We start from the raw sequence: 1,153,433 nt of genomic DNA, 5'->3' as shown, positions 1-1,153,433 counted from the left end.
TTTGTGGAGGCATCTTAACTGAAGAGATTGGAAGGCTGTTTTCTGGATTAGGAGTATAATTTGTAACAAGGAACAAATTTCCTAAGTATGAAGGCCCTTGACTTTTCAGGCTGGGTCAGACAATTCATTCATCCACTGAAAAGCTAAGCAATGTTGTTCAGATTAAAATGTTTTCAAATTGTGCAAATATGACTCTAATGAAAAGGGAGGGCTACAGAACTACCAAAGGCTGTTGGAACTCATACAAGAAGCCCACTGCCTGACCCATGCAGGAATCTTACCATCTGTGAAGCTGGTCATCCAGTCATGGCCTGAAAATATTTCAGGTTCTGTCTTATATTTTATTAGGATTCAATTATAAGTCATTTTTGAGTAAAAAAAAAAAAAAAGTGTGTCTTCCTGCCCAATAGCTCCAGCCAGGCACTATGGCAATAATATACCACTTGGTTTCATTAAAATTAAAATTTCCTTTTGTGTTTAAGGTTAATCCCTAAAAAGTTCTGAAACCCAGCAATTCTCCCTCAGATTCTAACAGCTCCATCCAGCTTTGCTCCAGAACACAACGAGAATTTTGCCCACTCTTCAACGTTCATTTATATTTTACTAGAAAATGTTGTTTTACATTCTTATAACCATCACCAGCATCATAAGCTCTTAAGTGATTTAAGGCAGACAAATGAGGGAAGCTCTTCTAATGATGCAAATAAATTACATTTCATAGTTTGAAAGATTAAAGAATGTGCCTGATTTTTCTCCCAACATTCTTAGCTTTAGTTAGAATAGATGAATTCCCCAGGTTTGGAGTTTCCATACGTTTACACATAAGAAAACCAGGGGATCTATTTTCTTACATTTCTATCTGAGAATAATTTTTATTGAACTTTCAAGACTAGTGTGAGTGTTATTAAATTGAAGTCACTGAGTTGGCTATAAGACAAAGCTGTCACTTGACTATGATGCCTCTATTATATGAAATATTTAAATTAGGGATCTATTTCACTGTTCGTAATTGAATGGTTCAAAACAAAGAGGAGGGTAAAACTTTAATTCATATACCTAAAACAGTTTCTGTGAATGGCAGTTACATAAATTCTTATAGGGCATGAGTAGAATAATGACATCTAAATAATCACAATATTCATTCAATTTCATTTATTTGATGTTTATAGAACATTGACTATGTGGAAATATTACACTAAAATAGCAAAGAAGAGTGGTGTTTAATACTGTTTCATGTTTTTGTATTGAAGGACACATTAGCCTTAAAACTGATAAATGATAGACTCTTTGGGCAACTAAATTACAGTTTTTGCCTCCTTATGATGAAAATCTTCCTGACATAGAGGTTCGAAGATAAATGCTATTCTCCAGCTGTTTATGGTAAATTCATTTATGTCTCATGGATTAGAAGCCAGACACAAAGAGCAGGAAACTCACACTTCTTCTGTGTTCCTCAAATGCCTAACTGAAGTGTAAGGCAAGGAGTGGAAACTGAATGTGTTGAGTGATGTAAAATAATTCACGTAATCATGTGGATGCTTAGTGACTCAAAGTGATGAAACATCTGCAAAATTGAATTTATGTTTATGTAGATGTTTTGTTACTCTTTATACATACTCTCAAATTGAAAGCCTTTATTATAATCATATAAATACTAAGTATGGAATGAATTGTAAACACTAGTATCAAGTTTTTGCAAAAGTTTTATGTGGGGAAATCTTAATCAGGAATTATTTCTCTTCAGATACTGTGTTTTTGCTTTCAGAAAAGTCAGATGCCCAGGAAAGACACTAGGGGAAAATACTACAAAATATAGAAGACAAACAAAAAATGATGTTAAAAAAAATCCCATGGCAATATTTTTAGACAGTTACACTGTAAAATAACAGAACAGCCATTGTACAGTTTGACCAGATAGGAGATGTGTATAAAAGTGTCATGGAAAGAAATAATTTAGTATGTTCATGACAGCTGGCTTACAGTGAGACTGATGGGCAGGAAGGTGAGTTCTGAGGAAGGCATTGATGGTACCAGCATTAAGTGAAGATCAACAGAGACTTACTTTCCCAGCCGATTTTCTGTTCTTGTGTAGAAACAGAAAATGTACAGTGATGAGTGCAACATCTGTTGAATTGTTTTCAGTGTGCCAAGCTAGAATGGGGTTTTTAGTTTGAGAAACAGGTTTTAAAAAAAGAAATAAGGAGAAAAATGTGACACAAAGTTAAGAAAGAAAATATTTGTGTAAAGAAAGCTTTACAAGAAATACTGTAAATTTCTGACTGAAAATAGGTTGACAGGCAGCTTGACAGCATGGCTGAGGAAGACAGGCAAGAAATTCTGGGTTCTATTTTTTCATACAATGACAGTTAAATGCAACAGCAATTTGGTACAGTTGGGCTTTAGGGAAGACATTTTTGTCATGCATGTTCCTTCTGCTTGCTGATTTATGGGGAGACAGTGGCATTGAAGGAAAGGAGGGGAACAGCTATCTGTCTAAGATGAGGAAGAGTCCATGCAAGGTGGCAATTATAGGGAGGTGGCAGGAAGCTGGCAGAGGGTGGTGACTCCTCATTGTCAAAAGTCAAGGAGGATTTAACATCAAACAGGAAGCCTCACCATAGAGAAATAGGAGCACAGAACATGGATGATGTGATTATAGGAAGCTTAGTGAGGATGCCAACTGACATCTGGGCCAAGCTGAGTATAAATATATGTATCGGTCTAGAAATTAATTAAGTCTAATTATGTTCAATACTGAATATGGATTATTACCAACAAATAACTCCTTGCCTACCTGTCTAATTCTACTGGTTAAGATTGACATGTAATCAGGTGGGTATATATTCTATTTAACTACTAGCTGACTAAGGTCCTTTTACCCAGTTGAATGCTATTGCTGACTGAATCCGATCCTGTTTCAGGGATGGGTCAGTGAAGAGAAGTAGGGTGAGTGTGAAGAATGAGCTGCTTGTCAAAGCAGTTACCTATATTCATAGAAAGTGGGGCTAGAAAAATAATGACTTCTTTATTTCTTGGCTAGGTCCCTCTTTCTCTTTGGAATAATTCACTACATTCATGACGGGCCCTTAAAAATACCAGTCATTAAACAATTATAAAACAGTGACTTCTCTACAGTCTGCATCTTGATGTAGCATTTGTCAGGAATTCCAGAGTTTTTGAAAGGAAATTTGTCTTATTTCTATGAATACTACAGTTGCTATAGTCCCAATAATTCCACATTGCAAGTGAAATAGCCTCTGGAAAAAAAAAGAATTAAAAACGTTTTATGGAGAAAAGAATAAGAGTTAAAAAAAAAAAACTTGCTAGAAATACAAAGAGAAATAGAAATACATTGGTAATGAAAGGCTTTATTTCACATGTTACTTTCCATGCATAAGCTAAGTAACATAATAAGGTACATGTAAAAATCTGTTCCCTGAAAACACTACCTTTTCACATGAATGTGGATTATTTATAAAAATTACAAAACTAACCCAAGTAAAGTTCTTTAACTCAAATAGACTAGTTGCCATGGTAAAAACAAAGGAAGTTTCAATGAGCAAATAATACACATCCACCCACTTTCCATAGCCCCCAGTTCTTTTTTTTTTTATTCAAACTGAAAGTCACAAAAATTATAATCATCCTCATCAGTTCACTCAGTCCCATGTAATTAATTATATTTTTATCTTAAGCTTTTGTTAGCACTTTTATGAATTCATCAGTTTTCCATTAGAGTTCTGAAAATGCTTATTCATTCAGTTCAGCAGTATAGTCAGTTACCAGAAACCTGTACTTGTCAGAATCTTTTCCATGAATTCCTTGAAGATGAAACACTTTTATAGGAACATTTTTGTGAAAGCATCAGAGTACACCCAGAACTGTCTGTAAATGACAAAAGACTTAAAAATGACCATGATTAAAGATTTGATGAAAGTTCATAATAATGCAATTGACAAGGAAATTTAGTTATTTCTGAGATATACATTTTAAAGTAATAACTAGAGTTATGACTTATAACATTACACCAGAACATATAAGATTTTTAGAAATTTCATGTAATGTCTGAAACATTTATATTAACATATTTCCATACAAATAACCCAAAGAAAGTTTAGTATTAGTTGTTTTTTTTTGTTTGTTTGTTTTTGGTTTTTTATACTGCAGGTTCTTATTAGTCATCAATTTTATACACATCAGTGTGTACACATCAATCCCAATGGCCCAATTCAGCACACTACCATCCCCACCCCACCGCTGTTTTCCCCCCTTGGTGTCCATATGTCTGTTCTCTACATCTGTGTCTCAAATTCTGCCCTGCAAACCGGTTCATCTGTACCATTTTTCTAGGTTCCACATACATGCGTTAATATACAATATTTGTTTTTCTCTTTCTGACTTACTTCACTCTATATGACAGTATCTAGATCCATCCACGTCTCAACAAATAACTCAATTTCGTTCTTTTTTATGGCTGAGTAATATTCCATTGTATATATGTACCACATCTTCTTTATCCATTTGTCTGTTGATGGGCATTTAGGTTGCTTCCATGACCTGGCTATTGTAAATAGTGTTGCAATGAACATTGGGGTGCATGCGTCTTTTTGAATTATGGTTTTCTCTGGGTATATGCCCAGTAGTGGGATTGCTGGGTCAAATGGTAGTCCTATTTTTAGTTTTTAAAGGAACCTCCATACTGTTCTCCATGGTGGCTGTTTCAATTTACATTCCCACCAACAGTGCAAGAGGGTTCCCTTTTCTCCACACCCTCTCCAGCATTTGTTGTTTGTAGATTTTCTGATGATGCCCATTCTAATTGGTGTGAGGTGATACCTCATTGTAGTTTTGATTTGCATTTCTCTAATAATTAGTGATGTTGAGCAGCTTTTCATGTACTTCTTGTCTATCTGTATGTCTTCTATGGAGAAATGTCTATTTAGGTCTTCTGCCCATTTTTGGATTGGGTTGTTTGTTTTTTGATATTGAGCTGCATGAGCTGCTTGTAAATTTTGTAGATTAATCCTTTGTCCGTTGATTCATTTGCAAATATTTTCTCCCATTCTGAGGGTTGTCTTTTCATCTTGTTTATCGTTTCCTTTGCTGTGCAAAAGCTCTGAAGTTTCATTAGGTCCCATTTATTTATTTTTGTTTTTATTTCCATTACTCTAGGGGGTGGATCAAAAAAGATCTTGCTGTGATTTATGTCAAAGAGTGTTCTTCCTATGTTTTCCTCTAAGAGTTTTATAGTGTGCGGTCTTACATTTAGGTCTCTAATCCATTTTGAGTTTACTCTTGTGTATGGTGTTAGGGAGTGTTTTAATTTCAGTCTTTTACATGTAGCTGTTCAGTTTTCCCAGCACCACTTATTGAAGAGACTGTCTTTTCTCCATTGTATATCTTTGCCTCCTTTGTCATAGATTAGTTGACCATAGGTGTGTGGGTTTATCTCTGGGCTTTCTATCTTTCTATCTATCCATTGATCTATGTTTCTGTTTTTGTGCCAGTACCATATTGTCTTGATTACTGTAGCTTTATAGTATAGTCTGAAGTAAGGGAGTTTGATTCCTCCAGCTCCGTTTTTTTCCTTCAAGACTGCTTTGGCCATTCAGGGTCTTTTGTGTCTCCATACAAATTTTAAGATGATTTGTTCTAGTTCCATAAAAAATGCCATTGGTAATTTGATAGGGATTGCATTGAATCTGTAGATTGCTTTGGGTAGTTTGGTCATTTTCATAATATTGATTCTTCCAATCTAAGAACATGGTATATCTCTCCATCTGTTGGTATCATCTTTAATTTCTTTCATCAGTGTCTTATAGTTTTCTGCATACAGGTCTTTTGTCTCCCTAGGTAAGTTTATTCCTAGGTATTTTATTCTTTTTGTTACAGTGGTAAATGGGAGTGTTTTTTGTATCCTGCAACTTTACCAAATTCATTGATTAGCTCTATTAGTTTTCTGGTGGCATTTTTAGGATACTCTATGTATAGTATCATGTCATCTGCAAGCAGTGACAGTTTTACTTCTTCTTTTCCAATTTGTATTGCTTTTATTTCTTTTTCTTCTCTGATTGCCGTGGCTAGGACTTCCAAAACTATGCTGAATAATAGTGGTGAGAGTGGACATCCTTGTCTCGTTCCTGATCTTAGAGGAAATGCTTTCAGTTTTTCACCATTGAGAATGATGTTTGCTGTGGGTTTGTCGTATATGGCCTTTATGATGTTGAGGTAGGTTCCCTCTATGCCCACTTTCTGGAGAGTTTTTATCATAAATGGGTGTTGAATTTTGTCAAAAGCTTTTCCTGCATCTATTGAGATGATCATATGGTTTTTATTCTTCAGTTTGTTAATATGGTGTATCACATTGATTGATTTGTGTATATTGAAGAATCCTTGCATCCCTGGGATAAATCCCACTTGATCATGGTGTATGATCCTTTTAATGTGTTGTTGGATTCTGTTTGCTAGTATTTCGTTGAGGATTTTTGCATCTATATTCATCAGTGATATTGGTCTGTAATTTTCTTTTATTGTAGTATCTTTGTCTGGTTTTGGTATCAGGTTGATGGTGGCCTCATAGAATGAGTTTGGGAGTGTTTCTTCCTCTGCAATTTTTTGGAAGAGTTTGAGAAGGATGGGTGTTAGCTCTTCTCTAAATGTTTGATAGAATTCACCTGTGAAGCCATCTGGTCCTGGACTTTTGTTTGTTGGAAGATTTTTAATCACAGTTTCAATTTCATTACTTGTGATTGGTCTGTTCATATTTTCTGTTTCTTCCTGGTTCAGTCTTGGAAGGTTATACCTTTCTAAGAATTTGTCCATTTCTTCCAGGTTGTCCATTTGATTGGCATAGAGTTGCCTGTAGTAGTCTCTTAGGATGCTTTGTATTTCTGCGGTGTCTGTTGTAACTTCTCCTTTTTCATTTCTAATTTTATTGATTTGAGTCCTCTCCCTCTTTTGCTTGATGAGTCTGGCTAATGGTTTATCAATTTTGTTTATCTTCTCAAAGAACCATCTTTTAGTTTTATTGATCTTTGCTATTGTTTTCTTTGTTTCTATTTCATTTATTTCTGCTCTGATCTTTATGATTTCTTTCCTTCTGCCAACTTTGGGTTTTGTTTGTTCTTCTTTCTCTAGTTCCTTTAGGTGTAAGGTTAGATTGTTTACTTGAGATTTTTCTTGTTGCTTGAGGTAGGATTGTGTTGCTATTCACTTCCCTCTTAGAACTGCTTTTGCTGCATCCCATAGGTTTTGGATCATCGTGTTTTCATTGTCATTTGTCTCTAGGTATTTTTTGATTTCCTCTTTGATTTCTTCAGTGATCTCTGGGTGTTTAGTAACGTATTGTTTAGCCTCCATGTGTTTGTGTTTTTAATGTTTTTTTCCCTGTAATTCATTTCTAATCTCATAGCGTTGTGGTCAGAAAAGATGCTGGATATGATTTAAATTTTCTTAAATTTACTGAGGCTTGATTTGTGACCCAAGATGTGATCTATCCTGGAGAATGTTCCATGAACACTTGAGAAGAAAGTGTAATCTGCTATTTTCGGATGGAATGTCCTATAAATATCAATTAAGTCTATCTGGTCTATTGTGTCATTTAAACCTTCTGTTTCCTTATTTATTTTCATTTTGGATGGTCTGTCCATTGGTGTAAGTGAGGTGTTAAAGTCCCCCACTATTATTATGTTACTGTCAATTTCCTCTTTTATAGCTGTTAGCAGTTGCCTTATGTATTGAGGTGCTCCTATGTTGGGTGCATATATATTTATAATTGTTATATCTTCTTCTTGGATTGATCCCTTGATCATTATGTAGTATCCTTCCTTGTCTCTTGTAACGTTCTTTATTTTAAAGTCTATTCTATCTGATATGAGTATAGCTACTCCAGCTTTCTTTTGATTTCCATTTGCATGGAATATCTTTTTCCATCCCCTCACTTTGAGTCTGTATGTGTCCCTAGGTCTGAAGTGGGTCTCTTGTAGACAGCATATAGATGGGTCTTGTTTTTGTATCCATTCAGCAAGCCTGTGTCTTTTGGTTGGAGCATTTAATCCATTTACATTTAAGGTAATTATTGATATGTATGTTCCTATGACCATTTTCTTAATTATTTGGGTTTGTTTTTGTAGATCCTTTTCTTCTCTTGTGTTTCCTGCCTAGAGAAGTTCCTTTAGCATTTGTTGTAGAGCTGGTTTGGTGGTGCTGAATTCTCTTAGCTTTTGCTTGTCTGTGAAGCTTTTGATTTCTCCATAGAATCTAAATGAGATCCTTGCCGGGTAGAGTAATCTTCGTTGTAGGTTCTTCCCTTTCATCACTTTAAGTATATCATGCCACTCCCTTCTGGCTTGTAGAGTTTCTGCTGAGAAATCAGCTGTTAACCTTATGGGAGTTCCCTTGTATGTTATTTGTCATTTTTCCCTTGCTGCTTTCAATAATTTTTCTTTGTCTTTAATTTTTGCCAATTTGATTACTGTGTGTCTCGGCGTGTTTCTCCTTGGGTTTATCATGTATGGGACTCGCTGCACTTCCTGGACTTGGGTGGCTATTTCCTTTCCCATGTTAGGGAAGTTTTCGACTATAATCTCTTCAAATATTTTCTCTGGTCCTTTTTCTCTCTCTTCCCCTTCTGGGACCCCTATAATGCGAATGTTGTTGCATTTAATGTTGTCCCAGAGGTCTCTTAGGCTGTCTTCATTTCTTTTCATTCTTTTTTCTTTATTCTGTTCCGCAGCAGTGAATTCCACCATTCTGTCTTCCAGGTCACTTATCCGTTCTTCTGCCTCAGTTATTCTGCTATTGATTCCTTCTAGTTTAGTTTTCATTTCAGTTATTGTATTGTTCATCTCTGTTTGTTTGTTCTTTAATTCTTTTAGGTCTTTGTTAAACATTTCTTTCATCTTCTCGATCTTTGCCTCCATTCTTTTTCCGAGGTCCTGGATCATCTTCACTATCATTATTCTGAATTCTTTTTCTGGAAGGTTGCCTATCTCCACTTCATTTAGTTGTTTTTCTGGTGTTTTATCTTGTTCCTTCATGTGCTACATAGCCCTCTGCCTTTTCATCTTGTCTCTCTTCCTGTGAGTGTGGTTTTTGTTCCACAGGCTGTAGGATTGTAGTTCTTCTTGCTTCTGCTGTCTGCCCTCTGGTGGATGAGGCTATCTAAGAGGCTTGATGGGAGGGACTCGCCCCCAGTTCTTAAGACTAGCTAGTGTTAAAAGGATATTCTACCAAATCTTTAAAATTAATATATCAAAAGAGAGAAATAATGGTGATCATCTCCATAGATTCTGAAACGTGTTAGGTAATATTTAATATCTAAAATAAGAATCCATGCATACTTCTACAATATGATGAAATATGAATAAATATCACACTATGATAAAATAGTAGTAGATGAATAATTCCCCAATATGTTAAAATTGAAATAGTTGAGACTTTCATAGTTGTGGCATAATTTGTTAACCCAAAGCCAGCATTAATGCTTTAGCACTAAAAGCAGAAACAAGATATCAGATATCACCTTTATTATTTAACATTGGTATAGAGGTGGCAGCCAATGCAATTAGACAAGAGATCAAAGTAGGAGGTATAAAAGTAGATTGTAAAAGAATCATTGCTATCAGACAAAGTGAGTCTTTACCTAGAAAACCTAAAAGAATCAATTGAAAAACAATGACAAATAAAAATTTGGTTGATGGCTATGTATACATTTCATATACAGAAATAAAAAAAATCAATTATAGAACTAAAACTAGTTAGAATTAGAAACTAGTTAGGAAATCTGATAGAAGAAATATTCCATTTACAAAAGCAACACAATGATAACATACCTACAATTAAATAAACCTACACACACATTGGACAGAAGTACAAAGCTAAATGGGCAGATTCCTGATCTTAATGGTTGCTTTTGAACTTTTTTCTGAGAATGAGTGATCAAGCAGGAAAAAATAGATTATTGAGGATATTAAAAATTCAGACAACATATGTAATAAGATGATTTGATGAATAGAATCTTGCATTCATAGAACATGCTTACTCATTTCCAGCACACATGGAGCATTTACCAAATCTGAGCAAACAATAGAACTAAAAATAAGAACCTGCAAAATCATTAGTTTGTGTTTCTTATTTTATAACCTCAATGCAATGAATTTGGAAATTGGAGGAAAAAAGCTGCAATCCCTGTATTTTTGGAACCTAAAGCAAACAAAAAACCACAGCCTTTCTAAGATATTCATAGTCCAAAAAAGAAATTAGAATGTGAATTATGAAACAATTCTAATTGAATGACAAGGAAAATAAAAACTTGTAAAATAAAGAACATAAAGATTTTTACGTTCAAATTCATATGTTAAAAAAGACAAATAAAGAAATGTAATATTTAACTCACAGACTTAGAAAATGAAAAACGATGAGGACCCAAATTAGTAGAAGGAAAGAGGTTAAAAAAAAAAAGTTAATGAAGTTGAAGACAAAGGAACAATGGAGAGGTTTTACAAAACCCAACCAAAAAAAGATTTACAATAAAATAAGCAAATAATCTAATAAAGTTGATCAAGAAAAAATAAAAAAACAAATAGCAAAATTGAACATGTCAGGAATAGAAAAACAGACACAACCACAGTTTTTAAAAATCTCTACAATGACAAAACAAATTTATGAAATGGATAATTTTCAAAATAAATTTAAATTAAAAAACTGATTCAAAAGGAAAGAGGAAAATCTACTAGATCTATAGCCATTAAAGAAATTGAATTGGTAGTTTAAAATATAGTCAATTCTCATTATTCATAGTAGGTATCTTCTATAAAGTTACTGTGAACACTGAATTAGGAAATATCAACCATTGCTCCTTGGGGAAAATACAAGGTGAGACTCCTGCAAGCTTCTGATCACATTTTCATCAAGCGTTAAATATGTAGTCTTGTTTTATGTGTGTTTCTGTTAAAGACACTGTATATAATATGTGTTGATTCATTAACATTGAACTCATGGCCAACAGCATTATAACATGCCTGAACAAAGCTTATCTAACACATGTAATTCTCTGTAAGGTCTATCACAGTCTTCTTTCACTTAGAAACACTAGACAGCACTTCAGCACTACACTTGGGGGCTATTTTAAACAATGAAATCACCAGCTAACAGTACAAAAATGTGAAAACTTGGCAGTAAATAGACAATAAAAAGGACACTTGTTTACAATATGAGATCTGGAACAAGAAGGCAGAGTGTCACCTGGTTTGACCTCAGGTAGAAACATTCACATTGGGTAACTGAGATTTTTCAAAAATCTCTGAATGTCTGTGAATCACTTAAAAAGAGCTGTGAATATCCATTTTGGGGTTACAAATAAGTTTTAGTGATTAGGCAAATTCAAAGATACAGAATCCTCTAACAATGTGGATTGAATGTCTATCACAGTAATTACAAAGCCCAATTTTTCTTTATAGAAAGATTTTATAAAACTTTCAAGACATTTATACAAACTATTCTAGAGAGAGAAAAATGGAAAAGCTTCCCACCTCATTTATAGGCTTGATGGCAAAACTAGATAGGGAAGAAAAATTATCAGACAATTCACTTACTAACATAGAGAACAAATTCAAATAAAATATTAACAAACTAAACTAGAAAACTATTCAAATAACCAAGTAGATATGAAAGAATAGTTTAACAGTAGAAAACAAGAAAGCAGTTCACACTGTTAACAGATTGAAGAGAAGAACCCTACAATCATCTCAATAAATGCAGAAAATAAACAAAAGGATGGCATAAAACTCAACGCCTTTTTGTCATTAAAAAACAAAACAAAGTGAAGCTGCATTTTATTGCCGTAGATCAGTCATTCTCAAAATTTAGCATACATCCAAATTATGTAGAGGGCTTGCTAAAATACAGATTGCTCTGCCCCATCCCTAGCATTTCTGATTCAGTAGATCCCTGGTTTGGGGTCAGAGAATCTTCATTTCTAACAAGTTCCCAGGTGATGCTGACACTGCTAGTCAAGACAACACCTTGAGAACCACCGCCATAGGGGATGTAGGCCCAGTATAATCACTATTCTGATTTTTCAAGAACAATCAGAAATATGTACTTTTATGTAAAATATCCAATTTTTTAAAATGCTAAACAGTCCAAATCAGTCATGTTTTAGGGCAATATCTGATGTGTGTGTATCCCTTAAAAATTTAAAGATAGATGTTTCACAGTTTGTAATTTTCCTGCGCAATTATGTCTGCCTCAGTTTATATTGCTGTTAAAGACATTCTCCAGAAATATTCTGTCCTTCATGCTTAATCATCAGCTGTTTTATGGTTATCAATTTAATGTATGTATAATTCGTCCCATATCAATGATTCTAGTATGTTTTCAACACATAAATTGGACCATGCACTGTTTTCACATAGCTTGCTTATTTCTTCCTTTAAAATAGAACATGTAATGGTTTTAAACATCAAAAAAAAAAAAAAAAAAAAGGTTATTGTGATATAGCTTTTTGCTCAATGGAGTTAATGCTTCATTTTAATTCAGAGAAGAAAATAGTACAAATTAAAAGTGAAGCATAACTCTGTGCATTTAACTAGGATTTTCAGTTACTTATGTGAGAAATCATGAGCAAGCTTACAAACATGTTAAAATGAGGAAGCTTGATTAGTGCATTAATAATCACTTTTCTGAAATTCAATATACACACAATTTTTTTAACATCTTTATTGGAGTATAATTGCTTTACAATGGTGTGTTAGTTTCTGCTTTATAACAAAATGAATCAGCTATACATATACATATATCCCCATATCTCCTCCCTCTCACGTCTGCCTCCCACCCTCCCTATCCCACCCCTCTGGGTGGTCACAAAGCATCGAGCTAATCTCCTTGTGCTATGTGGCTGCTTCCCACTAGCTATCTATTTTACATTTGGTAGTGTATATATGTACATGAAACTCTCTCACTTCATCCCAGCTTACCCTTCCCCCTCCCCGTGTCCTCAAGTCCATTCTCTACATCTGCATCGTTATTCCTGTCCTGCCCCTAGGTTCTTCAGAACCACTTTTTTTTTTTTTTTTTTTTAGATTCCATATATATGTGTTAGCATACGGTATTTGTTTTTCTCTTTCTGACTTACTTCACTCTGTATGACAGACTCTAGGTCCATCCACCTCACTACAAATAACTCAATTTCGTTTCTTTTTATGGCTGAGTAATATTCCATTGTATATATGTGCCACATCTTCTTTATCCATTCATCTGTCGATGGACACTTAGGTTGCTTCCATGTCCTGGCTATTGTAAATAGAGCTGCCATGAACATTGTAGTACACGACTCTTTTTAAATTATGGTTTTCTCAGGGTATATGCCTAGTAGTGGGATTGCTGGGTCAAATGGTAGTTCTATTTTTAGTTTTTTAAGGAACCTCCATACGGTTCTCCATAGTGGCTGTATCAATTTACATTCCCACCAACAGTGCAAGAGGGTTCCCTTTTCTCCACACCCGCTCCAGAATTTATTGGTTGTAGATTTTTTGATGATGGCCATTCTGACTGGTGTGAGGTGATACCTCACTGTAGTTTTGATATGCATTTCTCTAATGATTAGTGATGTTGAGCATCCTTTCATGTGTTTGTTGGCAGTCTGTATATCTTCTTTGGAGAAATGTCTATTTAGGTCTTCTGCCCATTTTTGGATTGGGTTCTTGGTTTTTTTGATATTGAGCTGCATGAGCTGCTTGTAATTTTGGAGATTAACCATTTGTCAGTTGCTTCATTTGCAAATATTTTCTCCCATTCTGCGGGTTGTCTTTTCGTCTTGTTTATGGTTTCCTTCGCTGTGCAAAAGCTTTTAAGTTTCATTAGGTCCCATTTGTTTATTTTTGTTTTAATTTCCATTTCTCTAGGAGGTGGGTCAAAAAGGATCTTGCTGTGATTTATGTCATAGAGTGTTCTGCCTATGTGTTCCTCTAAGAGTTTTATAGTGTCGAGTCTTACATTTAGGTCTTTAATCCATTTTGAGTTTATTTTTGTGTATGATGTTAGAGAGTGTTCTAATTCCATTCTTTTACATGTAGCTGTCCAGTTTTCCCAGCACCACTTACTGAAGAGGCTGTCTTTTCTCCGTTTTATATTCTTGCCTCCTTTATCAAAAATAAGGTGGCCATAGGTGCATGGGTTTATCTCTGGGCTTTCTATCCTGTTCCATTGATCTCTATTTCTGTTTTTGTGTCAATACTATACTGTCTTTTTTTGGGGGGGAATTTATTTATTTATTTATTTATTTATTTATTTATTTATTTATGGCTGTGTTGGGTCTTCGTTTCTGTGTGAGGGCTTTCTCTAGTTGCAGCAAGTGGGGGCCACTCTTCATCGCGGTGCGCGGGCCTCTCATTATCGCGGCCTCTCTTGTTGCGGAGCACAGGCTCCAGATGCGCAGGCTCAGTAATTGTGGTTCACGGGCCTAGTTGCTCCATGACATGTGGGATCCTCCCAGACCAGGGCTTGAACCTGTGTCCCCTGCACCGGCAGGCAGATTCTCAATCACTGCACCACCAGGGAAGCCCTACCATACTGTCTTGATTACTGTAGCTTTGTAGTATAGTGTGAAGTCTGGGAGCCTGATTCCTCCAGCTCCATTTTTCTTTCTCAAGATTGCTTTGGCTATTTGGGGTCTTTTGTGTTTCCATACAAATTGTGAAATGTTTTGCTCTAGTTCTGTGAAAAATGCCATTGGTAGTTTGATAGGGATTGCACTGAATGTGTAGATTGCTTTGGGTATTATAGTCATTTTCACAATGTTGATTCTTCCAATCCAAGAACATGGTATATCTCTCCATCTGTTTGTATCATCTTTAATTTCTTTCACCAGTGTTTTATAGTGTTCTGCATACAGGTTGTTTGTCTCTTTAGGTAGGTTTATTCCTAGGTATTTTATTCTTTTTTTGCAGTGGTAATTGGGAGTGTTTCCTTAATTTCTCTTTAATGATTTTTCATCATTAGTGTATAGGAATGCAACAGATTTCTGTGCATTAATTTGCATCCTGGTACTTTACCAAATTCATTGATTAGCTCTAATAGTTTTCTGGTAGCATTTTTAGGATTCTCTATGTATAGTATCATGTCATCTGCAAACAGTGACAGCTTTACTTCTTCTTTTCCGATTTGGATTCCTCTTATTTGTTTTTCCTCTGTGATTGCCATGGCTAAAACTTCCAAAACTATGTTGAATAATAGTGGTGAGAGACCCTTGTCTTGTTCCTGATGTTAGTGGTAATGTTTTCAGTTTTTCACCATTGAGAACGATGTTGGCTGTGGGTTTGTCATATATGGCCTTTATTATGTTGAGGTAAGTTCCCTCTATGCCTACTTTCTGTAGGGTTTTTATCAGAACTCGGTGTTGAATTTTGTCAAAAGCTTTTTCTGCATCTGTTGAGATGATCATGTGGTTTTTCTCCTTCAGTTTGTTAATATGGTGTATCACATTGATTGATTTGCGTATATTGAAGAATCCTTGCATTCCTGGGATAAACCCCACTTGATCATGGTGTATATTCCTTTTAATGTGCTGTTGGATTCTGTTTGCTAGTATTTTGTTGAGGATTTTTGCATCTATGTTCATCAGTGATATTGGCCTATAGTTTTCTTTCTTTGTGATATCTTTGTCTCGTTTTACTATCAGGGTGATGGTGGCCTCGTAGAATGAGTTTGGGAGCGTTCCTCCCTCTGCTATATTTTGGAAGAGTTTGAGAAGGATAGGTGTTAGCTCTTCTCTAAATGTTTGATAGAATTCGCCTGTGAAGCCATGTGGTCCTGGGCTTTTGTTTGTTGCAAGATTTTTAATCACAGTCTCAATTTCAGTACTTGTGATTGGTCTGTTTATATTTTCTATCTCTTCCTGTTTCAGTCTCGGAAGGGTGTGCTTTTCTAAGAATTTGTGCATTTCTTCCAGATAGTCCGTTTTATTGGCATATAGTTGCTTGTAGTAATCTCTCATGATCCTTTGTATTTCTTCAGTGTCAGTTGTTACTTCCTCTTTTTCATTTCTAATTGTGTTGATTTGAGTCTTCTCCCTTTTTTTCTTTCTGAGTCTGGCTAATGGTTTATCAATTTTGTTTATCTTCTCAAAGAACCCGCTTCTAGTTTTATTGATCTTTGCTATTGTTTCCTTCATTTCTTTTTCATTTATTTCTGATCTGATCTTTATGATTTCTTTCCTTCTGCTAACTTTGGGTTTTTATTTTCTTCTTTCTCTAATTGCTTTAGGTGTAAGGTTAGGTTGTTTATTTCAGATTTTCTTGTTTCTTGAGGTAGGATTGTATTGCTATAAACTTCCCTCTTAGAACTGCTTTTGCCACATCCCATAGGTTTTGGGTCATCGTGTTTTCATTGTCATTTATTTCTAGATATTTTTTAATTTCCTCTTTGATTTTTTCAGTGTTGTGTTGGTTATTTAGTAGTGTATTGTTTAGCCTCCATGTGTTTGTATTTTTTACAGATATTTTCCTGTAATTGTTATCTAGTCTCATAGCATTGTGGTTTGAAAAGATACGTGATATGATTTCAATTTTCTTCAATTTACCAAGGCTTGATTTTTGATGCAAGATATGATCTATCCTGGAGTATGTTCCATGAGGACTTAAGAAGAAAGTGTAATCTGCTGTTTTTGGATATAATGTCCTATAAATATCAGTTAAGTCCATCTTGTTTAATGTATCATTTAAAGCTTGTGTTTCCTTATTTATTTTCATTTTGGATGATCTGTCCTTTGGTGAAAGTGGGGTGTTAAAGTCCCATACTATGATTGTGTTACTGTCGATTTCCCCTTTTATGGCTGTTAGCATTTGCCTTATGTATTGAGGTGCTCCTATGTTGGGTGCATAAATATTTACAATTGTTATATCTTGTTCTTGGAGTGATCCATTTATCATTATGTAGTGTCCTTCTTTTCTCTTGTAATAGTCTTTATTTTAAAGTCTATTTGGCTGATATCAGAATTGCTACTCCTGCTTTCTTTTGATTTCCATGTGCATGAAATATGTTTTTCCATCCCCTCACTTTCAGTCTGTATGTGTCCCTAGGTCTGAAGTGGGTCTCTAGTAGACAGCATATATACGGGTCTTGTTTTTGTATCCATTCAGCCAGTCTATGTATTTCGGTTGGAGCATTTAATCCATTTACATTTAAGGTAATTATCAATATGTATGTTCCTATTACCATTTTCTTAATTGTTTTGGGTTCATTATTGTAGGTCTTTTCCTTCTCTTGTGTTTCCTGCCTAGAGAAGTTCCTTTAGCATTTGTTGTAATGCTGGTTTGGTGGTGCTGAATTCTCTCAGCTTTTGCTTGTCTGTAAAGGTTTTAATTTCTCCATCAAATCTGAATGAGATCCTTGCTGGGTAGAGTAATCTTGGTTGTAGTTTTATCCCTTTCATCACTTTAAATATGTCCTGCCACTCCCTCTGGCTTGCAGAGCTTGTGCTGAAAGATCAGCTGTTAACCTTGTGGGGGTTCCCTTGTATGTTATTTGTTGCTTTTCCCTTGCTGCTTTTAATATTTTTTCTTTGTATTTAATTTTTGATAGTTTTATTAATGTGTCTTGGTGTGTTTCTCCTTGGATTTATCCTGTATGGGACTCTCTGTGCTTCCTGGATTTGATTGACTATTTCCTTTCCCATATTAGGGAAGTTTTCAACTATAATCCCTTCCAATATTTTCTCAGTCCCTTTCTTTTTCTCTTCTTCTTCTGGGAACCCTGTAATTCGAATGTTTGTGCATTTAATGTTGTCCTTGAGGTCTCTGAGACTGTCCTCAATTCTTTTCATTCTTTTTTCTTTATTCTGCTCTGCAGTAGTTATTTCCACTATTTTATCTTCCAGATCACTTATCTGTTCTTCTGCCTCAGCTATTCTGCAATTGATTCCTTCTAGAGAATTTTTAATTTCATGTATTGTGTTGTTCATCGTTGTTTGTTTCCTCTTTACTTCTAGGTCCTTGTTAAATGTTTCTTGTGTTTTCTCCATTCTATTTCCAAAATTTTGGATCACTTTTACTATCATTACTCTGAATTCTTTTTCAGGTACACTGCCTATTTCCTCTTCGTGTGTTTGGTCTGGTGGATTTTTTCCTTGCTCCTCCATCTGCTGTGTATTTCTCTGTCTTCTCATTTTGCTTAACTTACTGTGTTTGGGGTCTTCTTTTCACAGGCTGCAGGTTCGTAGTTCCTGTTGTTTTTGGTGTCTGCCCCCATTGGTTGATGGTGCTTCAGTGGCTTGTGTAGGCTTCCTGGTGGAGGGGACTCGTGCCTGTGTTCCGGTGGATGAGGCTGGATCTTTCTGGTGAGCAGGACCACGCCCAGTGGTGTGTTTTGTGGTGTCTGTGCCCTTATTATGATTTTAGGCAGCCTCTCTACTAATGGGTGGCATTCTGTTCCTGTCTTGCTAGTTGTTTGGTATAGGATGTCCAGCACTGTAGCTTGCTGGTCGTTGATTGGAGCTGGGTCTTAGTGTTGAGATGGAGATCTGTGGGAGAGCTTTCGCCGTTTCATATTACGTGGAGCTGGGAGGTCTCTGATGGACCAATGTCTTGAACTCAGCTCTCCCACCTCAGAGGCACAGGCCTGACCCCCGGCTGGAGCACCAAGACCCTGTAGGCTACACGGCTCAGAAGAAAAGGGATGAAAAAAGAAAGAAAGAAAGAAAAATATTAAATAAATAACATTATTAAAAAATTTTAAAAATTAATAATAATAAAAAAATTAAAAAGTAATGAAAAAAAAGAAAGAAAGAAAGAAAGAAGAGAACAACCAAACCAAAAAACAAATCCACCAATGTCAAGAAGTGCTAAAAACTATACTAAAAAAAGAAGAGAAAAAAAAAAACGGGCAGACAGAGCCCTATGACAAATGGTAAAAGCAAAGCTATACAGATAAAATCACAGAAAGTCTATTGCCTCAATTTTGAGATCATTCATTGTCTATTCAGGTATTCCACAGATGCAGGGTACATCAAGTTGATTGTGTAGATTTAATCCACTGCTCCTGAGGCTGCTGGGAGAGATTTCCCTTTCTCTTCTTTGTTCGCACAGCTCCTGGGGTTCAGCTTTGGATTTGGCCCCGCCTTTGCGTGTAGGTCACCTGAGGGCATCTGTTCCTGCTCAGACAGGGCGGGGTTAAAGTAGCAGCTGATTAGGGGGCTCGGGCTCACTCAGGCCGGGGGGAGGGAGGGGTACAGAATGTGGGGTGAGCCTGTGGTGGCAGAGGCTGGCGTGACGTTACACCAGCCTGAGGCACGCCATGTGTTCCCCTGGGGAAGTTGTCCCTGGATCACGGGACCCTGGCAGTGGTGGGCTGCACAGGCTCCCAGGAGGGGTGATGTGGAGAGTGACCTGTGCTTGCACACAGGCTTCTTGGTGGCTGCAGCAGCAGCCTTAGGGTGTCATGCCGGCTCTGGTGTCCACGCTGATAGCTGTGGCTCGCGCCGTCTCTGGAGCCCGTTTAGGTGGTGCTCTGAATCCCCTCTCCTCTTGCACCCTGAAACAATGGTCTCTTGCCTCTTCGGCAGCTCCAGACCTTTTCCCGGACTCCCTCCCGGCTAGCTGTTGCACACTAGCCCCCTTCAGGCTGTGTTGGCACAGCCAACCCCAGTCCTCTCCCTGGGATCCGACCAAAGCCCGAGCCTCAGCTCCCAGCCCCCGCCCACCCTAGCGGGTGAGCTGTCAAGCCTCTCGGGCTGGTGAGTGCTGGTCGGCACTGATCCTGTGTGCGGGAATCTCTCCGCTTTGCCCTCTGCACCCTTGTTGCCGCGCGCTCCTCCGTGGCTCTGAAGCTTCACCCCATCACTCGCCGTCTCCACCAGTGAAGGGGCTTCCTAGTGTGTGGAAACTTTTCCTTCTTCACAGCTCCTTCCCAGAGGTGCAGGTCCCGTCCCTATTCTTTTGTCTCTGTTTTTTCTTTTTTCTTTTGCCCTACCCCCAGGTACGTGGGGAGTTTCTTGCCTTTTGGGCAGTCTGAGGTTTTCTGCCAGTATTCAGTAGGTGTTCTGTAGGAGCTGTTCCACATGTAGATGTATTTTTGATGTCTTTGTGGGGAGGAAAGCGATCTCCATGTTTTACTCCTCTGCCATCTTGAAGGTCTCCCAATATACATACATTTTTATTGTATGTTCATTATTTCCTGTGTCTTTCCATTTTAGATTTGTTTTTCGTAGTATCAGGAATAGCATTTAGCATCATATATTGAAGAGGGATAATCCAAGGGAAACATAAAAGCTTTTTGATCTTAGCGGCACATTAGTTGATTTTTATATAATTATTTTTGTTCTAAAGATATTTGTCATCAGTGAGACATTTGAAAACATTTTATAGTGCTTAAATTAATATTTAAAAGGAAACATTGGTACTCGTAAATGTGTCATTAAAATTGTTTTCACAAATTCAAAATAAGTATTTTCCTTTCAATTTAGTATTTTATTTCTATTTTAAAAAGAGAGGATAAATTTTGCTGTATTATTTAGTGATTGATGAATGGTAGAGGGTGCCCCTTTCTGATACTTTAGCCTGGGAATGAGGTCAAGTGCATAACTGCCCAAAGGACCAGGGTAAGCACCAGACTGGCTCCAAAATTAGCCTTATGTTGATGAAATAATAAGAATTCATTTTCTCCATGAGGAGACAAATTGAAATAGGGGTGAAAAATGGATTGGATAATACAAGTCATAATGAAAAGTTTTCATTCACTTCCCTTAACTTTTCTTCAAGATAGGCTTTCAAAATACAAAGAAAAAAGAGGAGTGAATTTTGCGTTTTGTATGCAGAATCAATCGTTCATATCCTCAAAAGATTTATTTTGGTCTCTAATATTTAAAGTAAATCATATTGATTCTATGGATCACTGTAAATTCTCAACTGTCATTTAGACTTCTTGTACCTGGGTGGAGTTCTTCATTCAAGGAATGCTTTCTTAAGTGACTTATACATCCATGACTTTAAATCCTTTTCCCTCATTTCCCTTTGAAGTTCAATTTTTATTTTATTCTCCTTCTACCTCCAAAGAAATCTAAGCTTTAGTTTTATGTTCTCTTTGTATTCCCACATTTCTAGGTTTAGTTGGAGTTCTTTCTGATATCTTTTGAATTTCTGCATCACATCAGTTTCATTCTGACAGATGCAGCCTCTAAAATAAGCTGTGCGATGCACTCGAACCTAAAATAAACGAGGGTTAGGTGCGTCATACCTGCAAATAACCCCATTTATCTAGAGAAATGTATTTAATGCTTATTGTATAAATACCATTGTTTCTACGTGCTGTATAATACCATCTGTCACTTCTTTTCATACAATACATAATTCAATATATCCCTTATTCAATTTTTGAAATGCAGGATTCTTGCATATAGCTGTACATACTGTGACTAGAATCCAGGTGTATTATGAAAATTATATCAAATATTATCCAAGACAAAATTTAACTGCATGTTGAATCAAGTACTTTCTCTGTTGCTAAGATATGCATCAAGGTAAGCTTATATCATGGCATCTTTCACCAACTTCATTTAAAGTATATTTTAAACACATTGTTCTGGAAAGTAGAAAAGTACCTGCTGTTTCTATTAGGGGAATCAGTTTGTCTCTGGTTATGTCACGGGGGCTCCTCTGCTAGAGTAGCAGAAGGGAGAAAAATGAAAACATAAAATGGCAACATGTTATTGGGAAATGGGCATTCTTTTTCTCATACCTTGCTTGAAACATAAGAATAAGATCTTAATTAGATTTATATTCACTGGAATGTTGATCCAGAATATATAATATAAAGAGGTTAGATTGACAAACATTTGTTGAGTGAATACTAAGTGCCAGGCCTGAGGCTAGGTTGAGGACCCTGAGATAGATCAGATCCCCAGTGCTCAGGCTCTGATAGAGAGACTTACACATAGAGGATGGTTATGGAGCACTGGTGCTACTGGCACCATGGATGAGAGCCTGGGGACAGTGGAGCTGCTGAAGGAGGTGTCTAATTCAGCTGCTGGAAGGAAGGAGGTGCCAGGGAGAGCTTTCCAAGGGAGGTTTTACCTGAGCTTCAGTTTGAAGAATGAGTAAGAGTTAATTGTTTAGGTTGTTTTTAGATCATGTATCATCGAAGCAGTTTTAGGAAATAGAAATTCTGAAATTATCTTGTCATGCACAGTTCAGTAGGTTGGATCAAAAGCAGACGGTTCGTACATCTTCTCTTTTCTACTTTCTTACATACACACACAATTCTTTTTTTTTAATGTGTGGCTTTACTATCAGATATACTGCATTATAGCTAGAACTATAGGATGTGTGTGTGAGAACAGATGATAGGAATTATATATTAGATCATCATTTTAATGTGGCTAAAATTTACCTTCTAAAGCATAATTGCATGTTTCTCTTCACACTGACGTTTTCTCTAAACATAAAGAATACCTGTCCTTAAAACATGACACAGAAACAGGCAGTTTTATTGGGTGTGGTCTGCATTTCTTTTGGACATATTATCTCATTACTGTGGCAGATTCCTCTTTATTTCAAAATTCCCAAAGGTGAAATTAAGAGAATGAATGTGTGCTTGCTTCATGGGGTCCCCTCAAGGGGAGGAATAACTTTACATTCTAACTTAGACACTTTCCATTTCAGAACTTTGGAGAGAGGATAATATATATCCCATCCCACATATCTTTTTGTCAACATATTTACAGAATGTGCATGTTGCTAGAAACCAGGTTGGTCTTACATGGAACAGGAGTTACTTTGGCTATGAGTTAAATTTTATCATGGATAGAGGAAAGGGTCTTAAGAGATGATTTTAATCAATATGGTACAAAAACCTAGAGAACATACTCCTTTGATAGGCTGTTTGGTTGTCTTCTTCAGAGAAGAGCCTCTGGCAGATTAGTAAGCACAGGCAAAGATTCATGAATAGTGAATAACATTTTCCTCTATTTATTCCTGAAAGACTTTTTATTGATTCTTCTAAGATCTATCATTCTAAGTTCTAACAAGGTCAACATAATCGCTTTAGGCCATAATGTGCAATACATTTTTTTTCCTTATCTGGCTGGATAGTTTCATGGTATTTTATTTATTTTTCTTACTCATTTACATTATGATATACTTCACTTACAAAAAAATACAAAAGTAATACACTATTCTCCCTTGTATCTGCTATATAGCTTAGTAAAGAAAGCATTACAAATACAGATGAAGCCCTTTTTCGTATGGCTCCATGATTTCATTGTGTGAGATCAAGCCTAAAAGTAACCACAATCTTAAATTTGTAGTTTAACCCTCTCTGTGTTTATACTTTTACCAATTAAGTGTGTATTGTTAAATAATATTTGATGTCATTTTGCATATTTTAGTATCATATTCTCTGTGTATCCTGGGAACTTCTTTTACTCAACATTATGTTTTTGATATTTTTTCCATATGTGACTCTAGTGCATACATTTTCATTGCTGTATAATATTCCATTGTATGACTTCACCACAATTTGTCCATTCTCATGTTTCAAGTATTTGCTATTGCAAACAAAACTACTATGAATATTTTTATAATTGTCTCTTTGTGTATGTGTGTAACTGTTTTCTATGTCATATGATATAACAGTGAAATTGCTTGCTTATAAACCATGTGCTTTTAAAACTATAAAATATTGGCAAATTGACCTCCAGACTCTCTTGTACCAATTTACTTTTCCACCAGAAGTTTGCAAGACTTTGGATGCAAAAGAAAATGTATCTCTTCTCTCCCCAAATACATGTTTTTTATTCATTGTTGAATAAAGTGATGAGAGCTGATATCCTTGTTTCTTAGCTTGAGGGAAGCATTCAGTTTTTCACCCTGTGGATGTTACTTGTAGAATTTTATAGATGCCCATTATCAGGTTGATGAAATTACTTTCTAATTTTAGTTTCTGAGAATTTATGCAGCTGTTTGTTTTGCTTATGGGTCACAATTTCTGGTTTCTTGGCCTTTCTGTTGTTTTTTGGTTCTTTTTGTTTGTTTTTGTTTGTTTTTTTGATTGGCTGCTGGACATTGTGATTTTATGTTGCTAAGTGCTTAGATTTTGTTATCTTCTTTTAAAAATTGTTTTGCTTTGTCTGGAAAACAGTTTAATTATTATGGATCAGTTTGACTCTTTTGAGGCTTATTTTTAGAATTTGATAGCATCCTATTGACCAGTCTTTAGGAATAAATTAGTCTCCACTGACTGTCCTGCTGATCATCAAGGATGGTCCACTCCAGTTGGTCAGAGTTTGAATGACTCCCTATACTATGTGAGCTCTGGAAATGCTGCAGTTTTCAGCACACTGGTCATTATTTCCTGACCTCAAGGAGTTTTATTGTGTGCACGTACTGTTTAGTGTTTAACAACAGACTCAAAGGGATTCCTATACAGATTCCTAGAGTTCTTTTTTTTGAATAGTTTATCTTTGCAACTCTGCCTTGCAACTTCTAGCTACCTCAGATTCATTGAACTGGAATATTTTTCTCTTCAGTTAGTGAGACCACCACGTCATGCTTGTGATTTTCCTCATTCCACCGTAATCCAAATAATGCTTCCAGGAGGAGCGACATGGTGATTGTAGGGCTCATTTCTTTCATTTCCCTGTTTTGAGAAATCAGTTTTACCCTGTGTATATTTTCCAGTATCTTAAAACAGGTTTTTGATGTATTTTGTCCAGTTTTCTAGTTGTTTCCAACATGAAGTTAAGTCGAGATTAAGTCTTGTCCCTCTATCATGGCTGGAAGCACAAGTCATTGTAATATTTTTAATTATAGAAAAGATTTTAGAGCAGCTTTAGGTTTACAGCAAAATTCAGTAGAAGGTACAGAGATTTCCCATGTACTCCCTGTCCCTACTATACATGTGTAGCCTCCCTCATTATCAATATTCCCCACCAGAGTGGTACATTTGTTACAATCAATGCACTTACACTAACACATCATTATCACTCAAAGTCTATAGTTTACATTAGGATTCACTCTTGGTGTTGTACATTCTATGGCTTTGAACAAATGTATAAAGACCTATATCCATTATTATAGTATTAGACAGGGTGGTTTCACTGCCCTAAAAATCCTTTATGCTCCACCAATTTATTCCTCCCTCCCTCCTAACCCCTGGCAACCACTGATCCTTTTACTGTCTCCATAGTTTTGCCTTTTCCAGAATGTCATATATTTGGAATCATACAGTATGTAGCCTTCTAAGATTGGTCTCTTTTGCTTAATAATACGCATTTAAGTTTCCTCCATGTCTTTTCATGACTTGATAGCTCATTTCTTTTTAGTGCTGAAGAATATTCCATTGTCTGGAAGTACCACAGTTTATTTATCCATTCTCTTACTAAAGGACATCTTGGCTGCTTCCACATTTTGGCAACTGTATATAAAGCTGCTAACAACACTCAAGTGCTGGTTTTTGTGTGGACATAAATTTTCAACTCCTTTAGATAAATACCAAGAGGTATGATTGCAGAATCATATGCTAAGAGTATGTTTAGTTTTGTAAGAAAATTCCAAATTTTCTTCCAAAGTGGCTTTACAGTTTTGTGTTTCCACCAGCAATGAATGCAGTTCTTTTTGCTCCACAAACTCACCAGTATTTGGTGTTATCAGTGTTTTGTCAGTGTTTTATTGACCATTATAATAGGTGTGGAGTGGTATCTCATTGTGTTAATTTGTATTTTCCTGATGACAGATGATGTGGAGGATCTTTTTTGTGTGTGTGTGCTTATTTTCCATGTGTATATCTTCCTTGGTGTGATGTCTTTTAGATCTTTGTCACATTTTAAAATCTAGTTGTTTGTTTTTTTATTGTTGAGGTTTAAGAGTTCAATACATATTTTGGGTAACAATCCTTTATCAGATGTGTCTTTTGCAAATATTTTCTCTCAGTCTGTGGCTTGTCTTCTCATTCTCTTGACATTGTCTTTAGCAGAGTAGAAGTTTTTTTATTTTAACGGACTCCAGCTTATCAATTATTTCTTTCATGGATTATGACTTTGGTTTTGTGTCCAAAAAGTCATTGTCATAACCAATGTCACCTAGTTTTTCTCCTATGTTATCTTCTAGGAGTTTTATAGATCTTTATTTTACATTTAGGTCTATGATCCATTTTGAGTTGTGGGGTTTTTTTGTGTGTGGAGGATGGAAGGTCAGTGTCCAGATTAATTTTTTTGTGCATGTGTATGTCCAATTGTTCCAGCACTATTTGTTGAAAAAAAAGTATCTTTGCTCCATTGTATTTCCTTTGGTCTTTTGTCAAAGATCAGTTGACTATATTTATGTGCGTCTATTTCTAGACTCTCTATTCTATTTCATTGTTCTATTTGTCTATTGTTTCACCATACTATGCTGTCTTTACTGATTACTGAAGCTTTATAGTTAGTCTTGAAGTTGGGTAATGTCAATCCTACAACTTTGTTCTTCTCCTTCAACGTTGTGTTGGCTATTATGGGTCTTTTGCCTTTCCACATAAACTTCAGAATAAGTTTGTCAATATCCACAAAATAACCACTGGTATTTGATTGGGATTGCATTGAATCTATAGATCAAGCTGAGAAGAACTGACATCTTTACAATATTGTCTTCCTATCCATGAACATGGAATATCTCTCTGTTTGGTTCTTCTTTGATATTTTTCTTCACAGCTTTGTAATTTTCCTCATATATGTTATGTACCTATTTTGTTAAACTTATACCTAAGTATTTCATTTGGCGGGGGGATGCTAATGTACATGGTATTGTGTTTTTAATTTCAAATTCCAGTTGTTCATTACTGGTATATAGGTAAGTGATTGACTTTTGTGTATTCACCTTGTATCCTGCAACCTTGCTATGATTGTTCATTAATTCCAGGAGTTTTTTATTGTTGTTGTTGTTGATTCTTTTGGATCGTTCACATAGACAATCATGTCATCTGCAAAGACATGATTCTTTCTTCTTAATCTGTATACCTTTTATTTTCCTTTCTTATCTTATTGCATTAGCTAGATTTTACAGTATGATGTTCAAAATTATGGTGAGAAGAGACATCCTTGCCTTGTTCCTAATCTTAATGGGAAAATTTCAAGTTTCTCACCATTAAATATGATGTTAGCTATATGTTTTTTGTAGGTTATTCTTTATCAAGTTTAGGAAGTTCCCCTCTATTCCTAGATTACTGAAAGTTATTGTTACATTTAAAAATCACATTTACTATTACTGGAGTATGGAAATTTTATGGTTTTGTATATTAATCTTCTATCCAATATTCTTGCTTAATTCTTCTAATTAATTATAACAATTTGCCTGTATATCCCTTCAGTGTTTTTCTATGATAATTACAGTTTTCATTTCTCTCTCCCAAATCTCATAGATTTTTAGCTCTTGTTCTTGTCATCCTGGACTGACAAGAACAGTCAGTATGCAGCTAAACAGAAGCAGTAATGGCAGGCATCTTTGTCTTGATCTTAATTTTTAAAGGTAATGTTTCTAGAATTTCAACATTAATTATGGAAATCATTACAGGTTTTTGTCAGGTAATCTGGATCTCTTGTGGATGTGTTCATTTGTAAGGTGACAGAAAATGTGACAAGAATCTAGTATCTCAAATACAAGAAGTTATCTTTTCTCATGCAAAAATAAGCCTAGATGTAGACCTTTCTCTCATGCTTTCAGAATGCCTGCTGCAAGTTCAGCTACCCAGACTAGAACTCTTTTAAGGCAGACTGGGAAAGTGAGCGTTCGGCTTTGTAGCTTATATAATGGAAGACAGCATTGGTAAAAGAGTTTTTAGATTATACTAACCCAAACTATTGTGTCTACATAGTTCATTTTATCTGTATTAAGAAGATTCTCTTTTATTTATGATTTGATAAGTTTTTTATTTTAAAATATAAATTGGAGTTGATTTAACAGAATGCATTTCTTTTTTGCATGTGCAAAAATTATGCTTTTTGCTTTTTATTAATGTGTTGTATTACATTGCAAGAGCTTTTAATATTATATCATCCCTATACTTCTAAGATATACCCAACCTGATCATTATTTAAATACGTTGCAGATTTCAATTTGCAGATATATATTTTTAGGAGTTTTGTGTGTATTTGTAATAGGCTACAGTCAAGCCTGCTACAGAGCCAGTAATGCAATAAAAACACAATGCATTAATGACACAAAATTGTGGTCATCATAGTGTAAAAAGGAATTGCTTTATATAGTAGTAGATAGACCCTTGAATGATATGACCCCTCTCCTTTTTCTAAAGCACAAATGGAAGAAAGCTGGTTACTTTGGCTCCTTTGATATGGTGGGTTTCTCATCCTGCCCTCTCTTCATTGAAAACAAAACTTAAGAAGCATATCTCTGAGAAACCAGGCAACAATTGGGAAGCTGTATCTACTTTCTCACTTGTGTCTTTATCTCATATATTTTGTGTTTTACTTGTTAACTGATTCAATAGGAAACTGAAATGAAGGTCACCATGTATTAGATTTTAGTCATCTTTCTTGGCAGTCTTTAAACTGAAATCAAACCATTTTGTTCTAGCCTCACACTATATTAAAAGTGAAATTGGTTTATAATTGTTGTTTCTTATAATGTCTTTTCTGATTTTGTCTCAAACTTATATTAATCTTATAAAATTACTTGAGGGTTTTTCTTTTCTTTCTTTTTCTTTTTTGGAAGTTTGTTATACATTGCCAATAGAATTGCTTGGCCTTGTACTTTTGATATTATTCTTTGTGTTTGTGTGGGATGGAAGGTAGATCTTCATCTACTGATTCAATTTCTTTAATGATCATAAGTGTTTTTAGACTTTTTCTCTTTCTTCTTGAGTTAATTTTGATAAGTTATGTCTTCCTAGAAGATTTTTTTGTCTAAGTTTTCAAATTTATGGACTTAAATTTAGTTATAGTGTTATTTTATTTGTATGCCTCTGCCATAATTCTACCTACATATTCCTTATCAATCCAAACATTTTTTAATGAGTCTTCAGAAATTTTTTTCTTGATCAATCCTGACAGAGATTTATCTCCTTTGTCTTTTCAAGCGTCAGTGTGTGTGTGTGTGTTTGTGTGTGTTTGGTTTTTTGATTCTTTTATTGTATCTTTTATTTCTATAAATTTGCCTTCTTTTCATTATTTTCTTTCTTCTATGTTCTTTGGAATTATTATCTTTTTCTATCTTCACAAATGGAAGCTATAATGGTCATTGATTTATTGACTCTCAATTCCAAATTCATGCTTTTTTTTTTTTAAAGGAGCTTAGCCTTATAAATATTTCTCCTTAGTCTGCCAGAAAGATCTTGAGGGACATTCCTGCTTCCAAAATAGCTTGCTCACCAGATTCCTGAAGAATGTGGCTTTTTTTGCACCATTTGATCTGTAGAGAACCTCTTGTGTTAGATGCCTGTAAGGATCAGCATTCTCCAGAATTTTCCTATTGTGTGCTTTCTGTCGCTCTTTTTTTTTTTTTTTAAACATCTTTATTGGAGTATAATTGCTTTACAATGGTGTGTTAGTTTCTGCTTTATAACAAAGTGAATCAGTTATACATATACATATGTTCCCATATCTCCTCCCTCTTGCATCTCCCTCCCTCCCACCCTCCCTATCCCACTGAATGGCCATCATCAAAAAATCTAGAAACAATAAATGCTGGAGAGGGTGTGGAGAAAAGGGAACCCTCTTGCACTGTTGGTGGGAATGTAAATTGATACAGCCACTATGAAGAACAGTATGGAGGTTCCTTAAAAAACTAAAAATAGAACTACCATACGACCCAGCAATCCCACTACTGGGCATATACCCTGAGAAAACCATAATTCAAAAAGAGTCATGTACCAAAATGTTCATTGCAGCTCTATTTACAATAGCCAGGACATGGAAGCAACCTAAGTGTCCATCATCGGATGAATGGATAAAGAAGATGTGGCACATATATACAATGGAATATTACTCAGCCATAAAAAGAAACGAAATGGAGGTATTTGTAGTGAGGTGGATGGAGTTAGAGTCTGTCATACAGAGTGAAGTAAGTCAGAAAGAGAAAAACAAATACAGTATGCTAACACATATATATGGAATCTAAGGGAAAATAAAGGTCACGAAGAACCTAGTGGCAAGACGGGAATAAAGACACAGACCTACTAGAGAATGGACTTGAGGATAGGGGGAGGGGGAGAGGTAAGATGTGACAGGGTGAGAGAGTGGCATAGACATATATACACTACCAAATGTCGCTCTTAACTTAGGCAGCAACAACATAGCTAGGAGCTCTTGACAGCATGAGCTGGTGCCTCAGCCAAGATCTCTGCTCCCTGTACCCTTCCCTCAGTCATATTGGTACCATGCTAGGAGCCTCAGTGGGCCTGCTATTTAGTGGAACTTTTGCCCAGAACCCCACAGGCCCAAGCTGCTCACAAGAAGAGCACTAAGTTCCTGCATAGAGAGGCTTCTCCAGCTCCTGGTTCCAGTAGCAACATCAGCAGTGCCCCCTTCTCCCACATCAACCAGCCACCTCCAACTTGCCACACACCAGTCTCCCAGGGCTTACCTGTCAGCCTGGCTTGTGTCTTGGAGGTTTATTTCCTCCACTCATCCTGATGTGAGCACAGCACTATTTATCAAATCCACAGTGATGTCCCAACTCCATCTGCCACCTGTTCACCATCAGCCTCAATTTGTCTGTTCTCCAAAGGGTTGTTCCTGCTTGTCTGGCAAGTGTGGATCCGCTATAGCTTGGCAATCTGGCAAACTTCTTTGTTATCTAATTGGCTGCAACCACACCTTCTTCAACAAGGTTTGAACCACCCTTTCAAATTTGTCCTTCCTTGGACACTCTCCCACAGGCATAAGATCAATTCCCTTTATGGTTTTCTCTATATTGTAACTTTCCAATCATAACTAATAATTCTTTATTATATGATATTAAATGATATCAAACTTCCTCTTGTTTCTTTGTCTTGACTGAACCCAACTTATTCAGATGCTAACTAAATTTCAGCATGTTTTCTAATAAAAATATTTAAGGCTATTAATTCCCCTCTAATAGTGAATTTTTGCATATGGTAAGACTCTTCTGCTATAAGGTTTTCTGTAATAAGAATTAGCTCATGTGTGATGCATAAGAGAATGATGACAGCATAATGCATACATTGCTTTGGTTCATGCATTAAAAAAAAGTTAACATGTTAATAGTTTATCTTACCAAAAGTAATAGAAGTAAAACAGAAAGTACACTAAAATAGAAAATGCACTAATATTGCTGAATGCTGCTAGCTGGGTGGGGGGTGGAATATGGTACTGTTCATGGTACCTATTCACTCAGTGTTTTTCTTTTTTATTTAGTTAAGCCGTGTGCTTCCTCTTGCAGTTGCTGATTGTGTGATTTTTTCCTCATCTCTATGCCTTTCCCCCTTGCTATAATTCAGCACCCTCAATGCTTCCTTACAACCCTTATTATATTTGCCTATCAAAAAAATAAAGTTTTATATTTACTACAGCACTTATTTAAACCAAAGCATGTCCTTTAAACTATGCTATTTATTATTTTAGTAGGATTGTTATTCTTTTTATCAGCTCTCTAGTTACAAAGTACATAAATTTTAAATGTTTCACTCCTAGACCTATCATTCTGACATGTTCTGTTATTTTTAGTGGATGATTTTGCAGAAATCAACGTTTTGTAGGAGATAGCTATATCATATTACACACAGAAGCTTATGTTTCTCAAGTTCAAGTCTTTCCTAATTTCCTTTTTAATTTATATTTGATAGATAAGTAATTTAAATACGTGTTATTTAATTTCAAATGTATGGAAATTTTAATTTTAGTTTTCTTTTTCTTATTGATTTTTAACTTAACTGCACTTTAGTTGGAGAATGTGGTATGAATGGTACAGATTTGTTAAATTTATTGAGCATTGCTTAATGGCCTAATGCACTGGACAATTTTTATAACTGTCTTCTGTGTTCTTGTGTATTCTCTAATTGCTGGATTCAAAGTTCTATATATCAAGTGCTATAGATTGAATTTTGTCCCTTCAAAATTTATATGTTGAAGCCCTAACCCCCAGTGTGACTGTATTTGGGGATAAGGTCCTTAGGGGTAATTAAGGTGAAGTGAGGTCACAGGGGTGGGGCCCTAGTCCCATAGGACTGGTGACCTTATAAGAAGAGGCGAGGGGAGATTGATCACTCACCCTCTCTCCACCTGTGCAGAAAGATGAGGTCAGGTGAGCACATAGTGAGATGGTGGCCATCTACAAGCCAAGAGAAGAGGTGTTAGTATCAAACTTACCTGCTGGCACCTTGATCTTGAACTTCCAGTCTCCAGAACTGTGAGAAATAAATTTCTATTGTTTAAGCCATCCAGTCTGTGGTGTTTGTTATGCCAGATTGAGCAGACTAATACATCAACCTTCTTAGCTGTTCAAATCTTTCTCTCTCTCATTCCCTCTCTCTCTCTCTTTTTTGCTTGAGCTCTCAGTTACCAAAAGAAACAAAAACAAAAACTGTATCAAACTTTCACACATTATTGTGGATTTGTCTTCTGTAAAATTCTGTCATTTTGTTTTAATAGTTTTGAAAAATACTATGAAATGCATAAATATTTAGAATTGTAAGAGACCTGGTGAAATTCATCTTTTAAAATTATGAAGTATATCTCTATATTCATAAAAACTCTTTTGATCCCAGACTCTGTTTTGTATAAACATCTATAAAGCTACAGTATCTTACTTTTGACTAGTAATTTCCTTGTATATAATTTTCAACATTTTAATTGCAACCTATTTGCTTTCAAGTTTTACATGCACATCTTGTAAGCAATTTTAAAAAATCTGTTCTTGCAATTTCTGCATATACTGTCAATCCTGATACATTCTGGGTTTTCCATTTAGACTTCTTTTTCTGTAAGTTGTTTTTCTTTCCTGTCTGTATTTTGATATTTCAAGTTTGTTTTGTTTTTATTCCATTTCCCTCCCTGTACAGGTTTTGCAATTTATATACCTTCTTTATAGTCTTTTAGTGACTGTCCTTAAAATTTTAACATGCATGCATATGATATTTAACAAACTCTAAGGTTAATCAGCATCTCTGTTTATCTCTAAAATCATACAAAGATCTTAGAACAATTCATTTCTGATTTTTCCTCCTGTCTTATGAGACCATTGTCATTTTTTAGTTTCATCTTGTTTCATAACCTTAAAATAATTAGTTATTATTGTTGTTTCACTCAGTCAGTTTTTTGTGTTTATTTACGTTTACCAATTTCTTTCCTCACTTTTCTTTTTGTAATTTCAAACCTTGTTTCAGTTTATTTCTTTCTGAAGTATATATATATATATATATATATATACATATATATATATATATATATATGTATATATATATATTTTTTTTTTTTTAGGCCACAGCATGTGGGATCTTAGTTCCCCCCCCCCCCACCCAGGGATTGAACCTGTGCCCCCTTCATTGGGAGAGAGGAGTCTTAACCACTGGACCACCAGGGAAGTCCCTGAAGTATATTCTTTAGATGTTCCATTTTTGAGGGTCTATTGCTGCTGAATTTTTCAAGATATTTTTCTTTTTCAATCTAGAAATGTCTTTATTTTACAATTGTTTGCAAAGACGGTTACATCAGATATAAAATTCTAGGTTGATAGTATTTTCCCTCAATATTTCCAAATTATTATTTGCCTGTTTTTTTATTATTCTTGACTTTTGGATTGGTTTTTCATCCATCCATCATTCCTTTTTAGGTTTTCTGTATTTTAAAAACAGCTAATAAGATCTTCTCTTTCTCTATGGTATCCTGAATCTTATAAGAATATGTCTGGGTTTGTACTTATTTTTATTTATGCTAATGATGTATTTTCTGAATAACTTTTATCATTTCTGGAAAATTTGAACCCATATTTCTTCTAATTTTGCCTCTTATCCATTCTCTCTATTCTTCTTTAATATCAATTAGATGTATGTTGGACCTTCTTATTCTATTTTCCAAATCTCTTACGTTTGCTTATATTTTTCATCTCTTTATTTTTTCTACCACATTCAACCTCTTCAGTACCCTCCAACTTATTATTTCTCTATTCCCTTGTATCTGTTTTTCTGTTTAACTTGCTAATTGAGTTTTATGTTCAATGGCAATGTTTTTCATTTCTGAAAATTTTGTTTTCTACAAATATGCTACATATTATTTGTAATGGTATTGTGCTCTTCTGTAATCTTTCCACAACAGTTTTAATTCTTTACACACTTTAAACATACCTACAATGTATTCTAAAGCTGAGAATTTCATTGTCTGATATTCTTAGGGGCCTGTTTCAGCTGTTTTCAGTTCTGTGAAGTTATTTGTTTCCTCATGAATTATGTAATTTTAAAAGTGGGTTTATATTTGGTGAGATGTTATCTATGATAACCCTCTGAGGCTTGCTTTAAGCTGTATCTCTTCAGAAAGAATGTGCATTTTTTTCAGGTGCAATTGATTTCTATCAACCAGAAACTTCATTATATTATGAGGTTATCTGGATCATGTAAGTAGTCAAATTCAAACGTATGTAACAGAAAACTTTTTTTTTTTTTTTTTTTACCTCATGCAGATCCTAGATAAAGATAGAGAAGTTTCCTTTTTGGATACCCTTGCTGACAGGTAGATTTTTTTTTTTTTTTCTTTCTAGCTCACTCTTCTTGAGGGTTTAGCCTTTAAGGATTTAAGCTCTATGAGGGAGCATCAGTTCCAATAACCCAACCTGTTCGGATCCCATGTGATATCTCCTGTCTCTGTGAGGCCATTAAACCCAAACCTGTTGGTTATTAAAATCAACTAATGTAGTTTTCCACTCTGGTTTTTAGCCTTATAATCTCCCCTACCTCCAGCTTTTTTGACTCTTTGAATTCCATTGCTTTCTTGTTTGCTCAGTTATGAATTTAAAAGATGCTTCTTATATTAAATCCAACATTTCTAGGCATTTTGTATTAGACGTTCTTTCAGGTTATTTAGTCCACTTTATTGTTTAAGTCAAAGCCCACTATTATTTTTTAAAGGGGTTCTACCACAAATTCTCATTGAAACATGGATTATTTTATCACATTTGATTGGAAGGAGAGAAAAAGAACTAATATTTGTTGAGTAGCTAAATGTGCAAGCACAGAAGTGGTGCTTCAAATGACAGTTTTTCTAAGTTTAAATAATTGACATCTTGTGTCTTTAGGAATTAATTGTAGTCAGTAAATTTAAAAGAAAAAAGAAGACCCATAATTCAGGAAAAAATTCTAGAAAATAAAGAGCAATCTTTCTCTATATTTTAGGGACTCTGTAAAATAGGTAGTGAGAGGAGAGGAGAATATTGAAGACAGAATTAATTTATTTCTCACCTGGTTTTAAGATAACCTTATTTGTCACTGGGGCTCAGTTCTCTCCATTCCTTGATACAGCTTAGCTCTGTTATTGTTCTTATTGTATGTTGACTTAATTCTCTGACATGATTTTTCATTATTGCCACAGAATGACTGCTATACTGCCATTACTTACATTTTTTTCTTTTTCATGACTTCACACCCAGTGGAAAAGAAAGCACATCTCTTTAAATAGCTTTCACCAAAGTCCTGAGATTCATTCTGGTTGGCCTCACTTAGGTCATATTCTCACCTAATCATAAGGATTAAGCAAATGTAATGCCCTGATTTAATTAGAACTAAGTCAGGTGATCCAACCAGGGGATGGGTGCAGACTTAGCTCCAATAGGAGAACATAGACTGAGAGTGACAGAGATTCAAATATAAAAAGGTTTTTGGTATCTGAAAATGATATATTACCATTGCTACCTGACCAGTTGCCTATTCTATATTTACTATACATATCCATCTGTCTTAGTCTATGCTCTATATTAAATATCCTCACCCTGTCCATAAAGGAAGGCAACAGAAGTCTCATCTAGTGATAGATTCTAAATCTCTGGATAATGTGTAAGCCTGCCAAGTCAATTCTAATTTTAGATCCTCATGATTTTCTACATATGGATAATTGGTAAATGTATTTATTCTCCAAATACTCAATGTAAAATAAAAGAAAAATGAATGTAATTACTGCAAAAAAATGAGAGTAGGAAACAAAACAAAATCATTTTAGATTTTTATAATACATAGCATGCTTCTAGGAAGGAATAATAAGGAAGCACTGCCCTGGAAGTGGATTGAGTTGCTGGGTCAGCTAATTTGGTTTATTCTTGGGAGGACCTTCCCCATCCAGGATATTCTAATGACAACATTTGGGGCATCCTCCAAGTGGAGAGAGACTTTAAACTAGAACTTTGAGAACCATCTTGTAAAATTTCTTGTACTTCATCTTAGTAGTTCACATCATTCTGTTCCTCTATTAGACTCACAACTCTTTGACAGCATGGACATATTTTATTTGCATTTTATATCCAACATGAAGCATTGTGATTCATATAAAATAAGCAATTGATAAATGTTTGCTGAAATAATCAATGAATGAATGAATGGACTAATAGTGATCAAATAACAGAGTTAGAGGGGCTCCTAGGGGATGACCTGGTCCTGCTGTATTTTCAGGCAAATAAACATCTAAATGAGGAAATAAGACACCAAAATAATTAGTTACTTTATGCAATACAAAGTTTGACATGTTTTGTTCCACATAAAATTAAATTTTCCTTTGAGATAACTATGTTTAATAAGCAATAAGATCTTACAGAAGAGTCCAAATAAAATTTGTCTTGTGTAATAATCTTGAAGATTTTGAATTACCTTGAGGAAGTACAATACTTTCTATTTCCAAGTCAGTCAGATGTCTGATATCATATAAAGATTTAATCATCCACACCTCAGTGGGACTACTAGATTTAGCTGGTGTTTTTGAAATTGCTTTTTCCCTGATTGTAAAGAAAAATCTGCAAAGCAATTGTCCATTTATAATATGTATATTGTATATTATATATACATATGTGTGTATGTATATATTTGCTTATTTATTCCTTATTATTTGCACGAAGGTCATAGCAAATTAAATAAGGTTGTCATCTTCTTCATTATTTTAATAACTTCTTGTCTGAAAGAAAAAGCTGGATGTTGACTTGTATGGCCTTTGGACAATTGCTACTTTAATCTGATTCTCACTGGGCTTGTTAACAATTACAAGACCTGCTGAGATGTCAGTAATGTTCTGGAAACTTTTTCTAGTCTTCTGTAAGGATGATTTTATAATTTTATTACTTTTTGAGTTATTCCTTGTCTTTGAAACAAACTTTATTTTAAATCAGTGTTTCCCAAACTTCAGTCATTTATTAACTACTTTTATGATTTTTACAAACTGTTGGAAACCATTAAATCTTTAGTATTTTTCTTAAAATCAATTCATATTTTTATTTAAATATTATATTTAAGGAATCTTTATCCTATTACTAAAATATAAAAGAAATATCTCTTTTCATAGATAGCTTACTGTAACAACAAATTCAACAGAAGCAAACAAAAATCATTAAATTCTAGCTAGGTATCACTGTCTGCTAAAGTATGGGAGCTTGATTTTTATTATGAAAAAATAAGGATTAGTTCATGTTAGAGAGATATTAAATAAAACTTAGCCTTAAATTGAAACTTCCTCTTTGACATCATTAGGTTGAAAGAAAAGGAAATAATGTTCTTTCTATCTGAATTAATATTATTTTTACTATGTCCTGTAATCAGATGTCATGTCCAATGTTACCTAAAACCATGTCTCTATCACTAATATAGTTTCTGTTCCCTAACTTGGGGAAACACCATTCTAAAGAAATATCAGATATATCATATACTGTTTTAAATTGTGCGTGTGTGTGTGTGTGTGTGTGTGTGTGTGTGTGTGTGTAAGGTGGAAATGTACATAGGGGTATGAGATATCAAAAGCTTATAGCTTATATATGCTTACAGAGCTAGACCAACACCCTCATTTAGGTACACTATATTTTGCATAAACATTTTCTTCAACTTTCTGATTTAACTCGGGTTTTTCATTTAAATAGCTATTTAGTTGCATATCAGGAAAATTAATCTTTGGCCATTTTTAATAGAAAGAACAAAATTAAAGTTCATTCTGATTTTTGTTTTATCAATTTTTGCTCTTGGGTCAATCTTTTTGCCTCCCTCTCTTCTTCTGCCCAAGCCCTAATACATTCTCTACTCAACAGCCAGAATGATCTTTATGAAATCAGATAAAAATCTTAGCTCTGCTTTAAAACCTTTTGTGGATTCCCCATGCAGCTTAGAATAAAATTATTAGTGCACGCGTCCACTTGTGGACCTTCCGTGTTCTGGCCCCTGCTCGTCTCCTGCAGTGCCTATCACCCCTAGCTCGCCAAGTGGAGCCACTATGGCCTTATTTCTGTTCCATTCATGCCAGGCTTTTCCTGCTTTAGATCTTTTTCACATGCTGGTTTGGTTTTTTTCAGTGGAATTCTCTTCCCCTGGGGCTTCACTTGGCTGATTCTTTCCCTCCCTTAAATCTCAGGTTAAATGTCTTTTAGACTGCCCCTGTATACCCTTTATAAGTGGATTGTTCCTTCATGTAATATTTTCTACCTGTTTCTTTCTTTTGCTTAGTTTTTTGGTTATATATTTGTCTTTTTCCTTGTTTATCTTTTACTTCCCTAGTGCTCGCTAAGCTCTGTGAAGGCAGGTCTTATGGTTATTGGTTTCAGTTGCCGCTGCATACGTTGTTCCAGTACCATTTTGGGTGTATAGAAACACTAAATGTCTATTAAATGAATTTTGTTTTCAAAGAGTTGTTTTATTTGTTTCGTAGACTGAAAATAATCTCCCTCTTAAATAATTACTTTGTTAAGAAAGAAGTGTGTGCCGTGTTCAGTATTCAGAAAGAGTGAACAGTTGAATAAACAGCTTCCCTTAGTTTGTAATAGTGCTTAAAACTAATCGTAGTGACTGAACATAAGGGGCAGCATAAGCATCAAAGATATATGGATTTGCAGCATCAAAGACAAGGCAGCCATACCGTTTTAAATCTTCTTCTAATGATCTCTTTATAATTATGAATCCCTAAGAAGAAATTAACTGCTTTCTGTGTTTGAAAATCTGCTTAACTATGCTTAATTCTTTTGCTTTGGCTTATCTCCAGACTCTGAAACTTTCTTTGCCTAAATAGAATTTCATTTGGACTTTGGAGGAAACAGTTATTGTTATATATTTGTAGTTGTGAGCACCAGCTGCCTGTGGAAATTTGAACACATTAAACTTGTGAATTCATTAAAAAAATCGAAGAAAACTTTGAATGCGTGGATTTAGCCCAAAGACCTGAACCTGAATTTTACTACTGATTTGCTGTGGAAAATTTAAGCCATTGGTCAGATTTTTGATGTGTCTGTTACTTCAGTAATAAAATAAACGTATTCATTCATTCTTAGCCAGTTTTCACAGGGGCCTTATTTAATACTTCTGGAAAATGTCTTCAAATACTCAAAGTGAATATTTTTGTAGGTGGCAAAATGTCACATTTTGTGTTTGTAATTCTGCCAGATACTGCTGGCTGACCACTAACAATTTGTTCACCCCTGCCCTAGTGTGGAGTTGTTGCTAGACAATGACTACCCCTTAAGGGACTCCATTTCTCAGACTCTTTCCCTTCTACCCCCATGACTAATGGGATGTGTGCCCTCCAGGCTGAGATAGGTAAGCATGGGATATGTGGTCCTCAGTGTTCTGTTCCTCAGGGCTGCTGGCAGGATGACACTGATGTGTCTTTGAATGGTGGAGCCTAACAATGAAATCTGGGGTCCCTGAATCACAGCTTGTAGGCGGGCTGCCCAAAGAGCCACCCACCAGGGGCAGCATCAGCTTTGGACTCCATAGGAGTGAGAAATAAACTTTCATTTTGTGGTGCCACTGAGAGTTAAGGCTTGTCTATTATAATATTCACCCTGATAAAAACAATATAAATGTATTATATATATATTCTATATGTATGTGTGTGTGTGCGAGTGTGTGTATCACATACATTATTACAGAGCTAGTTTAACTCTCATTTCACACAAGAGGGATCTGAGGAAAAAGAGACCTTGAAGAGGACTAAGCAAACTTACTTAGGTTACAGAATGCATTAGTTAATAGCTAAACTAAATCCAGTGCTTTACCCATTAGAGCAGGATTCAACAAACTATGACCCCCCAGGTCAAATGAGGCCCACTGCATGTTTCTTTATAAATAAGTTTTATTAGAACTCAGTCACACCCATTCATTCATATAGTGTCTAAGGCTGCTTTCTTGCTTTAAGGCAGAATTGAATAGTTGTGACAAAGGCCATAGGATCTGTAAACCTTAAAATATTTACTGCATGGCTTTTACAGAAAAAATTTGGGTGATCTGGGCATTGTACTACACTCCAACTGACTCCTCAAGTTAACTCTGAATATGGAATGTGATTTAAAAAAAAGTAGGCTCTAAATTTTATATCCCTCCCATACTTGCGGGCACATAGGAAAATCCTTTAACTTCACTTCATGTTTCTATGTGTTCTTCCCTCCTTTCTATGTTTACTTGATGAACCATCCTATCTCTTAAGTACTATTGGGAAATAGTTGGATCCAGCTTTTCCTCTTGCTTCTGATATGATCTAAGGTAAACTTCAAGGAGGCAGGATTTCAGAGTGAAGTGGTGAAATAATAAGACTTGCTTTTCCATTTCTCCTCCATCCCCACCCCAATGCTGAGCTTGGGCACTTGCCGATTAGTGCATTCCCTCAGATTCAGCCTCAAGGTGTCTGGCCAAATGCCCAAGAAAGCAAGGGACCTGGTATTTCTATTACAAAAACTCTTTCTCTCTATAAAGATTCTGTAACCAAGCAGGACCCTATGGGGCCTTCTGGGGACAGAACCCTCCCCCATATCCTCTGCTTTAGCTCCTCTCTGAGGAGTTAAATACCTAGATAATAGTATTTGATGCAAATTTCCTGAGTTGTTTTGCAGATGTGAAAACCCCCCACCAAATGGAAGATGCTAACTACTTGATGACCATGAGCATGTAGCCCCTAGGCCTACTGGAGCCTAAGGATTTAATGTTAACCCATGTGACACCTCCCTGTTATCTCACCATCAACCAATCGGAGAACTGGGCACGAGCTGATCACATACCTGTGAGCCCCCTCCCTCACCTGGCCTATAAAAATGCTTTCCTGAAATCCATTTGGGAGTTTGGGTTTTTTCAGCACTAGCTTTCCTGAACTCTTTGTCTGGTGCCTTAACAATAAACGCTGCAGTTTCCTTTACCACAGCCCGGTGTCAGTAGATTAGCTTTACTGTGAGCAGGCGAGTGGACCCAAGTTTTGTTCGGTAACAATGTCATACTTTCTACAGAGGTGTTTCTTAACATTTCTTACACATTGTCACTCAGGACATATGACCCATGTTTGCATTGATAAGGTAGATTGTAGGCACTTTTCAGTTCCTTATTTGTATGTACGTAATCCAATTACTTTCTTTCCCACTTTACAAAAACACATCAGAATGTGAGACAAAGACATTTATTAGAGGACTAACCTTAAATTCATTCTAATCTATTTTTTAAAAAGATATTTGTCCCATCGCTCATAGATGATTCTGATAAACAAGCTTGCTGTAACATCATGTATGAAGACAACTGAGTCTACATGAAAAGGAAAAACCTGAGAGGCTCATAATAAGACATGCTGTTTGTTTCCACATTGTAAGTTTTGGTAAAAATTGATTTAAGTAGACAAAACTCAAAGAAAACAAACACTTTGGAAAGTCCTTTTCAGCTTATTTTAAGGAAAAGTCAAGTAGGAGAAAAGATGCAAAACTATGATACTCTATTTCTAAGTGTTCTTGAGAGGGAACAAATTGGAGTCAGACTCCAAAGGTGGTGTTATCAGAAATCTTATAGCCTAACTCATCACCATGGCTGGTAAGAAAAAACAAAAAAGATTGGTGGCAAATGACAGTTGAAGTGTTTACAAGACACCAGAACACCAATGGGCCTCCATTCTTAGCAATCGTCCCTTCCAACTGTCTTCCTCCAGCTCCAGCTCCCATGATTCCTACATCAGCTTGAAGCTGATAGATTCTCTGTCCTAACTGCCAGATAAGCAAGGATGGAGCTCAAAGGAAAACTTCCTATCCCACTACAGCAAACATGATGTGTGTTCCTGGCATTTCTTGAAAAATCAATAACTGTGGTTTCCAAAGAATTCTTGTTATACATACTTCCTATAATTTGTTCTATAATTCTAGTATATTATGGGTTAAATTTATTTCTCTAGTTGACCTGAGAATATATCACCTTGGAAATCAATGTGAGTCTGAAAAAATGCATTCGAATAGCCACTTACAAAAGGTGTTTTAGAATACAACTTAATGACAAGTTAGAGATTGCATGTACATTTTGCTTTTGTAATGAAAATTTTGGTGGTTACAGGGTGGTTAAGAATGGCTGGGTCCATCTTGGATGTCACCCAAGTTGTATTTATTTAGTGGCATAATGACAACTATGATAACAAAAGCCTTTTATAAGTATCAATAGTTTTATCTATAATTCAGTTCTGTGGCATAAGTTATGGCATAAGTAAGGAAAACATTCTTTGTTTTATCAGTTTTAATATGAATAAGAAAATTTAGAAACACACCTACATCAAAGCAAAATCTCGTAATTATACTGCTAGTTGCCTCTGCAATACCTTTTTCTACTTTATTTTCAAAATGTTTTTCTTAGGTTCATCAAAAACAGCTAAAATTTTATGCTGTTATTTATGGTATGATATTGACATTAAATCATTCTTTACTTAAGTTTTTATCTTTATTTTGACAATTAGTTTTAAGTATTGGCCAAGTGATGACATTTGCAATTCAAGTGACTCAGTCACTCTGAGCTTATTGCATTTGATAAACTTATGACTAAAACGTTAATAGTTTTTCAGATAGTAGAAAGTAAATAAAAGTGTATATTATCATAAAAAAATTCATATGTGAATAGTGACACAAGAGGGCAATTTTAGAGATCTTTATAATGGGATGTGGTGACTAACATACTATTGTTTTTTTCTTTTTATTTCTGGCTTCAGCCAATATGTGTCATTTTTGTAAGTACTAAATTCATCATTTTTCTTTTAAATACAAGAAGTCAACTCTGGGTAAATAATATTGTCCTTTCACTTGATGTATAATTGTATTTCTTTCAATAATACAACTTGGTGGAATGCATAGTAAAGGGAGTCAAGGAACTTTTTGGATTAATACAAAGGATTCTCTATTTCTTTCAGATATCCTTGCTTTTACTGTCTGGAAAGTCTCCTCCTCTTTTTTTTTTTTGTTTGTTTTTTTAAATTTGTTTCATAAGAATGAGTATTTCTCCAATTTTTCAAGGCCAATCTCATGATATTTACCTTTTTTTTCTTTTTTTGAGCAAAGATTTAACTTTTAAATTTCATTAAAATTTAGCCTAATGTTTGAGCAAGCAGTTTTGCTGATGGCGGAAAACTTAATTTTGCTGATTCAGAATAATATAATCATTTCTAGAATAAAACTTATCCTTCCCCAAATGACAAGAAATAAATCTGACTTAATATTTACATCAAGGGCTGTTTGTCCTGTGATTACTCCTCTGTTGACATGGGCTGGTAATTAATTTATTGTCTATTCTCTTGTGCTTTCCCCGTCAACTTTGTTCCTGCCCCCGCTGGCTCCCCCACCACCAGAGGCAGGTTAACGTGAGGCTAATAAAATCCAGGCATCCTGGCCTCTCATTACTCAGGCCTGCGGGAGTCCTAGTAATATACTGGATGGTCAAGTATTTTTATAAAATTTAGAAAAATAGGAGAGTTTAATGGTAATCATTTAAGACCACTGTTTCTTTCTATACTGACGTTTCCTCCAGCATGTCATCCTGGTGTCTGGGTGGCACTGGAGTAGCCACTGGCATTTTAGACTCAGTTAAGGAGAAGTTGAATTGGGGATGCATTTAGTTTGGGTTTAGTTGGATTTGTTTATGTGCTTGCTGTCATTTTTGCGTATTATTATTTCTACCCATCCTGGTGTAGGGATTGCTTCAGGTAATACTACCACTAACCACTTATCATTGTGACAGTGAACTGCAGAACCAGACGTTGTATCAGGATATGAATGTGCCCTACAGCACTGAAATAATACATAGGAAATAGAAGAGGAAAATGTTTGAGCAATTTGATTATAATGTGTCTTGGTATGATTTTTTTGTGTATTTATCCTGCTTGTGCTTCCCTAAACTTCTTTAATCTTAATTTGGCATTTTTCATCAAATATGGAAATGTTTAAGTAATTATATCTTTAAACATTTTTTCTGCTTTGTCCTCTTTATTACACAAGTATTAGATTATTTGATATCGTCCCACAGACTACTGAGGCTCTGTTTAGTTTTTTAGCCTTTTTCCCCCTTCAATTTCTACTTAAGTTTGAATAATTTTATTACCCTATCATCAAGTTAACTGATTTTTGCTTTTGCGTTGTCTCATATGCTGGTATACCTATCCAGTAAATTTTTCATTTGAGATATTGTATTTTCAGCCTTAAAAGTTTCATTTGTTTCTCTTTTATAGTCTGTTTTTTTTCATAATTATGTTTTCTTTCCTTTTAATCCTTGACTACATTTATAATAATTGTTTTTAAAGTCATCATCTGCTAATTCCATCATCTTTGTCATTTCTAGGTCTCTTTCTATTGATTTGTTTTTCTTCTCGTTTTGGATCATATTATCCTGCTTCTTCACATGTCTAGTAATTTTGTATTGGATACTGGATATTGTGAATGTTTGATTATTGGGTGTCTGGGTTTGGGCTTTTGTTTCCTTTAAAGAGTTGAAAAGATTTTGAAAGATTGAAATATTTGTAAATTGGGAGGTGAACTGTACAGACATATATTATAAAAAGATTACTCTGGTATGGATGAGAAATGGGAAGCCGGGAGAATAGTGACAAGCTATTGTTATAGTTCAATTGAGAGTTCTGACATTTAATAAAGGCAGTAGCAATGAGGGTGGAGAGAAGAGACAGCATTGAGAGATACCTGAGAGATAGACTGATATCTCTATTCTCTTTTCCATGACCAATTCTCTTTTCCATGACCAACTTATTATTTCCCAGGTATAACCTAGGTGTTTTTACCTCTGTGCTTTGGTATTTATTTTTCCTCTCACTCTGGTATCTTATTCTTTGAGGTCCTGTTCAAATGCCAGCTTCTCTTTGAAGTTCTCTCTACTCTTCCCACTTTCCTAAATGGTATTCTTCTAATGCCAAACACATAGTAATCTCTCAGTGTATAGTGTTGATGGTGAAATGTGATCTTGGACATCAGTCTCTTACATAATTTTCTATGAGCCTAATAACATGGCTTTTGGGTGTGGAGAGGAGAATATGATCTTAGTCATAAATGTTTCTTAAACAAAGAGAGCACTGCCTAGAAGAGACCCAGCACCATCCCCTCATTCTTATAGAGCCCAGTTACTTCTGCTCCTGTCCTTAACCCTGTTCATTGTTTTGGAACCAGAACAAGTTCAGGTGTGATTATCAATAGAGGACAAAGTACTCCCATGACATTTGGTCTCTGCTACATAGAGATACAGAAAGAGAACTTGAACATAGAAGGAGGTGGCTTTAAATTCTTTTTTTTTTTTTTTTTCACTTACTAGTTGTTTCACCATGGGAAAAATATTTAAATTTTCTGGTCTCAGTTTGTCATTTGCAAAATAGTGATTGTGTTTTCCAACTTACTTGTTTTTTGGAATTATTAAATAGGAATATATATCTAAATACCTAGATTCATGATGTGCTTTGTAGACATTCAGCAAAAGTTAATTCTCTTCCTTGTTTTTCCACCTTTTACCTTTAGCATTCTTCCCAAACAACACATGAGTCAAACAACAAAGTCATCCTGGTAGATTTCAAATATTTAAATTTATATTTTGTAGATTTCTTTGTAAGTCCACATACACTGTCCTAATTGATCTTCTTACCAACATAATGAGGTTAGCTGAGGAGCTAGAGAACGTATCAGTCAAAATGAACCCTAGGCACACATGCAGATGCATGCACACATACATATCTGTGTGTACAGTTTTAGACACATTAGTATATGCTGGCTGAATATTACCCAATTTTGGTGGGTAGAGGAGCTAGGGTCTCCAAAATTCAAGTTACTTACCAACTTGAATGTTGAATGTAACTGTATGTTACCTCTCTTTGACACCCTTTCCTCTCTCATTTGCCTGGCTTATAACTAACTCCTATTTACCCTTCAAGACTCGGTCACATGTCTGTATCCTCTCCTTTCCTGTCACCTCCATCCTTGCCAGTCTGGGTTAGGTGTCCCTCTTCTGTGCTCCATTGCTTCCTACACATCTCTTTCATAGGCCTGATCACACTGTTGTAATTATCTGTGTATTTGTCCTTTACTACATTATATACTCCTTAAGGACAAAGAACATTACTTATTCATGATCTTATTGCACAGTGTTTTTTTGCAATATGTTAAAAGTTGTCTCTTGAATGAAAGAACAAAAGTTAATAGTGACTGTGAAATTGAGAAGATTTTTCAGGAGCATATGTGAGAAAATCTAGGAATTACTTAAATTAGATAGAATCAGGAATCAGGATCCATTGATTTTTGTTCGTGAGGCAAGGGGGTTAAAGACAAAGACAACTATTTTATTATTTTATTTTTTTTTTTAAACTTTGGGTTTATTTATTTATTTATTTATTTATGGCTGTGTTGGGTCTTTGTTTCTCTGTGAGGGCTTTCTCTAGTTGCGGCAAGTGGGGGCCACTCTTCATCGCGGTGCGCGGGCCTCTCATTATCGCGGCCTCTCTTGTTGCGGAGCACAGGCTCCAGATGCGCAGGCTCAGGAATTGTGGCTCAGGGGCCTAGTTGCTCCGCGGCATGTGGGATCTTCCCAGACCAGGGCTCGAACCCGTGTCCCCTGCATTGGCAGGAAGATTCTCAACCACTGCGCCACCAGGGAAGCCCCTATTTTATTATAGATAATGGGGATAATATCAATTCTTACCATACCCCTAGGCTGGTTTGTTTGGTTTTTTGTTTGTTTATTTACTTACCTGCTTGTTTACTTACTGATTGATTGATTGTAGCCCTATGCTGATATAATCATTATATACAGAGTATATCAGGCTGCAATAGATATTGTGAGTCTTGGAGAAGAATAGAAGTCACAAAAAGACAGAGTGGAAGTTATGTTTGACCGGGGGAAGAGTCAAACTCATGCTTTTGCTTTATGATGGTGTTTGACAAGAGTGAATTATAGTGACAGTAAGATTGACTTATTCTTCCAAATCCAGTATCAGGGAGGTATCTTTCCTCCTTTTCCCCAAGAAACTCTGCTTCAGAAAGGATAAGAAGGGAGGAGCTCTTTTGTAAGGATATAGGTGACTTTGATAACCTAATTTGAATCTAAGTGGGAAGAAGGAAGAAAGGCAGAGGAAGCTTAAGTTCAAATCCAAAGACTCTTTTTTTTTTTTTTTTTTTTCTTCTCTTGATTCTTCAAAGACTCTTCTACAGAGAGCTGTGCACTCTGTGGACCTAAATGATCCAGAGTCCTTACTCTTGTGGCAGAGTTATATTGGTGAGAATCACAGCACACTACATTCACATCCCTCCAGGAGGCTGCCCTCAGCATCCACCCTAGGGACAGCTTTGAATTCACCCACACTTTATAATAAATAGAACATTTGCCCACAGATTTCACTTTGCTCTAGTGTCTTAATGATCATCCCCCAGTGCCTCTGACAGACTTAAACATAATAGAAACCAATTTTGACTCTAATTCAATATTCTCTGTAGGAGAGGATGACTGAAGTTTAATTACAATTCTTTTATACCAAATGTGTGTGCATACTCCAGCATTTGATGTGATTCCTCCAAAATTTCCATCTCAAAATCAGCCCATCAGTAGAAAAGTCACATGCAGCCCAGTTAATTATAACGGAATGTGATGGTTTGGGGCTGTATTCCAAACAGAACACCATGGCATCTACAAAAACAAGCTTCTAAAAAACTAATAAGCCTGTTTTTGTTTTATTTTGTTTTTTTTCCTCCTTATGTAAATATACTGAAAAGCGACTAATAAAAAATGTCCATTATACAGTCTTTTTTTCATCTATGCAGTCCATTTCATTGCCCCTAATCTTCTCTCTCTCCTTTGTATAGCTGAGACCCAAAAGTTGTAAATGTATTCTAGAACAGGGTGAATTTAAGGCATGTCCACTGTTACTTTTGAAGAATAAATTGCTCCAATATAATTTACTTTTGGAAGAGCACAGATGATGGACTATATATTGAAGGCGATAACCAAGTTTTATGTTTATTTTGTGTCTCCTAAATCACAGACCTGAATGAGAGATGCTGAACAGTAAATTGTGTATTTTATAAGTTAAATTGATATTTTTGGATTACTATGTATGCTTCATATACATGTATGTGGCATGAGATTGATTGGGGCTATATTCCCCAAACAGCACAGCACAGAGAAATTAATAGAGAAGGCAGAGGAGGTACTGATCTGAAAATATTGATCTCAAAATATTGCAATCAAATTTTTGCAATATTTAGAGCTGCTGTAGCTGTTCCTTAACAACACAAAATAGGATGAATCAGTAGTATGTTAGCTGTCTTTCAGGTTGGTGGCAGTCAGTTAGAACATGTATAATATTCTCTACCTGGTCTGTAGCTGTAACTGTGATGTATAGGCAAAGCAAAAATTAAAAAAAAAAAAAAGTTATGAAAACAAATAATGCAATGATATTAGGATATACACTTGTATTTTTATTCTTATATAAGGTTATTTGCTGGCTATCGTTGGCCTCTAGTTCAGTCTGTGTTATTTAAAATCTAATATATGAATTATTTGGATTGAATTCATGTTCGGGGCCACGTTGTTGTATGTATTGATGTACAGCCTTGAATGTGAATAATTATTGTAAACTATATTTTACAACTTTTTTTCTGGCTTTATTATGTAAATTTTCTATTTGGTCGATGATTTAGTCATATCATAATTTAATGAATCTGTTTATTCTTATTTTCAAATATTTGTACACAGCAGGTACCATCAGAAATGTCCCTGGGCAATTTCCAGAGGGGTTACAAGTATGGAAACATCTCTGATGGGAAACTTATGAAATGAACAAAACTCTATTTGCTGGAACTGGTCTGGTACAGGGAGAATACAAACATGAAAATACTGTGATGAGCCCTTTGTAGCTGAAAGTCAGATCCCAAGAGGTGTGCTTGAAAGACAATAGATAATCAGTAAACTGCCTTTCAGGAAGGCAGATCTGGTTAACCAAGAAGCTTTTATTTTGCTGAATGATAGTATGAGAATTTTTCACCAAAACTGAATTCTTCAGAGAAATAGAGGAGAGGCTAAGTACTAAGAAGGTACTCTTTCTTCTCCATCCTGTTCTCTCACTGTGCTGTCTTATCTCTAATTGCATGTCAAATGAACACTTAAAGAATCCCAGTTTGATAGGGTACCATAATATGCTCCTGACTGGGAGGATCCCATGGGTCAGTGTGCCTAGCCTAGTAAGAGTTTAGCCTGACTAAGAACTTTGGTTCTAGGTGCAGAGGTGGACACAGAAGCAGATTGTTTTTTCTTTAAATGATTGTGCTCCTAAAGAGATCCATACTCAGAAGTGCAGATAAACCCAGGTAAACATTAATGCCCTCTTCTTTTCACTATAGATCAAAAGAAAGGGCAAAGGCCTTAGATCAAAAATAGCATCTAAAGACATCACTACAAATATAACTCAGTAAAAGAAGTCCTGTGGGGGTAGAACATGAGGATGAGAATGAGAACAACAAATAAAGTCTAATTACACAGGAGCGAGTATTACTGATTTGAATGACTCAAATGTTGGTGAGGTCGGTTCATGGCAGTGTAGATGAGCAGGTCAAATTATATTTTGTAAATAGGCTCATGCCCTTGTACTGGTAGAGTAAAACCCAAAATTTGCAGTAAGGTTGAATTTTTTTCAAGATTTTACTTTGTGAATTTTTATGCCTTTATTAACTTCATAAAGTGAAATTATGACAAAAATCTCAACTGCAATAAAGGTACTGCAGTGTATTTGTATAGTCCTTTACATTTTATAGAGAATATATATATTATATACTATAGCTATACAGACAAATTCATTTATTACATGGAATTTTAAATGGTATAAACATGTGATTTTTCAAAATGTAATACATTCTAGCAGAAGTATATATCTAATTTTGGCCCTAGTCTTACAAGGTACTGTAATTTTTTCAGTAAAAGGGCCATAGTTAAATTTAATCTTCCAATCACTGTAGAGGAAAATAATATACTCACATTAAATGGAATTAGTTGATTATATTAATGTTATGATGATAAATGTAGATAGAAATATGTAGATGCATTGTATTACACTTTAAATACTTTTTCAGATTGTTCAGACTTAGTTTACAATTTAAACTGTTGCAGTTAGAGTTAATGAAGTAATAAAAATTATATGCAAGTTGTTTCACCTTTTCCCCTACTTATAGGGAAGTTAAATTTCTTGAGCAATAACTTTTAGGAAGGATATCAAGGAACATCTTATGTAACTAGTATTTGGCTTTGCATTTTTCCTTATTTGTCTCCTTTACCTCATTCCCATGTGAGATGAATGAAAGGATTTCCCTGAAAGAGCATGCACACATGAGAGCCTGGAGGACTTAACAAGGCTCAACTGGGTCCCCAAAGGCTTCACCTCTTGACCTGTCATTTCCATCATTAGAGATTTATTCCTTTGAGCCTTGAAGATTTAACCTATAAGAGAAACTTATTGAAATGCAAATATTCCTGGGAGAAATAGCATCTTAAAATGTAGTCTGCTGATGTTTCCTTAGCAATTAGTTAGCTATAAGCTGAGAGCATTCTAGCACTGAAGGGAAGAGGAGACAGTTTGTATTAGGAGACAAAAGTCTCTGCCAAAGTCCTTTTCTGATTCTTTCACTTTTCTCCACATGATTGCAGTAGGAAGGAAAGTATAAAATTTCAGAAAAGAATGGCTGCATCTTAACAGGTTGCCAGGACCAAGGGTTCGCAGAAGTTTCTGTACCCCAAGCATGGCAAGGAAGCAGCAGAGCCAGAGGACATCAATGCACTGGTCTGGCTTGGACTATGGGCATTTAACAGCAAACAGTATGGAGTGAAGTACGGAGGGTTCTGAGTTTAAGACCCTGGAACCCCAGCATGACCAAGATGGGGGGATAAATGTCTCAAATGACTGATACTGAAACCCAGCTTGGGTGATACAATCAAATTTAGGTTGCTATAAAGAAAATGAACAATTATAAGTTTTCTTTCAACCCAGACTTTTTCTTGCAACTCAGTTACAAATGAATACTCACTACAATGGTCAAGGTCTTTTCTGGGAGGTTGATTATATTAAGCAAATGGTTGCATTTGAACGTGATGTTCTTGTTGAACATGCTGTATCCTCTGCAGGTGAACGTGATCGAAAAGTTGACTTTTGGGCTAACTTTTCTTCGACTGTTAAAAGAAAAAAAAATGACGTAAAAAAAAATAAAAAGAAAGAAATGTCTTCCCTTCGACTGCTAAAATTGCTGCCCTCAGAGAACTGTTACAAGTTCTGCCAAAAGTTCTGTTCCATCATCAACTATCCCTATACTGAATATTAAATATATGAACTTATGATTCTCTTATTCTATATCCTGCTTAATTTCTTTTATCAAGATTTTTACCATCTCTCTCTCTCTCTTTTAAAAATTTCCCTCTCATATTCTCTGAAAAAGATTTTGTAGTTCTAAGGCTTGTGAACCCACAGTCAGGTTTAGGATGAACCTTGCTTTCTTGGAACATGATGCCCTTCTTTTCAGCCTATCTTAGCCCTTCTCCTCAGCCTATCTTAGCCCTTCTCCTGAACCTCTTCCTGTTAAGCTTTGATGACTGATAATGTTGCATATGTTCAAAATATATTTAGCTCTGGGAACTAGGCCTAAGGGGGAGATTCATTTTTTAAAAAAATGATGCTGATATTTTACTGCCTAGGATACAGTAGACCCTAATAAATATTTGCTGACTACATAATGGTAGCTATGTATGCATATATGAGATTGATGGACAGTTATTTTGTATTTCTGACTTTAATGATAATTGCTAACTGAAGGCTTGGCTTGTACAAGTCCTCATTCTATCAATAAGTATTTTACATGCTTTAACTTATTTAACCTTCCAAACAATCAGATGAAGTTGGTCTTATCATTTTCCCCATGTTCCTGAGGAAGCAGAGAGATTAAATAATTCAGATCACAAGTGGCAGAGCTGGGATTTAATCTAGACGGTCTGGCCCCAGACCCCATATACTTAACCATGAATGCACACAAGAAACCCTAGAAACATAAAATCTATACACTCTTTTAAGAAAGAAAGAATACTGTTATAATATGAAATTGTCCAGTGCATTCTCCCATATCAGGCAACTGTTTCAAGATATATTCTATAGTGTGGCATTTGTTAAATAACCAGTCTCACTATAGACTATTAGGTGTATGTATTTGTATTGAGGGACATTTGAGGACTGACCTCTGTAAGGAATCTTTAATCCTTTTGGAAAATCTTTTGTTAAGAGGCCTATATTTAGTGATCGATATTTTAATTTTCATAAGACAGATTTGCAAAACAAATTGGTTTAATTTTCAGGTGTGAAAAATCTCTGGGAATTGGTAGCTTTTCCTTGATGTAGCAAATATCTTGATCATAGAGACTAACATTTCAAATTACATCTCTGTTTTCACAATCAGGGAACTTTATTTTATAAAGTCAATAAGATGTAATTACATCAGAGGTTTTATTGAAAAAAAAAACAACAGAATTAATTTACGTTGCAGAGGGCTATGGAGAGTTTCACACTCATGTGTATTAACACACAGAACTTTAAACAGAAATATGAAACAATTCTAAAAGTTGGATGCCACTGAAACTTTACAGTATAATGATAAGCAATAGTTTCATCACATATTTTAAGAAAGCAACAAAGAAAGCATTTCACTTTTGACTTTATTACATAGCTTTGCAGCTTATTTCTTGGTATCATATAGGCCCTTGTGGAAAGTATTCAAAAGCCTGCATTAGTTTCCTACTGCTGCTGTAACAGATTACAACAGACTTAGTGGCGACAACACAAATTAATTGTCTCACAGTTCTGGAGGTCAGAAGTCATTGCACTGCAGTCAAGGTGTCCGCAGGGCTCATTCCTACTGGAGGTTCTGGATGGGAATGCATTCTTTGCTTCTTCCAGCTTCTAGAAGCTACGGGCATTCTTTGACTTACGGCCCCAAAACTCCAATCTCTGCTTCAATCACAGTACCTTCTTTCATTTTGAGCCTCTTGCCTCCCTCTAAAAGGACCCTTGTGATTATATTGGGCACATCAAGATAATCCTGAATAATCTCTTCATCTCCATGTCTTTAGTTTAATTTCATCTGCAAAATTCATTCTGACATATAAAGTAACATATTCCCAGGTTCAGGGGTTTAGAATGTTGACATCTTTGCCAGGCCTTTATTTAGCTTTACACAAATCCTAACTTATTTTTTATATCTTATTTCACTCCATCCAAACCTTTCCAATCCTTCATTTTTACCTATTGATGGTGTTATTGTAAGCAATATAAAAAAGATTTTCTTGAGATGTAAATTAACTAATCAGTTAAATCAGTCCATCCATTTGTGCATAATTATTATGGCCCAATAGGTTTAATAGGCTTCCTCCACTTTACTGTCTTGTCCTTGGTACTATTTTCTATAGCCAAGAATTGGATGAATAGACCCCTTTTTAAATTTTAAAGTAGTATAAAATATTTATCTTGAATTTTTTGGCATTCATCTCTCCTTTCTTAGAGACCTCATGTTTAATTTTAACAAGACTCCCTTCTTAAAAGATTTTAAATGCATGTAAGAAAGTAACATCTCTAAAAGCTGCCAAAGAGAGAAAGTATAACAGAGTTTCAAAGCTGGATGAAAAGTAAACAAACAAACAAAAAAGAACAATTCAACTAATATATCTCCAAAATGACCAAATGGTAGGAAGCCATGGGATGATTGCAGACTTGGGGAGCCAGTCAAGGAAGGACAAATGGCCGAGACATCGGGAGCTGCTCATGTCAGGATTAGTGTGTCTCTAGGCTCACACTGTCTACATGTCCATTAATGAAGCCTTAAGACCAACACTTTTTTTTTTTTTGCCATAAAATTACACTGGAAAAGAACTAGTAGTTTTGTTTATTCACTGTGGAACATCCTATGACAATGAGTAATGCTGTACAAAGGGATGCTGTGGTAAAGAATTGGAGTAGCATACCTGTTTTTTACCTTGTCAGAAAAGAAATTTTTACAAAAATAAAGGGCTTGGCTGTTTCTACATAATCTTCAGGTATTGAAAGTGTTTTCATTTGTTTTGGGAGGTGGTGATGGTGCTGTGAATTCTAAGGGATCTTTCTGGGAAGAACAAAAAGATGTGCCTATAATTACCAAGAAAATGGGAGAAAAATGATGCTTGGTAAATTAGTGAGCCTTTGAGTCCTACTTTCTATACTTTGGCCTGAAAAATGAACAGTTGGGAGAGAGGTTGGGAAAGAGAAAGATTTTACTGATATTCATCAAATGTTGAGATGAGGTCAGGAATAATGGCATAATGCATACAATTATGTACTGTATACTTAATGTTCAAACACATAAGAGACACCTTGAATGAAGAGTTCACGTTTTGATTAAATGAGTAACATTTTGGTGTTCCCCCATATGTTTTCTCATTATATTTTTTAAAATGTAATCAAAAACATTTATTGAGTGCTTGTCATGTGTCAGACACTTTGCCATGCCCTAAGTCAACGAAAACAAACACCTGACTTTCTGGGGCTTATAGTCCATTAGAGAAAAACAGACATATGAATAAATAATGAAAAGCAACCAAATAAGGAAAGAGCATAAACTAATGCAATAATTCCAAAAATTGGCACCCATGGAGAGAGATAAGATTCTAGAGTGGGACAGAGAGACTTACTGAAGTCCTGAATAGTATAGATAATAACAAAGTACTGAACTATGGATTCTTACCAGTATCCCCAAAGTTGGAGAGAAGCAAATAAGTGCTCATATCTTTTTATTCTTCTTACTGGAGAATAATAAAAACAGCAGTTGGGAAGGAACAAGTATAAGTGAGAGACTTGGCTAGGTTGGATGTTTCTCAAGAAAATAAAGTTCTACAGCTGGACACCCAATTGGAGGAATAATCCAAAGAATGGGATTCTCTCTGATAAGAGTAGATGGAGTGGGCTGTAGTATAGTGAATGTAATAGGCTCTTAGAGAAGAAGCAGCCCAGGTATTCCAACGAAGAGTACAAATTTATATCAGCTGAACTCTGTTCCGCCTCTTGTCAGGCTACAAAATTGTGGATGGATGAGAAGTCCCTGGCCATGAAAGCTCCTTAGGTGATAACAATTTGCAGCCAGGGCTGACTGAGAACCACTGGTCAAAGGGAAAGAAAATATAACCCCCCCAAACCAAACACAGCCAAGGTATCATCTCACAGATGAGAGAACTCAGGCAAATCCAGCATTCCTGAATCAAAAGAAAGAAACCAGGAAGGTGAAGCTTTGGACAGTATTGCATATACCCATTAACATACAAAACTACTGCAGGACAGCTTACAAAATAAATAACCTGTGAGCATAAAAACGTTATGATCATGAAAGACAAAGACTGAGGATCTGTTAAAGATTAAAATAGAGTAAATGACATAACAACTAAATGTAGTGAATAATCCTGGATTGATTGTGGATCATAAAAAGAAGAGTAGTGGGACAACTGGTGACATCTGAATGTAGTCTGGAGTTTAGATAATACTATTACATCCATGGTAATTTCCTGATTTATTTTTAAACATCTTTATTGGAGTATAATTGCTTTACAGTGGTGTGTAGTTTCTGCTTTATAACAAAGTGAATCAGCTATACATATACATATATCACCATATCTCCTCCCTCTTGAGTCTCCCTCCCACCATCCCTATCCCACCCCTCTAGGTGGTCACAAAGCACCGAGCTGATCTCCCTGTGCTATGTGGCTGCTTCCCACTAGCTATCTATTTTACATTTGGTAGTGTATATATGTCCATGTCACTCTCTCACTTTGTCCCAGCTTAGCCTTCCCCTCCCCGTGTCCTCAAGTCCATCCTCTACGTCTTTATTCTTGTCCTGCCCCCAGGTTCTTCAGAACCACTTTTTTTAGATTCCATATATATGTGTTAGCATATGCTATTTGTTTTCCTCTTTCTGACTTACTTCACTCTGTATGACAGACTCTAGGTCCATCCACCTTGCTACAAATAACTCAATTTTGTTTCTTTTTGTTGCTGAGTAATATTCCATTGTATATATGTACCATATCTTCTTTATCCATTCATCTGTCAACGGATGCTTAGGGTGCTTCCATGTCCTGGCTATTGTAAATAGAGCTGCAGTGAACATTGTGGTACATGACTCTTTCTGAATTATGGTTTTCTCAGGGTATAGGCCCAATAGTGGGACTGCTGGGTCATATGGTAGTTCTATTTTTAGTTTTTTAAGGAACCTCCATACTGTTCTCCATAGTGGCTATATCAATTTACATTCCCACCAACAGTGCAAGAGGGTACACTTTTCTCCACACCCTCTCCAGCATTTATTGTTTCTAGATTTTTTGATGATGGCCATTCTGACCAGTGTGAGGTAATACCTCATTGTATTTTTGATATGCATTTCTCTAATGATTAGTGATATTGAGCATCCTTTCATGTGTTGGTTGGCAATCTGTATATCTTCTTTGGTGAAATGTCTGTTTAGGTCTTCTGCCCATTTTTGGATTGGGTTGTTTGTTTTCTTGATATTGAGCTTCATGAGCTGCTTGTAAACTTTGGAGATTAATCCTTTGTCAATTGCTTCATTTGCAAATATTTTCTGCCATCCTGAGGGTTGTCTTTTCATCTTGTTTATGGTTTCCTTTGCTGTGCAAAAGCTTTTAAGTTTCATTAAGTCCTATTTGTTTATTTTTGTTTTTATTTCCATTTCTCTAGGAGGTGGGTCAAAAAGGATCTTGCTGTGCTTTATGTCATAGAGTGTTCTGCCTATGTTTTCCTCTAAGAGTTTTATAGTGTCTGGCCTTACATTTAGGTCCTTAATCCATTTTGAGTTTATTTTTGTGTATGGTGTTATGGAGTGTTCTAATTTCATTTTTTCCATGTAGCTGTCCAGTTTTCCCATCACCACTTATTGAAGAGACTCTCTTTTCTCCATTGTATATTCTTGCCTCCTTTATCAAAAATAAGGTGACCATATGTACGTGGGTTTCTCTCTGGGCTTTCTATCCTGTACCATTGATCTCTATTTCTGTTTTTGTGCCACTACCATACTGATGATTACTGTAGCTTTGTAGTATAGTGTGAAGTCTGGGAGCCTGATTCCTCCAGCTCCGTTTTTCTTTCTCAAGATTGCTTTGGCTATTCGGGGTCTTTTCTTTTTCCATACAAATTGTGAAATTTTTTGTTCTAGTTCTTTGAAAAATGCCATTGGTAGTTTGACAGGGATTGCATTGAATCTGTGGATTGCTTTGGGTAGTATAGTCATTTTCACAATGTTGATTCTTCCAATCCAAGAACATGGTATATCTCTCCATCTGTTTGTATCATCTTTATTTCTTTCATCAGTGTCTTATAGTTTTCTGCATACAGGTCTTTTATCTCCTTAGGTAGGTTTATTCCTAGGAATTTTATTCTTTTTATTGCAATGGTAAATGGGAGTGTTTCCTTAATTTCTCTTTCAGATTTTTCATCATTAGTGTATAGGAATGCAAGAGATTTCTGTGCATTAATTTTGTATCCTGCTACATTACCAAATTAATTGATTAGCTCTAGTAGTTTTCTGGTAGAATCTTTAGGATTCTCTACATAGAGTATGATGTCATCTAAAAACAGTGACAGATTTACTTCTTCTTTTCCGATTTGGATTCCTTTTATTTCTTTTTCTTCTCTGATTGCTGTGGATAAAACTTCCAAAACTATGTTGAATAATAGTGGTGAGAGTGGGCAACCTTGTCTTCTTCCTGATCTTAGTGGAAATGGTTTCAGTTTTTCACCATTGAGAACGATGTTGGCTGTGGGTTTGTCATAAATGGCCTTTATTATGTTGAGGTAAGTTCCCTCTATGCTTACTTTCTGGAGGGTCTTTATTATAAATGGGTGATGAATTTTGTCAAAAGCTTTTCTGCATATATTGAGATGATCATATGGCTTTTCTCCTTCAATTTTTTAATATGGTTTACCACATTGATTGATTTGCATATATTGAAGAATCCTTGCATTCCTGAGATAAACCCCACTTGATCATGGTGTATGATCCTTTTAATGTGCTGTTGGATTCTGTTTGCTAGTATTTTGTTGAGGATTTTTGCATCTATATTCATCAGTGATAGTGGCCTGTAGTATTCTTTCTTTGTGACATCTTTGTCTGGCTTTGGTATCAGGGTGTTGGTGGCCTTGTAGAATGAGTTTGGGAGTGTTCCTCCCTTTGCTGTATTTTGGAAGAGTTTGAGAAGAATAGGTGTTAGCTCTTCTCTAAATGTTTGACAGAATTTGCCTGTGAAGCCATGTGGTCCTGGGCTTTTGTTTGTTGGAAGATTTTTAATCACAGTCTCAATTTCAGTGCTTGTGATTGGTCTGTTTATATTTTCTATTTCTTCCTGTTTCAGTCTCGGGAGGTTGTGCTTTTCTAAGAATTTGTCCATTTCTTCCCGGTTGTCCATTTATTGGCATATAGTTGCTTCTGGTAATCTCTCATGATCCTTTGTATTCCTGCAGTGTCAGTTGTTACTTCTCCTTTTTCGTTTATAATTCTATTGATCTGAGTCATCTCCTTTTTTTTCTTGAGGAGTCTGGCTAATGGTTTATCAATTTTGTTTATCATCTCAAAGAACCAGCTTTTAGTTTTATTGATCTTTGCTATTGTTTCCTTCATTTCTTTTTCATTTATTTCTGATCTGATCTTTATGATTTCTTTCCTTCTACTAACTTTGGGTTTTTTTTGTTCTTCTTTCTCTAATTGCTTTAGGTGTAAGGTTAGGTTGTTTATTTCAGATTTTCTTGTTTCTTGTGGTAGGATTGTATTGCTATAAACTTCCCTCTTAGAACTGCTTTTGCTGCATCCCATAGGTTTTGGGTCGTCATGTTTTCATTGTCATTTCTTTCTAGGTATTTTTGATTTCCTCTTTGATTTCTTCAGTGATCTCTTGGTTATTTAGTAGTGTATTGTTTAGCTTCCATGTGTTTGTATTTTTTACAGATTTTTTCCTGTAATTGATATCTAGTCTCATAGCGTTGTGGTTGGAAAAGATACTTGATTATGATCTCAATTTTCTTCAATTTACCAAGGCTTGATTTGTAACCCAAGATATGATCTATCCTGGAAAATGTTCCATGAGCACTTGAGAAGAAAGTGTATTCTCTTGGTTTTGGATGGAATGTTCTATAAATATCAATTAAGTCCGTCTTTTTAAATGTGCCATTTAAAGCTTGTGTTTCCTTATTTATTTTCATTTTGGATGATCTGTCCATTGGTGAAAGTGGGGTATTAAAGTCCTGTAGTATGATTGTGTTACTGTCGATTTCCCCTTTTATGGCTGTTAGCATTTGCCTTATGTATTGAGGTGCTCCTATGTCGGGTGCATAAATATTTACAATTGTTATATCTTGTTCTTGGATTGATCCCTTGATCATTATGTAGTGTCCTTCTTTGTCTCTTGTAATAGTCTTTATCTTGAAGTCTATTTTGTTTGATGTGAGAATTGCCACTCCAGTATTCTTTTGATTTCCATTTGCATGGAATGTCTTTTTCCATTTCTTCACTTTCAGTCTGTATGTGTCCCTAGGTCTGAAGTGGGTTCTTGTAGACAGCATATGCATGGGTCTTTTTTTGGTATCCATTCAGCCAGTCTATGTCTTTTGGTTGGAGCATTTAATCCATTTACATTTAAGGTAGTTATCGATATGTATGTTCCTGTTACCATTTTCTTAACTGTTTTGGGTTTGTTATTGTAGGTCTTTTCCTTCTCTTGTGTTTCCTGCCTAGAGAAGTTCCTTTAGCATTTGTTGTAAAGCTGGTTTGGTTGTGCTGAATTCTCTTAGCTTTTGCTTATCTGTAAAGGTTTTAATTTCTCCGTCAAATCTGAATGAGATCCTTGCTGGGTAGAGTAATCTTGGTTTAGGTTTTTCCCTTTCATCACTTTAAATATGTCCTGTTACTCCCTTCTGGCTTGAGAGTTTCTGCTGAAAGATCAGCTGTTAACCTTATTTGGGTTCCCTTGGATGTTTTTGGTTGTTTTTCCCTTGCTGCTTTTACTATTTTTGCTTTGTGTTTAATTTTTGATAGTTTGATTAATATGTGTCTTGACATGTTCATCCTTGGATTTATCCTGTATGGGACTCTCTGTGCTTCCTGTATTTGATTGACTATTTCCTTTCCCGTATTAGTGATGTTTTCAACTATAATCTCTTCAAATATTTTCTCAGTTCCTTTCTTTTTCTCTTCTTCTTCTGGGACCCCTATAATTCGAATGTTGTTGCGTTTAATGTCCCAGAGGTGTCTGAGACTGTCCTCATCTCTTTTCATTCTTTCTTCTTTATTGTGCTCTGCAGTAGTTATTTCCACTATTTTATCTTCCAGGTCACTTATCCGTTCTTCTGCCTCAGTTATTCTGCTATTGATTCCTTCTAGAGAATTTTTAATTTCATCTATTGTGTTATTCATCATTGTTTGTTTGCTATTTAGTTCTTCTAGGTCCTTGTTAAACATTTCTTGTATTTTCTCCATTCTATTTCCATGATTTTGGATCATCTTTACTATCATTACTCTGAATTCTTTTTCAGGTAGACTGCCTATTTCCTCTTCATTTGTTTGGTCTGGTGGTTTTTTACCTTGCTCCTTCATCTTCTGTGTGTTTCTCTGTCTTCTCATTTTGTTTTACTTACTGTGTTTGGGGTCTCCGTTTCACGGGCTGCGGGTTCGTAGTTCCCGTTGTTTTTGGTGTGTGCCCCCAGTGGCTAAGGTTTGTTCAGTGGGTTGTGTAGGCTTCCTGGTGGACGGGACTGTTTCCTGTGTTCTGGTGGATGAGGCTGGATCTTGTCTTTCTGGTGGGCGCACCATGTCCGGTGGTGTGTTTTGGGGTGTCTGTGGCCTTATTATGATTTTAGGAAGCCTTTCTGCTGATGGGGAGGGTTGTGTTCCTGTCTTGCTAGTTGTTTGGCATAGGGTGTCCAGCACTGTAGCTTGCTGGTCATTGAGTGGAGGTGGGTCTTAGCGTTGAGATGGAGATCTCTGGGAGAGCTTTTGCCGTTTGCTATTATGTGGAACCGGGAGGTCTCTCATGGACCAATGTTCTGAACTCGGCTCTCCCACCTCAGAGGCACAGACCTGACACCCGGCAGGAGCACCAAGACCCTTTCAGCCACACAGCTCAGAAGAAAAGGGAGAAAAAATAAATAAAGAAATAAATAAAGTAAAATAAAATAAAGTTATTAAAGTAAAAATAACAATAAATTATTAAAAATTAAAAAAATAAAACGTAATTAAAAGAAAAAAAATAAAAGAAAGAAAGAAAGAAGAGAGCAACCAAACTAAGAAAAACCCCACCAATGATAGCAAGTGCTAAAAGCTATACTAAAAAAAACCCAAAAAACTGACAGACAGAACCCTAAGACAAATGGTAAAAGCAAACCTATACAGACAAAATCACACAAAGAAACATACACATACACCCTCACAAAAAGAGAAAAAGGAAAAAATAATTTATATATATATTTAAAAAAAGGAAGAGAGCAACCAAATCAATAAGCAAATCTAATGATAATAAACTCTAAATACTAAACTAAGATAAACATAAAACTAGAAACCAGTCAGTCACATACAGCAAACCCCAAGTCTACAATTGCTCCCAAAGTCCACCGCCTCAATTTTGGGATGGTTCATTGTCTATTCAGGTATTCCACAGATGCAGCGTACATCAAGTTGATTGTGGAGATTTAATCCACTGCTCCTGAGGCTGCTGGGAGAGATTTCCCTTTCTCTTCTTTGTTCGCACAGCTCCTGGGGTTCAGCTTTGGATTTGGCCCCGCCTCTGCATGTAGGTCGCCTGAGGACGTCTGTTCCCGCTCAGACAGGACGGGGTTAAAGGAGCAGCTGATTAGGGGGCTCTGGCTCACTCAGGCCAGGGGGAGGGAGGGGTACGGATTGCAGGGTGAGCCTGCGGCAGCAGAGGCCGGCATTACGTTGCAACAGCCTGAGGCGCACCGTGTGTTCTCCCGGGGAAATTATCCCTGGATCACGGGACCCTGGCAGTGGCGGGCTGCTCAGGCTCCCAGGAGGGGCGGTGTGGATAGTGACCTGTGCTTGCACACAGGCTTCTTGGTGGTGGCAGCAGCAGCCTTAGCGTGTCATGCCGGCTCTGGGGTCTGCGCTGATAGCCGCAGCTCGCACCGTCTCTGGAGCCCATTTAGGCAGTGCTCTGAATCCCCTCTCCTCTTGCACCCTGAAACAATGGTCTCTTGCCTTTTAGCTAGGTTCAGGCTTTTTTCCGGACTCCCTCCTGGCTAGCTGTGGTGCACTAGCCCCCTTCAGGCTGTGTTCACACAGCCAACCCCAGTCCTCTCCCTGCGATCTGACTTCCAAAGCCTGAGCCTTAGCTCCCAGCCCCCACCCGCCCCGGCGGGTGAGCAGACAAGCCTCTCGGGCTGCTGAGTGCTGGTCGGCACTGTTCCTCCATGCAGGAATCTCTCCGCTTTGCCCTCTGCACCCCTGTTGCTGCACTCTCCTCCGTGGCTCCGAAGCTTCCCCCCCCCCCCGCAACCCCCCGTCTCCGCCATTGAAGGGGCTTCCTAGTGTGTGGAAACTTTTCCTCCTTCACAGCTCCCTCCCAGAGGTGCAGGTCCTGTCCCTATTCTTTTGTCTTTGTTATTTCTTTTTTCTTTTGCCCTACCCAGGTACATGGGGAGTTTCTTGCCTTTTGGGAAGTCTGAGGTCTTCTGCCAGCATTCAGTAGGTGTTCTGTAGGAGTTTTTCCACGTGTAGATGTATTTCTGATGTCTTTGTGGGGAGGAAGGTGATCTCCATGTCTTACTCCTCCGCCATCTTGAAGGTCTCTCCCTAATTTCCTGATTTTGATAATTGCACTGTGTGTATATAAGAGAATGTCCCTTCTTTTAAGAAATGCACACTGAAGAACTTATAGGTAAAGATTATGTCTGCAACTTTCTCTTAAGGTTCTCAGGTAAAGCAATTGTGGTAAAACATAATATTTGAGGACTCTAGGCATAAGGTAAACTGGAATAGCTTACACTGCTTTTGCTACTTTTCTGTAGGTTTGAATCTATATCAAAATTAAAAAATTTTTTTGGAAACAACAAAGTAAATATTAAAACCTGAACAATATAAAATTAACAATATAACTAAAAAATAGAAAGGTAGAGGGAAAACATAGAATTGTAAAAGCATTAAAGTCTTTATGTTCCTTAGCAAGAAGTTAATTAATACTGTCTGAAACTTAATGGTTTTGGGGGAAAAAAATCGGGTCCAATGTCTTAATGCTTTTTGTAAACTTATTTGGTAAACTTGTAAGTCTTTTAAACAGTAATATCTGTTATCCTGAGGAATGATTTCCTTGGTTAAGTATTGATAGTTCCTTCAGATGTTTTATCGTTTCTTTTTCTCTTGTTAAAATCACAAAATTAATAGCTATAATACGGTTTCTTTTAATGTCAGCTAACCTGGCTTTCACATTCTATCTCTATATATGTTTTATATGATGACTTGAACAATAATTACATAATAATAATAAAGTTTACTTCTGGGTGATAAAGTTTTGAATTTTCTTAAACTTTAATCTTCCTGATTTTGAGCACTATTTGAATTATATACTGTGAGCAGAATGCACTTTTAAACAAAAGGGATTTTATTTTTTAAAAAAGACAAAAAAAGATTAAAAGCAATAAATCAAAAATTTTACCTTGATAAATTATAGATGAAGGGAATATAGATTCTTGTTACTTTCTTCTTTGTACTTTTCTATATTTTAAAAATTCACCATATTTAAAAGAAATTAATTAATAAAGTTACAGGACTGAATTTGGGTCCCCTTGCCCAGCACACAGCAAAGCCAATCTACTGATATCAGGTTGTGGTGAAGGAAAGTACAGCATTTATTGCAAGGCTTCAAGCAAGGGTTATGGGCAGCTAATGCTCAAAAGACTTCTGATGGCTTTCAGGGAAGGGTTTTTAAAGTGAGAGAAAGGGTCACAGGGTGTGTGATCATCTGATGCACAATTCTCTGATTGGTTGTTGGTGAGGTAACAGGGTGGTGTTTCAGGAATCTCAGTCATCAACATTCTGGTTCCAACTGGTCTGGGGTCTACATGCTGGTTGTCAACATGCAGTCAAATTCTTCCACCTGATGGGGATTTTAGTATCTGAAAAACAACTCAAGGATATGGCTCAGGATATTATCTATAGCCTTGAGGAGGAAATAAAGGTCCTTGACTTTGTTTTATGGCTAAACTATTATTATTTTATCTTGCTTCACTGTTTTCCTTTGTTTCTGTATTTTCTCACTTCTCTGATTTAATTTGCTCTTTGGAACTCCAGGAAGGCCAAGGAGGCTAAAGCTTTTCTACAAACAAGAGGCAGGGGACATGGGGGTGGTGGTGTCTGTCCCTGGGAAGGCACCACAGGGTCCTGCTGAGTTTCAATAATAAACATAATACAATTTTATAGACACTGCATTGGGAGTACATATAGTGTCCAGATGGAAAGGTAGTAGGAAGTGGTCATTTCTAACTGAGGGGCCAGAAAATTCTTCCTATGCATGGTGATCCCCTAGCTGAGCCTGGTGAGATGAGATGTGATGGGTAGATGGAGATAGGAGGGAGTGAGGACTGCAGAAGGAATCCCATGAGCAATGATCATTCTCTTGAAGTAACCTGGTGTATAACCAGTAGGCTTGTGTAGAGAGTGTGTGGAGTGGGGGCTTGGGGGAAGCAGTAGTGGCAGGGGTAAATTGGTGGCTGGGAGGGTGGTACAAAGTAAGAGATCAGAATAAAAAATTAGGAATGGGCCTTTGGAAGTCTTTAGTAGCCATATTAAAGCATTATAGGCTTTATCTCATAGGCTAGTGGGTTTAAGATCAGGCTTTCCAAGATGAAACTAGCACCTGGAGGGACCTCCATGTAGTGGGGGACAAAGGACATGTGATGGGGTAGGGGCAGACAGAAGAGTAAGTGAGGTTCCATTGCTCTACACAACTTCAACAGGAGCAACTCCAAGTTTACCTGCTTGACATGTTGAACTTCTATTTTAAGAAAGGTTTTATGGCAAAATGTTCCAGAATCCATAGCTCCATGGTCTGTAAGCTCTTGGGTTAGTTAAGACAGGTAGCATTTGGCTTCAAGTCTTTAGAACATCTAATTGGACAGATTTTATTCCCTGGGTCTTGTTGTCACAGGGCGAAGTTTGACAGAGAGAGGGGTTTTCACAAACACATTAGAAGTATCCCATTACCGTATTATTCCATGGCAATTCCATTTCCCTCTTACCACACCATTTCAACTACTCATATCTACAGGAAGGGAAGGAATACCCATTGGGAGCTGGAGAGAATCTCATGAGAGTAGGGTGGTGGGGATATTCTGCTGATTCAGCTACCTTTGCTTTTTGTCCTGAGAGGTTTGATATTCACATATGCTATACCATACTCTTCATTGTCCCTTGGTAAAAATTTGAAAAAAAAAACCAAAAAAAACCTTAAGTATGTATACCAGATATGGGGAAACATGTCCTTCATCTTTCGTCAATTAGTTGAAGAGGAAAGGAAAAGCTATTCTGACAGGGAGCTCTATGGAAGAAGGGTAGCAGATTTGACATTTTCTGTCTGATTTTATATCAATTCTACTTTAGAATTAGAAGCTAAGAAGATTATTAATATTTTGACAATTTTCTGACACCTCCTTCCCCACTTCCCAATATATGAAAACTATGTTTTAGGACCATGAAAAGCTAAAAGAGATATTTCAGTGGAGAAGTAACAGGACCAGATTCACATTTTAGAATCATTACTTTGGCAGAAATGAAGTTTCTACAGTTTATGGAAATTATTTTGGGGCACAAAACAGGAGATTATTGCAATAAGAAGATGAGGGATTGAAATGGAGAAGCTTTTCCAGAAATATTTGCTGAATGTATGGATGGGTGGATGAAAGAGATCCTGAGCTAAGGCAACAAGATAGGAGCATATTCAGCTGCAAGACTTCGCGGTATATCAAAGAGGTAGGCTACAGGGCACACAGACTGGATGCTGAGAGAAAGATGAAAGAGAGAATATGGGTAATGTCTAGGTTTCTGGATAGGGCCACAGAGCATCATGATGATATCTTGGTTTTTTTTTTTTTTTTTTTTAAAGATAAGTAAATAGAGAAGGAAGAGAAGGAAAAGTGATATATTTTGTTCTGGATAAATTATTTTTGAGATGAGCATGGGATATCTGGGTAGAGATGGTCAATAGGCTTATGGAGAGAATGGAAGGAGCCATCCAGACTGAATAGAAATATCTAGGCTCACCAGCATAGGGGAGTAATTGAAGTCAGTTATAGTGAAGGAAATTGCTCAGGGATAATGCGTAGATAGGAGGAGGAAAGAATGCCAAGGAACACCAATTTTAAGGAAAATCAGAGGATGAGGAACCAACAAATGAGACTGAGAAATACTAATCAGCCAGGCAGCATATTCTACCCCACCCTTATCACAGTGCGTATTTGCGTATGTGTCTGTCATCCTTTCGGGACTAAGTCTGTTAAGGAATGGAACCATTTCATATTTTATTCCAAAAACCTGAAATAGGGCAAATAGTAGATGATAACTAAATGTTGCTTAAGGACATACACGTTTTCATTATAATATATATTTTTGATAACTTTAAGTTCTTTCCCTATGTATTTGGTGGATGTTCATGTTCATAACTTAGTAAAGTTATCCATTTTTGTGTAGCACTTCATTAACTGTAATTATTACCCTTACATAACTGTGGCCAGAGAAACATTAGCCCACCATGGCTAAATTTTAGGAACACTGGCCCAAACAGTAGGAACAAATAACTTGAGACAGCATACAGGCAATACCGATAATGCTCACAGATTTTTGCAGGCTTTTATAAATCACCAGGAAGCCAAGGTACCTCAGCAACAAAAACTTGACTACAGATGTAAAATACTCCCTCAGAGAACAGGAAAAAATACTTTCCTTCTGTAAAGTTATTTAACATTCTGAACCACTTTTATAGATTAATTTGCAGTTGAAGTAATAGCATTTCTACGTACGTATTTTGCATTAGTGCAAATCTAGATCTAATATTCAGGAAAATCATTTTACATTGTTAATATTATTTCTAGCTATAGCCTGCCTGGCTGACATGATGTGCCTACGGGGATGATTTCAGAAGCACTTGAAAAGCCCTCTGTCCTCTCAAATACAGTCCTCATCTGCTCTCTGACTCTTCTGATTTCCTTATTCTGTAAGATGGTTATTAGAGTTAAGGATTACAACCCAAACACCCATTACAGGGAGGGCATAGTGACTTAATTCTTCAATAACAAGTTATGAGCAACTGTGAAATTTGGAAAGTAGAACAATCCTACATTTAAATGCTGTTTTTGGAGGAAATTGTTAACTTTCATGTCATAATTAACCCTTGTCAATTACAGAAAAAATATATTCATTTGATCAATTTTATAGCCCTTTGCTACTGATTCTCTTATATCTCAAAAAAAGCAGTCCTGGCCATTAAATTGTAAGCTCTTTGAGGGTAGAAAGGGCCTCTTAATCACCTTTATATCCTTCCCTTGGTGCTAGCATCTAACAGGGTCTTGCATAGGGAGGAGAAAGAGAGAAGTGAAAGGTATGTTCCACAGTAGGAAATGGTTAAGACAAAGCAATCAGGGAACACCAAGAATAAATGACCCATAAAAATATGTGATGACATGAAAAAATATGAAGAAAAAAAAAAGGACGTTTCCTTCTTTTGAGAGACTGTGTCCAGGATTCTTCTTGGGGAAGGAGTTTTTGTTAAAGGGAGAATGTTCCCTCCACAAGGCACAGGAGAGCTGTGGACAATGAAAGGAGAAGCCCCAGGGAGCCCTCAACCTGATGTAGAGTTTATGCATGCTGTTTTAGGTCAAGATAACATCTCTTTGGAGTCCTGGCTTTAGAGGAAACTGATAGAACTAAAAGTACATTTGACATGTTCATTACTCAAGGAAATTAATCCATTATGGCAATTAGTGTACTCTTTTCAAACTAAAGTCTAAATACCAACTGAAGGAAATTATAAAGATAAGTAATTTTAAGGAGCATTCCAAGTTGTCTTTTCACAAAGAAAACTGAGAACATTTGATTTAATAAAAATTAAAAAATTTATTTAATTTTACTATTAAAAAAAAAAAAAACTTTCCAAAAAGTAGAAAGAGAACACTTTAACAAGGCCAGGGTTTGATCTTATCAGAAAATGATTGCATACACCCAAGTTTCACTAAACCTTTTAAAACCACTATCATTTTTAACACAGCAGACAAGAATAACACAAGGGTATGATTTCCAAATGAGAAATACATTGCCTCAATAAATATTAAGCCACATATATAAAGTAGTATTTCAAATACATAAAGTAGAATTAATGTAGAAAAATATGTAAAGTAGCATTTCATTTAAAGAAAAAAATCCAAAAGACTAATATTAAAATGTGAATGTGATTTTACATGTCAATGTATATGAGTTGTAAAGTAATGCATGTTACAATATTTATCTTCTTGAAACTTCACATATCATGTACCTACCATTGGAGTCATCAGAAGGTGGTAATATATTTGTTTACTATGTCCAGAAATGAGTTGAAGGGGCAGATGGCAATATTGATAATAAATATACAATGGAGATATAAAAGGCTTTTCTTATACTAATTCAACTTTTTATAAGCAAAATATTAGGATATATTTATGTAAATTTTAAATTTGCTTGTTGGAAACAAATAGCAAATAGAACATTTTTCCCCTAGTATAAGGTTATGCTTAAAACATTAACATTTAAATTGCATGAATTTTAATAATGTTTCTAAACAATGTGTTTTCTGGCATTTATTCAGAAACTGAGTAACATACTAAAACTTGTTTTGGTCAAAATCTTTCTGGGAACTCTCTCTTGCCTGGCATGCTTATGCTTCCTAAAGGCCGTGGGATAAAGGATCAAAGAATATGTTGAAATCAAGCACTGAATATTAGCACACCCTAATTTCTTAATTTTTTATTTGAATATGATACACATATAGAAATGTGCACATATAAGTATAGAATTTGTTGAACGTTCACAAACATAATAAACTGTGCAACTATATACAGATTAAACAATAGAAAATTACCAGCACTTTAAAACCTCCCCGTGATTCTCTCTGGTCACTACGCACCCCGCACCATCACCACCTCTCAAGGGCAAACTCTACCCTGATTTCTAACAGCATAGTTTAAGTTTTTTTGTTTTTATACTCTATATAGAGTTAATGTGTATTCTTTTGTATTCATCTTTGTTTGCTTAACATTGTATTTGTGAGAATCACCCATATTATTATTTCTAATGTATACCATTCATTCTTATTGTTAAGCAGTATTTCTTTGTGTGAATATATGACAATTTAGTCAACTGTTGATGATCTTTTGTGTAGTATCCAGTTTGAAGCTGTTTTGAATAGTGTTGTTATGAATATTCTAGTACACATTTTTGGTGGACATGTGTATGCATTTGCTCAGTATATACTTAGGAATGGAATTGTTGGGTCACAGGTTATGTCTCTAGCTTTAGTATAATAGATACTACCAAACCGCTTTCCACAGTGGTTGTTCCCTAGCTTGATTTTTAATCAACCACTAACATACATGGGCTCTTTCTATTTACTACATTCCTGATTCAGCCTGAAACCATAGGTGAACCCGCAATTATTTTAGACCAAATTCCTTGAGACAGTTCTTTCAGACCAAAGTAAAGTTCTATAGAACAAAGAAATTATTTAATCTACTTTATGCACCTGTGAATGTATGATTCTTGCCTCCTTATTTTTGTGATGTTTCTTGTCCAAAGAAATAGAATGACTCTAACGTGTCTGGGGAAAAGATGATCTCAGCTATCACTACTCTTAGTGTATGTTACCTTTTCCAGTACTTTTCACAGGAATCTCAGGTATTATTATCCTCATTGAATATGTGAGGAAACTGAGTCTCAGAGAGGTTAAGTGACTGCCCAAGGTAGAACAGCTAGTGAGGGGCATTGCAGAGATCCAACCAAGTCTTTCTTTCCTCTTTTTTACTTTTTAAAAAAAATTTTTATTTTATACTGGGTTAAAATCGATTAACAGTTTTGTGTTAGTTTCAGGTGTACAGCAAAGTAATTCAGTTATACATGTATCTATTCTTTTTAAACCTAAGTCTTTTTTGATTCCAAAGCCCGGATCTTTCACTTTGCCAAGTGCGTCTCATGGCACTATGCCACCTGATGATTCCTTTTCATGCTGCCTGTTTAATATCGGCCCCTCCTGCACAAAGAGGGAGTCAAGTGTGAACCTCCTTGCGGGTTGACTCTGCCATGTTTATTCAGAGTGGTTGCTTTCTGATAGTTTCCCACTGACTTTCATAATTAAAACATATGCAATATGAAAAATAACTTGAAATGTTACACAATCTTTTCTCCATACTAATACATATATAGGGATGTGGTATTCTAGACACAGGTACCAAAACAAGGCTGTTTTGTTCTTTGCATTTTTAGTAGGGGTCATAATTTCATATTTGCAAATATTACAAGTAGAAATGCTAATGCTGTGTCTTCAAGAGCTCTTCCCTTTTGAAGATATAAGCAAAGGCAGTTGCTATCTGTGATTATGACTCAAAGGGCTGTGTTTTCTTCCGTAATGCATTGAGGCTGCATATTGGTTAACAACTGGAGTCACTAGTCATTCTATTTCTCCCCTTGCAGTTTCATCATTTTGCGTAAAATGTACCATTTCATGAGTACTTGCCATGTTCCAACCTGCCTGTGTGTTTTAAATGTACCTGCTGCACAATGGTGCCACTTCATTTCATCATACGGCTACTGCCAGAATGTCCAAGCTTTGCACCCATCAAACTTGTGGAGTTTGTTGAAGCCAATAGCATTAGTAGACTCCAGTGTCAATACTCTGGCTTCATTCCATGACCTCCAAGTTGGTGATCCTCTCTTGCTATTTAGTGCTAATTATGACTTTAAATGATGTTGGTGAGATAGTCAAAGAATTAGATGTGATTAATATTAAATATAAAAGATCTAAATCTCTCATGGACGTAAAGTAGATTACACAGTTATCTTCATTCTATATGCGTTTACTTTGGTCTGAAATAATTTCTTTTACATTTTCGTTTGAATCATAATTAAGAAATTATGCTGAATGAGCCACATTTGCTCTAAGAATGAATAGAATTAAATCACTGTGCTGTCATTCTCCCTTGGGCAACAAATCTTTGCCCTTGAAAGTGTATCCATTAAGTATCATAGTGTGTTGTCCTTGGCCCTGTGTAAGTCACTATTGTCAGCAATGTTTGGATGAAAGGATGAGAGGAATGCTTATGAAATTTTCAGGACACTAGGAAGTATCATAAATTCAGTAAATTAGGATTAAGATTTAAAATTATTCCAGGAGACTAGAATATTTCAGCAAAACAAGTGGAATAAAATTTAAAATAGAAACTGGGAGGATTACGAATTTAAACATAAAGGTTTAACTTTGTATGTAAAAGATGTAGATACCTGCACAAAAGAAATTCCTATAAAAATCTGGAGGATTTAGTTCACTTGGAATTAAGTTTTGACCAACAATATGATGCTAGTACAATCCGTCTCAATTTTATTTACTGTTACCATGTATTACTGTGTATCTGCCATTTAACTAAGTAGTTTTACATATTATCTGGGGAAGATAAATAAAAGCACTTCAAGTGGTAAATCCTTATATCTTCTTTAAAATTATGAGCATACCACATAGGAGTAATTAACTGAAGGTATTTCTTTAGGAAGTTAAACTAAGGTATTCTAGGGACATTCCTTTCTGGGCATCTAATGAATATAAGAATAAAATAAAGAAGCATGAGTGTTCATTAATTCTTTCTTTGACTATGCCCTCTTAAATTCCATTTGTTCCACCCATGATTTTAGCAGTCTTAGTCAGTTGATGTCAGCATTTTCTGACACATCTGATTTGACAGTTGTTTACGTTGTTGAAGTAACAGTCCTAATGCCAAGTATATTGTTGCAGAAACATTCCTAACAATGTATTATCTGTAGGTTGCTACAGATATTGAAGGATAATTTTTTGTCTCAAAAAAATAGTTTTCTTTGTAAATACACAAGTTCTTTGTCAAATGTTTGATAGAAACTCTGGGGTTATGTACTGAAAAGAATAAAAGAGGTGATTTCTATCTGGAAGTGTTGTTGACAGCTATTACTCATCAGCTCCCTCACCTGTGAAAGGAGCTTACTGTTGTCTTTCCCAACTTTAAGTGTGAGTAGAGGTGCACCCGATGAGTGTGTCAGCATGGGTTTGCTTCAAAATATACCTCTGAGGCAGGTAAACAAATGTAACAATGGCACATTGGAGAGACTCATTCAACCTTATGTGGGACCACCCTAGTCATGAATGCTGTAGAAGTGATTCTTTTTTTTTTTTTTTTAAACGTCTTTATTGAAGTATAATTGCTTTACAATGGTGTGTTAGTTTCTGCTTTATAACAAAGTGAATCAGTTATACATATACATATGTTCCCATATCTCTTCCCTCTTGCATCTCCCTCCCTCCCACCCTCCCTATCCCACCCCTCTAGGTGGTCACAAAGCACCGAGCTGATCTCCCTGTGCTATGCGGCTGCTTCCCACTACCTATCTATTTTACATTTGGTAGTGTATATATGTCCATGACACTCTCTCACCCTGTCACATCTCACCCCTCCCCCTCCCCATATCCTCAAGTCCATTCTCTAGTAGGTCTGTGTCTTTATTCCCGTCTTGCCACTAGGTTCTTCATGACCTTTTTTTTTTTTTTTTCCCCTTAGATTCCATATATATGTGTTAGCATACTGTATTTCTTTTTCTCTTTCTGACTTACTTCACTCTGTATGACAGACTCTAACTCCATCCACCTCATTACAAATACCTCCATTTCATTTCTTTTTATGGCTGAGTAATATTCCATTGTATATATGTGCCACATCTTCTTTATCCATTCATCCGATGATGGACACCTAGGTTGCTTCCATGTCCTGGCTATTGTAAACAGAGCTGCAATGAATATTTTGGTACATGACTCTTTCTGAATTATGGTTTTCTCAGGGTATATGCCCAGTAGTGGGATTGCTGGGTCGTATGGTAGTTCTATTTTTAGTTTTTTAAGGAACCTCCATACTGTTCTCCATAGTGGCTGTATCAATTTACATTCCCACCAACAGTGCAAGAGTGTTCCCTTTTCTCCACACCCTCTCCAGCATTTATTGTTTCTAGATTTCTTGATGATGGCCATTCTGACTGGTGTGAGATGATACCTCATTGTAGTTTTCATTTGCATTTCTCTAATGATTAATGATGTTGAACATTCTTTCCTGTGTCTGTTGGCAATCTGTATATCTTCTTTGGAGAAATGTCTATTTAGGTCTTCTGCCCATTTTTGGATTGGGTTGTTTGTTTTTTTGTTATTGAGCTGCATGAGCTGCTTGTAAATCTTGGAGATTAATCCTTTGTCCGTTGATTCATTTGCAAATATATTCTCCCATTCTGAGGGTTGTCTTTTCATCTTGTTTATGGTTTCCTTTGCTGTGCAAAAGCTCTTAAGTTTCATTAGGTCCCATTTGTTTATTTGTGTTTTTATTTCCATTTCTCTAGGAGCTGGGTCAAAAAGGATCTTGCTGTGATTTATGTCATAGAGTGTTCTGCCTATGTTTTCCTCTAAGAGTTTGATAGTGTCTGGCCTTACATTTAGGTCTTTAATCCATTTTGAGTTTATTTTTGTGTATGGTGTCAGAGAGTGTTCTAATTTCATACTTTTACATGGACCTGTCCAATTTTCCCAGCACCACTTATTGAAGAGGCTGTCTTTTCTCCACTGTATATGCTTGCCTCCTTTATCAAAGACAAGGTGACCATATGTGCATGGGCTTATCTCTGGGCTTTCTATCCTGTTCCATTGATCTATATTTCTGTTTTTGTGCCAGTACCAAACTGTCTTGATTACTGTAGCTTTGTAATATAGTCTGAAGTCAGGGAGCCTGATTCCTCCAGCTCCATTTTTCATTCTCAAGATTGCTTTGGCTATTCGGGGTCTTTTGTGTTTCCATACAAATTGTGAAATTTTTTGTTCTAGTTCTGTGAAAAATGCCAGTGGTAGTTTGATAGGGATTGCATTGAATCTGTAGATTGCTTTGGGTAGCAGAGTCATTTTCACAATGTTGATTCTTCCAATCCAAGAACATGGTATATCTCTCCATCTATTTGTATCATCTTTAATTTCTTTCATCAGTGTCCTATAATTTTCTGCATACAGGTCTTTTGTCTCCTTAGGTAGGTTTATTCCTAGATATTTTATTCTTTTTGTTGCAATGGTAAACGGGAGTGTTTTCTTAATTTCACTTTCAGATTTTTCATCATTAGTATATAGGAATGCAAGAGGTTTCTGTGCATTAATTTTGTATCCTGCTACTTTACCAAATTAATTGATTAGCTCTAGTAGTTTTCTGGTAGAATCTTTAGGATTCTCTACATAGAGTATGATGTCATCTGCAAACAGTGACAGATTTCCTTCTTCTTTTCCAGTTTGGATTCCTTTTATTTCTTTTTCTTCTCTGATTGCTGTAGCTAACACTTCCAAAACTATGTTGAATAATAGTGGTGAGAGTGGGCAACCTTGTCTTGTTCCTGATCTTAGTGGAAATGGTTTCAGTTTTTCACCATTGAGGACAATGTTGGCTGTGGGTTTGTCATAAATGGCCTTTATTATGTTGAGGAAAGTTCCCTCTATGCCTACATTCTGCAGGGCTTTTATCATAAATGGGTGTTGAATTTTGTCGAAAGCTTTCTCTGCATCTATTGAGATGATCATATGGTTTTTCTCCTTCAATTTGTTAATATGATGTATCACGTTGATTGATTTGCGTATATTGAAGAATCCTTGCATTCCTGGAATAAACCCCACTTGATCATGGTGTATAATCCTTTTTTTTTTTTTTTTTAAACATCTTTATTGAAGTATAATTGCTTTACAATGGTGTGTTAGTTTCTGCTTTATAACAAAGTGAATCAGTTATACATATACATATGTTCCCATATCTCTTCCCTCTTGCATCTCCCTCCCTCCCACCCTCCCTATCCCACCCCTCTAGGTGGTCACAAAGCACCGAGCTGATCTCCCTGTGCTATGCGGCTGCTTCCCACTAGCTATCTATTTTACATTTGGTAGTGTATATATGTCCATGACACTCTCTCACCCTGTCACGTCTCACCCCTCCCCCTCCCCATATCCTCAAGTCCATTCTCTAGTAGGTCTGTGTCTTTATTCCCGTCTTGCCACTAGGTTCTTCATGACCTTTTTTTTTTTTTTTTTTTTTTTCCCTTAGATTCCATATATATGTGTTAGCATACTGTATTTCTTTTTCTCTTTCTGACTTACTTCACTCTGTATGACAGACTCTAACTCCATCCACCTCATTACAAACACCTCCATTTCATTTCTTTTTATGGCTGAGTAATATTCCATTGTATATATGTGCCACATCTTCTTTATCCATTCATCCGATGATGGACACCTAGGTTGCTTCCATGTCCTGGCTATTGTAAACAGAGCTGCAATGAATATTTTGGTACATGACTCTTTCTGAATTATGGTTTTCTCAGGGTATATGCCCAGTAGTGGGATTGCTGGGTCGTATGGTAGTTCTATTTTTAGTTTTTTAAGGAACCTCCATACTGTTCTCCATAGTGGCTGTATCAATTTACATTCCCACCAACAGTGCAAGAGGGTTCCCTTTTCTCCACACCCTCTCCAGCATTTATTGTTTCTAGATTTTTTGATGATGGCCATTCTGACCGGTGTGAGATGATACCTCATTGTAGTTTTGATTTGCATTTCTCTAATGATTAATGATGTTGAGCATTCTTTCATGTGTCTGTTGGCAATCTGTATATCTTCTTTGGAGAAATGTCTATTTAGGTCTTCTGCCCATTTTTGGATTGGGTTGTTTGTTTTTTTGTTATTGAGCTGCATGAGCTGCTTGTAAATCTTGGAGATTAATCCTTTGTCAGTTGCTTCATTTGCAAATATTTTCTCCCATTCTGAGGGTTGTCTTTTGGTCTTGTTTATGGTTTCCTTTGCTGTGCAAAAGCTTTTAAGTTTCATTAGGTCCCATTTGTTTATTTGTGTTTTTATTTCCATTTCTCTAGGAGGTGGGTGAAAAAGGATCTTGCTGTGATTTATGTCATAGAGTGTTCTTCCTATGTTTTCCTCTAAGAGTTTGATAGTGTCTGGCCTTACACTTAGGTCTTTAATCCATTTTGAGTTTATTTTTGTGTATGGTGTCAGAGAGTGTTCTAATTTCATACTTTTACATGTACCTGTCCAATTTTCCCAGCACCACTTATTGAAGAGGCTGTCTTTTCTCCACTGTATATGCTTGCCTCCTTCATCAAAGATAAGGTGACCATATGTGCGTGGGCTTATCTCTGGGCTTTCTATCCTGTTCCATTGATCTATATTTCTGTTCTTGTGCCAGTACCAAACTGTCTTGATTACTGTAGCTTTGTAATATAGTCTGAAGTCAGGGAGCCTGATTCCTCCAGCTCCATTTTTCATTCTCAAGATTGCTTTGGCTATTCGGGGTCTTTTGTGTTTCCATACAAATTGTGAAATTTTTTGTTCTAGTTCTGTGAAAAATGCCAGTGGTAGTTTGATAGGGATTGCGTTGAATCTGTAGATTGCTTTGGGTAGCAGAGTCATTTTCACAATGTTGATTCTTCCAATCCAAGAACATGGTATATCTCTCCATCTATTTGTATCATCTTTAATTTCTTTCATCAGTGTCCTATAATTTTCTGCATACAGGTCTTTTGTCTCCTTAGGTAGGTTTATTCCTAGATATTTTATTCTTTTTGTTGCAATGGTAAACGGGAGTGTTTTCTTAATTTCACTTTCAGATTTTTCATCATTAGTATACAGGAATGCAAGAGATTTCTGTGCATTAATTTTGTATCCTGCTACTTTAACAAATTCATTGATTAGCTCTAGTAGTTTTCTGGTAGCATCTTTTGGATTCTCTATGTATAGTATCATGTCATCTGCAAACAGTGACAGCTTTACTTCTTCTTTTCTGATTTGGATTCCTTTTATTTCTTTTTCTTCTCTGATTGCTGTGGCTAACACTTCCAAAACTATGTTGAATAATAGTGGTGAGAGTGGGCAACCTTGTCTTGTTCCTGATCTTAGTGGAAATGGTTTCAGTTTTTCACCATTGAGGACAATGTTGGCTGTGGGTTTGTCATATACGGCCTTTATTATGTTGAGGAAAGTTCCCTCTATGCCTACTTTCTGCAGGACTTTTATCATAAATGGGTGTTGAATTTTGTCGAAAGCTTTCTCTGCATCTATTGAGATGATCATATGGTTTTTCTCCTTCAATTTGTTAATATGATGTATCACGTTGATTGATTTGCGTATATTGAAGAATCCTTGCATTCCTGGAATAAACCCCACTTGATCATGGTGTATAATCCTTTTAATGTGCTGTTGGATTCTGTTTGCTAGTATTTTGTTGAGGATTTTTGCATCTATGTTCATCAGTGATATTGGCCTGTAGTTTTCTTTCTTTGTGACATCTTTGTCTGGTTTTGGTATCAGGGTGATGGTGGCCTCGTAGAATGAGTTGGGGAGTGTTCCTCCCTCTGCAATATTTTGGAAGAGTTTGAGAAGGATAGGTGTTAGCTCTTCTCTAAATGTTTGATAGAATTTATAATCCTTTTAATGTGCTGTTGGATTCTGTTTGCTAGTATTTTGTTGAGGATTTTTGCATCTATATTCATCAGTGATATTGGCCTGTAGTTTTCTTTCTTTGTGACATCTTTGTCTGGTTTTGGTATCAGGGTGATGGTGGCCTCGTAGAATGAGTTGGGGAGTGTTCCTCCCTCTGCAATATTTTGGAAGAGTTTGAGAAGGATAGGTGTTAGCTCTTTTCTAAATGTTTGATAGAATTCGCCTGTGAAGCCATCTGGTCCTGGGCCTTTGTGTGTTGGAAGATTTTTAATCACAGTTTCAATTTCAGTGCTTGTGATTGGTCTGTTCATATTTTCTATTTCTTCCTGGTTCAGTCTCGGCAGGTTGTGCATTTCTAAAAATCTGTCCATTTCTTCCAGGTTGTCCATTTTATTGGCATAGAGTTGCTTGTAGTAATCTCTCATGATCGTTTGTATTTCTGTAGTGTCAGTGGTTACTTCTCCTTTTTCATTTCTAATTCTATTGATTTGAGTCTTCTCCCTTTTTCTCTTGATGAGTCTAGCTAATGGTTTATCAATTTTGTTTATCTTCTCAAAGAACCAGCTTTTAGTTTCATTGATTTTTGCTATTGTTTCCTTCATTTCTTTTTCATTTATTTCTGATCTGATCTTTATGATTTCTTTCCTTCTGCTAGCTTTGGGGTTTTTTTGTTCTTCTTTCTCTAATTGCTTTAGGTACAAGGTTAGATTGTTTATTCGAGATGTTTCCTGTTTTTTGATGTAGGCTTGTATTGCTATAAACTTCCCTCTTAGAACTGCTTTTGCTCCATAGGTTTTGGGTCGTCGTGTCTCCATTGTCATTTGTTTCTAGGTATTTTTTGATTTCCCCTTTGATTTCTTCAGTGATCACTTCGTTATTAAGTAGTGTATTGTGTAGCCTCCATGTGTTTGTATTTTTTACAGATCTTTTCCTGTAATTGATATCTAGTCTCATAGCATTGTGGTCGGAAAAGATACTTGATACGATTTCAATTTTCTTAAATTTACCAAGGCTTGACTTGTGACCCAAGAGATGATCTATCCTGGAGAATGTTCCATGAGCACTTGAGAAGAATGTGTATTCTGTTGTTTTTGGATGGAATGTCCTATAGATATCAATTAAGTCCATCTTGTTTAATGTATCATTTAAAGCTTGTGTTTCCTTATTTATTTTCATTTTGGATGATCTGTCCATTGGTGAAAGTGGGGTGTTAAAGTCCCCTACTATGATTGTGTTACTGTCGATTTCCCCTTTTATGGCTGTTAGTATTTCCCTTATGTTTTGAGGTGCTCCTATGTTGGGTGCATAAATATTTACAATTGTTATACCTTCCTCTTGGATCGATCCCTTGATCATTATATAGTGTCCTTCTTTGTCTCTTGTAATAGTCTTTATTTTAAAGTCTATTTTGTCTGATATGAGAATTGCTACTCCAGCTTTCTTTTGATTTCCATTTGCATGGAATATCTTTTTCCATCCCCTCACTTTCAGTCTGTATGTGTCTCTAGGTCTGAAGTGGGTCTCTTGTAGACAGCATATATATGGGTCTTGTTTTTGTATCCATTCAGCCAGTCTGTGTCTTTTGGTGGGAGCATTTAATCCATTTACATTTAAGGTAATTATTGATATGTATTTTCCTATTCCCATTTTCTTAAATGTTTTGGGTTTGTTATTGTAGGTGTTTTCCTTCTCTTGTGTTTCTTGCCTAGAGAAGTTCCTTTAGCATTTGTTGTAAAGCTGGTTTGGTGGTGCTGAACTCTCTCAGCTTTTGCTTGTCTGTAAAGGTTTTAATTTCTCCATCAAATCTGAATGAGATCCTTGCTGGGTAGAGTAACTTTGGTTGTAGGTTTTTCTCCTTCATCACTTTAAGTATATCCTGCCACTCCCTTCTGGCTTGCAGAGTTTCTGCTGAAAGATCAGCTGTTAACCTTATGGGGATTCCCTTGTGTGTTATTTGTTGTTTTTCCCTTGCTGCTTTTAATATGTTTTCTTTATATTTAATTTTTGATAGTTTGATTAATATGTGTCTTGGTGTGTTTCTCCTTGGATTTATCCTGTATGGGACTCTCTGTGCTTCCAGGACTTGATTAACTATTTCCTTTCCCATATTAGGGAAGTTTTCAACTATAATCTCTTCAAATATTTTCTCAGTCCCTTTCTTTTTCTCTTCTTCTTCTGGGACCCCTATGATTCGAATGTTGGTGGGTTTAATGTTGTCCCAGAGGTCTCTGAGACTGTCCTCAGTTCTTTTCATTCTTTTTTCTTTATTCTGCTCTGCAATAGTTATTTCCACTATTTTATCTTCCAGGTCACTTATCCATTCTTCTGCTTCAGTTATTCTGCTATTGATCCCGTCTAGAGTATTTTTAATTTCATTTATTGTGTTTTTCATCGTTGCTTGGTTCCTCTTTAGTTCTTCTACATCCTTGTTAAATGTTTCTTGCATTTTGTCTATTCTATTTCCAAGATTTTGGATCATCTTTACTATCATTATTCTGAATTCTTTTTCAGGTAGACTGCCTATTTCCTCTTCATTTGTTAGGTCTGGTGTGTTTTGACCCTGCTCCTTCACCTGCTGTGTGTTTTTTTGTCTTCTCATTTTGCTTATCTTACTGTGTTTGGGGTCTCCTTTTCACAGGCTGCAGGTTCGTAGTTCCCGTTGTTTTTGGTATCTGTCCCCAGTGGCTAAGGTTGGTTCAGTGGGTTGTGTAGGCTTCCTGGTGGAGGGGACTAGTGCCTGTGTTCTGGTGGATGAGGTTGGATCTTGTCTTTCTGGTGGGCACGTCCACATCTGGTAGTGTGTTTTGGGGTGTCTGTGGCCTTATTATGATTTTAGGCAGCCTCTCTGTTAATGGATGGGGCTGTGTTCCTGTCTTGTTAGTTGTTTGGCATAGGGTGTCCAGCACTGTAGCTTGCTGGTCGTTGAATGAAGCTGGGTCTTGATGTTGAGATGGAGATCTCTGAGAGATTTTCGCCATTTGGTATTATGTGGAGCTGGGAGGTCTCTTGTGGACCAGTGTCCTGAAGTTGGCTCTCCCACCTCAGAGGCACAGCCCTGATGCCTGGCTGGAGCACCAAGAGCCTTTCATCCACACGGCTCAGACTGCCATCAAGAAGAATAACCCACGGAAATATCTGTGCAGTGTAGGAGATGGAGAAACTGTGGAATTTGATGTGGTTGAAGGAGAGAAGGGTGCAGAAGCAGCCAACGTGACTGGCCCAGACGGCCTTCCCGTGGAAGGAAGCCGATATGCTGCAGATCGGCGCCGCTACAGACGTGGCTACTGTAGAAGTGATTCTTAATCTTGGGTCTCAGTTTATACCTGGTGAGCTCTTCAGTCTCGGAAAGGACAAAATTTGATGTTTCTGGGCCATTTCTGAACATGATTAAATGTTAATTCCTTAAGCTCCACATAACAATAGTAATACTGTTCTGATTTCCATTTACATGTGTTGATCCAACAAAACATAAATTGACTGTATTCACAGATCCAGTGGAATATTTGAGCACTGGAATGAAAATAGTTTTGTGATGGTTATTAAAATGTGAAAAAAAAATGAATTCTTAGTATGAGAAACTTAATATTCAGTAAATGTTCTAAGGCATGTCTTGTACTCTTATACAAGGGATTGGGGTTTTTGTATGCATCTTATGAACAGTATGAGGATGGCCTTTAGGGTCTAGGAAGTTTTAACCATCTTTGCACAATTTCTAAGAAGCTTTCACAAAGCAACCAAAATTATTCAAAATTGATTTTCTGCGGTGTAACATGGACATCTATGAGAAGTAAGACAGGAAATAAATTTTTATTGAAGTACATCCCTCTTAAATATTTTGAAATCGCATATGGTAACTGTATCCTCCTTCTGGAATGTATAGATAAGAAGGGTCATAATTCCCATCTTTTTGGAATCTAGAATAGGTTGCCATAAAGGAATAGTGAGGGAAAGTTAGAGACCATGTAGCCTGAGAGGCTACAAGTCAGAGATTAAATCCACCTGTAGTTCAGGAGATGGGGACAGAAAATAGTTAGGTACTGAAGGTGGTGCCTGTGAAAATATATTGAGGCAGGGCAGTTTGACTTGGGGAACTTTGAGAACAGAAGCAGTGTATGAGCTCCTTGAGATATGTGGGTATAGGACATTTAGAAAGACTGAGAGCATAGCATTCTTCCATGAGCAGTTTCCTTTCTCTTACAAAGAAGCCATACATTTCTTTTTCTCCTGTATGAGCTGCACATTAAAATATCTTTATAAAAATATCTTTATATTTCTTGGAAATATCACCTCATGCCCACTTTAAATTTTAAATGTTGTTTGCTGTTACTTTTTCTTATTTCAAATTCAAACCTTTGGGTTCCTCTTTAACTAAATCTCAGATCAGAAAACAATTGCATTTTTAGTCAGGTAAATTTATACCTACCTTTTAGACCTCTTTCACTTTGGAAAAAAAATTGCTGACAAAATTTATGATATTGAAATTCTTGGAATTACGTGTTGAATGAGTCCTTTTTCATGGGTACTCACACTCATTATAAAAACAAATAGTTTTTACTTTCTCTTAGCTAATTGTCTATTTGAGTATCCTGCAATCAAGCCCCTTAGGCTTGGAAGGAACATTAAACATTATATAACTCATTTACTCTTATATTACTGAATCTACAACATTTCTGCTAAATATCTGTGTGGTCTGAATCGATACTTCAGTGAATGTGAACATAATACCTTTTGAGGTGGTCTATTCTTTCTTTAGAGAGTCTGACCTATTAGGCAGTTCTTATTTTTGAACAAAATCTCTCTCTGACAAAATTGGGGACCGATAATAAAACAAGTGTGCTTTCTCTGAATTTTACTTCAATTATTTGCATGTTACCATCATGACCCCTACGTCTCACCTATCGAGTCTTTTCTCCTTCATGTCTGTTTTGAATCTACATGCCTTTCAACTAAATATTGTTTTGAATTCTTTCACCATCTTCATCACTCTCCTCTGGTCACTCTTGTTGATACACATTATGTTAAGTGTAGCATCTATACCTGACCACAATTGTCCAGAATAAAATAGAAAGGAATTGCCACTTCACTAGTTCTATTAGAATAGCCAAAAATGCTATTAGCATTTTTGGTGGTCATATTTACTGCTGCCATTCACTGTGCTTACTGTTTTTAAAAACCCCTCAACCTTTATATTACTTATAGTTCTTAAGGCACAGTTCTTTTCCTCTACTTGTTAGGCACTCAAGCAAAAATCTGCCACAAACTACTACTCGACAGGCAGTTCATGACTATCAAATAATCTTTCCTACTTTCCTTTAGTCTTACAAGTTATTTTGTCCATATATAAGTTTGGAGGCTCAGAAAAAACTATTCACTTTGCATTTGTTGTTTTTTCAACTTTTATTCCTTAGATTTTGACTCTCTATGGGGGGTTAGAAAATTTTTTTTAAATAAAACTAAAATGCGGTCACTGAAATGCAAGTGCTATGCATTTGAAAGAGTACCTTTAGCTAGGTATATATGCCTAGTTTGACTAAAATTATAGCTTCTTTGACACTTCTATCAAGTGCAAATTTTGAGGACCCTTCATTTCTTTTACTTTCTGTGCTTTACTTTAATACTCATATAAAGACAGTCCTAAAAATAGCAACTATTATGGGATAAATGTAACTTTTAGTACTAGCTCTCTCTTGTTCTGGGTCGTAACTGGATGAAGGTATGTGATATTTTTTGTTTGTTTTTGCTCTTTTTATAATTAGAGAGCTTGTATTCAAATCCTATACACCTTCTCTTTTATTTGTGCTATTAATTTTGTAAGCCCCAAACTAAGGATAATTCTCTAATGTTCAAATATGCTGATTTGGTCTCGATATGTACAACCAAAATAAAATTGATATTTTTAAAGTCAATGGAACAATCAAGTGAAAGAAATCACTTTTGGTGATTATGATCCAAGATTTGTCAGGTAGCTTTAGCAACTGAATTTATTTAAAACGTTACCTATATTGGCTCAGAAATACAAGAGCCATTCAACATAAAGCACAATTCAAATTATATTTTTGCTCTGGTCCACTGGTATCAATAGCACTGGAAAAAATATAGCACGTATCAGTCATTAGTGTGAAGGCCAGATCTGAGAAAAGACTTGATAAAGAACATGTACTTACAAAGTTAAAAATTATAAATAATAGCCAAATACAAGAGGAGTTTTCTATTATATTTGACTCTTGAACAACACAAGTTTGAACTGCCCGAGTCCACTTGACGCAGATTTTTTTCAACAGTAAATACTACAGTACTACACAATCTCAGTTGGTTGAATCTGCAGATGTGGAACCTCGGATAGAAAGGATCTATGGATATGAAGAAACCATGGATACAGAAGGCTGACTGTAAGTTACACATGAATTTTCGACTGTTGGGAGGGTTGGTGCCCCAAGGGATCAACAGTATATGTAATAAACACATATAATTCCTTAAAGTCATTTCAAGATAATAAAGAACACCATTATCAACCCTGAAGTACATATCTATATTCCTGTGTATAATAAAACCAGAAGACATCTCTAAGATACCCAATTATGTCCTATCCGGACACATTTTCTCTTAAACAAGTGATTTACTCATTTAACCATTAAGAATTGTTCCAGTCCTAAATAAGTTCTTTGGCAACTCAAAACACATCTAAATTAGTTTGGCAAACAAAAGAATAAATATAATCATAATATATTAGCATTCTAACCTTAATGTATATTATTCTAATCAGTTAATAACAACTAATGACAACACTCATCATTTGAATGAACAAAATATTGCTTTGTTTTGACAGTGCAGTGCAGGTACAAATATTACATCATACATGAATTAAATTTAGACAAAATCAACTATGGTGACTCAGAAAAGGAGAGATATTTAAATATGTCAGAGCCTGATATTTCACTGAGTGAGTATAAGCTCCAAGGTTTGACTCTACTGTAGTTCAAAGGTAGTTCAATTTAAGTAATATAGCATATAAATACATAAATTTCAAGATTCTATTAATACATTTTTTCTTTTTTGTAGGAAAAAAAGTAAAGCACTTCTATTTTCCCTATAATATCTCATACTTAGCACTAGTGCTAAAATACTGTTTTTTTACATATATATGTATATAGTTCCAAAAATATGATGAATTAAATGTTATTACTATTATCCCATTTTCAAGATTAAAAACCTGAGGTAAAAAAGGGATGTGTCTTGCCAAAGGTCACAGTATTCATGTGAATGTTGACCACAAGCAACTTGGCTCTAAAATCTTTCCTATTAGCTACTGTACTCACTCAGTATACACAAATAAGTTCACATGTACATGTTCACTATACAAGTTATTTCATACACCTGGGGTGTTTGGCTTTCTACAGTTTATATATTTTAGAGGAATTATATGGCCATCTTAGTTTGGGCTGCCATAACAAAATACCATAAAGTAGGAGTCTGAAACAACAGAAATTAATTTTCTCACAGTTATGCAGCCTGGGAAGTCAGAGATCCAGGTCCCAGCATGATTGGTTTCTCATGAGGGCTTCTTTCTAGTTTATAGATGATCACCTTCTCCCTGTGTGCTCAGATAGAGGAGAAAGAAGAACAAGCTCTCTGGTGTCTCTTCTTCTAAGAATACTAATCCCATCATGAGATCTCCACCCCCATGTCCTCACCTAGACCTAATTATCTCCCAAAGGCCTCCTTTCTAAATACCATCATATTGGGGGTTAGGGCTTCAACATACGGATTTTGGGAAGACACAGTTCCATTCATAGCAATGGTAGATTGTAAACTTGTGAGTTCATTGACCATGTTTTGTCCATCTTTGTATCTCCATGACTCCTGTAGTAGGGCTTTGCATATTTTGTGCTCAATAAAGATATGGACTGCTTATCAAAAACTAATCATAATAATCAATATTATTTTTAATCTCATTTTTCCTGATTCCAAACCTAGGAAATATATTTTAAGACCACCATATAATTTATTGACTTGGCTGAAACACTTTTGAAAGAGAAAAAGAGTGGTATTAAGAATTACATTAGGACAACAGGGGGATGCTGGGACTGTCCCTGGCCAAGCGGGAGGGATGGTCAGCTTGTGTATGTGAGAGTAGGACTCTGAGGCTCAAAGATTTGTCCAAATGGAAATACTTGAACAGATTCTCTGTCTGCAAAGACTGTGCTTTTGTAATTTTATAACATAGAATCCAGAATCATACCATTTTAGAACTAAAGAAGACTTTAGGAACTATTATTATCTATTAGTGTTACAAACCACTGGTAACTTAGTGACTTCACAACATCCACTTATTTAGTATTCTGCTGGGAAGTTCTTCTAGTCTGAGCTGGAATTGGCTGATCTCATTTGAGATCACACATGTGCTTGCCGTTAGCAAGTTGGAATGGTGTCTGGTTGGTCCTACATGATCTGACCAAAGCCAGATGATCGGGTGGTGGGCTGGCTGCTGACTAAAGCAATTAGTGTGAGAGTGACAGCCTGGCATGTTTCTCATTCTCCAACAGGCTAGCTTGGGCTTGCTCACATGTCAGGGTTCCAAGTGCAGCAAATGGGGACATCCCAAATGTGAAAGCACTGTTCAAATCTGCTTGAATCACATCTGCTGTTGTCCCACTGGCCAAAGCCAAGCATATGGTTGAACCCAAAATGAGTGTGGAAAGAGTTACCCAAGGGCATGGATACAAGCAGTCTGGAACAAATTGGAGGCCATCTCTGCACCAATCTTCCACAGAAACCCTTTGGTCCTACATCATTGTTTTCACATTTGAGGAAATTAAGACCCTGGGAGGTCAAGGGACTTCAGCAAAGCCACACAGCTAATTGGTACATTGCCCTGAATTAAAAATAGTATGATGCTTTAAGGCCCACTTAAGTACCAAGTCAATCTGAACAATGTCTCTTCCATGTACTAAAACTTATTTTGAATAATTTTTATTCTATTCTGCTAGTTGAAGTTAAATTTATTTAAAGTGAACATCTAAACCCATAAAACTGTTATGCATCAAGTTTGTTATCTTTGTCTAACATGGCTCTGTGAACATACAGAAATTTTAAAATGACATAAAAGGGAGAGTTTTTTCTTAAAATATTGAATTTGATGTTTCTTTTGTGATATTTTGCTCCCCTAAAATTATTTTAAATGATTTTTCCTTTAAGTCTCCTGGGCTATGAAAGACATGCAAGGAAAATATAAGTTGATTCATTAGGAAATACAGCTATCAAACAGTAGCTTAACTTTAGCTGTACTTTTGGTCTGTTGGTGGATGAGTTTGCCATCTTTGTCGACACTAAACTTTGTTATGAATGTATGATATATGTTGGCATTTGTGGTATTAATGTCAGTGCTTATTCTTTACCTAAACATTTGTAACAATTGCTAATAAGCTTGTTGATTGTAGTCAAGGGCCTGAGACCTGTCACAGAAAATATTACTACATACTTCTTGGTTGTCACTAATGGAATAGAAGATGCAGGGAGAGACAGAGAGACTTCAAACATGGGCAAAGACAGTTTGGCTATTTTGAGGACCATCTCAAGACAGAATTTAGCCTAAATAAACCTAGAATTAGGGCCAAGGCACATAGTAGGTTCTTATTAATTGCATTTATTTTATTGCTTTCTTGACCATATTGTAAGATCGTATTAGTCAGCTAGGGCCGCCATAATAAATACCCCAGACTGGGTGGCTCTCTCTCCTTGGGTTTCTTCTCTCTCCCTCTTCTCACTGTGTCCTTAAATGGCCTTTTCTCTGTGCACACAAACTTTTGGTGTCTCTTCCTCTTCTTATAATCCTGTTGGATTAAGGCTTCTCTCTCATGACCTCATTTAACCTTAATTACCTCTTTTAGGCCTTGTCTTCAAATACAATCACATTGGGAGTTAGAACTTCAATATGTGAATTTTGGGGGTTCACATTTTGTCCATAACAAACATGATAACAAAAATTTGGACCCTGGTTAAAGAACGTGATTTTCATGATTTTCCTCAATAGTATATTATCTCCCCTTTATGTAATTATCCATTAATATGCAAACCTTTCTATCATTTTTAACTACCCATATTTATATACTGATATTTTTCTTTCATATTTAACCCTTGGAGTTCTTTTTTTTGAAATAACTGGGTTTTGGGTTTTCTCCATTTTTTCCTTCTTTTTCACTAATGTGAACTGAATTTTGGTGCTTCACCAAGCTAAAATATGAGCTATATTATAAATATTTCAAAAACTGGCCTTGTTAACATTTTTTACTAATCCCCATCAAACCTTGAGGTCATCTACAATCATTTCCTATTTTTTAATCTATTTGTATACATTTAGGAAGCATTAGAAAGAGAAATTTTTGCTTATCTGTCTCTTGTGGTGGTTTGTGTGTTTTGTATTATTTTGAGGTGGCAATGTGTTCATGTTAATGAGACAGCAAAGGGGAATCAGGGAAGCTCATTCAGTCTCACACCTCTTCCACTAAATTTATCTTTGGCACAGGAAAATGAATCAAACCCAATCACATGAATTTTATAAAAATATATATCATCTTTGAAATATTTGGATGTTCATTTGAGAAATATACTTTATAGCCAACTTTCTATCATCCATGCTACCAGATAGAATATGTCTGGCCTAGATAATCCACAATAGCCCCAAATCCCCAAATTCTTTATTTATAGTTATAACATGATATATATGATTTACCGTTTACCTTATTAACTACTTCCTGCTATAAAATTATTATTTACAAAGTAACTGGTCAAAAGGACATTATGAACAACAGAGGGGAATCAGAGTTATAGCTGAGTAGTTTATCTGTAGATAGTTAGAAATGATAGTTTTACTTAAAGACAGAATATATTATGTTTAAGCTCAATTGTGGTTAAAAAAAACCCAAAAAACCGAAACAGTGGCTTGAGCAATGTAGAAATGTACTTTTCTCTCACATAAAAACCGATCAAGTAAATATTGCAGGGCTAGCATGTTATGCTACAAGTGTCAGAGACTCAGGCACCTTTCTTTTTATTCCACTGTACATAGCCTTGGTCTCTAGTCCAAGATGAAGAGACCTAAAGTCCAAGAAAAAAGATGGTGGATGGAACCAAGAAGTCGGTAATATGCACTATTCCCTAAAGGAGGTTCTTGAAAGCCTCTACACACTTCTCCTTCCAGCTCAGTGGCCAGAACTGATGAATGAACTGCTGTCAACAATGCATGATTGCTATAGGCTGGAAAATAAACTCTATTCTGGGCAGCCATGTGCCCAGTTAAGAATTATATTCTGAAAGAAAGGAAGGACAGCTATGGGGGACAACTGGCAATCAGTACCACTCTGCATCCCTTTTGCAATCAAATATCTCTGTACAGTTGATTCTTGAACAACACAGGTTTGAACTGTGAGGGTCCCCTTTACATGGATTTTTTTCAATAGTAAAGACTACAGTACTATACGATCTGCCGTTGGTTGACTCCACAGATACAGAAAATCGGATATGGAGGAATGTCATATAAGGAGGGCTGACTATAAGTTATACACAGACTTTTGACTGCCCTAGTGTTAGTGCCCCTAACCCCTGCGTTGTTCAAGGGTCATCTGTACATTGTTTTTCCCACACATGGAACAACAGTAACTCCTTCCACAAGAAAAATGACCAGAAAGCTCATCAAGCGACTACATCCAGTTCAAAGTCCATATTTTTTGGCGGTGTGTAATTTTCTCTGTGTGGTTGTGGCTTGTCATAATCCAGTGAATCAAAATTAGCAGGTAGATTATTTGCCTCCACATATTCACTATACAGTGGTAGGTGTGCAAGTTACCGATTTATTAGCTCTCTACTCCAAATTCACCTTTTCTGCCCGCTCCGTGAAAATGCACGTGGATCCTTTAAATATTTTTGTTTTTCCAGCTGGCACTGGAACTTTGTCAGTAGAGGGTACTGGAGAGACATTGCAGGAGGAAACCTGCTTCCGTTCCTGGTTCAGGGGCTCACTTGCTTTGTGGGTTCCTGAAGCATGTGTAGTCTTCTCCAGAATCGGGCTCTGGAAGCACTCCCAGATTCTTCAGGTCTAGCTCCTGCAGTGCACAGTGGCAGCAGCACCCAGCAGCTCCCTGCTTCCTACGGCACATCACCCTGCTCAGGCGATTTGGTAACAGACTGCCTACTACCTGTAGCACCCTTGGATTCTCCAGTGCCGGGATTTCCAATGCACGGCAGTTAGCAGCATCCCATGGCCAACAGCTAACTCCCATCACACACACCTCAGGTGGATATTGTAGTGCAGTGCCTCTGGTGAGACACCTCCGCATGAACAAATTTCCCTGTCACCCTAGAGCGTAGATTTCTGACACGTTCCAGAGGGCAGTTTTCTAGCAAGTTACACTGGCCGAGCTCCGCAGTGACTGGTCTGCTCTCCAGTGGGCCACGTCATGTCCTCTCCACCAAGGTCAGGATCTCAGCCCTGTGGATGTAGGGTTTCTTCCTTGGATACTCTGTCACAGTCCCAGGGGTAGTGACTGGTCTTTATATCTGCTATTCTTATATTCTTTAGAATTCTCTTTATTCTTACTAGCCAATTTCCCATTATTTAAATCCTCTGTTATGGTTAATAATTCTTTATATTAAACTTTCCCTGTTCAAATAACTGTGTGGTTTCTCTCTCTTGATTGGATACAGTGGACTGATACAGTGAATCATAACCACAATAAAAGCTCCAATCCAGAGAAAAGAGACAATTGGGGTTACTGTTACGGAGGATTTATCAAATTAGCATGGGCAGGAAGAGTGAGGACTGTCTATCAATAAAAGGAGTTCCTTGGTTAGATCACCCAGTAAGTATTGCCGTCTTAGTGGAAACTGTCTTGTTCATTGGCCTTCGTGCCTCCTGGTAATGGTTTCTGGTGCTTTTCTTCTTATCTATTATCCATCCTAGTCTGATCTAAGTTGGGCATTGGAGAGTGTGCAGCATGACTTTTAGGAGCAGTATGATTTTCTTTGTAAACCACTTCCTGTTAGTGCACATGTGAGGTCTGAGGGTTGCTCTAAGAATTGAAAAATAACTTCATTTTCAGACCAAGTTATGTCTATCCGCCAGTAACTAGAGTGGCAGTCTATGATGTTGAGGACTCACAATTAGCTTGAGTGGCTCCACTTTATGAGGTCTTGACTTCATGGTTCAGGATGTCAGCATCTGCCCCAAACAATGACTATAGAAAGAAGTAAGGGGAGGCAAATGGTGCAACTGCATTGTTTCTTCAGGAATATTCCCCAGAGATCTCACAAGCTGCTTGTCTTTACTTTCTCATCTCATCACATTTCCTCTCATCACACTAGCCAAGCGTAGTCACAGTGCCACAACTAATTTAATTGCAAAGGAGACTGGGAAATGTAATCTGTATTCAGAGTGGCCACGTGCCCAGCTAAAAATCCTATTAATATGGATGAAGGGATGAAATGGACATTGGGGGACAAGTGGGAGACTGCCACATATGGCTCCTGTGATTTGAAATACATATGGACCAATATAAGGAAAGTACATGGTTCTATACACACTGTAAATTATAAAATAACACATTTTTTTTTTTCTCATTGAATATTGGAAAGCTTCTTCCTCTTAAAAAAGAAAAAAGAGGCTGGTTAAAATTTACTAAGCACTTTAAGGCAATATTTGAGGAGATAATAATCGTATTTAAAAATAAACTCTTCCCTTTGTTTAGTTTTAGAAACTGATTTCAAATTCCTGTTTTATGTTTCAAGAATTCTAGGTAGCATCTGTGTGGCAGTGGTTGAGACCATTCTTTGAGATTTTAACAACATTTAGGCCCCCAGAGCACCATGCATGTTGTAAACTTCAAGTGGAAAGAGAAAGAGAGAGAGAGAGAGAGAGAGAAGAAGGGAGAGAGAGAGAGATTTCCTTCAAGTTAGGAATAAGAAACCAGAAAATTTAATTCACTTATTCATTCATCCAAGGTCGTCTTACTAAAAGAGTGACAATCTCTTGTTCTCTAGTTTAAAACCAGTTATGTCTGTGTTGTAGGTCATATAAGCAGCACGGGGAATCTAAGATGAGTCACTTCAACATTTGAATATGTACACTGCCTGATATAACTGAGTTTTACAGAAACTGGTAACACTTTGACAGTGTGTATTTTTAAAAGTATCTTTTTTACAAAAGTCTCAAAGCACTGTACATTTGAAACATTGAAAACTCAAAAGAGAAAAGGTAGAAATCTGAAGCAGTGGGAAGCATAGATCAATTTGGGAGTAATTATTTCAATTATTTCTAATAAAATCATTTTGTATTAAGTGAAAATAGTCTTAAGTTTTAAACATTCACTGAGGATTAAGAGTGGCAGGCTCAAGCCTTTATCTTTCCATTAAAAAATGAGCCCTATTATTCTTTACAGAGTTAATAGACTTTTGTAGTTTTTCAATTTTTTTTAAGACAAAGGAAAGTATATAATTGCTTAGACTAATCAAGAGGGACAGCCAAATCCATTTTTCTTAAGTGTAGTCACATTGCAATAATCGAAAATTGAAAATATGAATGACAGATACCTTCCAATGGTCATAAATTTTGCATGTGATTCCAACACAATATTTCTATCCTCATTGTAATACTGTCTACTTTCATTTATTTAGAAATGATTCTTAGACTTGCAGTGGTTAAGAACACAGATTCTGGAGCCAATTTCAAATCCCACCTCAAAAATTATTAAGCTACATGATCTTGGGTAATTCACTAAACTTTCTGTCTGTGCCTCAATTTCCATCTGTATATAATGGGAACGGTAATAGTAGCTATCCTATTGTGTTCAGAATCAAATACATTAATATTTTTAAAGTATACAGAACAGTATCTGTCACATAATTACTGTTATTTGAGTTTAGCTATTGTTATTAGGTTCTTTCCAGCTCTAAAATTTTATGATTCTATTATCTTCCCTATAATCTTCTTTAAATGGAAATATAAGCTATTGATAGATGCTTTGTGTTTTAGTGCATTTATATGCATTGACATCATGCTGCAAATAATGTGACAGTTTATGATTTGTGATATGTAGTACATACAGTAAGAAATTTGTCTTGATAGAGCACCTTCTGGAAAGGGTGCTGCTTAACTGGAGAGCCTATTTTGGGTTTGAAATAGGTAGGATCCACAAGTCCAAGTATCTATAACAAATAAGTCATTTTTTCCCCAACTTTAATTATATATGCATGTGTGTATGTATGTGTATGTATATATACATACATATACGTATATGCTTTTCAATGATGTGTAGATAGAAATTTCTAATTCCTCCTCAATAAGGAAGTGGTGAAAATCTTTAGCCTGGAAGGAAGACAAGAGAAGTCTGTCTCTTTTGGAACAGTCATAGTGTATCTATCTGCTGGAGATTTCTCCTCTTTGTGGGCAGTTCAGATTTTCGTTATAATTTTGTATTGCTTCCTAAGGCATTCTTGTGCAGGGGTAAGCTGGATATCTGTGTACTTGTATAGCAAGACATTTAATCCTAAATGCAGAAAGTTTTCAGCCACTCAGTCTGATATTGTTCAATGTTAAAAATTTAAGGCAGAGATTTTTTTTTTTTCTGTTATTCTGGATATTTCTATATTTATGAAGGGTACATTTTCCCTGATGTGCCCTTTGAAATATTGGATAAAATCTGTTTTCTCCTTGGCTAGAATACCTGACTACAGAATATGGTAATTCTCAGCTTTGATTTTGAATCATGCAAATGTATCACCTATTCATAAATTTTAATCAATAATTTAAAAATACAAAAATAATCTAAAAGATATTTTTAAAATTAAGGACTTTGTCTTATTGTGTAAGGCAGTATTAATAAAATATAAATATTAAATGAAGCTCTAATAAAAGTCTCTCCACTCAGAGTTTCCTTTTTAACTATTTTGTTTTCATTCTCTTATAGTTTGCACTACCATCAGTATATTCCCAAATTCAAAACTTTTAAATTCCATTGTGTCTGATAAACTTTTCTTCACTTTCATATAAATGCTGTTGATTTTAGAAATCAACTGGGTGCTTAAGGTACAGGGTGGAAGCTTAACTTGATCTTCCATTCAGTGGTAGTAAAACTTGAAGGATGCCAAATTCCCTCACAGTGAAAAATGCATCCCTATGAGGCTGACACAATATCTGAAAATCTCACCATTAACATTGCTTCTTGTGGGCTTTGTGGAGACAAGCATTTTAATTAAGTTAAGGCCTCATATTTCCTGGGTAAATCATTTGCTACCAAACACAATAGCATGCATTTTTCCATCCTATTAAAACTTATTAACACACAGCAGAACCCTGAGGAAATGACATGAGATAGAAAACAAGTGTTTGTCTTGTTTGTTGGAGGAATGAAGAGGTAGAGAAAGGTCAGATTCATGAGAGTTGCCAGGTCCCCAGTGGGCATTTCTAGACCAAAAGGGAGTATCGTGAGGTTTCAGGAATCTCTTGTGGTTTCTCCTAAACTCTTCACCATGTTATTTGGGTTAGAACTTTTTTTGTTTGTTTTCCATTTTTGTTTTTTGTTTTGTTGGTTTTACTAACTGGCTCTTTAAGACAAGAGCTACCCACATTTTATGTGACCTTGTATTGTCTCTGTACTGGTTAGCTATGATCTCAAATTGTCATTCTATCTTGGTGCTGCTGCAAGAACTTGCTTTTGCCACACATGTCTGAAAGTTTCTGTGGACTATTTACTTAAAAATAATAAACAAAAACAAAGAATACAGTTAGGCAAGATGGTAATGACAGAGCAGTGCATGGAACTCTGAACATGAATGATAAATTAATTTTATTTTTTTTAATGAATGTGAAAATGATATAGACTCCCACTTTTGGCTAGCTATAGCCATTAAGTATCCTAAAAATCCCCCAATTTAAGGGACTTCCCTGGTGGCGTAGTGGTTGAGAATCTGCCTGCCAATGCAGGGGACACAGGTTCGAGCCCTGGTCTGGGAAGGTCCCACATGCTGCGGAGCGACTAGGCCCGTGAGCCACAATTACTGAGCCTGCGCATCTGGAGCCTGTGCTCTGCAACAGGAGAGGCTGCGATAATGAGAGACCCGCGCACCGTGATGAAGAGTGGCCCCCACTTGCCGCAACTAGAGAAAGCCCTCGCACAGAAATGAAGACCCAACACAGCCATAAATAAATAAATAATTAATAATTAAAAAAAAAAAAGAAGCTAGCTTTAAGAGTGAGGTGTATTGCTTTGTAAGTTTAAGGAAGTATCCAGCTATTCCTATTTAAAAAAAAAATCCCCCAATTTAAAACAATTAAAATAAAGTAAAACCATCAGAAATCTAAGAAATCAAGAAATTAAAGAACAATCAAAACAAAACACACGAAACCCCAAAAATGGCTGAAATCCAGAGGAATAAATTGATCCTGGGGCTGCAAAACTCCTGCGGGAATTTTGTAACCTCTAAAATAAGAGATTTACATTTTATTAACTATGCAGAAATAGGTGACAAGTCCTTGGTTCCATGTAATGTGAGAATTGGGACTGAGGTCTTTATTAAAGTGAAATTTTTAATGAGTTTCATCCATAGTAAAAGAGTAAACTAGTAAAATCTAACTCATCAACAAAGTAAGAAGATAAGGAAACTTCTCTATCTTGCCTTAGGGTCTAAGTAAAAAAAAAAAAAAGTTTATCTTGAGAAATGGTAACTGAAGGCCAACTCTCATGCAGGTTTGGGTTTCAACATTATACTATTCACATAATATGTGTACATATTCTGGCACAGTAAACCCCATGCTGATAAATTAACAGTAACAATGCCACTGCATGGTGTTTTGGGTAATTGAGCTGAATAAAATACAAATTCTCTCTGGAGGAATCACATCGGGCTCATGAGGGTTTTATCTCATGAGTGTAAGAATGGTTCAATGTTGGAAAATCAATCAAGATAATTCACTATATTGAGAAAATTACATCATTACATCAATTGATGGAGAAAAGTCATTTAACAAAATCCAACATCTCTTCATGATGGACACTCTTGGAAAACTAGGAAGGAAAAAACACTTTATAAGTCTCATAAAAGGCATGTACAAAAAAGCTAAAGCTAACAAAATACTCAATGATGAAACACTGAATGATTTTCCCTTAAGATCCCTTAATGCTTTTTCCCTTAAGGAACAAAGCGAAGACATCCACCCTCACCACTTTTAGTCAACATGATACAAGAACTCCCAGCCAGTGAAATAAGGAAAGAAAAAGAAATAAATGGCATAGGAATTGGAAAAGAAGAAATAAAAGTCTCCCTATTCACAAATGATTATCTATATATAGAATTCCAAGGATTCTGAAAAATAAAACACAACTCCTAGTACTAATAAGTGAGTTTCCAATGTCACAAGATACAAGGTTAACACATAAAAATCAATTATAATTGTTTCTTTTTGTTGAAAAGGAAATCAATTTTTAAAATATTGTTTACTATAGTTCCCTCCAAATGATCAACTTAGGTATGTAGGTAACAAAATATCTAGAAGGATCTGTATGCTAAAAATTACAAAATTTTGATTAATCAAAGACCTAAATAAATGGAGAAACATATAGTGTTCATAAATTGGAAGACTCAACATAGTAAAGATAACAATTTTATTGGATGTAATTAGGAGCCGATCAGATGCTGCAGAGGAAGATATCAATGAACTTGAAGACATAACAATAGAATTAATCCAAAATAAACAGAATAAAAAAAAAAAAAGACTGCAAAAGGAATGATCAGAACCTCAGTGATCTGTGGGGAAACATCAAGTGATATGACATGCATTTAATTAGAATTCCAGAAGAAAGAAAGGTGTGGAGAAGGAAAAAAAAAAACTTAAGGAAATTAGGTCTGAAAAAAAGATGAAAAGTATAAACCATGTTTCCAAGATACTCAAAGAATCCACACACAGAAATTCCATGCCAGAACAGATGATAATCAAATTGATAGCTACTAACAATAAAGAAAATAATTTAGAGCAGCCAGATGAAAAAAGCTACATCAAATGCACAGGACCAACGATAACAATGACTTCAGGCAACTTCTCTTCTGAAACTGTGCAAACCAGAAAACAAAGGAATAACATCATTAAAGAGCTGAGGTGGGGAGGGGTAGGGGGAATACCTAGAATTTTATATCCAGAGAAAATACTTCTCAAAAACAAAGGTAAATTAAATTTTTTTCAGGGAAACATAGTATCAGATAATTTATTGCCAATACAGCTGCATGACAAGAAATGTCAAAGGAAATTCTTTGTGATACAAGAAGGAAACTTAGATGTAAATAAATAGAATAAATTAAAAAAATAAATAAAAAATAATTTTTCTCAGTTTTAAATTTGTATAAAAGCTAATTGACTAGAGCAAAAATGCAAGTAATTTATCGTGGTCTTCGTAACATATATAGAAGTAAAAATGTATGAGAACAGTAGCACAAAGAGCTGGAGAGGGAAATGATACTATGTTGTGATAATCCTCTTCATGTGGAATATTATAATATTATTAGGAGGTAAATTTTGTTAAGCTTATAAACTCTCAAGAAAACCCTAAGAAAATATTAAAAAGGAGTCTTAGCTAAATAACCATTAGTAGAGATAGTGAGACACTGAAAGTTACTCAATCCAAAAGAAGGGAGGGGGAAAAAAAACAGAGGAACAAAGAATACATCAAACAAGTAGAAAACAAATGGCAAGATGGTAGGTTTAAACCTAAACATGTCAATTATAACATTAAATATAAGTGATTTTAACACACCAATTAAAAGACAGAGATTAGCTGATTGGATGAAACACAACCCCAAAATCTGTAGTCTGTGAGAAATTCTATATATAAAGAAAAAGGTTAAAAGTAAAATGATGGAATGATGTTTACTATAAAAATATTAAGCATAAAATAGATTAATTGGCTATATTAACATCACAAAGCAGACTTCAGAAGAAAGTATGCTACCACGAATAAAAAGGGGACATAAATGTTCATATCAGAATTAATAGCTGAAAGCTGGCCCTATCACAAATATCTATAAACAGGTGAATGGATAAAAAAAAATTGGCATACCTAAACAATGTATAAAAAATGAAAAGTAATGCACTACTGAGACACATGACTGCATGGATACATCTCAGAAATATTATGCTTATGAAGAAGTCAGACACAAAAAGTTACATTGTGTGATCTCATTTACATAAACTCTAGAAATGTCAAATACAATATCTGACAGAAAGCAAATTAGTGGTTTTCTGCATCCAGGGAGAGGGCTAGAGGGAATTGACTGGAAATGGGACAAGGGAGCTTTTTTAGATGAAGGAAATATTCCATATCTTGATTTTGGTGGAGGGGTACATGAGTGTTTAAACCACCCATACACATGTGCACTTAAAAGGGTTCATTATATTGACTGTAAACTGTATCTCCATATGTTTATTAGAAATGAATGAATTAATGAATATAAGAGTAAGTAAAAAATCTGAAAAAAAATTTTAAAAATCTGAGGCAATATAATTCCTAAAGGTGTATAGTTGAAAACAATTTCCAAAGATGATAATAAATGGAGCAAACTCATTACTTAATAATACATTCAAAAATTAAATAAAAATTCAAGTGTTTTGGGAGACATAGAGTTGATAATTTTATACAGAAGAACAAGAATGGGTGTACGTGAAAGTCACAATTGTGGTTAGATCGTATAGGTGGAATGAGCAGTGTAGGTAGGAAGTTTTGATTGCAAAGACGCATGCTCAGGCTTCAAGCATACGGGCAGGGCTCCATTTCTTGACCTGCATGGTGCTCATTTGATGATTTAATAATAATTTAAGCTATTGGTTTTATGTATTCTCTATGTGTATTATTTTTCACAGTATAAATAACAAAAGTCAACTCTGCCTTCAGACCAGGCTCCAATCACGTGCTCTATCACACATACAATTCATGATAACATTGGTTTCCTCAGAGTTGACTCATATTTTTAATAATTTATGAATGTGCCTTTCTCTCACACTTTTATAGGTTTTCCAGAGGTGATTTGGAGAGAGGGAGCCGGCATCCTGTACTAATTTGCCACCTTAGCAAGAAACAAAAGCTTTATCACTTTTCTTTGAAAAGGCACTTTAGCTTTTTCTGTTACTTGATCTCTGTCTTCCTGATTGAGTTTGATCAGATGTACTCTAACATATATATAATATATATTTCTATATATGAGAATTATTATATGTATTAATTCAATACATGATATATAAACATATGAAGTATACAAATATAAAAATATATGACATTTTATATATATTTAAATATGTAAAGTATATATTAGAGGACTTCTGATCAAACTATATAGTCATAGACTAATTGTAATGCTTTCCTCTGTTTTTATTTAATATTATTACAAACATTTTCTCATATTATTAAATATTTAAACATCTATAATTTTTGGTGACCACGTAACATTTGAGATAATGGATGTACATGCTGATTTTTACCTTTTCCCCAATTATTGTTAGATAATTTGATGGTTTCTAAGTTTACATTGTGCATAATAGTTCTACATTAATCTTTCACATGAAAATATGATCGTATTCTTAGAGTGAAATCTTAAATGTGGAATTATTGGATTAAAGTTAAATTTTAAGATCTACGGGGGTAAAGATAGAATATTTTAAAAATTGTTGATACTCTATACTGGATTTCCTTCCAGATAACTTTTAGCAATTTAAACTCTTAGCAATAATACGTAAGAATATCTATTTCAGCATATATAGCAAATGTAATCAGTTTTAAAACTTTCTCAATTTGATGGTTTAAAAATTATATCTCTGATTTGCATATCTTACTGCCATTGAAATTGACATTTAAAATTTTTTGTGTATTTTATTTCTTTGGTAAGTTTTTTAAATTGAAATATATTTGACATAATGTGTAAATTTAAGGTGTATAACATGTTGATTTGATATATTTATACATTGCAATATGATTACTGTTGTAGTGATAGCACCTTCATCACATCACATAATTATCATTTCTTTTTTGTGGTGGGAATCATTAAGATATAGTCTCTTAACAAGTTTTATGATTATAATACAATATTGTTATCTATATTCACTGTGTTGTACATTAGATCTCCAGGACTTATTTGTCTATTAGTTGCAAGTTTGTACTCTTAAATAATTTCTCTCCTATTCCCCCATCTCCTAGCTCCTGGTAACCACCATTTTACTCTTTGTTTTTATGAGTTTGGTTATTTTAGATTCCACATATAAGTGATATCATACAGTATTTATCTTTCTTCATCTGATTTACCTCACTCATCATAATGCCCTCAAGTTCCACCCATGTTGTCGCAAATGGCAGGATTTCCTTCTTTCTCATGGCTGAATGCTATTCCATTGTATGTATATACCATATCATCTTTATCCACTCATCTGTTGACAGGCACTTAGTTTGTTTCAATATCTTGGATATTGTGAATAATGCTGCAGTAAATATGGGAGTACATATATCTCTTTGATATCTTGTTTTCATTTCCTTTGGGTGTATACTTAGAAGTAGAATTGCTGGATCATGTGTTAGTTCTACTTTTAATTTTTTGAGGAACCTCCATCTTGTTACCATAGTGACTGAACCAATTTAAATTCCTACCAGCAGTGTACTACGGTTCCCTTTTATCCACGTCTTCACCAATACTTTCTATCTATTGTCTTCTTGATGATGGGCAGAGGATCTAAACAGACATTTTCCAAAGAAGACATCCCAGTGGCTAACAGGTACATGAAAAGATGCTCAACATCACTCATCATCAGGGACATGCAAATCAATATCACAGTGAGATATCACTTCACACGTATTAGAATGGCCATCAATGTAAGCTGTTTATTCATCATCTTTTGTCCCCTTTTCAATCGGGAATTCTCATTTTTTTATTGGTTGATAAGAACCCCTTTTATTTATTTACTTTTATGTTTTAGAGTAACTATTATAAGTTTATACATGTCTTATTTATTGTAAATCTTTTCCTCAGTATCTACATTGCCTTTCAGTATTTACTTTTAGAAGTTTTAGCTGCTAAGCTGTAGATTTTTAAACCTGTGAGGCATTGATCTTTTCTTTATTGTCCCTTTCTTTCATTTTACCTTTAGAAAAATTCTCTCATGCAGCGTTTAGGTATTCAATGAGAATTTATTCTACATTTTGGGGGGAGTTAAAATTGTACATATTTATGTAGTACATATATAATACTTAATAAACATACATATAAAACATATATAATACACATACACATAAAATACATATTATGTATATAAATTAATTAATTGCCACTCAAAGGAAGAGGAGAAAGAACAAGAGTTCTTACTCTCTCCCCTTGGCTTCCGTATCTCTTTTTCTCTCTCTCATATATATGTATATCCCCCTAAGTGAAAGAGATTTTTATGTTAAACTTTAGGATAAGTTGAAACTTTTATAATGAGCGTTTCTCAAAGAGCTAGAATTATATATATATATATATATATATATATATATATATACACACAAATATATATACAGTATATATATACACACGTACATACACAGATATATACATGCACATACACACAAACACAGTAAGGATCTAACATTATTTTGGTTTCAGCATCATTTATTTATTGGATAAAATAATTTTTTATTTATTTGAAATGCTTTATTATTTTATTTTTTTCTACAAAATACAATCTCTTTGAGTGTTTTCTGTTCTTTAGATATTTATACACCCACGTACTTAAAAAACACTTAAGGCATCTTCCATATTGAATAGATTTAGACGTATGTAAATGAAGCATCATTGAAAAAACTTAGAAGAAAAAATGAGAAAAATTATTGTACCGGAAAACTTGGGCAAGGTTATAATTGCAGTAGGGGAGAAAAGCTAGATATGCCAATTATGGCAGGAGAGAAAAAGTGTAGGTTTATATATTTCTCATAGTAAACATAAAGATAATGTTAAGTGTTCACTATATATAAGATATTGTAAAGTATATTACATGTATTGTCTCACTGAATTCTTAAAAATCCAGGATTTCTTTTTTACCAATGAGAAAACCAAGACTTAAAAATTTAATTTCCCTTGTCAGAAAAAGTTAGGACTAGGCCTCAAATCCAAATCTTTCTGACTCCAAAGCCATCATCTTAACTATTGTGCTATACTACTTTTGTCAGATTATAGAAAACATAAAAGTTTATATAGTGAGACAAATACTCTCCTATCCCTATGTTCTAGATGTAATTTATTGTGTGGATGTTGAGTAACAATGATGGATAATGTCTTCAACACACGTTTTACAGAAAACAGAGTAACACTTTAAAAATGGGCATTTCTTGTATCAGCTTTTGATAATAGCTTAGTTCATAGCATTGAATTATAACTTAGTGCAGGCATTTCTATGGACAACAAGGTTGAGACAGCTCAGATATGTTGCTATCTATGATCAGCTTTGATCAGGAATGTATTTATCATATGCCATCATAGGGAGAGCCATAGGGGATCAGGAGGCAGGGCTTAATTTTTTTAAGGTATCAGGTAAATGGCAGATTCTATTAGAGAGGAAAACAAGTCATGCAGAAAAGTCAATGTGAGTTAGCAGTTATCTGTCCTCAAAATAACCAAGATAGTTCCCTAAAGAAAGAGCAGAGTTGAGAACTGAAGCTGGTTTGATTACTTGTTCTCTGCATGTGAAACTTTGAGTTATGTGGAATTAAACTCAGTGCCAAGTCAAAAAATGCCAGGATTAAAGGGCTCTTCAGAAGCCTGATTCACCACTGTATTCCAGCACTCAGGAAGTGCTGGGCATGGAGCATATGCTAGATAAATATTTATGCAATAAATAAATGAATAATAGCATGAAAGAATGATTTTCCAAGGACATAATTTTTTTTTAAAGAGCTATGTGTGTATCTTCCTGATCACTTTTGGGATCATATTAAAACTTTGACAATATATGAAGATTTGATTATGTTTCAATTTTTGTTAATAACTTTCATTGATAGGAGTTTTTCCTTTAATTAATAATGTAACAGTCATATACAAGCACTGTACTAAATTGTTCCTTGTACATAATGTCAATAAATCTTCATCAAAACCATTATAATTTACATATTGTTTCTTCCTTCTGCAGTTGAAGACAATAAAGGCTCAGAGAGGTTAAGCATCTTGTCCAAGGTTGCACAGCTGTGAGTAGCCAGGATTTTGCCCTATCTTCCCAAACCCATGCCATTTATGATTCTGTAAACCAAATATGGATCCACATTTTCTCCATTTTATGTCTTTGAGAATTATAAAAGTTTCAAATTATCCTAAAGTTTAAAGTAAATCCCTTTCACTTAAGGAGATATATGTATATTTAAGTGAGAAAGAGATATCAAGCCAAGGGGAGAGAGCAAGAATTTCCTTTTGTCCTTTCTCCTCTTTCCCTGAGTGGCAACTGACTAACACACCTCAGAGACTACATGAATTGAGCTACTTTTTGGGGGGGGGGTAAATCACACAGCCTAGCAAAACAGCATTGCTGTCTGTATGCATGATCTCTGATTTCAAATGAACACCCACCCCTATTCAGCATTCTGTATTTCTCTATTATGCTCACTATTCTCAGAAATGTCTATTGTATATATTTTTTTACTTTTCTAATTCGCTCAATCTCTGTTAAGGTACCAAGTCATTACTGCCAGATAATCTCATATTTTATAGAGAATATAAAAGTGATCAGATGGGTGATTTCTCTAATTCCACCACCAAATCTGCCAACAATCCTGGATCTACTTCCATACTAGTTTTGTTGTGATTCGATGAAGGAAGAGCAGGACATTATGGCTTTATGATTTTAAAATTAATGAAAACATTTTTGCAGACCCCTAAAATCATTTGTAAGCCCCCAAAACTGTTCCTACTGTGCTAATGAGTAAGTGGGCTCTGAGGAAGAGCCTTTCTCACTATCGAATACTAATCCTTCCTAATGCACTGGATTGCATCTCCTGCCACCTGCTCAAAGAACTTTCTATTTTAGTTTCCTCTTCTCATTATATTAACCACTTTTAAAAATACTGGATTTTTACCACCAGTATGAAAACAAGCTTTAGTGTCTTCTAGTTTTAAAACAAAGAACAAACAACAGAACATTCATTCATTATCTTCCCCCTGTTGCTAACTGCTGTCTCTGCTCCCAACTAGAGATAAGCTTCTCTCAGTTCTGCCTTTCTTTGAGATTAACCAAATATTTTTAATAATAATTATTTTCTTCTATTAACTTATAGTAATGCATTATTCTTTTAATTGTTATCCAAGGAACTTTCACTGCCTGTATCCTCTACTATAAATTGAATACAAATGGTGAGGGCAGACATCCTTGCTTTTTCACAATCTCAGGGAGAAAGCATTCAATTTTTCACCATTACAAGTGATGTTAGCTGTAGGATTTTTAGTATATGCCCTTTAACCAAAATCGAAGAAGCTATTTCTATTCCTAGTTTGCTGAGAGTTTTTAACACATCGCTTTTTCCACATTTATTGAGATGATCACATGATTTTCTTCTTTAAACTGTTGATATGGTGAATTGCACTGACTGATTTTCCCCCCATTTTTTATTGTGGTAAAATACACATAACATAAAATTTACTATCTTAACCATTTTTAAGTGTACACTTCAGTGGCATTAATTACATTCATATCGTTGTGAAATTGTCACCACCATCCATCTCCAGAACTATTTTAATCTTCTAAGACTAAAGCTCTATATCCATCCAACAATAACTCCATTCTCCCTTATTTCCAACCCATGGCAATCGCTATTCTATTTTCTATAGCTATGATTTTGACTTCTCTAAGTACCCCATAAAAATGAAATCCTACAATACTTGTCTTTTTGTGACTGGCTTATTTCCCTTAGTCTAATATCCTTAAGGTTCATCCATGTTGTAGCATACTGAAGAATTTTTTTAAGGCTAAATAAGATTCCATTGTATATATATGCCACATTTTGCTTATCTATTCATCCATGAATACTTGGGTTGCTTCCACATTTTAGCTATTGTGAGTAATGCTGCTGTGAATATGGGTGTACAAATGTCTCTTTGATACCCTGCTTTCAGATCTTTTGAGTATATACCCCAAAGTGGAATTGTGGGATCATATGGTAATTCTATTTTTGAAACAACTCCATATTATTTTTCACAATGGCTGTATCATTTTACATCCGCACCAGTAGTGCACAAGGGTTCCAATTTCTCTACATCCTCACCAATACTTGTCATTCTTGTTTTCCTAGTAGCCATCCTAATGGGTGTAAGGTGGTATCTAATTGTAGCTTTGGTTTGCATGTCCCTAATGATTAGTGATGTTGAGCATCTTTTTATGTGCTTACTGGCCATTCATATATCTTCTTTGGAGAAATGTCTATGCAAATCCTTTGCCGCTTAAAAATTTTTCTTTGCTTTTCTTATTCAAAATTGTTTGGGTTATTCTATGTCATATGTATTTTTTAAACATTAGGATTAACTTGTTGATTTTCAGAAAAAAAAACTTAGTGAGATTTCATTGGAATTGCATTGAATCTATAGATCACTTTGGAGAGACTCAACATATTAACATTATTGAGACTTTTAATTCATGGAAAGCACTGTATTTCACCATTTATTTAGGTCTTCTTTAATTTCTCTCAGGAATTATTGCACACATCTTATTAAATATAATCCTAAATATTTCATAGGTTTGCATTATATTATATTAAAACTGACATGTTTTAAATTTCAAGTTCCAATTGTTGTGTTAGAATATAAAACAATTGATATTTGTATATTGACTTTTTATCCTCAAACTTGCTAAACTCATTTATAATTTTGAGTAGTTTTCAAAAAGATTCCTTAGGATTTACTACATGCATGGTCCTGTCACATGTAAATAAAGACAAATTCATCTCTTACTTCCCAAAATGCATGCCTTTCATTCATTGTTGAATAAAGTGGTGAGAGCTGAAATCCTTTTCTTGTTCCTGAGCTTGAGGGAAGCATTCAGTTTTCCAACCTGAAGTAGATGTTAGTTGTAGGATTTTATAGATGTTCATTATCAGGTTGATGAAATTACTTCCTAATCTTAGTTTCTGAGAATATATGGGACTGATTGTTTTGCTTATGTGTCACAATTTCTTGTTTCTTGGTCTTTCTAGTTATTTTTGATTGGCTGCTGTATAGTGTGATTTTATGTTGTTGAGTGCTTGGATTTTGTTATCTTCTTTTAAAGATTGTTGCACTTTTTTTCCAGAAGACAGTTTAGTAATTATGGATCAGTTTGATCTTTTTGAGACTTGTTTTAACACGTGACAGGGTAGGTATTGACCAGTCTTTAGGAATAATGTAGTTCTACCACTTAAGTATGGCTCTCTGGAGTCTCCACTGACTGCTCTGGTGATCATCAAGAACTGTACAATCCAGTTGGTCGAGCTGAGTGATTCCCTTTCCTGTGTGAGCCTTGGGAGGACTTCTGCAGTTTACAGCACCTTGGCCTCAGGGAGTTTTTTCCCTGGCCTCATGGAGTTCTGTTGTATGTATGTACAGTTTAATTTTAACATCAGATTCAAGGGGACTACTGTGGAGATTCCTGAAGGTCTTTTTATGAAAAATTCTTTTCATCTGGAACTTTGCTTTTACACCCTGAACTGAAATCTTTTTTCTTCAGTCAGTGAGATCACCATGTCCTGCTTATGATTATCCTGAATCTACCATAGTCCTGACTGTGCCTCCAGACGGAGAGCCACAGGGCTTGTAGGGCTTGTTTCTATCATTTCCCTTTTTATCAGGGATCACAGTTTTATACTATGTAGTTCCAAATATCTGAAAACAGGTGTTTGATGTATTTTTTCCAGTTTTCTAGTTGTCTCTAGGAAGTTAAGTACAGACTCTGCAACTTCATCATGGTTGAAAGCAGAAGTCTTGTTATATTTTTAAAAGTTGACTTTTATTTTCTTTTTATTGCAGTTTTAGTTTCACAGCAAAATTAGGTGGAACTGAGAGATTTCCTATATACTCCTGGCCCAACACATGCATAACCTCCTCCATTATCAACATCCCCCACCAGAGTGGTCCATTAGTTACAACTAATAAACCTACATTTACAAATCATTATCTCCCAAAGTTCATAGTTTACAATAGGGTTCATTATTGGCGTCACACATTTTATGAGCTTGGACAAATATATAATGACAAGTTTGGTATTAGTAATCCAGATTTAGGCCATTTTAATAGATGTGTAGTGATATCTCACTGTTGTTCTCATTTGCATTTCCTGGATGACATATGATGTAGAGCATCTTTGCTTATTTGCCATCTGTATATGTTCTTTCATGACGTGTCTGTTAAGGTCTTTGGCCCACTTTTTAAAATTGAGTTGTTTTCTTATTTTTGAGTTTTAAGTGTTGTTTATATATTTTGGATAACAGTCCTTTATCAGATATGTCTTTTGCAAGTATGGGTATTCTCCGCTTTTCAAAAATTTGCTTTGCACCACTTCACTTTTATGAAAGGTCTACATTAGCAGCTGTTTCCACTAACCTAAAGAAGAAATGATAGCATTCAGCGTTTGTTTTGCAGCAAGCAATTGTAGAAGCAGCTCGCACCTGAGGAGTGGTAGTGACACTGCCAGGCTCCTTTCCCAGGAATTACACTCAGCATCAAACTGCCATGGCTGTGAACTGTATCTTGAGCATCTGTGCTTTATCTGATTTATTTTGTGCATCCATTAGCAAGATGTGCTCTGAGGTATTTGCTTCTTTGCTTTATGCCATTTCAGCTTATAAAGGGTTTCATAAGAATGCTTTACTTTTGGATAGTGGGGGAAACCTGTATTATTTCCCAGTTTGTGGCTAGCCTTTTGCGTGTGTGTGTGTGTGTGTGTGTGCATGTGTGTGTGTGTGTGCGTGTGTGTGTGTGTGGCTAGCCTTTTCATTCTCTTGACATTGTCATTGGCAGAGCAGAAGTTTTTAGTTGCAAAAAATCCAGCTTATCAATTCTTCTTTTTTTTGGCCATGCTGCAGGGCATGTGGGATCTTAGCTCCCTGACCAGGGATCGAACCCATGCCCCCTGCATTGCAAGTGTGCAGTCTTAACCACTGGACCACCAGGGAAGTCCCAAAAATCCAGCTTATCACTCTTTATTTCATGGGTCATGATTTTGGTGTTGTATCTAAAAAGTCATCACCATACCCAAGGTCATCTAGATTTTCTCCTATGTCATCTTCTAGGAGTTTTACAGTTTTTAATTTTACATTTAGGTCTATGATCCATTTTCAGTTAAGTTTTGTGAAGGGTGTAAGGTCAGCATTTAGATTCTTTTATTTTTTTCACATGTGGATGTCCAATCGTTCTATCAACATTTGTTGAAAAGACTGTCTTTGCTTCACTGTATTGCCTTTGCTCCTTTGCCAAAGATCAATTGACTATATTTATGTGGATCTATTTCTGTGGTCTTTTTTCTGTTTCATTGATCTGTTTGTCTATTATTTTGCCAATACTACACTGTCTTGATTACTGTAGCTTTATAGTAAGTTTTGAAGTTGGGTAGTATCAGTCCTCCAACTCTGTCCCTCTGCTTCAATATTGTGTTGACTATTCTGAGTCTTTTCCCTCTCCAAATAAACTTTAGAATCAGTTTGTTGATATCTACAATGTAACTTGCTGAGAATTTTATTGAATGAGTCCTTGGATCAAGTTGGGGAGAACTGACATTTGACAACAGTGAGTTCCCTGATTTATAAACATAAAATATCTCTCCACTTAGTTCTTATTTGTTATGTTTGATCAGAGTATTGTAGTTTTTCTCACATAGATCTTACACATATTTTGTTAGATTTATAACTAATTATTTCAATTTGGGGAGGTGCTAGTATAAATGGTATTGTGTTTTTAATTTCAAATTCCATTTATTCATTGCTGGCATATAGGAAAATGACTGACTTTTATATATGACCTTTGTATCCTGAAACCTTACTATAATCGTTTATTAGTTTCAGAAGGTTTTTTCGTTGTTGTTTATTCTTTTGAATTTTCTTCATAGACAATCATGTCTTCTGCGAACAGTTTTATTTCTCCCTTCTCAATCTGTATATCTTTTATTTCCTTTACTTGTCTTATTGCATTAGCTAAAACTTCCAGTGTGATGTTTAAAAAGAGTGGTGAGAGGGGACATCCTTGCCTTGCCTTGTAATTTTTCTATGTTTTTAAGACTCACAGAAGTTTATAAAAATATGAATGGACAAGGGCTACAATGCTAGATTTCCTCTTTTTCCCTTACCTCTTTTTATGCCATAATTTATATACCAAATACTTTAATCTGCTGTATTTTTTGTGACATTAAATTTGCCAATATATAGGGCATGCTATAAATATTACTATAATATTTAGAAACTGGAAATCTAGACAGTAAATAGGTGTTCAGCAATCTATAGAGAAATGGCCTATTGCTAAAAAGACTATTTTTACATCTGTTTTGGTATATTGATCCTATTTTGGGATTAGATCCTACTCCATCAGTACACAGATTTACTTTTCAAATCTTTAAAAGAAAAATTGTCCAGTATTCCTTAAAAATTCCATTTAAAATCTCCTCATTGTACAGCGCTCTGTTTATGTATACCAAATCACCACATGCCATTGCATGGTAACTTTTTCTAAAAAGAAAAAAAAAAGGCATAAATATACTTTGAGTTCCTCTATTCACTCTGAATAAAAATCCCCCAAATGGGCTTCCCTGGTGACGCAGTGGTTGAGACTCTGCCTGCCAATGCAGGGAACACGGGTTCGAGCCCTGGTCTGGCAAGATCCCACATGCCGCGGAGCAACTGGGCCCGAGAGCCACAATTACTGAGCCTGCGCGTCTGGAGCCTGTGCTCCGCAATAAGAGAGGCCGCGATAGTGAGAGGTCTGCGCGGCCATGAAGAGTGGCCCCCGCTTGCCACAACTAGAGAAAGCCCTTGCACAGAAACGAAGACCCAACACAGCCAAAAATAAATAAATTTAAAAAAAAAATCCCCCAAATGATATTTGGCCCTAGGCCAGTGGTCCCCAACCTTTTTGGCACCAGGGACCAGTTTCGTGGAAGACAGTTTTTCCACAGGGTGCGTTGGGGGGATGGTTCAGGTGGTAATGCGAGCGATGGGGAGCGGCAGATGAAGCTCTGTTTGCTCGCCAGCTGCTCACCTCCTGCTGTGTGGCCCGTTTCCTAACAGGGGGTTGGGGACCCCTGCCCTAGGCATCAATGTATAAAAATGAAACTATATTGTACTGACAGAGAAGGATCTGCATTTTGAGGGGTTTTTTTAATTGGTGAGTAAACTTTTTATAAACCACATACACACTCATCCACTGCCACTAATTGTTATTTTAACATAGTAAACAAAACAAACAACTAGATTGTTTCATCTACTGAATTCACAGCACATCTAAAAATTTTATTTTCCATATCCATAGATGTCAAGATATTATAATTTGTTATTTACCACAAAAGTAAAAAAAAAATGTGAAGCATGGTGATTATAGTTAACACTGTATTACATACTTGAAAGTCACTAAAAGAGTAGATCTTAAATGTGCTCACCACAAAAAAAAATGGTAATTATAATGAGGTGATGGAGGTGTTAACTAATGCTATTATGGTAATCATTTTGCAGTATATGTATATCACATGAACACATTGTACATCAAACTTACACAATGCTATATGTCAATTATATCTCAATAAACATGGGAAAAAGTCAGCAAAATTAATTAATGTCATTAATGTCATTTTTCACCCTTTCTTTGCTTTATACTTCTAGGTGTGTCAGGACAAAGGCTGTAATAAGGACATTCATAATTTATGTGATAAGTCTTGGGTAACTTCCAATGACAAGTACTTTCAGTGGTCGAAAGTTATAAAAAGTGAGTTATGGGATTAAAAATCTCTAATTGAATTGATGGAGAAATATTATTAGAAACAGGTATAAAAATACTTTATAATTTCCCCATTAACTGAAAGTAAAGTGGCTTTTTAAAATCACTCAGACATCGCGTTTCATCACAAACAGTCTAAAATCACTGTAGTCTGAGGTCAGAATTTTTCACATTAAGAAAATTTCAAGGAGCAGTTCCCTGTGGTAAATATATGAAATTTGATATATTTAATCTTTGTGTTTAATGCATTTTAATGAATATAAATTTGTCTATGTCACTTTATTTCTTTGTTAATGGTCATTTGGTTTCTAAACACATATTAATTCAATATATTAATTATAAATTTTGAAAAAGAAGACATTCCTAGTCTAACCTTCTCTACCTGTACCTGAAAAAAAAAACTCTTAAATTTTGTGAATAAGGCATATTTACTAGAATTCTTGAAATGGAATTTGATACATTCATTTGGACTGATTTTTTTTTCTAGCCATATCTTTCTTATTGTATATTTTATGTTTTTTTAATTCAATTGTTAATTTGATTATTTGCTTTATGGGATTATGTTATTCTTTTATGCCACTCTAATTGCTTAAGTATTTGTAGCCACAAATGTTTCAATATAAGAATCTTGTTTCTATACCAATCTGATTAGTCATTCATTTTAACTTTCATGGTATTGTTATCATGGTATCCTCTCTATAGGACATACTTCAGCTCCCTTGGTTTTCCCTTTTTGGTTTCTTTCATTAAAATTTCACCTCAGCAGGGATGCCTCTTGGTGCTAGTTTAAGTTAGTAATAATCTCCAATTTTACTGAATCTTCTAACCTAACAGACCAATGCTACTTTTCGCTAAGAAAACTTCTTTGTTGGCTTATCTGAAAGCCTTAGTCAACCACGGGGATTCAAACATATTGCTTGTTGCTAAGATCATACTCTTTTGACATCTGATACTGTATATAGTTATAAAATTTTGTTCATTAGTTAATGCTGGGAAGCAATTTGATAAGCTGTTTATGTCTTCTCTATTGACTAAAACTAAGCATTTCAACTTTCTTTTAAATCTAAAAAAACACCTCTTCTTTGAACAAAATTGTAAGTGAAACCCTAATATTTGAAAGACGTAAAATTTAAAACTGTTCTGGCTGAAACAGAGATGGTTGCTCCCCTTTCAATCTCCTCACCTCTCTCTAAAGGATATCCAGAGAGAGAGAATGAGTATGTGTGTTGATTCCTCTTTGAGTAACTCTAATGTATATGTAGCTTGTCTGTGTATATATGGAATCATCAATAACTGGCATATTTATTAACATGGACATACATTGTTAATTGAAAAGAACAATATGGTCTGAGGCTATCCGTGCATACAAAAAGTCATATGCCAGTCTTTCTTTTAGCTCTGTAGCACTAGGCAAATTATTTGACCTCTCTCTTCCTTGTTTTTCTCATCTATAAAATAGGTATAATGGTAATAACAATCTCACAGAATTGTTGGGTGATTTAAATGAATTATTACATGTAAAGACATAGAATAGAGCCTGGCAGATCTACACGAGATCCTACAAATATTAGTTGTTATTTTTTTCTCTGTCTTTATTGTACTTTAATTTATGATTTTTCTACATTAGTATGTATAATTTTCATGATATAAAAATTATAAAATGAAAAATGCTGAGTGAGCATATAAAGCAAGGAAAAATACTCCCTAAAAATGTAAAAGTGCCTGCATTTTTACCAAACCTTAAATGTTAATGTTACAAAATTTTTGGTTACCATGATATCTTTACAAGAGGCTGAAAATCGGGGTTGTGTCCAGGATTCTGTGCTTTAGATTAGCAATCTGATTTTTGATCTGAGCTTTACTGGATGTTAGGGGTTCTGCTGAGGTGCCTCTGAGGTTGGAGCAGGAAATGAAGGGAGGATGAGTGAGTGGAGTCCAATACATTCCTCCTTTTTTCAACAGTGCAACTTCATTTTTATCAGTTTTATATAGTAGATGTCTAGAAAAGTAGTTGAAAACAAGTGTAATGAATCAAGTGGAACATGTCCTACAAATATTTGAATCCCATCAAGCCTATGAAGATGACTCATTTGAACAAAGAGAAACATACATACAATGAGCGGAAGAAGCTTTTCTTGAAATAAACATTACTTGTCAATTTTATGAGAATGATTAATGAGACCATTTTTTTTAATAAGATTGGATACCATGATGACCCAAGATCCATTAATTATTATAGAAAACTTCTCAATTGTACAGTGATTCCCATCAATTTCCTGAGTCTATAAACAAAAATTATTACCAGATCACCTCTCATGTTGTTAGAATTTTGAAATCTAAAAATCCCTGAAGTATGTCAGTGCCAGTTTTCACAAAGCAACTTAATTTTAAAAGAACCTATAGAATTTGTTGTCCCCAAAGGAGAGGCTTTTCCAGACACGACTCACTGAAACTCATTTGCCAGCTCAAGTTGGAGTCTCAGAGCCTCTTTGTAATGCTGAGATTATAAACCAGATGCCTCCAATCAAGTTCAATTCCAGGAAATGCTGGCCCAGCTTACACTCCAAAAAATGCTCAGAACTTTTTGGATTACACCCATCTATTCATGGTGAGTTAAAATTAGAAGGAAAGAGATCTTTCTTTAGAAATCATTCAGTGTTTCTCAAAAATCTTCCTGTGACATCACATGTTTATTTACCCAGGAAAGTATGAAGAATTAAAAGTGGATTTATAGAGGTGGTGATTTTGCAGGGTCTCTGATTTCAGCTGGAGGCCTTGATAAGTGGCAGGTGCTTTATCACGAAGACTAACTGGCATGTTGCAGACACAGTGTGTTTTCTCCCTTGTACCGAGGACCTTTCTGATGATACAGACTGAGAGCTTGTCTCCTCAAATCAGAATGATGAAATTTTCTAAGTGGCAGATAAATAACGCTTTCTGTCTTTCAAATAATCAACGCAAAAGCAAACCACAGAGAGAAAGGCTCAGATGGAATTTTTAGGGCCAACAGCAATATGGATAAGTAATAGCATTAAAGGAAGCAACAGTAGCATGAACAGAGAGTTCAGGAGAATTAGACAAGAGCAGAACAGTCCAACAGCATAGAAACCGAAAAGGAAGAAAAATGAAAAAGAAAGAAATCTAATAAGAAATAGTATTCACTAGAACTTCTTATCTACCTAAAGACTAAGTAACTTGCAGAGGTCTCCCTCTGCAAGTTTGCTGCAAACATAATACTGTAAGAGGAGATGTGTAGTTTAGTTGGCAAGATCTGTGACAATGTTAGGCTTAAGGCGAGAGTGTTGGACCACGAAGTGAAGGAATAGACTAAGACAAAGACCTAGCAGTCTCCAGACCAGAAAACTGTTTCCATCTCTCTAGGGTAGAAGGAATAATGGTTAAAATGGACTCAAAATTGTACAATTGTCTTATAATGAAGTTGAGTACATTTGATTTAACTGCTTTATTTGATTATAATTTATCCATACTTCAGCAACCAAGGAACTCTTAATTCATTTGTCTAAGCCTTGTTTAAGAATACTAAAGTAACTATTGTTTTTAAGGATGCTGTCACATCAATGCTAATAACATTTCTATTTATGATAGAAATGCATAAATACAGTTGGGTCCAAGTGCTTTTGTATGCTCTAGAATATTGACCATTTATATTTTCTAGAAGTACAATAACTTCTACCCCATTCTATAGAAGCAACTAGGATATTTTATGTAGATTTTCTTTATCAGTGCTGGGTTCATACAAGACACTCAATAAATGTTTGTTGATAGAATGAAAGATTGATTCTTTCTCAGCCCCCTGCAACTTTTCCATAGTACATATTAAAAACTGTTACTTAAAGGATCAACAAAAGATTACTAAATTTAAATAAAGGTAGTACTTGTGTTTTCCTTCTTGATTGGGGTTTTCTTCTCCAGAAATTTAAACTGGTTAACTTTTGCATGAATTAAATAAACTAAAAAAATTCTTCCTGCATTTTTATAATTTCAACCTATTTCCAAAATTCACTTTGACTGAACTGACTAGCCAAAAGCCAGTCGATGCCTGGACTAATTAACATGATATGCTCGATTTAAAAAAATTAAAATGTAGAAAAAAATAGCACCATTGATTGTAACTGCAGGCATAGCTGATAGCCACAGTGTTTAAGGTCTAAACTCAAATTTGCAAATGATTTAGGAAAAAAAATGGAAAGGCCATAAATTATGTTTTTAAAAGTACTGTAATTCATGGTATATTGCTTCACCTATCGGTTTAGATAATTAGGGAATAGTGATCCCCTCGTGTTAGCTGTCCAGATAACTTATCCTGGTAAACATAGCTTCCTATGGTCTGGGGGCAGTGTAACAAGTCGGTATAATCTTTTCAAAATGTCAATAAAATTGTATTCTTAAAGGTAAACCTAAGCAAGGCACTAGCAAACCAGGCAGTGCTTCCAATACAGCCAACTCAGAGAGGGAATCTTGCACGTCATTCAGCTACACCCACAGCAGGTAATTACAATCAAGGTCCTGCCACTTGTTCACCATCAACACAGTGCTCTTACCTTTCCCCTCAAATATTATTTCATTCTAAAATATCTAAAGTTGTTGGCTCCTCTACCCCTGGGCAAAAAACTTACCTCACAACATGCATTACCCCGTAGGAGCAGGTGTCAGTCAGCAGCCATATTGTCAAACTTCCCCACAGTTCCCCGTTATGACCCTATTATAACTCATCCTCCTCAAATATCGTTATCTTATGGTTAAAAATGTCTACACTTTGAACAAAACCAGGGCCTGGCACTGGTGGCTTTGTTAATGCTTTTCCCAGCTTTCAACACTGACAGCTATTTTAATTAGGAGCACAAATTTAGGTACAACAAGCTTAATGCAAAATCTAAACCATATGGACGTATTGCAGCTTCTCCTGCTTAGTGCAATTCTCTGCACGGCTCTAAACTGATCTTGAGGTTTCCATAACATACTGATGTTTTATCATTACCTAACATGTTGGTATTTTATGGTGGTGTTAATTGAAAGATAATTCAAATTACATTGTGGTGTTTAATTATGACCAGAGGCTCATGAACACACTCATAATTTTGTATTAAAGAATGAATTCCAGCATATAATATAAATGTTCCAGGTTGTGCAAGTAATAGTGTGTCTGTACATTAAATAAATTGTCAGTTCCTATTTGCTGTCATTTTTATCAAACAGTCAGTTGTGAATCATTCCACTAATAGATCTTGTCTTTGAGTAAGGGATGAGTATCATGGAAAATAGAGAAGATGATTAATATATGGACTCTATCTTCAGGGAACTTACAATCTAGTGGGCAGATGTATCTAATAAACTAACGAAATACAAACACCTAACAGAGAGACCAAAATATGGGCATAAGAAGAAGAAATTATGTCTACTCCAAGGTTTCAAGTGTCAGTGACTCAGAGAATTAAGTATTAACAAAAACAAATATGTTAGTAGAAGGAACTGATTTCATGGGAGAGGAGGAGAGGATGAATTTGGCATTGACCATGTTAAACATCCAATGTGAGTCATACAAAATGGACATATAAAAATGGAGATATTCAGTTGAAAAACCAGTTATGTTTTTATGAATCAAAGAGTGGCAATGTTTGAATCGTGTTTTGAAGCAATGGTTATCACATTTTTTGGTCTCAGGATCCCTTTGTATTCTTAAAAATTATTGAAATCTCCAAAGAGGACCTATCAATTTTTATAATATTAGAAATTAAAACTGAGAAATTTTAGAAATTAGTATTAAATAATTTAAAATAATAACTTAAAAGTCAAATATCACCATATTTAATGTATTTTATGGAAAAAAAAGAACTACTATTCCAAAAAATATCAGTGAGTAGAGTGATACTATTTTAATTTTTTGAAAATATCTTTAATGTATGGCTTAATAGAAGACAGTTGGAGTCTCATATCTTCTTCTGCATTCAATCTGTTCTGATATCACACATTTGTAGATTCTGGAAAACTCCACTCTAAATCCATGAGAGAAGGAGAGTGAAAAAGAAAGCAAATAATGCCAAATTATTATGAAAATAGTTTGATCTTGGTCAGAGATGTGCTTTGTATGACTTGAGCCCTTCAAATATGTTTACACTTATTTTATTGCTCAGAATATGGTATATTTTTGTAAAATTTCCATATACGTTTGAAATGAATGTGTATCCTGCTGTATTTGTGTGAAATTCTCTATAAATACCAATTAGGTCAAGATGGTTGATAGTATTGCTCAAATCTTCTATATCCTTACTGATTTTCTGTATAATTATTCTATTAGTTACCGTGACAGCATTGTTGAAATATCTGACTATAATTGTGGATTTGTCTGTTTTTCCTCGCAGTTTTATCAGTTTTTGCCTTGTGTATTTTTAAGATCTATTATTAAGTGTGTAAGCAACCAGATTTGTTAAGTCCTCTTGAAGAATTTAACCCTTTTTCATTATGAAATGATCTTATTTCCCCCTGCTGTTCTTTGCTTTGAAAAATGCTTTGATATTAGTATAACCACTCCAGGCCTTTTAAAATATTAGTATTAGCATGTATCTTATTTCCATTTAAAAATTTTTAACCTATTTTTCTCATATTTAAAGTGTGTTTCTTGTTGTCAACATATCGTGGGGAGTTGCTTTATATTCAATCTGACAATCTCTCTTTTAGTTGCAGTATTTAGACCACTTGCCTTAAATGCCATTAGGTTTGATTGACACTCTTAGGTTTAAATTTATAATTTGCTATTTGTTTTCTATTTGTCACATCTATTCTTTGTCCCCTTTGTGTTCATTTTGTCTTTTTATAGATTAATTGTATATTCTTATGATTCTATTTTATCTCCTTTGTTGGATTATTAACTATAATTCTTTGTTTTTTTGTGTGTTAGTGGTCGTTTTAAGGTTTACAGTATACAGCTTTAATCTATCACAGTGTACCTTCAAGTGGTATTATACCACTTAATATATAGTATTAAAAGCTTACAATAGTATACTTCCATTTCTTCCCTCCTGACCTTTACACAGTTATCATATATTTTAGTTTTACATATGTTGCAAAACATTCACTACATTATTATTTTTGTTTAAATAATTTAATTTTAAAGAGATTTACACAAAATAACAAATATTTTATATATTTATCCATGTAGTTACCACTTTCAGTGTTTCTCATTCCTTTGTGTAGATCCAGATTTCCACCCAGTGTCATTTTCCTTTTATCTGAAGACTGCCCTTAATACTTCTTGTAGCATGAGTCTGCTGGTGATGAAAACCTCAGTTTTTGTAGATCTGAAGAAGTTATTATTCTTTATTTTTGAAAGATATTTTTATTGGTTATAAAATTGTAGGTTAATAGTTTCTTTCTTTCTTCTCTTGTTTTCTTGCTTGCATTGATTCCAACCAGAAATCTGCTATCTTACCAATTGTTCCTCTATACATAATGTGTTATTTTTCTCTGACTACTTTAAAAATTTTCTTTTTAACACTTTTTTTTGATTATGATATGCTTTGGTGTAGTTTTCTTCATATTACTTGTATTGACATTTGTTGAGATTCCTGTTATCTGTGAGTTTTTGTTTCCATTTAAATTTGGAAAAAGTTGGGTCATTAAAAAAAATATTTGTTTTGTACTTTTCCCTTTACTTTCCTTCAGGGACTCCAATTACACATTTAGTAAGTGGTTTGAAGTTGTCCTACAAATTAGTCATGATCCATTAATTTCTTAAATGCTCTTTTCTTTCTTTGTTTTATTTTGGATAGGTTCTAGTACTTTGTCTTCAAGTTCACTTAATTTTTCTTCTGCAATGTCTAATCTACCATTGATCCTATAGTGTGTATTTTTAACTTCAGACATTGTGGTTTTCATTTTTAGAAGATCAATTTAAATCTATTTTATCTTTTCTATATCTCTACTTAACATGTTCAATCTTTCCAATAGGTTTTCCAATTTATGGGATACAGTGATATAACTGTTTAAATATCCTGATCTGCTTTTTGTTATAACTGTGCTGGATGTGGTTTGGTTTTGATTATTTTTTCTTCTTATTATGGGTTATATTTTCCTTATATTTTTGCATGACTAATAATTTTTTATTGGATATCAGACACAGTGAAGTTTACCATGTTGGTTCCTGGATACTTTTATATTACTTTAAATATTCTTTTTTCTCCATTTATTGAGATCTAATTGACATAAAACATTGTATAAATTTATGGTGTACAATACACAAAAATAAACTCAAAATGGATTAAAGACCTAAGTGTAAGGCCAGACACCATCAAACTCTTAGAGGAAAACATGGGCAGAACACTCTATGACATAAATCACAGCAAGATCCTTTTTGACCCACCTCCTAGAGAAATGGAAATAAAAACAAAAATAAAAAAATGGGACCTAATGAAACTTAAAAGCTTTTGCACAGCAAAGGAAACCATAAACAAGACTAAAAGACAACCCTCAGAATGGGAGAAAATATTTGCAAATGAAGCAACTGACAAAGGATTAATCTCCAAAACATACAAGCAGCTCATGCAGCTCAATATCAAAAAAACAAACAACCTAATCCAAAAATGGGCAGAAGACCTAAATAGACATTTCTCCAAAGAAGATATACAGATTGCCAACAGACACATGAAAGAATGCTCAACATCATTAATCATTAGAGAAATGCAAATCAAAACTACAATGAGATATCATCTCACACCGGTCAGAATGGCCATCATCAAAATATCTACAAACAATAAATGCTGGAGAGGGTGTGGAGAAAAGGGAACCCTCTTGCACTGTTGGTGGGAATGTAAATTGATACAGCCACTATGGAGAACAGTATGGAGGTTCCTTGAAAAACTAAAAATAGAACTACCATATGACCCAGCAGTTCCACTACTGGGCATATACCCTGAGAAACCCATAATTCAAAAAGAGTCATGTAACAAAATGTTCATTGCAGCTCTATTTACAATAGCCAGGACATGGAAGCAACCTAAGTGTCCATCATCGGATGAATGGATAAAGAAGATGTGGCACATATATACAATGGAATATTACTCAGCCATAAAAAGGAACAAAACTGAGTTATTTGTAGTGAGGTGGATGGACCTAGAGACTGTCATACAGAGTGAAGTAAGTCAGAAAGAGAAAAACAAATACCGTATGCTAACACATATATATGGAATCTAAAAAAAGAAAAAAAAAATGGTCAGAAGAACCTAGGGGCAAGATGGGAGTAAAGATGCAGACCTACTAGAGAATGGACTTGAGGATACGGGGAGGGGGAAGGGTAAGCTGGGACAAAGTGAGAGAGTGGCATGGACATATATACACTACCAAACGTAAAATAGATAGCTAGTGGGAAGCAGCCGCATAGCACAGGGAGATCAGCTTGGTGCTTTGTGACCACCTAGAGGGGTGGGATAGGGAGAGTGGGAGGGAGGGAGATGCAAGAGGGAAGAGATATGGGGACATATGTATATGTATAACTGATTCACTTTGTTATCAAGCAGAAACTAACACACCATTGTAAAGCAATTATACTCCAATAAATATGTTTAAAAAATTTATTGTGTACAATGTAATGATTTGAAATGTTTATCATATTATTGTTAGTTAACACAACCTTCACTTCACATTTTATTGTTTTTGTTATGGTGAGACTATTAAAGCTTTACTCTCATAGCAACTTTCTAGTATACAATAGAGTATTTTTAGCTATAGCCACCATGCTGTATATTAGATCTCCAGAACTTATTCGTCATATAACCGAAAGTTTGTACACTTTGGCCAACATCCTCCCATCTCCACTCTACTCTCTGTTTCTACATATTTGACTTATTTGAATTTTTTTTTAAGTTTTTACATACAAATGATACCATGCAGTCTTTCTCTCTCTGGCTTATTTCATGTAGCATAATGCCCTCCAGTTCCATTCATGTTATATATATATCACATTTTCTTTAACCATTCATCTGTCAGTGGACACCTAAGTTGTTTCCATGTCTTGGCTATTGTGAATAATGCTGCAATAAATGAAGGAGTGCAGATATCTCTTCAGGATAGTGATTTCATTTCCTTCAGGTATATACCCAGAAGCGGAACTACCAGATCATGTGGTAGTTCTATTTTTAATTTTTTGAAAAAACCTCCATACTGATTTCCACAGTTGCTGTACCAATTTATATTCCCATCAACAGTGCACCAGGATTTTCTTATCTCCATATGCTGGTCAGTATTCGTTATTTCTTGTCTTTTTAAAAGTAGCCATTCTAACAGGTGTGAAGTGATATCTCATTATGGTTTTGACTTGCATTTCCCTGATGGTCAAGAATGTTCAACAGCTTTTCATATACTTGTTGGTCATTTGTATGTCTTCTTTGGGAAAAAAATGTCTAGTCAAGTCCTCTGCTCATTTTTAAGTTGGATTTTTTTTTCTTGCTATTGAGTTGTATGAGTTTCTTATATATTTTAGATGTTAACTCCTTATCAGATATATGTCTGCAAATATTTTCTCTCATTCTATAGATTGCCTTTTATTTTTTTTTATTTTTTATTTTTTTTGCCTTTTATTTTGTTGATTGTTTCTTTTGCTGTGCAAGAGTTTTTTCGTTTGATGTAGTCCCACTCATTGACTTTTAATTGTGTTGCTTGTGCTTTTGATGTTACTGTATCCAAAATATCATTGCCAAGACTGATGTAAAGGAGCTTTTCCCTTAAGTTTTCTTCGAAGAAAAAAACTTTCTTCAAAGTTTTATAGTTTTAGGTTTTACATTTATGTCTTTAATCCATTTCAAGTTAATTTTTATAAATGGTATAAGGGTAGGAGTTCAATTTCATTCTTCTGCATGTAGATATCTGGTTTTCCCAGCACCATTTATTAAAGAGACTATCTTTCCCCATTATGACTCTTGGCTCCCTTGTCAAATATTAATTGACCACATATGTGTGGGTTTATTTCTGGGCTCTTGATTTTGTTCTTTTTGTCTATGTGCCTGCTTTTTTGCTAGTACCATACTCTTTTGATTAAAATAGCTTTAAATAGAGTTCAAAATCAGGAAGTGTGATGCCTCCAGCTTTGTTCTTTCTCAAGATTGCTTTGGCTATTTGGGGTCTTTTGTAGTTCCATACAAATATTAGGATTTTTTCTATTTCTGTGAAAAAATGCCATTGGAATTTTGATAAGGATTGCATTGAATCTATAGATGGCTTTGAGTAGTGTAGATATTTTAACAATATTAATTATTTGGATCATGAACATGAGAAATCTTCTCATTTACTTGTGTCTTCTTCAATTTCTGAATACCTTGATTTTTTTCTGAGATGCAATTATTTGGAACTAGTTTGGTCTTCTTGGAGCTTGCTTTTAAGATTTGTTAGGCAGGACTGAGACTGAGCTCAGGCTACAGCTAATTATTTTCTATTGTTGAGGCAAGACTGTTTTGAGTACTCCATACAATGTCCTGTGAGTCATGAGTTCAATCTGGCTATTGGAACAAACACTGTCTCCAGCCCTGTATGACTGTTGGGCACTATTTACTTTTCAACCTTTTGAGTATTTCTTTCTTAGTCTCTGGTAATTTCCTCATTCATGCAGTGATTAATACTCAGCTAAATACTTGATGGGGGTCCTCTGACGATCTCTGGGGCTCTCTAGTTGTGCAGCAGTTTCCTCTCTGGTAGTTTTTCCTGGTAACAATAGCTGTCTAATTTCTCCCTAGAATCTCAACTCTATCTCCTCAACTCAGGGAGCCCAATAGGCTCTGATTTAGTTCCCTTTCCCAAGGCAACAGCCTGGATATTGCTTCAGAACAGTAAGTAGGAGCAATTATGGAGCCCATAATTTTTTTCACCTTCTCAAGGATTATTGTCCTTTATTATCGGATAATCCATTGTCTTGAAAATTATTGTTTCATATAGTGGTTCCACTTTTTTTGTCCTCTAATTTCTCTTTTAACTTAAAGGTGGCTACTCTGAGGTACAAAAATTTGGGTAGGAAAATAGCACCTTTAATCCCATTTTTGCTAACTATACCATCGAATTTTCTGTAGCAAGACACCTATCTTGTCTTTCACTATTGCTGCCCCTTTCAATTGCTGTTCCCACTTCTGGTATCAATTATTGTATTGGTTAGAGACCAGGAGCTGCAACAGACACTATTTTAGTTTGTGTAAAGCAAAATTGTTTTATTACCTGTTGTTTTTCAATATAATTGAGAGAGCTAGAAGAGTAGACTCCAGTGAGCTTCTAGCAACAACTCTTAGGTCATAGACTTACATCATTTCTACATGAATAGAAAAGCAACTTTTACTTCTGTAGAGGAATATCAAATCTGGAAGTGCTAACTACTGAACCAAATTGCCTTTGCCATGATCTGCATCAGCAAAATGGTTTCCTCATGTCCTCTGTCTCTTTCCTCGCTCATTTATGAATCCAATTCATGAAGTAGTATATTTAATTGAGAGGTATTCTGACATAGTGATTAAGAACATGCAACTTAAAGCCAAACTACCTGGTTTGAAATTCCACCTTCACTACATTGTACCTATCTGTGCCTCAGTCTCATTATCTGTAAAATGGAGAAAAATATTAGTGCCTATCACATCACACTGTTGTGAGAACTAAAAGTTAAATGCCTAGAACCATTTCTGGAACACACACAGAAAAATGTTAGATAAGGGTTAGGAATTGTTTTATTGTTGTTGTTAGTAGCAGCACCAAGGGAGTCTAGCTTTACAGCCTTTTCAGTATAAGCAGATCCACTAATAAGATGTCAGGATATCTATCCAGTTCACAGTATTGGGCCTTACAGTTCTGGATATAAGAACAATTATATTCATTGATGTAAACCTAGCTTTGACGTAGATATAGATATTAATTTGAATACATTTGGCTTATGAAACTCAAACAGATAAATTTCTGAAATTAAAACACTATGGACCAGGGCCTAAACATAGGGAATTAACCAAAACAACATCACCATTTGGGAAACTATTCTCTAGGTGGTATTTTCCATATCTTATTTTCTCTCTCCCTTTAACCATAATTGTGTCTAGGTTTGGTAGTAGTAATAAAATAGGATATGACTGAGAAGAATAGGGAGATGAGAAGGACTGTAATCCTGAGTACAAAAAGCAAACTTAGAAGGGATGAGAAATGGGAAAAAAGGACAGTAAGTCTGTATGGTTTTAAGAATACACATTTTGTAAATTAAGTAGTTCCAATTGATGACAGTTTAACAGTGGAAACTAACATAGTGTGATGACTGCCATTGTGTTATACAAGATGCAATGGGAACAGAAAAGAAACGTCTTTAATCTTCCTGAGGGAGTCAGGACTAAGTAAACACAAAAGTGACAAGCAAGGAAGTCATTAATTTTGAGGAGATTAAGGATCTGTAGGGTCAAGGTATCAGAAGATACACCATTATTAATACTGAATTTATTGAAGAAAATATCAGATAAAAGTACTATTTTTTTAAGCAAGAAAAATAAATACAGCAATCAAAGAATATTTTCATGGGCAATACAAGAGATGTTACAGGCAGTGCAAAAATAATTGCTAATGTAAATAGTATGGTAGCTCAAAGAGTATACATGTGTAAATGTCATAAATGGTTTTGACTACTTTTGAGTCATTACAGTGATGTGACAGGTAAGGTGAGCAATGATACAGTTTTAGAGCAGAAAAATATTTTATTTCAGATGGATTTTTTAATACCTTTCAATTGACCCGAGCATAACATAAAGCTGTCCTCCTTACTAGCTGCTGAAGAACTTTTTTGCTTTTTTTGTACACACAAGAGATTAGAATCAGCAGACCTGCTAAAAAATAATACCAAAACAAGGAATAAGCTTTAAAATTGTGCTTAAATCACACAAGGTGTGTTTAATCAAACATAAAGGTGTTTTTCTCTTTCTGCGAAGAGTATCATAACTGATGCAAATGAGTAAATTAACATATCCATTCTAGCATAAATAACCATACAGTGACTTATCATAGTAAGGAACTGACAAAAAAAGAAAAAATATTTTTTACAATGATTATGAACACTAAAAAATATATTTGAGGATTTATAACATGAAAAAGGTAAGAGTAAGAAAAATGGTTCTTTCTCTCTTTCCTTCTACCAGAACTGAGATTCTTCTCCCAAGCAGCACAGAACCTAAAGGCTAGAGAAATGTTAACATTGGAGCTAAACTTGGTCAGGGAAGTAGCTACTGGGAACTTCATTATGCCTCTGTATACCGTAAACTTTCTCATAATATCCGTTTCATATTTCTAAATCTCCAAGTTTGATCCTATTCATGATCTACCTTTTACTTTATTTCTTCTAATTCTTACTTATCGTAAATAATGACAAGATTTTTTTTGTCTTTCTAGTTTTTCTTTCTAATCTGGTGGGCAGTTTTATTCATAATGATGGGTTATCTCATGCTCACTGTTCTTTCTTTCTCCATGTGTCTTCCTTCCCTCTAACACAAATGTTGACCTTGTCTGTAGTTCCCTGCTCTCAAGTCTCTCCCATCTACTTGATTTCTAGCATCATCTTGCTTTTCTCAAATTTACCTGAGTCATCAGCAAGTTGTCATTTTGGAGGTATGAGATTTACGTAAAATAGATGCCCATTTGATGAGTTTTGATAATTGTATAAACTTGTGCAACTACAACCTCAGGAAAGATAGAGGTAATTACACCCCAGGAACTTCCCTCAGGTCCCTTCCTAGCCAGTTTACCACCTTCAAGAGGTAATCAAGAAGTAGTCTTCTAATACTGTGCATTAGTTATGCCTATTTTTAGCTTTCCTATAAATAAAGTCAAATAGTCTATACTCTTTTGTGTCTGAATTCTTTCGCTAAGTAAAGTATTTTTGAGATTTATCTCTATTGTTAAAATTACCAGTACTTTGTTCATATTTATTTCTGAGGAGTACGCTATATTGTGAATCTATCACAATCTGTTTACCCATTTAACTCTTGATGGATATTTGGGTTGTTTCTAGTTTTAGCTATTATCATTGAAGCTGCTATCATATTCTTCACATAAACAGACTAAGTTATATAAGTCTTAGTATAAACATATATGTTTTTTTATCTTGGGTAAATATTTAACGGTAGAGTTGCTGGATCATAGGGTAGATTTATGTTTAACTTCATGAGAAACTTCCAAACGGTTCTCGAAAGTAGTTGTACCATTTTACACTCACACCATTAAAAAATGGGAGATCTAGTCACTCCACAAATTTGCCAACATTTATATTATATTTTTTTAATCTTAGCTATCCTACTGGGTGTAAAATGATGTTTCATTATGATTTTAACTTGTGTTTTCTTGAAGATTAATGATGTAAACACCTTTTCATGTGCCTATTGACCATTTTGTGTCTTTGTGAAATGAATGTTAAAGTCCTTCGACCATTTTTAATAGATTTTCTTTTTTATTATTGACTTGTTACTTTTTATAATTTCTGTATATTGGTTCTTTTTCTGAAATGTGTTTTGCAAGTATATTTTCCTCATCTGTAGATTGACTATTTTTTTTAACAGTACCCCTTTTACCCCCAGCTTTATTGAGGTAATTGACAAATACATTTGTAAGATATTTCAGTATACAGCAGAATGATTTGATATGCATATATATTATGACAGAATTCTCAGTAGTCTATTTTGATGTTCAAAATTTTTACTTTTAATAAATTAAAATGTATCAATTTTTTTATAGCTTATCAAATTTATGTTTTGTTTAAAAATCTTTGCCTAGAGAGTGATATCAGAAAGCTGGCAGAATATGAAATCCCCAGCTGATATCCCCCCAGAAAAATAATATTTTGGCAGTCATTCACAGACAAAAGTGTCTTATGGGAGCTTTAGGATCCAAGTAGGAGGTTGCAAAACTCTGGTGGAGCCCAAGAACAAAAAGAGCCATTTTGAGAAGGCAGGTCTGTGCCCATCTGGAAACGGTGCTGTTCCCTATGGACTCAGCTACAGCACTGTTTGACCTGGGTCCTGCCACCAGCACCATCTGCCACAGGACAAGGGAGGAGCCACATCTGCTCATGCCTTGGGTACTGGGTCTGCTAACCTTGTTCCTGGCTGTGGACCCTGAGGTGGCCCATGATCCAGCTCCAGTCCCACTCAGCATAGGCCAGATACCAAAGTCAGATAAGGACACTACAAGAAAAAAAAAAAAAAAGAAAAGAAAAAAAACCAAAAAAAAACTACAGGCCAATATCTCTGATGAATATAGATGCAAAAATCCTCAACAAAATATTAGAAAAACCAAATTCAACAGTACATTACAAGGATCATACCATGATCAAGTGGAATTTATCACTGAGAAGCAAGGATGTTTTAACATATGCAAATCAGTAAATGTGATGCACAAAACATTAACAGAATAAAGTACAAAAATCATATGATCATCTCAAAAGATGCAGAAAAAAAGAATTTAACAAAATTTAACATCCATTTGTGATAAGAACTCTAAACAAATTAGGTATACAAGGAAAGTTCTTCAACATAATAAAGGCCATATATGATAGATCCACTGCTAACTTCATACTCAATGGTGAAAGGCTAAAAATTTCCCCCCTAAGATTAGGAACAACACACAGTGTCACTCTCACTACTTCTATTCAACATAATTCTGGAAGTCCTGGCCAGAGGAATTAGGCAAGAAAAAGAAACAAAAGGCATCAAAATTGGAAAGGAAAAAGTTAAACTGTCATCATTTGGAGATGAAATGATTTTATGTGTAGAAAATGCTAAAGAGCTCACCAAGAAACTTTTAAAACTAATAAATTCAGTAATGTTGGAGGATACAAAATCAATATACAAAAGTTAGTGGCATTTCTACACATTAACAACAAACTATCCAAAAAAAAAAGTAGGAAAATAGTTCCACGTATAATCACATCAAAAAGAATAAAACACTCAGAAGTAAACTTAACCAAGGAGGTGAAAGATATCTACACTGAAACTTATAAGACACTGATGAGAGCAACCAATGAAGACACAAATATATGGAAAGATATCCTGTGTCCATGGATTGGGAGAACTGATATTGTTAAAATATCCATAATAGCCAAAGTGATCTACGGATTCATTGTAATCCCTATCAAAATTCTAAATTTCACAGAAGTAGAAAAGCAATCCTAAAATTTATGTAAACCTGCAAAAGACCTTGAATAGCTAAAGCAATCTTAAGCAAGAAGAACAGAGCTGGAGGCATCATACTTCCTGATTTCAAATTATATTACAAAGTTATAATAGTCAAAACAGTATGCTAATGGCATAAAAACAGGCACATAGACTAATGGAACAGACTAGAGAGTCCAGAAGTAAACACATGCATATACAGTCAACTAATCTTTGACAAGGGCACCAAGAGTACACAATAGGGAAAGGATAGTGTCTTCTGTAATGGTGTTTGGAAGACTAGATATCCACATGCTAAAAAATGAAATTGGATCCTTATCTTTCATCATATACAAAAGTAATTTGAAATAAATGAAAGATTTAGATATAAAAACTGAAACTTAAAACTCCTAGAAGAAAGCATAGGGAAAAATCTCCTTGACATTGGTCATGGCAATGACTTTTTTTGGATGCAACACCAAATGCACAAGCAACAGAAACAAAGGGGAAAAGTGGGACTACCTCAAACTAAATGAAAGGGCAACCAATGGAATAGGGGAAAATATTTGCAAACCATATATCTGATAAAGGGTTAATATCCAAAGTGTATAAGAAACTCATGTAACTCAATAGCAAAAACAAATAAACTCAATTTTAAAAATGGGCAAAGGACTTGAATATACACTTTTCCAAAGAAGACATACAAATAGCTAATAGGTATATGAAAAGGTGCTCAACATCCCTAATGATCAGGGAAATGCAAATCAAATCTCAATATGATATTACCTCACACCTGTTAGGATATCCATTATCAAAAGGACAAGAGAAAAGAAATGTTGGTGAGGACATTGAGAAAGGGGAAACCTTGTACACTGTTGGTGGGAATGTAAATTGAAAACAGTATAGAAAATAGTGTTATGGCAAATACAATATGGAAAACAGTATAGAAGATCCTCAAAAAAATCTAAAGTTGGAACTACCTTATGATCCAGCAATCCTACTTCTGAGTATATATCTAAAGGAAACAAAAATCACTATTTCAAAGAGATAGCTGTACTCTCATGTTAATTGCAGCATTATTCACAATAGCCAAGGTATGGAAAAAACCTAAGTGTTCATCTACGGAAGAATAAATAAAGAAAATGTGGTATACATATACAATGGGATATTTTTCAGCCATATAAAAGAAAGAAATCTTGCCATCTGTAATCACATGGATTGAACTTGGGAGGTATTATGTTAAGTAAAATAAGTATTATGTTAAGTAAAATAAGTTTCTTTTACAGTATTTATGTAAGAAATACAAATACTGTATTATCTCATATAATACTGTATTATCTCGTATATATGTGGAATCTAAGAATCAAACTCATAGAAGCAAGGAGTAGAATGGTAGTTGCCAGGGGTTGGGGAGCAGCATGGGGGAATTGGAGAGAGATTGGTCAAAGGGTACAAACTTTCAGTTATAAAATGAATAAGTTCTGGGGGTCAAATGTACAGCATGGTGACTATAGTTAATAATACTGTACTGTATATTTGAAATACTCTAAAAGGCTAGATCCGAAGTATTCTCACGACACACAAAAAAGAAAGGGTAATTATGTGAGGTGATGGATGCTTAATTAGCTTGATTGTGGTAATTATTTCACAATGTATATGTATGTCAAATCATCACATTGTACACCTTAAACTTATACCGTTATTATTTCACAATTATACCTCAACAAATATAGAGAAAAGAGAATATAAGAATGCTTGTGTTTATGAGCACAAACCATAAGCATTACTGCAAACAGCTGGTACTTCCATGTGACAAGTTGGAGGTTTTATGCATTTCCACAAAAATATTGAATCGAGTCACACATTTTATGCATCTCTACAAAATATGAGTGAAGAAACATAAAATTATATTATGTGCATGTAGCGAGAACTTTGACAACAAAATGGGTAATACATAATATCTTTTCAAAGAATATTTAAGATTACTTCTTGCACAAGAAAACTTAAAATGTTCTGAAGTCTTACAGGTCTTAAATAGAAGAAACTGAGTGAGATTTTTTCTAAATTTAAAAGCAATCCTAAAAATTTGTGTTACTGTTAATGCAAATTTGTGAAGCTGAAAAAGAATATTTTCTAAAAGGTTAATAAGTGAAATTTTTTCATCAACTATATTAGAGGAAAGACTAAATTATTTTGAGGTTTCTCTGTAGAAAACATTGCAAAATTGTCTGTCATTTGAGAAGGCAATCAAAGTGTTTGCAGCTAGAAAACATTTGGGGAAAAGTATTATAGAAATATGCCAAACAGATAATTAATGATGGGTCTATTTAAGGTTATTCTCTTGGATTTTGTGATGCTTATAGTATTTGTTGGCATTTTAAAGTTTATAATTTATTTTGATTTTGATTTTGATTCAAAATAAATACACTCATTCATACTTGAAAAAAGAAATCTTTACCTACACCAAGTTCTTGAGGATATAGTCCTATAGTTTCTATTAAAATCTTTATGGTTCTAGCTTTTACATTAGGTCTGTGATTATACCCTAAATAATTTTTGCATGTAGAATGAAATAGGGGTGAAGTCATTTTGTTTTTCATAGAAATCTCCAACTGTTCAAACACCATTTGTTGAAACAAAGCAAAACTCTCTTTTTATAACTGAAGGAACTTTATATCTTGGCAAAATTCAATTTACTATATATGTGTGTGAATTTTGCACATATTTTCTGGACTCTCTATTTAGTTAATCTTTAGTCTATCTTTACAACAATTTCATACTGTCATGATTACTCTAGCTCTATAAAATGTTTTAATATCAAGATTTGTAAATTTTCTGAAATTTTAATTCTTTACATGATCATTTGGGTTTCTGTATGAATTTCAGAGGTTTCTTGTCAATTTATACAAAAATTCCTGCTGGAATTTTGATTGGGATTGCATTGAATCTATAGATCAATTGGGAGATAATTGTTGTCTTAATAACACAGAGTCTTCCAATACTTGAAAATGACACCTCTCTTCATTTATTTAGGTTTTCTTGAATTACTTTCAAAAGTGTATTTTAGTTTTTGGAAATAGGTCTTGCACAGTTTTTATAGATTTATGCTTAGGCATATAACATTATTTATGATATTATAAATTGCATTTAAAATGTATTTCTCAAGAATTTATTTATAGTTTATAAAAATAAAATTTACTTCTGCATATTGACTTTATATCTGGCAACATAGGTAAGTTTGCTTATTAACTTGACTTGTGTTTTATTTAGGAGGGAATTCAATCAGGTTTTCTAAATATAGACCCCTTTGTTTTCTGTGAATAACAATATTTTTACTGCTAATTTTAATAATTATGCCACTTTTTTTTTGTCTTATTGCAATGCCTAGGACTTATAATTCAATGTTCAATAGAAATAATATGAAAGAGCATCCTTCTTTTGTTCCTAATTTAGGACAAAAAAATTAAATATGATTAAATATGATGTTAGCTAGAAGATTTTAGAGATGTCCTTTATCAGATTGAGACAATTTCCTTTTATCTCTAGTTTACTGAGTGTTTTTTCTCATGAATGTACATTGTATTTTGTCAAATGTTTCTTGAGCATTTATTTAAACAATCATGTTATTTCTATTATGCTTTTAATGGGATGAATTACACTAATTAAATTTTAATGATTAAACCAACCTTTCATTCTGGGATACAACCTTCTTTGTTACACAGTATTATTTTTCTTCTATACATAATGGATCTTTTTCCTCTAGGAATCTTTAAGATTTTTCTCTTTACTACTGGTTTTCAAAAATTATGATGTGCCCTCGTATACTTTTCTTCATGTTTCTTGTGGCTAGGATTTAAGATTTTTGGATTTGTGGGTTATCTATTTTCATCAAATATGGAAAAATTCCAGCCCTTATTTCTTCAAATATTTTGTTTTGTCTTCTACTTTGGTGACTTCAATTATTCATGTAGTAAGCCACCTTAAGTTTCCCCACAGCTCACTGATGCTCTGTTCATTTTATTTTCAGTCTTTTTTTCCCCTGTGTTTTATTTTTTATAGTTTCTATTGTTATTTCTTCAAGTTCATCAATCCTTTCACCTTTCACCATATCTGTACCTAACATGCTCAGTCTTTTCTACCTTGTCCAATATATAGATATATGCAATATGGTTACTATAATGATTCTATTTTAACATCCTTTTCTAAGAATTTTATCTTCAGGATCCTTTCATGGTCTGTTTCTATTGTTTGACCACTCTTTACACATTGCAGACTGTATTTTCCTGCTTGGCAGACATTGTGGATTTTACCTTTTAGAGTGCCTGATACTGTTGTATTTCTATAAATATTCTTGAGTTTTGTTTTGTTTTTCCCTGGGAAACAGTTAAATTATTAGGATATGGTTTGATCCTTGCTTTTAAGTTTTGTTAGATGGGACCAGAAGAGCCTTTGTTTAGAGTTCATTTTGTCCCACTACTGAACAGATACCATTTTGAGTACTTTACCTAGTATCCCATGAATTCTGAGGCTTTTCACTGTCTGATGGGAACATAAACTACCCCTGATCTTTGTTAACACTAAAGGTTGTTCTGCCTGTTTCTTTCTGTTGGTTTTCACCCCAAGCCTTAGACAATTTTCTCACAACACACATGCTGATCGATACTAAGCTAAAGACTCCACAGGAACCCTCTGTAGATACCTAGAACAAACTCTCTCTGTGCAGCTGTCTTCTCTAGCTGCCTTGGCCTTCCTTGTTTCCCACTTCCATCCCCTCAACACAGAAAGATCTCCACTTCCTGCACTGCAAGCTGGAAACTCTCTTGGCAGTAAACTGGGAAATTTCAGATTTCAGCTTGTTTTTTCTCTCTCAGGGATCACTGTCCTATACCACCTGATATCCAATAACTGATATTGCATTTTTAATGTATTTGTATAATTCATTAGTTTTTTCAAGAGGGAGTTAAATATGATTTCTTTTACTTCATCTTGGCCAAAAGTATAATTTCTCCTGCTTCTTTTTGATCTCCTGCTTGTGCTTTCCACTGGCTGAACTCAAGCCAAAGTCAGTGGGCAAATGAGCCAGTTAATATAGAGAGTCAGGGTTGGTCTTATGCAATTAGAGCAGGGCAGAGAAGGTCAGAGAGAGGATCAGAAGGGCAAATAGAGGATATCCAGCATAAGTTACTAATGTGATTTTCATTTTAGCCACTTAAGAAAAGTTATTCTCAGAAATAAACTGAACTAAATTTTTTGGCCTCATTTTCTTCCCTAAGCATCCAAAGACTGTAACATATGATAAACTCAATCATTCTACAACTTCATAGTTCTGAAAATACATAAGTGTCTCAATTTACACATTTTATTCCAATACGTAATTTTGAATATATAGTCATTTTGGCTATTTGTTCATGCATATTATTTAAAACAGAGGGGAAGTTTTATAAATTTAAAAGTTAAAAAGCCAGTCTCTTTTTATTTAGTGGTTTCTCAGGATATACACTCAAATTCAGTATATGTATTCAATATACCCAAATAACAATAATGGATATAACTTAATAAGGGATGTCTTTGTACAAAGTAAATAGTATACTATTTACAGGTAATTTTCTTTTTAATTCTCATAATACCATCATAAGGTAATTATTATTTTCATACCAATTTCTAGATGAGAAAACTGAAATTAAACTGATTAAGAATATTCACAAGAATCATATAAGTAAGTAGTGGTGATTAGATTCAAGCTCTGGGCTTTCTGACTCGAAACCTGTTCTCTTGTTGCCTCTTTCTGCTTTGATAAGAGAACAAGAAACAAGTAACAAGTTCAAAGACTGTCTTCGTTGTTAGAATCCAGGGGAAAAATGAAGAGAAAACTATTCACATTTTCAATTCCAATATGAAGGTTAACCCAAGTGTCCCTTTAGGCAAGTTGCCCAGACTCTACTGTTTCTTCTCCATAACTGCTTCTTTCACTCATTTGGCATCTCTCTCATATTGAACGGTGAGTCTGCTTTCAACATTTTTCTGTTCAAGCCTTTTATTTATTACAGTTATTGAAATATTTCAGAAATAAAGGCTGCAAAACTGTACTCCAAAAAGGGTTGCTTGGCATTTCAAAATAGTACCATTTATGTAAAGATAAGAGCATGCTATTTACAAATCTTCCTTAAGACAAATGCATATGATGTTTCAAGGATTCTTTTCATCTTAAAACTGCAATGCTTATATCTGTTTTCTATCTACTACTGCATTCAAAGTAACAAAAATAAAAAGCATGAATCCAGCTCTGACTCTGCATGCATTGTTATGCACAAATGGATAGAAGCCAGCTCCTTCCACATTAGATTATATGGCCTTACCAACCTACTTACAGGTGCACAATATTTTCTATCTGCTGGAAGGAATCTGTAGTGTGTGTGTGTGTGTGTTTGTGTGTGTGTAAATCTGAAAAGAGAAATAACTGGGTAGATGATGAATTGTAGAAAAAAGAGAAAACAGCCTTTTTTGGGATCTTTTTTTACAGGGCAAGGAGAAGGAGAGAGGCCTTTCATTGTCTTTAAAGTAAAGTCCCTAAGAGTTATCATCATCTGCAACTGACACCAAAATAAATGTCTCAAACAAGTCATAGAACCTGATGCCAGCAAATTGGCACATAGATGTCATATATTAAAAACTTCTCTCTCATGGGAGATGTTCTAGAGGTGAGACCATTTTGGGGATATATTGATCATATTGTACCAAAATAGAGGTTTGGTGGAATACTCAGAAATCCCTTACAACTCTCTTATTTTATGATCTTTAGAGTTATATGGATTAATAAATAATTCCATCTAAATACATTACTATGCATTTGTGATGCTGATAGAAATTTCTGTCACTAAGGCAACAGTGTAAGTACATAGCATATTTCTGGCCTTTCCATTGCAATTCATAAAATAAACAATATTTTAGAATTGTGATATTTAAAAATTATTACATTCAACAATTCATCTTACAGATGAGAAAACATAGACTCAGAGAAGTGAATTAGCTTATTAAAGGTCCCAGAGCTATCTAGTCATAGACAGTGTGCAAGAAAGGATTATGAAGTTTACTACTTCTTAGAACATCACATTAGCTATTAATATTGTATACATTTCACTGCTCCATCAACATAACGAATAAACTAATATCTTCTTCCCAGAAGTCATATGAACGTTGCTTCATATTTGTAATTTTGAAATGATCATATGAAAGGTACTCTGTATATTTCTATTTTATGCTTATATATATCAAGAAAGAGATTAAATGGGTAATTTTCAAAAGCAGAGCATGGGTTTACAGGAAACTTTAAGTTTATCTGGACATTTAATAGGTTGTTCTACTACTAATAAAGTATGAAGAATATACATGCATAATTTAGTAGCATTACTAGCTGGTTATCTCTAAACACTTGGCATCAATAGGTGGTTTCAAACCTTCTTAGCTGTAGACTTGGTTGCCAGAAACAAGGCTTCCTGATAATTCATGATGATCCTGCAACTGACAGTCAGCTGAGAGGCCCTCTGTTGCTTGGAGTTCTGTATATTACCCAAAAGACCTCAACTCAACTCCATGGCCAACATAAATCCAGGGATCTCCCAAGCTTTCTTCAGATTTGCAGAGAGTTCATAGTTTCATGATCTCCTCTATTACCCAACCTTCTGCTTCCACATGCTAATTTCTCACAAAATGCAACTCCCTTGCCAATTTCCACCTGCAACTAAAACAATTATCTACAACACCCACTTCTTACAAATCATTCATGAAATTGATATGATATAGTAGTTTCCTGAAGTGCTGAAGACTTGAGTAATGGGGAAGGCTGAAGTGGTCTCTGCCTATCAGGCAGTAAACACTTTTAAGATTGAAATTAGACATCTCTTTTCTGTAGTCCTGTGGTCTCAGGACTCCCTCCCTGAAGGCTCCTGGCTCTATGGCTCCTGGCTCCCTCCCCGTGTGGCACTTTTGTTCTTCCCAGGTTCCTTTTTCCACTGTCCCCATTTCCTCCTCATTCTCCTTTTCCCTTATCTCTCTGAAGGGGAAAAATAATCCTTCCTTGTCCCAAAAAAGACATTCCATCCTTTGATCTGAAGTCTTTGGAACACCCTTGAGATCTTCTACACCAGGCAGTTAAGTATTTTTTTTTCTCTAACCTACACAAAGGCAGTTTTCTCCCTAGCAATTCTGGAGTATGTTTTAAGATAATCATTTGCCTGTCACTTTTCCAGTTCCAAAGTAAGTATAGGGAGGCTACAAGGGGGCTAGTAATCTAGAATCAGCTGATGCAAGACCCCCAAACTACCAGGAGGCTCTCCTGGAGCAAATCATGAGCCTCCAGATCTAAGAGAGATGAGATAAAGTAGGGTTTGCAAATGTTCATTTGCCTGTTTGAATGTTATTCAAAATATAATTTTATCAAGGTTACTGTGCTTAGTAATTTTAATTTACCTGACCGTAATAATGAAAAGTGTTACTCTTATAAGAAAAGTGTATATTTTTTATAGTTGCTAAGTTATTTTATATACGTCATTTCGCTTGCGCTTCACAAAAACCTTCTAGGACAAATAGTTGAGGAAATGTCATTAGTTAAGTTTTATAGATACCAAGAGAGTAAGTGATTTTTATACATAAATGGGATTTCAACTTTAGTCCTTTCATATTTACCTACTCAAATTTAGCTACTTTTCTGTATCTAGGGCCACTGCTCCTAAATGCTGACCTCCCTCCTGTCCTGAATTTCTCCAATTCAATCTCCTTTGCAACCAGAGAGATATTTTAAAAATCCAGATTTGCTCACTTCATATTCTTTTTTTAATTAATTATTTTTTTTAATTGAAATATGGTTGATTTACAATGTTGTATTAGTTTCAGGTGTACAGCAAAGTGATTCAGTTATACATATGTATATATATTCTTTTTCAGATTCTTTTCCCATATAGGTTATTACAAAATATTGAGTATAGTTCCCTGTGCTATACAGTAGGTCTTTGTTGTTATGTATTTTACATATAGTAGTGTGTATATGATATTTGTCTTTCTCTGTCTTACTTCCCTTAGTATGATAATATCTAGGTCCATCTATTTTCTGCAAATGGCATTATTTCATTCTTTTTTATGGCTGAGTAATGTTCCATTGTGTATATGTACCACATCTTCTTTATCCATTCATCTGTCAATGGACACTTAGGTTGCTTCCATGTCTTGGCTATTGTGAATAGTGCTGCAATGAACATTGAGGTGCCTGTTTACTTCATATTCTTTATTGAATTGTTTTAATGCCTTCTCATTGCCTGTAAGGTTAAACTCTTTAATATGGCTTATCAGGCCTTGCATGCTCTGTCTCTGATCCACTCTTCATCTTCTTTTCTCCACATTATAGGCCATGTAAAATTTTTGTGATTTCTCAATTATACCAAACTCTCCCTTAAGGGCCTTTTTACAGGTTCTTCTCTCTTCCTAGCAAACGTTCACCTCTAATCTTCAATCTCCTTCTACTAATAATTTTGTCACATATTACCTCACCTTTGAAGCTGGGTTAGGTCTAGCAAACTATACTACATCATGGCACCAGACACACTGTAGTACAGCTGCTTTTTTATTCATCTGTTTCTGCTAGTACACTAAGTTTTATGAGGACTTTGGCCATATTGCTTAAAAACACTTGAATGAATTAAGTCAGGTGTCAGTAAATGATACCTGTGGGCCATATCCAGTCCACAAACTAAGAAGTTTTTAAATCTTAAAGGTTGGGGTGGGGGGTTGGGGGTGGAGAAGGAAGAGGAGGAACATATATATGGGCCTTGAAGCTAAAAAAATTTATGTATCTCTTTACAGAAAAAGTTTGTCAAACTCTGAATTAATAAATGAAACAATGAATTTTAATTTCAAAGCCTTGACCTTTCAACAAACCAGAGTCCTCCTCAAATATCTTCCAAATATCTTTAAAATCTTTTGATTATAGGGAGAAAGTCGCCACGCCTGTGATATGCACATTCTAAACGTCAGTTCACCTCATTGATTAATAGCAATAATAAAAACCTCTGATGTGTATTGCCAGGTAACAGTGGCTGCTTGTGGCATTAACCAGCTTCGTGAGATTGATTCAAAAGAGGTGCCTTATATCTGCCAAAAGTATGATGAGCTTGGCAGGCTACACGAAAGTAGAAGAAAACTGTTTTCGAGAGCAAAATCAACCTGGTAATTCTGACTCTCTTATACTTTGTTTCCCAAAATATTTTATATGTCAATTGACGGCCCATATGCAAAAGAGAAGAAACAAAGCTTTCATTTTAGTTGGTGGCACAGCCTCAACTGCTTTTACAAGCAAAGTGTGGTCTAGGTAGTTTTCAAAGGAGGAAAACAATGTTTTTTTTTTTTAATTTCTGCTGTTTTTTAATATGTTTTCAAAGTTGTTATTTCAATAGTTGGCATCATTAAGGTCTATTATGCATTCAACCACATGCAGTTTTATGTATTTTGTCCTTAGCAACCATAGTTTCTTTCTTGTCTGCATCAAAATGAAGATATTTACCGAAAGGTTTTCACCTTCCAATTTTTATATTTACTTAGCAAGTTTGCTGCATGATTGCTGATTCTCGAAAACATCAATTTACAGATAGGGTGACTAAATAAAATAGACTCTTATTGGTAATTGATAACTCTATTTTGAAAACATATTGGCCCTAGTGCATTTTGTAAAATCATGAAAAGATAAATTAGTGTACATAGCCACTTCCTAACAAAGTGTTTTAATAGGCATTGGACAATAAATTATGAAAGTTTTAAAATTTTCTTTACAGTATTTATAAATTTACTAACTTGAGTGATATCATTGGAAAACTATAGCTTGACAATTTTATAGCGCAATTACTGAAAATGCATCTTTCTGTTCACTGGGTTGCTTATAGAAAGTCTACAAACTTTAGGGCATGATTTATTCTCTGCCAAGCAAGAGTATAACCATTCAAACTGAAGGACAGAAACCTAATCAGACCTAGGCTCTCAGGATGAGGGGTGGGGTGAGGAATTTGAAAACAACAATGAAATAGATTCTGTGCTGAAAACTCTATTTTTACTTACTACTTATTTTACGTTATTTATTTACTTATTTTAATTACTACTCTGCATTGTGAGGATAATTAAAATACTGACTGCCTATAGTCTTAACATATATAGTCAGCTAATAAGAGAAATAAAATCAGAATTCCTATGTTTGTTTACTTGTTTAAATTCTCATTTAATTTCTATATATTACTTACAATAAGTGGTGCGTTAGTGCAACCCCAAGCCATGGTCAGTTCCCCTTAGAGATCCTTTACTGGGAAAGTCTCAGAAAATGTGGAATCTATTACTGGTTTAGTGCAGAGAGCACAAATCATAGACTCATTATTCAGGAATTAGGTGCAGATAGGGCTTGGAATATTTTAACTGACTTTTTTATAATTCTCATTCATTTACTAAATCATATTGCATTTTAAATTACCTAATACATGCCCAATATTTCAAGATAAATAAGACCTGTGTCTTCTCTCAAGGAGCAAAAGTTTAATTGGGGAGAGAAACCTGTCAATATTGTCATCGCAAACAGTGTTAAAATAAAGTATGACAAATGGTCTGTGAAAATGCAGACGAGGCAGGGAATAAATCTATCTAGTGGACTCCTTATTAGGTTCATATTGGCAAATCACCAAATAACTGTGATAAAAGGATAGGAAAGAAACATGTTTGAACTTACCAACAACAAAAAAAAACACCATGATTTTCTAAAGAGAAGAACATTAAACTGTTCTAAATATTCCTTTTTGTTGTATTGTTTTGCACCTAGCCAGGTAATTAAATTAAGGGCAAGGAAGATCTGGCAGATGTTGGTATCATAAAATTCAATTTATAACAATTTCCTCTGATAAAATGTATTATGGACATGTTTATTTAGTAATTTATTATTAGAATATAGTGAATAGTTGTTAATGATTTAGCTCTCTTTATGTGAATAACTAATAATAATGCTAATATTATCTACTTTTAATTGAGCTTTATGTTGAGCTTTCTGCTGAGTGTTTTATATCTTTTTTTTCAATAAATCCTTTCAACAACATGATAAGCTGTATACTATTATTCTCACTATTTTATAGATGATGAAACTAAAACATTGAGATGTTAAGTAACTTCAAGGGCAGACAAGCAAAGTATTGGTGGGTGGAAGAGCTGAGATGTTAACCCAAGGTCGACAGACTCAAAAGATGTGCTTTTACCCACTGTATTTTACATAAGTAAAGGCAAAATAAAGCTCAACATGCTTACATCTGAAAAGTCAATAACAAAAGACATAGGTTCAGGTTAATATAATCTAATTTGGGCAGAGTCACTCATATATGTTTATTTGAAAATAAAGTTTAAGATCTTTTTTGTTGTTTTCCCTGAGATTTTTGACAGGCTGAATCCCAATTGTATAAGTCTGCTCTATTTACATACTTATTTTGAACTTGTGTGGAATCAGGAAGTCGAAATTTTAGGATAGAGTGAGAATGCATTGTTTAAGACAAATCAAGAATAGAGAAGGATGAATAATAATCAAATGGTAAATATAAAACATTTGTTTGTGGATTAGATTATATGATATAAAATCAAAGAGGCTAGCTGATGAATAGTCATTTTATCCCTGCTTCTTAGAAAAATTTTTATATATCTTGTTGCCAAGAGTCACAGACTTGGGTGAATTCTGAAGTTTAACATTTCCTTTTTCTTTTCACACATGCCCCTTGAACTACTTTTATGGGACCATGTGTCCTTAGCACCTTGCTGAGTTCCCTGTGAACCTTGATTTTAGGATTGTGCTGTGCAGTGCATCATATCAGTGTGATCACTTCAGTATTCCCATTTTTCCTGGACTGCCTAGGGCCTCTCAGGACTCAGAAACCTAGCTTTACATTTTTTCCAAACCAAAATTTAATTTTAGTACCTGTGTTAGTTTCCTATTGCTGGTAATAACAAATTACCACACATTTGGTGCCTTCAAAACCACAAATTTTTTATCTTGCACGTCTGGAGATCAGAAATCTGAAATGGGTCTTAATGTGGCCAAAATCAAGATGTCAGAAGAGCTGCATTCCTTCTATAGGTGCTAGGGGAGAAGCTGTTATTGCCTTTTCCAGCTTCTAGAGGCTGCCTGCATTCCTTGGCTTATGCTGCATCACTCTGACCTCTGCTTTCATTGTCACATTTGCTTCTCTGACTCCTGCTTGCTTCTTTCCTATATAAGGACACTTGTAATTACATTGGACCCACCTGGATAATCCAGGAAAATCTCTCCATTTCAAGATCCTTAACTTAGTCACATCTGCATAGTCTCATCTTCCATTTAAGGTAACAGATTCTGAGGATGGAGTTATGGACATCCTTGGAGGGATGATATGCTGTCTATCACAGTATCCTTTATTTGGGACCATGTGTCCCTAGAAACTATGTGGCAAAGTTTGTAAGAAAAGTCATGCTTGCAATCTGCAAAATCCTTTTCAGTTATAATTTGCTCCAAATAATCACTCTAGTTCTGTCTGACTTTTTCTTCCTTCCTTGTTTCAAATGTTTGGAATAAAGTAACTGAATATGAGCATACAAGTACCTTTACATAGCAAATTAGTTTGTTTTTTTCTGTTGTTAGTGATTTTTTTGTTATTCACCAATGAATACTGCTTCACAGCCATCATAGTCTAAAGGAGGATGTACCATGACATGGATCCAAATTACATGTCCTAGTTACATGTGTCTCAGGAATTACTCTGACATCACAGTCCGGTGAGTGGCACTCAGCAAGCACAGGACCGAAGTTTGATCTTGCTATCTCCGTATCTTTTAAACCCTAGTGAAATCTTTAGGAAGAAATCCATCTGTTCTTGAGCGTGACCTTTGAATGGTCATTTTGGCCCTTCCAAATGTCCATCTCAGAGGTTTGTATTGAAACTGGTGTTTACTGAAATTCTTGGAACTGTTCAGTTCCTGACCAGAGGTAACTTCAGTCCTTCACTACAGGGTGCATAAAAGATTAATGGTTTCCATACCCTTGATGAATTCTGCATTATGAAACAGAACTTGAGCTGGAAGATTTCGAGGATAGGAGTTATCAGAGTAATAAAATCTATGGTGTAGAACAGTGTACCACTTAAGAAATGACCTGTCCCCTCTCTCTATGCTTCCTGCCTCTTTAAAAATACATCTCTGTGCAGAAACTATGAAACAAGGAGAGCTTGCTTTGGGTTCCTTGGTGTTCCAACATTTGTTTCACTTAAAGTTTTTACAGTGTCACTTCATTAATCCCTATTTTCATTTTGGTAGGGAATCATTGACATGCAAAAGCCATTTTATTATTATGGAAACAAGGGAAATAGTGAGAAACTTTTTATTCTTAAAAACGATTACAAAAGCATATTTTATTTCCAACTGTTTGGTTTTTAAAATGAAATAATGGACATCTATGAATAATGTTTTTCATTTCATTTAAAAAGAGATTAACCTAGATTCTTTCTGTGAGCTGTTGTGCCAGTGAGCCCTTATCAACTGAGTCCTGTGGAACCCTGGTACTTACACCTTGGAATTTGTCTAGACTTACTATAAAAGAACCTCGACGTTTTTTAATTACATTCAACCAACAACCACTTAGTGCCTGCTGTGAACTAGGCATTCCACTACAAACTAGCACTGCAAATACAAATAAGATATAGACCCTACCTGCAAGATGTTTATATTCCAACACAGAATGCAAATTCTATTCAACTCTAAGAACAGCACTCCTGCCCAGTGGTGACACCAAGTTAAATAAGTTTGGTTCCTCTCCTGGGAAGCTCCGAAGCTAATGTGGAAGGTAGACGAGTGAATGAAAAATACAGCACAGAGTGAGTGTATGTGTGTTAAATGGAAAAGCTTTAGCGTGGACAGGCTCAGCAGGCAAGTGGCCTCATGGGATTGGATGGCTTGGGCCAACTTACTATAGTCCAGAATGTGTTTATCACCCTTGTAGGTCCACAAACTAAACAATATTAATGCACTCAGGGAAGACGATTAGCCTCTCAAACATGGAAATAATAACTAAATTCTGGACACTAATGAATAAATCACTGAAGATGTTCTTTGCCATGGTCAGAATATTCATAGTACCTTTCTAAGTTACTCCCCTTTCCTGTTATCAAGAGCAGTTCCAATCCAGAAACAATATATGCTGGAGAGGGTGTGGAGAAAAGGGAACCCTCCTACACTGTTGGTGGGAATGTAAATTGGTACAACCACCATGGAAAACAGTATGGAGTTCCTTAAAAAATTGAAAATACGGTTACCATATGATCCAGCAATTCCACTCCTGGGCATATATTCAGAGAAAACCGTAATCTGAAAAGATACATGCACCCCAATGTTCATCACAGCACTATTTACAATAGCCAAGACATGGAAGCAACCTAAATGTCCATCAACAGAGGAATGGATAAAGAAGATGTGGTACATATATACAATAGACTATTACTCAGCCATAAAAAAAGAATGAAATAATGCCATTTGCAGCAACATGGATGGACCTAGAGATTACCGTATTAAATGAAGTAAGTCAGACAGAGAAAGACAAATATCATATAATACCATTCATATGTGGAATCTAATTAAAAATGATAAAATGAACTTATTTACAAAACAGAAATAGACTTACAGATATTGAAAACAAACTTATGGTTACCAAAGGGGAAACGTGGGTGGGGTAGGGATAAATTAGGGGCTTGGGATGAATATACACACACTACTATACATCAAATAGATAACCAACAAGGACATACTGTATAGCACAGGGAACTCTGCTCAATATTCTGTGATAACCTATAAGAGAAAAGAATCTAAAAAAGAATGAATATATGCATATGTATAACTGAATCACTTTCCCATACTACTGAAACTAACACAACATTGTAAATCAACTATGCTCCAATAAAATTAAAATTTACAAAAAAAGAACAATTCCAAAGACTTATATAGAGCTTACTATGGGTTACATATTTACTCATTTAACTGTCAACACAAACTTTTGAGGCAGAAAATATTATTCTCATTTTACAGGTAGGGAAAATGAGACATAGAGAGGTTAAGTAATTTGCTTAGTTTATGGCTAGGAAATGGAAGAACCAGGATTTGAACCCAGTTTGGTTCTAAAGTTGATGCTTGTAACTTCTATGCTATATTGCTTAAAGAGTCTTTGCAAGAAACTGATTAAAAAGTACTTTCTTAGAATAGGTTATTATTATTGATTAAACTGCAACTAACTATTTCAGGAAGACATGTTTCCCAAATTATGTGTTATCTAAATAGTGTTAACTTTCAGAGGGAAACCTTATTTCCCTGGGTCTTATTTCTTGTACCTCTAGATATGCATTGAATAAGAAGCAGAATAATAAAGCTGTGAACCAAGAGTTGTGGAAAAAAAACAGAGGGATGTAAGTATGGTTTTAAAACCATGTCAGTAGACACATGCAAATTAATGAATACCTCATTTCTCTCATTCCAATATAGCTTGTGGTAAAATGCCTCCAAGTGATGGAAGCGATGGCATATATTGATAAGAACATATTTAATTTTTCTCATCTTGTGGTTGTCTGAAAGATATCTCAGTGCCATCCAGCTCTAAAGATGGTTATGATTCTATAAAGAACCCTTCCATTTCCTTGTGTATATAAAGTTTTTGTCCTAATTGCAGAGTTAATGTTATTTCCCGTTGTAGCTATTAGCGTCCATCTCTATGTACAATTTGCTTATTACAGTAAAGCTTGGCTCTCTGGAGACCAGGCATCCTAAAACCTCAGGCTTTTGTCCAAATCTGAAGACAACTGGAGAAACCATGCACACATGATATCACTTTGGCCCATTTCTTTTTTTTATCACGGAAACCTATTTCCTATAGACATTTGAAATAAACAAATGAACAAGCCTGGATGAAATAAAGACCCAAGGTTAAGCCCCATGTTGTAATTGATTGGTTCTTCAAGGGGAAAAAAAGGAAGACTAAATTCTAGATAAGATGACATTTTGTATGTGTGTGAAAAAGAGTAGCATGCAAAAGGAAACAAAGAAATAAGAAGGGAGAAAAGAAGTAAGAGAGAAACGGAAATTATGGGCATCTTTTCTCTTACTGATGATGGGGGAAATGAGGGTGAGGAGAGGAGGGGTCAGTAATTGATTCAGGGAATGTTAATTAAAAACAGTATAATAAGGCCAGAGGGGCAAGCTAACCCTAAAGAGTCTGTAGTAGAAAAGGATGAGATGCTGCAGATGAGTGGAGGATTAGAAAAAATGCTTTAACTTCAAGTCAGAGGTCAAGATCAATATCAGTATGAATACAGGTATTGGAACTAGAAAACAAGGTGAAACAGAAGCAAACCAAGATATAAGATAAAGAAAAAAGGAATTCTGTGGGGTAGTTTATAACGCAGCAGTATTTGGGGTTTTCTTTTAGGTCAGCAGGAAGTTTTTGCAATGGTGGGTAAATGAGTTGTAAAGAGTCAGTGATGGGTTTACCTGCAGCCACAGTGGTGATTATACATTAATGAAGTGTGATGTTGGCAGATACTCAAACAGTGGTGAGCAGAGCTACAATCAAAAGGCAATATGATAGAATACTTCCTAAATCTCAAATTTTCATTATTTCCTAACAGTATAGCATATTACTGTGTGTTTGTGTGTGTGTCGCGGTGTGTATTAACAGCATCCGTGCATCAACACTGCAAACCTCCTGACATCACTGACACTTCAGTGCGAGTTGCCTTGAAAATCTTCTCTCTCCATTAAAGTGTTGAAATCACCTATCTATGGCAGGTACCATTAACCCAGCGAAGGATGAGATCACATGTTCAGTAACTACGGTTTAAGACCACTGCCTTGTTAGCTGTGAAGGGCCCACAAGACCTGTCTGACTTTCCACCAGTGACCCCAGGCCATGTCATTAACCATATTAAATCCCATGGTCAATCATTATACTACTTCCTGGTATACTTGCTTAATTCCATTGGATTCTCTCCCCTTATCATCGCAAAACAACAACCCTGGTTAAATCTGACTCTTTGCCAACTCCATGCCTGTCTCTGTGCAGCTGAGTGTGGTTGAAGCAAACACATAGCCACAAAGGGTTAAATTCATGACTACAACCTCAAGTGAGTCCTTCATACCATGTCATAATAATATTAGACTCCCATAATTTAATTACTTTCTCACTCTTCCAAACTAAGAGTCATCTAAATCCTCGCTACTCAAGCATGAACCATGGGCCCGTGACACCTTCATCACCTGGGAGCTTGTTGGAAATGCAGAATCTCAGGCCTCATACCTGACTTCCTGAATCTGATTCTGCATTTTGATAAGATCTCCAGATGATTCATATCCACTTTAAAGTTTGAGAAGCACTGATCTTCTGACCTCTCTCTCACTCTGCTCTAACCACTCTGGCTTCTGCCTATTCCTAAAACATAACCAGGCACACTCCTGCCTTAGTGTCTTTTCACTGGCTATTCTGTCTGTCTGGAATGCTCTTCTCCTCAGGTATCCACACGGCTAATTCCACGTCTCCTTCAAGCTTTGTTCAAATATCACTGTCTCATTGAGTCCTAACCTGACCACCCTACATCATTTGAACTCCTTCTTGTCATGCGTGACCGCCACTTATATGCTCTACGTTTATCATTTCCATTGCACTCATCACTTTCTAGCCTGCTAAGCTATGCTCTCATTTGTTATGTAAAGCTACTTATCACTTTTTTGGTGTGTCTTACCCCTCTTGAACATAAGCACCATAAGAGCAGAGTGCTTTGCCTAGTTAGTTCACCAACACATTCTAATCATCTAGATTGGAATAAATATTTGTTGAATAAGTAAAGGGAAGACAATGTGAAAAGGAAATGCCTGGACCTAAGCCCCAACGTTTTAGGCCTTTGGTTGGGGCTATTGTTGAATTTGGTTAGGTTGAAGTATCCTTAATTGTACAAGGCACTAATAGAATGAAATCACTGTTCCCAAGTTTGCTGTTTTTGTCTAGTCTAAGTATTGAATATGTTTCATCTACTTTTCTTCATACAGAAAGCTACACAAAGGTGTGTACTTCTACTCGGACTTTTAATTTTTCTTTCATTTCCTCCTTTTCCTGAGCCCCTAGGATATCGTGATCAAAATATTCCTTTATATTCTGAACCTTTTCAGAATATTCTCTCAACTTCCTTTTCCTAACTGAAAATTGGCTATCCCCTGAGGAGAACACACACTCTGCAGAACTCTCACTTGGAAGATGTTTCTACTTTCATAAACTGCTAACCTCAGATGGTGTTGGTGTCTTCTTTGCTCCCATTAGTTGCTTTCATTCCATTGTTCCTTCTCCATACTGGCAAACTCCCTGCTTCTATGCAATCTCACCTTCTCTCCCCTGCATTGTTGTTAACCTTCTTGACCACTCTGCTTCATGATTTAGTGGCTGTGGTCACTGAAGGTTCACTGTGCAAGTCTAGACAAAGACTTCAGTACTCTGGTCTCCATGACCTCCATATCCTCAGGGATATTCTCCATCTCTCCACCTCAGTCACACAACTTCCATGGTCACAATCTTGATTTGTTATTTTCCCACATTGCTCCATTTGTGACATCAGTAATTCAAACATCTCACTCTTGGATGACAACTTCTTCAATTCAAATTATCTGCTCATCTGCATCTACTACAAGCTTTCTAGCATCATCAGGATTTTCAGACAATGGTTCTCTTCACATTCTTCCTGTTAGTCAACTTTTGTTGCCAATTCCATCTGCATCCAGAGTAGAGTGCATGACTCATAATCTTAATCACCCTTTTGTCAATACCCTGAAGCCATTTGCCACCTACCCAGCCAATATGCAAACCTGAATGAACCCAACTAATCAGCTTCTCCTTTTCTAATTGCTTGAATCCTCTTTGAAGAAAACCATGCAATTAAGACTTTTTCTCACTCTGAATTCATATTCATCATGAACTGATTCCTCAGTACTGCCTGGGAATTCTATTATGTCTTATAGTCAGATCACTTTTCATTCCCTGTAACAATTATTTCAATTCTCTGAATACCTCTTCCCTCTGATCTACCTGCAACTTGATGTTGCTGCCTAATTCACCAAGAAAAAAAGAAGGAACAAGTCTGGCTTTTTCAGAAAGGTTTCTGTGACTCTCTGAACAGCATTCTCTTTCCCTCTGCCCTGCCTCAGATGACGTTACCTACTGTTATTGTTTTTTCTTTTTTTTAAAATGTTTATTTTATATTGGAATATAGTTGATTAACAATTTTGTGTTAGTTTCAGGTGTACAGCAAAGTGATTCAGTTATACATATACATGGATCTGTTTTTTTCAAGTTCTTTTCCCATTTAGGTTATTACAGAATATTGAGCAGAGCTTCCTATGTTATACAGTAGGTCCTTGTTGGTTATCTATTTTAAATATACTTTATATGTCAATCCCAACCTCCCAGTCTATTCTTCCCCTGCCCCAACCTTCCCCCCGCTGGTAACCATAAGTTTATTCTCTAAGTCTGTGAGTCTGTTTCTGTTTTGTAAATAAGTTCATTTGTATCATTTTTTTAGATTCTGCATATAGCAATATCATATGATATGTCTTTCTCTGTCTGACTTACTTCAAGATTTTAGATCACCTTTTCTCCTCTTTCTCTCTTTCCATACATATAATTTGTTTTAAAATTGTACAGTTTTTCTTATATCAGTGTCCCATAAGTCCTATGAGCTCCTATGATTTCTAGAATCTAGTACAGTATTTGACAAATATGGTGGGCACTCAGTGAATAAATGAATGAATGACCATTCTACCGTTTACCATAATTACAATAATAGTCATTCCTTTGTGCTTGTAACAGCACCACATGCTTTGTGTACATTACTTCCCAGCAAGCCTAACAGATAGGACAACAGATTATGGTCCCTGTGTTACAAAGGCGTCAGGTTCTGCAAAGTTATGTCACGTGTGCACATATTCAAGGTGGAGGTGTGGTGTAGTTGGTGCACAGAGCCATTTGCTTCTCAAGGCTTTGTCTTGAAGGTCTTCAGTCTGCCAGCCTTGGGCATGTGGAAATAAGAGATGCCACCTCCTTCCTTGAGAAGCTTATAGTCTGGTAGAACAGTCCAACTATATATATGATTACCATAACATGGGACCACAGGAAAGACACAGTTAAAGAAAGCTTGTTAAGGTAGCACACACGTGGGGCACCCTGCCCAATGCACTGGACTAGGAGTAATAATCAAGGAAGAAATCCTGTTGTGGGTGAAGACTCTATCTCTCTGGTAACATGCAAAGCCATGAGACATTATAGGAAGCTTCCCTCCCTCATAAAATGCTCTGTGCACATGCAACATTTAAGTTAGCTGTCTCAGAGAATTAATTCTAGATCAACAATTACAAAGAAAAAATAAAGAACAGAAACATCAGAAGATGGTGCTAATTTTTTTTTTTAATTTATTTAGTTTTATTTATTTATGGCTGTGTTGGGTCTTCGTTTCTGTGCGAGGGCTCTCTCCAGTTGTGGCAAGCGGGGGCCACTCTTCATCGCGGTGCGCGGGCCTCTCACTATCGCGGCCTCTCTTGTTGCGGAGCACAGGCTCCAGACGCGCAGGCTCAGTAATTGTGGCTCACAGGCCCAGTTGCTCCGCGGCATGTGGGATCTTCCCAGACCAGGGCTCGAACCCGTGTCCCCTGCATTGGCAGGCAGACTCTCAACCACTGCGCCACCGGGGAAGCCCGATGGTGCTAATTTTGAAACCAAAAAGGAGAAAAGCAAAACAAGTTAAAAAAAAATCTGGACACACTTTTAAAATGGTAGCTATAAAAAACTAATGGCAGGGAGGCAATGGCCATGTGTGACAGGGAGGAAGGGCAGGCCAGCGCTTAGAGTCAGACAGATTCGTTCTAGTCCTAGTCTTACAACTTCCTCAGTGTGTGACTTCTTTAGGATTTCTAAGCTATCTGTTGAAAAATGACAACAATGACAAATGCTTCATAATACTACCAACCTCATAGGGTTGTTGGGAGGATGAAATGATACATTAACATGGACTTTGCTTAGCAAACATTTAATAAATGGGAGCTGTTACTATTAATCAATGAAATACATACATCTGATTAATGCAGATGTTCTTCATGCTAGCCTTCTCTCAGAAGAATTCGGAAAGCTCTAGCTCTGAAGATTCTGAGTCAATGTAGGTCTGGGCTGGAGAACAGGCATTTGTATGTTTTAAAAGCCCTGCAGATGACGCTGATGCACAGCCCAGGTAGAGCAGCCTTCATGTGCACAGTGATTTTCAACGCTGTGCATGAGGAGTATCTGTTTAGCAGCTTGGAATGCAGATTTCCAGGCTCCACTCCACAACATTTGTGATCTGTGGATCTGGAGTAAGACCCAGGAATGATATGATGAAGAGGGAACCAGACCATATTTTGAAATACACTCTATGTTATTGGCTTTCTGTGAACGAATGTGAAGATCTGGCCCAAACTCACTGGAAGGGTAAAATATTTTCATGAACACATGTCGACTAAGCCACGTGATTTTTCAAAGTTTACTTTAGTGATTCAAACAGACCCAACTCAGAAAGTCAGAATTTGCTCTTCCAAATCATCTAGAAGAGTATGACTCCTAAGACATTTTTTCCCCACAGAACTTATTTCTGTCTACAGCCTACAGAAGGTGAGCACAAACAGCTAAGCAGTACCACCTGGGTAACTGATGCTGGAAGCAATGTCAGGTCCTGCAAACAAGTAATCTGGATTTCATGTTTTCAGGGCAGAGAGGGAGCCTTTGTGAGGTAGGACTCAACTCAGAAGCTCCAATCAGCTTTTGTTGAACAGAAATGGACCGAACTGCCGTCATCCTGCCAGAAAGGTTAATACGCTGTTCTCTTACAGCTGCAGCACAGTTCAGAGGGGCCCAGAAAGAGCCAGCAGGCGCAGAGCAGAGAGCATGCAGAACAGAAAGGCCATTCCCAGGCAATGAGTGGCTGCGGCTGGCACTTTTCAGAGCTTTTGGAGGAAGAGCAAATCTTAAATCCCAGAACTGTGCGGACAGTGGAGTAGCTACAGGTTATAGAAACACCACTGACAAAGCCTCCAAAGAGTCTGAGTGTAAGGCAGCTCTATGCAGGGAGTTTGAGAATTTTCTGCTACATATTAAAATTAATAACCTCTGTTCTGATCTAATACAGGACATGAAAAGTGTAGGATGCAGAAGAGGTCAGCAGATGGCAGCACTAGGTGATGAAGAGAATCCAAATGGCCTGAGACAGAAATATTTCCCTTGGCATCGGGTTTCAAGAGGAGTGCATATTCACAGTGTAATTATTTGTAGTTTTTGATATACATTCATATACACTCACAGTTTTTTTAATGCTGGGTATGGCTGGTTTTTTAGTCCATGGGTTCCATTATCCTATACTAATCCTTTTGTTTCTTTGTATATTTCCATATAGATCGTTACTTTAAAAAAGCTTATTCTTTGCTAAGTGTGCTGCACTTTACACAAGCACAGTCCAACTGCTGAGTAGTTTTACGATGCTGACTAAAGCAGTCATTTTGGATATACTTAAAGGGGAAAAAGGAAATTAACTCTCTTTGTATGTAATAATTGCTTCAAAATTCCATAAGCGTATTGTAATTGTTAGAAAATATCATTGTCCTAGACCTTGCAATTATGGCAAGCATTTTTAAGAATCTTGGAGGTTGTTCATGCAAAAGTTGAAGTTTCCTATGATGATGGCAAGAGTTGTGATGGAAAGAAAATCATGAGTCATTTTATCAGATGTTCAACAAACAGAGGGAAATGATCAGAAGGTCAACAAGTGACAGCAGCAGAGAAAAGTGGTACCAAATACTATATGTCAAATGAAGAAATATTTTGCACTCAAGAGAGAAAGTAACATATCTAGAGGCAGCAATGGTGAGCTAAGAGATTGCCAAAGTCCCTTCTGCCCTCTGAGGTAACAGAACCAGGATGTATGAAATATGAACAGGTGGTACTTGACAAATTTTTCAGGGGAAGCTATTCCTTGGCTTGGTTTTGGTTAGTATAGGAGGTTTAAAAAAACACTGAGTGAAAAAGATGTAGATAAATATTTTTACCACAGAACTAGGATTCTAGCGAGCACTACGGTGGATTGAGAAGAAATCAATTTGAATAAAAAAGACTCAAAAGAACCACAGAGTCGTGTGTGGATAGCAGGATTGACAAAGTAGTTCACTAGAGGGTCTTGCATTTGCCCAGTGACCAAGGATAAACGTGATAAGGAACATAGTTATACCGATAGTCTTTGAGGCTGCCATCTTGGAAAGACAGATTAGGCTACTAGAGTCAACATACATATAGTGTGTTCCTAATTTTTCTGCTGTTTTGGTTTAATGTGGTTTGGTTTGGGTTTAGAGGGTGTTGGTTTTGTATGTTTGTTTGTTGTTTATGGTGAATTCTCCCTGGGCGATAGAAGGAAAATATTTGGCTCTTGAGGTTTTTAACCTCCAGATCTAATCCCATTTGCTCAGTACTCTGAACAAGCTATTGATGACACTGAACTTGGATAAAAATAGTCTTTAATTACAGTTCTTTATGGGTGGTTGTAGGATATTAGTTCGATCCTGAATTCTTACCTCATTATTTCATTTAACCCCTAAACAATCCAGCAATTTATATCATAACCCATTTGAATGATGAAGCTAAAATAACAGTTTCAGCAGGAGAGAACCGCAAGCATTTTAAACCTCTTCTCAACAGGAGGAAGGCACTAGGGAGGTAATCACTTGTGCCTGGATTTCTGCTCAAAGTCAGATTTGGGGAAAGTCTGGAGAAAAATGTGGCTAGTGTCATGTCAGCAGTCATTCAACATACTCTTCAGAGTGATCAAGGCCTTTGACGGCTCAAGAATACACTTTTCTCCAAAGAGTCTAATAAATCCTTGAACAATGAGGAATATTTTATATTCATCACAGAGCACATAAACTTGGATAAGTATGTTGGCTGATGAAGAGGTATATGGTCATGGTGTCATTGACATGAAAATTATTGATGATTTTTAAAAAATAATGGTGGTAAAAGCCCAAGGGGTTATACAGCAACTGTGAAGATCATGATTGTCTGAAGAATAAGAAAACATCACTTGGCAAAATCTGTAAGCTAAATTTAAGCTATACTGCCCAGGAAATCATTCAGCTTTATGCATTGTTGTATCTTCATTAAAAAAAAAAAAAAAAAAAAAGAGCAAAAGACCTAAAATATGATATTAGAGGGGAAAAAAAGCCAGTATGCTATCAGACTTATATCTGGCGTCATCTGCAATGTAGAGTGTTTTTGTTTTTTTTTTTTTTTCTTTTCGTCTCCCAGCTGCAATCAATGGGCCTTCTTCAGCTGCGCTCTGGGGGTGATAGTTTGCTGCCCTTCCTCCAGCGACTGAAGGCTTTTGTTCTATAGGATCCAGGGCCTGGGTGGGGCCTCCTGCTTTTCCTGAAGAAAGGACCTTTTCCCTCCTCCAGGCCTTCACTGATGAGAGTCTTCTCCAGTCACCAATCCTGCCAGTAATCTTTATCATTGGCACCCACTGGAAGCCCTTAGAGAAGAGACTGTAAGTGGGTGTGGATTCCCCTTGTGTCTGTGGCTCCCAGGAGTTCTATTATCTAAAAATTGCCTTTAGCAATTTGTGAACATTTTAGCTGAATTTTTCTTACCTGCTTGTGTGCACCTGGCATCCATCGCTTCCTCTCCTCACTCGAGACCACAGGTGAAGTGTGCTCATGTCCTTGTCTCTGCTCTTGGACTTCAGGCTACTTAGTTGCCCTGCAAACTTAGCTCTCTGGTACGTTCAAGAGAAGTTATGATTTTGCAGGTTATCAGGCTTTTTTGTTGTTGTTGTTCTTCGTGTAGGAGCAATACTCCTTCCACATTTCTACATCCTAAACATAAGCACCAGGCTCTGTAACTTCTCTTAATATTTAATACTTACTACCTTGCTCTTTTCCTGTTATGTTTTGGGTAAGGACCTCAATACTATCACTGAATTTATCCAGTCTGGAGTTTTTTATTTTTTAGTTATTTTTAGTAATTATAACTTTCTTCCAGGACTACTATTTTTTTATATTTCTCTGTTCTTGAATTATATCTATATGTTTTTGATTCATAGTTTTTATTTTTTATGAGTGTCATTTCTTACTCTATCTCTTTGACAATATTAAATATACTTATGTAAAGTTATTTTTAGATGGCTCTGTTATTTTCAATTCATTGGCAGTGAATTTGTCTCTTGGATTTTAATTTTTGTTAGTTGATTTTCTCAGCAATAGTTTTTCACTTGTGCTTTGGAATACTAATTTGCAAACTTTTTTGAGTAGATGATTTCTCTCTCTGTGTGCCCGTCACCTGTCTCTAGAAATTTTATTGGTCTGTCTATCCCTGGGTCCCAGGTCTGGAACAAGATCTTATTTTTGTAACATGGAGCTCTTGCTGCACATACAGCGACATTGCATATCTTGCCTCCAAGCCAGCGGGTGGCCTGGCCCATGTCCAAGTTGCACAGCTGCCTGTTACCCTGCCCATAGGAGCAGACCTGGGTAGGGGTCACCACTTTTGTCAGTCCTTATCCCTGATGTCACAGAACGTGGCTCTGGTCATATACAGATATACATACACACCTACATATGTGTATATATATTTGCTGTTTTAAATATTGATTGTTTGGTCATTTCAAACCTTCAGTGCCCCTTCAGATTACACACTTACACACACAATTTATAGATGTCCTTGGATCTTATGTCACCAAATAGAAACTATCAAGCAGAATCTCCTCAACTTCCCAGCAATTCTACCAGTAAACCTATATCTGCACTTATCTCCTTGTTAGAAGGGCAGTATCTTTTCTCTTAGCTTGAGTATGTAGGCCCTTTTACATTCTCAGGAACCTTATCAATGTTCCTTCTCTCTGTTATCATTAATTTGACCATCTCTACTAACTTCTTTCCATCAATATTTCAAAATTAATCTCTCCAATAATAAAAACTAAAAAAAACCAATCAAAACCACCTCCTCTGACCCAATTGCTCTCTTCAGCTACAAATCTCAATCTTTCTCTTTACAGTCAAACTCTTGAGTGAATTTTCCATAACTGCGGTTTTCATTGCCTCTCCTCTCCCTATTAAACACACCTCCATCTGGCTTCCACTCTGAATGCTCTCCAGGAACTGTTTTCACTGAGGCCACCCATGTCCCTGCTGGACACCTTCAAGTTCTCATTCTGATCCTTCTCACTAGTGTTGGATACTTTTTACTCAGTCTCCACAAATTCCTTTTTTACCTAAACCCTAAAATTCTGTTGTTCCTTTGATTCTAGGACCTTTCTATTCCCTGTTGACAAACTGTCCCTAATAATCTCTCCCAGTCACTCATACAGCTTCGATGACCACACATGTACTGACAATTCCCATATATATATCCACACTACTCTCACTCCAGATCCATAATCAATTGCCTAGTTGGTTTTTTTACTTGGGTCTCACAAGCACTTAAAATTCAACATGTAGAGATAAAATGAATTATTTTTCTCCCTCAAGCTGCTATTTCTTCAGAATGCTCTATCTTTGTAAATGGTACAATCAGCTGCTCATTTCCTCAAGCAGGAAATCTGGAAATAATCTTGAATGCTCCCTCTCTCTCACTTTCTTTGCCATGCCCTACTAATTCTATCTCCTGAATAGCTTTCATAATTTTTTGCTTACTCCATTGCCACTGCTAGCAGCCTAGGGTATATCAACATCATACTGGTATGAAGGGTGAGAACACCACTGAATGATTGGAATAGCCTCTTAAATGTTCTTCTTTCTAACATATTTATTTTTCACTCATTTATATATTCACAAATGTTTTTGAAGTATTTATATGTGCAAGATAACCCATGTGACAGGCACTCTGACAAATATTCGAAAAAAGAACAAAAAACGTTATAAACCATTTTTCAAATAGGGTAAGTGAGAAATGCATAAAAATTCAGTGAGTCAAATTGTTGATGCCTGCAACAAGGGTACTACAGATAAAGTGCCAGACAAGTTCAGAAGAAAAAGTTCTACTTCCACCATGGGGGAAAAGGGAGGAGGTTTCATGGAAGAGGGAATATCTGAGCTGAACTCTACTGGTTTGGTCTTGAGAGTATTGGGTTGGAAAAGATAAAGGGAAGGGAGTCATGGAAAGGAAGGAAGAAAAAAAGGAGAAAGCAGTGAAGTAAGTAAGACCCGGAGAGTGCAAGGATGCATATCATTGAATCTGGCAACAAGGCAAGGTGCTTGAAGATGTTTAGTAGAAGATGAGCTGAGAAGTAAACACTTAACATAATTAATGGAAGGGCATTGTTTCCACATTCCCTGCCCCTCGATACACTGCATTTTGTTACAAACATATAGAGATAGAGAAGGCCATGTATGAAATTCTTAACAGATTGAAGGAGGAAGGAGATCCCTCCAGCCTCTGCAAAAATGATGAAATGACCTTTCAGTGCACATTACTCATCACATCTAACAACTTTAGAGTCACATTTTGCCTGGTTCCTCCCGCCACATGTGATTTTTACAAGATAAATTTTCTATTGAGGGGGAATCCTTCTAATAAGATGGGAGGCTACATTACTTCCCAGTACCTGTAGGAACAAACATCTACCACTTTCCAGTGACCAAAATGTTTTAGTTATAGTTCTAAGTGACTGCCACATAAATAAACAGAAATCTTAGCGTATAAGAATATGGGTTTAAGGTAAAGCCTAAAAGGTTCCTCTTCATAATTACATAACAAATATCAAGTTCTTCTAATACATTTTCCATTGTGAGAGCCCTAGAATAAATATGAAACTGCTACTTTAGGCTTGCAATCTGGTTCATGAATTTAAAAATTATAATTATTATTTTAGGTATCAAATATAGTACTTTTATTTCTCTAAAACGGAGAAAACGAGAAAGAAATGTGAGAGGGCAATTATCTCCAACTTGAATCCTAAGATACTTAAATCATCTCTTGTTTCCTTTGCATTAAATACTTATATTGGTTTCCTAATACTGTAAGGGACACTTAACACCTCTATTTATATATAAATGACTGGAAGAACACTTTATATTTTCGGCTGAAGTAGATTATTAAGAAATAGGCACTCTGTATTGTATGAGGAAGTATTTTGTTGCTTTAATGTAGTCCATAAATTATAATTGAGCATATTTAAAACAAAACACAGTGATCCATTATAGACAGAGAAATCCACTCTAATCTTTGCTATTTTAAATTTAAGCCAATTATTTAAAGAAAGGCATTTTCCTATAGCATTTTGTATTTCTTTTTTTTTTCCTAAATCTATTTAAGATTTTTTTCCTTAGAAGATTGGCTTTAATGCTCCATTTATTTTCTGAATCTCATTCTCCTCATCTTTTCTGGACCTAAATCTTACATCTAATTTTTTCTTAATGAATTTAGTATATCCCATTTTGTATTTTTCTTCTTCAAATAGACTCAGTTCTCTAACTTAAAAAAAAAAGAAAACATCTTTTCTTGACTCCACTACCTTTTAGACCTAAAAACCTAATCTTTCTTTCTTTATGGAAGATCTAAATTTTGTATGCTTTATCTGTTTTTTCATTAATATCAGTTCATTCATTTGTTCATCTATTCATTCAAAACAAATATGCACTGAATTTCAATCACTTTTAAGAGCCGAATCAAATACTTCCTTCTTAACAAAGCCTTTTCTGAAGTCCATTTTCCCCTGCCCTAAGATGTCCTTGATCCTTTCGTCTCTGAATTCCCATTACTCTTTTTAATTCACTTGCACTGTTTTGTTTCATACTTTGGTTATTCGTATGTGTGTTTTCTCTAACCTTCTAATTAAAAGCTCTTTGAGGGTATAATCTTGTCTGCTGAATGTCTAATGAATTACTTAGACAATTCCCTTCAATGAACATTCATTAAGCACCTGAAATATGCCATGCATTAGTTTCTAAAATTTATATTTCATCAGACAGGTTTAGAGAAGGAACTCAAAGTAGCATAAACAAATTGAACAAAGACTCAGAGATGGGAAAGCGTGAAATGTGGTTTCACAACATCTAATCCACTTCTGCTAGATAGAAGGAACTGGAAAGGAGCTAATGGGAGAAAAATTGGGAGCAGCGTGTGGTAAACTATTATTATGGCTGTAATTGAAGTCTGCCCAGAAAGCTTTTTCACCTCTCTTCTTCTGGTAACCATCCCAGGCCTTTCCTACATCAGCCTCCACTGTATGTGTAAGTCTTGGTGGGGCACCTTACCTGGTGTAGGGGTATACCATGTGTCAGTGGGCTTGGTACAGCAAATTAATATAATCTCTTCTCGCAGAAAAAAGGGTGTGATTCAAGCAAATTATTTAAAGCCCTTCATGTGATTTTTTAGAGTTAACAAGGTAATTTTCCCTAGGGATGCTTAGCTGAAAGGGCTTATCGGGAGTTGCTGACAGGCATTCAGCCCCAGATATGAAGAGTCAGCCTGCTAATAAAGCTGAGGCAAGCCAAGGAATGAAAAAAAGGGAAAGAGAAAAACTTAATGACCTCAGTTAAGTCTCTGAATACAGTCATGTGAGAGCTCAATGCATCCTGAACTTCTCAGTTACATAACCCAATAAACTGTGGTTTTGCTTTTCAGGAGTTTGCTTATTTTACTTAATTGGACTTGAGTTTCTGTCAGTTACATGATAAGAGGAGTGGATGCTGTTGAAAGGTAGTTTGTGCTTTTACTCTAAAGATGGAAGACCACTGAAGAGATTAAGAAAAGTATCAGGTAATCAAAGTTATATCAGCTTTTTATTTATTCATTCTCTAATTAGTTTTCTTAACTCCAGTGGTCTTCCCCTGTTTCTTCTACTCAAACCTCTTCCACAAAATTGTTGCTAGATTCAATGGTTCTTTCTCAGTTTGTAGTTTCCTTGATTTCATTATAGTGTGTGATGATATTAATAATTTATTCTTTCAATATAGACTAGGGCTAAAAAGAATAGATTTGTGCCAGATTTTAGTTTGAATCCAGTTTTATGGTGTTTTAGTTGTGTGATCTTGAATGATTCATTTTAACATGGGACTTTAGTTTCCTCATCTATAAAATGGGGTTAGTAAACCTACCTCGTAGTTTAATTGTGAGGATTAAGAAAGATAATAAATGGGGAGCAACTGACATAGAGTAAATGTTCAATGTGGAGTAGTTATATGGCGTAAAAAGTAAAAACTGTAAATTCTCACTCTCTCCTAATGGGTAAACACTGATAAACTATTTTGAGTGAATGCTTTCATGTCTTAGTTTTACATTTATGTGCAGTATTTTTAACTTTTTCTTTTATTAATGAACCTTATTCCTAATAACTAGTTTCTTCCTTTGAAATGTTTCATATGCATCCTTTCCTTTCCATTCCAATTGTTACCATGTAAGGTTTGACCTGATCACCTGGACAGATTTCTTAGCCCATATTGCTTTGTCTTTTAGCATATCATGTATTTTGCTGTTAATCTTTCTAAAGCATGGATTTTTTTTTTCATAAATAAGAACTTGCATTTTTTTCCCTACTGCCAACTGCACTAGGTTCCTTCGCTTCAACTGCAAAACCTTCCATAAGATTTCACATTAGCTTTTCAACTACATACCATTTCTTTATTTTTATTTAGCTCTATTAGGGTATAATTTACATACAATAAATTTCATTCATTTTAAGTATAGAGTTTGATGAATATTGGCAATTGTATACAGGCTTAGAACCATGACTACGATTAAGATACAGAACATTTCCACTGGTCTTAAAAGTTCCCTTGTGACCCTTTGCCATTGACTGACTACCCAACCCTGGTGGTAGGCAACCACTGATCTTCATTCTATTACTATAGTTTTGCATTTTCTAGAATTTCATGTCAATGGAATCATGAAGCAAATGCTGTTTTGTGTTGGATTTCTTACACTTAGCATAATGTTTTTGAGATTTGTGTTCTTTTTGTTGTTTCTGAGTAGTACCCCAAAGTATGGATGTAATACAATTTGTTAATCCATTTACCAGTTAATGAACATTTAATGACATGTTTCCAGATTGGGCCATTATGAAAAACTGTTACTATGAAAATTTGCATACAAATCTTTGTGTAGACCTATATGTTCATTTCTTGTGGTAAATACTTATAAGTAGATTTGCTGGGTCCTAATACAGATCCTGGCATGTATATGTTTATTGTCATAAGAAGGCACTAAACTACTTTCCAAAGTAGATGCACCATTTTGCATACCACCAGCAGCATATGAAAGTTTTAGCTACTATTTAGTCTTTAAATATTTTTTGCCCCCTTATTGTTCTTCTCCTTCTGGGACTGCATTATATTATCTGTTTATTTTCTTTTTATTTTCTCTGTTCTTTACATTGGATAATAGATTCCTGACTCTACTAGACAAGAATCCTCTCTTTCCTCAGTCATCACCATCATTTCACTTTTATGCTTATCCAGTGAATTTTTAATTTCAAATATAGTACTTGTCAGTTCTAGACTGTCCTTTGGTTCTTTTTATTATTTATATTTCTCTGTTTAAATATTTTGTATTTTTTATGTATTGCAAGCTTATATTCTTTTATTTCATTGAGGATTGTTATACCGGCTGTTTAAAAATCCCAGTTCGCTCATTCCAACATATAGATAATCTAGAGGTTGGTGTCAACTGTTTTCTTTTTTCTTGGCAACCCATTATATTTTCCTGAATTTTTATACATCAGGTAATTTTGGATTCTATCTTGAACATTATGAGTGTTAAGTTGTGGAGACTCTGAATTCTATTGTTTTTCCTCCAAAGAGTATTACTTCTTTTATTTTAGCAGGAAATTTTCTTGGTTAGATTCCAGCTGCAAACTGGGCAATGGTTCCAAAACTAATTCAGATCTATTTTCTTTAACTGAACTGTTATGGACCTACTGCACAAGTGTGTGGTTCAGGAGTCAACCAAAGACGTAGGCAGACAGAATTTGAGCATACCCTTTATGTCTATATTGTTTTCCCTCAGATTCCCCCTCTTCACCAGTTTCCCCTGGACTCAGTCTTCTGATTCCCCAAACCAAGGAATCACTGGTTTTCCTGCCACACTGACTGCTCCTGGCTCCAGGCTAACAACTGCAAAAGTGAGAACTCATCCTGCAGAACTCTCCTTATCTGTGTGTGGATTCCCTACAAGAATCTGCCTGCTTCTGTTTATTATAAAGTGCCTTTATGTAACTGCTTTTTTTGTGTGATGTCCATGAGTTTATAGTTATCTTCAGGAAGGTTAGTCTAATAAGATCCTACACAGCCATTACCTGAAGCCAGTTCTTCATATTTCTTAAAAATACTAGTGTCGATCTAGAAAATGAATTTATTCAGGCCATTAATTCTTTGTCTTTTCCTCCACGTATTTAAGTCAAATTGATACTATAAGACACACTAGAAACTCAATCCTCAATGGACATTTTTCTAGCTGCAGCTTGTGTTGCTTCTCTCTCAATCTTTCTCTTTCTCTTCCTTCCTCCCTCCCTCCCTCCCTTCCTTCCTTCTTTCCTTCCTTCTTCCCCTTCCCCCCCTTTCTCCCTTTTTCACTTCCTCTCTTCCTTCCTTCATTTTTCTTTTTTTTTTCTTTCTGTATCTCTCTCATTCTCTCTCTCTCCTCTATGTTTGTTGAAGTTTTGGACAATTCTTGACGTCAAACATACTAACTTCTTTTAATAAACAATGCAGAATATCTAAACTTTACACATTTGCCAGTGATCTCCAGCTGAAGTAGTTTTTTCCTGTACTCATATTAAATACAAACTTGACCAACTTGTATTTGAAAGCCATAATCTCATACCTGTTTGTTTCTTTTCTGTTCAGGAGGATAGTGTGTGATGGTAGTAAGTTAATTGAACTTAAAATCAGAGGATATAGTTTCAAATTTAAACTTTTATGCCTTGGATCTAGTTTTTCCATCTATGAAACAGGTATAATAAAAATTCCTACTTCGTAAAGATATGATTGACAGTACCATTCAAGTTTTTCTAATTGAATTAACACACTGCTCTTAATTCCTTTTTTGTTGTTGTTGTTACTATTGTTGCAGTTGTTACTACGTAATGCAGACACCCCCACCTCTTTTCAATTCATTTCAATAATTTCATAACTGGCTGCCTTATCTTTGGTTTTACCATTTCTTCCAAATCCATTCCCCATGCTGCTACAGACAGACTTTTCTAAAAGGTAAACATGATCACACTACTTTGCTGAGAGCCCTCCACTGTCCTTGCCTAAGGGTTAAGTCCAAACTCCACTGTCTGACATGTGGGTCCTCTCATTATCTGACCCCGCTTACACAAAACCTCATTTTTTGCTACTCCTCTACATGCCTCCTATGCTCCAGCTAAACTGAACTGCTTGCCTTTAATAACACATTTTGCACTCTTGTGAGCTCATGCCTTTAAATATGTTGCTCCTGTGCTTGGAATGCCTTTCCCTGGAAAGTCTTTTTGTATTGTGCATGAAGGCATCATATAGTCTAGGTATTATCCTACCTCAGACTCAGAGATACTGTACAAGTGGGAAGGGACATCTCATATTTCTTCTTATCCTTCAATAATGAAATAATAGGTACAGACGGGCAGTCAAAAGATTGGTGAGAACTCAGTTACTGAATAATACAAAATAATCTTGACTTATTTAAGAACTAACTACACAGTGTATTATTAATGTGATTTTAGGGTTTTATAACTGCTTCTATAAATTTCAAGTTTTTTTTTTTTTTTTTTTTTGGCATTTTTTTTTGGCCGCGGGCATGCAGGATCTTAGTTCTCCAACCAGGGACAGAACCCGTGCCCCCCTGCCGTGGAAGCACGGAGTCTTAACCACTGGACCATGAGGGAAGTCCCATATAAATTTCAAGTTTTTAAGTAATAACAACAAAAGTATTTTAGAACATAAGTAAAAGAACATTACCTAGATACTCTGTTTCAATAGTAAAACTCTGGGAAATGAGCAAATGTGAAATCTAAGTCATATGTAATAAAGTACCATTGGCTCTTAAAGGAACAGAGTATCTTTGGAAGTAGGGTAGCTCTGCTTTATGAATACATTTGGGGCTAATAATGCCCATTCTAAACATTATCTCAAAAAAGTGGGGACCTATGTAATTATGGCTTTAATGTATTTTAAGCAAGACATATATTTTAAAAATATAACTTTCAAGGATATCTGAGCAAATTTCTATGCCTTTATGTTCAATTGTTGGATGAAATCATTATGGTCTGTACTCATGCCCCCCAAATTGCTATTAGTGAATCAAATTGACTGCAATCATTCATTCATTTGTTTGTTCAACCATTACAGACCACAACAAGTCAGGCATACTTCTAGGTGCTTGTCATACAGCAGTAAACAAAACAGGCTAAATTCCTGATTTTATGGCACTTACCTTCTGGTAAGGGGAAACAAATAAATATAATCAGGTTATAATAAGCATTCTGAAGCAAATATAAGAAGTTAAAAAGACAGAGAATAAGTGAGGAGGAAAATGCTATTTTAGATAGTTAAGTCAGTGAAGACATCTTTTGAAAGTGACATCTGAGCAAAGACCTCATATAAATGAGGGAGGGAGTCATAGAGCCATTAGGAAGAGGAAAGACCTGGGAAGAGGGAATAGTAAATGGAAAAGTCTCAGGGTGAGAGATTGTTTAGTATCCTGTAAACAAGCTAACAGAGACAAAAGATCCAGAAATAATGGTAACACAAGAGAGTGTGCAATTGCATTATGGAAGGTGCGCATTAGTTACATTCAGAGTAAATAAGGGAAAATAATTTCTGATTGAGGGGATATTTGAGGTAGTATTTTTGGAAGTATTTAGAGGGTAGGGATGGTGATTTGAAATCACCACAAGAATAAATCATTAGAATTGTCCTTGGAGACCAGCAAATATTATCTTTCAGGAGAAATGTAGAGATTAGGAAGAGAAGTAATGGGAGAAGAAGCTGAATAAAGGTGTGTGGGATTGAGAGTATGCTAGATTTGGATTTTAGAATAAGGACTTTGTATTTCACATGATAGGAGATACAGGTTCATTAAGCATTTTCATGAATGGCTTGATTTGGTAAGGGATAGGTAAAAAGATGAATTTGGCCATGCTATACAGACTATATGGGATGGAGAGGGGGTTTGTGGGTACGCTAGACTTGGAGACCAGGTGGATTGTGGCCAAATGGATACTAAACTCTATCAGACTATGCTGGTAATTCTAAAAGTCAGTATCTGTCTTTTCTGTATTAATAACATCTATATCTTTTGTCCAGGTTATAATAGTCTGCCCAGGAAGCTGGGCAGGTGGTCTACCTTGCAATGCCACTCCTTGACAGATTATGAGGCTTTATGTTTTATTTCTTTCACAGCTGAAATGTGAACTCTCATAGCCCCCATAAACTCTTTCTCCGTATATTATTTATATTTAGCCCATTTTAAGTAAAATACATATGATTTATGAGAAAGGTTGTAGTAAAATTTTATCTAAGCATAACATTTTATTAATACTTTCTCTTCTGAAGCCCCTTGAAAAAGAAAAAAAATGTGCTAACCTCCTGCTGTAAGTCTTTGGGCTTTTCCAAAGAGTAAGTAATATTCTTGCTTTTTCTTTACTTTAGGAGAACATGCCATTAAATATTCTTTATATATGTAATTACTGGGGAAAAAAATCTTTTGAACCAATATTTTCAGAAAATGCTAATACTTTACATTTGTGTTATCTTAAGATTTCCTTCCAAATCTATGATAAGCCCATATGTTTGGGCAAATTTCACACGGTTTTTATTTGTAATTGACTTTACAGAGAGTTCCAGTATTCATTCTAAACAGTATGTAACATGGTAAAAGGCCATAAAGTCCAGCGCGGTTAATGTCACAACCTGGAAGACTACATGATCTGCAATGTAAATTGAATCCAATTTCTTACATTTTATTGCTGCCTTCATCATCTATTCATGTGTTTAATGTTTTCTTTTCTGTCTCATCCACATTTAATATGCTCCCTTACACTAAAATTAGCTAATAGCAGACAGATACACACCATAAGGAAAAGAGAAGGCAGGGAGGGCCTAGGGATTCACAAATCACTAATGATTTTCATATTATAGATACCATGTATGCAACCAAATTTCATGATCAGTTTTTAACACTAAGCCCAAATGTCACTACATATATTGATGTTTGAATCAGTAGAGGAAACACATCCCATAGATACTAAAAATAGAGTGAACCCTGAAAAATTACTTACTCATATGTCAGGTGCTTTACATGCATTACTTTAGGTACTCCTCACAACATTCCTGCAAAGTAGGTACTATTATTATCTGCATTTTGCAGAGGTGGAATTTGAGGTTCGGAGAGATTAGGTAACATGCACCAGGCAATAACATATTAAGTGTAGACCCAGGATTCAAACAGGCAATCTGATTCCAGAGTCCCAGCTCTTAACTGCATACCAACAAAAGAAGCAAAAATAAATAAAAAGGAAAATTTCTTGCTTTTTAATTGCTTGTGGGATTCAATGGTATGGTATGGGTTTATCTCCCTCAGGGGGTTTGTTTGGGAAAGTGGAGAAAAATAGGCGGGAGAATTTGGTTCATTTGCCTGTATTTACAGATTGTGATAAATGCTGTTTGTGTGACAATTCTATTGTGTTAAAATTCTTGGGCTTCGTAAGACTAACTCATAAAAATGAGATAATAGTGCCCAGCTGATAAAGTGTAGCTGTGAAAAGAATAATGAAAAAACACAGTAGAACCTATTTAGAATTAATCTGTACTATAAATGCCAAATATTAAAAATGAAAAATGTTCAGTCATTACCTTTAGGGTTCTGATATTAACCTCAGCAGATGCATTTAGAATATGGTACCCACAGCCTTGGGAAACAAGAGAGTATACAAAACTTTACATTCTGTAAGTTACAATGGACAACTTATCAAATAATCCCTATTTCTTTTGTAAAAGTTTGGTTCTGCAGTTGTCATAATGATACCCTCTATTAGGTTACCTTAATTGTGTAGTCCCATGAAAGATGAAAGGATCCAATCAGGTACTTTCATTGACATTGGAATACTTATATCTCATCTTTTCTAGGAAATTTCCAGAGAACTCGCCAGATTCCAGAGACCTTTCACAGGATTTAGTATTTAGACAAACTGGGCAGGGTAGATCTGTCACCAAGAATCAGATACATGCTTTAGTTGAATGAAATTTCACTTTCCTGGGAGCAATATCAAAATCTACTACAATATTTGTCAACACATCATCTAAAGGTTACTTCTAAAAAAAAGGAAAAAATGACAAGATACACTGAATTCTAAAACTATGTCGGGAGAATGTGGTACTGAATTCCTTTTAAGCAGATGGAATGATATGTCATATTTCAGATCGTTTTTAGAAATCAGATCACATATTCTGGAACCTTAGGTTTCTTATTTATTATTATTAGTAAATTAATGAGTAATACTTCAGAGCAATTGCATTCTAAGTGTTGGTTATTTTAAAGTTCCTTTCTTTGACCTGAATTTTACAGATTAAATCATACATGCAAATGAGAAATACGAAGCAAGCTCTTAAACAAGAAAAAACACTTTTCAAGACAAGTATCATGGATTTCTCCCAGGGATTTCCTACTTGTGAATTTTATTATTATTATTATTACACGTTGCAATCAATTAATTCAGTGGTTCTGTTGGTAGGCCCCTGTCCCCCAACTCACTTGCATTTAAAATTCACACAGAGAAGCTGGTAGGAGGTGGGTAGGTGCAAACAATGTGGTACAGTGAGTCACACCCGTCACAAAAGCCAACACTGATTAGCTATGATGAATTTTTAAAAATCACCTATCCAGTGGCAGAAGATGTGGGCGCAGCCCGCGGGAAGAGGCCAAAGGCAGTGGCTTTGCATTTACACTACTCCCACATAGGCGACTACAACCGACACGTCAATTCGGAGCTTACTCGGCCTCTAGCTGGAGCAAACAGAAAATAGGGGCGAGTTTGGTGGCAAGGGATCTACCAAGGGGGTGGGGGGGGGAGGGAAAAAACAAAAACAGAAACTGAAGAAACACAGTAGAAGGCTGTTGCCTCTAACTCCTCACTCTCAGTCACCAAGAAGAAAACGCCTGGGAGGGAAGCACAAGGACTCCGAGAACCGAGAAACCCGTTGCGTCCGAGGCCTCGCGGCTCGGCGGCCGTGCGGCTTCACTCACACGCTCCTCCGAGTGAACGTCACACGTGACGCCCGGGGCCTTTAACCCCTCCTGTCGCCGCGGACGCTGCGGGCGCTGCGGGAGGAGGGAGGGAGGAGGGCGGAACTTGTAAAGGGAGGGACCACCGCCAGCCTCAAGTCTGCCACCGCGGGACCCGCGCCCCCGAAGCCCACCCCCACTGAGATCGTGGCTCCGGTCCCGGGGAGGGGGCTTGCGGGGCGGGGTGGGAGGAAATGCTGTGCCACAAACCGGGCCAAGAGAGGGTGGCAGGGGTGGGAATCGTGGCTCTGAGGGGGCTGGACGGGGTCGGGAGGATGGGTCTAGCTTGATTCAGACTCCTGCACCCGGCAACGCCACGAGAGAGGGGGGAGAGGGAGAGGAGGTTGTGCTGTGTGTGTGCGCGCGTGTGTGTGCGCGTGTCTACAGGTAGCAGCGGCGGCGGCGGCGGCGGCGGCGGGGACCGGAGCAGGGGACGCATCTGCAGCCACCTCCCCTCCTGTGATTTTCGGAGGCGATTGCTCACTTAGCTGACGGATCTGTACCCTCGGGAGCTCTTCTTATCCTCTCCATTTCCACGCGTCTTAGGCGTCTTCCAGTTTCAAGTGTGTGTTTTGGGTATTTTATTTTATTTTAATTTTTTTTCCTTCTCCCTCTAAATCTTTTCGGGAATTCTTCATATTGAAGCAGGTGGCTCCTGGGACGAAATTTTTGGATACATTTGGCTTGCCAAGTTTTTCTTTTCCCCGTCCCCTCCCTCTTTCAGAGGCATCTGTGGTGCTTTCTTTTTGGATTTATATGCAGAAAACGTATATATGTTTATATACCGACCGCATAATATATAAATACATATACGCGTGCCCAAGCGCTTGGTTTTCGTCTCTCTTCCTGACAAAGCGGAATGTTTTGGAGCCGATGGATAACGAGAACAGTATTAACATTCTTTTGAGCCTGTATTTTAAAGAGGGGAGAGAGAGTGAAGAATTAACATTCGGCCATCGTTTGGCTGCACACTAAGCATCACGAAATATTTATGGTTGCAGATCAGGTGCAAACGGGGCTTAGAGAGAAAGGTAAGGGAGCTTCCTGCGTCCGCCGAGCTCCGGTGTTTTTCTTTACCCCGGGGATTGCCGAGAACTTCCTACTCCCTGCCTCTCTCCGTCTTCTTCCCCACCTTCCACCCACCCTGCCCCGCTCTCTCCTCCGTAAGCTTAACCCTTTCTCAGTTACGTTGGGTTGGGGCGGGGGCGGGGGGAGAGGGTTGCTGGAGGTGTAGACGTCTGTTAGAGTTTAAATGCTTCTTTCCCCTCTCTTCTCTCTCTCTCTCTTTCCCTCTCTTTCTCTCCCTCCCCCCGCCAGCCGAGTAACTGAGTTTCCCAATCCCCTTTTAGCTGTTTTAGGAAGCCCATTTTGTCGTTTTGAAAAAGAATGCTACCTCGATAGCTGTTTTCAACATTTCTTGGTGCCAACCCCGTACCTCTATCCTCTGACGAAAATAAAGGCAATAAAAATAATGAACTTTCATGAACTGGGTGCTTTCTTTAGCACTGGGGGTCATGGAACCTCCCAAATGGTTATTTTCATTTAAAGAAGAGCCAGTACTTCAGGAGGACTCCACAGTGGAGGAAATTCAGCTTCCGTTTCTGCCTACTGCCAGTTCATTTACTTGGAGGGTCATTTACCAGAGTTGAAGGGGATGGAGCTGACTCTAGTATAGGAAAAACTACACGACACTTAATTGCTTTTTAAACCCACCCTTTACAACACGATCAGTCCCTGCTTAACTCTCTCTGTTCTTGGGAAGCGTTTTCAGACTCGACCTTTTGGGGAGAGGTGGGAACTTGCCCTTATTTTTCCTTTTCTCCTTTCAGCCTCCTTCCTCCTCCGCTCACCAGCTCTCGCCCCGGCACTTTGTAAATTTTCCGTTTTGCCCACCCCTCCTGGTGGGTGTTCTCGGCTCTTCTCCGCTTCTGCCCCCTCCGCCCTCTCTTCCTTGGCGCTTTCAGAGCAGATGCATCTTCTCTTTTCTTGGGCTCTCTCTCCCCCCACCCCCTCGCGCCGCCCCCCGCGCTCCCCACCTGCCCCGGCTCGCCTCGCCCCTCCTCCCCGCCTCCCGCGGCGCCCTGACCCTTCCTGCCCGAGTCCGGGTCTGCGGGTCGGGGGGCGTCGTGTCAGCGCGCCGACGACCCGGCGGCCGACGCTGAGCGCGCAGTGCGCGCGGCGCCGGTGTGAGGAGAGACGGCGGGGGAGGCGAGCCGGGGTCGGGCTAAGAGGCCGGGAGAGCCCGTCGGAGCCGGAGAGCCCCGGAGAGAAGGGAGGAAGCGAGAGTGAGGCGCGCACGCCGCCCGAGCTCGGGCGGACGAGTGCAGTCGCCTCCGACGCGTTAGAGCGGCGCCCCAGTCGCTGCAGCCTCTCACCCTAGAGCGGTGTCCAGGGACCACAGAGCCCAGGAGCCGAGAAATCGGCAGAGAGGTACCAAAGCAATAGGGAAAAGATTACGAGAGAGCGGGGAGGGTTTCCTGGCGAAACACGAAGGCTGAGCTGCTGGAGGAACAATGCCGCCTCCAAGAGAAAACCCTTGCTTGAGGCCGGGGCGGAGCGCGGAGGAGCTGCCTCCAGCCTCGGGCTCTCTCTCCCCAGGCCCTCCGGCTCGTTCCGGGACCGGTTCCGCCTCGGAGTTTGACGGGGATAAGAAAGTTGCTCTTCCGCACATTTCCTGCGAAGTGGTTTTCAGATCTGCCTGGTTCGAGTCAAGAGGTCACTCGGTAGATCCCCGCGATGAGCAGCTAATAGATTACGCATTATGGGGGCAGTCAAGTCCCCTGGGCAGAGAAGGTAGTCCAAACATTGCCGACCTTCTCCCTTGGCTCCCGACCGGCCAGCACAATGCTTTGGGAGTAGAGATGAAAAGCCACCTGCAGTGAATTTAAAATTATTTAGGTTGAGATTTTTCAATTGGGAATGATTTATTCCAGAAGAGGTTGTTAGAGGGTTATAAAGATGAGGAAAATTCTGTGTTTAATATTTGTGATTATTCTGAATCACGAGCAGTTGGCGTCCACAAAGGTATTCTTTCTTTTTTCATTTGCAGGACCATAGTGATACATGTAGGACTTAGAAAACATGGAATCAGAGAACTAACCCTGTATCTATTACTCTGCCTTTTTATAGGTACTCAATATACTCATTTTTCTTCTTTTTATACTGAAACTACAGTAGACTATTTTCGCTTAAATAAATGATCATGCTCTACATGAAAATTACAGTTATGTATTTCTCAAAAATTAATTGTGCTTAGTGATAAATAAGACCATAGGTATAAAAATATCACTAAGGAAAGGTGTGGGTGCATGTGTTTGAGCGTAAAACGTATAAAATGTCTCGGCATTTCAATCAGCCATTGTAACCTAGCAGAACACCAGCTTTTTGAAATGAGCTCAGAAGCAAGGGCCATGCACGTACTTAAAATATTAAGTGTTAAGTACAAAAGCATTAAGTTTACCGTGCCCTTGGCAGAGAATGAATCTCAAGTCTACCTGCTCTGCGGAGTGATTCACATAGCAAGTGGAAGTTAATTACTACTCAGGCCTTCTGATTACATGGTTTGATTAAAAGAAGTAACTGTTTTCTGTAAGCCTGCTATTCTACAGTTACTCTTTCCAATCCTATTAACGTAAGCAAAAATTGAGGGAGTCAGTCTTTCAACCGACTGTACTAGACTTCCTGCAGTGTGGGCTTCAGAAAAGTCCTCTTAAGCAACTCTCCTTTCCATAGTCTCCCCCCTCCCACTCCAAAGTACTTTCTGTCAGTCTTTTATTCCCTTAGTGGCGGATCATTGTGTGAAATTTTCCTTTTATATTTAAGTATAACATATTTTCAAATATAAATGTCTGAATTATTTTCAAATTGAAGGTGGAGTATGTACTCACAGAAGGTAGGCTGAGAACTCCATTTGCTGCAGGCAGAGTGTTTGAAGGTTTGATCACTCTTTGCATGGTTGGCTGACTCCCCTGACTTTCTAAAGTCTCTTCCAACCCTGAAATTCTCATATTTTATTCTATTCTTATTATTTCCACATGGTTATCCAGTGGCAGGGTCTATATCTTCCTTCAAATTTCTTTAAATTAGTTAGATACAATTTTTATAGGATAATTAAGTAGCTCTAACTAGAGAATACAGATATAAATAAATCTAAGCTCCAATGTTATTGACAACTTTTTGAGGGGCAATATTGATATAGTAGGCATAGTTGAAAAATACCTCTGGGATTCCATGTGCTGAAACAAACCATTTCTAACATTTTTTTTAAAAGCAAAGCATAGTAATTTTTTATTTCTAGAATTCTTTTTTAATATTTTTACAGAAAGGAATTATTTTATGAATTATCGAACAAATATAATTTGTAGTTTCTGTAAGCAAAACACAATTGGAATTAACAGTAACATTGGAAACTGCAACAGTTCAACAATACACTTCTGCTACATTTTCAAGTATTTTGAAGTGAAGTTTGGTGTCTATTTCTATCTTATTAGATTGTAAATAGAAAGATGTGATTCCTCAGTTATATTTAATTATTTGTAAATGGAATCACCCAAGTCCAGTTCACCAAACATTTATGTTTTTTTTTTCTAAAACACAGGTCTGGTCTTGCAGATCTTTTATCAACCATGGCCAATGGCTCTTTATAGCTTGGATGGTAATATGTAGACCTCTGAGGGCATTCAAGTCTTTTCACAATTTTCTCCCCAACCTTCCTTTTTAGATTAAAACACTTTCCACCTGGAACTCCTCCCCAATTTACTCTGCATTCCATTCACCTGACTCCTCCTTACCATTTTCCCCAATACTACTTGACATTTTAGGCTTCTATGCTTTTCTTATACTAGTCTTTCTTTATGGATTACTTCCCAGCTCCCTCTCCCCCAACACATATACCCCAACTGTAGGATGGGAAAACATTTTGTTTCCTTAAAGTGGTCTTTTCTCTGTCACCCTGCTGTCCTTACTCTGAGCTCCCACAACATGTTATTCATGCTAGGAGTCCCCAGCCTTTCACACTTGATGATGATTGGCTCCCTCCCTGGAGAGTAAGTTCCCAGAGGTCAGAAGCCATACCTAATTTATTGTTTCATTCAGAATGCTTAGCTCCATGTCTAAATATAAAGCAGACCATAAGTGAATGATAAATGTATTATTTAGAAATACGTTTGGCTATGAGGCAACAGAAAATCTGGCTAACCATGGATTAAGCTAATAAGGATTTATTTATCTCACATTATTAAAACAAAATCAGGAGAAGACAGTTGCTTAAGCATTTAAACAAGGAATCAGGTTTCATCTATCATCTAGGTGCTTTCCTTCTTATGGTCATAAGATTACTGCTGTGCCTCTGGCATCATGTCTGCTTTCTAGGCCCAAAGAAGGAGGGGGCAAGGGAAGGTAACAAAGGGTTTTCTAGCTCAGGATTTCTCAACTTTGGCGCTAGTGTCATGTGGGACTCATAAGTCTTTGTTTTTGTTGTAGAGGGAGTATCTTGTATGTTGGAGGCTGTTCAGTAGCATCGCCGGCCTCTACTCACTAGATGCCGGTAGCACCCTCCACCCACTCACCCCCCTGGTTCTGAAAACCGAGACTATCTCTAGACATTGCCAAATGTCCCTTAGAGGTTAAATCCTCCTGGGTTGAGAACTTGAGAATGATTACTCTAGAGTCTGAAGGAAGGAAATTCCTTGTTTCCTACTTCCCCATTTTTGCATTGCAGTGGTGGTGAGGATCTGTTTGATTTTTGTTTAATAAATGGTAGAGGGCTCTTTATGAGATTAAAAAGAGAAAAAAGGGAGAGGAAAGGACCAAACAAGCCGTCTCCTTGAGCATTTTGTCATTTTTGTGATGTGGACATTCTCCCCGTAGACTTCTATACCTGCCAGAACTGTGTCAAATCACTACTTCTAGGTAGCCTACAGGTTGGGAAACATGTTTTTCCTCTGGCATACCACTACCTTGAAGAAAATCAGAATCTGTGAAAAAAGAAGGGGAAACTGATTCGGGGTTGGGAACTAGAAGTGTTTGATACTGTGACAGAATCAATGAATATGTAAAATTCACCTAAATATTTCAGAAAGGAGAAAAAGTAAAGAAAAAGTAAATAGCCATAAAAGGGGATAGATATAATTTTTTCGCATGCTAAATATTCATAAAATAACTGTGATAATCCTGTGATTTTATTTTTCCTCTGGATGATAGTTTACTTGGAAAATAACGGCAGAATGGAGGCATCTTACTCTTCCTACCTTTTTTTTTTTTTGGTCAGAGAGCACCCTGTCTTCTTCAATCTATTGAATAAAGCAGTAAAATTTGCTATTCATGCTTACAAATTAGTCATCAATCATATGAGAAATGTTGTCAAGGAAAGAAAATGCAGATCTTTGTTTTAATACTCTTTTCTAATGCATGTATAAAGATAGCACATGCCAGTGATGGCATTTGGTAAAATAATGGTTTTTTGTACAGGTGTATTAGCATGGACTATAGTAACTTTAAATTAGGTTGCTCAATTATTTACCTCAGTGTAGTTTACCATTATAGGGAAGAATTCTGCCTTACAAAGATATATCAATATTGCCCTGATGACCAATGATCTTATCTGATTGATACAATTTTTTCCCATGAGGTTGTTGAATGCCAATTTTTGCTCATGTCTGTGTAGAATATAGATATATAAAATATGGTGTCTGTTACAAAACCTTTGCATGCAAGCAACAGAATACCCAATTAAAAATCTAAACAGTAAAGAATCATCTCTCAGGACAAGGATTATGGAGGTATACTGGTCCACAGTTGGCTACCTCAACAGTTCAAGGATGTCACAGCTCTGGGACAGCTTTGCTGTAATTCTCTTGGCTCCCCATTTTGGAAACAAGATAAACAATATGGCTACCTCCAAGCCAAACACTACCTCTTCAAACAGTCCCACCCAAAGCAAAAAGAAGAGAGGAAGTCTTCTTCTCATGGAAATGTCTCTTTTAATCAAAAAGGAAATTTTTTTCAAAAAGGAAATTTTTTTTCCAGAAGCTATCAGCAAACTTCCCTTTATGCCTGATTGACTAAAACTATGACACATCCCACTCCTAAACTAATCACTGGCAAAGAGATAATACATTGCATGACTGGTTTTGATCAATCATGGTCCTTCCCCAGGGGCTGGAGGAGAGGTCTGCTTTCCCTGTGGACATGGCAGTGTTACACTTAGACAAAATCAGAGCTCTTGTTAACTGACAGGAAGGAGGCAATAGTTGTAACCTAGGATACCTAATAGGATGTGCCATAAACATCATTCCCTGACCTCCTTGAAGTTCTTATAATGTGGAATGTCTACACTGGAATTAAGTGCACCTGCCCACGCACACACACACACTCATACACACAAGAATTAAACAGTCTTTGGATCCATGGACATAAACTGTACACATGTCAGGCTGCATGCTTCTGATGTAGAATGATTGCTTTCATAATGTTCCAGAGATTTTTTTTTCAATATTATCTGGAGAATTATTATGCTACATTCCATGTATAAATCCAAAACCCTACATTTTCAACTTATAACTGTATCATAATAACAGAAACCATAGTTAAAGCAGAGCATGTTCTTCTTACTAAATAGGTCATCTATGTTTGTCATATTATCTTATATCCATAAATAAGAAATAATGTGAGAAATGGCTGAATGCTGTTGCCAGTTATTCTCATGAAGAAGGACTTGATATCAGTTATGCCCGATTAAAATTACTTCCCTGCTTTTGATAATTGTTTACTTGGAGAGTCTAGGGGAGGGAACTAATTTTTAGCTCACAAGCCAGTATCTCATTAAACATTATGAGTCTTTTTTTTTTTAATCAAAGAAAGCCTTATTTTCATTTATTTTTGGTCTGACTTCATGGAAGCTCAGAGCCAGTTTTGTGTTCAGTTGAAAAAGAGGTCCTGAATTATCTCCTTTTACCCTGTTTCATTATTTGAATCCATTTTAAAACTTAAACTTTGATTCAAGATTTGATTGTATTTGGGCTTTTTATCATAAGCTGCTTCAAATTATTTTTGGAAGGAGGAAGTATATGTACATGTATATATACATGTACAAAAAATGAATGGTGTCATACATCACTCAATAAATGTTTTCTTCCTGAAAGAATATGTTTAGAAATTAGACAATATTGTGTGCAATAAACTCTGAATTATGCTCCCATCAACATGTACAATAGGATTTCAGAGAAAGGAGATGTGAGTGATGCCTGGGCCATTTGAGAGAGATGCACATTGTAGTTTTGCAGACAGATGGAAGATTAAGGCAGGGTAGGTGGAGGATGTATAGCTGAAGTCATTATATGTATTTTGCTCTATGACCAGATAGCAATTGGTTTTCAACTTTTTTACCCTCTATCCTCAGTATTTCAATAACCACCTTTCTACCCTATAACTTCTCCCCAATATAAAGGGGCAATTAAACTTTAACACCAAAGCTACACGGTAAAAGAACCGTGAACTAGAAAAGAATGGATCTGATTTCTCTCTTTGTTCCAAAGCAAATTTTGTGGTCCTTGGCAATCTTCTCTGTTACCCCTGGCGTTTCAGAATGTATGTTCAGAGTCACATCTTTGCATCGTCAGTGCTCTATTTTCAGGCTTCAAGCCTGAAGCGATTTGCAGCACAGCTACCACCTCTGACCTGGGCTCCTTGCCTCCAGGGAAACTGATTTTTGAATCAAACTTAAAATGATAATTAGTAACTCCATTTGTGTTTGGGGTCAGAAACAGATGCTTCTCCTTTTTGTTTGAAGAAGGCATATTTGAAAGTGAAAACAGAGTGAAATTGGGTTTTAAATAGTTCACATTTTAGTGGGCACATTTGTATCAAGTAAAGACCACGAGGGGAGGGCGTGTTCTAGGCATCTGACCTTCTCTCCACTGGACTTAGCAGTGTCTTGTACTTCAGCATATCCACTGTGAAATAATTATGGTTTACAGTATTGACCCTAAGGTACTGCAAGTTCCTGAGGCTTCTCTTAGGGAATAAAATGCTTAATTTTATTGAATACTTTACAAATATTTCATTTAAACTAAGGTACCACTGACTGCAGGACACATCGTTATTTTATGTATGCTTTAGAAAGAAGCAGCATCCCAATGAAATCGTTATACAATGCTTTCCTACCACTTAGAATTTTATACTTTAACAAAAAGCAATTCAGACTTAAATAGATGTAGATTTTTCTAATAAATTAATCTTATGCATGTATAAAAAGTACATTAATGAACACATTAGTTTAAGAATTCAAAAATTTTTGTCCTATTTAGATTCTCACTCTTTTGAATCATTTTTTTTTGACTCAGAGTCATATCCGTATCCATGTTTTTCCCGACAGTAGTCTGTGTGTGTTGGTGATACACCCTTTCTTAAGAATACTTCATGGTTGTCTTCAGGATTTCATTTCAAGCAGCTGATACCTTCTGAAAGTTTTGATGGTGGTGTTTTGTTGATCTTACTAGAATGTGACAATTGAAGATTTTCAGACAACAACCAGATCTCATATTTCTTCCTTCAATTGTCCTAAAATATCAGGAGTGATGGTCGTCTGGTCGTGGCAAGAGAAATAGAACCAATTTTCGCATACAAAGTCAATGGCAACTATGCCTCCACTACTGCTTGGCTATAAGGAATTATAAAATGCATCCTGATTTCAGAGATATTGAAGGTTAAAAAATAGTGTGTCAGAGTCAATGAAATATGGCAACTTTAATGATATATGTGTCCTCATTTTTAAACAAGCTAATGGCATAATGATAATTAATTAACCAAACTATTTAATTAATCTCTAAGCTTTTGGATAAGAGAGAATAATACGTAATTCTTAGAGAGTGTAATTAGAATCTAATTCTAAACCTTTTTATTCTCTATTTGCCCTCCCAGTTTGCAATATACAAAATGTAGCTAGTCTTCCAGATGGATAATGGTAGGATGAAAAAAGCACAAGACTAGGAATCAAGAGACCTGAGTTTATAGAGCAGACTCTTCTAATAATTATATGTGTCGCTTCCTGTAATTCACTTCATCTCTCTGGGCCTTGGTTTCAGTGTTTAAAATATATAGTTGGACAAATTGAAATTAAATGTGTCTTTTGGGTCTCAGAACTGTTTTGGGGAAAGATTATCAGTAATAAAGAATGTTTATAATAATATATGTATGTATATATTTAAGCTGGTATTATATAGATATATAGTAATAGAGATGCGTTACTCTAAACTGGTAAGCTTAAGATATACAATATGTATTGTATATCTTTACGATTATACAGCTTTTTTGGAGGTTTAAACATGCATATCTTATTTGTTATTTAAAACAACTGTAAGCAATGCAGAAGTTTCAAAAGAACAGAGTTAAAACTGAGGACCCTTCTTCTCAAACATACTGGCATGGAAAGATTATTGAATAAATCAAAGCCAAATAAAGGATGTAGAAGTGGGAGGAGGCAAGGAGATAATGCATTTTCCATCAAGAACAAAGAAAACTTCCACAAGGAATTAACTATCACTATATATAAATGTTCTGCTTAAAAAGAGAGTCATCAGTAAAAAGCAGGAGAAAATTAGCAGGTAAAAATGAAGTTTCTTTTTTAAGTTTTGTTTTATAATTACTCAACCCCATACTACTGATTTAAAAAAAATATGAATAAAAGGAAGAGGAGTCTTGGCTTGGATCAGTCAGATGCTACTATTTGTGGATATATCTTGACAGTTCTTACTGTGCAATTCCACAGACAACAGTGATTCTTCTCTGTATTGTATTTGAAAATTGCCACTGGTCGTAAGTGGTCAGAAAGCTGGGTACTTACTTTCTGATGAATAACAAGCTCTCCAAAGGTGTCCCACTCTCTTTTCTCTCATTGTAGCTGTAGTCACCACAAAGAAAACATGATGTTGCCTCTTACCTACCCATTTTGCCATAAAAGTGAGTTGATTTATACAGCATGAAGAAACCTTTCCCTATTTTTTTAAACTACATATTCTGGAAGCTCTCTTTTAAAATAATTAAAGCATGGAATATGTAAGATAGAGATATAATATTGCTGCAAGTAAGTAGATTTTTATTGAATAATTAATTAAATTATTTTAATCCTCTATGTAGGTCCATTTATCCATAAGAAAAATATTCAAGATACTAGTATTTAACATGGAGAATATTATTTAATGGTAGAGTCTTAGACCATAAAATAGGATGTTGAGATAATATTTACATTGCAATCACTATTTTATGACGAAAAGGGAAAATCACAATTTTTGACCCCAGATGATCTGTAAAACATGTTTTAAAAAGAGAACAATTCATTTTTAAAGCTCTCAATAAATATGCAGTGGTATTTCCAGCTGAGAAACTGGATGGGCCATAATGGTTGTTTTAGGCAATTATAGGGCAACCTTCTTAGATTGCAGGTGGCAAAACTGAGGCTGAGAAAAGAAATGACTTGCTCAGTACATACAATGATAGAACTTGGACTGGAACATCCCAATCTTCATGTAATATTTTCATGCATCAGTTTTGCATACAGGACAGTAATACATATACCAGCATCATATATGATGTATATCTGTGATTATAGAATTATTAGTTTAGAAGTATAGGCAATAATTGCCAGAAGATAGAAAGAAGAGAGTTTTATTTTTAGGAAGGTTTAGTGAAGAAAGTGTTACTTGAAGGAGATTGGGATATGAATGAATGAATGGAGAAGAAGAGGAAGTAAAGCACTGCTTGAACAAAAGCAGTAAAAATTAAGAATAGGACATGTTACAGAGATAACTGGTCATTCTAGACTTTTTCAAAAGGAAAAAAGCAAAACCAAAACCAAAAAACATACCAATCCACAGAAATGTTACTGTAGAAAAGAAAGAAATGTACTCATTGAGAAAATTCATCTCATTCCGTGTTCAGTAGTTTGGCTTAGGACCTATGCAGATCAGAAATATAAATTATATACTTATCCTGAGATAAACAGGTCCTTGGAAAAACTGGTTCATATTACTCATATAAGAAGAAACTCATTTCTACCAGAAAGCAAATTAAATTATTTAAAATGGAAAATATGACTTTCTGAGTATGTGTTTATGCATATAAGTGATTGATAACAAATCTATTTGAGATCATTTGATTGTTTGTCATCAAAAGAGGAGATTCTTATCATAGCCTGCCTAGATACTGTTTTCTAACCTGGGTACCCTCTCCCCAGGAAGTATTAGAAACGCTCTGCCTCTCCAAACATACCTTCTTTCCCAAGCTCCCTTTCAATATAATGCTTGACTCCGTCCTTCCAGATCTGCTGATTATAGGACACTTATCATTGAAATGTCCCATTTGCTTAAGGGAGAGAGGCTCTAGTTGGTGCTAATCTGCCTTTTAATACCCAGCAATCATCCTCATCATCACTTAAAAAATTGTAACATTTCTAAGGTCTAGGAGGTGCAGTTTCAAGTGAGATACATTCCTCAGTTTCTACTAAATTGCACATAAAATCAACATGTCCCTGCTGACTTTCCTTGAATCCACTCTGTAAAAACAGCAGCTCATTTTGGGAATCAGTGAGTAGAATACCAGCACCCAGGGAACAAGGACGGAATCAGTCAGAAGAGCATGAGCACGTATTCTACAGAACTCCATAAACATGGTCATAATTTCTCACGAATCGGTGCATTACAGCTCTGCCAGTCAGAAATACGCTGGGAATAGTCTTGGTATTCAATTTAGAATGTCATTCCCTCACCAGTCTTCTCTAAAACTCTAAAGAAGCATGGGGCTTCACAGAACCACCTCTCCTCCTGGGCCCTGTCTGTACCATGCAAACCCATAAAGAACAAGAGAGTGAGGTGATGCTGGTATAGGGCAGAAAGAGGGCATAATCACTGGAATGGAAACCTCTATCAGGGAGATAGAATATAAAGAGCATATTTAAGTTTGCAATGTGCTTTAAATCTGCTATACTTAAGCTTGCAAAACAGTTTTATATATGTGTGTGTGTGTGTGTGTATCTATTATCTATCTACCTGTCTGCCTATGTATCTATCTATCTGATTTAATTGAAAATTGTAGATGACTGCCTGATATCAGAAAGTATGAGAAGAAACAAGTACTTTTTTTGGAAAGGTTATTAATATTCCATATACTCTTTAGATGAGAAAGGGGAGAGACACTAGGAAATGTGTTCCTGGCCACTGGGAAGATTAACCCAGCATCCATCTATCAGTCTGCATATGTTTTTCTTATCCTCATGAATCTTATTTCTCCCCTGCCTCCCACCCCTGTACCAATGACTCCTGATCCCTGCAGTATATTCTGTGGTTCCCTTTCTGTATCTTAAACCAAAACTCAAATTAAAAATGTTCCATTGTACCATGGGACTATTGCAAAAGCCTCCTAACTATGAATGTCAGCAACTAACACTCTAGTACAAATATGTTTGTCTGAATTTTTCCCTCCCCCTGTGATACTTGGCTAAAATGAATGAAATAAAAAATAGACAGGTATTGATGAGGAAGGCCTGGAAGATCAGTTTAAACTAGGACCATTTCCAGTGAGATGAAGCCTCTGTTCATGCCAGGTGCTTACCAGAAGAATGCTTTAGGGTTCTAGAGAGAGTCCAAGAGGCAATCCTTGGAGAGGGTGGGGGATTGAGGAACTGGGGCATGGGAAAGGGGCAAAAAATTAACAAGACTGAGGAAAATGAACTTATTCTGCCCCACTCTTTAGCCCCAAAGGTGATCCTGTTGCCAAGGTAGTACAAAATGCGTCATTCTTTGTAGTCTTCGAACTTTCTTTAATTTAGTTTATGTATCTGTCCAAAAGGGTTGATGTTGTCAACTTCATAGGGCTGTTGTGGGATTAGATGAAATAATGTATTATAGCACCTTTGTCTGGGACATAAAAAACGTCCAAAAGTGTTCTTATTACCATGATAACCCTCCACAAATATATACAAACACACTCTCTGCTTACTCAGTAATAGGCATTTGATACATATTTTTTTATGCAGCAGGTTAGACACAGTGCTAGGCATAGTAGAGAAGGCAAAGCTAAGTCAGACCCGGTCTCAGACATTCAGGGAATCTTTCTTTTTGCCTCTGGAGCCTTTGAAATTAGGCTATAGAGTGTTCTACATCATTGTTTTGGCTAATGCAAGGAAGATAGGGCTGTTTTTATTTTACAAGCTCATGGAAGGAAGGGTAAAGCATTTAGAAATGGTGAAATTGGCAGCTTCAAAAAAATTCAAGGACTCTATCAGCATTAGAATGTGAAAACATTTGAGTCAGGCTTGCTAGGGAGTGAGTGTTTAATAGGCGCCTTTGTAAAATCTCCAAACTAAGCTGTATCATTTTCTATACATGCTTAAATCTCTTAATTACAAAGCAACTTTAATTATACATAAAGTATGCCTCTTCAATCATGTTTTAATCACACATGAAAAAAAATTAAATTTATCCCAAAGTTATTTTCTGCATTTCATTTCTGATTTTTAAACTCTGGCATATTCTGTACCAAAAAATTGCATTAAGCTAATGTTTATGCTTGCACATAATCCCACACTTTCAAGGCAACACTTAAAATATTCAGAAGAGCTTCACAAGAGGGAGTAGTTTAATTCTGTTGTTGACTCAGAGCCATTGTTCTTCACAGTTAGAGCTTCGCTGGCATAGGCTACATATGGTCACTTGTTTTCTCAGTGTACAGAGTGATAATGCATTAACATTCTGGCTGATGGTGGAAGCTATGCTGTGCTTTAGAGAAATGTATCAGGGAGGATGTACTGCCTCTTGGAGAGAAAGGAGGACAAGATCAACATGGGAGAGCCTGAAGATTGCAGATTGCCTTTGACTAATCACCATTGCATTACAATGTGGAGACTGACCTAGGAGCCTAGACTTCAACCATTGGCTGTCTGTGGGTAGGACTTGTATTGAAAGAGCAGTCATTGGAGACAACTATGGATCGCAGCCATGAAAGGAGATTCTGCTAGCTTCTTTCCCACTGCCATTAAGAGATGCTGTTCTGGAGCCCTCAGTTGCCTCTTGCAACAGACTATTCATGACCCCATGTTTGCTCCAACCACTACTATGTAGGCCACAAGTCAAAGTGGAATCCAGGGCTGGAGAATTGATGGCCGCATGGAGGTCTGTTAGAAGTACTTAAGAAGTTTCTTGGGGCATTAGAATTTCAGGAACAAGGATGGGGGTATCTGGCCAGGGTTTAGTGAACACGACTTTTCTTTTACCTTTTGCAGTTCTCTTTGGTGTATATGAAGTGAAGGAAAAAGGCCAAGGAAGAAACTGTGTCTATTCCCATATCATAAAAGATGTCACCCTTCATCTAATTTTATTCCAAGTGGAATTGTATTCCAAGAGACAATTCTAGTGATGCAGGCCTTCAGGGCTTCTACTTACCTTTCCCAGCAGCTAATCTGGTTTACATCTATGGCTGTGAATATTAAAAACAAACAAAAAAACAAAAAAAACAAAACAAAAAAACCCAAAACTAATACTAGTAGCAGCACCAGAGGGAGCCACTTACACAGTTTTGTCTCAAGCGTAAGCAAAGCTGACACTAAGCTTGAAATGCAGAAATATTAAGACTTTATTGTATCTTCTGAAAAAGAATAGCAGAAAAGTTGATGATATGTAAAATCTGTTAGCAGCAATTCCAAATTATGGGACTAGTAGCAACCACTTCGTTTCTCCCACTTGAAATATTTGCCAATGGTAATTGCCTGGCTGTAGTCCAGAAAGTAAATCATATTTCAAAATGTTAAATTGTATTTGGAGCAAGAGGTATCTCTCTGATCCTGCCATTGTCCCTTTGCAGAAAACTATCAGCAAGTTTGTATGTTTGAAACTTATGCCAGTTTACTGTTTCTGTAATGTAAATGATGCTATGAAAAACAAAGATGAAGGATAAAATTCTAGATGCACATTCCAGTGCTCAAACACATCCTCTCTCTCTCTCTCTCACTCCCTGTCTCTCTCTCACACACACCCATACACATGCAAACAGACACATACAAACACATGCACACACATATTTGCACTAGAGATTTTGTTGTAAAACAGTAGAACCAGGGTTGCTTTAAGGACATCAGGTAAGCTTGTCTTTGAGTCCCATAGTGGGGAAGAGAAAATCTGTACACTGAAAGGAAAATAGAAGGCACATAATGTTATTAGCATACTGACCTTTTTTATGAAGAGATAGTCAAATGCATACAGTCCTGAAGATAGTCTCTTTAATACCATGCTTGACAAGATATTTCAGGAAAATGTATTGATTCCAACTGTCTGTTCTTGGAGGGGAGGTTTCTAGGTCTTCTGTTGTTTTACCTTTGCCAATTCTAACCCAAATCATAAAAACATTGGAAAGGGAGAATTGCCTTAGTTCTTTGAACAAAAGGGCTTTATTCTTAATGCTCCTGAGCACCCCCCAGCCTTGACAGCATCAGGTAAATCTCATTACGCACAATCACAAGAAAGAATGATTCTATAAAGTAAAATGATCTCCATGCTCATGTAATGGCACTTTCTTGACCTGATTACGGTAAAGTCTGCAGTGCGTAATGCTGACAATGAATGCTTTATTAGGTTCCTTTCCAGGTAACAGTCATTCTCTTCAAGACAGTACTTGATTATTTGTGGTTTGTGCTACAGATGGAAAGGAGAAAATGAGAGAGAAGATTAGTTGCACTTGACTCTCTGTCAGTACATATCCTTCTTTGTTTATAACAGTCTTTCATTGTCTTCCTGCACTGCCACCCCAGCCAAACTGCTCCCCTGATAAATTGCTTATACTTAATCTGTTTATGAGGGAAGTGGTTGAGGGAGGGTAGTTGGGGGTATTTAATGTGATCTGATCTAATGTCCTTCTGCCTGTGGGACTTTAGTCATACAAATTTGCCTCTGAGTCAAAGAAGCATGTATCGCTTATTTTTTGGTTGTTTTTTCTCTCTATCTATCTACCTACCTACCTATCTATCTATCTATTGATCTATGTATCTACGCACCAATGCACCTCTGTCTATTTTATATTTCATTTTTAAAATAGTACTTCCAAATCTAGAGAGAGGAACCATTACTGAGGAAAGAATCCAAAGGAATTTTGCCAACTGCCAGGAGTCTAGCTGACATCCATTAGCACTTCCTCAGGGAGCCTTGGCTCCCAGATGTCTAGAGAAGTTCTGGGCCGAGGCCATGGGTCAAGTGGGGAGGCCTGGATCTAAAGATATCAGGTTATCTGCCCATTCCATGGGCAAGAAGGGAGGAAGAGACCTCTTCTTCCTTGGAAGAGGATGAGGGAGAAAGCATCAGTGGCAGTAGTGTGGAAGGCAGCCATCAATGGCAGAGGGGTTGGTGTGAGCTTTGCACGGAGAGGGTGCCCCACAGTGCCTCAGTGGCATCTCCATTCTTAGGTTTCATTGAGATGTGTGACATCTCAGAACAGGAAGCCCAGAGAAGGGGGCATGTAGGACCTGAAATGGTCATCCTCACACCTTGTTGACCCTGGGCTATGTCTTGCAGCAACGTGGTAGCTGTACCACTGGCTTAAGAGAAAGAGAGAGGAATTTCTGAACATTGATTTGAATGTGAGAAAGGAGGTACTTATTATGTAGTACTTGTCTTATTCTATTCTGGCTGCTATAACAAAAATACCATAGACTGGGTAGCTTAAACAACAGAATTATTTTCCTCATACTTCTGGAGGCTGGGGAGCCCAAGATCAAGGCACCTACAGATTCAGTGTTTGTTGAGGGCTTATTTCCTCGTTCACAGACAACTGTCTCCTGGGATCTCTCTTATAAGGGCACTAATCTCATTTGTGAAGACTCCACCCTCATGACCATATCACCTCTCAAAGTTTCCATCTCCAAATATCATCACATTGGTGATTAGGTTTCAATATATGAATTTGGGAGGGACACAAACATTCAGTCTGTAACAGTACTATTATTGGTAGTATGCAAAAAGCTGGACAAGGGCAGAGGGCAGGGCAAGTAGGAGGCCAAGTCTCTGCTCAGGAATGATTAGATGGTGATATTTGAGTTGGGCTGGCAAAAGAGCAATATTCAGGCAGCTAGGATAGCAATGGACTTAAGGGATCAGTGTTTTTTTCTTTTAATCTTCCCAGAATTACTGCTATACTTTGTTTAGCAGAGGGCACATGGAGGCTTCAGTTTGCTACCTCAGAGGGAAATCAGGAGCTTTAGATAAGTAATTAGAATGACACTGTGTGTTGTACTACTCTTAGTTTCCCTCTGTGATTAGCAGTAAAACCCTTGAAAGGAAAAGGACCTGCACATTTATGTCTTTGGGGAGAGCAAGAAAGGAGGATTTGGGGGGCAACGTCTCACTTTGAAGTCAGATTTATTGTAGGTGAGCTGGACCACAAGGGGTGGAGTGAGTGTTGTTAAGGCTGAAGGTGTAGGACCTAAAAAGATAAACAGTAGGAAATAGGAAGTCTGACATGGGAAAGAATCTTGGGAATTAACAGTGGAGAAGCCCTAAGACATCCACATATGAAAATCTCCATCAAAGAAATTCACCTGGAACTCCTAAACAAATAAATTGAAATAAGAACTCACAATAAGATGCAGAAGGAGACAAAGGGCACTGAAGGAGGAAACTGCAAAGTGAACAAAACTCTTCCTTGGTCTTTGGTTCAATGTTTATCAAAGCAAAGTCAGAACACCTGGAGTATCTTGAAAACCATGTTTGTTTTTTGAGCTAATTGTGATTAAAGGGTGATTTCAAATACTTTGATTTAACATTGCTTCAAATAATTATAGTAACTCAATGGTATATAGTTAAATTCTGGACCTTCAAGTAATGTTTCAGCAAAAACCTCTTTTGTCAAGTGCAAAATAGGCAAATTTACAGCTCCCTATTATATAGGGATTGCTATTTAAATCTAGGAGATTGCAGGGGATGGGAGGGGGCGATAATTTAAGGCAATTGACAGGCATTATATCTCTTTCTCTGATCCTTAATTTTTTTAGTCCTCAACAAGTAATTTAACAGTGTGAAGTCAAATCTTGGTTGTTCCTAGAAGAAGTCAGATGAAGAAGAGCTTGATGCAGTGGATAGTGCACTGCATTTAGAGTTGGATGATGTACATGTAAGTCCTGTCCTAACTTTGCCATATATTAATGATTGGTGGAAGCTGCTTAACCTAGCTCAGTTTTTACCCATGAAATGGGAAAGACGACATATCCTTGCCTGTTTCACAAAGTAGTTGTGAGGATCAAGTGAGTCAAAGTCTGAAAGGGCATTTTATATACTATTAAGCTCTATATGAATGTAGGGTACTGTTGAATACAGCAGAGCTGAAGGTAGAATCCTCTAGTGGAGTCAGGAAGTGGAGTGATTCAGAGTATAGGCTTACAGTCAGAGGGTCTATCTGTGAATTCCAGCTTCACCATCTGTCATTTGTCCTCTCTATGCCTCAGTTCCCTTATTTATAAAGAAAGATAAGGATAGCTCTACCTTTGGAGCATTTGGAGGTCTAGGGAGAATATAGATAAAGTGCTTGGCACAGAGCGTGACACATAAGGATAAGTAAATCAAATAAATATTAGCTGTTACTAGGTGTGATTATTATGGTTGTCTCTGCTGAGTTTATTTAACTTGGAGATAATAAACCTTTGAACTTCACAGAAAGGGATCTCCAAACCCAAGCACTATATTTCTGTATAATACTCACATCAGTTTATCTGGGTATGTAGTTTGGAAGAGTGAAGGACTGAAATCTGTATATTTTACAGCTAACAGTGTACAAGAAGTACATTAATTTTTTTTTTTCACTTGGGGAATATGGTGACCCAGAATTTAGCATTGTATTATTGGGATCTATCTATCTATCTATCTATCTATCTATCTATCTATCTATCTATCTATCATCTATCTCTATCTATCTAGTTTTATGGGCTGCTGCAGCCTTCAGCAATCATCTCTTGTGTCACATCATCATCAGGAGGGTGAATGAACATCATGCTGAAGGGGCAGACCTGTTTGGTCACAATGAAGGAATCCTGAGAACTCCCCTTCCCCATTCTATGGCCACAACCATGTTTACTGTGAGGCAGAAAAATACAGTATCCAGTGGTGCACAGATGTTTTGGAAAGCACAGATGGTTTAGAAAAGGGAAGTGCAGAGGTGTTTCTTTTTACTCCTTGTCTCTCTATTTTCTGCTATTACCTTCCTTTTATTTTTTTTCTCCTTTTCTTTTCTACCCTTAACATGGCCCATCCACATTCTTCCCATCTTCTCTCCTTTTTTTTTTTTTAACATCTTTATTGGAGTATAATTGCTTTACAATGGCGTGTTAGTTTCTGCTTTATAACAAAGTGAATCAGCTATACATATACATATATCTCCATATCCCCTCCCTCTTGCGTCTCCCTCCCACCCTCCCTATCCCACCCCTCTAGGTGGTCACAAAGCACCGAGCTGATCTCCCTGTGCTATTCGGCTGCTTCCCACTAACTATTTTACATTTGGTAGTATATATAAGTCCATGCCACTCTCTCACTTTGTCCCAGCTTACCCTTCCCCCTCCCCGTGTCCTCAAGCCCAATCTCTAGTAGGTCTGCGTCTTTATTCCTGTCCTGCCCCTAGGTTCTTCATAACCATTTTTTTTAGATTCCATATATATGTGTTAGCATACAGTATTTGTTTTTTGCTTTCTGACTTACTTCACTCTGTATGACAGACTCTAGGTCCATCCACCTCACTACAAATAACTCAATTTCGTTTCTTTTTATGGCTGAGTAATATTCCATTGTATATATGTGCCACATCTTCTTTCTCCATTCATCTGTCAATGGACACATAGGTTGCTTCCATTGTCCTGGCTATTGTAAACAGAGCTGCAATGAACATTTTGGTACATGACTCTTTTTGAATTATGGTTTTCTCAGGGTATATGCCCAGTAGTGGGATTGCTGGGTCGTATGGTAGTTCTATTTTTAGTTTTTTAAGGAACCTCCATACTGTTCTCCATAGTGGCTGTATCAATTTACATTCCCACCAACAGTGCAAGAGGGTTCCCTTTTCTGCACACCCTCTCCAGCATTTATTGTTTGCAGATTTTTTGATGATGGCCATTCTGACTGGTGTGAGGTGATACCTCATTGTAGTTTTGATTTGCATTTCTCTAATAGTTAGTGATGTTGAGCATTCTTTCATGTGTTTCTTGGCAATCTGTATATCTTCTTTGGAGAAATGTCTATTTAGGTCTTCTGCCCATTTTTGGATTGGGTTTTTTTTTTTTTTTTTTGATATTGAGCTACATGAGCTGTTTGTAAATTTTAGAGATTAATCCTTTGTTAGTTGCTTCCTTTGCAAATATTTTCTCCCATTCTGAGGGTTGTCTTTTCGTCTTGTTTATGGTTTCCTTTGCTGTGCAAAAGCTTTTAAGTTTCATTAAGTCCCATTTGTTTATTTTTGTTTTTATTTCCATTTCTCTAGGAGGTGGGTCAAAAAGGATCTTGCTGTGATTTATGTCATAGAGTGTTCTGCCTCTAAGAGTTTTATAGTGTCTGGCTTTACATTTAGGTCTTTAATCCATTTTGAGTTTATTTTTGTGTATGGTGTTAGGGAGTGTTCTAATTTCATTCTTTTACATGTAGTGTCCAGTTTTCCCAGCACCACTTATTGAAGAGGCTGTCTTTTCTCCATTGTATATTCTTGCCTCCTTTATCAAAAATAAGGTGACCATATGTGCGTGGGTTTATCTCTGGGCTTTCTATCCTGTTCCATTGATCTGTATTTCTGTTTTTGTGCCAGTACCATACTGTCTTGATTACTGTAGCGTTGTAGTATAGTCTGAAGTCCAGGAGCCTGATTCCTCCAGCTCCATTTTTCTTTCTCAAGATTGCTTTGGCTATTCGGGGGTCTCTCGTGTTTCCATACAAATTGGGAAATTTTTTGTTCTAGCTCTGTGAAAATGCCCTTGGTAGTTTGATAGGGACTGCATTGAATGTGTAGATTGCTTTGGGTAGTATAGTCATTTTCACAATGCTGATTCTTCCAATCCAAGAACATGGTATATCTCTCCATCTGTTGGTATCATCTTTAATTTCTTTCATCAGTGTCTTATAGTTTTCTGCATACAGGTCTTTTGTCTCCTTAGGTAGGTTGATTCCTAGGTATTTTATTCTTTTTGTTGCAGTGGTAAATGGGAGTGTTTCCTTAATTTCTCTTTCAGATTTTTCATCATTAGTGTATAGGAATGCAAGAGATTTCTGTGCATTAATTTTGTATCCTGCTACTTTACCAAATTCATTGATTAGCTCTAGTAGTTTTCTGGTCACATCTTTAGGATTCTCTATGTATAGTATCATGTCATCTGCAAACAGTGACAGCTTTACTTCTTCTTTTCCGATTTGGATTCCTTTTATTTCTTTTTCTTCTCTGATTGCTGTGGCTAAAACTTCCAAAACTATGGTGAATAATAGTGGTGAGAGTGGACAACCTTGTCTTGTTCCTGATCTTAGTGGAAATGGTTTCAGTTTTTCACCATTGAGAACGATGTTGGCTGTGGGTTTGTCATATATGGCCTTTATTATGTTGAGATAAGTTCCCTCTAGGCCTACTTTCTGGAGGGTTTTTATCATAAATGGGTGTTGAATTTTGCTGAAAGCTTTTTCTGCATCTATTGAGATGATCATGTGGTTTTTATTCTTCAGTTTGTTAATATGGTGTATCATATTGATTGATTTGCGTATATTGAAGAATCCTTGCATTCCTGTGATAAACCCCACTTGAACATGGTGTATTATCCTTTTAATGTGCTGTTGGATTGTGTTTGCTAGTATTTTGTTGAGGATTTTTGCATCTATGTTCATCAGTGATATTGGCCTGTAGTTTTCTTTCTTTGTGACATCTTTGTCTGGTTTTGGTATCAGGGTGATGGTGGCCTCGTAGAATGAGTTTGGGAGTGTTCCTCCCTCTGCTATATTTTGGAAGAGTTTGAGAAGGATAGGTGTTAGCTCTTCTCTAAATGTTTGATAGAATTCGCCTGTGAAGCCATCTGGTCCTGGGCTTTTGTTTGTTGGAAGATTTTTAATCGCAGTCTCAATTTCAGTGCTTGTGATTGGTCTGTTTATATTTTCTATTTCTTCCTGGTTCAGTCTCGGAAAGTTGTGCTTTTCTAAGAATTTGTCCATTTCTTCCAGGTTGTCCATTTATTTGCATGTAGTTGCTTCTGGTAATCTCTCATGATCCTTTGTATTCCTGCAGTGTCAGTTGTTACTTCTCCTTTTTCGTTTCTAATTCTATTGATCTGAGTTGTCTCCTTTTTTTTCTTGATGAGTCTGGCTAATGGTTTATCAATTTTGTATATCTTCTCAAAGAACCAGCTTTTAGTTTTATTGATCTGTGCTATTGTTTCCTTCATTTCTCCTTTTTTCTTTATCATTAGCATAGATGATTTTCTTTCAAGAACCATTAGAATATTATTTATATTTTTCGAATATTTTATAATCTTTTGCCAAATAGTCAGTTTTTTTCTTACAGTAGCTTATGACTTGGCAGGTCTGCAAACAAATTCTTAGAAGTATAATGAATGCAAAAATTATTTTTACCTTTATGTTTGTTGGTAATTCTTATCCTCTGCAGTTCTTATCCTCCTAATTCTTATCCTCTGCAGTTCTTTCCCAAAGCTAATGTCAATGGAGCAATAGCTATAGCTATAGCTGTAGTAAGTTACCACGTTACTGCTTGAGAGCATAATGACATAAACTACGTTCTTGAAAGGCTATGGAATTTGGGGGTGCAGTGTGTTAGTGGTAATTTGACTTCTGCCAATCCCATTCTTGTTTTGTTGTTCATCAGTTGGTAAATGGATGCCTGCCTCGTAAAGAGTTACTTTGACAGGGAATGGGCCCCTGAGCCTTACCTGAGAGACGGAGGTCCTGCTACCTGCTCTCAACACACCCTCAAGCCAACTCATCATCTGTGTTATGGTACATGCTTCTAATTTCCCCAGCACCATGCCTGCCCTAACACTGGATATTTTATTGCTCCTGATTCCCTTCCTGCCCTGATCCATGCCCAAGGCTGTACTCTATGCTTTTGTAGCCCATTACCATCTATCTCCCTCATTCTATCTGAACTCCATGAAAGGGAGGTGCTATGGCCAGAATGTTTGTGTCTTCCCCAAATTCATTATGTTGAAATCCCAATGCCCAATGTGATGGTATTAGGAAGTGGGGTATCTGGCAGGTGATTGCCATGAAGGTGAAGACCTCATGAATGGGATTAGTGCCCTTATACAAGAAGCTCCAGAGCTCCCTTGACCCTTTTGCTTTGTGAGGATACGAAGAAAAATCTGTGATCTAGAAGAGGTCACTGAACCAATCTGGCACTCTGTTCTCAGACTTCCAGCCTCCAGACTGTGAGAAATTTCTGTTAATAAACCACCCACTCTGTGTTTTTTTTTTTTTTTATAGCAGCCTGAATGACTAAGACAGGAGGATAGTGGTGTTTAGCTCAGTATTCCGAATATCAAGCAGATTGAGAGCTTAGTCTACTGGGTTCTCAGTATAAGTTTCTAAGACTGATGGACCACTCTGATGCCTCCCCCAGTGGTTTGTTGCCATGCTACTGGAAGACTTCCTCCCAACCTCTGCTGGTAGGTTTGCATAGATAGAGTAGTAAATATTATCTGTTGATGATTGGTGATGCTGTGACAGAGAAGGGCACCTGAATTCAGTCTCTAAAGAAGAGTAGGAGTTTGCCAGTTATTGAGGTCTTGAAGTAGGGTATTCAAACAAAGCCATGGTGTTTTTTGTACCTGTGGATAGTATGGTATGACAATTCTATTTTTAAAAAAATTCCAGTTATCTTTGCCATTTGGCTCCAAAAACTTTTGCTTTGACTTATAGCAAAATTCTAGAAGGTTTTGCTTTCTGAATTGCATGAGTGAGCTTTAGAATCAGATAGAAATGGTTTCTAATCCACTCTCTGTTTCTGGCCATTTCATGATCTCAGTTAAGTTAACTAACCTCTTTGAGCATCAGTTTGTTGCTAAGTGCCTGATATGTGATGGAGGATGAGCTCAATAAAGGTTCATTTCCTTTCATTCTTAACTCAGCTTTTTCTGGACAGATATTCACTTGCTTTCTCAGAAAGTGTGTGATACCGTTCACCAGTAGCTTGATAGGCTAAATATTTCAGGTGACTTCTACCCTTTATCTTTTATTCTCATTCCTTAAGCTTTTGTAGAGATTTTTTTCATGATTCAGATCTTGAAACATTAATTTCCATGTCATGGAAATCAATCTTTCTTGATGATCTTTTGTAAATAATTTTTCTGATTTGTCCTTGCATTTACCTTTCACTCTATTCTTTCACCAGATTCTTTCATACTTGACCATTTTCCTTTTGCTGATTTTGTTCCTCTGGCCATATATTCTTTTTTACTGAGAGTAATGTAAGATAAAGAATTAAGACATTAAGATGGGAATCTCTGCAAAAAATGGCTGATGAAAATAAAGTGGAGGATAAACATTTTCATGTATGAGTCAGACTGGTTAAAACATGGCATGTTTTTATGAAGATTCCATTGCAACTGAACAATCAGATGTTTATGAAATTTATGGTAATCAATCCCAATTACCATAAACTAAAAGTAAAATTCTCCTTAGTGAGAGACAAACAAAGAAGTGTGGCTAGGTAGAATTAATAGTGAAAATTGACTAATATCCAAAGTTAGGTTGATTCATTCACTTTGTCAAAGATATTTATAATGCTAGGCTCAGTTCTAGGATCTTGGGCTACAACAGTGAACTATACAAAAAGGAAATCCCTGAGCTCATGGAACTCACATCCTACTTTTGGGGAGACAGACTATAAACAAAATGAATAAATAATTGTATAGTGTGTTCAAAGATGATAAGCACCATGGAGAGAAAATGTGTGGGGAATTTTGAGGAAAGAAGGTATCATTTCAATTCAAAATCAGATGGTCAGAGTAAGTCTCACTAAGAAGGTGGAAAAGACTTGAAAGAAGAGCTCTTTAGGTGAAGAGAACAGTCAGTGCAAAATTCCGCCTGGTGTGATCATCAAGGAAGCAACTAAGGCAGGAGTTGCTAAGGGGGAGGAAGAGAGAAGTAGGAGATGAGGTCACAGAAGTAAGGGGAGTGGTGCAGATCATGTAGCACCTTATAGGCCCTTGTAAGGACTTTGGCTTTTACTCTGATTAAGATGAGTCCGTTGAAGGGGGTGACCAGAAGGCTGATGTAATCTGACAATTTAAAAGGACAATTCTGTTTGTTGGGTCAGTAGCAGAGTATAGGGAAACCAAGTTTTTAAGTGGGGAGACCAGTTACAACACTATTGCAATAATATAGGTAAACAGTGTCTTTTACCAGGATGGTGATATAGAAGTGGTTTTTAAAAAATGGTTGGATTCTGGAAATACTTTGACAATAGAGCCTACAGGATTTGTTTGTGGATTAAAAGTAGTTTCTAGGAGAAGAGTTGAGTACAGGATAACTCTAATAAGGTTTTGGGCATGAGAAAATGGAAGGATGAAGTTGCCATCAGCTGTGATAGAGAAGGCTTAGGGTGGAGCAGGTTTTGAGAGGTGAATTCAGGAGTTCAATTTTGGACATATTGAACTTAGTAGTCTTTTAGGGATTCAAGTAGAGATGTCTTTTGGGCTGTTGTACACAAGGGTCTAGAGTCCAGCAAGAGATCTAGGCTTGCTATATCTCTGTCTCTATCTTTATGTATCTATATCATCTATAATATATCGATATATATTTGGGAGTTGTTGACATACAGATGGCATTTAAACCATGAGACTGGATTAGATCACCAAGGAGTAAGCAAGATGAATGCCCCAAATATGCATTCCATCCCCCAAATTTATGAGCTGTATAACCTTAGGCAAGCCCCTTATCCCTCTGAGTCTCATTTTTCATCTGTAAAGTGGAAATAACAATATTTTCCTCTTAGCATAGGAGGATTAAATGAGATAGTGTATATAGAATACATGGCACCTCATGGATTGATTTTATTCTGTTCTTTCAATGATAACCCAACCTTCAAAAATGGCATTGAAGGCTCAAATGAAAAACAGGGCATCAAGGAGGAGCATGAATTTTTTTTTCCTTAACTCACATTTCTTTTGCTTTCCCAATTTCTAAATGACTGCTTCAGTTCCGAAAATATTGTCTTTGATCACAAAGTAGACTCCTGTCAAGTATAATCCTGAGACTTTGCCCAGTAAAGCCATGTAAAAATTTACATGTCAAGTAGTATCTTTATTCCTCACTTGGATATCATTCCAAAACATGGAGGAATCAAGATTGCAAATGAGGGATACAGAGATATATGCTTGCAAATGATAATTGTATTCTTTAGAACTCAATATGATCAAATTGATGCTGGCATTGTTCAAGCACAAAGATTACATCCCTTTAAAATATATAGCTGAAGCGAGTCTAATATACTTGGTAGAGATATAAGAAAACCCAAGTGTTTATTTTGAAGTCTACAAATATGTTTTTATAATTTTTATAGAATAACTCCTTTTGTTACCATGGATTGAACTGTAGCATTTCAGCTGTATGTTTTAATTCAAAGCTTATGTCCAGTAATATCAATATATGCTCTTATAATTGTAAAATTAAAACTTTTTGTGAGTACAGTCTGGTGACATTGGGAATCGGTTATTTGGAATTAGTACTTTGTGTTATTTGTTTGTTTATAGAAAATGATCTACCTTTTTGTATTAAGTATTGTATTTGGACATATTCTTCCATGTCATGAGGTATTCCCTGTGGCTGCACAAATTACTTTTGTATGTCATTTATGTCATTGAATTTTAGAGTCCTATTTAAAATTTTTAGTCCAAGGAAGTTTGTAGTGTAGAAAATAAATTAAACTAATTTTTCTGATATTTTTTAGAAAAATGGTATTTTTTCCATTTTAAGACTGTAGAATTGGACAGTCATTTAAAAGTTTACTAATTAAAATTATTTAAAAATAGTTCTTGATATGATGCTTCAACTCAATTCTTCAAATAATCTATTTACATTTAAAAAGAATGTTTTCATATTTTGCTTAATTATTTGAATCAAATATAAGCATTTCTAATTTCATGGAAACAATCATTCTCTTCATAAAATTAGTAATTCATATTTTATCATCATGTGGATTTAAATTATCTCTTAGAAAATATGATTCAAATACCATTGCTAAATCTTTTGGGTTGCTTAGTTTTATGTCATACATGACACAGAAACATACAAATTTATAACATTTCTTGCAACAATGACTTGCAGTTTTATAAATACGATGTTGGATCCCTATCAGTTATACAATTCTTCTGTAACTTAATAGCAAATATTTTAAATTGCATAGCAGATAATGTTATACAAAATATGAAGAGAATGCACAATATGAAAAATTAAATTAACTACATTCTTTAGATGTTTTGTTTTTTCATTAACAAAAAATTTTGTAAATTTTCTGCCTCTTTATTCTCAGATTGTTTTCCTCACAACTTTTTATAGCTTTTATTATTTTTATTAAGTAAGAAACACATGCTCACTTTATAATCATTAGAAAAGAAACAGTGCAGATAGAAAGAAAAACCCTAGAATCCTATCATTCTGAGATAACTCCTTTTATCCATTCAATTTCTTTCTCTGCCTTTCTTTTACTCTTTAATTCTCTCCTTCTGAGAAGTGTGTCACACACACTTTTTAATACAAAAATGACCTCTTAAGCTCTGTCATAAATTTATTTCTCATATTTATATGTGAAATTTTAGATGACATAATAATTAGCTCATGTTTTAATGACATAATTTAACACTTAGTTACTTGATTTTTTAAATTGTTTCTAGATTTGTGATTTGTTTTTCCCGTTATCAACAACAAACATTGCATGCACATTATACAGTTGTTTGATTATTTCCGTAGGGTGAATTTTTGATGGGGAATTTTTTTGGTGAGAAATATGTACATTTCCAGTCTTTTTAATGTATATTCCCAATGTGCTCTCCGTAACGGTGGTGGCCATATATAATCCCTCTGGCAAAGCTTCAGTGTGTGCTCTTCAGTACTGTACATTACATTCCTTTTTTAAAATATTTATTTATTTATTTATTTTTGGCTGCGTTGGGTCTTCGTTGCTGCACGCAGGCTTTCTCTAGTTGAGGCAAGCAGGGGCTACTCTTCACTGTGGTGCGCGGGCTTCTCTTGTTGCGGAGCACAGGCTCTAGGCACCGGGGCTCAGTAGTTGTGGCACACGGGCTTAGTTGCTCCGCGACATGTGGGATCTTCCCGGACCAGGGCTCGAACCCATGTCCCCTGCATTGGCAGGCGGATTCTTACGCACTATGCCACAAGGGAAGTCCCTACATTCTTTTTAATATATGCCATTTCAATAGGTGTGATCTTCTTTCTCATTGCCTAAATTGGAAAAACTTTGACTACTAATGATTTAAACACTTTAAAATATATTTATTAGCCAAATGAATTTCATCTTTGAGATTTATCTACTTTTTCTAATCTATTGTCCCTTTATTCTGTTTATGGGAATATAGGTCTCCTTTATGATTTCCTTCTTTGACTTCAAGCTTAGCTTCTGTGACACCAAATTATATACATATTAACCTATATTTTCTTTAGATACCTTTATGTTTTGAGTTTTTTACAATTAAACTTTTACTTCACTGTTGTGAAGTAGAGATAAGGCTCTAAATAGCAGTATTGAAGAGCGCATCTTTCTATCCTAATTTGAAATGTGTTCTTTATTATGTACAAAATACTTACATGTACACGCATCTTCTGGACTTTTTCTTCAGTTTTGTTGATCTGTTTATTTTTGAAAAATGCTACATTGTTATGATTTATTGTTTATTTCTGATATGTTTATAATGTCAAGTAATACAAGTCCTATGTATTACACTTTTTAAAGTATTTTATTTCTGTCTTATCCAGGCTTTCTTGCAGATGGATTGTAGTATATCTGTTAAGTTAAAATAATATTCTTAGAATTTTATTAACTTAACCAAATGAATTTTAAATAATCTTTATGCTGTTAAATTTTCAGAATCAGGAACCCAGTCTACCTATCACTTTTTTCAAATTATTATACACTTTTTATTTTGAAACATACTTACAGAAAAGGTGCAAGGAGAAAACAAATGCCTATCTTTCTTCTAAGCCATTTGAAAGTAAGTTGCCCATCTCCCCTTCTAATACGTTAGTGAGCATTTCCTAAGAATAAGGACATTCTGCTTCCTGATCACAATATAGCCATCAAAATGAGGAAATTAACATAGATATATTACTCCATCTAATTCTCAGACTCTGTTAGTTTTTGTCAAGTGTTCCAATAATGTCCTTTATAACAAAAGGATCCAGTTTAGAATCATGTTTTGTATTTCGTTGCCATGTCTCTTTAGCTTTATTCAATCTGATACAGTTTTTCAATCTTTTTTTGACTTCATAACCTTGACAATTTTAAGGATATAGGGCAGCATTTTGGTAGTCAGTTAGTTTGTTTGATGTTTCCTCATGATTAGCTTTATGAGCATGAATCTTTGGGAAGAATACCATAGACAGGATGTTATGCTCTTCTTCATTGAATCCTCTCTGGTGGCATTGGATTAAGGTGATGTCTGCCAGTCTTCCTCTCTGTAAAGTTACTCTTTTGCCCTTTGTAATGAATAATTACTTTGAAAGCGATGCCTTAAAGTTACATAAATATCTCATTCCCAGCTAACTTTTAATTAATTATTTAACTACTTTTTATCAGGATGTACTCATGATATTCAACTTTATTTAATGGGGTACAATAAGTTAATCTCTTTTCTTTCTTTTTTCTGCTCAAATTTTCCCATATTTGACCAGTGGAGTTCTTCGGGGTAGAACTTGTGACCTTTTGACATGCCTCTTTCATGCTTGGAGAATTAATACCTTGCTTTCTGGTACAGTAGGATGTTCCAGGCTCATCTTGTACTTTCTCTTCTCCAGCCCCGAAACCAGGAATTTCTCCAGGTGCACTTTTTCGTTTTTCCTTTTTTTTTTTTTTGTCACTTACGCTTCATTTAGTTTTTCTAGGGAAAGAGTAGTTTGGGGCAAATAGGAAGTCAATATCTATTTTTAGTCAGTCTACTTTTCTTATCAAATCTAGCAAATATATGTAATATATAATATATAAAATCTTTATCATATATATTAATGTTTTTATTTGCATGGCATATTTAGTGACATTTTTGATTAAACCAATATCTGTAAGCGTTTTTTCATTTTGGTAATTAATTTGTTTTGTATGATTTTGGAGATAAAATAGACTGTAATTTTTAGAGCAGTTTTAGAGTCAATGCAAAATTGAATGGAAGGTACAGAGATTTCCCATACACCCCTTGCGTCCACACACATGTAGCCTCCCTCATTAATGCCACCCAACCAGAGTGGTACATTTGTTAAAATTAATGAACCTACACTGACAAATTGTTGTCCCCCAAAGTCCATAGTTTACATTAGGGTTAATTCTGGGTGCTATACATTCTATGGGTTTTGACAAATGTATAATGACATATGTTTACCATTGTAGTATCATATAGAAATAGTTTTACTGCCCTAAAAATCTGCTGTGCTCTGCCTATTCATTCCTCTCTCCCCGCTAACCTCTGACAGTCACTGATCTCTTAACTGTCTCCCTAATTTTGACTTTTCTGGAATGTCATATAGTTGAAATCATAGAGTATGTAGCATTTTCAGATAGGCTTTTTCCATTTAGTAATATTCATTTAAGTTTCTTTTATGTCTTTTCATGTTTTGATAGCTCATTTCTTCTTAGTGTTGAATAACATTCTATTACCTAAGTGTGGCACAGTTTATTTATCTATTCTCCTACTGAGGGGCATCTTGGTTGCTTCCAAGTTTTGGCAAGTATGAATAAAGCTGCTATAAACATCTGTGTGCAGGCTTTTGTGTGAACATAAGTTTTCAACTTCTTTGGATCAATACCAAGGAGTGTGGTTGCTGGATAGAATGGTAAGAGTATGTTTAGTTTTGTAAGAAACTGCCAAACTATCTTCCAAAGTGGCTGTACCATTTTGCATTCCCACCAGCAGTGAATGAGAGTTCCTGTTGCTCTGAATCCTCAATAGCATTTAGTGTTGTCTGTGTTCTGATTTTGGCCATTCTAATAGGTGTATAGTGATAATGTTTTATAGTATATTAAAGCACTATAGTTTTATAGTGTTTTAATTTGTATTTCCCTGATGACATATGATGTGGGACATGTTTTCATGAGTTTATCTCCGATGTATGTATTTTCTTTGGTGGATGAGGTGTCTTTTAAAGTCTTTGGCCCATTTTAAAATCAAGTTTGTTTTCTTATTTTTGAATTTTAAGGGTTCTTTGTATATTTTGGATAATAGTCCTTTATCAGATATGTATTTTGTTAATATTTTCCCTCAGTCTGTAGCTTGTCTTCTCATTCTCTTTCACAAAGTCTTTCAAAGTTCAGATGTTTTTAATTTTAATGAAATCCAGCTTATCAATTATTTCTTGCATGGATCACACATTTGATGTTGTCTTTAAAAAGTCATTGCTATACCCAAAGTCATCGAGATAGTCTCTTATGTTATCTTCTAGCAGTGACTATTTCCTTTTAGAGGAAAATAATATATAAAAGTCAAAATCTGGGTCCTAGGTATTGCTATTGCAGTGTCACTCCCTCCAGGCTCTCTCAGTAGACAGAGCTGGAAATATATATTCACAGACACTTACATCAATATTACTATATCTTTCTACCTATTTAAAACAATGAGTTATCATTAATACTTCAAATCTAATCAAATACCACAGAATTCATTCTGGTCTTGTTCCTTTCCATATTTGCAAATCGCTTATCTGTAAGTGAGGAACACATCTTCCGGTATTCTTAAGATATTTATTCATTTGATCAGTTGCCCTGTATGAAAAATTTCCCATTGCTGCCACTTCTCCTTCCTCTGCATAGATGCCCTCTGCACCCAGCTTGTGCTCTGACAGTCCTCACTGGGCTGCTCCCCGCATGAACCCCCTCCTCATCTCATTTGGGCTCCAACAGCCTGTGTCTGGGCTTGCCCCTCTATGTATACTCTCCTTGCCCTTCTAATGCTCTGATTCCCCACACTGGGTTGCCTTCTTCTGTGAAACCCTTCCTCAACCTGCCAGGCTCTGACACCTTGCTCTGGGCCATCATGGATCCACACCCTACCTTACCCTGCTTTACCCAGTTACTTTGACTTAATTGTTTAGGGATGAAATATAAGGGGGAGAGAAGAGAGACAGATTTTTTTATGTCCTTCAGTGAAATTTATACTTTGGTGTTATTTTATTTGTTAGATTTCTAGCCATTTTATATTTTTGTTTGTATTGTGAATGCTTTTTTTCTATTTTCATGTTATTTTTGGTATATAAGAAAGTTTTATTTATATGTTGAGTGTTTAATTTATAGCCAACCAACTTCTTAAGCTCTTCTATATAGATTTAATCATTTTCAATTTAGGAATCATAATTTCATCTTCAAATAGTGATCTTTTTGCTTCTTACTCATATGTATTTAATAGAACTTTTCCTAGAACATGAGTTTCTTATCATTTTATGCATAATGGAAGTTTCCTTAAATAGATAGAAGTTCTTTGCATTTGGGAATCTCTTAGCTTAAGTTGTGTAATTTGTATTTATAGGAAAAAAGTTATTTAAATAAACATTTGTGTAAAATTTATTGTTTAGTATTAAGATTTATTTCTGGTTTATATTCTGATTAATATATTGTATTAATGTATATAAAATTATTAAATTTAAAAGAATGAGGGCCTTTTAAATATACTTAAGAATCAGCTAACATACTGATTGATCATTAAGTTTAGATTTTTTTTCTTTCCAGACTATAGAAGTAGAAAATCCATGATTACACAGAATTCTAGAATCTACTGAATCCAAAATCCTTAACCAGAAGGTTGGGGTCAGGTGGGATGGGAAATTTATGAAATTAAAACTATGTATTATGATTGATTCATATTAGAAAATTTTTGAACTACTTAAATTACTCAAAATATTCTTCCATCATTTCCTAAAATCTTCTAAAAGTATCAGAAGCATAGCAAAATAGATTCTAATTTTCATATTCTTACTTCTGAAATAATGCATGAGCTCTTTGTAGCAGTGGTTTTCAAACTTTAACAGGCATATGAATTACCTGTGTATGGGGGCTGGGAATTTACATTTTCATCAAACATTCCAGGTGACAGCAGGTTCGTGAGCCTCACCTAAGAAACACTGATTTAGAGTGAGACAATGTTTGAATAAATATTTCAACGAATACACAATACACTTTTGTTCCAAGTGTAACAAGCAGTTTCCCAGTGAGGATATCAGAATTCATAGAGTAGAAGGTATTATGTAGTTGGAGTCAACTGCACTCTATAAAATCAACTTCTAAAATAGACTGTTGATGTTCGTCATCTGTCTGGGACCAAGACCTAAGTTCTTTGAATGTTCCTATCATTTTTTTAGGTTTTTAGGAAAGTGACACAATATAAAATAGTCTAAACGGAGTTGCAAATCTACTCTAGTTATTTATCCAACTTTCAGTCTTTCAGAAGCTTTCTTCCAGGCAAGAGTAAGTTTAGAATTATCTGTGAGTAGCTACAAAATATTGGCTGTTGCTTGGAATTTCCTAAGTATAACATATGTTTTGGAGGAAATTATTTGGTCATTTAGTCTAATGTAAAACTGAAAAGTGGCCCGAAGTTCGCCCCACAATTTAAAATATGTTGGTGTTCAGTTCTGTGTAACTAACTTTCTCTGTTGGTCTCTTTGCTATCTGTCACTTCTAAGGGCCAGAACTGTGAAGCTTGAGGCCACTCAGGTTCCAAATTTGTGACAAATCCCCCAGGGCTCACTGGAGTGGCAGTAAGTTCTCACAGTTTGATTTCCTTTCAACCACTGAAGTGTTAGAAAAGTTGCAACAAAGGCTGCCACGGAAAACAGCAATTCTGTTTCCTGACTGACCGCCATGGTGATGACTTACCTCTTTTGTTCCATTGATTTTTTTTGTTGTTGAATAATTTTAATACTTTTCTCCATATAATATATGGTATGGTTTTCACAAACTGGCGTAATCCTTTAACTGTGCTGTGAATGTGGCCGCTGTTTCTCACATTCTTCTTCCGTCTATCCCCATCATCTGCCATAGAAAAGTTGATTTTATTTTTAAAGATTTCTTTACCCTTTTAAGCTGTTATTTTCACTTTAAATATATGGTGTTTTTATGTTATAAAGTTAGATCCTCTTTTAATAGTATAGATATGAATAAAAACCTCATGTTCACTGAAACATTATTTTGTGATATTTTAGCATCAGTCCAGTAAAAGAAAGTCATTTTTAGGGAAAAATGTAGTATAGTCTATGCATTCAGTCAAGAAAGAAGGCTAACATTTTTAATGAAGGAGGGATATTATGAGGGGGAAATAATGACTTTTGAGTCAGGCAGAAACACCAGTACCAAACCAAACTGCTTGGCTTTTTTAACTCTATTCAGAAACTGACTAATCTACAATGACAAGGGCAAAATCAAATGGCACATGATCTCTATTACTAGCAGTAATGTTTTTACTTTTGAGCATATGTCTAAAACTCCCTTTTGAAATCAACTTATCAAATACTAGGCACTTGGTGAACAAAAAGGCAGAAATGATTATTATGTAGCCTTTGCTAAGAAATTAAGCATCACCTGTAAATGACCGACACTAAAAGCAAAATAGTTTTTCATCACTATTCAAATATATTAATAAAGAAAAATCTAGACTATATTTCCCAATATTCAAATTATTTCAGAGTTTTTAGAAACAAGCAAAAAGCTGCTACTTATCATACATTTTCTGTTTGCTCTGGTTTATGGCTCCCATTCTTTGGCAAATAATGCATGGCACACATAGGAGTTCAGGAAAATATTTTTAATAACTCTGAATTCCCTACCGCTCATGACCCATCTGATAATTTGGGGACCCTATGCTATAGGGAAGTCAAATGGGGAAGACTCTGTGCTCAAGAGAGTTGATTTCTTGGCATGGTTTAACTATGCATCCTATTAATGCTATAAACATGTACTGGTTATTATCTGTTCGTGACCCCACCTCACCCAGGTCCATGTTCTGCCCTTCTGTCTTGTTCTATGCCCTGGGAGGCTGGCCTTGACCTCTTTGAGCTGCATTTATCCAGGCTCCCTGGACTGCTGGCTTCCTGTTTAAATCTAGCAGGTGCCAGTCAATGGCAGGAGAATGGAGGGTAGTAGAAGAGAGAGTTTTGGGTTATTTTTTCCCCTTTCTTTTCCTCTTTGGGCCATGGTTTCTGGCATCCTTCCATGACTACAACTTCAACAAGTTTCTTTCTTTCCACCCTCCAGCTCTAACAGTACTCCAGTAACACTGTTATTCCTCTTGCTCTGGGCCAGGAAATGGCTTCCTTCAGTTGCTCTTCTTTGGGTGCTGCAGCATTCCTTTTTGGTTCCCTTTACCCTGTCCTCACCTCTACAAGATGTCCTTTTAGAATCTTCTGAGTTGGATTCTGATTCCTTCATGACTGGCACAGCATGAACCAGCAATAAGATGCACTACATGACACACTTGATTGTCAAAATTCCATTTTTGGATATAGAAATAAGGTGGGAAACCTAAAGGAAAGTCTTAAGGCCTGATCTACCTAGAAAGTGCTTACATTTGATACAGCTTGACTATTGCTCCCTACTGCTTCTCAGCTCCTGCTTTCTCGATTACTGCAACCAGCTACTCAGCTACTGGCATTACCTACCACTCCCACTGCCAGGACCCCATTGCCCACAGTGATGAGAAATCTTTTAAGGTGGGATGAAAGAAGGTGAGGCTATTTCAGGAACATTAGCAAGAGATAGTTGAGGCTGCAATAAAACATGCATTGGAATTTACCTAGCACCCCTGTGGGCAGCCACTGCACCGCTTGCTATTGAATCATGATGGAAATGACTTTTCTTCTAATCCCAGTTGTGATACTGATACTTGGCTGATAGTTGGTTTTCTCTACTCTGACCTGACTCTTTGTTTGGCTTATTGGACTTCTTCTCCTCTCATTTGTCTGTGCATTTTTGATGTTCTTTTAAGTCCTACCCCAAGACTATAATATGCCAAGTATCATGTAGACGCTACCATCTTTGTCTCCTCTATTGCTGTTCCTGCCACCATCACTCTTGCCTTAGCCTCTGCTAATGCCTTTACTTTCACTACTGCCATCCCCTACCCTTCACACTCCCCTCTACCACTCACCACATGTGCCATCCTGCTGTTCCTTGGTCTGCCATCATTGCCTTCCTTGACTCTGCCTTCCCTGCCATCGATCACCCTTCAACCACTGCCACGATCATCTCCGCCACCAGCTCTGTATTTTGCACCAGCTGCCAATTTAACAGTCTGTTTCCTTCTGCATTTCAGCCCTTAAACTGAGCTCCCAAATATCTAGTCCCCACAGATTATGGAGTTTGGTATTTTAAATTTTGTTTTTAACACTGCAGAAAATATAAAGAGAGGTTAGTTCTCAAGGATTCATTAGTTTGTGGTTTGTCGCAGATGCACGTGAATATAGTTTTCTCTTGAGGAAACAGGAATATGCCTTTGATCACTTTGTTATTTTGAGATAAATTTCATTTTTATAGTGTTTCTTTTTTTATTCCTTTGGACTCTGTTTCCAAACCCAAACCCTGTTCATTTGACAATGGAGAAAATCTTATATCCTGGATGCATAAATTTTTTTTTTTAATTTTTAAATTTAATTTTATTTATTTTTTTATACAGCAGGTGCATAAATGTTTTGTGCAGCAAAGTTTCTATAATAGAAATCCAATTTCCTGGTTAAGACAGGAGTAGAGTTTAAATAAGGTGATGAAAAACTGAATAATATACATATTGTCTTTCCTATTAAAACAATGTAAAGAAAAAAAATGACAGAAATGAAAAAGATAACTGAACGAGGAGACCCGCCAACTTTCTTCAGAAAAATTTCTCTAGATTCTGGGCTATACCACTAGTGCTGGGATTACAGACATAGTATGCAGCATTTCCTAAGCAGTGTATAATGTCACACTCTTATTTTTAAAAAATTAACATGATCCTGCAAAATGAACATGATCCTGGTATCTGTTAATAATTAGGAATCACTAAGAAAAGCTTTTACTTATTTTTATAGTTTTATTTTCAAAGTTTATGGTTACCATTTTTAAGAAAGTCATAGACAAACTGTAGAAGATTTAGGAAGCATTAAAAATGACTCAAGAGTTTTAAAATGGGAGCTCTGAAGAAAGCTTAACGGAATTAGAATTATTCAGTAGAGAGAAAGATGAAGGTACAATTGCCTTCAGGGGATTAATAGGGACTGAATGTTCCTTTTTCTTCCTTAAATGTAAGGAGAGGGAACAGTGATATATGTTAGTAAGAAAAGTAAAAAACAGTTTCTATGTGGACATTTTTAGCATTCTCTTTTCTGAAGTTCTTCAAAAATAGACTTATCTGGAAAATTTTTCCAGCATCTCCCAAATTACATTCAGTAGAGACGTGGTTTTTCAGCGAGACTAATTTTTCTAAGATTTCCTTGGTCAAAGATGCTCGGGAAATGTTGCATACCCCATCCTCTCCTTGGATGTGAACAATACACATTAGTGTATTGCGGGCTCTGAGAAGTCCTGGAAAGACAGGAGCTTGCTGAGGTCTGTTTAATGCTTAGGCGACAACGTTTATTTGCAGAAGGGAAATATCCCCCTTTTATCCCCCTGTAGCACACATCATATTCTTTTTTTTTTTTTTTTTTTTTTTTTTTTAAGATTGATTGATTGCTATGTTGGGTCTTCGTTTCTGTGCTAGGGCTTTCTCTAGTTGCGGCAAGCGGGGGCCACTCTTCATCGCGGTGCGCGGGCCTCTCACTATCGCGGCCTCTCTTGTTGCGGAGCACAGACTCCAGACGCGCAGGCTCAGTAGTTGTGGCTCACGGGCCTAGTTGCTCCGCGGCATGTGGGATCTTCCCAGACCAGGGCTCGAACCCGTGTACCCTGCATTAGCAGGCAGACTCTCAACCACTGCGCCACCAGGGAAGCCCCACACATCATATTCTTTAGTTTTCTCTTTAATACCTGTCTAGGAAGCACTGGTTTAAAGCCTGGAGAATGAATTTCCAAACCTGTTGAGGCTCACTGTTGACTTTTAAGATTACATTAAGAAATGGTTATGAACTTGTGGAATTTAATCCAAGAGATGAATGGGAGTTACATAAGAAATATGTAGGAAACTATACAAAGGAATTACCTGGAGGTTGGGTAAATGCCTTATACTTCTATTCCTATGAAATATGTGTACCAGGATGGAGAATACAAGGAAAAATGTGCTGGTTCCACATATTTGGAGAAGCTGAGGTTTATTTTATACTATTAAAAGTGCTCTCCATGCACCTGCAAAATAACCTATATGAAGTGTATGTTAAATCTATTAAGCCACCAGGCCCTGATGTAAACGTCTGGATGCTTTTTGCATTAATCTAATTTTAGAATTTTGAAATAAACCTATTTTTATTATAGAACATTTTATTGTAGAAAGTAGAGGTGCATATTCGTCTTTTTAACTTAAAAATCATGACACTTGCATTCAAATTATGTAAAAAGTATGTACAAACAGCAATTAACTTAAATTTGGAGGAATGAAAGTATCTTTGTAGGTTGGAAAAATGCCAACAACATTTGGGAGCTTAATTCTGTCATCCAGTATTCTTGCAATGATTTATGTTGAGTACATTGTCAATTTACTCTTGATTTTAAAATTATTCAATATTGAAAATTGTAATGCTATAAAGAACTAGAAAGGATTTTCAATGTATGAAGAATATTGAGTTATTATAGTTGTATTTAAAATGTGTTGAATGGTTATTTTTCCCCTTTGAAATACTAATTATATTTTCCATCTAATTTGTTCTCATTATTTTCATTATAGGGTTAACTTGGTTTAGTCCCTCCATTTAATAAAGTAGATCACATTTTCCTTTTATCCATCAAAAAATAATGTGTAACATGGAAAATGTAAAGTATGCAGTGTTCTCCAAGGAAGGAGAGACTCCTACAGACTAATTTTTGTAACTTTACTTTGTTACCACGTGACTGTATATAGATGTCTGTGTTAAAGGGTTTAGCTTTCACTTCAGTTTTCTTGTATATTTTCAGTAATTAATGAGTCTTAACATTAGACTTGAAACAACTATAATATGTATTTTCATGATTATGTTAAAACTTTAAAAATTACATTCTTTTTGAAAGGTGCTTGATTTATTCTATTAAAGTTTTACAAGATATTATGATAAGCAGTAAGGGAGACAATGAAACCTAGGGGTCTTAAATTTAAGACTATTAATAACCTGTCTCTTTTTAGTAGTAGTTATAAATCTTTTAAAATTTTTACTCTGCCTAATTAATTATAGTATGACTTGGTCGAAAAACTAGGATACACACATTACATACATATATATGTGTGTATATATATATATTTAATTAAGCCAGCAACCTTCAGAATTCACAAAATATAATATAACTCTGTATAACCAGTTTAGAGGAATGACACAGTGGTTTGAAGCTAGTTGGTGTAACAAGGCATTTGCATCACTAATCTTTCCAGGGGATGCAACTTGCTGTATATTTTAAAGTGGAAACACAAGATTTAAAATTGAGTACCACATTTTAATTTTTTCTCTTTGATAACATGTATTCTTAAAAGAATAGATTGAGGTATTTTGTGACTAAATTATTTTTTTTGAAAATGTACTTTACTTCCAATACTGTTTTATACAATTGTATCAATTATGATTTCTGTTGCCTTGAGATTTTTCTAAAAATTGTTTCCTAATTTTGAAAGCAGTTGATGAGAAGGGAAAATGGAGTAAACTAGACATACATGTGTATTTGCAGTATTGACAGATTTGGCCTCAAGTCTCTATAGATCATATGGTTGACTATGTGGAACCGCTATGTACATGCTGGCCCATAGCAGATCTTTTAAATTTACTTTCAGACTTGAACTTTGGATATTTAATTCTCAACTTGCAGCAACATATATTTTTCTGCCAATTTATGAATTTCCATTGCTTAAGGAGGAAAAAAGTGTAAACATTACTGTTAAGCTGGAAATTTTTTCTAGAGAACAATTGCATTGTATTTTCTCAGTAGAAGGACTATTATGCCAGTTAAACCCATAACCATTAAGTACTGACAATTGGAATGCTGTAAAAAACTAGAAGGGATCAAATTCTTGCAACGTAATTCACTTTTGATATAGATCATTTATACCTACTCATAGTTATTCACTGGCAGCATGTCCTCTGTAAATAACAACTTACTTAACTGACCACCAGTTAACTGACTTAACTGACTACTTTCTATAATAAAACTTACTTACTTACTTAACTTTCTTGGCTAATAAGCTATAAATGATTATATTGACACTTTGGTATTTATTTCATAATTTATGTTCTACTTTAATTTTGGTGATATCTATGTGTAATTTTAACTTGAAAAAATCTTCAAAAAATGCAGTTTGAAAACTATCACACACTGGTCACCTTTTAACAAATCTTGGCGATATTACTGGAAAACAATGCAAAGATTATTGAAAATCAAATTAACAGTCCTCTGCATAAAACTCTGACTTAAAACACCTTTTCAAAAAGTTCGGTATCTGCTTTTTTAAGGTTATTGTGAAATGTGTTTCACATCTGATAGCATGTTGTATGCCTAGGTAAAACGATTGATAGATTTCTGTGACTGTCTGTAGAACAGAAGGAGAGCAGGTAATGCCGCTCAACATCCATAAAATGGAAGATAAAACTTAGGCTTCTGCTTGAGTTAAATGAGCCACTGATGTAATTTCATGCTAGTCCAGGATACATGTATTCCACCTTTACTTCTGCCATTCTCTTCTTCCAGTCTTGACAAGGTAACTTTTATATAGTTGATTTATGATCTAGGTATTACAACTGTTACTTTAAATACAAATGTGTAGATTTTGGTCTTTAAAAACTTCCTGCTCCTGACTCTTTTATCATTTTGTAAAAATAAAATCAAAAGCCCAAAATATATCTTCCTTATTTTACTTTCTTCAATTTGGCTGCCCTGAAGAAAATGGGTAATGATCAAAAAGATTAACATTTAAAAGTGCCTTTATCATATTAGTTTATTTATTATACTCTCTACCTTCAGAAGCTAGATGTTCATCACTCTAGGCTGCAGGATCATACTGAGATAATTAATTCATAGATACATGCATATATTATATTTTATAGCTTATTTAAATTATTTTTTTAAAGTTTTTTTTGGTGTTTTGTTCTGCTGCTTCAGAAATGAAAGCTGTAAGGAAATACATAAAAAACTTACTCATGTGGAGAACCATCATGGTTTTCTGTCAATCAGTGCCTTTTCTTTTATTGGATATAATAGTAGAATGATCTGTTTCATATGTATGACATTGCCAGGTTAATTAAAGCTTAATTCCCAGGCTCGAAACAACTCTTCAAAGAAGGCATATAGGTTTCAAATTACAGAAGCAAAACCTGAGACTTGGAGAGATTAGGTATTTTGCCACTGATCACACAGCTAGTAAATGGCTGAGCTGACTCCAGTTCTGAGCTTGTTGCCCTCCGCATACAGTGATCTCAGTTGTTACCCTCTGCAGTAATACACTGATGCTTTTAGATCCTGCTGAGGTATGTTGGACAGTTTTCTTCAGCACTAAATAGTTTCAGGTAGCTAAGCCTTTGGAACCATTGTGCTTTTTATAGATCATCAGCCTTCGTCCCCATTCTTGGTTGATTCCACTAGGGTCTGTTTTCTTTGTGTTTGCACCAGGGCACCTGAGCACTGCTGGAGGAAATCTGAAAACAGAGAAGTTTGGGAATACTTTAAATTCATATTGACCAACCTCAGCTGAGCTCTCAGCACAGCCTAAGCAATTCTAGTGCTTTTCTCTAGTCTCCTGCTCTGCGCAATGAGGATTTCAAAGCTTCTTCACCTTTAGCAGACATTTGATCTATCCATCCTCCTATTACTTTGAACAGATGACCCCTCTTTCTGCTTCATAGAGAAAATAAATGCTATCAGATATAAATTCTGTCAACTTTCTTGCCAGCATTCACATTCAAACTTTCTTACTGCTGCATTAAAATGAAACTCATATTTTGTTGAAAACTTACGATATATAAACTTTATTCTGTGCATTGTGTATGTAGATATGAATAAGCCAAACTAGTTTCCTGGCCTCATGGAGTTATCATTCTATAGTAGAGACAGAGAGTAAACTCCTGTATAAATATAAATAATAGTTTTTAAAAGTGAGAAGTTCTAGGAAAAGAATAAAGAGGGTTTGGGAGAAGGCAGCATTTAATAGGGTGGCAAGGAAAGGTGCTTCTTGGGAAGCAATATAGCATGGTGATTAAGAATATAGATTGAGATCCAAATTCTACCACTTATTGGCTGGGAAACCTTGAGCAAGTTAAACTTAAACTCTGTTCCTGAGTTTCCTCATTTGTAAAGTTGAAGCCTTGACAAGACCTTTATAATAAGTTTAATGTGAAGATTAAATACATGCAATGTGTTTAGAATAGTGCCTGGCTTGTAGAAACTGTTCAGTGATCATAGCCATCGTATCTGTCAAAGGTCAATTAGCACACTCAAAAGGGTCAACTGAAGAGAGTTTAATGAAGGGGGTATTTACAGAGGTGTGGACTTAGTTAAGGGAACTGGCAGGACATGGCAAATCGCCCAGGTAATAGCAGTAGTGGGAAACCATTACTACCTTTAAGCCTAAAGGGACAAAAAGAAGGAATGATGTTATTTACCAGAGCCTGTGGGACAGAAAAGTAACTATGGTTGAGGATCTCCCAACAAGAGCTGAGGTGATGGGGAAACTCAGCCACTGTTTGAAGAATGGCTTGAAAGAGGAGAAACTGGGGACAGGAGTGTGGGCAACACCTTGAGCTCTTTCTTCCCACCCTTCAATCTCCTGGCAGTGTTCACTATCAGGACACCCAACCAGAATTCAGGGATAAGAGAATTTAGGTGGGGCCATCACTGGAGGTCATCCCTCCAAGGCACAGAACAAGGAAGAGAAGAGTAGAGAAATAATTTGGGGGAGACAGTAGGCAATCAGCTGTCATCATCATCATCATCATCATCACCATCATTATTTTGCCATTTTCCAAATTTTCAAATTTTATTTTTTAAAGAAATAATTCAGGTTTCAATATTCAACTTCTTAAGTTAGAAAAGCTGCAAAAATATTGGGTTGGTCAAAAAGTTCATTCGCTTTTAAGTACAAATAAAAGACACGTTTTTCATTTTTTCACCAAGAACTTTATTGAGCAACGTATTCATTAACCGAATGAACTTTTTGGCGCACACAAAGTTCCAATATCCTTCACCCAGCTACATTTCTTCCATTTCAAAATTGTCATGTTTTATCTTATTATTTTATTTTTTATGATTTGGTATGCATATATATTGGGAAATCATTGTCATCATTATTAAGTATATTTGGAGCTGAGAAGTCAGGCCATTCAGAGATCAGGGTGAAAGTACCAGCAAGAGAGAAAAGTAAGTGTCAGTGCTCTGAAGCAGACTTGCTACATTGGTTGTGCAGATTTTGTAGGGGCTGGTATTCACAGAGACTATGTTCCCAAAGCAGAGAGATGAGTGTGGTTTGAGTAAAATAAATAAGGGAAATTGAGGGAGAGGTGCAACTAAAGAGATAGGCAGGGCCAGGTCATGTAGGTTCTTACAGTCATGCTAAGGAATTTGATTTATTTTAAATGTAGTAGGAAGGCCCTTGAGGTTTTAAATGAGGAAGTGGCTTGATCTGGTCTATACTGATAAAAAACAACTTTGGGTGCTACCTGGAGATTGAATTTTGGACAGGCAAACAGAGAAGCAGGAAAGTTGTCACAGTACTCTTGTGCAAGACGATGGTGGCTCGGACTAGAGTGGAGGAAATGGAGAGAGAAGTGGACTGAATTTGGGTACGTGGGAAGTAAAGCCAATAAGGCTTTCTGATTGGTTGAATATGAGAGGAGTTGAGGCTGATGAAAAAAGAGGAATCAAGGATGATTCCAGACCTTTGGTTTAAACACCTAGGTAGATTAGATTGGCATTTACCAAGAGTGAAGGCCTGGAAATAGAAGAAATATCTGTATTTTGCATGTGTGTGGAATTTGGGGTAGGGCAGGATTGGAGGGAGTGATATGTGGTAATTGCAGAATCAGGACCAATGTCTATGAGGCAAAGAAGTAGGCATATTGAGGAGATAATGCAGCAATCAGGGGTGAATTAAGACCTGAAATATACATTTAAATGTCATCAGCATATTGATGGTAATTAAAGTTATGGAAAGTATAGTTAAAGAAGAGGATTAAGGATTGAGCCCTCCGGGTCTACCCCAACACTGAGAGATCCCACAAAGGTATAGACAACATAGGAGAGTGAGAATAAGCTGACAGTGAAGTAGGGGAAACCAGGAGTGTTTGTGACATGAATGTCAAAAAAAGAAAGAAAGAAAGAAAGAAAGTGTTTTAAGGAAGAGGAAGTGATATCCTGTGTCCTGTGGAGCTGTACATACCATTTCCTTTCAGTTTCAGTAAGCTTATGCTAAAGTTGATTCTTTTTTCCTCTGTATCATTTATCTTCTCCTCTGTATTGTATCCTTCCAATCATCACTTAAGTATTTTCAGATCTTTTCTCTCTTAAAATCAAAAACTAACCAACCAAACAAAAGAAAACCAAAAAAAACAAAAACAAATCTCTCCCCAAACTCCAGTTCCTGCAACTTCCCCACCCCTCAATATTTCAGTCATTTCCAAGAGCAATCTAAACTCTGTTTCCAGTTCCTTATCACCCAGACAGTTCTTAATCCCCTTAACTGAGATGTGATTCTTTTGGTAGCAAGTTACTACCAGCTAAAAGTGACTTTAAAATGAGGGTTTATTTTTTCTATGTCAGATGATTTCTATGCATTTTTATGCATGTTTAAGTCAACAATTCAAGGGTGTTGATAATCTGTGATCTTGGCTTTCCCCTCATGGTTACAAGGCAGCTGCAGTGGTTCTAAGAATATGTCCTCACGTAAGACATGTTTTTATCTCTCAGTGTTTCACATTTCGTTAAGGAAGAAAAACCTTTCAAGAAGCCACCAGCAGTCGTCACTTAGGTTTCACTGGCCAATACTAGGATACATTCTCTAGCTACAAGGGAGGCATCTTTAGCCTCAGTGGTGGGAGACAGGCTCTGTCAACAAGAAAAAAGAGGGCCATGGCCACTAGGTAGGCAACAGAATGCTCTCTTCCACACCACTCCAGTATTGCTCTCACCATATCCCTCCACTAAGAGAGCTTTTACATCCATTAGTGATAGTAGCTCCATTGTGGTTTTTAGTTTTTATTTCACTTGATCTCCCTCCTTTTAGGAAAAACTTTTTCCTTTGAATTCAGCATACCATGCTCTTCTGGATTTCTTCCTCATATGTCTACTTCTCAGTGGCTTCCCATTGTTCTTAGGATAACCCCAAATGCCTATCCTATCCTACTAGCCCAAGTAAGTTTCATCACTAGATTCCCTGCCATTTCAGCTCTGCCAAAGAGCACATTACCTCATGATCTCTGCCTTTCAGTTACACGGATCTGCTTTCAGACACTTGAACCATACTCCCATGCCTTAGGGCTTTCCTACATGCTGTTCAGCCTTTTCCCCTGGAGTTCTTGCAATGCCTTTATCTAGTTCATGCCTGTCTATCTTCCAATTTCAGTTCAAAAGTCACTTCATCAGGGAAGTATTTCCTAATTCCCTCCACCTGACCTGCCCCATGCTGCCCTCCTTTTTCAGTCTTATAGTTTTCTCTACTTTTGCATTGTTGCATTCATGAGTTTGTATATATATTAGATTACCAATGAATGCCTACTAGACTAAACTACTTGATCTTATAGCAGTGTCTGTTTTGTTCACCATTTTATTCTTAATGCTCAGCTCATTGCTTAACTCAGTTAAAATACAGTTGTTTAATGGGTGAATGAATGAATTTCAGTGTGTCTTTTCAATTAACTACACTCACATTTCTAATTTTCTATTTCCACTTTGCTGGGGATTAGCCAAATCCCCAAGTCCTTTCAGGTGTGTGTGTGGATGTGCGTGCTCGCACACATGCATGTTGGTATGTGAATGTCATAGCGAATAGGCTTGGCAGGAATGACTGACAGCTCTCGCATAACAATGCACAAACTCTGTGACATTTATTTGGTTACTCAGAAGGCTTACATGCTAACTTTCTGCTTCTTGAGTTTGTTAAGGTCAGCAGAGATTGACAAACAGGTGACATCTAGACCAATGAGGTTATTTAATTTCTAGTTGAAAATAAGATTATGAGAAAGTATGGCAAACTTTTCTGTATTCACATTTTTTCCTAATAACTGAAATAATCTGAAGAAATTAATGTCTGATTGCACTTAAAGAAGAAAAGTAAAACTATTACCATAACTGTATTTATGATAATTTTATGCTATAATGATAAGACATAAACAGACCCATTTCAAGAGTCTTTATAACAGGTTTGAGTAAAAGGCTAGTCTTAAATAATTTGGAGCTAAACACTGTAATAGCACTTTTTTGTAAGAGTGTCACATACATATTTTTATTTTATTTAAAAAAGAAATTATAATCAGAGACCTTATTTATAAATCTGTTATCCTGGGTTATTGGGAATTTTTAAGCTTTTATTTAAAATAAAAATATTATATGAGATGCAATTATTTTTTAGCATGTGTGGATGAAAATTGGCTATGCAAAATTATATTTTGCTATGAGAATTCTTAGATACATACCCTAAATAGTAATTTAAAAAATCAATATTTATTAATTAACATTAATTAACACATATTTAGAGAGCCACTAATGTAGGCTAGGCACTGTGGTAATGAGTTGATTGCAAATTTCAGAGTTGCAATATGTATTTTTATAAATCATGTAGGAATTTTGATGTGCTGTAATTACCCTTTGGACTTAGTGTAATATAGGTATCTTAGTTACTTGTGAAGTACTTCTAAGCTAGCTGAAAACAGGCCAAAAGAAAGAAAGAAACAGTAATAAATTTAAAAAGCCAACATGTTCATAACTAAGACAACCAGCATGGCTTCCAGAAAATTCTAAACCTTGAGTATTTTATTGTTCAAACACTGGCATCTCTTCCTCCTGTAATAGTTCAACCAGCTAAGATTGAACTATTAAAATGTTGGATGTTGTTACCCAAATATTACCTAGAGCTCAAGAACTCAAGGCATGTTTTATTGATCTTTCTTGGGAACCAGTAAGGGTAGAAGTACCAATCAGTAGAGTTCAGCAATTGATTGTTGGATCCTTGCATTTGTACTGTTTGCCAAAAGTTAGATGTGGTCTATATTGCAGAATTTCTATTTCCCTGGCCCAGACAAGAGTTGGATCTACAAAGGATAAGGGAAGTTTAACTTGGTTATAATCAGTTTTTTGGTGTCTACATGACAATAAAAGAGAGGTTTTCAGAGATAAATCATCTTTGGGGATAAGCATTGGTCCCAGGTGACTCTGATGTTCCCACAGTGTAAAGATCTGTCTAGGAATTCTCTTTCCAGACCTAAAGCACAGTTCTGTCCATTCTGTAACCATCTTACAGAGTTGGGTTTGAAAGGGACTTAGGCTGTTTCCCCAGGGACATGTAGACAGAATCAAACATGAGGATGAATCAGAGAGAAAGGAGTATGAAGAGACAGAAATTTACTCTAGAAATTATTGAGTGCCAGAGAGGTCCATTACAAGCAAGTCAGATACATCTCCCAATCAACTTCAAGCAATTAACACCTATACGAGCTTTGATGTAAGAGAATCAATCAAACAGATTGAACTGTCTAGGCATGGCTGAAATCCTTGATTCTGAATTAAAAGGGTGGTAAAGTACCAAATTCAGTTACAGCTTTTAGTAGCACTTGGGGAATTTTACAATCTAGCTAACCATATGGTTATCCAGTCCTCTTGGGAAAATACAGGCTCCTGAGTACACTCGTTCCTCCCACCTCATTCATTTCTATTTTTATTTTTTTATTTTTTTTTTATTTTTTATTTTTATTTTTTTCAAAATTTATTTATTTATTTTTGGCTGCGTTGGGTCTTTGTTGCTGTGCGCAGGCTTTCCCTAGTTGAGGTGAGCAGGGGCTGCTCTTCCTCGTGTGCACGGGCTTCTCATTGTGGTGGTTTCTCTTGTTGCAGAGCACAGGCTCTAGGTGCACGGGCTTCAGCAGTTGTGGCTCATGGGCTCTAGAGTGCAGGCTCAGTAGTTGTGGCGCACGGGCTTAGCTGCTCTGTGACATGTGGGATCTTCCCGGACCAGGGCTCGAACCCATGTCCTCTGAATTGGCAAGCGGATTCTTAACCACTGTGCCACCAGGGAAGTCCCTCTATTTTTATTTTTTGAGCCTTTGCATTAGTCAGGCATTGCACTGAGTTTTACATGGACCACATCATTTAGCTCTCAAATGGGGAAGATTCTATTATCACTACCATTATGTAGATATGGAAACTGAGGCTTAGAAAAGTTATCAACTTAACTTCACCCAATTAGAGCATCTCCTGCCCCCAGGACCCACCTTTCAGCATAGCCGCATGTCATACATGTAGTAGGCCTTCAATACATATTTGAGAAATAGAATAATAACTCACAAGTCAACATTAATACCATTCTTTTAATTTTCAGGTTGGTTTTATCATTGTTCTATAAACATTCGTGATTTAGGCCACAGATATTCAACCATGTGCTGTGCACTCACAAAGGAAACTAGAAAGATTCTCTCCCCATGTGATATTTTCTTTATACTTTGAAAGTGTACTGTAATATTCTATGAAAAATCTGTCCTTCCCTTGCTGCTCCTTCCTTTTCCTCATGAATTGTTTTAAACCTTCTATGTAGGTTAAATTTCTTACCACTTAATTGTTGTATGAGTTTGCTCAGTGCCTAAATTCTTCACCTGTACAGTGGGCATAAGAATAATGCTTCATGGCATAGCTTTGAGAAATAAATTAGATAAAGCTTGTGAAGTTGTGCTTTTCAGACTATCTGTGGTGAAGGACCATTTTTGAAAGGACTGTTTTCCTTAAGGAAAAATTAAATGAAAAATCAAAAGAAATTTTTATGGTTAGATTCAGCAGATGATGTTACTGTGCCAAATTGCTATAAAATTTTGCAAAGGTTACTCTCATTTCTGTGCTTGTCTCATGGCAGACTGATAGGGAATAGATCCCTGAATGGTGGTAGTCCTCTGGCCCTGTTTTCAGTAACACTGATATAAAGCCCCTAAAAGACTACCCTGCACATAGTAAATGCTCGGTAAGTATTTGCATTTCCACTGAAAACAAGCAAGGTACCAATGACACAAGGAGTCATTTCTTGCCCTTTTAACCCTCCCTGTCCTCCAAACTACTTGTTTCTTTCTAGATTTTCTCCCTTAGATTTTTAACCACTTCCTATCTTACTCTGCACCTTTATTGCTCTTGTTAATTTATTTTGATCTTCCTTAAAATTTAACCCTTGGACTCGAGGCTCTCTCTTTTTCCATGCATTTCCTTGGGTCGTTCATTTCATTAGAAGGACACTTCTAAATCTGTATCACCAAGTTTCTCCTCCCTGCCTCTACCACTTCCTCCCTGGGTTTTGTGTCTTTCCATAGGAAGTCTCTAATTCAGATAATTCTGCCTTCAGGGTGACTTTAACCTTCAGCTTTGTTATTGCACTCCCAGATTAAGGCAACAACCCCCTACTGCACTCACTACTATCATTTTCCTTCTGTTTCAAATTATGTCGTTTGCAGTGGTTATTATTCACCATCGTAATACCTCCCTCTACTTCAAAAGATTGCCATTTATTAATTTTTCCTTTTCAAATTTCTATTAGGAGTTGATAACTTAGTATTTCCAAGCAAATTCAAGAGGAGATGTTCATTTTCTCTTGAGGTTTATTTTAACTCCAACAATGTCTTCTGCCTAACTATTCTATTAAAAATTCACAATCCATCTCTTCGTAGCTTCTTTCATTTATCCATCCACTGTTCATCCCTCACATCTTCTGTGAAGACTGTTTATAACTCTGGTCATGGTGAATTGTTTTATGTAAGAGAGGCACAATCTTCACTTTGTTCTAATCCCTCTGGGACATTTTCTTTGTCCAAACCTAGCTCTGTGAAGAAATCTGTTGTTCTCAAACTATAGGCTGAAGATCCTGGGGGAGTGCTAAAATTTCTACAAGTGATCTGTGACTCTATATGTCCCCTAAGCATCAGTATTATTAACTATTCTGAATAATTAAAACTCTACTTTCACTAGTAAGAATCATTTTGCTCAAAACCATCAGTAGAAGATTATTCATCCAAAACAATTTGAAAACAAAATACAAGTCAGTACAAAATATAAATACAAGTATGCTTACTCCCAATTGCATTCAGAAGTTTTCACATCCCACATTTCCTCCACCCCTGAGCCCCCCCAGTTTATCTCCTTTTTTTTCTTAGTTCTCTTCAGTACAGATCTATTACCCCTCCTGACCTGGTTCCCTCATGATATTTTACATTGCGTACGTTCTATTCCACATTTCAACTTTCACCATAGATGTTACCATTGCCCAGAATGTTTCTTTGTAGATTTTCTGCCAATTAGTATTCATTTATTATTGTTGTTATTGTTACTATTACCGTTGTCATCTTCATCGTCGTTGAACTGACTTAATGACTCACTTCCTCCAAGAAACTATCTTGACTAACTTCAGGCAAGCTGTTTTCAAAGTGTGGTCTGAGAATCCCTCAAAGTTCCTGATATCCTTTCAACTGCATATCTGTGTGTGGACAGATTTTCTTGTAATACATCAAGCAAAACAACATATCCCAACAGATTGAATGTAGAAGTAGATATGACAACCCAGCTGTCTTATAATAAGCCCAGCGTTAAAGACACTTACAAAAGTGTAAACCAGTGCCACTATTCACTTTTCACTGAATAGTTTTGACTTTGAAAATATTTTTATTTTTATAAATATATGTTGTTAATATTGATATGTAATGGATTCATTATTGTTTAAAAATAAAGCAGTAAATAAATATTTTAATTTTTTAAAAATTTAATTTCTATTATGGTAATCCGTAGGTGTATACAAAATGTAGAAAAAGTCTTTGGAGTACTCCATAATTTTTAAGAGTCTAAAAAAATCCAAAGACCAAAAATTTGAGAACTGGTCTTTTAGGCATTAAGATGTAAGGGGCATTTTGTTACTATTTATCTGCTCATACTCTCTAGCTTTATAAGTAATAATATATATCATTTACTGAGAGTCTACTATAGAGAGCCATGTTATGTACTTTATCTCTAATCCACATAATAACCCTGTAAATTAGCTTTCTTATTCTAATTTTACAGATCGTAAACTGGGGTTTAGAGAAATCAAGGAATCCTCCAAGTTCTCCCAGAAATTAAGTGGTAGAGTCAGACTACTGCTTGACTCCAAATCCTTAGTGTTTCTTACTATTTAACACTGTCTTTCATAAATGCGTATTATTCCTGAAACCATCTCCTGTGGCATGAGTTAAAATTCTATGCACAAGGAGTTAATGAACAAAATGATTATTGAATAGATATGGACATTCTTCAGAAGCCCTTAATGGTGAAGGTTAATCTTAAAATGACCTGTTTATCTTTAGAAGTATTTTTTTCCGAAATATTTTCAGTTCTGGATTGCCTTCTGTAGACAGTGGGATATTGGTTTTACAAATAAATACATTTCAAAGAATGAGCACAATTCATTCAGCTTTTCCTAAGGTAAGCTTTTGAAGCCCAATTCTATGTTAATTCACCTGTAGATGCTTAACTTGATCTGGAAACATTTCATAATTCCATTTCTCAATAATATGCTTAGTCATTTCTCAACAGAGGAATTAAGATTTTCAAAGTTACCAGTGCACAATTAAGCTTTGTTCAGTTAACTGGCCTCCTACCATGCTTGCAGGGTGCTGTGTCCTGCAACTCAGAGAACTAAAACAGCATCACAGAGGATACTGGCTTTTGTAGACTGAGCCAACATTGAAGACATAATGCCTAGGAAAAAAAAAGAATAATTGATTTTATTTGTTTCTGAGAACTTCTTGGAGGAAGTCGTACTGCAGGACAACTGACTCATCTTGTAGGAACCTTATATAAACTTTGTGCTGGGAAAGATCCTAGTGGATGAGACCTACCAGGGCAGCAGGGAAAGAGAAACACCCCAGCTTAGCATACAGAAACACAGTAGTTACCTGAGGAAAGGAATTGGTAAAAAAGATAATGCATTTAGTTTTAGTCAAATTTGATGTAAAGGCTAGACTTTCAAATGAAATGTCAGAGTAGGCAGTTAGAAATCTCTGACTGAGCGTAAGGGAAGTACTGGACGGAATTTACAGAAGTGAATGTTTTGGATTAGAGGTGAGAGATGAAGCCATATTTCTTTTGAATGGAAATCACAAAGAAATAAGCTTAAAGGGATGACTGCTAAACATTGTACAAATCCTATGTTAGACTGAAAGATGAAGAAAAGAACAAGATAAAAATGGTCAAAATAAAATATGGTAGAACATGCAATTATAATACACAAGTGCCTTCAAGTTCTAGTGAGAAAGAAGTTTCAGGAAAGAATATCAACAGTATAAAATGTTCCAGAGGATGTGGAATTAAGAGAGGAAGAGAATATTGTGCTTGTTAATCAGGAAGTCACTGGTGACCTGTGAATTGTTGGTGTGAAGGGTAGATGCTGGAAACATGAGAATAGAAATAAGATGATAGCTTAAGGAACTAATGGAAAGACAACAATTATAAACAAAGAAATGAAAATAGGCAAGGTTTTAAAGAAGACTGATAGATGAAGTTAGGATGATGCATGGTTGACTTGAGAGAAAAGTTTATCTGCAGGTATCTGGTAAACACATGAAACATATATTCACTGAGCACCTATGGTATACAGGCACTCTTCTAGGTGCTTGGAATACCTACCAGTGAGCATTTTAACTCCGAAGCTCTACACTGTGAAGCCTGACGTCTTTTTTGACTACTTAACAATCTCCTGGCCCTGAGTTAATTAAGCAAAATTAGAAGAATCATATTGTTGTGTATATGCTGTGGTGTGCTAGTAAACTAGCTCACTGCAAAAAAAAAATATATATATATATATATATAAAAAATAAAAAGCCCTGATGTAGTACTTGAGGACTTCCTAGGTGTAAATATTACACGATGGCCAGTTTCTAGCTACAACATGATACCACTGACGTGAGTTGGGGAAGATGTGCAGAATGGCCTCCCAGAAGTCCGTACAGCTGCCTCCAGCATGGTCCTGGCATGTCTTGTTTTGTGTTCTAGGTATATTTATATATATATATATATATTTTTTTTTTTTTTTTAAACTTTTTATTTTATATTGGAATATAGCTGATTAACAATGTTGTGATAGTTTCAGGTGCACAGAAAAGTAACTCAGCCATAAGTATACATGTATCCCTTCTCCCCCAAACTCCCCTCCCATCCAGGCTGCCACATAACACTGAGCAGAGTTCCCTGTTCTAGGTATATTAACATACCTCTCTGCCTTTAGTTCATTCATCTGTACAATGGAGAAAATATTTTGCAATTATTATGGAGAGGGAGTTTATTGTTGAATAGTTTTGGTGGAATCAAAAACAGGAGGAATGCAAGCTATCAAAAAATTTACCATAAGTCATAGATCTTTATATGTGAAAATAATTTTAAATTTAGATGTGAAAAACAACAGACAATTAAAAAATAAACTCACAGATGGTAGACAACTTTTAGCAATACTTTAATAACACCTCACTTATCTAACATCATCAGGGAATGAGCTGCTTCACATAAGTGAATTTTCCTATTAGAACTTGCAGATTTAAGCACTAGCACTTTTTAATTTTAAACAAATTTATGTGGAAACTTCAAAAACGGATTAGAAAATTTCTTGCCTCCTTTATTTTTATAACATATGTTGTGAACTCAAAAATAATATATGATCATTATATAACATTTTAAAATAGAGACAGAAGATAAAATAAAGATCTATTTCTAATCCCACCATCTAGAGACAATTAATATTAACATGTTGGTTTATTTCATTTTCATCTTCTTATTTGCATTCATATTTGTAACAAGTTGAAATATTTTGTATCTAGCATATGTCACATAAATTTATTTGTAAGCATTTTCCTGCATTATTAACCATTCTTGGAATATGTGAGTTTTAATGGGTACATAATATTTCATCAAATGGATATATTAGAATTATTTAAAATATATACATAATGTTAGTTATTTAGGTGGTTTCAATTTTTTTATAATTATCGTGTGCTGAATGGGCAATTTTATTTATCTCTGTGTACATCTTTGACATTTCTGATAATAAGTTCCTGGAAGTGGAATTAGTGGGTCAAAAGATAAGGTTATTGTTTTAGACTTTTAGTGAAATTGGTCAAATTTTAGTACAGATTGGTCAAACCTTGACTTCAGGAAGATTATGATAATTCATACTTCCACGAGAAGTGTATGAGATTACCCATCTCTTTGTGTTCTTGCCATGAGCAAGTGTTGCCATGTTTGCCATTGTTTTCAGACTTTGTGCTGTACATCATAATGATTCAGAGTCACAATCGTTCCTATAAGTGGGATAAATGAGATCATGTAAGGGAGAAAACCTACTATACTTCCTGCACATAGTTATTATTTAGTAAATAGCTTCATAGGTCCGAGTTGTGAGTTCACGCAATAAAGATTTATTTCTCATTCACATTTCAGTATGGGTCAATGAGGAGTCTGCTCCATGCAGGCATTCAGGCATCCAGGCTTCTTCCATCTTTTGGCTCCACCATCACTTGGGGCCTCAGAATCCTTCTTTTTATTTCTTTTTTCCAGCTTTATTGGGATATAATTGACATATAATGTTGTGTAAGTTTAAGGTGTACAACATGATGATTTGATACACATATATGTTGCACAGTGATTACCATAATTACCATAATAAGGTTAGTTAACACCTCCTTCTCCTCACTTAATTGCATGTGTGTGGTGAGAAAATTTAAAATTTACTCTTAGCAACTTTCAAGAATACAATACAGTATTGTTAACTATGGTTACTGTGCCGTATAGTACACCTATAATAAGTGAGTTCAATCAGTTTCATATTATGGTTGAAGAAACTGGAAATAAAACTTGTTCTAAATGTTATCCACTGCAATTGAATTAAAAGTTAGTGTATAATAGGGAAATTCATCAAGTATTCTGGAATTGAGGAACTGATCTGAATTGGTGTATGACTAGGGTATGTGAAAGAGCTACTTGTGATTCCACAGCTACTAGATGTGTGGTCTTCATCTAAAAGATGTTTTATAATATCTGTTTTATCTCCATCATAAGGTTGTTAGGCTTGGGTGAGATCAAGTATTCAGAAGAAATAAAAATGTTATGAAAGCTTAAAGTAATACTACTATATTAAATAATGTACTATTTATACTTTTTGTAAAGTTTTAAATTTTGATCATCTTTTTTTTCCTCTATCTGTTGCTAGTTTGGATATATTTTACACAAAATTACAATAATTTATCCTTGACATTACGATAGATAATGCACCTTTAAAATAGTTACTGAAACATCTCTTCAAAGAGAGCAACTTTGTAAATTTCCAACTAGGTATCTGACCACCAGTAGGCCACTGAAAGATAGCAATACCCTCCCATGTTGTTAATTAGTTCTCCTACTCCCACTTATAGTGGTGGTTGCCTCCTCTTCTCTAATTGTTCCTGGCAAAGCAGTCCCATTACATAGGCTGCTGTATGTTTAGTTGGGTAATTAGTATCTGTCATTTCAAAATGCTCCTTGGCTTGTAGCACTTGTACCTGTTAACCTTCAGAGATTTAAGAGAATATTCCTAGGGTAGCCGGATTGAAACTGGCATTTGGGGGATGTCTACAAAGCAGAATTAAGTCCTCAAACTGTTGGTGTATATATCTGTATCTATCTATCGATCGACCGATCGATCTATCTATAGGAAAACACACAAAAAATTCAGTGGCATTTAGCACATTCACAATGTTGTTCAACCACCACCTCTATCTTGTTCTAAAACATTTTTATTACTACAAACTAAAACCCCTAACCCATTAAGCAATTTCTCCCCATTCCCCCCGCCCCCCGCAGCAACCACCACTGTGAATTCTGTGCTTTTAAAAACTTTTTATTTAGAAATAGTTTCAAATTTATGATATGTTGCAAAATAAAAATAGTACAAAGGACACCTATATACACTTTATCCAGATTCACCTACTGTTAACATTTTACCCCTTTTGCCTCTCCCTTTATATATATAATTATAATTATATATATATTAATTATAGATATATTTTCTTATATATAATTATACCTATGTATATAGATATAATTATATTCTGAACCATTTTGGGGTGACCCTTGGAGACCTGTGTGGTTTGGACAGATTCGACTTTAGAGCTGGCTTGTCTTCTTCCACAAGCCACCAGGGCTTCATCTAAAGCACAGACAAGGCTGTGTCTCTCATATGCTCCAAACCCAATGAAAACTCCTTTTTTCTTACAGAGTAATCTGCAAACTGCTTTGTAGGGCATTCAGTGTGCTCCACACTCTGTCTTCCATCTCTGTCCCACTTCCTTCTGCTGCCACTATTTCCTTAACTGTCATCAGCTCCGTCCATACTGAACTGCTTCTGATTACCCGTGTCTTGCATTATTTTTCTGGAGATTTCTTCTTCCAGATATATACATCTCTTTATCTCCTTGTCAGATTCATCTGTGGCTCAGCTTAAATGCATACTTTTGTTACGGCTTCCCTGACCTCTTCCCCCACCCCTAACACACATAGTGTTTGTAGCAGAGACACTAAAATCATAGATTTGTTTGGTTGAATCCTGACTCTGTCACTTTTTAGCCATGTGATCTTGCTACATTCCCTTGTCTTTTCTTCTGCTGCTCACCTGTAATGTGATAATAATAACAGTACCCACCTTCTGAAGCTGTTACAGGATTAAATGACATAACGATTCTAAGTGCCTAAAGCAGTATGGAAAATAGTAAGCAGTCAATAACATGTTAATTACAGTTTTTTTGCAGAGCACAACTCAGTGTATTTTAATTAGTTATTTATATATCAGTCCCCCATGGAAGATTATGAACTTCTTAACGGTTAAAACCTGTGTTTATTCATCTTCATACCTCCAGCCCAGCCTTCAGTAGAGTTTACTCTTGGATAATAAATACTGCTAATTCTACAGGTAATGCAGAGCAGAGTAGATTACAAGAGGCATCTTGAAGTGACACACTGCATTGAGGAGTCTTTAGTTCATAACTGCTTTTGTAATCTGTAATGAGCAAATAAGAATTCTAATGTTTTTCTAGGAAAAAATCAAGTGAAAGAATATGTTGATCTTCAGAAAAAAAATACAATAGAAACCCTTGTCATTTCAGCAATTTACTGAAGGAAGACATTACACTTTGGGATACTTCTGTTGATGCATGTCATTCTCGAGGAAATAAAGGCAGTTTCTAGGAAATGACTCCCGTGCAGTGCAGGTGGCAGAAATATGAAGGAGATAGACTACAAAGAAACACATCCATTAGAATAAAAGTTCACAATAAGCCAGTAGTATCTCCGAGTCAGTTACTAAGGTCAAAATTTATCATAGATGTATTAGTTAGGGGTGCCATAACAAGGTACCACAAACTAGGTGGCTTAAACAACAGAAATTTATTGTTTCATAGTCCTGGAAGTCTGAGATCAAGGTGTCAGCAGGGTTGATTCCTTCTGAGGGCTGTGAGGAAGAATCATGCCTCTCATCTAGCTTCTGGTGTTTTGCTGGCAATCTTTGGTGTTCCTTGGTTTATAGATATATCACCCCGATCTCTGCCTTTGTATTCACATGGCATTCTCCCTGTGTGAGTGTCTGTGTTTAAAATTCCCTTGTTTATAAGGACACAAGTTATATTGGATTAGGAGCCCAACCTACTGTAGTATGACTTCATCTTAATTACATCTGAAAAGACCCTATTTCTTTTGCTATAGGTCACATTCTGAGATATTGGGGGTTAGAACTTCAACGTATAAATGTTGGAGGGACATCATCAACCTATAGCAAAAGATTTTAGAGAATGTGTTTAAAATTTATTAAAGGCAGAATTTCAATGCATGTGATTTTGTTCTTCTATTGGGCTTGTAATGGCATTGTTTTAGATGCTGCTTTTTGGAACTTAGGTGCTGAGACCAAACCCATTTAATGTTTCTCAACTTGTGTCTATGATACTTGATATTCCTGTGTACTAGAGCAATTTCCTATCCAAATAGATAGGTTTATGATTGCTTAGAGATCATGAACCTGAACTTTGCTGAAGCAGGCAGGTTTGCAAATTTTAGCAGTATTGACATCCCAAGAAAAAAGGTAATGAATTCCAGCTTTCAGAAATTCAAATCTTATTATTAATGCAGAAGTGTTTGGGGTTAATATGAAACTCACCAGAAGTAAAATATTTAGAAGAACTGTGGAGGTATCATAGAATTTAGGGACTTGGGAAACATGCAGTCCTTCTCGTAAGATAATTTTATCCAAAATAAAGAATACTGTATTCTCAGTCACTAAGCACAGAGACAGGATGCTGGTTATATTACAGTGTAAGATAAATTTGAAAATGCTTAGCTTCTTAGTATCTCTTAAATTTGACTGTAAACTTTAAAACTATCTCTTTCTTTCTTCTTTCTTTTTTCCCTTTTCTCCAACAAAGAAAAACATCTCCCCATCTTCTCTATTATTTTATCCTTTTCGTAATGTCTTTATGAATGATTTCATTGTTTTACCTCCTTAAATCTTGACCTGTATAGAAAATGTATATGTGACCCCTACAGGGAATTATGTTCCTTACCCAGAAAGAATATTTCAAGAATAAAATTTGTAGTTAGGAATTATATCAAAGAGTTCAAACAGAGAATAGCTTCAGTTAGCAAATTGTATTTGAGTTAACCTTGAGGAACTGCCAGTATGTAGCATGGTGCCTTGGATAGAAGGAATTTATTAATATTGCCAACCCCCTTGGAGTTATTAAAATTATCCTCTATTCAATATTTTTTACTAAAAATTAATATTTTGCTCTTTTATTATTACTAATAAAGAAATAGTCCTACCTGGAATGTGAACACATAAAAAATGTCACAGGGACACAAGTTCTCAGAGAATTTAATTACTGTGCCTGCAGTATCTTGTTCTTAGTATTTTTCGATTAGCAACTTTAAAAAATCTGTTATTTATACTGTGTTAGGTACTTTTATTCAGCTCTGAGTTTTTGACCCAGATAAGATAGCAATTTGTTTTTATCTGTCTTCTCAAGAATCTTTTGGGTTGATGGATCTCTCATCATGAATAATTAAACAGTGTTGGATTGTAAATTCCATCGAGAACGCAGTATCTCAGAGATTAGTATTTATTTCACAAAAGACAGCTATATTGAGGAAACAAATCTGTCAGTTCTATATAAAGCTTACTTTCAAGTGTGTAGCATGAGAAATTTTTCGTGGAATGAGAAGTCAAAACCCTTGATAGCCAAAGAGTCAATAAGCACACAGTAGAAATCCATGAATGGTCCATTATCCTTCCTAATATTAAGATCTATGAAATATTTAAATACTGTCTCTAAGTATGTGAATTTAAGCTATACAAAGTAAAAGAAATATTGAGAAGCTGTATTGACAATTACTGCAAATTGAGAATCTGTATTGTCCCAGCAAGAGTACCAGGCCTTCCTAGAAGAATGAAACAAAACTTCAAAGAAGACATTGTTTTCTCTGTTCATTTTGAATGTTGGCCATTGGGTTAAAAGTAGGGATGAATTACCCACTGTGGAAAATGAGCTTTGAAGTTCTATAAATGCTGATTTGCAGAAAAGATGTTTAGAATGAATTCAATTTTCTCTGCTTTGACCTTCAAATATAGACCTTGAATTCCAGAAAGAAAAAATTATGAACATGAAACTTTAGTGAAATAATTGCCACTTAAGGAAACTGAACCTTGAGTACTACTCTTCTCAGATAGTGATACAACATGGTCTCTTCCAGAAAACTCTCTCTCTCACCCCTCCCCTTTGATTTTCCCACTGCCAGTGGTCTGTTTTTAAATAGGAATATTATATAATAAAATAATGGATTTCTTTATCCATTGGGCAGTAATTCCTAGTCTACTTTAATGTGTGCATTCCCTTTTCAGTCCCCAAAGAAGTATTCTTAAGTCAGCTTCTCAGCATCTTCTTAATGGTCAGGAGGACAAGCCTGCTGTGTGCTCTACAGCTGCCAGGATGCCAGCAGGCTGATAACACAGGGCTCTCTTTAACGAGGTGGCGGGTTTCCTACCTCTGAAAATTATGAATGTTGGTCTCTACGGTAATTTGGCATAGGGTTGCCTTTCCCTTATAAAAATTTCTTCCAGTAGCAGCAGAAAGAGTGCCACTGTCAGCCTCAAACCCAGAAAAAAGTAAAGGAAGTAAAATATATGGTTAACCTAGGCCAGGTCTCTAGTGAAGTTTATAGTCCCGTGTATATGTTTTTCTTCTCCTCCTCTCTCACTTTTCCTCCTCCTCCTCCTTCCCCTTCATCATCTCCCTTCAAGTTTTGTTTGTCATCTTTGGGTGTCTTAAAACCACCCTCAGCTAGTATGAGATAGGATCTTTAGTACTTGATAAAAGAATTATCTTTCTTTTACTTGAAAACAGAATAAACCTGACAGTAGCTGATTGAACAAACTGTTTTGGGATTCTTGCATGGGAAATATGCTGTATATTCTGTGGAATGTTACATCATCCTAAAAAATTAATTCCAAATAATTTCTTAAAACTATCTATGTATCTGTAGATATAGATATGTTCATATAGGTACAGACATAGATGATACAGATTTAGATACATACTGCACATATATATATGCAGCATTTAACTGAAATGTTCAAAATTATTCATAAGAACAGAACAGAAATAAATGAGAACATTTTGCTAATATTTTATAAGTTATTCTGATGTAGTTTGAGATATATATATATATATATATGTATATATATATATGTATATACACACACATACATATACTGATAGCCACAATTTTCCGTGCTTACTTTAAACATACAATATACATACTTTTTATTATATGTCCTAATGAAATGGTAGAAGTTATACATAGCAAGTTAATATGGTCTCTGATATTTTGATATTATATGTAAACTTAAAAAGTTTTCACATCAACTGCAGAATGAAATTTTTTTCTTTTTTTTTTCTTTTTAAGATCTTTATTGGAGTATAATTGCTTTACAATGGTGTGTTAGTTTCTGCTTTATAACAAAGTGAATCAGCTATACATATAACTCCATATCTCCTCCCTCTTGTGTCTCCCTCCCACCCTCCCTATCCCACCCCTCTAGGTGGTCACAAAGCACCGAGCTGATCTCTCTGTGCTATGCGGCTGCTTCCCACTAGCTATCTATTTTACAGTTGGTAGTATATATAAGTACATGCCACTCTCTCACTTCCTGCCCTGAGGTTCTTCAGAACATTTTTTTTTTTTTTTTTTTTTTTTTAGATTCCATATATAGGTGTTAGCATACAGTATTTATTTTTCTCTTTCTGACTTACTTCACTCTGTATGACAGTCTCTAGGTCCACCCACCTCACTACAAACAACTCAATTTTGTTTCTTTATATGGCTGAGTAATATTCCATTGTATATATGTGCCACATCTTCTTTATCCATTCATCTGTCGATGGACACTTAGGTTGCTTCCATGTCCTGGCTATTGTAGATAGAGCTGCAGTGAACATTGTGGTACATAACTCTCTTTGAATTCTGGTTTTCTCAGGGTATATGCCCAGTAGTGGGATTGCTGGGTCGTATGGTAGTTCTATTTTTGGTTTTTTAAGGAATTTCCATACTGTTCTCCATAGTGGCTGTATCAATGTGCATTCCCAACAACAGTGCCAGAAGGCTCCCTTTTCTCCATACCCTCTCCAGCATTTATTGTTTGTAGATATTTTGATGATGGCCATTCTGACTGGTGTGAGGTGATACCTCATTGTAGTTTTGATTTGCATTTCTCTAATGATTAATGATGTTGAGCATCCTTTCATTTGTTTGTTGGCAATCTGTGTATCTTCTTTGAGAAATGTCTATTTAGGTCTTCTGCCCATTTTTGGATTGGGTTGTTTGTTTTTTTGATATTGAGCTGCATGAGATGCTTGTAAAATTTGGAGATTAATCCTTTGTCAGTTGCTTCGTTTGCAAATATTTTCTCCCATTCTGAGGGTTGTCTTTTCATCTTGTTTATGGTTTCCTTTGCTGTGCAAAAGCTTTTAAATTTCATTAAGTCCCATTCGTTAATTTTTGTTTTTATTTCCATTTCTCTAGGAGGTGAGTCAAAAAGGATCTTGCTGTGATTTATGTCATAGAGTGTTCTGCCTGTGTTTTCCTCTAAGAGTTTGATAGTGTCTGGCCTTACATTTAGGTCTTTAATCCATTTTGAGTTTATTTTTGTGTATGGTGTTAGGGAGTGTTCTAATTTCATACTTTTACATGTAGCTGTCCAGTTTTCCCAGCACCACTTATTGAAGAGGCTGTCTTTTCTCCATTGTATATTCTTGCCTCCTTTATCAAAAATAAGGTGACCATATGTGCGTGGGTTTATCTCTGGGCTTTCTATCCTGTTCCATTGATCTATATTTCTGTTTTTGTGCCATTACCATACTGTCTTGATTACTGTAGCTTTGTAGTATAGTCTAAAGTCCAGGAGCCTGATTCCTCCAGCTCCATTTTTCTTTCTCAAGATTGCTTTGGCTATTTGGGGGCTTTTGTGCTTCCATACAAATTGTGAACTTTTTTGCTCTAGTTCTGTGAAAAATGCCCTTTGTAGTTTGATAGGGATTGCACTGAATCTGTAGATTGCTTTGGATAGTGTAGTCATTTTCACAATGTTGATTCTTCCAATCCAAGAACATGGTATATCTCTCCATCTGTCTGTATCATCTTTAATTTCTTTCAGCAGTGTCTTATAGTTTTTTGCATACAGGTCTTTTGTCTCCTTAGGTAGGTTTATTACTAGGTATTTTATTCTTTTTGTTGCAGTGGTAAATGGGAGTGTTTCCTTTATTTCTCTTTCAGATTTTTCATCAATAGTGTATAGGAATGCAAGAGATTTGTGTGCATTAATTCTGTATCCTGATACTTTACCAAATTCATTGATTAGCTCTAGTAGTTTTCTGGTAGCATCTTTAGGATTCTCTATGTAGAGTATCATGTCATCTGCAAACAGTAACAGCTTTACTTCTTCTTTTCTGATTTGGATTCCTTTTACTTCTTTTTCTTCTCTGATTGCTGTGGCTAAAACTTCCAAAACTATGGTGAATAATAGTGGTGAGAGTGGACGACCTTGTCTTGTTCCTGATCTTAGAGGAAATGGTTTCAGTTTTTCACCATTGAGAATGATGTTGGCTGTGGGTTTGTCCTATATGGCCTTTATTACGTTGAGGTAAGTTCCCTCTATGCCTACTTTCTGGAGGGTTTTTAACATAAATGGTGTTGAATTTTGTTGAAAGTTTTTCTGCATCTATTGAGATGATCATATGGTTTTTCTCCTTCAGTTTGTTAATATGGTGTATCATATTGATTGATTTGTGTATATTGAAGAATCCTTACCTTCCTGGGAGAAACGCCATTTGATCATGGTGTATGATCCTTTTAATGTGCTGTTGGATTCTGTTTGCTAGTATTTTGTTGAGTATTTTTGCATCTATGTTCATCAGTGATATTGGCCTGTAGTTTTCTTGCTTTGTGACATGTTTGTCTGGTTTTGGTATCAGGGTGATGGTGGCCTCGTAGAATGAGTTTGGGAGTGTTCCTCCCTCTGCTATATTTTGGAAGAGTTTGAGAAGGATAGGTGTTAGCTCTTCTCTAAATGTTTGATAGAATTCACCTGTGAAGCCATCTGGTCCTGGACTTTTGTTTGTTGGAAGATTTTTAATCACAGTTTCATTTTCAGTGCTTGTGATTGATCTGTTTATATTTTCTATTTCTTCCTGGTTCAGTCTTGGAAGGTTGTACTTTTCTAAGAATTTGTCCATTTCTTCCAGGTTGTCCATTTTAATGGCATATAGTTGCTTGTAGTAGTCTCTCATGATCCTTTGTATTTCTCCAGTGTGAGTTATAACTTCTCATTTTTCATTTCTAACTCTATTGATTTGAGTCTTCTCCCTTTTTTTCTTGATGAGTCTGGCTCATGGTTTATCAATTTTTTTTATCTTCTCAAAGAACCAGGTTTTAGTTTTATTGATCTTTGCTATTGTTTCCTTCATTCCTTTTTCATTTTTTTCTGATCTGATCTTTATGATTTCTTTCCTTCTGCTAACTTTGGGGGGTTTTTGTTCTTCTTTCTCTAATTGCTTTAGGTGTAAGGTTAGGTTGTTTATTTGAGATGTTTCTTGTTTCTTGAGGTAGGATTGTATTGTTATAAACTTCCCCCTTAGAACTGCTTTTGCTGCATCCCATAGGTTGTGGGTCGTTGTGTTTTCCTTGTCATTTTTTTCTAGGTATTTTTTGATTTCCTCTTTGATTTCTTCAGTGATCTCTTGGTTATTCAGTAGTGTATTGTTTAGCCTCCATGTGTTTGTATTTTTTACAGATATTTTCATGTAATTGATATCTAGTCTCATAGCGTTGTGGTCAGAAAAGATACTTGATGCGATCTCAATTTTCTTCAATTTACCAAGGCTTGATTTGTGACCCAAGATATCATCTATCCTGGAGAATGTTCCATGAGCGCTTGAGAAGAAAGTGTATTTTGTTGTTTTTGGATGGAATGTCGTATAAATATAAATTAAATCCATCTTGTTAAATGTGTCATTTAAAACTTGTGTTTTCTTATTTATTTTCATTTTGGATGATCTGTCCTTTGGTGAAAGTGGGGTGTTAAAGTCCCCTACTATGATTGTGTTACTGTTGATTTCCTCTTTTATGGCTGTTAGCATTTGCCTTATGTATTGAGGTGCTCCTATGTTGCGTGCATAAATATTTACAATTGTTACATCTTCTTCTTGGATTGATCCCTTTGATCATTATGTAGTGTCTTTTTTGTGTCTTGTCTTTATTTTAAGTCTATTTTGTCTGATATGAGTATTGCTACTCAAGCTTTCTTTTGATTTCCATTTGCATGGAATATCTTTTTCCGTCCCCTCACTTTCAGTCTGTATGTGTCCCTAGGTCTGAAGTAGTTCTCTTGTAGACAGCATATATACCTGTCTTGTTTTTGTATCAATTCATCCAGTCTGTGTCTTTTGGCTGAAGCATTTAATCCATTTACATTTAAGGTAATTATCAATATGTATGTTCCTATTACCATTTTCTTAAGTCTTTTGGGTTTGTTTTTGTAGGTGTTTTCCTTCTCTTGTGTTTCATGCCTAGAGAAGCTCCTTTAACATTTGTTGTTAAGCTGGTTTGGTGGTGCTGAATTCTCTTAACTTTTGCTTGTGTGTAAAGGTTTTAGTTTTTCCATTGACTCTGAATGAGATCCTTGCTGTGTAGGGTAATCGTGGTTGTAGGTTTTTCCCTTTCATCACTTTAAATATGTCCTGCCACTCCCTTCTGGCTTGCAGAGTTTCTGCTTAACGATCAGCTGTCAACCTTGTGGGGATTCCCTTATATGTTATTTGTTGCTTTTCCCTTGCTGCTTTTAATATTTTTTCTTTGTATTTAATTTTTGATAGTTTGATTAATATGTGTCTTGGCCTGTATTACTTGGATTTATCCTGTATGGGACTCTCTGTGCTTCCTGGACTTGATTGACTATTTTCTTTCCCATGTTAGGGAAGTTTCCAACTGTAATCTCTTTAAATATTTTGCCAGTCTCTTTCTTTTTCTCTTCTTCTTCTGGGACCACTGTAATTTGAATGTTGGTGCATTTAATGTTGTCCCAGAGGTCTCTGAGACTGTCCTCAATTCTTGTCATTGTTTTTTCTTTATTCTGCTCTGTGGTAGTTATTTCTACTTTTTATCTTCCAGGTCACTTATCCGTTCTTCTGCCTCAGTTATTCTGCTATTGATTCCTTCTAGAGAATTTTTAGTTTTATTTATTATGTTGTTCATCACTGTTTGTTTGCTCCTTAGTTCTTCTCGGTCCTTGTTAAACGTTTCTTGTATTTTCTCCATTCTATTTCCAAGATTTTGGATCATCTTTGCTATCATTAGTCTGAATTCTTTTTCAGGTAGACTGCCTATTTCCTCTTCATTTGTTTGGTCTGGTAGGTTTTTACCTTGCTCCTTCATCTGCTATGTGTTTCTCTGTCTTCTCATTTTGCTTAACATACTGTGTTTGGCGTCTCCTTTTCGCAGGCTGCTGGTTCCTAGTTCCCGTTGTTTTTGGTGTGTGCCCCCAGTGGCTAAAGTTGGTTCAGTGGGTTGTGTAGGCTTCCTGGTGGAGGGGACTGGTGCCTGTGTCCTGGTGGATGAGGCTGGATTTTGTCTTTCTGGTGGGCAGGACCGCATCCAGTGGTGGGTTTTGGGGTGTCTGTGACCTTATTATGATTTTAGGCAGACTCTCTGCTAACGGCTGGGGTTATATTTCTGTTTTGCTAGTTTTTTGGCATAGGGTGTCCAGCACTGTAGCTTGCTGGTTGTTGAATGGAGCTGGGTCTTAGCGTTGAGATGGAGATATCTGGGTGAGCTTTTGCTGTTTGATATTACGTGGAGTGGGGAGGTCTCTGATGGACCAATGTCCTGAACTCGGCTCTCCCACGTCAGAGGCACAGGCCTGACACCCACCCAGAGCACCAAGCCCCTGTCAGCCACATGGCTCAGAAGAAAAGGGAGAAAGAAAGAAGGAATGAAAGAAAGAAAAGAAAAGAGAAAGAAATAAAGTTATTAAAATAAAATATATTAAAAATAAAAAAAATAAAAAGTGATAAAAAGAAAAGAAGAAGGAAAGAAAGAAGATAGCAACCAAACCAAAAAACAAATCCACCAAGGACAACAAGCTCTAAAAACTATAAAAAAACAAAAAACAAGAAAATAAAAAAAAAATGGACAGGCTGAACTCTAGGAAAAATGTTAAAAGCAAAGCTATACAGACAGAATCACCCAAAGAAGCATACACATACACACTCACAAAAAGAGAAAAAGGAAAAAAAAATCTATATCTATATATAAAAAAAAGAAAAGAGAGCAGCCAAATTAATAAACAAATCTACCAATGATAATAAACTCTAAATACTAAACTAAGATAAACATAAAACCAGAAACCAGCCAGTTGCATACAGCAAACCCCAAGTCTACAGTTGCTCCCAAAGTCCACTGTCTCAATTTTGGGATGATTTGTTGTCTATTCAGGTATTCCACAGATGCAGGTACATCAAGTTGATTGTGGGGATTTAATCTGCTGCTTCTGAGGCTGCTGGGAGAGATTTCCCTTTCTCTTCTTTGTTCGCACAGCTCCCAGGGTTCAGCTTTGGATTTGACCCTGCCTCTGCATGTAGGTCGCCTGAGGGCATCTGTTCCCACTCCGACAGGATGGGGTTAAGGTAGCAGCTGATTCGGGGGCTCCGGCTCACTCAGGCCGGGGCGGGGGGGGAGGGAGGAGTACGGAATGCGGGGCGAGCCTGCGGCGGCAGAGGCCGACGTGACGTTGCACCAGCCTGAGGTGCGCTGTGTGTTCTCCCGGGGAAGTTGTCCCTGGATCACGGGACCCTGGCCCGTGGCGGGCTGCACAGGCTCCCGGGAGGGGCGGTGTGGATAGTGACCTGTGCTCGCACACAGGCTTCTTGGTGGCGGCAGCAGCAGCCTTAGCGTCTCATGCCCGTCTCTGGGGTCCGCGCTGATAGCAGCGGCTCGCGCCCGTCTCTGCAGCTTGTTTGGGCGGCGCTCTGAATCCCCTCTCCTCGCACACCCGGAAACAATGGTCTCTTGCCTCTTAGGCAGCTCCAGACTTTTTCCCGGACTCCCTCCCGGCTAGCTGTGGCGCACTAGCCCCCTTCAGGCTGTGTTCACGCAGCCAACCCCAGTCCTCTCCCTGGGGTCTGGCCTCCTTAGTCCGAGCCTTAGCTCCCAGCCCCTGCCCGCCCCGGCGGGTGAGCAGACAAGCCTCTCGGGCTGGTGAGTGCTGGTCAGCACCGATCCTCTGTGCGGGAATCTCTCCGCTTTGCCCTCCGCACCCCTGTGGCTGCGCTCTCCTTCGTGGCTCTGAAGCTTCCCCTCACCCCTCGCCACTCTCCCCGCACCCTGTCTCCGCCAGTGAAGGGGCTTCCTAGTGTGTGGAAAGTTTTCCTCCTTCACAGCTCCCTCCCACTGGTGCAGGTCCCGTCCCTATTCTTTCGTCTCCATATTTTCTTTTTTCTGTTGCTCTACCCAGGTACGTTGGGAGTTTCTTGCCTTTTGGGAGGTCTGAGGTCTTCTGCCAGCGTTCAGCAGGTGTTCTGTAGGAGTTGTTCCACATGTAGATGTATTTCTGATGTATTTGTGGGGAGGAAGGTGATCTCCATGTCTTACTCCTCCGCCATCTTGAAGGTCTCCCAGAATGAAATTTACTGAAATAAAGTTATACCCTAGTGAGTAAGTTTTCCAAAAATGAACAAATAATAATGATACTTGATTTTTTACTAATTAACTTAGACTTTCAAGTCACACCTCTATAATTACTAATATTTGTGAAAAATAGAATATAGTTGCAAAAGTAATGTTACTGCAATAACTTGTTAGTGTAGTTAATGCTATTTCTATATGTAAAAAGTTACATGTTTATAATGGTTTAAACTTTTTCTTAAACAAATCATTCTGTTGTTTTCTGATTGATTAGTAAAAAGCCTTATGAAATAACTGTAATCTCGGTGTGTATGCATTTGTATATATACATGCTTGCATGCATCCTTCCATACATATGTATTTATTACTTAGTGTTTGATTACTCAGCTCTCTTACCTGACCTTTAAATATGTAGAGTTGTTTATTATTTTTATTTCCAAATTTCCAAGAAAATGTATGAATTGGAATCAGCTGATCAAAAGCAAAACATCTCCTATGGTATGCTATTTTTTGCTTACAAGTCTGACTAAATATTAATACAAACTTTTGGGGAGCAAGCACTATATCTTGTCCACCATTGAATTCCCAAATCCTTACATGATGATTGATATGTAGTGGGAATCTAATAAATATTTGTAGCATGCATTAATGAATGATTGATTTGCTTAATGAAGAATTATTACTAATCATTCTTCAAGTGTATGTTTCATCTTTTCTGACTAAACACATTACTCTTAGCAAGATTTATAAAATTTGAAAGTGATGTAAATACTTTAATCTTTGCATCTGGAACAGTTTCTAAAAGAGTCCATCTGCTAAATGTTGTTGGAAATCAGTTAATTGGATTCATTTATTAACTAAAGAAGCATTGTGCTTTAAAAGAATTGGCATCCAGTACAGCTAATGGGGTGAAAGGAAGGAAGGGAGTCCTTTTCTACTCTGAGAAATTAGTGAAGTCGGCATGGTGTTATGATATTTTATGACTGTAGTTCTCTGCCTCCAGTGTCTCATAAATATTGATTACTTGAGAGTAGAGTGAGATAAGCTGGAGAATTACCTAAGGAGAAGGCCAAGAAGAGAACAAAAACCCCACTGGCAGGAAGACATAATTCAACTCAGAAGCAAGCTGATGTCTCCCTTTGACCAGCAGAGCACAGCCTGAGCAAGGACTTCATCCTCTAGAGACAGTAGTAATGCTATAAGTTGAAGATAGGTTTCCAGGCAGGTATTAGCAAAAAGTCAAAATTTTATAGTAAGCTATATAAAAATGATTTTTCTTCTATTAACCTGTATGTGGAAGAAAGATTCAGATAATCTTAATATTGTAGCTTTTAGGAGTTAAAACATTAGGCAAGATAACCGCATACATAATTTAAATCTATTTATCAACTCTTTGAAAATTGCTCTAAAAATTGGTGTTTTTTTTGCTGTATGTGAGCCTGCTTCACAATGGAGTGGGGGTTCCAGGAAGAATAAACAGGATGGGCAGAGCCCTAGAGGCATAAGAGAATATGGAGCATTTAGGGAACTGTATAATAAGTCAATGTCATAGGTGGTTAAGGTGGAATGAAGAAATAGGAAGGACCTGAAGATGAAAGGTCCTTGTGTGCTAACATAAAGAATCTGTGCCTTATTCATCATTAAAGTGGAGTGAAACATTAAAGTTGTATTTTGAAGGGCCATTCTGACATCTCTATGGAGTGTGAATGGATGGGGTTGTACCAGAGATAGAGAGACCAGTAATAGAATATTTCAGTATGCTAGAAGAGGTAGAAAATTTGTTTATCTGCATGTAAATGGTAGCATCCATAAGTATTGATTATGGATTACTTATGAGTTGGAGAAAGAGGGAGGAATCTAAGGTGTTAACTTGAACCAGGGTCATTGTGGGAGCAATTGAATGGATGGTGGTGACATTGACCAAGATAAGGAAGGGAGGAGGAAGAACAGGGTAGAGACAAGTTCATATTTTGATATGTTGAGATTGAGGTATCTGTAATGTCTAAATGGAATGAGCATTGGCAGCTAGTTGTATATATTGCTCAGAATTCAGAAGGGAGATCTGGACTAGAAATGTGGACATGGCTGCCATTTACATATAGGTGGTAGGTGAAGCCATGGAAAGTGAGATGAAGCCAAGAATTAAACTCTAAAAAATAATAAATTTTAAGGGATAGGCATGGAAAGGGAGCCCCTATAGGGACCTGAGATTGAATAATGAAAGAGGAAAAGCAAAGAGAATGGAAGCATGGAAGCCAAAGGAAGAGTAAGTTTCAAGGAGTTAGTAATCAACAACATCATGTGTTGGAGATAGGCCAAGTAAAACAAGGACAGAAAAGTGAAACTTGGATTTGGAAAACAGTATATCAATTTTAACTGTTGCATATTGCGTTTCAATGGAGTAAATAGGGTTAAAACCTGTTGAGGAAGTGGATGAAACAAGTATAGACTTTTCTTTCAAGAAGCTTAATTGCGAAAGAAAGTATAATGAGAAGGAGGTAAATAAAGCAGGATATGCCAAGGAAGCTGTCTGTGTTTGTTATATGAAAAAAGACTGTTTACATGCAATGGAAAAATTACTTAATAGAAAGCCATGATCTGAAGACATAGAAAATGAAGGCTGTGATGGAATGAGTTGGTGAAGCAAAGTTCCTGAAATGATGGAAGGAATCCTTGGGTAAGAGTGAGGATGAAGGAAGAAAGAAAATAAAGGAGGGAGGCAGAGAGGGAGGGGAAGAGGGAGGAAATGGAACTGGTACATATTTTAAAATACCAACCCAAAATATCACAAACAAAAAAGGGAATTTATTGGTTTTCATTTTTTGTGTAACTCAGAGCTGGAACTGGCTTCCATAAAGCTAGATCCAAAGGATCAAAGTCATTGCAGCTGTGACAATCATGGTCCTTTATGGTTTAATTCTGTACACAGGCTTTCTTTGTGTCATTAGTTTGGTGGTGTCTGAGAGGTCCAGATTCCACTCCTCCCATTTTAGCAGCCTCTGGGGAAAAGATTCTTCTACTCTCAGTGTTGATATATCAATCCAGAGGAGTTCTCTGCTTGACTTTTCCTGGCCATGTGCCTGCCCCAGATTACAGACAAAGGTGGGGGTGGGGAACATGGTTGACAGCCTCGCCAAGACCACAGGAGATGGGAATGGGATGTGAGAGGAACCATCAAAATTGTGTGGGACAGGGAAGAAAAATCAGCAGTATTCAACAGAGAAGAAAATTTGATATGATTTGAGAAAGGGCTTAAGATTGAGGGAGTAAACACACAATCATCTTTATTTTTATCTTTGTGTGTGTGTGTGTGTGTGTGTGCGTGTGAAGTAGAAAGAGATGTTATCAAAGTGAGAAGTATTGGAGTCAAGTAGGAGACTTGCAGACAGTGATGGAGGTTTGCAACTGTCATTGAAGAGACCTAGAAAGGAATCTGACCTGAATATGTAAAGCGATGGACAAGTTGTAGGATGTTTCTTATATAAGACAGTTGAAAAGTTGCTAGATTTGGTTAGAGGGATTGGAGTATATTCTAGTGCTGTCACATATTGTTTGTGTGAGTTTAGGCAACTCTTCTGACCCTCTATTATTTTCTTTTATTTTTTACAAATGAAATGTGCAAAGCATGTGAATCTCAGGGCTGGCCACAAACTGGATATTGCATTATGGATTTGCAGACTCAAAATCAGATGAATGACATTAAAGTGATAGGGGACAATGCATGACTTGCTTCTTGGAAAAGAAATGAATAATGGGTTTCCACTTGAAATGAATATTTAACTTTCACTGAACAGAAAATGTAAAAAAGAAACCGAAGTTCACTTTTCTTTCTCTGGTCTTGGCATATTTAAAAAATGAACCTGTTATATTGGTGATGCTCTGCACGCGTGCACTCAGATTTGAATAAACCAATGGAGAATATAAGAAGAATAGGTCCAAGATGTTACTCATGGGGTCTGGACAGATACTAAGATTTATAGCAGTTACTTTCCATATCTCATTACATAATTACCCAATCAAGGACATCAACAGGATTTAGTCTGATTAAATTGGTAGTAAATGTAGTAAATTTTCTAATTTATCAATAGGTGATAGTTCTTGCTTTTTAATTATTCAGCTTAATTAGTCAATCATTTATCTTGGTCTCTAAGCTCTTTGTCTAAGCTCATTCAAATGTTACTTGAATTTAGTAACTACAGAATCTTTGAAACTACCTAGATTACAGCAAAACTCCAAACTGTTTAGTTCATTTGTTCATCACAAGAGAAGTAAAATAAGATCAATCGGGTATCAGTTAATTAGTGTTTCATGAGCACAATGAGCTTGTGTGTGTGTGTGTGTGTGTGTTTGTGCGTGTGCCCGTGTGCGCACATGCGTGTGTGTGTGTGTACACAAACCCTTATACTGTATTTTTTGTGGCAGGCACTGTTATAAATACTTCACATATATTAACTCATTGAAATCTTCACAAACATGCCTGGAGGTAGATATTCGTGTTATTATTATTAGTCTAGTGGTAGTATTCTGATTTCTTAGATGAGGAAATTAAGACAGAAAACGCTGGTGTTCAAACCAAGGCAGTCTGGGTCCGGAGTCCATGTTCCCAGTGATACAATGATTATGCTTTAAATATTTGCTATTTTAGAGAAGTTTTATGTACAGAATTTAATTTTTTTCCAGAGTTATTATTTTCCAGTAATGATTCATAACAACTACAGAAATATTTGTAGTAACTACCTACTATTTTAAAATAACATTTATTATTTTTCTGACTATAAAGTAATATGAATCATCATGGAAAAAATAATAAAAACTAAATGTTACACATAAACTATCATGCAGAGCTATTAACTTACCAATTTGGTCTATTCTGGCTTTCTTAGTAAGATATTAATTTTTTTGTTTTATAAAATTTGGATCAAATTTTAAATAAATTTCTATATTTTACCTTTTTCATTCAACATTTGATGGGGACCATATATTTTCCTAAATTTATACATATTCTTTAAATTAAGTATGTTTTTGAATATGACATTTTCATATGGGTGTATCGTGATATATTAAATGTCTTCTATTCTTGGATACCTTGTGGATCCAGTATTTTATTTACTTAAATAATAATGTGTTGATCATTGTTATACATTTTGAAAAATTTGTAAAGGTACTTACTTAGATGTTGAATTGTTTAGTTAAAATATATGGTTTTTAAGGCTCTTTGAAAGACACTCCCAACTTGCTCTCCAGGAATATTATTATGCCAGTTTACATTCTCACCAGCAGAGTGTGAAAGTACCCATCTCATCACACCCTAATTAGCATGAATATTTTCACTTAAAAAAATCTTTGGCACTTTGAAAAGTGACAAAATTACATTTCATTTGTACTTTAATTTTCATTTCTATGATATTAATAAGATGAAACACTTTTGTTAGTCATTTTTATGTCTTTTATGAATTGCTGATATCTTTTATTATTTATCTGTTTTTTATTAATTTACACATAGAGACTTTGTTTTCCAGACCCTCTCCACTCTCCCTAAATTGTCATTGGTCTTCCAATTTTGTTTGTAGTAGTATTTGATATTTCCCTTGTATGTAATCAAATAAAGTGGCCCTTTATGTGTTATTTTCAATTCTGATGGCACATACGGAAACATCTTCTTCATTCTTATATTATGCTAATCTATGTATATTTCTAGTGTTTTTATATTTTCATTTTTTACAATTAAACTTTAATATGCCTCAATTTCTCTTTTACATAAGGTGTGAGGAGGAGCTCACATTTCTTACTAAAGTACTTTTGAAATTACTAATTTATTATGCAATACAAATGTTTTAATATAATTGATTTTTTTTTCCCAGTGTGGATCTACCTTTGTCTTTTGGTTTTGGTAATCATTTATATACCTAACCACTATCCCCTCCATCTCCATACCTCCAATACACTATCAAAAATTTCCTGGATATAGGTTTTCCTTTCTAAGTGAATTATAGGAACATTTTTCTATTTCCTCAAAATATCACATAGGGATTTCAATTAAAAAATTTGTAAACCCCTTGGTACTTTGGATGAGCTCTATTGATTTTTAATGTTTCTCTTGGAGCTATTATAGGTAGAGTGGTCAGGGAGGTCACTTTTTTCTTCTCTCCCCTCCCCCTTCCCCCATTTCTTTTCCCTTGGGAGTGTTGCCTACTCTGTCAGATGATCCTTATGGGGAAGGCTTAGATGATAGCCCCTGTTAGCCCCAGTGAGCCAGGGAGTGAGGGGGAGTGGGTGAACCGTAGGGAGTGGAGTGATGCCCAAACAGTGCAAAATCATAAAAAGTCTATCTTGTGTCACAGAACAAACCCTCAGGTCAAGGCCTCCCTCTTTGACCCTCAGGAGAAGCAGCATTAGGGGAAAACATCGGATCAGGGGGCCCATGAATATATGAAACAAAATCACATTTTTATTTAAGGCTCTTTGAAAGACAGTTACTATTATCTAACTGAATTTTAGCATTTCTTTCTTTTTTGGTTGGTATGATAACTTTTTATTTGACATCTACAAGATTGTGGTATATTGAAGCTTCTGACCAGGTTTATACAATCTTAGTTTTTCAATAGTGCAACCTGTGCAAGCAAAAAAAAAGGAATTAAAAAAAAAAAAAAGAAGCAAAAAGACCAATTGCCCCATCACTTGTTTTTATAAACATCTATTATAGGTGAAACAAAACTTACCCATATTATAGATGTGTCTATTCACATTTGTACATTACCATTTTTAACAGCTTCAGATAAACTCTATAATGTCTTACAACACATTAAACAATATTCAAGTTAGTGGGTAACAACAATAACAACAAGAAATAAACATACAGCAGTGTAGACGTTATCACAGTACATATCACGGATGTTTTCATGCCCCTTATAGTTAGAGATATCTCAAGTATTATTTCTGCTTATTATTATTTTGAAATTACAATAAGTACTAGTCTTGTAGCTATCATAGTTAACGCTTTATTTTTTAAGAAAAAGCACACACAGTGCTATGTCATAAATTTAAAAAAATATTTTGATGGTTGAATTTTAATTTCTTTTCTTTGTAATGCTATATGTATGGATATTTTGAGATGAAGTTTACAAGTTTCAACAGACTGTCAAAGGGGCTCCTGGCACACAAAAGCTAAGAACCTTAGATTGTAATTATATGTCTAGGGATTTGGAGCAAAAGTTGTGGAGAAAAGACTTCATAAGGCTCTTTAGTACTCCTTCTATTTTTTATCCCTCCACATACACGTGGCTCTGTACCACACTGATGTACTTCTTAGATACTGAAGAAGAGCTCTGAGTCACTGCAGCTCTTAGAACAGGCGTATTTGGCTCAAGGCAATGGCAGGAAGGAAGCAAGAGTATAATGCTAGTTGTTCTTTACTATTTTATCCTCCCACACTCATGGATGGCTGTCTCCTGCTCAAGATGCATACCTGAGCAAAACAGTCCTCTTCAGTTTTGGAGTTTCTGTTTTCTCAGTTTCTTTTTTTTTTTTTTTTTTCAGTGTGTCAGCTTTATTTATTTTTTTCTTTTCTTGTCTTTGGGCTATCAAATTACAGCTCTGAGTATTTGAAAGCAAACAGAAGGATGTTTCTCAGTTTCTTTTCACATAATCAACTTTTGCCTGATTTATTCTATTATAACTAATCTGTATATTTCATTAATTTTTGTTCAAATAGAATTTCCTTTTAATGATTTCAAATTTTTAAAAAAATTTCTAATGTCTTAAGTTAGACTTCTACCGTGTTCTTTTTTAATCTTTCTTCTTTTCCAATATATGCCTTTAAGATTATGAATATTCCTCTAAGTACTGCTGTAGGTGTATCCCAGAAAACATGTAGTGTTCTCATTACCATTTCAGATCTATATATATACTAACTACTTTTGTGGTATCTTCTTTGACCCATGAATTATTTAAAAGTATATTTATAAAGTTTCAAACCATGATATGGAGGGGTTAAATATTTGTTATTTTGTTGCAATGTGGTTTGTATATCATTCCTTTGGTCTTTGTTAAGCTTTTTTGTGTGATCAATATTTGTAGATGTTCTATGTGCGTTTGAAATAATGTTAATTCACTAATTGTTCTGGCTAGAGTCTTGTACTTGTCCATTAGATATCATTATTTGTCTTTTCCAAATCCTCTGTATCCTAGCTTTTTTGTTTGCTTTGTCTGTCAGATATTAAGAAATCTAGGTTAAAACTGCCAAATTAAATGTTTGTTTTTATTCATTTCTTCTTGTAATTCACTCAGTGGTTTTCCTGGGAAGATACAGGAGAAATATTATGTCTTTCTAGTGAACTGTTCTTTTTTATCCACTAAAATTTTTTAGTGTAATTAATTACTCATTTTACCTCTAATATTTCTTTTTGTCACAAAATGTATTTTCTCTGAAATCAGTATAATTACACCAGTTTTCCTTTCTATTTGCTTAATTTCTTCTTTTTCATTACTTTTATACTTTCTCTGTTATGTTTTAGTTATTTTTGTAAACAGTATACACTGTCATTTTTAATGCATTCTAAGAGTTTCCATTTCATCTAAACTTATGAGTTTATTTAATGTATATTCATTGTGGATACTGATCCATTTTAATTTCTTCTTTTCTATCTTATATGCTTCATAATTACTAGTTTTTGTTTTTTTTTTTTTGTGGGGAGGTATTTTGCTTTTTCATTCTTTTTTCCTGCCTTATGTTTGTTGACATTTTTTGTTCTATTTTGTATGTTTTATATTCTATTTTTCAGTATTATACTTAAATTTAAAAAAAACACTTTTCTTGCCAAAACAGTGCCTAACATTAAACAATATCTGTACCTTCCTTTCTAACAATATAAAATCTTAGAATACTATATACCTTTAATCACTACTACCTCACCATTTTGTGTATTGTTTTACCTTTTTTTGGATTTCAACTTCTTTTGATACATGTGTACTTCTTATGAGTCAATACAGCAATATGTAAATGCAGAAAGGATTGAAAGTTACAAATGATAGCATTTTGTTACCTTAGAATTTCTTGTAGATTTGGATGTTTTCTAGCTAAGGTTAAAATTGGTGTGCGTATATGTGGTTCATAGTTCTATTAAAATTATTAAATTATAAAGATATTAGAATATAGTAATGAATCAGTCATAATTACATAATAAGAAATAAAGTTAGCAAGGGAAGATATTTTTAAACATATTGGATCAGAATCTATTTCACGTACAATACAGTTGGCCCTTCATATCCATGGATTCTGCATTCTTGGATTCAACCAACCTTGGATCAAAAATGCAGGGAAAAATAATTCCAGAAAATTCCAAAAAGCAAGACTTGAATTTGCTGTATGCTGGCAACTATTTATATAACATTTTAATTGCATTTACAACTATTTACATAGCATTTGTATTGTATTAGGCATCATAAGTAATCTAGAGATGATTTCAAGTATATCAGAAGACGTGTGTGAGTTATGTGCAAATACTATGCCATTTTATATAAGGGACTTGAGCATCCTTGGATTTTGGTATTGGCGGGGGGTAGGAGGGATGGTCCTGGAACAAATTCTATGTGGATATCAAGGGATGATTGTAATTCACTGAATCAGAGGGCCAATAGAAAGGTAGAATAGGTAGAAGAATATCAAAGGATAAAGGAACCAGTAACCTTTGATTTATTTGCACTGAATTATTAAAGAGCATGATAGGTGAATAAATTGGTTTTAAGGCATTGAGCAACTAGGCAACAAGAATGGTGTCTCTTCGAATTTGTGGTTGGTAGTAAAATGCAGATTTAAAAAAAAATATACTTACGCTTCTTATTTTTAAAATCCAGAGAGGCAAATAAATTACCTGAGAAGGTGATATCAACTCAAAGTAATAAAATATTCAAACAATGTGAATGTAAACTATAGAGTACTATGCATAATCTATATTTCTCAGGAATTTTTTCAATCATATTTCTCTCTGGCACTTACACAGTCTTTTGGTTTACATTATAAAAATAATGTAGTAAAAATACAAATAATAGTCTCCATATCTGGAAATTTAATTTTGCTATTGCAACCCTCTACCTTGGGCTTAAAATTTGGGACACTGATATTCTAACATGGCAATTATGAGTATCTTCCTAAGAGTCCTGGAAGAAAGAACTTTCTGGATCTTTGAGCCTATCATCCAGCTGCAGGTCATTGTCAGCAGTCCCTGAGACATATTATTATATATATATCAATAAGTATTTCTCAAGTAGTAAAAAATGAGAGCTCCACTTATTGAGTTTATATTATATGCCATAATCTGTACTAAGTTTTACATATAATAAATTTCATTTATTCCTCAGTATATGCCTGTGAGGTATTATCAACCTCATTTTACAAATGAAGAAATTGAAGTTCAGCAACATTAAATATCATGCCCCAGGTCACACAGCTGTTAAGTCACTTGTCTGAGAATTTAATCCAGGCATGTTTATGAAGTATGAATCACAGTCTCTGCCTTCTGGATATGTGCCATATTTTGCCTACGTAGTGAAGGAATTCATTTTTAAATGCTCCCTGGTCCAAAGAACATAAAATGGCTTTGTTTCAGCATCTAATAACAGATGTCAATTTGTGTTTATCAGATGAAACTGCTAATAAAAACGGGGATCAGTTATTTAACAATTTGTGTGTACTCTTGTCTGTTGCAAATACATATGGAGTGGATGATGTACTTGAGTTAATTTGTGTATGTCGTAATATTATAATAGCTAACATTTTTAAGTATTTACCTTGTGCTAGGTCAAATTAGAAGTGCTTTGCATGCATAAGCTCTTTTAATGCTTACAACAACCATACAAAAATGGTACTCTTAATACTCATATTTTACAAATGAGGAAATTGAGGCACAGTGACGTTAATTGTTTGATTCACATCCACTCAAACGGTAAGTAGAAACCTGAAATTGAAACTCAGGCAGTGGAGCACAAGAATTTATATACTTGACCACTACTCTGTAAAACAAATACTACACATAGAAAAAGATCTAACACAGGCACAGTGAATGATTTATTTGCCATATATATATATATATATATATACGTAAATAGTATTTCCTTGGGGTTTATACTCTGATTTTTAAACTTTTTTTGAAAGCTTCTAAGTTGAAAGAAAATTACAAAAAACTTCCATATAGTCACTGCCCCATGTTCAACAATTACTGCATTTCACCATATCAGAATGATTGTTCTGTAGTTATTGTGGTATCTTATCGTGTTTTTAATTTAAATTTGTCTCCTGACTGAAGATGTTGAGCAGTTTTTCATGTGCTAATCGACCATTTGTAAGTCTTCTTTAATGGAGTGTTTCTTTCAGGTATTTTGCTCATTTGTTTTATTGGTTGTCTTTTTATCATTGAATTGTAAGTGTTCTGTAATATATCCTCAATACTAGTCCTATGCCAGATTTATGTTTTACATATATTTTTCTGAGTTTGTTGCTTTCCTATTCATTTTCTTAATGATCTTTTTTCTTTATTGAGTAGAACTTTTTGATTTGATGAAGTCTAATATATATATATATTTTTTTCTCTCTCTCTTTTGGTCTGTTTTCTGTGGCCTACCTAAGAAATTTTGACTATCCTCAAATTATGCAGATATTCAATATCTTTCTCCAACAGCTTTTTATTTTGCATTTTATGTTTAAATGTATAATCTGAATTATTTTTATGTGGTATGAGGTAGGGCTGAGAGTCTTCTTTTTTCCCGCTGTGGATATCCAGTTATTCCAGCATCATTTGCTGAAAAGACTTTTCCACTATCATTTAATTGCTTTTACATATTTGTCAAATAAGTGGGAATTTGTTTCTGAGCTCATTATTCTGTTTCATTGATCTATTAGGTTTTATCCCAGTATTATTTAGCCTTGATTACTGTAGCATTATACAAACTCTTGAAGTCAGATAGTATGAATCCTCTAATGTTGCTGTTCCTTAATAAATTGCTTTGAATGTTCCAGACATTTCCATGTAAGTTTTATAAGCAGCTTGACAATTGTTTTGGCTGTGCAAATTCCTTTGTATATACATATAAATTTTATAATCTGCTTGTCAATTTCTATAAAAAAGCTGTAGGGATTTTATTAATGATAGCATTGAATCTATGGATTAATTTGGGAGAATAGATATCTTTCAACTCATGAACATGAACTATTGCTCCATTTATTTACAGCTTCTTTAATTTATGTCAACAATGTTTTGTGGTTTTAACTGTCTTGCATAGATCTTTCACATCTTTTGTTAAATTTATCTCTTAGTATTTCGTATAGTGATGCTGTCATAAATGGAATTGCTTTTAATTTTAATATTCAGTTAGGTATTGGTCTATATAAATATAATTTTTAATATTGACCACGTATCCTGCTAGTTTTAAAAAATCACTTTCTAGTCTAGTAGCTTTTTGATAGATTCTTTATGGGTTTCTATACATATGATCATGTTGTTCACAATAATGTTTTTACTTCTTCCCTTCCCATATGTCTGGTTGTATTATTTTTTCTTGCCTTGATTCACTGACTAAAACTTCCAGCAAAACTTCCAGTCTGCTGAATGGTAAAAACAGATACTCTTGATTTGTTTCCAGTCTTAAGGAAAAGTGTTCAATCTTTCACAATTAAGTAGGTTATTAGCCACAGTTGTTGGTTTTTTAAAGAGACTTTATCAAGTATGAGTTTATTGTTTTTTTAACATAAGACTATCTGGAGGTATGCCTCTAATTGCACTTGTTTGGCTAGTTGACTGTGCCAGAGCTATCAGAAATATACATTCATTTTTATACTTATTTCTCAGAATCTAAGCGATGTCACAAAAGGATATCAGTACCCATTCACTTTTTATCTTGTTTTGAGCTGTAGACTTTTAAAAAAATAGATGACCGTTATCAGTTTTAGGAAACTCCCTTCTAATCTCCCTTATTAATTTGCTGAGACTTTTTTTTTTAAACCATAAGGGGTATTGAATTTTCTGAAATTGTTTAAAAAAATATCTATTGAAAAAGTCATATTGGCTTCTTTTTTAGTCACAATAGTTAGTATGACTGGTTACACACTGAATTTCAATCATTAAACCAACCTTGCATTCCCCAGAAAAGCCCCACTTAGTCAAGATGTATCATTATTTTTGTATATTGCTGATTTCAATTAGCTAATATTTTGCTCAGGATTTTTTTGCATCCAGGTTTATAAGGGTTACTGGTCTGTAGATTTCATTTCTTAGAATGCCTTCTTTTTTTTAATTTTGCTATCCCATTAAAGTTAGCTTCATAAGTTGTAAAGTTTTTCCTTCTATCTTTTGAAAGTGCTTTCGTGGGATAGGTATTATTTCTTCTGTAATTGTTTAGAAGAATTCATAAGTGACAACCATCTGGGACTGGACTTTTATTTATTAGAATATTTCTCAATTTATTCAATTTCAGTTTAACTATTGTTGCATGGCCTTTATAGATTGTGTCTTTCAAGGAGTCTGTCTGTTTTATCTAAGCTGTCAACTGTATTGGCATAAAGCTCTTCATATTATTCCCTTATTACCCTAATGTCTGTGACAACTGAGTGATATTTCTTCTGGCGTTTCTTGTTATTGTTAATTTGTGTTTCCTTTCCATATCTCCTGATCATACTGATTATGTGTTTACTGATTGTTTTGAACTTTTCAAAGAACCAGCTTCTTTTTTTCACTGATTTTCTCTATTGCTTTATCATCTCCTGTTTCACAGATTTCTGCTCTTAACTTTATGATTTTATTTCTTTCTACTTACTTTCAGTTCAATTTGTTCTTTTTATTTTTTCTATTTTTCTTAAGATGGATGTTTAGATACTTGGTTTTGAATCTTTATTTTTTTCTAATAAAGACATTTGAAACTATAGATTTCCTTAAAACACTGCTTTATGGTTTTTTTCCCATACATTTTGTATGTTGTAACTTTCTTATCATTTAATTAATTTTCTACTATCCCATGTGATTTTGTCTTTGACCTGTAGATTATCTCTATGATTTCAATACTTTTTAAATTATTGAGGTTTTGTTTTTAATGGCCAATCACATTGTCTACCTTGGTGAATGTACCATGTTCTTGGTGAATGTACCAAGAGTGTGCTTTCTGCAATTGTTGCATGCTCTATTCTATAAATATCAATTAAATCTAGAGGGTTAAAGTCTTGTTCAGATCATCTATGACCCTACTTAATTTTAGTCTAGTTTTTAAAGAATATACCTACATATTCTTAAAAATGGGTATCAAAATCTTCAATTGTTATTATGTAAATGTCTGTTCCCTTCTAATTCTTTTCATTTTTGTTTCATGTATTTTGAAGATTTCTTATTAGGCCCAAATATCTTTATGAATGTTTTGTATTCCTGATGAATTAATTCATTTATCATCAGTAAGTGCATCCATGGCAATATTCTTTGCTTGAAGTCTATTTATCTGATATTAATATAGATAATCCCCATTATGCTTATTCTTTTGCATGATATATCTTTTTATATCCTTTTACTTTGAAGTATATCTTTATATTTAAAGTGTATCTTTTGTGGCTACCATAAGTTTAAGTCTCTTTTTTAATGCATTTTGAGAAAGTCTGCCTTTTTATTAGAGTGTGTATTAGTCCCTTATCATTTTATGTAATTATTATTATTAATACTTGAATCTGTGCATACTATTTTTATTATTTTTCTGTTTGTCTCTTCTCTTTATTTGATCCTCTTTTCCCTTTTTCTGGTCTTCTAGATTATTTAAAATATTTTTAGAATTTTAACTTAATTTCCTTATTAATTTTTTACTGTACCTCTTTGCTTTTCTTGCAGTTGCTGTAGGGATTCCAGTATATACCTCCTTAACATATTGCAGTATGCTTATAGTTAATATTTTATCACTTCACAGAAAAAAATATAGCAATCTTGAATCCATAAAGGTCCATCTACCCTTATCCCCACCATCCTTTATTTATAGTTGTCATATATATTACACCTACATATATTATAAAGCCCACAATATAATAATGTAATTTTTAAATAGTCATATGAATTTTGAAGAGATTATAAGAAAAAATAGTCTTTTATAGTTACCTAGATACTTTCAGTTCCAATGCTTTCATTCTTCCCTGAAGATCCAAATTTTCTTTTGGTAAAAATTACCCTAACCTAAAGAATTTTATTTAATATTTATTTCACTATAGATTGGCTAACAATGAATTCTTCTTAATTCATCTTTATCCTTGAAGGATATTTTCAAGTGATATAGAATCCTGGGTTGACAGTCTTTTAAAAATAACTTTAAAGATGTTTTCCTGCCTCTATAATTTCTGATGAGAATTCGGTGGTCATTTGAATCATTTTGTCCTGCACATAATATATCCTTTTTCTCTATCTGCTTTCAAGACTTTTTGTTTATCTTTGTAGGTGTGTGTTTATAATTTTATTATTTATGTGACTAGGTGTACTTTGCTTTCTTTCTTTTTTTTTTGTATATACCCTATGTGTATTTAGTTTATTAAGCTTCTTGAATAGGTAAATTTATGTCTTTTACCAAATTGTGCAATAGTTAGCCATTAATTCTAGTATAATTTGTGTCCCTTTTTCTCCCTTCTATCCTTCCAAGACTCCTATTACATGTATTTTAGACCTTTAGATATTGTCCCTGAGGTCCTTAAGGCTCTGTTAACTCTTTAAAAATATTTTTTCTCTCTGTTCTTCAGATTGTATAAATTCTATTATTCTGTCTTTAAATTTACCTGTTCTTTTCTCTGTTGTCTCCATTGTGATATACAATAAAGTATTTTATTTCAAATATTTTATTTTCAATTCCATATTTTGTTAGTTATTGTCAATAGTTTCTTTTTTTCTGAGAGTTCTTTAATTTTTATTTGAGGGTATTTTAACTTGTTGTGTACGGTTATGAGGACTTCATTAAATTCTGCTAAGTTCAGCCTCAAGATCATCAATCATCTGAGCATTGTCCTTCATTATTTTCTTGAGAATAGTTTGTGTTTCTTGGTCTTTCATATGCCGAGCACTTTTGGATTTATCCTGGACATTGTGAATGTTATGTTGTAGAGTCTTTGAGCTTTATTTTCATCCTGTCAAGTGCTATTATTTTTGATTTTATCAACTAACTTGGTTGGATTCAAACTACAAACTGTTTTGGGTGCCAGCTTAAATTTCAGTTTGTTTTTTCTTTTGTTTTTTTTGTTTTTTTTCTTCTTGGATGTGCTGGGTTTTTTTGGGTTATTGGGTTTTGGTTTTTTGTGTTATTGATTTTATATGTTAATTCTTTCTTATTTTTAATTCTTGGTTAACTCTTTATTTTTTCTGTAATAGTTATTAAATCTCTTTTTTTACCCTTTGGGGTTTTGCTAATAAACTATTTTAAACTTTTAGCTTTTGTTGTTTAACATTTTTTCTTTATGCTTTAATAAATTATATTTATTAAATCAAGCCAATCACCATGGATTTAGCAGTAGACTTCCCTCTCACTCATCAAGGAGGATTGGTATACATTTCTTTTATTTGGCTTTCTCCTTAATAAATGCATCCTATGTATACCACCCACACCCTGCCATCCCCTTCTCATTCTTGCAAATATGAACTCTAAAACTGTAAACAGAGACCCCAAGCCTTCCCTTGTCTTCAGATATAATAATAATAATAATGACAGCAACAATAACAACAGTAAATGTTTAATATGTGACTATTATGTGAATTAAGGGAAGTGACCACTATGGATTTTATTGAAGGTTTTCCTTTTGAAATCGAGTAAACTATTTTCTCAAGTTACCAACTGGCAACTGAACAAGGAGGAGAATCATTATCTGGATATATTTATCAGCAGTGAAATTCAGTTTTAGTTTCTTTTATAGTTATCTAGGCAGAAATGACCAAAGTACTGAGACCCTGCCATAGGTTCTACTTTCTTTATATTCTTTATATCTGGTATGTATAGAATCTAAAATTGTACCTTGCTTCTGAGACTGTGCTGATAGATCAGTGTATTGACAGTAGTTTTTATGTCTACCTGGATGTTTTATGTCTATACCATCAGAATATAATTTATATACAAAGGTATTACATGATATTCTGGATAAGCAGAGTTCTATATTGAATCTAATTTCACTCTATTATTGTTAGAAGAGCTATCTCTGGCATAAAGCAATAATTGAGATTTTAGTTACTCTTACATACAACTCCTTTTTTTCTGTACTTGGTACAAAAAAACCCAACGCATTTTCTTAGTTATGGAGTATATATTTTGCCTGCTATTTAACTTAATTATGTAATTAAGTTTTCCTGGATCCTAAGGTCAAGCTCTTCCTTGTCTCTGGATAGCAATTAACAAATATTTTATCCATTCTTTTTGTACCATCTGTATTATTTATGACAGCTGTACATGTACCCCATCTTTCCTTCTAAATGTCTTTCCTTGTCACAATTTGGTGTTGGTTCAGCCGTACTTGTTTTTTCTCTTTCTCTTTTACCCTTTTCTTTTTTCTCTTCACTATATTTTCCCTCCTAATTTCCAATTAATTCAAATAAGTTTTGTTTCATTACCTATTATCTTTCTGCCATTTTGTTATTTTTCCATATTGCAGATTCTGGCTGCAAAATTAATTACTTCCTGCTCCCTTTCAAAGTTCACAATTCTAGACTCTTTTTTTTTTTACTAGACAAGTCTCTCTATGCTTTTGTTCTCATCTCCCCTCAACTTCCATGGATTTTGTGCTACGAGTTATACTTGGATTTTTATATCCTCATGCCTTTTCTTATATTTCTTCCTAACAGGATTCTATTTCCTTTTCATCACCCAACTTTGAAAATAGAGACCATGTCTTCATCATTCTGTATTCATCAATCAGTCCTTTATTGAGTGCCTGTGTTGTGTCTGTATTGTTCTGAGAATCTAGGATGCAAAGATGTAGTTCCTGTCTTTGCTTGTGTAGAATGCACACTCTTTCATCCCTCATCTTTACCACTCTCATCAGTCCCTAACTTAACACTTTGTAATAAAGAGCGTATTACTGAACTGAATAGCCACCAATTATTTAAATAGTCTATAATTAGATGCACCCTCACTTAAAAATTTTTGTCATACTGCATATTCTTTTTAAAGTTATAGTTAATTTTCACTTATGCAAACTTTGAGCTCTATACTAAACTTCCAACTTCTATTGAAATTGTAATATTTTATTAAATTTTTTTTTCTTATTTAGCCCATAATCGTCACTACTCGCAGTCCACCAGTAGTTATCTTAACCTGGTGATTGAGACAGTTGTAAAATATCTCGGTAATTGCTCATCTATAGTGATACTCAGAAAGTTCTTAGTACAGTGTTTCATAAATTTTAATGTAAGTATGAATTACCCAAAGATCCTGTCAAAAGAAGATTCTGGTTCAGAAAGTCTTGGTGGGCCTGGGTTTCTTTATAATGGGCTATTGAGTAATACCTGTACTGCTGGTTCAAGAATCACAATTTGAATAGCAAACTTCTAGAGTATTCTGGGATATTGGGGACAGGTAAAGGTTAGATCAATAACTATTTTCCCATCTAATACAAATAAGAAATGTAGTTTTATGTAAACATACAAAATACTGAAATTTGTATTCATCAAGAAGGCAGCATATACCACAGGTGAGCAGGACTAAATTGAAGATATATAAACATGCAGTAAATTGTATTTATTTTTATTTTGCTGAAAATTGGAACCAATTAGGTGATAGATATTAAATAAACAAATACTTTTAACCAAACATGGGAAAATCTGAGATACATTGAAATCATGAGCAGTGGAGAGACTAGCTATGTAGATTTTTCAATCAGGGGAACATTAATATTTAGCCTTTCTGATGTTATCTCATCACAATTAACAGAGATCCTTTGGTTGTGAGTTTGGAATATGAACATAAATATGACTGATACAGGAAAGAAGAAAAGATTTTTCTTGGGGAGAATACATAAAAAAAGATTGGTATAGCTATTAATATTACTCGTATGTTTAAACAGAGCACATACTTAGAGTAAGATTTAAAGAAATATGACTTCTTGTTTTAACTAGATGTCTTTTAATCTTTATTAATTACTAAATCCCTTCTTAATCCAACTCTGAGATTTTGAAGCCCTGGGGCTTCTGTTACTCTACCAGCAGCTTTTTTCAGCTTTTCTTATTCTGTTTTTTCATCTTTTTTAGTAAAGCGTACCAACTACTTCCAAAATGATGGGATAAGACAGTTATGCAATGGTGTAAGAGCACTGTTCTCCATGAATCACTGTGAATACATTTTCTCTAGACAAATAATTTTTGTTTTCTGACTTTGTCATTGTTTCTTTAGAAAGCCTTATTCATGTCCTCTCCTAAACTTCTACAGATATCCAGTAAACCAGCAGAATCAGCTCACAAGATAATTTAGATACTTCTTTTTATGAAAATCTTGAGATTAAAATTATTCACATATACATATATACCTATTTCATATCATACTTTTTACTGTACAGTTAAGTAAAACAAAACATTCCCATCTACAGGGTGGTGAATTCCAGTTTTCCTAAACCCTATCCCAAAACTGAGCAGGATTATTCCTTTAAATAGCTTCATTTGCACAGAGAGGCCTTCTCTAACTCCCCAGTGTTGGTTTACTCCCCTTGCTACTAGCTCCCGTGACATCGTAGGCTTATATTTACCTAATCACAACACTTAGCACACTTAGTAGTGTCACTTGACCAGTTGTCTCTATTCCTTGCTCTACTGTGAGTTTCATGAAGGTCTGAATCAGGTTCTTCTTGTTTACCCCAACACCAAACACAAAGCTTGATACATGGTGGACACTAAAGAAAATATCTGCTGCATTTCAGTGGCTATCTAATGACTATGTGTATGCACAAGCTGACATTCTCCAGGTTTATTTAACTCTTCCAATAAGATATTTCACAGTTGTGAACAGGAAATAAGATGACCTCTGAAGGCTTGGCTCTCAGAAGTCTAGTACTAATTATTTTGTAAGAACCTAGGAAATATTAAAAATAAGCAAAAACAAAACCCAAAGTCCAAAATTGGAGGGGACTTTCCCGGCATACTTTTCTCACTGAGAAGTTTTCCTTTAGCATACAACAATAATTGTTTACTATGTACCATTTCTGTTACCACTGTAATTACTGATTTTCAGTTATAGATTTTGTTCAGTTTTGAGAGGCAGGGAAAATGTGAATGGAAGACAATTGTAAATATATTAATTTCTTTTCTGTTTAGTGCATGTAAAAAAATTATCATTAGTGTAAAGAATAGATATAGTTTATAAAATTTTTATCAGAAGAAAGTTGGCTTCTTCCTGGCTCATTAATTAAATGCTGAACAATCACTTAAAGGCTGTTGATTGGAAGTGTTCCAAATGGTTAGCCTACCCAGGACACCCACATGCCTTAAGTACAGTCATAGCCCTATAATAATAAGACAGTGTGTTTGAGTACCCACAGTTTGCAAGTCCATGGCTGATCCCAAAATTGTATCCTTTCACTCATTCTTGATTTAATAATACCTGTCATGACCTACACTTTGAGGTTGCTAGACACTTAATGAGTTTATATTTTAACTCATACTGTAATAATTTTTCTACAAAATATTTTTGCAAGTTTAAACATTTCAAGTAGTAAGTAGTTCATTTCGACAACAATCAAACTCTATTATCAAGAATGGATTTCTGTTTTTCAGTGTTCAGAAGTGATTATTAATTTTTTTGGCCATAAACATTAAACTCTTCTTCTTGGCAACTTTCCTGGAGACTTAGGAAGATAGGATCTTATGTCTCAAAATCTCTAAAGTATATAAATAAATCTCCAAGTCTAAAGGGGTAATTTCAATGAAATGTGATACCTTTATTTGTGTGTGAACTCTTAGATGACACAAATTAAGTTGATTTGAGGTTTGTGCCATGTCAAGTCATGTATTTAATAAATGCTTCCAGAGAATATGACTACTACTCTGATGTTGCACAATTCTCAGTTTTTCACAACAGGATTGTATGCTTTTCTAGCTAATGTTTTCTTCCTGTGCCCACATATGTTTCAAGTTCATTTGTGTGTGTGTGTGTGTGTGTGTGTGTGTGTGTGTGTGTGTTGCTAAATATTTTTTATTCTTCATACTGAAAAATATATGGGGGTTTTGCTTTTTCCTATGACATCAGTCACCTGCAGGAGAGGTATTAATAATTTGGTAGAGTATAAATACTAAGTGTAGAACAACTGGGAAAGAGATATAGCAAATGGCACACATCACTGAATTTTAATCGACATCCTCTACCCTGGCAGTACTTATAAGTTCCTATATGACCTTCACAGAGGGGTTTCATGTTAAAACATTTAGAGGAAGCAGTGATCAGGTTAGCAGCAGAAGCTAAAAATGCACTTCTAAGTCTTGGAGCCTACTTATATTTGAGTTGCTGTTTGTTGTAGTTTTATAAACTAAAGCTGAATTATATGTGAATTATATTTATTAATTATATATAATTTTATAGACCTTTTACAACTTATTGAAGCCTTATTGTGTATGTGTATAGTATCTCCTTTTTCCCACAATAATGTGCAAGAAGATATGGATGTTTGTGTATATACATTTTATATATATATAACATAATTATATGTACGTATTATATTTATAAAATTAACCCCATTTACAAATGAGAGAGCTGACACTTAAAGACATCAAATGACTAACCTGAAGCCTCATAGCTATTAAGGCCTATACACAACAACTTGGATACTTAAAATCTTGTTTAAAGCCTACTTAAGTAAATATATAAGAATTAAGCAATATGGCAACAAATAGAACAAATCTATTGGCAAATATTTGCTGAGTGCCTACTGTGTGCAAAGCAGTGTAGGAACCTCATTTTCCCATTGCTTAGTGGCACTTTCTAAACTCCTTGGCTGTTTTATAGTTGCATTTTCCATCATTATAAAGGCATGACCCTCTCCTGGGCTTCAAGCCAAATACTGAACAGCATGAGATAATGTGCAAAAACTTATTCTTGTCATCTGATAATTTATAAAAGCAAAATTGTCCATGAGAAAGATCTCTATAAATATGCTTTATATAAAATCATGTGTAAGATTTTACTTTTTGAGTTAAACCACTTGTTTTCACTTATATTTTAAGATTGTTGATCAATGTGGCCTACTTAGTCGTTACAGAAGCAGACATTTCTAGTGCCTGCTGTTCTCCCTGGGAAAGCTTGTCACTTTGCAGGAACCATATTATCTTTTTGAGGCCACCTGGGGATAGTTTATTAATTTGTTGGTTTACCAGTCTCTAATTATGCTGAAATACTTAATGCCATTTCCAAAGGTGCTACAGAGAACAGCACTGTAAGTCTGATACTTGGTAATTTTCACTTTGTGATATCTTTCCACGGGAAATTCTAAATGCATATCTAGAAGGGAGCCATGGCTAGGGTTCTTTCTCCTTCACTTAATATTCTCCACTGAAGACAATTTGTTTCCCTTGCTCAGTGAAGAGAAGAAATAACACACAAGAGTTATTGGCAGCAAAATAGGAAAATAGCAACATCAGAAATGTGACAATTAAGAGGCCTGTAATGGCGCATATGTGTCGTAAACTGCCAATTAACCTTGATTATAAGAAATGTAGTCAGCTTCAGTTAACCAATATTCCTCTTCCAGAAGATCTTGACAACCGTCAATGGTCAGTGCAGTTTCTAACTTGGCTTTTGTTTCATTGGACCACTATGGGCAAACCTTTTTACTTCACTTCAGAATTCTCATCTGGAGATTACAGGGAATGTTGTTTCTAGTTATTGTGTATAATCCATGTATTTGCTTATTTGTACATAATACAGAACATATGTATAAAGCAATTGGTGAATTCATGAAGAAACATGTGGAATATATTCCAAGACTTTTAACCTGATAGTTCATAAGTGTGCTTCAGCATTTCCAGAAATAGTCAATGTTTTGATTTCCTTTACATCAAATTTATTTCAAGCTTATTTTTTCCATCAGCTTCAATAACTCAAAATTTAGCCTAAAAAGAGAAAAAATATAGTTTGCAAAATGCATATCTTGTGGTTCAAATGTTCTGATAGTATGAGGACCCTTGAAATCTCTTGACCTCACATTTATTTTCCACACTAGTCTGCTACCATTCACAGCCCAAGGTTAAAAAAAGAACTGTTTACATCCAAGTTTCCATGTCCTCTTTTCTCATTCACTCTTCAAACCACTCCAGTCCGGCTTTACATCAACTCTGCACCAAAATAGATTTTATCAAATAACATCTTTCGGTCCTCTTTATTGTTGATCTCTCAGCAGCATTTGACCTCATTGGCTACTTTCTCTTTTCCTTATCTTTTCTTCCTATCTCTCTCATTTCTTCTTTCAGAATTCCCTGCAGGCTTGTCTTATTAAATATGACTATTAAATGTCAGAGTTTCTCAAGACCAATAACTCCTGGATGTAAACAGGCGAGGCCCCAATTCTAAGTAGCAGGCTCAGAGATTCAAGAGCCTGCTTCATATCTCCAGTTGGGTATCTCATAGATGTCTCAAGTTTAACATATCTATAACTAAATAAAGTATACCTTTCTTTTCCCCTCACACACACACCACACACACACACACACGTCTCACACATCACACACACACCACACACCACACCACACCACACCACACACTCCTTCATAGCCAGCCTTCCTCTTGTATTCTGTGTCTCAGTAAATGGTATCCCCCTTCAACCATTGCGTCAGAAAACAGGAAATTATGCTGGACATCTATCTCTTTTTCATCTTCTTTATCTAGTTATAAATTTTAATTTCCAAATCCTCCTTGATTTTGCCTATTTCCAGTTCCCACTGTCATAACCCAGGTTCAGGTTACTTTCTTCTCTTGCCTGGGTTAGGATCTGCCATGGCCAATCCTCACTGAACTCCCTGCATTAATCTAGCCACTGCATTGCAGCCAAAGTGAACTTTTGAAAACATAGATCTATCATGTCACTGCCTTACTTAAAACTCTGTGTTGTTTTAATGTAACACAATTTAATTATATACTATAATTCTTAGGATAATGATCAAGTGTTTAATACATCCCAAGATGCCCTACAGAATATAATCCCTGCTACCTCTCCAACTTTATTCTGTGCCATTCTTCTCCTGAGTGCCTTTCAGTGTACCAGGTTCCTTTCTGTCTCAGGACTTTGGCATACTCCATTCCCTCCATTTTGAAAGCTTTCTGCACCCATTGAACTCTATCTCATCTCCCTTCACCCAGTAAATACCTACATATTCTTTAAAGCTCAGTGAAAATGTTGGTTCCTCAGAAGCCTTCCTGACCATTCAGAATCCTCTTGTTATAAAGTCTCCTTGGCTGTCCTTTTCTGTTGTTGAATCTAACATAATTATTAAATAATGGCTTAATTAACTACTTGTTTGAAGTTTTTCTCACCTGCTATAATATATGCTCCATGGGATCAAGAACTGTATTTATATTGCTTGTTGCTGCACAACACCCAAATAGTACCTTGCCATGAAAGCAGTTTCATTTATGTGTATTTAATGCATGATCAAACGAACAAGTAACAATTTAAATGATAGCTGATATTAGGAATTTCTAAAACACTGGCACATAGTAGGCACTTAATAAATGTTTATAAATAAATCAATGAATGTTTAAAAGATACCATTTTTTGCTTAAATAAAGAATGCTCCTGGTAAATATTGAAACCTGGCCAGATTATTAACTATACCTTTTATTATCAAAATGATGTTTGTTATTTTTTGCTTTGGCAAAGAGATTTTTCTATTCTCTTAAAAGCATACAATTCAGAGAAGAAAACGTGGAATGCTTGAATGCCATCATACTAAAGCTGATAGTTACCATGTTATATATAGGAAGTTTTTTCCTGTCAGAGTCTACATATTTCAGATATTTAAAAAATGGGGTGGAATAAAATTTTCTGCAACTCTTAGGTTTAACTGATTTTGTCATTATATTATTCCAGATGTTTTAAATTAAACTCACAAGACTTCACTGACAAACTCAGTATCCTCTGCTGAATTGTAGTATTTTCTTTAATTATGAATTTAGGCAATACACACACTAGTACTAGCTCTAATTGTGACTCCATTACCTATAGAAATTAAAAGCTTTTCATATATTAGAGTTGCTGTAGACATCTCAAATATTTTAAGTAATCTCTACTTTGAAATTATGGGTAGTTACATTTTGTTACTTAATGTTCTAATAGAGACATAAAATGCTGTATTACGAACTTAATCGTTTAAAATATTGATGACTATATATTGGTTCCTTTGAAAATCTATGGGTTTTTAAAATGAATTTTAAAACATTACTCTGGAACGAGGACTTTAGGTTTTACCAGATTGCCAAGGATTCCATATCACAAAATGTAATTTTTATTATACTGCATTATACTATGTTTTTAGTTGTGTCATTCATTGCGTTTAGTGCTCATTCAGAAAACAATTCTTTAGGGGGGAGACTCCAGTCTTCAAAAGAAGGGTCAAAATGAAAAAGAATGCCACAGGTCCTACATTCAAATTCAGTTGTTAAAATCTTGGTTTTCAAACTGTTTTGTAAATTTCTTGCTTTAACATGTAGTATGTTCTTTTCCATCCCTATCCTGTTTGAACCCAAATTCTACTCATTTCAGGCTGAAACTGAGGTTTTGAAGTAGAGCTGGGTCCCTAAACACTTGCCACTTCACACCTCTCTGCATGGAAATAGTTCTTTGGGACTAAATTTTTCTCTTTCTCTGTAGGGAATAAATACATGTTTGCTGATGATGAGAAAGAATTAACCTCAGGCTCACTCTATTCTGGGCCGCATAAACCTATGGTTCTGAATGGAAGGAGGTTGCAAGAAGCATTCTTATTATTTTGTCACACTCAGGGTGGAGGAGTTGGTCAGTGATTGCTAATGAAAATATAGTCTAACTCAGTATTTCCACCATGCTATAATGGCTTTAAAAAACTAGCAATGAACTGTCTGTTTTAGTGAATTTTCTAGGTAATTGTTGAATTGTTTTTGTAAATGTAGAAACTTTGTTTCATATTATTTTATTGATCAAATTATTTCTAAATGCATTACATATCTTCTTGCTTTCCTAAAGTGTGTTTGTGGATGTATATACACATATATACACATCCACACACACACATATTTCTTGCTTGCATTCTAAAAATGATTTAATTGTGACCATAGTATTGCATTCTGTTAATTATGGTTCACTTTTCCTGACATTTTCAGATAACCTATAATGAGAGCAAATGTTGGTATCCCGAAGGACATTGGCTTTGAAGCAAGACATCTGGGCTTGATTTCTGGCTCTTCTGTTCAACAAGCAGTTTTGTGACCATGGGCAATTTATTTAGCCACAGCTCAGCTTACTCAACTGTAAAAAGAGGGTGTTAATACTGCCTCATTAATTGAATGAAATAGTAGATGTACATTGAGAGGTACATATCTGGTACCTAATAAATGGTAGTGACAGAATTAGTGTGTTGTAAAATTCTATCTTCAGGACAACTGAATACTTTGTGCTTTTTCCTGTAGGAAAGATCTGTTCTAGTGTTCTTTTGTCTACTTTTAGTGGCTAGCATATCACTGCTGAAAGAGTAATTGTACTTTCTAGCTCCTTCCTTATTTTTGCCTTGTTTTTTTCTTCCTCTCTTTGTAATTTTGGTTCATAACTTTTAGTGTTATGATTACCAATTCTTTCATTTCATAGGCAGGGTTAGCCATTGCACATGCTTTTTCCATTTGATCAATGAACTAATGAATTATACTTTGAAGCATGCGATTATTTTTTCTCACATATCCTATTGTCTTTTGGGTAATTTTATATTGTTCAGAGGCTTTTCTTTTTCTTTTCTGTTTGGTCTCTTTTGAGATTATGGGAACTACCATGAATAAACAAATGTAATCCGAGGCTGCTTTCCTGTGTGATGTCCCCTAGGCTCTGTAAGTCATACATCTGGGGGATGTCACTACTCCTGCTGTCCCTCTGTTCCTGTGTATGCTAGAGATTTGGGACATTTGTCAGTCTCCTGAGTTGTGCAACCTACTGTTCTTTTCCTGCTCATTAAGAGAGAAGCCCACAACTCTTCAGTTTGCTCCCCCAGGAATATAGTTCTCCAATCATATGAAACTGTCCTCTCCAAGGCAGAGAGCAGCCATAGGGTGAGGTTGGAGGCATGTTGGGTCCTGGTGGGGTTAAGTCCAACCTAAACTCTATGCTTGGATTGACTGCACATTCTGACACCCATCTCCATTAGATGTCTTCTCACTCATTGTCTCACAATTTTCCTTGAGAGTCTCGCTGTCTTCCTGTCATTCCAAAGTCATAATTCCGTCATCCCAAGTCCATCAGAAAGATGCTACTTCTGGAATAGGTTCAAATGTATTTCCTGCAGAGCCCATATTTAAGAATATTTTGGGACAGGAAGTTCATCAAACACTCACTAATAGAAGGTTTCCTTCTCTTTCTCCCCTCCATCCCAAACAAACACAAAATAAAATTCTAATATAACCTTCACCTCTGGCTGAGTTAAAATATGCTGTTACAAAAATAATTTTGACAGGTCTTGATGTTTTCAACATTTAGATGTTTTGAAGAAAGATTTTAAAACTCATTTTCATCCTGTGTGAAGCTTTCGCCATACATTTTTCCTATTACCCTGTCTTTATGGATTTACATTTTAAGTCAAATTTTTGCCATCAAAAATGTACTTAAATTATAAATAGTACTTCTATATTCATGGATTTTTCTTTTCACTAGGAAGCAAAAAGTCAGGCTATCTTAGCTGTGTAATAGTTCTAAAAATTTTAGGTAAATTTGTGAACATTAGCAATTGTACTTCACATGAAAATATAAGGTTCATGTGGTACTTTTTTGAATTAAAAAATATTATGGTATAATTCTTTTGCTTTGAATTCATGAATTGATTGTATTGATGTGTTTTTCATCAACAAGTTAATCTTAGGAGAATGGATTTTCTTTAAAAGGACTGTGGTAAATCTAACTTCAATGTTCAAATGACCCATAATGTGAAGGAGATAAGCACATGGAAGATGCTTCAGTACACAGAACAGAGTTTAGTCATAGGAATAGATTTGCTAGGAATCACATTCGGCTGTAATAGGAATTTACATGAGGAGCAATGTAGCGAGGTAAATTCTTCACTTAAGGGATCAAAATGTAAGGCAGACTTACATAGCTTCTAGGTTTGCTGCATTATGATTATGCTGTTGTTTCATCATTCACTCCTAGGGTTTATTTTGTGCCTCAATGTGAAAGAGAGCTTTTGTTTGTTTGTTTTTTGTGGGTTTTTTCACAGTTATTTGTTGTAAGCTGTTTATTTCTTCATTAATGTTTCACAATTTCATTCAACAAACATTTATTCCATTTGGCTTTTTCCACAGCCAAATCTGGAAAAAACTGTGTTAAGTTCTATGGAGAAACAGAAATGAATAAGGTATGAATTTGCACTATCTCCTAATCCACTAGGGTAAAGAGACATACAGCCAACTAATTCACACAGAGTGGAAGGAAATGAGAGCTGTGGCATGTATGCAGAGGGACAGCGTTAAATTGGGTGTGGAGAGGAATATGTCTATTTCATGAGCGAATTCTTGAAAAAGAGGTGGGATTTATGGTTGCTGGACCTAGCATTCAATTAATAGCTTATGAATAATATGGATTGTTATTAGAGATTTATTTATTTATTTTTATGTTCAAGCATGTTAGGTGAAAAAAGTAATAAAAAATTTTAAAATCTAAAAATTGTGACACGTGAAAATGCATATAAGCATCCATGTCACATTTCCTTTTCTTTGGGGAGCAATATTAAGTCAAGTCAGAGAACAGGGAAGTGGCTTTATCTGAAGGGTTCTTTTAGGAATCACAAACATTTGAGTTAAAAGTAGATAATTACTTCAAATAAATATAGTTTAAATATAGTTTTCACCCCAATGACTGTGTTTAAATCTTAGGCAATCTAGTCAACAGAAACATGAAGTTTCACATTGCTAGACACAGTTAAGCATTCCACAATTGCCCTTTCTTGCCGCTGTGTTTGCAGTTTTGAACAAAACTGATTAACTAAATCCGAAAGTTTTTTTGTTTGTTTTGTTTTTGTTTATGTATTTATTTTGAGAATAAGTCAAATGGATTTTAAATGGCTTAGGAAAAGATACGTATTTTTATTATAGAGCTTACTTTCCTGTAAGAAGTTCAGCAAGTTTTATGGCCTTATCAGGGGCATATTTAGAAATCAGAGAAAAGGTTTTAACAAAACCATGTTTCACAGTATTTGTCTAAAGCTTCCACATAACCATTAGCTCAGCTACCAAAGCTGGTGCCATTTTGTGATGGTGGAACTTTAATATGTGCCCCTATACCCCTCTTCTAATTGTTAGGCCTGAGAAATGTATTAATTGTCTTCATACTAAAAAAATATGCACAAAATGGTAAATCATGTGGCTAAATCCAGAAAAGAAAGCAACAAAAAATATGACTAGAGCCATTCCTCAACATTCTCTCTTCCTTTCCTCAATACTGCACAGTTTTAGCATATTTATTTCTGTACAAATTTTATAAATCTACATGCTTTTTTAGAGTCAGAGCTGTCTTTGTGTTCCTTGCAACAGGTAGCATGGTCCTTGCCTATAAAAGACACTTGGTAACTATTAAACCGAACCACATAAATTGCTCTTTGTATAGAGTCAGAAATAGTCAAACACTAGTGATATCAAATGGTTCAATCTAAATTTGTTGAGTGAATGAGGAAATCAGTGCATGAATTATTCTTCCAACTCATAGTCTATGGATTTTTATCACATAACATAGAGCTTTCACTGGATAATGCACCTTGCTGAGCTTTGTCACTCTAGAACATTGCTCTCCAAGCTCTTTTGATCACACACCCTCATTAATAAAACATGTTTGAGATGACACATCCAAATATGTATTCTTATTATAATCTATATACTTACGTTTTATTACAATACTAAGGTATTCTTGCAATTCTATGCACCATCTATCAGTTCCCTGGTGTATGCATGCCCCATTTTGTAAACACCATTTGTAGTTGAGCTTTCTGGTTCTTGCAGAGAACTACAAGTATGTTATAACTGATCTTCAAAGTTAATAATTTCTGAATAATTTCATCTAAAAATATAACTTCTGTGTAAAAATTTAATGATGGATTCCAATCAAAGTGGAAGAAGGGATATTTCTCATATACAGACACATTAATTAAACAACAAAGGGAGCCCTCATGCGTCCTAGCAGATTCCCCCTTTTAGGATTCTATTTTAATTCAATTAAATATGGCCACTTTTTATTCAAGGTCATGTTGTTTTCAGTTTGTATCTATTCAATCTTTCATAAATTGCAATGTATTCTACCTAGGAGTTATGATTTATACCGTTTATACTGCCTCATAAAATGTCTTTAATACTTTAGCCTGCATTTATTTCTCCTTAAAAATTCTAATGGCATGTATTGTCTAATTCAAACAACTGCAGTCATTACCATATGCTGTTTTGTTGGGAAATCTAAGGAAAGGACAGAGGCTTGAAGTGGATGATCTGCTAAGTTTGCTTCTAAGATTTGGTGCTTCTGAGTTTATGAGAAGGCTTTTAGGACTTGAAGGTCACCTTTCTCTATCTATACAAGCAATAACCACATAACCAAAATTATTTTTCTATTTTTAAAAAAAAAGAAAATAAAAAAAGGATGTTGAAGGACAGTTAGAGAAACTGAGGCTCTAATTTGTCCTTTAAATGTGGCTCCTTTATTCAGTGTGAAGATCGATATCACTCACCTGTCATTTAATTTGATACTCTACTCTTGGCAAGGGTTATTCTCCATTAGGCTCAGTGGGTGATATCGTCACTGTCCATATGATTAAATGACACTTAGTAATATGGATTTTCCAAGTTGTGTAATATCTTCCTACTATGTCATCACTATCCCCACTTTATAGCCAGAACACAGACAAATTTGGCTCTACAGTGAAGGGTTCAGATAGATAAATACGAGAAGGGGAGGTTTTAATTTGGCACTAGCGTTGTTTAGCATTCATAAAAAATTGTTTTACTGCCCAGATGTTGGAAATTTATTAATTATCATATTGGCTCTTGGGCCTAGTTCTTGCAAGAGCTATAGTAGATGCCAGAAGCTAAGTAACCTTTTGTCATTCTGCTGAATAAAGGATTGTTTGTGCTCTCCAGTTGATGAATTATCTCTGTGCCTTGTCGTTATAAAAAGAAACTCATCTTGTTCACTGGCCTGGCAGGAGATGAGAAGGCCCTAGAGAGAGCACAGAGGATTTTTCCTTTCACAAATCATATGTAGGATGTATGCTGTGAGTCCTGTCTGGAAATGAAAGTGAAAAGAACCCAGGACAAAACATAAAACTTTCATTGTTAGTAATAGTTGATATATGATAGATCATTACAAATTTATAGGATTAAACATCTGCTTTTACCCATACTAGATTATTTTAAACTAGAAATCAATTGTAGCATAGAGAAACGTGCTTTTGCGTGTGCTTTGGAAGTCAAGGGAAATTTAAAATTAAAATTTAAAATTTAAAATTTAAAATCCTAATGAAGCTAAAATAATACCAATAATTTTATGTTATTATACTCGTTTATGACAGAGATTTATGGAAACATTTGATATCAGAGCATATCATTGTGTATTGAAGAGAAAAAGCTAAGTTGTTCCTTATAATCATTATGTTTCCACTAAATAGAATGGGTCAAAACCTGCAACTGGATTAATTGCTTTGCTGTTTTTTCTTTTTTAATTAGTGAATAAACTTTATTTTCTTAGAGCAGTTTTAGGTTCACAGTAAAATTGAACACAAAGTGCAGAGTTCTCATGTAACCCCTGTCCCCACATTGATAGTGGGTGATAGATTCACCCACTATCAATATCCCACACCACATGGTACATTTGCTATTATAGGTGAACCTACACTAATACACCATTATCACTCAAAGTCCATAGTTTACATTAGGGTTCACTCTTGGTGTTGTGCATACTTTGGGTTTGAACAAATGTATAGTGAACATGTATCCACCATTATGGTATCATACAGAATAAACTAAACTCTCTGTGCTCTGCCTATTCATCCCTTCATCCCCACCCCCAACCACTGGCAACCATTAATCTTTTTACTTTCTTCAGAGTTTTGTCTTTTCCATATTATTGAAACCATACAATATGTAGCCTTTTCAGATTGAAATATTTTCACTTAGTAATATGCACTTAAGTTTCCTATGGAGGACCCTCTTTTTAAGGCTTGATAGCTCATTGCTCCTTGTCTGGGTGTACCACAGTTTATTTTTCTATTCACCTACTGAAGGACATCTTGGTTGCTTCCAAGTTTTGGCAAGTATGAATAAAGCTGCTATAAACATCCATATACAGGTTTTTGTGTGGACATAAGGTTTTAGTTTTGGGGGGTAAATACCAAGGAGCACAATTGTGGATCACATGATAAGAGTATGTTTTGTTTTATAAGAAACTGCCAACTGTCTTGCAAAGTGGCTGTACCATATTGCACTCCCACCAGCAATGAATGAGGGTTCCTGTGGCTCCACATCCTCACCAGCATTTGGTGTTGTCAGTGTTTTCTAGTTAGCCTGGCTAGAAGCTTATCAAATTTTTATCTTTACAAGTAATCAGCTTTTGGATTTGTTGATTTTCTCTACTGATTTTCTCTTTACAATTTCTTTGATTTTGGCTCTGATTTTTATTATTTCTTTTCTTCTGCTTACTTGGACTTAATTTACTCTTTTTTTCTAGGTCTTAGGGGGAAGCTTAGATTATTGATTCTTAGATCTTTCTTCTTTTTAAATATATGTGTTCAATGCTATAAATTTCCCTCTAAGGACTGCTTTTGCTGCATCCCACAAATTCTGATAAATTGTATTTTCATTTCCATTTAGTTCAAAATATTTTTAAATTTCTCTTAAGATTTCCTTCTTTGACCCATGGGTTATCTATAAATGTATTGTTTAATCCCCGAGTATTTTGGATTTTTCAGCTATCTTTCTGTTTTTGGTTTCTATTTTAGCTTCATTGTGGTCTGAGAGCAGACCTTGTATATCTGTTTTTCCAATGTGTGAAGGTGTGTTTATGGCACAGAATGTCATCTGCCTTGGTGATTGTGCCATGTGATCTTGAAAAAAAATGTGTAATCTGCTGTTGCTAGGTGAACTGGTCTATATATGCCAATTTATCTAATGAAGTGATGATACTGTTGAGTATAACTGTATCCTTACTGATTATCTACCTTCTGGATCTGTCCATTTCTAATAGAGGGGTGTTACAGTTTCCAACTATAATAGTGTCTTTATTTCTCCTTATAGTTCTATCAGTTTTTGCCTCACTAATTTTGATGTTCTTTTGTTAGGCACATACTCATTAAGAATTGTATGTCATTTTGAAGTATTGACACTTTTATCATTTTGCATGACCCCTCTTTATTCCTTATAGTTTTTCTTGCTCTTCCACTGTGAGCTTGTGGGCTTAAATGAAGTAATGAGGAGGGAATACAGGAGTTAGAATGAGAGCATTATGGAGGCTTTAGTTGGAGGAAGAAGGCACAAACTCTTTTCACCAATCTCACTTATTCCTCAACCAAATGCAATTATGAATTCTGCACACATAACTCATTTATAAAATTCCTTGTTCCAAGGCCAATTAACTAATGTTTAGTCCTTATCTTATTTGTTCTCTCAACTGTATTTGACACACACAGACTACTAGACTACTCTCTTCTTTTGAAATATTCTCTTCCTTTGCTTTCTGTGATACTGCAATCTCCTTATTCTCTAACTTTTCTTTCTACTCTTCTCTGTTTCAGATATTTCATTCTCTCTTACCCTGCAAACTGTGGTTCACTTTATGACATTACTTTAAAGCCTCTTCTCCCTTTGTGTACCTTCCTGGAACAGATGTGTCCACTTCTATGGCTTAAGTTTCAACTGTTATAGTTATGAATCCCACGTCTATACATCCAGCTTAGGTCAATCTCCATAAGCTACAGACCAGCATATTCAAGTGCTTACTGGACAGCTCCACTGGGAAATCTTTCAGACACCCTGAACTCAATGTATAGAATACTGAATTCAAAGATTTTCTCCATAACTCTAGTCCTTTTTCTGTGTTCCTTAACCTAGTGAATGATATCAGTCCACCATACCATGTTGCTCTAGCAGAGAAATTTGGGATAATTCTTAACTCCTCTTTCTCATCTCCAATATACAATCAATCATCAAATCTTGTGTATTTCAACTCCTTAAAATCTCTTGAATCTATTCAATTTCCCCTATCTTTTCAAATTTATGTTATTATCATATTTGAATGGAATTGTCACCATTAGCCCCTAATTGGTCTTCCTCTCTCCAGTCTTTCTACTTATCCATTCTTTATCAAACTCTTTATAAACGTTGTTGAAGTTTCAAACACTTTAAACTTCTTTCAAAAAGGGTAATGAGTTTGCTCTCCTGTCTAAGTGTGCACTCAGATTGTTTTCCTTGAATGGAAGTCATTCTCATGACCAATTCCCTTCTACTTATCTTTCTTGTGTAGCTTAAATGTTGCTTTCTCTGGAAATCACTTTATGGACATCCAAAGTGTGTGTCCCATATGGTCTACAAGTTCCCATATGGTCCTGTATACTCTGTAGTGTAAGACTTACTGCACTGTTTCTTTACTGCCTGATTAGTTGTCTCCTCCCTTGGCCTGCAAGCTCCTTGACACTCCTTGGCATTTTTCACTATTATGCCTCTGGAATCTAACACAGTGTTTGACATGGAATAGGTAGTTAAAATTATTTTCTTAATGGAGGACTAAAAACTAAGACAGCAGAGAGAAAACAATATAAATAATAGCAGGGATTTTTGTTTGTTTGTTTGCACTTTTGAAGTTCTTACCCATAAAGATTTCTGATATTTACACAGAGAAAAAGGGGAAGCTACATTTGAAAATGCTTGGAAGGAAAGGAAGGAAGGGGAGCAGCTGGAAGATGCTTCTTAGGAAAGAGGTGGGAAAAGTATTGGAGAGAAGGGATATCTCTTACTTTAAATATTTAAAATAGGTTTTTGTTTATCTTCATGAACTAATTTATACCTGTTATACAAAATTCAAAAGTACAACAAGGTGTATAGTGAAAAGTTAATTTCCCATGTTTCCTGTCACCCAGCCATCCTTTTACTCACCCTGGGGACAATCACTGTGATTAGTTTTCTTCTTTTCCTTCTATGTACAGGCTATGTATTCCTAACATCTATATGTGTTTATATGTATTTTTTTAAAATATATTTTATAGAGTCAGCAGCATAATATACACTTTTCTATTCTGTACTTTGTTTCTGCTATTATCTATCATCTATCTGTCTATCTAAAGTATCTATCCATCTATCTATCTGTTTATTTATCATGTGCTCATCAGCATAACCTTATTCTTTTTAAACTTTCATAGAATTCCATAATATGGATGTGTCGTATTTTATTTAATCTGCTCCACACTATGGACAATTAGACTGTGCTCTATCTTCTGCAGTGACAAAGAGCATCACAATGTATACCCTATACCAGCATCATTTTGCTTACATGAAATATAAATACTTAACATTAGAAATGTCAGATAAAAAGGTAGAAATATTTTTAACCTTGAAGGACTTTACTAAGGTGCCTTCATTGGAAGCTGCATTAGTTACACTCCCACCAGCTGCATCTTCAGTTGCCTTTACAGGCACTGTCACCAATGCAATATGTTGCCAGGCAAGTTTATTTTTGCCAAACTAATGGGTTAAAATACATCTCATTTTAGTTTTAATTTAAATTTCTGCTAATATAACTGAGAATACAGTGTCCTTTTCTATGTTTAAAAGCCATATGTTGTTGATTTTTTTTCTTTTTGGTAAACAGTCCATATGCTTAGCTCATTATTTTCTTAGTGGGCTATGAGTCTTGTGATGATTTATTTCAAACTTCTATATCATTATAAATATATATGTAACCTATAATTATATTTAAATATTTATAATGGTAACTGTAATTATTATATATGTATGGGTATATATATATATATATATATATATATATATATATATAGCTATAGTTACATATCACAAATGTATATGTGTGTCTGTGTGTGTGTGCATGAGTATGTGATATGAATAGAAAATATTTCCCCCATTTATCTTTTATCTTCTGACTTTGTTCATGAAGTTGTTACCCCTTTGGAGAATCTTATAACTCTGCGTAGTCAGACTTATCAGTTTTTCTTTTACTGCTTCTGAGTTTTGTGTGATTTGGGAAGTCATTCCTCATTTTAAATTATGTTTTAAAAATTCTCTGCTGTTTTCTTTGAGTAATTAATTTAATTTTACATCTAAATCTTTAATTCAACAGAATTTTATTTCATTATAAAACATGAGGTCATATCCAACTTTTTTTTTCAGATAGTTTCCCAGATTGTCACAATGCTGTTCAGTGTATGATACATATTTTCTTCACTGATTTGAAATGTTATTCTTTTTATATATGTCAGTGATGATTTGCTCAGTTTTCATATGTAATTTATTTATAGGGTTTTGATTTGATTCAGTTTGATTCTTCTCTCTTTCTACTTCTCTACCAGATCAATTTTTTAATTATTAAAGCCTTATCTAATATACTTTGATATCTAATAAATATAGTCTTTCTCATTAATCTTTATTTTTTTTACTACCTAGCCTTGATTGTTTATTCTTCTATGTGTTCTTTAGAATAGTTTGTCTAGTTTTTACAAAATCTGTTGAATATTATCATTAACACATATTAAAATAGATTAACTTACAGATACTAACAACTTAATAATAATTTTGTATCTTCTGCAAGAACATGGTTTTTATTTGTTTTAGTCCTTTTATGTTCCTCAGAGGATTAAAAAATTTTTCTTATATAGAATTTGCACATTTCTTATTAATTTATTCCTAGATCTTTGATATTTGTTACTATTTAAATGGAATATTTTCTTTCATTATTCAGCACGATTGGTTTTTGTATGCATGTATGAAAGCTATAGATCTCTGCATATTAATTTTTCACTTACTCATTGATATCTTTGAATTTCCAGATAAAATAATTTAATATAATCAATATATTAATTTAATTAATGTAATGTTAATTTAATTAATATAATATTAATTGATTAATATAATTAAATCAATTGATATTGGTTTAATATATCAATATAAAATAATATATTTTTCAACTCTCTTTCAATTTGTATTTCTTTTCCCTATCTAAATGTGTTGGATAGTACCTCCTTACTTATGACAAAAAATGTTTGTAAGAGAAACCGTCTCTATCTTGTTTCTGACATTAATGGGGGTATTTCTATTGTAAACTTATTAAACTCATGTTGTGAGTTTATGATTTCAGGTAAATATATTTATGTTTTATCATATTAGTAAAATAATTCTCTATCCCTCTCGTCTCATTAACAATTGTAATCATTATCAAGAATGGGTTTTGATTTACATAAAATCTAGTATAGTATAAAATGTAATATCTGTACATAATAATAATAATTGTATGATTTTTTTCACTTTAGATTTGTTATTATGGTGAATTACACTAATGCATTTCTTAATATTTGGTTTCTTCACATTTCTGGGGAAAAAACCTACTTGGTATTTTAATATGCTGCTGAAATCTGTTTGTACTTATACTAATATGGGAATAGATGGAAAATTATGTTGAGATGGGAACGAGCAAATGTATGTGCTTATTATTAATAACCTTGGTCATTTCACTGAAGTAAGAGGAGTGATAATCTCTTTAATTACTAAACATTTTAAATGCCCATCCTAGAAGCAAGGATTGTGCTTAACACTGGGGTTAAAAAGTTGAGTAGGGCATTATTCGTATCTTCAAAGATCAGTCAGAAAAACATTCAGCAAATCGTAATGCACTGTGGTCAGTGCTTTTATGATGATAGCGGCCATGGAAATTCAGAGGCTGGGACAACCTGGATGTATGGTGGGTTGGGGAGGGCACCACAGGTGGTGACACATCATCTGGTTTGGGAGGGCAAGTTTAGGTTTTGCCCTAAATTTGGGAAGTGGAAAGAAAGAAATGCAGAGGGTAGCAGGTGGGACATCCTCAATTCATGATGATGTGCTGGAGACTGAAGTTTGATTTGAGGTGTACCTGGAGCAGCAACAGGGTGTAATTTGTTAGGAAACAAAGCAGACATGGTTTCCGGTAACCTGTACACAGAAGGAAGTGCCAACTTGAATTTAAAACATATGCTTTTATAGAGCTAAGTTTACAACTAGAATTATTATATAAAGGCTGAAAGGAAACTTAGGACTTATTTCATTTATATGGCTACCTTGGTTGACAGCATCTTTCTCTAGCCTGAGAGATGGTACTAAAATCACCCAGGTGTAACCAGGTGGTAGAAGTCAATGTGTGCAAGAGCCTAGTGAGGTTCTGGGCATAATGAGCATTTCTCCCAAAGAGGGGTAAGAATGATTGCACTATGTAAAGAGGGAGGCATTGAGAATAAACACATTCTGATGGTGTCAAAGAAAGAAATCAGCACCGCTTATTGAAGGGGGCATCTTTTCTCCATTGTATATTCTTGCCTCCTTTGTCATAGATAAGGTGACCATAGGTTGCATGGGTTTATCTCTGGGCCTTCTGTTCTGTACCATTGATCTATATTTCTGTTTTTGTGCCAGTACCATACTGTCTTGATTACTGTAGCTTTATAGTATAGCCTGAAGTCAGGAAACCTGATTCCTCCAGCTCTGTTTTTCTTTCTCAAGATTGCTTTGGCTATTCAGGGTCTTTTGTGTTTCCATACAAATTGTAAAATGAGGAGGGGGAGGAAGGCCCAGGAGGGAGGGCATATAGGTATACATATAGCTGATTCACTTCACTGAACAGCACAAACTAACACAACATTGTAAAGCAATTATACTCCAATTAATAAAAAAGAAAGAAAGAAATCAGATGAGGCTGTGTAGCTAATATTTAACAACTGCCAGCTGAATGCATGCCAGACACTGTATATGTGATATCCCCAAACCTCAAAGCAACCCTGAGAGATAGGTATTTCATAAGTGAAGAGTCAGATACACTATGGAGTGTGCTTAAGTCACAAAGCTGGTAAGTGACTGAGTCAGGATTAGAACCCATGTCTGCCTGATTTTGGAGTATAGTGAGAGACACAACATCACAAACCTGAAGGGATGCCTTGAGATGTCACACAAGTCCTGTGTATGTTCATGCCAGTGTGCAGCTTATGTGAAGCTAGAGATCAATTATGGAGAAGTACGTAAGAGCTCCCTGGGGGACCAGCCTTCTATCTCCACAAACTGCCTACGTAAGATCCCAGTTCTCCTTGTGGCCACTATGTGCCTACAAGTATTGAACACCCAAATGTGGCAGTGACTCTAAAAAAGGGTGGTAAAGCCTAGATTCAACATTGTGCTTATGGTCTGGTCTCTTGTTCTTCACTAATTTTTAAGGTCAAGAATTCTTGACCCCTTTTCTGACCCTCCTAATTGTATCTGCTCTCATAGAAAGTTTGACCTCTGTACATGACATACAAAGTCCTATACATTAGGACTTTGTTGTTTCCAGAACCTCCCAGCTCACTTATTTTGAGCCTAGTAATAATAATAATAATGATAGTGCTTATATAGCATTTATCATTTGCCTGACACTGTTCTAAGTGCTTTACATATTTTAACTTATTTAGTCCTCCCAGCAATGCTATGAGGTAGGAACTGTATCAGCAAGAATTAAGCCACAGAGCTTCTAATGGCAGAGCATGATTTGTGCTCAGACCTTAACAGTGAAACTAATTTATTAAACATTTTCTATGTGCCGAGATGCAGTAGGTGCTTTATTTGCACTGTTAGCTCTAATTCTCACAGTAACTCTGTGAGGTGGATATTATTATCCCCATTTGATAAATGAGGAAAGTAAGCATCATAGAGGTTAAACAACTTGCTAGTAGGTGGTGGGTGAATCCGGGATAATTGAAGCACAGGGCTGTTTGACTCCAAAGCCCAAGCTATCTCAGTCCATCCATGCCTGGAGCCTACCCGTCATTCTGAACTAGCTCTACTCATCCATGTTGGGTCATAAGAGCAGGGAAGGAATAAAGGACACTGACGGATTCAATGTGCTGTCATACTGGATAATAAAGAGAGATGGTGGGGGGAATGAATGGAACAGAAGCTAAACTCACTTAAGGAAGAAATGTTCTCTTCCGGACAGTAGTAGATATTATCCTCATACACAAAAGGTATTTGTGAGGGTAATTTCCAGAAGTGAGCTTAGTTGGATTACTTTCAGATATTTGAATGAAGAATTTCCATCATCTGTACTTAATTTAGCACTTTTGACTGAGAGCTACTGGTGTTGGTCTTTTACCAGCAGAGAAAACATTACTGAGTTAATTGTCACTTAAGGTGTTAATCTGCTGGTTCTTTAATTTCTCATCTTTCTACTCATAAATCTGATTTGATGCTAAGTAAATGCCTGCTCCTTTGCTTTATTTCTGAAGATAGAGTCTAAATAATTACTTCATAGACTATTTCTTTACACTTCATCACTTTTCTTTTGTCAGTTGCTTAGTGTATAATTATATTTAAAATATTTGGTTTTAGTCGATGCTCTTTTTTAAAAATTAGGCTTCTTGAAGTATTTTTGATTGTCTTGGGCTTTGCTTTAATTGACATAACCTTCCAGTTCTCCAGCTTTTTTGAAACTTTCCAAATGTTTTTTTTTTACTTCCCAAATTCCTGCTATTGTTTTGGTATTCTGTGACCTATACAGCTCTTCACTTTTAACATATACTGTTACCCTATTCAAAAAATTATATATTAATCTATTGTGACATTTATTTTTCTTGAAAATAACATATATTCCATAAATTTTGTGTTCAAGCATATAAATCTAGAGAACTTTTGGATTTTGCCTTCATCATTTTTTTATTGCTATTATTTTTCCAAACACCTTGATGCCAGGATATATGTTGGAAAGTAGGGGAGAAAATATAGAAGTATAGTGCTTGAAGACCTTGAGTTTTCAAGAATTGTGAAACTTGGTATAAACAGAAGAAGCGTATATAGGCAAAATAACATGGCAATAGGTATTGCAAAAACTTTTCTGGAATTTCCTACTATTGCTAATTCTGTAGGACATTTAAAATTACAAGTCTTTATGGTATTCAATTTTGTGAAAAAATTCAATTACTGTCTTTAAATTTTTCTTCATTCTTAGGTTATTTCTAGCTTATGTGATAGACTTGATTTTGATTCCTTTTTATTTTTCCTAAAAATTTTATTAATTTTTACCTGTATGGAAAAATACATACACATTTCTATAGAAATCATGTTATTAGACAGTCAGGTTCTCATGTTCTTTGTTCCAGCTAAACTTCCAACTACCTATAAATCCCATGCCTTTCATTCAAAGTCAAGGTAACCAATTATTTAAACATGTAATTCTCAATAGATCAAAGATTTTACCTTTGATTGGCAGCCAGTCTAAAGCTCTACCTTACATTTTATTCCTGTAAGCCTCCAAATAGGATATTTGATCCTTGGTCTAAGTCCTTTGCGATTTTTTGCCCTGATGCCACTCATCTCCTTATAAAATCCTGCATTTCATTATTAGCTTCACGCAGATCTGCAAATGGCTGTTTTCTCTTACTAAGTTTCCTTGGGCTCTTCAGCTAAAATGGGGCTCTATTTTATAGAAATGCATTTCTACTCTTACTATATCCTTTTAGTCATTACTTCAATTTCCTCCTCACTAGATTTCTTTTGAATTTCCTTTAATTTGGTCCCTTAACTCATGAATTCACCAAAGCTATACTTCCAAATGTCACTTATAATCATTTCTTGTTAAAAACCCAAAGCTTTCACTCTGTTCTTGCATTTTTTTCACTCTTGATTACTTTAGACACATTTAAAACTCTCTTTATTGCTTATATTTTTTTCTCAGCTCTAAGACCCTATGAGTTGTAGATGTTTGATGTCATCTCTTTCAGATATGTCTTTCAAACTTTTTAAAAAGTCATTTATATTATTTGGTCTCTTGAAGACCAGCTGTGGACATTTCAAGGTATAACTCTTCTATTTTCAGGAACTGTCAAAGTGAAGGATAATTGGAACTACATTTACATTCCTAATGCTTTTTTTCTTCAGTTTTCACACTGCCCAGAGGACATATCCACTGGGATAACCCATTGCCATCTTAAAGCAAACCAGAATTTACCAACTCTTTCCCATTTCTAAGCCATTTGTCTTACTGTGTACATGTATATGTGTTTCTTGAAGGAATCTCAGTGATTAATTAGATACTATATATTGTCTGTGTCATCATAATAAGCAAAATCTGCTCTAATACAGTAGTTGCTAGCCATGTTTGGCTGTTGAGCACTTGAAATGTGGCTAGTGATTAACTTGTTTCTTTTTTATTTTTAAATGCAAATGATATATTTTCTATTTATAGGGCTAAATATTAGTAAAAGTTTCACCTGTTTCTTTTTGCATTTTTAAATGTGGCTACTAGAAGACTTAAAATTACATATGTGGCTTACATTTTATTTTATTGGGCAGTTCTGGGATAGGTTATGCTATAGTTACAACTCCCAAATCTTAGTGACTCACAACTACAAAAGTTTAATTCTCACTCATGCTCCATGTCTGTTGCAGCTTGACTGAAACTTATGGTCTCTATCCCCTCACTCTAGAATCCAAGTTCATGGAACAGCCGCTATCTCAAAGTCTGTCAGTCAGTGGGACAGAGGGAAAGGGAACTCCAGGGGTCTTGAACGAATAATGAAATGCTTTAGCCTGGAAGTGACTCACTTTACACCTCTATTTTTGATTCATTAATCAGCAAAGTTTGCATGGTCCAACACAGCTGTAAGATCAGGAAGTACAGCACTACTATATCCAGAAGGTAGAAAGCCAAAACTATATAACAAATAGCATTAATCTACTATACAGTCTTTTGGAAAGTTCTTTCGGATTGTTTTTCTCCATTGACTTTAGTGTCTTTAATGCAAAATGGCCTCAGTTGTCTGTTTTCCTTTAGTTGCCTATTTGGAAATGCTATTTTGGCAATCATACTATTACATTTTTTATAGAATAATGGAAGTAGTTATGTAATCTTCAGAGGTAACTTGAATTATTTTCAGTTACTGATTAGAACTTAGTCATTATTGGAAGTCTCATACAATTGTTATAGTTCAAATTAAATATGTATTAGAAAATTTAGAAAAGTAAATATTGGCAATTTTCACTCATCCTCTTTGTTTATAGATTATTTCCTCATGATTTTTTCCCAAATTAAAGGACTTTTATATTTTTCATAGTGCTACAGAGATGTGTTTCCAGTTTAGCAGAGACTTCATAGCAATTAACACACTGTCACGAGCTGTAATCGCTAGAAGAACAGAAAATATTGAGTTATTTGTTACTCCACGATCATGGAGGCAACCATTCTTTCTATGAGACACTGCTGGAGTTGGTGTCACCTGGTCCTTCTGGAAAATAAAGCCTGTAATTTTGTTTATTCAAATTCACCTTATGCTTTTTTCAGAGAGTTGATGTAAAATCCTATATGAGATGCTCACTCTCCATGAAAACGACCAAACTACATTTTTGACACAATCAGCACAAAAGATCCCATAAGATGCAGTTATGCAGAGAGGTGAAGGATGTTAATGAAAATATCACAGGCTTTGGAACACAGACTTTTTAGCCAGGAAGCATCTCCATGTTACCATTTGCTAACTGACCTTAATTAAAGTATTTAAGCTTATTAAGCCTCATCTGCTCTGGAAAATGGGGGTAGTTCTTACCGTGTAGGACTGTTATGTGTCTAACTGACTTCCGGCATGTATTAATTTCCCAGTAAATGCTAGTTGTTATGAGAAGAGCTATAATGTAGCCTCATTTCCTAATTGGTGGCAACAAAGAGCGTATTACTTTTCACAGATGGATTCCTTTTGCAGAAGAAGTGTTCTCATTATTAGTTTCTTCTCGATAGCTTTTTCATTTTATTTTGAAATTATACAGTCTGTTTCAATTTGTCCTTCAACCCTGAGTCTTGTTGTACCTTTACTATGTGTTCTCAAACACCTTAGGTAGCCCTTCATTTAAATCACTAGAGGCTTTCCTTCAAGTTGGCCTCACAGGTGGGTCTCTGACTTTGATCATTTCTTTCTGCACCTTTCCCCACTATGCTTATGCCACTTTCACAGCATTTATTACATATGCCCTTCTACTATAGTCTTATGTATAAGAGTTATTGCTCTATAAATCTTAGGCTTTTAAGGGAGGGAACTTTCACAGTAAGAATCAATTAAAAGTAAATGGAAAACACATTCCGTACTAAGTTTTCCAATGCCTTTATCTCAATTTAAAGCTCTAAAGGACACAAAAAGGCAGATGCTGTGTTATTCCTGTTTTATAGACAAGGGAAACTGAAGCTAAGACAGTAAGTACCCAAAGTAATACTGATAGGAAGGTTTCAAAGCCAAGCTGGCCTCTATTTAAAACTCAGGTTCTAAACCACTGCCCACATTTCCTGCCCCACCTCTGCTCAACTCCTGTGGACCTCTCCACCCCCTGTAACACTCAACATACTGTCTTGATTCATGCTTTCACTTGATTAATAAATAAATTTAACTTTTCTTAACCATCATTACTTTTATTAGTAGTCAACTCATGTTATTCATGAAAACCGAAGGGATCAAAAGCATCAATAACTTAAGAACTACAGAAAGTAATACCTCTCTCTTCCATTATTTTAGATAAAAAAGACCAATCACAGAACATGCTGAGAGGGCCTGTTTCAACTGGGCAAGAGCTAACTTCTAAGCTTAGGGCCACAGTTTTGAGCTTCCTTCATGGTGCATGGCTCATCTACACTCCTGATAACATTTCCTCTTCTATCTCTATTTATTACCTACTTAGTACTGCTACTTTTTTAGCCTGACTATGTTTTGAGATAGTTCATAAAGGTACAATTTAATAGAATGACAATGAAAAGGTGGGGGAAAAAAAACATGGAATAAAGGAAAATAAGAATAGAAAAGCTAGATGCCAGGAGTATGGTTTGTTCACAAGGATATATCATAAGACCCTAGACAGCTAGGGGGAAAAGACTGGAAATTTGTTGCTGATCTTCTTTACACCAAAGTAAAGTAGAAACGTAATCAAATGTGAGGTTTAGTGTTCCTAATATGGAAAAGACTGCTTGCTCAAGGGAAATTTAACATATGCAGGCATGTTTTGGTGTAGTGAAAAATATCCTTTATTAAATACAACATTACATTTTCCATGGCTACTTGATAAGTTTTGCTTTGTGTCACAGCAGTGCAACAGAACTCGCTTATTAAATGGTGTGTATTCTGTCTTTCCACCAAATGCCCATCTTATTCCCTACTACATTTAGATATCAGGCTGCAAGTGGCAGGACTGAGGAGGGAACTATGAGTCTTAAAATATACATATAAAATGAAGGGGAAAATGTAAGTAGGATTGTATTTAGGCTACCAAAAAAAATTTAAGTAAGATTGTGTTTAGGCTACCAAAATGAACAGACTCCAAAACTGGAGTGAGATGGTCACACCAGACTAAACAATGACCACAGATGTTGACTGACTGACTTACGATGATGATGAACAAGACCTATTTTCAGTAATGATTTCATGCATTTTTAATACTTGCTCACATTTCAATGTTGTTTCTTTAGCACCCGTTGCTAGCTTTTGGTTTTCTGCTGTCAAAATAAGTGGGAAAAAGAGAAGGTCAAATGGATATGGCATTTTTTATTCCAAAATAGAGCATGAGATTTGAGTATAGCCAAGGACATGCACAGATGAGTTTTGACAAAACTGAGAATACTTTCACAGTCATCAAGTCACCTGTCATGATCTGAAACTGATTAACTGATTTACAGAGTCATGTGGCAAAAACAAAGCACTGTGACTAGGCAGCAGATGTGGGTTGGAAAATATAAACCAAGTTGCCTCTTGGAGTGATCTTTTTGAGTGGCGTTAGGGTCTCCAGGAATTTGACTGGCTTGGTGAATCCCTTTCTCTTTGATCCTCCTCTGCCTCTCCTGGATGTGTCTGTAGAGATGGGAAGATGGCCATTGATCCAGTTGGTATGTTACCAATCACTGAGCTCTTCTGAGAGGTGACCAAGCATGACTCTCTGGTTCCCACTCTGTCTTAATCACAGTCAATTCTTGAGATGGTTAATCTTCCCTGATAATGAGGATTTAATGTTTTAATTGTGATTTTTACTTCCTCCCAATTGCCATTTCCATTACTTTTTTCACTGAGAGTTAATCATTCATCAACATTTGAAGCAGAAAGTAAACAATCTTTTGAACTTTAATGTGTAAATAGTAAAACATTAAGGCAGTATTCTCAAAGTGTGTCTAAGGGCTACCCATATCAGAATCTCTTCATGTGGGGACTTCCCTGGTGGTCCAGTGGTAAAGAATCCATCTTCCAATGCAGGGGATGCAGGTTTGATCCGTGGTCGGGGAACTAAGATCCCACATGCTGTGGGGCAACTAAGCCCACATGCCACAACTAGAGAGCCCACATGTCGCAAGCTACAGAGCCCACGTGTCGCAAGCTACAGAGCCCACGGGGCATGGAGCCCGCACGCCACAATGAGAGAGAGAAAACCCGCACGCCAAAACTAGAGAGGAGCCGCAGTGCCAAGATCCCACGTGCCGCAACTAAGACCTGTCGCAGCCAAAAAAATAAAAAATCCCCACTCCAGAGTCATTGAAGTTTGAAAAACAGTACTTTATGTAAACTAGCATAGCAAAAAAGTAATTCTTACTTACTCTTCATTGTTTTAATTATTTAAAGGCATAATAATGCTAGCTATCTTTCCATGAGTTACCATACTAACTCCTGTGGGGACTATGGTTCTCAACTGGTGTCCCCCAAGGAATTAAACCCTAATGACTTAAGGCATCTATTATATGTAATGAGCTTTTCTATTATGCCTCTAGAATGATACTAGTTATGTAGCAACTTCCAGAGAGTGGAAAAAAATAATCATTCAATTTTCCATGTTCTGAGGTTCAGAGGGGGAACCTTATTGAGAAGGAGAATTAAAATCATTTTATTGAGTTTATAAACTTGGCATTCTCATCCATTAACAAAGACATGATATTTATATTACTTAGGACAAATTAGTAATTGGCAATGTCTTTTTTTTTTTTTTTTTAATTTATTTATTTATTTATTTATTTTTAGCTGTGTTGGGTCTTTGTTTCTGTGCGAGGGCTTTCTCCAGTTGCGGCAAGCGGGGGCCACTCTTCATCGCGGTGCGCAGGCCTCTCACTGTTGCGGCCTCTCTTGTTGCGGAGCACAGGCTCCAGACGCGCAGGCTCAGTAATTGTGGCTCACGGGCCCAGTTGCTCCGCGGCATGTGGGATCTTCCCAGACCAGGGCTCGAACCCGTGTGCCCTGCATTGCCAGGCAGATTCTCAACCACTGCTCCACCAGGGAAGCCCCAACAATGTCTTTTGATGTTTCAAAATGTCTTATTATCAAAGTAAATCATGCACATGTTGAAAAAAAATCAAGTAGCATTCTTCCTCTAACTTTTGCTGCAGTGAAAAGCAACTCCAGAATTGCATTGGCTCACAATAGCAAAGGCTTATTTCTAGCTCATACTGCATATCTATCCCAAGTTGTCTGGGGGCTAGCTCTGAAACATGTATTCTCATTCAGAGACTCGGGCTGATGATTAGCCACCAGAGTTTCTGTTTAATGTTACAAAGAAAAAGGGAGAGGGTGGTGAATTATGCACTGGTTCTTTTTTTTTTTAACATCTTTATTGGAGTATAATTGCTTTACAATGGTGTGTTAGTTTCTCCTTTATAACAAAGTGAATCAGTTATACATATACATATGTTCCCATATCTCTTCCCTCTTGCATCTCCCTCCCTCCCACCCTCCCTATCCCACCCCTCTAGGTGGTCACAAAGCACAGAGCTGATCTCCCTGTGCTATGCGGTTGCTTCCCACTGGCTATCTATTTTACATTTGGTAGTGTATATATGTCCATGCCACTCTCTCACTTTGTCACAGCTTACCTTTCCCCCTCCCCATATCCTCAAGTCCATTCTCTAGTAGGTCTGTGTCTTTATTCCCGTCTTGCCACTAGGTTCTTCATGACCTTTTTTTTTTCCCTTAGATTCCATATATATGTGTTAGCATACTGTATTTGTTTTTCTCTTTCTGACTTACTTCACTCTGTATGACAGACTCTAACTCCATCCACCTCACTACAAATACCTCCATTTCGTTTCTTTTTATGGCTGAGTAATATTCCATTGTATATATGTGCCACTTCCACATGTCACTTTCACTCAGCTCCATTGCCAGGAAGTTCAGTCCTGCCATATTCTCACAGGGCAGAGACTGGGAATATTTGGTGAACAGCACTAATGATTACAAGTTTACTGAAAAGCAAGTTTGTTTTTAAACTCCTCCCTCCTCCCAGGCTCCGTCCCCAAACGACAACCACTTCTGTTTCTGTGCTTACCGTTTCTGATGTGTATTTTTAAATGATATGTTTATATCTCTTTTTAAAAAAATCTACTTACACATAGTATATTGATTTCCTGCTGTGAAAGAAGAGTTTAGTTCATTCACCCCATCAACCTTCTCTCTGTTCCCTGCCCCTGACCTGTCCCCAACTATCTTGCCTTCTTTGGAAGTTAATTGAAGATGTACTATAGTAAGAAGAGGTTATACCAAGGAAGATGAATACATGTCAAGGAAAGAGTGGGCTTAACTTAGAAGCACAGTCACATGCTGTCCTACTATGATAGCTATACTGCTGACTTAGAGAACAGTAGAACAACTGGTTTTGGGTGGAAAACTCTGGAAAATAGGAGTCTGTAAAATACAAAGAATGATTAACAACTTGCACAAAATTACGAATATGGTAAAGGCATTTGGTGGAGGATTAAAAAATGAGAATTCATTCTAAATGACACAAAAAAGTATTTTCCTTATAGAAATATAGGGGCTATTGGACTTAGATGAAATACAATCCTAGTATATGACTCAAGGTTGCAACTGACTATACTTGCAGCAGCAGCATCACTGTAATAACAATTACTAGGTTTGAGAGTTTGGAACTAATCTAACTATATAAATATAAAAGTAAATTTAAGGCTGTCAAAGCTTAGGTAGAGCAAAAAAGAGGGTGAGGAATGGGTGGGAGCATTAATGTCCTTTCTCATTCTGCAAAATACGGAGTCAGTGCGTATTGTCTATGATTCCTGACATTTGAAGTAGAGGTTTGAAATTTCAAAGGTATCAATGAGGGGACTGAGGATAGTGATTTAATTATATGTAGATTGGAAGATTAACTTCCTGAGAAAGGAAGCAAGAGTGGTAAACTTTCTGATACTTTGCATACCTAAAAATGCCTTTATTCTAACTTCGTATTCAACTGATAGTTTCATTGTACGTAGAATCTTTTTTTTTTCATTTATAGTCCATTACTTTGAAGGTTTTACTCTGTTTTCATACTTCCAATATTACTAGAATCCAATCTGATTCATGTTCCTGCATTGCTGACCTATTTTTTTTCTCCTTAAAAGAATTTGTGATCCCATCCTTGAACTTGATGTGGTTAATTTTTACAAAGATGTATCTATACGTGGATTTCTTTTTTCATTCTTTTTACTAGGTACTTGATGAGCTCTTTCAATTGAAAAATCATATCCTCCAGCCCTGGGAAATTCTCTTCTACTATTTCTTTGATAATTTTTCCCCTACTTTTTTTTCCTATTCTCTCATTCTTGAATTCTGGTTAATCAGATAATGGACTTCCTTGTTTGACCTCCTACATTACATATTTTCTCTTATTTATTTCATCTTTTTAATATATTTTTACTCTTTCTAGAATATTTCCTTTAATGTGACTTTCATTTCTTCTACTGAACATTTATTTTGGAAATTTTATTTGCCTTTTCTAAGAGCTCTTGTTCTTTTATTGTTCCATTTTTGTTGAATCCATTTCTTATTTTATGCATTCAATGTCTTCCTATATCTTCTTCCCAGATACTGATGAAAGCATCTTGTAAAGTCTTATTCTGCTCTCTAAATTTTTTCTGTCTCTTTTGGAGTTGATTCTTCCATTTGCATAGTTAGGCCATTTTTTTCCACATTGCTTTTTTTCCTTAATGATTGGTTACCTTTTATGGTTAGAAATGAAGTATATAAAAGTTTCCTAGAAGCTCTATAGATGTGGACAGAATTGATCATTAGTTTTCTCTTTATGGTGAATAGGAAAGAGGCCAGCCCTTATACTGGGGTTCTGTAAATGTCAGATACTGAGTTTTCTTATATTTTCATTAGAAAAGAACTCTCTGTTTATTGTTCATTTGTTTGTTTATTTTTGACCTGGGATAAGTGGACTACTGGGTATTTCGCGGGATCAGGAATTTTATTTAGACTTCTGTTTAATCTCCCCTTTTTCAGTCTCATCCCTCAATTTTAGTGTTATTTATATAGAGTTGTCCTTTATATTTAAAGATGTTGTTGCTGCAGGTGTCAACTATTACTCTAAGATCGATTAAAAATCCATGCTACATGTCTGTTATCCCTTCCATTCCAATAACTATAGAATACATATTTTTGTTCAAATAGCTGTAGCTGGTGTGATTTGTCTCCAGAGTTCTGAATATTTCCTTTAACTTTTCTACCTCATCATACTCACATGACCTGTCTTCAACTTTTCATTTGCAGTAGGTGGTCTAGGAGAATGTATTGAAGAAAACTCAGTATTTACTTGCATCATTTTATCTAGTTCTCTTGCTACCCTGGCTTTAGACAACTCAGGTGAGCATATTACCTAGCTTAATTTTGTCCAATTTCTTAATTCTGTTCAAAACATCCATTATTGGTTTTGTTTTGGGTTTCTTGGGGTTTTTTTTTTTTGCTTTTTGTTTTTTGTTTTTTGCACTAAAATGTCAGAAACTATGTCATTGAAACAGAACTTTTCATCCAGAAAAGAAAAATTATTGCTTATATAGCTTCCAGCTAATTTCACAACATATGTTCAGATTTTCTACTTTTGTCTATTAGCATAGCACTTAACAATGTTCTACAAAGATAGCAAAAACGGATATGCTACTAATGAAATCTGTCACTTGGATGTGGGGCTTCCCTGGCACAACTTTGTAAAGAACTCAGAGCTTCTTCAAGATAATGATTAATTTTAGCACTAGTCTGCCTTTTCAAAGCAGTACATAAACTCCTGATGTATATACATATGACCATATCCATTAGGATAAAACCAGTTCTTGAATAGCCTTGAAGTTTTCTGATGATTTTGACAGTGTCCAGTGAGTTGAAAGTTTATCAGAAGATAGCAAGCATATTCTAATATTATCTTGTGTTCTGAAACATGACTAAAAGAGATTAAATAAAGTCAGATATCGTAAGTTAAATTCTTATAAGAGTAGCCAAAGAATCTTGGTTTTCTGAGACTAAGACATCAATAAGATTGATGATGATTCATTCATTTATATATGCAATTAAATGTTTATTGAACTCAAAATCTGTGCTAGTCACTACATTGAAAGCTAGAAATAAAATGGTAGAGAAAATAGATGCAGTTCTTTCCCTCATAAAGCTTAGAGATAAGTAAAGAGAGAATTGTAATACAATGTGATAGTGTAATAAAATATTGTTTGTCATGGGAACACAGATGAGTGACAGTAAACAAAGACTTGGGTGGAGGGATGGAGGTCAGGGAAGTTTTCTCAGTGAGAATAATGTCTTAGCTGAAATCTAAATGATGTATGGAAGTTAACCAGGTATGTAAGAGGTCAAAGGAGTGTGTTTTAGAGAAAAAGGACATGGAAAATTCTGAAGCATGGGTATAATTGAGTATCAAAATAATGTTTTGAGTGACTGAAGTATTGTGTTGAATCGTGTGTGAGAGTGGAATAAGGTGGTAAGTCATAATAGTGTGCTAAGTCATAATAAAGACTTTATTATCTTAAAAGTAATAGAAAGCACTTATTTGATTTTAAGTAGGAAAGTGCCATGATTACTTGTGTGTGTATGTGTGTTTATTACTCCGACTGCTGTTGGAGAATGGTCTGGAGAGAAGCAGCATGGGACGGTAGAAAGACAAAGGACTACTGGGTATTTCGCGGGATCAGGGATTTTATTTAGACTTCCGTTTAATCTCCCCTTTTTCAGTCTCATCCCTCAATTTTAGTGTTATTTATATAGAGTTGTCCTTTATATTTAAAGATGTTGTTGCTGCAGGTGTCATAAGTTGTTGTTCAACTGTGTAAGAGATAAGGATGTGGCAATGAAAACAGAGAAAAGTAGAAGTCATAGAATTTGTACATTCTAGTAATTTATTGGATATAATGAATGAGGAAAAAGGACTCATGAAGCACCATATTTCTAGCTTGGGCAACTAAGTGGTTATCAGTACCATTCCCTGAAAAAATAAGTACATGGAAAGAATTGGGTTTGGAGAAATCCTTGAGATAAGTTTGAGATATATTGAGTTTCAAGTACTTGTGGAACATCCAAAAAGAGGTATGTAATAGATAGTTAGAAAAATAGGTTTAAAAAATATTTGACCTAGATATATAGATTTGGAAAATTTCCGTATATTGGTGGCAAACTAAGCCATAGAGTTCATGACACAATCCAGAAAGAGACTGCAGAATGAAAAAGGAAAGGGTCCATAATAGAAAACTGAGGAACCTCAACATTGAAGGGATGGGAGACCAAGAAGGCCCTAGAGTTAGGAGAAAAAAACCGGGAAGGGGTATTACAGCAGAATCAGGAAAAGAAAGTGCTGTGACATGGAGGGAGAAAGTAATCAAGAATGTGAATTGATACTGACAAGTCAATACATGCTAAAGAGTAAGTTATCTGTTAGATTTAGCTGCAAGATAGTCATTGACGACTCTGCAAAAATTTTATTGTCAAAGATGAACTGAAGCCTAAGAGGTAGTGTAAAGGCAGAGATAGAAACAAATATACATCCCAGAAGACTTATAACCCTAAGAAAGTATGTGAGAATTAACTTTCTTTGAAGCCCTTCTGGCAAGAATAGAGATTAAGCTAGGTAGATAGATTAATTTTAAGTAAAATTTGAGACTTTCTCACAAGAGTAATAAAAGAAAAATGCGTATGAATTAGATTTCACTAGATACTCTGTCTGGTACGTGTTGGTATGATAAGCCTGGGCAGTGGGTTGTGCTGTCAAATCTCTGCATTATTGTTCAACTGACAATGAAATGATGACAAATGTTCAATATCATCTCTTTATGTATACTTGTACTTATACACATAAGTTGAGCAGTACTCACAAATCTGCAAACAAAAAAGTATTCTGCATCTTGAATGAAGAAGAAAATAATTCAGTATCTTACTAAATTCCTTAACAAAAAGAGCAATGCTCTTTTGAAACACTGTTGTAAATTAATACATGCACATGCTTTTTTAAAAAGAAAATACTGGGCTTCCCTGGTGGCGCAGTGGTTAAGAATCTGCCTGCCAATGCAGGGGACATGAGTTCGAGCCCTGGTCCGGGAAGATCCCATGTGCTGCGGAGCAACTAAGCCTGTGCGCCTCAACTACTGAGCCTGCACTCTAGAGCCCGTGAGCCACAACTATTGAGCCTGCGTGCCACAACTACTGAAGCCTGCATGCCTAGAGCCCATGCTTCTCAACAAGAGAAGCCACCGCAGCGAGAAGCCCGCACACCTCAGCAAAGAGTAGCCCTTGCTCGCCGCAACTAGAGAAAGCCCGTGCGCAGCAACGAAGATCCAACACAGCCAAAAATAAATAAATAAAATAAATAAATTTAAAAAAAAATTTAAAAAAAAGCAAGTACTGCTAAACTCAAAAGGTATGAAATAAAAATATAACATCTTACATTAAGCCCCCAGCTTACTCCCTGGAGAAAACCATCTTTTCAGAACTTTTCCCTGAGTCTATAAGTAAGATATGCATTTTAGGGGAGGCTTATCCACTTTGGGGCACTTGTTAATTGAATTTAGGACTAGAGTGACTTGCATTATTTAAATTGTTCTTGGGTACAATTACTATTTTCTCTTGTGACTATCTCAGTGCATACAAGTCTGAATCTTTCCAAATCTTATTTTCATACCAGAGGCCACCATCAGCTGTCATTTGAGTTCTCTCTCATTCTGAACTACAGTCTTGTAAATTTTTTATTCACTCAACAGGATTATAGCCCATACTTTGAAAGAAGTACTTCATTCTAATTAGTTCCACAGGTGCCTTTCTTTTAAAAAGGAAATAGTTTCCACACTGTCTCCAGAAGAATGTTTTTGGGTCATTATTCCTTTGATAAATGAACTCATTGCTGAGCTGGGGTTTCCTTTAAGGGTCTCTGTGATGCACAGAAATGCTGTGTTATAACTTTTGATCCATGACTGCTCTAATTTTCTCAATTTATCAAATATTATATCCAGATATGCAGTCCCAGATCTCCAATGAACCACACTGATACTTCCTTGTTAATTTTATGTACTTATTTTTTCTCAGGTTGCTACTAAACATAAGTTCTTCTCTTCATACTAGTTATCATGTGTCAGCTTTTACAGAATTAGGTTGTTTATGGCATTGGTATGAGAATAAAGTATTTACAGACAATGGATTAGTGGTTTGAATTCTTCCCATGCTATCAGTAATCAAAAGTTGTTAGTACTCTCTTGGGGTCTATATAAAATGAAGGTGGTCTGATTACAATTCTAGGCCATTAAGAAGGAACATGATTTCTATTTCAGAGGGCAGGAACAGAAGTCTTGGTAAAGAGACCAGATGTCTTCTTTGAATAGCCTGTTAAAACAAAACCTGAACATGTATGAATTTTTTCCCCAAAAGTTTTATCCCTGGAGTAGCGATAAAATGTTTCATTCTCTCTTCCCAGCAATTTGCTCATACTATAGTAATTTATAAATTTATTAACTTACCCATTTACTGCTTTCTCCAACAGTAAAAGCTCAAAAAGTTCTTTGAGGTTGTTTCTGTTTTCCTTGTTCCAAATCAAAGCCTGCCAAAACCAAACAGCTTTGGTCCTTCACTTAACACCTGCAGCTACCTTGTTACTGGTGTTTCTCTGGATCTCATAGTTTATCATCCTGTCAAATGATGGCTGTAAATCTATCCTGCATCTCTAAAATTAATGGTTGGTCAATATATCAAAGAAGCTTTATGTACATTTGACCAAGTCAAACTAGGATACAAAAATATATATAAGATGATTTTTAAATGCTTCTGTTATATCAGCCAGACTTTAAAGTTTTGCATACCTTAATATAATAAAAAGGTGAAAGAGAAAGTATTGAGGAAATCAAACTGGAAACTGTGCTTGAAAACTAGAATGTTTATATGAGACCAGCACCTAAACTTTTCTTTCTAGATCATGTGATGCTTCTGAAGTGGTTACAGAAATAATGTGATCTGTCTGGAGAGCCAATAGTGGTCAGTGTGTTCTAAGACAATTTTCTGAAGGAAAATACAGTATATGATTTTAGTTTGATAATAAAGACTGGACTTTGATATTATTTATTGAAGAATTTTTCAATTATTTTTTACTGTGGACCACAAAACATGTATTATTTTATGTTAGGATCAAGTATACACAAACACACTGACACGTGTGTGTATGTGTAAATATATATATATATAAATATGTTTAGATTTGTATGTGCATGTATATGATATGGAGCCGAGATTTTATTAAACGATTCTTACTTTACAATGTGCAATGCCCTCTGATATATTCTATTCTCTTCTATTCTATTGTGTACCATTAAAAAATAACTAATCATATCCTATTAGATTTATTTCATGCCCGATTAATGGGTTACACACTACAGTTTGAAAAACACTGCTCTATTGTGATTCCTTGAGAATTGTGAATATATATTTCTATATTATGTTCTTCCTACCACAATTGCTTTCATTTAAGAAAAAGATTTGTCATAATTTATATTTATGTGTTAGGGATTTTTTTAAACCACTAACTCTGAATTTCTGTTAGATTAAAGGTACCACATGTTCTGAGCGAAGACCACAAGTACACTATCACTGTGGACCAAAATAGTCCATAACTATCCCTCTTTCACACAACTAGATTGTAAATACAGGTAAACTATGTGTTTAAAAGGAGTATCAAGATTTTTCTTTTCACTTGTGCTTATCTGTTCCCTGAATAAATGAAAGCCTGCTTCCTAGACTAATATTCCAGCATACTTACAAGGTCTAAATAATCTTTAGCAAAAGACAAAAGAAAATGTTTCAAATTTTGGTTGAACAAAGTGATTATATCTTTCACCCTGTATATCTATTTTAATATAGTTTCAGTGAACCATACATGTTTTTTTTCCTGTTTACTGATCCATACTCCTGTGTCAATAAAAAAGTTGCCTATCATTTTATACTAAAATTTACTTTCTCCCTGAATGAAAACAATGCTTGCTCTTTTTTTATTAGATTAAATTATTTACAAGAGGGATGCTAAACCATGCAATGCTTGTTATAAAAATTGCTTGAACCAGTTCTTTATGATGCTTACATTCCTGGAGAAGATGACTGTGCATATTTCTGAACCAAATTTAGCCTGCTGACAATGTTAACCCTTAAAATTTGGAGGACAAAGCAATCCTTTGTAAGTTATGTTCATATTTCCTTTGCCTGCAAGTCATCCAACATTGTTCACTCTATTACAGAAGTCAGTCACATAGTCTCTCCTAAAAGCTAACCCTTCCCAGTGGGCCGTGATTGGTGACATAACCTTATCTTCTACCTCAGTGATTAATTCCACAGGTCACTGACAGATGATGGTTTTCAAAATGCGGAAAGTGATGAGGAGATTATGAGGATATGTGTCACTTGAGTTAGACTCTGAAAGCCTGAAAGGAGTCATGAGTTCTATTGTTGGCTCAGTCAAGGTTTGACTTTTAATATCTCAATTGAACTTATCCTTTTTGCTTTTCCTGCAGAGTATTGCAGTTTGTTATAATTTTTTTTAGCAATCTTGAAGATTTTTTACAAGTGAAATGTGAATGAGAAGTACATTTAGGCAATTAAGATGGAGAAAATTTTGCTTTTAATAAATACGTGCAGAGGTTTAGAGCAAATATCAGTGTAATTGGGTATCGGATCCAATATATGTCATGTTTTGATAAATAGTGCATTTAGGCACATGTGCCTGGTGTCAAGGAAGGATCTTCTGCTTTTATGTCCTCCGTCAGTCTTCACAAACGACTGAAGTTTAGGGAGAGCAGGAAGAGTAAAAGTAAAGAAAAGAGTCTAAATGAGTTAATCAATAAGAATAATGTTAGGTATTTATCTTATTATTTCCCTTTAACACATTCATCACACAGAATTTTCAAATGACCTGGGAGTCATCATAGTCATCATATGGCTACTGGATATTAAGTATATTTCCTAAAACTACTGAAAAAATGTTGAAAGTATTTGCTAAATTCTTAAAGTTCACAAGCCGCATTTGTAACCTGCGAAGTCTTTGTGAGACTATTATGCTACTATTTAGTGAAGTTAATTTTACTAACATAAACTTTTCTCGTAGACTAGCGACTAGAATAATAGAATGTAAACTAAGATGTTATCATGAAACATCTTAGACATTGAGAAGTTCTGACTCATTAAAATATGCACTACAATTTAGTCACTTATAGCTATATCCTATAAGAATATTTTTAATTTAAATTCCCTGACATTCTTCCAGTTTTTTTCCCTACACATATGGTCTTTTTTCATCGCAAACATTTCTATAATCTAATCAGATTTCTTCACTGCACTATCACTTTAACTGAAAAACTTCATTCTGGTTCTTTCTTCTAATCACCTCCACTTTTGTCTTACCCTCATGTGTAACTTTTGCAACAGAGGAGTCACAGATTGAGTTGGGCTGGAGTTGTGGACAGGTGGTGAGGTGATGACTACAGAAAGTAAAGGAATATCAGTGATGAGCGGTGTAATTGTCAGGTTCTTACCTGGGTTTTTACAGAAAAAAAAATAAAGAAGTAAAAAATGGAATTGAAGTGAAGGATCATCACATCTTGGGAAAAGAACACAAAGCTAAGCCAGCTCAATGCTAACTTAAACTAAACATAGGAGATGTTAGTTCTGCTACTGTCTATATTATGGATTGGTTAAATTGGTTGGATACTCTTTGCCACTTAGTTAATATGCAATATTTAAATGGCTTAACGTCTGGAGTAATTGTTTTGTGTTTTTGAAAGTATTGTGTTTGACATAAATATTTTTTTAATGATCTCTGATCCTAAGAAGGTTATATCTATGCCCTGAGGATCCACCCTTTAAAAGATCCTTTTGTCTTTTACATAAACTTTGGATCTAGTTTGCTGTAATCTCTCAATTTTAAAGATAATTATAATTACTTTCTTCAACAGAAAATCTTTTTTTTTAAATTTTATTTTATTATTATTTTTTAGCTTTTTATTTTATATTAGAGCATAGCTGATTAGCAATGTTATGATAGTTTCATGTGCACAGCAAAGGGACTCAGCCATAGATATACATGTATCCATTCTCCCCCAAACTCCCCTCACATCCAGGCTGCCACATAACATTGAACAGAGTTCCCTGTGCTATGCAGTAGGTCCTTGTTGGTTATCCATTGTAAATATAGCAGTGTGTACATGTTGATGCCAAACTCCCTAACTATCCCTTCCCCCCATGCTTCCTCACCCCAGTGTGGTTCATTCTCTAAGTCTGTGAGTCTAACAGAAAATCTTTTATGCATCAATATGAAATCCCTTCCAGAGGCAGGCAGAGTTGCACTGTGATCTTGGAATCAAAGCCATCCGGCTCCAAACCCCAACTTAACTATTTACTACTCAGGTGACCCAAACCAAGCTCTTTCATATCTATAAACTTCTGTTTCTTCATTTATATAATGGTACCAATTGTACTTACTTATTCAGAATTCTGTAAGCATGACCAATGACAGTACTTTGCAAGAAAAAGGCACTTAAAAATGATAGTAGTAGCTGTTTTATTATTGTTTGTTATTAACAAAAGCTCTGTATATAGTTCCTAGGCACTATAGTAAGTTAGTAGTAATTACAATTTATATAGTTATAAATTACAGTGATTCCTATGAGCACATTAGTAGAAAACTAAGTAAAACAAATATATCCAAAATGATAGAGAATACTCTTTGTAAGCCAGCCATAAGATGATGACTGTTAAACAATGGATGATCCTTTCCTTAGAGAAGAGAAAATTATTTATTCCATATTGAAATAGATTCACTGTGTAAAATTCATGCTGTGACACATGAGAAATTTTCTGTAGAATGTGTGACTAATTCACTGTATAATAAGTTCATTTTCACCTTTGTGAAAACATGGAAAAGTCTTTTTGATGGCAAAAGTGAGAGCTGGCCTCCTGGGAAGAAAGGAAGTCAGCCTATAGAAATCAGATTCTTAACAGGTACAGGGTCAGAAAAGTTACGGTGGTTTTAAATACAGCATGACTTTTGAGCAATTATTGGCCTCTAAATAATCCAAGATAATTTGAAAGAATATTTTTTTCCTAGCTCAAATCATCCATACTTCAGATAATAATTGTTGGCAGTGGAAAATTAATATGATAGTCTCTAATTTTTCCTACACATTTGAGACTTTTGTATTAAATAGCATCACTTATTTATATATATGTGCTATTGTTAATGTTTTGCCTTATTTATATGTTTATATAATACAATAGTGTAGAAAAGCACACCATATTTTTGAAACTTAATGATTTCTATGTAAGAAACTATTTATTCAAAATACGATCTGTGGACTAGCAACAAGGAAGCTTATTAAAAATGTACACTCTCAGATTCTGCCTCAGAACTATTGAATCAGGTATTGTGTTTTAATAAAATTCCAGGTAATTCAGTGCACATTAAAGTTTGAGAGGCCTTGGGTTAGATCCCAAAGTTATTCCTGACTTCGGAGGTCTTTATATTTCCAAGTTGTAAATACTTGCGAATTAGTCTTGCAGATCCAAATTTCCAAAGTGATGGGGATTACCACAGTTAACTGGTTCATTAAGAATGAAATCCTAATTAAACAAACAAAAAAAATCTAAGTGCACATAGATATGTATGAAAAGGAAATTACATTGTTTACCAGGTCTGATACCAAATCCAAAGCAATGACAAGAGTCTCTAAATATATGAAGGGCTGTTCACCAGAAGAGAAATTGAAATTACTCCATGTATTGTATATGCAGAGAGAATTACTAGGATCAATGAATAGAATATAGAGGAAAAGGGATTTTGGTGACAGGTAATTGAACTGTGCATATGTGCATTACATTCCTTCACAAGTAATATGTTTATCTCCCTTCCCCAAGCATAGGTTACCCAGTTATCTGTCAGGAACACTGTTGAAAGAGCTTCTTGGGTAGGAGGTTTAAACTGAAAGACCTCAGAAGAATGACCTCAGAGGTGACTTTCAACTCTAAAATTCTAGGATTTGTCTACTCAGGTACTAAAAATGCCTGTGAATAATTGGATATATGTGACAAGTGAAAAGAGAACTGTTTGAATGAACATAAGTAGTGGTTAGGTTTAACAGCTAATAAGAATAATCAGCTACACTGCCTGTGCAGATTTAAGAGGCAAATTACATGTTTAACAAAGCTGACTAACAGAGGTGCTTCAAACTATTTTGTGAAGACTTAGAAATTCTCTCACTGAGCCCTCTGCTGGTTGATATGCAGGGCAGCACTGATTTTTGGTTAGGAAAGGAAACAAAACTTCCCCTCTGGGTATAATGTTAGCTGGTGTTTGTACATAAAGAGAGGTACAGAGAAAGAGCAGGGATCAGTTGATTAAGATGGCTCGTGAGAGTTGCAACTTGTTTGACTTTTGGAAATTTATTTTTGATTATCTTTGTTATAGCCGTTGATTCAATTGGTGCCATGTGGTGACACCAGTAAATGACTTATCAATTTTTAAATATTAAAACCAAATCTATTTTCAAAAATTATGCTGAAATTTATAATTATATAAAGCTTTAAAAAGTATAATTAATAATTGGCAGTTTCTTAAATTAAGAGTGAAAGATAATTCAAAATTACTTTAGAAGAGAAACAAAACTGTATAAACGTCTTCCCCTGCTTCAATATGTTTAAAACTAGGTTTAAGACTGAATCAACAGTGATGGTTAATTCACTATCATTTTCAGGATGCAGTGGTGATATTGAGGGAGAATCCAACACATGGGGGGAAAATACCCTAATGTGGAATGTTTCCATTTTCCCCCAAAGTTCCTATTGTGCTTTTTTTCCAGTCAATCTCTAACACCTGCACACCTCAAGAAACTACTTTTCTGAATTGAATCACACTTTAATCAGCATAGCTTAGCATTGCCCATTCTTGAACTTCAGTATATATGATGTACGTTTGGCTTTTTTTTTTTTTTTTATAAGCAGATATTCATTTTTAATTATTTATTTATTTATTTTTGGCTGTGTTGGGTCTTCGTTTCTGTGCGAGGGCTTTCTCCAGTTGCGGCAAGCAGGGGCCACTCTTCATCGCGGTGTGCGGGCCTCTCACCATCGCGGCCTCTCTTGTTGCGGAGCACAGGCTCCAGATGCGCAGGCTCAGTAGTTGTGGCTCACGGGCCTAGTTGCTCCGCGGCATGTGGGATCGTCCCAGACCAGGGCTCGAACCCGTGTCCCTTGCATCGGCAGGCAGATTCTCAACCACTGCGCCACCAGGGAAGCCCCACGTTTGGCTTTTCTGAGTCTGAAAGATTCAATCAGGTTTTTGACTTTATCAGTAGTTTGTTCCTTTTATTTATGAATAGTATTCCACAATTTATTAGTTCTCTTGATGGTGGACATTTAGCTTGTTTAAAGTTTTTGGCTCCTATAAATTAAGTTACTATGAATTTTTAAAAAATTTTTCTTGTGTAAATAGGCAGTAGAATTTTTACTCCTATGGTAATTGTGTAAATATAAAAAAACTAACAAACTGTTTTTCATAATAGTCAAACCTTTCTACATTCCCATTAGCAATGTCTGAGAGTTCCAGTTGCTCCACATCCTTGTCAACACTTGGTATTTTTAGTATTTTAAATTTTAAGCCCTTCTCGGTGGGGAGGGGGGCGGATTATGAAAATGTATTTCATTGTTCTTTTAACTTGTTTTACTCTAATGATGTTGAACACCTTTTTGCGCCCTAATGGACCATTTATATGTCTTCTTTAGTGAGTGGTTTGTTCAAACATTTGGCTATTTTTTATTGTGCTGTTTATCTATATATTGTTGATTGCTTAGTGTATTTTAGATATAAGTCCTTTATCAGATCAAGAAAAATTCCTGTTATTGTTGGTTTGCTGTTAAATATTTTAAAATCACAAATAGGAATAAAATTCTATAGTTATTTTTCATCAATTGAGATGTTTATATAATTTTTAACCTTTAATTGATGAATTACATTGAATTATTTTTGAATGTTAAGGCTGCCTTGAATTAATGGGAAGCTACAAATTAAAGCTTTTCTATATATTGCTGTATTCATTTTACTAATATTTTATTAAGGACTGTTACTCCTGTGTTCAGAAGGAACATATGTAGTTTTGTGTTTGATCTCCTTGTCATGTTTTGATATCAGGATTATGTAGAGTTCATAAAATGAATTGGGAAGTATCCCATACTTTTCTGTTAACGTAAAGAGTTTTTTAAAGATTGAAAGATTGACATTATTTATTCCTTAAATATTTGATAAAATTCAACAGGGAAGCCTCTAGGCCTATAACTATTTTTGTTGTTGTTATTTTTTTTTTTAAGAAAGATTTTAAATTATTAATTCAATTTTTAAAATAGATATGGGGCTATTCAGATTTTCTCTTTTCTCAACCACTTTTGATAAGTTGTGCATTTCAAGCAATCTATTTATTTTATTTAAGTTGTCAAATTTATTGGCATAGAGTTCATAATATTCCTATGTTTTCCTTCTATTATCTGAAAGTTATTTTTTTACTTGCTCTTACCTCTTTCATTCATGATATCAGTAATTTATGTCCCCTTATTTTGCTTAAACAGTCTTCTAGGTGTTTTTCAGTGCTATTGATCTTTTCGTAAAAACAACTTTTGGTCTTGTTGGTGTTTTAAATTGTTTCTTTGTATATATATACATATTTGGGGGTGTTATTTATTCTCTTTCTTCTAACATTAATTTATGGCTATTAATTTCTATCTAAATGCCATTTTAGCTGCACCTCACAAATTTTGATATTTTATAATTTTATTATCATTTACTTAAAATGTTTTCTGAATTACCTTGTGATTTGTTCTTTGATCAATGTGTTTTCAGGAGGGTGTTTTTAATTTCCAAATGTATAAAGTGTTCTTTTTTAAAATTTTTTTTTTTTGCTGTTGATTTCTAAGAATTACTTGTGGTCAGAGAAAATACTCTTCATGATTTTAATATTTAAAGGTTTTAAAACTTATTTTGTGCCTCAGCATATATTACATCTTGGTAAATGTTCCATGTACATTTGTAGTTTTTGTTTGAATGAATAAATAAATAATAAATATGTAAATAAATAAATATCCATTAGTTCAAGATAGTTGATACCTTAGTCCAAATTTTCCATAGACTTAACTGACTTTTTAATATGCTTGTTTATTAGTTATTGAGAAAGTAGTGATAAATTCCATAACCATAATTGTGAATGCATTTACTTCTTCCTCAACTAAGTTTTGAAGCTCATTTATTAGGTATATACATACTCAATTTTTGTGTCTTCCTAATGAATTGACTTTTTATCATTATGAAATATTATTTTAATCTCTCATAAAACTCTTTATCTTAAAGCCTATTTTTATGGTATTATGATAGCCACACCAGTGCTCTTATAATTAGGGTTTGTATGGTACAGGTGTTTCTATCTTTTTTATTTTTAACCTATTTGTGTCTTTATATTTGAAGTGTGACTCTTGTACACAGTATATAATTCATCTCACCTTTTAACCTAATTTTAGTCTGGTCTTTGAATTATTTAATCCAGTTACATTTAATATAATTATTATAAGATTGTGTTGAAGTCTCCTATCTTCTTTTATTATTTTCTGTTTACCCTATCTAATCTTCTTATTTTGTTCCTGCTTTTTTATATTCTTTGAATTAATTGAGTGTATTTCAACATTCCATTTTATATCTTATGTTAAAATTTTAGCAAAACCTCTCTGTTTTGGTGATTGCTTTAGAATTTATAATATGGATTATTAACTCACCAAAGTCTGCCTTAAATTAAGTATTTATTACTTACCACTTCACAGAGCCCCCTCCCTTATATTTTGTCCTATCGCTACATTTATTTCTATATTACTAACCCCTGACATTTTGTTATCATTTTGCTTTGTTTTTAAACAAATTGAGAAATAAACTGCAACGTAACACCCTCCTACTTCCAATATTTTAAGTTCAAAAAGGCAGAGGCATCACTGATGGTAGTTGGTACACCTAATTGTAGATGAATTTAATCTAATTAAATATGAGTGCCATTGCCAGATCAACTCAGCCTGCAAGGATGCTGAAAGAGCAATCCCTCATATTAACTACCAGAGAGAGGAAAGAGCTTGCACTTTCAGATATTTGAGTTTATTTTGGATTGATCCTTAGCAAAGCCCCCAAATCTGAGGTGCTGGGAATACTATGCGATGTCTCAACTTTCAGCCCCTCCTCCACTGCTGCGTTCTTGGAAAGATTCAGGAGGGAAGAATTGATGGTCCAAACAATTTGTTCTAGCATTTGGGTATCTTTTAGATACACACACAACCTACATGCCTTACACTGTTATCTAAGGCTTGACTGATTTGCCCTTGTCCTTGAAAAGTCTCTCTGTCTATGACAGACCTAGTCTCTCTCTGCCCAGATCAAGCACTTAACCCAGTGTGTAGAAGCTGCTACACTCATGGCTCACCTATTAAGTGCTTGTTCCTGTCTGGAATTTGGTTCATCAAGGCTTCCTAGCATCTACTATGCTTCATTCACCACACAGAATGTTATGATTTTTTATTTGTCTAGTTTTTCCTTATTATTATGAAGGTGGTGAAGGTGTTTTGCACTCCTCTACATCCTATTTGGAAGTAGAAGACTCACCAGCAAGTAAATACGTTAAATCAGTACTCTCTCTGCAGATATAACTAGGGATAGAGATATAGAGAGAGATAGAGACAGATATACAATAGATTTAAAGAAATGTTTTAGCTTAATATATGTTTTATGCTCTATGAATGCTAGAAAGCTTTTTATATATATTTTATATGGCTAGTTAAATGAGAGTTATATATTAGTAGATTTTAAAATAGTATATGAAATAGTATTCTCTCTCATGAAGAGAATACATCTGATCATTAATAAAAGACATTAAAGTATATTATCAATTGACTTCAGTGATAAAATTTATCTAGGTCAGCTTTACAGTAAATCTGAGCATTATGACTTTCCTTATAGTCCTAGAGATGTAGAATTTTAATGAAGAGAGAGAGAGAGAGAGAGAGAGAGAGAGAGAGAAAGAACAGGAAGAAAGAGGGGAGGGAAGGAAAAGGGAGGACTAACTGCTTATTTACTGCTGTAAATTTAAAGCAGTCAACAGAATGATTTTTTCCCCTTGTTCAAATACTCACCAGTTTTAGGCCAGTGCTAGTTTTTCTGCAGGCCTTTACATTTTGGACTAGATTCTTAGATATATTCTAACACGTTAAAATTGCAGAAGTTTATAAAACTTGCAGAAAATTTTAGTTAGTTGCATTTACCCCAAGATAAAAAGGCAAACATTAGAAATGGTGAAATGACTCAAGATTAACTAAAACGCCAAAATAACTTATATGTATGCATATCTATATCTACCTATCTATCTATCTATCTTTATATATATTTGTCTCTGGAAAATTCTTCTCTTCAAGACTGTAAGACTGTTCAGTCCTGGATATTCTTGGGCTTTCACAAGGTAATAGAGCCATACCTTCTCATCATTTGCATCAGTGATAAGGATTAAATATGTTGAAGAACACAAGATCATATACTGCTCTAACCTATTTAGCTGAAAAATAAAGATGTTAAAATATATAAAAGTTTATCAATTATCATCTATACAATAATGTTTATTTTATTTTGTTTTTTGTTTGTTTCCTTAGTCGTATATCAAAGAGAAGCCTAGATTGTTCCTGTCAAGAATCGTCTACAATACACTTGAGAATCAATAAGCACTTCCTTCTGGGCTTAGATTTCAGCCACTGCAAAAAAGTTTGTCATTACTTGACAGGAGCTTTAGGTGGCCTTCCTGACTCTCAGCTTAGGGACGGCTGCTCTCTAGGAAGGTTGTCATTGGGTCCTGCTCTAGCAGGCAAACCATCAGAGAATTTCTATCTGAGGAAGCATCGCCTTCACTTTCAGCCTCTTGTCTCTGCCCAGAACACATTGGTTGCTTATATGGTTGTGATGTTGACTTCTAAGATCTGTGTACTCCCTTCCACATTTCCCTACTCTTTGTTTTCAGATCTCATGTCTCCCTAGGCCCTAGCTCAAAACCCCATCCAAAAGCTTTATTATCTTCTGGCAGAAACAGGGGTGTAGGTCATTATGGTTGTAGACATACCCCTCACATCAAGATCACCTGAGGGCCACAAACAGCACAGGGACTTCCACCTTCAACTTAAAAACACAATAGCAGGCATTACATATGTTTGGCAATAATATAAAATTAATTAAAAAGAGACCAAGTACTATATCATAAGAAAAATATTAGTTGAAGACTTTTTGCTGCAAAAGAAGTAAGACATTGCTTAAAATAAACATATTTATTACTTTATTCATTAACTGATTCATTATTACTAGCTAATTACTAGCTAATTCATTGAGCCCATATGACATATTAAGCACTAAATTAGATGCTGTGAAAAGTATAGAGATTACTTGAGACATTATCTCTGCCTGTAAAGAATTTAACCATCCAGTAGGAGAGATGAAATATGTACATTAAAAAGTAAAATGAAAAGTATAATCTGCTGAAGGCTATACAACATTCTACGAAAATGCTTTAATGGTCCAATTTCTTTTAAAGTGGTGTGGCAAAAGGATTGAAGAAGTTGGGTCATGGAAGATCAGCACAGTTGGACTTTTTATTTATTTTATTTTAGTTTTTTAATTAATTTTTATTGGAGTATAGTTGCTTTACGGTTGTGTTAGTTTCTACTGTACAGCAAAGTGAATCAGCTATACATATACATATATCCCCTCTTTTTTGGATTTCCTTCCTATTTAGGTCACCACAGAGCATTGAGTAGAGTTCCCTGTGCTATACAGTAGGTTCTTATTAGTTATCTATTTTATACATAGTATCAATAGTATATATATGTCAATCCCAATCTCCCAATTCATCCCACCCCCCTTTCCCCCTTGGTATCCATACGTTTGTTCTCTACGTCTGTGTCTCTATTTCTGCTTTGCAAATAAGATCATCTATACCATTTTTCTAGATTCCACTAATATACGGTATTTGTTTTTCTCTTTCTGACTTACTTCACTTTGTATGACAGTCTCTAGGTCCATCCACGTATCTACAAATGACGCAGTTTCATTCCTTTTTATGGCTGAGTAATATTCCATTGTACGTATGTACCACATCTTCTATATCCATTCCTCTGTTGATGGACATTTAGGTTACTTCCATGTCCTGGCTATTGTAAATAGTGCTACAGTGAACATTGGGGTGCATGTGTCTTTTTGAATTATTGTTTTCTCTGGGTACATCCCCAGTAGTGGGATTGCTGGGTCATATGGTAGTTCTATTTTTAGTTTTCTAAGGATGCTCCGTACTGTTCTCCATAGTGACTGTATCAATTTACATTCCCACCAACAGTGCAAGAGGGTTCCCTTTTCTCCACTCCCTCTCCAGCATTTGTTGTTTGTAGATTTTTTTGGTGATGTCCATTCTGACTGGTGTGACGTGATACCTCATTGTAGTTTTGATTTGCATTTCTCTAATAATTAGTGGTGTTGAGCATCTTTTCTTGTGTTTGTAGAGAGGCGGAAGGGTGAAGATATTTCAGACAGCAAAAAGATTGTGAGCCAAGAATAAAGGGGAGCCACTGAGAGGCATGCTCAAGGAATGAAAAACAGTGCAATTTGAGCAAATGCTAGGGAATGTGGAGATGGTATAGCTGGAGATAATCCTAGAGAAGTAGACCAGGATCAGATGTGTATGTGTGTGTGTGAATGTGTGTCTTGGCAGTGGGTAATGACGTAAGGGGGCTTAATTCAACCACTAAAGACTGCAGTAACTAAAATATATATAGCAATTTACATTTATATATGTCATCTTATTTAATCTGTCCAGCAATTGTCCTCACTCGTCACTCAGTCTCCTTTGTTGGTTACTCCACTACATCTAGACATTTTAACATTGGAGTGCTCTGAGGTTCAGTTCTTGGTTCTCATCCTGTGTGTTTACATTCACTACCTTTGTTATTTCATTCGGTCTCATGGCTGAAAGTAGCATCTATACGCTATAGTTTTTCAAAACTGCATCTCTATTCCAGGAAGTTCTTTTGAATTCCAAATTTTTATATAAAGACACAAGTCAGTACTGCCTACTGGATGCTCCACCGAGATGTCTCATAAACTTTGCCTAACATATCCAAAGTTGCAATCCTTATCTCTTCACATCCTCCAAAAAAAAAAGCCTATTCCACCTGCAGCCTTGCCACCTGAGATAATCTTGATTCCACCATTCCAGTCACTCAGCTTGTAGTATATGTTGCAATAGTAGAGAAACGTGCTTGCAGTATGGGTCATCTGAAGACATGAGCTGACCACAGCACAAGCCTGCAGCTTTGCAGTCATCAAACATTGTGTAATGAGAACACAGTGTGCCTGCTCAGAGTGAATTGCTGTTCGATAAAAATTCGAAAACGACTTGGAATTATTGATAATGTACATGCATTTCCTAGTTGAAAAACATCAATGGGGCCTTTTAGAGATGCTCCAAACTCACCTGAAAAGGTATCGCATGAGAAATTCAGAATAAACAAGTATATCTGTAGGAAAAGCTAAGGGAAGTTAAATATAGGTAAATGGGCACCAAAAGCCAGGAATGATTTAAGTTTATTGACTATCAAGAGACATTTATTTACATCAAGTAGTAAAATTATATTACTAAAAAAATAAGAAAAACAACAACTTTATCTAATTAAGAGCCTCTAGCATTACCAGGACTCTAGATTCTCTCCAATCTGCTTGTATATGTTTGCTCTCAAACAGATTTATATTTTACTGAGATCTTCGAAAATCTGATAAGGTTATGCAACAAGGTCACAGACCTTAGAGTCATCCTTGAGTCATTTCTTTTTCTCACTCCCTCATATATTCAGGAAATCTTCTTGGGTCTACCTTCAAAAGATACGGGAATCCCACACCTTTCTCACTACCTCCATTCCTGTCACCCCAGCGAGAGCCATCAGCATCTCCCATTTGGATTTCTGCAACTGGCTTCTCACTGGTCTTCCTGTTTCCACACTTGCCCCTCTACATCCATCTTCAACACAACACCAGACTGATTTTTTACAAAATAAATCTTATTCTTCCATTCTTATGTTCAGCATCCTGCTAGGGGTTCCCATTTCTCATAATAGTCAAAATCCCTATAATGGCAAGTAAGATCCTATGTGATCTGGCCCTTATTACCTGTCTGACCTCATCTTCAGTCTCCTTCCCCTTTCTCTCTGCTCTAGCCACACTGGCCTTGTTGCTGCTCCATGAACAAAGATACCAGGCACACCAGGTACTTAACTTGCTCTTCCATCTGCGTAGAATGTTTTTCTCCCCAAAAGAAGTTTGCTTCTTTAAGGACCTTCCACCTGTTGTAGGCACAGGTTTCTGTTAAATACCTCTGCTTTTTCTCTATGCCCTTTATAAACCTGAGTGAAGGGAACAACATAGGAATATAGGATTAATAATGAAGAATGCAGATTTCTATTTATCCTACTTGTTCAAGTAGAAAGACATTAAGTAGAACTGTGCTCATCCTACTGAGAAATGGATGCTTAAGGATATCATCCTTTTTACTAATTGTGTGAAACATGACTAGTCCTCATCAACATTTTTAGTTCTCTTCTCCATCCAGGGCCATGGGAGGATTATACTTCCATGCCTTCTTGGAGTTTGATTGTCACCATATAACCTACTTTGGTTGTATGAGAAGATGTTAAAGATATGCTGTTTGTCCATCTAAGAGCCAGTGTGCTATTATCCGTGTTTTCTTCTCATTCATCAACTCTGAGCTTCTGAGATGGAAGCATCACAAGATGGTTCAACCCTCATTCCCTGAACTCTTCAGTGTCTATAAGGACCAGGATCTCTACTGAGTCATGTTGTACATGCCATGCACAAGAAATCAATCTTTATTGTTATTAATAACAGGGATTTTAAAGTTATTATAGCCTAACCTAATCTTTTCTGAATAACATACTATTGTTTTAATTCACTTATCATGTTTACCAAGGTTACAATTAAGAGTTCAGAAAGCTAACAGGAATTAATGAGGAAAATCTTTCATTCAGTTAATATGTGTTAACCACCCCTATTTTCTGGATACTGGGAATATAGTGATAAGTAAAATTTCCTGTCTTCTTAGAGCTTACAGTCTAGGAGAAGTTGTAATCAAGTGTTGGGTAGAGGGAACTATGAAGCAAACGTCCTGCCAAAAGGGAAACCCAGCCCAGGGTGATGAGGATGAGGGACCTAGGAGCACAGGGCAAAGTTGGAGGGGATGTGGAGGTAGATTACAACCGTTGTAAGTTGGGGAAGTCAGCAGAGGACCATTAGAACTCAGTCCTGGGAAATGGGGAAAGCGAGTACTGTGAGGATGTGGAAGAGAGCAGGCAGCCAGGTGAAGAATTCAAGAGAGTAGTCACCATATAACCTACTCTGGTCATATGAGAAGATGTTAAAGGTATGCTGTTTGTACATCTAAGAGCCAGTGTGCAATTATTCGTGCTTTCTTCTCCTTTGTGAACTCTGAGCTCATGAAGAGATGGCAGCATCACAAGAAGTCCCCCGTGTAGACTGAATAGAGTAAGATAGGCTGCAGGCTGCCTTGCAGATGGAGGATAAAGTGGATGCCAAGGTGAGAGCAAGTATTTTGCAGTGGTGCAGCATGGGAGTGGGAAAAGGGAGATTACCCGAAAGTGACTGGGATTTGGTAGCTGAGCAGCAAAATTATATTTTGCAAACTCTACTAAATCCCAGGATCTGGGCTGCTGAATTCTTACTTGTTCTACTTCCCTGAAGCCAGGAAAAGAACCAGAGTGCATTTAGAAAGCTGGAGCCTTCTTCTAACAATTATGATGGGCCTAGGGAAGGCTAGGTACTAAAAGATGGTGGAAGAAACATGAGCAGTTCTTCAGAGAGATAGCTTTATTTTTCCCATTGCATAGGGAAAAAGAGAGAAGTTGTAAGATATCTGTCACCACAGAGGAAGGAGGAAAAGTTCCAAAACATGATTTTGAGACATGGCTCTTCAGATTCCTAGTTATATGTAATATCACATAAAGATAAACTGATTCATACTACCACCAAGGTGCTTTGACAGAAAGAAATGCTCTGACAGACTTGACAGTTTCAAATTCAGAATTAATTGGAGTGAAGATGGAGCAGATGTTACAATGAGAATTTTATTAAGACTATAGATGTATGTATTGAAGAGCATTTCCTTTGAATGAAAGAAAACAATGCCAATTAAAGCTGTTTTAGGCATATTAGAATTCAGTGAATTAAACTGATTTTTTCATTAATTGTGAATAGAGATTTAATCCATCACTATGTTCATCCTCTTCAAACTCAAAGCAAACAGAATTATTCATAAAGAAGAGGGGCTGAGAGAAGTGGGATTAGGTAAAGAATGGGCTATAAGGAGTGAGGTATAATGGAGAGATGTAAGCCTATAATTAATGGCACTGAGAGCGGCTGATGTCAGGCAGTTATTACAAAATAGTACTTTATTATTTCAAATTAGTCTAAAGAGGGCTTGAAAGCATGCATCACCGTATCTTGTTAGTTAATGGGTTAACCAATCCACAAATTTCATGCGTCATGATTTCAATAGGAAATAGCTTTAGGATGGAGATTGAAGCTACAGATTCTAGCTTTTCCCCCTAGGCTTTTAATTGTTAGGCATTGTTCTTGACCTTCCCTCACCTCAACTTCAATAGCATTCAGACAAATTAGTTAATTATATGGGTTAGTAGGTCACCAAAACATGTATAATTGAACAAACCATATGCAAATCAAGACTAAATTATTTGGGAATTAAGTAATGCTTGCAAAATTAGATTCTTTAGTGACACTCATTAACAAAATTCTATGAAATCCTTAAATTCTGAAAAAGAATCTGCATTCTAAAATAGTATCACTCTCTGCCCTACTTTATATCTCAATACTAACTGATGCTCATCTTCCATACCTAGCCTTTCTCAAGTATTTTTCCCAACATCCTCTATATCCCCATCACACAAATGATTAAACATTTTCTTGTCTATGTGCTATCGATAGCTCTACTTCAGCAGTTATCCCTTTGACTCATACCTCTTTATTTTTTTAAAAATAAATATTTATTTATTTATGGCTGCATTTGGTCTTCGTTGCTGTGTGCGGGCTTTCTCTAGTTGCAGCAAGCGGGGGCTAGTCTTCATTGCGGCGTGCGGGCTTCTCATTGTGGTGGCTTCTCTTCTTGCAGAGCACGGGCTTTAGGCGCGCGGGCTTCAGTAGTTGTGGCACATGGGCTCAATACTTGTGGCTTGTGGGCTCTAGAGCGTAGGCTCAGTAGCTGTGGTGCACAGGCTTAGTTGCTCCGTGGCATGTGGGATCTTCCCAGACCAGAGCTCGAACCTGTGTCTCCTGCATTGACAGGTGGATTCTTAAGCACTATGCCACCATTCCTAGACTGCAAATCCTTTAAGGATAAACTGTAACTTAGGCATCTCTTTATCTCTAGGGCTTGGTAGACTGCCTGGTACATAGTGTGTCCTCAAATTTTTTTGGTTAAAAAAGGAATGAACAAATGAAACGTAAAGAAGTAAAAATTTCCTGCAATTTGAAAACTAAAAAAAAAAAAGAGATTTATCACCCATAAGTCAAATATATAATGAATTATTCTAATATCAAATGGTGTCATAAGATGACACTAATGTAGAAGAAAGGTTTGCAATGAGTTTCATTCTATGACCCCATAGGACCTTAGGAAATTTTTTTAACCCCTTTATCTGTTAAAAAAAGATGATAATACCTATAATACCTACTCCTATTATCTACTTTAATCTTTGCTTTGAAGATAATTGAGAATTGCATAATCGTGTGTGTATGTGTGTGTGTAAATTCTGAAAACCATGGTATGTTAAAACATGTAAGTTTCCATTGCTCCATTAAAAGTGGTCACCTTCTATAAAATAAGATAAATTAGAAAAGGCATTCATCAATTTCAAGAACCCCTATTTAATATTAGGGTTGAATGTATGAACCACATATATATTTTACTTTTAATTCTAAACTGAATCATTTTTTTTCTTTTGGGGTACTCTTAATCTCAATAAGTTTGAGATATTGATGGGAAGGATGGAAAATTCTGTTTTCTTTTTCCTTTTTAAAAATCTAGTGTACTAGTTTTATTAAAATAAAAAGAAATAAGGGAGGTATACACTGATTCAAATAAATCAAATATTTTATTTTTTTGTTATCCTTCAAAATTCTTCAAATCCAAATGTTTACATTTTTATATAATTGAAATCAGAGCAGAAACTTAATTTTGAATACTGTTTTCTTCACTTGCATTGTATCTTGAATGTTTTTCCAAGTTGCTACAGAATTTTCTAATAATATTTATCAAGCATATTACCATATTTTACTTAAATATTTCACTAATTCTGGATATTTTGATTGTTGCTAATTTTGCTATTATAAATTATATTGGAAGGAACATCTTTCTGTAAATAGGTTTTTCTTCTTTGGGATTATTTCTTTGGATTAAATTTCTAGAGTAGGGATAATTAAACCACTCGGCTAAGTTTACCTCCAGTAAACACCTATATAGGAAAGGGGAAATATTTTCCTTCTTAATAAAGAATTCTTCTGTTGAGCATCAAAATCCTGAAGCTAAATTAAATGAATGACAGATAAGAATTTGAGATATGTCATGAATATTCAAAACCATTACTTAACAAACAAAACTAAAAAAAGCAATTGGGGAAATAAAGGTAGCTTCAGGAAAAAAAAAAAAAAAAAAGATTCCAGGACTTATTTCTTCAGCACTATGTGTTTGTTTTCTCACTACTTTTGCCTGAGGTGAAAAATGCAAAATTACAATGGAAATATTATGGTTCTTAAAAAGTTCAGTAAAATTACTCTCCAAAAGTATTTAACACCAATAATGTACTAGTTTATCCTATCAGTTTTGTGAGAGTGTTTTGTACTATTGAAAATATGTTTTATTAGACTTAATTTTAATAAAATTATTGTATTGTTTACCTTAAAAGCAAAAGAAGTAAAAGAAACCAAGGGAAAGCCCAGGATTGTGAGCCTTCATATAAATGTTTCTTCACAATCTATTATGTATTAGATTTTAAAACAGAGATTTTTACTTTATCTTCAGTTTATGACTTAATCTGTAGCCATGTTCATTTGGTTACTGAGGGCTTCTATTAAATTTTTCATTTCAGTATTTAAATTCTATAAGAACTCATCATTCTTTTATAGGTATGTTTCAGAGAAGCCTATTTTTGTTGTCTTAAAACAGTAGTCCCTTGAGTCTCATTAAGAGTAACAGGTTAAATGAAAAAAAAACATTTCCTCTGTTTTCTTAAATATATATTTCACCACCATGGTTTTCTTTCTTTCTCTTTTTTTTCCTATTTATTTGTTCTTTCTTTTTAATGCTATGGGTTTTCCTTAAATGCTTGCTGGTTTTCTGTTCGAATTTATGAATAAAAGATTAGATTGTTTAATATAGGTATCTGGCAAGGTTTTCCTCTCATGGTAATGGAAAGTTTTAGAGCTGTGAATTAGGAGCCGCTGATCATGGCTGCCCTATTTTCTGGCAATGTGATACAGCATATGCAGCAAGTTCAAGTGAGGCCCACTTCCCTGGAATGTATACCATATTGTCCCACATTCGTGCTTTTTGTAAAAAATTACTTAGAAAATAGCATTCATTCATTCTTGCGTTTTTTCTTTCAACAAAATTTTTTGTTGTGACACTGAATAAGTTCAAAGTGCTAGTGAATAAAGGTGACTCTCTCCCTCAAAGAGCAATTAGTAAAAGTGCAAGTGTGATAAGAGAAAAGGAAAAGTAAAGGTTGACTAAAATTCCTCCCTAACCCAGGTTGGGAGTGAGACCAGAGGCTGGTGAGAGGTGGGGTTGGGTGGAGTGAGTGGTGTCATGAGCTCTAGAGTCAGTGCTGACTATGGTAAGATTTGATGGATCTGTACAGGTAAGAAAGGTGAATTGGTTGAGAAAGAGGGCTTTCAAAGAGAACTTTCCAGACAAAAGGAAAGTCATGTGAAGAAGTCAAATGCTTTAGAAAGACCATGGTGGATTTGAAAAATCACAGGTAGCTCAGCATGCTTAGAGAAAGTAGTGTGTGCAATGGCTGGACAGGAGGAATCAAGAGACATGACGTCACTAACTGGATGAGCTTATTGGACGAATCACTTGATTACTTTGTTTTCTTATCTGTAAAAGGAGCAAGTGGTTTTCCAGTGGTTCTCCAAATTGCCCTCCTAGGGGATGGAGGAGCATGGTGGGCAGACCTCTTGGTCCCGTGCCTCCTTCCCTTCTACTACATCAGTTCTGTTTTCACCTGAAATATTTGACTTATAATTTCATGTAATTTTTTTGGAAAACTTACCACCACCAAAAATATTTTGAGAACTAAAAGACTAAACTATCTTACGTCTTTCTGCCAATTTAGGAAAAATAACAATGTGTACTGTTAGAAAAAAACGTCAGATTGGGAGTCCAAGGTCTGATTTCTACACTTGACAAACCCCTGTGTGACCATAAGGAATTCAATTTTCCTCTTAGTCAATTTCTTCAGTCATAAAAAGGAACAAATATTATCTGCTCTCTTGTCTCAAAGGTTTTTTTTTTTTTTACAGGTCAAATAAAATTAGATATGCTAAAGTACTTAATACTCAAAGTATAACCATGATTGATATTCTTAAGGAAAATATCACCTATACTGAAAGGTCTTTCTATGTACAAGAATCTCTTATATCAAAGATGCTCTTGGCATGAAGGATTTGGTTATTTAAGGGAAGTATCACACTTCTTATGTCACACATTTCTTGGCTCAATTTCCTTTACCTAGAATTGAGATAAAAATCTCTGTAGTGGACAACTTTCTCCACAACTTTCAAGATATATCAGAATGAGTTTTATTTATTTTAAAGTTTTATTTTAATAAAATTTAATATTAATAAGCATTATATAGTTCATTGACCAGTGATGATAACCCTGTATCCCAGGATGTTTCCTTTTTTTTTTTTTTTCCTTTTGGCTGTGCTGTGCAGCTTGCGGGATCTCAGTTCTCCGACCAGGGATTGAACCCGGATCACCGCAATGAAAGCACTGAGTCCTAACCACTGGACTGACAAGGAATTCCCTTCAGGATGTTTCCTTGAGTTATACATTCCCTCTCCAAGTATATAGAGATACTACGTATGAAATAAAATGTATCTGTTGTTAATAGTACATTCCTTACAAAGCTCTGGAGAGTAGGTTTAGATGTTTGGTTTTCTTGATTGTTGGCAGTGTTTTAGTTGAGCATTTACAAAAGCAACAAACCTTTCTTTTATTAATGCTGATCATTCCCAATAACAGAACTTAGACATGTGTTAGGTTAAGAGATCTTTCTCTATCCAAGGTGAATAGGTGAAAAAATTGAGGAAAATAGATAATTCTGCTTTTCCACAAATAATGTGGCCATTTCAATATTGCACATGAGGAAAGAGAAACTCAGAGGGAATAAAGTGTCACTAGCAAGTGGAACACTTAGGAATTGAATTCAGATCCATCTGATAGCACATCAGATGCTGTGCACATCACTCTGTGCTAGAAGGTCCAGTTTAATTAAGTTAAATATATTTAATATTATATACACTTATACATTATATATTGTATTATACGTATGTTAAAAAAAGAGAGGTAGAAGGGGAGAAAGAGAGAATGAGAAAAGGAGGGAGGCAAGCTATATTGAGACTGTATTCTGTTATTATTGCTATTATTATTGTTATTATTTTGTCTTTTACATTGCTTCCTGGTCTACTTCTTGATGTATTCAGGGAGCAAGAGGATAGAGAAAGATTTTTTAATTTCACCAATATTAGGAGTCAAAAAAGATGAAAGGACATATCATAAAATTTCATTTCAAATGTATGTAGCCAAAATTAAGATTGATATTGAGTTGTATTTTGACTAGTTTGTTTTAGATTTGGATTAATTTTGAAGCTTTTATTAAAAGCACTCTATTTATAACCCAAAGTTCTTTGTAACTCAATTAAATGCTATCAATAAGAAATACCTTTTGAGTATGGTGTTAGGTAGTGTTCTAATTTCATTCTTTTACATGTAGCTGTCCAGTTTTCCCAGCACCACTTATTGAAGAGGCTTTTCTCCATTGTATGTTCTTGCCTCCTTTGTCATAAATTAGGTGCCCATATGTGCATGGGTTTATCTCTGGGCATTCCATCTTGTACCATTGATCTATATTTCTGTTTTTGTGCCAGTACCATACTGTCTTGATTACTGGAGCTTTGTGGTATAGTTCGAAGTCAGGGGGACTGATTCCTCCAACTCCGTTTTTCTTTCTCAAGATTGCTTTGGCTATTTGGTGTCTTTTGTGTTTCCATACGAATTGTAAATTTTTTTGTTCTAATTCTGTGAAGAATGCCATTGGTTCACTTTATTGTACAAAAGAAACTAACACAGTATTGTGAAGCAATTATATTCCATTAAAGATCTGTTAAAAAAAAAAGAAATACCTTTGGATAAAAATATGGTTGATTAATTGGCTTCCCTGGTGGCGCAGTGGTTGAGAATCTGCCTGCTAATGCAGGGGACATGGGTTCGAGCCCTGGTCTGGGAAGATCCCACATGCCGCGGAGCAACTAGGCCCGTGAGCCACAACTACTGTCTGAGCCTGCGCGTCTGGAGCCTGTGCTCCGCAACAAGAGAGGCCGCGACAGTGAGAGGCCCGCGCACCGCAATGAAGAGTGGCCCCTGCTTGCCGCAACTAGAGGAAGCCCTCGCACAGAAACGAAGACCCGACACAGCCATAAATAAATAAATAAATAAATAAATAAATAAATAATAATTAAAGGTGCTAATAATTAAAAAAAAAAATCACCTTCCCCCAAAAGAATTCCTTATAAAAAAAAAAGGTTGATTAATTAAATAGAAATATTCAATTATATTGATGAGTAAACCAGAAATAAGGAGACCTTACTGCACTAGAAGATAGAGCAAGATACTAGATGTTAAAATTTGATTAAATAAAATTAAAATTCAATTTGAAATTTAATATTTAAATAATTTATATCAGGCTTCCTATAAATAAGTAGTTTGAAAAAGCATTATTGGAAAGCATATTTCTAAAAACACTTGATCATTTTAGATATTCTATTTTTAAAAGTGTATGATCCAAGGCAGGCTCCTACCAAAGTTTCTCATTTATACCCATCATTAGACTAATTTTCTTAATGGACAGTCCTGATTACAAAACAAATTCCTTTGGAAACTTTAATCCTCAAAAAAAGGGAAAAGAAAACAGGTCATCAAAGAGCATTCATTGGATGCCACAGAAGAATGATTGTTCAACTTTCAAAGGATCTACTCAACTACTCCATCATTCAGCTTCAGAAGAAAATTATGAGTGGTTTTTATAAAAGGCCTTGGATGGAGTCAGGATAAACAAATCGAGCCACATTTTTGATCTGCCACCCCAGTAATTCTAATAAAAAGATTTTATTCTGATTTGTCATACACTTAGTGAACACATGTGAATGTGGGTTCTAGAATTTCAGTTAATGTCCAGAATAGTAAACTTCAGTTTCTGGAATTCTGTTTGAAAAAGAGGACAGTTAACAATTTTCATGGCATTTTTCCATGGTGACTCAAAGATAATAGATATTAGTTCCCAGAATACATCTTCACGTATTTTTAGTATCCTATTAGGTGATTGATTTAGACTTGGAATCTTAAAACTAATTCAAATCACCTTAGGCTTTCTTACCATTTCCTCACCATCATATTCTTTTCTAGTTCGAACATCATTCTTCTCTATGGAAAAATTAGAAGCTAAGGTTTAATGGTTTGCTTTTCTATTGGTCGTTTGTTCATATTACCTAGTTGGCCCCAAGCAATGTCATTCTTATCCTATCCTTGGTTATCTTTTTGCTCTGAAAATATCAGAGAAATTTCTTTTCTTATATCCTTAGCATTTTTCACAAACATCAGACAACTCAGTATTATTAGGTATTCATATTCTTCTTTCATGTTATGTTGTTCTTCCTTTCCCAGTTTTTCTTTTTAAACATACTTCTTAAGTGCAAAGTTATAAGAAAATCGGCCATATAATCATCCTGATTTCTTTAGATTCCTTTATGATTCTTAATCTAGATTGTTATAGATAAGAGAATATTAGAATCAACTGTAGAATAATATATGAATTTTTCTTTTTAATTTGTTTCTTACAGTCTGATGCTGCACTATTCAATGTGGTAGTCCTTATATGTGGCTTTTGAGCTCTTGAAATGGAATTGGATACCTAGATGTCCAATATAAAGATTAGATTTTGAATACTTTGTGTGAAAAAATTATAAAATATCTCAATAATTTTTGATAGTGTTGCATGTTGAAATGATACTTTTTAAAAATATATTGAGCTAAATAAAATAAATTATTGAATTTACTTTCACCTGATTCTACCTCTTTTTAAAAAACGTGTGTTAGAAAATGTAAAATTGCATATGTCACACACATTGTTTCTGTTGGGTAGCATTGATTATTCTCAGAATACTTCTAATATTTTTAATTAATTGTATTATCTTCCTATTGCTGCTGTAACAAATTACCATAAATTTGGTGACTTAAACAACAAAAATTTATTAATTTGTAGTTCAGGAAGTCAGAAGTCTAAAGTGGGTTGGCAAGGGCTGTCTTCTTTGGAGGCTCAAGGGAGGAATCCATTTCTTTGCCTTTTCTAGCTTCTAGAGGCTACCTGCATTCCTTGGCTTATGACCCTTTCCTCCATTTTCTAAGCCAGCAGTGTAGCACCTTCAAATCTCTCTCTATTTATCTCCCTGTGATCTCTGCTTCTGTTATCACATTTCTTAGTCTGACTTTGACTCTTCTGCCTCCTTCTTATAAGGACCCTTGTGATTACATCAGGCCCATCTCAAGATCCTTAATCACATCTACAAATTCCCTTGTGTCATATAAGGTAACATGTTCACAGATTCCAGAGATTAGGATGTGGACATTTTGGGAGGGCCATTGTTCTGCTTACTATATTAAGTACATTTAATGTTATGCATCCTTGGTTTGTTTGTTAATTACAATTTTTAAAATTTAGTTTAAGAACAATGACACTTTAATACAAGCAACCAAACAGAAACAGAAACAAATATGAAGTGGCATGGTGCAATGGTTTCTCATCTATCAATGCCATGGACCACAGTGTGACCTTAGTTACATCAGTCATTTGCCTCCTTGGACTTTTTCTATTTAGCAAAAGGAGATTTTGGGAGTCTATGCAAGGACTATAAAACTGTAATTCTTTGGGTCACAGTTCAAATGTACTCTACTTTGTTTAATGATTAGTTTGAATCCTGGTAAAACTAATTTCAGCTATTTTTCCTGTATCTTTTATCAGATTTATGAATGAGGATATGAATTATGAATTGGTTTAATGTATTGCAGATAGCTAAGAATTATACTTGCTTCATTGTATAGTAGGTAAACTCCATTTTTCTAAACTACCTTATAGTCTGTTAACTTTGTGACTTATAACAAATCTTGCTTTGAACTTTTTTGACATTATCTTCTCTGCATAATGTACTTAAGTAACTACTTTTTAAAAATTACTATTTTGTCTCTTTCCTTCTCTCCCTCCCTTCTAGTAAACTTAGTTATAAATGGTCAAGGTTTCATTTTTAAAATAACAAAACATCATTTATTAGCTTGCTTATCTCTAGGGAGGTTTGGGAAGTTTTTAGAGAAAAAACCAAAATGCTTAAGCTGAAGGTCATGATTTTTAGAATGGATGGTTGGAAGGTTGAACAACTTCTTATGCATTGAGTGTAATGTGGTTTTATCATTCTATTTGATTGCATCATTCTACTGTTTGTTTCCAGGTATCAGAAATGATTGTATTCACATACAATCAAAAAGCAAGCTCTAAATCCAAATACATGTGATTTTAGAAAAACTCATCCTTTTGAAACATTTGTTACATAATTCCTAGTTCAATGTAAGTAATCAAACATTAACTAAAGAGGCAGATTTATGTATTCAGAGATCCTGAGAGGGAGAGACAGACACAGACAGAGAGAGAGAGGGAGAGAAAGAAAGAGATGGAAACACACACAGAAACACACAGACACAGAGAGAGAGAGAGAGAGAGAGAGGGAATATCCATTCCCTTTTAAGATGTAATTTAAAGGTCTCCTTTATTTAATGTTTTAGGAAATTATGGAACTAAATATTTTGGGACAGGTAGGTGATGCTCATTAAATCACTAATTGAGCAATAATGAAAATCCAGGCTAGTGTTTACTTTTAATTGTGTAATTGGCATAAAATCCTATTCAGAGAAGAAAGAGTAACCAACCCATGTGTGTGAAGTCAATGAGATGGCAATACCATTGGGATAGAACTAAAAATTTTTTTTTCCAGCTTGAACTACAGAACATTAATTTTCATGTGACTTTTCCATAGTTAGGTCAAATTTTACAATAAATTTTATTAATAATGGAAATAAGACTCAAATAAGCTAATATACAATAAACTTTAATGGATCATGTACAATAGGATGGTTTCCTGGTTTCCTGGTTGTATTTATTTGGTACTAAAGGAATACTTAAGGAATACTTTTAATACTTATTATAAAATACATTTTAGACTGCACTACAATGTATTAAAATTAATCATGGTATGATGGAGTCAAAAGCAGCTAAAATATCAAGAGAATCTGCTGTGACAGTTATGAGAGGGTCAGCATAAATACTATTCAATCTTACATATACATAAAAATCTGCAATTTTAAATAAATCAGATATTCCACAAAATGATAATGTATTAAGCTATTAACTAAAATCTTTGAAGTTGAAAATGTATATATTTTTAAGTAAAGAATAATTGTACCAATTAAAGATAAGTATCAATTATAGCTATTTTAAAAAAGAGCTCCTTCAAAAAGAAATGAAACAGATTCTTAATTATTAGCATAATTATTAGCATATTATTAGCATAATAGCACAAATATTTGGAAGTTTTTAATCAAAATGATTTAAGCTTGTTTTGAAATTTTGGATGTATTTCTGAGTAAGTCCCTGAGCTTTGAAAATATGTTTCATTATCTCATACCACCCTTGATGAAGAAATCCCATTTCTCTATGTAATAGTTTCATCCTAAAATATCTAGTCTTGATCATTCCTTCTTTGGTTTCCATTACAGGTCTTCAAACCAAGAAATATAAAGATGCATCTGGTAAATTTAGCATTCAAGCAGGTGTGTTCTCCTAATACATACCTGAAATATTCAGTATCAGTCAAGTGTTTTAAGTAGTCTTTTCTAATTAAGCAGGCTTATGTGAGCAGATTCTTCCCTGTAGAAAGAACCTCTTCGTAAACAGCCGCCTTTGCAGTAGTTAGACCTTGTAATGTTGCAACACTTTTTATTTTTATACCTTTCATAATCCTCAATTGCCATTCATTTAGATTCAAGACTTGAGCACTTAAAATGAGGTTACATCAGGGGAGTTCTGAAGATGGTAGAGGAGTATTTTTTCCCAAGACTTGCTTTTGAAATATGTTTTACAATATTTTATAAGGTATTTTTTTTTCAGACATAGACCAATCTTTCATAACATCCTAAAATGTTTACTACCAGGCAGAACTTGATTGATTTGACCTGGTCATAAAAGTGCACTTTTATATCAATTATCCAAAAAAAAAATTACAGTTCTCTTTTCATAATGACTCTTGTATTAAAAACAACAATTAAATACTTTCTCATCTAGTTTTTCATAGAACCATGCCACTTCTTTATATGATCCATTTGGTATTAATCATTTTTTTATTTGTTTACAGTAAAGAAATTGAAATAGGATGTGTAATCCTACCTACTGTGGGTTTTTTCAGCTGAAATTTTAGTGACGTAATCAAATTAGAATCCCATGTTCCAATTGACACTCGAGTTTGCCCTTCTTGGCCCTTCATTTCCCATTATTGTTAGTCATAGTAATTTTTTACTTCCCTCCTCTATTTCATTCTCTGAAGAGAGACTAGTGAGCCCATCCAGCATAGAGAATAAATTTGTTTTCTTCGTGTACTGACTAGTTTCACTCTTTGATCTATTAAGTCATTCATTCACTAATCACTTGCACTATGAGGAATATAAAGATTAAGTAAGTTTCTATCATCTCTGTAAAGTAAATCTTCAGGGAAAGAAGTGAATTTTATTCATATTTTATTCTCATGCTCCTACTTCTCCTTCTTTTACTTTTCCACCTTCATTGACTCTTTCAACCTGTCAAACAAGTTTGCACTTAAACACACTAAAAATGAACCTTCATTTTTATATTAATACCTATATGTCTTCAGTATGCATGGTGAAGTATTAATTCAGAATAACTGCTAACCATTTACAATCAACAAATCAATCATCAATAGCAAATTCAGGGTTTGTGGTTGTTGTTTGTTTTAAAGTCAAGTCTTCTGTGATATGCTTTGTACCGTGCCCAGTATGCAAGAGGTATTCAATAAGTGGTTACTGAAAGAATATGTCAACCTCTCCAAATTTCAGAAATATTGTATCTACTTCTTATAGACCCCTTGTCTGCTCTATTCTCAAAGGAAATTAAAATTTTCTCTTACTCTTTCTTTATAACAAAGCTTCTTTGCTTATTGCCCAGGAACACTGTTCTGAATGGTTGACAATTTATTGTTTGACGATTTGTCCAGACATCTTTCCTGAGTTCACTGTGAGTTGAGAATATTAACTGCTAATATAGTTCATTTTACTTCTAAGATTGGGCTCTAAAAAATTCTTCCTGAATATTTGGTATCTTCTCCTATTTTGCATGAATTATGAAAAATACTATCTAATGACTTTGAAATGAGATTTCCAGTTCTCATATTTCACATCAACAAAGCCTCCTTATTTGAATTCACATGTGTGTTTTAAATATTCTGGAAGAATCTTCTTTTGTGTTGTAGTTTGGCTTAGGGCTACTCTGGATTTGGTGGTTTCCAGTTAACTGGTCAGAACTGAACGTGATCAATTAATTGCCTGTTTCACAATTTCAGAGGCCCTGTTGCTATACGTAAGATCAAAGGAAAATACCCCCCCCCCCAAGAAAGCTAGTTAAGCATTACTTTTTTCCCCTATTTCAACCATATTTTTCTCATTTAGGTGGTGATTTTTGCTTGCTAACTGGAAATTTTTATACCCCTTATAGAAATAAGCATCTATGCATTTCCAGTTCTTAGAAATATAAAGTACTACAAATTTTTTAAAAATCTGTATAGATTTAAAAAATCTATATAGACTTCTATGCAGACAGTACATTATGAAATTCTGAACTCCCATACTATTTTTTTCACTTCTACATGTACTTATTTTAAACAGAAATTTTTCTAAAACTACAAGGGTTTGTAGAAATCATCTAATTTAAATATTTCATTTTAAGAAAATGGTTCAGACATACAAACACTTTACAATGTGATATTATAAATACCTGTGTGGTCAAGATTCAGTATGAGAAAGAAAGCGCTGAACATTGGGTTGAGGCTCCCCACAGTGTCTTTCCAATTTCATTAACTTTGGTTCATCCCAGAGATAACCTATGCCCTGAATTTCATGCTTATCATTATCATGCATGTTTATGTAATTTTGCTACATACACATATGCTCAAAAACAATAGATATAATTAGATATAATAATGTTTTAAAACTTGATAAATAAATAAATCATCCCCCAAGTATCTTTCTGCAACTCTGCTTTTGTTGTTGCTGCTCCATATTGCATTTTTGAGGTGCACTCATGCTAACTCAAGTAGCTATAGTGCATTCACTTTTCTTTTTACTGCATCTAATATTGCAGTATGTGAATATTCTATAAATTCCTTGTTCACTAATATATCCAAAGATGTTTTTATTTTTTCTCTTTCAAGTAATTCTGCAATGGGTATTTTCCATACATGCATAGAGACATAGAGAAGAATGCACGAGTGGAGAGACTGGATTTGGGGATGGAAGAATCTTTATCGCTAAACTTCTCTCGAAAGTTGTACTATTACCTGTTCTTCACGGTTTCTCCACATCCTCATAAATATTTCATATTGCTGGACTTATAAAATTTTGCCAATTTCATAGTTGTGAAATGATATTTCATCATTTTAACTTGTATTTCTCTACTAACTAGGGAAATTGAATACCTTTTTCAGATGTTTATTGGACATTGAGAATCCTCTTCTGTCAACTGACTGTTCATCTTGTTGGCTCATTTTTTTCTATAATATTTTTGTCTTTATCGATTTATAAGAAATCTTTATGTACTTGGATACCAATCCTTATTTGGTTATATAACCAAAGATATCGCATAGCAAATATATTCTCTCAGTCTATGCTTTGACTTTTTGTATGTACATACATTTTTTTCATATGCCTAATCTATTGTCTGAATAATTCATCTTTCCTTACTGCCCTCTAATGCCACCTGGTATTTATCAAGTTTCCATAAATTTGGGGATATATTTCTAAGCCCTCTATTTTGTTCCCCTGGACTAACTTCTAGCTATGAACCAAAGCTACATTGCCTCAATTACTGTCATTATATATTAAGCCTTAATAGTCAATATAGAAATTCCCCATACCTTGTTCTTCAAAATTGTATTGACAAGTTTTGACCCTTTCCTCTTGTAAACATTAACTTTTCAAGTTCTATGAAAAACTACAGTGGGCTTTCAATAATAATTACTTTAATTTTATAGATTAATTTACAATTGAGTCTTCCATCCAGGAGCAAGTATACTTGTTAATTTATTTGAGTTTACTCTTTAATTTTAATAGATAAATTAACCCTGGGTCGGAAGTGACTGCTCAAAGTCACATAGCCAATTAATAACAAAACCAGTGGTAGAAGGAAGATCTCTTGACTCCTTAGTAGCTCGTACACTAAAAACGTTTAATTATTTAGTCAGTTAAGAAAGAAGACCTTGGAGTCCTTGCAGCTACTGCACCCACCAGCAGGAAAGTGAATTCAACTTCCCAAGTTTACTAGGCCCTTGATAAATCAGAGTGTAGTCAGAGGGCTTGCTAGAAATGCAGAATTTCATCCCTTCCCTGGTCCTACTGAATCAGAATCCTCATTTTTAAAAGATCCCTGGGTTATTGGTAGGCACAGTAAAGTTTATGAAATATTGCTTACCAAACAGAATCCTGAAATTCATTGCATTGGTTCTTTTTCTCTAAAACCTGCCAAAAATGCATATATATATATATATATACATATGAATATTCCTTTAAAGGAAACAAAATGTTAACGGTTTTTCTAAAAACAGCATATCTCAGGAATACTGAGGCTTCTTTTGATATCTGTAGTTATTCAGGAAACAAATACACTAGCTTTGAAATCACTAGCTGCCCCAAATTGGCCTTTTAGCTACTATAAGCCATTGGGGAAAATTCTGTAGAAAAAAGATGGAATACTGCGGAGACAGAAGCACAGAAGATTCAGTCTTTAAAGTAAAACAAAGAAGAAAGATCAGACGATTTTTTCAAGTAGTCACATACTATTCATGTTAATCTCTGTTCAGCCTTCTTCTTGTTTCACTACTATAGCAGCCAGTTATCTACAGGGGGGAGAGGGGAGGAAAAAAAAAAAAAAAGGTGAGGAGAGGGGATTAAAAAAAAAAAAAAAAAAAGTGAGATCCCTGCAATATCACCTGAAGCCACTAGGGGTATCTTTGTACCATTTTTCATCCTGCACTGATTTGGAGTAGAAACCTATATTAGGGGAAAACCAGGGTCCTCGGCATTTTTTTGCGAGCAGTGCACCCAGAATCCAAAAAAGACTTTTAAAAGAAAGAAGGAAAGAATCCACAGTTCTTTTGGTCATCTGAACAGGGCTACGAAATCGGTCTACTGGACATCAGCACCAGGGATTCATTTTTGAGGTCAATTTCCAATCGAGATAAATCTATTGGATTAGTAGGATTATCTGATTGCAGCTGAAAGAAGTAACGTTGTTTGATCATTTGTATTTCTTGCCTGATGGTCGGATTTACATGGAGGTGGCTTTGAGTCTCAAGGATTCTGGATCGTGGTTGCATCTGGAGAGAAAAAAGGATCAATCGACACGTTTTGGAAGTGTCCGTGGGTGAATTAAAAAAAAGAAAAAAAAAAAGGAAGGGGGGGTGCAAAACTGGGGTTGCGGCTGCTTAGAGAAGAAAAAAAAGAAAAAAATAAAAGAAGCATCTTGAATTCTGAAACAAGAATTAACCGGGTGCTCGAGATTCCAAAATAAGCGTCTAGGAACTGGTAAATACTTAGAGCAATTCAGCTTGAATTTGACGGCGAAGTGTTGTAGAAACTGTCTCCTTGAATTATTGGAAGGGGACTGGGGGAAGATGAGGGGGCTCCTTCTGTGGATTTATCTTACTGAGGGTAAGTGTGGGGTCTTTTATTGGGAGGGGGCTGCCTGGGTCTGTGTGCCGCCGCGCGGAAGGTGCTGCGGACACGGTGCCTGTGAAATGGAAAGAGAAGGAGGGGATGTAAACCACCTCGCGCATCTCCGGTGGATCGCTAGGGAGCTACCTAGATCGAGCTTAAAAACCTTATTTTGTGGCGTCGGTGGCTTCCCCAAGCAACCCTCCAAGCTCTCAACTTTGCATTGAAAATCTCTCAGTTGGGAGATCCCTCTTGGATCTAGTGCTTTCTCCTAGTGATACTTCAAGGAGAGGCGGCAGCGATGCCTTGGAAAACCTGCATGTGGAAGGGGGAAGCCCAAGTAGAAATCGCTGCTGCCTTGGCCGCGGTTTTGGTGGCTGTCTTGGCTTCCAGGGGAATTTTGCAGGGGGAATTGGCCGTTTCGTATTGTCTCTTTCTCCCTCGCTCTTTCTTCCTTCCCCTTCCCGCCTCTCCCTCCTCTCAGAAACACTAAAGAGTTACAGGGTCACTGCGAGACAGTAGAAGTGGGTGACTGGCCATACATGTTGTTTTGTAATTCACTTGCTCGACTTTCCATAATACAGTCCGAGGTAACTTTCTTCGAGTTGGACGAGTCCAGGAAGGCGTTGCAGCCTTTCTGCCGAGGGCCCAGGCTGGCAAGTGCGCCAGGCAGCCGGCTGCATTTCCGATGGATCCCTACCCTGGCTCCCTCGCCACTTACTGGCTTTTCTTTCCAACTGAGCGGTGCGCGCGTTCCCAGACATTTTCTTGCAGCTGAATTCAGGGATTTTTTTTTTTTTCTTTTTCTTTTAAAATGTTATTTCATTGCTCTCAGTAAAAGCTCGTCTTTATTTACAGTAGGAAAATCAATTTCAGCAGATATAATTAAAATTAATCACTCAAATGAGTGAATATTAATTGACTTAGGAAGCTAAAAGTTGCTTTGGAATCAGAAAAGCATATTATTCTGAACCAATTTTGGAGTCCACATAGGTTCAGAAGAATTACATATAAAGAAGTGGTTCGTTTAAAATATGTAGATAGATATGTTAAATAAGTTAATGCACTCCCCTCCCTTTATAAGCTTCTAATACCTCAGCATCATAGTTTTAGTTGGCTTTTCCTATTTAAAGCCAATTTGTTAAATTTTAAACCTCAGATATTCAGCTGTATTAGAATAAAATGGAGATATATAATCGTTAAACTATAAAATAATGTATTTTCTACATTTTAATCTTTTAAAGAAAAGCATCAAATATTTTTTCAGGGGTTTCTGTTTATAGATTATGAAATGTGACCTTTATGGTTTTAACATTGAAACCTCTTCATTAAGTGTGAACTCATTGAAATGCAACTCTTCAATATCATCTAAAGCACTCATCATCCCAATACTTATTTCAGGAATTCCAGATACATCAGACATTCAGGTATTAAAAGAGGAGCCTCGCCAAACTTTCTTCCTGGATTTGTATGTGTATATGTGTTTCGTAAATCTAAATACTGAAACAAGAACAATGCCATTCCTTTTTTAAGATTAAATAGTAAAATATGAAACTCTTGTCTCCCAAGGATTCTACAGTGGAAAAGTTACTTATTTCTGCAGACTTTGCATAAGTTTTTCTAGAGATGGTAAAAACCGCAAGAAATAGTTTCTACAAGCCTAACTGTTAGTTTTAAGAAGATATCTGAGAGGTTGGGTTTGCCTTTTTTTTTTTTAACGCAGCTCTAAATCACGTGGTTTATGTACAGCAAGAACTAGAAGAATGGATATTCTGCATTTTGGTACATTCTAGCCACTGATCCTGGCCACATAGCCCGCTAATATTAACATCTTTTTCAAAGTTTAAATTAAAAAAGACAGCTAGCAAGTAACATATTAAATGATAATAGTAAATCAATAATGAAGGTGAATGGGAGATGGGCTGGGATTCCTCTTTTTAGACTAGTAGAGAATATAATGTTGATATAAAAGTAGATGGAGAATATGAAATATGAAAAAGGAAGTCATTTTAAAATTTAATTTGCATATTTCTCAACCACTGACCCAGTGGTCATGGCATGTGCCATAGTGCTAAAGCCAGGAGAGTCAGCTTAAAGTGCCTTTGTCATGGCTGAACAATATTTTCGTCTGTCAAGAATAATCAATACTTAGTAGTCCCTCGTTTCATTTTCTTTTGGCAGTAAAAATGAAAAGGGGGAAACTTTGGCCCACTCTATGGTTTCTACAAGCAGTTCCTACATAAAACTTTGGTAAACTTTGTAGGTGGTAGATCCACTTTGGAAGGTTAATAATGATAGAAATAAAAATAAACAAAATGATACACCACAAAAAAATTTTAAAGCTGTAGCCAGTAAATGAAGAGCAAGTTACCCAGTTCCATAAAAGTTCTCTATTAATAGAGTGGATGACTCTAAGAACTATTGAAAAACCTGAAGAGTTCATTTAGAAAATTAATTACATTTGCTCTACTTTATCCAAATACATTTTTTTTTGGTCATGATTATTAAAAAGAACATGGTAGCCTTGATCAGCTGTTTCAATTTTGCTATTGAATAACACAGAATGTGGTAGTTTGGGGTAAAGAAATAGAAACTCTCAATTAGCCCTGAAAGCTGCAAGCACAGTTCCTAATGTATGTGCAAGAAATAGCATTGGATTCCCCAAAGCTTATCACCATGGAAAAACTGATGTTGATTCACTGGAGCTTTGCTGCACCTGTCCCTTGAAAGCCTTCCATGTGTTCTAGCTGGCCTAACATTCAGGGAGTGCTGAATACATTTGCTGCAGATTCGTTCCATGATTTTGAGACATTTAAATACAGTTAAATGTTATTCTACATTAACTGATTTTTTTTTAAAGAAAATTGCTACACACTCTTTTTTTTTTTTTTAATAAATTTATTTATTTATGGCTGTGTTGGGTCTTCGTTTCTGTGCGAGGGCTTTCTCCAGTTGCGGCGAGCGGGGGCCACTCTTCATCGCGGTGCGCGGGCCTCTCACTGTCGCGGCCTCTCTTGTTGCGGAGCACAAGCTCCAGACGCGCAGGCTCAGTAGCTGTGGCTCAGGGGCCCAGTTGCTCCGCGGCATGTGGGATCTTCCCAGACCAGGGCTCGAACCCGTGTCCCCTGCATTGGCAGGCAGACTCTCAACCACTGCGCCACCAGGGAAGCCCCGCTACACACTCTTAATTGAAAGCAAAATGAAAAGGGCAATCCTTTTTTAATGATTTGTTGAAATTTAACACATGGCTTCTCAAAATGCAAATCTTCCATCTCTTCTGCTTTATCGAGAAATGCAAAAAAATAAAACCCTTAAAACTTACAAAGTTTCGATTTTTAATATTTCAAATTTGCAAAGCACAGAAACATTAAAAAAATTAACATATAGAACACTCACGATGAATTTAGGGTGTCCTTTTAAATGCCTTTTAAAAGGTAATTTAAAACATTTTGAGGTAGCTAACCTCTTAATCTTGTGGGATAGCTACATTCTCAACTGTTCCTAAGAATAATTCCTTAATAGTAACAGGTTTGATTATTTATGCTTTGTTATTAATGGCATCACACAGACACTGTCAAATATTGCTATGTTGCTATAAAAGGATATGAATTATTTCTGCCTTCAATATCCACCCCCCCAAAAAAAAACACCTATTTGGTAGCAAACATGTTTGAAAGAGAAAGACTGCCAACTCTAAGCTTAACTGAAGTCAGGGAAAACTAGTAAATCACTCCAGACATTTGAAATTATTAGACATTAAACTTTTGGGGGATTTTATTTGAAGTCTTTTTATAACAGTCGATATAATCTCTTCTGTGTCTATTTCCGTTGCATGTAAGAGAAATTCTAGTCAATGGCAAAATGCTTTACTGCTGCCATTACTGCAGACTTTATAGATGAGAGATGTGTCAGCATGTTAGCTTTAGCAGTAATGCCTCTTTTGTGTGAAACCTTATGGGCCTTGCAGGCACTTTCTCATCCTGACACTCATAAAACATTCAATTCCCCATATTTATTATTTAATTTTCTTCCTATATATAGCAACAGAGCACTTCAGTATATGAATGTGTAGCCAAAAAATGACAGGCAAGCATGAATGGGACTAATGAGCTTTAATAATACACATATTAGGGGTTGCTAAAGGAAGTTTAATTAAGAAAAACAAGTTGAGCATGAAATTCATTTTGGAACAAATGCAAGTTAAGTTATTGCTACAGATGTAAAATCAAAAATCACAGGGATACATCACAGGAAATAAAGTTCCAGCCTGAGACTAGACATACTAAATGCAGTTGACATCTTAGGACCTGCCTTTAAGTTGATGAGCTTGGGTCTGACTTATGAAATCGAAGAATATACACTTTTTCACAGTTTTCACTCTTCTATAGCAATTTTGGTTTAGTATGTTAACTCTGTATCCAGGCATGTTCTGTATTAGTCCCCTTGAGACAGGCCACACAGTAGCCTTTCATTTTCCTATGGTCTACTTTTCTAATACCACATATGCCTGCAGTTAGGGCTACCTGCCAAAACCCATGCCATCCCTTTGGGTGTGCGGTAAGTGGTGCTTCAGTAGCAGATCTGCTCATGTATCAATTTACCTGCACCTATAGTTTAATTTTTGGCATAATTTAGAAAATAAGTAGATTTATTTATCTGTTTGCTTGCTTATTTATTTATTTGGTAGTGGCATTGTACATTGGGGCAGAAATTGAAGAGGAGAGAGAATATTGGGCAAATATTTCCTTAGAATGTGGTTTTCTCACATTTTGTCTGTATTTAAATAATGTAGGTACATTCTGGGAAGAGTGAAGCAGTCAGGCAATAATATGAAGGTCTTATGTATGCTCCTGAACAACTGCCTTTTTGGAAACATCCAATTGATAGGCTAATTTATTATTCATACAGACCTTTGGCATCACTTGTGTGTAACAGTAGTTTTTTCTTCCTTGAAACACCCAATGAATATTGAGTCTTCAGAAGAAAAGAGGTTAGTTGTAACATTTCAAAGTGAATTGAAAATCTTGTCTTTTTTTTAGATAGTTGTGGTGAATACTTTCATACTGTCGTATGGAATACTCCATATTGGAACTTTAACATGGTCACACATTAAATCAATAAATACTGATTTGATAAAAAACTAACTTAGAATTATCACTGGCATAAGTTTTTCCCGTAGGACAACCATTCTGCTTATGATAGAACTGACCAGGAAAACAGTGATTACTACATATCACATTGACCAACAGTTATCACAGTATTCACACCTGAAGATAATACTTGAGCCATCAGTTCGTTAACCATAATGCTAAAAGGAGTAAAGTTTCACTTCAGTAACCATTATGTTTCAAGTCAGTGCATCTGTCGTTTTTAATTTAAATCTATATTACTTAGCTATCCAAAACTTTACATGCAAGTGACATTGTTATCTATCCTTTCTCTTATGGATAAAAAAAAAAAAGTCACTAGTTTCTTTACCTCTTTAACTGTGCCAAGTATTCTAATGCATATGTTGCTCTAAGATTGATGCCAAAAGTTTCTATTATTTAGAGCTGTGGTCTTTAGTAATAAATCTGAGGAATTGTTTAATACATAAGAGTAAAACATTTTACATGCTGCAATAATACAGTAGTAGTAGTCTGTATAACATCCATAATGGCAGGGATTTTTGTCTGGCTTTTCAAAACTATGTGTATTTCTCCCCAACACCTAGAACAGTGCCTGGTATATCACTAGTGACCAATAAATATTGCTAAATGAATATAGAGACCTGGTTCTAGCCTTGGATGTTAACAACTAAATTGGTAACCTCTTGCTTAATACCTGATCTCTTCATTTTTGCTTTTAATTTTTTCTTAACATAAATCAATTGTTGTTTGAATTGATATTTAAAGCTATGTGCAAAATTCCAAAAGTAGAAAGGAATATATTTAAAAGATTGCATTTTAATCAAAGATAAATAATAATTAAAACTTTTTAGTGAAATTTTTATACAGTTTATTTTATTTTGATAAATTATTTTATCAAGACTCAAAAGTATAATAGGATTATTTGTGGTTATACTTTACCAAAATGTACATTAGAATTATTTTGTGCCATGTAGAAAATGTGATATCTCAAGGAACTTTGGAAGCACGAAAAATTATTTCTTTTTTTTTTCTGGGGGACAGAGGGCCCCAGGCCCTGAATTTTTTTTTTAATTAATTAATTAATTTATTTATTTTTTTGGCTGTGTTGGGTCTTCGTTTCTGTGCGAGGGCTTTCTCTAGTTGCGGCAAGCGGGGGCCACTCTTCATCGCGGTGCGCGGGCCTCTCACTATCGCGGCCTCTCTTGTTGTGGAGCACAGGCTCCAGACGCACAGGCTCAGTAGTTGTGGCTCACGGGCCCAGTTGCTCCGCGGCATGTGGGATCTTCCCAGACCTGGGTTCGAACCCGTGTCCCCTGCATTGGCAGGCAGATTCTCAACCACTGCGCCACCAGGGAAGCCCTAAAAATTATTTCAAACACTTAGAACACGGGCAATAAGATCTAAAATATAATCATGTTTGGCATTTTGGCCATTAATTCTTTTTTTCAATTTTTAAAGTAATTTATAATTACAGATTTCCTATTGTTCAGTTTTATTTAAATGGTGAATTTAAATAAAATTTAAATTTTATTTATTTAAATGGTGAAATAATTTAAACTTACTCCATGTGTGTATTAAATTCTTGTGAATATATATTCAATGATGTTTTGTTACGCAAATGGCCCATGAATAGAGCATTGTTTTGAATTTTGTCATTATTAGTACTAATGGATCTGTAATACGAAGAGAAAATAAAAGATGTGGATATCTGAAGAAGATTGCAAGTGTAATAGCCTTTCCCCTTTGGGGCACTGGTTGAGCTCTAAGCCAGGTCAGGAGTGACAGAACCCTTATTGTTGTTTGCTACCTTACATGAAAGGAGTTGGTGGTCTCAGTCCAGTTCCTAGCAGACAGTTACTGCTTAAACAATAGTAACTATAGAATTTGCCAAATCCAGCAGAAGCCTAGGACTGAGGCACAAAGGTTTAACTCCCCCCTCTCTGCTAATCATCCTCCAAGGGGTCAAGATTGACTCACCCTGGCACAGGGCCATACTGAGAAACTTAGCCCTTCCTCTGCCAAAGTTGTAGCTGTTCTCTGGCAGCACGGGATTTTTTAAAGAGGAATTTAATTAAGCAGGGCACCAGGAATGGCAATTCTCCACTCTTCCCAGGCACAGCAACTCACCAGAAAGAAAAATAGGCTTAAATACTGAATTGAGAAGGTAGCACTGCTCTTAGGTTGTACTGTCTTCTCTATAAAGATACTGCCAGGCATAATTAAGTTGCTTCTGGACACGATGACTTGCAACCCAAAAGGGGCTCTTGTCAGACAAAAGCCTCATTAATATCAAGGGAAGTAATCAGCTCTACCTGGCTGTCTCTCCTGAGCTCTTGAGTGATTATTCATTTTCTCCTGGGAGAATCACAGGGTCACCAAATGGTTTTAAAAATGTGTCCTGTGGTATTTTACATATACATTAAAACTGTTGCCCATGCTTTTTTTTTAACAGCCTGTTTTACAGTTCTTGCCCTTCTCGCCCCCTTAACCTTCTTGCTCATCTGGAAGTCAACACTCCTCAGTAGATATTAAATTTAACAATTAATATTTAGAGATTCTATCTGAGAATAGGTTCAGAGTAAACAGAAAGTAAAACTTGTTTTATACAGTTAGATGTTAAATGGATTGTTTTACTTACATACCCAAAACAAAACAAGCAAGAACCACCCAATGTTTAGCCATTTGTTGTAATGATGGTCTTAGTAGAAATATTCAGTTGCAGAATGCAGAAGGAAACGCTATCACTTAGATCTCTTTTTCTTTGTGTTGTCAGAAAGCTGTTATGGCATCTTAAAATCCCATTTTTTGCCAAACAGTAATGGAATTAGTCACCAGTCTATATGACCATCCATACACACCTCTGCATGATGAGGAATTTTCATTGTACTTCAATTTGTCATCACCTCTTCTCTGTTTTATCTCCTCTTGCTGCAACTGTAATTAAGATAATGCCTTCACAGAGGTCAGGTATCACAGATGAATAAATAAAATCTGAGGGCAGGGTTAATTAATGAAAAATAATATAATGAATGAATTGGTTATTCATTCAAGAAATATTCTCCAATGACCTACAATGTAATACATTGTTCTGGGGATGGTAGTTACAAATCAGCAATTCAAAAGCCATAGCCTCTATTCTCAAAGATTAAGGTTAATCTGATTATGTTATTTTTGTGATTATGATTATTCTCATCATACTTGGAGTAAGATCTCACATCCCTAATTTTTTGGCCTAGAAGTTCTTGAAATGTCACTTCTTCTCCAGCCTGATGCCCCACCCTTCTCTCAAGTTACACTGATCTCTTTGTTAATAGGGAGCCCCAGGCTTCACAGCATTTGGGTCTCCCCTTGCCTCTGTCTGACACAGTTTGCCCCCTGACAACTTCTACTCATCTTTCAGAACCCAGTTTACAGGTCACTTCTTCAGGAAGATCATCCTTTGCACTCCAGACTCATTAACTCTCCCCTCAGAGCATTATCCTTCTTGGCAAAGCATTTATGACTAAATGGTTACCTGTGTGATTGATTTACATAAAGTTTGTCTTCCCCATTGAACTTTAGTCTGTTTGAGAATCATCACCATGCCTATCTCCTTCATGTTGGCCTTCCCCGTGCCTGACACTAAATAATGTAATAATATAAGAATGAATAGGGAATCCAAGTTTACAAATTACTGCAGTAAAAAGTACTACAGGTTCAGTTACAAGAAAGGCAACAAATGCTTTGAGAGTTGCGGGGAGGGAGTGTTTTTGTGACTGGGAGGATCTGAGAAGGAAGTACTGACATTTGAGCCAGACCTTAAGGGATCCTAGCTGGAGTCCCTCCACGCAAAATCTGATGGGGAGAGTATTTTTCAGTAAGGAAGATCTTGGTAAACAAGTTGGGTCCAATTCACTGACCATGGCTCCCAGTGCTGTGTTTTGTTTGTTTGTTTTAGTTAATATTGTTTTTTCACAAAGATAGTTTGCTACCAGGTATAACCTCTGTGATATATTTGTGATTTTTTCCTGTTAAAATATTTTGTTGGTAAAATTTTTTTCTCCTATTTCTGTCAAATTTTAGTTTGCCTTTTCTCTGTAACATTCTATTTTCTCTGTTATTTACTTACATCATTGGAGAAGTTCATTCAGAGTAGAAATAGCACAAGGAGAGAACAAGTAGAACCCTGCTTACATGTTCTGTGAAGGAAGGGAGAAGGGGATGTAACCTGGGAACCCATTGAGGCCTGCCTACCCTTCCTCCTAGAAGGAGGCTCTGGACAGAATTGAGGAAGAGACAGAGTTTATCTTTAGAGTCTCTAAATTCTTCTGCCTTATCTCTTTCTATTTGTTGGGACTCCCTACATTCATAAAAATGTTTTCTTTTTTTATTGAAAAGTGTTTCAGTGGCTTTGTGTTTCTGATCTTTAGTTTAATTATCTGTTACATAGAGATGATAATTATCTCTAACTCATGGTATTTAGACACAGCTAAATGAGATGATGTAGTTAGCTCACTGGCCCCAGTCCATACTTGTTGGTGCTAGCATTAATCAGGTTATTAATTAATTAGCGATGATCATGCCAGTATATACTTGTCACCATGTTCTCCATAGCTACGTGTTGGTATGGCCACAACATGGGCTGTGATAGACCTTGAACTTCTACATGATTAAGGTCTTGAACTTTGATATTCCCATCTTTGTGAGTTTTGGTTCTAATTCTTTCTTATCTTTTCTCCTTGTACCCTTCTGGTTCTCCCTGCCTTCCTACCCAGATTTAGTTAATCTATTCAACACTAGAATTACCATTTCTTATAACCTTTGCTTCTTGAAATTCTACCATTCTTGCCTTGCTTATCCCTAATCCTAACTGCTATCATTTACTCTCTGACCCAGGTTATGGAATGTTGCTGGAAAAACTTTCAATACCACACCATTTGGAGCCGCTCCAAATTATGCCTATTAATTAACCACAGCAAGCTAATCAGCCACCTTCATATTTCCCTCCTGTTGGTGTCCTGTGTATTTCACTCTCCTGAAAACCTTCAAACTGAGCGTATGACTTTATTGAGTTTGTCTCATTCAGGAGCAAAGCAAAATGTCATGTATCATAAAGGTTCAGGACATATTCTTTAGAGTTAGGGAGTCTGCCTTTTTATTTATTTATTTATTTATTTATTTTAGCTTTGTGGCCTTAAGAAAGTTATCTAACCACATAAAGCCTCATTTTCCTCATCTCAGATAATAATACTTGGCTTATAATTTTGTTGTGAGGACTGAATGTAAAGTGCTTTGGACAGAGCTTGGCAAATATTTGGTGATCTATAATATTAGCTTTTTTTGATGTCATTTTCACATAAATGTGGATGTATTTAGCTGTACTTCAAACTGAACATGAAAATAAAACTGTTTCCAGTTTCTTTCCCACCAATTCATTCACTAAGGTAATGGTTTCCACACCTTTGTGGTCACATAATCCTCTGTTTTTGATAACCAAATCATAAAAGAGTATAAAATATATACTTATACTCCTACATAAATACCTCTACCATCAGATTGCAAAACATACAGAAAAATAGACACTAAGTGATGAGAAAGATGTCAGTTTTTTTTTTTTTTAACATAAACTTGATGCCTTCTTCCCATGATTCATTAATAGCTCAAGATGTAGAGATTCTTAGGGCACAGTTCACAGCTACTAAAATGGATATAAATTTGCATTTCAAAGTTATCTTTTTGATGTTTTCAAATATTTTTGTCTGCTTGTTATTATATATGATTAGATAGCCGTTATTTTCAGTCTTGCAATGTAGCTGAAGAAGAACCTATGCTAGAACTAGGAGAAGTTTCATTTCTGCTCTTTTTTTGTCCTTATTCTGTTACTAGTATTTCCTTTAATCTATATTTATCTTGTGGGAAAATCTTAATGTAGTAGCCAATTTTTTGAGGGTTACATGAACTAAAACATGATGAAAAAGGTATACATCTGCTTATCCAGTGATATTAACTCTAATACATCACCAAACATTGAAAAGGAACGATAACAACAACAAAATGCCACTGCTGGCAAACCCACCGCAGTATAGAGCCATCACCTTCCAAAGAACATCTCAAGTGCTGTGTGCATCACACAACCACGTGAAGACACTGGCATGAAACCATATATTCATATTAGCAAAGCTTAATTTCTTTCTCTTTTTGCTTTATAAAAAAATTACAATACATAGAAGTTCAACGATTTACTTCCCTTCTCGCATCTGGTACTCTTGTGGTGGGGTATAAACACACTGCTCTGGGTATCTCTGCTCCACAGTACTGCCAGTTTAATTTTCTTGTGAATAGATTTGATAATACTCTTCCCCTGCTAAGAATATTTAATGGCTTTTCATCATCCAGTGAATAAAATCCAAACTCTTTAGCCTTTTAATTAAGGGCTTGCTTGATTTGGCTGTAACCTGCCTTTTCCAGTCTCATCCAATGCTCAACCTCATTTACTCTGTGTTCTGCCCAAACTAAACTGTGCCCTCCTCAAATGTGGCTGCTGCTTTCCTTTCTGTCATAGGTCAAGTTTCCCAGGGAAAAATAATAAAAAGACTCTGAGATGGAGGTTTGCCTGCTAAAAGTTTATTTGGACATACCGTTGGGAAAAACACCTGGGGGGGCAGTCAGGGAATCACAGCCAACTCCTCCCTCGGCCCCTTTCCACAGGGAGCTCTGGGGCTGGGATGGCCCCTCAGAGTGGGTCTGCATTGAGGCAAGAAGACCAGACCTTTCTACACTGGTGTGGACTTCCTACTTGGAGTGTGAGCTGCTCCCAGGGAGGTTGAGCACCACACTACCACTACATATCTTCTCCACTGTTTCTAGAATGTGCCCTCTACCTGGAACTCCTTCTGTAACCATCAGTGTTTGTCCAATTCTTTGAGGCCCAGCTCATAGTCCCCTTGATTCATGAACTCTTTCCTTATCCACTAATTCAAGGTAAAGCCTAAGAACATTTTTTTTTCTGATTGCATTCATTTGTTTATTCGTCTCATTTTTAATTACTATGTGAGTTAATTACACAAAATTTACTTTAAGTGGTCAGTTACTGAACGGACCCACAGGACTCAAATAGTTTATACTCATTGGACAGCTTTATTACAGGCAAATAATATAATAGAGCAACAGCAGGAGAAGGTTATGCATTGAATAGGGTCTGTAAATCTCAGACTCAGGCTTCTTTGTTCTCCCGTTCCTGGGTCCCACGGGATACCCCTTGTCTCCAGGTCTTGAACCACCAACAGTGTGCATGTGAAACATCTTGGTATAGGAAGCCCACAATCTGCTGGTGGTCAGGTTCTCTTACAGTGAGCCGTTCCCATAAGCACATTTCAGTTACATGGCCAGGGTTGGCCATTGTAAACTGCCACACTCCACTGAATCCAGTTATTACTAAATGCAATTATTATTAAATTATTATTACTAAATCCAACTCTTAAATCCCATTAGTATTACTAAGTGCTGTTGCCAGGCTATGTTCTGACTTCAAAACAACTTATAGATTCATAGGTATGAAACATTATTTATCTTTAGTTAATACAGTCAGTCTTCATTATTTCTGGATCTGGATTGCAAATTTGCATGTTCACTGAAATTTATTCATAGCCCCAAAGTCAGTACTCATAGTGCTTTTGCAGTCATTCACAGACATGAGCAAAGCAACAAAAAATGTGAGTCACCCCATGAGCGTGCTTCCTGCTGAGGTTGAGCAAGGTGATGATCTGACCTCTGGTTTCAGCTCTCATGCAGAGATGAACAGAGGATGGAGATGGTAGAGAATGCAGTATAGTGAAAGAAGCTCCAGCTCTGGGGCCCGGTGGAGGGGATTTGAATCCCAACTCTGGCATCTATCAGTGAGGTGGCCTCAGACAAGTCACTAAACACTTCTGAACTTTGTTTTCTCTTTTGTAAAATAAAGAAAATAGACTCTACTAGGATGAATTGTTTTTAGGGTTTAAGATGATAATTTATAACTATGTGAAGTATGTATATATAATATATGTTTATGTGTATATGCACATACACATGCACACATGCATGTATGTATACAGATGCATTTCCCTCGGAGCAATGGATTCATATTCCCTAATTCAGTGTTTGCAGTGACTTTATAGAACATAACTATGGTTAATAACAACCATCAGTTGTGTAGCATTGGCCAAGCTCCATGCAGCTCTGGTGATAAGCGTGTAGTCAATTCAGATCTTTACAATATTGTAGCTACTTGGGAACAATGACTAGATTGTACTTTAAATTCTCATAGGATTTAGCACAATAGCTTATACGTTATAGATATCCAATAAATGTTTGTTGAGTGAAGGAAAAATTGGACGCATGTGGCCACCCACTGTGATTATTTAATGTCCTAGAAATTTCTCTCTACTCTCTCCAGCATCATCTCTTTGATCTGGGTCACTCAGGAGCAAACTAGTTGATGGACCAGGTGTTATGATAAATTAATGCAAGGAGATAATATATTCCCATTTATTATGTTTTTTTAAATGTTATTTATTTTTGTTTTATTTACCTCAGTGGGATTGCACATGCTTTAACCCAAAGGGAGGAATAATGGAGGAATTTGTGAGCTAGTATCTCCACCTACTGCAAAGTCAGAGAAAGCTAGTCCTGTGTGGATTGATAAGCTCATCTACTTGCCTGGACTGCTGAATAAGGCTTTTCTGACCTCATTATTTTAATGTATTTATTATAAAATATTTCAAACATACGGAAAAATACAGAGAATTCCATAACAAAGATGTGTGTGCTCGTGTGTGTTTGCGTGTGTCACCCAACACCATCAAATCTTAGATTTGTAAAACTTGCTGTAGTTAATTGTGGTCTTTTAAGGCCTCATCCCAGATTATCATTCATAGTTCCAATTAATCAATTAATAACATTAATTAATTGCTAGAACTCATTTCATACCCTTTTCTCCCTACCCATGGATAAAAAATATTCTGTTATTACATATTTATGCATTTGTGAATAATATGTAGTTTTGTTTTTCATATTTTAAGCTTTATTTAAATAACATTTTACTATATCTAATCTTTTTTCAAAAATATTGAGATTTATTCATGCTGATATATTTAGGTCTAGGTTCTTTATTTGCACTGAAGTATAGAATTCTAATTTGTGAATATATCATAATTCATTTATCAATATCTGTTAATGGGCATTTATGCTATTATGAAGTTGGGCTTTTTGGGGTTACTCCTTATTATTTTAACATGATCTTGTGTAAACACATATGGATACCCAATCACTGCATTCAATGTAAAGTAAAAAAAGGTAAAAAAGGTAACAAAATCTAAAGTGCCAATAAGAACAGGGTAGACCATTTAAATTTCTCTGTTTCTATGAAATTGTCAGAGTATTTACCTCCATTCTGTCTTCTGAAGGAACATAAAACACTTTTACAATTCAATTTTAAATGCACTAGGATCAATTTTTTAAAAAGTGTTAATTGTGAAGTGAGAGACTGTATCATGTATAATGATCAAGAGGATGGCCTTTAAAGTAGATGCCAGTGGGCTCCTGGATCTGCTATTGTTTAGCTGAGAGACCTGGGCCAAGGTACTTAACCTCTAAGTCTCAGTTCCTTGTAAGTAAAAAGGAGATAACTGTTGAAGCTAGTTTTTATTGTTGTTGTAAATGAAATGTAAATGCCTAAAAGCTAAGGGTTTGGCATATACTGTACTAAGGAAGCACCAATAAATAGGAAAAAAAAACCCTGCCAACAAATTTGAGAGTCTTTAAATTTAGGCATATATATACATGTATATATGTAAATTTTCAGTTATTTAAACAAGCCATATTTTTACATTAACCTTGGGCAACTGTTATTATTATAACAGTGACCTCTGAAAAGTATTTGGGGCCGATACTGTAATTATACAGGTAAGCTCATGTATAATGGGATATTTTTGTAACCTTAAAAGCTAACCATTAGAATTTGAAAATTTGCCATGGAATGCAGAATTCTCATCCTCCACAATTTGTGTTAAAGTAGTACATTAAAGTGGTAAACAGCAGCCCTTTTATTTTTAACACAGTTAAGGATTTGTGAGTACAAAAATGAGTGTTATTTTGTAGGTAACCAAACAAGTACTTTTTTTTTTTAAATTTTTGAATTTTATTTTATTTATTTTTTATACAGCACGTTCTTATTAGTCATCTATTTTATACATGTTAGTGTATATATGTCAATCCCAATCTCCCAATTCATCCCACCACCACCACCCCACCCCACTTTCCCCCCTTGGTGTCCATATGCCAAACAAGTACTTTTTATTCTGGATGAGATACCAAGTATGTAAAGAAGAATTTTTAGAAATCACTGTATTCGAAAATTAAGCTGAATAAAATATGGTGATGGAGATTTTTAAGTCCTCACCACAGGTTCTCTATTTTAGGTGTCAAAATGCTGCTTTTTAACACCAAAAGGTGAGTAGGAAAGACTTAGTCATGCTGTGGCCCACCACGATTCTGTGCAAGAATGAGCATTATGTACTCTTAACAGAAGTGGGTTTGTGTAGCTAAATCTTCAATACATGCTAGAGTTCTGGCACGGAAATGGGATGGGTCTAAACCTGTCTTTTGTATGTTAATGTGCTTTCACAACAAAGGTATGAGAATTAACACAGACAAGTATTCTTGAAGAAAGACATTTATCTTCTTATTGCCATCTGTGATGAATTGTTCAGAGCTAAAGGAACACCAGGCTTGAACCAAATCTCCTGCTGCCCTATATAGTTTTTGCGATCTCCTTTTCAATAATATAAAGTCAGGACAGCCTCACTGCCAGACCAGGACTTCTTCAGGAATCTTCCCATAATATGACAGGATAGAACCATCTATAATACAAATCAACACTGTTATTTTCAAACTAAGCACTTTAAAACATTGCTTGAACAGGAAAAGACAAATTTGTCCAGTTGTGTGCTATTTTGCAGTTAACGAAAGATTACACGGTGAATTGCATTGCACTGAATGTTACATTTTATTCTGATGCATCCTAAGTTGGACTGGGTAAAGAGTGTTAGATGTTTGATTACTGTTAGTATGTAACGCTATGATTAGGTATGCTTGTTCTTTTAAACTGCTGCACTCTTTTCTTTTTGTATTGTTCTTTTGATCTTTAACAGGTAGTGAGAACATTTGTAATTTAAAATATATTGACTTTGACTTAGAAGTTAATTTTCCTGTTGCAAATTTACTGATATCTAAAATATATAGCTACCTAGATGATAAAAAATAAAGTCTGCAAAAAATGATGCCAACTTCTGTCTCTTTTTCAAGTTGTGTCTAAAGGCATTTTGTCTTTTAAATTCTTGAATCTTAATTTAAGGTGAAGGAGCTATAGCCAATGATTTTATGTATACTTTTGAGAAATAGCAAGGAGATTGACCTTATAAGGTAGTTGCACTTAAATGATCATAGTTGAACTAATATTGGTTTTCTTGTTCTAACATAATCTTTGTTTTTTTCTATATAGCACAGGATTGGGGACCATCTTTTTGTTTGTTTGTTTGTTTAATATATATATAGTCATTCTTACAAAGTTTGTTTACATTTGACTAATTCCCTACCAATATTTTTAAAAAGGTTTTCTGCTACTGAATTCTAATTTTTAGTATGTTTGGTGATTAATACTGTGGTCCCTTAAAGTGATTGAAGACTTTCAATAAAGGGAAAATTTCACACATAACCTTCAGTATTTTAAGAAAACTGTACTGTGAAATGCTCCTGAAACTGTATATTTTAACAAGGCCTGCTTTCTATTAAATGTGTATAAAGCCAGGAGGCAAGTTTCTCAATATTCTAATAATTGGTTATTTCATCTGTCATCTCACATCAAACCATAATTTTCCTATGGTAGTATTTAACTCACCTGACTCCAGCCACTATTAAAGTATTTCTGTAGCTTGTAAAACATCTAGTTATCACTCTGTCTATTTTAGCTTGTTTGTACTAATGATTTATTTTCATTTTCTCTAGGATATAGACCTGCAGCTAACTGGATTTGATTTATAAGAGGGAAATGTACAGTCAATGGCCACTCTCACTACGTTGCTACTATGGAAAACAGAATGGTCAATAGGATATGGTCTGATAAATAGCGATGATTGAAGATGCTACTTCAATACATGTGAAATCAATGGGAGATACTGGCTGCATGAAGAGCTTTCTGAGCTTTTCTTGACAAGCTCACCTTTGAGAAATCTGAGGTGTATTCTACCGTTGTACGGTTTTTCTCAAGTGGATACAAACACCTTTGCCTCACTGCAACCAGACAACTACACAACTGATGTGGGACCATGGCACTTCCCAGATGCATGTGGCCAGCTTATGTTTGGAGAGCAGTAATGGCATGCTTGGTACACAGGGGATTGGGTGCCTCATTGACTCTTTGTGTGTTGGGCTGTTTGCTTCAGGCTGCCCACGTGCTCTCACAAAAATTGGATGATGGAGACCCACTGGTGACTACCAACTTCGGCAAGATAAGAGGGATTAAGAAAGAACTCAATAATGAAATTTTGGGTCCTGTTATTCAGTTTCTTGGCATTCCATATGCAGCCCCGCCAACAGGAGAACATCGTTTTCAGCCTCCAGAACCACCATCTCCTTGGTCAGATATCAGGAACGCTACTCAGTTTGCTCCTGTGTGTCCCCAGAATATCATTGATGGCAGATTGCCAGAAGTCATGCTTCCTGTGTGGTTTACTAATAACTTGGATGTGGTTTCATCATACGTACAAGACCAGAGTGAAGATTGCCTGTATTTAAATATATACGTCCCAACTGAGGATGGTGAGTTTACTACAGGAAAAACAGGGAGATATATTTATATTTTTCTATTCTAACAATATTAATTCATGTGTACTGGTAGCATGCATGGCTTTTCCTGTCGGCATGTAGACATATTTTACATGTGTGCATGCAGCTCTTTTTGTTTATGTGTGTTGGCGTTCTTATTTTTTTCCTGTGCCTACTCATTTTCTTTCCTCTGCAGCACGTATATTTAGGTAGAAATGGGTTCCTAATTTCCATTTCCTACCGAATGACTTCTGAGAAGATGCATCAACATTTCTCCATTGCATGTGCAGGCTCAGCGAATTGGGGATCTTTCGCACTCAGTAAATGCAGGAGCGTATTAAGTTAGATAGTGGTGTTGCATGTTCCGGCGGTCTGTGATGGAGCGCCATGTTATTTTCTAGTCTTCTATTCATTTTTCAGTAAAAAGAATATCCAAGGAATGTGCCAGAAAACCCGGCAAGAAAATATGTAGAAAAGGAGGTATGTATAAAAGTGAAAATAAAAAATGGGGGAAACAGCTTGCAGAGGAAGAACAAGATATTCTCCCTAAGGATGATTTGTTGATGCTGGGAAGTGAATGGTTAGGCGATATTTGGAATTTAATGAAGCCTGTCAAAGAATAGAAAGATGGTTGAGGAGAGCTCTAGCTGAGTAGATGACATTGACAAAGCTCATTGGTGGTGCCCTGTGTGCTGGTGTTGGTGGCATGGACAGGAGTTGAATCTCTGCTTTGAGTTTGTGTATAGAGAAAAAGGTACTTAGGTTATTACATTGCCTGCAGGGAACCCAAAGATGCTGCCTTCCCAGCTGTTCAGCTTTGATCTCCGAACCCTTTTCTACAGATAATAGATTCCTGTTTCTCTTAAAATTGATCAGTTCAGTCACAAACCTAGTTTTTTGTTTGTTTATCCTTAGTTCTTTCTGAACACCCTATGAACTTTCTCATATAAGGGTAAATTTGCCATAACTGTTGGGCAATTACCATTATTAAGTAATGGTATTTTTTCCCAGACAGTCTTTCCGTTTTCAGTCACTCTTCCAGAAAAAAGTGAAATTTTGCAGCTTTTTATACTAAATATTTACAGTCTTAAAATTGCTTTAACATTTTTATATTTACGTTAAACAATTTAAAACATAGGGAAGAACATGATTCAGAAGCTACAATTAAATCAACCTTCAAAGCATCCTCTAGCCAGATTGAGCAAATGTAGACACTGACAGCTGCAAGCTTGCATCTGAATGTAGCTTGTCCACACTCCATTTTTATAGAACATCTAGTAAATCACTCATAGGAGAGTATGATTTTCTCTGGCAGTAAATTATCTGTGTTATTTTGACCTTATTATATCTTTGTAGAATTTTCAATCTTCATACAGAAGTCATATTAATATTCCAGTTCTGTACATTCTCTCTCTCTCTGTGCACTTCTGATCTCTTGGCTGGACCAAGTCAGATTTCATTACAGCATTCTTGTGGGGTGGGGAACGTCTAAACTGTTTTTTTTTTCATTGGGATTGCATTATGTGGAAGAAGCTTCATATCACCAAATCCTCAATTGCAGATCAGAAGTATTTGCATTAAATTGAATTTTGTTTTGTTTTTGTTCTTATTTCTTTGATCAGACTGATAGAATGGAATTTAACCTTTATTTTATTATTAATGTCATGATTTGGGTTAAAAGAATAGTATACTTAAGAAGATGGATATGGCGGCAACAAAGATGTTTTAGATAACTAAAAAAGTCTCTTGTTTTTTCCCAAATGAGAATAACTGCAGTAATTTATATGCTTTCAACTAATGTACAGTACTGCAGTGGTTATTATTATGCAGCTTATCAAGCACGTGTAATTAGCTAAGTGACTTTTGCCTCCTATCACAAAGATGTTGATTCACAAAGTCATAAATAAAGATGCTATTGAAGAATGCATAAATATAGCATAATACATAAAAAATATGTACAATCAAAAAAATGATAAGGACGTCAAAAGGTAAGCTAGTAAGTAAGAAAGTGACCTTCTTCTCATACAACTTCAGAAGGAAATGGATTCATTAAAAAATTCTTTTTCATGGTTCTTTCGATTGTTGGTTCCATCTGCTTTATGAGAGAGTTGGCAAAGAAGTATGTAGGCTGTGCTACTTACTTTGGCAAAATTTGAACTACTTTATAATTAGCCTGAGGACTAGATCTATAGATACTTACATCAGTCTGTGGTTTATAGTCCAAATCTACTGTGTTTTCATATTAAAAATTCTAAAACATTGGTTCACTTTGGTATTTATTATTAATAACTAAGTTATGCTGTTTATTAGCTCTTTGTATATTATCCTAACATCTAAATAACAAATAATTTAAATGCAATGTTCTATAGAAATAGTCTTTTAAAAAAATAAACAAAATCAAAGTTTAGAGCTTGACTTTTAAGCAGAGGAATAGAACTTTTTTCCCCAAACTTTCAGCTTTTTTTTCCTTCTCTATCGTGAAGGGTCTATTCACGTCAGGAAATCATATTTTCCTGGTTCAAAAAATATTAGTCATTTCATATTTATGCATATGCTAATATATATACTGCATATGGGCTGTGAGTTCTTCAACAGAATTGTGGAAGTTTAGGAAGTATAGGAACAGTTGTGTTACATTTTATCTAGGTGCTAATAAAATTCTGGCTTATTATTTATCTCTTCTTTTTTTAATTGTGTATGGTCATCTGCAGAGGCAGATGGACCACCACCCTTGTGCCAATCTGTGTATGCTGTATTCATTCAAAACTATTTCTTAATTGCCTATTATATGCACTATCAGTAATGAATGAAACAAAGATCTCTCTTCCCATAGAACTTACGTTCAAGTAAGTTTACAAAGAACAAAGCATTTTCTGCACTTTAATCTCTATGAAAGGAAGAACATCTTCTCCCTCCTCCAAAAGATGCCTTGCTGTAATTTTTAAACAGAGCTTTTTTTTTTTTTTTTTAATTTTATTTATTTATTTATTTATTTATTTATTTTTGGCTGTGTTGGGTCTTCGTTTCTGTGCGAGGGCTTTCTCCAGTTGCGGTGAGCGGGGGCCACTCTTCATCGCGGTGCGCGGGCCTCTTACTGTCGCGGCCTCTCCAGTTGCGGAGCACAGGCTCCAGACGCGCAGGCTCAGTAGTTGTGGCTCACGGGCTTAGTTGCTCCGTGGCATGTGGGATCTTCCCAGACCAGGGCTCAAACCCGTGTCCCCTGCATTGGCAGGCAGATTCTTAACCACTGCGCCACCAGGGAAGCCCTAAACAGAGCTTTTATACTATTTTTCCTGTACAATTGAAGAAAAAAACATATTTTTACCAATAGGCTGCCTCTCATTTACAAAAGGTCCCAGTTGCACTTTTTAATCCATCTTTTTAAATTTCCCATGATAGTTTTAGCCATATGTTAACTGCTCTGTAGATATTTCTTCAGGGCTTTATCCTTGAAAAATTGAAAGAAAGGATGAGTGCTTAAAATGAGATGACTGTCAGCACTTGGCCAAATAGGCAGGCAACATGGGATAGAAACTGGAATTTGGATGTAGAGACTGACATAATTTATCACCAAACTTTATGAAGAAAGTATATGACTGTCCTTATTTTACAAATTTGAAAGTAGGTTCTCAGAGTTAAGCATTCTGACCCAGTTTCTACTGCTAGTAAGTGGGTGGAGTCAGGTTTGGCCCTAGTTCTTGCTTATGTTAGATGCATTTCCATTATGTTAAATTACTTCCTGTAGATGATTTCTACAGCAGAGGCTTGTATGTCTCCACCCTTTTACCCTCCTTTTCTTCCTGCTTGCTTTTGCACATTCAAATATATCGTGAATTCTTTTTATTCTATCAGTTGACTCTATTTTAGATGGGTTTAATGCTCACCTTATTGAATTGGGTCAAGCCAATGTTAGCAACTGATTTCCAGAAAACATGCTTAGTACCCATTTTAGTGAATACTTTTAAATAGTACACATGTTTTCTCACTGTCCAGACAAAGATCCCAACGTATTCCTCCTGGCTGCTATCAGGAGTAGCTTTAATTTGCTTATGTTTCATTTTGCTTCTCTAGTTCTCTCTCTTATGAGAGTTGCCAACAAACAGTAAAGTGGTCAAATATTAGGCAGTAAACATGACAAGAGGAACAAGGGACCCAGAGAATCCACAGCAAATTGATTGGCTTATGGATACCTTAGAGTTGTTTAGCTTTGTATTTCTCCAGTACTTTGACTATAATTTGCATAGCTCTTGTGAGATGAATACAGAATTAATTTTCATCTCTGCATAAGTTAACTCATTTTTTTCACTTACCCCAATTTTATTGTATAGAAAATTACAATCTCTGTAGATGGCTGTGGTACAGTTCTTGACTCCTTGAGAATTTTATTTCTGATTTTCATAAGTATTTTACTTTTACACACTCTGTTTAGTAGTCTTTACCTGAGATAATATTGAATTCATTCAAGAGCCTTTTCCGTAAATTTAGGGTTTATTTGGTGATTTGTTGAACACAGAGACTGATTTTTTCCTAATTAGATATGTATAAAAATGACTGCTATCACTGTCAGTGTGTTTAGGATTTTAAAAGGGGATTATATTCCAGAATGCTCTTCCTTCATGCTTATACATTTCTATCTAATTTATTATTCACTTAACAAATGTTTATTGAGTCCTTACTCTGTACTGATTAGATTACTGCTCTAGGCCCCCGAGATACATCAGTGAAAAAAAAAACAATTAAAAAATCCTTGCCCTTCTGGAGCTTATATACTAGTGTGTGGAGACACATTGTAGACAATAAACAACTAAATTTAGACGATATAAGAAGATGAGAAATAAACAGAGTATGGAGGCTTGGGTGTGCTGGTGTGGAGGGTGAAGGTAATTTTAAATAAGTTAGTCAGTATTGTCTTCTTTTGGGCAAAGCCCTGAAGGAAACGAAATGAGTATCTGAGGAAAGAAGATGGCAAAGAGCAAGCACAAAGGCATTAAGATGAGATTCTGCCTTGTGTATTTAAGGAACAACTAGGGGTATGGTAAATCTGGAAAGAGTAGAGAGAGCGAGGCAATGAGATTCAGAATGATCTGACTTTATATTAAAGAGACCATTCTGCCTGACTTATTGAGAGTAGATTGTAGGAGAGTATGGAGGAACCGGGAGAGCAAATAAGAGGTTGTTGTAGCTTGGACAAGATGTCAGCCTGGTCCAGGCTCAGACCAGAGGAGTAACAATGGAAGTCATAGTCTAGATATATTACAAATATCGCATTTCTTGCTCATTTGGTTATGGGTTGTAAAAGAAAATGATCAGTCAGAGAAGATTCCTAGATTTTGGTCTGAATGTCTAGAAAAATAGATTTGCCATCAATTAAGACAGAAAAGAGGAATGTAGAATAGTATAGGAGGAGGCACAGTTGAAGGATGATGTTTAGCTTGGACATGTTAAATCTGAGGTGACTCTTAGACATCCAAGTGTAGACATCAAGGAACCAGTTTGACATTCAGGAAAGAGGTATAAATGGAGATATATATTTGGGAGTCATTGTGACATTGAAGGTAGAGTTTTAAAGTCATGAGGCTGAGTGAGAATAAAAGGAATTGAATGAAAATAGAGAAAAGAGATGACACCAAAGATTAATCCAGGGACATTCCAACATTAAGAGGTCTGGAAGAAGAGAAGGAAAGACTATGGAGACTGAGAAAGTATTACATGTGAGATGGGAGGTAAAGCAATATATTTTTGTTGTCCTAGAAGCTAAGTAAAGAAAATGCATCAAAATAGACAAGAGTGATCAACTCTACCAAATGAACTCTTGTGGGGTGGTGTGGGTCTGACACACTGGAGTGGGTCGAAGAGAGAATGGCTGAAGATTTGGAATCACTAAGCATAAATAATTATTTTAAGGAGTTTTGCTGTAAGAAGGAGCAGAAAAAATGGAAGTGTAAGGACAATAGAGGTTGTTTTGTTGCTATAGGTTAAGATGGAAGAAATAGAGAAGTGTTTGTATGATTAGGTTTGACATAAATACACTACCATGTGTAAAACAGATAGCTAGTGGGAACCTGCTCTATAGCACAGGGAGCTCAGCTTGGTGCTCTGTGACGACCTAGATGGGTAGGATGGGGCGGTTGGGAGGGAGGTCCAAGAGGGAGGGGATATAGGTATACATATAGCTGATTCACTTCATTGTACAGCAGAAACTAACACAACATTGTAAAGCAATTTTATTATAATAAAAAAAATTAAAAAAGGAGAGAAATGTTTGTATATAGTAGGAAGGGAACAATTAAAAATACAGAGGAAAGATGGTAGACTTCTAGAATAATATCTTTAGAGAAAGTTGGGATCTAGTATACAATTGGAGGTTTCGGATTAAAAAGAGCATTAGTAGATAATTTAAATTAACATGTAGCTAGGCAGAGTAAATGAGTATGAGTACATGGGTAGAAGTAGTAATATGATTCTATTCTCATCTGATTGTTTCTATTTTAATTGTTCAGTGTGTAACATTAAGGGAAGTGGAGATAGAATTAACATTGGTGAGCTCTTAATGTGTTCTAGACATTTAGCCTTATTAATTTATTTAATATCACAACAATCCTATGAGATTTTTATTCCCAAATGCAGAAATGGAGGACCAAAGAAGTTAAGTATCCTTCCCAAATATACATACTTTGTTAGTGGCCAACTGTATTTTCTTTAAGGAGATGATTTTAGAACAGAGGGAATAAAGCAAAACAATACAACAGCAACAATAACAATTCTGTTCATGTGGGATCCCAGATCAAATAGAAAATTTGGTGGCCAATTTGCTAGTAGAAAAATCACTACATACTGAAATAATTAAAACGTCTGGTTTATTTGGGGTCCGAAGATAAATGGGAAACCGGATTAAACCAGAGATTTGGCTTCATATTTGAATTAGTATCCTTAGACAGATGTGGTTAAGTCTTCTAAAAGCTAAACAGTTTAAGTTGGAACTCTGAAATGAAGCAGATCTAAAAGGGTTGTAAAGTTTTAAAAGAACGTCAATTGTTCCATTGTCTACTGATAGGCAGAGAGAGTCTCCTGAAGCTGATGATTAAAAGACCATTATAGGTGTCCAACTCATTTTTTCCAGAGAATAAATACTTTTTTTCTTGTAGAAGTTGGGGTTGAAGTTTAAAACATATGACATGCCACCAGCAAAAAGAGCTATGTCACAGAATAAATCCTCTGTAGAAAATGCTTTCCTTTCTACTATCCAGTGTAATATGTGTTTTAAAGTGTTGTTTTCACATATAGAACATACTACTAGCTTCCTAATTATGATGTAATCTTTGCTTTAATTAACTTCTACATTACTTTCTGTTACAGATTTTGTTGATAATCTTTTGTCCTCTCATATTTCTCCTCCTCTTCTTCTTCCTCCCATGGTGGTACATGCTAAAGTCGTTTAGGAAATGACCAACTTCAAAAATCACACCAGTACATATATTTGCTGGTAACAATCACATAATCTCATTCTGGATTTGATAATCTTAAACTCTGGACTAGATGTGGAAGCATAATTTCTAATCATAAATCTTCTCATAGTCCTTTGTAAGTGGACAGAATACTTTATGTAATACTCCCTATATTAGATTCCTAGGGCTGCTGTAACAAATTGCCACAAACTGTGTGGCTTTAAACACCAGAGATTTATTCTCTCACAGTTCTGGAGCTGAGAAGCCCAAAATCAAGGAGTTGGCAGTTCCGGTTACTTCTGGAGGCTCTAAAGGAGAATCTTCCTGCCTCTTTTTTAGCTTCTGCTGGTTGCCAAAAGTCATTGGCATTCTTTGGCTTGTAGTTGTATTGCTCTAGTCTCTACTTCTGTTGTCATGTGGCTTTCTTCCCTGGGTGTCTCCCAGTGTCTCTGTGTCTTCACATGGCCTTCTTATTAGGATACCAGTCATAAGATTTATGACCCATCCCAATCCAGTATGACTTCATCTTAATTACATTTGCTAAGGCCCTATTTCCAAATAAGGTCATTTCTTTGCTAGGGTTGCTGTACAAAGTATCACAAACTGCGTGACTTACACAGCAGAAAATTTTGGTCTCAGTTTTAAAGTCTGGAAGTCTGAGATCGAGACACTGGCATGGTTGGTTCTTTGTGAGGGCTGTGTAGAAGATTCTGTTGTAGGTCTCTCTGTCTTGTAGATGGCTATCTTCTCCCTGTATCTCTTCACAGGGCATTCTCCCTTTTTCTATTGAGGCATGATTGACATGTAACATTATATTAGTTTCAGGTGCACAACATTATGATTCGATATTTGTATATATTGCAAAACAATCACCACAATAAGTCTCGTTAACAGCCATCCCCATACATTTTTTTCTTATGATGAGAACTTTTAAGATTTACTCTTAGCAACTTTCAAATATGCAGTACAGTATTATTAGCTATAGTCACCATGCTGTACCTTACATCCCCATGACTTATTTATTTTATAGCTGGAAGTTTGTACCTTTGACACCCCCTTCACCCATTTTAACCACTCCTCACCCCCAGCCTCTGTTCTATCTATGAGCTTGCTTTTTGTTTGTTTGTTTGTTTGATTTTTAAATTCCACATTTATAAGTGAGATCATACAGTATTTGTCTTTCACTGACTTATTTCCCTTAGCATAATGCCCTCAAAGCCCATCCATGTTGTCTCAAATGGCAAGGTTTCATTTTTTTATGGCTTAATAGTATTCTATTATGTGTTCTTTATCCATTTATCTATCAGTGGACACTTAGGTTGTTTCCATATCTTGACTATTGTAAGTGATGCTGCAATGAACATGTGGGTACATCTTTTCGAATTAGTGTTTTTATTTTCTTCAGATAAATGTCCGGAAGTGGAATTGCTGAGTCATATGGTAGTTCTCTTTTTTATTTTTTGAGGAACCTCCACATTGTTTTCCATAGTGACTGTGCCAGTTTACATTCCCACAAGCAATGCACAACAGTTCCCTTTTCCCAACATCCTTGCCAACATTTATTATTAGTCGTCTTTTTGATAATTGCCATTCTTATAGGTGGTATCTTATTGTAGTTTTGATTTGTATTTTCCTGATGATTAGTGATGTTGAACATCTTCTTACATACTCATTGTCCATTTGCATGTCTTCTTTGGAAAAATGTCTATTCAGATCCTCTGCCTGTTTTTTAATTGGATTTTTGTGTTTTTTTGCTCTTGAATTGTTAAATTACCACTTTTTATAAGGACACCAGTCATATTGAGTTAGGGCCCACCCTAATGACCTCCTCTTAACTAATTACATCTGTAAGACCCTATTTCTAAATAAGGTCACATTCTGAGATACTCAGGGTTAGGACTTCACTATATGAATTTTGGGGTAACACAATTTAACCTGTAAAGTCACATTCTGAGGTTCTAGTTGGATATGAGTTCTTGAGGGATACCAAGCACTCTTCCATTTTTTTCATTCAAACTGAATCCCTGGAAAGATCTCAAAACGGTGTTATAATTATACCCATTCTATAGTTGAAGAATTATTGCTTGTTGGCGTTAAATAACTTACCCAAGGTCACATGGCTGCTAGTTAGGAATGCTGGGGCTCCTTTTCAAATCAAAACTCAAATTTCACTTGATATCCAGTCCTTCTAATAGACACAGATTCTCTCTCCTCTACTGAGAAGTTCCTTTAATTTGTTTTTAAGTATTTTTCTATCAAGATAGTGTACTATGCATTAATCTAGATACTTTTAAATATCTAAGTGTTTGACTTTGTGTAGACAAAATGATTCAGCCTTTTAAAAAATTTTCCCTGAATTTTAAACATTTTATCCAGATGGTTGCTTACATGCAAACACCGTTTTAGTTAAGATTAAGATCTTACCAATTTAAAGCTGTAGTAGCATTGATTTTCAATACTGTTTCATTTGTCATATTTAGGAAATTGGACCAAGTTCTTTTTAAAATAATTTTTAATTGAAGAGCTATTTCTTTGTTCACTTTAATCCTATTCGTCTGGTATCTATGTAGTGATAGCATTAGAGCAATTTAATTATAGCCCATAATTTTCATTAAAGTATGTGAAATGTTGCAAAAATTAGTTTTCAACAATGACAAAAGAAATCTTAATAAAAGGCTGGGGTCTTTGCAACCATTATTATAATTTTCAAAAGTAGAAAAACTGATTAATCAATAATAGTCTTAATATTCTGTTCCTTGTTTCAGGACTGAAGGAAGAAGTTTTCACTCTCCCCTTCATCCCTTTCCTTTGAGGCAAAGACTTTTGCCGCTGTTACGTCAAAAAGGAAATGACATATTGTCTCCTAGTTAGGAGGATGATACAAAAATACCTTCCCTCTCTTCTTTTTGGCTCACATTCGTTTTTCCAAAAAAGGTTCAGGGCTCCTCTTCTAGAACCTTCTTTTCCAAGTTCTCCAAGTGGAAGGAGGAAGAGAGAGGATAGAGGGATAAGTGTGCACAGCACAGGGATGACACAAGGACAAATGTAACACTTCCAAGTAGATATGAAGCATTTGTCAATATTGCTGCTGCCAGGAAAGGAAGAGGGAGGCCTGGGTAGAATTATTAAGAACACTTATGCTCTTTCTGATTTGGATTCCTCTCAGGAACAGATATGTCCCCATGAAGCGGGTCTGTGGAAAGGGGAATGCCTCTGGCTAGTGATCACTCTCCATTCCTGCTAAGTTCCCACTCACCATCTTCTTCAAGCTCACCATCGTTCCAGGTAGTGAGAGGTCAGGCCTCAGTTTGCAGCTCTAAGCTTTGGCCAGAAAGAATTGATATGTCCCTTTGGCACAGTAATTTACAAGCCAGGCAGTTCCTGAGGATTCTGAGCGCCAGCGCCTCTCCTGACCCACACCCAAGTCCCCACCGTCACCCAGTGCCATGCCCTCACACATCCACACCACCAGCACAACTTGGCTTTCATTCCTTACACATATAGGGAGAGACTACCTACCGTGTCAGGATTTCTTAAAAAAAAAAGAAAAAAGGAGGGGCGGGATTCTGTTGCTTAAAAAAATTTGGAAGTCATTTATTTAGGGGATTAACTTTATTTCAATGAGAACTGAAATATCTATAAATTTGGATTCGGAAGAGGAATATTTTCTGTAATGAACATTTAAAATATTTTGTATTTCAATTTACTCTGAAAGACCAAGGATGAGATTTTTTTCCTGTTTTTATTTTATGAAGATCTTTGGTCACCTGTGCAGTTTAGCAAAGAGCTTTTTGAGGGAAACACACATACACGCATGCACACACACACACACACACGTAAAATGTAGAATATTTACTGGGGCCTCATATTGCCATTAGTGGACTCTTTGACTATCCAAGCAGTGCTTTTCCCTATCTATATCTATCTATCATCTATCTATGTATCTATCTATCTATGTATCTATCTATCTGTATATCTATATATTTATGTATTATTCTTTTGGTGTTGATGTTGCTTTGCTCTGTTTTGTGTTCTGCATCCAGAAAGCACTGCTTCAGATTTCCTACATGACTGTTTCTTCTCTCTGCCTGAGCCCACTGTGGACAAAGCACTCATGTCCAGAACTGCTGGGGGCTCAGTTGGGCAGGACATATTCTTTGCCCTCAGGGAGCTTAACCTGCAATGACAGCCAACAAGTAATAAGAAACAGGACATTTTTGTTAGAGACCATGTCAATATGACCAAGCAAATGTAAGCCGGATCTGTATTGAAATCTCAAAACAAAATGAGGGAATGGCTTGTTTCTGTGAGAAAAAAAAAAGGTAATGATGCTGATATTTGGCACTGTGTTCCCTATAATAAAACATTTAATTAAATCTTTAAATGTGTATGGAGAACAAAATATGCACATCAGAATAAAACACATCAGGCATAACCAAAACTATAATTATATCAGTCCTGTTGCCTGAGCCCACCTTTGTTGCTCTGCCAAGAAGCAATGGTTTAAAACTTTGTATCCATCTGTTTAAAAAAAAAAAAAAAGCCTATGCTGTACCTCTGCAAATCTCTGTAAACCTTGGGAATGCTTTGGCTACTGATACAACAGCTGCCAAGTTACTGGGCTGCAGGCCGTCTCCTCTAGAGGTAAGTTGACAGCTGCTGCTCTGTGGTTCTTTCCACACTTTTGTTGAGCATCTACTCTGTGCAGGGCCCTGTGGTGGGCCCTGGAGATACAGAGATAAAAAGGGCATTAAAGAGCTCTCCTCAAAGCATTCCCTATCTTGTGTGGGTAGCAGTTACAGAAAGAGAAAACAACAAGGTAGTAAGAGCCCTGAGGAAGGGAAGCAAGGACCATTATGGGAGCACATAGGAGAGGTGTCTGTGGTTTAGAGATGTCTTGTGGTAGAAAGTTGTTCCCTATGTGAGCACCCAGGAATAAACATTGTAGTCCCTTCATGCCTTCAAAGGCTAGCATGGTCTGTGGGACCCTTTTACCAAGTAACTCCAGATTAAAATATTTATGAGTGCTTATTTCAAATGTTTGTTTGCTTGTTTATTTGTGGATGTGGATGTGTAAGTATGTATATCTGTGTGTCTCCACCTTCTTTGCCCAGATATCAATTGTCTTCTGTTACTGCTCTCACTTTGCCAGGCTTTAGAAACACTGCCTGCCCACTTCTGAGGTAATGAATCTGATCTGTCATGGGTTGGGAAACTGAGCAATCACAATTAAAAAAAACCAAAAAACAACAGAAAAAACTTGTTTGTGAAATAAAAAATAAATAGGCTTGAAATGACTGTCTCCACTATGAGTAATCCATAGCAACTTAAATATATGGTCTTTGTTCAAAGATTTTTTTAAAATTTTATGTTCTAAATAACTGAGGCTTTTGGAGATGTAGCCTCCAGATAAGTGAGGTGTTTACTAATTGTGAAGCTATAGGAGCCAACCTTGTCCTCATGAGGTGACCCCTCAGGGATATGTGCAGGCATCACTTACTCCTGATACTCAGGATACTGCAGACATTATCCCTCCACCTCAGTGCACCCCTTCCCTCCTTCCTTCTCCACTTCCCTTACCTTAATCTAGAACCTCCATCATTTCTTACCTGAACCACTACAATAGCCTTATAACAGGTCTTTCTATTTCCATTCCTGCTCCTGCAGTACATTCTTCACATAGTGGCCAATGTGATCTTTGAAGTCTGAAATCAGATGCTATCACCCCTTTCAAATCCCTTCAGGGGTTTCCTATTGCTTTTAGAATAAATGTAGTACTACCAACCATGGTCTACGAGTTCCTAAATGATGATTCCTGCCCACCTCTGCAGTCTCCTTCCATATATTTCCCCCTTGCTCTCTAAATTCTAGCCTTGCTGATCCTCTTTTGATAACTGGAATAGCCAATTTCTATCCTACCTCAGGACCTTTGCACTTGCTGTTCCTTCTACCTCAAATGTACAATGTCTACCTCTTTTCCTAAGTCTTATAAATCAAGTCTTGGTAAAATGCCACCTTATCAAGGGAGCCTTTGCTGAATACTCTGTTAAGGTAACCTCACCTCACCATTTTCTTCCACTTATTCTTTTACATCCCCTTGGTTATTTCCTTCATTATATTTTTATCTCTATATGAAATTATCTTGTTCATTTATGTGCTTACATATATACTTTGTCTGCCCCAGAAGAACATTTCTCTTCTTCACTGCTCTATCCTCAGTACTCACAAGGGATTCAATAAATATTCATCCAAAACATAAACAACCTTAAGAAACAATGCACTTTGTTGGAAAAAGCCTTCATCTCCCACCATCTACATTTATTTGAGTAATACTGCACCTGCTGTCATTCCTCACCAGACAGAGCAAGGAGTAATATATTCTGCTCCTCTCTGCTATGCAATCACTATTTGTTTATGGCTCCCAAAATAAAGAAAATTTCAAAGCCAACACCAGAGTCCTTAACTAAGAAATTACAGTGTTCAGTGGCTCAGTGTCTGACAGATATAACCTGGACTCTGTTGCAGGGGCCCGAGTGGCTGCCAACAGCCGAGCCGAGGCTCTTGGCTCTCTGCCTTTGCACGTTTCTGCCAGCCTTATTGCCTCTGCACTGAATTTATATTTTAATATAGGATGCCAGGAACGCATTTGTGTAATAGGAGCATGGAGAATGATTTTCCTTTTCCAGGCCAGAAGCTTCCTTTTCCCTTTCCACCTTCTAATTTAATTTTCTTTCCCGCTTACCCAACCCCAAGTTCCCTCCTGTGACAAATGTATCTTCTTTTGTAATTATTTTACTTTCTTTTGTCCTTGTTCTACCATCTACCTTTGTGATAGGACTTCTCACCACTGTTTCTACTAAGGCATTTCATTGAGGTTACTCAAGAAGCAGGGCCCGGTGATGCTAGATGAGCTAAGAGGAGGTCTAACTGAATTTGCTTAGGCGATTTTCTATATAGTATGAAATAACTCCTCCAGTGGCCTGTGCTGGGGACCTCCTTCCTTATGATTTAGCCTTCAGTTCATTCATACCACCATTAACATGTGCGTGCATCCAGAGGGTTATTTTGCCCTTTTCTTCTTTTATTAGGTATTATCAACTACTGGCTTTCCTATGAAAAACCAGAAATTTCTTTTTAAAATGAGGCAAACCAGAGAATGAGACCTTCCTATATGTACAGCACCATAGGCAGAGTTTTGGAACATGGTTTGTGCCCCAAAAATGACTGATAAATGAAGGAGTATTTTGAGCCTGACAAATAATGGGCAGCTTATATTACTGAGATAAATAGAGAGGCCAGTGGCTTTTCTAGTGGATGGTGGAGGCTGGATCTTGTACAATTCAGGGTGGAGAGGCATAGTAAGAGCATGGTAGACCTAGAATCTCTTAATCTAGTTGAGAGAGACAAATCTGGCAGTAACATAGACTAAATCTGTGTTTCAGAACACATTGCAGAGCTGATGAGTAGAGGATATTAGATTCCTGATAGGGCTGGCTTCATAGGAGGGTAGTCTGTGCAGTCAAACTGATCCCTGTATGCAGAATGTCTTCACACTTAGTTAAATGCTCTACTGTTGCCATCTTGAAATTCATAAGAATTTTTGAACAAGGGATTCTGCATTTTCATTTGGCATTGGGCCTCACAAATTATGCAGCCAGTCCTGCTTCCTGGCTTTGCTGGCATTTTCCCCATTCTGCATACCCATAGATGCTCTTGTAATTCTGAGAGATAGTAGAACAGAAACCCTCTGTGCATGTCGGAAAGTTTGATTAAAACTCTCAACTGAAACGCTATGAACATTTGTGTTTGTACCCTTACAGTTCCCTTCACATCTAAGGGGAACAATGAAAAAGGGACATGTTGTAATTTGGGGAAATAAAAGGTCTGTTTTTCTCTTATTCCTATTTTTATGCATTTGTTCATTCTTTCATGAAGCAGTTACTGTGTCTAATATGTCCTAGGGACTATGCTAGAAGCTGAGAATAAAAACAACTAGATATACTAGATATGGTATTTTCCCATAAGGGGCAATCAAGCAAGGAATAATTTTTAAAAAATAATTATTATAACAGCTACCATTTGTGCAATGCCTATCATGGACTAGCCATTGTTTTAAGGGTTTTATATATTAACTTAATTCTCGTAGGAGCTCTTTGAAATTGTTACTATTTGTGTCCCCACTTTACTGATGAGAAATGTAAGGCACAGATAGGTTACATAAACTGTATGAGATTCCACAGCTAGAGAGTGGTGGAGCCAGGATTCAGAACCAAGCAGCTTAACTCCTTTGACAGTGCCCTTAGTCATTAAGTGTAACAGATGTTAGGGGTGCTAGGAGGGAAGTAAATAAAGGTTATGTGTGGTAGGGTGCTGTCCTGAGGAGGGAATGGCTAGTTCCATCTTGGATGGGAGCTGGAGAGAAAAGGGCTTATCGTAATCATCTTGCTTGAAATGGACTGTGAAGCATGAGGAGGTGCCCCATCCACTGAGGAAGAGGATCTACTGGGATGAGGAGGGAGGGGGCTTGACTAGGTAGAGAGCAGCATGTGGTCAGAGAGTACACTGAAACCTTGATAAGGCAGCTCCCAGATCTTTGTGTCTAAGGACCTTGGAGGTTTTATCTAGGTGATGGCAAGTCATTAAACATTTTAAGCAAAGACTTGACATGATCGGATGAGCACTTTAGAATATTCTGTCTGACAACAGTGTAAATGGTACAATCCACGAGTGAAAAACCACAGTAGAGATGAGTAGAGGGCTATTGTAATGGTGTGTTAGTGACTATGCAGGCCTTACCAAAGGCAATGGCTGGCGGGTAGAAAGGAGGAAATGAAGGATAAGAGAAGTTTATTGGCAGCCTGATAGGATTGGGGGATTGACTAGTGTTGGGATGGCCGAGGAAGGGATGGAGCACAGGATGTCTCTGGGATGTCTCAGTGCCCAGTGCCTTCCATTCTGACCCATTGACCTTGCTTCCCCTAACCAGCCTTCTCTAATATGCTTTTTCACCAGGACTCAAGAGGGAAGGGCAGGATAGAGAGTGAGTTACAATAAAGAAATGAAGTTTGAGGGAATTTCCTGGCAATCCAGTGGTTAGGACTCCGTGATCTCACTGATGAGGGCCCGGGATCAATCCCTGCTCAGGGAACTAAGATCCCACAAGCCACATGGCAGGGCCAAAAAAAAAAATTAAGAAATGAAGTTTGAGAAAAGGGAAAATGTCAGTAGCAGAGGAGAAAGAGAAAAGGAAAAAAGCTTCCAGAAAACAAAACAAACAAAAGGACAGGATAGTATACTGAACAAGTTTTTAATCTCCCATATGCCAAATGTAAGGTAAACTTCTGAAAATAATGCCATATATATATATATATATACATATATATATATATATATATGTATATAAAACTGAGTCATCTTTTAACAGTAGAACTTAGAGGGAGAGATAATTATGTCAGCACAATAAAGACTTAGACTCTTAGAAAGACTCTTAGAAAGAATACTAAGTCTGTAAGCTACCCTTGGTTGGGGCAAGCTTGAAAGTGATAAGAAAGAAATGCATAGACAGCAAATCACAAACTGTCAACTAGAAAGAGAGTAAAATTATTTAGTTACATGTAAATTGTTAAAAGAAACATACAGGTGCATAATTTATGTAGATTTGTATTAATGACTAGACAAATGAACATAAATTTTCAGAACACTAATAACTCAGAAAATACATGTTGATTGAATTCAACATGTATTTTTGGAGCATTTACTGTGTGGTATGCCTCATGCTAGCTATTGGAATATAAAATCCAGTCTGTACAAATTAATAACACATACAGACGTACACATTATACATGCTGCACTCGGGTACTTAAAATCTAGTATGAAGGTAAATTATAGATAATCAAGTATGTGTACTACAAGACTAGAGAGGTCATTAAAGAAAGACATGTTATAGATCCTTTTAAGAATGCAAGAACTCATCAAGTTGGGTGTGAATCAGAAAAGTTCCTTAAAAGAGGTAATATTTTGAGTCAGCCTTGAAGGATGGGTAGGCTCTCAGCAGGCAAAGATGTAGGACTTGTGTCCAGCCAAAGGAAAGGCATAGCAGTTAACAAAGACTGGGGACAATAGTGTTCAGTTATTTACATCACAGAAAATATTGAATTATAGTAAAAGATCAGTACTAGTTTTAGTGAAATATTAGAAGGCTAAGATGAGTGATTTTACTATCAATGATTATGCATTAACGAGTTTTTGGGCAAGGGATTATGATAAGTGTGGTTTCAGAAGAAAGTGGGCAAGGAACAGGAAGGTTGGAGAATTGATTAGATTACAGGAAAGGAGACTAGATAGGAAATAATGGTCCTATAGTTCAAATGAAAAGTGGCTGGCAGTGGAAACAAAAAGATGATGAATTTGAGAGAGATTTCAAAGCAGAATTAGCAGAATTGGAAATTGATTGCAAAAGTATGGGGGTGAACAGTGAGCAAGGAGGCATTGTCAAAGTTGACAGCAGACTGGAGACTGTATGGTCCTGAGGAAATTGATGCTGTTAACAAATCATATTTCCAGATCTACTCCAGGAATAGATGAGCTTGTAAGTTTTCAGCAAAATTGATCATGGGAATGAATATGCCCTCCTTTCCTGTATTCTTATCAAAATGAAAGTACAAGAAAAGCTATTTATGCCTTTGTCGTGTGTTCAAATAAATATTAACCTCATCAAGTCAAGGAAAGCCTCTGAAAAAAACCCTACATTCATTTTTATCAAAGAGGGGAAAAAAAGATGATGCATCTTCTGCACTAAAATTCCTCTATGACTGTCATTTCAGAGCTGGGTATAGCTCTAGATTTCCAAAAGAGAAATGAATAGGGTACATAATACTTGGCTCAGAAAAAGGCCACCCCTATACTGCCATAGCCTGTGTGAGTATAATTCTCATTGACAAGCCAAGATTGAGAAATGTATACAAGGCCAATTACACAGACTCAGCCTGTTTTTCCAGTTATTTAACTGTTCACATCAAGGGCTGTGTTTATCTGCATGGAAGTGGAATGGACCCGAAGAACCTGAAATCAGCATAGGCGCATGTCTTGCTGTGAGAAGTACATGCAGGGGCTGGTGAGGCTTTTCCCTGAGACTCATACTCCTAGATCATTAAAACCACATAAACCTCAGAGAAGGACTGAGAATACAGAATGTGGGACATGAGGTAGAAAATTATCTAAAGCAGTGGCAGGAACATCTGGCAAGATCAGAGCGTGATAGAATGCCCAAATTGCTTTTTGATGCTGACCTGCTAGAAGAAGAAGAAAAATAGTCCCAGGAAAAAGGGGGAAAAAAATCAAACTCATTTTGAGATTATAGGAAAATGAAAGTTTACATTTCTAAAGTGATCACGATGATCACTTTTAATAATAAGGTTCAAATAGGAAAATTACTTATTTGGGGGGATTTCTGAAAACTAAAAAGAGAACAAAGTAACTAGCCAACCCAATTAGTAAACACAGCAAGTTGCCATATTTCCTGCCCAATAACAGATGCAGGCCTTAGGGGAGCTGCACGCTGCCTTCCAGATCATTGAACAAATGACTCCTGCAGTGCACTAATTATGCTGAAAGAGTTAAAAAAGCATCTAAATATGTTCTACACCCAAGGAAATTTTGGGTCTCAGGGAAGCTCAGCTGTGGGAAGAACCAAACTATGACTATTCCTGAAACCCCACATGCCAGCATCCTGTCCCATCACCATTCTATAGCAATGCATGATGTTTATTCCTCTCTGTCCATCTTGTTTGCCATGTCCGTGTTGGTGGCCTGCCTCTAATATGGGCTTCCACATAAACCTCAGTGAAGCTTAAACTTAGTGAAGGTTAAATCATTCTTATGTGTTTTGTCCTGAAAATCCTTTGGCATGAAAGTCAATGATACTGATTGCATGTTGACAGCAGGGGAGCCTATGACTGGGTTTTAAAAGGGCTCAGTTGGATGGGAAAGGAAGTTAGGACAGGTACGTATATAATGTAAATATAAGGGAGTGTGATAATCTTCATGAAAGAAGAAAAACGTGGAGTCTTTGGAGGCTTAAAAGATAGGAGGGATGATATCTAATTGTGAATGTGTTTTAGATCAGGTTAGAGAGTGGGCATTCAGAAAATGACAGTATTTAAGGTGACCTGGACTTTTGACAAGCAGATATGGAAGGAGAGCAGGTGTGCCAAGAGGACAGAAGAGCATGAATGAGAGGAGGCAAGGAGGTAGGAAAGAACAAGGGTTGTTACTGTCTCCTGGCTGGAGTCGGGCTGGGAAACAGGTAAGGAGTACCAGGAAAGAAAGACTGATTGGAACTTCGTGAAGGACTTTGAATGCCATTGTGAAGATATTACATTTAATTTGGTAGGCAAAGGAGAGCCGCTAGATGTTTGTGCATAAGACAGTGACATGACTAAAACTGCTTTACGAAGATTAATTTGACAGTGGTCTTTGGTTAGATTGATGTTGCAAGAGGCTGGGACTTGGAAAAAATTGGTTAATAGGCTTTTATAATTGTGTCATCAGATCAGTAATTTAAAATATCTTATAAATATTTAAAATTTCCTGTAGTCCCACTGATATCTGTTTAAAAGACTCCAAAAGAGTATAAAGAACATTATTAGCTTTTTTTTTTTATTTCTTTCTTTTTTTCAAAGAAAGAAAGTTGTGCTAGAAGAACCAGTACATGAAGCTGAAAGGTTGTTTTCTGGGAAAGGGGCTGGGCCCTCCAGCCTCCTGTCAGCGCATTAGCTGTGGAAAGAGCTCGGGCTGGATTCATGGCTTCCTGTTCTCCTTCTGTCATTGCATCGCTGTGTGACTTTGAACAAGTCATGTCACCTCTTTGGGCCTCAGTTTTCACCTCATTTATGAAATGAGGTTTGGGCTCCATGACCTCTAGAGTCATTTTCATAGTTCACTCTTTCAGTTTTTTTTTTCTTTTTTTAATAGGAACAAAGGGAATTGCAATGGATAAAGGATTAATGTCTGTCTACATTTTCTTCCGCCTATTTCACTGACTCACCAAGAATTCTAGAGAGGAGGATGAGTTGAACACTTCACTTCGTGCGTGGATTTAATGTAGCATGAGCTTGTTTCATTTCTTGCAACAGTTTAAATGCCATCTTTAATGTTTCCTTGTCATGCTACTGTTGCTGTTTTTCCCTGTTTCCAAGAAACTAAACTGTTGCAGATGTCTGTTCCCGTCTTACAATGAATTAAGGATACATTAAGGATATAGTTTCTTCTTTATATTTAAAAAGATTTAGAATACCAATTTAAATAAATTAGCTGTGGTGTAATATTGGTATATCTTAGTTTTATCTGCAAGGGAATAATTTAAATCAGCTAGCTACGAAGTAGACATGAATACAAGACAGCTACCGCATGCAATAAGAACAAACAGAGGCTATTTCAATTAATTAATTAATTAAATTATAACAGAACATAGCTAGCATTAGGCAACCAATGGTAGTATTTCCAAGACTAATTTATAGCTCACAGCTTGCCTAATTTTTCTTAACTGGGGAGGTGATGTGGTTTATAATTCTTATATTTTTTTCTTTCCTTCTTTATTTATATTTTTTTCTGGAGGCTTCCAGATAGTTTTATAAAAAGCTTGTGAGGATAACATTATTAATATGTATTTCAGTGAGAATCTTCTTGAGTTGTATGTAATTTCATCCATGTCAGTTTGGTCAGACAGATAAATAAGTCAAATATTCTTAACTCTACTCCCTTGCCACTTTCCTGATTCTATTTAGAGAATCATCAACTGTTTCTGGATATACTCTATTATGTTTAAACGGTATTCAGCAAACAGAGTTTGAGTCATTGGGGGACTGGGGATACCACTGTTAGAAGTACCACTCCCCTTTTCTTTAATTTTGCAGAAAAATGGACAGGTGGACTACGGTGGTAAAGAATTAGGGTAAAAGAATGACATTAATACATTAGGAACAGTGTCCTTGATATGAGTTTTAGAGATAAGCTAATGTGAACTGTTTTCTGAGACGTGGACAAGTATTTTGACGTTGTAGAAAATGGAAAATTTTTGCCTCTTTCCCACCCTAACCCTCCCTCAGACACACATACCACCATTGCTACCACCCTGGTTCTTTTGCTTATATTGCAGTTGAATAAACAAATTTGGATTTATTTATTGGTTTTAGTATATTTGATTAAGTGGGAATATGTGTACATTTACTCATGCTTCTACATCTTCTCCCAGGTAGCATTTCCAAATGGGTCTTGGTCTTTCCCTTTCCTCTTTGAGAAGATACAAAAGACATGTTTGTTTCAAGCTACAAATCATGAACCATTTACTAAATAATCTGTTATGCATTATTTATCAATTAGCTAACACATCAATATTTTAGTTATTGATCCAAAATTAAGAGCAATTGTTAACTAGTAAAATAATAAGGTAATTAAGAAGTATTCATTCAACTTGCCTGACCTAGTTTCCTAAATCTGCCTCAAAAATCTTGGAATGTTTAACATAATAAAATAGGTATTTAAGGAGTCTACAGATACAAATCAATTGACTTTTAACAGAGTTACCAGTTTGAAAAGCTCAGTACAAAACTGAAAAAACTTAGTGTTAGGACTCTGGACTTTGATTAATATAAAGGATGATAGAAACATCTTTGAAATTTAGTGTGATTATTTTTTCTTGTAGCCTGATATATAGCTTTGGCAACGGAATTTATATTAGCATCTATATCACAATACATTCAAATTATGAAGTCTCTTCTCTGTTTATAGCCTGTAGATCAATGTTGTCTAATAGAACTTTCTGTAGTCATAGAAATGTTCTATATCTGCTCTGACTGGTATGCCAGCCACTAGCTACATGAGGCTATTAAGAACTCAAGATATAGCTAATGTGACTGAGAAACTATTTAATTTTACTTAATTTTTATTAATATAAATTAAAATTTAAACAGCCATCTATGATTAGTTGCTACCATTTTGGACAGTGAAGCTAGAGGATGAATACTAGTATCACCAGAAGAAAGATACGGGTTATCTAGGATTTTCATATATGAGTGAAAACTTAGTGTCTTTATTTTCATAAGTTTGAATTTAGAAGATAATAGCTATTAACTGTTACAAAAAAGGAACTTATTCAAATGGAATATGTCAAGTATGATTATTTTTAATTTCAGGCATTTTTAGAATAGGACACTATAAAATTTATTTTAACCAGCTCTTTGCAAAATTTTTTCCTTGAAATTTTATCATCAATGAAAAATTGAAACAAAAGATATTCAGAACAATCTGTTGCATCAAAGGTTATTATTTTATACAGGATACTCTTGATAATATTTTTTTCGGAGAGATAGATACTTAAGAGCTTCTTTTTGTTATTGAAACTAATGTTTACCAAATTTTCTCTCAAGGATATATACCATTGTGGGCCACATTCCCCTAGCTATTCTAGAATTGGTCTCTGAATAGTGACTTAATCATTTGGAATTATTTTTATTAGTTGTTTTTATGACTCTCAGCTTACAAACTTGTCATATGGTTTGTTTTTAGAGACTTTAAAGTGACCATTACAACTGTTGAATTTTCAAATCATTTTCTAAGACTGTGCTGATGAATCATAATTTATCCTTCATTTTCAAAAACTAGCTGTTGCCAAAAATGGCAAAACTATCCCAGTGGGAGACAAAAGTAGATTTTCCTCGGGATCTCTTGAAACTCACTGTTTGGGGAACAAAAACATTTTCATGAGATTGGTTCATGAGGGCTTCCCTGGTGCACAGTGGTTAAGAATCCACCTGCCAGTGCAGGGGACATGGGTTCGAGCCCTGGTCCGGGAAGATCCCACATGCTGCGGAGCAGCTAAGCCCGTGCGCCGCAACTACTGAGCCTGCACTCTAGAGCCCGCGAGCCACAGCTACTGAGCCCGTGTGACACAGCTACTGAAGCCCACACACCTAGAGCCCGTTCTCCGCAACAAGAGAAGCCACCGCAATGAGAAGCCCGTGCACTGCAGTGAAGAGTAGTCCCCACTCGCCGCAACTAGAGAAAGCCCGCGTGCAGCAACAAAGAACCAACTCAGCCAATAAATAAATAAATAATAAATAATAAATAAATAAATTTATTTAAAAAAAGGATTGGTTCATGAGTAAGCCAACGTCATCAAAAGTGATGTTTTCTTTCTTGCCTTTCTTTCTTTACTCTGATTGCTATGGTTTTAAGCTGAATGCATTATATGGAAACATTTGCAATTTGTGATTTTGTAGTATATTAACTTGAGAGCCAAAGTCTTGCATCATCTCACCTAGCATGGCTTTTGATGTTGTTGTTTGTTTGCTTGTAGCAAATGAGTTCATTGCAGCCCTTGGTACAAAACCTCTTGCTTTTAAGGCTATTATTCTTTTACTCATGATTTTCTTAACAGCAGCTTGAGTTTTTTTCTAAATTTTAAGAAGATTACATGTCACTTATTTTGCATACTTTTTTTGTCACAAGGACTCATGTTTTAAGCTTTCAAGCATCTGGCTGTACTTTTCATCCAGGTGAGACTTTTTATCTGCGGCCTGTTCAGCAAAAGAATTGTTCCTGAAAATCTTTATGCATTGTCTGAATTCTTCGGCTGTCTTCCCATGAGGCTTTTGTTGATGTTGTACCTGAATCCAGTATTTGTCCTTTGAACTTCTCTCTTTTATATCTCTGTATCTTTCTGGTTTACGTGAATGCTTGCTTCACTTCTTGTCAGATACTGCTCTCATCTTCTATCATTTGCATAGCTGGGAGTTTAAGCAGTGAAAAATAGTTCTTATTGACTTGAGCCTGTCCTGCCTGAATAAGCAACCTTCCTGAAGCCCCAGGGTCATCTGAACTGGCTTGGATTCCTCACCTCTGAGATAATCTTGCTCTATAACATGCTCTTCTTAGTAAAGACTGTTTTCTGTTCTTGTTTATAGATGTGAGGATGTCATTTGGCATTAACCTTAGGGTGAGCTCACTCATCTGGAGGGAAAAAACCCCACAAAACCTCTTTCTTATTCTTTCATTATTACTGAGTTTTTCTGCCTGCAATTAATATGAATTTCCACACATTTCATGAGTTTTAGGTTTTGCCTTTTAGCAATAGTCATCGAGCATCCAAGCTGTGCAGAGCAACATATTGGCCTTGTGATTGGTTACATATGAAGGAATCCATGTAAACGTGCACATAAAGAAAGGAGTTAGAGGATATGCCAAATGAGAGTTTTAAACATATATTCACTCAATATGTAAAACATTGTATAGTTACTGTCTAATAAAATTGAGGAGAATCTTAGAGATACTTTAAGCCACATCATTTTTTAGGAAAGTAATTTGTTTGGGACCTGACATAACTTTAAAATTTTGTCTTAAGAAGCTAAATGTAATATTTTAGTTACTTAATGAAGTCAAGGCACTTTGTGGAGCATTATATAAGTAATTATTATTACTTTATAAGCAATTTTAGGATTCCTATAATCCTTTTCTTTTTCTTTATTGTTTATTTTAATTACACTGGTAAGGGGCATATCTGACTTGTAGAATATCTTGTTGCCTTTTTTTTTTTTTAAGTCCTCTAACCAGGAGGATCTAATTATTTCCTTGCACATGGACCAAATCCTCAGACTAGAGTTGATCCGATGTTACTTAGGTTGGCAAACCCCATCTCTAAGTTCTTAAAAATTAGACTTCAAGAATAGCAAAATGATCAATAGACAATTACCTTTTTAATTAACAAATACTTCTCAAATTAAAAAGAAATATTCTTTATTCAGAGACTTAGCTTTAGTTATCATTAAAAAAGAAAAAAATAATTTAGGTTTAAAGGAAGAGCCAGGTAACAATAGGTTGTAAAATATCCAGTGAAATGTTATTTGAAACTTGGGAATCCTTAGATAAAGGGCTTTTAGCAAGTTGTATATCAAGTTTCTATTAGACAACTCCCTTTGAGTCATGTATGCATAACTAATCCCTTTATCTCCAACCCCTTCACGTCTTGTTTAATATTGCTGGTTTAAACATCTGTACCTTCATTGCTTTAAAAAAAAAAAAAAAAAAAGAAGGCTTGACTCTGTTAAGACATTGAAGAAATCAATCTCCATTTCAGACTTTATCAGACTTGTATAATTATAGTTGAAAAAGCCTTCAAAATTCAATAAATTCTTTTTCTAACCTTTATAGAAAAGTTTTTTTAATAGTGTATACCAAAAATTCAAGAGAACTTGAAAAATGCTGAAGGTTAAAAAAAGGCAGGAGTTGTTTGTGGAGGATTTTCTTTTTTCTAGACAAAGGAAATGAGAGAAAAATGCATGTCTTTAGAATAAACTATGTTTCTTGGTTACTTATGAGACATGCCTGGGAAAACGAACAAAGGCAGAGCCAGTCAAGTGTAATTGGGAAGCTAAGCTATTTTGGAAGGAATTACCAAGTCTACACAGACAAGGAGAAAAGTATTTCCAGGGAAGCGCTTAAATGGCTGACATTCTCTCCAAAGGATGAGAAAAATTTTCAAGGCACAGAGCTAATGTTTTCCGCTGTTGGCATCATGAATAGAGGACAGTAATGTTTTTTAAAGTAATGAATATGAAGTTCTAGAACCTCTAACTGTACTATAATTATTCATAATCTTACCTGCTTTTCTTTAATTTTAGAGTAAGTCTGCTATGTTTAAGGAGATAGAACCAAAAAAAAAAAAAAAGAGAGAGAGAGAGAGGAAAGAAAAGAAAATTTTATTAAAGTATGTGTGGATGGCAGTGTTCTGCATTTCCCCCCAAATCAAGTGGTTCAGTATATCCCTTTCAGGTAGTTCCTACTGACCTTAGATACTTAGACAACACCCCCCCCCCCAATTTTGTGCAGTAATCAATTTAACAGCATTCTTATTTAATATTATCATCCTTCAGAATTTCTTCTTTTCCATAGAGGGAAGCTCAATCCTTTGTGAGGTCTGTCTCTGCAAGGGCATCTGTCAGGTACCAGCATTCTTTAAATTTCCTTTCTTACATGTTTCCCTGATGTAGAACAATATCTTTCTGACATGCCTTGCTTAAATTTTATTTCAAGTGTCATAAACCTCCTTGACTTTGTTACCCCAATTAACACTGCATGCAAATATTAGAGTTGTTGAAGGTTGAGGAGGAAGACTCTTCGGAGAGATGAGACTTGAGGGGTGTAGTAAGGAAGAGGTGTGGTTTGGTTGAAGTTGGTCCAGATGGGGAACTTCAGATAAAATTCCAAGATAAGAGCCAGTAGGTAAGTTGCCTTCTCAGCACTTAAAATGTGGTATGACAATTTGGCCTTCTCAGTGATCTTTCCGATTGGTAACTTCATAGATAGTTTTAGATTTCAATGATTGGAGAGAGACAAGTCCATTGTGAAAATGGTTACTTTATATCAAATGTGTGGTTCAAATCATTATTATTAGCAAGTATCTATTAACTGATCACTGAATAAGGAGTATTCTGTTAAGTAAGCAGGCAGGGGATTCTTACATGTGGAGAATACAGATTCTTTGTTTTGAAAAAGATTGTTTATGATGCTATTTGTTCGTCCTAAGTGTAGATTTTTAAAAAATCTTTGGGGTTAACTTTTCTTTCCTTTTTTTCTTATTTATTTTGGGACTTAACTTTCCTTTTACTCCTGAGCAGCCAAAAACAACAAAAGACTTTGTGCTTGGCTCATATGTTTCTGTATTTCTGTGTGTGTATGTGTATGTGTGTGTTTGGCGGGTAGTAAATATTTCTGTGGAATATGTATACATGAAAGAAAGTGCCGCTACTAGGAGCAAGGGTTTCACTTCTATCTTTGTACTTCAGAAATGTTGGTTTTTGTCTGGGAGTTATTTTTGAAGTATAATATCGTTTGACAGCTCAGTAAGTATAGATATTTGTAGTTACCTATAACCATGGTTACAAGAGTAAATCCAGTCCAACTACAAGTAAAATCTACTCTGGAATAACAGTTATTTACTTGGGAAATTATTTTCCAGCATGCCTTCAGAATAAGTGAAAATGAGTTTCCATCTCACAAATTTATGGTCATTATTTTTCTTGCATTGTACATTAAAATTAAGTTGTGGCACAAAAGCCTTGAAAATTGTTTTTTGGTAATTTATAATTTTAAGATGGAGTTTAAAAATGTTCCTTATTTCATAATGAACTTTAATATTTTTTTCCTTTCTTAAACCTACAAAACTTGATCCAGAAGCAGATTATTTTACAGCTGGGGTATAAACTTTTGGAAAATGTTTTTTCTAATAGAAATGCTGCCATAACTTTAAATCTAGCAGTGAAAGGAGGCAACCTTCAATCTTCATGATTTGCTGACAACATAGAAGTTTGTTTTCAGATGCATCTGCAGTGTCTATCTTGAGCAGTCCAGATTGTAGGAAATAAAGTATCTTCCTCTTAGAGAAAAAAAAATTCATTTTGCTGAGGGCAGCGTCAGTGGAAGTGGGTTTAGTATGCTGTACATTTCACTCAAGTGCTTCTTGAATTTTGCTAGATATTTTGGTTATAACGTGGGGCTTCCCAAATGGTGGTTGTGCAAACATTTGTTCTGCATTTTTTCCCCAGAGTGTCTGGAAACCGTAGCTATGAAGTTTCTAGGAATAGAGTGAAAAATTTCATCTTACCTTCCTTTCAAAAATTTTGGTGCATCCTAGTCTCATGGAAAGTGCCTGAAGTTACTGTGAGATTATTTTATCTGAAGGGATGCTTCTGTTGATGGTCTATATGTTATAAACACTCAGAAAAAATGACCATAAACTGCAGCAGAAAAAAACGACCTTGGTTTACTTTTCGCTTTGTCATTTTGTGCTTTACGTTCAGGTGAAGGCCAGAGAATTCAGTCAATCAATCATTAGATATTTGAATACCAGCTGGGTGCTTGAATATTTTTTTAAATTTTTATTGGGGTATAATTGCTTTACAATGTTGTGTTAGCTTCAGGTGTGCAGCACAGTGAATCTCTGCAAGTCTAGCAAAGCTCAAGGAGGCAGGGTTTCTTACAGGTCACTCTGCTCCCCCTTCCATTCCTTCTCTCTTGAAATTAACAGACAGGGAAACCAGCTCCCAGATACTTGTGTTCCTCTAATACTGCAGGCTCACTAGGTACACAGACAGGATTTTTGATAACTACAGAGGGTTCACATTGAAGGATGGTTTTTGTAGTTGTCTTCCAAAGAAGGATTGGGATGAGATTACTTCAGTATCTAGTCTCAGAGAACTATGAGTCTAAGTGCTTCCGGAACGTTTTTTTCGGTAGTGAAAAGTTTGTAGTTCTTAAAATAGTCTTAACTTTTGATACCGTGAAATATTTGTTATATAAAAGAGGTTCGTGGGAGCTAAAATCTGATAAATGGCGGGGGAGGGGTACGGAGCAGATCATAGAAAGCCTTGTAGGCTACATTATGGACTTTAGCTTTTACTCTGTTTGAAATGAGGAGCCTTTGAAGGATCTTGAGTCAAGGATCATCATGAGCTGCCTTTTTTTTTAGCTCCTTTCAATCTTAATAATAGTATATCCAGAATTGATATCTTTAAAACATGACAGATTATTTTGCCATCCTTTCATACTCTAGTTAAAACCCTTCTGTGGTGTTCATTTGCTCTTCATATAATATCTTTCGTGGTTTGGCCTCTGCCAATTTTTTCTAGATTTATCTGGTTCCACACTCACCCTTGCTATCTGGACTGCCTTCACTTTGTCCTTCCTTTAACATTTCTAATGTACTTTCACTAGGACAGTTTCTCCTATTGTATGCTCTTAGCCATATATATGTATATCATTAAGTGACAAGATGGGTGTTTACAACTGATCTGATAGGAAATGGGAGATTTTGTAAGTTCCTAAAAAGAGGTATTTTGTAGCCCAGGAGTTCACACTTGGAAGAAACTTTGGAGGTATCTGGTTCTAACATTTTCCTAGCATTCCAAAATGGCGACTTGGGTTCTATGTGGACACCTCCAGCGACAGGAAAAGGAATTGCCACCTATGAAGAAAGCCCAGTCCTTTGAGCTATTAGAAACAGCTTCTCTGAGAAAAGAATTCCTGGTGAAGTGTATCAGGTAAAGAAAATTAGACTTCTAGGGCCACGACAGAAAGAAACTTCCAGATTCTCCTTCTAGTTCTCATTTAGCAGTACAGTATTTATAGAAAAACAGAATATATTGGTCTGGATTTATTTTTACTCTTAACCCTTACTGATCTCCCACAGCTTGTTAAACTTCTTACGCATAATCTGCTTCTATTAGCTTATACTAAAAACGACACTGCAGGGCATTGTTCTGTTGCCTATTTTAGTAGAATTCTGAGATGGTGTGATGAATGACAACTTGTCTAAATAGTTCCCTACTAGAATAAAGACAATCTACTCAAGGCTTTATATTCCAATAAAGGTAACCTTGCCTAAATCCATATTTTTAAGTTAAAACATTATAGGCCCTTAAATTTTTCAAATTACTTGTGAAATACATATTCCTTGTTTTTTTAAAAAACAAACAATATAAGATTAGATAAAACAGTAAGTGAAAATCTCCATTGACCTCTTCCATCTCTCTAGATAATTTACTGACAGAATATATGAAAAATATGGTTATAAAACAAAAATTAAAGTTAAACAAAATGCCCATTATATGCCCCATAAAAGAAATGAACAATTAAATAAAATCTCCTCCCTCATGCTCCCCAATCCCATCCCACAAATATGATTACTATGAACAAATTCATAATCCTCTATATTTACATATATTGCTGTGCCTCATGTAATATATTCTTACATACATATTACAAATATCTATCATATGAATAAGTATATAATTAACTCTTTTACAAAATGAGATAACATAATAGATGTTATTCAGCAATTTGCTTTTTCTCAATTAGCAATAAATTATAGACATCTTCCCACATTCCCTTTTTTTTTTTTTACTAATTTTTGAAACATATGTAATAGGAGGATTTACCATGATTCATTTAACCGTTCCTGTCTTGAAAATATATTTTAAGATGCATACTAAGTATTATTTTATTTAGTGCATTCACACTTTAGCTTATTTACTGTTGTTAATGAAAACTGTGCTTTAGGAAGATTGTTCTGTCATCAGTGTGCAGGAGGAATTGAAATTGGGAAAGAAGGTGCACGAGAAGAGCAATAAGATATTTATTCTCCCTGTGATAATCCCGATCTGAGATGGAGAGAGATAGACTGGGATGGTGCGGAGGAAGGGCTGAAGCTGAGAGCTGGAGGAAGCACAGTCAGGGAAGGGGCCCTTGGGATGACAGTAGAACATCTGAGTGGACGTGAAGAAGATGAGAGGGCTTTGTTACACAGTGCAGGAATGTTGCCACTGTGACACATAGATAGATTGAAATTTTGGATCTTTTCTAAAATAAAACACACTTAAAAAAAATAAAGTCATCAATAGTCCATGAACATTAATTTTGCCTAAAATCCACTGATAGTTATATAATACCATAAATAATAACAGAAAATATCTACAGGCTATTGTATGTTTCCACTTGCCATTTGCTTCTTATACACATACCATCCACTTTCCACAATCCCCCTGTGAGGCAGGCATTGTCATCCCTATTTTATTTTATCTATGTGGCTCAGAGATATTAAGTAATTTAAGTTTATAAGGAGTTATTATCTTCGGAGCTATGCTGCTTCTGCAGATAAGGACAAGGGAGCTCCTGTTTCCTATATTAATTCTCATTAGTTCTCTAATAAACATGAAATAAGGCATGATGGCAATAGAAGTAGAGTCCTCTGTCTAGTTTTGAAATACAGGTACTATCGTTCCACTTTTCTGTTTTGAATTGAAAGCTTGGGTTTATTTTTTCTGTTTGTTAGAAGAGAAAAACAATCACAAAGATCTATGGTGTCTTGACTGTATTTCTAATAGAAGTATACAAGATTTTTCTGAAGAAAATGATTTCAGAACACACTTTTCTGGAATGTATGCTCAGACCATTCAAGGAACTGACTACAATTTGAATTCTCTTCCTTTGTTTGGGTGCTTTCTATACTCAGAAATAATTTTTCTTTATTATCTTAATTTTTTCATTACTGTTATGGATTGGAAGACATTTTATATCAATGAAAAGCTTAAAATATCATTCATTCTTTCCTCAAAATTATTAGAGACTCTGTCTATGGGTAGTTCATTATATAAAACATTTTTGAAAGGATTGAGTTTTATGTTTAGTAAAATGAGACCCACAATTCTATGGAATTATTTTACTACTGAGTCTGTTAATAAATAGGTATGGAAGAAGATAGTGATCAAGAATATTAGGCTCCTGATGTGCAATTCCAAGCAAAGGAGAACTATAGTTTATTTATTGGCCATGCAAAGACATCAAGGAGTCAGTGTTTTATTCCCAACTTCTAAATTATTTTAATATGGTATTTGCCAAATTGCCTACCCTAGTTTCTGTATGCCTACTAAAAAGTAAGAAGGGACCTTAACAATGGTGTTTATCAATTGGTTGTTTAGTAGGATGTAATTAGTCAGTATATGGAAAAATTGCTCTGTATAAATTGTATCTGTGATTCCCCCTACCTCACCCCTCATTTCTTGAGTTCCAGGAGAACTCACCCGTGTTGATTTCCAGAACTTCACTTCCACCAGTGCCAAAAGAGAAAAGAAAGAAAGAGGAAAAAAAAAAAAAATGCTTTCTGTCAACCACCTGTTTCCTGTATAATTAATTAATAGAGCAGTGAAGTGGTCCTATTACACTTAGAGGTAATATAGAGCCCCAGAGAAAAGTAAGACTCACAGTGCCAGAGTTGGAGGGGGAGGGTAAACCCCGAAAGGAAATTATAACCTAGTATAGATTACAAAACTGAGATTCAGAAGTTGAGTATCTTCCCTAAGGTCATAATTTGTCCATGACATTTCTGTCTCTTCTTCTGCCTTTCTTCCTTTTATTTTATTTTATTAACCAGAAAACCCCTCATTCCTCATCTTTAGTGTGTCTTTTTTTAAAACTATTCAGCCTGGGATATTTTTGGTATAACTGAAAATTTCTAAGCAAAAGAGAATTGAGTTCATGGTATGGAATTTCAGAACACGATTATTGTAAACTTTTTGTTCATTTTTGGGACTAGCTGGAAAATTGTTCTATGGGTACTTACTGTTAACTTGACCAAATTTTAAGAATAGGAAGGATATTCATCTTCCAGATAACACAGTGACTCTCATATTTCTATTGGATTCATACGTTGTTGAGGTCATTAATAAATATAATGGAAAAGATTACAATAACAAACAAAATTAGAAATCTAAAATAAAGAATTAGGATGAAAATGACTTCCCATGAAAAGAGGTCAAAAGAGGATATTTGGGTGTCTCATGACAGTGCTGTGCTTAAACCAGTGGAAAAAAATAAATTCTCCATTGTTAACTTTATGATTCAAAGTAGAATAGAAGTAAGATAAGCTCTGGGAAAATTTTCTGTCTTATATTAGTCTAACAGTGAATAAGGTAGTATAGGTTACTCTGATACATTCATAAGAAAAGTGTTACCTTGGCTGAAGACACATACTGGGTCCTTTATTCTCAAGAAAAGGACTTGGCTCACCTATCTCTAAAATCTGAAGGCCAAGGAAAATCAAGAGGCCTATGAGATGTCTTAGCATGTTATACATGGAGTGAATAAGTAGCTGTATCTAGGAGACAGTTTATTATAAAATAGCTTTGGAAATATGCAGTTTAAAATATTGAGAATAATTTTAGTTTCCTCCTGCTTTTTCATTTGCTCTGCTATTATAATACATAAAGGAAACAGTGATCACAATGGTCCATAGTTGGTTTCTGAATAACATTCAAATTGAATGACCCACACTTGGTATGAGTCAGATAGAAAATAATTTTTTATCACTATTCCTTTATAGGTAAGTCTTTTACATGACTTTGTTTCAGTCACTAGAAAATGGTGAAAGTAACATTTAAAAAACGAGTCAAAAAACAGTACCGTATACCTATTTAAGGCTACTAATATAATCAGAATTTGATTTTTATGACCCTTATTGCTTTTACAGGCATTATTTTTTAGTTGAGATATTGGGATACTGTGATGTTATGAGGCATGTCTACATGGCACAGATGTTTGGTCTCTGGAAGCTGAGCTTAGGGAAGCTTCTGTGATGCCTTAAAATATAGAACTGAGTTATGGGTGAGAAGGCCATGGGGAAATTACATCAGTGGCTATACTATTATGCAAAGACATAAAGATGGTTTCTTCTTTGCCTAGGTCACTATAATATGCACATAGGATATTTGATGGGTGCTTGTGCTTCTCTGTATCTATGTTTTGGATTTGGCCCTCTGGACCCAGATAAAAATCACTAGAGACACTGTTTCATTCCTTACCTTTCAGCATTTGGAAGTGGAAAGTTGTGAAACTGACGGTAAACCACTCACTGCAGTTGAAGGTGTATGCTGTTAGGTATATTGGTAGATTTTAGTAGAGGTGTTTTCTTTCCCTACATCCTCCAGAGATCTAAAACTTGAGATAAGACTTTTTTTTTTTTTTCAGCTAGGATAAAATTCTGGTTTTATGCCACTTCATGTTTATCAATACAGTTCCTTTTTTTTTTTTTTTTTTAACCAATGAAGAGATAGGGGAATGCATTTGCTAGAATATTTCTTTTATGTACAGTAAAAGTGCAAAACCCTGGATGTGCCTCTGTTTTGATGTTCCAGGCTGAAGAAGTGTCACTGTAGCTGTGAAATGAAGTGGGTGTAAAATGAGTTTGATGGTTCCATCAACTTCAGTAGGCACATGTTTATTTTATCCTCTAATAGGAAAAGGTAATGCAAAAATTGTTATAAAATTAAAAGTACAATAAGTTGAGGAAGGAACCAAGATGGCAGAGTAGAAGGACGTGCTCTCACTCCCTCTTGTGAGAATGCCAGAGTCACAGCTAGCTGCTGGATAATCATCGACAGGAGGACACTGGAGCTCACCAGAAAGGGTACCCCACATCCAAACACAAAGGAGAAGTCACAATGAGATGGTAGGAGGGGCACGATCACAGTAAAATCAAATCCCATAACTGCTGGGTGGGTGACTCACACACTGGAGAACACTTATACCACAGAAGTCCACCCACTGGAGTGAAGGTTCTGAGCCCCACATCAGGCTTCCCAACCTGGGGGTCTGGCAACAGGAGGAGGAATTCCTAGAGAATCAGACATTGAACCCTAGTGGTATTTGATTGCAGGACTTCGACAGGACTGAGGGAAACAGAGACCCCACTCTGGGAGGGCACACACAAAGTAGTGTGCGCATCAGGACCCAGAGGAAGGAGCAGTGGCCCCAGAGGAGACTGAGCCAGACCTACCTGCTACTGTTGGAGGGTGTCCTGTGGAGGCGGGGGTGGCTGTGGCTCACCGTGGAGACGAGGACACTGGCGGCAGAGGTTCCGGGTGGGTGCTCCCTGGCGTGAGCCCTCCCGGAGTCTATCATTGGCCCCAGCAAAGAGCCCAGGTAGGCTCCACTCTTGGGTTGCCTCAGGCCAAACAACCAACAGGGAGGAAACCCAGCCCCACACATAAGCAGTCAAGTGGATTAAAGTTTTACTGAGCTAAGAGAGCAACAGTCAGCTCTACCCACCACAAGTCCCTCCCATCAGGAAACTTACACAAGCCTCTTAGATAGCCTTATCCACCAGAGGGCAGACAGCAGAAGCAAGAAGAACTACAATCCTGCAGCCTGTGGAACAAAAACCACATTCACAGAAAGATAGACAAGATGAAAAGGCAGAGGGCTATGTACCAGATGAAGGAACAAGATAAAACCCCAGAAAACAACTAAATGAAGTGGAGATAGGCAACCTTCCAGAAAAAGAATTCAGAATAATGATAGTGAAGATGATCCAGGACCTCGGAAAAAGAATGGAGGCAAAGATCGAGAAGATGCAAGAAATGTTTAACAAAGAGCTAGGAGAATTAAAGAACAAAAAACAGAGATGAACAACACAATAACTGAAATAAAAACTACACTAGAAGGAATCAAAAGCAGAATAACTGAGGCAGAAGAATGGATAAGTGACCTGGAAGACAGAATGGTAGAATTCACTGTTGCAGAACAGAATAAAGAAAAAAGAATGAAAAGAATTGAAGACAGCCTCAGAGACCTCTGGGACAGCATTAAACAGAGCAACATTCGCATTATAGGGGTCCCAGAAGGAGAAGAGAGAGAGAAAGAACCAGAGAAAATATTTGAAGAGATTATAGTCAAAAACTTCCCTAACATGGGAAAGGAAATAGCTACCCAAGTCCAGGAAGCGCAGAGAGTCCCATACAGGATAAACCCGAGGAGAAACATGCTGAGACACATAGTAATCAAATTGGCAAAAATTAAGGACAAAGAAAAATTATTGAAAGCAGCAAGGGAAAAACAACAAATAACATACAAGGGAACTCCCATAAGGTTAACAGCTGATTTCTCAGCAGAAACGCATGATATACTTAAAGTGATGAAAGGGAAGAACCTACAACCAAGATTACTCTACCTAGCAAGGATCTCATTCAGATTTGATGGAGAAATCAAAAGCTTTACAGCCAAGCAAAAGCTAAGAGAATTCAGCACCACAAACCAGCTCTACAACAAATGCTAAAGGAACTTCTCTAAGTGGGAAACACAAGAGAAGAAAAGGACCTACAAAAACAAACCCAAAACAATTAAGAAAATGGTCATAGGAACATACATATTGATAATTACCTTAAACGTGAATGGATTAAATGCTCCAACCAAAAGACACAGGCTTGCTGAATGGATACAAAAACAAGACCCATCTATATGCTGTCTACAAGAGACCCACTTCAGACTTAGGGACACATACAGACTGAAAGTGAGGGGATGGAAAAAGATATTCCATGCAAATGGAAGTCAAAAGAAAGCTGGAGTAGCAATACTCATATCAGATAAAATAAACTTTAAAATAAAGAATGTTACAACAGACAAGGAAGGACACTACATAATGACCAAGGGATCAATCCAAGAAAAAGATATAACAATTATAAATATATATGCACCCAACAAAGGAGCACCTCAATACATAAGGCAACTGCTAACAGCTATAAAAGAGGAAATGGACAGTAACAAAAAAATAGTGGGGGACTTTAACACCTCATTTACCCCAATGGACACATCATCCAAAATGAAAATTAATAAGGAAACACAAGCTTTAAATGACACAATAGACCAGATAGATTTAATTGATATTTATAGGACATTCCATAAAAAAACAGCAGATTACACTTTCTTCTCAAGTGCACACAGAACATTCTCCAGGTTAGATCACATCTTGGGTCACAAGTCAAACCTCAGTAAATTTAAGAAAATTGAAATCATATCAAGCATCTTTTCTGATGACAACACTATGAGATTAGAAATGAATCACAGGGAAAAAAACGTAAAAAGCACAAACACATGGAGGCTAAACAATACGTTACTAAATAACCAAGAGATCACTGAAGAAATCAAAGAGGAAATCAAAAAATACCTAGAGAGAAATGACAATGAAAACACAATGATCCCAAACCTATGGGATGCAGAAAAGCAGTTCTAAGACAGAAGTTTATAGCTATACAAGCCTACCTCAAGAAACAAGAAAAATCTCAAATAAACAATCTAATCTTACACCTAAAGGAACTAGAGAAAGAAGAAGAAACAAAACCCAAAGTTAGCAGAAGGAAAAAAGTCATAAAGATCAGAGCAGAAATAAATGAAATAGAAACAAAACAGTAGCAAAGACCAATAAAACTAAAAGCTGGTTCTTTGAGAAGATAAACAAAATTGACAAACCATTAGCTAGACTCATCAAGAAAAAAGAGGGAGAGGACTCAAATCAATAAAATTAGAAATGAAAAAGGAGAACTTACAACAGACACTGCAGAAATACAAAGCATCCTAAGAGACTACTACAAGCAACTCTATGCCAATACAATGGACAACCTGGAAGAAATGGACAAATTCTTAGAAAGGTATAACCTTCCAAGACTGAACCAGGAAGAAATAGAATATATGAACAGACCAATCACAAGCACTGAAATTGAAACTGTTGTTAAAAATCATCCAACAAACAAAAGTCCAGGACCAGATGGCTTCACAGGTGAATTCTATCAAACATTTAGAGAAGAGCTAACACCCACCCTTCTCAAACTCTTCCAAAAAATTGCAGAGGAAGGAACACTCCCAAACTCATTCTATGAGGCCACCATCACCCTGATACCAAAACCAGACAAAGATACTACAAAAAAAGAATATTACAGACCAATATCAGTCATGAATATAGATGCAAAAATCCTCAACCAAATACTAGCAAACAGAATCCAACAACACATTAAAAGGATCATACACCATGATCAAGTGGAATTTATCCCAGGGATGCAGGAATGCTTCAATATATGCAAATCAATCAATGTGATACACCATATTAACAAATTGAAGAATAAAAACCATATGATCATCTCAATAGATGCAGAGAAATCTTTTGACAAAATTCAACACTGATTTATGATAAAAACTCTCCAGAAAGTGGGCATAGAGGGAACCTACCTCAACATAATAAAGGCCATATATGACAAACCCACAGCAAACATCATTCTCAATGGTGAAAAACTGAAAGCATTTCCTCTAACATCAGGAAGAAGACAAGGATGTCCACTCTCACCACTATTATTCAACACAGTTTTGGAAGTCCTAGCCATGGCAATCAGAGAAGAAAAAGAAATAAAAGGAATACAAATTGGAAAAGAAGAAGTAAAACTGTCACTGTTTGCAGATGACATGATACTATACATAGAGAATCATAAAAATGCCACCAGAAAACTACTAGAGCTAATCAATGAATTTGGTAAAGTTGCAGGATACAAAATTAATGCACAGAAATCTCTTGCGTTCCTATATACTAATGATGAACAATCTGAAATAGAAATTAAGGAAACACTCCCATTTACCATTGCAACAAAAAGAATAAAATACCTAGGAATAAACCTACCTAGGGAGACAGAAGACCTGTATGCAGAAAACTATAAGACACTGATGAAAGAAATTAAAGATGATACCAACAGATGGAGAGATATACCATGTTCTTAGATTGGAAGAATCAATATTGTGAAAATGACTTTACTACCCAAAGCAATCTACAGATTCAGTGCAATCCCTATCAAATTACCAATGGCATTTTTTACAGAACTAGAACAAAAAATCTTAAAATTTGTATGGAGACACAAAAGACCCCGAATAGCCAAAGCAGTCTTGAGGGAAAAAAACAGAGCTGGAGGAATCAGACTCCTGGACTTCAGAGTATACTACAAAACTACAGTAATCTAGACAATATGGTACTGGCACAAAAACAGAAACATAGATCAATGGAACAAGATAGAAAGCCCAGAGATAAACCCATGCACCTATGGTCAACTAATCTATGACAAAGGAGGCAAGGATATACAATGGAGAAAAGACAGTCTCTTCAATAGTGGTGCTGGGAAAACTGGACAGCTACATGTAAAAGAATGTAATTAGAACACTCCCTAACACCAAACACAAAAATAAACTCAAAATGCATTAGAGACTTAAATGTAAGACTGGACACTATAAAACTCTTGGAGGAAAACATAGGAAGAACACCCTTTGACCTAAATCACAGCAAGATCTTTTTTGGTCCACCTCCTACAGTGATGGAAATAAAAACAAAAATGAACAAATGGGACCTAATGAAACTTCAAAGCGTTTGCACAGCAAAGGAAACCATAAACAAGACGAAAAGACAACCCTCAGAATGGGAGGAAATATTTGCAAATGAATCAATGGACAAAGGATTAATCTCCAAAATATATAAACAGCTCATGGAGCTCAGTATTAAAGAAACAAACAACCCAATCCAAAAATGGACAGAAGACCTAAATAGACATTTCTCCAAAGAAGACATACAGATGGCCAAGAAGCACATGAAAAGCTGCTCACCATCACTAATTGTTAGAGAAATGCAAATCAAAACTACAATGTGGTATCACCTCACACCAGTTAGAATGGGCATCATCAGAAAATCTAGTAACAACAAATGCTGGAGAGGGTGTGGAGAAAAGGGAACCCTCTTGCACTGTTGGTGGGAATGTAAATTGGTACAGCCACTATGGAGGCTAGTATGGAGGTTCCTTAAAGAACTAAAAATAGAATTACCATATGACCCAGCAATCCCACTCTTGGGCATATACCCAGAGAAAACCATAATTCAAAGAGACACATGCACCCCAATGTTCATTGCAGCACTATTTACAATAGCCAGGTCATGGAAGCAACCTAAATGCCCATCGACAGACGAATGGATAAAGAAGTTGTGGTACATATATACAATGGAACATTACTGAGCCATAAAAAGGAACAAAATTGGGTCATTTGTAGAGACGTGGATGGATCTAGAGACTGTCATACAGAGTGAAGTAAGTCAGAAAGAGAAAAACAAATATCGTATATTAACACATATATGTGGAACCTAGAAAATGGTACAGATGAACCGGTTTGCAGGGCAGAAATTGAGACACAGATGTAGAGAACAAACGTATGGACACCAAGGGGGGAAAGCGCCAGGTGGGTAGGGGTGGTGGTGTGATGAATTGGGCGATTGGGATTGACATGTATACACTGATGTGTATAAACTGGATGACTAATAAGAAAATAAATAAATAAATACAAATAAATAAAAAGTAATATTATAAATAAAGCTACTCATCTTTATTATCCATTTAGTTAGTATTCATGGAAATGTAAGCCTTTTTTTTTTTTTTTTTTTTTTTAATATGTGACTGGAACAGAGTTTTCACCCTCAGGATAGCAAAAGCTGCGGGGCAGTGGGGATGGTGGTGTGTTGAATTGGGCGATTGGGATTGACATGTATACACTGATGTGAATAAAATTGATGACTAATAAGAACCTACTGTATAAAAAAGTAAATAAAATAAAATTCAAAAAGTAAAAAAAAAATACGGTAAGTTGCAGGTTTGTGAACATTGTTAAAAGAACTGTATATGGAGAAGTTTAAAATAAAGTTTTAGGTCATAGGCTTATAAATATTTTTGTTTCTTTTTTTTTTAACAGTTCCCTCCTATCACCCCCTAAGTATGTGAGGTTAGGCCTCTAATTCCTTTGGTATTTTATTTCTCATTTGTAAAATGAAGGTGATACCTACTACACAAGGATTAATGAGCAATTAGATGAAAAAATGTGAAAGAGTTGTAACTCTATCACCCTTTGCATGTAATGGGTTATTTTTTCAGAGATGAAATCTCCATGAAGGAAGTGCTTTTTATAGGAATATCAATTTTTTAAATATGATCTATAATCTCATGGTTCTATGATAATTTCTCCTATAAGAACATTATAAGGAGCATCCAAAGTAGCTTTGGAGAGAGGTATTCTTTTGCTGTATTAATTTTCATGCACTACTTAGAGGCATTAATTGCTTTCCCAGCTGATAGAATATAGGCACACAGTACAGGAAGGTATTGCCACACATTAAAGGAAGTGTTGCATAAATTGAAGAAGTATAGTCATAACATTTAAAAGTCAAAGAAGTGGGAATTTAAGAAAAAGTTCGAACTTAGCTCCAGATTTGATACCACCCATACTTACACATTATAACATATTCATATTTGCTGTTACCAAAGGTTAATCGTTCATGTAAAATATGAATTAAGGGATTCTATTTTTAATAAAAATAGAAAAAAAGAAGAATTGAAACTTTAAAGTGAGTGATTGTCATGCCTTTGTATTACTTTTAGCCTGTTTCGTGTGCTAAACAGGAATGCTGAAGGCCTTGTGAGGCCTGCAGGGATAGGGAAAGTAGCAGTATTGTTGAACTTGAATCTTTGATACAAGATACTTCACCCAGTTAGAATTTGATTCCACTACATTTGTCTTCTGACTATAAATGTGAATGGGACAGACCATTAAGAATAAAATATCTAATCAATAAAGAGTTTTCCTGGCCAGCATGCTCTTTCTGACTCAGGGCTACATCCTAGGGAAAATGCTGCCAATCAGCAGTCTCTCTCATACCTACCCAATGGAGTGAGATAGTTATTTGGGGTCTTACAGTCCTGAAAGTTCAACCAGGCAGGTGACTAATTTGAGTCCAGAAGTAGAGTGAAGGGTGTAGAACTTGGTCTGACAGCAAGCAACATGGCAAAATGACAAAGAGATTAAGAGAACATAGCCAGCCTAAATATTTATGCCCTAATAGTAGTTCTTCAAAATACATAAATCAAAACTTGATCAAACTTCAAAGAGAAATAGATAAATTAGAATAATCTTCTCTAAATAATTGATAGAATCAATAGGCAGAAAATCAACAAGAACATAGAAAAGTTGAACAATTTTACAACCAATTTGAAATAATTGACATATATATAACATTCCACTCAACCTAGAGCAGAATACACATTCTTTTTCAAGTGCACACAGAACATTTACCAAGATAAACCATATTCTGGGCCACAAAATTCTCAATGAATTTAAAAAGATTAAAGTCATGCAAAGTATGTTTTTTTTGACCTTAATGGAATTAAACTAGAAATCAGAAAGAGAAATTCTCTAGAAAATTCCCAAATATTTAGAACCTAAATAATATACTGTTAAATAACACATAGATCAAAACAAATGAAAATGAATATTAGAAAGTATTTTAAACTGAATGAAAACAAAAATACAATGTATCAAAATTTATGAGCTGCCCCTAAAGCAGAATATAGGGGGACAGTTATAACAATAAACTCCTATATTATAAAAGAAGAAAAGTCTCAAATCCATGGCATCAGCTTCCACTTTATGAATCTAGAAAAATAGGAGCAAATTTTACTCAAGTTTACTATAAAAGCACTTGAAGTACTTAGGGATAAATCTGCCAAAAGATATTCAAGACCTGAAAAATATTGCTGAGAGAAAATAAAGAAGACTGAAGTAAATGGAGATATACCTTGATCATTGGTCAAAAGAGTCAAAAGAATGTGTATTGTTAAGGTGTCAGTTCTCTCCCTAATGATCTATGGATTCAGTGTAATGCCAATCAATATATCAACAGGCTTTTTTCTTAAAACAAAGATTGACACCTGATTCTCAAGCTCATAGAGAAATGCAAAAAATCTGGACTATCTAAAACAACTTTGAAAAATAAGAAAAAAGTAGAAATAGTACTACCTGATTTCAAGAAAAATATTAATAAATTGAACTTCACCAAAATTTAAAACTCCGGCTCATCAAAGGATACTGTTAAGAGAATGAATAGAGATACCACACATTGGGAGAAAGTATTTGCAAATCATATCTCTATAAAGGACTTATATCCAGAATATATATAACAAAACCTCAAGAAGCAATAATGAGAAATCAAAATACAAATAAAAACTGGTCAAAATATTTGAACAAATATTTCACCAAAGAAAATTTAAGGATAGGAAACAAGCACATGAGAAGATGCTCAACATAATTACTCACTGAAGAAATGCAAATTAAAACAACAGTGGCATACCACTACATACGTATTAGAATAGATAAGACTGACCATGCCAAGTCAGTGGAGAATGTGGAGGAATGGACACTTTTGTACATTGCTGGTGGGAATGTAAGATGGTACAACCACTTTGGATAACAGTTTAACAGATCCTTAAGAATCTTAACAGACACGTACTATATAATCCTATCATCTGATTGCTAAGTAACTAACCCAGAGAAAAGGCAGCATGCGTCCATGGAAAGATTTATATGTGATGTTCTTAAAACCCTTATTTGTATTAGCCAAAAATCTTAATCTACCTAAATATCCATCAACAGCTGAATAGATAAATTGGAGAATATTCATAAAATGGAATACCACTCAATAATAAAAGAGAATAAACTACTGATACAAGCAACAACATGAGTGAATCTCAGAATAATTATTCTAAATGGAAGAAGGCAGACTCTCTTTTCGCCTACATAATTCTCTTTCATCATTCTTTACTCAAATCAGTTTCCTATAGATAGCACTTAGACGGTGTCCACTATTTTGCCATGGCAAATAATGACACAGTGAATAATCTTTTGCATGTACTGGGTTTTATTTTTGGAGGATTATCTTCTGGATGAATTCCTAGAAGTGGAATTGCTTTTATTGTGGAAGAAATTGCCAACTTCCACTCCACGTGGTTGTACATTTACACTGACACCAGCAATCTATAGTCTACTCATTTCCCCCACAGCCTCTCCTTTGTGTGTGTTGCCAAACTTTTGAAATCTTACCAATTTGACAGATTAGGAATGGTCTCGCCTTTTAGGTTAAATTTGGTATTATTTTACTATTTAGGTTATAATGAGGTTGAGTACCCTTTAATATATGTTCAAAGACAATTGGTATCTTTTTCTCTGTACTTTCATCTCTGTCAGTCTCTCTAGGTCTCTGTCTCTGTCTCTGTGTCTCTCTGTTCTTGATTTTTAGAATCTTTTTCTATATTAGGGTGGTTTTTCTGTGAGATAACCTGCAAATATTTTATTGCAGTTAGTAATTTGTCTTTTGTCTCTGCTTATGGTATCTTTTAGAACATGGTAGTTTTTTTTTTTTTAATTGTAATTGAAGTTATCAAACTTTCATTGTTTCTGGATATTTGGTTATAATTAAGAAAGCTTTAGTTATAATTTAGAAACCACACTCAGTTTATAAAGTAATTCATCCACTTATATATCCTTTTAGTATCAATATGGTTTACTTTTTTTTCACTTAAATGTATTTCATTTGGAATGTATTCTATTGAGTAATGTTAGAGGCAGAGCCAGATTGATTGTTTTAAAAATGACTATCCACTTGTCTCAACATAATTTATACACTCCATCTTTTTCTTATTGATTTAGAATACTACTTTTATAATACACTAAATTTTCACATATCCTTGAGTATGCTTTCGGTCTTCTATTTTGTTCTATTAGAGCTGCATCATATAGTTTTAAGATTGTAAAGGCTGAAGAATATGTTTTCATATGTGGCAGGACTGGTACTAAATTATTCTTATCTAGGGATTTCCTAGCTTTTCTTGCATGTTTATTTTCTTATGTAAACTTTAGAATTAACTCTTTTAGCTCAAAAAATGAAAAGTTAACATTTTTATAGACATCATGCTGAATTTATGAGTTAGTATGGTTGATTGAAGATGGCTACAAATTCTTGGTTACTAATACATGAAGACGTGGAGTTTAATACCCCTTCTTTTGAATCTGGGCTGCCCATAGTGACTTGCTTGTCTAGCAGAATGAAGCAGATGTGTCATTCTGAGGCATAAAGGCCAGGGCAGAGAAAGTGTCACAGAAACTTTCCAGGTGTCTTTCCAGGACCTCTTGGGACCCAGACACCATGCTGTGAGGAAGTCCAAGCAGCTCCATGGAGAGGCCATATGGACAGGAATAGAAGATCCTGGCCAACAACCCTGACTGAGTCAACAGCCACTACCACCTAGCCAGTCATGTGAGTGAGTCTTCTTAGAAATAGGTCTACCAGCCCAACTGAGTTATCCCAGCTGATGCTATGTGGAGCATAGATGAATCTTCCCCACTGAGCCCTACTCAAATTGCAGATTTTTGAAGAAAGAAAATAATTACTAAAAGTTATTGCTTTTTAAGCCACTAATTTTGGTGTAGTTTATTACATAACAATAGATTGCCAGCGCAGTTACCTTAGAGAGAATTAAAACTAGATAGATAACTAATACTTTAACTTCCCATCTTACACTAAGATGCCTTTTGTAAACTCTTTAACTTTCATTTTTCTACCCTATTTTATTAAAAAAAATGTTGAGAGGATTGTAGTTTAGTGTATTTAAACACATCGACAATACTAGTAACATCTTATCAAATATTGATCCTGAATAGCATAGCATAGGATTTGTCTTAATAGAAAGAATAATTTCTAACAATTGAAAGCAATTTGTTTATTACTTTTATCCTATCTACTTTAAGTAAGTATTCAAGGCAGTTGCAAGCTTTGTATAGGTCAGGTCCTTGTTATAACAAAATAGAAGGAGAAACCCCAAAAAAGAAGAAGGGATTAAATTATTGCATTATTTTCTTGGTTCTAAAATAAGAATCTACAGATAGATATCTAGTATCTGCAAGAAGATTCTTCAGGTATTTTGTTTGAAATGGCAAATGTAGGTAGACATATATCTCAATTCACCCAGGAGGTGAGGAATTAGTGCATGGCACTATTTTTTCTCTAAGGCATTACCTTTTCAGCCATATGTACAGCATAGAGTCAGTAGAGTATACAGTGGTCACAGATGCTGAAACCAGGCTGCTTGAGTTCAGATCCCAGCACTTCCATAGTAGCTATGAAACTGGGGGAAATTTTGCCTACATTATAGTTGGCTACGAAGATTAAATAAGCTAATATTTATAAAGCACACAGGAAATTACCTGCATATACTAAGCATCATGCAAGTGCTTGTTAAATTAAACAAGAGGCAGGAAGGACCTCAGAAGGGGGGGAAATAGGTATTTTAAGGGAAAAAAAAGAAAAGAAAAATAGGACTACAACATTGTAATAGGATTTATTTAAGCAGCTGCTGTTCATTTACATCAACTCCTGTTCACTTACAGGTAGCACCCTTAATAATAATCAAGGATATATCTTGATAATGTTATTTATTGAAAATTTTAGTTGGCTTTGGGTTTTGGGTTATTTTATTTGTTTTTAGTGAGACTTGGCCAATGTGGCCCAGATATATTGCCTTCTGCTCTGGTGACAATTAAAATATTTAATGAAGTATTTCTTAAACAATGGTCTCCCACTACCTGCATTAGAATCACCTGAATAATTTGTTAGTTATTCAGGACCTCACCTCAGTCTTAATCAGAATCTTTGGGACTGTTATTTTAATTAAGCTCCTCAAGGAATTGTTATGAACACCAATGATGGCACATCACTTTCTTGGAGAAATAGACCTATGGGAAGAGATCAGAGGGCAATCTAAACTACAAGAAATTTGAGATTGGAATACTTTGTGTGCCACTATTCAAGGTTTCACGACTAGTGAGTTGATTCATTTTACCTCAGTTTCTTCCTCACGTAAAAATAGAGGAAATCATTTTGTCTTACATACAAGGAGACAATTTTGATGATTACATTAGACAATATATGTAAAAACTCTTTGAAAGCCATGAAATAAAATAAAATGAGAGTCAGTTTTCATTATTATCGTGGAAAACATATGGTTTAATGGTCCAGCAGTGTTAAGGAAGTATGGCTTTGGGATCCCATGGTGTGTTTGCCTCTTGAATTCCACTCACTATGGTATCTCAGGTAAGAGCCTTAAATTCTGGGGATGAGGGAATCTATGGATCCTTCTGCTTGTTAAATAGATTTTCAAACAATCCTGAAGTTTTTCGGCTTGATTCACCACCCTTTCAACTACTTATTTGCCAATTCTTGGAACATTTGGAGTTCTGCAGTGAAATTGGGTTGGTTTTTGACCTTCCTACTGCAGCTTAGAAATCAACTGTTTTAGCTAAGTACTTCATTTCTTGTTTTTCTGTGTTCTAGCTTCCAAAATGGTACTATTGTCTGCTTTCTCTTCTTTTGTTATTTTGATATTTTGCCTCTTTCAAAGGATCTGAACTGTCATTTTAAGGGGTACTGGGGAATAGTGAGGACTGCTAACACAAGGTTTTTGCTTTGAATTCATTTTTTTCAAAGTATAAATACTTCCTCCTTAAAATCATTAGTTAGAAACCTGATAACACACTCTTGTTTTAGAATGTTTTAAAATATGGTGCATATATTCTGCCTTCAGCTAAAAAAAAAATTAGAATTATCCCACCCACTCCAAAGTCCCAGATTCACTCCCTTCATCCTCAGTAACACTAAATAACTAGCTAACTAAATAAACAAACACCAGGGCTTCCTGAGAGACAGAGCCATGAATAATGGATAATTTTGAGAAGTACTGGATGATGATCCTTGTTGGAAATGTTCTTCCCAAAAGTTTCTTATTACTTCATGTTATTTTTCTCATAAAAGCTGATAAATGTGACAGCAGATGTATGCCCGGATCTACTGTGGGAGTGATAAACCTAAGTTTGAAAGTGCATAGACACTTTCACCAAAATTCAGTAAAAGGGATTGAAAGAAATTAGGCTATAGCAACTCTACCAATAAAACGTAGATAATTAAGGAAAGAAAAACAGTATAACTTGTATATCTAAGTTGAAGTAACTTAACAGATGAGGTGACAGTGTATATATTAGTAGATGCTGTGGCTGTACATATTTATAACACAAGTCCAAGATACCACATCCTACAACTATTAGCATTCAGGAGGATCTTGGAATTCAGGATAGTGACCTACAAAAATGATAATCTGAATTTTGTACATGCTAGGATAATGCTATTTCTGATTTCTGTACTGAAACATTTTGGCTACTCTAACCTTAATCTGGAAATAGCACAGAACCTTCCTGTTCCATCAGATGACTTCTGATATGTCCGCTCTCAGGTGTGCATGCTCTTGCAGAGCTGGCAAAAATTAGTCAGGGTGAAAAGGTATCAAAGCCTTCTTGCTACTTTGTTTTGGTTCAAAGCTAAAGATGCTGCTAACCCAAGACTCTCTTTGGGTTAATCTTGCTAGTGTCTCCCCAGGGCCCTGTTTCAAGGGTACGAAGGTGGGGTGTTGATTCCAGTGCTAACCATGGTCTTTAAGTGGGGGCCCCAAATGGTTCACTGGGCATAATATCTGTGTATGGTTTATAATGTACATTGCAATCTATTCTTACAGGACTGCGTCTATATGATTTATACACATGCATAGAACGGAGGTCCATCCTTAAAACATTTGTAAAACTATCCTATAAAGTAAAAAAGTTATTCAAAGAGAATAAATATCCCAGATAGCCTTATTTGGCACTTCTGTGAAGATAGGCACATAATTATCGCAGCCCTCTCTTCTCCAAGGGAGAAATGTAACACGAGGAATGTAAAGCCTGGTGTTGTCTCATTAGGCAGATGAGTCCCTTAACTTCTATTGCCTCTATTTTTATATTTTAACCAGAGAATCTTGGCTTACCATTTGTGTCACTTTGAGCAATAGCCAGTGCAAGTAATAATAAAATATCCAGTGAAAATAAAACATAGAAGAATTCTTGAGTTCAAAAGGGTGCCACATTAAGATATATGTATTCTCATATTACATTTAATTGTGATATATAAGCTGTTAAAAACAAAGTGGATTAAAGAAAAGGCATTTGTATTGTAATTTTTTTCAAATAAGCAAGTGGTGATTTCTAAGTCTATTCTATTTGCTGACTTCTCTTTTTGCTGTGTGTCAACTCTTTGTGACACAGCTAAAATGATAATCACTGCATGATATAACCATCTACCTGGCGTATACAAGGGTATGTCAGAAATATTAACCATGTGGGAGTCATTTAAAAAACAAGTAAGTATGACCAGAATCATTTAGCACTTAGAATCTTCCAGAGCAGCAGTTTAAAAAATAGCCTTGGGCCACAGGGTCTTCTTTGACAGCTAACATCCTGGGTTTATTATATAAGAGGGACACTGTGATGCCTTGATCCCTGATTCACACATTTTAGAGCATTGCTAGCTTCAAATCTTGATGTGTGTATTGTTGCTGCTTATTTGTGACTCTCTGGGCTTCTTCGTGTGCCTTTGAGTGTATTTTCTTCACTGCTTTCATCATTTGCATGCTTGTGTTTGTCTTTAGCTAGGAGTTATATGTGTGTGGTTCTATGTTTTGTCAAAACCCCCTATCATAATGGTCTCCCACCTCAATATCTTGTAGGCTAAGTGTGATTCCTGAAAGTCGTGTGTTTTGTTCTGAATTTACTTAACTTCTTGTATTTAATTGATAGACAAATAGGTTTTCTTCTTCTGTACTCTGTTGGTTTATGTAGGTCTCCTATCCTAAGTATATAGCAAGAGAAGATGTGATACATGTTGTAGTAAAATGAGTGGTTATTCTTGCCAGTCTGTAGAAACCTCCATGACATAGAGACAGCAGGGACAGGTAAATTATGTTCCTCTATGTCAGCCCCAAGCTAAATGGGGCTTTATCTTTTCCACACAGTGAAAGCATCTAGAGAGAATGCAAAGTAGTTTCCATTGTACAATGAATCACTCATTAAAGTCAGTTGACATCCATGGAACACTTGTTTCAGGTATCACAGCCATTGGGGCAAAAGCTGGTTATCAAAGAAAGACAGAACACTACATTGGACTAATCATACTTTTATATTCTTTTTAAGTGAAAAACATACTTGGGGGTACATTAAAGACATTTTCTGTATATGTGCATTGAAATTTATGTCCCCCAACTTTCAAGTGTTGTGTTTGTTATAGGTTTCTGAACATATGTGCGTTATTTTAACCTCTAGAAAGTTGTCAAACCTCTTAAATTGCCTGAATGATTGAGGATCAAAACCATTCCAGTCAATTAATATGAGAATGCCATTTGAGTGAAGATCTTTGGAACATGATGCTTTATATATTAATTCAGCTTTACAACTTGGAAGTAAAAACAAAACAATTTTGTGTGACAAAAACTGCTTTAATATACTTTATCTTATCTAAGACACTATTAAAATGCTAAAATGTTACTACTAGTTTAAAATGAGGAATCAGAATCAAAGATACATGAGGTTCTGCATGATAAAGTCCTTTTGACTGCTAACAAAAATACTAGTTCATATTTTATCTGAGTCTCCCCAGTCTGTCCTCTCTTCATATTACACTTTGAGGTATCATTATGCCCTGGAAAGAAGTTTGGCTCAATTTCAGACTCAGCCATTTACTCTGTATGACCTCAAGTTAATGAACTTCTCTGGGCTTGAGTTTCTTCAGCTGTAAACCAGGAGAGTGTGAGAGTGCTTTTAAAACATTCTTTGAAGAGACTGGAGAGCAAGCAGGAGTGAGTAGTGTCCAGTTGAAGGTCTATTATAATAGTCCACTTGAGAATGATTGTGCCTTTCATAAATGTAGTAGCGGCAGAATTGAAGAGAAATGAACTAATTAAGGAAATGTTTAGATGAAGAAGATCAAGAGAATTAAAGGTAGAGTAGTGAGATGAAAAATTCTGTAGAGCTTCTCTAGGACTCCAAGAGAAAATATTTGGTTGATGACTATGATAATTATAATACTTAATGTTTATTAAAGGCTTACTGCTATGTGTCTTAATAAAGGTGAGTGATATTATCCACCTTTTTCAGATGGGGAAATTGAAATCAGAGAAGGCATGTGCCTTCCTTAGCATTACATGGCTGGGAAGTGGAAGCATCTGGATTTGACTCTACATCTGTCTGACTTCAAAGTCTAAGCTCCCATAATTAGGTACAAACCAAACTATGTGGTAACAGTACATGGTTAATATTGATACTACATTACATAGTGGTAGTGATGGTATGTACAAAGCACTAGTAATTCCCCTTAGGATTCTGAGTTTCCTTCCACCATTTGAAAAAAGAATTTCTTCTTTGATTAGATATTTGGCATGTGTATTCCTAGAGCTATGTATCACCAGACATAAGTCTTTGTTCTGATTAGAGAAAGGTATACTATTCCTTGTCTTCAGCTGTCTCTTAAATACAGCTGCCATTCATGACTATAAATTATCCAGAATCATTAGGTAAAGATTGTAATCCAGCATTTTGGGCCATTTAGTGAAGGTCATTAGAATAACCATTTTATTGATTAAAAAGGAATATTTACCAATATAGTTAATGTAAACAGTGATCTACTTATGCTATGTGCATAGTAATAGGGCAAATCAGAGCAAGAAGTAGTGTGTGCAACAGCATTTGGGATCCCCGTTAATCAGACAACAGCAGCTTTTTACTAATTAAGTTGCTGTGGGATGATTGCTGAAGGCATTGGTCTGTCAGAACTCAAATGACAAGACTCATGCCAGTGTTTGCACGGGTAAATTCTTTAATCATTTCACTCTTCTTTGTATAGCTTATAATTCTGTTACCCTTCCACTGAAAGATAAACAAGCTATCTTTCATTGGTTACTGAAGTCTCCTTTCAGCCCATGTGCACTCATGACAAAGGACATTATGGGATCTTAAGAAGAAAAATATTAAGGCTGTTCAATTCCATTGTCAAATAGGCCCTTGCAGGTCCTAAACTTAATACATAAAGAAGGGATGATAAACTTAGACTCAGATAATTTGCTTCTAGACATAGTTCTGCTACTTAAAAAAAAAAAAAAATTCAACCTTGACAAAGTCACTTTATCTCAGTTTCCTCACATATGAAATAAGGAGGTTGTACAATTTAGGGTGTCTCTCATCTATAATATCCTAAAACCTGGTCATCTAACTATGTTTAATTTCATAAACTATATTAAAATTGTTAGAATAATCTGTGCAGTTTAAGGTTGATTCAGAAATCCATTTGTGGTATCTATTTCTTTCAAGATAGCTACAGTCTTTCCTATTTTATTCCTTATAAATATTAGACGTTTGGTTCTGTATGGAAAATTGGATTTTTTTTTTATTCATTGGCATACAATTTTATTAATTTCCTTTAACTTAATGAGTAATTCCCAACTGGAGGCATTTGGCAATGTCTGGAGACATTTTTGATTGTCACAGATTGGGGAATAATACTGGTACCTATTGGTAGAGACCAAGGATGCTGTTTTATATCCTATAATGCACAGTACAGACCCCTATCCCCAATAAAGAATAAAGTGTCAACAGTGCCAAGGTTGAGAAATCCTAAACTAAATATGCACTTTAGAGTAAATAGGAACTAGTCTGGGAGTCTTATTTTGTACCATATTATGTAGCATATTACAGGGAAAATATATAAATCAATTCATTACCTATTTTAAATCCATCAAGCAACATTGAGTTGTAAATAATTTTTTTCAGTTTCTACAGAGGAATATTTGAAAGGCAGTGGGATAGATAGTAAGAGAGATTCTGGAGTAGGCAGATATAACTTCATAGCCCACATTAAAAGAGAACATTAAGTGCTTATAACTAAAAGCTGTTTAAAACTGACACATGGCAATGATTACGTTAACAATGATTTCAATGAATAGTATACTTTTGCTAATTGATTTCCTAAAAAAATTCTATGAATCAAAAATTTCTTTGTACCAGTTGTTTGACTTATTAAGGTTTTACAGCAGAAAAGGAATACTGAGCTATGCTTCTGTTTCTTATTGAAATTAGAAAAGAAAATAGGACAAAAACAACGTTCAAAAAAGTTTTTTTCCCATTTTTAAATAATGTATGGAAAAAATAATTTTATATGCTGTAAGAAAGAAAGCACTTGCATATATATAAAAACTGGTGCCAAAATAATAAATAGCATTGGAAAGATACTGTAAAGAACTGTGCTGAACAAGAGAAGCTCCTAGAGATATTAAAACCACCCACAAATGAATCAGAAAAAAGCTACAGTTGAAAGATGACTAGAAATGTACTGGTAGTTGAGCTGGGAACCATTTTCAGCATGCTCCTTTTCTAAATATTCCATCTTTTCTGTACTAATATGACCTGTAAGGGTCAGTAACCATGACCAGAAAATGGTCAAGTGTAGAGCAGTGAGTTCAGATACTTGAAAGCTGAGCTTCTTGAAAATGATCAGTTTAAAATCTATAAATCAGTGCTATTCTTTCCCATTATGAGCAGTCTTTTTCCCAAAGGAATCCTGGCTGATGAGTAGGAGTGCATTGTTGCAAAGAACTGCAGAAGTACTTCTTAGGTGTTTTTCCCCTTTAGCAAACTGTTGGGAAGATGGAGGAGTATTCAGCATGAGGTATACTGTCATTATATTTATTCTAGGGCTTTTTCAGCACTGTAATTTATTTTTGTGCCAAAACAATATGAATTGTTAAAAAATGTACTTCTTCACAATATGAAACAGTTGGACTGGATCCCTATGGAATTATGCACATATCTTAGCTAAGAGGATGGTATTTTCTGAATAATAAAAACCACATCCTTTTGCAAAAACAAAACACTTAAAATCTTTATCAGTACATTTTTAAGGGCTACTCTTCTAGTTGGACCTAAAATGAACTTTTGAAAAATCTTAATGATGCCCTGAAAGCTCACCACATCTTTATTTTACAACACATTACATCTACTATCTCTTGCCTTTTTACTGAGATGCTTCCTTCTGGAAATGAACACTTAAGTAGAAGGAGTGTCTAAGTTTTAGAAATACAGAATCACTTCATTGTACAGGGAAAAAGTTCTAGAAAAAGTATGGCCAAATCATCCCCTTTATGAAAAAGTAATGGGCAGCTTAGGTAAGAGAAAAATTAAAAGTAAAAAGTGAGCACTAGACAGAACTAGCAATTCTCTCCTCTGTGATCCTAAGGCAAAGGGTAAGGAAGTTTCCAGTCATTGAGCACCTACAGTGGGTAAAGCACTCTTCTGATGCTTTCACATATGTTCTCTTGGAATCCTTTGAGCCACCATGCAGGGTGAGTGGCACTGTATTGTGTATATTTCATAGATGAGAATACTAAGGTGCAGAGAGGTTAAGCTCATTCAACTAGTGAGGAGACAGAGTTTGAGTCCAAATGTGAGGTCTCTAAAGTTTAATACCCTTTCCTCTAATCACACTGCTTACATTCTTTGTTGTTCTCTTATATGTATTTCTGTTAAAAAACTTCCTCAACCACCTTAAATCTCCACTGCTAGATGAGTTAGTTCTTCAGAGTCAGAAGCCAGGGTTTACACATGTTAGCGCTCATCAAATATTCAGTATTACTGACTGGCATATGGTTGGTCCTTACAAATATTTGTTAAATAGATGCCAAGGTTGAAAACATTCACAAAGTGCATCATTCTCCATTTGTCAAGCAAAGGTTGTAGAATGGCATACCTGTCAAAGCATTTAGATAATCTGAAGGTCAATGTTAAATAAACGTGTGGTTATAGTTCTGCTGAAGTGGCAGAGTTTACGTAATTGACACTGAAGACTTCAACATGTGTAAAGACTGCTTAACTTCTGTCTACTTGAATCACCTTACCAAAAAAACCCAATTCTTTAGGTATGTGTTCAAAAATAGTGTTTGTCTAAAACAACATGGGAAAAATAAGATATGTATTTCAAAGGAAAACATTTACATTTACCTATGTGGTGTGTGTATTTCTTAATGTGCAAAGGGAACAAATCACCTGTAATTAGAAGATCTAAAATAGTGATGACCAAATCCTTTTGGTAAATTGTTCCTATAATAGGAACTTTGTTATACTTGTTCACGTTTTTTTGGATTCGTAATTGGTATTAGTTTCTAGCCCCGACTGATATTATAATGGAGCGCTGCCCAAGCATTTTGTTTATATGTCTGACCTCTTCTCATGAGCTCCTGGTGGGCAGGGACTGGCTATTCATCTTTGTATCCCTGCTGGTGGTTAATGGGTGAATTCATAGTGTACAGTACTGTTGTATGTGATTGAGGATGCAAACTGTGATATAACTGGAAAAAGCATCATGCCTGGACTGGAAACTCTAGCTCCACATCTTCTCTTAAATGTCTCTTGACTTTGAGTTCCTGATAAGTAACATCATAGCATTGCAGAAGTTATATGAAGACTTTTCCACCTCTGCCAATCATATTTATTGACATAGATACACACAAGCCTAAGGATCCTCTTCCCTATTAATAGAATACACTGATGCAATTCTGGACCAAACCATACGCTCTGACCAAGATGTGTATCATTTTGAGTGAACTATATTCAGTGAGAGTTAAAAGTTATACTCTGCAGGGAGTTGAAAGCATGCCTGATGTGTTCATGTTAAAACAATTTATTGTTTTTGAAGGAAAATTGTGTTCAGTTAGATCTGTCTTAATCAGAAGATGTCAGAATTTAAGGATCTTTTCTCCTGTACAGAGATATGACTAACAGATCAATCATTCCCTAACAGGGAGTCTCCTGATGATGTTGTCTTTCTTTGAAAATGATCCCAGTTCTTTCTGAATGTATCATAGCTTCATTGCTATCCTGAGGGTGAAAACTCTGTTCCAGTCACATATTAAAAAAAAAAAAAAAAAAGGCCTACATTTCCATGAATACTAACTAAATGGATAATAAAGATGAGCAGCTTTATTTATAATCTTAGTTTTAATTTATTTTTATTTATTTATTTATTTTTTCTTATTAGTCATCCAATTTATACACATCAGTGTATACATGTCAATCCCAATCTCCCAATTCATCACACCACCACGCCCACCCCCTGCCGCTTTCTCCCCTTGGTGTCCATACGTTTGTTCTCTACATCTGTGTCTCTATTTCTGCTCTGCAAACCGGTTCATCTGTACCATTTTCTAGGTTCCACATATATGCATTAATATACGATATTTGTTTTTCTCTTTCTGACTTACTTCACTCTGTATGACAGTCTCTAGATGTATCCACATCTCTACAAATGGCCCAATTTCGTTCCTTTTTATGGCTCAGTAATACTCCATTGTATATATATATATATACCACATCTTCTTTATCCATTTGTCTGTCGTTGAGCAGTTAGGTTGCTTCCATGACCTGGCTATTGTAAATAGTGCTGCAGTGAACATTGGGGTGCATGTGTCTTTTTGAATTATGGTTTTCTCTGGGTATATGCCCAGTAGTGGGATTGCTGGGTCATATGGTAATTCTATTTTTAGTTCTTTAAGGAACCTCCATACTAGTCTCCATAGTGGCTGTATCAATTTACATTCCCACCAACAGTGCAAGAGGGTTCCCTTTTCTCCACACCCTCTCCAGCATTTGTTGTTACTAGATTTTCTGATGATGCCCATTCTAACTGGTGTGAGGTGATACCTCATTGTAGTTTTGATTTGCATTTCTCTAATAATTAGTGATGGTGAGCAGCTTTTCATGTGCTTCTTGGCCATCTGTATGTCTTCTTTGGAGAAATGTCTATTAAGTCTTCTGCCCATTGTTGGATTGGGTTGTTTGTTGTTTTTAATTTTGAGCTGCATGAGCTGTTTATATATTTTGGAGGTTAATCCTTTGTCCGATGATTCATTTGCAAATATTTTCTCCCATTCTGATGGTTGTCTTTTCGTCTTGTTTATGGTTAACTTTGCTGTGCAAAAGCTTTGAAATTTCATTAGGTCCCATTAGTTTATTTTTGTTTTTATTTCCATTACTCTAGGAGGTGGATCAAAAAACATCTTGCTGTGATTTATGTCAAAGAGTGTTCTTCCTATGTTTTTCCTCTAAGAGTTTTATAGTGCCGGATCTTACATTTAGGTCTCTAATCATTTTGAGTTTGTTTTTCTGTATGGTGTTAGGGAGTGTTCTAATTTCATTCTTTCACATGTAGCTGTCCAGTTTTCCCAGCACCACTTATTGAAGACACTGTGTTTTCTCCATGTATATACTTGCCTCCTTTGTCATAGATTAGTTGACCACAGGTGTGTGGGTTTATCTCTGGGCTTTCTATCCTGTTCCATTGATCTATATTTCTGTTTTTGTGCCAGTACCATATTGTCTTGATTACTGTAGCTTTGTAGTATAGTCTGAAGTCAGGGAGTCTGATTCCTCCAGCTCCGTTTTTTTCCCTCAAGACTGCTTTGGCTATTCAGGGTCTTTTGTGTCCTCATACAAATTTTAAGATTTTTTGTTCTAGTTCTGTAAAAAAATGCCATTGGTAATTTGGTAGAGATTGCATTGAATCTGTAGATTGCTTTGGGTAGTACAGTCATTTTCACAATATTGATTCTTCCAATCCAAGAACATGGTATATCTCTCCATCTGTTGGTATCATCTTTAATTTCTTTCATCAGTGTCTTATAGTTTTCTGCATACAGGACTTTTGTTCCCCCTAGGTAGGTTTATTCCTAGGAATTTTATTCTTTTTGTTGCACTGGTAAATGGGAGTGTTTCCTTAATTTCTCTTTCAGATTGTTCATCATTAGTGTATAGGAATGCAAGAGATTCCTGTGCATTAATTTTGTATCCTGCAACTTTACCAAATTCATTGATTAGCTCTAGTAGTTTTCTGGTGGCATTTTTATGATTCTCTGTGTATAGTAATCATGTCATCTGCAAACAGTGACAGTTTTACTTCTTCTTTTCCAATTTGTATTCCTTTTTCTTCTCTGATTGCCGTGGCTAGGACTTCCAAAACTAGTTGAATAATAGTCGTGAGAGTGGACATCCTTGTCTTGTTCCTGATCTTAGAGGAAATGCTTTCAGTTTTTCACCATTGAGAATGATGTTTGCTGTGGGTTTGTCATATATGGCCTTTATTATGTTGAGGTAGGTTCCCTCTAGGCCCACTTTCTGGAGAGTTTTTATCATAAATTGGTGTTGAATTTTGTCGGAAGCTTTTTCTGCATCTATTGAGATGATCATATGGTTTTTATTCTTCAATTTGTTAATATGGTGTATCACTTTGATTGATTTGCGTATATTGAAGAATCCTTGCATCTCTGGGATAAATCCCACTTGATCATGGTACATGATCCTTTTAATGTGTGTTGCATTCTGTTTGCTAGTATTTTGTTGAGGATTTTTGCGTCTGTATTCATGAGTGATATTGGTCTGTAATTTTCTTCTTTTGTAGTATCTTTGTCTGGTTTTGGTATCAGGGTGATGGTGGCCTCATAGAATGAGTTTGGGAGTGTTCCTTCCTCTGAAATTTTTTGGAAGAGTCTGAGAAAGATGGGTGTTAACTCTTCTCTAAATGTTTCATAGAATTCACCTGTGAAGCCATCTGGTCCTGGAGTTTTGTTTGTTATAAGATTTTTAATCAAAATTTCTATTTCATTACTAGTGATTGATCTGTTCATATTTTCTATTTCTTCCTGGTCCAGTGTTGGAAGATTATACCTTTCTAAGAATTTGTCCATTTCTTCCAGGTTGTCCATTGTATTGGCATAGAGTTGCTTGTAGTAGTCTCTTAGGATGCTTTGTATTTCTGCGGTGTCTGTTGTAACTTCTCCTTTTTCATTTCTAATTTTATTGATTTGAGTCCTCTCCGTCTTCTTGATGAGTCTGGCTAATGGTTTATCAATTTTGTTTATCTTCTCAAAGAACCAGCTTTTAGTTTTATTGATCTTTGCTATTGTTTTCTTTGTTTCTATTTCATTTATTTCTGCTCTGATCTTTATGATTTCTTTCCTTCTGCTAACTTTGGGTTTTGTTTGTTCTTCTTTCTCTAGTTGCTTTAGGTGTAACGTTAGATTTTTTATTTGAGATTTTTCTTATTTCTTGAGGTAGGCTTGTATAGCTATAAACTTCCCTCTTAGAACTGCTTTTGCTGCATCCCATAGGTTTTGGATTGTTGTGTTTTCATTGTCATTTGTCTCTCGGTATTTTTTGATTTCCTCTTTGATTTCTTCAGTGATCTCTTGGTTATTTAGTAACGTATTGTTTAGCCTCCATGTGTTTGTGTTTTTTACGTTCTTTTTTCCCCTGTAATTGATTTCTAATCTCATAGTGTTGTGGTCAGAAAAGATGCTTGATATGATTTCAATTTTCTTAAATTTACTGAGGCTTGATTTGTGACCCAAGACGTGATCTATCCTGGAGAATGTTCTGTGCGCACTTAAGAAGATAGTGTAATCTGCTGTTTTAGTATGAAATGTCCTATAAATATCAATTAAATCTATCTGGTCTATTGTGTCATTTAAAGCTTGTGTTTCCTTATTAATTTTCTGTTTGGATGATCTGTCCATTTCTGTTTGGATGATCTGTCCATTGGTGTAAGTGAGGTGTTAAAGTCCCCCACTATTATTGTGTTACTGTCCATTTCCTCTTTTATAGCTGTTAGCAGTTGCCTTATGTATTGAGGTGCTCCTATTTTGGGTGCATATATATTTATAATAGTTATATCTTCTTCTTGGATTGATCCCTTGATCATTACATAATGTCCTTCCTTGTCTCTTGTAACATTCTTTATTATAAAATCTATTTTATCTGCTATGAGTATTGCTACTCCAGCTTTCTTTTGATTTCCATTTGCATGGAATATCTTTTTCCATCCCTTCACTTTCAGTCTGTATGTGTCCCTAGGTCTGAAGTAGGTCCTTTGTGGACAGCATGTATATGGGTCTTGTTTTTGTATCCATTCAGCAAGCCTGTCTTTTGGTTGGAGCATTTAATCCATTCCACGTTTAAGGTAATTATCAATATGTATGTTCCTAATACCATTTTCTTAATTGTTTTGGGTTTGTTTTTGTAGGTCCTTTTCTTCTCTTGTGTTTACCACTTAGAGAAGTTCCTTTAGCATTTGTTGGAGAGCTGGTTTGGTGGTGCTGAATTCTCTTACCTTTCGCTTGTCTGTAAAGCTTTTGATTTATCCATCGAATCTGAATGAGATCCTTGCTAGGTAGAGTAATCTTGGTTGTAGATTCTTCCCTTTCATCACTTTAAGTATATCATGCCACTCCCTTCTGGCTTGCAGAGTTTCTGCTGAGAAATCAGCTGTTAAGGTTATGGGAGTTCCCTTGTATGTTATTTGTAATTTTTCACTGGCTGCTTTCAGAAATTTTTCTTTGGCTTTAATTTTTGCCAATTTGATTACTGTGTGTCTCAGTGTGTTTCTCCTTGGGTTTATCCTGTATGGGACTCTCTGCGCTTCCTGGACTTGGGTGGCTATTTCCTTTCCCATGTTAGGGAAGTTTTCGACTATAATCTCTTCAAATATTTTCTCGTGTCCTTTCTCTCTCTCTTCTCCTTCTGAGACCCCTATAATGTGAATGTTGTTGCGTTCAATGTTGTCCCAGAGGTCTCTTAGGGTGTGTTCATTTCTTTTCATTCTTTTTTCTTTATTCTGTTCTGCAACAGTGAATTCTACCATTCTGTCTTGCAGGTCACTTATCCGTTCTTCTGCCTCAGTTATTCTGCTATTGGTTCCTTCTAGTGTATTTTTCATTTCAGTTATTGTATTGTTCGTCTCTGTTTGTTTGTTCTCTAATTCTTCTAGATCTTTGTTAAACATTTCTTTCATCTTCTCAATCTTTGCCTCCATTCTTTTTATGAGTTCCTGGATCATCTTCACTATCATTATCCTGAATTCTTTTTCTGGAAGGTTGCCTATCTCCATTTCATTTAGTTGTTTTTCTGGGGTTTTATCTTGTCCTTCATCTGGTACATAGCCCTCTGCCTTTTCATCTTGTCTATCTTTCTGTGAATGTGGTTTTTGTTCCACAGGCTGCAGGATTGTAGTTCTTCTTGCTTCTGCTGTCTGCCCTCCGGTGGATGAGGCTATCTAAGAGGCTTGTGGAAGTCTCCTGATGGGAGGGAATGGTGGTTGGTAGAGCTGGCTGTTGCTGTGGTGTCCAGAGCTCAGTAAAACTTTAATCCACTTTTCTGCTGATGGGTGGGGCTGGGTTCCCTCCCTGTTGGTTGTTTGGCCTGAGGCGACCCAACACTGGAGCTTACCTGGGCTCTTTGGTGGGGCTAATGGTGGACTCTGGGAGGGCTCACGCTAAGGAGCACCCCCCCGGAACCTCCGCTGCCAGTGTCCTCATCCCCACGGTGGGCCATAGCCACCCCCCGCCTCCGCAGGCCACCCTCCAACAGTAGCAGGTAGGTCTGGCTCAGTCTCCCCTGGGGTCACTGCTCCTTCCCCTGGGTCCCGATGCACACACTACTTTGTGTGTGCCCTCCAAGGAGTCTCTGTTTCCCCCAGTCCTGCCGAAGTCCTGCAGTCAAATCCCGCTAGCCTTCATAGTCTGATTCTCTAGGAATTCCTCCTCCCGTTGCCAGACCCCCAGGTTGGGAAGCCTGATGTGTGGCTCAGAACCTTCACTCCTGTGGGGACTTCTGTGGTATAAGTGTTCTCCAGTTTGTGAGTCACCCACCCAGCAGTAATGGGATTTGATTTTATTGTGATAGTGCCCCTCCTACCATCTCACTGCAGCTTCTCCTTTGTCTTTGCATGTGGGGTATCCTTTTTGGTGAGTTCCATTGTTTTCCTTTTGATAATTGTTCAGCAGTTAGTTGTGATTCTGGTGTTCTTGAAAGAGGGAGTGAGAGCACATCCTTCTACTCCACCATCTTGAACCAGTCCTCACCCAGAGTTATCCTTGATTCTTCTTTCAAGAAAAGATTTTAAAAGAAACACATAGCAGTGGAAACCACCTCAGGAACCAGTGCTGCTGTAGGAAAACTTGAGCTGTAATCAGTGACTTGCTGGAGTCTGGACAACTCTGGGATTTAAAAACTCCATGGGGATCCAAGCATAAGGGCCCCCACGATTTTGTCAGTTTTCCTACAGGAGCTCTCAGTAAATATCAGAGAAGAATCCCCTCAGGCTTCCTGCAAGGACAGGGGAAAGGAACCATTTTGAAATACACAAGAGCTCTCTGTTCTTAACAAGGTCTGCCCTCAGGAGAAACTAGTTAAGCAGAGATTTACCCAGTGAGGTATTATCAGAGCCTAACTGATCTGCTAGGATATTATCAGAGCCTAACTGACTGTATTGCTGCTGATCTTTTGCCATCAGTACACTTCTATAATATTACTTTTTAAAATGGTATCCATTACCAAAATATCTTGAAATCCAGGAACAACATAGTTTTTAATTGCCCTATTAGAAATTTTTAAAATGCATATTAATAAACAGAACACCCATTATCTTGGCTTACTTAAAAAGCAAATGTTAACATTTTATTGTATATTGCTCAAGATCAATTCTTTTGAACATATTCAGAAATAGGAACTTTTTGGACCTAAATACAAAAATTAAAAATATACAGATAAAATAATAATTAGATTGTGTTTTATATGTATTTTATTCTGCATTTTTACATGACAACAGATTGCAAACATCTCTGTATGCCAATAAATCTCAAGGTATATCATAATTTTCATGGCTGCATATAGCTTTGTATATGAAACATAATTATTGGTTGGGCATTTAGGTTATTTCCATTTTAATTTTTTAAACAATGCCATAATGGAATATGTACACACACACAAGCATGCATGCACACATATAGCTTTGTGGGCTTTTCTGATTATTTCCTTGGGATAAATTCCTACAGGTAAATTTGTGGGATTAATAGGTATGCACACTTTTTTTTTTTACATTTTAAAAAATAACTAATTTTAGACTTACAGAAACTTGGCAAAAATAATACAGCAATTTCCCCAACACCCCTCAGCCAGCTTCTTTTAATATAACATGTAGTGTAACCGTAGTACAATTATCAAAACCAGGAAATTACATTAGTATGATACTGTTATCTAAACTGCAGGCCTTAATTGAATCTCACCAGTTTTCTCTGTAATGTCTTTTTTTTTTTTTTTTTCTATACCAGGATCCTATATAGGTTCTCACATTGCATTTAGTTGCTTTTTCTCTTTAGTCTCAGTGACAGTTCCTCGGAGAGTTTTCTTTTCTTTCATGATCTTGACACTTTTGAAGAATACCAATTAGTTGTTCTGTAGCATGTTCCTCAATTTAGGTTTGTCTGATGTTTTCCTATGATTTGAATGAGGTTAGGCATTTTTGGCAAGAATTGCATCCTTCACAATGCATAGCCCTGAGGGTTTTGTGATGTCCATGCGTTTTATCACTGGTGATATTACCCACCTTGAATACACGGATAAGGTGGTGTCTGCTGGGTTTCTCCACTCTAAAGCTGGTATATTTCCCCTGGTAATGAATAAGTATCTTGGAGGAGATACTTTGAGACTATGCAGGTATTCTGTTTCTCCTTACCTTTTGCCCACTAATTTTTGAATCCATGAGTGAATCTTGCCTGCAACAGTCATTACTGTGGCATTTGCCTAATGGTGATTTTTCTATTTCCTTTCCCTCTTCAGTGATGCTACACTTTTAAAACGACTTGTTTTTAATTATATAATATTTCAAAAATGAAATATTCTGAAAACAATAAAACAGATGTCCATGCACTTCCTCAACCTGATTTAATAAATTGGTGACATTTGGCACATTAACTTTAGATCTCTTACCTTTGCATATGATTTTTTTGTTTTGATATTTCTTTAGAAATAAAATATAACAGATATAGCTAAATTCCCTTCTCCTATCCTTTTATTCTCCTTCCCTCTCTAGGAAGTTGGCATTTATTAATCACATGCATTTTTAATTATATACATGCCTATATATTTGACCATAAATACTATAAAATATTATGCATTTCAAATTTTTATCTAAACCCTATCATACATATAAAACCAAATTTACTTCCTCTACTTGCTTTTTACCTGTCAACATTAACATTTTGCCTTTTCGATTTATCAGTGTTAATACATATAGATCTAGTCCATCCATTTTAACTGGTGGATAATATTCCACATGTTCAAGGAAATATCTTTAAGATTCAATATTTATTCATCAGATTTATTGAGCAGCTACTATGGGGCCAGGGAATGTTTTATTCTCTGGCTTTAGAGTGGATTCCTTAAAGAGAAAGAGGATTTACATTTTAGTACAAATATTGCAACATTATTTGTAATAGCAAAAACTTGGAACCATGAAAACTTAATACTATGTTATATTCTCACCAAAAAGAAAAAAATTGTAAAATGTTAGGTGATGGTTGTGTTAAGTTGATAGGAGAGTCCTTTCACAATGCAGATGTATATCAAATCATCACACTATACACTTTAAATATGCTACAATTTTTTTGTCAGTTTACCTCAATAAACCTGAAAAATAATGTTATATCTCATTCATTTATTTATGTAATCTATAAATATATGTTTATTGTAGGTTGTAGGCACTAGGGATACAATGTGCTTTCCTTAAGAAGCTTACAGTCTAGAAGGAGGATATAGACCTGTGAATAGTAATATAAATGTTTTTCCAGATTATCATGAATTCAGAAAGTAGGCAGTGATCATCAAATTTTCCTTAAGGAGAACCTAACTAGACTTCATGGAAATGGTAGTTGACAGGTCTCAAATATGAGAAGGCAGTTGTCAGTTTGGTTGAGATTTCAGATCTGAAGAAAAAGAAAGGTGTTAGCAGAAATAATGAACAGGGAAACACCCAGCTAAATTAAAAGGCACATAATTTAAAATGGGTGTATGAGGTGGTAGGTAGGGTAGTGGGAAGGTTGGTGTGAAGTGAAGAAATAATCTTGAATTACAACACACGTAGAAACCATATCTGAATGGGTCTTTTAGTTATTGTAGTTTTCACATGGTCCTTAACTATCTGTGCTCTCAAGAAAGACAATCCTGGGTGAAACCTTGGCTTGGCCCTTCTTTAGTGGTATTGCCATGGGCAATTCACTTCCTCACTGTCTTATTATTTTTTTAATCTTTAATATGGGAATACTCATGCTTAATTCAGAAGGATGCTAGTAGTATATACTAGTTGTGGCTAAACCCCATGCATAGCTTGTAGTAGTTTATCATAAATATTAAAGCTATCATTGCTGTATTTTTGTGCTATGTTTATTTTTTTCCTATAGACGTTGAGAAGTCATTACTGTCATTTTAAGCAGGAAAGTAAATGATTGCATTCTTTTATTAAAAAATTGGGATGGGATAATTTTATTTTCATTTTTAGTTTAGTTGAGGAAAATGATTACATTCTCTTTTTTCTATCTATTATCTCATGTATTTATCTTTTTTCTTTTTTTTTTTTGTGAGAACATTTCAGTTCTACTCTCTTAACAAATTTCAGTTGTACAATTCAGTGTTATCAACTGTAGTCACCACATTATACATTAGATCTTCAGACCTTATTCATCTTATAGCTGAAACTTTGGACCCTTTTATCAACCTTTTCCTAACTCCCCCGCCTCCAACCCCAGGCAACCACTTTTCTACTCTCTAGGAGTTTGACTTTTTAATTTTTTTTTAAGATTTCACTTATAAGTGATACCATGCAGTATTTGTCTTTCTCTGGCTGGCTTGTTTCACTTAGTATAATGCCCTCAAAATCCATCCATGTTGTCAAAAATGTCAAGATTTCCTTCTTTCTCGTGACTGAATAATATCCTGTTGTATATATATATTACATCTTCTATATCCTTTCATCTGTTGATGGACACTTAGGTTGTTTCCGTATCTTGGCTACTGTGAGTAATGCTGCAATGAACATTAGAATGCAGATATCTCTTTCATATCTTGTTTTCATTTCTTTTGGATATATACCCTAAAGTGTGATAGCTGGATCATATGGTGGTTCTATTTTTATTTTATTTTTTTTGAGGAACATCCCTTCTGTTTTCCATAGTGGCTGCACCAATTTACATTCTCAAAATGATTGCGTTTTTAATTTAAGAAAGAGCAGTGCGGTGGCAATTTGGGGAATGACTTGAAGGGACTTAAGAGACAGACTTCTTAGGAAAGTGTTACATTTATTGAGTGTGTAGAGGGTAATGTGGTACGATCTTTTAATATATTGTTTGTATTAGTTTCCTAGGGATGTTGTAACAAAGTACCATAAACTAGGTGGTTTAGAACAACAGAAATTTATTTTCTCACGTTTCTGGAGTTCAGAAATCTGAAACCAAAGTGTCAGCAATGCCGTGCTCCCTCTGAAGGTGTTAAGAAGGAATCTAGCTTCTGGTAGTTCTTTGGTTTGTGACAGCATCACTCCAGTCTTCTTACGTCATTCTCCCTGTGTGAATGTCTGTCCTTCATATGGCTTCCTTTTTATAAAGACACCAGTCATATTGGATTGGGGCCCATCCTACTCTGGTATGATCTCCTCTTAACTAAATACATCTGCAACTATCCTATTTCCAACTAAAGTCACATTCTAAGGTACTGGGGGTGAGGACTTGAACATGTGAATTTGGGAGGACACAATTCAACATATTACATTGTTCTTTCTGACTTCAGAAAGAACATTGTGGTAATGATTACAGAGTGAGAATTCAAAGCTACTTTATAGTTATAATATCAGTTTTATTATAGAACCAATTGCCTCTGTTCATTGGTGCTAATCAGAAACAAACCTCACCATTCAAATACTGGGCAAGTATGGGATGGTGCCTATAACTTCTCTTAATTATGCATGTATTCATGGATCAGGCAGTTTAAAATTATTAAGCGATATCAGTTTTTAACAAAGCAAAGTATATAATTTTGTTTATAATATAATTAAAGCTATGTAAGGAATATTCATGTATGTGCATGTCTAAGATTTAACATACTAAAAAGAAGTGTTAGTTTTATTATGATGCTATGATTATGAATTTTTTCCAAAATTGTCTTTAAGTTGATTTTTCCTATAAATAAAGAGAAAGCAGATAAATCCAAAACATCAGCTGATTTGTTAAAACTGATTGCTTTGACTTCTAGATCTTGATTTCCATGCAGTTTGAAACCTATCATCATTATTCTGAGCATATAGAAGAAGCTTAGTAAATGCTTGGTGCCTTGATGTGATTATTAATACCACAGCTCAGATGTGACACGGAAAGTGAGTAGAGTGCTGAATAGTTTTACTGCATCTATTCCATTTTTGTTTTAACTATTGGCCCATTTCTTGATGTTGAGAGAGATAATGTTTAACTCAGTCTCATTTTAACTTAGAATAAGGATGAAAAAGTGAAGATCATCTCATTCATTTACAGAAGAATTATGGTAGTTTTTTCTTTCTGGAAAAAATAATTTTGGACGCCACCTAAAAAGGCACTGCTTTTGAGTGAGATGAAACGAGAAATAGAGGCGTGCCATTTGTTAATTATGAGTTATTGGTGGTATTTTTAGAAATTCTATAAGTAGCTCAGTTTAAAAATGGACAAAGTGTGTGAAGTTATCTTGAGAACAAAATGTCATTACTGAAGGTGTACTTTTTCGTATACTGAACTAATAAGTAGTTCAGAAAGTCATCTGCAAATTTATCAAAATGTCATCTTCAGGTACTGGGTTGGAAAATTAGTAACTGCTGGAGTGTGTGACCGCTGAAAGGTGTCACTGTAGGCAGGGGCCTATCAGTTTTTAGCTTCAGGCATAAAGCAAAAATGTTAATCATCAGTGTTGAGATTTAAAGTGTCAGAAGTTCTTAACATAAAACATAAAGGTTAAAAGTTAAGCATCTATGGTAGTGTATATCCCAATGTACAAAAAGAAAACAGAATGCTAAAAGTGTACTCAAATAAGTATCTGAGTACTTAAAAAATATTCAAATAAATTACAATAGCTAAGAATGACATAGGTAGCAAACACCTTTATAGTATATAATGGCATGTTCTTTAGTTTTATTCCTATAAGATGATTTGCCTTGGCTTTTAACTACTATAGGTGGGCTGAGGGATGGTTAGTATACCCTTCACACATACACCATTCATTCTTAGATACATATGTGGCTATTAATATGTTTGGGAAAATATAATTTTGCTTCCTCAACGAAATTCTTAGCATGTGGAAGTAGCCTAAAACCTTTAATGAAGTGATATAGAATTAGACCATTTTACTTTAACATGTTTATCCACTTGGAAGAGAGAAGACCTGCATAGGAAATGACTCTATGTTCACTATACCTGCAACAATGTTTCTCCTGACACTTTATATTTGGCTCTTTGTTCAACTTCCCAACACTTTCACATACACTTTGCTCATTTGCTCCTCCCCAGGATGCAGATGGAGTCAGTAGGAAACCCCGCTTGACAGGCGAGGTCAAAAAAGTGACCCTCTGGTATTTCTAGTATTTGACCCAAAGGCAAACACAGCCTAGACCTGGGACGAGAATTTGGGTCTTCTAGAGGTCAGAGCTCCACTACAAAGTATTGTGGATAAAATGATATTTTAAGTGCAGAATAAAGATTTAGGGCTCATCAGAGTTCAAGCAAGAAAGGAATAGCTTATTTTTAGTCATGAAGCTATACTGGTCTTTAAGGTTTGAGCAGAGTAACACTTGGGATTTATCTGCTACCCTTCCTTCAAAGAGAATACAGAAATATTTCAAATGCTATTAATCTATATCTGTGAGATAGCAGATGGTGACTATTAGAGTAGATAAAGACTGGCCCAAATGCTTAAGGGACCTGCATAAGGTCACTGTTTACAGCACAGTCTACTCTGACACCTAATGATTTAGAAACCCTTGGATAGATAAAGATTAAATCCTGGCTAAATTCTCAATGGCTTTGGACAAGTTATTAAACCTCTGAGAGCCTCTGTGCTTCATCAGTACAATGGGATGCTGGAAATTCGTCTTGGATAGAGTTGACGTAAGGATTAAATGGGAGAGCGCATGTAAATTCCTTAATAGAGGCCTGACACATTCACGAAAACATACTTCTTCCCTCTCTCTCTTCTCTCCATCACCTAAGACACTTCTTTATGATTTCAGCCTACTTTACTTCAATCAAGCCTAGTTACTATTTACCTCGTTATCATATTTATAGTATTTTTAGTTTTATCCTCAAGTTTAAGTACTTATTAGAGTGTGCCTCTTTCAACTGAATTGTTTTATTCTCCTTGCTGAAAAATAGAGGTCAATGTCACTTTATAACAGCATAAATGATTATGCTCATTATTTGGGGTACATTTTAGAAGGAAGCAGACCTTTAGGGACTCATTGGAGGTTTTGCTGGCTTAGGCCTTCTCAGTAAGCAATTGATCTCTCAGAGTAAGGGAATTTGGAATGACAGAGTTTTATTTTTAAGAACTGTTATGGTATAACAAGGGAGCTAGTTTGTGGTAAATAAAGGTTGTTTTTTTAAAGGACTAAATGGATATTTTAGGAAATTTTATTGATAATTCAAAGATTTGTATTATCGGTATAAATTTGTTTCCTCGTGAATAATATGGAAGAGACAAAACAGCATTTTCTGATGCTATGAAATGTACCCCTGGGTAACTGAGCAAACTAAATTGCCAAAAGACATAGTGAGTCGAATTGTGAAGAGTGTCTCCAAATACAGTGATTTTACTTGAGCATAATTCATGTTACGTCATTTGTTTGGCAATAATTAGTTTCCAGTCCTAGTTAATCCCTGATAAAATCTTTAACGTATGATGATGTGGTCATGCCATCCACAAAGAGGAAGAGAACGTCTTCCTGTTTGCTACAGCAGAATCCTTCTGCATTTACTCTGAAAGCAGTATCAGAGCTTTAGGACATACATTAAGAGAAGAAGCTTTAAAATACGGCCGCCTTTTGAAATGCTGGTCTGGTCTGTCAAGGTAGCATACCTTCTGACCATGATTTTTGCAGTGATGTTAAAATGCCAATTTTTAAGAAAAAGAAGGGAGTATCAAGCATGATACCGAGTATCTTACCTATATTATTGTATTTAGTTCTTAGAATAACCCTGTAAGCTCAGTGGTGTTATCTCATTTTACACATGAGAAAAACTGGGGCTTGGAAAGGATTAGCATCTTGTTAATGTCACACGACTAGTTAGACATTACAGTGCAATCTCTGAATACAATATCCATTTTTGTTTTTTTTTTATTGTTTTAATTACATGCAGTCACCCAATAATCACTAGTGTCTGGAGATCCATATTAAGGTCATGAAGGTTTGTTTCATTTTCTGGAGTAATAAGAAGTGAATGAAAAGTGTACAATATTAAAAATTTCTTTTGGCAGATTTCTGTAAAAGATAAAAGAAAATATAAGAACAATCAATAGTAAAATGGTCTTGTCTGAAATTTACTTATTTCATATAAGAATTATTGATCATTTTATCAAGCATATTTCTTGAGCCCTTATTGCATACCAAACGTTAAGCATTCACATTATTATCTCAGTTTTACAGGTGAGGAAACCAAGGCTTAGAGAGTTTAAATAACTTACCTAGGTCACCAGGCCTTAACTGGAAAAGCTAAGATTTGAGCCAATGTTTGGATGACTTCAAAGTCTGTGCACTTAATAGCTTTGTTTTATCTTGGGCTGAAGAGGAAGCCCTGTAGGGAAAAAAATGTGGTAAAGTTTGAACACATTATTCAAAGCTATAGGAAAATTTGTTAAAGACATAAAAGACTATCCTTTCAAAAATGGTATCTGCATAAGAAACCATTACTGGGGAGTTTTTAGGACAATAGTAAATTAAGGGTTGAAGCCCAGTAATTATTAAGGTAGCTTTAAAAATTTCCATTGCAAAGACCTTTCCTGAAGTTAGTTTTTTTCTGAAATTATGTAAATAAGACATGGTAAGAGAATTTAGGGAGTCTTAGTTGGCATAAGACATAAGTTCATAAACTTGGAGGAAGTGATCCAAATTAGGCAAAGTTTTCTGTCCCCAGGTATCTGTAATTGTAGTAATAGGAACCTGAGATCTATTTTTATTGTTACAAAAAATCTAACTCTTTCCATGTTTTTTGCATGATGAGGTTATTCAGGTTCACTACATTTCTTTGTTTTTTACTCATATCCATCAACCAGCAAGGTAACAGTATTTTCCCCAAGCTGACCAGAAGTTTTGATTGACAGCTATATCCTTTTAATTTATAAAATGCATTGAATATTAATAAATGGTAATTGTTAGTCTTTAAAAATATGAAGCTTTAGATTTAGTATAAAGAAGGAGTGAAGCAATAGAAAAGAAATCTTTGTTAATTAAATATTTGGAAATGATTGCACTGAAATCTATGTGGATCTTTTTTAATGAAATCTTTTTACACAAATATGGATGAATGTCAATAGAATATCCTTTTTTTTTTTCTTTTTGGTCTTCAAAGTAGTTGATTTTCAAAATGCTGGTATCCCAGGCTCATTTTATTGCACATACATTTCTCAATTGACCAGCCAGCTCAATATCCAGACCTGATCATATTAATATGTTTAGGAGCTTCAGGTAGCAGAAGTAAACCGAGCAATTTATTAGAACAACAACAAAAAAAACAAAACAAAGAAACTGAGAAGTCCTTACATAGCAGAACTAATCTGAAAATCAAACTACAGGTAAATGAGAAAAAAGTGGTTGTAAGTAGGGGAAGTATCACATTACCCAATAGTTTTAACCAATTCTTTTATTCTTGGTGTCTGGGAATACTTTATTAACTATCATTTATTGGTGCCAGGAACCAAGCTAGATGTTTTGTAAATATCTAATTTCATGTTCTAAAAGACATTCGAGGTTGGTTTATACATGAAAAATAAGGTTAAGTAACTTGTATAAGGTTATATAGCTTGGGATTAAACCCATGCTTGCTTGATGCAAAAGCCCATCTCTTCTATCATGCCATTTTTAAATTCAGTGCAATAAAAGATGTAGCAATGGTACCATGGCATACTACTCAGCAATAAAAAAATAATGAATTGTTGATACACTAAACAACTTGGATGAACCTCAAGAGAATAATGCTGAGTGAAAAAAAAAAAAGCCAATCCCAAAAGATTATGTACTATGTGATTCTGTTTATATAACATTCTTGAAATGACAAAATTGTAGAAATGGGGAACAGATTAATGGTTGCCAGGGGTTAGGAGGGAGTGTATGTGGAAAGGGGCAAGAAGGAAGTGGATGTTGTTACAAAAGAATAACACTAGGGATCTTTGTGGTGATAAAATTGCTCTGTTTCTTTTTTTTTTTTTTTAACACAATTATTACTTTATTTATTTAAAGTTTAATTTGATTGGCCTGCAGTTGGTTTACAATGTTGTGTAGTTTCAGGTGTACAGCAACGTGATTTAGTTATACACATACATATATTTATTCTTTTTTAGATTCTTTTCTCTTATAGGTTATCACAGAATATTGAGTAGAGTTCCCTGTGCTATACAGTATGTCCTTGTTGGTTATCTATCTTTTATATCGTAGTGTGTGTATGTTCATCCCAAGCTCCTGATTTACCCTTCCCCCAACATTTCCCCTTTGGTAACCATAAGTGTGTTTTCAATATCTGTTAGACTGTTCCTTTTTGTAAATAAGTTCATTTGTATCATTTTTTTAAAATTGGATTCCACACATGAGTGATAACATATGATATTTGTCTTTCTCTGTCTGATTTAATTCACTTAGTATGGTAATCTCTAGGTCCATCCATGTTGCTGCAAATGGCATTATTTCATTCTTTTTTATGGCTGAGTAATATTCCATTGTATATATGTACAACATCTTCTTTATCCATTCATCTGTCGATGGACATTTAGGTTGCTTACATGTCTTGGCTATTGTGAATAGTGCTGCAGTGAACATTGGAGTGCATGTATCTTTCTGTTTCTTAACTCTGGTGGTGGATACGTGAAACTGTACAAGTGATAAAAGTGCACAAAACTACACACACACACTGACACCACCCACATATGCGCATGTACATATACACACACATACATATACACATACATACACACAGAAGTACAAGTAAACTGTGGAAATCTGAGTAAGATGAGTGGATTGCGTCAATGTTGATATCCTGGTTGTGATATTGTATTAAAGTTTTGCAAGATGTTACCATTAAGGAAACTGGGCAAAGAGTACAGGGGATCTCTCTGCAATGTTTCTTTCAACTGTATGTGAATCTACAATTGTCTAAAATAAGAAGTTTAATTTAAAAAGGTAGGAAAGGGAGCGCAGAAAGGGAAACCTTCAGCAAACTTTGGGGCTTGCTAATCTTTCCTGCTTTCTGAATGGCCAGAGAGGTGGGGTAGTGATGACTTTGACAGATTGTAAAATCTGAGCAGGCTAACGGGCAGACCAACAGGACTGGATGTTAACAGGGTCCAGATGGAAAACTGGAAAAAAAAACAACAAGGCCTGGTAATAGGGCCAGAGCCCTGCTATATTTCAAATGAGTGCAAATGCCATGTAAAGAATTTTAGCCAGTCCACCCTCCTAGGGCCCTGACAGTGGCCATTTAGCCCCCAATAACTGATAAAAGAGAGAATACACAGGCTATCTTTTCTAGATAAAATGAAATTTTAGGGGTTTTTTTCTAATAAAGGTACTATGTTAAATGTATAATTGATTTTATGTGTATACCTTTGGTGTACTGTTCATGAACATTTATATGTCAGAAGATACATTTAATACAAATGATATTTTTATTGTGAACATATAGTTGCTACATACTGGAAATGTTGAGTAAATGTTAATCCTTAGACTTAGGAATGCCTAAATTTCCACTGCACATCTCAATATACTCCAAACAAAGCAATTTTTCATACTTTCTTTTCATTATTTGTTTTCATGTTCTCCCCTGTCTAGACATTGAGTCCTAGGATTGTGGGCCAATTCTTCTTCATTTTTTTTTTATCTCTTCTTCTTTTACTGTGGGCATAATACCATGCAAATAGTGATCTTAATTTATGTGTGTTGAAATAATATAAAAGTGAATGTTGAGGAGAAAAAGGGTGAAATAGCATGTATAACTGCCCAGAGCATATTAAATTTCCGGGGAAGGAGAAGGCTACAGAATTAGAACTAAAGGACCTGAGACACAGAGAAAGAATATTTCTAAAGCCATCAGACAAGTGCTTTGTTGAGGGACCAGGGCAGGATATACAGATGTCCAAACAGGTATGGAATGAAAAATGCCTATCATCTGGGCCAGAAGGGTGATCTGGAGACCAAGATTCACACCTGAGGATACAAATAGGAAGCCAGCCATTTATTAGAGAATTTTGTCTTTTACCAGACCTAAAAATAGTTCCATTTTACATCTGCTTGGAGCTAGATGCTGGAATATATTTCTGACATCCAGTCTAGTCCAGAACGTGTACGAAATTTAAGCTCTTCTTGCATGTAATTCTATGCATTTCATATCTCTTTTGTCTGCTTTTATTGCTTCATTTTCATTCCTCATAACATATTAATAAATTTATCATTTAAGGTCTTCAAGTTGCCTTTAAACTGTTTTGGAGAGAATTTGATTTTGACTTCCTTAGCAACAATTTTTTTTAACTAGGACAGTTTCTTTACAGATAGACAGAAATACTGTTGTTCAGAGACCACCATATAGACTTGATAACTGTATAACCAATATATGAAGCTTATGTATTCTGAACATGTATTCTTAAAAATATTTTAACATAGATAGAAATAGAGATGTAAATATCTAAATACATTCATGGGACAAAAAGAAACTACTATAAATGAACCCTCACTATCAACCAGACACTGTGTGCTAAACACTCATATAATCTTCCTAATAATCATCCCTTCATTGTGTATTAATGTACACATTTGGTAGGTACAGAAACTAAACTTTGGAAACATTAAGTAATTGATTGAAAGAGATACAAAAATACTTGAGGTGGGATTAAATTTGATGGCTGACTCCAGAGCCCTGTTCATTCTGTGACATCAAGTGGCTATTTTCAGGAAAAAAAAAAAAAAAAAGGCCCAGTATAATATAATTTAATTTTCAGTTATCTATAATTTCTGGTGTAATGTTTAAAATTTATGTTCAGTTCTGTCAGTGGGATATGTGCAGTTTCCTCAGTTTGTCCCTTATCTTGCTATATATATGTGGAAGCAGTTATGATATAAGCTGTTAAAACAGTTTCTGAATTGAAATGCAATACATCTAGTCAACCTGAGTGCCCACAGGCCTTTAATGTGACAAGAGTAGTTCATTCTCACAGTGTCTCTGATGTAGTCATACAACAAACATATACTAAATGTCTACTATTTATCAGTACTTATTCTACATACTGGGGACACTAAGATGAATGTGACATGATTCCTGCTCTTAAGGAACTTATAGATTGGTGGAAGGGATATGTAAGAAATAAGAAATACATAGAGTAATTAGCATTAGAGGTGAAAGAAAAGGCCATATTGCTTGTACAAAGAAGGGAGAGCTTATCTTTGCCTACTTATTATGAAGCCATGTGGAAACTAGGGCAGGCTTCACAAAAGAGATGATGCTTGACTATGAATTGAAGGAGTAGTAGGAATTATCAGATAGACACATCTCGGGTCATTCCAAAGAGAAAGATTCATGCCCTGAGGTTTCAAGGGTGCTGTGATAGTTCATTGTTGCTATAGTGACTACAGAGTAAAAAGTTGAGGAGTGGCTGAAGAAGAGGCTTAGAGAGGTACACTGGGGCCAGATTTTAAAGGAACTTGTACAGTAGCCAAAGAGTTTAGTCTTCATGTTGGTGGTAATGAAAACCATTCACGAGCTAGTTTTTTATCAGGAGAGTGACATGATCAGATAAAAATTTCAAAATGATCACTTTGGCAACCGCATGGAAAAAAGATTAAAAGGAAAAAAGCCCTGGAAGCAGAATACTAGTTAGGGGGCCACGGATGTAATCTAGGTGAGAAATATAGGGGTCAATTCAATAGGAATTGAAAAGAGGGACGGATTTTAGAGATATTTAGGAGAATGTGTTGCTTTGTAACATGTTGGTGTTGAAGAGTCTGTAAAAGATGGGTGGTTCCATGAACTGATATAGAGAATATAGTTAGTGCAGCAGGGTTTTGTTGAGAATTAAATAAATTTGGTGTAAGTATGTTGCTGAGTTTGAGAATACTCTGGAGACCACCAATTAGTACTGACCCAGCCTGTCAGTACAAAGAATTCCATTCTGCAATGTTATGCAGTCTAGATGTTAAAAATGTACAATTAGATTTTAGAAGCAACCTAAGGTTGATGAAAGACAAGTGGATGAGTTGATTGAGATTTTTCATGAGAGAAAAATGTGATTCACTAGGGCTGGTAAAAAATGAATAAGTACAGGGAGAAACTCATAGATCAGCAGAAAATACACAGATCAAGGACTTAGAGGTCCCAGGATTTCAGAAAGAATAAGGGAATGAAAGAGCTGAAAATAGTTTAAAGATTTTACAGGTAGAAGAATTCTGAGTCATATGGTACTCTATAGATTAAGGTTATATGAGTGGGTTGCTGAAATGATTTGGAGATAAATGTTATTATAAAAGAAGAGATCAAAAAACTGAGAAGCTAGGAAATTAGATACATGTACTGAAATCACTCAAAATCATTACATGAGTTAGACTGGAGAGGGAGATTGTAAGCCAAGTTATTTTTTTCTGTGAATATAGGGGAATGATTTGAAGATCAGTAGAAGAAATGATTAGAGTGAGGAGTGAAGTATAGTATAGTAAAATATTTTAGCCTGAAGGAGAAAGGACTTTTTCAAGAATGAATTAATAATATTCTTAAAGCCAGAAGCCAGGACAATGCCTGAGGTAACCCCTGTGTCTGATGAGAAACCAACTGCATGAGTACTATCACCAGATGCTGCCCATGGATGACTGAGTCGTGGAAACCAGCTCCATGTTCTAAAGAATATGGCCTGTTCTATGATAAAAGTTCTTTGGAAAGTGCATGCTGAAGGAACAATTAATTATGATTGGGGGAAGTCAGGGAATGTTCTACAAAAGATAAAATATTGGACTAATAATTGGGAGGTGTATAGGATTTTCGCTGGAGGAGAAAAGAGGAAGAAGTTGGAGGGAAATATTTCAGAATAGCAAATATTTTGAGGCTACAGTGAAAAGAAGATGAGGTTGGAAAGATTTTATCCTGTCTTTTAAAGTTTTTTTTTTTTTTTCTTTAGCAGGGGTATGAGTTTAGTGCTAATTTATGTGACTATACCGCAGGTTTCTTAGAAATTTTACTTGTATATTGCTTACTGATAAAGTCAGTTGTCGAATAGTAACTTAGCATTTATTTGAAAAAGAAGATGCCATTTTAGGGGTAATCAGAGATACACTTTTAGTATGAATCACCACTGTCATAGTTTTAGAAATGCCTAAAAGTAATAAAAAGCAAAGGTGGAAAGGTCAATAGTGTAATCTTTTGATTAATTTAAAATATAATAATTAGTTTTTAGAACAATGTTCTCTATGTTATGGAGGTGGTAAATTTAAAAAATTCTAAACAACTAAATTAATTTTAAATTCTAATTCCCTGAATGTCAAGCGGCAAGATGGATCAAGGTCATGCATGGTCCCTGTGCTTTCTCAATAATACCATTTTATGCCAATAATGATATTCCAGCATGAATTTGAAATGTGTTAAGGGCAAATAATTGAAGGAGAGGAGGTTGGTTGACAATCCATTTAGACCTCTGTCACTAGGGGATTTGTAAGGAAACTGAAGTGACTTTGGGGATTGAATTATATGTATATATAATTGTTTCAGATCTTGGTCCAGAACATTTTTGATCTGATTTTATATATATATATATATATACACACACACACATGTACACACACATACACATATATATATACACATACACATATATATATTAAAAAATATATATATACAATACATATATAATATATAGTACATATTAAATATACCTACTAGATATTATATATTTATATTATGTATATGATATACATAATATGTATATATATCATATACATAATATAAGGTTAAAGAATATTCTGAACCAAGAACTGAAACAAATGCACCCTTTCTGACCCAAATTAAGCAATCTGATGCCTAGGAATTGGAATTTGAGACATGGGAAATTGGGTCAGACTTTCTTTCTGCTTCAGGCTACATTAAAAAGAAAGCTAGAACAATTCATCTTAAAGATTGCCCATTTGTCTCATGTTAAAGCAGTATTTTTCAAGAAAATAATGTTTACCAGTAGGGATTTCAGCTACATTTTTTATTTGAAATTTGTTAGGCTATCAAATACATGATGACAAGATTGGCTGTTAACTTGGTATACCTTCAGACTACTCTCTCTTCAGAATACATGTAGCATTTTCTGTCCTGTGAGATGAGATAAGCAGAGGTTGTTTTATATGCTGAGCACTATTTTTTTAACACGGTAAGGAAATAGAAATATGAAATGTTTTCTCCAAGCCAAGGTAACAAAGTGACTTTATGGTCAGTGTTTGGGTATGAAAGAGGAATAGAAGATTGATGTTTTGATGGATAATGATTGACTCTTAGCTGTTCTCACTCTTCTAAAGGCAAGGATGAATTTGCACTGATGCTTCCTTGCTGTCATTCTAAATAATATATTTCTGTGGCTCAAGCTGTTATCAGTAATTGTAAGAGGGTATTTTTGTGACAGTCAGCCCTCTGGAGCCTGTGTGATGAATCTGTCCTTGGCTTCTTCAGCCCTCCCTGGCTGCTGTACTTGAGGTGTGCCTCTGCACTCCCTACCTCTCAGGATGAGACCTGCACAGTCTTTTCGAACTGCTTTTATGACGAACTCCCTGAGTAAGAAGCATTTGAATGCCCTGATTAAGCACTTGTGCTCTGGACTCAAAACTGCTGGTAACTACGTATTCGATATATGATCAGGGCAAGTTATTTAAGCTCTCTGCACCAGATTCCTGCACTGAGAATGGAAATGCTGACTGCAACCTACCTCACAGGAATGTCAAGCTGAATGAGCAGGTGTGGAGTGCCCTCAGTAAAGAGCTCATATGAGCTCAATGAATGCTCAGTACTGTACTTACTATGATGTTTGTTTGGGAATTCATTTAGCTACCCCACTCAACCTCCTTATTTTTTAACAATATTTGTAAAGGATTCTGAGATTTGTAAAATGAACTTACTAAGAATTGACAGACGGTGTAAACCCTATTAAGTAGGAAAGCAGGCTATGAAGTTTGTTAGACCTGATTTGAACCTGACTGTGCCATTTACTAGTGTTGTCTGTGGGCAATTCATTTAAACTCTCTTTGCTCTGTTTTTCATTTTTGAAATGGTGATAATACTAGTAATATCCACCTTATAGGGTTTTGAAAGAATTAGATGGGAAGGTATATATATACCACTTCACATAGTGCCTGACATGATGAATTCTAGAAATGATAACTATTGTTATTATTAATATTACTTTGAAATTTTTCATTAAGTGATTCCCTTTATGAAGTTATCTCTGCCCACCTACAATAACAATAGCTATTACTATATATGCCATGATTTTCCAAAAGATATTCCTTATCTTTTAATTTGCTGCCTGAGGTGTCAATGAATTATATATTAGAATGTCATGGATGTTGAAACCTGTGGGTCATACCTAAATTTAGGTATCTCTTTAGTTGAAGAAATCCACCAAAGCCACTGTAATTTAAGGCGTTTTCTCCAGCATGAGAGAATATTTAGAGATTGTTATTAAATTGTCATCCTGTATAAGTTGCTGCTCTTGCAACTATTGACAGAGATGAAAGCTGTGCTTTTCATTATAGGGCATTCTGTATACAGCATGCGTTTTTGTGGTTAGTTTTACAAAAATAAATTTAAATGTTGCTTTCTTTCATTTAGTATTAATATGCAGCTGGCATGTATTTATAACTGATGTATAAGTAGCTATTTTTTGCTCCTTTTAAAATACAGAGATTTCATTTGATTCACTTTTCTTTCATTTTTATCCGCTTGTGTTCTCAGTGGAAGAAATGATCATTCCTGCATATGTCAGGTTCTCCTTCCCAGCCCCCTCCTCTGCTCCTCATGAATTTAATGCTGCTTCATGCACTGTGTGTTTGAAAACACCATGTTTAGTGAGTGCTGGCATTATCTTTCTGGAAAATAGGGTTGCAATTTCCCCAGATCCCACTAAGCTTTCCTCAGCCTGTCACAACTGAGGATGTGGAATTGACTCCAAATGGGGGGAATCTCCCAGACAGAACAATGACCAGTGCTGAGACATGTAAAAGGTAAAGAATTAGAGAGAAGACTAGATTTGATAACCTAGAGGTAGTAACACAAAATATAGTTTTCTTGTCCTCTTTCTCGCACTCCCCATTTTCATGGTAACAAAAAAAAAATGACTTAATTACAAGTTAATCACTTCCTGTGAGCAAATCATTTGTACTTAACCTCAGATCCATACAATTAAGACACAAGTAATTCCCTTCACTTGGTTGATAGGATCAAATAAGATAATGTATATGATGAAGGCACAGGATAAACTGTGAAGTTGAGAAGGGTATGTCAAGTATTATGCTTCTGTGAATTTTTTCAAATTTAATCATCCTTTCAACCCTAAGAGGTGCATATTATCACCATTTGGCAGATGAAAAAACAGACGCTAAGGATACATGTTAGTAATTGTCTATAGGGTTTGATTTTAACCAAGATGCAGCCGATTCCAAAGCTAGTGGTTTTTGTTTTTTATCACAATATGCAATTGTAAGATATTATTATTATTACTTAATTATATATAACAAGAGTACCTTATTTTATTCAGTGAGTTAAAATTCAAACCTGCTAAAACAGAAAATAATTCAGAGTGATTATTAACTTTTCAAAAGAATTCTATGCTTTTGATGACACAATAGTGTCTTTTAAATATAACTTTTTTTTTCTAGTGCAATTAAGATACAATTTGATATTTAAAGACTTCATTTATATTCAAATTTCCAGAAACGTGGTTTGCCTAAACTGACATGTCCCTTCAGTGCATTTTCACTTTGAGCTCAGAAAGTAGATGAAGCATATTTGACAAGGATAAATTTGGAGGTTAAACATCAGAATCTGCATAGTGTACTTGCCATGTGTTCAGCATAGTGTAAGTCTGAAGTGTACCTGAGTAATAAGATACAAGCGATGTTTATTGGTCTAATATACTTACAGGACATTAGCTTTCCTCACATCTGGACTTTGAAGACCTAGGCCAAAGGAAAATATGCTTGTGATGTCCAAAGAACTCAATTTTTAAAATGTGCTAAAATGGTCCCATTAGATCTGTGAGCTCACGTGATACCCAATTTAGAGCATATTGGAAGTGATGGTCACTGAGTCAGGTTATTGTTTGCTTCTTTGTTAGTTTTAAAATTATATACGGAGAATTTATGTGGAATTTATAATTCCTGGAGAAGATATTTAAAATCTGAAAGTTGTATGTAGTTTAATTGACTATATAGTCATCTCAATTTAGTATTTTCCTGGCCATAGCAACTAAGACCATAACTCAGCTATTCTAAAACTTAAGCAAATGAACAATGGAATGATACTCCAAAAGCTTTAAAGGTAAATAATCCTTGTCCTACATCTAACGATTCAGAAGTTACTGTTTTTAATAAAGTTCTTTAAATTGAGGATAATATATTACTTCATACTGATAGAACTTAATTTATGTCACCATTTTAAGCCTCTGTGCCCCAGTATGGTGCCAGATGAGTCTTACCATGATGTTAGCCTTCATTATTAGACTGTCTAAGGGCCTTTCTCTTTAATAATGGAAACTCATTTAATAATGTATGGTTTGTGTTATATAAAAGATAATTACAGAATACCCAGTAGTTGCTCCAGTTGAAAATCAATTTAAATAAATTGCTCCCAGTATTACAATAGACACAAAATGAAACTTATTGGTAATTACTAATTATGAGACAAAATCATTAAGAACTCTTTGGACAAGAAGAGAACAGATTTGAATCATTTTTTATGTATGGTTAAGACATATCCTCAGGTTTTATGAGCTATGTGGGTTGAGGTTACTAATATCTTAAGAAAATTAAGTGCTAAATGTTTTTGAATGCATCAATAATTTGAAGTGTTCTAAACACTATGGTAAAAATGTTCCCAAGATTCCTACCCACACAATATTGCTGTGTGGTTTTTGAGGCCTTAAGTTAATAGATATCACTGTCATTCCTTAACTGCTGCATAGAACATGGGCTGCTAGGCATGAAGAAAGGAGGATATTAGGATCTAATTATCAGAGATAGGTTGAAAGTCAGTGATTCAAGAAGGTGAGCTCTGTGTTGATAGAGAAAGGAGAAGAATGTGTCAGGTAAGAACTCAAATCCAGGAAATTCAGTAAATCAACCTAAATCAAGGTTGGGTGATTCTGAGTGACTCTGAAGCAGGGACTGGGATTTTCTATATATACACTGTATCAAACAGGTAAGCCTGAAGAGAGGGTTTAAAGTGGGTGTGGACAGATCATTACTTTTTGTAAACCTCAGATGTCATCACACAATTAAAATCAAAATAATAAACTTCTCCCATTTATTTATTTTTGTTTTATTTTCATTACTTGAGGAGGTGGGTCAAAAAAAAATCTTGCTGTGATTTATATAAAAGAGTGTTTTTTCTATGTTTTCCTCTAAGAGTTTTATAGTGTCCAGTCTTACATTTAGGTCTTTAATCCATTTTGAGTTTATTTTTGTGTATGGTGTTAGGTAGTGTTCTAATTTCATTCTTTTACATGTAGCTGTCCAGTTTTCCCAGCACCACTTATTGAAGAGGCTGTCTTTTCTCCATTGTATAGTCTTGCCTCCTTTGTCATAGATTAGGTGACCACAGGTGCGTGGGTTTACCTCTGCATTTTCTATCCTGTACTATTGATCTATATTTCTGTTTTTGTGCCTGTACCATACTGTCTTGATTACTGTAGCTTTGTAGTATAATCTGAAGTCAGGGAGCCTGATTCCTCCAGCTCCATTTTTCTTTCTCAAGATTGCTTTGGCTATTCAGGGTCTTTTGTGTTTCCATACAAATTAAAAAATTTTTTGTTCTAGTTCTGTGAAAAATGCCATTGGTAATTTGATAAAAGCTTCTGCATGCAAAGGAAACCATAAACAAGACAAAAAGACAACCCTCAGAATGGAAGAAAATATTTGCAAATGAAGCAACTGGCAAAGGATTAATCTCCAAAATATATAAACAGCTCATGCAGCTCAATATCAAAACAACAAACAACCCAATTAAAAAATGGGTGGATGACCTAAATAGACAGTTCTCCAAAGAAGACACACATATGGCCAAGAGGCACATGAAAAGATGCTCAACATCACTAATTATTAGAGAAATGCAAATCAAAACTACAGTGAGATATCACCTCACACAGGTCAGAATGGCCATCATCAAAAAATCTACAAACAATAAATGCTGGAGAGGGTGTGGAGAAAAGCCAACCCTCTAGCACTGCTGGTGGGAATGCAAATTGATACAGCCACTATGGAGAACAGTATGGAGGTTCCTTAAAAAACTAAAAATAGAACTACCATATGACCCAGCCATCCCACTACTGGGCATATACCCTGAGAAAATGATAATTCAAAAGGACACATGCACCCCAGTGTTCATTGCAGCACTATTTACAATAACCAGGACATGGAAGCAACATAAATGTCCATTAACAGAGGAATGGATAAAGAAGATGTGGTACATATATACAGTGGAATATTACTCTGCCATAAAAAGGAACAAAATTGGGTAATTTGTAGAGATGTGGATGGACCTAGAGTCTGTTATACAGAGTTGAAATAAGTCAGAAAGAGAAAAATATCGTATATTAACACATATATATATGAAATCTAAAAAAATGGTACAGATGTACCTATTTGTAGGGCAGGAATAGAGACGCAGATGTAGAGAATGGACATGCGGACACAGAGGGGGAAAGGGAGGGTGGGACGTATTGGGAGATTAGGATTGACATATATATATTACCTTGTGTAAAATAGATAGCCAGTGGGAACCTGCTGTATAGCATGGGGAGCTCAGCTTAGTGCTCTGTGATGACCTAGATGGATGGGATTTGGGGGGGGAAGGAGGTCCAAGAGGGAGGGGATATGGGGATATATGTATACATATAGCTGATTCACTTCGTTGTACAGCAGAAACTAACACAACATTGTAAAGCAATTATACTCCAATTAAAAATAATAATAATAATCATCATCTTCTCACTTGGTTGAGAGGATTAGAACCTGAAACTCATGAGGGGTGTGTGTGTGTGGAGCAGGAAGGAAGTGTATTGTATCAAGCTACAAAAAGGGTAAAGGGAAGAAGGAGAAGAAGAGGCATAGCAGATTCCAGTAATCATTGAACATGCTTCACTTGTGCAGGTGGCTAACGACTAGTGTGTTACTTCCAAGTTTTAAAACATTTTATAAGGAAATGCATTGAGTTAAAACCCAGGGACAGAACTTGTCCTTTGGTTACAGTATACAATTAATTTTTCATAGCATAACCCTGGAGCAATATTGAGATGACCGTGAAGCTGGAGAAATTTTAACTTATTCTTGAGTTGTTGAATTCAGAGTTCTCTTAATGTTGCACTATGATGAGGAGACATGAAGTATTTGGCTAAAAATAATCAACACAAAAGAACTCCAAGAGTTTTATCAATGAAAGTTTCTTTTTAATTCTCTTTTTTTTATTTTCAAAAAGAGGTTTAACTTTATTTATATTTTATTGCACTTCTATTTAAATCAGACTTACTGTATCCTTAAAGTTTTTGAATTCAAATTATGGTCTCTGGTGACTTCCTAAGGATGGTTAATTTTTGTTTTCATCACTGCGTAAATTTTTGCCAACCTCTAATCATAGGTGTGCTGATGCTTATCCGTACTTCTCCCAGCCATATAGATAAGCAAAATAACTGCACTTCAATGTCTTGCATGTAAATAGACACTCAAGGACTTCATATTAAATTTCCATGATGTGTTTGGTGTAGTGACATGTGTCCAGGAAGAGTAGTTATCATGGGTGAGAAAGTGTGTGACACTGGGACATTGTTAATCTATGTATGTTGGGTTCTCTTGTGGTTGCAGAGAAACTCCAAATGGAATCTCCAATCATGTTGTTTTCCTCGGATTTGGGACTTAACTGTATGTTTGTAGAACCATGATAGATTCCCCTGAAACAGTGGTTCGCAAAATGATCAGACTCAATAACTTGTTTGTATAAAATCTTTTGTAATGTACTTTTCATTATACTGAAATGAAGCTAATAGAGAATATTCTCTACCTGCATATGCCTTTTTCAAAACTAATTTTAAAATGATATGTACTTTCTTATGTAAATGCATGGGAATGGCTTCACTAGAAGATAGATGAAGTAGTCAGACGTCTATGCCTATGCATAGAATTGCTAAAATGGCTGAAATGCAGACAGATACAGGTAAGCTGTGTTGGAGACACAGACACCATCAACAGTTCTGCTGTCAGTCACCCTATTCTCCAAAATGGTAAGTGACTCTTGATAATGTTCTGAAAAAGAAAACACAAACTTCCCTGGATTTATAAAAATAGTTGTATTTGGGGAGAATTCATATTTCTATTCGACTATGACAAAAATAAAATGTTTAAATATTGATAAGCAAAAAGGAGTCAAATTATGGGCTCAGATAACTACATATAGTTTTTTTACTTTATATATATGTCCAGCAAGGTGTTTGAAAGGTGTGTGAGATGAGATGTAGGATAATTCTTCACTCTACGGGATTGTTCTTAGAAACAGAATATCTAGCAAGTAGTGTCCAACAATCAATGAGAGAGGCTCCCAAATTAAAAACAAACAAACATAGAACAGGCTAGAGTACACCAACCACTGTAGGTGGAAACTGTTGCTCTATACTAGTTTTTAAATCTGAATTAAATTTCAGGAAATATTAGTTTTCTAAGAAAGGTCTAAAATCAAATAGAATGGTAGGGAATGCAATAATAAGACATGTTAGTGTCTAAAGTGCCTGATCTTATGGTCATTCTGCAGTTCATACATGGAAATGTATGTATTTGTTTGGGTTGTGGACCTAGACCGAGTCTGAGTGAGAGTGTGCCTTGACTTTTCAAAGCCCTTTTCTTCAAATATTAAATGACACTCCATGACATAGTGTATGTGAACATGCCTTGTAAACTGTTAAGTCAAATATGAATGCTAGCAATTCTATTATGGAAATTTCCTTAAATACTGACATAAGGGTTTGTTAATGGCTCCTAAAAGGCAATGGGATCCTTTTAATTTGTGTGCTCTCCTGGGGTAGTAAGTTTAAGTAAGCTTAGACAAAGTTAATGACTCATTAGGATTTGAACTTTGGCCCCCCAAAACAATACTGTTTTCTTAGGACTTTGTATTCCTCGGAGTGCTGCATGGCTGGGAAGCAGAGAACAACTAAAAGGTCATTTGCATTTTCTTTTTAATCTTAGTAATCCACTGGAATCAAAGAATCATAGTTACTCAGAGAGCTCTTTAATTGTTTTAGTCCTCAAAATAAGGTTGTTTATCGAATACTAAACATATGCCAGGCACTATGTTATTAAAGATATTGTAGGCAAGTCTCATGGTCTAACTCTTCCTCTAACTGGATGTGTAGGAAAACTAATCTTGCCTTCCTCTACATCTGTTTTAAACAGTCCTTACAGTCAGTATTCAAAAGTAGTCTTCAAAATCTCACGGACAAATTGCCAGTTTCTGAAACAAACTTTTCTTATTGCCTTTTCTCTCCCTAAAACTGTGTCAAGGAGTATTTGGAAGGGTGTTATGTATGAGACTATGGCAAAAGTTGAGTTTCTCCATTTCAGCATCCTGTTGTCAAATTTAGTCCCTGCACATTCCACGTGGATGTACCAATTATTTGTACTAATTACTGACATCTGAAACTAGTGCAATTTATGTCCTGCTCTGATAGACCTTAATCTGCTCTGACTGGCTGCATTGGCCCCATTTGGCTTCAAGACAGTCAGACCCTGTTTTCTGCCCTAATTCACTTCCAGCCTCTTCTTTGGATTCTTCTACATTATCCTGGTGGACTACTTAGCAGGCTTGCTGGTTCTCAACTCAATATCTTGACCATGTGAGACAGAGCTTGCACAATAGCAAAACCAACCCAAGAACCTTTCTTTGTCTGACTACTTATGCTTCTAAGGGTATGAAATTTAGTTGTGTTCCAAGACCATGTGGGGTAGCACATGAGTTGGCTTCTTCCCCAAGTCATAGAGACTAGATAGAGTCATGGTGGAGCTTGCAACTAGTACAAGCCCCATTCTGCTCTTAAGGTTCCTTCCACTTACCTGATGCTCCTCCCTATCTTTTGGACAATCTAGGAAAGTCAGGACATGCATCTACTGAAATGGCTCTTCTACTTTCCTTTCCTTCTTTCCAGTATTCTCTGGGGCCAGAAAGGGGAGAGTGGGATTTGGCTCCACGGCCTTTTCCTGTTGACCCTGCCAAGGTCTGACCCTCATTACCCTAAAGGAGGAGCCAAATTAATTTTGACAATTATTTCTCAAGATAATGGGAACCTCGTTTGCAAGGCTTAGATGTGCAGAAAAATCAGTTTTTGACTATCAAAAGCTAACTTTTATCTCCATTTTTTCTTCCTTTTTGTATTTCTTCTTTAACAAATCCTGATCTTCCCATTCTACCTCGCCCCATTCAATTAGGTGCTTTGGGTGAACTGCAAAAAAAATCCTCTTCTCATGATAAAAAAGCACTTTGATAATTTTCAAAATATATCCCCAGTAAACTAAGCATTTAAGATACAGTGGTAGAGAGGTAGACATTATCCCTACACTCATGGAGTCCACATTCTATTTGTGGAGAACGGACACAAGATAAGTAAGTATTAATATAAATAAAATAAATTGAAATGAGCATACCAAAAAAGTAAACAGAATGTTAAAGCAGGGAATATTGGGGGGCTTGAAGATATTGGGTGGTTCTGATTTTTTGTTTATATTTAAAGAAACTGAGACTTAGAACTTTTCAAATATTAATCACTTAGTTACTGGGAGAGTCAGGAGTAGAGGCCGAACTCCGGATTCCTTTCTGAGTGAACCCATTTTACAGGTGATATTTAAAAATAATAATTATAATGATTCTGGCGTGAGTGCCAGTCTGACTGGTTTGTATAAAATATTATGCTATAAAATATCCTCTGCTCCAATTAAACTAGGCTGCTCACCACCTCCGTCATAGCTTACATATTTCATACCTTTGTGCTTTTTTGTTTTTCATTCCTGGAACGTTATATGCTCTCACTTCTAGGCATCATAATTCTCTTCCAGCTTAGACACATCCTTATTCATGAATCTAATTATGAATACCACATCTAGAAATAAGCTCTCAGCTCCTGCAATTACCTCATATGGCATTTTTCACATACTGCCTGAATTACTGTTTGGTTTCTCACTGAGTTGAAATCATGTTGTGGTCCAAATACTATATACTGTAAATGTATATAGTGCTTTGCTCACAGTTATTGGTAATTATTTGTTGAATAAATACATGAAGTATGTAATAAAAACCCATGATTCTAGAGTCCATAGAAATTCCTGGTACATAAATTGTTCAAGGGCCTCATTATCTAATCTAGTTAATGAAGGATATAGTTTCTGCTTCTGTTTACAGCAACACTGAATGCATGCAAGAATAAAAGCACAGTGAAGCATAAACATAGATACGTGACTAATTTTGTATATGAGGAGATCAGAGCCAGGTGTGGTTAGTGAAGGGAGCCAAAGACAAAACTTGAGTTTAAACCATTTTTGAAGTACAGGCTGAAAAAGTTGTGGTGCCTTAGAGAAAGTGGCTTAGGAGAAGCTTTAGAAATTGCAGAAGTTATAAAGGGTGAACACAAGTTCTGTGTAGAGTGTAAGCTGATATGCCTGAATGGAGTATTAGCTGGAGAATCTAGGGGATGGGGAGGTGGAAGCTTTGAAGCCTGTGATTAGGAGTTTTAATTATATTCAAGGGATAATTGGGAGCCATTGTTGGCTTCTGAGAAGGGGAACTTGAAATAACATTTAGGGAATACTCCTACTCCTGTCCTTTGCTCATGCTGTTTTCCCATCTGGAAGGTTTCTTTTCCTTTCTTCCCACCTCTCTTTAGCCCATTTTCCTTTAAAGATTTGTTCAGGCCCCTCCATCTCTGAAGCTTTTCTGATGATTCTAGTCAATGTGCATAATCTCCTTCTCTCTCTCTCTTTCTCTTTCTCTCTCTCTCAATGTCTCTCTCCCACCTGCACCCCATTGCATTCACTACAAAATTAGCACCCTTCTTAATTCTTTCTTCTTAATTCATAATTGACTCCTTAATTTTTTTTTTTTGTTTTATTTTATGGTCATATTCAGTAGTCCAGAGTTTCTTGTGTACATCGATGGAAAATAAGGTCTCTGCAGGAAGGTATTGTATATTATATTCTAGAATAGATCTAGGTGCATGGATGATTGATACATATCTTTAAGTTACACTGGAAAAACCTACGACCCAGATATCAGCTCAGAAACAAATAAAGTTTAAGGGTTAGAAGAGACCTAGAGTCCTCTTCAGAGCTTGTGTTGGGATCAAATATGGAATCAGTAGGAATGGTTTGTATCACACTTTTGACCCTCGGTGGTGTTTTCTAGATTGATCATATGCTAGGTTCACCATACCTGGTTCTGAATGATATTGATCTGTCTCAAAAAGAAAACAAAATTAAGCAGCAACAACAAATATTTCCTCTAGGTGAAATGTTTTCACTGTTGAAGGTTTTTGAAAAGTTATTGGCTTCTAGGTGGTAACTAATAGACAAATTGAATTCCTATTTGCAGAAGGACTTTAGTCATGTGAAAGCCAAGGTGTTCTAGCACAATGCATCTTTTTATAACTGAATACAAGATTAATTTCATTGCTCTTGGATACATATATCTTGCATACTGTGGATTTAATATATCAGAAATTAGTAGAAGATTTATTTTTCTGGTAGCAATAATTAGTAAGTAAAATTCAATGTACAAATAAATTCAATGCACTGATTATTATGTCAAATCTGGCATCTTTAGAAAAAACTGGCATCATTATGATTTCCTTTGTATTTAGTTTCTAGAGATAAGAAATTCTTATTTGAAATCAACATTTTGTTAAAGCCCACTAGTGTTTAAAGAAAGAATTGTTCTGATATTAACCTGGTAGATGTCATTGCATCACTTACTTAGGTAGCCACTGTCTTTTCGAGTATAAAATAAGTAAGCTGTAAACCTTGTTTGGCAGATATCACTTCTCTGTGCATGGCAGAAGTGCATTTTTACTCAATTATTTTTTAAAAAGCAATGATACATTTACATATGTGGTATAAGAATTAACTGATAAATATCTCTGAGGCCCAAATACCATGTGGCTGCTGTATAATATAGCAAGCAGTCTTTGAAAATATAGAATACTATATAAATGCAAACTATGACTTTTTTCAACCACATTTCTCTGAAGTACAGAGGTAAGATTGGACTTATCAGATATCTGCAGTGGGTGTTGAAAATCCTTGGTAACGTTTAACTTTTTATATTATTTTAGAAATGTGTTTGATAGCTGAGATTTGGAAGTGCACAGAAAGCTTCAGAACCCTGGAGGCAAAGTCGAGCTACTTGAATTTAATATGAACTAAAATGGTAATACCTTATACTCAAAAGCTAACTTTTTTGCAAGATACTCTGAAGTCTTTAGCTGCATTACCTCTAATACTCAGAATACATCTGTGAAGATGGTCTCTGTGAACAGGGTTAAATGCAATGGAAAGAATGGTGATAGAAATAAGGAGGGGTCACTTCCCCATTAACAATTACTGTATAGAGTGAAAAGTACATGCCTGATTTCAGAAAGAGCGGATTACACAACTATCTTCTCCACCAGTGGGACAGGTCAGTCAAATCAAACATCTTTGCTGTTTCACATGGTACAAATTTGTGGCCTTGGAGAGTTTTGTTACATGATTTCCTCAAGAATACACTAAGTGAGAGTAAGAATTAGAATTATGAGAAGCTGGCTTAGGAATCCTTGTAAGATAATTTTATGGAAAAATAATACAGCAAGTAATTTTGACATCTTAAAGTAGAGTGAGATGAAATACTGAGGATCTTGCAATATGGGGGGAATATTTTGGGTGACCAGTGAACCATCTGTAAGGTCAGTCTTATTAAGGATTGGGAATATGTTTTAACTATAAATTTCAAGGAGCAACTGAAATAAAATTTACCTATCAACTATAGGAAACAAGTGCCATTATTGCAAATTCCTGCATAGGTGAGTGGTAGCATCAGAGGTAAAAGCAAAGGAGAATAATGGAGCATGTAGGAAAGTGAAGAATAAATAACCCACCATGTATTCAAATCCAACTTACATTTTTGCATTTGGGCCAGAAAAACAAACATCTGCAGGCCCAATTTCAGGTTTCAGTATTTTAGATTGAGCTCTCTGATATATGTCAAAGGGTTTTCCAGAAATATTAAGACTGTAATTAGAAAATAACATTTAGTAGAGATTCTAAACTATGAGTTCAAACTTTACCAATACTTCAAACACTACATAAAAGTTACCTAAATATTGATATGGTATTTATGAGTTAAATGATCCATTTATTGAAGAGAATTTCTCTAAGCATCGCTTTAACAACCTGGTTATACTTGTGTTTTATTAGAACTTTAATTCATATTAGCCTTTATTCTCCTGAATTTAGTAGCATGAATTAAAGAATTTTTTTTCTCTAATACCGGCTGTAGGACAGAATCGCAGATAAATAATGTTTGGGGTTGAAAACATGGAAAATAATGAACAAAAGGCAAACAAGAAATTGTGGTTAGAAAGATGAAAAAAGAAGTGAATTTACCGAAAAAAAGGTTTTTCTTGGGCTTTATTTTGGGTCTCCAGATATCCAGAGCAAATATTTTCAGGGGAAATTGGAGATACTGCATTGGAGAAAAAGAAAAAGTGATTAGCAAACTCTTAATATGGAGATCTTAATTTAATCCATGCCACAGAATGAAATTTATAAAGAAAGCATAAAAGAACACACTTTAAGGGCAACACACTGACAGCAATATGAAGACATAGGAAAATAACAGTTCTTGAAAAGCATGGGGAAAGTCCAGAGGAAACTGTATCCTTATATATATAAACAGAGAGTGCTGTGAAATTGACCAACCCTATTAGTAATTTTGTGGGACATATATTGGTTGCTACTGGTTAAAAGTGTTGTAAAACTCAGGGGTTTTTCTCTTTGTGCTCTAAATTAAATAAGATCAATTATCAATTATACCTATTTTTCTATATGTTTAAGTCAGTGATTCATTGTGGTTAGGGCAGGACAAAATAGGGCAAGATGAACCACCAAATAAAGCTAAACATAATGTAGAGGTGCTAAGCAACCTGAAAATGAGTTGGACGCTTGAGGGGCAAGTGGTGTGCTGAAAGCTTGTGAACAATAATGACAAGGTCCTATTTAGTGTCTCAGTGTGTTTGGTGCATTGGGACATATTGAGGGGTGCATGATCGAGGGCTTCAACTATATCAAGATATGAATTGATTCAACAACACATATTTTGTTATTACATTGTCTTGTGCTACAAAAAGAAGCAGCATTGCACAAGCTCTTGTTTGTCTGTCAGAGTGTATGGTTGGATAAATAAGACATGCTTTTGTGCATAGTTTCTGGTATCCAGAGTGAAAGCCTGCCATTGTTGCATAGGCATCATTGAAAATATTACTTGCCTGATGGATTTCTGCCTTGATTGTAAATTGAAAAGTAAGACTATTAAGCTAGGACTCTCAGCATATGTATGCAACGCTCCTGATTGGAAGGTTACTCTCATGTGCAATTTTGTGTTGTCTTTTATTGACTATGACAGAACACACTTGCAGCATTCGTGCAACCAGTTGCTCCAAAGAGTATTGACAAAAAATGAATTCCAAAGTTGGAAAATAGAAATATATTCTGCTGCCAGCCCTTCACTGAAGTGTAGACAGATAGTTGAGCTGTTGAAAATTTGCAGGTTTATCAGATTCTACTAATAAATTTCTACCTATATCTTTATTTGTCCTCCTTTTTTGTAATGATATTGAGACTCTTTAGCTTTGTTATATGACACTTTTCCAGAGACTTTTAACTATGTATATGGAGCCTTATATGTAGTCACGGACTTCCAACTTTTTAAAATTAGTCAATTTTTAAAGTATTACACATTTTATGGCCAAATAAAGTTGCCAATAAATAATGCATTTCAAAATACACTAATTTTTCAGAAGAAAAAGGGAAGAATATTTACCTTACCTAAAGTACTTTGAAAATGTAGTACTGTAATTTTAAATATTCTATCAAACTGAACAGTATTAATACAGTCAGTCCCCAAGTTTCAAAGGAGTTGTGTCCTAACATTCACTTGTTAGTCAATTTCTTGGAAGTAAAATATATACATACATATTTTTATGTAGGAAATGGTGATTAGGTTCCCAGACTGACCCACAAAATCCTCCTCAAAAAGTGCCGCTCATGGGATACATTCATACTGGGGCTTTTATTAACACCCATTTATTGTTCTGAGTTATTGGTAAAGTTTTAGTGGCAAAACTTGGCCTCATATTTGAATCTTTTGATCCTATTATTTTCCAATGCTATTTACACTGGTATGCTACCTCTAAAAGTTTTTGTTTTTGTTTGTTTCTTTTAATTGGATATCGGTGCGTACATAGACTTTCTGGTTTGGATATAGGAGGCATACCTGCAAGTCAGTTTTGTCTTCCTCACTCTTGCAGTAAAATCTTGGGCAATTTACTCTCTGACTCTCACTCAGTTTCTCTCTCTACCTGTAAAATGCAGAGAGTAATTCCTTTATCATAGGATGTCTGTGAACATTAGAGAGAAAGTTTGTGAAAGGCCTGTCACAGTGCCTAGCATATGTTGAGATACTCAATATGTGGTAGCCGTTTATGTGTGACTCTTTATGGTGCCTCTGAAGAAATTAAGTTCCTACTAACTTGATCAAAAACTGGAAATCCATTAGATTATATATTTCAAGGAAAGAGTGAACAATAAAATAGTGGCATGCGACAGGAGCAACTGGCCCTCAGAAATAACTACAATCAAAGCTTTAAATGCTGACAACATTCTCTCCTGAGCTTTTGTTTCTGTTTGTCTTGGTACCTTGACTTCAGGGCCTCCCTGAACACTGTAACTTCTCTGATGGCATAGTGGCAGAATGGCTATGTTATCTCCTAAGACCTTCTTTTTCATCTCTAGTTCTTTAAATCTAGGGAAAGGACTTTGAGTTTACCATGTTGGTTAAGTGGTCTACTCACTGCTGAATCAATCATCTGTGGCCCCAAATGGAGTCATTCTGAGCTAAAGTGAACATTCATATGGCAACTGTCTATGAGGAGGGTGTAGACTGAAGTTTCTAGAAAATGGAAGACAAATGCTGGGCAAACAACCCTGTTTGTTTTGCTTCTTAGTTCTTTCCTCTCCTTCACCTTCCTTCTCTTCCTTTTCCTTTACCTAAAAATATGGCCCATTGACAATTGAAGGAACACCAGTTAGACTTGTTTCCTTGTTTCTTATGAGTTTGAGCCACATAGACATGTTGCCCCACATACACAAAAAATTCTCAATTTCTGCAGTTTAATCATACTTCCATGATTATATTATGATCATTATTCACCTACAAGGAGTTCTACAGACATTATGGGGTAAACACCTAACAGAGTAATATGTTTCATAGGAGTGTTTTGCCAAATAAGAACATGTTTGTTGTAAAGAAAAAGATCGGAAGATATGACTCTTCCAAAAGTGGACAGTCTACTATAGCCATAGAGGAGACCCGAGTATCCCTGGCTGTACTTACCAATGCTACTCTTCTCATATAACTTTAAAAATATGATCAGAAGTAATATTACCATATTGGTTTTGATCATGGGGAAAGTTAAATTATCAGTTTTTGTGCTATCTTCTATTAACTAACATATAAATACATATTTTAATTACAGTGAAATTTCATAGCTATCCATAGAGAACTCTGATGAGAGTCAACATGGCACTGTGTGCGAAGCACAGGTCTGGGAGTGGACCAGTGATTTTTTTCTTTGTTTTTTTGTGGATTTTTTGGGGGTCTGGATGTCCAGGTCTATGTGACCTCAAGCAAGTTATTTTACCTTTCTAAGCCTCAGTTTCTACATCTGGTAAAAAAGAAAATGCAGATATAAATAGTGCTTACCTCATAAGATCTTTTGTGAGAAATATAAATAATGCATGCAAAGTATCTTGCACACAGTGCTTTCATATAGGTTAGTGATAATAGAGGTGATTATAAATGAATTAGTGACCATTTTTATCTCTTGTCTGATTTTATGGAATTTTTAAATAAGATTGAGAGCAATATGCAAATGTCTATACTGTTTGTTAGGGAGAGGGAAAAAGATTTTCAATCTAATTTTCATGCCTATTCTCTCGTATAGGCTGGACCCTCTCTGTAGTTAGAGAGTAAATTACTCACCTTTTATTGTTACATTAATATTTTTCAGATTACTGTGGCCATTTTGTAAATGTGTGTTGCAGTGCATTGAATGGTAACCAGTGGCCTAAAAGCATTAAGATAAGGCTTAAGAAGAGAAAAAAATTCTTTCTATATGCTTTATCTCTAGCTAATTTAAACACTATCTGCTTTTCCATGTTTTAGTGTATCAGTCCATAAATTTTTCGGAGAATCATTGCTTTGTTGCAGGAGATTGTTGATTTGCGGAGCTTTGTATTTTTCTGCAACTATTAGACACTCAATAAATGCTACTTGATGATAATGGTGGTATTTTTTTTTCCCCTCAAGAAATGGAAATTCAGAAAAGAAAAGCATCACATTGCAATAATGAATTATCAAATTGAAGATTTTTTTTTCTATGTACAAGTGAAAATAAAATCAGTGTTCAGGTGTTCTTTTAAATACTGATTCTTCCACTGATGAGAAGTAAAAAACCTTTCAAACCATTCCATTAAATAGATTCTGGTAACCTAATGGATTCATGCACTTTCTAATGGGAGAACAACAAAATACTCTCTTTTGATATGTAGGACTTCACCCACTGATGGCAAAACGCCTTAAAATGATAGTTGCTTCTCAGATTCAATTGGCCACCATACTTATTCAGTTCTTAGTCTACACCTTGTTCTTTACCATGCCCTGTGGAACATACTAAAGAAATATGTCCTCAAAAAGCAATATTTTGCTAGATAAATTTTTCTACATTATGAAAAAATATCTGAAATTCTTAACAGCAAAAACTAGGACCATTTACCTCTTAATCATGGCAAAACCATTTCTTAGATTACTGATCTGTTTGGTCATGCTCATAAACCATGGTTAAATCCTTGCAATAGCCAATCTTAGGGACATCTATTTATTGTCCCTACTTCTCCCAATTTTCCACATTGTCTATTGTGTAAAAAAAGTAAGGCAAATGCCAGTTCTAAATAACAATTTTAGATGAACTAATTATACAGTAAGGCTGACAAATATATGCTTTGACTGGTACTGTAGAATTACCTCATTTGTTTTAATAATAGTATGAGTTACTATATCACTTGTTACAGTGTTTCTTATAATTAATTGAAGAGGGTTAATCTAAAATTAATCTAAATTTTCTTTTGTTTGAATTAATATCATTACATAATTTGTGAGGCACATATGACCTCACTCCTGTAACCTGTAAGATAACTGTTTTTATTTTAGATGTTATATGCACCCTTCTAGCCTTTCTCCTTGCATTCGTAGTTGTAATCAAAATTGATAATAATATGGATACTAAATTACATTTCCCTTTCAAAAACAGGACATGGCCTTAAAATTATGGGATGCCTCATTTAAAAAACACCTTACAAAGCCTTACCTCAAAGACAAATGTTTGTATGACTCTGATTTAAAACTTAATGACAATTTGTGCATTATATAGCTGTGCGTACATAGATATTTTCAGCAACTTGATTGTTGATTTTTGTAATGTATCCTATTTTTATTTGGTTTTGTATTTCCTTGAATATGAATAAGCATTTTTTTTTTTTTTACTTAAAGGAAGGAGAGATTTAAAATGTAAGTACCACCTTCACCTGAATTTTATTCTGTATTCTATCCACTTTATCTATTTTTCCATTTCAGAGCCCAAATTTCATGATGATTTACCAAGCATGAATATAAGATAAAAGAATCCAAACTAAATGTCACCAATACAGTTAAAAACATACATCTATAAATTTTAGGAAAAATCTAAAATCAGCCTGATATTAAATATGTTAGTCTACTCTTGTGAAGCTCTTTTCTTCTTGGTTTGCTTTGACCTAAATTTCCAGCCTGATATTCTGATTCATATGTGTCATGAGGGCAGCCAGATGGCCTGATTTTTCCAGGCCAAAAGTAAAAACTGTTCTGCTTTCTCATGGATTATTTGAAGTAAGTTGCTCTTGCAGTGACTATAAATGTAAATTTCCTGTGTCAGTGAGCTAAGCAACAGCATGGGCGGTTTAAAGTCACAGGCCTGAGTCCTGTCTCCAATACTGTCATCATAGCCTCTGTGACCTTGACTTGTTTTTCAGTCTTGAAAATGGGAATTAGAATATGATCGAGAGCATTTTATGTCCTAAGGTTTGGAGGAAAGAATAATGTAGAAAGGTATAGGAGTAGCAGCAGGTAATTTTGGGGGGACTGGTTAATAGAGACATTGTAAATTGCCTCACAAATAATGAGCTCTCTTCTCCTACCAGTGGGGAGAAAATTACCTACTATTGGAAGGTTAGAGGATGATAAGAAAAGAAGAAGAAAAAATAATTTTGCTGGTCACAGAGGTACCACTTAGTGCACTGGAGCGCAATTTATTAAGTGGACCTTTGTGGCTAAAAAGAGCTAATTCACCTACCAAACTGAGCAAATTTACATTATTCCCATCCAAAGGATGAGACCCTCCATAGCTAGTTATTCATCTTTTGGGAAATAACTTGGTAAGATATGAGCAATGGAGTAAATCAGCAAAACGAAATGTATTCCCAAATGCCAAAAACCACAGGCTCCTGGGAAATATACTAAAATATTATTGTTAATTGTGTATCTACAAAAATTCTTGTAAATGCACTCATGTTAATCACTACTGCAGAAGCGCTCTATTTCCTTATGTTTTATAATGTTCCGTTTCTCAGAAAAATACAAGATAATTTAAAAAGCAATCAAAAGAGCCAGATTAGTTCATTTTAATTAAATCTTATGGAAAACTGCCTTGTTATAGATGTGAATCCTAGTTAGTGACTTTCTCAAGGTGAGAAAAGATATACCCAGACCTCCATATTACTATAATGTACTTTGTACTCTACAAGTAGAAACAAATAAATTCCACCATCATTAAGACTGTATGAAGGAAGCTGAACAGTAGTGGTTTATGTTTTCATAGTGAGTTTCTGTTGTTGAATGCAGAATTTCTATCATATTTTCATTGAGTTTTCATAGCATCTGTACATAACGAAATGCCTGCTTTTCCTCTCTGATGCATCATTTTTAGGCAGAAACTTGCATTTGTGTTTTAGGTGTTTAGCTATTACCTGAATCTAACCCAGTCTCCAAAGATTTCTGCCACATTTATCTTTTGCATGCAAAAGATTTTTCTATAGAAGCTATGACTGATATACGGCGGGGCAAGCCAATTATCAAGAAGCCAGAATAGAGTACTAATGTGTGTATTTGGGAGTGGCTAATCGAAATCTTAAAACCTAGACTTCACAAAGGTGCCAGAACATCCCATTAAAGTTTATCTAAAGATTTTCTGAAGCATATAGTCAGAAAAATGCCACCCCCCTAAGGATGTCCATATTCTAATCTGAGTCTATGAATATGTTACCTTATATGGCAAAAGGAACTTTGCAGATGTAACTTATTTATTTTTTATTGAAGTATAGTTGATTTACAATGTTGTGTTAATTACTGCTGTACAGCAAAGTGATTCAGTTATACATCTATACATTCCTTTTTTGTATTCTTTTCCATTTTGGTTTATCATAAGATATTGAATATAGTTTTCTGTGCTATATACAGTAGGACCTTGTTGTTTATTCATTCTATATATAAAAGCTTACATGCAGATATAATTAAGTTAAATACCTTGAGGTGGGACAATTATGCTGGATTATCTGGGTGGACCCAATGTAATCACAAGTGCCCTTATAAGAGGGAGGCAGGAGAATTAGGGTTAGAGGAGATGTGAGGAAGTAAATTGAAAGCAGAGTGATGCAGCCTTGAACCAGGAAAGAGGGTAGCTGCTAGAAGCTGGAGAGGGCAAGGAAGCAGTTCCCCTAGAACCTCCAGAAATAATGCAGCCCTGCTGACACCTTAACTTAGCCTAGTGAATCTGATTTTGGACTTCTGACCTCTGGAACTGTCAGATAATAAATTTCTGGCATTTTAAAATCACTAACATTTGTGGAAATTTGTTAACAAGAAACTAATAGACAGTTGTTAATCTGACTTTTCAACTTTAGAATATAGATTGAGGTTTAAATTAGAATAGAGTGATTCAGACACGACCCTGAGCCATACTCTTAGTTCTTTTCAAATAACAGAGCTAGAATATATCTTAGTGATATAAGCCTATTGTACCTGAGTACCTAAAGCCAGAGGAGATAAATGATCTGCTCAAGGTAACACAGCTAGTTACAATGCAGAGTAACTTTGGGGCTACATAAGACTCTTGGACTACTGATATGTAATTTCTCTTCAACTGCCTCTGTTTCATGATATGAAAACATTTGCTTACAAAAGGTCAGTGCTTAAGAAGTGTTTTCATATGTTGTGATAAGGAACAGGGGTAAAAGTGAGTGTGACGGTGAGGGGATAGGGCTGGGGAGGGGTCACTTCAGAACAAGAATTTATACATGTCCTACTGAATTCAAGACTAGGCAGACAGTCTTGAACTGATTAGCCATGGCCCCTGCCCTCTTGGTTCCTGTTAGTTATGAAGGCAGACATAAACAAATATAATTATAATTAATAAATAACTTGCAAGGAGCAAGATTCTGCAAAGAAGTCTTCAATCACAATATGCAAGGAATTTTCCCCATAATCTATATGGTCTTTGAATAAGATGATAACCAAAAAAGAATTTAGTTTCACCAGGAGACCACCATAATTTTGAGCTGTTGTTCTTGCTCTGTAGAGATTTAATAATCACCTGTTACTTTGGGGAAGGATGGATATATGTGTTTTTCAATATCTTTGGAAACATACTTGTGTATATTTTAGAAGCCCAGGTTTGCTGATGACACTTTACTGCGATACCATCAGTTTCTATGGAGACACTAACTATTGTGCAGTTAAGGGGGGAAAAAAAGAAGACTCCTCTGCTTCCCTGTGGCTTTAAAACTGTTTTTACTTGTTTTCCTATTCTGCATATTCAGAAATAAAATTAACATGGTTTTCTTTTCAAATAATGTTATATGAATGCCAATAGGATTCTCTTTTATTTCCCAAAGACTGTAAACATTTACAAATTAAATACAGTCCAACAGAAAATGAGATCTTCTCTGACCATCCCATTCTAATGGCAAAGACAGTGTTTCCTCTGTTTGCTTTATAAATCTAGAATTTTTTGGCATTATATTACTTAAGTTCCTTTTTAATAACTTATACATTAAACATTACCAATAAGTTTACCTTTGGTCTTTTGTACAACTGTGGTGTGTAGATAACTTCCATTTACATTAACTTAAGTTACATTTGTATGCTAATAGGAAAGTACCCTTTATACAACCAAATTAGTATAAAGCTATATGAAAGAACAAGTCTTTTCTACTTAGAAGAGGCATGCGATTCTATTTAATAAAGAAATTCACATTAGTGTTTGTTTCCTGGATTCTGGTGGATCCATTCTGTTTTCTTTTGCATCATTTAAAATAAGTTTTTAAAAATGTATTTGGTAAACAACAGATAGGATTTCCTGCTCTGAACTCCCTTTTTACACTGGCTTTACTTACTGGGTGGATCTTTTGATTCATTTTAATTCCTCCTTAAAATAGGATTCTCTGTCTACTGTTTTTTTTTTTTTTTTCTTTAAGTTCTATGAAATGCTGAATTACATACATATCAGTAAATATTATAGTTGGTGAAGGCTTAAAACCTTTCCTAAAAATGGTTGTAAGATATTTAAAAAAAAATTACTCCTGAATTCATACATTCAAATGCACTTTAATATCAAAGTTAAATGTTAAGTGTTAACAGTGAATCCACGGAGATAGTGTCATACTTTGCAGTCTAAGTACTTCTAAGTAGCAGAAGGTCTTTCAACATAATTAGCACAGAATAGTGAACCCTGCCAGAAAAATGGGATTCACCATTAAACTTAGAGGCTTCTTTATCTCTCTAAGTCTAATCATGTGTGCAGAAGCCTAATTGTTAATAGCATGGTCTTTATTGCTCATAGCTTTCTTTTATTTTAAATGGAATGGTCTGCTTTGTGAGCAATTATTAGGTTTTGTAGGCCTACCTGCATAGAACCTTTTGTTGAATGTCTTATGGTTTTGCCAATTCAGATCCTGAGAGCAATTAGAGGCTATGGCGGAACTGTTCCTTAAATCACACACATATTTTTTATTGCCTGCTTTTTATTTTTTTACCTGCAGCAGCAGATGCAGAAACTTCAGTTACTTGCGAGTACACAGAGTAATTGTTAGCCAATGCAAAAGCTTGGATTGGGAGGCATAAGCTAGGAAGAGGAACATGTTATGTAAGTCTGGCACATGGCAGACTGTGTCCTGATGTCTAACAGTGTCCCCACAATGCTTATGTTCTCAATCATAGAAGAACAAGTCTTTAACCATTCTCTAAAACGACAGGGTGGTTTCATTGTTTAAAATGATGGTCAGAGTTGGTCAGACTGCAGTCTTTTAGGACGTATGGATTTGTTCAACCAAAATAATTTATTTGCTTCCCGTAGTCAGTTGGGAATTATTTGTTGTTCTGTGAGGTAAATAATGGGGACACTTTTCAAACGTGCTCATAACAGTGCTCACAATCAACATTTCATTTCTGAGAGTTCAATTTATATGATGAGTCAGAGACTCCCCTGGTGAGATCCAATAGAGGCATTGTCAAAAATGTTGCAAAGTTTGACAGTATTTTGAGAGAAATTCATGTTACGGTAGAAAATTTTGCTGAAACATTTTAGCCACTTGGCCTACTGAGCTTCTCCATGACACAAAAGGACTCAATGAGATTACTGTTAATAATTTAATGATGATGAAAATCACTGTTGTTTCTATATTAAAATGCCTGTATAAACTGCATATTACTTAGAGTTGTCAAATAGTGATGAAGAGTTGGTATTCACTTTCCAAAATGCTTTCACCAAATGACAGTAAACTCTATGTGTGTACTGTTGCATGTGCCTTGAACTTAACAGTGCTTTTCCTTCTCTGTATCTTCAATTTGTTAGCCAGTTACCGGTTGCTCAGGCAACTCTACTTCTGCTACCATATAATCAATAACAGTCAGGGTACTCTCAATCTTGACAACTTTCTTTAGTGGAAAATTACTTTGCATAGGCTTTTTACCATCCCGACTGACAAGCCATCTTCACTCAAATCTACAGTGTCAGGCATTATCAACCCCCAAAAGGTACTGACAGCTTTAGATATATGCATGCACAAATCAATATTATTTTTCAACTAATATCCTTTGGAAACATTTTTTTCTTTTACTGAAATAATAAAAACTAGATAAATTTGTGACCTAAATCTAGTGGCAAATCTGAAGCTAACTTTGAAGAATGCCATGTGAAGTTGCAGGAGCCACAGTGAAATATACTGGTGGGGAGTGGGATGACCTGTCATTTTTGATATAAAGAAATAAGTCATTGTGAAAATGTTTTCATAGCAACCAGTGGTACTAAGATGTTTCTTCCTTCCTCCCTTCCTTCCCCTTCCTCCCCCTTCCTTCCTGCCCTTCCTTCCTTCCTTCCTCCCTCCTTCCTTCCTTTCTTTCTTTACTTTCTTTCTTTCTTCCTTCCTTCTTCCCTTCTTCCTTCCTTAGTTCCTTTCTTTCTTTACTTTCTTTCTTTCTTCCTTCCTTCTTCCCTCCTTCCTTCCTTTCTTTCTTTACTTTCTTTCTTTCTTTCTTCCTTCCTTCCTTCCTTCTTTCTTTCTTTCTCTTTCTTTCTTTCTTTCTTTCTTTCTTCCTTCCTTCCTTCCTTCCTTCTTTCCTTCCTCCTTCCTTCCTTCCTTCCTTCCTTCCTTCCTTCCTTCTTTCCTTCTTTCTTTCTTTCTTTCTTTCTTTCTTTCTTTCTTTCTTTCTTTCTTTCTTTCTTTCTTTCTTTCTTTCTTTCTTTCTTTCTTTCTTTCTTTCTTTCTTTCTTTTCTTTCTTTTCTTTCTCTCTCTCTCTCTCTTTCTTTCTTTATCTTCCCACCAAGGTAAAGGAAAAAATAGAAAAACACCTTTATATTACCTGGTAGATTCCATTTTGGGTAATGGACTTCAGACAGGTAAAAATGCATATTGTTGCTTTGAAGCATACCTGAGATCTTTGAAATCCTGAGAGGGGTTTACAGGTGTATAAGTACTTGCCTAATTAAAATATTGATGAAAGACTGAGGGAGTATTTCTTTTTATGGAAAAGATATGAAAAAAATAGAAAATCCAAGAATAACTTTAGCAGGTGGGAAGTTTTATCTGAAATAATCTGACTTCTTTGGTTATAAAAACATGGAATCATTATTCTGTCATCAAGTGGAAAACCTAACCTATCTGTCCTTTTTCTTCTTTGGACAGTTTGACCACAAAAAACCTTGTTTGTATTTATGAAAATTAGTTTTTGTCGTGCTGTTTTGTGGTCTTCAGATCAAACATAATTAATAAAAAAATTCTAAAAGAGGTTGAGATTTTTTGAGTAATTTACCCCTAAGAGGCAGTAAGGTTGGGGAGAATAATGTGTTATGAGTTATGACAACTTATAATATTTAAACTTAAAATAATTATACATACTCCTTGCAAGTATTCAAACAGTGCTAGTGTTAAGTAGAACTTGAAAGTTCCTTGTAGTTCTATTTTCAGAGATAAATATTGTTTATGATTTGGCGTAGACTTTTCCATACTTGTCATACATATGTACATATATTTTATCTACTTAAATGCAGGCATACTGTATTTACTGTTCCATCAGTTGCTCTCTTCACTTAACAATATAATGATGATTTGTTAATACATGTAGATCTACCAGTTTTTAGAAAAAGATGTTCTATAATTTACTTTTAAAATTCCATATGATTAAGATTCGGACTGTTCAAATTTTCTCCATTATAAATAATAATACTACCATACTATTCTACTATAATAAATGTGCGTGTGCATATGTCTTTGAGTACTTGTTCAGGTACATCTTAAGTATCGGTTTCTGGAATTGGATTTGCTGGCTCCAAGGTGTTCAGGCCGTTAATCCTATTTTACACCCCCACCAGCGACGTATGAAATTTTGGGTTTCCACATCCCTCATTTACATTGTTCTTAACTATCTTTTTTTGTTCTGTGTTGCTATGATAGGTGAAAATATATTCAGTTGGTTTTTGAACCTGCTGCTCTCTGTTATTAGTAGACTATTTTTTTCAGCCATCAGATTTATCAGGCATTACCAAACCTGTAGACATGGATATCTCCCTATAGATATCTATGATTATAGATCATATAGATATAGATATAGAGATAGTTATAGATATAGTTACAGATACAGTTGTAAACACAGATGTAGACATAGATATAGACTATAGACATAGGCAAAGATACACACACACACACACACACACACACATTTTTTTTTCCCCATTGCTAGCTTTTGCTTATGCTGTTTCATCTATCTAGAAACTTGGATTTCTCCCTATATACCTTGATTCATCCTGGGAAGCTGAGCTCATGTTCTGCTATCCCTACTGAGTCATAACTCTTTTGATTGCTCTTGTCGGAAATCGTATCTCCCTCCTTAGGACGTCTGTGGTGCCTTGCACTCCTCTGGCACACTTAGACTTATCCTATCTCTTTAATTTGACATAGGCATTTCTCAGCTTCAGTATTAGTAGGTACACTCCCTGATTGCAGGAACTACGTCTTACCCATCTTTCATCCTCCACAGATACCTTATGATTTGGCAATATTTATTGATTTGGGTAAGGTAATAAGTCAGTGTTGTGTACTTATGAGTTCCCATTGTTGTCTGCCACACAAGGTGTGATTTTTGAGAAATATGGTGTTTTGGAAAAAAACATAGGATGTGGAGTCAGAGAATTTGCCACTTACATGCTGTGTGATTTGGGGATGTTCCTCATCTTCTGTGCACTTCAGTTTAATTAATCTGTGAAATTAAGATAATAACAATATACTTCACAAAGTAGTAATGAAGAATAAATAATAGTTTGATAAGTGCTTTGTACATTTTTCTATAATCATAAATATTAGGGTTAAGATGTGAATTTTTATGTCAGTAGAAAGTAAATAAGAAGACTGAGTCCCCATCTCCCAATGTGTTCCCAATGATGTGAATCTTAAGTAGGTAAATAGATAACAAGATTCCAGTTGTAAATGTTATGACCATATGCACCCATCAGAAACTGTTTAGTAAAAACCGAAAGAAAAATCAACTCACAAATAGGGTTATACTCTCTTTCCTGTATGATAGAGTAGTTAAATTAATGGCTAAATCTAATTAAGAAACTGAAAAATTACAGCATTGCCTGCTGCCAATACTAAACCCAATGGACTGTGAGATAGGGGTATGGTAACACTCGAAATTGCCTCACCATTGTTGAATATTAAGGCAATTTTGCTACCTGTCCTTAGAAATAAAACAGCCCTTGCAATTACATTTGTAATTTGTCATTGGTTCAAAAATTAACGACTTTCACTGTAATAAATGGATCATCACAGATGACAAAGCACAGTTTTAATTAACAGTGACAGGTAAAACTCCTTACAGTCAGATTGAATTTATGTTAGCAATTATATAAGAAATTCTATTTTGATTATCACAGTTTTACTTTGAGGTTAAGAGTACTAATCATATATAGTCTTACCCCTAACAGTTTGTGGGGCATGAGCAAATATTAAAGAATTGTAAAATAACAAACTGTTAAATATGTTCTTCTTGGTAAATACACTTTCATAATGACCTAGAAGCCCAGGTTTGAATTTAGAATTCTCTAACCCTTGGATTTCTATGTCAGACCTTGGCTGAAGAGCAGGTCTCTCATCTGTTGACTGAGGCATCACTTTTCTACCCCCAGCTCAACGCTACACAACAAGGGATCTCATGCTCCGATTCTAATGAATCCTATTTCTAAGTCCCTTGATGCTACTTCCCAGTCCCCAAAGCTCTGTCTTGGCCAACCTTCTGGTCTAGTGATACACATATTCTACCTTTAAGAAGATGGACTAGGAAGGAGTCCTACAAGTTCCTGGATTAACCTTAGGAAGATTAGGGCAGGAAATGTCAGAGTTTTACATATCCTGGAGAATGGTCTAGAAAAGGTACCATAACCTGCAGGTGGACATATCCATTTGGCCCTGCGTATTCTTTGTCACTTGAGGAGTGCAGAATCACAGGGAGTCATAGATAGGCCTTATAAAGTACGGGGTCCAGGGGCCCACCTCACCTGGGTCTAGGGGTGGTAATGATTGCACATGAAGGACTTGAATATATCTCAGAGTTATCAATAGATAATGCCACAAATATCTCAAAGATAATAATGTCTCATATACTGATTTTAAATTATATACACTTTATGTAATAAAGAAGGCTTTATATTTAATCCAATGCATTATTTGGTATATTACTTTTGTTTTAAAAACAAGGTTTCTGTTTGAAACAAAGTTTCTGTGATTTCTGTTGAGTTGTGGTATGATTTCTTTTTTAATATATTTGTAGGGCATGTAGTTATTAAGAAATCTATATGTCAAAGGCATATATGTCAAAGTCACAAAGTGTACCAAATAGTTCACATAGACAATGCTACAGCTATAGGTATATGCACCAGTCTGGAGAGTCTAGGTATTTGTCTAACAGGACTAATGACTATCCTGTACACTGTATAGAAGTATATATCTAGAAAAGCATAAGAAACATTAGAAACATATGCATCAAATTGTTAACAATGGTTTCCTTGGGGGTGGAGTCTATATTTCTAATGTTTTGTGTTTTCAGTACTTTTGTAATATTTTTAAAACTAAAGCCACTGATAGACTTTAAAGGTATAAATACCTAATGCAGTACTTATATGTTGAAATTTAAATATTTGTCTACCTAACATTACTTTTGCTTTTATGCCATGCCAAACTGGTGATAGACGTATCTTTAATTAAATTTGACATTCAGTAGACACACCTAATTATGGATTTTCAAATATTTAATGAATGACTATATATTTAATCTGATACTGTAAGAAAATTTAAATGAACATATGAAAAGATACAGTAGAAAATATTAGCCTTACATAAAATAGAAAAGGAACAACAAGGTACCCTTGTTGACTTCTTTGGAATCCTATAGGTTCTGGAATCTCACTACTGTCATGTTTAACATTTCATTTAATAATACTCTATTTGCTGTATTCCTACTCACACTAACAACAACAAAAATCTCTGCATTGATTTCCCAGGATTCATGCTTTTCTTTCTTACTTGACTGTCTAGCACAGTCTAATTTTTCAGGATTTAAGTACCCAAACCTAGTTTTAAATTCTATGTTTCTGAATTATTTCCAGTTGTTACCTACTGAAAGCGACTAAAAACAAGTCATATTGCTTAAAGATGATTTAATTTTCTAAAGCTTGGTTTGCGTAGAATACTAAGTCTATGTCTACAATGACCATTGAATGCCTCACAGTGCATTAGTGCAGTGTCTCTGATAGCAGGGCTTTTGTTAAATTAATGAAAGCTTAATAATTACATTTTTAATTGTATCCATAAATTTTTTGTTAACTGAGGATCTTTTCACAGTGAAGTTCCTTCATACCTGAGACAGTTTAGAGGTACTACATACTTTTAGAGGCATCTAATTCAGGCTTAGCAAACTCTAAAGCATGTATAACTGATTTACCTGCTGTACACCTGAAACTAACACAACGTTGTAAATCAACTATACTCTAATAAAAATTTAAATAATAAAAAATAAAAATAAATTAATAAATTAATTTTAAAAAAAACAAACCAGTCAAGTACTATGAGAGAGTAGATCAGGTAGTCTATAAGAAAAGAGGAACTCATGGTCCCTGCGGTGACCTGGGAGTGCATACACCTCCTAAAGGCATCCGTTAGAACTCTTTTAAAGTGTTGTGCCAGTGAAACTAAACACTCTCATGGGCTCTGAGTTTGAGACTCTAGAACTCAGATTCTCACTTATTATACATATTTAATATTCTGTATTTACCAATGCCGATAAGAAGGTCCATAGATTGCCATATTCTAAATTGAGGAAACAGGAAAAACACAAAATCAAGAGATACAGACATTTGTGGATGGAATAATAGTATTGATTTTATGATGGATATTTGGTATTATTGGGCTCATTTGGACCATCTGTTAAGATTTAAGTGATTCAGGGTACTATTTCACAGATATCCCAGTTTAGGTGTTTTCTGGCTTAGAACCAACAGTGGGCTTATTAGCTTGTTTCTGGTGATGAGGGAGAAAAATCAGTGTGTAACTTGCTTTTCAAGTCAGGGAGGTAAAAGGCAATCTCTTAAGTCAAAACCTGGAGCATAAAAAAAAGAAGTCCCCCAATGAAACAAACTGTTAAAGCTACCACTTACTGCATGTCTGTTTTCTTTGCTAACATATGAAGGCAGCAAGGCTCATAATTTTCATATTACTAGGTTCAGGTCGACCAAAGGGTTAAAAAAAAAAAAATGGAGGCTGAAGGGACTTGTCCTTTTGCCAGGGGATGTGTCTCCATCATTCTTATCTTTTACCAGCTCTTAGGGGTACCCAGTAAGTATGGTGGCTGCTTATGCTTGTTATGGGAATTGGCCCACCAAGGTGTTGCCGAGTCCCCATGAAATGGGAGCCCAGCTGCCTAAGGAGGTAAGGTTAGGGCCTAGAACCTGACTGGCAGTGAGGCTGTCCGGATGTCACCCGACAGGCTGAGCAACAGCCCTTTACATTTCCCCAGAGCAGGGACAATCCTTGTTCCAGGTTTGGAGTGGCACAGAGACCATGGCTCACTAAGTGGGTCAGAGAGTGAGCAATAGAAAACTGTGAGGGCACAGAGCAATACAGGTCATTTTACTTTTGAATCTGACATTTGTCAAAAGCCACGCTGTATTATTTGGTTCCTGCTTTTAAGCAGCTTTTAAAAGTGAACGGAATGTAGATCAGGAAGTACTGTACATTCTTCTATGGCTGTGCCTAATAATAATTTATAAGGCATGTAGTATATGATAGTGATTTTTTGTTTTTAGTTCGCTTCATTCTTACTGTGAGGTAGGTATTATACTTGGATTTCCGTCTGAGGACACTGAAATTGAGAGAGGGTGAGTTGCTTGCCCAGGAACACATAGCTAGTAAGAAGGGGGATTCACACCCATGTTTGTTGAATTTCAAGCCTAAGCTAGCCACTCTTTATTAGCTATGATTAAGCTCGCTACACTTAAGATTCTGAATCACTAAGCTTGTCTAGTCATTTTAGCTTAGCGGCTAAGATTTGGACTCTATACAAGGCTGTCTGGCTCCACCACCTGCTACTTGTGTGACTTCAAGCAAGTTACTTTACTTTGTTGAAGCTCAATTTTCTTACTATAAAATGAGGATAATAGAATTCAGTTCCTAGGGGTCTCATTAATATTAAATGAATTAATACATGGGAAGTGCTTAGTTAGACTAAATTCTGCCTAGCCCATAGTGAGTTCTCCATAAATAGCAGCTATTATTGCTATCATTATCATTACTATTACTAATTATCAAATACCACCAACGCTACAAGTAAGGACTAAACAAAGCCTTATAAATAAATGAATGACTTTTTTTTTAACTTGAGGTATTAAAATTCAAATTTTTAAAGTTATGATGAGCAATGTGCTATATGTTAAGTAACAGATTAATTTCAACACTTCAAAACAGACTGGCAAGGGTGGAGAGAAATGCAAAACAGCAAGAAAACATGAGAAGGAGAGAGACAGACAGACATGGAGAAAGAGACAGTGAGAGACCTATACAGCAGCAGCCAGGATAGAGTCAGTGATAAGCCCAAAGACAAAGAGGCAAATGTACATTCTAAGAGACTGTTCATCAAGCAATACAATTAGCTTGTGATTTCAAATGAACTATTACTTTAAACAAGATTGCATTTTCATAATTCTAGGCAGACATCAAAATATCCTCTCTTTGTATTGATTCAGATGGAGGCTTAAATGAGGCTTTGCAAAAAATAGCTGTCACAGTATCACTGAGAACTCTGTGATAATGTGGAATCAGAATAAAGAACAGAGGCTAGGTCCCAAATAAGCAAAACATAAGAAAATGGATACTTTATTAATGTTCTCTTTACTCAATAAAATATTACCATCTTGGGGTTTACAAATTACAGAGACACATGGCTTCATAACTTAGTTCTCATTTGTTTAAAAATCAACTTTATTTTTTCTTTATCTGCGGGGAGCAAAGTGGTAATGAGTTAGTACAGTGTAAGAGTAGAACAGTTAAGGGAAGGAAAAGGATGGCACAAATGTTAGCTTTATATTTTCAAATTTGGTGCTTAGGACACTGAAAATTGCCCTCCTTTTTGGGAAAACCTGTAAATTATTTCCATTTTCAAAATTATAATAATCCCATAATATATGGCCAGATTGCCTGGCTTTGAATCCCAACTTCACCACTTACTATATGACTGACAATATATACAATTTGGACAATTATTTGACCTTTCTGTACTCTTTGTCTTTAAGATGGGATTAATGATAGTAGAGGGTTCTTGTGGGAATTAAGTAAGATAAATATGCAAAGTGTTTAGAATGCTGCCTTACACCTATCTGTACTCAATAGATGTTAACTATCATTAGCAGTAGATATTATGTACATGATTATGTTCTTTAGCTTACTTTCCATTAACCAGGCTACATATGCACTCATTAGATATTATAAAAATGTTTCAATGATATTTTATGGCTTTATTCCTAAAGAGTTAATGCTTTTTATGTTTTGCTCCCTCCAACCAAGTTAGAGATGGTCCAGGATACAAAGATAAAAGAGAAATATGAAGAGACAAATAAACTAAGGAAAAGAGGGATGAATATTTGAAGGCAAAGAATAATGGGAATATATTTGTAACTCTATGTTATTAGAAAATAATATCTTTTAAGGATATTAACTTGTTAAGATTCAAATTACAATGTTACATTAGTTGTGATAATTGGTTATAGCAATGTTTTGAAAACATTCAGTTTTTTGTGTTATATCATCAGCTCAGCTGAGAATGTCTTGAAAGTAGAAATGCAAGTGTTGATAACTCTAAGGATATAAACTTTCACTCATCCATTTATAGAATCTTCGTTAAGTACTTTAAAAAAAAATGGCATTTAAGAAAATGGTTTCGGGGGTAAATGACATAGTGTTCAAAATTCATTTCCATCACTCATAGCTACAACCCTGGTTGACCTCTCCAATTCTTGATTTCCTCATCTGAAAAAAAGGGCCAATGATATGTCTATCACAGAGGTTGTTGTGAGATTTATTGGACTAATGCACATAAAGGGCTTAGAACTGTGCTTGACGCCACATTTGCATTCCCTAATTGTAACTTATTATATTAATCCTTGGGCTAGGAGGGTCAATGATCAGAAAGGTGCTGTTCTTTTTTCTTTTAATTTTTATTAGAGAATAGTTGATTTACAATGTTGTGTTAGTTTCAGATGTACAGCATAGTGAATCAGTTATACATGTACATATATCCACTCTTTTTTAGTTTCTTTTCCCATAAAAGCCATTACAGAGTATTGAGTAGAGTTCTCTGTGCTATACAGTCTGTCCTTAATATTTATCTATTTTATGTACAGTAGTGTGTATATGTCAATCCCAGTCTCCCAATTTTTGCCTCCCCCCACCCCTTGTTCTTGGTCTCAAGCAGATTGCAAGTCAATTGGAGGACACTGGAGAGTAAATAGGCTCTTGTAATATGGTATGGTAATTATTCTGCAGCAGATAGAAGTATGTATAGGTTGCTGCTCATAATGAGTAATGAGAACCCAGTCATTTTAGGGAATGAAGGATGCCTTTCCGGAGAATGTGATCTGTGAACTGGATTCTAAGAAAATGAGATTTAACCTGAGAAGAGAGTGGGAAGGGTATCAAAAGTTGAGGGCACTGCATGTGCCCAGGATACTTTGGGAAAATTCAAGTTGTCTAGTATTGCTGGAGAAAAATGTGGGAGTAGGCTGAGGAGAGCAGAACAGTTGGTAGAAAAAGAAAAGTGAGCAGGGGTAAGATCAGAAGGGTTTTGTTATAGGTGTCAAGGAGGTTAGACTGCCAGGGATTCCTCAGAATAATCATATGGTGAGAATGAAGCTGTAGAAGACTACTCTTTGCTTCCCTTTGATACAACATAGAAGATGGAAGGAAGGAGGTTTCTGGCAAGGCAACCCCTTTGGAGGCACTTCCTAAAATCCAGTCAGGAGGTCAGAGTAGCCCCCAAAAGGGCCCAACAGTGGGGAGAGAGATAAGTGGATGGATTTTACTCAGATGGAATCAAGGGAACTTGATGTCTCCTCACTTCTTTAAATATGAATACAGACCTTCCCTCAAATGATTATTCCATACCCATTTTCACTTTATTTCCTAAGTATAAATCTGGACCTTGTAATTTGTTTTGCCCAATAAGAACTTATATACACTACCAAATGTAAAATAGATAGCTAGTGGGAAGCAACTGCATAGCACAGGGAGATCAGCTCTGTGCTTTGTGACCACCTAGAGGGGTGGGATAGGGAGGGTGGGAGGGAGGGAGATGCAAGAGGGAAGAGATATGGGAACATATGTATATGTATAACTGATTCACTTTGTTATAAAGCAGAAACTAACAACAACAACAAAAAAGAACTTGTAATATTCATGTTTGATGGCCTCAATATAAGCATTGAGCACAACTATCATACAGACCATTTCTGCTTGAAATTTATTAGGTCCGTGGTTCCAATACCAAGAGAAGAAGAGGCAAAATAAATATGCCACTTCTTTTTTCCTTATTCCATAAGTGACAAACAATTTTCTTGGTGTGATTCATCTCACTTATTAAAGAGCTTTAACATTTGAGGGTCTGATTTTGTGCTATTACAGAATAAAGGTAGCAAAAAAGGGACTATTTCTCTGTGAGAGAAGAAAGGTTTTACATCCTTTTTATTACAAACAAACTTGACTTCAGTTTTCTCTTCATTTTCTATCCATTGGCCAGTATATAGAAGTCTTATTATGCTTTCTGATACTGCACTGATGAGAAAAATTAAATTACTTAGATAAGTAGCATCCGTTGTGTTTATAGATAGAAAGTTTATTGGTCAAAAATATATAAACTATTCCACAGAGTGCATTGGTTGATAGTTAAATGAAAAAATAAAATCCTTGTTCTATTCACACTATCTTTTATGTCATAACACTAAGAAAACAGGGTTTCAGACTTTTTTTTTTCTTTATTTAGAGTTAATGAATTTTTTCAACTCTTGCTGAACAAAAAAAATTAAGACAGCAGAGTGTTGTATTTTAAATTATTTGGAGGATTTTTTAAATGCCTAATAAACATGTTTACAATAGCTAGAGATATTCATAAAACAATTCTACCATTAATAAAAAAGCTTTGAGTTATTTTACAAAACAAAATTGAGTCTACAAGTTTATTGGTTTCCTGTCAAAATTGACTATATACAAGAGCTTGTTGAGAAAATGAATTTGAAGTTTTAGAAAAGGGATTTAAAGGAATTAATCTTTACAGACCTTTTTAATTTCTGAATTTAACCAAAATATCTCATTTACTGGAAAGATGGGTCACAAATTTTTTAGATATATTCATTTTACCTAAACATGAGTGCTTGTCAGTAGGATAATTTTTTATTTATGTATAATATATACCATATATACATAATGTTTGCATTTCAGGTAAAGTATCATTTATATAATCTATAAGTAAGTGACTCATTTAAACTCCAGTCTCTCTTACAGCAGCCTAAGCACTACTAATATATAAGAAGCAAGAGGCAGCGCGGTCTTTGCCTCCAGAGAACCTCAGATCTCACCCCTTTGGAGCTCATCAGAGCCCATTCAGGTTTATCCCGAGGGGTCACTTGATGCACTGCCTGATTCTCCTTCTTCCTGGGGGCTGAACGCACAGCTTCAGTAAGACCCCCAACTCCTGCTGGCTTAAGAACAGTGTTATTTTAATGATGATTATAATGAGCTTTAGTGTTGCTGGGAGCCAAATGTATTCTTAAGTCCAAGAGAGAACACTGCAATCAGGGTGAAGTATAATGTAGCTTAGATTATTATTTGATAAGTTGGCCTTTTAATTTTTCCCTTCTTCTGTACTCATTTATTGCCTACTGTTCCAAGGTGAATAATTGCCATGTATCTTTATGAAGATATCATAGCAACTGAAACACATTGAAGGCACTGAGGGGAGGGAACTGCCTCAGAACGTCTATCCTGACACATAAATCAGTGAAACGGTGCCTTTGATCCCAGGACCTGAATTCATTTCTAGTATTTGATTGCGCCTCCAGCAACCATTACAAGCTACTCTTTATTAAGTGACTCCACCTTAGCAGATGGCTTTTAACAACTGCTAAGCCCATCCTTGCACTGCATTGTCATGAGAAGTTCATTTAAGAAACATCTAATAAAAGAAACTTCAGGTAGACATTTGATATGATAATGCCGTGGCAATCCTGAGGGTTAGTGGACATTGCAAGTGAACTTTGGTTTTAATAGAATTTGATGTGATCTGGTCTGAAATGGTTCTGTTTATTTTCTCTCCTGCCAGACTTTATGGCTGAGAAATTTGTGGAAAAGAATCAAGTTAAATAGTTTTCATTTTTAAGCTGTTAAAATCTCTTAAGGGAAGTACATTCACTTGATATTGCTCATTTCCATTTTCACGAAAAAAGATTTATTCCGCCAGATAAGATTGGGAGTGCATAAGAAGTAGGAAACTAGAGGTCTTGGTCCCAGCTTGCTGTGTAATGGCTCCTAACCAGTGGCTCCCAAAGTGTTTAGGGTATGATCCTTAGTAAGCAGCACATTTTCCATGGCAACACAGTATACACAGTATGTTAAAAATTGAAAAAAAAGTTTCACAGAATAATACCTTTTGTAACAGACAATGGACTCTATTTTCTATTCTATTTCATTAAAAAGAGATGCTGGTCACGAATCACTAAATTGATTTCACCATCCATGAATGGGTCTCAGTTTGTAAAACACTGCTCTAGACCACAAATTACACAACTCAGAATAGAGGGAGGCATACAATATATTTCTAAAAGTTCCTCCCAACTGTAGAAATCTATGACTCTGACTAGAAAATGCATGTAGATATGATCTTCACGTGGTAGATTCAAATCAATGAATATCCTGACTAGGCTGATAGATGCATCACCTGCCTGTGTGATCCCATTCAGTATGTGGCTCTCTGATGCAAATTGTTTCTAAAATAAGTGGTAAAATGTAAGATTTTTTAAAGAACATTTTTAAAATAATCACCAAAAAATGCTTATAAAAATACCTGAAATTTCACAGTTATTGTACAATATGTGAGTATTACAATTGGTGAACTGAATGTGAAAAACTTTTTTGAACCACTAATATAAAATAATTTCCTAATTGCTGAGCCACAGTTGAAGGTAATTTATGTAATGAGATCCACTTTTCACACCACTGTCATTTTCTCTGTCCCCAGGATAGACCAGGCTGGCATAGAAATTTCATGGGGACAGAGCCATCGTGTCTTTAAGACCCATTGACCATTTTTTTCCCAAAGCAAGGCACTATTCCAGGCCCAGTTCCATGGCACTCACTGGGTATTTATGGAGTCTATGAATGTAAATGAATGGATGAATGGATGTAAGTTTGTTTTATTAAGGCTTGCACTAGACAACCCGGAAATAACAAAATTGTCTTTTTATATCTGGTTTTACTTTCTTTTAGTCCTTCCTGGACTTAATTCCCTTAGTAAATGCACTCATTCTGATCTCTTGTTTCACCTAAACTACTTCCTTCTGAGTACCTTCTTGCCTGACTTAGCTCCTGACCATCTTCTTTTTACATTTTCCTCACAAAACTGACCAGCCTATTATCTGGTTCCTCAGATCATTAGTTACACACTAATGCCCATTATTTGGTTCTTCAGGCCATTCAGTTACACACTAATTAATTCATGTAAAGGAATAAAGAAATCTCACTAATTGCTTATAGTATAACTGCTTTCAGAAGAATTTACATCTCTTTTCTGGGAGAAGGCATCCTATTGGATGGTGTTATTAGCACTGTCAGAAAGATATGGGAAAGTTAAAGGAGCATATTTTGTCACTGTCTCACAAATAACCTCATATGGTTGATTTTGAACTTTGCTCAGAAAATACTGACACTACGCTGGGGACATAGACCTTTCTGTGGTCTAGGAGAGTTTTATTTATTTATTTATTTATTTATTTATTTATTTATTTATTTATTTATTTATCTATTTATTTAACATCTTTATTGGAGTATAATTGCTTTACAATGGTATATTAGTTTCTGCTGTATAACAAAGTGAATCAGCTATACATATACATATATCTCCATATCTCCTCCCTCTTGCATCTCCCTCCCACCCTCCTATAGGAGAGTTTTCTCAAACTGTGGTTGTGGATTTTGGGGTGCTTCTAAAAAGGGTCAATCTCTGAGTCTTAAATCAGACCTATTAAATCAGAATTTCTGAATATAGTAAACAGAAATCTTTATTTTAAAATAAACTCTCTCAAGTGGTACACATGCATTAAACCCACAGTTTAAATATTTTTTTTGCATGTTGCAAAGTATCTGTGATAACTTGTTTGAAGATAAGTTTCAATGTCCCCCTATTCAAATGATCCAAACATCACTTATTTTTCTTCTTGCATTATAAATGGGCTTTGGGACCATGTGACATGAAAGCACAGTTTAGTAGGAATGTACAGTGTATTCTAGACTACTTATCAAGACTTATCAAAAGTTTGCCTCCTTAATAGGCAGAGCTCGTGTTCATTTATCACAGATTATTTGCTTAGGGATGACCAAAAATGTTTGAGAGGATACAGGTAGATGATCTTTTAATCCTGTTTCAGCTCTAGGGGAAAAAAACACAAAACTTTCATTATACTACACATTATTTGGAAGTTAAATCCACTAAGGAGAAAACACAACAAAACTAAATGTTTTACTTGTATTTCTATGCAAATATATTCTGAATATTCCAGACCTTTAGATTTTCCATCTGAGTTTCTCTACTAGCAAGGGTAACAGAGTTAAATTTATTCTTTAAATGAATATTATTAAATGCGTACCAGATAGAAGGCATAGTGCTAAGATCTGGAGATGGAGGAAGAAACAAAGACTTCATACTTGTTCTCATGGAGCTTTTGATAGTTCTAAGGAGATAATTATTTGTGAACTTAATTTTTAATGATACCGAAGTACAGTTGCAATGAGAAGTATGTGAGTGGGAGGCCAGGGCACCAGATTCAGCCTTAGGGGTCAAGGAAGGCTGCCTTGAGGAATAATATTTCATCACAGTCCTGAAGAATGAACAAGAGGTAGATGACCAGGCAAAGGGTCAGGTAAAGCATTTCAGGCAGAGACAGCATCAGTGAAGAGCCTATCCTTTCATTTGTAAAAGATGTTTTTTTTTCGAGTGTTCATATGCAGCACAGCACATATTTTCTAAGTAAACTCCACAGTTTTAGTTGTACATAATCAATTCTTTACTTTCTACTTCCAAATTTGTCAGTTTGGTCACCAAACTCTAAGGTAAAATACAAATGTGTAATAATTTATAATAATAATACTATGTTCAGGGTGCTTGCCTGTGTGCTAACTACTGCTCTTAGTATATTTATGAATTATCTTATTTCATCTTTACAACAACCCAATGGGTTTTTCAAAGGCAAAACACACTATATAAATTTTATGTAATTATTTATAGAGATTATTAGAGAAGGCCTTGAGATAGTAGAGAATTTTAAAAGCAAGAAAATATGTTTATTACTGCTAGGACAATTATAAAATAATTTTGTATCATCTCTGCAGTATAGTAGTCACAAAACTATGGTTTACTCTTCTCTCTGCATACCCATTTAATCATTTTAATGGAATGGAAAAGTGGCTCCCATTTAGCCAGGATAAGGTACCAGGCAAGCATTGGTCCTGAGTAGGAAGCTGCTATGACTTGATGGACATCATGAATATATGCTGGGCAAAAAAAGGACTCCTATGGACCTGAGTTAGATATTTAATTATAAGAGTTTTAGAGTCTTTTGTATTTTTCAGGAGTGTGTTGTAAAATTGTAAATTTCTTAGAATGAAGAAATACCTTAAGCAATGGCACCTCTGAGAGATTAGTAAAATAACAGAATTGATTGAAAAATTGCTCCAAAGTTAGTATCTACAGACTGGGTTGGTATCCTTTGCTGTCTCAGTAATAAGCTCTGTGATAGCTTTGTAAAAGCCATTACCCTGTACAAACTTTGCTTTTTTTATCATCATAAGCGGCCTTAGACAGTACTCATATATTAAGCCACGGGAGACAATACTAAGGAAAGTTTCATTGTGCAGGCACTGTAGCCACACTAAATCCAGGGTCTGACAACTATAATATTGATGTGACCTTCACAAACTTACTTAACCTCTCTGTACCTCCCTTTCTTTATCAGTACAATAAGAATGATAATACTCTCACTATCATTGATAAGCTTAATACCTATCATAAGATTTTTGTAAAGACCCATTCATTCATTCATTTATTTATTCATTCAACACATTTTTAAGAGCACCTACTATGTGCTAGGTACTGTGGTACTTTTCAGTGGAGAAAAGAAAGACAATAAATAAAAGAAGAAAATAATAGAGTATGGAGAAAAGTTAATTTGAGAGGAGGAGGAATGTTTTAAATAGCATGTGTAGGGAAGATATTGCTAATATAATGGCATTTGAGCAGAGAACTGAAAGAAATGAGTGAATAAGTCTAACAGGTGTGGAGGGAGTGGGAACATATTGGTAGAAGGAATAGCAGAGGCAGAGGCTGTGACATGAGTGTTCATGACATAGTCATAGAACTGCAAGGAGGCCATTGTGGTTAGGGGAGAATTTTACAGAACTAAGTTCAGAAAGATATCAGGATGGTAAGAGCATATAAGGGCCTTGTAGAACATTATAAGTACTGGCTTTTACCATATATCATCACATTTAAGACAGTTTTAGTTTCACCATTATTCCATATATGACTAAGAAAAAAACAAACCTTCCATGTAAACAGTGGTACAGTGTTTTCCAATTAAATATTTTTATTTTGTTTTTATTTAAAGAGCTCATTTAGCTTTATTTAGGCAAAGATTCTTCTTTATGCCATTCATTCTGGCCTGCCACTGTGTCTTGTTGCAAACACAATAACTTCTAATTTCAATGTTGAATCATAGTAGAAACTTATTGAAGATGTTAACTCAAGATATGTAGTCCCAACAGTACCTATAATTCAGCTGAAGTGATGGCGCTGTGAGCACCTATGACCAAGTTTGCTCATGCATAAGCAGTGACCACTATATCACAACTGCCACCTGGCTGACAGCAAATATCATACACCTTTTGATTTCATGTATAAAAAGTAAATGTGTTTTATTATCAGTTAAATATAGGCCTAAATGAGATAGAAATTCAGAAGAGAAGGTATTGAGAAAAGGGGTAATGATTTACTTCAAGAATCATTCTTGCTCCCATAAGGGGAATAGACTGACTGAAATGAGCAAAGGTGGAGGCAGAGAGTGGGCAGGAGGTTTATTTTAATTATAATAATTCAGATAGATGGTAGTGATTTGACTCCAGTGGTAGTTCAGAAATGGTATGACATGGTTAGGTTCTTATATATTTTGAAGGTAGAGCTGACAAGGTTGTTGATAATTGGGTGTGGGGAATGAGAGAAAGAGAGAAATCAGAATGACTCCCAGGTGATGGGGAAGACTGTGGGCAGTTGGTTTAAGGTCCACAGAGAGGGTTAGGAGTCTGATTTTAGGCATGATACATTTGAAACTTACTACTCATTCAAATAGAAATGTTGAGTAGGCAGTTAGAAAATGGGCCTGGATTTCAGAGAAGTACAGTCTAGAGAATCAAAATTGACATAAAATGACTCCATCCTAGGATAGATGCTGTTTAATACCATGAAACAGGATGGCATCACCTAGGGCAGTGTTTCTCAATATTTTTGGCACTATCCACACTTAAAATAACATTTTACATCACAAAGGTACACAACCTACACACTGGAGAAAGATGTATTGTTCTATGTAACTTTATCTTACTATGTGTGATACATTTTGTTTTTCCTGTCTCCTTTTCTCCTTTTGTTCAAAAACCACAAGTTACTGCATGTTTCTCACCTTGAAAAACAATGGCCTAGAATGACAATGAGGATGGAGAACAGATGAGCTCCAAAGACTGAACCTTGGAGTTCTCCAACATTTAGAAGTCTAATTGTTGTAGTATATGCAAAGATCTTCAACAGTGCCTAACTCGAAAAGTTAAGCTTTCAAAAAAATTTTCATTTTTATTATTAGAATGCACTCCCTCCCCCAAATGTTCCTTGATTTATTGTTATCAGTCTTACAGTTAGAGGGCTCAGGCTGTAGTTTACAGAAAAAGAAATAGGTACTATGTTAGTTTTCTATGGTGTATAAGTAATAATCACAAATTTAGTAACTTGAAACAGCATACATATATTATGTCAGTTTTGATGACTTAGAAGTCTGAGTACAGTTTAGCTGAGATTTCTCTTTCAGGATCCCACTAGGCTACATTCTAGGTGTTAGCTAGGGCTGTAGTCTCATCAGAAGCTCAACTGGGGAAATATCCAATTCAAAGCTTCTCAGGCTGTGGGCAGCATTCATCTCCTTAGAGTTGTAGGACTGAAGTATTTTGTTGCTGGCTGTCTCCTAGGGGTCACTCTCAGCTCCTAGATGCCACCTCCTTTTTCTATTCCTTGACCCTCTCCATAGACAGTTCAGAGCATATATCTTACTTCTTCAAGCACAGCAGGTGAATTTCTCAAACTCTAGTCTGCTAAGATGGACTCATATAATGTAACATAACCATGAGAATGACAACACAACCTTTGCCATACACTGTAATATAATCAAGGGAGTGAAATCACTTTTGTCATACTCTATTGGTCAGAAGCAAGTCATTTGTTATGCCCATAAGGGGAAAGGATTATAAGAGTACCTGGCTTATTGGAGGTCACCTTAAGGTGTGTCCTGCTGCCTTTCTCCTTTTTATTCAGGTATTCCTCACAACCTGAAACTTGTAGAAAAGAGTTAAATTTCTGTTCTTCATCTTGATTATGAAATAGGAGAGCACAATCTAGGGGTTAAAAAGACATGAGCTCTACTGTGAGTACTTTCACTGTTATCAGGTGAATATGACAATGTAATTAACTGTCAGAACCTCAGTTTTCCCATCTTTAAAATGGTGGTGGCAGTGTCTTTCCAGAATCTTTTCTCACAGGACTCTCATGAGTATGATATGAAATAATTTATGTAAAATTGAATTTTGAGCTATGAAATAGTGACAATACAAAAACTATAAGATGACAATATTCTATATGATGATGATTATACTCTAATTCTCTGAACTTTCATTGGCCATCTGGGAGGATACAGCAATATTATAAATGGCTTATGACTTTTCACTTTGCTCTAAACCTTGTCCATAGCAAGCTCTCAAATATTTATTGGACGAGTAAGGCGTGTTTTTCTCCATTCGGTTTATAACTAGTTTTGTTTATCTTGGGAGCCATAGATAGTTTTACCTTCTTTTATAAAGTATGTTTGATTTTTAAGAGAAACCACAAGTGTTGCACAGTTTGTACTAAAGGACTACTTTATTGCTTTTTTTATTACCTGAAAAATTTAAAATTAATAACAGTCAGTAACAGGGAATAGGGATAATAAAGGTTATGTTCCTTGCTTCAGAAGCAACTTACTTTCCATTTCTTATTAAAAAAAAAAAAAAGATGAGAAAATCTTCTGGTGGTTTATCAGGGGAGTATAAAAAAAGGAGATAGAGAAAGAAATAAGAAACTTTTAAACTTGAAGCGTAAATTTGCTACTTAGCATCTTTCAATTGAGAACAAAATTGGGGATTTGCTTGATTTGGATGGTTCCTCAACTCCCAGAAGAACCATATTCACATTTGGGAGGAGAAAACAATGAAACATTAGGGTGGGAACAGAGCAAATCTGGGTACCATAATTATTTCATGGGACCATGTCAGTTGGTCAAAGTGGCAAGCTTAAATGACCATTCCCAGAAAACTTATGTGATACACAGAGCTGAATCCCTGGGAGAGAAACATATTTTCTTTGTAGAACAGTATCTATTTTGTATTTGTTTAAAATTTTTTTTGTTTCATTAAACACATCTTCAGTGCTCATCATTTAAAATAATTGCATCTTGTCAATATTTTGCGTTTATGCCTGTCACTGATCTAGCTAGTGCTGGAGTTTTATGCTCTTTTAGCATCTCAATCGATCTCCTAGAAACAATATTAACACGTCCAGGGTCGCCTTTCACCATCTGCTGGGTACTTCCAAATAAATCTTCTTCTTTCAACTGAAATTCACTTCAGCAAAAGCAAGTTTCTAACCTTTCAACCTGGTTCTTGCCCAGCCACTTTTCCTTCTTTATCTGTACAAGGACAAGAACATCCACACCTGGCATGCGCTATGGGCCTTCAGTCCACAAAAATGTATCTGAACTCTTTATCCTTCATTCAGGGAAGACATTCTGGTACATTTACCAATCTTTTCTACCCTGGAACATTGGTTTATGGGGCCTTTTGAGATGAAGGCAGAATTATTCTGATATAATGTATTCTTACATTTTTTGATATTGCTGAGAAAGAATTTTTGTAATTACTGCCTCTTGCAAGCAAGAAGTGAAGGAGGGCAACAGACACAATAAACTCGGGCTTACTGGAAGTTACGTTTCCCATCTAGTTGTAAAAGAAAGTATATTTGAGTAGGTGAGTCAGGTCAAAACATAAAAGTCTTTGTGCCTGGTCTAAGGACTTTAGATTCTACCCCAAAGAAATAGGGAGCCACTGAGAGTTTAGGGATTATGAGGAAATGTGAAAAAAAAGTAAGAAAGTAATCTTTAGTGGTTTGTCCTATGATTCAATCATACACCTTGAGGCTGGTGTTGCTTTGGAGGTGGTTATACTCATGCTGGTGTGAGGTGCTGAGGTTGGGTAGAATTAGAAGTGAGAAAGACAAATGGATGTGTAGTAGAGAAAAATGACTAGAGTTAGTGATAGATTTGAGTGACAAATGGTTAAGATGTGGCTAGACTGTAAGTCCTAAGAAAAACAAAAACACAAAAACTTTCATAGAAGCTCTCTTAAAGGCAAGTTTTGGAAAATGGAAAAAAAAATATTTTTACACTACAGATCTAGGTAAACATTGCACGTATGTATGAGAAAACAGTGTATAACAGAGGTGATTATCTCTTTTATACTGTGTTTTGGTTTTTTTTTTGACCTTTCTCTTATCTTGCTTAAAGCCATGTGAGCCTTAGAATTAGTTAAGTATCTATAGTGGTTTGAATAGTGCCCCTCCAAAATTCATGTCCACCCAGAAGCTCAAAATATGACCTTATTTGGAAATAGGGTCTTTGTGGATGTAACTAGTTGAGTCATGCTGGATGAGGGTGGGCTTTATATCCAAAGACCTGTGTCCTTACAGGACAAGGAGAGAATACACAGGGATACACATATAGGGGAGAATGCCATGTGAAGACAGAGGTAGACTTTGGCATGAGGCAGCTACAAGTCAAGGAACACCACATATTGCTGAGAGCCACCAGAAGCTAGAAGAGGCAAGGGAGGATGCTTCCCTAGACTTTAGAGGAAGAATGGCCCTGGTGACAGCTTGATTTCAGACTTCAGGCCTCTAGAATTGTAGCAGAATAAAATTCTCTCATTTCAAGCCACCAAGTCTGTGGTAATTTGTTATAAACACTGTACTTAGTGCTTTGTTCAGAAGAGTTCACAGAAATCTGTGTTGGATGGCTTATTATTACATGCATTTTAAATGAGGAAACCAAGGCTTTGAAGGACTTTGGCCCTAAGAACACAGTGGTAGTATCTGGTGGAGCCGGGATTCTTAAAATTACAGTTGGACTCAAGATCCACCAAACAAATGACCTCTCCTCCATTCCTTCAGCTTCAGAGCAACTCCTAGGAAATGTATTTCAAGGTTTAAGGGTCTCTGAAAAACATTTTTCGTTGAGTAATTAGAATCAGGAATTGGTCAAGTGTTTCTGCCCCAGATAAGACATCTTATTCCTGTGCTTAGACTTCTTGGGCTTTCTGTGGGCCTCTGAGTCTTTGGGGATTACAATAACTTCGTTTTGTTTCCACCCTTCCCAATTCTCCAGTCTTTGGTAACTAAAGATTTTTATAATCTCTAAATTTTTTTACACAGGGACATAAGTTGTGTGGGTGGTTTAAAATACACACACTTCCATAAACTTGGAGTCTCAGTGAAGCAATATGCAAAATATTTAAGCTTTTTTAATGATTTCTTCTTAATTTATCATAATGCCTTTAATGGAATGCAAATCTGCACTTTGGAGTTTCTGCTGTTTATAGAAGATGTACACTGGCAAGTGAACTTTTTTCCTTTTGAAGGAGAAATATCACCAATATTGAATAAAAAGCTTTAAAAATGTCTTTCATAGCCATGCTTGTATATGTTGAAGGTAAATTCAATTTTTAAATCTCCAGGTTTCCCACGTTATAAATGTATACATTGTCGAATTCATAAATGGGTGATTCAATAATATGATCATATAAATTTTTATTTATTGCCAATTTCCATATTATTGTAAATGCTTCAGAAATCTCATTTTTCATTTACGTGTCTCCTTGTTTCAAATATTTCATTTATGGGACTTATAATTTCTGAGTGGATCTAGGAGGCAAATTCTCCTCTGTTTGCCCTCTGCTCTGAATTGTGTTTACTGCTAGAAAAACACATTGGTTCATAATACAATCAACATTTACTTATTGAGTGCATACTATTGGCCAGACACTATTCTAGATATTGAAAATATAATAACGAACAGGAGAGTATAAAATATGGTTATATGCTTATGTATATGCATACATAAGAGATTAATTTGATCAGTTCTCTGGGAAATACTAGGATATAAAAGAAATAGTAAACCAAAATTGTTTTAGGAAATATCACATACAGAATATCAATGACTTCTGACTCAAACTGCCGCATCTTTGATTTTCTAACACAGTGCAGTCCCAAAGAAATAGAATGTGAGCTACAAATTTCACCACATGTAATTTTAAAATTTTGAGCAACCATGCTTAAAAAATGTAAAGAAAAATAGATGGAATATATTTAATATATTAAATAAATATATTAAAATATATGGTAACTATATATTTTATTTAACCTAATATTTCCAAACATTATCATTTTAACAAGTAATCAGTGTAAAAATTGTTGAGATCATACATTTTTTGTACCAAGCATTGAAATTCAATGGCTATTTCACACATACAATATATCTCAGTTTGGACTAACCATATTTCAGGTGCTCAAAGCCACACGTGGCTAGTGGTTACTATATGACACAGTGCCTATCTAATGCCTTGATTTTTTCCTTACCTTTTCCATTTAAAATAGGGACATCCTATCTTTTTTTTCCTCTAGTTCAACATTCTACAATTGGAAAAGATGGGGGAGAAAAGCGAGGATTTATACTCAATTATTTTCTCCGGTATTCCAATAAAAACACAAAGTATAGGATTTATTAAAAGGACATTTAAAAAATAAAAAGCTAAAAACGTTCATAGCTTGCTTATAAGAGTATCAAATTTGGATATCAGAAGCAGATAATAAAATCCCTGATGTATGCTTTTTGAAAATAACTGAGCAAATGATATTTTCTAAGTTTAGAAATTTAGAGAAATTTGGAAAAGGCTTCAAAAGAAGCCATGATATGAGCCTTGAGAGATCTTTGGCCAGCACCAAGGGATTTTTCTTTCTCTTCGAGCAGCTCTGCAGAGGAATTTTATAATATAACCTGTAACTGTTTTCTTTCCAATATCTACCACGTTGAGTCTCAGATGATGATTTTTTCTTTTTCTCTGGCAGAATTCAGTACTATTTTATGCATAATTTAGATTGTGTTATTACTCTGGCTTTAAGGAAAAACAGGTTTTTTGCAGTTCTTAGGTTCATTTTAATCTTGATGAGTTTATAGTTTTGATGAGTTTTATACATTTGTTAATTTAATATGACAATGAAACCTAGCACTGAAATCTGGAGAATGAAAAGAGAAATGGAGTTACTTTATAATTCTGTTTCTAACACTTTGTAAAGTCATTTAATTATAGGATAGACTAGGTTTAATTTTAAATTTTTACTTCAGAGGTGCACAAATGGTATGAAAACTGTATGGACTTTGAATCTTGGGTCCCACCAGGATTATGAGTTTCCTCGGTGTGAAATGGGAACAATACTACCTTCACTGCAGGTCTGTTGAGAGGATTAGATGAGATAAATATGTGATATACAGCGTTGTAAGAGTATCACAGCATTGTGTGACTATTAGTAAAGGTTAACTACTCCTTCTCCCTTACCATAATCACAGCTTATTTTTCTGTTAAAACAAACAAACAAAAAAACCAAGTTCTATCTTCAATCTGAACAACAGCAGATGAAACATTTTTTTTTCCTCTTAAGGAAACTGATAAAATTTAAAAAAATAAACTTGGTTTTAAAAAATAATGCATCATGAACACAGTCCTGCTCCTATAATTTATGTAGGCATATAAATATTTAAACAAAAAGTGCAAAGTAACATGCACTTATGTTCTTCGATCATGACTGATTACTTGAAGCAGTCAAAAAATCAAAAATCAAAAATGAAAATACTGCTCTTTGCCAACAGGTTAATCAAAAGACAAAATCACTGAAGAATTAATAAAAATCATAAAAGAATTATAGTTTAGAATAGCTGATGTATATTTTTTCAAGAGAAATACAGACTAAATTATTGTTTACATTTATTCTAATGCACACCTCCAGTTTATCAGTGGTTGGGACAGTATTTTAAGCTAGTTAAGATAAAATATTGTCTGTCATTTAAATTGCTTTAAACACGCTTCACTAGGACCCTAAATGCCCCAGTAGGATGTCTTAGCATAACTAGATGTTTTCCATCTTTTAATTACTATGACTAATTTTTACAGCTCAGTTACAAACCCTTGAAAATAATGAATATGGTGACACAATCTTAATTATAATGGTGCAAATAGCACCACTCTAATGCAGTGTGAGGCTTACATTGGAAAGGAATTTCCCCGGAATTGAAGCTCCTCTGATTGCTTTCCACATCACGTTTTAAACAAACACTGTGGTGCTTTAGCCATTACTTGGTTGCCTAGGATACACAGTTAATGTAGCCCTAAGATGCTGCTACCAGTTAGGCTTTGAAGCCATGCCTGGAAGTGCTGCATATAGCTGCTTTATAATAAATTAGAGAAATTTAACAGAGACACTTTGTGGGAGGTGCATTTTGATTAATGAAATAACCAACTATATTTTTTGAGTAGTTACATTGATAATAGTTATTTTTAGTTTAGTTTAGTGTAATTTTCTGTGAGACAGGCTAAAAGTGACCGTTTTTAAAACAAATGCAAAATTGATTCAGTGACCTAATTCTTAGGCCATTCTCCAAGAATATAATTTTCTTTGTTACTGAAGTACTGAAAAAGGTAACTAGCTAATCAGATGGAGTCATCTCTATAAGCTTCTTCATTTGATAGTTTCTTTTATTGTGACATTTTTATTTAGTCTGTGTGACATACCACAGTTTATTTTTATTAAGATATTGCAAGGTTCATATATTATCATAAAAGTTTTATTACAATAAAAATAAATATTAGCAAGACAGTATTTGTAACCAAGTAACTAATGAGATGCTGAACCACAGAAATGTACATAAATTTCAACAATTGGTATATAGGTTACTATATCTTTCAGATTAACAAGTTACCTTTCAATTCCTGTAATAGTACATTTTTAATGTTTCACCAAAAGTTGGTTTGCGATTAAATGTAAGATGGAAATACAAAGCTAGTTTTAAATCTTAGCAGAATTTTGGGTTATCTGATTTTAAAAATGAGTAGTGGTCTTGCCTTATTCCTATGAAAAATTGAATTGTTTTTGTGGCCGACTTGAATGCAAATCAAATTGGAATTGCTGTTGAGTGGGAAAATCCAGCACTGAGCCAGCAGGTGGTGCTTGAGTTATAAGTGCATTTAGAATAGAGTTGTTGTTTTTTTTTGTTTATTTTTTTAAATCTTGCACAGCCTTCAGGGATGGTTGCTCTTGTTTTTGTTTATTCTATAGGAGTCATTACATTTTAGAGGGGAAAATATTATTTAGGGATTCTGAAGTATCTCTGGAATTGATAGGCTTAACTCTTTTCCATTCTTTCTCTCCCTCCCTCCCTCCCTCCCTCTTTTCTCTAATCATTGTTTCCTGCTCCACAGTGGCTTTCAGCAGCTGTACTGTCAGGGAGGAAGGGTGAAATCTTTTCTCCAAAGCAGAGCACCTGGGTGGTAGGAGTGGTAATATATTGTTTCTACAGTCAGGTGCACAGAGAGAGATTCCAGCATGTAGTCTGCAAGTGCATCACTTTCTTATCTGGGAGGGATTCAAGGAGGTTCCTACCTTCGTCTTGAAATCTTGGTATATGTTTATGGCTCCACTTTCCAAGTTCACTGTTCTGTGCCTGCTCTCTCTTTTTGCCTGTGGTTATTAGCATGCAGCATTCTTTATTGTGACTTCACTTTCTTAAATCCTCAAAACACATATGGTCTGAAAGGTAACAAAAAGTTATGTCTTTTCGCATTTGTTACAAGTAGGAAGGATGGTGTTTACGTACTAAATTCTCCAGAAAAGAGTTTACCATTTGGCCAAATTCAACAGGAAATCAAAAATCATTGCTTTTTGGTAGATTGTGCATTTTTTATTGAAATATAGTTAATTTACAATGTTGTGTTAGTTTCAAGTGTACAGCAAAGTGATCCAGTTTCATATATATATATAATATACATATATAAACTAACATATATGTTAGTTTCAAGTATACAGCAAAATGATTCAGTTTCATATATATATATATATAGTGCACTTTTAAGTTAGATGTACTAACACTAGTGAATGACCATAGTACCTAAATAACAAAGGACATTATACTGCTGCTTACCTAGTGTTATTTCTTTCCATGAGCATATCCAGTATATTTTACTCTTACATTTTGATTATTAAATCTAAAAAAAGTGCCAAATGGTCCACTATTGCTACAGAAATAATCAGAGAGCAATTTATAATTGCATTAACTTTAGAGAATCCCTTTATTGGTTGTTTTTATTTAGTAATATTTTGTTTTGTAGTAAGGATAATTTTAAGTTAGAGTTTAGAGTTTAGAGTTTAAATTTAGAGTTTATTTGGACCATCAGGTTTCTGATGCTTTAGTTTGGGTGTTAACTAAGTTATATTCCTAAAGTAATAGGTGTGCTGTTTCTCCATTTATTATGAATTATATTAGATAATAATTAGACTATGTGGATGTTGATTCATTTTAATATAAGCAATCTGAATAGATCACATTTTTCCTTTCATAAAAAGCCCCCTTTCTCCTATTTTTTTTTTTTCTGTAGGAATTTTCCCTCCCAGAGTTAATTCTTCACCCAAATATTGTAATGGTTCCTTCCTAACTCTGATTTAAAGTGGTCAGACCAGTTGGTATCAGCAATGGCAGAGTAAAGCAAATAAAATAATGGGCCTTCCTTCTGTATGATTAACATGGCATCACACATCCTTTTCTTCAAAAATGTTTCTTTTCCCTCTTAGAATTAAACTTAATACACTATTTGTCAGTTATAAATCAAGCTATGCAGATGGGGGTCTGCTAGGTCTCTGATGAAGGGAATGAAATTCATTTTGCCTGTGTAAGCTCCATTGGTTTGTACGTTACATTAATATTCCATTTTCCAGGTTTTTATTATTAGAAGTGGACATAGATGCAAAATGTATACATGGTTCATTCAAACTCCAACTGCTATTGAAAAACATAATAACTGAAATACAAAGTCCTAATAATCTTGGGTCCAGGGAGTGAATATTTTGTTTTCTTTCATGGGAGCTTATTTTCATATCCTTTCTCCCTTCAGATCTTGCACATCAGAACCAGTGAAACAAATTTCTTCTTTCCCAGTTCATCTTTGGCTACTTGAATTTACTGTAGAGCTAGAGGAAAGGAATGTAAAATACTAATGAAACAATGTCAGCTCACATCCCAGAGTGCTGCAAATCAAACTCAAAGGATTAGGAAAAAGACCCCTCTTACGAATTTATGAGAAGGACTAAAATTTCTTACAGTTCACAAATTATATTTAACTTTTCATTCTTTGGCTGCATATAAAGCTTGTTGTCAGCTGGCTGATTCTTTACACACCAGGCCAACTCTTCTGTCTCAAATCTGCATAGAGATAAGTTTTGAGAGGAGCAGAGACCCTTTGGGGATGAAATTTGGTTTTGCTAGTTTTGTTATTCCCTTTTCACAGGACACTGTATAATAATTTTCTGCTCTGGGGTCTTGAAATAACATTAAAGATTGACAATTCAGTTAGGCTTGTCACCTTCAGGTCTAAAGTTGACTCATATTGTACACGGGAATTATGATGTCCACATGACTTTTAAAAAATACGTTTTATATATAAATATTATTTTTCCAATTACAGGTGGCATTTCAAAATGCTTTCCTGTGTTGTGTGTCATTCAAGCACATTATAACAATATATATTTTTATCTTTGTATACCCATACTCTCCCTTAGGGTGATTTTGGTCTTTGGAGGAGCTCTTAGAAACTTCTTTCTCAGGCAGACACCAAGCAGATGGGAGCACATAAAAGTTGGAAGACTCCATGATTGGAAGATAGGCAAAGACTGAAGGAAGTAGATGCCCTAGGTTAGAGATAATTCCCAGGATTTAAGATTGTGGGAACGGGGTAAAAATGAACTCAGCTTGATTCATTTTTAGGCTTTATATTTACTACTTTGTACAATATATGAAAATGAGAACTCTTTCTACCTACCTTTGTTTTTGGCCTTCCTTCTTCCCCCAGCCTTCTCAACCATGGAAGTGAAATTGCTCATTGATTTCTGTGGTTGAAGAAGGAGGAAATTTATCCTATGCCCCACCCTCCTTCCCTGCAAAGCCCTGCAAATGTGATCACCGAGCTTAGAAAAAGCATGTAGGTTCATTATGTACATTTTGTATGTAATGTCTTGGCAAGCTTAATGTCCAAGGAACATAATTTATAGACAAGAATGCAGAACCAGTATCAAAGGAATGGAGAAGAAATGCAAACAGAGAAAGGGATCAGAACATAGTTATGAGATGTGATTAAGCCTTCTCCCTTTTGTTTCTATTTCTGAACAAAAATGTTTCCTTTGTCACTTCTCATGGAGCCTTCTTCTATGTAGGAGGGAGGCTTGGGAGCTTGGGGAGGATTGCAGTGTGAGAGAGGAGTCATTAGACTGACCAAAATAAGTTTTCACTTGAAAATCCATGTACCTATACAAGTTCCTTTTTCCTGTTCTGTGGGTGGTCTTTTCAGTTTCTTTATATTATTCTTTGCAACACAAGTTTTTAATTTGGGTGAAATCCAGTCTATAAATTTTGTCTTTTGCCATTTGTGCTTTTGGTGTCATATTTAAAAAGGCTTTGCCTAATGCAAGGTCACAAAGATTCACTCCTATATTTTTTTCTAAGAGTGTTATAGGCTTTGCTCTTTAGGTCTATGGTCCATTTGGGTTAATTTTGTGTGTGGTGTGAGGAAAGGTCCAACTTCATTCTTTTACATATGGATACCCAGTTGACCCAGTACCATGTGTTGAAAAAATTATTCTTTCCCCATTGAATCGACTTGGAATCCTTGTCAAAAATTAGTTACTACAAATGTGAGGGTTTATTTCTAGACTCTTAATTCTATTCCATTGATCTATATTTCTATCCTTATGCTAGTACCACACAATCTTCCTTGGTAGTAAGTTTTCAAACTGGGAACTGTGAGTCTCCTAACTTTGTTATTTTTTAAGATTATTTTGGCTTTTTGGGGTCCCTCAAACTTCCATTTAAATTTTAGAAACAGCTTGCCAATTTCTGCAAAACAGTCAGCTGAAATTTTGATAGGAATTGTGTTGAATCTATAGATCAATTTGGAAATTACTGCCATCTTAACAATAAGTATTTTGATACATGAACATGAGATGTCTTCCTTTTATTTATGTTTTTAAAAATTTCTTTCAATAATGTTTTATAGTTTTCAGAGTATGTTTTATACTTTTTGCTAAATTTATTCCTAACTGTTTTATAATTATTTTTATGCTTTTATAAAGAAATTGCTTTCTAAAGTCATTTTCTGATTATTCATTGCTAGTATATAAAATTAGAATTTATTTTTTATATTGATCTTGCACAACGCAAAATTGCTGAACTCATAAGTTTTAATAGTTTTTGAGTGGATTCCTTAGGATTTTATATAACAAGATACATCATCTGCAAATAGATTTTTGACTTCTTCTTTTCTAAAATGGTGCCTCTTATTTCAATATCAAAAACATCCAGTCCAATGTTAAATAGAAGTATCAAGAAAAGACATGCTTGTCTTGTTTCTGATTTTATGGGGAAAGCATTCAGTATTTCACCATTAAAAAGGTAAAATTAGTTCTGGGTGTTTCGAGGATGTCCTATGTCAGACTGAAGTCATTCCTTTCTATTCCTAGTTTATTGAGTTTTTCTCATGAAGAGCTGTAGATTATTTTCAAATGCTTTTTCTGTATATGTTGAAGTAATAGTGTGATTTTTGTCCTTTATTCTGTTGTTATGGTGTATTACATTAATTAAACGTAAAACCAAACTCGGATTCTTGGGATAAATCCTACTTGGTCATGGCAGATGATCTTTTTATATGTTCCTGGATGTAATTTGCTAGTAGTTTGTTTAGGAGCATACTCACTTCTACAATGCAAAGCACTTGTAAAAGCAGGCTGAAAGACAGATACAAACAGACTATGCATCCACCCTTGCCCTGTTTTCATTCAACATGTTTGTCATCAGCAGCAAAAATGAAGAGGTACAAATTTAAAGTATTTGGTATCTTAAATATACGTGTGCATTAGTGACATAGCTAAAGAAATACATAAAATACCAAAATCATGCCTATCCTAACCTCCAGTTTATAACCAGAAAAAACATTTTGAATCTGAATCTAGGTGTCCCAGAAAGAAAATGTCCCTGCCTCCATTTTGAGGTAAGGAGAAAAAAAGTTGTCGATGTAGATCTATATATCATCTACCTATCTTATCTATTTATCTATAATATCTATATCTATCTACCTAATCTTCTTCTCACAAAAATTAAAACATATTTGTTGAGGAATGCCACTTTCTATGGGTTTAGCCTTTACTTGGTAAGCCATGGAAAAACATTGCAATCTTTTGATTAAGGTTGTGCTATAATAGACGTGTAAAATCTGGTTAGATGAAAAGCACATGTATCTGTAAAGATTTTAACCTGCACAAAAGACTACCTACTAAAGGTCCAGGCTCTGACAACCAACCTAGTAGATCTTCTGGAAAACAAAGGGAAACATTGTTTATCTTGTCAATGGAAAGGGTTTGCGTGTATTAATTCAGGATTTAATAGCAAGCTAAGCCATAGGGAGCTGCTATCATGATGATAAACGCCATTCGAGTCCTCCAGAAAAGGTACTTGTGATGTAAAAGACCTCAGAGAATGGTTTCTGGGGAATCCATAGTTAAACGTCACATCATGGCAAGGGCAGAGGAAAAAAATGACTCGGAAAATGATAAAATATGAATGTCGGGTCAAAATATTTTTATACCATGTAAGAAAGGCTGGCTCTCTATCTAGTGGCTCTGGACTTCCAATCAAGCAGCTTCAGTGAATAAACTATCCGTAAACAAAACAAAGATAGTGAATACACTTCAGCATTGCTTGTCTTGATAATGCTGATAGAAATTCCTGGATTCTAAACGGGATTTCTTTCATTCTGGATTGATGGTTACAAGAAAATTGAACAGAATGATACAACAGTGGTTTGTTTCCTAATAGATAGTTTAAAATATGTCAGGGATGAAATAGTTGTACTTGCTTTCCTCACTTTCCCTAATTTAGTTTGTTTATTTAAAAAAAGGAGAAAAAAAAGAAAAAAATAAACCTACTTTAGCTTTTGGTTGTATAGTCTGATAAGAGAGTACTGTGATTCAAAACCAGTTCATTCCTCCATATGGATCCAACTCACTGTGATAAACACATAAAATATGAAGGTAGGTAAATTTATACACAGTACTACCCCCGGGGGCTGCCATAGAAGCCAAACAATTAAAATTGCTGGGCATCAACTGAACTAGGTAGTTGGAACGACTTCAGTGATTTTGGAAAAAACTGGTTTAATCCTACAGTAAGGGTAATTGAAAAATTCTGATCTTTAAAAAAGTGGATTCCCACTTTCATGACCTTCTTAGGTGAGTTTAACAGTTAAAGAATGGACCATCTTTTGCACAAGGTACAGAATGAATATGACTCTTTAGATAAAGTCAGATATAAAACCAATATAAAACCAGTGTCCTGGCCACAGTTTCTTCCTAATCCCTCACCCAACCCCCCTTTCCCAAGAAATGCTGACTGGAAAGAGAAGAAAATGAGTTAAGACAAAAAAGAAAGAAAAATCTCAGGGATAGAAGTTAAACAAAATACAGTGAAGTTTAGGAAATAGAGAATACAGAAAACAAAAGTAATGACAACAGGCAACAACATCTAAAGTGAAAATATGCTTGCTTTTTCTCATACCACAGGTCATAGGCAAGGAAGCACCCATATATTTAATTCTTGGATAATGACAGATTTTGGAATTGAAGGAGAAACTGAAAGAATAAATTGTTCTCAAAAACTAAAACAGCTGTACATAGCTGTAAGAGGTAAGGGCTAAGGACCAACACTGACAAAGAAGAACCAAATGAAAGTAGATGAGATGTGAAATCAAGAAGGAGTCAAATTATCTTCTGTGACACTTTCAAGGCCTATAGAAAAAGTTTTGACCTTATACAACACACACTGTATTATTAACATCCAAAAACCAGCTAGTAGATTTAGGAAAACTCTTAGCATATAGATATGGAATTAGTTATGAGAATGACTAAATACAAAGAAATTTGACATAGTCAATATTTTATAAACTAATAGAGTTTTTTAAACTAATTAAGACAGTTATTAGTACATAAGTATTATATCTTAGATATCATAAGAATCAATGCAGTAATAATCCATTAACTTGCTGCTTGATTTTCATTAAGTGGCACCAACTGTATTCTTGTGCCTAGCAAAATATCTGGTATATAGCAGGCAATCAATAACTATTTCTTGAGTTAATATATAAATACATTTTATCCAGTGCCTTCACAGAGCAGATGATATTATTGGCCTTCACCCAATATTCCTTACATGCCCATTATGTGCCAAATAAAAGGGACACAGGACACACATGTTCTGAGGGGTTGATAAACTTTGAAATGGCATAAATGGGCTCATTGACATTTATTCTATTTACTGTGGTCTTTTGTAACAGCTCTCTAACTCATGAAAACATAGTTATGTTACAGCTAAGAAAATCTAAGATACAAAGACTGAGAAAAGTAAGAAAGCTTCTATCCCTGAGAAAGTTGAGTATGTATCCATACACCTACCGCATCCCTCTATTTCATGCTCCCTTCATGGAAGCTGGCATTCTTGCTCCCTCTAAGCCCTCTGGTGAGCAAGGAGAACTGGTCTCACTTCAGTTCTTACATCAACCAAGTCACAGAGATGTCTTAATTTATCCTGGGATGCTCTCCATCCTTTCTGTAATATGATTTGTTTCAACCATCCCTCTTCTTTCCAGAACCCCATTCCACTTCCTTTTCTCCAAGAATAACTATATTACCTCTCTTAGGGATGAACAGTATATCTATTTTCCCTTTAAAGGAGGCTGACACTTTTAGTGAAACTGAAGACTCAAGTATTCATCAACAGGGACATTGAAGAAGAAGAGGGAGGAGATAAAAGAGCTGAGAGTCTTTAAAATTATGACCAATTGTTACTGTACCAGGTAGTATATATAGAATTTTTCTATTTGTTTCAATTGATTAAATGTAGTTAATGCCGTTTCCAAAATACTTTGTTTTCCTTAATAAAAGAAAGTGGGTGAAATATTTTCAAGCTCCTACTACATGCTATACATGACTACTACATGATACATACATTTTATATGCACTATCTTATTTAATCTTTACAATGATCTTTTAAAAAGGAAGCTACTGTATTCCCATTTTACAGATGAGGAAACAGTGTCAGAAAGATGGAGATTTCTTTAAGGACTCATAACTAGGTATATTATAGAAATAGCTCTAGACTCTTATACTTTCTTTCATAAAACATTATTGCCCATATATGAAAATAAAGATTTAATTTTTTATATGACATACTGATGCAACAAATTCTACCTGAGTTCAGGCATATATTTCTCCTTCACTTTTGATTTATGCTAGATTCCTTTGCAAGAGGGCAAGTTGTGATTTTGTTCTCATGAAAGTGGCTTCTGGTTTCCTTATTTTAGTTGAGGTTTTAGGAACCTGTTCCTATGGGTCATCCCTAATGTAGGACAAGCAGAAAGGATATTTAATGCTATTTTGGATAAATTATTTTTCTAGATTTGGGGGTGGATTGTTTGTATTTTACCTGTAAAATTATTTGTACATATTTGAATTTAGTATATTTCCCCCAAAACTTGTAGAGATTGCCTGGCTAGACCTATGTCTTAATAGCAGCAACTTTGCTACAGAAGATCAATACGGGGCATAGCTTGATTCCCTCAATATGCTTTGTCTACCAAAACTTGTATTATTATTGAGACTTTTCTCTAGATGGACGTTTTCTGCTGTTGACCCTTAAAGACTCATAATAAACTCACACTTCAGCAATATATGGCAACAGTTGAGTTCTGCAGTCTAAATTTAATTTATCATTAATATTTGATAACAGCTTTAATATTTAAAATCACACAAATATCTAACAAGGAGTGGTGACATGTATAGAATCTTGAGTAGCTTGTCCTGGAGTGTAGTCTAAATTACTTTCTCTGTGAAAATGATTTCGTAGTGACTAAGTACTCATCAGCTCGAGGGACAAATACACCATTTACTCTACCATGTTATATTTCCTTCTTTGAACAGCTGCTACTTATTATTATTGCTTCATGTCAGGGCTTTGTACTATCAAATATATCATAGCAAATATCCATTTCTTTGCTTCCTTCACATAGAATTTGAGAAGAAAATCAGTTTTTTTCTTTAGAATTTCCTCATCACTTTTTTCAGCTTTGAAACAGTATTGCCAACATTCTGTTTTCTGTGTCTTAGGGAAAAGTGTTTCATCCTTGGTGGGGCTACAGGGATGAAATAACAGAAGCAGCAAGCTGCTGGCCTCTCATTGGGCAGTTTGATGTGGAGGGGGTGGGAATTGTTCAAGAATGGACTCTGATTCACTAGGCAAGTTCTCTGTCTCTCCTTCAAGGTTAACTCCAGCCTATGCAGTTTCTTTGACTACCTGCAGAATCCGATGTTCAGAGAGAGACACGCATATTTCATTTGTCATATGTTTAATGTTTAATATAGTAAAACCTGTTGGAGGAGGCAGTTGTCAACTGTGTATTTCTGAAGATTTCTGAACACTGGAACATCACCATTTTTTAAAAAATTTAAAATAAGCCAGTTAGGAATTCAGACAAATTTCTGTAACATAAAGAGGCAGCATGATATAGTAAGGAGTAGTGGAAAATGCATGGATTTGGGGCTACACTGATCAAGGTTTATGTCTGTGCTCCACATATTTTAGTTATGGAACCTAAGACCATTGACTTCATTCTCTGAGATTCAATGAAATGCAAATAATAGGACTCACCTTGAAAGGTTGACATGAGAAATATATATCACATCAGGATAATAGATGCCACACAATATGTACACAAAAGTGTTTTTTAATTCTTCCGTTTCTTCCTCTTCCTTTAAACAGGCATTTATTGAGCCCTCAGACACTATGCTTTGGTCTAAGGAGACAGTGATAAGCAAAAGCAGATGTACTATCTGCTCACAGGGGTTATATAATTGGGTGGAGAGAACTACACAAAAAAACAATCATACAAATAGAGGTACACTCATTGGAGCAGGTGCTACAGAAAGGAGGGACAGATGAGAGCATATTTCAGAAGAATTTGAGTCTGCCATGAAGGTCTGGGAAGACTTTTGTAAGGCAGTGACAGTTGATCTAAGGTCTAAAAGAGAATTAGGAGTTAACTAGGCATAGTAGGGGGTGAAAAACCATCATCATCATCATCATTATCATCATCATCACCACCACCATCATCACATCATCATCATCATTATCCCTACCATCACCATTATAAAACACGAGCCTCTTTTAATGTTTTTCCAGAGAAGGAAACTTCATCCCAAATTTTGCAATTCATTAAATTGTGCTGTGTATCACATCCTTGTCTTTCCTTCTGCCTTTCTGTATGCACATCCCTGCCTTTGGTCACTTTTGGAGGCTGCTGATCAGCAGTGGTACTGAAGAGGCTGTTATTAATCTTTTGTTTTCTTTATTGCTTTGTTGGGGTGAGGCTGATAGATCTCTATTTACTACTGTACATACCTTCCAACAATTAAAATCCTCTCTATTCTTCAGCAGAGTCCATCACTCACTCTTTGTCCACATCACCAACTCCAGATGTTCCTAGCATTGTTAACAGGCTACCTGTCTTTCCTAGCACTAAACTAAACTGGGAAGTCCAGTTGGGTCAGTGGTGTGCATTCCTAATGGTCCATTCCTGACCCTGGTAGATGAGCCCTGTGTATGGACAGACCATGGCAAACATGCACAATGGCAATTGTATTCTTCATCTACCGTGAAATGTCTGTAGAATTAATGACTTGATAATTCAACTCTTACCATGTTTTCTGAGTTCAGAAATAGCTTGCTTGTGACTAATGTCCTTACTACAGTTTAAATGAAGAAAAAAGGGAAATGGGGGCAGATGATAGCTTTATAGTCACAGATATCATAATGTAGTTATGTATGCAATTATTTACTCAAGATATATAAATTACTTAATTTTCTTTATCACTGGAAGATAAGTAATCCCCATGAAACACAGATCATGTCTTTTTGTTCAATATATCACATAGGGAAAGTGGAGGTTATTGAATATAATGGAGGAAATGGTATCAATATCTACCTAGTATGTGTGGAACAATTTTTGACACCTGGTGACAGCTTCCGGGAAGAAAATGTAATGGTGGAATGGTTCTCCCTCAGAGTTATCCACCAATGTACGTGAGCAGAAGAGTTTTCATCTCTGTATAAACATTGACTGTTTGCCTTCCCGTATCTAAATGAGGGAGAGAGAATAAGAAAAGGATGGATGTGAGGAATTAGCCTCACAGTGACTGGCTGTATCTACATATTATCACAACATCCAGATATAATTTTTTTAAAAAAATCATCGTTCTCCATATGATCACCCGTTAACTACTGAAAACTGCTTGAGCATGGCCTTATGTTTTTACTTTTCATCTGGAGTATTCAGCTGTGTAGACATCTACCTTTCTATAAATGTGGCCATTATATCATAACTCTAAAAAATGTATTTAAAACAACTGTAACACAGCATTGGAATATTGACATAAGGTCTGAGAAGTAATTCTGATGGTGGCTCCAAATTCTTCTCGATGCAGGTGTCAACAACTTTTTCTGTATGAATCTACCATGGCTAGATAAACTGCTATTATTTACTAATAACAATATTGTCCAACATTTGAATTACCTTTGAAAGTTTACCTAGTGTTTTTGTATATGTTTTCTCATTGGATCTTCACAGTGATTCTCTGAAGGATGTAAAAATATTATCAGAATCTTATCTTGATCGAGGTGACAAAAATTAAATGTTAAAGAATGGAATCAAATCCAGATTTTCAGATGCCAAGTCTTATTCTCTGAGCATAATCAATTTAAATCATGTCCATTAAATATACAGCCAGATAAAAAATAGTTTCAGAAACTTGGTGTATAAACTCTTAACATATTGTGCATTCAGGTTCTTCTATTGCTAACATTGCCCCTTGTTAACAACAATATCTATCTCACTGAAAATACTATACTAATAATAAAGTATTACTTGGAAATACTTAGTTTGGAAACACAGCTTGGAAATATTTAGTTTGTGTACACAATTTAATTTGATGTAATTTTATATATATATATATATATATATATATATATAGCATATCTGTCAGCAGATATAATTAGCATTAGTATCTGTCAGTCTTTTGGAAATATCAATACTTTTAAAGTTACAGGTAAAAAGATACTCCAATGATTTTCTATCTAGCTGATAAATTTTGTTTTGCCTCCAAAATTTAATTTGAAATAATTTTAGTAGCATTTAATGCTCATTTTTTAATTTAGTAAGTTGAAATCACTACTCTTAAAATTAATTTTACTTAGGTATATATGGATTACTTATTTCTAGGTTATTATATGTGGGTGTTTAGGAATGGAGAGTTAGCTGAGACTTTCTCCTTCCCCATAGATGACCAGAAATGTGGCAGTTTCACCATAACTATCTAAAAAGGTCTTTGTGGAACAAAGTGGAGAATAAATAAATAAATAAATAGAGAGATAGATAAATAAATACAGATTCATGCAAAGTAGAAGTGGCATTGGAAAACTGTCAGAATTTCAGCCTATTTACATACTTTCATATTTTTTTTACAGGGGTTATAGCTCATAGTACATTTACATCAGCCTCTGAGAAAATGACATGGCCCCTGAGAAATGATGAACTTTGGACTCAAACCTGTCTCTGACCCCCATCTCCTCAGTCATCATGTGTAACCTTAAGGAGATTTTACCTCTTCTATTAGATAGGAAGAATGATTGATCTCCTGGAGAAATGGAGGAGATGAGATGATTATGTGCATATGCACAGGAGCACACACATGGCGTGGTGGTGACCAGCATAGTGTGGACCCATACCCAGTACTTAAAGCATAGGAAAGTACATTCTCTTGTCTTCTGTTTAAAGTCAAGGAACAAACTAACATTCTTATAACAGTATCAAATAGAAGACTCTCTTCTCAATATAAGATGCGAACTATACAATTTTTATAAAAAATATTTATAATTCAGTTCCTCATATACTGGCTAATTTATCCATCATATCTCAAGTCACCTAGAAGTAGAGCCTGAGGTGGAAAATTCTTGTACAGGTGGTTATTGAGGGAGTGCTCATGCAAGAAATGACATGAGAGAAGCAGGATAGGGTAGGAGATAAAGCTTATAAGTAAGGTGGTCTTAGTGGGAACTGAGCTTTAGGCTGATTGCTCCAGGAGTCCTGGAGCATTAATTATCCCACAGAGCTGGTCCCATCTTGCTGTATGGGGGTGTGGCCTTTTGTCCAACGTGTGCATGATGGGAGAAGTCATGCCAGGGGTGCAATATGTAATCTCCTGGGCAAGGTGGCTCCTGTTTGCCCAAAGACAACTCTCCAAAGAAAGGGGAAACTGTGACTATTAGCAGCCACTGAGGAGAGTTCACTTGCCTGATAAAGGGTATGGGGGCAAGGCCACCACAGTGGTCACAGCAGTATCTCATTATATTACACTGATCTCACATGCCAACCAAAGGATGAGACACATCGGGTGAAGTCTGGGAGAGTTCCAAATGAGAAACTTCCATCATTTTCACAGATGAGTTACCCTCCTGACATTGATATATGACAATACTCAAAGAGTATTGCCAACCAGGAAACTCACCTGAGCCTTTTGTGTCCAGCATTTTGTTGAGGCTTCATCACCTGGGCATTATTGATTTAATTATTGCCAGGAGAGTGAAACTCAATCAGCCCCCTTCTCCTCCTTGGAGATATGTAGAGATATGTGGCTCAAAACCATGTGGTTGTTTTTTTTTTTTAAAGACTTGTCAACCCCCAATCCTAAATCACCTTGTTAACATAAACTATCAGGTGTGTTCCATGGGGCCCTCCATGAGTCACCTGGTTAGGAAAAATGATCGGGTAAGAGGGGAGGGACATCATAGGTACAGAGACACTCTTATCACTCAGGAAATTCCAAGAGTTTAAAAAGGAGCCCGGGCAAAGCCCAGACCTCTCTGTAGGTGAGGCCAAATTCTTTACTACACATATGCAATAATTCTATTCTTTAAAACAGTTTGCATCTTCTTATGATAAATGCTTTGCTCATTGGTTTATTGGACCTGAATTCTCACATGGACTCCAAATTAAAGTCTATTACAAATTAGCCTAAGGCCTAGATCCTCTCTCTTAAATATTACTCTCTGAGTGTGATCCAACCTACCTATACAATTCTCATAAAGAAAGGATCAGAAGAAATTTTTAAGTTCCTAAAAGGAGAGGATTTTGGTAGCAATACAGTTGGAAGAATGGGAGATTTGTGTCTAAGTAACCTCTGAAAGCTACATTTGTAGATCAAGGCTGCAGTTTAAGACTACTTACTTATTTGGAGAAGTTTTGATTGCTGCTGAGAGGCTAATTGACGTAATAAAATGGCTACTCCTTGGTGCTGCCTCTGGGTATAGAGAATCCAGGCTGTTTGTGGCCCTGTGATTGCAAACATGTGAAGTCATGATATGCATATAGCATGATTAAGTTGTTGTGAAATTGAGTTCAAATGCATGCTTATGTTTTGTTTGCATATATGTGGCATCTTCTGTGTGCTTGATACCATCATATAGAGGTGAACAGAATACCTGGGTATCACTCAGGTGTACTCAGAGGTTCTGGTACATGGATTAAACCCCTCTGGCTGCATCCCCTATTTTGACACCTAATTGGATCTGTGGTCATCTTTTCCCGGTCATACTCTTAGACATGCTTTCTTTACTTTTTTTACCCTTTTTTTTATTCATCTACATTCTTTCTGTTTGAGTTCTTTTTCTAGGAAACCAGAAATGCTATGACAGAGAAAGAAAAACCTTAGGTAGACTATATTTTATTTTATGCCTAATTTACTCTAGTTAATCAAAGACTGGAAAGTGAAGGTGAAAATATAAGGTGGAGAACCCTATGATTGAATTAAATATACAGCTTGTCTTCAAAACTGTTTCACTTGTCCTTTTTCTTTTTTAACTTAAGCATATTTTTGCTATAATTTAGAAAGCAAACTTGGAATAAAGTCACAGGAAAAAATATGATGATTTATGGCCTGCGAGATTTACAAAGTCATTTTTTTGTATGATCACGTAGTTTAGTCAAAAGGCTATTGAACAGGCCCTGAATGGATCAATTTGTCTTTCCTAGCCCTCAGTTTCCTCATCTGTAAAATGAGATTTTCCTAGCTGAATGGTCTCTAAGGATCCCTTCTAATTGTAATATTATACATTTTACATTGGGTTACATGACTTGAGAATTTGGCATGTTAGTGACAAATTCAATTAATGTAGACAAATAATTTGATGTCAGTAAATCAAAGCATAACTAATGATTTCATTAACTAGAAAGACCTTTCATCCAAAATAAACGCTCAACTTTCTACTTTGAAACAACACCAGTGATCCTTATTCCACATGTAAGACATCATTTCCTAACTAGTACTTCTACTCTGAAAATTAACTGTGAAGGTAACGTGTTTATTCAAAACGTTTCTCTTCTGGCAGAAGGTGATTATAACCCATTAAACATTGCTGTCACTGGGCCGTGATGACCAATACATATTAACTAAAAACAGAATGAAGTGTTCCTCTATCACCTGGTTTTCTGAGAATAACTCCCTTTGTAACAGGGTAGAATTTTTATATTACAATAAAATCTTCATTAAGTTATCTGGACAGTGGGAATGTTCCACTGGTAAATTTTGTCTACCTTTTGTTTATTCATGCTCAGTTGAAGATAACAGTGCCCAAAGTAGGTAAACTTAATGAAGTTTGTCTCCAGTCTTCTGCCCTGTGCTTTTCCTCTGCTCTGGTCAGAAATTTGTCCAACTGGAACTGTGGAGACCTAGACTGAGTTGATTCTGTCATCCCATCAGAGGCTTCTTCCAGAATGCGGATACTGCCCTGCCCTGATTTATGCTACACCAAAGCAATCTTTCTTACGCCCTGCCCTTCTTCTCTTTCCACCCCTTGTAACCCTGCTCATTATTTTGGACTTTCTGCTGAAGCCTATTTCATGTTGTCCAGTCTTTGTGACTTTATTTTGCTCCATATTTAATGAAATTTTACTATCACAACAACACTTTTCTCATGTCTTATACCATAACCTTATGCTTCCTGTATTTGTTTTAAACTTGGGTAATGAAGTTTCTGGTAACAGTGTGTCACTGAATTGCATCACCTCTGCAAATTGGAGGTTACTGAACTAAGATAGAAAGCTCATTTCCTTGGCATAGTCAGGGTATTATATTTTGTACTTAACAAAACTTAACAAAACATTAGCTTACAGACTGAATGGGATTTGCCAATTTTCTAAGAATTAGAATGCAGTACAGAACAAGTAGTTGTGGATCTGTACCAAAATAATTTTATATCTGTTGAGAATTCAGAATGCACTTCTGTGCCTCAGAGGAATCATTATGCACACTAATTATTGTTGTACACTGCAGAAATAGCAGTTAGTAGAAGTTTCTTTTGATAGAAAGGCAGATAAATCAAGTTCCCTGTAGTTAATTCTTTAGATGATACATAATCCCTTTATGCAAATGCAGGTGTCCTGCACTTTACATTGAGGTCTAAACTCCAACAGAGTTATCATGTGTGGGAGAAAATTCAAAGGCAAAAAAGGTCTTTGTAATGTACTTGACCCTGGGATCATTAGAACATTTCAGCACAACTCAACTGCCTGAAGAAAGAACAGTGCTGTAGAAGAACTTTAACTCTGGTGGATGGGGCAAAAATCACATTAAGCATAATAGCTCCAGAGAACGTGTTTCAAAAAACAATTGGAAGGCCAAGTGTTCAACCATGTGACAAATATGTCCCTTGAAACTGAATTCTGGTTACAAACTATAGAAGTATAGCTTTGAATTTTAAAATATGATTTTAGTATAACCAAAGTAGGGGAATATCTATAATTGGACTATACTAGTTATAATTATGTTTTGTGCAAAGACAGACCATTTGCTTTTTTGGAAAAAAACAACAACAACAACAACAACAAAACTGACATGATCCGATTTCAAATGGCTTAAATATTCTGCATTTCCATTCATTGCTTGCCACGGAGGATCATAGAAGCATATAATATGTTTGTCAATTATTTAATATGCATGATAAAGACATCATGGTCATAATGAAACCACACAACTCAGATTGGGACTTGAACCCACTGTCTTTTTTTTTTTTTTTTTTTTAACCTTATTCTTCTCCTGCTTTTCTCATCTTTATTTTTTATAAATTTATTTATTTATTTATTTTTGGCTGTGTTGGGTCTTCGTTTCTGTGCGAGGGCTTTCTCCAGTTGCGGCGAGTGGGGGCCACTCTTCATCGCGGTGCGCGGGCCTCTCACTGTCGCGGCCTCTCTTGTTGCGGAGCACAGGCTCCAGACGCGCAGGCTCAGTAGCTGTGGCTCACGGGCCTAGTCGCTCCGCGGCATGTGGGATCCTCCCAGACCAGGGCTCGAACCCGTGTCCCCTGCATTGGCAGGCAGATTCTTAACCACTGCGCCACCAGGGAAGCCCCCCCACTGTCTTTTAATTGAGATCACACACCTGGTCTCAGGACTTAGTGAAGCTCAGGTTCTTGATGTCTTATCGCAGAAAGAATTTAGTGAGAGACAAAGTGATAGGTAAGAAGTGGATTTATTTAGAAAGATACACATTCCACAGACAGAATGTGGGCCATCTCAGAAGGCGAGAGGCCCCAAAATATGGAGTGGGTAGTTTTTATGGGCTGGGTAATTTCATAAGCTAATGAGTGGGAGGATTATTCCAACTATTTCAGGGAAGGGGCGGGGATTTCCAGGAATTGGGCCACTGCCCCCTTTTTGGCCTTTTATGGTCAGCCTCAGACCATGGTGTCTGTCATGGTGCTGGTGGGTGTGTCATTTAGCATATGCTGATGTATTACAATGAGCATATAATGAGGCTCAAGGTCCACTGGAAGTCAAATCTTCTGCCATCTTGGACCTCCTAGTTGGTTCTAACCAGTTTATGTCATATCCTCACCTCAAGGGCTATGTTATTCTTTTAAAGGTTGTGCCCTGCCCCCTTCCCTCCTGTTCCAATAACTTGTGGATTTAATCTAACACTTATTTATCAATTTTCTAGTTCTTAACAAAGTAGCTTTAATTCAGTCCATCTTTATTTGCTGTATGTTTTTGTAAAAGGAAAAACATGTAAGCACAGCTATCACATCTTCCTAAATGCAGACGTGTTGCATTCATTTATCCAATTCATTCAAACAGGCCTTAACTAAGTTACCTCTGTGAGTGAGAGTCTGCTGTGCTAAGAATCAGACACTGATAAGACAGAGTCTTCCGCCAAGGCATCAAGAGTCTAAATAAACAAATCAATGATTTTGTTGTATACAGGAAGGAAAAGAATATCCTTAAAAGAGAACAACAGAAACAAAGTCATGGAAGTGTGAAAGTTTAAGAGAATTTGGGAATAAAACATAATAATTGTTAGTAAGCACTGTTCTAGGTACTATGCTAGGAACTTTATTATCTAATGTTATAATATAATAATCTATTTTATTCTCTAATATTATAATATTAGTGTTATCAATTATGAGTCCCATAACCATCCTTCAAGTTAAGTTTACTTTCCCAATTTTACAGATAAGAAGCTGAGGGTTAAATAACGAGCAAACTGTCACATCTAGTAAATCATGGAGCTGTGATTTAAATCTGGTTCTGACTCCATTTCCTGTGATTTTAAAACCCTGAGTCTTAGAGTGAGTGGTTTGTCACAGCTGGAGAAAAGAATTCTGGGAAAAGTGGCTGAAACACAGTCTCTTTACCAGGCAGGTGAAGATCTTATGGACCCTGTGCACTGCATTTGTATTTTTCTGGTCTTCAAAATTTCATTCATGAATGTGAGTTATTTCTAGGATTATGGTGATAACAAATATCCCTCCTGCCAGAGTTCTGAGTGGCAAATAACATATGTTTTCTGGTTTCTGAAAAATGCAGATTTGCATTCTTGACCTGACTTTTTTTAACTTGGAAAACTTACGTAGTTTTTACTGTGAAGACTGTTGACCTCTTGAGCTCTTTTCCTTCCTTCTCGCCCTCAGCCCTGTGTCAACCACTCACTCCCACAGACACACCCTGTATCTTCCGTCAGAAGCAGAAATTCCTCCATGAGCTTGCTTTCAAGTATTCCTCTCTCCAATCACCAACTACTCTTTTCCAAGCTTACCCTTGATGTCCCAAAAATCTTAAAATTCTTCAGTCCTACTCAGTAATGCAGCTGTTGATTCAACCAACTCTTCCTTGTTTCTCATCCCATTGACATCTTCTTCCTCAGGTTTAAGCAGCTCACAGACCATCTTTGTTATCTCTTACCTACAAGTATATTTAATTCCCTACCCCTCTCTTCCTAGACCCTGATTGCTTCTTCACTCATTCTGCTAAATATGACAGGAAAGGCCACAACCGTGTTGAGTGGCCGGTCACTCTAAATATACTGCCAGCTTCAAGTGGTTCTCAGGCTGCCTAGTAATTATATTATAGTTTCTTTGTTTATTTTCCTTCCTTCTGTCATTGACCTCTCCTTCCCTAAAATCTTCAATAGTTCCTCTCCAGTCTTCACTCTCAGCTGATTACCTTGACTCCTATTTCAGTGAAAAAAACAAAAGCAATGAGAAGCGAGTGTTCACTGCCTCCCCTTACCTTTCCTTTCCTACTACCTACCCCCATCTCCACCCAAGAAATACTCCAAGAAAGCTCAAACCCTTCACGTATACTAGACACCATCTCTTTTTGCCAACTCCTGGGAATTGTTACAAAAAGTTCCACCCAACCACCTTTTTAGCACCGTCTGTTTTTCTTTCTCTACTGGATCATTTCCATCAGCATGTAAATATGATACAGGGCTCAATCTTTGAACTCTTTTTCAAAGCTATACTTACTAAGACTCCTGGTTTTAAATACTATCTATGAATTTATAATGGTCTAATTTAAATTTCTGTTCCAGGCCTTTCCTTCAATTTAGATTTGAATATTTCACTGCCTATTCTTCATCTCTACTTGGAATTCCAATAGTCATCTCCAACATAACATGTCCAAATGGTTTTTCCTTCCACACTGGCTTCATGGTCTTCCTTAGCTTAGTTAAAAGCAACTCCAAACTTCCAGTGGCTCAGGTCAAAAATCTTGAAGTCATCCTTGACTTTCATCTTCCTCTCACACCCCATATCTAATATACCAGCAAATTATGTTGGCTACACCTTCAAAATACATCTGGAATCTAATCTCTGCTTACTCATCCACTCTGGACCAAAACACCATCATCTCTCACCTGCATTATAGTTTCTCTCCTTCTATCCTTGCCCCTATAGGCCTATTCTCCATAGCCACAGTGATTATGTTCAAAGAGAAGTTATATAATATTATTCCTTGCCTCAAAACACTTTAGTGCTTCCTCTTCCATCCAGAGCAAAGACCAAAGTCCACACAGTGACCTACAAGGTCTTACAAAGTCTAGCTCCTGTTACTTCTTTGAGTGTCTACTTTCTCTCTATTCTCGCACCGTGTTCAGCTACACTAACCTCCTTGCTCTTCCTCAAAGCAGGATGCTCTAGCCTCAGGACATTTACTTGATGTTCTGTCTGCAAAGAATACTTTCCCTCCAATACCTACATGGTGTGGTCTCTCAATGTTTTTGTCTTCACTAAAATGTCATAATATCATAGGCTTTTTCTAGCTATGCTATATGAAATTGCAATGCGCCTTTCTCCTAGCATGCCCTATTTTTTCCTTCTGCCATACTTTTTTTTCCCCCAGAGGACTTTTCACCATCTAAAATACTATATAATTTACTTATTTATATAGTTTATTATTAGTGTCCCTATTAATGATTTTATTTGTGTAAGAATTTTTGAACATTTGTGAACTGATGTATTCCCTATGCTTAGTACAGGGCTTAGTATATAGGGGGCTTGCCAGAAATATAGATGAATGAATAAATAAATCTATAGGAAAATGGATAATAGTTCTGTCACAACTCAAACCTAGGTAGGAAAACAAAATTCAAATATGTTGTCCAACTCTTAGCCCAAGATGGTACCAAACTTGTTTAAACATTTAAGAGTTGATGAGAAAATTTTCTTTACAAAAGAATTTTGTTTATAAATTGTATTTACAAGATGATATAACTAAGAAAATTCAACATTTTTGCAATACCCAATGAAGTCATTGATTCAGGTAAAATCGTTAATAGATCAAACCATCAGATGAAAGGTTAATGGGGAATCAGATGTCATCATCTTGACCCACTGTTTAATCTTATAAACACTAAGAGTAGGACAAACGAACATCATGTGACATATTCATCCTGATATTTTGGGAAATAAAATATACAGAATCATTTACAAAATAGTCATGCAAAAAAAAATAAGTTGTACCTGAATGTAATGAAGTCTTCAGAATTAACTGATAAGTTTACAAGTATTATAGATGATTTGGGGTCACTTTAAATGACATCATGATAAAACATGTACATTTAGAATATAGGACATTCTAACAAAAATTCTGACTCAGTTTTTCAATGAAGCTAATGATAGAAAAAAAGTAAGTGAGAGAAGATAGTTATATTAACATAAATTTATGATATATAACAACCAATGGGAACGTGCAGTCATTGTTTATATCCAGATTCAAACAAAGCAACAGAAAAATGGTGTTTTGGAGACAATCAGTGAAATTTGAAAATGGCCTGGTTGTTAAATTATACCAAGGAATTATTGTTAATTTTATTAGGTGTGGAATGGTCAAATGTTTCTGTAAATAGAAACACATATATTTCAAAATTACACGCTGAAGTGTATGTGTTTTTTTTTTTTAGCATCTTTATTGGAGTATAATTGCTTTACAATGGTGTGTTAGTTTCTGCTTTGTAACAAAGTGGATCAGCTGTACATATACATATATCCCCATATCTCTTCCCTCTTGTGTATCCCTCCCACCCTCCCTATCCCACTCCTCTAGGTGGTCACAAAGCACCAAGCTGATCTCCCTGTGCTATGCGGCTGCTTCCCACTAGCTATCTATTTTACATTTGGTAGTGTATATATGTCCATGCCACTCTCTCACTTCGTCTCAACTTCCCCTTCCCCTTCCCCGTGTCCTCAAGTCTATTCTCTATATCTGCGTCTTTATTACTGTTCTGCCCCTAAGTTCTTCAGAACTTTTTTTTTTTTTTTTAGATTCCATATATATGTGTTAGCATATGGTATTTGTTTTTCTCTTTCTGAATCACTTCACTCTGTATGACAGACTGTAGGTCCATCCACCTCACTACAAATAACTCAATTTTGTTTCTTTTTCTGGCTGAGTAATATTCCATTGCATATATGTGCCACATCTTCTTTATCCATTCATCTGTCTATGGACACTTCGGTTGCTTCCATGTCCTGGCTGTTGTAAATAGAGCTTCAGTGAACAATGTGGTACATGACTCTTTTTGAATTGTGGTTTTCTTGGGGTATTTGCCCAGTAGTGGGATTGCTAGGTCGCATGGTAGTTCTATTTTTAGTTTTTTAAGGAACCTCCACACTGTTCTCCATAGTGGCTGTATCAATTACATTCCCACCAACAGTGCAAGAGGGTTCCCTTTTCTTCACACCCTCTCCAGCATTTATTGTTTATAGATTTTTTGATGATGGCCATTCTGACTGGTGTGACATGATACCTCATTGTAGTTTTAATTTGCATTTCTCTAATGATTAGTGATGTTGAGCATCCTTTCATGTGTTTGTTGGCAATCTGTATATCTTCTTTGGAGAAATGTCTGTTTAGGTCTTCTGCCCATTTTTGGACTGGGTTGTTTGTTTTTCTGCTATTGAGCTGCATGTGCTGCTTGTAAATTTTGAAGATTATTCCTTTGTCTGTTGTTTCACTTGCAAATATTTTCTCCCATTCTGAGGGTTGTCTTTTCGTCTTGTTTATGTTTTCCTTTGCTGTGCAGAAGCTTTCAAGTTTCATTATGTCCCATTTGTTTATTTTTGTTTTTATTTCCATTTTTCTAGGAAGTGGGTCAAAAAGGATCTTGCTGTGATTTATGTCATAAAGTGTTCTGCCTATGTTTTCCTCTAAGAGGTTTATAGTGTCTGGCCTTAAATTTAGGTCTTTAATCCATTTTGAGTCTATTTTTGTGTATGGTGTTAGGGAATGTTCTAAATTCATTCTTTTACATGTAGCTGTCCCGTTTTCCCAGCACCACTTAGTGAAGAGATTGTCTTTTCTCCATTGTATATTCTTGCCTCCTTTATCAAAGATAAGGTGACCATATATCAGTGTCTTATAATTTTCTGCACACAGGCCTTTTGTCTCCTTAGGTAGGTTTATTCCTAGGTATTTTATTCTTTTTGTTGCAGTGGTAAATGGGAGTATTTCCTTAATTTCTCTTTCAGATTTTTCATCAATAGTGTATAGGAATGCAAGAGATTTCTGTGCATTAATTTTGTATCCTGCTACTTTACCAAATTCATTGATTAGCTCTAGTAGTTTTCTGGTAGCATCTTTAGGATTCTCTATGTATAGTATCATTTCACCTGCAAACAGTGGCAGCTTTACTTCTTCTTTTCCAATTTGGATTCCTTTTACTTCTTTTTCTTCTCTGATTGCTGTGGCTAAAAATTCCAAAACTATGTTGAATAATAGTGGTGAGAGTGGACAACCATGTCTTGTTCCTGATCTTAGAGGAAATGGTTTCAGTTTTTCACCATTGAGAACGATGTTGGCTGTGGGTTTGTCATATATGGCTTTTATTATGTTGAGGTAAGTTCCCTCTATGCCTACTTTCTGGAGGTTTTTATCATAAATGGGTGTTGATTTTGTTGAAAACTTTTTCTGCATCTATTGAGATGATCATATGGTTTTTCTCCTTCAAGTTGTTAATATGGTTTATCACATTGATTGATATGCGTATATTGAAGAATCCTTGCATTCCTGGGATAAACCCCACTTGATCATGGTGTATGATCTTTTTCATGTGCTGATGGATTCTGTTTGCTCGTATTTTGTTGAGGATTTTTGCATCTATGTCCGTCAGTGACATTGGCCTGTAGTTTTCTTTTTTTTTTGACATCTTTGTCTGGTTTTGGTATCAGGGTGATGGTGGCTTTGAAGAATGAGTTTGGGAGTGTTCCTCCCTTGCTATATTTTAGAAGAGTTTGAGAAGGATAGGTGTTAGCTCTTCTCTAAGAGTTTGATAGAATTCGCCTGTGAAGCCATCTGGTCCTGGGCTTTTGTTTGTTGGAAGATTTTTAATCACAGTCTCAATTTCAGTGCTTTTGATGGTCTGTTAACATTTTCTATTTCTTCCTGGTTCAGTCTCAGAAGGTTGTGCTTTTCTAAGAATTTGTCCATTTCTTCCACGTTGTCCATTTTATTGGCATAATGGCTTGTAATAATCGCTCATGATCCTTTGTATTTCTGCAGTGTCAGTTGTTACTTCCCCTTTTTCATTTCTAATTCTATTGATTTGAGTCTTCTCCCTTTTTTTCTTGATGAGTCTAGCTAATGGTTTATCAATTTTGTTTATCTTCTCACAGAACCAGCTTTTAGTTTTATTGACCTTTGCTATAATTTCATTCATTTCTTTTTCGTTTATTTCTGATCTGATCTTTATGATTTCTTTCCTTCTGCTAACTTTGGGGGGTTTTTTGTTCTTCTTTCTCTAATTGCTTTAGGTGTAAGGTTAGGTTGTTTATTTGAGATGTATCTTGTTTCTTGAGGTAGGATTGTATTGCTATAAACTTCCCTCTTAGAACTGCTTTTGCTGCATCCCATAGGTTTTGGGTCATTATGTTTTCCTTGTCATTTGTTTCTAGGTATTTTTTGATTTCCTCTTTGATTTCTTCAGTGATCTCTTGGTTATTTAGTAGTGTATTGTTTAGCCTCCATGTGTTTGTATTTTTTACAGATTTTTTCCCCTGTAATTGATATCTAGTCTCATAGTGTGTGGTCAGAAAAGATACTTGATACGATTTCAATTTTCTTAAATTTACCAAGACTTGATTTGTGACCCAAGATATTATCTATCCTGGAGAATGTTCCATGAGCATCTGAGAAGAAAGTGTATTCTGTTTTTTTTGGATGGAATGTCCCATAAATGTCAATTAAGTCCTTCTTGTTTAATGTATCATTTAAAGCTTGTGTTTCCTTATTTATTTTCATTTTGGGTGATCTGTCCTTTGGTGAAAGTGGTGTGTTAAAGTCCCCTACTATGATTGTGTTACTGCAGATTTCCCCTTTTATGGCTGTTAACATTTGCCTTATGTATTGAGGTGCTCCTATGTTGGGTGCATAAATATTTACAATTGTTATATCTTCTTCTTGGATTGATCCCTGGATCATTATATAGTGTCCTTCTCTGTCTCTTGTAATTGTCTTTATTTTAAAGTCTATTTTGTCTGATATGAGAATTGCTACACAGCTTTTTTTTGATTTCCATTTGCATGGAATATCTTTTTCCATCCCCTCACTTTAAGGCTGTATGTGTCCCTAGGTCTGTAGTGGGTTTCTTGTAGACAGCATATATATGGGTCTTGTTTTTGTATCCATTCAGCCAGTCTATGTCTTTTGGTTGGAGCATTTAATCCATTTACATTTAAGGTAATTATTGATATGTATGTTCCTATTACCGTTTTCTTAATTGTTTTAGGTTTGTTATTGTAGGTCTTTGCCTTCTCTTGTGTTTCCTGCCTAGAGTAGTTCCTTTAGCATTTGTTGTAAAGCTGGTTTGGTGGTGCTGAATTCTCTTAGCTTTTGCCTGTCTGTAAAGGTTATAATTTCTCTGTCGAATCTGAATAAGACCCTTGCTGGGTAGAGTAATCTTGGTTGTAGGTTTTTCCCTTTCATCACTTTAAATACGTCCTGCCACTCCCTTCTGGCTTTAAGAGTTTCTGCTGAAAGATCAGCTGTTAACCTTATGGGGATTTCCTTGCATATTATTTGATGTTTTTCCCTTGCTGCTCTTAATATTTTTTCTTTGTATTTAATTTTTGATAATTTGATTAATATGTGTCTTGGCTTGTTTCTCTTTGGATTTATCCTGTATGGGACTCTCTGTGCTTCCTGGACTTGATTGACTATTTCCTTTCCCATATTAGGGAAGTTTTCAACTATAATCTCTTCAAATATTTTCTCAGTCTCTTTCTTTTTCTCTTCTTCTTCTGGGACCCCTAAAATTCGAATGTTGGTGCATTTATTCTTCTCCCAGAGGTCTCTGAGACTGTCCTCAGTTCTTTTCATTCTTTTTTCTTTATTCTGCTCTGCAGTAGTTATTTCCACTATTTTATCTTCCAGGTCACTTATCCGTTCTTCTCCCTCAGTTTTTCTGCTATTGATTCCTTCTAGAGAATTTTTAATTTCATTTATTGTCTTGTTCATCATTGTTGTTTGCACTTTAGTTCTTCTAGGTCCTTGTTAAATGTTTCTTGTATTTTCTCCATTCTATTTCCAAGATTTTGGATCATCTTTACTATCATTACTCTGAATTCTTTCTCAGGTAAACTGCCTATTTCCTCTTCATTTGTTTGGTCTGGTGGGTTTTTACCTTGCTCCTTCAACTGCTGTGTGTTTCTCTGTCTTCTCATTTTGCTTAACTTACTATGTTTGGGGTCTCCTTTTCACAGGCTGCTGGTTCATAGTTCCCATTGTTTTTGGTGTCTGCCCCCAGTGGCTAAGGTTGGTTCAGTGAGTTTTGTAGGCTTCCTTGTGCAGGGGACTCGTGCCTGTGTTCTGGTGGATGAGGCTGGATCTTGTCTTTCTGGTGGGCAGGACTGCATCTGGTGGTGTGTTTTGTGGTGTCTGTGACCTTATTATGATTTTAGGCAGCCTCTCTACTAACGGGTGGGATTGTGTTCCTGTTTTGCTAGTTGTTTGGCATAGGCTGTCCAGCACTGTAGCTTGCTGCTCGTTGAGTGGAGCTGGGTCTCAGCCTTGAGATGGAGATATCTGGGAGAGCCTTCGCCGTTTGATATTACATGGAGCTGAGAGGTCTCTGGTGGACCAATGTCCTGAACTCGGCTCTCCTATCTCACAGGCACAGGCCTGACACTCGGCCAGAGCACCAAGACCCTGTCAGCCACACGGCTTTTGGGAAGTCTGAGGTCTCCGCCAGCATTAAGTAGGTGTTCTGTAGGAGTTGTTCCACATGTAGATGTATTTCTGATGTATTTGTGGGGAGGAAGTTTATCTCCATGTCTTATTCCTCCGCCATCTTGAAAGTCTCCGCATGCTGAATTTTATAGGTTTGAAATGATATGATTTCTGAAAATTGCTTTAAGGTACTTTGTAACAAAAGAAGTAGGACATAGAATATAAAAATCTTTATCAAACTTGGATGATGGGTGCCGTGGACTGAATTATGTCTGTCTCAAATTCACCTATTGAAGCTCTAAACCCAATGTGACTTTGGAGATAGGACTTACAGGAGATAATTAAGATCAAATGAGGTCATGAGGGTGGGATTCTAATCTAATAGTACTGGTAGCCTTATAAGGAGAGGAAGAGTGAGGGCTCTGTTTTTCTCCCAATGCAGTCACATACTGAGGAAGAGTCATGTGAGGCCACAGCAAGAAGGTAGCCTTCTGCAAGCCAGGAAGAGATTTCTCACTTAAAACTGAATTAGCTGGCACCTTGATCTTAGATTTCCCAGCCTCCAGAGCTGTGATAAATCAATTTTTGTTTTTTAAGCTACCCCGTCTATGGAATTTTGTCTTGTCATCCCAAGCAGACTAAGACAATGGAGAGGGGGGAATTGATTATATTAGGCTCTCTAATTTTATGTATTTAGAAAACAAAAAATTCTTCTGCTGACAGTTTCTGACCCATGTCAGTAGAAATAAAATGTTATTTAAAATTAAAATTCTCATTTTGCTACTCTGTCCACTAACCTCAATCCATTTGATCTTGTAGGTTTCCTGCTAATATGTCATTAGCAGCCTGCAGCCTACAGGAGACGATCCAAACTGCTTAGCCAGCCAGTCTTTCCCATAATTAAGCTCTAAGTGAATATTTCCAGAAATGTGTCCCTCTGCTCTCTGGAACACATCTTTATACTTTAACAAAAGAAACTAACTTTACATTACCAAAAATGCCCTCTCTCCATTTATATTTGTAATGATTCTTCAAGTTCAGCTCAATTTTTACATTAAAATAAAAAAGATAACTAAACAGTTACTATATCCAATTATATGCAACCAAATAAATGAAGGCTGCATAAGTTCCGACAGCAGCCCTTGATTTTTCCTTCCTAGGGAACTGGTAATAACCTTCAATCAGTGTGGCTGTGAAATTACTTCTGATAGAACTGTACATCCTCTCCTATGACTCTCACTCTGGGAGCCTCATTGGTGCAGGCATGTCTCCTAGTTTCAATACCTTTATTGATGAGTTCATAGTTTTGCACTTATATACTTGCAGGATGTTCAGCCCATATTATTGTGTTGCTTTTCTTTTACCTTACACATTTTCTTTCCCATCACCTTCTTTTTTCATACCCCCCGACCCCCAGGATGTTGATTTTAACTTGCTACTTCCATATTCTTTTAATTCATGTAATTATATACACACACACATACAAAAGTTTCAAGTCTTTGGTTTACAAAATGGGAATATTTCATCTATACTTCTCTGCATCTTGCTCTTTCTTACTTAACAGCTCATTACAGAAATCCCACCTCATCAGATGATGAAGGTTTGACTCATTCTTCAAAATAACTTCATAATATTCTCAGCAGAGATAAACCACAGTTTACTCAACCATTTCCCTATTGATAAGCATTCACTTGTCCTCTTCTAGTTTTGCCACTAACACCTTGTGGGAGTGGAATCACTAGTATGTGGGTTTTAATTTGAACACATGTTTTCAAATTGCTTTCTGAAAAGTTTGTGAGAGTTAACATTTCTTTAAGCAATGTATGAGAGTCCCCTAGTACATGGGGGCATATTAGGCATTATTACGCTTTTGGTCATATGTCATCCACTGGGGAAAATAGCCGTATCTCAGGATTACTTTCATTTGCATTTCTCTCACTCTCCATGGTGGTTCATCATACTTCCATCTATCTTTGGCCATTTTGATTTGCTCTGTAAATTATCTATTCTTATCTTTGGCCCGTTTTTCTGAGATATCAGTCTTTTTGTTATCTGTTTTTAAATAACTTAGAATATTAAACATAATAACCCTTTTAAATTATCTACATTACAAGTATTTGTTTTCTCTAATCTATCATTTATTAACTGCTTAAAATTTACTTTGTTCATAGATGAATTTTGAATGTTTATGTAGTAAATATGTTTATCTTTTGTTTCATACCTTCTAGGCTTTTTGTCTTGTTTTTAACAAACTCTCAAACATCTAGGTTGTATTATATAATCTCTAAATTGTCTTCTAAGATTTTTATTGTTTTATAATTACATCTTTAATCAACAGGAATTGGGTGAGACAGGGATCCAATGTATTTTCTTCTAATGGATAGTCAGTTATAACATCCATTTACTAAATTAGACCATCCTTTTCAAATGAATTGAAAAACCTCCTTAGTGATCCATTATATTCCACAATATACTGTGATCTATTTCTGAGCCATGTGTGCCTCTCTGCCAGTGGCTTTAAAATTTTACATTCATATAAAATCTTCTCTCTTACTAGTTGGAAGTTCTGTCTTCTTGCTTTGGGGTCCCATAGTACTTTATTTTTACTTCTCTTAAGGCAATTACCACTTCCTACCTCAAATTATAGTTGCTTATACACGTCTCCTGTATTTCGCTATAAAACTCTTTAAGGGAAAAATGCCCATCTAATTTATCTTTGCACTTTCCACAGTTTCTTGAGCAATTTAGAAACTTTGGACATAGTTATTGAATGAACACACTAATGATTAAACACAAATTATGAAAACCATAAGAGTTTCATACAGTTTTAGAAACCCAAAATGATGGTGATTCTAATCAAGATGACGCAGGATTTGTTCTTGTTTTACCTCAGAAGTTCTTGCTACAGTGAATGGATTTGAACCAAGAAATTTTATTTATGTAATCTCTTAATGTTTTACTCATTGGTGCATAAACCCAGACTACCCCTTCTTGCATAGTTCATTCTACTATATGAACATTTAGTAAGTGGTTCAGTTTAAGTTAGTTTTATACTTAGTACCTTTTCCCACTTATTAAAGTCATGAATGACACAAATGAGTTCATATGTCTACAAGATCCAGAAAACTTTGATAATATTAAACCAAACCAGAGAAAAGCATTTATTATTAAAGGTGGATTATTCACATATTTTTCTTAATCACAGCTTTTGAAATGCTAATTTTGCTGTAATACAATAACAAACAACAATCACAGCAACTAAAATTTCTAATTCATTAATATGTTGGCATTACATAAATCTTGATATTCAAGTCAGCAAAAAAGAGGGATTAACAAATGTTCACCTGGAGCTACCTAAAATCTTGCAGCTTTAACTCTGGGCCTATAACAATTTGCAGAGGAACTGTTTGTGGTAGCCTCTGGGTAAAATAAGATAGGAAATTTTGCTTCATTTCCAACCATTCTGTGAAGTACACTGAGAAAAGCTGAAAGCTGACTCAATTTTGCCCTTTTTGACATAATGTTTTCTTTCTTTATATTCAGCATATATATATAAGGCAGTGTGCAAAAATTTTAATACTCAAATGAGCATGTAATGATAATACTGAGATGCAGTCCTTGTGTTAAAAAAACACACTAATTTGCTTGTTCTGGTAGGGTGCTCAAAGCCCACTGGAGGATCTGTTATTATCTCTTCTATTGAAAAGAGAGAAGCTGTCTCCTCGGAGGTTGGCAGGGATTCCAAACAAGGAGAAAAGGTTGATCAGATAAGCTGCACTTAGTGACCCTGACAGATAGGCAGGGAGTGATGGGTAAGATGTTAGGGAGCCAGTGTGAACAATTAAGTGTGAATCAAAAGTGCAGTTGCACTGGGGCAAAAGCTAAGGGGTCCTGATGAGGCAGACTGATGGGCAAGATTTATGGAACATTGCCATTTTTAAATATGGTTATTCAGCTCATTTTGGACAGCTCTGTCTGAGATTTTTTATTAAATAGATCATCATATTTCTGAGATCAGGAGCCCTCCATTAATGTTTCAATAGACTTCATCTTCCTTAATGACCTTCATTTCCTACAGAAATATTTCTTCTAGCCTGGTAACTCCAAAATTAGCAAAATGAGCAAACAAGGCCTTGTCCATTGTTGTATGAATTGAGTCGATGCTCTTTTTGTCCTTGTTACTTGTATTTTCTCTGATTTAAGCTTCTCATTTGAGATAACATAGACTTTTTACTGGGAACAAATCAATGTCAGAAGGCCAACCTAATAACAATGAGCCAAGAGCCATCAGTTTAATATCAAAGTCTTTGATTAAATCCTTGGAATGGGCCAGTGGGAACATCTAGTTCTCAGAGTTCAAAGCAAAGAAATAATCCCAGAAAGCAGTTGAAGGGTTAGAGAAAGTCAGAGGGACAAGAATCTTATGGCCTGCTAGTAATTTTAGTGCTAGTCAGTAATATTGAGACATTATTCTGATTTAATCCTGATTATTTTCTTTATTTCTCCAGGACAGGAAATAAGCCAAGGGTGGTTTGGGTGGTCCTGAGTTTAGAGGAAATGCAGAGAAGTGACTCCCTTGGAAAGAAGGGAAATAACAAAAGAACAGTGTTAAAGTAGACACCAGAGAATGATGTTCTCTGACAAGCAAACATGCTGGGTCTAACTTGCCTTCCCTGGTAATGAAGCACTTTTTGTTTTATCATAAAATGAAAAGCAGTTTACTGTAACAGTGGGCTGCTAAACGTGAGATCCATCATAAAAGTGATGATGTAAACAGATATTTGAACCATTTAAAAATATAATACATAAAAAGAAGTGAACAACAAAGCATTTGAGTGATTAAAATCTAAATGAGATTAAATATACCATGGTTACATAAAATATGCAAATGATCTGATCTTTTTCTTCATTTACTATGTCTTAACGGTGGGGGAAATAATGTACTTCCAATTGATACTAAAAAGAAACTGTTTTATTATGTTTACTACACAATGAGCCTGCCTAAGGCATTCTCTAGTTATGTTATACATTATTAACTGTTATAAACCATTACTCTGAATAGCACCCAAGAGGCCTGGAAGTTAATGTATCTCTTTAAGTGCTTAGCTCACTACAACAGGGTAACTTAGACATTGAAAAGTGACTGCTTGTTCATTGACTCTGATCCTGCCAAGATTAGGATAAAGTTTGGAGTGGAGTCAGAGCATGTCATAAAACATAAAAGGAAGAAGAGGGGAAAAATTCAATTCATTGAAACAGAAATTCTCAATGCTGATTTTATGATACTCTAGGGTATCCATTTCAATAACTGTCACAGAATTCTCCAAACGATCAAAGAATATGGCTTTGATATGCCCTTCTAACCACCACCCCCTCACATAGGTCCTTGACAGGCACGAGGCATGTCTGTAGCCTTTCCCCTGCTACCACTGCTGATAAGGACATGATTAGAGAAATGGACAGGGTTTGGAGAACTTACTTCCCTCTTTCTCTTCCTCCAATCTGTTAAACGTATTTGGTCAGAAAATTTTTCTATACTTCCTGTACTGCTAAGGACGGAGATAATTAACTGTTGATTATTTCATTAATGTTATCCCAGCACATGATATAAGGGAAGCCCCCCTCCATTTTTTGTTCCAATCTCTACTAGAAAGTATAAATACATATTCCCTTGCCTGATTGAATTTATTTCTTTATTCAGCAAACATTTATTCACATATCTACTATGTGCCAGGTAGTATGCAAGGGGTAGGAAAAAAATAAGATATATACATCCATGTCCTTTTGAATAAAGTTGGAAAACACTTAAGAGAAACTCATGGTTTTGGTTTGTTTTTATATTGCAAGTATAATTTTGGTTTGATAGGACATTTGTGATTTTTTTAGTTTACCTTTCTTTATATTTCATTCATTGTGAATTTTTCCTAGACCTGTAAAACATTTTTTTGATACCATGAATTCTCTCATTTAATTTGCATACATGGTATAGCTAACAGAACTTAATATTAGTTAACAGGTGATAGAACTGTCCCATGCCTTCAACTTTGTTCTTTCTGAGCTTCTTCCTGGTGGACTCTCCTCTATTATATGCCAGAGATACAAGAAAAAGGAGAGATATGCGGAAGAAAAAAACTGAAGCGGGAACACAAAAAATGGAAGGAAATAAGATGGAAAGGATAAAGGGATAGTATGTAACAGGAAGACAAGGAAATTCAGAAGTGGGGAAACAGAATCAGTAATGTTAAAGACAGAAGCAAACTCATACTCATTTATTGTTTCACACATCAAGCACAGTCCCTCACTGTTTCCTAAGAGGTAAATAATCATTTATTATCCAAACATTTACAAGCAGATCCTCACTGCGTCCAATAATCTAACAAATGTCTGAGAGATTGCATTTAAAAAATTACAAAACACTCTTCATCTATTGTTTTTAAACCTTCTTTTCATTGGGCATGTTCAGCTTTTGAAGTTGTCTGTGAGGTTTTTGTATTCTCACAGATGAGTTCCAAACAAACAGCACAAAACAAGCAAACAAACAACAACAACAAACCCTCTACAGTTCAGGATGGAGAAAAGTTTAACAGGAGCTCATGACAAAACACACCTTGGGATTGCAGTAGCGAGGGGTCTTAAAAATGTGTTAAAGTAGAATGTGGTCATCAGGAAAACCAATATGATCTTAAGTGACATAATAGAAGTATAATGTGCAAAAAGGAGGTGATAATTATACTGTATCTGATTAGACCGGCCTTAGGTTTTACATTCATCACGGAGGGCTGCAGACAGACTATACTCCTATACTCTGTTTAGAGGGTATGACCAGGAGAATGAGTAAACTGCCTCCTGTGGGCTTGGATTGTTGATTAAGCAAGATGAGAGCAGAACTAGGGGTACAGCAGCATGGCTGTCTCTACTTATCTGAAGGGCCACCATGTGGAACAGGTATGTTTGTTCCTATGGCCCCACAGGATTAGGAGTAAGAAGTATATTCCAGCTCACATTTTAAAGGGTATTCTCATCCTCACAGATGCCAGTAATAGATTGGGCTATGCCAAATTACTATTAGCCACAATTAGCATAATCTGGATACCTACCCGGTAAGAATATTGTTGAAAGATTCAGTCATCAGCTGGATAGCTAAATGAAAGGATTTCTATGTCTCCTTCTACTCTAAAACATAACTTTCTGAACATTAATAGAAAATAGAAATATAGAGTTCTCTAGTCTATCAAAAGATATATGTATTAATAAATATCTTAGTACAGTTTTCCTCAATAAATAATTTTTATTACCTTATGTCAATGAACCAGTCATTTATATTGGTTTTTATAACACTGCATGATACTGTATGATAATTTCTATCTTATTCATTAGAAAAAATATCCTTATGTCCATCATTAGGGCTTCAAGATGGATAAGTGAAGACATGTGCCAGAAATTACACATGTAGGTGCATATGTACACAAACATTTGTATGGAGGAGTTTGTCTATTTAGGGATAGAATTATTTCTGGCTCACAGAATTACTTCTGGTTTGTGAATATTAGAAAGAAAGAAAGAAAAAGAGACACGAAATCTGGGGCAGCAGAGAAAACTTTAATTTCGTGGAGAAAGATATACAGGAAAGTGAGTTTTCAGAATCTAAAACAGTATGAGGGGAAAGTTCCATTGGTTTAATAATAATAGGTAATTGACCAGATAGGCAAAAGCTGTTTCTACATTGTAGACTAAGCAGATTGAGAAAAATCAGTGATAATGTCCCTGGAGAGATGGTAAAATGATATGCAAAGAAACAGAGAGAAAATTTACCAGTATGAGCAGAAGGTGAAAAAGGATCTGGAATTTCTTGTTTCTTATTTTGAAATTGAAATCTTTCTCCTATAGCCTTCTCCTTTCTCTAGAACCCAAAAGAGTAAGCGAGCATCTAATTGGAATGGTATCCTGTTTTAGAGAATTTTACATGCTCTTTTCAAACCATACATTCCATTGGTCCAGTCTAAGTCTATAACTCTGTCCAGTTTCCTTTAATTATTGGGTTTTGGAATGACCACTGATGCCATGGAGAGTCCTACTCTTATATTATGCGGTTAGGATTCCAAGAAAAGTTGCTTTACACACTTTTACTATCTGCTTCAATGAGAAAAGAAAAAATTGATTTCCGTTTCTTTTCAGCACATTTTATTCCAACATATAATTATTTGGTCAAGATCCTTCCATCACCTTTGTGTTGCATCCATTATGTCCTTTGGAGGTAGGTCATACTCAGGGTTTTGGTGACATAGTAAAACTTGGTGGAGGAGAAAATCTATTTTCTAAGTCACTATATTCATGTTATTATATAGATGCATATATATATATACACACGCACAAACATAATTTCTTTATTATGTTTTGTCTTTTCTTCCTCTTTTCCTCATACTTTTTCTTATTCACCTTATTTTCCTTCCTCCTCTTCCTCCTACTTTTATTACTAGTAGCAATATTAGTAATAGTACTAGTAGCAGTAGCAACAGTAATATCTTCTACTTATTGAACAATGACCATATGTTTGGTGTGTGCTTGTCATCCTACATACATTATGTGTAGCACTAAAAATGTTAGTATTTCCCCACTTTATATGGGTAGAAACAGAGGGGGAAAAAATGTTAATTCACAAAGTTAGTAGAGCAGAATCCCTGCATTGAATTATTCTTAAAGTCAGGTAGTGCTGAAACTAAAATTTCACAATTTGTAAAGTTAAGAGAACTGGTCTCAATGGATGTTGAAAGAAGCAAAGGGAAACTTGTTTTACATACGCAAGTAATGATAAATATTTCCACTTGTATAATTTCGGGACAAGTTTATAAATGAAAGCAGGGTGTGGATGTGAGTTATTTCTGGCTGTCGTCTTATCATAGACAGTGCCATTTAAAAACTCCTGTGTTAATTGAAAATGATTATTACCAAAGTTTTATCTAGATAAATAATAATTTTGAAATTTTGATTAAAAGTTTCTGCTGCCTATCTCCCTAAAATTATCTCCTTCATTGATGCTCCATTCTCTAGATCAGTAATGATAAATAGTAATTACAGTTTATCTTGAGAGGGTACTTTAAAACTTCAACTATAAGTGGCTGTAAATATTTAATGTGTAATTATAATGTGGAAATAAATTAATAACCTGGAAAAACACAAGAAGGGGCTGGCATGTGTTCCTTTCATATTGAACATTTGTCTTCTAATAGACACTGAATCAGTAATATGAAATTGGTACTTAAAACAATAATGTAAGCCTAAAGGGATTTCTTACACTTGATGACCAAATTATATTTGGTTCATAATTGGTATTCAGCATATGTTGGTGAATAAATGAGGGATGGACAACATAGACTGAAGTTGGCTTGTACTTAGCATAAAAAATATTTTCTAATATGTAAGGAATGATGGCCAAAATCTTGGAGGGTCCAAAGGTATTTACAAGGGAACAGGCATTTTCACCTAAAAGATAGTAAAAATAATAATACTAGAGAATTATTCAGACAGTCTCAGATACTGACTTTTCAAGACCTCTCCATCAGAAATTTATTATTTGTTTTAAATTATCCAGCTAATTCATTAAATCATTCAACATATGAATACATTGTTTAGTAAATAAAAAGAGTGGACTCAGAGTAAACAATGGTGACCCATTCAATCTGGAGGAGTAAGGCACACATTAATTGATATTCTAATTGTATATGTTTTAAAGTTTCATATTTTTTTCAAATTAAATGATAGTTTCAAAATCTAGAAACTAGTCTGGACAAATCAAGTCATTTGTCAAAGTTCAGCGATTAAAAGAATCTTCATATTTGATACAATTGCATCCCTAATCATTTCACTTTCTGCTTTTGAATAATCATTTTTTGTAATTTAAATGGTAATTTTTAAGGTTCCTTTGAATGCTTAAAGATTAATTTTATTTAAATTTCTCTGTTCATCTCAGTATTACCTAAGCACAGTTATTCAGAAATAAGTTCCTGACATTGCCTTCTATTTTTTTTTCCTATCTGAAGTTCTGTCTCAAATTCATATGTATTAATTAAATACTTAGAAAATTTATCCACATTAGAAACTGGAAATTAGGTAACCAAAAACAATTTGACTTTCCAATACTTGAGTTTGGCCAAAAAAAAAAAAAGAGAGAGAGAGAGAGAGATTAGAGTTATTGTTCAGAGAACAGTACTTCACTGATTTTTTAGAAAATATCCAATTTCTGCTATGTGAGAGCTGAGATGTTCTTTGTGAAGCTCTTCTTATCTGATAAAGAATGAGTTTACTCATCAGTTGTCAATTACTCAAGATGATTCAACAGGAAGTGAGAGAAAAATTGCTGAGACAATGCATGCACTAAGCAGTTTATTAATGAATGAATAGCCCCCTCCCCCAATCCTAGTAGACAATCCTGTGCAGATTTGCTTCTTAGCATCTTGAGAAGATTTTCATCTCAAATGTACCTCTTTCAAAGATGCTCAAACTCTTGGAATGGTCACCATTCATCAGCTTACACTTTACATATTACATATGCCAAGTATTTCCTCAAGGTCACCTTTTAATTATCTCTCCCTAGGACCGTGTATTTTTAAAAGAAAATTATTTCCATCAAGCTACATTTATGTTTTAATTAATTTTCTTCCTTTTACCTATCAAATACATATAATAGCCAATCACAAATACTAAATTATTTTTTCAGTCAAAAGCAAAACAACAAAACTTAAATTTTAATTGACCTAGGTATATCTCCATTACTTTATTTGAGACTCTTCATGGCTCAAAAAGTCTGAATCAGGAAGCATAGTTTTGATTATTGTGATTAATAGTGATTTTTTTAGTATTAACAGTGATTTTTTTCCCCTTTGATCCATCTTCTTCACAACTGTCAGAATATCATATTTACCATGAAACTCCTCTGCCAAAATCTTTCAGTGATTATTTCTTCCAGGAGAAAAAACAAGCTAATTAGCATGGTTTACAAGAGCAGCCATAACCTGCCCCATTCCTCATCTTCCACCATTGCTTGAGTTACAGTACATGTTCAAGTGACTAAACCATTTGCCTTCTCAATCTGTACTTCACTTCCCAACATCCTCCCCAAGCATATGTACTAGTATCTTGTGTTCTCTGCCAGTCATGCTCCTTCTCAGCTCAGAAAAACCCAACTTTCCACTCAGAAAACTCTTTTGAACTTTTCAGCATGTGCTCCCTTGTCAACTCATGTGTGTGTCTGGAGTAAAACGTGCTATGCATGCAGCTGTCTGCCTTTCTAGGTGCTTAGCTCTTTGAGAGGTGGGTCTGTGTCTCAAGAATCACGTACCCAGTGCGTGGCACACACAATGGCAGGATTGGAGATAGGCTTTAAGCTGGTGAGAGAGACACTGAATGGAAAGATAGAAGAGTTTAAAGTTGAGTTCATCTATTTAACTTCCTTTAGTCATATGCCAGTGAATAAATGAACAGGAGCATCTTGTTATGATTTGAAATACCCAAAAGAAGATTTCAGAGTCAGTTGGCTTCTGATACACTCTTCCCTTACATCACCCACCCCATTGGAAAAAGGTGGCATTTCTCCTACAGGACAAGAGAAAAATATCCAGTATTTTTGTTGTTTATATTTTCTTCATGCAAGATCTCTACTTTTCAAAGCTCAAGGCAGTTAATGGAGGTCCCTAGTTTCTACTGTGTTCCAAAGATGCAGCAAAGATTGGAAGTTATGTTCTTTTCCTGGACTTCTGGAAAATGTCACACCCTAATAGAATTCTCAAGCTGGTAGGAATCTTAAGAGATCTAGAAAAATTCCTTATTTTGCAGGTGAGGAAACATTTGCTTATTTATCCATCATCCATTTCATAGCTGAAAATGCCAGGAAAGTGCCTGGTGCCGTGACAAAAATGAGTAAGCATGCTCTTATTCGGGGAGTTCACTGTCTAGTTAGAAATAATGCCATTTAATAAGATAATTACACAGATAAAACATTTACAGAATTTGGACCCAAAGAGGTGAGTTGATTTGCCCAAAGCTTCATGCACAGAAAATTGGTGGTTGATCTAAAGTGTAGGGTACAAATGAGTTAACTTCTGTCCTTTGCTCTTTCTAAAATTAATTGTTTTTAAAAGTTTTGTAAACTATAGAGTGATATATGAATATTTTAATTACTTCGTTGTTACCCTTTGATGTTTTGCTTTTCTACTGGTAGAATATTAAATCAGTATTTACTACAGTATATCTAAAATTCAAGGTCAGTGCTGTTCCTCATAGACTCCTAATTCCTTTGAGAGAAGGTATGGTATAATGATAAAGAGAACAGCCTTTTGAGTGAGAGCCACGTGAATCACAGCTGTAGCCCACCACTTACAAGAAATACAATGTCAGACAAATTAATTGACCTTTCTCTCTTAGTTTCCTCATCTGTGAAATAAGAATGGAAGTGTTCCTCCCACATATGGCTTTTAGGGGATTTAATAAGACATTGCATGTGATGCAACATACATAGTAAGCACTCAATAAAATGGAAAAAAGTTTGCTATTTTTGTCATTTTGCCACTTATGTACAGTCTTTATAGTACAGTCTGTGAATCAGAAAACATACTACCAATAACATAACACTTCAGAACTGAACTTGGAGTTCACTCAGTTTACAAAGTAAAAATCATTTGATTACTCCTTTGTTCAAGCTGATTCCTCAACTTGCAGTGGTCTTGCTCCTGTCTTTCACCTCTCAAAATCCCTATGATTCTTTAAGTTTCACCTCAAATGCACTTCCACAAAGAAGCCTTCACTAAGACTGCACAGAAAAATTGAATCCCCCCTTTTTTCCCTTCCCATAGTAGTTTGCTGTTATCACTCATTTCAAACATCCTGATTTTAAAATTGTCTACAAGTCTATCTTCCCATAGTATGATGAGATCTGTAAGCATATGGGGAATGGTTAGCACAATTTTGTGCATAGTAGGTTCTTCTAAACTCAAAAGGAAATGAGGAACTTCATTATCCTTGTGACTCATCTTAATTTTGCAATCATATGGCATCATTTAGAAACAAATCTATAAACGTAAATGCAGATGTGATGATTAGGGTATTTGAGCACATTGAGGAATATCATAATTCTAGAAAACTGTAGAGGAAGTAATTTTCTTGACTGGAGAGCAGTGGTAAATTCATTCATTTTTTATATTTTATTTTAGTTTTTATTGAACTATAATTGACATACAATATCCTGTTAGTTTCAGGTGATTTGATATTTTTATACATTAAAAATGATCAACATAAGTATAGTTACCATCTGTCACCACCGTACAATGTTATTACAATATTATTGACTATATTCTCTATGCTGTACATTACATTCTTGTGACATTTATCACAGGAAGTTTATAACTCTTAATCCCCTTACTCTATTTAATCTGTCCCCTGACCCCTCTCCCTTCTGGCAACCACCAGTTTGTTCTCTGTATCTATGAGTCCTTTCCTGTTTTGTTTTATTTGTTCATTTGTTTTGCTTTTTGGATTCAACATATAAGTGAAATCATACAGTATTTCTTTCTCTGTCTGACTTATTTCACTTTGCATAATATCCTCTAGGTCCATCCGTGTCATCACAAATGGCAAAATTTCATTCCTTTTTGTGACTGAGTAATATTCCATTGTGTGTGTGTGTGTGTGTGTGTGTGTGTGTGTGTGTGTGTGTGTATCACATCTTCTTTATCCATTCATCTATCGATGGACACTTAGGTTGAATACATATCCTGGCTATTGTAAATAATGCTACCATGAGTATAGGGGTGCATATATCTTTTTGATTTAGTATTTTCTTTTTCTTTAGATAAATACCCAGAAGTGGAATTGCTGGATCAAATGGTGGTTCTATTTTTAATTTTTTGAGAAGCATCCGTACTGTTTTCCATAGTGGATGTACCAAGTTACATTCCCACCAATAGTGCACCAGAGGTCCCCTTTTTCCATGACCTCACCAACCCCTGTTATTTCTTGTCGTTTTGGTAATAGCCATTCTAACAGGTGTGAGGTGGTGTCTAATTGTGGTTTTGATTTGCATTTCCCTGATAATTCATCATGCTGAGCACTTTTTCATATACCTGTTGGCCATCTGCATGTTTTCTTTGGAAAAATGTCTATTCAGGTCCTTTGCCCATTTTTTGATAGAGTGCATGCTTTTTTATATTGAGTCGTATACGTTCTTTGTACATTTTGGATATCAACCTCTTATTGACATATGATTTGCAAATATCTTTTCCCATTAATGGTTGCCTTTTCACTTTGTTGATGATTTCCTTGGCTGTATCATGTATTCCTATTTGTTTATTTTTTCTTTTGTTGCCCTGGCCTGAAGAGACATATCCAAAAATTATTGCTAAGTTCAATGTTAAAGAGCATGCTGCCTATGTTTTCTTTAGGAGTTTTATGGTTTCAGGTCTTACATTTAAGTACTTAATCCATTTTGAGCTTATTTTTTTATGGTACAAGGAAGTGGTCCAGCTTCATTCTTTTGCATGTAGCTGTCCAGTTTTCCCAACACAATTTATTGAAGAAACTGTCTTTTCCCCACTGTATATTCTTGTCTCCTTTGTTGTAGATTAATTGACCATTTGTGCCTGGGTTTATTTCCAGGCTCTCTATTCTGTTCCATTTATCTATGTGTCTGTTTTTGTACAAGTACCATACTGTTTTGATTGCTATGACTTTGTAGTATAGTTTGAAAACAGGACACATGATACCTCCTGCTTTGTTCTACTTTCTCAAAATTGCTTTGGCTATTTAAGGTCTTTTGTGGTTCCATAAAAATTGTAGGATTATTTGTTCTATTTCTTTGAAAAGTACCATTGGAATTTTTTTTTTTTTTTTTTTTTTTTTTTATTCATGGCTGTGTTGGGTCTTCGTTTCTGTGGGAGGGCTTTCTCTAGTTGTGGCAAGTGGGGGCCACTCTTCATCGTGGTGCACAGGACTCTCACTATCGTGGCCTCTCTTGTTGCGGAGCACAGGCTCCAGACGCACAGGCTCAGTAATTGTGGCTCACAGGCCCAGTTGCTCCGCGGCACGTGGGATCCTCCCAGACCAGGGCTCGAACCCGTGTCCCCTGCATTGGCAGGTAGACTCTCAACCACTGCACCACCAGGGAAGCCCACCATTGGAATTTTGATAGGGATATCATTGAATCTGTAGATCGTTTGGGGTAGTATGGACATTTTAACAATGTTAATTTTTTCAATCCATGAGCATGGAATATCTTTCCACTTATTTGTGTCATCTTCAGTTTCTTTCATCAGTGTCCCATAGTTTTCAGAGTACATGCCTTTCACCTCCTTGGTTAAATTTATTCCTAGGTATTTTATTCTTCTTGATGCAGTTGTAAATGGGATTGTTTTCTTCATTTCTCATTCTGATAGTTTACTAGTGTATAGAAGTGCAACATATTTCTGTATATTAATTTTGTATCCTGAAACTTTACTGAATTCACATAATACTTTTTTTGGTGTGGCCTTTAGGATTGTTATTTATAATATTATGTCATCTGCAAACAGTGACAGTTATACTTTTTCCTTTCCAATTTGGATGTCTTTTATTACTTTCTTTTTTGTATGTGTAATTGCTGTGGCTACAACTACTGATATTATGTTGAATCAAAGTGGCAAGAGTGAGCATCCTTGTCTTGTTTCTAATCTTAGGGAAAAAACTTTCAGCTTTTCATCACTGAGTATAATGTTAGCTGTGGATTTGTCATATATGGTTTTTATTATGTTGAGATCTGTTTTCTCTATACCCATTTTATTGACATTTTATCATGAATGGATGTTGAATTTTGTTAAACGCTTTTTCTGCATCTACTGAGATGGTCATATGATTTTTATCCTTCATTTTGTTAATGTGGTGTATCATGTTAATTGACTGTAGATGTTATACCATCCTTGCATCCTGGAATGAATCACACTTGATCACGGTATATGATCCTTTTAATGTATTGTCGACTTTGGCTTGCTAATATTTTATTGAGATGTTTGCATCTATGTTCATCAGGGATATTGACCTATAATTTTTTTTCAGTGTCTATCTGGCTTTGGTAGCAGGGTAATGGTGACAATGTAAAATGAGTTTGAAAGTGTTCCTTTCTTTTCAATTTTTTGGAATAATTTGAGAAAGATAGGCATTAATTCTTTTTAAAATATTTGGTAGGTTCACACGTGAAGCCATCTGGACCTGAACTTTTGTTTGTTGGGAGTTATTTTTTGATTACTGAATCAATTTCATTACTAGTAATTGGCCTATTCAGATTTTCTTTTTCTTCATAATTTAGTCTTGAAGATTATATGTTTCTAGTAATTTATCCATTTCTTCTAGGTTATCTAATTTGTTGGATTATCTATGTACATAGTTTTCTCTTATGATCCTTTGTATTTCTGTGGTATTGGTTATAATTTCTCCTCTTTAATTTCTAATTGTAATTATTTGAACTCTGTCCTTTTTTCTTGATGAGTCTGACTAAAGATGTGTCAATTTTGTTTATCTTTGCAATGAACCAGCTCTTAGTTTTATTAATGTTTTTTTCCTTCTTTTTTTACTTTTATTTCATTTATTTCCACTCTAATGTTTGTAATATTTTCTTCCTTCTACTAACTTGGGGCTTTGTGTATTCTTCTTTTCCTAGTTCCTTTAAATGTAAATTAGATTATTTAAGAATTTTCTTGTTTCTTCAGGTAAGCAGGCATTGCTATGAACTTCCTTCTTAGAATTGCTTTTGCTGCATCCCAAAGATTTTGGAACATTGTGTTTTCATTTTCATTTGTCTCAAGGTGTTTTCTGATTTCCTCTTTGATTTCTTCATTGACCTATTGGTTGCTTAATGGCATGCTGTTTTGTCTCCATGTGTTTGTGCCTTTTTAAGTTTTCTTGTTATAATTGATTTCTAGTTTAATACCATTGTGGTTAGAAAAGATGCTTGATATGATTTCAATCTTCTTAAATTTATTGAGACTTGTTTTGTGGTCTAAATGTGATCTATCCTAGAAAATATCCCACGAGCATTTGAATAGTATTTGTATTCTGCTGTTCTGGATGGAATAGTCTATATATGTTTATTAAGTGAATCTGATCTAATGTGTTGTTTAAGGCCAATTTTTTTAAATTGATTTTCTGTCTGGATGATCTACCAATGATGTAAGTGGGTGTTAAAGACCCCTACTATTACTGTATTACTGTCAATTTCTCCCTTTATTTCTATTAATATTTACTTTAAATATTTAGGTGCTCTTATGTTAGATGCAAAAATGTTTACATTTATCATTATGTAATACCCCTTTATTATTATATAATACCCTCTTCACCTTTTGTTACAGTCTTTGTTTAAAAGTCTGTTTCATCTGATATAAGTATTGTTACACCAGCTTTCTTTTTTTTTCCATTGGAATGGTATGCCATTTTCCATCCCTTCACTTTCAATCTGAATGCCTTTGGATTTGAAGTGAGTTTTGTAGGCAGCATAGAGAAAGGTCTCATTTTTTAAATCCATTCAGCCATTTTATGTCTCTTGTTTGGAGAGTTTAGTCCTTTTACATGTAATTATTGATAGGTAAGTACTTAATGCCATTTTGTAAATTGTTTTTTGATGTTTTTGCACTTCCTCTCTGTTTCTTCTTCTCTCTCTCTCTTCCTTCTAGTTTGATTGTTTTCTTTAGTGTTATGTTTAGATTTCTTCCTCATTTCCTTTTGTGTATTTATTATAGTTTTTTTCTTTGTGGTTACCATGAGGTTCACATATAATATCCTATGTATATAACAGTCTCTTTTAGTTTGATAGTAATTTAATTTTGAACACTTTCCAAAGCTTTATATTTTTACTCCCCTTGGCACATTTTATATGTTTGATAACACATTTTATGTATTATGTATTATCTTTTATGTATTCCTCAACTAATTATTTTATGTCAATTAATTTTACTACTTTTGTCTTTTACCTTTTATACTTGCTTTAGAAGTGATTGATTCACTACCTTTATCATGTATTTACATTTTTCTCTGAAATTTTTCTTTTGTATGCCTTTTAAATCATTAGTGTCTTTTTAGTTTAGAGAAGTCCCTTTAACTTTGCTTGTAAGGCTGGTTTAGTGGTGATGAACTGCTTTAGCTTTTGCATATCTGGGAAACTCTTAATCTCCTCTTCACTTCTGAATAATAACCTTGCCAGGTACAAATTTTTTGGCTGGCAGTTTTTTTCCTTTCAGAGCTTTGGGTATGTCATGTCACTCTCTTCTGGCATGTAAAGTTTCTGCTAAGAAATCTTCTGATAGCCTTATGGGGTTTCCCTTGTACATAATAAGTTGGTTTTCTTTTGCTGTTTTTAAGATTCTCTCTTTATCTTTAACTTTTAACATTTTAATTATAGTGTTTCTTGGTGTATTTCTCTGTAGGTTATCTTATCTGGAACTTCATGGGCTTCCTGGACTTGGATTTCTGTTTCCTTCTCCAGATGAGGGATATTTTCAGCCATTATTTTTTCAAATAATTTTTCTGACCATTTCTCTCTCTCTTCTTCTGGAACCCTATCATGTGAATGTTATTCCACTTGATATTGTCTCAGAAGTCCCTTAAGTTATCCCCACTTCTTTTCATTCATTTTCCATTTTGCAGCTCTGTCTGGGTGTTTTCCAGTACTTTCTCTTCCAGGTCTCTGATTTGTGCTTTACTTCATCTATTCTGCTGTTGAACCCCTCTACTGTATTTTTCACTTAAGTTATAATTTCTGTTTGCTGCTTTCTTATATTTTTCTATCTCTTTGTTGAAATTCTCACTGTGTCCATCTATTTTTCTTTCAAGAAAGAAGATTTCAATGTTATATACATTCATTTGTTTTATTTTATAAATTCCACAAGTAAGTGATAATATAGAGTATATTTCTTTCATTAAGCATAATAATCTGTAGGTCCATCCACATTATTGTGTATATATATATATATATATAATATATATATATCCCACATCTTTTTTTATTCATTCAACTGTTGATATGCACTTAGGTTGCTTCCATATCTTTGCTACTATAAATAATGCTGCTGTGAACATTGGGATGCATGTATCTTTTTGAATTAGTATTTTTATTTTCTTTAGATATACACCTAGAAATGGAATTGCTGGATCACATGGTAGTTCTATTTTTAGTTTTTTGAAGAACCTGCATACTGTTTTCCATAGTGGCTGCACCAATTACAATCCTACTGACAGCGTACTAAGGTTCCTTTTTCTCCACATCCTCACCAACATTTGTTATTTCTAGACTTTTTGATGATAGCCATTTTGACAGGTGTGAGGTTATAGCTCAGTGTGGTTCTCATTTGCATTTCTCATCTGATTAGTGATGTTGAGCATTTTTTCTTGTGCCTGATGGCTGTCTATATATCTTCTTCAGAAAAATGTCTATTCAGGTCTTTTGGCCATTTTCTGATTTTTTTTTATATTGAGTTGTATGAGGTATTTATATATACGTATGGTATTAACCCATTTTGGTCATATCTTTGCAAATATTTTCTCCTATCCAGTAGATTGTCTTTTCATTTTGTCAGTGGTTTCCTTTGTTGTGCAAAAAAGCTTTTAAGTTTGATTAGGTCCCATTTATTTACTTTTGGTTTTATTTTTTTTGCAGTAGGATATAGATCCAAAAAAATATTTCTACGATTTATGTCAAAGAGTATTCTGCTCATGTTCTTTATTTTCTAGTTTTATGGTTTCAAGTCTTACATTTATGTCTTTAATCCATTTTGAGTTTATTTTTGTACATGGAGTGTGATTCTTTTCCATGGAACTGTCCAGTTTTCCCAGCACCACTTATTGAAGAGACTGTCTTTTCTCCATTGTATATTCTTCCCTCTAGTATCATAGATTAATTGACCATAGACCTGTGGGTTTATTTCTGAGCTCACTGTTCTGTTTCATTAATCTGTGTGGCTGTTTTTGTGCCAGTATCATGCTGTTTTTATTACTTTAGCTTTATAATGTAGTCTGAATCAGGGAGCATGATCCTTCCAGCTTTGTTCTTTTTTCTCAAGATTGCTTTGGCAATTTGGGGTCGTTTGTGGTTCTCTATAAGTTTTAGGATTATTTGTTCTAGTTCTGAAAAACATCATGAGTATTTTGATAGGGATTGCATTAAAACTGTAGATTGCTTTGAATTGTATGGGCATTTTAACAATATTAGTTCTTCCAATCCTTGAACACAAGGTATCTTTCCATTTCTTTGTATCATCTTCAATTTTCTTCATCAATCTTTTATAGTTTTCAGAGGACAGTTCTTCGCCTCCTTGGTTAAGTTTATTCCTAGGCATTTTTTTCTTTTTGGTTCAATTTTAAATTGGGTTGTTTTCTTGCTTTCTTTTTGTTATACTTAATTATTTGTTTATAGAAAAGCAACAGATATATGTATATTGATCTTCTATCCTGCCACTTTACTGAATTCATTTGTTAGTTCTAGTAGTTTTTTGGTGGAGACTGTCTGCATTAATTTAATGCATTGATAAAATATTTAAACAACATTTTCAATACCTGAGGAATACAACTCTAATGTATCAAATCTGAAAAATTTTCAAAACTAGTAGATATTACATTAAAAGTGCAACTAAAAGTTTTGAATGAGTTTAAATATTGTAACAATAAGGAAAAGCACTCTTTTATTTCCTTTCTATCTTTATTATTTTCTTCCTTCTGCTGACTTTGGGCTTTAATTTTCTTTTTCTAATTCCTTTAGATGGTGGGTTAGGTTGTTTATTTGAGATTTTTTTTGTTTCTCGAGGAAGACCTGTATTGCTATAAACTTCTCTCTTAGAACTGCTTTTGCTGCATCCCATAGATTTTGGAAAGTTGTGTTTCTATTTTTCTTTGTCTGAAGGTATTTTCTGATTTCCTCTTTGATTTCTTCATTGACTCATTTTTGTTAATTAGCATGTTGTTTAGTGTCAATATGTTTGTTCTTTTCTCATTTTTCTTTCTGTAATTAATTTCTAGTTTCATACCATTGCAGTTGGAAAAATTGCTTGATGTAATTTCTATCCTCTTATAATTGTTGAGAATTATTTTGTGGCCTAGTATGTGATCTATCTTGGAGAATGTCCCATGTGCACTTGAAAAGAATGTGTATTCTGCTGTTTTTCGATGGAATGTCCTGTAGATATCTGTTAAATCTAACTTATTTATTGCATCATTTAAGATCATTGTTACCTTATTGATTTTCTGTCAGCATGATCTGTCCATTGATGTCAAGGGGGTGTTAAAGTTCCCTACTATTATTGTATTATAGTCAATTTCTCACTTTATGTCTGTTAGTATTGCTTTAGATATTTAGGCACTCCTGTATTGGGAGCATATATGTTAAGGAGTATAATACCCCCTTCTTGTATTAATCCCTTTACTATTATATAAAGCCCTTCTCTGACTTTTATTATAGACTTTGTTTTAAAGTCTATTTTGTATGATAGAGCATTGCTACCCGTGCATTCTTGTCATTTCCATTTGCATGAAATATATTTTTCCATCCCCTCACTTTCAGTCTTTAGCTCTTCAAGCATATAGATGGGTCCTTTTTTTAAATCCAGTTAGCCACCCTATGTATTTTGATTGGAGCATTTGGTCCACCGAAATTTAGAGTAACTATTGATAAGTATGCACTAATTGCTATTTTATTATTTGTTTTCTAAATAGTTGTTTTTGTAGCTTTTCTCTGTTTATGTCTTTTTGTTTTTCCCTTGTGTTTTGATGATTTTCTTTAGTAGTGTTCCTTTCTTTCTTGTTTCGGTGTATCTATTGTAGGTTTTTGATTTGTGGTTACCAAGGGTTTCCTATATGTTGACCTATAACTATATCTATGTGTTTTAAATTTGTGGGCGTTTCAATTCAAACACATTCTGAAAGATCTGCCTTTTTTACTCCCCTCCCCTACATTTTGTGTTTTTGTTGTCTTACTTTACATCTTCATGTTTATCTCTCTACTGCTTATTGTAGTTATAGCTGCTTTTACAATTTTTTTGTCTTTTAATCTTTGTACTAGCTCATTTAATTGGTTGATCCTCAGTTCTTACTACCTGTCTTTCCCTGTGGAATTTTTCCTTTCCTATAGTTTCTTTCTTCTTGTTATAGCCTTTTCTTTTCCACTTAGAGAAGACCCTTTACAGTTTCTTTTAGTGTAGGTTTAGTATTGATGAACTCTTAATTTTTGCCTGATAAGGTCTTTATATCTTTTTCAATTCTAAATGATCTTGCTGAGTAATCCAAGTTGCAGGTTTTTCCCTTTCAGCACTTTGAATATATCATGCTACTCGTTATGACCTGCAAATTTTCTGCAGAAAAATCAGCTGATAGCCTTACGGGGGTTCCCTTGTATATTACTCTTTGTTTTTCTCTTGCTGGCTCTAGAATTCTCTCTTCAACTTTAACTTTTGCCATCTTAATTATAATATGTCTTGGTGTGAGTCTGTTTGGGTTCACCTTATTTTGGACGCTCTGTGCTTCCTATACCTAGATATCTGTTTTCTTCTGCAAGTTTGGGGAGTTTTCAGCCATAATTTCATCAAATTTATTTCTAACCCCCCTCTCTCTTTTCTCCTTCTATGACCCCATAATGCAAATGTTGGTACACTTGATGTTATCCAGGGATCTCTTAAACTGTTCTCATTTTTAAAATTTGTTTTTCTTTTTGCTCTTCTAATTGGGTGATTTCCATTATTTTGTCTTCTAGGTCACTTATGCATTCTTCTGTTTCACTTAGTCTGCCATTCATTCTTTCTAGTGTTTTTCATTTCAGTTATTGTATTCTTCAGTCTGATAGGTTCTTTTGTAATTTTCTAGTTCCTTGTTAAAATTCCCATTTTGTTCATCTATTCTTTTTTCTAATTCAGTTAGCATTCTTATTACTAATGCTTTAAATTCTTTATGTGGTAAATTGTTTATTTCTGTTTTATTTATTTTTTGAGGGATTTTCTTTTTCAGTTGAGACCAGTTCCTCTGTCATTATATTTTGCTTAACTTTCTCCTTCTCTATGAATTTAGGTGAAACAGTTACCTATTGAGGTTTTTAAGAGGTGTTCTTATGTAGGAGTATTTCTATATAGTCTGCATGTGCCCATGCCTTTGGTGGGAGAGGAGAGCTGGATTTGATGTGAACAGAAGTCACGTCTTTCTTCAGAGTGCAGCTATCACCTTGGTAAGAAGTGGGGCTGGAGATGGAAGAGCTAGAGCTGGAGCTAGGTGTGAGGTGAGGCTCCCCCTCTGTTCAGTGACTATCGTCTCCATATTGGGGATGGGGTCAGATACCAAGTTGATGGAGCAGAAGCTATGAGTGTCAGGGCCAAACTGGCTCTATTCCCTTTGAATGTGTGGTCTTCTCTCTCCCAGCACCAGCATCCTTGCCCCAAAGGGTAAAAGTATTGGAGCAAGAGGGGCCCATGCAGGCTCTTGGCTCATGACATGGTGTGAGCTGGAGTAGGCTGGCCGCAGACAGAGGCAGTGCTTCTGATGCGCTGCCTGTGCAGGTGCTGGCAATGGCAGCCTCCACTGTCTCAGAGTCTCCATTGTCCTTTACAGCTGATTGCTCCCCCCAGCCTCTGCTGCCCCCACCCTTTTGTGGAGCAGGCAGGCCTGCATTGGCTCTTGGTGTGTATCAGGGTGCAGACTGTCATAGTCCAGCCACTCTCAAGAGATCAGGACCACCTGTGATGTGCAACCTGTGTAAGTGCCAACAATGGCCACCCCCACTATGATCAGACACTGCCCAGGGTCCAAGTCGCCTTTGTGTCCCATGGCTGAGGGCTGAGCTCTCTCCCCATTTATGGCAGCCCTCACTCCAGTGTGGAATTGCGAGGTGAAGTATGCAGAGATGGAGCATTCTCTTGGCTCAAGCTGAGGCCCATGCCGGGGTGGTCATGGGAAACTGGGCAGCCACTGGAGCAGTCCTCTATCCACCCTCCCACCCTACCTTGTGAGTATGTCAGCACTTGCGCACTCCTCCCAATTGGAGTACACGCTTCCCACAGCCCTCTTGTTCCAGTGGCTCTCCAACCAGCCAAGGGGGCTCATCTTCCATGTCAGATTCCAGGACTGGGGCACCCAATTTATGGCTCGAACTGCTCACTTCCCAGGCTAGATCTCTGCCCATGTAATCTCCCTTTTCCTCTGAGTCCCCTCCTAGGGGCACAGGTTCTGACTTGATCATTTTCCTTCTCTTCCTACCCAATTCCATGTGGATCTTTCTTAAAGCCTTGGTTGTACAGGAGTCTTTCTGCTAGTTTTCAGTAAGATTTTTTTCCCCATGTTGATGTATTTTTGATGTGTTTGTGGGGGGCAGTGAGTACCACATCTTCCTACTCCACCATCTGGATCAATCTTTGCTACTTTAAGTGTAAGAGAAGGAAATCAATTAAATGATTAAAGGGGATTTCCTCATAATTGATCACTCTCTGATGGCAAATCTAATTCCTATGGAAGCCATGTGAATGACTTGGCTGTTAATATGTTTATTTTCCTCTATACACAGAAATAATATGTGTGACCCTACAGTGATTCTCCAACAAGAGTGACTGTTTTTTTGCCAAACTAGATGCAGATACCTCTCCAGTCTTTTCTTATGATTCATTGAAAAAGAACTCTTGTAGGTAGGTTTGATAGATGGGTTTTGATAGCAATGGAATAGACTTTCATAAGACAACATCAACTGAACACAAATCAAACCTGTGACTCTGACTTCATTATTGCCATTATCTTTATATCCAAGCCAACAGTGTAGACTGTGTAGACCATGGAGAGGTGTTGATGAATTCAAATTTTTAAAAATAAAACTTAGTCAAAATAGAGTATCTATATAACTGGGTAAGCAATAATAATGATTAAAATTACAGGCTCTGTAACACTGCTTTAAATTCAGGTTCTCCACTCATTGATTTGGACAAGTTACTTAATCTTTCTAGAAATATCAGTTTACTCACTTATGAAATGGGGATAATAACAGTATCTACCTCACAGAGTTATTGAGTAGAATTAATAAGGTCATTCATGCAAGGTTGTTTTGCCAGTGCCCAGGATAAACTAGATAATAAAAGCTAGCTTTATTAGATTTTATTACAACCATAAGATAGTACTTTGAATATCCAAAGTAGTGTGTTATAGATTCTGTGAATGAATCTTCATAAATAAGTGGTAGAATCTATCCCTGAACACTCAAATGACTTATTTTAAAGAGCATTTACCACTCTTTTCCAAATTCCATGCTGGTCTGAAAGGGTTCATGCAACTTTCCTAAGTATCTATTTCATGCATGAAAAATCTAGCACATTTGTGACTAATAATGAGAATAAACATTTTATTAAACAACCAATGCTCCAGTGGTTATAGTGCATTCCTAAGGAGTATAATCCTATGAACATTAATCAAATTCATTTTTCAATTAAGGTGTTAAAGTTGATCCTTGGTCCCTGAAAGGCCATTCCTGATTATAGAAGCTGGGGTTGTAAAAGTGTATTTTAAAATAGCATACAGTTTCTTTAGTGTCCATTTTTTAATCACTTTTTTCATAGCCTGTGATCATACATTTATATTTACGATATGAGTGTCTTATTCATGTGGGTCCACTTAATTTTTTTCTAGCTTTATTAATCTCTTGCTTATTTTGAAATTAGACTATAAATTGTCCAAAACAAGTACCTCAGTATCCCTATCATTGTTGAAAAATAAGAAAAATGGAAAAGACTAGAGCCTTGCAAAATATTCAGCAGACTTTATTAAGCAATGGTTTTAGGAAACAGAAGTGAATTTTTTTGTGTGCCAATGTTTCCATCTTATTACAGATGGCTCTTGCTGGCACAGGATAAGGGCAGAGGGAAGCCAATAAACTTGCCATCTTTTTCCTAAGAAGATATGAATAATATAACATATACCTCTTAAAAATAATTTTTGCCGTCATTCTCTAATAATATCTGTTTCCTCTTGTTTATCTGCCTTAAGGTTGCTATAGAAAGACAATATTTAACCTCCATATTTCTTGTCAAAAAATATTATATCACTGTTGAGTGTATTTTGTGTCTTAGTCTTCTCTTTCTTAACAATGAAGTTAGTGTTCCAAACATGGATGGCAAAAATCAATTTTAACTGTCAGGTGATGTTTTTTCAATAAGCAATTTAAATCACTTCATGTTTTTTAAATAGAGGAACAAAAGTAGAATTTAGCATTATACATTACAAAAAATAGAATGTAGGATTAAGGATTATACAAACAAAAATAATAATCAATGTGATTGAAGATTTTGAAATATTACAGTTTTTTTTTTTTTTTTTAAACATCTTTATTGAAGTATAATTGCTTTACAATGGTGTGCTAGCTTCTGCTTTACAACAAAGTGAATCAGTTACACATATACATATGTTGCCATATCTCTTCCCTCTTGCATCTCCCTCCCTCCCACCCTCACTATCCCACCCCTCTAGGTGGTCACAAAGCACCGAGCTGATCTCCCTGTGCTATGCGGCTGCTTCCCACTAGTTATCTATTTTACATTTGGTAGTGTATATATGTCCATGACACTCTCTCACCCTGTCACATCTCACCCCTCCCCCTCCCCATATCCTCAAGTCCATTCTCTAGTAGGTCTGTGTCTTTATTCCCATCTTGCCACTAGGTTCTTCATGACCTCTTTTTTTTTTTTTCCCTTAGATTCCATATATATGTGTTAGCATACTGTATTTGTTTTTCTCTTTCTGACTTACTTCACTCTGTATGACAGACTCTAACTCCATCCACCTCATTACAAACACCTCCATTTCATTTCTTTTTATGGCTGAGTAATATTCCATTGTATATATGTGCCACATCTTCTTTATCCATTCATCCGATGATGGACACCTAGGTTGCTTCCATGTCCTGGCTATTGTAAACAGAGCTGCAATGAATATTTTGGTACATGACTCTTTCTGAATTATGGTTTTCTCAGGGTATATGCCCAGTAGTGGGATTGCTGGGTCATATGGTAGTTCTATTTTTAGTTTTTTAAGGAACCTCCATACTGTTCTCCATAGTGGCTGTATCAATTTACATTCCCACCAACAGTGCAAGAGTGTTCCCTTTTCTCCACACCCTCTCCAGCATTTATTGTTTCTAGATTTTTTGATGATGGCCATTCTGACCGGTGTGAGATGATACCTCATTGTAGTTTTGATTTGCATTTCTCTAATGATTAATGATGTTGAGCATTCTTTCATGTGTCTGTTGGCAATCTGTATCTCTTCTTTGGAGAAATGTCTATTTAGGTCTTCTGCCCATTTTTGGATTGGGTTGTTTGTTTTTTTGTTATTGAGCTGCATGAGCTGCTTGTAAATCTTGGAGATTAATCCTTTGTCCGTTGCTTCATTTGCAAATATTTTCTCCCATTCTGAGGGTTGTCTTTTGGTCTTGTTTATGGTTTCCTTTGCTGTGCAAAAGCTTTTAAGTTTCATTAGGTCCCATTTGTTTATTTGTGTTTTTATTTCCATTTCTCTAGGACCTGGGTCAAAAAGGATCTTGCTGTGACTTATGTCATACAGTGTTCTGCCTATGTTTTCCTCTAAGAGTTTGATAGTGTCTGGCCTTACACTTAGGTCTTTAATCCATTTTGAGTTTATTTTTGTGTATGGTGTTAGGGAGTGTTCTAATTTCATACTTTTACATGTACCTGTCCAATTTTCCCAGCACCACTTATTGAAGAGGCTGTCTTTTCTCCACTGTATATGCTTGCCTCCTTTATCAAAGATAAGGTGACCATATGTGCGTGGGCTTATCTCTGGGCTTTCTATCCTGTTCCATTGATCTATATTTCTGTTTTTGTGCCAGTACCAAACTGTCTTGATTACTGTAGCTTTGTAATATAGTCTGAAGTCAGGGAGCCTGATTCCTCCAGCTCCATTTTTCGTTCTCAAGATTGCTTTGGCTATTCGGGGTCTTTTGTGTTTCCATACAAATTGTGAAATTTTTTGTTCTAGTTCTGTGAAAAATGCCAGTGGTAGTTTGATAGGGATTGCATTGAATCTGTAGATTGCTTTGGGTAGCAGAGTCATTTTCACAATGTTGATTCTTCCAATCCAAGAACATGGTATATCTCTCCATCTATTTGTATCATCTTTAATTTCTTTCATCAGTGTCCTATAATTTTCTGCATACAGGTCTTTTGTCTCCTTAGGTAGGTTTATTCCTAGGTATTTTATTCTTTTTGTTGCAATGGTAAACGGGAGTGTTTTCTTAATTTCACTTTCAGATTTTTCATCATTAGTATACAGGAATGCAAGAGATTTCTGTGCATTAATTTTGTATCCTGCTACTTTACCAAATTCATTGATTAGCTCTAGTAGTTTTCTGGTAGCATCTTTTGGATTCTCTATGTATAGTATCATGTCATCTGCAAACAGTGACAGCTTTACTTCTTCTTTTCCGATTTGGATTCCTTTTATTTCTTTTTCGTCTCTGATTGCTGTGGCTAACACTTCCAAAACTATGTTGAATAATAGTGGTGAGAGTGGGCAACCTTGTCTTGTTCCTGATCTTAGTGGAAATGGTTTCAGTTTTTCACCATTGAGGACAATGTTGGCTGTGGGTTTGTCATATACGGCCTTTATTATGTTGAGGAAAGTTCCCTCTATGCCTACTTTCTGCAGGACTTTTATCATAAATGGGTGTTGAATTTTGTCGAAAGCTTTCTCTGCATCTATTGAGATGATCATATGGTTTTTCTCCTTCAATTTGTTAATATGATGTATCACGTTGATTGATTTGCGTATATTGAAGAATCCTTGCATTCCTGGAATAAACCCCACTTGATCATGGTGTATGATCCTTTTAATGTGCTGTTGGATTCTGTTTGCTAGTATTTTGTTGAGGATTTTTGCATCTATGTTCATCAGTGATATTGGCCTGTAGTTTTCTTTCTTTGTGACATCTTTGCCTGGTTTTGGTATCAGGGTGATGGTGGCCTCGTAGAATGAGTTGGGGAGTGTTCCTCCCTCTGCAATATTTTGGAAGAGTTTGAGAAGGATAGGTGTTAGCTCTTCTCTAAATGTTTGATAGAATTCGCCTGTGAAGCCATCTGGTCCTGGGCTTTTGTGTGTTGGAAGATTTTTAATCACAGTTTCAATTTCAGTGCTTGTGATTGGTCTGTTCATATTTTCTATTTCTTCCTGGTTCAGTCTCGGCAGGTTGTGCATTTCTAAGAATCTGTCCATTTCTTCCAGGTTGTCCATTTTATTAGCATAGAGTTGCTTGTAGTAATCTCTTATGATCGTTTGTATTTCTGCAGTGTCAGTGGTTACTTCTCCTTTTTCATTTCTAATTCTATTAATTTGAGTCTTCTCCTTTTTTCTCTTGATGAGTCTGGCTAATGGTTTATCAATTTTGTTTATCTTCTCAAAGAACCAGCTTTTAGTTTCATTGATTTTTGCTATTGTTTCCTTCATTTCTTTTTCATTTATTTCTGATCTGATCTTTATGATTTCTTTCCTTCTGCTAGCTTTGGGGTTTTTTTGTTCTTCTTTCTCTAATTGCTTTAGGTGCAAGGTTAGGTTGTTTATTCGAGATGTTTCCTGTTTCTTGATGTAGGCTTGTATTGCTATAAACTTCCCTCTTAGAACTGCTTTTGCTGCATCCCATAGGTTTTGGATCGTCGTGTCTCCATTGTCATTTGTTTCTAGGTATTTTTTGATTTCCCCTTTGATTTCTTCAGTGATCACTTCGTTATTAAGTAGTGTATTGTGTAGCCTCCATGTGTTTGTATTTTTTACAGATCTTTTCCTGTAATTGATATCTAGTCTCATAGCGTTGTGGTCGGAAAAGATACTTGATACGATTTCAATTTTTTTAAATTTACCAAGGCTTGATTTGTGACCCAAGATATGATCTATCCTGGAGAATGTTCCATGAGCACTTGAGAAAAATGTGTATTCTGTTGTTTTTGGGTGGAATGTCCTATAAATATCAATTAAGTCCATCTTGTTTAATGTATCATTTAAAGCTTGTGTTTCCTTATTTATTTTCATTTTGGATGATCTGTCCATTGGTGAAAGTGGGGTGTTAAAGTCCCCTACTATGATTGTGTTACTGTCGATTTCCCCTTTTATGGCTGTTAGTATTTGCCTTATGTATTGAGGTGCTCCTATGTTGGGTGCATAAATATTTACAATTGTTATACCTTCCTCTTGGATCGATCCCTTGATCATTATATAGTGTCCGTCTTTGTCTCTTGTAATTGTCTTTATTTTAAAGTCTATTTTGTCTGATATGAGAATTGCTACTCCAGCTTTCTTTTGATTTCCATTTGCATGGAATATCTTTTTCCATCCCCTCACTTTCAGTCTGTATGTGTCTCTAGGTCTGAGGTGGGTCTCTTGTAGACAGCATATATATGGGTCTTGTTTTTGTATCCATTCAGCCAGTCTGTGTCTTTTGGTGGGAGCATTTAATCCATTTACATTTAAGGTAATTATCGATATGTATGTTCCTATTCCCATTTTCTTAAATGTTTTGGGTTTGTTATTGTAGGTGTTTTCCTTCTCTTGTGTTTCTTGCCTAGAGAAGTTCCTTTAGCATTTGTTGTAAAGCTGGTTTGGTGGTGCTGAACTCTCTCAGCTTTTGCTTGTCTGTAAAGGTTTTAATTTCTCCATCAAATCTGAATGAGATCCTTGCTGGGTAGAGTAATCTTGGTTGTAGGTTTTTCTCCTTCATCACTTTAAGTATATCCTGCCACTCCCTTCTGGCTTGCAGCGTTTCTGCTGAAAGATCAGCTGTTAACCTTATGGGGATGCCCTTGTGTGTTATCTGTTGTTTTTCCCTTGCTGCTTTTAATATGTTTTCTTTATATTTAATTTTTGATAGTTTGATTAATATGTGTCTTGGTGTGTTTCTCCTTGGATTTATCCTGTATGGGACTCTCTGTGCTTCCAGGACTTGATTAACTATTTCCTTTCCCATATTAGGGAAGTTTTCAACTATAATCTCTTCAAATATTTTCTCAGTCCCTTTCTTTTTCTCTTCTTCTTCTGGGACCCCTATAATTCGAATGTTGGTGCGTTTAATGTTGTCCCAGAGGTCTCTGAGACTGTCCTCAGTTCTTTTCATTCTTTTTTCTTTATTCTGGTCTGCAGTAGTTATTTCCACCATTTTATCTTCCAGGTCACTTATCCGTTCTTCTGCCTCAGTTATTCTGCTATTGATCCCATCTAGAGTATTTTTAATTTCATTTATTGTGCTTGTCATCGTTTCTTGGTTCCTCTTTAGTTCTTCTACGTCCTTGTTAAATGTTTCTTGCATTTTGTCTATTCTATTTCCAAGACTTTGGATCATCCTTACTATCATTATTCTGAATTCTTTTTCAGGTAGACTACCTATTTCCTCTTCATTTGTTAGGTCTGGTGTGTTTTGACCCTGCTCCTTCATCTGCTGTGTGTTTTTCTGTCTTCTCATTTTGCTTATCTTACTGTGTTTGGGGTCTCCTTTTCACAGGCTGCAGGTTCGTAGTTCCCGTTGTTTTTGGTATCTGTCCCCAGTGGCTAAGGTTGGTTCAGTGGGTTGTGTAGGTTTCCTGGTGGAGGGAACTAGTGCCTGTGTTCTGGTGGATGAGGCTGGATGTTGTCTTTCTGGTGGGTTCGTCCACGTCTGGTGGTGTGTTTTGGGGTGTCTGTGGCCTTATTATGATTTTAGGCAGCCTCTCTGTTAATGGATGGGGCTGTGTTCCTCTCTTGCTAGTTGTTTGGCATAGGGTGTCCAGCACTGTAGCTTGCTGGTCGTTGAGTGAAGCTGGGTCTTGATGTTGAGATGGAGATCTGTGAGAGATTTTCGCCGTTTGGTATTACGTGGAGCTGGGAGGTCTCTTGTGGACCAGTGTCCTGAAGTTGGCTCTCCCACCTCAGAGGCACAGCCCTGATGCCTGGCTGGAGCACCAAGAGCCTTTCATCCACACGGCTCAGAATAAAAGGGAGAAAAAATGGAAAGAAAGAAAAAAAGAGGATAAAATAAAATAAAATAAAGCAATTATAATAAAAAATAAGAAAAAAAATTATTAAGAGTAAATTTATTAAGAAAAAAAAATTTTTTTTAATTTTTAAAAATAGATTTATTAATTTTTTATACTAAAAATAAGAAAAAAATTATTTAGAAAAAATTTATTAAGAAAAAAATTTTTTTAATTTTTTAAAATAAAAAATATGAAAAAACTTATTAAAAATTTTTTTAAAAATAGAAAATAAGGAAAAAATTATTAAGAAAACATTTTTTAGGGAAAAAAAATTTTTTTAAGCCAAAAAAAAAAAAAAAAAAAAACGGACGGACCTAACCCTAGGACTAACGGTGAGAGCAAAGCTATACAGACAAAATCTCACCCAGAAGCATACACATCTACACTCACAAAAAAAAGGAAAAGGGGAAAAGTTAATATATCCTGCTCCCAAAGTCCATCTCCTAAATTTGGGATGATTCGTTGTCTATTCAGGTATTCAACAGATGCAGGCACATCAAGTTGTTTGTGGAGCTTTAATCCGCTGCTTCTGAGGCTGCTGGGAGAGATTTCCCTTTCTCTTCTTTGTTCGTACAGCTCCCGGGGTTCAGCTTTGGATTTGGACCCGCCTCTGCATGTAGGTCCCCTGAGGGCGTCTGTTCCCCGCCCAGATAGAACGGGTTAAAGGAGCAGCTGATTCGGGGGCTCTGGCTCAGTCAGGCCGGGGGGAGGGAGCGGTACGGAGGAGGCGGGGCGAGCCTGCGGCGGCAGAGGCGTGACGTTGCAGCAGCCTGAGGCGCGCCGTGCGCTCTCCCGGGGAAGTTGTCCTCGGATTACGGGAGCCTGGCCGTGGCGGGCTGCACAGGCTCCCGGGAGGGGCGGTGTGGAGAATGACCTGTGCTCGCCCACAGGCTGTTTGGTGGCGGCAGCAGCAGCCTTAGCGTCTCATGCCCGTCTCTGGGGTCCGCGCTGATAGCCGCGGCTCGCGCCCGTCTCTGGAGTTCGTTTAAGTGGCGCTCTGAATCCCCTCTCCTTGCGCGCCGCGAAATAAAGAGGCAAGAAAAAGTCTCCTGCCTCTTCGGCAGCTGCAGACTTTTTCTCGTGCACCCTCCCGGCTAGTTGTGGTGCGCTAGACCCTTCAGGCTGTGTTCACGCAGCCAACCCCAGTCCTCTCCCTGGGATCCGACCGAAGCCCGCGCCTCAGCTCCCAGCCCCCGCCCGCCCCGGCGGGTGAGCAGACAAGCCTCTCGGGCTGGTGAGTGCTGCTCGGCGCCGAGCCTCTGTGCGGGAATCTCTCCGTTTTTCCCTCTGCGTCCCTGTTGCTGTGGGATCCGCGCTGATAGCCGCGGCTCGCGCCCGTCTCTGGAGCTCGTTTAGGCGGCGCTCTGAATCCCCTCTCCTTGCGCGCCGCGAAACAAAGAGGCAAGAAAAATTCTCTTGCCTCTTTGGCAGCTGCAGTCTTTTTCCCGGACTCCCTCCCGGCTAGCACCGAAGCCCGAGCCCCAGCTCCCAGGCCCCGCCCGCCCCGGCGGCTGAGCAGACAAGCCTCTTGGGCTGGTGAGTGCTGGTCGGCACCGCTCCTCTGTGCGGGAATATCCGCTTTGCCCTCCGCACCAATGTGGCTGCGCTCTCCTCCGTGGCTCCGAAGCTTCCCCCCTCTGCTACCCGCAGTCTCTGCCCACGAAGGGGCTTCCTAGTGTGTGGAAACCTTTCCTCCTTCACAGCTCCCTCCCACTGGTGCAGGTCCCGTCCCTATTCTTTTGTCTCTGTTATTTCTTTTTTCTTTTGCCCTACCCAAGTACGTGGGGATTTTCTTGCCTTTTGGGAGGTCTGACGTCTTCTGCCAGCGTTCGGTGGGTGTTCTGTAGGAGCAGTTCCACGTGTAGATGTATTTCTCATGTATCTGTGGGGACGAAATATTACAGTTTAACCAATAATATTTATAATGGTAAAAAGTATTCTTATGGAGTAAAAATAAGTGCAAAATTATCCTATTTAATCTGAATATCTAATATATCCCTGGTATAACAAATAATTTAAGGTAAGTGGGCTAGTATCACATTTAATGTTTTATTCATAAAATATCAAATATTTTAATAATAAGAATATTCATTAAATAAGAAATAGTTATACTTGATGTATTTTACATCAATAATCTGTGGAGATAAATAGTAGGATTGTAGAAATAGTAAGATCTGATAAGCTAGAAAATTTGGGTATTCTCATTAATTAGACATTAGTTCAAATATTCATTCTGTTTTAACACTTCATTTTTTTTCTGGAAAATATTGCTTGATTTTTCTTAGTTGAGTATACTTTATTGAACACAGACTGCATTTTTATTTTTATTTTTATTCTTGTATAAGGTGTCTGAAAAGCCTCAGAATAAACATTGTGAATGCTATCAATTAAACTTATAGCATGTGGTACCTGTAGCTATATAGGTAGAAGAGATTTGTTTGACTCTTTAGAAGGCATCCAGTTTAGGTGAAGTGCTACTTTGATTCAAGTCATTTCCCTTAATTTTTGTTACTCCCCCTTATTTACTTAACAAACCTTTACTAAGTTCTAAAATGTGTCAAGCTTTGGGCAGTGACTTCAAGTGCAAAGATGAGTTTGACATGGCCTCTCCTTCAGATGCTCAAAATATATTGGAGAAACCAGAGAAACATCAAACCAACTGAAAGCAGTATGGCAGGGATGATTAATGTAGTTTGAACTAATTACTGTGGAACATAAGATAAATCTGCATATTACAGAAATGATAAAATTAAGCTGATTGTATTTCAGTTAAGTAGATTTTGAGAAGAGTTGTCAGCTACAAATCTAACTGTATGGGTCCCAGGCTCTGGGTAACAGACCTTAAGGATGAGTAGCTGAATATGGAGTCAAATAACAAAAAATGTTTTACTAGTTTTCCCTAAGCTACTATTTTTACAAGATTATATGAAATGTTCACAAATTGATGCTTCAGTTTACAACTTCTTTTAACCATTTTTAAAATTTTTCTGTCAGTTATTTATTTATTTATTTATTTATTTTTGCCAAAAAATGCTATCCATTAATCTGCAAGGTCTGTGAGTCAGGGAATTAAAATACATGAATAGACTTTCAAAATTGCACTGCAAAAATGTAAAAAGCTACACGTTTTCTAGACAGCTGTCCATGGAATATATCGTTTGTTCTTTGAAAAGTCCTTATTTAAACTTAAGGTTGACACTTTGTCCTTAATTCATGCTGCAATGCTTCTAACTTCCCTACATAGTAATGTGAGTTAAGGAATGTATTAATCTGTAGTTGGTAGTGCTGTCACTTGGTTCATGTATTTAACAGTATAATAACAATGACTCTTACATGTTTCTCTCTGTATGATACAGAAATACATGCATACACATGTATGTATCTGCTTATTGGGATCATAAATGGATTCAAAGGTTATATTTATGTCCTAAATGTGAGTCTCAAATCATACTCTGTAGTTTATCAGCTGAAATAATTGCTGTGGTAAGTTCAAATAGCTGGAAGACTTAAAAGGTTCAGAGAATGTTTCATGAAACATATACACTTTTGAGTTGCCCATCTGCATCTTCAATGTCATGTACACCGATAATCAAGATAATAATGTGTGTCTTGCTAATCCAACCAGAATGTCATTCTGAGTGGCCATTTTACTGATGAGGTAAAAATTCAACACATTTATCCCTGTGTAGTTTAAACTCCCCACTGGATTATAATTAATTGGAGAAATTAAATATTTATTCAGAAGTCAATAGAGATTTTGGCACAAATAAAGTCAAAGCATCATAGAGCAAGAAGTAATCTAAGAAAAGCAGACATTTAAAGGTATGCCTTGAATATTTATTTGATTTGTCCCAGGTTTAACAGCAGTTAAAAATTATGACCATATGATTTTTTTTTTGACCATATGATATTTTAAGTGATAAAAATAATATATGTTCATGATTAAAAAAATGGAAACAGTGAGAAGAGTGCAGGTGAAAAAGTAAACGTTCAAACTATTTCCCTGTAACACATACTATACTAAATCCCTAGAGAAAACAATTTATAAGTTTCTGGATATCCTTCCAGGATATCTGTTTACATTTAAACATGTGTGTCTTTAATTCTTTTTCTATACAAATGGGATGATGCTTTTCATGTTGTTCTGAAATTTGCCTTCTCAATCATGTGTGTTACATAACTTTAATATCAGAACATATGGATCTATCTAATTCATTTTAACAAATGCCTAAGAGTGAATTGGTTCACTGCTAATGGGTAGATGAACTTTAATGGATATTTTAGTTTCCATTTTGCTTTTTTATCATTCCCATTTTTGGATTGACTTAATTATCTTGTTGTTATCATGGGCAGTTGGTTATTTCTGAAGCTGAAGGTGGTTTAAGTTGGTCTCCATGAAAAGTATTGGATTAAACATGGATAACAGAGTTGCCATCACTACTTAGTGATGGGATTTTGGACCAGTGGAGTTAACTTCCAATGTTTCTGTGATTACATTTATAAGATGGATATGTTTTATTTTTATTGTTCTTTTAGAGCTTTCCTTTGACTCTTTTTTTTTAAAGAGTCTTTTAAACTTTATTTTACTTATTTATTTTTGGCTACCTCCCGTGGCATGTTGGATCCTAGTTCCCCAACCAGGGATGGAACCTGCGCCCCCTAAAGTGGAAGCACGGAGTCTTAACCACTGGACCTCCAGGGAAGTCCCAGATGGATATATTTTAAAACAGGAACATCAACCTTTGACTTACAAGGTGGTTAGGAGAACACAGTGAAACAATATGTGTTTAGTGTTTTGAAAAAGATGAAGTCTCTTTTAAATGTAAAGTAGACTTAGCGTCCCATGCTCTTAACAGAGTCATAAACTGTTAGCTCAAATCTGGGCAATGTTACATGCCTCAGTCATGGAAAAAGAACTTCTGGTAATTTTATTTTATTAGACTTTACTTGATCTGAGACTTAAGGAAGTTCGAGGTCTCATTGGGCAACACGCAAGACACAGTGGATGAATCTGCCTCTCCTTGTGCCTTTAGTTACTGTTATTACAACTGGTCCTGTGAGCCCAACAAAAGCAATCCTACTGTCGGAGAGTCTTCTGAAGTTTTCAGTTATCTTTGTCTGCTGTAAATTGTGGATAGAGAGGAGTAAGACAAATCAGTTGTGGAATCTAATTGTGTGGCCCTGTGGCAATTGGGGAAGATAGGACTTTGAAAGTGCTAACTAGGCTAGGATAAAGTACATGCAACACCTAGCAAAGTTCCTGACAGTCTCATAGTCACTCAAATGTTAATTCCCTCATATTACATAGATAACCAAGTTAATCGTAATGTAGTACAGGGATCGCCAATCCCCAGGCCACAGACCGGGACCGGACCGCAGAGCAGGAGGCGAGCGGTGGGCGAGAGAGCGAAGCTTCATCTGCGGCTCCCCATCGCTCCCCATTGCTCGCATTACCGCCTGAAGCTTCCCCCGCCCTCTGCGGAAAAATTGTCTTCCACGAAACCGGTCCCTGGTGCAGAAAAGGTTGGGGGACTGCTGATGCAGTAAAGGCAATAGATAGTGGAATTATAATAAAGAAAAATCTCAGCAAGATATTTCATTTTACTATAAAACCATAAAAAATGTATTGTACGGAACTCTGAAAATTGTGTGTGTGTGTGTTTTGGTAAACTGGTAACTTACTATGGCAGTTCTGAGCACTGCATATTTTCAAAAAGTTCAGTACCTTCTAACAGCTCCTATTTTATGAACGTTTGTATTTTATGGACTTTTGCTCCTGGGAGTAAATAGTAAAATAACTGCAGGCATTTTATCTACTCATTCCATGCCTCTGGCAGCCCCTGGGAGAACAGAAAAGGGAACAGGTGTGGTGTGGCCAGGTAGCTTTTATTGTGTTCTCAAAGCTTGCCTAGTCCCTTTTCTTTGCATTGTTTCTTAGCACCCATGAATTAAAATTGTTATAGGAATTTCTCAAACTGTAGACTTATATCTAGTTACCACACTTCATTCCCCCCTTCTTTGGTTTAAGTATTCACAACTAATTAGATTTCTTTTCAAAAATCTAAAATCACTATGCAACTATAAAAAAAAGATGAGGAAGTTTTACATTTACTGGTATAGAAAGATCTCCTGGATATATCGTTAAGTAAAAAAAAACAAGGAGCAAAACAGTGAATTTAGAATATCATCCTTTATGTAAAAAAGAGTAAAAATAAAAATACATATAGTTAATAATTGCTTGTGTCTGTATAAGTAATTTCCTTGAATTTGCATGAAGGATACAGAAAGGACACACACAAAACTGAAGAGTAGTTACTTATAGGATTGGGAATAAAAGGCAGGAACAGGGGAGTTAGGGGTGGATGAGATGGGACCATGACTTTTCAATGTACTTTGATATTTATTGATTTGATTTTTCAACTTTGTGAATGAATTATCTATTTAAAAGGTACACTAAATGAAAAAAATTTTTGAAATTCATAGTGGATGTAGCAAAATGCATTGCAAACAGCACGGACTATAAACCTGAAGGGAATGGGTTTTTGTAGCACATATGTCACTGTAGCCTGTAACTTAGGACAAGTTACTGAGACTCTCAGTCTCCCTGGCCTCAATGTCCTCACCTGCTTCAGATGAAGAGGCTGCAGTAGACTATCTCATGCCCTAGATGTCATTTGGGTTGTATTTTAATTGATCTAAGACTGCATAATCTAGAGCTACAGGATTAGTGCTATAGGCCACTGAAAGAATGGAAACATATCTTCTAATATATTTTCCATCCAAAAAGTTGTCATAATATTTCTTTGAAGAGGTCCCTTTTATAATGTTCTCCTAGCTGTACTTTTTAAAGGTAGGGATATTGCGTGAAATAATCTCTCTTTAAAATATTTGATTATATAGCAGTTTCCCTTAGAGGAATTTAACTTTTCAACAAAATTTTAGCCTAGAAATATGCCCTGATAATAGTGATAGAATTTATGGAGCATCACCTATGTCCCAGGTAGTGTACTAGGAAGTTTACGTCTGTAATTTTCACACCAACCCTACAAAAAGTTGCTTTTACCCATATATTTCCTCTTGAGGAAATAGGACTTAGAGATATTTAGATCACGGAATAGATATTCTAAGTGTAAAACTTGAGTGTCAACAGAATGTATTTGAAAAGGCAAGAAAGATGAATATTAACATCCCTCCATAGACTATGTTAGCTGTAGCCCTGTCTAGAGGCAATAAAGGGCTAGATAATTTCTTTAAGTCTTTTCACTGACAGACTGGGTCTGAGAGAGGGTATGTATCATGGGAGCTTCTCTTGTCTGCCTACTGTCCCACAGGCATGCTCAACAGAGAGACATATAGAGAAAAGTGGACACACTGAGACACCCACTCAGTGATGCCCACATAAATGGGAGCAAACAAGCAAGACCCACAAACTATACCCACAGGCACAGAAAGAAAGAGAGAGAAAGGGAGATACATACAGAGAAAAATGCAGAAACAGAGATGCATGCCTTCAGAAACACAAACTCAGAGACATCCACTCCAGAGATACAGTGAGATGGATCCGGGAGGCTCACAGGGAGAAATACACAAAAATACAGATAGAATGGGACACAGAGTGTCAAAGACATTCAGAAGCAGCAAAAAAGAGACTCATAAATGGAGACACAGGGAAATATATACAGCAGATAGAAAAAAGCACGCGTCTGGTCAGAGAGATACACATGGCAGAGTGAAGCATGCAAATAAGCAGCAAGACATAATTGGGCAGAGTCTCATACATTCAGAGCCATTTAGACACAAAACAAAGTGGTGACATGTAACTCCACAAGAATGAAACATGCACTTAACTAGACAGAAAAATTCACACACCTTCACATACAGAGAAATAACACACAGAGAGGCGGATGTAACATTCATGCACACAAAGATAGACACACATAAACGGGGAGAGACATAGATACCCATAGCCTGTAGACAAAGAGAATAAGACTTTAGTTCTTAGTATAATTGTTCCAAAGTTTGCCTGCTTCCCTGGCTCCTGCTTCAGGCAGAGGGCCAAGAATTCCTCGTTTCCCAGGCCACAGATGGTGCCACCACCCTTGGATCACTGTGCTCTGTTCTTATTACATTTTTATATTTCTGTTTATTTCATTATGTTCTAGGGAACAAATTTCTCTCACTCTTTGATGTTTATCCCCCTTGGATATTTCTTGACAATTTTCACATCTTCCTTACATTACACTCCTTAATTATCCTAAAGGAAAGTTCTGAACTGCTTCAGGTTAGGGTCATTGTTTTGTCTAAAAATGACATTTTCCTATTTAGGATTTCCTACATAGCATTTTTTCCTATATTATGTACGATAGTAAAGTGGATATTCTTACTAATAGATGAACCCCAAAGAATCAAAAATATTATCAGTATTAAATAAATTTTATTTATTCACACCAATATGGTGTGAAATATTTTGAGGTAAAGATTATTTTTTGACTAGACATAAATATGAAAGCAAAGGAATAGCGCTACTTAGTACTTTTAATGGCGCATACATGTTTACATGGAGATATATATATATATGTGTGTGTATATATATATATATATATATACACACACAATCTATCTGTATATACATCTATTTACTTATCTACCTATTTAAATATTCCCACGAAATACAGCTTTTTTTGGGAGTGGGCAACTCTGTTTCTTCTGGGCATTGTCTTCTCAAACAGAAGGCACCATTGGCCTTCAGCTTGCAGTCACACAGACATTTCCAGCTGATGTGTGTCATAGCCAAACATGTACACAACTTGGTTAGTTTCATATATTTATGTACAGCTTTTCATTTTACTCCACGTTGAGAGTTAAAACAGAAAAAGAGTCAAGATTCTGCAAATAGGAAAAGGGTCTAGAACCCAAGTTTTCCTCAAAATATGGCCCAGGAACCTCATTCATCATTAAATTGTTGAATTCTAGACTGAACCCTGACCAATCTCAGGGGGAAGGGGAAGTAAGAATTGTCATTTTTAATAAGCTCCCTAGGTATTTTTTATGCACACATGTTGGAGAAGTACTATCTGGAGAACTAAATTATATTGATTTTCTTACAGGGATTAATTCTGAAAGATATGTTCAGATACAGATGAAGGACAATGTGGGAAAATATTCCAGCTGTGAATCTTGTGCAATGAAATTGTCTTGAATATCCCTATCTATTTTCTTTCTTCCTTTTCTAAAATGATGAACCATTTTAGTCTTTTTACGTTCCTTTTCTCTTGTGAGTTTCTTCACTGCCCTTCTGCTTAATAAGGAATATCCAGAACAATTAAGTTGCCTACAGATTTCTACACCATTCCAACAAAATAGTGTTGAAACTCATTCATTCTCAATGAAAAGTTATTTTCAGGTGAATCACAAAGGGTAAATGAACTCTAATTCTATGCAATTAAAACATTAGATACTGTTTCTTAACATGTTCCAGAAAAGGTGAGTTTTAATACTAAATAAATACAGATGTAATCCTATTCATAGGAAAAATACATAGGAATGGTAACTTAGAAAACATACATTGGAGTGATTATTCTCTTATAAAAGGGATTTATTTATCCAAATAATTCACCACAGGGTGTTCAACAATGCAGCGTCTCTTAGTGTATTTAAAATTGACAAACATTGATTCATGGGCAAATTTTTGAAACACATCTCTTGCTTGAAGTCAACTGCATATTTTTTATTGCTTTAAATTTTAATACAGCTGTCTTGAGCTTTCTATATTAAAATAAAAATTCTGTGATATTTGTGACATGGCTGTTTAACTAAATGTGAAGTATTTCACAAAATCAAATGTGATTTCCATATATTTGAAAAATGTGCTTTCTGTTTTCATTGTAAAAATACTGGAGACTAAATATAAAAGTGTTTATATTTATATGAGTAAGATATTTTTTTTCTTCAAAGGCAATCTTGACTGCCAGTAGCAAAATATAAGTTATTAAATATGTTGTCTTTGATAAATATTATTATTCTGAACTATCTTACAGAAAGTAGCTTGATTCGAGGCATTTTAATGGCTTAAAGGGAAGAATGAAAATGAGAGGAAGGAGAAGTCAATAAAGCATGGGGCCTCTTATCCTATATTGATTCTTATAATCCAGTAACCATTAAATACTTGAGAGATAAGCCTCTTTTAAAATGGCATGTTTATATTTTGAAGGTCAAATGCATTAATTTTGCTCATGGATTTCCCAAAATACAGTTCATGCACAAGATAGAATGCAAGCTTTCAGTGGTCATGCTTCCTATTACAGATATTCTTTTTTTTTTTAACTTAATTTAATTTATTTTTTTATGCAGCAGGTCCTTATTAGTCATCAATTTTATACACATCAGTGTATACATGTCAATCCCAATTGCCCAATTCATCGCACCACCACCACCACACCACCACCATCCCCCCACCGCTTTCCCCCCTCGGTGTCCATACGTTTGTTCTCTGCATCTATTACAGATATTCTTAAGCTGAGTGTCTTAAAGGCACATTGTGAGTGGGGTTACCCTCAAGCAATCGCTTCTTACAATGCGATTTCACCTTTTAAACAATGCTACACATTATAAAAATAAAGCTAGAACATCCAAGTTGGTAATAGAATTAACAAAAATATTTTAATATTCAAATAATTTAAAAGCATAATTTCATCCAGAAGATCATTCTTAACCTTTCCGCAAAAATTTTTGGCATCTTAACTGGATAAAGTATGAGAATGCTAGCTTGTCCCAAACCTGTCAACTCACTTCTTGGTGAGTATTATTACAATGGAAATAAAGAATTGCTATGACATTTAGCTTTTAAATTTTCTGTATTTTTTCCCCTAATGCTACAAACTCAGACCTGACATTTTGCCAAAATAAAAAAGTATTTTTTAATCCTTATTTGCTGGTAATCATTTTCAAATCTATAATGACTAAATATTAAATGGGTAATGGTTTTATTAAATACATTTGGAACCTTTACTTTTATAAAGACACCATAAAATACCTATTTTTTCTCGTGCAGTTGTTCTAGTATCAATCTAGTTTTTTAATGTTTCATTTACTGTGTTTTATTAATAATTATTAATAGTTAGTGTGTCCTTAAAATGTTCCAGAGACTGGTCTAAGAACTCCACATATATTACTACATTTAATGTATGAGCTTGGTGTTATTTCTATTCCCAATTAACAGATGGTTAAATCAAGGGCCAGAGTTATCAAGTAACTTGCCTAAAGTCTGATAACAGGTAGGATAGTGCAACCAGGATGCAACAACAGGAAATCTGATTCCAGAACTTGTGTTATTAATAGGCATGTAATAGGAAGCAAGGGGATTTTAATTTTTAAAAAATTGTTTTAAGTATATATGGACTTTCTTCTTTAAGATAATACAAATACCCTTCTTTTGAACATATGATGCAGTCAGTTCTTTGTGTCATAGCCATAACCTTTGTAACTGGTAGTCCCCACTATTTCCACTTCACTTAATTCCAGTAATACAAAGCTCCCACGTTACATGTGAAAAGTCTTTCACAATATGTTCGGAAACATCATCTTATTTGATTCTACAATAATCTCCTGAGATGGCTAGAAGGCAGTGTCTTTTCCTTTTTACAGCTAAAGAAAGGGAGGCTTAGAGATGTGTAGTAACTTGAACAATGTCACACAGATTATCACCTAGTTAAGTGGCAGAGTTCAACCTAGAACCCAGGCCTTTTGTTACTAATTTGCACTCTTTCACTACAGAACCTGGCAGCTGTCATTTTGAGATGAGCCATCTCATGCCGCTAAGGCCTCTGGGTACTTACTGTGAGTGCAATTGCCTTACAGCTTCACCATCTGGGCCCTAGTGTGCCTGTGGGATCCATACCGCTGGGACGAAGTAACAGACTCAGGTTCAAATGTGATGTTCTACATTTAAATAGATCATGCTTCCTGCCTTCTTCCAGGCTGCCTTGCTTGCATGAAGCTAATTTCCTGCTTACTTAGCGTCTCTGTTAGGGACAAGACATCTATGAGACCCATTCCTTCTACAGAGCACAGTACTCACATATGTCTTTATTGTTTTAATCCTGTGTATACAACCTTGTTTCTCTTTCCTCATACCATAGAAGAGTTACTCAGCACATCTTATCTTCCACTTTCCCACATTTGTAATTGATTCATTTACTGTTTTCTTCATCATTTTAATGCACCTAATGCCATATAATAAATGTGCAGCAGAGTTTACTCTGAGTGGGTAGGGAGTCTCAGATATATATATGTGTCTCCCAATGAGACACTCTTGGATTTTGATTACTATTCTATTGATCTCCCTGAAAGCAATGACATTTTTGACATTTATGACATTTTTGTGATATTCCACGGGGGCACAGAATAATCCTGATGGTATGAATTCCATAACAATACAGATCTGGCTCCACATCCTGGCTCCCTATTTATTAGAAAAAAAGATATTGGACAAATTTGTCATTTTTCTAAGCCCTAGACTCCCCTTCCAACTCACCTGTAAATGGAATAATAATAATCCTGGGATTTGGAATAGTTGTGAGGAGTCAGTGAGATAATCCCTGTGGAGTAGTTAGTATAGTATGTATTCTTAAACAAGTTTATTCATCTCTATTTCCCAAATTATTAAATGAAGATAATAGCACCTACTTCATTACAATAGCTAACATTTTGATTGGCCATTTACATTGCATCAAGTAAGCAATTTGGTATATTGACTAATTTAGTTCTTATTGCAACTCCATAGGTAGTAACATTATTAATATCCTTATTTTACAAACCAAGAAATGGAGAAATAGAGAAATTAAGATCACAGAGCTTTTAAGTAGCAGAGGCAGGATTTGAAACCCGGTAGCATAATTCTAGAACCTCTACTTTTAATCAGTATGCTGTATTGCTTGGCTTAGCCTACCTATTAAAATTATATGAAATTCCGTTATGTGTTAGACACAAGATAAACACTCAGTTGATGACTCATCCAGAAATCTATTTCTGCCAGATGGGCATTGTCAAAATATGGAGCTATGTGTAGCTAATAGGGAAATTGTTCTTGGGTGAAGAAGTACTTTAACATAATCTTTCTGGATTCTGTTCTGTTATGTTCCGTGAGCATTGTCCAAATTTACATTTGAAGAAACAGTAATACAGAGGGTAAGAACATTACAAAAGTCACATAACTAGTAGATGGCTGAGTAGGGATGACCTAATTCTAAGTCTTTTTTCTTTAGTACATGATATGATAGGAGGTATATGTGTGAGTGTGTGTGTGTGTATGTGTGTGTGTGTGCATATTAAGAATTTGGTTTGAGGCAATGGATAGGAGAGAAGTGAAAGACAGACAAAAATTTAACCAAAGTTCTCTATGTTAAGCCCTTTCCTAGCCATTTATAATTATTACAACAATATTTTTAGGGGGGTTAGCATTGTGCTACTAAGAATCTATGAAGTTAAAAAAACATGTCCAAACATGAATGAGTCAGGATCCAAACATATATGTATATATATATATATAGGTTTGGATATATATATATATCTCCAAACCCATTACAAGGTAGTCACAATATCAAGAAGTATTAATATATATTTTAGGGAATACATTTTAGAGTCATAGACTTCTGGGTTTGGAAATGTCTTTGAGATTAATCCAGAGGTAATATTAAAAATATAAATTGTCTAGTTAGAAAGAATATCAGCCTAGCAATGTGGCTAGGTGCTAGGAGCCCCCTGCTATGCCAGGCATGAACCCTTTAGTTTCTTAAACCTGCTGCAGTGAGGACATCTGGGGAAGGGGCTAAAGCCAAAGCATCTTAGGTCCTAGAATACAGGGTTCTGGGCAAAAGTAATTTGCTAATCTGTACAAGCATTTCACTATTTCATTGGCCTATATGGCCATACCTTAACCCTAGCTATTCTTGTTCTTCTTTTAAGTCAAGTTGACTTTAATTTGTCCACACTTAAATTATTCCATAAACAATTCAGTTTAATAATATGCACTACTGGGAAAGTGTTCCTCTTAACTTGTATTACTTATTTGGTTTAAACCCTATGATCTTTGTCCTTCCTAATCTGTTGGCTTGTTTTTGATATTCTTCTGGTTTTCCATTTAAAGGCATTTCTATGCCTTCTAAATAAAATGCTGATTAGGGGAATACTAATGGCTTTATAGTTGTTATATAATTATGGTAGGTCTACTGGTTTGTGGTTTATTTAAAAGAGATCTATACTACATCAAATACCTCCATACCCAGTTTTTCCATTTCTCTGCTTGTCTTTTATTGCCATGTGACTTATTGTAAAGGAGCTAACTAGATAAGAAACTTGAGATCTAGACCTAGCTCTACTTTTGACTAGCTTTGGGGCTAGGCAAAGTCATTTCACACTCTTATTTTCTTCAGGACCTGTGAAGTGAGAGGGTTAGATAGTCACTCAGCAGGGTCCCTTCCAGCTCTAGTGTCTGCCCTATGAATCTGGGCATGTATGATCACTGGATTCAAAAGTGTTTCTGTAGTATCTAGTGTAAGCTTTACATTTACTGTATCAGGCGAGAAGGAGCACAGAATTGTGTCCCCAGCAGATTCCAACTTGCATGGTAAGAGAGAGACAACCTATGTGGAAAGGAGTGCATGGAGTAGAAAGAGGATAAAACTGCTTCACTGAGGACCACAGATGTTTAACAAGGACGGGCATGTGTGAGACTGGAAACTCAAGAAGTCATCTCAGGAACACACACTCACCACTAGCCTGGCTTCCTCAGGACTTTAGCATTCGAGGGCTTGTCTTCACTGGCTTATTTCTCAGTGAGACCCACTTGGATAATAGGAACTTAATAACTGGAACTTAATAATTACTTGTTCAATTTATTTATCTCACTTATGGAGATAGAATGTAGTAAGGTCGAGGAATTAAGGTATTTTCACAATCAGGCCTTGCTGAGGAGTATAGAACTGCCTCTAGTTCATATCCTGAAGACAGCAGTTGAGGTTGAAACACACAGTAGTACTTCTTTTTTTCGGTGTAAAAATTTTTACACATTACTCTAGAGGAGATACCCATGATTACCCATCTCTTTTCCTCCTCTCTGAGTTGATTATAATTAGAACTTTAATGAATTAACTCTATGGTATAAAACACACAAGGTGTGAGTGTGAGAGCTCTTTTCTGTGCAACAGTGACAAGACTCACAATGGAAAAAGAAGTATTCTATTTTTATTGTTTGTTTGTTTTTTCCTCACATATGATTTTTGGTAAGAACATTTAAGTTCTGCTCTCTTAGCAAATTTCAATTATACAGTACAGTGTTATCAACTATAGCTATAGTCACCATGTTATACCTTAGATCCTCAGACCTTATCCATCTTATAACTGAAAGTTTTTACCCTTTTACCAACCACTCTCTATTTTCCCCACTCCCCAGACCCTACCACTTATTTTTCTACTGTTTCTATGAGTTTGACTTTTTTTTTTTTTAAATTCCACATATCAATTGATACCATGCAGTATTTGTCTATTTGTCTTTCTTTGTCTGGTTTGCTTCACTTAGCATAATGCCCTCCAAGTTCATCCATGTTACTGCATATGAGAGGTTTTCCTTCTTTTCCAAGGCTGAATAATATTTTATTGTGTATGTATATGCTACATTTTCTTTATCCATTCATCTGTCCATGGACACTTAGGTTGTTTCCACACTTTGGCTATTGTGGATAATGCTGCTATAAATATGGAAGTACAGATATCTCTTTGAGGTAACAATTTCATTTCCTTTGGGTATATACTTAGAAGTGGGATTGCTAAATCATATGGTACTTCAATCTTTAACTTCTTGAGAAACCTCCATACTGTTTCTATATTGGCTGTACCAGTTTACATTGCCACCGACAGTGTACAGGTGTTCCCTTTTCTCCACATCCTCTCCAGCATTTGTTATCTCTTGTCTTTTTGATAAGAGACATCCTAAGAGATGTGAGGTGATATCTAATTGTGGTTTTGATTTACATTTACCTGATGATTAGTGATGCTGAGCACCTTTTCATGTACCTGTTTATCATTTGGAGGTCTTCTTTGGAAAAATATATATTCAGGTCCTGAATTTTTAAATTGTGTTTTTTCCTACAGAGTCGAACATGTTCCTTATGCATTTTAAGGTATTAACCCCCTGTTGGATATGTAGTTTGCAAATGTTTTCTCCTGTTCCATAGGTTGCCTTTTGATTTTGTTGATGGTTTCCTTTTCTGTGCAGAGCTTTTCAGTTTGATGTGGTCCTACTTGTTTATTTTTGCTTTTGTCGTGTTGCTTTTGGTATCAAATTCAGAACATCATTGTTAAGACCAATGTTAAGGAGCTCACCCTCTAGGTTTTCTTCTAGGAGTTTTAATGTTTTATATTCAAGTCTTTAATGCATTATGAGTTGTTTTGTGTATGGTGTAAGACGGGGTTCTGTTTCAGTCTTTTGCATGTGGCTATCCAGTTTTCCCAACACCATTTATTAAATAAAATATCATTTCCCCATTGTATATTCTTGGCTCCTTTTTTGAAAATTAATTGACCATATATGCATGGGTTTATTGACCATACTGTTTTGATTTCTATAGCTCTGTAATATAGTTTGTAATCAGGATGTGTGATGCCTCTAGCTTTGTTCTTCTTTCTCAAAATTGCTTGGGCTATTTGGAAACTTGTGGGTTCCATACAAATTTTAGGATTATTTGTTCTATTTCTGTGAAGAATGTCACCAGAATTTTGATAAGGATTGCACTGAATCTGTAGGTCCCTTTGGGTAGTATGGACATTTTAACAATATTAATTCTTTCAACTTATGAACATGGAATATCTTTCCATTTATTTGTGTCCTCTTCAGTTTCTTTCATCAATGTCTTAAAATTTTCAGTGTACAAATATTTTGCCTCCTTGGTTAAATCTATTCCTAAGAATTTTAATCTTTTTGATGGCATTACATGTGGGATTGTTTTCATAAATTCTCTTTCTGATATTTCATTGTTATACAAACACAGCTGACTTTTGTATATTGATTTTGTATCCTGCAACTTTACTGAAATAGTTTATTAGTTTTTTTTTTTTTTTGGTGGAATCTTTAAAAATTTCTATATGTAATATCAGATCATCTGCAAATAGAGACAATTTTGCTTCTTCCTGTCTGATGGATACATTTCATTTCTTCTTCTTGCCTAATTGTTTTGGATAGGACTCCCAGTACTATGTTGAGGAAAAGTGGTGAAAGTGAGGTTCCTTTTCTGGTTTCTGATCTTAGAGGAAAAGCTTTCAGCATTTCACCATTGAATATGATTTCAGCTTTACATTTGTCTGTCATATATGACCCTTATTAAGTTGAGATAGCTTCCCTCTATACAGAGTTTGTTGAAAGTGGTTTTTTTTTTTTTTATGAAAAGATGTTGAATTTTTCCAAATGCTTTTCCTAATCTATAGCAATGATCCTTGATTTTTATCCTTCATTTTATTAATGTGGTGTTTTCATATTGATTTGCAAGTGTTGAACCATCCTTGCATCCCTGGAATAAATCCCATTCAATCATGGCATATGATTCCATTAATGTATTTGAATGATAATGTATTTGTAATGAATTTGGTTTGCTAACATTTTCTTCAGGATTTTTGCTTCTGTGTTCATCAGGGATATTGCCTATAATTTTCTTTTCTTGTAGTGTGTTTGTCTGGCTTTCATATCAGAGTAATGCTGGCCTTGTAATATGAATCTTGAAGCACTCCCTCATCTTCTATTTTTTGCAAGAGTTTACAAAGAATTGGTATTAGCTCTTCTTTAAATGTTTGTTAGAATTCAGATACAACATATTTTGTGTATTTTCAGTGGAATTAAAAGATAAAATCTGGAAAGAGTAAAGAGGGTCTTATGGTTCAGCCTGGGGCATTTAGTCTAAGATAATACAGAATAAGGAGATAGTAAAGGTTTTTAAACAGAGTAGTGAAACAATGAAAGTGGTGTTTAATGAACACTAATCTGAACTGCATTTTAAAAAATATTTTACATGATTTGTTTCCATTTTGAATTTTAAAAAATCTTATTTTTGCTCATGAATTTCTAAAACATCAAAATGAGTGCTAAACTATATTTAGTTTTCATCTGTCTTTATAGCTATTTAAAACTCACAGTACAAGATTGTTGTATATACTTTTGCATTCCCATTCCCTTGGAGTGCTTTCAATTTTAGTCTTAGAAGGAGTTGAATGTGTGTACATTTTAGCTGATGATTATTAAATCCTTTTCTCTTTGGGTTCACCACTATTATAATCGACTACTTCAAAAACTTATAGCATACAAAATGGCTTGAGAGACAGTCTAGAGTCTGGATGATCATGGGAGCAACTACAAGACTACTGTAATAATTCAGCCATATGGTAACTGTGGCCACAGACCAGGCTAAAAATAGACAGTTTTGGGAGAGGGTGACAAGAACAAAATTTCTCTTGGAAAATTTATGAAATCTGGCTAAGGCAAAAGGGAGGAAGAAGGAATGGTTCAAGATTATTTCCACATTTATAGCTTAGAAACAGAGGGAAGGGTTATACCTATGAAAGCAAAACCTGTGTTGGGAGGTAAAACTGGTTTTGAGGTAGACATGCTGGGCATCCCTGTTATACTGAGATGAGAGTGAGATATCCAAGCAGAAATAGCTTGTGGACTGTATTTTTCTATGAATATAAGAATAGTTAGGATATGTTAATTCTCTGTAGGTTAATTCTTAGGCAAAATAGATCTAAATATATGCTTAATAGAAAACTTTAAAATATTTATAAAATCTCAGATATGCTGGAGTCTTAGATTTTACATTTTGGTGACATTCATTTTATTTGCAAACAAAAATAGAATAAGACATTGTAGGCTCTTTTTCCTCATCTAATTTCTTCTAATAAAGCTATTCTCATCTGATAAAAATATAATGCAAAACCTCTGTATAAAATATCCTCTGCCATATTTCTTCGAATGACTTTGCCTCTTCCTAATTTTCTGTTTAAGATTCAGATAGGGCAGAGTTTATCAGTCTGTGCTTAAACCTTTTAAATGGCTTCCTATTGCTTTTAGGATTAAGACAAAAATCCCCAGGCTAGAGGCGCTGCATGCTCTGAATGATGCCTGTCTATCTCTTCATTCTCACCATGCACTACTCTCTCTTCTACTCCCCATATGGCAGCCACACTGACCTTCAGGCTCCCTCTCATTTTAAGCCTTTGCAGACATCATTATTTTCTGTCTGGCATCTTCTTCACACCCTACCTACCCATCTGCAGCCTCTTTTTCTGCTTAGTACTCACTTATCCTTCACTCTTCAGGCTACATTGCACTCATTCAATGAAGACTGCCTGGGCTCAACCAGGTCCCCTTGTATAACCTCTGGTAACATCAAGACTTAATATCCTTAACACAATTTGTATGTGTTTATGTGTGTGATTATTTGTTTAGTGTATCTTTCTCCAGGAAAATTAATTTTCATGAGGGCAAGTGTCTTGCTTTTTTTGCCCACTGTATCCTGAGGACCTAGCATAATATGCATTTGTTGAATGACTGGATGACTGAATACTGGCAGCCGTGACAGGGAGGTTGGACTATTGATGCTATCTCAATCTTCCAGCCTTGTTGAGATAGTGCTGAGCATCTGGTGGCACTTGTGTCCTCACCATACTCCAGGTACATCTCTGGATAATATGTGGAAAGCCAGGGCAGTGGAGAGTGTATCTTCACAAAGTACTGAAGGGTTTATATAGCATACAGCCATGCTGCTCCAGATGGGAAGGGAACATTATTCTGACATTCTTCAAGCTATAAAAATACTGCATCTACATTTTTTTAAAAATCAAACAAATATAAAAAATAATGAGCATGTGCAAATTTGGTGATGCTCAGATTAGGGATTAACCTATTTTACTTACTTTTTATCTAGTTAAAAAAATTTTCCCCAGATCCTATAATTTTTATTTTAGACAGGATTGCTTTTGACTTCAAAGTGTTGTAATCAAGGTAATTTTATGAAGAAAAAACTTGTTTTTCATATAAATATAAATAAAGTCTTCTTAGTATACTGGACCAAAAAGATTTTTCTTCCCCTCTTTCTGGATTTTAACATCAGATTCTGTTTTTTCCAAGAGTCATGTTTTCTACTGTGTTCTTCCTCTAAGGGAATATGTTTTGGAATATGTTTTGCGTTCATACTGGCATTTTCTTCCAACACAAAGATAAACATAAAGCATGCCTGCTGCTTTCATACCCTTGGACGCCAGTTTCCATAGCATGTGTACATATGAACCACTAGCCTAAATAGTCAGCTCACCTAAAAGATACTCAAAAGTCACGAATGACATACTAGTGCCACCAAAATTCGCACAGGTACGGATTCTTTGAAAACTATCAATTGTTCCAAAGTTTGCTTCCAATATCTCATCACAGCTGTTTGAATTACATTTTAATTTTATCATAATGTAGATTTATGACATTATTCAAAGATGTTGTCTTTTTAATTGAAAAATTTTCAGGAAAGAAAGTTATTTTCCAGCCATGATTTTTTGATATATGTTCGTATAATTGATAGTTTAAGAAGGGTGATAACTTTAAGTAATACAGTAGTATCAAATTAATTATTATTCCAAATCAGTTTCTTTCACGCATTTCTCCACTCTTAAGAGGTATGTATTGCAGTTATATAAAATCAACTAAATTTCAATGGGTAAAATTTAATACCTTTGCAATGACACCGATTGTTGTGATATTTGATTTCTTAAAGTCATTGTATTTTAATGTTTATCAGTTTGGGAAAAAATCAGATACAGTAATATACTGCTATTTTTATTTAAAATGGATCGAATTCTGGTATTGCCCTCCATATGTTCTTCAGACATAGTTAGATTTTTACATCCTTGACCTTAGTTTTATAAATAAATTTGTCCTAAGAACATCCCTGAAAAGATTTAGCCTGCTTCCAGTTGCTCCAGAACAACAATGGTAACATCCTTAAAATTTCCCATTCTGTGGAAACTGCCTTAGGAATCCTTTAGACTCAATTTACCTCAAAGACTGTTGGGTAAAGAGGGCGGGGAAAGAGTATAGCAGTGTCATTAGCCAGGGCTCGCCATCTATCACAATGGGACTCACTGGAGCCTGGAGCTCTCAATAATCCTAAAAATTTCAAAGACATATTCTCTTAAGAAGGACACGTATTTTCATGGACAGCTTTCTAAGTCAGGAGCTAATGATACCCTCAACCTACTTGCCTTTTTTTGCAGATATGTGTGACACAAAGTACGGAAAATTTCTGCTGAATTGAACCTGTAATGAAGGAATTTATAATCAGTTCTAATGTATTTGAGACCTAAAGTATATTAGACTTTCATCAAAGGGAATGATAAAAAGCAGCATTAGTGTGGGTGGATAGTAATTATTTTGAAGCTCATAATTATTCTCCAGTTAACTACAGAGAAATGCTGATATTTTTATTCCTTTTTGAAAAAATAAAAGGCACTATGGTCAGATACTGAAATGTAAGAATGTATCATACATCTTTTGTAAAGGCTGATAACTTTGAATTATACTTATGTTAATGGCAAAGGAACTATTTTAGATTTAAGTGAGTTCAAAGTTCATGGTTAGGAGTCCCTTTACCTTTCGTAGTCCTGTTGTTTCACCACTGAATCTATCTATTGCCCGTAGGAGATATAAAATATAGTATTTACTCTCACTCCCTTTCAAAAAGACATGAGGTCCACTTTCTTATTAACTCTAATAAGAGTTATGTGTGAGTTCCTCAAGGAGGACAGACCCTATAGTGTTTCAAGATAGGATAAATCACTTCTACACTCAGGTTTTAGAGGACTCATTTGCTTTATATTTTGGTGATTTAAGATACCCATTTAAACTGCTGGTATTGAAGATGCACTATCTGTAGTTTAAAAGAAGCATAAGCTGTGGTTGGAATGTTGATAATGATTGTTATTTATTATGATGGATAAATGTTTTACCCTTTAGGGAAATCATGTTGATCAACTTGCAGGAATACATATATAGTCTCTAAATAGTGGTTGCCTAAAATTCATAAGAAAATTAATGACAATTACCTCTTACGATATTTTATTTCTACTTAAAATTTGTTAACATCAGTAATTATATCAACAGTAATAGATTAAAAGAAAAGAAAAATGAGCCAGAGTTGCTAATATCCTAGAAAGAAGGGAGATCAAGACAATGGTTTTCTTTCCAGCCTGGGAATAATGAATCTTGAGATCATATAGGGATGTTTCTGTAAGCCACAAACATATGTTTACTCTACTGAGGCTTCCTCAGGGAAACCAATGTTGAGTTAGTTTCTCAATTTGCAACCCCAAACCTCTCAGATATTTATTCTCAGTTCCTTTAGGCACACGAGATAAAGGAAATCTGCTTTCTTTCTTTTTATAATCTTTTTTTTTTTTGGTGGGAAAACAGTTATCAGTCCTCTTTTTCCCAGGTAACCTTCAAAAAATCAGATGTGTAAAAAATTCTTGATGTTAAGAAAACCCGGCTATGCTTGACTCACTAAAATACTGCTGGAACCCATAATGTGGGAACAATTTAATATCATCCAATAATAAGGTTTTAAATCAAACCTGTAGTATTCAATAAATAAAATTCTTTAGCTGGGAGAGTGACTTAATCCTTCTCTAGGGTAATGATGCCCTCATCTATTCATGATGCTGAAGCAATATCTGTAATCTGTTTCTAACCCTTCCGATTTGCTACAGTAAAGGATGTTCTATATAGTGTATGTATGTAATCATTATCCCACATCAGTTAGAGGCATGCAGCTTTCTGAATAGGGAAGGTGATAATAAAGAATGTAGCAAAAGGCTGGTTCAACCATTCCCTTCACAGAAAAATTCTCGTATATACAGTATCATTTCCATGGTTTATTTACTAATGCAGACCCAGAGTCAAATAGCAACTGAGAACTATGTTCCCCATGCAAACAACTGGGAGATCATATGTTAATAAAGATTCTTTTACTGTCCCATCTCATGTAGACCAAGAGCTAACAATTCTGTATGTGTGCAAAGTATGTAAAACTATTGGCTCTTGTCTGTAGAACCTGAATGATTTCCCAAAGAAGGGAGTCATGTAAATTGCCTTGGGTACCGTAGGAGGAGAAAGAAAGATAATCATCCAAGAGAGATAACTTACAAAGCCCCACACTTAATTTAATTGTGATAGGTTTACATTTGTCTCCAAAAATTATTGAACTAACAATTCAGCAAAGAAAAACTTGAGCTCACATTAATGGTTTCCTAATATAGCCAAGAGTCAAACAAATGAAGTAATTTAACTAAAATTGGAAAACAGGTGTGGTTTTGGCAGCAATAAATAACTACCACTTAATCTGTGTCGTTAACTAGTAAATAAAACCATAATTTTTTTTTTTTTAACCTTTAATTCTAAGATAATTGTAAATGGCATGCAGTTGTAAGAAATAATACACAGAGGTCCACTGTACCCCGCACCCTGTTATACCTAAGGTAACATCTCGTGATCACCCAGCATCACAACCAGGATAGTGACTACAAGGTCAGGTTCCAGAACATTCCATCACAAGGTCCCTCCCGCTTCTCTTTTACAGGCGCACCCACTTCCCACCCACCTGGTCTCCTCCTTAACCCCTAGCAAGCCCTATCTGTTCTCCATTTCAATAATTCTGTCATATCAAGAATGTTACACAAAGGGAATCATACAGTATGTAGCTTTGGGGATTGGCTTTTTTCACTCAGCATAATTCTCTGCAGATTCCTGGAGGGTGTTGAAGCAATCAGTAAATCATGCCTTTTTACAGCTGAGTACGGTTCCACAGTACGGAGGCACATCATTTGTTTAACCATCTACCCACTGAAGGACATCTGGGGTATTTCCAGTTTTTTGCCCATTATGAATAAAGCTGCTTTTAATATTCATGTATAGGTTTTTGTGTCAACACAGATTTTCATTTCCCTGGGATAAATACTCAGAGTGCAACCGCCAGGTCAGACGGTAGTTGCATGTTTAGTTTTTAAGAAACTGCCCACTTGTTTTCCAGAGTGGCTGCACCATTCTACATGCCCAACAGCCATGCATGAGTGACCCTCTGCATCCTCGCCAGCATTTGGTGTTCTCACTACTTATTTAACTTCAGTCATTCTGGTTGGTGTGTAGTGATGTCTCCCTGTGGTTGTAATTTGCACTTCCCTAACGGCTAGTGACGTTGAACATCTTCATGTGCTTATTCCCATCTGAATGTCTTCTTTGGTGAAATAAATGTCTCTTCATGACTTTTGCCCATGTTCTAATCAGATTGTTGGCTTTTCTACTATTGGGCTTTGACAGTTCTTTATATATTCTAGATAAAAGACCTTTGGCAGGTAGGTGGTTTGCAAATATCTTCTCCCAGTCTGTAGCTTGCGTTTTCATCCTCCTAACGGAGTCTTCTTCACCTCCTTCTCGATATAGTCGCTCAGCAGTCTGTCGGGCTCGACGCGCTCAGGCAGGGACAGCACCACAGTGTGCAGGGGGCGCCTCTCTGTCACCTTCTCATGGGCTTTCTTATCTCTACTCTTTTCACCTTTTAGGAATACTCGTTTAAACGGCGACACAATTCCAGGCTTCTTGCCCTTCTTGCCCTCTTCCTCCATGTCGCCGCGAGCGGCCCCCGCGGCCCGGCCCGCCCCGGGAGCCCCGCGCCGCCCGCTGCCGCTACATGCTCGCCCGGGCCCCGCGGCTGCTGCCGCTCCTGCGCCGCTTGCCTGGCCGCAGTCTCCGCCCGCGGCCGCCAGGCCATAATTTTTATATAGTATCCTTGAAAACAAAAATGCAAGAAAATATTTTTGTTGAGGTTTGAACATTTACTCCTTTAGGTAATTACAGAAAAATTAAAAATTTTCTAAGTCTAATATTTTACATGATATTTTAAAATTGGAAATATTTCAAATATAGTTCTGATACAGCAATTTTTAAATTTAAATTAAATTTTTTTTTTATTTTTCAGCAATGCAGCAACATTGTTGCATGAACATCAAATAATACTGAGGATACTTTCTGCATTTAAACAGGGTCATATTCAAGACATGTAGATTTCTGTGAACTTGCAACTGAGTGCTAATTATAAACTATCGCTTTCATCTAGGTTTTTTCTTAATGGAAGGATTGCTTGCAGGACTGTGAAATATATCATTTAACTTACTGTGTACAGTTCCTCTGTCTGTATTTGGAATGGCCTTGAAACTATGACCTTACAATCAAGTAGTCAATGGGTCCCTTCAGTTACATCATCAATTTCTCCATTTCCAATCTTTAGATCTTTGCCAGTTTTTACTATTTTTCAAGGCTGTCTCTCTGAGCTGACGAAACTCACCTATATCTCATTTTTTCCCTCTGTTTTCTGGGATGGTGTTCTTTAATTCTTTGAAGACTGTGATATTAGGTGTAGTTTTGAATTACAAACATAATGCATAGTAATCGCTGAAAAGACTTAGAAATCTTTCTCAAAATGTTTAACAATCCTTCCCTATGAAGTGTACTTAGAGTTAATGCCTGCTTCTTTACTATTTATATTATTGAAATCAACGTATGACTTTCAGCCCTCTTTTTTTTCTTCCTTTTTCTATAACTATTATTTCATGCATGACAGAATTCTCTTGCTTACCGTTATGTGGTTGTCTGTCTTTTAACTTGAGTGTTATGTGTTTGTAATGATTGCTTTTTGCATGAGGATTATGAAATGCCATACAAATTAAATGGTTGTGGAAACAAAAAGAAATGTAGGGTTTCACCTGCTTTTTTGTGCACTGAATATGTCAATCATGTGACACTTAAAATTACTTTCATATGGCCTGTGACTTCCCCTTTGGTGTGCACCTTTATTCTTAGCAAATTAGTGTGGTTAAGAATAATAAAACATTTATTAAACATTCACAGTATTTTAATACAATTATTATCCTAAAATATGATCCCATTATAAAAAACTATACTGGGCATGGAATTGTACTAGGGCATAATTCCATTATATTTCTAAATTGATTATGAAATATAAACCCTGACTCTGTAACTACCTTAATTGCTAAACACCAACTTCTACAGTGGTACCTTTGCTCTACCAAGTGATGAGATTATTTGTTCATACATTTGTGCAAGTTGAAATTTCTTAAATCCACGGTTAATATTTAATCAAAACACATGGGGAAATATTTGTATAATGACAAGTAATTTTAAAAAGTCACAGTTTTGAAAAATGTATGATATGAAAATGTATAAAACCTAAGTGTTAATGCTTTTACAAAAAAACCAGAAGAAAAAAGAAAAAAGAAACCTAAAATTTTTCGTATCTCTGTTTTCCCTAATGCTATTATACTGTCCCAAATTAAAGAATGAGTTTGGCCTACTTTCTTTATTGTTGTCTCCAATTCAAATTAGAAAAGACACTGAATAAATTTTAAGTTCTTTCATCTAATAAAACTGTTTACTTTTTTTGTATGCAGTGTGTATTTAAAAAAAATCATTTCCTTTGCTTATGACTTGAGTTTCAAACCATAACGTATTTTTTATGCTGGATATATTCACAAACCAAATCTTCTATGAGATATTTTAGGGAAAGGGTTTTTTTCTTAAACAAAAGAGGTAATCAACTTTGATGTAACCACTTTCCCACTCTTTTTTGGAAATATCCTTGAGAATTTTGGTATTTACATTTATTTTTTCCCCTCAGTCTTGTTTATTCTTGAATTGTCTTTTTTTTTTTTTCCCTCCATTTCTCCGTTCTCAATCCTAGGTCCCCTTACAAAGAAACAGACAGATGATTTAGGTGATAATGACGGTGCTGAAGATGAAGGTATTTTTTTCCACCAAATCTATTTGCATGACAAGGGCCTCAATCACTTTTTCCACCCCTTTCTATTTTTTTACTTCTTGTCTTTTTTGAAGAGTTGTTTTTAATTCCCGTTTTTGATGTGTTTTGTCTTCTTGCTTGTTGTTACATATAAATACACATTTTTAATTTTTTAAAAAATGAATGTTAAGTTTTGCTTTTGATGCCAACCATTACAGCCTTTTAAAAAGGGGGCATTTTTTTGTTTTCTTGAACTGACTTTTGATATGTTTCATCCCGCGTTTTGACTGAAACTTGTCCATATTCTCTGAACTAACAATCTCTCCCGTGTAGTCTCTCTGTACCCATTTTGCATGTTTTCTAATCTATGTAAATATTTTACCCAATATCAAAATGTTTCATTTTTACATTTGATATTTGTTTAAAAATACCCACACCCAGTAAAATGAAGGACAAGCTAAAGGCTGATATAAAGTGTTTCTTGAGCAATATAATTTAGATTAAAAAAATACTGTTTTCTGTTGATGTGCTTAAATATCACATAAATAAATGAAATCGTATAGCTATGAAGGGTATTACACCTATTTAGATAACTGTAGTAAACATTATGCAACCACTTAAATACTCTGAGAAGATTAGATGGATATCCCTTAATTTCAAAGGCACGTAATTTTGAGATTGGCAAATGAAAATATTCTGAATTTCAAATTGTTGCCAACTATAAGTAATAATGTTTTTCCTACTGTACTAATAACAAAATTCTTTTCTCTTTCCAACTTTCTTATGACATACAATTCTGACATACTCTGTAAATGTAAGTACTCACTAGATTGATTTGACATTTCTTATTCCATTGTGTACCTTTACCTGGTATTAAATGGAGTGTCTAGAGAGGGCCATTGATTCTTTCAGTTCATTTTGGCTCCAATTCGTTTTTTTTTTTTAATACCTTCCTAGTTATGATTCTTATAGAGAAAATTAATGTAATCTCAGGCTTAAAAATAATTCCCAGAACCCTAGAAATTAAATCTCATAAAGATATTAATAATATGGTAAGAAAGATTTTCCAAAATAAAATAATCCACAAGCAGGTCAGCAGACATGCTAGTTCCATGAGGTACAACTATGAATGAATGCATCCTTAACTGTTTTCATTAAGATATATATATTTAATAAACTACTTCATAGTAGAAAATTAAATTATAGAAGCAAAATATTAAAAGTTTAAAAATTATATTGAGTGTTAATATTTTTATAACATTTAAGAATTCTTTTGATTAAATGAAATTTATGACATTTGATTAAAAATTCATTTACCATGAACACCACCAGTGGATTAAAGATTAAATACAATGCAGTCATTAATATTTGAAATAAATCATTATAGCTGCACAAGATTGTCATTTTGAATGCTAAATAGCTAAAAATAGACTTATAATATCAAAATGCAAATTGTGATTTTTTTTAACGTTGTTGGAAATCTGAAGTATTAAAACATCAAAGACATTTATTCACTTTGAGGGCATGGGTTATTGTTCCCAGTGCTCTCCCTATGAAGAGTGCTTCCACTTGGGGGCTTTGAGATTTGTTGAACCCACTGAAAATCCTTAACTCTTGGACATTTGTTATCTAAATAATACCTAAGACTTCCTAAATTCTTAGTGTGTACTCACAAGGTTAGTATACATCATTTTCTTGTTTTAAAAATATTTTGATTGCTGATTTAATATGCTTTTTTTTTTTTTTTTGGTAAAACAACATCAAGTGAGATATTTACATGTTTACAGATGATACCTCTGAGCAACCACAGTCAGCTAAGCCCTATAAATGTGAATATATCTCAGAGACCTATTTTGAAGCACATGTAACATTTTTAAATAGCCATTAAAGATATCCTAAACCCCTACTTAAATTGGCAGGTAGTATTTAGGTTACGTACTAAGCCAGTCGTCATAAGAGTTATCAAATCAATAAATATATTTAAATGCTCAAAAGTGTAGAGTCAAAGCAGTTCGATTCAAGTTCTGTCTATTCCTCTGTGTTATTTGGGTAATTGTTTAGAAGACAAGAAGGATAAATTCAAATACCCTCCAGATAAAAACCTTCGTAGAAAAGTCTGAACATCTTCTGTTGAATTTGTTTGAAAATTATTCTGTTGATGTGAGGGTGAATGAAAACCGAGGCTGATTTTCACATTTAATTTGTTTCAAATCTTGAATCAGCATTATTAGATAAAGCAACAAATTTAAACTACTTGATAAACTACTCCTTTTACCTCAGTCAGAAGTCTAGTTATCTGGTCATTTATATGGAATTGTCCATTATTTCCTGATAGCCCAACTCTTTTACTTGATTTCTAGGTTTCTGCCTCAACACTGTATTCAGAGGCTACCTGAGACATTGACTGGGGCGTGCCCCTCATTCACTTAAACTCATCCAAATCTTCTCAGTGCAGCACTGTTATTTACTTCTAATTCTCATTTGTGTTTTTGCCATTATTTTTTACCACTTTTAGGCCAAACACAATTGAGTCAAATTTTAATAATAATCATAAGAGCTGCATATTTTATTGGCTTTTTCCATAGTTTCAAAAAGACTAATATGAAGTGATTAAAAATGGGTCAAAGTAAAATCCTAGATTTCTACCAATTTATTTTGGGAATTTAAGAGATATTTAATTTTTTAAACTGTGCTGGGAATACCTTAATTTTTCAATATTCAAATGCAATTTTCTATCCTACATAGAGCTTTTTAAAAGTTGCTCTCATAGATTTTTATATGTTTTTTAACTAAAAATTGTACTTTTGATCATAAGTCCAGTTTAACAAATGCAGATTCATCCAACACTTCTATATTCTTTTGCTGGTCCTGAATAATAGCTGAGGTTCATCAAATGAGTAGGGGGCAAAAAAAATTTTGAAATATCTTTAAATATATCAGGGAAAGATTTAACTGAGGCAATACCCCACAATTTTAAAACTATTAAATGCCCCAAAACTCAAAATTATGTGCAATTAAAAACTTCATGAGTCCTTTAAGGAAAGAGAAAGCAGTAAACATGTTTAAGGAGTTATGTGACTGATAATTATTCACTAGGACTATTTTTTTTTGAATTTTTAAATTTTATTTTATTTTTTTTTATACAGCAGTTATAAAACTGCTGTTAGTTATCCATTTTATACATAGTGGTGTATACATGTCAATCCCAATCTCCCAATTCATCCCACCACCACCACCACCACCCCTGCCACTTTCCCCCCTTGGTGTCCATACGTTTGTTCTCTACATCTGTGTCTCCATTTCTGCCCTGAAAACCGGTTCATCTGTACCATTTTTCTAGGTTCCACATATATGCGTCAATACACGATATTCGTTTTTCTCTCTCTGACCCACCCCACCCTGCGTGACAGTCTCCAGATTCACCACTTCTCTACAAATGACCCAATCTCATTCCTTTCCATGGCTGAGTAATATTCCATTGTATATATGTACCACATTCCCCCCCCATCCATTCATCTGTCGACAGGCATCTAGGTTGCCCCCGTGACCTGGCCACTGTGAACAGTGCTGCAATGAACATTGGGGCACATGAATTCACTAGGACTATTAAAGGGAATTATGACTTCAAACATTGGTTGCCAGGCAAAATAAATATGGTTCATAAATCCACATTAACTGATCTAGAGCTGTTGGCACTTGCTACATTGGCTTAAATTTTTGGTTTATCAGAAAGATAAAATAGTTACTAAAATTAAAAATCAAGATGTCTACTCAGATTCCAGTTTATTATTTTTTAACTTGAAAATCTTAAATACTTTCTTACCATAAAAATTTTAGAAGAAAAATAATCATTAGTGTAGTATTTCTCTTTTATCTTCCCACTTTTTTCAGAGACCTAGATGCTTAGCAAAGCTTTAAAACATTGCAAATAACAGAAAATATAAACATGCTTTAGGAATATTTGTAGTTTTACTAAACCTGAACTAGTGTTTTAGTCTTTGGGTATTCTTTTGATTTTAGTAAGGTCAGTAGCAGCTAGTTTAGGCAAAGTCAGATATCTTAGGTAAAATCTACTTTATTTCTAAGGGAAAATATGAGACAAGGTTTAGAGGGGCAACATGGCTCTAATAAATTCATTATAAGCTACTACATCTAATATATTTGAACTAAGACATAGTGGCCACCCCAAATTTTATTATGAAAATGATGGCATTAGCAGATAGCATTCAATGGTAGGCTATCTGATATATCAATTTCACTTACAGAGTCTGGTTCTTTTTAAAATCAAAGTAAATAGAGATATAATTTAAACTATTTATATTTATTGTTATATTATTATGTTATTATATTTATCATAGTTGAACAATTTACTATTATATTTACATCAAAAAAGACCTGTAGACTATGAAGAAAAGTAAAGTCTAAGATAGAACTTATGATAAAACACTATCAAAAGTAAAGTCTAAGGTTGACCACTCTGATAAAACATTATCAAATAATTCTAATTGCTCTGTAATATAAATATGGCATTTTCCAAGCTTTATTAGCAATACTGAGTTGTTATGTACAAAAATTGTACCTATTTTGGCAATTAATACACCATATAGCATTAACTTCAGGGTTACTTCAAGCAAAAAGAAATACTGTTCAGAACACAGCATTAGAATTTTATAAAACTTTCTGGAAAAGTTTCTGCTGGACACACTAAGTTCTTAGGCAAAGTTGAAATCATTGAGAAGTTTGGGAAGACAAATTGGAGATTAGAATCAGCCCAAACAATCAGTAATCTTTTCAAGTCTAATTTTCAAAGAAAAATAGAGATATACCACTCAAAATTGCTCCTAGAATCTATTATCGTATTTTCAGTGTTTCCTGACAATGTCCACTTCATTCTGTTATTAGGTATAAAATATGGCAGGTCTTCCCAATGTGTGCCTGTATTGTTTTCCAGGTGAACAGAACGATTCTACCAAGATTTCATTACTGTTCACAGTTGGTGCTTTGTAATTCTATGTAATTTTAATTAAAGAAGAATTCTGAAACAGCCTCCCTCTGTGCTACCTCCAAGCATACAATTAGAAGAGCACAGAGTCTGCTGTGAACAGTCAGTTAATGGCTTCAGTTTAACAATTTATTATTGCTTTTTCAGTGCCAGCCATACTAGAAAAACACTGTGCTAAAACTGTGTGCAGCGAACAGGCATTTAAGGAGGAGAGTTTGACAATTTCAGAAGAATTGTTTTCTCTCTGTAAGCCTAACATCTCCACAAGCCCCCAGATCTTACAAATGAGTGAATATCATTTTCCCTCCCAACGATTTAAGGAGAAAATAAATTTAGTTTTTTTTTCCCCTAAATGTAGCTGAGTCTAGTGAATGTCAAAGTATCCTCATCTCACCAGTTAAAAAATAAGACACTCTTCTCGAGTACACCCTCGCAGGGAGAGGGGGAGATTATGATAAATTTATACACTAATATTAAATATTAAGTCAAATGTAAAGTAGTCTTTTTTAAAAGTCCTAAATTCTGCAATTAGCTATTTCCCCAACTTGAAAATCTGGACAAACAAGTTGAGCTACAATTCCTGATCTTAAAATGATTTTCATTGAAAGAAATCACTTTATTATTATAGTAGAAAAATTGAAGCATTTACACTAGTCATCTTTTTTACAAGAAATGTAAAGCAGCCTCTAAATTATCACCAGTTTTTTCAATGAGTTTATATCATGTTAGTCCATTCTGAAAGTTGAAACTTCAATTGTTATGATGTAGGAGATTTGTCTGATAAAAATTGTCAAAAGCAAAGGAACAAAGCCATACTTTTAAATGACGCTTTTAATATTGTCATAAAAGAAAGATAATACACTTGATGTAATTTTGTTTCAATTGTGTGCAGAAGAGATCATCGACCATTATATAATAGTAATGTTTTAGGTATGTTTATGTTCATAATCATATAGATATATGTACACATATAATACTTCAATCTACATAATATTTAAAACCATGTTCACCAATATACCGTTTAGCATTTTTATCTCTAGAAATTAGTATCTTTTAATACCAATTAAAATTATCCTGTGTTTCCCTTATGTATTATTTCTAGACCCTTGTTGAAAACTTCATAATCGGGGTAAAGTATCTTAGAAAAGCACATACATTTGATTAAAATTTAGAGCTGTAGAAATCACTTTAACATCACCCTAAACTTTGGCATTTTACGCTTGGACTTAGCTGTATTCTGTCTCATGTCTGTATGACAAAATCTTAGAGCCAAAGTGGGGCTAAGAAGAGTAGGATAGTTACAAAAAGAGGGTAAAAAATATGTTAGTCTGTTTTCTTCTTCCGAAGGGTAAGGGTAATTGGAATGAGCAGATAACCTGGACTGAACTGAAAAATATCATTTAAATGAAAGTCCCCTAAATGCAACAAAGACAGAAATATAGATGTTTGGACTCTATTGCCTAAACATTCATCTGACAGTACTTGAATAGTTAAATGAAACTTCTTGCAACTTCTATAGCACAGTGTTGTAATTATGTTCTCAAATTGGAGCATAAATTATTCCATGTAATTATGATGCATTCAGTACATATCTTTACAGTAATTAAGAAATGGAAAAACAGTGTTTTATTCATAGTAGCAGTGATACCATTGTACTTAGTTTATGGTTCATAAATTCCATATGAGGTCTATAACATTTGTAAAAAGAAGTTTTAAGAATCATTATCATTCTATTATTTCTTTTGATTCTACTGTCACATCAGGAATGAATAAAAAAAAAAGCACTCAAATTCACACCTACTTCCAATTTGTCCAAGTTTTGTAATTCAGTTTATAATATTTAACAAAATTTTAGGTAGAAAACAAATTTTTTTTAGGTAGAAAACTCTTTTCTGCAATAGATCTTAATATAAGTTGCTTAAGAAACACTTTAACAAAGACAGGAATTGAAATAACTATGTTAAAATCATTCCCTCTTGTCCCTAAAATGGAAAATGTATTCTCTGCTTCATTATGCGTGTTGAGGATAAGGACAATTGCCAACCATTTGTTTTTCAGATATTCGGGACAGTGGGGGTCCCAAACCAGTGATGGTGTATATCCATGGTGGCTCATATATGGAAGGGACTGGAAATTTATATGATGGGAGTGTCTTGGCAAGTTATGGCAATGTGATCGTCATCACAGTCAACTATCGACTTGGGGTACTCGGTAAGAAATTTCTCTTTTTTTTCCCCCCATCAATCCATGAAATATGTGATAGTTTTGTTTTGAATTGTTTTGTTTTGCTTTGCTTTGTTTCACTCATTGTTCTATGCTTGCTGATTTTGAAGCAAAATTTTTGATATTTTCAATAAATTCTATAAATATTCATAAATTACTTGACAAAAGACAGCTAGGGTTGGTTTTAATATTTAATATAAAAGGTAATGAAATTATTCACATTGTTATGGAGTGCTCTTCTTAACTTGGCTTTATAGAAATGTGAAAGGCAGCAATGGCAGGGCCTTTCTTAAGAAGAATTAGTCCCTGGGCAGATTTTTCTCTCTTCTACTTGTCTTTTTTACAGTGTTTTAAAATTGCCTGAGGTTTGCCGTGAATGTAGAAACAAGTTTTTATTCTCTTCAAGAATATATGTATGAACTAGCTTTGGGGAATGATTACCATTTCTGTGTAGGTTTGTTTGTTTGTTTCTTAAGTTTATCAAATATAATTAGAAATATTTTGTTTAAATGTATTTTGATTGAATTATTTGATTTGCAAAACATGCATTGATTTCATAAAGTGTCAAAGAGTTCAACTCAGTAATGTATATACATGTAAAACAAAATCAAACTAGTGATCTTTCATTTTGAAGAAAAGTATAGAACAATATTATTTAAAATAAATTTTAAAGTACTCTGAAATAGGCATAAACTTGCTATTCTACTTGTATAAGTTTATTTTTTATAGTATTGTCACAATTTGGTGAGTAAAATAACTATATCATTTAATAAGACACCTTTATCTGTGGTATTTTAGTTAAAGGTATTTGCTAAGAGTACAATTCATTACAAAAGTTTTTTTTTTTTTTTAATCTTAACTGATCGAAGTCTTGTCCCTGATTATACACTTAAAAGTTATCATTTGTGTTATTTGGGCACAAAAAGATACCTCACTCATTCTTTACTCTGAAATATTTTGAAAAAATAATTTGAATTATATTCTCCTTTATAATAATTGTTAATATAATTTATTTTAGCCATTGAGAATCAGTTTATTCTTCTCTTCAGTGTTAGTTATTATTATTCTAATCCCTTCTATGTAATCGTAATCTGTGTTTCTACCAATCGCAAAATATAAAAAGGAATGATTTTTGTCAATCAAGTTTGTGTGTCTTGGGGAAGGAGATATGTTAGCAAAGCAAAGTGAGATCTTGATCTTTTTCTAGTTTTCTATTTTGAATTTGGAGTATGGTGGATGATATAATAGATACACTCTGTCAATGTAGATATAAAATATTTCTGTACCATTGTTCAAGTACGCATTAGTTTCCCCATCATGTCTAATCATGCATTGCTTCAGTTATTCTTATAATTTCACTGCATAGGGATGAATGACTTCCCACCAATGAAAACTCTCTATATTAGAAGATATATAAAGAGATGTTAATAATAATCTTCTTAAATTAATCTTAAATATCATAGTGTTGTCATTTGTTTCTTAGGCAAGATTTGAATGTGAGTATCTGCACTATCTTTAATGCGTTTAACTTTAATCATGGCATTGTTTATAGCTTAGTTGTTTTTAGCAATTATTTTTCTCATATTTTTGTGAATTTCTTAAATTGAAAATCCTGATGCAGTGACTAGTCTTCCAATTGAAAATTTCAAATTAGATGCCAAATTGTGGTAACAGTATTTTTAAGGATTTGAACATCCACAAAGTCATATACACTGATTTTATTTTAAAAAAGTCTTTTGGCCACCCCTTATGTTGCCTCACTCTGTTACTTGTTGTACTCACATACAGTAAGATCCCATAAAATAAACTGTGTTATGTTGGTATAAGCTTTGCCCATTTTAAAAAATGTACTCAGAACTGATGAGGACCTGACTTTGATCCAATTTGAATCCTATATTCATGTTCATATCCTATCTTTAAATGCCATACTCTGAATAATTGGATTGCAGGACAAAAGATTAACCAGTTAAAAAATGAAGAACTTGGTCTGTATAATGGCAGGCAGTGTTGGTGTTGATGATGGATGATTTTTCCAATGGTAAATATTTGTTCTGGCTCTACTGCAGTTTAGGATTTAACCTTTAGTTGGCTCCTTTGTTCCTCTTAAAGACGTCGTAAACTAATAATCACCACTAAGAGTCAGCGTCCTTTATAGACCTCCTCTCAACATGATAAAGTACAAAACTTTGTTAGTGAAACATTCTTAGGTGAGTTTTGGGACATTAGTTCTAGAACATATGTATTCTGGTCACTTCCTAAAATATGTGTTGGGCCTTGTGCAAATGTATTTAAATGAATTAATTCATGAAGAATAAGTTATCATAACATTTGTTTCAGCACACTTTGCCTGTGTGGTACACTGCAACCAACTCAACAGCTGATATGCCAGGAGAACTGCAACAATAAAGACTGTAGGGTTTTAGTTGTTGTTGTTAATACTTTGTCTAACAGTAACAAGGTAAGCCAAGGTTTCTTGGGTGTGGGATCCAAAAGTATTGCTGTTTAGTTGGCACTTGGAAGAGTTTTGGACATTAAGTAGAAAATAAGATTTGATCCCATGTCAGAGGAAATCCTGAGCTGTGTTTTAATTTGGATGTTTTGGTGTTAAGGAAATGAATTTTGGGGTCCAATGTACAAATTGGCTAATTATGAGATTTGCTCTCAGCTGATTGCCAGGAAATATCAGGATGTCTGAAACAGATAATATAATTCGTTTTGATTTGAATTTGCCATCCCAGAGGAAAAATATTATAAGTTTATTTGTTTTAGCAATAACTAAAAAGGTGATAATGTTTCAGTAAAAAATTTCATACAGCTATCTAGCAGCCAAATTTCCAGTTCAAAGTATTTAATGTTAAAAATATATTTTGTTTATTACAAAGAAGAATTAGCATAGAAGAAAAAAATACCTCCTATGATAGCATTGTTTTGAAGAAGCTAGGAACAGGTTGGAGTTAGTTTCTCAACCAAGACCCTTTTGTGGTTTCCTTTGAAGTGGTAACACGGACTATCAATATCATTGCATTGAAAATGCTATTGGTGGTAAGAAAAACTGCAATAAGATTGAAAAAAAAAAAGGCTAGGGGATAGTGGATTCTGCCTGCTAACCTCTCTTCCCCAGTTTCATCTTAGAGTTCTCCATAATCATATCTCATTCAGTCTCACACTTCTTTTAGTAAACATTTAGACTTTCTTTCACTTTTGGTTATATACATTCTTTGTCCTCAGCCAGTTTTAACTCTTTGTCCTTGGTTATCTAATACATGTTATATAAATGTCCTTTAAAATGTATTTAAAATAATTATTAATAGAGTTATTTTTTAATATTCTGGTATACAGTTAAAATAAAAATAGAAATAAAAATTATCGTGTTGGAAACAGTGAGAAATACTTTGATTCGGTAGTCTTAAGAGAGGAAAATAGTATTAAATATTTTTATTGTAAATAGGATAAGCATATGTACTTATGGACAAACGTTGAAAGAGAATATGAAATAAATTCTTCACTATTAAGATGAGGTATTATATAGTAAACGTATTTGAAAATAGAAACTATCCACATATATTTTCAAATATTAAAAATGAAAAAAAAATTAACTAATTTAGTGTTAAAAATGTGTTTCAGCCCCCTCTCTAAATTTAGAATAAAATTATGTTATTTTTTAGAGAAAAATTTTAAAAAATTATCTTTGTGGAGATCTACCTTAGGCAAACATAAGATTTTTATCTGATGGAAATTTAATAAGACACTTTTATTTTGATATGGATATTTTAGAGATAATTATGCATTCATAATTCAAGCACATGTGATTTATATTAGAAAAAGATTCTCAAAGATTTCAGAACTACTGATATCTCTGGATATTTGGCAAATTTTTAGTAAAGGGTCTAATTAAATATTTTACTTAGTAATCTTATGTCTCTACTACCCATCCATGGAAAAAATAATAGAGTGCTAGTTTATTTACTAGTTACATTTGAAGAATTACATTTAGCTAACTTCATAATGCCATGTAAGGCTAAACCATTTAGAACAAGCTTTCATTAACATTACTGTGTATCAATTTTAATGAACAACTAAATTTATATTTATTCTATTAGAAATGGTTGTGAGACCTGTTAATTCTTATAACTATAATGTCTATGCAATAATAGTGCTTCAAGTATTATCAGACAAATGACAGAAATAAATATAACTTTGGTGTGGTCAGTCATCAAATATATAAAACTTGTTTGCAGAACTGTACATCTTCTATGCAGGATAAAAAGTAAGAACAATACAGTCCTTATCTTTAAAGAGTTTTCAATCTAATTGAGGGGGAAAACAAGCACTCAATAGAGAGTAATAATTGATATTGTACTTCATAATAATATATATTTATTAATTGATTTGTATGTACATGGTCACTTGATATATAAAAAATATCAGAACAAAGAAAGAAAGGAAGCATAGAATATCAGATGGGTCAATATGAATGCAGTGATCGAGATTCTTATTTGAATCTGAGCAGTCTAGCAGAAAGGAGATTTGGTAAAATCTAGGTAGTTATGATTTAAAAAGAAAAGCATATTCATTTCTCAAGTGGCACAATGTTTTGTCATTATTTTTCTTTTTTTTGCATTGTTTTTATTTGTTTGGCTCTAAATCCTAAAGCAAAGAAACAACTCTAAATGTGACCTTATATTTGAGAGTAATATATAATCAATTATTAAATTTTATAAGATGATAATATCCCACTATCATCCAAATGTGTTCTTAGGAGGTGGGAGAGGGAATCAGTCTGTCCTTGAAGAGTCAAAAATGTCTTCATGAACTTGGTAGTATTTGAGCAAAACCATGAAGGATGGATTATCTCTGGGATTAACTAAAGAGGAGAGAGAAGGAAATTCTTTTTATTTTTATTTATTCATACTCTTTCTACTTCAAAAAAGTGGATGTAATTTGTGACAAACACACACATATAAATAGGTCGCTAAAATCATATTGAATATGAATACCCATACTATAAAGAAAGAGGCAGAAACTTAGACTACAAATATATACTGGAATTGAACATAAATGTATATCCCAATTTCCTAGAAGCAAGGTAAAAAGGATAATGGATTGAATTTCATAATTGTTATTATCAGATAAAGGAAACATATATATCTATATTTTATAAAAAATACACAAAGTTTTTTTTCACACTATAGTACAGAGAAATTTATCATGAGTTGTTTTTAGTTGGAACACCAAGAAAAATATAGGAATGGTGTGATAGTCTTTATGTCATTAGAAGATGCAGAAATATTCTCAAGCATATGATTATGTATTAACCCTCTGTAAAAGCCAAAGACATAATAATAAATGACCACAGCCTTCTATAGTGCCATTTCAGCAAAGAGGCAACCAAATACAATTCAAGTAAGAATTCACTTATAATAGGATAGAGCTAAAAACCAATTTAGAGCAATGACAGTTAACTGAGTCCATAGATTTCTTCTCTCAAATACCAGTTGTGTCAACTGAGTTTTAATAAGGGTTGGATGGTAATCAATTTTAGATTGAGTGCTAAAATGATCTCCTGGAGTAGAGATATTGTTTGTCCTTTGGAAAAATAGAAACTTTAGACAGATAATGATACAGTGCAAAGTAGACTGTTCATTATTTTTATTCTACTTTTTCCCTCCAAAATGGTAGGTTGCAATAAAAGCAATTATTTAGTTATGCCAAAAACATAGAAAACCTGAAAGTAAGCATGTCGGTTAGTGTGAGTGTTAGTTAAAAGAAGTTAGTTTAAAAAACAAAAAAAAATGTGTTTTAGGTACAGTCATGTAGTATCATTCATTAATTGATTAATTCAGCCATTCATTAATTCTATATAAATTGAGCAATATTAAGTATCAGGCATACTTATTGAGCATATTGTGAAAAATAAGATGGATGTGATCTCTGCTGTCCAATAGATTACTAGCTATTGGGGGAGATAGAAAATAGATGAATAATTACAAAAATGATGTCCTTTACATAGATAATGATTTAGTGCAAAGTTGACTTTCTTTATAATTACCTAGAGAAACGGTAAGTGCAGTGAGAAGGCAGCTAATCTATTCTACACACTTGGAAAAGGTTTCCCAGAGGAGGTGACATTCAGGTTTCCCTTTCTTATACTTTACTGAAAAAGGCCTTGTTGAGACTCCCTGGGGCTTCGAGATTGTCGATTCCATTGGTCACTTCTCTGTTCTCATCTTATTTCATCTCTCCATAGCACAGGACAGAGTTAACCAGTCCCTTTCGGTCATGCTTGTTTCTTGGCATCACACCAGGGTTTCCTCCTGCCTCACGGTCTGCTTCTTCTCAGCCTCCTTTGCTAGCTCCTCCTCTCTTACCCTGATATCTAAATGTCGAAGTGCCACTAAGCAGAAATTTTGGCTCCCTTTCTTCTCTCTCTACCATATCTCCCTAGGGGAATTTATGCATGGCTCTAAATGCCATCTGTAAATAAGTGACTTCCAAACTGTATCTTCAGGACTGACTATTCCTCGGAGCATCAGACTTATGTACTTCTGCCTACCAACATCTCTAAGGACTAATGAATATCTCAAGCTTAATGGCTAAAATATGTTGATTTTCTCAGGTCTGCATATTTCATTGTCTTCCACATCTAGGTTATAATAATACTTGCAACAACAGTAATAACAATCACAGGCACATTCATGGAGAACTTATATTCCAAAAGCTGTTTGGGCAGTTTGTATCGGTGACATTTGTTTTGGCTCCCCACTGGGGAGTCTGAGGATTACATTATTAAATTCCCACAGTAAGCTTATGAGGTAGGGTTGTTATTTCCCCGATTTTATAAACACAGAAACAAATGAGTAGAGAGGTTAGGTAACTTATTCACAGTCATATGGTCAGTGTTAAGTGGTGGAGCCAGAATTCTAACCCAGATAGTGTTCTCTTGGGCACAGCACTGCACTGATGGCATTGGCACTGCCATCCATCTGGACGATCAAGCAAAACCTCTAAAAATTTTTCTGATTTGTCTTTCCTTTAGGCTGAACATCCAAGTCGTCAGCTTCTGTTACTGAATTGTTCCAGCGTACACCCTGGGTCTGTCTCCTTTCCATTTCCCCCTCTGCCAAACTAAGCCAGTTCTCCTTGAACCTCTTATATTATTTATCTCTTTCACTTTTGCTCCCTACCTGTAATCCATTCTCCACACAGCAAAATCAAATTATCTTTTTAAACCATAAATTATACCAGCTCATTTTCTGCTTATACCCTCCACTGGCTTCCTGACTGTTCGCTGAGAATAAAATCCAAACTCCTTCCCTGCCCTGTCTCACAAAACCCTGCATGAATAGGTATCTGTATCTCTCAGTACCTGTACCTCTTGTACCTGTATCTTTTAGTTTGTCTCAAAATGCTCTTCCTCTCTATGCAAGCCATCTTTTGTTCTTCATACACACCAAACTCATTCCCATTTTAGGGATTTCATACTTGCTCTTCCCTCTGCCCCAGATCTTTCTGGGGCCAGTTCCTTATTCTTCTGATTTGGTTTAAATGTCTTCTTCTCAGAGAGACTGTCCACGTTCATCCAATCTAAAAAGAGCCACCATGTTACAAGTCATCTACCTTTTAAAATTCTCTCTATTACATTGATCATACCCAATTACTTCCTATATATATTTGGATGGTTTTTTTGTTTTATTATTGTCTAGCTCTCTAAAGCCTAAAGTAGTCCCTGGCACATGGTATTCGCTCAGAAAATATTTGTTAAATAAATTTAAAGTGGATCTGAAGAGTCACTAGGTGTTGATCTGATGTGGTCATGGAGTGAAGGAGGCCAGGTTTGAGGCAGAGAAAAAGTCTGGGTGAAAGCCAGAGGAAGAGAGAGGCTTGGCATGTTGAAAGAGATGAGCAAAGCCAGCTGGAATGCTTTGAGTAAGGGGTGAGCAGTGTCAAGTAAGGTTGAAAACAGGCAGCAGGCCACACAGCGTCTCATTAAAGATTTAGGAATTCTAAGAACAATGAGAAACAATGATAGGGCATTGAGCAGATAAGTGAAATGATTAGATTTGCATTTTAAAAAGTGTGTTGAGTAGGCCTAGACCTTGATCAAAGTTGACATTCTGCTATGGATACAAAAAAAACATGGCTTGTGCCTCATTAGGGTGAGATGCTTGGTAAAGTCAGTGAATGAGACAGATATTTCGCTCATAGAGGATCGAGGGTTAAGCTGGGCACTGCCTGACTCAGGTGAGTATGCGAATCTGTCTTTTATACAAAGAGCAACACAGGAGTTTTGCTGCTTTTCCCTTCTTTTTTTGATAATGGAAAGAATCAAACCATCATTGTGGAGAGCTCTACTGAATTCCTGCTTTGAGGAGTATGAATCAATATGATCAGTATTATTCCAGAGACTGGCCAATATAAAAAACTGTAATAAATTACTGTATTATGATGTCTTCTTATTTGAGTTTCTGTGTTATCAATATGACCTCATTTAAGCTCTGGGTTGTCCTAAAAAAGAGACTTTTTTTTTCAATTCTAAGACAAAGTTGGACGTCTGTGGTTTAAGATTTCATTAAGATCAGTGATTTTGAATAAGGCCTAGAACATAGAAGAAATATTTCCCTCATTTCTAGTCAAAGTGTTCTTCTGGGGCCAGAATTGAACAACTTTCAGGCACTCAAAAGGACTGCAACTCACCAATACATGAACAAAAATATATTTTGTTTCCTTTTCAGAGCAGACGCCATCATCTTAACTCAGTCATTCACTTATTCACTCATTAATTCCACAAACATTTAAATATGCCCACCATTGGTTCCTGGTAGTTGGGGGTCTGTGTTCACAATGTTGAAAAAAGATCAGACCCAATCCTTCCTTTCTGAACCTCACAGTGAGTAAAAAGATTTCCATTAAACAAATAAACAAAACTATTAGCACAAATTTTGAGAAGTTGTATTTCCAAAAAGAATAGACTGTTAAGAAAAAGAATATTTGTGGCGAAATGTAGACTGAGAACTTTAGGAAAGGCCTCTATGTACCTTTCATGCCAGCACAGTTGTAGTTTTTAGTTTTTCTTTTTCTCCATGCATTTGCACAGTTAAGTATTAAAAGATAGATAAATATTTTGAAATAATTTTAAAAGATGTAAGATAATTAGAAGCAAAAAAAGTCATTTAAACAAGCAGCTGGGGTAAAAATGCAAAAGTCCAAACAAACAAGCAGACCACCCACAATCAACCAGGCAAAGTTCTCTATCAGAATTAAGTGAGCAAAATTGGTTTGTGAAATACAAATACACAGGGAAAGAATCCCAGGGGAGGACTAGCTCTTAGCTATTGGATCTATAGATTGAGAGCACAACAGTAGTACTTTTCAGAGACAATTGAAGATGTCCTCCCTCACCTGCCTTATATCCCTGAGATGATCTATGCAAAGTAGTAAGTTAGTCCCATTACTGATTTTTTTATTATTGTTATTAAATGGAGATATGGGTCTCTTCTTCATCCAGCGTCAGTTTTTTCTCATTGTTCCAAACAAACAATGAGGGCTTGGAATTTGCTTTTAAGTTCGGTTTGCTTTCAAATGATCCTTTCCTCCCTCTGATGAGTCCTCAATATCAGACCAAGGCAGAACTCCCCCAGCTTCCCATGACCTAGTGCCATAGTCCTTGATATCCCACTCACTTTCACTACTTTGCCTTAAACACGTATTGCAATTTCATCTGCCAGGACATCTCCTGAGGTCTTTCTCTTTTTCTTTCTAAAGTCTTTCCTTGAACTACTTCATAAACATTCAAATTTTGCTCCTTTTCCTTTGTCTTCCTATTTTTAATTGGCAGAGTTTAACATTTTTTTAATTACTTATATTTGCTTCCTTCCTTCTATTTCTATTGCTACTAACTGTTCATCTTGGGTTAACAGGCCTTCTAGCTGACCTTCCAGCCTCTAGACTCAAATGTATGTGTCATTTCATTCCACACCAAAAGCAGGCAAAATACCTTAAAAATACAAGAGAGTATCAGTTTTGTTGTTTTTGTTGTTTGTTCTGTTTTGTTTTATTTTCCTCTGGTCTACATCTCTAAATGGTTTTCATCAACTCTGGGATCCATTCCAGATTTTTCCTGCCATTCCAGATCTGCTAAAGTATGTTGCTCTTCATCTTAGCAAACTGTATCGTCTATTCGTTTCTGGAAAGTCCCTTCCACACAATCCAGAATGACTTCTTCACAGCCTACCTGGATCATTTCCAACCACTTACTTGCCACATTTTGCCCAGTCTCCAAGACTCAGCTATCACCCTACCTTCTGCAAAACCAACCCAGGCCAGATTGATCTATCTCTTCTTTCTGCTTCCATAACCTTCACTTTGGCATGCAGAATGCATCTGTTAACTGCTTAATATTGTAGCTGCCTTGCAACCCAAACTAGAAATAAACTCTGTGTGTTATCTGGTTTTCCAGTTTCCTTAAGACGAGTAGAGTACTCTGCATATATAATTCAAAAGCCATTAATAAGCATGCAAATTAATTCACTATGTCCTCTTCTCAGGATATACATGTCTTAGGATACAGAGCAGGTGGAAATAGTGGTTGCTGGTGGAGGATGTGGATAGTAAAGAGTACTAACCATGTCCATACACAGGCCTCATGCCTAGTCCCACGTAAATGAGTTTAGATCTTGTTAATGGTAGCAATACTTTGCCCCCAATAGCAGTGGCAAGAAAAGCCCCTGGGTCCTCTGGAGAAACACCCTGTGTACTGGAACGATAACACATGAAAGCTGTAATTTATTTTAAACTGATTAGTGATTTCTGCATTTACCATGCATTTAATATTTACAGTATTGTTTCCTGCTTAGCACGGGGTAAGTGAAAAGATTGGTGCTCCTGAGCAATAAACTTAAAAACGGTGTTAAAACACCACTCTTTGAGTTAAAATATATACAATATGGCAGAAAGGATAACTATTGACTTTATATGTGTAATGGGCTATGAAATCTATAAATTTTTTGAACTCAGCTTAGGGTTGCTCTTTTGTAAAGACAAAGGGAAACAAAAGGAAAAATTTTTTGTAATTTCTTTAACTTTGCCTTTTGATACTTTACCTATCTTGAATAGCATTACAGGTGCTCAACTATTGCCATGAACAGACAGTGGTTGGGGTGAGAGATCTTAAACTGACTGTTGACTACCCACATCCCAACCCATTTTTTTCTGATAGTGCAGTTAGGACCATAGCTTTAAATACTATTCTTAGAAAATTTTTCCATATATGAGACAAGTTATATTTCTTAACTGATTTGTATATCAATAAAGTCACCATTTAGAAACCTTTCTAAAGAGCTGAGACACATCCCTGAGATGAGACAGATCCAAGAGAAATATTAATTTCTGTTCTGGTATGTGCTAGCTTCCTGTATTTGAGCTTTGAAAAACAGCACCTTTTCTAGAAAAGTCAGTTCTCATAGAGAATATACAACATACTCAAATAGAAATAAGTTTTAAAAAGGATTTTTGTGTTAGTATCATCATAATTAGGAACAGTTTTTCTGAGAGAAAATATGTAACTATTCTTAATGTTATTTAATTGTGCTAAAATTGTTTTTTTCATTTTGTATGAAAATAAGCGTTAACAAATATGCATTATTCCTTTTTAACATAAATAAAAACATTGCTCCACTACATGGTGTTTTCCCTTGAAACATATCATAACGTTATCTGTTTAAACGCATAAGAAATTTGTTTTTCAGAGTGTATGCTCGACTCTTTTGTTTTAGAGCCAATATGTAATATTTACCAAAGCAGATTTCTTTTAGTCTACAGTTTATATTTGGGTTAATTTTCTAGAAGAACATGTTTAAAGGGACCACAGCAAGCCTATATAACTGTTCCCTAATTACAGGCAACTCTGCATTCAAATGAGTAGTATCTACATACTTCCTTAGGAATACTTCACCATAAGTTATATGATCTTGATATTTAGAAAGGCTATTAACTACATATTAAATAAACACCTATTTTTACCCTTCCATTTTCTAGAAAGTATTTGTGACAGCTTATCAGAGTATATGCAATAAAATTATGGTTATATATATATATAATGAATCAGGTTTATAGAAAATAGAAGACATGGAAAAGGGGAAAAAACGTAGTCTCAAAACATTTTCAGAGTTGATGATTTGGGCTCTGAGCTGGGACGCTACCAAATTTCATTTATGTTTAACTGTGAAACATGTCAATTCTTCAGAGAAATCAAAGATATTCCAGGCATTGAGTTTTTCAAAAGAAGCTCCTCATGTGTTATTTCATGTTCAAAGGACAATTATACAAATAGAATTCTGTGATGAAAATGCTTACAAATAAACAGCCAAAACCCTGTAATTTAAGCTTAATTATACACCATATTTTGATGTGCTCTATTTACCTACAATCATCTACCCCATAGGTTACCTATTCTCTACCTGTTGCTAGAGTCCAGCAAAAGGAATCTTTCAGATAAAGAGCAGGTGAGGGCAGGAGATGTTGAAAATAAAGCATGTAGAGGGATGGATTTTTAAGCTATGTACACATTCTGTAAGTAAATTTTCTAATTGGATATTTGTTTTGTATGAGAAAACTACTAATTATCTTATTTTGCTGACCCATTATTATTATAGGCAAACTGAATCAGAGATTTTGGATTAAAAAAAAACAAAAGCCTCTCTGTGGCTGGCCCAGTTCATCTGCTATTCTTAAGAGGAAAGGATAATACACTTAGTTTTTTGTTTTTTTTTTTAAATGGTATCATATGATCAAGAACCCAAATTTGTTGCTGTCTATTATTCTCTTAAAAAGATCAACTTGCTATATTATCTTTTTTTTCTTTTTTCAATCCTCGTTGCTCCAGTCTTTACACAAAAGTAAAAAATCTGCTCTTTTTCTGAAGTAGAATTAAAATTGGGTAACTATAATTTAATGTCATGTCAGTTAACTGTACATGATTTCTATATGACTCAGTAGATGTCAATGGAAATTCCTGGTTGTATTAAACTGAGTAAACCCTAATTAAAAATATCTTCACATTATTTTAAAGTTGTATATATACGTGTACTTTTTCAGGTTAAAAAAATGATCTGTTAGTCTAGTTTTGAATCTTGCAAAAGTTATGGAGCTATTCTCCTAAATGTTCCTTTTGTAAAACTCCCTATCTAGCACTTACTGCTTCTAGCCCAGCTGCCCAATAGAATTATAATGCAATTGATATATGTAATTTTAAATTTTACAGTAGCCACATTAAAGGAAAGTACAAAGAAACAGATAAAATTAATTTAAAAAATTTTATTTCATTCAACTTAATATTTTATTCAACCAAAATATAATCATTTCTAGATTGAATCAACACGAAATTCTTAATGGACATTATATATTTTTTTCTGTTTTGCAATAAGGTGTATATTTTAAACTTACAGAACGTCTCAATTCATATGCTTGTTTCCAACAGATAAAGTAAAATGTAGTCCTACCAAAATAATACAGTTGAGTTTAACAGAAAACAGTATTTGACACTGCTTTGTTTTTAAAATTAAATAAAAATTTTAAATGTAGTTCTGTAACACAAAGCACATTTTAAGTGCTCAATAGTTGCATGTGGATAGTGGCTACCATACTGGGCACCATTTATTCTGGACCAGGGTTCCCCAACCCCCGGGTCGCAGACCGGTAGTGGTCCTCAGCCTGTTAGGAACCAGGCGGCAGAGCAGGAGGTGAGCGGGGGCGGGCGAGTGAGGGACGCTTCATTCACTGCTCCGCATCACTCCCCATCGCTCCCCATCGCTCCCCATCGCTCGCATTACTGCCTGAACCATCCCCCCTCCCCACAAAACCGGTCCCTGGTGCCAAAAATGTTGGGGACCGCTGCTCTAGACTGTTGTTTCTTAACTTTTTTGATTATACTCACCTGTTAGGATACATTTTTCAAGTAAGAACCCTCAGTTCATGGATATATTTGTAAATTATATACATATATTATGGTACTAATATATTATCTATATTATAAAAATACATAGAAGACATAAGTTTTAAAGATGAAATATCATTTTAAAACAATGGTTATTTTATCTTACTCATTTTTTTTTTAACATCTTTATTGGAGTATAATTGCTTTACAATGGTGTGTTAGTTTCTGCTTTATAACACAGTGAATCAACTATACATATACATATATCCCCATATCTCCTCCCTCTTGCATCTCCCTCCCTATTCCACCCCTCTAGGTGGTCACAAAGCACTGAGCTGATCTCCCTGTGCAATGGGGCTGCTTCCCACTAGCTATCTATTTTACATTTGGTAGTGTATATATGTCCATGCCACTCTCTCACTTCATCGCAGCTTAACCTCACCTCGCACCAGTCAGAATGGCCATCAAAAAATCTACAAACCATAAATGCTGGAGAGGGTGTGGAGAGAAGGGAACCCTCTTGCACTGTTGGTGGGAATGTAAATTGATACAGCCACTATGGAGAACAGTATGGAGGTTCCTTAAAAAACTAAAAATAGAGCTATCTTACTCATTTTTAAGCACATTTAAAGCCATGTGCTTAAAAAGCATTGCTATATTTAAGATATTAGTTTCATGTTTTGTCATCCAGATATTCAGAAGACTGTTTCTAAGATCAGTCTAATGTTTAGTTTTAATGGCAGTTAGGGTTGAAAAAGATGATCCACAAAGACACCAAAGTACATTTAAGGAGCAGTTCATTACTAATCATAGTATATTTAAATCCATATAATGTCTTGATAATTCTGAAGGCTGAATTCTTGTTAGATAGGATTAGACTGTCATGGTTTCTGCCTTGGAATGTAGTTGGCTGCAAGCTCACTCTTAACAGAAAAATAAAAGTGTCATTTTGTGTCTTACTGGTACTTGTAACACCTTCAATCTGTGGGTTTATTGCAGGAATCCTTTGAAGCCACTTGCCCCCCTCCCCCCCGCCCTGACCCCGTGAGTGCTAGTTTTGTTAAAATTAGATAACATAAACAATAAATCTACCTAACTGGGCTCATGTAATGTGCAGTATGCCTTAGAACAACAAAATTAACAAGGACATAAGAGGCTGCTGGGCAATGTCCTCCCTGCCCTCAGGAGTCATCATGCACTGTATATGACATGTGTATGTGACATGTGTACATAAATGGTGTGTTTGATTTACATACCCAAGGAAGGCTTCAGTGTCATTTTGTATATTAGAAAAGTTAGATTTCTTTTTTTCTTTATGGTAGATAAATATAAATATATGTTTTGCTATTTTCTTCTTCCACTCCTTTGAATCACATCGTGACTCCCTTGGGCAAGCACTTACCATTATGAAGACTACTGATCTAAGTTTAAATGTTCCTTATCATAAGGAGTATGATTCAGTGACATTATGTACCGATATTATGGTTTGAGGATTTTTCTCTTATTGATCATTGGTAGTAGTTTCAATATATCTAATATAAGTAACTAGAAATATCTTTCATTGTCTAACATTGATAACATGTCTAACCATGATATTCTTAAAGCAGACTAGAACTTTTATATGGGCTCTTTCAGCTTTGTGAGTATATAAAAACTCCATACAACAATCTCACAGCCTAAAGTGGGCCCAAAAATCCACTTAATCCTCCTCAAACTGTTCCCAAAAGAAGAGCACAGAAAACTGTGCCAGCCAATGAACAAATGCAAGAGTGGAGGAATTAAGATCTCTATTTTTAAAATATTCCTCATTTCATTCACTTCATAAGAATTCAAATTAGGCTTTATTACATTTCAGATTATGATACTCTGCTAAAAGGGATTGAGAAAGCTTTTTAGCAAAAAAAAAAAAAAACTTTTTTAAAGGGTGTTTTAAAATGTTGGAAGTATGATTTTCATTTATTTTTAAAAATAAAGTCTAACCACTTATTTGCAAATGCCATTATGATAATGAGCACTTACAGAGATCCTTTTTCATATTTCATGGTGGGAAAAAAACATAAGCATATGTCATTTTTCAAAACTTTCAACTTGTTTGTGTTTTGTATATCCTTTGCTTGGCTTGCTATATTTGTAGTGGCTAATATCAGTAAAATGTATTCTGTTATTTAATATTTTCCTTTCTTTCCTATTTCCCCCAAATATAAGGTCTTTTATTAGTCAAACAATAATTTGTGTTTACACCCTGCTCTCCAAACCCAAGAGCTTTCTGGCCAAATCATCTCCATGTAACATGATCTTTACCTACATGGTGCTTGATATGCTCTTTTCCACTAATGAGAAGTAGATCTAAGAGGATTAGATCAAAGGAATGATAAAACTGAAATCACCATATGCTTCCTCTTGATTATTCAAATTATCAAATTGTTTGATTGGTCCTATTATTTCAGATTCTAAAATACTTGAGGTTTCCCAGGTGAAATATTACTCATCTTCTACTCTAAGATATTTTCTCTCAGATAGCTAAGAAGGAGCCTAATCCTAAATTGTGATTTTGGTTCACGTTGTAGAGCAAATTACAGTGCATTTTGAGTCAAGGCTCTGATGGAAATAGGCAAGGTTAAGCCACCTCACTGAAAATGGACACTCATCTCCTACTTTTCTTATATAGTTGCACCCATGAGACATGCTTATTCAAGAAGCTGACAAATTTATGCAATTTAATTCCAGAGTGTTTTTTTTTATAACAAAGAGTGCATTGACTATTGACTATGTGTGTGTGTGTGTATGTGTGTGTGTATGTTTAAATAGGAGGATGTTTCTCTATTAGTCAGAATAGGCTAAGTTTTGCTGCAGCAATAAAAACAAAATATCCGTGGCTTAATATGAAAAACTATTTTTTTCTTGCTCACTCAAATTCTTTTGGAGATACCGGCAACTCTCTTGATCATCTGTCCTCTGTGTGACATTTCTATAACTCAAATTGTCTTGATCTTGATCTGTGTCTCTGCCATCGCAATACATGGCCTCCTTGTTTCCTGAGGCAGAGGAAGATCACAGGATTTCACATAGCCTTTCATTGCCTCAGTTCAAAGTAACTGATGGCGTTGGCCACAACAAGTGATATGCCTCCAACTAACTGCAAGAGGGCCTGTACACATAGGGAAGCAATAGAACGTGTTATTACTATTTCAGCCATGATGTTTTAGTCATTTAAGGCAACACTTAAACTTTGTGTGTCTGATTTCTCAGAGATTCATTCTAAGGTTCTGTCTGAATACTTTTCCTTAAAAAGCCAGTTTGCAGTGTTTTGAAAATAAGGGTTTCTGGTGAAGATATTGATAATGATTCATTCATTTGAAAAACAATAATTAAATAGTTAATTTATCCTAAGCTAGATATTGGGGATACAAAGAGGAGTGAAACATAATCTTTCTGCTCTTAAGAAGCTTACTGATTCGTGAAAAAGAGACTTAAACTTATACATTATGAGTTCTCTCACTTATTCAACAAGTATTTATTTATCACCAGTTAGGTGCCAGGTCCTATAATAGGGATCAGGACAAAGTTTCTGGTTCATAGTGATTATATTCTACATGAGGGTAAGGAGAGTATATAGGAAATCTAAAAAAAACAAAAAAGTTATATCAGAGAGTAATAAGTACTGCAAGGAAAAGTAAAGCATTATGATGCTCAGAGATGAAGCTAAAAAATCTACTTTAGGTGATCAGAAAAGACCGCCCAAGGTTGGGGCCCTTCCTGCTGAGACCTGAGGAGCCATCCATTCCAAGATGGAGGGACACAGCATTATGGGGAAAGACCAGGAAGGACCAAGTTTCTTAAATTGTGATTAGTTAGACTAGAGAAATCAGACCAGTGGCACTAGAGCACAACATATCAGGAGTAGTGTGATAGAGATTGAATTTGGAGAAGGAGGCAAAATGTAGATTACATAGGGTCTGTATAATGAGATGAGCATTCTAGTGAAGCAATGTAAATAAGCTTATGCTATTTAGGGGCACCAAATTGGACCTATTATCTTACAGCAGGGCAGGGATCAATGAGAAAAACTGCTTGGGGAGAAAGGGTGCCTGAGCTGGATTTTAAAGAATGAATATGAATCAGCTGGCCCAGAACAGTTGAGGGTCAGCACATGCAGGGAATGTTAAGCTGTACATTATTATTAGAGCTGAAAGTGAGAGGAAGGGAATTGTAAATATATATCTGACTGTGCCGAGAATTTGGAGGCATGGACAGCAAAGGGACAGCACCTTAAGCCATTTTATTTGTGTGGGCCCCACAAAAATATCAGACAAAATTGTACCATTTCTCACATTAACATTTTGCTTATCTGAAGAAAACAAAATTAAAGGACGTTTTATAGTTTTCATAGTCTTGAGTTTGCTAAAATCATTCCTATGATTGAAGCTTCTTCATTATATGTATATATAATGGCATGATTTGTGTTGCTGTCATATTATGTAGACACTTATTTAAACACATTAATTTTGACATTGCAGATTTCTTTCTGTAGTGTGAATTCTGTCATGTTTTTCAGGACTTAAACTACTTTAAAGGCCCTTCAAAAGCTTATGAGATTTAAAAAACTAGGTTGAGGGTATATGTCCAGAAATAGGGATCTCCTTCTATGTGATAAAGACAGGTGATTCCAGGTAGTAAGAGTTTTTCAACATTCATCCAACTAATATTCACAGACTACTCTACCATGCTAGATGCTGTTTTAGGTACTGGGGACACAACAGCAAACAAGAGAAAAAATTCTCTTCCTTGTGCCTCATATTCAAATGAGAAGAGAAAAGCAATAAACAAAATGAATAAGTAAAATACAGAGTATGTTAGGATAGTGATAGGTGCTGAGAAGAAAAACACATCATAGAAGGTAGATGGGAAATTTGAAAAAGGAGTAGTGAATTTTAATATGGTGGCCAGAGAAGGCTTTGAATAAAGACCTGACTGAGAGTCTGTACCAATAGATATCTGGAGAAGAGGGTTTTAGGCAGAGGGAAAAGCAAAAAGCAAAGGAACTGAGCTGAGAGAGGGACTATGTGTATTCAAGGAACAGCAACTCAGCCTACAGATAAGTCAGATAGGCCCTGGGGATGCTGCAGATGATGCAGAGTTGCCTTCGGAGGGAATGTGGCTTTTTTTTTCTTCTTTCCCTGAGTAATATGGAAAGGCTTTGAATGGTTTTGAGCAGTAATGCCATGACCTGAATTACTTTTTAACTGTGATCTTTTGGCTTCTGTGTTGAGAATAGATTGGAGGGGAGCAAGAGTGTATGAAGGGCGATTAGGTGGGAGGCTACCATGATTATCCAGGCAAAATATGATGGTAGCTCAGACCAAAGCGGTAAGTGTAGAGGTGGTTAGAAGTGGCTGGATTCTGAGTGTTTTGAAGATAGAGCTGATAGGATTTGAAGGGTGGACTTAAAAAGTCAAGAATGGTTCTAAAGTTTTTGTCCTTAGCCACTGCAAGAGGGAGCTTCCATATCCTGAGAAGTAGAAGATGGCGGGAGGAACAACTTTGCAGTGGTGCAACAGGAGCTCAGGTCTGGACATCGAATTGGAAATGCCTATTAGGTATCAAAGTGGAGGTTTCTACTTGGTAATTGGATATGCAAGTCTGGAGTTTAGGGGAGAGGTCCAGCGAGAAAGAAAAACTGGGAAAATTAGTGGTTTTTCATAATCCAAATAATCATGACTTTCAGGGTTTGGATTCTTTTGTAGGGTCTACCTGATTTGTTTTCTCAAATCTGTTTCATTCAGATTTTTATGTTTTTCTTCTGCCCTCTTGTATTCTAACAGTTAACATGCAGCCCATCTTATTTAATACTTGGCCTTGAGCATAGTCATATATCTAACAGTTTTAAAAATCATCTGTGATGTTTTCTTCTTATCTACAGCAAATAGGTAATTGATCCTAAGATGCCCTGCTGATTGGCCATAATATTATTTTCAAGATGAGTTTTAGCAGGTTATAGAATTACTGGAGTTGGGGTATGTATATATATGTATTATATATGTGAATGTGTATATAATGTATAATATGTATGTATGTATGTATATGAATATATATATTCAATCAGTTTATCAATATGTTTCCATGTGTTTAAGCTATGTTTTTATTTTTACTTGGACTTATCTGAGCATGTTAAAGAGGTACCTATTTAATATAGTAAGCTATGCATACAGCCCAACCTGTCTCATCAAGATTTATAATTCTCTAATTTCATAGGTCAGTTAATAGGATTCCCATTCAGCTCCCAGGCTGTCATAACTTATGACATTCAAGTGTATGTTTTGGTATGGTTTTAGCCAAGGGAAGTCATGTAGCCAGTGAAGCAGAGAGAGGAAAGAAGATTGCCATACTTGAATCTGTACCATCAAAATGACAAAATGGGTCTATAATAAACAATAAGTTAGCGCTTGATATGCCTACAGCATCAACTGTAACACACAACAGGCAAGTTATTTATGAAATAAGCCTCTAGAAAATATATAGCTCTTATAATATGAATCTCATTTCTATGTTCCTTCCAACAAAATAGTGTGGCATAATCCATCTATTTAGAACACATGGTTGCTTTATTATTTTTTTAAAAATATGATGACACCATAGAGCTAGGAAATATCAAAGAAATTCAATCATGTAACAAATGGAACCCAACTATTTTTTAAAATATGTTGTGATATTTAGCTTTTTAAAATTTAGGAAAAAATAAAATATAATTTTCTAGAACACAAAACAGGCTGCGCTAGTGTTAGGCATGTATTGTTTACAAAAAGGGGAGAGGCTTCTCAATAAAAGATCTGTTTAGTTTGTAACTGATAGTCAATAAAATTTTCTTTCTGGAGTGATCATTTAAATTTGCAACAGTAAAACTTAGACCCTAATGTTTTCGTTGGGAACACATTTCATTGTCAATAATCTAAGTCAGTGGGTTATTCATTTTAATAGAGATGTAGTATATATTGAACAATATACATGTTATTATTATATGCAATTAATATAGATAATAATATAGTCAGTATTGCATGTACACACACACATTCTTTTATCTATGTCTTCTCTATCTCCAAGATGATTTAAAACAGCATTTGGCTACCACAGATACGTAAAAAATTTTTAATATTGAATTACAGTCATGAGTCACAATCCAAGAATACTAGATGTTTCCTTCCGGGAAGAAAAAAAGAAGTGGTCATCTGTCTTTCTCACCTTGAAAATGAGAAACTTAGAACTGGAGAATGAATATAGCTCCATAGACTAAAGGAAGTTAGAAAAATAATAGATTTACATATCACTTTGACATTTATGAATTGTTTTCACAGTTCTTTTCTCATTTGATCCTCATAAGATCTCTGTAAAGTTGGCAAGGCACGTATTAATAATTCCAGTTTGTATGTGGGACGTGTGAGGCTCAGTGATGTTAGTAAGGATGGCTCTACTGATAGATAGGTTTGCATGCCAGAGCTGGAACTTGCAACCAGGTATCCTCACTCAGGATAAAACGTAAATTCAAAATGGTTAAGGTAAATCTGTAATATAAATCTACACCATCATGACTATAGGGGATATTAAAGACACTAGAATGTTTTGAAGTACAGTCCTAACTTTATAATGCCTAATATATCGTCTCAACCATTATGACAATTCTATAATGACTTAAGAGTTCTATAATGTTACTGTAAGTAAGACATATATTGGAATTTTGAAGTGTTATTCATACTATGAAGTTAACTATTCTTCAAGGTTACCACCACATTACTACAACTGCTGTTTCTATTATTACTACAACTAATACTATAGTAGTAATAATCATAATACCAGTAAAAACAATATTACTGATAGTTTATTCATTTATAGACCTTACTGTATATACAAGTTGGAGGATTTTATAAATTTATTTTTAAAAGAAAAAAGTGTAAAGTCCTGACAACATATTCTCACCGATGGAACAATATAAACTTGGGAAAATAATTGTGGTTTCATGGAATTTTCTTTAGCAACTTCTTCCAGGCAATTTAAATTTAACTGACTTTGTTAATTTCATATTTTAATGAGATATTATGATTCATGAAAGAACTTTCTAGACTTTTGAGACTCTATTATTGAAAAAGAAAAGTTTTCAGACCCCTATTCCTATGCCTGTATCATAATTTTTCTATTCAGACAGTGTGGTACAATCCATTGGCATCAAAAGTTAGAACAATATAGCATTTTCTATAACTTCAAGTTAAAATGAGCATTTCTGGTTGGGATTTTTTTCTAAGGCTGTCAACAAAATGATAATGCTCGCATGGGGAAGGGCATCCTGAATATATAATTACTTGCTAAATTGATCTCAAGGCCCCTATATTGATCTACTAGGTAACATGGCAGTCATTTTTGAAAATCACTGTAATATGTGTTACGAAAATCATCTAAAATATACTTACATAATAGATGTTAATATCTCCTTTGGAACTTTTGCATCCCTTTTATATGTTAACACAATGGACTAAATAATTTTAAAATTGTATGTTGAGGAAACAATTTTGTTCTTTTTCCCTAAACTATGCGTGAAAATGATAAGAAATAGGAAATTAAGCGTACTCCATTTTCATTTTAAATTCCCCTCCTTGCCTTCAAGACAAAAATGAGGTTTTTTTAAAGTTCTTAATGCATATAAAATTAAATAAAACCATGCATATACTTTAGGGTAACATTTCTATTAACATTTAAATGTGTTTATCTATATTTAAATGTACTCGTCATAGAAACTATGGAATAAAGGAAAATCTGCTTTAGGACAGTAAACATAGACAAGTCTCCCTTCTTTATGAGACAACCTGAATTTAAAAGAATGTCTGTTGTAAACGTATCTGAAGACTCTGAAAAGCCTTTTGTTCCATAATGATATTCATTAATGTACAATATGTTGAGCAAAAGGAATAGCTGTCACCTGAGGTAGACGCTGGGTATCTGAGTCTTAGCATGGAAGTGCAAACTCAGTGACACACTGAACATTCAAATTCAAATGCACTGTATGTTCTCATTTGTATCTGTATATTAAAGTGCTAATTAACTCTTTCTACTGCAGAGTATTTAGCATATTTAGTAGTATACATTTAAGTTATTTTTCTTTTTAACTGTAGTAAATCAAAAATAAGTAAATAAATAAAACAATAACTAGCCAAAATGTATGTGTGTGGCTATTAGGTTCTGTGCAGAGGAGGTCGGTGGGAAGGGGTGGAGACTATGCAACTCTAGACAATGGTTAATCCTGACATTTTTATATAATTTCAAGTCATTAAATAATCAACTTGTATTTTTGAAGGAGCTTTATTGAGGTGTAATCGATATACTAAAAACTGGGCATATTTAATGTAGATAATTCAATGAGTTTGGGCATACGCATGTACCCACAAAACCATCACCACAACCAAGGTTATCAGTCAAGGTATCAAGCCATCACCTCCAAAAGTTTCCTTGTCTCTCTTTATTGTTGTTGTTTGTGGTAAGAACTCTTAATATAAGACTATCCTCTTAAAAAAATTTTAATTGCATAATATACTATAGTTGACTATAGACACTACACTGTACCACAGATATCTAAAACTAATTCATCTTGCATAAGTGAAACTTTATACCAATTGAAACAACTCCCCATCCTCCTCTTCCCCCAGTCCCTAGTGATACCATTCTGTTCTCTGTTTCTGAGTTTGTCTCTTTTAGGTATTTCATATAAGTGGAATCATATAGTAGTTGTTCTTCTGTGATTGATTTATTTCACTTGACATAATGTCCTCCAGGTTCATCTGTATTGTCATAAATGACAGGATTTATTTTCTTTTTTAAGGCTGAATAATATTCCATTAAATGTATATACCACATTTTCTTTATCCATTTACCTGTTGATGAACATTTAGGTGGCTTCCATAACTTGGCTGTTGTGAATAGTGCTTCACTGAAAACTTGTGTTTTTGAAATTTTACAAATGGAACACTTACAGTTGAAAAAAAATAACTAGTCTTACTTTGATTGGACAGAATAGAAAATAGTGCTGTACAGGTAAGTGACAGGAAGCAATGGAAGAACTGAGTCTAGAACCAGATTATTTTATCCCCAAGTCAAGGCTTGTTCTTTTACATTGTGCCTGGTTAACCTGAGAATTTTGTTTAGTGTGAACATTTGAAATTGCATACCACCTGGTCAACTTGCTCTTTTGACAAGGAAAAATTGAAAGACATATCTTGGTAACCGGCTATATAAAAATGTTTTATTTGTATCTGTTTTAACATCAGATTTGGCCAAATTTATAGCCTTGTAAAATAAGTATGACCCCCCTAATTTTGGATAATTTACATTTATCATATTTTGGATACTTTAAGTGTATTGGATTTTGTTCAACCAACTGCACATTTATGACATATTTTCTTTTGAAAGTTAACTTTTAGCCTTTACATTATGGTTTGTTCAATTACTGATTAAGGTTATCACATTTATCAAGTGAAAATTTTCTTAGTAATTTTGTATACCTTGAGAAGTTAAGTTCTTCTTTAGTATGATAAATAACTTTTGCCAACCCTAGTCTTAAAGTCATTCCACTAGAATGTATGTTTAATATGAACTGGGGATTTGTCTGCCTGATTCAATGCTGGATTCCCAGCCCTAAATCCCTGCCTGTCACAAAGAGCCTTTCAAGAAATATTTGTTGAATGAATGAATGATTCATTGCTGCTTTTCTATGGAACTTGTTAAAAAAAAAAAGTAGATAATGATGTTGGTAGAGTTTCAGAATATTTCCAAGAACTTCTGAATTGCTTAGAGAGAGAATAAAAAATTGGGACTTATGATTGCTGAGGCAATGGATTCTATACTCATAGAGTGAAATTGTCTCTATGTTTGGAATCCTGAGAGTGCGAATAAAAATATGATGTGCAAGCAGTCGAGGTTGACTGATGCTTCACATGAAAATTCTTACTGGCATTGAGCTATAGTTTTTTTCTGCATATATTCATCCAGTTCAAGATGTTAGAGTGTATGAATTATTTTTTATTCAGGAAATAAGTTTTCTTGGTTTAATTTTATATTATCAAGAATGAAAGTTGGAAGAGAAAATTAGACCCTCACACTACTGTTTCTTTAACTCCTTGAATTAGATGACTACTTTTTCTTTAGAGATTAGGATACAAGCCAGTAATTTATTTCACCTTTGGTTAATGTGAGTAAAAGAAAAAAATCCATCAACCTTTTCTTAAATCATTGAACTTAAATCATGTAACACAATAGCTATTGCCCTGTCATTTTGTTATTTTTTTTTAGTTTCAAGTGAAACTTGAATTTAGAGTGTTTACCTGTTATATAAAATTGTCGTATTTTTAAGCAGTGAGTTTTTACCCAATATTGAGCTAGGTCAAGTCATCAGCATGACGAGACCCTGAAGGCCCTCTGAGGGGCTCTAAAAACTAGTGTGTGCTTTTTTTTATTGTGGTAAGATGATTTAACATGAGATCTACCCTCTTAACAAATGTTTCAAGCTATGCGGATAATGCTTAAATCATCCAAACAATTGTGACAGTCAGAGAGGAAATGTGTTATTACGGATGTACCTAATAGCCCTGTTATTGTTGTTCCCTCTTAACTGATAAAGCAAATGAGGCACAGAAAAATATAACTTGAAATATTTACACTGCTAGTAAGTGGTTTCTGTGGACACTGGAACCCAGAGACAACCTGAGGCAGAGATTCCAGCCTAACTACTGTGCTGTTTTACAAATGAAAACCCGGGTAAGGGTATATTTTATACTTAATTTGACAGACAAATTAAGATTGGAAATGTAGTGATGGTTTTTGAGGTAAAAAGATATGCCTGGACTGTGGTTAAGAAAATAATAGAGATAATAAGCATGTACATAATGGTGGGAGACTATAAAGAGGATATCACATACCTACACAGCAAGGAGGGTTGCACTATAAACGTGAGCATGAAAAGAAAGAGGATTTGTTGTTGTTGTTGTTTGTGAGAGACATTGTAGGACACCTCATGAATGGATGCAGGAAGGAGGAGTCAAAGGTGAAACTATGTTTTTGATATTCCCTACCCAGTTTTTAATACTCTCACAACCTGACTTCAACTTCCCTGTACAACTTCATTTCTTCCAGCATCTCTGTGAATATTATAGCTGTCACCCCACTCTAAGAATTACAACACACAGATGATTTTGCACTGTGAGCATAGAAGCTACTAGCTTTATAATAATTATTCCTACTTTTTTTCTCAATGTCTAAGCAAATCTAAAGTTTTTGGAAAAATCTAAACACTCTACCAAATTAACTATCTTTAGATCTGTTCTACATCTATATATCCCAAATCAAATACCAGTCAAATGTGGTAAAATTGTTTGTTGTGTTATTGTAAATGGATCATTATTTCCAGTGTATACATTTTCCCAAATATAGATCATCTAGTATGACTTCATCCCACCCCTCTTAAATGAGAGTATATTTATCCGTTAAGGCAGCTTTAGAAAAATTTTGAATCTAGCACCTAAAGTAGATGAAATTGGAGAATTGTTTTGGCATTCACAAACTACATGGGATAAGAGAAAGTTGTTCGGGGGATGGAGGATGAGTTCAGTCTTTTACATGTTTGCTGATTTAAGTTTGTAGTGAGATAGCGAGGTGGAGATGCCCAATGAACAATAGCAAACACTGATCTGTAGGTCTGGAGGGACCTGTTGTTGGAGACGGACATTTGGATGGTATTCATAGAGGGCATAGCTGAAGTCTTGGGTGCAAATGAAATGACTAAAGGAGAAATATTGGATAGCAAAATGTGTTGAAGGTAGAAACCTTGGGTAATTTCTACATAGAAGAAATCACAATGAAGAAGATGTATCAGCATAAGTAAGAAAAAACACAGAAGTGAAAGGAGATCCAAAGGATGAAATATGATGAAAAGGAATGGTTAGTTCTCCAAGAAGGCAATGGAAAAATGCTGGTGACTTTGGTGGTCATGCGTGACATTGGGGAACATTGTTTTTATGGAATGATAGGGCCAGAATTCAAATGGCAAATGGTTAAGGGACCTATGTTTAGCTGGGGTTGAGGTGGTGGGGGGGAGGTAGCCCTTTTAGATCGCTCTATCAAGAACTCTGGTAATGAAGGAAAGTAAGACAGAGGGGGTGCTATGAGGGGAAAGTAGAGTGGAGGGAAATGCTATATTTATTTTGTTTTCATATACTGATGGAGTGTGTGGGTTTGGTTGCATGTGGGTAGGTATGTTTGGAGGGGTGGTCCTAAGGAAAATTAAATATGAAAACATTTCTAAGGAAAAATTAAATATGAAAACAAAAACAGTGGAGAATAATACTTTGTTAAGGGGATGCAAATTTGATGCAACAAGTTCCTGAAACACGAGGGAGGGACTGAGGTATTACCTTTTCTGTAAATTTAACAGCAGAGTAAGAAAAGTTTTCAATTTGTTTCATCTGCTTTTACATTTAAATTTCTTGAGTTAGGCTGTAAATATTGGAAGGAAGGAACAGTGAATAATAATGTTTTTCATTGTTTCATTATAGACATTAACAGAGTAAGCATAGCTCTAAACTTATTTGGCATGATTATTCAACATTTGCACTCATTTGACAACTTTTATTGAGTGTCTAGTTTGGTTTACACACTATACCAGAAAAAACAAAAACAAAAACACAGAGTTGCTGCCAAGTTCAAGGAGTTCACAGTTTAGTAGTTTAAAATGACCAACTGTTATAAAGCAAAGAAGATTATGGCATAAGAATAAAGACATTATCTTATGATCTGTGGAAATTCTTTGAACTGGCAAAATACCATGCATTTAAGATGGTATCTCTAGGGAGGAAAAGGGTTTGGGGAAAAAGCCACTGGATTATGTGAAAAGGAGTTTCTCAGTGATCTTAAAAGACAGTGATTTCCATAAAGGTACCTCACTCTTCATTTTGTTAATTCCATACTCCCACCATCCTGCTGATGTTAGTTGAACAAGTTCTAATATATTAACAGACTTATTATTTATGGTAGAACAAGTATAATTTTGAGGTAGTCGTGTAAAATGAGTCTGTGCCTTAAATGGGCAAACCCTGCAATTTTATTACAGTATCAATACATAATAGGGCATGCTTTATTGGACCTTCATTATATGGCTGGTGTGCTGTGAGTTGTAAGGCCAAATCCTATCCACTTTCTACTGTAGAACATCTAGGCTAATGATCTTCTATAAACAAAAGCAAAGAAACAAAATAAACCAAAACACGTACACACAAACACATAGACACACACACAGACACACACAAACACACAGACACACACACACCCTGGAATTATAATGAGAAATTTATATTGTTAAAAAAATTACTCTTTTCAAATATTTCTTTAGGATTCAGTAATATTCATGATAGATAGATAGTTAGATAGATAGATAGATAGATAGATAGGGAGATAGGAATTAATCCAGGAGCAACTTAATAGGGAAAAAAGAATGTTAAAAGTGAAAGGGATTTAAATAGTATCTAGTCCAACTCTTTCTTTATAGGTTAAAAATTGAGGTGAGGTATTAGAAGAAAAAATAGGGCTGAATCTAGTTCTCTTTACTCTCATTTTAAATTTTAATTTAAAATGTTTTGATAGCATAGTATTCAACACTTTGTCCTATAACCATTTGTTTAGTCATCTATTTATCACTCACCACTAGGATGGTAATTTTCTTGATAGACAAGAGCTATGCTTTGCTAGTTTGTGTCCCAGGTGCAAGTACAGCTCCTAGAACATAATAGATATTTGAAAATATTAGTTTGAAAATATTGGTAGGAATGAATGAATGAGCCATCTTATCTAAGATGCATATTTATAAATCCTCCACTCAGGACTCCATCCAGCGTTACTGAATGAAGCCTCATTGAATAGAAAAACCTGCCCGCACTCTGTTAGATCCTCTGGCTTACTAGGGTACACTCTCAGCAGATAATAGGAGACCCAGGGCTCAGTGCTTTCATATAAGGTAAACTGGCCCTGGTATTTCAGGGACATTTCTAAGCAATTTAGAATGGAAGTTAGAAACAGATCTGGAGACAACCTGGAGTGTCTGGGATGAGAGAAGATGGGAGGAGGATAGGATGGACCCAAGCTGGGGAAATCCTCATTCAGATCCCACCAAAATTGCAAGTTTCTTAATTCTCTGGATGCTACAACCATGACTCTGACCTGGAAAGATGGGGAATCTGATTTCACTGTGTACCATCCCCTCCCATTTCCACAAATGAATTGAACCAGAGAGAATCCTGCTGGGGAGAGAATGATATTTTACTGAGGGGGAAATTAAGACATGGGAAGATTAACTCATTTGCTCAAGGGTAACATGAATTATGTGTGCTCACAGTATTACACCTAACTTATACTCCCCTTCCACGTCTTAGTATCACTGAACTCAAACCGATATCACTCACTTTAAGGATGGTAATTTTCTTGATGGGCCTGAGCTATGCCATCTGTGAGTCTGAGTTACTAAATTAAATGGAAGCTTTTCTTTTAATAACCATGTGAATGGTGGACAGACATTGCCCTTATGTCTAAATGAATCAAGAACCACTCTAGTAAATATCTCCCTGAAGCATTAGTAGTCTAAAAAAATTTTAGAACCTTCCTTTGTAGTTAACAATTTTTCTTTCCTACTGCTCCATGAGTGCACAAGAAAGGAAAATGTTAAACTGCCTCTGATACTTAATAATATTCCAAAGTAGTTGTCTTAAAAAGTATATTAAAGGTGACTCTCTTACATGTCTCCTTTATTTGATTAAATGTTTAAAGAACTGTTTGAAATGATGAACTTGCAAAAGACAGTTAAATATGTTCTTGTTTAAAAAAAAAAACACTGCAATGAGAAGGTTGTTTAAAAGGTATCTTGGGATTGCATTCTGAGATGACAACTGATGAATAGCTTTGTTTTGCTCTTTTTTTGCCAGAAAGATTTTTATACATTACTTAGATCTCTCAATGCATTTTTCTCACATCTCAAAGATGGTAGGGTTTTTATATTACTTCCAAAATGCAAATCAAACACAAAGGGAAAACAGACATTTTGATCAAGTCCTCAATTCTTCAAATAAATGTTTCTAACAATGACTGTTACCAGCTGTATTAGAAATGTTAGCTTTAAAGACAGTGGTTTATTCTGAAAAGAAGTTTTTAAAAAGCTATATTATTGTATTACTTTAGGCACTCCTAAAAAGTATATTCATTATAAAATTATTTTATAAGTATGTAGAGAAAAAGATAAAACTTCTTTATATTATGAAATTCATTCACTTTCACCTTTTCCTACCTGTATTTCTCTAAAATACAGCCTTGGCTGCATGGGAATATTTTTATAAATAATAATAAAGTGAACCATACTAATTTTTCCCCTTAAGAATAATTATTTTCATTCAACCAATAATATAATAGGAGAAAAGCTTACATTCAATGCTATGTACTTGTATAATTCAAGAAACACTTATTGAAGATTTGAAACAGGTTAGGTGAATATAGTGTCAAAGAGATGAATAAAAGTTACTCAGTAAACAAAAACTTTCTGTTCTCAAGAAGCTTACAGTCTAATGAAAGGAGTAAGTAACAAACAAGTATATTAAATTTCCCTGTACTGAACATTTACTCTATGCCAGCGATCTTGTTAATGGCAAGGCATGATTTTTCAAGCCCTATTACCTGGACTCAGATATAAATTCTCCAATTACTAGCTGTGAGACCTTGAGCATGTTACTTAACCCCTTTTTCCTTTTCTGTAAAATAGTGGTAATTGTAATACCTAATGTTGTTATGATAATTTAATAAACTGATAAGGGTAAAAATCCTGGAAGAGTGCTTGGCACACAGTAAGCATGAAATCAATATTAGCTATTAGTAACTTGAATCCTCATTCCACATTTATGAGGTAGGTGTTGTAATCTCTGACAGACAGAGAACCTTAGAGACATCAAGTCTTTCCCAAAGTTGTACCCTAGAGAGGACCGAGCCATGAGTCAGTCCCATGTCAGCTCACCAGACTCCCAATTCCACTGGTCTTCACACTGGTTTTCAAATTAATTTTAACGATTAGAAACCTTCAAGTCATGTATCTCACAAGGTAGTAATAGTGTAAAGCTATATATTTTATTTCTATTGCAAATGTCATCTTTGTGAATGCTAAAATATCTTACTCTTTCATTGCTTTTAGCATTAAAATATATAAATGTATACATTTATACATATATTTGTATGTATAAATATATGTATATATTTTATATAAATATATATAAAATATATATATATATATAATGCCATTTTCCCCTGAACTGCTAAGAAAAGGAAGATGTGAAATAAGCGATAGCTCTTCTAGAATATTGGCCTGCATTTATTGAAGTATACACAGTCACCTTCCAATTTGGAATACTTTGTTGATTTTCTCAGCTAATTTTTCTTCTATTTTTAATAGATATTTCATTTAATTTTTATGTGAATTGTTTTACCTCCTATTGGGTTTTAATGAGATGTGAAGTATTTTATTTTCCAGCTGTTATAGAATTAAATAGTATCTATTGACATTAAAAATTAGCTATAATTACCTGCAATAGATGTATTTTTAAACCACTCATAAAGAACAGAAAAGCTGTTTTCTGAGCATAAAGAAAGTGTGTTGGGGGAGGGTGGGTGGGTGGCAAGTTGCATGAGATGAGAAACCAATTGAAGAGTTCACAACCTCCTAAAAATGTGGGAGAGACATAGGATATTTCTAATCATTTTATGTACAGCTTATCATCAACTCTTCCTGGACTACAGATGATTTTTTGAAATACTATATAAGCTTTACAGTAAGTAACGTATAATTAAAAGATCATTTTTTTCCATGGGGGGAAGGGTTATATTTTTTCCTTCAACTTGATATTGTTTTGTTTGAATTACTCTATATGTGGTTCCAGATAAATATGCGCTTAATTTTAGTTCACATTGATTAGTCACTTTTCTAAGTCTCTACTGAACTTTATAGACATTAAGGGAAAAAATGACAAATTCGATCTCTAGTTGACTCCATGTGTTGTCACTCAGCCATCTAAAAAACCATAAGACAAATTAGGCAAAGCAAGAGACTGCAGAGTGCAGTGGCTCCTTCATCTGAATATGTCTGACAACCTACAAACATTAGAAGGGTTCGCGTTACTAGAAGCTCGTTTGAAAATTCATGCTGTTTTGGACTTCACTGGTGGCGCAGTGGTTGAGAATCCGCCTGCCAATGCAAGGGACACAGGTTCGAACCCTGGTCCAGGAGGGTCCCGCATGCCGCGGAGCAACTAAGCCTGTGTGCCACACGGTTGAGCCTGCGCTCTAGAGCCCGTGAGCCACAACTACTGAGCCCTCATGCCACAACTACTGAAACCCTCACGCCTAGAGCCCGTGCTCTGCAACAGGAGAAGCCACTGCAATGAGAAGCCCGCGCACCACAACAAAGAGTAGCCCCCACTCGCCACAACTAGAGAAAGCCTGCGTGCAACAACGAAGACCCAGTGCAGCCAAAACTAAATAAATAAATAAGCAAACAAATTTTTAAAAAAAGAAAAAAGAAAATTCATACTATTTTATTAAAACAAAACCTGTGGTGTGCAAAATGTTAAGTACTTCTTAGGATTTGTAATTCAGCATGATTTAGGTATGAATTCCATGCTGCCTTAAAATACTGCTTTAAGCCAATGCTAGTTACTTGTCCTTAGTCAAGCACTTTGGGGCAGTGTTGGGAACATGGGAAGCAAACAGTGTGATGTGGTAAAAAGGGTACTGATTAGGAAATTACCCCTGCTTTGGCGTTAGCCTTTAATGTGGATTTTGGTAACCCAACTCAACTACCTGAGGCTCCCTCCTCATATATAATATTATGACAGATGATTAAACCAGATGATTTCTATGTTCCTCTACTGTGATGCAATTCTCAGATCCCATGACTATGGAAAATTTTCCATTCAATAAATAGATGTGTTCATAGTTCATTGATATAACCAAGTACATTTGAGCTCAAATGTAAGAGTCATATATACTAAAATGAAATATATTTACCTGAGCATAATGTTTTCTCTATATTAATGTATTTGTTTTAATTACACACACACACACACACACACACACATGTATTTCTTCATATAAGTGTAATACTTCCTGCAGAAAACTCAAGTAATACAGAAAAAAATATAATGAAGGGTGTAAAAAGCCCTAAAGTCTTACTGCTCATAAACAGCTAGTAAAAAATAGTTTGGTGAACAACTTTCCAAACATTAATGCTTGCATTAATGCATTAATCCTTACATACTAAGGTAATGTAAAATTTTATATAAACTGCATTTTATACATATAAATCTGTATATGTATATGTGTATATTTATATATATTTCCATTTAGCAATATAGCCAGACATTTCTCAATGATAATGACCATACTTATTAATGATGACATTAATAATATATATATTATATAATAACATATAATAATTACTCAAGGTGATCCTGTTAGGTACCCGGGGGGCAAGTTCTCATCTTAAGAATCACTGTGTTATAATTTCTGGGTTATGCTTAGATTTTCCTCACCAAATGATTAGAAACATGTTTACTCTTACCTTCTTGTAGTACTTCCTTTGTGGGAATTTAAAAAAAATATTTAATTCTTGACTCCGTCTGGAATTTAGTATAAAGAATGAGTTAAAGACACACATCCCTGTTTGATGGCCAATTTCTCTACTCTTTTGGTTGAAACAAATATTTTCCTTACTAACTTTAAATAATTTTGTGAAGTACACATTAAGAATTTTATATTTACTTGGGTCTATTTCTAGACTCTATTTACTCTTCTATTTGTCTTTTAATCTTTTATGTTGCTTATATCATGGCATTTTTACTTAGCTTTATAATATGGTTTAATATTTGATGGGTCAAGACCACTTCACACACATTCATTACTTTTTTGTTCATTATTTTCCTATGTTCACAAATTTATTTTTTCTGACAAATTTTAGAACATTTCATCAAATCTAACTTCCTGAAATTTATTATAGGGTTGTAATTATTCTGTAGTGAATATATAAATTAATTTAATGAAGATAAACACTTTTTACAATGTCAAGTCATTCATTTTCAAGAATAAGGTCTCTTCTATTTTCAGGTCTCTGATGTTTATTTCCATGGACACATATATCTAGGTCATATAAGTTTGTGATTATATGTATTCCTTGATTTTTCAGGGTTTTGTAAAGGTACATTTGAGACAAGTTTTTTTAAACTATATTTTACAAATGGTTACTGCTCTGAAGTGATTCCTAAACAGCCAGCTTAAAGAATGATTTTTATACTTTCTAATAACTTTTCTAATAACTTAAATTTTCCAACAACCAAGATATTTGAAAATATTAATAATGTTATCCCCAGCTTTCCATACACGTTAACTGAATGAGGACTAGATCCAGGTTTGGTTGCTAACAATATTATCCCCTTCATTAACAATGCCAGGCACCTGGAAGATGCTCAATAAATAACTGTGAGTGTGTTAAAGATTTTTATCTCCTGGTTCTAGCTTAGGATTTAAATAAGAGAAGGAGCAACTTTCATTTTGCCTAATTTCAAGAATGCTTCAAGAATTCTACCATGAAACCACACTTGGTCTTTTGGTCAGAGTCACAACATACTCATGTTAAAATGTTAAAGAACTACTCATCCATTTCTTATATGCTAAGAGTCTTATTAAAATAGACTTAAAATTTTTATCAAATGCAGTTTGATATCATTTGGTACTTTTTTCCTTTCACCTATTAATATGGTAAATTACAATGTTTCCAGTTTATACAGGGCCTAAAACTTATACAATTTAAAGGACTCTCTTTAAGAAAGGAATACAGAATTATGAACGCCTAGTTGAGTCTGAAAGTGAATAATTGTTTAGAATGGAAAAAGAAAAGCTGCCATGGAAGAGTTCCCTAGGAATAAAAGGTACTGAATCTAAAGCTTTATCAAATTCATGTTGTGGTGAATTATAGAGAATTTCTAATATTTAACTAACCTTGTGTTTCTGAGGTGAACCCTATTTGGTCATGACATAATTCATTAAATATCTTGTTTACTTCTATTTGTTATTAATATATTTGTAGGGGGTTTTTTGCATTAAGATTCATGTAAAATTGTGAATCAGTGACATGTTTATTTTGTAAAAACAAATGAGAAACATCCTTTCCTTTCCTTTCTCTGTAGATTTTATATTCCAGTGGAGCTTAATGTTCTTGCTTAAATTATAAGTCTTTTATTTTCTTGAAATTATCAATAACAACTTGACGAGTTGTTTGTAATCTCATCAAGCTGATACTGATAGAGCATAAATGCAAAGATGTTTCCAGTTAGTCTCAAGTGAGTTTATTTGTGATCTTCCAATCTTCCTTTATTATTGCTATTTTAATATAATTGCTGATCAGAAATTTAGGAGAAATACACTGAGTCTTCCACACCTTTATACCCATATCTTGTTCACCTTGCATACTGTTCTATCTTTAAGACACAGCCACAATCACATGTAACCTGCTTCATTAGTCAACTCCTTAGATGTTTTCCCAGATATTAACTGTAGGTTGTCAGCATGGTGGTGCTGCCACAGAAAGAATAGCAACAAATGATACCTTTCCTTAATAAATTTGGCAGGTAGTCAATTATTTGAGAGATGGAGAAATACTTCTCTCTCTCAATGTTCCTATTGCTGATGCTTTTGGGGCTTAAAGAATTAAGTTTAAATATGAACTAATAAAATAGTTTCAGCACATCTGAAAAGTCAGGAAACAGTATGAACTGAATTTTATACAATGTTGGTTACATTTTTAAATAATATCCTTAATAACTTTTTCTTCCAAACTCAGTCCCTTTTACAGAGGAAGTACTTTTGTATGTAAAGCGGTAGATCCAACATGAAATCCAATCTAAAATAAGTATAACAAATACACTACAGAGTGTCCCAAAAGTCTAACACCGAGAAAATTGCATATTTACACTGCAGCGCGCTCGGTGGCTGAATTTCACAAATGGATTGAATTATACACTGACACATCAACTATTTCTTGTATGTGTCTACTAAGTGTATTTTGACTGAGTCTTTGTACTGAATACATGTCTTTTAAAAAAAAAAATTTTTTTTTTTTTGATTTGGACCATTTTTAAAGTCTTTATTGAATCTGTTACAATATTGCTTCTGTTTTATGTTTTGGTTTTTTGGCCCCGGGGCATGTGGGATCTTAGCTCCCCAGCCAGGGATCGAACCCACACCCCCTCTTTTGACAAACTGATACAATCTTTAAAACTTGCATTACTTAATAAAAACAGATTGTGTTTAAGCTTCATGTTTTCTGCAGATTTTTCCTGTGCCTTTAGAAATTTCACGATTTTAAACATCAAAATAAATCAACACAATAGTGTGTTAGGAACTCAGGGTCAGCAGTAATGGTGATAGTATCTTTTCTGAGTTTTAATTAAAATTATTGTGATAATCATTTTACAAGTTAGTTATCAAAATGAATATACTTTTGATGGTGATGTACCTTGTTTTATATAATTGATATATTACACCCCAAATATTTTTATTCATTATATGTAAAAATACTATATCTTTAATGTATTTATAAATGCTATTTGTAAACACTGATCAAACACTTAAGAAATGTGAAAAAACAAAGTAGGTAACTTTTTACCATTCAAATATCCAGGTTCTCATTTTATCACTTTTATGCTGTAGAATTTTATTAGTTTTTTTTTTTTAAAGCAAAATGCACCTTTAATATATGGAAAAAAACCTCTTTTTTTTCAAATAATTCAAATATCCATTTTCCTTTGCAAAGTACACCAGTATAGCTTTTTTAAAAATGTTAGCTACTTGGGAACTCATTTTAATTAAAGTAATCAAATTATATTTGCTACCTAAATTAAATGTCCCATAACCACTCTTTTTTTTTCTTTTATAAATTTATTTATTTATTTTTGACTGTATTGGGTCTTCGTTGCTGCACACTGGCTTTCTCTAGTTGCAGCAAACAGGGACTACTCTTCATTGTGGTGCGTGGGCTTCTCATTGCGGTGGCTTCTCTTGCTGTGGAGCACGGGTTCTAGATGCCCGGGCTTCAGTAGTTGCGGCACACGGACTCAGTAGTTGTGGCTCGCGGGCTCTAGAACGCAGGCTCAGTCGTTGTGGCGCACGGGCTTAGTTGCTCCACAGCATGTGAGATCTTCCCGGGCCAGGGGTCGAACCCATGTCCCCTGCATTGGCAGGCGGAATCTTAAACACTGTGCCACCAGGGAAGTCCCCCCATAACCACTCTTCAATTTCAATATACAAAAGGGGAAACAGTGCAAGAATGCCAACTGAAGGCTTCACTTCTTTTTGGGTTTGCCCAGGAAGATCCTTTCCTTTGAAGCATATATGGAAATAATAATTATTATAAAGAAAGAAGGGTAGGTTATGTGAGTATGAAATTGTGCTAACTTTCTGTGTGTATATAATATTCACTCATATCATAACCAGGACTAACTTTTTATCTACAGGATAATGAATAATTCCTTTAGCTCTTTTCAAATCAATATTTACATTCATTCTTTTCTTATAATAATGACAGCCCAAGAAGAAAGTTGCATGATAAATTCAAAATTATTGACTGATAAAAAAATATGGAAGTACAGGGGATGGATTGCCATTAAAATTGATATTCATTGGGAAAAACATTGTGGAGGAATTGATAACTGAACTGGGGCTTGAAAGACATATAGCCCTGAAATAGAGGGTGACATGTAGAAAGGTATCACTACTGTTTTGCCAAGATGAAGTTTGGCAAGATTGTTACCTTCCTACTTATACCTAGTTGCTAGAAGAGTCGAACAAAAAAAGCTCAGATCTTTGCCAGGCTGGTTTGCTTGTTTGAGCATACTACAAGATCAAAAATCAGAAGAGACTAAATGTTTTGTTCAAAATCATGAAGAATTATTTTTTGGTAGAGCAAAGTGTATCAATCCTGTCTTATAAATATTAATGCACTATATCACATTTGTCACTATTAGAAGGAAGGAGTAAAAAGGAAATGTGACATAGTCTATCACTTTAGATGCTTTAACAAACAGTATTTGCCAAAATGTGGATGAATTTTTTTAGGATCGTTACATTAACAATTGATGATAGTGTTCATAAAAGTGGTGATATAAAAAACTTGTATTTTAAAATTAGTCCTGTTCGTGTACCAAGTTACTGACTAAAGTTGACTCTTTGGAAGAATAATTATAATACAATTAATATGAAAACATTTTCTTTGCTCAAGCTGTTTCCTCTGGATGTTTGCATGTTGTCATTCAAGTGTGTATGTCTAAATAAAATAAAATTATCACTTAAAATATTCATGAAAATATTTAAAATTTTTAGAAGTAACTGTACTCTAAACATTGTTTAATAAATGTCTATTTTGGTAAGTTAACTAGAAACTAACTAATAACAAAATACTCTTGATTTTTTTAAGTTGAGATGTACTTGGCAAAGGAGTTTTCTGCACTAAGCCCTACATATTTGAAACATTAATTTTAGATGTGTCTATGGCAACATAATGCATTCTTGTAGTCTTCCAAGATGTGCCACACTTTGTAATCTTTCCTAAGAGTCACACACCAAGAGGCCTGTCATATGTAAAGTAAAGGATGACCATGACTGTTCAAAGAGAGTTGCCAATACTAACACTTTCTAACAAACTTCTATTATTCAACATACATGGCTTGAATGTCAAGAAATACTGTAACTAATTTTAACATGAAATTCTAGATAATTCTGAGTATTGCCCGTAATCCCCAGTAGAGACAAGGCAACATTACAATTCAACTCTATAAATAAATATGCCAAATCTTTTATAATTTATATTATTATGGTGGCCACACTGAAGGTTGGGGACCACACACTGCCACAGCACTATCATCCTTTAAAAAAAAACATTTAATTTCACATTTCCTCATCATATCAGTTACTTTGTGATGAAATAGTAATGCTGTTCAGAATCTTCTGTCTCTCTGAATTTTCATTGCCAGGTCTTATTTTTCCCACCAACAGCAAAGAGAAGGAAAGATCCTAGTTCTCTTCTGTTATTCAGCTGTGTCCAGTATCAGGATCTAGAGGCATTCCTCTCGGGGTATTTTGTCAAGTGTACAGCCTCTTATTTTGGTGTGGATAGAATAAAAAAGAGGCTTTCCTAATGTTGCAGAGACTTCACTTCTAAGGAGTGTAGTTGCAACATGTTTATGCTGTTGCCATAGTAGTAATAGTAACATTGCCAAAGATGAGTAGCATTTTTGTAGCTCTTTCACTACATATTATCTACTTGCTCATGCTCTCTCATTTACTCCTTAAAACCACCTGCATTTTGGAGGTGTTAATCCTGTTTTCCAACTGAGCATAACGGAATTTTAAAGAGTGTTTAAAAACTTTGTTGAAGTCACATAGTTGAAATGGGAATATAAGGCAGATCTCTCTCAGGTGAAAACTGTCTGAATACAGATAAAAAACTTGATATTTAGTAATTGTATTTGCCAGAGATTGAAAAAAAGAAAGTAGCACGTATATTTCTGTCACAGAAAACTTCCCTTGTAGCCAGGAACTGTTGTCCAGCAAAAGTGGCAGCGATATTACACACCGTAGGTGTGACAGTTCGGTCCAAATTAGATTCAAAACCAGCTCTGCAAAAACAGAGAGGTTGATGATCCTTCCTGGAATCTATTTGCATAAATGCATATGCATGGAGACTGTTCCACAGGGAATCGGAAGAAAATGAGAGTTGGTTTGTAAATGGAAGACCAGGGAGTAGTAGAAGACTAGAGTGTAGGGCAAATGGCAAGAGGTCCAAAATATCGCTGGAAAGCCAGAGGTTGAGGGATGCAATTTCATGGCAGGTTTTGTAAGACTCAGTATAGAATGAACTTTAGAGCTCATATTCACAGGGAAGTACAAATTGCACGGAGTCACCATTCTACCACACAGAACCCAACATTACTCTGGCTTTGGGGACACTGGGAACTTGGAAATATAGAAAATGTTCTTTTGGCATTTTCCCAGGGCATTAGTTAAACAAACAAAACAAAACAAAAAAAACTGAAGAAACAAGATCTTTCATGTGGCTCATGTTTTTATTTAAGACTCACTCTTGAGCACAAGAAGAAGTTCATGTAAGAATTCCTGGCTAACATTCTAGAAACATGTAAGAATAACTGCCAAAGGCTTTGAAGTGGATGGGCCTTGAGTGGAAATGCCTTAAGTCAAGCAGACTGAAACTGAGAGCCACGGTAATTTGGGTTGATCCAAATTTTACTGTTGATCCAACTTGAACCCACTGACTGCTGATGCCTGGCACACTCGTGATCAAAATCCTAAAAAACTACTTGATGTCTCCTGTATACTCTAAACATCCCCAGTATCACGATTTGAAACACACAGTCTTCTCAACCTAAGACTCCCTCCCATATCAGTCTTGGAGATTTTATCATTTATTTTTCAAAACCCAAGTTAACTTCCTATTTTCTTAACTAACCTGAATGATTTTCTTCCTCTGTCACTTCCCAATCCTACAAAGTGGACACGAAATAAATACTTTGCGAATTGGCAATATTGAACAAGCTTTGAAAATTGACCTACAAGTACAAAAAAAAAAAAAAATTGTGAAAAATCATGTTATCACCTTGGAAGGAGAAAAGAGGGATACAATTCTTAGAGACTGCGGCCTCTGAAATAGATTCCATTTATTGTGCTATATTGGGTGTCTTCAGGATATTACCTTTTTTTATTTTACTGCCCAAGAATTCCAGGATCCCCTTATTCCCTCTCTCAAGCATATTTAAAAAAAAATAAATCAATAATGACCAAGTGCTAATAATAGAAACAATATTTTTTAAAAAACTGTTTAAATCTCAGTATTGCCCTAGGTACAAAAACATTTCTCTTTGTATTTTATATATACACACACACACACACACACACACACGTATATATATATATCTATATATATATCTATATATATATCTATATATCTATCTATCTTACTATTTCAATGACTTCATTTTGCAGTTACCTCTTTGTTATCATCTTCACTTGCATAGTGAGCCTGGAAAGAGATTTCCAGCCTTTTCTTTTCCATTTTGAAATCTCAGAGGACAACATTGTGCTGGATTTAAAAGATGCATGAGTGAAGAAAAATGAGGTCCATCAGATTTCTCTGCTTTAGACTGAGTCATATATTTTCCCTATATCCATACACCAGACAAAATAGAAGGATAGAATGATTTGTCATTTCCTGTTCTGGGATGTTTAATTTCAGACACCTTTTTCAAGGTCTGGAAAAACAGTTACCTTCTGTTTTAAAGTTATAATCTAGTAATCACACCTATGTATGGCCTGGGTAAAATGTTAAGATTTGATATATTTCAGAGAGCACTGCCATTTGGATAGGTTTCCAATTTCTGAACTCTCTTATTTATCCCAGTTGTTGATTAAAATGGGTCATGATTTCTATCATTAGTTATCTCATTGTAAACATACAACTTTAATATCGAAAGGAGTCAGCATGGATGGTTCCCATGATAATTCCTAACTCATACATTATTTGATTTCATTTCATTTGGAATGTCAGTTTTAAACCTGTAAGTACTGAGCCCAAATGAAATTTTTATATGAAACTCCTTATTCATCATTAGGAATAAATTGCATGTATAGTTCATACAGGTAGCTTTGGATTTTCATTACTACAACGTCCCTGCAAAATACTCATTCTAGGTCTGAAAATGATTCTCAGATCATTTATTCACATCTTCACAACCACAGAAGCCACACTAGTAATGTCAGTAGTTAATTGAAATCATGGATCATGTCTTAGTTTGAAAATGCCTCTCTAGCTTTTGTCTACAGTAAAAACTTCTACGGTTTTGGATTGGAGAAAATCGTAATATAAATTCAAATTGTTTCTCTACTTAATAAAAATATGTATATTTAATATTCTATTTCTGTATGGCTTAATTTCACTTTGTTGTTGTTGTCTCACTTTGCACAGCAATGAAGCCTGAAATACTTCAGGGAAAGAAAAAATAAAAAGAAAGAAAGAAAACAAATGAAATCTTCCCAATTCAAGGGATTTGGTATTTTATCTAGTTTGACAGTAAATAGTAAAGTATTTTGAGCATCTTCCTAATAACTAGTACTATCAAAACGATATCACACTCTCAAAGAGCTTACAATATTGTTATACTTAAAAAAAAAAACGACACAACACTGTCTTCCTGTTAGTACTCTTGCACTCTAAAAAAGTATGCCTTTGGGCCTCTTTTATTTTTTCTGCCTCTCAGGCATATGTAACTGTGACCTGGCAAAATTATTTTGGTTTGTTTTTTAGTCTATTGCTTTGTACCAATAACAGGCCACACCCGGTATATTCAGAGAGACCACCATGCAGGTAGGAGTCTTGGAAAATATTTTTAAGGGCTTTTATTTTAGTCCTTAGGAGACAATACTCTCATGTGATATGAATGAGGGAGATAACAGTTAAAGAGGCATTGGATAATATTCTTTGACTCCATTGATACAGTAAATAAAATCAGTTAATTAAAATAGTTTTCCCCCCATTGAAAAGCTGAATTTTCTTCTCTAGGCCTCAGTTTCTTATCTGTCTATTTAGGGACTTGAACTAGATAATGTATAAATGGGTTCTCTTATTTTACATATTTGAAATTCTTAGATGTTATACAGGGCATGTCCACTAAACATTGTCCATTTCATCCAAATTTAAAATTTTTTGGCATCAAGTTGTTCACACTATTCTCATGATATTTCTAAATCTCAAGGGTATCAGTAGTTATATCACTCCTACTCCTTTTTAGTCTTAATTTTTTAAAGTTTGTGCTCCTTTCTTACTTTCTTAATCAATCCTACCAGAGTTTTGTTTATTTTGTACATCTTTCAAAGAGCCAATTTTTGGTATTATTAACCCTCACTGTTTTGTTTCTTTATTTTCCTTATTAGTAGTTATTTATTTTGTTTGATTTTTCTTCCTTTTTATTGTTTGGGTTTTACTTTGTTATATTTTATAATTTTTATTAGAACCCTTAGTTTATTAACTCTAGTTTACTTTTTATTTAACATTAGTAAATATTTTATTAATTATTTAACATTAACATTTAGATGTATCTCAAATATTTTATAGGTAATATTTGACTGTTGTTCTGTTCTACGTATTTAGAAATTTCCACTATGGTATCTTCTTTGACCCAATGCATTATTTATATGCATGTTTTTTTGTTTTAGAATTTCTGAGAATTGTTGGCTACTTTTAAATTTCTAATTATATTGATTTTTCTGACTGTAGTTTGTAGCCTATCAGTTATTTTATGTCTGTTCAAATGTTCCTTTGTGGCCCATTGTTGTTATAAAAATATTATCTATTTCATTCCAGAGATTCAAAAACTTCTTCTAAAATTAATAAATCAAGGTATAGATATATATATATTATAGCAGGAGGAAGGATGAGTGTCATCAACAGATTAGTTAAAATACATTTAAAAGAGTAAATAACCTACCCTTGTGAACAATGTGATCAGGTTGATTCCTTAAAGATTCCAAAAGGCAAGGACATTTATATCCAAGCCTCTATTCTCTTATAAAGAGAAATACTGTCTAAAGAGATGAAATGTAAATGATTTTAATTCTTTTTTTTTTAATATCTTTATTGGAGTATAATTGCTTTACAATGTTGTGTTAGTTTCTGCTGTACAACAAAGTGAATCAGCTATGTGTATACATATATCCCCATATCCCCTCCCTCTTGAACCTCCCTCCTACCCTCCCTATCCCACCCCTCTAGGTGGTCACAAAGCACCAAGCTGATCTCCCTGTGCTAAGCCACAGCTTCCCACTAGTTACCTATTTTACATTTGGTAGTGTATATATGTCCATGACACTCTCTCACTTAATTCTTCATAACATTGTTCTTAAAGAAGAATCTTCCACAATGTCTGTCTGCCTGCCCTGCTTCAGTAAGAGGGCACATTCAAAGACAGGCCTATGGGATAGAGGCTTGTAAGACTGTCAAAGAAATGCATGCCAGTTGCCTATACTAGTCAGCATAAACATAAATGGACAGCTGAAGAGTAATAGACATCTTCTTTGAGTTACAATATAGGTTTGTATATCCTTCTATTGTTCAATATAGTACATGATTTACACTCTTAATGCCATTTATCTGTTTTTAGGTTTTCTTAATTAGCCTACTGTAAAGTCAGGGAAGACTTCATTATATCTCAAAATTTAAAGTGCATGTTTTAAACCTTGAAAACATAAAAATAATAATTATAAAATAACACATATTAGATGGTGGAAAAAGTACGGTTTTGAAAGAACAGTGACTACTTCCTCTTATCTTTATACTGTGAAGTCTATAGATGATGCGTGGTTTTGGCAAATCAAGAGAAAAAAGTAAAGGTCTATAAATCTTAAAGTCCTTATGGCAACCACAAGAAATTTTTTGAAAATAGTGATAAAATAAAAGAAATAACAAAATCCAGAGTTGGGAGATGGAGAGGAAGAGAGGGATAGTGTTTTGTCTCCTAAATTTCTTATTTTTGTATTGGTGAGTTAATAGATATTGTTATGAGTTGGTAATTCCAGTAATTGGCATGTATGTGTTTATGTAATTGTAAATACACAACTATAATATTTATAATATTTAACAAATAACAATAAAAGTTAAAATGATTGCCAACAGAACAATTCAAAATAAAACTTTGGATAGTGCAGATGGACTGAAGTTTATGTACGTGTGTGTGTGTGTGTGTGTGTTTCTGAACTTTTAATTTTATACCTCTCTATGTGGTTGAAAATATTTAATTATGAGTGTGACATAATAATTTATTTATCATCCTATATTCAGGCAAAAAACACTGTTCAGATAAATGTTTCACTACATCTGTATTTACTGATATAGAAAGAGGACTACAATATATTTATCAGTAAATAAAAACATAATACATATAATTGTGTGTATTACATATTCTGATTGTTTAAGAATGATAAAGATACATATATGTTTCTATTAATCAATTCATGGAAAGTATCAGGAAAGAAACACACCAAACTAATAACAGTGACTATTTGGACAGTGCTTTATCTTATATTCCGTTGTATTATTTAAATAAATGTTTCACTACAATAATGCATTGATTATATAGTACAATTTTAAGCATAAAAGAGATTCTAGATAAGTTAGTTGGCAGGATATCTAACTTAACCTAGTTTACTTTGTGCTTCCAGTGTTCAGGTTTTCAACTCTGTAGGTATAGGAATTCTCTGTGCCTTGCTCACTGCTCAGCAGCCAGACCAGGTCACAAAACCACAACAGCAACTCTTTAAATATTTCTGGAATGAATTCATAAATTTAAGCAAATTGCTTAATATAATATGTGACATATATCAATAGAAGGTATGCAATAGATGAAAGCTTTTGTTTTGTTAAGTAACCTATATGAACCAGTAAGAAAGAACAGCTTTCAGTAATTAAAATTAAAAATCATTCAGATAACAATGTGAGTGATGGCTGGTGGAAAACTTTATTTTTTCTATTATTTTCCTCTCTGTAGTTTTTAGATGATCTATTTGTACACACATTTCATTTTTAAAATTAAAAAGCTATTAAAAAGTTAACTCTAGATTGTTTTGGCTCAAGATTACAAACAGAACATTCTCACTTGTGCCTTTTAATTTTTGTCAGTGGCATATACCTGCCTTTCTTTGCAGTTTATGTTTAATCCAGATTTCTCCAAAATGGATAATACAATTCCTAAAGCTTCTTCATTATCATCCTTCATATCAGCAAATCTTTGCTTACTTTTAGGTTTTAGAATTCTGATAAGCAGAGTGATGCTTCTTTCTTGTAAGTTCTGTCTACAATAAAATCCTGTTGAGTACAAGAGTATGTAATGGCATTTACTTCCTCAGTTAATTTCATTGTGAATGTGCTAGAACTTGTGTCAATGAAGTTATTCTGAATGTCTTTAGTAGACAATAAGCCTCAGTCATGATCAGAGTGAGGAAAAGGGAGAATTGCACATGGAGTAATTTGATGGTTATGGCTTCCGATGAGTTTCCATTTCCCTTCAGGCTTTGGACTAAAGCTGAAAGCAAAAGTATTTAAAATGCAAGATGCCAGAGGTACTTTGCTGCTCTGATTTAGCTTTAAGTAAGTCAGTTGTGTTACTGACGGGACTGGCACTCCACAGTAGGATGGTAACCATAACACAGTAACCTAGAAGATGAGGTCTGGAAGTCTTCAGGCAGAGGAGAACTCGGTCAGTTGTCATGGAGTCTTCATCTTATATTAATAAAGGGAAATTGATCAGTCTCTTGCAACAGACATAGTTAATTTTCTCTTCAAACTCAAAGTACAACCTGACATAGCTGTTTCTGATATTCTGATGATGGTGGTGAGAGGAAAATTGGAAGAGTAGTGATCTGTTTCAAACAGAAAAATTATGATCAGAAAGGGAAAATATAACCATTTTGCTTTGGTATAAAGTTGTCAGTCCAATAATAGGCTGTTGAATGGCTTGTTTAAATGCAAGAACTTAGTATAGTATTCAAGAAATACGATATTATACTCTTTATTTAACTAGCATAATATGACAGGAAAAATAACCACTTGTCTCCATTTTAGAAATGAGATATAAGTAACATATTATAAATTTGTCCTAGTTCATGGATGTGACAGTTAATTGATGTACATGTTGGCAATTTGCTTAGTAGATTATCATTTACTGTCACTTTTTAAATTAGAATGTGATCTTCCATTGTCTTTAATCTATTTACATCATGGATGACAAATTTCTTTCCCTTAAGCAAAATCTTTATTTATCATAAGGCAATTTTACCAAAACAGTTACATAAAGGAGGAAACCATAATAAGAATCGTTTAATTTTTGAATTTTCAGACTACTTGGCATCTTGAAAAAAATAATGAAAAATATTTTATTTTTAGTAAAAATATTTGTGATATTTGCCTTCTCCAAAGCACTGAAATTTTTCTTTACCTTCAATATGTAATTATTTTGCCATTAATTTTGTAACCATGCCATGAAAAAGTTGAGTAGACTAAGGCATTGTTTATGTATACAACTGAAACTTAAGTGCAAGGTATAATCAAACACTTCCGCTCTGAAGGCAGAAGCCACTTCTACGGTTTTAACTCTGGCACATGCATCCCTTTCACCTATAAAGGCCTAAGTAAACAGTTCTACTGGTAAAAAGGGGTTATTTGTAGAGGAACTCGGGGCACATGGGTTGGGGGGAAGGGAGATGGAAAAAATAGACTAAAAGAGTCTGAACTACATTTTGAGGGGAAAAAAAATTGCATGTGCCAATCCATCAGCTTTTGTTGGGAGTATAACAGAAAGTGTATGTAGATGATGTTTAACTAATGAAACTTTGTTTAAATTATTTCAGATTGGACTGTCAATTTAACGGTATAGTTAGTTAGTACTAATTCCAGAGTAAGACTGTGAGTGCAGTATGATATTTGTCAAAAGTAAATGCTACTCCATATTAAGTGACATATTTAGCTTTATTTTAGAGACTTGGTATGAAGTAAATATAACCCCAGTTGTATTTATTCTTCACTTTTACTCTTTGTATTTATTTCAGTTCATCCATATTTTTTTAAATCTCAGTTTTGAAACTCACTTTCAGCCCTTTCATCCCCTACGGTCTTAACATCACGATGTATCATACGATCACATATATACTACTGTTTCAGTGCCTTTAGGAAAGATATCAATACTTCTTTGCCTCCAAAATGCTCTAACCTCAATGACTGTGCTTAGTTCTCATGCATACATAATTATAGCCAACATTTATTGAACATATAATGTGCCAAGAACCACTCTAAGTGCTTTACACACACTAAGTAGTTTATTCCTGACTGCATCCCTATGAGAGAGGTACTGTTATATTTGCAAGCTTACAGATGAAAGCCGGAGACACAAAAATGAAGAAACTTGATCAAGGTAACCTTGCTGGGAACTAAAAATTTTGAAGTTTAAATTCAGGTGGCTTGATTCCAGACTTTGCCCTAAATCTTAAACATGGAGTTTTGATATTTGGAAATACAGATGCCTCTTGGTAGGATGCCCTTTAATGTGGCTAGTAGACATTATTTATGCTTCAAAATGAATGAATGGAGGAAAACTTTGATGAGTATAAATTTGACATTGGAAGAGGGATGGCTCTTTGGGAATGAAATATGACAAAGAACTGAGATGCTAGAATCTTAGAAACACAAGACCCTTGCTTGACGATTTTGATTAGAAAAATGTGTGAGAACTGTATTATGCTGTTAGCCATGTGTTCTGGAGTCTGAGAAGTAAGGGGTGGTAGGCTCCCTCTTCAGGTGACTAGTTTAACAGCACCAGGCCTGCACAGTTGAGAGAACCCCCTAAAAAAAAGACACCTATGCACACATCTGCTTCTTTCCCATGAGCCTGACATCTGTTCTTTCATGAGGGTAATTTTGTGGTTTAGGAAGATCTGGTTGCAAGAATATTTTTGTGAAATGTTCTGCAAGCAAATAATGAGGCAGCTCATTACTTTGAGAATTTCTAATGGCGGGGGACCGGCATTTGAAAACAGTAATGACAGTAATTAAATAGACAGTAATTCTTTTTCTACATTATATAGTTAATAGGAGCTAAGGTTTGTTTCTCTATATGAATGAATGAATGAAAGACTAGATAGTGAGAGAGAGTGAGAGAATAATGATGTTTTTTTGAGAAAGCAGTCATGTGTTTGGTATCACCTATTATGAGTAAAACTATTTTAGAAATTGACAATTGACTTACATAGAGTTGATTTTATATTCTCACCTAAGTTTTAGTCAATATCAAATTTGAAACCTCAGCAGCATCCAATTGATTTTCAGGTTTTAAACAAAAAGGAATCTCATGGAAGATGTTGTGCCTGTGTTAACACATAGCCACCGAAGAGACCACTTTTTCAATAAAGCCATGTTTTCTTATTTAAGAATATATGTATTAGGTTGGTAGTGGAGATTTATACAGTGATGATGTTAGTTACCTAGCACCCTTTTGCGGATAGTCATTCTCCTGTACTTAGATATAATAGGGTTTAATTTATTCCAGAAAGATGTGCAACATTTCTAATGTCTTTCTAATGTCTTTATGGGGAAAGAGGAGTAAAAATGGAGAAAAGAGTTAAAACTTAGAAGATTACATCATTCAGAACTGCAAGTTTCCAACTGTATTTGAATGTTTATGGCTGTCTTAGGCACAATACTATCTTCCAACAATACAACCCATCTGTACTACTAGGAAGATCTGAGCAGCACCGAAACAGACTGAGAATTAAGGATCAATTTTGTGATTAATTAGCACTCTTAAAACTGATTTGTATAGAAACCATCAAGTAAAATTTAAAATGTAACCCTCTCTTTACTAAGTCTACAGAAATGATATCAGATCCCAGCACAACAGTCAGCTGTGTCTCCTAAATTTAGTTTCAACCTAGCAAAAATGTGTTCGCTGTATTGACCAGAAAGTAGAGACAATTGTGGCCAATAGCTTGAGTTCATACATCTAATAAACAGGCTGTCTTAGATGAAAAGAAATATGTATTTTTCTGTATTTGCTAATTTAGAGGTTTTTGCACAAGGTTACTGAAACTACCAATGTGTGTTACTTATATTATGGTTTTGACTTTTATCTATCTTTGATAGATAAACTGATTTTTATGGATATTTATGAATAATTCTATATCAAATATAAATATTACAAATCCACTTTCCAGAAGTTAAACCAACTATACTAGTTTTTAAAGGAACATACAATCTACATATATTCTCTTACTTCATGGCTTGTTAGTAAGCCAACATATTGGTTAATATTAATTATCAGGCAACTGCTAATTAACATTGTGAACAAAGGTGGTTTATTATTATTAGGTGATGGTGGTTGGGAGGATATGTCAATTACTCTTTCTATTGTAATAATGTAGGCACATTTCACTCCTAGAAAATAATCACCTGAAGAGGCAGGGTAAGGAGGACATGTGATAGGCTGAGAAGTTTCAAATTCAGTTACTGAGAACACTTGGATGTATATATATTTTTTCAAAGTGAGGTGGACCAGGATTCACTTGTTCGAACTGAGAGTTAGATTTGCTTTAGCTTTTCCAATTATAGCCCTGGAGAGTGTTCTTATGTGGCTTTATTGCCATTTTTTTTTAAAGTAACTCGCTATCCAAAACCTTAATCCCTGCAAGGACAATAGCTCAGATTTTCTACATGTCTTCGAATTTTAATGTGGATTTTAAAACTGTAGCTTTCTAATATTTCCCGGTTACATTCATAAATGCCATCCAATTCATATCTATGGCTTTCTCTTCACATCAATGATTGGTAAATGGTTGGTAAAAACGCAACAGTTGGAGAGTCCTGAGCTTTTTTTCAGCAGTTACAGAATCCTATGGGTCCAATTACTGAGTGGGGGGAGAAGTAGTTGATGTGGGTGAGTATGGAGAAGGTGAATGTGAGAATATAAGGAGATTGGATAACCAAGAAGTTAAGGGAAGATATTGAAGGCAGTAATATTTCAAATGTTTTCTCTGCATTTGTTCAGTCAACACCTTTGTCTATATTGATATCATTCAGCAACTGAAAAATACCATGTTTTCGCTACCCAGAGATTCTGGTTTATATGGCATCATATAGAGTTTACTTGGGTTGTTGTTTTCAAATAATTAGGATACAGTAAATCACGAAGTAAAGTTACATTGACCACTATTCACTTATTAGTGAATAAAAAGGCACTCGTACATCTGTGTCCCTCTTGGTTGTGGTTTCCACATCTTTGAGTGAGAGTAAAATGGTTCTAGTTATGGCAAAAAGAAGGATTCAACCAGAAATCAGGCAGGGTCTGACTGCTTGAAGTTTTACGTAAAGAAAGTCTAGAGCAGTGACTCTCAAGCTTCACCAGGCATATCAAACTTTCGTAAAAATGTGAACTTAACAGGGTCCTATGGCCAAGGATACTGATTCATTAGCTCTGGTGGAACAAGACCCTTGCATTTTACACACACTTCAGATACTCTAAGGCAGATTTCCACTGACCGTATTCCATATCTTGAGGTACCCTAGTCGCCAGTTGGGCCTAAACCCATAATATTTGCATGAGGCATTTGGAAAATGGGAAGAAGCAAAGAAGGAGGGAGGCAGCAAAGGAGGGAGAGAGAAAGGGAGAAAGAGAGAATGAAGAAAACAGAAAGAGGAGAAAAGCCTTGGAAACACCCTCAGTTGGACTAAAAGGCAAAAGTTATCGGTAGATTCTGAAAGAGCACAAGATAGTCTCTTCTCGACTTAAATGTCATTTTTCATATTTTTGAGTATATTTTTACTGAGTGATATTTCACACTTTTAAGGAACATAGCAATAGATCAGAAAAAAGTTAATTCCAACCGCAAAGGATATCATTTGGCTACACCATTATTTTTTTTAAGTGCAGATAAATGGTGAGTAGCATTAAATCTGATCTTTGTAGTTTAAATGGCCGAGTCATGCACCACTATTGAAATTGCTATCAGATTCAGGAAGAAATAAAAGCAATTCCTTTCAATTACTAATTGCTCACATTTGATAAAAATGAGCTGTTTTCTCAACATAGAAATGAATATATGCCTTTAAAACCAGTTCTACATATAAAAATCCTACTAAAGAGTGCCCATAAATTTGATGAAAATGATAAGTAATCTTGAACTTTGTGAGATGATCGTATCTAGGATTGTATATGTATGCTAACTAATGGCCTATGGAAAATGTTGTTTGGTTTTATTCCCTGGACACCAGAAATCTATAATCTTTTATTGTAAGGAAAAATGAAGTTTCTCTTAAAATCCATACCCAGAATCTACCTTAAGAGAACACTTTTTATTTTTTGAATAGGAAATGAATGAAAAAGTCTGTCTTTAGGAAGCCACATTTGCGGGTGGTCAGTAACCTAACCTGACCACATCAATGGAAACACAGGCTCCTTGGTGTGGGGAGAGGCCCTCAAATCAGCATGAGAGAAAGCACGTCTTTCCACTTCTACTTCCCAATTTGTGTACTGGCCTCTGTAGAATTATACATATATATGTATTATATATATGTGTGTGTGTATGTGTGTGTGTGTGTGTGTGTATATATATATATATATATATATATATATATATATATGGCAAATGAGGCTCTAATTCATTGTCTCTTTGACTAGTGTTTTTGTTGCTGCTTGCATCAGATGCCCAACAGAGGACAAATTAGTTTCAGTCTGTATCGAGAATTCCAGCAGGCAGAGGCATCTGATTCAGATAAATTAAGCACACATTTGAAAGAAAATCTTTTATTCTAGACACGGCTGACTTCATTGCTAGCTGTGATGTTCAGCAATAGATCCAGAGGCTGAGAGAGAGGAAGTGCTGACCAGTACAAATACATTTCAGTGTGTGAAGCATGCTGTATTATCAGAAAGTCTGTTCAGAACACATCCTCCTACGTTTTAGCAGAGATCCTTACTTTTGCATCAAAAAACTCTAGTATTTACCATACATGTGACCAAGTGTCTCTTCAGGCCTGTTATTAAGTTGCCTAAGTATATTTTTGTCATTATTTTTATCTTATTTGAAATTCAAGCTTTTAAATAAATTTATTTATGTATATCTGCTCCTGATTTCAAAACCAAAAACTATAAATTTCATGAAATTAGGGACCACATCATCACAAAAACCTAATAAAGTACAACTCACCTAGTTGTTGACTATTTGTTGAAATAATAAATACTTGCTTAGTTTGAAGCAGCTTGGGAAATTAAAAATAACTAGAAAAACATGAGACCTAGAGGTTGGTTTTAGGTAAAATTTAGTGCTTAATTTAGCTCAGTGTTTTCTTCTTTTTAAGTTTTTTATATATTTTATTGACATATAATTGATATACATTTTATTAGTTTCAGGTATACATCATATGATTCAATATTTGTATATTTTGCAAAACGTATACAACAATAAGTCTAGTTAACATCCCTACGTAGTTACAGATTTTTTTTTTTTATTGTGATAGGGACTTGTAAGATGTACTCTCTTAGCAACTTTCAAATATGCAATAGAGTATTGTTAATTATAGTCACTATGCTGTACCTTACATCCCCATAACTTATTTATTTTATAATTGGGAATTTGTACCTTTTCACCCCCTTCACCCATTTGCCTCCCCCCCCGCCCCCCTGCCAATGAGCTTGGGGTTTTATGTTTGCTTGTTAGTTTTTTTGTTTTGTTTTGTTTTGTTTCGTTTTATTTATTTCGTTGTGCCAGGTCTCAGTTGCAGCACGTGGGATCTTTGTTGGGACATGCAGGATCTTTAGTTGCGGCATGTGGGCTCCTTTGTTTGCAGCATGCGGGATCTAGTTGCCTGACCAGGGATCGAACCAGGGCCCCCTGCACTGGGAGCGCGGAGTCTTAACTACTGAACCACCAGGGAAGTCCATGCTTGTTAGTTTTTAGATTCCAAATATAAGTGAGATCATAGGTGTTTGTCTTTCTCTGTCTTAGCTCAGAGGTTTCTGATAGTTCCAGCAAAAAGGGGAACTGTTTTAGTTTTGCTCTAATGGTCCAGTAAAAGGAGTACCCAGGATGAGAGATTTACCTGGTTCTGAATTTAAGAATATTTCAAGCTGGAAGATAGTTGAAGCTTTATAGTTTTTCAAAAGGGACAGAAACAATCTTCATGTTTCTTATATTAGCCCTCAGTGAAATGGGAGAGTGTGAAATTAAATGTTTACTCAGTGAGGATTTTACACTGAGGAGCCACCAGAGGCAGAAAGATCTTCTTGACTGTTGTCTCCCTAGGAGTTAACAAAACGCCTGGCATATAAGAGGATCTCAGTAAATGTTGTTTGAATTGAAATATCTCAATCTCAGTTAAAAAGCAAGTTGGAGATAGATCACTGGTTTTTGTTCTCCAAAAGATAGTATAGCCCTACTAGTAGCTAAACATGTGTATGATACCTGAAACCCAGACAACTTGGTACAATAGATCATGTCTGGACTACAATCTTGATAATGTATCAGGACAAGCTCCCAACTGGGTCAGACCTGCTTGTTGCTGCTGTTGATACCTTTCATCTGGAAGAAGAATGGTCTAGATAGAGACCACAAGAGCATGCATTCAGGTATGCTTGCTGCTTGGTCTAGATAGAGGCCACAGGAGCATGGTCTAGAATGGTGTAGATATGGTCTAGAATGGTCTTGATAGAGGCCACAAGAGCATGCATTCAGGTATGCTTGCTGCTTCAGGTAATGTGTGAAATACCTAATCGTTGTCTTGATTCGGCTGGGAACTTCTAGGACATTACTTAGGATATAAAATTTTAAAACTTGAAAAAAAAAAATTTTTTTAAACTTGCGTGACATTAAAATAAAATATGAAATATTTATTATCCGTAAAACATTTTATTTTCAAACAGTCATGGCAGTTTACTGGAATTCATGAGAAATAAATTGCTGAACAGCACCTTTGGCTTATAATTTAAACAAATGAAGACTGGTTGGATGATCCACGAGGTGAGGCAGTGCTAGCTGCAACCAGGGTAGCTGGGTAATGAGACAGGGGAGTGTGGCCATGTGGGCAAGGGCATTGGAAGTTGCCTCCCTCTCATGGACCGAGGGGGTCCCCTGGCCAACGCTACACAGTCAGGAGGACAATTTGATTTGACAGACTAACTGGCTAGCTCTTTAGTCTAAATTGAACGTGTGGGCAATAGAAGGGTCTTTAATGTGTCTCCAGGGTGGGCCTGTGCTAATGACTGAGCGGCAGTGATTTAGACTGCAGTGTAATCTGAACTAAAACGAAGCAAAAAAGTCTAGAATTACAAACGACTTCTGTACTATCTCTGCCATGTTCTCGTTATCTCTGTGGGCAGGCGGGATCTCTGGGAAAATGCCTAAACGATCACTGGATTTGTCCAATGATGGCTTGACTAAATAAAATTTTGTTGGTTGGTTGTTTTTTAAGGGAATTTGTTTTTCTGCTACTTTTGCTGTACAAAAGTCTTTCCACCTGGGTGTGTGTGTGTGTGTGTGTGTGTGTGTGTGTGTGTATGTTAGCTTTCTGAACCTCCTTAGTTCCTTGAGGCTAACCAGAGAGCCCACTGCATAGGATTCTTCAGTGTTTGGGGTGAGCCCAAGTGCCTTCAGGGCTAGCAGAGTGACTGCTTTCCTTTTCCACTGAGGCCCTGCAGCTTGCTTTAAGGATTTTCTGTTTGGTTTCTATTTGGCTTCTCTAAAAGTAAAGTTTTGAAGTGGGTTTTAAAGCTTATAATCTCACTAAGTATCTAGTTTATTTCCCTGTACAAAGGGCTTTCTCTTGGATAATGTCTGGAACTTCCCTTCATCCTTTGGCAGCTTTGTCTTTTGTTCTTTATTAGACAGGGAGACAAATAGGACATAGGAAAAGTAGGTGAAAGAGGAAGTGAGCCAGACCTTAGAGTCTGATGACATGATGTCACTCACATCGTATTAACTATGAAGTGACCCAAACCCTGAGGTCAACAGAGCCTGGCACATGAAGGAACTCAATTATTACTTGCTAACTGCAAAAATCCATGTATTATGGATTTTAAAATATTGTAAGCTAAGGAGATGCTTTAAAATTTTTTATCAATATAATGAAAATTAACTTATAACTCTATTCAAAGTTTTAACTATAAATTATTTAAAAGATGGATCCATTTGTAATTCTAGATGTCTGTGCTCCATATTTACATAGAACAAGAAATTCTTTAAAATTCTTGTTTCGTTTCATTGTGGAATTTTCTTTCTTGGTAAAAGATACTTACAAATATTGTAAATGTTTTTGAAATAGTCTTTTATGCAAGTTAGAATATCCTGGTCAACTGTGAAAGCTTAGTATTTTTACATTGTCATGACCTGGTTCCAGATATAATATTTTCTTCCTTCAGCTACACATCCTGTCTCTTGGATTGTAGACTTTGGAGAGTGACTATCTTATGATATTGGACAGTCAAGAGACTTCCTATCCTCACCCCTGGAGGTATACACGTGTGTAGACTGTCAGCTTTTCACTTTTAGAAGAGATCCTTAGCGCTTTTTGGGCTACAGACCCCTTTGGCAATCTGATGAATCTTGTGGATCACTTCTCAGAATAATGTTTTAAATGCATAAAATAAAATCTGTAAAATTATAAAGAAACCAATTATATGGAAATATAAAATATCAAAATACTTTTAAATGTAAAGTTTAAGATTATATGGGCGTTCTTATTAACACATTGAATAACAATATCTAGCAAGTGCGTCTAATAACAAACATCATTTCAAAGTAGTGATGAGCATAAATAATATTTTGGCGTATCTGTATCAATTATAATGTGATATGAAAATACCTATGCTTTGTAATGATGACATAGTTACCGTACTGTTAATACTACTGTGGTTTATTGCCTACATTCAAAATGGAACACAATGCAAACTTCCAGTTAGAGGTTAGTGATGATAGGCATGTAATATTTTTCCTTATCCAAGTTCACAGACTGAAGTCATGAACCCCTGTCATAAAGCAGTAGTAATAGCATGATCTCCACTGTATAAAAAGGTAAAGATTTGAGACTGCCTAATAGGAGGTACATTTTGAGAAATAAATTTGCACAGATCTATTCCATCTCTTGATTATTCCCTTTTGTGACTGGTAGAGTGTTTTTGAAAGGTGATGAAAGGAGGGAGCAATCTGATTACAGATGGAGAAAACCTAACCCTAGCCCTAAGACAGTGCCCTTTTTAATTAATGGATTTTGAAGTGTTTAGGGAGTACATGCTCTAAAGGCAATGCAACTAGTCATGGTTAGTAATTTTAGCAGGCTTTGGTTTTCAGAGACAAAGGAGTATTGGGGTATAAACCCTGTCTTCTCAGGTTTTCCTGTAACAGAGCAAAGAGTTTTCACAAGCTTCCTCGCTCCCTGTCAGACTTTGCCAGCACCACATGAGCACCGCAAGAAAAGCACAAAAGATGTTTGGCTACTGCTAGAATGTGTGCTTTGGTGGGGTGGTGTTCTAGTCTGTATGTGTGTGTCCCCCAAAATTCATGTTGGAATCTTAACTCCCAAAGGTGGTGGTGTTAGTAGGTGGGGCCTTAGGGAAGTGATTAGGTGAGACAGAGAGCCGTCATGAATGGGATTAGTGTTATTAGGAAAGAAAGCCCATAGAGCTCCTCAGCCCCTTTTACCATGTGAGGATGCAAGGAGAAGCCTGAGACCTGGAAGAGGGCCTTCACCAGACCGTGCTAGTCTATTGATCTCTGACTTCCAGCCTCCAGAACTGTGGGAGATAAATTTCTGTCATTTTATAAGCTATGCAATCTGTGGTATTTTGTTACAGCAGCCCTAAAGAGCTAAGACACTCAGTACAGAAATTCATGAATCCACGGCAATTATTAGTTGTACGTGTGGCAGTGACTTTCAGCTCCCTCTTCCTTTCATCCAAACCTTACTTTCCAGGCAAACTCTGTGTCTGGAACCTTAATTCATAAGGTCTGTACTTAAGTCCTGACTCTGCACTGTATGCTGAATTTCCTTCACCCTTGGACTCCTCATTTATAAAATCTGTTCTGTCTTCTAAAAAGATTTGTTTAGAGCATCAGATGTAGTAATACATGCAAAAACCATTTATTGTAAGTTGTGAAACACAATGCAAATACGGATAATAACATGATAGTAAAAATAAGCATACTGAACATTGTACTCATAAATGAAAATTAACGTAGCAAGACTTTTTATTTATTCAAAACAATTTTAAATAAAAAATGGCATCGCTATTTTTTTTAATGAGAAAGCACTTTGATTTTAAATCTTTAGTCCAGAAGTATTCCTAATAATGTCCTACATTTTTACAGAGTTATGTTTTCAATTGGTTTTATGATATTAAACAGGATAGATGTTAGGAAACTTCTGTCTTTCTAAAATTCTAACAAGAGTTCAGCATTTCAATTGAACATTTTATCTAATCGAATGACAGACTTATTTTTATATGATAAGCAAGCAGAACCTCAGATGTACTTTGTAAATGAAATATAACTACCCAGTAAGAAATTAAGAGATGCTTACAAAGAATTTAGTGCAGGTCAGGCTGGGGTAGGTAAGAGGTTTTAAAGCTTACCACATGCCTGAAAAGCCTCTCAAAAAATCCCTGAGAAAATTTTAAAACTGAAGATAGTGACTGATCAATGTGATAACATTCTAAGTATCGTAACAGTGCTAAAGAGCTGAAAAATCAAATTGATTCCCCTGGAAGGCAGGAACATACTAAGAAATGTCAAGTCGGTAGGAGTTCTTAGAGGAAACAAGATGTATAAGTTTTGAACAGTAGGTTATGACACCTGTGGAAGTGGGTAATTTTGATAGCACATTTGCAGTGGTTCTGCATCAGAACAGGTTAAATCACTTTTACAAAATACGTCTTCTTCTTTGTAACTCAATCACCAAATATTTATATCTCAGTTTAAAACATTTGGGGAACTTCATTTTATTTAAAAAATTTAGCAAGAATTGATTAATTTTGATTAATTAAAATAATGGTCAGGTGTTTTTTTACATGCATAAAATTGAAACAACACCTTTCAGTTTAGAACAATTAATGAAGGGACAATATTAATTAAACAATTAAATTAAATAATTAAACAATAATTGGAAAATTTTAGAATGATATTGTTAATTTACATTTCTGTGAAAGAAATATGGAGCATTGCTAAAAATAGTGTGATTTTAAAAGTTATTTTATGATTCCAGAGCTGGGGCAAGAAAACATAAGATAAGCCTGGGGCATCTTGTGTTGCCAGAAAATAAAAAGTGCTAAAAAAATGGGGCGTATTCAAAAGGCACAGAAACTAAACTGACATAGCTCCCAATGGCCAAAGGTAGAACAACTTAACCAACAAAATAAATAGCATAAATAAATACATTAAATAAATGAATAATTTTTAGATCATATCCCAAACCTTAAATAAATATCTGTGAATCCATACTGACACAAATACATAAGTAGATAAATACATGAATGGGGTTGAAGTGACAACTTTTTCTAGAGAAGGATTCCAGTGAATAAATTTAGAAAGAATGAAGAAAATAAGAAAAATCACCATTAAACCCCAAAGTAATAATTGCTTTAGTCAAGATCCACTGATGAATGCTAAAATTGGTGAGTAAAAGTTTAAACAGAAACTGGATATTTGTATAGTCTCAAAGTATCCTCCTCCCCAAATGTGAAATTACAAAGGAAAAATAATAACATTACAATAGAGAAATCCTGACAGATACTGCATTACATTAACCAAGTGATCAAGGTTAACATCACCAGCAATACATAATGATATGATTGATATTCCTCCATTCCATGCACTGAGAAGGGCACATCGCTTCTCTGGTATCTCTTCTAATAATACATAAACTGAATCTAATCATGAGAAAACATTAGATAGACCCAAATCATGAGCCAGTCTATGAAATAATTGACCATTACTCTTCAAGAGTGTCAAGGGCATAAAAGATAAGGAAAGACTGAGAAACTGTCAGAGAACAGAGGTGACTAAAGAGACATGACAATTAAATGCAATGTAGGGTTCTGGACTGGATCCTGGAACAGAAACAATATGTTAGTGAAACAGGCTGGAAAAACTTGGATAAATTCTGTACTTTGGTTGATAGTACAGCAACCAGGTTAATTTCTTACTTTTGATAAATGGTCTGTGGTTATATAAGATGTCAACATAAAGACAACCTGGGTGAAGGATACATGGGAACTGCTATTTTTGCAACTCTTATATCAAGTCTAAAATTATCTCAATATAAAAAGGTTTTTTTTAAAGCTATTATAATAAAACTGACATATACAAGTGTAAGGTAATGACTAACACTTATACAGCAATGTGTGCCAGGCACTGTTTTAAATGCTTTACATATACTAACTAGATAGTGTTTACAATATTATTGTATAACTGCTGTTAGCATCACCATTTTAGAGATGGGAAAACTGAGGCAAGGAGAGGATACTTTTTTTCCCAAAGTCATCCTTCTTGATAATTGTGGAGCTGGGACTTCAACTCAGGCTTGTAACTCTAGAATATGTACTCTTAAACCACTGTCTAATGGTCTCCAAGATAAGTGACTTACCTATAAGGAATACAGTTACCGTAGTGGTTTTACCTTTGTTTTAAACACCTTGGGAATTTATTTCACGGTTTGTGGCACTTTTTATAAAATAACCTGCATGCTAGCTAATGTTTGTCCTTTGAGAATGTCTTTGGTCTTTAAAAACTATATAGGGCCACGTGAGCTAGGTAGTTTTAAATAAAAAGTAAGGTGTGGTTATTTAGTAATGACCTCAGCGGTCTTTTGTCTTATTATGGGTTTTATTTTTAAATTTTAATGAAAAGATTTTAATCACATTTCTCTGTTAAAATACATGGCATGTATATATTGTTCTGCAACCTGCTTTTTCACTAAAGATTGTATCATGAATATATTAGAGATAAATACTCTTCTTCATCACTTTTAATATGAAAAACATTTAAATCAATGAATATATTAGACTTCATGTAATCAAGTATCTGGGTTTGGGTATTTGGTATTTTTTTAAGAAACAATGCTGCTATAAAGATCCTTGTATATACAATTGACCCTTGAACAATGAGAAGATTAGGGCCGCTGACCCTCCATGCAGTCAAAAATCTACGTATAACTTATAGTCAGCCCTCTGTATATGCAGTTCCTCTGGACCCGAGGTTCCACATCTGTGGATTCAACCAATCTTGGATGGTAGAAATTGAAACAAATCCGTTTATAAGCGGGCCTTTGCAGTTCAAACTCGTGTTGTTCGAGGGTCAACTATACATTCTGGTATCACTTTCCATCTAAACATTTATGCATTCATCTATACTTTTTCTCATTCATTCTTTCAAATATATTTATTTATTTTTACCTACTAGTGCCAGGCACTGTTCTAGGTGCTAGAAGTATAGCAGACAAAAAAAGAAGTTATCCTCTGCCCTTAAGGATCTCATATTCCTTTTTTAAAAATAAATTTATTTATTTTTATTTATTTATTTTTGGCTGTGTTGGGTCTTCGTTGCTGCGCACAGGCTTTCTCTAGTTGTGGCGAGCGGGGGCTACTCTTTTTTGCGGTGTGTGGGCTTCTCATTGCAGTGGCTTCTGTTGTTGCCGAGCACGGGCTCTAGGCGTGAGGGCTTCAGTAGTTGTGGCATGCGGGCTCAGTAGTTGTGGCTCACGGGCTCCAGAGCGCAGGCTCAGTAGTTGTGACACACGGGCTTAGTTGCTCCATGGCATGTGGGATCTTCCTGGACCAGGGCTCGAACCTGTGTCCCCTGCATTGGCAGGCAGATTCTTAACCACTGCGCCACCAGGGAAGTCCAAGGATCTCATATTCTTTAGGATAAATTCCTATAAGTAGAATTACTGAGTCAACAGTTATATGGATATTTATATATTTTGACCTATTTGCAACATTATTGCCTAAAGAAGTTGTCGCAATTTAAAAACCCATCAGAAATGTTTTAGAAAGTCCTGGTAAACTGATTCTCCAATATTTTCTTCTCTATTCTTTAGATTGAATAATTTCTGTTGATAGATCTTCAAATTCACTGAATTTTCTATTGTCTTCCTCTAATGTTAACTCTATCTAGTAAAATTTTATTTCAGATATTATATTTTTCAGCTCTAAAGGTTCATTTTTTTTGACAGCTTCTATTTCTCACCTGGCATACTTTATTATTGCATTAATGTTGAGTGTAGTGTCTTTACATCCTTGAGTATAGTTATAACAGCTGTTTAAAATCCTTGTCTATTCATTCAGACCCTGGAGTACTTTAGAATCAGTCTTCATTAGTTGCCTCTTTATTGAGTGTGTATCATGTTTTCCTATTCTTTTAATGTAATTTGGAATATATCAATGGATAACATGAATGATATATTGTAGAGATTCTAGATTCTGTTATGTTCTTCCAAAGATATGTGTATCTTTCCAGTTGTTGTCCAGTGTCTTCAGATAGTTTTGTGTGATTTATAATTGTCAGAATTTATAGTTGTCATCTTTGGGATAGTTGTTCCAATAGAAGCCACTTGGCCATGACCAGAAATGTAATTCCATGTAAAATGATTCTTGAAAGCATTTCTCAAGTATATCTTAAAACCATTTCCTCTAAGATCAGGAACAGGACAAGGTTGTCCACTCTCACCACTATTATTCTACATAGTTTTGGAAGTTTTAGCCACAGCAAGAAGAAAAAGAAATAAAAGAAATCCAAATAGGAAAAGAAGAAGTAAAGCTGTCACTGTTTGCAGATGACATGATACTATACGTAGAGAATCCTAAAGATGCTACCAGAAAACTACTAGAGCTAATCAATGAATTTGGTAAACTAGCAGGATACAAAATTAATGCACAGAATTCTCTTACATTCCTATACACTAATGATGAAAAATCTGAAAGAGAAATTAAGGAAACACTCCCATTTACCATTGCAACAAAAAGAATAAAATACCTAGGAATCAACCTGCCTAGGGAGACAAAAGACCTGTATGCAGAAAACTATAAGACACTGATGAAAGAAATTAAAGATGATACCAACAGATGGAGAGATATACCATGTTCTTGGATTGGAAGAATCAACATCATGATAATGACTATACTACCCAAAACAATCTACAGATTCAATGCAATCCCTATCAAACTACCACTGGCATTTTTCACAGAACTAGAACAAAAAATTTCACAATTTGTATGGAAACACAAAAGACCCCGAATAGCCAAAGCAATCTTGAGAAAGAAAAATGGAGCTGGAGGAATAAGGCTCCAGGACTTCAGACTATACTACAAAGCTGCAGTAATCAAGACAGTATGGTACTGGCACAAAAACAGAAATATAGATCAATGGAACAGGATAGAAAACCCAGAGATAAACCCACGGACATATGGTCATCTTATTTTTGATAAAGGAGGCAAGAATATACAATGGAGAAAAGACAGTCTCTTCAATAAGTGGTGCTGGGAAAACTGGACAGCTACATGTAAAAGAATGAAATTAGAACACTCCTTAACAGCATACACAAAAATAAACTCTAAATGGATTAAAGACCTAAGTGTAAGGCCAGACACTATCAAACTCTTAGAGGAAAACATGGGCAGAACACTCTATGACATAAATCACAGCAAGACCCTTTTTGACCCACTTCCTAGAGAACTGGAAGTAAAAACAAAAATAAACAAATGGGACCTAATGAAACTGAAAAGCTTTTGCACAGCAAAGGAAAGCGTAAACAAGACGAAAGGACAGCCCTCAGAATGGGAGAAAATATTTGCAAATGTAGCAACTGACAAAGGATTACTCTCCAAAATTTACAAGCAGTTCTTGCAGCTCAATATCAAAAAAACAAACAACCCAATCCAAAAATGGGCAGAAGACCTAAATAGACATTTCTTCAGAGAAGATATACAGATTGCCAACAAACACATGAAAGGATGCTCAACATCACTAATCATTAGAGAAATGCAAATCAAAACTACAATGAGGTATCACCTCACACCAGTCAGAATGGCCATCATCAAAAAATCTACAAACAATAAATGCTGGAGAGTGTGTGGAGAAAAGGGAACCCTCTTGCACAGTTGTTGGGAATGCAAATTGATACAGCCACTATGGAGAACAGTATGGAGGTTCCTTAAAAAACTAAAAATAGAACTACCATATGACCCAGCAATCCCACTACTGGGCATATACCCTGAGAAAACCATAATTCAAAAAGAGTCATGTACCACAATGTTTATTGCAGCACTATTTACAATAGCCAGGACATGGAAGCAACCTAAGTGTCCATCGACAGATGAATGGATAAAGAAGATGTGGCACATATATACAATGTGGCACATATATACAATATTACTCAGGCATAAAAGGAAATGAAATTGAGTCATTTGTAGTGAGGTGGACCTACAGACTGTCATACAAAGTGAAGTAAGTCAGAAAGAGAAAAAGAAATACTGTATGCTAACACGTATATATGGAATCTAAAAAAAAAAAAACAAAAACAAAAATGTTCTGAAGAACCTAGGAGCAGGACAGGAATAAAGACACAGACGTAGAGAATGGACTTGAAGACACAGGGAAGGGGAAGGGTAAGCTGGGACGAAGTGAGAGAGTGTCATGGACATATATACACTACCAAATGTAAAATAGATAGCTAGTGGGAAGCAGCTGCACAGCACAGGGAGATCAGCTCAGTGCTTTGTGACCACCTAGAGAGGTTGGATTGGGAGGATGGGAGGGAGACACAAGAGGGAGGAGATATGGGGATATATGTATATATATAGCTGATTCACTTTGTTATAAACCAGAAACTAACACACCCTTGTAAAGCAATTATACCCCAATAAAGATGTTTAAAAAAAAAAAAAAGTGCTTTGAGCATCAGAATAGCATTTTGCAGATAGACGATCACTGGATAGATAAATTCTCTTGACTTTGTTTAAATTTTGTTACTTTGTACCTGTAGTCTATAAGTAGATATGCTTTTTTCTTTCTGAGTTTTAAACCTATTGATGTGTTTGATAATTCAGAGTTTTTCTTTCTTGTGAAATTAGATCAACATTAAAAAAATAATAAATTTAAATTGCCTTTACACAGAATTCTCTGCTCTGTAATTGACAAGAATTCTCTGGAGGAGATAGAATTATAAATAGATATTTTTAAATATTAAAAATAAGCCAGAAAAATCAGACAGAAGGGATCAACTTCAATTTATGACTTTGTTTCCTAGAACCTAATTTCTATTTCTGGGCATGCTAAAACTACCTGTCCTAGTCTTAAAGTTTTACCCATATGTGCTATTTGTAATGAGGCACATTAGAATATAGGTGGTTTCAGATTTATGGCCTGCCCTACATCTGTTCAGAGTGATCTTCAAGTAAAAAATATAAATATAGCACTTTCTGTACTATCTGCTAACATATTGTTAACAGTGAGTGATGGGAAGTTCTGATTTAGGTTACTTAATAAGGACCTACATACTTTGGAGTGAGCTGGAATTTTTACACCCACATATATACCCATAACACACAGAGGAAACTGAAAGGAAGTCCCCTACGTATGTATATGCATAAAACCCTAGACTCTATCTGTACTCTTATTTTTATCTCATATAAATTAAAATCAGATGAACACATATATAATCTACCAATACAGTAAGATTCAGCTAAACTGTCGCAATGTTCATGGATTCTGAAGATCATTCCTGAGGAATCTAGCAAATATTAATGTTTTACTGTGAAATTATGTTGCGCATTTTTCCCTGACCTCAGTTTTATTCTTTAAAGTGGTTTTTGTAATCAACTCCCCACGCAATTTAGAACAATATTCATATCCTGTATTCTGTTATTTTTTCATAAATACATTATATCCGTCCAGCTCATCTGAAGCACTTTATATAAAGGAAACTCAAAGTACTTGTGCTAGGTACAGTAGATGATTGAGAAGTGAAAGAATGGCTAAGTTGTTTATTGTTATTGCCATATTAGAGTTTGAAAGCAAGGAAACACTTTAAGACAAAACTAAAATACTTAAGATAGTAAATGGTATATAATTAGCCTAGAAATAGATCCTGTTACGTATAAGAATTTGATATATGTACTATATTAAATATATGATAAATAAGAATTTTAGATCATTAATAAAAAAGAAGGTCATTCAGTAAGTGATTAAGGGATAAGTATCTACAGGAAATAAAATGTATGTCAACATTATCAATTCACTAAATATTCAGTTAAACACTTGAATATTTTTTAAATGCTGAAAATCAAAACTCAGGAAACAGAGAAAACACAGGGAAGAAATAAACTGCAGGGAAGGAAAAAACATTAGTTGTCTGAGACATCGTTTTCAGCAAATATTAAAAAATACAAATCTTTATTACTAAAGTATTAAATACTGAAATATATTAAAACTCAGAAGATAAATGGACAAAGACATGAAGTAATCACTGCCAAAAAAAGTAATTAATAAATCTATAAGAAATAGTTAACCCCTCTGTATTTAAAGCAATGTACATTGAAATGACGTTAAAAATCTATTTTTAGTCCCCAAATCAACAATTGTTAAATAATAGTATCTTATAGTATCAGTTGTATTTTGATTGGTAAAAATTTTTTTAGAAAGTGATTGGAAATTTGTATCAGGAATCATACACATGATAACATTGTCATTATTTCCTTTACAAAGAATGCATTAATAGGAAAGAATCCAAAATATGAAAAAAAATTTACCGTAGGGATGCTTGTTTCAATGTTATTTAAGACAGAAGTATTTCATACCACCTAGAGACCCATCAGTAGAGAACTATTTAGGTATATTATGGTACACACAGACTCTTATGCAGCCATTACAAATAATGGTCACTAGACCCTGTAAAGTCATGGCAACATGTTTATTATATCATGCTATATGAAATATCAGCATATAAAATGATAAAAACAATATGATTATAGCTATGTAAAAGAAGGACACTTAAAAAGAAAATGAAAGTAAATACTTCAAAATTGTAAAATTATGTGCCTTATGAAGGAGACACCATGAGTCATATTTGTTTTCCTTCTTCTACTCCTCAAATTTACTGTTATATGGATATTACTTTTTAACTGCAAAAATAAATGTTAGGTATAAAAATTTTTAAATTTGCATCTTGAATACTAGAAATACTCTAATATGTAGTCTACATTTTTAACAGTTTCATCAATTTTACCAACTATTATTTTTCTTTCCTTATGAAGACAAAGAGTATTCAACAGGAGGCAAGTGCAAACATCCCTCTGGTTCTCAGGATTTCCATAGCACTTAAATTATAAACTAAGCCCTGAAACTGTACATAAGGCAAAATATTTTAGAAGCAAAAATAATTTTAATAATGCATTTTATCAATAAAATATGGACGAGTGTAAAAATCAAAATGACTGACAAAATATTCAGTTACATAAATTTCACCGTGGTGTCTCAACTCAGGAAATTCCTGGAAAAAAAGTAGCCTCCTGACTTCACAGTAAGTATAATATGTGCATGACCAGAGACAACTGAAACTAATAAAAATACCCGTCAACCCCTTGCATGCCTTTGCAATCGTGCCACATTATGATTCTCCTCATACTATAAAATAGACTAAATATAGAAGAGCTCTAGGAAAAATGGATGTTTAAAAATATGGCTCTCGTATCTGATTAGATTTCACAGTTTGTCAGAGACAAAATATCTTTATACTTCTTTGTCACCAGAATCATTCTTGAGATGCTAGCCTTCCACTATGTAAATGAAAAGTTGAGTAGTCAAAATTCATCAGTACCATTAATTTTTTAAGGCATAGCTTATTCATCTCATCTGAGACAAAATGCATTTCTTTATAATCTTTAAAAATATTGCTACGGAAAGTTTGTAGACACCATTCAAGAGTGGGAATGCATACCTTTCTTATTCTTAGGACTTGATCATATTTAAGAAACTTTAATTGGAGGGACTCTAGTTCTGTTTCTTGGATCACAGTGGCTCTGGAAGTCTAAATAGTTCATAATTCAGATCTCATACACCTTTTCTCAATTTTGTTTCCTTGACTTCTTTCACCATTGTAGCTAAATGCTGGACTTGTAAAGTCAAAATCCAGTCAAAATGTGGACTTAACTTTTCTAGTGATCTTGATAAAAAAAGTATTTGGTAAATTTTGCCTAAAATATCAAATAAATGTATTATATTTAGAGCTGGAACAAGTCGTAAAAACTGTCGTCCAATTCCCACTCTCCACCTCACTAAAATTTTGAAAACTTTAAGTGAAGGGCAACAGCTAATTAGAGACAGAGTTCTCACAGAAAACTTGTCTCTCAACTCCTGTTCAGTGCTCTATCCAATATATTATGTTGCTATTGAGGATAATTTTAATTTTAATTTTCCATGGTTAGTCTTAAAGCACAACCATTTTCTAAATATACTAGGGAAACATATTTTTTTTGCTTTCTAAAAATAGCCAGCTCTGAAAGAGATCTTTCCAAGTTTTATCATTATTTTAATAACAGTTTTTTAAAATTATCAATCTGTATTTATAAAAATTTCACTCTGAAGATTCAAAACAACATTAAAAAAAAAACACTTCAACCACTACCATCATCACCAAAATATGAGCTCTTTTCAAGGAAATAATTTATGAACTTTAATTAGAACTTTCTAAGTGACTTTTAACTGATATTCTAACTGTATCTCATTCCTTAAAATAATGCAGATATGTAGCATCACTAGGAAATGTTTATTGCCAGTGACAGTGGAACATGTTGGTGTATGTGATATGCGTATATGAGGCAGGGAATAGAATCTTTGTGAATCACAATACCCTCTTTATTCTATTCCCAGGACTCTCAATTATCAGCATATCTGAACCTCCCAGACCAATAATAACTGATGTAATAACAGCTATCCTAAAGCAAAATAAGATACTGAAGTGCTTCTTGACATCACAGATAAACTAAATAGTGTTGAACATATTTCTGTGTTATGCTCATTTCAATATAGGCTAATCTTTTGAATGAATGTATATTATACTATGAAATTTTATTAATATGAATATTTGATTCCCCAGAACTTCTACCTAAAATAATAGATAGCAGAAAGTTATTGTGAAGTGTGTCTTTGTCTACATTATGTACCTACATGATTTTTTTTTCAGGTGTTGAAGAGGGCATTGTGATTTTGGGGAGTATTTCAACTCTGCAGTGTCCCAGTTAAAACCAAGACTCAGAGGTCCTCATTTTTTTACCTTCTTTGTCATTTGAATATGGACTATTGACAACTCATCATTTACAAGACATGCACAAAGACAGGGTTATCATGATTTAGTTGTTAATTAACTTCTTTGGCTGGAAGCTTCCTATCGTTAGGGTAGAATACTACATTTCACAGCAGCTATAGAAATATTTTGTTTGTATTCACTATTTGCACGTAGAATAATTTTGAAACCAAAATTGAAAGCTTCTAATTTTATGCAGAATGACAGCTATGTATTTCCATAAATGTCTGAGCATTTTGATGTGAAACTGTTATTTCTCATCTGAAGTCATAATTGTTCAGGGTGAAATTAGGACATGGGAATGAATAATAATAATAATTTGCCTTTTTGAGATCATGGCAATAATAAGCATAATTTTCAGAGCTGCATATAAGCAAAAGGAGCTTTGACTATAGGCAGCATGACAAGATGGTTAGTGAGGGGAGGAGGTTTGTGAATTGCTGACAGGTGGATTACCCATCTTTGCAGCCATCTTGCCTCTCTGTCCTCTTTCTGCAAAACTGTAGTCTCTAGCCAGCTACCTGCTACTGCTATACTGGAGACTGTGACAAAGAGAGCAAAATAGAGGTCAGTGTAGGAATCTCAAAGGGTTAATACCTTTTATCATAAAGCTCGGTGGCATGACCATTTAGATGTGACATGCTGTTTTTTTAAGCGATCTGTTTCTCTTTAGAAGGATCCATTACGCTGGGTTGTCAAGAAGTAAAAGGTTTTTCATTGTTGTTAAATGATGTTTTAAAATCCTGTCCAATTTATCTTAAAGAAGGTAGCTAGGATGGTTGTGTCTGAAAGACAACGAAACATGAAAAGGAATAAAAGAACACAACAAACATAAGGTCTGGCAACAACCATGGTAGTTGTTTGGCTGCCAGTAGCAATAATAAGGACTAGTTGTTCTGGTTGAGAAAGCTGTTTAATTCAGATGCATCCAACAAAATACACATCCTTCAAAAGATATACAGTGTATAAATTTATACTTTAAAAAGCACCATCACCAACTCCAATTCTGAATGACTCGAAAAAACATTTAAATTTCTCAATCTCATAGACATAAAAAAGAATGTGTCGAATTGTGGAAATCAGGAGAGATTTTGCCAAAAATAAAGTGTTCACTGTTTTTGTGTATGTGTGTGTGAGCATGTGTTTGTGTGTGTATGATTAGGTAAAATTATATGAGTTTATTTGGGCTCGGTATCATTTTCTGGTGACCCAGTAATCATTTTCAGGTACTCCACTTAGCTATAAAGAGTATAGCATAGGAATCTGCAAACAAAAGCTGTCCCCTTTAACATTCTGTATTAACCTAGACTATGAGAGGAAATTCCCTTTTAAATTCCCATTTCACCCAGGGAACTGTCTTTCATGTGTTCAGACCAAAATACTGACCCTCATTCCTGGGACCTCTCCCCTCAGTTGTTTTTCAGAGAGTGGTGAGAGGTTTATTCAGAATCACCCACACACGCTTGTCTATTTCCTGGGTGATTGACAGAATGCATTTGTGAAAAGGCTGCTTGGATCAGAGATGCAGCCTGTGCCTTTGGTACAGAGATGCTCCTCAGTGTAAAATCTAACCGTCCTTATTGGATATTGCATTAGCATCATGCACAAAATGTTCAACTGCCTTACTCTTGAACCCTTTTCCCTGACCTCAAACAAATGCTTTCTGGAGATATAAACGTGTGAAAGGTGGTCATTTATATAAACCTGAAGAAATACAAGGAGATAGCATTGGAGGCAAATTGTTATTGCACTCTGATCTTGAAGGAAACTTGATTTATTATCATGAAATAACAAAGTACTCTTAAGGCTAAAACATTTTGGCCTTACTTCAACCTGATGAAAAGGTTTACTTCCAAGTTATAAACCCATCCAAAGTGTGGCCTCTAATGGAAAATCTGAGAGCTCCTTCACACGTGGCAGTAGGAGCCACTGCGCTAATAAAAGTCTTCATTAAAATATGGTCGGAATCTGTGTGCTATGGCAAATTTCAGCTACAAATAGAAAAAGAATTGGTTGCACCGGTAATGAGAGTTCAATTAAATAACTTTGGGGAAAAAAACTAGAAGGAAATAAATATTGAATCCTTCATTACTGAGTGTTTATCTTGAAGGGAACAATGTATAGACTGGAGAAGAGTGGAGATGAGCAGACATGGCCCCTTTTCTGTTTATTCTTTCCTGCTAAGGACTTGTTCTCCAACCAAAGCCTTGCCTGCATGTCTAGTTCTGTGAGAAACAGGGTGAAACAAGACCATTTGTTCCACGCAACACAGAGATGTTGGAAAGGTTGACAGGTAATGTCAGTAAAGCACTGTGAACTTTCTGGACACAACAGTAATACTGCACACTGTTCATTTTTTGGACTATTAATCGGATGCAATGGTTACTAAATAACCAAAAGTAGCAAATACGTACATTGATCTCTTGGTTCCCAGCTGGGAGCATTGTAGGCTAATAATATCTCCCTAGATTCTCTGTAACTTGATGTGGTATTTTGTTGGGTTTTCAAGTTATCTGAATAATCTGAACATCATTTAAAATATTTATAGAGAATAAGGGTTTCAAATCCCTGCAGAGTGTTGCATTTGGTCAAAGCACAACCCTAAAATAATTTCTCTTTTTTATGTATATTGTGCCTTTGCCCAGTACATCCCTCTTCACCTGTATGCCTAGCTTGACCTTTACCTTTTCCTCTAAAATTTCCGAATCCAATTTTTTCTAGCTGAAACATCCACAAACGTTGAACAGCGGGGATGATTTACTCCTGGCCAATGTTCAGGGCCATTTGCCAACCTCCCCAGCACAATCCCAAAACTTACCAGGATAGTGGGTGTGAGTGGCCCCCACTGAGGTATCCTGGGGACTCTTCTCAAATCCAATGTATTCAAATTTAGAGAGGTTGGTCCTTTCTAATGCCCAGTGATCAAATGAAATCTAATTATACTATCCCTGAATAAACCCTCCAGCTCTGTCCTAATCAAGTCATAATAATGCCCATCGTGCAGAAAAGATAAAATTGCTTCTAGCACATTGCCTCACACCTAGCAGTAAGTAATAAATACTTGATGAATGAATATGCAGGCAAGTGCACTAAATGGCAGAATGCATATTCTACAGCCAAGGTCAGAGCAATTACGTTTTGGAAGCAGACTTCACAGGGAAGTAACAGTCACCTGCATCACTGTTCTACTGAAGCACATAAATGAAATGGTTTTGTTTATCATGGAAACTTGATAATTGAGAGAAATCATCTATTTTTACTTTATTAGTATTTACTTATTTTTAATATATTTTACATCAGAGTTTGTTACACATATTTAAATAGTTTTTTGCAATTGCCTTATTTTATGCATTTTCATTTTTTATGTATTTTCGTTTTTAGTTCCCTTTTTCTGTTTGGGCCTGTGAACACAGACTACTTTGTAAGTTTCTATATCATGGCCTCCAATAACTCTTGCCATCTCTGTTCTCTGTTTCCATTTTATGCAAATTCTTTTTTCAGATAGGATGCATTCTTTCTAAATGTGGGTTGGCCAGATGAAGGGTGAGAGGAACAAACCATTATTAGGATTTTCCTATACATGTTTGGTATGCATCGTTTTCTTTTAAACTTCAGAATAGCACTGTTAGGTAACTAATAGTAGCCCCAATTTACAGAGGAGAAAACTTGAGTTTCAAAAAGTGTATAACTTCCCGCAGGCTAATGTATCAGCACACTATTCAGAACCAGGAAAAGACAAAACAACAAAAAAAGAAAATGACAGTTAAGAAATGAGAGACATAAGACATTATATCATAACATCCATAGATTGGAACACTTACTATGATTTCCATATCGCTCTACTCTTGTGGGGTTCCTACCCAGCTCTATATCCCAATTATGGTTCAGGAACCACGGGGCAGGCAAATGTGAGGTAACAGAGGACAGTGGCTGCAGCAGATAGAGGGGAAGGGGAAGTGAAGAGTGCCAAAGGGTTACTGCCATAACCAGCAGTGAGGTTTTAAGCTGACTCAGAAGATATATTGTCCTTGACAGTCATTGCAGTAGGTGGCGATATTGTACTACCTTGGAAATTTGGGGAAGCTTTTTTTTTTTTTTTTTTTAAATATCTGAAGTGAATCTATACTACATCTATGAATCTCCTGGGCCCCTGCCTCTTGTATACCTGCTAGTTACATTAATTTTTGACCCAGCCTGAGATTCAGACAGGAAACAAGTATCTCCCTTCCACAACTCTCTGAGAAATCAGATCCCAATATCCAAGAGCCCTTTGGCTCTCCACCTGGATGTCTCCTAACACCTCAGACCCACGTCCTAAATTGAATATATTTCCAACCTCAAGCTATTTATCTCTCTTTTCTGACTTTTCTAATTAGAGATACCCCCATCCGCCCAGTCATCCAAGCCATTAACATGGGGGTAAGCCTTGTGGGCAATGACATAGTGGTTAAGAGCACAGCTTTTGTAGTAAGTGGGTTTTGAGGTCAATTGCCATGATTTGGAATCCGGCTCTCCTACTAACAGTGTGACTTTGAAAAGGTTAGTTTACCTCTTTAAATCTCAGTTTTTCCATCTTTAAAATGGATGTAATGATCATACCTTTCTCTTAGTATTATTGTGCAGGTCACATGATATAATCCAAGTTAAATACTTAACATAGTGACAAGCATATATTAAGACCCAGCAAAAATTAATTATGGTGATGACCATGACGATTCATGATGGTCCTTGACTCTTTCCTCAATCATCCTCACCACAGGTTACCAAATCCTGCACATTCTAAGTACCTTCAGATCTGCACCTTATGTCTATCACTTTGCCTTAGTCCTTGATCTTTTTTTGTATAATCATTATTGTATGGGCTCCTAACCTGTTTCTTTACTTCTTGCTTAACCCACCTCCATCTGTACTTTATGCTGCCCCAGAAGCATAAATACACTTTTGTTTTCCTCTGCTTAAAATTCTATAGTAGCTTGCCTATTGTTTATAAATCCCAAACTCCTTTTCACGTCATAGAAAGTTTTGCGTGATATGAACTCTGAATATTTATCTAACAACACCTTTGGCCTCCTGCCACTTACACCCTTTATTCTTTTTCATGCAGGATGTGAATGAGAAGGAACCAAAGTCATTTCCCCTCTTCATGCCTTTACTTGTGCCCCTATTCCTGCCTGAAACATCCTACCAATTTATCCAACTTTCAAACTCCTATTCGCTATTTAAAATCCCATGAAGCACCTCCATGTCCTCTTTCCTACCATTCCCAAACTGGTTGCATTCTCTCTTATGACATACTGGATTTGGTATTGAGTTCCATTATAACACTATCACGGAGTATTGCAATAATAATAATGCAACAGTATGGTAATTATTATCACCATTATATAGCTACTCTGGTCCCACTGGATGCCGACATCTAGCACAACACCTAACAGGGACCTGAGCAGAAGCCTGGGGAACCAATGGAGCATAGTGGCTTACCAAGAGGTAAAAGGAAGACATACAAGCTCATTGCCAGGCACAATTCATCTCAGAGACTCAAGTTTATGAGAATGGAGTAGTCCTTGGTAGCTGGCAAGTTTTCCAACCACTCGGGGTGGAGGAAGGAGTCTCCAAGTCGTTCACTGTCCTGGAAGATTATATAAATTGACTCTCATTCTTCTTTGATGTTCTTATTTGAGTGTAAAGATACACTCTAATAGATACTTCAGAGTCATACAGTATATGAGTTTTTTATTGCTGCCATACAAATTGCCATAAACTTAGTGGCTTAAGATAACACATATTTATTATCTTATAGTCAAGGAATTAGAAAGTCTTTCACAGGTCTCACTGGTCTAAAATCAAGTGTCAGCAGGAATGCGTTAGTTATTGCAGGCTCTACAGTAAAACCTATTTCCTTGTTTTTTCAGGTTGTTGACAGAATTCAGTTTCTTGCAGTGGTGGGGCTGGGATTCATTAAGAACTAATGTGACTAGATTATAGTTCTATCTGGATAGCACATCTGCAAAGTTCCTGTTACCATGGAAGGCAACATATTCACAGGTTCTCAGGATTAGGGCATAGTCATCTTTGGGGAGCATTATTCCGCCTAGCGTACACAGAACCCAATAATTACTGTCAGGCTAGTCCGTCTGAGAACTAGGAGACTTATGGTATGTAGAATAAAAATCTCTTTGGTTCTGGGAAACAGGACATCTCCTTTAAGTTGAGTCTTCCGAATACCCTGCTGTGAAGTATCTGAAAGAACTAGATAGGCTTCCATCTCCAGTGTAGCAAGGTTTGGGGATTGCTTATGTGAATTCCCCATGCTCTGGAAAGGCATTTTACTTCCCTAGTATTTAGGACCTTAGTTGGCATGTGTTTGTTTGGTTTACAAAATATAGGCATGTGGAGCAAAGTTGGTATATGCTTTATTAGGAATTCTCTGACATTACCTCTGCTTTTCATTTTCTTTTCCATTCCAACCTTGGACTGTAGTTCCCATTCACCCAGTGGATATTGGCATACCTCATTATAAGGTGCCTCTCAGCCCTGAAATCTCCAATTCTTTCAATCCAGCCTTCTTATATAACATCACTCCCACCCCCTTTTCTCACCTAATCATATTCTTCCTCAGCTAGGGACCTTGACTTCAATTCTCATTTCACTCAAATAGATACTTCCTTCCTTGTCACACTCCCTTTTCCCCTTCCTTGAACTGGATTGTCAATTGGTATTCCCAACCTGCCTTGATTCCCAAACCTACTAGTAAATACATCCCATCAAATTTTCGCAATAAATTATTCTTATGCCTTACCAAATGCTGTTTCCACGGTCCCCAAAGATCTTCTTTGTCAGACCAATGTTCTGTCACTCACAAGCAAGTACCTTACTTCTCTTTTGCATTTAGCTACTTCCTTTTTGAAACTCAATTCCATTGAATCCATGATTTTTTACTCTTCTGTTTTTTACATATTTTTAAACTCTTACCATCTTTCTGGACTTTTTTTGCCTCATAATAAGATCCCCCAAGATTCAGCCTCACTGCTTTCCCCTCTGGAAATCCTAGTAGAGATCATCAACTTTGTAGCACCTAGATGTCTTTGTAATAAAATCTTCAAGCACCTACTATTTCCCTAAATAACTACCATGTTAAATTGAGAGAGTGAGATTTGGTACTTTCCCTCAAAGGGTACTTTTCCATATCGTTGCTACCCTTTTCAATTCCTATAAATATATTATTAAATAAACACACTGGCTGATGCCCACTGCGGCTCTGTAGAACCTAGAAATTAGGTTGTAAATATGAATATCTAAGATTGGATAAGTTGTTAAGCTACTAAGTATAGTCTAAATATAGTCTCAGTCACCAACAGGCGTGGTTCATCCTAATAAAGAGATTTTACTTTTAAAGTGTGTACCCTAAATCCAGTGAGAATTTACATTTTGATCTTATTATGTCTAGGTTAGGTATACTGTCATACTGATACCCTCACTTGAATGTAGAACAAGTAAAGCATTTTTGTTCTAACTAGTGAAAGGCAAGATAAACAATAAATATCTTAACAAGAGGAAAGTCTTTCACTGAGCTGGATAAACTTTAGGGACTCAGTTCTACAAGGAAGCTATAGATTTCTTCTCTCCTTGCCATAAACATCTACCACTCATGTTACAAATCAATATTAATAAAATAGCAGGGTGTTCTTGCCCCTTTTAGACTACATGAGTCATTTCAATCAATCAGATTTATTCATAAAAGCCATGGTGTACTGTAAAAAGTTAATATTGAGGAAAAAAAGAATTTAAAAGCCACACATAAAAGAAATGCATTTTGAGATTATAGTTGAATTGCCAAGAGTTGAAAGAGAAAATATATCTAATGAAAGGTTATGTCTTAACAATTAGCTTCTACTGACGTAAATGATCATCTTTCTGCTAGATGTTCCCTCATTATATGTAACAATTTTGAACCTTACTAAAAAATATAAAATGTCAAGCCCTTTATTTGTAAGTTATCCTGAAGATGTATTTTAAGTCCAATATTTTTCCATCTTTTAATCATTTAGAGGATTTTATTTTTATAACTGTACATTTATACAATTATATTTCACCATGCATTTTTATTTTACATTTTGCTTAAGTAAATATATGAAGGAGTTTTGCTTTTCAGTTTCTCTTTTAGATATAGGGAGAAAAATTACTATAGTTTCTTAATACAGTAGCAGGCAGTGATGTGCTGGAGCTAGCTCATACTGGTTTGTAAAAGCCAATTGCATCCATCTTTCCCCAATTCTGCATTCAAATATGTCACATTGGTAGCTTAAAATGGGCCATGGTGGGAATATTCACACCATAGAAATCAGCAAAAGCTACAAATCAGGGCTCTTCTCCCCAGACAGCTGGTTTTTAAAGTATTAACCAGCATACCACTGATATTAGGGTATATACATTTCCCTAATATACTTAGCTGCTAGATCTGGGGAGCCAAAGGAACTGGTTAATTGGCTTTGTTTTGTTTTTGTTGTCATCTGTGTGGTAGTTGTTTGTGTGTTTTTTTGTTTTTGTTTTTGTTTTTTTTTAGCAGTTGACTAGGGACTTATCCATTTCTGCGGTAAAACTGTCAGTATAAACTGTGAATCTTTTTTAGTAGTGGGGTTGTGCACTCCTTGACAAGGCACCAACCATAGTCACTGTAATAAACAGACTATCAGCCACAGAGTCAACACACTTTCAAAGAGATCCAAGGACTTTAAGCAAATTGAAATTTAAAGGAAAGATGAAATTGTCCTGTGGATGATTCAGATAGAGCTTAAAGGAACATTGAAAATGATAGTAGCAGTAAAAAATCAAGTTTGATCAGTGGGTTAAGAAATTAGTTTTTCCCAAAGATAATAGAATTATTTGAAAATATTGTGTTAAAATAATTCAGTTTAGAGAGAGAATGATAGACATATACATCTCTGAATCTTTTAGCAAAATAAGATAGACAGGAAGCCAATTCCATTCCTTCTACTTTTCCTTCCTCACCCCCATTTCAATCTCCATGAAACTGTGGGCTTTGATTACTTTAGCAGAGGTGAAAAGCTTTGAGGTGTTAGGGTACATAAGCTTCAAAACTTAAAGGATGATCTCAGAACACAAAATTTTGCTGAACTTGAAATAGAGTCTGCATTAATGATTTTTGTGATTAAAATTAATGCACTGTAATTTTTTTCAAACTAACTGGTAAAAAATAATTTAGAGTGACTTGCATTAGTAGACTACATTGTTTATCTTTCTCTCAAAAACATTTTGAACAAGCCTGAAAGATGTTACCTCTATGAAACTCTTCAGTTGGGAACATGAGTGACCCTTGGTCACTGCTTTACAGCTCCTACTTAAACTAGACCAGTGAGATTAAACCAGGCTTGACAACTCTGGCTGGTAGGCCACATGTAGCCTACCACCAGACTTATAGAGTTGCTGAGCTCAGTATGATTTTTACATTTTTAAATGATTGAGAAAAATCAAAAGAAAAATATTTTGTGATGTAAAAATTATATGAACTTTAAATTTCCATAAGTAAAGTTGTATTGGAACACAGCCATGCCCATTCTTTTACATGTCCTTATAGTCACTTTCAGGCCATAATGGCAGAGTTGAGTAGTTGTAACAGAGATTATATGGCCTGTAAAGCCTAAAATATTTACTGTTATGTCCCTTTACAGAAGAAATTTGCTTAAGCAAGGACTAAATTATACTTATTTTTTTGATGGTTTTATTCCATTCCTTTACTTGAATCAAATTAGCAAAATCAACAATTTTCTTAAGGATATCAAAGAGCTACATAAGTTAATTATGAAACATCTAAACATGGAAATAAAACAATGCATATGCAATCAACTGAGTTCATTACAGATTATGTGTTCAGATTTTCCCTTTCCCCTCAGTTGTCTCCAGCCAGTGGCTCTTGAGCAGCTGGTGGATCTTCTACTCCTCATGTTCTCTCCTCACCAAAGCACAGAGGATAAAAGGGCAAAGCCTTTTGGAAATATTGAAAAGAGATCAGTAAAGATAATGCTCAAGACAGAAAATAAAGAAGAAAGCTCAGAATGATATTGTATTCTTTTTTACTGAATGCTAAAAACATTGATTTCTCAAACATAAACTTTAAAATGTGCCCAAGTTTTTGACTGGAATGATCTGGACCTTCTCAGAGTCTGACCATAGCTTTGGGTGCATCTGTTACATTGTAGATGTGACTATACCCTAATGTCATTTGTCCTGCTTATATGCAAATGCAGGTAACCAACCAGAGGAAAAGAAGTAATTATCGCTGGATTAAGGCTGGCCAAATGAAGACAAAAATGGATTTTAAAAAATAATGGATTTCTCCCCATGGTTCCCTTTTTATTACTTTCCTTATAACTAAATGTGGTTTTTGAATAACTCTATCTCCATCTCTATCCTGTGTAGGTTTTCATAACTATGGGGGGACGGGGGTGGGGGGAGTAGGAGAGGGAATCTATTGTAACTTCTCATTTTTAAGAGGCAGGGTTTACTTAGGATTACCTATCCAAACCCCAAACCATCTTGAGATCTTCAGAGTTTCAGAGGAAGGCAGATATGCAAAGTACAAAGGTTCAGAGACAGAATTGACACTGAGACAGGGCAACATTTATTTTGACCAAGAAAGTAATCCTAGTAACTCAGTGAAACAACTTAGGTAAGTGAGATCCTCATTTCTAAGGCTTAATTATTATTTGCTTAGCATTTTATCCTGATAGGGGATGTGTGATATATTGCCAATACTGCTGCAGAGAAAACTAGGTAGTTATGAAGTGACTATTTTAAGGTCGTAAAAGCGATAATTAACATAGTCCTGTTTTAAAGCCAAGTCTTCTGTCTCCAAACTCCTATCTTTTGCAACTGCTCTTCAAGGAAAGCAGCACAGAGTTCAAGAAAAGCACATAGAAATTCTCTTAGGACTTTTTGACCATCTAATTTAAAAATATTCTGTTACTGCCATTTAGCCTAGCAGGAGCTAGAATATAGATATATTTTCCCTCACCTTCCAGAAAAACCCTTTTCCAATTTTGAACACGGCATTGTGACCAAGCATGCATTAGGAATTCACATGCATTGCTCTCTTTAAGATGTTCATGTACAGTGTGTGGCCCACCACGGTGTGGGGAGGGAGGAAGGAAGAAGCACAATTAATACATAGACTCACTTCTGAAACGAATAACTAAAAAATAGAAATAGAAACAGAATATTTGGAAGCTAGTATGATTTTTTTTGTTGTTGTTTGTGTGATTTTTTTTAAAAAGAATGTGTTTTCTTTCAGCAGCTTGGCATTTTTCTCTATTGCGTGTTAGAGTTGAATAATATAAAATTACAGTTAAATCTGTTTGCAATCTCATTTTGGAGTTTGTTCCATTTGTTAGCTGCCCCCTAAAGAATATTTCCTATTTTGCTTTTTCAAGATTTGCATATTTTGTGTATAAAACTTAGGTAAGTGAGATCCTCATTTCTAAGATTCCCTACAAAGTGATTAAGGATTCTGTTTTTCAAAACTGAAGTATAAAATAGTGGTAACTCTCTTCATGGTACTTGAGACATTTTGATTTTGCTCATTTCATTTTGGAAACTATGTTGGGAAATGATCTGAATTTACGCATGGGATTTAACTTCTTTTTCAAGAATAGGCCCTAAAATGGTGTGGAATTTTATTGATTTACTTTGAAAATCACTGCACCACCCTTCAAGAACTCTGAACTGAATTGAAAGGATGTATTGCAGTTGCTATATCAGAGACAGAGCCATTTGTCTCACAAAATTACACAGTATATATTGAAACTTCAGATAGATTTTGCTTGTCTAAAATACAACTTTTATATTTAAGTCATTTTAATGATAAGCTAGTATAAAAACTAATGATCAGATCTCTGGTGTAGATTTTATTTTGACAGGTTTGCACTTTGCTTGGCATCCAAAATCTGGTTGCTTACACAGATAGCCCTTGAATAAATGTTATTTAATTATCCTAATCAGTGCTCATACTTTTTCAAGAAACCCTCCAGTTTCCCTCATTCTGCCATATCCCTGTATCCCAACTTCTTTTAGCTTGGATACTTTAACTTTTTCCAAATCCCACAGTTTTCCTATTCCTCTTGGATAGGACCCATGAAACAGTCCACACAGGGGTCTCAGCTTCTGTCCTTTGTGTTGGCCTTCCCACAGGGATGGATACATGACTGGCCTGTGTCTTCACATTCCTCCTTGTCTGGTGAGGATTTCAGGACTACAAACAGCTGATTCTTGGGACTTCCCTGTTGGTCCAATGGTTAAGACTCCACACTTCCACTACAGGGGACAAGGGTTTGATCCCTGATTGGGGAACTAAGATCCCACATGCCATGCAGTATGGCAAAAAAAAAAAAAAAAAAAAAAAAAAAGCTGACTCTTGGCACTAAAAATGTGATTTTTAAGAGAGTTTGTGTAAGGATAAAGAAAAATGTGATATCTCAAATTTATAGGTCAACTTGATTTCATATAGCAACATTTTCTAATGGTTACATAAACTTGCTTTTCACAAAATGGAATAATTTAAGATCGTATTTATTCTTACAAATGATCTTTGAGTAACCAGGGCTACTCAACTCAGTTTTTCAGCTGGCAAGCCTCTGGCAACTATATTTTACTATTTGATCATTGGTTCTTTCAACAGGCTAGATAGCCTTACTCTTTTTTTTTTTTTCTTTGTCATTGAGGAAGCTTGGGGTAGACATGGAATAGTGCATTTTGGCTTGCTTCTGGGCCAGCTGAGAACACGATTGTAATTGTATTAGACTACAGCTATTCTGTGAACTCACAGCATCCAGTCTAAAGATATCAGGAGCATCTGTTTAACAAATATGTATTTCCTAACTACTATGTGCCAGACAGTGTTCTGGTGTTGGAAACAAAAGTGAGACTCACTACTTGTATTAAAGAACTTCCATAGGATAAGACAAATAAACACAAAGTACTGTGCTATTACTGCCATGATGAAAATACTATAAGAGCCCTTGAGTTTGCCACCTAACTTAGCTTTAGTTGATCAGGACATCCTACCCAGGGCGAACAGCACATGTAAAGGTCTAGAAAAGTTTAGCGTGGAGAAGAGACTTGTGAAGTTAACAATGGCCAGGTCAGGAAGGGCATTGCCTCTTTGATTAAGTAGTTTACCCTGGGGACAAAAGAACACCACACTGATGGGCTTTTAGGAGGGCTATGGCCTTATCAGATCGGATCTGTAACAATCCGGGAGAGTGTTGATTAGATCTAAGGAAGAGGGATTCCTATGAAGAGAAGGGATGGTTTGGAGAAAGAACAGACCAGACCAGACTTGGCTACCGACTGAATGAGTGAAGGAAACGGAGTAATCAGGATTAATCATGACCTGGACAGATGATGAAACTTTTACCTTAGGACATGTATGTGCTAATGTTAAAAAGCTTTTGTATGATAATGATGATTTAATTTTGTGCTTTGACCATTTAAAAATATGTATAAAATATTTATATAAAATATAAAAATGTTCCTTTAAATTCTTTAACAAATAAAGCTCTCTACTACTGCAGTTTCATATTTCCTTTCTAGAAGGGACAGATGGCAGCTTCAGACTAGGAAGAGGTGATTAAAAAGTGAGAATTATCTGTTGGTGAGGCCAGGGCTACCTCATCAAGGCAGTTGCATTTGAGGTACAGGAAATAGGATAGAAGGTAGGAAACTATACCTGTGGGTATATACCTTCTGAAACAATGAAGCGGTTGCTGAAAGCTGGGACAGTTTGTCTTCTGTTTTAAAGTCTCAAATGAGAGTCAGTGTCAGTCTCAGCCAAATTCCTTGAAATACTGTCATATATTTCAGGGAGCTGTAAGGGGATCTTTTATTACATCCTTTCTAATCCTGATGTGCCCTCTAGAAGTTGGCTTTAAAATACTTATAGTCTTTTTTCCCCAGCACAGACTCAGAAGGCACTCTCTTTTTTTTTTTTTTCTTTTTCCATTTTCAAGTAGCTACAAAGTTTACTTTTGAAGCAGAGATTTACTTTTCCAAGAAATTTTGAAGGTCTTCTACATGACAGTACAATTTGAACTTTAAGAACTTTGTAATATATTCATTTTATGTGACTTTAGGCTGCCAATTTTATTTTATTTTTTGAAAAGTCAAACTCTCTGAGGTTTTTAGTCCGCATATACATTCTTGTGGGTTCCTTTAGGCACCACATGTTATTTCATTATTGTGTGGACTTTTTTTAAAAAAAAGAGGTATGGTGTAAAAATCTTCCTTTCTCATTTTTTTCTGTCTCCTTAGCTCTCCCTTTCCTCTATTCAGTTTTGGCCCAACAAATATTTATTCTTGGGCTAATACATTTGAGGCTTTGTGGGAGCCCTGGAAACACAAAAAGAATAAGAGGCTCTCCCTACTGTCTAGTGGTTAGAATCCCTTTCTCTCCTGCTTTTCTCTTTTTAACTTTCACCTCTTTTAAAAATATATCTTGCCTTATTTTTTCTGCCTATTTTTTCCTAAGTGGACTACACTTTTGTACATATGTGAGTAGATAGCATTTTTTTTCCATTCAGCTTTCAAGTAGGCAAGCACAAATACGTGACATATAGGCCCACGGAAAGTTTCCATCCTCAGCATGGCGGCTGGAGGAAGATATGGATGGCACACCTTTGCATTTCTTCTTCTGGATCACTTCTACTTCTGGGAGGGAATGCTTGGGGCCAGATCTGACCATATAAAGACATGTTTGTGTTTGTGTGCCTGCTTGGTAGCCAGCAAAGTGATGGTGATAAGATTTGACAGAAAAATGCCAACGGATGTAGACTAGAGTGAGCTCCACTCAGGGAGATGCAGGATAAGCTTCCCAATACAAACTACACAAAGTTGGAGACACTTCGGTGTTCCCGGTGAGAAGACCAAGGTGCCCTGGGTTTCTGGGCCCCAGAAAGACCCTGATACCACTGCTCCCACCATATTCTTGAGGTGAGGATCCTATAAGGACTTTGGAAAGCTCTCCTTTTTAGTCTCATGGGGTTTTGAACACCCTTGGCACCTCCTGACAATAAGTTCAGGCAAGTTCTGGTTACCTGCCTGATGCAAGTAATTGGTAACAATTCCAGAATCTCTCTACGTGCTTGCCTAAGCTCTATTTCCCAAATGGACCATCTCCATAGCAGGATGAGGCCTCAGGCCTGCTGAGGTCTATTCCTACAAGTTCCAGATTATATTAATTTTCTACAGATGAATGGCACTGCGAATGTCTTAGTTATTTCTTTATTCTTATTTTGCACAGTTTGAATTTGCAACTTCAGTCCAATTGTTAAAATGACTCTAGAGCAAGGAAAGCCAAAGATTTCATATTAACTTCCAACCCCAATTTGTACTGCCTGCTTAGAGCAACATGTTAAGGAGATTGCCAAGGCTTCGTGCTAGTTCAGTGAGAGAGAGCCCTGGTCTCTCAGGGATATATTCCATCGGCAAGGAAAGGCAGTAATGGCATGTGTTCCTGACATTTCCCATTCCTGGCCTATCACTATCCTAAATCTTTAAGAGAGCAGAAGACAGACCTCTCGTGTGGCCCGCCCTGTGGCATACACTGGCCTGTTGGACGCTGTCTGTGAGTTATATTACCAGATCTGCCAGTGACGATGGATGTGATAAGAAATACATCACTTGGGGCATTTCAAGCAAGCACAGAAATGTTTGGTAAAAATAACAGAAGACATGGATCCAGAAGCACTTTCTCTAGCAGATTTGCCTCTATAATTGCAAGGAAGTCTCAGCACATAGTCTTTCCTTGAAGCAAAATGGATGTCACTGACATGGTAGGCCTTGTGGGGTTCTGAGAACTCTTGCCCTAACAGAAATAAAAATTTCTTCCATCAGTTTGTGGGCAGTCCTTGAAATTTAATCACAGGGAACATATCCCTGTGATATACTAAGGAAACTGAGCTCTGCCACGTGAATAAATTGTAGAATTAAAGACCTCTTGGAGTGAGAAGGAACACTAGGGTCATTGATTCCAGTACTACGGCTTTCTAGTCAAGGAAACTGAAGCACCCTAACCAACTGGTTCTCTTTGATTTCAGGGGGAAAGAAAACTAGCATTTCTTCACTAGCTACGAACAACTATTATAGATTAGGAGACTTGAAAGCAGAGAGTTTAAATAATATGTTTATGATTATACAACTAGGTTAGTAGCATAGTTAGAATTTGAATCTAACTTTATCTGGCCCCTAAGTGCCTGTGCTCTTTGCACAAGATTATATCGCTCTCTATCTTATTATCATTCTTCCCATCTATTCTCTTCTTTATCCAATTCACCCACTCTATAGATCTCTGCTACTTTTGACTTAGTAAGCACCTGATAAACTAATTTATGACTTGTATTGATAAGACAATGTCTTATGACACTTATTGTGTACCTACTTTGTGATAGTTTCTAAGAATGTAAAAGAGATATCACCCTGCCCTGAAAAATTCCAGAGCATTAATGCACTGCCATCTATCTAGACAACATATTACTATTTGTAAACAAATTTGTGATAAAGTTACAACTACATTTTCCATCATTCCCAACACAGAGCCAAAACAGTGGCTGCTTCTTTGGGCTATTTCAAATCTACTTCTTCTGTAACACTAGATTTCTTTCCTTTTTTTCCCCTTCTTTTAATGAAATATTAAGAATGTCTACCTTACTAAGGCTCTTTTTGATTAATTAATAACTGCTTGAAAAGGTCTTTGAAAACCTTAAATCCTAAGCAAATTGTAAACTATTTTCTCCTATAGTTTTTGGCATTTTTCCCCTCTAGGAACAGTTGAAGGGCTTTCCCATTGTCTGGGCCTAGTCATCATTAAAACCTGAAGAGGAAAAAAAGGTGGCATGAAGTATCTACTTATTATTGCCCCTGGCCAGGCTCAGCAGGCAGGAAAGATTCAAAACCCAGGAAGCCTACAGCTCTGCTTCATTATAAAGAAATGCCACCACCAGCATTTCTCACTTCACTTGCTGAAAGGATATTTAAGTGTAAGAGTTTTTCCCCAGCAAGTCCTTGTTATCCAGATTGAAGTATTATGTCAGGTGATACCCTCTGACTTTGAGGCACAATTTAACATGTGCATTGCCCCTTTCAGTTGGTGGAGAGCAGTGCATTCATGGTATTTCCAGAGTCCAGGATTCCACAGAAGGTTTCTTTGGAGTCAAGGACAAACACTCTCCTTCCCCATGTCCGTACATTTCTGTCCTCAAGCTAAGTCATTTTCTCTCTTCTTATCCCATATGAAGGGTTGAGACTGAATATGAAAGAAGCATCCTAGAGAAGGTGTAACTTACAGTTGCTTCAATTATTTTTCACTTTTCAACATACTGTAGAGCTAAAAGGAGAAAACAGCACATTCTGTAGAAATAAATGTATGTCAGTTAAAGCTATAAAAATAAGGGATTAAGGGAATACTTATAGCTACTAAATTAAAAAAAAAAAGTATTTAAATGTTAATACCAAGGCCAGTTTGATTGCAGTGAAAACATCACACTCATCTGGTAGTTTCAACTCAGGGCTGTGCATCAGAACACCCTGGGGAGTTCTTCCAACTTTCCAATGCCAGCCTCCATCCCCACCCCAAACCCTTAGGGATGGAGCAAAAAATGCTTTGTGAAAGTGATTTTCATAATATTTAAAGAGCAACAAAAATATTTGCATTTCTAAACTTCATCATCTCACTGGTAGTAAGTTATCCTAAAGAAATAATTCAAAATAAGGGAAGAGCTACAGGAGAAGAGTTCAGAATTATTTATTATACATAAAAATGTAAAGAGTCTAAATATTTAATGGACAATAATAATTTCTATCCCCATCACCCCACACCCACCAATATAACACCACCTGCCTGTGTTGGGTTTGAAGCCTGTCTAGTACAGAGTTGGCTCTGGAACCAGGCAGAAGGAAGCCTACTGGTGGCAGATATCTGTGACTCTAGTGGGGTTGGCAAAGCCAGGGGCAATTAGTACTGATGTCATTTCTGAAATTATATTTTTAAAAAAGACACTGCTTGTAAAAGACCAGAAGGAAATAGAGAAAAATGAAAATGATTTGGCTTGTTGAAATAGTGGGACTGCACAATAATTATTTTTCTTTCATTTGAGAAAAATGAAAATGAGTTGGCTGGTTGAAATAGAGGGACTGCACAATAATTATTTTTCTTTCATTTTGAATTCTGTTAACGTAATTTTAATGTCTGTACAAACCTTTTTAATGGGAACTATTGGCAGGCTAAAGATATTTTTTAGCTTTATTAATTTATCTAAAGATTAAAATGTAATAACATCAACTGGCCAGACTCAAGCAGCTTAAACCCAGTGCCTTAAGAGTCACCATTCGTCTCAACTATCACAAAGTACCTCTTCCTACCAGTGGGACAGGAAAATGGATCATTCTTCCATTACTGGCACACATTTGGATTAGGACATTGTCTCCCCAAATTAATGTTATTCATTTTTAGGAAATGACTAGCATATGCATTTTATTATGTTAGCTAGTTACTAAGTCAGGAAGTCCTTATGGAATGATTCAAGGCAAGAAAGATTTGATTGAGGGGAGTCTGGGAGGCTCAGTTAAGATATAGAAAAAGCCCAGACACTGGCATTTGGTATCTCGAAAAGAAGAGCAATGCAAACTTCATTTTAACCCTGGGATTGACTCATTATCAAGGCTAGCAAGCTGTTGATCTTCTGTTTCCTTCTGGATACTGCTGTGGATAAATTGCTCCCAGGGGCCTATGTTGTGGATCATCCTTTATCATAGGACTTTCCCAAACAAAAGGATTGCCGGCTTTGGGCCTTTCCCATAACAAAGTTTTATTCAAAAGGGATTCTGTGTGTGTGTGTGTGTGTGTGTGTGTGTGTGTGTGTGTGTGTGTGTGTGCTGTGCCAGGTACAGTCCCTGGCATCCTAGACCTTACAATCTCATTTTAAGACTCAACTTGTTCAGTCTCAGCTATTGAGCAATCAGTTCACCTGAAGATGCTCATTGTTGCTGATGAATTATATGGTTTCTCATCTGTCAGGTCAATGGGCGAGAAATTTACTAACCCAGAGGACTCCTGGTTTTATACCCTAAAGTCACTGTAGTCTTAATCCATACACTTGAAACCACTGGGGTTGATGTTCAATATCTTTCTTCTTTTTCCTGATTGTTGGTAAAAGTTCCGGTGGATTCAGTGCTTCTCAAATATTAAAGGCCACAGAGATCATCCGGGACTTTGCTAAATGGCAGATTCTGGTTCAGTGGAACCGGGGTGGTGCCTCAGATTCTGCAGTTCCAATGCCCGCAGGTGATGTGGGTTGTGTTGCTTATCCATGGGCTACACTTGGAGAAGCACTGGCTTGGGAATGAGCCAAGCCATGAAGGACAGAGGAGGAGAGAATGCAGTCTTTTCCTTCAACAAACTGAATACCAGCCTTCATTCTCCCTTCTAGTAATTCATGTGATCATTCTAAGTCAAAAATTTGAAATTTGCTACTATTTTATTCGGCTCTATCGTGACTCTCTTTTTTTCTTTCTTCTTTTCATTTCCCACACAGGAAAAAATGGGAAAAATTATGTAGACAATTCCTTAATATAGCTCATATTTCTTTGGTATCCTTTTTTTTTTAAGTTCTATATATGGTATACAGATTTACATGCAACTTCAGCATATATATTCTACTGGATTTAAGATTTTAAGATTACTAAATTTTTTATAAATAATATATAAAGCTCTCAGCCAATGTGTATATTATGTAAATACTTATGTGCTTGCTTGAGGAAAACAATCACCTTGGTAGTGATGCAGCATAAACAATCTATGTTTGGAGTCAGATACTTGATTTTGTTTGGGCTGTTTTAATTTCATTTTAACTGGCAATTTTCTTATCTTCTTAAATTGTTTATCATCTGTAAAATGAGTATGATAATTAGAAGAGGAAATTTATGTGAAACACCTTGTAACTGAAAGCATTTTATATAGTTGCTAAATATTGATGATTCATTGTTTTCGTATACCTTGTCTGAAATCACAATATGTTTTATTGCATTTCACATGCCAATATCAATGAACCTCATTAAATTTAAGTAAAAGAGAGATAGTAAATTAAAAAACAAAAGCAAAACTCCTTAAACTCACCCTACCTCTAGAAAGAAACAAAGTGTTATAATACACACACAGAATTTATTAAGAAAGTAATCCCCTAAACAATAAAAATGTGCTAATTTTTGAGAAATAATTATTTAAGCTATTACAAGCTCCAGTGGTTTTATAGCTAACATTTTTTCCTCTAGCTTTGCTAAATCTAATAGTTCATCTCAATTATTATGTGACACTAATATGCAAGTATCTAAGAGGTGAAATAAATTCATATTAACCTTGCATAAAATGGCTTCTAAAACAATGATCAAACTTCATGAGAATGCACAAATACTCCTTAAATATGATAATCATTCAGAAACACTGACACATGTATCTAATGAGTCAAAAATATTAATTTTCTTTTACTCTCTCCCAATATATGTAAATGTTAGCTCGCCTGCTGAAAAGGTTGAATCAGAGATTAGCTCAAAACTGTCAAGGAGAATATCAAAACGGCACCTTCTAGGGCATGTAGGCAAACCAGATACTTACTGGAGACAGGCTAATTTATCAGACTGCAGTTGCGATGGCAACAACAGTTCTTGGTGCCATGTGACCCAAAGCAGTTTCTGTTGACTGGCTCTAATTGACTGTCAGTTCAGCAAAGGTTCCACTGTTTCCAGTGAAAGGGAAGAGAGAGCATTGATACTTGTTGAAAAGGCATAATAATAATAGTGTATCTCAAACCATGAAAGCGTCCCTTTGTCTCCTTGACGTTTATTTTTATTCTGGCTAAAGGGACCCCTCTAATTTTTGTTACACAAAGCCCCCTTATTTATTCACAGATTAAATATGTGTTTCTCTGTTTACTAAGAATTCCATCTACACCAATAGAGTTGCAAACAAGTATTTAAATCGTTTATGATAATAATGATATTTTACTTACAATGTGCTAAATTTTGAGCAGCATTTTTCTAATATTTTTCCTAAGATCACAAGAAATCTGGTTGCATGAAATATGAGCTAAGAATTAAATTTCCCTGCATGTCATTTTCTCAAATATAAAAACATGGAGCCTGAGAATGCTCCCCTCCGATCTGAAAGAGCATGAGATCTTTAGGGAAGGTAGACAATAGGCTTGCACATGAACTTTCTTGTCTCCTTTTCACTGTTAATTTTCATTGATGTGTAAGTAACAAGGGCCACTGAGATAGTCACACTCCTTGATTCCACAGTTTCACTCTTGGGATTTTTGTCTTGAGGAAATTCCACTAAAGAAAGAGTTCTGTGACATAGGGGAGAAAGAATGAGATTTGGAGTCAGATAGATAATGAATTTCAAATCCTGGTTCTGCCCCTTGCTCACTGAGTGCCCTTAGGGAAGTATTTTACCTCTGTGAGCCTCAAGTTTCCTCATTTGTAAAACAGACTGGAGAGTATCCATCCTGAACAGTGATTGGGAGCCTTATAAACCATATGTGTTAGGCGTCTGGTCTGTGCCTCGTGTATCTATCAGAGCTCTCAGTATGCAGTCCTTCTCGGTGCAGCGTCGTCTGTAAAGCAAAAACTTGGAAACAATCCACATGGCCTGAATGAGAAATATGAGTTAGTAAATTCTATACTAGTAAATTAGGTATATCAACAGAATTAAATATGATGTAATCATTTAACATTTTGATCTTAAAAAAATAGGACTTATGGGGGAACTTTTATAACTTAATATAAAAACAGCAGCATTACAAGTAGCAGAAGTAAAATAATGGGCTTTATAATACACTAGCATGTGAAATATACATTTATGAAGAAGGTAGTTTTCCAAACGAAAATAGTATAGGTAGTATGGCTATAAGTGATTACTGTATTAATGTAGAACACCTCCTTTATGGTACTTTACTATCTTTTCAATTAAAAATATATAATGAAAGAAAAAATGTAGAGGTTGGAGTGGCAAGGTGAGCACCCTCAGTGGCCTGCAGCAACTGGGATGCCCCCTACGTCCCTCTTTCTCTTTCACTTAAGAGAAAACCATTCACCCAAACTCCAAGACAGGAACTAAAATGTGGTTCTGCTAACACTTTTGAACATTTTCTTTGTGTCCCCAGAGCAGTGCTGCTTCAAGTGAGAAACAGAAAAGACTTTTCAAGAAAGAATCCATGTGTGAAAGAATTGCAGTTTATGCACCAAGGAGATAGTGAGTGGAAGTGAAAGCAATTTGCAAGGTTGATTAAAAGGTGTCGTTTGCATTTGGAACGCAATTTTCTTTCAGATTTAGGACTTAGACCTTAGATGTCCTAGCATATGGAAGGAACAGCTGTAAGTCCACCTTCTAGTTTTTTCCGTAGGACTGAAAATTCATTATAACCTCAAACTAATGATCACAGGAACTAAGAGACATGATTTTCTAGCTGAGTTTGTAAAGTAGCAGTCGAGCGGTTCATTGAGTGCCAGGTTCGGTGCTGACAGCCCAGGAAGGAGTGAGGAAGACAGATAAGAAGGCATTGAACGAGGCAGCTGGATGAGTCTCACAGTGAATGCTGACATGCTCTCCTCTCTCAACATCCTAGCTAAACTGGCTAGTGTCCAGGTACTATTATCTACTCTGGCAAGGACAGGCCACATTTCACTTCATGCAAAAAGTATGTCAAGCAGAAGAACTCAGTAATAGCCAAAGAAAAGTGCTTGATGCCTTTTTACAGTATTCTTACCAAGGCTGCTCTGCTTCCAACCATGAGGTGATTCTTAATGTACCTGAAGAGTCTCTGTTGAATTTTATGTTGCTGTTTTAAAACAGAAGGATATATATTGAAAAAGATTAAAAATATAGAAACTGAAACTCTATCCTGCTGGTCTTGGTAAATTCTGTCTCATTCATTGTTAGGGTCCCCTCTGTAGGCCAAAGTCACACCACACTCCAGTGGACTTATATGGTATACTCAAAACAAGGAAATTACATTTTAGTCAAGTACTGTGTCATTGGCATTCTCACTGACAAGCCCAAGTGGCCTCTTGAAATTTGGTGCCCCTGTGCTTCCTTATGATGCATGGGTCATAGTTTTGGACTGTGGTTCTCCCCCCCCAGTTCACCCATCTTTCCCTCATTCATCCATCTCTCTTTGAGATCTCATCTCTCTCTAGGATATGACTAAGTTCCCATTGCTCTGTTAGCCACAGGCTTCTCCCCTCGCCCAAATTCCTGGGCAGATCACTTTTGAATCAGAGGGAACCTCTGCTCCACTTCAGTCTGTGTTCAAAAGGTTTAGGCTTTTGTAAAGCAAAATCCAGCAAGGCATTTGTTTTTTCTCTTTCTGACTTACTTCACTCTGTATGACAGACTCTAGGTCCATCCACCTCATTACAAATAACTCAATTTCATTTCTTTTTATGGCTGAGTAGTATTCCATTATATATATGTGCCACCTAGGGGCAGGACAGGAATAAAGATGCAGATGTAGAGAATGGACTTGAGGACACGGGGAGGGGGAAGGGTAAGCCGGGACAAAGTGAGAGAGTGGAATGGACATATATACACTACCAAATATAAAATAGATAGCTAGTGGGAAGCAGCCGCATAGCACAGGGAGATCAGCTGGGTGCTTTGTGACCACCTAGAGGGGTGGGATAGGGAGGGTGGGAGGGAGATGCAAGAGGGAGGGGATATGGGGATATATGTATACATATAGCTGATTCACTTTGTTATACAGCAGAAACTAACACAACATTGTAAAGCAATTATACTCCAGTAAAGATGTAAAAAAAAAAAAAAAAAAAAAAAAAGCCAGCAAGGCTTACAGGCTCTGCCTGATTTGTGATCAGCCTTATATATCCCCAGAGGCAATGAAGCATAGAGGCTACTAGAATAGGGAAAAAGGTAAAGGAGAACATGCAGAGAGAGGAAAAACAGTATTATCCGCTGAGATGCATACCTTCACAGTCCAGGACAAAACACACAATGAAGTCATGTGTGTGTATGTGGTGTGTGTGTGTGTGGTTTTCGTTGCTATGTGAAAGTGAAAGCGTAGAGGCCTAGAGACAGGGAAAGGCTAAAGCAAGCATGAATCAATAATGGCAAGATCACCAGGTTGAGTGGAGTAACGATTTGAGTTCCCTGATACAGGCCCTTCAAACTAACGCTAGGTCAGCTCCAGAGATCACTGTTTCATAAATCAATAACTGTTTCAAGTTTATTTGTCTTGACTTTGTTTTAACTTAAAAGAGTGCCATACCTTGTGTGGCGGGATGTTCATTAGATAATGTGCCTGTATTTGAATGTGGCATGAGATTTTATTTTGAATGGCATATGATCTTTATGAGTTTTTAATAAAATTACTAATAGCATTAATTGTGACTTTTTTTTATCATTTCCACCTTAAGTTTGACTTTGGCCCTTTAGATTAGCTTGTTTGGGCAGCATATTAACAGGGCTGAGATTTCAGGCATGAATTTCTTCGGACCTGGCTAACCTGACTCCATTCTATGGTTATAGATTAGACTTCTAACCCCAACCTGCCAGTTTTAAATGATTCTTCTGGTCTCGAGGGGTGTTTTGTAAGAGAATGTGACCGAATCAATGGGAATCGATTTCCTATTGGAAAAAGACTCAAATTTTATGACCTACATCTTATAAGTAACCAGCATCTTTGCCTATGAAAGACGTAATTGATTCATTTATTTTCAAATGTCTACATGGATATCAAGATAAAACAAATTCACATTAAAAACATTGTTTACTCTTGACAGGTAGACTGAAGTCTATATCTGCAGGCAGGAAATTTATTGCTTTTGAATAATGTACAATTAAGTTTTTCAACATTTTCTAAGAGCGTTCAAAAAGGAAAAAAATATGTACGTACTCTCCTGCCTATGATTCTTTACCTTACAACTAATCAAGTAACTTCTAGAGTTATTTGCAGATACTGTAGTAAATGTGTCAGAAATAGTGATGGTGAACTGCAATCTCATAAGCTCAAGTCATGTAACCTGTCATCTGCTACTCCCCTATTCAGGCCTTGACTAGTCTTTTAAATTTTTTTCAAGAACCGTAATGCTTATGTGTTTGTCTCCTTTTATTTCCAATGTCCATGCAGCTTCTTTTTCCAATTCATGCTCATATTTAATGCCTATCTTACCTATCCTAATCTTTCTTATTCTTTTCTCATTTCTTTTTTTTTTTGATTAAAGTATCATTTTAGGCTGAATTAAGATTGTGTGAGAGAGGCAACATAGTTTGAACATGGATGTCATGAGCATGATTTTAAATGATCTAAACCTGTTTTCAAATCTGTAAAATTTAGGTAATGATTCACTCTATCTTAGGCTTCTTGGGAGAATGAGATCAGATAAGCACATTATTTAAACTGGTACAGTGTAAGCATATACAGTAGTATCAATACATAGTAATAATTAGTGTGATGATGATTACTTATTATGATCATCAGACATTGAATGGTTTGAGTCCAGTTCCCTTTCAGCTACCCCACTATTGCTGAGGTTAATGAGCTAGCTGTAGAGAACTATGATATCTGATAACTAGGTCCTTTCATGTTGCAACACATCATGAAACACTCAGTAACTACAGTTAACATCCTATATAAGATGTATTAAAAAGTTACAAATCCCACACTTTGGAAGATATTAATATTGTACTGAAGATATGTTATCTGTTGTAATGCGAAGCTACAAACACAATTGGTCAAACACACCTGTGGCATGCTAGAAATATTTTGTTCGTTCATTGATTCATTCATTTATTGATCACTATAAGTTGAGGGATTTTTGGAACAAAGAAATATTAAACTCCACCTTAAGGAAATATATAAGGGAGGCACATAATTACAATACAGTCTAATTGTAATATTTAGTATCAAATAATTGGATACATGTAAAAGTTCTTTGTAAACATTGTCATAATAGTGACAATAAAGGATTGCATGAAAACCACTAAAAATGGTGACCAGTTAATCACTGGTGACCTTCAAGGTAGCAGTTTTAGTAGAATGTCTCCTTTAATGCAATTTTTAATTATTGTAAAGCCTAAAAAGATACATAGCTTAGTGAAGATTACACAAAATGTATGGGAAACAGAGATGAGGCTACCTTTTCATAAAAGTGCTTGAATTTGACCTGACTGTAATATAGAATGAATGTTCTAGTTTATCCATAAAGGATATCCTAGTATTATGAGGCTGAGGGTTCACTGGCTCCTGGAGAATACTGAGAACAAATCTAAAGGCTTTAATTAGAGTAATGTTGGAAGATGAGAGCAAGTGAAATGTTCTGGATGGTTTCTGGTGATTGGACCAAACTGTCAAAGAAAGCAGAGAGCAAGAAAGCAGACCTTGTTTTGTGTCAATTCGGGTGTTTGTTTTTCCTCCCAACTTCAGACTACAGTTGCAGAAGAAGCGACTTCCAGCATACTACTTAATTAAGTGAGAATGACTTAGAAAAGGAAGAAGGTACACATTGCTTAAAAACTAGTTCTAGCAAGAAAATCTGAGTAAGTGCACTCCAAAGGGAATTTGAGAATTTACATAACAGAAAATAGGGCTAAATTTAGAGATGAAAGATCTGATGTGCAGAATCTGATATAGCTTCACTGGATGAGGAGGGAGTTCCTGGATTTTATCATAAAGGAAGATTAAAGGAGATAATAATTTTTGGACTATTTTGTATTTCTCTGGATTGATACTTTTATCATAACTATTGGAGTCATCACACCTGGAATTAAATTGACTGTAATTTTAGACAAACTTTGTCAGGCTTAGGTACCTCTTTTGTAAAAATGGGAACACTAATACGTATAAAATATAATATGTTATGGTGACTGGTATAAGACCAGGTAAAAATCAATATTCATTAAATATTAGTTTAATTTTGCTTCAGTTTCTCATATAGATACTGGTGCTTCACCTCTTAAGAAAATGGCAAGCATTAGAACATCATTTGAATACAAAAGCAGATTTTCTATGAAACAAAGTATGTAAACATACCTTTTTTTTCCCTCTAGATTTTTCTAAGCCATGACCTAAAATGGCCACTCTTGAGTTCTCTAGTGATGGTTAGACCAGTTACTCCCTATTAGGGAAAATATTCAAACTAAAAGTAAAGCAGAAATTCTGGGACGCCTTCCACCTTGTTTGAGAGGCCTCATATCTATGACAAGTTTAAATACTATCATCTGAAGTCAGGAAGGAGGTACTCACAAATTTTTCCCACAGAGCAACCTCTTATACTTCAACTTTTCATTTTTGGTTCCTTATCTCAATTTATTTTTGGCGAATAACATGGAATTTTAAGTCAACAGACCCTGGTTCAAATCCTTTCACTTTCTTTTTGTTTGTCCTTTTTCAAGTTAAACATAGATTTAGTTTCTCATCTGTAAAACTGAAGTATGAACACTTATCTCTATTTTCAGATTTAAATGAGATAGTGTTTGTAAAATGCTTATCTCACTGATGCATAGTAAATATTCAGTCAAATGTAGTAATTTTTATTATTATTTATTAATATAAATAATACATTAACTATTACTTATTAATATCTTCAAAGGTTTATATTTGTAATCCTTTTGATATATATTTTTATGGGATCTTCACTGTACTTATTTAATGCTTCATGATGTGTTACAACATGAAATGACCTGGTTATCAGGTATCATCACAGTTCTCTGTAGCTTGCTACACATCTCCAAAGGGTATTAGACAACAAAATGTTAAAATACGTAGAGTGGCAGCCTCTTCTAAGTCATTTCTTATCTTCACTAATTGTGTAAATTTCCTATTGCTGCTGTAACAAATAACCACAAACTTAGAGGCTTAAAACAACCTAAGTTTATTATCTTACTGTTCTAGAAATCAGAAATCCAAACATCAAGGTGTTGGCAGGATTGCATTTCTTTTGGAGGCTCTAGTGAGGCATATATTTCCTTGCCTTATCTATCTTCTAGAGCTGCCTGCATTCCTTGGCTTGTAGCCCCTTCTTCTGTCTTCAAAACCAGTGGCCCAGCATCTTCAAATTTCATTTTCTCTCTCTGACCTTTGTTTTCATCATCACATCTTCTCTGATTCTCAGTGTCCTGCCTCCTTCTTTCCCTTGTAAGGACTCCTATGGTTTTGCTGGATCCACCCTAATAATTCAGGGTAATTTCCTTTTTCTTTCATAACAGATAATTAATACTTTTTTAAAGGTTTACATACATTTTAGAAGATAAATAATATTAAAAATGTTAATATGGTCGCTGAAGAGTGTTGACTTTACTTAATCAAATGAGCATGCTGAGATGCTATTTCTTTTTTAAGTTTTAGTAGAGGGACCCTAGACTGCAAACTGCCCTGAATAGTTGAGATATTTCTCAATGAAACATTGAGAAAAGAGGAGAAAACCTTATATCTTATGAATTTAGCAGTTCCAATATTGATCTTCCAATCTGATAAGAAAGACTAAATACAACTACTTTAAGGCACTAAAGTGAAATGGAAATAAGATTATTACTTATAGTTATCAGGTATTCTACTCTACCTATGTAGTAACCTAGCCAATCTCTAGCCGAACCTACAGGTTTTAAACTGTTTCACAAATTCATTTAGGAGCCACCAAAATGAAGAAGGAAGGCTTCTTGAGAAAAGGAAGACTAAGTGCTCCAGGCCTCCCAACCTATGTCAATCAGAGCTTTTCAGTTCTTAGTTTGTTTTGACTGAGAGAGAAAGAGATGGAAGGAGGGAGAAGTGTTTGAAAATCACTGTTCTAGCACTTCATACCTGGTTGACAAATGCATTAACATATTTAAAATTAACAGTTTGTAATTTCAAACATGGAATTATAAATTCAAGGAACATAATATAAAAGTAAATTAGAATTCAGCGTATGTGTTTCAATTTCAGGATCTATTGACTTATTTTTCAACTAACATGTTAACTTCAAGTTTTGAGACTCAAAATGAGTTAAACCTAAAAAACCCTCCAAAACAACTTGGAACTTACATGGAGTACATCAACTGTTTTTACAACACTTTGATGCTTATTGTATATACAGTAGAAACAATGAAATTGACTTTAGTAATCTATTGTTTTGGTCGTAGTGATTTGTTTTTTCTGTGTTCAAGTTCAGTTGATACTAGGAATGCATCTGGAGACATTCAAAATAGCTTTCTTTCATTCATCGAAAGGCTTGGTTTCTTTTGTGTTGATTGTGATCAAATCTCATCTATTTTACCCTAAGAAATAATCATTTCTCAACAACTCAAATTTAATTGAACCTATAAATATGAATTTTCACTTCACTTACGAGATTATCAAAGCATTTTTCCAACAGGATTGTATTATCCTCCTTGAAGGAAGCAATTACAGTGTGTATGAATTCTATGACTTGTCCCAAATTATACAGTAAATGATTGTCAAAATGAGAAAGGAAACTAAAGACTCTTACCAACTAGTATGTGTTCTCACCATGACGTTTCTTCTTCTGTATGTAAAAACTTGGGCAGCACAAACGTCAGAAATTGACACCATGAAGAATTTAGTGCTGTTGATCTTTGCTAATGGTAGTACTTGGGATTATTTGAATCGCTTGATTGACTGAAACAGACCCCGAGGACATGACTATTCTTACTTGTCACTCACTTTCTATCCTGAGCAGAACATTTTCCTCTGTGCCATTCTGAATGCATTACAGCAAAAGATATATAGCAAGGCCAGGTTCAAGGCCTTAGCAACCAGGGTGGTGCCAGACAGTTCCTAAGTCTTGTGTAATGTCTTGGTGGTGGTGGTGTTCCTTGATTATTTGCTAAATATAACACTTACAAAATAATGTTTTAAGGAAACAGCCTCAGTGATCCAGGCGATACAACTAGAAATCTTTAAGGAAGAATACAGAAATAGATTTTCTTTCTGACTTGGAATAAAAACCAAGTTGTAGAAAAAACTAAATATTTATGTTTTAATATTTTTGATCAATTTTCATTAATAAACTCTCCTTGGACTTCAAGTGGAGAGGATCAGGCAAACCTAGGTTATTTGCCAAGCATAAATATAGTTCAGGCAATCTGTCTCTATATGCATGTTTACTAAAATAAAATCAAAGAGAATTATTTAATCATTTGTTTTCATAGCACCTTCAAATGAATGATTTAAGGTACATGGCCTAAAGGTTTGGAGGAATTGTCTTCTGGAAGAAAGAAATAGTTTTAGATTTTGGGGTGAGGGGAGTGGGAATTGGGCACTTGGGAGAGGATTTGATGGCTTGTTAGACACGTGTTTGTGAAAGGTATCTGGAATGACTCAATAATAAGGCAATTTTTTCAAATCAAATTGTTGTCTTCAGATGAAAACAAAATCAAAAACATTGAATTGGCAACATATGCTAATCAAATGTACATCAACTGAGCAGCAAATTATAGCAACCATTTCAAATAATTTAAATCATATTTTAATTTTTTTGTCTCATATCAGGTCAAATGATAAAACAGCTCAATACGAGAAAAAGAAAAAGAAAATCTATTGTCTGAACTCTTCAAACAGTGTAATCAAGATATTAAAATCATTTAAAATACCAACATAAAATAATATTTTGATGAATATTTCTTCATAGCCATCAACCCTGGTGGTCAGTGGGCTAATATATGCCGCAGGCTAGCGGACCAAAGGTCATAAAGGCCCGCAGGCACATGTTTGTATGGCCCACAGGGTGCCTGTTCTGGTTATCCATTGCCACATAAACCAACCCAAAATGAAGTGGCCTAAACAACAATTTATTTTTGAGTTGTCTCATGATATTGTTGTTCACTGGGCTCCTCTGGGTGGTTCTCATTTAGGTCTCATGGGTTTTCAGTCAGATGATCTCTTTGCTTCTAGTCATCTGAAGATTTGAGCGGGCTTAACATCCTCACTCACACATCAGATGCCTCTGTATTCCTCTGTGCAGCCACTCTTTGTAGCAGAGCAGCACGGACTTCTCAACAAGAGCCAGGAAACAGAGATGACAAGTCCTATTCATGGCTTCACAGATTGTATGTAATTGGTGAAGCCCAGAGCAAGGTAAAAATGCAGGGCCCCACGTGAAGTGTGGGGTCCTGTGTGAAGCTGGCCTTGACTTTATTAAAAAGTGTGTCTGCTGCTGATACAGTGTCACTTGTGCCAGCTCCCTGTGGCGGAATGTCATGTGCATATAGAGCTTAAAGAATTGATAGTGACCATCTTGAAAGTAAACTAACATAGTAGTTTAAAAAGAAATGGAGCCAATGGCCGATATTGAAAAGCTCGAATATTTTACATTAAAAAAAAAGTCCGTATTTCTGTCTTCCACTGAACTCTGGCAACTATTTTCTGTAGCTGACTAATGGCTACCTCTTTTAGACAGAGAGTGAGACTTCCCTTTCCCACACTCTCTACCTAGCCCGTTTCATATTTATGTTACCTTCCTGGCCACTGCAGGCATTTGGGTTTGAGACTTGTGCTATTAGCATAAAGTGCTGTTTTTTAAAAAATGATGTAAATATAACTGTTTTATAACTATTGTATAAAATTATGTGTGCTAGTCTAACTTTTTATATATTCTCAAATTTGAATTTGTGCATTTATTATTTCCTTCTTTGATTTCTCATTGTTTTCCTTTTAAGGTAAACTATGGATTCAGTTTAGTAAAAATACAATATGATTTACTTGGACAAAACATGAATAAATAACAAAGGCTTGTATTATCTAGCAAGGGCCCATTCATACTTAATTTCACAGAATATATTTTGTCATGGTGGCATAGATTTTTATCTAGTTATTTTAATCATGACTGATCTTGTTTATAGCTATTAACATATAACAACATAGTAAAAGAAACAAATGGGAAAGAAAAAAAGTTCTGACCAATAATCATCTTACAAACCATATTCTACAGATTTTCAGAGGTAATTGATGTGGGTTATTGAAGGAAACCAGGATTTGGGTATATGAAAGCAAATATTACTATGTTAAATAATCTTTACTAGTGCTAACAATGATTTACAAAGATTCCATATCATAATTATGTAAGCAATAGTATTCACTATATATTTTTATATACTTAATAGTACTTTTAAAATAAAAATACTATATAAATGCTAAGGAGCTGCATTTTTGACCATTAAAAAACTAAGGTATCACAATGCTTTCCTTTTGTAACTTTCAACTAATTATAATTCCTGCATGAATATTAAATGTGAAAATATAATCCAATGAAAATTGATAAGAAAATTGAATGTCTTTCAAATACCGCATCTTTCACTTTAAAACCAATCAACTCCATTTTGTGGCTAATTATTTCTCAATAAATTTTCATATATAATGTTAACTTTGTTAGGAAATATAGCTCAAATTTAGAAAGAACCATTTCTCTTCATGCATCCAAACACATTTGTACACTTTTTGAAATTGAGAAGTTATTCCTAGGAAATAGATAAATACTTTAATATTATGTTTTATAAAAGCTATTATACTTTCACACAATTATTTAAAATTTATCCCAAGTGGGCATTGGCTGAATTTTTTCAACCTAGTTTATTTTTTTATTAGTTTTGCATCCATCTTCAAGAACTGCAGAGTTTCTTCTCAGAATAGGGAAGATGGCAGATTTGGGGTAAAGGTAATTGGAAAAAAGAAGTTGGAAGTTCTTTATTGGAAACAACTTATCACTTTGCCTTTTTGTTCTAATGCTATGTATCTTCTCTGGAAAGCAATTTTATTGACTAATAGTATGACTTTTTTCTGGGATAGTGGTAGGTGTGCAGTCACAGCAGGCATACTGCTTGGGGGTTAAATATTGTGAGCAAGTCACTTAACCTCTTCATTCCTCAGTTTCCTTATCTGTGAAATGGAAACAGCAGTAGTGCCCATCTCATAAGGCTGTTCTGAGATTTAAATAAGTTAATGTATGAAAAGCTTTTGTTATAGTGATTGGCAAAAATAAGTGTTACGTAATTGTTTGCTCTTATCATCATTGTCATTTTTGTGGTTTCATATATATATATATATATATATATATATATATATATATTTTTTTTTTTTTTTTTTTTTTTTTTCTTAGCAGAGTCTTACCTAAAAAGCTAAAGGATGAGATAGATGTTCTAGTCCAATATTTTCAAATCTTTTTAATTATATGGGTCTTAGAATTGGGGACGAAAAGAAAGGCTGGGAGGGAAAAAGTCAAATCACAACCATGGTTTCAGGTATACAGCAAAGTGATTCAGTTATACGTATATATATATATTTTTTTCAGGTTCTTTTCCCTTATAGGTTATTACAAAATATTGAATAACTTTGCTGTGCACCTGAAACTCACACAACATTGTAAATCAACTATACTTCAAAAAAAAATGTTTAAAAAGTAAGTGAAAAAATAAAATAAATTCTTAGAAGAAATGGTGGAATTTAGTGCTACAGTACATTTTACAAGATACAACTTCTGACAATATTGAAAAAATATGCAAGTGATATTAATTGATATATTAAGCTGCAAAACAGTTATGTAAAAATTACCCATTTATACAAAAACTATTTGCACAGGAAAAGGTATGGACAGATAAACAACATTATAAAAGTGAATATTTGTGGTTGGTGAGATTACACACATTTTATATTTTCTCCCTCTTGTCTGTATTTCCTATTTTTCTGTAATGGACATGAACTGCTTTTGTAATAATTGAAAAGATCATACACAATTAAAAAAAAATCATAACCATGGTCACTAGGGTCTGTGAGAGAGGGCAGAGGACAAACAGGAGAGGTTGGACTTTTTAGTAGAGGGTCCTGTTGATAACTGTGATCCTCAAAGTAAACCGGCAAATCCTGGAAGTTCAAGATATTCCAAAGATTTCAGAATCAGTATTTCTAAAGGAATCAATATCCATCCTGAATGGTGATACACACTCCACTCTAAGATAGATCGGTCTGAGAAGGTGACTGTTTTGGAGGTATTACATGTGCTCCTTTTCTTCTTCTCCTTTTATAAGTGCACTTCATAGAGAACAACATCCATCTCTCGCTTCCCAAAGTTTACTGATCCCTGTGGTTTAAAATTCTCAGGGATGGGTTAAACATTTTCCAAGATGAAGCAATCTTGAGGAAATACTTTTAAAATTTTCTGAGTGATATATGATATAATCTCTGTCTTCTAGCTCGTGGAATCTTCAGTATATAGCTGATAAATGAATTAAAAAATCTTCAGAGTCTTAAAGAAAATTTAGAATATTGGTGATTTTATTGAGAAAGAGAATGGCTGAGTAAAAAATCCTTTTGCAAGTCAGTTAGTTTCCAGTTCTTTCTTTTCAACAAAATTGAAGGTGATGTTAATTGAGTTGTCAGCTAAGAGATCATTAACGGTAATTTTTTATTACAGATTACTGTGTGATTTCTGGCACATAATTTGGAAGGAATTTAGTGAATTAGATGACACCTCTATAACAAAACTCCTTCTATTCTCACTTGCTTATTTATGTGAATTAGTTTTCTCAGGACTGACATATAAAAACTAACAATAAAATTTATTCTGAATACCATCTTTTTAGAGCAATAAAAATATTCAGCCGTGAATACAAGAATTGGTTGTAGAATCAAGGGCCATCCATCTCATGAAGAAACGAATTTCCAACATTTTAATTTTGTTTAGTAATTATCAAAACTTATGTTTATTTGTCTTGATCAAGTATATACTAAAAATAGTTATACTAAAAGTTAAAACTGGAATAAAAATGTTAACACAGATTCTCATGATCACAGGAAATTTTTACTTAAGTTTTTTTATATACATATTTTTGTGGCAGAAAAATTGTAAGAGGATGATCAATAGAGGTCTTTCATATGTAAAACATTTATTCTATTAAAATACAATTTTGAGGGAGAGGTGAAATCAACTAAAGTTCAAGGGTAGAAAGAAACAATTCATAGGAATTCCCTGGCAGTCCAGGAGTGGTTAGCACTTTCACCGCTGAGGGCGCAGGTTTGATTCCTGGTGAAGGAATTAAGATCCCTCAAGCAATGGGGCGTGACCAAAAATAAATAATAAAAAGAAAATGCAAAATATTTTAACTATTTCAGCAAAGTTTATTGATTTCATTTATTTTGTAATATATGATGGTGGTTATTAAGTTAATGTGACAATTAGATACAAATAAAAGAGTTACAAACATTATTTTAACCTGCCAATATTTATGGTTTATTGGGAATTACATATTTTCAAGTCTTAAATTTATGAGGAAACATTTTAGATGTGAAATGTATAAAAGTACGTAGTATTAAAAATATTCCTTTAGAAGGTATATGAGCAAAAAAATACCTAAAAACCACAGACTGGTGAAACCTTTTAAGGAATCATCTGGTCCTAAGATTATATGATTATTTTGAAAATAAAGTAACATTTATGTGCATTTAATAAAATTTTATTTGAAATCTTATCAAGAATTGCTTTAGAAATATTTAGTGTTATGATCTTCAAAAACCTATTTTCAATTTTTTATGTTTTTTTTTTTGGTGTGGAAATTCTCTTCGACAACTTGATATTCTTCCTAAAAATTAAAAAAGGAAAAAGAACACAAACATAGAAATAAATAATGGGCCAGACCTTTGGGGTCATTTTGAGGGTAAGAGTAGGAGGGAAGGGAGAAGCCAGGAATATTCACTAAAGCACTATTTATTGTAATAGAAAAATCCCTTATGTAGATGTTAATAATATAATCCATTTTAAGTACTTAATTATAAAGTGACATTTTAGAAAGCTGTCTGTGAATAATGAAAGTAAGCCACTGAGGTTCTTTTGGGTATGTTGGTATTTTGATGTGAGTTTTGGATTAACAACATTTTGAAGAAAAAAATAGTTCATTTAAAAAATTCAAAGAGTAGTAACTCTCTGACTGACAAACCAGCCCAATGCATTCAAGAATAAGGAGAGAATCTTCTGGGGCAGATGCTTTTTATTTTACCAATTCAGAACAATTAAAAAACATCTACTTGTGCTATGTGACTGCTTCCCACTAGTTACCTATTTTACGTTTGGTAGTGTATATATGTCCATGCCACTCTCTCACTTTGGCCCAGCTTACCCTTTCCCCTCCCTGTGTCCTCAAGTCCATTCTCTACATCTGCGTCTTTATTCCCATCCTGCCCTTAGGTTCTTCAGAACCTTTTTTTTTTTTTTTAGATTCCATATATATGTGTTATCATACAATATTTGTTTTTCTCTTTCTGACTAACTTCACTCTGTATGACAGACTCTAGGTCCATCCATCTCACTACAAAGCAATTATACGCCAATAAAGATGTTAAAACAAAAACAAAACAAACAAACAAACAAAAATCTACCTGGACAAAATGTAGACTAGCAACAGCTATTATTGTCCAGATGTTTTCTTTAGCTGCCCACCTCACAGAACCACCGTGCTTCTTCCCGCTAACCTGGGAGCTGAAGGAATTACAGTCCCATTTCCGGATATGGAACAAAAGAAAGAGAGAGCCTGCTCCCAGAGCAAAGCCTATCTATAGAACAGAGGAAGATAATTATCGTTTTTTTCCCATGAAGAATGGATCTGTTGACAAATATGTAGTTGTAAATTTATTCTAAAAAGACTAATTTGAAACATTTCTAACTTATAATTTTTATTTTAAAATATACCATAGATTTAAAAGTTTGAAAAATACATATTCATAGTTTACATAATAATAAATCAGCACCCAGATTAAGAAATAGAACAATACCTTTAAAAAAAGTTTATTTTTTTAAAGTAACGTCTATGTCATTGTTCTGATTTCTCCCACTCCAATTAGGATGCAAAGATTTTTAAAAATTATAAATGTCATTCAAAACTTCTCTAGCTGTCATTCATTTTTATTTTAGTGCTGTCCTTTTCATTAAAATCGTGGTGTGCTAAAAACTCTAAGATCTTACTATAATCTAGTTCTATTTAAAAATAGTTTATAGTGACCATGCAATGAAATACTTCTAAATCTCCAGGCCTAAAGATAATTTGTTAAAGTATAATTTCATTCTTTAAATGCTGTGTTTTTTTCTGTTTTCATGTTATCTATGAATAAGCAGATCATAAAAGACTACCTTTCTAACTACCAAAGTTACCTCTTGTGTTCTGGACAAGATAATTTAGTTTTCCTAATTGTAATTGAATTATACCATGAAACCCCAAAAAAGTCTATGTCCCCAACTCTAGTTTCCCTAGATAATACTCTTTTATTTCATTTTCCCTTTCCAACCATAAAACTCAAAAATCAATTTCTAGCTTCCCATAGAAATTAAAGTTCACCTGAGTCTGCTTTGTAGGGATTCCTATTGTCCAATTCCAACCTTATTTCCCACTAAATTCTGAGAATAATCTGCTTCAAACAAACCCACTTGTTTTATATATTCACATATCCTCTACCACCCATCCAGATTCTATCCACATTAAAACTTAGTTCCCTTTCTGGACTAGTACACAGTGAATTTCATTTCTTTGATCTCATGAGGTTTTTATTACTGGTTCTATCTTTAGTACCTATCATATATGTATCTTGTAAAGTCCTTTTACATGTATATGTGGCTACATGCTCCACGAGGGCAGGAAACACATCCATGTTAAGAATTTTAAGAAACTGAGTTTGGGGGGGCATGGGTGGAGGCAGTGTCCGATGCATTATCAGTTCTGACTTTGATATTGTTGCCGGTGAATTTTGAGATTCCTTCTTCGTCGCGAAAGAATTCAGAGACGAAGTGATAGGTAAGAATCAGATTTATTTAGAGAGAAACACACTCCACAGAGTGTGGGCCATCTCAGAAGGCAAGAGGCCTTGAAATATGGTGTGGTTAGTTTTTATAAGCTCGGTAATTTCATAGGCTAATGAGTGGGAGGATTATTCCAACTATTTTGGGGAAGGGGCGGGGATTTCCAGGAATTGGGCCACCTCCCACTTTCTGGCCTTTTATGGTTAGCCTCAGAACTGTCATGGCACTGGTGGGTATGTCATTTAGCTTATGCTAATGTATTACAATGAGCGTATAATGAGGCTCAAGGTCTACTGGAAGTAGAATCTTCCGCCATCTTGGACCTAGTTGGTTCTCACTAGTTTTTGTCAAGTACTATGGCTATGTCATTCTTTTAAAGATTGTGCCCTGCCCCCTTCCCTCCTGTTTCAATATAAGCCTTAACCCAGGGTTACCAAACCTAAGACAATCCAGTAATCCAGTACCTCTTTCAAAATATCATCATAGCTGTATTGTAGTTTTACTACCTCTTGATTTTGGTAGGGTATATGCAAAAAGCCAATTGAGTCTTTATTATCACTTCCCCTTTTAATAAGCTTTGGCAAATCATTTTTTTTCTTCCCATAATTGAAAATATTCTTATACCTTTCCTGGACATTTTGTGAATTAATTTTTTTTTTAATTTTTAATATTTAAAGTCTACTGTCAAAGCTGAAGTATCTAATCAAATTTGAATTCTCCCCTCTCCTAACTCAGGCCTGACCCAGGCTCAGGAAGTTATGGGCAGGGATGGGGACACAATTAGTCTTTTCTCCTACTCTTCCTAGCTATTGTACCTCTCTGGCTTTCCCCAGGCTGGGGAAAGAGAGGAAGAATAGGAGAGAGCTTGAAGTTAGAAAGAGCTTTCTTGGAACTGTGAGTGTCTGTACATTTTTCAAGAGTGGCCTCATTTTTTGATTGATGGAGACAGTGGGGACCACTGGGGGGACCTTGGTCTTTCATTCTCATCCAGTCATTATGTGTGCCAAAAAGAACATCAAAGCCTTTCTTCATTCTGAGCCAGGGAGCAGCTGGTGAGGGGTCCTACCCCTTGTGTCCCTGTACCCTGCCTTTGCAGTGGTAGGAAGAGGGGCTCTGAGAGTCTCATACTTCTCTGAAGACCTGGTCATGTCCAGCCCAGGGCCTTGTATGTAGGAACTGCAGAACCCTCTTCTGGGTCCTTGAAATTCCCCAACATTCAGGGTCACACACAGATTTCCTGGAATACAAGTGTAAATAGATTTCTATTGTTTGTTTTTATTGCCATGACCAAGGAGTTGTTCTAAACAACTTTTAATATAAAACTTCAGATTTTACATCCTGAGTGCTGAGTTACCTATTGTTAATCATAGGGAGTGGTTAGTATTTGTATTCTCTTATATGTGGAAACTGAGACTTAGAAAGTTTAATTATTTTGCCTACGACCACATACTTGTGACAGAGCCTTTTGATCCTCTGTTCTTTAGGAAGCCAGTTAAACTTTGATAACTTTCCAATTTGCCTTGTGAGGAGTGCTGTGTACCCCAACTGAGTGGTACATTACCTTCTGTGATCATGGACAAACTATTGAATCTCAATGATCTTACCTTAAAATAAAATAATCTTAATAATGTCTATCTCAGGGACTTATTGGAATAATTAAAATCTATAATACCTGAGGGCAGGGACTGTGTCACATAGTGTATGACACATAGAAGGCACTTAATATTGTTTGAATTGAATTGTTTCACAGGTAATAAGATGGCTTTTGCCTTAATTTTCAACTTGAGATTTGTTTTTCTCTTCCTCTATCAACAATGGCATGACATTTAGAAGTACGCTCACATAGACAATGTATAGTTAACTTCTGAAAGGAATAAAATTTTAAAAGAAAGGTCAATTATAGTTGTAAATACCATTCTTATAGAATTCTCTATTAATAGAACATCTGAATTTTCTTGTGAAAGTCAGTTTCTATAGACATACCTAATCCAGAGGTTTTATATCAACTTGGCAAATGAGATACATTCCATTTAATCCATGTTTCATGAACAAAAGTTACATGAAGTTCTTACTTTCCCCTGATTTGAAAGGAGCAAAGTACTACTTGCATAATTCAATGCCTCACAATGGCTTCAGCTGGAGGAAAAACTTGTAACAGTTGCAAGGTGATCAGCTATATTCCTGTCATCAAGGGTTTACAATCTGAGCGCTATATGGTTGGCGTCATTTATTTTGCGTTCCTGCATATTCTTTCTTTCTTGCAAATTACCAGCTAAGTTGTACATTCACCTTAAAGGAATTTAAAGTAAATGGCAGGTTGTCAGATTTGCCCACACAGTATCAGATGTCAGACCACCCACTTTTAATTTAAGTTAGCTTTTTGCTGAATGGATGGGAATTATGTGACTTTTGATTCTGTAGTTATAATGGAATATTTTATAGGTAATCACTGTCATTTACAAAAAAAAGAAGAAAAAAAGAGCAACTTAAAGTTTCCCAAATCCTTTCTGGGAGGAACAAATCTCTTTATTAAAGTGTATGTCTATCCAATAAGCTCTTTCAAATTAATTCCTCCCTAGAACTCCTCCTGATGACACCTGATAGTGAAAGAACTAGTAGATGTTATTCATGGTAAGAAGAGAATATCTATCCCAGCATCTGCATTTGGTGCTTTTAGAAACGATGAAAGTTTTAGCTAGGAAACTCTGCACCTACTGGGAGACTTATACTTTAATGTCATCTATCAAAAATGTAAATTGCATATTACCCTGGGGTTGGGGCCGATTATTCTAATTATTATTATTTATTATTTTTTATTTTTTTATCACCATCAGTGTTGCACCAAGTGACTCTGGTGGAAATGTTCCAGTTAGAAGAGGAACTGTTATTTTCATATTTCCTAAGCAATATCGATTTGTATGGCTAACATTTTAGCAATAAAAAGCAAAATGTAAAACTGCAGCCTGCTGTGAAGGGAAGTCTACACATTGAATGAACACTGCAGGGACATACTCATAAATATTCATTAAACAGGGTTTCATTTTCAATGAAAATGAAATTTAAGTACTGAAGGTAATGCAACACCAGTAGGTGAAAAGCTATTCCACTTCAGCTAAAGAAACAGGATAGAATGAGATAATCTAAGAAAGGACAGAGTTTAAAGCATGCCTTTTGTACCCCAAACTATGAAGTAAGAAGATGGAGAGTTAATTCAATTGTCATACTTATCCTGGTGTTTCTGATGCCCAATTTTCAAATAAAAGGGAACATAGCATTTTTTTAAACATCCTATCCAAAATAATCTGAATTTGGGAGGTGGTTTGAAGGTCTAGAGAGTTCCCTTGGAAGAGTTAATGAAATGTAGTCTTCTGGAGATAACATTGTTCAAGCACTCAAGGTGGCCTGCTTCTTCAAATCTGTGTGGCCTCTAGTAAGTCGCTAAGATCTCTGAGGCTGTTACCTACCTGTAAAGTGAATAACACTACCTCCTCACTCACATGGTCTTGTTAAGGAGAGAGAGAGTTTGTGTATACAGAAGTGTTTTATAAATGATAAAGAACCATGAAACTATTTACTGTTATAATTTCCTAGTATTTATTTCAGTATACTTGTGTAGCCTAGTTCCAACCTCAATGATTGCTTAGTTACACTGACCTTTTTACATTCATCGACTCTATTCTCTTTTCTTGCAATAGATGAATTAATAAATGAATTCAGACACTCGATCAATAAATATTAAGTGAGAACCTATTAAATTGCAAGCATCATTCTAGGGGCTCGGGTAAATCAATAAAGAAAACAAACAATATATCCCATCTGCGTGAACCCTATGTTTTATTTAAGGAATGTCAACAAGAATCTAACATAATAACTACATAACAAATTAAGTTTGTTATAGATGAGAAGTGCTTTGGAGGAAAATAAAGCATGGAGGTGGAATAGGAGTATGGAGAGTAGCAGGGGGTGTAGGAGAGCTGGGTACAGTATTTTCAAAATAGATTGGTCATGGAAGCCTTCAATATGCAAATATTTAAAGACAGACTTTGAAGTACACAAGGGAGCAAGTTCTGTGGATATCTAAGAAAGAGCATTTCAGGCAGAAGAAACAGCAAGTGCAAAGGCCCTGAGGCAGAAGTATGTCCCTGGTGATCAAGGAAGATCAATAACTCTTGAGGAAACGGAAAAGGAGTGAGTGTGAGAAAAAATAGGTAGAAATAGGGTCAGAGATAGGAGGCCAGATATCATAGGGAGTTTAAGATCATTGAAGAATTTGACCTTTTACTGTGCATGCATAGAAGAAAGGAAAGCACTAGAAAGTTTTGAGGAGACATATGACAGATCTGACCTGTATGTTAACAGGATCATTCTGACTTCTGTGTGGAGGCGTTAGGTGACCACGTAAGAGACCACTGTGATAATCCAAGTGAGACAAGATGGTAGATTGGGGAAGGGTAGTAGCACAGAGAGAGGTGAGAAGTGTTAAGATTCTAGATGTCTTTGGAGGTATTGCCAACATAATCTGTTCATAGTTTGGAGGAGAGATGGGATAGGAAAAACAGAGGCAGGATGATGCCAAGGATTTTCACCTGAGCAAATGGAAGGATTAGGTTCCTGTTAACTGAGGGCAGATTTTGTTTTGCTTTGTTTTGTTTTGTTTTTTAGTGTGCTTGTGTCTGAGTGAGCACGTTGGTATTTAAGATCAATATTAGATGAGTTACTTGTTTATTTTTTAACCACTTAGTAGTATGAGTTTTCCTGCAGTTATCAAGCAAAAAGTGGTACTATTTCAAATTGATTTATGTTATTGTGGCAATAGGTTAGTTCTTAGTTTTGTTTTTTTAAAGATTGATTCATAAGGAATAAATTAGGCTATAACTCCTTTTTCTATGTCATTTCTGTTATTTATTACTAAACTATAGATGTATAGAGAAAAATACACTGGTATGTTATGATTAATTCCAGTATGCTGAGAGCAATGAATTGTGTTCTGTCAGAAAATAAACCCATCCTCAGCCAGGAAATCTGTGAGAGAAAAGGAAGGTTCATATTACTTTTTTAAAAAAATTGATAGAATATTTCTACAAGTTAAATCTGGGAGAAAAATAGAAAGAAAGTAGCTCCAATATTATTGTTCAGGAAAACTGTTAGGATAGTAGCATCACCCATGGTTACCGTTTGGGTGTGTGAACAGATTCTTCAGGGTTGTGGTGGCAGGGGGTGGAGAGGACTAAACTGATGGAATTATTAAACTGGTTTTTATTTGTTAATCTTGATTAGAGTGATGGTTTCATCACATGTCTTATGGGCTAAAGAGAATGAATGAGTTAGCACTCTTGAGGACCACCTGGTAGTTGAATGGCTGAAGACCAGAGAATGACCAATGTGTGTGTAGGATGAGTCCCTGACACTAACTGCCTCAGGCAGCTGCTGTGTTACAGCTTAGCTCATGTGTAAGTGTGGGATATCTGCTAAGTCTCTTTTGGTATAAGCCACCTGAAATCGAAGGATATTAACATAAGCATAAAGGTGGCTGGTGTGATGGGGTGAGGGTTGCCTTTATTGGAAGGATGCTCAGAGAATCACACGAAGTCCTAAACAACCAGACCTTGAAAAGGACAGACAACAAGGAAGCCTAGGGAATCTTAGGATTCTTAGGAACAAGTAGGAGAGGTACCAGTGATGAGCAAAAATTGGTATCTTGGGAGTCATGGAACGATCAAGTGGGAAAAGAAGGAATCAATGGTCTAAGAGATGAGAAAGCAAACAAATTAAACACTCAGAGGGGCACTGGAGTCATCCAGGGCAATTTTAGAACCTGGATTAGAAAGGACCATAAATCAGATGCCAAAGTCTCTAGTGACTGATGGTACCACAAATGAGAGACTAGAAGTTCAGTGAATGGCAGGAGAAAGGAAAGTAGAAAGGTAGTGTTTTGGAAGCCTCGTGGTGCAGAGAAAGGACATGCTTCCCACCACTGGACTATCAAGTAGATAAAAATGAGCCTCCATTAGCAGAACATTTCACAATAAACCACATTTCAGTTAAGGCCACATGTTAGGGGTAGAAAAATGGCTGTCTTGGGGGTTGAATAAAAATAGCAGGCATTTGAGAGAGTTTATTTAGTTTGTCACAGAATTACAAGTGACTCAGACCCACTCGTGCTTGGGAGGACCCCAAGAGCTTTAGGAGAAGTCAGATCTGATGTAATTAGTTATTACTCCTTCTGGCCTTTTCTATTTCCTCTTTCAGAAACGTATGATGAGATGATAATGACTATCAGATAAATCAGTGGAGGTTTCTTGTGATATTTTATTTACTTTCCCTTAATGTAGACACAAATCCCATTAGGCAATGACTAGGTTGTTTCTGTGTTCTGGATAACATCAAGCAGACTCTTAGTGCACTCCAGAAATGTTAACCTCAGCTACTTTGCCAAATCTCAAAGGCTCAGATTGGCTTTAATAGATTTTCTTTTCCTTAAGATATTTGTCAGATCACAGTGCTTTCTATAAATGTATATTGTAATTGAGTAAGGATGCTTTACTAAATAACAATGTGATAAACAAACGCTTCACTCATTGGAGGAGAAATGTTGTTAACACCTAAACAATGCGCAGTGCTACCCTCAGTGTTAGGGGAGCTGCAAAAGACATTGGATTGTTTTGCAAGACTATAATATCATTAGAGAAAAACCATATGCACAAGTAAAACAACTATATGTAAATGAACGGTTTTAAATGCATCTAACAATTTACCAGAATCACACACACACACACACACACACACACACACACACATCGGGGATGGTTTACATTCTGTGGCAGATAAATTAAAAATTATCTTAGTTGCTCATTCTACTTTGTTTTTTTATGAAGAAGTAGCAAGAAAAAGTGAATAGTAAAGATTTGCTTTTGAATTATAAGCAGATATTGTGATACAACTCAAATAAATGAAGGATAAGAATTATTTTGAGTAACTATCCACTTCTCATTGGGCTGCTTAGCTTTCTGGCCCTTTTCTGCAACAGAGATCACATTGTACACCTTGTCTTTATTCCTAGCAATTAAGATTTTCCCCTTATATATCCTGGAAAACCACATTCTATAAATAAGTTACAATTTTCTTGTTTTTGTTTGTTTTTGTATTCTCAAACTGTTTTCTCAGAAAACCTCTTGATGGATCAGTCTTTTTTATATATATATAATTTTTTATTGAATGAAAGATTTAAAAAATTTTATAATGCTTTACAATTTCCAAAAGTTTCACACACGTGACTTCATATAAACCTATGATAAGCCTTTTTCCCCCACCCCTATATCCCCACCCCCACAAGTGGTAACCACTAGTTTGTTCTTTTTATCTGTGAGTCTGTTTCTTTTTTTTTTTTTTTAATTTTTTTAATTTTTAATTTTATTTAATTTATTTTTTTATACAGCAGGTTCTTATTAGTCATCAATTTTACACACATCGGGGTATACATATCAATCCCAATCGCCCAATTCAGCACACCACCATCCCCACCCCCTCGCGGCTTTCCCCCCTTGGTGTCCATACGTTTGTTCTCTACATCTGTGTTTCAACTTCTGCCCTGCAAACCGGTTCATCTGTACCATTTTTCTAGGTTCCACATACATGCATTAATATACGATATTTGTTTTTCTCTTTCTGACTTACTTCACTCTGTATGACAGTCTCTAGATCCATCCATGTCTCAACAAATGACTCAGTTTTTTATGGCTGAGTAATTTTATGGCTGAGTAATATTCCATTGTATATATGTACCACATCTCCTTCATCCATTCTTCTGTCGATGGGCATTTAGGTTGCTTCCATGACCTGGCTATTGTAAATAGTGCTGCAATAAACATTGTGGTACATGACTCTTTTTGAATTATGGTTTTCTCAGGGTATATGCCCAGTAATGGGATTGCTGGATCATATGGTAATTGTATTTTTGGTTTTTTAAGGAACCTCCATACTGTTCTCCATAGTGGCTGTATCAATTTGCATTCCCAACAACTGTGCAAGAGGGTTCCCTTTTCTCCACACCCTCTCCAGCATTTATTGTTTGTAGATTTTCTGATGATGCCCATTCTAACTGGTGTGAGGTGATACCTTATTGTAGTTTTGATTTGCATTTCTCTAATAATTAGTGATGTTGAGCAGCTTTTCATGTGCTTCTTGGCCATTTGTATGTCTTCTTTGGAGAAATGTCTATTTAGGTCTTCTACCCATTTTTGGATTGGGTTGTTTGTTTCTTTAATGTTGAGCTGCATGAGCTCTTTCTATATTTTGGAGATTAATCCTTTGTCCGTTGATTCGTTTGCAAATATTTTCTCCCATTCTGAGGGTTGTCTTTTCGTCTTGTTTATGGATTCCTTTGCTGTGCAAAAGCTTTGAAGTTTCATTAGGTCCCATTTGTTTATTTTTGTTTTTATTTCCATTACTCTAGGAGGTAGATCAAAAAAGATCTTGTTGTGATTTATGTCAAAGAGTGTTCTTCCTATGTTTTCCTCTAAGAGTTTTATAGTGTCCAGTCTTACATTTAGGTCTTGAATCCATTTTGAATTTATTTTTGTGTATGGTGTTAGGGAGTGTTCTAATTTCATTCTTTTACATGTAACTGTCCAGTTTTCCCAGCACCACTTATTGAAGAGACTGTCTTTTCTCCATTGTATATGCTTGCCTCCTTTGTCATAGATTAGTTGACCATAGGTGCGTGGGTTTATCTCTGGGCTTTCTATCTTGTTCCATTGATCTATGTTTCTGTTTTTATGCCAGTACCATATTGTCTTGATTACTATAACTTTGTAGTATAATCTGAAGTCAGGGAGTCTGACTCCTCCAGCTCCTTTTCTTTCCCTCAAGACTGCTTTGGCTATTCGGGGTCTTTTGTGTCTCCATACAAATTTTAAGATTTTTTCTTCTAGTTCTGTAAAAAATGCCATTGGGAACTTGATAGGGATTGCATTGAATCTGTAGATTGCTTTGGGTAGTATAGTCATTTTCACAATATTGATTCTTCCAAACCAAGAACATGGCATATCTCCCCATCTGTTGGTATCATCTTTAATTTCTTTCATCAGTGGCTTATAGTTTTCTGCATACAGGTCTTTTGTCTCGCTAGGTACGTTGATTCCTAGGTATTTTATTCTTTTTGTTGCAATGGTAATTTCTCTTTCAGATTGTTCATCATTAGTGTATAGGAATGCAAGAGATTTCTGTGCATTAATTTTGTATCCTGCAACTTTACCAAATTCATTGATTAGCTCTAGTAGTTTTCTGGTGGCATTTTTAGGATTCTCTATGTATAGGATCATGTCATCTGCAAACAGTGACAGTTTTACTTCTTTTCCAATTTGGATTCCTTTTATTTCTTTTTCTTCTCTGATTGCCGTGGCTAAGACTTCCAAAACTATGTTGAATAATAGTGGTGAGAGTGGACATCCTTGTCTTGTTCCTGATCTTAGAGGAAATGCTTTCAGTTTTTCACCATTGAGAATGATGTTTCCTGTGGGTTTGTCATATATGGCCTTTATTATGTTGAGGTGGGTTCCCCCTATGCCCACTTACTGGAGAGTTTTTATCATAAATGGGTGTTGAATTTTGTCAAAAGCTTTTTCTGCATCTATTGAGCTGATCATATGGTTTTTATTCTTCAATTTGTTAATATGGTGTATCACATTGATTGATTGGCGTATATTGAAGAATCCTTGCATCCCTGGGATAAATCCCACTTGATCATGGCGTATGATCCTTTTAATGTGTGTTGGATTCTGTTTGCTAGTATTTTGTTGAGGATTTTTGCATCTATATTCATCAGTGATATTGGTCTGTAATTTTCTTTTTTTGTAGTATCTTTGTCTGGTTTTGGTATCAGGGTGATGTTGGCCTCATAGAATGAGTTTGGGAGTGTTCCTTCCTCTGCAATTTTTTGGAAGAGTTTGAGAAGGATGGGTGTTAGTTCCTAAATGTTTGATAGAATTCACCTGTGGAGACATCTGGTCCTGGACTTTTGTTTGTTGGAACATTTTTAATCACAGTTTCAATTTCATTACTTGTGATTGGTCTGTTCATATTTTCTATTTCTTCCTGGTTCAGTCTTGGAAGGTTATACCTTTCTAAGAATTTGTCCATTTCTTCCAGGTTGTCCATTTTATTGGCATAGAGTTGCTTATAGTAGTCTCTTAGGATGCTTTGTATTTCTGTGGTGTCTGTTGTAACTTCTCCTTTTTCATTTCTAATTTTATTGATTTGAGTCCTCTCCCTTTTTTTCTTGATGAGTCTGGCTAATGGTTTATCAATTTTGTTTATCTTCTCAAAGAACCAGCTTTTAGTTTTATTGACCTTTGCTATTGTTTTCTTTGTTTCTATTTCATTTATTTCTGCTCTGATCTTTATGATTTCTTTCCTTCTGCTAACTTTGGGTTTTGTTTGTTCTTCTTTCTCTAGTTCCTTTAGGTGTAAGGTTAGATTGTTTACTTGAGATTTTTCTTGTTTCTTGAGGTAAGCTTGTATAGCTATAACCTTCCCTCTTAGAACTGCTTTTCTTGCATCCCATAGGTTTTGGATCATCGTGTTTTCATTGTCATTTGTCTCTAGGTATTTTTTGATTTCCTCTTTGATTTCTTCAGTGATCTCTTGGTTATTTAGTAATGTATTGTTTAGCCTCCATGTGTTTTTGTTTTTTATGTTTTTTTCCCTGTAATTCATTTCTAATCTCATAGCGTTGTGGTCAGAAAAGATGCTTGATATGATTTCAATTTTCTTAAATTTACTGAGGTTTTATTTGTGACCCAAGATGTGATCTATCCTGGAGAATGTTCCATGCACACTTGAGAAGAAAATGTATTCTGCTGTTTTTGGATGGAATGTCCTACAAATATCAATTAAATCTATCTGGTCTATTGTGTCATTTAAAGCTTCTGTTTCCTTATTTATTTTCATTTTGGATGATCTGTCCATTGGTGTAAGTGAGGTGTTAAATTCCCCCACTATTATTGTGTTACTGTCAATTTCCTCTGTTATAGCTGTTACCAGTTGCCTTATGTATTGAGGTGCTCCTATGTTGGGTGCATATATATGTAAAATTGTTATATCTTCTCCTTGGATTGATCCCTTGATCATTATGTAGTGTCCTTCCTTGTCTCTTGTAACATTCTTTATTTTAAAGTCTGTTTTATCTGCTATGAGTATTACTACTCCAGCTTTCTTTTGATTTCCATTTGCATGGAATATCTTTTTCCATCCCCTCACTTTCAGTCTGTATGTGTCCCTAGGTCTGAAGTGGGTCTCTTATAGACAGCATATATATGGGTCTTGTTTTTGTGGCCATTCAGCAAGCCTGTGTCTTTTGGTTAGAGCATTTAATCCATTCACGTTTAAGGTAATTATCAATATGTATGTTCCTATTACCATTTTCTTAATAGTTTTTGGTTTGTTTTTGTAGGTCCTTTTCTTCTCTTGTGTTTCCCACTTAGAGAAGTTCCTTTAGCATTCGTTGTAGTGCTGGTTTGGTTGTGCTGAATTCTCTTAGCTTTTGCTTGTCTGTAAAGCTTTTGATTTCTCCATCGAATCTGAATGAGATCCTTGCCGGGTAGAGTAATCTTGGTTGTAGGTTCTTCCCTTTCATCACTTTAAGTATATCATGCCACTCCCTTCTGTCTTGTAGAGTTTCTGCTGAGAAATCAGCTGTTAACCTTATGAGAGTTCCCTTGTATGTTATTTGTCATTTTTCCCTTGCTGCTTTCAATAATTTTTCTTTGTCTTTAATTTTTGCCAATTTGATTACTATGTGTCTCGGCGTGTTTCTCCTTGGGTTTACCCTGTATGGGACTCTCTGTGCTTCCTGGACTTGGGTGGCTATTTCTTTTCCCATGTTAGGGAAGTTTTTGACTATAATCTTTTCAAATATTTTCTCTGGTCCTTTCTCTCTCTCTTCTCCTTCTGGGACCCCTACAATGCGAATGTTGTTGCGTTTAATGTTGTCCCAGAGGTCTCTTAGGCTGTCTTCATTTCTTTTCATTCATTTTTCTCTATTCTATTCCACAGTAGTGAATTCCACCATTCTGTCTTCCAGGTCACTTATCTGTCCTTCTGCCTTAGTTATTCTGCATTGATTCCTTCCAGTGTATTTTTCATTTCAGTTATTGTATTGTTAATCTCTGTTTGTTTGTTCTTTAATTCTTCTAGGTCTTTGTTAAACATTTCTTGCATCTTCTTGATCTTTGCCTCCATTCTTTTTCCGAGGTCCTGGATCATCTTCACTATCATTATTCTGAATTCTTTTTCTGGAAGGTTGCCTATCTCCACTTCATTTAGTTGTTTTTCTGGGGTTTTATCTTGTTCCTTCATGTGGTACATAGCTCTGTGCCTTTTAATCTTGTCTCTCTTTCTGTGAATGTGTTTTTTGTTCCACAGGCTGCAGGATTGTAGTTCTTGCTTCTGCTGTGTGCCCTCTCATGATGGATCAATCTTGATTAGAAAAGATCAAATCACGGAGCAGGTTGAGTCCATAGCTTTGCCACCAACATGTCATTATTTAAATATCTGATGAAATTGATTTTGAAAACTCATAAATTTCTCTTTGGAGAGATAAGAGATCATGCATGCCTGGGGCCAACTCTCCAATAAAAGAGCCAGCATTTTATGAAGACATACCAGTGCCTGTTGTAAGTATTTTATTTTCAGGAGTTCATTAAGTGCTCATAGCAGCCTTGTGAGGTAAGTACTGTTATCTCCATTATACAAATGAAAAAAGTGAAACTTAGTGGTTATGTGGGCTCTACTAGACCTTTGCATTATTCCCAACAAAGGTAGCTTTTCAGACCAGCCATTGTTCTTAACTTCTATGCTAAGTTCCCTCCTTCTCAGAAATTTGGAGTCTTTTCCTTTTTAATTTGACTGCCTTAGTTCAGGCCTTCATCATTTTGCTCAAATCCAAACTAGTTCTTTAGCACATAAAGCCTTTCATGATCTTGCTCATGTCAGCTCATTTATACTTAAATCATCTGAGGCTTATAAGAAGTTAAGAGACTTGCCTACGGTCATACAGCTAAAGAATATATCAGAGATGGAATTTAGCTGCAACTTAGGGAATGAGAGATACGATTCTTAGTTAAAATCCTGGGATGAGAATCAATAATAAAAGTCTAACCTAAAATTTTTTATGAAGTCCAGCATAAATATATGGATTTTCTACCTTCCCCGAAAGTCAATAGATGCTAGTTTTATTGGAACCCAGGAGAAACGAAAAATCCAATAAAGCCACTCCTCCACAAAGTCAGCCAAGTTCCAGCATCTTGAAGTTCAAAGTGGCTGGTTCCATCTGTTATGAGAATATGGAGTCTATGTAGCACACGCACATGCACATGCACACACACACACACACTTTCTATTAAAGTGATGCAGGAAAAGAAAAATCCATTAAAACCAGAAACTAGATTTTTGATTATCTAGACTAACAAGCTTGTTTGAGATTTTGTCTTATTTTTGTGTATGTAGTTTTGAGTCTTTGTAACCAATTGTTAGTGTTAAAAGCAATTTTTTTAGTAACAAGGGCACAAAAATTATTAGAATTTGTAAACTCAAATGAAATATTGAATTATACCATGAGGGAAGGTGGTAACTGATACAGATTTTTAGACCCCAAAGACATATATCAATCCCCATGGATAGTGTAAAGACTTCAGCAATGTTATTCTGAGCTAGTTAAAAATTCTTAAACATATTTTCAAGGGTAATGCCTCATGGAAAATATTGAACTAGTTGCCAAAACTTCTCACAGACATGGATTCTGTTGTGCAAAATTATCATTTACTTCATAAAGATTTTTGGATCTCTACATTAATATTAACCCTTTAAAAGGAATAGTTTCCTCTTTTATGTTATTTTTATTTTTTTCCAAACATTTATTATTTTCACACAATAATTTCTAAGAGCAGGGTTATCTAAGACAAGTGTCAGCAAACTGCAGCCCATAGGTCAAATCCAGTATGCTACTTATTTTTGTACGGCCATCAAGTTAAGAATGCTTTTTACATTTTTATATAGTTGAAAAAAATCAAATGAAAAATAGTTCAAGATGTAAAAACTATGAAATGCAAATTTCAGTGTCCATAAACAAACTTTTATTGGAACACAGACCTGTTCATTCATCTAATTGTTGCTTATGGCTGCTTTCATGCTACAGTGGCAGCATTGATTAGTGGAAACAGAGACCCTGTAACCCACAAAACTGAAGCATTTAATATCTGGACCTTTGCAGTAAAAATTTGCTAAATCCTGATCTAAGGCAATAGCTTTTAAGTCTTCCAAAATTACTTTTAACGTGGAAGACATCTGTTCCCTTTTTTTCCAAAATGTGAACCTCCTTTGATTTACTTTTATCAGGTCTCTCTCAAGGCCTAGCATATTCACTGTATCAGTAAAATTGGTAACGTCAGCCATTAAGATGATTAAAGACTTAATTACAAGAAATATTTTCTTGAGAGTATATTTTCTAAACAGAGGCCTGTGTTGAAAGGATGGCTCTGGAAATCTCATTTTTAAAAGAAAAAGGTTGTTCTTCTTCAGACTCTATATTATAATTGAAAGAGTGTGAATTTTGACTCAAATTCCTGGGTAGGATATTCTATCTGTCTTATACAGTGAATGGGGGTAATTATATCAACTTCATAAGTTTGTTGTGAAGTGTAAATGTAATAAGTTTTATAAACGAGTCAAGTTTTGAGGGTACTATTCTAATTTGTAATAGCTTGTCAATGTATTTTAATCCTTCTCTGTGTCTACTCGAATGTTAGCTGGGCTCTCTGTTGTCTTAAGGCAAAAACTAGATCTAGAATCCTATGTAACAGCTCTAACAAAATAGGCTAGGAGTGAGTGGTCAGATTTTGTATTTTTTTTTAATGTTTCAAACACTTATTCTGATATTTAGTTTATAAATCCAGTCTCTGCATCTGCTTTCTCCTTAAGGGCACTGTGTTTCACCCTAAGCATGGCCATATAGGTGTCTACCTACACTTCCCCATAAGTACCATGCATTTCATGTTTATTACAGTGTGTTTAATTTGCATTATTTCAGGTTCCTACACTATGAGTTTAGACACTTCAGGTTAATAAGCACTATAAAAATTATTTCTCTCATTTATTCTAGCATTATAAGGGTAATTACATCTAAGTAGTGTGACACCATTGTGAATCTGTTTGGATGACCAGAATTACAATGGCAGATGGCAACCCAAGGACATTATTATTGCAGTTTACTGTTGTATTTTCACAAGTTTTAAATTAAAATCCTCAGCTGAAAGGGTGCCACAAGATTGAAGAAAGTACCTTTAAAAGGAAACAACTTGTACAATCTTTCATGAATCAGTATATTGATTCTATCATTCTTTTAGGTCTTCAAGGTATATGCCTTGTTTTTATGTACCACTGTGGTTGTAACATTATCGCCTGGAAAGGAAGACTTTATTGCCTCAGTTTTTACTCTAGCATTGGTACTTTTGCTTCAGCATTCACTATCATATGTGAGGCAGTGAGTATATTAACAAATTGGAGGACTTTTAAGTGATTCTAGTTGTACTGTTTCTGTCTTGAATTAATACATTTATTTTCATTGTTTAGAAATATAACAAAAAAATAGTTTTTTTACCTAGAGTAGCATGTAAAACCATGTAAAATAAAACTCACGTGAACACAGAGACATATACATACTTAGACATATAAGGCAAGTTTTCTGAATTAACTTGTAACACAAATTTTCAAATTATGGAACTAATAATTTTATTCCTTTCCCATCTGCCTCCTCTGATTCCATACAGCAGCTCCCAGACCATTTAATGAGCAAAAAGGTCATCAAGACTGTTAGAAAAATGACCAGATTTAAGATACATTGGTTCGAAGTAAGGGCATGAGCTATTAGTTATGAGTGCAGAATCTTCAGCTAACGCCTTTTGTGAATATATTAGCTGCTTAGGTGCCTTTTTTCTTTCTTAATGATAAACTGAGTCTCATTTACTAAGTTTATGAAATAATTTGCCTATCAATGAGAGGTGTTGGGGTAAGTACAAATGAAGCAAAGATTCTGCCTCACTCAGAGGACAAAATCAATAGACTTTACGACCTTAGTAGTGGCTCAAATGGGGAGACTGGACTCAAATGAGCCCAGTTCTAAACGATGATATTACAAGTAGCAGGTATACCTTGATCAGCTCTTTATATTACAAGTGATTTATTACTACTGAGAATTAAATATACAAAGTTTGTTTTTTCATTAATTAGAATGCAAAGAAAGAGACCAGACTAGTATGAAGAAGAAAGCATATAATCTGTGACTTCTCTTATCTATACCATATCACTTAGTAAGCAGTTGTTCCACATGAACCACTAATAGCTACTATACTTGACAGGTGATTCTGGATCATCTGTAACTCTTTATTTATATCTCTCTAAAGTGTTGGGCATTGTCCAAATGTGATTAGCCTATGATAGGATAGTAGAGGCAAATGTCTTCCATTAAAAAATGTAAAATAGTTGCTCTGTTCAATTTTGTAAGAAGATATATATTAGTGTTTGCATTTTACAAAGTTAATATTAGATGTTCTGTTAACATTTCAAAATTTGTAGTTGTGACCCAATAATATAGTTGTTCTGATGTTAAAATCATGCTTCTGGGGTTAATATTAAGTAAATATAACACTTAACCTTAAATTGGTCATTACGTTTTCAAATATTTATTGAGTATCTATTGTCAAACACTGGGAATGCAATGATGATTAAGTGAAGGTGCTTATCCTCAAGAAACTTATTTTCTAGCATGGAAAGCAGAGTAAAATCACATTGTATTTTGAAAGTAGTTGAGTAGTCTCTGGTGCTGTTCACAAGGAATTCAGTTCTCTTTCCAAGCTCAGAGTAGAATCCCACTCCCCAATTCCTTGAGGTTAGTTGTGGCCAGTTGGATAAGTTTTAACAGATTAAATGAAGCAAAAGTATCACTCTATAGCAGAAAATTTAAGAGCTAAACTATGATTCACCACAGTCCTATCCCTCCCCATGGCACATTGAGCACTGAAGCATGTGTTTCCTATAGAACCTCAGCCTCAGTGGCCGAGTTACTAGAATGAGCAGGCCTTTCGGTGATCTGCGTTGGATGTGCACAATGACTAGGAAATACTTGTTTGTTGTGTTAAACCACTGAGACTTCGGAGTTCTATGAGACTGCAGTCCAGCTTGACTGTCCATCTTAGCCCCTCTTGACTGATACTGCTAGTGTGTATAAAATGTCAAGGAGGCACAAATTAGGAACTGCATACTATTCCAGGCTATGACAGATAAGATCAAATGAGTAATTAATCATTAGCTTGGTTTCTGAAGTGCTATAGCTTGACAGGAGGACCAGAACACCTTCCAGACTGGGGGAGGCTTCTACCTCTTGTTCTGTACTCTGCATCCCGTTTGATCAACTCCTACGGAGAGTGGTACTGAGAAAAAGTGTCACCTCAGGAGCTGTCAGCATCAGTGATTGATGGCAGATGTCCTTGATGGTAAGAGTGGAGTTTAAGGATGGTGATCTGTACCCCACACAACTTTCTATCTCTCAGCTGATTCAGGGATGATATTTGGGGGTGAAATGTGTAAATCAGTGTTTCCTAAATTTAGCTGATCAACACAATGGCCTGATGAACCTATTTTAAAAGTTGAATTTTTTTTTTTAAGCAATGGAAGTTGAACACAAGGAAAACACAAGCCAGACCAAAAGGTTATAAGACAGTGAACATATATCTCTTCCCTTACCTAGACTGTAAATCTTATTTCAAGCAGGGATTAGTGTAAATAGTTTTTGTATGCTTCCAGAAATTTGCAATGTATGTATGTATTTGTGTAGCACATGGAAAAAAATATATGGATACAGTAAACACTTTTAATCTTTTATTTTTGCTAAAATAGATTTATTTATGATACCATTATACATGTGGCTTTTTCTTCTCAATATATCTCCATCTGAGGACCTTTTAAAAATTCAGATTACTAGGCCTCCACAGCCTCTGCTTGAGTGTATCTAGAAGAAAAACTCCAGAAATATTTATATTTAAAAAGCTGATCAGGTAATTCCAATGGTCAGTCATATTGAAAAATTTTGCAGTAGGTAATCTATAATATTCCTTTTAGCTCCAAGAGTTTTAGATTCTGAGATATGTCCATATAAATGATAAAATTGTGACAGTATCATTGGTTCTTCATAAAACCATCATCTGTTTAGTCTTGACAATTAAGTAACTTTGACCTTAGATCTTCTTTGGGTCTTACTTCACATTTCTTTAAAGTTAGAGAAGCATTGTATGGGTTATGCAAAATGGGCTTATAGAAATGAGTCATTAGCAGAATATTTTATAAAAGCACACCTCAAAATGCCAAATATGCACATACTAGAAAAATTACAGTCCCTGATGTAGCTAAAATTTCAACTGGAAACGTTCATCTAACTGTTCTTGTGAGCAGGAGCGCTCAACTGTGTTGGATTCAACCAGCAACATTGATTTTCCATGTTCCTCTCCCTTCAGCTGAAAAGAATCAAGTTAAATCTGTAGGGAATGAAAACTAAACAGCCCTTAACATGAAGGTCCGTGTCCTGTTACATTTATCTTGTAGGTTACAATCACTCATTGATCGCTAATCACCTGTGGTTGTTTACACACAACAGGTTCCCTGGACAGCACAAAACCACAAAGAGGATTATACATACCGCAGGAAGCAATCAATAAAAAAGGCTCATAATGATCTTCCTGAGAGGAAACTGAAAGATTTCCCCTTTGTGACAGTCTGTGTATGTGTGATAGGATTGTCAAAACAGACATAAGGGTTTCCAGCTGACAGAAACATGTTTTTTTAACATTTGGCTTTCGTATCCACTTTTCTTGACTCACTATAATGATATTACAAGTGAAAAAAAAATCATTTCAAAATTTATTTTAATAGACAATTAAATTCTTGCTTTGTATTTTTGCCCAAATAGAAACATGCCTTTTGTCGCCTTTAGAGTATTACTGGGTTATTTTTGCTTTTGGTTTTGTTTTTTGCCTTGCTTTTGCATAAAGCATCTGCTCAAGTCCACTTTTATCATCTAACAAGCTGGATGATATTTATCTTAGTGTTCTTAAAAAGTGGTTCAGTGCATCTTCAAGTCAAAAATGATTATTTGGTCTTAAACAAAAAGCACATTGTGTATAATAAACTTAAATATATTGAAACTTATGCTTCAAGCACTGATCTACAAACAGAAAATAAAGTCATGATTAAATTAAAACTCACATTTAAAAATTTCTTGTAGCTTGTAGATTCTGGTCTACAGTATACATTATACCTCATTCTCATCAGAGGAAATAATGGAACCCATTAACTTGATCAACATGAGTTTATCTTTCCTGAGTTTTGTCCTGAAACATTTATATAAAACTATAGATTTGATATTCTCCATTCTGAAAAGCCAATGTGAACAAATTAAACTTCAAAACGAGTCTTTTACTCCAACTCCCAATAACAAAATGAAGGAGACTGACCCATCTGAGAACACTTGAACATAGGGAGACAATATCTCATCTAAAATTCCTTGAGATCTTCCCATAATCATATTCTATTATTTCCTGATTTCATAAAGTAATCTTATAATTTCTCCCCAGATGACATTTGATAGTGACATAATTCTCATAAACAGTTTAAGATTATTGAATCTCTGTGTGCATTTGTCAACCAGGTGCTCTTGAAACCAGCCAGCTGCTTATTATTTTACATTTATAGTAATAAATATTGACATACTGTATTATATGAATACTCACTATAAATGGCTTTAATGATCATCATTTACCACCATTTATTTTCACTGCTTCTGAAACTTCACAATTCTTACCCTATTTTCCATAATTATAGAACATTGTATTTAAAAGTTTCAAATGTTACACTTGGTACAGTTTGGTAAAAGGGCTTTAGAGGAGCTTTCAGGGGTTAATTATGGGGAGAAAACAGTGGAAGTTGTCTAGCTGTATAAATGTGTATAGACTTTGAGAGTGAATGTCAATATCCACATGCCAGATAGTTTTGCTTGCTGCTCCAATTAGATGAAGATCACAGTATGGAATCATAATTTGCTCCCCAAACTACCCAGGCCTTCCAGAACACTGCCTGGAATTAAATCTTCTGCTCGTGCGTGGCTTATGAAAAATTGAATGGCAGTTCATTTTCACAACACATGACAAACATAAAAGAAATTGTGAATTAATTTTAAACCCTGCTTAGTGAAGTCTTATCAAATTGATGGCACCCTTTGTCTCACTGAAGTCAGGCATCAGAGTTGATGTGCTTAATTAGAATCAGGCATCTCTAAATGTTTTCGAGTGACAGCTTGGATCATCCTATTGGACCTCCCCATGGTTTGAAGCCTAAAACAAAACAATTGGCTTAAAAGGTTGACTGGATATGACTTTCACTTCATGCACTACATTAAACACATCAGAATGTATTATTAAGCTGGATGTTCCAATCAACAAAAGCCAAAGGCTTTTTAGGGCTTGTTTAGATAGATGGATGGATAGAGAGAGAAACAGAGAGAGAGAGAGAGAGGGATAGATAGATGATAGATAGATAGATAGATAGATTGATTAAAAAATTTTTTTGTATTGGCTTATGTGTCCTTGACTCTCAAACAGTTTTTCTTTAATTTCTTTCAAGGGAAAACAAGATGAAGTTAGAATTAACTGTCCTTCTGTCATCATCTTTGGATTATTCAGAAGCCAACTATGCATTTGATGAATTATTTAGACTTTGTCTCTGCCATTTTGGCCATTTTGCTATTCATTAGACACGATCATCAGCTTCTAATTGACACTATACCATGAACACATGGGCATTATCTACCTGAAAAGCATTCTACTTATGAACAACATCCACAATGCTACAGGACACTGGCTCTTTGTTCTTAAGCAGATGCCAACACTGATGGAGGAAGCTGCCCACTCCTTCACATTTGTGGAACTTTGATGATCCTTCTTTACCCACTATTAAGTGTGTTCTTAGGTTTGGAGTATTTTTTCCAGGGAAATATCATGATCAGGAATATTGAGGAAAATATATATTTGTATTTATATTTATATAAAACACACACATTATATATATATATATATATATTTAGTGAAGCACTGCCTGTATTTTTGCCAGCTTATAATGATTGCTATACTGTTTTAGAGCTAAGAGCTATACGGTCGGGCAAGTTTAGACTTACATCTGCTTAATTAACTCATAAAAGTAACCCCAGAAAGAAAAACTGACTCTAATGGTATTGGTTTGAAACAGGATCAAAATGTAAACCTGACCTCCGTTATTCAATGGAGACTAGCCTAGTAGCCATTCTAGGATGAGGGTGAGACACCTCAGGTTGATTCAGATGGTTATGATGTGGTTCAGATTTTACTGTATTTCCAGCATATTCCAATCTCAGAACAGCATCAACAATTACTGAACGTGCAGCATGAGCTTTATAATTCGAGGTTTAAAGACTTTTTTTTCAATTTGGAAGGGAAACAAAGTTTCCATCCATTAAGAGCAAAATGCAATCAAAAGAGAAGTGAAACTCTTGTGCCTATGGGAATGAACCTGTATTTGTTTCCCTTTTCTTCATAGTTTATTACAGCTTCAAATATTTCCTTGCATGACTGATGGTCTTCCATTAAAATAGTGACAGTCATGACAAGGATGAAAGGTACAGATCTGAGCGTTAGTGTTAAAACTAAATTTTCATATGTTAATTTAATTAAAAGTGCAGTTTATTTACTTTTAATTCTCTTTTTGGACTGACAGTTTAGCATATTAGTAGCCCTGAAAGTAATAAAGGACATAACATAGTCTTAAACATGTTTTCTTTGGAAGCACTTCCATATTAATTACTTTTTTAAAGGGGCCTTATGTATCTCTCTACACCTTGTAACTCCAGCGAGATCCTTGCTGAGCCACCCATCGTTTCTTTGCATTTCAGAATCAGTACTTCAGGTTTCAGTGTGGCACAAATTACTCCCACCAGGAAAACAAGCCAGATCAGGAAAGGCTGGAAGTTAACTCCAGTGAAAGGCCATTCACAATCAATTACATTTGAGCTTTTTTCTTCCTTAGGTACTTGGAGTGTCTGCTCCTCCTTGAGTTGGGTGACATTTTGTGTTATCTGCTTTATCAGGGAATGCTAAGAATTGAAAATGATCCAAATGATTGAAGCTTTTGGAGGAATTCAACTTCTTAAATTTGGAGGGTTTGTGCTTTTGTTGTATTTTACAGGCACATTCCCTTTCCTGCCATCTGATTTTTCACATCTCCTACTATTATTGCCTATAAAAGTAAGAACAGCATTTAGGGAGACCAACAAAGCTTCCCAAGTGTGAAGCTATGACATTTTGTTATTCCAGAACCACTTCAGGAAGCAACGTTGTATTTCTACTTAACATTTAATGTTTTGCAGCTGCTAAAGAATTATTCAGTAAGTAGTAAAACAGAGGAAAATCAATCTCTTCATAACATCATTAGTAATAAATATGTTTTCTTATATTTTCCAAGAGAAGTGACAAGAAGCGCAGATAATGAGCAACTATTTGACAGACAAATAAATGTGCCAGCCAATATTAGACAAAGCAAAATATGAAATAAGAAACTGGAACATTTTATCATTTATTGTAATAAAACCTCATTTTAAATGTCCACTTAATATTACCAGACATTTCCCTGTGCAAGGAGAATTAAAATAAACATCCCAGGAAGAAAACATTGCACCCCTTTCTTAAGGACAATCAGTTCTTACAAGAAAATGTATTTTCATATTGTATTTTATGATAATTCCAAATTGAGCTCAATTAAAATGAATCATGAATGATCATATGGAAAAAAATACCGTATTAGAAAAGGACAAAAAGTGAACTTCTGTCTGAAGCTTTGTTTACACAAGCAATGTGAAGTCAGTGGAAACCTTCCTGCAGCATCTCCCTGTGGCTCTATGCTGGACTGCAGGGAGAAACTGGGAGGGGCAGCCTCTGGTCCTGGAAAGGTAGGTCGGGACGAACTGTTATCAGTCAGCGATCCCTCTCCTAAACCCAGGGTGTTCACTGTCAGGGTGGAGTTTGACTAGCAAGCCTAGCTAGGAGGGAAGAAAGATGTGATTCCAGCAGAAAAGGGAATTCTCCCAATCTAGTCTCATTGATTTTTCCTATTATCGATTTTGGTGTAGCTGGAAAATTGTGAGACTCACTTATAAGGCTGTCTTTCACCTTCTCCATCATCCCCAGGCTATTTGCTATTTGACTACCCCTTTGCTCCTTTCCAGTGTTTTCTAGCCTGACAATTTGATGCACTGTATTTTAATTATCCATTTTGTATTTTTGTTCGCCTCCTGGATTGTTAGCTCCTTGAAGGAAATGACCATGCCAAATTCACATTGGTTGTCCAGAGTTGGTATTCAGTAATCATTATTTGGATAAATTAATATATAATAAAGAGAAGAGTTTTAACCAAAGCTTTATATTTGTTCTGTCTGAGAATTCTATGGGTAACTTTATATTGACAGACTTTGATGGTGAAGAGAAAATGAGATGGAGGCCACTTTCTGAATAATTTAGATCCTTAAGCCCCCTTTACCTGGCCTTAAGTGGAGATTTGATTGGATTGCTTTCATCCAATCTGAGCTTCACTTGACCTGATTTGAAAGTCAATAACATTATATGATAGCAGGACTCTAATATATGCCTCATCTGCTTGATATCAGGAGTTTTTTGGAAATTCTGAAATAGATGGTATTTTTCATCACATCTTGGCTTCCTTCAGAGAGGGTGGTGGGACCAGGAACCAGAAATCCCTCTGGTGACGTTGGTTGCATCTGTGCAGCTACCAGCATTTCCTCCTACACCTGTATCCTAACAAATACATTTTTGGATGTGTGTGTAAACCTAATTTCCCTGTGCATAATGTTAGTGCCTCTGGAGTGTGCAGAGCTGGCTGGAATCTGCACTAAGTGGTTTGGGAATAAGGCTTTCCTTGTCATTATTTGCACAGTCTGTAGTATTCAGCTGCAAACCCATGCCGTATTATTTGTATGATGCTTGGTGACAGGCTGTGTTGACTTCTAGCTATGATTCTTGACATAATTTAATGAGCTAGAATGCCATTTCCCCTGTAAGAAATATACACATATTTTCAATGCCAGTGAAAAGTTGTTTATTTTACACATATATTATTTTTCTGAATCCAGGATTTCGACTCTTAAAACATATTAACGTGATACATTCAGTATACACAAATGTACTATTTTCCCACTTGCATTTACAAGAGGTTTGGTCTTCAGCATAACTGAGGGAGGAAAATGTACCCACTTGGTTGTACAAGGCTTGCTTCTTTTCTACTCTTCCTAATTAGCTTTTAACAAGCTGTCAATCTTCCACTCTACGTGTTGCATTCGTAGGGAAAGGACAGGGATGAGCTGCAGTCTCCCTGTGAAAGTAGACTGCATTTCTTAAGGGAGGGCAGCTCCAGGCTGTCAGGGTGGGTCTTAGCGCCAAAACTTTGAGTCAAATACAGTATGACTTTTCCTGGTGCCATAAGCCAATGCTGAGTGCAGCGTGTGTATTTATGTGTCTGTGTCATCTGTCTCTTTCCTTAGATATGTCATCAACTTCTTCCACAGAGACTGACTTTCATATAACCGGAAAAAGCCCATTCAATGTTTTTTCTTTTGTTACATTAGATATTTAAAAATAACACCTATTTTTTAAATAGGAGAAGTAATATGCATTCATTCTGAAGAAATGTAAGCAACTCAAAAAATTATACTGAATAAACCAAAATAACCTGTTAAGCCACCACACAGATAATCAATTTAATATTCTGGTGCATTTTTGGGGGGGGAGTTCATGTAAAATTTTCTGTTCGATTGTGTGCTGTGTATCTACATACAGATGTTTATTGTTTATTGCTTTGTTCACAGGAAAGGTATATCGCATTTTATATTATTTTTGTAGCATGCATTTTTATTTAGCAATAGTTTATGAACATTTCCCACGTCAGTAACTATTACAGTATGACTTTTAGTACACTGTCATGTGGCAATATGATAATTTACTTAACCTACTCCCCCATTAATGGATATTTAGCTCATTTCTCAGTTTTTGCATAACTTATCTCTTTGCATTTCCAGGATCATATTTTTAGGACAGATTCCTAGACATGGAATTATTGAATCAAAGGCTATGTCCATGTTGGATCTTTCTATATCTATCGCAAATTGCCCTACAAAAAGATGAACTCTTCTCATACTTCTACTATTAGAGAATGACCTTCTCTGCACTGGCCTCTGCTCAATGGGACATTCATTGTCTTTAATCATTAATATGACAAGTGAAATACAGATCTTTTTTTTTTAATTCACATTGGTGAGGTTAAATGGTTATCATATGTTTAATAGTCATTTCATTTAGAAAGAAAAACAAACTTAAGTAGTAGCTTAGTGTCATTTTTGAAAGAGGGGTTTCTCAAATCACATGGCCTGGTCCTCCACAGTGTTTCACCCATGTCATGTGGCCTGAGACAATTGTCTTAACTTATCTATATAATGTAGGCAATAGTGGTAAATACTTCACTGATTAGTTGTTAGGATTAATATATTCCCACATATACTAATAAGAGGGAAAATAATAATATTATAAACATCTCTATGGTACTTACTACATGCCAGGCACTGTCCTTAGTGCTTTATATATGTTAACTCTTTTACTATATTATGAAGTTATAGATAACGCATTTAACACAATGCTTGGTACCCTCAATAAACATTAACTGTTATTTTTGTAAATATGTTTTTCTCATGGCATGTGCAGCACAGGGACTAATGTTATGGATGAAAAGTAATTTTACTAAAACATTTGCAAATCATCCACATAAAATTGCTTTAAAATATCCAATACAGAAGTTAACTATTGTGAGCAACAATTTAAATTTTGTTTTTTTGCTTAATGTAAGACAAAATTATGAGGATGGATGTTTGAAAAAAATAGATTACTAAGTAATATCACTATTATTGACATATCTAGTGCCTGTGTTCAGTGTTCTTACTCATTGCTGGAATTGGAATATACAGATTACATGGAGTAGAATCAAGTAGATATTTAGTGAATTGGAACAGCGGAGGCAATTTATTTGGATAGTCAAAAAAGGAAAAAAACCAATGATTTCTCCATTTTACTGAATTGCACTATCTGCTGCTATCAGAGGTCAAGAAACTGAAAAATCAAACAGTTACCTATTTGTTTATTTGCTCCTCAAAGTCCTGATATTTGGCTTCCAGTGGAGATGAGTGAGTGTTTTATTTATTTATTTTGTTTACATTTGTTTTCCAGATAATATTTATTTAACACATATCCAATGCAAGGCATCATGCTAGACTCTGAGATTTTTTTTTTTAATTTAAAAATACAGTTTGCTTATGTTATCTTCTTCTGAAGGAGCAATCAACACTGCTTGCCTTCACTTCCATTTCAAAAACACATAACCTTTAAAATCATCGGTTGATATTCTTCTGGTTTTGTTTTGTTTTAAATTTAATTTTTTATTTTATATTGGAGTATAGTTGATTTACAGTGTTGTGTTATTTTCAGCTGTACAGCAGAGTGATTCAGTTATACATATACATATATCTACTCTTTTTTAGATTCTTTTCCCATATAGGTCATTACAGAGTATTGAGTAGAGTTTCCTGTGCCATACAGTAGGTCCTTATTAGTTATCTGTTTTATATATAGTAGTGTGTATATGTCAGTCCAAATCTCCCAATTTATCCCTCTCCCCCTTCCCCGTTGGTAACCATAGGTTTGTATTCTACATCTGTGACTCCATTTCTGTTTCGTAGATAAGTGCATTTGTACCATTATTTTAGATTCCACATATAAGCAATATCATATATTTTTATTTCTCTGTCTGATTTACTTCACTCAGTATGACAATCTCTAGGCCCATCCACGTTGCTGCAAATGGCATTATTTCGTTCTTTTTATGGCTGAGTAGTATTCCATTGTGTATATCTACCACATCTTCTTTACCCATTCTTCTGTCAGTGGACATTCAGGTTGCTTCCATGAGTGAGTGTGCTTTAAAGTTAGTATCAACATTTAAGACTCTGTGAGGCAATGCAGGAGGAGGCATAGAGATATGGCTATGAGCACACACATTTTGGTGTCAGAAAAACCTATCTTCAAACCACAGGTCTGCCACTTCGAGCTGTCTGGCACTGGGAATGTTACTTAAATTCTCCAGGTTCTGATTTCTTTACTTACAAAATGAGGATATCTACCTCAGAAGTTAATGTGAGAATTAAATGAGATAAGGACTGCCAAACGTATAGCACAGGGCCTGGAACACAAGGCACATTACTAAACTAAATGTTAGTTGTTGATTTTATAATTATTACCATATGGACAATGCTGAATTATCCCACATGTGTTCTGTTGATGTGTCAAGATTTGATACTGAGGCATCTGCAGAAGATAAATGTGAACATGACCAGAAGATAAGTAGGTGTGGTTGCCTTAAATTCAAAAGAAAGATCTGAGCTTGAGAAATGGATTTGTTTGTCATCAGTATATGGGCGAGTAAATAGACAGAGATAAAAGTTTCAGGAGAAAGATGGTACCTGAAAAAGTGGGCAGGAGTTGGGCCTAGGACATAGGAAGGGAACATTTTTTATAGATAGGAAGAGGGAAGTCTATGCCATAGCAACAGGAGGGAAGGCAAAAATGTGTGGACAGATTCATGAATATTTATGTATTTGTCTTAAACTGTTCTAAAACTCCAGTACTTGTGCTTATGAATCTTAAAAAGTAATGCTTTTTATCTTAATTCTTACTAAAATTTTATTTTAAAGTAATTCTATGTCTGGAAGTTTTAGTTGATTACAATAAACTCAAATTTACTGGCAATCCAGAAAAAACCCTAGCTAAAATAAAGGAATTTGTGGAAATTGATAAATGATGCATTCTAAAAGACATTTTTTAAAATGGAAGGCACAGTTTGTTAAAGTTTTAGGAATCATGATTTTGTAGCCTAGAAAAGTTTTGCCCAATGGGAAGACATCTTTCTTCACTCTGTTATTTTAACTACTGTCAACCCATGTGAAAAATGGTACTTACTCATAAAGAGAAACAGTTAAACAATTAGATAATCAGTATAAATTAACATTTGGAGAAAAACTCCTCGCACATTCTCTCTAGACTTACAGTTCCCTTTATGTAAGGAGAGCATGTTTTTAGATGCCTTTTATTATGGTTGCAAATCCTTAAGGTATAAATATGCTTTCTGAATATATTCTTAATTATTTCAATAATTGGCTGCCAAAAGGGGAGCTTTATGTATGATGCAGCCTTTGGTCATTTTTCATTCCTAGCAGAAATGATACATTTAAGAAATATAATACTTCTTAATCTACATAGTGGAAAAGAGCAAAACTGTAAATAAAACATAATTAGAAAGATTTATCTTCCTGTGTGACTTGGGGCATTTTACAAGTTCTACTTCCGCTTATTTATATTTTCAGAAAAACTCCTCTAATAGCCAGTACTATAAATGTCTATTTATAGACTCTGAGGTAAAAGAGGCATCTGAATTGTGCTTTTGAAACCCTGAGTTTACTACTTTGAGACTAAATATGATGAATAGTTAAATAGTCTTCCATTGGTAAAACCAAGTCCTAAAAAATGAAGGCATCCAATAAACACTCAGCTTAAAAAATACTACAGAATATCTGTATAAAATTGTGTCAGAAAGTGAAGTGTGACATTGCAATAATAAATGAAAATTAAATAAAACTAGAATTTATATGAATTTATTACCGTAGATTTACCAGAGTGTTGCTAGACTTTAATGTGTCAGGAGGAAATCCTTATGTCTTGCATTGCTGGATCAATTACCTTTGCAGCTTCTGATAAATTTTGTCTTCTGATTTTGATGGATGTTTAACCATCTGCTTCTGGAAAGATTTCCATTTAGAGACCTGGAAAATGCTTCAACAGAGTACTTATTAAGTGTTAGCAATTGAAAGGTACAAACAGGTTTTGTGTGGTTACAGTGGCTTAAACAAACGTTGGAACTGTATTTTGTAACTAAGAAAATGAAGGGTATTTAATGAATTATTGTTTTTCTTCATTTCTTAAAATGCTCCAAAGAATATTTCATGGAGTAACTTATGTTAAACTTTTAAATTATATTAACAAAATGGAACAAATTGGTAAAAACTTTCAAAGTTTGTCTCTGTGAATATTAAGACTTTCATTTAGACAAGTTTTAGTCTCATTTATAAATATTAGTTAAGCATTTGCTGACATAAAAAATATAGTTACTGGAAAATATAAAATATCTTTTCATAACTACAAAAGAATCTGGAATTGGAATGTTTAACTGTGTTCTGTAAATTTAATCATATTAAATATATATGTTTATATGAAAAAGAGAGTTTAAATAAATATATTCATATTCACACTTATTCATAAGAGGTCCTAAGTAATAAAAACAAAAGATGTTTATATAACTAGATTTTAAAAGGAACTATGTCTCCATCCTACTTGAAAAAATAAATATTAAGAAAATTTTCTTTGGAAAATTTGTGGTAGCTTTTCAGTTTATTAAAATTAGTCAAATACATTTATATATTATCTGATAAAATCAGACAATGTCAAAGACTTTTGCTTGGCATTTTTAACAGTATTGATTAGCATATTAATAATACTGAAACCACAGCATAGTTGATCTTGTTTCTTCCTATTACATATAACCTCTTTAAGAGCAGGTATCATTCTGATCTTCGTATTCTATATCTTATAGAATTTTTGTGAATTTTAATGTATGTCTTTATATATTCACGTAATTTCACCATGGTTCAATGTTACATCATTTTATGTAATTCTTCCACAGGATATAATTCACGCACAGTGCAGTAGAAAGTACATGTGTCTGTGACGAAGGCCATACTGTGGTGGACACATAATACCCCACTTGATGATGTACCTGGTGTGATTTCCTCTTCTTTTTTGTAAAAACACTATTGTGGCAGGGGGTGGAGGATGAGGAGTGAGTATTCTCTGGGAAAAACACCTCTTTCTCACCTCATCAGTCCATACACTTTAGGCGTGAGAACTTCCTTCCTACAGACCCATAGATGGGCATGTGTCCGGGACTGGCCAATCAATCCATTCCACCCTAAAGAGACAGGTTTAAGGGTGGACACATGCCCCAATCAGATCAGTGAGTCTCAAGTCCCAGACTTTGGTCCGACTCTTTCTACTGAGCCACGGAGATGGGAAATGAAAGCCTGGAGCTTCTGGCAGCCATATTGCCCATAAGAGGAGATATCCTGCAAGGAAGAATCCTTGTGACTCTTTGATTCTGGGATCCTGTCCCGTTTTAAACTAATACTACCCTGGATTTTTAAATTAATAAATGACCTTATTTTTGCTTAAGCTTGTTTTTTGGACTTATATTACTTGCAACTGAAAGATGTCTGACAGATACAGTAATCTGTACTGTGGTTATTTCGTCTATCAAACAAAAGACTAGAATAAATGTTCCATGATCTCTCTTTCATAAATCGAAGTCTATTTTTATGATTACATGGACTTGGTAACAGAGAGCACATATGTTTTTTATATCAGAATAAACCATAAGTATTTAGTGCTTTCCTTCATTTTATGTTTTTTCTTAACACTAGTTTTTAAAGGTACCTAGTTTCTTTATAACCTCTATAACTTTCAGTGATTAATTACCTACTCTGCTATTTATGAAAATCATAGTAGCTTAAAATTATTAATTTAAAAAATTAATAAAGGCAACCAATTTTATTTAACCATATAATTGACTGTGAAACAAAAAATTCACATTTATAAATCAGGTTATTGTACTAGGTTCTCTTGCCTAATACTTACCCAAATCTTATTATCATTACCTAAATTGTTTTACCACAAGACAAACTTTGTTTAAACCCAAAAAAAACATATTAATTGTCTTGCAGAAAGAGCTTCATTGAAAAAAAAAAAAGACTGTCACTTTTTGAAGTAAGTTCTGTTAACTCTTAGAACTGCACTCCAAATGGGTGCAAAACTAGGGTGATAACCTAGTTAATGGTGGACAGTCCTGGATTGCCCAGGCCTGTTTCAGTTGACATCTGTTTTCCTGGTTTAATTATTAATGGTCCCTCATTTTACCACCATAAGTATCTCAGTTTGGAGAAAAATTATATGGTCACCCCAGATACAGCCACCAAAGATACTCCATAGCCAAATGGTAAAAGAAAAAGGCCAATAAATGATGTATTTGAGAGACATAACTACAGATGGTACATATGGAAACAATTTATAAAATCTAAAATATTATCATCATTTTACTACTGTAATTTATGGAAGAAAAGAATGGAAGAAATGTAGATGCTTATTGATGAATTTTGCTATACTCACTAACCTTCAACAAACTGTTCCTGAAAAATAATAATCAAATATGACTCACAGATAGTACCTGGTTCATCGACATCAGTGCATTCTATAACAAAACTCTGTGCTAAATGAAGCATTCTTTACTAATCATCTACATCAGTAGTCACCACTAAGAAGCTCTTTCTAAACTGTAAATCTTGAGATAAATGTAAAATGTTATTATTGTTATTAGCATTATCATTGAAGTGCATAGAAGTATAACCATTTTCATTGGGAAACCTGCATTTAAAATTTACAGGAAATTTGCTTTGCAAGATGAATTTCATTTTTAACTTCCTGGATAAACTGTTAGGTTAAAGTGAAATCAGCATTTTACTACATCTGCCACCTATTCCAAATGTCACTTCTTGATTTGTTACTTCTCTTGTGTCCTGCTTTCTTCATGTATATTCTTTGAGTAAAAACACAATCTACTTCTGAAGCAATAAAAGGAATAAAAGCTAATTATTTAGAACTTATTTATAATTTATTATTCATATTAAACCACAATAAACTAGGTTCAGACACAGTGGACAAACTAAAACCAAAGCTGCTTTTCCTGGACTTTCTTTTTAAATACACTTCAATCATTTTATTTAGATTACCTTATACTGCCACATACACATATACACACAAATATAGGAATAGTGGGCTGGCTCACAAATATGATAATTACCCATTGAATCTGGAAATAATACTGCGTATTTGCAGGATCCATGAAAACCCCTTTAGGTATCAACAGACCATAGGGAAAGATTGGCAAACTTTTTTAGTACAGGGGCAGATAGTAAATGTTTTAGGTTTTATGGACCATATGACATTGGCTGCAACTATTTCATTCTGCCGTTGTAGCAAACAGACAGCCGTAGATAAAACATTAACAGTAATGTGTGGCTATGTTCCAATAAAACTTTATTCATGGACACTGAAATTTGATTTACATATAATTGTCACAAGTCATGAAATAAAATTCTTCTTCTGAATTATTTAACCATTTAAAATACAAAAGCCATTCTTAACTCATAGGCCATAGAAAAACAGACAAGGGACTACAATTAGCCTGTGAGCCATAGTTTGCAGACCCCTGTCAGAGAGCATTAACACTGTGCCCTATCAGGAAGAAAAAATAATAAAGAATTGTGTGTGGCATTCAACAAACCTTCCCCAGTGTGCTTCAAGATACATATAATGTGTTGAAAAAGAGGAGCTGTATCTTTTCTTCCCTTAGAAAATTCAGAATATTATAGCACTGGGAAAATTTTATAACAACAACAGCTTCTAACTGGTTTTTACATAAAGAGTCCATGACAAATACACTGTCAAAAGAATGCTTTATTATGTGGAGATATGATGTCAGTTTCATGTATAACCAGCTTCCTTGCCAATCAAATAATGCTATAGATAGGTATGACATCATGTCTAGGCATAATCATAGTTTGACTGATAGGTTGGAATATGGAATATAAACAGGAAACTAGAGAATAATTGCTTGACTTAAACTTTAGGTAAAAATAGTTGAAGAGGAACAATATTACTAACATATGAATGTATTAGGAATTATCCTAAAATTGTCGCTTCTATAACTGTTAAGACATGATCTAATGATGAAAGAACCTTGAAAGTGTTTGATATTTAATTTATTGGTTAGTCAAATACTTCATTTTGAATACATTTCCATTATATAGATCAGTATTATTAAAAGAATTATAGACCATTCTGAACACTCACGAATAAATACAGCTTATCATATGAAAGAGTAAATTATAATCTAATGCTAATTATTAGCAAAATATAGAATTAATGTTATGTTTTTAACTAGTGAAGTAAATTCTTTTTTAACATAAAACTACATAGAAAAACCTTTTCTAGGTGTTATAGAGATCTTTAATGACATAATGACATTAAAATAAAAACATCCAAATTTGATGAGGCAGAGTTTTGTTTTGTTTTTTAACATCTTTATTGGAGTATAATTGTTTTACAGTGTTGTGTTCAGAGGTTTTTTTTTTAAATATTGTTATAATACTGTTAACTAATCTACAGATTTTATTCAGATTTTATCAATTGTCTCAAGATATATATTTTAAAATTTATTTTTAAAATTTATTATCTAATATTTCATATGTAAGCAGGCTTGAAAATTATGAAGCATAATAATAAAATGATCATCTGTCAACCAGTCACTCAACTGAAGATCTAGAACAGGGGCCCATAAACTATCTGTTGTATTTATATAGTAGGCCAAATCCAGCCCGCTGCCTGTTTTAGTAAATAAAGATTTATTGGAACACAGTCACTTGGTGAGGCAGAGTTTAAATACTTCATTGCACCATGTGGTCTATCCAAGTTTTTCATTTTAGACAAGGAAATTAAATAGAGATGTAAAGAGACTTATTTAAGGTTATACAGCAAATTAGTGGTAAATCAAGATAAGAATCCAGTTTTTTCTCTCTTACAATATTCTACAATCAAAGGAAGCAAGCAAAAGCCAGCTTGTGAACTGAGAAAAGAAAATGACAGTATTTTAAATTGGCCACAAGATCTTTCACTGCCATCATCATCTTCTTCTTCTTCCTCTGCCTCCTCCTCTTCCACTCACTTCCCCCATTCTCCTCCTTCTTCTTCTTTAATAAGTTAGTTGTAAGCTTAATGTTGTAATTTAAAAGAAACTAAATTTGATTCCATTTAGATGTAATTGAATATTATTTGTAGGTATTGCTATCCTAAAAATGTATTTTATGTATTCTCAATTGAATTGTATTTTATGAAACATTAATTCCTCCATGGTGGTCCTGATTGTATATTTGAATATTTCTTAACATTTCCAACACACTAAATACACTTAAAGAGTTGTATTCAGTTGTATTTGTTTTATTTAGAACAAAGCATGATGATACTGTTCATGATCGATTGATAAATAACATTGATATTTGATATTATTGATAAATAACATTAAATGGAATAACATTAAATGGAATCTTCTCATCCATGAATCCTAAGAAAGATTAGCAAAATCCTGCATATTAAATAGCTCACAGATTTCTATGGGGATGGGAAAATTTATTTTCCCCACTAATTTAAGCATATGAAGGATTTTCTTTTCTTTAGAGAACTCACTGATTCCTACCGAGCTGGATATTTTTTAATGAGTTGATAATATGGTGAACATCATGAGATGGTGATTTCAGGCATCTATGTGAAAGGCTATCAAAGCAAAGAATATAAGAGATATAGCTACAGGACTATGATTCATGCTATAAAATTCAGAAAAAAATAACTATTTGAAGGGTACTATTTAAGACAAATTTTAAATATCTTAGCATTAAATGTGTATGTCTTTCTGAGGAAAATATGATATTTGTCTGTGTAGATAAGTTGTTTGGGTTAAACCAACCTTAATTAATCACTGCCTACATGAAGTCAAAAAGGGCAATATTATGAAAATTTTCTCCTCCAAACAGATGCTCAAACCTGGCAGATCATAATGCATATATAAATACCAAAGCTCATTATATTTTAGGTAGCTATAGTCTATTGGGAACTTCTGAAATATTATTTTGCTTTGTCTATTTTCTTTTATGGGTTAGAATAAAATACTGACATATAAAAGAAACATTGATCTGAAGCAGATACTACTGGTTTTCCCCAATATCCATTCTTCTTGGATAACCCCTGATTTTTTTTAAAAAATTTATTTATTTTAATTAATTAATTATTTTTTAGCTGCTTTGGGTCTTCATTGCTGCACACGGGCTTTCTCTAGTTGCGGCGAGGGGGGCTACTCTTTGTTGCGATGCGCGGGTTTCTCATTGCAGTGGCTTCTCTTGTTGCGGAGCATGGGCTCTAGGCGCGCAAGCTTCAGTAGGTGTGACACGTGGGCTCAGTAGCTGTGGCACACGGGCTTAGTTGCTCTGCAGCATGTGGGATCTTCCCGGACCAGGGCTTGAACCCGTGTCCCCTGCATTGGCAGGCGGATTCTTAACCACTGTGCCACCAGGGAAGCCCGTAACCCCTGATTTTTAGCCCAGAATAAAGGCTGTATTATTTAGACAACAAAACAATCATTTAAATGGGGCATGTGCATAATTTCTGTCTACTAGGGCATGAATAGAAGTTTCTTTCCATCCCCCTCCTGTTGTCCTGAATAAAGATGTAGTAGTGAGCCCTCTTTGTCCAGCTGGAAGGAGGAAATACCTAAGGATGGCGGAATGATAAGAAGAAGGCGCCTGAATCCTCCATGCTTGGAGCCAGCATATGAGCCCTGGATTGATGATTCTTACACTGAGGCATGAGAAACATATTTACTTTTTATAACCTAACTCATAAAATTTTATTATTTATCAAGATGATTCATTTTTTTTTCTTTAATGTCATGAGGAATTACATGAATATTGAATTTTAATATTCAATGGATGAACATCTTGCATTCTTGAAATAAGCTCTACTTGGTCAAGTTTGCAATAAATTCAGTTTGCTGCTATTTTATTTAGGCTATTTATGTTAATATAAAAAGTTATATTAGTCTGGAAATTTTTCTTTTTTAATGTTATGATATCAGATTCATGCTAGTTGCTTTTGAACCACTTTGGTCCTAAACATTTTTGCCAGCTTTTCCAGTTTCTTCTATAATTACTGATATTTTAAGGTTTTCTTTTTTTTTAGGGGATGGGGAGGGTCAATTTGGTTAACCACATATATCTAGAAAATCATCCTTATGCTGAGATTTGTATACCAGATTTTACAGATTTGTATATCACATTCTCAAACTTTTCCTCAGATTTTGGATATTCTTTCATTCTTAAATGATGCTTCTTGGGTTTTTTTCCTCTTTTTCTCAGTATTACATAAGGCATAAATTTATCTATTTGATTGCCTTTGTCAAATAACTTTCACTGATTTTTTTCTGCTTTGTAATTCATTAAATTATTCACTGCAAAATTTAATTGATTTATTCATTTATTTTTAGTTTTTATTGATTAATAGTAAAAGCATTTGCACATAAAATTTTAACTTCTGATTAAACCTTTGACCATGCCCTCCAATTTTTATATGTAGTAGTCTCACTGTCATTTTTCTACTAATATCTGAATGGAATTTTTCCCCCTCTTTGGCCCCAAAAGTTACCTTGTGGAGTCCTTTTTGTTTAAATTTCAGGGAATTTTGGAAGATTTGCAATTTTATTTCTAACCTTATTTTTTATAGTACAGTTATCCTTCTGTATCCATAGGGGATTGGTTCCAGGACCCCTCCTCCCCCTGCAGATACCAAAATCTGCAGATGCTCAAGTTCCTTATATAAAATGCTGTGGTATTTGCACAAAATCTATACACATCCTCCCATATACTTTAAATTATCTCTAGATTAGTTAAAATACCTAATACAATGCAAATGGTGTGTAAATAGTTGTAAATATAATGTAAAATGCTGTGTAAGTAGTTGCTGATGCTCGACAAATTTAACTTTTGCTTGTTGGAACTTTCTGGAATTTTTTTCTGAATATTTTCCATCCTCAGTTGGTTAAATTCATGGTTGGCTAAATCCATGGCTACAAAACCTGAGAATATAGAGGGCTGACTGTACTGGGATCAGAGAATATGGCCTAAGGGCTATCTACTATTGGAATTTATTCAGGTTTCTTGGTATTTATATATGATAATTTAAAAATATTTTCAAGGAGTTTTAAAACAAAGATATAGCATATAGACTTTAATTATAAACTATATAAAGAGAAATATATTACTTATATGTATTAATTTTATTTTTTAGCTCCTTGGTATCCTTATCTGTTACATATTTAAGTAAAAACAGAGAGGCAAGTTATTTTTCCCTTTATTCTAAAGTTTCTGTCCATTTTCTCTTGAAATTATAAAAGTTTTTTTTCTTTATATGTTTAAATACAATATTATTCCTTTTGTGAATGTTTATATCTGGTCAATATATTGTACAGATTATCAGTGTTGCACCATCAGTGTCTGAAATACCACTTAGATTTATACTATTGTGATTCCTGTCTTCACATCAAATTTAGATGTTATTTCCTTATCTGTCTTTTTATTTTTAATTGTCCTATAGCACATTCTTTAGATGTGGTGTCATGGGTCACATTTGGATTTGGTATTGTAAGCCAATTTGATAACCTACTTTTGATTTTTGTGATTCTTTGCCATTTCCTATGTATACTTTACATCCCTTAGCTATATGAACTAGAATATAAATTATATCTATCTATCTATCTATTTACCTGTCTGTCTCTTCATACTTTTTTTTCAGGCTCATCTCCTGCTTTTTTCTTTACTATGGTGGAAATAATTGAAGGGAAACTCAAAAAATTAGTACCTCGAACGTATACCAAAGATGTGTAGCAGTTCTTGGGTTTGTGGACATCTTTAATCTACTCCCAACTTTACTAATCACAATTGTTCTAATTCGATTTCTCCTCCATCCCAGGGCCATTTTAGGAGTTCTATGAAAATATTGTTTATACATATGGACTATTTTTGAAAACGTTATAAAGTAGACAAGTCATTTGTAGTAGTTGAAATATATGCACGTGTAGTTCCTTTTTGTATACTGCTTAAGATGAAGACAGAGAAGGGCATTAAATATAGGTGTTGAATATAAGGTGGATGTAATTTTTTGTAAACCTGAAGAAAAACCGTATGGCAAGACAAAGGACTCAGTACAGCAGAGATGGGGATGGTGCCTTCTCTGCAGATGAGGAAGGATAGACTCCATGCTGCATGGAAGGTCTGGATTCAGGCTTCTGAAAATTCCTCCTCTCTTTTGAGAAGAAAACTGAGAAACTAACTTCACATAAACTCCCCCACGTCAGAGAAACTTCATCTGTCATTTGACCTTAAACCTTAACGAGGGCAGTCCCTACTATCTACTTAGCTATCTTGAGCCCCAAAGTGACTTACAGCTGCTCCGTCACTCGTGAAGGTCTTCTTCCTTAAAGCATCTCTCTGTCTCCTGCTTCTTAACTTTCTGCTGGTCTGAGTAAAAAGTGACAGGGAGACAGAAAAGTAGTAAGCTGTTTTTTAAAGCCTTGAGTCTTTGTACTCAGTTCATGAACAGTTTCTACTGGGGAGATGATTTTTAAAAATGAAGTTGGACTTTGAAAATCAAACACAAGACACTGGGTTTGCAACAAGATTAAGTTCAGAATACAGAATATATATATATATATAGTTTTATTTTCTGTGTTTTTGAAGGCATTTTGGAAGTCACTGAAAGGAGGAGTCAAATGTGAAGCTTCTTAGTCAAGTGCTGTCTTAAATTGGAGGCCCAATGAAGAAAGTGTTTCATCGTCTCTTTTATAATACAGTGTGTTAAGTCAAACATCCTTTTCAGTCTGAGCTTACTCACCCAAATCTATTCTTGGTGAAAGTTTCACCATGAACTGTCACATTTTAGTAAAAACTTTCAACATGGATGTTTTATTTCTCCCTTTTATTTGAACATACTTGAAAGTAGTTTTCAATTCTAAAACAGATGCTAGAAAGGCTCAAATATTTCCTAAAAAATCATTTCTTTTTCAAATGGGAAATCTAGTCCCAAAGATTAAAGTTCTAAAAGGATAAAGAATTTACTATGCAATAAAGTAGGAAATTCTGTTAATACAAAGGCCTCTGTTAGTTCCGTTAACTAACAAATACATTCTTGGATGTGACTTAGTAACTACAAAGTTATCCTTCTGATACAGAATAGCCTAAGGGTGCTTTCTAATTAAAATTTTGAAAGCCGATGCTCAGTATACCATATCTCTCTGCAATTCTAAATTAAGCTGGGATCTCTTATGTTGAGTTAGTCTATAGTCTTTCACTGCTGTGTAGCAGTTGAAAAAATGCTAATTTAGTAAATCAGACCAAGTTCAACCCTAAACTATTATTACTATAGCAAATAAAGTTAGTGGTAGTTGTGGTCGAGATGCAATTTATGGAACCCCATAATTCTACTGTAATAAAAATAATAATTCCAACAATAATAATAATCTACCCTTTATTGCACTCCTGCTGTGTTCCAGGCCTTTTAAATGTATTATCTCATCTGACTTATGCCACGACTGTGTGAGAGTTATTCCAATGCTATGGTTAAAGCAGCTGAGGTGAGAGAAGAGGATGGTTTTAAATAAGACAAGGATGGAAGCCATGGAGTTGAGTGGGGGGTAAAGGGAGCAGTTAGAAAAGGGGTTCATTAAAGAACTTTAACAATCCTAAAAGTAACATTTTTGTAGGTTTATAAGTTACTTTTGTAATGTATTTGTGCCTTAGATAATGTGTAAAGATAAAGGAAAACACAGAAGAAAATAAAAATGGCCAATTCCATTTCACACGTGTTGCACATAACATGCTTTGGGAGATTTCAGGAGGGACTGCCGATTATTTGGTTGTAGGAATCTGGAGTTCAGGAAAGGGGTCTGAGTTATAGCTTTGAAAGTCATCAGTGTATAGTAGAAGTTGAACTTTGAGGTATGGAGAAGGTAATTTAAAAGAACTGTGTGGACTGAGTAGAAAAGAGGACAAAGGATAGGGTATGGGGAAACATTGGTATTTAAAAAGCAATAAAAATTAGGGATATTAGGAGAATTATTCATTCAAACAGGGAGTTATCACCAAAGCTAATAGAAGAGAGATTTTATGATATAGAAATAGTCAAAAATGTTCAACTCTGGGATCAAGTAAGATAAGACTTGAAAGTATCTAGTGGGTTTGCCAATTGGTTAACAAGGGAACAAGAGGATGTGGGCAGGCTTGAAAGCTCAATGCTCTTTTCAGGAGCATGTGTTAGGTGGCTAGTGGGGAAGTGAGTGAAACTTTGTAGAAGCCAGAGTGTGCAGAGAAGTAGACTACGAGGTCAATAGCTAGAAATCCAGAGAAGAATTTTATTAGAGGGACTTAAACACATGTATTTGTGGAGAGAGAGAATATCAAGATATAAGAGAGATAGATGATACCAAAAGGAGATATTGAAGGAATTCCAGCATGTAGATCTCAACAGGATGTCCCAAGAAGGCTGTCCCAGATGGTGATGTAAGGCACTGGGGGAGGGGAGACTGGATGCTGAAACCCAGCCTGAGCCTTTCTTGCCCAGCCATGTCAGCTGGAGAAGACGGTGTTTTTTTGTTAATAGTCCCACCGAATGAGGCTTTTTTTCTATTTAGTCTTCTCAGAAAGGACACCTTTTACAATTCATCCTCCCAGAAGAGGTGGCTTTTTTCTAATTTGCACAAGTATTTGCTAGCAGCAGCCCAAAATTTAGCATAAGATTGGCAGTGTTTGTTTTTTTTTCCAATTCTCCATGTCATGTTATAGAAAATCTTTCAAACTTCAAACACAATTTTAACAGTTACTGTCAAATATCTTATTGAAACAGGAATGCAGCATACATTTTGAACATCTTTGGATAGCTATATGAAGAAACAAATGACAAGCAATATCAGATAGACCTACTGTATACTTTTGTAGTTGGCCAAAATGTATTTGCTTTTTTATTTTTTAAGCACATAGCAAAGCAGAATCTTTATTTGTAATGATTATAGCATTTGGTTGGGGTTCATTACCCCTTGAGAAGAATAAGTAAATCTGTGTATTTTCATACATCTTCCACACTAAAATTTTATTTTATTTTTTTGTTTTTTAAAATTTTTATTTTATATTGGAGTATAGTCGATTTACAATGTTGTGTTAGTTTCAGGTGTACGGCAAAGTGATTCAGTTATACATATACATATGTACTTCTTTTATGTACTTCTGAATAGTGAGTGACAAAACAAAGTCCTGTAGTTCATCCAGTTACCATACTGAAATTACAGAACGTTGTCATTAGAAAGTACCTCAAGGTTGTCTACTGCTATCTGGACATGTTACATTTGAGTACATTCAGGAGGGTGCAGGACTTGCCTGGGGTCATGTAGCTAGTCAGCAGCAGAGCCAAGACGGCTTCTGATTCCCCATTCAGTGTTCTTTCCACTATGCCTGGAAACAAAGACTTAAACTTTTGCTTTTGGTGGCAGATGTTAAAGCACTTCTTCGCAGCAGCATCCTGAATGTCGAATTCACCTGATATGAGATGGAAGCTTGAAACGCAGTCCTCTTGCTTTCTAAACTTGCCCTGCTCATGAAAGCTGGAGGAATCAGCTGTAATTCTGACTTTGTTTTCTTTTAATTTTTAATAATGGTTCTTCCTAAATGGATAAAAATGGGCATGGTTAAAATATGGCAGTTTCATTTTCCATGATAGTCTTATACACTTATGTCCTTGAACTCAAATAACATTTTTTGAAATATTATGCCAATATTTTTTAAAAATAAGAATATTGAGTTACATTTAACATTTTGAAGTAGTACATGAGGATGGGATTGGCAATCACATGGGTTAAGTTTAGAGAAGATCTTGGATATTGTGGTAGCTGTTTAGATATGAGATCCGCATGGCCGTTCTGAGTAAGAACATACATAATTGTAAGGAGCTCTGCAGGACAACTCGGAAGAGTGACGTGCCAGTGTCTTGCTTTATATTTTCAGCCATTGTTTTCCAAATTGTGTTTCTTGAGTTATTTACAGGTATTATTTGAATAAATAAGTCTGTGATCAAATGATGCTATACTTTTACTATGGCCTCGCCCTACTCCTATGTGAAAACGTATATAGAAGTATTCCACGGTTGGGAGAAATTTTTCTTAGGTTGTTTTCTTTTTTCCTTGAGGATCTTTCATTAAGTAGGCACATTTTTAAAACATCTTTGAACACAAATGCCTATCTTCTCCTGAAGTAAATGTTCACATGCTGCTCTAAAGGAACTGCTAAGCTAAATAGCTGAAAAGAAAACATGACACACTTTGCTATAGTAATGCAAATGCTACTGATACTAATACAGTAAAAAATAAAATATATATAAGTATACATATTTTTATATTATGCACGTGAATGTTTGTGTGTAGATTTTGGGGGGAGGGAACTATCAATACAGCTATCTGTCTTTAGCCAGGCTTATTCATATCTTAAGGGTGCTTCAATTTTGTACAATTTAGTAGTATTTACCTTGTATTCTTTTTGAGAATTAAGATTTTAACTTTGAATAGCATGAACTAATATTTGAGATAAATGCCATTTCCATTGCACTTTGGTTTCTTGTCCCTTTCTGTTAACAATGGAGACAATGACCTAAAATCTCTTCTTCTTATGCTTAATATCTTCCTGATCCAGTCAGAAGTCTACAGCTCTGCCTTTCAAAGCACACTTTCATGCATTCCCTTTCTAGGGGATAGCATGTTTTCCTAAATCCCAAAAGTGTATGACATGAGTTAATCTGAAGATGCCAAGAGAGATATATTTTTGTTTGTTTTGATATGAAATACTAATAGGAAGTAAAAGGTCAATCTTGAAAAAGCTGTCATCAGAAACAAATATTACTGTGTTACCAAACAAATAATATAAAGATAATTAAATAATAAACTAAGAAACTATGTGAATTATTTGTACCACCCATTTGTTACATTACATAAAAGAATATGGAAACTTATAGATATCAAGTTAAGAATGTTCAGATGTCCCAGCTGATTGCTGATGCATTCCATACACTGACTCTATCTGCCATGTATTACCAGACTCAGTAATAAGCAGACTTTGTGTTGTGATTCTTGCTCAGCAGAATCAACCATGATAATCTGATAGATTTAAAAAGACAAAAGTTGAACAGAACACTATATGAATATAGATGAAATATTCCCTTAAAATAGTGTCGATGTCAAGCATTGACCTTGGTAAACCCCCAAATTGAGAGTGGTTTCATGAACTAGAATACATTTTGCAAGGTAAGTACAGTATACAGAACTATGACATGAACCAAGCCTTTATGTTCATTCAAAGAGAAAAGTCTAGGACTAAATAATGGCAATGCCAAAATTTCTTCAGTAGATGAATTGGAAATGAATATCAGAAGAAAAAATCATACAGTTTCTAGAACAGTTTTATCAACTTTGCCTACAAGTCATACTTAACATCTAATAGCAAGACAAGGTCAACCACAGCAGGATCCTGGGACATCAGCATGGAAGTCAAGCTCACTGAAATTCAGATTTACTGGGCTGGACATGTATAGAAGATGAATAACAGCAGGGTGGTGAAACAGCTGATAGACTAGCTGAAATGGAGTGATTGTAAGCACAGTAGGCCAAAGAAGTACTCAAAGGCCTTTAAGCAATGTGGCAGAACTCCTGACTGCCAGACAGGGATCGCAGCAAACAGACCATGCTGGCACACAGCAGTCAGAACCTGCGAGCCTCACTTCCGGTGACCGTGCTGGGCAAACTCTAGGACTCTTGCCTGAACTGTAATAAGGTCGCTCTGTAGGGATGTATAATAATATGTTTTCTCTTAGAAATACTTTAAATACAGATAGGTCTTTATTGTATTGATTTGAACACAACTAATATTTCCTTTAAAAAAGAGTCCTTGTCAAAATCTGTCCTTTGGCTTCTTCACAGGGGCCTTTTTTTCTCTCTTAAGCCACCCCAAAGTTCCCTATAACCTCTGGTTAAGTTTTTATATTACTACACAATTCAGTTTCTCAGAAATATTTATTTACTTTCTGCCCCCTTCAGCATGCTCTGTGTGATCCTTACTTCTCGCTTTCAAGGTCTACTATTATTCATAATCCTTCCAGAAAGCATTTCATCCCATTTCCCTCTGCCTTAACCTGTCTTTGAACTTGTCTGTCCTATGAGTCCTTACTTTCACAGAGCTAAGAAAAAAAAAAAAAAGTAAATATGCATCATCTTATTTCATCCTTGCTGCCATTTCTTTAAACACTCATTTTTCTTCCTTAGATGAAAACATAAAGAAGACATAAAGTCTAAGGCCCAGCATGAAGTCTTCTCAAACTAACAAAGTTGATTGATTCAAGTTTCTAGCCTTAGGAAGCCTAGGCTTAGGCTTTGTAAGCTCTGATGGTAGGTGGCATGTGTCCTGTAATGTATATATATAACTGAAATATCATGATATCAAACTTGCTGGAGTTTTCAACATTACCTTCATCCCTTAAAAGTTGAGTGGTTCACATTTGTGTTTGTTTTTCCATAATTTATAGTAATAAATATAAAATTACAGTAAGAAATTATACAACCCTTGAAAACATCTTGGTATTTCAGTTGTAAAATAAGTCATGTAACTTACAGCATGCGTTTCTCAAGTCTACCGTATCTAATCTAGTTTAGTTACTATTGAGAGTATCTCTTCCTCCTGTGCAAAATGAAGTTTTAAAATAATGACTGGATTTTGAATTGCCATTTTACCTGCCACACAAGCTATATGGTTACTGGACTTTTGCTTTTCAAATATAATTAAATCTAATGTCTTTTAACAATGGATTATTAGATATATCTCTATCTACACACATATATACATATATGTGTGTGTGTGTATATATATATATATATTTTTTCTATACCCATATAGGTCTCTCAAACAATTACAGCCCTGTACAATTTCACTAGTTCTGAAAAATGGGTTAATGACAATTTTTACTTCTTTGACACGATATTGCCTGAGGCTTTTAATAAAGTGTGTTAACCAGAAAAATATATTTTATAGCCAGAAGATACACAATGAATGCTTTATTGAATCCTAGGCTTTCTGGAAAGTTATCACAGAGCGAACTTTGATGAATTCAAACACTTTCTCTCACACTCTACAATTATTGAGAAATCTTCTTTAACACCGCCAAATTGGATAAGACAAGAATATGCAAGGATATTTAAAAGAGAAAATTTGCTTGTCACTGTCAATGTGTTTATAGGTATATATGTATTTTTCATTTTATTTATTTTTATTTCTTACTTATTGTCTAAATGAAAATGACTTGAGGATGATTTCAGCGTCAAAATGTGACCAAAGGAACAAAACTTAAATTATAAGGAGTATCAGTTTTCCTGTAGTCAAAGCAACAAGGACAATATGCCATGTGCCATGATTTTAATTATTTGCTAAAGTAGTGCAAACCAGTTCATCTGGAGAGACAAATTATTTCCTAGTATTGAATTTTATATGACTTTATCATATGAATCCTTACAAAGGGTTTTAAATATAATTGCAATGTATTTTTTGCAGAAGAAAGGCAAAGTTTCTTCAAGTATTTTTATATCATCCATTTATAAAAAGCCAAGAATTAAATACCATTAGTAAATATTTTAGGGATTATCTAAAACTTTGATAATTTATATTCTAAATTAACACATGAACAGCATATAGAAAACTAAAGCAAGAGTTAGCCTGTCCCTTGAACAGTCTGTCTCAAATATTCTAGATTGAAGCAAGCTTGTTTTAGGATTAAGCTGTAGTCATTTCAGGGCTAGATTCTATGGTGTCTCTGAAGTGTCAGTATTTTATGCTGTTGATTCAATAGCAATCCATATTCTTTAAACATGATATAAGTCTGTGCTAGAACTAACATTTGTTAGGAAAATCTGGGAACGTGACTTGCCTTCTCACCACTTTTGCACAGAGAGGTGCCTACAAGTAGAATCAAAATTGTTACCAAAAAAGAGTTTTGACTCATCCTAAGTAATTGCCCAATAATTTATTGGAAATCTCAGAGCTCTGCTTTGTGAAGCATGGAGACGATATTTGTGCTTAAAAAATTTAACCATAAAATAAAACCTTTAAACGGCCTATTTTTATTACATCACTATAATATTTTTAAATGAACTATATGCAATTATTTTAATGCACTCAATAGATGCATATCATGTACTGCATTGCTGACAAGAGTTTCTCTTTTTAACTCTTTTCATATGTTTTGATACCTAAAATAATAGGAGTAATTTAAATTGGTATTTTCTAAATACATATCAATTTAAAAATGTACTCTAGTCTATTAAGCCCCTAGGGGAAGGTAAGCCCAGTCCTAAAGACCAACAGAGCACATGTGTTTAGTCATGGGTGATTCAAGTAAATGTTAGAAAAGACTTGTAATAGTCTATGGTAAGTATTATGAGAGAAGATATCCAGGGTGCTTTGTGAAAACAGAGGAAAGTCACCTTACCAGCCTCAGCCCTGAAGGCCATTTCACTGTTAGTCATTCTAGCTAGAAGGAACAGCATTTCACCGAGTTGAATGCAAATCCAAGAAGTTCACTGTGGCTGTAGTCCAGATGTTCTATGGATAGGTAGGAAGAGATTAAGGAGGGTGGATGTAGGAGCCAGATAATGAGGGCTTTGCTTATACTGGAAAGAAAGTTGGATTTTATCCAAAGTTATAAGGCAAGCGTTAAAGCTCGGGCATGTATAGGAGGGGTAGATTCCGGAGCTACTAGGAGAACACAGCATGGAGGACCTGTCTAGATCTGGATTTAAATCCTGGCCTTGCAAGCTAAGAGTTCTGTGACTTGAGCAAGTTATTTAACCTGCAAACATAAGGGTCCTTATCTACAGAATACTTGCCTAGTGTATAGTCACTGTGCAATAAGTGGTAGCTGCTGCTGCTGATGCTAGCTGCTACTTCTGCTTCTTAAAAAGTGAAACTGAAGACGGAATTCTAGAGGTAATGGAGGGATTGAGTGCTACTGGAGAACTGACTGGAAATAAAGGAAGAAGAGTAGATTTGGAGTTTGGTGTTTCAAACATGTTAAATCTGAGATGGAGAGTAGAGATCTAGTGGAAATCAGTTTGTGAGTTATTGGTAATGGTGTGTTGAATGGTAAAGCTGTGTGTTGGTGATTCACCACTCATTCTATTGCCTAGAAAGAGGATATAGACAGCAAGATGTCAATGGTGAAAACCGGGGTGCACTCTCTACTACTTGAGGACTAGTCTAGAAAAAACAAACAAACAAACAAAAATCAAAGCCTCTGAATGAGAGAGAGGGAACGATAAAGGGAACTAGGGAAAAGTGGTGTCAACAGTCAAAGAAAGATTCCAAGGGAGGGAATTGTTTATACTATGGATGCCAATGAGAAGTCATCTGTGATAAGAGCTGAAAAATATCCACAGAAAAGAGCAATTAGGAAGTCACTGGCAACTTTCAGGGAGTGGAAAGGGCTAAACTCAAATTGCAGTGGGATGGGAAGTGATTGAAACATGAAGAAATGGAGAGAGAGTATAGAGATTTGGCTGAAAATGGAGAGAGAGAGAGAGAGAGACATGACTCTGAGAGGGGAGGTTAAGGATGTGCTTTATCTTGTTTTAATTTGAGCATATTACCACACCCCAGGGAAAGAGCTGATTAATGAGGATAAGTACACAAGAAAAGTGGTGAATAATTTTGTAATAGAAATTTTATTTGGAAATTTCCCCTGGAACACAGAGAAACAGTAGATGTGAAATTCTAAAGTCAGGTACCAGACCCCTCTTAGAGATGTCAGGTTAGGTTTCTTGGGCTTCTCTGAAGCCATGATATGGGTTCCCTGCAGTCACAGGGCACAGAGAAAAGGTACCCAACTCACACCAAGAAGTTAAGACCTCCCTGTGCACATCTAGAAAGAAAGTGCCTTCCCAGAATTTGCCCAGGCTAAGGATGTGTGAGGATGACCTCTGAACCAATACAGTTCACAACTGAGAACTGGCATGTAGACATTGACTCTTGCCCAAGTGGACTGCCTGGAATGCAAATGAGATGGAGGGATCTCTGGAGAGTGGACTTCCTGGAAACCAGGAGCCAAAAAAGGGGCAATTCATTGGCCACTTATGACAGCTGCAGTGGGAAGTGCCCAGCTGAGGAGCTTCTGAAGAGCACACAACATCCCCATAAAGAGAGTCTTTAAACATATAACAGGACTAGAAAACAGAAAGCATCTTACAGTAGCATTAATCAAGTAAGAATGTTCCACCTTCCCTTTCCTAGTAGGAGAGGAAAGAGTAAGAAACACAGGCTACTACATTCCTTTCCTTGATGTCAGGAGACCTGCCTGCCTGCAATAGAAGTAGCTTCAGCTTGGATAAGAGTTCAGAGGTTTGATTACTTTTTAGGACTGGATTAGTATTTAGTAGATACAGTATTTGTGATTTAAAGTGATTAGTTTTCTACTACCTACAAAAGACCAGAAAAGTCATGGATTGTTTGGATTTTTGTAGTGGTAGATGAGAAGTACTTTTCCAGTGAATAAATGTAGAGACAGGAGACAAAAATAAAGTTGCAGTTTAACTGCACACACAAGTCATGCTTATTCAGCTTACTGGTACATGTTGTTAAATAAGGTCCCAAGGAGGTGAGAGTAATGAAGCCCACATTTGGGAAAATTGACCTTGAGCAACAAGCTTTCACAAATGTGGAAAGAAGGAGATAATGACAGACAATAACAGTAAGATGTAGTTGAAGGGGGAGGTGAGAGAACAGGAATAAGTTGAGAGAAATGTCCTAGTTTCTTTGGGAAGTGATGAGCTTCCCTGCTGAGAGTTAGTAATGAAGTGGTAGGTAGATTGAAAGACTGAGGAGAACGATAGAGGTTTGGAATATAGTACAGCACTGGTTCTCAAAGTGTGCTCTCTGGACTCGGGGCATAGCATCTCCTGGGAACTTGTTTTAAAAAAATGCAAATTATCAGGCCCCAGCCACACCTCTACGGGTGGAAGCCAACAATCTGTGTTCTAACAAACGCAGCTGGTGATTCTCACACACACTGTAGAGTTTGAGAACCACCCTGGTAGAGCAGAGTGGTTTAAAAGCACAGGTTCTATGTTTACAGCATAGCACAGTCACTTATTAAATCAGTGCCTTTTGCAAATTATTCAACCACTGTGTGCCTCAGTTTCTTCATCTGTAAAATGAAGGTATCTAATAGCAACCAACTCACAGTATTCTTGTAAGGTCTATATGACTCAATGCATCTTAAGTCTTTGGAACAGTCTCTGGTCTATTGAAAATTAATTATTATTATTGTGGAAAATAAAATAAAATGCTAAGTATCCCTGTAAGACTTGGTAGTTCTGATTAGTCTAACGGGCTATGCTTTGTGATATTTGCCCCCTTAGTGGCATGGACTCATTGGTTTAATCCCTTGCCACAAGACTGTGAGCCCAGGAGCTGTGTCATCTTTTCCTTTTTTTGCAATGTCTTTAGCAGCATGAGGCCTGTGCTCAGGGACTGTGTGATGGAAGAAATGGAGGAAGGAGTGAAATGATGTGTGCAGAGCAATGCATATGGAATTACTCGAACTCCGTAAGAGTTCTGAACAGAAATGTTCAGAACTAATTTTTGAAGAATAAGATTATAGTTTTGAACATTTTAAAAAACACTTGAAGTATTTCTTTGAAGAAATATTGCTAGGAGACCATATCAAATGTAGTGGTCCAGTGAAGGACAATTTCTGCATTAACTAGAGAAGCCTGGTTTCCAGTCTATTTGAAAGAAAATGTCAATTTGCATTGATTATTTTTCCATTTACTTATATCTACATGGCTTCATTCTTTGAGTGTTTAATAATGCTTTCCAAGACCCATATCCTTTGATCATAATGTTAGCCACATAGATGATTCCCCAGTAGTGCTGTACTTAGTATCAGTGATAAAGCTACATTTACAAATCTCCTATTTGTCTTTTTCTGGTTATACTCTAATAGGCTGGAAATGTGTAATAAAATACCCTAATGACTACACCTTGAGAACTAAATCCCATTCTAATTGTTTTGATGCATGGGCTAGCAGGATAATTGATTGACACTAAGACCACTCAGTAAACAGCCGGCTAACAGAATTAGATTAATGAAAACATATGGTAATTACAACTGTGCAGAACAACTTGGAATCTGCAATGTAGCCTCAGGGTAAATAATCAAAAGTCTGATCAAAGAGCAATTAGAGTTAATAAAAGTCTTATTGTGCGATTAGGATTAAGAGAGGCTGAAAGATAAAACTGTAAAGTTTTAAGAGGGTATTTGATGAAAGATTTACTTCATTCCTAAAAAAATGTTTTGGTATTCTAGAGTAATCATTGAATTTTTGAAAGATGGAATTATCATTTATGTTTTTGTAACATTGTTTATGAAACATTTAAGACTTTTCGTACTGCATTGGTATTTTTTATAAAACACTTGTACTTTTATTTGAGTCCTCAAACTTTGACTCATTCATTCATCTGACAAATAATTATTAAGCACTTACTATATACGAGGCTCTAAATAAAACACTGTTGAGAAGAGGTAAAACAGCCACAAATCCTGACCTTTGAAATTAGATTTTGGTGGAGAAATAAAATTTTAAAATCTATGATTCAAGGTGCAGGAAAGTAGAAAATCCTTTAGCAAAGGTATAGATAAAATACTAGCAAAGATAAAAAAGAAGTGAATGCTTTTGTGGGGACTTCAGAGAAAGCTTTAGGATTGCTTCCTAATTCTTAAAAGTTTGAAGAATCTGTGACACATATTGGTAAAACTAGGAATGTTTTGTTTTACAGTACTCCCTAGGGTGGGCCCTATTTTATGTTTTATCCTTCCACGTGTATTTTTTTATGATTGAAAGTATATATTTGATTTTGTAGTCTCACTGTCTTATTTCCTAGATGAGTGAAACTAGAAGTAAAGCCATGGGTCATAAGTCATAAATATTAGGCTTTCCACTCTTATTTTGATTCAAGATCCAGTAACACTCTTTTCACTTGCTACCCTGAATATTTATTATTAGTTTCAATGAGCTCAAATATAGTGGTGACCCATGGTCATACCTCTCTAGATAAAGAAAGAACACTGGCTAATGGGATTTATGTATTTCCAAGGCTGGGATTTGAGGTGGTGTCAGCATCGCATAGAAATGGATTTTACCTACTTCTGAAGATGAGTATATTTATACCTTCAGCTGTCTTCAGATACATCCACTGTTTTTTTGCTAGATATCTTGGCCTAAAAATAATCTAGTTTTTGTCTCGTCAATTTGGGGATTCAGGGAAAGGAGAGAGTGAGTTCACATGGATATTTGATGGATGGGACTCAACACTGGGGATCTCCCCCAAATCCCTCCCTTGGGTCCCCTCCACTACGATCCACCACTTTCCTTTCCAATCAGTGAGGAGTAGTTGGCTGGGAAAGAGGCTGCCAAGTCCTTCCGTCAGAATGGGCGTCCAGGTTCAGCGTTTGGGCCTCCAAAACGTCCTGCAGCCCAGAACTCCGCCCTCTGCCCCCTTCCCCCAGCGCAGACCCTCAGCCCTAACCCTACTGCCCCCGCTCCCCCCGGGAACCCCCCAGGGCCCGCTGCCGCCCCTTCCAGCTCTGATATGTCCTTGGGGACCAACCACTCCAGCGCTTAGGGACCCGTGGGGTCTAGTGAGCCCTACTGTGCACGCTGCCCAGATAATTTACAATCTTTATGTGCCCTGAGCTGAGCTGTGCTAATTCAGGTCATGGCACCTGTGCCCTGGACTTCTCACACTTGTGCTTTCAACTCTTCTCCCCGATGCCGCCGCCCGCCCTGCTGTGATGGATGGAGGGCCTAGTGCCTTCTTATAAGATATGTAATAGTGAGCGTGTGTTTTACATTTAAATAAATGAAAGAGAGAGAGAATGACAAAGCAAGAATTATGGTGTGAGAAGAAGGTGACAATTGGGTGCTGTGTAAACCATGGGATAATATTGATTCCACAGCAAAAATGTAATTGATCTTCAAGGAGGATTGTTGGATTATTTCCTTAGGATATATACGTATGGGTATATATTGCCAGATCAAAAGATAAAGACATTCATGTGATAGTTGATATGCTTTCAGAAAAAGGTTGTATAATGCCATACTGTTCCAGACTGATCTCATCAGGTATAAAAGTTCTTGTTAGTTTAATATATATAAAATGGCTCCTCTGCTTAATTTGCTTGGATGGGGGTGGATGTTATTTTGTATTAGTGTAAATATTCTTCCAATATTTGAGTACTATAATTGCCCATTTATATTTTGAGGAATATCAATTATTTATTATCAGTTTATTTGAGCTCTTTTTTGGAGAAACCAGTTCTTTATAATTTGATCCATATATTCTTCCCAGTCCAGACCTTCCCAATTATTAAAGTTCAGTTATGTCTATTCTACACAATTCTACAATTTATTTTATTAAATAAATTATATCAAATCTTTACTTGCAGCCTATATTTAAGAGTATATTAGTGTCTGAGGCTCTGGACATTGTAGTCACATGAAACTTGATTTGGAGCCCAGCTCTGAATCTAGTTGTCCTACTGGTGACTTTAACCTCCGGTTTCCTCATCTGGAGATACTAATAACTACAGTATAGCAGTTGTGGGAGGATTAAATGTAAAGTACTGAAGCATTGTGTTCAACAAAGTTCAGCTATTCACTGATTTAGATTATCAGCCGAGCAAGTCAGGATAACTGATTTTATTTTAGTTCATTTTATTTTTATCATCCTCTTGTAGATTCACCAACAATTTGAGTTGATAGTATTTGGATGGTTTTATACCAGAAATAAAAACATAGAATGTTGAAATCTTTAGTGGGACTCTTGACCAAATACATTTCCATATGAAGTTGTTTTAGCTCAAAGTGCTGGAGAGTTTAGGTCATTGCTCACAGGTATCACTGACACACTGTATAATTCCAACTATTTCTGTGTTATATTAAAGCAGGGATCTCATTTTATTCAATGTATTACATCTGTTGTTCAGTGACATTGGCTAGATATGTCTTCTGTTTCTTATATTGCTATTGTAGGGGCATGTTTTGATGTGCTGTTTATTTTAATGTTGTTAGATGTGTCCTTTTTTAAGATATAGAATTAACTTATATCTATGTTATAGTGTCTGCTCTTTGCATTGTATACCGTGGTACCAAGCATATTTTCTTACATATAATCATATTCTAGCAGTAATACACATATTTATATAGCACTTTGTAATTTTTGAAGCATTTTACAAGCATTCGTTAAGTCATACACATATGAATGTCATGAATACAGAAATCACCTGCCATGCTGCTTTCTTTTTGTTTCAAGTAAAATGATTTTAATGACTGACACTTTTGTACCATACTTATGACTTTCAAAACACCCTCACTCTCAATTTTTTTATTTAAATCTCTTTTGATATTCACCTCAAACATGTCAGGAATAGAGAACATGTATTAGTGTCCTTAATTTACACATGAGAAAGTTAAGACTCCAAGGCATTAAATAACATATTGCATGGTCATATGTATAAAAAGTTGAAATAAATAAGTCTAGGATCCAGGTCTCTAACCATTAGCTCTATTCAAACCACTCATGTGTGCCATTCTTTGGTTTGGTATAAATGTAAATGCCAAGAATGAGGCACTCTGGTTCCTAAGGATGAAAAGAAAATAGACAATTTTGCTGAGAAACATGCTAAGAAGCTTTATCTATAATAACAAAATAGAAACTGCATAATTGATATTTTAATATTTAATTATTCCATGCATTTTTTTCTTAAGAAAGAATAAGACTAATGGGAGGAAAAAGAAAATGCTTTTAGAAGAAAAAATATAGAACTCCAACAGCCTCGCTATCATTCTAACTCTACCACATATCTCTGAATGCTTGGTGCATAGAATTAATAAAGAGCCCACAGATAAGGAGCCAGAGGATGTCATGGGTACTAAGTTTAGAGTAAGGGCAGTTAACTCTATAAGGTGAAGAATGATTGATCATTCTAGAGAATATGAAATTTAGGAATGAAAAGTAGTAAATGATTGATTAATGGTCATAGTCAGACATACCCTGTATCAATTTCTGAGTCAAACTGCTTCCTGTCATATTGGTAAGGGTGATCCCAGTTGGTAATAAGATTGATTTCATCTCTATTGCTACTGTGAGTTTCAGTGATGGCAATGCTGATACGTACCTGGAACATTTAAGTACCTTATAAATATGATATTCCCTTTTTGAAGTTAAGTTTTTATTGCAGTTTACTTTGAAAAATACATTCCAAATTCTGGCTCATGCATTACATTCCTTTGTCACCACCAAACATTTCTTTGTTGCCTGGCAACATGATGCAACTCCATATCTGGAACCCATCTTGAAGAGGTATTAGTCACTAGGTAGGTGAGTAGTATGTGGATAGTTGTCTAAAGACAGTGGACAGAGTTAGAATAATAGAAATGCTATTGGAATTCTACATTTTTCCTCATAAAAACATTTTTGTTTCCTATTACCTTTATTTTTTTCTCTCTGAAGGAAAAAAAAGGAACCAAATACAGAATAATTAAATGTAAAACTACAGTTATTGATTTCTTCTGTTTTTTTCCTTTATTATTTTGGATAAATTCCTTAGCATATTTCTCATAAACATTGTCGATTTTCTTTTATTTCATCTTCATGTTTAAAGGGCAACACATTACTTGGTCCTACATGGATTTGTCAGGATGTTTGTCAATTGGCATGTACTAAAGAAGTAACTAGTAAGTTACTTTATTTAAAGCGTGACTACAGGACACCCTTGCCTTAAATTTCCCAAATCAGTTGTTGACTTCTTCCCCATTTGCCCTGAATATATGAGCTGTGATGGAGAGCACTGGTCCCACTCTGTTCAGGAAATGCTTCTGGATTTAATTTTTTTTTTTTTTTTAGGGTCGCTAGAATGACTTAATATTTATAGATCCTTAGAACTGTAACAGGTATACAGTAACATAGGGGTTAGCAAGCTACAACTCTTGGACTAGATCCAGCATTTGGCCTCTTTTTGTACTGCCTGTGAACTGAGAATGGTTATTACATTTTTTTTTTTACATTACATATATTTTATTTATTTACTTATTTTTAACATCTTTATTGGAGTGTAATTGCTTTACAATGTTTGAGTTCAGTGTATGCCCAAAGGATTAGTGCAGAATTTTCTTACGTGTTTTTCATGAACCTCCTGAATCAGAAATACCTGGATGTTTGTTTGAAAGGCAAATCTGTCCCAGACCTATTCAATCAAAATCCTTGGGGCTGGATTCCAGGAATCTGATCTCAATGCCCATCTCTCTACCTACCTCTTGGCTCCTATGCTCCAGCCTCTTTTGGTCTCTGACTCATGCCAAGTATGTCTCCACTAGAGGCCATGCACAGCTTTTCCTCTTCCTGGATCTCTCATTTCCCAACTTTCTCATGAAGGATTCCTTCTCCTCATTCAAGTCTCAGTTCAACTGTCACCTCTAGAAAGCAGAGTTCACTGACTCCCCAAAGTAACCCCTCACTCTCACCCAAGAGTTTCTATCTCATTAATATGTTTTATGCATATCAAAGTAGTTAGCAATGTCAGATCTTATTTATTTCTTTATTTTTAAAATTTAGCATCCGTCTCTTTATGATAAAGTTGAAACTCTACTAGCACAGGAACTTTTCTGTGCTTAGTTCACGGCTGTATTTGCAGGAGGTGCTCCAACAAGTACTGGTAGAATAAATGATTGAATTTTTTAACAAGCTCCTCAAGTTACTGTCACACATCCTCAAAATTGACACCTTGGGGCTAGAGGATGTCTCAGGGCTAGCATATGTTTCTCAATTAAAACCAAGCAATGTGGTGGCTGAGGTGATTGCAGTTCTTCAGCATAAGTAGATCTTCTCAGAGGCAAATCAAACCTAATCGAACCCTCCAGGAGTGCTCAAGGATATCCAGGAGCCCTGTGACAGTGTAAAAGTTTACTGGCTGGGACCAAAGATCCTGGCTTTGGGTCCTGGCTCTGCTGGTTTATTATGTACCTTTCATTTAGCCAAATAACCAAAGATTGTAGACTTTAGGGACTTCATGGTGATGCTTTATCTCTCAGAGTCTAAATTTCTGCATATATGAAACAAGAGAATGAGACCAGATTAGTAATCCATACTAGGTTCTACAAAATGCTAATTCATTAAAACCTAAATATTGGCTCGCTAAAAATAATGCAAGAAATTGCAAAAGCTTGTATGGTACAAAAATGTAGGAAATTCTGACTACTACAGCTCTCTCTTAGAGATTCACAATACACATTTGTAGTTTTAAAATAATAAAAATCCTCTGGAAATAAATCTCTTTATATTTATTTAACCCAGAATTCATCAAACGTATCTGATCACAGCACTTTTGCTTATCCTGCAACAACTCTGAACTAATATTCCACAAAATTCAGTCTGAGAAATACTGGACTAGATGATCCTAAAGCTGACTTCTGGTTCGTGTGATCCAAAATTGTCTGGTTCCACATTACAAGCATGCTTGCCACCCACTCTAGAAATTCTGTAATCCCCCTGGGACTGGCTGCACATCTGCAGTAAAAAAGAACTATGGTGATTCGAAACTTTCTGCTCTCTGTGCTGAAATCACTCCTCAATATCCACAAGGTTTGGAGTCATCCTGGATAAGATCAGCCCCCTTCTATGAGAGCATGTGCAGGCAGCCTTCCCACTCCATCCCAACAAATCCTGAATCTCAGAAGCTGTGCAAAATTAAAGGGTTCAGGCCAAGAGAACCTTTACCCAGGTAGCAGAAACTCATTCTTGTGCTAGATGATGGATTAACAGAGAAGCTTTTGTCTATTTCTGTAGAAAATATGTATTGAAAAATTAAAACAAGGAATTTTTAAAGTTTCTCTTTGACTGTCACTGACACAATGTTGCCATACTTCAGGTGACTCATCCGCTCAAGAGAATGCATGTATCCCTGAAGTCATGCATTTGGTAATAAAGTGATTTTTTAAAGAAACTATTGCATTATGGGTTGAATTGTGTCCCCCAAAATTCATATGTTGAATTCCTAACCTCTAGTACCTCAAAATGTGATCTTATTTGGAAACAAAGTCATCACAGATGTAATTAGTTTAAAGTTAATAACATTAAGATGAGGTCATACGGGAGTAGAGAGGACTTCTAATCCAATACGAGTGGCGTCCTTATAAAAAGGAGAAATTTGGACATCAAGACAAACATGCACAGAGGGAAGGTGATGTGAAGAGATACAGGGATAAGATGCCATCTGTAATCCAAGGAGAGAGTCGTGGTATAGATCCTTCCCTCACAGCCCTCGGAAGGAACCGACCTTGCCAACATTTTGATTTCAGACTTCCGGCCTCCACAAACATGAGACAATAAATTTCTGTTCTTTAGGCCACCCGATTTGTTTCAGCAGACCTAGCCCACTAATACATAGGGTCCAAATGTTGTAATCAGGTCTCTTGGTCCTCTGTATACACGTATCCAGTTGCCAGATGAGTTCCTTCCTCCAGAATACCAAATGTCTGAGTGGTCCTAAGATGTGACAGAGCAAGTCAGTGAGTGATCCTCCCCAGACCACTTTCTTTGGTTCTTGTGCCCTAGAATAGCTCAAGTCTCAGAGTAGATCCCTTAATGACATTTTGGTGAACTTTTTTTTTTTTTTTTTTTTTTTTTAAACATCTTTATTGAAGTATAATTGCTTTACAATGGTGTGCTAGCTTCTGCTTTACAACAAAGTGAATCAGTTACACATATACATATGTTGCCATATCTCTTCCCTCTTGCATTTCCCTCCCTCCCACCCTCCCTATCCCACCCCTCTAGGTGGTCACAAAGCACCGAGCTGATCTCCCTGTGCTATGCGGCTGCTTCCCACTAGTTATCTATTTTACATTTGGTAGTGTATATATGTCCATGACACTCTCTCACCCTGTCACATCTCACCCCTCCCCCTCCCCATATCCTCAAGTCCATTCTCTAGTAGGTCTGTGTCTTTATTCCCATCTTGCCACTAGGTTCTTCATGACCTCTTTTTTTTTTTTTTTTTTTTTCCCTTAGATTCCATATATATGTGTTAGCATACTGTATTTGTTTTTCTCTTTCTGACTTACTTCACTCTGTATGACAGACTCTAACTCCATCCACCTCATTACAAACACCTCCATTTCATTTCTTTTTATGGCTGAGTAATATTCCATTGTATATATGTGCCACATCTTCTTTATCCATTCATCCGATGATGGACACCTAGGTTGCTTCCATATCCTGGCTATTGTAAACAGAGCTGCAATGAATATTTTGGTACATGACTCTTTCTGAATTATGGTTTTCTCAGGGTATATGCCCAGTAGTGGGATTGCTGGGTCATATGGTAGTTCTATTTTTAGTTTTTTAAGGAACCTCCATACTGTTCTCCATAGTGGCTGTATCAATTTACATTCCCACCAACAGTGCAAGAGTGTTCCCTTTTCTCCACACCCTCTCCAGCATTTATTGTTTCTAGATTTTTTGATGATGGCCATTCTGACCGGTGTGAGATGATACCTCATTGTAGTTTTGATTTGCATTTCTCTAATGATTAATGATGTTGAGCATTCTTTCATGTGTCTGTTGGCAATCTGTATCTCTTCTTTGGAGAAATGTCTATTTAGGTCTTCTGCCCATTTTTGGATTGGGTTGTTTGTTTTTTTGTTATTGAGCTGCATGAGCTGCTTGTAAATCTTGGAGATTAATCCTTTGTCCGTTGCTTCATTTGCAAATATTTTCTCCCATTCTGAGGGTTGTCTTTTGGTCTTGTTTATGGTTTCCTTTGCTGTGCAAAAGCTTTTAAGTTTCATTAGGTCCCATTTGTTTATTTGTGTTTTTATTTCCATTTCTCTAGGACCTGGGTCAAAAAGGATCTTGCTGTGACTTATGTCATATAGTGTTCTGCCTATGTTTTCCTCTAAGAGTTTGATAGTGTCTGGCCTTACACTTAGGTCTTTAATCCATTTTGAGTTTATTTTTGTGTATGGTGTTAGGGAGTGTTCTAATTTCATACTTTTACATGTACCTGTCCAATTTTCCCAGCACCACTTATTGAAGAGGCTGTCTTTTCTCCACTGTATATGCTTGCCTCCTTTATCAAAGATAAGGTGACCATATGTGCGTGGGCTTATCTCTGGGCTTTCTATCCTGTTCCATTGATCTATATTTCTGTTTTTGTGCCAGTACCAAACTGTCTTGATTACTGTAGCTTTGTAATATAGTCTGAAGTCAGGGAGCCTGATTCCTCCAGCTCCATTTTTCGTTCTCAAGATTGCTTTGGCTATTCGGGGTCTTTTGTGTTTCCATACAAATTGTGAAATTTTTTGTTCTAGTTCTGTGAAAAATGCCAGTGGTAGTTTGATAGGGATTGCATTGAATCTGTATATTGCTTTGGGTAGCAGAGTCATTTTCACAATGTTGATTCTTCCAATCCAAGAACATGGTATATCTCTCCATCTATTTGTATCATCTTTAATTTCTTTCATCAGTGTCCTATAATTTTCTGCATACAGGTCTTTTGTCTCCTTAGGTAGGTTTGTTCCTAGGTATTTTATTCTTTTTGTTGCAATGGTAAACGGGAGTGTTTTCTTAATTTCACTTTCAGATTTTTCATCATTAGTATACAGGAATGCAAGAGATTTCTGTGCATTAATTTTGTATCCTGCTACTTTACCAAATTCATTGATTAGCTCTAGTAGTTTTCTGGTAGCATCTTTTGGATTCTCTATGTATAGTATCATGTCATCTGCAAACAGTGACAGCTTTACTTCTTCTTTTCCGATTTGGATTCCTTTTATTTCTTTTTCGTCTCTGATTGCTGTGGCTAACACTTCCAAAACTATGTTGAATAATAGTGGTGAGAGTGGGCAACCTTGTCTTGTTCCTGATCTTAGTGGAAATGGTTTCAGTTTTTCACCATTGAGGACAATGTTGGCTGTGGGTTTGTCATATACGGCCTTTATTATGTTGAGGAAAGTTCCCTCTATGCCTACTTTCTGCAGGACTTTTATCATAAATGGGTGTTGAATTTTGTCGAAAGCTTTCTCTGCATCTATTGAGATGATCATATGGTTTTTCTCCTTCAATTTGTTAATATGATGTATCACGTTGATTGATTTGCGTATATTGAAGAATCCTTGCATTCCTGGAATAAACCCCACTTGATCATGGTGTATGATCCTTTTAATGTGCTGTTGGATTCTGTTTGCTAGTATTTTGTTGAGGATTTTTGCATCTATGTTCATCAGTGATATTGGCCTGTAGTTTTCTTTCTTTGTGACATCTTTGCCTGGTTTTGGTATCAGGGTGATGGTGGCCTCGTAGAATGAGTTGGGGAGTGTTCCTCCCTCTGCAATATTTTGGAAGAGTTTGAGAAGGATAGGTGTTAGCTCTTCTCTAAATGTTTGATAGAATTCGCCTGTGAAGCCATCTGGTCCTGGGCTTTTGTGTGTTGGAAGATTTTTAATCACAGTTTCAATTTCAGTGCTTGTGATTGGTCTGTTCATATTTTCTATTTCTTCCTGGTTCAGTCTCGGCAGGTTGTGCATTTCTAAGAATCTGTCCATTTCTTCCAGGTTGTCCATTTTATTAGCATAGAGTTGCTTGTAGTAATCTCTTATGATCGTTTGTATTTCTGCAGTGTCAGTGGTTACTTCTCCTTTTTCATTTCTAATTCTATTAATTTGAGTCTTCTCCTTTTTTCTCTTGATGAGTCTGGCTAATGGTTTATCAATTTTGTTTATCTTCTCAAAGAACCAGCTTTTAGTTTCATTGATTTTTGCTATTGTTTCCTTCATTTCTTTTTCATTTATTTCTGATCTGATCTTTATGATTTCTTTCCTTCTGCTAGCTTTGGGGTTTTTTTGTTCTTCTTTCTCTAATTGCTTTAGGTGCAAGGTTAGGTTGTTTATTCGAGATGTTTCCTGTTTCTTGATGTAGGCTTGTATTGCTATAAACTTCCCTCTTAGAACTGCTTTTGCTGCATCCCATAGGTTTTGGATCGTCGTGTCTCCATTGTCATTTGTTTCTAGGTATTTTTTGATTTCCCCTTTGATTTCTTCAGTGATCACTTCGTTATTAAGTAGTGTATTGTGTAGCCTCCATGTGTTTGTATTTTTTACAGATCTTTTCCTGTAATTGATATCTAGTCTCATAGCGTTGTGGTCGGAAAAGATACTTGATACGATTTCAATTTTTTTAAATTTACCAAGGCTTGATTTGTGACCCAAGATATGATCTATCCTGGAGAATGTTCCATGAGCACTTGAGAAAAATGTGTATTCTGTTGTTTTTGGGTGGAATGTCCTATAAATATCAATTAAGTCCATCTTGTTTAATGTATCATTTAAAGCTTGTGTTTCCTTATTTATTTTCATTTTGGATGATCTGTCCATTGGTGAAAGTGGGGTGTTAAAGTCCCCTACTATGATTGTGTTACTGTCGATTTCCCCTTTTATGGCTGTTAGTATTTGCCTTATGTATTGAGGTGCTCCTATGTTGGGTGCATAAATATTTACAATTGTTATACCTTCCTCTTGGATCGATCCCTTGATCATTATATAGTGTCCATCTTTGTCTCTTGTAATTGTCTTTATTTTAAAGTCTATTTTGTCTGATATGAGAATTGCTACTCCAGCTTTCTTTTGATTTCCATTTGCATGGAATATCTTTTTCCATCCCCTCACTTTCAGTCTGTATGTGTCTCTAGGTCTGAAGTGGGTCTCTTGTAGACAGCATATATATGGGTCTTGTTTTTGTATCCATTCAGCGAGTCTGTGTCTTTTGGTGGGAGCATTTAATCCATTTACATTTAAGGTAATTATCGATATGTATGTTCCTATTCCCATTTTCTTAAATGTTTTGGGTTTGTTATTGTAGGTGTTTTCCTTCTCTTGTGTTTCTTGCCTAGAGAAGTTCCTTTAGCATTTGTTGTACAGCTGGTTTGGTGGTGCTGAACTCTCTCAGCTTTTGCTTGTCTGTAAAGGTTTTAATTTCTCCATCAAATCTGAATGAGATCCTTGCTGGGTAGAGTAATCTTGGTTGTAGGTTTTTCTCCTTCATCACTTTAAGTATATCCTGCCACTCCCTTCTGGCTTGCAGCGTTTCTGCTGAAAGATCAGCTGTTAACCTTATGGGGATGCCCTTGTGTGTTATCTGTTGTTTTTCCCTTGCTGCTTTTAATATGTTTTCTTTATATTTAATTTTTGATAGTTTGATTAATATGTGTCTTGGTGTGTTTCTCCTTGGATTTATCCTATATGGGACTCTCTGTGCTTCCAGGACTTGATTAACTATTTCCTTTCCCATATTAGGGAAGTTTTCAACTATAATCTCTTCAAATATTTTCTCAGTCCCTTTCTTTTTCTCTTCTTCTTCTGGGACCCCTATAATTCGAATGTTGGTGCGTTTAATGTTGTCCCAGAGGTCTCTGAGACTGTCCTCAGTTCTTTTCATTCTTTTTTCTTTATTCTGGTCTGCAGTAGTTATTTCCACCATTTTATCTTCCAGGTCACTTATCCGTTCTTCTGCCTCAGTTATTCTGCTATTGATCCCATCTAGAGTATTTTTAATTTCATTTATTGTGCTTGTCATCGTTTCTTGGTTCCTCTTTAGTTCTTCTACGTCCTTGTTAAATGTTTCTTGCATTTTGTCTATTCTATTTCCAAGACTTTGGATCATCCTTACTATCATTATTCTGAATTCTTTTTCAGGTAGACTACCTATTTCCTCTTCATTTGTTAGGTCTGGTGTGTTTTGACCCTGCTCCTTCATCTGCTGTGTGTTTTTCTGTCTTCTCATTTTGCTTATCTTACTGTGTTTGGGGTCTCCTTTTCACAGGCTGCAGGTTCGTAGTTCCCGTTGTTTTTGGTATCTGTCCCCAGTGGCTAAGGTTGGTTCAGTGGGTTGTGTAGGTTTCCTGGTGGAGGGAACTAGTGCCTGTGTTCTGGTGGATGAGGCTGGATGTTGTCTTTCTGGTGGGTTCGTCCACGTCTGGTGGTGTGCTTTGGGGTGTCTGTGGCCTTATTATGATTTTAGGCAGCCTCTCTGTTAATGGGTGGGGCTGTGTTCCTCTCTTGCTAGTTGTTTGGCATAGGGTGTCCAGCACTGTAGCTTGCTGGTCGTTGAGTGAAGCTGGGTCTTGATGTTGAGATGGAGATCTGTGAGAGATTTTCGCCGTTTGGTATTACGTGGAGCTGGGAGGTCTCTTGTGGACCAGTGTCCTGAAGTTGGCTCTCCCACCTCAGAGGCACAGCCCTGATGCCTGGCTGGAGCACCAAGAGCCTTTCATCCACACGGCTCAGAGTAAAAGGGAGAAAAAATGGAAAGAAAGAAAAAAAGAGGATAAAATAAAATAAAATAAAGCAATTATAATAAAAAATAAGAAAAAAAATTATTAAGAGTAAATTTATTAAGAAAAAAAATTTTTTTTTAATTTTTAAAAATAGATTTATTAATTTTTTATACTAAAAATAAGAAAAAAATTATTTAGAAAAAATTTATTAAGAAAAAAAAATTTTTTAATTTTTTAAAATAAAAAATATGAAAAAACTTATTAAAAATTTTTTTAAAAATAGAAAATAAGGAAAAAATTATTAAGAAAACATTTATTAGGGAAAAAAAAATTTTTTAAGCCAAAAAAAAAAAAAAAAAAAAAGGACGGACCTAACCCTAGGACTAACGGTGAGAGCAAAGCTATACAGACAAAATCTCACCCAGAAGCATACACATCTACACTCACAAAAAAAAGGAAAAGGGGAAAAGTTAATATATCCTGCTCCCAAAGTCCATCTCCTAAATTTGGGATGATTCGTTGTCTATTCAGGTATTCAACAGATGCAGGCACATCAAGTTGTTTGTGGAGCTTTAATCCGCTGCTTCTGAGGCTGCTGGGAGAGATTTCCCTTTCTCTTCTTTGTTCTTACAGCTCCCGGGGTTCAGCTTTGGATTTGGACCCGCCTCTGCATGTAGGTCGCCTGAGGGCATCTGTTCCCCGCCCAGACAGAACGGGGTTAAAGGAGCTGCTGATTCGGGGGCTCTGGCTCAGTCAGGCCGGGGGGAGGGAGCGGTACGGAGGAGGCGGGGCGAGCCTGCGGCGGCAGAAGCCGGCGTGACGTTGCAGCAGCCTGAGGCGCGCCGTGCGCTCTCCCGGGGAAGTTGTCCCCGGATTACGGGAGCCTGGCCGTGGCGGGCTGCACAGGCTCCCGGGAGGGGCGGTGTGGAGAATGACCTGTGCTCGCCCACAGGCTGTCTGGTGGCGGCAGCAGCAGCCCCAGCGTCCCACGCCCGTCTCTGGGGTCCGCGCTGATAGCCGCGGCTCGCGCCCGTCTCTGGAGTTCGTCCAAGTGGCGCTCTGAATCCCCTCTCCCTGCACGCCGCGAAACAAAGAGGCAAGAAAAAGTCTCCTGCCTCCTCGGCAGCCGCAGACTTTCTCTCGTGCACCCTCCCGGCTAGTTGTGGTGCGCTAGACCCTTCAGGCTGTGTTCACGCAGCTAACCCCAGTCCTCTCCCTGGGATCCGACCGAAGCCCGCGCCTCAGCTCCCAGCCCCCGCCCGCCCCGGCGGGTGAGCAGACAAGCCTCTCGGGCTGGTGAGTGCTGCTCGGCGCCGAGCCTCTGTGCGGGAATCTCTCCGTTTTTCCCTCTGCGTCCCTGTTGCTGTGGGATCCGCGCTGATAGCCGCGGCTCGCGCCCGTCTCTGGAGCTCGTTTAGGCGGCGCTCTGAATCCCCTCTCCTTGCGCGCCGCGAAACAAAGAGGCAAGAAAAAGTCTCTTGCCTCTTTGGCAGCTGCAGTCTTTTTCCCGGACTCCCTCCCGGCTAGCACCGAAGCCCGAGCACCAGCTCCCAGCCCCCGCCCGCCCCGGCGGCTGAGCAGACAAGCCTCTCGGGCTGGTGAGTGCTGGTCGGCACCGCTCCTCTGTGCGGGAATCTCTCCGCTTTGCCCTCCGCACCAATGTGGCTGCGCTCTCCTCCGTGGCTCTGCAGCTTCCCCCCTCTGCTACCCGCAGTCTCTGCCCACGAAGGGGCTTCCTAGTGTGTGGAAACCTTTCCTCCTTCACAGCTCCCTCCCACTGGTGCAGGTCCCGTCCCTATTCTTTTGTCTCTGTTATTTCTTTTTTCTTTTGCCCTACCCAAGTACGTGGGGATTTTCTTGCCTTTTGGGAGGTCTGACGTCTTCTGCCAGCGTTCAGTGGGTGTTCTGTAGGAGCAGTTCCACGTGTAGATGTATTTCTCATGTATCTGTGGGGAGGAAGGTGATCTCCGCGTCTTACTCTTCCGCCATCTTGCCCCTCCTCCCCCTCTGGTGAACTTAACTTTACTCTTCTAGAGTATTTTGCTTCAGCTGAAATAAGCAAAGATTGGAAGAAATTACAAATATTTGGAAAGATAAAAGACAATGAAATTACTTTGAAACACACTTTGTACAGCCTCATAAGGTTGACCAAACAACATTTTGGGCAAAACTGCCTAGATTTTTAAAGTGGTTGTTAGAAGCAGGCAACATAGAAAATTGAAGCGAAATCTTCCCTGAAATTACTGCTACCATTGCCAGTGTTCTTTGAGGATTGGCCTAATCAATTCCTACCTCTTCAGCCTAACACAGAGGGGTCAGAGCTTTAAATGGCACTTGTAACAAAGGGAAGAGTCAAATTGTTCTTGTCACTAATTAGTTCAGATGTTACTTCATATTGACTTTGGTCCTGTTACTGAATCAAGAAATCCAAATCTGAGGGAATCAACTGTGGGAATGCTACCAGTTCAGAAAATTAAATTAGAGCTCCTTTTTTTTTTTTTTTTTTTGCTGTTTTGCAGTTAGAAAAGGAATTAGTGCCCATGTTTAAATTCTGTGTAGCACTAATTTCAATATAAGAGGGTTGAAAAACATATGGAAATACTTATAATATGAAAAAGATCGAGGCTTGAATCTAAAGCTTATAAACATTTCCATGACATTTTCTATATTTGTTTCTCAGTTTGTAGTTCCTCTCTATATCCGTTAACCCAGTTTTCCTTAGTAGAGTAGTTTCATCATCAGCAATATCATCATCGTCACCATTAACTTCATTTTCATCAATAAAACAGTCATTCAGTGCCTCATCCCCCTGAACCTGTGCAAAGAGTAATGTGCAGACCCAGCTCTGCCCTGTGGTTATTTATAATTGTATCACTGTATTGAGTATATGCCATACTGTGATTCAGTGGGACTTAGCAAATGACTTAATAATTCTTTTCGGTTTTATCAGCAAAGGAGGTCTTACTTCTGAATTCTCACTTGCTTTGAGAATTAATGAGATTGTCTCTTAGTCATGCCTTTACTGGCAAATATTCTAAATGCCTTTTCTTATCAATACCAACATTTTAAAGTATATTTTCATTTTATTAAAGCTGGTAGTTTCTACTCGGGTAATGTGACTAAAACAACAATAAAGATGCACAGCTACATTTTGGGAAAGCTCACCATTCCTCTACCACCTCAAGAAAAATTAGATACCCAATTACTGAATATACTCACTTTTGAAATGTAGCTTCATGTGCTCATTTCTTATTTCGTTTCCAAATACATAAAAGATTTGGGGAAACAAACATTGGAGTAAACAGGAACAGTCTATAAAATATAATCTGTCTAGTCTGATAACTATAGTCAGGGGGCTAGGACCAGAAGTCATCACAGTTTGCTTCTCTCTGTGGGAAAAGGGTTACAACAAATGGCAGATCCTAGTTTAAATGTTCTTTATTTGTATGGAATAAAGGCTCTGTGTGAGTTAGGGAAAAGCTCATTCTCAAAAAAAAAAAAAAAAAAAAAGGTGAAGATGCAGTTTTTTATTCTCTCTTCTACCATGTTTCTGTCAATCCTTTGTAATCATCTGCTGTGTATTCTTAGGGCTTCCCATAGTCACTATTTTTAGCCAGTTCTAGGGTGAATGAAGAGGAAGAGCAGGTTGCTCTGACTTTAACTGGAAGAACCAAGGTGAGAGGGCTTTACCTTCTTCGCACAAATCTACCTATCATGACTTCCAAGGAATACTAATATTTCTTCCAATAATTATTAATAATGCTTCCTGGAAGCGCAACTGTCCAGGCAGGAGTTAACCTTTTCTCCTGTACTTTCTTTGTTCCCTGTTCAACTTTCCTAAATTGCATATACTGCTAGTTCTGTTGTTAAAATTTATTTATCCCTAAATATTTTTTTAATCTAGTGCTTTCTTCAATTGAACTGATCGATTCTACTTTAATTTTTGTATTAAGTGCACACCTCTTGTTTTCTTTTCCTTCATACCACTGCTCTCTCCTCAGCATCTTCCTACTTTCCCTGCCATTTCTACTTATCATTCCTGTCATCTTATTTAATCACCTCTCAACTTTGCTGTCTCTCTGTCCATCTCTATTGCCCAATCCACTTTTGTTTTTCCCACTTAGAATGTGGAAGGAAAGATAAGGCAGGAGAGACCAGCCAGCTGATTGGCAAGAATCTTCATGAGGTGGCACTTAATTTGGTGAATGCATCAGGCTTTGTTTTGGCTCAGCTATCTGCGTTCCGTCTCTCTCTCACAGGTTGTCACTCGTTAACTAAGCCCACAGAGCCTGAGGTATAATGCAGCTGTTATCATAAAATGAGAACACCCAACACTCACATCAGCTGCTGTAACAGCATCAGCATGACTTACACATTCCTTACCTTTAGGCAAATCTACATGGGAAATCACACGCTGTACTCAAAACAACCTGAGTCAGTTTTTCTTCAGAAATGATCTTTACCTAAGAGAGCTTGGAGAACTCTTGTCCACTCTAAAGATAACTTTGACAACAGTGTCATAATGCTTCAAGTGTGTTGCCAAAATCTCCTCTCCCATGGGCAGGCTTGAATGGACATTCAAGGGTTATTTTTTTTCTCCGATGTTTTGTTTTTTCCATACTTCCATGTCTGAGCAGGCTCCTTGAAGATTGACAATTCTTTTTAAGTTATGATGACACATTGAGTCAAGTCATAATCTGACCTAGGAGTCTTCCTCCATAGCTTTAAGAAGACTTTGCATATCTTCAATCTTACCCACTATAATGGTTAGAATGTGTCCAGCCAAAAGTAACAAAAGATCCCATTCATGGTGGCGAAAACTATAAAGACATTTAAAAAGAAATCTGAGAGTTTGCAGTGTCAGGCCAAGTATAGCAAGCAGCTCGATTATGTCATGGAAGACCTTCTTCTCCCAACCTTCCTTTCCCCCATGATCAGGGTTTTGGTTTTGCATCTCATGGTTCTCACAGCTTCAAGTCGTCATAGAACAGTACACAAGTCAAGAAGGGAGGGACAGGGCCAAAAGGCTCTCTCATCTCTCAGCTCTCTCTCATCAGAACCATTCCTGCACCCCACCTCATACAAGCTCTCCCTCCCACTTTACTTCTCTTTGGGCAGACCTGGATCACCAGCTCAGCTCTAGACAAATTACTGGCATAGAAGAATAGGATTGGCATAACTGGTTTAGAATAATCATGATCCATGGATGGCAGCTGGGCATAAAATCACCCAGGATGGGAATGGGGGATGGATTCTCTCAACCAGCAAGAAGTAGGAAATAGGCTAGAATGAATGACTGCCACACCACACCCCACTGGGTGATTATATAGTTATACTCTTAGGAAAATGTGACTTCGTATATTTTTAAGTCTTTGGGTGCTAGGCAACCTCACAATTTTCTCCATGTACTGCTTACCTCACCTTTCTCATCCAAACTCTGCTGTTAACTGTTTTCTTTACTCTCCCTGTCTTGGGTGAAGACATTTAAAAAAGAGAGTCAACAGTACCTTTACAGAGAAATACATTTTTTTTTTTTTTTAATGAACACACTGAAGATTGCAACTGGCTTGAAAATTTTTGCAAATAAGCATGCAAATTTTTATATGACTTGCGTAACAATTCCAGTTAAGAATGTCCCATTGCCGTAAAGTTTTATTTTTCAGAGGGTCTTAATCCATTTTGAATGTCGTTTGATGCATCCAGTATCATGAAAATCGTTTACTCTATTGGCAACTTGATTATAATGGCAGTTCAAGCAGTACGTGTCTTCTTGAGATAATGTCATTATAATTTAAAGGGAACATTAGTAAACAACTCACAGCTATTTGGTATGAAATGTGTGTGTATAGTTATAAATATTCATAAATATTGTATCCTAATAAAAGATATTAGTTTTATTTTTTCTTAAGATAGCAAAGGATATTAGAATATAAAATGTGCTTTTTGTGTCTGCTTTATTTTCTTATTGAAAATGTTTTTTCTAAGCATATACTGATTTTTAATAGGCTTTACTTTTAGAGCAGTTTTAGGTTCACAGCAAAATTGAGGAGAAAGTACACAGATTTTGCATAATCTCCCGGACCCCACACATATATAGCCTCCCCCATTATCTACATGGTCCACCAGAGTGGTAGATTTGTGACAACTGATGAACCTATATTAACATATCATTATCACTCAAAGTCCATAGTTTACATTATGGTTCATTCTTGGTGTTGTATGTTCTGTGGGTTTGGACAAATGTATAATGATATAAAACTACCATTTTAGTACCACACAGAGTACTTTTACTGCCCTAAAAATCCTCTATGCTCTACCTGTTCATCCCTCCCTCCTTCCTAAGCATTGATTTTTGAAATGTTAAAAATACCTTAATAACTGATATAATCTAATAGAAAATACTTTGAAAATCAATAAAAAATATATTGTCTCTATGACTTATATGCATTTTAGAAATTATATGTGATTCAATATCCTAAATGTATATGAATGTGTTCAATGTCAAAACACAGTGTGCTGAATTCTATAATTCATTGAAAACCTCTAGAGCAGGGCTGTCTGAATAAACTTCTGTGATGATAGAAATGCTCTATATCTGTACTGTCCAACACCATAGTTACTAGCTCATGTGTCTATTGAACATTTGATATGTAGTTAATGTTACTGGGGAATTGATTTCTCAAGTTTATTAAATTTTCATTAAATTTGAATTTAAATAGCCACCTGTGACTAGTGGTTACTATGTTGGATATCACAGATCTAGAAGGAAATGTAAAGTATGAGGGAGAATATTTCTATCATACGTTATTGAAGGTTCTAGACACCCCTCTCTCAGAGTGTGGAGATGGTCTCCAGTACAATGAATCCCACATATCAGGACACAGAAGAATTACCTGAAGAACCAGTTTTACTAGAAGCTCCTCAACATCAGAGTTGCTTGATCAGTAGGTTTTGAATGGGGTCGAAGATCAGGTGATTCTGATACAATTGTTCTGAGAACTACACTTTGAAGAGCGTTGTTCTAAGGTCTGCCTATATCCTTTCCCTTGCCTGTCCACAGGAACCAGCACCAGTAGCTGCTCTCCCTTGTATAGTGCCTTTCAAACATTGCTGCCTTTTTGCCCACAACTCATAGTAAGCAATACGTTTATCATTCTCCAGAACACACATACACACACATGTATGTATGTATGTTTGTATACTACATATATATATAATGTATATGTATCACACCAAAAATGCATAAATTTCACAAAACCATATTTACCTTTATTAATGCAATGAACTCTGATCTTTTAAATTATATTCTGCTTTCAGTTTTTAAGAATCTGGTGATGACCCATTAAAATGACTTAGGACTCAACAATGTGTCAGGACTCAAGTGAAAAAAAAAATTGTGGTAGATAGTCATGATTCAGGCCCTGAAGCTGCACATAGGACCTCAGGGCAGAGGCGCAGAGGCAGCAAATGGAGAAAGCTTTTTTGTTCCACCCTGCATTAAGCCATGGGCACCATCGCATGGCTAAGAAATTTCTGATTCAACAAATGCACCAGTGGCTCTTTCTCTTTCTACTTTTAAGTGATTCAAGAGTAAACCACATATTTATGGTCTAGCTGCCATAAAAATCAAACATAAATGTCTCATGTAAGAATTATTTTCATAAGTAAAATAGGCTTACCTTTTTTTAAATATGATGATGAATTGGTCCAAAAATAGATATAGTGGTAACTTTTTATGCTGAATACTAAATGAGTAGTTTTAACACACTCTCAGGTATGTTAGTTTTCAATGTATTTTTTTTTCATTTTTATAGATCCAGAAAAGGCAAGAATATATTAATAGCATACATATAGTGTGAAGTTCTGTTCATTTTAAAAACTTAAATATTTATCATAGATCCTTAAGACAAATAATACAGCAATGTTTGTGCTTAGTTGTTAAAAAAAATCCTGGAAGATATTTCTGTTTACAGCAATCTTAGTCTGTTTTTTCTGATGTTGGGATGGCTCTTAATTTTACCTTGTGAGTTATAAATCTGAAACAATTAAAATTAATGATTGTCTAGTATAATAGGACAAGAGGCTATTCAGTCCCTGGGGGATAAATGGTTCTTCATTATCATTTATTATTCCTCCTGTTTCTTGTTAAAATATGTAAATAAATAGAAGAGGGACACCTTACAGGCATTTTCATTATTTTGATGTCACTGGGACACAGTTTAATACTCTCATAATGAGTGGTCTCTACACAGTTGGATCCCATATTCAGTGATATAACATTTTCATAGAGATGTCTTAAATGTGCTGTGGGAATATGTCAACCATTTTACAGATCAATTCCTCATGAGTTCACTTGTATGTGGCCAAGAAAATTCACCCATTTAGTTATTCATGTTGCTACTTGTGGTTTGTAAAAGATATACCATGTGTGCACTGAATGGTCCATTCTGTGCTAAATATATTTGTAGCATCATGTCAGATGGAATTTGGACATATGATTCACTCTCCTTGTTGCAGAGTAGCACAAGTGATTACAGCATGAAATGAATAGTTACTAGTGGCTAGGTCAAGTGTTAAGAAAGGATATGTGTGTATGTGTCTGTATGTGTGTGTGTGTGTGTCTGTATTTTTGTGTATCCCTACAAACGTTATGGTAACTTGCTATCAGTAGATGGAGTTGCAGGTCCCAGACATGTTTTGTTTTTTTTTTTATACTTTGGCCTTATTTAAAACAGTATATATATAGATGTATATAGTTCATGGTAGCTAGAAGTAGCTCAGATTTTCCATTCAGTAATTTAATTGTAAAATGTGTGTGTGTGTTTGTGTATGCATATACACACACATATGTATATGCACACAAATCAATTTAAAGTAAATAGATATTTTTGTTTCATGATATTGTAGGTAAATATTTCACATCAGTCAGTATAAGTGGATTACCATAAAGGATTTTACACGTTTAACTCATGGAAAAAGTAAAATAAATTAGAAAACATACATATGTTTCATATTTTACTTTAAAAACTGTGGAGCACATAGATGATATATTGGTAGATACTCGCTTAGTAAGATTTTCTTTTGTGTGAATATTTCCGTATTTAACCTTGATAAGAAGCAAAAAAGCTTTAATTAGTAATGCACTAACTCTATTTTAAAAGCCATTAGAATTTAGCTTTCTATCTTACATCTGATGGCAAAATTTGAAGCTCATGTGTGATTTATTCCTCTTTTACAGTGAAACATTTTGTTTATCAAAGGACCCAGGCAAAATTAGGTGACAGCATTAATCCTTTATTTCTCTCTACCAGCATCTAAGTCCTTGGCTTTAGATTAGAATTAGGGACATGTGCTTTGCCTGAAGGAGATGGATATTTTTTGTTTTGAAAATTCTGAACAATTTTTGGAACACCATGAGCACTTTACAAATGTCAAATAATTATAATAATACAAAGCAGAAGGCTAGACCAACATCAACAGCTTTACGGAGGAAATGTCTGAAGCTTTAGCCTTACAAAGAAGAAACAGAAGGAGAAGGATGGAAGCTAACAGAGTTGGGCACCAAACCCTCAGAAACTATTAGATATAAAAAAATATTGAATTTAAGCGAAAATGTCTAATGTTTGTGTTTTTCTTTCATTTTTCTTTTTTTACATGCTCACTTCTGTGGATTTTCTTGGACCAAAGAATTCATTTTTCCTACCCCTAGTTTCTTAAAAATTATCTAGCTACCAGCCTATGGTTTGCAACGTTTGGTTGCTTATGAGAGAAACTAACTCAGATGGCTTAAGCTGAAAGGAGATTTTATTAGAAGATTATTCAGGTGTCATGAAACCCAAAGACCAGAATGCCATTGTTCCCAAGGAAGGGACTACAGCAAGGGACTTGGAGCCTGGTGGAACTTTGTGCTTCTCTCTGGGCGCCTACCCCATTCTTTCTGTAGACCTGCATTTTCTCTTTCAAAGGCACATGGAGGGAAACTTGGCCACTGCTCAGCTCCTGAATTTATGTTTCAAATCTAGTTGCTTAAAGGAAAATGAACAAATGAATCTCAATCCCAAATTCCTAAAAGGGAGACTCTGAGCTGGAATAGGTCAGGTGCTCATCCTGTTCCAATCAAATGTGCACAGATGGCATCCTATTGTACAAAATGCTGCAGAGGACTTTCTGCCATGTGAAGCGAGAATTAAGGAAAAATTATTGTGAATTGATCAGACCCTCCAAAATACCCCTGATTAATGGTAGACTATTGTGTGTTTTGTTTATAATCGTAACAGTGACTCTAATTAGTTCCAAAATATCAACAAATATGTATCAAATGCTCAAGAGGAATAGAGTATCAGTCAGATCAGAATCCTAAGAGTATATTAAGTTTGCTAAGAATTGTGAAATTGAGGCCAATATGAGTGGGGCTTTTGATCCCTAATCCTACTTCAATTAAAGCTCTTTATCAAATGGATTCTAGGGTTAATAATGTTTCTTGAATTCTTACTATGTTCCTAGCACTATTCTAAGCACTGTACTTCTTCATAATTATCCTGTGAGGCCAGTAGTATTATCATCATCTCCATTTTTAATTAGGGAACTACAGTATAGTGCATTTAAGCAGATTGTCCAGGTTTTCAGATTGTGTTATTAGCCATTACACTACAGCTGTACCTCTCAGAGCACAACTACACCAGAATTAAAAACAAACAAATCCATTTTTAAAAAATCCTGATCTAATCTAACCACGTAATTTAAGAAGGAGGCTTTCAAAGCTCAATGATGTAAAACACTAGAACCAAGCTTCACAGTTTCAGGAGACCTAGGGCTAGAATTGAGGTTCACAGCTTGTTTAGTGTTTTTCTCATTAAATAAGGAGTCATCCAAGGTCTTGCCCATCGTCCGTACACTTTGACAACTAATATCCCGTGGGCAACATAATACCATCAGTGCAAATTTCTCTATGGATTGAGCCACACTTGAGATTAGCTGAAGGGATGGCCGTGGCTAGCTTTCATGATCTGCAAAACCTCCTGGTAGGTACTCTTTTTATACTCATTTTACAGAGGAGGAAAGTGAAGTCCAACAAGGATGCATAGTTTTTCCTATGTTATGTTTTAGTAAAGGGCATAGGTGAGCTTTACACTTTGGGCAACCAGCCTCCAAAACATTCATTTCTTTCACCTCATTCATTGATATTTCACTTGCCAGGTACTCTATTGTCACATTACTTCTGAATCTGGAATATGCTTACTTCAGAGGCAGCTTTCCTATTCATATGTAATTTATCCAAGCTTAAGGCACACTGTTACATTTTTAGAAGAAAATGTCCATGTGCCTTGAGTGTTTATGTGGAGGAGATAATAATGTTATGACTCTTTTTAGTAAGTGACTAAAATATATTAAGAAGAAATGATAAAGTGTAATCTCAGAGTCAAGCTTCACTTGATTATGTGTATCAAATAAAAAACATCACTTTGACTAAAGCCCAAACTATGGCAATTTCATCCCTTCCCTGCCCACTAGGTACTATCCACCTATACTCCAGTTATTGCACAGTCTCCAGAACATTGACACGTGTTCCGGGTTAAATCTATTTACACTGTTTTATTCTCATCAGGTGTCACTGCCTGTCCTACCACTGCTCCCATAGAGAAAACCAATGGTCCTGCTGATTTCTGTTCTCTCAAAGCAGCCAACCCCTGAGACGCTGGTATGATTCTAGGCTCTGGACAAAGGTGAAAGGAGCATCATTCACTTATTGCACCCTCCAACTCCACACCAGACATTATCACCTGGGTCTGAAAGCATTATTACCCATAACACAGTCTACAAAAGATCCCTTGCAAATAGTTCTTTGTGCTGCTGGTCTTCAGCTCCTAATCTCCTGTCAGAAGTTGTACATACCAACAAAGGAAGCATGCTTACTTCTATGATGGCCAGCAACAGTCTTCAGACATAGAGCATGCTTTCTCCTACTTAGATAACTGTCTTTATGGGAGCCAATATCTCCAGAGATGTAGTGCAACTCTGGATGCCCCATAAAATAGTCTTTGTTACTTGATGGAACAGTTGAACTCCTTAGAGATACAATTGATTAGTCATATCCATTTCAGAAGAGGGTGGTTCCTTGATATTCTCATAATAGAAAGTCTGGTTGATATTTTTCCCAGAACACAAGAACAATCTTCCTCAAAACGGATTTCAAGGAGTTTTGAAGAAAGCTTTTAGATGACATTTTTTCCCATATTCTACCCAGCAAGGTTTTAAAAATTTTAGGACTGAATTTAATTTGAAGTACTTGGTCCTAGATGAATGACATTAGAGAAGTTCTAGGAGATGATTTTACCTTTGATATCTCTGAATCTGTGTTGTAAATAGCCAGAAATATAATTTCAACTGTACATTTTATAATAATGGAAAAAATTACTAACAGTAAGATGATACAAATAATGAACATTTTGTAGAATATATGTGTGAAAAATTGTTAAAAATCACTGATTAAAAGAATCAATATAATTTTTTTTCAAGAGTTATAGCTAAAGGGTACCTTTATTCTCCTGCTGCCACTTTGTATTTTAAAATCCTAATAACGTTTTGGGAACTTACCTCTTAATTTTCCTTCACAGCCAATTTATAAGACAAAGAGATTAATTTCCTTTCTAGTTACACCTAATTTTTGCCCAAAGCTCGAATTAACCAGTGTGATCACTGTTTTATTCACAAAAGTAGCTTCAATTGACATTTAACTGATTGCAAATAACTGAATCCACCCTTGAATAATGAAAGCATATCACTAACAAGTACACAGGGCAAAGCATTTCAAAGTAGAGTGGCATCTTCAAAAGAAGAGTAAAAACTTATTTTAAACAATGTGGTAATTCCATGTCTTTCTAAAGTTATTAATTTGAAGAAATAACAGAAGTTTTCTTTTCTAATATGACCAGATCTTTAAAAGTCAATTAAAATAGGGACTCATAATAAAGAGTTGCATGAATACCTTAAACATTTTATTATCCCTAAACATATAAATGCACATTACTGTGCCAATCTTTTGATGTAAGACCAACAACTTTCCTTTGTGTCCTAGTCCATTAATGGGAATTCCTCACATTCTTTCTCATCTATAATACCCTGACTACAGATTTCCCGCTCTCATTTCTTTGAAGTGGAGTAAAAATTTTTAAAAAATTGCTCATCAATATAAGAAAAAAAAATACTTCTAAATGTTTCCTATTTTTAATTATTATACTTCCACACCTAATTTACAGCAACTTGAATTATTCCAAAGCATTTATTAGTTTTCATAGCAATGACTCTTTCTATTCACGTTCACTTTCATTGTTAAAGTAAATAATTAATTTACATACATAAACAAATTTAACTAGCATAAACAGTGTTGGAACAATTTTGCCAAGCAGACAACTCTACTTGTAGAAGCAAAAGTGAGTGGAGGAATCAGAGAAAAATCTTACCACCTCCCAGATTCTGTAGGTGTTGGAAAACAGTCAGTAGATTTTACAAAGGTCAGAGAGATTGATGAATCCACAGAATTGTTTAAATCGAGGATATATAAGAAAATTCTAGTACATTGAGAAATTATCTGTATGTCTTGTTTAAGGTATGTTAAATATGTTAAACACCTAGTGTGAGAGTCACATAATGAGGGCAAGAATGCAAAGAACTCATTGGGTAGAGATGGATAGAGAAGAATTCATGATGTTAGTGGAACTTAGATGATAGGTAAACTTAAATACTTGAGATAAAGGAGGGAAGGGTAAAATTGACCTGACAGGGGCAATATGGCAAGTACAGCATGTGTCAGGTGTGTTCGGTGGTAGTCAGGATTAAATTGCTTGACTGGGGGGAATGGGGTGTTCACTGGTCTTCCTTTGGGCTCTTCCAAATCCCAGGAGATCTAAGGAGCCCAGCCAGGGCCTGCCTTCTGTAGTGTTTGTTGTGTAGTACTTCAGCCTAATGCACACTGTCTCCCACCCCAGCCCCCCCCCCCAACCCCCATAGTTCAGATCTACTTCATCAGGCTTAAATGCAAGATTTAATTGTGCTGAGGATTCATCAGCAAAAGACCTTTGTAAAGCATGCTAATCTAACATTTTCCATGGAAGATAAAGTTGAAAAAGCAGATAAGGACAAAATTAAAATGGGCTTTCAAACTGACCTAAAATTTTCAATTTTATCCTTCAAGTTTATGAGAGAATGATTTGAACTGGTTATTTAATGAGTTTAAAAATCCAGGTTTTAAAAAGATTTTTTTTTGTTTTTAAAGTTGTACCACTTTACACTGGCACCATTAACATGTGCAGATGCTCTGCTCGATTTTGGAACACTTCTAGTTTTTACATTTTTTGTTTGTTTGTTTTTTGTTTTAATTCCGTTTATTTAAACAAACAAAAAAAAACCCAGCAGAACAATTCACCCATTTCTCCCACCCCTAAACCCTCCCCTCTGGCAACCACCAATCTATTATTTGTATCTATTAGCTTGGTTTAATACGTGTGTGTGTGTGTGTATTATATATATATATATATATATCTCATAAGGTTCCACATGTAAGAGAGATGATACAGTATCAGTCTTTCTCTGTCTGACTTACTTCACTTAGCATAATGCCCTCCAAGTCCATCCATGTTGTTGCAAGTGAGGAGAATTCATTCTTTTTTATGACTGAGTGATATTTCATTGTATATATACATGTGTATACATAGGGTACATCTTCTATATCCATTTGTCTATTGATGGGCACATGTTGTTTCCATATCTTGGCTACTGTAAATAATGCTACAGTGAACATGCATGTACATATATCTTTTCAAATTAGTGTTTTTGTTTTCTTCAGATAAATACCTAGAAGTGGAATTGCTGGATCATATGGTAGTTCTATTTTTAATTTTTTGAGGAACCTCCATACTGTTTTTCATAGTTACTGCACGAATTTACATTCCCTCTGCCAGTGCACAAAGGTTCTTTCTCCACAGCCTTGCTAACACTTGTCATTTCTAGTCTTTTTGATAATAATCATTCTAACAGCTGTGAGATCTCTCTATTGTGGTTTTGATTTGCATTTCCCTTATGATTAATGCTGCAGAGCATCTTTTCATGTACCCGTTAGCCATCTGTATTTGGAAAAATGTCTGGTCAGATTTTCTGCTCATTTTTAATTGGATTGTTTTTGCTATTGAGTTGTATGAGTTCTTTATATATTTTGGATATTAACCCCTTATCAGATATATGATTTGCGTATATTTTCTCTCATTCAGTAGGTCGCTTGTTCTTTCTATTGATGGTTTCCTTTGTGTGCAGAAGCTTTTTAGTTTGATGTAGTCCCACCTTTCAATTTTTGTTTTTATTGCTTTTGCAAAAATATTTATCTTTGTTCAAAATAGAGTCTATGTTTAAAGGGGAAAATATAGGAATGAGAAAGGACTTTTAAAAGGCTATTGAGGACTTCCCTGGTGGCGCAGTGATTGGGAATCTGCCTGCCAATGCAGGGGACATGGGTTCAAGCCCTGGTCTGGGAAGATCCCACATGCCACGGAACAGCTGGGCCCGTGTGCCCCAAATACTGAGCCTGTGCTCTAGAGCCTGCGAACCACAACCACTGAGCCCGTGAGCCACAACTACTGAGCTGCATGCCACAACTACTGAAGCCCGTGCGCCTAGAGCCCGTGCTCCGCAACAAAGAGAAGCCACCACAATGAGAAACCTGCGCACCGCATCGAAGAGTAGCCCCCCGCTCGTCGCGACTAGAGAAAGCCCATGCAGCAACAAAGACCCAATGCAGCCAAAAATAAATAAATTAATTAATTAATTTTAAAAAAAGGCTGTTAAAAGAGACAATCTGAAAAGGCCTATAGCTATTAAATAATAGAGTCAATAATAAATAATCTTCCAAAACAGAAAGCACTAGATGTGGATGGGCTCATTGGTGAATTCTATCAAATATCTAAAAAATAAATTATTCCAATTATCTACAGTTTCTTTCAGAAGACAGAAGCTGAAGGAATACTTGCTAACTCATTCTGTGAGGCCAGCATTACCCTAATACCAAAACCAGACAAAGACATTACAAGAAAAGGAAACTACAGACCAATGTCTCTCAAGAACACAGTGTGAAAATACTCAACAGAATATTAGCAAAGTGAAACTAATATTGTATAAAAAGACTTGTACACCATAACTGAGTGAAATTTATTCTAGGTATGCAAGGGTGGTTCAACATTTGAAAATAATGTAATCCAACACATCAATAAGCTAAAAAAGAAAAATCACAAGATTATATCAGTTAATGCAGAAAAAGCATTTGACAAAATCTAACATCCATTCATGATAAAAACTTTCAGCAAACTAGGAATAGAGGGGGACTTCTTCAACTTGACAAAAAACATCTACAACAAACCTACAGCTAACATAATACTTAATGGTGAAAAATTAGAAGTTTTCCTACAAAGAGCTGCAAAGAAGATACATAGATGGCAAGTTAGCATATAAAAAGATATTCAATGTCATATGTCATTAGGGAATTGCAAATTAAAACAAGGAGATATACCACTATACACCTTTTAGAATGATCAAAGTCTAAAACACTGACAACACCAAATGCTGACAAGGATGTGGAGTAACAAGAATTCTCATTTATTACAAGTGGGAATGCAAAATATTACAGTCACTTCGGAAAACAGTTTGGCTGTCTTTTACAAAACTAAACATGCTCTTACCGTGCTATCCAGCAATCATGCTCCTTGGTATTTGCCCAAATGAATTGAAAACTTTTGTCCACACAAAAAACCTGCACACAGACATTTATGGAAGCTTTATTCATAATTGTCAAAACTTGGAAGCAACCAAAATATTATTCAAAGGTGAATGGGTAAGTAAACTGTGATACATTCAGACAATGGAATATTACTCAACGCTATAAAGAAATGACCTATCAAGCTATGAAAAGACATGGAAGAAACTTAAATGAACTTTACTAAAAGTGAAAGTAGCCAGTCTGAGAAGGCTACATACTATATGATTCCACCTATATGACATTCTGGATAAGGCAAAACTATGGAGACAGTAAAAATATCAGTTGTTGTCAGGGTTTGGGGTTGAGGGAAGGATGAATAGACAGAGCACAAAGGATTTTTAGGGCAGTGAAATTATTCTGTATGATGCTATAATGGTGGATATTTATCATTGTACATTTGTCCAAACCCTTAAAATGTACAACACTAAGAGTGAACCCTAATGTAAATTATGGACTTTGTATGATTATGAAGGTGCCCAATGTAGGTCCATGTGTAACAACATGTGGTGGAGAATGTCGATAGCGGAGAGGTTGTGCATGTGTGCGGACAGGGTATACATCAGAATTCTCTGTGCTTTCCACTCAGTTTTGTTATGAACCTAAAACTGCTCCAAAAAATAAAGTTTATTAATTTTTTAAAAAGTCAGTTGGAAAGGCCCAGGTATGAGGTACCTAGGAAAATGATGGACTTCCAAGATAAAATACTGAGAGAGTCAACAGAGAACTCGGTACTAGAGTGAGAAACAGATGGCGATACCTTTGAAAAATTCAGAAAATTGGGAATGCAGGTAGGCTTTGGATGAAAAACAAAAACTCATTGTTAGATACTATTCAATTTGATAAATATTAATTCAATACCTACCACGTGCTAGAAATTGAAGATAAATCATGTGATAAGCTTCCAGAGGGCTTACAGTCTTATGAGGAGATCTGCAACTAAAGAGTCTATGATGTAAAATAAAAATATACTGTAAGGGTAAAGAGCTTAGACCCTAGAGTCATAATCAGACAGATGTAAGTTTGTATTCTGCACCCATCAGTTTCCAGGCTGGGACCTCTGGCAATTTTTGTACCATCTTTGCATCACTTGAGCTTCACTTTGCTCATAAGTAAAGTGTGTATTTACTTCATAACCATATTTTGAGGAGTAAATGAGATAGATAATCTGTGTACAGCAGTTAGCTGTGTCTTGACACATGGAAAATAATAGTTAATGTGATGGTGGTAGAAATATAATGATGGTAATGATGTAAATGCAGGTTCTCAACATGATTTTGCCTACCAGGGGACATTTGGCAATGTCTGGAGACATTTTTTATGTCAAAATTGGGGGAATGCCATGGGCATCTACTCATAGAGACCAAGAATGTTGTTAAACATCTTGCAATGTACAGGATAGCTCCACAACAAATAATTACCCAGTCCCAAATGTCCACACTGCTGGGGTTAGAAACCCTGATATAGAAGAAATGCTTTAACATGAGTAAAAAGATGCCATAGACATAAAAATGAGGGAGTTTGAAATGAAAGTGGGATACGTTAATAGAATCACCAAAGAATTTTTTTTTTTTAAGTAACAATGCTCAGGCCCCACCAATGGAATAAGACTCTGGGTCCAGGGACCAGTATTTTTTAAAACTTCCCAAGTGATTCCAATGGCATCTAGACAATGCTGGCCTAGCTAAAATCACAAATAGGTAGAAGAATGTATGAAACTAGACCCTGAGTTTTGTTTCCCAGAAGCAGACAAGTGTTAAAGGCCACAGTGCATTTCTAGTGAAATTTTCTGCCCAGTGAGGAAGTCATTCTACACCACTTTTTGGAAAGAAGTTTGGAAGAGCAGTGAAGGTATGTGGAGTGGAGGTATGCTGGTGCTGCCCCACATTTTCTCATTCATGGCTCTGTTTGGGTCAGCATCATGACTATTCATAGCAAGTAGAAGTTTTCTTTATCAGTTAGTATTTTAAGGTAAGTTGGGATAAAGTCTTTTGAGTAATTCATTTATCCATAAAATGTCAATACTTCAGTAAAAGGAAATTAGAGAAGTGCATAGAAGACCTCTGTCTTGGCTCAGGCTGCCATAACAAAATATCATAAATTGGGTGGCATGTAACAGCAGAAATTTGTTTTTTGGAAGCTGATCTTGGATGATCAGGGAACAGCAATGTGAGGTTCTGGTGGAGGCCCTCTTCAGTGTTGCAGATTCATACAGTGGAGAGCAGAACAGAGGAAGAAAACTCTCTCGTGACTCTTCTAAGGGTACCAATCCCATTCATGATGGCTCCACCCTTATCACTTCCCCATAGCCCCACTTTCTAATACCTTCACATTGAGGGACAAAGTTTCAACATATGAATTTGGAGAGGACACAAACATTCAGTCCGTAACAACCTCAAAAGCCTGGGAAAAGGAGTGCAGCACACCACCAAAAGGAAGCAGCAGGAATTGAGAAGTGAGCCTGGGGTGGCAAGAGACAAGTCTGTGAGCCCTTTTGAGGTAAGGGAGGTGGGAAGAAGGACTTAATGTTTCAAAAGAAATATAAGGGCATTAATCAGATCAATAGCATCAGGAATGCTAAGGACTTCTAAGGAAGAGAAAATTGCAGAGGTTCTTTTCCTCTTTAGAAAGTAATTTCTTTTATTTTACATTATCTATTGAGTGAGAATTGTTTTAGAACAATTGATGGCACTAGTGAAGCAGAGTTCTTTAAATCCTTGCTAGTCGGTGAGTGGTCGATACGGACTGGAGCATCAGTATCACCTGGGAGCTTGCTAGAAATGCATAATTTGAGGTTCCACTCCAGATCTGCAGTGTATTGTATGCACATTAAAATTTGAGAAGCACTGCTCTAAATAATGAAGTTGAGCATATGTATATTAAAATAAAATGCTTTTTGAGAGACCCTTCATATTCTAAATCCTGCTTAGCCTAAAAACAATTTTAAAAGATATTTTATCTAATAGATACTTTTCCTGCAGGAATACAAAAGAGGATATTTTTAAATTCTAGCATATCTCTTTAAGTAAATTTCAAGGTAAAAATAGGGTTTGTTTAAAAATGGATGGAAAATAAGATTTTTGAAGAACAAATATATTTGTCTATCTTACCTGTAAAGCCTATATGATTGGGCTTTCCCCTGAGTTAATAGGATATGATCTGGTATTGTTTCACAATTCAACTTATCAAGATAATAATTTTGATGCAAACTCATATTTAAGAAGTACTTGTAGTGTATAATCAAAGATTATATATACAGCATTTAATGGGATTTGTTTGATATAAGCATGCTCTGCAGTAGTTTATACTTTCCATAGAATCATAGAATTTTAATGCTAGAATGGACCTTATAAATGACCTAAAATAATTCACATTCAGTTCTGCAATTCCTTCCTCTGTGTCTATGTATGAGGTTTTGATTACCTGTATCACTTAAAATATGTTTCTCAGAATTGAACCAAGCACCAGATCCACAAGCAATGGTCACTTTTTATGAACTGGAATCTATATTTCAATTTGTGTAGCTTGAAGATTCCTGTTATCTTTGTTATTACTCTATTTTTTTTAACACTATTTAGAGCATTTGTTTAAAATTATGCTTAACCAAAACTATCAGAACTCTTTCCCATGAATTCTTGCCAATGTTCTCTACCAGGCTAGGCTTGTGCAATTGAATTTTTTGAAAATAAAATATAACTGCTGCATTGTCAGTTGTTTGGGTGTAGGACTGGTTTGTTAGTACTTGTCAAGGTAAATCTGAATCTTGACTCTGTCACTTCTCATATCAGCTATCCCTCCATGTTTCATGCCATCTGCCAATTTTAATACCTTTTTATATCCTTATTTAAGTAATTGACCAAAATGTTCAAGCCTAAGGAAGTACGCTGTTAAAATCAAGATATTCCTGATTACAAATTAAATTAGTTTGGAAGAAGGTCCTATGTGACTCTATGTTGGTTCCTTCTGTTTGTTACTTTCTGAACACAAGGCTGCTAATTTATAAGCAATAGGAAAAATATTTCTACTTTACCTTTAAAATGGAGTGCTAGTCATCAAGATTTCAAAATGCAGAAGTACTTTCATGTATTTGATCAGTCCAAATATTAGCATCTGTTGTTTAAACATAGTAAAAGACTACATAGAGAGGATGAAGTATGACCAGTTATGGCTACTGTGGGGGTCCTAACAGTGGCTTAAATTATGTTCGTGTTAAATCTCAATCATAACATCATTTTACTGTAAGATTTTTTTTATTAACTTCTGATTTTACAAATTATGGCTTTATTACTGGTGGAGAAAATGATAAAAACCTCTAAAGATTATTCAATGTATTTAAAATAACAAGTCTATCTGGGTCAAATCCAATCATTAATATTTCCCTAATGAAAATAAAATAAAGATTTCTTATTATTAAATAGTATTACATGTTATCTTCAGTTATTAATATGACTTCACCTCTCCAATGTACCTTTTATTCAAGGATGTAATCGTCTGTTACAATTTGATCTCTATTTCACTGGTGGACAAACTGGGATATCAGAGGTGTAATGACTTTCCTTGAATTGTATGTCCTGTTAATGATGAAGGCAGTTTTATTATAATCTATGACCTCTGGTATAAAATAGAAGCTCCATTCTTCAGCAAATTGCTGATGATCCCTTTAAGTGTCACTAGCTGGAAAATCCATAGGTTCTGGATTTTTCTTCATCATATCTTTAGATTCTAGTGTAAGTGCCAGGGATGTAGTAGATGTTCAATAAATATTGAATGAAGGTACTAACAAAGTATCATATGTATGACTCTTTCACTTAGAAAATCACTCCAATTGCAAAGTCCAAATACGTAAACTTTACTCATTCCATCAGCTTGCTCTTGTTTTATCTGTTATGTGTATACAACATAAGCCCACTGCTGCATTTGCCTGATCTCAGTATACACAGCCCCCAAACCCTCACCCACACAAAGATATGCCTTACTCATTCTTGTCCATATGAAATTGTTCATGCTTTTCTTGCCACCTTAAATGATTTTTTTTACCATCAAACTAAATTTATATAGAGAAACAAAAGAACCACAGTTTTATATGTGTGTACTGGAGCGACTTGCCTGAGGTCAAATCTAGCTCTTTGTTTAACCAGCTATGTAACATCAAATACGATACTTCACCTGTGTCTCATTTTCCCCATCTGTATAAGAGGATTGTGATAGTATCTAGCTCATAGGATGTTGTAAAAATTAAATCACCAAATAGTTAGCAAAGTTGACTTTATCATATTTTCAGCTATATTTAAGACCTTGTTTTCATACTCCCCTGTGCAGTGCAGTCAAGCTTCCTTCCCCAGCCTCCACCTTCATCTCCTCCATAACCTACCCCTGTCTCTCCTGCACCATTTGATAAGATTATCAATACTTCCCTGGTTGACAAATCTAATGACCTTTCTTGGAATTTGTTCTTGTTTTCCGCATAAACCGTTTTAAAGATGCCAGTGACTTTGTAAATGCTCCCTCCTCTAATTTCATAGCTCGTTCCAGGATCTCTTTCTATCTCTCTAGACTGTATTTCTAGCTTCAAGACTTCTATTTCTCTTCTCGTCAAGAGTTTTGACTTTGTGGCCATCAGTATATAGTCATCCAGTCACAAATATAAAATCAGTTATATTTTCATATTCATTATTCATTCTGTCTCACATTTTCTCTCACACGTGTCCCCTTCCCTCCAACTCCACTGGCATTCTCTTTAATCAGGTCATCTGTTGCCTGTATTTGAAAAGATCTGTCCAGTCTCTCTCCTTATCTTATTTACCTCATGCACAAGCATGATCTATCTAAAGGACAGTTCTACGTGTTTGTCCCGCTCTTTATTACACATTTTCAGTTCTTTCCAGTTTCCAACCAGCCTCTACCTTATTTTGTTTATTCACCTTGTTGTGGACTGAATTGTGTCTCCCCCAAATTCATATGTTGAGGCCATCACCCTCAGCATCTCAGAATGTGACTGTATTTGGATATAGGACTTTAAAAGAGGTAATTAAGTTAAAATGAAGTCATTAGGGTGGGCCCATATCTGATAGAACCAGAGGCTTTATAAGAAAAGGAGATTAGGACACACAGAGAGACACCATGGATGCCTTTGCACAGAAGAAAGACCACGTGAGGACACAGTGAGAAGGTGGCCATGGCAAGTCCAGGGAAAAGGCCTCAGGAGAAACCAAACCTGCTGACACCTTGATCTTGCACTTCCAGCCCCCAGACTGTGAGAAAATACATTTCTGTTGTTTAAACTACCCCATCTGTTGTATTTTGTTTTGGCAGCTGTAGCAAACTAATACACACCTCTTATGTCCTTCACAGTCTCATGCTTTAATCAAATGAGTTTTTATTTCCCGTTCTGTGCTTTTGATCATGCCAGTCTCCTATTTTCAAATGTTGCAATTCTCCTCCCATCAATCAACAGTCTTCTCAAAAACCACTTCTTTGTGAAACATCCCCTGAATCTTTCCTGACTGTGACCTCCCAGAGCACTTTGTTTCACCTTCCCTTATGGCACATATTACTTTATATCTTAGGATAGGTTATAGCTGACCATGTGCATATTTATATCCCCAGCTAGGAAGTCATCTCCTTGATAAGAGAAACCACATCTAGTAAGATGTGTTTGCATCATCCTCTGTACTTAGCACACTACATGGGACAAAGCAGTGCTGAATGTAATGAAACGAGAACTACCTTTTCATGTTCCCAAGTTTTCATATGTGGAATCCCATCAATATGGCAAACCCTAGAAAGCAGGAGTCAGGTCTTCTCACTGTACATATATCTGGAGATGCAGTTAGATTTAAATATAGATAGATAGATCTCTATATATGTACACACACAGACACACACACACACATATTTGTGAACATGCACAAACAAAATGATGCTGTTTAGGTGTGCAGTTGTTAACTGAGTTCTCCAGAATGAGTAGAGTGAATACAGTGATTTTGCTGGCCCAGACTAATCTTGGCTGATCTTGGGGGTTGTGTGTGTGTGTGTGTGTGTGTGTGTGGTGGGAGTGTGGGGGAAGCCACTGCAGGGGTTTGTAGGAAGATTTAGTTGCCCTAAGAATGAACCCCAAAAGGGTTCTGTATTAGTCTGCTTTTGCTGGGTTATGTTGTGTTGATAATTCCCCAATCTCCATCCTTGTAACAATAAAAATTTTGGTTTAGCTGTGTCTCTGTTTCATTCCCTCTTCATTTCTGCCAGGCACATGTCAGTAGAGGGGAAAAGATTACTGAAAGGACCACAGAATATCTCCTAAAGCTGCTCCGATGTAGCATATGTCTCTACTGCTCACATTTCATTGGCCAAAGCATGTCACATGGCCAAGCCTGATGTCAGTGGGATGGGAATTATATCCCCCCCACCACAGAGAGGGGCCCTTTATGAATAGGGTTGTACAGAAAAATCCTAAATTCCCCTTGCTTCTCGCCCCAACATTTTTCTCCCCATATTCTTTTCTGTTTGCTCCTCACCTGTACCCTTGCCCTAACCTCATAAAAAAGTGATTCACTCTTGGCTCTTCAGGCAGACACTCAGGTTTGCTTGTACAGGTATGCCCTTCACTAGAGGAGGAGAACATGTCCTGAGTGTATTCAAAATACTGGTCCTCACTCTACTGTACAGATAGGGCTCTGTAGAGTTAGGGAGAAGCACAGATTAATGTAAGACAATGGCACCAGGGCCATAGCTTCATATATAATCACCTACCCAATAAGGAAGCAAATTTCTTTATGAAACTTAGGGTCCTTTCATGGTCTTGGATATATAGACAGGGTTTCTTGGGAAGGATTGAAAACGCCCTTTCAAATTATAGCCTGTTCTTCTTTTTTTATTGACTTAATTTCATTCATTTACTCAGTCACTAATCTAACAGTATTGAACATCTATCCTGTGTTACATTCTGTGTTCCACTATGAAAGATACTAAATAACTATTAACTAAAATATCTAATAGCTATGGAGTGTTTAGTGTATGTCAGACACCATGATAAATGCATTATTCAAGGTGCATTATTTCTTTAAATCTTTACAAAACCGTAAGAGATAGATAGTATAATTGTATAGTAGAAGAAAAAAAGCTTACAGAGGTTACATAACTTTGCCACATTTGCTCGCCAGAAATTGGTGGAGTTGGGGCATGAATCAATCATGGTTTCTTTGACTTCTGAGTCGGCACTCTTAACCACTAAGTGTACATAGTTTGCTTCTTTAGGAACTTTATTATCTAGCTCGTAATGAGTGGAAGTAGTGATTTCTAAATATCTAGGTTAAATTAAAAGTAGAAAGCAAAATATGGTATTTGTAAGCTGTGTTTCATAGGAGAATAGAGAAAAGTAGGAGTGATTAATTCTAACAGACAACAGATGGGGGACGTGGGAATCCTTCATCACAAGGTCAATGACTCAGCTGAGCATAAAGGATGGGTAAGAGTTCCATATGCAGAGGGCATTTATGGCTTGAGCAAGATCAGAGAGATGTGGCCATGTGGCGAAGACAGGGCACAGATCTGGGTGATGCATGAATAGGATACTTACGAGATTAGAGAAGGTTGGGATCACAAAGGACCTTAGCGACTATAGTAGTGGAATTTGGACACTTTTATGGAAGTCAGTAGGGAGGTGCTTCCCCTCTAAATCAGTATCAACTTTTTATGGGTATTCTAGGGAACGTGGAATGACAACTTTAAAGATGGATTACAAACAGGACTTAAAAATTTTTTTTAATCAAAATATAATACCTCTGAAGACAAACGTTGTGATGTTTAAGGCCAATTTAGTCTCTGAAGTTCAAATGAGCATGAATATAATTAGCCATTTTCTCCCTCAAAATGAGGATGGATCTGTCTAATGTAGCTTGTAATTTGGCAATTGCATGTAAATCATGTTCTCCTGAAAATCACTGAAGTTATATAAAGGGACAGTCCTTTCAACATGTTAAACCCAAATGCTGACATTTTTCAAACATTATTTGATTTTTTAAATTTACAACATAATAATATAAAGGGATAAAACTCTTTTCAATTGAATTAAATATTATTTAAATGTTTCAGGAATAACTCTGTTAAGGCATCTATATGTAGTATTGTCTATTCCATATACTACATTTCTTCCTGATTTGATTTTTCTACAAATAGTCACAATTCTTCTGACAGATTATACATAACAGCCAAATTGCTTATTAGTTAATGTTTTATAGCAGGTAAAATATTGAATGAAAAACTTGAATTGGTGAATTAAAGTTGGGCTTCATCAAAATTACTTGTTTCTGTTTGAAAATGAATGAGTTTGTTGATGATCTATTGCATTTTCCATTTGGAAGCATTTTATTTAGTACCATTGGGTTACTGTATAAAATATAAAAGGCTAGAAAAATTAATACCATATCTCTCTCAAATCTGATGATGGGATGAGAAGGTAAAATCAGCCTTCAAGGTCGAAAAGGGATTTCTTGCTTGATTCAATTACTGCTCAATTTGATAGCAGCAAAGGAGTTAAGAGCATCTCTCCTATAATTTGGCTAGACTTTCATTATAAAAATAGAACACATTAACAAGAAACCATTAAACACAATTTATGTGTGAATAGCACCCTCAGTAGAAGCTTTGCTTCTGCCATTTACAGGATAAAGTAGAGGTAGCTGTTTCACATCAATTACCAGTCACTGCGGACAACATACTTTTATTAACTCTGTCAAAAGTATTCATATTTATATTTTAAGAATGACACAAATCCATTCTTTTCAGTATTAATCTGCATCCCACACAATTACTGACCTGACATTTATTGGAGTAATAAGTTGGCTTTAGTGTTTGTTGGCTTTTTCCCTCCTTTCGGCCATCCTTGCTTTGCTGTATTGTGTAATGTGCCTTCATTTTTTTAACTGGCTGGAGGGAAAATGGTTCCAATTTCACATTAGTGAATGTGGTCCGTTTCTTTTAATTTCCTTGGTGTACCCCTAAGAGAAAAAAAAGTATCTATATTCAGAGTTTCAACTCAGAACAGTGGCTATAAACACAAAATGCAAACTAGCTTGGGGGTTTAAAGCTTCTGTTTATTGTCAAAGTTTTAGTTTATGTTTCTTGGATCCATAACTATGCCACAGTGGTTGTAGCTGTGTAATTGTAATGAGGAGACCCAGGTTCAAGTCTAGGCTATTCTTCTCTCTCTGAAGCCGTAGGAACCTGGCAGTTCTGCTAATTTCTTCAAGTTTTATTTTCTCACCTGTAAAATGGGGATACTACTAGCTCCTTTCAGAGTTATTGTAAGGATGAGATTAAATAACAAATATCAACAATATTCACTGAGGCTCATATTGTACCAGACACTGGGCTAAGCAAAACTTACAGGAGTAAACAAAACCTAGAACAATCACTTCTCCCTTGGAACTTTTGTTTTGTCATATGAGAAAAACAAATGGCAATTTTATGGTATAGAGTAGGTGTTCACTATTTGAAGACCTTTCCAGCCTATAACTATGAGATGACATTTCTTTTAAATGCCAAATTGATAGATGTAGGGCCAGAACTTCTCTTCAAAGCATCATTCAGTGCTTCTCAGAGCCCCCAAGGAGCCTTCTAGTGTAGCTCAGAGAACTTGCTCAAGTTCTCTCCCTTCTCTCCCTCCTCAGCCCACCATGACAGTCAGTCTGTGCTTCTGACCTTGTGGTCAGCACAGCCCAGTGCCCCCAGGATGGCCCTGTCTACCTTCCTTCAGTACCTGCACTCGAGCCTCAGGGAATGCTGAGCCCACATTGCCCTACTGCCCGGTAGGCAAAACAAGAATTTACCCCAACTCCTTTCTGGATGAGGCCCATTTCTCTAGCTGTTATCAGTATTTTCTAACCCTTAATTTGACCTTTTTTTTTTTCAGTATGAATGACTGGGAAATCTCACTGGTTTCAAAGGAAATACCATTTCCCACTCAAAGGGCACGTGTCCTTACCCTCAGCTTCTGACAGAACAATCAGTCTTGACTAACACTATGGGGTACCTATTGTCCAGTCCATGTTGTCTTTACCATTTCTCCTCCAGTGGAGGAGTTCTACAGTTCCTCCTGCTGTCCTTGAGAAAGCTTCTTAGTTTTGAAGCCAGCTACTTGAAGATTTGCAATTCTCTTCTCACCATCATAGTGTCAAAGAAACCAGGGTCAAATTTTGGTCATAGCTCAGCCCTAAGATGATAGCAGCAGATGGTCTACTCCCTTTTACAGATCTAACTCCAGGAAAATAAGACTACATTCTCTTTGTCATGTTTTGTGTAATATGGTTGAGATTGTACATACCACTTTCAAGGAATGTAGTAGAGATGCTAGATTTGAATATAACAACCAAGAGCTCCTCTTCGTTCCTTTGAGGATTTTTGATATGATGTTGTAGGAGAGGAAAATAATTGCCCCTTACCCTTCTGAGTTCTTAGCTGAGGCTGCTATAATAAAAGACGTATTAACAAGAGAAAAACAAAGAAGCTGATTAACAAGTATATATGTACACAAGGGAGAACCCAGGGAAAAGTGAGTAACTCCCTGAGGTGGCTTAGAATTTCAGTTTAGAGAGTATCGTCAACAGAGAACGATAAATTTTTGAAGAAGTGATAAAGAAAAACAGTTTTAGGCTTCTAAGGGTAAAGGCTAGTTAGTACAGTATGTTATATAGATTCCTTTGGTGCCTTCTCCAGACTGATAAGGTCTAAAATTGCCTCTGGGGATTAAACTTTGTCCTTTTTGGTAGAGCAAGGAAGAGAGACACCTTTGTAAATTTATGTCCTGCTTTTAGGCAAATGGGGGAGAGCAGAGAACTTTCTTTGTATCTATTTCTTCTCAACTGCTTTCAACTCAAAATAATCTGTATGCCAAAGTGGCATCTTTTGGTGTATCTCAATCTGCTACGCTTCAACATTAAGTTACCAAGGCAGAGCACAAAGTTCAGAGCAATAAAAGTGAATCAGATAGTAAGGAGGAAACACAGGTGCTTTATTGATATTTACAGATTGCAATAAATGAATCAAAATTGTCATCTTTAAATATAAAGAGCAGCTTCTGCAAAAATGTGAGGGGACAGTAAATTCAGAAATGAGAATAACTTTTTAAACTGTGATGCGCATGACAGGTGAAGTCTTTCAAATAACTCCTCCAGATTTTGCACAAAGCAGTGCATCTTGATGAGTCCAATTCTTGGTTAAGGGTATTTTCTTAGAATGATAACAGACACTTGGGATTTTGAGAGTTCTTGAATAAGTTCTTTATTTCTACCAGTCCTCACACTGTTAACATTTTACTATAAAGAATTTGAAAGGCTTTAGTGCTGTATGATTTGCAAATAACTGTTTTTGCCTTCAAAATAACAATACAATTGAGTTTAAGACCAATATGCACACAGTTAGATGAAATCATTTTTTTAAATGCAAAAATAATAGTATCTCACTAACCCAGAGGCAGTTATGTCAGTGAGTGATAGTTTATCTTCAGGAAGATCAAATTCAATACAATGGTGTCAACTTCTAATTAGCTACAAGGTCATCTAGCAATTATTTTAAATTATTGGCGATTGAATAGACCTTAAAATTTCAGACTAAAAGACAGAACCTAAGCATATGTGATGCCTCAAATACATTCTTTATGCCAGAGAAAACATCAGAGAAATCTCCATTTTTCTGTTGTCATCTAGAAGTAGTGTTTTCTAAAGGTCATGGTTGATACTGCTACATGTTTTTAGTAAACTGAAACTTTGTCAAAGATCTTACAAGTGTTGAAAAGTTAACAAGATAGTTAAGAGGTTCTCAAAATTGAAAATAAACCAAGTTCCATGGAAAATGTAAAAAAAAAATTTTTTTAATTGCCAAATAGCTTCTAAATATCTTAGGATATGTAAACCACATAGGTCTATATAAATGAGTAAGTGTCCAATTTATCCTTTTATCTGTCCTATATAAGAAACACCAAACTTCCTAACATATCATCTTAAACATTTTGCTGTATCAACACAACCTATGTTTTCAGATTTACCCATATTTTGCTTAAGTTTAAGCCACTTCTGTCAAGTGCTTGCCCATCTGTATTGTTCGCTCTCTTTTTGCCATCTGTCGACATTCTACTTATTCTTCAAGGCCCTATTTAAATGTTATCACTTTAGGAAGAAATAATCACCTCCCCCTCACCTGTTACACTTGGTGCATACTTAAACGTTATTACTGTCTCCCCATGTGATTGCATTTCATCCTTTACCTGTGTTTCACCATTAAATTGTATCCAGAGGAAAGAGATCGTACTTTATCCTTCCCTTTAAGCTCTGATAGCATGTCATAGAAGATAGAGGCTTTAGAGCTAGACAAACAAGGTAGGATTTTGAATCTTAGTTCACAAGTATTATGTCCCAGAGCAAATCATTAAATCTCTCCAACCCTCTGTTTGCTCATCTATAAAATAAGGGTAGTAACCTACCTCTCAAGCTTGTTATGGGAATCAAGTGAGATACCACGTAAAGCACTTGGTATAGTACCCAGCCCTGAGCAGAGACTTAATAAATGGTGATCACTATTCTTGAGAGAAGAGTAGTAGAAAGGAGATCATTTCCAAGTCTGAGTGGCAGTGAAAGTGGAAATGGTCAGTAGGGGCAGGGCTGGTGAACAAACTGGGTAGCTGGAGAAAATCTCCAGCAACTCACATATCTAAGTGATTTTCATATGAACAAAAGCATAGTCTTCTTTACTCTGTGTCTCAAAGTGGTGTTTTTATCTTTATAAACTGTATTTTTGCTCTATTTATTGCTATAGTTTTATGTTAAGCCATTATTTTAATTTTATGGCCATCAGTTAAGAAACAGCACATTATATTCTTACAGAATCTATTATCAAATTATGTGCTATATATAAAAATATTTGAATATTTAACCATAGACTCACTATAACTCTCGATTTTAAAGGGACTTAGTTTTCATTTATCCAAAGTCCCTCATTGTACAGAAGTGTATGGTTGCTTCACCAACATTTTAATCGAAGGCAGGTTTATGATGCAGATCTGTATACCTTAATCTCTGTGTTGTATATAATAAATCATTTCTTTGGCAACCTGGCAAAGTATTCTTAGTTGAGATCCATTCACGTGATTTTTGTCTCTTTAGAGGAATCATAGAGATTGGTACAGTTTGTGGTCATTTTAGAATGGATTTATTGAGGAGGTTCTACCTGACTTCTCAAGCAGTGAGATTCCACAGATACATTTAGACACACACTTAAGACAAAATTTAAATTGCCTTTAGAGGACATTATACACAAGGTTCTCCTTTCAAGACTGTGAAACAGTCAAGTATGTTGATTGGTTTCCCTACTTTTCCTTTGCCTCTGCAACCTCATTTGTAGGTTAGAAAGTACAAGACTGAGTATTACCTTTGTTTAAAGTAGCCAAATACTCCTGTGTATAAATTAGATCCCGTACAATGTGGATTCTGTGTGTGTTTATTTGTGCGTGTGTGTACCTTTAATACCGTATTTTTTAAAAATAGGACCAAACCAATAACAATGCATATATATTTATTCTAAAATATAAGAAAGAAAACCTGAAAAAAGCCCTAAACAAATATTAACTAAAAGGATGATCACCACAGCAGTGTCTTTGTATCAAAAATGGAAACTTCCAAATGTCACAAAAATGGAGTAATAGTTAAACCACTTATTCAATAACACCAAATACTACCAGTAGTGAAAAATATGTGTGTATATATATACATACATATATATGTGTATATATATATATATAATTGAATTTAGACAAGGAAATGTGTTCCCAAATATATCTATATTATTATGCAAGTAGATTATAAAATTATATGTACAATAGGATGCTATTTTGTTGCAAGTAAACACTTTCAAGCATGAAAATATAGCTAGAGATAGGTACATAGAAAGGCACCAACATCTTCATATGAGTATCTCTGGATGATAGACTTATTAGTGATTTTTGTTTTTCTTCTTACTCATTTAGGTTTTCTGCTCTGGATATGTATCACTTCATACTAGGAGAAAGGGAGAAGTTAGTTTTCACAAAGGAAAAAAAAAAATCCAAAGAGCTTTATTTTCTTTTAGCATTTGGTTTAAACACTTTAAAATGTTTGCATAGGTATGCACTAGAACAAGTGATTGCCTATTATTAGAATAATAATATGTAAATAGCAAGCATGATAGAAACCATTCAAACAGTACTCCTTGACTCTTACTGTTACTCAGCCCTCAAGGTCTGTGTCACAAGATTGTATGATGAGTTTAACAACGTTCAGTAACCTGCTTCTAAAACTTGAAGTAATAAAGCCTCTAGGTTGGAGACGTCCTGTTACTGAATTTCGTGCTCTAATACATTGCCTTATGGTAGCTTCTGCTGCTCTTATACTTTAACGCACGTGTCTTTTTGAAATTTTTGTTAAAAAGACAAATATCTTGGATAACATAAGTTTGTAGGTCTCACATCCATCTGAACCTGTCATTTACCCAAATTGCAAAGCCATCATGTGTAATTTGTCTCAATTAGCAATTTTATAGTTAGTAATTAACTTTACTGTTAATTGATTCTCTCTGTAATAAATGCTTGATTAAGTGAAATGAGTATGATGTGATTTTTTTTTTTTTTTTTTTTTTGTCAAAGAGAAAAATTTTCACTTGAGCTTTGAGCAAAAGCTGCATTGCCTTGGAAGGACAGATTTGTTTTTCCTGCCAAAAATGACACGAAGAGATTGATGGGATTTGTATCAGCTCTTTTTTGAAGACTGAAAATTATGTCGATAATTTTGGTATTTTTTTTAGTTTTTACTTCTTAATTTTTTTTTCTCATTAGAATGCAATTTTACCTAATCTTTTAAACATTGATGTCTAGGTCTTGATGTACTACTCTCCCTAAAAGGTGTAATTAAATGTGCTTTCATAAGGAAATCTATTACACTAACAGTTTGAGGAAGCCTGTATAAATCCGTAAAGGATTAATTTTATATTATATCTGAGTCATTCACTAATTTGAAAGCTTGGCTTGTTGTTGACTGACTGAATGTATTTCAGTGTAGCAGTTTGGGTTACTCTCTTTAGCACTGGAGAAGAACTTTCAGTTTAAAGACCTCATTATGCTTATGGGAGGGATGGGTAAAATGCAATTAGAAAACAATACCAGCAAATTAGCATGCATGTTCTTACATGACTATTTGGAATTCAGAAGTAATTTTGTGTCCTTTAGTTGGTGCTAAAAGTAAAGATTTAGGGGTGTGGGTTGTGTTTTTATATTGTGTAGCAGATTCAAAGAGAGAAAAGGATTTAAAAGTACATAGTCCAGAAAGTGATGAGATGCTTGTAAGAGGAAGAAAACCTTTTCCTCTTAGGGTCTCTGACTGGGCCTGAAAATTAAACTGACAAACACAGATTAACAGGAGAAAAGCATGCACATTCACTTACCATAAGTTTTATGAGACGTGGGAGCCCTCTTAAGAAAACGAAGACCCAAAGAAAGAGTTAAGCCTGAGCATTTTTATTCTAGGTTTGATGAAGAGTGGAGAATCATGGAAAACCATGATAGGACAAAGGGTGTGCTCTAAAGAAGGTAAATTGGGGGAAGAGCAAAAAGGCCTGTTTGTTTGGACGCCTCGGGTGTGCCTCTGTCTTTTCAGATAGGCGGCTCCTTTCCTGACGGTACAGGGAGGGCACCTCTCCTGGGAGGGGCTTCTGACCTGCTTCAGGGGAGACAAGGGAGGTCAGAGAGGCCTCCCAGCACCTGCTGTTTCTATGACCTGCTTCAGGGGAGGGAATTTATGACAACTGAGTTCTTTTGGGAGGCTCTGCTTTTAGGCAGACGGTGATTTTAGGAACTCAAATGCCTTCAGCTCAAATAAATCTAATGTCAAAGTGGCTTACTTCCAGGTGTCATATCCTAATTCCCTTCAAGCTTCACACCTTTCCCACAAATGACTTTTACCACTGAGTTTCTCTCTTTACCTAATTGTTTTTTCTTGCTTGCTTTTTCCCCTTGATTTCTTCCTTTTGACGAGCCTGTCTTGGCTCTGGTATCGGGTAAACTAATGGATTGAGAAGGGTGGTCAGTGGTGAAGATAAACTTAAAACAAGATTGTGTGGAGAGAGAAATATATTCATACCGCTTGCACGTCCCCACAATATTTTTCTCATATCTCTTGGTATCACTGAACGATGATTTACAGGGACTGGTGCTGGTCAGTGATGAGACATTCATGGGTGAAATGGAAAAAATAAAGTAGTAACACTTTCCTAAAGCTAAATATATTCAATTTAAAGAACTGCCCTTTATTTTGAGATTATAAAACTCTCTCTTCTTTGAGTTAAAAATACCCCTTTGTTTAATGAAATGATAGTGTTAGTAGAAGAAAGTTTGTTTTGTTTTGTTTTTTATATCTCTTCTGGGGAAAACAATTAGATGGAAATTCTGTTTTGGTTTCCCAGATATACATTTTTTTATTTTAATTTTACTAGTCTATGAAACACAGTCATAGCGGAAGCCAGGTAATAGAAACTAACAAGTAAGAAGTAAGGCAGTTCCTCTCAGCATTCAGGTAAAGATGCACACCTGGGAACTGCCAGACGCCATGATTCTAAGTGTGTGGAGAAAACAGATTTGAGAGAATAGATCTTTATGCACAGAGTCAGAGAAAAGTGATGAGGGAGAGACGGGGGAGAGAAAGAAAGAGAGAGAGAGAGAGAGACCCAGAGGTCATCACATTTCTGGTTTGTTATCTCTAAGTCCAGCTCTTCTCTTGATTTTAGTTACATGAAATAATACATTCCTTTTTGTGCATGAGATAGTTTGAGTTGGGACTCAGTCACTTGCAAACAAGAGTGTCCAGATGAAGGAGTTTCTGGAAAAGGCAATCTCCAGTTTCTTTAGAGGGGCCCTTGAACATTTTCTTTCAAGAGCAATGCCCACAGGCGGACATGGGAGTGAGAACCTTGACCTGGGTTACTGGGGCGGGCGCAAGTCAAAGGGGAGGGTTCCGTGATGCTGCCTTTCCCTCTCTAGGCTCTGTTGCTTGGTGTTTTACAGATGGCCAGTAGGTGGTGGAGATCTCTGCCAACCTTTGGCAAACTTCTGATGTCTCTAGATTTCTTGGTGCATGCCTGCTTGATTTCTACTTAGAATAAGCCTCCTTTTAATGTCTAGCACTCCCTGGCAGTCAGATGGGCAGCCCTGGGGTCTCTCTTCAACCCCAGTGAAGCAGCTCTCTTTGTTTATTCCATTTGCTTTACATAGCCTTTTGCTCTGAGGCCGAGTTGAAATTTAACATATGTTTGTTACCATGACATAAAACAATCTAGAAAATCCTAGAATTACAAGGTGAAAAGGAATACATGAGCATTTAATTTTCAAAAGCTGTGAGTACACCAACAAAGAGATTGGGGGCTTGTATGATTTTCAACATATTATTTTCATATACTTGTATGAGTTCATATCTTGGAAACCCTTTATTAAAATATGTCTAGTATTTATTTCCATTTCTTTTTGCCTTCTCTTCTTTCTCTTCTCATGACATGTAGTTTTCATATTTCTATTATTTTAAGGCCAATTAAATAATAAATCTTCCTTAAGTCAGACTCAAGCAATATATAATTTATAATAAGTCAGATGGGAAATTTATTGTAAAGTTATGTATCTTTATCCTCATAAAGAGGACAATGTTTTTTACAGAGAAAATTAATAATATTAGCATGGTTATTAAGTTAATAACTAATTTTTGAAGCACCTTAAATCTGCATATACCTGTAAACAATTGCTATGCTAATTTTAGAACATTCAAACTTATCTTCTGAAGTACCTTCACTTAACAACAAACTGGTAATTACATATGCAGTATAGTAATAATTAAAATTTAAAATTTTCAGTCACTCTCATTGACTATACCCCAAGTTGAACTGAATAATTAGGGTTGTACCAATACAAGTTTACATAACATAAAAATCTTAGGGTTGTCTTCACAAATAAATCCTGATGGTTAGAGATTTTTAAATTTTTTTCTGAATTATCTAACAGTGTCACAACAGAATCCATGTCTAATAAATACCATTAGGCCAACAGTTATGGCTGGTGGTGGGTTATCTTGCCTTTTGAAGGATGAATTCCCCATTGCGAAGACACCACTTATGGACTAGCTTGTAGGAAGATGCAAGAGAGAGAGTAACCTTTTAAACTAGATTTTAAAGAATCTAGTTTACTGAATATTTATTCCAGAAAGTCAGGAAAGAAATCTCTGGAGTGAAAGTCCTGGGATGAATTGTTGAAACATTGCTGTCCCTGAGTACTGAGGCAGAGTTAGAGGGAAGTTGGGGAAATCATGGTTCTAGATTTCTTCTTCTAAAGACCATTCATTTGATGTACAATGTATCATTTGTCCCCGATACAAAGTTTCTCAAGATCCTTTAAATCTTCTGGGTACATCTGGCTTGCTCTTCAAAACCTTACAGGACCTTGAAGGGGACAAAAGGGGTCTTCTGGAAGTGCTGGTAATGGTCTCTTTTAGATCTGGGTGTCAGTTACACAGATTTGTTCACCTTGTGAACGTTCATTAAGCTCTAAACTTAAGATTTGAGCACTTTTCTCTGCATATGGTATACTTAAATACAATTTTACTTAAAAATGAAAAAAATCTAAAAGGATATTTTAAATACGACTGGAAAATTTACTACCATAAATTACTGGAAGGGGGAGTCATTGAGAGATAAAAAGGAAAAAGCAAAAAATAAAAATAAAAAAAAGAAGAAGTAAGAGAGGCATCATCTCCATTTTACCGATGAAAAAACTACAAAGATATATGATTCTAGGGTCCCAAACCTGGTATCTGCAGGAGCTGGGGTTCTCTTTGGAGACGGGCTCCTTCTCCCAGGTTACGTGCAAGGCTTTTTGATAATCACAGGTGTTCCCCCTTCACAGGCATCCGAAATGCTGGCATCTGCCTGCTGTTTGCAAGGGTGAGGAATGGGATATGGGTAGAAAGGCATAGAATGAGTATCGTGAAATCTCAAGGGAATTAATACCCATTACTTCCTTTGAGGTGGAAATCCATCATTGCAGTGTGGAGAGGCACTGCTGTTAAATTCTCTGCAAACAGCCATCTGTCTGAGATCTCCCTCAAGTGGCTGCCGTCCAGGATGACTGCAGTCTTTGAGTGGCTGGAGCGCTGTAATGTCTATGTTAATAGCTGGGAAATAGCAGCAGCAGCCAGACCACTTCAATGGAACAATTCGTATCTGGGTAAGTTTGAGCAAAAAAGTCATGCTGTGTGATGAAGAGGAAGAATTGGTAACAGTGACAAGCCCTGCAGTCAGCAGCTGTGGATTTTATGTGAAGGGCAGACTGATCTGGAAAATGGGAAGGGTCGACTGCCAATTAGCATTTCAGGGGGGTTTGTTCAGTGCATCCCCTCACTCTTTGTGTACCACCCATCACATGTAGACACTTAGGAAATAAAACACACCTGTAACATCACAAGTTGCAGATGAGTATATACAGATACTAGTGTAGACAGAAGATAAAACTAGTGTTCATTGCAAAAATCCAAACAGGGCACCAGGGCTTTTTCTACTACATCCAGAAGTTCATAGCTCCCTGGTGTTCCTAGTAGCCCTATAATAATAACATGGACTTGACCATAGTTAAACTTCCATAGTAAAACATAGATTATCCATAAATCAGAAAATATTTTTTGAGTATCTGCTGGGTATAAGGCTTGGAGTGTTAGTTATTTAGGGGAATAGAAAGAGAGAGGTCCCATGATTCCTGTCAGTAAACGTTAACCTGCTAAATGAGTAATACATGCAATGAGGACCACAGGGCTACCATGTCTTTATTCAGGAAAACAGGTTATCTTCTGGGTAGAATCAATTATATTTTAAGGAATGGGAAAGAGGCTAGAATTGGGAATACTTTAAGTTTATGACTCATATATGACATCACAGAGTTACACTTTCTATATCCCACTGAGAAAATTTTTCTCCATGTACACAAGACAGTCATTTGTATGTGGCCCTCCATAGAGTTCCCCAGGGCATTTCTGGCAAAAAATAAAATAAAGTAATATTTTAAAAAATAGTCATCATTCAGAGTCATAAAAGATTCTGAAGTCTTCTATTAGAAGCATTGAAAAGGCTGGTAAAAGTCAGATTTCCCACCAAAGGGCACCATGAATTAAGTCTTTCATAAACACCAAAGACTCCTTGAATCCTTTTATCTGCTTATTGACGATATAAAATCACTACCGTACTGTCAGTCTAGCTGTAGTTAAATAGTTGGCTCTGTAGTGATGCCATTTGGAGTTTGTGGCATCTTTCACATAGAAATCTTTAAAAGAGAAAATAAACACATTCCATTCTATCAGCATTTAGTTGCACAAGATAAACAAATAAAGATTAAATGCCTACCTCTAAATCACACCCGTCATTTTTCATGAGCCCAGATGGCTCTTTCTTTAACTCTTTCTGGCTAATAATCTCTTCTAATAGTAATAATAATAACTGCTGTTTAGTATATGCCTCCTGTGGGCCAAGAATTAGAGATACTGTACACACATTATTTTATTTAACTACATTCCCAGTTCTGACTAATCATAATATTATGTAGATTTTTCTAGAAATCCAGTTTTGAACAACTGATTAACAAGCACATAGGCCAAACTTAGATTTTCCAAATGAGGGCACCCATTGCCGAGAATTGTTAAGCAACTAGCCTGTAATCTTTCTGACTTAGGGTTACAAAATATGACTTAAACATGACTCAAAAAGCACAAACCAAAAATACAAAGCATAAACAAGAAAATTAAGATACTCTTTTCAGTGAACAATATTATACACAAAACTGAAAGGAAGATCACAGCTTAACAGAAGATATATTCAGCATCTAAAATTGATAAAGAGGATTGTTATTTAGGACATATTAGGAACGCCTTCAAATCAAGAACAATTCCAGAGACTCCAAGAGAAAATAGGCAAAGTATTTAGGAAAGGAAAGATGCAGAAAGGGAAGCCCAAATGGATAATAAGCATATAAAACGATGTTTAAACTCATTAGTAAGGAGGGAAAAATGCAAATGAAAACAATGAGATGGCATTTTATATCAATTCAACTGACAAAAACTAGAAAGGAATAACTATCAGGATTGCTGAGGATGGGAGAAGCTGGGAACACTTGTGCTCTGTTGATAGGAGTATAAACTGGATAAGTTTTTCTGGAGAAAAAGTTATTGCTGCAGAGAAGCATTTATAAGACTGCTCTGTGACACTTGGCTACACAGCAGAACTTAGCTATGCAAAACTCCTATATTTAAAAAGTCACAAAGAGACAGCAACTTGTATTCTGTGGGAAATATCTCCTTATAAGAGGGAAAGGAGGCCATTTTATCAGTAGTTTTAAGCCTTTTACTAGGCATTTAAATTAGTAAAGAAATGAAAAAAAATTTCACATATAGTCATTTATTTAATCCTCTATTCCCAGAGGCCAAACACTATGCCCATTATTGTGCCTTGAACATATTTGATACTAATAAATAGTTTTTAGATGAATAGAAAAATTAATGTAGATGATTTTTTAAAATCCTAATAACCCAACATGTACATACAGCCATATGGTTAATTTTAAAAATGATAAGTGGGGGAAAAAAAAGAAAAAACACAACTAAAATGTAGACTATATCACAAACACTACTCATATAAATAAGGAATAGATAAACATAAAACACTACTACATATTTTACAAGCATAACTGAAGACACATAACAAGAATAATAGAGTATGAGGTGGGGGAAGATTAGATAAAAGAAGTGGTCAGTAATAAATGGTGAAATAAATAAATAAATAGTTTTAGGATACTTGTCATGACCATGTGCCATGAAATGTTAGGAATGGTTAACCCAATTCTCTGCCCTTGAGATCCAATAAGCAAACAAAACCCCCTCTATTATACAGTTTACTAACAACAAAGGCAGAACTTGGACCAAACTCACAAAACCTTCTGTTCCTAATCTTACCCTCTTTCTATATTGTGTACTGCTTTTATACTAAATATTTCCACAATGTATTCATGCTATAAGGATCATTATAATTCAATTCAAAGACGTTTATTAAGTAGCAGTTGTGTGTGAGAGATTGATTGTCTTAGGTGTTCAAAAAGAATACTGTATAGCCAAAAGGGTAAGCCAAATAAAACTTATAAATAAAGTTTTAAATAAGTTTTATAAGAATACCGTATAGCCAAAAGGGTAAGCCAAATAAAACTTATAAATAAGTTTTATAAAACTTATAAATAAAACTTGGCTAAGTAAGGTCCAATTCCATTAAAAAAAAAAATAGAGAAAAACTAAAACAGAAATTGAACTTCACCAAGCCTTTGAAGCAATATAAGCCTATTCTGAAATTGTTTCATAGTATAGCGCCCAGCAGGAATTCCGAAAAATGCCATTTACCCAGCTGTCTACCCAAAGTCCTATTCATCCTGGCAACTACTCCCTCCAAAATGTATCTTCTTGGACTCTCTCAACAATTCCAACCCTTCTCTCTCACACCTTCTTCTCAAACTTTGTATTTGTTTAGTTTTTCTTCTTCCTAATGTAGCTACTTCTGTTCTCATCTTGAACTCCGCAGCTCTACTTATTACCCTAATACGCAAAAAAAAGGCTAGCACGTAAGGTTCAGGGAGAAAGATTATAAAACACTTACACAGGGTGACAGTCCTTTTGGAGCCAGATGTATTTCCGAATTCCATTTTTTTTCAGATTTTTGGAAGTAATACAGTGCATAAGCAATACTATTAAGGAGACTGTGCTGCACTATTTATCACAGTTATATTATTTTTTCTGCAACAAAACATATGAATATTCACCCTGTATGGAACTGAGACTTAACATAAGTTCAGGTCAAGTTTTGCCCTGAAATAAATTCAGATCAGGTCAAGTTTTGCTGTCAAATGAGTTTTTAAAAGTTTGATTTTTATACCTTTGAATTATGAAATTGAGGATAAGGGAATGTGGTTCTGTACATCAATTTCAAGAAGCATAATCACGAGTTAATATACATAAATTCATAGACCATTGTATAGGTCATGATAAATATATAATGGGTGTTGGCTATGATTATTATTAATAATAGTATACACTTTTGTGGCACTGGATAATACATTCACTGTTTTACTTAATCCTTATAACCACTCTTTAAATTAGATATTCTTATTACCCTCATTGTATAGAGAAGGAGAGTGAAGCTCAGTACTGTGTCCAGAAGCACGTGGGTAGTTTGTGGCCAAGTTGAATTTCCATGTAAGGTATGTCTCATTTCGAGGCATGTGCTCTTAATCATACACTATACTGTGACTGCTGACCTCAAGAAGAATTGACCTCTGGTCAAAGATGACAGAATAAACATACATTTACCTATTCTTCCTCCTGAAAGCATAATAAAATAACAGTAAAGGATATTTTAAAATGCTATATCCATGATGGGGTAGGGGTGTGGAGGAGAAAAAGGGTGGTAGAGGGAAAATAATAAAATTTTGGAATTTGGAAGGCAGATGAACAAACTATAAATGATTAAATACTACCAAGGAAACTAAATCCTAAACCAAAATCAACCCAATTTAAATTACAGAATCCACAAAGGCTCAGGAAATGACCAAATTAGATATCTCTAGAAGTGAGGATAAAATTGGAATTTTAAAAAAGGGAATATTGGTTAAAACTCTTTAGAAGCAGAAAAATGAAACTTCTAAGAAAAAATAAAAAGGAAATGCTAGAAATCAAAGATATTGTAGGAGAAGTGAAGACTGCCCTTGATGGCCTCATTACTAGACTTGACACGGCTGAGGAAATAATCAATGAGCTTGAAGACAGGTAAACAGAAACTTCCCAAGCTAAAATGCAAATTCTCTTGAAGAAAAGAATTAATAAGGCAGATTGGAATTTCCAAGAACTGAGGGGAAATTTCTAAAGGTGTAACATATATGTAATTGGAATACCAGAAGGGAAAGAAAGAGAGAATGGAGAAGAAGTAATAAAGTTCAGGAACTTTATATAATTAGTGACAGACACCAAACTACACATCCTGGAAATTTAGAGAACATCATGCAGGATAAATACCAAAAAATAAAAATAAAAAACAAATGAACAAAAACAAAAAAACCAAAATACCCCCACAGTTAGGCATATCATATTCAAACTGCAGCAAATCAAAGACCAAGGGAAAATCTTTAAAATGCCAGATAAAAACAACTTACCTATAGAGGAATAAGGACAAAATTACATGGGACTTGTCATCAGAAACCATGCAAGCAGGAAGAGGGTGGAATGAAATATTTCAAGTGTTGAAAAAAAGGAAAAACCCCACCAACCAAGAATTATATATTCAGCAGAATTATTTTTCAAAAGTGAAAGAGAACTAAAGACTTTCATAGACAAAAACTGAAGAAGTTTATTTTCAACAGACTACTTTATTAAAAATGTTAAAAGAAGTTCTTTGGGCAGAAGGAAAATACAGTACACCAAATATTTGGATCTACATGAAGAAAAAAAGCATCAGAGAAGAAATAAATGAAGGCAAAGTAAATTTTTTTATTTTTCCTATTCTTAATTGAATTAAAATGTAACTGTTTAAAGCAATAATAGTAACAATGTATTGGGTGATTATAGTGTATAGATAAGTAAAATGCCTGATAACAATATTACAAGAGATGAGAAGAAGCAATGGAGGATTCTCTGTTATAAATCACTGTACTACATGAGAAGTGGCATGATATTATTTGAAGGTAGACTTAGATTAGTTTAAAAAGTGTACTGTAAACTCTAATGCAGCCAATAAATTTTTAAAAAGTAAGTAAAATTGATACACTGAAAGAGGAAATAAAATAGAATCATATAAAATGCTGTTTGGAACCAGGGAAGGCATAAAAAGGGAGGGTGGGCAGATAGATGCAAAGAACAAGTGTAACAAACAGAAAAGAGTTACAAACTAGATATTAGTCCAACAATATCAATAGTTACTTCAGTTATGAATAGTCTAAACAGACCAATTAAAAGGCAGATTCTGAGGGTGGATAAGAAAACAAGACTCTAATATATGTATCTATAAGAAACCTACTTTAAATATAAAGACAGGTCAAAAGTTAAAGGATGGAGAAAGATGTGCCATGCTAACCCTAATCCAAAGAATGTGTAGAAGACCGAAATAGACATTTCTCCAAAGAAGGCATACAGATGGCCAACAGGGACATGAAGAGATGCTCCACATCGCTAATTATTAGAGAAATGCAAATCAAAACTACAATGAGGTACCACCTCACACTGGTCAGAATGGCCATCATTAAAATGTCTACAAATAACAAATGCTGGAGAGCATGTAGAGAAAAGGGAACCCTCTTGCACTGTCGGTGGGAATGTAAATTGGTGCAGCCACTATGGAAAACAGTATGAAGGTTCTTTAAATATCTAAATACAGAGTTGCCATATGATCAAGCAATGTCACTCCTGGGCATATATCCAGAGAAAACTCTAATTCAAAAAAATGCATGTACCCCATTGTTCATAGCAGCACTGTTTACAATAGCCAAGACATGAAGCAACCTAAATGTCCATTGACAGAGGAATGGATGAAGATGTGGTACATATATACAATGGAATATTACTCATCCATGAAAACGAATGAAATAATGTCATTTGCAGCAACATTGATGGACGAAGAGGTTCTCATGCTAAATGAAGTAAGCCAGACAAAGACAAATACCATATGATATTACTTATATGTGGAAACCAAAATATGATACAAATGAACTTATTTACAAAACAGAAACAGACTCACAGACATAGGAAACAAACTTACGGTTACCAAAGGGGAAATGGGAAAAAAAGAACGCTGGAGGAGCAACGTTAACTTCAGAGGTAGACGATTTCAGAACAAGAGAGATTATCAGGAATTAAGAAGGGTATCACAGATGAAGCACCTGCTGTGTGTCTAATATCATGACACCTTTTTTCACTCACATTACCTCATTTATTCCTCACGAAAATACAATTGTTAGGAGGCATTCACTCTTTGAATATAAGGAAATTAATAAAATGCAAAAAATGGCAGTGCATTGGTTTCAGTTGATTAAATTAACTTCATTAAAACACCAAACAGAAAACTGTCACTTGAAAACTACAAACAGGAACTCAACACGACATCATGTTTGCTCATCTTGTATTACATTGATTATCATCATATAAGCCTATTCAAAACAGCTGACACCGTTGCTGCTCCCAGGTAGACAAGAGACCCAGGAAGACGTGTGGTCAGCAGAACCTTTCACTTCAGCCTGTTGCCTTGTGTGGTCTGTGGTTATCTTGTCTCGTCTCGTATGCTCCTGATGCCCTGCAGTCTCTGTCACGTGTAATCTTGGTGGCAATTTCGACTGCTTCCCAGTGTCTCACAGCTTTGCCACATGGCTTGATGTTGTGTTTGGTATGTGCTTAGCAAATTTCATCTGCCTGCCAAGTTTGCGTTTGCTCTACTTAATGCAGCTCCTGCCTCAGTATCCTGCTACCATCTATCATCCACAAACATCTCACCCTGCAGAGCAGAGCTGGAGGGAGTGTGGCTTCAGTGTTGCTGGGCTGGCTGGAATCCAGGGTCTTGTTGCCAGTGATCTGCAATTCTATTTAACAATAGAAAGGGCTGATGATGTGGCTCGTGAAACTGCCTGAGAAATCCACGTCTCAGGATTTGCCACGTCACGGCAAATCTACATCTCATTACCACTGCCGTGTACTTCAGTATTTCAGGCCACTGACCTCATTCATGGATACATGATCCTTCGGATTACCAACTTTATACACTCTCCATTTAAAAAGTAGACAATATATTATTTGGTATGATGTGGAAAATGGCCTGGTTTTTTTATATCATTACAATAAAGAGATAGTTGGTGTCATTCATTATTAAGTGTATGTGGCAATTCATTAACTTAAGCAAGAAATTAACATTTTAGTGTTATAAATATTATTTTTTAAAAAAATTGTCAATCAACTATAGGACCATAATAAGTAAAGCCCAGATTGGACTTAAAAACAAAATAAAACAAGCAAGCAAATAGTTTAACCTGGATATTCATGCCCCAGGCCTCCTCCACCCTTCCTGGCTTTGGGGGTTTATTTTATACATACAAGTTGTATTTAACACACTCTTATGTAGTGATCATTATATGCCAGATAGTCTTTTAGGTACTTTACAAATATGACATCATTTAATGCTCATAACAACTGTATGAAATAGGTACTATTATTATCCCCACTTTATTGATTAAGAAACTGAGACACAAGAAGCTTAAGTAACATGCTGTAAGTCACACAGAAAGTGGCAGGGCTGAGAGTCCATCTAGGCAGAGCTGCTGCATAATCTCAGATTATAACCACATCTGTGTTTTATCATCTCACCCAATGAGAGTGTATTCCCAGGGCTAAATTTCAGTATTACTTCAAGCCAGACTTCTCATTCTATGGAAGCGTAGTTTATTATTCTCTCTCACGATACATGTAAGATCACCCTAGATGTTTACTGATTGCAGAGAAACTAGATGTGATGTAAAGCAGTTTTAACCCCAAACTAACAATTAAGTAGGGCAGTGAAGTTTAGTGAATTGCTAACAGAAACCAAATGAGATTTACAACGTTAAGAGGAACAATCTGATGAGAATTATATTGTCTACCTCCGCACTGACTGCGACCCCTTGGATAAATGGAAAACAACAACAACAGTGTCAAATGAGTGAGGCAGCCTGGTGTGGGCAAAAGATGACAGGTTGGGGATCCCAAGTAGAAGTTCTAGTCTCTCTCATCTCCAGGAATATTTCAGTTATTTTGGGCGTCAGAATGTAACTCCAGTTTGTTTCAGACAAAGCAAGTCTCCAATCCAGCTTCCCCCTTTCCTCCCAGGACATCTTTGAAGGGTAGGTGCATAGCTCCTCACTTTCTTTTCCTTCGGGGCAGACATGTTTTCTACTTTTTAAATTTTTTTGGTATTATCTGACAACATCTAACTGGACAAAGCAGATCTTACTTAAATGTATTTATTCATCCTGGTAGCCAACGAAATTATAAGTACCTAGGTACTAGGTACTAGGCTGTGTAACTAGGTTCAAGGCTATGTCCTGAGAATACAAAGTGAGAGACTAGGCTTCTGTCTTCAAAAAGTTCAGTCTAGGGGCTTCCCTGGTGGCACAGTGGTTAAGAATCCGCCTGCCAATGCAGGGGACACGGGTTCGAGCCCTGGTCCGGGAAGATCTCACATGCCGCGGAGCAACTAAGCCTGTGCGCCACGACTACTGAGCCTGTGCTCTAGAGCCCGCGAGCCACAACTACTGAGCCCACGAGCCACAACTACTGAACCCATGTGCCACAACTACTGAAACCCGTGCGCCTAGAGCCCCTGCTCCACAATGAAGAGAAGCCACCACAATGAGAAACCTGCACACTGCAACAAAGAGTAGCCCCCGCGCAACTAGAGAAAGCCCACCTGCAGCAACGAAGACCCGACGCAGCCAAAAATAAATAAATAAATTTTTAAAAAAGCTCAGTCTAGTGGGAAAGATAGATGTTTAAGTGTGCTGAGGTAGAGATAGGTCAAAATTATTAGAGGCTCACAGAGGAAAGTAACACAGAGAAAGCTTCACAGAGGAGAGAATGTTTCAAACGTTCTTGAGAATGAGTGAACTGGGTGGACCAACAGGGAAGTGAATAGGGCCTGAAGATGCACAGCCTGTGGGAGTGCAGGTGAGAGCATAAAGCGCTTGGTAGGGGAGGATAATGGAGGAAGTGGTCCATGGATTAGGAAGGTGGCAGGTTATTCATTGGAAAAGACGAGATTATCAACTGTCCTCGGGGTGTGGTCTGAGCAGCCTCAGCATCACCTGGAAACTTGTTAGAAATGCAATTTGGGACTTCCTGGTGGCACAGTGGTTGAGAATCCGCCTGCCAATGCAGGGGACACGGGTTCGAGCCCTGGTCCGGGAAGATCCCACATGCCGCGGAGCAACTAAGCCCGTGAGCCACAACTGCTGAGCCTGCGCTCTAGAACCTGTGTGCTGCAACTACTGAAGCCTGTGCACCTAGAGCCCGTGCTCCACATCGAAGAGTAGCCCCCACTCGCACAACTAGAGGAAGCCCGCACACAGCAATGAAGACCCAACGCAGCCATAAATAAATAAATAAATAAGAAATGCAATTTTTCAGGACGCACACCAGACCTACTGAATCAGAAACCCTGGGGATGGGATCCAGAAATATGTGATTTAACAAGTTCTCCAAGTGATTTTCATGCAAGCTAAACCACTGACATGGAGTGAAAAGCGAAGCTCCCAAATACTCCCTTTCATATGAACCTTATCTCTCACTTTTCAGCTGGCTCCTTCAACAAGTCTGAAGGCTGAGAATTCCTAGGAAGAAAAATTAGGTAGCTAAACCAAAATAAATTCTAACTGGTGACTCCTAGTATTTATGGAAAGAGGTTTTTATCTATAGCTCAAAATATACAGGCATACTTACATTCACCTCTGTTTATGTTTCAAAACTGAGTATTGTTAGTGATATTTTCTCCATGAACTCAATTCAGAAACAAGTGCACCACCTTTCTGTTGAGTGGGCTGATCTCCACTAGCATGACTAAGCTTGAGAAAGCTAACTCTTGATGTTAGAGATCACAGCGTTGAGTAAAGAACTACCAATGTAATGTCCTTCAGTGCAAAAGGCTTAGTAACAGAGCTCCGTGAACAAGCCCAGTTGACCCTTGAACAACACGGGTTTAAACTGTGCAGGTCCACTTATACCTGCATTTTTTTCCATAGTAAATACTATCATACTTCACCATTCATGGTTAGTTGAATTCACAGATACTGAGGAATTGTGGATAGGGACGGCCGACTGTAAATTATGTGTGAATTTTTGAGGGTTGGCATTGTTCAAAGGTCAATCATGCATCTGGACGGTGCCATCACACAAAATGCTATTTACAAATAAGCACAGGTGAGGAAATAGGACGAAAAACTACTTAGATATCAGCTAAGGTTGATAGTTAAGGATGAACTTCATTTTGTAGTGTGTTAATTTAGTATAATTAATTTTTTAAAGGCCAATATGTCACTCATGCTATTTTGCATGTTTTAGCACCTTTTGCTTCCTCTGAAGTAAACACATGAAAAGAGTAATTAAACAGCCATAGAGGAAGGCTGAGGCGGTGGTTTTGAGCATATTAATTGAGTGGTAATTTCAACAATGAAAAAGTACAATTGACAATGTGATGAAACATTATTGAAGAATGGTGCTCTGAGGACTGGGATTTTAATAGGTTGAAAGAGAAATTGTTGGTGCAAAAAAGTAAGGGCAGAGATGATGCCTGAGGTTAATGCCTCCAGTAATAATAAAAATATATTGAATGAATTTTATGACAAAAATACATTTGCAAATATGGAAAATTGTGTTTCTTATTCAAAGAATGTTATGAGACGTGAAGTCTCCTGAAGAATAATAACTAAAATAAGGTAATAAAGAGAGAATGTGGCAGTCAGTGTGAATCTGAAGAATATGATTCTCATTGGGTTTTAACTCTCATTTGATTTCTGTGTTCAAGTCATGGAGCTTTACTGCTCCACTGAATTGTTAGGTTTTGGTCAAAACTAATTTTTTTAAAAATCTATTGTCTAGGTGTTCTGTGGCCAGTGGGCACATCTTACTCATTGTACCAAGGAGATTCATTGAGGGTCAGCCATTATAGCCTCATTTGGTTCTCAACTCATTCACCGTATTGACAATGAATTTAACTATATCCTTTGCTCTTCTTGTGATGTGGGACGTGTACTCTACCTGAAACACCTTTCCATAAGAAGATTCGCAGCAGTAAGCCACTTCTACAACTTATTCTAAGGATAGTCTTTTCATCATGTAAGCACATACTAAAAATGAAGTTTAACGCCAACTTCTGTCATCTTTCTTGTACAAGTCTGTTTGGAATGCTCCTGCATGTGCTGTAGCTTATGAAATATCCTAAGGTGACCCACTGAGTCCATCACTGATTTATTTAAAGAAACCCCTTTCTTCCAAGAACAGCTACTACAAAGAGTTAAAGTCTTTTGCTTTGGAAAAAAATTACGTTCTGGGTCTAGAGATGTCCTAAATCTCTTATGTTTCATGTCCTGAGTGTCCAGGTGACCTTTCATAATCCCTACACATTCTTTTATTTATTTATTTATTTATTTATTTATTTATTTATTTTAAATTTATGGCTGTGTTGGGTCTTTGTTTCTGTGCGAGGGCTTTCTCTAGTTGTGGCAAGTGGGGGCCACTCTTCATCGCTGTGCACGGGCCTCTCACTATCGCGGCCTCTCTTGTTGAGGAGCAGAGGCTCCAGACACGCAGGCTCAGTAATTGTGGCTCACGGGCCCAGCTGCTCCGCGGCATGCGGGATCTTCCCAGACCAGGGCTCGAACCCGTGTCCCCTGCATTAGCAGGCAGATTCTCAACCACTGCGCCACCAGGGAAGCCCATCCCTACACATTCTTAAAGTGATCTTCTTCCTCCTTGTCTAGGAATCTTGAAGAAGAACTGAAGAAACGTACTCCAGCTCCCTTAATCCCTTTCCTTCTAGACCTGCAGTAGCCAGTGATGCTTGATTATTTTGTTTTAAATTGTTCTTTTTAGTTATTTGGTGTATATAACTCTTGAGGCAAAGACCATGTGACATTTTCCTTTTATGTGCTCCACACAACCCATCATAGTCTTGAGCATCGAAAATTGCTCATTGAATGTAAACATAATTCACTTAGCGAGCTCTAGTTTCAATTGAAGTTGTTTCACATAGTACGAGACTCCTCGGGCATGAGAAAACAAGAGAGGCTCCCTTAAAAGCCAGTCATTTAGGAAGGAAGTACCCAGTCTCCAGTGCCAGTTGCCTCATAATTTTACCTTCAGATCCAGAACATAATTTTTTTTACCTCAAAAGAGGTTATCTTATGGGAAGCACAGTCCAAGATCCCTCAGTTAATTTCTGTATTTCCAAAAGCCTTTTCACTGGCTCCAAGTGATTTATTTTCCCTTGAGAGTGAAGCATTCAAGGACATCAGGTAAGAAAGATAAAACTCAGTAAGTTAGTGAAGCTGTTGGAGCTCACTCCTTGCAAAGGACAAAACATGCATACCCGAAAAATGAAAACAGCAATAGGGTGACTTCCAGGACCAACCAGCGCAGTCGGGGTTTCTGGCAGTGAGGATGCGGTGTGTTTGGAATCGTTTGTGTTCACGGTGCCTTTGTAGGCCTGTGACTGCCTGTGCTTAGGAAGATAAGGAACATTGAGAAGTAACAGTTTTCTGCGTAAGAATGTGAAAAACTCGAGTAAAATAGGTAGGACCTTCGTGTTGGGGCAACGGTAGCTGGAAGGTTTGTTGAAGTTGAGCTACTGATAAGCCCAGAATAGAAATAAGGCCAATCCTCGGATGTTCCAACCACTTTCCTGAAAATGATGTTTCTGAGGTCAATATTCACAGTTCTCACAAGTCAAAGGCATTTTTCTCTGTCCTAATTCTCCTTGACTTTCCGTAGCAGTTGATTCTGGCTCCCCACTATTCGTGATAGTCTCTAATTTGACATCCAGCCTGCTACATTCTTCTGTCCTCTTTCTTTTTGCCTACTCTTTTCTTTTCAGAGAAAAGGTGCAGGAGGCTAAAAAAGGCTGAATGTCCACCATGGATCTACTTCTGATTAGCTCTGTGTGTTGTGAGGGGAGAGAGGGAGAGGAAAGCCTGTTCCTAGGGCAGGTCAAGGACACCCTTCAAAAGAAACTCTGAGCAAGTGACTGCCAACTCTGTACAGGAGGGATGAGGAGTGAAAGTTAGGTGGGGAAACCTGAGTAGATTCTAGCCTCCTCAGAAAGGAGCTTCCTGTGACCCTGAAGGGGAATATAGGTGAAGTAAAGTATAAAAGAAACAATACACATTGTAGGTCAACTTTGTGCTGGGCAACACATTCATTCATTATAAAAGGAAAAATTGTTGAACTACATCAAAATTTAAAACCTCTGTTTGTTGAAGGACACCACTGAGAAGATGGATAGGTAATCCACAGCGTGGGAAAAAGTAGTTGCAAAACGTATGCCTGGGATGTCATGGTCTCATTTTATCTCAGGAAAATCCTTTAGGAAGAAATTATAATCTCCTCTTTTCCAGAAGATGGAAAACATCAGAAAGTTTTAATTTTTTCAATAATTTTTATGAAAAATTTCAAACATCAATAAAGTTGAAAGAATTTTATAGTAAACATTCATATATCTACCATTAAATTTTGTCATTAAAATGTTTTATACCTATTTTACTACATATTTATCCATCTATTTATCCCTCTATCTATCCATCAATCCATCTTATTTTTTGATGTAATTCAAAGTAAATTTCAGACATCAGTACATTTCTCCCCAAATACTTCGGCACATGTATAACTAGAATTCAATATTTTGCTCATAATTTTTTTTCTTTTGATAGAAAACACACATACAAATGCACAAAGCTTAAATGTTTTTTAACAAAGTTTTGACAAATGCAAACAGACCTGTGTAACAAAACTGTGATCAAGGTACAGAACACTGGCATCACCAGCATGCTTTATCCCAGTCATTCCCCAATCCAAAAGGCAACCACTCTGATATTTTTTCCAAAATAGTTTAATTTTGCCTGTTTAGAAGTTCTTATAGATGGAGTCAAAGAGTATACACTTTTTCCTGTAAGGCTTCTTCTACTCAGCATAATTATTTTGAGAACTGTTCATGTCATTTGTATATTAGTACATTTTCCCTTTTTATTGTTGAATAGTATTTCATCTTATTATTATTATACCATAGTCCATTCATTTGTTCTTCTATCAATGGACACCTAGGCTGTTTGCAGTTTGAGGCTATTATGAATAAAGCTTCCATGAACATTATTGTACAAATCTTTTTATGAATATCTATTCTTATCTTGTGTAAATACCTAGGAATGGAATTTCTGTGAGATATTTCTCCAAGTGACTGTACCATTTTGTATATAAACAATATATGTCAGTTGCAACTGCTTCACATCCTTAACCAACACTGGTGTGCTCAGACTATAATATTATTCAGTTTGGTAGGGTTTGTAGTAATTTTAATTTATTTCCTGGAGACTAATGATCTTCAGCACTTTTAATGTGCTTATTGGCCATTGTTTATCTTTTTTTATGAAAGGTTTGTTCAAATATTTTGCCCACTTAAAAATTGGGTTGTTGGACTTTTTATGATTAAAATATAGAATTATATACGTCCTGGATACTTGTTCTTTATCAGATACACATTTCACAGATATTTTCCCCCACTCTGTGACTTCCCTATTCATCTTCTTACTGGTATCTTTTGATGGGCAGAAGTTTTAAATTTTGATGTATTTTAATCTATCAGTTTTTTAATACTTATTGTTTTCTATCATCTAAGAAACCTTTGTCTAGCTCCAAGTCATACAGGTATTCTCCAGTATTTTCTTTAAGAGCGTTAATGTTTTGGATGTTACAAATTAATTTTTGTATATGATGTGAGGTAGTTGTTGAGTTTTATTTTTTTCCAAGTGTATATCTAACTTTCTAGTACCCTCTGCTGAAAAGACTTTTCTTTCTCTATTGTATTGCTTTGGTTCTTCTCAGAGACTTTTAAATAAATTACCCAAGATTTCACAGGTAGTAGGCCAAGGAACAAAAGTCAAAAATCACATTTGACTGAAAAAAGCTATTTACATCCTTTCCCAAAATGTATATAGCTAATGAAAAACAGTGCTAATAAAAATAGCCAAGAATTAATACTCACTGTGCTGTTTCTTAGCATAGATTGTTTCATTTAATTTTCAAATCCACTCTATTAAATAAACATTTTTATAATGCCACCTTAGAGATAAGGAAACAAACTGATAGTGGTAGAAAAATTTGTTAAAGTCACACAACTCCTAAGTGACAAAACCAAAACTTGACCCAGGTCTATTTGAATCTGTAAACTGCATTCCTAAGCAGTGTGCTGTATCACCCCGTAATGAAGATCAATATGCCAATCATACATTTCACCTGGTGAGAAGTGACTTGACATTAGCTAAGACTGCTTCTACTATCCAGAAAACAGGCAAATTTGAACCTACACAATACCTGGAGAAAACTGGAATTTCAAACCAGCATTTTAAAAAATGGTATCATGATGTCTTTAATGACTTATGTTTTCATCTTTTATATTTTACTTATAGTGTTTAAATAAATCTACTTGCAAATTTGATTTAAAAATAGTGTAACAGAGATTAAGACTAGAATGTTGAGCTTTTAAAATTCCTTTTTCTTTGTTGAAACAAAGCAGGCTATTCAATCCTCTGAAATAATTTCTATTGAATATAACAAGAGGTCTGATCTCAAATCAGATTTTCTTAGTTTCAGGAAGTCTGAAAAAAGGTGCTATGATTTAGAGTACTACTAGGGTAAAAACTATTTGTTTGGAGACTATTTGGTCATTATAATCTTAGTGTTTCAACAATGACCTAAAGAAAAAGGTGTTATCTCAATATGTGTGAGATTTATTGCAAGCATATTACTAAGAACTGTACCTACTATTTTGCAAAAGCGTGTGAAAAATTGAGGCTCCATACTATATCTTCTTAAATATAGTTTAGCAGTGACTTGAAATTGCTTTTATATATAAAAAGATGACAATAGTATTTCCTCAGATGGAACAAGAGTTTTGTTCTTTAAATAATAATGGAAAATTGAACATTGGCAGAATAACATATTTACCCCTGTTTCATTAAGAGCAGGCACCAATGCCTCTAATAGAAGCAAACAGACTTTTTTTTTAATTCTTTTCCTTTGTTTGTTTGTGTGACTGTTTAATGCTTCCTGGAGCTCTACATTAGTGCATGGGAAATGGGACTGTGCAGAATTTCTGGGCTCTGCTAATGATCTTGCAGTCACAATCTCCACAGTGTAACACTTGTTGGACTCTAGTTACCTCTTGTTTCTGTGTTTGAGCCCACATTTTGGGTTCAACAAACACATGCTTTTCTGTGCTTACATGGAATAAAGAAAACAATCTCAGTGCAACCTTCTAAGTATCTCTTTCCTAAGGACTATATCTTAGGAAATACAGATTTATACCTCTAATTCATAAGGGGCCTCCCTACACCCATGCTGCCTACATTTTAAAATTGAGGTGAGGATTAAACAAAATTGCTAAATAATTGTATATTTATGAAGTATCAGAGGGTGGATTACACTGTTAAGCAAAAAATTGCTTTCTCATTCCTTAATTTTATTTAGTGTTGTATCACCCATCCAACAATGTTTACAAGAGCTAATAGTGAATATCTGTGAAAATTGTATAGTATACTTAAAATAGTTTTTGAAAGATTTTGAAGAGTTAAAAACAAATCCACCTTGAGTGTAAAATTTAAATTGTTAGGGGAAGTTATCAATGATGAATCGGTGGGATTTCTAGAGTTCTAAATATTTCTATCTTCACATTGAAAGAAATATTAAATATAATAGAAATGTTAAAAAAAACCTATAAAACATATGTCATTAGATCAGAAATTCTTGTATTTTTCTCTGCCTTTACTTACTATGTTTCTTATATTTAACTTATCATAAGCACAAACCAAGATTACTAGATTCTGAACCTTCTAAGTGCGTTTGAATGTCATCAAGTTGCCCTAATTTTGAATACTGGCTGCATTTAAATACAGGCATACTTCACTTTATTGTGCTTCTCAGACATTGCATTTTTTACAAGTTGAAGGTTTGTGCAACTCTGTGTTGACCAAGTTTATTGGTGCTATTTTTCCAACAGCATTTGCTTGTATCCCTGTGTCATATGTTGGTAATTTGGTAACACTTGGTAATATTTCAAACTTTTTTATTATTATTATATTGGATATGGTGATCTGTGACCAGTGCTCTTTGTTTGATGTTACTACTGTAATTAGTTTGGGACGTTGCAAACCATGCCTATATAAGACGGCAGCCAATCAATAAATGTTGTGTGTGATCTGACTGCTCCACCGACCAGCCGTCCCACCATCTCTCTCCCTCCCCTTAGGCACCCCTAATCCCTGAGACACAGCAATACTGAAATTAGGCTGATTCAGAACCCTAAAATGGCCTTTAAGTGTTCAAGTGAAAGGAAGAATCACACATCTCTCACTTTAAATCAAAAGGTAGAAATGATTAAGCTTATTGAGGAAGGTATGTTGAAAGCTGAGGTAGGAGGAAAGCTAGGCCTCTTGAACCAAAGAGTTAGCCAAGCTGTGAATTCTAAGGAAAAGTTCTTGAAGGAAATTAAATGTGCTACTCCAGTGAGCACAAGAATGGTAAGAAAGAGATACAGCATTATTGCTCATATGGAGAAAGTTTTAGGGGTCTGGATAGCAGATCAAAATAGCCACAACAGTCCCTTAAGCCAAAGCCTAATCCAGAGCAAGGCCCTAACTCTCTTCAGTGCTATGAAGGCTGAGAGAGATGAGGAAGCTGCAGAAGAAAAGTTTGAAGCTATCAGAGGTTGGTTCATGAGGTTTAAGGAAAGATGCTGTCTCCAGAACATAAAAGTGCAAGGTGAAGCAGCAAGTACTGATGTAGAAGCTGCAGCAAGTTATCCAGAAAACCTAGCTAAGATAGTTAATGAAGACTTTCAACATAGATGAAATAGCCTTATATTGAAAGAAGATGCCATCTAGGATTTTCATAACTAGAGAGGAAAAGTCAATGCCTGGCTTCAAAGCTTCAAAGGGCAGGCTGACTCTCTAGTTAGGGGCTAATGCAGCTGATGACTTTAGGCTGAAGCCAATGCTCATTTTCATTGGCTAAACCTAGGGCCCTTAAGAGTTATGCTAAATCGACTCTGCCTGTGCTCTATAAATGGAAAAACAGAGCCTGGATGACAGCACGTCTGTTTACAACATGGTTTCCTGAATATTTTAAGCCCACTGTTGAGACCTGATGCTCAGAAAAAAAGATTTCTTTCAAAATATCACTGCTCATTGACAATGCACTTGGTCACCCACGAGCTCTGATGGTGATGTGCGGCAAGATTAGTGTTGTTTTCATGCCTGCTAACACAACATCCATCCTGAAACCCATGGATCAAGGAGTACTTTCAACTTTCAAGTCTTATTACTTGAGAAATACATTTCATAAGGCTACTGTTGCCATAGACAGTGATTCCACTGATGGATCTGGGCAAAATAAATTGAAAACCTTCCAGAAAGTATTCACCATTCTAGATGCCGTTAAGAACATTCATGATCCATGGGAAAAGGTCAAAATGACAACATTAACAGGAGTTTGTAAGAAGCTGATTCCAACCCTCATGAATGACTTTGAGGGGGTTCAAGTCTTCAGTGGAGGAAGCAACTGCAAATGTGGTGGAAATAGGAAGAAAACTAGAATTAGAAGTGGAGCCTGAAGATGTGATTGAGTTGCTCCAATCTCATGATAAAACTTGAACGGGTGAGGAGTTACTTATGAATGAGTAAAGAAAGTGTTTCCTTGAGATGGACTCTACTTCTAATGAAGAAGTTGTGAAGATTGTTGAAATGACAACAAAGGATTTAGAATATCATTACATAAACTTAGTTGATAAAGCAATGACAGGGTTTGAGATGATTGAGTCCAATTTTGAAAGAACTTCTACTGTGGGTAAAATGTTATCAAACAGCACTGCATGCTATAGAGAAATCGTTGGTGAAAGGAAGGGTCAGTCAGTGCAGCAAACTTCATTGTTGTCTTATGTTAAGAAATTGCCATAGCCACCCAGCCTTCAGCAACCACCACCTGATCAGTCAGCAGCCATCAACATCCAGGCAAGACCTTCCACAAGCAAAAGTATTACAACTTGCTGAAGGCTCAGATGATGGCTAGCATTTTTTAGCAATAAAGTATGTTTTAATTAAGGTATATACATTTTTTAGACATAATGCTATTGCATCCTTAATAGACTACAATGAAGTGTAAACGTAACTTTTATATGCACTGGGAAACAAAAAAATTCATGTAGCTTGCTTTATTTTGATATTCACTTTATTGCAGTAGTCTGGAACTGAACCCACAATATCTGTGAGGTACGCTTGTATATTTTTATGAAGTGCAAATTTTTCCATTTCCTTTAAGTTAGTGAGAAGACAAGATTCCATTAACAGAAATTAATTTTGCAGTAAACCCTAAGATTACATATCTATTCTGTCAAGTGAAGGATTACAGTTTTAGCCAAGGTCAGGTAGACAGTTCTATATATAAGTGAGATGGTGACTGAGAATTGAGACATGAATTAGGATTTAACAATAGATTGAGAATCATCCAGATCCATCTATTGAGCTGCTACCATATGCATGTACTATTATGTTTGCTTGAGAAAATTGCAAAGAAAAATTTCTAGATAGTTCCTGTCGTTGGGGATTTTATGATCTGATAGGAGAGATAAGAAGTGAATAAACCTTAAACACACACATATACCTACACACAAACACACACACACATAAGTACACATAGCAAGATGTATCAAGTAAATATAAAGAACAGCCAGACAAGATAGAGTGTGCTACTGGGAGTCTAGAGACCTTGTACCAAGTTCTATCTCTATCACTGTTTTATTTTTACAATTAGATATTTTTTTCTGTTTTATTCCCCCAAAATATTCAAGGTGGTCCAAAAAATAGATATAATTTACAAGTTATTTCTTTCAGACAAAGATAATTGATGAAATTTATGTGAAGGAAAAATTTTAGAAGGAAAAGTAATTTGAAACCAAGAGGGACCCTAGGGTTCTAACTGGGAGCTCTGAGGTCTTAAACATTTGCTATGGGTGGGCAAAACTTGGAGTATGAACTTTCTAGGAGACAATAAAAAGGAGATCTGATAAAGTTTGTCATTTAAAAGGTCTAAGGAAAGCAGTTGCACAGGAAGAAACTCATCTGTTCTCAGAACTCAGCAAGAAGTGTGTCGCATCTATCCTCAAGAAGAGAAAGTTGTGGAAGAGAGTCAACATCTGCAACACATCATTGCTATAAACACAACAGATTTCATGAGATTGTTTCTAAGACATCCCTTCAGGTTGGCTGCTGGTTTACTATTAATTTGGTCTGAAGATCAGTTGTGTTCTGTAGCTTTGGACTAGTCACTTGCCCTTTCTAAGCTTTAATTTCTTCATGTGAACAGTGAGAGAATTAGATTGATTAGATGATTTAGAGAATAAATTTCAGCTTAATGCACCAAATTTCAGCTTAATGCGCCAATGACCAAAGTCATTGGTGTCAATGATGGCAAAGGAGGCTTAGAGGAAGAAGTGTGAATTTGGTCACATATAAGTTGATATCCTCACAGAAACATTAAGGAGACAGTTGGAAGCAGGGCAACAGAGAATGTTCAGGGCTGAAAACAAAAGTTGTAAGTAACGTCATGTATCACAAATTAGAGCGATGAGAAAAAGAACTTCTCCTGGAGGGAGTATATAGGTAAGAGACAAGAACCAATCCATAAAGAAGGATGTGACAATCAATCCCTAAGGAAAACCAGAATTAAGAGATGAAAGAGGAGCCAACAAAAGTGATAGAGAAAAACAGAGTTCAAGAATTTTAAAAGGATATAAAGATAAATGATGATTTTATGAACTGCAATGAAAAATAATACTTGAGGATAAGATACATTAATAAGTATGATGCAATAAAATTAATTTTTTAAAGATTTTTTTTGATGTGGACCATTTTTGAAGTCTTTATTGAATTTGTTACAATGTTGCTTCTGTTTTCTGTTTTGGTTTTTTGGCCGAGTCGTATATGGGATCTTAGCTCCCCGACCAGGGATCAAACCCGCACCCCCTGCATTGGAAGACAAAGTCTTAACCACTGGACTGCCAGGGAAGTCCCTGATGCAATACAATTAATGAATTCAAATTAAATACATAAAAAAACTTTCATTAGATAAGTAATTATAGATGCTAGTTAACAAAGAAAGCTTTTTAAAATACTAGTAAAACAGTTATTGCTATAAAAATATTTTATATTGTATAAAAAGTGATGAAATAAGTAAAAAAAAAAAGAGAATAAGTTAGACTATCATAAATGCCAAAAGACAAGCAAAAATTTCTGCACCTATGAAAAATATAGGTTACATCTGGCTAGCAGATCCAGGGTGAGCTTAATGGAAGTAGAAAAATTGAAAATGATCCTCAAAGAAAAAAAGCCACAGGATTAGAGCATAGAGGGGGAGACACGTGGTTCTGAGCATCAGAAACAACATGGGCAAAGACTTGGAAGTGAAAAAGTTTGCGACTTTCAGGGAACAGCTAGTAACTACGTTGGTCACATAGAGTATTCAAGTATATAAAAGGCAGTGCTTATTGATGTGTTTGAAAAGTTAGGTTGAGTCACTCAGATGCTGGTGTGAGAAAAGTTATATTTAATTTGTTGGATGATAGGAAGTTATTGAAGTGTTTTGAGCTAGTAAGTGACATGATCAGAGAAGTTCTTCAGGAAGACACATTCGTCAGTAATAGGATGAAGCAGAACAGGATTAGCACAGGAAGTGTGGGATGGGAGGTCTCAGAGGAAGTCCAGTTATGGCAAAGTATATGTAGATGGCCTGAACTAGGGAAGTCGCAGTGGGAATGGAAAGAAGGGGATTGAGAGGGATGGTACACTTGGCCAGGGGTTGAATGTCAATTTGTAACTACTGGAAAATGACAGCATGACCTAGGCTAATTCCCTATCTCCACTGCCATCTTTCTTACTTAGTAAAAATGGATTACAGTGTTTTGCTTCTACCTGTCTCAGAAATGCTGTCAGAATTGATTACACGTATTTCCCCAAAGTAATCTAAAGTGCTTTAATTCCTTGGAACTGGATACTACGTAAATACGATTATTCATTATGTATAAAAGAGGAATACAAGATGATGGATGTGCCGAGCCTACACAAGAGAAATGTTTAAGAATACTGAGAGAGACAGAAGCTGGATAATCAATATGCTGTTTAATGTGGAGGCTAAAGACATTGATAGAAGGATACTGAGTGAAAGGGAAATAGAGGAGGATAATGCATTTGGGAGTTAGGACTGATGAAAGAGGGTTATGTTACGTTAAATAATTTCAAAAGAAAGAGTAAGTATTTTAGGTTCCCTAGTAAATATTAAGTAAAAAGAAAAAAGTTTAAAATAAAAGTCACTTTATTTTTGATCATTGGTAACATTTATGAAAAGAGGTGAAAATGGATTAGAGCAGTTATACATATAGGTGTACATTCTAAATTTTACACCAAACGTGGTCAACGCTTCTATGTACAGCCACATTATAGAATAGCATTTTATTTCAAAGACAAGTCACTACAGTTGTAGAGTTCTAATGACTAGAGTCAGGCGACTAGAGTTCAAAAGAATGGGCACTGTTACAGGGTACCGGTCCTGACATTAGGGGATAGATGTAAAGTGCTCAGAAAAATCATGTTAGGATCAGGATTTTAGCTGATACCTATATCAATAACCATGAAAAGAAAAGAATCCAAGTCAGTGAAACTGAGAGTTTGAAACTTCTATTTTTTTTTTTTTTTGCATTTTCCTAGTATGATTATAGATCACATTGACCTAGTATTTATCACAGATTAAAAGTCTGTAATCAACTGGTAGAAAATATTGCATCATTTAGCATCAAATAAGCAATGTCACAGATGGACACCTCATGTCGTGGCTGTGTGCAGAGAGGAGGCTCTATTTTGGATTAAAAGGTGAAGTTAATTACGTCTGGCTTTTGGGCCTTCCTTCTCTTGAAATGTTACCATCCCAGCCGCTTGACCTCTTTTTCATCAAGAGTTTCTTTAAAGCTTTTTCTTCTCTCAGCTGATAATGTCTTTTCTAAAAAAAAATTTGTTGGAGTATAGTTGGTTTACAGTGCTGTGTTATTTTCAGCTGTACAGCAAAGTGAATCAGTTATACATATACATATATCCGCTCTTTTTTAGATTCTTTTCCCGTATAGGTCATTACAGAGTATTGAGCAGAGTTCCCTGTGCTAGACAGTAGTTCCTTGTTGGTTATCTATTTTCTATATAGTAGTGTGTTTATGTCAATCCCAATCTCCCAATTTTTCCCTCCCCCCCGTACCCCCTAGTAACCATAAATTTGTTTTCTACAACTGTAACTCTATTTCTGTTTTGTAGATAAGTTCATTTATACCCATTTTTTCTTTAAAATGTACTCATGAATGCTGAAGAACATTCTAGAATCACAAGAGGAAAGCTATAATGGTAAAATGGGGACTAGAGTTATTGCTCTGAGGGTGGGAGGTGTCACTTCTTTCTATTTGTCTGACCAGTTGAGCATGATGAGTCTCATCACAGGAAGAAGAGAGTTCTGGGCTGAGAGGTCAGATATTGGGAAAAGGCTTGGCTAACTCTGGCATCCTATAGTCAGAGCATTGTAAAGGGATGCCCTTACCAGCACTTCTAAGGATGTTGTTAGTATAATTACCAGAAACTGCAGGGGCATTTCACAGGGGGTTAGATGGGTGTGTGAAATCACTGATCCCACAGTTTCCAAACAGAGTTCTATGAGATTCTAATGTTCCTTAGATTTCCCTCATGGCCAAATGCAGGAGGTAAGGGACCAAGCAGGGAGGCTTCTGGTTCCCTACTTCTGGTTCTACTGCACCAACTCTGCTTTTACATGTTTTACTTGATGTGTTTACCATGTTCCAAGTATTATTACGCTAGGAAATAAGAGTCCACTCCTAAGATCAAGTAACTGGGATCCGAGGAATAAAGTGACTCACCTAAGTTCCCACTGGTCTCCCATTTCAGAGTGCCACTTAATGTTATTAGGCTGATTTGTGAAGAGACCCAAGTGGGCTGAATTTCATAGCCCCAGTCTAAGAGACAGAGTGAATGAAGATTTGGCATGTCCCTCTGAAGGCTGCCAAGGCTGGGGTTTCACTGATGAGACCATTCCATTCTCACCTTTGTGAGCTGGTCAGCCTCCACATACACCAAGGAGAGCTCCCTTTTTCTTTATGTGCATTGGCTTTTGCTGTAGCAGAACTAACTAGCTGCAAGGCAGATTTCTTACAATCAATTTGGCTCTGACTTTCTCTTACCCTTATATACGGCAATCAACTCTACATGGACGCCTGGAGGATGCTTCTGGGATTGGAGGACGTGAATGGGACAGAATACCTTATAAACCAGGGCATGTCACAAAAACTGAGGGAAGAAGGTAATTATAGTACTCAGGACTATGGGGAGAACTGATTGGATCAAACTAATAAAAGGAGCTATTGCTTGAGAGTAAGTGGCATTAGCCTGTGTGAGAGCCTCAAAAAGAATGTCAAATTACACTTTATGTCATTAAAATCTTTTTCCCACCCATCCAGAAGTCAAAAGTATATCCCTGGAAGACAGACAAGCTTCATATACTTTCGCTCTATCTAATTTTCTGTTTGTCTGAATAAAGATGCAATGCAATACTATTGAAAGGAGATGTAGATTTATATGCTTGACAGTAATAGCTCTAGACATGGATTCTCTGCCTTTCCAGTGCCAATAAAGACCCCCTTCCTCTCTGTGGAGAAATTTAGTTATTCATGTAGCATGAACTGTTTTAACACCTAACTCAAGGCTCACAAACTCCAAGCAATTCTTCAGTAAGATGTTTATTTCTTTTTTACTTGCAGACTCACACTGATATTGAGATGTCACTGTATTCTTTCCCCTATGAACCACTTTATGAATGTGTCGGGTAGGAAATGTAAAATGAGGTTCATTTCAACTGGGGCAAAGAGAAGGCATGTATTGGGTAGGAGAAAAATTACTCAGTGCATCAGTCTGTAATGCATGTGTTAGACAGACTCAGACACAATTCTGGCCTCTTTTGATAGCGTGTTCTACTTTTCCTTTTTCTTCATAAGTATGTTAATTATTTTCTCTGGAGACTTCATTGAAGAGTTAACAAGAGAATTGATGAGATTTTTTTTTAATTAAGCAAGGAATATACTTGAGAATGCATAATTTGTAATAAATAAGCATCAACACTTAAAAACCCATGAAGCAAATTTCATTGGGACCTGCTTATTTTTTAACTTGAATACATTTGGTGAATAGCCATATTTCTTATTATTGCATATATTTTAATGCATTAAATAGGGTGATATACAGGTATATTTCAATATGGCAATAAAAATCAAATGGAACCAACCAAATTTTTATGATGGTGAGCCTTGAGGCTAATATTTTACTATATCATTTATTTAAAGGTGATTTTAATTCTTCTTACTAGTCATTAATAAGAGAAAGGTGAGGTAATTGGTTGCTTCTTGTAGAGGGTGTACAGTTTAAGCATCCGTGTCACTGCCACTAATGGCGGAGATCTGTGAGATTTTCAGTACTGCAAATCTGACAACAAAATTCACAACCAATAGATTTCTAGAGAATTTCCAATTTGGCTTAATCTGTCGAGATTATTACATTACAGTGCCAACTGCTTTGTGAAAGTAGCAGCAATACTCTATCAAAAATGCTTCTAACAAAATAGATGTGGCAATAATATTTTATAGCTAACTAATCACTACCTTATCCAGGGAGGAACATTATAGAATGAGGTTATTTGTACTCCATGCCTATCCTTGTACTAGTCCCAAAGCACATGTATAGGACTTTTTAGAGTTATTGCATTCTGTCAGAGCAATATTATCTTTTAGCGGGATACTAGAGTGTGGAAGAAAGTGCCTTGAAGTCAACCTTCAAAGAAAAAAACAACTTGGGTGAGTCTCCTGCCTTCAAGACTTAATATCATGCAATTAGGGGCCAATTCCTCACTATCCGTGAGTCTCAGTCTACTCATCAAAAACTTAGGAGTAGAATTCCTTGTTCCACTCAGGTCTCAGTGCCATTATGAAATTAAATATGATGATGAGGTTGAAATTATTTTGCAAACTCTGAGGCAAGAAGCAAATGACCATTGTTATATTTTTAAAATCTATGCATCTAGTGGTCTTACACACACAGTTTTACTAACTATAAATGCACCATTTGAAATGAACTCTATATTTATATACAGTTGTGACATCATATTTAGTTTACTGTACTTTTTTCCGTTGGTTTTACTGAACTTCTATTCGTTTGAAATCATTCCAAGTAAACCTTTGTTTTGTATACTCTTGAAGTCGTCGTTTTGATGGATTAGTGTCCGGAAAAGGAACAGTAGGGAGTGGCTGAGGCTAAATGCTCATTGGCTCCAGGTACTAACAGTTAACAGTTGTTTCCCTTTTGGCTTTGGCCCTTCCTTACCCTTCTTTCTTTTTCCCCAGAGCCATCCTCTCTCTATTTTCTAATTCCCTAATTCTTGTCCTTCTTTCCCAATTGCTATTCTTCAATTCCTCCTTCATTTCATTTTGCTGCCTTCTGCTGGGGTGTCTAATTGTTAGAGAAGAAAATTCACAACGTTACCTAAAATTGATTACTTTAAAATTGTTGCCTTCCTTCACTATTATTAAAAGTCTTCAGAATAGGAAATATTCATAATTTGTTCAAAATATTGTTCCATTGTGAACAACAGATATGACTCTTTCAAGTGTTTCCACTGAGTTATGAACAACTAGACAGCTGGGACTGGGTCTAATTCATGGCTCTATTCCCAGTGCCTCACTTGGAGCTCTGAGTAACTAAACAAAATGGAAAATTGACAGACTGGTAAACCTAAGTCAGTGCTTTCAAACAGCAAAGAGGTTGCACTAACACATCAAGAAAGCCTCAGTTACTACATGGAGACCAACTAGACTCTTTCTATGGAGAAAACCACACACACCCAAATAATTGTACTCAAAAATTATTTGACAGTACAGAACTGAGCAGCTGTGAGGAATACAAAGATGTCTAAAATACAATGTCATTGACAAAGAGTTTATAACCTTGAGAGGATGAATTAAATGAGTTCTATAATAAAACTTGTTACATTAGTCCACATAACCCTTCATGATCTGACCCTCCACTTCTTCTCTTTCTTAGTTTCTTGCCATCTCTGACAGTGCTTCAGGTGTTCCAGATCAGTGCTTCTCAAACTGGGTTGAAGGACCAATTACTTTTGTTTGTTTATTTCTAATTCACATCGGATGCATACATGGTCCTCCTGCATGTGACTGGGATGCTGCTTATGCCACATGTGAATCATTTGTTCAACAATGAGAATTGGTTTATACCATATTCAAGGCAATGATGAGTCCATTGATGCTTGATGTCACAGCAGGATCAAATTTCCATGAAAGTTTCTACACACTTACTCCCAAATTCTGAACTTGACTCTTTTGGACAGTCTGCCATCGAGTTGGGGGATCACAGTTTTAAGTAACACTCTTTTAAATTACTTGCAGTTTGCAAACCACGTGGCACCCTCTACCATTCCACTTGTGGTTTCTCCTTCCTGGAATGACCCTGACTTCTTCTCCCAACTAACCCCTGACTTGCCTGTCAAAATTCAGCACCTCAAGTCACCTCCTACAGAAAGCCTTCCAAGACTGTGACTCAAAGCCCCATTACTGTGCTTATCCTCTGCATATATCACAGTACTCGTTACCTGCATTCGAGCATATGGGTTTACTTTTCTGAGTATGAACATCTTAAAGGAAAGTTCTGTCTTTTCTCTCCAGTGCCTAAAAGTGCCTGGTGGTCATCACTGACATTTAATATTTAATTACTGAATGAATGAATCACCAAACGAACCAAAGCACATTAAATGGCACCTGCAACACAGAATAGGGAGATGTTATTCTGGTTGAAGGAACTGGAGAAGATTTCACTGAAGAAACTGTATTTGAACTAGCCCTTGAAAGAAGAGGAAGTTGGCAGGCATAGGAAGGGGCAACATATTTTAGGCTGCAGAAAGGCCAGGGCAAAAAAAAAAAAAAAAAAAAAAAAGGTATTGGTCATGAATTCGTGAACTTATCAAGAAATTATGACATGTTTTATAGGGCTAGAATGCTGGGCCTTTCGCAGATAAAGCTGGAGAGAAATCTGGAGAGAGAGACTTACCTTGGACTTGGACTTAACCTTGTGGGATGTGTGAAATCATGAAAGATTTTGGGCATTTTGGAAAGATTCATTCATGGTTTTGGTCCACAGCTCCTAAGTAACTGAATGCCATGTACTATGTTTGGTCCTCCTCTTAAAACATAAACCCCATCCTCAAATAGCTAATGGAATATGCAGACAGGCAGCAGTGGAACCTATCTCAAAATTTTGGGTGAGAATTAAATGATTTGACCTGTAAACAGATAAAACAATGCTATCATAAGCATTGTTTGCATATCATTGCAAACAGTGGTAAGCACTCCCTAAATGTTACCCCAATACATACCTGACTTCTTCTTCCTTGATCTTATTATAAATGAATTTACAACGTTCTTAATGTCAGGTAGGTCTATCCAATTCAACTGGACATTGAATTAGTTCTGTTTGCCTCTCAGAAGTATGTTACAGCCAATTTTATCTATTCCAACAGAATCTAAGTCTACATTGTTTTTTCCAGTATTCAGTATTCCAGTATGCAGAGCAAGTTTTGTGCTCAGAGCTTTGCACGTGTTATTTCTTCTGTTTAATCCTCACAACTCAATGAGGAAGATACTATTATTATCCCCCTTTTAAAGATGAGGAACTTAAAGAGGTTAAGGAATTTGCACTAGGGAATTTGAGCAAAGATCTGTCCCCAGAAATCAAGCTCTTAACCATGATATCTTATAGCCTATTTTTCCAGAAATACATTTAGATAATTTGCAGTGATATAATAAGTGTATTGGGTAATTCCTTATGCCTGCTTTTCCCCCTTACTTCATGCTTCATTCTCTTTCAAATGCGTTTTCTTACTAAGAGTAGAATAGTTTTTCTTTCTCTCTTTTTTAGATTCAGGTTTTGGAGGTTCTGAAAGCAATTCATATGGATGGGAAGAAAGATGGGCTGGAAGATCTTTTTTAATCTTTCCCTTCTGAGAATAATTTTTTTCTCTTTATTGAATTCTATGTAATACAGAATTATTATCATTCAGATGTCATTTAAACAGTCTACTTGGGCTTTTTCTTACTAACTCAGGGTTATAATTTTCTTGAAAGATGAGTAAACCTTAAATCTTTCATTGGAGCAGGTTTTACTTTCAGTACAAAGGAGAATTCAAAGTTCTCACCATAGAAGTTCTGTAAGACCAGTGTATATAATGGGATTTTTATAGTTACTCATTGAAGATAAATGGCCATTTCTGTTTCTATTTTCCTGTAATGAACCATTTAATAAAACATTAAATTTCTCTATGTCATTTGCTAATAAACTCAAGTGCTATATTTCAGATTTAAGAAAACCATTCTCCTTTCAGGCATTTTAATAAATTGAGAAGCCTTGTCATTTATTATGGTAAATATGAACTTGATCAAATTAATAGTAAAGGACTTCTAATTCATCTTTGGATGCTTTCGTTCCCTTGGGAAATACAGTTTTTATAATATGACTTTTAAGCCACTTATATATTTCTTTTCATTTTTCTACATTAAGATTAATTACTTTCTGATTGACAGTTTGAGTTGGGTCCTATTTTCCTCCCGCCTAATTACCTCTAATCATTTCGTTATCCTTCTATAATTTCATGACAACTCTACTGAAAGTATTGTGACTGTAGATTGATGTTCCACAGCTTCTTATATTCTTGTAATTTAGGGCCTATTAATGGCAGACTGGGGGGAAAAAAACCAAGAACGTAATTGGCTTTAAATTGGCCTTAAATTGTAATTAGAGGAAGAGAGAAGTAAGTCATAACTTAGGCGTTTTTTATCACAACAAAATTTAGAGGCATTGATATGTCAGAGCACTGTTTCTGTGGGGGGAGAGGAAACTTCCTGGTAATTAGATATGTGTTAATGCTGCAGTGCTTAGCAGAAAAAGAAGCCAGCTCTGGTGGAGATGCTGATGAACTTTAATTTGCCAGCAGGGACTCCTGGATGTCTCATTCAAACGGTCTAGCCCCAGGTCTGTAGGTGGCCAGGCAGAAAGGTGAAAGGATAATTTGACATGTATATGAAACCTCCCACCAAGACACAGGACATAAAAATGAGCTGCTTGGCAACTGGATTTGAGGAATGCCCTTCCATAAAGTTTTCTCATCTTCTTTATATGTCATTCTTGCCACCAGTAGCCAGCTCTGGCTGAAAGTAACCTTGATCCTGCAGTGGTCGTGGTGTGGATGTCCATGGGAGGGCAATCTGGCTGCCACATCTGTCATCCATTGATCCTCCAGAGTTGATTCTGGTCGTCTAACTTGCTAAGTGGGGGTCCCTTTTTTTTTCCCCTTCAACTGTCCATCTGTATCCATTGCAAAGCTCAGTCAAAAAGGATGACCTTCCAATATAGAGAAGAATCATCTTCAGTCAAGAGAATTGTTGAATTCCCTGGGTACAATTACAAAATTAGCTCTGCTGGGGGGTGGGGTTAAATCATTTCCTGTAATTTGCTAAGACCTCCTACCTCTTTTACAATAGAAAGGAGATAGATGCTGAAGAGAAGTCCTTGTGAAGTCAGAGATAGAAGGAAGAGTAAAATATTTGGATTGGTATTATCCCACGGCATTGACTGTGATTTTGAGGGAAGAGAGAGTTGTAGTTAAGATGATTTCTTTGCATTTGCAGTGAAGTGACTGTAGAATGCAGTAACAATACAGATGGCAAATGGTAACAAGGCAGGTAAGAATATATTTACCAGAATTTTTTATGCCTCCTTTGTCAAGTGAATGAGCTCAGAGCCTTTTATATCATTATTCATGTAAAAGCAGTCTGTGCATGGAGAATTAGGCAGAGAGGCAGTTTTTATTTTCACAGTTGACTTTTAGAATTATGAAAACTTAACTTCTTTAACTCCCTTTGCTTGTACATCATTTTGACACATTCTGTAATGAAATTTTATGGCAAAGTAAAGCATTTATACTGGAGAGTACCTGTTTCAGTTAAACTAGATAAAAAGCACATGAATTGGACACACTTCCCATTCCACTGCAGATGAATCTCACTTTTACAGATTTTGGAAAAGAGCATTAGGAGTGCCATGTTATAGCACTAATAAAGAGATTTATGTATTTCATCTTGCTTCTTTCTTGCCATTTCCCAGGGCCCATGAAATTGCCTGAAACACAATAGGTAAATACTCATATATATTTGTTGAAGAATTCATAAATAAATAGATGAATACCAATCAAAAACTACTTGAGGAATTTGCATTATAAATCAACTTGTGTATATATTTTAAATATTAATAAAAATATTAATTAATCTCCTATCATTAATTTTTTCTGACCTACCTCTGCCAGAAGGTATAAGGATAGTTTGGAAGTAGATATATGCATTGTATGGTTATTGTGAAAAAATAATAATCCATACCATTTTTCTAAGATTTTCTAAAATAGTAATCCATACCGTTTTTCTAAGATTTTAAAGCAGCAAATTTCTGTGCAGAAATATCTAAAGCACTGAATTTGTCGACACCTCCTTGCCTATAGATAATTTCTGTTGCCAAAAGTTCAGCATATCCTTGGGCAAGATATTGAGAACTCTTAAGAAAATGCCAGGTCTTTCATGTTCAACCCTGCAGGCTTGAGGATGAAATGTGAGTAATCTGATCTACAAATATATTCACAAATGTGTGTAACAGCTGTATGTAAAGAGAATACGAACAGTTTCCCATTGCTGTTTAATACTTTTCTGAGCTTCCACAATGTGCCTGGTGCTAACTAGGACACCTCAATTATTCTCCATCTGTGCTCACTACCAAAGCTGCCAGCCATCAGACTGCTTGGGCCCTGAAGCCTATGGCAGAGAGCCTGACAGGGTAAATGGTGCAATCTAGTATTTCTTCCTGGGCGAGCCTAGGCAGTTAATCTAGTAAAGGGATCACTTTGTGCCCAGCATTGACTTAGACTATGAAATAAAGCCATGGGTTAGCATGTCCTCAAAGGCAAATTTGCATGGAAAAGATACTATGTTGGCATTCCATATAACAGTATTTTCAATGTCAATGGGATAGGATGGCTTAAGAACAAAGCTGCTATAAATGAAGGGGTTTTAGGGGAGTGTGGGGGAAGTTTAGTAATCAAATTTGTGAATAGGATATAAAATGCATCAGCCTCTACTCCCAATTTTACCTCCTATTAAATAGCGTGCTAAACCAAATCAGATGGCCTTTTCTGCAAAAACTTTGGGAAAGCCATACATGTTCTTTAAGCCAATAGCCATTTTTCAATCTTGAGACTCTGGCTGGTGAAAATGAACATCTATGACTTCTGGCAATATTTGAATCAAGTCATATGCCACTCTATATGGATTCTTATTTCTAATTATTTTAATAACCACTCAAGTTAGATGTTATCCCTAACTGACGGCAAGAAACTGAGGCACAGAGAAGTTAAGTAATTGTGCTGAATTTGCATGGCTATCAAGTGTCTAAGCTGGAGATTTGAAGCTGGCTGTATATGATGTATAACTCACATTCTTGTATACACTGCATCTAAGGGCTCAAGGCCCTCGTGGATTTAGAAATAATTTCTGTGGCTTCTGAATTCTCATCTTTGTCATCTTTAAAACTGCTGGTGAGTGTGTGGGTTGGAGGAGAGGCACCCAAAGAAATTACTTAGCTTTTCTAAGGGCATTGAGAGTAATCATCATGGTACCACCAATGTTGGACTAGAAACCTCAATTCAGGATCATTTTTATTTTTCATTTGTGTTTTCACGTGGCATTCATTATGTACTCTATAATAAAAAAGTTGAGTTGGGGGATGACTATGGTAGGGGAAGCAGTGAATTGGAATGTTTTCCCTTTTCCAGCTAAACCTGAACAGGCCACCCCATCTCATATGTTAGCAGATCACACAGCTTCAGTCATGCATAATTTGGACTTTTTTGAGTTGATGTGACAATAGAGAAAGAGGAAAAAGAGGAAGGGCAGGAAAAGAGAAAATGGGAACGACCCTGGAACTGATTTAAAACTGCAAAAAGAACCAGAACATGTGTTCTCCTTTACTCTTCTTGAGCAGTAAGGTTTAAAGCAAGTGGAACCAAACATTTCCTTGAGGCTCTTTCCCTTTACTCTCTCCCTCCCCAAGCAAATATTCATTTTTCTTGAAGGAGAATGCTGATCAGAATCAAACTCTCCCTTCCTATTTCTTGCCATATCCCATCCTGCCCTACAATTCAACTTGCTTACTCCTATGCATTCAAGATTCCTCCGCTTTCAGTCAATCAACCATGAGAAGAGCCATGCTGTAATTTTGTGCTTTTCACATTCTTAACTTACTTGACAATGGGAGTTTGAGGTGCCTTTTGCCGGCTCAAGCTGATAAGAAAGAATATGTAAGAGTGTTGGCTTCTTGAGCTTACATCAACGTTGTGAATTATATAATGAAACCTGTCTGGGTTGGAATTCTAAAGCTATTATCCTTCTAGCACTGAGATGGGACACCAGAAGAGCCATTTAGGATCTCTTAGCCATTTATAGCTTGTGAAATCAGATTCTTTTCCTCTTAAAAAACGTTTGTTGAGGATAGTTATGCAACTTACCACCTTGTCAATATTTTGCATTACCAGCCCTTGGGGAACACACTGAATCCTAAGGTATGATTTCTCCATAAGATTATTCTGCCTCTTAAATAAGGTCTCAATGTCTATTCTAGTTGTGTTTGAAAAGTTTTCACTTGGGATCTTCTGTGACCTTGGTGTTGTGTGCCATTTGTGCATCATTAAAATGTTGTAATGAAGTTCTGCCACACACAGATTGTAAAAGGTCAAGCAGAAAGTTGGGAGCCAATGAGGTTGGGAAGAAAAAGTGTGCTTGCTGCAAAAGTTGAGGGATTCATTATATTGATGCTATGGGGTTTTCAGCAGAGTAATAACTGGGTTAGTAATAGAATGTAAATCTTCTCAGCCATTTAGTCTGAATCTGCTTCTTCTTGATTTGTGGGGATATATTTTTAACAGAGTACAAGGAAAGTCATTACACTCAGAGGAAAGCCAGTGGAATTGGTAAATTCACGGTAGATGGGTCGACCAAAAAGAAGAGTAGAACTAGAGGAATAAAGCACATCAGCCTTCCTGGTTGCCACTCTAAGAAGTATTATCAACCCATATGAAATAATTGTCTCAGAAGAACTTTGCATAAATGATTACTTTAATTCTTAGAAGGATATACAGTATTGTTTTTAGCTTCAGTAGTCCAGAAGTGCAAGTATAGCTAATTAAAATGCTTAAAATCATCATCAACAGAATTAATTAAATGGATTTGAGATAAAAATAACATCAAAATAGCAGCAGCTTCAAGCCAATTTATTAAGGACCAGCAAGATAAGCTAATGAGGTCTTGGCTACTCTAAAAGGGGAAGAAACTCTAAAGCTACTAGTTCTCTATTGAATATCCTCTGGATGTATTTTCTTAAAATGGAATTCTAGAAATTATGTGCAAAAGTGCAGCAGTTGATTGCATGTCTCACAAGCTTACATATGGAGTGAAATAATTTCTTCTTTAAACAAGCCCCAAACCATCTGTTGACTTAAGTCAGCTCTCTGAATTTTACTTGGAAATAATTGGAAGTCTAGATAAGCCATAAGAATATGTGGCTCAGTGTGTTTCTTTAATTTATTCATGGGCTTTTCTCTGTGTGTGTATGAGGGGGAAGGGATAAGAAACCTTTTTCTCCAGAAGGATAAAGAGTCAGTAAGATATGTCATAAAATTAAGACTATTACTAGGCATTTCAACTTGATTCAGCTCCATTGATCTAAGTTGAGTGATTTAAAAGTTTTAGAAAAATGAAAATGACTTTTTGGGAGTTTGGGAGTAAAGGGCAATGGGAAATTACAGATAATTTTATTGAAAAGCTTGTTTTGTAATTATCAAGTGTTAAGGTTTCAGAGCCTATAATTTAAGGTAGAAAACCTACCTATAGCTCTATTTTCAATAGGTGGCACTCTATTTTGTATAGAAATTGATTCATTTTCTTTATCAACACTTTATAAATGACCTCCTTGGGCCAAGTGGAGTATCTCTTGCTATTGTTCACATATAATAATCCCAACGTTTTAAAAAAAATTTTTGTCCAAAAATTCTAACTGATTAAACATCAACTAAGAAGACAGTGTAATTTGATGGCTTGAAAGTATTCCTTGAAAGGAAAACAATAATTGTATGAACTGGAATGTTACATCACAATCCTTTAGAACTAGAAGGACTTCTGTGTGTCACATATACCATTCATTAATATAGTCTCATTGTTCAGAAGAGATAGCTATTTTTCTGTCTAGATTTTTTTCCTCCAAAATATAAGTGTTGGTGAAATCATTGGCTTTGTGATAAAGAAACAGTCATTTATTAATGTTATTTCTTTATTACTTTAGAACTGCCTTTTCTATTAAAATGTATGTACCCAAAACACTCTGGTTACTAATTTAACAATGATTTAAGTATGATAATTATATATAATAAATATTACATTCATTATGTTCATTCCTAAATATAATATTATATTAAATACTAATAATAGCAACCAGAGTGTTTTCTTGACAATGGTACCAATCTCATTTATTTATTCATTTATTCGCACATCCAACAAACAATTTCTTAGCAATTGCTCTATACCAGGCTGTAGTAACTTTCCCCTCAGAAAAGAGCCTATTATCTAGTAGAGAACCAGATATATAGGAAAATAATGTCAATCCAACATGGTAATGTATACAGTAGAAGTGTACAAGGGTACGTACAGCAAGTAGAATCATTGTCGAAAGGGTACTTTGCTATATATAAGAAATCAGGGTGGTTGTGAGAAATAAGTGAGATAAGGGTATAACATTCAGAAAGTATTCACGGCTATTAGAGTTAACTGGATCACTATCTACCAAATATGTATTGAGGATTTTCTATGTGCCACACACTGTATGAGACTCTTTAGATATAAAAGTAAAAAAGGCAATCTCCTTGCCCTCACAGAGCTTACTGCCAAGTAAAGGAGACAATAGAAGATTAGGGGAAATAAAATCATTACATCATTCCATAATGATAAATGCTTAAATCATGCTTTTAGCAACCTGCAGGGGAAGGACTTATTAGCTTCCTGAGTGGATTGGGAAGACTTCACTGAAGAGAGAAAGTGGAGGAAGAAGAAGCAGCTTAGATAGATGAATTGGAATTTGCTGGACAAGGAAAGTTGATCCAAGGGGTAGGAATAAAAAATAGAACAGTAAGATGGTCTGAAAAAGCATGGCAAGGGAGTCAAATATTAGAGTATGAATTTCAGGGAAATGTCTCATAAAGAATTAAGAGGTAAGGTTGATCACACCATGAAATTTCTTAACATATGATCATGCAAGTTCTTCTGAAAAGCATAGATCTTTCATTTTAATTTATAACGTTGCAGTCTTAAAATGGCACAGCAAAGTAAAAGAAGATTTTAATACAGTTGACTCGAACAGCATGAGTCCACTAATATGCCAGATTTTTTTCAGTAGTAAACACTAAGTACTACACAATCCATGCTTGGTTGAATCTGTGGATGCAGAGGAACCATAAGTATGGAGGAACCTCAGGTACTGAGGAACCAGTGGTAGGGAGGGTTGACTATAAGCCTCACACAAACTTTCAACTGTGCAGAGGGTTAGCACCCCTAACCCTCCTATTGTTCAAGGGTCAACTGTACATCAATTTCACTCTAAGATAAGACAAAATGAAATAGATGTAGAAGAACTAAATAACATAATCAATAAGGTAGATACTATAAATATATATTGAAATGTACATCATGATAATAGAGCATATACAGTCTTCTCAGGTGCGCTTGGAACATTCATAAAAGTTGACCATTTATTAAGCTATAAAGAAAATCTTAGTATGTTATAAAGTTTCAATAATACTGATATTTTCTTATCAACATACAACAAAACTAGATATTAATTTAAAAAGACTTTTCAACCTGGAAATATCAGAATTCTCAAACAACTTCTGAGGAAAAAGGAAAATACAAACACTGATTTCAGAATTTCCAAAAATTAATACTAAAACTCCACATATTCAAATCTAAATGATACAAATAAAGCAATGATAAGAGAAAAATTCATAATCTTAAATATTTTTATAAATATGAAAGAATCATATAAATGAATTAATTTCTCAACCCAGAAACATAACAAGTCAAGCTTTAAAAAAAAAACACCAGAAAAAAGTAAATAATGAGGAAAGAGACTGAAGTTAAGTATTATAGAAATGAGAAAAAGAGAAGAAATAATAGACACATCACATATTGACATTTTGATACATTAATAAATTAAACAAGCCACTATCTACCTAGATCAAGAAAAAAGGGGAGAATAAAAAATAAATGGAAATAAGATATATATCTTACTATAGACTGAAACAGAAAAAACTAAAAATTATGAACTCTTTGCCTAACTCTCTGAAAACAGATTAGATAATATATCTTACTGTATATTGAAACAAAAAAAACTAAAAATTGTGAGACTCTTTGCCTAACTCTCTGAAAATAGATTAGAAAACTGAGATAACACAGATAATTTTCTAGGAAACAGTGCACATAGACCATAATACATTCACACAATGGAGCACTATGAAACTGTGAAAAATAACGAGAAATATCTGATTAAAAATATAGAATAGTCTCTATGATATATTGTGAATTGAAGAAAGCAAAATTCAAAATATTTATGTTGACAAATATAATTTAAACTCTCAGCAATAATATCATCCTTAATGATTACTAGAAAAATTTTAAAGTATGTTAGACATGTGAGGAATCAAGGAAGTATGACTCATAATCAACAAAATGGCAGTTAATAGAAATAGAACTTGAGTGATTCATATTTTGAAACTATTAGAAAAGGACTTTAAAGCCTCTATTATAAATATATTCAATGATTTAAAGGAAAGGGTGTTCACAATAAATAAATCTATGGAGAAATCTCAGCAGAGAAGTAGAAAATATAAAAATGAGCCAGATGAAAATTTTAGAGCTAAAAATTACAATATCTGAAATTTTAAAAATCAAGGAAGGGCTTAAAATAAAATTGGAGAATGCAGAGAAGGTTAGTGAACTTGAAAACAGACCAATAGAGAGTACTTTATCCAAAGAAAACAGGGAAAGCTTGAAAAAAAGTGGAGTCTCAATAACTTGAGAGACAATGGCAAGTGATCTAAGTTACATGTAATGTGAGTCCCAAAAAGAGAAGAGAGAAAAAAAGGAGCAGAGAATTTTTTGAAGAAATCATAGTTGAATGCTTACCAAATTTGTTTTAAAATATCAAGTTCAAGAATTTCAGTCAATACTAGACAGGATAAATAGAAAGAGAGCCACATTCAGATAGATCTCAGTCAAACTGCTAAAATCCAATATTAAAGAGAAAGACCTCAAACCAGCCAGAGGAGATAAAATATCATTATGTACATGGGAAAAATGATACGAGCCATAGCAGAGTACAGATAAGGATGGAATGACATCTCAAACGTGTTGAAAGCAAGGAAAAATTGAACCCAGGATTTTATTTCCAGTGAAAACATCTTCCAAAATTAAGGATTAAATAAATACATTTTTAGATAAATGACAGCAAACAGAATTCATCATTGACAGACTTGTACTATAAGAAATGCTAAAAAAAGTTCTTTATGCTAAGGGAAATGACACCAGTGGAAATTTTGATCTACAGGAAAGAATGGAGGTCACTGGAAATGATAAATTGGGAGGGGGTAAATAAAAGAGATAATCACCTTTTTAAAAATTTCTTTAAAAAATTTCTGTCTGTTTAAAATAATAATATACTGTGGGATTTATTCCACATGTAGCCTTAAAGTATATGACAACAATAACAAAGGATGGGAGAATAAATGAAATTATATTCTTGTGAGGTTCTCATATTTTAAAAGAAGTATTAAAATTTATTATCAAATGGCTTAGCAAAAAAATAATATGTGTGTGTGTGCACAGGCTTGTGTGTGTATGAGAGGGAGAGGGAGAGAGAGAGATTAAAACAGAGGATGTGGTAAAAATGTTAATAGTTGGTGAATTTAAGAAAAGGGCTTATAGGTATTTATTAATCTTTCAACTTTTTATAGTTTGAAAAACTTTAATAATAAAAAGGGAGTAAAGGAAATAGCAGATTCTGAAGTACCTAACTGGATAAATTTTAAGGATGAAAAAGAAACAAAGAAGGGAAGAGTCTAAGAAAAAGATATTGGAAGCTGCATAAAGACAATACTTTATTCTTAATATAATGCTAGAATTTAGTAGGTGTAAAATATTTTGGATAAGTTAGTTAATGAATAGGAACTTGAGAGATGGGAGGTTAGAAAGAAGAAAAGGAAAATAATTCTGAGTATTTATCCACCATCTTAATTTAACAAACATATAGTATAGTAATTAAGAACATGAACTGTGGAGACAGATTCATAGTTTGAGTCTGAATCTTGACTCCATTACTTACTAGCTATGTAATATTGGACAAATTACTTAACTTCTCTATGTCTTACTTTTGAACACGTTTAATTACAATACTGTCTGTATAGTTGATATAGGGATATACATATATATGTACATGTACACATCATATACACATATATATACACATACATACATATACACATCTTACATATATAAAGTACTTAAAGGAGTGGTAAGCACATGATAAGTACTATAGAAGTTTTAGCTTTTTTTATATTAAAATTTTTAAAATATTTTCAAAGAAAGCTGCATATTTAATGAGGTATCTAATTATTTTATTAATAAATACAATATATAGCCCTAGAATAAAATTTTTAAAATTTTTATGACAAATTCTCCATTCATTATTTGTCAGTTATTTAACCATATCTTCTGAAATATATGTGGAAAATATTCAAAAGACATAACCAAACCTTGTCTTTTGAAAGAGAGATTTTCTTGGTGCAGAGGAATAACTCAGGCATGATCTAAACATTTTAAGACATTACTTTAAATCCATCTGCATGATGTGATAGTCTTCTTCTACATTGGCTTGCAACGATCCCACGTCCTCATAATCACACTCTTGTGTAATCCCCTCCCCTCGTGTGTGAGCACTGTCCCTACTGACTCTCTTCTAGTGAAGAGAATATGTCTAATGTGAGGAGGTTATAAAAGAAAGTGACTTTTGTCTTGTCCTTATTCCCCTCCCCCCTCCACCAGCTCTCCTCACTTTACTTGGTCTGAGGAAGCCAGCTGCTGTATTGTGAACGGCCCTACAGAGAGACCCATGAGGTGAGGAACTAGGGCAGCCTTTGACCAATGGCCAGAGAGAAATGAAGTCCTCAGTTCAACCCTCTAGGAACTGAATCCTGCCAACAACTACATAAATGAGCTTGGAAGCAGATCCACCCCCTAGCTGAGACTTAAGATGACTGCAGCCTTGGTCCATACCTTGACCACAGTCTTGTTAGAGACTCTGAGCCAAAGGACCCAGCGAAGCAGCACCAAAATTTGAGACCCATAGAAAATGTGAGATAATAAATGTCATTGTTTTAAGCCATGAAGTTTCAGGTTAATTTGTTGCATATCACAAAATAACTAGTACACTTGGCTTTGTAAAAATGTATTTTTAAAACAAATTTGAATAGCTGGATAGCTTAATGACATTTTTTGAGATCTTAAAAGGGCTATTACAATAGACTTAATGCCAACTTCACCACTATACAAATGATTCTTAGACTAATTATTCATGGTCTCACTAATACAAATTTGCAGAAGCAGTTTATTCTTTATTTTGTTTTTCCTTCTGTTCCCCTCATTTAGAACAGATGATCTAGTAACTAAACCCTCTTGAAAATAATGGACTTTTTAAAATGAAAAGATTTCAGAATTCTCTGGCTCAAAGAAAAAAGTGAAGTTATATCAAGATAGGTATTTGACATCCAGTCAATTTATTTCAAATCTGTATAAGTAACCTGTCAATTTATTCCAAGGTTGAGTATGCTTTTAAAAAGTTTCTTTTCTTATTTAGTTTTCACTGTTGACCAAGATGTCAATTCTATCTCAATACAGCTTTTAGATGGATTATGGAGCAAATCTTTGTGTGTGTATCAGTATGTGTATCTTGTCGACTTAGTTGATTTTAGGTTATGGTCAGTTCTACTGTGGTGAAGTAACTAGTATCTTGTCAACAAGCATGTCTTACAGGATCTCGAGGTAAAACCATGTCTCTGTGACACCCTTTTTCTTTCAGCACTAACCTTAAATTGGTTCTTGCTGTGGGCAAAGTGTGTTTTGGCAAGACTTCAAATGTGAATGACTTTTGTGTGTTGGAAATTATGACCTGTATACAAAAAATCAGAACCAACAATCTTTCAAGTGACTGGCCTTGTGTTTGATAGAAGAGAGAGTTGATAGCTCGTAAGTTCTTCAAATATTCTCACTGAAGTTAATGTGTTTTTCTCAGATTGTGATGCTCTTGGTGATAAAAATAATAACACAAAGATATTTATTTGACACAATCTAAAATCCTTTTCCTTCCCTCTATTCCTGAGTTCTTTGCTTGATAAACATTATAACTATTTCTCTGTTTCACTGAAAGAAGTTGCCTTTGGTAACTCCAGATAAGGAAAAAAATTCAAAAACATAATCACGAAGGAAAATAGGTAAATAATAATACTATGTTTAAAGTCATCAGAGTTGGCAAATCTTGATCTTTTTTCTTCTGTTGCTGAGAGACTGAAATAAATTTGATAAATTTACCTTTCTACCTTCCAAGCCCCATTAAATTAATCACAGTACAAATGGGTATTCAGTAAAACTAGAATATATTTTGGGGTTATATTTTTACTGACTATAGAGGTAGTCTGAACAGTAGTAATTTTTACTTCTACTGAGTATTCAGAAATAGTAGATCAATAATTGCAAATTCAATATCTGGAATTGATTTTCTTCTGTTTTAAATTAGAGAAGAGATTTATAATGGTGTTTGTTTAGAAAATGTGGCTTAAAAGTCCACATGGAAAGTGTTTACTTTTTTCTCAGTGACATTACAGAGTTTGATGAAGTCTTAATTGGGTTAAAGTAGGCAGATCTGAGTAGATTTCTGTGAAAATAATTATTCTCAGGTCTCCCTTGCTCTGATGGGCATACAATGTTCTACCAGAGGAATTTCATTTGGCAAATTTGTTATGAATCTGTGCAGACCAGCTCTGTTGCCTAGTTTAAGTCATCTGTTACACCCTGTGCCAGGGTCCCCAGATGTCTAAACTTAGACACCCTTGAAGAAATGGAATAATCAAATTCATCTCTTTGAAGAAAATATTTTGGGACATTTGGGGGAATATTCAAAAGGACATAAATATTAAAGAAAGTAAATGTAGAATGTTCAAGCAGAGAGAATTATCTTGAGAATCAGGACAAAAAAGTCCTGAAAAGCACACCCTAGTTCTTTACTTTGAAGCTATGTAGGATTTCCTCTCAGCAGGCTGGCCTGAGGCAGAACTGGGAAATAGGAAAGGTTAGAGTACTTTTTTCCCCCTTGTGTCATTTCTTCTAGCACTATATGTGCATTTGCATTTTAACTGGGCTTCCTTGCTTTAACTATTAGAAATTGACATTTCAGGTGCTGTGAAAATAACTGAGAGGGAAAAGTGTTTCTGAGTATGGTGACCTCTCAGAGCTTTTCCAAGTTCACTATACAGCGGCTAACTGCTCTGTCTAAGCACTCTAGGGCCCTATCTTGAGGATAAGTTAGTGAGTACAGTGAAAATGTTGTATGAAATGCAAACATTATATGAAATACAGAAACATCTATTGGAAAGCTTCAAGTCTGTCCCAGCCCACCACCATGAGCCCAGTCTGCTAAGATATTCTGACCTCTATGTCCCCCCTTTCAAAACCACATCTGTACTTGATTTGAACCTGATAGGTACATTTTGCACTTAGAATTAGATAACATTAGTTGCTTATCAGAAATGTTCACCTTAGACTGACTTTATTTGCAGGCTTTTAAATTTTGTTTTAAAATATTAATTTAGAAAATGTTGGTGTACCTGAAGGAGTTATATTTGATATAGAAATGATCCTTGCCACATGTTCCCTTTAATCAACCTTATTTCTGCTTCATTTTAAACTCTTAACATGATGTTTACCTAAAATAATAGATGGAGTAAAAATACATTTTTAATTTTTAATGTAAAATATCAAACTGGAAGCATTTTGTTGAACAGCAAGTATACACCATATTAAGGTGTGTGGGGATGGAGTGATACCAGACATTTATTTACACCTGTAACATGCCAGGTATGGAGAGAAATGAGTTGGTGGGGAGAAAAGCGTTATCGTTGTACATATGTGTGTATATATCTATGTGATTCTGTGTTGAACTGTGGGGTAGAGTCAAGGGGGATAACCAGGTTTCACAGGAGGGAATCATTAGCAGACAAGAGACGTGCACAGGCTTTGGAGAGGGATAAAGAATGGGGTTTAATCTTTCCGGAAAAGCCAGAAGAAGCTGCATGATATAGAAGTCAGAATAAGTCATATGTTACCTGTAGCAGAATCTCACAGGGCAGTAAGCTTAAATACTTAGGAAGAACTTCATTGCCTTGGATGCAGGTGTGCCCTGCAGTTTGTGAGCCTGTGTGTAATATCAACGTGGTGTTTTGGAAATGTAACTGATAGCCAGGCACAGGCCAGATTAGAGAGGAAGAGACCAGATGAGGGAAAGAAGCTAGGAGGCTATTGCAGTGACCAGACAAATGATGACAGTGGGAATGAAGAGGAAGGGAATACCCTGGGAGATATTTTGAAGAAGTAATTAATGAGACTTTCTGTTTATATAAATATAGCACATGAAGGAGGCTATGAGACCCCTAAGGTACCCAACTGCATGTGTATCATACAATTTCTTCCTATATATGGTAAAAATAAAATCTGTGTTATCTAAACATATATTTTCTGCAGCAAGTGAATATTTTAAGGTTGGACGAAGGAGAAATACAACCAAGTGAGTTGATAGTTGTGCATGAAGGTGTGAAACTGGACCACACAGGGGACAGTGTAGGGAGTTCATCGCTTACGCGACTGTCTAGATAGCTTTTGGCCCGGAAGTCAAGAGATGATAAAGAAACCATCTCGGTGTGTCACATAAGTGTCAGGAAAGTAGTTTGAACCTCAGTCTTGTTATTTCTGAGAAAACTGTATTCTCGAGTCGTTATTAACACATGTAGGGGAGGAAAACTTTTCCCTTCTTCCTTTTGAGGTGCTTTGGCTGATCTAATAATTAAATTGACATAAGACATATTAACAGGAGAAAAGCAAATTTAATTTTTTATGTATGGTAGCCCCAAAGATATGAGAGTCAAAGAAGTGACCAAAACAGGTAGCTTTTATACCTTTTAGGAAAAGAAACAATAACTTTGTGTTGAATTGACAAAACAAAGGGTTTGGGGCTTGGGGTAACAAATTAGTGAAGAAGTAACAAGATTTATTTATACAGCCTTTGGCCCTGAATTCCCTGTCTCTGGTGATAGGATGTCTTTTTATCTCCTGGTACAGGGAGGTTCCCCTTCACATGGGAGATTTATTTCTTGCTTTCAGGAGAAAAAAGGAGGATCAGAGTGTCCTTCTGGCACCTGCAGTTTCTTAAGTAAATTTAAATCAAAATAATCAATATGCCAAAGTGGCATATTTGGGGTGGCATATTTTGCTCCCCTTCACACAGGATCTAGAGGCAGAAAGAACAGGTTTTGGTTCCAACTCTAAACCTTACTCCTTGTGCAACCTGGGCTGGGCGGAAACATCACTAAGTCTCAGTATCCTCATTTGCAAAATGGAAACAATAGAGCCTCCCTATAGGGTGATTATGAGGATTAAATGAGACAGCTAATGTAAAGTACTGAGGGTGGCATTCAGTAATTGTTCAGTACATAAATATTAGTTGCTGTTGTTATTACGGTGCTGTTATAACATGGACAAATGAACTTAGAATGATGATTTGGGAGATGGTTAGAGGCAATGTTGAAGTTGGATCTTTTCTGCAACTCTAAGGGGAAACTAAGGCTGTAAAAGGCTGAATTAAAGAGAACTTAGAAGATTTCTGCCTAAGATTTTTTTATTAAATTGAAAATAAAGGTCTTGTAACTATGCATTATAGTTGGTTATTATTTGCCAGATAATTTATAACATGCACCTCACAATCCCTGACATTTTAATATAAAAGTTTGTATGCTAAATATCAGAATATTTATCTTATTAAAATGTCTGGAATGGCTAAATATATAAACTGATAAATTACTATGAAGTTGGTCTACTAATTAAGAGTAAGGAGCATGGCTAACATATGACATTTTTTAAAAAATGAAAGTCTAAATAAGAAAACTTTTCTATTTCTTGGTGCCCACATGAAAGAAGAACAGGGATTTGAGGCAGCTTTCAGTTTTCTGTTACTGTATCATTTGATAAGGCTTTTTTTAAAAAAAGATGACTGATGATTTGATCCTGAAAGCCAGAGAAATGTTGGTAGAATATTGAAGGACATAGGTTTGTAGGGAAATAAATTTAATTAAAAAGGAGGTGATGAATGCTTAATTGTGTTGTGTGGAATGTGAGACAAAAAGAGTTGGCTATACCACCTAAGAAGATGTCAGCTGGACATTTAAAAATATGAAGCTGGCAAGCAGGTAAGAAATAGTCTCAGGTCATTCAGTTATTTATTAAGCACATGTTTACTGTGAGAAACCATGGTAAGAATTACCAAGGACATAGAGATAATTTTCTGCTTTTAAGTAGTTTATATACAGGTTAGATCTGGTTGCAGGATCAGGGCAGCCAATGCCTTCAAGAAACATTTAGACAAGCAGAGATTAGAAGGCATTCCATACGGAAGAGATCTGAATGAATAAATGAGTAGAAAAGGTGTGTGGTTGCTAACGTAGAAATAAAAGCAGTTGTGCTACTTGGCTACAGAAAAGGGCAAATATAGTAGAGAATCTCTGGAAAGTAAGTCTGGGGTAGGCAAATACTTTTGCATTATTGTATTTAATACTCACAGTTGCACTAAGTGGTAGTTGCTTGCTTTTTCTATCCTACAAATGAGAAATTTGGGAATCAGAGAATTCATTGGCTTGTCTAACATCATTTAACCAGAAAGTGTGATATGAGGACTCCCAATCCCAAGGAGAGACTTTATGTCTTTGGGGAAAGGGACAAAGGAGGAGGAGGTTTTGATCTTGGGTGAGCTGAAAGATGGTGTTGTTATACAGGGACCAGAGAAAGCCAGCAGAAAACTAACTTTGGCATGATCATGAAGAGTTTGTTCTGAGATTGCCATGTAATAGATACCAGCAGGACATCCAAATCAAGACTGGAAAATGTAGGCTCAGGAGTTAAAAGTTGACAACTTATAATAATAAAACTATGAAAGTGGTGGGCACATCAAAGGTACTGACGACAAAATAAAGGGTTGTGTTTCAACGGTGAGGTCTGAGTTGAAACTGGGCAACATGAATATGAGGCCAGCTGCGTCGGTAAAGCTGTCTAATTGCTTCCCACAATGTTTTCAGTCCAGGGCAGGAACAGACAAAGCAGACACTGTGGGTGTCAGAGGCTAAGGTATTGGTGTGGCTGCTGTAGCATGAGGTAATAGGTTACTGCGGATTGTTTGGGGAGCCCCACAGAAGTTCATGACTGGAGCAGCTATGAAGAAGCTAATGGTATACAAGTGATTGGGGAATAGAAGAGTGAATCGTTACCACTAGAAAGTGTTCATACCTGTGCAGTGTATTTGAATCATAAAAGACTCAAATTAAAGACATTAAAATATATTGCTGCTCCCAACGTAATGAGTATAATATTCCCTTCTTAATAAAGTGAGTGACTCTGAATAAAACATGCCTTTTTATGTGGAATTTCATCTGCATCAAATAGTTCCATTGCCTAAATAATTCCTTAAGTTTTCTTTGTATGATATTAACATGTACAACATATAACTCAACTATTTTATTTTCTCAGATTCTCAAGAGAAAACAAATCAATAAAAAATAAAATTTTAGGTTTAATGTGTTCAAGAAGCATGGATTGTCAAAGAAAGACCTAGAAAATATTTAATCCAACCTTTTGGGTTTTTTTTTTCTTTAATGAAGAAACCATGTAAAGTTATACTAGGGGTACAGAGGCCATTACTTTAATACCATTAGAATAACAATATTCTAATCAATCATGAAGTTTATATGCAACTTTTACATATTTCAGTATTTTATTTCATTAAGATTAACTAAGAGTTTATGCTGTATATATTTCAATAACTTTTAAGAGATAGATTCCAGAGTTTTTGCTGGGGGAGGCCACTTTAGAATATCTGAGTAGTCAGGATGAAATGTTTAAGAGTGTATCTTTTGAGCATAGAGCTGACAAGATTTACCTAAAATCATTTCCTCCACTGGTAGAAAATTCTAAACCTTGAAATCACTCCTTTGGATTAAGACACTGATTCTCTGCCTCAGTTCTCTTCCTTCTAGAAGTCCACATAGGTAGCAGTGAAGCCTAAAATATTATTTTCAATATTTTGGAAATCCTCATGAAAACCTTAATTTACTTCTTCACATTTGGTTGAACATATAGCAATCCTAATTTCATGCTAATCAGAAGCTCAGATTAACTGTTAGGGGCATCACTGAAACTTTTAGGATGTGATGGATGGAGAAGACTCGCTTACTGAATCACATGTCTGGTCATCACAGTGCCCATTTCGATCACTTATTTCCACAAAAATACAAAGTGATAGTCAAAATCTTGGAAAACATGAGATCAACGGGGGGAAAAAATAAAGTGATCCTCTGTGGTTTAAAAAAAAACCAGAACCACTATTTTTAAAGTAATCATAATATCCTGACTTAAAATGTAAATATTGCCTAGAATGACACAATAAACTGTTGGCTCCCACCTCATACAGAAGCAAAGACTAGTTTATCAGATACACTAGCAGAAAGCAAAGGCCAATACAATATGCAGAAAAGATGTCAATCAAATTGAAAGCAGTGAAAAGGTCAGGAACAAGACTCTTCTGGGAATGTTTGTAGCATAAGCTTATTTGGAGTTCAGTGTAGAAAGATCATCTCAAAATAAAAGACTTGATTCCAAATGGAGGATTGAGGTAAGTGATAACTGCCTCAGACAAGCTCTAGGAAAATAAATCCTAGGAAAATAAAGAGAATCAAACAGACTTTATAAATCGCAATTATTGCCCATTTTCTTTTGGCAAAGATGATTATGTGCTAATATTTATTGTTAAGCTTCTGTGATTTAGGTGTTGCTTGTGATTATTATTTCCCACTAATTTAAATTATGTTTATTTTAGTAGAAACATAGACATGAAAAAGGAAATATTTAACTCAAAGCTATTTTTCATAGTTATAACCAATTAAAATATGAAAAGAGTGAGTTTAATTTCTGAGGTATTACTTATTTTCTTGTTGAAAACATATTGAAAATCTGGAACAAAATGCAAGTCATAATATTCAGGATTAGACAAGAATTTAACTTTAGCAAATTACACAGGGTTTACTTTTCTAAAGAACAGAAAGTGTAGTCAGCACAGTCAAAGTTGACAGCAGAGAAATCAGCCACATTATCCCATAGCAAACATGGTGTAAGTTTCTGGGCTTCCCCAAAGAGGCCTCACTAGTGGAAGCAGTTGTGGATGATCTTAGTGCGTAAGGATCACATCAGATCTTCTAAAAGCTCAACTGCTCCCTTCAGCCCAGCCTTAAAAAACACGAAGGTTAAGCTGGCTGGGACACAGCCTTGTCCAGATATATGCTGATGACCACCACACCTGAGCCAGGAGTTTCTGATCAATCGTAGGGTTGTACAATGCACAATATGATAGCTAGTGTATACTAGAAACCTTGTTTGTTTAATTCTGAACAAACTTCTCATCCATCACTCTTGCCATTCCTAAGATTACCCCACTTGAACCAAGCACATTCCTGAATTTAGTGCTATGGAACCAGAGCAAGGTTTAGTTACCTAGATATCTCTTGGAGTGATGCTAACAGATCCATGGATGAGCTGTAGGAGCTATTTCACAGAGGAGTGCAGGATCTACCATAAATTTTCATCCCACATTTGAGTGCCACTTAAAGGGTGTTCTTACAATAGTCTAGCTTAATTTTTAACGCATCTAAAAAAAAAAAAACAATTCCAGCAATATTTGAAAAATGTATATTTCCATGTCCTCAGATCTGGAGAAATTTAGGATATAATCAATAATTTATTTTAAAGAAGCATAGTATCAAGTTAAGTTATTACATGAAGATAATGATTTTAAACCACATAATATTGGTTGATTGTGTTCCTTAATCAATCAATAAATAGCAAATCAATTTAAATGATAATCAGAGCTCCTAGATTAGAAACAATTTTGATTAAGTGGTTCTTTAAAATAAATGACAGACATGATTTAAAATGTCACAGAGTGAATCCAAATTTATTTCTGATACTCATGTTGGCAGTAGAACCTGCCCAGAAATCACACATTCTAATTGAGGGCAGAATGGAGCCACATAGGAGTAGACATTTCTGCAAATTAATACGACTTTTCCTTCAGTTTTTAACCACTAAACCTCATAAGCATTTGTGTATTAAAGAATATCTTAGAGGAAAAATAAAATAAAATCTACTTCAAGATATTTATTTTTTACTGTTAGATCTAAAAAGAAAAATAAAGAGTACATAGAAGTAATCCACATGTGGATTATTGATCCTTGTGTATATCAGTATTTAGATATAAATCTCCATGCAACCAAAAATAAGCTATTAATATCTTAATTTCATTGCTTTAATTAACTTTATCAGTATCAGATCATGCATGGAAATAGCTAATTTAATACTAAGAATATACACTTTACACTGTTCTATGAAGAATCACTGTGGGTGTAACAACATCTGAGATAGTAATTAAACTAAGCAACAGCACTATTTTACACATCTCTGCCCACGCTCTGTCATTCAATTAGCTTGTCATTGCTAACCCAATTAAATTATAATTTATATTGTATTATTTATACCATATAACATATTCTATGTTATTTGTCCAATATATATCTCATGTCCAAAATTGGACCCATAAATCACCAAGATATTTTGTAATTTTAAAAATAAATATTTTTTCAAATGAATCTTGTTCTTCTTAGAAGTGATACAGGCATGTCATAATTTTAAATTTTAGAATATATTTAAGATCTTGTCTTTAACCATTAGACCCAATTTTCCTTTATTGGTTTAGCTGCTTTGTGGGCATACAGAGAGAGAGACTTAGCCTTCTTTCCATCACTCTATTCAAACCTCAGTGAGGTTTCCTGAACACTCACAGTGGGTCTGGATCCACACCAGATTACAGGGATTCAGGATGGGTCAGAGAAGACCCAGACAGTGTTTCACTGTGTTCAACCAAAGCTTTCATCGCAACTAGAAATGCTTCTCTACGTTCTCTTTCCCTAACAGACTCCTACACATCTTTCTCAATACAATTAAATTGTCATATCTCCTATGAAACCTTTCTTGAATCTACCAGGGAGAGTTAAGGGTTAGTTCCTCCCTCCTCGGGGACCATAAAATGAGAGTGCTTGTGTGTGTGTGTGTGTGTGTGTGTGTGTGTGTGTGTGTATGTGTATGTGTTTCTAAAAGTACTGGGGGTGGATTTAAGGTGGGTAGCCCAAAGGTTCATTATCAGGATTAACTTGTAATATCACTGAAATGCATTTGAATCATTCACACTCATTGTAATTTACATGACGCTAGCGAAGCTTAATATTCAGGACTTCTTATTTGCATAGACCCCTGTGAGTACTGGCAATTATCTGAAGGTATATAATGAACCATTTGCTTGTATTTCTGGTGAAGAGATCTCAAAAAAAAGGCATTTGAATCCCCAAGATTTCAATATTTGCTGTGTTTTACTTTCTTATTCTAAATAAATATTTACTTTGTGCCTAAATTAGTGTTAGGATTTTTTTTCTTTTTTTTAAAGAAATTACTCCTGATTGTATAAGCGTCAGGCAACACAAAACCTAAATCATCTTCTTTTGAAACTGCAAGGTAGATGTAAGAGAGCAAGTCACTGAACTAGTGAGTAAACTTAGCATTTGTTTTGCACTCATCACTGCATTCAATAGAGTCTTGCTAAGGTCCCATACTAGAACCATAAAATTCTTTGCTTTTTTTCCCTTATTTCCTGTTCATATGTAATTTTTGCAAGGCAAGTTTCTGGAGACCCAAAAATAAAGACATTGTAGTAGAGAAAGAAGAAACAAACACACTGAAGTCAGGGAAATCAAAATTTCAAGGTTCAAATCCTACACCTAGCCTTTATTCACTGGTATAATCATAACTAATCAATTTAAAATTTCTGATCCCTTATTTCTACATGTGTGGAATGCAGACAATAGTATCTACCTGGCAGAGTTTGGAGATGATTAGAGGTGACATATTTAAAATCTTTCATAGATCACAGGTGATCAAAAACTGATGTAACTGCCGTTAGGATTATTTATCCTCTTAGTAAAAAATGTTTGGGGGAGTGGTTTCTGCCCATATCTCTTTCGTAATTCCAAGTGTAGCCATGAAAGAGTTTAAATTTGGTGCTAATATTACCTTTAACAGCTCTCTTTAATAGTGGGTAGCTTCTGATCTTCCCCAACAAGGAAAGACCTCTGAGTTCCATTTTTATGAGAAGGACATGGCCTTTCTTAATTCAAGATATTTACCTTACCCACTAAGAAAATACCAGGGAGAAGGCTGGCAGAGGACACAGAATATTTTAAACCAAAACAATCAAACATGCAAGTCAAGAAGATTTCTTCTTTAATAATATTTCCTCTGTCTGGATGACTATACATTTTGGATACAGGAAAAGGCTAATATATTCTATCTGTATGCCTTCTGTTGCTTTTAAAGAGCACCATCACTTGGTTGAGAAGCTGAGATCGTTTGGAAATCTTGGAAATCTCTGAAAATGGTAACTAGATAATTCAAATTTCTTCTGTCCAAAGCAGCTCTGGGTAGGCCAGCTTGTGAACAATTAACCTACAGAATTTTCTGCAGCTGTTAATAGAAGCTGAATTGTTCAAACAACTGGATATTAAACACATTCCCAAAAGAGTGTTTACTTTATGTATCTTATATGCATATTTTGCTGCTAAATCAGCACTCTGATGGACACATCAAGTGACAAATTACTGTGAAATCTCATTTTTTTTAACATCTTTATTGGAGTATAATTCTTTACAATGATATGTTAGTTTCTGCTTTATAACAAAGTGAATCAGCTATACATATACATATATCCCCATATCTCCTCCCTCTTGAGTCTCCCTCCCACCATCCCTAACCCACCCCTCTAGGTGAACACAAAGCACCGAGCTAATCTCCCTGTGCTATGCGGCTGCTTCCCACTAGCTATCTATTTTACATTTGGTAGTGTATATATGTCCATGACACTCTCTCACTTCATCCCAGCTTACCCTTCCCCCTCCCCGTGTCCTCAAGTCCATTCTCTACGTCTGCGTCTTTATTCCTGTCCTGCCCCCAGGTTCTTCAGAACCATTTTTATTTTTTTTATTTTTTTATTTTTTAGATTCCATATATATATGTGTTAGCATATGGTATTTGTTTTTCTCTTTCTAATTTACTTCACTCTGTATGACAGTCTCTAGGTCCATCCACCTCACTACAAATTACTCAGTTTCATTTCTTTTTATGGCTGAGTAATATTGCATTGTATATATGTGCCACATCTTCTTTATCCATTCATCAGTCAATGGACACTTAGGTTTCCATGTCCTGGCTATGGTAAATACTGCTGCAATGAACATTGTGGTACATGACTCTTTTTGAATTATGGTTTTCTCAGGGTATATGCCCACTAGGGGGATTGCTGGGTCATATGGTAGTTCTATTTTTAGTTTTTTAAGGAACCTCCATACTGTTCTCCATAGTGGCTGAATCAATTTACATTCCCACCAACACTGCAAGAAAGTTCCCTTTTCTCCACACCCTCTCCAGCATTTATTGTTTGTAGATTTTTTGATGATGGGCATTCTGACTGGTGTGCATGTAGCTGTCCAGTTTTCCCAGCACCACTTATTAAAGAGACTGTCTTTTCTCCATTGTATATTCTTGGCTCCTTTATTGAAAATAAGGTGACCATATGTGCATGGGTTTATCTCTGGGCTTTCTATCCTGTTCCATTGATCTATATTTCTGTTTTTGTGCCAGTACCATACTGTCTTGATTACTGTAGCTTTGTAGTATAGTCTGAAGTCCAGGAGCCTGATACCTTCAGCTCCGTTTTTCTTTCTCAAGATTGCCTTGGCTATTGAGGATCTTTTGTGTTTCCATACAAAGTGTGAAATTGTTTTGCTAGTTCTGTGAAAAATGCCATTGGTAGTTTGATAGGGATTGTTTTGAATCTGTAGATTGCTTTGGGTAGTATCGTCATTTTCACAATGTTGATTCTTCCAATCCAAGAACATGGTATATCTCTCCATCTGTTTGTATCATCCTTAATTTCTTTCATCACTGATGAAAATGTATAGTTTTCTGCATACAGGTCTTTTATGTCCTTAGGTAGGTTGATTCCTAGGTATTTTATTCTTTTTGTTGCAAAGGTAAGTGGGAATGTTTCCTTAATTTCTCTTTCAGATATTTCATCATTAGTGTATAGGAATGCAAGAGATTTCTGTGCATTAATTTTCTATCCTGCTACTTTAACAAATTCATTGATTAGCTCTAGGAGTTTTCTGGGAGCATCTTTAGGATTCTCTATGTATAGTATCATGTCATCTGCAAGCAGGGACAGTTTTACTTCTTCTTTTCTGATTTAGATTCGTTTTATTTCTTTTTCTTCTCTAATTGCTGTGGCTAAAACTTCCAAAATTATGCTGAATAATAGTGGTGAGAGTGGGAAACCTTGTCTTGTTCCTGATCTTAGTGGAAATGGTATCAGTTCTTCATCATTGAAAATGATGTTGGCTGAGGGTTTGTCATATATGGCCTTTATTATGTTGATGTAAGTTCCCTCTATGCATACTTTCAGAAGGGTTTTTATCATAAATGGGTGTTGAATTTTGTCAAAAGCTTTTTCTGCATCTATTGAGAGGATCATTTGGTTTTTCTCCTTCAGTATGTTAATATGGTGTATCACATTGATTGATTTGCATATATTGAAGAATCCTTGATTTCTGGGATAAACCTCACTTGATCATGGTGAACGATCCTTTTAATGTGCTGTTGGATTCTGTTTGCTAGTATTTTGTTGAGGATTTTTGCATCTATGTTTGTCAGTGATATTGGCCTGTAGTTTTCTTTTTTTGTGATATCTTTGTCTGGTTTTGGTATCAGGGTGATTGTGGCCTTGTAGAATGAGTTTGGGAGAGTTCCTCCCTCTGCTATATTTTGGAAGAGTTTGGGAAGGATAGGTGTTAGCTCTTCTCTAAATGTTTGATAGAGTTTGCCTGTGAATCCATCTGGTCCTGCGCTTCTGTTTCTTGGAAGATTTTTAATCACAGTCTCAATTTCAGTGCTTGTATTTGGTCTGTTTATATTTTCTGTTTCTTCCTGGTTCAGCCTCGGAAGGTTGTGCGTTTCTAAGAATTTGTCTATTTCTTCCAGGTTGTCCATTTTATTGGCATATAGTCACTTGTAGTAATCTCTCATGATCCTTTGTATTTCTGCAGTGTCAGTTCTTACTTCTCCATTTTCATTTCCAATTCTACTGATTTGAGTCTCCTCCCTTTTTTTCTTGATGAGTGTGGTAATGGTTTATCAATTTTGTTTATCTTCTCAAAGAACCAGCTTTTAGTTTTATTGATCTTTGCTATCGTTTCCTTCATTTTCTTGTTCATTTATTTCTGATCTGATCTTTATGATTTCTTTCCTTCTGCTAACTTTGGGGTTTTTTGGTTCTTCTTTCTCTAATTGCTTTAGGTGTAAGCTTGTTTATTTGAGATGTTTCTTGTTTTTTGAAGTAGGATTGTGTTGCTATAAACTTCCCTCTTAGAACTGGTTTTGCTGCATCCCATAGGTTTTGGGTCATCGTGTTTTCATTGTCATTTGTTTCTGGGTATATTTTGATTTCCTCATTGATTTCTTCAGTGATCTCTTGGTTATTTAGTAATGTTGTTTAGCCTCCATGTGTTTTTAATTTTTACAGATTATTTCCTGTAATTGATATCTAGTCTCATAACCTTGTGTTTGGAAAAGATACTTGATACGATTCCAATTTTCTTAAATTTACCAAGGCTTGATTTGTGACCCAAGATATGATCTGTCCTGGAGAATGTTCCATGAGCACTTGAGAAGAAAATGTATTCTGTTGTTTTTGGTTGGAATGTCCTATAAATATCAATTAAGTCCATCTTGTTTAATGTATCATTTAAAGCTTGTGTTTCCTTATTTATTTTCATTTGGAATGATCTGTACATTGGTGAAAGTGGGGTGTTAAAGTCCCCTACTATTATTGTGTTACTGTCAATTTTTCCTTTTCTGGCTGTTAGCATTTGCCTTATGTATTGAGGTGCTCCTATGTTGGGTGCATATTTACAATTGTTATATCTTCTTCTTGGATTGATCCCTTGATCATTATGTAGTGTCCTTCTTTGTCTCTTGTAATAGTCTTTATTTTAAAGTCAATATTTTCTGATACGAGAATTGCTACTTCAGCTTTCTTTTGATTTCCATTTTCATGGAATATCTTTTTCCATCCCCTCACTTTCAGTCTGTATGTGTCCCTTGGTCTGAAGTGGGTCTCTTGTAGACAGCATATATATGGGTCTTGGTTTTGTATCCATTCAGCCAGTCTATATCTTTTGGTTGGAGCATTTAATCCATTTATATTTAAGGTAGTTATCGATATGTGTGTTCCTATTACCATTTTCTTAATTGTTTTGGGTTTGTTATTGCAGGTCCTTTCCTTCGCTTGTGGTTACTACCTAGAGAAGTTCCTTTAGCATTTGTTGTAAAGTTGGTATGGTGGTGCTGAATTCTCTTAGCTTTTGCTTGTGGGGAAAGGTTTTAGTTTCTCCAACTAATCTGAATGAGATCGTTGAGTGGTAGAGTAATCTTGGTTATAGGTTTTTCCCTTTCATCATTTTAAATATGTCCTGCCACTCCCTTCTGGCTTGCAGAGTTTCTGCTGAAAGATCAGCTGTTAATCTTATTGGGATTCCCTTGTATGTTATTTGTTGCTTTTCCCTTGCTGCTTTTAATATGTTTTCTTTATATTTAATTTTTGATAGTTTGATTAATATGTGTCTTGGCATGTTTCTCCTTGGATTTATCCTTTATGGGACTCTTTGCACTTCCTGGACTTAATTGACTATTTCCTTTCCCATATTAGGGAAGTCTTCAATTATAATCCCTTCAAATATTTTCTCAGTCTTTTTTTTTTTTTTTCCTCTCTTCTTCTTCTGGGACCCCTATAATTAGAATGTTGGTGCGTTTAATGTTGTCCCAGAGGTTTCTGGGACTGTCCTCAATTCTTTTCATTCTTTTTTCTTTATTCTGCTCTGTGGTAGTTATTTCCACCATTATATCTTCCAGGTCACTTATCCGTTCTTCTGCCTCAGTTATTCTGCTATTGATCCTTCTAGAGAATTTTTAATTTCATTTATTGTATTGTTCATCATTGTTTGTTTGCTATTTATTTCTTCTAGGTCCTTGTTAAACGTTTCTTGTATTTACTCCATTCTATTTCCAAGATTTTGGATCATCTTTACTATCATTACTCTGAATTCTTTTTCAGGTAGACTGCCTATTTCCTCTTCATTTGTTTGGTCTGGTGGGTTTTTGCCTTGCTCCTTCTTCTGCTGTTTATTTCTCTGTCTTCTCATTTTGCTTAACTTACTGTGTTTGGGGTCTGTTTTTTGCAGGCTTCAGGTTCGTAGTTCCCTTTGTTTTTGTGTTTCCCCCCAGTGGCTAAGGTTGGTTCAGTGGGTTGTGTAGGGTTGCTGGTGGAAGGGACTGGTGCCTGTGGTCTGGTGGATGAGGCTGGATCTTTTCTTTCTGGTGGGTAGGACTGCATCTGGTGGTGTGCTTTGGGGTGTCTGTGACCTTATCATGATTTTAGGCAGCCTGTCTGCTAATAGGTGGGGTTATGTTCCTGTCTTGCTAGTTGTTTGGCATAGGGTGTCCAGCCCTATAGCTTGCTGGTCGTTGAGTGGAGCTGGGTGTTAGCATTGAGATGGAGATCTCTGGGAGAGCTTTCGCCATGTGATATTATGTGGAGCCGGGAGGTCTCTGGTGGACCAGTGTCCTGAACTCGGCTCTCCCACCTCAGAGGCTCAGGCCTGACACCCGGCCAGAGCACCAAGACCCTGTCAGCCACACAGCTCAGAAGAAAATGGAGAAAAAAAAAAGAAAGAAAGAAAAAATAAAAAGTTTTTAAAATAAAAAATAAAAAGGTAATAAAAAAGAAGAAAGAAGAGAGCAACCAAACCGAAAACAAATCCACCATATGATAAAAGTGCTAAAAAGTATACTAAAAAAATTAAAAGGACAGATAGAACCCTACGACACATTGTAAAAGCAAAGCTATACAGACAAAATCACACAAAGAAGCATACACATACACACAAAAAGAGAAAAAGGAAAAATAATTTTAAAATATATATATATATTTAAAAAAAGGAAGAGAGCAACCAAATCAATAAACAAATCTACCAATGATAATAAGCTCTAAATACTAAACTGAGATAAACATAAAACCAGAAACAAATTACATGCAGAAAGTAAACCCCAAGTCTACAGTTGCTGCCAAAGTCCACCGCCTCAATTTTGGGATGATTTGTTGTCTATTCAGGTATTCCACAGATGCAGGGTACATCAAGTTGTTTGTGGAGATTTAATCCGCTGCTCCTGAGGCTGCTGGGAGAGATTTCCCTTTCTCTTCTTTGTCTGCACAGCTCCTGGGGTTCAGCTTTGGATTTGGCCCCACTTCTGCATGTAGGTCGCCTGAGGGCAGCTGTTCCCTGCCCAGACAAGACGGGGTTAAAGGAGTGGCTGATTAGGGGGCTCTGGCTCACTCAGGCCGGGGGAGAGAGGGGTCCGGAATGTGGGGCGAACCTGTGGTGGCAGAGGCCGGCGTGAGTTTGCAACAGCCTGAGGCGCACCGTGTGTTCTTCCGGGGAAGTTGTCCCTGGATCATGAGACTCTGGCAGTGGCAGGCTGCACAGGCTCCTGGAAGAGGAGGTGTGGTTAGTGACCTGTGCTTGCACACAGGCTTCTTGGTGGCTGCAGAAGCAGCCTTAATATTTCATGCCCGTCTCTGGTGTCCAGGCTGATAGCCGCGACTCACGCCCGTCTCTTGAGCTCTTTTAGGTGGTGCTCTGAATCCCCTCTCCTCATGCACCCCAAAACAATGGTCCCTTGCCTCTTAGGCAGGTCCAGATTTTTTCCCGGACTCCCTCCCGGCTAGCTGTGGCGCACTAGCCCCCTTCAGGCTGTGTTCACACAGCCAACCCCAGTCCTCTCCCTGGGATCTGACCTCCAAAGCCCGAGCCTCAGCTCCCAGCCCCCGCCCACCCCAGCAGGTGAGCAGACAAGCCTCTCGGGCTGGTGAGTGCTGGTCGGCTCCGATCCTCTGTGTGGGAATCTCTCCGCTTTGCCCTCCGCACCCCTGTGGCTGCGCTCTCCTCCATGCCTCTGAAGCTTCCCCCCAGCCACCTCCTGTCTCTGCCAGTGAAGGGCCTTCCTAGTGTGTGGAAACTTTTCCTCCTTCACAGCTCCCTCCCAGAGTTTCAGGTCCCATCCCTATTCTTTTGTCTCTTTTTTCTTTTCTCTTTTGCCCTATCCAGGTACATAGGGAGTTTCTTGCCTTTTGGGAAATCTGAGGTCTTCTGCCAGCGTTCAGTAGGTGTTCTGTAGGAGTTGTTCCACATGTAGATGTATTTCAGTTGTATTTATGGGGAGGAAGGTGATCTCCACATCTTACTCCTCCGCCATCTTGAAGATCCCCCTTGAAATCTCATTTTTAAAATGAGATTATGGAGACTATATTGTGGGAGAAAATGAAGTATTGCATTACTTTTAAAGTGTTGCTCCATTAAGATCAGAATGCATCAACGCAGATACCCTGACTAATTTTACAGGAATTTAATGCACTACTACATCATGGAAATCTGTGAAATAGCTTCACGAACTTGGTTTTTAAGTGAAACTTGTCTTATTTAAGCGAAGCAGTTTACTTTCTAAAGTTGTTATAATAGAGTAGGTAATGTAAGACTAATTATATAGATAATAGCAAATGCTCAGAAAATAGTCAAATAACATGAAGAAAGTCGGCATATTTAGACCTTTATATTCATTGCTCAAATTTTTGGTTAACAGTAATCAGGCAAGGAAGGCACATTTTTATAGAGCTCAAAATATCAAAAATTTGGTCTCTAGAGGGAACAAAAGCCAGAAACATCTCACTGATGTGCAGTTACTCTCTAATGAATTACAAAGCTGTTTCCTAAAGTCAATCCATGGGGAAGTCAGTGATGGAGGAACAAATTCAAACAGTTAAATGTCTACATATGCTATGTAGCCTTTTGCCTACAGAGGGAAAATACTCAGTACTGCTAAAAACTTAAGTAGAATATTTTAAAAATCTAATTTATATGATGGATTTATTGTATTATTAGAAAAAGAGTTACTATTTAGTGAGGTTTTTAAAGAGAGCAGCAAATGTAAGTTCATTTTGCTAATCAATTTATGACATGTCATGTTGCAAAAGGATGACCAGCATATGTGTTAGATTCATCCCTTTTGGAGAAAAGTTTGCAAACACTCAATTGTGTTATGTTCTGGAATCAGCACAGTCTGTTCACTGAGGAAATCAGAGGTGTTCAATAGCATTTATTACAAGTATTAACAGTAATCAATTGTCCATCTGAAGGGTTCTGGGCAGAAATTTAGACTTTATCATTTCTGAAGGCTCTTACAACACTAAAATTCTATGTTGTCTCAATTTTGTTCTCCTATTCATGTATATGTAGGATTCTTCCTCACAAGAAAGCATATGGACATTTCAAAGACAAAAACCAAACAAACAAAAAATGGTAATGGCCTAATGGAAAGAGCTTACTCTTTAGGGTCAGAAGAAAGATCAAAACTTAAATCCTGACTGCCACTTCCTACATATGTAACATTAGGGTTATCATCCAATCTTTGCCATCCTGGTTCCTTTTTCATAAGGTGATATTAAAGATAGAAATTACTTTCCCACTTTTGCATTAAAGTCTCTGAAAAAGAAATGGACTGGCAATTTATTTATGGCTGTTTTACGTTAGAAGAAACATTGGATTTTTCATTTTAAGAGAAATTTTATTTCAGTCATGCTTTGCAACTTCCTACTCTAGGAGTATCTTGTATAATCCGTCCCCATCTACAAATCTACTTTAATATTAGCTGTATTTCTGTAAATTCAGATTACTTTTCTTTATTACTTTAGTGAAACAAAATACCATGATATAATTACGTGTGTGCATGTGTGTGAGTGTAAATGTAAGTATATTTTTCTCCTCCTTCTTTTCTGTCAGATTGCAATGTTAATGCATTTGGCTAAAGACTGTGCATGATCTCCATATATTACATCTGATTCTTTTCCCTCTGCTGTCATAATTTTTGTCCAAAAAAGCATTGCACCAACAATGCCTACATCCAGAACGTATAGCCAATGGGACAGAGATGCTCAATCATAAGGGACAGAATAAATTAACCTTTTTCTATCATTTTGGTAGAGATTAAATATCAGAAATCTGGTTGCTGTATTGTGTGGGTGGCTCAGTTTGAAGATCATATTCATCAGTGGGTGGGCTGCACATCTCTGCCATGGACTTAACTGTGATTTGTAAACTGCACAAGAAAAAGTCTACATTGCTCCATGTTGCTTACGTCAGAGGGAGAAAGGCATGCATCATATTTATTTATAACTTGGGAAAAGAGTGACACAAATTATAGAAGTCTACCTTGAATTATTTAATCAAATTTAAGGACATTTCTACTACCCAGTTTGTTCATATCAGAGAGCAATAGAGGGGTTCTTATATGAGGTATTTAGGCTCTAAGACTGATACTGAAAAATGTACAATGGCTACAGTATTATTATTTGACTGGTGATGGGGTGTTAAAAATGAGAGTCTAAGAAATGGATTTCATTATTCAAATTATACTTTGTACTTGCCTCTCTGTTTAAGTGAAAACATCAAGCAATTTTAAAACAACCTTCAATTTGGGGATTTTCCAATGAGGTGAAATACACATTTATGTGAGATGTATACATATATTCTCAATACTTTCTTGATATGACTGCCCATTCTTCCCTTTTTATATGCATCTTAATATTCTTTAATCTAAGACTTTATTTAGAAAATTGGGCCAAGGAGAAGTTCATTTAAAAAAGAAAGTAGCAATTTAAAGAGGTAGATGGCAGATATTCTGTCAGGCTTATTCATACTAGCTTTAGCAATCATTTTTCTATTTTTCTATTTTGGTTTAAAACAAGACCAGTATGTAAGCAGTTGGTGACATTTTATTCAGTCATTGAAAAATAATAATCAGAAGAACTGCATAATAGATTGGAGAAGATTTTAAGATATAATAGTAAATTGAATAAAAGGATATATAATATATCTCAAACATGAATGGAGCTTTGTTTATAAAAGATGTGAAACTTTTTAAAAATAGGAAAATATACTAAAATAGTAACAGTTTCTTTTCCTTTGTGTGGTAAAATTCTGATCCTTTTTTTTCTTTCTACTTTTTTTCCTATTTACAGTATTCTTTTCTTTTTTTCTTTTTGAATTTTTGAATTTTATTTTATTTTATTTTTTACACAGCAGGTTCTTATTAGTTATCCATTTTATAAATATTAGTGTATATATGTCAATCCCAATCTCCCAGTTCATCCCACCACCAGCACCCCCCGGCCACTTTCCCCCTTGGTGTCCATACATTTCTTCTCTAAATCTGTGTCTCAATTTCTACCCTGCAAACTGGTTCATCTGTACCATTTTTCTAGGTTCCACATATATGTGTTAATATACAATATTTGTTTTTCTCTTTCTGACTTACTTCACTCTGTATGACAGTCTCTAGATTCATCCACATATCTACAAAACACCCAATTTCTTTACTTTTTATGGCTGAGTAATATTCCACTGTATATATGTACCACTTCTTCTTTATCCATTCTTCTGTCGATGGGCATTTAGGTTGCATCCATGACCTGGCTATTGTAAATAGTGCTGCAATGAATGTTGGGGTGCATGTGTCTTTTTGAATTATACTTTTCTCTGGGTATATGCCCAGTAGTGGGATTGCTGGATAATATGATAATTCTATTTTTAGTGTTCTGAGGAACCTCCATACTGTTCTCCATAGTGGCTGTATCAATGTACATTCCCACCGACAGTGCAACAGGGTTCCCTTTTCTCCACACCCTCTCCAGCATGTATTGTTTGTAGATTTTTTGATGATGGCCATTCTGACCAGTGTGAGGTGATACCTCATTGTACTTTTGATTTGGATTTCTCTAATAATTAGTGATGTTGAGGCTCTTGGCCATCTGTATGTCTTCTTTGGAGAAATGTCTATTTAGGTCTTCTTCCCATTTTTGGATTGGGTTGTTTGTTTTTTAATATTGAGTTGCATGAGCTTTTTATATATTTTGGAGATTAATCCTTTGTCCATTGATTCGTTTGCAAATATTTTCTCCCGTTCTGAGGGTTCTCTTTTCGTCTTGTTTGTAGTTTCCTTTGCTTTGCAAAAGCTTTTAAGTTTCATTAGGTCCCATTTGTTTATTTTTGTTTTCATTTCCATTACTCTAGGAGGTGGATCAAAAAAGATATTGCTGTGATTTACGTCAGAGTGTTCTTCCTAGGTTTTCCTCTAAGAGTTTTATAGTGTCTGGTCTTACATTTTCGTCTCTAATCTATTTTGAGTTTATTTTTGTGTATGGTATTAGGGAGTGTTCTAATTTCATTCTTTTACATGTAGCTGTCCAGTTTTCCCAGCACCACTTATTGAAGAGACTGTCTTTTCTCCATTGTATATCCTTGCCTCCTTTCTCATAAATTAGTTACCATAGGTGTGTGGGTTTATTTCTGGGCTTTCTATCCTGTTCCATTGATCTATATTTCTGTTTTGGGGCCAGTACCATATTGTCTTGATTACTGTAGCTTTGCAGTATAGTCTGAAGTCTGGGAGTCTGATTCCTCTAGCTCCGTTTTTTTCCCTCAAGACTACTTGGGCTATTCAGGGTCTTTTGTGTCTCCATACGAATTTTAAGATTTTTCATTCTAGTTCTGTAAAATATGCCATTGGTAATTTGATAAGGAATGCACTGAATCTGTAGCTTGCTTTGGGTAGTATAGTCATTTTCACAATGTTGATTCTTCCAATCCAAGAACATGGTATATCTCTCCATCTGTTGGTATCATCTTTAATTTCTTTCATCAGTGTCTTAAAGTTTTCTGCATACAGGTCTTTTGTCTCCTTAGGTAGGTTGATTCCTAGGTATTTTATTCTTTTTGTTGCAGTGGTAAATGGGAGTGTTTCCTTAATTTCTCTTTCAGATTTTTCATCATTAGTGCATAGGAATGGAAGAGATTTCTGTGCATTAATTTTGTATCCTGCAACTTTACCAAATTCATTGATTAGCTCTAGTAGTTTTCTGGTGGCATCTTTAGGATCCTCTATGTATAGTGTCATGTCATCTGCAAACAGTGACAGTTTTACTTCTTCTTTTCCAATTTGGATTCCTTTTATTTCTTTTTCTTGTCTGATTGCCATGGCTAGGACTTCCAAAACTATGTTGAATAATAATGATGAGAGTGGACATCCTTGTCCTGTTCCTGATCTTAGAGGAAATGCTTTCAATTTTTCACCATTGAGTATAATGTTTGCTGTGGGTTTGTCATATATGGCCTTTATTATTTGAGGTAGGTTCCCTGTATGCCCGCTTTCTGGAGAGTTTTTATCATAAATTGGTGCTGAATTTTGTCAAAAGCTTTTTCTGCATCTATTGAGATGATCATATGGTTTTTATTCTTCAGTTTGTTAATATGGTATCACATTGATTGATTTGTGTATATTGAAGAATCCTTGCATCCCTGGGTACATCCCACTTGATCATGGTGTATGATCCTTTTAATATGTTGTTGGACTCTGTTTGCTAGTATTTTGTTGAGGATTTTTGCATCTATATTCATCAATGATATTGGTCTGTAATTTTCTTTTTTTGCAGTATCTTTGTCTGGTTTTGGTATCAGGGTGATGGTGGCCTCATAGAATGAGTTTGCGAGTGTTCCTTCCTCTGCAATTTTTTGGAAGAGTTTGAGAAGGATGGGTGTTTGCTCTTCTCTAAATGTTTGATAGAATTCACCTGTGAAGCCATCTGGTCCTGGAGTTGTGTTTGTTGGAAGATTTTTAATCCCAGTTTCAATTCCATTACTTGTGATTGTTCTGTTCATATTTTCTATTTCTTCCTGGTTCAGTCTTGGAAGGTTATACCTTTCTAAGAATTTGTCCATTTCTTCAAGGTTGTACGTTTTATTTGCATAGAGTTGCTTGTAGTAGTCTCTTAGGATGCTTTGTATTTCTGTGGTGTCTGTTGTAACTTCTCCTTTTTCATTTCTAATTTTATTGATTTGAGTCCTCTCCCTCTTTTTCTTCATGAGTCTGGCTAATGGTTTATTAATTTTGTTTATCTTCTCAAAGCACCAGCTTTTAGTTTTATTGATCTTTGCTATTGTTTTCTTTGTTTCTATTTCATTTATTTCTGCTCTGATATTTATCACATCTTTCCTTCTGCTAACGTTGGATTTTGTTTGTTCTTCTTTCTCTAGTTCCTTTAGGTGTAAACTTAGGTTGTTTATTTGAGATTTTTCTTGTTTCTTGAGGTAGGATTGTATTGCTATAAACTTCCCTCTTGGAACTGCTTTTGCTGCATCCCATAGGTTTTGGATCGTCGTGTTTTCTATGTCATTTGTGTCTAGGTATTTTTTGATTTCCTCTTTGATTTCTTCAGTGATCTCTTGGTTATTTAGTAACGTATTGTTTAGCTTCCATGTGTTTGTGTTTTTTTACCGTTTTCCCTGTAATTGATTTCTAATCTCATAGTGTTGTGGTCAGAAAAGATGCTTGATGATTTCAATTTTCTTAAATTTACTGAGGCTTGATTTGTGAACCAAGATGTGATCTATCCTGGAGAATGTTCGGGGCACACTTGAGAAGAAAGTGTAATCTGCTGTTTTTGGATGGAATGTCCTATAAATATCACTTAAATCTATCTGGTCTATTGTGTCATTTAAACCTTTTGTTTCATTATTATTTTTCTGTTTGGATGATCTGTCTATTGGCGTAAGTGAGGTGTTAAAGTCCCCCACTATTATTGTGTTACTGTTGATTTCCTCTTTTACAGCTGTTAGCTGTTGCCTTATGTATTGAATGCTCCTTTGTTGGGTGCATATATATTTATAATGGTTATATCTTCTTCTTGGATTGATCCCTTGATCATTTTGTGGTGTCCTTCCTTGCCTCTTGTAACATTCTTTATTTTAAAGTTTATTTTATCTGATATGAGTATTACTACTCCAGCTTTCTTTTGATTTCCATTTGCATGGAATATCTTTTTCTATCCCCTCACTTTCAGTCTGTATGTATCCCTAGGTCTGAAGTGGGTCTCTTTTAGACAGCATATATATGGGTCTTATTTTTGTATCCATTCAGCAAGCCTGTGTCTTTTGGTTGGAGCATTTAATCCATTCACGTTTAAGGTAATTATCGATAAGTATGTTCCTATTACATTTTCCTGATTGTTTTGGGTTTGTTTCTGTATGTTCTTTTCTTCTCTTGTGTTTCCCACTTAGAGAAGTTCCTTCAGCATTTGTTGTAGAGCTGATTTGGTGTGCTGAATTCTCTTAGCTTTTGCTTGTCTGTAAAGCTTTTGATTTCTCCATCGAATCTGAATGAGATCCTTGCCGGCTAGAGTAATCTTCGTTGTAGGTTCTTCCCCTTCATCACTTTAAATATGTCATGCCACTCCCTTCTGGCTTGTAGAGTTTCTGCTGAGAAATCAGTTGTTAACCTTATGGGAGTTCCCTTGTATGTTATTTGTCATTTTCCGTTGCTGCTTTCAATAATTTTTCTTTGCCTTTAATTTTTGCCAATTTGATTACTATGTGTCTCAGTGTGTTTCTCCTTGGGTTTATCCTGTATGGGACTCTTTGCACTTCCTGGACTTGGGTGGCTATTTCCTTTCCCATGTTAGGGAAATTTTTGACTATAATCTCTTCAAATATTTTCTCTGGTCCTTCCTCTCTCTCTTCTCCTTCTGGGACCCCTATAATGCAAATGTTTTTGTGTTTAATGTTGTCCCAGAGTTCTCTTAGGCTGTCTTCATTTCTTTTTATTTTTTTTTCTTTATTCTATTCCACAGCATTGAATTCCACCATTCTGTCTTCCAGGTCACTTATCCATTCTTCTGCCTCAGTTATCCTGCTTTTGATTCCTTCTAGTGTATTTTTCATTTCAGTTATTGTATTGTCCACCTCTGTTTGTTTGTTCTTTAATTCTTATAGGTCTTTGTTAAACATTTCTTGCATCATCTCGATCTTTGCCTCCATTCTTTTTCCAAAGTCCTGGATCATCTTCACTATCATTATTCTGAATTCTTCTCTGGAAGGTTGCCTATCTCCACTTCATTTAGTTTTTTTTTTTCTGGGGTTTTATCTTGTTCCTCCATCTGGTACATAGCCTTCTGCCTTTTCATCTGTCTTTCTTTCTGTGAATGTGGTTTTTGTTCCACAGGCTGCAGGATTTATTTCTTCTTGCTTCTGCTCTATAGTTTGCTTTAATGAACACAGATTTCATTCTTAAAGGAAAATAACATATATGTTAGATGAACATATATTAATATGATGTTGCATAGTATACCAAAGTGGTTAAGCATGTAGATTCTGGATCCAGACTGACTGAGCTTAAGAGGTGATTCCTCTTCAGCAAGTTTTCTCAACTTTCTCTACCTCCATTTCTTCATCTATGAAATGTGCATACTTAAGAGTTTTCACTCATCTGTTGTGAGTAATCGTGTTAATGTATATAAAGCAATTAAAATAGTGCCTGGCACATTGGAGGTAGTCCATATGTATTAACTATGATGGTTAAATTTATAATTTAAAGAATGTTGCACATTGAGGACAACCTAACATTCAGTGTTCTTTGAAAACACAGAGTTAAAATCTAGAATTGGATTTATAATATTCAGTAACATCCCATATTTTGAGGTCACTTACTTAAAATTTGTAACATAATTAGCTATTTGGAACATAGTTAAAATATGGATATTTAAGTCTTTGAAAATTTAAAAGATTGATGTAAGAAAGTTCATATATAGTGCTTGTGTAATTCATCCTTTAAAAACTCTCAAACCCTCAGAGTAATTGTTCTTATTTTCAACCAGTGCTAATACCCTGATCTCAATTTTTTCCCTTCTAACCACAGCAAACAAGGCAGATGAAAAATGCTGGCCATAGTAACAGGGTTTCTGACAAGAATAGGGAGAGTTAGCTGGTAGCCAGATTGTTAGGACAGAGACATTATAGCCATGTATTATGAAAAATAACAACAAGAACAAAGGGCCCAAGAATCATTCATTCTGTGGAGGACAAACAGTTTCTGGGAGAAAAAATATAATTTTGTATTTTGCAGTACAATGAATACAAAAAGATGATGCTTCTGCTAAATTGTTAGTAAGTTACAATTCGAATTCACTATCTCATAAAGCAGAAACATTTTTTCACACATTTTAGAAGGTTTTTTTTTTTTTTAATTTAGTACTTTTGTGTGGGAAGGGATATGGGAAGAAATAATTACATGAAAAGGCTGATCACCTAATTTCAGATAACTGAGTACTAATACAGAAATTCCAAATCACAGTTTTTTAAAGTTCTCTCCTTTTGAGTTTCTCATATATTTTTCTAAGATTGTACAGGCACTTAAATTACAGCTACAGTCAATTTATTTAACTAACATACATTACTGAAGAAGATTTATTAATGAGTAGATTACAATAAAAATCCATCTATCTTCTCATAGCCCTTTCTCTCTAGGTTTTACTTAAAACAAAAACAAAAACAACATACTCTTTTCCACTCTTTGAAAAGATGATATGGAGTGAAAAACGGGGATGGGGGAGGGAGAGTCAAAAGAAACTGAACATGTAAATCATATTCTTATATTCTTTGTTCTTGAGGAACATGTAAATTATATTCTTTGTTCAGGAGAACCCAGACAACTGAAATAAGGGTGAGATTATGGTTGGGTTTATCAACATTCAAAAGTAAAGAGTGATTAGAAAGGATTATCTGGTCTAAATAGAGAGTGATGTCAACCTGTTAATAACTTCTCTGAGAAAATACTGTTCCTGACATTTAATGCTCCAAATTCTTCCTATAATCTTTGTTTCACTCTTATATGCCACAAAAGCCGATTCTTCTGTAATTCAATCATGATTCATGTTTTTACACTTGAATGATGAGCTTCAGTCTTGATAGCTTACTAAAGTTGACTTCAAATATTTAAACTGTGCAAACTATCTCTTTTTAAAAAACCTAATAGGAAGACAATTGTAATTCATCTTTTTTATCAAAACTAAGACTATATTTCCTCAATTATAAAATATCTTTGATTGTAAGAATTATCACCAAGTTAGAAACAATCCTTGAAAGAAAAACAGCGCTATCATATTTAAAACATATGTTGATAGTTGGTTGTGAAATGCAATCCAATTTCATAAAAGCTACAATTATAAAAATATACAAATGATTTCTTAAAATTTGCACCTTAGGAATGGATAGGTGGTACATATGTGATAAAGCAAATGTGATAAAATGTTAGGTATAATTGTTATATGAATGCTTACTGTATTCTTTTGACTTTGCTGTATATTTGGAATTTTTCCAAATAAAATGTTTGGGAAAATATGCTTTTAGAATGGGACAATTAAAACCTCCTGATTGAAATTAAGAAAATAGCATTTTTTAGGCCTTCAGTTGCTTCACTGAAGTATGTTTCTATTATCACTCACTTACGAATATGCTTTCATGAAGTTGTATTCTCATAAATCAAGTGTGAATCAAGTCATTTCCTTAGCAATATAGTTCCTGTAAGTGGTTTCACTCTTATCCAGTGGGTCTTGTTCAAATTTCCTTCTTCCGTTACTCAAAACTTCACGCTGAAGAATTTTCATAACACATAGCTCTTCCTCTTAAGCTACCTCCCACCTTCTAATTGTATTGTAGTCACTGTGTCTGATTCTTAACATTTTGAGGGAAGATCCTTTGTATTTTGCCCTTCACAGCAGAGGATTACAGAGTGGGAAAGGAGACCCTGAGGAAGAGAGGAAAGAAGACATTTTTTAATTCTTCAAATTAAAAATCTAATTGGTAAAATTCTAATTTTCATCTATTGTTAAATAGCTTATTGAAAGTGAAATAGCTAGTATACCCAGTTTATTGTCAGCAAACAGATTTTTAAAAATATTGGAATCTAAGTTCAAATTTTTTAAATGAATTTATTTATTCTATAGTTTTTAACAAATAGTATTTGAGCTCTTACCATGGTCAAGAAAAGTCTTTGAGTAAAAGTCTTCTAATTTCCATTGCAAAAAAGATTGTCAATTGATTTTCAAGTAAATGAATGCATTTTTGGATCAAATCATTAATATTCATCTGTGATTTTTAAAAAGTCAAATAGTACAAAAAAATATATAGTGTAAAGTTATTCTTCTCTGACCGAATGTACCAAGTATCTCACCAACTTCTTATGTCAACCACAATCACTTTGTCCTTTCATAAATATTTGATGAAGCATGTATATATATGTATATATATTTTTATGTGTATATATACAATTTTGGATTTAATGTGACTGTTAAACAAGTCGTTTTTAACCTTTTTTCCTGATCTTGAGACATTAATTCAATTATTAATAACTTTAATATGTACTCTTAGAGGAAAAAAGTCATATATGTAAAAATGGTCATTACAGCATTTGAAACGATAGGATAAAAAGCTTCGGTAGAAATACAGAGAAGTAGGACTTCCCTGGTGGTCCAGGGGGTAAGACTCCGTGCTCCCAATGCAGGAGGTCTGGGTTGGATCTCTGGTCAGGGAACAAGATCCCGCATACATGCCACAACTAAGAGTTCGCATACCGCAACTAAGACCCAGCACGGCCCAAATAAATAAATAAATAAATTTAAAAAAAGAAATATAGGGAAGTGAATACAGCATAATGTTAAGTTCAGAAAACAGTACAAATTTTATAACTTGATGTAAGCAACTATATAAATCATATACTTGCTTAAAATGATTGGGAGGGAAAACTCAAAAATTTTAATAGCCTTTGTGTCTTTGTGGTAAAATCCATGAAAGTTTTTCCTCCTATTTCCTAAAACAATCTCAAAACTTTCAAAATATTCAAAGTATTACTTTATCTGAAATAAATATTTGAAAAATGCAATCTTAGATAATACGTAATACAGGAATCTATTTTTTCTTATTATAAATCAAAAGATTATAGCAGGCTCTCTCTAAAGTTAAGTTTGTATTTTGTATTGTTGTTTTTAATTTTTTCCTAGTTGTACATCTCCAAAGACAAATTCAGAATCTTTTTTAGCATCCAAAATGCAATTAATCTGGGGACATAATGTAAAATCTTTTCTGAAGGATACTATCATTTTTTCATAGACGAGCCATTACTTTTTTTTTTTAAATAAGCAGGTAGGAGTTTCAAGCACTCATCTCCTTAGAGCCATTTTGTTTTATATTTGTCACAGTAAGAACAAGCTGATCAACCTTTCTATAATAGTTAAGTGTAAAATTACAAAGCTTACCAATGCATACATTAATTGCTAAAGGTATAAAATGCCTTTACTATCTTGAGCCACAAAGATAGTGTGAAAGAAAAAAAAATGTATACTGTTGCCAAGTTTTAAGTGATTTAACTAACAAGTATGCCCTACTCTCTCACTCTCAAATCTAGATCCAAATATGAGGTTTAGATCTTTGCATAGACTCATTCTCTGGGATTTTTCATGACTCTATATCCTGGCCTTTAAATGTGGTGTAAAGTTGTATGACACAGCTATACCTGTGGACACTACAAAATTACTTTTAGCATGTTTATGTTTGCCCATGTTCTTATGATACTCTTCATAATTGACTGTAAGGATCCATTGCCCCATGCTTTTCTCATTTGGATAGTTATGAGTGAGAACTGTGGTGATGTATGGAATTCTCTTAATCCCAAGCTACATAACAGAGAAAGAAAGCAAATGAGTTCTCAATCTCAGGAAGGATTTTTTATTGTCATCTTTTGCTTTGTATTCCTGCAGTGTGACACCATTTGCTGCTTAAGGCAGAGACTTTTAAATCATTATGAATGCAAACAAAATTTTCATAGGTTTTACTACGTGATACATATTTAGCATTCATTACATTTTGTGTTTTTCCCTATGATGTCATGATGTAAAATAAAGTAATATCATAGAGTGATGGGAAAAAATCCATTTTGTTTCAAGATTTACTTTGCATTGACTTTAATAGCCTAAGTTAAAGGTTAATTTGTAGAATTGTAAGCAATTCATTCTAGGGGCCAACAAAGTTCAGATACCTTCCTTCAGGAGAGAAGGCAGTAAGATTCAGAAGCAAGTGAAAATTTCAAAAGTGACCAGAAAGGAAAATAGATTACTTAGGAGCCTTGAGAGAATATAAAAATAAAAACCACATGAAAAGTGCCCATTTTGCAACCTCTATTGTCACAGTTGAGGCCTTGTTTATCAAATCATCAAAAGAAAGAGGGGAGAAAAGAAAAATCATCAACCAAAAGAAAATGATTTTTTATTCTTTAAAATTAAACAAGTATCCGAATTTTTCAAGACAGAGTAAAGAAGGTGCCTAAAATGCATTACCAAGTGCTGGACCATCTGCAGTAAGGACCCATTTTATGACAGATTTGAAATAGAAGTTGAGGATACCAGAGAACAGAACTACGGTCTCTTTTTAAAAAGTCATTAGCTTTTAAAATCCCAAACGCTTTCACGGCTGAGATTAATAAAGACCAAGAATCCATCCTGAACACACACGATGACTTCTAATACAAAAGGAAAAATGAAAACGCTGCTGTTACTGACACAGTCAATAGATCCCACCACAGTGTATACTGTACTTTCTATATTTTTAATTTAAATGCATATAGTTCCAGGGACTGGAGAATGATCAGCATTCTTTCACTGCAGAGCATAATAGAAGATGGGAAGTTTGTCCCGTAAATAAACATATAACCTGCCTTGGGTACCATTTTGCTTAAAATATTTTCCCTAGAAACTTATCTAGCCATTCTCAGTATGTGGTCCTTCCTCTAACCTGCTCTTTATTACTGCTTTCCTTCTTTCAACTAGAACTTGAGCAGAATATTATGAAATTGTGGCTTTTGCCTCAGGCTTGTGGGCATGTAGTCCAGAGTCCACAAAAACAGAAGCCTTGTTCAAAAAGAAGAGAAGATATTAAAATATTTGCATTCAGAGTTTCGCAAGCTTAAAGAAATGCACGATTCACAAGCACATAGTTTTTCCCAAGGACCTGGAAGTATTTCTTACCCTTTGTGTTTATAAGTCCTTGGGGTAAAAGGGACCTCTACTTAAAAAATTAAAAAGTGATTAATAAATACTAATCTAAAACATCTTTCAGCAGCACTTTTATTCTTACTGTAAAGGGTTAGGCTACCAATAAATCATCCAGGAGAGCTCTGCAATATTCATGCGGAGTGTGCAACGGATCCATTTCATCCAATTATGTTCAAGAAGTAATTCCTTCACTGATAGGCATCCAAAATTTCTATGGTCAATTCACAAATGTATCCAGAAAGCAAAATATACTACACAATATTTGCCTTAGAGACTGTATAAACAGACCATTTTTTCTTTCAAGGTAACATGTGGTAGACCCAGGTTTTTGTGGTGGTACGTTTACTGTATCTAGATTTATCATTTTTCTTTAACCCATTAACTCTTTATCAGCCAAAAAGCAGTTCAATAGAGATTTGCTTTTCATTAAGGATCTGCCACCATTTGTCTCATAACGTAGGCATCCACTCAATGCATTAATTTCTAAATTGAGGAATAAAGAAAAAACCTTCCATGAGTATGAGACAGACCAGAGCTGTACAAGTAGAGAGAAATCAACCTGCCTGTTGTAAAGAAGAACATGCGTCCCTATGTGTAATCATTTGGTTTCTGTGTAAGAATCAACAAAATGTTCTATATATAATGCAAATTACTTTGCATTAGAATTTTAAATAGAAAAAAGAAAAAAAGTAGAGAGTGCCTTAAGAAGGAATGGTTTATTGCTCTAGAAGGCTTCACAAAGATATTTCAAAGGGAAAGAACACTTGGATCAATTCATACAGGGTGAGTTGGCTATTTGAGAACCAAACTAAAAGGAACTCTCTGTAACCAAACCAGTAGAATTCAGGTTGAATACAAAGACACATAAGGATCAAAAACCTGAGGACTGGCAATATTTGTACATGATCCATACTGAAATTTAAGAAAACAAAAATTTTTTGCAGGAAACCATAACAATTTTCCAGAAAACCCAGGGATTTCTAGTTGCTTTCTGTTTAAAGTGTGGTCCTCAGACCAGCAGCATAGACATCATCGGGGAGCTGGCTAGAAATGTTGATCTCTGGCCCTAGTCTGACCCACCTAGGTGATTTTTACTCACTTTAGAGTAGTAATGTCTCACTTTCAAAGATATTTGCTGCCTCCTCCAGATTTTCACAATTGTAAATCGCGTTGTAACCCTGATGCATTGCTAGACCATAATCTGTGTAGCCTGAGGAAACATAGTGCTGAAGCTATGAGGCAGAATTTCTCTTTTGCAGACAGCTCTGACCTACCCAGAGCAATGATTGATCTTAGATGACCTGGTGCCTGAAGGAAATTAACCTGGCATTGTGAAACCAAGATGAAAATTGTAGTTATCTCTAATCAATCTGGCAAATGGATTATTTGAGGGCTTCAATGCTGGTCATCTCTAGTTAAACTTTTTAGAACAGCTATTTGTTTTCATAGTTTCTATTTTGATTGCCAGTGCTTCATGCAGTTTCTCTATTTATTCAACAAGTGTAGAATGTATTTCCATTCTAGGAATTTTTTTTAATTTCTTAAGGTGATTTATGAATTAGACCTAATGATAGGAAATATTTTCCAATTACTTACAAGGAAAATCCAAATTAATAATAAGCTTGCCTTTAACCTTTGCCTGTTGCAGAAATATTTTCTTTAGCTAGTATAGTATAGTATCTAGCCAGGGGCCATACTAGATCCAAAACTATTGTTTGATCTTTCACAGTGTTTTCTTCTTTAAAACTAACAAAGAGATCATGCTGTGTTTACTATCATTTTTAATCCAGAAATATCATTCTTTAAGATAGTTTGATAAATGATTTATTTCTCCTTTCTTTAGATACTGGAAAACATATTTGTAAAACCAAGTGTTAAACTTCGGTTTTCTAAAAGTAATAACATTTGTTTTGGGGAATTTTCTTTTGCATTTAAGGTATATTATAAAACCTTATAAAGTCTACCTAATTCCAGTTAAATTTATAAATATGTTTAAAAGGCAATTTATAATTCATTAATTACTAACCAATGGTTCCCCTGCATCCTTCTGTCATCTAAACTTTGATTTATCACTACTATTATAAGTCTCCTCAAATATGGCCAAGTCCCAAAGTGAAGAGCAAATGAAGTAGTTGAATCTACTCTACAAATACTGTGCTAAAGAAATCCTAGAATAAATGATTTGAAAAATAAATCTCTGACTACCTCTGAGCTTTTGGATCTCCTCTATATATGAAAGAATAGACAAATGTATCTAAATTATAATTACAAATAAAAATACATTGAATTTTAAAAAGTATGAAGAAAGAGAAAAAATATGTTTTGTGAAAAGCATCCCTCAAGTACCTCATAGCCACATGACTATGGCTATAAAGTGAAGGAGTTATTCTGAGAAGGTACCAAAAACAGGTGACTCTTTAGAACTTTTAAGACAGTAGTGGACCGGCAAATGCAAGGAGGCAACTATGAGCTGGGAAAGACACATAAGAAAAACCAGAGGAAAGAGGGTATGCAGAGGATAATATACAAGTATAATAGAAAAAAGAGAGAGACTAATCTCATTTTAAAAAATGGACAGCAGTTACCATTGGTATGACAGATAAGATTTGTTGTTTTTTTTAGCAATTATAAGAGAAAATTTTGTGGAAGGTAACATGAGAATTTTGGTATATCAGAAGGTTTTATTTATCCATAGGTACACTGAGCTGTGTTTATGACTTATTAAAAACTGTTATCAAAATAAGTTGCCATTTGGTAATTTAGAAAAAATAAATGAAAGTGATACCAATGACAGGATCCTGCGTTTCACATTTTTGAGACAAACCAAAAAGTGATATTATTCATAACATTTCTCTCTCTCTGTCTCTTTCACTTCAGAGGGGAAAGTGGATCTCTGGAGCACTTTGGTACATGTTGGTACATGACAGTTCTGGTCATCTCATGAAGAAATAGTTAGTCCAATCATAATATTCCTAAAGAAAACATGAACATTCAGCTTTATGGTTATTCAAAAGTTAATGGACAATTGCCATTTCACATGTGGCCCATGGATTCTAACTTCAAATCGGTCCTCTATCTCCCTTCCCCCTATCTTTAATCCATCGAGTCTTTATATTTTCTAGGCCATTATCAAGATGAACTGGATCTGTACCAGGATTCTGGAAGGGAACAGCCCCGTAGCTCACTGTTATTCCCCTGAGCTAGTCAGTTCCAAGGGCCATACCTAAAACAGTGAATACAAAAAAATAAATCAAACTCTGGGATGGCTTTATTATTTTTTTTTTATTGGAATAAAATTGCTTTACAATGTTGTGTTAGTTTCTGCTGTACAATGAAGTGAATCAGCTATATGTATACCTATATCCCCTCCCTCTTGGACCTCCCTCCCACCTCTCCGCATCCCAACCATCTAGGTGGTCACAGAGCACCGAGCTGAGCTCCCTATGCTGTACAGCAGGTTCCCACTAGCTATCTGTTTTACACATGGTAGCATATTTATGTCAAACCTAATCTCCCAGTTCATCCCACCCTCTGCTTCCCCCTCTGTGTCCACATGTGGGATGGCTTTAAAAGCTTAGTTTTCTTATAAGAATGAAGCTTTAACCTTGCCTGGCACATCAGGATCTAAAGGAATACAATCTTCCATTTATTTGCATTAACCAGAAAGGCATTGTGCCAATACGGAACCTTATTTTCTGCAAACACAATTTTGCAGGAGAGAAGGAAAAGGAAGAATTGAGATACCTATCTGAAGTAAATTTAACCAGATACAAGGATCCAGTTATGGCTAAATAAGTGCAAGCAATAAAGATACATGTTTTCAGAATAGTGCTTTCTTTAATAAGATCCCACATAGTCTGTTAGAAGATGAGGGCATTTTAGAGGCACAGCTTCCAGCTAAGCCACTGTAATACATACCCCCGCTGCCTGTGAGATATTGGTTAGAGGAAGGAAAGAAAGGCAGATCACAGTGCAGTTAAGAAAACAAATTAAAACAGTAGCTTGTCTCTCTGAAGCAAACTGATTAATAGTTACACACAAACTCATCAATAATGCTAATACCTAGCAATAGATTAATGCAGCACTTTAGCCTACTTGATATAAATGAAACCCCAGAAAACATTTAATAAAGGTGTGAATTTGATTGTGATTGCCTCTTTCCCAAGTTTGACCTTATAAATAAATTGTTCAAACCTTGAATATAATTTTTTCTGCTAGCTGGTATACCTTTAATATTTAGACAATCCTTTTAGCCAATGTCACAATAATTTAGTTAATATCTATTTATTACTATACGTATTTATTACAATACAAAGATTGAGCCTCTTTCCTGCTTCTTCACATCCCAACACATACTCATTCTAAAGTGTTTCATAAATCTCCTTTTTTTTTCTCTCTCTCTAATGGTCTTCTCTGTATTCTTATATATCTAAAGGGGAAAATATAATAAAATTTAATATTATGGTTTTGGAATATAAGGAAAGGAAATTATATAAGGAAATTCTATTTTCCATGGAAATTAAGTTGAGGAAATTTGTCTTTATTACATGGATGTACAAATCTGAACATTATCCAAGAAAGTAAAAATCTATGTCCTAGTGTTCTATATAGTATAGACTATACAATTGTAGTACAGTGACCCTAATCCAAATCTAGGGTAGCAAGGCGATTTTACATCCTTTCATGTCACTTTGCCTCAGTGTCCCCATATGTGAAATGGGGCTTATTATCACACCACATGCTATTAAGATTTAATAGATATCCTATGGGTTTCATTTTGGTTGGACTCATATTTGAAGGTTACAATTTCTATTAATCTATGCTAAATCTCTGTGAAAAATTCTACTTGAAACTTTCATAGTGAAGCATAATTATCTCATGGAATAAACGTGGGATTTTAGGAATGTCTGGGCTTTAACTATCTGCAAGTATAATGCCCTAGGCAATTTTCTTCTCTCTGAGCTTCAGTTTCTTTCTTAATAAAATAATAATAATAATAATAATAACAACATTTGTCTCACTAGATTATTGTAAGAAATATTCGATAAATGGGTGTGTAAAAATCTTTTTATAAATTGTGAAGTTGGACTACATATATATTGATATCAATCAGTAATATCACTCTCAAAATTGCCACTGCCAGGGGATTTTTTGTGTTTTGAAAAGCAAACAAAATTTTGCATTCACATTTGAAATACCAGATTTTAAAAATGTGCATTCCATGTTAGATGGTATTTATAAACACATGGCTTTCCTCTTCTCAACCATAACAAAAGTTCACGTGGACTTCACCTTCCCTGTCTCATAGCACAGACCCACAATGATGAAAGATCACTCCTGCATTTTCTTCATTGAATTCCTGCTCTGCTTCATTTCAATGAGATGCTTCAAAATGGGGGAAGGAGTGATGTCAATTAAATGGAAATCAGAAAAATGTTTATCTTTTCAAAGGAGTCCTTTGTTCTTAGTAAACACCCTTCCTCTTTCTGGTCACTGGCAAAACTGGCTTCTTATCTGACGCATACTTTACATCTCCATTTAGAGGTCTCCATCATTGCAGACTTAACTTGCCCACCCATTTCATAGCACAGTACAATGTTCTTGGATTCCTAAAATTGACAAGATCTTATGGGCCTCAGGATCTATATACACGTTGTTCTTTTTGCCTAAAATAATCTCATCTTTTGAGTCTCAGGTTAGATGTCACCTCATCCGAGAGGATGTCTCTGACTACCAAATCCACAGCACATTCCACCTATACTACCCTTTCCTTTTCCTTCATAGCATTGATCTCACTGTGTAATTATGTATCTGTTTATCTACTTACTTGTTGTCTGCCTCCTCCAGTTTACTGTGAACTCCATACGAGAGGGTTACCATGTCTGTTTTGTTCCTCTCCATGTATCTAACAAAGTACCTGATACATAGAAGGCATTCAATAAATACTTATTGACTAAATGAATAAATTAATAAAAGGAACAGAGAAAATATAATTTTTAGTGTCTTGTGAAATTAGAATTTGTCCAGAGGCACCATCTCAGAAGGCTGGATTAGGTCGTTGTAATTGTTGGGCGAACATCTCCTTGTGCATCTTTTGCCAGCATTTTAGCTTTGTATGCCTTAAGCTTAATTCATTATTATTTCTCTACTCCCTGTACTTGCCTGCTGCCCTTATGCACTGCCCAGCTCTTAAAATGGCTCCATCCACCTCCTAGTCTAAAAGTAAACTTGGGGATCATACTTAGGTCCTTCATCTTCTTCACTCTATACGTCCAAATAGATTTCCTTCTCTGAAAGTTTCTTCTTCATTCTTATCTTACATTCCTGTGTCTCTTATCTGAAAATCTGCATCAACTCCTGACTAGTCCATGTCTCCAGTTCCTCCATCCTTATTTATATGCTGATATCTCCTATTAAATTATAAAAATCTTAAGGGCAGGGATTCTCTTAGTTATCACAGTTCATAACATAGTGACATACACATGGTCAATTCCTGCTTAGTGCTTATTTACTTACCCTAAGGTTCAGTAGTTTCTACAAGTCTTTGTAGAGCCAAGCTATAATATGTAATAATGATGAGTTATATTTGTAAAGTTGTTTACAGCACATCTTCAAATCCTTTGTCTCGTAATTTAGCTTTAATTTGGTAATCATTCAAACATCATTTAAAACCTACATTGCTGATTCTTCTGTCTCTTTCAGGCAGTCTGCCCTGAGGGTATAAATAATAGTGTCTATTATTTACTTTTTAGGATTTCCATGTTATACCCTATTAAACCTTGATAAATATTCTCCCTGTGTGTTTCTAGGGAAAATAAATTGCTTTTCTGCTCAGCATTCCTTGGCCCTAGACACAAAAAAGAGTTAAGCATATATTTTCAGGTAGAAAAGGGAAACCTGGTGAGCCAGTCACAAAGACTAACTTTTTTCTTCTCAGCAGCTGTGGGACTTGGCCAGCAGCGGTCCCGCCTTTTGAAAAGTAATAGCCTAACCAGAGTGGAAAGAGGCAGAGGGATCAGGTTGATCAGAGGAGGCTTGTCTGTAGCATCTAACCATTTCCCTCTGCCCCAGAAAGGGGCAATGAGAGTTCATCAGGCATGCAGCCCTCATATCAAATGTTGTGGACACCTTCTTGGGGGCATTTGTGGATTTATGACTGGACAAGCCTTTTTCTACCTCAGCACCCTTGTCATGTTGTTTCTTCATGGTCAACGTGACTAAGTTAAATGTACGAGGGTAACTTGACAGGGTCTGGAAAATAGATAAACAGACCTTGAACCTGCTGAAGAAGTTTCAAAAGTTAAAGTTATAAAGGTGCTTTATGAAAAAAAAAGTAACACAGGTATGGAGCTGGATTTAGTTCAAGAAGAAAAATCTAATTTTAGTAACAAACAGGTAGCCTGAAAATTAATGAAATTAATTTAATGAAAATTAAATTAAGGGCAGTTGTCACACATCTTGCAGGTTACCTGGAAAGTCACTAGCAATAGCAATGATGTGTGCTAAGTTAGATTGCAAAAAAACATGATAGGGGAGTCACTGTCTTGTGTAAGAGCCCATATATACATACATATTATATGTGTAACATTTTACAGACACTACTATAAATATCACATTCAAGGAGTGAATTTTCAAACATGTTTAGCAGTAGAATAGTTTTTCATATGACATTTTTAATGGACACTGAGTGTATAAAATAGATTAAAATGGAACTACTGTGGTTAAAACAATTATGGGGAAGAATCAGAAACCCCACACACTTGGCCTTCCCATCTGTCTCCCATGGTGACCCCTAAAGGTCTTCTACACAACCTGGGCTGATTTAATCTGGTACCAATACAATCTGTATACTTTAATAGTGTAAAACTTTCTAAAATGCACTTAATATAATCATGGAAACCTTATTTCATAGAGCATTAGTTACCTGTGTAAGTAAGTTATATGTCTTACCTTATTTTTGTAGCAACAAATCAGAACGTAAATAAATATTTCACAAATGTTACTGAATTCAGAAAGGCTTTGAGGGAAATTTGACAAATGATTTTGAAGAAAATGAGGCTCATAGTGGTTTTATTCTCATAACTTCTCCTAGGAGGGCATGGGCAGTAAAGAGCAAATGATTTCTCTGCATTTGGCATTAGAATTCCATTTCCTGGAACTTGCATAGCAAACATATTCATCCATGTGTTAGTCATCATAAGGGTCGTGAAGAATATCAGATGTAATGACAGAGATCAGTACATTCACAACGACCTCAGATCAGAGTAGTCTGAAATTAGAAGATCAAAGAAGACCCGATCATACAATAAGACAATGCTCTTTTTCTCAAGCTGCTCAATATATTTAACTGTGTTAAAGCAATTTGCAAATATCCAAGTATACAGTTCTTTGAAAGTTTTAACAAAGTAGACTTCTATTAATATTCAAATGTCTGAATGGCAAAGCTGGTCATATACTTTGGACTCTAGAGGGAGGTCAGATATCATTCTCATCACCTCCACTCCCAAAGAGAAAGAGTGAAATGGATTCCTTCTATTCGTCATGCCCCCGGCATAGAAGGATTCGTGGCCTCAGAAATCAATGTGGTACTAGGGGAAAGGAGTCACGAGGTGGACTGCTCAAGTCGATCTCCAGTCCAGACTAGCTTTCTGCTTAAAGATTCCCAGGATCACACTTACTTTGTTTTGGCACAAGGTCATGATAGAGGATTATATTCATATTTAGAAATGAAGTAGGCAATAGGTAGAGATTTCCAAGTGTAGATTCATTGCTAATCTATGAGAGAGGCATGCTGGGTGTAAGTGGACTAGCGTATGGCCCCAGAAACCTGGGAGAAGTAAGTGATTTGTTTAAGGTTTGCTCCTCATTTCTTTTCTCAATCACTACTATCAGTATGCTCTCTCAGGTTCCCAATAATGACAACTGCTGTATGAAATCCATGAACGCTTTTGTAGACATCATGAAAATAAGAAGTAAATCCAAAAATAAGAATGTGCCAGAGTAATTATTGTTATTAATTATCATCATAATCCTTAATAAAAATTACAAATGTGAGTTTTCAAAATCAGTATTGAAAAGGACATGAACATTAATGATTATTTTTTGTTGAGGTAGAGTTGATTTACACTATTATATTAGTTTCAGGTGTACAACACAGTGATGCAATATTTTTATAGATCGTACTCCATTTAAAGTTATTACAAAATAATGGCTATATTTCCCTGTGCTGTACAATATATCCCTGTTACTTATTTATTTTATACATAATAGTTTGTGTTTCTTAAACCCATACCCCTATCTCACCCCTTCCCCTTTCCTTTCTTCACTGGTAACCACTAGTTTGTTCTCTATATCTGTGAGTCTGTTTCTGTTTTGTTATATACATTGGTTTGTTTTATCTTTTAGATTCCACATATACGTGATAACATAGAGTATTTGTCTTTCTCTGTCTGATTTATTTCACTAAGCATAAAACTCTCTAGGTCCATCCATGTTGTTGCAAATGGCAAAATTTCATTCTTTTTTAAGCCTGAATAATATTCTACTGTAGAATGAGATTAGAAAATTTCCTTGCACCATATACAAAAATAAACTCAAAATGGATTAAAGAACTAAATGTAAAACGTGAAACCATACAACTCCTAGAAAAGAACATAGGCAGAACACAGGCAGAACATTTATATGACATAGATCATAGCAATATTTTTTTTGGATCTGCTGCCTAACGCAAAGGAAACAAAAACAAAAGTAAACAAAAGGGACCTCATTAAACTTAAAAACTTTTGCACAACAAAGAGAACTATTCACAAAACAAAAATACAACCTACTGAATGGGAGAAAATATTTACAAATGATATGACCAATAAGGGGTTAATATCCAAAATATATAAACAACTGATACAACTCAATATCAGAGAAACAAACAACCCACTTAAAAAATGGGCAGAAGAACTGAATAGAAATTTTTCCAAAGAAGACATACAGATGGCTAACAGGTACATGGAAAGATGCTCAGCATCATTAATCATCAGAGAAATGCAAAACAAAATCACAATGAGATATCACCTCACACCTATGAAAATGGCTGTCATCAAAAAGAGCACAAACAACAAGTGTTGGTGAGAATGTAGAGAAAACAGAACCCTCATAAACTGTTGGCGGGAATGTAAATTGGTGCTGTCACTGTAGAAAACAGTATGGAGGTTCCTCAAAAAATCAAAACTAGAGCTACCATATGATCCAGCAATTCCACTCCTGGGTATAAATCCGAAGGAAAAAAACCCCACTAATTTGAAAAGATACATGCACCTCAATGTTCATAGAAGCATTATTTACAATAGCCAAGATAGGGAAGCAATCTAAGTGCCTACAGTAGAGTATTATCCAAGTTCTACTAACCTCATAGAATGAGTTCAGAAGCTGAACATTGATGATTCTTTTTGCTTCATAGCACTTGCTGTGAGTTTCTATTATGTGGAAACTGTTCATTTTGGGAAACACAATTGAAGTAATTTTTTTAAAAAAGTGAAAGTAAACCTCTCCTCAAATTGATAAGCATTTGCTCTATTTTCTCTTGACATATTATTAACCTCTTCTTCTGGCATGGTTCCAGCGAGTGGCTGGTTGCAGCTTCATTAAGGTGACTGAAATTTTTCTTGTAATCTGTTCACAGAAGCTTGTCATCAGTCAGTTAGTGTCAGTGCTGCCTTCTTTCTTTTTCTGTGTGGATGAGACTTAAGTAAAAATTAGGACATCTGACATAGAACATTAAAGAACCATCTGAGATTTAGGAACTCTTGGTTTCATATCCTTTCTCCTGCTTTGCTGAGAAATGGCAAAGCAATTGTAGTTAAGTATTGAAATCTCATCTGAACACACTAATACAAGGTGCCCTTCCTCTGACTCCCTTTTTCAACTGAATTTAACTCTCTAATTCCCCCAGGCTGGGCCAGCTTCCTCTTTTTTCTATTCCTTTATCCCCTAAGACTCCATCATAATGCTTTTCACATGGTCCAGGAGGTACGTGAGTGTTTTTGTGGGTGGTAAATGAACCACAGATTCTGTGAAGACAGAGACCATGTAATTTTGTCACTATAGCCACAGTATCTATCACAGCCCCTGGTCCTTTGGAGACTCTCAATTTTACATTAATATAGAAACATTAATTTTATGAATGGATAAACTCAAATCATGCCAACAAATAGCACTCTCGATAAATAAGAATGTAGATAAATTCTTTTTGGAACGAGATAGCATGCCTCCTTTATGCTTCTGTTTTTAATTAGGTAACACCCTAAAATACTGATAGGAGAGCAGAACAGATGACACAGCTCCCCAGTTCTGTCCCTGAGAACCACTCATAAGAAAGCCATTTCTCCTATCATTGATACCTCCTACCATCACACTCATTTATACAGATTTTTTCTTTTATAATCTGGATTTCCATATGAGAGTCAGCTCATCTAGTAAACTAATTCAAAATTAATTTATGATTAATAAGTATGTGGTATTACGATTAATAAATATGTGTTATTAACAGAATAGCTTAATACCTAGGTCTCCTTTACTCTTGCAGAGAATACATGCATTTAAAATGACCTATAAGGCTTAATCAGAGGGAATAATCCTAACTGGAGTGTTAGGGATACAATGGCAAGAGGTTATGACTATATCTCTACTGTTAGATTACAAAAGTAGAGAGGAGTTCAGTTTGAAAGTGGATAAAATTTAAATGTGGAAACCCCCTAAAAATATGTAAATTATTATGTTTGACTGAGATGGGATTTCTACTAATATTTTGTGATTTTTTTGAATAACAGAACTTATAACAATGGAAAACCATTGGTCTCTTTTATATTATTTAGGTTTTTGTTAGGAGTAATAATTTTTGAGAAAACTTACTGAATTATGTTATTTTAGTGGGAACGCTCAACACTGCTCTTCTTAATTAAGAATATTTGTTAATAGTTTTTTTAAATGTGATTGACTTTGTAGAACCCATGTTAGTGGTATTTAGAAACTCTCTGAGACTTTCATAGGTGACCTTAAAAGGTAAAACAACATCTTTCTGGGAATAACATCCTGGAGTAAATGAAGTAATTAAGTAAACAAACACACAAACAAATGTGTGTGTGTTTATGTGCATATGTGTTTGTGTGTGTGTGTAATTTTTTAACTAATAACTTGTGGCTTTCTCTACCACTGAATATTCAAAGGGCTTCCATTTTTCTACTCTGGCAATGATTTGAGGGTTAATGAGACAATGGGTCTATGAGTACCACTGTAGAAAGATGCTAGCTACATATAAATGATTATAATTATCCAATTTTCTGAATGTTTTCGTAATAAGCAGATGGGAAATTTCCGTTCATGGCAAGGAATTTCAAAGGCTTAATCATTTCATTTTTGTAACTATTCAGAGTTTCAAGTATAGCTCTGCTTAGAATTCAAATCACTTTTAGAAACCATTCATATTTATTCTTCAGGGCAAAAATTAGTGAATGAATGTGAATAACTTTGGACAGTCTACACACCAAACAGCAAAGTGAAAACTTGGCAGCTGTTCAATTTATTTGATCAGTGTAGATTGTCAAATGGAATATTCATGGCCCCAAAGGGAGCCTTTAAAATTGTTTGGATTTAGATCTGCAAAGATATGTATTAATATAATGTATGTGAGTCCGTTCTATCAAGCCTGTGTTAAAAACAGATAATTCCTCTAGTCACTCACTCAGCCTTTTGAATAGTCAATCATTAAATCCCAAATTATTTCAATTGATATGAATATAGGGCACAATTATGCAGTGTTTTGGAGTCAGTGTATCCAGCTGTGAATAAAAACAGTGTATAATGGAACATCTCTGCTCTAGGTTTACAAAGAAAGCAGTTATAAAGAGTAACTGAAATAGCTCCTGGAGTTTCATAGAGAGATCAAGTCCTGACGGAAGTAGTCAGAGGTGTGGCACAGCCTCTAATTAATGACAAAGATACTCGCTCATTATCACTCCACACCAGCTCCCCCTAATAATGCAGTGATTCACTGTCAGTGAGTGAGTGGTATGTACTTACGAGCATAACTGCCCACAGTTTAATTAATGTAGCTCCAAACTTATGTCTGGATTAGCTGTTTTATCTGTCTTTCCTCTCCAAGTACTTTCTCTGCAGCATATCACTGAGGTGGTATTAACATTCATCTGATAAAATCAAAGCATTTCCCCATAAATGTTGTACCAAAGCAAACGCAATTCACAGGAAAAATAAAAAGGAAATTTAAATACAAATCGCATGCATACTGCTGCTAATTTGTTACAACTTGCAGTAAAGCTCTTAATGAGATTTTACAGGATTGGACCTGTTTCCACTGAGAGTTTCATTAACCTCCCTGAACATTTTACCTCTGTTTACGGCTATATACTTAGTATATTTGATTATCTATATTTCACATCTTGTAATTCAGTCTTTGAAAATTTGTTTTATCGTAAAAGTAGAAAATTCAGATGTGAATGATAAAATTGTTCTTTGTGTAATATATATATGTCTATGTCCATCTGCCTATATACCCACTTAGAAAATTATTTGGTAAAGGTAAAAGGAGGAGAAAATTTTTATCAATAGCAGGGAATTTGCTGCTTCAAAGGTTGTTTCAAGTGTGGAAGACAATAAGAAAATATGTGCAAAGTTGGGTGTCTGGTAGTCACAGTTTTCTGCAGTCCTATTCAGAAGTGAAACACTAAATAGAGTATAAAATAGTACTTTTCAGACTTTCATATGCATCTGAGTCACTTAGGCATCTTGTTAAAATTCAGATTTTGATTAGTCAGTTCAGTGTGAGGCCTGAATCTCTGCATTTCTAACCAAATCCCATAAGGGATGCTGCTCCATAAATCAATAACACTTTGAGTAGTAAAAGGATTGTCTATTAAACTACTAATAGGTAGAATCACTTCCAGTTTAAAGAACAGAACATAAAGCAAATGAGTGTTATAACCAAAAATCAAAAAGTGAACAGTGTCTTAAAAATACATAAGCCATTAGAAAAGCCATTACATAAAAGCCTGGTTATGCATTTATCAGGAATCTTAGCTTTGTTTATTTAAATAAGATCTCATTAATTGAATGAAAATGCCACAAAATGAAGGTATCAACTAAGTTGGGCTCCCTAATGTGAAATTCTGATAGTTACTCATAATAAAGATAAATTGCTTTATTAAAACTGGACATTTCTATTAAAACCAAAAGCAGTCCTTAAAAACAACTGTATAAATCAAAAAGCAAATGTTCAAGGGAAAAGAGTAGGAGGTATGAAGCAGACATTTTAGTCCAGGTTCTGCCGTGGAACCAGCTTTCTTTTTCTATAAATTGAAGATGATAAACATCTGATCCAAATCTCATAAATGTGTAGCAAGATCTGAACATGAAAATCCACATGTATGCATTTTGAAATAATTTATAACTTATACCTAAAACCTTTTTTAAATTGCAAATATTATTTTCTGCTGTAGATACCAGGCCATGATATAGGCCATGCTGGTATATGTGCTAATTTAGAGTGTTTAATTTTGTTTATGATCTCCAGGTTTTAACGTATGTGAGGGAGAGAGCGGTCAATTTTATTTGGTAGTACACTTTCAAAAAGGCCCGGTTTCATCTGAAAATATGCTTAGAGATTCTCTTGGCACAGATTCCATTTAAATGTGTGGTAACATTATTCATTCTCATTGAAGGCTGTCCCTAGAGTTCTGGGATTAAAGGAGAGAATACAGTTCCATATCTGGGTAAACAGTTACAGAAAGTGATTAAAACTTATTAGTGGTAGGTATCAGTGATTATGTTAACTGGCAATATATATGCCATCATTTTAACCATTTAGTTAAACATGGTAAGGAAATTGAGAAGGAAGCCTTAATTTAATTAATCTCAAAAATAAAAAGTTCAAAAGAATTTGCTAGCATGAAATAGGCCCCCCTGTGAAAAGAAAACTTACTGTTAGTCAATGCAGAGACTCAAAGAGAGATAAACTGTGAAAAAATCTGTGGAGTTAATTCTGTCAGGCAATGAACTTTTGTTCCAAAAGTTGCGGTGTTTCTCGATGCTCACTTATGGCTGGGATGCAGTGCTGGTGTGATTTGCTGAGTCAGGGATTCCTCATGGCAGCTGTCAAGGTTGATGCATCCTCTTTAAAGATGTTCCCTAAAACTTTGCTATGACTCATGGCGACTCTTAGAGCTTTCTATGGATCACAGAAGGCATGATTAGTCTAGTTTATTCAGGTTTTGCATTAATTGAGTATGGAGTTTGTGTTTCTTGTTGAGCAAAAAAATGGGAAGAAAAATCTTCCTTGAGTTTTCCAATATTTTATTTAAAATGAAAACCCACAATGCAATCATATGCTCTCATTGCTGCTCCCATTTTGCTAAGCCAGACTCTAGACAACATAGGAATCTTTCAACATGGGTTAAATTTTGCATGACTCAACACATCCTTATGTTAAAAGTGTTTACCCACAGTTGTTTTTTAATGTCCACCATGAAGTAAATTATTTTTATGAATTTAACATGCTTATATTAAAGCTCTGCCTCACTGCTGAAATCATCTTCTAAAAGTGCATGGCTAATCTTGTCTCTTGGTTTGAAGTCTTGAAGTGGCTCTGCTTCCCAAAGCTTTTGAATAAAGTCAAACCCCTTTAGTGCAGCATACAAGGTTCCTTGTGATCTGACCATGCCTACCCTGATTTACAATCCAATTTCTTCATTCTCACATCCTGGCTTCCAGTCATATTAACTTCTAAGGGTGGTTCCCCCAATGGCCCATTGGAGGAACCACTGTCTCAAGCCACCAGGCTTTTACACAGGCTGTGGTTTATATCTAAAAAGTTACTTTGTATTCTTTCTCCCAAATCCCTCAAGTTCAGTTTACAAGTCATCCCGGCCAGAAGTTTTCTAAAATCCTTGTAAAGGGTAAGGAAGGTACCTCTCTGGGTAGAGTGTACATTTTTCCTGGTTTTCTAGGGACGATCCCGGTTTATGTGTCTATTTTCAGCATTCTATTTGGTTAGTACCCCCTTTCCCTCTCAATATAGTATTTATATTGTCCTGGGTTGGGTGATATGTTATGTGGCCATCCTGCTTCTAGGGCCTCCACATTCCCTTGTGCAGCAAGAAGGATGCCAAGAACATGACTGTTTTGAAGTTGGCCAGGTCTGATTTCAAAGGCTTCCACCTCTATCAACTGTGTGATGTGAACATAAGCAGTTAACTGACTCTTTTTGGCCTCAATTTCCTCATCCATAAAATTGGGACAATGATAATTAACTTTTGGCGGTTTGTGATTTTAAATCCAATTATGCATGCAAAGCACAGAGTTTAGCGCCTGCTACATTGTAAGCTCTCAGTAAATCACAGTTGATATTTAACTTAGTAATGACGGTGTGTTTTAATTACATAGTACCTCCTTCACTGGACTGTGAGCTTCCTAAAGACAGACTTGTGTTTATCTTTTATCTAATTTTCCTTGATGCCTAGCACAGTAGCTACCACATTATAGATTTGTAATAAATGTTTATCAAATGGATAAATGACTAGAAGAATGATTGACCAACCGACTGAGTGAATGAATGAATGAAGACTTATTACCTGTCCTCGAGGGAAGAAAAGTGCTTTTACTATAAGCCATGCTCTGTCAGAAGTGCCCTAATAAATCAAAGTCAATGGGAGCAGTGAAGAAATTGCAGTTGTTTTCATAGGGGAGATCAGGGAGTATTCACAGAGAAAAGGGTACTTGAATAGAGCTTCAACATGTAGAGAAGAAATGACATGTCAGACAAAGGGTATGATCACTATATTTTTATTGTACAATGAATATCTTAGTAAATAATAGGTACTATAACTTTAAAAAAATAAAGAGTATATCTAAAATTGAATGCAAAAGATCAGACTTTCGACCCTCTGAAGAGGACTTTGTGGTCGCCATTTTTTCAATGACACAGGTATTGCTGAATGTGAATCCTCCTATGTTGATACACACTTTAAAAAAAATCACAGTCAGGTTTTCTTTTTCCTCTTGGTTTAACTGTTGAACATTCATGTGTATGTGTGGTGGTGGAGTGAGGTGTTCATTTTTTTCCCCTTTGCTTTTTAATGTAATCGTCTCTTAAAACTAGAGTTAAAATTAATAAAGATCTTTTTTCTAAAATTAGAAGGATCTATTTGCTTTGACAAGTTCTAACTGTTTATAGTGTCAGATTATTTTCAAAATATTACAGATGTGGAAAAGGGGTAGAATTAGTTTTGAGTAAAATTATGGCTTGTCGGCAGATAACACAATCAACCTTTCAAAAGCAAACACCTCTTTCCAAGTATAGTTGTTAGGAAATGAAAACCTTATTCAAATGCTAAATAAGAAAAATGAGGATAGGAATATAAACTCCTCTGGAGAAAAAAATAACAAAGAACAGTATTTTAGGCATGGTTTTCAAAGAGATTCCCAACTGCAGGTGCTACCTAGTTGTTGATTGGTTCATCGGATGGCCTTGATGGTGTTGACAGCCTATGAAAGTGGGGAATTCAAGTTAACGGACAGCTAATAACACGATTGAATGGTGCCTGATCTATTTGAGGGTGGAAAATCAATAGTCTATTAGATTCCTCAGGAGAAGATGGGGAAGGGAAAGCAAGCTGTATTTGCCTTCATCACCATGGCCACACTAATTAAGCACCGCCTTAAGATGAGAGGAGCCTGGAGAAATGAACTGGTAATGAGATTCAGGCTTGAAATAAATGAAGCAACTTCACCATAAGGCACACTGACAGACAATTAAACCTCTTTATCAATGCAGCTTTCATCCAGAAATAAAATCTCATATGGCTGCTATAAAATAAATGGGGGACTGGGAGGAACTGTAAATCTTTTTCCCAGCTTGCAATTGTTCTTATAACTTTCACATTGTTTTGACATTTGGGTTTATTTGCATTAGAAGTTAGTCATAGTGAGTAACATTTCATTTTGCTACATAGAATTTCCTGGTGTGTCACATTTGTTGAAATGTTTCAGGAAAGGTTTTGATTAAGCATAAAACTGATTATAGATAAAAAGCAATTTCCTCAAAAATTTTTGGACTGGAAAGAGGGAATATTCTAAAGAGTAATAATTGCTGTTAGCATATCAAAAATCCTTTCAAAAATATTTCAAAGTAGTTAATTTTATAGATAAAGGCTCATTTTTGCTTATCCAAATATCACCTTTTCCTCCAGTTAAAAATTCTCTGTTGAGAAAGACCATCACAAATAACCAGAGAATCTTCTCATCTAAATTTTTGGAACTGGAGTAGATTGTATTTTAAACACAATGACGGGAGAATGGGTTTTTATTGGTAGGTAAATGTTCTGGAGAATGGACACATATCAAATATACTAAATATTAAAAAAATAATATAACCCATCAGCATTTTACAAAAAAGGTATGTCTTTGAATCAGAGACCTTTTGTTGTGTTGCAGTGTATTAGTGTTATGGTGAACTGCTGTACATAACATAAAAATATTATTACCTATTAGAATCACACCAAAATCCCTCATCACCAATATTCTTGAATATAATTTGTACTGTGTGGCATAGCTGTGCTTTTACCTATTAAGTTTCTATACACATGTTGTAAGATTTTGAGGGGAAATGGCTAGAGCATAACAACATCTTTCCTTTCTTTTTTTTTCTTTCATGTCTCCCTGATACCTAACACTGTGTACTTCACACAACTGATATTTATCATTTTCCTTTTGCTATATATTGGTTATTAGTAACATTTCCTAGCTTAGCTTCTGTGTAAAGGCAGAAAAATAAAAACAGCTGGCTGTTTCCTCTCATCTCATAGAGTCATGATATTTCACTTTATCTTTTGTTTACTCTTACATATTTAATACAATTTTCCATTTCCCAGTCTTTCACAATGGCTTCTCATTTCATCTTTCAGCATTACAAACTATCCTTTCTTTAAGCTTTTGTTATTTCCTTATTTCTTCTGCAGTTGTTTATTTGTCCTTCTATCCACGTTCTATGGCTTGGCTATTTAAGCTTCAAAAATATTATAGCGATGCTTCACTCAAATTGACTGTGTGAGTTCTAGAAATATTATAATAATATTTCACTAGAGCTATTTTACTCAAATAGCTTTTACTGAGTATTTACTGGATATATTGCACTGGGGTATATTCGTCCAGGGATACAGATGTGTGCAGTCATTCCTTCATTTACTCAAAAAATATCTGTTGAATGTTTAGAACTCAGTGTACTGTGTGTGGCGAATACCAAGGAGCATAGCATACTGGGGATTCAAAGATAGTCTTACTAGGCATAGATTCCGCCTTTGAGTATTTATAACATTATTTTTTAATTCAACATACAATATAACATACAATCCAAGTTAGATATATTAAAATTAAATATAATCTAAATAAAAATGAAAGAAATAATATAATAAACATACATTTGATGAGTTGTAGTGCTACAGAAAAAGTTGAGTTTTTTCTGTTTACTTTCGTTGTTCTTAGGAATTAAAAGGGGTTTCAGGGAGGAAGTAGGATTTGAGTTCAATCTTGCAGGTGAGTAGGATTTTTGTAAGTGATGGAGAAGTGGAGAGATTCCCATATTCATGAAGATGTGCAAGTCAGCAGGATTAGTGTTAGTTTCTTTTGGCAGGATCATAGATTGTGTTGAGATGGGTGGCATGAAATCGGGGTCAGATCACAGAGGATATAGAGTGCCATGCTGAGGAGTTCAGACATTATGCTGGAGCCAATGGAAATCTACCAAAGATTTCTTCTGACCAGGAAATTACATGACATTATGAGTTTTCAGGATACGGCTAGTGGTAATCATTGGAAAGAATGCGCAGCATAATTGTGTGTTCTCAGATTGTAACTAGCAGCAAGAAAAGAATGAGGATTCAGAGTTCAGTGAGGAGGCTATTGCATAGATATAGGTGAAAAATAATATACACTTGTGTCTTGGCAAGTAGGGTAGGGCTAAAGAAGAAGAGCAACCAAGAGGTAGGTTAGAAAGTTTAATTCGTGGGACTTAAGTTCTCGCTGGATGTGGAAGGTGCCAGAGGGGGAGGAATTGAAACTGATTGAGTTTCTAGCTTGACTGAATCAAAGGGTTTTGTTGTTGACTTAACTCAGTGACCCCAGATTATTTTCATTCTGGGAAAGTGTCTTCACCATATTGAAAGGATTGTTTTCTTTCTTGGGTATATACAACTCTCTCTGACTCTTCTGGTATTCCCACCTTTTTAAATTTTAGCTAGTGAATGCCTGCCACTTCTCCATTAGAAAATAATAGTACAGAGGAACGCTTAGGGACCCTTGGAAATGTATGTTCAGTGATGCTGGTTTTGGAGCCATTGTATGAATGGTTACAATATCCTACGGCCATGAAGTGTGTGCTGGGCACATGGGTAAACTGCTCAAGAAGGTGGAGGCTCTGTCTTTGCCTCAAATGCTTGAACCCCTGAAAACAGTGCAATAACTGCCATTGATTGGATATCTATACTGTACCTGACCCAGAGATAGGATCTTTACACAAAATATCTCATTCAATCTTTGGTAGGAACCATTAGTCTTTTACAGATGAGTAAAATGAAGTTCAAAAAGATTAAATCATGTGACCAAAGTCTCATTACCAGAGTCACTGAGGAACAATTTTAACTGATGTTAGAATCTAGTCCTAGTTTAAAGTTTATAAGACATTGTTAACTTTTTGAGATTAAGGAGCTCTTTCATATACACCTTTTTCTCCAAGAACTTAGCGTTATTCTTTGTATATAATACTTTCTCAAAAATTCAAGAATGGTTACATTTTTCCATTATAAACTGAAGCTAGATTTTTTTCTATCTGATTTTTCGCTCAATATTCCTGGGTATAGAAGCAAATTATAAAATTCTATCAGACATCCATGCTCAGGCTTCCTCAACAAAATATTCTCTTCTTGTCTTTTATAATGGTTTTTAGAATTATTTTACTTCATTTCATTTATTCAAAGTGATTAATAGCCATGCATTTCTGTAACACCATAATTTTTAATTGAACATTTTATTTGAGATAATTGTAGATATACATATAGTTGTAAGAAATAATACAGAGAGGTCCCATGTTGCCTTTACCCAGTTTCCCACAATGGTAATATTTTGCAAAACTATAGTACAGTATCGCAACCAGGATATTGATATTGACACGGCAAGATAAATAATAACTCCATCACCACAAGGATCTCTCATGCTTCCTTTTGTAGCCACACCCACTTTCCTCCAGCTTCACCCCATCCTTAATCCTTGGCAACCACTTCATTTCTATAATTTTATCATTTCAAGAACACTGTGTAAATGTACTCATCTGAGTAAGATTGGGGATTGACATTTTTCACTAGGCCTAAGTCTCTGGAGATTCATCCAGGGGATATCATATATATTTATATCTGTATTTTTGCATACTAAAATATAAGCAATGTCTTTAATATTGAGTGAATCTACGTATTTTATAAATGTGAGTGTTTGATATGTTTATAGCAAAAAATGCTCTGTAAATTTTAATAGAACTGTGTGTAGAGTTGCATACTGAATATTTTAAATAACTTTTATGCTGAATTGTCTTATTGTTTTGTTTTGTTGCTAAGCTTTTAGAATTAATTGGCTTACTTGGAAAAAGAAATGAAAAACAATTAATGGTATAATATAATCTGAAACAAGTGTCTTCTAATAATTTTAAGGTAACATTATGGTTGGTGATTTGTCCTTCTGGGGAAACTTGTAAAAATAATAAGCTCCCTTATCTAAAGTTTCAAAAGTACTTTTCCCCTATGTCTATTTGCAGCTCCCTATTGAGTGGGCATTATTTCTTGTTCATCACTTTCTAGTTTGGATTTAACTAGCTTTGAAGTCATTGTTAGGTGCTACTGAATGGCCATTACAGCTTTTTGGAGTTGCTTCTCAATTTTTATTCTCTATGCCTAACTTACAAGGACTCCTTCCTCTTGTTTGACCATGCACATTTTATTAAGCCACTTAATTTTCACAAACATTTTATTTGACCTACACTGTCAAAAAGGTTCTCTTTCTTTTTCTTTGATAGTATTTTTCTTTATTGCTCAACTTATGTCTTCATAAAGAAACTAACATATTAAAAATATTTTTTTATCCTTTTTATTTTGGCTCAGTTGAATTTTTATCCAGGGTGGAAAAAAGTATTAGCCATTAATATGTTGTACCTTATTGGAATATTTATGATAAGCAAAGATGTGAAGATATTTTAAGCATCTAAAGATTCCTTTCAGGGTTACATTTGATGTTACTCTCTAGGAACAAATCCTTTGAAATTTAAATGTGGATTCGTGTCTGCTGATGCTGTAGCATTCATGTCTGAAGTAAAATCAGAAGCTGTCCATAAGTTCCTAAACCATTTCTTGCTTGGCCAACTGAAAAGGGAGACAATGCAAAGGGCTTTTTGTGAATTAGAGCATGTTAAAGAACTGCAAAAATCTAAAACACTGCCTTCGCTGAATTCTATGAAGTGTTCCACATTTTTTGGTTTTCAGGGTGGTATACACTTGATATGTCATAGAAAAGCATAAAAACCTGAAATCAATAGAAAACAAATGTTTTTATTTTTTACTAATTGGCTTTTCAAGTATTTTTTCTTTGGGTTTAAGTACACTGTGGCAATGAATGAATATTATCAAAAGAGAGCTATTATGACATAAAACTCAAGGACAATGCCTAGCACATAGTAAGCACTCAAAAAATATTCCAGTGTATGAACAAATGAATAAGAGATAAAGAATGTTTGCTTGAAGCAGACTGCCAAAACATGTCATTTTGACCAAGGATCCTAGTCAAGGATATTATTTTCCTAACATCATGGCTCTTTGCTTAAGTTATCTGGATGAATGCTTCAATATATTTTGACTATATAAACACAGAACCTTAGAACATTTTCTTTTAATAAATGACCCAGGGTAAAATGTAGATGGGTTAAACAAATTTAAAGCACTAAACAAGAAATATATTATTCCAGACCTTTTCTGGCTTTTGGTAAATAGTTACTGCTGCTTTTTAAAGGTCACATTCGGAAAGACCCAAGGCAAGTGTTGAGAAATATTCATTGTCAGTCCTTCTTACACACGCTTGGGTACCACCTGGCACTGAGCAGCAGTAAATTTGTCCTCGTGAATCATCCGGAGTAGATCATTTTTAAATTATCATTTTAATTTTTTAAAAAAAAACATTTTAAAGAGTTGAGGTTCTATGATTTTCTTAACTATTAGCTACTACTTTTGTTAATTACTAATCGGCCAGTCTAAGAACGGAGGTACCAACTCATATTCCACAATATGGCCAGGTGAGGTAGTGAAGTTGGCAGGGGTGGGACTGTAAAGCATGCACACTCCCCAGGGAAAGCAGTAGCTGCTTCTAAGCTCTGATAGGTCATGTTTAAGACTGCAGACCAAATAGCTCCAGATCATACAACTGTTTCAGAGAAGCTGGAACTTTGAATTTTTATGTAAACTCTCCTCTCCCAATCCATAAATGTGGACAAATATTTCATGTGTTTTTTGACTGACTATGATTAAAACAAATGAACTACAGGAAGATGCAAAATACAGATGAAGCTTAACAATATATTAAATAAAAAATAAAATCCCAAAATATTTCATATAGCCTTTTTAACTTTTTGTAAAGTTAAAGTTATAAAATCTACTTTTAATGAATATATGCATGTGCGATAAAACTCTAGAAAAAGGAAAGCAATGAAATGATGACCACAGGTGATACAGAATGGTAATTATATTTGCTGGAGGAAAGAAAGGAATGAATTATTAGATACATGTTATCATTAAGGTCCTGTCTTATGGATTGAATGGAGGGTTCCTGGATGCTATTACATTATTAAAAATAAAATACGAACTAAATAAATGAACACATGAACTTACTCATGAACTTACAAGGAAAGTATGTCATAAGACAAGGGTCAAATTCTGTGCATATTAAGTCTAATTAAAAAAATGTATTAGACCAAGCTAAATACATGTGCTGTTAGATCTACCAGTGAACCTAGTCCTGGAACCACCAATTTTCAACCTAAGAGAAAAACCCAGCTAGCAAGATTATTATGTAGGTGAGAAGTTGATATGTAAGATCAACAACAGTTTAATAGAATGACTAAAGAAAGGTCACAAAGTAATATCTGAATAATTGCCAAATTAATATATAGGCAGTTCACACTAGATCATGAATTAGGGAAATCTCTAATTGCTTAAGAAGATGTATGTATGAGGTATAAGAACCAAGTCTTAATGTATAGGTGGTTTATATGTAGGAACTTCACAAGGTCAAACTATCCAGTTGAAAAATAAAGTCACCTAGATATTGAAATAGATACATAGATAGATATTAATTTAAACTTTCTCTTACTCCATTGCCATACGTATAAATTAAAAAAAACAAAAACAAAAACAAAACAACTCCCTATACTTCAGAAGGCTGTTATGAATATAAGAACTAATTCCCAAAATAGAGTTTGAACTTCATGGATACAGTCATTAAAGTAAATGTAGTAGAAATCAGTGTTATTATTGTTATTATACTGAACTAATCACTGAAATTCTTATTTCTCTCTCTCTTTTTTTTTTTTTGACTCAGTGCTATTTCAATGATGTTTTGCTAATACCACTCTGTTCGTTCATTGTTCAATAGATCCAGGACACAGATTAACTGCCCAGGTTGGATGCAGAATGTACTGTGTATCTCCAGTTGTATTGAAAAGTCATTCTAAAATGTCACTCATTACTCCTGCTTCTCTATTAAAATGATGAATTCAAACACTAGGAGACCAAAGTAAATTGATTTAAAAGTCTTTATTTATAAGCCAATACTATCACATTTTTAAGATATGTTATACTAAAATCCAAATATAATTTATTCTTTATTTTGGGCCCATTATTAATTAGTAACAATAACAGACACAGTGATTAGCATTTAAGTAGGTATTCAGTAGTCAGTGAACAAATAAATTAATGGTTTGGCTTTTTTCTTTTTTAATTGATCCTCAAAACAATGATACAAACCACAAACCTTTATGGCTAAACACAAGCATGTATGTTATTCCTGTAGAAAATGTATATAAGCATATATGCCTACATGCACATGGTATCCTCTATAATTTTTGCTTTTTCATTTTCAAGGAATATTAACATCATCATAGAACAGATACATTAGTAAGGATAGGAAAATGAGAAAAGTCAAAATAGAAATAATCCCACTACTCATACCAGATATTTAATGTTTTTTTTTTAATGTTCTATACCATGAGTGAATGCTTTGATATTTTTCTTCATTTGAAGGCATCACTCCTAAGAGCATCCACTTATCAACACTCTATAAGCTCCAAAAGACACATTTTCACATGCAAGTAGATTAGGGTATTAATTTCATATACATTCAAAAAATTGATCTTCAAAGAATCAATAACATACAGAGATTCTGAGCTCCTAATGTTTCTGAGGAAAAATGGTAAAGTGAAAGCAATGCATAAAGGATGTGTTTTATTTCCAAAGTAAGACAAAGTTTTCTGACACATATTCTTTACTATTTAAATATATTCTATTCTAGTGTTAATTAGGGGAAAGTGTCAGTAAAAAGTGATTTAAAACTTTGATTTAAAACTATGACTTTCTTTTCATTCTTGCATGCCTTAGCTAAATGAATTTAAATCCCCTTTTGTCTTGAGAACTTTGCAACAATTATTGCCATAAAAACAACTGGAGATGCTCTGTGTTGTTTTAGATCTGGTAATAGGAACTAATGAGCTTAACTTCTACACAATTAAATAATTGGAGCTAAGATCAACCTCTCTAGGTTTGCATCCTGGCTTTGCCATTTGTTAGCTGTGTGGCCTTGGAATAATCACTTAACTACTCTGAGACTCATTTTAATTATTTAAAATGTGGATGCAAATAGCACTTGTGTCATAGAGCTGTCATATAGATTTAGTAAAATGATTCTTGTATAGGTCTTAGGTGCCTAATATTTAGAAATATATTAATACTTTAAAATACTTCCGATATTTGATAAGCCTACTGTTAAATTTTTATATATCAGTAATTGTACGCGGATGAATGAACTTAAATCTTAAGGGCTGAAAATTTGAAGGCCCTATATCAGTCCTTTTTTATAATCACACTATAAATCTTTGGAAAAGAGGATTTATAACACCAGCTCAGGCAGAACTTAACTACAACACAGCAGAGGTAGGTGCCACTCTAATAAAGGCAATTTTTCACTTTGCCAGAAGCTCTCTTCTCTACCTTTATCTCCCCCTCCTTCTCTATTTTTAGATTGAGTGGTACAAAGATTAGCTAGAAATTTTCAACATGTTAAATGGAACTACTCTTGTGTAACAGAAATATATTTCTGCATCATATTTATTTAGGCTAAGGTACCAGTTTTTTCAGTGTTGTACATGAACAAGCTTTGGTTTTTATGCCAGCTGATCCAACCTGCTTGTATTTCCTTGCTGTTTTCACCTTTGTGGCTTTTAGAGTATTAGAAGTATTTAGGCATTTAAGTTCTTAGAAACACAGCTTGCAGGAACAAACATATGTCATAAACATTAAGAGGGAGACTTTATGTAGCTCATTAAAATACCCATCTATGAATATCAACTTAAAGCCCCCAGTAATATGACTGAAGTTGTAAAAATGATCTCTTCTCTCATTTTGCATAATCCTCTATTTTAAAATGGCATATAAAGAGTTTCAAAACTCCCAGGAGTGCTCTAAATATTGTAAAGTGGATGCTTCACACCAGTTTATCTGTTGCCTCACTCAATGAGGCTTTCAGTTTCAACTAGATCAAGTCACAAAAATAATTACTGTGTCAAAAACAACCCCAAAAATATAAACATGCTTTCTTTCCTTCAAAATCTGTTTCCTCTTAAATTACAAATTTGGTAAACATGATTTTATTCACATACTTTCTAGTTATGTTTGTCACATTTATATTATGCTGCATAGTTTACATGCATTTCTACGTTATTTGTAAGGTGCTATTATCATTGTCTACCTCACAGATGCACCCAGCAAACACATCTTTCTGTCTAATACTCATTTTTACCTTGGCTCGAAGGTTCCAACAATGCTTCTAGGTCTCCTCTCTCAGCGACTAGGGCCTTCCAATTTACAATCATCTCTCACTCTCCAGATCTTGATCTCAGACCTCTACTACAAATTAGTAGGCATAATTATTCATCTGTTAAAGGCAAGGAAACTGCAGTTCAGAGTGATTTGCTCAAGATTATAAAGCCAATAAAAAGTAAAAGTTGGACAAGAACCTAGGTTTTCCAAACATTGATAGAGACATCAGTGCTGCCTGGTTTGCTACATCAATAGCAAAAGACTATTGACTACACTGACATATAGAGTTGTTCCATGATTGTAGACTGCCTCTGTCAAAATTTATTATGATTTTTGGTTTCTCCTATTTGCAAATTAAAAATTAAAGTCAGCAGAGTATGGTCAATGGAATAGTACATTGAAGTTAGATTTGGGTTCAAATCCTGTATGGCTGCTTGCTAACACTATGACCTTGGAAAGTGATACAATCATCCTGAGTTTACTTATTTGCCAATGAGAAGATTAAATGAGATAACTAAAGTGCTTAGTTAAGACAGTGCTTGTCACTTAAACTCAATAAATAATAGCCATTATTTTGTAAAAATTAAAATGTGGGAAAAGAGGATTAGATATCAGACAATACCTAGCCCTGGCTCTCCATATCACTAACTGCTGTGTGACCTTGAACAAATCTTACTGTCTGGATATTGTTTTCCTCATCTGTTAAACAGCTATAAAACCATATTACAGAATCCATATAAAGATAAATGATTCATGGAGAGGTCCTTTAAGCAGAGAGCCCGGAGGTCATGGAGATAACTTTTGAATTCCTGATCCAAGAAATTAAAGGTATAAAAAGTCTAAGAATAGGTGAGAAAAGAAAGGTGGCAGGATTAACTTAGAGACTGGGCAGAGATAAAGGAAGCCTGGGGCTATTCTTCCATCTTAGAAGATACAATAAAAAGACAAAGCCCTAAGTTTTAAAAGCTTGGTCTGTTATTTCTCCTCTACCACTAATTTGCTATGGAGGCTTAAAACTGTCATTTAACTCTTCCGATCTTCAAAACCCTATCTGCTTAATGAAGATGTGGAACTGGATGACATGTGACTGTAGTCACCTCCAGCACTAAGGTTCTATGTGTCTATACATTAGATGACAGCATCATAAAATATATTCCACTAAATACTTAATATTTTCAATATTCTACTGATGTTTTAGGGTGAGAGAATGAAATGTTCCCATAGGGAGTTCTGTATATGCCATCTACCTCCTAAAAGTTCATAAAAGAAAAATTTCTTGGAATATTAAACATCTAGGAAATCAGCATAGAAGGAAAACAATTAACTCCTCAATTTACAAGCTTAGTAGCCTCCATGGAACTTGCATTATCACTTTTATAAATGTTGCACTAGATAATATACGAGCTTTAGAAAATGCAGAGGTTTGGTCAAAGGTAAGAGATTTTTATCATTATCATCCTCCTCATCATCATCACTACCACCACTACCACCATCATTGTCAACAGCATCAACATTACTACCTTACATTTACGAACACCAGTTCTATACACTGCAAAATGGATTGTGACATGAACAATTTGGGGTACTCACAGGCTAAAATAGCATTTGGAAACTGTATGCTCACATTTCAGAAAGCTGAATGTTGATTTTGGACTTCAGTATTAACTTGGTGCATGTCTAGAATTCAAATATTCTTAGATAATGGCAATTGAAATAGAACACATAGGAGCCATATTCCAGTTAAATTTCATTTCAGTCCTGAATGACTTTCACTTATAATATTTTCTCATTTCTTAGAAGAAATAACAGAATGATGCATGTAAAGAGATTTCTATTCCATAGAGGGAGAAAGTATAAGCTGGCATTGACAGCCTTATAATTTAATAATACACAGTGTCCAAAGCACTTTTACATCCACTATTTTATTTGGTATTTGTAACAATCATATAATAGTAAGATTAGAAGATATTATTTCATCCATTTTATGAACAAAGTAAGAATAAAAGGTGAAGTCACTTCTTCAAGGGTGGAAACAATTTTGAATTTTAATGATCATTATTGTTTAACTTTGTTTTGCTTCCATTCCCTTCAATTATATTACCATTTGTATTAGACATTTATCCAAAAAGCTGGTTCATGTGAAAGAATGAAGATTGCAAATAACAGATCAATGTTTCTCAAGTTGTTTTGTCATAGCACACAAAGAAAATGACTGGGATAACTGAGCCAGCTTGCTTATGGCTGGTGAGGAATGGGCCATGAGGGTTGCAAGAGGCAATACCTAATACACCTGCAACCTCTGCAACACCCCATTGTGAGGCTGCCCCCAGCTGGGAAGCTCTGAAACCCATAAAAATATATGATTGATTTATCCAAAGAGTAGAAGGAAACTCTGTTACTTTCATTTTCCTAAGTCATTTTTTCTGTTGCTCATTACAAATCCTTTATTAAACATATAATCTTGGGACTTACCTGGTGGCGCGGTGGTTAAGAATCCACCTGCCAATGCAGGGGACACGGGTTCGAGCCCTGGTCAGGGAAAATCCCACATGCCGCGGAGCAACTAAGCCCGTGCTCCATAACTACTGAGCCTGTGCTGTAGAGCCTGCAAGCTACAACTACTGAGCCCGCGCGCTGAAACTACTGAAGCCCACACGCCTAGAGCCCGTGCTCCGCAACAAGAGAAGCCACTGCAATGAGAAGCCCGCGCACCACAACTAAGAGTAGCCCCTGCTCGCTGCAACTAGAGAAAGCTTGCGCGCAGCAACAAAGACCCAACGCAGCCAAAAATAAATAAATAAATAAATTAATTAATTTTTAAAAACATATAATCTTAACAGACACTCAAGTCCAATACTCTGTTTCAGGATCTGAATCTAATCTGTTTTCAAAGAGAACAAAGAAACGTTATAGGTAGGGGATAAATTTGCTTAACAAGGAGGTTTATTTTTTTTCTGCTAATTAGGGTCATGTCATGAATACTTATTTTTTGTTGATTTTTCATCTACCTTTAAAATTGCTAATTTTTCTTTTTTTTAAATTATTTTTATTTTTAAAATTCATAAATTGTCTGAGCCACTACCATTTAGCACTGCTGAGGGTTGTTTTTACAGGGAGGAAGGGAATAGCATACATTTTCTCCAAAGTTCTCTCATGACCCTAATCACTTTCTTAGTATTATACTTATTTGTAGGCATTTAACTTGTTTTCCTAGAGGGAGCATACATGCCTGCTTCAGTTTCAGAGCCCTCAGAGAGCTTACTGTAATATCTTGCACGTAGCATCCTAACACCACAACAAAAGCCATCCATTTTCTATACACTTAATTGGGCACCTACTATGAACCCTATTATATGCAGACACTAGGAATTAAAAATAAATAAATGAAGATATATTTAGGGAGTACATAATTTAGCGATAAAAGCTAAAGTTATACTGCAGTTTCATTCAATACATTATAATAAGTGCTAAGGTCTACATTTTTAAAAACATCCTTTATTCACTTGTAGTGGACAAGGAGCTAGGTCAGGAAACATTTCATTAAAGAGTAAAATTCTAAATTTATTCTTGATGGATTCTTAGATGTTCAGTTAGACCATGGAGGTGAGATGGGAGTAGAAAGAAGGATCTCTCTAGCATTTGCCTACCAATGTGATCAAGAAGAGACACACAAAAATCTAAGCATTTGGCAGGATCTGGAAAGAAGTTATGTACAAGTGGAGTGTAAAGTAAGGTACCGGTGGGTTTGTGTTCCATACTAAAGGCAATAGTGTGCCTTTTCCTGTTAACACCCCTAGCTTATATAGGTTGCATAGTTGGATGTGAGCTCTACCTAATGTTGTCCATAATCTATAGTAAATAACCCTATGTACTCTCAATATTCTTCTCTGTAATCTTTTTAAAGGTGAAAATAATTGATATTCCAACTCTAGCTAAGGCAGAGGACATAGGAGAAAAAAATCACTGGAATATCTTATTTGTTCATGGTTAGAATATGTGTGATTCAATTAAAATAAAATTAATACAAAAGTAATACATGTCTGTTATGAAATGTCAAATAATACTAAGGCTTTTAGAGTAAAAACTGAATATCTTTCTTCATCCACAACTCATCATCCCACAGAAATAAGCCACCATTGAGTGTTTTGTATGTGTATTTCCAGACCCATTTCTATTCTTTTCTAAATGTGCATGTTTCTTAACATTATAAGTGCAATCATAATATAATGTGCTTTCTTCATTTTGTTTCTTTTTCATTTAATAATATGCCATAGACAACTTTCCCTACAATACATATAAGTTTCCTTCATTCTTTTTAATCACTCCAAAGTACTCCATAGCTTGGATTTACTGTAATATTTTTTAAATCCCCCCATCTTAAAATTTTGTGCAAACTCATTAAACTAGACAATGTTGTATTTCACATAGATCTATGAAAGCTTTGCCATATACCCAATTATTCTGTGGACTTATATCAGGACCCTCTTGTTCCATACCACATGCTCTTGCTAGGGGCTCTAAAATTGCTTCAACACAATTGTTTCTTCCTGGAATGACTGCAGGATTACTATATGACTTACTTAGATGCCAAACCCTCAGGTGGTAGCAGGCTTTTTTTGACTAAGAAAGTGTTCCAGGAATATTTGCCAAGGACTCATCACTCTAAGATTACTTTATCTAGATCAGAATTTCCTGAACTGTGTTCTATGGAATACTAGTGTATCTCCAATAGGCATTCAACCAAAAGGAATTGCTTTGTCATATAATACAGTATTACAGTAGTTTCCCATGGATATTCACAATGCATCAACTTATATTAAAGGTCAGGAAGTTCCTATAGTAAAGAAACACATATTTGCTTAATTTAGGATTTCTTAATATGAATGCTGAACGCTTTTTAAAGTAATAGCTGTATCTCATGAAATACTGGTATGCACAGTTTGAGAACCACTGGTCCAGATGCCTAGATACTTCACAAAATGTCCATTAACATTAAAAATAACAAATGTTAACAAACTAAATACCAAATATCATAAAATAATAGAGCTAGAAATATCTTTAGAAATAGGTGTTAGGTTGTTGTGAGGATTAAATGAGATGATAATATGAAACATCAGGGCATCAAGCACATAGCAAGCATTCAAAAAATGCTAAGTCTTGTCATTATTAGTTCCCTCTATCTGGTCATCCCATTGGTTCATTTATTAATTTAACTCTCTAGAAAATATTTACCAGAGATCCACTTTGCCTTCCTAAGGAATTCAAATTTTACCCTGTGGCACTGAGTAACAATTAGAGATTTTAAAGCAGGATATGACACGGTCATGTTTGAGTTTTATAAAAATCTCTCTCTCTGCACTGTGGAGGTTACATTGACAGAGGAGAGTTAAACCCCCAAAAGGTAAAGTTTTAATCCTCAAAAATATAAAGTTTCTTGGGCAAGTTATCACAACTTAAAAGTGCTAGAACAAAGACTAGAACTCAGATCTACTTCAATCCAAATCCAGGCTTCACTCAACACCACTCTGCTGGCTGTGTTCCCAGCTATCAGTAAAATAAGGCCCAGCAGTCATTATTTGACCCGCAGTATATCTGAGTCTGCAGGGCAATAGGCTTTGTTGTTAGCCATTCACTTCGGTGACTTAATAGCTTGCAGTTTTCAAGTCTCTGTAACTTATACACTAGGAAGTACCTTAGAGCCATAGAAATTCAAGTTCAACTTGAATGATACCTTTAGAGTCAACTGGGTAGCCTTGAGTGTGAACTAGAGTTGGTAAAACATGGAGGGTTCAGGCCAAGTACATATGCTCGTTATTTCTGCTGCTCTGGAGCAGTGACTAGCAACAGCATTTGAAAGAACAAAAGCAGTGAGTTCTGTCTGAGAGCCACTTGACCTTTTCAACTCTACTTGACCTCCACTCTGCCCACAGGTCCAAAGTGGAATGAGTGAGTGTGCCTGAGAGTGCTATTGTCTATGGCAGCATGTTATTTTGAGATCACTGACCATACACATTTCCATCCAGTAGGATGACCTGTGCTTTATGTGAAAAGATTGTCTGTAGAGCACAGGGCAACATTGCCACATTGGTCCACATATGTATTCTAGACATGTTGGCAAGTGTATGAAATTAGCTAATTCAATCAGCGATTGGGTCTTAAGCCTCAAGTCACCATGTAAACTAGTTCTAAAGTAGGCTTTCAGAAGTCTACTGAGAAGATGGCGGAGTAGAAGGACGTGCACTCACTCCCTCTTGCGAGAGCACTGGAATCACAACCAACTGCTAAACAATCCTTGACAGGAAGACGCTGGAACTCACCAAAAAAATACCCCACATCCAAAGACAAAGGAGAAGCCACAGTGAGATGGTAGCAGGGGCGCAATCACAGTAAAATCAAGTCCCATAACTGCTGGGTGGGGGAATCACAGACTGGAGAACACTTATACCACAGAAGTCCACCCACTGGAGTGAAGGTTCTGAGCCCCACATCAGGCTTCCCAACCTGGGAGTCCAGCAACGGGAGGAGGAATTCCTAGAGAATCAGACTTTGAAGGCTAGAGGGATTTCATTACAGGACTTCAACAGGACTGGGGGAAAGAGAGACTCCACTCTTGGAGGGCACACACAACGTAGTGTGTGCATCGGGACCCAGGAGAAGGAGCAGTGACCCCAAGGGAGACTGAACCAGACCTACCTGCTAGTGTTGGAGGGTTTCCTGCAGAGGTGGGGGGTGGCTGTGGCTCACCGTGGGGACAAGAACACTGGCAGCAGAAGTTCTGGGAAGTACTCCTTGGCATGAGGCCTCCCAGAGTCCACCATCAGCCCCACCAAAGAGCCTGTAGCCTCCAGTGCTGGGTCGTCTCAGACCAAACAACCAACAGGGAGGGAACTCAGCCCCACCCATCAGCAGACAAGCAGATTAAAGATTTACTGAGCTCTGCCCACCAGAGCAACACACAACTCTACCCACCACCAGTCCCTCCCATCAGGAAGCCTGCACAAGCCTCTTAGATAGCCTCATCCACCAGAGGGCAGACAGCAGAAGCAAGAAGACCTATAATCCTGCAGCCTGTGGAATGAAAATCACACTCACAGAAAGATAGACAAAATGAAAAGGAAGAGGACTCTGTACCAGATGAAGGAACAAGATAAACCCCAGAAAAACAACTAAATGAAGTGGAGATAGGCAAAAATTCTTTTTCTTTCCAGAAAAAGAATTCAGAATAATGATAGTGAAGATGATCCAGGACCTCGGAAAAAGAATGGAAGCAAAGATCGAGAACATGCAAGAAATATTTAACAGAGACCTAGAAGAATTAAAGAACAAACACCTATGCTTCCTCTTGGAAGAGCGGTTGCAGCAGCGATGCTTCAGGCCTGATTCAGCCATTCTCTAACTGCTCCAGACACTCAGGGCTTACCAGCCCATCATAGCTGGACCCATGCTGAGTCCCCTGACACACTTGAGCTGCCATATGTGAGCTGCCCTATGGAGAGGTCCCTATGGCAAAGAACTGAAGGGGGCGGCTCATTCACAGTCCTTGAGGATCTGACGCTGTCAGTCCAACAGCCCTCAAAGAACTGAATCCTGCCTGCAACCATATAGCAGCTTGTAAGCAGATCCTCCCCCAGTGGAGCCTTAAGCCATGTGGCTAACAGGGTCTTGGTGCTCCGGCCGGCTGTCAGGCCTGTGCCTCTGAGGTGGGAGAGCCGAGTTCAGGACATTGGTCCACCAGAGATCTCCCGCCTCCACATAATATCAAACAGCGAAAGCTCACCCAGAGATCTCCAACTCAACGCTAAGACCCAGCTCCACTCAATGACCAGCAACATACAGTGCTGGACACCCTATGCCAAACAACTAGCAAGACAAAAACACAGCCCCACCCATTAGCACAGAGGCTGCCTAAAATCTTAATAAGGTTGCAGACACCAGAAAACACACCATCAGATGCGGTCCTGCCCACCAGAAAGACAAGATCCAGCCTCATTCACCAGAACACAGGCACCAGTCCCATCCACCAGCAACCCTACACACCCCACTGAACCAACCTTAGCCACTGGGGGCAGACACCAAAAACAATGGGAAATACAAACTTGCAGTCTGCGAAAAGAGGACCCCAAACACAGTAAGTTAAGCAAAATGAGAAGACAGAGAAATATGCAGCAGGTAAAGGAGCAAGGTAAAAACCAAGCAGACCAAACACATGAAGAGGAAATAGGCAGTCTACCTGAAAAATAATTCAGAGTAATAATAGTAAAGACAATCCAAGATCTTGGAAATAGAATGGAGAAATTACAAGCAACATTTAAAAAGGACCTAGAAGAACTAAAGAGCAAACAAACAATGATAAACAACACAATAAATGAAATTTAAAATTCTCTAGAGGAATCAATAACAGAATAACTGAGGCAGAAGAACGGATAATGACCTGGAAGATAAAATAGTGGAAATAACTACCGCAGAGCACAATAAAGAAAAAAGAATGAAAAGAATTAGGGACAGTCTCAGAGACCTCTGGGACAACATTAAACGCACCAACATTCGAATATAGGGGTCGCAGAAGAAGAAGAGAAAAAGAAAGGGACTGAGAAACTATTTGAAGAGATTATAGTTGAAAACAACCTTAATATGGGAAAGGAAATTGTCAATCAAGTCCAGGAAGTGCCGAGAGTCCCATACAGGATAAATCCAAGGAGAAACGTGCCAAGACACATATTAATTAAACTATCAATAGTTAAATACAAAGAAAAAGTATTAAAAGCAGCAAGGGAAAAGCAACAAATAACACACAAGGAAATCCCCATAAGGTTAACAGCTGATCTTTCAGCAGAAACTCTGCAAGCCAGAATGGAGTGGCAGGACATTTTTAAAGTGATGAAAGGGAAAAACCTACAACCAAGATTACTCTACCCAGCAAGGGTCTCATTCAGATTTGATGGAGAAATTGAAACCTTTACAGACAAGCAAAAGCTAAGAGAATTCAGCACCACCAAACCAGCTTTACAACAAATGCTAAAGGAACTTCTCAAGGCAGGAAACACAAGAGAAGGAAAAGAACTACAGTAACAAACCCAAAACAATTAAGAAAATGGTAATAGAAACATACATATCCATAACTACCTTAAATGTAAATGGATTAAATGCTCCAACCAAAAGATATAGACTGGCGGAATGGATACAAAAACAAGACCCATATATATGCTGTCTACAAGAGACCCACTTCAGACCTAGGGACACATACAGACTGAAAGTGAGGGGTTGGAAAAAGATATTCCATGAAAATGGAAATCAAAAGAAAGCCAGAGTAGCAATACTCATATCAGACAAAATAGACTTTAAAATAAAGACTATTACAAGAGACAAAGAAGGACACTACATAATGATCAAGGGATCAATCCAAGAAGAAGATATAACAATTGTAAATATTTATGCACCCAACATAGGGCTACCTCAATACATAAGGCAAATGCTAACAGCCATAAAAGGGGAAATTGACAGTAACACATTCATTGTAGGGGACTTTAACACCTCACTTTCACCAATGGACAGAACATCCAAATGAAAATAAATAAGGAAACACAAGCTTTCAATGATACATTAAAGAAGATGGACTTAATTGATATTTTTAGGACATTCCATCAAAAAACAACAGAATATTCTCTTCTCAAGTGCTTATGGAACATTCTCCAGGATAGATCATATCTTGGGTCACAAATCAAGCCTTGGTAAATTTAAGAAAATTGAAATTGTGTCAATTATCTTTTCTGACCACAATGCTATGAGACTAGATATCAATTACAGGAAAAAATCTGTAAAAAATACAAACCTATGGAGGCTAAACAATACACTACTAAATGACCAAGAGATCACTGAAGAAATCAAAGTGGAAATCAAAAAATACCTAGAAACAAATGAAAAAGAAAACACGATGCCCCAAAACCTATGGGATGCAGGAAAAGCAGTTCTAAGAGGGACGTTTATAGCAATACAATCCTACCTCAAGAAACAAGAAACATCTCAAATAAATCTAACCTTACACCTAAAGCAATTAGAGAAAGAAGAATAAAAAATACCCAAAGTTAGCAGAAGGAAAGAAATCATAAAGATCAGATCAGAAATAAATGAAAAAGAAATGAAGAAAACAATAGCAAAGATCAAAGCTGGTTCTTTGAGAAGATAAACAAAATTGATAAACCATTAGCCAGACTCATCAAGAAAAAGAGGGAGAAGACTCAAAACAGTAGAATTAGAAATGAAAAAGGAGAAGTAACAACTGACACTGTAGAAATACAAAGGATCATGAGAGTTTACTACAAGCAACTGTATGCCAATAAAATGGACAACCTGGAAGAAATGGACAGATTCTTAGAAAAGCACAATCTTCTGAGACTGAACCAGGAAGAAATAGAAAATATAAACAGACCAATCACAAGCACTGAAATTGAGACTGTGATTAAAAATTTTGCAACAGACAAAAGTCCAGGACCAGATGGCTTCACAGGTGAATTCTATCAAACATTTAGAGAAGAGCTAACACCCATCCTTCTCAAACTCTTCCAGAAAATTGTAGAGGACGGAACACTCCCAAACTAATTTTACGAGGCCATCATCACCCTGATACCAGAACCAGACAAAGATACTGCCAAAAAAGAAAATTACAGACCAATATCACTGATGAATATAGATGCAGAAATCCTCAACAAAATACTAGCAAACAGAATCCAACAACACATTAAAAGGATCATACACCACGATCAAGTGGGATTTATCCCAGGGATGCAAGGATTCTTCAATATACGCAAATCAATCAATGTGATACACCATATTAACAAATTGAAGAATAAAAACCATATGATCATCTCAATAGATGCAGAAAAAGCTTTTGACAAAATTCAAACCCCATTTATGATAAAAACTCTCCAGAAAGTGGGCATAGAAGTAACCTACCTCAACATAATAAAGGCCATATATGACAAACCCACAGCAAACATCATTCTCAGTGGTGAAAAACTGAAAGCATTTCCTCTAAGATCAGGAATAAGACAGGGATGTCCACGCTCACCACTATTATTCAACATAGTTCTGGAAGTCCTAGCCACAGGCAATCAGAGAAGAAAAAGAAATAAAAGGAATCCAAATTGGAAAAGAAGAACTAAAAGTGTCACTGTTTGCAGATGACGTGATACTAGACATAGAGAATCCTAAGGATTCCACCAGAAAACTATTAGAGCTAATCAATGAATTTGGTAAATTTGCAGGATACAAAATTAATGCACAGAAATCTCTTGCATTCCTATACAGTAACAATGAAAGATCCGAAAAAGAATTTAAGGGAACAATCCCATTCACCATTGCAACAAAAAGAATAAAATACCTAGGAATCAACCTACATAAGGAGGTAAAAACCTGTACTCAGAAAACTATAAGACACTGATGAAAGCAATCAAAGATGACACAAACACATGGAGAGATATACCCTATTCTTGGAAGAATCAATAGTGTGAAAATGACTATACTACCCAAAGCAATCTACAGATTCAATGCAATCCCTATGAAACGACCAATGACATTTTTTACAGAACTAGAACCAAAAATCCTAAAACCTGTATGGAGACACAAAAGACCCTGAATAGCTAAAGCAATCTTGAGGGAAAAAAACAGAGCTGGAGGAATCAGACTCCCTGACTTCAGACTATACTACGAAGCTACAGTAATCAAGACAATATGGTACTGGCACAAAAACAGAAATATAGATCAATGGAACAGGATAGAAAGCCCAGAGAGAAACCCACGCACCTATGGTCACCTTATCTTTGACAAAGGAGGCAAGAATATACAATGGAGAAAATACAGCCTCTTCAGTAAGTGGTGCTGGGAAAACTGGACAGCTATATGTAAAAAGAATGAAATTAGAACACTCCCTAATACCATACACAAAAATAAACTCAAAATGAATTAAAGACCTAAATGTAAGGCCAGACACTATAAAACTCTTAGAGGAAAACATAGGAAGAACACTCTTTGACATAAATCACAGCAAGATCTTTTTTGGCCCACCTCCTACAATAATGGAAATAAAAACAAAAATAAACAAATGGGAGCTAATGAAACTTAAAAGCTTTTGCACAGCAAAGGAAACTATAAACAAGACAAAAAGACAGCCCTCAGAATGGGAGAAAATATTTGGAACAAATCAACGGACAAAGGATTAATCTCTAAAATATATTAACAGCTCATGCAGCTCAATATCAAGAAAACAAACAACCCAATCCAAAAATGGGCAGAAGACCTAAATAGACATTTCTCCAAAGAAGACATACAGATGGCCAAGAAGCAGATGAAAAGGTGCTCAACATCACTAATTATTAGAGAAATGCAAATCAAAACTACAATGAGGTATCACCTCACACCAGTTAGAATGGGCATCATCAGAAAGTCTAGAAACAACAAATTCTGGAAAGGGTGTGGAGAAAAGGGAACCCTCTTGCACTGTTGGTGGGAATGTAAATTGATACAGCCACTATGGAGAACAGTATGGAGGTTCCTTAAAAAACTAAAAATAGAACTACCATATGACCCAGCAATCCCACTACTGGGCATATACCCAGAGAAAACCATAACTCAAAAAGACACATGCACCCCAGTGTTCATTGCAACACTATTTCAAATAGCCAGGTCATGGAAGCCACCTAAATGCCCACTGACAGATGAATGGATAAAGAAGATGTGGTACATATATACAATGGAATATTACTCAGCCATAAAAATGAACAAAATTGAGTCATTTGTAAAGATGTGGATGGACCTAGAGACTGTCATACAGAATGAAGTAAGTTCTAAAGAGAAAAACAAATACCATATATTAACGCATATATGTGGAATTTAGAAAAATGGTACAGATGAACCAGTTTGCAAGGCAGAAATAGAGACAAAGATGTAGAGACAAATGCATGGACACCAAGAGGGGAAAGCGGAAGTGGTGGTAGTGGTGGTGGGATGAATTGGGAAATTGTGATTGATATATATACACTAATATGTATAAAATAGGTAACTAATAAGAACCTGTTGTATTAAAAAAATAAAATAAAATTCAAAAAAAATAAAGTAGGCTTTCAGCACAGGAAAATTTTTTTTAAAAAATTTTTTAAGCTTTGCTTCACAGCTATGGTAATAAAATTTAGTCTAATAGATTCATTTCTGGATGTTCAAATCTCCAATCTTACCATGGACTTTTTCATCAAATATAAACAACTAGTTTTCACTTTTAAACTTCAACACCTTCAGGATCTTACACAATGAGAACTATACACCCATCTGTTAAAGCACCCATCATTTCAGGTACATGGAATTTTATGGGGACAAAATCATAGCTTAGGATGTACTACTAGAGCATGTTTCTAATTTCTTTACTTTGTAGAACTGAACTTACATGAGCATATAAATATGAGAAACTGAACTCACTATTCTTACACTTGTCAGTTTCTTTTTTAAATCAAGCAGACTTTACTGCTTCTAATTTACACCCACACTCTCCTCCATCTATTCTTTTACCCCATTTCATATATGTGGAAAATTTTCCCATCTTTCACAAGTAAAGACTTCTCTTTTTCCTCTTCGAAATCCCTTTACCTGTGGACTGGCTCTTGATCATACTCCCTTGAAGTGTCCTGTGGAATAAAGGAAATAGATGAAAAGAAAAATGGGTAAACATTTTTCCCAAGCCCAGTCATGCTGTCCATTTTCAGTATCCATAAAAACATAGCAAGCTGTGTAATGCTGCCTGCATCTAATTGTTTTTTCTCTTTCCGGAGGTAACCTTCTTGAGAGAAAAATTTTTTCACCTAAAACTTTAACCCATTTTGAAAACTGTCTTTCTGCATGTTCTGTGAGAGCTTGAGCATGAAGGAAAGGCTTGATAACCATAAAATAAAAATAGCAGGGTTGTACAAAAGAGACGTAACCTTGCCGCATTCTTTCTTGCTTTAACTGAAAGAAGGTTGTGCCCTCTGTTAGCTGAAAATCCACCAGGATCCCTTAGTCTTTTATTATCTTCTACCTAGAGGGGGAGATTATTTTTTTCCACCTCTCTGATGACATTTTCAAAATAATCCTTGTTCTATAATAACCTCTTCAGGGAGAAGGAAAGAATGTAATTTATGACATCCCCATGATTATCGTGTGGCAAATTTGCCCTTCAGATTCAGCAATGACATTGTTTTTAAGCCAAAACCTAGAGCTAGGTCTCCTAAAGCGAAGATTGCTTGCTCTGGCTTCTCCCTCACACGGAAAATCATGCCTAGCCTTGCTTAGTTTATGGTTTTTAAATAACAGAGAGAAGAGAGATTTCTCTTCTCTTTTTTTATAGCTGGATCTGCTATGCTTACACATGGCATGCTTACACATGTTGGTAGATTCTGTAGTCACAGATGTACCAAAAAATTTTGTTTCAGCAGCATGTTATTTAAAAACAAAGATAAAAATAAAAGATACACAAATCAATGAATACATATCCCATCCTTCAAATAAATAAGGAGGAACCTTTTTAAGATGGTAAGCATATATTCAAATATTCACTGATGTTTGAGCATAATTTGGAGCCACCAAGAATGGGGATGCCAAATGCTACCAGTTATGCATTTAGGTAGTTGGTAAGTATAACCATAGATGTTTAATCTGAGATAAATTCGCCTAACCTGAGGCGCTCTGGTGTTGACTCTAACTGTAAGGGAAAACTAGATTTTTTTTCTTTTTTCTCAAGACACCAGATGTGTGGGGATTTTTCTACATCAAGCAATTCTTTATTTCTCAGCAGACAACAACTGGGTGTCCTACAAAGTTAATTCTGATACTGTCTACCTGCAGATAGCATCAAATCCCTCAGATTAAGGGCTCAGTCCCATAAGACTGCCCCCACTGTGGATGCCAATCTCAAATTCAGGTTGTCATGGATACTTCTGACCAATCAGCTGTAATTCTGAGTTCCCACAATCCACCTCCACAGGTTTGATAATGTACTAGAGTGGCTCACAGAACTCAGAGAAACATTTACTTTCATTAACTGATTTATTATAAAAGGAAACTACCTAGAAACAGCCAGATGGAAGATGTGCATATGGCAAGGCATGGGAGAGGAGGCGTGGAGCTTCCTTGCTATGTCTGGGTGCACACCCTCCCAGCACTTCCACATATTCACTAACCCAGAAGCTCATCAAATCTACTTGTTCAAGAGTTTTTCTAGAGCTCAATCTCCAGCCTTCTCTGCCCTCCTCCTTTCCTGGAGGTGGTGGGTGGGGCTGAGAACCCCTCCAGTCACTTGGTCTTTCCCTTGACCAGCCCCATCCTGAGGCTATCTAGGGACCCTACCCTGTCACCTCATTAGCATAAATTCAGCTGTGCTCAAAGGGCTCCTTATGAATAACAAAAGACACTCCTATCACTAAGGAAATTCCAAAGGTTTCAGAAGCTCTGTCCTAGGAATCAGAAACAAGGACCAAATATATTTCTTAATATACCACACCAGCTCACCAGGATTCATAATTGGGGACCCCAAGGCGAAGAGAAAGCCATTTGCAGGTAGGTTTTGAAGATGAAAATCAGTGGCAAAGGCAGAAAAATTATGGTCACCTGAACATTGGGATTCGTTGCTGATGAATTACAGGAGATAGAGAGCAGAGAGCTCCTGTACCTGGTGTGGTGGTCAAAGATTTCTGCCCATGGGCAATCAGGGCTGAGTTTGTTGTCAAGTGGCTGTGTTGTTTCCTTTGCAGGTCTACCTTGAGATCTCTACTCTAAATTTTTTTCTTTCACAGCCTCCTCATTGTCATAGTGCTTTTTTCACCTTCTTGCCTCATAGAGTCATAAATATATATATTTTTTCTTCCAAGCTGTTATAAGTTTATTTTCTCTTTCTGTGAAAAATTTTCCTAGAATGACTCTCTTCCATCTATTCCCATTGTCATTACTGAAGCTCTTGCTTCCATGCCTTATGCATGGTTGAATATCATAGCCAGAACCCATCTGATCCATCCTGCCCATACCTGCTGTTATTTCCTAATGCCTCCTGCACTAATCAACATTTCTGCTTGCCTTTTAAAATCTGTAATATATGCTATGTACTTTAATTTCCTTCTCCTCCCATATACTTTGGCCCATCTTAAGTCTTACCTGTTTTATGAAGCATTATGCTATGGACTGAATTGTATTCACCTAAAACTCGTATGTTGAAATCCTAACCCTCAGTGTGATTATATCTGGAGATAGGGTCTTTAAAATGTAATCACGATTAAATGGCCTATATGGGAAAAGAATCTAAAAAAGAGTGGATATATGTATATGTATAAATGATTCACTTTGCCATACACCTGAAACTAACACAACATCATAAATCAACTATACTTCAATAAAAATTAAAAAAAAAAAAAAAGATTAAATCAGGTCATAAGAATGCATCCTAATCCAATAGGATTGGAACCCTGCAAGAAGGGGAGGAGATCTCTCTCTCTCTCTCTCTCTCTCTGACATATGGGGACAAAGCAAAAAGGTGACCATCTTCAAGCCAGGAACCCAATTGACCAGTACCTTGATCTTGAACTTCCTAGCTTCCAGAACCATGAAAAAATAAATTTCTGTTGTTCAAGGCAACCAGTTTGTGGTATTTGTTATAGCAGTCTTAATAAATTAATATACATTGTAACTAGTATCATTGTTGCTCTATTAATAGCCACCATTTCTTGAATATTAATCCACTGGACATTGAACATTAATCCACTAAAAATGTTTCTTGAACTCCTATTTTTTATAAGGCCCTGTAGTGGGTAGGGGAGATACACTGGAACTGGTGAACAGTTGCTGCCCTATGAAGCAATCTTCAGGGGGAGATGGAAGTGAAATATATATATAAATGAATGTTCTAAGTATTAGGAAGGAGAAATACAGAGTTCTATGAAAGCATGTAACAAAAGAACCAAGCTTAGCCTGCTTAGTTTGGAGGTTTGTGGAGGTTTCTCTGAAAAGTTTAAGCTAAAACTTGAAATTTGACAAAGAATTTACTAGGCAAAGAGGTAGAAAGGACAATAGGTGCAAAACGTCTGACTCAGGAAGGAACTTGGGGTATTTGAAGAACTTAACAAAGGATAGTCTAGCTGAAGATTATTGAATGTGATGGTGAATGGCATGAGATGAAGCTGGAGAAATACTTACATGGCAAATTACAGTGTGACAGTGTAGGCAAAGGCAAAATTTTTATTTTTATTCTAAGAGCAATGGAAAACCATTGAAGTGCTTAAAGTAAAGGTATGGTATGAGTGGATTTTCAACTGGTTGGGGGAGTTGGTGTGATACACAGAGTTCAGGTGTGGACCTAGTCCCCTTGGGAACTGGTCAAGTAGACAGTCAATGGAGGTATTGAATAGGCAATTGTATAGTCCACTTTGGGACTCAAAAGCAAGGTTGAATTCTGAAATACCTTTGGAGTTATCAGAATATACGTGTATATGTCATGGTTGTATGTGAGATTCTATAGAAAGAGAGTACAGTGATAAAAGAAGCAGACTAAGATCCAGCACTGAGCCCTGAAAAAAATCAAGAAGTATCCAAAGAGGTAGGAGGAAATCTTTAAGACTGAAATCTCAGGTCATAAGGAATGAAGATGTTTCTAGAGAGTTGTCACCAGTCACTTTGTCAAAAATTATGTAGGTCATTTAACGTGAGGCAGAAAATGCCCATTGAATTGAATAACACAGAGGTTCTACTTTGGGGCAGACATTATGCAAGGTGTTTTACATCTAGCTTTAATTCTCACAGTGCAGTACATATTATTGTCATGGGGCAGATGAAGAAACTGAGCATCAGAGTTCAAGGTCACAGAGTTAGAAAGGGTGAGGGCAAATCTGGGCTTCAACCCACGTCTATGATGTTGGAGACATAGAGCCCTATCCTTCTGTTCTGCCACTTAAGCCCTTCCCTAAACTGGTTTTGGTTTTGTTGTTGCTACTTGTTTGTTTGTTTTGGTATTAAAATCAAGGCCACAGAACTAGATTCTGTTTATTCTCTTACTGCTTTATATGTATGTAGTAGCCTTGTCTCTCCCACTGTATTTATGAGTTCGCTAAGGGCAAGCACCAGAGCATAGTGTAGGGGAAAGAAAATAGACTTTGCAACCTGACAGACCTCGGTCATAGTTTAAAAATTATAATGTCCATGAAGTGTCTAGCGGAGTGACAGGTACAGATGAGCCAAGTGTTGAATGCGACTTTCATTATTTCTTTGTATCCCTTTCAGCCCAGTGTGCTGTACAGAGTAAGGTTAAATAAATATCAAATTTAATTCTTAGGGTACTGTAAGTGATAATAAATTCTTTATCAGTTAATTGTACCCATCATAATTGCTAATATAGTTTAGGAGTCAATCCACTCCCAATAATGAAAACTTGCCTTACCCTGGGACTGAGAAGAGAATAGAAAATGAGATACTCTGCCTTTCCTTAAACTTGTGCAAATGCCACATTGGAAAACTAGACCCCTGAAAATCACGAACTCATTGACAACAAGTTCTTTGATTTCTCCGAGCTACCATTTCCATTGTACCTAATCTAGCCCTAGGTGCATGGTATTTATACAGTACTTACTAAAATAAAATAAACAAATTGCATGTTGATGAAGAAGAGATTTCTTGGCCCCTAAAGACATCAAAAGTTTTCTTTTCTGAACTACAAAATGTCAGGTGCTAGCATGGCATTCTAACTTCCTAACTACCACACTCACTACTGTTTGTAATACAGTTTATAGGCATACACAATAGGGTATATCTTATCATCCTTTCCAAAAATGTCATGGAAATAATATGATTTCAGAGGTTATTTCTGACACATGAACAAGCTAAAAATGTTTCTTAGACTGAAGCCAAGACTTAATAAGTACTTTTACTGTCATGCCTCATCAAACTTAATATATTGTAATGCTGTGTGAGAACTCTTATCTGAATGGTTCAATCATGCCCAAGTATGAGGGAATTTATTTGGGACCAGATGTAGATGTTTAAAAACTCCTCAGTTGTCTGTTTTTCTCCCCTTCGTAGCTTTACAGGTATAGTAACAACCACATGATCCAAATGTGTGCTCATTTTCTATTATATAGGTATTATAAGAACATAATATTTTAAAACCACTTGATTCTTTGTTATCCTGTTATTTTCTGGAGGATTTGTTTACCTGTGATTGCTACTTTTTTGGGCAGAGTGACAATAGTACCTTTTGGATCATGTGTAGGGCCATGAAATAGTGCTGTTCCCTCCCTCATCCCATGCTCCTGCCAAACTGGTCTCTTCAATATTTTCAAACATGCCAGTTCTACTACCTTCCCCTGAAATGGCATATGCCTCCCATGCATCCTACCGTGGAAATTCCCCTCCTTCCAAGGTTCAATTCCCAGACTACCCTCTCCAGGAATGTATATGTAGCAGAGACTCAATAGAGGCTTGAGTTGAATTTAGTAACAGACAGCAATTTTCTTCCTAACTTAATCCCTCATGTACTATTAAGAATGAATAATCTGGGTCCATTAAACGTCACTTTCTAGAACTTGAACGAATATGTGCAAACTGCAGGTGTACTGCAGGCATCTCAAACACAAATATTTACGGGGACCAGACAGTTAAAATAAATGAATATAGTGGGTTTGATGGTCAGAATGTAAAGTAGGGGTGGTATGGCTCTGATAAAACTAAAGAGCATATGCTTATATGTAGTAGCAGCTCCTGCTACTTTTAGCTGATTTTTGTCCTACTTTGTTCTGTCATTTTCTTAATGCCTAGAAATGTGCCTGGCACATAGTAGAACCTCAATAAATATTTGTTGAATGAGTGACTGAAAGAATGAATGAATGCTAAATGAGAAATCAGCCTCCCAAATCTCCCACTTTCTCAATAAAGAAGAGAAGTTCAAATTTTTTTTTGGAAACATTCTGAATTTTTAATTTTGATGACTAGTCCATTGAAATGAAAAGTCTGCTCTGACCAAATACAGCTACCGACCAAGCTTGATCTGAGAGCCAGCAGTTTGCTACCCATCCTATATTTGATTTTTAAGAGGGAATTCTCTTCTAACAATTTTATAAAGGGTAATAATTTGGGTAATATTTCTAGCTTCTCTCTGGCTGGAATCATGAAAACTAGTTAAATACTTAGAAAGAGAATGTGTTGGATAGATAGGAATTACACAACATTTTCTGAAACATTTTCATTTGGATTCTCACTTGATCCTTACAACAGCTCAGTTAAGTGGAAAGAAAGTTACTCTCACCTCCATTTAACTGCCTTTGAATACATCCAGTCTCTTCACTGCTGTTCTGATTGAATGGTGATTATTTATTGACCCATTTTAAAAGCAGCCCCAAAGTCAGTGTAGTTCTGGTCTTTGTACATTTAGTCAAACTGACTGACCTTAGAGAACCCCGAGTGCAGTGCTTTTACCTACTCAGTTGGTAGCTTGTCACTTGTCCATTTTGGGGCGAGCTATTTCAGTGGCTTCATAAAGGAGCCACATGCCTGGACATTCAGGAAGGCTGGGTTCTTTAGATATGGTGCTGCGTAAAGCAACCTGAAAAGAACATCATAAAACATGTCCTGATTCTTGCCTTCCTCACTGCCTCATCTGGAAAATGTGTCTGCCTGCCAAATACAGCAGGCTTAAGAAATCAAAATAGAAACAGGAAACAAAGGAAATGAGAGACAAATTTATTTTCAGAGTGTGTCCTTGTCCTGTGAAGATCAAAAGAACAACTGCATCTGTTTGAGGCTATTACCTAGACATTATAGGGAACAATCCTCAATGCAGACGTATCCAAACACGTGTGGTTAAGCCTGTTGTCAAATCTGGAGATGAAAGACTTAATACAAGCAGATAAGTATCATATAAAAGTGGATGACTTCCCTCTCTTATTAAGCCCTCATTTGGTTTCAGAATTCTTGGTCTGCCCAGAAAATTTTGTATCCTGTACCTTAGACTTAGAAACGGTGAAGCCCAAACAATCAACGTTTTGTTTCAAAATTTAAAGAGGTAAGGATCCCAGACAGCTGGTGTGGAATGGATGAATAAATGTGCCTCAACATACCACCTGTGCCTCCTGCTCCCCCGCCAGGTACATAAAACACACATACATACACACACAAACACATACACACGTATGCATTCATTCATTCCATTATATCTAATAAAAAGTGGGGGTAAAAATACCCAAAGACCACAACCAGCATAAATTCTTAGGAAAAGCTGAGAACTTTCCTAAGTTCACAAAGGTGAATTTAGCAGTCAAGGTGCATATGACACTTGGGTTAAAATGGGTTTGTTAGGTTCCTCGAAGACGTCAACATTTTTTAAACTTGTGCTGGCCAGACGTCCACTGTGCCGCTGGATGGATGAGGTACCCCAGCCAATGACTAGGAACTCTGTCAGGCTATATCACTAGGTATGTGAAGGAATATTTGTAGTTAATAATAATTTTTTAAAAGCATGCAAAGATAAAGTGGCTTTATAAAATAAGATACATAAATATAAGTTAAATACATCACAAGTATAATTTTTTACTGTCTGCTCCAACACATTTGCCACTCAAAGTTCATGTGTAATTTTCAAGTAAACAGTGTCTATAGATTTCACTGATCATACTTTGTCGGTCACTGAATCCACACTTCTCTCGTAACCGTCAGCATCTGTAGGAGCCTGTCTAGCGCTAGCCTAAAGAAAGCAGCTGCAGTACATACCAGGTAAGAGATAGAACACCAGGGCAGAGGGCAGATAATACTACCCTGAGGTCAAATCACTGTGTGGCAGGCCCACCCGCATGCCCCCAAATCTTTTTCCAGTTTCCAAATCAAAATCTGTTCCTTGTCTGGCAGCTCTAAATCTTGGGGAATCTAAATGGACCAGATATAATATAATGTAATAAGTTAAAATGAATATATGCATTCATGCACAATCTTGAGGACCTATGATATGTCAGGCGTGGTATGCAGGAGACACAAAGACAAAAGAAAAATTGGGGAGATGGTGGCTGGTAGAGAGCATGGAAAGGGTGAGCCAGGTGGAGAAGGCAACAAGGATAAAGGCAAAGGGACAGGGCAGTGCATCAACAGAGTTGCAATCATTCATGAAGGCAGAAAAGTAGGGTATAAGGGGGAAAAAATGGGAAAAGATGATAAAAAATGTGTTTAGAAATTTGATTTTTATACTAAAATTTAAGAGCATGAAGAACATCCTTCAGTCAATAGCAGAGAATACCTATTCTAAAAGTACTTGCTAGAAATGGTGTTTTTGTAGTGTCTGGCATTCAGTTCCTGCCAAATGCTCACTGAGATAATATTTTTTTAAAAATTGTCATGAAGAAGATAGGCATGTATTGTATGTAGGCATGTATTGTGAAAGATCTTCATATTCTTATCCATCATACCCCCTTCATAAAAAGAGAAGAAAATAGTATATTGGGCATATTAATCATCCATTGTTAAGCTTCACCTCTATATGAAGCCAGGTCACTAGGAATCTTTTAAGCACCATCATGCACTTTACCTCCTGATGTAGGTGTCATGATACCCTTGCCTTTCTCCAAGGCAAAGTAGGAAGTAATAATACTTTGGAACATCTTTGCATTGTTCAAACTATTAATAACAAGTGTGTTGTCATTTACATTATCCACAATGATTTATATAAATGTCTTCACACATTTCTGTTAGTCCTCTGGGTTCTTGGTTAACCATGAGAAAGCTACATAACCCACCGTGTTTACCTCTTTATTGTGGATGATAAAAGCCCAGAGCTGAGTTCTGATTTATAGCCATAAAGTTTTTTTTCCATATTAGTTGTATGACTTGGAGCAAATTTTTTAAATTTTCTGAGATTCAGTTCTCTCATCTGGAAAATGGGAATAATAATGATAATATTAATAGCAATAATAATAAATAACAACATCTGTTATATTATCCAAAGATAATTTACTTTTAAAAAACTCTGGTATAAGCCATATAATATGTGTGTATGTGTTTAAATAAGCTATAATCTATTCCCTAGCATTTAAAGGCCCCTAAATAGGAATCTACATTCCAAAGTAGCTATGAAAACACTACAAATACTATTAATGAAACTACATGAGAGTTTGCCAATTAGTAAGAGGGATGTTAGAAATCTATATGGTAAAATGACAGGTGTTTAAAATGTGTCATTGCCTAGAAAGGTGGTAAGGACATCACTGTCCTTTCCTAAACAAGGCAGTAGGATATAAAAAGCTCAACAGCTCAATACCTTCAGAAATGTGTCCTAGGTCTGGACATCCATTTGTACCCATTCCATGAAGTACTTTGTTGCCTGACCCATCACAAAGATTAACCGGCCCTGCCTTTGTTGCATCTGCCTATGATGTAAAAGAAAAGAATTTCCATCCATAGTCTTTTCCAGAGTTTCTCAGGACAGAGAGTGTGGGCTCCCTTGAATTTACAAGAAAATTATGTATGATAACATTTATGTCTACTTGCCAGTCGACATTTGTAAAAGAATTTGGTATAAGACTTGCTTTCATTGTAATATACCACCCTGTAGCCTGGGGATCTGTAGAACTTCTTGTACCTCTGATTACTAGAAGAGATATTTACAAAACAAACAGACCATGGAAAGTGATGTCATAGCCAGCTTTCTGGTAAGTTTGTAGAATTATATATATATATATATATATATAGAGAGAGAGAGAGAGAGAGAGAGAGAGAGAGAGAGAAAGTGTTCTAAAAACTAGATTATGCAAAATAAAATTAAACAGATTTAGACAAAACAAAATTAGCTAAACATGTAGCAATAAGTAGGTTAAACATGTATTGCAAGTATTTATTTTAAATGTATCTTTTGACTTAACAATTCTACACCTGGGAATTTTGTATGAAGAAATCATAGGACAATGCACAAAAATTGAAATATAGGAATAATCACTGTTATACAGTTCACAACGGTGAAAACTGGTAGTGCCCTGTATCTTTCAACAGATTATTATTTAATAAATTATGGTACATCTATACAATGTAATAATTTCCATCATTACAATGATAGCACACAAAGATGACACAGAAAGATGTCCATAAAACACATTAGCTGAAAAAGCAAATTTCAAAAACAGTGTAATAGTCTTTAAATATATTTTTTGTTAAAAAATATATGTATAGAAAAACATCTTGAATGATATATACCAAAATATTAGAAAAGATTATGTCTGGAAGGCATAATTAGGAGTGATCCTTGTTTTTCTTTTTATAATTTCTGTTAATGGCATATCCAATTTTTATATTCAGAAAAAACAATAAAGGAAAACCTCATATTTCTATCTTAAATCATAAAACCAGAAGGTAAGCTTGCAAAATCACAGGCTGACTGAACCAGTTGGGTAACTCTAACTCACAAACTCAAGTTTGCAGTTGGGCTGTGCTTCTTCACATGTCAAAGACTCCCATCGGTTTGTACTCATTCAATCTTTGATTTTGGTAGTGTTAAAACGGTCTGAACTAGAGAAATTAAGGAATTCTTTCCATTCTTGAAGATATCCTTTTTTCTTTCTAGTTTAAATTACTTTTAGGATCTTATTATTCATACTTCAAAGGTATTTGTTGTTTATGTGATTTTCCCCTCCTATGTTTATTCTTTCATGGGAGGTGATTCTAATATGCTTGCAATCAAACTGTTCCAGATTCTCATAGAGTAAGTAACCAACAATTGATGACGACCACCAAAGTGGTCATAATGACAAACTGTAAAGATTATCCTCTTCAAACTTCCCTAAATCTTTGAACTATTTTTCAAATATCTGTTCCATAGAAGTAAATATGTTCCACTATGTGGTTGACATATCCCATCTGCTGTCTGTTTGTATGTGTGTGTGTTTTTAGTGTTTTTTTTATTGACGTATAGTTGATTTACAATGCTGTGCCGATCTCTGCTGTACAGCTAAGTGACTCAGTTATACACATATAGACATTCTTTTTTTAATATTCTTTTCCATTATGGTTTATCCCAGGAGACTGGATATAGTTCCCTGTTCTGTATAGTAGGACCTTGCTGTTTATCTATCCTATGCTGATCTGGAGGCTTCCAAATGAGTTCAAGACAAAAACATTTTTATTAATGGTTTGGCTTCCTCTTTACACTTCCTCTAGGATATCACTAGTGTCTATAGTAGTAATAAAAAGTGCTGAGTAATCCCCAGTGAAACAATTGATAGATCACCAATGGATGCTAAAGCCATTATGTGAAAGTTTGGGGTGGGAGTGGTGGTAACAGAATAATTGCAAGGTTTCAAGGTATTACTCTATAGATTACTTGTTAATTGCAAATGGGAAAACTTCGTTTTACTGTTGAGAAATCTGGTGGGAACCACCTTAACCAAGAGGTCAAATTTAACTTCATTAATAGTGGGATAAGCTGACATTATGTGCCTTCTGATTTGAAGTAATATGAAGTACAAAGTATTGCTTACAGGGTATTCTTTTTTTTTTTTTTTTTTTGCTTATAGGGTATTCTTGCCAAGACTGTTTAACTTAAATCTAACCAAACCTTTAGACATAACTTCCAGTTCACAGGAAGTGCAGAGGACAGAGGAACAAGTTAACTAAAACCAGGAGGAAACACAGAAATCCAGATTGTAAGCCCTTTTACAAGGCAGTTGGCCTGGTCTCTTCTAAAAGTCAGTGTAATGGGAGAAAAAACTGGTGGGGGACTGCTCTAGACATAACAAACAAATGCAATATGGGAAACTTTATTGGATATTGGTTTAAAAAAATAGCTATAAAAGACATTTTAATGACAATTGGGAATATTTGAATATGAATTGGATATTGAATGGTATTACAGAATTGTAGTTTTAAGTGTGATAGTGATATTATAGCTACATAAGAAAATATGCTTATTCTTAGAAGATGAAAACTGAATTATTTGAGAGAAAGACTTATGTATGAAATTTACTTTCAAATAATCCCTCCCAGAATGAGAAAGAAAGTAAGAGAGCAAGAGAGAGGGCAAACAAACATGGTAAAATATTAATTGTTGATTTTAGACGGTGGGCATATGAGCACTCATTTTATTACTCTTTCAACTTCCTGTTGTTGAAATTCTTCATAACAAAAAGGGGGAAAAGGGAAGGTTAAACCAAAAAAATCAAGCCCTTTATAGTAATACTTGGCATTCTGATTGTATTTGCAAACCTGTATCATAAACAGGATATTTAAAATTTTCCTTTCATGGAAAGGAAAATTTCTTTTTCTTTTAAAGAAAACTTTTCTTTTAAAACTGCCTCAGAGAAAATAAGATGGTAAGACTGACCCTGTCTTGAGGGATTTATGGATTTTTTTTTTTTCAGTCTGTTTGTAACCTCCTGTAAAGCTTCTGGAACCTTTTGGATTTATCATCAATAAACATTTACTAAGCACTTCCCAGAGTTCAGGGCACTCTGCTAGTCACTGTGGGCTTAACAGTGTTCAGAGTAGACTCTGTCACTGCCTCAGGTGTCAGGAAAATGATTCTGTTCTTTATCCAGTAATAGATTATTTTAAGTGATCTCAATAAGGAAATTCAATCTGGCAAATGATTGTTATGTTCCAGGTATAAGACTCAGTGCTCTGTGCCAAGGGAGTAGATGAGAGAACCATAGGGAATGTTCACCAAGCATGGAATCCAAGAATCTGCTAGGGTCACTCTGTCCTTTGGCCACAGATAAGCTAGGCTCAAGCACTAGCCCGTGATTTGTGGAAAGTCCAGCGCCCTCCCCAAACTTGCTGTGAATTCCTGGGTACCACAAAGTCTCATGGTCACCTCAGACTCTACTCAGCTTCTGCCAGTGAATCCATTCAATTCTCGTTCCATCCGTGTCAGCTCAGTCCCACTTCTTGATTTTTATATGAAAATAAGGATCTTATGATTTATTGGAATTTTGAGAGGTCATGTGGTCAATAACATTAATTGTATGTTGGAAGGGGAGAAATGTAAAACCAAAGAAAAAGCAGCCAAGGAATTAAAACCTTCACAGATCATAAAAGATTCCAGAGCCTATCCTGTTTCCTTATCTTTAGGTTGAGCCTCACTGGAAAAATGTCTTTCTATCCTTTGCCATCTAAATTTCCAACTACTTTTTAGGCAATTCCATCTATTTAATCTCTCCTTCAGGATCCATCTCTCTTTCTCCCAGCAGTACAAGTCTCACGTCTAAAAAATTCAGTGTGAATTAATTCCTGGGTGACCTGCCAGTTAGTTCTTGGAGGGATTTTGCCCTTTGAATCGAGCACAGTTTTGACTTTTGTTAGGAGGTGGGTGGAAGGTTGGGTACCAATGAGATGGAGGATGGGGGAAGAGGCTTTGGCACTCCCAGTCAGGCGAAATAGTCCATGGTGGACAAGACGTCCCAGCCCGGTCCCCTTGAAGGTCTTCCCTCTAGCGAAGACCTTAATTACTCCTCTGACTGTAGGAGCAAATTCACACACTTCCCAAAGATAAACAATAACTTTTTGGAAGCAGATTGTCAATCTTATGAGAGAAAACTTTTTCCTACCTGCCTTCTTAATTAGCAAGGCCATCTTTCTCACAATGGAATGAATATTTCTTATCACAAAAAATAGTGATTTTTAAAATCTTTCTCCTACCATCCGCCCCATACAATACACCCCCCAATACTATTAGCACACACAACCTCACACCACAAGCCCATACACACCCCCCACATACACACCCACACACATTTTTTATTTGCACCTTTTTAAGAATTGGAAATAGACCTGGGTAACTCTTTTGGTTATTCCAATACCCAGAAAATACTTTGCAGCTACAACCAATAAGGTCTTAAACTGTTAATAATTTCTTAGGCAAGGCATTCCTCATCCTCTGTTTTGATCTTGAAGGTGAAGGAAGAGGGCAAATGATTTTATTGTAGCTCTAAGACCAAGAAGGAATGGCTGTGATTCAAGAACAGAAATAGGAGAGTAACCTGAAAAGTAGTCAACAGACTAAGGAGAGAATCAAAAGGACCATTTTAGAAAGTGATGAATGGGAAAGCCAGTTTGCAAAATATTAAGGATTGAATAGATTATGAGGAATTGGTGAGGTAAAAATGAACACTTTTTACACAGTCTACGAGAGAAAAAGAGAGAAATGGGAAAGCAACATGGCCCATCTTGTTTGGTTATCAACTCAGTACTTTCATGTACATGAAGCCATTTACTTAGCCAAAAAAATTAAGTAAATCATTTTGGGAATCTTTATAATTTAAATTATATCAGTATTTAAGGCTTTGGAATAGAAAAGCTATATCTCTTTGTGAACCTGAATGAGATGTCCTGTCCCCTTCCTGACTGTGTACTAAGAGGCTAAGTAACCGACCCCATGGTGGGTACCCAATATGACACTACATAAAGAGACTGAGGTATGTGAAGTACTAAGAGAAACCTGATTTATCCTCATATTTCTGGACAGCCCAAAGGAACCTGCAGCTTCTGAGTAAATGACTTGAAGCTGGATAGTGTGGGCCCCAGCAATTTTGAAGAAACTCTCTTATGCCACCACGGGAGTGAAGACTGGATCAATTTATCATACACAGTGAAACGCTACCTGACCAGTGGCGGTACAGCTGGGTGCCCAGGTGCAAGCAGAGGCCAGATTCTAATCCTGTCTTCCCAGATATCAAGCAAATTCTCCAAAGGGTATGCAAGAGAGATCCAGGGCTGTGCCCTCTTGTCTTCCTGGAAGGGCTGGCGCTCTCCCTGCAAGAACCTGCTATTTATTCTTTCCTTTCAGAAACAATTGTAGCTACTTCTGATATAGAAAAAGGCAATTTAACGTTCTGCCAAAGTTCTGAGATTATTCAAACCATTTCCCTAATGTCTTTATTATAATAGCTATCATTCTGATCATCCCACTTGTAACATTATTGTTTCTTAAGATTTCTAATGCATCTTAATCAGACATTTGGTTTCCTAAGTTAACCACTTTTGAGGCAATTTCATGAAGATTATATTACTCAGAGCTCTTATTTTTTTATTTATTTTTTTTTTTAAATTTGCAAGTATGCTAGGTTGATACTTTTTTTTTTTTTAATAAATTTATTTATTTATTTTTGGCTGTGTTGGGTCTTCGTTTCTGTGCGAGGGCTTTCTCTAGTTGCGGCAAGTGGGGGCCACTCTTCATCGCGGTGCGCGGGCCTCTCACTATCGCGGCCTCTCTTGCTGCGGAGCACAGGCTCCAGACGCGCAGGCTCAGTAGTTGTGGCTCACGGGCCCAGGTGCTCCGCGGTATGTGGGATCTTCCCAGACCAGGGCTCGAACCCGTGTCCCTTGCATTGGCAGGCAGATTCTTAACCACTGCACCACCAGGGAAGCCCAGAGCTCTTATTTTAAATCATGTGTTAGGTAAATGTCTAAAAATACTGAGTAAGTGGATAGGGTACAACTTTTATTTGTATTTTTTTACAAATAAAATTGTGAGTAGTTAGCTAGAACATACAGTAAGTTTGTTTTCTGTTATATCCTAATGACAAGAAGAAGATGGGAAGGTGTAACATGTGTTTGAAGGTTAACAGTGTTAAATATGCTTGGAGAGGGGGGTAGTTTCCTATAAAATACATAGTTGAAAGCAAATATTTTTCTAACCCTCTGAAGGTTTTAATGATTCCTATTAATAATCCAAATATATTTTTGAAATAGCAAGCTTTACTGTTTACTCTAGTTCTAGGTAAATGGGTTTAAAGTTCTAACAGTTTTGACGTTTAAAAGTATATTCTGTCATCCCCAGATCTTTCACAGAACAAAATGTACACACCTATAGGCTTCAAAATATGGCGTGTTAAATACTAGGGGCTACAGGGTCCAGTGCTGAAATGATCACTGAGATCATTTGATGCTTTAGCTTAACTTAAAATAAAAATTGAAGTTTATCTATTACTAAGTATGTAGCATAAAATTTACAGAACTATCTTGACTAAGTAATTCTTATTTTAAACTAGTAGCTTCTGGAAAAGCCATTTTTAAGATTCAGACCTAGATCAAATCTGGTGAAGTAAAGAAATAGAAATTACTATTAGTGTATCATTGGAAATTAAAATTCAATAAAGTGAAAAATGACTATTATTTGCAGACTGTTGTTTTTAAATTTAAAAATTCTACCTTCCTTTTTTTTCTCAACAAGCATGTCTTAGTTTCTGTTCTAATGTGTTTAAAGCTATGCACATACATAGGGGGCTTTGATCTCTGCTTAATCTGCAAATAATTCCAAAATCATAAGATTGAAACAGTCCTCGATTACTGAATACTTTGCAACTCACAGGATATGGCAGATGTCTGTAAGCTGTGAAAATACGTGTCTGATGTATTGGTGGGTTCACATTAATATTCAGAACAGGAAAATAAAAGCCACATCGCAATACTTATATAATTGGCATTTGTTACCTCCACTTTTCAGATGCTATAGGAAGGAACCAAGTCAAATGAATACTCAAGACTGTTTTCATGAACCCTAATGCTAAACATATGTGTCTCACTATTATCAAATTTGGACTTAGGTCACTGAATTCCGAGGCTACAGAAGCAGGTAAAATATAGGGAAAACTTTATACTTACGGGGTAGACAGAGCAACATTTTTCTGACAGTGAAAATTATCTAACTATAATTTTTTTTAGGAAAAGCATACCTCGTACAGACCACCTGATTATTAAGAGGAAGTTGGGGGAAGGGATTCTACTAGAAGCAAGGGAGAAATACTGTTTTCTTGACATTTTTCACTAGGTTCAAGTGAAACAACTCAGTTTACCGTGAATAAACTAGCTCTCTTCCATTTGAAAATATGTCTGCTCTAGGCAGGTCAGCTTTGCATGAGACTTTGGGACAGGGAGTTGGATTCCTGTGTTAGGCAAAACCCTCTAGGCTCCTTAAATATCTCTAGAGTCAGATATGATGAAAGAGGAGCCATCACTCAGAATTGTAATAGGACCTAAAGGCCATTTTGGCCCTGGCCCAGACTTACTAGCATAGCTTGCAGTGATCTAACCCTGCAATCATCTTGCTGTGCAACTCCATGCCTGAGGATTTAACCAGATACACATTACTGTGTATTATGTCACTGCTTTTCATCTCTTGGTTAGAGAGTGTTTTCCTGAAAAATTATTTAGTGAAAAAAAAAAACTCTGAGAAGAAAATAGTAGGAGTTTTCAACTGAAGATACTCTTAACTCTCTGGCCCAGTGAGAAAACTAATCAAATGATACTGAAAAGGGAAGGATTGATGGTACACTCATTCATTCATCCATTCATCCAACAAGTGTCTACCATATGTCAGCCAAGTTCCACGTACTGTGTGATGAAGGAAATACAGTCTCTGCCTTCATGGGAGTTTGAGTTTAGCCATAACATTCTGCTAAAGATGTTAAAGTGTTATACTCAATGTTTGAAGATACACACACTTTCTTTCAAGAAAGTAAGTGTTCAGTCAATGCACTGCCCCTCCCCACGGTGCTATATTGCATTTATCTTACTTAAAAAATGTGTGTGTGATTGTGTATAATTCTAGATTATCTTGTCAATAGTGGAACCAATTTTCCCCTGTTCAAGTGGGGATTTTGCAGGAGAAATGTGATTTCTGCCTCTTCTTTTGGTCTCTGGCAGAGTAGGATGCATTTGTATTCTCATCTGAAAAGAGGAGAAAGATCTCAAGGTTAGAGCTCTCATCTTTTTTCCTTGTCGCTTATTTATTCAATTCAAGGAAAATTATTACAAATTGGTTATAATTTATTTTTAACTTTTAATGCAGTAGCATGTTCCTCATAGTAACTCCATAAATGTCTGATCATTGTATTCATATATGGAATCTAAAAAAAAAAAAAAAATGGTACTGATGAACCTAGTGGCAGGGCAGGAATAAAGACAGACATAGAGAATAGACTTGAGGACACAGGGAGGGGGAAGCTGGAGCAAAGTGAGAGTAGCATTGACATATATATACTATGTAAAATAGTCAGCTAGTGGGAAGCAGCTGCATAGCACAGGGAGATCAGCTTGGTGCTTTGTGACCACCTAGAGGGGTGGGATGGGGGGGGAGGCTCAAAAGGGAGGGGATATGGGAATATATGTATGAATATAGCTGATTCACTTTGTTGTACAACAGAAACTAACACAGCATTGTAAAGCAATTATACTCCAATAAAGGTGCATTAAAAAAAAAAAAACTTACCATTGTGTGCCCAGCAATTTTTAGTTAGTAGGAAAGAAGAGGATGAGCAACATCTAGTATCTGCCCTCTAAGTGCTTAAAATGATGATAATTTAATCATTATAACTAGTGACAAGTCAATTTTTTACTAGAAAAAGTAAAGACTACAAATAATTTATGTTTCATGACATTTTCTCTAAAGAAGTATTTCACAAACTGTTCTAAAGTCAATTATACTCTAATTCAATCCATAAGAAAATCAATTTAAGTTATATCATCGGTGCACGTGGGATATGTAACAAAGTTAAACAGGCAGCTTTACTGCAGGACTTAGTACACTGACTGTTCAAAAGGTACAAATATGCTAGATTTCCCAAACTAATTTGACTGTAGAATCTGTTTTTTTTCTGGAATACTTATTAACTTCAGTCTCACAGAACATGTGTCCCACTGAACAGTTTGGGAAACACTGCTGTAAATTTTATTGCCTTGAATAATATCTCCTGGAATATGTTTCTACATGACCTAAAAGAAAATGAAATACACCAACAAGCACAGCACAAAAAAACACAAACAAATATGCATTATGCAGTTTCTTAACACTGTTTAAATATTGCACTCTAACATTAAGAATGTAAACAACATCATTTTGCAGCTAAGAGGATTTGTTTAGGAGTCACTAACCTAGGTTTTCATGTAGACTCCACCTAACTTACTAGCGAAATGATCGTGGGAAAGCAATGTCAACTCTCTGAACCTCAGTTTTTTTCATCTGTTCTATGCGAATACTAATATCTATTTTGACAACCTTGCTGGAACATTGAAAAATCTCAAACAAGGTCATAGATATGAAACAACTTTCAAAAATCTTGCATGGAAGGATTATTATGATGTTCCACCAGAAATACTATCTGTCATTGAATGTCCTGGTATAACAAAAGGCTGTAAATATGTGTAATGAATCAGTACAGACATTTTAATTTTGACATTTCTTTGGGTTAAAAAAAAAATAGTCTGTATTATTTCAGCTATTTTACATGTGGGGGAACTTAAATACTGAAAACTAAAGTCATTTTCTCCGGTTTTATTGGGCAGAACGGGGCAATAACATCTATTCCAGCTCCTGATTTCTAGAAAGAAACAAAAACAGGCTTTATTTACACATATGGTGCTCAAACTATTCTGGAAACCGTTTATCTGGTAATATTTGGTCAAGTGTCATTCTGCTTGTTAACACCATTAGCATAGAAGAAATTGACCATTCCAGTTGGACTGTTAATCCATTTGACTCAAAGTGAGAATTGACACTGTTTTCCAACCATTCTATCCGTTAATCTATAGGCATCATTCCGAACACTAGGAAATTTCAGGTCCCCTAAAATCTAACATAATGCTTAATATAAAATACAAATAACTTGACACTGGGGTAAGTAAAATAGTGTAACAGATAGCAAGTTTGGTCTCGGTAGAATTTGCCTGTTTATATATATATATGTAAGTATACATATATATATGTAAGTATACATATACATATATAACTGCCATATATATATGGAAATTACTTGAAATTTGGCATAAAAATTTAGTCTCCAATGAATAGGGTCTCTTGTTAAGTTACTTCAAGCTACTAGAAAGAAATGTTTGTTGCCAAAATTTATCAAATTATTTTTAATAAGGTTATTTTTTACCTCTTCAAGGCTTAACTCTAAGTTGCAATTCAGAATGATATAATTATTTTTTTAATTGAAGTATAGTTCGTTTACAAATTGTGTTAGTTTCAAATGTACAGCATAGTGATTCATTTTTTTTCAGATTATATTCCATTATAGGTTATTGATATCATTATTCTTAAATTATAATTTATTCTACATTCACTACTATTACTAATTTATACAACTCTTGGCTTAATATTTAGTTTGTTCTGCATTACTGTATAATTCTAAATGTTTTTATAAGATGAGTATATCACTTCAATTTTCAATCTTTATTTCCTCAATTTTGGGTGTTCACAAAAATATAAAAAAGGAGGGCTAGGTATTTAAGGTAAAAAAATTAAATCATCTAGTTGAGTAATTTCGGGCAGTAAACTTGCAACTTTTTTGTTTGTCTATTTGAACTTAATTTTCTAGTTGTTTTATAATCATGGCTAAAGCATATATAAGCCAAACATACTTTCAATACCTAGTTTCAAATTCTTATGCAGAAAAATTAGATTCTATATTCTGCTAACATTACTGTATTATTGCTTAGTCGATATCTACAAGCCAGATACTTTTTTTTTAATCAATAGACTTTATTTTTTCAGAACAGTTTTAGGCTCACAACAAAATTAAAGGGAAAGTACAAAAAGTTCCCATTAACTTCTGTTACCACATATATACTACCTCCCCCACTATGGACATCCCCTACCAGAGAGGTACATTTGTTACAACTGATGAACCTACATTGACACATCATTATCTCCCAAAGTCCATAGCTTACATTAGGGTTCACTCTTGGTGATGTACATTCCATGGGTTTGGACAAATATATGACATGTATCCACCACTGTAGTATCACACAGAATAGGTTCACTGCCCCAAAAATACTGTGCTCTGTCCCCCTAAGCCCTGGCAACTACTGATCTTTTTACCGTGTCCATAATTTTGTCTTTTTCAGACTATCACATAGTTAGAATCATATAGTATGTAGCTTCTTCAGATTGGCTTCTTTCACGTAGTAATATGCATTTGTTTCTTCCATGTTGTTTCATGGCTCGATAGCTCATTTATTTTTAACACTGAATAATATTTCGTTGTCTGGACGTACCAGAGTTTACTTATCTATTTACCTCCTGAAGGACATCTTGGTTGCCTCCAAGTTTTGGCAATTAAGAATAAAGCTGCTCTAAACATTTGTGTGCATATTTTTGTGTGGACATAAGTTTTCAGTTTATTTTGGTAAATATCAAGAAGCAAAATTATTCAATTGTATGATAAAAATATTTTAGTTTTATAAGAAACTGTCAAACTGTGTTCCAAAGTGGGTACCATTTTGCATCAGCAATGACTCAGAGTTCCTATTGCTTTAAGTCACTGTCAGCATTTGGTATTGTCAGCGTTTTAGATTTTGGCCATTCTAATAGGTGTGTAATGCTATCTCAATGTTATTTTAATTTGCAATTCCCTAATCTTTTCATAAGCTTACTTGTCATCTATATATCTTCCTTAATGAGGAAGCTGTTCAGGACTTTTGCCTATTTTTAATTGTGTTGTTTCTTTTCTTATTGTAGTGTTTTAAGAGTTCTTTTTGATGTTTTGGATAACAGTCCTTTATCATTTGTGCCTTTTGCAAATAATTTCTCTTAGTCTGTGCCTTGTCTCCTCCATCTGTTGACCAGATACTTTTCTTCTGTAGAAATATTAGCTATACCTTTCAGGTGATTTGTGATATATTATTTATTTTATCCAACTTTAAAGACATCCTGTATTTTAGACAAGCAAAAATCATTTATAAGACTTTAAACATAGAGTTGATCCATGGTTTCTTGCCAGATAAATTTATATGCTAACTTGACTATTTCTAATATATTTTCTCAGTTTATTTTAGACATGTTCATTGTCTTGTTAGGCTTTAAGAGATATTTTGTAAGACACCCATCATTTCTTTCACACAGAACTTAAGAGTCAAATACATTAATCTTGACATTTAAAGTTTTATATTTCAGATAACCAATGGTAAAACATATACTATATGCTGGGGATATTCCAAGTATTTTATATGTATTATTTCATTCAACCTTCAAAACTCTATGAGACAAGGACTGTTATTATTATCCCCATATTATGGATGAAGAAACAAGACAAAGAGAAAGTAACTTTCTGAAGGTTAGTGCCTGGGCAGCAAAAGTAGTGTTCAGACTCCAGCAATATAGTCCAGAAACCTGGGGCTGAGCTATTACATCCCATTATGGTAGGTCATGTTTCTCCTCTCTGCAACATTAAATCTGTGATTGTTCTTGGTTGGTAGTATCTCCTTCAGTTTTCTATCTTGTAGATTATTATTATTATTTTAATCAGCAATTTTTTACAGTGATTAAATTTTGAGGATAGAGCTGAGGAGGAAGATTAGGTTACTTCATAAATTGTAGAGCCAAAAGTTGAATGGTTTTTTTTATAACTCTGTGATTGGAAAAAAAAATTATATTAGCTAATGACTCAGTTCTTGGGAATGATGTTAGGAATTTATTTTTAATCTCTACATTAAAGTATTATCATTTATTATTTCTGAAATAATTAAACAGCCAAAGAGTACAATTTGAGTAAAAACAAAATTTTAAAATACATATGCTAAATGTTGTTTAATGGCTTCTTGGCTCATTTTATAATTGTTGTTACACTTCACTTAACATTTTTCTGGTCTTCCTTTAGTAATTAAGTACTTCTGGCTTTTTCCATGCCATTTAAGTAATAGTTTTCACACTGTTTTTCATTAAGAAATTAACAAGAAAAGGACATTCCTTTAACACAAGCAAATTATTTTTCAGGCAGTTAACAGGAATAGGATTACATCCTTCAGGAAATTTACGAGTAATTTTCCTATCCAGTGATAGAATAGATGAGAGGAGGGTTGCTGAAGTGTTTCCTAATCTTTCATCTTGTCACATTAGGATTCATTAGATGTCAAAATTCAAAATGCCTCCCATGAAGAAAATAAAATCACATGTTTCGATGGTCAGCTATTCAAGGAAGAGCAATGGGTGCAGAAACAGGAAACTCAGTTTGATGAGAAAATGGTTTGATTCACTGAAGATATAAATAAATCCAACTAAAATCTAAGGCCCCTACAGGATCGATACATAAATACCTAAAAATGTCTCCCTCACAATACTCTGTAGTTAATATATCTGTAATACATATCCGCTAGTGATTCATTAAATCAACAGATTAGTATATTCAGTGCTTACTAAGTTGAAGGTACTCTATTATTTTGAGCCCAGAGAGACCAGGTACCAGTTTTATCCTGCAGTCTGGTGGGGAAAAGGAGAGAGACAAACAATAAACAGATCATCAATAAATGAATATAGTAATTTCAGTTAGTGATAAGTATGAGAAAATAAAACATGAATACAGACGGACGGATGGCCAATTTAATACATAAAAATATTATTATTTATATTATTTATTCCATGTCTATACCACATATATAGAACTAAAATACATAAATGTGTAAAATCTAGCTTAAGAAATAAAACATTTGAAGCCTCCATATACCTGCTGATCTCAACTTCTCCATTACCATCACCTCCAGAATTTGCCACCATTTTTAATTTTGTGTTTGTCATTTGCTTAGTTTTCCTAATGATTTTACCACACACATATATACGATTGTCTAGTTTTCCATGCTTAAAATGTTACAAAAATTAAATCATAGCTTTTTCTGTTTGTCTGCAACTAGCTTTTTTAGGTCTACATTTTGTTTCTGATATTGATCCATGCTGATGCATATTTATGCATATTCAGTGCTATGTATAATATTCCAGTGTTTGAATTCATCACAGTGTATTTATCCATCCTGCTCTCTATTGACATTTGGATTTTTTTCAAGTTGTTTGTTCTCTTCTTGTTTGCTATTACAGCTAACATAGCTCTGATCATTTTTTTTTAAATCATGCTTTTTATCTGATGCATATGTGTTTCTCTATGGGTATGTACATAGATGTGGAATTTCTGCGTCACAGGGTAAGTTTGTGTTCAAATTTTCTAGATATATTTTCTGTTCTTTCAAGTAGTACCTATGCACACTAGAACTGTGACTGTTTGAACACAGAATGCTCCACGCAAAGAGAATACAAGCAAATGCCATAAGGTGGGATGAGCTTGGTTGTTCTAAGAGAAAGAAAGGCCGAAAAGCTAAAACATAGCAAGAGGTCTAAAAGCTGGGAAACGGCTAGATCAGATAGAGCCTTTAGAACCTTTGAAATCGTGATCAGGATGAGAAGCACATGATTGTATGTACTACACTTAATTGTCAGTAACCTTCAAATACATATACATTAATTTATATCAGTAATATATGTTGATAATAAATATTAATACATTATAATACATAATTATGTATTACAAAATGTATAATACATGTCATTATATAGAATAGAGATATAAAATAATTTATAATTTATAAGATAATAAAATTATATATATATTATTTATAGACTGCTACAGACTACGTAGAACAGGGAGACAATTGAAACCACAGTTAGCCACTGGGAAATTTGTGTTTTTATGAAAACTCCAAGCTCTGAAACCAAAGTGAAGAGAACCACAGAAGCTAAGGTGCTATGATTGATGTTTGGCCATAATTTTACAATTATTATTCCTGCATCATAAGATGCAATTGCTTTCCCCCAAGATGTCACCTCTAATCATCTCTCTGCTCCAAATGGCCTCGGTGGTTGTGTAGCCTGGCTAAGTAGCCAGCAGAGACTTGTATTAGATTAAAATCTAGCTTTCTTTATTCAGGGTGAACTTTGTGAGGCGCTGATGGAGATGATTGGGGTCGAAAGCCTCTCTCGACAGCACACCTGTCGGCACAACCACAGAGAAATAGTTTAAGTATGAATTTATGGTCAGCTATTAGTTCCCAAACAGGCCCCCTTACACGGAGGGTAGGGAGAAACTGAAGAAAAAGGCAGACCACTCCAGATTGGTAGATGGCAGATTTAATTAGCAAGGGAACTTCCTTACAAGGCTCCTCTTGGGCGGCCACAAGAAGAGTAGATCTTTACACTTTACATCTTAAAAGTGTATATAGAGGCCTTACCTGGGTTCAGCCACGAATACCGTCCAGATGGTCTCAGCGACACATCACTGTCTCAAGGCTGCGCCCTTGAAAATGGCTCCCGCTGTGGAAACAGTGGGCAGGATGTACATTCCAAGGACAGGGAGGGGGTGAGGCGCCTCTAATTGCCCAGGTCCAGTTCTCAGGACAAAGCGGTCACGTCTTCTCAATTACCTCCTCCAACAGTTATTTAAAGCTCCAGTGTGTTTATTTTTCTCCATCAGACACGAATTTAGGATTTGTTAGCAAACTCTTCACAGCAGAAATTAATTACTGATTAAACAGCATCTACAGAGCTGAATAAAGCAATGTTGCTTGATTAATTAATGTGTCTACCTTGTATTCATAGAAGGTAGAAGGCGTGTAAGATAAAATAGACAAAATAGTTAAACACAAAGACATCGAAGAAACATATTGCACTTTTTTTTAAATGAGGCATCAGTCTTAAATCTCTGACATTGCTGCTTGCATTTTGCAGCACATTGATTTTATTCTAATAACATTCTCTGTTTTAAAGTACCAAAAAATTCCCTGAAATCTAAGATACTACCATTATTCTTAGTTTGTAAAATTATAATACATTTTAGTAATTTTTTTGCACTATAAAGCTAAAGGAACATAATGTATTTAAAAAGATGTTTAAATCTAAACTCTGTATCTACCTAAACTAGTAACACAATTTCATTAAATATTATCCGCTCTAACAGGTGGAGACAATATGCTCTAGTGCAGTGGCTGTAAACTTTTTGACCAAATTTCCAGTAAGAGAATATTTTACATTATTCCTACCATGTACATGCACGTGTTTACACATGTATATACACACACACACAAATCTTATAACTGCATCAAAAGTTTCAGAATCAAAATTTACCACTAATATATACAGGTGCCAAAATATAACCTATTCTATTAATCTATTCTATTCTATTCTATTCTACTCTCCTTTATTCTTTTTTTCCTTCTTTCCTTCTTTTATTCTTTCCAGTCTTTTTTTAAAAATTTTTTTTCTTTCTTGTCTTTCTTTCACACTGTTGTAGTGGTTAAGAAACATGACTCTGAAATCAAACAAAAGTGGCCTCAAGACGACTTCACCACTTTCAGACCTTAGGGAAGTTATTTAATCTGTAGCTGTAAAATTTGGGTATACTTCATATGGATTTTGTGAGATTAAATGAAATAATGCATATAAAGATATCAGCACTATTTTATAACCAGTAGTAATTGCTCAATAAATGTTAGGTATCAATAAAAGTGTTAGTAGTTTGAATTTTAAATCAAACCAAATATTTTCAAATATTTGAAGATAATTCAAATAAAATTTGTTGTTATACAATAGCTGACGTGAATCTGAATTACAAAAAGCGGTCCTTTAAAAAAGTAATCCGTAATCTATGGTATACTCTTTTCCTTAGTAGGGTTTACATAGAACAGGTTTATGAGAGAAAGAAAATTCGGTTCACGGACACTGTGCTTTAACAAGGGTGAAAAACATCTTTTTAAGCAGAATTGAAAACTTTGTTTCTTCAAGACGTTTTATGGATATAGATACCCAGTGAACCCCCCAATAGTTGAGATTGGCTTTACCATTCATCCCCAGTTACAGAAACAGCATTCCAAATGTAGCCAGTATTTTTTATTCACGCCAAACTACAACTAACACCGTAGACTATTAAGTTGAACTGGGCTGCGTGTAAGGATGTCATGAGTTGCTGTAAGTGTTCCCAGAGCCTGGAGAAGTTCTCTTTAGACCCAAGGAAGACCAGTCACGTGCAGTGGGGCCTGCGTGGAATCAGAGCGCAAGGGTGTCCCCTACAGGCCTACCGAGCTACAGCAAGTCGTTGGCATGAGAAGTGTAGGCTCCCTGTTGCCAGCTCTTCTGATTTTTTTACAAAAGGGACTGAAAATCTGGATTTTTGTGTAATAGCTTCCTATTTCTAGATTCTGGCAAATAATCTTTAAAATATTACACACTGTGTGGGCAAAACAAAACACACTGCTAGCTGGATCTGGCCCATGAGGTGCCAGTTTAGAGGCTGTGATATAATTCAGCCTGAAGATGTATACTTGCTGAAACCAAAGGAAGGGAGGGTGTGGGAATTAATTAGATTATTGTGAATAAGAGTTTCTTAATATATTTGGAAAGACCTCCACTTCAAACACTGCATATGAATAATACATGATAATGACATGAATATTATTGTACTTAAACATAAAGGTACTACCACGTTAAAATAGCTTCTAAGTCCTCCTCTTGTTCTTAGTTGCAGAACAAATTTGCATGCCCCAATTATCAACATTCTGGTGTACATTTAGCAGAAGAACACTTCTACAAAAGAATGTGTGTCATTCAATGAAGAATGTGACATAACAGGGTTTTAAGCTACTGAACTGAACAATGAATTTTTAATTTTGTCAGTGACAAACATCAGCTATTCTCCAATTTGATTAAGGGGTATGGGTATTTTCCCACTTTTGCACCCTTTTTCTAATTAACAAAAAAGGCCTTAGGAAAATGTGTCACTTATGAATGTACTGTTTTTCTATTCAGTTTCACTAATTTAGATTTCAAAAGTGACATAATATGTCCTGGACAATCTTACAGAAGCCATACATTATCTATAGAAGTTGTAGGGTAAAAGTAATGATTCCTAGATGGGAGGTATTTCCCCATTACTTACATATGCATAAATAAATAAATATAAATTTACGAAATTGTCCCCTAGCTAATTTGGAAATATATAACAAATTACCATGATCCAATAGCTACACTTACATTTTTTTCTCTACTTCCCACTCTTTTGCCTATATTCCTTTAACTTCATTTTCAGTAACATATAATTAATACTCAGCAGCATAACTGAATTTACTAGCAATTAATCGTGTCCTCCCACTTAAGTATACAGATCTTGATAATTCAGATACCATCTACACGTATACATGTATTCTAAGAAATTTTACATATTATAAAATCCAAGTAGGATTATTAAATAGGGGTCAAAGATATTAAGCTATTAAGAATTATTGAAGACTCTATAATAACTATTTGTGTGGTTTCAACCCTTCATTTATTCATCAAATATTTACTTAGCACCTGCTGTATGCCTGACCGAAGTGTAAGTGTGAACAATACAGCAGTAAAGCTTTTATTACTTATACTACACATTTCCACAATTATATTATTCTGCTATTATAGACCTACCAAATGAAGTACAGGTTGCCATAGTATACCATTTGAAACCTGTTGCAACAGTACATAAGCTCTTTCTGACATTTTCCCCTACTCTTCTTGTATGTATACTAATAGAATACTTGTATTTTCAAGGACCTGGTGAATAACGACATTCTTAAGGTGTGATTTCATCCAGCAGTCATGACCTCATCTAGCTCTCATATTTTTATGTTTAATAAGAAGGAAAACTTTCCAGATAACATTAAACCCCTCCCTAATTTCCACCAGGGTTCAATTGGCCAGAATTGGATTTCAGTGATCCCCTAGCCAGAACTATTGAGCAATCACCAGTATCATCTGCCACAAACACTTATTGTAACCCAAATTTAACATCCTCTCTTAAATCTTCATCTTCCCTCGTATGACTCCTCTGAAATATCTTCTTCTTCTGACGTCTTCACCTGTTAAAAACCTACATTTCCGTAGCCAACTGAAACTTATCCTGAAGTTTGCATACACCTCTCCTTCCCAAAGAAAAGAACTTCTGTATTTTGAACATTTAGTCTGTCCCTATCTTCTTCTCTAATTTTTCTGCTTTGTTTAATAGTTATTACCCTGTATATAACCATTGTGTCTTCATTTGCATATCAAATAAACATCCTTGAATGTAAAGACAATTAGGTTTTTATTTTTTATGGCTCTCAAACCTTTCATTACTTTCTTTAAATGATATAGGCCCTGAACAAATATTTGATAAACTGAATAAAATTCAAAAATTTTAACCCAAGGAATTCTAAAAATATTTGAAGTGATTTATAAGTCAAAACCAGAACAACATATGATAGATAACAGGTCACTTGTCTTTAACAGCATTTTCCACATTGCAGGTACTCTCCTCTGCCTTTGAATATCCTGGGCCGTAGACGTGTTTTCCCCAAGTCTGGAAACATTTCTACTGCTCACATAATTCCCTCTTCCTTTTCTAAGTGTATGTCTAACAGAGCAGGGCTGTGATATCATATATTGGCAAGTGGTGGCCTTTACACATAGAAATCAACAAAAGCAATCTTCATTTTGAAACAGTGTGTTACATAAAAGAAGTAATTCCTCACTTTCAGTTACACAAGCTTAGAAAAAGCTGTTTTGTATTTTATATATATATAATGTTTTGCTGTCTATCTATTGATTATCAATCGATCTCTACATGCTAATATTTAAAAATTTTACTTTCTACCTTCATTACCGCCTGACAACCTCCACAGGTGTTTGAAATAGTTTCTCATGTTGAACACGCTGATCGTGTGCAAAATCTTTCAAACATTCTTCTGCCATCTCAGCCATAGTATGTGTGTGTTTGCATTTCTCTGGAATGTTGAATTGTCCTCAGGCCTCTACGGCAGAACGTATTTATGTTCCCAAATAAATTTCTCATAAGAACTGATCACAGACAGATTAAGTTCCCATGAATCTCTAGAATATTTGTTCTTTGTAAACTTTTACATAGCCTCCAGAAAACATGCACAGCTTGGTACAGACTTATTCAGATCATTGTGTTCTGTTGATGGATTTCTTTGTGAGATCTAGTGCTAAAAAGTTTTTTGCGTCAAGGACTGAGTGACTGATTTAGATGAAATATGCTGCCTGAACCATTGTGTATTAAACGAGATCCAGATATTCCTAAAGTCTTTGAACAGAGTTCCTCTTCTCTTTAGCTGATTCCCACACTGCAAATGGACAAAAGGTTTATTTCAAAAACCCATTTCCTAGTTAAAAGTTAGCTGAGAAAAAGAATATCTCATGAACATTTATTAGCATTTTTTGGACCTCATAATGTAATAGAAAAAAAAAATGGCCATGAAGGAAAGAATACACATACAAAAACACCTCTGTATATCAGTTCTCATATCAAAACTTTAAGAAAAGGCTTCAATCACAAACCATGTGAAAAAGCAGCCAACCAAAATAGGTCTGATTTTTTAATTCTTCTGAATTGCAAAATACAATGGTGGGAAATAAAAATTATTAACTAAAACGCTAAACTACTTAGAGAAAAGTAGAACTAAACTTTTCATCTAGGCCTGCCCCAAATGTACCATATACTATTCAGATAGCAGAGTGTACTTATAATATCTATCTACCTACCTACCTACCTACCTACTTATCTATATTTCTATATATATAAATGTATCATCTGAACCATATTTAGCATACTTAGAATTCTTCACCAGAAGGAAAGAACAGGTGTTCTCAATTTCAATGAAACAATAAAATAATTTAAAGATGAATAGTATTTTGCTCACCAAATATATTAGTTTTAAAGGACATATCATTTAGGCCTTCATATATAGTATTCATTGAGGATCCAGAGAGTTCTATCATATTATGGGAAAACTTTAAACAATTCTATACTCAACTACGAAATCCAGATAATTAATGTAACATGATGATCCTAAACCATCTATTCGTATGTACCACCTGCTGTGACCACTGTCTATTACCACTGGCATTAGCCAGTATGGTCATTTTTAAAAGTCTATAAAATCATTTTACTCATCTGCTTATAAGTCTACAATAGCTTTTCATGCATTTAGAATAAAATGCAAATTCCTTGCCAGTCTCTACTAGTTTCTGTATGATCTAGCCCTTGCCTACCTTTCCAACTTTACCTCATTCTTTCGTCTCCCTGTCTCACTACACTCCAGGCAGCCTTAAAACACCAGCTCACGTGTTTGTCTTCCACATGGGCAACTAGGTTCTTCTGTTGGTGACTTCTCTATCTTCAAGTCTTAGTTTAAGTGGTCCTCCCTTGAAGAGGTTTATTTCTAAAACGTTACTCTCTTACATCTTCCCCAGCATGTCCTAGAACTTACCACAATTTATAATTTTGACAAATTATGACAGTTGTATTTTATAGGCCAATGGTCAATGTAATGTGTGTACTTAATATAAGCAAGGTAACATTTCAAGGACAATTTTAAACTCAATTTCCCTCAGGATTGAAAAAAAATGTATAGGTAGACGTGGTGATATTCACTTTCCCAAACGTATTTAAATTACCCATAGGTATAGATATATGTAGCATTTTGCTTACAGAGCAAATTATACTGAGAACAACATATAGTCTGGCTAGTCTTATCTTTTATTTTAGCTCCCCGAACAGGGATTGAACCCAGGCACCCTACAGCGGAAACGTGGAGTCCTAACCACTGAACAGCCAGGGAATTCCCATCTTTATCTATAATGTCAACTGTACAACTTAATAATTACATTCATATTTATACTTAATTTTTCATGATTTTAAAATAGCAAACATCTTTGAAATGCTTATGATTTTATTAAATTTAAATTGAATTGAAGTTGGCACATTATCACAGAATAAAACTACAATATGTTGTAGGATATATATATTTTTTTAAATCAGCTGCACTTTGAACCGTAAGGATTTAAAATTTTTAAGTGAGTGCTGTTTATATTTTTATGTTTATATGTTTATATATTTTTTATGGAGTAGATTTTCAATTACCAAATTTCAATTGCCAAATGGTTATTTTTAAAGTTTGTTTTCTTTTCTTAAACAGTACTAGATTATAATAGCATACAATATTGGGGTGCAATCAAATTATCAATATAATTTGGATAAGAAATAATGGATGAATATGAATTTAATCACTTCATTTATAAATGCAGATAATGTGAGTGAATTCATCTGAATTTTGTTCCCTTAAAGCATCACCATTTTTCCAAACACTAGCCAATTCAAAATGGCTATCCAGGGTTTTCTCTATTTGAGAAAACCCTGGATATCTTTGGCATTTACAGAAGAGTCACAACGTAGCCAAAATAAATGTAACTGTGATTCATTTCCATATGTGGTTAATGGCTCATGGCAAAATCTTGAAGGTCTTCACTGAATTATATTAGGTTGTTAGAGAATTAAGAAGGAGTCTAAAACTATCATTATTCTTTAAGATGGCATATTTTTCTTCTCAAAGCAGAAGTTAGCAGAAGGATCCTGGACAGAAAATGGATCGCAAAAGAGATAGTTTACACTTCATTTTATAAAGAACTTCAATATTAAACTGATTTTAAATAAATTTCTCTATTAGAGTGATAGTATAATACACTTTAGGATTCTACAAAGGAAAAATGAGATTGCATTTCTGTGGAATAAGTGGTGACTTTTCCAATTTAATTTAGGGCTCTCTGTCCTCAAGTAAATTGTTCTGTAGATGACATAAAGAAAGTGGTTTGGTCCTTTCTACACAGGAATTTTCAGATCTTTTATGAAGAAATATTACTACAAGGAAATTTACTGAACCAGAAAGTGTAAATGAAGGATCACTTATGAAATGTGTTGAGAGGAGGGCACAATGTGAAATGCTGCTGAACTAAAATGAACTTTGTTTTGTCTCCAGGGCAGCCCTGACTTAATGATATGCAGCTATGAGCAGAATAAATCAGACTTTGCACAGAAAATTGGCAATGAAAACACTTAAAAAGAAACCACAATGTTCTCAAAATAGAATCTATATGTGTGTATATGTTTGTGTATATGTGCTTGTGTGTGTATATAAAAGATTTTCATTTTCCTTCCTGAATACATCTGATATATTTGAAACACTTTTGTTCCTCGGTTACTGAGAGATCAAAAGCCCATCATTTTAACATCAACTAGCATAACTTGAATTTCTTTTTTTATTAAAAAAAACCTTGCCCTTACTATGTCTTTTTTCAAAGACAAGACATTGGTGCTCTAGGTGGAGGCTGTTTACGTTTCTTTCTTTCAAGAGATGCTTGACAACTGCTCCCTGGAGAGGCGCTCAGACTTTTTAAATTTTTATTAGACTATGGTATTTGAAATTTGGACAGTAGACATTAGCCTTTGAGGTGCAGTGTTTGATGGTATGAATCTTTTAAGCCGTAGTACTGTGAGAGAAGATTTTAGAGATTTGTTACAGACCATTTGTCAGGGGACAATGAAGCATTTGTGAACAATATACAGTGAAAAAATGCTTGCAAAGTTTTCACTAGACAATATGGGAAAATCTTACGGGTATGTTTTTCAGGTTTCAATGAGATGTCAAATAGCATAGCTACTAAGGGTGTAATGGATTTTTTTTACCATTTAGTTCTCATTTTCAGACAAAAGAAATGTCTCCTTGGCTAGAGTTGTTTTATGTTACAGCAGTAGTATATAGCACAAATTGCAATGAACATAAGCAAGAACATGCAAAGTGAATAATGAAGTATCAAAATGAATACAAAAAGTAAGGGTGGCAAGAGCTGGAGTGTGTGTGTTCACATTTTTTTGTAATGTAGAGGAAATCTTGCATGGTTCTCAGAGAGCAAAGTAGATCTTAGTGAAATCCATTTTATGCGCTTACAGAAAGAATGTTATTCCTTTAATTTTTTTCCTTACAATTGTTTCCGTCTTCATTTGTAATCTAGCCTTTCCGTGGTAACATAAACTGGCAGGAGGCCAAATTCAAGGCACATGTTGATTATTTTAAGTAGCATGGTATACAGGCTGTGAGAAGAAAATTCATCAGCTTTAACCAGCCAAGGCATAAAGAGCAATGGTAGAGGCTTTGGTAAAAAAAAAAAAGTTGTGTTTCTTTAATAAATAACATCATGCTCCGCTTCTCTTCTCCTCGAAGGCCTATATGGGGTAAAGGCAGCTGAAACATGCTGTGTGCTGGAGAGTGGCTTTAGGAATACCATTTAAACCAGTCAGCTGCCGTTATACTACAGTAAGCCTTTTTAACTAACAGCTATTTCCAGAATAGTTCATTTCTCTGGGAAATCTGTCCAGGAGATATTTCAATTAGGGTCAGCTGGGCTTCCAGAAATATGTTCACCCTCTTGTGTGATATCTTAGCTCAGACAGCCATAAGCAAATACCATGGACCGGGTGGATTAAACAACAGACGTTTACTTCTCATAGTTCTGGAGGCTGGGAAGTTCAAGGTCAAGTTGCCAGCTGATTTGGTTCCCTGATGAGGGCCCCTTGTCAGCCACCTTCTCACTGGGTCACATTGTGGGGTTGAGGTGGGGCAAAGTGTGAGGGAGAGAGAGAGAGAGAGACTGAGAGGGAGAGACAGAGAAAAGAGAGAGAAAGAGACAGAAGAGACAGAAGGCAGAGAGAGAGAGACTGAGAGGGAGAGAGAGAGAGAAAGAGAGAGAAGAGACAGAAGGCAGAGAGAGAGGGAGAAAGAGAGAGAGAAAGAGACAGAAGGGACAGAAGGCAGAGAGAGAGAGAGAGAGACTGAGAGGGAGAGAGAGAGAGAGAAAAGAGAGAGAAAGAGACAGAAGAGACAGGAGGGAGAGAGAGAGAGAGACTGAGAGGGAGAAAGAGAGAGAGAAAGAGACAGAAGAGCCAGAAGGCAGAGAGAGAGAGAGACTGAGAGGGAGAGAGAGAGAGAGAGACTGAGAGAGAGACAGAAGAGACAGGAGGGAGAGAGAGAGAGAGAGAGACTGAGAGGGAGAGAGAGAGAAAAGAGAGAGAGACAGAAGAGACAGGAGGGAGAGAGACTGAGAGGGAGAAAGAGAGAGAGAAGAGACAGAAGGCAGAGAGAGAGAGAGAGAGAGACTGAGAGGGAGAGAGAGAGAGAGAAAAGAGAGAGAAAGAGACAGAAGAGACAGAAGGCAGAGAGAGAGAGAGACTGAGAGGGAAAGAGAGAGAGAGAAAGAGACAGAAGAGACAGAAGGCAGAGAGAGAGAAAAGAGAGAGAAAGAGACAGAAGAGACAGGAGGGAGAGAGAGAGAGAAAGAGAGAGAAGAGACAGAAGGCAGAGAGAGAGAGAGAGAGACTGAGAGGGAGAGAGAGAGAGAGAAAAGAGAGAGAAAGAGACAGAAGAGACAGAAGGCAGAGAGAGAGAGAGACTGAGAGGGAAAGAGAGAGAGAGAAAGAGACAGAAGAGACAGAAGGCAGAGAGAGAGAAACACTGAGAGGGAGAGAGAGAGAGAGGGGAGCTATTTTGTATCTCTTCCTTAAAAGACACTACTTCCATCATGAGGGTCCCACCTTCACAACCTCATCTTAACCTAATTATCTCCCAAAGGCCCCCATCTCCAAAGACCATCACCTTTGGGTTATGGCTTCAACACATGATTTGGGAGAAGGAACAACACAACTTAGTCCATAGCACCTGGTTTTCTTTTTGACCTATTTTGTTTTGTTTTTTAATGCTCCTAGTTTTCTGAATAAAAATGAGATGAGCAAATTTGAATGGAATATTTAGAAATCCTTTTCATTCAATGGCTTCATATAATTAGTCATCTGTCAATGGGAAGAGTGAGTTTTCCTATAAAATTATGTTATGCTAACATATAATGTATATGTTAAAATTATATACCTTAAAGGTAATCGTTTTAAGAATGATGTTAAGATATCATCTAACATAAAACATAAGGGGGTATCTCACTTAAGGAGGTCCTCGTATTTAAGAGGTAAATATAATTTGTAATGTGCAGATTTAAAAATATGAAATTAATAATACTAACAAAGTCTGACTTTTGCACAAAATTTACAATTAATGCCAAAATTTAAAACAAATTGATGTTGAGAAACACTTATGGGGAACAGTATTTTTTGTATGGGTGTATATGTATCTCATAAGGTCAGGAGCTGGGGAGGTGGGAAGGGGGTGAGGGGAGCCAGGGCGGGATATATGTACTACAGTTTGAAAAAGCCATTAATCAAACTATCAAGACTTACTTAATACAGACGTCAGGCTCTTCATGTCTGAGCTCCTGAATTCCACCTTATAAACCAATTTTCTTCATTCTTCAGGCCTTTCCTGTCACCTTCTATGTTAATCTAGAGCATAGTAACAGCTGCTCACAACTCCTGGATACCCTTATCTTTTTTTAGTCTTCCTTTCTAAAATCTTGTTTCTGAAGTCTTCACAACGTACATGAAAGATATAAAAATTTCCCTTCTGCGGGGTAGAGGAGAATTTCCTCCTGAGTAACCACTGGGTCAACTCAGGAATAGCCAGGTTGATATTCATCCAGTATGCACTGGACACCATTTTATCTCTCGTAAAATATCTTGACTAGCTCCCTAGGGAACGGCCGCAACAACAAAAGTAAGACTTCCTATTCTTTATCCACAGTTCTCTGAATTTATGGCACTCTGAAAACCAGTATAAAATAAGATACTTGAGAGATTTTCATCCTTGGTGTCTGTACCTACCTGACTACAGTTAAATTTTGATCCATTTTTAGAACTGATAAGTGTCACTCAACCACCAACCAACAAAGAAACAAATCAGCAAAGGGCCAAATCCAAGGAAATAGCAATTTGAGGATAGTTTTTAATTGAGAGAAACATTTTTAAAAATTCAGTTCTAAATATGATAAGGCTCACATTGTATTCACTAAATACACCAACTCAATTTTATAAAGGCCAATTTATTCTGATTATACAGACAGGAAAGATAAGAGAGAGAAACAGGATCTAATGAACATCTGGGAGAGGAAAAGAGAAAGCAAGCTCAGTAGGGAAAGAGATTTTCTAAAAGAGGTGGAGAGGGAGGAAATATTTATAAAGAGAAGATCACACAGAAGAGAAAAACTTTAGAGAGGCAGCAAGAGACAAGTTCTCTAGGCTATGAGGTTGCTGTGTTAATCAAGTTAGGCTTCCGGTCTGACTCCAGTTTATTTGTACTATAACCATCAAAGGAAGTGATCACCTGTTATCCCTCTCCTTTGAAATTCCAATGAGCTTTTCAGCCGTTATCCACTAGACATTGCTCTTCAACTATTCTTATTATGCTTAACCTTAAGAAGGCATTTAACAACATGCCATGACAGCCTCCACAGGGGATTGATTTCATTCTCTTAGATGCAGTGTTACAACCATAGCAATATCATTTCATAAGTACTTAGAATGGAACACATGAAATCAATTTCTTTTGGGATTTTCTTTTTCATGCAAAGCATATATTCCGTTTATTCCCTGATTGTTAGCATGGATTCTTTTCCTTTCACCTAGCTCCAGAGCCCCCAAATAGATACATGCACACACAAGCACAGGCTCTACAAACAGAATCCATTATTGTTTTTCTTTTTCAACTTCTCTTCATAAATAATTTCAAACTTACAGAAGCGTTGTAAGAATTATACAAAAAACTTCATCAAGATTTTTCAAATGTTAATATTTTATCACATTGGCATTCTCTCTCTCATTTTTTATCTGAGCCATTTGTGAGAACATTGTAGACCTGTAGATCCTGATTGTCTCTTTCTCCCAAGTACTTCAGTATTTCCATCCCTCCAAAAAAAAGGAAAGAAAGAAGGAAAAAGATTTTTTTTTAACATTTAATTATAGTAATCAGTTATTTAAATATTGTTTCTACTGGTAAAATTGTTTGGCGTCCTCCACCACTGTATATCTTATTTGTAATAAAATCGATGTTAAAGAACATCTTTTTAATATAACATTTGTTTTTCCACAAGAGGTTTACTTGATTTGCTGATATCTCATTTCTCCATATTCATTCTTATACTTTTGTGAAGTATTTCGGAGGAGATGACTGCAAAGCATAATACCTTAAGTGAACATGTTTTGCTTTTTTCTCTACATATTTATTCCCATCTCCTTCCTAAACTTCATGCTTGACCCTACAAATAGTGTGATGCTATCTCACTTCCAAACAGATCAATATAATATACACCTTTAACAATGGCATCTGAAGAACTGAAAATGGTTTATTTTCGGCAGTCAGTGTCAAATTCCAGAACAACAATTTTTGCACTTCTAACTTCACTGAAATCATGTCAATTTGGCTGTCTCTACATAAAGTTTTTGAGGATTAAGTTTGCTAATAAATGTAAAGCACTTAAGAAAAATGTTTGGCAGGTAGTAAGTTTTGTATGAGAGCTGCTATTATTACTTTTTAACATCAAATAATTCTTCAAAACCATTTTCCCTTCCCGTTATTTTCCTACTACTCTCCGTGGTTATGTCATATTCTTAGCCACATAGGTTCAATTTCTTAGAGTGATCGTCAACTTTCTCTCTTGTTCCCCTCTCACTTCATTCCTACTTCTACCTCTAGGGAAACACATCTGATTATTTCTACTTTTGTAATTGCATTTGTTCCTGACGTTACTGCCACCAGTCTGGGCCAGACCTCACCACATCATATGTCTGCTGTAGCATTAGTACCCCAGTTCCAACTCTTCCTCCCATCCAGTCTTTCTATACAACATTATCAGATTACCTTCCCCAGGTGATCTTCTTCCAAGGTCTTGGAAACACAACATCCTACCTCAGCCTCTTCACACCAAATACTCCTGCTCACTGCAATGTATTTCTCTTTTTATCTAGCCATTAAATGAGAATATTTGTGAATGTACTTTGTAGAATATAAAGTCCTATGTGGAATTTTATTGTTATGCTACATTTTAACTGAAATATCTCTGGGTTTTAATCAGTTGTTAGGAGAAAATTCTATTTGGTGTTATCTATAGTTCCATTCTTGAATCAATGTGACAACATGAAAAAACTGAAGATTAGTGTGTCTTTAAAGGGTTAACTTAACTAAATGTCAATTGTAGTACTTCCTTTAGATATATATTTTGTCACTTCCATTTTTATGGAACAAATGGTGACCAATTTTTAAACAACCTGATAATGTAGATTTTTGTGTTTTCCTTATCTTTCCCTTTTCCTATTCAGTTGAGTAAAGCATTGTGAAAGCAATTCCAAATCTGTGATGGAAAACTGTATGAATAATATTCAGGCTCATGGATCATAGCTTAGAAATGCAATAACAACTAAAACAATTCACCTGAAGACTGTTACTCACTGGCAGATTTTCATATGTCAGAAGTAAAATATTTACTTAGGAAGGAAAATATTATTTTTTGGCTTCCACATAGTTTTAGGCAGTGTCTACCAGAAGCTTCTGGAGGAAATCAAGAAAGGGAAATATTTATTGAGTATCTACTATGTGCTCAATAAATGTGTGCTTATATGTGCTTGTATAAAAGTCATTTCAGAAAGAAGAGGTGTTACAACTGACACCACAGAAATGCAAAGGATCATAAGAGACTACTATGAACAATTATATGCCAACAAATTGGACAATCTATAAGAAGTGCATAAATTCCTAGAAACATACAAGCTACCAGATTGAATCATGATGAAATAGAAAATCTGAACAGACAAATTACTAGTAAGGATATTGAATCAGTAATCAAAAACCTCCCAACAAACAAAAGTCCAAGACCATATGACTTCACTGGTGATTTCTAACAAACATTCAAAGAAGAATTAATACAAATCCTTCTCAAGGTCTTCCAAAAAGTAGAAGAGGAGGGGAGTTCATTTTATGAGAGCAGCATTACCCTGATACCAAAACCAGACAAGTATATGACAGGAAAAGAAAATTATAGGCCACTCTCCCTGATGAGCAAAGATGCAAAAATCCTTGACAAAATATTAACAAGCTGAATTTAACAATACTTAAAAGGATCATACATCATGATCAACCAAGATTTATTTCAGGGATGCAAGAATGATTCAACATCCACAAATTAGTCAATGTGATATACCATATTAACAAAATGAAGGATAAAAACACATATGATCATCTCAATATATGCAGAAAAAGAATTTGACAAAAACATCTATTTATAATAAAAACTCTCAATAAAACAGGTATACAGGGAACATATGTCAACATAAGAAAAGCCATTTTATAACCAGCATGTAGAGAGGAAAAACTCTTAGAACTAAGAAAGGCATTCATAATGTTACAGGATACAAAAGCAAAACCAAAAAATCTGTTGTGTTTCTATACACTGAAATAAAATGAAATATCAGAAAGAGAAATTAAGAAAATAGCTCCGTTTACAATTGCTTCAAAAATAGTAAAATATCTTGGAATAAATTTAACCAAGGATGTGAAAGACCTGTATATTGAAAACTATAAGACATTGATGAAAGAAATGGAAGAAGACAAAAATAAATGAAAAAAATATTCCATGTTCATGGGTTAGAAAATTTAGTATTGTTAAAATGTCCATAGTACCCAAAGCAATGTACAGATTCAGTTCAATTCCTATCAAAACTTCAATCGCATTTTTCATAGAAATAGAACAAATAATCCTAAAATTTGTATGGATCCCCTAAAGACCTCAAATAGCCAAAGCAATCTTGAGAAAGAAAAATAAAGCTGAAAGCATTACCCTCCCTGATTTCAAACTATATTACGAAACTATTGTAATCAAAGCAGTATGGTATTAGTGTAAAAACAGACACATAGATCAATGAAACAGAATAAGGACCCCAGAAATAAACCCACACATATATAGTCAATTAATATATGACAAAGGAGCCAAGAATATACAACAGGGAAAGGACAGTCTCAAATAAATGGTGTTGGAAAAACTGGACAGCCACATGCAAAAGAATGAAACTTGACCATTGTCTTACACCATACACAAAAATTAACTCAAAATGGATTAAAAACTTGTACAGAGACCCGAAACCACCAAACTCCTAGAAGAAAACATAAGTGGTAATCTCCTTGACATAGGTCTTGGTGACAATTTTTTTAATAGGACACCAAAAGCAGAAGCAATAAAAGCAAAACTGTTAACCAACTGGGGCTAATGCAAACTAAAAAGCTTCTGCACAACAAAGGAAACCATCAACAGAAAGAAAAAGCAACCTATTGAATGGGAGAAATATTTGCAAAATATATATCAACAGATATCCAAATGGCTGATTTAAATATCCAAAATATATAAAGAACTCATACAACTCAATAGCCAAAAAAAAAAAACAATGACAATCCAATTAAAAAGTTGACAGAAGATCTGAATAGACATTTTTCCAAACAAGATATACAGATGGCTAACAGGTAGACAGAAAGATGCTCATCATCATTAATCATTAGGGAAATGCAAGTCAAAACCCTGATGAGATATCACCTCACACCTGTTAGAATGGCTATTATCAAAAAGACAAGAAATAACAAGTGTTGGTGAGGATGTGGAGAAAAGGGTACCCTTGTGCACTATTAGTGGGAATGTAGATTGGTGCAGCCACTATAGAAAATACCATAGGGGTTCCTCAAAAAATTAAAAATAGAACTACCATATGATCCAGGAATTCAACTTCTGGGTATTTATCTGAAGGAAGCAGAAACATTAACTTGAAAAGATATATGCACCTATGCACCTCCATGTTCATTGCAATGACCAAGATACAGAAACAACCTAAGTATCCATCAATAGATGAATGGATAAAGAAATTGTGAGATATATATATAATATATATATATATATTATTCAGCCATAAAAAGGAATGAAATCTTGTCATTTGCAACAACATGGTTGGCCCTCAAAAGCATTATGCTAAGTGAAGTAAGTCAGAAGACAGAAAAACAAATACCACATACCATATGATCTCTCCTACAATTAAATGTAAAAAACAAAAACAAAAAACAAAAACAAGGTCATAGATACAGAGAAAAGATTGCTTGTTGCCAGTGGTAAGGGGAGGGGAGTAGAAGAAATGAGTGAACTGTTCCTTATTTGTTTGTTTGTTAGTTTAAATCAACTGAAAAAAAGCGCTAAACTTAGTTTTACCCCAAAGTTCTTTGGTGGAAAAATATGAGAGAACAATACCAAAAATAGGGTTCAATTAAATGTTTCACTTCATTGACAAATTTCTACAGTGAATATAATCAATATATTAGTTACAGGTTGATTAAGAAGTAATATCAACTTCTAACAAGTATTAGCCAACTTTTATTCTAGTCACCATTTAATTGGTAAATACTTAGCAACTACTCCTCTCTGTACATAATTAAGTTTTAATATAATTTTTAAAGTAAAGTATTATAAGGTCAGTTTTTGTTATTGAATTGACATTATTTAGAATCCAGAAAACTTGTGGAAAAAGAGCATAGTATCTACTGAAGTTACTTTTTTCTACTTAGGAACTTTGTGAAAAAAACTAAAGAGCTAAATAATAAAGAAATATAATATTAATTTCAGCACTGTGCATACTGCTTAGAAATTTCAACTATCTTGATGGTAGTAAGATCTTAAGTAAATAGGCCTAATTTTCTGATGAACAGATTTCTAAACCGGAGAAAGAGATTTCCATTTTGAATTTTTAAAAATAAGCTTTTAAATTTTAATTGTTTTTATTTTTATTATAGTATATTTTTCTTTGCATTGATCAAGTGCATGGCTTTAAAATAACAATCTATTACAAAGAGTTGATTGCCATTGAATATTTGTACCTTTACATAAAATAGTTTGAGGCACATGAGGAATATGCCAAGCTCAATTTCCCTCCATATGTCACATTTCATCAATACAAAGACACTTTTTCCCCTATATTTTGACTCAGAATTCTAAGAGTTGATGGCATCTTACAATCACTATGAGCCAGACAGCAGTTTTGATGTGATTGTCATTGACTGTGATGTGATTACTTGACCATAACTGTTTATACTGTTGTCATTTCAGTTGAGCTATAAGTGTTATAGCGGATACATAAGTGGACTTTAATTATTATTTAAAGTCTTCCACAATAAAAAATGAAAGCATATTACTAGTATTTAAAAATAAATGAAGAAACACCAGGGGCATTAAAAAATGGTGAATTCTTATTAAGCTATAATGAAAAACAGTGATATCCTACACGACCCAATAGTACTCTTAAGGGAAATTAAGGAATGACTGATTTATCACTTCCCCTCTGACTATATGCACAGGATGTCAGGTATTCCCTCTACTGTTGAGAAGTTCAGGATGTTTAATAGCCACTGACCAAGATTCACTATGTGTTTAGGGAGACTTTGAGCGCTGAATATGGGAAGTTTCCAAATTTTCTTCATTTCTCTTCTCCATAAAATTTCTTGAGCCTGTTGATTAATATTAGCACAAATACAAGCCTCAGATATTTTCATTTCTATGGGCTCTTTTGTGTTACAGTTTCAAATAAAAGAAAGTAATGCTATACTACACCAATTTTAAAAAACACTGGAGTTCTAATTGTCTTCTTTAATTTTCCTTAAGCCTAATAAACAAAACCTACAGATTAGACCAGAAGTTCTCAATTTTTTTCTGCCACAATATAAACCACGGAAAACACTCCCACAAATATCGCAGATTTTGACAAAACACCAAAAATATTTTGTAAAATAAAAGGCTGTTTCAGTGTGACTCAAGATTTTCATCATCGTGAGCCTCAGCTTCCATCTGCTTCCACAAAATCAAGAATTCCAGGGTTGGAAGGGCTTAGAGGACTGATCCAAATCTACATCCAATACAGGAATCTTCCAGCATGTAGTTCAACAATTACCTTGGTAGTCATGTAAAAAAGCAGCAGAACCTATTTCAGGACAATTTAGTATCTAAATTGAGGAACAATCTGGCCCCCCAGTATCTCATACTATGTGTCCTAGCTATGACTTTTGAGAAATATAAACATGATTACCCTGTACCCCTCACTCACAAATAGAAATTAGAACTCTCATGTTCTTTTTAGGCCTTTTTTTCCCCCTTCTCCTGGCTCTATGTAGTCAATTTTTCTGTGCCTCACTAACATGAGATGGCTTCCGGACTCTGACATCATTCTTTAGTTTGTCAAAATGAAACATCCAGATCCACACCAAGTAATCCAGGTATGGATTGAATTTGACAGGACTATAAACTCTAATCAAAAGCTGTTCCCATTTCGTTAACTTCCAGAGCAGCTGCTTCATAGTTTTTCATTCATTAAGAAAGTAATCTATAAGACAAATATTTTTGTTCTGCTTTTTAATGTCAACTGAATTGTGTCCAGTTCTGTATCGCGTGATTGGTTTATTGAATTTACTCAAGATTTTGTATTCATTCTTCTAAATTTTACTTCATTATTTTCCAAAGAAACGATTGGATTGTCCTCAATGATAAAATGGCTATGGATACTGATTAGGGATTTGCACTAAGAAACGTGACGAGTTTAAAGCATTCTAATGGCTCTTCTGCCATCTTGTGAATATGCAAACTCTCCATGGGTTAACATCGAGGATGTTATAATAGCCTATAATTCAAGGCAGAGGCATCTGATTACATGAGGATGAGGGAAAGGAAAGAAAAAAAATCACTTTAATTCTTCGGCTGTTCTCTGTCAGGCACAGGATTAGGTATATGAATTATCACTTTTCATTGACACCCGATCCTAAGAGGAAGATATATACAGATCTGTTCTCTTTGTACTCTACCACACTGGTTTTAAAGTCCAGAGACTTAGGTTTACATCTTTTCCCCACCATTTGCTAGCCATGTGTTTTAAGCAAGTTCCTTGAATCTACATTTTATTGTTGAGAACAAATGAGATTAAACCTTACAAAGAGAATTCTCATTAAGCGCTATTTGTATCAAGATTATTACTAACTACAGGACACCGCTATCTATTAGACTAGAATATTTTCTAGGTAGTACTGGGGGTAATACCAACCTTCTTCCGAAGGTTAAGAAGTTAATTTTTTTCTTTTTCCTCCTTTCACGAGATCATCATTCACTACCCATAGTTATTTCTAAGCTCTCTAATCAAACTTATGTTGTTTCTTTAATATATAAAGTAAATTTCCATAGGAATCAGAACCTAGAAAACTTTGTTTTCTTTTTTGTGATAACTTTAAGTTTTGTTCAATTTGTCCATCAATATTTCTCACCTCCTACAACCTTTAATAATATCTTTTGAGATTGAAAAATAAAATCCAAACAGTGCTTTTCCTGGAATCTTTATTTCTTTCAAAGCTACTTTGCTTTTGTGCCCCAGTAATGGTGTACTACAGAGCAGAGCGGCAGGTGGGTGATCCACTGCTGTAATCCATCAGCAGGGCTCCCTGGCTCCATGATGGATTATTGTATTACATCATCAGCCCAGAGGCTGACAGGAAAGAAAGTGCATCAAACAGGCCTCTTTCATAAATTGTTTTAGTCCTAGTGAAAGAAATAATGGTTTGAAAGGGTATAGATGAATAGGAAAACTCACTATACCTTTCAGCTCTAGTTTGAATTATATACACGTGAGAGTAGCCACCAAAGTTTTCTAGCTCGCAAGATGGAATTTTCTTTTTGTTTTAAAACGATGATACCAGCTAATGTGCGTAACAGTGACCACCGTATTCAGCAACATCTTGAAGAGACTTTGGATCACCTGAATTAAAGAAAAGATTTAAGTAATATCAGAATAGGTTTTATAATACGTGAACTTTGGTTCTTCAGTAACGTATTACACATGTATGCTATTGCTCTATTAACCCAAATGTTTAATTAACTACTTTCTGCATTTTGTATCCTTATCGGGTAACAGATTTGTCACTAAACTCAAATATATCTGTTTACATATTTATACATGAAAAACGTGAAACAAAAATTTGCATTCTTATTAAGGAAAAGCAATCATGAGTCCTGTTATCCATTTACTCGACACTTGACATTTAGTAGGGTTTTGATAAGTTTGTTGGAAGAATAGGTAGACAATTATATGATTAAATCTCTAAGTTAATTTCTTTCTTTTTCTAAAGAAATCAGTTTGAAAAATATAGTAACATCATGTTTTTGAGAATAATAAAGTCAAATGTTTTTGCAAACAAATTCAATAAATATACAACTATGAAAAATAATTTAAAATCAGTTGTCTCATTGATTGTCATTAGAGAGTTGTACGAAAAACATGAGCTTTGCAAGAGTTAATGTGTATTTTAATTTGCCTACGCTGCTCTATTTTGTTCCTAAATTAAATAGCATCATGAACAAAATGAGTTTTAGGACAAAGTCTGTTATATCTCTTACCTTGAATATGCCCCCGCTGCATTCCAACTGTAGGATTTGCTCATTAAAAATAAATAGCAGCACACTACGCTATGGGCAAAGAGAACACTGATTTGGAATATAAGCTTGTAAACTAGTTTTGACCCTTTTCTAATAACTCATTTAGTGTTTTAAAGAGATCTTTTATGTTGAAAAATTAATATTAAAGTCTTTAATTTTCTTCTAAGGCCACTAATAAAATTGGGTAAAGATTCATAAACATTTTTCAGAGCTCTCATAATACCAGCACCTCAAATCATATTTTACTTCACGATTTTGAATTTTCAGGTATGACATTACTCCCAAACTTGAAACATTTAGTTACATCAATTGACTTCTTCTTTCATAGTCCCAGGACTCTCCTTGTCACCAATTTTCTCACCTCTCACTCCAAGTTTTGTGACCTTGAGAAGCTCACATTCCACATGTCAGGGTCACCAGCTTGGGTGACAGTAAGTCAATTCTGTCATTCTTCTCCCAAACTTTTACTTCTATGCCAAATTATTCATCATTCTGGTCAATATAATAACATCTTCCTAATTTACTTGCTAAACTCCAAATTCTAATGTAATCCTTAGATAGGGTTTAAACTTGGATATTTGGATCTTTGGATGCCAAGAGTTTTCCCAAGGCTTTCTCTATTATGCCAAATATCTCTTTTCAAAGCTCTTCTGATCTATTTTAAAATATCCACTCACTACTTTAGTGACATGGATATTGCATGGAAGATTATCATTAAAATTCCACTCCCAGAACCCTGTGGTATCTACTAACCCCTCTACCTCACATGTGAAGAAGGTATTAGTGTTTATAAAGTCCCTCAATACTTAATTATTTTAAATTATTTGTGCGGTACCACAAATCTTCTTCACCATTTTCAGAGTGAGGAAAACGAGACTCAGAGGAGGTTAAAAGATTTGCCCAAAGTAATGCAATCCTAGTACGATAAAGAGCCACACCAATCATGGGTGGCTCCATGCTAGCGGTATTATAATGCATTCTTAACAACTCTGCCATGCTTATCACTGGTGTGACTGCCAATGAAAAATCTTTGTAATATTTCTCTTTTCCCACCTGTGGTGAAAATATTAGATTTGTCTTTCCCATTCACCACACTCAGCATATGTTTTCTGTATTAAAACCACCTCCACATCCACAAACAGGTCAAGGAATACATTATTAGGAGGGTTTTGTACTTAACACACATCCATGAGTTCTGTTTTGGGGTCAAATTTCTGGCTCTGAAATCAATTTTGTTGAATATTGTATTTTACGATGTAGTTTACAAGTCATGTTGGGAAATAGGAAAATGCAATTGTATATTTTTAAGTGCAAAATACCCTTCACCTTTTACCTTACAGTACCCTAGTAAAGCCTCATTAATTATATTTATATCAAGTAAATATAGGAAGCAGTCAAATAAGAATTTTCCTAATTCTGTTACCTACACAAGCATTCAGAATTTTTACAATAAAAATTTTCAAACGATGTTTAAAGCTGTCTTAAGTTAACTCTAGTTGTACACAGATATAAATAAGCTAAATCACTAGAGGCATTTTTAAAGTTCCAACCATGATGTATGGAAAAACAGGACTTTGCGTTTATAATGAACAGCTTTTCTGCAGGCCATCAGGTGTAAGATTCCCTTTCTCTACTGAACAGACTGCCTCCTTGGGAAGGAGAAAGTCATAACAGCTTAGTATTCTGAATTTTTTTTTTTTAGAAAGATTGTAAATTGTTTTGCCTGTTCAAGTGCAAAATAGTGAAGGAACAGTGAATAATGACTTTGTGATATAGATGGCTTTCCAAAGGGAAAAGAACAGAGGCCAGTAACATCATTTTAATTGGACCTAAAAATCAAAAGCATACATCTTTAAATGCGAGTGTGCACATGCAATCATTCAGACACTCATGCACACTCACAGTTAATATCATTTGGCCATAATTTATATGCATAACATACAGACAGAAAGGAGAGTTCCTAGTAATGTGTATGTCTTGCCTCAACTGAAAGTTGCCTTGGTTTTGATGACTCAAAATTAATCCATGCAATCTTTTAACTGCTCAGTGCTAAATTTTATGGAACACATCAAATAAAGAGTTATCTAGTCAACCCTAGAGTAGGAGATTTTTATAACCTGACAAGCTATAAATATTTAATTTAAAATGATGCTATTGTACAACATAGAAATAATTTAGAAAAATATACTCTTGTAATTTAACTGTGCACTATACTGAAAATTTGGACATTGTTTCAGAATTTTTGGCTATATAGACACTCTACTTCAATAACAAAAATATTCATGGAAAAGATTTGGAAGGAAATGTATCAATTCATTATTTTTCTCCAACTGAGGGTATTGTGGGTGATTTTTTCCTACTTTTTACATTTCATTTCTCCCCAGTTTCCTACAGTACATATTTTATAGTTTTTGGTTTTAAAAAGCTACTTTAAAAATAAATGAGTATAAAATTTTAATATCTACTGAGAAACATTCATTTGTATTATGATTAGAAGGAGTGGCCATATTGACTGGTGATAAATTCTATTTGACTCCTTTCTTCATAAGCTCCATTATTGATTATATATATGTACTATATGTGATAAATATGAAGAAATAACAGTACAAGGCACTGTCTTCAGCAAGGGAGAACATTACTGAAATTTATGGAACACAATTCTTTTCAGTTTTATTGTTAAGGAATAATCATTTGGATATCAAGTAAAAGATGGTTCTTTTATTAACAAGTCTCAATATTTTAAAAATGCAAGATTTTTAATTTAATATACTCCCATACAATCAAAATATCATTTACTCATGACCTTTCATTGTGTTATATTCCTGAGAAATATTAGTCTAGAGAGTAGAAGTAAAAGCATAGTCACAATTAATAAACTTTTGCTTTATTCTTCATGTTGCAATCAGTCTTTAACCATGACGTAATGACATTTCAGACAATACTGATCGGTGAGGCATTTGGCTCATCCTGGGAAAGTAGAAGAGTGAAGTGAGGAGAACACAGGCTCCAGAATCAGGCCCAAGATGGATTCTAAGCTCTGCCACACACTAGTTTCATGAATTTGGGCAAGTTCTTTTTTGTTTTTTTTTTTTTTAAAGAGGAGGGTCTGGAAACAAGATCAATTTTTTTTTTTAATTTTATTTATTTATTTATTTATGGCTGTGTTGGGTCTTCGTTTCTGTGCGAGGGCTTTCTCTAGTTGCGGCAAGCGGGGGCCACTCTTCATCGCGGTGCACGGGCCTCTCACTATCGCGGCCTCTCTTGTTGCGGAGCACAGGCTCCAGACGCGCAGGCTCAGTAATTGTGGCTCACGGGCCTAGTTGCTCCGCAGCATGTGGGATCTTCCCAGACCAGGGCTCGGATCCGTGTCCCCTGCATTGGCAGGCAGATTCTCAACCACTGCGCCACCAGGGAAGCCCCTGGGCAAGTTCTTTAATCTCCCTTTGCCTCAGTTTTTTCATCTGTGAAATAGGTATTAAAAAAGGTAACGGGCTTAATAGTGCCTGACGTGGTAGGAAATTCATGATGAAGATTAACAATTACTATAATCATTAGTGATTTCTACCAATTATGGTTGTTGGTAAAGGAAGCTCTACATAGTACGTGGAGTATTCACAAATTATTTATAAAGTAGGCAGTGCGTCATTTGTTTTATATTTGCCGCTTAAAGTGCTATCTCTGTACTCGCAAGAATAAGTGGAAGGAAGAGTAAACTATCTAGCTAATCTAGGGCAAAAGGTTTTTCCCTTGGTTTATTCAGATAACTGACCCCTGAAGTATGCTTTCTTTTTTTACTTGAATTATAGTTATAATTTTCTCCATTCTCCACACAGTGTGTGTAGTCAGCCTAGGTGTTATTCAATAGACCTGTTCCAACGTCTACTGTGACTGATTTATTTAGAAATACCTCCAGGCCAAAAAGAGAATGAAAATAAATGGAACAGATCACAACATTGTAAAACAATTATACTCCAATAAAGATGTAAATAAATAAATAAATAAAATAAAATTTATTCTTTTTAATCCTAAAAGAAGAAAAGAAACGAAATGGAACAGATGAAAGTGCCCTGCTGCAAGCAAGAGCTACAAATTGAGGTTAAGAGTAATTGCTTTGGCTTAATCGTTATTTGTAATCTTAGAACAAATGCAAATCTTCCATTAGGAGCAATAAATCCAGTGCTTAAAGTAGAAGATGAGTATTTCACTGCCTAGCAATGGGAAGCCACAGCTGAATGCTAAATGCAGCCACGTAAAAATTTCCTCAGGTCCTTCAACTGAACTGATAATGCAGGGGATATGGTGGACACAGAAATACCTCAGAAAATGAATATCGAGGTATGATTTATTTGCTCTATGTATTTTCTTTTTCCAAGACACTTTATAAAAACTTTGTCTTTGTATTTACAAACTCTTCATGTGCTCTTTCTCAAAAATACTTTATATTTATCCTGAGTCTGGCTTTCATAAAGCCTGATGTGCTTTTTGTGGTTATGAGTCTTCACACCTTCATCACTGAAGTAGATGATAAGGTGAAGTTATTATCTTTATTTTAAAGAGATGACAGTAGAAATATTGAGAGGTTCAGTGACTTTCCCAAGGTTATAAAATCATTCTGTGATAGATCTGGGGAGAGTATAAAGTATATGTAATTCAAACTCATTTCAACTACCATATCATTGTTTTTCAGATTATTTTTTAAAGTCAGTAGGTTATTATTAGTAGTGAAATTATGATAACCATAGTGATAAAGGTTGTCATTAGATTCCTCAAATATTCAACAAATGCAGGGCCAAGATTATGATATAAGAAATGCCGTATTTATTTTAAAATAAATTGCTTGCCTCATAAGAGAATAGTATTTTAAACTATTAAAGCTTAGATAGGATGATATTGAGTTTTCGGTTATATATCAGTTACCTTGTTGTCTTCATTATGAAGAATAAATGAGATTCCAAGGTCCATGTGTACCTACAAGATTATTTAGAAACATAAGTTGCAGAAAAGACTTGGGTAGGTAAAATTTAATATGTGTATTTGAGAAAGTGATGGGTGCAGTGGGAGAGAAAATATATTGGAGTGTTGCAATAGAATAATGAAAAACATCAGTATTCAGACAGTTTCTGCTGTATACATAGTCAGGGTCAAGCATCAAGTAGATTGTTTTAGTCTCCCCGACTGAGATCATGCCACCTTAAGATTATTTGTTAGATGTTGGCAAGAAGAAAGGTTAGTATGGTATAAATGTATTTTAAACTTAAAACATTTATTTTGTTGATTTTTAAAGCATACCGTGTCAACCCTTGAGAGGAAGGAGGGCAATGCAGAGTCTGTGGCAAAACCAGAGTAGTTACACTGCTTTAGACAAATGGGTATGTTTCAACTCTAGCGAAATGGAACATTTCTGGGGGTTATTACCCTAAGACTGCTATCCAAATGTGATCTCAGCTTTCTCACAAGATCCTTAATAATTTAAGAATAGAATTTTAGTTTGAAATCCATTTCTAAGGGGCAACATCCACAAGGCCACCCTCCGACACCTTCTTTTAATGTGTGACCTCCTCGTGTAGAAGCCACCTAGTGAAGTTTTGATCTGTGCTCATAGTTAATCATTTATGATGCCCTGGATTGGGAGGGACATTCTTTCCAAAACAGTGACAGAATTATAGCAATATAGTCCCAAGTTGATTCAGTGAGACCAACTATTTTCCTTTAATAAAATAAAATAAAAGAGCTGTCAAGCACCATTTATGCCCCCCGCCGCCATTTCTATATGAAAAGAACGCAGCCCCTTCTTTCAATTTAGTAAGGAGACAAAAAAGTCACAGAAGAGTTAGAGATGAAAGAAAAATTAAACACAATGCAAAAGTGAGAGTGCCTTTTAGCATACATTAGGGAGATGAGAGTAAAATATCAAGGACACTAGTATCGCGGGCAATCGTTCCCTCACAAAAAGAAACCACCAGTAACTGAAGGAAAGTTTGCAACTTTATCACTCTTTCTTTCTCTTTCCTGTAGACTACAATGTGTTGTCCAATTCTCGTGCGAATCTGACCTAGCTGAATGGTTGCATTTAGCTAACAAAGAAAATTAACAAGTGCAAGTTTATTTTTGAGCTGTTTATAGAGAAATGTCATGCCATTATAACAAAAGCAGATGTGGCGGTCAGAAATATTTTACAGGGTACAAATGGCTTTAATGAAGGGGCAAAGGTGTTAATCTTTTGTCCTTTAAAGCCTGATATTAAGTTACTGATGATTTATACATATAAAGCAAATGTGGGAAAAGCTCACTTTTAATTTTATTCCTGTAAAGATGGTAAATCTCACCTTCATCAATTATCTGCCTCATTCAATAATTAAGAATCCAGTTAATTTGTCTGAGATAATACATCTATTCTCTGAGTGCCTACTCTGTACCAAGCATGATGTCAATGACTGCGATGTTTATAAAAATAAATGAGATAATATTCCTTACTTCCTGGAGATCATAAGCAAGTAGAAGACTCAGACTATAAGAAAGAGAAGGGGCAGCCTATGAATTTTGAGGTACAAAAAACTTGGGGACTATGGAAAAGGGAGAAAGAATATGGTTTAGCTTCTTTTTTTAAAAAAAAAAAAGTATTTAAATGGGTTTTGAAAGATCAGCAAAAGTCTAACAAGCGATTGGCTTGCAGAGAAAACAGATTTATATTTGATTTATTTCTTTACAGATGAGGAGCAAGGATATCACTAAGTTGCCGTGTTTTCCATGTGAGAGACATGGTTTGCAAGAAATTACTGGGTACCTTGATCTGCAATAACCAGATGAATGACACTTCATAACATTATTTACCTGTATTTTTCAATATAGCAAACCTCCTCTTGACACAGCATACTGCCGCCACATGGAACAACATAAATTTACTGAATAAACCCTCTGTGCTCACTCTCGCAGGCCTTCTCTGCATGGTTTCCTTTGTGTTCTGGGAGTCCACCCCACCCTCCCATCTTATCCACTGAACATATGCACATATACCTGGCTATTTATTAGGTCTTGATGGCTCATTGGGGAAGTCCCCTCTTCTGAGAAGCATTTTCTGAAATCATGCATCCCAAATCTAGATTAAATATTCCTCCTCAGGGCCACCAGCCCATTGCTGTTACCTTTATCATAGCACTTACTTCATTCTATTTCAGTTGTCAGTTTGTTTTTCTGTCTCTTCTGCTGGACTGTAAATTCCTTGAGGGCAAAGACCAAATAATATAGGATAAGCGTTTTTAGCTACAACACCTAGAAAAGAGCCTGCCTTCTGGAAGGCACCAACTCAATAAATATTTGTTGACTGGGAAAAATACAAACAGAAAAATGTAGAAAGAATGGCTCTGAATAAACTTGGGATCTCATCCAGTCTTCAGTTGGCCAGTAAAATCAATAAGTGATTATATTCCCCTCACCATAGGTCTTGTACTTCCTCTCACTTTCACTTTTCATATCTGTAATTAACAAACCTACCAATGTTTCCTTCAAAATATTTCTTTTCCCTTGCCTCTTCTTTTTTTTATCTCTACTAACATTGCCCTAATGCAGTACCTCATTTTTCACCTGGACAATATTGCAATAACATCTTAACTGGTCTCCCAGTTGCAATAAATGTCTATTAAATTGAAATGGTTGAATTGTTTAAAGTAACCCTCTTATTTTGAAAGTAAATCAACCAGCAAATACCTGCTACCCACCAACAATATGCACTGTTATGTGCTTTGGGGGAGTCAGAAGAAGCAGAGCATAGAAACCACCACTCTACTCCCAAAACACTGTCATGTGGGCATGGAGAACCATGAGAAAGTGCTTCTTAAAGTGCGTCATGCATGCAAATCACTTGGGGGTCTTACTGAAATACAGACTCGGTAGGTCTTGGGTGATGCCTGAGATTGCATTTCCAATAAGTTGCCAGGTGATGCTGGTGTCGCTGATCTGTGCACCATCCTTTCAGTAGAAAGGCAGTAAAACCCATTAAGTGACTTAGAGTGGCCTTACAGTGAAGATTCTAAGGGCAGGCAGAGTTCAGAGGCAGCAGGAGATAGAATGAGAAAGTCTCCAGGTTGAGAGAAGAATGTAAGCTGAGAAGATGCAAGTTTGTGCCCTATTCCTAGTCAGTTTTTGACTTGGCTCACTTCTCATCTCCTCTTTAAAGCCTGTGAATCTCCGCAGCACTGCTGCTCTTCTTCCCAACTGCATTCTTATCTGTCCTCTAAAGTACACTCAGAAAGATCTTTATAAAATCCAAATCTGATGTTGCCACTCGTAGGCTTAAAGCCCTGTAGTGTCTTCCCATCAACTGCCATATAAATTCCAGACTTGAAGATCTGTCCCCCAGGAGCAGTGCCCAGCTCTCTAGCCTCACTTTCCACCACTTCCACCACACGTAACCTGTGTTCACCAGGCTTTACCTCATGCTTTCTTACCTCTGCTTTTCACAGGCTGCTGCCTTTGTCTGGAAAGCCCTGCCCCATTGTCTATCCTGTCTGTCTTGCAAGGCAGAATTAGGTATCTCAGTGCCCCTTTTAGTTCCATAGCACAAAACACATGATTGCATTCTTCTGTTTATTTCCACTGATGCCATCGCTCCCATATGAACCTCTATTTGGAAGGATCTGAATCTCATCTTTCTTTGCATTTTCTACCTATAAGACTTTGTTCAAAATATCGAAGGTGCTTCAATAACCATTGGCTAAGAGAATGAATGAATGAATAAATCCCAACTAGTTACTTACTTAAATATCTTCACTTGCTAAAAAATAATTTATAACAGCACTAATAAACAAAACCAATACATACTGGGATGAGTTTTCAATATACGGAGGAAGCAAATGTTGGGGTGAAAGGGGAGGAGAAAGAAGGTAGAGGAGGGAAATTCTAGGACACCATGCAACAGGAGAGGGAGGACAGATATTTGTCACTTACACTTGTCTCTGCTCTCCTGCACATGCACGCACACACGCACACATGCACAGGACATTCGTAATTTAAGCTGCCCTAAAAAATCCTACCAAATCTGAGCTCATCTCCAGAAATCAGTAGAAAAGGCAGGAAAGTGTGTAAATACTCCTTATTTTCAGGTCACTTATTATTTGCCTAAGTCCTGGAAGTCGTGTCTCAGATATTGGATTGAACTGAAATGAGAGGTCTCATGGTGAGAACAGTCAATGTTCCCCCTATTTACAGAAGGCATGGCCGGGCTTATAGAAAATATATATGAATTATTATTCTTCAGTTGAAAGCGAAGCTCAACCTTGAATGTCAGGGAGCAATTCAAAGATGATCCTGAATAAAAATAAATCATGCCTCATAGCAACGCCTGAGGAAGCCACATAAATGATCACGTTGGTAAAAGAGAAAATATTTTTAGCATCTTTTCTAGACCACCTCTCAACAGAAAAATATAAGAGTCAAAAATATTAGATATAGTGATAAGCAGTCAAACAGATGAAAAGATTACTTGCCATTTACACTGAATATATTATCGGAATTATTATTACTCAGAAATCTTACATCATTAATATGAAAGGAACTTGACAATGAGTAACTTGACTTAAAAGTATACTGTACATCTCACTCCAAACAAAAAGCACTAAATCAAAATTAATGTAAATAGAAACATCAATGGGCAGTTATAGTGTAAAGAGTAGTGTCACATTATGTAAGTGTTAACCTCAAGGTTACTTCAGATAATTCTTCTATAACAATTAAATATATGTAATTTATTTCCCCCCCAAATTTTAATATTACTTTTCTATATTATCCTTCATTTTAATCTTTTTTACCCCCCAATACTTTAGAGTGCTTTACCAGGTTATAAATGCAATACTTATTGAAGTTGAACAAAATTGATTTATGATTAGTTACCATATCAGTCAATCAGAGCATCTACCTATATGCTGAGCACTACACTGAAGGAAATAGAAGAAACAGACACATGGGCGCTGCCTACCTTCCTGGGCATTAAAATGTAGACAAAAGACAATACAAACAGTGAGAACAGTGAGGAACTGTGGAAGCTAGTACATACACTCTATCCTGTAGCTCAGAATGAAAGTGCTGTTGGGATTCAGTGTTGAGAAGTTCTACAGTTCAGGCTTGGTTTTATGGGTTGGGGATGGAAAGATGAAAAAGACTTACAGGAGGAGCTAGGTATGAAGTTCTGAAGTCCAGAGTGAAGAGACATGAGGAGATGTAAAGCTCTTCGGAGTCAAGGAAAGGTGTGATCATAGATCTAGAGACAGGAATGAGTATAATACACAGCCAGGTGCCTGTAGCACAACTAAGATTTAAGTGGGACCTTTTAGAATTGCTACACGCACCACCTGCCCGGCTGTATTCAGAGGCCCTGCTGTACAGCTCCCTGAACACATTGTGCTGTTTTAAGCCTCCTTGAACTTACTTGATTCCGTCCTTTGAGACCCAAACATTTCTGCCTCTGTGAAGCCTTTCCAGATCCTCAACCTTGCATCCAACTCTGTACATCTATTAACAATTCTCTCCATAGACCATGATTCTATATAATCAACCTACCAACGCCTCTACTAACCTCCCCACGTATTCTAAACCAGCACTGCTCAGTAGAGCTTTCTGTGATGATGAAACTATTTCTGTATTTTTCAATACAAGAGCCTCTAGCCACATTGGCTACTGAGCACTTGAAACGTGGCTGTTACAGCAGAAATGAATTTTTTATGTTATTGAGTTTTGATAGATTAAAATTAAAATTTAACCAGCCACATGTGGCTGGTGGCTACTGTATCAGACGGTGCAGTTTTAGACCATGAGCTTCCTGAGGGAAAGAATTGTGTACTATCATCCATATACCTCAGCACATTCAATCACGGTGCATATTCAACAAAGTAATCAAGAAAGTTTTGTTGAATGACTAAATGAGTGAATGCTCAAATCTGAGTGGATCCCAGTGTGTATGACAAAGTAATGAACATAAATATTAGATACATGAAAAAGTTACAAATCTTAATGGCACTTAAAATAAGTATTAAAAGATGAGAATGGAACGTAATGAGGAATGTAGTCATACTTTTAAATAATTACTGGCAATGGTGGCCTAGAATAGAAATTAACAAAAAAAAAATCTGCTGAAATACTGATGCTCTATACAGTTTATAAACATAGGTTTAAACTGCATTTATCCCCTTATATTGTACTTTCTTCATTATATTTAAGTCTTCACATGCTAAGCTATGACCTCCTTGAGAACAGGGACTTTTAATCTCACTGTATCTCCAGATCCTAACATAAAGCCTGGAACATAGTAGGCACTCAATAAATGTTTATTAGATAAATGAAACAAATGGTAAAACAGGAAGTAAACTATATTAATAAAACTAGCAGAGTCAATGTTCAGAAAGGAAAGATAGCTATTTCAAAGGCCCTAAGTGACTCTCCGCAATAAAGCATCCTGAAGCATCTACTTTATGTGTACATCTAAACCTTGTGCTTGAGAAAGTTGTGTTATTTCAAGTAACTTTTCCTAAAACAAAATCTCAATTATCTTTTTCTCCCTGTCCCCCACCTGTTGTTCTAGAGTCCCATTGCTTTTAGTTTTACATTTGGTGTCAGCCTTTTCAGCTCTTTCACTATTTTCTTTTAGTATTTGTGTGACCTTAAGGAATTGGAATGGAGTTTCTTTCACTTTCTCATAGTAGGTAGTTAACATTATGCAAGGAGAAAAACATCACCATAGACTAATCAGAACAAATTGCAGGAGTTTTGCCTAATGCTTGTGCATCAGACCTAACACACCGACTAGCATATCCAATTTATCATTTCTGATAGACTAGAGTCTAGTTTATATTTCCCAGCCAGTGCTGCTTCTCAAAGCATAGTTTTCCACCCTGTCATGTCAGAAGGGATTATTTTTACTTCTCCTTTGAGAAGTGCCAAGTTTGGCTACCATCTTTACTTTTTTCCAACCTCCAAGGGGCTCAGGAATCAATATGAAAGCAGGTCTTTGATTGTCCATGCTTAAATGAAACATAGTAATTCCAAAGATATTTATTGAGCACTTACTACGCAAGACCACGTTCTAAGTTCTTTGAGGGATGTAGAGGTAAATCATGCATGAACCTGAACTCAAAGAACATGGTCTCTTCTGGAACTTAAGATATGTATATATTAGTTACAAAGCAGGAATGAATAAATTTAGTACAATGGTTTAAAGCACAGACCTGGGAAAGCAGCCTTGGATTTGTATCTTGCCTCCCATATTAGGAGCTGTGTGACATCAGACAAGATACATTAACCTCTCTGAGCTTTATTTTCCTCATCTGTGAAATGAAGAATACTGATTTCTGTTTCTGGATTCTTGAGCTATAATTTGAATAAAGCCAAACCCTCTGGTGGAGTATGAAAGAGACAAAGCATGTGCTACCTTAACATTGTTCTGTTCCTGGCACACGTATGAAACACTTAGCCAGTACCTGGCACAAAGCAAAGTGCTTTCTAAGTTTAGAGAAATGATGTTTTTGCTGTATGGATTACCTGAATTTTATCTGAGACAGAAAGACCAATAAGATTTAGATACAGAAAATGCAAAGGCAAGGTGTAAGAAGAAGGGTGTTAACATTGTACACAATGATTCCAAAGGCCGGGAGATTTGGTGTAGATTATTAATTTTCTTAATAGTTGTATTTATCTAAAAATTAAATGTCTACAGTGTATGAAGCACCATGCTAGGTGCTGTGGGGAGGGATGGCACAAATATAAATGGTCTCTGCTCTCACAGGAGTAATTAACTAGTAGAGGAAAATATGTACAAACATCATGGTGAGGGATAAAAAAGAAAGGGGCCACAGGACAAGGACTCAGTGAGGGGTAAGTGTGAAAGTAGCCATTCTTTATATCTCAAATCAGGTCAATTCCTTCATGATGTATTCTGTCTTAAACATGGTTCCAGGCCCGTGGAAATAATGGTTGATTATTTTATCCTCATCTAGTAGCTAGACCAGGGGCCAGAGAGAAGAACAACTTCAAATCCCATCCTAGTGGGACTTCCCTGGTGGTGCAGTGGTTGAGAATCTGCCTGCCAATGCAGGGGACACGGGTTTGAGCCCTGGTCCGGGAAGATCCCACATGCTGCAGAGCAACTAAGCCTGCGCGCCACAACTACTGAGCCTGCTCAACTACTGAGCCTGCTCTCTAGAGTCCGCGAGCCACAACTACTGAGCCGTGTGCCACAACTACTGAAGCCCACGTGCCTAGAGCCTGTGCTCCGCAACAAGAGAAGACACCGCAATGAGAAACCCGCACATCGCAACGAAGAGTAGACCCCGCTCGCCTCAACTAGAGAAAGCCTGTACACAGCAACAAAGACCCAACACAGCCAAAAAAAAAAAAAAAAAAAAAAACCCCATCCTAGTGACATGCTTACTAACTCAGATCAGAAGGTTGGGGATTTGTAAGCAGAGAGCTGCCTAGGAAATTTGTCAACCAAATCCGACAGGGTCCCAAAAAAACCTGCAGACCTTAGGATGAGGCCTCTAACTGGAGAGCTTCTTAGAAGTCATGAATGATGACATTAACTATTTCTACCTCCACCTTGACTTGATGGGCTCCTGGGAGAAACATTTCCTAATCACTAACTTCTACTCATGATTTTTTCATTGGTAAAAGTTAATATTATGTGTTTGCCAGGATGGTGGGCTCCTAGATGCGAAGGACAATGCTTCAGTTACCTTTGTATCCTCTAAGCTCAGCTCTTAGAGCACAATAGATACTTGTTACATATTTATGGAATGAATGAATCAAACCACATATTACTGAATGAATATATTCTAGTGTTTATTCAATAGTAAAATTTAAAAACTTGTAAAACAGTTTTTAAAAATAGCTATTTGAGTTCCAGAATGTAAATACTTAAATGATGTTTATCAAAGAGAACAAAGTTTTGAAGGCAGAACTAACAGCTGCCGAATGATTTTAATAATAAAAATAGTATTTATGATAATATCATCGCATGTTTGTATTGCACTTTATGCTTTTCGAAAGTTCTTTCGGTTTTTAGCTTTATATTTTGTATTTTTATGAAATATGGTCATCTGAATTTGTATAAAATAAGTATCTTTTCACCCAGAAAGTTTCGAGAAATGAAAAGGTGTAAAATAATAGCCAATAATAGTAAAAATAATAACAGCAATAAGGTCAAAAACATGAGCTACCATTCACTGAGTAGTTGCTATGTTCCAGCTAGTGTAATAAGTACCTTTCATGTGCCATCTTATTTAATCCTCACAACAATCCTATGAAATAGGAACTATTGCAAGCTCCCTGCCACCATGGAGGAAACTCAGAGTTAGAAATCTTAGAAAGAATGTCAAAGATCATGCAGCAGGGATATAGCAAGACCAGGATTGGAACCCAAGTCTATCTGCCCCCAAAGTCCTTGCTCTTAACCACCCCACTAAACTGCCTCCCCAGTGCTAAATAACAACAAGAACAACTAATACTATTTATAAACCCATCATGTGTTCCATGTATTGGATCTTCATTGTATTATTTATCCTCAAAACAATAGGAAGTTGTAGGTCTGATTATCCTATATTCCAGATGAGAGAACCGAGGCTTAAAGAATCTTGGCTCCTTGCCCGTGTTTACATAGCTAGTCAGTGGTAGAGTAGAGAATGGACTCAAGTTCACTTCAAAGAGCCAGCAGGGTTCTTAATCACCACCTGATGTTAATGGAAATTAAGTGTTCTAGTTAGGAGGAAATTATTATATTTAGAGTATATGAATTTTTACTATAGCTAGAATAAAATAACATACCTACACTTAATATTAAAGTCATACCAAGTGTAATTTCCTCTTTCTACAATGATTAGAAAGGCACTTCAGAATCTTGAAGTGCCTCATCATCATGCCCATAATTAGCATATCATAATATTTTTAAAGTGCTGGTATTTGAACCTTCGGGCCATTTAGCTTCTGAGGATGTGGGAGTTTGCTTGAAACATTTTCCTTTACTGAAACTGTGTCTGAGTAAATTGTTTTGAAATCAAGTATGAATGGAAGACACAGAGCACAGAGTACTTTTAATCCAAGCCGTACACCCTCCCATGAGAGAAAAAATATCACCCTTCCTTAGTGGAATGGAAGCATTATGGGAGAAGGGTAGCATAGCTCCAGTGTCCTCAAGTTTTTAAATTACTCTTTAACATCTACCTCATTTCATTAATAGTGCATTCAACTACCACCCTATTTAAGTAATTGTTAATAATCAGGAAAACTTTCCCCATCCTTCAAATCTATTTCATGAAAGTGAAATTTTCCTAGCACCATAAGAAAGGAAAAAAATTCAAGTTATGTGAAAGGACTTGCCATTCCATTTGAGGTAGTGGGATTTAAATTATGTATATGTCCATCATTCTTCAGCAGGTTTCAAAATCTGCTGTGTATTATCTTTTTTACAACTAATAAAACTCGTTACACTAATAGTCTAGTATTATGTAAATGTTATTTTATCCAAATATCTAGTATCCATAAGTAGTTTGTTCTCTATATCCCTAATGTAATATATCAAACAATAACTCATTTGTCAAAGAGAGACAGTTCATTAAAATTCAACAACCATTTGGCCAGGATAAAACAGCAACAGTATAAAAATTGATGTTGCGAAACTTAACAAATGAAGGAATAAGGAAATTGCGAATCAGGAAATTGCAGGCCTGCCCTCTAGGACCATTTTTGGGTCACTTGTCTGAATTTTAATATTACAATTGTTTTACAAAAAGTCAAGTAGAAAAGGTACAACACTTGAGCACTGTACTACAATTCAGTTTCTAAAAGTGAATTATTATGTGATTTAGAAAGTATGTTTTCTACTTTGTTGAGTCGTATTTAAGTAGCACAGTGAATAAGAGTTTTAGACTTTTTTGTTTATGATTTCAAATGCAATTTTTGCTCCATATTTTTAAAAAGAAAGAAAATATCAAGTGAAAAAAATAGCACCTATCAGAATTTTGGACTGTTTAAAAAGCCAAAAAAAAAAAACAAACCCTCATCCTATTGTGAAACTTACAGTATTATAAAAGGTAACCACTTTTAGAAAAAAAATGAAAACATGCAACTTTTTAAGGCACTTGGAGAAGTACAATTAGTTTTAAATTAACAATAAAAGATTATAATTATATATATTATATAATATGTATATATAATTATATATGAATTATAAAAGATTATTAAAACATCAGACATTTTTAATGTAGGTTATGTTCACCAAGATTATTTTATTCTAATCATTAGTATATTCATTTGTGCATGTGTACACATTTAAAGAAGAAATTTCATTATGTTTACATACAGTTACTGGTTTGCACATGATTTATTAGTTGGCTGTGTATAATTGTTACCTGAATACCTTAGGCTCACATCACTTTAATGGTATCTGCACATTTCCAAAATCCTTTCCCTTGTGCCCAAACAGGCTCTGATCTACATACAGTAATCAGGGAATGTCACATTTGACTCTTCACATAGCCAAAGCAACTGATTTTCCAGAAATCTATCTTTCCAAAGGCAAATATTAAGGGTTTGATTGGGAGCAGAGATATCTGATACTTGCTATGATTTTATTCTATTCTCTCCTCTTTCTGACAGTAATATATTATATATAATTATATATATATTAACTTATTTAGGTATCAGTTATATACAGCCAACTAATAAATCATATATGTATATAACTGTATATTTATAAAACTGTATATATTTATATGTTATTTATGTATATCATGTATTATATATATGTAAAACATACTTATATATAAAACTTATACAGTTTTTATATAAATGTATTTGCATATTTTATATTTATATATTTTATGTAAATATATATTTATGTTTAAATAACAGATATATTTATAAAACTTATTTTCCTACATAAACCCAATATATTACACTTGTTTTTTCAGTTAACAGAAGCTTTTGCATGTGGTAAAAATGGCATGCATTGTGAAAGGAAGCCAAAGTTGCCAGACTTGTTTGGCCCTTCATAGATCAAGTCTTCCTTAGAAATCCACTTTCTGTTCTCCATAAGTTTATTGTAGGGAGATTTTCTTATGCAAATAACCAGACCTATACAGTGATCTCCCTAACATATTTCTGCCCTATCGGAGTTCCCCCTGCTATTAGAAAGGAGCATTTGCATACGGTATTTCTTTTTCTCTTTCTGACTTACTTCACTCTGCATGACAGACTCTAGGTCCATCCACCTCACTACAAATAACTCAATTTCATTTCTTTTTATGGCTGAGTAATATTCCATTGTATATATGTGCCACATCTTCTTTATCCATTCATCTGTTGATGGACACAGGTTGCTTCCATGTCCTGGCTATTGTAAATAGAGCTGCAAAGAAATACCGTATGCTAACACGTATATATGGAATCTAAGAAGAAAAAAAAAAACGGTCATGAAGAACCTAGGGGCAAGACGGGAATAAAGGCGCAGACCTACTAGAGAATGGACTTGGGGATGTGGGAGGGGGAAGGGTGGGCTGTGACGGGGTGAGGGAGTGGCATGGACATATGTACACTACCAGGCGTGGAATGGATAGCTGGTGGGAAGCAGCCGCGTGGCACGGGGAGATCAGCTCGGTGCTTTGTGACCACCTAGAGGGGTGGGATGGGGAGGGTGGGAGGGAGGGAGACGCAGGAGGGAAGAGATGTGGGAGCATGTGTGTGTGTATGACTGATTCACGTTGTTATAGCGCGGAGACTAGCACACCATTGTGGAGCAATTATACTCCAATAAAGACGGTAAAAAAAAAAAAAGAAAGGAGCGTTTGGTGTCACAATTACTGCTTTGCTATGCACATGAGAAGAGGTAATCAAAGTACAGTACGTAGTTATTTATTAGTACATAGTGAGTGGTACAGCTATGCTTCCTTTTAAGCTGTTAGTCAAATTATGCAGCTAATAAGCAAAAGACAAATGAACGAAGCTATTTTTGCTTCCCAGTTTTTCTCTTGACAGAGATCAAAAAGGGGGCTGGCTTGCAACCCTATGACCTGTCATTATGTGAAAGCATGTTCCCTGCCAAAAATGAAACTACAAATCACATGTTGTTTGATCGTGTTCATGTACTTGTTTGAACAGACCACCTCGCTGAAACTATGAAGAAAGTGCTGACAGGCACTGTCTGCTTAGCAAAATTACAACTGCAATAACGCATCAAGAAGTGGAATCATTGAGAATACTTAGAAGCTGTATTCCAGGCATTGGGGCTTGAACCTAGACTTCCAGATTTCGGGTTTTTGTTATTTTTGCAGTTTCAAAGGTCTGTCTTCAAATAAAATAACCTGAGTGTTTGAGCATTGTACCTATCTCTAAAATTTACTTCAGGTGGGTTCCTTATTCATTCCTGCAAATGACGTCTATTAGAACTACTTGTCTATACAGTTTAATAGAGGTTTATTAAAACAAACAAACAAACATGATTGTGGCTTATAATACTTATACTTCGATTTTTCTACTGTGCCTAAATCCCTGAAATTTCACTGTGTGTTGGCCATGTAGCAGGATATCCAGAGCAGATATATGTTTTATTTTTGACAGTGTCAGATTGTCAAAAAAACAATGTTTCATTTGAAGAGATCACAGAAGATACACTGTAATACACTGTAATAGGATTTGTGAAACACATTAGAGAAATTTTATCTTGAAGAATTCAAAGTCTTAAACAGAAACCTTATTTACTCTCAATTTAATTTTTGAAAAATGATTGAATTCACTCAAGTGACCAGGGTTTTTTGCCTACTTGATGACTAGTAATTTCTTCGGGGAACATTACCTTTTCAACTAGGTGCTTAGGTGTCCTATCTAAGATGCAATTTAAGAGAAGATTAAATTCTTATAGAAATCAGTGATACTGTGCAGATGTTATAACTCATGAATTTTTTTCTCAACAAGTTTTTTCTCAACAAGTCAAGAGCAAATATATTTATTTAAGTATGCATTCAATATTTATTTATTAAGTGGCTGCTCTGGGCTTAGCATTGAACTGGGCTCCCAGAGAAATATATAATACAGACAATGTAGTTTCTGCCATGATTACTGTTGCTTAGTTTTTCTGTGTTTTTGTCTTGTCTTCCTCACTGGCCTGTAAGCTCTTGGGGAAAGCTATATAGTCTTATGTGTTCTCCAAAGTGCTTTCCACAAAGAACTATTGATACATTAGTAAACTTTTTTTTTTTTTTTGGCCAGTAAGAGCATGTGTTATGAGCTTCCTTCCTTCACATTCATTTCCTGCCACTCTGTTTCCCCCAAGGAACTCTGACCGTACAGACTACTCACTATTCCCCAGAATGACTTGTGTTTCCACATCTCAAGGACTTTGTTATTGCTAATCTCCTGCTAAAAAACTGAAAAAAAGCCCTATGCCCCTTTGTCCTTAAACTTAACTCCTCCTTCGAAACTTGCCACTATTAAAATACTTATCTCATTGGTATGTAATTAATTGTCTCCCCCCCTCACTAAGCTACTAGAAGTTTGGTATCATTTTGTTGTTGTCTTTGCATTCACAATGCCCAGGAGAATGCCTAATGCCCAAGAGAGGTATTCAGAAAGTGTTAGCTGAATTCAATCTAATCAGTGAGACACACATAGTTATTCCCCATATTTTTGAAAAACATATACTAAGCTTTTATTATTTGCCAGCAACTGTGGGACACATGCTGTTTTGCTGCCAGGGTTATTTTGAAACAATCTAAAAAATAAATAAATAAATATCAGCCTTTTAAATTTACCTAGTAGTCTATAAACAGACTTCATATATGAACCCTGGTCCACATGCCTCCTGCCAGATAGGATGAGAAATGGAATAAGGTTCAAATATAGGGTGAGAACCAGTGATAGGTTAGAGGTTAGTGAGAAAGTGAGGGTGAGGGATAGGATGACCATAAAAGATATCTGTTGGCAAATTGGCAGTTTCACATTTTGGTATAGCCTCATCAAAATGACCATATCAAATACCCAGCCACATATGAACATCTATAAGGTGACACAGAGCAGTTGGTACAGTGGAACAAAGAAGATGACCATATTATAGTAAAATGGAGGTGGGGACATTTCAGACTTTGTCCAAGAATTAATCATCGCCAGCACTGGCTAAACTATTAAATGGGATAATTCTGTCTTGTGGTTGCTTCCAACTTTCTCCCTTTCCTTTAGACTTCTCTGCTCTTCAGATTCCCAAGCGTACCTTCCCCACATATCCTCTGCTTCAAAGGCCTCTCACCTTAAAGTCTTCCACGCCACAGTTTGGAAAGGGATCATTGGTTTAATGATGATACTCTTTCCAGGGGTATTTATATTTCAATGAGAGATAAATGAGCTTAAGCCAAAGAAGTAGATTTTGAATTGTGAGGTCTCAGGCGGCAGAAGAAATAAAGGTAGGAACAGTTTTCTCAGAGGCCCACACAACCCAAAGACTTCTTCCCACTCCACCAGTATCAGTCCTATGTCTCCTGATGAGGTTTTCATGAGAGATGGACATATTGCTATTATATGGGAAATGAGTTATGGTTAAGATTATTCCATCCTGCCATGGAAAAATAGTGTAAATGGGCATATGGGAAGAGTGAATGAATAAGTGCTTTTATGAAGAGAAAGCCAAAAAGATGATCCATCTCTTATTTCTAAAAGCACCACTATGCTATCTGGTATAACATTACTATTTTTAAGTGTTGCTTCAGAAAATATACATTAAAAGATTCTTCTCTGGTATTATTTCATAAGGTTTTCCATTTGTTGTTTAATTTATTTTTTAAATTAATTTAAAAGCCAAGAGTCACCCAGAGCTTAGAATACATTTCGGTTTGTTTATTATTTTTCTTCATTTATATTTACCCATGGAATTCCACACCACACCATTGTTAAATAGTGCTTCTATTCACTGGATCGTGATGCTCCTCTATTTATTTATTCATAGTAAAGGAACACCATATTTCTTAATCGGATTTCAGATTCACTTTCTAAAACTTTCCCCCAATACCAAAAGTGCAAAATCTTACTCTAAATTTGAGAAATAATCTCTATTATTCTCTTTTATACATATTCCACCTATCCATTTTCAATGCTTCCAACTAAATCAAATTATTTAGATTATATCCAGAACTAAAGCTAACTGGGATGTAAAAAAAACTATTTGTAGAGAAAGAATTAAATTCTTTGAAAAGAAATTAGATCGATAGGTATAGATGATATAGACAAAGATATAGATATAAACATAAATAGATTTAGCACTACCTTTTATAACTAAGAAGAATCTTGTTGATAATAAAGTACAACCTATTCACTCAAAAAATAAAGGAAAAAAGGCCCAGAAAGATTCAGTGACCTACTCAGGGTCATATTTTTTATTCCACGCAGAGCTGGATGCAAACACAGAAGTCTTAACATTTAGACTACTTTCTTTCCATAATATAAAATAATTATTGGAATTTTACATTCAAAATAGAGTAAACAAGCAAGTTTATGATCTCACTTGTTTGGAAAATGGAGGTTTTTTTTTTTAACATCTTTATTGATGTATAATTGCTTCACATTGTTGTGTTAGTTGCTGCTGTATAACAAGGTGAATCAGCTATACGTATACATATATCCCCATATCCCCTCCCTCTTGCGTCTCCCTCCCACCCTCCCTATCACACCCCTCCAGGTGGTCACAGAGCACCAAGCTGATCTCCCTGTGCTATGCGGCTGCTTCCCACTAGCTATCTATTTTACGTTTGGTAGTGTATATATGTCAATGCCACTCTCTCACTTCGTCTCAGCTTACCCTTCCCCCTCCCCGTGTCCTCAAGACCATCCTCTACATCTGTGTCTTTATTCCTGTTCTGCTCCTAGGTTCTTCAGAATGCTTTTTTTTTTATTTTTAGATTCCATATATATGTGTTAGCATACAGTATTTGTTTTTCTCTTTCTGACTTACTTCACTCTATGACAGACTCTAGGTCCATCCACCTCACTACAAATAACTCAATTTTGTTTCTTTATATGGCTGAGTTATATTCCATTATATATATGTGCCACATCTTCTTTATCCATTCATCTGTCGATGGACACTTAGGTTGCTTCCATGTCCTGGCTATTGTAAATAGAGCTGCAATGAACATTGTGGCACATGACTCTTTTTGAATTATGGTTTTCTCAGGGTATATGCCCACTAGTGGGATTGCTGGGTCGTATGGTAGTTCCATTTTTAGTTTTTTGAGGAACCTCCATACTGTTCTCCATAGTGGCTGTATCAATTTACATTCCCACCAACAGTGCAAGAGGGTTCCCTTTTCTCCACACCCTCTCCAGCATTTATTGTTTGTAGACTTCTTGATGGCCATTCTGACCGGTGTGAGGTGATACCTCATTGTAGTTTTGATTTGCATTTCTCTAATGATTAGTGATGTTGAGCATCCTTTCATGTGTTTGTTGGCAATCTGTATATATTCTTTGGAGAAATGCCTATTTAGGTTTTCTGCCCATTGTTTGATTGGGTTGTTTGTTTTTTTGATTTTGAGCTGCATGAGCTGCTTGTATATTTTGGAGATTAATCCTTTGTCAGTTGCTTCGTTTGCAAATATTTTCTCCCGTTCTGAGGGTTGTCTTTTCATCTCCTTTATGGTTTCCTTTGCTGTGCAAAAGCTTTTATGTGTCATTAGGTCCCATTAGTTTATTTTTGTTTTTATTTCTATTTCTCTAGGAGGTAGGTCAAAAAGGACTTGCAGTGATTTATGTCATGGAGTGTTCTGCCTATGTCTTCCTCTAAGAGTTTTATAGTGTCTGGCCTTACGTTTAGGTCCTTAATCCATTTTGAGTTAATTTTTGTGTATGGTGTTAGGGAGTGTTCTAATTTCATTCTTTTGCATGTAGCTGTCCAGTTGTCCCGGCACCACTTATTGAAGAGGCTGTCTTTTCTCCATTGTATATACTTGCCTCCTTTGTCAAAGATAAGGTGACCATATGTGTGTGGGTTTATCTCTGGGCTTCCTATCCTGTTCCACAGATCTATATTTCTGTTTTTGTGCCAGTACCATATTGTCTTGATTACTGTAGCTTTGTAGTATAGTCTGAAGTCAGGGAGTCTGATTCCTACAGCTCCTTTTTTCTTTCTCAAGATTGCTTTGACTATTCATGGTCTTTTGTGTTTCCATACAAAGCGTGAAATTTTTTGTTCTAGCTCTGTGAAAAATGCCATTGGTAGTTTGATAGGGATTGCATTGAATCTGTAGATTGCTTTGGGTAGTATAGTCGTTCTCACAGTGTTGATTCTTCCACTCCAAGAACATGGTATATCTCTCCATCTGTTTGTATCATCTTTGATTTCTTTCATCAGTGTCTCATAGTTTTCTGCATACAGGTCTTTTGTCTCCTTAGGTAGGTTTATCTCTAGGTATTTTATTCTTTTTGTTGCAATGGTACATGGGAGTGTTTCCTTAATTTCTCTTTCAGATTTTTCATCATTAGTGTATAGGAATGCAAGAGATTTCTGTGCATTAATTTTGTGTCCTGCAACTTTACCAAATTCATTGATTAGCTCTAGTAGTTTTCTGGTGGCATTTTTAGGATTCTCTATGTATAGTATCATGTCATCTGCAAACAGTGACAGTTTTACTTCTTCTTTTCCAATTTGGATCCCTTTTATTTCTTTTTCTTCTCTGATTGTCATGGCTAGGACTTCCAAAACTATGTTGAATAATAGTGGTGAGCGTGGACATCCTTGTCTTGTTCCTGATCTTAGAGGAAATGCTTTCAGTTTTTCACCATTGAGAACGATGTTGGCTCTGGGTTTGTCATATATGGCCTTTGTTATGTGGAGGTAGGTTCCCTCTATGCCCACTTTCTGGAGAGTTTTTATCATAAATGGGGTTTGAATTTTGTCAAAAGCTTTTTCTGCATCTATTGAGATGATCATATGGTTTTTATTCTTCAATTTGTTAATATGGTGTATCACATTGATTGATTTGCTTATATGGAAGAATCCTTGCATCCCTGGGATAGATCCCACTTGATCATGGTGTATGATCCTTTTAATGTGTTGTTGGATTCTGTTTGCTAGTATTTTGTTGAGGATTTTTGCATGTATATTCATCAGTGATATTGGTCTGTAATTTTCTTTTTTTGTAGTATCTTTGTCTGGTTTTGGTATCAGGGTGATGGTGGCCTCATAGAATGAGTTTGGGAGTGTTCCTCCCTCTGCTATATTTTGGAAGGGTTTGAGAAGGATAGGTGTTAGCTCTTCTCTAAATGTTTGATAGAATTCACATGTGAATCCATCTGGTCCTGAGCTTTTGTTTGTTGGAAGATTTTTAATCACAGTCTCAATTTCAGTGCTTGTGATTGGTCTGTTTATATTTTCTGTTTCTTTCTGGTTCAGTCTCAGAAGGTTGTGCTTTTCTAAGAATTTGTCCATTTCTTCCAGGTTGTACATTTTATTGGCATAGGGTGCTTGTAGTTATGTCTCATCATCCTTTGTAGTTCCGCAGTGTCAGTTGTTACTTCTCCTTTTTCATTTCTAATTCTGTTGATTTGAGCCTTCTCCCTTTTTTCTTGATGAGTCTCGCTAAAGGTTTATCAATTTTTTTTATCTTCTCAAAGAACCAGATTTTAGTTTTATTGATCTTTGCTGTCATTTCCTTCATATCTTTTTCATTTATTTCTGATCTGATCTTTATGATTTCTTTCCTTCTGCTAACTTTGGGGTTTTTTTGTTCTTATTTCTCTAATTGCTTTAGGTGTAAGCTTAGGTTGTTTATTTGAGATTTTTCTTGTTTCTTGAGGTAGGATTGTATTGCTGAACTTCCCTCTTGGAACTGCTTTTCCTGCATCCCATAGGTGTTGGATCATCATGTTTTCATCATCATTTGTTTCTAGTTTTTTTTCGATTTCCCCTTTGATTTCTTCGGTGATCTCTTGGTTATTTAGTAGTGTAATGTTTAGCCTCCATGTGTTTGTATTTTTTACATTTTTTTTCCCTGTAATTGATATCTAGTCTCATAGCGTTGTGGTCGGAAAAGATACTTGATACGATTTCAATTTTCTTAAATTTACCAAGGCTTGGTTTGTGAACCAAGATATGATCTATCTTGGAGAATGTTCCTTGAGCACTTGAGAAGAAAGTGTATTCTGTTGTTTTTGGATGGAATGTCCTATGAATATCAGTTAAGTCCATCTTGTTTAATGTATCATTGAAAGCTTGTGATTCCTTATTTATTTTCATTTTGTATGATCTGTCCATTGGTGAAAGTGGGGTGTTAAAGTCCCCTACTATTATTGTGTTACTGTCGATTTCCCCTTTTATGGCTGTTAGTATTTGCCTTATGTATTGAGGTGCTCCTATGTTGGGTGCATAAGTATTTACAATTGTTATATCTTCTTCTTGGATTGATCCCTTGATCATTATGTAGTGTCTTTCTCTGTCTCTTGTAATAGTCTTTATTTTAAAGTCTATTTTGTCTGATATGAGAATTGCTACTCCAGCTTTCTTTTGATTTCCATTCTCATGGAATATCTTTTTCCATCGCCTCACTTTCAGACTGTATGTGTCCCTAGGTCTAAAGTAGGTCTCTTGTAGACAGCATACATACGGTTCTTGTTTGTGTATCCATTCAGCCAGTTTATGTCTTTTGGTTGGATCATTTAATCCATTTACATTTAAGGTAATTATCGATGTGTATGTTCCTATTACCATTTTCTTCATTGTTTTGGGTTTGTTATTGTAGGTCTTTTCCTTCTCTTGCGTTTCCTGCCTTGAGAAGTTCCTTTAACATTTGTTGTAAAGCTCGTTTGTTGGTGCTGAATTCTCTTAACTTTTGCTTGTTTGTGAAGGTTTTAATTTCTCTGTCGAATCTGAATGAGATCCTTGCTGGTAGAGTAATCTTGGTTGTAGGTTTTTCCCTTTCATCACTTTAAAAATGTCCTGCCACTCCATTCTGGCTTGCAGAGTTTCTGCTGAAAGATCAGCTGTTAACCTTATGAGGATTCCCTTGTATGTTTTTTGTTGCTTTTCCCTTGCTGCTTTTAATACTTTTTCTTTGTAGTTAATTTTTGATAGTTTAATTAATATGTGTCTTGACGTGTTTCTCCTTGGATTTATCCTGTATGGGACTCTCTGTGCTTCCTGGACTTGATTGACTATTTCCTTTCCCATATTAGGGAAGTTTTCAACTATAAGCTCTTCAAATATTTTCTCAGTCCCTTTCTTTTTCTCTTCTTCCTCTGGGACCCCTATAATTCGAATGTTGATGTGTTTAATGTTGTCCCAGAGCTCTCTGAGACTGTCCTTAATTCTGTTCATTCTTTTTTCTTTATTCTGCTCTGCAGTAGTTATTTCCACTATTTTATCTTCCAGGTCACTTATCCGTTCTTCTGCCTCAATTATTCTGCTACTGATTCCTTCTAGAGAATTTTTAATTTCATTTATTGTGTTGTTCATCATTGTTTGTTTGCTCTTTAGTTGTTCTAGGGCCTTGTTAAACATTTCTTGTATTTTCTCCATTCTATTTCCAAGGTTTTCTATCATCTTTACTAACATTACTCTGAATTATTTTTCAGGTAGACTGCCTATTTCCTCTTCATGTGTTTGGTCTGCTGGGTTTTTACCCTCCTCCTTTATCTGCTGCATATTTCTCTGTCTTTCCATTATGCTTAACTTACTGTGTTTGGGGTGTCCTTTTTGCTGGCTGCAGGTTCATAGTTCCTGTTGTTTTTGGTGTGGGTAAGGTTTGTTCAGTCGGTTGTGTAGGGTTGTTGGTGGCAGGGACTGGTGCCTGTGTTCTGGTGGATGAGGCTGGATTTTTTCTTTCTGGTGGGCAGGAGTGCATCCAGTGGTGTGTTTTGGGGTGTCTGTGAACTTAGTATGATTTTAGGCAGCCTCTCTGCTAATGGGTGAGGTTGTGTTCCTGTCTTGTTAGTTGTTTGGCATGGGGTGTCCAGCACTGTATCTTGCTGGTCATTTAGTGGAGCTGGGTCTTAGTGTTGAGACGGAAATCACTGGGAGAGCTCTTGCCGATTGATATTACATGGGGCCAGGAGGTCTCTGGTGGTCCAAAGTCCTGAACTCGGCTCTCCCACCTCAGGGGCTCGGGTCTGACACCTGGCTGGAGCAACAAGACCCTGTCAGTCACACAGCGTAGACAACTGTGGCAAAAATCGGACTGGTGTCTTGGATTTTTCTTTGCTGGGCAATTTATCCACACCAGGTTCCCTTTGTCAGAAACACAGCAAGCCAAAATGCTGAGACATCCGAGGTTTGCAGTGAAGACAGGGCTTATTCACACGGCAGCCAAGGAGAAGACAGAACAAATCTCAAATCTGGCTCCCAGAAGACAAGGGGCTGGGGTATTTATGAGATAAAGAATAACACAGCAGGGCGGTCTCCAACTATGCATTTTTGTTCATCACAGCTCACACAATTCCTTTTTATTTTGTTTGAATAGTGAGCATAATTCTTCCTTTCTTGACCAGGCACCACAGATAGAGGTCTGAAGAGCTGACTTTGGTAATAATTCTCACCCCGTGCTCACTTCTGCCAGTTTTCCCAGGATTCTGTGTCTGGAAAATGGAGCTTTAAAAAATATCATTGATGATATTTCAGAGGCATAATTCTTAACAGCAATTATCATTGTATCATTATAACATAAGGTAAAAAGCTGCAGTAAGTAGATGTATGAATAATTAAGAGTTTATTATATTAACACTCAAAGAGACAATCTGAAGAAACAGATTAATAAACCAGGGAAACACACTGCAGATATTAGGGGGCCAATTAATCTATGAGATTGTACATCCAGCCAAATATCAAGTCTGAATTTGGACTTGGACTTAGTGGGGTCTTAGGGAAATCTCTAGGGTCAAACCCACTGATTGTACAAGACAGGCCAAGTGTCTGTGTACAAGCAATACCCCTCTCCTGATGTGCCACATCATCTTGATTCCACATGTTTCATCTAGGTTAGAAGAGATGTCACTAAAGAACAGCAGGTACAGGAAACGTGGCCCAACTCTTGGAAACCACCAGTGATGCAGGCTACATTTAGAAAAAGTCGCCTGTTTCAGGGGAGATGAAGTATAATCAGAGGTCAAAGTGGAAATCTACTAGTGGAGAATGGCCAAACATTCATATGGATTGGGGGTAGGCTGCAGTTCAGTGAGCTCATTTCAGGTTCACCAATTGCCAGGCCTGGAGAGTAAACCTAACTCCTAGACCCCAAATACTGAAGGTCATTGAGCTCCTAATCCTCTGTCAAGATTGATGAGGATTAACTAGAAAATAAGCAGCTCTAAATTTGTAAGTTGAATCTTCAGCAGTATATAGGTAGACTATTCTAGAAGGCATAGACTGACAATAATAAACTTAAAAATTTGGTTCCTAAAAAGATTTTCATGAATGTAATGCATTCAGTTAAGTAGCATCATTTCGTTCACAAATGCCTATTGTGTACCTGGCGATAGTTTCTAAACTTTCTATAATCTAGGATTTTGTCATACTCAGTTTTTATCTCCAGAACCTAACATAACTTTATAGCTATTGATAATTCAGAGGATAGTTCTGTGTATCAACTTTTCTCTTATTTTATTCACATTTTAAGTAATCGGAAAATCTCCCAATAGTCATCCAAAATTATACTTACTTAGATTTTCATTAATATTCACTTATAAACTAAAGTAAAGCTGAAATTTATTTTCAAAAGTTCTCAATTTGAGTTTTATCATCTTGGATACACCTTGTATGCAAGACTACCAGTTAAAATACATATATGTTTAAAAAATTATTATAACCATCTACCATGACTACTGATCCTAACTTTTCATGCACAGAAGTTGCTATTTCTTTAGAGTTTTGGTGTGTTTTTTATAGAAACGACTCTTTTCTGCAGCATTTTCATTGATCATAGATCAAAAAGCACCCTGAAATATTTTGGAGTTTATTTTCTATAACAAATACTCATATGGCACTTAAGTTATAATGTGAAAAATAAATCAGTTACATTTTAATTAGTGGCCAATAATCAACGTTGTCAAGATCAACAGTGTGTAGAAAAAATTAACTAACACATGTAGAACTTTGTGTATGCCAGGATCTATCTTAAGTGCTTTAAATATGTTGACTTTATTAATCTTTACAACAACTCTATGAATAGGAACTGTTATTATCTCAATTTTACAGGTGAAGAAAACTGAAGGTTAAGTAGCTTTCCCAAAGTCATTTAGCTTGCAAGTGGAGAAGTAGGAATTAATTAGACCACTCAGGTGGTCAAGCCCCTGAGTCCATGCTCTTAATGAATATTTCATTTGATCTATTTGGAACAAAGTATTTTGTAGCATGTCTTGTTATTGCGGATCCATGAATGGCAAAAAATCACTATCCTTTTCAGCCATCACCTTTGCTGAAATGTTGGGTAGGCCATACCCACAGAAAGTGAGAAAATTTTATGTAAACAGTTTTAACAGATAGAGCATAGGACTGAAAAAAACAAGGCTACATTTCAGCAATGTAGTGCATGTGTTGTGTTCTAACAATGAGCCAAAATTCTTGTATATCTGGAAGCCAACACTAATAAGCTAATGAGCTTTTCTTTAGCCATTTCTTCAAGCCTATAGATTAAATACAAGTGAAGTGATCTCTGGTTGCAAGAAACAGAAGACAACTCTGACTACCCTAAGCAAAAGGAAATGTACTGAAACACAGTGGGAGGCCACAGAATCACAGGAAGGTTGGAGAACCAAGCTTGGAAATGCAAGAACCAAGTCATGTTGGTGGAGAAGTAAGGCAGAACTATAGGTACAGTTTATATCAGGTACAGAGTGGTCAGGGGAGCCATACCAAGATGAGTGAATTCCAAATATTTACAACCTGTTTGCTGCTCTACTGAAATTCTAGATTCAAATTCTAATAAAGGAGGAACCGATTAGCTTGGCTTTGAAAAAATGCTAGGAGAGGGAGGGAACTGGATGGAATACAATCCTGCTAGGCTATGTTCAGTGAGGACAACATATCTTTCCTAAAGACAATTGAGCCTGCTATTAGAAAATGGAAATAGATATGGTCAGTCAAAATCCCACAAAATCCATGGTTGCAAACTTCAAAATAATTACCATTATCTCATGTGTGAGTGTGTTCGTATGTTTATTAAAGCAGTCTGTTGTGAAAACTGCTTTAAAATTATATTTTAGTATATTTTTCTGATTATAAAAGTAACACATATCCACTGTAGAAAATTTGGAAAATACACAAAGGTCACCTATAATCCCAAGAGCTCTCTAATATTGACATACTAACGTTTTCCCTTTTTTCTTCCTACAATTATGCATACACACATATACACATCTGTCCAAAGCCCACATTATAGTCAAGTTAGTCTGCCATTTTTTTCCCCTGCCAGTGACCTTTCTCTGGACATCTAGGCATGAAGACCTCTCTCTGGAGACCAGATTTGACAGGGGAAGTTTGGGAGTTCCTGGTCTGGCCAGCAGGGGCCTGGGTTCCAGTACTAATGCGCCAACAGCCCTGACTTTGAATTCTGCCTTCTGGCCTCTGCCCTCTACTCATTATGGCCCCTTGGACAAAGTACTTAATTCCCTGTTTCCTCATCTGTAAGGTGGAGATAATAACAGCTACCTTTCAGTGTCAATGCTGGGAAGAAATGTAACTTTGAAAGCTCTTAGCATATGATAGTAATTTATAGTTATTATTAATAATAACTCAGACACTGGCCACTCAACTTCTAAGGCTTGGATTCTGTGTTCTCAACTCAATTGTCTCAAAATCAGCACAGAGCTTAAGTCTTCATATCCTGGCCCAGAAGCAGACCTCTTCTACTGCTTCTGTCATTTATACACCAAATGTAAGGTGAGTGCTTACTGTGCACAGGCTCTATCTAGGTGCTGTGGAAGGCATTAAGATTAATCAGACACAGATTCAGCATTGAACGTCCCTACAGTCTATCGGACGTGATGACGTGTGAATTGGTACACATAGCAGAAAGTGGTAAATACTTCAGTAGAATAAAATTTCAGAGACAGTGCTATAAATGTTGAGGAAAGATTAATTTCAACTAATAAAGGTCACAAGGTAATAATATTAACAATGCTCTCCTCTTATATGGGCTTTTATCTGGGACTAAAATCTCACTCCAGCCTCCCTCTCAGCCATTAAAGTGGGCAACTTTATCTTACTCGACCTTAAAAAGACCAGTTAGCCCTCCTGTCACTAGTTATTCTCCTTAGCCATCAGAAGAAATATTTCAATAGGGTGGGGGGTCCAAAGTGCTGATAACCTTTTTATCTCATCTAGAGAAGTAGTATCCTCAGAATCTGTAAGTGCTTTAGATCCCGAGGGTAGAAACTGGTTTGTTTGTTCTCACCTCTACTAAGGTCTCTTTTCCTTAGTGGCTCTGCTGAGATTGATTCCAGGTCTCTCACCTCTTTACTCTTCTCCTTACTGCATGGCATCACCTCCCCTCAGCAATGGTGGGTCACTGACAGCTTTCTCACCCCATGGACAGTTGGGTTAAATTGCAGCCTGGAGATCCAGGGATTGTAAGTTTGGATGAATGAGGTCTAACAAGAAGTAGGGATCAAGATGTCAGAAAATCCTCAAGTTCTTCTCAGAGCTTAAATGTAAAAGGTGAGGGCAACCTTGAAAGAGATTTGTCACACATAAATATCTCCCACCAGGATTTCCATCCACTCTCAGCTAAAGTTTGTGCCTGTTACTGAACCAAACTTAGGTCCGCTCACCTGCTTGCAGTAAGGCCAATCTACTGACACTGGGTTGTGGTGAAGGAAAGTGCAGCATTCATTGTAAGACACCAGACAAGGAGTCCAGGGCAGCTAATGCTCAAAAAACCCAAACTCCCTGATAGGTTTCAGGAAAGCACTTTTAAAGACCAGGTAGGGAGAGGAGTCACTGGGTTTGTGTTGAGCTTGTGAAAAATTCTGTGATAGGTTGAAGGTGAGGTAACAGGGTGGTGTCACAGGGGTTAACATTATCAATCCTCAGGCCCCAGTAGGTCTGGGGGCTATGAGTTCATGATCATCAAGTAGTTAATGTCTTCCATTTTGTAGGGGTTTTAGCATCTGTAAAACAACTCAGGAAATGTGCATCAGATATTGTTACCAGATCTGCTGGCCTGACTGTTCCTTGTGTCACCACATATTCACATCCTTTCAGTCATTCATTCTTGAGCCAGGCTTTTTTGACTCAGGGTTGGCCTGGGACACTATAGTTTTTCTACAAACAAGAGGCAGGCAGAGGACATGGGGGCAGGGGTCTGTCCCAGGAAGATGCCATAGTGTCTTGCTGGGTTACATGCTTAGGGTGTGAGGGATAGAAACCTCATTAAATGGACAAGATAATGAGTCTACGACAATGTTAACACGCACTGCACTTACTTCTTTCTGTGGTTCTCCTTTACCTAATTTTCCCAGACCTTTCAGGTGAAGTTTCTTGTTGAAGGCAGATTTTTTTCCCCTTTGTGTTCTCTTTTTCATTCATATTTCTTCCCACTCATTTCCTCTCTCTGCTCATTATTCTTTGATCATACCTTCTTTTTCTCTTATGCATCTTTCTTTTCCCATTTCTGTTTCTTCCTTTTGCTTCTTACACTCTCAATCCACTTCTTTTTTCTAGTCTTACTATCTTGACACATCCTATCTCTTGATGTCTTTCTTTTTTCTTCTCTCTCTCCCTTGACACGTGTCTTGTATGCACAATACCCATGGTACCTGAGGAATTTGGGATGAAATGACCTGGGTCCCACATAAACCTTCTTGCTCCACTAAGCTAAATACAGAGGCTGGTTCCTGGCATCTCTTAGTCACATCTATTTCCAACTGAAAAGACTGCTGATGATCTAGCAGGTTCACTGTGTAGATGGAATCCAGTTATCTGCTGTTTGCTGCACAATGGCCTTGTGTCTGCCAGCCATGCGCCAGGTGGTGAAAATAGTGAGCCTACTTTATTCCTAAGCATGAGGATGTTTTTCTATTAAAAAAAAAAAAACCCAAAAAGTAAAAGACAAAAAAAAAAAAAAAAACCCTGAAAAATAGTTTTGAAACTCAAAATATTTTATCCAAAAGGTCAAAGATTCAATGGAATTCTATTCTTTTTTTCTTGTTATTCAAGTTGCCATTTTTCTGTAATATTAGCTGTGGTATGTATATGTTTTCAACCTGAGTTCTTTCTGTCCCCTACTTATTAGGCTTTGCCTTCAACTCATAATCCTGCCTGCTTTTCAGAATGTTCCTTTTTCCATGGCAACAGAGATGCAGATGAAATATTCTGATTACTGTGGGGAAGAAGTAGAGGAGAACCTGAGTGTGACTCATCTAAAAAAGCTGTTATTTGAGAATAAATATCTGGTCGGCCCTCACCAAAGTCAGTGAGTTGCACAGGAGTGGCGGAGGGCAGGATTTTAGCCCTCAGTGAGTATTGATACATATCAGTCAAGTAAATTGCCCTTATTTTTTTGTTAGAACTTTTGGATTTTTTTTCTTATAAAAGAGAAAACACTTCCTTTACAATTTTTTGCAGACAGATTTGAACGTGTCACTGAACAGATATGTCTGTATGAAGGGCTTGCTTACTGAAACACACACTTAAGATCTCTTCTCCTATGATTGAGTTCTTGGCATGAGTACCCACCATCTCACATCCCCCCTAGCGGAAATTCCCTGATGCTGCAGTGACCTAGACAAGAAAAGTAGTATTCTGCCCCTGTGCAGTCTGGCAAAGGTTACTATTCCAATTGCTACTGAGGATTTCCTTCATTGAGAGATGTTTAGAATTCTTGTTGGAGGGTCCTGGGGCGGGCAGAGAGTGACAGGAGGATGTAAGCATTCACCCTGCAGATTAGTTGGCTGCACATTTGTTCTGGGACAGCTCAAGGTGGATGTTTCCTGTGGTGTTTTGTCTTAGGACTTTCTTCTCTTGCCCAGGGCACTGTTATTCCATCATCAACCATGTGTTTCAGCTTCAGAAGGCAGATATAGCTCCGATTCATCCAGGGTACCCAGATATATGAAGAATCTGGATGAAAGACCAGAGAACACCCTTCCATCCCCTTTCCTCCCGCATCATCAACATAGGATGCCGTCTGACATGAATAGAGACTAGGAGTTGTGGAATTTCTCATGAAGCAAGGTCTTGAAAGAGGCAGATTTTTTTATTAGGTCTACTTCTACAGAATTTCTAGATTTGAGTGATAAAGCTATGGCTATTCTGTTATTATCAGAGACTTAATCCAATCATTCTTTATTAAAAAAAAAAAAAATTTCCATAGCAACATAGACACAAAACAGATTTTCTGGGTAGATATCATAATTTGATTCAGATAATACAGAACTTCTATTTTAAAATTATAATGACTGTACAGATATTTTTCTTGAAGCAATAATATTAAGATTTTTAAGGAAAGGAACTCATGCCCAAAACACGTTTTATACTTTTCTATTAAACATAAGAGAAAACAGACTTGTATCTCCATAAGTAAAATTAAATCAGATGATAATCATTAATTAAATATGGTTTATTTCTCCAAATCTCTAATTTTTTTACAGCAGTGGGGGTTTTGTTTTGTTTTTTAAAAACTTCATAAAATTAGCATATCATTAGCTCAAGTCTTTAATAACTTCTAATGCCAGAGTAGTTTTGTTGTTCTTTAAGAACAATGAATTAGAATAGATTTTAAGATTCTACAACACCCTATATGTGTTTCCAGAGGGCGAAGTAGTCTCTGCATGTCAAAAAAAATTTTTAACTTAAAATTTAATTAAGCAAAAGCATGGATTAATTGTGTTTCCACTGATGTAAAGAAGTCTTTATTGGACGTTTCAGCTGATCAGTCACTGGATTAGTTCATAAGGTAAACTCATTCATGAATAGTAACTGAAGTCCTTGTGGTTTCAATGGAGTGTGTCAGATTCTGCTGGTATTTTCTCCACTAAATATAGGGTTTTTTCTTTCCTAAATAATAAACCTTGGGGTGAAAGTTCTGAGACAGTATAAGCTCATGAGGAAGCAAAAAATGTAATCTGATTAGTTGGATTTGTATCTGTGCATGGTAAATTATAGAAGATTATGGTGTTTCTATGACTAACACCCTAGAAAAGCTTCACAGATGAAGACTTTGCTGTTAACGTGGATACTCTTTTATGTCTAAGACAGTTTAGTATATCATCCATCACAACTTTCCAACTTTTGAATTTCTAGGCAGGCAAAATATTAAAATGCATATTAACTAAACTTCAAACAGGTTTTTTTTTTTTAGATGCCACCTGTAAATCCTTCTGGATTACCCACCTCCAGATAGCATATCTTAGTCTGCAGGGGTTTATTAAAGAAGGATTTAAACGTGATTACCGGCAATGAGTTGGCAGAAATGGAACTTAGAAAAGTAGTCATGTGATCATATGGCCACAAAGCCTCTTGATCCAGAAATTATTTAATTGTGCTTAACACAAATAGTTAGCAAATTATTGTGGCACTTTTATTAATTTCAATATGATTCAAAATAAAAAACCATTTTTATATGTTCAACAAATATCTCAAGTGACATGAAAATATAATTATGGTAATTTTACCCTTAGGAATCCACTGAATTTCCCTCTTAAGAAAACTAAGATATTGAAAACAAAGCCCTTGAAGATCTTAACATTGATTCTGTCATATTCCCTTTTCAGAATACAATTAGCCTGAGGTTAAAGCTAAATATTATATCATTACAATTTTCAAAAAAGGAAATGGAGATGTTTAGAATTCCATTGTTCACTATTACTTCAACACTTCTCTTTTAATTAGTCTGTACAACTCTCCAAACATAATAATAAATGAACATTTTAACTTTAGTTAACATTGAAACATCAAAGTAACTGTATTTTTGTTACTGAAAATATTTTAATGCTTATAGCTGCCATTTTTTTCTCTTCCGTTATGGTTTATCACAGGATATTGAATATAGTTCCCTGTGCTGTACAGTAGGACCTTGTTCATCCATTCTATATATAATAGTTTGCATCTGCTAATCCCAAACTCCCAGTCCATCTTTCCCCCCACCGACCTTGGCAACCACGAGTCTGTTCTCTATGTCTGTGAGTCTGTTTCTGTTTTGTAGATAAGTTCATTTGTGTCATATTTTAGAGTCCACATATAGGTGATATCCTATGGCATTTGCCTTTCTCTGTCTGACTTACTATGCTTAATATGATAATCTCTAGGTCCATCCATGTAGCTGCAAATGGCATTATTTTATTTCATTCTTTTCTATTATAGCAGCCATTTTTAAAGTTTTCAACTCTTCAGGAGTTTTATATGTTTTTGCAGTCGTAGTATCTATATATGTGCCGTTCTTTTGTATTTCTTTTTAAGTTGTATTAGCATAGGCATTTGGCAGTTAAGTTTTACAACAGTAAAATAATGAATTAAACCACCTGAAAGTATATCCCTCTTTCTAATTTCTATGATTTTGCATTTAAAAAGAAAATGTTGAGACAGATGACTATACATTGTATATATTTTTAAATAAGAAATACAGTAGCACTTAAATTCTGATTAGAAAATGTGTGCTCTTTTAATTTTAATATGCTTCCACAATATATTGTAGAGAAGGACTCTGTTTTAAAGACTATGTATCAGAGCTTTTATTCACTAAGTTCAACCTTAGAAGGCTCTTGTGAAGGTTACTGAGATAACTGCATGTAAAGTGCTTCAATATAATGCCTGGTATCCAGTGCTCAATAGCCAGTGGCTGTGATTATTTTTATTAAATATTTTAATCAACATAGTTGAAGTAAATATGGAAGTTATATGGTTAATTTGATTAGTCTAGAACCTAGAATAACAAATGGAACAACTGGGCAAACACCTCAACTGTTAAAGTCCAAATGAGTCTACCAGAACTCTTTAGCTATGTTGACCATATTTGTTTCAAACCAAAAGTAAGAACAAATGATTTGATTTCAAATCAAGAAAATGCAGCATGCATTCTCAGAATAATCCCAGGTCATCTCCTGAGCAGATGCTCCAAAGGCCTTGAGGAGGCATCGTGTTCCTTTCCTCCTTTGGTCTCCTCTGTGTCTGCGGTGGGAGGGGCGAACTCAGATGGTGTTCTCCAGGCTCACATCAGCTGTCAGCCACCAAGGTCAAGGAGGCAGGTCCAGATCGAGGAGGCAATATCAGGCACCACGGAAGCAGGGCCAATCCTTGACAAAATTATGAATTGCATTTTAGCTAGAACACCCTTCTGTCTTTCCGGAGAGAGCCCTTCTTTTACCTCACACCACTTCCCTTGACTCACAGGCTTCCCCTCAAACCCCTTATTTGCTCAAGACCTCTCATCACTGCTCTCTACTGAGGTCCCCCACTCCCGGACAAGGAAGGAGTGCCTTATGTTCTAGACTCATCCTCTCACTGCTCTTCATTCTGAACTGCTTTGGACACCTGTCAGTGCTCTAGAGAACTTGCCTCCTGGAGTTTCCCAGACCTTCTTTTCAGCTCCTGGTGAGATAATGCAGGCTAAGATCTCTACTGAGAACTGCTTGCTGGGCTTCCCTTCTTAAGTAGCGTTCTGAAGAACTGTGTGGAAAAGGGAAAAGAGCATTAGAACCCAGGCAGCACCAGATGTTCCTATTCTTGTGAAACTAATAGGCTTTAGAAGGCAGAGATGTGCCTTTATTTACCCAGCAAGACCTAGTCCAGGGCTGGAAAAAATTGATACTCAATTGGCATGAGCCTCCTAGATTATTCCATATTTCTTGTTGGGAGTGTGAAGTACGATTTCCTGCGTATTTGCCTTATCCTCCCTTTCCCTAGACCCTGGCCTGCTTTCAGAGTTACACACATCAAAGACTCACAATGGGTAAAACAACCCTGCCCAGCCCCAAGAACTGCCGATTTACCCTTCTGTGGAAAAAGTGAAAGAAAGGATATTAAAAATTCTTTTTTCTCTTTCCTCTTCTTCCAGTCCGATGAGATTTGAAAAATGAATGGTGCTTATGTTTTGAGGGTTTATACCTCTAGAGAACTAAGTAGGTCTGAAAAGAGTGAAAAGAACAGTAAATAAAAACTATCTGGGTGGTCAGGCCTAGTAGGTTGGCATTTAGACGTGTAGGGGTTACATGAGGACTCTACATTGTTTTGTACAGCTCATCTGTGATGAAGAGAGCAAGATTTACCAAAAAAAAACATGGTAATTATGAACAAAGACAACATATTTGGCCAGTGTAACCTTTTATTCTATCTCCCAATATAATGGCAGTGCCCAGATCCTACACAGGATGAGACCCCAAAAGATTCTTAGCCTCAGGCACAGGACCTGGCATGCAGTAGGCACTCAATGCTTATCTGTCCAACAAATGCACCAGTACAAGGATACAGACAGAATGCATGCAGTACTGTTCTTACCTCAATTAGAAATGAAATGAGTATTTTTTTATTACAAAGAAATTGATTCATATTGTCTTGCCAAGCTGAGTGTGTGAACTGAATGGATTTTATTTATAGTCCAAATGTATATGGCTCCTGTACATAGGTACCACAGATTATGAGAAAATTTTACTATAAGGACATTTTGTACTCCAGGATAATTTTCTTATCCTATTTTCCAAGTAAGACAGTCAGAAATAACTGTCCCCACAGACATTTGCTTGTACTTTTTATAACTATTAATTCTTTGTGTGTCTTGCTGCCTGGCCAAACTATAATCTCTTTTTCCTCTCTGAACCCCTCATGGTGCCAAGCATAGAAATTTACACATTCTAGACCGTCAGTAAAAGTTGAATTAATATTCCTGTTAATGATGTATAAATGAATTTCTCTTAATACAAATATATGCAAACTAGAAGTGCTTGCCAAATTCTAATTGGTAAATAATGCAAGCACCACATGTGCTTTGCTTTCTTTGAATACTGCCTATATTTTTCAAACCCCTTGACACATTATAAAACAAAGCTTTAGCAAAAGGCAAATCAATTTATTTTAATAGAGACTTCTTAAGAATGCCTTTGGGGGACATGAATGAATGATATAAAAAAGGCATCCGCTCACCATTATTTCCAGATCATGAAAATATCATTCATTTCCAATTCTGTGCTTCCTGCCTGACCACCCAAAGGAAAGCAGCAGTCTGACTTTGTATCCTCATTTCAAACAGAGGGTAGTCTGTGAGAGGTGGGAAGACGCAGTTGAATTCAATCAAGTCAAACTTTGTCTTAGCAAAGTTTGTACTAAATCTACGAAGCAAAGAGCAGGGTGAGGGCGATCCAGTTTGCTACCTCAGCTTAACAGTGAGTTTATTCAGACAAGAAGAGGAAATAAATGGTAGGCCAAGGCAGATGATTCACCATTACTGTAGCTGACATGACCCCCATTTCAAACACCTAATTTAAATCTGATCAGAACTACTTCAGAGAGCTAAGACTGGGATCAGATATAGTCTAAGTCCTCACTGAAAGTTCCCCAATCCTCTGTAGTATTGCTGGCACATAGCTGGCCTTAGGTAACTTGCATTTATAAATCTGACCGCCTGTCTATATTTTGCCATCAAAGGTGTACCATTATTACTAGATAATGCCATTACAGAGTAAAAAGAGAATGATAATTCATCAATCTCAAGAGTTAAGAAAATAAGCACAGTGCCTAGAACCTCAATTCAATCAGCAAAGACCCAAAGGAAATCACCAACAGCCATAAAAGAACTGAATACTCATTTTTCTTTCTTCGTCTGTGCTTGTGAAGGTCTTTAGTATATTTGTGGCAGGGAGCAATGTGTGTCTTACCCTAGTGATATAGGTAGGTAGTAATTCTATGTTTTTAACTGAGGTGCTGCTACTTTTGTTTTGATGATTTGTTAAATTCTTCCTTCATCCTTCCCTTTGACTGTACCATTACTCTGTTTCTTTCGTATTGCAATCTTTAGCCCTTTGCATTATACATACTTCAAATCAGGGTATGGAAGAACATCACAAAGTTTGTTGTTACTTAATTCTTGTCACCATGAATATAGTATTTACCCTGTATTTTCTAGTGGATCTCTCCATCACACAGGGGTAGACACATTCCTGCAGGTAAATGCTTAAGGAAGTGGTTAGATCAGATGGGATATGTGTTGATATGAGCAGGCATGTTGTCACTCTGGAGAAGGATGATGTTCACCACACTGGTACATCCCCGCTGGCTACTCTGGTGCCTGTCTACCTTTCTACCCTCATCTCCTCCTCTGCTCACCCAGATCGCTATGCCTTGGGCACCCTGGCATTATCTCTCTTTCTAGACCCCCCAGGGTCATCCCTATCTTAGGGACTTCCTGTTGCCTCTTCCTGGAATGCTCTTCCCTCAGATTGTCACATGACAGGCAGGCTTCCCCTTAACATTTCCTTCTTAGCGCATATGTTATTTCCATAAAATTCACATCGCCTATATTCCCTGATCCCTTTCTTACACATTAACACCAATTTTTATCTGTCACATCCCCTTGTTTGATATTCTTCATTTTACTTATCACTATCTGAACTTACATTTATTTTCATATTTGTTCCCTGTGTATTTCTCTCTTCTCCACTGTAATAAAAGATCTATGAGATTAAGGGCCTTGTCTATCTTGCCCACTGTTGTATCTCCAACACCTTGAGGAGTGCCTGGTACACAGTAGGTGTACAACAAATATTTCTGGAAAAATAATGTGAATGTGCCCTTCAAAGAGAACTGTAGGCAGGATTAGTGAGGTGACTGATGTTAGCAAAGGTCGGGGAGAGGGGGAATCATTGCCTATTTTCCCCATGACTAAATTTTCTGAGGCCCTGGAATGTCATAGGATTTAGAAGCTGGAAAGAGCTTAAGGCTCAAAGGAAATGAGATTCTTAGTCGCTTGGCTGATAATTGGCAAAACTGAGGCTAAGTTCAAAGTCTTTGTACTGCTTTCCTTCTCCTTACCAACCCCCAGCTTAAGAACTTGAGGCTCTAAACTGTATTCCCCTACTAGCTTTATTACAAATGGCATTTTTAAATGTAGAGAAGTTTGTTTTCCATACCTGCTATAACAAATTACCTCAAATGTAGTGGATTAAAACAACACAAATTTATTATCTGACAATTGTGTACATCAGAAGTCTGACAAAAGTCTCCCCGGGCTAAAATTAAAGTGTCAGCAGGACGGCATTCCCTTCTGGAGAATCTAGTTGAGGAATCCATCTCCTTGCCTTTTTTGGTTTGTAGAAGCCAACCATGTTCCCTTCCTCCAACTTCAAGGCAGCAACAGCTGGTCAAGTCCTTCTCACATCTCATCACTCTGACCTTCTCTTCTGCCTCACTCTTCCACATTTAAGGACCCTTGTGATTACACTGGACCACCCTGCGTGATCTAAGATAATGTCCTAATTTTAAGGCTAGCAATTTAGCCATCTTAATTCCATCTGCAACCTTCCACTGTGTAGCAGATTCACACATTGTGTGGAATAGACTATGAAAATTGGGGGGTGGGGGAGGTGCATTATTCATCCTCCAAGAAGCAATGTGAAAAAAAAAATTGATAACTCTCCCTCTTTCAAAATCCCTATGGTTTACCTTTTGGAGTATGTGGCACCATTTGAGTTGTAGACAATTTTTAATGTTAATAAAATTCTGATGAAATAGTTGCCCACAGACGTAGTTAATTTTTGTGTTAAAGTATAATTTTTCAAAAGTTAAAAATAGGACTCTCATATATGTTTAAGATAAACACATGTTATATTGAGTTTCTAAATTATGCAATTATTTACCTGGATTTATATTAGCTATTCTGAAATGCTTAGTAAATTTCTGTGAAACTAGCTTATAGAAACAGACAATTATTAGTGAATTCTTAGTCTTTTTTGCCATGCAACAACAATGGTCCCTATTAAAAGTGTTAATAAGTACTTAACACATTTTCAGGCATATATTGTAGTGTTATCTTTTGAGATAATGCTTATATCTTTAAGAATGGAGCCATACTCACAAGACCCTTTGGTACCCCTTTTGGTTATCCAAGATGGCAGATTCCTAAACATTCAGTTACTGAGAGTTTTTAGAAACCTTTCAGTTGTTTTTTGTTTTTTATAATTTTTATTTTTAAGTATAGAATAACCTAGTGAGCAGTTAGATTAGTCTTGACTATATGTAATATTATAGAAAACCCAAAATATAGTGGCTCATAAAAAGGTGATCATTTGTTTCTCAAGTAAAAGAAGTTCACAGATGATCAGTAGGGTAGATCTATGGTTATCAGCAACCCAGGATTCTATAGTCCTAGCCTGAGTTCCTTCTTTAAAGGTCATTTTACAGTCAAAGATGGCAGCTTCTTAGAAATTGCACCAAATCCTTACACTTAAATGTTATTGTCTAAAATTTACTGGGAAATGCAGTGTTTTGATTGGATGCATGGATGCCCAGAATAAAATCAGAAAAAGAAGGGAAAAATTAACATTTGGTGGCAATGAGTAGTTTTTGCCATGTTTAATTAATTATTTAAACTGTTAGAATCTGATGGAATTGACAAGGAGCTCTAATCAAAGTCAAGACTTCAGAATTTCAGGTCCAGCTATTATTAATTAGGAGTTTTCCCTGGTTAATGACCTAAACTTTGAACCTTAAATCGTCATCTGACTTAACAGTGAACATATCTTGGGTTTCTTCCAGTTCAAAAATCCAGTGATTTTATAATATTTATTTATAATAAAATACAAATTATAAAATTTATATTTTCCTATTTTTATAATATTTCTTTCTTGGCCTAAGAAACAAATTATGGTTGCATTTAACTATTATTATATAGGTTTCTGGAATGCTCAAGACAGAAACTAAAAACTTTTTGGAGAAATTTTTAAGCGTATGAGTGCCACTTGCTGTCCCACTAATAAAAATGTGATACTTCCAGAAGCCTGTGCATAAGCCCCAAAGTAAAAACACTATTTAAAATTATATCTCCTGCCTATGATTGAACCAACACACTGAATACTTTCCTTCATATAAAAATCTGAGAACTATTTGCATTTTAGGAGTATACATTTTAGCTAACCTAGCAGGAGGTTAAGTATTTATTCTGTACTGAGAAAATTTTGTTTCAGGAAGAGTGAAGATATTTGACTGATGATTGTCATCTTTTATATGCCTTGTAACTGTGATAGATGGTCTCGAGCTTCAGTGATTCATAATGGCATTTGGAGGCATGTAAAAAAAGCAGCTAATTCAAATGAAGGAGTCAGTAAAACATTACAGCAAATGTAGGTCGCAGAAAACCATGGAAATCTAACAGAAGGGCAGTGTGTTGCCAATGAATATACTTGAAGACAGTAAAAGAAAACTATTTCTACACTCATCACTGGCTCCAAATAAAATGGTGTTTTTATCTTTTCTACTCCAGCTTCCCAGTGTGACAACCTTCCTCCCTCCATTCCTTTCACTCTTGCAGACCCCTTTACCCCACAGAACCAAATGGTTTTATGCTTTCCTCTTAAATATTCAAATCTCCTTATTATTCAGAGGAGAAAACTGTGACCCAGAGGAGATTCATGAAAACCCCACGGGTGAAGTTTTGGCAGTGCAGAGATTAGAAATCCAATTTTACTGGATTTCCAATTCACTTTCAATTGCAGTGTGGTGTCCATTAATAATTCCTGTTAAATTGTGCCCTGTTCAGGTTTGGGGATCTGGTTAGTAGCTGAGCTGAGGCCAGTATCTGGACTCCTCCCATTGACTCCTTATACCTCCCTCTATACATCCTGTCATCAGCAAATGGGTTTGCATTCCAAGATTTTTAAAAAGGCTTCATGGAACCAGTGAGAGAGATAAACAGAGAGACATAGGGCTCCCCCAGTACAGGTGACAGGTGACCCCTATCAGGAGGATGTCAGTTCAGGTTTTCCAGACTGATCATTATCTCATTCATTCTTTCAAACAGCTTTTGAACACATGCTCTGTACCATGCACTATGCAAGGTGCTGAGAATTCAAGGGGAAAAATAATTTCTCTTCCTCCATCTGTCAGTTATGTTGGCCTTGAACAAATGGGTAGAGGGAAGTACCCCTTCCTGAAATGGAGAAGACTGTATGAGGAGCAAAATTGCAGGAGAAGACCAAGGATCTACAAGAGCGCCTGATACTTTAGGCTCTCAACCAATGATAACTACCTCCCTGGCCATGTTCCCCTCTGTATTTGCAATATTTAGGAAGAGCAATATTTAGGATAGTTTAGATGTCAGATTGTGAGGTTGGGTAAGCTCAGAGAACCCTGATACCAGGATCTGTCATGTATGGTTGATGGATGCCACACATTCCTTTCCATCTCAAAATACCTTTCCCCTTGACCTGTCAGGTACCTGAGTCACATCATTAGTAGGATTGCTTCTGCTATGTCTACTGAAAGCCTTATTGTAATAGACGTATGTAAGTTATTCAGAAATAACATTTTAACAAATTAGGCTCTGTATTGGTGTTCTAGGGCTGCCACAACAAAGTACCACAAACTTGGTTGTTTTTGTTTTTTTACTGTTTTAAGTGCTTTATTTGTTTTTAATTTTTAATTTTTTAATTTTTTGTACAATTTTTAAAGGTTACTTTCCATTTACAGTTATTACAAAATATTGGCTATATTCCTCGTGTTGTACAATACATCCTTGAGCCTGTCTTATACCCAATAGTTTGTGCCTTCCCCACACTGGTAAGCACTAGGTTCTTCTCTATATGTGTGAGTCTGCTTCTTTTCTGTTATATTCACTAGGTTGTTGTATTTCTTAGATTCCACATATAAGTGATATCATACAGTATTCATCTTTCTCCGTCTGACTTATTTCACTTAGCATAATGCCCTCCAGGTCCGTCCATGTTTCTGCGAATGGCAAAATTTCATTCTTTTTCATGTCTGAGTAGTATTCCATTGTGGTTGTTTAAAGTAACAGAAATTTATTTTCTCACAGTTCTGGAGGTTAGGACTCTGAAATCAGGTATTAGCAAGGTGTAATTAGTTAATAGGAGGTCACACTCTATTAGGGTGGGCCATAAGTTCAGTATGACCGGGGTCCTATAAGAAGCAGACGCATGAAAAGAAAACACCATGAGATGTCAGAGACAGAGATTGAAGTATGCTGCCACAAGCTGAAGAATACCTAAGGCTACCAGACGTTGGAAAAGGCAAGGGAAGACCTCATGTTAATTAATTACACCTGTAACTAATTATACCTGTTTCTAAATAAGGTCATATTCTGAGGTAATGAGGGTTAGAACTTCAACATATCTTTTGGGGGGACACAATTCAATCCATAGCAGTTACCATTAACACATAAAGTTGTTTATCAGATTAGTTAGACCTTACCCCAGCAGGAAGCAAGAACCCTGGAAGAATGGTAAAGAGGGCTGAAAAGTTTTTATGAAGTGAAGGGGGAGGGTGAGAGGGCAGGGAGGAAATATGAAGGAGAATGGAATGAAGCCAGTATGGCAACCCCAAGTAAGATGCAATGATGAAAAATCCTTGGTCAACCAGAAGACCACAGAAACATATCAGGCATCAAAGGGGGCGGGGGGGCACCCAAAGATTATGCCAAAGAAAAGAGTGAGGGTGGTGAGGAAGACAAACTTTACCTACTTCATAAGTTTGCCTGCACCAGAAGATAAATGAACTTTAGAAGCAGAGTTTTGCAATTTAAAGTAAATTAAGTCAATGAATAATTTCCTCAGAAAATTGTCTTTGGCCCTCTCACAGTACTTTTATGGCTTATACTATTTTTTTCATGGGAAAAATTAATGCTTTAGACAAGTTGAATCCATACCACTTAAGTTCCCTTTAAATAATCAAGCAAGGTTAAAATGAGAATATTCATGGTAATAGAATCTGCCACCAGGGGAATATCTCTTACCAAGTAAACTATGACTAATACCATTCTTTGACCACCCCTTACCTTCCTGAGAGTAATAAGGTAAAATCGCAGTAGGGAGGATTTAAGACAGATAATAAAAATGCTCCCAATACAGGTTTTTTGGTTTTTTGTGCTTTTTTCCAGCATTGCTGCATCATTTTTCATTGAGGGAGATTAAGGAATAGGAAGGAGATTTTCAGAAATGGTTTAAGTACGATGATGCTTTACTTCACTCAGTCTTATAAATTTTTCTTAGTTTAACCAAAATATTTCCTAGCACAAATACTCTTTTTCTTTGCCCCTCGGCACAGAGAGTCGCTTTTTCAATAAACAGCACTTATGTCCTTGAGAACCTCACCTCATGTAGTATTGCAGCCAAGGTCCACGTTGTAGACCTCCTTCAAAAAAGGCATTCTCATCTTTGGAAAACTCTTGGATGGAGGCTAACGTGTCCCTTCAAAAATAAGACCACTCTGAAAAGAAGGGGATCAGAACAGTGTAATTGAGGCATTGGTCATGGAGCCTTTGATCAGATAGGTAACCAACATTTCCCAAGCTTTATTTTCCCCCATAGAATTCACTGTAATTGTAGTTTCTTGGTTCTTGACATTCTCTAAGTTTCCCACTCTGTGCAGGGATCCAGATGACAGTAGCCCTTTTTCTGTTGTTTGGAAGCATTTCATCAGTTCCCTAAAGTGGGAGGATTGCCTCTGGCTGTTGTTGCCATTTATCGAGATTGGGAAGATGCTCTAGTTCTGACAGAACAATTCTGGTTCATGTTCAGCTGGTGACTCATTCTGACCTAGATCATTTTCTGCCATATTTGTTTATCCTCTGTCTTCCCTCTTTAAAATAAGTACGAAATACCCAACTTTATTTCAGGTAACTTGTCAAGATATCCAAAAGGTGGTTCCTTATTTTCTAAAATGCTGGCAAATGCTTTTGTATTAGTCAGAGTTCCACAGAGGAACAGAGCCAATAAAAGAGTATATACACACACACACACACACATATATATATATATATACACACACACAGTATATATATAGTATTGGTTCATGCAATTATGGAGGCTGAGAAGTCCCAAGGTTTGCAGTCTGTATGCTGGAGACACAGGAAAGCTGATAGCAGTTCCAGTTCAAGAGCCATCAGGCACAAGACCCAAAAGGACCAGTGTTTCAGTCCAAAGTCCAAAGACCAGAAAAGACCAACATCCCAGCTCAACAGTCAGGCCTTCTTTCTCAGTTTTTTTGTTCTATTCAGGTCTTCAGTTGACTGGACGAGGTCCACCCACATTAGGGAGGGGAATGTGCTTTACTCAGTCTACTGATTCAAATGTTAATCTCATCCAGAAAGTATTGTTAAACGACACGTATAGAATAATGTTTGGCCAAATGTCTGGGGACCCCATGACCCAGTCAAACGGACACATGAAATAAACGATTGCAGCTGTTAATAGTGCCAGCTAGTGCCATAATCACACAGATTGTTTGGGAGACCACTCTGAAATGGAAACCAGGACCCATGGAAGAGACAGGTAAGAGGCTTTGTGAAGGAGTAGAGTGGAAATGCCAAGGATTTTAAAACCAGATAGACTAGGTTTTGACCCTGCCTCTTCCACTCTTCAGTTGGGAAAGTTACATAACTTTCCACTTCTCGGTATCTCTATCTGTAAACAGGGGATTAATAAACCTATAGACTTATTAATAAAGCCATAGACTTGTTCTGAAAGTACTTCTCAAGATAGGGTCCTCAGACCATCTGCTCCATAACCACATAATCATAGGGGTTGCTTGTTTAGGCAGATTCCTGGACCCCATCCCTGAAGCTTCTGATTCAATACATTTGGAATGCAGCCCAGATCTCTGACATTTTAGCAAACATCTCAGATCTTACCAAGCCTGCCAAGCCTAGAAAACCACAGCTGTGAGATTTAAGTGTAAACCACGTGGTACGTAGTAGGAGTACAACAAAACACATCTATCCTGGACAAACTATCAGCTCCTGGAAAACAAGGATGCTGTCTGTTCACCCTTGTATCACCATGAGTCCAATACCCTGGCACGTGACAGATGTTCTGTCAATGTTTGTTGATGTGGATGGTTAGAAATCACTAGTCAGAGTTGGAAGCAAAGACCAGGAGAGTCAGAGAACGTTTGGTTCAAGTGCAACAGCATAAAAACAAGACATCCGATCAGAAAATAAGCGGGATTGCTCACTGCAGTTCAGTTTTCCAGATGTCAGCATTCGTGGGGAAAAGCAGCCACCAGGTATCAGGTAGAAACCATCAGGAAGACAGTGGAAGGAAGAAGTTAGAAATATCATGGATACTGTAGCAGGAAGGAACCAGGCAGAGAGATGATGCAACACTCATTGGCAATCAGGATTAAGGTGTCCACAAAATCTGAAGGACAAGACACCACAAGATGAAAAGCAGAGACTTTGCCCTGAGAGTGTGAAGCAGAAAATTTGGACACCCAGCTGAGTGTGGGAATTTTCGGGGAGATCTGGTGGGCAAATCACCAGAGGTTGGTGGTTTCAGGGGTGGTACCAGACTAAATCAAAATTAAAAACATACTGAAGAAAAATAGAAGCATCGCTAGTTGTATGATAATATCAGACAAATTGAGCAGACCCAGTTACTCAATCAAAAATGTGGTTGTAATTTGTATGGTGATCTCCTGCAGAGATGCACCTGTTGGGACCCTATTTCACACACTCTCCACCTCTGACCTAGACCTAGGAATATATATAATTAATGTTTTATAACTGGAGCTAACATGGTTGTTATTGGAATCATAACCAAGCAGTGATTCGATCCTTAAGCACAGAATATCCTGACAAAAGTACTCTTTGCCTACACACACACACTTGAAGACAAATTTAGAGGAAGATAGCATTATTCCAAAAATAATAGCAAATTGACCATGTGAGAATGATCTCACGGATTTGAGAAATATACCTGACATATGTGTACCTAAAACTTTATTCCTCTTTCATTTTACAGTTGATTACCTCAGACATTGTCCATAATGATGTATGGATCTATTTTCCTAGTCTTAGCATAATATGGTTTTCTAGAGCATCACTTTACACATGATTGTGCTTTCCCAGTACCTCAGTTATAGTCTTATATCTTATTATGCATATGAAATATTTAGGCAGCAATTAGTCCAGCGATTCAGTGTATTAATTACTTGATTTTTAGAAAGTAACTTGCCAGCAATCTGCAAAGAAAACCACAAAATAATTCTATGGCAGTACATGCACTTGTGTGTTTTTACACATAAATCCATTACAGCGAGTCATTCATGGGGAATAAATGGCAAGCAAAAATAGGATTTATCAGGGTAAAGCCCTAAGGGTTGTAGGAAACACAGGAAAATCCAATTAGAACTGCAGGGAGTTGGTTCAGTCTCTTAATCTGCAGCACAGCAGATTAATATTATTGCCTACTATTTAAACTTCATTACTCCATTTTTCTGTCTGTGGTCCTCTGCTTTGCCAGCCCACCTTGAAAAGATGGCAGGCAGAACCATATAATACTTTTTATGGCCTTGGCATCAGTACTGTTCTGTGGCTTGAAAGATAAGTACCATTCTAGAAATGATGAGGTAAGGAAGCAGACGACACTTTAGCTTGTTTTATAAGCCAGAGTGTGGGCCTGTTTGCACTGCATTCTAATCACAAAAGCCATCAGCACGGGCACTTTGCCAGCTCCTACTGACTGACAACAGAATTTACAGGAGTCATTTTTCTATAGCATTATCCTCATAAAGTCAGAGGCAGCAAGAGACAGCGACTACAGCAAAGACTCCAAATGGGTGGTGGTCTTGGGTTCCAATTATAACAATGACACAGATTTACCAAATGACCTTGGACAAGTCACTCAACTTCTTGGTGTCATGAACAGTCCTTGAAGTTTATTTAAAACCAGTTTCCTAGAGCAGCAGTACTTACACAGACATACATAAACATTTTCTTTTCTGAAAAAGTCATGCAGATTGTGTAATTCTTTCTTGTACTTTACTTTGCAAGCACTTCAACTAACAAAAGACTTCTAGGCTTAAGAGTACATTCTTCTGCTCTGTATAGAAACTTGGTAGGCAAAAGTTAATCTGATTCAAAGTTTAGAAAACTGATAAATCAGAGCCTTCTCCCTGCCCCAAATCAATGCACACATTATTTTATAAACAGACATAGTATGTGGCTTGCAAAGTAAATAATTTATTATTTCACAGTCAACATGGTTCTGTCTCACTTAATCATATTTTTGGATAAAAGGTTCCTAGGTTAGGTTTGGGGTCCATTTTGCATTGGCACAAGAACTCATTAGATTCAGCTCAGTCAACATATCTGGCCAAATAAGATTCCTGTTTGGACAAGCAAAGTTTTCTTTTCTCTGAGTTTGCAATTCTCTTCCATTTTTCAGGTTCACAAGACACATGTAAATGTAATCTCCCTTCTGCACACCACTGATCCATTTCTTTCTTCCATTTCTTCCCAGGTGTTGATTAGACAATCCCAGTTGCTGTTTGTATCTATTGTACCATACAGAGTTGTTGAATTGATATAAATGGAAGTGTTTATTTGAAAATATCACTTTTCCCCTTATCCTTTTACTATTCTAAAGTCGTACTTTACTTTTTAAAGTGTACCACTAATAATTTTTTCACATTTTCAAAATCAATTCTCACGTTTCATGGAACTTATTTGCCGGGATTTTTAACACAGTTTGTGCCACCAGAGAGGGGTGTAGCCAATCTCGACTCCCTCAGGGGTTTTATATTTCTTCCATGTATTACTGAGAATATTTTACCTTCTCCTAGCAGGGTTCTCACATGCATCAGAGGAGAGCTGACAACTTCACATTGTTCTCACCCCCAGAACCTCCCACATCTACCCTTGCCTTCCTAACTAAATATGCGCTTTATTCTCCCTTTGTGCCAAATCAGCGTGCGCTTCTGCTTTTCATATTTATTGTTAATCTGGTGAATGCCTTTTTTGGTTCTTGATGATAAAGGGAAGGTTCAAATCTGTGTAATTTTTTGGCACTAAACCAAACAAAGTATCACACGCAATTAAGTACCTAACAAGCTTGGTCTTCTTCCTTCGCGTTCACTTTCTTTCCCTGTCTCCTTTTCTTCTGTCAGTCCCTTAATATTGTTATTCTACAGGGTTTCTTCCTTCTCACTTTGCCTTTTCCTAATCTCACCCACTCACCTGCCTTCAACCAACCTGCCCGCTGGCAACTCTCAAATCAGTGTGTGCAGCCAGATGTCTTTTGCTGACTTCTAAATATGTATCCTAGATCCCGTACAAGTACTTTGTTGACAACTGAATATCTCATGTGTACTTTTCCAAGAAATGTTTTTCAAACTTTGTTGACTTCTTTCCACAGAACTAAATGCATTTTGTATTTCAAATCACAAAGTATACCCAGAGACACAAGAGGGCTGCATGACTTGGCGCTCCCAGTAACATGACCATAATGTAACAAATCATCACTGCTTTCCAAATTGCTCTTCCTTCTGTATTTTCTCTCCTGGTTTATGAGACCCTAACACAGAAATCCAAAAGTTATTTTGGACTCTCCTACATCTCTTACCAAGTTGGCCACCAAGTCATTAGCATTCAACTTCTTAAATATCTCTCGAGTTTAACCCTAACTCTCCATCCCACCGCATGGACTATTATTGCATGATAATTCCAATAATGCTGCTTGTCTCTTATCTGTCTCATGATGTTTAACCCATCTTCCATACTGGTGCATACATTATTTTCCTTTAATGATGTTTGCTTATCTTTCTCCTTCCATATATCAACCACTTTCTAGGTTCTAGATATGAGCAAGAAATAATGCCTCTCCTGAGTTACTTCCAATCCAGCAGAGGAAACAGAATTGTAAACTAATAAATATGATATAAAATATAGATCTAGATATAAAATATTAATAAAATTATAAATATAAAATATTTTAGAAGTTTGAACAGTTTCAACATCTCAAAAAAGGAATGACATGGAAATCCAAAGGAACTACCTAACATAACTTAAAGCTGTTGTCTTGAGGAAGCAAGCGTATACACATACACTCATCTCGCATCTACCACCTTTACCTTTCCCTTTAGGAGATGTGTGAAGCTAACTGAACTTTTTTTGCACTAGTCTTTCATCTTTGGAGAGTCACTCAAATACTTTTCCAGAACCCCCAGGACTTTTCACACAACATGCTTTGAACATCGCTGATATAGCCCAGCACACTCTGTTTAGAGATATAAGGAACCTGAGGCCAAGAGGGGACAATTGATGTGTCCAAATTCAGAGAGCTTCTCAGAGGTTGAATCAAAAGGAAAACCCAAACCTTCCAAGTAGTAGCCCTTGTTTTTATTTTAGGTTTGATGCAGGTTCTTTCCTCATCTCTGCTGCCCTTTTCCCCTCTCCCAGAAGAGAAAATGACAACAGTCCTAGGTATCTCATTAATTCAATACCTGAGTTGGGAAGGGCTGTCTGTGCAGTCTGAGATGTTAGTTACAATATAATACTCTGAAAAAAAATCCCAAGACAGGAGTTTTGAATCTTGTTTGAAATTTTAATGAAAAATATAGCCTTTTTCTCCAGATAAACAAAAGTATGCCCAGGATTTTAAGGGTTTTCAGATGTCACTAAATCCTTCCAGGGATCCCATGGACTTTCAATTTCTGTAATGGGCAAGGGGAGAAGAAATTCAACAACCAGCATTTGGTCCAACCAACTTGCAACATAAACAACCAAAGTGATGCAATATGCCTTGTACTGTTGGTCTATCCCTGTATTATTATTATTAGATTATTCTTGCAAGTCAGAAAAATAAGGGTGGGGACTTCCCTGGTGGCACAGTGGTTGGGAATCCGCCTGCCAATGCAGGGGACACGAGTTCGATCCCTGGTCTGGGAAGATCCCACATGCTGTGCAGCAACTAAACCCGTGCGCCACAACTACTGAGCCTGTGTGCCACAACTACTGAAGCCTGCGTGCCTAGAGCCCGTGCTCTGCAACAAGAAAAGCCACCGCAATGAGAAGCCTGCTCACCACCACGAAGAATAACCCCCGCTCGCCGCAACTAGAGAAACCCTGCGCACAGCAATGAGGACACAGCACAGCCAAAAAATTAATTAATTAATTTAAAAAAAAAGAATGGGTATTTTAAAAAAAAAAAACGAAATATAAGGGTGCAGAAAAACAAGGTTTATAGTTAGGACCATGAAGTATCTTCATTTTGGGGGGTATTTTGGGTCCTTTTTGTGTTTGATTTTTTGTGTGTGTCACTATAATTAAACTCTAGAATAGCAAGATATATTACGCACATCAAGGAAAAGATTTCTAGAGCAGATATACCAGTATGAAATATAGCAAAAAAGCATAAGGATCTTACTTTATTAGAAGTTGTGTAGACATCATCACAAAATTCCATATAGTTTTCTCCTTTATACTGAATGTCATGATTCCTATATGAAATAAAATTGAAACTCACTAATGGCCGCCAAGACTTAATTATCCCCTGGATCATCAAAATCTGTTCAAAGAGATGATTAAGAGACTGATGGCTGGAATTGTCTCTGTTATGAAGAAAGCATGGAAGTTCTTTATAAGCACAGCTAGGAAACGATCATGGATGCTAAGGAAGTACATGGTTTCTAATTAAAGGCATATACTATCTAGAGGGAAGAGATGGAGTGTTAGCTGCTCCCCCCTCATTATCGAGGTGTATTTGTGACCATTTCTCATATAATGCAAGACCTTGGCCTAGCTCAGTATGAAGAGCTAAGCAGGCCATACTGTGAGAGGGATTTTCTCCAGAGTTGTGTTTTGTTTTTTTTGTTTTTGTTTTTTTTTCCAGGTTCAGTTAGCATGACACAGAAGTGGTAATTTTAAGTTCTAGTTTGTATGTGACTTTCCATATTGCTGTAACATTGGGATACTATTAAAGACAATATATAAGATGCTTTTAGGCTAGTTTTTGTTGAGCTCAGCTTTTACTAAACTCATGATGCATTGAATTTTATTGTTACTTCCCCTACTTTTTAAGTATCTTACAACATAAGGACCAGGTGCTGTATGTTTGTTACTCAATTAAAAAGGGCTATATACCATCCACTAAAATTTAAAACAACACTAAAATGAAGAAGTGACTTGCTGAAATGTTTCTTTGTGAATATTCCCCCCATTTCTTGGGCTGCCTGATTATGGCCTTTCTAACCAAATTGGCAGTTCAGGGAATTATTCACTTCCGGAGGTGATGACTTTTTCCATTTGTCCCAGCTGCAAAGGAGTCCATGTGTTTTAATGAAGTTACATCTTAAAGACCCGGTTATTTATTACTGGTATACAAAAAATAAAAGCAAATAGAGATAGGATCCTTGACTTTAAGTGATTCAAATATTGAAAATAATTCCAGGCTAGGTCTAGTAAGGTTTATAATAGGCAAGTTAAGCATAATAAGGATTAATTGCATAGGCTTTACTTAAATTTGTAAATGGTAACGAACAATTGTTATACTTACCTGCCAGGTTCACATAGACATTATATGCAAAACATAAAGCAATGTTTATTACCTGTACAATTAGCTAATTGAACACTTAGGTAATTTTAAACACAATGAATTCATTACATCAACCAAATTCCTTGAAATTGTGACTAAAACATAGCCACCCAAGGGAATACCCACTCTTGCTACTTACTGGGGAAAAAAAAATAAGATTTTTACTATCATCTCCATTTTAGTAAGGAGGAATCTAAAGATTAGAAAAATCAATGGAAGTTCACAAAACTCATTTGAATGTTTTCAGTTCCTTAATCTCCTCTTGATTTATCTACAGCACACAGTACTCATAACACTTAATATAATTATTTTATTTTTACTTCCAATTATTTCATAACTTATCAGTGCAGTCATATTTTTTAAGAGTATAATTTTTATAACAGAAAAAGAGTTTCAGAACTCATCTAGTTCAACCTGTTTATTTTACAGATGAGAAAACTGTGACCAAAAAAGGCAAAGAAAATTTCTTAAAGACTAATAGATGTCTGGTGGTAAATATGTCAAGTGTTGGAACCTAGATTTCCAAGTCTTTTAAAAATATTTATTAAATACTGTTACTTAATTAATTCAAGTAGAATTATATTTAAAGTACAGAGATGGAAAAAGAAATTAATGCTATCATAATCTAATATTTATTTGTCATACAAATATACGAAGTGTATTAAAAATATAATTTTGTTTGTGGCCATTAAATTTGGCCAGCGTATGAGCACAAATAACAGAATCAAATCTGACATTATTTGCACATTATATATACTTAAAAGATTTTTAATATATATTTGTACATATATTTATGAAAGTTCTTACATCATATTTGATAGTAGTGGGAAAGTTTGATGTTAGTTCAGAATTCTGTTTTTTCTCTTTCTATTTCCTTATATTGAAATCATTTCTCAATTGGCTTTTCCAAAGGGAATTCCTCAGTTAATTATGTAGGTATTTATTAAGATAATTGATTCATGAAATTAAGATTACCTTTGTTCATTTGATTTTGGAGGAGCAATACTGTAACAAATAAACAACCTTGTCATTTGCTACTTTTTTCCAGTGAGTGCTCAGGAGAGAAATTAAAATGATACATCATCAGTGTATCTTCCTGTAAAGTCAGATGGAACAACTTTTGCAAATCAAATGTCATGCAGTTCCACATAACAGAGATTTGGCTCAATTATGAGTCTAATCATTGTTCTATTAGCGTAGATCATTTACCTTCATCCCCAAAGGCACATACTTGTAGGATACCTACTACATAGTAGGGACTAAGGAAACAAAACTAAAGACATCAATGTATTTTCTTCACCATGTATATAAGAGGACGTAAAATATCTTTTATTTTTTATTTTTTAACATCTTTATTGGAGTATAATTGCTTTACAATGTTGTGTTAGTTTCTGCTGTATAACAAAGTGAATCAGGTATATGTATACATATATCCCCATATCTCCTCCCTCTTGAACCTCCCTCCCACCCTCCCTATCCCACCCCTCTAAGTGGTCACAAAGCACCAAGCTGATCTCCCTGTGCTATGCGGTTGCTTCCCACTAGCTATCTATTTTACATTTGGTAGTATATATATATGTCCATGCCACTCTCTCACTTTGTCCCAGCTTACCCTTCCCCCTCCCCATGTCCTCAAGTACATTCTCTATGTCTGCGTTTTTATTCCTGTCCTGCCACTAGGTTCTTCAAAACCTTTTTTTTTTTTTTAGATTCCATATATATGTGTTAGCATTCGGTATTTGTTTTTCTCTTTCTGACTTACTTCACTCTGTATGACAGACTCTAGGTCCACCCACCTCACTACAAATAACTCAGTTTCATTTCTTTTTATGGCTGAGTAATATTCCATTATATATATGTGCACATCTTCTTTATCCATTCATCTGTCGATGGGCACTTAGGTTGCTTCCATGTCCTGGCTATTGTAAATAGAGCTGCAATGAACATTGTGGTACATGACTCTTTTTGAATTATGGTTTTCTCTGGGTATATGCCCAGTAGTGGGATTGCTGGGTTATATGGTAGTTCTATTTTTAGTTTTTTAAGGAACCTCCATACTGTTCTCCATAGTGGCTGTATCAATTTACATTCCCACCAACAGTGCAAGAGGGTTCCTTATTCTCCACACCCTCTCCAGCATTTATTGTTTGTAGATTTTTTGATGATGGCCATTCTGACCAGTGTGAAGTGATACCTCACTGTAGTTTGATTTGCATTTCTCTAATGATTAGTGATGTTGAGCATCCTGTCATGTGTTTGTTGGCAATCTGTATATCTTCTTTGGAGAAATGTCTATTTAGGTCTTCTGCCCATTTTTGGATTGGGTTGTTTGTTTTTTTGATATTGAGCTGCATGAGCTGCTTGTAAATCTTGGAGATTAATCTTTTGTCAGTTGCTTCATTTGCAAATATTTTCTCCCATTCTGAGGGTTGTCTTTTGGTCTTGTTTATGGTTTCCTTTGCTGTGCAAAAGCTTTTAAGTTTCATTAGGTCCCATTTGTTTATTTGTGTTTTTATTTCTATGAGGTGGGTCAAAAAGGATCTTGCTGTGATTTATGTCATAGAATGTTCTGCTTATGTTTTCTTCCAAGAGTTTTATAGTGTCTGGCCTTACATTTAGGTCTTTAATCCATTTTGAGTTTATTTTTTTATATGGTGTTAGGGAGTGTTCTAATTTCATTCTTTAGCATGTAGCTGTCCAGTTTTCCCAGCACCACTTATTGAAGAAAATAAGTGTGACATAGATGCTATTCAGCATGTGATAACTACATAGTTGCTATTTTAATTCCACGATGATATGCTCCTGCAAATAAAATTCCATTTGCCCTTTATCTACATCAGGTGAAAAAAAAATTCATTTCAAACTATAGCATGAAATATGCCCATCCTTTCCACAGCTCTTCTTCAGAGTATGCCTGCCCCCATTAAGTATGTTTATACAAATCTAGTGATGAAATAATAACATGGTTTTTCTAGTTTGTGAGGTTTCTGTGGGAACTAACAAATAGCACAAATATTCATCATGTAGGTAGACTATTGTATTATACAGATTATAAAGCACACATTGATAATTTCCTGGAGGGTGTTACCACGTAGAAATTAGTCTGTAGTGTCCTCTTCCCACTGAAGATCAGCGATTCCATTTGTTTCCATAGCACATCGAGAGGTAATGCAGTGTTGTGGTTCATTGCACAGACTCTAGCCTCAGACTGTTTGGATTTTAATTCTTAGCTCTGCTATTTACTAGCTGTGTGGCCTTGGGTAAATTCTTTACCTCTCTGTGTTTTAACTTCTCCACAGTAAACTAGGGGTAATTATAGTTCCCACCATATAGAATTATTAAGAAAATTAAATGAGCTACTATTTCTAAAGGACTTATAAGGGACCTGAGAGACAGAAAGAAAATGTGCTTTGTTGCCAGACAGAAGTAGATTTTAATTATGAGTCTGCCATGTATTAACTGTGTAACCTTGGGCAAGTTTCTTAAAATTTGTGTTTCAAATGGGACTAAAATGGGACTGAGATCTCCATCAAGCCTGGCTCATGAGATACACCCACCCAATCCCTTTCCCCTTCTTCTCAATTTCTCAGTTTACAAATTTGTAACAAAATCAAACTATATAATTCCCAAATCAATAAAATTGAAATGATGTTTGTTTTAGTTGCTTGATTGGAGGTATAATATACTTTCTTTCAGATCTTTGTCTTAGGCAAAGTTCTCCCACCAATGAACGCTGAAAAAAAAAAAAAAACTAGCAGATATATGTATTGTATCTGTAGGATTTGCTAATTAATTCAAGGAAGTTTTCAGTAAGAACGAAACAAAAGGATATAATAAATTTTTATGTTTTTGTAATTGTGATGTTGTGATACCACTTTTAGAAGGATTTCTTTCAGTAGGAAGGTGACTACTGATTCTTAGGCCTGGTTTCCCTAAGCCTGTTATTGTTGTTTATATTGCGTGCAGATGGGAACCTATCTCTCCACTCCTGTCTGAGCAGAATATACTTGAGCCTCCAGTTCTTGTGTGATATTAATTTGACAGGAAACACACTCGTCCTAAATTGATGAATTAAAAGAAGTTCAGAAAAGTGCTTAAATTCCTTCTCATTAAAAAATTTTTGCCCATTTTATTATAGTCTTCAGATACACTTTTTCCAGAAGATTTTCTTTCACGTGAAGGCCTCCCATGTTCCTAGGTGAAAGTGTAGCAAGGTGCAAATAAGGCTCTCACCCTGATATATCTTGAACACCCACTGTGTGCACAGCAACTTCCTCTGTGCCTCATGAGCCCCCATCATAGGAGAAGTGTAAAATTGAAAAAACACTGCATTCAACCTCAAAAGCTGACTGAGAATTGAGACGAATATTTTCCTGGAAAATTTCAATCAAGAAAATTTAAATGTATTTATGAACAACATGAGAAAATTTGCAGCCTCACTAAAAAATCAAAGAAATACAAATTAAAAGAAAATGAGATGCCATTTCCCCCCATGAAGTTATCAGAGATGATTACAAAACTTATAATATCCAGTGCTAAGATTAATACAGTGATATGGAGCTAACATTCACAATTATTGGTGTGTAAAGTGATATAAACTTTCTTGAAAGAAATTTCATAATATATATCTACCTTAAAATATGAATATAGTTCTTCCCAGTGTTTTCACTACTAAAAATCTAAAGATGATCAGAATATAGAATATAGATTTATGTACAAAGCTGTTTACTTCAGCATTATTTGTTTTAGTGAAATATTGTCATCAATCTAAATGTTTAAGTGTAAAGATACAACTAATAGATTATAGTACACTTATAAGACAAAGTATTATCCTGTTATTACATATTATACTTTGAAGTGACTTTAATGGTATAAGAAATTATTTCTGATACAATTTTAAATGAAAAAGCCAAATGAAAGTTGTACACATTGTGTATATAAATGTAAGAAATTCTCTTATCATTTAACAGTAGGTACTCGGATGAAGAAATGATGGACAATTATTTTCATTTTCATAGTTTTCTTTTTCCTAATTCTCCAACAATGGCATGTACTGCTATTACTGTCACTTAAATGCCTTTTAAAACTATGGAAATGTGATTACAAATGACATTATGAAACACAGCAAAGTATTCAAAAAGATTAACATATGATTGGCTTATGGAAATTAATTTAATCCCTAATCCACATGGCAGGAAGTTTTCTAATGAATTCAAAGGGGAAGAAATTCCATCCATTGGTGCAGAGTGTTTTCTGATATTTTCTCCTCTCATTTCAGTGTCAACTTGCTGTCCAGCAGCAGCTCAAAAGCACATCTGACTTGTTGCTAAAGTTTATGCTGCTCAAACTCTAAGAAGAGTTTTTTGAAAGCTTCTGCTGTATCAATTACAGTCCAGCTGGGTTAATGGAATATTCTGCCCCTTCAGCTTTGTCCTCTGAGGAGCTCAGAGAGAACTAGAGGATGTCCCAAGGAAGAGTATACTAGAGCCAGGGGGAAGTGTGTGGTATTGAGAAATCGCCCCAGTGAAAAGTTAGTGGTTACAGTAAGTCTGGAAGCTTCTAAATGTTGGGTAGCTTTATATCTGACAGTCATAGATGAACAAGTATGCACATCTACCTTCTGCTTTCCAAAAAACACATTGAGTTAGGTTTCAGCAGGGCAATCCTTCAGAGCTGACCACTTATATCTTAGGTATTCTGAGATGTTTCCTTCCTTTCCACCCCTAAGTGACCTCTGTCCGTTTACTACTAGTTTCTTAAAACTAACTTAAACAGGTTACCTAGAATAGTCCTTCTGGCTTTATACCTCCTGTCTAGATACAATTGTTAATAGTGTCCCCTTTCATTCTCAAAATGCCCTAGTTTAGTGAAGGTGTAACCCCTGAAACTATGCAAATATACCTCGAAGAGTAGCAGATTAAACTGCTGTTTATTTGCAACAAACCGTCTACTATTTTCCCTTCTCATTATTATGGCTTTAGTTTTAGGTGACATCATTCCACACTAAAAGTAATCCAATAGCCTTTGAAATAAATTCCCTCTCTCTAGCCTTACACTTCTCCAATATACCTTCCATGTGGATGCCAAATTGACAGAAGATCCATATAACCTCCTATTTCCCCCTCTTATTAAAGCCCTTCTTCAAATCCTCATGGTGTAAGGTTAAAAGATAAACTTTTTAAGATGGCACATATGATCCTTCATAATATGGCTTCTATCAACAGCATAGAAAATATTCAATGAATGCTAGCTTTTGTTTTTATTATCCTGCCCAAACCAGCTATATCAGCTCCTCAAGGAATCTTTCCCTAGTTTTTTTGTGCTACCTCACTGTTTTCTACACCTTTTATTGTTACACTTTTCATACTATATTTTACTGTAGGTCTGTGTTCCTTATTGACCTGCAAAGACTGGATCATATTTGTCTCTGTATTCCCAGAGTACCTAGGAATTGGTGCTCAAAAATGAATATTTAGTTCAATGAAATTTAATTTTTGATTGATGTTTATCAGTCTTTCCAATGAGTCAGCTTGTTAATGATGGATTTACAAAGGGGAATGGAGAAAATTAGGGCCTTAGGAGTCTAAATGTGGGTGAGTAGCTTATGACAAAAAAGAAGTACTTATGGTAGAAGTGAGGGGAGATAAGTAGTCTGGATAACAGACCCTTCCACAGTTTCCCAAAGCAATGTGCCTTCAATGTTCAAGACTGCAGGCTGCCAGCAAGATGGCATTGAGGAGTGGCATGGAAGGAGAGGACTTTGCCTTTGGTATTTCCCATCTTCCCTGCACAGTATCACTCTTCCCTAATTTGGGGTCTCCACACTCATGATTCCTGACCTCCAGGGCTCTCATACCTTTCTGTCACCCCAGAACCCCAAACTGGGTTATCACTTCTAAGTCAAGCTGGCCTCGCCAGTGCTGGCATGCTCCACACTTGCCTCTTTCCTTATCTTGACTCCACCCCCAAGGCTCCTTTTCCTGGCAGTTATGTAGAGAAATGGGTTTGCCTTTCTAAGACTGGGTTGATCTTCTATAAAATTATGGAGTTGCACATTCCTTGGCTTTATGCATAGTGATAGCTGAACATTTAGATGAGTATCCTCTTGAGCCAAAGGAATGATTTGCAAGTATGGGAATTTCAGCTGCGAGAGAGTCCAGCACTGAAGATGGCATTTAGTGAATACAAATCTCTGAAGAGTGGTCACCATTACCACCCCAGCCATTTACTTCTTTGGTAATAATGCAAATTCAGTATTTATTACAATCTGTATTATACGCTAATTTCTAGCTTATTTTTGGTTGTGCCTATGACATGTTGACATATAGTTTCTCTTTCCTTTTATTCTTTATGTGGGCATTTAAACTTTAATTTTCTGTATTTCTTTTCAGTAATCTACTTTAAGTTCCATGTGAATAAAAGAATATGAAACTTAGTCCTGCCCCACTAAATCATTCAGCTATGTTTTTAGCACCAAATTAATGTAAAATGTGTTAGCATTCGGTATTTGTTTTTCTCTTTCTGACTTACTTCACTCTGTATGACAGACTCTAGGTCCATCCACCTCACTACAAATAACTCAGTTTCATTTCTTTTTATGGCTGAGTAATATTCCACTGTATATATGTGCCACATCTCTTTATCCATTCACCTGTGGATGGACACGTAGGTTGCTTCCATGTCCTGGTTATTGTAAATAGTGCTGCAATGAACATTGTGGTAAATGACTCTTTTTGAATTATGGTTTTCTCAGAGTATATGCCCAGTAGTGGGATTGCTGGGTCATATGGTAGTTCTATTTTTAGTTTTTTAAGGAACCTCCATACTGTGGAACAGTATAGAAAGACCAGAGATAAATCCACGCACCTATGGTTACCATATCTTTGATAAAGGAGGCAAGAATATACAATGGAGAAAATACAGCCTCTTCAATAAGTGGTGTTGGGAAAACTGGACAGCTACATGGAAAAGAGTGAAATTAGAACACTCCCTAACACCATACACAAAAATAAACTCAAAATGGATCAAAGACCTAAATGTAAGTCCAGACACTATAAAACTCTTAGAGGAAAACATAGGCAGAACACTCTTTAACATAAATCACAGCAATATCCTTTTTGACCCACCTCCTAGAGAAATGGAAATAAAAACAAAAATGAACAAATGGGACCTAATGAAACTTAAAAGCTTTTGCACAGCAAAGGAAACCATAAACAAGATGAAAAGACAGGGCTTCCCAGGTGGCGCAGTGGTTGAGAATCTGCCTGCCAGTGCAGGGGACACGGGTTCGAGCCCTGGTCTGGGAAGATCCCACATGCCGCGGAGCGACTAGGCCCGTGAGCCACAATTGCTGAGCCTGCGCATCTGGAGCCTGTGCTCCGCAACAAGAGAGGCCGCGATAGTGAGAGGCCCGCGCACGGCGATGAAGAGTGGCCCCCACTTGCCGCAAATGGAGAAAGCCTTCGCACAGAAACGAAGACCCAACACAGCCATAAATATAAAAATAAATAAATAAATAAATTAATTAATTAATTAAAAAAAGATGAAAAGACAACCCTCAGAATGGGAGAAAATATTTGCAAATGAAGCAACTGACAAAGGATTAATCTCCAAAATATACAAGCAGCTCATGTAGCTCAATATCAAAAAAACAAACAACCCAATCCAAAAATGGGCAGAAGGTCTAATAGTGAGTTGCTTTTAAGAAATTAGAAACAATAGTTATATTATAGTTAATTCATGGGTAAAGTCAAAAATTAAATAAAGCCTTTTTTGCTTTCCTAATTTAATGTGAAGAATTTCTAATACATTATCTTCACCTTTATTTCTGCCCTCCATTCAAAGGCCTTATTAATATTATCTACTTGTTTAGACCTAAAATTTTACATTAATTTTTATTTACAGCTTAAACAGCTTCTATTCCAGTAATGTTTTATGTTTTATTCATTTGTCTATCCAAAGCCACAATTACTTAGAGTATTAACTATGTTTTATAATTTTACATCACACCAGTCCTTTAATGATACATTTTTCCAATTTTTAAATTCTGAGTTTTAATTCGTCATTCAGTCAGCTGGAATGCATCTTTAAGTAATATCTGCAAAATGGACATAATTTCTGAGCCAAGCATATCTGATATTATCATTCTTTTGCTTTCATGTGTGAATAAATATTTAGTTAGGATAAAAATTTTTAGCCATCGGTTGATATCCTGCCCTCGAAACTCTGTAGCACCTTTTTAGTTGTCTCCAGATAGTTCATGTCTCAAAGTAGTCCGTTGCTAGTCAGACTTTAATTCCTTTCTGGGAAACTTTTTTACCTGTATAGTTGACAGTAGGATGTATTAATTATACTTGTGATTCAAAAATTTTGTTCTAGTAGGTGTTTATATATTTGTATCTTTTTATTCTAGGCCATTATAATACTGATGTTTAAACTCAGGGAAATATCATCATTGTACTTAAATTTTTGCCTTGCTAATTTGCACTTGCTAATTGCCTTCTTTACAATTGCCCTGATGATGTTTTCCTCTAAAATGTATATCTATAACTCTCGGGTTACATAGCCATTTTCTCAAACTCTAATTTCTTTTCTTTCTTTGTTTTTGTATTGTTGTCCTTTATTCTTTATTACAGGGGAGCTTCTTAAGTTTTTCTTCCTCCTTACAGATTGCATTTTCAGTTCAGACTTATTTTATCTTTATAACTTCCTAATCCAACTTCATATACTATATATTTTTGTACCCCACAAAGAATGCAAAATAGTATTGTCCGTATTTGTTTTCCAATCCCCATAGTAAAAATTTTTAGAGATAAGCACTTGCTCTCAGTCATGCAGATATTTTCTCTCTCTGTCTCTTTCTCTCAGTGTCTCTAATTTTCTTTTCTTATTCTCAAATGGAACGTCATCTACACTGACTGAATATTTACTACTCAATAGGGTGGGTGAAATGTCCTGGCTCTGATTTTTGATAACCTACCAGGGAGCTGGTTACATACCCATTTCATACCTATAGCTAAAAGGCAGAATGTGTTGCCCAAATCCAAGAATTTATATCTTGGCATCTAGAATGTTTGTACTATACTGATATCCTCTTGGCTGCTTGTATCTAGAATTTATGCAAGAGAGGGTCCTGATGGTAGAGATTAAACCTTTGGATTAACCCATGCATGATGTCAATTACTTTTTAGTTATTTTATTATATGACTCAATAAATTCCTTTTATTATTGTTGCTTTTTTTGCTTGATTCCTTTAAACATTTTCCCTTCTTATAAGTTAAAAGAATCTTAGCTAATACAATAGTTATTATTTCTTTCTGTGTTTTAGCATGTTAGAGACTGAGGCAGTCTGTAAAATTGTAACTGCTGAAAACCAGGTCAAGGAGCACGTTCTTCAACCAGCTATTCAGTCTTAGATCTAAGAAGGGAATTTTGCCAGTTGAAAAGTTGACTGAGTAGGACTAAGAACAAGTCAAAACTCATAATTTGACAGATTCCAGGTCTGGATACCATGCTCAAGGGAAAAAAAGGAGAAAACATCATAAATAAAAAAATATTTTCCTATTTAAAAACATTATCAAGCAAAAGAAAGGTATTGCCATACTAAAAGAAAAGCAGACCTTTGAAAATGATACAGAAACTGGAATATAATTTTAGAAATTTGACATTCTTCCTAGAATGTATAATATATTACCTCTGCAACAGAGGTATAAATCAACTTGGAAAAAATAAATTGAAATAAAAGACATCAGTCTGATATTTAAAAATGGGTGGTGAGATAAGGAAGGATATCAAGAGAATTAAATAAAGTGGCAGATTTTAAGTCAACAATGAATGATGTTAACAAAGAGTAGAATCAATACAGTAGAAAACTGATTCATTGATGTGGAGGTTATACTTTAAAAGCCCACTTATAATCTAAGGAAAAAAGGAGACTAGAGTTGCAATGAGGAGGGTGAAAATGATAGGTATGATGTTAAAAATACAGAAAACTAACTTTAGTAGAGTTTTCTAAGAAAGATATAAAAATTGGAACAGACGCATAAAGAAATGTATTATGGAAGAATTTTCTTGAGTTGAAAAAAATGAGTAACCAAATTGAGAGAGCTTTTCTTATTACAAGCAAATGCTAAAAAGAGATACCCACATTTAGACAAGTCCTAAAACTTTTTTTTAATTACAAAGACTGAAAAATGCATACTCTCACCCCCCGCCCAAATAAAGTATATAAAGAAAACAACAAAACCAACACACAATAGGATACCTAGAAAGGAACAAAAAAAAAATCAAGCCCTATATCCAACTTCATTCCAGAAGACAACAGAGCAGCACACATAGAGTTTTAGGCAAAAACATTGTGACCCAAGGATATTACACACAACAAAATTCCTGTTCTCAGATATTCAAGGGATCGGAATTAATACCACACCTGCATTCCCCTTGAAACAAAGTAAGAACTCAAGTACATGATATATGTAAGAGAGTTTATGGTTCTTTCCCTACTTTGGTCCCAACTCAGGAATCCAGGTGGAAAATGTCTTGTCAGGGGAATTCTGCAACCTAGGGGAGGTACTAGGTTCTACATTTTTCCTCAGCTCTTTTTCTTCTGCTTCCACACTTCACCAATTTCCAAGATGTGTGCTTTGTGCCACACCTTCCACTTTACAACTAAGATGGCCTCGCATGACTTATCTGGTGTCTACTTAAAATAACAGGTGCTATCCTAGCCTAACAGTTGCTAACAATGACAAAACTTAGTGTTGAGAGTTACACAATGCTTTGACCACCACATCTTTTTTTCTCCTTTATTTTCCTCCTAGAAAAGCAGAGGTGAATAAAGTCCTGTTATAATCATTTTAATTACTAGAAAATGTAATTGCAGCCCTCCGTATCTTTTGAAAATTATTTCATAACCTAAGTCAGTTTTTCTGTCTTTCTAGAAATAACTGAGTGATTTTGTTTTCTCCATTTTATGTTTTTATTGTTTTCTTTTTCAGGTTTCAAGTTTTCTTTAATGTACTGCTTTTTTCATAAAAAAAAAAAAACAGAGACAATTAAAAATTTTAAAAGTAGTTTGCATGCAGTATAGAGATGAATGCCCCACCAGATGTTGACCTTGGACTTCTGAGACAGGAGTCCTTGGAAACAGTTTTCTGAGCAACCAACATTCAGGCATACACTTATTTGCCAATACAAAAAAAATTGTTTTTGAACACCTTCCTGGTACTTAACTTACATAAGAGAACAAACTCAGCATAGCTCTTGCCCTCAAGCATCTTACAGTCTTTTGGGGAGACAGGTTCTAAACCAATAAACCTACCTACACACACATCCTTGCCAATTTGGCTGTGTGTGCAGCACTGCAACTCTGCTCCAAAAAGTAGTCTTTTATCTGGTTTTCACAGTAGCAGAGTATGTTGGTTTTGAACATGGACTTTGGAGTCAGAGCATCTGAGTTCAAATCCAGGCTCTACTACTTATCAACTGTGTGAGTTTGAGCTGATGTTAATAATACTGACCTAATAAGATTAATCAGGATTGAATGAGTCAACATTTGTAAGTTGCTTAGACTGCTAGCTATATTGTAAATGATCTATAGGTGTTAAATATATAAAATCCAGTTTGATCAACTTTATGATCAGTTCCAAGTTCTCCAAGATGTTTGTCATAGTCTAACTTTCAGACTTGATTTTTATTGTCATTTAAGGTGTTTTATTTCTCTATGTCTTTTTCATTATTTGAGGGAAGATTGAGAGAGGGTGTGTTGGGCCTGTTTAATCACACACCATTTTTAATCACAAATCTTGCAAAGCTGAATAGAATATCTAAACAGGCCCAAGGCACGGGGGTATTTAAATGTTCCCTTACAAACATTTCTAATTTCTAAAACAAGTATGCCCTTTGCCTACTGCTTTGATAACCCTTTGCTTCAAGGAAGACAAAGATCATACTTAAATTCCTCCTTTTAAACATGTCTGTTCCCAGGTCCAGGGCTCACAGAATGACTTAACTGGCTTTTCAGGCTTGTGGGTGGGCAGGCTGGAGACCACAGTCACTATGGCAATGACAGGTTTAAATAAACAGTGTCAGCAATATAAATAAGCTGCTGCCACAAAGCAAGACTTCCAAATCAAACTCAGAACCATATTTTTATGACTGTAAGCTCAGAAATTTTTACCTAACATTAGATTAGCCGGGTCCCTACCCCTGGGCCTTTTCTTTCTCGAAATCTTTCAAATCCCCCTCTGCATAATTTTTTCTGTCCCAACTTCTTTTTAAACTTTCCTAATATGTTCTCCGAAAGTCATGTTAGGTTGGTGCTATTTCAGGCTCTCACTAATTACAGTATATATAATTCCTTATTCTTAAAAAAAGAACCACAAAATACTTGTTACAGATAGAAATAAACATTTAAAAGTTTTTCTGGGATCCTATTTGAAAAGTACCCTACAAAAATGACAACTGCCCTTAGCACATGGGGTCAACACATGTTAATGCATTTAGTCAACACAACAACCTAGTGAGGTGTTGTCCCGGTCTTCAGAGAACACTGTTTAACAAAAGGCAATATATTCACTGAAATTCACACCTCTAGTAAGTGGGAGAACTCACCTTAGTACCCAGATTTTCTGACTTGTTAGGTCCAGGCTCTCTGACGCTTCCATCATCACAGAGAAAGGGGGAAAGTCAACTTGTTTCACTTGTGTTTAATTGTGGTCTTTCATCTCTTAGAAGAAATTACTAACAACTGAAAGTAGACCATTTTCTTTCCTAATAAAATAAGTGCAGGTTTTCTTTATGTTTTAGTTTGTTTTTCTTCAGATAATCACTGAAGAAGGGAAAGGGAGTAATGATTTCAATAAAGCTATTTTTAGGGTTTTTTTTCTTCATTTAATGTTTCTTAGCCATGTCTTTAGACACTTAAAGAAGATAGTACTGATTTGAGAGCTGATAATCAAGGGATAATCCTCCTGTTTAATTTGTAGAGAGTTTAAAAAGGTCAAATATAATGCACAAAACTTTCTACATGATAATCATCATCCACTAAGATTTAAAATTCTAGTTTGGAGAAAGCAGTAATTAAGAATCTGGTCTCTACTACGAACACCACATTTCCTTGTTGAGAGTTAGTTATGTATGCTCACTGAGGTGGAAATACAATACAGAACATTTGAATAACAACATTATTCCCCCCCCCAAATGTCTTTTTATTGTCACCTTATTGAAGAAAATGCTAAGTAAAACTGGAAGAATTGAAATTAAAAAAAAGTGTAGGGAAAACAATAGAAATATAAGAGGAGATTAAAATTGATTATTAGTGCAAAACAGTGTGGTTTAGAGAATTTTTAAAAGGCGAAGTCATAGATGTGAAAAACAGGTATATTGAATCTTTTAAAAGGCAGACTTAGAGTATTCCTAGTTTCTGACCAGATATTAGGACAAGAGGTGACAGAGAGACCCCCATTAAAATGCTTGGTGAGCACTCCAGAGGCCACCTTTGAGTTAATCGGTAATTTTTCACAGACAACATCTAATCTATGAGAATAAATTACTTTGCACTCTTATTATTCTTTAATTGAAGTGCACCAATGTGAAATTGCCATAGATATCGCAGGAATGATTCTAGCCTCAATTAACTTGGGTGGAATTGAAGCCCTTTTTTCCCTGAACTGGGACTATTGTCTGACATCTTGTATTTATTTAAATTGTTGCTAGAAAATTAGAGGGAGACTGTGTGTGATTAGCTGTTTTATAAGGATGTTCTAGAGCCAAAAGAGCATCTACACAATCTATTTCTATTTTAATCCATACCCTCTGATGCAGCTGTTTTGTGTAACAGATGTGCAGCCAGCAGTAGCTTAATCTCCCCAGATTCCATTTGGAAAGCGTAGATTCATAGCACTCATTTTTTTCAAAGTGGCATTTAGAGTCCCCGTGATATTTAATTCAAAAGACAACCACCCTTATTTTTTTAAACTAATTCTCCTACATAGCTGCTGTTGTTTAATATATAAAACATGACTTAAGCTTTCTGTCGAGATTGTGGGGAAGGGCAACAAGAGTGAACTCAATGTTAGGCATTCCATTCTATCAATTCTAAAAACTTGGAAGAATATATTGCCAATAACTGATGAATATTAATAGGCAACTGATTTAAAACTATGGTCTTCTGTTTTTTCTAGCCAGTATCACTTGGGAAAATATTCTTGTTTGAATAGTTTTTACCTGGAATTAAAAACCATGAGGAAAATAAATCTGGTCTCTAAACACACAGTAACTGAACAGATATAGATACAAGCTCTACAAAGGCTGTAAAGTAATGATGAAATTATTCCCTAATTCTCCATATTACTAGTAAATATTATTTATATCAAGGATTATACCTCTAGGTGTTTTCTAAAAGTAAGTTTCGTAAGTTCTCTATATGGACAAATTGATCAATTTATGTTTTGAGTCAAATATTCTGCCCAATTTCTTTTCACATTCTTAAGACTCATAACCAGCTCTGAATGTTGTCTCCAAAAGTCTCCTATTACATGAAAATGTTACCTAGTATGGTAACCTAATATGTTATCTAATATGGAACCTAATTGGCATTACTTGGAGATTAACATCAAAGGTGATTTTCTAGCCTTGACAAAATTGTGCCCATTTTTAATTCAATTCAAGGTATATTTATTGAGTACCTATTTTGTGATAAGCCCTAGGGATATACACCAAGTGCCTCCTAGACATTCAATAATCATTCATCAGATTACTTAGCTAGTTCCAAAACAAGTATTTCAGAAATGAGAGTGGTAGTGCTGACCCTGGTTAAGGCCTGCTGAGATTAAAAGAAAGCAAGAAGATCTAAAAGAAATGCGGAAATGGCAAGATTCCCACCACACGCTTACTTATCTATTTTGCCTAGTCAAATTTAATGAAAATGAAGTCATTCATCTTTCAGTTGTATTGGTTGCTCTATATATGATTTTATCTCTTAATCCAACTGGTTATAATTGCAAATCCAGCTTTACACACACAGACAAAATTTTGTGGGAAGAATAGGCAAGGCTATGCTTTAGTAAAAATCTCACTGGGATGACCCTAGTTTCATTTTTAATAAGACATTTTCTTGATTCTAGAGGAATTACACTCATGAATGAATGGGGGGTTAAGTTTCTCGCAGTGAAGAAAAATGGCTCTTGATAATCAGCAGGGCCACACTGTTGGATGGAATCAGTAGGAACCAAAGAGAGCACGGTTAGTCTACCTTAGGAAAGTGACAAGTAAATTGAGCTAATTCAACTTAAATGCCCATCGATCCTTAACAGTATTATCTTATGGGCCAGGTAGGCATATGGGCTAGAATAATCCTCAAGAACCAATAGCTCAAAAGCCTATTTAATTGGAGCATTTGCAAGTCTGAAGATTGATACATCTTAAGCATTCTCTAAATTACTGTAAATCAATCATGCATTAGGGAAGATTGTCTATGCTTCTTTATAATGCCACTAAATTTATAAATCGTCCATGTTTTTAGGCGTTACTTAGAGACCAGCATCAAATATGATTCTCTAGTCTTGACAGTACTGTGTCCATTTTCAGTTCAAGTTCATGGACTTTTATTGAGAGCCTATTTTATGGTAAGCCCTAGGGATACACAATTCCTGGAAATTGTACAAATAATCCTTCACTTCAACAGGCTCACCACTCATTGAGTTTCTTCTTAACATGGGTTCTTCACCCTTATCTGGCAGAAGGTATATTCAATGTCTTTGAGAGAAAAGCCCACCTCCATTTCTCTCTTAAGAGTCTGTTTCTCAAAACCTGTACGAAGGGCCTTGTGACGGGTCTCTCTCGTCCCAGCTCTCTCTCACATCTCTACCTCTTATTCAGACTTCTCATCTAAATGATTTTATCAGTTCAGCAGGGAAGTCTCTCCAATCTTTTAACTTTACTCACAGTTATCTATAATCCCTGCGCAGTAGACAGCTGTCAGCTAGACCAACTTGCATTCATCATTCACCAATAAAGAAGATGAGATAGCAAGCCTACGCCAACAGTCCATCACAGCTATGGCAGGAAGTCACTAACATCCATCTCAGCTGGAAACCTCCCGGCTGTGAAAGACTAGCTGTTTCAGGCTCCACAGCGATGGCTACTGCTCTGTTTTGCTCCAATGTCTGACCTCATCTGAATAAGGACTGAGAGTGTCTATAAATTTGCCTGAAAATTTGCCAATGTGTGATGTGTGTAAATTACAGACTCTTGAAAAAATAATCATCCACAGGACATGTTTTTAGCCTGTGTCTGTACACAAGAAATAAACAGACCAGGAATGCCTCAATCATTCACATTGGCTGTGTTAGCAAGCGACGTGGATCATTGCACAGTCAGTTCAGCTTCGGATCTGGTAGGGGCCAGGCTTCCAGCTCCACCTTCAGATTTGCAAGTGGAGCTCAGCCAGATCATTAGCAAGTGAGAGGATGCACAGAGGGAACAGCAAAGCCAAGACCCCAAATTGCCTAGGAGAAACGATACTCAAATTCATTTATACATTGTATCATTCTATAAATCATGGCCTACTGTGTGCTAATGGCTGGCAGGGGATACGAAGCTGAATTTTTTTTCTCTCCCCTCAATCTCATTCAAATGTTTATAGTCTAATAGGGAAGAGTCATGTACATAATTATTTATAAAGATTATCCACAATAAATATGTATAGTCACCAATTCAGCACACATTTACTGAGTACTTATGGTTTGTTAGGAAGTGTACTGCAGACATACTGCAAAATAAAGAATTCTAATATAAAGATTGTATTTCAGATTATAGCGTGGGAGGTTAGAACCAAAAATGGACACTATAATCCCATATACGGCCTTGATATTAGAGTTCTTTATATTACTTCCATAATGTCATTTTCCCCACCCTTGCTTCTCTGCCCTCTACTCTGTGGCTTTTCCATGTCCAAAAGATCTGTGAGGGCTCTCCATACAATGGAAAGTTTCAGATGACAGTTGTAAGGAGCCCTCAAGGCAATATAACAATTGCATTAGTGCGCATATATTTGTCTCTTAATGGTACAGCCTTAGACTCTGAATAAAATGTTGTACACCTGAAGTCCTAGTTTCTAGATGTTAAAAACATACCTGTTATGGATAGTGCCCTTTCCCCACCTTTAATATTTTGTCACTGCTTCATTTAAGAACAGCAATAAGCTGAGAATTGCATTTTGTCCTTCATTCTTATTATAATGTGATTGTTCTAATGTATGTGTTGCTTACTTCCCATGCCTCTCTAAACTCGGTACCTAGTGTTGTGCCTGCACATGCTCCAGTGCATTTTCCCTTGAGCTGAACTATGAGGTATGTTCTGAATATAATTAAGAGAGCCCCCCCCCCCCACCAGAACCGTATGGTCCTATATAGAAGCTATGAAGAATGGAGCACTCAGGCAAAGATCCAATGCCAGTCTCTTTAAGTTACATGACCAGAGAACATAGCCCCTCCTTGAAATAAGACTAGACAGTTCTGTCCCCAGGAGCTCTGACTGACAGCTGGCTTTCTCTGAGATGAGTGCTGATTTCAAGTGAAGCTATTTCACATTTCCTTTAAAATTAATGTAGAAATGAATAAGTACTTTATCCACTTACCTACTTTATGAAAAGTGAGTCCTAGTCTACTTAAATGAAGGCTGAAGAAACCACAAGTCATTAGCCCGGAAATACTTTTGATGAAAGACAAATTTTCTATTGAGTTATGTTTAAAACTAGAGAGGTTTCCCTCACTTTCCTTTTTTGCTTCGTTATTTTTCTCTTCTCTGATTGTGCCTTTTGTATCGTAAGAAGGAGGCTGCTGTGTTTCATTGTTCACAAATGGATCATGCATTTGTTCCAATGTGTGACCTATAGAAAGGAAAAGATTATATTATCAAGGAAGAAAAGGAGGTTATGTAGGTTGGATGATTTGTTAAGGGAGAAAAAAGTTAAGTGTTCAGAAGAGAAATGCTTAGAAGCCCAGGAAAAGTCATCCTTTAGGTTGCTACAGCAGATGAATATTTGGCTTAAAAAAAGATGATACATAAAGGCAAACTTCTTTATCAAAATATTAAGTGCATTTTTTTTTTTAGGACAAAACCTTTGTCTTACTCTGTCAATAACTCACTAGGTGACCTCGAACTCTTATCTACTATTCAGGGTCATTATCTAGATTAAATGAAACGTGGTACGCAAAGTACTTAACCAAGAGCCTAGAATAGTGTAAGGTTCTCAGTAAATTCTAGTTATATTACATAGGACAAGAATTATTATTAATTTCTACATAATATTAGAATTGGTATTACTAAAAATCATGTAATTAGTCCATATTCTGGAAAGACCATATATATATATATAATTTATTATAATTATATATGTATTAAAATAAAAACACATAATTTATTATACTATATATTAAAATATTTTAAATTTTATTTATTTGGTTTAAATTAAGGGGTTTATTTGTGTGCAGGGGAAAGGGTTTTGTTAAAAGAAAAAATGGCGGCTTGAAGAGTGAGAATCTAATGCAGAGAAACTTTCAGATGGTAAAGGAAACACAAGTTAGAAGGACATTGACTTAACTGAAAGCCTGGAGGAGGTCTCTGGGGAAAAAAAAGGAATAGAAGTCTGACCTGGCTTAATCAAAGAGGCTGAAAAAAAGAGAAGGAGGTCATACTAGTGGAGCAGACTTGGTGCTGGGTCTGGAAGTTTGAGAAGTTAACATTCTTTACTTCTGATCACAAATAATTTAAGAGGAGCTGTGGCCCAGCTCAGGAAAGGAGCAGCTGTGACCTGGGATATATATAATCAAACATTGATCACGCCTTCTTACCCTCAAAGCCGTACTTGTTCCTCTGAGTGAAGTTTCTCTGGGCAGGATCTGACATGCTGTTTTTAATAAGGAAACGGATTTTTTGTTTTACCACTGCGTAACTGTACCAGCTCAGCTAAGGAGGAAATCAAGGTTTGCTCTATTGCCAAACTTGCACCTATAACTGGGGCTGACTATTTTTTATGAGTCAGCCCACCACGTGTGCTTTGGTGGAATTTTTTATCTTTGATGCTAGTAATATTAACCAACTCTAATTTTAAGAAACACAAGGAAACTATGTATAAAATAGAAAACTGCTATTTTTATAACTCTAAAATATTCACAGAAATGATTACTAAGAAATGAAAACTTTACAAATAATGTGCATTTAATATTGGAACAGTTTGCAGTGTATAATTTTTTTTTTCTTTGTAAGAATGGTGGGATAGGGAAAGAGTCTAAGCCTGTTTACACACAAATATAATCCTAAACAATTGGAGGAAGCTTGTTGTGGACCTCTTGGACCAGCTACCACTAACTCATAATGCACTTATGTGCAAATTAGAAAAAGGCGCCCCCTGCAGGCCAACTCCCTTGTGCTGCGACAATTTCCTCACACAGGTGGCCCTGTTTATGCGCAACCCTATGGTACCGGGGCAGAGCTGGTCAAATGCAGTATGCCAGCGGCCTTTCCTCTTAGATAAGCTGAAAAAAATCCTTATCATGCTGCATGATGATTTTTCTCTTGGCATGGATAAGAGGTGAAAAACCTAAAGAGCAAATTATTTTCTGTAGAATTTATAACATTGCTTTTGTTATAATTAACTTTATTCAAATAAATTGCAAATTAAACTACTATAACTTGGCTCTGATCAACAAATATTCATCTATATTATGTATTTATCCATTTGTATAAGAGCGGGGGAATATCTTCATATAATGTAGACCAAAAAGAATTGCATTATTTTGCCTGAAGAGTAAAGATTTTCCTTGAATATCCTGACAGAAGAACCCACCAGATGTTTATCATCTCAGAGTGCAGAACAAAAGGAAACTGGCTTGAACTACATAGATCTTTCGACTCTGAAAAGAATTTCCTAGCAAAGAGAATAATAAAATTAGTTGATAAGAGAACTTTTCTTCCCAAGGTAGCTAGAACTTTAAAAGTAAGATTAAGGATTTTATTGCCCCACATTTTAAAATCCAGTTTTTCCTTTCCTTTGGAAATATAAGGATTTGTAGATAATAATCAGCATCCTTAACTGCAAGAAAAATTAATAAAGGTACATAGAATAGGCTTCACACATTCATTTTTTGTTGTGGGAGAACTGATTTTTGCCTGAGTAAATACCCCTGCTTGTCTAGAATAAAGGGCGGATGAAAGGTAGTCTGGAGAACAGGTCAACAGAGTACATAGCTTCATATAGCAAACTTTTGCCATCACAGTCCTATAACACAAAACACTATTACATGGAAATAGTTGATTAGTAAAGCAAAAAGAAGAGGAAACAGACAATGTAGTGAATAAGTTTGAGTAAAGAAATCCACAACCTATTTCTTACCCTTTGCAAGCATGGGGCTTAGAAGATAGGAAACCTGGGGTCCTAAACAGCTGTGTGACATCATGCAATTTATATTCACTCTCTGATCCTCAGCTTTTCATCTGTACAATTGTGTGATTACACTAGTTACTAACATTCCTTCCAGCCCTAATATTTTTGGTAGGAATTCCTTATACTCTTTACCTCTAAGACATCAGAGTTCTCAAATTTTAGTGTACATGGAGATTCTGGGCTCCTTCCCCAGACATTCTGATTTCCCAGACATAGATTCCAAAGAATCTTTTTCACATACTTTCTCAATGGTCAGGTTGCAGGAAGGTCAAGAAATATATTCAAGAGACATTTGAATAAAACCTAACTTTCTAACAGCGGACCTAACAGAGGTCATGTCTTATTAGACTTTGTAACAGAGTAACAAGCAGAGTGCCTGGCAAAAAGTAGGTACCCAATGAATGTTGGTTCAGTGAACTAATTTTCATTAAAAGATTCATATTTGTGATATTAATTGATCTTCACAATTATCTGATTCTCTAAGAGAAAGAAGGGGTATTTCTAACAGAGGGAAGATAGGCTATATCTAGGTTTCTCAGAAACTACAAATTGATGCAGAAGTACTTTGTAAGTTAGCATTTTTTTTTAAATCATACTTTCTCTTCAATATAGCTCCCTTACAAACCTCAAAGTAAAAAAAAAAAAAAAAAATTGAATTCTGCCCTTGTATGCCTTTTGCTAAGTGGCATAATAACAGGATGCTCTTTTTACTCTGAAAAGAGGACTAACTCTTTACATTTAAGTGCAAGAAAATCAAGCTGTCACTTCAACCCACAGCAACTGTCTCTTGCAGCATCTCTGCCAAATGTCACCCTTCCTCTCTGGGGTCTGATTCTGCCACCGGTTCTGGGGGAGTATGCCTCGCTGCACAGCTTGTAACATCAGTCTCTGTGCCTCCAAGCCTCAGATTCTTTCTCATTTCACCTCATGTACATTAATACGGAGATTAGTTTCACTTTTTTTTTGAATAGCTAATCACTTGGCAGCCAACAGCCTACTGTAGCATTGCAGGTCAAAATCAGCTGAAAAGAACAGTGACTTCGAGCTGGAAAATATAATGCTCCGTGAAAGCTGCACCCGGGACAGGACCTCGGACTTGTCACCCAGACATGAAAAATTTATTTTCAATTACAAATCCAAGCTTAATGTGAGGGCACCCTGAGGGAGATTCAGATCACTGCTTCTTCTCAATTGACCTTCTACTTGTTTCAATATTTCCTTCGCTATTAAACAGTATTCCGTGACCCTCTAAGCTGAAGATCCATATTAGCTACTGTAAGAATTGCTGGGCTAGGAAAACTTTTGAAGAATTTCTCAGCTGAAGGCCAAGTTACACGAATAATTTCCTCTATGATGAGCCTTCACTGGTTAACACAGCAATAGATTTGGGGCTTCAGGCAATATTTCTGATGGATTGCAGGGGCCAATATCACCATGCTACTTAGGCTTCAGTAGAATCCAAAAGCAAAGATTTATTCCAGTTTTCAATATTAGGTGGATTTACTGTTAACATCTAATCAAGACCTATCATATATCCCTTTAGCATCATTAAATAAGATTACCCTAGGCTGGCTGTTGGTGCTGCTACATTGGACTCTGGAATTAGTGATTTGCCTCAGGATATTTTGGGTCTCTGTTATAGTACCTTTATGTACACTTAGCAGCTACTCCAAAATGCATGCCATATGGCCCTAATCTAGGGTTCACAAGCTTGTCTTTTAAGAACCACTAATTGAAACTTCCTAGGAAAAGTTAGGTTTTAAAAAAATCGTTATAATTTAAAATTTGCAGGAGTGAGACATTTGGATTATCATTCAAGTTTAATCAGAGATCTGATTATTGGGAAGTAACTTAGTGTAATTTTCTTTATATTGCAGATTTCACTACTTTTAACCTGAGACTTCTCTTTTGACATATGTTTCTAGATCATTTATTGTAGAATACTTACACCATTCTTGGTTTTCGCCTTTGAATCTAACTATTATGCCTATAATCATGGATAATTGTATTAGAGGAAAGTAAACATATTACCTTCACTAGGTTTATCTTGTGAATGTTCAGTTTTTACTTAGTGATTGTGTTTATATAACATCAGGAATGGTGCTAGATTTTTCTGGTATTTGTAAACCAGGATAGTCCAACTATATGCATATTTCGGCTTGCATAAAAAAATCATTAACTAATTCTCTCTTGCCATATGTATTTTTAACTATTTTTTTCTGGAATCAAAGGTACTTAGAAAGAGCCATCTTTAACTTCACAAACATTTACTGTACACCTACTATTTGTATGGCACTGTGCCCCATCTGGGGATAGAGACAAACAAATAATTACAATCCAGTGTTCGTGCATACTTACAAAAGAATGTCCAGAGTGAACTGGGCATTTAGAGGAAAGTGGATTAGCTGTGTTTGAAGTTCTCCCAACAATAATATTTGAGCTGGGCCCTGGAGACTGAGTAGAAGTTGACCACTTAAGCAAGCCAAAGAACAGTGGTCCTCTGCAGAGAAGAATCAGTGGATGAGAGTGATGAAGTGATGCAATCAAAGCCAGGTTCTCTCTAACTGCAATGACTGTAGTATTTTGGTGACTTTTGAGATTTAAAGGGAATATTCAAGTTTATTATAGTGCTTAGGCTTTTTCTTAAAAGAAAGTTTTTATTCAAAAAGGACAAAGGGGGTTCTAAATATATTAAATATAGTGTATATTAATATTATCCCATTCCTAGGGTATTTTGACAATCAACTGAAGGCACTATACAAATTTAGCTACATGCTCCATCAGGCAAGAGAGCATAGTGATAAAAGTTCTACTAGGAAGTTCATTCATTTGTTATTTATGGATTATTTCATGGAATATTTATTCAATGGTAATTAAGTGTCAGGAACACAAAGATGGCTTCTGTTTACTCAGGGAGATAGACCTATACACCAGTGATAATACACTTTGGCAAGAGCTCAGGTAGAGATAACCCAGAGATTGGGTGCTAAACCATCTTGTATATATCTTTCCTGTCTTTTACAGTTTTCAAAGTACATTTGAAGTGTTCAAGGAAGGAGTTGTTCCCCTGTCCTCCTTATTGCCTTTATTTTATTCTGTTGGCATCATCTAGGTTATTCAAACTACCATGCTATTTCCATAATCCTCAAACTTTAAGTCATTAAAATTATTTTTTGCTAGGGAGAGTTATAGATTTATTATTGCTACCTGTTTTGTTTGATGTGTGCATGTGTGTGTGTGTGTGTGTGTCTGTAATGGGGTGTTGGTACTTCTATATGTGGTGTTAGTGAGATTAGTATTGTTCCAGATTAGCAGTTTTACCTCATTATATGCCACTTTTTCACAAATGAGATATCCCTATACTCCAAAATTCAGGATGCTTCATTTTCTATTTTTTGAAAGTACTAAAATTTTTTGTAATCCTTGTAATTAATTTTTGTAATCTTAATTAATACACTTTACTAAATTACTTTGTAAGTTTACTTAATTTTGTAAGTACTAAGTATTTTTTTTGCTTTATGTATGAAAACACTATTCAAAAATTTTAACCAAAGGGAAGTCAAAGACCCCAACTATTAGAGGTTTCTTGCAAAAAATGCTATTTTACTGCATCAAAGAGAAGTAAAAATGTGCTCAAAGATGATAGATATGTGTCAAAATGACATAGGAACCAGTATGGAGAGACTCCCACTGGCCAAATATGGGACAATTTAAGCATCAAAATAAATAATAATAGTAAAAGATTATAACCCCCAGGATAAAATAAGAATCCATGAGGCTATAATGATAGGAATGAATGAATGAATGCAAATTGGGGAGAAAGAAAAGCTTTTTCTTACAGCCAATTCCAACTAATAATAAAATGTGGTAAATTTAATATTTGTTTCAGATAAGAATCATGAACAGATACTAAAATTAGTGGATGAAAGTGTGACGAAAAACAGGATTTCACATAGTCTCAACATAATCTCTCTACTTTATACTTACTAACTGGAAAGGGAAAATAAGTTAGTAGTAGAGAAACCTGGCAAACAGTCACGGGACAAATCAACCAAGTGCCCCCTGTTATGATGCATTGAGATAAAAACAACATTACTTCTATGATTTTTCTGCAAAAATTCATAAGCTGAGGAAATATAATCATGAGGAAACAGCAGATAAACCCTAATTGAGGGACATTCTACACAATAACTGACCTGTATTTATTTCTCAAAAAAATTTCAAAGTCAAGAAAAACAAAGACAGACCAAAGAACTGTTTGAAATTAAGGAGATTAAATGGAAAACTAAATTCAACATGTGATTCCAGATTTGATAGGAAAGAGAGAGAGAAGGAGGGAAGGAAAGATGGAGGAAGAAAAGGAAGGGAGGAAGGAAGGGAGGAAGAAGGAAGGAAGGAAGAGAGGGAGGGAGGAAGGAAGGGAGGGAGGGAGGGAGGGAGGAAGGAAGGGAAAAAGGAAGGTGTTAGGATGTGAGAAATCTGGGTGAAGGGATACATGGTCATTTTTTATTCTATTTTTTGAAATATTCCTGTAATACTGAAAGTATTCAAAAATAAAGAGTATTAAAATCATTAAATCAGTCAGATTAGCTTTTAATAGAGAAGAATATAATAAAAACAGCTGGTCTTTTAATAAAGACCAGATTTTACTAGTCATACCTTATGCTGATGTTTATCTTCTCAAAAAATCCTATGATGGTAGAAATAAAAGAATATGGTTTGGATTGCCAACAAACACATGAAAGAATGCTCAACATCATTAATCATTAGAGAAATGCAAATCAAAACTACAATGAGATATCATCTCACACCAGTCAGAAAGGCCATCATCAAAAAATCTACAAACAATAAATGCTGGAGAGGGTGTGGAGAAAAGGGAACCCTCTTGCACTGTTGGTGGGAATGTAAATTGATACAGCCACTATGGAGAACAGTATGGAGATTCCTTAAAAAACTAAAAATAGAACTACCATATGACCCAGCAATCCCACTACTGGGCATATACCCAGAGAAAACCATAATTCAAAAAGAGTCATGTACCACAATGTTCATTGCAGCACTATTTACAATAGCCAGGACATGGAAGCAACCTAAGTGTCCATCGACAGATGAATGGATAAAGAAGATGTGGCACATATATACAATGGAATATTACTCAGCCACAAAAAGAAACGAAATTGAGTTATTTGTAGTGAGGTGGGTGGACCTAGAGTCTGTCATACAGAGTGAAGTAAGTCAGAAAGAGAAAAACAAATACTGTATGCTAACACATATATATGGAATCTAAAAAAAAAAAAAAATGGTCACGAAGAACCTAAGGGCAGGACGGGAATAAAGATGCAGACCTACTAGAGAATGGACTTGAGGACACGGGGAGGGGGAAGGGTAAGCTGGGACAAAGTGAGATAGTGGCATGGACATATATGCACTACCAAATGTAAAACCGATAGCTAGTGGGAAGCAGCCGCATAGCACAGGGAGATCAGCTCGGTGCTTTGTGACCACCTAGAGGGGTGGGATAGGGAGGGTGGGTGGGAGGGAGGGAGATGCAAGAGGGAGGGGATATGGGGATATATGTATATGTATAACTGATTCATTTTGTTATAAAGCAGAAACTCACACACCATTGTAAAGCAATTATACTCCAATAAAGATGTTAAAAAATAATAATAATAATAAAATACGAATAATAAAATAAGTAAACAACAAGGTCCTACTGTATAGCACAGAGAACTATATTCAATAGACTGTAATAAACCATAATGGAAGAGTACATGAGAAAGTATATGTATATATATGTATAACTGGATCACTTTGCTGTACACCAGAAACTAACACAGCATTGTAAATCAACTATACTTCAATTAAAAAAGAATTATTTCAGGAAAAAAAAAAAGAATCTGGTTTGGTCAATATTGGTATGAAATTAATTAAGTTGTCTTGTCAGCTTTCTTCATTGCCCAGGCTTTATGTCCTGTTCTTCCCTTTTTATTATTTGTGTCCTTCTCAGGGGTCAGCTAGTGTGGGATTGAGGAACACAACCGGTCTCCTTCCCCCTCAGGTCCCAGCTCTGTGCAGTTGACTACTGCTGCTTGTTTTATAATTGTCAAAATTACTCAAATATCACTTGTTTTCTTTTTTTTTCTCTATTTCCTCCTACAGTCTAAGATACGTGCAACGAACATGTGTTAACAATTTTGCTAACTATTCTAAAATAATGAGCCATCAGCAAATCAAGACAGAGTCTTTCCTGAACCAAGTTCCTATGCCCAATGCACAGTGAGGCCAAACAAATGGAAACGCTGAAGTTTGGAGCAGAGAAAGCTTTATTGCAGGGCCAAGCAAGGAGAACATGTGGCTCATGCTCAAAGAACTCAAATTCCCTGAAAAGTTTTTACAGGCAAAATTTAGGGTGAGGGCTGCAGGGTGTGTGACTTTCTTCTGATTGGTTGGTGATGAGGTAACAGGGCGGTGCTCCAGGAATCTTGGGCTCAGCCTGAAGTTACCATCTTCCACCTGAGTGTGGGCCTTAGTTCCAGCAGAAGAACTCAAAGATATTGTTATATATATTCTTTAAGCAAGAATCAGGATACCGCTTTAATCGCTGCACTACTGTTTCTTGACTGCCCCTCCTTTGCTTCCGCATTCCCTCACTTCCCTGATTAGCAACTGTTTGAATCTGCCCTTTGGAACTCAGGGAAGGTCTCAGAGGCTGAATGAAGCCTGTTTCCTACAAACAGGAAACAGGCGACAGGGAAAGGATTTATACCAGGGAGGACCCTGGGTTTCACAATGTCTTCTATTTAATCAACATCATAGTATTTTGGGTCACAAAACTGTTCTCTCTCGTTACAATAAACCCAATTAAATGTTTGACTTGAAATTCTAAGGCACTACTTGCAGTGAATACAAACATGTCCTTTACCTTTAGTGGGATTCCTTAAATGGGCTTATATCATAACAAATGCCCTTACTACCTGAATAAGACTTAGAGGGCAACTAGGTATTTTCAATTACCTCACCAACTACAGTCTGTAGAACAATTAAAAAACCTCTGTGGTAAATTTAACCTTGTTGTCTATATATATATATATATATATATATATATATATATATATATATATATTCAACTATTTTATAATTTTCAAACATTTTTTCTTCTAATTTTTTTTGAAATTTGTATTGATTTTCAATAAAAATGGAATAATGTTTTATTTTTTTAATGAAATAAGTGATAAAGAAAATGTCAAATTTAGTTGATTAAAGCCAAAGCATTCTTACCCAACATATACTAAGCCCTCCTGTACACCAAAAACAGTATCTCCTTTAATAATGATAACTGTGCAGGGTAGAACTGTGATTGTTAACACTGTCTACTAGGAAATAATAGACTCAGAGGAGCTAACAAAAGTGCTCACACTGTAACTTTCTTATACACCCAAGTTGTCCTACTACATCCGGTGCTCTTTTCACAACACCAACTATTGAGAAAAGCTCAAATGCCTTTCAAATTCTGTGTCCCTGGGCAATAATCTGGGCCAATATTCTGGGCCAGCCTGCTGGTCCATGTGTTCTCTTCTTCTTTCATGCAGGCCTTACCCAGTACTGTCCTATTTTTCTCCTTTTAAAATTACTGCCACCCACTTTATGTCTAAGAGCATTTTCCCCAGAGATTGGCTGCTTGAGAGGGTTTGCTCCTAAATTTTCACTCTGCTGCTGCCATGAAAGAAAGACACACAGACCTCTTTCATTTGGAAAGTGTAGTTGTTTGTCTCCATGTGGTAACAGAATTGTAATATATTAATGCCTGTTCAGCAAACAGGTATAGCATGGCCATTTGGAGCAGATACAGTGGAACACCCAATCCAGAAAAAATAAAGATGGGCAAATTATGAATACAAATTATAATTTACAAAGTACACGCACATACACACACACATTGCAGTGGAGTGCATGAGAGAGACCAAAATACATGTTAGATGGTTAGATATTTACAAAAATTTTTATAGTCCTTATTGTTCCTAAAGCAATATAGCATAGTTCTAAACTACATAGTTCGTGAAAATTTTTCTTTATATGGCAACCACTGTGGGTCCCTCATTGTAAAGTAAAGTATGCATTTAAATTGCTAGACGCATTCCTGCATAATCAAAACAATTAGAAATGAACAATGGGATTACTTTTCTCTCAGTAGGCCTTTTAAAAGGGAGACTTCTCTTTTTTCACTTCTTTGTGAGAAAAGGTTATTCAGAAAGCACAGAAATTTTTTCAATTTTGGTACAGGTTTGTTGCCTAGATTCAAATAGACAAGAAGTACACAATAGCCTAATTCAGTGGATGTTGGATAAGCTTTTCTTGACATGCAGACCAAGAAGTGTGAACATTAACAACCTTAGGTTGGGGTGGAGAATAGAGGAGAAGGTGTTGGAGCTGGGGCTGGGGATGACTTTTTCCCCAGCATCTTGAGCCCTTCTTGTAATGGAAATAGCATGCATAACTCAGGGCTAAGCAAATCATGGCCTTTTCCTCTCTATTACTATCTATATTCAGAAGAAATTGCTTAAAATAAATATTTTAGTCCTGTTTGGGGGAAGGAATCACAAAATGTTAAAATTAAATTATAATATAGAAGGGTCAGTCTCACCTACTGACCTTGAAAATATTGAAAATACTGAGAATTTGGGGACTTAGAAATATCTACAGGTGTTTTCTTTCCAGGCATCTGTTGGCAGTCACCTTCTTTCCCATTGTATTCCTTCATGTTCAGCTATCAGGAATAAAAGCCTTGGCCAATAACTCAATTTGCTCTTCCCAAAGATGGGTCATTAAAAAGCGAACTATCTCACAAGACACAAATAAATAAATAAATGCACCAAAATATAAAAGTTTAGAAATACCACCAAGTTATATGATATTAAGATATCAGCCTCATTTCAGAGCAGTTTTTTTCCAGAGTATACATACAAAAAGGAAATTATTTTGACTTTATCCTTTGTCACTTTCCAAGAAGAATTTGGACAGTAGCTCTCAAGAGAACACAACAGCAAGGAAGCTAGCTAGAGATGATGGGTAATTAAATGGTACTGTGTGTTCTTTTTCCCTACACAGACCCCAAGTTATCCAATTTGAGGAATTTTAAGCCATCGTATTTTAAACAATCTTGACTCAAAAATATAAATGGAAACTATCCAATTATGTATTAATATGAGGGTTTTCCCATATCTTTTTTTTTTTTTTGGCCGTGCCACGCTGAATGAGGGATCTTAGTTCCCTGACCAGGGATCGAACCCAGGCCCTCAGCAGTGAAAGCATGGAATCCTAACCACTGGACTGCCAGGGAATTCCCAGTGAGAGTTTTATTTAGATATAACAGTGTTCCCCATCAGAACAGAATATTTTTCAAAAGTGAGTTTGCTGACAGAAAAAAAGGAATCTTGTTTGCTGGAAGATTGAAGGTTGAGTGACTAGTTAGAAGGATTTCATGGGTCTAAGAAGAAAAGAGGAGGATCCAGACTAAGTCAGTAAGATGAGTAGAAAACAGAAGACAGAAACATAATGCAGAGGAAGAACTGACTTGACTTGGCAACTAAGAAGATAGGGAGAGTTAGCATGTGTGATTTCCAAGTGTATTTTTAGCCAGAGAAGTTGAGCTACTATTCCCACAGTTTTAAATTCAGTTATGTTAAAGGTACAAAATTCTTAATGAGCTAATTTGCTGATCCATAGTCCCAAGTCCCTAGATGGATGCCTCACTACTATTCAAAGTCTCATGTCTGCAAGGCTGGCTTTTTACTAGTCATTATGGTCTCTTGAAGTGCTTATCAATTTGACTCAAGGAGTCAACCACAATCATCTGTATCCAGACAACAGCATTGATAAACACAAAAGGTTTCTTTTCTACTCTGTATATCATGAATTACATACTGTAGAATCTAAAATGTATATATATTCTATTTAACACATTTAGAAATTAAACGCAATAAACATAGACATTCAAATTTTCCCCCTCCCAAAGAAAAGAAAGGATAGAATCCCTGATATCTTAAACTTCTGACATTCTAGATGTCATCTCAAATGTAAACATTCTGCATTTTTCCTAATCCCAGGTTTCTCCTTGAATATGTTTAGATATTTTTTTCTACTAAGAAACACGATTCTTTCCTTTCGTTTTACATTCTAAAGATGTTGCCTATATGGTTGTATTGTAAGAGATCTGAATATAGATTGGGTCAACCACTAAGTTGCAAGGCTGCTGCCAGACAATTTAACTTAGTTCTTCCCACACTCCTTAGGGTCTGCCTATCAGAGAGCTATCTGAGTTCACTGTACATCAGTAACCCAAGCCAATACCTTGGTCACAGTAATTTTTTATTTTTTTCCCCCTTTCCCAATTTATTTTAGGCATAAACTGATTTTTCTACTCCAAGGGCCTGTGGACTCATGATCAATTACATGGTTTCTCAGTAATACCTAGAAAGTAATCCTAGTTGCTAAATCAGGTAATCATCAAATTGAAGCCAAATCTGCTCAGCAAATTAATCAGATCAGTAGTAGTTCCATGTAGGTAGGTACAACAATATTTGGAGATTTTTAAAAAATAGAATGAATTTTTAGGTGGGAAGAATGACATTAAGTAAATTATATTTGAACACATAGTTGAATGGCAAACGTAGTGGATACATGAGCCAGTGACATAATCCTTGACAAAACTGTAATTTTGAATTTTGTAAGTTTGCCTTAAATTTAAAAGTAATAATTTTTTCATGGTCTTGTAGTCATGAGTCAAGTAAGTTAAATAGTTGAATACAAATGTAAAGTTACAGCTAGAGTGATCTGAAACGATTCTGCTGTTAAGGACATGACAGCTGAGTCGATATTAGAAAGAACTTTAAATGAATACTTCATTCAATAGCAAGGTATAAAGAATACTGCCAATGCACATAAGTTGGACAATTAGCAAACTGTGTCCCTTTCAAAGTAGCAATTTATTTAACTTTCTTCATTTTGTGCCCTTAGCTGAGCCACAAAGTTTTGTTTGGATATAGAACCAAAAATCAAAGAATTCATGCAAGCATATACTATCACTTTAACAAGTCTAAAGAGATATGCTTTTATTAGTTGGCTGGCCTTAATAAAGGCAGGGGCTATTTATTAAATTGGCCTAATATAAAACTCATAGTGGCTCTCTGAATTCACTCTAATGATCAGGTGTTTTTAGTTGGAGAGATAGATAGATAGATGATAGGTAGATAGATAGATAGATAGATAGATGATAGATAACTACAGCATACACATGAAATAGAAATCAAGAGTGAGAGAAATTCAGTACTGAAGAGTAGCTTAGACATTCCAAGCCTAGGACACAATCTTTTACCCAATGATTTATTCCATATGACTTAGTGCAATTTTGGAATTGAATTGATTTTGTTTAAGTTTTAAGATGCTACAAGATTTCTTTAAACTATATATAAAGTATAGATTGCTCTATGTATAAAGAGATAATTGACATGATTTACAGTATTGTTGTATAAACACAAAACTATTTGACCAATCTACCAGAGTGGTTTAAAATATGCTACTAAAACTGGAATTATAGAGGAGATACTACATTTAGTCATTGTAGAGATAATTTATTACTATGGTTTTTTTACATGCTATGTGTTGAAAGATGGTTATCAGTAAGTCAATTTTTGTGTGAATGTAGAGATTCATTTGAATGTAACTGGATTGATTCAATATTATCTCAAGAGGAATTAAATACAAATCCTGGACTTTGCACCAAGTGTCATAAGCTTTATTTAGAAATCAAATTTTGATCTGAATATATGTGTGATATAAAATTATAGGTAATAAACTACCTAGGGTGTATTCTCATGCACTCAGTCACTCTCTCTCACTCTCTCTCTCTCTCTCTCACACACACACACACACACACACACACATACACACACACACTCATATCTCCTTTATCCTTCAAGACTCCTTTCTATCTAATGCACAGTAACCCTTCCATAATGCTGTTTTCAGGGTTCATGCCATCAGCCTATCTTTATAGATCAAAACATTTGTAACATATTCCTTCAGGAATTTAAACTAATGGTTCTGTCTTATACCAAAATTCACTTAATAGCAAATAAAATTAAAAGAGTTCCTTGTCATGTTGTTTTGTATTTTAATATGCTTTCATTTATATGAATATTGCATATTTATGACATTGTTTTATGTAAGAAGATATCATGAAAATTTCTTTAAATGGTTATGTAGATTCAATAAAAGGTAATGAGCATAAAGAGAAAGATATGTTTATTTGGAACCTATTTTTAAAAACTCCCATCTCAAGAATGATTTCATATTTCCAGGATTACACACACACACACACACACACACACACACGCACACGCACATGATAGACTAGACATTGTGCTTTTGTTTCCTAGCATTTTTGGTCTTGTAGGAAAAAAAGAACTAATCATATGCATTCATTAGTGTTTTTCAAAATTATTCAAGAAGATTTGACTTCATCTATTGCTTCCCACAATGATCCTAAAGAATTTCTGGTTCATATATTCATTTTAGGTATAGATTGACTTATTCAATTGATAGAGATTATTATCACAGTCTGGTTTTCACAAATGTAATTGACTTCCTGGTTTTTTAAAATTAATTAGAGGTATATTTTAAATTGAATAAAATAATTTTTATCACAAACATTGACCTATTATGTTGAGTTTCTATAATGGGTCTTCAATAAGAGAATAAATCTAATTTTTAAAATTAATTAGTTCTGTAAACTTGGCCTCCCAACTCTATTTTAATTGAGGTTTCTTTTTATTAATTTTTACATTTCCCCCTTTTGATGAAGATCATTCTATTAAAACATTGCTGATCAAGAGTTAGGTTTTCCAGTTTCAGTGGCTTTTTGTACCTCAATGACAAAAAGTATCTTTCTTGGGTATAGTGTCTCATGTTGGAGGGAAAGTACACAGATTGAAAACCTATTGAGGTCACATCTGAGTAACCAAGAGAGGTAAGAAAGAGAACACTCAGGCACTTCTTATCTGAAGTCCATATGTTATCAAGATCATAGACATTGGAGATCATCTGAAGCATTATGTCATCAAACGTTTGGCAGTCAAACTTCCTACAGACCTGGTCCAGATATCTTCGGAAATCTGTCTTATCAGATGTTGTCTGCTTCAATTCTGGTTAATCTTTACATTCAGGTCATTAGATGATGTGCAGGTCCAGTCAGGGTTCAGTGCTTTATTTAGGGGAGTCATGTAAATACGAGAGTCCAATCCCTGGAGTTTGGCTGCAGAAAAGTTGGTTAGTTGGCCTTGCCAGTGAGGTTTAAGAGAGTCCTTATGGAGGTGTCTTTCTAAACAGATGAAATCTCCAGGTTACAAGGTGTGATGCTTAGGTCCTCATCTCCTAAGAGCACACTGTGAAAAGATTGCTCTACTAAAACATGATTTTTTTTTAATAGAAGCAATTAGGCTTTGCAATATTAGAGTATCTCTCATTTATTAGTTGTGGATCAAAAGAGGCAGAAGCCAAGTCCTTTGACTTGTGGCACCCTGTGACTATCTCAAAGGGTAAGAGTTTATGAGTTACGAAAGAGGTGGATCTGAGACTTAGAAGGACCAACAGCAAAGCTTTTGGCCAAAATATTTGGAGGGCCTCTACAAATTTTGCCAATTGAGTATTAATAATGCCGTTAGTGTGTTCAACTAAACCAGAGGATTAAGGGTGGTAAGCACAGTGAAAGTGTTGTAAAACTAGCCAAACAGTGCCAACTTGTCAAAGTACCTGACCAGTAAAGTGGGTTCCTCAATCATTATGAAGCTTGAAAGGAGTTCCCAAGGTAGGAATAATCTTTTCCAAAAGGACTTTAGCCACAGAAGAGGCAGTAGCCTGTCACAAGGAAAGGCTTCAGTCAAGTAAGAAACATACAGACCATGACTAAAACATATTTATACCCATGAGATGGAGGAAGTTGTATGAAATCCATTTGCCAGACCTCAAGTCCTCAAGGCCACTAGGCAGTCTAAAATGTCCAGGAACAGTAAGAACAGGTTTCCCTGGATTGTACTTTGCACAAGTGGGATAAGTGAGGTAGGCACTTTTTGTAGCCTTGTTAATGTTTTCCCACCAATATTGATTCATGAATGCTGTCATTTTGTCAGTAGACCAATGTTTAATGCATGCACAGTGGTTAGGAGTGGAAATTTTAGAGTCTCCAGTAGGACTGGGTTGTTATTTGGTCCAAACCAAAGTTTTCTCTTTTTATCAAATCTACACCTGTTGTATTTTCACAATTCTATAATTGAATTTCCAACAATTGTTGAGGATTTTGTTTTCTGAGGCCAATTGTTTGGGCCTTTCTAGCCACTTTTTCTAAATTATCATTTGGGGAACTATCCCTCCAGGCCATGCTAGCAGTTTGGCTGCTGTTGGTTCCTTTAAGGGCAGCATTCCTTGTGGAAAGGTCATAAAGGTGATTTCCCTTAGCTTCAAGAGAGTCAAAGTTAGAATGCCCCAGGATCTTAATAATAACTAAAGCAGCAGGTAAAAATATTTCATCCAATAATTCCTGAACATAGGGGCCATTTTTATTTCTGCTGGAAGTAAGGAAGCCACGTTGCTTTCACAACATTCCAAAATCGTGAGCTGCTCTGAAAGCATATCTACTATCAGTATAAATATTACACTTGGCTAAAGTTTTGCCCTTGGCTAAAGCACAAGCCCACGTAAGAGCATATAAATCAGCCTGTTGGGCTAAAGTAGCCATACGTAAAGGTGCTGTCTCAACACTATCAAAAGGAGTTGCAGTAACACACCCAGAACAGCACATTGTTACCTTTTAAATAAGAAACATCAGTGAACCATGAGAAGTCAATGTTACCCAAAAGAATTTCCTGTAGATCATCAGGAGTCAGGAGGTGGTACAACAGCATTAAGCAGTCGTGAGGGACCTCATCAGAGACAGAGGGGAGAAGAGTAGCAGGGTTAAGGTTGTTACAATGTAGAAGAGTTATGTGAGGAGCAGTTAAAAAAAGAATTTCATAAGAGATGAGGTGGCTGACAAAGAAATACTGAGTGTGATGTGAGTTTAGGAGGGCTTCCACTGTGTGGTGTACAAAAATAGTTAAAGGGGATCTCACAACAATTTTCTCAGTGGCTGTAACCAAACCAGCAGGGGCCATAATGGCTCTAAGGCAAGGGGGGTATCCCTGTGCCACAGGGTCCATTTGCTGGCTATAACACCCTATGAGTCAATGGTGGTTCCCATGTTTATGGGTGAGTACCCCAAGGCATTCCCTTTCTTTTTATATACAAAAAAAGAAAAAGAGAATCTGATAATTGGGATTGCCAAGAGCACTTGATTCATCAAACTCTTCTTTAAGGCCTCAAAGGCTATGTCATCCAGTTCTTCCAATAAAATTAGGTCAAATTTGTTACCACTGAGTAAAACATACAGAGATTTGGCCATAATAGAGAAATTTGGAATCCAGTTTTGGCAGTAACCGACTAGCTTAAGAAAACCTCAGAGTTGGTGCTTAGTTTTGGGTTTTGGGAAATTTAAGACACTGTGAAGTCTATCTGGATCTAGATATAGTCTTCCTTGGGGACCTTATGTCCCTTTAAGGCTAAAAGCTTTAGCAAGTGGATGTTGCCTTCCTGTGAGGAAGCTTGAGGACAGCAAAAAAGCAAATCATCCACATATTGCAACAAAGTAGAACCTCTAAGGAACTTTATGTCATCCAGATCAGCCTTCAGGACTGGTAAGAAATACGAAGAACTCTCAACAAAACCATCAGACATTATTGTCTAGGTGAATTGTTTTTCTTTCCACGTGAAGGCAAAAAGTTATTGGCTAGCTTCAACAACTGGAATACTAAAGAATGCACTGCATAAATCAATTACAGTAAAGAATTTACTTCCAGTGGGAATGGAGGTTAGTAGAGCATTAAAGTTAAGAATAACAGGGTGTCAAGGGATAACAATTTTTGTTTATTTCTTGGAGGTCCTAGACAAACTTCTACCTTCAGCCCTTAGGTTTTCTCATCAGTAAAATGGGAGTGTTACATGGTCTAGTACAAGGGAAAATGAGGCCTTGAGCCTTGTAATCTTCTATTATGGGATTCATGCCTTCTTTACTTGTAGGGTATTGATTAATCCTGGGAAAAGGTTTTGAGGGATCTATTTGAATCTTGATAACAGGTGTGCTGTGGATTTGCCAACATCACTTGGAGATCTTGCCCATAAGGAAAATGGTAGCTGATTTAATAGGGCCAAAGATCAGTGTTTCCAGAATCAGTTCTAGTATCATCAGAGACAGAACAAATAAAAGATGTCAAAGGGTAATTTAATTCTACTGGTAGTTTACTTTGATGACTACTGTAAAGTTCTAGAATTGTCTCCCCCTTTGGGGAGAGAGAAATTCTGGCATGATACTTCTCTAAGAAGTCTTGGCCTAATATATGGATAGGAGCAGAGGAACTAAGGAGCAGGATATATATGTCTCAAAGGGCCTAAACGAAAGGGAATGGATTCAGAGACAGGAACCTCTTGAGGCTCAACCCCACTATTTGAACTTTTTGGAACTCCAAAGCAGAGCTGCTTTATAGTAGTGGGGTTGAGCATGGAGAGTGTGACTTTGGTGTCATTTAGGACTGGAAGAGATTCATCCCCAATTTGGAGAAATTTTTCTCCAAGCTGATCAAGAGGGAGGGTAGGGAAGAGCCCCTGTAGTTCCTTGGAGCCCCGTCATTGAGAATTGGGGGGAACTTAGAAAGGGAGGCTGGAAGACTGAAGGCACCTACAGCACTTAAATTTATAACAATCTCTTTTCCAATTTCCTGGCTCTTTTCAATAATAGCAGAAACCAGGACAGTATTGGTTTTGTTTAGGGGCCTTCATTTGCTGGAATTGAAGATTAAGTATTTTGATGGTTTTCCTTTTAGTTGACCCATCTAAAGTGAGTGAGAGCTGCCTTGTCAGATTAACTAAATCGGGAGTGGACATGGTTTCCCATTCCATCCTGATTCTTTTCACTAGAAGGGAAAGGTCTCTGTGCATCCCATTCATAAACATAGAGTTAAAAGCTATCAGGGTAGAATCAACATCTGAAGGAAGATCAGAATTTTCTCTAAAAATAATCTGAAGTCGATTGTAATAGTCATGAACAGTTTCATCATATTTTTGTGTGCAAGCCTGAATTTTATCCAATCAACAGGCTTTGGAAAGTCCCTAGGAATTGCCTGATGAAGTCACCAGTGATTTCCTGAGCCTGATCAGATATAAGTTAGCAGGCTGGTCTCTCAGTTGATTCTAGAATTCAGGATTTTCCCAATTAGCAGTTTTCATCCAGTACTGGGTCTGGCCTTCACCAACAAGCATATGAACTAGCTGATATGAATCAGAGAAACCAGGCTGATAAGTCTGAATGACTATATTAAATTCCTCAGTAATTCTGCGAGGATCTTTGGTTACTTTGGGAAAATCTTTGCCTATGGGTGGGCTGAGTTTCAGGGAAAAAGGGAAGTTTGGCAAGAGAATTAATATGGAGGAATTGAGGATATAGAGGAGGTGTAGGCGATACAGAGGGGAAGGAGGAAGATGGCACCAGCGGCAGGGCATGAGACATAGAAGCCAGAGAAGGAGAATGAAGCTTCAGAAGCAATTTTATCTTTCTTTAATTGTTTGCCTCAGTTAATCTTAAAACTCTTATTTTGCAAAGAGGCAATTTTAGACTCCTGATAACATTTGGAAGCTTCAAAATACCAATTGAAATAGGTATTACATTCAGTTTTTGGAAATTTTAGAGCTATGGTTGCCCAATTCAGGTTCAAGAAAAGTAAGTTTGGGGATTTCAAAAGCTTCGCATAATGGTCATTGATATTCTAAATCACCTTTCGTTAGGTTGGTCCATTAGTTAGAAAGGTACCTGAGGAAGGACCATAGTTTTTTGTTTTTTTGTTTTTTTTTTTATTTTTTATTTTTATTTTTTTCACACACACACACTGTATTTTATTTTTACAAGAGATAAATAAACTGACACCAAGCATTGTAAATGGATGACCACAACAAAAGCAACAATGATTGCAATTACCAAACACGAAACACACTCATACTATGTCATAATATTGACATTCAGTCCAGTAATCCTCCACTGTAACAGCTCCTTTACTTTGCAGTGAAAATTGATTTGTACATTTTTTGCCTCTGTTGTCAATTGCATTATTATGAACTTTCATCAAATCTTTAACTGTGGTCATTTGTAAGTCTTTTGTCATTTACAGACAGTTCTGGGTGTACTCTGATGCTTTTGCAAATATGTTGCTATAAAAAGGTTTCATCTTCAAGGAATTCATGGAAAAGACTCTGACAAGTACAGGTTTCTGGTAACTGACTATACTGCTGAACTGAATGAATAAGCATTTTCAGAACTCTAATGGAAAGCTGATGAATTCATAAAAGTGCTAACAAAAGATCAAGATGAAAAAAAAATTACATGGGACTGAGTGAACTGATGAGGATGATTATAATTTTTGTGACTTTCTGTTTGAATAAGAGGACCATAGTTTTTAAACATAAAATTGGTCAAGGTCCCTGTAAGTGTGGCATGCTCAAAATGTTTAGTTAACTGGGATCCCATTCCTCAGAGGTTTCTACCTAGAATAAAAGAATCATTTTCAAACAGCCTAAACAGCTCAAGCAACTCAAAGAGCTCAAACAGCCTGCAGGCCTAATACCAGCCAGTTCAAAAGGAACAGTCTAGTCCAGAGGGAGCCAAGCCAAAGTCTGCTCAGTACAGCTTTAATGGAGCAGCCCAATTTGAAGGGAGTCAGGCTGAAGGCTTAATAGTGCAGTGCCAATAGAACACACCTATTACAAAAGGAATTGGGTCAAAGGCTGAACTGGCACCGTTCTAAAGAAACAGCGCCTGTTCCTGAAGGATGGGCCAAAAGCTAGGCAATTCCAGGATAAACAGCCAGCACCGTTCCAAAAGGAATCCTGCCGAAGGTGAGCACAGTTCCAATTCAAAAAGCCCAATTTCAAAAATCAGGCAGAAGTGCCAAACCAGTACTCGCATACAGAACAAAGTCTTAGCCAGAGGACAACGCCTTAAAATAGATCCCCAATAAGACAAACTCATCCACCAGAGGGCAGACAGCAGAAGAAAGAAGAATTACAATCCTGCCTGTGGAACAAAAACCACATTCACAGAAAGATAGGAAAGATGAAGAGGCAGAGGGCTATGAACTAGATGAAGGAACAAGATAAAACCCCAGAAAAACAACTAAATGAAGTGGAGATAGGAAACCTTCCAGAAAAAGAATTCAGAATAATGATAGTAAAGATGATCCAGGACCTCGGAAAAAGAATGGAGGCAAAGATTGAGAACATGCAGGAAATGTTTAACAAAGATGTAGAAGAATTAAAGAACAAACAAACAGAGATGAACAACACAATAACTGAAATGAAAAATACACTAGAAGGAATCAAGCAGAATAACAGAGACAGAAGAAAGGATAAGTGGAGGTGGAAGACAGATTAGTGGAATTCACTGCTGCAGAACAGAAATCATAAAGATCAAAGCAGAAATAAATGAAATGGAAACAAAGAAAACAATAGCAAAGATCAATAAAACTAAAAGCTAGTTCTTTGAGAAGGTAAACCAAATTGATAACGCATTAGCCAGACTCATCAAGAAAAAGAGGGAGAGGACTCAAATCAATAAAATTAGAAATGAAAAAGGCGAAGTTACAAGAGACACCGCAGAAATACAAAGCATCCTAAGAGACTACTACAAGCAACTCTATGCCAATAAAATGGACAACCTGGAAGAAATGGACAAATTCTTAGAAAGGTATAACCTTCCAAGACTGAACCAGGAAGAAGTAGAAAATACGAACAGACCAATCTCAAGTAATGAAATTGAAACTGTGGTTAAAAATCTTCCAACAAACAAAAGTCCAGGACCAGATGGCTTCACAGGTGAATTCTATCAAACATTCAGAGAAGAGCTAACACCAATCCTTCTCAAACTCTTCCAAAAAATTGCAGAGGAAGGAACACTCCCAAACTCATTCTTTGAGGCCACCATCACCCTGATACCAAAACCAGACAAATATAATACCAAAAAAGAAAATTACAGACCAATATCACTGATGAATATAGATGCAAAAATCCTCAACAAAATACTAGCAAACAGAATCGAACAACACATTAAAAGGATCATACACAATGATCAAGTGAGATTTATCCCAGGGATGCAAGGATTCTTCAATATATGCAAATCAATCAATGTGATACACCATATTAACAAACTCAAGAATAAAAACCATATGATCATCTCAATAGATGCAGAAAAAGCTTTGACAAAATTCAACACCCATTTATGATAAAAAAAAAAAAAACTCTCCAGAAAATGGGCATTGGGGGAACAACCTACCTCAACATAATAAAGGGCATATATGACAAACCCACAACAAACATCATTCTCAATGGTGAAAAACTGAAAGCATTTCCTCTAAGATCAGGAACAAGACAAGGATGTCCACTCTCGCCACTATTATTCAACATAGCTTTGGAAGTCCTAGCCATGACAATCAGAGAAGAAAAAGAAATAAAAGGAATCCAAATTGGAAAAGAAGAAGAAAAACTGTCACTGTTTGCAGATGACATGATACTATACATAGAGAATCCTAAAGATGCCACCAGAAAACTACTAGAGCTAATCAATGAATTGGGTAAAGTTGCAGGATACAAAATTAATGCACAGAAATCTCTTGCATTCCTATACACTAATGATGAAAAATCTGAAAGAGAAATTAAGGAAACACTCCCATTTATCACTGCAACAAAAAGAATAAAATACCTAGGAATAAACCTACCTAAGGAGACAAAAGACCTGTATGCAGAAAACTATAAGACACTGATGAAAGAAATTAAAGATGATACCAACAGATGGAGAGATATACCATGTTCTTGGATTGAAAGAATCAATATTGTGAAAATGACTATATTATCCAAAGCAATCTACAGATTCAATGCAATCCCTATCAAATTACCAATGGCATTTTTTACAGAAGTAGAACCAAAAATCTTAAAATTTGTATGAAGACACAAAAGACCCAAATAGCCAAAGCAGTCTTGAGGGAAAAAAGCGGAGCTGGAGAAATCAGACTCCCTGACATCAGACTATACCACAAAGCTACAGTAATCAAGACAACATGGTACTGGCACAAAAACAGAAACAGATCAATGGAACAAGATACAAAGCCCAGAGATAAATCCACGCACCTATGGTCAACTAATCTATGACAAAGGAGGCAAGGATATACAATGGAGAAAAGACAGTCTCTTCAATAAGCGGTGCTGGGAAAACTGGACAGCTACATGTAAAAAATGAAATTAGAACACTCTCTAACACCATACACAAAAATAAACTCAAAATGGATTCGAGACCTAAATGTAAGACCGGACACTATAAAACTCTTAGAGGAAAATATAGGAAGAACACTCTTTGACATAAATCACAGCAAGATCTTTTTCGATCCACCTCCTAGAGTAATGGAAATAGAAACAAAAATAAATGGGACCTAATAAAACTTCAAAGCTTTTGCACAGCAAAGGAAACAATAAGCAAGACGAAAAGACTACCCTCAGTATGAGAGAAAATATTTGCAAATGAATCAATGGACAAAGAATTAATCTCCAAAATATATAAACAGCTCATGCAGCTCAATATTAAAAAAACAAACAACCCAATCCAAAAATGGGCAGAAGACCTAAATATACATTTCTCCAAAGAGGACATACAGATGGCCAAGAAGCACATGAAAAGCTGCTCAACATCAATAATTATTAGAGAAATGCAAATCAAAACTACAATGAGGTATCACCTCATGCCAGTTAGAATGGGCATCATCAGAGAATCTATGAACAACAAATGCTGGTGAGGGTGTGGAGAAAAGGGAACCCTCTTGCACTGTTGGTGGGAATGTAAATTGATACAGCCACTATGGAGAACAGTATGGAGATTCCTTAAAAAACTAAAAATAGAATTATCATATGACCCAGCAATCCCACTACTGGTCATATACCCAGAGAAAACCATAATTCAAAAAGACACATGCACCCCAATGTTCATTGCCGCACTATTTACAATAGCCAGGTCATGGAATCCACCTAAATGCCCATCGACAGACGAATGGATAAAGAAGTTGTGGTACATATATAGAATGGAATATTACCCAGCCACAAAAAGGAATGAAATTGGGTCATTTGTAGAGATGTGGATGGATCTAGAGACTGTCATACAGAGTGAAGTAAGTCAGAAAGAGAAAAACAAATATTGCATATTAACGCATATATGTGGAACCTGGAAAAATGGTACAGATGAACCGGTTTGCAGGGCAGAAATTGAGATACAGATGTAGAGAACAAACGTATGGACACCAAGGGGGGAAAGCGGCGGGGGGGTGGGGGTGGGGGTATGATGAATTGGGAGATTGGGATTGACATGTATACACTGATGTGTATAAAATGGATGACTAATAAGAAACTGCTGTATAAAAAAATAAATAAAATAAAATTCAAAAAAAAAAACCAGATCCCCAGTAAAACCTAGAGGGCTTCAAAATGCAAACGGGGCAGACACTTGAATGGAGAAAGACTTCCTCTTAAATTCCAGGGTTGGCGAGAAAAGCAGTGGGCAACAACAGGCTCAATGAGGGTATCACACTTGTTTGCCACCAACCTGGAAGTCGTCGAGGGTCTTCTCTGGATCCCCATGCAGGCTATCAAAAGGTTGACCTAAAACAAATAGACTGCCAGCTATTTCTGCAGTAAAAATGGGCTTGTTTGGGATCAACAAAGAATTGCTGTTTGGGGTCTACAACCATGGCAAGCCACATGCAAGTCCCCCCACAGCAAGGAGAGGAGAACTTTTTTAAAAGGGGGAAAAGGAAGCTGGGAGGGCTGTAGTAAACAAAGAGCCCATTGGAGGAACTGAGAGTTTGAAGTAGAGTGGCTTTTCACTGGCTGAGTTGTGAGAGTCTCTCATTGGCTGAGCTCTTGCCAGGCAAGGAAAGTTTTTGTTCTTCCTGCTGAGCTCTGCTATTGTCATAGGGCATGAGAGCTTCCCTTTCTGACCTCCCAATTCTATTTTAATTGAGGTTTCTTTTCATTAATTTTAGACTGTTCTTCTCCTTTTTTCTTCAATTGCCTTTTCCACTCTGTCAGTTTAGATCTTTGTAACGTCTCACCACCTCCATTCTTTCTATTATTCAACATACATTTCTTTTCATTATTAAATTCACTATAAAATGGAGCTTTGAGTATTGGAGAAATATGAATCTCAACTTTTCAAAAATCTTCAAATATTCTACACTGTTTTCTAGTTGAGCAGATCTCCTCAGTTTAGCATTTAGGGCATTCTAAAATGTAACCTCAAATTACGTCAGGTACAGTGATTCTTAACCATGGGGCATCATCAATAAAAATGTGCATACACCTATATATGCAAAGAGTTGCATATAATTTTATGCACGAGTCTTGGAAAAATACCCCTGCTCTCTACCGTCATATCCTGCCACTCTGCCACACATACCTTAAATTCCAACCATATTAGACCACGAGCAACTTGAGGACTGACAGTATTTATGCAAAAACACATTCTCATACACCCCATGATACTATCCCAAATATCTCCACCAGATAACTTGGCCCCTAGAATATCTCCCTTGAGGTCTTTCAGAATGTTTTCATTCTCTTTATCTGCCCCCTGTTACCTGTTACCTGGATAACTTGGGAACATTTGGGGAAGATAAATGTCATTTTTCAGATTTTAGTCTCTGCTATTCTTCCTAAAGTAAATTATGTTATTCTGGTGGGAAGTAATTTTTTACTAAAGAACTTGGATTGTACTCATCTTGATGAACACAGGCTTCAATTTTATTTAAATTTGATGTCTGTTTGATTCATGTCAACTCAAAAGGTTGTTCTTTGATGTCTTTTTATTTCTGTTTTCCAGGTTTCTTGAGCACAGGGGATCAGGCTGCAAAAGGAAACTATGGACTCCTTGATCTCATACAAGCTTTAAGATGGACTAGTGAGAATATTGGATTCTTTGGTGGTGACCCCTTAAGAATCACTGTTTTTGGATCTGGTGCTGGGGGTTCATGTGTCAATCTGCTGACTTTATCCCATTATTCTGAAGGTAACCGTTGGAGCAATTCAACCAAAGGTATTATGCAGGTTGCAAATTTTGACAATTTTGGTGTCTGCATGCCACGACCATCAGTAGTATGTGATGCTCTGTATATATTTCTCTGTTTAAACTAAGTGTTAGGTTGAACTCAATAACTGTTTAAAACTTTGTTTCTTCAGCTTCTCTATGCATGTTTAAAGTTTTGTAAAACTCTTTTCTTTGTCTCCTGTGGAGCTTGGTATGGATGCCCTTTCAAACACACTTCAGAATAATTAGCATTACAGTGCTTTCCTCTCCTCCAAAGGGTGATTTTGGGGAAAATCAAAGATGTTCACAGTTCTGTTATCTGTGTTTATTCAGTAATCAAAATCAAAGACAAGGGTTTTTTTAAATTATTTTTTTAATGCAAGGCTTGTATATAATCTATTTTCTAGATAGTAGATGTTTTAAACCCTTTACTAGTATGAAGATAATACGGAAGCAGTTGTAAGCTAGTTTGTCTGGAAACGTGATTTTCACTTGTTGCCTGAGTAGAGAATGGACGTTTGATTATTTTGCATGCGTGATCCAAAATTGTCAAAGCATCAAGGTCACTAGTAGAGATTTTGATTAAAAAGAAAAATATGTTTGAATTTGTGCTTTTTCTTTTTTCAACTCCAAAAGTGTTAATTTTTTTTCCCCTGAAGCCTGGCAAAGCAGCATGGAACACTGAGGCTGCTTAAATCCATGAAATATTGTTCTTGTCTCCATTTTCTGGCCTTGACATCCTTTTTCCAAAATGCCTGCCCAAGGCTTATCATGCTGGTCTTTATGGACTCCCATTTTACCATGAGTTTGGTCACCCATTCTTATAGCATTATTAACTTGAAATATCCACAAGAACAGAGGTGTTTTGTTGGAGAAGTCTGTAAAACAAATACTTTCTCTCCATTATACATACACAATAGGCAGGAAAATAGAGAATATACATCAGCATAGACCATCTTGTATTTTCTGCTTTTCCATCATCATTTTATATGTATTAAGAAAGTATACACTGCCAATTGTAATTCATGAAGCTTCTTAATTTGTAAGACTGAGTTTTATGATATGAGCACCAGACATAGAATATTTGTGTTTGGTATCAAAGACACATTAATGTGGAATTTCAAAATAACAGTCATTAAATGAGTTTGTATATTTGGAGGATCATATATTATTATAGACTTAATTTATAGACATAGTTTATGTAACATCTCATTTGTATTAGTAGAGTTCTGAACCGAGATGACAAAATGACACGTGTGTGAGAACTCTTTCAATTGTATAGAGATTTTGATCTGTAGTGAAATGACTTATTTTGAAATAACAAACTTCGTTGCTGTTGTTTTTCTTAATTGAACAGATTAGATTGTTCTAGCCTGAGGACTATACTAACGCCAGTACTTATCTAGGATAACGTTGGACAATCTGTTCAGACTTCTTAGGATCATTTGGTCTCAAATGCTCTTTGCGCAGATTTTTTCTAAAACTTTTTCTAAATGTAAAGTGAACATGGGCACCAAAGCCATTTTCAGCCAGTATAACACTAGCATTGCACAAAGAGATGAATCAATTAGTTCATCAGCTAGCATTGCTATTCATCAACTCATAATGTGGTAAACAGTGGCAAATGGCTATGCAAACAATTGAAAATATAGCATTCCATCACACTCTTCAAGGAAATCTGTCCATGCCTGGCTAGATAAATGGACTTACGTTTGATCTAGTCATAAGTTTATCTCTATTAACGAAGCTGCCTGAATTGACCAGGAGATGCTCAGAAGAGGTCTTGAAATCATCAGGCTAATTTTATCTCCATTGCAGACATAGACTTTAAGGTCTGGGAACTTCCCAGAGCTGCAACAATGCTCAGGCCTGTATCTATCAGGAGTCAACCACACATAACAAGCACTCTCGCTGACAGTAGAATATATGGTTTTTCCCAGTATCATCTAGATGGCGTATTTCAGACTATATCAAATGTGATGTGTATTGTCCTTAAAACCTTTTTTGGTATATTTAATTAATGTCATTAAGTCCCTAAAATGGGAAAGAATCTTATAGAAATCTTATTTTAGCTATAAAGTTTTTAAGCAGTACAATATTTCTCTGAGCAAATGTTGACAAACACATGGCCTATATAATTTTTTAAAATTATTTGTATTTATATTATTTGCTCTGGCAAACTTTGCTCTAGCAAACTGAAAATATGTTCATAAAGATGTCAGAAACCAAAACAAATTTAAATTAGTATTGTTTGACTTTTTGAATATTTTTATAATTATCTAGGAACATATTACAGACATTTTGAATACATATATGTGTTTGGAGAAAAAATGAAAACTTTGCTTCTAATTCAGTCATTACTTTAACACCTTTGTGAAAGAGTTCTTACACATTAACACGTATGAATGATTGAGCATGTGTTTGAATAACTGAACTACAAAGCTGTATTTGGAAATTGACAATAAATGTAATTTTTTAAATAAAATAGATAAATTATATTTTTAAAACAAGAATTTTATTAGAGAATACCTTAATAAGTAAAGTTCATTTATAAATTTGAATGGTATGCAGCTCTTATCAAGCTGCATATGGGACCATGATTTATAATTCTTAAATGTAATTAAGTGAAAAGCAGTGGACCATGTACTTTTCATCTTTTATGATAAAATATAGCAGTGCACATTCAACAGTGGAAGAAGTTAAATCACCCCCCCACTAAATCCTTCTGCTGATAGCTTTTTCTTTAACCTAGTGAAAATACCTCAAATGTTATAACTCCTTCTGAAAGATGAATATTCAGCATACTATGTCTGACATAAAGAGCTGGAAAGAGTATGTCTAAAGTGATATTCTGTTTCGTGTGCCTTTAGGGCCATCCCCAGGGTATTAGCAAATTCCCAGCCCCAGTAGTCATGTGAGGTCTGAACAATTTTTTTTCAGATAAAATCTGATTAAAACAAACACACAGAGCCATTTTGAAGAAAGATGCTTTCAGCCAAATTGGAGGAAATATCCTCAAAAGACAATACAAAGTCTGATGATGAGTTAAAGGGGAGAGAGTTAGCTGCATCTGGTTGGCTATGATAACAGCGTAGGTGTTTACATGCTGAGCAAATAAATATTTGGGCCTTTTTGCCACAAGTATTTCCACACTCTCTTTCTCTCCTTGTTTACTGCCTTTTTGAGACATTGCACAATTTAGATCTCTTGATCCCAAAGTAGTTGCTACTCAAAGCAGATGACTTAGGTCCACCTCTCGAATTCATTATACCCTGGGGATGACTTTATGTACCTTCTCTTAAGCAAAACTGTCTCTATCTCCCTGTTTCTTGAGTCATATCTGGGACATGTCTCAAATATCAGATTTTATTGTTTTACCACAGCATTATTCAAAGGTCATCTGAAACTCTTTGTTGTTTTTTCCTATAGGACTTTTTCAACGAGCAATAGCTCAAAGTGGAACTGCCCTTTCCAGCTGGGCTGTTAGTTTCCAACCTGCAAAATATGCTAGAATGTTGGCCACAAAAGTTGGTTGCAATGTTTCAGATACAGTAGAGTTAGTGGAATGCTTACAGAAGAAGCCTTACAAGGAACTTGTTGACCAAGATATTCAACCAGCACGATACCACATAGCCTTTGGACCTGTGATTGATGGTGATGTAATACCAGATGATCCTCAGATATTGATGGAGCAAGGAGAGTTTCTCAACTATGATATAATGTTAGGAGTTAACCAAGGGGAAGGGTTAAAATTTGTTGAAAATATAGTAGATAGCGATGATGGTATCTCCGCTAGTGATTTTGACTTTGCTGTTTCTAATTTTGTTGATAACTTATATGGATACCCTGAAGGCAAAGATGTTTTGAGAGAAACCATTAAATTCATGTATACTGACTGGGCTGACCGTCATAACCCTGAAACCAGAAGGAAGACATTATTAGCTTTGTTTACGGACCATCAGTGGGTGGCACCAGCTGTAGCTACAGCAGATCTTCACTCAAACTTTGGTTCACCCACATATTTCTATGCCTTTTACCATCATTGCCAAACAGATCAGGTTCCAGCTTGGGCTGATGCAGCTCATGGTGATGAGGTTCCCTACGTACTAGGAATCCCCATGATTGGACCTACAGAGTTATTTCCTTGCAATTTCTCCAAAAATGATGTGATGCTGAGTGCAGTCGTAATGACATACTGGACAAATTTTGCTAAAACTGGGTATGTACCTAAGGAATGAAGTTTGCTATAATTTAATTAAAATATCCTCTTAAGCACTTAAAAAATAAGTATTTTGTGTCCAAATGATTTAATTTAATAGATTAATACCAATAATACATTAAGTTCCTTTATTCAAAATTTATATTTGTGGTGTTTCAAAAAAATCACTGCTTTATTCTTCCTTTGTAAAGTTTATTAAGACAGTCATACCTTTATTGCATTACTCAATAATTAAATTTATCTTGTTTTTTTAATTACACAGGACTTATTATTGTTATTCAATAGTAACAAATATTTTATAAAGATTTTTCAATTTACAGTACTGTATGCCTTTTGATCCTCCCAACTACCTTGTGAGGTGAGCAGCTCAGATACTATAATCCCATTTTACAGAAAAGGGACGTTAGGCTACGAGAGCTTTACCTAGATATTCATATGTTTAGTGTACAGCAGCATCAGGACTCAAATCCTCACCTGCCAATTCCAAATGCCAGGTTTTTTCCAATGCTGTCTCTGCTAGCTTGCCTATGAGACAACTCATATGTACATGAATTTTTAAATCTTTGGGTATATAGCAGCCCATGGGTAGAGAGAACAAGAATGTGAGATTTACTTATACTACATTATCATCCAACAACCTGCCTGAGCTGGGATTGGTATTTCTAAATTGACCCAAGTTATGTTAAAACACAGTCTAAAGCCTGGCTGAGTTCACCCTCTTCAATTAGATGTTAAACCAGTATTATTTTGATTTTTAAAAGAATAAAACAATTTTTTCTCATAATTTCTCTTTTCTAGTGACCCAAATCAACCAGTCCCTCAAGACACAAAATTCATCCATACCAAACCCAACCGCTTTGAAGAAGTAGCATGGACCAGATATTCCCAGAAAGACCAACTTTATCTCCATATTGGATTAAAACCAAGAGTTAAAGAACATTACAGAGCTAATAAAGTAAACCTCTGGCTGGAGTTGGTACCTCATCTGCATAATCTCAATGACATTTCTCAGTATACCTCGACAACAACTAAAGTGCCATCAACTGACATCACTTTCAGACCTACGAGAAAAAATTCTGTATCTGTCACATCAGCCTTTCCCACTGCCAAGCAGGATGATCCCAAACAACAACCGAGTCCATTTTCAGTGGATCAAAGGGACTACTCAACAGAGCTGAGCGTCACTATTGCAGTTGGAGCATCACTGCTGTTTCTGAACATCTTGGCCTTTGCAGCCCTGTACTACAAAAAGGATAAGAGGAGACATGATGTTCACAGGAGATGCAGCCCTCAGCGCACGACTACGAACGATCTGACCCACGCACAAGAAGAGGAGATCATGTCCCTCCAAATGAAGCACACCGATTTGGATCATGAATGTGAGTCCATCCATCCACATGAGGTGGTTCTTCGGACCGCCTGCCCCCCAGATTACACACTAGCTATGAGGAGGTCACCTGATGATGTTCCCTTAATGACACCCAACACCATTACAATGATTCCCAACACTATACCAGGGATTCAACCCTTACACACATTCAATACATTTACCGGAGGACAGAACAATACTCTGCCCCATCCTCATCCCCACCCCCACTCACATTCAACAACCAGGGTATAGCCAGATAAGAGAAGCAAACTCTATTTTTTTGATGGATTGCAGTAAAAGATTACTGAAGATTCCTTGGCTTTCAACCTACAAGACGCTTACTATTTAAATAAGGAGGAATATTATGTGAATATACATATCAAGAACTTTGGGGGCTTTGAAAAAAACATGAATTGTACATATATACACAAATCAACTTTAAAAATGAATTTCAATTGCTTGAAGCAATTGTTCTGAATGATACTTTTTCATTCACATTCAAGAATTAATTTTTTGAAGATTTATGTTACATGATGGAATTAGGCATGTGGAACACCAAACAGGAAAGAACTATGTCTGAAATATAAAATATAAAAAATTAAAAAAACAACCATGAATATGCACAAGGGACACACCAATGGAATGTCAGATAATATTCACCAGTTTTTATTTGGAGCTGTTTTATTGTGTAGACCATATTTACATATTTGGATAAGTACACAAAGCACCAATGCTGTTAATGGCCTTAGCGGAGGCTCATGCTGAAATTTGCCAGTAAAACAACGAAGTTTAAAGACTGGCAGGTACAACATTATCACATAAGTGCTGTCAGTATAAAGTTGTGGGGATAAAGGAAACTGGATATTTTTAGCACGATGTGCATGATAATTTATATGCTTGGTGGCTGTGCTGCTGATTAAGCCGTAATTAAAATTCTTCTCATCCCATTGGAGTTTTTAATAGAAGCTTCCTCCATCAATTGGCAGAACCTAAAGAAGATTTTAAGGGGCAAAAGTAATTACAATAAAATAATTCACAGTAGTTTTGATAATAGACGGAATTAGTTATGAAAGGTATTTGAAGAAACTATAGGTATAGTGTGAATACTCGCTGATATGAATCCCAGAAAAAAAAATTCCTATGTTTTTAATATTCTTTTCATTCCCATCTAAGTACTTCATGGAAATATAACCCTAATTGGACATGTGTTACAGGATCTATACTTTGCTGTGGTTTTTGTTACTCTGTATTTTGTTCCTTTTGGTAAGGTGAAGTGTGTCCAAAGAGTTACTTACTAGTCTTTTATGATATAAGGATGCCCCAAATTACCACTCTGATTACAGTTCTCAGTTCATTGATTTACTCATGTTGCATGACAAAATGTTTACTAATAATAACAATATAAAGTTATGTCCCTTCTCACGTCACTTATCTTTCTCACTGAGGTTCATTCACTGGAATTTATTCACGCAATCTCAGTAGAGTGCAACGTAGATGCAAAACCTAGAAGGAGAGTCAACACCTGGAGGATTTTAGTCTTACACATGCGTGTGATTTTAAATGAATATTCTAAGACCACAGGAAACTCTTCATCCCCCTGTTGTTTACCAGTAACAGTATATCACAGACCTTCCCAAATGTTTGTATATGTAATCAGATGTACATTTGTATTAAAAAAAATTGAGATGGACTTAAAGAGCACATCCTGATAAATACTTTCTCTCTTACCTGTACTATATTTCTATTAGACTAAAGTTATGTGATTTTTTTTTTACATTTTTTCAGATGACTAGCAATTTTGATAGTTTGTAAGATAATGCAAAGAACTTTCTCTGACAAACTAACTGCAGTAACAGAAACCTTTCTTTTCAGTTACTCTTTTTCAAGAATGAAAGCTTATTATACAAAAAAAATTGTATACTACTTGATGGAAACAACTTTGTACATCTTGGCCATGTCACTGGTCATTGCGTGAAATAAAGATAATAATGACTATTAGTCCAATGCTAAGAGACATGATCTTTGCTCATTAAAGAGCTAAAATGTTTATTGCTGTTTTGTCTTTTTTTAAAAAACAAGAACAACAACAACAACAGAAAAAGAAACATGACTGTCTCAGAGAGTCATTTTTCTAGACAAGTCAGGTTTTTGAAGACATATAGGTAACTTATACAGAAAACACACCGTGTATTTAAAGGCAAGTTTCATCTAAGATGAAACTGATGAAACTTTAATATTTTGAATTTTTAAGCCCAGGAACTCATGAAAAAATATTAGCTTTGTATTTTTAAATACCTCTTATGTGAAAGTGGTGTGGAAATAAAATGTGCCAATTGTTTTCAGTTAGTAACACCGGTTCCAATTCTGATCATCAAGGAACAGATCTATTGGAAATAAATGTGCAATATTCATGAAATAGAATAGCTAGGTTCACAATATAGGGGTGATTAAATTATCATAAAGTAGTTAGAAAGTTATCCTTCTAAGAAAATTTTAAAGTGCTGAGCAAGACATTAAGCTAACACTAAAGATAAAAATCTTCTCTTTCAAGGAATTTGTTTACTTATAATTCCCCCTCCCAATTATTAACTATCAGTAAAATGTAGATATTGCTCCGTAACTTCAAATAAGAATCTGTTAGACGCAAAAAGTCTTCAAAATCCAGAGCAGTCTACGTGCAGTTTTTGCCTGATTGGTTATGCTTTTAGACTGTGAACTGCCAATGTAAACAAATAAAAAGAATTGTTTAACATCTGAAATATTGTTTAATCAGAAAACTGTCTTTTACTGTATTGATTAAACAAAAGATAAAAACAGAAATAGAAATGACAACAAAATAAGATATAAATGAAATCTTTCATATGCATTACTTCACTTAGCAAAACCATTCTATTATATTTTAATGATGGCCATATTTATATCTATCTACCTATCTGTTGCTCTAAACTTATCTATTACTCGATCTACATAGCTATACCATAACAGACATCTATTTTATACTAATTGAGGGAAATGATTTAGGAAAACAAAGCATAGCCCTATTCTTTTTTTTTTAAATTAATGTAGCATCAACTTTGTGGAAGATAAAGCAGCTCTAAGTTTTATTACTGTTTCAGGTCATGATGAAGTCATTGTGAATGAGTGTTAGTTGCTAGTTTTATAATTACAACAGCTAGTTTTCTGAATGTAAAATGATGTCCCACAATAAATAGAACATTAAGAACTGTTTTTAAAGCTGAAACATAAATTTTAAATGCAAGAAATATTTTGAATATTGTTATGAAATTTTACCCAATATGTTTAAAGTGTATTTATTTAGATGATAATTTTCTTTAGAAAAAAAGTTGCAAAATTAAAAGAATATTTCTGTCATCACTTATTACTTCAGATTTTCCTGCCTCTGATGAAACTGCAAATAGTCAAGGCTGCTTACAATTTATATAAACATTAAGCCAAAATTGACTTTATTTCATTGTCTTGCTAGTATACAAAATTCTTGCCAAATGTTTACCAACAGATTAATGTTGTTTTAGAGGATGGCATTAGCGATATAAGAGTGACAGATCTCATAGTTTTAAATTTTTATTGAGTATGTTGACTGTGAACAAAATCTAGTTGACTGCTACAGATATGAGTTTCATTATTAACTTTAGGAAATTGGAAAGTCATTTGCTAAAGCATTAAAAATACCCAATTTGAATCTGGAGAGATCATGTTAATAGCTCAAAGTAGAAAATCTGAGTAAAGTATAGATTATTTCATTCTTCATTTCAAATTTAAAAGTTGACCATAATAATGCTTTAATTCAATTTTTTTATCTGTATAACATAAAAACAGCAACAAAATTTTTTAAAACAATCAACCATTCGTAATACTAAAGAAGAAAACAAGGATGGCACTAATCTTCTTACAGAAAAGAAATACCAAAACTCAATTTTTTTATCTATAACATATTATTCTCAGTTATTTCACCTGTTGGCATACTTATACTGACACATGTTAATGTAATGAAAGGATTCAGACAATGTGGTTTTGTGTTCCAGCTTTAAAGACACTACTACATAGAAATTACTGGGATTCTTTTCTTTGGCGAGTTTCACAGAAATATTTTCATAGGGCAAAATGATGAATGGAATTCTTAGGAAGATGTTGAATATGGTGGCAGTCCTTTGATATTTGTTTTCTTCTGTGTTATTGGTTCAAAGTACTGGCCTTTCCCTTCATTTCTAGTAATTAGTTGTTATAGACTATCACTTTTTAATGTGAGTGAAAATTAGATAATTTGGTTATACATGTGAAACATGCTCCCAAATAAATTCAATTAATGGGCACTTCCCTGATGAGATTTTGTTATCATTCATTTAATTATCTTGTCAAGCTTTTTGTTACAACAATTGTTTTGGCTTTTTAGTCAACAAACTAAGGGAATTTCTCCAACAGCCTTATACCTCTCCTGCACTTGATATAACAGCATACACTTCAAATTTCCATCAGAAGTCTCTAAAGAAATTTCCTACTGATGTGAAAACATTTGGTAACCAACTTGATTGTTTTTCATAAGCATTCTGATTTGATTTTATTCTGGCACTTTGCTGTATTTGTATGCAGGCCAGAAACCAGTTCAATTTGAAAAGTGTTGTAGCATCTACAGACTGGAATAACCATGTGCAGGGCATAAGTGCCTTTCTTTCTAGGATTTTATTTATGAACATTATTGTCTTTTTTTAATTTGCAGATCCTAATAATTCAATTTAAAAGTTATAATAGGGTGACCATGTTATAAGTTAACAATAAGAAAATTTTATTTAGAAAGGTCTTTTCTTGCATTTAGTTTGATTTTTGTATGTTATCAAATGGGTCCAAATGACTTCTGGAAAAGAGCAAGGTGAATTTTTGAAAAGCAACAATTATTTAGGCATTTGATTTAATGGTACGTATGGAAACTTAAATCTCTAGCAAACTTAAACTTTTTTGCCAAATAAGTAATTTTAATGTAAAAGAAGTCTGAAGTTGTTAGGGACAATCAAATCAGACAGGTATATAATTTTATCTAGTCAACCATCATATATACCATGTGGTATATATAGCCTATGAACTATATAGTTTGTAGGATATTTATGATGGCCCTTTCAGACTCATATATTTCCAAATGACATTGTATACCTCCCTACATATGTATTAATGTGATAGAATTTAGTCCTCTATGAAAAGTCAAGCCAAAGTGCTAGCAGTTTTGTGTTGAAATGAATGATGACAATTAGAGCTTTAAAGAAATTTGTAAAAGTACAGTAACAGAAAATCAGCAGATGAAATTAAAGCAGAGGAACTATTTTTGAATGCCGTTTCCAGGATTGATATCTATATTAGATGGTGTGTTTAAAAGGATGTTAGTGTTTTTGATTCATCCTTCTCTGCACTCGTATCATTTAGCAAATTAATGGGACATATGTCATGTTTTTTGTAACAAAAGGCCATTGGGTTGTCATGATTCAGTTTGTGTTTGGACATCCATGGATTTCATTAAAAACAGGTTTATTATCACAAATAAATATTGCCATGTTTTCCAAGTTGTGTTGACCATTTTTAAACTCAGAAATAATTTATCTCTGTTTGACACACACAAAAACACTTCCAAGATAAATGTTCCCTTGCAACTTCTTTATCTTGCCCACACATGTGCTGACAGTTCTGATTTGATGGAAACAATGATATTTTATGGTCTGTTCACCTCTTGGTGAAGGCAGGGAAAGAATTTGGAGAGTAAAGTTTGGGAACTTGGATACAGTTGTTACACAGCTTGTCAGAAAAGAGAGAGGAAAGCAGGAGGAGGAAGAGAAAATGAAAAAGGGAAGGAGTGAGGAAAGAGGGAGAAAGAAAGGAAGAAAAACTCAATTTTTAATTAATGACTTCTTACCTCCAAATAGTTTTGTTTTTTTTTTTAAACAGAGATATACGACATTTACTTAAAAAGAGCACAAAGGCATTTAAATAAATCCCTTTAAACCATAATCTATTGTCCTTAGAGAACAAGATTCATAATATTTAGGAAGAGGCACAAAATTTAATCGTTGATACAAGTCTTTGTCAAATTGTGTCACTAGAAACAAACAAAAATAAAATCTAGAGATATATATTTCTAGTCTTGTACAATCTAATCAATAATGATCTTTGTAGGGAAGACTAAGTGAAGTGTGGATATCTCTCACCTGACTATCATCCAAGATAAGAGTACAGTAAACAATTAGGACATCATAGAATTTCCCCATGCATGGTCTAAAGACCAATATTTTCAAACTGCTAAATAGAATTGTCATTGCCTTGCTGGTCTCTGTGACCACATATAGCCATCAGTACCAAATAAACAAACAGTTCAAAAACACATTCTAAGAGTTTCACTTTCCACAAAAGGATTTTGATGTTTAGTAGGATTTCATGTTGTTTTATATGATCACATTTTTTCATTACATTTTTACATTTCCTTACAGGTTACAGAATGTTATTTTTGAGTTCAAAAGAAATGTTCCAAATATATTCTATAGATGTTCATATGAAAGCAATATTTTCTAGTGGAGTGCCATAATTTGAAGTACTTTCTCTACTGCCCCCATCCTGGAGAGTTGCCTTGAATCTCCCGTTAAACACTTCTATTTCTCTCCTGAAAACACTCAGCTTCACTCTCAGAGCTGACTTCCTCTGCACTGCCAGAGATCTCCCCACCAGTTCCTGCAGCTCCCATTCCCATGCCTTCTCCCATTATTATTTATGACTCCTTCTTCAAGGATGTAGAATTTGTGGGGAAAGTCTTAAGGTGAATTAAATAAATGGTGCTTCAGGCAGGTTGGAAGCTAGTGATCACCCATCAAACAATGAGAGGAATTAGCCATCCATTCACTCAACAAGTGGTGCCCAACGTGTGCCAGACAATGTACTGAGTGTTAGACACATGAGCCAACTCTGTGATTTACCCAATAACAATTATTGCCACACTAGGAATAGTTTTAAACACTTAAACTACTCAGATCACCTTTTGTGCTACCAACTATATCACATCATTATGCAACATCTTGTTTTATCTATTTGATAGGTCTAAAAATAGTAAAGATAAAACAACATTTGTTGAGTTCCCACAATATTATATGAATTCTATTGAGCAAGTCCATCAACAGAGACAGGTGTATAATAATCCTTCCTAATAATAAATATGGCCATATCTGAAGTCACCCTATATTAGGCCAAAATAGATCATGGAATACAAAATACTCAGCTTAAAGCTCACCTGATCCAGCCACGTAACTAATTCCTTAATCCGCTACTACAATCCTAACATGTGGTTGTGAACCCTATCATTGCACAATACCATGAGTCTGGAATTCTAAAGCAGCTGGCTACATTTGGGACCATTTGGAATTTCTTCCTTATACTGATCTATTGTTCTTTTTTTTTTTCCCTAAAAGTCATAAAGTCTCCATCATCTGACTTCCTTTTAAATATTTTAAGACAGCTATTATATCTTCCATGAGTCATTCTCTTCTCAAAGGAAGAATTTCTATTTTCAATACATCATTCTGAACACTTTTTTGAATATCCTACCAAACTAAGTTTCTCAGGAAGTATGATGTCGAGTTGAACATAACAAATGTTTCAAGTATAGGTTGATCTTTACTTCATAGAACACCACTATAAGTGTCCTCATTGTAGAAAATATTTTTTAAAATATAATCTATGATAGTATCATCTTCTTTAGTGCCCATAGCACACTAGTAATTCAGGCTGAGACATACTCCCTACTAAGACTCTTTAAAATCTTACACATACAGCCATTAAGGAAATTCTACCTTCACCCTGTCCTTGATAATTTGAGTTTTACCTCATCTTTAGGATACTGAACACTATTAAATGACACTTCATTAGATTCAGCACATTGTTCTAGCCTATGAAGTTCTTTCCATCCAAGAGGAGTGAAATCCATTAAAATGATGAACATCCTTCTATCTTTACCCAGATCATTAACAAAAAATACTGTCCAGAGTTAAGTTGAGGACAAAGCTCTGGAGTAATAGGAATAGAAGTAGTATGTATAGTACTGAGAACAGCAATAGGTATATTTGCTGAGCACTTGCTATATTCTAGGTTCTGTATTTACACCCCACAACAAACCACCACACACCACCCTCAAAGTACCTATCAATCATTTTCTATGCACTTATTCATTAAGTCATTCTTTAAAAGATACTTTTTAAAGATCGTTTACATACAAGTCACTGAGCTATTTGTGATAGAAAAGTGAATAAAATATAGCCTTTTTCACCCATTACTAGCAACCAAATGATTAATTCTTCATCTTGTTTACACACATAGCCTGAGACATTATCAGATAAATTTAAAGAATTGATTTTCTGCCATTTAAGATATTTGAATGACATCATAGTCATCTTTAGTAAGAAAATTGGAGTAATTACCCTAGAACTTCTATTTAAAGATTTCTGAGCGGCTAGAGCTTTGTGGTAAAAGGTAGAAGATATCACAGAAAAAGAATGTGGTTTTGCCACTTCAATATTTTCCCCAATTCTTACATTAATCATCTGTCATAATTAAGATGCTGGCTTAGGCCAGACAACTGTACTCTTCAAATGGGATCATTTAATAGAAAAAATACCTCATGAAAAAAGTAGAAAAATCAAAATAGTATAACATATTTTACAGTGAAAAGTAAACATCTGTCTCACTTCAGATCCCAATTCCTTCCCCAGAAACATTGACAGTTACTAGTTTTTATATATATTTCTACAAATATTCCACTCATATATGAACAGGTGCAAATGTGCATTGCCTATGTCTGGATGTGGAGGAGAATATGTATATATTCTTTTTTAACTTATCTGGAAATGCTCCATGGGAGCACAGTATGTCTGCTTTATGAGATAACTGAAGTAATTAAAAATAAGTTTCAAATTTATCCATGAATCCAAACTATTCTAATCAAAATTGAAGCAGAGTATGTTTGTTTCTTTCCAGACCTTAGATGGGTAAATGTCAAGAATGACCAAGATCATTTTGAAGCAAAAGAATAAGGAGCAACAACTTCACCTACCATATTTAAAGAGTTACTAATAAGCTGTGGTAATTAAAACAGTGTAGTATCAATTAGAAGAGACAGATGGAGAATAACGTGAACTCATAAATAGATCAGTGAAAAAGGAGGAATTTGGTGTATGCCAGAGTAACATTACAAATCAAGGGGAAAGGAAAAATTCTTCAGCTAAAAATAGCTACCTACATGACAGAAAATTATCTCTATGTCTTACTACACACAAAAATTAATCCCACATAAATTAAAGTTATAAATATGAAAAGCAAACTTTAAATGTTTTAGAAGAACATATAAGAAAATATTGTCACATCTTGAAGTGGGGAAGAATTTATTAAACAAGAAATAAAATAGTATAAAGTATAAAGGAAAGGACAAGAATTGAAATTAAAATCTCAATACCTCAGATAAGATTTTTTTAATGATGACAAGCACACACTGAAAGTAAATATTTACAACATATGTAAGCAATGAAAGATTAATTAATGAGTTGAATAGAAAACTCCTGTAGATAATAGGAAAATAACCCACAAGAAAAATGGGGCTGATGAAATATTGTGGATTGAAAACATGTCTGTTTCTTCCCTCTCCCTAATCCTCACAAAAATATGAGATGAAAAATACATAAATCCATCAGAACAAGAAGAATAGAAGAAGAGATTACAGACTGGGATTTCTATAAAGCTTTTGGATGATAAAAATTAGATAAATTAAATGATATTAAGGAAATAATACAACCTATAAATAATAACATAAATCAGAATAAGAGAGGTTAAGAAGTGCTTTAATAGAACTCAAGAAATAATTGTAAATAAAAGAAACAATGATTTCAAACGTGAAGATTAAATTGAAAGAAACACAAGAGCAAAGAATGCTTCAAGAAACTTAAAAAATGCCTCAAGACAAATAGAAGTAAAAAGGAGAAAAAGTCCAAAAAGAAAAAAGAAAAGAAAGAAGAAGAAAAAGGATTAAAGTATAAATGACAAATAAGGAGGTAGACAAACAAGACTCAACATATGTGTGTATGGAATCTTCCAAAAAGAAAACCAAAACAGAGAACAAAATAAATACAATAAAAGTATAATTACAGAAAATTTTCTCAATGTAATAGAAAAAGATTTGAAATTACATTTTGAAAGGATGTACTATCTGAGAAAACTGATAAAAAATGACTAACATTAAGACATATTCTATTAAGATTATTGAATATCAAAGAAAAAAATTCCTTTGGCATTTACAGCCAGGTAAAAAGATCAAGTCTCTTATGATGGATATTCTCATAATATAATTAGGTTATCATCAGAGTTTTCAAATGCAATGCTTCATGCCAGAAGAAAATCGAGTAGCATATGCAAGATGCTCAAGGAAAGAGAATGCGAGCCAATGATTTTTATATTGAGCCATAAACTAACTTTACTTAAGATACAAGTATGAAGGCCATAGACAAATCATTAATGACATTCAAGAGCTTAGGGAATATTGTTTCCATGAACACTTCTTGAGAAATTTAGCAGAAAATGACCTCAGACAAACAGAAAGATGACACTGATGTAAGGACTTATGATGAACTCTAAATATATATTCACTCAAAGAACTATGACTAAATGAGGGTTATAAGGTAGAGAGTACATTAGACAATGGCTGTATACTTTGACAATGTAGACATAATACATTCATAAAAAATGTGAGGAGAATAGGAAAATCATATGCAAAAATTTTCATTACTTTCAGTAATCATATTGGTGTTGGTAATAGTGCTACTGCTACACTGAAACTGTTACCTGTGTTATGAGGGATACAGCAAGTGAGGAATATTGTGATATGCTAATTCTAGCATCTCCACTGTTTTGAGAACCAGCAATCTTTTTTTTCTGGAATTTTTGAATTTTATTTTATTTTTTTTTATATACAGCAGGTTCTTATTAGTTATCCATTTTATACATATTAGTGTATACATGTCAATCCCAATCGCCCAATTCATCACACCACCACCACCCCCGGCCGCTTTCCCCCCTTGGTGTCCATACGTTTGTTCTCTACATCTGTGTCTCAATTTCTGCCCTGCAAACCGGTTCATCTGTACAGAACCAGCAATCTTAATGTAGAAGAAAGGATATTCTGATGCAAGATAGAATAGGTTAAGTAAAAGCCCTGTGGTTTGGATTTTAAAGTGGAAGTGTCAGAATAAAAACTAAAAAAAAGTTAAGCAAATAATGACCAAGCCAGTAGCAATGAGAATCTCCAGAGCTCACACTGTGGTCTTGAAATAACAGTCACTACTTTAAAAGCAAATCACAGGGAGAGAGAGAAAGAAGGAGAGAGGGAGAAACAGAGAGAGACACCTGGGGAACAAACTGTCGGAGATGAATCTGGAACATCTTGTCAAAGACTTCTATAAATATATCAGAAGGACTCAGGAGTCACCTTGAAGATCTCACTATCTAAAGATGGGACGATTTAAGTATCAATAAGGATCATTTCAATTGATTGAAACAAATCAAATTGAAATCCATAAGTCAATAACAACTAAAAAAAAAAAACACTCTTCTGTCACTTACGGAGGATAACTGGAATTCAACTCACTGTTTTGAAAACTGATAAATAAAAGGAGGCATTAAAGAATTTGTCCTATCATTCTTCTATGAACTATGTAATTAGGTAGCCAAATCATAGATGAAAGGAATTTACTCTTTATAGAATTATTTCAGCTAATAAAAGAAGGATCATTGTATTAGAATTTCAGATTTTCTCACTTCCAATAAATTAATGGAGCTAACTATTGAGCATCGGTATCATTATAAAAATAGAAACAACCAGTCATGATGTGCCTCTGGATGGAAATTCACAGCACCAATTCTAAAGAGGTCTTGTACCCAAAAGTGAACCTATATCTGATGAAGTCTCTATGTCCAACTACTAAGAAATACATAGGACAAAGGAGCAGCTTAAAATACACCATGGGGATAAAAACAACAAAATTCATACTATAGGATATTTTATCAATTAAATTTCCTGGCTTCTTCAATGAATAAATTGAAAGAAAAAAATATGGTGAGATATTCGTAGATTAAAAGAAACTTACAAAAACAAACAAACAAAAAAACTGCTTAGGGAAGTACCCCTGGGTGATAAAATTATAAAGAAAAGCAAGATGGGTAACAAGCACCCAAGATGGTGTTAATTTAAAGGAGAGGAAAGGAGTTGTGATCAGGACGGGGCATGTGGAGGACTTTTGAGGTGATTTGCAAAGTTTTATTTCTTAATCTGGGTGGTTTTTTCCAGAGTATTTTTCTTACAATGATGTATTATTAAATAAACATTTATTTCATGAGGTTTTTCTGTACCTGTATCATAATTTACAATAAAATTAAAAGAATTGTAATAAAAGAGGTAATACATGAAAATGTTTCAGCCTTAAAGGATATGAGTTTATTAAATGAAAGGACCTACCAACTGTCTAGTATAATGGATGGAAAGAGCACCCCACCAAGGCACACAGTCATGAAATGTCAGGGCATCAGAAGAAAAGTTTCTACAGCTTCCAGAGAGAAAGAGAAGTGGTTCTCAGCATCAGCTCTGGAAACAAATGCCTTCACATTTTTTAGGGGAAATTATGATCTACTTAGAATTTTATATATAAACAAAATATTAGTCCAATGTATCAGTCCAAGAAGACATGGATCCAGGAGCCAGAGGGAGGGAACAGCCAGGACGACTGCTCAGGAGGCCAGAGAACAACCAGTCCCGCTCAGAGTGTGATGCTGGGGACCCCAATAGAGAGGTCTGTAGAATAAAATTGAAACTGATGGAGTATCTGATATGTTTCATCATGTAAAAAGAATGTCATTTGTACGGATTTTATCATTTTTTGCTGAGTTTGAGAAGGATGTAGAAAACTAAGCAACAAATAAAATGATCATTGTTAATACAGAGAAAAACAAAAAGTGTTATAAGAAATGGAATGTAATCCTTGAACATATATTTGTGCACATGAATGGAAGTACACTTAAGGGATAATTCTTACAAGTAGAAAGGTTGGATCAAAGGATATTTTCTCTTTTTTGACTATTTCCTGATTGACTTTCAAAGATGTTATACAAATTTACACTCCCACCAACAGTGTATTAAAGTACCCATTTCCCTCCACTATGGCCAAAAATGTAATTATCACTCTTTTATCTTTTCCATTTTACTGTAAGTGGAATGTCATTATTGTATTAATTTGCATTTTTAAATTGAGGTAAAGCATCTTTTCTTATGCTTATAAGCCATTGTATTTCTTTTTATATTAAATGTCTTTCTTTACTTTGTACATTTTTTCTATTTCTTTATTAATTTCTTCATATGGAATTATGAGAGCTCTCTATAGATAAATAAAATCAGTACTTTTTGTCATGTGTGTTGTAAATAATTTTGCTCAATTTTCCTTTGAATTTTATGTTATTTTGTGCTGGGCAGAAATGTTTGTGTTTTGTTATTTAAGTGTATTAGTGTTTCCTTTATGTTTTCTGGATTTTGTGTCTTGCTTAGAAAGACATTTCCCATTCCAAGATTTTTTTTTTTAATTTGCTCATATTATCTTCTGTATTGACAGTCTCATTCTTTATAGTTCAATTGTTTGATCCATCTGAAATTTATATTGACGTGACAGGTAAGGAGGAATTTAGGTTTTTGTGGTTTTTTTCCCCAGCTAAGTCAAGATTTTAATACATTTCAGACCTGAGTAAAATGAATGTTGTTGTATTGTGAAACTGAGAACTTCTTAGTTTTAGCTACTGAAATCTACAAGACTGTAGAAGAGCAAGATGTGAGCTAAACCACATGTAGGTCGTTACTACCTCTGTCTCCTTCCATGCCTATGACTGAAACCTACCTGTTCTCTTAGTATGTGACATCTTACAACCAGATGGGAAATCCCCAAGGAGTTTAAAACTATCTATCCAGTGAAGGGAAGGTCCTCTGGTTTATGATCCCAGTCTGCACATGGGTGCCATCATAGGGCTTTGGGTTATTAAGTATATTTACATCTACAGACCACATTTTCTAACTGCTACTCACTATCAAACTAGCTTAAAAATAACAAATTTGCTGGCCATATAATCAGAAGAAAATCAGTAGTAAGAAAAGAATTGTGGTGGGTTAGTAGTTTGATCTAGGTTGGAGTCAGGAAAGAGCAACAACAAAAGTACATCTTCACCTGCACCTGGATTTACAGACCTAAACCAAATGCTTGATAAATGTTGCCACAGGATTGCATGGGATGTCTCCCAAGTAGGGTATCTTAAAGACAAGAGTGGTTGTCTTGACATCTTTAAGATACCCTACATGATGGTCTTGAGTTTCTTCCCAAATTGTACATCAATAGATAGTCCTCTAATCACTTTTTCCCCTGCTACTGAGAAAGATCTTATTTAATTGCTTGCTTAGTTTCTTTATCCATTGCCCAAGATGTCTATTGCATCTCTAATTCTCTGGCCATCTTTTTTGTGGTTGATTCTTGGGGACCACACTTTGCTAATGCTATATGACTTATTACTATGCTTTTTTACTCTAAGTCCCAAAGAGCTTAAGAACAGCTATTAGCTATTTAAAAAAAAAAAAAAAAGTAAAAACTAAAAGGAAGTGATAAAAGAAAGGATCCACATTAGAGTTGGAGAATATCTAATGGAAACTACTTTTGTTCAGATTTCCACGAAGGCTTTTAGCAAAGATGAATGAGCTCATGCCATGAAGTTGTGTATGTTTTAAAAAGTGATAAAAGGTTAAGTGGGACAGTGTGAGCAAGACTGTATATAGAAGGAACCCTTTAGTTGATGATCTAAGTACACTTAATATTCATATATCTTATGTCTACATCAGGTTGCTGTTCTACACAAAGTCTACACAGTGTTTTGGGAGACAAAATAAAAGAGCTTAGCAACGTGTGCACAGTTTACAATAAAATATTTTTGGGGAGTTAGGTGAGGAAGGGAAAGGGGAAAGAACTGGGATGCCCAGCAGATGTGAAAAGATGTGTTAAGGAGGGAGAAGTTTAAGTATTTTTTCCCTCTGGCAACCAAAAGGTTCTTTGAAGAGTAAGCACATATGTCTGTTTCAAGGGCTTTAAAACTATGGGAAAAGATTGAGGCCCCCAAAAATTAGAGCTGAAGCTGACAAATCATCATTCTTAAGAGGAAGGAAGTAGTCATCAAGACAGTATTCATTGATAGGATTCAATCTCGTCAATTTCCCCTTGAATTTTCCACAGTTCAAATTTTATGTTAAATTACATTTTCTTTCCCTGTCCTAAATCAGAAAGTTCTTTTTACCAAAAACCAAGAAACATAAAACTATAGCTCTATATACATTTGACACGGAGGTAACTATGCTCATCTATCAGAAAATATTTTGTCCTTTCTTTGCTATGTAGACCAAAAAACAGTAAAGTGGAGAGGTGAATTAAGACTCATGAGATTGCTTTTTTCTTGTGGGGATTCAGCCTTAAATATCTTGGTCAAATTGTCAAACCACTCTTCTGTACATTAGATAAAAAGATCCATCAAGTTGCATTTACCCAGCTAAGGTGACTCCATTGTAAAGGCTACCCTCTACCTACCTTTTTTTTTGGTGGGTTTTTTTTTCCTTCTACATAGTTTTGTCTACACTCACCTCTATGCAAAAGAACATCTCATTGCAAATCCTGAGTTTCTTGAGTTTCTCCCTCATTTCTCCTGCCCTCCATGGCCCCCAACCTTTCTTTTCCTATTTGTAACTTATTTTGTCCTTTCTCCTCGGATGCACTACCTAGTCTTTCTCACCTTGGCTTTACTCCTGAGTAGGTTTTCCTTATTGTTCTCTATAGCAATACATTCGTAGAGCCCACTTTTAGTGCCCTCCCAGTTAGGCAGGTTTCTAAGGAATCTCCTTTCATGTATCTCATCTGTAACGTCTTTATTAATCCCCAGTGACATTTTATAGTTTTGACTCTCAATCACTCTAATCTGGAAGTTAAAACAGCCTCCTACATAGTCTCCAAAATCCTGTATGATCCAGCTGCTGCTTACCATCAATAAGCTTCTTCATCTTCTTCCTCCAAAAGCCTAGACTTCAACCACAAAGAAACTTTCTGAAGTTCTTCAAATGCATTGTGCTCCTGGTCTCTCTGCTCTGGGTCTTTGCACAGACATCTCCATCTTCCTGCTCTGTGCTTGGCCAACTCAAAGTCATCCCTCAGGACTCAGCTCAGATGGCACCACATCCTCTGGGTAGCTCTCTCTGGTCTTGGTGACTTCTAAACTAGGCAAAAACTGGGCTCTCTGTTTTGTCTCTGCCACAACATAAATCACACTTTACTTGATTGTCTTTCTCTGTACCTTCCTCAAGGCTATAAATTCATCAGTCAGGGACCATCTTCTTTGCAGTTGTACTCCCCACGATTACTGCTCAGTTCAGATTTGGGGAAAGAAAATGACATGTAAGTCCCTGAAAATGACTTGACTATTCTACCTCTGTGATTTTTCACCTGCAGCTCTGTTTGCCTGAATTTCATCCCTACAAATTTACTCTCCCTCCAGCCCTCTGACCATGCCTTCATCTATTGTAACCCTGCTTATTCTTCCAGGTCAGACTCAGGTGTTCTCTCTCTCATGAGCATTCCCAAATCAGACCCACTAGAATTGACCCAATTTATCTCCTAGCCATGTAACATGAATCAAACATGGCTTTATCATGTACTCAATCTCTGTTTTTTCTCTCAAAATAGATGGATTAAAAATAGAGACTATGTCTTAAAATATTTGTATTCCCCATATCATCTATCACAGTGTCTTGCAGAGTGCCAGTGCTTAATATGTACTAAATGATTTATTGTAAAATAATTTTCCGAATTTTCCTGTGTTTCCTCTAGAAAATGTTCAGTAATAGTACTTTTCCCCCTTGTGAATTTCTTAATCTTTCCTTTTCTAACAAGGAAGTATGTAAGATATTTCTATACATTTTCCTTACCAGACTGCAGCAGAAATCCTTCTGAAGATTTGGTGGGAGCAATAGAAATGTGTGAATAATTCTGTTTGGTAAAGGTGAAATTGTAATTAGAATTCACATCTCTTCAACTGATGTTTCAAAGACTCAGAGATCTCTGGCAGGAGCGTTCCTCTCCCCTACTTAAGAGCAATGTGGAGCACATGACCCTTTTAATGTTTTCTCTCATCACCAATGTGACCAAAGCCCAACCACCCATCCTTCAATACTTCAACTCAAATCAGACATTATTTGCAAAGTCTTCCCTGCTTCCTCTAACTTGAAAGTACTCCCTTCCAGCCCTGTATACACACAATATTATATCTATATCTCTCTTATGGTAGTCACCTCTTTCTGCCTCATATTTTTGTAAATATATATGCCCATGTCTTGTATCCCTTCTGAATTGTGAGTTCCCGGACAGCAGAATTTGTGCCTGATCTGCTATTCCCCTTTGCCCATAGAAAAATGCCTTGCATTTATGTATTGGTTCTATAGCTTATATTATCTGTTAAGTGGCATATTGCATATACATAAAGATTATGTGTATAAATATAGTATGTACATACAGTACCCATATTTGTATCTTTGCAGCAGAACTAATATCTATGTTAAGCCAGCCTGACAACCACTGTAAAAGTGAGAGAATCAGATTGATGTTATTAGAGTCTAAATTGTTATACCAAACTTATTTTGGCGCCATTATTCTCCCTCCTAAGATGTAACAAAAACCTCAAATCAAATTTTAATCATGTCTTAGATATCACTTCATTCCAAAGTCTTCCCTGATTCCCAAAGAAATTCTAGAGTTTATATTATAATTCCACAGCAGTAACTACAGAATATTTTAGCTGCCCACTCATCTAACTGCTTTGTCTTTCATCTCCTTGAGGGCAGGAACTACATCATCATGTTGACTTTTGTGTTCAGACTGCTTAGGAAGATAGCTGTGGTGGACGGAACCTCTGCTCCCACCAAAGACGTCCGTGTCTTAATCCCCAGAACCTGTTCACGTGTTACCTAATGTGGCAAAAGTAACTTTGCAGACGTGACTAAGCTACGGATTCTGAAATGGAGAGATTATCCAGGTGTGACCTCAATGTAATCACAAGTGTCCTTATAAATGAAAGCCAGAGGCAGGAGAGTCAGAGTCAGAGAAGACGTGTCAACAGAAGCACAGGCTGGACCAACACCATCGGTAGCTTTGAAGATGGAAGTGACACAAGCCAAGGAATGCAGGCAGCCTCTAGAAGCTGAAAAGGGCAAGGAAATGGAGTCCTCCCTAGAGCCTCCTGAAGAAACACAGTTCTGCCTACACCTTGATTTTAGCCTGGTAAGATCCATGTTGGACTTCTAACTTCTGGAAGTGTAAAATAATGTGTTGTTTTAAGCCACCAAATTTGTAGTAATATATTATAGCAACAATGTTAAACGTATACAGTAGCCAACACATGGCAGGTGATTCATAAATATTGGTTCACTAAAAGAACCACAGGATATTAGGCCTGAAAAAAATGTCTGATAGAGTTAATGGATGTGGGTAACGTAGAGGGTGTGCCTATGAGAGAAGGGCAGGTAAAGGAAAACTTCCCATCGCTCATTGACAGTGAGCTTGTGAGAGAGGTGTAGGTAAAAAAACAAAACAACCCCTCCCAAAACTCCCCCATTTTATGGCTTAGGCAACTAAATGGATAATAGGAAATATATAAGGAAAGGTTACGATCTTAGTTTTGGACACTTTAGAATTAGGATCACTATGGAACAACCAGATGGAGATATCCAGGAGACAGTGGAAAATTTGGTCCAGGAACTCAGAAGAGATCAGATATAACCAAACAGCCTTGGAATATGAGGTTAGAACAGTAAAATAACTGGTGATAAGACTAGAAAGGTAGTATGAGGTTTCTTAAATGCCAAGGGAAGCTAAACCCAATTCATCAGAAGGAGGTTGGAATGGGCATCTGGAAGTATTTGGACTGGGAAATGATGCCATCAAACTGATGCTTTAAGAAGACTCCTGTGGTGGTCTTATGGAAAATAGATTGGTAGAAGGGGAGAATTAAGGCAGAAATACTATTTAGACTTTATAGATCACTTTCAAAGACACTTTCCTATTTGATCCTCACAGCAACCTTGTGAGGCAGTTAAGACAACGCATTATCAAAGGCCAACCTTTTTGTTATATCATCATAAAAACACTTGTATTATATTGACAATTATTTCAACTTACTTATAAAGCTTTGCTTGTAACTTGCAATGTGCTCAGTTTCTTACTACTCTAATCAGTGTATCAGGGTTCTTGGTCAAATTCCTAGTCTCTAATATTCAGGATCTATTCAACAGAAGCGAATCGTTATCATCCATATAAAATATTTCAATCCTTACATAAGCCAAGTTGTCCTGAGGGGGAGTGGGGAGAATATTGTATTATCATTAAAAAGAATAATAAAATATTGCTGTCAAATGAGTCGGATCAGGTGTTTTATCACAAATAACTTGTTATGAGAGAGTCATATTAGCCCAACCTTGTCAACCAAGTAAAAGCATTTGGATGAACCAACTGCAAACCTTCTCTAGAAAGTCTCTGACATGACACCTTGAGATTTCAATTTTGACTCTAACATCCACCTGCCCAGGCTTTAAAATCACAAAGCTTAAAAATCACATACTGCAATGAAAGAGTCTCTGGGGCTATATTTAGGTGCTGCTAAATCACCAGTAATGATTAGGTCAGAACAAAAGAAAGATAACTGAGAGAGTGCCCAGGTAAATCAGGTTAGGAGCTCAAAATTTCTCACCATTACAATTCCCAATTCAATTCTCGCCATTTGATTTACAGAAGGCTGCTCTGAAGCATTCATATGAATAATTCAGCACTTACAGACACGAGAAACAATGTAGGCTTATCTTCATATGGATTAAGACAAGTTCTAAAGCTGATTTCACTATGACTGAAGCTCATCCTGGAGTTTACTTTTGACTCATGATTTGGTTCTACACCATCATTAATACAGATAAAACCACTATTTTCAAAATGCAAATATTAGCAATTATTTTAGGGGCTCTCAGTGTTTCAGCAACCCAGAAATGGTCAACATGGTCTAGAGCCCGATTGCTCAAAGTATTGTCTGAGGACCAGCTACATCAGCACACATGGGAGCCTGTTAGAGAAGGAAAACGAGTGACTTCCCAGGACCTACTGAATCAGATTCTGCATTTTCACAAGATCCCCAGGTAATTCATATCCACCTCACAAATTTGAGAAGCTCTGATCTAAAGCATAGAAATTTCAGAAACTGCTCTGAATTTTATCTCCTAAAATCCTTCCAGCAAACATTTCTATGACATCACAGGAGCTCCAAGCCCATCTAAATTTCTTATTTCTTTTACTTCTGATCACTTTCCATGAGATCATAAATAGCCAATCATCCAAAGGGTTTCCAGCCTCCTTATACTGAAGCATAGTGGTTGAATGCATATGAGGGCTTATTTTTTTTCACTAAACACACTTCTTGCTTTTTTCCAACTGAAGTTGTACAAATCTTAGTATGGGAAGAAGAGAGAGTGCAGTTGGCAGAAAGAATGTGTTGGGATGAAGTGGAATGCCTTACAGGTCAATATCTATTTCTCCCTAGTTCCACTTCATGGGTAATAATTTCAATTACTGGATGTATGATTTTAACCAATTTATGTTAACTAGATATTCACTCATGAGAAACAGATAAATCTCTGTAATTTAATAAATTACCTACAGTTTTATTATCTGCATTTTCTTAATCGGAGATGGCTTGAGTGTGATATTTCCTCATGAGTAGAACAGGTGAGCAGAAGTCTTTCTTGCTGTGTTTCATTTTTGTTTTTCCTAAACAACCAGCAGCTGGTTCTGCATAGGGTGTAGAGCAGGTTGGCTGGCGTGGAATCTCCCTGGGGCTACCCTGCCCTGTCTACCTCGATTATCCACTGGTCCTCATCCTGTTTGTTGTCTTCCAGGTCCACCTCAGTGACTCTCCATCACCAGGCTACTCACTGTAATCATTCATCTCGTCCATATCCTTGATGACCTCATTGCCCTCTGAGTCTTCACTCTCCTCGTCTTATTTACCCTCCTCCTCCTTCTTATCATGGTGTTCTGAGGCTGGCTTGCCAAGAGATACCAAGTTGCTGTCTTTCTGTGTGATGCTCTGGAGCTAGGCTTAGTGTTGCTGTTCCTGCAGCTGCAGCTCTCTCCTCCACCCAGGGTCCATCCAGATTCAACCACAGTGTCTCAGTCACACGAGGCAAGAGCTAGGGCAACAAGGTAGATATGGCTCCTAAATAGCTGTTTGATCTTGGATGAGTCTCTTAACCTCTGAGAGCCTCAGATTCATCATCACACCAGGAAGCAGCAGGCTGCAGTGGTATCTTAGGTTATGGAGTTTGCATGGTAGCAGGATGATAGCAAAGGTGAGTAATTTCCAGCTTCCTGCAGGAATGTGCAGTCTCAGCCCAGAGTTAAAGCACAAGGGAACAGGTATGTGCATACGCTTTGATTCCACTCCTGGTTTTGTTACTGTTTGCAATCCTTTGCCAGCCATGTGGCCTTGGACAATCTTTTAGCCCATCTAAGGCTCTACTTCCTAGGCAGTGTGATGGGGAGAGGAATCTTCACTTATGTTCAGTGTCAAATGTGTATCACATGTCTTTATACTCACATGTCACTCTTTCTTCCCAACAATTCTGTAAGACTAATTTTTAGCCTTAATATGAGAAAACTGAGACTTAGAGAAGTTAAAGAATTATCCCAAGATTCCATAGCTTACAGATAGCTGAGAAGGAATTCAAACTCAGGTCTGACTGACTCTAAGACCATGTAAAAGATCATTTTTTTTTTTTTTCTTTACACCAATGCAGCTTACTGATATAGGATGTTGTGCCATTCAAATGAATTTTTGTAAATTAAAGAACTCTTTAAAAAAGCAAAACATACAGAAAGATGTGATTGTAATATTTTAACTAACTTCATTTTTATTTTAGTAGGAAAGCAAAAAGTCTCAACCCTTGTCCCAAAGATGCTGCCAGTCTGGCTGTGACAAAGCCTCATAAAACAGATAATGGATATACTATATCATATACATTTAGTTCATTGAACTAAGTATGCAGTAAGAGTGGCTGGGTTTGATTTTGTAAGAGATACAGAGGTGAACAAAATAGGCTCCTTCCCTCAAGGAAAGAATATCATACTACAGTGAAGGTGATACGTAAAGAGCTTGTTGCAAAACAGGGCAGAATGAAATGAGTACAGAGAACAAAACACTGACTGAGCACGCCAAGGAAGAGTCTACAGAGCGTGTCGCTCTGAAGGGTCTTGAAAGATGGGCAGAGAATGTGAGAACACCTTCCAGGCAGAGAAGAAAACGACTGCAAAGGCACAGAAGCATGAAGGCACCCATGTGAAAAAGTTGAGTTGACGTAGTTACATCTGGGAAGGAAATGGTCCTGGAGAGGAAAAAATAGAAAGACTTACCACTTTAACTATTTAGTATTATTTGAGTTCTTTTCAACATGTCTGCTCCCATGGTTTTCTTTTTCAATTTAAGTGATGTCATATCTGAAGAAAAAAAATGTGTTACATGGTACAATGGAAAAAAATTGGAATAAAATTTTCTACTGCGCAATGTGCTAACTACAGGTACCAACAGTAAAACCAAACAGGTTAGGAAAAAGCAGAGGGTTCCCAAAGAAGAAAATTTGTACAAAAGAAGCAGGGTTTGAGGTGGCCTTAAATAATAGGTTAGAGATGACTAGCTAGAGAGGAGGAAGAATTGAAAGAGAGCTCGGATGATTTGTCATTTCAGTCATGCCTCCTTGCCTGACCCAGTTTGCCTGAGTGGAATTGTGCAAACAATTGTGGAACGTCTCTGCCACCATGAGTACATATCGCTGTGGTTAAGTTTAAAAACCCATGAAATGAAGCATGCTACAATGAAATAGAGTGTTTTTCAGCTTGTCTTTAAAGTTCCTCCTTAGCAATTTATATCTTCTCTCCAAAAGCTTAGAACAAATTTAAGTTCATGGCATTTAAGTTCATCTCTTTCTTTTCTTTGCTCTCACATTTCAGTGTGAATGGTGAACGTATAAGTAGAAAATCTGGGAACCTATATTTGAGGTTTTTAAAGGATATTATGGCATCATTGTTTCTTTACAAACACACACAGGCACTTAATTAAAGTCTCTATTTTTCACTTCAATAATTACATTTGTGAACCTGAGTCCAAGTTTTGAGCATTGGCATAATTCTATCCCTTTCCTAAGAAGTGGGTCAGAGTCTGCATAAGGGCCTTACCATCTGCAAAAGGCAAACCAACTGGATGGAAGAGAAAGTCGACCTAAGAAAACCAACTTAGATGTTCCAAAGACAACTTTCTATATTACTGAGGTCTAGTTTTTGCCCTGGACACCAGGAGTCTGATTGTTCATTAGGAGAGAAACCCAGATTCAGATCCTTTTAATGAGCGAGTAAGAGGAAAGTTAGGTACTCTGAGGGTTTCCCAAGTACACCTACTCAAAATTGAGAGACCTACTCAAAACACGGCTAACAGGGTACAGAAAATGCACACTCCTTACCTAACAGCTCAAATGTGGGTATCCCATAAAAGACATCTTTCTCCCTCAGTGTTCCATTCTTCCAGGACTCTTTTCCAAATCTCCCCACACATCCAATGGCATCACCCTCTGTCTTTTCCCCTATATCTAGAGTTCCATTCTGGTGTCTTATCCAACTCTGGGTCCTGGGACCTCAGCAAGGTCTACAGTCCAAGTCAGCCTGGTCCAATTAGCAAAACAGAGCCCCTGACATGTAGTTCAAAGGGACCTTAAATACAGGGAACTAGTTACGAATGTGTTGGAAAAAATGCACAACCAAAATGGGTGATGAGAGAACCCTTAACATTAGCAACAGCAGAAAGCTACTATCACCCCTCAGGCTGCAGGGATTTAAAAAAGAATATGAAATTACTAGAGCCCTGGACTCAGGGATGCCTGATAGGAACAAATACCACCAGGGGGTAAACTGAATGGTAAGCTGGTACCACAAGAAAAAGCACAACCGTTACCTTAAACATCTCCCAAGTCAGAGTGCAAGAGGGAGGATAGAGCTCTGGCTTCTTGATTTTGTCTTCCAATTTTCTGCCAGTTCCCTCCATTGGCCAAACCAAATGAAAACCAGCAGGGTTAATCCCTTGTGATACAGATCAGGAGAAGGCTGGCAATGGATCTGAGACCAAACACCAAACGACTGCCATAGTCCCCGTCTCATCCAGGACTGGAGATCAGGCAGGTATTTTATATTCCGTCTCCAGGAAGACGTCTGGGACCCACGCAACCAGAATACCCTGGAGTAATATCTTTCATGAGCCTCTCTCTCTCCTTAAGTGACTGATTTTTCTCTCCCCAAGCAGCAACTGAGATTTACTGCAGAGGCTGACTTGTGGCAGCTGCTGAAGTCTCCCACCCAATTCTGCCAGCCAGGAACCACAACCTAATCACATATGTGGAATCTACTCTCTCACTGTAGAACTCAGCACCCTTATCTCTGGAGTAACTCTGAAGTCTCTGATGCCTTGTAGTGATTCACTGTGGAACTGGAGATCTTCCACTTCTTTCTCCAAATCATATTGCATCTAATGAGGATAATCATCTTTAGCTGTCACAATAAAGATAGCAAATTTTTAGTCATGATCTAACATAATAAAGGTTTATTTCTCACTTGCACAAAGACTGATGTGGGTCAGGATCTCTCCTCCATCTTTAAGCCAAGTTGTTAGGATTGCATGGCCTCCAAGGCAGCTCAGCACTGAGTTGCAGCTTCTGACAATCTCTAAGGAGACAGCCACTAAGGTCATTTACCAGCTTTGACAGGTGGCAAGATCAGAAGTCCACAAAGCTTTGCAGTTCTGGCACCTCAGCCAGGAACAAGAATGGAATAACAGAGCAGAGACAGGAGACTGGCAGCCCAGATTCACTGGCACCAAGGTTCAGAACTATCCAGCAGCATCATGGTCCAAACCTTGGTCATGTCAGCCTAGATCTCTTGTCGAAATTGATGATTGTCCCCATTGAGTCATATGTCGGGAGCATATCAACTACTTAGTCCTATCACTCACCCACCACCCAAGCTGCTCAATGGTCCAGTGTCCACCCTGGCTATCACCTATGACTGATACTACCTTTTAGAGATCAAGGCTGAGGCCATTTAAAAGTACATTGATACAACTTTTGGAACACAGATAAGTATATCATCAGGATTCCCCCTCTTCTTAGGGCACTTGGTGTTTTTGTTCAAGAGGTAACAACAAAATAAAAACATAAACAACCAGAATGGTGAGCTCTTTCTCCGTTACACTCATAAAATGTGAAGTAGCTCTCTGCGTTCCTCTACCCACAAATGATCTCTGACCTCTTGAACAAGAACCAGTAGTTAGTAAATTAATTTTCTAGGGCACCCAACATGTGCCCATGAAGCTGAGGTATAGACGATGACCTATGTCACCTATGTCAGTAAAAGCATCTAATGATTTCATTTGATTTGGGAAATAGCCTAGCTCAGGTAATCCTTCATGAATAAATTATCTTGTATTATCTCTTAAGAAAGACTGAATTGAGTGGCCATAGGGAATGTTGTCCCCTCTCCTGACACTCAAACTCCCTGTATTTCATCTTTGACTTGCTCCCGCATATGGCTATCACCCTCTTCTGGAGTGATTCCATTCTCCATTGAGATGGTATACTTTTTTTTCCTTATACAGGTAGATAAAACTGCTCCAGCATATTTATCAGTGGGTTTTCTGATTCTGTCAAGCATCTGGCAATCTGATCTCTTAGTCTGCCTATTTGACTTTTTTTCATTTAAAGCCAGTGTTTAGTTTTTAGTCAAAGTGTTGCACTCATAGTGTTTAAAGACTCAAACAGTACTGAGTCATATAATGAAAAACAGCAGACAGCCACTATTATCAGGTTTTTCTCTCCAGAGACAATCAATTTCAACTCTTTTGACTAGTTTTATGTGGTATTTACCTTAATATTTATAAATATGCTTGTATTATTTCTTTTACTCTGCAACTTTCATTTTCAAAATTTTCGAAGCCCCAGAAGCATTTAAAGAATGGTACCTTTCACTGAGATTCACCAATCATTAACATTTTGCAACAGTTGTTTATGCCTGTCTCTCTTTCGACTGAAGTATTTGGCTGGATGTTGCACATATTATGACACTTTACAACCAAATACTTAAGCACATATATTCTCAAAAATGGGTATGTTTGTTCCAAATGTCTTCCAGCTTTTGACAGTACTATTTAAGGAGCTCACAGTCTCCATTAACACATCCGCAACTCAGAAATCAAACTGATGACCTAGTGGAACGTATCCATTGATCATTAGAGAATTTTTAATCCTATACTGCCTACTAGCACATACCTGGTACATCTACTTGACACCATAGAATTTGAATATAGTTCCCTGCATTCCTCTACCTATAATATTCTCTTCCATGGAAATTATAAGTTCCATTTACACTGCTTTCCTTCAACCTTCAGTGCCACATCTGCTTTTTACATCCACTAATAATTTCCAGCTGACTTGTACAGCTGGGGACCAAGGAGGAACTCAAACATACTTGTAACTGTATAAGAATGACGTTAAGCAGCCACAGGCTCTGGTGTGAGATGGTCTTTGTGTCTTCTTGCAAATTCTACACTTACCTTCATCCTAAAAGCAGGATGATTTTCATTTTCCTTTTGTAATTTTTGGTGACCACATATCTCTCTTTGTCAGACTTCCCTTTTGGCCAATAGAGATCCAAATCCTTTATAATGATGCTTGCTGAGAATGTTTTTCAATGTCTATTTAACTTTCTTGAACAGGGAAAGCTTTTGTTTCTCTTTCTAGTGAGAACCCCTGCTTACTTACAACTGATAAAAGAGCAACCATTAGCTTTTCTTCACAATGATCCTCTACTCCCAGAACTTTGGCCAAAGGTTTTTAGCTTGGCTTTTAAGTCTCCCCATTCATCTTTTATTTGTCTGCCTCTCTCTTCATGGGCCGAGTCAGAAAGACAAAGTAGATCATCCCAAGCATTTCTCTACCAGAAGAATGATTTTCTAATTTTGCTTTAACCAATAAGAGGAATGCCTTTTTGTATTGAACTACTATTTATTTTTTCTAATAGAAACCGAAATTTGTCTCATCTTTCCTGAAGAGTGCTTCAGCTATGCAATTTATAGAGTTAGATATTTAATAATCCCCATAGCAAATATTGTAGACAGGATCAGAAACGACTGCTTTCTAAAACAAATACCTCCTAAAAGAAGGGATAAAACCTCAATTTATTTAAGAGTATAGCATATAGATCTCACTTACATGAAACTTGAAAGTCATTTAAACAGAGAACAAATGTAAAATTATCATAAGGGGAAATGGCAAATAGCACATTGATGAGTTCTAAATATTAATACTTATGATGAACACAGAGAAAACAACTTTAAAAGTGGACTTCACATGAAATACTTCACTTTTAACCTCACTGAATTACTTTGAAACTCTAGTATGAATTTCCAAAGTCATGTTTCTCGAAGTGTGTCCCACAGATCAACAGTATCAAAATTTCCAGAATGTGTGTTTAAAATACACATTCTTGATCTCTATCCTAGATGCTTTCCTGATGATTCTCACCCACACTAATGTTTGAGAACTATTATGAGAGAAGAAAAAGTAGAGTAATTATTTGAGAGAAAGGAGTTTACAAACATAAAACATCAATGGTAACTACGAAAATGGCAATAAACATCCATGTCTTTGGAGATGAGTGTTAAAATATTATTTACTAATGAAATGATGTGGTGTCCAGGTTGAGAACAATTAATCCTGAGTTGATCATTATTGAAGCTGGGTGATGGAAACATGGAGTCATTATTATCTTACTTTGTATATATTTTAAATTTCCCATACCACAAAGTCTTTTAACATGTTGTTATATAATGTTCCCAAAATAAGGAACAGACATTGGCCATAGGGTGACCTATCTCTTTTTTCACATGATGAACTAAAAAAGATTAATTCCACATGCCCTGAAATCATTTAGTGTACATCTGGTATTTAATCTAATTTCAACTGAGCTATGTCTGATTAAACACATGCAAATTTGTCTTTGAAAGTATTTTTTTCTTTTGAAAACAACATTCTAGATTATAATAGTCATTTAAAATTATGTTTTTTACTTTCTCGACATTTCTCATAGTGTTTACAGAAAGACTTATTAATTATAACTACTCTGATGTGACATCACCTTTCATTTTCTGATCTTTTTCTTTCCCACATGACCCTGTCTCTCTTGAAGAATAAAACTCTTACTTTGGAAAAGCAACTTTAATATCTGGGATCAGTGGAAAGGGTCATGTCTCATTTATTAGTGTGTTAGAGTCTTTGTCCCTTTAGTCTTTTTTGATCTGAAGAAAAATAACTTCATTTTTTTCTACTAACCCCAAATACTCTGCGTTATTGAACTCTTAGCCTCTCTATGCCCAGCAGCTGCTTTTTAAAGGACTAAACTCTTCTTAGATTGGTTTGTACAAGTAAAACAATTTGAAGTACATCTATAAGTTTTATGAGATCAATAGACTAGCCTACACAGGAGATGGCAGAATGGTACTGAGAGTTGTCCAAGCCACAACTTTCTTTCAAACGGCTCAACAGTCTTTACAGACATCAGCAAGATTGAACTAATCAATACCTCCCAGCTTCTGCCAGTCGCACTGCTGTGTAGAGAAATGGCAGTTGATTAGCTTAATCAAAGTCAAGGTTGGAACAGTCTACAGCCATGAATATAGAAATAGCTCATGACTTTTTTAAGAAAAAAGCATTATTATGAAACTATGTTTAACCTTTACATCCAGTGACATTTTTAAAGAAGCAGGGAGATTAAAAAGAAGGAATCAAGAGGAAAAGAGTTTAAACGGTAGAAAATATTGCTTGAAAATCAATTAACTTCTTGTTAACGAAGGCACAGCTAAGCTGCTTCAGAGGAACACACTGCCTCTCATGTTGTCAGTGGAGCATGTTGGCTGTGCTTAATCAGTACTGAATCATGATGACCTGGGCTTCTGCAAATGCTAAATCATTTCTAGCCAAAAATATGTTGTTTTCATAAACAAGCAAAACTAAATTCTATTGTTTAGGAGTTCAATCTTTGGTGTGAAAATTATCAAATAAAACAAAGAAGTGACTACCATAGAAGCTGGATCTGTGGTTACTTCTAAGGGGGAGACAGAGAGTTGTCATTGGGAAAGGGGACACACGGGTTCAGGGGTGCTGACAACATTCTCTTACTTGAACTGAGAGGTCGCTGCACAGATGTTGGTGTATACAATAATTCAACTATCTATATATTTATGTTTTATGCCTTTTTTAATGTATTTTGTATTTTACAATTTTTCTTAAATGTTTAAATAAAACAACTACCCAAGCTAGTGTGATTTATACGTCTGGTTTGCTAACCATGGTTCTGACCAATCTGGAACAGGAACCAACCAGAATTTTCAAGAGGAAATTCCACCGTTTAAGAATATTATGTAGGGGGGCTTCCCTGGTGGCGCAGTGGTTGAGAATCTGCCTGCTAATGCAGGTGACACAGGTTCGAGCCCTGGTCTGGGAGGATCCCACATGCCGCGGAGAAACTAGGCCCGTGAGCCACAATTGCTGAGCCTGTGCTCCGCAGCGGGAGAGGCCGCGATAATGAGAGGCCCGCACACCGCGATGAAGAGTGGCCCCCGCTTGCCTCAACTAGAGAGAAAGCCCTCGCGCAGAAACGAAGACCCAACACAGCCATAAATAAATTAATTAACTAAATTAAATAAATATTAAAAAAAAAAAAAGAATATTATGTAGGGACTTCCCTGGTGGTGCAGTGATTAAGAATCTGCCTGCCAATACAGTGGGACATGGGTTTGAGCCCTGGTCCAGGAAGATCCCACATGCTGTGGAGCAGCAAAGCCCATGCGCCACACCTTCTGAGCCTGTGCTCTAGAGCCCACGAACCACAACTACTGAGCCCATGTGCCACACTACTGAAGTCTGCACACTGAGAGCCCATCCTCCACAACAAGAGAAGCCACCACAATGAGAAGCCAGCACACTGCCAAGAAGAGTAGACCCCACTTGCTGCAACGAGAGAAAGCCTGCACACAGCAACGAAGACCCAATGCAGCCAAAAATTAAAATTTAATTAATTAATTAATTTTAAAAATAATAATATTATATAGAGGGAGTTCCCTAGTGGGGAAGGATTAGGCCTAATGGAGCCTAGTGGTTAGGATTCTGGGCTTTCACTGCCAAGACCCAGGTTCAATCCCTGGTTGGGGAACTGAGATCCCACAAGCCGGATGGTGTGGCCAAAAAGAAAAAAAGAAAGCAAAGAAAAGAATATTATATAGTGAGAAATATTATGTGTATATGCATGTATGTATGTAAACATGCACATTTTTGTACATGGTTTTATTTCTTCAGTAAAGATGTAACTGCAGCAACATTTCTGACATCTGGTTAAATCTAGAGGAGTCCACTTTTGGCTAATATTTCAGAATGGCCATCAAGAAGTCTACAAACAATAAATGCTGGAGAGGGTGTGGAGAAAAAGGAACCTTCTTGCACTGTTGGTGGGAATGTAAATTGATACAGCCACTATGGAGAACAGTATGGAGGTTCCTTAAAAAACTAAAAATAGAACTACTATACGACCCAGCAATCTCGCTACTGGGCATATACCCTGAGAAAACCATAATTCAGAAAGAGTCATGTACCACAGTGTTCATTGCAGCTCTATTTACAATAGCCAGGACACAGAAGCAACCTAAGTGTCCATCGACAGCTGAATGGATAAAGAAGATGTGGCACATATATACAATGGAATATTACTCAGCCATAAAAGGAAATGAAATTGAGTTATTTATAGTGAGGTGGATGGACGTAGAATCTGTCATGCAGAGTGAAGTAAGTCAGAAAGAGAAAAACAAATACCGTATGCTAACACATATATATGGAATCAAAAAAAAAAAAAAAAGATTCTGACTAACCTAGGGGCAGGACAGGAATGAAGACGCAGATGTAGAGAATGGACTTGAGGACATGGGGAGGGGGAAGGGTAAGCTGGGACGAAGTGAGAGAGTGGCATGGACTTATATATACTACCACATGTAAAATAGATAGCTAGTGGGAAACGGCCCCATAGCACAGGGAGATCAGGTCGGTGCTTTGTGATCACCTAGAGGGGTGGGTTAGGGAGGGTGGGAGGGAGATGCAAGAGGGAGGGGATATGGGGATATATGTATACATATAGTTGATTCACTTTGTGATACAGCAGAAACTAACACACCATTGTAAAGCAATTATGCTACTATAAAGATGCTAATAAATAAATAAATAAATAAATAAATAAATAAGGTCTCCCAATCAAATTGCCAAGGACACTTGGTGCTCACTCCCTAAACATGAGGTAATACAACTTCCAGAAATCTCCCGAGGTGTCCCCCAGTCCAGGCTAAAGGAGAGCTTAAAGTTCAGATATCAGGAGTGACTTATACGTGACTACAAGCTGGAGATAGATTGTTTGAGGCCAAAAGGAGTACTCTTATCATATCCTAACCTAAAATAAATCCTATTTGAATATGTAGATAATCCATTTAATTCTAGGCTTTAACCTTTGCTAATAATCAATATCCATAAATTCAGTTCAGTAGAATTATAAGAATTCTTAACACTCAAACATGAGCACAGACACTATCAGGGAAGTCTTAGCCCACCAATATCAAACCCAATACAGAAACATGAAAGCAAGAGAGAAAAAAATCAATGTTTTCTAAAGAATGCTACATGTATAGCTGCAGTGGAACGTTGCTAAAATGAAACAGAAGAAGACATGCTGTGTTAGCACAGATGCACTAAACTCAGTGACCCAGGTAACCACTTAGTTACCACTCACCGACTTAACATCTCCCAAGCATCAAACTTGGTCACTGCTCCCAAGTCATCTCCTAGCTTCCCACAGCATCCTCGGTCTTCCTAAATCCTGTCCCATCTCATTTAGTCAACTTCTCTCGATTTTCCCCCAAATCTACACCCAGGACTTTTTTGTATCCTCTAACTCCCAACACTGTACAGTGTTCTTTCATTCAGAGCTACTTCTGGAGTAAAACAGAAGGTGCTTCTGGAGCCTAGATTCAATTTACCAAAGGAAAATGCGGGAATTTTAGGGTACAGACCATGCCCAGGCAAAGGAGTGAATGTTACCACTCCAGTCCCTTCATGAAGGTGCTGCCTGCTCTGTGCACTTGACTGTGTGAACTGAACCAAACCTTGGCACAAGAGACCTAGAATTCTTGGAACCCAGACATCCATGAAGTAGCCATGGGAATCCTAACCTAAATATTTGAAAAATCCTTAGAGAAAAATTCTATTTTCCCAATATAAGACCACAGCAAATTACTGTAAACAGTTTACTTGGAAGACAAAATATTTGTCTGAACCGTCAATGGAAAGACAAATTACAAAAAAGGGCTCTTGGTGGTGTAATGTTGGGAACTACTGCTCCAGGGAACAGAGATTTAGGCCATTTGTATACTGCTCAGAATCTAACATATACGAGAACTCTATAAATACTAACAACTACCTTTCAGAAGTGACATTGTGGTGAGTAGCTGATACTTTGAAAGTGATTAACAAGGATTTCGAAAAGAAATTGTTGATCTTATGCCATTACAGAATGCTACTGCAAGGACATTCCATACAACATCAACTGAAGCATTATAATACTACTCTGTTACAAGCCCTAAGAGATTTGGAGGAAACTGATGTACCAATTACTTTAGTGCTGGCAATGAAATTTGTTTATGCATGGATGTACTTTGTTGTTGTTAGGGATTGGTTGGTTTGTTCTAGGAAATAGGGTACTTTTGCTTTTCTTCTCAAGGCTGAGTGACATGTTTCATAAAACACACACTGAACAGATATGTTCCTAACAGTTTGTCTGTAAAATATGCCCTTGGATGACATGAGTTCAACTGGCATATTTGCCACATCTTTGAGATGAGAAATGTTGGGGACATTGCTTAACTTCTCTGAACTTCTGACCCATGAGGATAATAATATGGAGTTGAAAAAAAAGTACATGGGAAAGCATTTTGCAAACTGTAAGGGCGAAATTTTATAAAGGACCAAAAAAAAAAAATTCTTTCATAATATGACCTCACATTTCCTTCCATAAGATTTCCCAATCAAATTACTTAGGACACTTGGTGCTCTTGTTCTGGTACTCTATGGAACCATTGTTTTCCCCCACGAACTTCTGTTACATTATTAAGTATGCAATTATTCTGGTCAGGTTCAAGAGAGAATTATTGGCGTGATTTGTCACCAAGACAGCATGTGTCAATTACATCCGAGTCAAAAAAAATTAAATTCCTTAAATACAGCTGGGAATCTCTATTTGTGATTAGTAGGAATAAAGGCTTGCCAAATCTAGACAAGTAAAAATTAAACGTAAGGCAAAGAATATATAAGTATAGACAAAAGTCTTTTCTGGTGACAGAAAAACCCTTTCATATATATAAATTTATGATTGTATTAGTATATAAATATTAGATGAAATATGCAAAACCTTAAAAATTAACATTAAAGCAAATTATCTTTGAAATCTGTCCGAAGCAAATTGAAAAATAATATCACATATTGGTTTTACAAGTTTAAAACTGCTTTGGTTGCTGTAGGTTGAGTGTTATGCAGTGAGCGATTGATTTATATGAATTCTCCAGACTTCTTCCTTTTATCTTTTCCTCTGGCTCACTGTCTGCTCCTAAACTTTTTCTAAAAATTTTCCCGTCTTTTATTTCACTGAGAGAAACAACAACAACAAAAAAATATAACATTCAGAGAATTAAAGGGTCAGCTACCCGCTTTATTTGAACAGAGGCTTATGGTCAAATGTGTTGCTTCTCTAGAGCACTAAAATTACTAAAATCCATATTGCCCTCGAAGAGGAAAATAAAATAAAACAGTTGCAAATAGGTTGAAAACCGACAATTCCTGTGTTAGCCGCTCCAGGGATATGGTAGGAGACTGACTTTTTTTTTTTTTTTTTTTTGGTTGCGTTGGGTCTTTGTTGCTGCGCACGGGGTTTCTCTAGTTGCAGTGAGCAGGGGCTACTATTTGTTGTGGTGTGCGGGTTTCTCATTGCGGTGGCTTCTCTTGTTGCCGGAGCACGGGCTCTAGGCACTCGGGCTTCAGTAGTTGGGGCACAAGGGCTCAGTAGTTATGGCACACAGGCTTAGTTGCTCCGCGGTACGTGGGATCTTCCCGGACCAGGGCTCAAACCCGTGTCACCTGCATTGGCAGGCAGATTCTTAACCACTGCGTCACCAACGCAGTCCCGGAAATTGACTTTTGTAATGAAGTGTTATTCATTCCTTCAAACACGGATTACTTGTTGTGCTTCCTAGGGTTAAGACATGGATGTCACTCTCTCCTTTCAAACCCTCATGCTTCTTAAAATTGTACTGGCTTTCTGAATTCAACATGTATGGCATACAATTATTCCTGGCACATATGTTTATTGATCAGTGATGTTAGAACACACCTGACACCACTAATATTTAAATCCATTAACTTATTCACAGATTCAGCAAACATTTATTTTCACCCATAAGCCACCAAAACACTGAGCTAGGCACTGTGAAGACTAGATGAGAATGTGCCTTCAATGTACTCCCAATCCAGGCTGCTGTGTGCAGTTGTATAAGCAACTATTAGAATGGAATGTGATATATATATTATAGAGATGGGCATGGGATGCTACAGAGAAGAGAGGAGTTGCTAAATGTCCCATAGGCATACAAATTTAAAAAACAATTATCATGAAAGCCATATACTAAAATACTCATTTAAAAGTCTATCATGAATAGGTGGAAATTAAACAACATACCCTTGAACAATCAATGGATTAAAAAAAGAAATCAAAAGAGGAATTAGAAAATATCTTGAGACAAATAAAAATGAAAACACAACATACCAAAACTTATGGGATGCAGCAACAGTAGTATTAAAAGAGAAGTTTATAGCAATAAACATCTACGTTAAAAAGAAGAAAGATCTCAAATAAAAAACCTAACTTTACACCTCAAGGAACTAGAAAAAGAAGAATAAACTAAGTCCCATGTTAGCAGAAGGAGGGAAGCAATAAAAACTAGGGCAGAAATAAATGAAATAGAGAATAGAAAAACAATAGAAAAAAATCAATAAAACTGAGTTGATTTTTTGAAAAGGTAAGCAAAATCGACAAATCTTTAATTAGACTTACTAAGTAAAAGGAAGTTGTCTATCAAGCCATAAAACGACATGGAGGAAATTTTAATGCATATTGTTAAGTGAAAGAAGCCAGTCTGAAAAGGCTACATACTGTATGATCCTGACTGTATGAAATTCTGAAAAAGGCAAAACTAAGGAGACAGTAAAAAAGATCAGTGGTTTCCAAGGGTTGAGGGGAAGGGGGGGATAAATAGATGCAACACAGGGGATTTTTATAGCAGAGAAACTATTCTGTGTGATACTGTAATGATGGACACATGACATTATGCATTCGTCAAAACCATAGACTGTACAACAAAAAGAGTAAACCCTAATGTAAACCGTGGACTTTAGTTAATAATAATGCATCAATATTTGTTCATCAATGTTACAAATGTACCACACTAATGCAAGATATTCATAATAGGAGAAACTGGGAGTAGAGGAGGCATGAAAAACTGTCTGTACTTTCTGGGGAATTTTTCTGTAAACCTGAAACTACTAAAAAATAAAATCTATTAAAAAAAAGAAAGAAAATGGGTAAAATTAACTTTAATAACATACTCAGTTTTACAGTTCCAAAGTATTATTTCGACATGTAATCAATATTTTTTAAGTATCAAGAAAATTTTATACTTTTGTTCATACTAAATATTTGTAATCCATTAGCCAAATTTCAAGTACTTAATAGTCACATCTGGCTAATAGCTACCATAGTTGACAGTGCAGGTGTAGATAAATTATGTCTTAATTGTTACGGATGTAATAAAAGTGGGGGGAGGGGTATTTAAGGCAACCTCTGTGGGACAAGAAAGGCTTCAGAATGAGGAGAGGGCTGAGTTGCAAATTGAAGGAGTCAGGAATTATCTATTAAGCACAAAACACCAGGCAGAGCCAAGGCAAGGGTCAAGGGTAAGCCCTGACTGACTCAGTCAGTAAAGATTTAATGAGCCACAGTTAGATCCAGGAAGCTTATTACTTACCCTGACAGTGAAAGAAAGAAGAGCTAAAAATACCAGTTCCCTGGGTCTTTGTCCTACACACCAAAAAGGGTGACAGGAAAACAAAAAGGTGCTGGTTGACTGCTATATGAGTTGTGGGATACCCTACTGCTGAGGACTCAATTCTAGACTGTGGCTAAGTGGTGTTATACAGCCGTTCTCTGAAGGAGATAGGACAGAAAGCCTCATACTTCATCAGAGGTGATGAGAAACTGTCTCCCAACAGCCTCCCAGGGAAATAGGGAAGCAAGTGAGAGATGACCTCATAGCTTCTTCTCACAAGCCTCTCATCCTTTCAAGTCCTGGAAAGAACAAAAGGCATTCTGCCAAGACTCAGATTAGCTGTGCCTCAAGCTTTTGCCTGCAGGATCTATGTGGATATGTGCAAGGTTGCCAGGGAGCCATGGCAGAGATATTCCCCTACATTGTTGAGAAAGAGAAAGAAGAGAGGACATCTAAGAAAATATAACAGCATGCAGAAAGGCAAAAGGGTGCAACCTCTGGCTAGAATTCGATGGCATGTGGCAGAAGTATGACAGAGGAGACTTGAAACTTAGGCACAGATTAGCCTTGACAGGTCTTGTAAAGCCTAATGAGAGTTTTCTATCTAAAGGAGTTTCAGGAGAGAAGGATTAGATCACATTTAGATATTAGAAAGGACCCTCTGACAGCAGTGTAAAGGAGGACTGAAATGGACCTGAACTGGAGGTGAAGCTGGGGCTGCTGGAATAGACATCTTGGGGACCAGTGAGAGCAAAGCATCATCAGTTTGCATAGTGCCCTTTTATGATTGAAAAGAAACACTCACCAATCCATAGAACGTGGTCCCCATAAGTAGGGAGGGAAGGCAAAGGGCTCAGTGCCACATGCCCCCTGTTCCATTTGTCAGTAATCCAATTCTGCCGCCTTCCTTTTCATGTTGTAAATTTCGACCTTGTCAGGATTGCTTCCTCCCCACTTTTTGCTAAATGGAATTCCATCACTTGGTCTTGAAAAATGAAAGTCTGAAAGTCTGGTGAAAAAGCTTTCAGGAAGACAAGAAGGAAACACTGTTGCCTGTTCCCTTACCCTACAGAAAAGCTCATACTATTACGTGTCATGAAAATGTTATTGCTAATAGAGTACTCTGGCAAACATCCAGACTCCAAATCTCGGTCTGCCTGCCCATGCCCTAGGCCTTTGCTAAAATGTCTCCTTCTCACTGCAGCCTTTTCTGACCACTTGATTTAAAATTGTAATCTTCCCGGGCCCCCCGGCAACATACTCTATCTCCCTGCAATGCTTTATCATCATCTAACATATATTGTACTTATTTTATTTTCCATTTATTTCCACTAAAATATAAGCTCCATGAGCTCCTGAGTACTGTATTCTCCGTACTGTAATAACTGGCCACATGGTTATTAAATTTTCAAAAAAAGTATATATATCTTGTGATTCCATTTATATGAAGCTCCAAAACAGGAAAAATTATTTAATGATGATAGACAATAGTGATGACCTTTGTGGAAGGGGATAATAACAGGTAGAGGGTATGAGAGGGCTCTCTCTGGTGCTAATACTATCTCGATTCGGGTAGTGGTTACACAGATGTGTGCTGTGTTCTTATGACTTCTGTACTTTTCTATATCTGTTATATGTCAACTAAAAGTTTATCTAAAGAAGTTGGGAAGAAGACACATCTGCCTAGCAGCTGCTTTTTCTGTCTTTCTTCTTTTTTGTGCTTGGTTTTTTGTCTTTATTGCATCACCATTTCTAGATGGCTGCTCCCCCTTGAGGCATTACTTCTGTGTTCCCAGCAGGGAAAGGACTGAAAAGTGAAGGGGTGAAGGGCTTTCTCTTGGTGAGATTTTGCTTTTCATTATGAAAGAAAGCCCTCCTGGGGACTTATGCTTACCTGTCACTGGGTTACATGGTTACTCCTGTGGTAGGTGTTCAGCTTTGCAGCCTCTATACCAGAGAGATATTAGATGTGGGTTTTTCAGGAATCAACTTATATTATCTCTACATATCGAAAAGAAATTTGAGGACAATGTTAATACAAGTGAGTATTTGTAATGTAAATGTAATGTAAGAGGAAAATACCAGGACCCCAAACACTTCAAAGCACACATCATTAACTAACCCCACATTTGTAGTATATATATTATACCCCAAAGCTCCTTCATGCTCTTTACTTCCAACTGGTGTTTTGGATTGGTATTTCAATCAGGTCTCCTCTGATCAAGAGAACTGGACCAGACGTAAGCATCCATACTTTACATACAAGGCTTAAAGACAGGCAAGTGTGACCCTCACTACTCTTTCCTCTGAACACATCCAGATTCTTGCATGACTTCTCATGTTCTCCCAGGCCTACCATATGCTACAAATGCTAGTGGAAGGAATCAAAGAGCATAGTGCAAGAAAGATTTAGGATTTAAGAGAGAGCCTACCAAGGGGTGTAAGAGAAAGATTAAATGAATCCATTTAATTTGTTTCTAGATTTGATACATTTGTTTCTTACTCGTTTCTGAAAGTGTTCAAGAGGGATTCAATTTTTACTTGTAATGTATATCTCTCCCACAACCAAATTAAGCCCGAAGCCATTGTCTTAAATTTTTATGTGATTGAGGGTTGCATTTTTTATTTGTCTTATATCTAAATTCTTCTTCCTGAAGACTAATGTGGCAGAAGGAGTGGGAACACTTCAACTTCCCTTAGAGGTTAAATCTTGTGACCCACACTACCAGTCATGTATTCTTCCTGGAGTTAACCCAGTGTATTTATAAGTTTACAGTCTTTTCTGGCTGTTGTTTTTCCCTATTAGGATTATTCCTGAACACATCCTGCACCTTCATGAGAATTATTTCCAGTTTTTTCCTCCAGCCTCAAAGTCATTTAACATTGCTGTTTGATATTGCTTAGAAGCCATTGAAATGTTTCAAGTGACCTTAGCCCACTTTATACACTAAATGTAGCAGTCACCCCTAGACTATTCCTAATTCTCAAAATATTACTGGCTCTGTTGTCCTACTACATTAATGGTACCATGTTTCCAGTTAACATCAATTAATTACTATGTCTCAGGCAATATGCTGAGTACTTTGACAGATATTAATCAATTTGATCCTCACATAACCCTATTTAGTAGCTGCTACTACTATTCTCATTTTATAGATTAGAAAACACAGAGGTTAAGTAACTAGCTCCAGTTAGTTCACCCAGAGGGGATTAGAATCCATAAAGTCTGGCTCCAAAGAGAGAGTACTTCCCTCTACCCCATCTTTGTCCCAAAGTAATATCATCTTAATCCAAATAATATATAATTATCTAATATTTACTACATTCCATAAAATGTAAAGCTTCAAACCCTATCTAATGTTCAAGCCTGCTAAACCACCTATTGTATTTCTTTTTTTATTAGCTGACTATACGTAAAAAACTCCCCTCCTGATTATCTTCATATTCTTCTCAGAGGGTCACTGGTTGGAGTCTGGGTTTCTCATTCAGTGGCCACAGCTGGGATACTCTGCCACAACCTCCAAAATTCTGTGACTTCAGCTCCAAGATTTTCTTATCAACCTTCTGTTTTCTGAAGTTAGTGACATAAGAATGTGCTAGCTCTGGGACTTCCCTGGTGGTCCAGTGGTCAAGACTCTGTGGTTCCACAGCAGGGGGCACAGGTTCAATCCTTGGTCAGAGAACTAAGATTCCCACATGCCAAAAAAACAAACAAATGAACAAAAACAAACCATGCTAGCCCCATACCCACAGATTTTTGAGAACACAATCAGCCTTAGAAAAAATAGTAACAACTTTAACAGCTATTAATCTATGCATTGTTTCTCTTTGCAACTATATTTCCCATTCAAAAATTGAGTAACAGATTCCATTATAATTTTACTTTCTAGGACAATAATTCTCAAACAATTTTTCATCAACAGCACACCCAAAAGATAGTATCTACTTCTACCAGTGAGGTGGTTCATTACAATGATTTGAGGGAATGGAGATGAGTGAGAGGTAAGCAAAAATCTTTCTTAGGATGTGTAACCCCATGGAAAAGGTAGGGGGAAAAAAGAAAAAGAATTATTTAAAAATGTGTCCTAGTTGAAATGTGTACTCCCTTTCAAACTGAGAATCATCATCTGAATACTAAATCAGAGAATTAGTGATTAAGTGAATCAGAGGAGCACACAGATCGCTATAGAGATGAGAGTTCTGAGTTTCAAGTTCTGAGTTTCACCTTGTGTCAGGCATTTTGTGCAGTTCTTCAGAAAGTACCACAAGTAAACGCCATAACACTTAGAAGATACATCCTCAAAAGAGATAAATTGTGAAACTAAGATTTCCATATACTTGGATTAAAAACAACAACTCTACTTAAGAAGACATCCTTCTTTCTCAGAGACCAGTACCTGTAAGATTTCTTCCTGTAAGAAAAATTGGAAATTTTCTGAAAATGGACTCTAGTCTTCAGCCTTTTCTTCACATCTCCTTCCACAACTTCAGTATATGTAGAGAATACCTGGAGCACGATAAAATAAACTGACTTTTAGGAAGTTACATTAAAAATGGATAAAACTTCCAGTCCTGGGTATATATCCGAAGAAAACGAAAACATTAATTCGAAAAGATACATGCACTACAATGTTCATAGCAGCATTAGCTACAATAGAGAAGATATGGAAGCAACCTAAGTGTCCATCAACAGATGAATGGATAAAAGAGGTGTAGTATATACATGCAATGGAATATTACTCAGCCACAAAAAAGAATGAAATTTTGCCATTGGCAACAACATGGATGGATCTGGAGGGTATTACGCTTAGTAAAATAAGCCAAATAGAGAAATGCAAATATTGTATTTTATCACTTATATGTGGAATCTAAAAAATAAAGCAAACTAGTGAATATAACAAAAAAGAAACAGATTACAAATGTAGAAAACAAACTAGTGGTTACCAGTAAGGAAAGGGAAGGGGGGAGGGGCATGATAGGGATAGGGAATTAGGAGGTACAGACTACTATGTATAAAATAAATAAGCTATGAGGATACATTGTACAGCACAGGGAATATAGCCAATATTTTATAATAACTATAAATGGATTATAATCTTTAAAAATTGTGAATCACTATGTTGTACACCTGAAATTTATATAATATTGTTAATCAATTATACCTCAACAAAAAAAAAGAGAAAGAAAAATTTTTTTTTAATTTTTGAAATGGATGGATCAAGTCAAAGATAACCAAAGCCCTCCCAAGGAAACAGAATGGTTCTAGGGTCAGTAGCCCTTGAGTCTAAACCCTTAAAGAATATGTCCATCAGAAGAGGTTGTGATAATAAAGGGTGCATAGAGAAAAGACAAAGCACCCAACACCAACACAAGCGATGTCCAGGGCAGTAGTGCTAGGCACACCCAACAGTTGTTCTATTAAGTAGGTGGCAATAAAAGGAAACACAATGTAGTATAGAGGTGAAGCAGACTGACTTTGCGTCCTTCAAACCTAGGTTCAAATTCTGTCCCAGCAGTTGCTGCTTGTGATACTTTGAGCAGGTTATTCTGGGACATTCCAATTTTTTATCTATAAAATAAGACCAATAATACCTACTTCATAGGGTTTTGGGAGATGAAATTATGAGATAAGGCATGTAAAATGTTTATCATGATGCCTGGCACAAGTATATACTCAATAAATATTATGAGTGTAGTAGACTGAATAAGAAGATGGACCCAAAGATTCCCTTCTCTCATGTACACCCTGTATAATCACCTCCCCTTGAGTGTGGCAGGAACCAGTGAATATGATGAACTAATCACTTCCATGATTAAGATTCCTAATCAGTCGACTATAAGTTAACCAAAATGGAGATTATCCTCAATAGGCCAGGCACAATCAGGTGAGTCCTTTAAAATTAGGAGGATTCCCTTGCTGGTTTCAAAGACTAAGCAAACTGCCATCTTATGAGAGGAGGTGGCCATAGGCAAGAACCTGAGGGCAAGCTCTAGTTGCTGAGAGTGGTCCTCGGCTGAAAACCAGCAAGAAAATGGGGACCTAACAGAGCTACATGGAAATAAATTCTGCCAATAGTCAGTGAGATTGGAAGGGGACCTCAGACCTCAGGCGAGACTATAGCCCTGGATGATATCTTAATTTCATCATAGTGAGATCCTGACCAGTTGACCCAGTTAAACCATAATCAGACTCCTGACTCGTGGAAATAGTAAGAATAGATGTGTATTGTTTTGAGTCACTAAGTTTGTGTCAATTTGTTTTGCAACTATAGAAGATTAATACAAGTGGTATCTGTTGTTGTGATATTGTTACTATTACTATAATTAAAATCATATAACTATATTCCTGTTTCTGAATCTAGGCTCACCTCAACTTTCTGATAATGCTGGCACCTCCTATGGCTTGTTTATAAGCAGAGTGTGCTGGTCAAGCTAACAATTACAGAATATATTTGGTATTTACATTTCAAATCAATTTATTAGTAAAACCTGGGAGGTCACAGTTACTTACAGTAAGGAATAATTGAACTAATAAATACTCCATTTTTTTTTTAACTTTTTTCCATCCCAGCCAGTGCAATCTCATTTGTATACTGATTAGAGCCGGAGGGCCACCAAGGAGGACTAGTTTTTTTGTTTGTTTGTTTGTTTTTCGGCCACACCGTGGGGCATGCGGGATCTTAGTTCCCCGACCAGGGATCGAACCTGAGCCCCCTGCAGTGGAAGTGCAGAGTCTTAACCACTGGACCACCAGGGAAGTTCCAAGGAGGATTAGTTTTAATCTTTGTGGTAGACAGCAATGGTCAACAAATATCCCACTTGTTATTCTAAAGGGTCCTACTTTCTATGCAATGAAGTGTGATTGAAATGACACTAATCACTTCTAAACTGAGGCAATAAAAAGCCCGTGAGCAACCTCCATTCTTTATCTTCTTTGGCCAAGCCATCCAATGAGACCGCATGTGCCAGATGATGCAGGTACAAGATGGTGAAGCCATCATCAGCCTAGGTCCCTGAGTAACTAAGTGAAGCAATACCCATATCAATCTTCACTGAAAATGCAGCATAAACAAGAAACAAATTTTTATTACTTGAGTATCTAAGATTTCAGAGTTAATTTGTCACAACAGCAAAACCTAGACTATACTAACAGGTAGGTTAAATAAGTAGAAATGGATTAAGAAGGATCACTCATTTAGAGTTTTTTTTCTCTGCCCTCTGTGTATCTCTCTTCTCTTCTTTATCTAATGTGGATGGTTTAATAATATTAAGACCCATGGGACTTCCTGCTTGCCTGACTCCTTTCTCACTAGTAGGTACACCATATAACAAGCTAAAGTTTGATCCTTCAGATTCATTCATCCTCCATGATAGCATGATTGAAGCCGTACCATACAAGAAAAGGTATCAGTTTGGCTATCACATTTCATGTGTCAAAACTAAGGGTAGGCAGCAGCAACTATATCAGCAACTGATGACTGGAAGAGATTAGAAGACTTAGGGATCTTGGCTATATTTCCTTTAGAACTGACAACCAGAAGCCATCCTTATCTTGTTCATGACTTTTAAAGGTAATTTTCTAAATGTTTCACCATTAAGCATGACATGAGCTGTTGGTCAAAGTAGATATTATGATTTTTAAGTAAGCATTTTTCTTTCTGAGTTTCCTTAGAAATATTCGCAGGAAATAACTCTTTTTGGACTCAATGGGAAGGATCATAAGACTGTTCTCCAGGGCTTCCCTGGTGGCGCAGTGGTTAGGAATCCCCCTGTCAATGCAAGGGACACGAGTTCGAGCCCTGGTCCTAGAAGATCCCACGTGCCGCAGAGCAACTAAGCCCGTGCGCCACAACTACTGAGCCTGCACTCTAGAGCCCACAAGCCACAACTACTGAGCCCGCGTGCCACAACTACTGAAGCCTGCATGCCACAACTACTGAAGCCCACGCGCCTAGACCCTGTGCTCTGCAACAAGAGAAGCCGCGGCAATGAGAAGCCCACGCACCTCAAGGAAGAGTAGCCCCCGCTCACGGCAACTAGAGAAAGCCTGCACACAGCAACGAAGACCAAACACAGCCAAAAATAAATTAATTAATTTAATTTAATTAAAAAAAAAGACGGTTCTCCCTTGACAGTTTGAAGTGATAAATTATATTAATAGATTTCCTAAGCTTGAATCATCTATATTTCCTGGAATAAACTCTACTTGGTCATGATAGATGATAATTTTTAATGCAGAGTTGAATTCAACATGCTAATATTTTGCTTATAATCTATACATATATATTTCTAAATGATAATGACCTAGAGTTTGTTTTGGTTTTTTTTTTGTCAAGTTTTGGTATCCAGGTTTTCCAGTTTCAAAAACTTTTCCAGTTTTAAATTTGGATAGTTTTCTCCTTTTTGCTACACCATGTAATATATTATATAGTATAGGCATTATATGTCTTTTTAAGTTTTAAATAATTGGCCAACAAGCCATCTTACTCCAAATATATGCTAGAATAATTATTTTATTATATTATCAAGTTCCCTGTATTTTTCTAATTATATTTTTTAAATTATTCCTGATTCAAATTTGGCAATTTATACTTTTCCAGAAAATTACCCTTTTCATTAAGGTTTTCCACTGTATTAAAACTTTTACTCTTTTTATTATCTTTCTTAATTTTGGTGATTTTTTAAATGACAGTTATTAAATAACTCACCTTAGTAGTTTCTAAATCTATCAAGTCAGATTTAAAACATGTAAACTGTTGCATCTGTGGTAATACAGGAAATGCCCGTTAATGTTGCATGAACTCGATTTGCAACATTATCTATTCATAACATTTCTAATCCAAACTTTCTGCACAAGACTGCAGATAAAAGCAAGGTGATACCTTAAACTATTAAATGATGCTTAGTGATAATAACTCATAATTTCACATAATGTAAAAAGGGAAATATCTCTGGGTTGCTTTGTAAAACGTGGGACATCAAAAGTCATACAAATTATAACCAAAATATGGGGGACAGTTCAAGGAACATATTCTGCTTTTTGACAAAGGAATCCTATGAGAATGAAATGTAATAGATGTAAACAGAAACATGACTCTAAATCACGATGTTCATTTTATAACATTTTTTCTTTCAAAACACAGATCTAGAGCATAAAGCAAGATCAACATGCATCATATAGTTACAAAGCCAATCACTGTATAGTAATATAATGCAAAGAGAAAAATGAGAAATAAAGCCTTACTAACCTGATTAAAGTTTAACATAAATGGATTGGCAACTCAAATGCAGGACATAATTTATTTTTCCTAAGAGAGATATTCATAAGAACACAGTCCTCTACAATGTCTGGCAGTATCATTTATGGAATATAATCTTCTCAATATATTAAGTTAATAACTTGTAATTTGATTAAAAATGAGCTTCCTGACCCCATCCCATTCTTTATCAGAAAGAAAGAGACACAGTTCTGTGGGTATTCAGTTTGTTTTCATGGAACCAAAGGATTATGAAAGCTCATGTAGGCTATGAAAGCTATTTTTTGATATTAGTTGAAACCTTCTTAAAATACATTGGACAAGCAAAAAGATACAGAGATACCTCAGCAAAGTCCTGTATACTTTCAACAAGCTAAAAGATATTCAAGAGTTTCTGGAAGGTTGATACAGTGAGCTAGAAATTGTGATATTTGATGTACAGGGTCATATACATAAATACTGATGTACTCTCAGTGATGGAAAAATTTGAAATGGAAAAGAAAAATGAGTTTTCTGCATCTCTATCTTGGACAGATGTTTGGGGATAACCAGGAGTTTGGTAAATGATCACTATGAGTCAGGATAGAGTGGCATATACTTCAGAGAAGTAAGAATTTGTATACCAAGACAGAGGAGGAGTAGTTTGTAAGTGACCATGACATGCATGATGGATTAGGGAAATAACTGGGTACAGAGAGTTCAGATGGAAGTCTATTGTAATAGTCCCTGCAAAACAAAAACAAAAACAAAAAACAAAACAGATAAAAAACGAAAACAACAACAACAAAAAAACAATGAGCCCTTGATTCAATCCAACTCAACAAATATTTATTGAACAATGACTATATACCAAGTACTCTTCTAGGTGGTTAGGTTAAAATTGTGAACAAAACAGTCTAACATTCCTACCCTCTGGTGACTCACATTTTAGCAATTGAGGGCAAAAGCAATAGAAAAAAAGACTATGACAGCAAGAGATATTGGAAAGATTGAGTTGACAGGACCTTCTTGATATTGATGGTCAAGAAAAGGAAGAATTTGCAGAAAATTCTATGGCCTTAACCTAAGTGACAAGTAAAATAGAAAGACCATTGATAGAGAGGGAGCAACTTATTCAGCATATGTTGAATCCTTCCCAAGTACTAGGGACATAAAGATGAAGAGGAAGGAGCACCATTCTGGAAAACTGCTGTGATGAGAGTGGCAGTTCTGGACAAGTTGAAATTCTGATTCAGGCAGGACATCCTTGTGAAATATTCAACAAAACAATTGAAAGGGTGATTTTGAAATTCAAGAAAGAGGTTAGGCTAAGAGAAATCTGATTAGGAAGTGATTTTTCTGGTTATCATCACATGTGAAATCACCAAGAGAAAGAGAATAGAATAAAAGGCAACAGTCAGAGACAAAAACTAGAACACTGATATTTACAGTTATACATTGTAAGAGGAAACAAAGAAGACTGAGTTAGAATAGCAATAGAGATGGACATAAAATAATAGAAAAAGAAAAATGCTGGAATATCATCCAAGTGATATTAATCTATATGAATGTTTCCAAAAGGATGGAGTCATCAATATCAAAATGATCAGAGACTGAATAGAAAGAGAAAAGACCAGAAGATAAATGTTTCAGAAGGAAAGTGGGAGTTCATGAGAGGAAAAGCCAGACTGTAAGAGATTGTTGGTTAAAGATCAGAAATGGAGAGAGTTCATGTAGACTACCCTTTTAAGAAAACTTGGTGGTCTACAGAGGTAATCTTGGTTCTTTGTGGGAAAATTGATTAATAGAGATTTGAGTATGTTTACAAGCTGAGGGGTAGCAGGATGTGCCACTCCAAAATATGCTCCTTTGGCATAAGGATTATTTTGAGCTGACTATTTTGAAAAAGTGCAGACACAAAAGAAGTTCTGAAAACAGTGGAAGTTTCCCTTTTGTAAGGGAAATTTACATTAGAAAGGGGGCTGTACCAGGAGTTAAAATTGTTTGTTTGTTTGTTTCCTCCTGTTAATCTGTTTTTTATTACATGGGGGTCTCAGCCAAGAACCTAATAGGGTAGAGGGAAAATTATTTTCCCTCCCCTACACAACTAAAGAGAAAAAGTTAGTGGTCAAATTGAAGATCCAAAAGCAAGAGATTGAACAGTTCTCAGAAGAGACATGATCATTTGGAATCTGGACCATAGTCAAAGGAATTAGCATTAATATGACAAGTCATTTCTTCTGTCAAGCAAGCAGGACATGCTATATGAATATACTTTGAGTTGCAGAGAAGAAGAAATCAGAGGGAGTCTATGTATGAGAGCTTAGGTTTTACTCAATAAAGGAGGAGGAAGTTCATATGCCTCGTCTTCAGGTGATAAGGGTGATGAGAAAGGTAAGGAAGATTATGGAAATTTTTAAAATTACCACCTTTACATTCCAGCAACTTAGTGAAAATTCAAGACCCTAGGAACTTAAACCAAGAAGAAAAAGAGGAAAGTGTATAGAAAAGAAAGGGACATGTGGCTAAGAGAGATTTTGAAGAAAGATCTGAACTCGAGGAAAAAAATCTGCCTTTCAATTCTTTGAGGATTGACTTGGGAAAATGTAAATTAAAAAAACAAAGAGGGGGCTTCCCTGGTGGCGCAGTGGTTGAGAATCTGCCTGCCAATGCAGGGGACAGGGGTTCGAGCCCTGGTCTGGGAAGATCCCACATGCCGCGGAGCAGCTGGGCCCATGAGCCACAATTACTGAACCTGCGCGTCTGTAGCCTGTGCTCCGCAACAAGAGAGGCCGCGATAGTGAGAGGCCTGCGCACCGCGATGAAGAGTGGCCCCCGCTCACCGCAACTAGAGAAAGCCCTCGCACAGAAACGAAGACCCAACACAGCCATAAATAAATAAATTAATTAATTAAAATTTTTAAAAAAAGAAAAAAAGGGAAAAAATTTTTTCCTGGGAAAAAATTCATATGGAAATGCAATGGTAAAAAAATAAACACCCTGATATATGCTACATTTTCAATCATACTAGCCACATTAATATGTTCTAGAATTCACTTTGGTAATCATCATATATTATCACATATATTTTGAAATTAATAAATTTCAGTAACAATATCATATACAATGTTTAGATATCGAATGGAACTCTGCTATTAAAAAGCCAAGATTTTTATCTAATAGTAGAATTAGCAGGCATGAAAATTTGATAAATTAATCTTATACTGGTTTCTATGAATGGGTAAGTAAAAGTGAAGCTGGATATTCATATTTATTTATTACCACAATCATTGGTACTAAAGGCAATTGAAAATTTTTATTTGCATTTTATCAGGTAAAACAAAGTAAGTATTTTATATGGATTGCAATTCTTAAAGAGAGTATCTGAATTTGTATCTACTACCTTGTTTTTCAAAAAGTGGCATAATCATGAGGGAAAGTTACTGCATGCCTGATTGCAAATGTCTTAGTTGAAATGCACACATTTCTTGTTTAAAGAGTTTAATAATTTCCAGAGACAAACAAGGTTTAATTTAATGATGGGGTGAAAGGCCTTGAAAATAAAATATGAATAAAACTTAAGTCACTAGAGTTAAGAAAAGATGAAACAATCCTATATTCAGTGTAACTCTAAAAACTTGTCCAAAAAAAGCATTCTTTTTGAATGTGTTTCTTCTTATGGTGCTATCTTTTATTTTTCATTTCTCATTTCTATCCATAAATCAAGACTTTGCCTCTGTATTTAGGCTTCAACTGATGATCCCAAAATACAATGTCTATTTCAGCATGAGTGCAGAGTCTACAACATTTTTTTTCTTGTTTTGTTCCATGATCATCATTATGTATGAATAAAAGCAAAATGTAGTCAATATTCATGACACTTAATCTCAATGAAGAATGCCTTACATTGCCTAATGTAAATCTAACAAGACATAGCACAGATAAAAAAGATAACATTTTTTCATTTTTTTAAAGATAACATTTTTAATAATGACACTTAGAGAAACAACATTAAAATTCTTTAAAAAATGTAATTCCTCTGTTACATATATATATATACATATATATGTATATATATATGTATAGTTTTTGTTTTATGTTTCTCATCCAAAGTTGCTTTACATTAAAGTAATTTGTCATTTTCAGGACTAGATAGGGAGGATCTCAAATTTAGTCCTCAAATATTTTCAGAAATTCCAGTTTTCAAGTTTGAACAAGGCTATGTATGCCAGGCTATGAGGAGCATGTGTGGCCAGACTGCCAAGATCACTGCACAGATGCTGAAGCCATAGTGTTTCATGAATTTTGTTCTGCTGAATAGATACATCAGAATCACTATTAAAATATGTATTCCTGGGCTGTCTCTGAGACCTACTGAGCCAGAATTTCTTAGGATTGGTAGCCAGCAATCGGCAAATCTAATATTTTCCTGGAGATTCATGCATACTTAAATTTGGAAACCACTGCCTAATGTTGTGTCATAGTTTGGCAATTTTCACTGCTGCGGGGAGGGAGGGCAGTGATAGATAAGTAGAAACAAGTTGAAAACTGGAGTGAAAATACTTTGCTTGAAATATAGACCATTATAGAGTTAGCCACCTACATTTGGGTCAAAGAAAGATATATTCTGGTAGGCATAATTCCAAGATGATTCCCAAGATGCCCCCTCCCTGGGGTACGTAGCCTGTATAATTCCTGACACTGTGAATATGATGGATTTTACTCCCATTATTAGGTTATATTAGATGGGACAGTTGATTTTAAGAAAGAGAGATTATCTTGGGTGAGCCTGACCTAATCAGGTGAGCCCTTGAAAGAGACTGGGCTCTTCCTGAAGTTTGTGATTCAGTGTATAAGAGAGGCTTGACAAGATTCCCCATTGCTGGATTTGCAGTTAAAAGGAGCCATGTGGCAAGGTATGCTGGCAGTCTCTAGGAGCAAAGAGAAGGCCCCACATGACAGCCAGCAAAGAAACAGGGACTGCAATCTTACAACCACAAGGAGCTGAATTCAGCCAACAAGCTTAATGAACATGGAAACAAATTTTCTCCCAGAGTCTCCAAGTGAAAATACAGCTGGCCAGCACATCAGTTTCAACTTTGCAAGACCCTGAACAGAGAACTCAGTCATTCTACATCTGAACTTCTGACCTAAAAAACTGTGGGGTAACAAATGGATGTTAAGCTGTTACATGTATGATTATTTGTTTCACAGCAATAGAAAACTAATCCATACCCAACTGCACAAAAGTGACCTGGCCTGTGGTGATAGGTGCGTAACTGAACCTAGCCACTGCTATGCACACTTTGACTTCCTTGAACCTCACCTATAAATGAGATTGGTGTAATGAACCAGCAGATTTTACATATCAAAGTTAGGTTTATAAAATCACCAAGATCTCTTGTGTCTAGGTTAAAAAAAATTCATTAAGAAATTATTGGTAGGAAAAGCAGAATCCCAAATATAGTAGTTCAAAACTCCCCTATCAGAAGTGATTTTTAAAAACTCTATTCAAGTTTATATGTCACAATCAACATTATAAGTAGATTAATATTTTAATCGCCATTACCAAAGAGGCATAAGAACTTAATTGGAGTAGATGGTCCAAGATTGTGCACTAAAGCTGCCAGCATAAGACCTCATTTTCAGAACAATTATTTTCCTTCACCAAAGAGAATCTCATGAGTTCATCTATTCAGCCAAGATAAATCAATTTTTTTCTCTTAATGTGTCCACGAACAACATCTACTTTCCATTATTTCTTGTGGTCACAAAAGCATTTCACTGAATATTTCTACAAATAGCTCTCACATGCCCATGCCTCCTTTGATGACTTTGCAATTCTAATAAAGTGATTAGAACTCCTTATCCCTGCTGTGGCCTCTGCTAAACAATGTGAAAATACCTCTCCTGCTGGGGTTATCCTGCCAGCAAAATTCAAATGGCCCACCAACAAGTACATCTGTTGTAATTTGACTTCCTTTGCCCTTGTTACTTTTTTCTACTATTCTATAAGATCTTGAATTTTCCCCTTGAAGCTCTAAATTCCTTTTTAATTATTTATTTGTGGAGAATCTCTTCTACAGATAAAATCAAGTTGATTAGTCTTCTAGTTTTCCTCTAACTATTGGAGTTTTAACAAGACACTTGCTCTCTGAAACCTCACAGCTTCCTAATTAATAGGTGTTTGAACATGACAGGGTCATCCGATTTGTCTTATGCATTCATTGTGTTCGATTATGGGTCCCAAATATCCTGATTAACACATGTACAGTTGTGATCTTGCTGGGGAAGAACATGGCAGTGAATTTGAAATACAGACTCAATGAGATTTTGACAAGTAGTTTTGCTAAATACAGGAGGTAATTTAGAGTGGCAGAACATTTAGGCATAGACTGTTAAATGTTTCATCAATCTTCAAGAAATGTTAAAAACAAAACTGGGTTTGGTGGAAGAATTTTTTTTTGGACTTTCTGATTTATACGTTTCACACTGATGAAAGAAAACTTGGTCCTTTGCTGATTTTGCCTTTAGTCTCATCCTCTGGTAGCAGCACCTGCTCTTCCTTTGGGCAGAGAGCCCTTTCCCATTCACTCTATGGATCAGACAATGCTGAAACTATTGACTCCTGGATTCACTGGTGGCCCAGCCCTGGCTAACAGAGTCACATTACACTGACCACAGTGGGGAATGCATCACCACTGTGGGCCACAGCAGTCTGGGGATGTTCATAAAACTGTTGGGAAAGATAAGCTCTTGTTTCCTCTGGGGTTTCCACATGGGTTAAAAAACCTCTGAAGCTACTATTGACCCAGTTTGCTCTTACATAGGAGAACTTGCCTGAAAATGGCAATAACCTAGGAGGAAGCAGGACTGAGAAGAGACAGACGAGTGTGGCCATTTCATTGCTCCATCCTCTGGCACCCAGCCAGACCTGAAGTTATACCACCCCCAGCCTTTTCAATTACTTGAGCCAATCAATTCTCTATAATAGGTAAGCCCCTTTGGGCTGGGTTTTCAGACTTGCCACTGAAAGAATCTTGCTGCATAGAAAAGGTGTCTCTCACAAAAGATAAATTAATCCAAGACTCTACCCTTTGAATTTAGTAAAAATGACATTATAAAGCTAATTTATTGACTTAATAATTTTTGAATGGAATACAGTCAGACTCCCAAAATATACCTTTGGTGATTATTTTAAGGTCATAACCATTACATCGTTTGAATTTTTCCAGTATTTAGAGGTACTTCAATGATATAATCTCATTAATTCTTACAATGTCCTTTTGAACTAGCCAGGGGACAGGTATGCTTATCTAATAATATAATAGTCCCGTTCTCTCTTGCACTTCATGACATATTTCAGTGAAGGCTGAATAACAAAGCACAAGGTCACCTATATAAGCACCTACAGAAAACAGTAATTACTTCCCTTATGATGTAGGTAGGATATCACTGTGGAAATCAGCATAAAGATTCCAGCACAAATTAATCACCTGTGAGGAACTGTGTGGCCAATAGAATTTTTAATAATGTAGGTAGATGAATATAACATTTACATAACGCATATCATATGCACTGTGTAGATATTTAATCAACACATTTTAATGAAAGTCCTTCTACTTGTACTTCATTATATGTATATTATATGTAAGATAATTACATAATTTATAAATACAATAATATATTTATTAAATGGTTACTGTATGTATGTTCTTGTAAAATGTATATTTAAAGTATATGAAAATATACTTCACTTGAAATATGCTGAAAGTAAATTTAAGTGTTCCCCATTATATTTTTCCTCACCATACAAAAAGTGTGCTTTTTTCCTCTCAAAAAAATAGCAGCTACTTCGACTCCTGATTAAAGTAAGATTGGGGTAGAATATATTCCCACATTGCTAAATATTTTTCTTATTAAGATTCAAATTATATTTTAATTTTTGAATAGAAAGTTTCCTAAAATATATTACACGACCCTGACAATTTAATCTGCTCTTGATGACTGAGTGGCCTCCTCATAAGCATCCTTCTGGGTTATAAAATTTTAAGTGCTTCTGGATTTATTAAAATATGTAGTGTGGTTTAAACACAAACGCTGTGATTTATGAATTTATATGTCTGCTTTTAGTAATTTTCTATTTTTTTGAATTCTATGGAATTTGTGTAGCTTGCAATAAAATCCTTTTACTTGAGTGAATTTGAGTTTCTATTACTCATTAGATGATTTAGGAGTGTTTACAGGAGGCATTTTAATACATAGCTTTAAAAAAACATCTATATAACCCAGCAGTTCTACTCCTGGATATAATCCAACATAAGACACATACAAAAATGTTCAGAGAAGCACTATTCACAGTAGCCAAACCTGGAGATAAAGCTAATGTCTATCAAAAGTAGAACTGATTCCTAAATTTTAGTATATTTGTTGCAGGAAAATGGGGCAAGAGAGGATGGTCACGTCCCAGGTCTCGGGCAAGTTCCTGGGACAGGCCACCAAGTAAGATTTGTTGGCTTCGTGCAGGAAAGAATTCATAGTAAAGTGAAAGCAGGTTTATTGAGAGAGGTACACATTCCATAGGCAGAATGCAGTCCATCTCAGAAGGTGATAGTGGCCCGGGGCTGTGGAGGTGGTTAGTTTTTATGGGCTGGGTAATTTTATAGGCTAAATAGTGGGAGGATTATTCCAACTATTTTGGGGAAGGGGTGGGGATTTCCAGGAATAGGGCCACCGCCCATTCTTTGGCCTTTTATGGTCAGTTTCAGAACTGTCATGGCGCCTGTAGGTGTGTCACTTAGCATATGCTAATGTATTACAGTGAGCTCATAATGAGGCTCAAGGTCTACTGGGAATCAAATCTTCTGCCATCTTGGGCCTCATCGGTTCTAACCAGTTTTTGTCGTATCCAGTTTTTCTCAACAGCTGTGTCATTCTTTAAGGTTTGTGCCCTGCCCCCCTCCTTTCCTGTCACCTATTCATACAATGAAATATTGCATAGCCATGAGAATAGATAACTTCACAGAATAATATGGATGAAATTCTCAAGCAAAAAGTCTCATCAGTGAAGCTGGATACAAGAGAGCTTGGTGTGAGGAGGTTCTGGAAGGGAACAAGGTGGGGAAGGCTGGGGTGCTGGATGTCACTAATATTCTGTTCCTTGATCTTGGTCCTGGCTCCACAAGCACGAATCCTTTCTGAAAAGTCGTTGAGCTATGCTGTGGTGTGTGCATGTTTCTGCATGTACTTTATAGTTCAGCACAAGTTTACTCAAAAGAGAAGATAAAAATTAATTATGATATATGCCTTTATATTTATATTGAACACCACTTTCAAAGCACATGTATTATCTCATTTTATTCATCCATTTCATAACTGTTCATTTGTCTGTTTGCTTATGTATTTCCTGTCATGATCCAGGTAACAGGCAAGGGGCTGGAGATGCTGCACAGATTAAGCAGACCTAATCCCCACTTGCATGGAGTTGACACTCATGTCCCCCCATAACATTCCTGTGAAGTAGGTAGGGAAGGTACGGTCTTTTGAGTTTTGTTTGTTTATGTGTTTGTTTGTTTCAATGGGAGATAATTAAGCATGCTTATGTGCTTCACAGAAGAACCCATTTGAGAGGTAACAGGTGCAGGATGTGAGAAGGAAGGAAGAAAAATTTTAAAGTGAGACCCCTGAGAAGGACACAAGAAAGGACCCCAGAAGGAGGAGAAAGGAAAGAAAACTCCAAACTGGGAATTATCAGGGGTCATGTGCTGTTTGTTAGCAGAGCAAGGAGTAGAAGGAACCTGACACCTCAACCACATCGAACCAAATTTCTCTTCATCGTTGCCATTTCTAGGATGCCAACAAAGCCCATTTATACACATGTGCTTGCATGCATGCACACGCATATATACTCTAAACAATAAGCCTGCTTCCTATGTACATAGTTCACCATCATCTGCTGGTGATGTGTTGTATTCCCTTCAGAAAAGGAGGCCTGCAGGCCAAGTTTCATGGCTTAAAACTGGTGGAGGTCTTTGCTTTCTCTGGCAGTGGAGAGAACTAGAATGGAAAGGAGGGAAATATGACAAGTGTGAAGGGTCAGAAAACAGAATAATGACACTAATGGAAAATATGGGAGGAAACTCCTCTTTGGAAGTTACTGATTTGGAGACTGAATTTGTAAATACCTTGGGATTTGTCATCAAAATGCTTTCTAGGAAAGCAAAGACCTGAGCAGGAGGCAATGCTGTGTGCCTTGAGCCCTGGGGAGAAAGTTCCTTTATGTGTTATTCCAGGTTCTGCAAGCAGCAGACAGGGAGATGGAGTTAAATGTGGAAAAGATTGACAAGGTTGAGTGCCTATGAGGGAAAGTGAGGAGGAAGCTAGGGAAGCTTGGAAGAGCCAAAAGACTAAATGTAAGCCTGGTTCTTATAAAAGACAGAGAAGGAATGAAGTTCGGATAGAAGAATCTTAGACTAGGGTGCACTTCTAAAATAATTCAGCAATGTCAACGGGGAGTCCTCAAAGCAAAGTTGTCCATCAGACAAGTCCCACATCCCCCAAGACTGGGCCTGCCTTAGTATTCCTGCTGCACTCAGTCACCGGCTGGGAGCAGCCCCCAGAAAGTGCTGTGTTGTCATGAATGTGTTGTTGAATCTCAGAGCACAGCAGCTAGGGCCATACAGGAATTATATTCTCCCCAGTTAGAGATCCTAGAGAGGCTTTTTCGTGGCCACCACGCCTTGTATGTTTTGAAGGATAAAAATGAGACAATACTCATTCTGAGGATAAGAGAATCTGGGGATTTTTTAATATTGTGAATCATCATCTGGACTCTGCAGATGTGATGCTTGGAGATATATATTGCTATTTTAGAGAGTGCAGGCATTACAATTGTCTCTGATAGGTAACATCAAGCAATGGCTTGAATCAAGTGAGGAAGTAATCCACTTTGATGTCTGCAGGAGAGCATTCTAGGCAGAGGGTCAGTAAATGCAGAGGTTATGAGGGGGGAATATGCATGTCTTGCTCGAGGAAGAACAAGGAAGCCAGTTGAGAAAATAAGAGGGAGAGTAGAAGGCTACTGTAGAGTGAGCAAGATGGAGTGTAAAAAAAAAACAAGGTCAGGGAGTTAGTTGGGGACCAGATCATATAAGCCTTGGATGTCGTGGGAAAAGCTGCAGATTCACTCTGACTAACATGGGAAGTCCCTGTAAGCTCAGCGTAGAGAATCAATGTTATTAAAGGGATCACTCTGGTGCCTGTGTGAAGGACTGACTATAAGTAGAAAGAGATTCCAAAAATCATGTTTTCTCAACTTCTCTGGATTTATCTACATATATCAATTATTGTCCCAATCCTTATGCACTGCCTTTTTCATGGGCTTCTTTCCAATAGGTGAACATTCAAATGGAGTAACTGAAACACATAAGAAAAGGATTGTATATGAGAATAGGGGAAGGGTAAAGGGAAACCAACAAAAGAAAGTGATGTCCTCTGGTTCCCACCCACAGGCCTGAAGGGGGAAGAGGAAGGAGCAGTTACCAGAAGATGGGGAGAGAACCATTGCTGTGGGAGAGTATCACCAGACAAAAGCTGTGGAGAACTTAGCCACTGCTAACCCATGACACCAGCAGGGAGGAAGGCTGGGCAATAAATACCTTGATCTCACTTTTGGACAATGCTTCCATTTCTGCTGGTGCCTCCCATTGACCAAAACTAACCAGCAGTCAGAGTGCACGAGCGCTCAAAATGCGATTCATACATGTCGACTTCCTGATAGAGCAGCTGGACAAGGGTGCTGAGTGGATCTGTAGGCATATTCAGCAATTAGTCACTACAGATATGCAAAGTACTTATCTTTTTTAAAAAGTTATCTTTGCTCCTTAAGTTCTACGTGCCTCAATTATCCTGTCGCTCTCATCTCCTTCCGAGAGAAGCTTCTTGAATCTACTTACCGTCACCATCTTTTGAATTCATTCCTCTGTCCATTTCCCTCTGGCTTCCACTCACTCCCATCACTCACTTGAAAGGGATCCTCCCAGCATCATCACTAAACTCCTACTTGTCACTTCTACCAATCTCAGTCTATTTTATTTGACCACTTTTCAGCATTTGATCATAATAATGACACACTTTTCCTTGAACTGGCTTTTCTGTTGATCTCCTCTTTTCTTCATCTTACTCTTATTAGTTTCCTAGGGCTGCTATCACAAAGTACCACAAAATAGGTGTCTTAAAACAAAAGAAATTTCTTCTCCCACAGTTCTAGAGTCCGTAAGTCCAAAATCAAGGTGTCAGCAGGGCCATAGCGTCTCCGAAGTCTCTAAGGAGGATCCTTCCTTGCCTCTGCCTAACTTCTAGTGGCTGCTGGAAATCCTTGGTGCTCCTTGGCTTGTAGATGCATCTCTCCGATCCCTGCCTCTGTCGTCACATAGTGTTTTGTGTGTACATGTGTGTGTGTGCATGTGTATGTGTGTATGTGTCCTCTTATATGGATTTTAGTCATATTGAATTTAGGGTCCACTCTAACTCAATATTACCTCATCTTAACTTGATTACATCTACAAAGAGCTTATTTCCAAATATGGTCACATTCATGGGTTCCCAGTGAGCATGAATTTTGACAGGAAACTATTCAACTCAGCACAGGCTCCTTTCTTATTTCAAAGCACCCACCCCTTAAAATATAACCTTGCCCAGGGTTTTCTTCATTCCCCACTCTCTTATTTTGCACAGGTTTCAAACACAAATGCCTACAAGGAAGCAAACATATAACAAAAATGAGTGATGTGGTTCTTTTATAAAGAAAACTAAAAAACGCCTGCCTTGTAAATAACAATTGACCTTTGGTCTAAAGGCAAGTGGAATGGCCTGTGGTCAACTGAAGAAAGCGTGTCCTATTCTAAAGGTGACAAGCTGTTCAGACCCATCTGAGTGTTGTCATTCAGAAATGCAAGAATAGTGATGTTAAGCTGATTTTGTTTTTAAGAAAAACTGGAAACCTTGATTTTCATATAAAATCACTTAGAAAATGATTCAAAAATAAATAAAACAGGGGTCTTCCCTGGTGGCGCAGTGGTTGAGAGTCCACCTGCCAATGCAGGGGACACGGGTTCGAGCCCTGGTCTGGGAGGATCCCACATGCCGCGGAGCAACTAGGCCCGTGAGCCACAACTACTGAGCCTGCGCGTCTGGAGCCTGTGCTCCGCAACAAGAGAGGCCGCGACAGTGAGAGGCCCGCGCACCGCAATGAAGAGTGGCCCCCGCTTGCCGCAACTAGAGGAAGCCCTTGCACAGAAACGAAGACCCAACACAGCCAAAAATAAATAAATAAATTTTTAAAATAAATAAATAAATAAAACAAAAACAAACAACAAAAAAAATACCAATATGTGGGGAAACACTATGCAGACCAAACAAAAGCCATTTATGTGAATGGCCCACAGGTCCAGTTTGTAACCTCTGTTCTAAATACATCTTTCTGATGATGTTGAGGGTTACTTAAGATCAGTGGTAACTTGGTTTTTAGACTACCCATCTTTCTAGTCGTAGAGATGTAGAAAGAACATCATAATGGACAGTCACACTTGTCTACTCACAAGAATATCAAGTTTCATACGTCAGATATTAAATTCGGCGTTTGCCACCACTAAACCTGCCCCTCTCTCTCACAGTCACTTCCTCAAAGACTGTCAAAGTCATCTCAGATTTCCCACTATCCCTTAGCACATTTAACCATATATTTTACCCATGCAGTATCTTTTAAATCTCTCAGATGAATACCCCAAATCTCTCAAATGAATCTCCTTCTCTCCAACCATATAAACACTAGCTTGTTTTGTGTCCTGTTCTAATAGCAGCCTTTATCTACTAAGCACTAAACCTCTTTTAAATAAATATGTATCTCACTTAATCTTCATAGCAACAGTGTGATAATGTTGTAGTTTAGGTTCTAAAATAGAGCATGAGAAAGGCCTTAGGTGAGAAAAGCAGAAGTGAGGGAGGGAAGAAGAGCCAATATAAGGTGTATTGCTATGATTGCTTCTATAGGCAACAGGAGCTGGAATATCTGAGAAATGAACAGAAGGCCTCCAAGAAATGGCCATCCAAAAGACAAGAGTTTGAGCCATTTACCACATCTGCCATCCCCCTTTGTTAGAGGACTGGCCCTGGGCCATTTTTGCATTGATTGAGAGGCTCCTACAGCTCAGGGACAAAAAGAGAAAAGATACACAGCATACACTTGAGTTGGACTACTACCAGGGCAAAGTGAGCCTGAGCTCACATGGAACTATTAAGCACAGCTGCAGCTAAACCCAAGGTAAGCTAAGGGGGGGCAACACAGAGCACCAAAGGCATCTGCTTCTGATGAAGAAAGTAAAGGTTTGAGAGGTAACACAGATTGAAAGGTAATCAAACGCGGATTTATCTTCAAGTGTGACTCCAAAGCTTCTACTTTTAACTCCTATGTGTAAGAAGTTTCAGCCAACCTCAAACTTAGATGACACAGTCCCCAAGACTGACCTCAGTTTTTATACCAACTGCGAGTTTGGCAGTGTGGGGGGGGGGGCCTGGGGGGATAGGGGAAGAGCGGTGTCCCAAAGCCATCATCAGTTTCAATAATTCATAAAAAAGACTCATAAAACTTACTGTCTAGGAGAGTTCTGAATGTGAGCTTCCTTGGTCTGCTCCCCATGGAGTCAGGATGCATTACTCTCCCAGAATCAACATGTGGCAATACTCATGGAGCATTGCCACCAGCGAGGCTCACCCAAACATCAGAATTCATCATTTTTATGGGAGTTCCATTACACAGGTTTGATTTTTTTTTCTTTCTTTTTTTTTTTTTTGGCCACGCCATGCTGAATGCACGATCTTAGTTCCCTGACCAGGGATCGAACCTGTGCCCCCTGCAGTGGAAGCACAGAGTCCTAACCACTGGACCGCCAAAGAAGTCCCTACAGAGGATTGACTGATTATCCATGTCATTGATCTCAGCCTCCAGTATGACTGATACCACATGACCCCACCCTAAATCACAAGGTTGGTCTCTCTGTCATAACCAATATCGACCCTAAGATTATCAGATGTGATTGTCCTCACCTTAAAATCTGGTATGGCCACCCCCCACTCTGAACAAAGATAATTCTATCAGGTATGACATGGATTACCTCCAAGAAGCTGAGGACAAAAGCCAGACTTCTCTTTGGGCAATGCCAAATTCTTGACTACATACTATGAAATATGATTCACGATTCAGAATAAATCATGGCCATTATAAAATATCGGTCTGATGGTGTCTTTCCCTCCTTGAATAGCTTCAGTGGCTCTCATCACCTTCAGAGTAAGATCCATTCTCTTTAGAATGGCATACTAGGCACCTCATCATCTGACCTCTATCTACCTTTCCAACCTCATACTATACACTGTTTTCTTTGTACCCTATAGCCCTTCCAAACCACTGGAACTTCCCCTAATGACCCTGTCCTGTTCTCATCAGCAGCCTGACTAGTAAAAATGAGTAATAGCACATACACTCTACAACAACAAGAAAGTTACTTTTTTTTTTTTTGAGCAGTGCAAATAGATTAAGACAAGGTCCTGAGACCTATGAGTGTGTGTGTAGGAGGTGTTCCTTGATGAAATAAATGTCAATTGAAGAGGAGAGAAGATGTGAGAGAGTAGGAGAGAAAAATGGATATACTCTACTTTGGCAGGTGAGTGGCCAAAGTAGGATTGAAGTTCAACTTTCTTCCACCATTTGGAGCAGAAACAAAATGTTCAGACCTCTATCAAACTCTACCACATGTGGCCCTTTCTTGCCTCAGAATTTCTGAAGATGCAGTAACGTCTCCCCAGAAAGCATATGCATATGCACATGTTCACACACAGCTATGTTTCAAGACTCCATTCAGAACATCTTCCCTCACCATTATCCCTGCCCTCTCTCCTCTGTATGTGGATCACTCCTCTCTCTCTTTATTGCACAATACTGCCTGAACAGTTACCAAGGTGTACTCCTACTGCTTATTTGTATATTATTCCTCTATGAGCTTTAGGAGAAAAAGACCATACTTTTTTTTTTTTTTTTTTTTGTCAGGAGTTGGAATTTTATTATCAGTCTAGGTAAGACTAAAAATTCAAAGCAAATTCAATTTTGCTTAAGGGAACATTGTAAAGTAACAATTCTTCATATTACATGCCTCACGTGATCCATTTCAAACCATAGAGAATTACACCTTTAGGTGTCACTGTTCCAAGAGACAAACAAATGTGAACAGCTAAAACGTTTTTAAAATGCACCAAGCTTATGAAGTCTCAAACAAAACTTGAATTTTCTGTACATACTCCTGTCAAATGAAGTTATTTCCTGTACACCACTCCTCTTGCAAAGTGGTCTTCTGTTCCCTTTCATTTGACCTAGATTGGCTAGGAGACCTAGAGAAAGATCGGGACGGCTTGTGATTTCTCTCCTGGGACAGGGATCTCTCTCTTCTCCTATATCTAGAAAGGGACCTGCTCTGGCTGACGGAGAAGCTTCTCCGTCTTGGAGATGTGTGGGAGGTGGAGGACTCCTCCTCCGATAATCATCTCGAGGGCGATGACCCCAAGAAGGAGGCGGTCACGATTTCGACTTCTCTTTTCCGCATTCCACAGGTCCACTCTTACTCGGCAGCCACATAGTGTTCTCCCATCTAGTTCTCCGACAGCATCGGCTGCATCTCGGGGATCTTCACATTCAACAAGAGCGAAGCCGGGAGGGTTTCTAGCAACCCACACACTTCGGAGTGGTCCATAATAGCCTACAGCTCGTTCCAATTCAGTCTTGTTACCATTGTTTCCAAGATTACCTACATAAACTTTACACTCCAATGGACAGGAATCACGATGCATTTCGAGATCTCGGGTTAGAAACGCGGAGGCTCAGATCCACACACCCTTGGCTGGGTCTTCCCAGTCCCCTCTCGTGTGGCACCCGCAGATGCTCTCGCACACCCGTCGTCCATGAAATGGCCTGGCAGGCGGATTCTTAACCACTGCGCCACCAGGGAAGCCCAGTGGTGATGTTTAAGAAGAGACTCCTCTCCTTTTAGAAGCGCTTCTGTAGATATTTCAGTAATATGTCTGGGATCTGTGTATCTTTTCATCCTCATCTTTCTCATCAGAAACTTGTGGTTTTACTCTTTCAGGTTCTTTTTCTTCCAGTGTCCGTTTGCTAGCGCTCGTGTTCTCCTTCATTCATTTCAGCCTGAGCTCCTCCGGCCTTGCATCTCTGTCTGGCTCCTCCTTAGATTTGTGTTTAGGTGTTAGTCCTTCGGTTTGACATCTGAGTCTCTTTTCTTCCTGCAGGTGACCAGGCTTTACTTTATCATCTCTTTCTTCTGCTTCCACGTGTGCTCCTGGTCTTACTCTTACCAGTTATCCTGCAGGGAGCGGTCCAGCAACTCCTTCTCTGGGTGTAACTCTACGTCTCTTTTCCTCCTGGTCTTTTTCTTCTTCATCGACAGAATCATCTGATTTTGCTTTTTCTGGGTCTTCCTCAGGTTTCCGTTTGGCAGGGATTTTGTTTCTCCGTCGGACTTGCTTCTCCTGGGCATGCAAAGTTTGGAAACAGGTTTGGGGGACTTGCTTTTCTCTGCTATTTCCACTCTGCGCTCCTCACCACTTGTCTGGCTGCCGTTTTCTAGATATCCATTCACTTCCCGACTGAAAGCATGAGCTCCATTCTCCAAGGACAAATCTTTATTTAAAAGGGATTTGACTTTAGCCCCTCCTCTGATAATTCTTCTTTATGTAATTTGGTTTCCAAGTCACATAACTGATTCTTTATTTCTGTCTGCAGAAATTCAGGCAAGAGATTCCATTCCTCCTTCACGCATTCTTTTTCTGTTAAACTATCTCTTTCCAAATCTTTGAGCGTAGATTGGCAGTGGCCACGGGTAGACGGCGGGCTCGGCCCCCACGGGCGACTTGAACCTCACTCCAGCTTCTCCCCCATGTCTTCGCGCGCGGCCCCCGCACCAGGCTAGTCTGGCGGTTGGCGGAGGCGCGGGCAAGACCATACATTTTATCTCTACACCTTTATCATCTAGCACAGGCCCAATAACATTGGGATGAAAATTTATAGAGTACATGAGCAAATAAAGAAGGAAGAGAGAGAGAGAGAATGGCGGGAAAGAAGACAGGGAAGAAAAGAGAGAGGGAGGGTGGGAGTGTTGAAAATTCATTTGGTTTGCAGAGAAGCAGAGGATGAGTTAGTGTCAAGTTTAATAGAATACTATCCCTTGAAACCCCCAACCCTTAGCCCCCAAGCAGCAACCCTGCTTCTGATGGCAGAGTTTGGTTAGTGCAAGGATAACACAAGGCATAAGCTGAATGACATTAAACTGCTCATGGGTTCATGCCCAAACCAATTCCCTCTGCAGTGAGGTAACATTTCTGTAGTCTTCTGTGGTACTTCCAGAATCTCTCCAGGCTATGGTGACAACAGATTTAGTAGACAAGAGGGAACTAGCAGCACATCACACGAACTGAACTGGAAAATGTCCTGGCCAATTAGCAGCAAACCTCTGTGACAATTAACAAACAGCCTGGGAACAAAGACTATCTACCCCGTAATTCTCAGTCCTGGAATGTTCATTGTCTCTTCCTGTCTTGGTTTTATAGTTTCAACATTTGAAAGATGGGTATTCCACTCTTTCACTAGTTTGTAAGCTCCCTTGAGGACCTAAATCCATCTAATACATCTTTTTATTCACACAACATCTAGCACAGTGTTTGACTCAAAGTAGGTATGTCATAAATATTTTTGAAGTAAATAAAAAAATTCTACCCCAAACTTGAAGCTATAATTTGTCTCCTGCTACCAGGTGACCGCAGAACGACATGGGCATATAAATTAAATAGTGTGGTTTAAACATTTCTCCATACTTTTTAGTTGCCTTAATCAAAATCAAAACAGATAAAGTTAGGTTTGTATGAGGAAGGACATTTAGAGGTTATTTAGTTCAATTCTCCCCTTTTAGATGAGAAACCTGTTAAATTGGCTCCTCTAATATAATGGAGCTAGAACTATGGCCAGACTATAGTCAGAAGCCGGTCTCCAGACCTTCAATCTAGTGTTACTTTTTTTACAGCAAGTTTTTTCTCATAACTTCTTTTTAGTAATCAAGACAACAGGGTGTTTTTTTAACAATACTTAAGAAAACATAAGGCACTTTGGTACATTTCAGTAGTTTTCTCACTAACACACATCAAACAGCCTTGAATCTTTGTTAGTTTGCATTCAAGAGCTCTTTTGATGGTTTGTCATCAACCTTCCCCCCATTTCTCTGAAAGAATAGAGGCCATCAGCCAAGGTCACTTTTTCCTTCTGATTCCTCTTGATCTATTTCTGATTACTTCTGATCTACAAATTTATCCTACTTTCCTCTCAGTTAACCTTAGAGAAAGAGATGTTCCTTCTCTTTCTCAGGGCTAAATCTACCATCCTGGCACTTGATCTAATTCTTGTCAATATCCAAGAGATTTGTTCTATAGTCTAGCCTCTCTCTCTCTCTCTCCTGAGGCTTAGACCTCTCTCTAGCTCCTGGCACCACAAACAGCCTTAAGTTTCCTCCATCTTAAAGCCTCCTGATCCTACCTACTTGAATAACTACCTGCAAATCCTACCCTCCCCTTCTCATTCAAACATTTTGAAAGAATACACTCAGTCTCACTTTGTTAACTTCATTCATTTCTCAGCTCACTACAATCTACCCTCCACCCCCAGAATATTACTAAGATGGCTCTAACCAAGACCACAAACTGCTTCCTAATAATCAAACACAGGGGAAATTTCGAGTCTTATGTTACCGTCTCGCTTTTTTCTTCTCAAAACCTTTCCCTATTCTTTCAGTTCCCATGACTCTGTATTCATTTGATCCCCTGAAATGTTTTATTCCTGTTTTCTGTGTGGGTTGTTCTTCCGTCTACTCTTAAAATGTCAGTTTCCCACAAAAAATATAATCATGATTTCAAGTACCAATATATACTGATGGCCACCAAATCTGTATTTCCATCTCAAACAGTTTTGATATTCAGATATAGCTGTTCATATACTTATTTAATGAATTCCATGTTCATGCATGATAAGCACCACAAAAACTCAATTCAACATCTTTGATCCTATCCCCTACTTATACATACTGTAGAACCCCACCAAAATGCTATTATGTGGAGTCCAAAAAATTGCTAAAATTCAAGGTCACATTATTGTAAGGTTAATTTAAAAATCATGCTATAAAATTGTAATAGGTACAAAAGTAAAGGTAGTGAAACATATATTGAGTACAGATGGCCATACACTGACTGTAAAAGGCTCAAATGATCAAAAGGCACTCACTTCCCAACTATTCTTTGTTCCATATTCCTCCCCCCTGTTTTTTTTCCTCATGTTCCTCTTTCCCTGGGGCTGGGAGGAGGACTGGAACCAATCATCAATCATAAATCCCATTATATCCAAATTTATGTTATAAAGCAATTTTACTGAATTTTCTCTCTATCTTACTTAGTGGTATCACAATCAACCTAAGTGACATCACTTAGAATAAAAACTTGGGGCTGATTCTTGTACCCTCTTGTCATTACTCTCTAGATCCAATTAATCACCAATTCTTGAAAATTGTATTTCTTTAAAATTGTACCTCTTTAAAAGTCCTTGAATTGGCATAGTGTTGCCATGTTCCCTAATCCATACCGTAATCTTTTTCTGGACTACCCAAACAGCCTTCTATCAGGTCACTCTGCATCCAGGTTTGTTCCACTCAAATTTCAGAACTGAGATTCTAGAGAAAATGTAAGGTACTAAGACCCTCTCCCTGCCCTACATCTCACAATCCCACTTGTGATTTCAAAATATACCAAGATTTTTCACACCTCAGGAGTTTGCAGTTTCTCTGCCTAGAATCCTACACCAACTCATCGTTCACCCAGCAATAGCCTATTGGTCTATTAAGACTCACCTCTAATTTAATCTATGAAGTCACTCCTGTTCTCCCTTCCTCTTTCCAAAGAATGCAATTGACCACGCCCTATTTTTTGTGTCCACTCTTTATATGTATGCATGTGTCTGTTAAAATATCTATATCATTTCATTATTCTCGGTCACTTACTTTTTTCTTTTTCCCACTAAAATTGTAAACTTATTGAGGAATGGAGCCAGATGTGATTCAGCACTGGGTGTAGATGGTGGATACAGGGTATGTATAATTATTTTTTAAACTACATTATGTTCTATGCATTGTATAATATATCTCACAGTTTAAAAAAAATAAAGGGAAAATAAAAGAGATTACACAGAGCCACTAAGTTCATGTGAAAGGCAGAAGTCAAATTAGAAACAAACAATAGGTAGGAAAAGGGAAATTATGACAGACCATCCTTGATAAGGAAAGGAGTCTGTGTTTGCTATCTATCACTTTCCAAACTGTGACTCCTCTTTTGAAGTCAATCTTTTGCCTATTTCCTATTATTTTTTCCCATCTAATGAGCAAGCGAAAGCTGCCATTGGCTGAAATCATACACAAACACTGATCACTCTAACTCAACATACAGATAAGAAACTAGTAAAAGCATGAAGCGTGAAGTAAAGAGAGAATTTCCCCTCAAAATAAGTTTAAAACCCTCCAAAATTACTTCAAGCAAGTATTAATATATCACACATTAATGACCTTACCCATCCTTTTATGCTCTTTCAATAGTTTTTATCCCAGACCTCTTCTGTCATAATTTAAATCATAAATTAGTATAAATAATAAATATCCAGATATTATTTTTCTCATACACTGCAAATATCTATTTGAAGAAGTGGGAAGTTTTTAATGGGAGCCAAGTGTTCTAATGAAAATTATGTAAACAGTGGCAACTTGAAAATTTCTATATAGAAAGGACTTGTAGACAGTAATTTGGCTGGAATCAGAGGCTGAGAGACTTATTAGAGAGAAGTGTCGGCCATGCATGCTCTCTGTTTTATTGGCACATATGTTTGCTTGGGGAAAGCTTAAGGAGAAGAGCATGGCTGATGAAGATTGTGAACGGGATAAATCTTCTCAAGCCATCCACGTGCGCCGACACTAAACACCATGCGTACCTGGGTTGTTGGGATTTTGGTTTTGTTTTTCACTTTATGAACACACCAAAAATAACAAAGCAACATATTTAGAATGAAAATATCTGAAAATAAATGAGTGGTCATCTTGTTTACAATATCTGAACTGAAAAAATTTAAAATATATAAAACAACCATGGTGGGAATCAGTGTAAAAGTTTTCTTCATGCTATTTGTAAAGGCATAGAAAAATTAGTAAAAGAGCCCTGCCTCTACCTCCCTCTATGTTCAATGATTAGGTAGTATCTCTCATTTCATATCACTTGACTTGAGTGAAGGATGCTATTACATGCATTACCTGAGGAAACATTATGAAATTGTGGGATTGTGTCCTAAATTTCACTGAAGGCACAATAGAATGGATGGGATCTCTCACTTGTCTTAGCTTTTATTTGAACAGAATTTGAAGTGTGTGCCATCAGGAAACCACACATTTTCCCTAAACGATAGTTTTTATCCCCTAAACTCTTTTTAGTTGTAGGGTGGCATAATGTGACAGTAAGTGTCTCCAAGTACTAGTCAAACCAAATTACACTCTTGAGCCTGTGTGTGCTCTGCCTGTTGATGGCAATGTCCCTGTTCTGCCATCCTTCCTCATCAGCTGTCTTGCTAAAGTGTGCAGTGAGTAATGATTACAAGGTAATACTTAATGAAAGTGCTACCCATGACTCTGAGCCAAATGTGACCCCTACTATTCTTCTCCTATTAAAGAATAATTACCCATTACCCATGCAATTGCAATTGCGTGTGCCAGAGACCTCGAGTTGCCAAAATAGGCCAGTAAACTACTCAACTTTTGAAAAGTTCTCAACATACAAGGTGCTAATATTGATATAGGAATGCATAGGAAGTAAAAAGTCTGGCTCTTGGGAAAATTAAATGTAAATAACCCCTGTTTAAAAAAAAAAAAAGCAGAAACTAACACACAATTGTAGAGCAATTATACTCCAATAAAGAGGTTAAAATATATGTATGTATATATATATATATATATATATATATATATATATATATATATATATATATATATATATAACCTTGCTTCTACTAATTTGGGTGAGAGTTGCAACACCCTTTTTAACTAGCTTTTATACAGGAGATGAAATGAAGATGCCAAAGATTAATGCTGTCAATTTCAATGGCCAGCATGTATCCAAAAGGCAAACATATAAATCTAAAGCAAATAGAAGTGCACTGCTTAACTTCTGCTTATCATTCATTACACAGCTGCCAGGAAGCTAGCCATTACATTTTGCAAATCCATCACATCTCAAATTCATCTTGGAAAAGTTCCTTCCTCCATTACTGTATTGGGCTTTTATGGACCTTTGATGGCTCTCACAGTAATCAGCACTGGAAGATCTACAAGATTAACATGGACTAAAGTTCTGAGAGAAAGAAGATGAATGTATTCCACATTATTCTCTAATTTTTTTTTGCTGCCTCAAACCTAAGAGTATGGGCACTTATTAACATAGGCTAAGACACTTTACTTATAATGACCATAATTCTAGCAAAGAGAAAATAAGCTTAGGGTTTCTAGTCACCTGTTTCTCAGTATAGACAAAGTAGTAAGCAACCTGTAATTTTTCATAATGCCCAAAGCCTAATGTTCTTAACTTTGGAAAATGCTTTAATATCATTTTGGAAAGTAAATCTAACTTGTAATAAATAAATTTTCTAGTATTCATAAGCTTCACATATACTCTCATATGTCTTATTCAATACATGTAATCATACATGTAGTAATAACAGCAGGTATAAGGAGTAGAGGTACAATGGAACAAATGATCAATGTGAAAAAGGGAAAGGAATAAGGTAGGACATGAACATGGTCCAAAGGCTTCATAGTGGAGATAACTCTCTTGAAAGACAACAGGCATTTGCTATATACATATAGTGGTCTGAAAGCATATCCCCACATTCTTTGACACTCTTTCTACCAAGAGATGGAATCTAACAACCCTTCTCTTGAACATTGTTTGTCCTTAGTGACTCACTTCTAATGAATAGAATGCAACAGAAATTACACTGTATGACTACTGTAAGGCTAGCCCTAAAAGATGATATAGCTTCCACCTCTCTTGCTCACTTGAGACATGTATGTTTGAAGGCTCAAGACACAATGTAAAAAGTCTGACTCTCCTGAAGCTGCCATTCTGGAGAGACCAATTCAAAAGACCACACAGAGAGATGCCCAAGGAGCCAACTGTTCCAGGTACCAGCTGCTTGAGTCCTTTTAGCCCAGGAACAAGACATGTGAATTAACAAGTCTCAGACAATTCCAGTTCCATCCACCATCTTATTGTATCCACAGGATAGACCTCACTGAGCAAGAACCACCTAACTAAGCACCACCAACTTTCCTGACCACTGCTAGTGTTGGCATGATTTATTACACAGCAGTAGATAACTAGAATGGTAGCCAATGGGAGCAGCCTGTGAAAAACTGTGGAGGCTTAAAACATCCTGGTGTTTTCAAGCAAGAACAAGTAGCTGAGCATGGCCAAAGGACAGAGTCTGAGTCAGGGCAAGGCAAGAGACAAGACTGAAAGGGATTAGCAGAGGTCAAGTTATGGAGGTCATAGTAATTCATGCCATGGAGTTTTATCCTGGAACCAGTGGTTATTCATCCATATTTTGAAACACATCTATCTAGAAAGATTAGTCCAGTACTTGTGAAATGTTTCAGAATATTATTAATAATATTCTATGAATACTAGTGAACACACACACTGCATTGTCAGTTTAAGAAATAACATGTTCTGTAAGTGTGCTTGTTTTGTTGGCATGCATCCTCTTTAGTCTCTGGAAACTCTGAAGAACTAAATGCTTAGATTAACACTTCACTTTACTGAAATCAAAGCAACCCATCCTGGATAATGGCTTGTCCAGACTTATTATCAGTCAGGGGTTATTTTCTAGTTAGCAGCTTCAATGGCTCTGGTTTTATTTAGAAGGATTTCAGTGCTTCGCTGAAATGGTTCATCTGAGCACTCTGTGCATGGTTAACATTTTGTGGCTATAAAGATTACTTAGAGTCTTTAATGATAAGAACCCTGAGTGGAAGAGAGGTTAACATATTTGCCAAGCTCACATAGCTATGTAGTTCTAAGGCCAAAAATAAAACCTACACCTTTTTTCAATTAGTGGTTCTTTGCAGAACACTATTTACTGGCCAACTAGTGGCCATGTTGGAAAGAAACTAGAATAAAGTGGTAAAGTCCTTAATGCTTGATTGCAACTATTTCCATAGAAATATTGCTGGGTTTGGCAAATCCTGACATTTTGACAATCTATAGTTGTAATTCAATATTATATTTGTAGCAGAAAATATGTATCTCATGTTCATAAAAGACAAGAGAGGTAGAAAAGAGTTTCACAATGTAAGGTCTGCTCATATTATATATTATATATACATTTATTTTCATATTGAACTCATAGATCACAGGGCATTTGAAAAATGGGAGTAGATCTGACTTTTTTCTTTTTTTCACACTAAAAATTGTTTATTAAAATGCAAAGCAATGGACAGTGAAAACATCCTGCGTTTTGTTTTTGGTTTTTATCGTTGTTGTTGTTTTACTTTCTGGTAGGGGTAAGGTGGGGCATACAAGGGTTAGGGGAAGATGGAGACAGCCCAGAAGGAAAGACAGCTTTATCTCCTCCTACAGCTTTCCTGGGGCCAGCCATGTTCAGTGCCTCTCAAATTTTGGGAAACAGCATGTTATAGTGAAAAGAATATTAACTCTAAAAACAATACAACAGGGTGTTAGATAGGGCTTGTCCTGTTGCCTCTAAATTTCAGCTGAAGCCCCAAGTCTGAGAAAAATGGATGATAGGTACTTCCTACATTCTAAAGAAAGGTGTTAGACACATCCATGTGAGACTAACTTAAGGCAGCAAAACCAGTGCAGCAATGAACCCCTACTTCCTAGCTATATAAAAGAACACTAGTTCATCAGAGAGGTTAACCAAGGTAAAGAGTCATCAGCCTTATTGAAGTATTCCCCCTCCACACCAAGATAAGTAGAAGAAATAAGAGAATTACATAAATATTAGGAGTGTCTAAAAGGGGCACACTGGGGATCTCACTCCCCAGTTGGCTGTTTGGGGAGCCTGACATATATTCCCCGGACCTATACAAACATGGAAATTGGTTGCTGCCTCTCACCTGGAGAGTGTTAAATGTGGGAGGATGGTGGAACTGATTTGATTTGCAAGACAAGTAGAGAGGGCAGTAGGGGGAAGCAGACGGCACTTATATTGTTTTGTGAAGCAAGGAGGTTTGAGTTCCCTCATGCCGAATGGATTTCTTGGAAGGTAGGGTTCCAAACATATTGATGGACCCCAGCCAAAAGGGCATCCCACAGGAAGAAGCTGGAAATGTTCCTGACTGTAAGGGAAGTGAAGTTTCAAGGAGTCAGCCAGAACATGAATCCCCTGTGTCAGCCAGCATTTGGAAGTTTGCCATCAGAGAGGACACCGAGAGATGAACTATAGAGCTTACTGCAAGAGAGACATTGCTTTGTCCTCCTACCCCAACCCCCTCCAGCCCCCACTTGGGCCACCCCCACCCCACACACACACACACACACACACTGATACACTGGAGCAACCAAGTGCCGAGTAAATGGAGAGGGGTAAAAAGCCTACAGCAGCTTTCTGACTTCCAATCTCTGATGCCCAGCTCTGACCTTAGCTAGGGCAGGGGAAGAACTTTGAATCAGATGGATGTTTGAAGATTTGTTTTAGGAAGGATCAGACTTGGTAATACCTGATTATCAAAAGTATTCTTAAGCTGAAAGTGATTTGAAAGTTGTGCCATCTCCTGATCAGGTGAGGGGGAGATGCAAAGGACCTTTTTAGAATGCAAACGTGGATGAAAAAAAGCTGTGTCCTGGTTATAACCTATCAGAATTTCACTCGTGCAATAAAGTAGTTACGTACAGAGAAGTCTGAGTATCAATATCGTCACGTCGGATTTGTTTGAACCCAACTTCATTTATAAAAATGGGGTAATAAGACCAATGTCACAGGCTGATGGGAGAAATAACTGAGGTAATGCATGCGTAACACGTAGCACATAATTTACAATAATATCCTGTTTCTTCTGCCTTCTTTTCTTAGTTGCCATATTTTTTTTAAAAAAGAGTTAAGGCAGCTTATACTTAGGTAGCCTAATTAGAAGTTGAATATCAAAATAATAAAAAGGAATGAGTGACATATAAGCCAATAACGTATTAAGAACCAGGTTTATTAATATGATTAGGGCTCAAATTTGAATTTATTAGAGACTGGAACAAAAATTATCTGATTAAAAGAAAACTTTCCAGTTCTTCAAGAGAGAGTCACTCTTTTGGGGTGCTAAACCCTGAAGATAATCTTATCATATAAAACGTCCAGGAGACTCTCCTTTTATTTATGGTGTCTAGAGATTCTAAAATGTATAATCCAATTATATTGAAAATGTTCTTTTTTTTTTTTTTTGGTCTGTACTTTGAAATTCAGAAAGGTGTTAAAAGGTCAGTCCATAAAAGCTGTTTAAGCCACAATATAGCTAATTTTTATGGTGCTACTGTTATTCCCTGAGTTCTATTTCCTGACAGAGCAGAGATCTTGAATATAGCCTCTGTGTATATGTGTGTGCCTGTGTGTGTGCATATGCATACAAGCTCCCGCACAGAAAACAGAAGATACTTTTTTAGAAATCTCTTTTCTTGTAATTCATTAAAATTATTTTCAGTATTCTTCCTGTACCACAATATTGCCCACCCAGGCCTGGTCCACAACAACCAAAGTGTTTCATGTTTTCAAATTATTTGCTTTCCTTTCTCCAAACAAAAACTCATATTGTCAAGGGCCAGCTGAGTTTAGGAGGAAAGCAACCTGATTAAATGAATTCATACTAACATGTAAATACCTAAAAGCCATTTACCATTCACATAAATGTTTGCAATTTTATCAGAGTGTTCATTTTTGAGCCCAAATATTCTAAGAATTTCAGGTAGCATAACAAAAATGAAATAAAAAACAATACCCAAACTCAATCAACATGGCCTATCCTTTAAAGCTCCAAGTCTTTGTACAGCACCCATGAAGTGATCTCCTGTGCTGGGAGGATGGAGCTACAGAGAGAGCAGTCAATTTTTTGTTGTTGTTGCTGTTTGTTTTTTGGCCACACAGCACAGCTTGCGGGATTTTAGTTCCCCGACCAGGGATTGAACCCGGGACCTTGGCAGTGAAAGCTCGGAGTCCTAACCACTGGAAGGCCAGGGAATTCCCAAGAGCAGTCAATTTATGCAAGGGCTGTATATGAAATGGGCTTTTCTCCTTCAAAGATTGACTTGTTTCATTACAAAATCTCATTCAATATATACCTCTCATCTATATTGCATTTTTAATTAAGTTGGACCATTTACAACATTTGTAAGTGTTTCTAAGTTACTCATAATCAAGCTAAATGAGAAAGGAAAGTCTGCAAAAGAATAATCTCACTGAAAAAAGAAAAAAAACTATATGATTTGTGGAATGAGAATGCACTATGAGTTATCTAGAGCGAAGAGCCTCTTAAAATGGAGAGGCTCACAAAGCAAAGGCACTACATTCTTCAAGGAAAGTTCGTGTTCCTGTTTTTCCCAAGATTTTCAGTGTTTTGGAATGGACAATCAGTCTGTTCATTTACATGTAATGATTTTCTGAGCATCTCAGCTCTAAATTTAGAGAATTTTAAAAGGAGCGAATTGTTCCTGCCTCCAACAATGCTGAAGAGGCTCCAGGGAACAGAACAGTAGAAGGAGCAATAAGACATTTGTCAGTCACCCTTGATAACTTAGCATCTTCCCTGTGAATTAAGGCATTTTGTTTAATACATGTTGATGTTTACTTGGTTGGGGCAAACCATTGTTAAAGTGGTTTTGAAACAGAACGAACTTCCTTAAGATACTCTAATTCCTCCTCATTTTTTAGAAGCTGCCTGGTATGATGGCCCACAAGACAGAAGTCTGGATTCTAATACTATCTGTTAGTAAACCCTTGCTATGACTTTATTTAATCAGAGAAGTTCTTTTTTCCCTTTACTTTTTAAGTATGAATAATACATTGTACTCTGCATGGTCCCCATCATGTAAGCCTGGCTATCTTCTGAAGCAGCACTGCCTGTCCCACGTGCTACTGCTGGCTCACAAAACCCACTTCTGACTCAGGCAATTTTTTCAGGCTTTGCTTTCAACATTGAAGCATATACGTCTCAATAAATCAACAATGAAGTCCTGGACCCTTTGCCTTAATGTCTTAACTGATCTGCCTACTCATCTTATTTTACCGCTTCGAGATGTAGTAAGAGCATATTTTATGGGTGATTTAGAAATACTGATGTTTGTTATTTTCTAGGTTCTTCTCCCTGTCCCACAAGCTTCATAACTTGTAATCATAGCAAAAAAAAAAAAAAAAAAGTCCATATCATGACATTTTTCTATCATTTAGTACAAGCCACCTGGAATATAGGCCAAGAGACTCCTGCTGCATCCAGAGAGGGAGAGGGAGCATCTCTGAGCTCAAAAATACTAGGATGACTCTTTGATCTTAATTTAAGTAATTCTATTATCTTCTACATCCTCTGAATTCAATGCCTTGGGTTAATTTTCTTTTTTTTAATAACTAAGGCCTATAAATTTACTTTGTAATCAACTGTATTGAGTGTTCTTTTATAATCTGTCTACAATTATCCTTCCAATTTTATTACCCAGAATGTCCACTTTTCCTTCTTAACGTAGTCCCACTTTCCTTTGTCTGATCCATTTAGATTTTGTATTCATCACCACAGTAATGGGAGCTGCAGCCCTGGTAATAGATGAGATCACTCAGCATTAGCACAGATGGAGAAGGCTGGGGAGAGCAAACCAATACTTTAGGACCAGGCAATAGAGGACACTTCAAAGAAAGAGATTTAAAAAGCATTACAGTTAAAAAAAAAAAAAAAAAAAAGTAAGGAAAAATATATATAATGTTATCCAGGAAGCCAAGAGAGAGAAGACATTTCATGTGGGAAGTAAGGATGGGGTAACACAGTTCATGTCAAACAATAACTTAAAGAGATCTGACAATATGAAGATAATTAATAATGAATCAAACACAGTTGAAAATGACAGTTTGCAAAGGATTGAAACATGAATGGTAAATAAGTTTCACCATGTTTACAGGTGAATGAAAGAAGTTATAATGCAATACACAGAAGGGAACAGGATCAAAGGAAGTTGTTTTCTGACCTGAGATTATTTTAGAATGTTTATAGAAGTAGCTAGCAGAGAGGAAGAGATAGAAGATATAAAAAAGAAGATAAGGCAGGCAAACTTGCTAAAAGTGGCAAGAAAGAATGGAATATGGAATCTGGTAACAATTTAAGTAAAAGTGAGTCTCCTTAGTAGAGGAGACTCTATTTTTTCCTGATGATTTTTAAAATTATTTTTTAAAATTATTTACTTTTCCTAATTAACTTTTCAAAGTTATGTAACAATTGTTTTCCTTCCACTCTAGGAACTCATTGACTACTTTTATATTTGAAGTTCTGGTCTACTTAATCTGTACCTTACCATTCTAGTGTATCTTAATGTTTACTCTTATCCATCAATAAAAACCTTAAAAGAGCCTGCTTTAAATGTAAATATTTAGGTTTTACGAAAGTACTCTGCTGATTGTTATTTTTATCTTGTTCTCTTCACGTTCCCAGGTAAAAAAATAAGAAAAAATGTCCCCAAGTGATACTGTACTTTAAAAAGCACAATTACATTAGAAGAAATGTTTTCCCCGTGGAAATAAAACACACCATAACAGAGGTTTGATGTAGGGAAGGACATACTTTGAAAAATTCATTTCTCAGTTAAAGTATCTGCTCAAGCTTTGAAAAGGGAATTGCTAAATCTATCTTAAATTAAATACCCTACTGACAAACACCAAGAGGGTAATGGTCATTCGACTGGAGTTTATTTGATATCTGACAAAATGATTGGATCTAAGACAATCATTAAAATCATAGGCTACTAAATTACACAGTGAAGAGCTATAGGTCTTGGTCTTTTAACACAAGGAAAGGGAGCCTCAGTCAATTTGCCAATCACTTCCTTAGATAGAGCCTCCCGTTTTGGATAAAATGTTACAAGTAATGGAAGTGTTGCAAGTTAAGCAGCAGCTCTGTTTACAGAAATGTATTTGAGTGACTAAAACATAATGTAATTTAAATGTGATATCTGATGGAAGCAGTTATGCAGAGTACCATCACAAGCATCTGTCTCTGTAGTCTCACTCCAGAATAATTCCAGGTCAGCGTCTGTGGGACGCCCCATGATGAGTTAAATGATAAGAACCCACACAGCCTAGAGCAGGGAGTCTGTAGTGCTTCTTCCCCACTTGAAACAAATGAGCCCTCCCAGTATCAATCCTCAATGGGGGTAAATATAGATTGGTTTTCTCCTTAGACCTAATGTTGTGTGAGCCACCCCACCAGAGCTCCTAGCTCTTCCTCTGGAAGTAAGGCCTGTGGGACACCAATTGACCATTTCCAGTGCGATCTCACAGCCTTGCTTTACAACTCCAGTAGATTAGGAAAGTCAAGCCAATCTTACTTAGAAAGTTCAGAATAATGCTGGCAGTTGATGAAAACCCCTGCCTTTCAGTGTGTAAACAACCTATTCTAAATAATTCTGGAACAATTTGGCTTATAGATAAAGTCGTGCAAGCAGCTGAAGATAGGCAGAGGTTTATAGCCAGAATAGGATGCAATAGTTTTAAAAGGAGGGATTAATGTCAGTAGCTGGTGTCTTAACCATTTCTTAAATGCATGTATATGAAACCCAGGATTGAAATTGGAAATATGTGTTTTTAACAAGTCAATTTCTTAATAATCAAGAGAAAGACAGGATTGTAAAACTAAATAAAATTTCATGTAATGTTTAAATATTTTACTCTTTGCCAGTTTCTGCCACCTATGATTTCAAGACTTCAACTAAGTCAAAACCTCCTCTTTCAGAAAGTAATGGTTTTAGATTTTAGGTTAGTACAGATTATGTAGTCTCCATAAACACTATCTTGTACATATGCCATAAGAAATTAAACAAATTTATTATTAATTAGTCTATGGTAAAAGATCTTATTAAAACTCCTTATTATATTTATTGCAAGGATGTTGTAAGAACCCAAGAAAGAAATGTGTCCTGAATCTCACTTTCAAGAGAAACTGGCCTTCTCCTGAACAAGTAATTTGGTGTTTGTTTTTTTTTTTTTTTTTAATTTTTATTTATTTATTTATTTATGGCTGTGCTGGGTCTTCGTTTCTGTGCGAGGGCTTTCTCTAGTTGCGGCAAGTGGGGGCCACTCTTCATCGCGGTGCGCGGGCCTCTCATTATCGCGGCCTCTCTTGTCACGGAGCACAGGCTCCAAACGCGCAAGCTCAGTAATTGTGGCTCACGGGCCCAGTTGCTCCGTGGCATCTGGGATCTTCCCAGACCAGGGCTCAAACCCGTGTCCCCTGCATTGGCAGGCAGACTCTCAACCACTGCACCACCAGGGAAGCCCAGTAATTTGGTTTTGTTTGTTTTTGTTTTTTAATAAATTTATTTATTTAATTTATTATTTTATTTTTGGCTGCGTTGGGTCTCCATTGCTGCGCGCTGGCTTTCTCTCTAGTTGCGGCGAGCAGGGGCTACTCCTCCTTGTGGTGCAAGGGCTTCTCATGTGGTGGCTTCTCTTGTTGCGGAGCATGGGCTCTAGGCGTGCCGGCTTCAGTAGTTGTGGCCCATGGGCTCAGTAGCTGTGGCTCGTGGGCTCTAGAGTGCAGGTTCCGTAGTTTTGGCACACGGGCTTAGTTGTTCTGCGGCATGTGGGATCTTCCCAGGCCAGGGCTTGAACGCATGTCCCCTGCATTGGCAGGCGGATTCTTAACCACTGCACCACCCCTGAACAAGTAATTTGATTTTTTACATATGTTTGTATTTTCTAGGAGTCTTGTAACTTACTTTATTCTCTGCTTTGACTGCTTAGAAACTCAGAAGAAATATGCAGTCCATCTATAGGAGCATAAAGAATAAGATGGAATTTTTGTACTAACCCTACCCTGGGCTTTATCTTAGTTATTCTTCCATGTCAAATTCTTCATCAACTTACTTTTTGAAAATTTATATCTGTGTGGTCTTATGGATATTTATTTTATACTTTGGGTTATAATCCAATACTACTTTGTGTATTTCGGTGCTCAAATTTTTTTTTAGTTTTAGCCATCAAGAGCTATTTCAGTTGGTTCTTTTGTCCCATGGACATACCCCTATTATCAGTTTTTTATTGTTCTTTTTAAACACTTCCTTACTTTCTGGCACTAGTAGATTCTCTATCTTGTGTGTTTCCTCTCTATTCCTAGAATCAACCATTTCTCCAAGCAGCCCTGGATACATTTATTGGAGAATGGTGTTAGAAACCAAGATCTGAGCTGTAAGTGTGCCATTGTTTCTAGTTCCTCTTACCTGACAGAACGAGGAAATATATGCAAGTACACTAACACGTCTGTGAACACATAGCTATAAATATTTCTACATGTAACCATATAAATCACTTTCTAAGTGTTTGACACATTATACCTTTAATCCTTACAGCAACTCCGTGGCATAAGTTCCATGTGTGTCCCTATTTTATAGATGAGGAAACAGATGTAGAAGCCATAGGAACTTACCGTAGGCTACACAACTTATGAAAGCAAAGATGTAGTTGTTTTTGTCCCATGTTTGTATAAATTAAAAATGAAGTTATAAAGTAAACAATGTGACAGTTTCATGAAAAGGTAAACATAAGTTTCCCATACAACCCAGTAATTCCACTTTTAAGATCCTACCCAAGGAAAGTGAAATTATTTGTTTACACAAATACCTGCATGTGAATGTTTATAGCAGAATTATTCATAATAGGCAAAATATAGAAAAAACTCAAGTGTTCATGAGTGAAACAAAATATGATTTATCCATACAATGAAATACTATTCAGGAAAGAAAAAAAAAGGAATGAAACACTGATACTTGCTACAACTGATACTTACTACGACAGGGATAAACCTCAAAAATATTACGTAAAGTGAAAGAGGCCAAAACAAAAGATTACGTTTGGTGTAATTCCATATATGTGAAATGTCTAAAAAAGGCAAATCTAAGAAGACAGAAAGTTGATTAGTATTTGCATGGAGCTAGAAGTGAAAATGTGTGTAAAATCTAAATGGACACAAGAATCTTACTGGGGTGATGGAAATGTTCTAAAACTGGATTTCAGTTTTGGTTGTATAGCTCTACATTTAGAAAACTCACTGACTTGTGCGTTTTAGATGGAGGAATTTTATAACATGCAAATTATAACTCAAAAAAGATGTTTTTAAAAGTTATGGACAGAAGTGATAGTTGCACAACATTTGAATGTACGGAATACCACTGATTTGCATACTTTATGTTATGGGAATTTCACCTTCAAAACCTAAATAACTAAAAAGTTTGAGCACTGTCAGAATGTGTGTTTTTTGTACTTATTTTAGTTTTTTAATCATGTTCTTATTCACGTCTTTACTTTTAAATACACAATTCATATTTATTATATAAAAAGCAGGGAAGAAAAAAGAAAAAACCTAATTGCCCATTATCCTACTGCTTAGTAATAATTTCATTTAATTTGTGAACATATATCCTGCCAGTATTCTTTTCTGTATATTTTTATCAAAAATGTAATCCTACCACATATACATAGTCCTATAATATGTTTTGCGGCTTAACAATATACATAAATGTTATACTATGCTAAGATGTCATGGTTTTGAAATTTGAAAACCAAACGCACACCTCATTTAAAGGTTAAATCCACTCTGTGGGAGACACGATGGCCAATCCACCAAATACAACCTGAATCACCACTCTGTATGCCATGTGCTATGGACGGAGTTATGTGTCCCCAAAATTCATACATTGAAATCCTGATCCCCAATGTGACTGTATTTGAAGATAGAACCTATAAGGAGATACTTAAGGTTAAATAAAATCATAAGGGTGGACCCTGACCCAATATGATTAGTGTCCTTATAAGAAGAGACAACAGAGCACTCTCTCCTTCTCCCTCTCTCTCTCTCTCTCCCTCTCTCTCTCTCTCTCCCTCTCTCTCTCTCTCTTACTCCACCATGTGAGGACATGACCAGAAAGTGGCCATTTGCAAGCCAGGAAGAGAGGCTTCACCAGAAGCCAGACTGGCTAGCATCTTGATGGGTATCTCAACCTCCAGAACTGTGAGAAAATAAATTTCTGTTGTGTAAGCCACCCAGTCTGTGGTATTTTGTTATGTCAGTGCAAGCTGACAAATATACCATGTTTTCCAGTCAATCCTAGCTCCTGGACTAATCAAGAAACTATGCAACAGGCTTTCTTGAGTGTGAACTATTATGTTTCAGGCACTGTACTAGGTACTTTATTATTATTTTTTTTTATTTTGGTTGTGTTGGGTCTTAGTTGCAGCAGGCAGCCGCCTTAGTTGTGGCATGTGAACTCTTAGTTGCGGCATGCATGTGAGATCTAGTTCCCCAACCAGGGATCCCTGCACTGGAAGGCAGACTCTCAACCACTGCGCTACCAGGGAAGTCCCCTGTACTAGGTACTTTAAACATGTTACTTCATTTTATTCTTAGAACCCCTTGAAGTCATTTTATAAATAAGGAAACCAGGATTCAGAAAAGAAAACTAACTTAGTCAAAGTCACACAGCTACTAAATGCCAAAGTTTGAACTTGAACCCAGGCACGTTGGACTGCACAGGCTATGTACATGCCCTGACAATTCACTGTATGCTGTCTCCCCATAGGACAGGAGACTGCTGAAGCTAAGAGACTGAGCTAGGAATTAATAGTGCAGGATTTATTTCCAGCATAAAATTTTACATATATTATACTTTTATTGATCACCCACTATGCACTAACTACCATTTACAGAAGGCCATAAATGCCAGGCTGTAGAGTTTTTATTTTGTCCTGTAGTTCAGAGGTCAGCTAACTTTTTTCTTTAATTCTGTAAAGGGCAAGACAGTGGAAATTTTAGGTTTCGTGGGGGATACGGTCTCTGTGGCAACCGCTCAACTCAGCTGCTATAACACAAAAGCAGCCATAGACAATAAGAAAATAAATAAGCATGTCTGTGTTCTAATACATTTCATTTATGAAAACAGATAGTAGGTTGAATTTGGTCATCACACCATAGTTTACCAACCCTGATATAGCCAATAGTAAATGACTGAAGGTATTTGAGAGGGATTTTATCAAAGATGTGTTTTTTGAAGATAGATTTAGTAGTAATGTACACTATGATTTAGGGGAGGGAGAAAATAGAGGCAGAGAAAGCTTGAGAAGACTAAGACTCAACAGACTTGGTATAAGGCATGAAAAGAAAGAAGCAACATTCATCAAGTATGAGTCTGTCAGGTTTTTAGAACATATGATCCCCTTTAGAACTCAGACTGAGAACTTTCCCTTTGACAACTCACAAGAATAGATTATATGCCAGTTTAAGTCAATAATTAATTTTTTTTTGCAAAAACCAGAAATCCAATTTCCAAGGAGTCTGAAGATATTCAAAAGCAAATACCTCTGTCTCTCTCTTTCTCTTTGTGTGTGTGTGTGTGTGTGTGTGTGTATGTGTCTTATAGCCCAAGGAACCACAGGAACCAAGGAACCCCAGAATATCCATCAAATGTCTTTATTTGTAATCATATTATTTAGTAAATCAACCAAAGAGTCAGGATGTGACAATAAGGATGATGCTGAGGCGTTCATGCCTCACAAATTGCCAAACTCCAACACAAAGCTGGGTTGATAGATTAGAATAAAACCATTCATTTACACAATCTTCCTTGGAAAGAGAGAGGAACTGGGCCACTTGTCGCTTTATTTCTCTCCATAAAATCTTTTTATAAAAATGTTGGCGTGGCTGGACTTCCCTGGCGGTGCAGTGGTTAAGAATCCGCCTGCCAATGCAGGGGACATGGGTTAAAACCCTGGTTTGGGAAGATCCCACAAGCCACGGAGCAACTAAGCCCGTGTACCACAACTACTGAGTTTTCACTCTAGAGCCCGTGAGCCACAACTACTGAGCCTGCGTGCTGCAACTACTGAAGCCCACACGCCTAGAGCCCGTGCTCTGCAACAAGAGAAGCCACCGCAGTGAGAAGCCCACTCACCGCAACGAAGAGTAGCCCCCGCTCGCCGCAACTAGATGAAGCCCGCGCACAGTAACGAAGACCCAAAGCAGCTATTAATTAATTAATTGATTAATTTTAAAAAATGTTGGCATGGCAATTTCCTTGTAAGGCAATGAGAAGGTAGAATTGACTACACCATTTAGTAGATGAAAAGGAGAGGACCCAAGGGGACTTTAATTTACATGGTCAGGATCACCCAATTAAACATTGCTTTATTTGGGAAAAATGCAAAACACTATGAGTTTCTATCTACTTGATCTCAAAGCCACAAACTAGAAAGTCAACAATCCAGTTAATGAGCCAATTTTTGTCTATGTGATGACAAAACATTGGTTTGACTCACATTACTTAAATTAACCAGCTGTTTAGGTAACGTGGTACAGAACAACTGGCATTCCAAACCATCCATTACTTCTTCCAATTAAACTGTATTGCCTTATAACTGTTAGCAAAAGAGCATTCACTCATCTGTTCATGCATTGTTTACTGGTTAAACATTTAGTGAGCACCAGCTGTTTCTCAGGGCGGGGTACTGTGCTTAATAATAAAGGAAATACAGAAATGAGGGAGACTCAACCTCTGCCTGTGAAGAGCTTCCAATCTCAGAGAGGACAGAAGACAACAAAACATATATTGATAAATAAATGACAGAATGTGATGTGTCCTATGTTGATAAAAATTCGGGTGCTTACAACCCACAGGGCTTCTCTCTTTGAGGAAACAGCACTTGATACAACTGTGGTATATCGGATTCAGGTCCAAGTGCTGCCACTAACTAGCTTTTGGCATTTGCTTAGTCACAACTTTTCTGGGCCTTAATATCCCCATCTATGAAAGGATTGGCTGTATTAAACGTTTGTTAATGCTTTTTCCTACCAGTACTATCCTAAGTTTCAATATTTTAAGTTGGGAAAGAACATGAATCAGAGTACTTTTCAAAGGATAAAGGAAACTTTGATGAAAAAGGTAAAAATATGGATGTTCTCAAAGACACAAGAATGGATCTTAATTGATGCAGCTGAGTTAGGCACAGTTTGTAAGCAAAGGGAATAGCATAAACCAGCTACATATGTAAGAAAACATAATGATAACAATACCTACATTTGTGGGGTAAATATCTGGAAACAGAATCTGCTCAGAAAACTGGAAGGAGGCATGAGGCTGAAAGCAGATAGAAATATCAATGATTAGCATTTGGTGGGCAAAAAAAAATTCTTTGGGTCACCCCCTTTTCTGTATAGACAGCTGCATGGGTAGAGGGAAAGCATGGATGTGGGAAAGGCTATCCAGTGCGGGAAGTGACATCCTGGAAGGTCAGTCCTGAGTACTGAGAAGCTGCAATAGCGCCAATGGCAGAACGAAGCATCCTTGCTCCCATGGCACAGGGCTACTAGGAGAAGGCAAAGGGTATTCTCAGGATTCAGTCTCCAGGCTGGCTGTGTTATGTGCAGCTAGAACCAGCTTATGGAAATCTCTAGGTCAACCAAGTGAGTGAAAATTATAAGGGTGACAGGAATCTGGAAGTTTAATTCATGGCAACATCAAGAGTGAGGAAAAAGATCTTCAACATTTGTGTTGGAGTTGTTAAGGTTTTTTTTTCCCCCCAGCCACACTGCGCTGTTTGAGGGATCTTAGTTCCTCGACCAGGGATTGAACCCAGGCCCTCAGCAGTGAAACTGCAGAGTCCTAACCACTCTTCTGAGTGGTTTAAATTAGCAAACCATTCTCATTTACAGCAGCAAAAGCAGGAGCTTTCTAACTAACATGAGCTGTGGAAGTTTTGGAAACTTAATAGTATGTGAGACACTTGAACAGTAGTTCATCGACCCCTTTCCTTGATTTCTCACTAATACTGAATTTTATCCCAGAGGAGAAGGAAAAAGCAACAATTTTAGAAGCTTCTGGGACCAAGTGTAATGCTAGTAGGTGTGGCCTAACCTAGGCCTTAGTGGTGGACGTTGCTGCAGATATAGATCTATGTCCCGGGATCAAGTCTGTGGCATGGAGGCTTCTGTAAGCATGAGAGGCCAGATATTCTTCCAAAAAAAAAAACCCCACCACCCCTTATTCCCTCCTCCTTGGTCTTGTCTTAGAAACACCCGTGGCCTGAGCCCAGTTTTCTTGTGCTCTGAGGTATCCCCAGCATCTGAGCGGAAGGACAGGTTGAGGTGAAAATTGAAGTCAGTCCCTACAGGCCTGGCTCGTGGGATGTGCCCAAGGGGAGCAGCCCAGCATCACGTTAGACAATTCAAGGGCATTTCAGGAACAATCTAGGAGGATTGCTTTGTAGGAGATTAATGACCTGAGGGATCATTTTAAAGAACTGTTGGTTAATAGGATCATTACTGCATCATAGCCCATATGCCTCTACAATTGTGGTAGTGAGAAAGGAGTCTGGAAAGAAATGGAGAGAGTGTGAATTATCATACAGTTCATTGCTGAACCAAGAGTCATGAATAGACTGCTTGTAAAGAACGCGGAGAGTTCACCTGGTTAGATTTGCAGAATGGATATTACTAGATAGATAAGTGGCCGAAGATAAAGAGAAGAGAGCTTTTATCTGAAGAGCAAGGTCTCAGTCATTTGAAATGATGCCTCAGGGTCTCTCAGGAGGCCCTGCTGTCAACTCTCAATGGAAAAGGTTGTTGGTGACAGGAGCTAGCTCCAGGCAGTGTCTTCCCTTGATCAGAAACATCTGTTTCTTGATGGTAATAGATGAAGTGCCTCTCACCTGTGTACTAGTGAAGGGCCCCCACTGCTCAGGAAGCTGTGGCTGTCCAGTCCCACCCACAGCTTCTCAGTGCTCACCTCTAAGCTGAAGGCTGCTTACTGTGAATAAGTGTCACTCCTTAATGGAGGTCTGCCACCCCACCCCAGCCTGGTAGCCCAATAGACTTGCCATCAACGCTAGGCAAAAGTGATAGGAGTTAATGGCCCTAGAAGCAAGCCTCAACCAATGAAGAATACCCACGCCTCTCTTGAGGTAATTCTAAGGTACGGTTAGCACAGACCTCCAGAGTTCCTTAATGGGATTACCTTCCTGTTGCCCACAGTGGTAACTTGCTTGATAATTTACTCTCTATTGCCTTCCTTCTTTTTCTTGCCTACTTCCCGATTTCCCTACTGGTGTTTCCTGGAATCACCTCCCCACTGACTCTCAATCTTTGTCTCAGCGTTTGTTTCTGGGGGAATCCACACAAAAACACTCAGGTAACACACCTTGAAGAAGTGTATCATTTCAGGACACAACTTACATCTTACCTATCTGGTGGTCATCTGAGCATCCTCATTAAGGGAAAAAGGGGAATAGGGGTCTCTAGGTCCTTTAAAAACTTGCCACTCAAAGTTTAGTATCACTCTGGAACGTGTTAAAAATGTAAAATGTCAGATCCCATCCAAACCTACTGAAAGGATCTGTATATTTTTTAAACAAGATCTCCATGTGATTCATATACACATTATAGTTTCAGTGTCACTGCCCTCAGATACAGGACTGTGGTCTTTTGGAGGAAGAAAACACAATATTTCTAACAGCAGATGTTAGCAGCTGCAGCTCTCTGCTTAGGTGTATAGTGTATCACTGCTATGTCAAGTAACCCAAGAGGAGCCCTTGAATTTCCCTTATATGGGGTTACCTGGGTATAGATGAGATTTTACCACTTGCCACCAGGTGTAACAAGCTGTCAGGTGCAACAGTGTCCTCCAGCCAGAGACCCAAGAACACAGGTAATTGAACAAGTTGAGTTTATTACCAGTTGCCTGAAGAGAGAACACACATCATGGGGAATCCTGGGGTGTCTCAGTAAGAGAGTATCAGAAAGAACTTATTAAAGGATTTGGATTTTGGTTGAGTGATTTTGGAGAGGGTCCAAGGAAGTAGGGTTTTGCTGTGAATTGAGTGCTGTCGGAAAACACGGATAATTCTGTAATTGGGTATCTTAATAAATCTTATCTATGGGGAGGACAAACTAAAGTGAGGCTAAAGTTATAATTGGAAAAAACCACAGAGTGAGAGTGAAACAGAAGATATGAATCTGGTTTCTCGTTTGTAGATTTCAAATCTGTTATGCCACAATTTACCACTCTTAATTTGAATCTAGGGATTAAAGATACATACTATTTGTACAACATGGCCTTTAAACAAACCAACTACTTTCTTTAATGCTCAACACAAGAAATGGTGATATGTTCTACAGTTTTAAAACACTGGTTGTGTTGGACTCATTGAAAAATAATATCATTCAATCATTTATTGAAAACAAAATTGATACTCTGCAGTTACTGTGTACCACACAGTAATTTCTTGTTGCCTAAAGATACATGGTAAAGAAGACAGATAATGTCCCTACTCTAATAGAGCATGTGAATAGTGGAGAGGGACAGACAATAACAAATAAATAAGATAAAAATTCCGATAGCGAAAGTGTTATAAATAAAATGAAACATAGTGGGATATTAAAAAATGGAGAAGGGGACTGCTTGAGTTAGTTTAGTCAGGGAAGGGTCCACTGAAGACATGACGTTAGAACTGAGACCTGAATGAGGTGAAGAAGTTAGCCATGTATAAATCGGAGGGAAGAGTTTCTGGGACAGAGAGAACAGACAGTGGAAATCCCCTGGGTTTGGTACAAGATTGTTGTTTTCAAGTAAATAGAAGGCCAGTGTGGCAAAGTGCAATAAATCAGAAAGAGAATGGTACAAAAAGAGCTAGAGGTAGAGAGGTGATGCTTACAATTTTGTTTGCAATTTCTGAACCTGTGAAGTTCAAGAGACCTAATAAACAGTTGGTAGTTGGATATTTGAGCTTGGGATTTGAGGTAAGAGTTCAGAACTGGAGATATAAATTTGCGAACCATCAGCTATGCTGTATGCTCTGTTGTTCAACCTTGAGTTCTGCTTAGGATAGGTCTTCAGTATATAAGTTCTAGAAACCAGGTACAGCAACTGTTAGGTAAAGAAAGATAAAATAATGGGAAACTATGGCTATTGGTGTAAGCCAATATCCTTGGAATGGGGTGAAAAATTACAAGGTCTTTGAAATGTTTTGGGTTTTTTTTCTAGGTAGGATTGGAAGAAGATGCCTTCCAATTGACAAAATCCTGAAGAACAGCACCCTTGAGTTGAATCTGCTTATTGATAAAGAGTGATTAGAACAGAACATTACTCAAAGGAAGCTCCATAAAAGCATTAGCTATTATTATTTGTAATAGTTGCAAAATACTATTTCATGGTATACATGTACCAAAATGTATTAAACCAGAAAACCTGATGAAATAATGGATCTAGGAAATAATGATCAATGGATGCTAAACCCTTTAGGTGAAGACTAGGTTGGTGATCAGACCAATAACATGTGAACCCAGTAATCAATGTTAACACTGAAAAAAGTGGGACAATTAGACATTATGTGCCTACAAATGTGTTGTAACAGGCAGTATTTAGCACCACCTATGAAATATTTCTATCTAAATAATTTAACTAAAATCTAGTAGGCCCTCAGTATCTAATGGCTGACTAGTTTACAAGAAAGAAAAAATGAGGAATCAAGTAGTATGTTAAATAAGACCACAAGGAAACAAACAGCTAAATCTAGAATGTAGAAAATGCTACAAAACAAATAACCAAGTTTTCTCAATAAATAAATAGCATAAAACAGGAGGCAGGGAACTCTTACAGATGAAAAGAGACTTGAGAAATATACCAACAAGATGCAACGTGTAGGTCTTGTTTGGATTCTGATTCAAACAAATCAACTGTAAAAAGCATTTTTGAATCAAAGAGGAAATTTGAACAACAAGTGATGTTAGATATTAATGAATTACTATTAATTTTCCTAGGTATAGTGATATTGTGGTTTTTTAAAGAATTCTTATTTGAAGTATTTATGGGTGAAATGATATCTTTTGATATTCCAGGAAGAAAAAAATTGGAGGGTAGACACATAAGATAAAATCAGAAAAAATGGTCATAATTTCCCATGTGATTTGATGAATTTATAGGGATTCATTGTGTTATGTCGTTCACTTTTATGTATGTTTAAATTTTCTATAATAAAAGGTCTTCTCTTTAAAAATGTATTCAAACATACCCATATCAAGAGGCATTTACTTGCATCTGGTTTTTTTAACATTAGGAAAGATGCTGTAATAATACATATTAATGTTTCCCTTTAGTTCTACAGAATAGATTTCCAAGAGTAAAATTGCTAGACCAAAGGGGTGTGTGTATATACATATATATATATATATATACATATATAAATTTAAAATCTATCATCACATTGCTTTCCAAAAAGATTGTAAGCTTTTACATTTCCATCAGCAATGTATATAGCTTTACCCTCTCATGCTTACTAACATTTGGGGTTACTACTTTTAAAGTTTACCAATCTGATGAATGTAAAATGTATGTAGCTCATTTTTTTTTTTAATTTGCATTTTCCTTACTACTAGGGATGTTTAGCACACTTTTAGTGTTTAACAGTCATTTAGATGGGCTCCTTCATGAACTGCATTTTAATATTCTGATATTTTTTCTATTCAGATATTTGTTTTCTTGTTATCAATTTATATGAGTTCTTTGTGTAATAGACATTAAATTTTTATCTATCATATGTTTGTTTGAAATATGTTTTATTATCTATAATTAGACTGTCAAGTTTGTTTATGGTATGTTTTTCCAGGCAATATGTCTTAATTTGCCTTAATATGTTTATATAGCTAAATATGTCTATCTTGTACCTTTGCTTGTTTTCAGGTTTTATTTGCCTGGTATCTCTTCAACAACCTCTTTCTTTATCACCTTACACCTTCTTTATTATATTGTTTCTTTTTTTAAATAAATTTATTTATTTTATTTATTTATTTTTGGCTGCATTTGATCTTTGTTGCTGTGCATGGGCTTTCTCTAGTTGCGGCGAGCGGGGGCTACTCTTCATTGTGGTGCACAGGTTTCTCATTGCGTTGGCTTCTCTTGTTGTGGAGCACGGGCTCTAGGCATGTGGGCTTCAGTAGTTGTGGCTCGCGGGCTCTACAGTGCAGGCTCAGTAGTTGTGCCGCACGGGCTTAGTTGCTCCGCAGCATGTGAGATCTTCCCAGACCAGGGCTTGAACCTGTGTCCCCTGTGTTGACAGGCAGATTCTTAACCACTGTGCCACCAGGGAAGCCCCTACATTGTTTCTTATAAACAACATATACAGTTATTTTTAAACTGTAATTTCTGTTTTTTAGTGTCATTTCTGTCTTTAAATGAGAAAATTAGTTTCATTCATATTTAGGTAACTGATATAATTGCTTTTATTCCTTTCATCTTACTTTGTTTCCTACTTACTTTACTATTTTCTCCCTTTCCCTGTCCTTCTACTTATTTTTTCTGGTTTTTAAGTTACTGTTCTTTCTTTACTTGTTCCCTCCTAATTTAGAGTTTTATTTCATTTTCTATATTTATTTACCAAACTTTGCCATATTTTTAAAGACACTCATAAAAAAACATATATCACTTCCAAAATACAAAAACAAGAGAGGAGGAGCTTCAAGATGGCGGAAGAGTAAGACACGGAGATCACCTTCCTCCCCACAAATACATCAGAAATACATCTACATGTGGAACAACTCCTACAGAACACCTACTGAACACTGGCAGAAGACCTCAGACCTCCCAAAAGGCAAGAAACTCCCCCACATACCTGGGTAGGGCAAAAGAAAAAAGAAAAAACAGAGAGAAAGAATAGAGACAGGACCTGCACCACTGGGAGGGAGCTGTGAAGGAGGAAAGGTTTCCACACACTAGGAAGCCCCTTTGCAGGTGGAGACTGCGGGTGGCAGAGGGGGGAAGCTTCGGAGCCATGGAGGAGAGCGCAGCCACAGGGGTGCGGAGGGCAAAGCGAAGAGATTCCCGCACACAGGATCGGTGCCGACCAGCACTCACCAGCCCGAGAGGCTTGTCTGCTCACCCGCCGGGGCGGGCGGGGCCTGGGAGCTGGGGCTCGGGCTTCGGTCGGTCGCAGGGAGAGGACTGGGGTTGGCGGCGTGAACACAGCCTGAGGGGGGCTAGTGCGCCACAGCTAGCCGGGAGGGAGTCCGGGAAAAGGTCTGGAGCTGCCAAACAGGCAAGAGACTTTTTCTTGCCTCTTTGCTTCCTGGTGCGCGAGGAGAGGGGATTAAGAGCGCCGCTTAAAGGAGCTCCAGAGACGGGCGCGAGCCGCGGCTATCAGCGCGGACCCCAGAGACGGGCATGAGACGCTAAGGCTGCTGCTGCCGCCACCAAGAAGCCTGTGTGAGAGCACAGGTCACTATCCACACCGCCCCTCCCGGGAGCCTGTGCAGCCCGCCACGGCCAGGCTCCCGTGATCCAGGGACAACTTCCTCGGAAGAACGCACGGCGCTCCTCAGGCTGGTGCAACGTCACGCCGGGCTCTGCCGCCGCAGGCTCGCCCCGCATCCGTACCCCTCCCTCCCCCCGGCCTGAGTGAGCCAGAGTCCCCGAAGCAGCTGCTTCTTTAACCCCGTTCTGTCTGGGCGGGGAACAGACGCCCTCAGGCGACCTACACACAGAGGCGAGTCCAAATCCAAAGCTGAACCCCGGGAGCTGTGGGAACAAAGAAGAGAAAGGGAAATCTCTCCCAGCAGCCTCAGGAGCAGAGGATTAAATCTCCACAATCAACTTGTAACCTGCATGTGTGGAATACCTGAATAAACAACGAATCATCCCAAATTGAGGAGGTGGACTTTGGGAGCAACGATATATATATTTTTTCCCCTTTTTCTCTTTTTGTGCATGTGTATGTGTATGCTTCTGTGTGTGATTTCTCTGTATAGCTTTGCTTTTACCATTTGTCCTAGGGTTCTGTCTGTCCGTTTTTTTTGCTTTTTTGGGTTTTTTTATTACGCAAAAAAAAATTTTTTTTCTAAATAATTATTTTTTATTTTAATAACTATTTTATTTTATTTTACTTTATTTTATTTTATCTTCTTTCTTTCTTTCTTTTTTTTCTCCCTTTTATTCTGAGCCGTGTGGAGGACAGACTCTTGGTGCTCCAGCCAGGTGTCAGGGCTCTGCCTCTGAGGTGGGAGAGCCAAGTTCAGGACACTGGTCCACAAGAGACCTCCCAGCTCCACGTAATAACAAACAGCGAAAATCTCCCAGAGATCTCCATCTCAATGCCAAGACCCAGCTCCACTGAAGGACCAGCAAGCTACGGTGCTGGACACCCTATGCCAAACAACTAGCAAGACAGGAACACAGCCCCATCCATTAGCACAGAGGCTGCCTAAAATCATAATAAGGCCACAGACAGCCCAAAACACACCACCAGACGTGGACTTGCCCACCAGAAAGACAAGATCCAGCCTCATCCACCAGAACACAGGCACTAGTCCCCTCCACCAGGAAGCTTACACGACCCACTGAACCAACCTTAGCCACTGGGGACAGACACAAAAAACAACGGAAACTACAAACCTGAAGCCTGTAAATAGCAGACCACAAACACAGTAAGTTAAGCAAAATGAGAAGACAGAGAAACACACAGCAGATGAAGGAGCAAGGCAAAAACCCACCAGACCTAACAAATGAAGAGGAAATAGGCAGTCTACCTAAAAAAGAATTCAGAATAATGATAGTAAAGATGATCCAAAATCTTGGAAATAGAATGGAGAAAATACAAGAAACATTTAACAAGGACCTAGAAGAACTAAAGAGCAAGCAAACAGAGATGAACAACACAATAAATGAAATTAAAAATTCTCTACAAGGGATCAATAGCAGAATACCTGAGGCAGAAGAACGGATAAGTGACCTGGAAGATAAAATAGTGGAAATAACTACTGCACAGCAGAATAAAGAAAAAAGAATGAAAAGAATAGAGGACAGTATCAGAGACCTCTGGGACAACATTAAAACATTCGAATTATAGGGGTCCCAGAAGAAGAAGAGAAAAAGAAAGGGACTGAGAAAATATTTGAAGAGATTATAGTTGAAAACTTCCCTAATATGGGAAAGGAAATAATCAAGTCCAGGAAGCACAGAGAGTCCCATACAGGATAAATCCAAGGAGAAACACGCCAAGACGCATATTAGTCAAACTATCAAAAATTAAATACAAAGAAAAAATATTAAAAGCAGCAAGGGAAAAACAACAAGTAACACATAAGGGAATCCCCATAAGGATAACAGCTGATCTTTCAGCAGAAACTCTGCAAGCCAGAAGAGAGTGGCAGGACATATTTAAAGTGATGAAAGAGAAAAACCTACAACCAACATTACTCTACCCAGCAAGGATCTCATTCAGATTTGATAGAGAAATTAAAAGCTTTACAGACAAGCAAAAGCTAAGAGAATTCAGCACCACGAAACCAGCTTTACAACAAATGCTAAAGGAACTTCTCTAGGCTGGAAACACAAGAGAAGGAAAAGACCTACAATAATAAACCCAAAACAATTAAGAAAATGGTAATAGGAACATACATATCAATAATTACCTTAAATGTAAATGGATTAAATGCTCCAACCAGAAGACATAGACTGGCTGAATGGATACAAAAACAAGACCTGTATATATGCTGTCTACAAGAGATCCGCTTCAGACCTAGGGACACATACAGACTAAAAGTGAGCGGATGGAAAAAGATATTCCATGCAAATGGAAATCAGAAGAAAGCTGGAGTAGCAATTCTCATATCAGACAAAGTAGACTTTAAAACAAAGACTATTACAAGAGACAAGGACACTACATAATGATCAAGGGATTAATCCAGGAAGAAGATATAATACTTGTAAATATTTATGCACCCAACATAGGAGCACCTCAATACATAAGGCAAATACTAACAGCCATAATAGGGGAAATCGACAGTAACACAATCATAGTAGGGGACTTTAACACTCCACTTTCACCAATGGACAGATCATCCAAAATGAAAATAAATAAGGAAACACAAACTTTAAGTGATACATTAAGCAAGAAGGACTTAATTGATATTTATAGGACATTCCATCCAAAAACAACAGAATACACATTCTTCTCAAGTGCTCATGGAACATTCTCCAGGATAGATCATATCTTGGGTCACAAATCAAGCTTTGGTAAATTTAAGAAAATTGAAATCGTATCAAGTATCTTTTCCGACCACAACGTTATGAGACTAGATATCAATTACAGGAAAAAAATCTGTAACAAATACAAACACATGGAGGCTAAACAACACACTACTTAATAACCAAGAAATCACTGAAGAAATCAAAGAGGAAATCAAATAATACCTAGAAACAAATGACAATGAAAACACAACGACCCAAAACCTATGGGATGCAGCAAAAGCAGTTCTAAGAGGGAAGTTTATAGCTATACAAGCCTACCTTAAGAAACAAGAAACATCTCAAATAAACAACCTAACCTTACACATAAAGCAATTAGAGAAAGAAGGACAAAACAACCCCAAAGTTAGCAGAAGGAAAGAAATCATAATGATCAGATCAGAAATAAATGAAAAAGAAATGAAGGAAATGATAACAAAGATCAATAAAACTAAAAGCTGGTTCTTTGAGAGATAAACAAATTGATAAACCATTAGCCAGACTTATCAAGAAAAAAAGGGAGAAGACTCAAATCAATAGAATTAGAAATGAAAAAGGAGAAGTAACAACTGACACTGCAGAAATACAAACGATCATGAGAGATTACTACAAGCAACTCTATGCCAATAAAATGGACAACCTGCAAGAAATGGACAAATTCTTAGAAATGCACAACCTTCCGAGATTGAACCAGGAAGAAATAGAAGATATGAACAGACCAATCACAAGCATTGAAATTGAAACTGTGATTAAAAATCTTCCAACAAACAAAAACCCAGGACCAGATGGCTTCACAGCCGAATTCTATCAAACATTTACAGAAGAGCTAACAGCTATCCTTCTCAAACTCTTCCAAAATATAGCAGAGGGAGGAACACTCCCAAACTCATTCTACGAGGCCACCATCACTCTGATACCAAAACCAGACAAAGATGTCACGAAGAAATAAAACTATAGGCCAATATCACTGTTGAGCATAGATGAAAATATTCTCAACAAAATACTAGCAAACAGAATCCAACAGCACATTAAAAGGATGATACATTATGGCCAAGTGGGATTTATCCCAGAAATGCAAGGATTCTTCAATATACGCAAATCAATCAACGTGATACACCATATTAGCAAATTGAAGGAGAAAAACCATATGATCATCTCAATAGATGCAGAGAAAGCTTTTGAGAACATTCAACACCCATTTATGATAAAAACCCTTCAGAAAGTAGGCATAGAGGGAACTTTCCTCAACATAATAAAGGCCATATATGACAAACCCACAGCCAACATCGTCCTCAGTGGTGAAAAACTGAAAGCATTTCCACTAAGATCAGGAACAAGACAAGGTTGCCCACTCTCACCACTATTATTCAACATAGTTTTGGAAGTTGTAACCCCAGCAATCAGAGAAGAAAAAGAAATAAAAGGAATCCAAATTGGAAAAGAAGAAGTAAAGCTGTCACTGTTTGCAGATGACATGATACTATACATAGAGAATCCTAAAGATGCCACCAGAAAACTACTAGAGCTAATCAATGAATTTGGTAAAGTAGCAGGATACAAAATTAATGCACAGAAATCTCTTGCATTCCTATACACTAATGATGAAAAATCTGAACGTGAAATTAAGGAAACACTCCCATTTACCACTGCAACAAAAAGAATAAAATATCTAGGAATAAACCTACCTAAGGAGACAAAAGACCTGTATGCAGAAAATTATAAGACACTGATGAAAGAAATTAAAGATGATACAAATAGATGGAGAGATATATCATGTTCTTGAACTGGAAGAATCAACATTGTGAAAATGACTCTACTACCCAAAGCAATCTACAGACTCAATGTAATCCCTATCAAACTACCGCTGCCATTTTTCACAGAACTAGAACAAAAAATTTCACAATCTGTATGGAAACACAAAAGACCCCAAATAGCCAAAGCAATCTTGAGAAAGAAAAACGGAGCTGGAAGAATCAGGCTCCCTGACTTCAGACTATGCTACAAAGCTACAGTAATCAAGACAGTATGGTACTGGCACAAAAACAGAAATATAGATCAATGGAACAGGATAGAAAATCCAGAGATAAACCCGCACACATATGGTCACCTTATCTTTGATAAAGGAGGCAAGAATATACAGTGGAGAAAAGACAGCCTCTTCAATAAGTGGTGCTGGGAAAACTGGACAGCTACATGTAAAAGAATGAAATGAGAACACTCCCTAACACCATACACAAAAATAAACTCAAAATGGATTAAAGACCTAAATGTAAGGCCAGACACCATCAAACTCTTAGAGGAAAACATAGGCAGAACACTCTATGACATAAATTGCAGCAAGATCCTTTTCGACCCACCTCCTAGAGAAAGGGAAACAAAAACAAAAATAAACAAATGGGACCTAATGAAACTTCAAAGCTTTTGCACAGCAAAGGAAACCATAAACAAGATGAAAAGACAACCCTCAGAATAGGAGAAAATATTTGCAAATGAAGCAACTGACAAAGGATTAATCTGCAAAACCTACAAGCAACTCATGCAGCTCAATATCAAAAAAACAAACAACCGGGCTTCCCTGGTGGCGCAGTGGTTGAGAGTCTGCCTGCCAATGTAGGGGACGCGGGTTCGAGCCCTGGTCTGGGAAGATCCCACATGCCGCGGAGCAACTAGGCCCGTGAGCCACAACTACTGAGCCTGCGCGTCTGGAGCCTGTGCTCCGCAACAAGAGAGGCCGCGATAGTGAGAGGCCCGCGCACTGTGATGAAGAGTGGCCCCTACTTGCCACAACTAGAGAAAGCCCTTGCAAAAAAAAAAGAAAAAAAAAAAAGAAAAAAAAACAAACAAACAACCCAATCCAAAAATGGGCAGAAGACCTAAATAGACATTTCTCCAAAGAAGATATACAGATTGCCAACAAACACATGAAAGAATGCTCAACATCATTAATCATTAGAGAAATGCAAATCAAAACTACAATGCGATATCATCTCACACCGGTCAGAATAGCCATCATCAAAAAATCTACAAACAATAGATGCTGGAGAGGGTGTGGAGAAAAGGGAACCCTCTTGCACTGTTGGTGGGAATGTAAATTGATACAGCCACTATGGAGAACAGTATGGACGTTCCTTAAAAAACTAAAAATAGAACTACCATATGAACCAACAATTCCACTACTGGGCATATACCCTGAGAAAACCATAATTCAAAAAGAGTCATGTACCAACATGTTCGTTGCAGCTCTATTTACATTAGCCAGGACATGGAAGCCACCTAAGTGTCCATTGACAGATGAATGGATAAAGAAGATGTGGTACATATATACAATGGAATATTACTCAGCCATAAAAAGGAATGAAACTGAGTTATTTGTAGTGAGGTGGATGGACCTAGAGACTGTCATACAGAGTGAAGGAAGTCAGAAAGAGAAAAACAAATACCATATACTAACACATATATATGGAATCTAAAAAAAAAAGAAAAAAAAAAAAGAAAATGGTCAGAAGAACCTAGGGGCAAGACGGGAATAAAGATGCAGACCTACTAGAGAATGGACTTGAGGATACGGGGAGGGGGAAGGGTAAGCTGGGACAAAGTGAGAGAGTGGCATGGACATATATATACTACCAATTGTAAAATAGATAGCTAGTGGTAAGCAGCCGTATAGCACAGGGAGATCAGCTCGGTGCTTTGTGACCACCTAGAGGGGTGGGATAGGGAGGGTGGGAGGGAGGGAGATGCAAGAAGGAAGAGATATGGGGACATATGTATATGTATAACTGATTCACTTTGTTATAAAGCAGAAACTGACACACCATTGTAAAGCAATTATACTCTAATAAAGATGTTAAAAAAAAAACCAAACTGCAAGATACCAATTTTTCCCCTCAACATAGATGCCATAATCCCCAACTATTTCTTCCTCCAATCCCATAAGATAAGAATTTAGCATGCTTTTACTTCCTACCACACATCCCTAGCCAACGAATCCCTACTTTTTACTGAGATGGTTTAGTACTATTGGTGTCAGACTATTATTAAAATTTCCCTAAAAATATATTTTCTATTTAGATAAATCTACTTATCTATGTATCTTTCTATTTATCTATCCATCCATCTGCCCATCCATCTATTCATCTACTGTAACTGTTTCCTTTTCATCCTCTTCCATCATAGGAGCTCTCTTGGGATTCATTGTTGATGAGATGATATCTTGTCTCATCCATCATCTTCACACAAGATAAGTGGAGATACATTCTCAATTCCTGCACCTCTGCAGAAATCTTTCCTCCTCTGCAGCAGGTGATGTCTAGGCTGGATTATCCTATACTTTCAGGTGTCCATAGTTGTAACTCCACTAGCTTCCTGTTGATGAGAAGTTCCGTGTCAGTCTGATTTATTTGGTAAGCAACTTTTTCTTTCCATCTGCCGTTTGTAAAATGCGCTCTTTATTTTAGAATCCAGGGACTTTATCATATGTCTGACCTGTCTTTCTTCCTCAATCCTGCATGTAACTTGCTAAACCCCTTCAATCTTATAGACTCCAGTCTAACTTCAAAGTAGTACATATACTCCTATTGCTTGTGAAATTAAATAATCTCTCCTTCTCTATCTATTCGTTCTTCTTCCTCTAGAACCCATATTATTTGAATTTTAGGATTCCTGATTTTATTGTCTCTTATGATTTCCATCACTATTTCCATTTCTTTGTATGTTTTTCTTTGAGACATATTTTTTTCACTTAATTGTCAAGACCACTCATTCAAGTCTTAACAGTGACCATTTTCTGTTTAAAGTTACCTATTAACTTTTTAGTTCAAACATGAAATTTCTCAATATTTTTTAAATGACCTTATTTATCTCTTGAAGGGCTCATCAGACCCTTTTAGCAGTACTTGGCTAAGAACCAGAACCACCACTGGGGGGTTTTTAATTTTCTCAGTGGGATTTGAGTTCAGCTAATCCAGGTGGTGACAATACCACCAGTGAAGGGAGATGCAGCTGTCTCTGCATCTATAGGCTTCTCGAACTTTAATGTGCCTGTATGTCATCTGGGAATCTTGTTGAAATCCTGGCTCTGATCCAGTAAATCCGGGTTGGGGCCTGAGATTCTGCATTTTTGTTAAGCAACCAGGTGATACCACTGTTGCTAGGGTCACAGACCACAGTATCCATAACAAGGGACTAGAATGTACCAGCCAACAGTTTGTCAGTTCCAAGTGTGGAAACGTCATTAAAAACTTCTTTCTGCTTGCAGCCTCCTCATATGCAAAAGTTAGTATTTTCCAGGCCTTGCTGTTAGAAAAGATCCATACCACATGTTTGGCTTCCCTGCTTGATGGGGGAGACCAGCTGGTTTTCCCAGGGACGTTCATCTTTCCTCCTGGGGATTTGTGGGTCTCTGTAAGGCAAACTCTCTCCAGAATTCCCAGCATTTTGATAAGCACTTCATATCTCTTCACGGTTGGTTTCCAGAGGCATCATAAGACCAAAAGGACAAAAGGTCCTCTGTTTCCTTCCGTCTGCTCTTGGAAGAGCCAAGGTCTGGCGTCTACCCTCCAGGCCCCCAGTCAGTTGGTCCAACAGCTGCTTATCTCAGAAAGGTAGTTTGCTATTGATATGGACTTGGGGGACATGTTCAAATTGCCATCTTCACATACAAAAAAAAAAACAAACAAAAAAGCCTCTACTACATATTCTAAGCCAGGGAGTAGTTTTCATGATAATAAGGAATATGTACTTATTTTAAAAGTTTAATATCTGTGAGTCTGATCTAGGTTTCTAGAAAGAGCCCACATTTTAAGCAGAAAAAAGAAGTGAAAGATCAGATAAAATTACATTACTGGGCTTCCCTGGTGGCGCAGTGGTTGAGAATCTGCCTGCCAATGCAGGGGACACGGGTTCGAGCCCTGGTCTGGGAAGGTCCCGCATGCCGCAGAGCAGCTGGGCCCGTGAGCCACAATTACTGAGCCTGCGCGTCTGGAGCCTGTGCTCCGCAACAAGAGAGGCCGCGACAGTGAGAGGCCCGCGCACCGCAATGAAGAGTGGCCCCCGCTTGCCGCAACTAGAGAAAGCCCTCGCACAGAAGCAAAGACCCAACACAGCCAAAAATAAATAAATTAATTAATTAAAAAAAAATAAATTCAAAAGATCATCTTTTTACAGCCTTTATACGACCTCTGGGATGCTATGGCACGTGTGTGAACCAATAGTAGTGCAGTAAAATGTCATGAACCTATAGATAATAAACTCTGCAATGATGAGAGCTTGTGTGCTAAGCTCTATTTCATATACCACTTTGGGGACATAATGCTGAGGTGATAGATCTGGAAGAAACCTCTAGAGGCTATCAGATTTACACATTTCTCTCCAAATATCTGAACACCATTCAAGACCGATGGTTGCTTGTTTTCTTCATAAACATATTCCAACACAGAACCAAAAATTTTCAAGTTTTTAAAAAATCATCCACCTTACAAGTATTTCTATATATCCATCTAAAATGTCATTTATTTTAATAACATTTTTTTCAAAAACTGTAGGATTTTTATTTTCTAGGGGAACCAGGAACATAAAACGAGGAAACTGAGTCTCGAGAAGAGTGAGCAGAATTAGCACTCCGTCTTCTGCCCACTATCCCAAAGTTGTTTTCAGTATACTATGCTGCCTCAAAAGTGAATGAAGGGACTTCCCTGGTGGCGCAGTGGTTAAGAATCCACCTGCCAAGGCAGGGGTCACGGGTTCAAGCCCTGGTCCGGGAAGATCCCACATGCTGCGGAGCAACTAAGCCCGTGCACCGCAACTACTGAGCCTGCGCTCTACAGCCTGCAAGCCACAACTACTGAGCCCACAACGAAGAGGAGCCCCCGCTCGACACAACTATAGGAAGCCCGTGCGCAGCAGTGAAGACTCAACACAACCAAATATAAATAAATGAATAAATAAATAAATTCTTTAAAAAAGAAAAGATAATTGGAGAATATTAGAAACAATTTTTTAAAGTGAATGAAAATATAATGCATGTAATAGTATTTTAAAATACATAATACCATTGCCCATTACTATTTACAGTGAATTTGTCTTTTAATTTTCATACCCTTCATTCTATCACCTTATAGGCACAATATAAGAAAGGACCAAAAAGGAGTATGTAAATGCAACACAATTTTTTTTTAAGGTATGCTGCAATTGGTTAACAAATTCTCATGAGTTAAGAGAAAATTGTTTAATCCAGACTGTTTTACTCATAGGCAAAATGAAGAGGTTGAACTAGATGATTTCTAAGACTCTTTCCATTTTAACACTATTTGAATCAATTCAATTTTGTTTTGTGGAAGTTTTCCTAACACTTTCAACACCATGAAAATATCCAAGGCTTCATATGTACCTTTACCAAAGAAGACTGACATGAGCTTTACAATCTAGTGAAGTGGTATTCATAGAAAAGATCCCTCTGAACTCAGACTATGTTTCATTAATGTTATGGATGTGGGGTTTGCAGTTACGATTTTATACTTTATGTTTTCCAGTTCTTTTCTGATATCCTAAAAAACTATGAAAAATCAAGGTTGATCAGTCCATCAGAGATCAGTACAGCAATCATCTGCAAATTACAATTCCTTTCGATACTTTAAGGTTCCTCTCCCACCCTCAGGAATACACTGTAATTTCAATGACATACTCTTTATAAACAGAACACAGAAATGAATGGAACTTGGGGAATGGATAAGAATTTGTCTTTGCAAAATAAGAGGCTCTCAAGTTGCACATTCTTATGATAATCTGCACAGAATGAAGAGTATTGTGGGTCTCTAGCATCTTGCAGTGGGATTTCTTCCTCCTAATGTAACTAAGAATGGCATGCTGTCTCATCCCTGTGGTACAAGGGCAACGACTAGAACAATGTCAAAATCCTCACAACCTCCTCCAATTCTCTCCACTCTGCTCAAGGCTTCAGCTTCACTTCAGCCCATCAGATGCCCGTGCTGCCAACAGATGGCCCAGTTTTAGAATGCTCCTGTAGTAGAGTCTCCTGATTATCATTTCCTCAACTTCCCTTCCCACCTGAAAATCTCTAACATCACTCATACTACGTTCTGCATTACGCAGAGGAAGCCACCAGGGCTTAACAGTCAGACAGATCTGCCCAGGTCCATTACTTGTGCAAGTTATTTAATATCTCTGATCTTCAATTTCTATAAACTGGGACTAATACTTCCTCCAGAGGATAGTGTATGCAGCCGAGATAAAGTATTCCTCTCTATACAAGTGTGCTTAGTAGATTGGCTCTAGTTGGCACATATTATGCGCTGAATATTTTTCTTCTGATCTCTGAAGAAAAAGTGTCTTTCCTCCTTAGCAAGGCTAATTTCTCCCATCTTCTCCAGGATCATCGTATGTCCTCCACTCCTGCTCAGCTTTGTAATCATTAAAACAAATTTCCTCCTGGGCTTACCAGCATGTTCAGATATACCCTTTTTAGTGTACAACTCTGTGAGTTTTAACAAATGTATACTGTTATGTAACTACCACCATAATAAAAACAAAGAAAGTAGAATTAATCCCTCAAATTCTTCTGTGTCTTCTCCTCACCCCCAGCTCTGGCAATCATTGGTCTGTATTCTGTCCCTGTTGTTTTGCCTTTGCACATATGTCATATAAATGGAATCAAACAATATGTAGCCTTTTGAGCCTAACTTCTTTCATTTAGTATAATGGTTTGAGATTCATCCATTTTGTTACATGTATTAGTCATTTGATCCTTCTAAGTAGTATTCTAAGGAATGGAGACACCATAGTGTGTTTTCCAGTTGTGTGTGTTTTCCACTCTCCAGTTGAGAGGGATTTGAGTTTTTCTTTTTCTTTTTAAATTTTATTTATTTATTTATTTGGCTGCATTGGGTCTTCATTGCTGCGCGCGGGCTTTCTCTAGTTGCAGCGAGCAGGGGCTACTCTTCCTTGCGGTGCTCAGGCTTCTCACTATGGTGGTTTCTCTTGTTGTGGAGCACGGGCTCTAGGCACACGGGCTTCACTAGTTGTGGCACACGGGCTCAGTAGTTGTGGCTCGTGGGCTCCAGAACGCAGGCTCAGTATTTGTGGCTCACGGACTTAGTTGCTCTGCGGCATGTGGGATCTTCGTGGACCAGGGCCGAACCCGTGTCCCGTGCATTGGCAGGAGGATTCTTAACCACTGAGCTACCAGGGAAGTCCAGCATTTGAGTTTTTGACAATTATAAATAAACCAAAGCTGAGTTTTAAATTGCTTTGGTTTTTCAAATTTGTTTTCCAAATTTGTTTTCATTTTTACATTTAACTATTTAAGATTGAGAGCATTCGTCTCTTCCATCCCTACAAATCCATAAATTTATAGATCCCATTATGAATCTATGAATTTCATTTCTGCTTGCAAAGTGGCAATTTCTATCTGAGCTAACCTTCTTGTAATATTTTGCCAGACTCAGGCGATGTCAGCCAAAGCCTGCTACTATCATTCTGTTTGCCCTTCTTTTGCCCCAGGATAAAATGTTCATTAGATATGTAATCAGTCATCCACATCGTTGTGAGCAATAGTTTTATGATAAGTTTTGCTACTGCAGAGCATGGCGAAATATTCCAACTTCCAGGAGTAATTTTCTTCCTACCTGCTTCTGAGCCTCCATGCCAATGCAAGAAATTGGGGGAAGGGGCATTACAATATCTCCAAAATTCTAGATATCAATTTTTACATTAATCATTTTACACCGTGGTGGCAAACCCACCAAATATTTAGTGACTTAACATAATAAAAATTTACTTTTCCCTTGTGCTTCCTGTCTAATGCAGGCAGGTAGGGTGTTCTGCTCATGGTGCCACTCAAAGAGCCAGTCTGATAGAGAAGCTATCTGACATGCACTTCATCACTCATCACTGCAAGAGCAGGAAAGGAAATGGTGAATTGCACATTGACTGCCTAGGACAGACACACATTACTTCTACGTGGAAGAGACACCTACTACTTATGCTTACATCTCATTGCCAAAACAGGTCACAAAGCCACACCTAACTTCAGAGATGGTGAGGAAATACAATCCTACCACCTACCCCAGAACAGAGAGCTAAAAGTCTATGAAGGACACTACTAATGACTACTACAATGTCTCATTTCACCCCAAGCATTTAGCCAAGTTTTCTAACACCCCCTTTTTTTTTTTAAAGATTACATCCTTTGCCCAGCAATTTTAAATGCCACCTTTATTATCTGCTAAAATCTCATATGTAATAAGTCTGTTACTGGACTCTATTCCATTAACTTTTGCTGCTTCCTGCATGTAACTGTACTCCAGTACCATAGTCATATAAAACCTTTTGATAGTGGTAGGGCAGGTCCTTCTTCACTTTTCTATTTTGGAACTTTTACAGGCTGTCCTCACATATGTATTCTTTATTAGACTTATTTTATCAATTGTAAATATACAAGTGATATATGAATAAAAATAATCCAACAATAAAGAAATATATATAAATAAAGCATGAATGTCCCTCTTCAATCCCCTTTTCCATTCTCATTCTCCTGTTAAGAAGTAACTTTTGATCTGTATTCGGCCGGTTCTTTTTTTATACAAGTACATGCATATTTTTTGTAGATTTACAATATACTGGTTTGCTGGATTAATGTTGTTTAGTATAAATAGGATCATACTACACATATTGTTCAGCTACTTTTTTCTAATTTAATTTGGTTGTGGACAGGGGACATGATTTCGAAACTTTGAAATTTGTTAATATTTGTTTTATGGTTCAGCGTATGATTTATCTTAGTGCATGTTCCATGCGCTCTTGAAAGAAATATATATTCAACAGTTGTTGGATATAGTGTTTTGTAAATGTCACTTGGATCATGTTGATTTATAGTGTTGTTCAAATCTTACATGATGACCTGCACTGATATTTTGTCTACTTATTCTACCAATTACTGAGAGAAGTATTAAAATCTTTAACTTTGGGGATTTATCTATTACTCCCTTTAATTCTGACCATTTTTGCTTCACGTATTTTGAAATATTATCATTATTGTTTTTATTAATTAATTTATTTATTTTTATTTTTGGCTGTGTTGGATCTTCGTTGCTGCACGTGGGCTTTCTCTAGTTGCGGCAGGCGGGGGCTACTCTTCATTGTGTTACGCAGCCTTCTCATTGCGGTAGCTTCTCTTGTTGTGGAGCATGGGCTCTAGGCGTGCAGACTTCAGTAGTTGTGGCCCACAGGCTCAGTAGTTGTGGCACACGGGCTTAGTTGCTCTCTGGCATGTGGGATCTTCCTGGACCAGGGCTCAAACCCGTGTCCCCTGCATTGGCAGACAGATTCTTAACCACCACGCCACCAGGGGAGTCCTTGAAATATTAAGTGTATTCACTTTAGGATTTTTATGTCTTCTTGATGAACTGATCTTTTCGTGATTATAAAATGACCCTCTTTAAGTCTGACGATGCTTCTTGTCTTGAAGTCAGTATTGTCTGACATTGCTATAGCATACCAGCTTTCATATGTTTACTGTTTGGTGTATTTCCATCTTTTTATGTTCACTCTGTCTTTATTATTATTCAGTGGATCTCTTGTAGGCAGCAAATAGTTAGGGTTTGCTTTTTTATGCATTTTATAAACTCTGAATTCGCATTATTGATATAATTGAGATGAAATCTACTATCATGCTATTTGTTTTCTATTTGCTATTTGTTTATTTGTTCCTCCCTTTATGTCTTTTTTTGAGTTAATAAAATTTTTAATATCTCGTACTGTCTCTTCTATGGGCTGTTTAGCTAATACAGCTTTGTGGAGTTTTGCTTTGCTTTGCTTTTTGGGTTTTGGCATGTTTCCTCTAGGGGTTATAGTATGCATCCTTAATTAATCACAGTCTTCTTGAATTAATATTATGTCACTTCACATATTGGGTAAGAAATAGTGGTAAAATTCAGTTTGCACTCTCCCTCTCCTTTGTGATACTGTGTCACATATTTATCTCTAAAAGTGTTATAAACCTCAAAATATACTGCTTTTACTTTTCTTTTAAGTATTCGATGACTTGAAGAATTTAAGAAAGGAATTAAGTTAATATTTTGTGTTTACCTGTGCATATAATATTTCCATTATTTTCCACTCCTTCCTATATACCTGAATTCCCATCTGGTATCAATTTCCTCAGTCTGAAGACATTCCTTTAGCATATCTTGTACTGTGGCAAATTCTTCTGGCAACAAGTTCTCTCAGCCTCCATTTATCTGAAAATGTATTATTTTTCTTTCATTTTCAAAAGATATTTTTGCTGGATCTAAAATTCTAGGTGAGACTTCTACTTACAGGCATGGGGGTGTAAGATGGTCTAGAATTACCTCTTGCTGTCAACTAGAAAGTGGAAAAATTATAGAAAACAACTATTTTCAGATAGTGGGCAATGGGTAAGACAGATCTGTGATCCTTAAGAAAGGAAATCAAATGAGGTGAGTCCTATCATGGCCCTGACCTCTGACTGGAAATTATTCCCAGATTTTGGCATAAGGAAGGCAAATGCAGAAAGAGTCCAACAGTCTCACTGAATTGAGGAGAGAGATTGGAGACAAGTACAGCTAGAATTTTCAGAAATCAGAATAAGGAGATACACAGAGAATGAGTTTTGTCAATCTGTATGGGGTCTCCTTCTTCCAAGGTTCAAACTCCCTCCAGTTTCTGATTTTGGTTGCCTTTAAACAATCTTGTTTCTAATGTTTTCCCCAGAACTTTATCATTGTTATCAGCAGGAGGATGAGTCTGATACTCCAGAACTCCTATGATTTTTTTTCACCTATTGATAGAAGCCAGGACTGCTATGAGTTTTTTTCACCTATGTCTTAGAGATCTTTTTCATCAATGTCACATATCACATCTCATTCTTTTCAGAGCCAGCATAGCATTCCATAACAGAAGCAGCATGATATATTTAACCATTCTTCAGTGAAAGGCACTTAAGTTACTTACAGGATTTTACTATTAGAAATAATGTTATGATAAGTAGCCTTACAAATATATCTTTTGCACTTGTTCTAACAATTTTTAAAGTTAGGATCCCAAAAGTGGAATTGCTGTGTCAAAGGGTCTAAACACTTAAAAATTTTAGAGATACTTATAAATAGGCTCTACCAAATTAAACTTTACAATGTATATGTTTCCCTTTTCATTTACTCCTCAAGAATAACTTTCAAATCAACCTATGAAATTCCACTTTTAAATATCATTAGAATCTTAATTTAGATTATCATTCTCTTATTTTATTTGTTTATTTGGTTCACATTTCTTTTGATTTTATTTTATATTTTTAACCCATTAGAATTTTTGCTGGTGGTAGTGCTGTTGGTGGTTGGCTCTACTGTTAATAAACTTGGTTTTATATTTCCAGTAAAAATTAATAAAGCACTAAATAGAGAAACTTTGAAAAACACAAAAGAAAATATTTTTAAATGAGGAAAAAAGTATTATTTTTCTTTCTTCTTAGGACATTTTGTTCCAATCTTTTTTTCTTTTTTTTTTAATGCATAGGTTTTGGTTTTTAAAAATTTAATCATATTGTATATTTAATACTACAAGATACATTTCTACTTAACATTACACAAGAAGAATTTCCTCTCTTGTTAAGTACTCAGATTCTTTTCAGTTTTGATTATTTTAAGTAACACTGCAATTATTTTGTACAATCCCTTTATAATAGTTTCTCAGAAGTGGAATTACTTGGTCAAAGTTTATTGATACATATTTAATAAATATTGTTAAATTACTTTCCAAAATGTTCCAATAGTTTACATTCACATTTATTAAAGTGTCTATTTCATTACACCCTTGACAGTGATTTTTTAGAATTCTGATAATTTCATAGATAAAATATAAGGTTTCTCATTTTTTCTATTTACAGTCATTTTATTACTTGTAAGTTCGGACATTGTTTTATAGGCTTATTAATCAGTTAATTTTCTTCTATTGAAAATTATTAATTTTTTCATTTATTTACTTTTGGTCCTCACCAATACTACTTTCATCTACTAATATCCCTATCACTGTCCCTCATTTATTAAGGGCTTTGTTAAATCACTCAGACTTGCTTAAGTTCCGCAGCTACTCTGATTATCTACCAACGTCCATCTAATATCTTTGCCTCTCATTTTATTGACCTCCTCACTTCCAGTGACTTCCATTTCCACTTCACATTCGCCACACTCTCCTGTCGCACTCATCACTGCAAATGCTTCATAAAGTCATAAATTCACAATTTTCCTCTGACCTTAACCTCACTCGTCCTTCCACCTCTCCTATTTCATTATTACCATAATACTTTGTCTTCATCTAATTTCCAAGTACTGAAGAATCATCAACATTCTCCCGCTCCATCAAATCTATCTGTAATCTATCTGCGAAACACCCCTTATCTTCAGATCCCACATCGACTCCATGAAATATTTTCATAATTATCCTTTAGACCCTTATCTCTCTGGCTCATTTATCTTTTATTATATATATTCTTAAAAAGTTCAACCCAACCCAGCTCACCTATCCTCCTCCTCTCTGACCAAACTTTGCTTGATAAGCACTGCTGATAATTGGCACCATTACGAATTCAAGATCTTTTGCCTCAACTGGGCTTTCAGTGCTTTTCAGGAATCCTTTATATTTCCTCTAGTTGCTCCTACATTCTCCAGTTGTCAACAATTACTACCACAAACTTTCTTCACTTTCTCAAACTACCAAGATACGTCTTCCAATGTCACTTTCAGAATATGAACTCAATCATTACTTATAGAAAACAGTAACCAAATCTTCCTCAGCTTCCTGTCGCTCTACTTTTATCTTATACTCCTCCATTGTTGCTCTTCTGCCTTCTCTGCTCCATCCATCGCTCCAGCTCTCTCATGTGTCTTCAACATCTTCAGTAATCAATTTTTTTGTCAGCATTTAAATTTACTCATGTTTCTCTCACATTAAAGAGAGATAGATAGAAGAAAGGAAAAAAAGGATAGGAGGGAGCTCAGGAGGGCAGGGGGGAGAAAGAGGGAACTTCATCTAGGACTCCACTAGCTAATATGCTTGCAGATAAAAGGTTATAATAAATATTTGTGGAATAAATGTTAAAGAGCATTAAGTTTCAGTGTGATAAACCTTGATACATGAGCTTCATGGTGTCAAGGAAAAAAACTCTACCGTCCTTCTAGAGCTGTAGGCATAACCAAACAATGCCCTAAAGGATGTACGTGACCCATCCATCTATTTTGTAACAACAAAGATTACACACAAACATAAAACTAAAGTAGTATGCACTTGTATGTTTTCTAATCATATAATGTATTTCTTTTTAAAGTTTAGCTTTTTCAGCAGACCTAGAAATGTTTATAAAGGGACAGAGAACTCCCTTAATTATTCTAAAAAATTCCAATATATAAATTAGTTTTACATTTTAATTACCTTATAAGCATAGTATTCCTGTATACTTGTATTTTGTTTTGTTCAAGTTTTTTTAGTTTAGATTAGAAAGAAAATTGTGTATTTCACAAACCTTAAAGCCTTTCACTTTGTGGCAACATTAAGGATAGTGATTTGCATTTTAAAATATTGTCATTAGTACACATCAAAATAGCATTTCTTCCGTAAATCTGTTAATCTTACCTAATTACTTGATCTATCAATTATTTATGAGTTTAAGAATTTTATTCTTAAATTCTTTGCGTTCAAAGTGAATACATTGTAGATTAATTTTAATATCGGATACAAGAACTATAAGCTCACTGTACATATGGATTCTTGTGACTTCATATCACCTTTAAGAATAGATTCTCTAAAAAATTTCAAGTATATACTGAAACCTGAAATTCATTGTTTTATGCACCAGATGTCACTGTTTCTCCATGCTAGTAAAACGGATCAACAAATTTTGGCAGTTAAAAAAACCAACTTAGCCTTTATTTCTATTCTTAAGTCTATATCCAACAGAAATATGTAAGTGGGTAAACCAAGGCAAAACCAAAGATGTTCATAGTGGTACTATGCATAATATTTAAAACTACAAATTACCCAAATGACAATCAAGAGTAGAATGGATATATACACTGGGGGTGTATACACACAATGGAATACTATACAGTAATGAGAATAAAAAATCTGCAACCACGCACAACAAATCTCAAAAAGATGTTGAGTGGAAGACAGACAAAAAGTCAGACAAAAAAGAGTATATTGTATAATTCCATATATTTTATAAAGTTCAAAAGCATGCAAAACTAACCTATGATTTAGAAGTCAGATTAGTGGTCAACCTTGAGGGGAGACTGTCACTTGAAGAGGCCAAGAGGGGACTTCTGAGGGTGCTAGTAATATTCTGTCTTTTGACCTGGCTGGTGGTTATAGGGGTTTATTCAATTCATTGAGCTATAATTTTATGATTTAGGCAATTTTATTTATATATGTTATACTTTAAAAGTTCAATAAAAAAACAAGTATGAAGAATTAATTGAAACTAGGTTAATAAACCCTCTGAAGATTTACTCAAAATATAATCCAAATTTAATGATTAAATATGTTGAGTAAAATGCAAGAATTCCTGAGCTTTTCCCTTCAGTTGATTCCAAATCTCCAAATATTTTGTTTTGACTCCCACAGCTGCTCCCTGCGAAAGAGAAATCCCTTCACCGTGGCTTCCCGGTTCATCCTGCGGCGTGCACCCTTAATTGATCAGCTCCATTCTTCATTATCTCAACCATTTCCTCTCTGCTGACACTTTCTCCATAGCAAATAAACCTGTTTAAGTTTCTCCCATCTTCAAAAACAAAAAAATCTTCTCTGCTTCTCATCTCCTGCTAGTTAGTATGCCATTGTCAGGGTAGAACAATACTTTTTTGCTACCCTCTTATGTTCAGTGTTTGGGGGCCTGCAAATTACACTGACAAAAGGCAGATTAGTAAGAGAAAAGACATTTTTCTTTTTTTCACAGCCAGGCTTCTTTGTCTCCACATCCTTGTCTCCCAAGGATATCTCCCATGGCAATACACAAGTCCATGAAGATTGTTCTCCCTTAGGTCACAAGTAGCTTCCATATTGCAGTTAGCTTGTGCAGTTAGCTTATTCCCTGACGTATTAAAATACACTATTGACAACTATTTCTTGGGTACAGCTAAGCTGTCTGAAAAACCATAATTCCTCACCTAATGTGTAATGGGGGAAAAATTTAGTTCTCTGTAATAATTTAAGCAACATCATTAGATCCTATTTTCTTCAGGCAAAAATTCCTAACTTGTCAGATATCTGTTGCCATCCCAGAAATCTCTCCAAGATGACATTTAGGTACAGAGTAGCGTGTCGCTTATTGTATCTTTTTAGCAATGAGAAAAAATGGAGATTCTTTAATCCATGTAATGTACTTATGCTGTTTTGGCACTTTTCTCTCCTCTTAGTATTACCCTCTCAGGGAGGTTTTGGAAATATTGGAGTGAGGGGGAAAGTAATGTTGTTTGTCGCAAAGATTAGTAGATGATACTGGTATTCATTTGGGTGGAAGCAGGGCTGTTAGATGTTCTGCACAATAAGCACTGCCCCACATCCCATAAGACCTTAAGATGTACCACCAAATCTTCCCATAGATTAAAAACCTTTTTATAACAATAGGACTCTGAAACCTAACTTCATTGTATATATTAAAAAAAACTATATTTCTTGCAAGTTTAACATATATTGAATTTTCCAATAAAGCTATTACTGTGTAAACTGAGGGAAGATTTAGCTAAGAGTGTTCACCATTGCTGAAATTCACAATGACAGTACTACTTATAATACTTGATTTGTCATTAAAACATGTCTCATCAGTCCAGATTTGTGGTATAGCATTCACAATTATTGTACATATGGTACAAACAATTGTCCACTTTGTTATATAGCCTAGTAACTAAGGGGATGGAACATTCACATATTGAAGTACATACTATTTTATTGTAAATTGCATTTTTTTCTCCCTTATGTCAGGTTAAATATATTGATTCATTAATTTTGTTATTGTGTAGGTAGGCTATATTAACTATGAATTTAACTTTCACATGATAAAGAGAATATTCAAAATATTTGTTAAAAGGGGAGCCATTGGATATAATAGGTTGACAATCATTGGTATAATTTCTAGATCAGCCACTCTCTACTTAGTGACAGTCAAGTGATGCTACCTGGCTGACCATGACCTTCTTCTAGTTTCACAAATAATTCATGATGATGGCCAGAGGGCAGAAGAGAGACTTACTTACTCATAAAAGAGTCTCGTTTTAAAGTTGATTGTCTCTTCAATACCCCAGTTACCTCAGTCTGTCCAGTACCTGAGGTATGTCCTAAGTGGGTATTTGCAATAACTCCAATAATTTTGATCTCCTGCCCCATCTCTTGACTATCATTAACCACGATTCTCTTTTATGGGTAGAGGCTAAACTCAGTTTAAATCAGGCATTTAAACTATCCAACTATTAGGAAAAGGGATAAAGTGTTCTGGTGGATAAATAAATAAAATAAATAGCTCTCTTGGTGATGGAGGGAGTGCAAAAATAATTATCTGTACCAGGCACAGATCTAAAAACTTTGATGTATTCCCTCATTTTATCCCTGCTATGAGGGAAATACATATTATAATCTCCCTTTTACAGATAAGGTAATTTAGGCACAGAGAAATTAAGTAACTTGCACAGGATGACAGATAATTTTTTTAAATGAAGAACGTTGGAAATATGAATTACCAATGTCCTACTTATGTCTAGGGAAATTCAATCTTAACATGAGAGTCAACAATTAAAAAAAAAAAACAAAAAAAACCCCCAATATATAGACCTCTAACACAAACAGTAAATTAATGTAGGATGATGTGGTTGAGTCTATTGTTGCATGAAATAGGGAGATAAGATATAACTGGAGCTATCAAATTTGGTATCTGTTTTTGCTTACTGATATTTTTCTTTACAGAATTTCAGTTTAACAGTCAGGAAGTAGGAGAGGAGAGAGATGTGATAGTAACCTAGGGTAGTGAAACTTTGTCAGAATGAACAGGGATGGTTAAAGGAGATATAACTGGATTTAAGGAAAATCTTTTATATGGAACCTACATTCTCTTTCACAAAAAGCTTGTAATGTTTGTTCATACTCTGTCTTCAAGCAGTTCAGACAGGTCACATGGAAATTTACAGAGGCTGGTACACAAAGGCTTATAAATGCAAACTTCAAAAGAATATCTGCAAAGCTTGCATGCTATGAATCTATAAAGTAGGTATCTGGGTTAAGACTGTAAGCTTTTGGAACAACACAAAAAGCCATAAAAGAGGCTTTTAGCTGTTGCCTGGTGGTTTTGAATTCGGGAGGTACAAGTAGGGGGTGAAACTTATGGAGAGCCCTGGAATGATATTTTCCAAGTTTACATCTTAAGAACCAGGTACAAATATATGCAATTTTCAACTGCACACGCCTCCCCCACTCTCCCCAATAAAAAAAGATTTGGTAATTTCTGATGGGGCAGTTTCAATCCAGCATTTTAAGAACATGGACTAAGGAACCAGACTATCTGGGTTCAAATCCAAAATCCAAACTCATGGTAGGTCAAAAATGAATAAAAGTGGTTTACCTGTACAAGAAAAGAGAGAACAGGAGAGACAGCTCAGGATGAAAGCTAGTTTTGAATACAAAATTATATAAATGTCATACATATATTTTGAAAAAATAATAAATCAGGATGACAGAACAAACCATGCCCCATATTTGAAAACAAATTGAAACAACCTAAGTGACAAATTGTCAACCTAAGTGTTTATCTGGTTGGTAGCATAACTGAATGGACAAGAATTATTCCAAATAAGTGTAAAACACAATGTTTTGACTCTACATCCCTAGTGGACATATCCTAAGGGAAACAAAGAAACAATACAAAAAGCACACTGAAATTGTATTCAGTGCTCTTGTGAATAGTAATGTTGATATCATTATTCTGGTATTTCATATAATGGTATTATTATTTTGAAACTAATATATGTATTATATATGCACATTGATAAAGCAAATGAATAATTATATTTATA

The 1,153,433-nt window shown here is 35.8% G+C and overlaps 1 protein-coding gene, 1 long non-coding RNA gene and 3 pseudogenes across 7 annotated transcripts; 1 reads left to right on the top strand and 4 right to left on the bottom strand.

Moving 5' to 3' along the window:
• The first annotated feature begins 343,146 nt into the window (after positions 1–343,146).
• Positions 343,147–1,039,441, top strand: NLGN1 (neuroligin 1). Of its 6 annotated transcripts, XM_061193416.1 has the most exons (7): positions 343,147–343,653; positions 344,080–344,139; positions 558,051–558,110; positions 565,168–565,320; positions 1,033,398–1,033,583; positions 1,037,031–1,037,820; positions 1,038,619–1,039,441. In XM_061193416.1, the coding sequence occupies exons 1-7, from the start codon at positions 343,161–343,163 to the stop codon at positions 1,039,439–1,039,441; spliced, it is 2,565 nt and encodes an 854-aa protein (XP_061049399.1). In that variant the 5' UTR covers positions 343,147–343,160. The 6 variants fall into 6 exon arrangements, with proteins under 6 accessions (XP_061049399.1, XP_061049400.1, XP_061049401.1 ...); XM_061193417.1 differs by lacking the exon at positions 344,080–344,139 and having other exon boundaries at positions 1,033,398–1,033,610; XM_061193418.1 differs by lacking the exon at positions 558,051–558,110 and having other exon boundaries at positions 1,033,398–1,033,610.
• LOC133093521 (uncharacterized) lies at positions 904,613–912,453 on the bottom strand. Its single transcript, XR_009701285.1, has 3 exons — positions 912,387–912,453; positions 910,531–910,593; positions 904,613–905,066 (listed from the first exon to the last, which is right to left on the bottom strand). It is a non-coding gene; the product is annotated as an uncharacterized LOC133093521 (long non-coding RNA).
• A 20,764-nt stretch (positions 1,039,442–1,060,205) lies between the features above and the next one.
• LOC133093012 (anaphase-promoting complex subunit 15-like) lies at positions 1,060,206–1,096,893 on the bottom strand (annotated as a pseudogene).
• Positions 1,096,894–1,101,230: 4,337 nt separating this feature from the next.
• On the bottom strand, positions 1,101,231–1,101,790 carry LOC133093011 (serine/arginine-rich splicing factor 3-like; annotated as a pseudogene).
• A 200-nt stretch (positions 1,101,791–1,101,990) lies between these two features.
• Positions 1,101,991–1,104,782, bottom strand: LOC133093010 (DNA (cytosine-5)-methyltransferase 1-like; annotated as a pseudogene).
• Positions 1,104,783–1,153,433: the final 48,651 nt, after the last annotated feature.

This window comes from Eubalaena glacialis, chromosome 6 (assembly GCF_028564815.1).
Source record: "Eubalaena glacialis isolate mEubGla1 chromosome 6, mEubGla1.1.hap2.+ XY, whole genome shotgun sequence".
NCBI classification, from domain to species: domain Eukaryota; kingdom Metazoa; phylum Chordata; class Mammalia; order Artiodactyla; family Balaenidae; genus Eubalaena; species Eubalaena glacialis.
The sequence above is the reverse complement of the archived record's forward strand: the minus strand, read 5'-3'. Positions and strand labels throughout refer to the sequence as shown.

Bases quoted from the DNA above. Each gene is read 5' to 3' on its own strand.
- NLGN1 (XM_061193416.1), top strand. From the start codon at position 343,161: ATGGCACTTCCCAGATGCATGTGGCCAGCTTATGTTTGGAGAGCAGTA. The intron at 343,654-344,079 runs GTGAGTTTACTA...TTCATTTTTCAG, and splicing joins ATACGTCCCAACTGAGGATG to TAAAAAGAATATCCAAGGAA. The intron at 1,037,821-1,038,618 runs GTATGTACCTAA...TCTCTTTTCTAG, and splicing joins ACAAATTTTGCTAAAACTGG to TGACCCAAATCAACCAGTCC.